The 1,142,843-nt window shown below is 43.6% G+C and overlaps 5 protein-coding genes across 17 annotated transcripts; 3 read left to right on the top strand and 2 right to left on the bottom strand.

Moving 5' to 3' along the window:
• Nucleotides 1-53,305: 53,305 nt before the first annotated feature.
• On the bottom strand, nucleotides 53,306-658,317 carry NAV3 (neuron navigator 3). 6 transcript variants are annotated; one of them, XM_048499149.1, is made up of 40 exons: nucleotides 658,038-658,317; nucleotides 490,698-491,100; nucleotides 290,302-290,419; nucleotides 289,609-289,661; nucleotides 254,987-255,059; nucleotides 249,302-249,485; nucleotides 234,058-234,126; nucleotides 230,652-230,791; nucleotides 223,690-224,722; nucleotides 206,535-206,650; nucleotides 178,646-178,754; nucleotides 174,954-175,337; nucleotides 167,747-167,866; nucleotides 127,680-127,818; nucleotides 124,157-124,433; nucleotides 118,782-119,490; nucleotides 114,753-115,241; nucleotides 112,980-113,021; nucleotides 108,823-108,980; nucleotides 104,109-104,297; nucleotides 101,195-101,247; nucleotides 96,962-96,985; nucleotides 96,366-96,443; nucleotides 90,000-90,083; nucleotides 87,131-87,242; nucleotides 84,358-84,479; nucleotides 83,882-83,902; nucleotides 82,587-82,759; nucleotides 78,145-78,298; nucleotides 75,067-75,241; nucleotides 74,530-74,627; nucleotides 73,949-74,044; nucleotides 72,861-73,029; nucleotides 70,398-70,633; nucleotides 67,185-67,339; nucleotides 65,284-65,355; nucleotides 63,635-63,831; nucleotides 60,106-60,224; nucleotides 58,475-58,672; nucleotides 53,306-56,105 (listed from the first exon to the last, which is right to left on the bottom strand). In XM_048499149.1, the coding sequence occupies exons 2-40, from the start codon at nucleotides 490,767-490,769 to the stop codon at nucleotides 55,986-55,988; spliced, it is 6,930 nt and encodes a 2,309-aa protein (XP_048355106.1). In that variant the 5' UTR covers nucleotides 490,770-491,100; nucleotides 658,038-658,317; the 3' UTR covers nucleotides 53,306-55,985. The 6 variants fall into 6 exon arrangements, with proteins under 6 accessions (XP_048355106.1, XP_048355102.1, XP_048355101.1 ...); XM_048499145.1 differs by lacking the exon at nucleotides 234,058-234,126; XM_048499144.1 differs by lacking the exon at nucleotides 234,058-234,126 and having other exon boundaries at nucleotides 112,980-113,042.
• A 134,763-nt stretch (nucleotides 658,318-793,080) lies between these two features.
• On the top strand, nucleotides 793,081-821,983 carry E2F7 (E2F transcription factor 7). Of its 3 annotated transcripts, none has more exons than XM_048502225.1 (13): nucleotides 793,081-793,288; nucleotides 793,843-793,935; nucleotides 799,589-799,867; nucleotides 804,951-805,119; nucleotides 807,947-808,234; nucleotides 808,764-808,922; nucleotides 809,556-809,693; nucleotides 810,254-810,448; nucleotides 812,264-812,330; nucleotides 813,598-814,093; nucleotides 817,432-817,702; nucleotides 818,914-819,338; nucleotides 820,765-821,983. In XM_048502225.1, exons 2-13 carry the CDS (start codon nucleotides 793,843-793,845, stop codon nucleotides 820,939-820,941), a joined length of 2,757 nt encoding a protein of 918 aa, XP_048358182.1. In that variant the 5' UTR covers nucleotides 793,081-793,288; the 3' UTR covers nucleotides 820,942-821,983. The 3 variants fall into 3 exon arrangements, with proteins under 3 accessions (XP_048358182.1, XP_048358183.1, XP_048358184.1); XM_048502226.1 differs by having other exon boundaries at nucleotides 812,267-812,330; XM_048502227.1 differs by lacking the exon at nucleotides 810,254-810,448.
• A 56,338-nt stretch (nucleotides 821,984-878,321) lies between these two features.
• CSRP2 (cysteine and glycine rich protein 2) lies at nucleotides 878,322-906,639 on the top strand. Of its 2 annotated transcripts, XM_048502037.1 has the most exons (7): nucleotides 878,342-878,452; nucleotides 888,268-888,327; nucleotides 891,737-891,855; nucleotides 896,853-897,021; nucleotides 903,547-903,676; nucleotides 904,332-904,425; nucleotides 904,842-906,639. In XM_048502037.1, the coding sequence occupies exons 3-7, from the start codon at nucleotides 891,744-891,746 to the stop codon at nucleotides 904,916-904,918; spliced, it is 582 nt and encodes a 193-aa protein (XP_048357994.1). In that variant the 5' UTR covers nucleotides 878,342-878,452; nucleotides 888,268-888,327; nucleotides 891,737-891,743; the 3' UTR covers nucleotides 904,919-906,639. The 2 variants fall into 2 exon arrangements, with proteins under 2 accessions (XP_048357996.1, XP_048357994.1); XM_048502039.1 differs by lacking the exon at nucleotides 888,268-888,327 and having other exon boundaries at nucleotides 878,322-878,452.
• A 4,537-nt stretch (nucleotides 906,640-911,176) lies between these two features.
• ZDHHC17 (zinc finger DHHC-type palmitoyltransferase 17) lies at nucleotides 911,177-983,080 on the bottom strand. 2 transcript variants are annotated; one of them, XM_048499636.1, is made up of 17 exons: nucleotides 982,938-983,080; nucleotides 961,398-961,501; nucleotides 958,671-958,793; nucleotides 948,158-948,235; nucleotides 946,439-946,583; nucleotides 942,499-942,563; nucleotides 941,403-941,565; nucleotides 933,823-933,948; nucleotides 933,373-933,515; nucleotides 930,841-930,941; nucleotides 925,413-925,537; nucleotides 924,207-924,269; nucleotides 923,041-923,134; nucleotides 918,127-918,210; nucleotides 917,665-917,822; nucleotides 915,549-915,643; nucleotides 911,177-914,111 (listed from the first exon to the last, which is right to left on the bottom strand). In XM_048499636.1, the coding sequence occupies exons 1-17, from the start codon at nucleotides 982,998-983,000 to the stop codon at nucleotides 913,973-913,975; spliced, it is 1,869 nt and encodes a 622-aa protein (XP_048355593.1). In that variant the 5' UTR covers nucleotides 983,001-983,080; the 3' UTR covers nucleotides 911,177-913,972. The 2 variants fall into 2 exon arrangements, with proteins under 2 accessions (XP_048355593.1, XP_048355592.1); XM_048499635.1 differs by having other exon boundaries at nucleotides 924,204-924,269.
• Nucleotides 983,081-990,523: 7,443 nt separating this feature from the next.
• On the top strand, nucleotides 990,524-1,100,378 carry OSBPL8 (oxysterol binding protein like 8). 4 transcript variants are annotated; one of them, XM_048499951.1, is made up of 24 exons: nucleotides 990,524-990,541; nucleotides 1,004,908-1,005,006; nucleotides 1,012,665-1,012,701; nucleotides 1,032,013-1,032,150; nucleotides 1,057,040-1,057,110; nucleotides 1,058,935-1,059,033; nucleotides 1,060,298-1,060,399; nucleotides 1,061,106-1,061,309; nucleotides 1,066,192-1,066,276; nucleotides 1,070,067-1,070,238; nucleotides 1,072,771-1,072,996; nucleotides 1,074,410-1,074,594; nucleotides 1,075,090-1,075,171; nucleotides 1,075,396-1,075,494; nucleotides 1,076,728-1,076,824; nucleotides 1,077,511-1,077,609; nucleotides 1,078,623-1,078,720; nucleotides 1,085,115-1,085,204; nucleotides 1,087,120-1,087,256; nucleotides 1,087,576-1,087,761; nucleotides 1,092,648-1,092,735; nucleotides 1,093,348-1,093,447; nucleotides 1,093,683-1,093,785; nucleotides 1,096,315-1,100,378. In XM_048499951.1, exons 2-24 carry the CDS (start codon nucleotides 1,004,965-1,004,967, stop codon nucleotides 1,096,445-1,096,447), a joined length of 2,673 nt encoding a protein of 890 aa, XP_048355908.1. In that variant the 5' UTR covers nucleotides 990,524-990,541; nucleotides 1,004,908-1,004,964; the 3' UTR covers nucleotides 1,096,448-1,100,378. The 4 variants fall into 4 exon arrangements, with proteins under 4 accessions (XP_048355908.1, XP_048355907.1, XP_048355910.1 ...); XM_048499950.1 differs by lacking the exon at nucleotides 990,524-990,541 and adding an exon at nucleotides 991,201-991,453; XM_048499953.1 differs by lacking the exons at nucleotides 990,524-990,541; nucleotides 1,012,665-1,012,701 and adding an exon at nucleotides 991,201-991,453.
• Nucleotides 1,100,379-1,142,843: the final 42,465 nt, after the last annotated feature.

Here is a 1,142,843-nt window from a genome sequence, read left to right on the forward strand (position 1 = left end):
CTGAGGCGAGGTCAAACACCCCTTCACCACAGAGGCTCAAAAACACGGCTCTTTTCCTTTCTGGGCCGGTTATGCCATTCGCCAGAAGATAAAATTCCAATCGGGCCTCATAACTCTGCCACTTCAAAGGAAACTCCAAATTAAACTGTTCCAGCTGCCCTTGAAAAGCCATAATTTACTTACATTCCATGCTTCATGAAAAACTTCCTAGACTTGTTATAAGTTTATCCTCGTCGCCAATATGTTATGTCTCAAGAAACAGGAGTCAGAGGAACAAAACATAGTACTTTATTCCATAGCTGCTACTCACACCTAGCCTAAAATCACTCTGCAGCTGTGCTCAATATAACACACTTACTGATTACCAATTACAGTGCAACAGCTGCAGACTCTTAAAACAATACAGTACCTCACAATCAATACAATACATTACACTCCACTCACCCACCCACCCTCCATCTAAAATCTAAAATCCTTGTGTATGCGAGAGAATTGCCGCCCTCCTGTTCGCAGTGACTGCACATGCCGCTTTTCTGCCCAAGGTTTCTCTCTCCTCTCTAAAAACCAAGGTTTCTCCCTCTGTTTTTTTCCACTGCAAGTGGGGGGGAGAGTGCCGCTTCTTAGCACCTGTCCATTGGTGGGGCGGGCCAGAGTGGTGAGGCGGGAAAACTGGCCCTATTTCTGCTATGGAGGAGTTTTGCACGGCAGTGGAAGTCTCTGGAGCAACAAAGGGGCATTTCAAAAGGATCTTAACCTTTGCGGTTCAGGAAATTTGTGGAGCAAAGCCATTGCTGTGGGGCATGGCAGCCACGCTGCAGCACTGGGGGCTGTGCAGAACTCCTGATTGCATCGGGGCATTCCCCGTGCCAACAAAGGGGCAATTTTGGCATGCAAAATCGGCGTATGAGGGAAGTACACTGTCTAGGGCATGCTATTTTTAGAGATTTGAGGACATCTTTGGGTTCAGTACGGAGATGGAATTGGGAGCTAACTCAGACAGTTTTATTTTTGGAAGGGCAGATAATATCTCTACAGATTTGTAGTGCAGAGGCAGTCTTAAGTATGCTATTTTTAGAATCGTAAGAGGTAGTGGTAGAGAGTAGGGGTGCAGTTTTACTCCTGGGAGTTAATCTGTCTTTTTAAAAAGAGGGGCAGTCTTTTTTTAAAAAATGACCAGTGAGCAGGAATGTAGCAAACTACATAAACTTCAGTGATGGGAAGGGCGGTAATGGTGAGCACAGCTCAAAATGCCCTTTGCCCTGACGCCTTCCAAATATAGGCATCGGCCAATCACCACCACCACCCCCGGTCCAACATTCCCAAAAATAGAATCATGTCAAACTAGATAAAACTGTTAAATTTAGTGATGATGTGAGATTGGGGTAATATCTTCTGTGCTGGTTTGCTGTCCCTTTTTAAAAGCAAAGATTTTTAAGGAAAGCTCTCCAAGGGCGTTTTCGCACACACTTTTTATTCCAGAATAAAAGCGAACCGCATTGATTCCTTACCTTTTTAATGTAGTTTCGTCACTCGATGGCATTCACATATGGCCCAGTAGTCACACATATTCTGCTTGCTTCGCAACTCCCGGGTTTTTGCATCCCTCAGGAATGCGGCGCAAACGACGAATCTGATTGGCTGGCGTGCAGCAGTCCTGGGGCAGTCCGGGGGTGGGGCCTAAGTTACCCAGTGAGGCGGGTGGGGCTGAGAGAGCTCCGAGAAGCTGTGACTAGCCCTGGCCACCCAGCTGGCATGTGTGGGAGTGCCCAGGCTAATCTGAATTCCCCTAGATAAGCTCTCTCCACAGCTCAGGCGGCAGAGTGGGGAATCAAACCCGGTTTCTCCAGATTAGATACACGAGCTCTTAACCCCCTACGCCACTGGCCGGGGTGTTTTCTCAGTGGTTCTCTTCTCCCGCTCCGGGAGAAGGCACAGGTATACCTTTGTTCCATTTCCCAGGAGGACTTTTCGGCACTGGATCCTTGAGAAAGAGAGGGGGATGAAAACAGTGGAATGCCCTCTTCTCTACCCTACTTTAGCAGGATGAGAAGGGAAACGGGGGGAAAAACCTACACGCATCCCACCCTACCCCCAAAGTGAGGTCTGCAGGCACAGGCACCCAAGTAGCATGACAGCACAAGAGAATATTCTCTGCTCCTCTCCAAGATGGAGCTGCCTCTTTCCAGCCCCTCCTTGGAAATCCGCATCCTTTAAGCTAACATCTCCTAGGACTCCGCCATAGCAGGCTTTCTCTTTCAGCCGCCCTCCATTCAGTTCCGGACAATGGGAGGGACAAAGAGAAAAGCAGAAAGGGGTGGTGTTTTTTTTAGCACCCTTCACGAGGCCATCTGTGGGTCGTGCTACAAGGCGTACACGACCATGAACGGGATGAGGGGGGGAAGTCGAATGTGAGACGCAAAAGGAACAAAGGAATGTGCGCGCGCAGCCAGAACACCCAGTCGCACTCCCATTGGATGGATCAAATCTCGTCACATGGTGGGTGTAAACCCTTGCTGCCGCTTGATCCACTTTCGCTCCACTTTTGTTTCGCAACTAGGCACCAAATTGTGGGGGGAAACTGCGTTTTCCAAGAAAGTTGCACAAGTATCGAGCGACAGGAAAAATGCGGAACAACGGCTGGAATGTGGCACAGAAAGGGAGTCAGAACACATTTCGGCTTAAGTGTGTGCAAACAAATGTGTGATACGGCAATGATCTCACATGCCAGATCTGCAACAAACAGTGTGTGCGAAAACGCCCCAAGACTGCAAACATGTTTTCATTCTGTATCTTCTGTGTTTGCCCCCCCCAACCTTTCCCACCTCATTCCTTAACATCTAATTGCAGAGGAGTTAAAACATACTTATTTTTAGAACATAAAACCTCTTTGTTTAGTTAATGTTTCCCAAGAATCTATCATAGTTGTAAAATGGTGATTCACCTGCCCTACATACAAACTTTATACACATTGTGATCTGAATTAATCTGTATTGGAAGTTATAAATGTGGAATAGTGGATGCCAATGGTAAATGTCTTAGTTTCAGTTTATATCACATGCTGCATATTTAATTAACTGAATAAACAATTATTAGATGACATCTGCTGGTTTAGAAGATTTTAGAAGAGGATTAGACAGGGGAACTAGAAAAATCCATGAATGGCCATTAGCAGTGATGACCAAATAGAACTTTCATGTTCAGGGATACTATATTCTTGATTCTCATTTTGGGGGCATTTTTGAGGTGGCTTTTGCCTTTGTTTTGTGCTGATAGGATTTCCAGAAGCCTCTGGCTAGCTATCTAGTGTGGAAAACAGGACACTGGACTATAAAAACCTGGTTTGGTCCAACTAGTCTCTTGTTTTACTCTTATTTAAGGTTCAGAACATGTAGTTATCCTATCCTAGTTTTTACAGAGTGTTTAAAAATATTACTTAGTTATCCCAGAGCTTCCTCTGCATCTCTAAGTATGGTTCTGGGTTATTAAAGTGTGCAGGAAGAAAGGAGATGGAAAGGTTTTTTTAAGCCAAGGGGAAAGGTACTCTGTACATACCCAGAAATATTTTTCTTCCAGAACTCAGCCAGTGCTAAAAACAAAATCTTAGGATAAGTTCTAGTGAGATCTTTTTGCAAACTGAGTAAATAGGAAAGACTGATTCAGGAAGGGTAGTGCATGTTGTGGCAAAATGAAAAAAAAAAGGAATTTTGTGTCACCATAAAAAATAACACGTATTTTAGTTCCAGTTTTTATCATTAGAATCTATTTCATCAGAGGTATAAAGTAAAGTCTCAGTCTACAGGTGTTGCTACACACATGGAAAAATATTAGCAAGGAATAGTTGTAATTTGCATTAAAATGTAACTCTACTCTGCAATTGATTAATATTGTACGTTACATTTTTTAAAGCTTGTATACAAGGAAAACAAAAAACTAAAGATGAGTCCCATTAAGACATGTGCTTTAGATAAGTCCCAAAAATCCAGTCAGTTCTGTACTCTTCGATCTTTTATGGAACTATAATCAACAATATGGATTGGGCCACTCTGTAAATAATTTCCAGGGTAATTTCAGTGGCCCAATCACTCCCTCCTGTCCAGGTTTCTTTTTTCCTCTTTAAGGTGGCAGCAGCAGGAGAAAAGGAAAATAAATGGAATGAGAAGAGAGAGCTGGAACAGGGTGGATTTTAGCATTTGGAGACTAGAATAACTTTCTGAAAATAGAATAGATGCAAGAAGACAGGACGTCTGGAGATTTGGCTCACCTGCCTCCTTTCCCTGGATGTGGAAACTGACTTTTCACATCTTCTCAATTTTCCTTCCCCTATCAAGTACCCTGTGAGTTCTGCTTTGTTTGATTCAGGGACGTAGGTATAGATTTTTTATGGGGGGGTTCGGGGGTGGGGCCACACCCCCACCTGCCCCTAGGGCATGGCCATGCTTCCCCACGCCCCGCCCCTGGCCTAGCGCTTATAAAAGCAGCTCTCCAAGGTCGGGGATGGCAGACTCCCCTGCCCTGCCCTCCCCTGCCCCTCCCCTCTGGGCAGAGGCATAGAGGGAAAATGGAGCCTGGTTCAAAAATCTGAGTTTTATACTCCACCCCCAGGCAGTCAGCTAGATGTTGGAATCCACCCCCAAACAGCATCACTTTCAATGGTGTTTAAACTAGAGAGCCCAAATTCTCCTTTTAAATCCACCTTAAAGGGAGGATCTGGGGTCCCTAGTTAAACAACATTTAAAGTGATGCTGTTTTGGGGTGGATTATCCCCCACCCTGAAACAGCATCACTTTCAATGTGGCATAGTAATTAAGAGCAGGTGTATTCTAATCTGGAGGAACCGGGTTTGATTCCCTGCTCTGCCACTTGAGCTGTGGAGGCTTATCTGGGGAATTCAGATTAGCCTGTGCACTCTCACACACGCCAGCTGGGTGACCCTGGGCTAGTCACAGCTTTTCAGAGCTCTCTCAGCCCCACCCACCTCACAGGGTGTTTGTTGTGAGGGAGCAAGGGCAAGGAGATTGTAAGCCCCTTTGAGTCTCCTACAGGAGAGAAAGGGGGGATATAAATCCAAACTCTTCTTCTTCTTCTAAACTGAGGACCTCAGATGCCGAAGGGGGTGGATTTAAAAGGAGAATGTGGGGAAATTTGGGGGTGCCTGCTGTCAGGGGTGCAATTGTTAAGCTAGAAGCACCAAACTTTCAGGGTATCTTTAGGAGTCTCTCCTAATGATACCACCCAGGTTTGGTGAAGTTTGGTTCATGGGGTCCAAAGTTATGGACCCTCAAAGGTGTACCCCCATCTCCTATTAGCTCCCATTGGAAACAATGGGGGATGGGGCACTCCCTTTGGGAGTCCATAGCGTTGGACTCCCTGGACCAAACTTCACCAAACCTGGGGAGGTAATTTCTCACAGAGACTCTCCTGATAGTACATACCAGGTTTGGTGAAGTTTGGTTTAGGATGTCCAAAGTTATGGACCCTCAAAGATGTAGGCTTCATCTTCTATTAGCTCTCATTGAAAACAATGGAGGATGGGGCACTCCCTTTTGGAGTCCATAGCTTTGGACCCCCTGAACCAAACCTCACCAAACCTGGGCAGTATCATCAGGAGAGTCCCCCAAATAATCCCTGAAAGTGTGGTGCTGCTAGCCCAAACAATGCACCCCCTGCAGGCCAAAAACCAAAAAAGCACTAAAATGTTTTAAAAACCCACAACCCCGCCCCCCTTACCTACGTGCATGGTTTGATTGCTTATTTCTGGTTAGTAGAGATATTTTAAAGTGTTTTTGCCATTTAGTACTCTTTGAAAAAGATTAACTTAATGTCTTACTTAATTCAATAGAGCTTATTCCCAAGCAACTATTATTCTATGTATTGTTGAAGGCTTTCACGGCCAGAATCACTAGGGTGCTGTGTGGTTTCCGGGCTGTATGGTTGTGTTCTAGCAGCATTCTCTCCTGACGTTTCACCTGCATCTGTGGCTGGCATCCTCAGAGGATCTGATAGTTGGAAAGGAAAGCAAGTGGAATATATATACCTGTGAGTAAAGGTCAATAGGTGAGGGCATCTGAATAGGAGTGGCCTGGCAAGTGTGTAACAATGAAGTGTAGCATGTGAGTAACAATGGAGATAGCAAGGTCAATAGGTGAGGCATCTGAATAGAAGTAGTCTGGCCTTTGTTCCCTTTGATTGTCTTTTATGGATGACTATAGACAATCAAAGGGAACCAAGGCCAGACAGCCCGGAAACCACACAGCACCCTAACTATTATTCTGTTCACAGTAACACAATGCCAGTTTTGGATCAGGGTCAGCAGGGAGATGGATTTTTCTGCTCTTGGTAGCTCTCAGCAGCCCTGGATGACTAATGTGTCTTCTATTGTTTACAAAAATATGCACTTAAAGAGGCCACATGACCACTTGGCCCAAACCAATATTCTGTACATTTGGTTGTCTGAAGTATAACTTGTGTTATCAATTTTCACATGCCTATGTCAGTAACTTGATCTATGATACAGAAAAGTAGCATTCAGAAGGAGCTGAATTTGGCAGTCATTACAAATTTGAGGGTATTGTCCCTTTGACCTAGATGACCCAGGTTAGTCCAATCTTGTCAGATCTCAAAAAATAAGCAGGGTTGACTCTGATTGGTACTCGGATGGGAGACCATCGACAAAATGCAAGATTGCTACATGGAGGCAGGCAATGACAAACCACCTCTGTATGTTGCCTTGAACCCCCCCTAAGAGTTGGCTGAAACTTGGCACTTTCCACCATTACTGTGTCACGATACAGTAGGCTTATGTTTCTAACAAGCATTTGTTCCCAGGGAACAAGCACTGTTCCTTGATATGACATATTATCCCACAACACTGATTTTGTATACAGAATTGGGTGAAGAAGAAATAGAACTCAGCAGACCCCAGGAAGAGTGGAGGACTGCCAACCTACATATTATTTTAAAGGTTGTTTGATCACTTGGACAGTCATACATAGAACTGAGCTAAAATGGGGTGGACTAGTTTTTGCAAATACTTCCATCTACTCACTAAGTGCTCTTCTTTTAAATACTTTTCAAGAGACTCAGAAGGCATGAAAATGTTACTGGGACCCATTGCTTTGTAAGATGGGCTGACACTTTTGATTTTCTGCACTGGTTATGGTCCCCATGTTAGAAAATACAGGTTTGCTCTGAAAAGGATTTTGGATGGACAGTTCCTTGGTTGAGATCTTCCTCTACAGTGGCATCTCTAAACAGTGATGAAAAATCACTAAGCATGTATGTAGAAGAGCTTGGAGAATATCTGCGCATGAATGTTTGTTGCTAACATCCCTAAGATATATTTGTTAACTAATAGTAATAGCGAATTAACAAATAGTAATGTATTTGCCTCTAATGGACATCACAGGACAATACTCAACATGCTGCTGAAACTATAGACTCTTGAGGCAAAAATAACTCTTTACAAAATAACCAGAAAAACCCTGCTGAACGAAATCTATATGAGAATTGGTAAATGTTAATCAAGGACCAGGGAATTCCAGGTTCAAATCCCCATTTCGTCATGAAGGTCATCAGGTGACCTTGAACTAGTTGTGGTCGCTCAGCCTAACCTACCTCACAGAGTTGTTGTGAGGATAAAACAGAAGAGCAATAACCATGTATGCCATCCTAAGCTCCTGGGGGGGGGAAGGAGAATAAAAATATAATAGGAACAGTGGCATATCGGGCCTAAATGATGCCCATGGGCATGACTGCCCCCCACGCCCCCCTGGCCCCCACATCCCTTCCCCCCATGCCCAATTTCCTGCACCCCATGTATGGGAGCCATCAGGGAGGGTGGGGCTCAGAGGGGGAGGGCAGAAGCTGGCCTGCAAGAAGGCCTGGAGGGTAGGGCACCACGGCAGGAGGGCCAGGCAATTGCCACTGCTGCCTCCACAGAGTCATGCCCCCTGGTCTCCCTGTAGGCTGGCTCCTGCTCTCCCCAGGGCCAGACAGATTTTTTCCCTTTGGCAGGGTGCCACAGCAGGCAGCCCAGGTGGGCACTGCCGCCACCCTCTGTGGAGTCCTGCCCCCCTGGCTTCCCTGCAGGCCAGCTCCTGCTCTCCCCAGAGCCTGGGGAGGGCAGAAGCCAGTCTGCAGGGAGTCCAGGAAGGCAGGGCACCAAGGTGGGCAGCCCAGATGGGTGCCCCCCCCGCAGCACCCCACACCCGGCTTTCCTGCAGGCCCGTGCTTGCTTTCCTCAGGGCCTGGGGAGGGCAGAAGCCAACCTGCAAGGAGATCAGAAGGGGGTGGAGTGCTGCACTGGGTGACTCGGGAGCTCCCCCCCCCACATGACGAAACGGCATGTGCCCAGGGACAAGCGATACCCCTTGTCCCCATTAGCAGTATGCCACTGGATAGGAATGTCCATTTATTTTGAATGGACCTGCATTTCATTGGATGCATCCTGAGCAGCTCTGTGTGAGTTTGATCCATCCAATGCAATCAGCCCTCTGATTGATGCACACAAACTTTTATGCAAATTTTTGCTGTGATGTTTTGATAAACTGGTTGTTGTGAACTCTCTGTGTGCATTGGTGATAAATAGAAAAATTTGTGTTCTGTCTAGATGCTAGCTATTTCCATGCTCAAGATAAGCTTATCAAATTATAGATTTGCTGCTCCACACTTAAAAGAAAAAAAGCTAAGATCTCTCATTACCATGACAACAACCCAGTCCTGCAATTTTTTTCATTTCTAAGGAGGAAGGGCTGATAGTAGCCCTATTAAAGATTCAGGGTAAAAAGTATCATAAATAAGACAGAATGAATAAGGACTGCTACCCAGCAGAACCACCACCCCTCTCTCCCCCCTTCATTTTGGTGCATTACAGTTCTATGAATCATGCTATCAACCATTACATGAAAAGATTGTTTTACTATGGAATGAATAAGGGAATTGTTTCAAAAATAAAATCCATTAGCTTCATATTTGTCCTTCAGGTTCAGTGTCATGAACTATGTGCCCCTCTCTTGCACCTCAGGAATTCAAGAGTTAAGCTACCAATTACACAAACAGCAGGGAGGATCATGCTCTCCATCTGAATAGCTGCATGATTTGAAATCTCTCTAGGCACTTACTCATTTTTACTTTCTTTTTAAAAGCTCACAAGAAAGGCATAATGGAGTTTTTGCTGGCCCTACCCAATGTAGTAGGCTGTCCAGCACTAGCTGCAGAGACCTGTTTCTATTTCTAACCATTTAAAAATTAACCATGCGATGAATGATCTAGTGAGGATATCTATGGTCTGTCAAAAATTACCTGCTTAGAGCTTTTTAATATAGTGATAAAATCTTGAAATAGTTTAGATGTGTTGATACCACTATCTTCTCATCAGCTGGAGGGAAATGTTCAGCTAGAGAATACCTCTGTATATGAGGCTTGCTGAAAAGTAATTACTGAGACTGCAGTATTGTTTCATATATGTGGAAATTGGATACTAATAGGTGGATGTTAAAGGATGCTTGCATTGGGGAGGGGGCCACCATGTTCAGTTGCATAGTCTTGGTTCATATTCTTTGCCTTTACAATATGTTTATACGAACAGTGGGCAAATGGGAAGAAATCTTCATTCTCAATGGAAAAAGACCTATAGATAATTACCCTATTTAATACCTGAAAGACATTTTTCAGATTGAGGATTAAATCAGTAAAGAAGAGTTCACCCATTCAACTCAAAATAGAAATTCTGTTCATATTGAGCAAGAGTATTGGACAAGGATACATTTTATATCATTCAGATTTCAATGTTCTCTCCAGGCCAATATAATGAAGGCTGTAAATATTAAATTGACTTAATCTAAAAAAATATTGTGTGTTTGCTTTAAATCCTACAAAGGTATGTAGAGTATAATTTTGAACAAGGGCATGTTTTCCCCCCATGTTATATTTCATTGCAGGGTTGTTGTTATTTTAAAATAAACATGGAATGCATTCTATTACAAGCAAATTCATAGAACTATGTGGCTGTCTATGGCCATTTCCGTATGGGCAACAAAAGCCGGTAAAACGATGGTAAAAACAGCATTATGGGTGGAGACCTCACATGACCGCCACTGCAAAAATAACACTGCAGCAATGCAGCAATGCTCCAGTGGCCCCACAACGGTGTATTCAAAAATCACTAAACTAGCGAGTCTTTTCAACAATGGCACTCCATGGACAGTGTCATGTGGAACGCCCACCAGGAATCGGTGTCGTAGAGCACGCCCCCACAATGAAGGCCCAGTCGGGGGGGGGGAATGCTGTTTGCTAAGCACAGCCATGCGAAGTGCCGCAGTTCCTCCGATGCACTACCTGTCCACGGAGCAGCTGGCCATGCGAACGCTCTGTTGCTGCAGCGTTGTCAATAACACCAATGTTGTCAATAACACCAATGCACAACGCTGTAATTGACTGTGCAGAAATGGCCTATGCGTATCTTAAAAGTCATTCAAAATAATAAGCAGAGAAGGAGGACTAGTACAATTTTCATGAAATAAAATGGAATATGCTCCTTAAGAGAGGCAACACCTGGCAACTACTTTACATTAGATTAAATGAAGCTAGTAAATGTATTTCCCTGGACTCAATTGGCAGCTTTAAAATCTTGTTGCATTTATTGCCCTATTTATTCAGAGCCCTTGCGTTCTAATTTCTACCATGAGGATAAATTTGTTGTTCATTTACATAGGAAACCTCACAATGCCAGAATAGTAATCCATCCACATGACAAACAGCAAGATTATAATCCTTTCATGACTTTAAATAAGATTCACGTATTCTTCCTTCATTTATGCACTAGCCATTTATATTTCTAAGAGATATATTTCATCTGTTTCAACAAAGTTCTTAAGAAGCCTTCTTAGAATAGAATCCAAGATTTTATTTTAAAAAAAAAAACAACTTGTACCTTCATAGCAATCCTTATTTTGAGACAATTCAATTGTGATCATAAAATAATTAGTGAAACACCATGTTTGAGCAGTCACATTCCTTGCCATATATACAATGGGCACAACGAAGGACCATATGGAATGAAAAATACTAATAGAACCCCCTCCTCAGAAAGAGTTCAGGAATGTGCACAAATGCATTGGGTCCCATTGTGGTTAGGGCTTCCTTCTGTGGTTAAATACATTAAAGACCTCAGTTTTGAAAGGGAGGAGCTTTCTAGTCTTCGGCCTTCACTCTCTGCCATTCCATTTTCTACACAGCCCTATGCCTTTCTGTGAGGACTTATAGCAGCAACAGAGAGATGTTCTTCAGCCTACAACAGTGAGGATTTTAATAGGGCCTCTCAGGCCTTCCAGCTCTATCATCTATTTCCCACATAAGCTTGAGAGATCCTTCTGGCTCTTCTACTATTTCTGCCACTGAGCCTTGAGAGGCTCATGATTGAGGTCATCCCAGCTGGTAGCAAGGGAGTTGTCTGAATGGGCCATAGAACTGGTCACATCTGCTTTTGTGCCATATTCCTCCAGATTTGATGTATGTGGAACCAGTCATCTATGGCCTGGAAGGAGCTGTTGGTATGGACCCTGTCCAGTGGTGGGATTCAGCAGGTTCACACTACTTCAGCAGAACCAGTTGTTAAAATGGTGCTTATAAATGACCAGTTGTTAAATTATTTGAATCTCACCACCGAACCAGTTGTTAAATTATTTGAATCCCTCCACTGTCCCTGTCTCTCCCAACTATCCCCTGGGCTAGTCCTCTGACTCCAAGTAAGCTGTACACATTACATTTCTTTCTGATATCCCAGTCCTCTAAAGAGTGATCACATCTTGCATTTTCCTTTATCTGTTGAAAGTGGATGGGTGATTGTAGAGAACCGAGCTGGTCTTTAAACTTGAAATGTAGAACTGAGCCCCTAGCTTTTTTATTGATGGATTTTATAACACTGGATTTGTGGAGCTGTACCTTACATGCCCTATTATCTGACATGACTTGAAAGAAATGAGTTCAGGAAGAGATGGTGCTTTCTTCTATTTTGTGCAACTTTTAGGTGGAAGTCAGTACTAACTCATCTGATTAACCTTCTGATACTAATTTTGGATTAGTTACCCAATCACTAACAGAACTGGTTTAGGAAACACATTAGTATCAGTTTGGTGCTAGTACAAGGAACAGTAAATTTTGATAAAAGAACTAAGCTCAATTAATTGATATATTAGCACTAATTATGCAATCGAAGAGAACTAAATAGCCATCTAGTCCTGGAGAACCAGTCACTCACTAATCCACAAATAAACATCACGTGATGCAGGTAAACTACACCCTTGAAAGATCTGGTCACTCAAGCAACTAATAGTGCAATCTACTACTGTGGGCAGAGGTGAGGGGTTATGGAGCTAGCATGACCCCAGCACCAGCATCATTGCCAGTCCATGCAGCATAAGTGCTTCTTATGCTGGCAGAGGAGGCACTTATGGTAGCACCAGTGAGCCACATGACTCCACATCACTGAGGTACCATCGCAGCAAAAAGGCAGGTGTAGCCCATTGGGTTGGACAGAGTCCTTTCAGAGTGGCAGGTAAGTTTAGTTTTTATTTCACCTGCCAGTAGTGCTGGGAACCTCAGAGGAGACAGTGTATCTGCACCATCACCATCTTTCACCCATCTGCCCCACATCTGGGGATTGGGCTGTTTTTCACTCAATATGCGAGGGGAGGGTGGAAATTTATTCCTTTCTGGCCCAAATATGGCATCCAGTAACAAACTCATCTATACTTTCTTTTAAACTGAATTTTTGCCAGCATTGTTATGGAGAAATGTATCTCCCCAGAATGCTGCATCTGATATTTAGGAAAAGCATACTACGCTTAACTTTTTTAGTTTTGATTGCTATGGAGACTTCATTCTGACTGAAGCAGATCCCAATTTGTGGACTGTGGTCATTTTTCACTTTCCCCAACAAATTAGTACTTAGTATATTCACTCCTACATGAATATCCAAATTCTATATTCAGTCCAAGTATTGATTGTCATGAAAGTATAAATGTGTCATTAGACTAATACAGTCTTATCTGTGAGGATGGGACAATTCAATCCTTAGTTACACCTCAAGAAGAGAGAGGCAAGTTGAGAGTGTTAGTCAGGAAAAGGAACTGAATCTTAGATTCATTTCACCATTTGGCTAAACTGTCTAATCTACCCTGCACTTTGGTGATCACACGCCTAAGCTATGATTGTAGAAGAAGGATTTTCCCCTTGGCTGTATGGCATGGTCAACTTGGGCAACCAATCATGTGCTGGGCCTGTTGAAGGAAAGGCAGTGCTTCCAGGTGTTATACACCCCTCCAGAATTTAGGAAGCCACAGCCCGGGCTGGCCACAGGTCTGCACTGCTTGTCCCACCCCCACCTACCTCCCTTGGTTCTTGTGCTTTCTAGTATTTGATATGTTGAATGCCTGTCACAGCTTTCTTAGGTGGTTTGGGCACTGGGCCAGATCCAATTTTGGGGAAACTGAGCCTGAGTACCTGCTTCCCCGGGTCTGAGGACCACAGTAAGGGGTCTTGAAAATGGGACTGTGTGTGATACATTTAGCTCACGGGCTGATGCACAGCTCAAACCTCAGGTGACAAGGAAACCATAGAGGCAGACACCCATCCATGGTTGCTTCCCCAGCAAGTGTGCTGCGAGCAGAGGCGTATCTAGGGAAAATGTAGTCGGGTGCAGAATCTGAATCCGCCACCCATGTGATAAGCCAGGAACATTAGGAGGTGCCCAATAGCTTGCAGTTTATTCTTCCCTTCACTCTTGTTCCTCCCGGATCCACTTTGTCTGCAACCAGAGCTCAGACAGTGCTGAAGCAGACCACCAGAGAGATACAGAAGGAAAATAGAAGGAATCAAAAAGCTCCTGCATCATCTTCATTCAACACGCACAAGAATATGCATGGATTTCTGGTCTTTAATGGAGCCAGAATCATGGCTAAACGAATTTTCTTAATGGCAACTTGTACTTATAAGAGATTTCAAACAGGGGAGAGGAGTTCCTGGTTTCCTGGGAAATTGGAAAGAAAAGTTTTCAACTTGAGAAAGACCCCTTCGTTCTCTGCCAGCTTGGAGCACAAGGCAGAACTGGTGGCCATGGGACCCTGACAGCGAAAGAGGGTTTATGACATTGATAATCACAGTGTTTCTAATAAAAGAGAGGTCCCTTTTTCATGCAAATGTTCCTTATTTGGGTCGCCTAACAGAGATGTGTGATTGGAGCAGTGGAGGCACTCCCTTGTTTGCACAATGAACCTGTGAAATATGAAGTAGCTATACCCCCTTTTATATTGGTAAAGCTATATTAAACTTTAATATACTCCCTTACTTTACAAAAGCCTGCATAAGTGCAGCACTATTAAAGTGTATATTTTGAAGACAGTAATTTCAGGAGCATGTAGTGGTGGGATCCAAAAATTTTAGTAACAGATTCCCATGGTGGTGGGATTCAGACTGTGGCGTAGCGCCAATGGGGCTGGGCAGGGCATGACGGGGGCGTGGCCGGGCATTCTGGGGGTGGGGCATTCCTGGGCGGGGCTGTGGCACAGGCTGCCACGCACGCTGGTGCACCTCCTGCTAGACTGCTTCAAGTTCTGCGCGCTACTGCTGAGAGGAGGGGCGTAACTAAGGCAAAAATCATGTGGCAAAATCACCAATTAGTAACCCCCTCTCAGCACACACAACTAATTAGTAACCTACTCTCGGAAACCTGTGAGAACCTGCTGGATCCCACCTCTGGGAGCATGGATTGTTTTGCATAATTCATTCTTTTCTGTTGAGCCTTTTTTCCTTTTAACAAATATGCAGGATTAGGATTCACTAGGAACTTCTTTTTGTATCAGTTTACATGGTTGACCAGTATAGTCCACTTTGCGGAAATTGAATGCAAGACCCACTTCTGTAAATTCTGTGGTTGGGAGTGATCCCTCTCATTTTCCCAGGTGTTTTCACCAAGTTTCCTCAAATGAAAGTCCTTTCCAAGTAAAGTTACAATGAACTATAGGTAGCCTCATCTTTCATTTTGTTTTTCTCAATTTTTGTCTGAAAAAGTGCCCTACTTCAGGTTCTTTTAAAGCCAAATGAATGCATGATTGTAAGCCACATTGCCGAACTAAACTACAGTGCAGTATATATAACCAAGAACAGCAATTGCACCTGCTTTTCCATTTTATTGTGCCATGCTGCCTTGTCTCACTTTCTTGGTCATATATTAATAGTGTTAGAATGATTTGCCAACTCTTAATGACAGAGATCTGTCATAAGCAAGGACACTTTTTTTACTATCCAGAAATCTTGATCATGTTTCTTTCAAACAAGTCTGAACACATTGCCAAAGAAAAGAGAAGCTCTTCAAAGGCAGCACTTAGTGGAAAGTACACAGCAGAGAATCTAACACTTTAGAATGCCATTCTGTTGTTGTTGACACTAAGCTTATTTACCCTTTCAGGATTGTACTAGTATTTTCTTTCTGATAATTTAGTTTTATGCAAGTATGAGTACTGATTAGATTGTTGTGCAAGACAGGCATTACACACAAAAAGTAATGAAGCAGTTTGACAGCTGCTTGTATAGAGCTGCATAGAACAAAAATGTGGAGGTTAGAGAATAAAGAGGTTTTTGACACGTTATATTTACACCTGAACCACAAGAAAGGACTTGTAAGTAGTTCTTACCTGAGGATGCAACATGAAACCTGGAGGTGCTTTTGCAATTTCATATTTGCAGGATTCTTTCTGGATAAATGAAAATATCTAGAAAATTGACTGGGTTCATCAGAGTTTGGAGAATGAAAAGGTTTATCTACAATTTCTATTTCTATCCCACTTTTATTCACATGGATCTGGCATTTCTCACACACTATAGATGCTAATATCGTCATCTACCTTTTACAGATGCTAATATGTTTAGCTAATCTCTCCATGGTCTCTGTGCTTTTCTAATTGGATCTGTTTAGCATGACTCATCCTGCACTTCCTTGGATTAGATCTGTTGTTAATCCCAGTTTCCCGGTCTATCAACAGTCAAGAGTAGCCCTTGCTAACTCTGAAAATAGCTTTCTCCTTTTCTGGCTGATTCTTGCCTTACAATGTCTTTGTACCATCTCCCTACTTCCCTATGCTTTTCTGCTGTTGTAAGTTTATTTAGAACTTCCAACATATGACTAGGGACAATCATACAAACCTATAAAACAGTGTGATAAGCCAGGAACATTAAGAGGTGCCTAATTGGTGGGTTCATAGTAGTGGGTTCATAGCAGTGGTGATGGTCCTTTGGGTATGTATTCCTTAACTACTGTCTTTGTAACCATTAAAGGACAGCAGAAATTATACTGTAGTTTGATACATTTGTTATCTTGGACCTGTGGATAGTGTCTATAATTGGCCACAGACAAGATTACCGGTACTTGCTAATAGTTGGGTGACCTACTTTGTATTCATCTTTGGGCCAATATTATTTTGTTCACTTGTCAAGGATGGTACCCTGTGTTGCCATTTTTGAGCAAAGACAGGAACAGTTTCCCCTGTTCATTTTGGCAAGATATCTTGACTTCAATTAATAAGTAATGTTTACAGATCATTAAAAAACCCATTTTTTCCTAACAGAGGCTTGTGTAAAAAGGTTATCTAGGGGAAGTTTAAAGATAGTGGATCCTACTAGCTTGTTAAGAGTAAGAATAACATTATCAGACTTGTGGAAATGGCTCCCTCCTATGATAAGCAGCCCAGTATGGGAATGATAAAACACCAGCATCAGTGGAGCATGAAAAGAAGATGGGAATGCTATCTGAGGTAATATGGTGCATAACTAGATACTAATACATCTGGAACATTCATCAGTGGGAAAGCTGCAAATGGTAGTGAAGATATTATACCATCAACTAGATTGCTGGAGATACCAGTGAGGAACCTATTTCACATCTATTGTTCCCTCCAAGGAAAGGAAGTTAATAATAATGTGTCAGGTCAGTTCCGGAGCAGAATAATGCTGGAGAGAATCCTTGTTTGATGTCTATGCCAGTCAACATCAACAACCTTTACTGGCATAACAGTACATTTCCATAAACAGTAGGCTCATTCAGGCCAAAGGAAAAGAAAGAGAATAGAAATAGTAATAGTAATAGTAATAGTAATAGTAATAGTAAAGATAAAAATAAAAAGGAAGGAGAGGAAGGAGGTATTAGTCAAGTTTACCCTTGGAACTCTGAATTATAAATAAGTCAAGAAATTTGGCTACTGAATCAGTTACTTCACAGCTGGTACTGTCTAATAAGAAGATGATCTGCAAATTGGAAGCATGCTTTTTTTTAGCTAACAACGGTGATAGCAGTTTTGTTCTAAGTGCAGTGTAAAGGGGGCAGTAGAGTAAGATATGTACTATGGAGTCTACACAGTCCCCATTGCATGCACAAAGTAAAGAATGGAAAGGAATTTTCCCCTGTTAGTGCAGCTGGTGAAAGAGCATTGCAGCGAGCTAGCATCATTGCTCTATGTTACCTGGGTGAAATTTTGTGATAGAGATATTTAGCCCCCTTGCTTCCCATGCAGGGGATACCCAGGGCTAGAGGTGAGCAAGACCTGGTGGCTTTGTCGATTAAGAATTGATGTTCCCGATCCAGCAGCCTCCTTTTCAGAGATTGAAATATCTCTGTAGATGAAAGCATGGCCAAGGAATCCAAAGAGTAGTCTAGCTTGAAGACTGTGGATTCAATATGGCCCCACCATTCAGAGTGATAAAGAAGCTGTAAGGATTTATGGACTAAAAAGATGGCTTCACAGTTAAAGCAGGGGCGTAACTAAAATTAGAGTTTATGCCAGTCTTTCTGGAAATGTCTCTAAAAAGCACAAGTTCCTCATTGTATACTCGTTTTAATAGGCTGCATGCTATCCCAGGATCCTTTAATAAAATTGTAACATTTTATAACATTTTACAAATATCCCACTCTTTACAGTTGAACGAATATTTTTTTTTCAACAGAAGCTTCTCCCTTTGTTCTACAAACATCATGATTGCTTCTGCCTTATTTTTTTTTTCTGGCCTGATTGTGACCTCAGTGTAATGAAATCACATGCCTATTTATGTGTGCAAGCATAATAGTGTAGGTGCCTGGTATTTCTGTTCCTAGTAGGAATGTTTGGACACCTACCAGTGTGGATCACTATCTGTTTCCCAATCAAAAACAGACAGCCCATTATTCATCAGTCATTTTGCTGATTGCATGCACTTTGAGACTGTTCATTGGGCTACTTTTCAAGTATTCCTAGTATAGTGCAGAGCAATCAGCAGTGTTTTATGTATGTGCTTTCTTACAGAGCTGTAAGGCAGTCCTGCTTTCACCTTTTCCCCATGTCATCACTGAACAGTCAGTTCCACAAATACGCAGTGATAAAATCAGTCAGGCAGTGTATTTTTTTAAAAAAAAGTCTTACCTTTTGGTGTTTGTTTAAGTCTCTGTTATGGATGTTGTTTCATGCATGCACATTTTCAGACAAGTACATGGAAGGATTAGCTGCCCCCTAATGTCATAATGTCCTGACCATTGTGATCTCAGGTAGAATCAATGTCATTTACTTCACAGAAGCCTTATCTCCCACAAGACCAGGAAATTAAACTTCATCACTCACTTCCACTACTGTGCAGCTGCAGAGGTTTTTGACATCGACCCAAGATGGTCAGCAGACAGGCAGACTAGAGACATGTGGCTCATGTGTGATTTCAGCTGTCGAAGAAGGTATGCTTGACTCTAAAGCTTGCTCGCTCAGAAATTTGCAGTATCTCTAGTTCCTAAATAAAAGTGGCTTGGTTCTTATTCATAGTGAGAGCAGGAATTGAAATGTGATAAAACTGGGCAAAAATTTTTTTTTAAAAAAATAGATTGTTGTGGAAGGAAAGGGAGCCAAGTTGCTCTTTGGAGTTCACTCAAGATAAAACATACAAAGCATTTTTTCCTCTTCATTTTTTCTTTTCTTTTAAGCATGTTTATTCTAGAATAACATTATTTTTCAATCATGATTTCTAAGGGAGTGTGATTAATAGAATTTTAATAGATTTTTAAAATAGATATCACCAGGCACACAAGAAAAAAATACTGTGGGCTGAGAACTTTGACGCCCTTTCTCAGTAATATACTATTTTTTTCAAGTTCTTCCTCTCATTTTAAGAGTTCAGCCTAGGGTAAGCTATTCTAAACCTTATGCCAATGCCTCAAGAAAGTGAAATTATTCTCGTCTTTAAAATCTAGCTGTATAAGGAGTTCTGCATATCTTACTGAGCTGGCTTATTGCATTTTGAACCCTACTTGGTCCTAACTAATCAAAGGCATTACTTCACTGATTCTCTGACATCTGGTTGTGTCTCTGAGCTGCTGTCTTAGTTTATCCCCTGCTAGGGGAAGTGCTGGCAGGGAAATTCTGAGTGACAAGCAGTCACCTGGTCACTGTGCTAGATATATGTCCCATGACATTCTGCTCAGCAAGTGGGAAAATCTGAACAACTGCATGCTGAGACTAGCTTTGGAAGCTTACAGTGTCATCCTAAACAGCATTATACTCTTTTAAGCCTACTAGCTTTAATGAACTAAGAAAACTGTCACTACGTTTAGGATTGCACTGCTAATTTTGTTGCTTGGGATCAGGATAAGCTAATTCTGAAAGCATAAGCTATGTTATTAAAAAAACAAAAAACAAACAAACAAACAATAGATGCTGTGAAGTGAATGTGCCCATGCCAGTAATACTGGTTTCAAGCAAGCAGGCATACAGAACACAATATTTATCAAGCAGCCTTCCTTTCAGAACTGTTTTCTAATCCTAGTTATAGCACTGCAGCCAGTTCTACAGCTGAAGAAGTAGGCGAGTAAAATCTGTATTGCCTTGGGGTTCCTGTTATCTTTGAACAGCAATGAATAGCAAAGGAAGAACAGTTGCCTTCAAAGAAGAAAAATGTCATGAAAGTCAGTTCCAATAGGGCTTAATATGTCTTGGTAACTGACTTTCTACCTACAGACCAATTCTGAAATGGAGCAACAGTAAGTGCAATAACTTTTATTTTGAACCCACCAATATGTCACAAAATATTCTCCATAGGAAGGGTGTTTGGTATTTTTTAAAAAATGGAGGGGAGAGAAGGAGTTATCAGGGCACCTGGTATGAAGTTTTGTAGAGTCCAAGGCCCTTTCCGCACGGGCGGAATACGGCGCCCTGGGGATGGCAAAAACGCCGTCCCCAGGGAGCCGTTCGCACAGGGGGCGCAGCTGCTTCGCAGCCGCGCTGCCCTCGCTCCACCCAAGCAGCGCGAAGCCGCCGTTTTCCAACCTCGCTTCCTCCCTCCCCCCATGTCTGGGAGACCTACCTGTCCTGTGGCCCTCTGGCGCATCGCCAAGGCCTGGGACCGCCCCTTCTGGGCCCTGGCGACTCCCGGAGGTGGCCGTGCCAGAGGCAGGGGGGCGTGTCCCCCTGGTCCTGGCTGGCAACAATTGATGTCCGCAGGGCACTTGGGCAGGACAGGTAGGTTGGCCTGACGAACGGCCAGCCAGCTCTGCTAGCCGTCATTATCCGGGAAGAGTTCTGGGACCGCCTTCTGGCGCAACGGGTCCCAGAGGGGCCGGGTCGGCGTCATCTATGCCGACCCGACCCCTTCCGCCGCCGTGCGGAAACGGCCTTAGAGAGGAAGACAGAATGATGGGACTTTGCTCATTTCAGATGGGATTCATAGAATCACAGAGTTGGAAGAGTCCAACCTCCTGCAGTGCAGGTACACATAATCAAAGCACTCCTGACAGATTGCCATCCTGTTTAAAAACCTCTGTTTAAAAACCTCCAAAGAAGGAGACTCCACCACACTCCTACGTAGTGCATTCCACTATCGAACAGCCCTTACTATCAGGAAGTTTTTGCATGTGAAGTATACTGCGAATATAGCGTCCTACAGGGAAAATAACCACCCCAAGCTATTTTGAGTAGCGTAAATAGCATGCTCTTTCCACTATGCTGCAGTCCCAATCTGAGATGAGCCCCTTTTGTGCTTGGTAGCAGATCTCAGCAAGTACCCTCTACCTGTGAACGTATGTGAATTGGGTCCTGATTCAGTTAGTGGAAAAAGTCATGTCTAGTTTGACCCTGCAAGTATTTGGTCTTGCAGAATATACTTTTTAATACACTCTGTAGATAAAAGACACTGGTGAATCTGAAACAGCAAAAGCACACTGCTGTTTTGAGAAATGTCCACTTTTTGTTCCTTCTAATACACACACACACACACACACACACACACACACACCCAGTAGCAAGAAACTGGCTAGCTTGGGCCTTCAGATGGCAAAAGAATAAAACTGTTGCTTAAGAAAGATGAGCAGACAGCAGTGAAACTGATTGTTGGGGGGGGGTGTCTGTTTTCACTATGAAAAATGTGGGGCATGAACATACTCTAGAGACCTGGTTTCTGGGAAGGCTGCCTGAAGATTGATCAGCTTGAGGTGATGAGAGATGAAATTCTTGGACTAGAAAACCAATTGAAAACTTTCAAGTCTCCAGGTCTTGATATACCTAAGAATTCTTAAGGAACTCAAATGTAAAATTGTTGATCTAACAAGTATATGCAACTTGTTGCTAAAATTGGCCTTTGGGTTAGACAACAGGAAAGTAACAGTTTTTTTTCTTTTGGTGTACTGGTAACCAGGGTGAACTCTTTTAGAGCTGGTAACCAAGCTTCTAGTACTAAAAAAAACACCAAAACCAAAACCCTTCAGAGATATTCAAATGCAACAGCAAATTAATTCCACCTGGACAAATGCAATTACAAATGCAACTGCACCACAGCTGCAATTGACTTTCACTAGGAAACATGCACATGAGAGCTCATCCCCTCCCACATGTGAGATGTACAAAACATATGCCAACCGTAAAATCACTTCACACTGTGCCGTGAGAAAAACATCCTACCAAGATATGCTTATGAAGATGCCAACCACAGATGTAAGTGAAGCATTTGGAGCAAAAACTACCAGACCATGGCCACGTAGCCCTTAAAGTCCACAACAGCTATTATCCGTTAACCTGAACTGGGCATCTTATAAAAGCAGGGGATGATTTTGAAACCTCTGTGTTCTTGTTTACATTCTTGTGTGACTGAAATCACCATTTTAACTGCCCAGACTAAAGAACTTCCAGGGAAAATAGCACTTTATTTTGGTTGAGCTTTCAAGAGCTCCCGGCTGCACATTATTGAAGACGACATTTACTTCTTAATTCTTATTCTGTTTACACTCTGCACATTCAAGCCAAGCTATAGTCTGACATCCCAAAATGAACATTAGGAAGTGACATATTATGTTTAGTCCACGGGAAGATTGGAGTTTCCTCCTGGAATGCTTTGTGGGAGAACATGCCAGTTGCCAAACCTGTTCACGCGTGCAGGCCTCTGGTTGCTGTTCTAATGATAGTGACAGCAGGTCAACTCAATATGTTATCAGTTTCCAACCATCTGCACTAAACAGCTCAAGCTTTAGTTAACATCTTATTATCAATGACATGGTGAAGAAGTCTAAGTGAGAAATCAGCTGTGTTTTTTTAAAAAAAAATGGTGGCAGATACCATCAACCTACACTCTAATGTCAGAAATGTGTATAAAAGGATTTTTAATATATACACCTACATTTATTCAATAAGCTCATGAAACATTAACCAAACTCATGAATGCACTTAAACTAATCTGGGTATTGCAATTCAGATGGGGGGATATGTGAAATGGCCATAGGAGGCAGTGCGAGCTGGCACCCATAGGTTTGCTTTTCCAGCCAACGTAAGTGACACTTATGCCAGCTGGGAGGGCAAACAAAGAGGCAGGCCTCCAGTCTTTGCTTCCAATGTTGAATTGACCTAATTTGTAGACTGGCGCAACCGGGGTGTCCCAGGGCCATTCCCAAAGGTGAGTTTTCGATCCAGGAATGCTGGCAGTGGATAGGGTTGACTTCTGCCATCCCTTTGGGTGGCTTTTGGGCAGTCAGGGAATTTTTTTTGATTCTTCTGCCTCCCTGCACCACCTGAAAGCCCTCTGGAGGCACCATGAGAGTGCTGCTGTGGCCAGCCACCTCTGGGATATGAATTGCACTGTTAGTGACACAGCTCCTTAGGCTTACTTTCCTTCTATTTTTGAATAAAACACAAGAATTACATGTATGGTTTTTATAATATTTTTATAGAAACTAACTCAATCCATAAATTGAAATGTTAATATAAATATAAATATATGTATAATATAAATATAATATAAATCTTAATAAAAAGTGGCAGAGTGTATGCATGCAAGGAATCACAAACTTCCTTTAGTATATAATAGTGCATAATGTACTTTGTGAATTTGGATTATCATGAGTACAATCAACAGGAAATCCCAATTCAGAACATCGGTGCTTGCAAAAGGTCAAATTAGATACTATCATAACCGGCCTTTGATTTGAAACGATAGTTCAAATATGAGTTTGCCAGTCATTTCTTGTCCTGTTTCATGGAAGCCTGCCCACTTCTTCAGCTTTTTAGTTTTGTTGCTTGCCCTTGGTTATTCAGGAACAATATTAGCACTATGGGACTTAGAAAGCGCAGCTTAGCCCACTAGTAAGGAACGCAAACTTTAAGTGGTTTTCTAACATTGTTCCTGCATAACCAAGGGCAAGCAACAAAATTAAAAAGCTGGATAGGTGGACATGGAATTTGATTTATTTTGGACTTTGATTCATATTGCTTGAACTTTGATTTAAATGAGTTGATGTGGATCTGTGTTACATGTTTGCAAGACAGTGTTTGTCTCTAGCATATCCTTTTGGTTAATAACACTGGCATAGTCCCCTCTTCGTGGACCAATGCCATAGTAACACCAATATTTAAAAAAGGAGACCCTAATCAGCCAGTCAATTACAGGCCCATTAGCCTCCTATCAATAACTGGTAAGCTTTATGCTAAATACTTATTGAACAAACTCTCATCCTGGATTGACAGCAATAGGATATTGGGCTTAGAACAAATTGGTTTCAAAAAAGGGCATACTACAATAGATCACTGTATGGTTTTAAATATGGTCATCTCTAAATACACCAAGAGAGGTAAAGTTAACCTCTATACTGCCTTTATCGATCTAAAAGGGGCTTTTGATTCAGTCGTAAGAGAGCTCCTCTGGCAAAAACTGGAGGCACTGGAAATCGATCCCAAACTTTTAGCGCTTATAAAAGCCCTGCATACCAACAACACTTGTCAAGTGAAATGCCCGCCTCTTGGCCTACTGACCCCTAAAATTAGAGTAACCAAAGGAGTCAAACAAGGTTGCGTTATGGCCCCCTTCCTGTTCAATCTGTTTTTAAATGACCTTGCCCCTACTTTGAGAACAATTGACTCACACTGTCCCTTGTTAGGGAACGTGCCACTGCCAATTCTGCTTTATGCTGATGATGCGCTCTTACTATCTCGCTCCAAGGTTGGCCTATCTCGCCTCCTACATAAATGCAGTGAATATTGCAATAACAACCTGCTGTCAATTAACCCTCTCAAATCTAAGATCATGGTCTTTTCAAGTACCTTCAAGATTTCTAACTGGCACTTAGATAATGACACTATTGAACAGGTTAAGTTCTTCAAATATCTGGGAATCAATTTCCATCACAAATCTAGTTGGGTCAAGTCAAGAGCTGTCAAATCACCTCTGCTGCCATTGAAAGGTTTTTCTTTACTAAAGGTGGCAGATTTATTCCGGCTGCTCTAAGGGTATTTAATGCCAAGGTGTCCCAACAACTTCTCTATGGGGTTTCCCTATGGATCGAAGCCTGGCATATATCCTTGGAGCGAATACAATCTAAATTTTTATATAAGCTTTTTGGGGTCCCCCATTGCGTACCCTACGCCGCCCTCTGCCTCGAGGCAGGATTACACCTCTTGGAAACAAAAGCATGGTGGGCCACCTTTAAATTTTGGATTCGGTTATGTTTCCTTAACAACCCTAACAGTCTCATTTATTGCACCCTCCACGAACTTCAATCTTCTACCTGGTGGGCTCATATCAAATCAAAGATTTCCTCCCTGGGTCTTTCTTGGGACCAGCTCCTCGTGCTTTCTCCCAGCGAGATACAACGTTGTATCAAGGTACGGCTATTCGACCAGGAACACCAATATCTAGTTGGTAAAGCAAGGAGCTTGTTCTCTCCCCTCCATTTTAACATCATGCCCGGGAAATGCAAGACAGCTGCATATTTAAACATCTTGTCCGACCCTAAGCTGAGGTGGCTATTGACCAGAGCGAGAACCAACACATTTCCACTAACCTTTTCCCCAGAGAGATTCACGGCACCTTCACAGCAAAAGCGTACCTGTGAATACTGTCAAACCTCTGAGAAGTCATTGGAGCACATTTTATTAGTTTGTCCAAAATTTAACGATTTTAGACCAAACCTGTTTCTAGGGGATCCCCTACTGGTCCATCCAAGCCTTTTTAATCTTAAACTGAACTATCTTCTGAATACAGAGAATCCCAAGCGATTGGACATAGTGGCCAAATTCTTGCTCACTATTACGAAATAATTTCCTGGTCTCCTCTTTCGCACTGATGTATGCATTTTTGAAACAGGAGTACCTGTTCTATCTTGTAAAACTGTATTTGGATTACTTAGCTCTGCTATGTTTTAATGCCTAATAAAGGTCTTTGAACTTGATGTGGGAGACCCCTGGGGCAGTGGCTGCCCTGCCAGCTGGCGGCTGCTGCTCCGAGTTGCGAGTGGTGGAAGTTGTGCTTGCGGCGGGCCAACAGGGACTGGGCTGGGCAGGCTCAGGCTGGGGAAGATGGGCGGGACCGGGACTGCAGAGGAGGCGGAGGTGGAGCTCTCTTCCCCATTTGACTCACTCACTCACAACATCATCAGTGAGTCACCTGCAGCCTGCTGGCTGCTCGGGTGACTTGACCAGGCCAGCCACCATCCGAAGTGGGCGGGGCCAGTCGCCCCTCACGTGACCTGCAATTCCGTCGCCCAAGGCAGCTGCCCGCTCTGCCCAATGGGCAGTCTGCCTCTGGTTCACGGCAGTCAAGGCACAGGCAAATAATTGTACGATGGCTCAGCAAGACCTGAAGAAGGAGGAGGAGGAGGAGGAGGAGGTCTTCTTGTCTTCAAGAATAAGCTTAAAGGGAAACTAGTTCAAGACATTTTGTCTGTGTGGCTACTCCTCACTGGTAGAACATTTACTTCATATGAAGACAGGACTTTTGGCTTGCTGGCCTGGGCATCCCTCCCTAGGCTGGCCCAGGTGCTCCTTTCCAGTCAGCCTGGGCTCATGTCAAGCCTCCAGCTGACCTGGGTGTGATGAGTGCATGCTCTGAGCCAAGTGCTGGTTAGGCTGTCTGGATAGGCATGCATGGAGCTGCAGCTCAGACATACATGCCCTAGTCTACCTATCAGTCAGCTGTCCTGAATGGGCATGGTCCCTAGTTTGGGCACACCCTGAACCACCAGGTGGCCTAGCAACACATACAGCTGACTGGGCCAGGGCACTATAGACCTGCCTTTGGTGCTCCACTTCTCTGGAACTCTAGGCAATAACTGAGGGATATCTAGTGGGCAAGCCATTTTGACATGCAGAGGTCCCACATACAGTCTCCAGCTTCTTCACTTAATAGGAACCGATAACAGGAGACAGAAAAAACTGTGACCCACCCAGTGTTTTTCTTAATGCCATGCTCAGGTTTTGCTTCCATGAGCTGGTATATGGCAACCATCATGAACCTTGACTTTGGGCTCATGTATTGTCAGTGTTATTCCTTGGAAAGACGGCATTTCTGTCTCGCCTTTCAGCCACACTTAGCAGAACAATGCTTCCCATTGATTTGCAGAAGCAAAAGCACTTACTTTGTCTAGACATGACATTTACTATTTTTGCAAAGTATGGTGATCTAAGTCAAAGGAAAGAAGATTCCAGTATTGATTAAAACCAAGCAGGTTCATTAAAAATGCCACCGACATTTCCAGTGGCCTGTGACATTTCTCTCTTTCACATCAAACACAGTCATTTACACTCCTGTTCCTGTTACTTTATACTTTGACCATTAATTTCTCAGATTCTGTATTGATAGTAAGGAAGATGGTAGGGTTAGGAATAGGTTCATAGCTTGATCCTATCAGTTGCCTACCCAGCAAACAAGAAGTGAACAAAGCACTGGGGACAAAAACAATCCTATTTCTTAAGTTTAGGGCTGTCATCAGAATGGCTTTGCTGTCTTGGTTTTTAAGGATAAACGTAGATGTTTACAATTCATTCTTCTCATATTGGCCACATTGGTATATAAAAAGTATTGTTTTAATTTTTTTTAAAATAATACAACATATAAATACAATGAATCTTGAAAGTTAATGTTTATAAATTTTAGTAGACTCATGTTAGAATTCCACTATTATTCTCATTTGCAATTAGACCTTTGCTTGCCTTTAATCTATATATATCTAAATCTAATAGTGTGTTTGTCCCTGATGGGTCTCCCTCAGAAGCTGCTGGATGGATCACCCCCAAATTTTCACAGGACATCCCTCCCTGTTGCGGGCAGGTAATCGGACCTTCAAATCGCCGAAAGTCCATACCTGAGCCAGGTAAAACGTCTTTTTCCTGGCGCACCAGGCCATGAAGCTGCCTCTGTTTAACTGTCACCCTTAGAATGTTCGTGCAGCATGTCTGTCTGTGGCCTGAGGGCTTGGTATGCCCTTAGAATGTTCGCGCATATGGCCAGAGATGAGCAGTGAAAACAGTAAATAGGTAATACTGGTAGGTAATATGAGTGGAAGTGAAACACATACACACTTTGCCATGTGAGACGTCAGGTGGTGTTCCCCCCCCCCCACACGCAGGTAGCTTTCACTCTCTGTGCCTCACCCACTGCTACCACAAAATACACATCCAGTTCATCCTCACACACCTCACTCTGCCCTCCCTCACATCCAACCACCACTTACCCACTTCCTCACCCATATTCGCCACAGCTCTTTCTTTACTAAAAGCGAGCTGGAGTTTGCCTTTTTCTTCTAAGAAAATCTGTGTGGTGGGGGGTGAACCAACACTACCTGCTCTGCTTCTTTTGCACATGGCCCTTTAAGAACCCAGGGATCTGGCCTCGATCTGAGCGCCTCACCACCCTGCCTCTGCTGCCTGACTGGAATAGCCTCCTTGCCTCAGTTCTGCCTTACCCAAGCCAGGACTCTGCATGTCAACCAGCCTCATGGACAGCGAGATTCGCACTCTGGACAGTTCTGTTGTGGAATGGAAAGGGTTACCTTATACTAAAAAAAGAAGACAGCACCATATAACAATGTGCATTGAAAAGGGAAAGAGGGATTCCATTTCACCACCTCAAAAGGCTATGCTGGGGATCATTGGACCTGCATGGACATCTGTGTGGGTTGCGGACTGTGATGAGAAGGGCAATTGCCACAGCAACGCGTGGCTGGGCCTGCTAGTTAACCATAAAATAAAAAACCCCTTTGTTACCATAAGATGTGGCAATAATCTATCAAAAGCTGTAGACAAAAATGCAAAGCCAAGGAGATACTTTTTTTTGGTGCACTGCCACTTATATATGCAATCTGACCACCTTGTCAGGGGTTTGGCAACATGCTATGATTGGGTGCACAATTATTAATTCGATCCTATCCTCCAATGTAGTAATGAGTTCCAAGACAGCAGAGAAGGCAGAAGGCATCTGTTTTTTTAACTTGTGGTGTAACGTTATGCCATTGCTGAGGCAGTAATGACCTTTGGATTTTTCCTGTGCTGTCTTCTTCCTTTGATGCTCCAGGTCCAGCTAGTTTTATCCTGACCTGGCAAAGCTCACATAAAAGTTTCATTGATGGTGTTGCCCACTGGCAGGGCAACAAGAAGTGATTTCAGTTATTTCAGCCATGAGCGGGCAGCAGTGAGCGAACACAGAGACAGGATCCTACAAAGCAGAGGTCCTTTATTGTGATTTCAAGCTCCTTCCAGGCAAGCACTGCATTGGGCAGAGCAAAACTCAGACCTTTTATACAGGTCGATCAAAGGGAGAGGAACGGGGCTGGGTACATAAAATACAATACAGAAACTTAACTTCCAATAGAAACATTCCAAAACGTAGTACAAGGTCTTCAGAGTTTTGTGATTGGCTCTTTCAAACTCCTTCCTTGGGTGTCTGAGATGATGATGCAAGAGGAAGGGAGTTGGGGGGGGGGGGGCGGAATAGTTATCTGCCTGAAGCTAAAGTCAAGAATGAGCAAAAGAAGCAAGGCTGGGCTCCCAGTCTTTAGGGGTGTTCCTTTGTACCTTGTTCCTGGTTCCTGTGTCATGTTCTGCTGATAAATTCAATGTTATTGTGGTCTGTGATGGGATTATGTCTTCAGGAATGCTGCAGAAGGGTGTTGCTCAATTTGCCCATTTCCTGTGCTTCCAGGGTCCCAGTCTCAACTAAAACAAGAAACTAACTTAACAATCTAAGAAAAAATACTATTATAAATGCAAAGGAATCAAAGGTAATATTGCTATGATACCCTCAGGTGGAGAAAAGAGAGACTATAAGTCTCTTCAAAAGGGTACTTGGTTTATTTCTAAAACAGAGGAAATAAAATCATTTTATTAAAACACACACATTAGGTTCAATAAGGCGAACAGGAAAATATTTTTATTAAATTTTGGGGGTTCACTGCTATCAATGGTAGATTCTTTTAGATTCAAGTCCATCTCTATATTTATATAATTTCATTTCTGCTAGTGTACCATTGCACTCTGCAAGAAATGAGCAGTGATTCACACACACTCATATTGAAATAAGTGTTATCACTCTTAAAGGTGCCACTGAACTTTTGTTTTGATCTTGCTTCAACAGGCTAACACAACTAATTCTTTGCAACCTCTTGGAGAAATCTGCCCAAAAAGTGGCATGACTCCTTCTGAGTTCAGATGAGCTCTAGAAAAAAAAATAATTTCCTGTCTCAGGCAGATCAGCAGGTCAGGAAATCCCCAGCACCACAGGGTTGTCCTAAATTTTATGGCTTTTTGAGATCATGCCCCAACAGCGTGCAATCAAGATAGGAAGCTCCTAGGTCCCAAGGCAGTATACCAAGAGCGTATAGTTGAGACCTCACCATTGGGAGACCAGATATCTGTGCCAGTGATTTAAATCTGAAATCTAAACTGAAGTTGTATATATTTATCTCTTGCCTACTTTCTGTCCATTTAAGTTTTCTCCTCTCCTATCTCATCTGTTTAATAAATTTTACTTCTGCTAATTGAACCTGTCTCATTATTCTTCATTACCTTGATAAAGGGGATCTGCCATAGATTAAATAACTGGCTTTTTTCACCTTCAGTCAGAGTGTGTTCAACCTGCCTCAGGAAGTTAGGAGGGTGAGGAGGCCTGTCACAACAGTAAAGGAATGTAGGAAAGAGAACGAGTGGACAGAGATGTGGGAACAGAATGCTTAGAGAAGGAATCATAGAAACAAGAGAAGGAAAGAGAAACAGAAGGAAATGGAGAAGGAAAGGCCAGAGGGAGATATGAGAGAAGAAGCAAGTGGAGAAAGAGAAGGATGACAGGGAGCTTATGGGAAATAAAGAAATGGTGCAAGTGTATGTTCAGGTAAGTTTAAGCATGGATTTGTCTGTATGCAATGCTCTAATTAATAAACAGGAAGAAGCAAAGCTGCCAGTTGTGAGAGCCTGTGTCTTTACACCAGGAGGGTTCAAGTGTCCCACCCTTCAAAGAGGCTGATACCAGTGGTGGGATCCAAAAATTTTAATAACAGGTTCCAATGGTGGTGGGATTCAAACAGTGGCACCGCCGCAGACACGCACCTCCAGTCCCTATTGGGCAGGGAGATTGCTTTAGTAACCCCTTCTCGGCACTCAGAAAAAATTAGTAACCACTTCTAGAGAAGTGGTGAGAACTGGTTGGATCCCACCTCTGGCTGATACCTCTGTGTAGTGTGTGCAATGGCCATAATACCAGCATACAACCCACTGATTAATGTTGCTATACATTTATAAATATTAAACATTAACAATTCTGTACAAATTTGCTTACTGTTGAATGAGTGACAGTGTAAAACATCTGAGACCCACCAGAGTAACTCTCTGAGAGATTTTGCTATGTCAGAAAGAAGTGAGTTTCAGTTTTTCAGAATGTGACAGTGCATCAAAGAAATCGCACTATGAAAGCTGCACAGGCCTTTACATTTATTCATAAAGCAGTCTTATTTATTCTTCTGATGCAATCTTATACATACTCCATTTTCCCAGTAATACCTCAAAGGAATTGATACCAGCTGAGGCAGTTAAGAATAGCCTGTGTTTGAAAATTTTCTAATGAAACTGTAGTGCAATATTAGAGGGAAATTAATTTGCTGTCAAAAAACAAGTTTTCAGTCCCTGAACTATGATTTACAATTTCAGTAATTCTTCTTGAATGTGGTGTTAGAAAGGGAAGGATACATATATATATATATATATGTATATGTACAGCCAGGTGTGGAAAGTCAAATTCACATAGTGTGGCATGTAAGGGAGGGAAGGGGAGGGGGCCCAGCATCGGGACATGGCCCGCCCACCCTAGAGGGGGAAGGGGGAGGGGTGGCATGCAAAGGGAGTAAGGGGAGGGAATGAGGGGTGTATGCAAGGGAGGGGAGGGGAGGGGTCCGGTATCTGGACATGGCCCACCCACCCTAGCAGAGGGGGAGTGGAGGGAAAGGGGGAGGGGTGGCATGCAAGGGGAGTAAGGGGAGTGAGTGAGGGGAAGGCATGCAAGGAAAGGAGAGGGAATGAAGGGTGGCATTCAAGGGAGGGGAGGGGAGGGGTCCGGTATCTGGACATGGCCCACCCACCCTAGCAGAGGGGGAGTGGAGGGAAAGGGGGAGGGGTGGCATGCAAGGGGAGTAAGGGGAGTGAGTGAGGGGAAGGCATGCAAGGAAAGGAGAGGGAATGAAGGGTGGCATTCAAGGGAGGGGAGGGGAAGGGGACCGGCATCTGGACACGGCCCACCCACCCTGGTGGAGGGAGGGGAGGGAGAGGGGAGGCATGCAAGGGAGGGGAGTGAGTGAGGGATGGCATGCAAGGGAGGGGAGGGAGGGGGCCTGGCATCTGGACATGGCCCAAACACCCTAGCAGAGGGAGGGGGAGGGGAGGGAGGGATGGCATGCAAGGGAGGGGAGGGATGGGGGTTACTCCAACTACTTCTGCAACCCCCAGAATTACAGGTAAACTTCAGTGGCAACACAAAATACACACTGATATGATGACCCAAAATAATGCATAAAAACTGACAAGAAGGATGAAGAGACAATACAGGGTGGGTAGGGGCCAGCAGGATAAGGAAGGAAATGGGGGAAGTGAGCTATAGTCAGCAGAAGGGCGTGAATGTCCACTAGTGGCAAGGAGAAAGAAAATGGAAATTTCTCTTCCGCACAGTTCCTTAACTGTTTTTATTATAAAAACAGTAAAACAAAAAATAAAATAGCTGTAGAATAACATATGAATTATCACATAAAACAGTGATATCAGAACAAAATATCTCCAAGGACTTTCCAGAATAGAAGCATTTTTCTAAAACCATAGATGGCAAGGAGTAAGGTAGTAGCCAAAGGAGTGTTTTTGGGGAGGGAGATCCATATCAGGTCTCCAGATGATGAGCTGACATCACAGGTAGGTTCAGGAGGATGGAGACTGTCCTTCAAAACCTGCAGCCCTCAAGTTTATTGTTATCATACATTACAGTGCGCTAATACAATGCTTAATTTTAGGATGTTTTATGTTGTTGTTTTTTCTCCTTTATAAACTAAATATAGTGACTAAGTCTGTGTAAAGTATCAGCAAATGTGAAATCCATTGATTTCACTGAACTGCCCAGATCTATGCCAATGATGGAAGCAACTGTAGAACTAAAGCTTTTGCATAAACATACTTTAGTCTCCCAGTTCTTGTTTACCATTACATTCAGTGAAAGAAGCTACCATCAACACTATGTTTCATTGGACCTTGAAACTGTAGCACAGCCAGTAGTACTTACCTTGCTCACCAAGTAAGCAACTGCATCACTGAATCCATTTCCCCTAGCCACTAGTTGTTGTTTTTTTAAAAGGACTTAAAAACTCTCCAGACAAGGCAAATTTATACAAAAATATTTATTATATATGCTTGCAATGTACAGATCTAGGATTGCCATCTTTTGGAGACCAGGTTTGGGGAGGGAAAGGAACTCACTAGGCTATAATGCTGGAGTTTACATTACAAAGCAGCCATTTGCTCCAGGAATCTAGCTGTAGTCTAGAGATCAGTTGAGATGATTTCCAGGACCCACCTGGAAGCTGGTAACCATATATCCTCAGGCACATGTCCAAAAACACCCTTATACCTGATACCTAACAGCAAACATTTTAATGTTTAATTCATTCCCATTTGCTACGTTGAATTTTTTTAAGTTCTGGGGGAGGAACTGAAGATCTGGACTATTTTCCTGAGAGATCCGTGAGACATGTAAGCCGTATAAAACAACTATCCTTTGAACTGGAAATAGGGAGAAGAGGACTGCCTAAAATTCTAAATGTCCTTCATTTCTCCCCCAAAGCTCTGAATTTCCCTCAGATTTGTAAATCACCTCCTGGCAAAGTCACATGTCCCTGGCTAAGAACTGGTGCTCTGGCTGCAGTATGCTGAAATGTATTTCTCATTTGACTTTTAAAAAACCGTGATAGAGTTATTGCATCTCTCCTTTAGAAGTGGGCCAAATGTTCCAGGCAGGTCAACATCCTGGAGAGAGTCTGGAGGATGACTTAAAGCTCTCTCAGGCAATTTTTCACAAAGAACACAGAAGATGAGGAGAGCCTGGTAGTACCTTTATCTTAAAGCAACTTATTCCCCTTGTGATTTTCTCAGCTGCAGAAAAATCAATGATCACAGATTTGGTTTTCTCAAAAAAAAAATAGTGTGACTACTTTGTGCATCCAAAAGATAAATTTCCTATAAACCCCACCATGGGCTTTCATTGTGATGACTTGGAATGACTCTTTGACTTGAATGAGTTACAGTGATGATTCCAAAATCTATCATTTATGTGTTATGACTGGAAAAGGTATCTAAATAGGGATAACTAATGAGTATTAGTTAAAATACAATATATAGAAAATGTATCATATTGATTTTAACTGGAACAGCTGCAGTAGACTCACATTAAAATGATTTCTGTCTCCTTTCTTCATGTATTTATGGACAAAACAATGTCAAATAGGAGAGCCCACAACTACTGCAAATTATATGAGTGTTGGTTCCTTGTTTTTTAGGGGAATATGGTCTATTCACAAATTCCAGTGATCAGCCTAAATTATCTTAATGATATCATATTTAGGGTATATCCACTGAGTATATCCAAGCTGAAATTATCCCCCCAATCAAATGTTTTAGGTTACTCAAGGATAACTAAAATGAACCCAAACACTTTGCACTAGTAAAGATGAAGATTTATTTCCTGCTATTCTTGTACTGGAGTGTATGCAGTCTACCAAAGCATCCAATTCATTTGTATCTTTTCCACATCTCTGTTTATCAATTGTATCTTTTCCACGTCTCTGTTTACCAATAAAATACCTACAAACAACCCTGTAACAGTACATATGATTACCAAAAGATTATTTTTGTGTATTGTTTTACTGACATACATATGTACTCCAGCATTATGGCAAAAATTGCATGATAAACAACTTTATACAGTCATTCATCTATTCACATTAAGATTGCTCTTTTGCAATATGTTTTCGGTGGACGCAAATGCACATATTCATTAGTAAAGCACATCAACAAGTTGTCAAGTTATAACAAACACACATACAGTATATGTACAGTGTACTCTTTTCCCTTATTCACAGAGTAATTATCAAGTTCTATAGCCAAAGTTAGTCACAAATTGGCCTTAATTATTAAGTTTCATTCAACATACATGAAGTTCAACATGTGATTAAAATGCTCCATTTATCCAGGTGCTGGTTCCTGGTTTTATGTGTAAAGTTTTACAAACAGATGAATGCATGTACAGGCAGAATGTAAATGCATTCATCATACCATGATGTGAACAGGGCCATAGACATATATGTCATCATGCCATGAGTGCTTCTTGTATTACTTTATCAATGAGAATTTAGTCTAATAGACTGAAACAAGCCTTACAAAAATCAGAGCAGCTACTTACACACACACCTGTGTGAAACAGAGAGAGTGAGAGAGAAATTACAGCTTGAAATAGGAAATGACCACCAGTTATCTAAAAGAATAAATACTGAATACTCCACAGACACATTTTAAATTTCAATTGCCATTTGAGGACGGGACCAGTACTGCTGATATCCCCAACCAGGAAACACTCAACGCACATACCTGTGGGAAAGATTTTTGGCCATAGTCAAACCATTTATTGACAAAAGATGCGAAGAAGCATGAGGCACAGCATGGGATCTGATCTGTACACTGGGCAGCTCAAGTTCTGTCCCCCAGTGAGCCTTTCCTCCAACCCACCTATTGGAGGAATACATAACTTTGCACTTCAGTAGTGGAACTCAGTTGGGCAGAAGGCCACTTGCTGGAGATGTGTGAAACTCCCCAATAGATCAGTTCCCAAGTGCAACCCACCAGTTTGGCTATGACAAAGAATGCGTGCATTAACACTGCTGAAAATAGCACATAACTGTCCTGCAGGTCCTGCTCCTGGCTAAGTCCGCTTGTTGTAGTGCAATAGCACCCTTCCAGGAGTGCCTCTCCAGCAGCTGGGACCAGAAGATGACAGTACGGGGCATGAGCTGGCTTATTGAATCCAAGTCTGCCAACGTGGCTTGTAGCAGCTCAATGAGTTTCGCTGTCGGCAGGTCATTCTCCCCCAACTGAATCATGAGGGTGTGAGTAGTGGCAACAGCAAGCCCCATTGCATCCCACTGATGCCTGTCCAGTAAACAAGCATTTGCAGTGGCAGGCCTAAGTTTCATCTCCAGCAGGAAGCTCCTGTGTATCGTGAGGCCCAATGGATGATGCTGTGCCCCATGATCCACACCATGCACCCAGGACCTACAAGGACTAAAGGACAACATCTTAAATCTCAGGAACTAGCCTAATGTAACCTTTATATGCTGTGCAGCACCAGTGCCCCAGCTCCTGAATCCTTCCACTGGGGTGTCCCTGCGCCGTTGGGGTAGAAGTGGCCCCAATGCAGAAGGAGTGCTTCCTCAGATGCCAGAAGAGGCAGTGAACCTCCAGGCAGAGGCGTACTTGGGGAAAATTGTGCCCGGGGACAACACCTCATCCGGGCACCCTTCCATGTGCCCCCTGCACTCGGGGGTGGGGCTTGGGGGTGGGGGCAGTTTGGAGGAGTCCAATCCCCACACAAGCCAGACTCATATTAACTTTTATCACTGTCTTTTCCCCAGGGATCCCCAAAGAGCAGCTATAGAACTCACTCTGGTTTGGTGCCACTCCTTCCAATTGGAAGTGGCTGCCTGTTTCCCTAGATCCAACTTTCCTCCTTTCTGTCCCATTGCAGAGAGGAGGAACTTGATCCAACCACGAGGAGGAACTTGATCCAACCGTAAACCCCCGGCCCAGATCCAGCACCCTGGCCCCGTCTACAAGCCCCAGACTCTCTGCCCACTGCAGACTCACCTAACCAGGAACAGGACTTGCACTGCCCAACTTGGGAGCGTTAGTGGCAAGACTGCAGTTTGCTGTTCCCACCCAGCGGCGACTGTGATGGCGCTCCCTTCTGCTGGGACTTCATGGGAATCATGGGAACTATAGTCCATAATCGCTGGGTGCAAGGGCAGTTCTTGCCCCCGATGGACAACTGGTGCCTTTTGTCAGCCTGGGAAGGGAAGGAGGTAGCTTGGACAGGTGTCTGTCTTTAGGCACCTCCCTCACACCGACCCAGCTCTTCCGAGCCAGGTTGGCGTGGGGGAGGAGAATGGAGGGGGCAATTTGTGCCCCCCACCATTGTGCCCAGACCCCCCTGTCTTCATGGACAGTAAACCCCCGCCTCCAGGTTGTTGAGAGAAACCTCTAAAGGTTTTTCTATAGCCAAAGTTAGTCACAAATTGGCCTTAATTTTCTGGTCAGGTTTTAAACTTCATAGATTTTTTTATTTTGCACTGATAGTAAGTCAGCCTTTGCAAAAAAAAATCCACAGAAGAGCAAAATAAAGTTTAATGGATTTATTTAGGGGTAATAGGGGTATACAAACACACAATGATCAAACAGCAGAACACACACACAATCCTAGGATATAAGCAGTCTTGAGAGGAGAGGTTTGAATAGATTAAGGGAACTGGGGAGTAAGGGTTATAGTCACATGATCTTGTAGCAGAAAGATCCAACAAGCAGAGCTGAATGACCTGCACTATCTCTAGTAGAAGAAACAACAATACATTGGGGACAGTATCAATAGACAAAAAAGCATCCAGAGATATTGGGAGAAGGGGCTTCTTATAGAGAAAAAGGGACCCTCGGGTTTATGCAAAGCGACCCTTAATCTCCCAGGACAAAGGAGAACTTCACTATTTTGGGGAAATATTGGGACAGTAGTCTAATGGACTGAGCACTTAGCCTCATCAAGCTGGGAGTGCCCAGAGGAGGGCAGAGGCCTGAGTCAATCATAACTGTAAAACAATGGCAATGTAAGTAAGATGGTCTTTAGAGAGAAATTAGTCAGAGGAACAAGTCTGGGAAACTACATTAGCAAGTCTTTTGTCTTTGCAGGGCAAATAGTCCAGGGCTGGAGATGGGAGCACTTTCCAATTTACAGGCATTGCTTTCTCTTAATCCCCTGCCCCACTCCCCACCTCCCCCCCCCCATGGCTGGGTTCCCAGCTGGCAGCCAGCAGTCCCTTCTGTCCTCCTCTCCAGGCAGAGGCATAGCTAAGGAAAATGGAGCCAGGTGCAAAATCTGAGTTTTGCCGGGGGGGGGGGGGCATGGGCTGCTGCTGTGATGCTGGAATTCACCCACACACAGCATCACTTTCAATGGTCTTTAAACTAGGGAGCCCAGATTCTCCTTTTAAATCCACCTTAAAGGGAGAATCTGGGATCCCCAGTTAAAACAACATTGAAAGTGATGCTGTTTTGAGGTGGATTATCCCCCCCCCTGAAACAGCATCACTTTCGATGTTTATACTGGGGACCTCAGATTCTCCCTTTAAATCCATGCCGAAAGGGGTGGATTTAAAAGGAGAATCTGGGGAAATTTGGGGGGTGCCTGCTGTCAGGGGTGCAATTGTTAAGCTAGCAGCACCAAAGTTTCAGGGTATCTTTAGGAGACTGTTCTGATGATACCACCCATGTTTGGTGAAGTTTGGTTCAGGGGGTCCAAAGTTATGTACCCTCAAAGGTGTAGCCCCCATCTTTTATTAGCTCCCATAAGAAACAATGGGGGATGGAGGCACTCTCTTTGGGAGTCCATAACTTTGGACACCCTGAACCAAACCTCACCAAACCTGGCTGGTATCATCAGGAGAGTCTTCCAAAAAATCCCTGAATTTTTGGTGCTGCTAACCTAAAATCTGCGCCCCCTGCAGGCCAAAAACAAAAAACACTAAAAATACCAAAAAAAACCACAAACGGGGGGGGGGGCAGAGATTCGGACATGTAATAGGGGGGTTGAACCCGCGAACCCCCCCTTACCGAAATCCTTGTGGGTGAGGGCAAGTCCAGACAAGATTCTACTGTTCTTGTGGGTACACTAACCAATATAGAGAATAGGGCCCCCATTTAGGCACAGCACTGCTAGGCATTCCAAAAGTTGGCAGGATGACTGTTCCTTTAAAGCAGAGCCCCACCCACCATGGGTTGTTCTGGTAACACTACTGCAGACCAGCTTGGCTATCCTCTGAAAATCCTAGACTAGGTTATTTTGATGGAAATCAAGGAATTCTTATGTGGTGCTAATTATACAGGCACTTTTAGTCCCAACAAAGATGTACTTGGAAACAGCCCAATTTCCACAATATTCTAGGACTAATTACTTTATTTCATAGAATCATGTCTGTGAACGTTTCTCCATTATTGAAAAGTGCTCTGTAGCCACTAACAAAGATCTTGCCATTTTGCTCATTTATGAGTATTCTAATAATTTGAAAAGTAGGGATGAGCGTCTGGTTTGTGTAATGCTGACTGAGCAGATGGCCAAGCAGATGGTAAATAAACCCACACTGCAGAAGAGTGCAAGAGAAGCAGCTTGCTTGCGTGCACTAGTGCTTGCTGGCTAGAGGACAATTTCGATGTGATGCAGACCTAGGTCAAGCCATACAAATTCAGAAAACTGCTGACAGTAATTCTGATGTGATCTCGTAGACATCCAAAGACACAGAACCAAGCAAAGAAGATGGTTGTCTCAGTGGGTTCAGCCACATGGCCTTGGTATTCTTTAAAATAACAGATATTATTAAACCTTACTTCTAGCTGGAGTTGTACAGAAAGAAACAGAGAGAGAGAAGGCTAAGAATCAGGAAGGCAAGAAAAGCAGGATTCAGTGTGCTTGAGGAAACTGTAGATAACAGAGGCCTGGAGTGGATGAAAGAAGAGGCCCCAAAAAGTGGGTCTGAAGAAAAACATAGGACCTAGATAAAGGAAAGGTTGCTAGGCAACAGTGAGAAGGAGGTGGATGGAGCAAGGGAGATTTGCAAGCAGAAGAACTTTGGGTCAAGGAACTAAGGCATTGTTATTGAAGAACTTTTATGTTGTTTTTTTATGCTACATAACAGCTTACCATTTTAAAATAAAAACTCTGGGGCATATCAAACCACAGGATACGGAATATGTTATGGAAGAAGTGAATCTTCCATAGCAGGAATGCTTCTTATGCTATAGGAGAGCTTTGATTTTGTTCAGTGGACTGGTGGAATACATGCCACTATCATAAAATAAAAACCACAAAGAATGAATGTAACATAAAATCAGTACACAAAACATTTTAATAAGAATACTTCAACAAATAAGAATTGCTTAGAATTAATCTCAAGAAATAGATCTAAGCAGAACTTCAAACACCAGCAACCACCCCCACCCCATCTGCATCAGTCAAATTCACATACCAAAGGGTTATTGAAACATTCCTACTTACAAATCTTGCCAGAGAATGCACTCTTTAGACCTCTTGTGCCAATGCAATTAATAAATTATGTGACACCAATGAAAAGGATATAGACCTAGAGGACAGATGAACCTCTTTGAAGCAGGAAGCCACCAAAAGATGACACTGCCCGTCTCAGCTGGAATACAGTTTTCAAGTTCAGGCCAACACATGTGTCCATTGTGTACTACCTCCTTACCCTAGGGCTATTCTCTTCGGAGTGGGGTTTCCCCACAGCTGTTTGTGCAGTTGCTTAATGATCAGCACTTCATTGCTTCATTTTCATTATACTTTGTTGCATTGCTAGAATGCTGGCATTTAAACCTTTTTGCCCCCATTCTGCTTTGAGGTTGTTCATCCAGACTTTGACTGCCATCTTCCTTGGAGAAGGGTGTGTGTTTCAGTATTTTAATGCTTGTTTCTCCACTGACACATTTTTCTCCCTCCACCTTCCTTGCTAGAAAAGTTCTCATTAATAAGATGCCAGCCACAGATGCAGGTGTAACATCAAGAGAAAATACTACTGGAACACGGACATACAGCCTGGAAACCCCACAACACTCCAGTGATTCTGGCTATGAAAGCCTTCGACAATACATCACCACACTCTTGGCTCCTGCTGCCAAGCATCCCCCCCCCAATCCTTCCCTTTCCATAGATGCAGGCACTCAGGTGGACTCACCTGGCACAAAACACCCGAACCCTGCTGAGCTCTAAAAGCAGCCCCCATGGGTGGAGGGAGAACACTTGGGCAGGTGTGAAGCCAGCTCAGACCACACAGATTGCAGTATTAGCAGACTGATCCATGGGGGATGGGTGGGTCTCTGTTTTAAGAGAACAGTGTCTCTAACCATTCTGCCAACTCTTGGGGTGCCTAGCAGTGTTGTGTCAAAATGGGGGGCCCATTCTCTGCATTGACTAGTGTACCCACAAGGACAGTAAAATCTTGTCTGGACTTGCCCTTGCTTTCCTAAAAAGAAGGAAGGTGATCCTGTCTTGGCCCCGGTCACCTCCCTCACACTACCACAAAATGACCCTGTAATCCCAGTTAATGTTGGGGGAATCTCTATCCCGATGCTTGTGGACTAGTGGTTCTCAACCTTCCTAATGCCGCAACCCTTTAATACAGTTCCTCATGTTGTGGTGACCCTCAACCCTAACATTTATCCATTTTACAGATGGAGAACACTGATGCAGAGAGTCTTAGGCGACCCCTGTGAAAGGGTTGTTCGACCCCCAATGGGGTCCCGACCCCCAGGTTGAGAACCACTGTTGTGGATACTGGGGCTTCCTACTCTGTCCTCAACTCTCAGGCCCTGTTCCCGGTAACAGGGGAGAAGGTGCAGGTAGTTGGGGCTAACAGTCAGCCACAATTGGTTCACCGTCTGGCCCCTGCTCCCATGCCCTTGGTCCAGTGGCTACCGAGCGTTCTTTCCTCAGTATGGAGGACTGCCCCATCTCCCTTTTGGGGACATGATTTGCTCTCTAAATTAAACGCCTCAATTTCTTTTTCTGACTCCAGGTGTTCCCTTGCGCTGGGCCCCGAATTGGAAGGCATCTTGGCTTTTGTGTCTCCTCTGCCTGTAGCTGCAATCCCAGAATCAGTTCTCCAGGCGGTGGATTCTGTGGTGTGGAATACTGACAATATTATATGGGCCCTCAAGGTTCTCCCTGTGCATGCTCGTTTAAAACTGGGTGCCCTGCGTTTGGGTATTCTTGATGCCCTCCTCCTTTCTGCCTCCTCTGACTCTCTTTGTCTCGATGCTACCATTAGTCTCTTAAAAATTTTGGTTATGGGGGGTTTTCAGGTTTTACAGTCTAAGGCTCAAATTGCCCAGACCTCCATGTTGTATCGGGGATATCACATCCTTTATTAGAATCATGGAATTATCTTAATCCAACATAAAGTGCCAACCACAGGAAGGGAAAGAAGCTTTCTGATTTTATAGGCAATAATCTGCCCTCCCATCGTTCAAATACCACAAATCTCTACACCAGTTCTACCTTCTTATTTGTGCAAAACCAGCAAATACCCAAGATCCTAACATTGTCAAACATACTCCTACAGCCAAAGGAAAAGAATATGAGAGGTTTAATGGTTACCATCCATTTTTCAACATTGCCCTTTTCTCCCATTGCTAAACTAGTTCAGTTTTCTGAATATTTAGTTTGGTTTTCTGAATATTTAACTGTGGCATCTTTTGTGTGCTGCCGCATTAGTATTTTCATGCTACATTCTCCCTCAGCCAGATTTTTTCTACCTTATCTGAAATGTATTTATGGCCAATTTTTCTCCTTTTTGTCCAATTCAGTTAACAGATTCTCAGCAACTGAATATCATTAAGGAGGGAGGTCTGTTCAATGACCTACACAAAATTAGCTAGTGATCCCAGTCCAGCTGTTTCTGTCACCTCTTTAAGCTAATTGGTATCATAGCAAGCCATGAATACAATCCAGAGGGAACAGCTCTTGTGCAAGCTCTTTTGAATGGATATGTAAAATGTATGCTCTTGTGCAATTTTTACTGATTGTAAAGGGATTTGCAGAACACTTTTTCAAGGGATTAGCCATTTAAAAATCTAAGACCAGCTAATACATGCTGTAGTGAATCTTCCAATATCACAGAAGAGGTTAGCTTTCCACATATCAGAATGAAAGACATGTGAGCACTAGACAGAGAAAGAATTCGTCCTGTAACTAGACAGGCTTGTGGAGGGCAGTGCTCTTTTAAAAATATGCCATAATCCTTGTATGTATTCCCAATTTTTGGAAAAAGTGACATAATCATACCCCCTACTCTGAACACATTGATCTATAATAGCCCCCACGGAGGTTGCTAAATATCAGGCCTTAATTCTCATTCTCAGGGCCTCAGGATAAGAGGTTGAAATCTCAGGGTTACCAGAAAGCTCCTGCACTTCATGGTTTCTTCTCAGACTTCTAGGTGTGCTGCTGGTCAAAATTACTGGACATGCAAATTGAAGATGGGAAACAATCCAGCACTTCAACATTTAACATTAAGTACATAGGTTCCATGTTATTTGTAGGGTGACTAGCCAAGTGATAATTAGACAAGAAATAGAAAATAAAACTTCTGCTATCATACTGTCCTTATACAAATCTATGGTGGGACCACACTTGGAACACTGTGAATCGTTCTGGTCGCTACACCTGGAAAGGACATTGCAGAATTTGAGAAGGTGTAGAAAACAACAAGCAAAATGATTAGGGAGCTGGAATAACTGTTCTGTAAAGAGCAGTTAAAATGCTTAGGTCAGTTGAATTTAGAAAAAAGATGACCCAGGGTCTCCTGATAGAGGGCTCTACAATAATGTGTTGTGTGACAATTCCTGATTTCTCTCAAAAGGGCTTCCTTGAAAGTTAATGTTAGTGAAAGATTATTGCTGTGTTTTTTGCTTCATGATCCTTCTGGAAACACAAAACATGACCGTTGCTATTCATGTTGTTTGTTTGCTTCATGGGACTTATTCATGGTGTAAAACTTGCAGTACATACATTCAGGCTGAGAGGGAGGAGAATACAGATGGCAGTGTGGGGAGGCTGGCAACAGGTATGTGCTGCAATAACCTAAGAATAGAAAGAGTTGATGTTTAGATGTTTCTTGTTTGCTAGATGCAGGAGGATATAGCACAAACATTCACAGACAAAACATACCTTCTGCATTTACAGAGAGCCAGTAGGCTACGATGATAACTGGAGGATAACTATGTGCTCCCCTCCACCTCGCAACAATACATTTGTATCTTAATAATAACTAGAAATCAGTGAAGCCTATTCTTCTGCTGCTACCTCCAGAGGAAATATGTACTAGGCATGATTTTGTGTCAGTGTCTTTGGGCTTACTGTAGTTTCTATTTTTGAATCAAACTGGAGACTGACCTGGATTTACAGTTGGCTGTGAAGGCTGCTTCTGAGAGCTAAATGTTGCTACCCAAAATAAATCTGGGGATGCCCTCTCTGTAAACATCTGCTCACATGTCTCAGCAGCAGCATACATGGATGACTAACTATTCTTGGCTCCTACAGGCAAGAAAGATGTCTGCTCCAATTATTTCAATGTATTTTGCCTCCAAAGCAAGCTAAACTTAGAGTCCATGTTAATGTTGTGGGAGAAAGCCTCCAGCTTGGGGCCTGATGTTTTGTTAATTTCATTTCTTTAAGAATTTTCACAGAATTAAATATCACAGTGAAGATTCCTATGAGATGGAATTACCTTCTGACAAAGTAAGAGTGGAACTACAGTAAAACAATGCTAGTCATTCACAAAACTAACAGGAGGCACAAAACAAATCACAATCAGCAGTAGAATGGTATGAAGAGGTTCAGGGGATCCAAAAGGGCTTTTGCTCCTCTGGAGGATGTCATCTATTACTGTGACCAGGATGGGTTCCTAAACCAAACTGATGTGAGTGCAGATAATGGCCTGGATCCAGCAATGTTTAATGGCACTCACATATCTCTCCCTTCCTGCTGCTGACCTAAATAACTCCAACCTAATTCTCTTCATGGGGGACAGAAGATCCCCAGAAATAGTATCAAGGGGTATTCAGATGTCTGAGTGGGAAAAGGGTTTCAGTGAAAACTGCTCCCCTTCTATTTTCAAGAAATCTGCTGAATCCAAGCCAATGTACTTAACCTAAAAACAACAACACAACTGACACTGTATACATTACTTTAATGCTATGGGAGATGTTGCAGTAGATGTTCTCTAAGAGCTGTGCTAGAAGTAACATCAAAAGTTCCCGATCATGTTGGAAGAGCCTGCATACAGCTAATTCCTATGCTTGTATCGCCTCAACTGGGGAAAACAGTGCTGGTATAAATGGAGCCATCTGTTATTTCCCTCCATACTATGAAATGGAACTTCTGATGATAATGGAATGGTACAAGAAGGTCTCTAATAGCAGTTGTTCCCATATTGATAAGACAATGTCAAAAGGAATACAAGCAGGAATTAGACATCCTTCTCTCAGCTGTAAGCATGCTCCAAAAAGATTGGTCTTCATTCTTTTATTTTTCTCATAAAACCCATTTAATTTAAATGTCCAATTGCAATCCGTTGTTTTTCTTCCTAACCTGCTTCACAGGGTTATTGTGAGGCTGAAATAAAGAATACTGGAATCATAAGGCCTGCCTTGAGCTCCATGGATGAAGGGCAAGATAAAAATACTTACGGTAAACAGATAGGGAACAATTGATTTGGATAGATTGTTTTCTGAAACGTATTTCCTGTCTCATTTTAAAGGTTTAGATGGCAACTTTAACAAGTATATCATATTTTAAAATGGAACAGAAGCACACTGGAACACAAATCTTAATATTAGCACACTACAACACAAATCCTTCTATGATGTTGTTAAAATATCCAAAATCAAGATAAAGTAATTAGGCAATACAAGAGGGGACTCATGGGGAAGGAGAAATCTCTATCTTGACTGAATCTCACTTCCTCTTGTTCTGTGCCTTGGCAAAGTTGTTTTAGGCTTAGGTAACTGAAAATGGTGGCTGAGCTCTCAAAAATTGATCTTGCCAAATCTTGGTGTTTGAAAACTTCCTTGTTATTATTTAAGCCCACCATTTTTTTTAACCTTTCAGATTTTTCTGCATACTTGGGAGCTACCCAGATTTGCAGACATCAAGATCTTGGTCCTACCACCTCTTCCCCTGTAGGATTTTTGATCTGCACAGAAAGGGCCACCCATAGTGGTACATGATGATGTTTCAGAGGTCGTTTCCACATGGGCCAAAAAAGCTGGTAAAAGGATGGCAAAAACAGGGCTATAGGCAGAGACTTTGCACGGGTGTCACTGCAGAAACAACGCTGCAGTGATATGGCAACGATCCAGCAGGCCCACAACGGTTTATTCGAAAATAGCTCACTGAGCATGTCTTTTCAACAACGGTGCTCTGCAGTCGGCATTGTGTAAAGTGCCCGCCAGGAATCAGTGCCACAGAGTCCGCCCCCCCACAATGGTTGCCCACACTGGCCAATCCTGGCACCAAGCCCATTACGTCTACCCTGGGGGGAAAAATGCCATTTGCAAAGCGCAGCCATGAGAAGCGCCAGGGTTTAGCCGATGCACTACCTATCTACAGAGAGCCCGCCCATGTGAATGCTCTGTTGCTGCAGAGTTGCCAATAACACCGACAGCACAATGCTGTAATTGGCTGTGCAGAAACAGCCAGAAAGATGCTCAGAGTTAAATTTCAGTGCATTTTCTTCAGCTACCCATATTTATTGAAATAGCACAGCGGCATGTTCATGCAGGCTGGTAATGTAAGCCACTCTTGGGACTCTTTGCAGGGTAGGGCGAGAAAATGTTTAAATAAACAAACAGAACAGGAATGTTTCTATTACCTACCTAATTTCTATTACCTACCTAATTTTAAAAGTGATTCCAGCAAGGGGAAACAAACCTTCCACATTAAAAAAAATCACAATCTTTGCAGCAGCACATTAGGGACAAACAAAATTCTTAAAATAATCAAAATTTCTGACTAAACAGATATCAGCACTCAACAACAATGGTATCAGCAGGTAAACTTTTTAAATAAAAAAATCATATGCCTTGGCAAATTAAGCACTTATCTGTTCAGCACATCTGTTTCAAAGGAGAGTGTCATTCAAGTTCTGAAATAAAAAAAGCAACGAAATTGTTTTTTCACACATTCTTGCTCTTATTTGAACAAAAGATTCATAGTGAAAGCAGTTTTCCATGGAAGTTTTCCAGCAATTCTCCCTGCTCCCATTCTTTACACGGCTTTTTCTTTCCAGGGGTGGATTGTAGCTATATAACTTTGGCCTCAACCTTGAGCAAATGGGATGATTGCAATAGGAGAAGTCATTTAACTTCTATGGCAACCAGGGTTGTAGGCAAAAGTAAGAATATTTTTGGCAAGGACTGATGCAGTCCAGGACAAAGATGGCCAGGGGATATGGGCTGAATACCCAGGCAGCAAAAATGGATGGAGAATTCAGAAATTGTTTTTACTGTCTATGGAAAACCTTGTTTAATATTTCTTTGAATCTTCAGCAGCCAGTGCCCATGTATTTTGAAACATTTCTCAGCACCTACCAGGACTGGGAACATGCTTTAAAACCCCCGAAACAAATGGAAAATTGAGATAAGAACCAAATCCCACATTGTGAACCGAATACCTACTAAGGAAATAATTGCATAACTTACATGAAACTTGTCTCCTTGAAAGAGCTTCTTTCCTTGGCCTTGCTCTTGAAGGACATAATAATAAGCAGTTTTGTAGGGTTGCCTTTTTAAAGATTTGTTAATCACCACTCCCATGTCTGGCTCGGGGCGATGTACAATCAAAAGTGCAATACATTAAAAAACTGTTTCGACAAGGACCAATAATTTAAAAGACAAAACAGTACCCAATAATAAAATAGAATAATGCCTTCCCCCAATAATAACAGTACCCAATAATAAAAAAAAACATGTCTTCATTCCCTGAGAAACTTTGGAGGTGGGGCACATATACACCCACAAGTTCTGTGTATGTTTCAATGTCACCTCTAGCTGAAACCCAGAAGTCCTGTTGACATGTACAGGAAATCTTCCCCCATCCCCACTCCACAACCCAACTTTGGCACAGAAAATTGAATAAATAAATATAAATAAACCCACCACTCATTCAAACAGTGATGTGGGGCCAGGAGGCAGCAATAGGCAATCACCTGATATAGTGGGTGTGTTGGCAAGCATAACAATATTACCACTAGGCATGTACATCAAATGAAAGTTCAGAGGTGTCAAATATATGGATTAATTTATACAACTGTTTTTTTTAAAAGCTATTCAAGTGTTTTTTTTAAAAGCTATTCAAGCTAAGAAAACTTGGAATGCAAGTATTATTGGGGTATATAAAAGAATCAATTAGTGTTCTAAAAACAGAGTAATCTTGAAGAAGATTCTTGCCTGTGGAAAGGATTTACAGATATTTATCCTGCAAATCCTGACAAATACCAATAGCACCTTGAAAGGAAAAAGCAATTAGTTTTGCAACAGTCAGCTTGTATAGCATCTTAAGGGTTACTTTCTTCTCAACAGTGTAGCTTCCTTAATAAAATATTTTTAATTGTTGATAAATATCTTCATATGCACATGACTGGCATGCTGCACCAAGGTCTTCAGTCCTGCTGTATTCATGGAGCCAGCCATAACTACCACATTATTATGGTGCCGTTCTGGGATTTTCCATTTCAGAATCAAGGTACATCAGGAAGGCTAATAGGCCACATGCCAGTATGGAACCTTTCAGTGATCCCATTATTATTATTAACAAAATAGAACCAGTGATCACAACCCCCCCCCCCCTTGAATGATCAGGATTATTGCAAATATTTATTGCCTTAATTTACATACTTTTCTGAATCTGAATTACTGTTTCTGTTGTTTTTTCAGAAGCACCAGCAAGTGATGTGGAGAGTTGTAACTGCTGTAACACTGGACTAAAGATTGAGACAGAATATGAAGCAACTTTTTGTGGATGGTGATTACAAGCTGTAAATATGATCAAGAGGGCTGGAAACTTACTTTCATTTTTTTTAAGGTGGGATTTTCAACAATTCCAGTCCTGAGACCACCACCAGATTTTAGGCAGAATTCTAGGCACTTCGAGTTGCAGAAGCATGATGTGATGTATGAGGAAGAATTAAAATCCTGCCACTATAGCCAATCATCTCTGAGTATGGACAGGAGGAAGAATGAGGTGTTAGAGATGAAAATAATATCTTAACTGCCGGCCAACTGGGAATGGATATTGAGGGAGTGTGGGTAGGACGTACCATAATTAAGCAGGAAATCCATGCAGGTGAATAAGAATTTCTGCAGGTGTTTTGATACTGCTACTCTCACAAATAGAGAAAAGCAAAACGTTGATGTGCTGTGGAATTCATTACTGTGAGCCTCTAAAATATTTTAACAGTAAGGGAGCAATCCTAAACAAGTCTACTTAGAAGTAAGTTCCATTTTATTTAGTATGTACTCTTTGGAAACTGTTCTTAGGACTGCAGTCTAAATGTATGTGCTCTTCAGAGACAGCTATTTTGTTTCATTCTCTGGTCTCCAAAGAGTAATAAAAACAGTAAAATAAACTGCCTGGGTAACAAATAAACAAATAACAGGTATTCTGTCCTGCTGCATAATAAGTTTGTTGTGTGAGAATATAACTTCTCACATCTAAACATCCTAGCACAGGTGCAGGGAAGGGTGTGGATGATGGAGCATAACATCCTGATTTGGCCAAAGGGAGTCCTAACAGATAATTTCCCAAGGGATGGAATGTCATAATGACACATTTCCCGCAAATTGGCACACAAAACTCCTGCGTGCTAATTGGTTGGAAGCTGGGCAGGCACCACCCTCCCCATTTGACAGCTTGTCCACTGCTGCCCCGCTGGCCTCGGCACCACTCTCTCTATTTCCCCGTCCACCCTTCACTCCAAAGACCAAGTCAGGCCTGGTGGGCTATGGGCAGCCAGTCACCCTCCCATCTGGCCTAGCACCACCCTCCCCATTCCCCCTCTCACTCTCTACCAATACCCAAAGTCCACACCCCTCCTCCCCACTCATTTGTCTGCTGCTCTTCCCTTACCACGTCAGGTAAGTAAAACAGTCCTCCCCTGCCCGGTTTAAAGCCTGCTGTATTTCTTGCGGGCTTTACTGCTATTTTATTATATAAGAAGAGAAAGGATGACATAAAAGAGAGGTGTTATGACATCCAACTATAAGTTTACTTTATTTCAATTTTGATAGAATTGCTAGAATGGTTGGGTTCCACAAAAAAGGATATTAGTATTTGTAGCCCCCACAAAAATGTAATAATGGTTGACCCAAACTCCAGTGTGAACTGAAGAATTTGTTATTGAGTAAAAACAATTATCATTGTCAGGGCATCATTTGTGAAATGCTATGATAATCTTGTTTTCTTTCAAATAGCTTTCTTTTATTCTGGTATCATTTATTTCTTCAGAATTCCATTCTACTATATAATGATGAAGCCTCTTGCTATTCTTTCTTGGAAATCTTTCTTCTTCTAGTGGGTTTATAGTTGCTCTTAAAAATTTTTTCCATTGAATTATCTTGTTATGTTTGGCCCCATAAATAAGATCTAATTAAATAAATTGTTAAGAAATGAAGGAAGGAGACAGCCATAAGGCCATCTAGAGATTACCTTAATAAATCTGTAGAAGACTGCTCCTGGTTCCAATGTGATTATATCCTATTCATCAATGTTTACTTAAGAATGTAGTTAAATGAAGAACAAACTAAACACAATTTAGAGCAGTAAGCAGGTCAGGTGACCTAGGTCTTGCCTAATTTATCTTTTATGACAGATTCCATTTTCCACAACTGATATTATTATGCAGAAATACATTTGTCTGGTGGAAGTTAATTTAGTGCCAATGCATGAGCTAACCTAGTGGTAGCAGCATTTCATCTGAATGACAGTAATCAGTTATCAAGGAGGGAAAATCCACTCTCTAAGGAACTAAGTTTATTTCATTATAGCATAAGAAGCAATTTAGATAACCAGGAACTATGGCACAACTATTGGGGGGGGGAATCACTCTATTGTTGCAAAACCCCTAACATCCAATATCTGCTATTGCAAACCCAGGAGCCTTCAGTCTCACATCTAAAGGCAAGCGTGATAATCACTCACAACAATGCAATATGCCATATTAACCCTTAGAAAAGATGTGAGGGATAATAAACCACAGATAGTTTATATTCTTCAGATATGTACATGTTGAGTGTAATCCAAATACTGCTTGTCAACTGTAGAAAGTAAAGAGCTGCACTTGCCATTCTGCTTTGCAATGTGGCTTCCTCAAGTTATATTGGTGGTATATAAAGGGGTTTGGTCTTCCACACACTCTTTGAGGTTATGTTCAGCTGAACTGACTGATACTATACTAGCCCACCATTGGAAAAAGTACCGACAGACTGTTCTTCTTTCACTCATGTGCACGTGCTCCCCACTCATACCATACTTGAACAGCAATTATTTTCCATAAAATTTTCATAAATGGCAAGAGTGCACAGGATTATAAAGGAGTTAAATTTTAATTTGCAATACATGAAAGGTTATTCATAGTCTAACATAGTCATTGAAAAATGGTTAATGCTCTTGTTTTATGTTAATGAAAATTCTTATATTAGATCTGTTTCAAAGGTGAACACTTTTGGGGCCAACATTCTTCCCAGTTAATTGGAATTGTCAAGTGCTTTCAAGCTTTTTGTCACCTTCATTGTTTTGAATTTAAATAATGTCATATGGTTAGTGCCTTATTGTATATGATTTAGTTTGCAACTTTGATCTAATGTTCTTGTTGATTGGTTTACATTGGCCCATTAATGATGGAACACTTACCTCAAGATTCTTAGCTGTGCAGCAGGGCTGCAGTGTGATCTCCTTACATTTCTCTCTATCCATGTGAGAAACTATTCTCTGCCTGCCCTGCAGCTGCTTGCTGAAGTCTCAATGGGCCTGTTTTTTCTGATTCTCTTAACTGCACCCATAAACATCTTAAAGGCACAGATCTCATCACGCCAGTAGTTGCAAGATAAAGGGCTTTGTTAAAACCCTTTAATTGGTAGTTTTATTAAAATATCTGTGATAGCAGTTATATCAATATTGTAGCCCCTCTCCCAAAATAACCTCCCCATAAAGAAAGAGGCAAGGCAATTCCCTAGACCACTTGCTTCTGAAGAAAGGGAGCATTTGCTAGATCACCTCCCTTCTCTTCCACTCTCTCTCTCCCTTCCGCTGCTGCTGCCACAGGGGAAAACATATGCTTGTTTGAAAATAGTGACTTGTATGAAATAAAGTTTTAAGAAGTCCTCCCAATTACTGGGGAGGGCAGAAGTAGACCAGGGAAGGTGGGGTGGAGCCAAAAAGAGACCTTGCTTGTACTGTTCTTTGCAAAAGCCAGTAGATCAAGTTTATACTTACAGTTGTCTTTTATATAGAAAATTCCATTTAAAAATAACTTTTCCATTCTGCATAAACTCCTAGTGGCCTCAGAAATACTACCTGGATGAAACACTAGTAGACCATACTTGAGGAACCTATGCTATGGTTATTTGAGTTGTGCCAGGTGCACAGGTTCCCTGTAGTCATATACAAACTAAAGTTATTTTTCTTTATTTTTCTCTTTATTCCCTAGTGCAGCAATGACTGTTAAAGGTGAGAAAGCTCTAGTGGACATGTCTGAAAGCCAATAATCCTTTCGTGGATATTGGGAAGAAAAACACTTTGAACAGTTGCAAATGATCTGTAAGCAGGCCACCTTTCCAGTCATTGATTGTGGGTGACTAAAGGAAGCCAAAAGTATTTCAACGAATATCAACATTTTCCAGAAAATTCTGCACAGGTAGTTATCAAGCATTACCTAAAGAGAAATTAAAAATGAATCGGCAGAGTCTTGATCAGGCAGTAAAATCTGAAGAACATCAAAAGTGTGCAGTTCATATGGATCCTGCGGGATGTGTGTGTGTGTGTGTGTGTGTGTGTGTGCAGGTGTGATGATAACAGTATATACATTCATTTCCTGGGAACCAACCTCCTACAAACTCTTATGGCCCTCTCTCAACAAATAATCCATCTATGTGAGCCTAGGTAGCCTCTTTTTCATTCTGCTCAGAGCATCAAATGAGTCTGTCAGAACCAAAGTGTGGTAGGGCAGATATATGGTAGACAGTTTTGTATGGAAGGGACATCCCATGCTACATTGGATCCAACCACCCCTAGTTGGACTTTGCAGGCTCCTTCAGGGATCAAGAAAGGAGCCAAAGATACCAGCTGTTGAAAGATTTCTTGGGTTCTGACCATTTGGACTCAAACAAGCCCCCTGCATTTTTATTCCATCTTTGAAACACTGAACTCACCCACCATAATTGGTTTTTATTTCCCTGAAGCACTTTTGATTTAGGATGATGTGCTAGATAGAAGATAATTGTTCCCCAATTAGTTGCTTGAACGAATGTCAGGGTCACTAGAACTACAGTCTGAATGTGACCAATGTTGGTAGAGCTGTTTCTGAAACCACATTAGCCAATATGAATCTCTTACTGGCATACATACTCTTCGCCAGAATGCAAAGACACCAGACTTGAGATCAATAAATAATTCCACTTTAATGGCAAAGTAATAATTTAGACAGATACAGTGTGCACACCTGCAAAAAATATATGCAAGCTGGTTTACAAGCTAGAAGAACAATAAATCAATAGAAAATACATCATCCAGTTAAGTCTGATGACACCAAATACTTATTATTTTTATTATTATTAGGGCTTTACAAAGACTACAAAACTTTTCAGATGATTTATCTCACTGTGTCTGTCTATTTACATGATATGTTACATCAAAAATGTACAAAATATAAAATGTATACAGACAAATGTTTCACAAACAAATTTTAAAGTTGTAAACTAGGTGGACTTACTGAGATGTATTGCAGGAAAATTGTATTCTGTAGTACATACATAAAAGTTTTGTATGCATGTGTACGTGTTTCAAAAATGGCAGGAATTAATGGATTTATATTTCATTTTAGACCACATATATACTCAAGAGCAGCTGTTCTGTTAGTAATTTGACAGAGTGGCACGTTCAGCAGTAACAGTTTTGGTTCCTGACATCTGTCCAACTATGTGCATAAAATCAGAGTTGGTTTATTTTTTAAAGTAGGGCAATAGCACCATGCAGGGGACCAGTAGATTTGGTGATGAAGCAAAGAAAACTGCATTTGTTTCTTTATTTTATAAAGCAGTTAGCTTCAAGATGGTCACAGGAATTAGTAGCACCAATTATATGTCCTGAAGATATTTGTTGTATAACTTGATCCTCCAAGCACACCCCATTGTAATGAACTGGGCATGATCCAAGAAATGGTCTTAGGACCATGGCCCTAGGTGTATACTCCATGTCTACACAATGCCACAGCCCTTGGATTATTTTTGAACTGACAATTCTAATTACTCTGATCAGTTTTCATTCACTCTAAAGCAGCCTGCCAGGACAGATGCAGTTCAGTTGTTCATTGTTTTCTAAGATATATTGGCTTCATAATGTAAACTGAAACATGCTGACTCTAGCATGGATAACTCCTGCATAGTCATAATACTTCTAACTACAAGACAAACACACCCAGTTTTTTTAAAAAAGAAAACAGACTGTACACTTTGTGTTTTGGATTGTATGCAACATATAGGCTATCTCAGTAAATGAAACATCTCATAACACCAATTGGATAAAATACAATTTATTTGTTGTTGCTTCTGTTTGTTTGCTTTCATTTGTGCAAGGCTTTTTTGTAAATTTACAATATACCCTCCCCCATCAGACTGTGCAAACCCCCCCTTCCCCTTTTACAGTATAAATTTTTTTTCTCTTCCACAGTGGACATCACTGTGAAAATGTTCTTTAACGCTGAATTTCTTCATGTACAACAATTGCAATCAAAACAACATGCTACAAACTAAGGGAAGGGGTGGTAAGAGGACAGGGAACAATAAAGAAATGTTTGTGCTCATGCTGCATCAAGTGTACCCAGCTCTGCTGGATAAGATTTCAAAACATCTCTTTTGGAATATGCTCTTTTTCCTAGGACCAAATGAATGTGAGCCGACTGCCTCAAATGTTTGCTTTCCTTAAAACATAGTTACTTGGGAGTGGCTCCTGGGTCACTTGAATATTTTAGATGGTAACCTATCTATTCACACAAGATAAAAAATACTATATAATCTATATATCTATATCAATAGTTCATTCTTCTAGCCACTTCATTAAAAAAAATGACATCCAGACATGAGGCTACTGTGTTCACTGATGCTCTCTCGTTAGTCAATGAAGAAAGAAAACAGTGTAAATGATCAATGGTTTAATACATTAAACCAACAGTAAAATTGTTCTAGAAACTGGTTTTTAAGGCAGTGAGACAGCACCATAGGAAATGTTCTTTTTATGCCACTAAAAAGGCTCAAAATAAAAGAAGCCCTAAGAAAGCCTTTTGTCAGCGTTCGATAAGAATTGGTAAAAAAGAAAACCCTTGTTAAGAGGCGGACAGGTGTTTAAAAATACCCTTGCGGTTAAAAACAACTTGTTTATATAAAACAGATGATCTGTACACACACAAAAAAACCCCAGAAACCTTGGTGGACCACATCACTGCAGACATGACAGGTCAGTATCAACTTGGCACTTATCCAGCATATCACAGTAATGTTTTTCCTGGCAATTGCACAATACTGTTTGTGCTTACTGAGTTTACTCTCACTTTTAATCCAACTCATTTTGGAATGGGCAGCAGTGTACAATTCAAACACTACTGGGAGCCTTGTAATCAGAGCCACGGGGGCACTATAGAGGTGACAAAAGGAGGATCAAGAAGACCACGAATGCAGCACCTTGGAGTAAATTGAAATGCAAAATAAAAGACTTGCACTGTAAAATCTGAGACAAGAAGAAAAAAAGAACAACCCAAAGTGATTCCAGTTTGGCTAACATATGTGCAATCTGCTTAGCTGCCCTCTCCCGGCACTTTCCAGTTGATTGATGGACTCTCATTCAGCTCCACTGATAGTGAAACATCTTGAAATGAAACTAGTTCAAGCTTTCCATTTTGATTTGTTTTCCTGACTTTCCAGAGTTAAGTCACCTGCCTAAATACAGCACAACATACCCTGCCCCGCCCCCCCGCCATCACTCAAGCCCCCCTTATTTGCTGCTTCAATACTGGCGGTGTTTTGTGGCAATAGGCTTTACCAGCATCCTCTAACCAGGCCCAGCCCCCTCTAGAGAGTTGATTCAAGCGAGGGGTCCAGAATGTCGTCGTGGTGACTGGCAGTATCACTGTCGCAGCTCTGTACGCTTGAGTAGCTGGCTGCTTCTTTGAGTCTCATGAGCATATTCATCTGAGAAAGATAGGAGGAGAGGCTTGGATCATTGCTGTAGGAGTTAACACAACAGTAGCTCTGTTGCTCTCATTGAAATCACTCACACAGCCTGAGCCATGGAATGGTCATGAAGGGTAGAGCAAGCACTTCACAGCAGTATGGATAATGGCACAGTGCTTAGGAAATCACAACAGACAAAGATTGCTCCTCCAAGGAAAATCTTTCTTTAAAAAAAATGCAATGACCCAGAGGGATAGAAGGGGCAGGGAGCTCTTGATCTGAGCCGGAACTCAGGAGTTCATCTCCCAAATGCATTTTCCCAGTGCCAAAGGTTATGCTCAGCCTAAGCAAGGTAAAAATAGACTTTGCTTTTGGTAGGGGAGAGAGAATGAGAAAGACTTTGGCATGCACATCTATGCTGCCTTAGAGACAGGAGACAGGTGATTGGAATGGGCTGAAGTCAGCTGCTGAATACAAGAGCACCATCTGCTGTCCAGGAGCTGACCTTGGCAAGACAAAGGAGCACAGCACAGCTGTGAGGCTGGCTGCCAGAGGAGCCTTCAAGCACATCTTACTTAATACTGAGAGCCCCCCCCCCCCGGGGGGGGCGCTCTAAGAGGCTCTATGCCTAAAATTACTGTAATTATAGTTGGTATTTATAAAGAATCCCTTCTTGCCAGAGTGTTCAAGGAACTGGTTGAGCACTGACAACAATTTAAAATGCTGCATTCATTAAATATGGAACGGCTATGATGTTCCCTACCAAAAATGCACATGGAGAAAGCAAGATAATTTACCTGAACACTTTTGCAAATGCATTCAGGCCTTAAAAGATCAACATTGTTTTACAGCTCTTCCATCTAGATAGAACCTTGCTGTGTGTGGGCTGTCAACAGCACATGGAATTGCATAATATTGTCTTGCTCATATGTTACTAAGAAAAGGCAAACCAGTATCGCAAGTGGGGGCTGGGGTAAAGAGTGTCTTCCAGCCGTTGGCCCCATCCCATCCCATCTCTTCACTTCACCCCATCTCTCTGATGTCCTTTACATTTATACTGTTGTCACCTCACTGCTGACTTACAGTGATCCAGAGGGTTTTCAAGGCAACAGATTTTTGGAGGTGGTTTGCCATTGCCTGCCTTCATGTCACCAATTTGGTATTCCCTGGGTGTCTCCCATTCAAATACCATTGAGGGTCAGAGCTGGAGTATGTGACTGGCCCAGTGTCACACAGCAAGCTTCCATGGTGGGCATTTGAATCCTGGTCTCCCAGGTTTTAGTCTTATACCTTAACCACTACACCACACAGTCTGTCTGTCTGTGTATCTACCTATAATCTCCCCTGGGTTTCTTCCTTCTTTCCACAACACTGTTCTGGTGCTCCACCCCCTTCCTTCAATATGTGCTCAGCTTCACTGGCCTGTCCCTCTCCCTTCTTCCCCACAACTGCTTCCACTTTCTTCCCATAGAAGAAGAAAATGACTTTGGATTTATACCCCAATTTTTTAACTTTAAGGAGTTTCACAGTGGCATACAAACTCCTTTTCTTCCTCTCCTCACATTCTGTGAGGTAGGTGGGGCTAAGTTCTGAGACTAGCCCAGGTCCCCCAGCACGCTGCATGTAGAGGAGTTGGGAAATAAACCTAGTTTGCCAGATTAGAGTCCACCATTCTTATCTAGTACACCACTTCTCCTACAAAACAGTGCTTGTGTGTTCCTTAAGGGCAATGCTTTTCTTTGCCCAAATGAATTTATGGGAACAATCTGCCTACAAACAGAAATACTAATGTACACTCTGGTGCACAATTAACACGAGGTCTAAAGCTGTTTCAAACCCCTTGTGTTGACGACCATTATGAACCAGTTCTGCCCTAATCTGGGTGTAGGCCATTCCACATTTCATTTTTCATTTTCTCTAAAGTATGTTTGGATGTTAAAAGATTGAGTAGAATGTTGGGAACTTAGTAAGAGAGACTGAAACACAGACTTGGCCATCTAACCCAAATCTTAACATGAATGAGAATTAAATAAGAAATAGCCACAAGGCTTTTTAAGGATGGAGAGGCAGAGGTCTGAAGACAGGGAACTCAAAGCACTGACAAGATATGAAGAGAAAGAGGCTGGTGAAAAGGAAGTCATAAAGGAAAACAGTGGAGGATTATTTCCTATTCAGCTTAGAACAAGAAAGTAGAAATGATGGGAATAAGAGGCAGAGCACCTATCTAATAGAAAGCCAAACAAACATGTAAACTAAGGAGGCAAGTAGACTCAATTTTCCATAGTGATTTACAATAATCAGCCAAGTATTTCACTCTGGTACTTATGAGGTGGTTAGCTAGAATGGTATAGAAAGAATCAGAAGAAAAATAACCATCTTTCATTTACCAAGGGATCTCCTTCTGACTCTGTCTGTGGAATGTGCTTTGAAGTGGTTCCTTCTTTGGCAGATGCATAACCTTCATATCCAACATCTTCAGGTCTTATCTGAAGTAAGGATGACAAATCCTGCTGCAGGGAGCTCCAGGGGCAGGTTTCTGCAATCCATTTGGAGGGATCCTCCCAAGGAGCTCGTTTTCCATACATCTAATAATCCACCCCAAAATAAAAAAAGAACAAATGATTTGTTTCATTTCACATGAAGAATCTTCAAATATATTATTATTTAGTACAGTCAGGGATGGAATGGCCATTACCTGAACCTGTTTTTGCATTACTTGAACACCTTTTACTTGAACACTTTTTGCCTCCCCATCAGCCACCTCAGCCCCAGTGACAGGCAGCCCTTTCCCCCTCCTGTGTAGGGAAGCTGAAGCCAGACCCATGGGCAAAGCAAGAGGGGAGGGAGGGGGCTTGAACCCCAGATGCTCCTTGAATGGGGGCACAGGCAGAACTGCCCATCCCATCCAGAATACAGCATCCAGAATCCACCACTAAGGAAAGACCATGGAGGCTGTGCTGGGGTGCCAGATTCTGGGTCTGGAATACGCCAGTCCCAGCATGGCCCTTCCTCTCTGTGAAAGCTTGGCTAGACCCATGGGTGTAGTGAGGGGGGTGGAAGGGAGTTTGAGCCCCAGGTGCTCCTTGAGCGGAGGTGCAGGCAGGTGCAGGCAGGTGCAGAGCTTCTCACCCTGCCAGAAATCCAGCATCCCAGTGCGGCCTCCACAGCCCTTCCTCCCTGAGAAAGGGCCATGGAGGTTGCACTGGGATGCCAGATCCTGGGCAATGGAATCCTCAGACTCCTGAGGACTCCCTTGCCCAGAATTTACTGCCCAGAATTTGTTGCCCCGGTGTGGAAGGGCCATCAAGGCTGCACTAGGGTGGCAGAGTCAGGGGAAGGGGTGCTCTGAGCAGAACAACCCTAGTTATTAACAAAAAGGACTTGGCTTGGCTCCTGAGTCCTTTTAGTTAATAACTTGAGGGGAATGGAGGGGGGCTGCTTACCCTTCCCTGATTGGATTCTACCATCCCAGTCTTCCTTCCTTCCTCTTTTCTGTCCCACAGTGTTTGTATCTCCTTCCCTCCCACAATGTGTGTGTGAGCATCTATCTCTCTGTTTGTCATCCTTCCTTCCCACCATGTCCCACTGCAGTCTAGCAATGCCTCTGTATTTTTTTTCATCCAAATTTGTCTTTTATATTAATAAAAAGGTGGAAGAGAACAACTTTTGACCATCAGAAAAAACTGTGCTGCAGATAATGGGACCAAGCCATGTGAGAAAAGGGCTGCAGTGCGGAGGGGAAACTGTGAGAAAATCAAGACAAAATTGTTAGGGTGCAACCCATGGGTTATAAATTAAGCAGGGGATAATAGTGTCTCCAGACATGACAATATAAGTTTACATGGATGGGCATATATCCCAGCATCAATCTGTGTCACATTATCTTCCCTTCATAATTAAATAAATAATGTAAACGGACACATTTTCAACATATTTCTGAAAATAATCTTGCATAACTAATCATGAACGCTCCCTTGCATGACACCGGACTTGGCCTGCATCAATCCACAAATCCTACCTGAAGGCCTTCTCTCACAGCTTCCATAATATATGGTACTAAGGAATAATTCCAGAGATCTGTGAACCACATTCTGGAACTGTCCACATCCATGGGGCAGGGCAAAAAAAGGCGTGGACCTGAGAGGAACATTTTAGTTAAACACAAATTGAAGAATCCACTTATAGTATACATTATATAAATTACATTTATAGCATAAAACACATATTAGAATGAAAAATCAGTGAATGAATAAAACATACAGTAGGATCTTTCTTCATTATCTATGCTGGTAAAAATGCATTCATAATATACAGCATTGTTTTCAATATGGCTTGTGCTTTTATAAAAATCGATTTCTTCTATGGTTTTCAGTTAACTGCTGTTCACGTTTGTGGGAATAATCTCTCTATATAAAAAGCTATCCGTGTATTTGTTGATGACAGTACACCTCAGTAACTGCTGGGCCAATTCCTCTGAAAATTCCCAGCCACTATAGTCAGCCAGGCGAGAGTGTTTTTAGATGTTCATATTCCTGAAATTTCACACCTGGTCCAGGTAAACCGCCTTTTTCCTGGCGCTCCCTGGTGAAGGACATGCAGCTGCCTGTGTGTAACTGTCACCCTTAGAATTTTCATGCTGTTTAGAATGTTCACTCAGATGGCCAGATATGAGCAGTGAAAACAGCACATAGGCAGTCACTCGAGTGGAAGTGAAACACATACACAGACATACACACGAGGGAGAGGGAAGGGAGGGAGAGGGAGAGAGGGAGGGGTGGCATACAAGGGAGGGGAGGCAGGGGGGCCAGCATCTTGATATGACTCACCCACCCTAGCGGAGGGAAAGGGAAGGGAGGGAGGGGTGGCATGCAAGGGAAGAGAAGTGAGGGAGGGAAGAGAGTGAGGAAGCGACATGCAAGGGACAGCAGGAGGGAGGGGCCAGGAACCCTAGATTCCCTGAATACTGCAGTTACAGTTAAGAAAACCGAGCATGCACTACTCAGGAGAATGCTTCGATTTTGTAATACGTAACATACTTTGAATGGCTGCGTTGGGCCCCTCATAGGGTTTCCTCAGAAGCGACACCCAAACTTACCCCCAGGTGAAGGATCATGACCAGCCAGCCTAGATGTGTGGGAGGGGTGCCTTTCCATTCCCCCCACCCTAGGAATGCAGGCACACACATCACTGATCGCACAGTATCAGGCTGCGTGTTTGCATGAGCATGTACTGCTGGCCTCTGAAATTGATTTGCTGCTACTGTTCCTTTCCCATTTCACCACAATAAGCCACAGCAACGCGTGGCCGGGCCCCGCTAGTACAAAATATATTTCATCTGAAAACAAGGCTTTCCATATTGCAAACAGTAATATGGGATTTTATCTGACTTGCATGTCTGTAATGCCAGATGCCATGTGGCTGACTGCCTATGGCTACTTAGGTGATTTTGGACTGTTTGGAAATATTTAGCAAAATGCCCAGGGAAATTTTTGCAATTCTCTCTCTTCTATTTAACACATATAAAATTGGCTCATCCAACCTCTATGCCATATCCCTGGATCTCAACATACTAGCAACCATATTCTGGGCCTCTGAACCCTCTATCTTCCAAGGTCATTCTTCTGATCTATTCCTCTGATGTCACATTGGCTCTATTTCATAAGTGAGGTCAAAGCCTCTCTGGCTACCAAAGTGTATGATACTTTCATACCTAGTCAGATATTGAACAATCACTGCATTATACTAGTCATTCATAACATTTTTCCTTGTGTGAACAAAGCAACACAGTTTCACATGTCTGCTATAATTCAACAGCTCAATATTTAACTATGTGTGGATGCAGCGTTGATTCTTTGCCACCCAGAAGGATGGATCAGCCAAGGGTTACAAGCTGAACGCTAAGGAAGACATGAACGGTCTTAAAATTTAAATTCTTAGACAAATGAGAAACATCTGTTTAAAGTATGATTTATAGGAGATGTCTTCTGAGAAATCTTATTAATCAAGATTGGCTGAATGGTTTCACAAGCCTTCTCTGTAGTATACAGATACAGATCAAATAAGCAGTGAGGTCTTGAAATAAAAGCCTGTCGGTTGGTTTTATTCTCCAATATCGAATCGTGTATAGCGGATAACACAAAAATGTATCTCGCTGATACATAAGCCTCAATATAAAGTGCTCCCTTGCATGCCACCCCTCACTACCTCCCCTTCCCTTGCATGCCACCTCTCCCCCTCCCCTCCCTCCGCTAGGATGGGTGGGCCATGTCCAAATGCTGGGACCCCTCCCCTCCCATGCATGCCACCCCTCATTCCCTCACTCCCCTTCCCTTGCATGCCACCCCTCCCTCTCTCTCTCCTCCACTAAGGAAGGTGGGCCATAATACCAACAATTTTATATTAAAGTTTATTTAAAAGATTATTTATTTTAAGCTACCTGACCCTCTTGACTTGAATCCAAATTACCTTGGATTAACTTGGAAGTCTATCTATTTGGATTATCTCCAAGACTTGGGCCTGCTCTGGAAGCTCCAGCTGGTCCAGAATGCAGGACCATGGCAGGCACACCTAGAATCTGTGCTCTGCCAGCTGCATTGACTCCTGGTGGAGTACTGAATCACATTCAAGGTTCTTGTATTAGTGTACAAAGTCCTAAATGAATTGGGATCTGCATACCTGTGGGACTGTCTCTCCTGAAACATTCCCCAAAGGGTGCTTAGGGCTGTAAGTAATAATCTGTGGTGGTCCCTGGCTCAAAGCAAGTTCAGCTAGCCTCAACCAGGGCCAGGGCGTTTTCAGACCAGGCCCCAGTCTGGTGGAATGCTTTGGCCAATAAGACCAGAGCCTGTGGGAACATAAACAGAGCTGTTTCACCAAGCATATGGTTGAGGCAGCTATAATGCTATCTGGTCTGCTCCCTTTTCTCATTCAGTCCACTGATTTCCATCCTTAACCTCTTGAGGGTATGGAATGTTGCTGATCGCCATCTCATGATTATTGTAATATGCATTTATTGTTGTTTGATGTTTTAATGTTTATATTGTTTTATACTGTTTGAACATTTTATATTGTTTGTTGTGGGTTTTCCGGGCTGTGTGGCCGTGGTCTGGTAGATCTTGTTCCCAATGTTTCACCTGCATCTGTGGCTGGTATTTTCAGAGGTGTATTACAAAGAGAAGTCTGTTACACACTGTGTGTAACAGACTTCTGTCTGTGATACACCTCTGAAGATGCCAACCACAGATGCAGGCGAAATGTTAGGAACAAGATCTACCAGACCACGGCCACACAGCCCAGAAAACCCACAACAACTAGTTGAATGCAGCCGTGAAAGCCTTCGACAATACTTTATATAGTATTGATATGATGTGAGTGGCCCTGAGCTTGAAAGGGGAGTGGCAGCATAGAAATCTAATAAATAAATAAAAATAAATAAAATAAGAAGGTCAGTTGTTGATTAGGTTGACTTCAATTGAGCAGACTCTCAGAAAGACTTAAAATCAAACTCTGACTGTCAGTTTGCATTATCGATTGAACAGTAGACTTACCAATGGTTACATCAGAAGAACTGTGCATTTCTAAAAAGCTGTTGAGATGATGCCACATTTTGGGAATCCAATCAATAATTCTGATGAGGTCATTATTACGGACATTCCTCTCTATTTCTGTCTCAATCAGTTTCCTTCTCAAATACCTGGACAAGAACCCTTTAATAGGTTCTGTGTGATTGGCACACAACACCCACCTGCACAGGGAAGGAATCAATGACATAAACAAAAAGTCTACGCGATTCACTAAACTGATGAGACACAGTAGATTTAAGACAAAGAAAACGAAGTGCAATTTTACATACTGCATAATTAACCTATGGCAATCATTGCCATACCAACAGAAGGGCTTTAGATGAGTAGATAATTATATGTAAGATATGGTTGGATGTCTCCTAGGAGACTTGATAACCTAAGTGTTCCAGACAATAAAACTGTAAGAAGTAAGGAGTTAATAGCAGGAGTTAGCTATCAACATCTTGCCTTGCAGGTGAATCTCCCTCTGGCCTTGGCTTAGGCATTATCAGCGAACAGCCTGTGGAAGTGAATGGCCTGTGGATCTGCCTCAGGGGGACAATCTTAATATTTCTGCCTCACAACACACGGATGTCCTTCAGTTTCAGTGACAGGGTCAGTGGGCCTTTCCCCACTTACCTTAAGCCCCGCGCGACTCTCCTCAAGTAGCGTGGGGTCCCTCGACACTCCCCACGACAGGGGTGGCGACAGAACAGCCAGCCCAATGCTGCTGCTGTTGCGCCCCCTCAGCGCGTGGCATCCCTGGCGCTCTTGTAAACGGCGCCTTTTGATGATCCCGCGCTGTCTGTTAGGGGCATATAGGCACGCCTAAGACGCTAGGGATGCTTGCTACCGAGAGCAGCCTTGTGACATAGGGGGGATCGTGGTGGGTGGGAAATGCCCAGTGATAAAAGTACATTCTTTTAAAGCTTAATATACTTATTCTATAATGTTTTATCCAATCTAGAAACAAGGGATTCAAAAGTGACCTTTTTGACCCCAGAATCCTAAACTAGTAGCAATCACACACACAACTACAGTAGAGTGAATAATCATTTGTACCACCAGAGTGCCTGATAAATGAGGTGGAAAGAAGCCCTGGCTGCCTTTTGTAAAGGTCAAATCATGCCGTGTTGATGGTCACTTGAAATTTTTGTTTTATACTGACTATATAGGTGATGCTTCCAAAGCTGCATGCCTACATTGGAACAAACACATTCAGTTTGCCATTCGGTTATTACAAATTTAAATAAAATGGACTGAACAAGTCAAAACACATGTTTAGTTCTTTAAAGCTATTCATCCTAATGGGGTACTTAATATAGCTAATAAGCAATAATAATTGACAAAACTTAAAGCCTTAAGCTCATTAGATCCTGAAAGTATACCAGATCCAATCGAAATCAACAGGGCAAATAAATCTCTAAGTCATTAATCATTGCCTACTACCAGATCAAAGGTGCACTGAAACAGCAATCCCCTTGGCTTGCTTTAGAAGGCTAACAAGGAATGGGAATGCAGTCACTGGTAAATGCAGTCTTTTCATGTCCCAACCAACTTTATAGGACACATAACACACATCCAGCTGACCATCTAGCTCCAGATAGATTTTAAACACAAAGAAGAATATTTACCTGAAATTTTGATGTAACTCCAGGTTAGGTGAAGATGAAATTCCCTGGTTCATGGTTCCAATGATATATGGACTAAAGAAAAAAAATGGGTATAGCTTCATAAAGGCTGTCATGTTTATAGACCATTTAATGTTACGTTCTGTAAACTTACATTTCAAATAGGTTGGTCTACATTGAATCATTCTGAGAAATTTCTGCACACATTTCTTTTTGATATACATCTAATATTCTCACTTTTTCTCACTACTGTCAGTTTACTGCCCCAACCCTTTCTCTCTATACCTTCATTTTGGTCTTATATCTAAAATAGATGTGAGCCATAGAGCATTCCTGCAGCCAGCAATTGCTGCTAACCGTCACTTCCTTCCAGCCAAAATGACTCTTTTCCAAGGCTGAAGCAAAAATAAAAGCTGGGGTTGTTTCTCTGAGTACAGTTTCTCTGAGTACAGAATAAGTACAGTTACTTGTATAAGATGTTTTCAAGTGTTTATTCACATTCATAAGTGCTATATCTACGAGACTGCTATTAAGCTTGAGGGCTAAAAGAAATAAGCACAGTGGTCCATTCTGCACAACATAAATAACACATCATGAGATTGCAAAAAAAGGCATCTTGGGAAGGAAGTCTGCAAAGCTTTTTCCACAAGACCTCCTCAAGACACCTTATTTCAGCTCAGGGCATTATTTTTGAAAATGGTAAAATGTGGATGTTTTGTCCAGGATCTTTAAGATGTCTCCTTGGCTATGTGAACACAACAGGCAGGAGATGTCTAATTTTTCTCACCTTCCAGTCACTTCCCCCATTAGAGTACTACTTTCATTTTCACAGCAGCTGTGCCCACCATTTTCTGCAGTGAGAGAATCCCTGCTGCCAGGGTATCCCAAGTCCCTGGTGCACATCATCTGATCATGGGGGGGGGAGGGTGCCAGGTGCCAGCTGGTCCTTGTGCCTGGCCTCTCTTGCAGTGCAGCCCAGCCAGCACCCAGCGACTCCCTCTGATGGGGCGCTGCTTGCTGGCCAAGCCTCCTGCTGCAGCAGCAGGCCAGCTCCTGCCCTCCCTAATGATGCTGGGGAGGGCAGGAGCTGGCCTGCCGCCACGGTGCCCACCTGAGTCACCTGCCACCCAGTCCTGCCCTCCCTGGCCTCCCTGCAGGCCGACTCCTGCACTCACCAGACTCCCTGTCAGCAGAAAAGCTGGGAAGGACAGGAGGAGGCCTGCCGCTGTGGCAGCTGCCCTAGCCACCTGCCACCGAGCACTGCTCTACACAGCCTCCCTGCTGGCTGTTGTAAGTGGGGCATGGGGGTTTACAGGGAGCCAGGTAGGGGGGCGCAGGGAGCCGGGTGGGGGGAGCACAGGGAGCCAGTCATGCCCTGGGTACCATTTTTGTCCAGTACACCTCTACCTGCTATTGCCCTTTGTTGCATGTGTTTTCCACCAAGGTTTTCTCTGCTTGCAGTTCATCTGATTGCTATATATGTGTAAGGTGTTCATGAATAAAGTTTGTTTTCCCTGGCAATCCCACACATGTGTCATTTTTTCCTTTTATTTGTTTAGAGGGAGCTGGATTTGTAGCTATGATGCTATGGACAAGAGAATCGCAGCCACTTGGAGTACAGGTCTACCTCCCATTAAGAAACATTGGGTAAACCTGGCCTCAGCAGACTTAAGATGATCTGTGGAGGCTAAGTCTACTGACTTAATGGAAAGTAGACCTGTCCTCCGAGAGACTGTGATTCTCCTATTCATGGCATTGTGGCTACAAATCCAGTATGAAATTAAAGTGGTTTGTCACAATAGACTGAAAATGACTGGGTATAGAATTTAATTTCACAATCTGCAGCTATTACATCAATGATTTTCACTCAGACTATCTCTGCATGAAGTAAAGAGCTCACCTACCATCTGTTGTATTTGCAGTTAAGGAAACCATTGAAGATGTCACTCAAAGAACCAACATGATGGAGGTTGTCAAGAATTATTACTATAGGAAGATCCATACTACTGTTATCAGCACTGCACTGTTCAGCCAGATTAGCAAGGTACTGTTGTAAATCCTTATAAGAAAATACAAATAATATATTTTATTAGATGTACTATTCTGAGAACATGGAACAAATATAAACCTAAATTGTGTCAGAAAATTCTGTTATAGCTCTCATCACAAGAAACCCTATACATCACAAGAAACCCTATACACTTTTCTCAAGGTGACTGCTAGATGAAATCAGGAGAATATTTAGTAGCAGAGGGACATACTTGTCATCGGGTTTTCTATGCACAATTATTAGAAAGATTCAAAGCAGATAAAAGATCTCATGAGTTTGAAGACACATGAATTTGAAGTAGAACTATATAAGAATGATGATCATGTTATTGTCAAAATGTATAAGCTGTTGAACTTTGAAACAGAGGAAGAATGAGTGAAAGATTGTATGATAAAATGCGTCAGTAACTTTGGATATAATATACAAATGGATCAATGGGAGAATAAAGGGTCTTAAATTAAGTTCCAGTCTCAAAGATAATTTTTATAAAATGATTATATTTATCACTGAAGAAATAATGTGTAGGTAATGTGGACTAGCAATAAAGCCCACTGTAGGGTAATACAGTGGGCATAGATAGGGCAGGGGGATGAGGGCAGGTGGCTGGGGGTGGGAGGAAGGCAGGGGGGCTTGCTGAAGGTGGGGGGATGGCGAGGAGGGCTTGATAGGAGTGGGGGAGGGTGGCTAGCAGTGGGGGAGAGTGGCAAGGGGTAGCTAGCAGTGGGGGAGAGTGGCAAGGGATGGCTAGGGGTGGGGAAGGGGTGGCTAGGGATAGGAGAGGGTGCCTGGGGTGGGAAGGGGTGTTAGGAGAGTGGCAAGAGGTAGGAAGGGGTGGAGGAAGGGTGGCAAGGTAATACTTGGGTTGGAGGGGGAGGGTCGAATGTGGATGTTTGGGGTGGGAAGGGGAGGCAGGGAGGGGTGGATGGGGCCCACAGAGGTGCTCTGTGAGCCCTGGCTGGGTGTTGAGGGTGGGGAGGGAGGTGGGGTGGGGTGGGCCCACAAAGTTCTGAGGGGGTGGGGAGGGAGGGCAGGGAGGGTTTGGCAGTTTGGGGTAAGGGGAAGGAGGCAGGTGCTAGGCTGGGAGGTGGGGAGACCTGACTGTTTGGGGAGGCAGGAAGGCTTCTGGCGGCCTGTAGAGCAGCAGCATAAGGCACTGCTGCTCTGTGAGCAGGAAATCAAATGTTGGGGCAATGAACTCTGACCCACTTCGATTCCTTAGCACTTTATTGTTTAGAATTTCTAATAAAGCTAAATAAATCGGATACAAATACATTAAAGAATTCAGAAGATTTTAAAGACTAATATACAAATTAAACCAGAGGCTTACCTTTTGAGTCTTATGGACAGACAGTTTGAGAAAAGATATGGAATTTTGTTTTTATATATAACATCGGCAGCAAGAATGTACAAAAAATGAAAATTTTCATCTATGTCCAGAATTGAAGAATGATTTGTGAAGATAATAGAATTGGCTGAGATGGCTAAGCTTAGTTCTTTGATTAGAATAAAAAAGCTAAGGAGGAGACTGGGGGCAGGGACAAGGCCAGGAAGGGTGCTCTTTCCCTGTCATTGCTCCTAGCCCCAGTCTCTTTCAAGCCGCTTGCCTTTGACAAAATTAAAGATAATTAAAACAGCCTTTATGCTGCAGCAGTGGCCAGGGGGCAAGGTGGCAACCAGGGCACCGCCAGTCAACTGGTGTCCTGGGGCAAGAGCCCTGACTTGCCTCACCCTTGTTATGCCTTTGTTATATATGGTGCTTTTTTGAACAGTCACAAAAGTAATTCACACATACAACAAAACATAACATCCAGCAGGAAACAATAAACTACACAGTTTGGAATGAATTCAACACAATGGGACAATTGCTAGGGATGTGAATTTGAATGACAATCGATTAATGAATAGGCTGTGCTTGCTTTGTTCTGCAGTCTTGGAAGGATAACTAATCTGAATGGACAAAAATCAACTAGTACAATGTCTGTGGTTCCATTCTGCTGTTAGTTTACCTTCCCCAATCTATATTTAAGTTTCTGCTTCTTTCAGAAGGCAATGGGGAGAGGGGGCAAGGGAGAGAATGATTAGCAGATAGGCAGCATGCTTGCTTTACAGAGCACAGGATATTGGCTTCTACCTCAAGAATGAACCACTTTACAGAGCACAGGATATTGGCTTCTACCTCAAGAATGAACCATGTTCAGGTCAAGATGAAAAAAAAAATCAATTTCTGTTGTCATCTAAAAGCAGCGGTGGGGGAAACCTGATCATGTGCATCCACCTGCTCATGTATAAAACCAGGGTTTGTGCTGCTGATCAAGCATACCTGACTACTCTGTCCTGTGTTATCTTCAGATATCTGTTCTAAATGAAGAAGAAAAGTTGGCTTTTATACCCGCTTTGCTCTATCTTTAAGAAGTCTCAAAGTGGCTTACAATCATCATCATCCCCTTTCCACAACAGGTACTTTGTGAGATAGGTGAGGTTGAGAGAGTTCAGAAAGATCTGTAATTGGCCAAAGGCCACTCTGCAGATTTCATGTGGAGGAGTGGGGAATCAGAGTAGGGAATCTAGTTCTCCAGATTAGAGTCCACTTCTGTTAACCAGTACACCAAGCTGGCTTTCAAGTAACTAAGCTAGGATGTATAAGCTGCAGTTCTGCCTGTGGGGCGAGTGATATTCCTCCTTTTTTCCTCTTGTCTTACTCCCCACACACCTAAGGACCTTTTCCTTCCACTGAGAGAGTCTGCATTTTGGTATGGTGGTGGAGGAAGTGCTTGGGAGTTATTTGCACAGACCTAATGTGATGTTTAGATAACATGACAATTGTCAGCATAACTGATGAGGGACATGTTCCATTTTATTTTATTCTCTCTGGATCTGAGATGCAGGCATATCCGTATAAATAATTTTCACACATCCAGATACACTAGCATGTTATATGCTGTAAAGAGGCTACAAAATTTAAATTAGAAAAACAAAGATAGCAACAGATGCAGGACTCTGATGCATGAAACAAAATATCTGAATATTTGTAACATTTTATGGTTTCTCTTAATTTCTTGTATCTTACCTTGCTGGATTTATGATCTACATTAAAAGTAGCAATTGAGTCTTCTGTTTTTTTCCTGCCAGATTTAGTTATCATATATTCTGCAAGTCTGTTGGCTAAATAGGTCTTCCCAGTGCCACTAGGTCCTGACAGGATAATTCTCTGATGTTCCATCAGTAAATTAAAGTACCGTTGACTAATTGGCTTAGGAATTAAGGTATCAAACACAAAGTTATCCAAACTGTTTTCTTCTACTCCTGGAAAAAAAGTGGGGAGGGAGAGCAAGAAGAACATCTGTATTCTGTACTCTTTGTCATGACTGGGAAGTATGCAGTAATTCACAGAAGGGACTTTTGAAATTGGTTGCTGTTTTTGATAACTTAACCCTAGGTAAAGTCCTCTAATACAAAGCTTCTCTCACATTCTGAAAAATGGAGTTAACATAGAAACCCTTCCCTTTAGGCAAAATACAGTAAAGAGAGTTTTAGTCACACAATTTGATGAGTGGGACCAATGTAATCCAAGTAAACGAAAACTCCGCCAGGCTACTAACTGTGTCTAAAATGTTAGAGGCATTTAAAATCGAAAGGTCAAAGTGACAGCGGAAAGGGTTAGCAGAAGAGAGAGATCACACCAAATGAGACAAAAACCTTTTTGATGATACTTTTTGACAAATGAGACAAAAGTCTTTTTGACGATACTCAAGTCCCTGTGGGCTGTATGAAATTTATTTAAAGTTCCTGTGCTGAAGTGGTTGATTCAGAAATCTAACCCTTCAGTCTTATATTAAAATTCTATTTTGTGTAATGTTAAATATTTAGGAGGGAAAGTAATCATCAAAACAGAAATCTGGGTTGAAAACTAAGTTAGGTTACTTTGGCTGAATATGTACGGCAAGGTTCCTGTGACTTCAAAGAGAATTGGCCAGGAAGTCTTTGTTTTGGGGCATGTTTGACATTATTACCCAACATCCTGTTTGCAGCAGGGCAGGCATTACCCATCAGCTGGCTTTTTGCTTGTGTCTTGGGGGGGAAAGATGTTTCACAGGTTCTCTATCGCGCATGCGTGCTTTAATTTTTAATATAGTATTTATTTTTTATCTTTAATCTTATCAATAGGCTGATATATCAGTCTATCAATAGATCAATAGATCAACATAAAAAGGTGAACTATTAGAGGAAAGTCTTGAATATGGCATCTGTATACTTTGCTTGATAATAAATTGTCTTTATGGTGGGAAGTGAGGGAGGAGTAATGGCAGCATGCAAACTGCAAAAGGATGTGAACTGCTGTTTGCAGTCCATCTTCTGATGTGCTGTAAATGCAAACATCAAGATCAACGGACTTTTACCGGTGTGGTCTGGAATCACTGATTGCTACAAAGCTGGAAACGTCCCAGTTTGTTGATCAAATGCAGGGGCAAATCAGTTGGTTGGACTGATCAACTAATCATAATTTTACATGTTTTAAAGTGTTAGCATCAATTTATCAATCTATAGATTTGGTTATTTTTTAAAAAACTTAAAGAGCTAAAGAAATGGCAATAGAAATGATACGGCAGGTCAAGAAGTTGGAAGTAGTCAACAACAGGGAAGAGGGCAAGGGGGAAGCATGCAAAGCAGCACAGAGAGTGAGAGGGTGAGACTAGGCTGGCTGGCTGGCTGGCTGGAGGCAGAAAAAGGTGTCCCAGGTAAAGCTGTGTCCACTGGCAACAAAGCAAAATCAAATCATGCTGTAAGTGAATTTGCTTGCTGCGGAGAGAGTGGAAAGTGAAAGCAGGGCTAGAAAAAACATGTCCATACAAGAAATCTTGCTGTGGTGGACATTCACCTCTACCACCCAGCAAACACATTGTGCGTTATTGACCATTATTCATTTGTAATAAATATAAAGGATTGAAACTAATTGCCTTCATACTTCTTGACTGAATCACTGAACTAAAGTTAAAATCCAAGGTAGTCAGAAATGGCAGCCATGGATGTCTATTTGTACCAAAAGCATATTGCATTCTCATTGTTTCGTGTACTATTTTTGAATTTTGTATTTCTAAACCTGCATTGTTCACTGGATTCTTATATTGGGTAATGATAATTTTGTTCTCTCTAAAAAGCCACACAGAATCGCAATAAGAAAGGCTGGCTGGAAATAAGCTTACCTGGTTACCACAACAAATGCCTCAATAAGCTTACCACAACAAATGCCTCAATGAGTCCTTTGAATATAATTGTTAATATTTATGGTTTGCTACCACCATGAGGTCTCAATCTCGGTTGCTGCTGTGTGGTCCTTGTTTTGGAAGTTTATTGTATTATAGGCCTTACTACTGTGTGTCTATTTACGAGTAGAAATAGAATGCTAACTAAGCTTAGAGAACAATTTATTTGCAAGAATAGAATGCTGCATTGTGCTGAAAGATGATGTGGAAAAAATTACATTTTGGTTACATTAGGAAAGGAAAGGAACACAAGACAAATGTGATCTTACCTTTAAGGTTCACAGTGATTACATTATTATCCCCAACCAGATACCCACAAGGCAGCAATTCAGGCACTTTTTGGCTATGGGATCTAATCATATCACCTATACAGTAGCTAGCAATACAGTCGGAGCCTAAACCAAGGCTAGTAGCTGGATCTATTCGGAAAATATATTCCTGAAACAATAATATGAACAAAAACAAATCTAAGTGATGACTATTATACATGAGATAAGAGTAACATAATCAGTCAAAACATTTGTCCAAGTGTCTCTTGTTACCATAATTTACAGATAGTTTTATAATGCCTTAGGTGTACAAAAGAAGGTTGATGCCACAAAGATTTCTGAAGTGTCTCTTTAGCCTTACCAGCATATCCAAACATTCAGAATATATTTGACATTTGCCTTCATGTATGCAATACAAGACAGCTTGTGCAGCGGTAATAAAAGGGAATAGGGTTAAAAAACAATTTGGGGCATATCTGTTTTAAATCCAGAGAATTAAAATGTAGCTGAAAGCATAAAACAAACCAGATCATAGTTATCATCTTCCTAAGGGGATTGTGGGAACAGTAGGTTTGTGCATTCCGAATAAAAGATCTCTAGTTCTCTTGAAAACTATGGGAGAACTGGGTATACCATGGTAGAGCTCTTTGGCAAAAGGGCAGGATGAAAACAAGATGAGATAAACTGACAAAATATAAGGTTTCACAGAGCAATTCATTAGCAGCTTGAAACCCCTACCTTAGCCTCAGCCTGTGATCAAAGCAGGGTGGGCCACGATCAGTAATTGGATGGGAGACCACCAAGGAAGACTAGGGAGAGGAAGGCAATGACAAACCGCTTCTGATTATATGTTGCTTGGAAAGCCCAGTGGAAGGGGTTGTCATGAGTCAGTTGTGACTTGATGGCACATTATTAATTCAGTCATCACCAACTGCTCATCCACAGCTGCTTCTACTACAAAAAAAGTCCTTGATCTGTTTGTTTAAGTGACAGCTGTGATGAAGGAGATACACAGGCAAATGTAACAAAATCTACCATATGGTCATGTTTTTGGATTGACTCAATGAGCTATGTTTAAAAACCTTTACCTTAAAAAGACGTCTAATTACACCATCCAGTACATCCCATTTTGTTTTGCCACTGACTCCAATAGATCCTACCAAATATGCTTGCGTTTTTTGGTCCTGTGAAGACAGCATGAGAAAGAGGAATAAACATGAGATTTACAATTCAAAGTTAAGAAGATAAGGTTTGGTCATATTTACTGAATACACCTCACTAAGATATGCTACTGTCAGAACTCACACATGCTATAAATTAGGACATTCCATCACGCATCTGTGCAAACAGCTATTCTTGAAAATGACAGAATAGCAATCTTTGAGCTGTAAGCATTGTTGTGTACTGAGAGGCAAATATGAGCAAGAGTAAAATGGTCTGTCTTTTATTTACTGTAACATAAGATCTAAGGTCTGAAATAGCAATTTTCTGTTAAATTACAAGTCTCTTGGCGCAGGTGACTTACACAATGGGCTTTATTGCTTTTATATATATGACAAAAGTGAAAAGGCTGTACTCCAAACTCTCTGTTGAACAGTTATCGCCTTTGTTGCAGAAGCAGCATACGGATAATTATGACAAACATGGCAATAAAGCATGGGAGTCATACCTTAGATCGACCATAGCCCTTGTTTATTGTGACCATAATTTTAACATTCTGGCCTTCTTTATGGAGAGTACCATCTGTTACATCCTCCAGTAAAATATCTAGAAAGAAATACAAACACCATTTACAAACATGACAAACTTGGCAAGACATGTCAATTTGATTTTACTTGTAATGCTAAGCTCTAGCTTGTGTCTTTAATGCATCAGCAAAAGCTATGATTATATGATTAATGGCTGTTCATACTGTTCTTTTTCCTTTGATCTCTGATAATGGAACATAACACTTTACAATCTTTTGTAGGAATTACTTGATTACATGAACTCTATTCCTTGATACCAACACCTAACTCAGACAATAAGAATTTTCTATAATGCCAAGATCTATTGCCATAAACCCTGAATACCCAGCTTTCATGGTAAGAAATGGTAAATTGAGTTTGAAATGGTGTCCGCTCATTCACAGATGAATATATAAGCAATGGGAAAACCCAAGAAGGACAATAAAATCTCCCTTCCTCATAAAATAACTTTTCTATACCTGATGCAACTGAATCCGTGATATTCAAGTTATTAAAAGAGAGCCCCAAAGACTGACGAGAAGAGGATGAAGATGTGCTACTTGACGACTCCGAGCATGGCCGAGTGGGCTTTCCACTGTTTCCAGTCTCTGCTTTCAAACGATCATTTTCAGCTTTCAGTATTTCAATTTCATTCTAGCATTTAAAGCATACAAAGAAATGCATATTTTAAAATGGAGCGAAGAATGTAGAATAGGAAAGATAAACCACTAGGCATCACATACAGATTAATAAACTATCCGCCCCCAGTATAGTAGTTTTCAAAGCAAATGTGAACTATATACTGGCAAAAGTAATTCAGGCAGCAAGAGAAAAATATCTTTTTCAAGTGTAACAAGAAAAGAAATGAAGGGTTCATGCATTGGGTGCAACTTTAGATCATTATAATTTTGATATGCTGTTGCTGATACACTATAAAATTCTGACTCTGTGTCAAACTTCATATTTAAATATGTCCTGAAACCTCAGATTATATAATGATGGTATTAGGATATATCCAGCTAGCATTTTTGAAGAGGGACACATATGAATATAGTTCACATTTAGCCTGACCTGTCTGCATATGTCACTGTTGGTTTCCCACATGGGTAATCTGGCTGTCGCAACTGATCAGCACCACTGGCTCTGGTAGACAATATAAGCAATGTAGCCTGGGTGACTGGAGTAATGCTTACACATTAAAAAGAACCTCGTTTTTCAGACATGTCTCACTGCCTCTCCCTAACTTCTGCTTCAGCATACAAATGTCAAATACAAGAAGCTATTGCCTGGATGTATGGTTAACCACAGGACACTATTATCATAAGCATGCACACCCATCCACATACAAATGAACAAACTTTCTTAGAAGTCATTTCTGACACTTTGATATTTATTTTAGAGTTTTGTTGTTCCTGCGTGAAATAGTCCATGCAGAAGAAATCCAGCTGCATTACTACTCACACAGGAAGGAAGGAACCACTTTCCCTAAGAACTTTGGACTCCCACTCAAATCCCATGCAATATTTGGTGATTACCAAGTCAACCAAAATAGAATGAAAACATCACTAGCACTGGTCAATGTGTGTTCAGACAGAATAAAATATTTAACTCCTTCATGAAGTACAAGCTATTGCATATCCTCACCATGTTACTATTTGGATACATGAAAATAAGTCAGAGAACTTGCTCAATGTGAAATCATCATAACTGTGCATGTCACATATGGTTAATTATGTAAAGCCCTAATATAGTGAAAGGATGTGGTTTTGGATTCATTTTTTGATTTTTTTTCTAAAGACGGCATATATAGGGTTGCCTGCCCTCATAGCCTTAATTCAAACTTGTCATTTCTTTACAAAGGTTCTTAGAGTACAAAAAGGCAAGAGACTCATGATTCAGGAGGGAAGCTAAGAAATGAGCCAGAGATGTTAGAGGGAGATAGTTCTAGCTGGTCACCATGCTGCCTCTTAAGGTTATCAGAAATGGTTCTACACCTTTCAATAGCCTGTGGAGGATGAGAGGGCTAACACAGCAATCCATAACACTAAGCACAGATTTTAATAGCTTCCTAGATTCCTAAAAGAAATATTTTCCCTCTGAAGTTCTGTGAGAATGTAGGACAGGCTTAAGGTTACATAAAGATTTTAAAACATAAAATAGATAAGATGGGATGTTTTAATGTAAAAAAACTGTACATGTTGCTTGATGATTTTTAAAAACTGTTCTGAAGTGATATCACAGGGCACCTTTGTTTTCCTTAGAGACTTAAAGGATTAATGTCCCATGACTGCTTTGTAGGATATCAAAGAAAATTGCTGAAGAAGTTTTCAAAGTTTTTGCCTTTATCTAATCGGTATAGGGATTCTATTATAAAATGCTATGCCTGATGTAGGGAGCTTTAGCTGTCAAAAGCTTATACCCTGAAAATCTTGTTGGTCTCTGAGGTGCTACTGGACTCAAATCCTACTGTTCTATTACATACCAACATGGCTACCCTCTGTAAGATATGTAACCTTCAAGACTGTTATTTGTCCCTTTTTGTTAGGTATTTCCCACAATTTTTAATATCTCCCATTATTTGACACACAGATTGCTGCTTTTTTTTAACACACACACACAGCTACAGCTATGAAATGAGCACAAGGCGATATGCTGAACTTTTGGCAGACATTGAATGCATATTTGGATGTGTATTGGACTGCTGGATTAATTCTATCATTATTTATATATTTGACAGTTATCAAATAAATGGATTCGTAGCAGGGTGGCCAAGCCCTGAGATCTCATTGCTCACCACAAGTCCAAGTGGCCACAAGAGAAAAATAAAAATAATTCATGGGCATCATGAGTTCCAGAGAAAATCTCCATTGCTTCCATGTCTTCCCTGAAAGTGACATTATCATGTTCGCTATGCCCCCATATTTTCAACTCAACCCCTCCCTCCAGTCACCTGACAACCCTACCTTAGGACTGGAGCTTCAGTTTCTTTGTGTGACTTTGTAAGGGTGAAACTCTGAAGCTACAGCATGACATGTAATCCATGCTAATAGTCTCCTGCAGAATAAACTGGTTTACAAATTTGGAAGCTTAGTGTTGGAAAGCAAAACAAAATGAGGAAAGAACAAAATGGAAAATGGCAGGAACCAAAACCAAGCAGTTAAGAGCCCATGAAGACCTTCATCTGTCCTGAAAATGTGATGCACCCCCTTACTGAACTGGTTAGCATTCTACTAAATCCCTGAAAGTCTCTCAGCCACCTTTCTGAGTATGTTATCTTTTCATTACATTTTTGTGTCTGAAAGGACAATTGCAGGGAATCAGTGTCAATAACTGAGGAAGTGATACTAAGCAAACAACGCATCTTAAAGAGTCAGGCAAAGACCTAAGAATACAATTCAAGTTACAAAGTACATTATTTCTCAATCACACTAAAATCTCTGGTAAATTATTTCCTCTGATCCTATGTCATGCTTCTGCTCAGTCAAGAGCAATTGGAATAGAGTATTAAAGAACTGTTCTTAGAGAAATGCCCCAGTCAATTGTTCCACAGAGCTGACCTGCATGCGGTTCATGGCTTCTCGAATCTGGTCAAGATGGTGTGCTGAGCTGAGAGCCTCCAGACGTATATCTGTTAACTTGAGTTCTTTTTCCCTAAGCTCATTTTTCAGCTGCAGAATTATTTCAGCCTCTGCCTCTGTGCATTCACAGATCCTAAAACAATCGGAGAAGGAAAAGATGTAGAAGGTTCTCTTATATAGGCTATGTGCTATCGTTTCATATCAACAAACAGAAAAAGGTTGTTGTTGGTGACTCCTAGAACCAGGACCGAGAAGTTCATCAAAGCAACATGAATAGGCTCAATTTTAAAACATGAAAAGGAATTGAATTATAATTGCTTTTATTGCTGTTCCATGTACACTTTCCATTTAGAAGATGAATAGTTATTGCCCACAGTTCTATTTTGTTTTTTCAAAGTGCATAAGGGATGTATTTTTTTTTCAAAACTATCCTAGCTTTTTTACAGATTGATATTGATTTTGTTAAAAAAAATTGTTTAAAAAATTTGTTAAAAAATAAAATCTTGGCACTGAACTGAAAAGATTGTTTTGCTCTATCAATATACTCTGTAAAGTGTAACACAAAAGCACAGAACTGATTCACAGATAGATTACTGTTATTTAATTACTCAGCAATTGATTTGTAGCTGACCATGTGAACTGAATGCATGGATCAATCATGACACTTAAGATGACTTTCGGTGTTATGAACATTTTGACTATGAGCCGAGGTGGACACGTCACACATACAAGTTATCATTACATCTTACATTCGCTGAGTGATGAACATGAATGTGTGAATTCACCCTTACAACTGCTCTTTACAGTACAAGTCTTGTAGAGTCCACTGAAGAATATTTATACAGCACTTGTTCCAGATGGAATCATCCTATAATACAAAGAGATTCTACCCACAAAGCAGAAATACTGAGGAGTTGTTCAACAGCTGGATTAGTGCATGTGGTGAATGACAGAGGGTTTGGGAGAAGTTTCTACATAGCTGAATGTCTAGCTGCAGTCTCTTGCAATTTCAGTGTAACTAAAAATGAACCAACACTTGGAATAGATAAGTTTTAAAAATAAGTTCAGTTTTACTTTTAGGAGCTAAAAGTTAAATGATTTGAATTTGTCGAAGTGGTTTGATCCATTTCTACAGTAGGGTTTTTCTCTACTCTATTCTACCAGCTGCTGTTTCCTTTTGTTAGGATAATTGAAATCACCACAGTTCAACAGTTCTGGCACAGAACTATCCTGATTCATTTCTGTAAGCTGCATAACACCTGACATGCAAAATATAAAATAGCTATCCATGACATAGAAAATAATGGGAGGTCTTTGCACATCAGCTTTCCTGAAACTAAGCACCAAGTGTTACAGAGTCTGTGGGTCTGACCCATGGATGCTGCCCATGTGCTAAAAGTGCACTTAGTACTTGGTGATCAGTATTTTAAAATGTTACTATGGCCCAGAGCACATGAGGTCCTGGTGATCTTGGCTGTTTGGCACTTCAAAAGGCTGAGGTGTGGGGCAGGAGGGCAGGACAGGGGGAGAGAGGAAAGATTGCCTGGCCCAGCTGCACTGTAAGGCCCTAGTGGGATCAGCATGCGTGAAAATTATACTTTTTAAAATGGGCTCAAGGATTGTGGCTGATGTCACAGAAGCGATTGAGTCGTAGAAGTAAAATCAGTCTTAAGGAAATTATCCTTTAATAACTGACTTGTTTCCTTTTGAAGGATTTGGAACAATGCTTTTCTTCATGATTGATATGCTAACCTACATCCACCATCCACCCACAGAGCATATATAACACTATCCTATATACAATATTTATTATATTTTCTATGCATTAGTTTTACTCTGCCTTTCTTCCCAGGAGCTCAGGTCAGTGTGTACACTTCTCCCTCCTTCATTGCTACCTAACTATATATACTGTCACAATAAAAATCTGAAACTTTTTATTTTTTTCCTTGGATTGCCTTTTGATGAAAAAAAAAAAAGAAATGAACTATTTCACACTAGGTCTTAAAAGCCCCACACAACAGTTTACCGGGATCTATGCTTGTAGATCACGTGACCGTTTTGCCTTTTCTTTGGTGCCCAGATTAGGGATGACCTGCATACACATGCATTAGACAGACAGATGCAAGTGAAAGAAAGTAAAGGCAATGGTTTAGAAAATGAAACACGGTTTAAGAATGAAATAAAGAAACAAGAACCCAGAATGAAGATACAAAAGGGAGAAAATCCTGAATGGTAAACTAAACATGGAAAAAAGCTTAGATTTTACTGATACCTACTTTTACTATGTCCAGTATAAGACTAGATAAATTCAGACTGCAGGTGAAGGCCTAAATGTTTAGCTGAGGCTGCACAGCAAAGTCTTCATGCATATTTCAAGCAATTCGTCTCTTTCAATGGAGACCCAGGTGGCCCTTGTAACCCAGACTGCATTTTTCCATCTCCGGCAGGCCCAGCGGCTGGCCCCCTTCCTCTCTCAGGCAGACCTGGCCACTGTGATCCATGCAACTGTCACCTCCAGGCTTGACTATTGCAACTTGCTCTACGCGGGCCTTCCCTTGCGTTTGATTCCGGAGAGACTAGGCAGGAGGTCCAACATGCAGCGGCAGCTTGCTCACAGAGAGCAGCCCTTCGCGATCCATAATTCAGCCTGTAGTGTTAGCCAGCTGCAGTAAACTTCCAGTGGAATTCAGAATCTCGCTATCTTCCAAGGTGTGGGTTTTGACCTTCCAAGGCCCCTTCACAGCGGCCTGGGACCCTCGTACCTTAGAGACGGCATTATCCCATATGCTGCTACTCGGCCTCTGCGTTTCCAGCCAGGGCTAAGGTGCTGGTGGTTCCCTGGCCCCTCAATGGTCTCACGGCTGGCACTCCACATGGAGCCCCACAGGACGCTTTGCGGCCCTGGCCCTGGCCCCAGCACCTGGAGTGGAACACACCACTCCCTCCAGCTGTCCAGGCCCTGTGGGACCTTTGTGAGTTCATGCATGGGGAGCCTGTAAGACTGAGGATTGTTCCGCTGGGCCTTTGGAGGGTCCAGTCGCTGAGTGGCGCCCCCCCTTATGCTTTTATGCATTTTATTACCATCTTTAATTCTGGTTCCATCTATGCTACCCTCCTAGAGAGGGATCTGGCCTCTCCTTCTTTCTGGGGAGATTTTAATGAACTGGGTATAGGACGCCTACCATTGTTACATGGATCGCTGTTTTAATAGATTTTACTGGATTTTAACTAATGTGTTGATTGTTATGTGGTCACTATTGTGAACGTCTATTTATTGTATATATAGATGTTGTGTACCGCCCAGAGCCCCTTGGGGATGGGGCAGTCTATAAATCGAATAAATAAATAAATAAATAAATAAAAATGTGAGGGAGCCTTTAAATAGCTGATCCCCCACCTGCAGTTTGAAATCACCTTAGCAAGCCACAGAACATATTAACTGGCAAGTTTATGACTGCAAAAGTGTGGAATACTTGAGGCTTTCTGGGGAGTGGGCGACAAAATAAACCATCAGTTTTTATACCTCACTGATGTTGGAAAGCAGGTGCTGAAACACAAGAACACTTCAAGAAAACACTCAGTGGTATTTATTAGGCCGAGTCATAGAATGTTCTGCAAGTGTGAGACATGCCTGGCTGTGCCTTTAAGATATTGGATGATCAAAACCGCAAGTCAACTGGGCCTGATAATAACAGAAATGTGCAATCTTTGAACAAGAGAATGAAACTTTGTGGCGGAAAGATGCCTAAGGGGCTTTGGGGCAGGAAAGGAGAATGATGGTAGAGAGTAAGAGGAATTGGATTCATTCTATCTTCAGGGAAAAAATAGTTGCCAGGACCAATTTTCTGCAAATGCTTGCATGTGGTGTTGCTTTAATAAGTAGGTTCTGTGGCAGTTCTCATCTTCTGCTTGGGCAAATCTTGCACAAGAAGATGAATATGCCCTTTCATTGTTGAGAAGCGTTTGGACGTGGTTTCATTTTTCTTGCACTATACTCCAGGAAAAGGCATAAATTGGCTTTTCTGGGAATAGAAGACATCTTCTATGTGAGGGAGAATATCTTGGGTCCACACTATAATGGCAATAAAAATTAGTGAAGAATGCCAGATCAGTATTGTTTAAGGCTCAGTAAAATGTAGAAAAAGGAAGGTATGCTCAGTTGAGAGAAGGAAGCATTCTGCCTGCACCTTCAGAATATTGCCAGTCAAAGAATAACAGTTGGAACATTTCCATTAAACAAATGCCAGTTCAGGGAATTAAAATAACTGAATCTGGACAGACAGGAAATAACTGGTGGGAGCACAAAAGCAAAAGTTTTAAGGCTGAGGAAATAGGTATGGAATCCCAGTTAATAAATCACATGATATCTTTTAAAAACAGTATTTGGTGAGAAACACTTATGCAGAAAGAGAAAAACATACGCGGATGTTGATTGGGATGGCTTTATTGATGTAGACCCACAATCTCCAGAGCTGTGGGGCAACTTAGGTGAGGATGGAAGAGATGAATCTGTGACTTCTTCTATATCAGAATGGGAGGACGGAGGCTTTGTGGACTTCTTCTTTCCAAACGCCTGTTTGAACGAGCTTCTCAGCTAGAAAGGAAAAAAGGAAAAGACATTTATTTGGATTACCTCTGCTGATCTGGTTCACTTTTATTTTTTGCTGAAAAGTTAGTTTGCAGATGCCAATCGAGCCACTGCCTGAGGTCAGTATATAGATAAAGCAGGGTATTAACATATGCGACACACTGTCTTTAAGAACAGGATAACAGTGCTATTTAAAAAATTAACTGAGCACAGCGCAAACACTGAATGCTATGAAAAAAGTGCAGTATCAGTTGGTACAGCTAAACAGATGCTCACTTCAAACCCTGCACCTTCCACGGAATCCCATTATTCTGGCATTCCCTTCAAGGTGACTGGTTTCAAATAGCCACTTTATTGATTTGTATTTCCAAAGTATATTACATTCCAATTGAAATGTTTTTGTGTATTATTCACACAGAATTATTTTTTTCCTATAAAAGTCAGAATTCTATTAAATCAATAGCAGAATAAACAAAAAATAAACTGTGATATGATGCTTGCCTTTTTGCTGACGAGAAGCCGGAGGGGTTGGAAAAGAAGTTTTTATCATAGGTCTACTTAAAGAAGCAAGTTTATATGTACAAGCACTGCCTTTTTGCTCTAGAAGCTTTGATCCATTACCGAAAGGGACAGGATAGCCAAAGAGCCATTTATTTCTGGAGCCGAACCAGCACAAGTCATGTATGCAGTGAGCATTTTGCAGTTATTTTTGAGGTGCTGAAAGCTTCTTATGAACATACAAGTTACTCATCCAAAGAACAAAAAGTGTGCTCCCTCCCCAAAGCTTTTATTAGTACCCAAATCATTCTTCCTCCAAATAAAGGCACACATCAGTATTTTTCTACCAAAATCAGTTGGAGAGCTGGGAGTGTAAGCGCTGATTGAAATTACCATGATTTATATTCTTTCTAGTTGATGGTTTCAAATACGAAAGAAATGGATTTTGGCGACACCCCCCTTTCTAGTTTTCAAAGTTGAAGCTAAAATGAACAGAGAAAAAACTAAGGAAACATACAGAGTAATCCATTTTAGAAGGGTACGAAAGCCTACTGCCAAAATGAATAGCAATCATGCCAAGATAAGAGTTCTTTGAGATGCATGCCAAATTTTCCATGAGTTTATATTCACCTCACTTCCTCTAGAGTTCACCTTGCAGAAACATGAAAGAGTGCGCAATTACAAATCATGGGAATGAAGTTGGAATCAGTATATTTAAAATATTACCTGCATAATACATTTAAACAACAGAAATAAATGCTTACATAATTTCAATAAAATTCATGAGATGTATAGCTTTTTCTAAATGCAAAGGCTTATTATTTACTCATTTTAAAAACATTTCCCTCAGGTTTCCTTCACAACATACTGAACTATCTTGGACAGTCAACCTGTTTTATAGAACAAAGTGGAAACTAGAGCTTTTTTAAAAAGCTTGCATGTGCTTTTACAATGATCCTAATGTACCTGCCAATACCAATATCTCACTGGGTGCAATCAAATTTGCATCTTTCCGATTGCACAAGAAGAGGGACTATCGTGCTATATATAAGGCAGGAAAGTACACAAAAGAATACTGAATATGTTTAAATCTCTAAGGCACTTACCCAGTTTTTCTTTTTCTTCTTCTTGGACTCAGCATCATTACCGCTGCCCATGCTTGAATGGCTGGTGCCACTATTGATACTGGAAACACTTTCAGAAGAATGTTGTCGTCTTATTCGTAAATCTGGGGAAAAGGAGGGGAAGGACAAAATGAGGGTGTCTCTCTCTTGTTTTAAGACATAAACCATGTGTCAAAGATGGAAACACCAAAATTGTAATTTGGACCAAAAAGGCAGTCGCAAAGTGATGTCACAGGAGTGATGTCACAGGAGTGCACAAAGGGGTTACATTTTCTCTGTTGATATTTCTCTAATTAAAAATGTCCCTCATTGACTGTCAATAGCTGTGGTGACGAACGTTTGGCACTCCAGATGTTATGGACTACAATTCCAATTGGCCATGCTGGAAGGGGCTGATGGGAATTGTAGTCCATAACATCTGGAGTGCCAAACGTTCGCCACCACTGGTCTATAGCCTCAATAGGCATACTCTAATGAAGTATCTTCCCCACTGTTTTTTTTTCAACTGAGGGAATATTTCTGAAATGGTAGAAGAAGGAAGCATTAAACTTTCCTACCCCTAGTGATCCAGCAATAGTCCATACCGTACCACACATTACTCCCCATGTAGCTGTTTCTCAGGGCTTAATGATTCCTGTCATAGAATTACTTGGGAGTTGGCCCTGAGGCAACTAATTTTTAGACTTTCAAAATACTGCAGAAGGCATTTTCTTCTTCACATTTTTAATATGTGTGCCCAAATTTTGTATGAAAGCTTGATGTTATGCTGAGGGAAACTCTGCTGTCCCACACCCACAAAATTGAAAGCACTGGCTTCCATATGAGATAAACTCATGTTTATTGCATGCCTTGCTATGGCATTCATGCTTTCCATCCTCAATGTGTTGTATTAATTTTAGACAAGTTTGGGAACATTGACATGGAGCCCTAAGGCAACATCCAATCTTGAATTCTGAGGTGATACCGATTTGTGAAAACTGAAAGTCAAACCTTTTTCTGAATACTCAATCCTTTTCAACATTTGAGCCTTGATAAGAATCTGAACTCTAACTAGCAACCTGTTGAAACTGCAATTTCAAAATTGAAAATATACTTGGTGAGTAATTTTCTTTCAATTCTGATTATAGGCAGTTTTTGGAAGGTCAAAATATCCCAGTGGAAAGCCGGGATCATGCATACCGGGATGTTTTAATCTCGGTTTCTCCCTCCACATGGCAGCCCATCAGCGCATTAGGCCAAGAGGAAGAACTTGCATAGCCCCCAGTTTAGTTTCATTTTCTTTGCTGATGTTGCCGCACAAGCACAAACTGTCCCGTTTTTCTGATGTTCTAATTGGCTGCAGGCGGCAAGGCGGGAAAAATAAACTGGCCTGTTTCCCATGGTGTTTGCACTTTTTAAAAAAAGAGTCACCAATTTTATCATTTTTTGAAAGGCACGGGATAAGGGAAATCTTGCGAGGCGGGTCCGAGTTAGACCCAGAAGCCATGTGGAAATCATGAAAGAACCAGGATGTTTCACCTCCTTATCCCAGGGTACATTGGCCATGGGGGAAACGCCATAGTTGAGATGGATTACCATATCAGCTAGGGAATTATTAACCTGTTTAGAATGTACCATTCTGCCACGATGGTGATTTAAGACATGGTAAATATGGCAGACAGAGGGCTAAGTGTATGTTTTGGCAGTTTTAAGTTGGAATGTTGAGCTTGAAATGTATTAATGAAAATCCAACAAAAACCATGTTCCTAGCAAATAAATTGGGAACAGTCTAGAACTGAGCATGTTATTTCTGACTCTTGACCACTTTCAGAAGTTTCCTGATCATATAATTATTCTGGTACTCTATTGTCTGGCTTCATTTTGGGGGCTGGGGTGGGGAGCTGGGGCAGTGAAGGCGGAGATTCAGCAACAGCAGATGTCTGTGACAAGGATGCCACCCGAACATAAAATACCTGTCACACAATACCATCATAACTGGTGTTTTAATGCTAGCACTTCCACTTTGTACCAATCACTGAACTGGCTTACTGACTTGGGGATGGATCTTATATAATAACAGAGAAGGGGGCCGAATCTGAAGATACTTAAATCTGATGACTTGGATGAAGCTAATGGAGGGATAATTGAAATTGTTGAAGAGGTAGCATTGCTAGCATCTTGAATGGTGTACTTGATATCCTATACTGGTGCGATTTGGGCAGGTTCTGAAGCAATATTCATGCCAAAACACTCTTATCCTCCAGCTCATCTTATAATTGTAAATCTATATGTAAGACTACAGCATCATGCAAAACCACTTTGTATGGTTATTGATTGTCGTTGGTCACAACATGAATAACTCAATCAAGTATGGCCTTTTCAAGTTCCACAGAATTCAAATAAATCAAGTTCAGTGCAAATTTAACTTTCCTATTGAATTTTTTAAAAGACCCTTAAAGGAGCTTAATTTTGGCTGGAACATTTGCTGTGGCCATACTTACTCAGAGAAGGGCATTAAAAGGATATCTTGAATAAGCAGTTACTAATTGCTAATCATAGAGGTCTAGTAAACCTAGAGATCCTTTGAATTTCATGGCATATATACTGTGTAGGGGTTTTGCAGCTGTGGGAACACATCAGATACAAGTGACATGCAATGTAGGATGCCTCCTGAAATACCTCACAGACCATGTTCTTCCAAACAATGGAAAGCTAGTGACTTAGAACCTCTCTGAAAAACCAATGAGTTCTAACTGAGACAGTGAAAAAAACAGACCTTTATGAGCATGGTCAGGGCCATTCAAAGCTCCTTGAATAGCAGCTTGTGCAGCAGAGTTCTGAGCTTTCAGCATTTCAATAGTTTCTCGCAGTTCTATGAGCTCTGATTCCTGTGGGAAAAGTCAGAAAGGGCTCAAAATATCAGAGTACTCATGAGCTGTTTGCCCCCTTCTGGAGTAAAAATTTATGAGATTTTAGTTTAGTAATGGTAAGACTATGCAAAAAATACAATCACTTTACAACTTCTTATCTAAGTTACAGTTAACCCCTCTGTCCCTGGGTGCCACTAATGTGGCCACAGGAGGGCAGGGCCTGGGAGATGGGGCTTGAGGGATGGGGCTCCAACCCCCTGAGCCCCAATACCCTGGCATAGTGGGGGGAGCGCCCAGAGAACAGCTGTCTCTGGGCTCCACTTTCCCACCGTATGCCTCTGGTTAACCCAAATTGTGAGGCTTGAAATTATTAACCTTTAAAATGCTTCAGTAATAACCAATTGCTTCAAAAAGCAAAAAATACTTTGGTTGAGACAAATTTGTTTTTTATTTCATGGAGAAAGGTGGTAGCGCCTAAATCTCTATAGCATACTTTGGTAGGAGATTTTTTAACAGATAATGCAGTTTTGATTAAATCTACAGTTGTTCTACTTAGAAGCAATCCTTCCACTTTGCATTTTATATAATTAGGTGCAGCAGGAATGTAAACCCAGTGGCAGTGAGGAACAAAGGGGGGGGGGACATGTTCTCAGATCTCTGGGAAAGCTTATTAAGGTCAATGCTACCATTATAATCTTTTTAGGAACAAAGCCTGAAGCTCTGCAAAACATTTCAGGTTGAAAGAAATTCTGCTTGAGAGCATTTCATTCAAAAGGTAACCTAAGAAACATTTTAGAATGGACCACTTCTATGACTTCATCCCAGGAGATAGAAAACAAAATGAATTTTTTTCTCACACAGGTACATTTCTAACAATTTTTTCACATATTGGAGAATGAAAACTCAACAGTCAGACACTAGGTACCATGGACCACGACCTGTGAAATCAGTTTTAAGGGCTACAATGAGCAAATCTATGATTTAGCATACTCTCACAACAATCCAAGGGGGGCAAAATTGCCTCTGGAGATGGCACAGCTCTGCACCAGCATGGGTGCCCACACCACCAGAATAAGAGGAAAATGCACCAGTGGTGGGTAGACTTGCTCTGATGGGTGGGTGCCACGAGGAGCAGCACCCACCCCAGAGGCTGCCATCCCTGCCCAGATCCGCCAGTACAAAAAGCTGTGCTGGCATAGCTGGGAGTATTCTGAGGGGGGGGGGAGCCAGGGAGTGGAGTCAACCATAGTCAGCTTCCACTGCCTGCCCATCCCCTGTGTGCCAGTGGGGTCAGCCTCAGTGATACTCCACATTGTAAATTTCGTTGAGCGTGCACAATGACAATAAAATGCTTATGCTTATGCTTATTTTTCGTGGTGTATCTCTGTTATTCCAAATAGGACTAATCCCCTATGGGGGATTTTAGCGAGGGGGGGCGTATTTTGTTTTTTGTGTGCCTATGGAGAGGGCAGGGCAGGGCAGTGCCGAAGTGGCACCATTGCTACCAGCCTGTTTGTTCTGGATTGGGCTTTAGACATATATTTTCTGGTATGAAGATTACTGACTGGCACCTGTTTGATGAGTTTCTTAGTATTCCTAGAGCACTGCATGAAGTTGTTTCTGACCTGAAGTTACATTGTGGTGTTACAGAGGGCAGAGGCACTCCATCCCATTTTGCTGCTGTAGCTGGGCCATGTCACAACAGATGGCCACAGGCTTTAGATCTCCCACTATAGCAGCAGACCTGACTTCCTTAAATATAGGCCCACAGCAGGTATAACATTGACAGTATCTTAGCCATAGCAAATTAAGAGCAAGTTGGGGCTTTCATATTCCCTCCTCCTTTTATTCTGGTGAACTCTTTTTCCTCCTCTCTGTTGGTTCCAGTGAGGTAGAAGAAGAGCGTGTGACTAACGTCCCTGGCCTTTTAAAGTTCCTCAGAAGATTGAGGGATTTTTGCAAGTGTTCATACACAGAGAAAGCTCACAAAAAGATGTGAAAACTGGGGTGAGCCAAGGGGAATTTTTAATTTATTTCCTGAAATAAAGATATCCTTCACTTTGCAAGAACAGAGCTAGGCTGGTAATGAAAGGACATTTTGGAGGTCATTAATCTATAGGCTTGCTGTAAGTCAAAAGTGGCTTGGTTGCACATGCACTGAAATATTTATGCCCCACCTTTCTGCATGGCTTCAGTTCCCCCATTATTTCACAGAACTCTTAACCATAGTATGCAACATGGGATCACTTTTATTGGTCTTACATGGTAATTTGAACTTCAGTGTTTAAATCTTTGCTCTTACCATGCTGTATGATTATGTAGGTGGTATTTAAACAATCAGACAAAACCAGATACCTTTTGTTCTTTCAGATAAGGCTAAAAGGCTGAAAACTGGCTTATATTTCTGACACTGAAGTATTCCTTTTCCAATATTTAGAATTCTGTGAATGCTGTCAGACTGGAACAAGAACTACACTTGGTTTATGACTAGCTTTTGTTGCTGAATCTTTTAATATAGATTATATCCAGAGTCACAAATGTTTTAATTAAAACCAGGAAATGAAATATTTTATCTTTGTACTGCCCTCTGATACCGCTAAGCTAAACCTGACAATGTGCAATTTTATTCCTATTGAGGTTTTATGAAGCTTTGATACCAAGGATCATGTTTATCCATACAGCTGTCCTTTCATTCAGTCTTCTTGTTTCAATACAGACTTCAGTGTAAGCCAATGACTGTTCTCCACATTAAAGCATCTGCTGCTTCAAACATACCTTTTGTTCAGCTGTCATTGTTAGGCTTTGCAACCGTCCTGTCATATTTCCTAAGCTCTTTTCAAAAGCTGCTACTAGATGGGCCTGTGAAAAATATGGAAGAAAGACCATTTAAATGTCATAAGACCTCAAATGCACTATGCAAAAATCTATAAATTATGCTGGAATATATTTTTTCTGAAAAAACCCACATGCTCACATCACAACCACCAGAAAAAAACTTTATTTTTATTCAATTACTCTCTCTCTCTTTTCCTATTCTTCATTTTAAATTTTATTCTCATTGTGAAAAACTTCACACTGGAAAGCAGGTCTTTATTAGTGATATTGTTCCAGAGGCGTACTGGGGGGGGATGGTGCCTGGGGCAACACCTGCTCCAGTTCCTGCGGGGAGGGCAGGGCCCGGTGGTGGGCAACCCAGATGGGCAGCTTGGGTTGGTGCTGCGGTGGCAGGCTGGCTCCTCCCTTTCCCAGCCTTCCTGGGAAGGGCAGGAGCCAACCTGCAGGGAGGCTGGGGGGGGGGGATGTGGCTCAGTGACAGGCGGCTTGAACGGACAGCGCAATGGATGAGCCAGCTCCTCCTCTGCCCAGCCTCCTGGGGGGGGGGTGGCGGGAGCTGGCCTGCAGCCGCGGCAAACAACTCAACCAACAATTAATGCCCTGGCACAGGAGGAGGCACCAGCCAGGTTGCCATCCCATGGGAGAAGCCAGGCACGGGGACCCGGCTGACATCTGACCCCCCATGACAAAATGGCACGTGACCCATGTCCCCATGGGTGGTATGCCCTTGTACTGTTCTTTCCCACTTTTGAACGGTTAACAAACAAAACATATATTTGAATGAATTTCTAAACTGCGGAATCTAAAATACAGGGGGTGGGCGAGAAATGTAGAAATGACCTCCTTTAGAACTAAACTGATTTGCATTTTTGCTTCTCATTGCTATAATGTGACAGGAAGTTGTAGAAGTGGTTCTAACATACTTTGCCTCATCCAGGCTGTAAAAGCAATGGCAATTTTGATACTTCTGTGCATCCTTCCAGTGCTGTCCACAATGCCCACTACGTTGGTGAAGCCTGTAACTGCCAGAAACCCTGCCTGGATGGAAGCCAGTTCTCTCCTGTAGGGAAGGACGCATACTCCTGTAGGATGGCCAGCATGGCAGGTATGAAGCTGTGTAGACAGTGGCTCAGCAGAGACTAGAACACCTACAGAACCTCATCCATCACCCCTTCTGGTGGAGAGCAGGCACAAAGAGCAGGCACAGGGATATCATGGGGGTTTGGAGCTTGAGCCTGGAAAGCTGGCCCAAGCTCATCATACAGGGCTTGAATGATCATGCTGTCCAGGGGAAAGCAATCAAAGCAGATGCTGTTTGAAAGGTGGAAGGTGGTGATGCATGCTTGGTATCAGCAAGTACAGTATCTTCTCTGTCAATACAGTGCCACCCACAGATAGAGTACTGGCAGTAGGTGGATATGAACTGATTTTTATAATGACAAGCAAACTATATAAGATGGAGGAAGATGTTTTCTTCCCTGCTGAGAAATACATGTTGATTATATGGTGCTTAATATTTCCTCCATCATGAGCATTCTGAGGGATCGCCATTTCAGGTCAGAAAAATGGTGTAGGGGGGAAGAGTGTATCCTATCCATTCCTGTGCAGCAGTCTTGATCTAAATCAGGGCCTCTCAAGGCTTTTCCCCCTCTTAAATCCAATATGCTGGAAATCTGATAGTGGACCTTGCAATATCTGGTCTGATTTGATCCTGATAAAACATTTTTAAAAGGGGGGTGGGGGAGAAGAAATGTTAGACAGCATAGAAAAGCACACAGAGGAGCAGTACTTCAGAAAAGTGTCAGACTTCCAGAGAAAGCAATAATGTTATGAGACATTTGGATACCTTCAACAAAATGAAGATGTCCACTTATTTTGTTTGCTTGCTTAATATGGAAGTCACTGACAATACTCACATAGCTTATTAAGAACTTACTCATAAGTAGATAATACTGTCATGTCAGAACTTGTTGACAGCTAATACCTACATAAGGGGAAAAAATCTTGAGACAAGTTGAGATAGAATGGGGTTTTTGTAATCATGACCAGACAAATCTGTTTATTATGTGTCCCTAACTCACAATTGGCAGTGTGGAGGGAAAAGGTCAAGGCTGTTTTTCCCCTATCTTGTGAAATGCATTGTTCTACTATGCAGGAAGTGGGCAATAGCTGAAGAAAATATATGGGAAAAATATTTTTACTAATCTGGAATGATGAAATAGATGGAAATAGTTGTTGGTCCAAACAAAAGAAATTTGGGTGCTGTGTGGTTTCCGGGCTGTATGGCCGTGTTCTAGCAGCATTCTCTCCTGACGTTTCGCCTGCATCTGTGGCTGGCATCTTCAGAGGATCTGATGTTGAGGTCAATAGTTGAGGGCATCTGAATAGAAGTATGAGTAACAATGAAGACTATAGCCTGGGAGTACTATTGACCTGGTTGCTGCCATTGTTACTCACAGACAAGGTTTCCCCACCCACCCTGGTCACTCCAACAGATATATACTCCACTTGCTTTTCCAACATCAGATCCTCTGAAGATGCCAGCCACAGATGCAGGCGAAACGTCAGGAGAGAATGCTGCTAGAACACGGCCATACAGCCCGGAAACCACACAGCACCCAAGTGATTCCGGCCGTGAAAGCCTTCGACAATAAAAAGAAATTTGATCAACATATGTTTATGTAATTGTAAATTTTCACCAAGAAATTAATTCTCTCTCCCTATGTTTGCTTTCCTAAGAAAAGTTCCTATCTGTTAAAAAAGGAAAACTTTCTTCTAAAGAATATGACATTTTATGCTTTAGATAAATGATCTGAGAAGTTAATTATGCTTAGTAACATGTAACATTTCTACTAAACTTCACTATGCCAAATAAACCTGTTATTATTATTGTTATTATTAGTAGCCTTATGAAGTCCTGTGGGTTTACATAGAATGCAAATAAATCTACATGGACTGATAGCTTATGTCAAAACTAATGATTTCAGATGTATGTGATAAAAGACATATTCTGTGTGACCTGACATAATATGATTTAAGGTAATATAAGCACATTCAAATTATGATTCATCTTGATTATTTTGTTCAAATATATTGTAGCAAGAATATAAATGAAAACAGTCTGCTAATGGTCAAAAATATGTGACGCTTAGTTGTGAATCTCCAGCCCAGATAGGGTTCATACCTTATCAGCTTCTCGCCAGCATGGCCAATTGGCCATGCTGACAGAGGCTGATGGGAATTGTAGTTCCTGAACATCTGGAGAGCCGCAGGTTCCCTACCCCTGCCTTAAGCAATCAAATGAGGCTAGGAAGAATGTTCAGGATATATATATTTTTAATGGCCATGACAGTATATATGTACAATCACAGATTGTATCTGCCTGCCATAAGGCCTTAGGTATCCCAACAGCCCAAGAGGAATGAGGTATTCTAGGGTGGTAGTTCTTATACCTTAGATACAGGATTATTACTCTCATTGCCTCCAGCATGGCCAATTGGCCATGCTGGAAAGGGCTGATGGGAATTGTAGTCCATAACATCTGGAGTGCCAAAGGTTCGCCACCACTGTGGTATCCCAACAGCACTATTTCACCTCTATCAGGAGTCCCACACTTAAAGAAACAGTAGGGAAGGAAGAAGAATGGGGCCAGACAGTGGCTCATACTAGACAAAACTTCAGGACTAAGGATCTCATATATCTCTTGAGTAAGCTCCTTCATCCTCCTCAGATCTTGTCTCAGACATGCAGGGGTCATAATATGGACTTTCAGAATAGCACTTATCGTACTATCCTATAGGATCCTACTGTTATTGCCACTGGAACTATTCCACAGCCAGATCCTTCAAGCAATCTGGGGTGTCTGGGTTGCCTATGCTGGAAACAGCATAGTAGAAACTAAAATTCCTGTTGTGATACTACAACCCATTTAAGTATAGCCATTTCACCCTGGGTATTTGTCCTGGGTTCGATGCTGTTGGGAAGTGATTTTTTCCCTGCTTCCCCAGAACACTGTAGTGCATTCATGCACTTCTTGGGGGTTTCCCAAGCACTTGAGCAATTTTTTTCAAATGTGCTTTGCCACAAAGTTTTGAGGAAAAATGGAGAAAAGCATGGATGGCTGCTGTGTGGACTGAAAAACTTGGATTTCCCACTCCCACCTACCAGTCAGTCATTTCCCCTGTCTCCAAGGTGGCCATTTCCTGCCCCCAATACTAGGGAGCTTTTTTGGTTTTATAAATTAGCAACTGAATATTGTAATAATCTGTGTATAATTCCCAGTGTTCATTAAAAAAAAAAAGAATGTAGCTCCTTTTGTTGTGGAGTACCTTTCCACAGACAGGGTGCTAGATATTTAATTATTTTCATAAAAGAAAGGAATTCTTTCAGGAAGCCCAATATCAGGAATGCCTGATATGTAGGTGGTTACATCATTATATACATCATTTCTGGTGACTTGAACAGGGAAGATATAGGGAAACCTGTCTTGTGGACGCTCTATTGTTTTATCAGCAGACACAATAATAACTGGTGAAATACACAACTCTTCCTTGAGTGGAAAACACCTATGCCACCAGACAATTAAGTTCTTTGTCAGCGGTATAAACCCCTTACCTCAAAAGGCCAATTTGCATGCACAAAGACTGCATCACTCATCACATAACATTTGTAAATGCCCTAGACTGCAGTAGATTATATTTCATTTTATCATCTTAATGTTCTAGCAAAATAGAGATAAGGGAGTCCCTACTCTTTTATGGAAATCAACCAGAAATGTTGATTCATCTTAGCAAACACACATTTAAGGAAAAGTTAGTGGGAAAAGGAAGGAGAATATGTGTGCCTAAAAATAACCATGCATTGCACGATCCAGAATATAAATTGTTGTACTAATTGCATAGTGCAGTGAAGGATTAAAAGCTAAAATGAAAAGCCCCTTTTAAAAAAAAGTGAAATATTTTTAGTATTAAAACAGATAATTATATTCCAGCCTATGTAGCGAAAGCATGTCCGTTGCATTACATAGATCAAGACTGAAATGCTTATTGCTAGGCAACTATCACTTCTATGAAAAAAAATATTAGACTTCAAAATTCAAATTGGCTTCTTGTCTTGCTCTACTGCATTTGAAAAATGGAACAATGGCCTATTTCTCTCAGCATCAGTATAAACAGGAGAAGTCTTTGAAATATTTATATTATGAAGAAGACAAAGTTTTGTGCCCTTTTTAAAATGTATGTTTTAGGAATGGAAATATTTTACAAATTCAAACACCATAAACCTACCCATGGATTCGGGCAATGAGATAAAATTGCTAGTGTACTACACCAGATGTCTACTCTGATGGTAGACCCAGGGATGCCAGAGGTGCTGGACCTCTGGAAACTTTAAACTTCTACTTCAGTCATAAAGAAAATTATGAATGTGGCTGAGGAGGATTGGAATCCTATTCCTACTTACTATTAATTCTGAGTATATCCATGTATTCCTAGAAATCATAGAAATGGAGAAAATGGGGAATCACCACTAGAAATCTCCAGCATATCTGTTGTGCTGCTTGCATTCAGAATCAGAAGACTTTGACTTGGAACCAATCAAATTTTCTACTAGTATAAAAGGGAACAGGGGCATCCTTGTCTAATTCACATTTTTACTGAAGGCTCATTGCATGCTTGGCTTTGCATGTGGGTGCCACAATCTCCATTAGGGTCTTTTAAGTCTATTTGAAAAGCTGGTAGGACCCCAATACCTTCCATCATATAAAACAGTCCTTTCTAGAATGGCAAGCAATTTCAAAGTTTAATTTGTTTATGCTGAGCATAAGCTGGAAAAGGCTGACAGCACCTGCAATTAAAGTTCAATTAGTCTATCCAGTCATATTTTGTAATATGCACACAGTAAGGACAATACATTATTCAGGAACACCTTCTATCATTTGTTGACAGCATTTATCCCTTTGCCTCTACGAAGGTTCATTGTGGTTCCACAGAACTTTTCCAGGTTGGGACAACAGCATTTACAGATCTTGGAAGCTAAGCAGGCTTCGTACTTGGAAGGGAGACCACCAAGAAACACCCAGCAGAGAAAGGCAATGGTAAACTACCTCTGCTGCTCACTTGCCTTAGAAAGCCCCTTGCTGGGGTTGCCACATGTCACCTGTGACTTCACAGCACTTTATACACACACATGTGGTTAATATATTATACATTTCATTTTTGCATGGTAATAACTTTCATCAGAAGACTTCTGTGGCTATAAAGTCATATTAAAATGCACAGAATATGTTAATAACAACAAATGACTTACATTTGCTGAAAGCTGTGATGTAAGGGTGGCAACTTTTTCCTGTGACGCAACCAGCTCTCTTCGGAGTTTATGAATTTGCTTGTATGGAAAACAATATATGCTATTAACGTTTTAAAAATGGCAATATAAAGTTATGTTTAAACAATGAAGTTATTGAACTGGGCAAATTATAGCAGTACAAATAGCTAGCATATTTGTCCACACTATTTATATGCAGCAAAACATTTTTTTCTAATAGCTTATTCAATGGCTTTAAAGATGCTGGTAAGAGACAATGGGAGTGGGTGGTGCAAGGGGCATTAATGGCCAGTATAGTTTGTTCTTGGAATAATTCACTAATGGTAACAAGTGACATTGATCAATCATTTAAATAAATAAAAGTAGCTGCCCCTATGTAGCAGTCATATCTTCATTTGTGGGGAACCAGGGCAATATCATTTTCAGCAGCATTGCTTTCGCCACTATATTCTGGGGTGCAGCTGAATATTTATCTTAACTGATTACTCAAGAAGATGTCTTGTAGTTATTGTGAGGAAACAGCTCTTTTTAGAGTAACACGTTCTACATAAAATCATACTACACATTACAATTTTTACCTCTGAATGTGCTTTTTCTTCAGCCTGGGGAATAGGAAAGAGAAAGCATTGTTTTAATTTAAAACATTACAATTCAGTTGTATATGATTAGGAAAATTAAAATAGCAGTTTACATTTCAGAAAAACACATTTTTTCTAAAGTTACAACTGTAGTAATGAATTAGAAAACACAAGTAATAAAACCTTGTGCGTGTTTTTGACAAGTATATCTTTTTATATGCTAGCTTAGCCTGCAATGTCTCCCCCTGTTTAAAGAAGTACTGACAGAACCATGATTATTCATCATTGTCAAAACACACACACCATCCCTCTGCACAAAATCAGAAAAGAATCTTAGAAAAGAGTCACAGACACAGCCAGTGTGCAGAGTCAAGAGTCAAATTTGATTGCATTAAATGAATAAAAAAGGGGAAAAAACAAGAGGAGAAGAGTTTAGGTTATACCCCTTCTTTCTCTCCTGTAAGGAGACTCAAAGTGAATTAGAAACTCCCTCCCTTCCTCTCCCTACAACAAACACCTTGTGAGCTAGGTGGGTCTGAAAGAATTCTGAAGAACTGTGACTGGCACAAGATCACCCAGCAGGCTTCATAGGTGTGGGGGGAAAACATCCAGTTCACCAGATAAGAGTCCACTGCTCATGTGGAGGAGTGGGGAATCAAACCCGGTTCTCCAGATTGGAGTCTGCCACTCTTAACCACTACATCATGTTGGTTGTCAAATAAAGTCAGTAATTTTACAGAGATTAGTATCACACAGGACTATACTCCATATATTTAATAGCTATGGAAATACCTGCACAATATTGCAATGTGTAGACATCATAGAATAAATAAAGTTCCACTGTAAAATATTAGAAGCTGTTACCTAGTTGCTATGGAGGAGGCATGTTGGAGTCAGGGATAGCAAAGGTAGTGGGTTGGGAAGAAAGCTCAAAGGAAACAGGTAGCTAGTGAAAGGCAGGAGGGAAAGGAAAGAGATCAGGATTTGTAAAAAAAAATTAAAATAAAGGGGAGTTGGAACCATCAAGGAAAGAAGGAGGGATGAACTTGAAGCAGGGTAGCAGGATCAAAGGAATAGACACAGTATGGGGAGGCAAACCAGTGGGAGGGGAATGGGATTGCCTGTCTCCTGTGAGTCCTTGTGGGTCTTCACTTGTCAATTCATAATTGAAGACAAGAGGGAGTGGTGACAGGCTGTCAAATATAACACTGCTGCAAAAAGAAACAAGTCCCCTGTATCTCTTAACCAAGTGCTATGATCAGGGACAGAGAAGGCAATGGTACATGGGATGGAGTCATACATCTCAATTTTAGTAGGCATCTTGCCACATCAGTTGACTTTTAAGGGTAACCCAGGAACAACTAAAGTGGTCATAAAGTCAAATATTTGAAAGAAGTATATAAGATAATAAAACGGTAAAGGTCATAAAAACACTGAAACTTTGTTCTTTATGGTCAGCTTGCCTGTTGCTGAAATCAATTCTTTGATGAGATGTTTGCACTTGTGTACCATTTCTTGATTAATAGTTGCACAATTATATGAGTTTTGCTCTTAGGTGTCCACATGAACCAGCAAGGGAAATTCTGAGCAAATTATGTCCTTCACTCTACAGATTTATAATCTAAAGCTTTCCTTGCTCTTAACTAAATAGCTCTCATGCTTCCATTATCACAGTTAGAGTCTCATAAGTTGAACAAGAAGTGTTGTCAAGTGGTTTGAAAGAGGGACAGTGTGGGGTCAAGTACAAAAGTCTCTTAAAGATCTATTCTCACTTGATAATTTAGTATGATGGTGATGTAGATAATTCATTAACACATGGTCTATTTGCCAAAAAAGTTGTTGTTATCTGATTCTGTGTGTGATTCAGTGAATGCCTAAAAGACATTGAGACAGTGGTGGGATTCTAATAATTTAACAACTGGTTCGCCCCCACCACCACCATGCCCCCCCATGTAACCCACCCCCCCCCCCCCCCCCACCTCTACCCAAGCTGCAGAGGAACTTCTTGGTGAGAAGGAGGGCAGGCAAGTGAGGGCCTTGCCACTGCTACTCTGGAAGCTTCCCCTCGCTCCCCTGGGACAGGGGGCGACAGGACTTTTAGTGCCTCAGAGCACCCGACTGCTCTGGGGCTCTAAAAGCCCCCTCACTCACCCTCTCCCAGGACTGGGCTTTTAGCACCTCAGAGAAGCTGGCTGGTCCGGGGTTCCAAAAGCCCCCTTGCCCCCCCTCCCCTGGGAGAGGGAAGGATGGGACTTTTAGTGCCTCTGGGGTTCTAAAAGCCCCCTTGCTACCTCTCCTCTGGGAGAAGAAAGGATGAGGCTTTTAGTGCCTCAGAGAAGCTGGACTGCCCTACCTGCTCTTCCTCCCATGTCTGCGCCTCTCCCTTCCCTGGGAGAGGAAAGTTCGAGGCTTTTAGCACCCTATGTTCAGCCACTGTCAGGGCTCTGAAGCCTCCCACCTGCCCCTAGGACTGGAAAGTATGAGGACTTTAGCACCAGAGCAACCAGCTCAGTGTCGTCCCAGGACAAAGCACTGCCACTGCCCTAGGCAACCAGCTTTGCACTGAACTGGTGCAAACCCCCAACTGAATCCCACCTCACTGCATTTCGCGATTCCTTGAATGGTCCGGGTTAACATTTTAGTATATGGTATTGTTATGTTATCAGAGGGTAATAGAATAGGTCTCATGTTTCCTTGTGTTTCCTTCAGAGGCTCCCATTAGGAGTTTCCGGTCAAGGCATGGCCAATTGGCCATGCTGGTAGGAATAGGCTGATGGGAATTGTAGTTCCTGAATATCTGGAGAGCCAAGCAGGTTCCCTACCCCTGGTATATAACATCACTGAGATTTGGATATTAACCAAGTGGCATGAATCCAATGAATCTCTGTTGTAGTTTAAAAACTATATTTCCCCATCTGCCAGTTTGAGCTAGAAGTTGACATCAGAATCTGAATGACTGAAACCATGGCATACCCATCAAATAACCATGGTCCTCTGCTCAGAAAGCTTTGTTGTGTTTGAAATAAATGTGAATTCAGTTCCAGAATGTGTTGATTTTTTGAGTTTTGTATAGTTTAAACATTGCTTAATTCTTCAGAAACAACTGCCAGTAAGGTAAAGAAGAATGGTGACAAATTACATTACATTGTCAATACTGGACCTAAGTAATTTTGCAATAAAGTATGTGCATACATTCTTAGCACACTAATACGTTATTAATTTGCATGCTTTGTTGTGAAAGGGCTGTGTGAGTTTTTTATAAAATTGGGAACTTTAATTGGGGGAGACTGACAGTGCATGGTCAGATGATAATCAACAGGAGTCAAAATTGCTGTTCCTGCATATTTCTAGAAGGCCATAGATGTGCTTACACAATCAAAGAAATGAAAACCTAATTCCACATGCACAAATAGGACTTGTGTGCCTTGAAAAGCTGCAGCCTCAGCAATGAAAAGTGGTTTTTCACAAAATGTAGTTTATATTATTACACACTCCCAAAATTCAATAAACATGCAATATTGGCTGGCCTAATAGGTTTTGAATTTTGTCATACCTTGATTTTTCAAATGCATAATGACATTTTTGATTGTCTGATACTACAACATATCCCATTGCAAATCAAATCCAGAATTTTATATTTTGAAAATAAAATGCAGTCTTCCTTTCTATATTCTGCAGAACAAATCTGCCTAATATTTCATACTAAAGTTAATAATCTCTAAAAGGCATTTGGCACTGCTGGGTTTCCCAAAGATAATTTTTAAACCAAGTTGTGCCTCCAAAATAATGCTTCAATTTGAGAGTAATCTCTCACACATCAGCAAGTCTCTATCAACAGTGCAAAAAATAAAAAAGCAATCCACCAAGTGGCCAATTACTTCTACTAGCTCTGAAAGTGTCCCAATGCAGGAGATGAGAAAATGAGGCAACATTGCAAAGCACAACGGCACTGAATTGCACGTAAGAATTGCTCCTTGAGTATGTTCTGTTCATTTCACTTTTCAAGGGAAAACATAAAAGATTTTATAGATAGCTAAATTCAACTGTAGTAGACCACTGTGAATTGTATTTTGAAAAAGACATCGTAAATGTTAATGTCAAGAAGCCATTTTTTCACGGAGCAATTTTTTTGACAACCTTAATCTATTTTCTGGACTATTTTTGAAAAGGCAAACAGACTGCCATTTGCTGTAGAAGTATCATGTCATAATCTCTTATACAATCAACACTTACAGTGGAGTAGAGAGAAGAAGTGCTGGAAACGAGTGATAATGAAGATCCATGTACTGAGGGGGGGGAGGGAGGGAGGGAGAGAGAGGGCAAATAAAGTTACTACAGTATACTGGTGAGTTACTCCCTAATTCCCTATCAAACACAATAACTGAACATCTCTTTTCAAATGAGAACAATCTTCTGTAGTGAGGACTGATTATAGAAAGCATTTTGAAAACCCACAGTTATCTGTGTATGACATAAAATGATATTTCTGTACTGAATAATATTTGTCTAGAGAGATTTTTACAGTGCACTGAATTTTTGCGAGTAAACAGCAACCATATGCCTTGCTTCTGCAGCAAAACAGTACCTGAATGCCATCTTTTGGCAAATGTGAGGCTTCTACAATGCTTTACAGAATTTATACCATTATTAGAAGTTGTGTGTGTGTGTGTGTATCTATATATATCTATATATCTATCTCTATCTCTATCTATCTATCTATCTATCTATCTATCTATCTATCTATCTATCTATCTATCTATCTATCTATCTATCTATCTATCTATCTATCTATCTATCTATCTATCTATCTATCTATCTATCTATCTATCTATCTATCTATCTATCTATCTATCTATCTATCTATCTATCTATATTTCCAAGCATATTATCAATTTACTTATTATGTTTTAATCTCTAATCCCAAGGACCTAGGGACAGTGAACTTAGTGCCTGCAAGGTAGGCTAGGGTGAAAGACTGTGAATAGTTTAAAGTCATTCACAGTACAATCTTAAGTAGAAATACACTCTAGCAACATTCCTATGAGAATGACAGTGACTTCCAGAGACCACCCAGTAAGATTCATAGTACAGCAGGGATATGAATCTAATTCTCCCTTATTTATGTCCAAATATCCATACCACTATTCTGGAAAACTATAATAGGTTTGTTGCTTTTCCAGCAAGTCTGTCAAGGAAAAAATGTTTTATCTGAGAATCATCCCTTATTTCAGTACAGCTTCATCGTACCCTGCTGTTCATCATACCAGCTCTACATTATTCCCATACTATTGCAACTTTAATAACCCTAGCTGAGGATGACTGGCCAAAGCCAGCTCCACTTGAAACATTAAATGCTATAATCAGCTGGGACTACTGTGAGTGCTAGAATATAGGCATGATTCAGCTTGGACTGTTGCCAGACCTAGATAGAAAAACAGTTAAGAAAACTTGTGTGTGAAGCCAGGCAATGTGGGAGAGCTTAGCGAGGCAAGTAGCCAGAATCCTTGACAGGCTGATGAAAGTGAAAGCCTGGGAGAGCGACAGTAACAGAATAGCCAGGGTGGTCTGGACCATCATCCCTGGCAGAAACATAAACAGCTGCGAAGGGCAGTCTCCACTGTATTACTGTAGGTAAAACAACTGTTGGATCTTAATGAAAAAAGAAACCATTCAGGTTGTCATGTTCCTAGAGATACCCTCACTATTTTCTTTATTTAAGCCTCAGTTGCACCCTATATTTAGAATGGGTTTAGTTGCTTTATGTACAGTATTCTGTGGAAAGAAACCCAGTTAGACCCCCCATCCTGTCTCCTTAAGAAGCCCTCTATAGGCAAGAGCACTATAGCATTCTTATTAGTTAGCAGTTCCTGTTTTACAGTGTGTTTTAGTTCAGGTGTCTGGGGAAGGCTGGAGACAGCAATATCTCAGATGTTTAAGGTGTTAGAGATCTGTAGAACTCAGAATTAGCAAATTCCAACAGAATTGCAAGGAAATAAAGTCCAGCTAGAGAACACCGGGAGAACTCAGAAGAAGCAAGAAGCACAGACTTCCTTAGAAGCAGTTAAGAAAAAGTTGGGCGCGTGTCAAAAGTTCTTTTCAAACCATCTCCACCCTGCTCTAACATCTAAGTATTCTTTATTTAGTTAGTCTTCATGGGAGTACTACTAAACCTTTTTTGAACTGTTACTTATTTGTCTGTGGGTCTTACACTCTGTTCTGGCCACGTGCAAGGCACCTGAATTTAGTTTGCTTGGGGAATAGAACACAGGTATTTATGTATGGAGACAGCCCCCCACACCACACCACCCCCTGGGGCCTAGACTAGATCAGGCGGTTTAGACAATTAGGAACCGTACACCCCCAGTGCCTGGGTCAGCATGGCCAATTGGCCATGCTGGTAGGGGCTGATGGGAATTGTAGTTCCTGAACATCTGGAGAGCTGCAGGTTCCCTACCCCTGCTATAGATATATTATTATTATATTCATGTTATTGTAGCAATTAAATTGATTTATTAAATTACACCATAATCCTGCTACCTTCATTTTAAAGAAAGCTGAGCTTACGGAATGGCAAGCAAAACCCATTATATGCTTCCAAAGAAATGGGAAGCCATTTCCTTTCCTTTCCTCTGGAATAACCATTTTGTGAAAAAAAATTGTGAAAAAAACATTTTGTGAAAAAATTGACACATGGTGGTCAGACATCTAGTTTAAAAATAATTTTGTACCTAAATCTTCAGTTTAACTCATTTCGATCCCAGTTCTATTTATGATTATTAAAGCCTATTCAGAACGTAAGCCAAATTAGGGGAACTGAAGCATTCCCTATCAGTCCCTACCAGCATGGCCAATTGGCCATGCTGACAGAGGCTGATGGGAATTGTAGTTCCTGAACATCTGGAGAGCCGCAGGTTCCCTACCCCTGGTCTATCTCATTTGACTCCCATAGCATCATCTATGACTCTCAATTATATAGGGATTATATTCTCCATTTTATCTCCAGCATGTGAGGATTACAACTGAGCAGGGTTTTGAACTCAAATCTTTTCATTATAATACTCTGCAATCCAATACAGCAGCTTTGGGCCCATATCGGAGAGAAAGGCAATATATAAAATCTGTTAAACCCATTCTAACTCCCACTTACCTTCTTCCATGCTATCTCTAAAGGAACCAGAATGACTAATTGCACGTGGTCTGTCTTCTAAGGATGTGGCACTACCACACATCTGGGAATCATCATAGAGATCGAAAGAAGAATCTTGAGCAGGAATGCTATTTGACCTCATCATAGCGGGCCCAGGAAGTTTAAATTGAGATAAATTGGTTGGACTCACTGCAAAATATAAAACATAATATTTGAAACCTGCTGTCTTTTGCTTCACTCTATTAAAATACATACTGTAGTAGAATAACAAGCAGGCATTTAATTTTTTGATTGAGAGACACATTTTGGGAAAATCATGTTTATGTTTTCTTTATTTTTGTGATCTTATTACCCAGGCAGCTTGAATCATAGCTCTTTATTAACTGTAGATCATGCCCAAAAGATGCTTAATTATTCCAATATTACAATGACATTTTGGTGATATTCTGCTTTATAATTTAGACTCCCATATGCAAATGCTTCAGCCAAGCTTACACACACCTACCCATGCATCTTTCTTCCTTACTGCTATATTTTTATGCATATACTCTCATACCAACTGAAGTAAAAATAATAACTCTCTCCCATTTTGGCTTTCAAAAATCTTTGAAGGAAGACTGCAGAGGACTTGGAAGACTGATGTGTCAAATATTTTGAACTGATGAGGTAGACTGAGATGTCTTCCGCAGTGTTACTTATGTGCCTAAAATAAAAATATCTGCAAGAGCATTTTTCTGACAGTCACTTAATTCCACAGGAAAATGGCTTACAGAGAAAGAAACAAGGCAGAAATCTGTTGAAATAGCAAACTTGGTCAGGTCATCACAGTGGAGAAAACTGAGCCATGAACTCACATGGATTCCTTTTTATCAAAGGAAAAAAGAGTTTTGAAAGATACTGGAAGTGAGAAACATCTGTGTTATGATTGTTAGAAGTCAATGGCACAGTAACTAGGTTCAAGGTTACCATCTTAGTAATCCTTGCCTAAAATGACATACATTGAAATAAATAAGATTTGCTTCTGAGAAACAATTTGAGGATATGAACATGCAATAACATAGAATTGCAGATGTGTTTATATATTTAAAATTAAAACAGACACGTATCATAATTCATGGAATTTCCTGCTACTATAAAAATGACCACAGGCTACTCTCTGGTGACCACGTTGTATCACTAAATCAATATAATCAGGCTTATGAGTGCTCACCAAACAGGCACTACCCAGAACTAGATTTCTTCAGTAAGGATTAGTAACATCTTCATTGTATTTTTGATAAAATAATATTATGGTGAGAGAATGTTGTAATATAAAGTTAATTTAAGGTACTGAATTAATTTAATTAGTTAATTTAATTTAAGATACTGATAAAACCCTCACTATGTTTTAGTATAGTTATGCCTAAGTTAAGGATGTATGAAGAGTTAGCACTTAACTTGGTTAAATGATCTTCTGTTAAATTTTAAATTAGTCTTCTGGTTTTAAATGTAGTTTTAATTTAACAGATCATCCCTTTTCTTAGTGGCAAAGTCCAACATAGCTTGTCAGACTGGCTTTAGATTCAGGCATGAGACTACAGTGGAAATCCTAACTCCCAGGGCTGGCATCAGGTACTGGAACTGCTGGATAGTTGCTGATATCACATGATCTTAAGAGGACCCACCTGAAAGATGCAGCAGTCAGAGGCTTATCTAAGGTGGAGCAGCCAGGGCACATGGCCTGGGCACCACTTGAAGAGGGACACTATCCCTGCCTGCTTACCTGTGACACCACCCGCCCACCAAAGGAGTGCTACACATAGCATTGCTCTTTGGAAGGGTTGTTGGAAGCAGAGGGACTGGCCAAGCTGGCCTCAGCCCCCCCCCCCCCATCTGAAATCTGATGAGGCACCATGGGAACTGTCTCTCTATTGAAGGCCTATATGCTGTGGGATCATGTTGCTTGAGTGCATTTTAAGTGTGTACTTTGAAATTGTCCCTCTGCCCCCTCAGGGTGACCAACCTGTCAGCATGGACACCAGCAAAAGACCTGGGAAGATGGGCTCAGCAGAATGATGCAGAGGAATGCTGGAGGGGAAGTGCTGAGAACCTGCTAGGAAGATCAGACTATAGGAGCGGGGTACCAGAGTGTCTCCAGAGAGAAAGCTCAGAAAGTTCTGCACGATGACCCAGGTGGCCCTCCCCCTTCCATGAGGACAGCAGAGGTCAGGCCAGCTTGCATGGGATGGGAGCAGTGGACTTGTGCCAAACAGAGCATGAATGGTCCTCTCTGCAGGGGTGAGGGGCCCAGCCAGCATAACCAAGCCCATGAAGGAGGCTTGGCAGCCCCCTGGCTTTTGAAAGCCTCCACTGTAAAGGCAACCTCAGCCTGTGGGCTGTCAGTGCTTGCCATAAACACTATTTTCTGTAGATATGCCCCTGTAGGGGTGAGATTTCAATGCTTGCCCTAAGCGCTTTTTTCTGTAGATAACACCCCTGATAGCAGTGACTGCCATCTTTCTCTGGGTGACAATGGGGGTGCTTCTGGAAGACCTAGGTCCTTTCTGCATGGGCCAATAAGAGCAGGGAAAAGGTGGGTTATATGAACCCACCCTCATCCCGGCACCTTCGCATGGCTTGCTGTCCCGTAGGCAGCCAGCATGTTGGCCAGGGCACACGCCTTCGCACAAAGGCACTTCCCCCACTCCCCTGCCTGCCTTTTCCCCCCTGCCTGCAAAGCACAGCTTCGCAGGCAGCCAGGCAGGACCAACCCCCTGGGCCATGATACGGCCTGTTTCCCCTGATGGCTCTGCAGATGGGAGCCGGGGAAGGGGTTTTCGAGAATCACATTATGTGCAATTTTCTGTTTTATCACAGCTCATAGCCATGACTGTTTGCTTGGCTGTGGCTGTCACCGTGTTAAAACAAAAGAATCGCAGGTAACACAATTCTTGGAAAACCCTGGGGGGTGGGGGAATGCGGAGCGGATCCATTTTAGGATAGGGATCCATGCAAAGTTCCCCACCACCACCCTGGGTTTTTTACCGGGCTTATTCAAGTTTAATTGGCCAGTGCGGAAAGGGCCCTAGGCCTGTGTGCACAGCACTGATTCCTGTCTTATTCCCCCTGGCAGACAGTCAAAGGCAAGCAGATGCTCGATTGTCCAGAAGACTGAATAAGAAGCTTTAGTGGCTATGTCTATCTGCCCCTATTCCAATATGTACCCCATCTATGTCCAAGCTGTATGGTGAATGGAATGTGCTGGTTGCTATCTTACTAAAAGCACTCGAAACATGGAACCAGTTCTGTTATGCACTCTTGCTAGGGAGCAAATCCCTCTGAATACAATGGTATTTGCTACATGTTTAGTTGTCTCTATAAATGTATTAATGTTCATAATACATGGCCAGAAAATGAATCAATTTGATTTAGAATGACCACTCTAATTCTTTATGTATTTTTCACATTCTGCTGTGAACAGAGTTATATACTGAAGTCCACACAGAACTGAAATCCTATGGGTACCCACCTCCATGTAGGGTTTCCTGGTAATATCCCAGAATTACAACTTATCTCTTGCCTACAGAGATCAATTCCCACATAGAAAATGGCTGCTTTGGAGGGTGGACTATATGTGATTAGATCATGCTGAGGTTCCTTCCTCCCCAAACTCTGCCCCTACGCTCCATCCCCAAGTCTCCACGAATTTTCCAACGTAGTGTTGGCCACCCTAGTACATGTCTACTTCAAATAAATTGCAATTCAACCAAAATACCACTTTCCCTCAACATTTATCACTTTGTTTCTTTGTCTTCTATGCAATTACTTTCTGTTCTCTCCCAGTTGTCTAATTTTCTTGCTGCACTCATGCACAAATTGTTAATTATCACCTCTTGTTCCTTTGGCTTAAGTGCTGACTCACTTTGTAGCAAGTTAGAGACATTTTAAATATTTTTAAAAAATATTATGATTGCAAATAATCATAAATTGCAACAAAATTACTTAACTTCTCTACCCCAGTAGAACAACAGCTAATAATTTAAACTTATTTGTGAGTGCCAAGAGGGAACAGGTTAATTGAATGAGAGAAGCAATTAATTAAGCTAGATGGAGAAGGAAGAAAGGAACTGTTAAAGGGACAGCTTCAGGTGGGTGACTGTGTTGTAGAAGACTAAGGTTCTAATCCACTAGCACAGGGGTAGGGAACCTGCGGCTCTCCAGATGTTCAGGAACTACAATTCCCATCAGCCCCTACCAGCATGGCCAATTGGCCATGCTGACAGAGGCTGATGGGAATTGCAGTTCCTGAACATCTGGAGAGCCGCAGGTTCCCTACCCCTGCACTAGCACCTTAAAGACCAACAAGATTTCCAGTGTGTAAGTTGTTTAGAGTCAATGTTTTCTTCATCACATATATCTGATGAAGGAAACTTTGACTCTGAAACTTTGAAATTTTTGTTGGTCTTTAACATATTAAAGGGACAGTAGCCCTGAGAAGTCTCAATAGCATTTTGAATGTATCTGTGGGACAACCTGGTACTACCTCTCGTTTTAAGGGTTTCTTTCTTTCACAAAACACATATGAAAAATGAAGGCAGGACAGTATAAAAAATAATGAGTTGATGACAGCCCAGCCTGAGTTTTCAAATCATGTCAATTCTAGATGAGGTGAGTGTGGCCCAATCACAGACAGTTATAATTATATATCCAAAAAGCAAATGGTTTATTTTTGTACCTAAGTTTGAAAAGTATTTTCCAGTGGCAGATGAAGACATGGCTGAAGGAGACACCAGAGGAGACTGGTTTCCAGTGTCTTGTAGTCCTCCAGTGGAATGGGATCGTAACCACTCTTTCCCTTCCTCCTGACTGGCTTGTCGAGAGGATGGGGTATACCTGAAAAACAAAGCTAGTATACTTAAGCCCCCACAGTAAAAAACCAAGACATGAACAATGTTTGACCAAACAGTATATTGCTTAATAGCCACAATAATAATATAATTGTACCAATATAAAATTATTGAGTTGGATTCTGGTATTTGTGTCCACCAAAGAAAACACACACAAAAAAACCCAATCTGCATGTGATGATAGATTAGACCAAGAAAACTGTCCAGCTGTTTAGAAAGAACTTTAAAACCAAGCAGATGAACAAGACATAGAAAAAAATGGAACTTCAAGCACATCAACAGGTCAGAAGAATGAACAATTGGTAGAGAAGTGAGGTGATTAATGAGTCCTCACAGGACATCTCATAGAGGAACACAAATACACTGAAAGCAGCAGATACAGAAGCAGCTGTGAAAAAGAGACACATCTGTTAGTGACAATCTGACAGGATGGAGTACAGAGTCTGTCTCTTGACATGATCCTTTGGTATTCTGTCCTAACCTAAAAAATGGGAAGATTGAATGGATCGGGGAAATACTCACTTGTACAGAAATGTGTTTGCCAGAACAAAAGCTTTGAAAATCAAAATCTTCCTCTGACTTTGGATTTGGCTACCAAATGCTGCAGAGTACTGCAGTCCGCAGGCTAGACTCAGTGGTAGGGACAGAGAAAGGAAAATTCTTGAATGGATTAAAATGGCAAGTTACCATGTGCAGAAATTTCAGATATTTCAGGTTTCAATCCAGAACTCTGTGAGTCAATGTATAGACCAGCTTCATTCAAACTCCAAACCTGAGGTCCAAAATTTCAAAATCACATGCAAGAACTTCACTTGCCAGGTATTGCTGCTGAGATTCCTTAAGTACACTGCCCTGAGCCCTCCGGGGGAGGGCGGTATAAAAATCTAATGATTAAATAAACAAACAAATATGGAGACCTTCCCTAGCTCTTGCAAAGTCTCAGACCTCATTAGGTGCATATACAGGGCTAGATGAATTGTGGATACCTGTTGCTAAGAATCCTTCAATAAGCATTAAAGGGAAGTTTTGAGGTATTAGCTTCAGGATTCTACCTTGCTATTGACCATATTACTATCTACTATCTACCTATCTGGGGTTTTTAAAAACAAAAATGGGAAGTAGGGACAATATTTACTTCAATGATTTGACTATGTGAAAAAAGGACCCCTCCATAACAATACTGGAGAATCTCCTACTAAGTCTTAACATATAACTGCTACCAAAGCTACCATTTGAGGGATCAGATTTTTTTACAGAGCCATTGAGTCAAGGATTTGCAAGATCTGAACTCGGGTGGCAACACTAACTGCAAATATTCATTTCCAAGGAAGGCAGCCTTCTTAAAGCTCATGTGTAGGCCCTTGTTATTTATATTTATTTTCCTTCAATGGTCCTAGCAGGGCCACATTAGGCCAAAATTTCAACAGGGTAGGGAGAAAAATTTATACTGCTAACAGCAAAAACCTCCGCTCTCATTTGTCAGGCTGGAAAATTTCCACTTTGTTGTATGGATGATATGGCAATTATGTCATTCACCAAAATTGGGCTCAGAAGGATTCTTGTTAGATTGGCCAATAATTACTATGACAGGGAGAAGCTGAGAATTAATTACAATAAGACAAAAAAATTAGTTTTTGGAAACAAAAGATGCAAGCACAGATGGACTATCAAAGCCCATGATATTGAACAATGCCCTTCTTTTAAATATCTTGGCATAGTCTTTCATGCATCCTTGTCCTGGTAGGCACATGTTAATACCATCTTATCAACAGCTCCCCACTCAACGGGAACCCTTTTAAAATTCTTTTATTTAAAGGGCAGACATCTCACTGCCCCAGCTATTAAAGCATTTCAGGGCAAAGTCATCACACAGCTTTTGTATGGTGCTGAAATTTGGATATGGCATGGGAAAATTCTTGCTCAACTGAAATAATACAAAATACCTTCTTAAGGAAAATCTTGGGACTTCCACAGGGCACTGCTGCTGTTTTTCTGAGGCTAGAAGTTGGTATCCCCACTATTACCCCAAGAGTTCATTTAAGACACTATAGGAAGCTTGACAACATCAACAATTACTGTCTGGTAAAATACAGTTTTTAGTACTTCAAAGAAGGGAACCAGTGGTCTAAATTAATGTTCCCAATTTTGCAGTTCTATTCCCTGTCTCCCATAAAAGTGGTAAAGCTTTGGGAATTAAAAGAAATCCATAAACGGTTTTTTTGGAAAAGATGCCCTTTATGATATTAGTATGGCTCATCAATCAAAATTATCTTTGTGGTATTCTTTGTTTAAGAAAAATAAATTATTATTCTGTTACATAACCAATTTCACCAATTAAGTCATAAAGAAAAGCATTATCTAGTGCACATCTTCATACCATTCCATCTTAGTTCTTTCAGGGCAGATTCCAAAAAACTCCTACAGAGCAATGTCTTTTGCTCCTGTGGTCTCAATCAGGTTGAAGATATTGGCTACTACTGTATGTTTTATATTGGTTGTTCTATGTGCCCATCCACCATCCACCATAAATTCCTGAACCAAATTTTTCCAGATCTGATGAGGAATGCATTAGCTTTTTATTGGCAAGTAACTTTTATTGGCTAGTAACTTTTCAAGTGGCTACTTTGTCCTTTTTAGCAATAAATATAGGGAAGAAATCAGAACCTATTAATTCTGTAAAGAATCCTAGAAAATTGTAATATTTTTAATATTTATGGATTGCTGATTTATTTTATGGATTTTATTTGCTTTGTTATATATTTGCAATACGTTCATATTAACTGTTGGTAATATGCATAATATGCATTATGCAATATATTTGTTTAATGATGTTATGGCTTATGGCTACAACAGTAAATAACTGACTGGCTGACTGACTGGCTGACTGACTGACTGACTGACTGACTGACTGACTGACTGACTGAATGAATGAATGAATGAATGAATGAATGGCAAAAATATGTAGTCTATCTGAAAATATCCCTGAGGTCAGTATTAGAATAATAGCCAACACAGTATGAGTTCAAAGAGAAGAAGAGAAGAGTTTGGATATAGACCTCATCTTTCTTTCTGTAAGGAGTTTCAAAGTAGCTTACAAACTTTTTGCTTTCCTTTCCTCTTCCCTAATAGGAGCAGCAGTAGGAGGTTAAGAGCTTGTGTATCTAATCTGGAGGAACCGGGTTTGATTCTCCGCTCTGCCGCCTGAGCTGTGGAGGCTTATCTGGGGAATTCAGATTAGCCTGTGCACTCCCACACACGCCAGCTGGGTGACCTTGGGCTAGTCACAGCTTTCTTCTTCTTCTTCCCACAACAGACACCTTGTCAGTTAGGTGAGGCTGAGATCATTCTTGACAAGCCCAGGGTTACCCAATAGGCTTTATGTACAGGAATGGGGAAACAAATTCAATTCACCAGATAAGAGTCCGCTGCTCATACAGAGATGAGGGGAATCAAACCCAGTTCTCCAAAAGAGTCTACCGCTTTTAACCACTACACCACGCTGGAAGCTTTACAGGTTACACTGATCAGAATAAATTGGAAAGTTGTATAGAAATCAGTCTAGCAGTAGACCAGAGAGGAGAGGAGGAGAGAGATTTGTGAGAAGAGTTTCCAAAGTGGCATCAGCTGAAACATCTGATGAATTTGAAGATACCTGAAAAGTGTTTCAAAAAATGCCAAGGGAGTTTTGCACAATTCCGGGTGTCACTGAATTTTCCTAAAGCAGAGTCAGCTAAAATACCTGAGATTTTTTTCAGAGGAATTGTCCCTCAAAAATAAAAGAAAGTATGGTTATCTCAGGAGTACTCAAGAGTGCAGATTGCAATGGTTAGACCAGTGATCTGCACCGCCAGAACAGAAGAAAAAGTTCCAGTGTTAAAAGTTGAAAAGGAAGTTCTATTAGTTGTTCAATAAACAGAATATCAAGCAACAAAAAGTTACAGAACAACAGAGAAACAGTCATCATGCTGAATAAAACATTATATACCTTAATCCCTTTTTTGGTAGTGTATTTCTGTCAAGCTGCATGCTGTTAAAACAAAGGAAACCCCTAAGGACATACAGTAAAACAGAATATATTACTCATTTTTCATTTTTAAGATCATCCTTCCCTAAAACAGCTCATGGCAGTATAAATGGGCTCTCCTCTCCTTCCTTTTATCCCTAAAATAATCCTTTGTTATGCTTAGACAGGTGAGTAGTCAAAGGTCACCCAGTGAGCTTCGTGGTTGGACTGGGATTTGAACCCAAGCCACTGATCCTAGGCAATTACCAAGACATACTCGGAAAGTGTTAGAATTATAATTGTAAAGGTGCTTTTGCATCACAAAGGGCTTGGGTGTTATTTCAGTGTATTCTTTCTGGGAAAACTCTAATCCAGGACTATATATATTGGGAGCGGGGGGGGGGGGGTCTAGAGATTCCACGCTTTTGTAAAGGAACCTACTTGCAAAGAAAACCAACAACTTACTTACAACTTACAAGGCTTATTCATTGTATTTCCTGTTCTTAGTCCTGCTGTCTATAGAGTTTGGAATTTGAACTCTTTGGGACGACCATGTAGACCATGAGTGAGAACAAGCCTGTCAGCTCATTCCTATTAAAATCTGGACAACTGATTCCAGCATCAAGAATTATTTTTCCAGGGGCTACATGATTAATCACACTCGCAGGACTATCTATAGAAGATGCTGCACCTGACCTGAATTCTAATTGTCTTGAAGTGTGAAGGTGAATATAACTGGAAAAGGCTAGAAAGCTAATATGTCATTACATCCAAACAGTAGCAGCAGAATCCAGAATGTCTCACCTTTATCTGTCTTCAAGAGGTAAAATTAATTTGCCCTCATATCATGCAGATTCCTGACTTGTCCATCAGATAAGACGGACATTTCTCTATGGATTATTAGCAATCTATGCACCTTTTAAAAAACCCTTTTAAGATCCTGCAAATAAATCTTATTTCCTCAACTTTCCCATGACTTAATATATTTCTAAAGGAAAGAACAACGGAAGAAAAAAAATCCCTATACTTATCTTACTGTTATTGCCTGTGCTTGTAAGTGGGCTGCTATCACAGTATGGGTTTTGGAATCACTAAGGGTTTGCTGCTTAATTGTCAAGGCCTGCTGGGCAGTCCTGCCATGGCTCCCAGAATATGTTGGCACCTCCCTGGCCTCACTTAGCATGCTTAGTTTAACAGCTGCTTGTTGATGCTTTTGCACCTGGAAATGCAGCTATCTCATCCGCCGACCTTGGAGAGCTTGTGTCCAGCAGCTGTTTTCCTTTTGGGAAGCGAGGTGGGAGGGAGCTCACCCAGGCATTTAATCCTTGCTGTGCTTACTGAAGTTCTGGCAATTGCCAGTTGTGTGATCAATCACAAATTCTCAATCAATAGCACCACATTTCATTAACCCTCGAGTCTGATTTATTGGAGAAAGCAAAGGCATGGCTTTAATATGAATTTTACACAGGAACTGATAGCAGTTGTCCTGGCACACATTTCTCTAGAACAAAACACAGCAATGCCATGAGTTAGAAAGCTCCCAGTGTTATTAGTTAGTCTATCGAGTAACAAGGACACTGGAAGTATAACAGTGCTTTGGAATACGAAACTATGTTCAATTTCTTTCATTATTTTTTGCCCTGAAGATGATTGATCATGCTTCGAGTTTCATGACACAACAGTGTTACTTTTTAAGACATGTTGTTTCTTGTCTTATGGCCACTACTAAGATACCTCTTTCTGGGATTAGCTCACCTTTCTGAAAGAGTAGATCTCACGCTTCCAGTCCTCATTAGCAGGGTCTGAACTTCTTGAGTGCTTGTAGTCAATCCAGATAGGGATCCATGATGGCTGAGAGGGAGATCAATGGATTCAGAGCTTGTGTGAAGGCTGGTCATTGACTGATAACTGGGCGTGTCCTTACTGCCGGCAGAGGAACTACTCAAGTTTGCAGCCCAGACGATGCCACCTGAGGTGAATGAATGTGCAGATGCTGGACTAGAAGCCAAGGAGTGACTTAAACTGACAATGTCTGCATTTGAGTCTGAGGGTTTGCTGAAGAGGGGGCTGCTGCTGCCACTCTGCCCACCTGCACTGCCCATGCTACCAGTACCCGAGGAGGGAGATTCCAGACTGCCTTGCCGGGCCAATGAGGTGCTGGGGCTGGGCACTGCAGCTGTGGGTTTCCCACCTTCAGTGTTTGGGGCAGGGGCAGCCTTGCTACTCGCTTTGGCACCAAACAACCTGTAAAGGGAAACCAAAAAACAAAAACAAAGGTTAAGCATTCTTTGGGGAAGTTTCTCATCATAATATCCAGAAACCAGGGCAGTCACAATTAAAACTATTGCTCTAAGGCCCTTTTTCCCAATTAATTGTTTCTCACAGTCAGATCTACTTAAACCTTAAACACCTGGGATACACTCAAGAGTATGAATTCCAAGGTACTCATTTATTACTTGTGCTTTCAGAAGTACAGGTCTTCCCACAAAGATGAAAAGTGCAACAATTTTTTGTTATATGATGGCATAAAAAGATTAAACTTTCACCCAAATCCACAAGTTAGTTTCAAAGCTTCTTTAGTTAAGCCACTGTTATTAAATCTTCAATTAGCAGCTAGCTTGGTTGTAGCCCACCCCTGTAAGTAATACTTCTCTACAATTGAAAATATTTAATTTTTTCATAAAGGACTCTATGAATTTATATTTTATTTACACTGAATTTATACATATTTAACCGTAGTTATTGTTCACCTGTGCAACTGTGAATGTTTGGAAGAACTTTTACATTTTGCTTTTGTAAATAAATAAATAATTTGCATCAACTGTACATTTTTTAAAAGCCAAAATTTTCTAAAATAGCACAATTGACAAGTATGCAGCAAAAACAGTTTATTGGCATATGGCCACAAGAGGGCAGCATTGGCCTTATTTCAGCCAGCTTACAGTGGATTTATGATCCCACATCGATAAGTACCAAAGCTGCTAAGGATCATTCATTTTAGGAGTGTGCTTTTTCCTGCTATTTTCAGATTTGGCTTTGAAAGACCCAGAGATTTTCAACACCCCCCCCCCCCCCCCCCCAAAAAAAAAAAAAAGGCTGAATCCCCATACTGGCTTATTCAGCTTTTCCAAAAATGTTCAGGTCCTTTTAAAGCCAAGTTTGAAAAATTCTGAGCGGCAGAGCTGAATGCAGGGATCAGCTAAGTTGACCCCTGCATTCAGCATGGCTGCCTCCCCTGCAACCCCTCAAGCCCACTCAGGTTGGGAGGCATGGGAGAGTGTTAAGTGCAGGGATCAGCTGGGTACCCTTGCACTTAGCTCTGCTGGCTACTTCTTTTTATGAGCTGTGGGAATTGGGCTGTGGAAAGCCAAAAAAGCAAAACTGAAAGTGGAAAAAGCAAAACACTTGTTGGCTTTCTTTTTTCTTTTTCACCTTTAGCTATTTTTCTTGGCTACATCTGGATGCAGAGACTGCAAACAGTATTGAAAATTCTACAGTCAAAATATTTATTGACTTGCAGAATATCCAGTTAACAGGTTTCAAAATTCCTATTCTGAAATAACTACAGAAAATTAGAACTAAACGTTCCTTTATTTTTGAATTGCCCTTTTGCAGGAAATCAAGTCTTCTCATTGACCTTTTTGTCTTCCTATAAACTCCCATTGTTCCTGTTCTGCTACAGGCTACATGAAAGTGAAAGCAACCTGCCAATTGTATTTCCCAGCTACGGGCGGGGGGGGGGGGGGAGGGGCAGGCAGAATTGCTTAAGCAACTCCTCAACACTTGCTGGGCAGGAATAGTGCCAATTTGACACCCAGGACACTGCAGAGGAGCAGGGAACTGGATTTAGTTGACCTCTGGCTCTTTGCTATTTTGAAGACAAGGTGGAGAAGACAAGGTGGAAGTAGAAGACAAAAAGCCCGAAGCAAAAAATGGGGGGAAGGTATCTGTAAAAGAAGCTCTGCCCTGAAGAGAATCTCCCTTCAGCGTAGGTCAGGGGTAGGGAACCTGCGGCTCTCCAGATGTTCAGGAACTACAATTCCCATCAGCCTCTGTCAGCATGGCCAATTGGCCATGCTGGTAGGGGCTGATGGGAATTGTAGCTCCTGAACATCTGGAGAGCCGCAGGTTCCCTACCCCTGGCGTAGGTCAAAGCACCAGTGTATAATCGGCCTGTATTAGCAGCTTCAGCAGCTAATCCCTGTATGGAAAACACCTGTGTTAGGAGAGCCATGGGACCAACACATTCCTACTACTTAACTGGCAAGCATAAAAAGCCCTTGGCATCTCAACTGGTAAGAATCAGCTCTTGGAACTGATTATTTTCCTATCGTTCTTACGGGTTAGAGTCCCGATCTTGTTCAAGAGCTTGTTGTAAACTGCATGTCAATGCCATTAACCTACCAGAGTTGCTGCAGGCATCGCTAGGCCAGCAGCATTTTCAACACAAGCCTCAAATCATGTTAATTGTATTGATATTACACCCCATTTCACCCTGACAGTAAACACTACAGTGGGGTTAAAAATTAGCAGTCTGCTCTGAGTGACACTGAGCACGTTGCCTCTGTTTTGCTAAATGGAGGAGCTTTGACTACTCTTAGGTCACATATGCTATCTCAATGATATCTACATTTTAACACAAACCTAAATTCTCCCTAGAAGATAAAACGACTAAACTATCATTCTTTGATCACATTGGTGGATTCCGCACAACACAAATATAACATCTTTAGGATATTATATGTAGCATTTCAAGAAGAATTTCGCACAGCTTTCTTCCCGCACACGACTTAGGCTCATTATATTTCTCTCAACCTGGATTTTTCAAAGATTGCTAAACTAGTGATCTCCCCCCCTCCCCCCAACCTGGGTTAAGGACAATTTATGTCAGCTGAGAGAATGCCAGAGGGCAGGAAATGCTTTATTTCTCTTGCCCAATCCTCTTACTTCCTTTCCCACTGCTCACGCCTGCCATTGTGTGTGCTGCAGGAGATTCTCCCTGTGGATTCTCGAGGAGATTTCCTCTGCTTGCAGCTCATCCACTTGCTTTCTCACTGCACAAAGCAGCCGAATAAAAATTTGTTTAGCCCAGTGATCCTGTGCATATGTCATTTTTCCTTTTTCTGTTTCGAGGGGGCTATCTGCAAAGCTATAGTGACACAAATATGCACATATTACAGCTTCTCTAGCCATGTTGCCGTAGCTTCACAGATATTCCCCTCAAAACACACACACACAAGGGGAAATGACACGTGAATGGGATTGCTGGGCTAAACAAACTGTATTCATTTCCTTTTTACAGCGAAATAGCAAATGGATGAGCTGCAAGCAGAGGAAACCTTCATGGGGAATCTCCTACAGCACACACAAAGCCAGGCACACTGCGAAATTAACAAGAGGTTCAGCAGCAAGAGGGAGAAAAAATCTGTTTTGGTTGACCACACTTGTGTTCTCCCATGCTGTAGGAACACGAAATGACCTAGAGAGGTTATATTTATGCTATGCAGAATCCACCGTCATGAGAAGACAAGACTCACTGGAAAATACAATAATGCTAGGAAACATTGAAGGTATCAGGAAAAGAGGGAAACCCAACATGACATGGATTGGCTCAGTGAAGGAAGCCATGAGCTTCAGTTTGCTATGAGCAAGGCTGTTAATGATAGGACATGTCAGAGGTCATTAAATCTGTAAGGTCACTACACATCAGAAGCAACCTGCAGCGCTTAATATACCTATATTTAATACATTAAATTAATAAATATGTTTTAGAGAAGCTCTTACCTTCGAAATGTGGGCGAGGCAATGTCTGGGTATTTTGAACCCGGCTGCCTGAGGCCTGGAGTGCCACAGGCACTTGCTGAAGTTGGGCTTGATTTTGGAGAGCTGGACAATGATACACTCTCAGAATCAGACACGGCCACTTTTTCCTTCTCCTTGTCAGTCTGATTGATGGTCACAGGACTGGAGCGGCCTGAGCCAATCTTTGTGGGCTCCCGCAGTTTATTGGGGGTTGCAGCACCTGTGGATTTGCTGCTGACGTTGGAGTCAATGCTACTGGTACTAGACCTGTGTCCACCCCTGCCAGGAATCCCACTTGTGCTTGATTTGGAAGGACGGGGCAAACTTCGATACTGCAGGGTGGTCTTTGAGCTCACGTGCAAGACACCATCATCCTGATTCTGAGAACCATCTAGGCTGGTTTTTCTCCCTGCATTTGACTTTCCAGTGATAGCTGCAGACTTGGGCATCTTTCCCAGGGTTGCCGACCCGCTAGTTATAGTTGCCCCACTTGCAGTAATGATAGTTGAAGACCCAACCCCCGTTTTCTTGAAACCAAAGGAACTGGCTGCTGTTGATCTGCCAATGCCTGATGGAGGCTTCTTCCCTTCATCGCCACTGCTTTTCCCTGCATCGGAAGGAGAACGCTGCAGAGAGGCTCCTTTGAGGGGAGTTTTGACTTTTTCTGAAGCTTTTGCATCATCTGTTTTTCCTGACACAAAATGACAATTCTGTAATCTTTCACATCGGCACCAACAGACTTTCGGTAACAACATGGCAGTTACAGTATCACTATGCTGATGTATTAGTGCTTAAGAGCAGTGCTTCATTTAATCTCTACTAGAACACTGTGTCAGACATGATGGGAATTATACAAAACCCTTAGGCAGAATTCCACCCCCAAAAAATCCTATTTACCTTGTCAAGGGCAACACATTGCCATGGAAATGCTGGTGGATTTGTACTTTTGCAGCTGTTCTTATTGGTTCTCCTATACTTCCTTGATATGAACATTACATGGGGCACCATTGCCTTCATGGGCCCATAATTCATTCACACCTAAGTTGCAGCAGACAGGTGTGGTATGACTAAGGTATGAACATACAAAACGTCCAAAGCTTGCACAATGTGTCAGTTGCAAGGAAAGCAGCACGGAAGACAGAAGGTTGGATTCAGTGATCTATCAGCAGAAGATGCTGATCAATCATGGATCTTTTCCATGCCCATCTCCCGCAGTCCTTTCCCACTCCAGAATTCATACAGAGTAATCACTCAGCAGACTTTAAGAGATGAAATTGCCCTTCCTGATGGAGCAGGGAGAAGATTTTGTCTTCTCCCCCAAAGCAGCTTCTGACCCACATGCTTATTACATATGGGTCCCAGAATTTGGAAGTACTGCTAGAAGTAAGGGAATGCTGAAAATATCTGCGAAGTTTGCATCTTCAGGGTCTGCTCCAGAAGCTAGAAACTGTGGAAACAATTTCAGCATAGATTTCTCCTTGAATCCCACCTTGGGTGGAACTCATCAGCTCCACTACTCAGGGGGTTAGACACACAAGAGGGGAAAATGATGTTACTGACATTAAACTTGTTCACATGGTTCTCTCCTCATCCCTTTTTCCACAATCACCACCACCCTGCGAGGTAGGTCAGGCTGAGAGTGACAGGCCTGAGATCACCCAGTTAGCTTCCATGGTAGAAGTGGGAATTGTAACTCTGCTCTGCCAGGATCCCAGCCCAACATTCTATCTACTACATCACGCCGGCTCTCATGTTAACATGTCCTCCTTCATCCTCTCTCTGATCAAAGAAGCTCTGTACTACCATAAAGGAAGGAAAAACATGGAAGAAACCTATGATTCAGTTAATAGGTTTGGTGTATTTTTTAAAGACAAATATGTGTATCTAATCCCCCTCCACATCCCATTCCATCATAGATTACCCTGTTGGAGAAGTAGAGGTCGGTGCAGAATTCAGCCATACTTCAAATGCCCAAAAGCAACATGTTTACACCAATACTCTTCTCATGTGAAAAATAAGCAGCTCCACAGATGAAATTGGACATGTGATATGGCTCTCAGTTGCCTTCTCAACTAAACTGTAGAGAGAACCCTGCACATGCAGGACCTATGTATGTGCAGCACAGACTTTAATATGATGTATTGTAAAGCTACTCAGTTATCTTGCATCGCTTATATTTTCTTTCATTGCTTATGTTTTCCTCCATGTTTGTTAAAAGTAAAGGTAAAAAGTATAATTGTTGACACATGAGGTGCCATCACATCACAATGCTTACTAAGCAGACTGTGTTTCCACAGCTTTTTCCAGTCGTCTACTTAGTGTTAATTTAATAAAATGGAATGTTTTTAGAACATTACTGATTGTTTTTCAAAGAATTAACACATATTTATAATCTCAAAATTATTACTTTCCTGAAACAAGTTTATTGGATGTATGTATTAACGCCTACATTAGAATCCATTACTATTAAGTCTATTCCAGCATATCCAATCTTTATTAGGTGTTTGCAGCAATTTTTTAAAATCTCCTCTCAATCATACTTAGCATTTATATAGCTAAATTTGCTTCACTTTATAGCTTCCATTGAAATTTGCTGAAAACTTTTAAGACTATAGGAATAATTACAGGGTTGCATTTCAAGTTTCTATTGGTATTTCAAAGGAAAAAAAACTGAATCTCTTGGTTTTCCTATGGTTCATCTAGGGATTTTAAATAATCCATTACCCAAACTGAATGGTATTTTTAAATACATTTTACCTAGTCCAATGCTATTGTGGAGACTTGAGATTTCTGAAATTCTACCTGACTCATATACTTCAGGTACCATTATATTACCATAATCTGTTACCCCAGTATAGAGACCAGTAATGGAGGAAGAGAACAGCAGGAAATATCTTTCTTCTGCAGAGACCCTGGCAGCATTTGTAACACAGGAACTTTGAATAGATGGCAGAACTGCTGGAATGCAGAAAGGCATGCAGAAAGACATGCAGAAAGGACTCCAACAAATCTCTGGTCAATGGATATCAGGGGGAAGAGATAGACAACCTTTTGTTTTACAATACAAAGATCACAAATATCAAGTAAAAAAAACATGCTTCTTGGCAGGAAAGGCCATTTGTTGCTTTAACAGCAGCAAAAAGACGTCATCTCAAGATGCTCTGATAGTCCCCTAACCTCCTCACACCTTTTGGCTCATATACAGTGACCTAGGGTTGCAATATAAAATTATCGCTTTTTTTTGTGTTTCTCAGTTGCCCAAGCAATTCCAGACATCATAATCATTCAAGCAAAAGGGCAATTTGCCATTTACTAGGTACCATTATGTTGAAACTAACACCTGCTCCAGTTGGTCATCTAGCAAATATTGAGGTGCCTCAAAGGTCAGTCCAGTTAGCCATTCAGCCTAGATCCTGACTCTCACTTTAGTAACTTCTTACTTGTACCAACACAGTACAGTTCTAAATACACTGACACCTCCCTCCCCCCAGGTTTACCCCCTTGGGATCACAACAGCTAATTCTGTGCCCAATTTGACCAACAGTGATACTGAAACCCAGGTAAAATGAAGCACACAAAAGGGTTTAGGTATCAACCCCCACCCCTGATTTTTAGACATCCCTTCAAACCATTTTCCATACTAGAATGGATACACTGGGCTTATCTTCAAGATCAAGTAAAGTATTATTCACTTTTGATCCCTCTTTTCTGTTATCAGCTGCCCTGTCTTTCTCTGATAGTTAGCTTCATTCACTGTCCTCCCTACCCATTAACATTGCCTCTGGGAGAAATACCCTCTAATTTCAAACAGGCATGTTGTTTTTAACAAGTACTATTGTCAGGGTTGTTTTTCATGCCTTTTAATACTGATTTCCCCATGTATAAGGCGGATTAATAACATTACTTTCTTATTAAATGTTCTGTCTCTCCTCATCTGCCGTCTCCCCACCAAAGAGGTCTATTGTACAAAAACTGACAGCTATGTAGACAGAGGCAAAAAAGTATGTGATTTACCCTACTGCTTTTGGTTAGCTTGTAAAAAAAGGGATACTTTTTTTGTTACATCCTGGGCACGGGGACTGATTTGGGTAACAATTATTAACATAGTGACCCTGACTGGGGCCTTGTACCCAACTTCTTCTACTCAGAAACCAGTGATATTTCTTAGCTTAATGTTCTTGCTTTCCCAGTTTCACATTTATGAGGATAAAACGTGCCCCAGGTCTTACCCTGGCAGCGCCCGTTGTGGCGGGGGAGGAAGGAACAGAATTCCCTCCTCCCTGGTGGCCGTAGGACTTGTCATGTGATCGGGGCCGGGCAAGCCTTTAAAGGCTGGGTCTGGCCAGTCATCGGCCTCTTGCAAGGCCAGGGCCGGGAAAGACCCTCCCACCCTCCTTTTGTTGAATGTTTTTCTATTGGGTTATGTTTACATGTTTGTATAATGTTTCGCCGCAGTTCTGTGGCGGTTGGGGCATAAGAGCACATCCATTTCGGGAAGGCAGAGCTTGCATGCCAGACCTTCCCGCATTGGGGGCCTCCATATGAAGTCCGCAGTAGTGGAGAGCTCGATAGTGCAAGCCTTGGGGCTATGCTTGAGAGCTTGCTACCCGGCAGGAAGGGGTGTCACTAAATGGGTAACTGCCCAAGTGGCACCTAGTAACTTTCTGTTCCCGGTTCCCTTGGGGGATGTGCCAGGCAGTTGTTGCTGTCAGAAGGGTCTGAGGGGTCAGCTGGGGCTGCCCTGATAACCAGGTTCAGCGCTTGCTGCCTGGGGGCCAGGATGTGTTCTGTTATGCTCTCCCAGCTTCAAGGTTGTTATACTGTTAAAATAAATTGGGCTGCGGCCGAGTTCATTTCCAACAAATAAATGTCTGTATTTAATGAAGCGAATTTCCACACCTCCGCACGCAATGGCCTTTGCAACCACATATGGCACAGAAGGTCCCTTCATGGGCTGCATTTAAGGAAGGAATAAAAAGCCATTCAGGTATTTCAGAAGGCATTTAGGAGAGGACACTTAGGCAGATTCTGCATGGGCAAAAACAGCGGTGTGAAAACAGTGTAAACCCTTTTATACAGTTTTAAACCATTTTATACCAGTTTTGCACCGTTTTCACACCGCTGTTTTTGGCCCATGCGGAATCTGCCATAGCATCAGCAGATCTGGCTGTGTGTTTTTAACCTTTCTGTCTTTAATCTACACCTCATTTTTATTTTGTTATTGGCCTGTGAGGTTCTGCATTTTTGCAACTTGTTGCCCTGTTATAGTTGCCTTTCATATAGGCAAAGAAGGCAGACTAGAAATATTTAAAGTAAAAAAATACCCAACAAGTTACATTTCTGAAAGTCTTCCCTACCAGGTGTCTTGAGCGTGCCCGTTGCAGCTTTGTGCCTTGAAGATGCTGCCCCTACTTGTGCAGTCATGCCTCTTCTCCAAGAACCCGTCTGAGAGACAGACAAAGCAGTTTTCTGCCCTCCTTTCTCAGCATCTTCAAGGAGGCCAGAGGGATGGGTTTTCCACTTGCTCCCACAGTCAAGATTACTATCAAAATCTTCCTCTGGCTTTTTCAGTTCTTCACTGCTGCCCCATGGTTCTCCATCTGTTACCGAACGTTTCTCTGAATCCGTCTTCAGCTATGAGAAATCAATGTCATGGAATTATTCAGTATATGTCTATTGTTTTTCCTTTCATTAATTATGGTATGAGAACAAAAGGAAGTAATTATTCCCTTTAACATCTCTGTTCCTTGGCTGCAAATATTTAATAGCCTTGGCAAGCCTGAAAGGCAATCTTCTTCCACTCACTAATTTTCTGAAAACAACACTTTTTTACTACAGGCACTAATGGTGTCACCACAGGGTTTCATTCAGATGTTATATTACTTGAAGCAACTTTGATTCACAAATGATAAACAGAATTCACAATGCAATCCTAAACAGAGTTGTATCCCTCTAAGCTCACTGACATCAGTGGATGTCATTCTGTTTTGGATTGCACTGTCAGCCTGCAAAAGACACACTGCTTTTCTGAAGTTCCTGCCTTCTTAACTAGGGTTGGTCAATACTAAAAAAATTCGGTAAAATTCGGATTTGGGTATTTTGGGGCATAAAATGATTTGTATGCCTGAATCCGAATCATAGCCGATTCGGATATGCCCGAAAATTTGGGTAAGTCCAAACAATTTGGGTCAGTTTTATTATTTTTTAATTTTTTTGTGTTTTTACACGTTTTGCCTGCAGGGGGCGCAATTTTAAAGCTAGAGGCACTAAAATATCAGGATTACATCTGGAGACTGTCCTGATGACACCCCCCAGGTTTGGTGCAGTTCGGTTTAGGGGGGGCAAAGTTATGGACCCTCAAAATGGTAGCCACCATCTCTTTAGCTCCCATTGGAAACAATGGTGGATAGGGAGCCCCCTTTGAGGGTCCATAACTTTGGCCCCCTGCACTTGGAGGGTATCATCAGGACAGTCTCCAGATGATACCCTGAAATTTTGGTGCCAATATGTTTAAAAATGCGCCCCCTGCAGGCCAAAACGTGAAAAAACCACCAAAAAATAAAACCGCAATTCGGCTGATGATCCGAATCCCATGGATTCGGATCTGATAGGATTCGGACAGCTCAGATTCGGACCCTGCTCCTCCGAATCCGTCCGAATCAGTGCAGATTCGGTAAAAATCCAGATTTGGACGGTCCGAATCTCCAACCCTATTTCTTAACTTCACTTAATGCAGTTGGTCAAGAAGTCCTGAAAATATTAACTAAGAACAAAACTCAGTTTTGCATATATCAGTCAAGAGTCCTCTGAAGGCACATTAGCATATTTATTTATTTATTGGTCTGTCTAATCTAGTTCGTTTATGTCCTGTCTACACCCCAATGGGGACCCCAAGTGGCTTTCGTAATTCTCCTTTGCTCCATTTTATTCTCACAGTAGCCCTGTGAGGTAGAGTTGGCGGAGAGAGTACAACTAGCCAAGGTCAGCCAACAAGCTCCTATAGCAGAGTGGGGATATGAACCTGGCTCTCTCAGGTATTAGTCTGACACTCAAGCCACCACACCACATTGGCTCTCAATTTTCATTAGGCCAGTGTACTCAAAACTAAATAATGAGTTCAACTGGAAACCTTGCACCCCATCAAAACAAACAAGTCTGCTGCTTTTAACACCAAGTAATTACAGCAAGATGAAATATTTCTGCCTTTTACCTGGATGCAAACATGCAGGTGGATCTAAGCAACCATCCAGGAACATCTCACACAATGTTCTCATTTGCTGTCAGGCAGGAGTCTCACATCGGGGGAGCCTGTCTGCCACTGGGAGGGGGAGCGAGGAGTCTGGATGGAAAGTTACTTTCTTTTCTGCCTAGCTGAAACAAGTAGGGGCACCCAGGCCAGATGGCTGCTTATCTCACCCATTGGCCTTGGAGATCTGTCTCACCATTTCACAGCTTTCCTTTGTAGTTGGGTAGCACAGGAAGATGGGAGGGAGGATGAGTACTTTGGGATTGATATATTGGGAATTGGGAAAAGACAATTTAGAATTGGCTTTTCATTTGCTGGCCACTGATGCTTTCCAATAAAGTCTTTTGAACGAATGGCTTCAGAGTCTTGTTTGGTCTCAGATCCAGGGCTTGACATTTGCATACTGGATTCTCTGCACATATTTCTTCACTTTTGGATAAATAGTCATAAAGAAGGGGGCAAAATCCAGTCCACTGTTGAGGCAAGTTCTGTATGTGGCATTGTTTTCCCAAATGCCCATGTGCAAGTGCAGGCAGAGCCTTTCTTGTCGTTACTAAGTTCCAAGCCATGACTAGTTTGTATCCAAACAAGAGGTTAAATGGGAATGAGACATTGTATACACACTTCTCAGTCTCCCCAACAGTCTGTCATGCTCCCTGCAGTGTGATTCTGTGGGAGTCCTCCTCACACAAGCACTGTGACTGCAGCAGCATCATGTATCATTGTAGACTACTGAAATGGCACCTGCTTATTACAGATGGTTGCTAAAACGATGAACAATTGGCATCATTTGTCAGAAATTGCAGTTATTACACTATGCTTAGCGTCAGGTGATTGCTTTTAAACAACTAAAACAACTTTAAACAATTAAAACAACATCAATGAATGGAACAACTTTAATTTGACAGTATCGGAGTAATGTTCTCAAACAAATAGAATATTATCTCCAGGTTCAGATTCCGGAGGATTTAAAATATCTGATAATAACTTGCATTATTGATGGGAAAAACTACATGACCAAAACTGCAAACAGCCCAATGGTACATTCCAAGGCAAGGTATCTTTACTGACAATGATATCATTATGCAAAATGGACTTGTTTTATGAAAAGGGCTGTGATAGATTCAAACAGGATAGGCACTAACTAATTTATTTTGTTTACTTCATTTATGCCTTGCCTTTCGCTCTCATGGGAACCCAAAATGGCTTGCGTTGTTCTTTGTTTTATCCACACAACAACCCTGTGAGGTAGGTTAGGCTGAAATTATGCGACAGGCCTAAAATCACTTAGCAAGCTTCAATGGCAGAGTGGGGATTTGAACCTGGGTTTCCAAGATCCTAGTCCAAAACTCTAACCTCTCCCCTACTCTTGTTCCCATAGCTGCACGTTTGTGTGCATTTGGTGCACTTAGAACATACGTGTCAAACTCGCAGGATGCTGGCAGGGGATGATGGGAACTGTAGTCCATAACATCTGGAGGGCTGTGAGTTTGACACCTGTGACTTAGAAGAATCATAATTGCTACAATGTAAAACAAGCAAACCAAAGCGGGAAATAAAGGAAAAACCCCACAAGTTTCCTAGGCCCATCGCTATACTTCTGCTAGCAAGAAGGAAACAATGAGAACAGTTACCTGAGCTTGTGTATTCTTTCTTGAAGAGGCAGTAATATTAGAGTAGGAGCTGACTGAAGAAGTGGTGTTGAGATCATCTGTGCTGATATTATCCAAGGTATCACTGAGACCACTGCTAACAGAACTGCTGTCATCCCAACTGTGGGGGGAAAAAAACAAAACTCCAAAGGGATAACCATTTCATCCATTCACATCATGGAGAGAAATCAGGAATTGTTTATCAGTGAGCTTAGGGAAAAAATGAAACCATACTTAATAGCACATAATGAATATTATTTTTCAGATGTTTGAGATTAACTATTCACTTATACCTAGAAGCTCACTAGAAGCTCAGTTAGCCAGAAGGTCCTTTAAAAAAATGTAATTTTAATTTTCGGTAAGCCTGGTGAGAAGCATTAGTGCAGACTGCTTCACGGTTCATTGCAAGCACATTCTGCACCCTGCCAAGGGAAATTCATTAAACCTACCTGAATTGCTGGCCTCAGCTTTATTTTCAGCTTCAAGCTCTTTCTATGGATTTCCCAGAAACACAAAGGAAATCTCTCCCGTGTCTGCAAAGGCCAATTCTTGCTTTACATGGTGAGTAAATCTGCAGTTTCTCTACTGTTTGCTCTCCAATGAACAAATGTCTGCAGGGGACTTTGTAGGCTGAGAAACATACAAGTCAAACAGGAGCAAAAGGATAGGGCTTCTTGGCCCAAATCCATTCCATGATGGCAGCTGGCATGCCCAAGCTGCAGCCTGCCAGGCTTATGTGGTGCTTTTCTACAGCCTTCGCCATCATCCTGTTTTGGCATCTAGTTTTACCTAACTTGGATCTCAGCATTCCTTTCAGACTCATCAAAACACTTAACAGATCCCAAATCCAGCCTAAAATGAAGGATATCTTCATCTAAAAACTTGATAAGCAAGTGGTGTGGGCGATGGGACAAAGGTTGCTTTCTGAAATATTTTGGCAGGGTGTGGACTCCAATTTTAAAGTGGACCATATCTAGACAAGTACATGAATAAACTATACACCACACATGCAAACAGAGCCCATAGATCTAAATCCCTTGTATCTAAACTGTGTGCTCCTTTGAGCTCAGATAGAAGAATCTGCTATTCATTGTCTTAGCATCTTTCATTCACAGAACTTGCCTCATGACCTTGAGCAAGAGGAAGAACAGTTTACGAATCATTTAAAAATAAATAAATGCATATGTTCTAACCAGTAAGCACACTCAGAATAGGTTTCAGACTGTCTGTGTGGACAGTTGTCTTTCAGTTTTAAGGTATTCTGGCACCCAATCCACAGCAGACTACAAAAGACACAGTAAGATCTATGATACTATCAGGGTTGAGATATGGGGGCCAGATTGTAAATTCTGCCAAAGCACTGTGATTCCATAGTATACTTAAGATTGGATTCTGGGGGGTGTCAAAATTACAGATTAAGTAAAAATTTAGTGCAAACTTCATTTCCTGATGAATGAAGATTAGTCAGTCAGATGATCTGCACAGTCACAGCGGTTGCCTGAGCAACTCCACCTGTTTCCAGGCGCATTCAGACTGCATTACAATGAACACTGCACAAACTTTGAGAGGCAATTTTTCACATGGGTGTACAACATTAGCCTTTTCTGCGACCCTTCTTGATGTGTAAGCAAAAGCAGCTGCTGCCTTGTCTCACAGATGTTCCTTGAACAGTGCAGCCCTTCCCCATCTATAAAAAGAAGCTATATGCCACTGTGAGGTGGCCAGACATGACGAAGCTGGGCAATTGGAAATACTTTCACAGAGGGGAACAGAATAATTTTTGGGATGTTTAACAACTGCTGTTTTCAAGAAATCAAAGCAGCTTTATGAATTTTTTTAAAAAGGAAGAAATGTTGATAGTTTTCACTGTTCTTGTATTGTGTCAATAATTAAGCACCACATGCAAAGAGAAAAATAAGAATATCTCGAAAAAGGAATTTTCCCAAGCAACTGTCTCTAACTGACATAAAATAATGATCTCAAACTAAAGTCTATTGCTAGTACTAATAGTTATATTCTTGTTTATTTATTTATTTATTGGATTTGGTATATTCTGAAGATTTAGCCAGTTTTCTGTGAACACTGTGCATTCAGATGTTTCCAAAATCACCTGAATTTCCCCCTTGTTTTTGGAATGTTGAATAACTTAGTCCTGTTTTTTATTCATTAGGAATTCTTTAGCAGTTTGGCATTAACTAAGCAAGGAACAAGCTGAAACTAGTCTATTAAAAATCACAAGTATTAAGATACAGCCTTATATTAAGATTATAGCACAGGTCTTTCTGGCCTAGATTTCAAAAAAGGCCAGAACCATAGAAGTGGGAACAGAGAATGAATCAATGAATATGTAACTGACTGGGATATTTACCTATTAGCAGACTTGCACACAATTAGCAGACTTAGCATCAACTGTGAATGCACCCATAAGGTTAAAGAAGCATACCACTTTTCATATGTTAGATGTGGCAGGTTTTGTCATTTAATAAGGTATAACACAACAACAACCCTTTTCATACAACACATCAGTAAACATGCAAAGAGTGGCAGCAGAATTGCGAGAAAAAGCTCCACTTCCAAAATACATATGATCACCTGTTTACAGGAACAGGAACTCTGGACAAAAACGAAGTCCTTTATTGGGGGCCAGAGCCCCCTGTTCCACCTCAGTTGCCATGTACTATGTGAAAAGAGCCAACGAATGAGATGCAGATGCTGTTCTATAAAGCCTTAGTAAAGGGAACAACTCGAACTTCTAGCCTTGTAGCCACACTCCCTCCTTAAACAGAAAGCTACACTTAGCTTTCAATTCAAATTGGACAGAAAAAGGACATCATAACTGGTTCTCTAATTTCCTTCTGAATTGGATTTAGCTCATGAAGGGAGACAGATTAGAAAATAACTAGAATGTTTTGTTTAGGGAACCTTTTGTAATGTACCAGCACATCGGCAGCCAAAGTCTGCCCCCTTCGCTTCCACACAAAGTTCAATCCATCATCTGTTTTCAGTGTTCCACCCTGAGCCTGGCTGCTAATGAGTCATAAAGAGTCAGCGCTAGTCAGATTCAAGATGGCACAGACAGACTACATAAAAATGAAACCACAGACTGTGCAAGCCAGACTACACAATGAATCCTTCTAGAAGTTTACAGAGACTATAAATTTTGCTACAGCTATTCTATCTTCATAGGTGAATGCCTAATAAGGCCAATAGATTCATTCTTCAACTTCCATTCCTCAGCAAGTGGAATGTATTACCTGTCATTTTCAAGCATGATAACCACTGAAGTGTAAAAATTCTGTATAACTTCAGGGTCACCAAATAGATTTAATCGGTATTTTCACAGTTAAATTGTTTACAACTAAATAAAAATGGGAATAAATGACTGAAAACACTCTGGGTTAGAACCTCTTAGAGAAGCTTTTTTTCTTACAGGTTAAAAAAAGATTTAAGTTAGAGTTCTAATTGGAGCGATCATATGCCACTTGTATTGCAACTATTTTCCTGTGCATCAACAAATAGGAATGACATTAGTCCAGTATCCCCTCCGCACAAAATTAACTGGAATAAGGAAACTAAATTTAAAGCAGATTCACTATTACACAGTCCCTTTATGCTGTCCTTTAGGCATGCTCTATTATCATCTCCTTCACCTGCTGAATGTATTGGCAAGTTTGAAGTTCTGACCAGGAAATTAGTTGATGCTCTAGCAGCGCCGATTCCAGCAGGTCCTTTGCGAGGAACTCCTACTGTCACATATTTTTCTGAAGAGGGTAGGCTTATAAAAAAGCAAATGCGAATAATATTCTGCAGGACTAAACAGCAAGGTTTAAATAATCTTTCCTGCTGAGTATTTTTTTTCTGCTGAAGAAGAGGCATTTATCGATGTGTCCTTCGCCTGAAGGGCTATATAAACAAACCAATGAGAAATGGAAAAAAGGCATCTCATACAGGCAGCCAGCTCAAAATGATACTAGAGGCTTTTGGTGCCTTGTTTGCTAGGGAATGAGTTCCTCTACTACTATCATCTCTACTATTGACCCCCAATATGGCACTTAGCTATTTTTATGTAATCTTTTCAATAATGGGAACTCCTGATACTCTTAGGGTTTGAGCCCCAGCTTCTGATCTAATGATATTCCTAGGTGGCCTCCGGTAACAGAGGGAGGAAATCACAACACTAATTGTTAATGTCTTAAAACTAATAAAGCTCCGAGGTCCAGATGGGGTCCCGGCAGGAAATTTACAAATCTTTTCCGATTGGTGGTCCCCTCTGTTAGCCATGCCTTATTCACTACTGGCGTGCATGACCAGCTCTGGCTCGAAGTGCCCACAATGTGGACTAACGCAACCATCATTCCATTGTTTAAAAAGGGTGATCGTGAATCTCCCTCAAACCACAGTCCAATCAGCCTGCTGTCTGTTTCAGGTAAATTGTATGCCAAATATTTACTTAACCATCTTTTGAATTGGATTTCAACAAATAGACCAATCGGAATAGAGAGCAGATTGAGCTTCTACGAAAGGAAAGACCCTTACCCTGGACCACTGTATGACGTTGGAAGCACTTGTATCCAAATACCTCTGTAGAGGAAAATCAATCTTTTGCAGCCTTTATTGACTTTAAAGGGGCTTTTGACTCTATTGACAGGTCGCTACTATGAAGCTTAAGCGCACTGCAGAAGCTTGCGCTATTGATCCTAGAGCTTCTCCTATTAATTAGATCTCTTTACAGGGAATCCCACCTGCCAGATAAGGTGTACACCATCAGGTTCCTTAACACCCAAAATACCAGTTTGATTTCTCAGGAAATTTGGTAAAAAACAAGGGTGTGTATTAGCACCCATGCTATTTAATCTTTTTTACATGATCTTGCCCACATTGAATAGTTTCAACGCTTTCATTGCCCTATCTGAGCGGTGTGCCTCTGTCTATTCTCCTTTATTGCCCGATGATGCAGTTTTATTATCAAGAACAAGATCTGGTCTCAGAAACATGCCTTCGAGGCTAAAGTGTGGGTGAATACTGTTCAAACAACAGGTTTGGTCATTAAGCCCAATCAAGTCTAAACTTGTGGTGCTTTTCAATGTTTTAGACCTTCAAGATGGTCTCTCCAAGGTGCTTGACATCGAGCATAAGTTAAATTGTTCCAAATACCTTGGGATAATATTCCATCATAAGTCAACCTGGACCACACACAGAGATAACACCCGTAAAGCACGCAAAACTTTACCCGCTGCAGTACTGAAGTTTTTTAACATCAGTAATGGTGGTAGATTCATACCAGCAGCGTTGAAAGGTGTTTTAGCAGCTAAGGTGGCCCAGCACCTTTGCTGTGTAATGGTATCCCCATCTGGATCAAGCATGGCACCAGAAATTGGAAAGCATCAATCAATTTCAGCTTTATAAGATCTTTGGCACCCCGCATTTAATGTCCCCTATGGTGTTTCTTTGTTGTTTTGGAATCAGGGCAACATTTATTAGAAACAAAGGGCATGGGTTGTAACTTTTAAGTTTTGGCTGCGTCTTTGTTTTTGCACTGACCCTAACAGTTTGTCCCAGTTAGAAATGAGAGAGCTTCAGCTTTTGAAATGGTGGCTACATATTGAAAAAAAGATCTTTTCCTTGGAGGCTATATCTTGGGAGGCCCTACAAATGCTCACAGCTCAGATTTACCATCGCTTAAAGTCTAGATTATTTGATCAAAGAGTACCAATTTCTCCTGAGCAAAGCACAAAGCTCTTCTAACTCTCCAATAGTCTTTTTGGGATTATCCCTCAAGAAAACTAGCCACTGCTATATATCTGCAACAACTTATTAATTACAATAGCAGATGGGTCATGACCAGGCAAGGTTAATAACTCTTTTCCCTAGATCAGCGCACATCTTCAAGGTCGATTCTCTGGTATTCCACAAGATGAAGCTGTCGCTGTCAATTCTGTCCTGATACAACTGTAACACTTTCTCATATTCTGCTCCATTGTTCAAAGTACAACAACATCAGAACCAATTTGAGAACTGTGTTACCAACAGGATTTATGCTCCTCTCTGATAAAACAAAAATGGCTAAGCTTCTAAATAGCTCTAGTGTGGAAATATCTGAAGCTGTTGCTATGTTTTTGCTCGGTGTACTGCAAGTTGAGCAATAATGATCTTTCTATTGTATTTGAAATTCTTGGCACTGGTTTTATGCCTAATAAAGGTTTTTGGATTTGGATTTGGATTTTAGAGTTCTAATTGCTCTTGCAAAGTTCTGTTTGCTGGTTCATTACAGAAAGGTGAAAAATGTATCTGTTAAAAGTCCTTTCTTTTTAAAGTCAATTCCGTTTCTTCTATATTATTATATACATTGCAAAATCAGTGTAGGTACAACTAATGGGTTAAATAAACTTTAACTGGAGCATTTTAAAGTTCTGCTTGCTTTTGAAAAGTTCTGCTTGCTGGTTTATTATAGAAAGGTGAGAAATGTGTTGGATTTATGACAAAATCAGAATAAAACTTTCAATTGCAAATATAGTTTTCTTTTATAGTATTAATTGTGGTTTTACTGTTTTACCATTTTAATGATGTTTTATGATGTTTTAATGAGATATATTGGATTAATTTATTGTATTTTTATGTTGTTCACAGCCTTGAGCCCTTTAGGACTTCCTGCTGCCTTGCCGTCTTCCTGGCCACATGGGGGGGGGGCAATTTTGCACTCCCATGTGACCAGATTAGTGGCGCCCAGGGACAGAGGGTACCCCCTGTCCCTAGGGCCATACGCCTCTGCTCCTGAGCTCTGCATTCCACATTGTCAAGTAGGAGATGTCTTGCAGGTAGCTTAGAGGGAAAAGGTGCACTTTGAAGTTTTCTCCAAAAGAGATGCCTTCAGCTAAAATAAGGTCTCCTGAGAAAAAAGCAGTGTGGAGTGCCTTCCCAGGATGCCTTTTTAATGTCCTTAGAATGTCTTATTTAGGCTGTGCAGAACTGACCATGGAAAAATAAAATTAATGCCATCTATATTAGTAGGTTCTTAAGAAAAGATAGTAAAATTGTTGGAACTGGAGAAGGAGGGATGTGTTGTATTATTGTCCATATAAGGGCTCTCCTAATAATCCTATGAACATTCAGTTGCCAGTCAATTGTGAGGGCTGGGAATCCTCTGTCCCTGTTTCCTGCTACCATTCTGTCAGGTGGTGGAAGACACTGACTAGGGGAGAGGGGGAAAGGCAGCAAAAATCTTTTAAATAAATAAATTACACACACAAACGTGTGTGTGTGTGTGTGTGTGGAACTGCACAGAAAGCTAGGTTTGGAAGTGCAGTCACAGAGTGCAAAGGGAAAAAAATTCATAGGAACTGGGCAGCATTCTGATTGGGTAAGCTGACCTATGCTCTGATTGATGGAGCAACCTGCTGTCTAACAGAGGGAGAAGGTATCTCTCTGAGAGGAAAACTATTGAACACTTTTGGATTTGGATTCCTGCATATTAGTATCAAATCCCTCGTGTGTGAAAATCTACCCTGAGAGCATTTCAGTCAGAGTGAATCTGATCTGAAATATGGTGTATGTCAGCATATGCTGAGAGCAGAAATACACAGACAAAAAAACCTGGAAGTTTATTTATTGATCAAGGCAGAGTTGGAATAGTGACAGAGACTTTTCACAGTGACCATAAATAAAGGTTGAGAGGAATATATGCTTTGGGAGATACAAGAAGAATTCCTAAGCCAATTAGAAGGGGAATTATACTCAAAGGAGGATTCCCTTTCTGGTGCATTAAGTTACCTCACAAGAAAGATTTCTGTAGAGTGGGTGTCCATCAGTGGAGAGGCTGTGTGAACTGTGAGGAAGTGTACTAGCCTGTTCTGCTCCAGAGCCTTTTTGAATCCCTAAGTCAGTAACATCTAAGAGAAACTCAAGACAAAAATGTACCTTCATATGAAATATAACATCCAAGAAAATTAGAAAGCTTAATAAAATCCAGTGCCTGTGACAGAAAGCTAAGAATGCACATAGCTTACTCCTGCCTGATTTCCATCTCCTCATTTTCTTCATAATTCCATCTTTGTTTGTTCAATAAATTTTATTTTAAATTTGTGTGAACCTGCCTCAGTTTTCCAGCACCAAACTGGTTTGAAAAGAAAAGGCATTCTACACTTTAAAGTGGGAAAATATTAAAACTATAGTCTGAAACCATTACATGCTACCAGAAAGACTATTCGGTCCTTAGGAACTCAAAAAGGCAAAAGGTGGGAAAATCTGCCTTACATTGACAAAAAAAGTACAGAGTGGCAGTGGGGGTTGCCACAATATAAATGACTATTAGGTCTATGGTGTGATTCCAGGTAAAACATGGAAGCGACACCAAGCATCTCTAGGAACTGATGGAAACTCTATGGTAAAAGCAAATAGTTTTTATCATTTCCTAGAGAGGACTGATTTCACTTCTGGATTTTCCCCAGAAGTGTTGTCAGTCCTCTGTCAGAGTTGCGTAAAATTCTGGCAATTCCTAGAGAGGTGTGACATCACTTCAGGAGAAAACCTGGAAATAACATAACACTGTTCCTCCTCCCCAGTCTGCTGTTGGTTGCTAGGCTGGACCACCATCTGGAAATCTAACTGCTACAAATTTCAGGGACAAAATTATATATGCAGGAAATTAACACACCATATTTCCATGCCAAGTAACAGTGAACATTGTGTAACTGAAAACTAACAGTATGGATTCTAGAAGGGCTTGTTCTGTTACTCACTTGCTGATCAGATCTTGCTTTAATCCCAAAGGGGTGTGGGAGAAGCAGCTTAATTACTGTCACTAGGTAACTGCAATACTGCTGCTTATGCTTCTCTCACAGTTCCAAAAAGGTTACAGGGCATGCAGAAGTGAAGCAGAAAGATGGAATGAAGGAAAGTCAGTAGAAATGAAGTAGTGGGCTGCTTGATGCCTTCTAATAACAGCAGCAGCAACAGTGCAAAATGGTTCAATTGCACTACGGAAAAGCTGTTAGTTTTAAACTGGTTGTGAAGTTTTACAAGAGTCTTAGTCATACCTTTCAGGTGGCAAGGTGTTTATTCTGCCCACATTTCCACTTCAAGGACAGTGGAGGCAATTCATTGTTTCATTTTTACTCATAAAAGATGACAACATTTAGGACATTTCACCATTAATTCTTTGTTGCAAATGGATGTGAGAGTCTAAATGTCTGTAATTTCAAGGCTAAGTAAAAAGGAAAACTGCTCGTCTACCACAGTGTGTGCCAGAGGATTTTAATGCCTGTTTTACAGCACCATCCAAACTGGAGGAGGCTGGCCACCCCACTGCTCCCATAGAAGCTTTCTGGTGGCTTGGGGAAGCTCGCAAAGCAAAAAAAGCCTCCCTGATACCAAGAAGCATCTATGGGTCTCAACAGACTTAAGCCACCTTTATGAAGGCTTAAATTTGAAGTGTGGGCCACAGCAAAGACCAAGAGGGAGCTGACTAATGTTGGCTCCTTCCCTGGCCATGCCCCAGACCACCCCCACTATTCTGGTGGCAGCAGGGGCCCTGGGATGCTGCTGTGGTGTCCAGCAGGGCATCCCAGCACTGGCAGGGCTGCAGTGGCTGCATGCTGGAGGCATTGCCCCTCCGCTGGGGTAAGTGCCCCCCAAGAGGCCAATTCTGCAGGTGGAGTCACCACTACCCCCATGAGTAAATTTGCCCCCCCTTTTGACGAGGCTCTTAGTGCCTTAACTCGAGGCATATTTTTCAAAGAAACCAAAACACTTAATTCAATCTAGACTTCCTAGATATAACTAATAGTATATACATAAATAACTGTGTGAAGTTATTTAGATTAATGGTTCCACTAGGATTTGCAGTCTGAACTAAATCAGTTTTAGCCTTTGGTTAATAACAGTCATGGGCCGTTTCCGCACGGGCAAAATATGACGTCGTCGCAACGGAAAAAGAAGCGTCAGAGCGAGCAGCGTTGCTTGCAGCAGCGGAGTCTTGGTCGCCGTGTAGCTAAACCGGCGAGAAGACGGTGTATTCAGAAAACGCTTAAAACCACTCTTTTTCCCCATAGCGGCGCGTCGGCGCCTTGCTACTGCGTCGCGAACAGCCGCCCGCGCGGAACTGTCGTCACAAATGGCGTCGGGCCTGCATGCCGCATGAAGCGCAACGTCGCGAGACGCCGCTTCCGCAGCGCTTCCGTGCGAACCGTCACATTTCTGCGGGGCTGCGGACGCCCGCAGCTCCGCCTGTCTGTGTGAACGCTTTTTTTGGGATGCGTCGCAATTTGCGACGTCATCGCGTCGCTGCTTTTGGCCGTGCGGAAACGGCCATGGGAAGTGCCATCAACTAACAGTTTACAAGGCAAGAGATATACAGAGGTGACTGACCATTGCCTGCATTTGTGTAGCAACTCTGAACTTTCTTGGTGGTCTCTCATCCAAGTACTAACCAGGGCTTACCCTGATTACCTTCTGAGATTGGATGAGGTCAGGCTAGCCTGATTACCTTCTGAGATTGGATGAGGTCAGGCTAGCCTGTGCTATCCAGGTCAAGGCAATTAAAACAGACTTGCATAATTGAAGGGTCAATATCCTTTTATCCTTGTATTCTCCTTTCTTTCACCTGTACACTACTGTTCCACACAGCTACAGCTATATACAATTAGTTATTCATAAGTGTCATTCTGCTCTTTGAATTAGAATAATTTGGTTGGATCAGAACTGTGGGCAGTCCCTTCATTGGGGTCTCTTGAGGGGGAACTGGTACCAAAGAACCAGAAGGACATCCACCACAAGCCCCATCCTCTTATAATTCTTCATCTCCCATGTGGTTGTTTAAACAGCAAGATGACAATGTTACCTCACAGCTCACAGGTTCCTCTGCAGAAGAATTAAGCTAAGAGGACACAAATCCTTCCTGGCCATTTCCTCCCTCTCAAGTCACAAATCTTGCTTTAAAGTATTTGAGATTATAAACACTGTATTTGCTGCAGGCCTAGTGCTACAAGCTCTTAAAGGCACAGTGTAGCAAATTCCTTTGCCATAAAAGGCAATCATTGAGATGAGAATTTCCTTGACACTTATTGGAAAGTACTTTTCTAGAACAGCGGATCAGTAGGCTATCAAGTTGAACCCCTCCGCCCATTTGGTTTTCAAACCAAATCTCAATCTTTTATTTTGTAAAATAAACATTTTAGTTTTTTCTACCTGTCTGCATTTTACAAATCTTGATCATAAAAGAGAACAGACTAAAGATAATAGTGCAGCAAACACCGCCCAGAGCCCCTTGGACACCGCCCAGAGCCCCTTGGGGATGGGGCGGTATAAAAGCCGAAACAATAAATAAATAAATAAATAAATAAATAAATAAGCAAGGGAACAGCACTATTGATTGCCTGCATATACATCTCTTGTTTATTATATTTTCAAAGAAGGTGACATTTCAGAGAAGGCTGTAATGCTGTCTGAATGAGCAGAATGTGATGGCAGTATAATCTTTTTCTCAGCAGTAGATGTCTGTGTTCAGTGTCCTGTATCGCAATAGGCCCAAATTTCACCACTGAGGACACTCTGTCTTCCTTGAAAGGGCTTGATAGAAGTAGGAGCAGAATCATACATAGAATCATAGAGTTGGAAGAGAGTACAAGGGCCATCTAATCCAACCTCCTGACATGCAGAAAACATACAATCAAAGCACTTCTGACATACGTTCATCCAGCCTCTGTTTAAAAACTTATAAAGGAGAGTCCATCACTCTCCAAGGCAGTGAATTCCACTACTGAACAGCCCTGACAGTCATAAAGTTCTTTCAAATGTTTAGGTGGAATCTCTTTTCCTGCACCTTGAATCCATTACTCCGTGTCTTAGGCTCTGAGGCAGAAGAAAACAAGCTGGCTCCCTCTTCAACATGACATCCCTTCAAATATTTAAACATAGCTATCATGTCCCCCCTTAACCTTCACTTCTCCAGACTAAACATCCCCAGCTCCATAAGTCTCTTTTTGTAGGGCCTTTTACCATTTTGGTTGCTCTCCTCTGGACATGTTCCAACTTGTCAATATCCTTCTTAAATTGCACACAATATTTTAGGTGAGGTCTGACCAGTGTAGAGTGGTATAATTACTTCCCTTGATCTAGACACTATAGACTATTGATGCATCCCAGAATTGCATTGGCTTTCTTGGCTGCCATATCACATTGCTGACTCATGTTCAGTTTGTGGTCTACTAAAACTCCCAGATCCCTTTCACATGTATTGTTGTCAAGCCAGGCGTCACCCATTCTATATTCGTGCATTTCATTTTTTCTGCCTAAGTGTAGAATCTTACATTTATCTCTGCTGAAACTAATGTTGTTAGTTTTGGCCCAGCTATCTAATCTGTCCAGAGAGCTGGGTCCACTGTATCTGCCCAAAAGCTAAATACCCAATGCTTTTCTTTTCCTCATTCCCTAGAGATTTTAAAACATGACATGGGGATCCACACAAGTCCTGCGACTCGAGGCTTCCTGAACTCTTGCATCTTGGGAGAGTTTAAGAAGTCCTATGGGGCACATGCTGCTTGCTGCACTATTCTGAATAGTACCTGGAAAATAAGGAGAAGAGGAACAGCCAGAAGGGATGAGGTAGTGGAGGAGTCTTTTATCATTATTCCTTTTAGCAGCACATTTTATAACAAACAGCTCCACTATGTTGTATCTGTCTTCATACTAATATCACTCTTTTTTATATACTTCTACCAGTTCACTACATCTTCCCCAATACTATGGCATCCTTGTAGATCAATCAATATAATTCGTAATCTTAAAATAGGGAAATTAGGAATAAAAAGAAATCTGGAATCTTTTTTTGCAAGATGGAGTCAGTTTGAACTTCAGCAGGGAATATAACGGTTGAATATAACTTTGCCTTTTAAAAGCACCATAAGAAAGTAAATAACATCTAGAGAAAAACTGTGAAATAGCATAAGGCTCACTAGAGAACGGCAGCATTATTATTTGAAAAGGTCAGAACAACAGGCAAACAGCCAGTTTTCTGCTGGTATTTAGCCAATGAAATTGCTAGATTAGTTAGAATTCAAGAAACGTATTATTGATTTGAAGGGTAAGGCTGTATGCAATAATGAATGGCCTCATCAATAATATGGGGAAAGGAAATTTATCTCACTTTGAGGAAAGATGATTCAGTTTCAAAAATCTAACTCTTAAAATGCCTACCATATTTACATGAAAGGAAGATGACTTTTTAAAGCTTTTCCCCCTGCTTTTTAAAACAGGGTGGGGGTGTCACCTTCCACTTAAGTATACAAATCTGCTGAGTATGAAAGGTAATGGAGAAAGATATATATATATATATATTTGGTACAGAATAGTTCTCCACACAAACTTTTGCTTCTTCAGACTGTGGGTCAGATCTGTGCTTCAGACAGGAGAAACCTAGTAGTACAGGCTCATTCCGCACACGCAGAATAATGCACTTTCAAGCTGCTTTCAGGGCTCTTTGAAGCCGTGCGAATGGCAAAAACAGTTGTGAAAGCAGCTTGAAAGTGCATTATTTTGCGTGTGCGGAATGAGCCACAGTTTCTTCCACCATGCCTCCCCCACTGACAAAGAAGTTGTAAAACCCAGCAGTTTAGCACAATACTAGCTATGGCAATCATGACTTTGTAGATATTTTAGAAAAGGAGGGATAAAGCAAGTAGGTAATTTTAAGTATCCCTGTTGTGTTTAAGATCTAATACCTTCTGTTGGAAAAACAAAACTTCCTAATAGGGATGTGCATTCAAAAATATCCTGTCTGAATATAGATATGATAAATAATTTACTGGTATTTTCTAGATATATTTGTGATTCTGTATGGTTATCTGACTCCTGAAAAATCCAGAAATATTTGGGAGTAACCAGGAACATTGGGAGCCAGCTTTTTAATGCTCTTTGGGGATGCTTTTTCTTGAATTTTGTTGTGCATCGTCATCAGTCTCTGCTTTCCAGGACTTGGTTTTGGCATGCCAGGTTGATTTGGCTTAGAATCTTTGCTCTGAAATTAGATTTATGAGTCCTACAACATTCTGTTCTTTGTGCAAGTTGTTTACAACAGGTTTGTAGTTTGAGGTGAATTCTCCATTTCAACATTGCCTTGGATTCTTAGATTCTCAGGCTGTATATTTCTTGTGTTAAGCTTGTCATATTGTCCCTTGGTTCTGCCAGGATTCCCTGGTTCTGCACTGGTTTTTTTGGACTTGTTGGGTCTATCTGCTTTGAGAGGCTCTTGGCCAGGGATTGCTTTGCTTGCTCTTGTGTCATTTGCTCTTGTTTGCTCCTGAGAGGACAGGCACAACAAGCAGCTCTGCTGTAATTTTGGTGAAATTTGCTCAAGAAAGCAGCTTTTCTAGCCTTTTAGAATGATTCCCCATTTTGAAAAATAGAGCCAAATAATATTGGAATCCCGATTTTTAAAAAAATCTGGGACCAAATACCAAACTGCTATTTGGAACTTGGATAATCAGGAGTACCAATTTTTTTCAGCTCCCTGATTTCTAATTCTAAAAATACAATTCAAAAATTAATGGAAAGCACTGTGAATGTGTGTGTATGTGCGTGTGTGTGTTTGTGTGTTTGTTTGTTGGGGGGGCACTTAATGGTATATTCCTAAGGAGAGTTTGCTATTCCAAGCCAATTGATTTCAATGGATTTAGAAGTGTGTAATTCTGTTTAGGATTGCAATGCCAGTTGAACCTTCACCTAACAGTTCAAATGAGGGGAGAGGGTAAGATAAATCTCTTGCCTTTTAAAATTTGTAACAGCAAGATCCAATATTACTCAATAATTACAATGCAAAGAGGTTCAAAAAGTGGAATTGCTTCTGCAATCTATATTGTTTATTGTATATTGATGTCTAAGTAACAAAAAGTCATTTATCCTTCTATCTTTAAAAAAGGGAACAGGAGTCACTACTTGCAGGGTTATCTTAAATCCAGGGTCATCTTCCTTTGGAATAAATATGATAATTAAAATTAAACCCTGAGGTATTAAAGACAAGGATAGTGCAAAAATTTTAGGTTTCTTCTGTCAAAGTTTCAAAACACAGGCTCATTTCGCACAGCAAATTTATAACATGTTGCAATCATTATAAATGAATTTCTTTCCCCCTTTTATAAATGGAAAACAAATTCATTTATAATGATTGCAATCACTACAGAGTTGAAGCAAAGCTCCTCCTGAGGAACAGGCCCTTTCCGCAGTGCGGAATCCTGCCGGTGGAGGGGTGGGGGCCGTTCGCACGGGAGCATGCGAGCGGCCCCCGCAGAGGCCGGTGCAGGAGAGGCGGCTCCGCATGGAGTCGCCTCTTTCCCATCCCCCCCACACTCACCTCGTCGTCCTGCGTCGCCCTGCTGGACTGCTAAGACCCGCCCACACTGCCCTCCGACCTCCAGGGGTCGGAGGACAGCGAGGGAGGGTCTCAGCAGTCTGTTGAAGCGACATAGGACGCCGAGGTCAGTCAGAGACACAGAAGCTAGTGTGTTCCAGCCGGTGCCATTAAGCGCCCGGCAAGCGGGAACAAGCTGTTTTCAAAAAAACCTCCCTCCAGGAGGGAGGTTTTGGGGGGAAACCTGGCAGCAGCTCTAGAAGTGGAGGGAGGCCAGGTTGGCGCTGCTGCGTTTCAGCAAAGCGCCCACGCCTGCCCAGCTTGGCCTTAGGGGCAGCAAAAAATCTCGTCGTATTTGGGCCGTGCGGAAATGGCCACAGAATCCTAGGGAATTGCAGATAGATAGGAGTACATTTATTCTATATGGTAGTGAGTAAAATATGCATGAATGACAGTATGCAGTGCCTATGCAGATATGAGGAATGCATAATGGAGGGACTAGGTTTCCACTGTGAGTCCTCATGGCACCCCTGCTTGTTTGCTGTATATAAAAAAATCATTTGCTATAAAAAGCAATACAATGCTTTGAAATACAATATTTCCTTAACATGATTTTGCAAGTATATAGGTGCTAGTTTTTGGATTTTGCTAAATCTTGCCATAACCCTCTTACAGAGGCTGTTTCCGCACGGCCGTCAAGGCGCCTCCACGCCGGCAAGAATTCTGCCGGCGTGGAGGCGGAGGCCGTTCGCATGCAAGCATGCAGACAGCCTCATTGGACGAGGCCGGCTTGAGCGGCAGCGGCTCCGCATGGAGCGCCTCTTCCTCCGATCCCACTCACCCGTGTCCCCGTCATACGGCCTGCTGGCGTCGAAGCCCATACGCTGCCCTCCGACCTCCAGGGTTCGGAGGACAGCGATGGAAGCTCAACCTGGCCAGCTGAACAACGATCAGAAAAGGTAATTGGGACGAGAAACTGCAAATGTTCAGCGGTGCTGTTAAGCACCTACGCCCGGGAAGCTGCACGCTGTCTGGAAAAAAACAACCCTTTAAAGGGATGTTTTCAGAAGCTGACCTGAAGCTGCCCTGGGGGGAGGGAGAGGCGCCGCCTGTCGCGAATGGCTCCCTGGGGGCGGCGTTTATCCGTCCCGAAACCATTTAAGTGTCGTCTTGAAGCGGCCATAAATCTATAAGGAGATCAAAACCCTAGGCTTTACAGAATTATAATTTTAAATTATAAAATCCCTAACCTTAACTGTTCATTAGGAAAGATCATTTTTGCTCTTTTAGGCACCTTGACAATATATCAGAAATTATTATTTAAAGGGTGTCTCCCAGTGCAGCTTTATGGCAATTTGTGCAATGTAGATTGACTGCTGAATAATCTGGTACAACTGCTAGCTGAAAGGAATCTTGGATTTTCAATGCTAGCAAAAGTGACAAAATTTTTACCTTAAGTGGAATCTGGAAATATAGACAATGCTTCCAACAGGCAAATTCACTAGATGAAAACTAGCATAACATATAAGCATTTAGATCGCCTAACTTTCTGGAACATCAAAAAATCCAATAGCTTACTTTAGGAAGGGCTGTAAAAATAATTGTATCACATATCACAGACTCCCTGACAGCAGAAGCATCTGAGATTTTCCTCATTTCAAGCACACCCAAAATAATTTACCCTTGATAGTATTTCGATTTTTCTTTTTTTTTATTGTCTAAGTTTATAGAGGTTGAGGTCGATTTGCTCCAATCTTACTATATATTCTTCAACATTCTTTATCCCCCTGAAATTGATGAACTAAAAAATAGAGATAAATTTTAATGGGAGGCTACTAAAATGGTTCCACCTAATGCTTGAAAAATTTCTCCATCAAAAATGTAATCATTTTAAGGCAGGTTGCAAATGCACCACATTTGACAGATTCTTCATTGAGAACTACTAGTATGTTGAGCTTAGGCTCATTCCGCACACGCAAAATAATGCACTTTCAAGCTGCTTTCACAACTGTTTTTGCCATTCCGCACAGCTTCAAAGAGCCCTGAAAGCAGCTTGAAAGTGCATTATTCTGCGTGTGCAGAATGAGCCTTAGTGATTATTTTAGACAGGTTGCATCCAAGAATATTCATGTTTCAAACAAGCAACAGCTTTTGTTGGACTTTCGTACTCTCTGCAGTGTGGGTATTTCTAAATTCAGGAAGGTACAGTGAGGGAAATGCACATATCTTTGACTTTTTAAGAGGAAAAGAAATGGCAGAGGGGGGAGCAGATAAATAGCCCTTCTTCTGGTCAGTTTTCTGCTCAACAGAAGGTGATTGCCTTTGATGCAGTTATAGCATAAAATCATGGCTCATTTTACCTATGATTATTTTGTGAAACCAAGATTCAGTTTACACAGTTAAACCCTGGTTTGCCTCAACAAGCACTGGTTCCATTGCCATTCTTCTATAGCCTGGGATGGCACTGTAATATCAGAGAATAAGGCAGGATTAAACCAAGATTAAGACAGATTGTCTTATTATGTTTCTATGCCTGTAAGCATCTGGGTCTGCTGCACTCTAAAACCACACACCTCCACAGGCATAATTATGGTGAGAGGTGGTAGATATTCAAATACTGGCTCTCATACTTGCAGTATGAGTGATCACTGTAACTGAAAAGAGTTAATGTGAAAGTGAATTCATAATTATTTGATCCATGAGAATTAAAACAGAGCTGGATTCAAGTTCAGTGGCACCTTAGAAACCAACCAAATTTTCAGCGTATAAGCTTTCAAGAGTCAAAGCTTCCTTCCTCAGATATTTGACAAAGGGAGCTTTGACCCTATAAATCTTATACTCCCAAAATCTTGTTGGTCTCTAAGGTGCTACCCTCTGAAACAATCAAGTATGAAAACAGAAATCTGTTACCAATATTAGTTTTTAAACCTCTTGAATATTGAAAAAAAACCTCCTACTTTATTTGCCATGGCATTTATTTTGGCATTAGCTTTCTGGAATGGTTTACTATGTGCTATAAAATGTTATGTGGCTGCTCCATTTGTTAAGGTCACGTATGTTTAACTTCTTGCTCACATCAAAATGCACTGTGACATTCAAGGCTTATGTAAATGTTTTGAGAAAAGGAGAATGGTAATGGAGATACAGAATTTGATGCACTGATGCTCCAGCTACCGCAGTGGCCAAAAGTGAACAACCATCAAATTTGCAAGGTTTTGTAATGGTGTTTTAGAAAAGAAAAACATATGCCTCTCATCAAGAGACTGACTCAATCATTGTTTTTGAAACCTTTAATGCATGTTAGATTTTACACCTGTAAGTGAGGAACAAATCCTCCCACCAAAGGAAAAAGAAAAAAACCCAAAAGTCAGTAGACTTTCCTTTCTTTAGTCAGAGAGTGGCTTGGCTCCATGGAATTTTGGTAAATAGCTCAATCAGATTTTTGGGAAATTAAGTATGGCTTCTCACCACCATCTTTCATTTTCTGTTTTACAGTCTATTCTGCTATGTAGAGCACTTCTCTTTCTGCTTACACCATCCCTTCTTTCCTGTCTTTTCTCCAGTAAGGAGAGTTGATTTTGGCTCATTCCGCACATGCAGAATAATGCACTTTCAAACTGCTCTCAGTGCTCTTTGAAGCTGTGCGGAATAGCAAAATCCACGGAAGGGGCCTTTATATCTGTTTTTTCTCTAAAATAAAGAGTCTCAAAATAGCTTAAAATTGCCTTCCCCTCCTCTCCCTCCCTTCCCCCACAACAGGTACCTTGTGAGGTAGGTGGGACTGAAAAAGTTCAGAGAAAACTGTAACTAGCCCAAGGTCACCCAGCATGCTTCATGTGGCACAGTGGGGAATCAAACCCAGTCTGCCAGATTAGAGTCCACTACTCTTAACCACTATATCATTCCTGCATTGACTTGATCCTTCTCTCCTGTAATATTCAGACATGCCAGGCGACATATGTTTAAATAGGCTGGATCTAAGCAAGCTACTATCAGAGCCTCTGGTGGGCCCGATTCTCTTTTCTTTGTTTCATGCTAGTTTGGGGCTCCAAGGCCATGGTGACGGCAGGAAATGTCCTGGAGAAAAATTAAGAAGGAGAATAACACTGTGTATTGTCAAAGGCTTTCATGGCTAGAATCAACTGGCTGTTGTAGGTTTCTGGGTTGTGTGGCCATTGGCTGGCAGTTTTTGCTCCTAACCTTTTGTCCACATCTATGGCTGACATCTTCAGAAGCATGTCATGGTGAGATGTGTTTCTGTGCCACAGAGAGAAACACATCTCACCGTGACATGCTTCTGAAGATGCCAGCCATAGATGTGAGCAAACATTAAGAGCAAAAACGACCAGACCGCAGCCACTCAGAAACCCATGACAGCCCAAAATAAGACTGTCTACATACAGTAAGTTCTTACCACAGAGTTTCTGGCAATTCCTAGAGCTGTCTGAAAGTGATGATGGCTAGTTCTAGAAATTGCCAGAAACTCTATAAGAACTTCGTCCAAGTAGATGAAACATTATTTTTCTTTTAAATTTCCCTTCCCCTTCCCACTGGTTGCCAGGTACTACATATGCTAGTTTATTCTGAATAAATTACGCTAGTTTATTCTGCATAAAGTTATAAATTATCCACCTCAGAAGACCCCCAGCATATTCTTAAGTGATGCATTTTACACTCTCCAGTTTTTTTTCAGCTGCTTCCTAAAGAAGTCTCCTCTCTACAAACAGGTCTTCTCCCTAAGACATAACTGAGATTAAGTTATTTTTTCTTTTCTAAGTTAGATTATAGATTGCTTTCTAGACAAGCATAAACTTTAGTTGAAAATCTAATCATATTACAAATGAAAAGAGCTATTTACAATATTGCCCTATCCAGTTGACATTTTTCACAAATCTTGATTGAGCATTTTTAAATGCAAGACAGGTCTCATGGCTTCTTGTAATTCAATTCCTCATCATCAGGTCAAGATATAAAATTGGAATACAATGGGGCTCTTACAATTGCTACTGCTCAATTATAAATGACATACTTTCTAGAATTGATTGATGGGCTATTAGAAAGGGTATACATATATGAAAGTTTGATAAGTTTGGATTTTTGATAGATGGAACAGGCCTTTCAAGGACATCTTATGGTAAGGTTTCTGCTACAGGATATCTTTCATAAAAAGAAAATCATCACTCTTCATATGCCGTAGTCGGGATCTTTGCTAGACAAAAACAGCATCTAAGCCCAATGATTTTGGAGGCAAAGGGCACAGTGTACTGCACATTCTGAAGTACAGCATGACATCCAGGAACAGCATGACAACCAAAGGGAAACCATGGGGTGGGGAGATGGGGAGTTTCTGGTGATTCCTAGAGAGAGCTTATTTCACTTCCTTTTCTTTCCAAAACTGATGTCATGCTGTCTTCTGATGGCAATGTTTAAAGACTATTTTTTCTCCCATTGGCCACAGCAGCTGTAGCAGGAAATGGCAGATGGGCAGGGATCTTCAGCTCTGGTGTAGGTTTAGTAAGGCAGTCCTGAAAATGTTGATTGTACAAATGTGAATAGATGACTTTTTGAACAACAATGTATCACAAAGCAAACATTTATTTAAAAGCTACTGTAGAAAGCCTGACTTCTGGAGTTTCAAATGGTCAATGTCATTGGAATTTAGATTACAGTGTTATAATGAGATCTATTTTTAATGTAACTAAGTAGGTTCGGCCGCAGCGTTGTTATGTGTATGTATTGTGTGGTGAAATGGGAAAGGAACAGTAGCCAGTAAAATCAATTTGCAGAGGCCAGCAGTACATGCTCATGCAAACATGCAGCCTGATACTTGTCGCGATGTAGAAGTGATAATGTGTGCCGCGCATTCCTTGGGGGGGGGGGGGATGAGAGAGGCACCCTCCCACACATCTCGGCTTGGCTGGTCATGATCCTTTACCTGGGAAGGTAAGTTTGGTTGGTGGCAGTGGGTGTCCAAGCTTCTGAGGAAACCCTCCTGGCCGGGTCGCTTGACGCAGCCATTCAAAGTATGTCATGGTTGCTGTACTGAGCTTACTCACTGAGTAATGCATGCCTGGTTTTTTCTTAACTGCTTAACTGCAGTGTTCAGGGGAATCTAGGGTGCCTGGCCTCCCTCCCGTCCCTTGCAAGTCGCCCCTCACTCTCTTCCCTCCCTCCTTCTCTTCCCTTGCATGCCACCCCTCCCCTCCCTCCCTTCCCTTTCCCTTAGCATAGAATTGGGTGGGTCATATCAAGATGCTGGGCCCCCTGCCCCCCCCCCCTTGCATGCCACCCCCCCCCGGCTCCCCTCCCTCCCTTCTCTTCCCTTTCCTGCCCCCCCTCCCCCTCCCTCCCTTCCCTTTCCCTCCGCTGGGGTGGAGTGCAGGTCATATCGAAAGATGAAGGGCCTGCCTCCCCTCCCTTGCATGTCACAGCTCACTGTCTCCCCTCTCTCACTTCTCTTCCGCTTGCATGCCTCCCCCTCCATCCCTTTCCTCTCCCTCCCCTTGCATGCCACCCAGTGGTGGGATCCAAAAATTTTAGTAACAGTTTTCCATGGTGGTGGGATTCAAACTGTGGCGTAGCGCCAATGGGGCTGGGGCGAGGGCCACCGGCGAGCGTGATGGCGGGCATTCCAGCGGGCGGGGCATTGCACTGGGGCGGAGGCTGTGGCAAGGGGGCCCAGCAGCTGTGCGGTCCTTGGGTGGGAAGCTTGAATGCATGCGGCGAAGGCTGCCATGCACGCTGGTGCACCTCCTGCTAGAGCTGCTTCAAAGTTCTTAAGCTGCGCTACTTCTGAGGAGAAGAGGTGTAATTAAAAGGGCAAAAATCACGTGACAAAATCACCAGTGAAGAGTAGCCCCTCATCGGCACACACAAATAATTAGTAACCTACTCTCGAGAACCTGTGAGAAACTGCTGGATCCATACTCTGATACCACCCCTCCCTCTCAGTGGCAGTGGAGGTTAAGAGCTTGTGTATCTAATCTGGAAGGAACCGGGTTTTTTTGATTCTCCGTTCTGCAGCTAAGCTGTGGAGGCTTATCTGGGGGAATTCAGAGTAGCCTGTACACACACCACACCACCTGCATCAGCTCACGGTGACTGCTTGGAGCTAGTCACAGCTTCTCCGAGGAGCTCTCTCCAGTCCCACCTACCTCACGGGGGTGTTTGTTGTGTGGGGGGGAAGGGCAAGGAGATTGTCAGCCCTTTAGCGGAGTCTCCTTACAGGAGAGAAAGGGGGGATATAAATCCAAACTTCTCCTCTTCTTCTTCCTCCTCTTCCTCCTCTTCACTTGCTTCCTCCTCCTCTTCCTCCTCCCCTCTCCCTCGTGTGTATGCGTGTGTATGTGTTTCACTTCCACTCGAGTTACTGCCTATGTGCTGTTTCCACTGCTCATCTTTGGCCATCTGAGTGAACATTCTAAGGATACCACGAACATTCTAAGGGTGACAGTTACACTCAAGGCCCCTCCTGTCCTTCACCAGGGGTATAGCCAGAGGAAAAGAAGCGTTTTTACCACCAAAGGCCAGGTATATGAAATTTCAAGGTAATGTGAACATCTGAAAACACTTAAGCCTGACTGACTATAGTGGCTGCCAGAATTTTTTCAGAGGAATTGGCCCAGCAGTTACTGAGGGTACCCTGTCATCAACACATACACAGTTAGCTTTTTATATATATAGATTACCAGGTCACTAGTCAATTCTTTTCTTCACCTGTTCTAATTTCCCATAAATGTCAAAATGAGTTTAAATATGAAGCAGTCAACATGCAGAATTATTATTTGGAAAAACAACACAGAAAGTGAACCAAGTAGAATAAAGTCCAGAAGAGAAGCCAAATTAAATAAATTTTAAAAAGAAACATTAGAAAACAGAAAATGCATGTACATCGGCCACAAATGTCAGGGAATAAATCATTAGGCTGACATTTTTCTTTGAAAACTACTTGGAAATGTTATTAATATAATTGTCAGAAAAAACTAATGTCTGGGAACAAAACCCTCAGCTTAATTCCACTAATCTCCACCCAAGACAGTCCTGGATAAATAATATTTCGCAGTTTAAAAGAACAAATTTATTTATTAAAAAAAATGAACAGAAGGCCACAAAGAGGTAAAATGGCTGCTTCCAAAAGTGGATTCTTCGGCATTATATTCTGCTGAAGTTCCTATCCACAAGAATTTCCAAAGCTGTAGCTGGTGAACCCTATAATGCAATGTAGTCTCACCTTACACTCCAAAACTGCTAGGTAGAGGCACCAAATTTTCAGGACAGCTGCTGGTTTCTCTGCTTACAAGAACCCACATTCGGTAAAGATTCAGTCACAGAATCCAATTTTGTGGCCCCACATTTTTCCTCCATTGTTTCCAATGGAAGATGGATGGGGCCTATACAATTGGACACCTTGACCCAAACTTTACCAAACTTGGAGGTCTTGTAAGAAGAGCTACCAGAAGTTATGCTACAAATTTGGTACCTCTAACATAAATATAGTCCCCTCCCCAGAGTCCCAAAAGATATAATTTTGTTGGATTCCCGAAAACCACCCCCAACAATTTCAAACTTCCTTATTCAATTTTATTTCATTGTCATTGCTTTGCAGACAAAAAGTACAGGTGTCAGAAAGCATAAACACTAGTTGGTTGACTGAGGGAAAAGAGGCTGAAAGTTCTAAAGCGTGGATGTTGGATATGCATGTGAACAAATATTTGCACAATTAGCACAACTAGCTTTTTTCCTAGTCTATAGACAGTGTTCTCAGAAGTATGCCTGCTTGTGTTATCTCTTTGACTGTGCCAATATACAAAAATCTGCACACTGAGCAAATATGAAAACTGGAATAGAAGACTGAGAAAAAACTGCCAACATCTGGAACAGGCCTTGATCTTTCCATGGATATCCATGATGAAAAGTAGAAAGCCTCACACATTTCATCATGTAAGATGTGAACTGTTATCCATGTCATTTTAACAATCTATAAAATGTAATTTCATTTTATGGGTGAAAAGAATAATATCTACAGTGGATTGAGGCATGAAGATAACATGTTTGCACAAAGCAATAAAAATATAGGCATTAATTAACAGAAAAGATTTTAGTGTAATTATATATTCCTAAATTATTTCTGGCATCATTGCACTAGGTGCCAAACCATTAAAGCCTGTCCTTTTTTCTCTATTTGAGAATAATTTAAAATTTAGATTGTTGTAGGGAGCAGTTAAAGACCATAATAGATGAAAACGTATACAAAGGGGTCTAATAGCAGTCAAGTTTTTTTTTGGTTTTTTATTGAAATAGAAAAGCTTTTATAGCTGATAATAGGAGGTAAATAAACCCAAATAGAATATAGCATGAAAAATTAAGTTTTAGATTAAGTCAAGAAAATTGTATTGACTAACATTGGATTCTATTGTTTATTGTGTAGGACAAAATTAAAGGGTCTTGCATAGGCTGTGCACTAAACTGTTCATTTGTCGTGCAAATGCAAATGAGAGAACTCCAAAATCAATTCATAAGAAATTGTTCACAGGTCAGAGATTAAAATAATGATATTCTCAGTAGAACAGCAGCCAATTAATAACACAGGGAGTGCAATCCTAAGGGATGCCTGAGCTGCTTTGACTGGATGTTAATGTAACTGTTGCACTGTTAAGGCTTCTCCCTATGGAGTTTCACTAAGGAGTGGCCAGCAGAAAAAAAATTAATATCTGGGTTTTTGAAACAGTAACCCTGTCAGTGTTCCCAGGAACTGCACTGTCGTGTTCCATCAAGATGTTGTATTGTGACAGCTGGGGCAAGATGGACAGTCAGAACCCATCAGGGGCCTGCAGGCTTGGAGGCCTAGCCCAACACAAATCACAGACCACGGGCGGGAAATAGCATGGTCAGGGATGTTGATTCCATGTCTATAGCACATGCTTCCACCCCCTCAAAAGGGACTGAGTCCTGTCACAAGGGCCACCAGCAGAAGACTGGGCAAGGGAGCTGCTGGGGTGGGTTCAGATGTGGGGGCGTGCAAAACTGCCAATAAATCCCCCAATAGCATTCACAATGGTAGCAATGTTCTGGAACTGGAATCACTATCCTTCCACTCTGGGTATTCTCATTCCAGTTCCAGAGCAATCTATCTATGCCCAGAGAGAGTAATTCTAAACCAGGGGTAGGGAACCTGCGGCTCTCCAGATGTTCAGGAACTACAATTCCCATCAGCCTCTGTCAGCATGGCCAATTGGCCATGCTGGTAGGGGCTGATGGGAATTGTAGTTCCTGAACATCTGGAGAGCCGCAGGTTCCCTACCCCTGTTCTAAACCAATTAAAAATCTAAACCTATCTATGCCCAGAGAGAGTCTTTCTAAACCAATTCTGCATTAATTGTAATTTTTCCATGCATGAATGTATTTCAAGTCATTGGCATTCCTGGCTCCTAGTATATCCAGTGGGCATTCCAGCATCTTCCATTGTTGCCAATGGCCAATCTTATTTGTTTGAGTACATCCCCTTTTGATGCACACCTGGATGCCCCTTATGTTATCTAGCATCCTCCAGGTACCTTGTGGCTGTTACCAAACCCAATGCCCCAGGAGAAGTATCCTTCCCACATGGCCCAAAGTTCCGACTGGTTTAGCATCTTTCATATTCATCATGTCCAGAAACTCCTTCAGTTCCACCTACCTAACAAGATTTTCTGCTTTTGGTTAAGAAGACAGCCTCCCCCTTCCACTTGTATTCTAAGATAACAGTGTTGATTCAAATGTTGAACTATTTCATCACAGTTCTCTCTACTTTCATGACACAGCATAGCATTGCATAGAATCAGATCTTCCACATACAATAAAATGTAAGTCCATTTGTTCTGCCTATATAGGAGACCACCAGAGAATACCAAGGTCACTATGGGGTGGAAGGCAATGGCAAACAACCACTGTTAGTCTTTTGCCTTGAAAACCCTATTGTCATAAGTCAGTTGTGACTTGATGGTACTTCACACACAATAACAAAGGAATTTAATAAAGATATAGTATCACTGAAAAAACTAGCAAGGATAAATTAGTTAATAAAAATACAGGACTAACAAATAATACAATGCAATGCATTATAAGTTTTTATAAGACAAAAATAGACTTCTGAGGTTCCATTCAGTTAAATGTCCTTATTACATCAGCACTGAACCATACTGGATCATTTTCAGTAACTATGAATTAAAGGCTATGTCTAATTCATACTGTCTGTATGGTGGTACAACCCTGACAGGATGCAAAACTCTCCACATAGGCATGAATAGCAATGGCCACCTGTAATTATCCTCATATGAATGTCTCAGAGACTTCCCAGAGACCATAAATTTTGCAAACTATCCTGTTGGCAAGGTTAAGCTCATTATTTTCATGTTAAAGCATATAGAACAGTGGTTCTCAACCTTCCTAATGCCGCAACCCTTTAATACAGTTCCTCATGTTGTGGTGACCCCCAAACCTAACATTTATCCATTTTACAGATGGAGAACACTAATGCAGAGAGTCTTAGGCGATCCCTGTGAAAGGGTCGTTCGACCCTCAAAGGGGTTATGACCCACAGGTTGAGAACCGCTGGTATAGAACAACTGAAGTGCAACAATCTTCAAATTATCAACCAGTCCCACTGTGGCAGCTGTTAACAGAATTCTTCCAAGAAACAAGGGGTGGAGCATGATTGAAAAGAGTAGAAGTGATTGGTTTCCTATAGATGAAAGGGAGTTCACTAGTGGATACAACATTTTCTTTTTAATGGGTTCCAAGAATATCACATAAGAGTTTTCTTATTTTAAAGTGTATATTTACCAGTGTGGATACATCTACCTTATAATTTCAATCCCAGTGCTTTCTTTGCAAGAAAAGTATTCCTGGCAGAATTAATTTATCATTAATTTCAAAGCGACACTTTAGCTACCAAAACAAAAAGTTCAACACAAGAAGGAAATAGCTGTTTTCATTCATAAGCAGTATGAAGCCAGCATCACTTCAGAGATTTTGTCACCAAAATGAATTCTGCTTACATACTATATACAAAACACAGTCTTTTTGTGTAATGCAAGAATACTACCTTAAAAGGAGAGAGAGAAAGAGAGAGACATCCTCTGCCATTAAGAAGTTCTGAATTCTAAGTGGTTTTCTTCCAAGCAAACTACAGTTTTCCTGAAATGATGCCTTTTCAAAAAAATTGGCTGACAGCAAACCATTGCTGTGAGATACTGCACTTTATAGCAATACATCATTTCAAGCTGTGACTGCTGTAACTACAGACAAGTTCATAACAGATAAAATGTGCCGCTTTTGTGTGTGTATGTGTATAACTGTGTGTGTGTTTAATGACAGCGCCATTTAGAACTCCATTTTCAAAACCAATATCTTAACAATTTCTTAGGTCTATTTAAAATTCTCTGTGTGCACATTTTTTGAAAAACAATTCTTATACTGGATAATATGCTGCTCAAGCAAATGTTTGCATTTTGTTTCACATGCTCCTTTCTTACAGTTAATTTTGTTTATCTGCTTAAATCTGCTCATATGGCAAGCATATACACTATGGTTCATATATCATCCTCATAGACAACCATCATATTTTTGCATGAGTGTCTTTTATATATATTATATTATACACACACACACACATACACATAATATGATTATATAATCATACCACCTGTCACTCTAAGTTCAGGTCTTATCTCCCTCCTCTTGAGTTCCAAAAACCAACCAGGAAACACTGAATGTTCAGCAGGATAACCTGGAGAGGTGCTAAGGGTTAGAAACTTTTACCTGCCAATGTCTGTTAGTTGAGCTTTTCGGTAGAAGTGCAATACATGTGCTAATCTTTTTATTAATCTTCCACACCTAGTAAGAACATGTGATTAGGTATTTTCTAAAAAAGATCCAACAGTCAGTGCCATGTCCATGATTTAACCACTTTTTAAAAAAGCAATTGTTTCTAAACACCACATGATGTGTCATCGATATGCCGATGACACTCAGCTCATCCTGTTGATGGAGTGGGGAGCGACCGCCGCCCCTGCAGCTCTCCAGCATTGCTTAGAGGCCGTGGCTGGTTGGTTGAAACAGAGCAGGCTGAAACTGAACCCATCGAAGACGGAGATCCTTTGGCTGAGGCGTGAGGGGAAGGTGGGGGATTTTCAGCCGCCGGTGTGGGAGGGGGCTATATTGGCACCAGCCCCCTCTGTTCACGACCTGGGGGTCCACCTGGATTCATCTCTTTCAATGGAGACCCAGGTGGCCCATGTAACCCGGGTCGCGTTTTACCATCTTCGTCAGGCCCGGCGGCTGGCCCCCTTCCTCTCCCAAGCCGACCTGGCCACTGTGGTCCATGCAACGGTCACCTCCAGGCTAGACTATTGCAACTCGCTCTACCCGGGCCTTCCCTTGCATCTGATTCGGAGACTGAAAATGGTCCAGAATGCAGCGGCCCGTATGCTCACAGGGGGTGCCATTAGAGAACACATCACACCTGTGCTTCGCCGCTTGCACTGGTTACCAATTGAATTCCGATTCATTTTCAAGGTGCTGGTGTTAACCTTCAAGGCCTTGTGCGGCCTGGGACCTCCGTACCTGCGGGACCGTCTTGCCCCATAGGTCCCGAATCGGTCTCTGCGTTCGGCAGAGGCCAACCTACTGGTGATCCCTGGCCCCTCAATGATACGGCTGGCCTCCACCCGGGCCAGAGCCTTTATAGCTCTGGCCCTGGCCTGGTGGAACACTCTTCCACCAGCTGTACGGGCCCTGCGGGATCTTAACGCGTTCCGCAGGGCCAGCAAGACTGAGATGTTCCGCCGGGCCTTTGGGGAGACTAGCCGTTGATGGGCCCCCTCCCCCTCTCTCTTTATAACATCAAGTGGATCCTACCGCCCCTCCCCCCTGGGGTTTTTGAGGGAATTGATAGTAGGTGCCATCTTTTGTGTTAATTTTAATAATGCTGCTTTTAATGGGGTGGGGTTTATATTTATTAGAGCCTGTATTAATTGGTATTTAACGGATTTTAATCTGATATATGTGCTCTATTTATATGCTGTTCACCGCCCTGAGCCCTCTGGGGGAGGGCGGTATATAAACTTAATTAATAATAATAATAATAATAATAATAATAATAATAATAATAATAATAATAATAATAATAATAATAATAATAATAATAATAATAATAATAATATTTTCTGCCTTCTGCTGACTTCCTTCAAACTTTATTTCTTGAATGTATAAACAAATCAAAGCTTGCTAATTCTGGATAAATTAGGCTTAAGTGGGTGGCAGGACTCAATCAGAGTCACATGCTCCCAGACCATGTGTCCTTCTGCCCTCTGTCTTCTACCCCTCAACGTTATTTGTAGACAACAGCCACTGTAGTTCCACCTCCTTGCTCCCACCTTTCCGGGAACCAGGCTGTCAGCATGAAGCCATCTGACCTACAGCAGTACAAAGGGTGAAAGAATGGTCTTTCTCCCAGAATGCTGCCCTGTCAGACCTAGCAGAACAGTGCCCTGAAACGCAGGAGTCTGTTTCAGAAACTCCATCTTGGGACTGTATCTGACCTTGTGAGCAAGACCACCACCCCCAACATCATGCCTGGCTCTTACTCAGGAAATAATATTTGAATATGAACAACAGCACACCTGGGTGAGACCAGTTCTCTTTTAATAATTTTGTTAACTTTCCTTGTGACTCATTGCCCTTGTGACCATCTGTGTTGCAACACCTTTTAAGGGTCGTTACCTGTTTTGTCCAAAAGCAAGCAAAACCCATTAAGAAAATGGGTCATCTATCAGGTCAATGGTCTGGATACTCAGTCAAGACCATAATCTTGGAACAGCAGGAAAAATCCTTTGTTCAAGGATTCCTTTTGCCCAAAGACATTTTTCCCTATAAAAGCCCACCTCAGACCCCAGTCAGTGTTCAATATTATCACACCACCATGGTGGTCAATACTGTTCCATCTGTGCTGATCATTAAGAGTCTAGTGCTGGTCATTAGGTCTCTGTTTCCTGGACATCCACTACAATACTAGTAATATAATCTTTGATATCCCATCCCTTCTCTGTCTATTTCCAAAACCTGTCTTTCACCTCTAAATTACATCCTATGAAACCTTGAATGCATGTGTTTTTACCCCAGTAACTGAATGATTGTGAGTGATTTTTTTAAAATTCCATTTGTTATTTTCCCAATAAAACCATTGAAAAGGAAATTTATTTTTCTCTGCTGCATTCTTATAAAGAGCTGAAACCCATATACATAGGCAATCTCTCTCTCTCTCTCTCTCTCTCGCGTGCGAGAGAGAGAGAGAGAGAGAGAGAGAGAGAGAGAGAGAGAGAGAGAGAGAGACTTTAAGCGACCTTGTGCTCTGTAGCTAATTTTCCCAACCAAAGGGGGTTGTTGCATCCCACCATTTTGGGTAACAAGCATCAGTAGACTGATGGGCCTCCTCTCTTGTTTTCCAGCCCCACTCCACAATTCTGGCTCCAGCTAAGTCTGGGGTGCCAGGGTTTGTTTGGCTCGAAATCAATTCGAATCATTACTGTATCTTTCAATATACATTTAGCTTTGCCAAAAAAAACCTGAGTTCCTGGTGATCTAGAAAGTTATTCTACTACAGTGGAAGTGTCTGATTTAGGAAGACCTGATATAAATTTCACATTTCATGTGAACTCACAAGATTGTCCTGGGCAAACCACTACTCTTTAGTATCTATAATATGGGTATAACAGTGATGTGCTTACTTTACATGAAGTCATGTTGTGCTATTTAGGAATTAATGGGAGGCATTCATTGTACTTTCTGTGGATTGGTAAAAAACAACAACTTAGAAATGGTCTTGCTGGTACCTACCAAAAATATTGGTTCACCTGGACCGATAAATCTTGGACACAGAGAAAGACAGTTTTATTTGCTTTTTACAAACCCTTTCAAGGAAATTCTTCAGAATGAGATTTTATCCTGCTGACTTCCTTGTATCTGTTGTTTGTCCAAAAAATATACTGTAAATAACTTAAAGATCAACATGACAGTAAACGCATCAGCATATATGTTCCATATCTGTCCTCTTTGTCAGTTTTTAAGTTGTTTTTCAACAGTGTGCAACAGGGATACATTAGCCAAGTCCTCACTGGGAACTGTCCCAGGGAAGTGTCATAAAGCAGTACATGGTTCACAAGCCAATATTGCATCTCCCAGGAATGTCTGTAGAAGTGAAATACGGGAGTCTCTGGTTCACCCATGGCTGTCATCTTTCTCTCCAGTCAGCAAGTATTGTACATTCTAGATTCTCATGCCTGAATCAGCAAAGAATTGTGTCATAGAGATATCTAGTTTCTCTCCTATGCCAGGCATTTGAACTCTGCAAGCCATTCGCAGGCAGTGAACACTACATCTAAATGCTTCCTCATACATGTTAGGAGCAGATTTCGTGTTATGGTATTTAAACTGAATCAAGCCAACAATTAGTAAATAATCCCTAAAGTAGCCTAACAGGCTTTCATTGTTGCAATTTTTTCACTTCCACCCATCACTGATGGCTTCCTATAGAGCAGATATTTTAGGTTTTGTGTAAGCTAATAATATCTATTTTCCTACAAAAATGAGAACATTTAGCAAAGAGTTCAAAGGTTGTTCATGCACATTTCTAGACAGAGCATCACAAGGAACAGCAAATAACATGCTCTGAAATTATTATTCTACCCAAGGCAGCATGATTATTTTCAAAGCTACACATTCCTTTAAAATGCAACAAAGCTATTTTTGCTTTAATGAATTTGCCACCTTATCAGGCTGCACTGGAACTAAGCTATTTATATTCTGGCTTCAACCTGATAGATGTTCCTAGGTACAATTGCTCCAAAGTGACCAATCCTTCCCCCAACCCAGTTTAACTATCTTTAACTGGTTTAACTAGACCATAACATAAATGGTATTTTATACAGAACAAGTAAGTTTTAAAGACACCAAAGGCCATATAGCTTTTGCCTTCCATCCTGGTCATTTTAACATTATTTATATTGTCTTGCTCATGTATTATGGAATTCACTGTGGCATGCATAAAATTCCTAGGTGGTTTTCCAACCACACACTAACAAGATCCAGGTCTTCTTCATTTCAGCAAGGTTGCAGTATTACATCCTTACAGACTCTTGGAGGACACCAACCATGCTATAATGTATGCCAACTTGGAGACAGACGTACTGTATAATCATGCCAACAGAACCAAAAGCTTTTCCTGTGAAATTTCAATTAAAGCAACCTATTCCATGTTTTCTTCATTTACCAAAAAAACCCCTTTATTTATTCATGAAATGATCCACTTAGGATCCACTTAAATGTAGACCAGTATTTGCAAAAACTGCTTTTGTACAATGCACTATTAATTTTGCATTTTTATTCTGGTATATACAATCATGTTTAGGTTTTTATTTATACATGGAACAGAAATAATAAAAAGTTTTATTTTTTAGCAGTTAGACTCAGATGCAGTTAAATCTGTGTCTTCAAAAGGATACTGATGGTGCTGTCCTGCTTTAGCAAACAAGAGAAAATGGGCTTCAAGGAGCTAAAACAAGGGGGTAAGGGGAACCAACAAGGGGAACCAATTGAAAAGTCAGCCTGTCTTCTACTCCATGGATCTAAAGGAGTGATATAATTTAGATTTATAAAACAGAAAGTGACATATATGAATGAAAGAGAGCTCTTCAAGGGCAGAAGTTAACACAACAGCTTACTGTTTGCAGCCATAAGGAGCAAGTTGTGCTTTCACCCGTGGAACAGTGATTTAGTCTAGCAAAGTGATCTAAGATTGTACCATGATGCCAATGTGAAATGATCTTCCTAATTTGAAGGGGTATCCCTGTACAAAAAACAAAACAAAAGCCCTGTGGCATCTAAAAAACTAACAGCACTTATTCTGAAGAAATGAGTTTTGATTCATGAAACCTCAAGCCAGAAGAAATGGCACAGGAATTCTACTTTTCTCACTTGGGCATTTGTGTGGTTTGCTCACTCCTAAGTTTGTTTGCATATTTACTCTTGCTTTGCTCACCATTTTTTTGTTGTCTTTATTATTCCAGTTCTATGCACACCAAAAAGTTGTCATCAGACTGACTAATGGTAATTAATCTTTGAGTTTCTACAATAACTGCCAAAGCTACGTTTTTGGTAAAGTGTCACAACATTTCACAACTCTATGACGTTTTCAACAAGCTTAAAAATGTTGGATGCTATTCTTCTCTCAGCACATGATGCCCCACCAGCATATTTCCTAAAATTCTTGCATTCCACACATTCTGAATAAGAGTAACCTATATGCTATTTCATACTGATTCATACTTACAGTGAATCAGATCATGGATCCGTATATACTACCAGAGGCCATCTAGCATCTTGGATACAGTTTCTTTCACTACCGGCTTTTTTTTAACAGGAGACTTTCTGCAAGCAAAGCAGATCTTCCACTCATCAATGGCACCTCCCCCATATATGGAGGCCTGGCTTTAAAGCTCAGGGGCATTGCTGAACCTCACTATATTTCGTTGGTACATACCTGACATAGCAATAACCAACCATGGTGGGGAAGAATATAGGTGCAGCTCTAAAACTGCATCAAACCAGCACATTCAATTTCTTTGTGCACAAACGCATCCTAATAGAAGCCAGAATCTGAATCCTATTGATTAATAAAATTAACACAAGAGTCTTCCTTTAAAAGATGCAAATAGGAATAAGGTGAGTGTATGGGTTTTGTTGTCACTGATGGTACGAGTCTCAGTTTTTGTAATTAAAAATTCCTTCAGCATAGAGATTTCTCAGATAGCAGAAGTTTCCTGTATTGCAGATATTGTGGTGAAATAAGGATACACAAGTTAGCAAGCCCTTTGTAACCACCTACAATATATCCATGTTGGAAGCAACTGTTGTGGATACTGTAGACCACAAAAAATGGCGTTTCATACGGGCAAGAAATATGGCGTCGTCGCCAGCGGAAAAAAAGCGTCAGGCGGCGTTAAGCGCAGCGCCAGCGAGATGCGCGGTCGGCGCCCGTGTAGCAGCTAAACGGCGAGCGGTGTATTCAAGCGCTTAAAACCACTCTTTTCCCCATGTAGCGCTGTCGGCCTTTTCGATGCGAACAACCCGCCCGCAGGCTGTAGATTACAAATGGGCGTCCGGGCCTGCAGCCGCCCAGTCGCGCCAGGCTTATCGGCGGAAAGCGCGCTTCGCGGCGCTTCGTGCGAACCGTCACAGTTCTGCGGAGACTCGCGGGCGCCAGCAGCTCCGCCACCAATATCTGTGTGAAGCGCTTTTGGGATCGTGCATGATTTAGAAGCGTCATCAGCGTCGCTGCTGGCGTCGCGGGCTTGGCCTATCTAAAATAAATAAGTAGGTTCTAGATCAAATCACTCTGAACTGTCTCTAGAAGCTAAAATGACTCAACTAAGGCTGTTGTCCTCACATACAGAGAAGACAGGAATCATTGGAAAAGACAATGATGCTAGCAAAGGTTGAAGGCAGCAGGAAAAGTTATTAATGATAACAAATTTTGGAGGACATTGATTCATAGGGTCACCCTGAGTTGGAAGCGACATGACAGCACTTAAAACACACATAGTATATCCAAGACTTTGGAAAGAATATTATTATTTTAACTTCAGGATTACATGGTGACTAAATCAACTCACTCTCTTAATGTGACAACCACAGCTCTACTTACTGTTGCTGTGCACATCCAAATCCCCTAGCTATCAATCAAACTTAGTCAGCCTGAGGAGAATTGTACATTTCCCAGCTCTTAAATCAAATATAGGTCACAGAAACCAAATTTCCACAAAAACTGTCTGCAATTAAACTTGAAATAATTTAACACAAGGTCAAAATCTTTCTACGATATTAATGTCTAATTAGAGACAGACTATGGATCTGCTTTCTTCCCTGAATAATGGACGACCAGAAAAAATGCTTATGCTGCAGGTGTATCTAGCGAGATGCATCTCTAAAGCAGCCCTGATGCACACATATCAATACTTCTTCAAATAAATGGGCCACAAACAAAAGTAATTCTCCTAAATCTTTTCAAAGAGGATAATCAAAATTAAAAGTAAATTAAAACCTAGCCTCCAAGCAAATAATTTATAACCATTTAAAAGCAAATCTGAAAGTGAAGCAGAAATCAAGGATGCAGGGAGAATGTTTAAGTCATTAACACATTTCATAGCAGCAGGTTTGCTGAAGAAAAATTATCAGTAGCAAACCTGAAAGCAAATCAAAATCTTTTAGTCATTTATTACATAATGAAATCAAACATTCAACATAAAAGCCAGGTAATAAATTAAATAAATAAATAACAAAACCTGCCTACCAGTACTAAAAAAACACAAAAACCAAAAGCCTCACTTAAAGCAGTGATAACAAATATTTCCTTTCCCCCCCCAATCAAAATAGTAGGAGAAAGAACTGATTTTTAATTAATCTAACAGAAACTCCAGAAACATATTGCTTCAAAGAATCCAACTAGTTTCTAGTATCTATATCTATAAATGCGAAATACCACTGACTGATTCACTGACTCATCAAAAGAACTCAAAAACCACCAAACCTACAAAGTTGAAATTTGGCACACCAGTTCATTATGTGGTTTAGGTGCTCACTAAGAAATGATTTTTCAAAATATTCAGTTTTACTTGAGTTATTACACATTTACTGTTTTAACTGCTCATCATTGGCCATCTGCATGAACATTCTAAGGGCAAATCAGCCCCTCAGTCCACAGACATGCTGCACGAACATTCTAATGGTGACAGTTCAACACCACCAGCTTCATGTCCTTCACCATGTGCACCACTCTAACACCGCCTTCCACCGCCTTCCACAATGCATGTGAACCTATTTGAAAACAAACCCGTCAGTCCACAGACTGACTGTGAGGAAAAATGTTGCATGTCACCCCAACGTTCACAAACAGGCTGCAAAAAAGCATGCTGAATGTTACCCCAAAGTTGACAAGCTGTGAAAAAGTACTCCTCCACCCACCCTCACATTAACAATACCGCTACAGCCAAATACAATCAAAACAGATTACAAACCACACTATCACCTTAGACTACTAAACATTTGTCAGGTTTTGTATATGGACATCAGATTGCTTGCTGTGGAGACAAGTTTACTGCTCTTGGCCTCCGATCACCCTGTGCTTGGTGTCGTACTCTGAAGTGGCGGGATGAGTCCCCAGGAATGTGCTGCAGTGGTGGTACAGTCCAGCTCCCTGCCCTTCAACCCTACCCTGAACCTCTTCACAGCCTTCTCAGTCATCAGCATCCAATGGCAGAACACTTCCTTTCTGCATCCCAAAAATAGAATGGCTGCTTCCAAATGACGTCTTTTGGAGCCCACCAGGTGAAAAAGCAATCACACATTGCATTAGAAAAAGACAACTATAGGAGGCTGCTGCAAAATAATGTGAAAACAAACCCATCAGTCCACAGACAGGCTGTGAGGAAATATGCTGCATGTCACCCCAATGTTCACAAACAGGCTGTAAAGAAGTATGTTGAGTGTCACCCCGAAATTCATAGAGAGCCTGTGATGAAGTATGCGTAGCGAAGCACGGGTGCCCTGCTAGTACTCTCTCTCTCTCTCTCTCTCTCTCTCACACACACACACACACACACACACACACACACACACACACACATCCCCCGTAGCTGGGTATATGTTTACTTAATATTGTTTTACAATTACGTTTATTTAAACCAGGAATGAATCCCTCAAGTATGAATTATTAAGAATAAGCGTATCTGGAATTATGTTTCCAGCAAAGCAGAAAAAGATGCAAAATGCAGTCAAGATTTATTATGAGATAATAAAAGAGTAAGATGATTAGAAGATAATGCAAGCAATTGTGGGGAAGGTGTTAAAACTAGCAGATGTTAAGAAAAGTTATGGCTGATAAAGAAAACAATACCAATAAAAACAATTTTATAGCTAGGCTGCTTTAACACTCTAGAGTCTTTAATAATGTTTTTCGGGGGAGGGGGTTCTTGTTCGCATTTGCTATTGCGGTATGTACATTGAAGTCTAGACTGTTATTTAGATGTCATAGCCCACAAATTGGGGACCATCTAAAAACAAAGCCATGACAGAGTAAAGCAGATGAGAGAACATCACAATTAATCCCAGTTTTAAATTGGCAATTCACGGACCGAGCAATAGCCATGTGGAAATCTGTACGCTGAGCCCGATTTAAAAGTCTTAGCTGTTGCCTGTTTAAGTGGGGCAGTGAATGGCTGGAGTCAGGACCTCCTGCTTCCTTTTCCTGTCAAACTGCTAACTTGCAGACTTGGTTTAAAAAAAATTACTTGCACTTCCAGCTCCTATAAACAAGTCACACAAAGGTTTGCTATACACATTTATTTATTACATAATTAATTTTAGTATTCCTTATTATTTGCTGATCTACTCCATAGCTCCTTACTAAAATGCATACACTGAACTCACATCCATCAAAGAACATGAAGAGTTTCAAGCAAGCAGTTACTATTTATACCAGTAGACTACAATATTCTTCCTAACTGCCAAGTACTCCTGGAAAGAGGGAAGGAATTATCGAAGTACCTAGCAATAAAGAGCGGCTGAGATTTACCTTGGCCACTACTGCTGCCCAAGGGTGGGGAAGGGAGAGGGGCAGGCTCAGTGCTGGCATCCAGCGCAGCGTGGCGCTGGGCTGCCCAGCTGCCATTGTGAGTGAGTGAGGCTGGGCCATCCCGCATCTCTTCTCATCAACAGCTTCTCTTCTCTCTCCCTTCTGTCACTGGCAGCTTTTTATCAGGCGACGTGGAGCAGTGGAAAATGACTTTTTAACTTAGTGCCTCTAGGCAATGGAAGGAGGCCTGAATTGAGCAAGACAGCAGCAGCAGACTTGCAGCAGTAAGCAATTGGGAATTGGTGGATTGTGACAGGCTGATCGGCTGATCGCAGTGCAACCTCAAGCAGCATGCCACGGAGGAGAACAAGGGGTCAGCTGCAGTAGGCAGCTGCAGTAAGCTGCAGGAAGGGGACGAGTGGTAATAGGGAGTCTCCCCTTTTCTTTTTGGAGATTTTCCAGGAGATGCCAGGGAAAAGAGCAAAGAAGACCCAGCGGGGGGAAGGAGCACCAATGGATGGAGGGAACAGCGTGGGCAGTAGGGGCAACTCAGGCAACTGCCCCTCCAGGCCGGAGGTAGCACTAGATGCCTTAAGAGCAAGGGTAAGAAGTCACACCAAGGCTGGCAGAATTGCAACTGACCCAGTGAGGGCTGCGCCACACACAGTTTTGAGGGCTGAGCCACACAAAGCTCCCTCTACCATCTAGTGGGGATGGGGAAGCCCTCCCAGCTTGAAGCAGGATCAGGCCCGTGTTGTCCAGGAGCTCAGCACAGGGCCCTGTGGCGCGGTCCCCTGGTGGGAAGAAGAAAGCCTCCCTGGGTCACAGGGAAGAGACACCGCTCAAGGTTTCCAATGCCTCCGGGCCCCAGCGACACCCCCACAAGTGGCCACTGGTCAGAGATCTTGGGGGATGGATCAGTCAGCAACCATCAGCTAGCTCCAAGATGCTTGAGCCCCAGGTGCCTCATGTCCAGCTACAGAGGTGACCCCCCAGCAACCAAGCTAACAGTTGGAGGCCCTTTCAGCAGCATCTGGGGGGAACAGGAGCAACAGGCCCCACCCCAAGCACCCACTGGGAAGCCAGCTTTGGGCCCCCTGGGAACAGGGCAAGTGGTGGGGCAGATGGATGAGTCAGCATGCCTTGGCCAGCCCCTACCTGGCATGCTACAGCTCACGCACCAACAGGAGGGGGACGAGCAGCTGGGGAAGATTCCAACCCTTACTCCACTCCTGGCAGAGGGCTCACAGCCATGGCCACCTCTGCACCCCATGGGGCAGGTTGGCCTGTTTCCTCATGCCCCTCCACCATCAATATGGTAGCACCAGATTCCTCCATAGGCAATACTGACAATGTCTTCTTCCAGGGCGCTGCCAGTACTCTCCTGCAGCTCTCACAGTGCATGGGTCAGCTTGGCAAAGGGGGCCCACCACCCCTGAGTGAAAATCAAGAGGGTTCCACATCCTTGCGATGACAGCAGTAGAGTAAGTCTGTGCTACTCTCATAAATGGTTTTAAGATTTCTCCAATGCTACTAGTTGTATGTTACATTGTTGAGTTTGAATTTAATTACCTTTCTGCTACTCAAATCTGTCTTCTAAAGTATCAGTATGATCTTAAAGTTATAATATCTGAAAATTAATGGCCAGTATAAGCAGGGAGCATTATGAACTGTGGGTCATCATACCTACTCGTCAGATCAAAGCCACCTAGAGAACTGGTCTACTGGTAACTTATGGAACCAGTACCTTAAATAGCCACCTTGTTCCTAGGTATAATCATAATCCAATTACTAGTTTATAGTTTATATTACTATGGAGGTTTATACAAGAGATTATCTTGACCACTGCATCTTTGCATAGCTTATGAACAGGCCAGTTCCCATCAGCAATAAGTGGACCGTGTACATTCTAGTTGTAATTTGGATTCTCATTTCTTTATCCTTTATCCACACATTTCCTTTTTGTGAAGCCCTGGTTTGGGTAATTCACCAGGACCTCAAAGACATTTATAATACGTTCTTTACCGTTAGATAGGGAAAAAAGGCTACCTGTCTGCATCCACAGTGACATCATGCACTCCTCTTTGAATGACGTCTCGGGAGGCAGCTACATCTGGTATTCGATTCAAGCTTCTTGTATACAGGTTAAGCCCTCCATCTGTCATGTAGCTGAAAATAAAAGTACAGTGTATCACAAGAAAACGTTACCATCTGGTGCAAATTATTTATACAGTACCATCAACACATAGTGTTGCTGATCTAAAGAAAGCAACAGAGCTCTTGTTCTGCAGTGCTTTAATTCTAAAGCAGAAATTTTCAATCTTCTCACAGAGGAACCTCAGGGATTCAAGAAAGCAACTGCTTAAACTTTGTTGTGACAACAGAACAAAGTGAAATATCGAGAGCAGCTGAGTCAACACCATTTATCTGCAGGAAAGAAGAACAAAATCCAGGCATTCATTAGCAGCATAACTGTATAGATTGGACCCTATGGAAAAAGTTCTGCAAGGAGTTGGCAAATTAGATACACATCTAGTCTGCATATCTTTTTTGCTGTGGAATATGCATTTCTTTTTAGGATGACCTTTCCAATTCAAAATCTTGTTACACTCACAAAATAGTTGGATTTTTAGAGGAGGAACTCTTAAGTGAAAACTAAGGTGGTTTCAGTCTTATGACAGTTCAATTTAAACACTTATGACAGTCCAATTTAAACAACTGAATGCCAGAGGAAAATTCTCCCAAAAAAATATTTCCAGGAATGTCAGTTTATCACTTTAATATTGGTAGAAACAGATCAAGCAAAAAGAAAGAACAGTGCTATCCAAACTGACATCCTGCCAGTGGATTGATTGATTGATTTATATCCCACTCTTCCGCTGCATTGGGCTCATATATATTTCTGAATATATGCCCCAATTCCCCCATTTATGCACATTTGCATACCAGCAGTTAGCACTTGCTATACTGCTGGCCCCAACTATAGTATACTGACTGATTCTCTCATCTCCTGGCCTAATTAAAACCTGACCAATGGATAATGTAAGTCATGGGTAAATCTTCACTCACATATTGACCATGTGCCCTTTGATCTTATGTGTTTTGGTTCTGTCACATGTAACTTTATCACACCAACAGGCTACACAGACATTCCAGATTACTGTTTTATATATAGACAGTGCAATTGGTAAGGAGTCCAACTGTTTCCTTGTTTTCTTGCAACTGATACAAGGCTCAATTAACCATTGTTAACTGGCAAGCCATCTAGACTGTGGTTGAACGAATATCAAGTCTACCTAAAACTAGTGCTCAAATAATCAAAGGGTAACACCAGCAAGTAACATTAGAACCTTCTGTCTTCTGTTTAGTGAGACTTTATGGCACTTGTCTTTCCATTTTTAGAATGAAAGCATTTCAAACAGAATTAGAAATAACCCACAGAATGGCTATACAGTATTTTATTCTGCAGCAAACATTTCCTATCCATGTTCAGAAATAAAATATTATAGTCCTAGTCATTATGTTTGGCATTAACAGTTGCACTTGCTTCTTAAGGTGTTTACTGTCATCAACATCAGCTCTTACAACTACTTCATACATTATTGTTTCTAGTCATAAGATCAATCTTATGAGTGATCCTTCTGATTGGATCAAAGATGGTTCTGAATTCCTCCCTGATTAGACTTTTCCCAGGAATATTCTTGTCTTATTAATGTTATGAAACATGCACATTCTTTTGGAGTTGGGGGTACATGTTAAATAAGGTATGAGAATATGTGTTGTTATTACAGAAGTATAACAGAAGTACATATTGTAATATGAATCAAAATACATAAAGTATATCAAAATAGGTATTGTGTGCACTTAAACAAAGAAAGTTCAAAAAAATTCAGAGTGGGTTGCTGAAATAATACTGAACGCTTGACTCAGCAAAATGACACAACAAATACAGTGTTCTATTGTGTAGTGTGCTGGTTACACTGTTGGAGTAGGATCTGGGAGACCCAGGAAGATCTGACTGTGTTATAAAGTTCATGGTGTGCCCTGGAGCCAGCTAGTCTCTCTTAAGAAAAGCAATGTCACAGGTGTCTTCAAAACAAAACTGTCAGGTGGTTTTGGTCAAGGGAGGAGAACCATGTACCTGAGCTTTTTGGAGGAATGAAAGTAAAAATGTATGAGACAGTCAAAATGGAACAAATGATATTCATTCAATCTGGTCTCCATATCTCCTTCTCCACCAATATAATGACCTCTGAAGTTCAATCATGTCTATTCAGACTCAATTTTTTCTGTGGGTTTCATTTGGGAGACCAGTTGTAAAAACGATCACATCAAAGAGATTTTTTAAAAGTGTAATTATGACCTTTTAAAACAAGTTCATATTTTGGGATAGATTCTACAGAGAATTAAAAAAATTGGATTGCATTCTCTGTTCCTGTAGAATATCCTGTAGAATATAAATAAAATGGAACAGAAAATCTTCCACATTTCAAGGTATTTTAATTCTTGTATGTGTAAATGCGTTAGTGGAGAGTCTAAAGCACATGAAGCAGAGCTGCCTTATATTAATTCCTAATTACTGCTGGATTCCATCCCCAAGTGTTTAAACTAATTAAAGTGGGAACAAAAGTGGAAAGAGAGATAAGACTTGACATGCTTGAATGAAGTGTGAATTTTCATTGCTTATAATTCATTCTCCTCCTATTTAAAAAATCCTGTATTTAAAAATGTTCTAGCTAAGAGCACAGGAGTTCACTGCTGTTTACTAAGTCATTCTCAGTGGAGATGTCAAAAAAAGACAATTTATTCTTGAAGGCAATAAATTAATACATTTTAAGTGAAACAATAAAAATATTGCTGTTGATATGTATTCCAAAAGAAAATAGAAAATAAAAATTTCATTAGAAATCTGAAAAGTCTCATATTGCTTTGAACATTTTTAATGTATGTACCCTTTTCAGCCAGGATCAGTAAACTACAGAGTAGCAGAATCTACCTTTCTGTAACCAGTGTAACATAGACAACACTAACTCGTTTCCTGGGAAGGAAGTTCCATAGTTTGTGGGCAGTAATAGAAATACATCTTTTCTACAGACCCAGAAATGGGCCAAGTTTATTCAGTTATTTATTTAAATTGATCAAAGAGGATCTGTGACACTCACAGGCCAAATCTCATTCTAAACCCATTTGCAGTGTGTACAATGGGTAGGATGCAAAAGAACCAGGCCTCCTCTTGTTTGCATATCCCTGAATTTATGAGTGAGGCCACCCCAACTCCAACCCTTGAGCCATTACATATGTTTGGAGAGTCTGGCTCTACATATGTACAGCTGGCTCTACATACGTATGGCTCAGGTTCCTACTTGCCATGTCCTTGTGATGCTTAAGGGAGGTATGCCACTTCCTAGCCCCCTAGTTGCATGGTCTACAGATGAAGGAAATTGACACTACTCACAGCTTTCTGTTCCAGGTCCATGAAGGCTCCAAGACCTCAGACCTGGTCTGAGGTTTAACCCGTCATCTTCCAAATGATGTCCCAAAGTGCTCACCTAAGCTGTACTGTGTATTATTCAATTAACTTAACCCACACTGCTACTGCTAAAAGGGGTGGCCAACTCACTGCTAGGTCCACTTTTGCCTCACCAGTTCCTGTTAGAAGCTATGCCTCAGATCACCTGAAAGCATCGTGACCCTCATCCATAAAAACCAGCCCAAATCAGCAAGGTGGCCACACCAGGCTCTCCTTTGCCAACGGACAAAGAAGGGGTGTGACTCATGCATGTTTTTATATATGCCTCATCCCATCCCCCAAATCCATCACAAAGAAAGAAGCATTTGCCATTTGGTTCATCCTTTTGCTACTGTGGCAAAATTGTGCTCCCTGTCCAGCCAGAATGGTGTAGTGGTTAAGTGGTTAAGTGTAGTGGTGAACTGCATTTGATTCCTGCTCCTCCACATGATTCCCAAGTTCAAGTTAAAAGGACTAGGTAAGAAGTGATACAAAATATCTTTCTCCGCCTGAGCCGCTGCCATCTGCCAAAGGGTTTTAAAAAATGGGTTTGCTGGGCGCCCGATTCGATTTTAAACTTGTATTAACCGCTGTTTTAAATGGGGAGCTAGTAATTTATTTATGTTGGATCTTAATTGTTTAGTTTTGATTGTACTTAGCCGAATTGTGATTTAACTTTGTTGTACGCCGCCCAGAGCCCTTCGGGGATAGGGCGGGATATAAAACTAAACAATAAATAAATAAATAAATAATCTGGTGAACCAGGTTTGTTTCCCCTCTCTTCCACATGAAGCCACCTGGGGGACTTAGTCACAGTCCTCTCAGAACTCTTTCAGTCCCACCTATCTCACAAGGCGTCTCCTGTGGGGAGGGGAAAGAATGGCCATGGCATTGGTTCTGCAACATAGTCAGACTTTTTGTTTACTTATTAATGTCTATTGTCCTCCAGTTAAAATCAAATCCCAAGTACATGCAATATGGTCTGGACTGGAAATCTATATATGCCATCGGATAAGGACATATCCAGCAGCCATGTTATCATAGGAGGGGATTGGAGGGTTAGGAGGGGATTGGAGAACATGAAAATAGTCATAATGTGCTTACTCTGATGGGTAGAAATCCAGTTCCTCCACTCAAAAGACGTTCAATAGATTTGAAACATAATTATGCAGTGTATTGGCTAATACAGTTGGTTAACTCTATTAAGTTTTGTATCTTAAATGAGTCATATCCCAATGATCATCCTGCAGAAATTACTTATTGCTCTGGAGGAAGAATGAGTCTAATAGACTATATCATGGTTTCTGAAGATCCAGTTTTGTTTGTGGAATCCTTTGAGGTTTCCACTCACTATATGATGAAATCTGGAATACCGAATTTTAATCCACATACCCCAGATATTCATAGGGAGACTGTAACATATGAAAAAAAAACACTGTAAGGTTAAGTGGAATTCCAGCTTGGACAGGAGAGTGAAACAATTACTGGGTTCGGATTTACTGAATGAAGTGGTATTAAAACTAACAGACACTGAGAATGTGGATATTTGTTTGGATGGATATGAGCAGTTAATGAGTGAAATAAATAAAGTTATGTATAGGACAAAGACCAACTATGAAAGAGGAAACAATGGTCATTCAAAACCTTGGTATGATGGAGAATCTAGGAAAGCTAAGAAGGTCCTCTGGGATACCTAAGATGCAGAAACATCCCGGGTTTCAGTAAGGGAGCTGAAAAGTCTAAAACTAACTAATAGATCAATAATCCACAGGAAGAAAAGAGAAGCTATGGCACTAGCATGGACCCACCAAGAAGCCAGCAATAAAGAAGAAAAATAATTCCCTGTTTTGGATTTTGACTTTAAATTCTTCACCCAGCACAACTGGCTTCATTAACTGTACTATCTCCCTGGAAGTGTGGGAAAATTATTATAGGTGGCTGTATGATAGTGATGAGAGCTCTCTCTTTGATTATGGGAATATTGCAAATTTGCCAAACTCTGAGGAGTGGTAAGATCCTAGGCATTTATTTAATGCAAATGGATCTCCTAAAAAAGAATATGGATTACCCATTCTGTCATTCTTATACAGGACGATTGATAGAAGACGAAGAACTCGAACGGACTGGGGGACAGTGATTATTATAGTACTCCGATTTTGCCCCAGGCTCCATTTTCCCTAGATACTCCTCTGGGAATGTGTCCTTCTCTGATATGACTATAAATCTTACAATCAAATAAAACATGATCCAATGATTTTATTCTATTTTTGTACATCATATGGGTGTCCATTTTCCATGAAGGAATTGAGTTGATGTTGTGGGGGGGGGGGAGTGGGGACAATCAGTTTTCTTTCAGCCCCTTCGCTGAACCGGCTATTTTCTTTTACAATGCAAGCGAGCTATGTAAGTGCAAATATTCTGTTTTTCCTGTACTCTGTTTGGGTGTTCCATCACCACAGCCCCACCCCCCTTCTGCTTGTTCCCACCCTTTGCTAAGGAAACACTTCTGGCTGGTGGAGAATCTACACCACGTGAGCCCAAGCAGAACCTCTCCCTCCCATTTCTCCAGTGTAGAAAACAAACTTAGGACATTGAAACCATGATACATGCAAACATGAAACATGCAACTCCAACCCTTAATGTTGTGATATACAAAATAATAAAATCTGTCCAAAAAAGGAGCAAAGCAATATGTCCCATACACATCAAAAGATGTGCATCAGCCTAGCTACATGCTTTGAGTATCCCCCCCAAAAAAAGAAAAGAGAAAAAACAGGGCCATTGCTTGCAATGTGAATCCATTTTTGTACATGTTTGAAATTGCGCTCACAGTAACTGCCAAGGGGGAGGAAACATGATTGGGGGACATTTCGGAAATGCTGGGCTATCACACCAGCCAACATCCCAGCAGAAATGAAACTGACACGATGTAAGGTAGAAGAACAGGTGGCAGGAGGGAAAAATAAAGTGGTGGAGTACCCAATGCCATTTGCTTGGGAGAGGGTTTAACATGGGATTTTGCAAAAAGATCACAAGTTTGGCAATTTTTGAAAAACCTGGGTTGAGGGAAATCTAATAGGCCAATCCTGCTTTGAAGAAGGGACCCATGTGAAGTACTTCCCCAAACTGGGATATTTCCCTTCGTCAACCTGTTATATTTCTACTGTGCAGAACCCACTATAGACAATACAATCATATCACATTATGTGTTGTGTGGATGTATGGTTATCAATGATACATGGAAGAGAGAATGAAGAGATAAAACATGGTGACAATTCTGTGTCTCTTAAAATACCTAGTTCTGCCCTAGAATGTAAAATAATGAAAGGCATTAAGCGGAAATTTGTGGTGAGAATTATAACACTGGATGTAATACCACTGGAAAAGCCATAATACCATTGGAACAGTCATAACGATGGACACACAAGTGGAACAAAATCCCATGACTTTCTCTCATGACAACACAGAACAAAGAACTGAAATATTTTATCTGTCCTTATTTTGCTGTCATGAAAAGATTGAAGTCAACAGAGTATATTCATAATTGGTTTTTAATAGGTCTAAATTCAACAGTTAAAACTGTTGTCAGACTATAAAATATGGATCTTGGACCAGTCTTGGCTATGTCTTCAACCATATTTTGCATCAGTATTCATACTGACATTGCAATTATGAAGTAGAACACACTTGACCAAATCTAGATAATCTACTCCCATTGTGAATGTATCTGGTAAATTAAAAACTTACCCACTGTTAATGTCATCAGTTCGGAGGCTCTTCCCCAGAATGTCTCCATCACTCATGTACCCTCCAACATCAACATCAGAGGAAATGTCCAGTTCACTGTTTCCTTTCTCAATCATGTCCATCTGGGATATATTCCCAAGGCGAGAAACAGCTGCACGGCGAAGAGGTGTGGTATACATAAATCGAGATGGGTCAGTATGTATGAAGCGACTAGCACCACTGCGAGGGTAACCTCCACCCAGGGAAGGAGCATCACCTGCCTGGAGACGAGGACTAGCTTGCCCAAGTCTCCAGGTTACTGGAGAGGATCGGCTTGTCAAGGCTGGAATGCTTCTCCCATTCACTTCAGTTGTCACAGTGCTGTCAAATGTTGTCTCCAATGTGCTGTCAAACAAAACAAAAACAGATGAACTGTGCTTTCCATACTTTTGAATATAGAAACAAAATTGAGAAAATCACACATTGAGACAAAAAAATGAACTCTACGTTCAGATTAGTCTGACATGTATTATTTGACAGGATGACGTTTCTGATTCAAGATCTGTTACACTTCCATACTTTCACAAAATAAATGTTTATTATCACAATAGTTGCTTTACAGAATAAAATATGTCATTAAATAAAATGGAGAAAATGAGAGGAAAAATGGAGAATAATTGGGAAATGAAGGTCTCAAAACTCATGCTTCAAAAAGACATTTCAAAAATAAGCCTAATGAATTATTTTAGACAACTTCGTCTTTGGCTATTGGACTTTGATGTGACTGGTTTTAGGATCTGAAAAAAATGTGAATTATTTTGTAAATGTGTTTTGGCATTACATTGTTAATGGAGATATCTTGGGGAAATATGCATTCAAATGGTGGTAGGGTCTATGAGATGACAGAAGAAAGTCCTTGCGTAGACTTAGTTGTTCCGTTGAATAACTATGCATTTTGAAATGACATTGTATGATTAGCAGTCTGTAATACTATAATAAAATCAGTTATATAAGCTCTATAACCCAATGATGTCAAATTGCACTCCAAAATGGTGTGTAAAAGAAGACTGATATAAAAACAGGGATAAAAATATAAAACACAGGAAAGATACTCTCTTGGACAGTCTGGAGAGGTGGCACAGAAATTTCCAAATACATAATCCTATTATATAAAAGGTGAGCCATGTTAATGATGACTCACTTCCTACCAATCTCCACACATAGTTGACTTGGGGGCAAGGCTTACACAAATGGGTAAAAAACAATAGAAACAAAACAGTGGAATGTGGTGATTACTCACTCTCCTGTACACTTGCCCTTCCCCCACACTGCTGAATAATTATAGTTACTGTAGCATCTGCTGCTACCTGAGGAGGATCAGGCACAGGTGTTGACCACTCCCTATGAGAGGGTTGCGACTACTGGTGGCCACAACTACTCCATTAACTGTTATGTGGCAGCACAGATGTCTGGGAAGAGGAGCAGGTGTCCAGGGATAGGAGGAGAAGGCAGAGAGAGCTGGTGACACATAGCCAAGGGGGGAGGAAAGGAAAGATGGGTTGTCCACTTTGATGGGCACCATTAACCCTTGCATGCTGATGCAAACATCTGGGAAGAGAGGGAGGACAGGGAGGGAACTTGTGATGCAAGGCCAAGTGGGGGCTGTTAATGCACCAACAGTTTTCTAGAGTCATTGCATTTGTTTGCACAGTGGGCTTTACTGTTAGTAAACAAACAAAGTCCACAACATGATGTGCAGAAAAGGCAGTGTTGTACAGATATTGCAACAGAATGCTGCTTCATATCAAGAATTCAACCTAATCCATGAGAAAAGGAAAAAATATGCAGGGTCACCATGAGCCACTGAAGACCCACGGACAAAGATTCCACCCGCCCCCACCCCAAGACCCTGATCCAAACGACGTGTTTAATTTTGTAATTTTATATTTGTACACATACACATATATGTTCCACCATAGGACACATCTGATTAAGTGGGCTGTAGTTCACAAAAAAACTTCATAAAACTTAATCTTTAGTATGCAAATCAAAAAGAAATCTATTTTAGTTTACTATTACCTAGAACAAAAGCTATGTCAAATTGAGCAGCAGTGGCATAGCAGCAGTGGTGTAGTGGTTAAGAGCAGGTGCACTCTAATCTGGAGGAACAAGGTTTGATTCCCCACTCTGCCGCTTGAGCTGTGGAGGCTTATCTGGGGAATTCAGATTAACTTGCACACTCCAACACACACCAGCTGGGTGACCTTGGGCTAGTCACAGCTCTATGGAGCTCTCTCAACCCCACCTATCTCACAGAGTGTTTGTTGTGAGGGGGGAAGGGAAAGGAGTTTGTAAGCCCTTTTGAGTCTCCTACAGGAGAGAAAGGGGGGGATATAAATCCAACTCTTCTTATATGCTAGATGAAAAGCACTGATTTCATTGGGATTGGTTTTGCTGACATATTATTTCAAAAAATTACATTGCTGTTTATAAAGGATCAAAGCAGCATTTACAAAAGAATATTAAATGTCCTACCAATACAACAACCACCCCTGCTTGAACTGTGTTTAAAATGTAATTAAACCTAATTAAGTGTGGAGGAGTACTAACTTCTATTCCATATGTGTTCTGCTAAGACAGACTAACATTCCATTACTATGCACGTACTCTATAGTCCATAACATTCCATTACTATCCTTTTACTAGTTTGACAGATAATGGAGAAATATTAACATCCCTCTCCTGCTTCTGTTGATGACGTTAAAAATAAATGTACCATAATGTACATTCTAAGTTGTCAATCGGGGTAAAAAGGAGTTGAGTCAAAGGGTCTTTTTCACCTTGCTGTTTTAAACCAGTTGTTATCTGTTGCTGGCCTGATTCCTTGTAAAGTGACATGGAGATGGAGATTTCAGACAGCATATCTATGAACCATGCCTGAAGTGCCCTGCCCATTTCTAACTACATAGGTTTTTTTCCTGTCTTTTTTTGCTGCACATCCTATGCTATAGCACTAGACCAATAAAGCAATTCAGTACTACATTCACAACATTCAGATGTTTGCAGCTTTCAAGCTACAAAGATGGACAGATGAACATCAAGTAATTTACTACAACACCACTGGTTAGCAACTATAACACCAATCTGTGCATCCAGTGCAGGAGCAGAGTGAGAGGGAACTGCACCCAGGGCACATGCGTGCCATGTGCCCCTGCCACAGCCCCACCCGGAATGTCCCCTCCACACCCCAACCATGCCCCTGCTGTGGCACGTGCCCAGGGCATCACACACCCCGTTGGTGCTATGCCACTGATCCAGTGACCACCTACCACTCAGTAAGCTCCGTTCAAACTGCTGTTTCCAGGTAGTTTGATGTCTGTAAGTATCTGAATGCTATCAGGGTAGGACAGTATATTGCTCTAGTGCAAAACATACAGGGGGGAAACCAGCAGTAAAAAACTTGGGCCTTAGGAACGCTGTCCCTCCAATCCTCCCTCTCAGCAGGCCTGAGAACATGCTGGGAGTTGAAAGTCATCCAAGCAGGCTTGCTGGATAATGGACACTTTTCAACCATTTGTAGCATGTGATGGAGGAGCTTGCCTCCTATCTTAAACATCATTTTAATTTACAAATATTCTTATTACATTAACTCATGGAACATCCAGAATATCCCACCAACACTACAGACTACCAATCACAGTTTCAAGTTATACCTGTGGCTTATTTGAGTTCCTCTAAGACTGGACATTGTTTCTTCCAAGTTCTGTCTCAGGTCTGCTATATTCTTTACTGTTCTCATTCTTCTTGTTTCTGGATCTTCTCCTGCAAATATAGATAAAAAACAGTGCACTGTATGCATAATTTAAAGCTGGACAACAACAACAAAATATTTTAGGTCTAATTATGCAACTAACTACCCTTTCAAGCTCGCATAATATTCATGACAGTGCCAGTGTCAACAGAGTGTGTCTACTGTTAGATGTTAACAGTTGTATAAACACAGTATAAAGCTGCTGGGTCCCACATCCAAGCACAGGGCCACTACTCACACATGGTCCCATTACTATATTTCCTCTAATACAGCATGATCATGGCAAAGAGGGCAGAATTTCCCATCCTGCTATGTATTAGCAGCTTTGTTCCCTTCTCTTTAAATCTGGAGGTGTTGGCCGTAACAGCCGTAGTTTAATTTCTTCTGCCTACTGCTACTACACACTGTTTTTCTCACAATGGATGTAACCCACTGCTGTTTCACATTAACAGAAAGGGCAGGTGGATAGCAAATGGACTACTGGCACTTGTATGGAGAAGAAGTAACAGTAGCACCTCAGCCACAGAAGAGGTGGTAAACCATGGGGAAGGTACACTCCCTGAGATTCTAGAGCAGGGGTCGGCAACCTTTATCACCCAAAGAGCCATTTGGACCCGTTTTCCATGGCCCCGAAGATCTACCGAGCCGAAGAGGCGGATCCACACAGAGCTGCCTCCAATTCGGCCCATCCACTCACCTTTCCTTCCAGCGCTGTTCTGAAGGGCTGGAGGGACACGCCCATGCTACCTTCCGACCTCCAGGCCACGCAGAGCCGCAGTATAAGGCTGAAAGAGCTGCATGCGGCTCCGGAGCCACGGGTTGCAGACCCCTGTTCTAGAGGAACACACTGAGGCCATAATATTGGAGGACTCCCCCCAAAACTAGGAATCAGCACTGATTAATGATTTCAGTGATACAAATTAACTAATGATACAGGCAAGACTCAGACTGTATATACCATTTTCAGCTTAAAACAACAATGGAACAAGATAAGTAGCTTCAGCTAAGAAGAAGAAGAAGAGTTTGGATTTATATCCCCCCTTTCTCTCCTGCAGGAGACTCAAATGGGCTTACAATCTCCTTGCCCTTTCCCCCTCACAACAAACACCCTGTGAGGTAGGTGGGGCTGAGAGAGCTCCGAGAAGCTGTGACTAGCCCAAGGTCACCCAGCTGGCGTGTTTGGGAGTGTACAGGCTAATCTGAATTCCCGAGATAAGCCTCCACAGCTCAGGAGGCAGAGCTGGGAATCAAACCCGGTTCCTCCAGATTAGATACACAAGCTCTTAACCTCCTACGCCACTGCTGCTCCTAAAAGCACACTATTGTAAATATATGCAGGGGAAAAGGTCAGAGCCAAGAAAACACAATGAAAACACTAGATTGGTTTCTGCTAAATAGATTTAATTTGCAGCTTCAAAATTTCTTTACTACTTGGATCACTGAAGTACAACATCAACATGCTGCACATATGTGCTTGCATGCACGTGCGTGCAGCATGTTGATGTGCTACTTGTGATTCAATTAATAAAGACATTTAATATGTATAAAACATTATATATCAGTATATATTTAAGTGACAAGATCCTCATCCTTTTTTCTATTACTTCTGAACGTTAGGCCCTAAGTACCATTTTCCAAAACATATCTATTTATTTTGACAGCTAGAAGCAGAAACCTGCAAAGATTTGTGGGAGGCATCTCATTTCTTCTTCCTCCACCATTTCCTCTTTCCCTTTCCTGAAAGCTTCAATAGCTCCCTTTTCTACTTCTTGCTCTTTTTCTAGGGTTGCCAACATGCAGATGGGGCCTGGAGATCTCCTAGAATCTCAATAGATCTCCCAACGACAGAGATTAGTTCCCCATAGGGTTTCCAGCTCCAATTTGGAAATTCCTGGAGATTTGGGGAGTGGAAGGGCAGGATTTGGGTAGTGAAGTAATCTTAACTGAGTATAATATCATAGCAATAATATCTTCTTGTTAAAGTCCCGTCTGGGTCTTTGAGGTGGTAGGAATGTCAAGTCCTGGCTTCTGAACCAGTACTCAAGAAACATAGGCCCTTTCCGCACTGCAGAAAGGGCGCCCCTGCACCGGCAGGAATTCTGCCGGTGGAGGGGTGGGGGCCATTCGCATGGGAGCATGCGAGCGGCCCCTGCAGAGGCCGGCGCAGGAGAGGCGGCTAAGCACGGAGCCGCCTCTTCCCCATCCCCCCCACTCACCTCGTCACCCTGTGTCGCCCTGCTGGACTCCTAAGACCCGCCCACGCTGCCCTCTGACCTCCAGCGAGGGAGGGTCTCAGCAGTCCAGTAGAGCGACGCAGGATGACGAGGTGAGTGGGGGGGACGGGGAAAACAGCGTGTTCCTGGCGGTGCCGTTCGCACTGCATCGGCGGGAACACGCTGTTTTCCAAACAGGAGGGAGGTGGAGCCTGACGCCGCTCTGGGGGAGGTGGAGGGGAGCCAGGTCGGCGCTGCTGCATTTCAGGGCGCCCAGGGCACCGTATTTGGCCCGTGCGGAAAGGGCCATAGTGAATTTCTATATATATATTTATTTAAAAGGTAGTATCTTTTAAAAAGTGCAGTGAGTTCAAAATCATAAGGCGCATTTCCAGATACACAATAAAACAATAAAGTACACTTACTGACTAAAAGAAAAACTCGCTAGAAAATATAATAGAAGTCCTCAGTGTGTAAGCAAAGTTTTTCAAACAAAGACGATATAGACAATAGACAAAGGAAAGATGGCTGCTAACTCTGATGAGATTAATTTATGGCATAAGCTGGCCACTCCAAATAATTACCAATAAACCAATCAGATATCAAGTTAGTGAGAACTCTCTGGAAGGTGAGCAAGTTACCTGGCCTTTTTGGAACTTTCTATAGGTCTTTAGCTGGCCAATTGGATCCAACTGAAAATCATTGGAGACTTTTTATGCTCATAATGGGAATCTGACTTTGGTGGTGGTATAGCCTATCACTATCTGCAAATACCTGCTTCTAAGCTATGTGAAAAACAAGTGAGTCATAAAACAAGATTTAAAAGAAGATTTTTGTAAGCTTTCCAGCAATCAAAATGGAGTCTCCTTGGATGTAGAAATATGCAAGCAAAATGGTTATTCTCGTCACACTCCTTCCCATCCAATAGCCAATCTACCCTGCCCCAGGAGCCTCTACCTAGGAAAACCATGGCCCAATTATGTGGTCACTGGGTCAGACCCACTTGCATGATGGGGAACTCTCAAGGACTCTCTTTCCCTCCCCATGGCAATCCCATATCTCCTTTCCCTGCTTCATTCTCTCCTTCTCAGCCAACTGTCAACCTATCTGCCTCCCATCTTCAGTTACATATTATTAATTTACTTCATTCATACCCCACCTTTCTCCACAGTGAGGACCAAAGCAGCTCATTCTACTTTCCCCTTCCCCTCTTTATCTGCACAACAAACCTCTAAGGTAGGTTAGACTGAAAGTATATGACTATTCCAAAATCACTTGGTGAGTTTCCACAGCAAGATGGTGTGGGAACGGATCAGAATGTGTATTAAATTGTTTAATCAAGGAAGATTAATCCAAATGAACCAGAGATTGCAATGAATCAAAATGGAGCTTCTGTGTAAGTGACCAGCAAAAGCTTGCATTTTAGCAAAAGGTCAGAAGCCAGGTTTCTCAGTGAATATGCAGGCCAGCAAGATAACATCTTTGGTATCTTGGCACTGAGGGCCTACGTGACAGAAGACAAGATGCATTTTATATGACCTTGTTTTCTTGGTTAGGTTTTTAGGTTAGAAATAGAATGTGATTAGTTAAATTACAAAGTGGTTTTTCTATATAGTTAAATGAACACATAAATGATAAGGAAGTGATTCATATTCACATGTATTTGTATTTCACTATAATTCTATTGTCTTAGAATCATTGTATAATTGTTAGAATCATGTTTTAACATTTCATGCTGGGGAATTGAAGAGAAGTTTTATGATCCAGAAGAATGTCAGAATGCTGCATAGCTTAAGCCTGCATTGCCTAAGGCATCTCTCTCTGAGAGCCAAACTCAGAGAACGGGTTTTTCTTGGAGGAACAAGCTACCTTTTATTACTATCCTTTGTATATGCATAGAGGCCATAAACTAACAGCATGTAGCGTTTGAATTACAGAAGGAATGTGACGTAGAAATATAGGCTGTCTTTATTCGTGACCAGGAGACAGATTCTATCCAATTAGATTCTTAAGGTATATGGATCATAATACGTAGAGTAAGGGGAAGGATTATGTGACGTCTTTGCATCTACAAAAACTCAGGTTTTCCTATACTGGGCGTGTCTCTCGCTTGAGAGCACCACGGCCGCTCCTTCGGGAGAGGTCATCTCCTGTAACATTCTAAACATTGTATTGGGGCGTGCCCCTCCTTAGGGAGAGGTCACCTTCTGTAACTTATCTGTATTCTGTAACATTCTGAATTCAGTGTCTATCACTCGAGGGCACTGGGGAGTGTTCACATTCTGTAACTTGCTATATTCTGCTAAGTAAACTGTCTGTTTGTTTTTCTAATATCAGATGCCTTGCTTTTATTTCTAACTTAGTTTTTCTTAAAACTAATCTTGCTGTGTAGGACCAGAGAGCGGATCTGCCCCCACAATGGGAATTTAAACTTGAGCCTCCCAGACCCTATTCTGAAGCACTAACAGCTACAGCACACTGTACTTGCATAAAGTGGCTGCTGTTGAACTGTGTAGTACACAATCAAACCTGGTTGAGTCATGAGAGTTGAGTAGTATTAAGTCATTCAAAAACTGCTGGCAGTCCTAAGGTTGTCAACCTCCACATCAGTCCTAGAGATCTCCCATAATTACTACTGTATTTCAGACACCAGAGATCTGTCCCCCTGGAAAAAAAATTGCTTTGGAAAGTGGATTCTATGGCATTACATTTGACTGAGGCCTCTCCAAACCCTGCCCTCCTCTGATTCCACTACAAAACCTCCAGCAGTTTCCCAACCTGGAGCTGACAACCTAAGCCAGACCTGACACCAATGTGTTACTGTGGTAGGACAGAGGGGCCTAATTTTAGGAAGCAGGGTTCTACCAGTGTCCCCTAGATGTGCCTTGGCAATAAAGGCTCAGATGAAATACAATATCCTGTGTCTGTATTATAGGAAAGGAACCAACCTGGGCAAACCCTCCAGTCTCACATTGGAATGTGTAGCTGCTAGCTACACCCTTTCTAAAGACTTGACTATCACTATCTGGATGACAATTGCCAGTACCTAGGAAATGGCCACCATTCCTAGAAACTGCACACCTGCTCTCTTGCTCACAAAAGATATGCTAAATGTCAGCCAGCCTAATACAATCAAGCTTCCTTACAATTCTTACCTTGCTAATCCTATCACATGCTTCCTGCTCTACTCCTGGGAACCTCTCAGCCTTACTTTGAATTGGAATACTCTAGAGTTGTGACTTCATCAGTTCCGCTCGAAATCTAATCAACTGCTGGATGTTCCCTGGCTTTGACTCATCAAGCCATGTCCACAGCATTGTCTTCCTCTAGAGGACAGGAGCCTTCTTTGTTTAGGAAGATTAGCTCTCTAACATTGTCTGAGAGCAAAATTTCCTATATCAAAGCTTACCCACACTGTAGTCTTTGGCCTGCATGTATGGACAGGTTGTACTGTGTGCCAGCTGCTCTACCCTTCTCATTGGAATCCAATACAGGCATTGGACTCTGCCCTTTGGACCTTATTCTTTTCAAGACAGGAAGCTATTATCCTCCCCACAATGACCTATTCTCTTCCAAACCTATCCCCTCACCTTTTTCTCAATCCTATGAATTCCCTGAATTCTTTGTGTGCTTTTATTTTTACCAATTGCATGTGTGTATGTTTATTATTTCATTTCCCTAATAAAAAACTGTTAAATTTTATTCCTGGCTCTCTGTGGCTTTCTAAGGAAAAGACCCCTATAAGACGACTTTCTAAGGAGAAAGACTGAAATAAACTTAGATGGCAAAGACTCTGGTTACTCCCTCTTGCAACTTAAGGCATGTTCCCTTCTAATTCCCCATCCTAACAGGGACAGATCCTACTATTTCAGGTAATAAATGAATCTTCCCTCAGAGGTTAAAATAAGGAAAGGGCTCTGACTCCTCTCCCTGCCTTTTACTGAAGATAATCAAGCCTGGAATGCTTTGGTTGCTCAGTGACAGCCACCAAGGGCCTTCTGTTTCTTAAAACTATAGGTATTCCTTCTATCATTTTTTATTTTTAAAAATCCCTCTCCCAATGTTTTTTTTATTTCAGATTTTTTTGCAAGCCTGAGGCATTTTCAACTTTGTAGTTGTCTTGTTTTTTCACATTTCCAAGCAGGGTATAACGCCATAGAGCTCACCATCTAAAATATCATTTTCTCCAAAGGAACTGATCTCTGTCATTCAAAAACTGACTGACACAGAGTAGAATCTATGGCATTATATTTGGCGGAGGCTTCTCCTCTCCTTAAACCCTGCCCTCCTCTAACTCCACCACAAAATCTCCAGAAATTTCCTAACTTGCAGCTGCCAAACCCAGCCAGGCCTAACCCTAATAAATCCTCCCTCAAAGGCCAAAATAAGCCTGGAAAGAATAAAGCCCTCTCCCCTACTGACAGAATGAATCCAGGAATATTTGGGTTCCCTAACAACCTAAGTTCACAGGCACTCCTTTTATCATTGTCAAGTTTTTAAACACCAATGTATTTTTATTTTTGGATTTCACATTTTTTCTGAAAAGCTGGGGCCCTTTTCAGGCTTGTGGAAAAAATATATATTACCTGTTTACAGCTCAAGTCACTGGATTTAAGTACATTCAGATGTGGCCAACTTTGCTATTATATAGATAATACTCCACTTTTCTTCCTTACGAGGACTCAGAGAAGCTTATAACATCATTCTCCATTGTATCCCTCACAACAATAATCATCGAAGGTTAAGAGTGCCTTACTGAACCAAAATAAGCTTACATGGCAAAGATGCAAACCTGGGTCTCCCAGATTATAATATTACACTCTAAACCACTATACCATGATGGTTTAAAAAGAAACCAACAGCACAATCCAGAACTGTCAGGCGGATGGGAAGCAGTGCTGCTCAGCCTGCCTCAAAGGGCTTTCCCACAGCATGGGAAGCCCAAAAAGATTTTTAAAAATACTCACCTACTACTCCCCCATACAAGAGGATAGAGATATGCCATGTGGCATATCTCCACTGGAGATTCCGCTGGCACACAGGGGCCAGCCAGGCTCTGGAGACCCACCAAGGTTGTGCCCACCAGAGTGCTCCCAGAACACTCCCACCATGCCAACACAGCTAGGGGGTGGCAATGCCAGGCATTGCTGCAACGGGGTGCTAGCAGATTTGTCCCTTCGCCAGGGTGAGTGCTCCAGGGCATAAGCCCACACCTCCTCCATAGGCGAATTCAGTCCCCCGCTGGATTGGACTGCCTGACAGATTTCTGCTGACTTTCCAATCCATCATCTTTTGCACACATATGTTCTTTCATTGTGGAATATTGTCATGGTTTGTCAATATTATGGATGAATAATTCAATAACTCACAACACATATGTGCAAATGCTGTTTAGATGTTTGTTCAAACTTGCCACAAGAGTTACATTATTTGTGGTCATGCTCAGCAATCCTCAAAGCGATCGTGACCTCATAAACACATGTACAGAATACAACTGATACTATAAATCTACACAAGTAGAAGAGTTTAATTAGGAATGTTTCTTAATTCTTCCTCAGCTGAAATTCTCCACAGAATTCAGAATCCCTGTCAGAGCTGTCAAATGTCATGGAATAGAATTGAATGCATTTTTTTCTTTTTTCTTTCTGTCCTGGATTTTTTGGGGGATGGGGAAAGATAACCATTTAAATATGTGTTGCCATTGTGTAAATATGGACTAAAATAAATATCAAAGATTTATAAAATTTATTTAAATATGAGTCATGCACATATATACATAGAGACACCATGGAAATTTAGCTGAAACAATGGAATGTTGCAGAATAGAACACTAAATGCAGCACAATTGTAAAACAAATGTATAATAAATGACTTTGTCAAACCCTCAATTAAGTTATTTCCTGTATTAATAAACAGTTCTCACTATGCACAGGAGAAACATATTGATTTATGAATAGATAACTAAGAAAAAGCTATGGTGGTACTAGCATGAATATACCAAATTGAAAATCTCTTGTAGGTTCCAAAATCTCACCTACCATCCAATTTTACTACAATACACAGAACATCTGAACAGTGTTATAATATGGCTGACATGCTAAGAAACCTCAGAACTAGATGAGAAATGCTATGTAAATGAAAAAATGAAGTTTCTCTATCAACTAACAGAGAATACAATAAGTACAGCATTGACCTAGCTTTCAAAAAGCAAAAGGAAACAATATAGACAAACAGCAACCACATAACTTATCAAGAGCCTGGAACTTTGAGCACCACATATTTTGAGAGGTCCTAGTGCTAATTCATTTCCTATTCCCAGCAGTAGATGGCAGCAACCAGATTACAAAATAATCTACAGGTACAAGAGGCAGAAGAAAGAGATGAATATAACTGTCATTTCCCTCCCCTCTCCTCCCACCCCCAGTGTCTACAGATCATATATGATCTCATGTAAATTTTATTCTTTCTCTCTGATCATACATGCCTCCGGCCAAAAACGGAATTATTAACATCCATAGAATTCCATTAGCGTAATGAATTAATTTGCTTCAATATGTTAAGCATTAACAATGTGCGATATCCTTGGGCACTTTTATGATAAAAATGATGTTGCTCAAATTACAGTAAGGCTTGTCACTAAAAAGGGGCTGAATGTTTGTTTGAAAGCGCTTTACAAAATGTAATCTACATATGGGGTGCAATCCAGATGCAATCTACATAAAGAATGTGCATGTCACAAATAAAGCTTCAGGTCTGCCTTTCAATTTAAATTTCCATAGATAGCACATTTTTAATATGGAGGGACAATGTCCATGGTAGTAGAGTCATGTAAAATAACAGCATCGTGTCAGAAACAGCATATTTGAACCACCTTCTAGTCTAAATAGATCACATAACAGTAACAATAGTGTATATGTGTCATATTGCCAAAAGTAATTTCTCCCAAATTCAGAATACAAACACCAGTGGTTTGGATTTCATCTAAAAGAGAAATCCCCTTTTCTTCCCTCCCTTCTCCTCCAACTCTTACCCCCACTTACCTGCATAAGCCTTACAAACACCAAATACAACTTTCGTTCTGCCTTTTTCTGGAATATTTTCAAAATTCAAATTCTTCATAGGTTGTAGCAGTTGAAGCTCGGAGGGAGAAGGCCTCATCCCTCTAAATTAGATTGCCACCGGAACTACATTTCCCAGAGATCCATTTCCACAGGAACTACATTTCCCAGAGATCCTAGCACCCACCCAGCCCAAACAGTAATCAATATATAGACAAAGACTCTTCTTGACTTCCTACAGCTACTGCAGACTGCACACACAGACAAAATTGGGAGTGGCAAGGCATGACTGAAGCTTATGGGCTGGAACCATGAAACTGTGAATCAGTTTAGAGAGTTCTTGGCAAACAGAAGTGCTTTCCCTTGAGAGTTCCTTGGCACACATGTAGTTTACTAGACACTTTCCAGTTTTATCTTGGAAACTTCTCCCATAACTATTTGAGATAGGTTTGCCAGAGGCAGATTTTCTGGACTTCTTTCAATCAGGCTTCAGGTTGGGATATGAACAGAGACTGCTTTGGCGGCCTTAGAAGATAACCATTATCAAGAACTTGATGGGGGAAAAGGTGACCCGGCTAATTCTGCTGGATCTCTCTGTAGCCTTTGATAATGTCAACCATAATATTCTACTGAGCCAACTCACAGAGCTGGGACTAAGGTGTACTGGCTCTTTTTGCATGGAACACTTACCCCAGGACTCTTCTCTGAGCAGTGGGCTTACAGAAGACTCTCGTCATAAGTCTCTGTTTACCTGTGAGGAGGCACTTCCTCCTTTCCCTGCACTTATTCTGTAGAGAGTTCTCCAGGTCTTGTTCTCTTAACTCTGCCCATCAAGTAATTTTTAAAGGCACAGATCTCATTCTACCCCATAGTCAAGACTGCTGGCTTAGCCCTTTAAGCTGCACTCATATTGATATTACTGTTCCAATAGTAATCCCCATCCCTCAATGAAAGAAGCAAAACAATTCCATGGACTGCTAAAGAAGGGAACAGGCTGCTAAAGAAGGGGACCATCCCAGAACCTAGACTATCTTTCCCCCGCTTTCCTCCCCTCCACACAACACTTCCTGCTGCTGGTGCTGCTGCCACTGGAGGACAGAGACTTGTTATTTCGAAGCTCTCTTTATAGCAATATAAAGATAATTCAAAGTTGGTGTTGTGTGAGTGAGTTTCTTTTTTGATCCTTGAAGCAACTGGCAACATGGAAGGGGGGATTATTTACCTCTAGGGTTTTGCAGGGTTCAATCTTATCCCCCACACTATTTAATAACTACACAAAACAACTGGGAATGGTCATCAGGAGATGTGAGCCGCAGTATCACCAAAATACGGATGATATCCAGATTTACAGATTTATCCTAAGCTCTATGCTGGGGATAATTAGGAAAGGAATTGATAATAAAACTGCAAAGATTGTCATGCCCTTATATAAAGCAGTGGTGCGACCACACTTGGAGTACTGTGTTCAGTTCTGGTCACCATATCTCAAAAAGGATATCGAAGAGATAGAAAAAGTGCAGAGAAGGGCAATGAGGATGATTGTGGGAGTGGAGCACCTTCCTTATGAGGAGAGGCTGCAACGTTTGGGACTCTTTAGTTTGGAGAGGAGACGAGTGAGGGGGGATATGATTGAAGTCTATAAAATTATGCATGGGGTAGAAAATGTCGACAGAGAGAAATTTTTCTCTCACACAATACTAGAACCAGGGGGCATACACTGAAAATGCTGGGGGGAAGAATTAGGACTAATAAAAGGAAACATTTCTTCATGCAACATGTGATTGGTGTTTGAAATATGCTGCCACAGGAGGTGGTGATGGCCACTAACCTGGATAGCTTTAAAAGGGGCTTGGACAGATTTATGGAGGAGAAGTCGATCTATGGCTACCAATCTTGATCCTCCTAAATCTGAGATTGCAAATGCCTTAGCAGACCAGGTGCTCAGGAGCAGCAGCAGCAGCAGAAGGCCATTGCTTTCACATCCTGCATGTGAGCTCCCAAAGGCATCTGGTGGGCCACTGCAAGTAGCAGAGTGCTGGACTAGATGGACTCTGGTCTGATCCTTCTTTCTTTCTTTCGCACCTAATTTTGAACTGGGTCTCGGAGTCAATAATGGGCTAGATAAAAACAAACTTAAACTTAATCCTAACAAGATTTCTCTGGTTCTCTTGGTTAGCAGAAAGGCAAACAAGGGACTTTTGATCTCTCCTGTTGGATGGGACTATACTCCCATTGAAAAGCCAGGTTCACAGCATGAGAGCACTGCTTGACACAACAGTTACCTTAAAAAAGTCAGGTGGCTTCGGTAGCTTGGAATGCTTTTGTCCAGCTGCCGCTGGTACATCACCTAAGCTTATTCCTGCTTCAGTCTGATCAAGTCACTATGATCCATGACTTAATCACATCTAGATCACTCTGCTACAAGACATTCTATTTGGGGCTACCCTTGAAGAGTATTCAGTGCTGCAGCTAGTGCAAAATGTGATGGCAATACTGCTGGTTGGAACCAGCATGTAACCCTGATACTACAACAATTACACTGATGTAGTATGATGAAGCATATGACCCTGATACTACAATTACACTGGCTGCTAATCTGCTCCAAAATCATAGAATCATAGAGTTGGAAGAGACCACAAGGCCTATCAAGTCCAACACCTCCCCCCCCCCTTGCAATGTAGGAATACACAATCAAAGCACTCCTGACAGATCCCATCCAGCCTCTGTTTCAAAACCTCCAGAGGAGACACCACTGCACTCTGAGGCAGTATATTCCATGGTTGAACAGCCCTTACTGTCAGACAGTTATTTCTAATGTTTAGGCAAAATCTCTTTTCCTGTATCTTGAATCCTTTACTCCTTGTTCTAATTTCCGGAGCAGCAGAAAACAAGCTTGCTCCCTCTTCAATATCACATATCTTAACATATTTAACCATGGCTATAATGTCACTCCTTAACCTTCTTTTCTCCAGACTAAACATACCCAGCCAAAGTCTCTCCTCATAGGCCATGGATTGCAAACCTTTTACCATTTTGGTCACCCCCTTTGGACCCTTCTAGATTGTCAATATCCTTCGTGAATTGTGATGCCAAAACTGGCCAAAGTGTACCAGGTGAGATCTGACCAATGCAGAATAGATATGTACTATTACAAATCTTAATCTAGACACTATGCTCCTATTGAAGCAGCCCAGAATTGCATTGGCTTTCTTGGCTACCACATCACACTGCTGACTCATGTTCAGTTTGTGGTCTACTAAGACTCCCAGATCCCTTGCACATGTAGTGTTGTCAAGCCAGGTGTCACCCATCCTATATGTGTGCATTTCATTTTTATCTGTGTAAGTGTAATATCTTACGTTTATCTCTCATGAAATTCATTTTGTTAGTTTTGGTGCAGCTCTCTAATCCATCCAGGTCATTTTGAATTCTGACCCTGTCTTCTGAGTTATTAGCTACCCCTCCTAATTTGGTGTCATCTGCAAATTTGATTAGCATGCCCTCTATTCCATCATCTAAGCCATTGATAAAAATATTGAACAGCATTTGCCCCAGAACAGAAACCTGTGGAACCCTACTAGTCACTTCTCTCCAGGACAAAGATGAGCCATTGGTGAGCATACTTTGAGCCCGGTCAATTAACCAATTACAAATCCATCTAACAGTAGCATTGTCTAACCCACATTTACTAGCTTACTTGCAAGAATATCATGGGGGACGTGTCAAAGGCCTAACTAAACTCAACGTATGCTATGTTCACAGCATTCCATTCATCTACCAAACTTGTCACTCTATTAAAAAAAAGAAGAGATAAGAGTAGTTTGGCATGCCTTGTTTTTGAGAGACCCATGCTGACTTTTAGTGATCACAGCATTCCCTTCTGGGTGCTTAATGATCTGCTCTAGAATCTTTCCTGGTATTGATGTCAGGGTGACTGGGCGATAATTGTTTGGGTCCTCTTTTTTTGCCCTTTTTTGAAGATGGAGACATTAGCTCTCCTCCAGTCTGCTGGGACTTCTGTTCTCTAGGAATTCTCAAAGATTATTGCAAGTGGTCTGAGATTACTTCTGCCTGTTCTTTTAATATCCTTAAATGTTCATCATACCCTGGAGATTTGAATTCATTTAAAGTATTCCTGTACTACCTGTTTATTATGTGCCCAATTCAGGTACTGGTTTTGCCAGTAAAGGCCCTATGTGGCTTGGGACTGGGGTGTTTGAAGGACCATCTTCTTTCATATGTTCCTGACCAGTAATTAGCATCACAGGAATATGATCTTCTGACTGCTTCACCAATCAAAGAAGTTTGTCATTTTGATAAATGAGATTTTTTTTCAGTGGCAGCCCCACAATTATGGAACAACCTCCCCATAAACATGTGACTAGCCCCCACATTTTTTATCTTCAGGAGGCAGCTGAAGACTTTATTTAGGTCTCCATTTGACTAAATTAGTTTTTATTTATTGGCAGGCCTAAATGAACATTTTCTCTTGAAGGTTTTAGGGTTGTTGTTTTTTAAAAAACAACAACATCGTTTTATTTACATTGTAAACTGCCTTGAGTTCTGTGAAGCAGAAAGGCAGCTAATAAATGCTTTACATAAAATTAAGTACTATAAAGCAGAAGGACCAGTCATTCCTGCTTAACTACAAGTGGCTCTAGTGAGTCCTTGCACTCCAGTCTGTTGTATGCCTCGTTTGCATCACAAACATCAAATGCTGCAGCAAGAAGCAGGGGCATTCTCTGCCTTTCTCCAGAACCTCAACCTCTTCGTTCTGAAAGGAGGAAGCCACCACTGATATAAGATACTGAAATCACACACCTTAATGCCATGTTATACATATGTATAGTGATCTCAAATACAGGAGTGTCCAGGTTTAAATTTATTTGTTCATAGAATCCATCTAAATGTTAAACCATAGAGGAAGGATTACAAACACCATTCCTAAGGTTTCAGATGTAACATATAGTGTAATATATTTGAGCTTATGGCACAAAAAAAGTGGTAAACATATGTTGCTCCCTTTGCATTTTTCTGGCTTTCAGAACACTACTGTAGAATTTTTGTCTGTTTATACTATCCACACTGAAAAATCAGGCCTTATTTTTACACAGGGGAAACTGGGATACGGGGGTTATTAGCAGCCATGTTTATGTTATGTTGCTTACTGCAAGTCCAACAGTCATATACCATTCTCCCTTTCACTGACATTTTACTTCAGTACTGATGGGAATAAAAAAGTGATTCTGTTCTAAATGTATAGCTTTATGCCACACCACAAGTTACCCAACCTGTAAACTACTCCCTGCCACACAGTTCTGCAACTAAATAGATGTGCTAGACAGAAGCCAAAAGAGTTATATGATCCAAATTATAATATCATCCAAGTTATCTAACAGATCAGTGACAGGAAAGGATGCAACTTTCCAAATTTCTCAAGCCCATAGTCTCTTGTCCATACTTTTATTCAAATTATCCACAAACTATATTCTACGGGCAACTTTAGCTCCACATCTGAACAGAAGTACAAACCCCTGCAAGAGAGGCAGACTTGGATTTGCAGGTACAGACTTTCAAACATTTCATTACACACAATTCAACCACCCCTCTTTTAAGGTGAAAGGAGATGAAAAGTAGAAGCAGGTGAAGAAGATTTTTTGAAGCTCCTTTGCCTGTAGATTACTGATGCCTTCTTGCCTGCACCGATCTAGCTAGTCTGTGAAGCGCTGACACTTACAATTCCCTTCAAAGCCTGCGTTTAAGGATGAATTTCCTGCAGGGAGTGTTTAGGAGGCTTGAGCAGAAAATAGGCCACAGTCTTGCCTAAATAAATCAAACCTTGTTAAGTTTGCTGGCTGCCAAATTTTAGATTAACCATGTGGGAAGTTATTAAGATAACATACAATAAAATATCAGCAAATGAATTAGCAGAATTTAAACAGAAACCTGCCTATGTAAGCTTTCAAATAAGGTCTTATGTGATCAGAAAGAACACGAATGAGATTTGCCACCAGTGAACCTTTTAAACCAAATTTTGAAAGAAACTTTCATTTAATACAGTCTCTAAATCTCAGAGAAAAGGTGGTGATAAAACCCTATTATATTAAAATGAACACAAATTCACGTGTGTCTTCTGATATTACTATCAGCAAAGTCTCCTATGCAGATGTGCCAGTGCTCATGAAACTATTTGCCTGTGTCAAATAGAACTGAACTCACCTGTCATATCATTGTAAAGTACTTGTTCTAGGTCGCCCAGCATTGTTATTATAACATCCTCATCAAGCTGTGCAGTTCCTTCACGTAAACAACCTTGCTCCTCCTCCACCCAGTTCTGGCTGGTGAAATTGGACTTAAAGGGTACATTTTCATCACTCAGCTTGCCGCTTTCTCCTTGGTCAGATGTATCCATAGGGTACTCACTGAGCCTTTTACTTGACTTCCTGCTTCGGACTGGTTGTGGCTCTCCTGCTTCCCATGGTGACTTGTTGCTGACATGATAAAGGGAGTGTGCTGATTTGGAGAGAGCTCTGGAAAGTGAGCCTCTGCTTCCAAGTTCTCCCTCTCTCTGGTGAGAAACCTGGCTGGACTTGGATGCACTGTCAAACCAGTTCTCCCGGCAGGAATATCGTCTCTTTTCCCCTTCACTTAGAAGAGTGAGATTGGTCAAAGACTTCTGTTTCTGAAGGCGACCACCCCCATTTCTTGCATCCTTGCCTCTGAACACCGAGAGTTCAGCAGGTCGTTGCATAATTTTAACCCAAGGTTTTCTCCGAATTAGATTTCACATTTCCTCGAGGTGCAGAAATTCAGATCTTTAAGCCACAGCATACAATTTAGGCACCATGCAGCATCTCTTTTCCCTAATACTGAAAATCACAGTGCAAGCATCCAGAACACGTGTTGAAAATTACTAGACATGCACAATCATTTTGTCTGAATTTATGCAGCTTTTGATGCTGCCAGTTCTTTCCAGTCCTGTTAATCTGCAGTACTTACAATCATTTCCCTTGAATTTCCTTTACACGGAAGAGAGTTGATCAAATACTCTGCTCCAGCACAGAAGTAATCCTAAAAGCCAAAGACGCTTCCCTCATTTCATCCAATCATTGGTCTCATCAGACCGTTGGCCTGCATCCCTTTCTACAGCTGCGGTGTTCTGAAATCCAAACTGAAGCACAAGTACCGCCTCCAGTGCATCCCTCACACTCTCTCATTAGATCACGACCAATTCCTATGCACAGTTCTTTACTTCAGATGGGCTGATAGAGATGCAAGCGCAGCCGGCACATCAGAGCTCAATACGAGCCAAAATTAACCAGTGAAGCAAAGCTCTGAAAAAGCTTCCTTGCATTTTAGTATTCAACCTGCATTCCCGGATATATGACTGTTCTCTGCTACTGCAGTGGATGCTGTTGGCTGCCATGGCAGCAAACAGCCTGGTGAATTAAACCAGAAAGACCTGAGCCTCAGCTCAGTTTTGTAATGTGAAGGGTTTCAGGATACAACCTAAACTGAATAGGATGCCCCAGCATTAGCTTTAAGTACCCCCTGGAATGTTTGTCTTCTATGTAAGGTAAGATTTAGAAAACAATTTCTTTCTTGTCACCACTATCCGTTGTGCAGGCAATTCAAAGCAGATTTATAACAGCTCTCGACTCTTGCTGCATATGCTGAATAAACATGTTCTCACAATATGAAGAATGTAAGGAATAGAAAATGTCATTATCCTTCTTTGCAGGGAAATCACTTCTAAAGTGAAACATTCATTTCCACCTCTAAAATAAAATGGAAGCATTAATGAACAATTAAAAATATTGTAAGAGAATCTACTGAAAAAAGGACTTTTAGTCGAGACCACATTCTTCCATCAACAAAAGGAATTTAAGGCTGAAATCTTATTGAATTTGGGGGGATTTGCTTCCAATATGTCAAGCCTAATATCAGAATGTCCATAATATTCACACATTTTGAACATATTTTCTAAATATTCTCTTGGAAAAAAATACTGCAAGAAAAAGGAAAATGTGTCATTTTTATCTATGGGGAAAATATCTTGTAATCATACCCCCAAAATTGACTTGCACATAAATGTGGCATTAAAGATTAAGTTATGTTCATATCTGAAGAGCTCAGATTAAAATGTCAATACAGAAATGCTATCAAAGAATCCAACTGCATTTGCCAGCCACACCTATAGATATGCAAGGCTCAACAGTAACTGCTAACATGTCTTCCTGCAAATGACAAAAATGATGAAGACAAATGGACAGATACTATGCACACTTCCTGAAGACATGACAAGAAGTGACATAACATTTGTGAGATGAGGCACGCCTGCCTTCTTCTACTTCAAAGTACCCATGTGGCATTGCTAATTTGATCATGAAAGTAGCACTGGGGAAGGAGGTTTTAACACTTTCTTCATGCACCATTTACCAACCTAACTGTCCTACCCCAGCCACTATTATCTCTTCCCTGGTGGAAAACACAAAAGTACAGGTCCAGCACTTCTCTCTTCCACCTGTAAGGCTCATAACAGCAGGAATAGGAGCTCAAGAAATTGGCATGGGTTGTGATTCCAAATGATGCAATTGTATCAATAAATACATGGGAAGCCTATAAAATTTGGTTGACAAGTGCTGGGCATTTTAAAAATGGTCATGTGTCAGCAAACAAAATGCAAGGAGATGAGGGTTACACTTAGACAAAGCTATCTTCAGAAAGAAAGGCCCCTGGACAGTACAGCAGAGCAAGTTTAATTTATTTTTAAAAACATAGGAGATCTGTGTTGGATCAGACTAATCATCCATCTAGCCCAGCATCCTGCTTCGCACAATGGCCAATTGGTCACTCTGGAAGCAAACAACAGGGCACGGAGGGTGAGGCCTTTCCCTGGTGTTGCTTCCTGGCACTGGTATTTGAAGGTCTATCACCTCTGGATAAGGCAGTTCCCTTTAGTCACCATGGCTAATAGCCACAGATATACTTATCCTCTATGAATCTACTTAATGCCCTTTCAAAGTTGCCTTAGCCTATGGCTATCCTGCCATCTTCTAGCAGTGAACTTCATATTTTAATCAATCATTAAATAAGTATTTCCTTTTGTCTATCTTGAATTTACTGCCAATCAACTTAATTGCACACCCTCTAGTCCTAGTATTTGGAAACAAGAAGAAAAAGCTCTCTCTGTTCACCTTCTCCAGCCAATGCATAATTTTATGTACCCCCTTAGACATCTCCTTTCTAAACTGGAAAGTCCCAGCCTCTTCAGCCTTTCCTCATTAGAATGATGCCACAACTCCTTAATCAGTCCAGTTGTTCTCTTCTTAGTTTTTCCAGCTCTGCAATCTCCTTCTTGAGAAATTGTAACCAGAACTGTACACAGTATTCCAAATGAGGCTGCACCACAGATATATAAAGGACTATTATAATATTGGTAGTTTTATTTTCAATTCCTTCCCAGCAATCCCCAGCACAGAGCTGACTGACACTTTCATTGAGCTACCCATTATGACCCAAGGTCTCTTTTAGTTTCAGCAAGTTCAGACTCTACTACTGGCCCATTATGCATGGAAGGGTTTCCTTGGGACTCTTCTCTGTGCAGTGGGCTTGAAGTGGGCTCTCCTTGCATTTCTCTGTTTACACACGAGGAGGCAGTCACTCCTAGGTGTGCAGTTTTTCAACAGAGAAATCTCCCAGCCTGGTTCTCTTAATTCCACCCATTTTAAAGGCACAGATCTCAAATACATTATTCTTAGTCTTAAAAGCACAGATCTCATTACACTCAGTAGTGTAATGCTGGCTTGTTCTTTAAACTGTACTTTTATCAATATTACTATTCCACAAATAATCCCCCAAAATGACCACATGCTGCCAAAGAAGGGAATATTGTGGTATAGCTAATATTCTCTCTCCCACTTCCTACTGTGGCTACTGCTGCCAGAGGACAGAGACTTGTTATTTCCAAATACTCTCTGTCAATATCTCAATATATCAATAGAATGGAGAGGTTGGTGTGTTTTTGCAAAGCCTGTGTGAGTGAGCTTCTTTTATTTCACTTGAAGGAGCTGGCAACATGGGGGGGTGAGGGGGAAGGCATGGATTGCAGTGGGAGGGAGTGGGAAGGCTGGCTCTGGGCAGATGTCCAGGACAAAGCTGTGCTCACTGGCAAATCTGCCCGCACTGGTCGTGGAGCAAAATTTAAATTGTGTTAGAAGTAGTCTCACTTGCCAGTGAAAAGTAAAAAGTGAAAGTGGGGCTTGAAGAAATACATCCATACAAGAAATCTTGTTGCAATGGACATTCGCCACCACCATGCAGTAAACATATTGTGCATAATTGGCCACTGTGTACTTAGTTGGGATTTTTTTTTGTTCTAGTGTGCATTACCTTACTCTTACCTACATCAAACTTCACTAGGCACATTGTTGCCCACTTACTATCAGAATTGCCAGCAAATCAGGGATTCAACGTTGACTGGTGGCTGTGTAGGTCTGAGAGGAAATGAAGGGCATAAGACATACCTCCAGCACAAATGAACAATTAAACTAACCCACTCGTTTTGTCTAAATAACTGTCCTATGTCTTTAAAAATTTAAGTACAATTAAAGGGGTTTTCTTAAATTTGCTTCTGTTCTTAGTCTTTTACTATGATTTTTTTCCCTCCTCTCCTAAAGGGCTGACTAGATCCATCTCACAGGAAATTGTGAATACAACTTTGGCATGTGAGCATGGTTGCATATGTATATAGCATATTTTGGACTTTTCAACATTTCTCCTGGAATAGCCACCTGTCAAGATCCCAAGATTAGCTGTCACACACAAATTTGCCTAGTATTGATACATAATTTACAATTATCTGTTTTGGCTCTAAAATTAATTTTAAAAAAACAGCCATCATGTGCACATATTTCTATTTCTATTTCGTTCTTTCTTTTCAGGAAAGCTCACTGAATACAAAATACTGCAGAAATACACATCATGAACATCCTACCTTCCTTCATGTGGAGAATTTTAGAATATCTGAAATTAGCCAGATGCTATTACTTTATCTAAAGGTACATATGGACTAGAATCTGGGAGACCCAGGATCACTTCCCTGTTCTGCCATGGAAGCTGTCAGGGTGATCATGGGCCAGTCATATACTCTCAGCCTAATCTATTTCACAGGGCTGTTGTAAGACAAAAAGTGGACAAAAATTGTGTAAACTGCTTTGTGTCCCTATTGAGGAGAGTGGCAGGGTATAAATGAAGTAAAATAAAATAAAAAATAAAGTATATGATGTCAACCTGGCAGAGTGCTTGGTTCCAGATCCAAGCAAAGGTGGTAATACAGAAATAAGCTCACCTGTCATCAGGTCCTGCCCTGCCACCAGAAAAGCTAGATAGTGATGGTTTAGAGCTAGATAGTGATGATAACAGCAGGTGTAGGCTACCCCATCAATTCTTCACACATTATGATGGGGATGCTCAGGTTGGAACTTGGTTCTGGGTGGTGGTGGCATGGGAGGAGGCAACAGGTGAATGTACGCTCATTAGAACAGTCGCTGCTCAGGTTCAAACCAAGCAGTCCCTGCAAATTTCAGTGCTGCTGGGGCTTGGCTTGTTCTTGGCTACCAGCAGCCCTTGAGGCAACATCCCACCACTAACTCTGTCAATAAGTTAAAGGACCAAGCCACTCCTGATTGCAATGTGTACCAATGTCAATTTAATTATAAGATCCTTTTTGCCCTAAGTATATGTATTTGTAAAAATTCTAATGTAACTTCAGTTGCAGTGTTCCTCTTATGCTGTTTATCCAACTTGGATGGTAAAATCAAAGAATTTCTCTGAAGCTCAGAGCTGGCACAATGTGTTGCAACAGATGGTACTTGCTTTTTATATAAATTTTCTCTTATACATATTTCAAGGGAAGGTTGGTAAGGTTGTAATGTAGGTGGCCTGAAAAACTGTTTGCATGACTGGTGACAGAATGTTCAATTATGTGGTAACAAGTTATTTTAGATGCAACCTTTGTTTTATTACCTCCATAGATGACTAAGCATTGCCTGGTATTAGAGATGTGCTTTCTTGCTTAAGCTTGCATGCACAACACATGGAGCTCTCAGCCATTATAGCCTCTTGTAAATAGTTAATTTTACATGTCCTTATGATGCATTCTGCCCATCTGCAGTACTGGCAAGTACGCAGCACAAGAATGTGGAATGCTCCCAAGTTAATTTTGTTTTGGAGAAACAGACTTATATTTTTCCCTGTTACTTTAACACAGTATATTGGCATATAGGAACCAAATACCTAACATTTTGTGAAAATAAGTGGATGAGGCTTAGTGTTGCTATTTTTATACAGTATTTCATGGCTATGTGATCCAGCAGGAAATCAGAAGATGACTCCCTGGCAGTAAGGATTTGATAGTTCCAAGTAACAAAAACAGATGCAAACAGGTTCAAACAGCTGAACAGTTTGTTGATTAATCACTGGATTGCCACTGAGGCCCCTTCCGCACACGCAAAATAATGCGTTTTCAAACCACTTTCACAACTGTTTGTAAGTGGATTTTGCTATTCCGCACAGCTTCAAAGAGCACCGAAAGCAGTTTGAAAGTGCATTATTCTGCATGTGCGGAATGAGCCTAAGAGTATGGACTGCCATTAATAGAAACCATTGGTTTAACTTCAAGAAAGGTTTGAAGCCTAAAACCTCTATCTAGGGCTCCTTCCGCACATGCAGAATAATGCACTTTCAAACTGTTTTCAATGCTCTTTGAAGCTGTGCGGAATAGCAAAATCCACTTGCAAACAGTTGTGAAAGTGGTTTGAAAACGCATTATTTTGCGTGTGCAGAAGGGGCCTGACAAACAGGAAGAGCAGGAATAAGCTAGAATAACACAAGCAAAATGGTATATCTCATTCTAGTTTCATGAACCACAGTGAGGATTTAAATGCTACTGCCTTAAATACTACTAGAGGCTAATGAGAAGCATGCCAGCAATCACAACAGAAGAAGCAATGTTTAAACAAGGCTCTTTTTCTTATGAGCTGGCCTAATCACATGCAGGTACATGCACTCCATGCCTTTGGTCCACATCCACACCATGGACAAGAGCCCTTAAACTGTAGTCCCCGCCATATGGAGAGCTAACACAGGTAAGTGTTTTTTGGCTGACACACAGAGAAAGCAGCAATGTTCCACCAATTCAGAACACACGACTGCAAGAGGCAATGACATTTTCAGTTATCCTTCATGATACGGTGCCAAAAGGCTAACAATTTTGTTTGTTGCTGTCTTTGCACATCAAGGAGAAAAATAACTATAGACATCACAAAAAGGTTGTTCTCAAAATAACACACATTATAAAGAGACAACAGCAAGACAAAAAAACCAATTACTGATCAAAAGACATGTTTCAATTCCAGAAGACTTTGATTGTGCATGAAAAGGATGATGGGATATTCTTAAACGTGTGTGGAATACCACGTTGTCTAACTAAGCTCATCCTGAAGCAACACACACCAGCTTTAGTCTGCTATTCAGTTCCTTGCTGTAGGCAATTATCATCCTGTTCCATGAAGTTTGCACATGCCTACCTTCACTCACTTTTTCACTCACTCACATTGCTATAAGGCAATTCTGACTGATACAAAGCAATTGCCTTCTACAACATTCCCAATTTATTTGGGGCCACTAGCTAAACTATCACTAGAGCTATTAGTAAGCTCCTCAACCTTGTAGCAGTGACATTCTGACAAATCAAACCAAAAACTTTCCTGATGTCTCTTCTAAGCTCCTTTGCACTACCTTGGATATCTGTTTGGAGCAGAAATCTAAAACCTGCTTACTCCATCTGCCTAATTATTTAATTTATTGTAGCTTTGGTGTGAGAATGCACCATCTGCAGTTCCTTTTTTTAGCAGGTTTTCAAGCATCATTTCTACCTGGATATTTTAAGCATTTATACCATAAGCTCTTCTACACAAACAAGCTAATTATACAACCTACTCAGATGCCCATACGTTTGAATGAAGAAGAGTTTGAAAGGATGAGTGGTAGCATGTTAAAAACACACAGGAATGGCTTCTTAGGTAGAGCCAGCAGACCTTTTGGACCCTTACCACCATATTGAAATTGGTCACATTTTGAGTTAATATTTTCAGTGACCCTATAATGCAAGTTTTGAAAATAACTGCATGCTTCAGTTTCAAAACAATCTTAGTCCAAATTTAATGAGTAATTCCTGATCATCTCATAGAAACCTGTTACAGATGAAACTTGTAGCCATGAAACCTGTTATAGATAAAACTTATAGCCACAGAAACCTAACATATATATATGTGAACTTGCTTCACAACAGTTCTGATAAAAAGTCTCCAGCTTTCAACTGTATTTAACTTTATCACCTAACTCAGCAATCCCCAAAATACTGCTTGTGACTGTCATGGTCTACTGCTTACTATCTTTTTCTCAAAAATATTTTCCCCACACACAGCAAAGAGCTAATCCTGGCATTTCTCCATCACTTTGGATGAATAGGTGCTTTAGAAGAGTCCAGGAGACATCACCTTTCTTGTCTGCAGAAAGCACCTACAATAAACAGCTGCCTCTATCATAATAAAATACTAGCCTTAGAACATTTTGGATTGCACATTTCCCAATATGTTGTGATTAGAACCAGTTGCCAAGGTAACCATTTCACAGTGGCACCCATTAAAAATTCTTTCAAAATTCCATAAGGGTCCATAAACTTCACAAAGTTGTGGGATCCCTGACCTATTGGTAGATTTGTTACAAGTTGGCTTCCCATCAGACCTGGACTGGCTTCTAAGAAAAGTTTAGCTATGGCTTATGTAAATAGGTACAGTTTGTCTAAACAACAGAGTCAGAGCCTTGTTATCCCATGCATGATTTACAAACTTTCTTGGCTTCATTTTTGTAACAATCTCATGGCAACTTATATTTAAAGGGCGGTCTTGCAAATAAATTCAACACCAGCTGTCCTGAGTTGATGACTTGTTGGTTACTAAGGTGTTACTGGACTTGAATCTAGCTGCCCTGAGCTAGTAGTCTGGAGCTCAGTTGAAATTGTGGAAAATGGTTGGCAACCCTATTGTCATGGATCTCAGCAAGGGAGAAGTGCTGAAATATCCTAGTAATGCCAAAGAAGTCTAAAATTGCTATGCAGGGGCAGGCAACAGAAAATCTCCTCCTCCTCATTCCTTTAAAGCCTTACGGCTTGTCATAATTCAGTTATCAAAGAAAGCAAAGGAACTGTTAGCCTCAAGTGTACATGCAATGTAATAAGGAATACAGTTTTCAGTTTATATTGAAGAATTTTTCTACTAAACTAGAAAACACAATGAACTATGGCATAAAAAAGTTAGTTTCTTGATTAATTTCTAATTTGTGTGGATTAATTCTCTGGGACAAAAATACTACTGCTCACAAATATTTCTGTTTTCAGCATTATGAATTGTTCTTGTATACTGTCCTAAATTTAACTGTGTCAAACATGCTATATTTGGTTTTACAAAGTTCCATGCAGAGAATTCAAAATCCCTGGCAAAAGTAATCACTTGAATCCTGGCTTAGAAAACTCCGGTTCCTACAGAAAGACAAAGCTGATGCAACAAAAAAGACCAGCTGCTTAGCTCTGGGAAATTTCAGTTTAAATTATACATTTCCCAGAGTATATAATATAATCTTTTACATTTTTAAAAATGAGATTGTTTTGAAAATTAAAGTTGATGAGTTAATCATTTTAAAATGATTAAAATGCTAAACCAGTGTAAAAGTCCATTCAGTCAAGTATTTTGAAATGTGATTCTCTGCTATGCCCAAGGGAGAAGAGAGGACACAGGAATTCCAATAGAATTAGAAACACCACAGAGGAAGGAACCCAGAGGAGAAAACTGTTCCATATTTTTTTTGGTAACAATCAGTTATTGTTGAAAAGTGTCTGGATCTGTCGACCCCTGCAATAACCAGACTCTTGAGTTTAGAAATTGGTTTATTGTCAGGATATCACGAACAGCATACAAGCAGGCTTTGCTGGAACCAAAGCATTTTTCACCACAGCATTTACTGGTTAATATCTTTTCCCCACACCTCTCTTCAGAGGCATACAGGGGAAAATGGCACCTGGAAACAACTCCTTCTCCAGGTGCCCCCCCCCCCTGTGCCACCTTGTGTGCTCAAGGGTGGGTCTCTGGCATGGCCCTGCCCCGAGCCCCCTCACCCAGGTTCCCTGCAGACTGACTTCTCTCTTGAAGTAGCACAGCCTCCAGCATCCCTGTCCCCAGCCTCCCAGCTTTTAAAAGCATGTTGCTGGAGGTCATGCTGATTCTCTCCCCAGTCTCTGGGGAGAGAAGCCAGGCCACAAGGAGCCCAGGGGAGGGGGAGACCAGGACATCGGAAGGGGGCTCCCTCCACGCCCATGTACACAATGACATGGGCTGAGCAGAGGGAGCCCAACGACGACTTCCTGGAAGGCATCTGGGTTCCCCATGTCCTTAGGCAAATCTGCCTCTGCCTCTCTTCAGCCACCTCAGGATCTCAGTGGGCTGAAATCACTAACAGTGTTCCCAAGCAGTGCAGAGTCTCCAGAGTTTCCCCAGATATAAAGCAGGTGCTGACTAAAGGATGAGAATGTTTTTGTGTGCTAAAGGAAAGGCAAACAAGCCAGAGGTTCCCACATTACCACTTACTCCTCCCACTCCCCCATTCCAGAGTTTCATGCAAGAACCAGGGAAGAGCTGAAATAGTAACAGGGCTTAAACAGGGTCTTGACAAAAAGCCACTGAGTCTTTTGATCTGATGACCATGTTTCTACCATAATCCTTCAGATGTCCACCAACTGGTATTCAGTGGCATAGTTGCATGGAAGCTCAATCAAGTTATCATGTCTAAAGTCAGTAATCAACCAATCTCATCCATTAGATTTGTCTAAGCTTCTCTTAGCCATCTAAGAGTTTTCACAGTCCTGCCCCCTAGCTGGTGGAATAAGCTCCCAAGTGAGATCAAGGACCTAAATTATTTCCACAGGGCCTGAAAGAAGGAGATTTTCTGCCAGGCATTTCCATCTGGCCAGCCAGCCTGACTGGATTTGCTACTCTCATTTGCCTTCTGTGGGCATTGCAGGAAGGGAGGGAAGTTGCCATCTGACCTTGTTTTTATTGGTTTTTATGTATCTGAGCATTTTTTATAACTGTTTTATTGTTTGCCGCCCTGAGCCCTGTGGGGAGTGTGGGATATAAGTGGAAAAATAAAATAAAATAAATCTATACCAGTGACCATCACAACATTTTGTGACAGTGAATACTATACATTAACTACGTTGCTTGCAAAGAAATTATTTCCTCATCTTTCTCAAATTTACTGCCCATTAATTTTACCAGGTTACTCTGAGTTGTAATACTAGGAAGAAAAGAAACAGAAAAGCTCCACCCAGTTATTCTTCCTTGACAGGGACGTAGCTCCAGTTTGTTTATCATTCTGGTTGTTCTTTTCAGGGTTCCCTCACAAGGTTTTTTAAAAAACAAGCTGGTTTAAAAACAATATTGATGTTTAATTCAAACTCAGTATTTTTTAATGTAAAAAGAAAAAACCCAGGAACATTATAATTTCTGAACCAAACATTAAAAATATAGCAAAATAAATCATGGATTATCTTTATAATTTTTGACAAATTATATATATTGATGGCCTTGTGATAACTTAGGAAAGATGTGAGCTTTATAACTTTTACTTGCCCCATCTTTCTCAGCCACACTATAATCAAGAAGAGACCCTTAGAAGTAAAATATCCTTTTTTTAACTTCTACCTTAGAAAATAATACCTCCAATAGGCATACTATAACACCCAAAGTAAAGCACTAATATGAAAATTAAAAAGTTTAATATTTTTAAAGTATGCTTTGAATATTTAACCAGACATCTGTTATACTGGTATACCCTTTGATAGTTTACTTTAGAGTTACTGAAACTAAGGGGGTTGACAATCTCTGTGAGCATAAGAGCCCAGCTGGATCAAACATATGGTCCACCCCTATCTAATTCAGCATCCTTTATCAAATACTGGCCAATGAGTTACCCTACAGGACCAACGAACAGGGCATAAAGACCACGGCCTTCCCTTAATGTTTCCTCCTAGCATTGATATTCATGCATGGTTTGGGGAAAATACAGAGAAATTTCTCTCCTTCCTACATATAATTAGGACTCCTTATGAAAAGCCCCACATGCTAAAGGCAGTAGTTTATAATGTGGCTGCCAGGTTGGGTTTCATTTCAAAACATTTTAATAGTTTCAGCAACCAGTTAACATGTACTCTTGTTTAGCAAAACATTGATAAGAAATGTTGTTTAAGCTATGATTTAAATAATTAATTTTAATCATCTTATTTAAATAATCCAACCTAGTTGCCCATTTTTGTGAATTTGCAATACATCAAAGAGCTCAACAAAATCATGAGGACACTGCACTAATTCAGAGCTTTGCATAATAATTTTAACATGTTACTTACCAGATATTTCCTCCAGGCACTGTTTGGCAGTCTTATTATATGACAGATCCATTTTTGTAGGACTGGTACAGGAGTCAGCAGGTGAGAGAGAAGTACTGTCATTTTCTGAATGAGTTCTGAAATTAATCAAGGAGACGAACTGTATCATTTGCAATAACTACAGCACAGGCAAGTATTCATTCACTACATAATGAAGTGGTTTGATTTTTGTAAGAAACCAGATTCTGAAAATATAATTAGTATCACTTTCTACATTACAGCAGAGTAACTTGGTGTATATGGTACAAGGGAAGATGGTTTACTATGGAGACAGTTCATTACTAAGAAGGCAAAAAGTTTAGGATCTTTAACATATTATGGAAAGCAGTGGGAATCAATCTACAAACTATTAGACATGTTTGTTCTTGTTCTGTTGCAATATCATGAATCTGCAAAATGTTTTTGTTGGCCAGAAGATTTGGTCTTTTTTGGCAAGAAGGGCTGTGGTGAACTTATATAGGAGTATCAAAGTTCAAACAATTGTTAGAAAGCATAAACCGTTTGAATCCTTTCTACACTTTAAGTGGTAGTCAAATTTAAGTATCATTTAAAAGAAAGTTTAGCCCAAATATGCCAGATGGTCCCAGTACATATAGTCGTTAGTTGCCCTTTTACCATTAATAGAATTTAAGTTGCTCAAAACCACTTGTTGTATTGATTCCAATAGCATTTATAGATGATTCTCTTCCTTTAATTGAAGCCAGTGTGTCTATAAACATACATAAGCCTTTACTGGCATCAAAAATATGATTCACTATAATAATTAAAAGGAGACACAGTTGATTAACATTAAAAAGTAATAGAAAACAGAATAGAAAACAAAATGATAAAATACATATGTAGTACATTTTACAATACCTAAAATTAACACTTATTTTTAATGAAACGAAGGTTTATAGCGCCCTGTAAGAAACTAGCTACCCTCTCATACAGATCTGCGAAAGGGCTATTTAATAAAAAGGACATCACAGCTGCAACATAAAAGGCAGCTCACAGGGCAAGAATGGGGGTTAAGAACTTAGCCAATGTGTCTATATAGCTTGGGTGCTGTGTGGTTTCCGGGCTGTATGGCCGTGTTCTAGCAGCATTCTCTCCTGACGTTTCGCCTGCATCTGTGGCTGGCATCTTCAGAGGATCCTCTGAAGATGCCAGCCACAGATGCAGGCGAAACGTCAGGAGAGAATGCTGCTAGAACACGGCCATACAGCCCGGAAACCACACAGCACCCAAGTGATTCCGGCCGTGAAAGCCTTTGTCTATATAGCAGTTCCAAGATATTTTATACTATTCTGAATTGGTAAACAAAAAGTTCAAATGATTACATGCAAATACATAGTATCATTCTATGCCTGTAGGTGTTTAGTACATATTTATGTATAGAGGGGGTTTTTTAAACAAAAATTACTATAAGGCAGCGATATTCCTAATTGGCACTGAAGTCTCACCACAATGATTTTGAAGTTAACAGAATAAGAGCCTTGTAAGAAAGAAGTTTAAATTCAGAAAATTAAATTCAGATACCTGTTGTTGGCATACATGAATGCACGTTATCATAAATGATAATATCAAATTCTTGGGAAACCAATTGCATTTATATATGACCTTTTGGAAAATTTAATGAAGACAGACTCATTCACAAATCTAGTCCATTATATGAATATAAGAATCAGAAAACCACAAGACCAAGTATTTGCCTCATTTCAGTTCCTATAAAAGCAGAGGACACCTTGGGATGCTTTAATTAAAAAAAACCCTGTCTTTTGACTTATTATTTTGCAACAAATCAGGAACAGGCTGGTAAAGTCCTATCCTCTTCCTAAAAAACCTCTTATATTGTTCAGTATTTTGCATTCCTTTATGGATGTTACAGTTGTGAGTTGTCAAAGTGTTGCCAAAGTGGAATCAATGTGCTTTAGGAATCTTACATATTTTTCATTTTTGCTAAATAGATGTCTGTGTATGCAGCTTTTAGTTTCTCAGTTTGTTTATTTCCCCCCATTATATTAGTGACATATAATTGCATACAATTTTTGTTTGTGCAATGCTTTATCCATACACATATTCGTTTGTATGCATTCATAAAACACCACAAAAAAGCAATCTCAATCTAATTGGGTCTAGGATGATATAGAAATTCTGTGGCATTTTTCTAATATATAGGAGTCTATGTGCACATCAGTGAATCTCTATACACAATATTATTTTGATGCAATACATCTTTTAATAAAATCATACATGTAATCACACCAATACACTTTTGTTGCAGTATTTTATCAGTTCATATATAAACATCAGTATAACAGGGATGAGGAAAAGAAATGAAGATCCTGAAGTGAAACAAACTGCATTTGTTCCAGTTCCAGAATTAATTTTAGAAATTGTCTAGGTTAAAATGGAATTGAGAAGAAGTAAACAGAACACAGAGGCCATTTCTGCATGGCGGCAGAAGCAGCTGTCTGCCAGCATAATTAATGCTGATGGAGGCACAGTCTTGTGCAGGCAATGCCGAAGCTGCTGCGCACTGCCTCCGGTCTGCATGTGTTGTTTATGTTATCTTCCCTCCAAGGCTCCAGGAGGAGGAAGTGACACGCCCATGCTGCCCTCTGACCCACGGGCGTTGGAGGGCAGCATGGGTGTATTCCTTCTGCCTCCGGAGCCTTGGAGGGAAGACAAGATAAACAGCATATGCAAACATGCAGCACCTGAAAGCGGTGCTCTCAAGAGCGGTGCTTATACGCTGCACTGGCAGGAAGACGCCGGTTTTCAAAAAACACGCTCATGGAGCGTGTTTTGAAAACAGCATTTTTCACGCCATTTGGGGGGGTGAGAACAGCGCTGCTGCGCTGATGCAGTGGCAGCTGTGTGAACAGTGCCCCATGGATGGTGTTTTTACCGTCCCTAGGGCGCTGCTTTTGGGCCATGCAAAAGCAACCAGAGTGAGCTTTCAGAAAAACATAAAAACAAAACTGGAAAAATCTATTCTCTCCTACTGCAGAGTTTTCAACTTCACAAAAATTGACAGACTTTCATTGATATGTATCTGGGAGGCATGAGATGAGGCACGGCTTAGTGCATGTTAGCTCAATCGCAGCACATTGCAGCAGAGGCTGTTGATGGGGGAAATGATAGAACAGTAATTTCTTAATAGAAAATGCACTCCTGGAATTACCCGGGGCTGCTGTTGAAGCTGGGGGAGGGGCAAGCAAACTTGGGCCCAGTGCAGGAAGAGAGTGCAAGGTCAGGCTGTGCTTACACGATGGGGGCCCATCGCGTGACAAGGCAGGGGCATGGCGTGCCTTTAAAAGGCAGTGCCGGCAAGGCCCCAGCCTCTTACGAGGCTGCCAAGGAGCGGATCCCACCCTCCTGCCCCTGGATTAAGGCTAGTTGTGTTAACTGTTGAGTGTGTTTGTTTTGTTGCAGCTCTGGTGGGTATGGGATAGGGCCATATCCTTCCTGGGGAGGCTGAGCTTGCACACCACACCTCCCCATGGCTGGGGGCCTCAATAAGAGGTCTGAGGATGGGGCAGGCTCAACAATGCAAGCCACGGAGGCTCTGCTAGGGAGCCCGCTACCACTGGCAGGAAGGGCTGTCACATAATGGGCATGCGCTCAAGTGGTACCTAGTAACCTTCTGTCCCAATTCCCCAGTAGGGATCGGGGATGGTGCCCGGTTAAGCAGGCTTGCTGCCCAGTGGCTAGGATGTGCCCCTTATGCTCACCCAGCTTCCAACATTAGTTTAATAAAACAGTTCATTCCAAAGAAACCAAGTTGGTGGTAGTATTGGAGTAAGCCAGCCTCCGCACATCAGCATGCAACATAATAGTCCTGCTGGATGAGCACAGTGGTCCTGCTATTCCAGTATTTTGTTTCATACAGTGGTCAGCCAGTTGCCAAGGAAGGACAACAGAGAAGGCACAGAGTGCCAAGGCAGTTCCCAGTGTTGCTTTCTATGGGTACTCAGAGGTTTGCTGCCTCTGTACATGGAAGCTCCCTTTAATTGCTGTCTAGTAGCCATTGGTAGAACTCACTTCCATGCATGTGCCCAACCACTTTTAAAGCCACCAGTATAACTTCTCTGATCACACAGGGTTAGGGTTGCCAGGTTCCCCCTGGCAACTGGCGGGGGAAGGGGTGGGAGGGAACTCACCCATGTCAAAATGAGGTCTAACCCCCACATCATCAGTAATGTGTTGACATCACTTCTGATGCTGGCCGGAAGTGACATTATCATGTCACTGACAATGTGGAGGCGCTCTGGTATTTGATCAAAAATTCTGCGGAGGAAGCTGTTTTCACCATGGCACTAGGTCTAATTTCAATGCTAGTAAGACCCTCACTGGCCAGCTCAATGGCCCCATGGAGAGGGGAATCCCTCCCCAGGCTGGAGTATAGCAATTCTATATAGCGTACTGAGTCACAGGCTCTGTTTTTGTTTTTTTAAAAAACTGGTTGCTCCATCCAAATAACAATCCTTGTGTCTCCAAATGACTGGCTACATTAATGTAGGTTACATAGCAGGATCAAATGTATCTCCAGATTATTTTATGTTCTTGCTCTGCAGACTGACCTCAGTTAATCCCTATGACTTAATGATTATTCTTGTTCAATGAGGCTGCGCTAGTTGAGAGTGGAACTGAGGTCACTGCATTCTACTGTGTAAGCGGCATTTATTCTGTCTGAGCAGCCTGTTCCACAAATAGCAAAGATCTGCTTTAGCTATCATGTACATTCTCAAAGCCATAATATTAATATGCTTTACATGTTTTGACAGATTCCACTGCTTCAGTCAGCTTGAATGAGTTTTATGGATTATACACTTTTAGGACCAGGGCATTATTGCAGCTAAAATGATACAGAATATTAAGAAATACTGAGTGTGCAACAGAATTTCTCTTTACACTATGAGTTAGAAATTAGCCCACCTCCTCCCAAATTGGAAAAATCTCTCTCAGTCTACTCTGTCCTTATTTTTCCCCTGAGCTGTAGCTCACACCTAGAGCATTGTTACTATACATCCCACTCAAGCAACTGCGTTTGAATCATAAAGACATCTAATGAAAACTGGTTCAAGCCCTTTGGACTATTTTTGCTGGAAATTTCAGCACAATCTGTGATTGGCAATATTTGGCAAGTTGCCACTTTAATTTCATAACACTAAATGCAAATGAAACAAACTGTTAATTCACTGGTATGTTCATACCTCCTATTAGAGTTGGCGATTCGGGGGGCTCCGAACTGCAATTAGCCCCGAGCTTCTTGGAGTTTGAACAAGTTTAAAGTGCTTACCGAGACTGCAGTGCCAAAACTTCAGCGAGCTCCGAAATCCCATGCGTTGAATGGCTCCTCAGAGCTGTTAAGCCTCGAACCTGGTAAAAAAAATAAAAGAAACCCTCCCCTACGGTGGCCAAAGAGTTGCGAAAAAAAACACCCTCCCTCATGACCACACTCCCACATCAAAGAACCTCAAATTTCCCCTCGAACTTCCCCAGTCCAAAAGGACCTAGCAGAGCCAAGCGTGATCCTTCCCAGGTGCTGAGAGTAAAAAAAAAGCTTCAGGCACACACTCACCCCTCGTAGTTTCTGCTGCTAGCCGGCAGGAGCAAGTTAAATAAACACACAAACACACGGGCGGGAACTTCCCTCCCTGCTTCTCAATCCACTTTAAAAAAAAACTTCAGGCACACACTCACCCCTCGTAGTTTCTGCTGCTAGCCGGCAGGAGCAAGTTAAATAAACACACAAACACACGGGCGGGAACTTCCCCTCCCTGCTTCTCAATCCACTTAAAAAAAAAACTTCAGGCACACACTCACCCCTCGTAGTTTCTGCTGCTAGCCGGCACCAGCAAGTTAAATAAACACACAAACACACGGGCGGGAACTTCCCCTCCCTGCTTCTCAATCCACTTAAAACAAAAACTTCAGGCACGCACTCACTGCTCCTCGTACTGCTGCTGGCCGGCAAGAGCAAGTCAAATAAGCACACACATACACACAGAGCAGGGAGCGTTTCCATTCCTGCTTCCCAGTCCATTTCTGTGCATAGAATGTCCTGGAAATGTGTGGTGACAAACACCCATGCTTGGACTGCAAACTGAAAGCAGCCCCATCAAACACAAGAGAAAATGTTCACATGGTAACAAACACTGGGTATTATTCTACATTTTATTCCAAATGCTTTGGCATGTCTGTGTTATATTCAGCTTTCTCCCTACCACTTCCTCCTTCATTTTGCATTCCAAAGAAATCTTCAAAGTAATCGGATGAAATACCTATCAGTAATAAAATGATCCCTGTTTAGCAGTCACAGAATCACCATAAAACAGTGCACAACAGCACAAAAGAAGTCAAGAATGAATCTTTTAAAACCACACAAGTAGGATACGGGCCATAAAACATACATTTTGATAGTAAAAGATGGGATAAATAATCAAATCATTGCTAGTTCAAAATAGTATGGTGCTGTGATTAGAGGTGAAGACCAGGATCTCGAGGAACAGGTTTGAAACCCCCCTCTCTTCCATGAAAAATCTTCTACTCTGCTGGGTGACCTTGGGCCAGTCATACACACTTGGCCCAACCTACCTCCGCGGGGATGGTTTATGCAATACAAAATGTGGGAGAGATTTCACCCAATTCCTAGTGTGAAACTCTAACTACTACACTATTCTGGCTTTTGGGTTACTATGCACTTTGCATGACTTACCTATAGGCCCAAGTCTGCTTTGCAGAGGAAGGCACTGGCAAACCATAAGTCATCTGTGACTTGACAGCACTTTACACACAAACACACAGATCTATTTTTGCCTGTTCATCCATAGATGGGACCCTGGATGAGAATTAGAGAGCAAAGAAAGAAAGAAAAAAGACTGAGAGAAAGAGAGGGAACTAGAGCGAGAAATTGACATTAATATAGGTATTGTGTTGGCTTTATTATTTATTACCTCATTTAAGTTCCATTTTATCTGGGAAAAAAAGTGGAGACTTCTACAATGTTTTAAATAAATATTGAAGGGTGCTTAAAATTCTTCAGAAAGCTGTTAGAATAAGACAAGTTCAGGCCCACAAGGATATGTGACAGTTTTAAACACTTCCTAATAAATTCTATTTCAAGCTGATTTTTGTATTTTTCCCTTTTATGTGTTTACTGGTTGAGAAGAACCATTTTTCCACTTGGAGTTTTCTTGAATGGAGAACAAAGTCACTATTTTCTGTCTTCAATGTCTTTATGAGAATTCTTTGGAGGAGAGATATATAAGTGGCATAAAGTTCCCTTACTGTACCAGTTCCTAAATGAAGGGAAACACTATCCCTTGTACTAAAGCAAGTCTCAAATATTTAATAACTTCAAGTGACTAAAGCCAAATTTTATCACAAAAGCATTTTCATTGTCCAATAGAAAGGAGACAAGAGGTTTATTTCAATGTTTATTTTTTCTCTACAACTGGCTTTATATAAAATTTACCTGTTAATATTTATCCTTTGATACCACTCATCAGTGATTATTTTCATTTTTGCAACTTATGCAAAAGCAGATTCCACACCTTTTCTCATAATATTTGGCTTTCTTCACACCTCTATATATAAAAGAATTTATAGCCAGGTTCTTTCTTTAAAAGTTAATATGTCAATATAGCATATCTAGGATCATCCCTATGGAGAGTCAGCACAATATCTAGTTGTGCATTTTCCTTCTAACTGAAATGCTATTGATTTCTGCTTCCCCAGTCCACCCTAAAGAATACCCATGCAGTCAACCATGAATGAGTTTGTTTATTTGAAACCGGTAGCTTCTAAACAAATTGCTTAGGAGCTTTTAAAAAAGCTTGAAGGTGATTTTTTAATATAATAGGATTAAACCAGTAGTAAAAATAAATTACAGCATTGCAAAAATGTATTTACCATATAAGCTTTCACTATTTGCATTGTATACTGATTTTACAAAGTGGAAGGGGGGAATACACATACACATATGCAAGCAATTGCATACTATACTAGCAGTGTGATTTTTTCACTTGGCCACTCCAAAATCACCACCATATCACAGCACAAGTCCTTAGACACGTGTATGCACAAAGCAATCACACATACCACACTTCGTGGCCCCACAGTGGCACAAAAACATGGTCAAAAAGCATGGATTCTCAAGGATCCGCCTGGTTTTTCACTTGGCAACCCCAAAATGACCACCACATACCAGCACAGGTCCTTAGACACGTGTCTGCACAAAACAATATTGCCACCACGCCATTGGCCCCACAGTGGCACAAAACATGGTCCAAAAAAAGCATGGATTCTCAAGGATCCGTACCGGCCACCCCAAAATCACCACCACACCACAGCACAAGTCCTTGGACACGTGTCTGCACAAAACAATCACACATCTCATGCTTCATGGCTCCAACAGTGGCACAAAAACATGGTAAAAAAGCATGGATTCTCAAGGATCCTAATCCTAACTTTGGCCCCCCCTCAACCAAACTTGGGGGTTATGATCAGCAAAGTGTCCTGAAGATACCTTGAAATTTTGGTGTCACTAACTTAAAAAAAAATTTTTGTGGACCCTCCATGTGCAAGAGCACTGAAACACACAAAAATATTTTTAACTTCGCTAGTGACACCAAAAATTTCAGAGGCCTCTCAGGAGACTCTCCTGATGATACTCCTTGTGTTTATGAAGTTTGTCTCAGGGGACCCCAATGTTATGGACTCCAAAAGGGGTACTCCTTCCCCCATTGTTTCCAATGGGAGCTAAGCAGATGGGGGCTACCCCTTTTGAGGGTCCATAACTTTGGCCACCCTCAACCAAACTTCACCAAACCTGGGGTGTGTCATCAGGATAGTCTCTTTATGATACTCTGAAATTTTGGTGTGGATAGGTCAAAAAATGAGCCCCCTGCAGGCACCCCCAGAAATTTCCCATTGAGAGACATGGAGCAAATTCACAGAGAAACGAAGAATCTTGGGCACATTTCTGGGGGTGCCTGCAGGAGGCTCATTTTTTGACCTATCTGCACCAAACTTTCAGGGTATCATAGAGAGACTCTCCTGATGACACCCCTAATGTTTGGTGAAGTTTGGTTAATGAGGGCCAAAGTTATGGACCCTCAAAGGGGGTGCCCCATCCCCCATTGTTTCCAATGGGAGTTAATAGGAGATGTGGCTACATCTTTGAGGGTCCATAACTTTGGCCCCAAGATAATCCAAATCTCAATTCCTGCAGTAGTATCATCAGGAGAGTCTTCCAAAGATACTCCTGAAAGTTTGGTGTTGCTAGTTTTTAAATTCTGGTTTGTGTTTTTTCCACCCTCCTCCACATGAAGCCTGCTGGAGTGAGTGAGCGTGAAAACACAAACCAGAATTTTAAAGCTAGCAGCACTTCAAACTTTCAGGGTATCTTTTAGGAGACTCTCCTGATGATACTACCCAGGTTTGGTGAAGTTTGGATTATGTGGGCCAAAGTTATGGACCCTCAAAGATGTAGCCACATCTCCTATTAACTCCCATTGGAAACAATGGGGGATGGGGCACCCCCTTTGAGGGTCCATAACTTTGGCCCCCATAATCCAAACTTCACCAAACATTAGGGGTGTCATCAGGAGAGTCTCCAGGTGATACCCTGAAAGTTTGGTGCTGCTAGCTCTAGGGAATGCACCTCCTGCAGGCACCCCCCCAGAAATTCCCAATTGACAGCAATGGATTGTGTAAATGTAGAACAAAGAATCTTGGACATATTTCAGGGGGTGCCTGCAGGTGCATTGTTTGACATATTGGCACCATTTTCGGTATCATCAGGAGACTGTCCTTATGCTACCCCCCAAGTTTGGTGAAGTTTGGATCAGGGGGGCCAAAGTTATGGACCTTGAAAGGGGTAGCCCCATCTCCTTAGTTCACATTGGAAACAATGGGGGATAGGGGCACCCCCTTTGAGGGTCCATAACTTTGGCCCCCCTGATCCAAACTGCACCAAACTTGGGGTGTAGCATAAGGACAGTCTCCTGATGATACCCTGAAAATTTGGTGCCAATATGTCAAACAATGCCCCCCCTGCAGGCCGAAACGTGGAAAAACACCCAAAAATAAAAAAAACACCCCAAATTCCCGGATTTTCCCACAGATTCGGCCCAGTCCGAACCTGCAAGGTTCGGAATTCGGCCAATCCGAACCCATTGATCCGAATCTGGGCCGAATCCGAATTGGAACGAATCTGGCTGGTATTGACCAACCCTACCTCCTATATGCCATTTTATGAACAAAGCAGCTTGAAGGAAAAGCAGATTGATAAATTCAGTAGGCCGAGGAATAGCAGAAAGCCCTGCAATGGAAGCAGAATACTTGCCTTCCTGAATTTAGTAGACTTACAGCCCCTTCCAAAAGGGGAGTGTGAATAGTGCCAGCGGATTTGCTGTCCATGGGATACTTATCCCAGCAGAGGCTCTGCCAGCAGGCAGCCACCACGGCTCTCCACGGTAATCAAATGTAGTGCAAAGCACCGGGTGAGTGTTCCTGCACCCCCACCTCATCCGCCAGCGAGAATGGTTTGTAGGTGTGGCCAGGGAAGGAGCTGACATGACAGTAGTTGGCTTTGGCTTCCATCCAGGCACTGCCTCTGCTATGCTGGCGCCTGGGGTTTTGGACTTATGCCACCTTTTTTGTGGTGTGTCCATTCATCCCAATGGGGCTTTCTGGTGGCAGGAAGGCTTTTTTCTCTTTTTTGCCATTCCATGCTACTTACTGCTGGAACGCCCTTTTGGGAATGGTAGGGCAAAGCAGCTAGAGTGCTACATTCAGGCACTTGGCCCTTTAGATGGAGCTACCTGTGTGTGTGTGCGTCTTAATGGATGCAAGGATCAAACCATACCCACTCTCACAGCACTTCTCCAGCCCAATCAGCAACAAAGTACAGGCACAATGAATGATTAAGTTGTTTTATTTGTGGGAAATACTTGGAGATTTGAGGGATGGAGCTTTGGGAGGCCAGGGTTTGGGTAAAGAAAGGGAAGGGGAGGGGGAAAACTTCAACAGGGTATAATGTTATAGAGTCCATCCTCCAAAACAGCCATTTTCTCTAGGTACGTGGATCTTGGTCATCTGGATATTAATTGTAATAGCAGGAGATCTCCAGGTGCCACCTGGAGGTTGGCAACCATAATAAATAAACAGGATCATATGTAGGATATTCTACTGAAAACAGCAGAGTTTCTTTCTCGAACTGCTGAGGTTTTCTCCAAGATAAGTTTCATAGTTTTATCAAAGATAAACTGTCCAGACTGCACATGAGGAAGGCTGATCAGGAAAGAAATCCTAGTTCAGTGGAAGAACTTTGCATGCTAAAGGCCCAAAGTTTAGTCTCTGGTTTTGCCAATAAACGAATATCAGGAAACGAGCTGGACAAAGTCCCTATCCAGGGTGTGAAATCCCGGGTGAGTGGAGAATGGCCCCTTAACCCTCCCTTTGACATTAAAGCGCAGGGCAGTTGGGACCCACACCCTGGGTCCCAACTTCATGCCCTCATTGACTCTGGATGTTCCAAATGCTTAATGCATCCTAGCATAGCTGAGGGCTTGGGGCTGAAATGCATCTTGCTCAAACAACCAATTTGAACAAATGGACAGCAAATTAATGGGGGAGGGAAGCAACTCATAAGACTGAGAAAGTTCTGGTACACTGTGAGAAACATCGGGGAAAATGCAGCTTTATCATAGTCAATGTGGCAAAATACTCAGATGTCATGGCTGGTGGGACACAATCCAAGTATCCAGTGGTCCACCCAGGCAGTCCAGTTCTCCATACCCCCTTTTGGGTCCCATATGAGGCCAACCGATCCCCAGCTAGCAGGGATCAGGAACCACCCCTGCCAGACTAGGCGCTGTCTGGGTGTGTACAACACAAGCAAATCACTGGGTAGTCCATATGAGGACTGCCTAGAGAGCAAGGCCATGTCCCTTAGGCCAGAGGGGAGGGGAGGGGAGTGTCAGGGTTCAAGCCCCACTGGGACTTGAAGCGAGTGTTTGAGGAGGGGAAATGTGACAAGCTGCTGCTCCATTGGAAGATGGACTGTAAGACTGAACTTATTCCTGGGGCCAAGCTGCCGAAGGGAAGGCTGTATGCTATGAGCCCCACCAAGGCAGATCAAGCATCATTTTTAGCCCACTCCATGTAGTTTTGCTCACTTCCCCCTCACTCTCACACACACCAATTTGGTTCCAAAACCTTTCCAAGCAATTTTTACCTCTTTGTTTTTGAAAACACTTATAGTACATTGCTTTTTGCTGAAATGTCTCCAAGCCAGCTTCCCTCACTGTGTGGTCATATTTCAAATGTTTTATCTTTCCCACTGAGAAATCTGGTCATTTTCCACACCTGTGCTGTTGCCCAACTTTCCCCTTGGTATCTGATCTGCCATTTTTTTTGCATCTGTCACCTCACTCCTTTTCCCCTCACCTCTTCATTTTCATCATTTCATGTGGCATTTTATTGCAGTTGTTTTGGGTGAATCAATGAAGCATCAATTAAATGGATCTACAGAGCACTGAAGCAACAAAGCATCATTTCAATGAATAAGCAAAATAAAAATAAAAAATATAGACAAATATAATGGCAAAGGGGGAGGTCAAAAGCAATCTGGAAAAATTCTAGGTGACTTCTGTGGAAAAGGCAATATTTTTCCACCAATATTTTAGCAGTGAATGGACATAGATAGGACTGAGTATAAAAGTCAGTATGATGCATTAACTAAAATGATACACTGGACTATGGGAATGCCCAATGAATGTCCCTGCTCAACCACAGGGGTCAATACATGTCTGTAAGCAATTCACTATGTTTCTGACTAAGCACATCATAGGGTACTTGTGAAGATAAAATGAATTAATAACTAATGAGAACTCCTTGGGAAAATGCAGTACAGAAGTCTCTCAACTAGAATGCAAATATCCATCTCCCCATATCTAAAAGGTACCAGCTGGCAGTCTTATATGTAAGTATGCAATGTAAAATAATTTATTTTCATTCCCCTCTAAGTTCTTGCAAGTTATCTGAAAAACTGTGAAACCTTCAAAGCATTTCTGTATACCTGAATATAGCACATGACCTATAAATCAGATATTCACTAATAAAGAGCAGGTTTATCTAGAGTGAATTTCCATTTCATGAAAAAATAACTGCAAAATTCTTAGCTATAACTTTGGTTTAGCAAAACTGAACTACAAAAAAAAATTCATAGTAAGTTGCACAAATGTGAATTTTTATTCTTTGAGCATTTTTATTCTTGCAGCATGACAAAATTATAGTGTATGCTGACTGCTAATATAACTGTTGTTCATCATCTATTCTGCTTTCCAGCAATTTCAAAAGGGGCATGTCTTCTATTCCAGGGGTTTCCCTGAAACAATGGTGGATTCCATACAGCATAAATATAACATCTTGAGGACATTATAAAAAGATACATTTGGGGATTTTGTGTTACCTCAGCATGGGAGAACACAAACATTGCCAGCCAAAATGGATCTTTTTTCCCACTTGCTGCATGGAGCTCTTGTCAATTTCATAGTGTGCCTGCCATTTTGTGTGCTGCAGGAAATTCTTCACAAAGATTCCCCACTGAGGTTTCCTCTGCTTGCAGCTGATCCGTTTGCTATTTTGCTATACAAAGTAGATGACTAAAGTTTGTTTAGCCTAGCAATCCTGCTCATGTGTCATTTTTCCTCTTTTTTTGAGGGTGCTGTCTGCGAAGCTACAGCAACACAAATATGGGCATATTGCAGCTTCTCTAGTCATGTCAGGGTAGTTTGACAGACAGCCCCCTCAAAAGGAAAAAAGGACAAACAGCACATGCACAGCATTACTAGGCTAAACAAACTTTATTAATCTACTTTATACAGTGAAGTTGCAAACAGATAAGCTGCACGTGGATGAAACCTCTGTGGGGAATCTCCATAGAGAATCTCCAAAGCACACAAAATGGCGGATGCAAGTGGCAGAAATGAAAGGAAGAGTTTTAAGTGAGAGAAATAAAGTATTTTCTAGCTGCTGGCATTCACTCAGCAGGCAGGAATCATCTTCAACCCAGGTTGAGGGAAAAGATTACTACTTTAGTGATCTTTGAAAAACCCGGGTTGAGAACAATACAGCTGGCTAAACTTGTTTTGGGCATGGGAGCTGTGTGAAGTTCTTCCCCATTTCTGCTGTGTGAAATTTACAAATGCAATGCTGGAAATCAGGGTTGCCAGCCAATTTGGGGTGCAGGGATGTGGGGGTGACACTGCCTCTACAATGGTGTTATATCACTTCTAGCGAAAACATTTCTAGGAATCATCTGAAACTTCCAGATTAACCACACACAAAAATTGAATTCTCCTCCAACTCAGTCTCTTCTATCTCAGTAGCCCCGTTGAGCCAATAACAATTTTTAAATTTATTTTCCTCTCACAGAGTGGCAAGAAAGAAGCAGGGGTTGCCAGGAGGAAGCCTATGAACTTGTCAGGTCACATGATTTACTTTCATAGCATGTTTAGTTTGGACCTGGATGATGTGAGGGAAGGCCTAGAATCATTGCCGGTGGGCCCATGGGGACTGTGGACCCTCTCTTCCATCCTGAATAAGCAACTTCTTATTTATGTATTATTTTTATACATATCTATGCCCTTCAAACTAAGTCATAATATAGTAATTATGGTACTCTGCCCAAAAATGCTCTGAGACTATAAGATACTCCGCCAACAATTTTAAAGGTTTTTGTAAATATTTTGCCATATATTCATTTTATACCATATATTCATTTTATACCATATTCATTTTATACAATTTATACCATATAAATCTAGAAAATCTGTATTAAAAAGTAAACTGTTATTTCAAAATATTAAATCTACTCATAAAAGTCTTTTCACTGACAATTTGTTTCAATAGTTTGTCTCTTAACTACTACCTTGGATATGAAGCTGTGGTGACTTCTGCATAATATCAAAGCCTCCCTGATGCAACGTTCAAAGCACAGTCAAAAAAATATGTGTTGCATCAACCGCTTTTATGTGCATAAACGTGCATGACATACAAGTGCATAAAGTGCAATAACAAAGTGCAATAATAAAATGTAGACTTGTATGCCTGCTTTCAATTGAAGATTGTCTCGACAGAATTCAAGCACTGTATGGACTTGCAGTTCATGACAGAGGCTATCACTTTAAGAATTGTTAAGAGTTCTTAGAGAAAAGACTGCACACATAGTGTTGTCAAAAAAATTATTATTTCACTTTGTTATTGCACTTTATGTACTTGTATGTCATGTTATGTTTATGCACATAAAAGTGGTTGATGCAACATGTATGATGTATGGACTTCTGCATAATAACATACATTCCCTTATCGCTTCTTCTAAACCCTTCTAATCTTCAAGCAATTTTTATCTCTAGTACCACTTGCGAACAGAAAGTGACCAGACCGTTCCACTAAATAGTGACTCTTTCAATGTATCCCATTTATTCCTTTTTAAACCTTAATTTACTCAAAAGCTAACCTTAAATTTTTTTTTCAAAAACTACTATTACTGAGGGCCAAAACAGATATGAGGATCTACATGTATTTATTTACTTGTCTGTTCAAAACAGAAGGAAGGGGTGCAAATTATTTTCACATGGAAATAATTTCCTAGAGGGAAAGGGAGCTAAATCTTTGACTCCTTCCCACCTGTATGGCCACTGTGCTCTGTTGTGCAAAGCATCTTCTCCCGGCCAAACTCTGATACCAGAAATGAACCAGACTTGAAGAAAAATGCTTAAAACAAAGGTGGGGGAGAAGCAGAGTTCAGCTCACCTCATACACTGTATGACTAAAAAAAGTGGACTAAGGCCTGTCTATCTCTCTGGCTTTCGAGTCTGCTAAGATATGGACTGCAAAAAAAGCCACACATATTTTAACTCCTCTAAAGATCTGTATGAATAAATTCACCTGAAAGGACACAGACAGCATGGTGCACAGTACACAAACCTCCTAAAATGTTAGATTTCCTTAAGCTGTCACCTGGTGAAATGTTACACTTGACAAATACGGGAACAAGTGCTTGTGTCTGATAGGATAGTTTCATTTGGATATTATTTCACGGTGGATCTTTTGTAGACTTGAACTAAAAATGTGAAAACATACAGGACATGATTTAGCAAGAGTTACAGTTCTCTGATTCTAATGTGAAGATTTAAGCTTGTGCTTAATTTCTCTCATTACAAACAGATTAAATTTAAAGTGCTTATACTTTGGCTGGACTATGCTCCTGGCAGCCTCTGCAGTACCTCAAGCCTCTGCAGCACCTCAAGTCTTAGTTTTCCTTCTTTTAAAAAGGAAATAATTGAACTGACATCTTATATCTTTGCTTTTTGAAACTATTTTTATATTTTTTCCAAACTCTATGGGATGGCACAAACCAGGTGAGGTCATCCCAGTGGTAATTGGCTCGCTGGGCGCCATCCCAAAAACACTGCAGCAGCACTTGAAACACCTTCAAATCGACAAAATTAACATCTGTCAGATTCAGAAGGCAGCCCTACTGGGATCCGCATGAATACTATGTTGATACATTACAACCAGTGGTGGGATTCAAATAATTTAACAACCGGTTCCAGTGGTGGGATTCAAATAATTTAACAACTTATTTACAAATCACAAATTACTTTACATATGATTACAATAGCAACCAAGCTTCCTAACAGTTCTTTTAAATGAACATAGTGTATGGATAGTTTCATTTGGGAACATTGTCGCCAACTTTCCTTTGTGAGCTGTAGCTCTATGTTCATTTAAGAAATGTTTTGGAAGCTTTGGTGCTATTATAATTATATAGAGGGTTATTTGTAAATAATATACCAGTGCTGCTATTGGCTTTAAAAGTTTAGGCTTTATTATAGGGAGCTTGTTATATGTTCACTCAGAATTATATACTGGAGAAATAACTTTATGTAGGTTCTTTGGTGGTTTTTTAGTTTGTATATTTGGTAAAACCAAGATTGTGTCACCCCTCATATCCAGGACAGATGCTCATGTGAAATAATTAGTTTCATCAAGGAAAGCCCAATAAAACAAAATTTTAGCTACAAACCTTGTAAATTATAAAATCTTATCTTACCTATAAATAAATGGTGCTACTGTGGCCGTGTTTGGGTGGTTGTGTTGCTGTTGCTGTGGAAGTTGAACAATACTGTTTCCTGTTGCTTGTCCACTAGTTGCAGCCATTGAAAGAGCAGTAGATGAACTAGGGGTAACAGCCATACTGGGTTCCTTTCCTTCTGAAGATGGGAGACTACAAGTAGTGAATGCTTTATCATTACCTTGAGATTTTGCTGTTGACTGGGGTTGGTTTCCCTTTGCACTCCTTAGTTTTTCAGTCTCTTTACTTCCCGAACTTGCCAGTGATGGACTTTGCTTAGATGTCAATACTTTTGATCCAGGTTTTGGTATTCCACTAGAGGAAGGTATCAAGCTTTCCTTTTTGGTGGATGTAGTTTTGCTTCCCTTTGGGATCAGGCTTGCAATTTTTGAGGTCTTTTTTGCAGGTGTCTCTGTGGCCTGGTCCTTGTCTTCCTTTACCGCCTTCTCAGTGCAAACTTTATTTTTGTCCCTGCTCTTTTCCTCTTTGTCCTTTGGCAGTAGCAAAGACTTTTTATTGCTGAGATTTTTGCTTCCAGCTTTTGGAGGAGTCAGTTTCAGCGATATCTTAGGACTGTTGCTGGTGGAACTGCCACTGTTGAGCCCACCACAGAAGCCATCCATTTCAACACACTCTGTAACAGCTTCTTCGTCCTTCCCACTATCATTAGGACCTGAATTTGATGATGACAAGGTGGGCCGCAAAACAGTCCTAGCATTAACCAATTTGAATTTCTCCAGCATGGATTTCTGCCCAGAGGAAGGTGTTTTTGGTCCTTCGGAAAAGGGTGGTTTGAATTTATCTGAAGGTGGGGTAGGAGAGGTTGCAGGGCTGGGCTGCTTGACAGACAGCATGGTAGAGGTGGCACTGTGCTTGACATTCATGGATTTGCTGCGCCAAGGCTTGCTGGCACTTGGAGAGGGGATGGCAGAGACCGGCTGCTGCCCAGTGCTGGTGGGATGCTGTACATTTCCATTCATGCCTGCAGATGGATGAGGGCCTTTGGGTGATTCTAGTTCAAAATGAAAGATAATGTTAAGTTTTCAGAGACCTTTTATCCTTGCTTGGAATAATGTGACATTCCAATTAGCTGTGAATTTGAAAACTGAGCTAGCACTGAGCTTTCAAATGTCTACACTGATTGACCTAGTTTATATATGTAAAGCTTCCTCTCCATCATATATTGCTTCTGAAACTCATCTCTCCAATCCTTTGAGTCACTGGAATAAAGAAATACAATTTTGTGGCTGAAATTAAATTTCTCACATATAATAAATTATGATTGTAATTTTATATTCAGCTCTTCATTGGATTAAGCTTCAGATACCCACATATTAACAGACACTAAAAATTACAAAAGAATGAGACTTGGAGGTGGGTGGATGGGAAGAGGAATATGCATCTTTCAGAGATGTCATTATTTGCTTAGATCATGCATTTTTCAAATTAAAGGTTTGATACTATTGGCCATGGTCTAGCCGAAAAGCAAATCAATGTTGTTTGTAATGACTGCTGATAGCCAGTCCAAAATATTGTGGTGCCAAGAAAGCTTGGCTAGTGCCACTAGAGCAGCTTCTACATGGACAATGTGCTCCAATTTTGTGCCTACATTGGACTAAAGGTCTGGGGGGGAGGGGGGTGTAGCTTCCACAAAACTTTGCTGCCAATTCATCTGCCTTCCAGGTTTTCCTCAGCTTTTCTGTGCTCTTTTGAAAAACTTATGTTGATTAAGATCACAGTAAAAAATGCTATATGAATAGAAAAGTGCACATTTTTTGTAGGTCCCAGCTCTCAAAACACCATTTTTCCTTGCCTCTTTCCTGTCAGTGTTGCCATTTCCCTTACCCATGCTAACCACAGGGCTTTTAAAAAATCATGATAAACATATTGCTATATTGCAAAACTACAACAATATGTGGGATGGGGAAAATGGCTGTTATGGGGGAAATGGTTTGCGGCAAGCAAAGTTCCTGGGAAATTATCATGCAGATGCTCCATTACTGCTGTAAATGCCTCTACACTTGTAGAAGTGATGATAGGAACACAGAAAATCATGCTGTGTGACTGTTCCCTGCACCAGTAGCAACTCACATACAGCGGATATATGTGATACAGCATCTTTCTATGGCCAAAAATCAAAGTAGGACAGTAATGCCATAAAACTTGAAACAAACCACTAAGTGAGGAATATACTCAATGAGACATTTTTGAGACCCTTTCAGCCATTACTGAATCAGCCAAGAGGCTGATTACAAGTCTATGCTCCTGATATAATGAGACTGCAAGGAACAGACTTCACGGTGGGATAGACTTGCCTCTCACAGCAGAATCCCTCTGACAATATCCATGCTGCTGGCACCAGACATCTGAGGAGTCAACTTGAATAGAAGAATAATTGAATTGTCTACCAGGGTCAGATTAAGGTTACTAGTAATGCTTTGGCTTGAAATTTAACCCTGTGATTTCAACAATAGCATGAGAACTTTATATTAAGTAACTGTGTTTTCTCTCAGACCTAGCACATATCCTAGCCTTAATGCTGCAAGAGTGGCACCAGGGAACAAGCCAGTATGCCTGCAGTATTATAAGTCAAGCAAAACCATAAGGACTAACTCCGGATAGTCAACCAACTTCGAACCATGGATTGGCATACTCAATGAAATTCTTATTGGAGTGGCCGATAACCAGACAATCAAACTAACCATAGTTGGCAGATAGCTTCATTCATTGGCTAATACAACTGGGGATGGTGTCACTGCTGTACCACCCTACCACCTCCAGAGGGTTCTCAGGTGGTGCATAGAGATAATCCTCCCCAAAAAAACCCTCCCAGTTGTCCAAAAGTCTTCCATGGTGCTAAATGGACTTACATTTCTCTTTTGGGTGGTGAAAGTCCAGGTGGAAGCCAACTATGGATGGCTCCACTCCTGGGAATGCCCCCCATGTCAGTGTCCAATCAGAATTCCAGTGCAGTAGCACAGCAGCCTGGATTCCTGGCTTTCGCTGCTGCGGAGCTGAAGGGCAGCTGGACACCGGCACGCTTGCTCCCTGCATTAGCAGGAGTGCTCTTTATGCTGGGGGGGAGGGCAAATGATTGGTGCAAGGCCATGCCACTCCCCCTAAACTCTTTTACCCCCCCCCCTCAGATGGGGTGAATTATTAAACCATGATTTTGTGTGCCATCTGACTCAGTCAATGTTAGACTACTGCTGCTGCTGCTATTATAACTGAAAAAAGACCAGTTGTATGAGCAAGCATTCTGTTGCTTTGAATAATAGTTGCATGCTAGAATAGAATAAACAAAAATCAGTAATGGTAACAGGTATATTATAGATGTTATTGTAGCCACTACTACCTTTACAACAAAGAAGCAATTAAGTAAAACCAATAATAGATGGAAGTTACAAAAATGGCAACTCAAATTAGCTTAGGAACAATGTTTCTTTTTATATGAGACAGCGAGACAGCTTCAAGGTTGAATCCCTGTACCATAAAATGAAAATATATCTGAATGATGCTCTAGACTATGGATAGTCTTATTGAGAACAAAAGAGGCAGGAATCTCTTTTTCCACTCATGTTTCCTCTTTCAAGATTAATCATAGGATCAGGGGTTTGGTTTTGATTAGGGAAAACAAATGAAGGCAAAAGATATACCCTTCTTCTCTGAATCAGGGCCCACATAGTTGCTATTGCCTTTAAAATGAGGTGAATACACATGTCTCTGTGGACACAAAAATCATACTATAATATCAAGGACAGTTTATTAGCATTGTTTTATCTATGATAGATAAAAATGGACTGAAAATGGCAGCAAATCACATATAGACATTTAAAAAACCAAAAACTTCTAATCTATAACTTCTACTTCAGAGTCAAGATCAGATAATTTAGGTCTCCATAATCTCTCCAAATGTCAGAAAAAGAGAATGTGGAGTGTTTCCATGGTTTATTACTTTAATGTGACCCTGCTCACACAACTAGAGCATTGGCACAATTAATTTTCACTGTAGCTAGCGCATTTGCAGAATTGGGTCTTAACAATAAAGACATAACTAAATATTATGTCAGCAAGCACATATGCTCAAGTACGTATTTGTCAATATTTAAGGAATACGGAGGTTTTGAAGTTTTGCATTCTCCAGATTAATGGAGGCTTGATTAATTTTGGCTCTGCAGTAAGTTGGTGATCTTTCACCAACACCATTTTTGATCTAAATGGTCCCTGTGGATCATTTTTTAATTTAAAAAAAACTAAAAAAACCCACCAATGTAGCTTAATATACATTTATTTATTTATTTATTTATTTATTTATTTTATTGGACTTTTATACCGCCCATCCCCGAAGGGCTCTGGGCGGTGTACAATATATAAGGATACAATATAAAAACAAGTAGACAATTAAGAGCAGCGATAAAAATTTACATAGCTGTAGTTCTAATTATATAAAAGCTCAGTGGGTTAAAATGGCGTCCAACATTCCAATAATAAAAAAATCCCTCCCCCCTCAGAAAGGGAGGCATGGTGAGTCCCAGTTGGTGACAGGCGGCCCAGATGTCGGGGCCAAGACATACATACAACCCCCAATGAAGCTAATAGTGCCCCAGACCAGTGAAGAAAACTGTCATGAGGAAGACCTACTGCAGTCCCAAATCTACCAAGCTGTTAGAGCCTTACTAGGTCTAATACTGTAGATTCCAGACTGTAGCTCAAGACTGTAAATTACTCATCATATTTGAGACTATCTGAAGCTATATTCTGCAAAAGAAAGCAAGCTGTATGAAAAACACATGAGCCTCTCTAAATTAAGCCCATATTTTCAAAAGTGAAACTGGCCTGTTTAATATTATCCTGGAAAATTAGAAAAACAAAGTGTTAATAGTGATTAAGCCCCTGAAAACCACCATTTATGTTTGCTTAATTACACTGCATAATGTCATTACTTGAGTTATATGTTTACAGTTAGCTACAATGTATTCTGAAGTTTATAAGTGGTATTTGATGCTATACTATTCAAAGAATATGACCAAGCAATGCAAGAAAAATACCATTCTATTCTGAAAAAAAATGCTACATAGGCCATGAATCTTACAGAAAAGAAATTCTGACCCCACTTCTTTTGGTCTGGATTCCTGCTTTATTTAAATAGTCTAAATTTATAGTCAAAAGCATAATTTTCCAGCATACTGAATAATGACAAGTGAACACAGATACATTTGGGTGCTGTGTGGTTTCCGGGCTGTATGGCCGTGTTCTAGCAGCATTCTCTCCTGACGTTTCGCCTGCATCTGTGGCTGGCATCTTCAGAGGATCTGATGTGGGAAAGCAAGTGGAGTATATCTGTTGGAGTGTCCAGGGTGTTGTCTGTGAGTAACAAAGGCGGCAACCAGGTCAATAGTTGAGGGCATCTGAATAGAAGTATGAGTAACAATGAAGAGGCGGTTATAGATGCGGTGAGCCTGTGGTGTTTTGAAAGTCCTTTTGGCTGCAAGAAATGAAGGGATAGTACCTGTGTCTCTGCAGCGTAGAAGAAAGGTTAGAGAACACAGTAAGTGTGCTTTCCTGAGCCGTAGTTTTTCCAATTTCCGTGTGTCTTGGAACAATTTCTCCCCGTAGAGATGTTCAATGTATTGTCGAAGGCTTTCAAATACATTGAACATCTCTACGGGGAGAAATTGTTCCAAGACACACGGAAATTGGAAAAACTACGGCTCAGGAAAGCACACTTACTGTGTTCTCTAACCTTTCTTCTACGCTGCAGAGACACAGGTACTATCCCTTCATTTCTTGCAGCCAAAAGGACTTTCAAAACACCACAGGCTCACCGCATCTATAACCGCCTCTTCATTGTTACTCATACTTCTATTCAGACGCCCTCAACTATTGACCTGGTTGCCGCCTTTGTTACTCACAGACAAGGTTTCCCCACCCACCCTGGACACTCCAACAGATATACTCCACTTGCTTTCCCACATCAGATCCTCTGAAGATGCCAGCCACAGATGCAGGCGAAACGTCAGGAGAGAATGCTGCTAGAACACGGCCATACAGCCCGGAAACCACACAGCACCCAAGTGATTCCGGCTGTGAAAGCCTTCGACAATACATTGAACACAGATACATATTCAGAGACAGGTACCTCCACCTTGTGGTAGATTTTTCAAACACTACTTTTCCAACTTTTTTTTCTATTTTCAGGTACCTTTAGTTAGAAAATATTGTAGATGAAGTATCTGCATATATCTCAAATAATATTTTCTTATATTTCTGGTCAAAGATTAAAAATGTATACATGACTTAAAAAAACCCCAATGTGTATCAGATTTACCCCCAGGTGGGAATACCTGTCACTGAATAAACTTCTATGTTATTAATTAAGTGGCATTAATATGGATTTTGGATGTTATAAAACATATGAAGCTTAATATAAAGTTGGAATTTTGGCCTGGTTAGCTTTATATTATCTACCCTGAAAGCCAAACTAGTCAAGAAGCTAGAACAGATCTCACAAGCATTTCAAATTGCAAAACAGCTGCTCACTGTGCAGGATTCAAGCATTGATTGGGGCTGAGGCATGGAGAAAAAGGGAGAGAGAGAGCAAGAGAGAGATGAATTTTTTAATGCTACTTCCAAAGTTTTCCATGGACCTTGTTTGCAGCATACAAATCACCTTCCTGTCAATGGCAACACATTTTCAGAAGTGTAACAGTCACCTCCCCCAAACTCTTGACAGATAGGTCTTCACGAAAAGTCTTCAAATCAAAGAAGAGTTTCACAGACATACAAAGCATAGAATACCTTTCCAAAATGGCATGAGCCAGGACATAAAAGGTCTAGATGTGATTGGCAATATTCCTGAATAATGTTTTTTTAGAGCTGGGCATTTCATTATCCCTTCATGGTTGCCTTCTTCATATGATGAGGAAGAAGATAGCACCTACCTTTTTCATTTTCATTTGCATATTGTGGAGGCTTGTTTTTGTCAATGCTATTAAAGCTCTGACTTCTTCGATTTAAATTTGATGCTCCCTGGACTTTGGTACTGCTGCCTGCAGCTGGCACCCTTGAGGGCCCGGGAAGCCTAAAACAGTACAGTCAGAAATGTTGTACATCATTAAACATATCAGATCGGTAATTTTTCACCACAAATCTACAAAGTTTGTCAATATTTATCTAGTAAAACAAAACAGAAGTCCAGCAGCAAACTTAAAAAGAACAGTGTTTATTTCAGCATGAGAATGAATAATATTAAATAATAATATTTATTAATACAATAATTAGCATGATTACTTTTAGTGTTTAAGGTGCCACTGACTTTCTGTTTTGTTTTACTCAAAGTCTATTCAATAAAGTCTAACACAGAGACCCTCTTGTTTTGTTTTTTTCAGATAAGGCAGAGACAATGATCAACAACAAAATTTATGATTAGTTAGACTCAACACAGCTTACAAAAGGTCTGTCTTAATATTCACAAAAGGGGAAAGACATCTTACAGGACCAGAGACAAACATATAAGGAACCTTTGCATTTTCCATTCATACTGCAAGAATGATTAAGCCAATCATTTCATTATCTACCATAACCCTTTATTCATATAGTTCATGTATTTCTATGAAATAGTTCATATTTTTCTATGAACTGCATTGAATGCACTGGAACAAAAAAACAACCTAGGTGTACAGTTTGGTGTAATATATATATATATACTGTAGACATGATTTCTTTAACAAAAGTTGTACTTGACTGAGGAGGTATATATCTTCTGTTTATCCAGAGTCTCTGATATTGGTTACAGCTATTACTGGATGGGATGAGGAATTCAATAACCAACACAGTTCCCATGATCATTTCTTGAAATGAAGACTCTTGAATGAAAGTGATCCCTCTGTCCTAGAAGAATACAGTTCAGGCTACATATCTCATTTGTTGGTATTTGCTGCCACCATCTGAAAGATCCTAGGTAGCAAAATTAAAATTAATCAAGATGCCATTGCTTGTAATGTGAACATACCATATGCTACATTATTCTTGATATTATTGTCTTGTTTTGTTTACTACATTAGTCTGTCTTAAAAGCAGCCCATACACATGGATTTCCCCAATGCAATGAACAAAGTTGGAACCATAAATAGATTCTGACTGACTATGATTGGATCACAAAATCAAAAACGTTTCCAGTATTAAGCGATGTTAGTTAACATGATCTCAAATAGTATTAGCACTGCAAAATGCCAACAGCTGGCACAGGAGAAAGAAGAGACAACAATGCAAAAAAAAGAGGAAAATATTTGGTGTTTTTTTTTTAAATCCTGCTTTGCTTACTGCACTGGAGCATCACAGAAGCCAAAATAAATGTTATCTTTCTTCAGAAAAGTTATAAGCAGATACATGTTCAGCAATAGCTCTTATTTCAAACATAAACTACAATAGCTTGACCAAACTATCTCAGTCAATGGTGCAGCTATAAAGTAAGTGGCTAGAAAATGGCTAAACTTTATCATGACCATGGCAATCTATTCTTTCTCCTCCAACTGCACTAAAGTACATTTTAAAAATGTAACTGCTGTTAATGATTAACAGGATTTCTTAGACAGTTAAAGAGATAAAAAAGGGAATCTGCATTTTGAAATAGTTTTTAAAGTACTGATACAATACATATCTAATACATACATGCATTCTAGCAGCCTAAACATTAACCATGAAATCATTTCCTTTCTGCATGTAGCAATATATTCCAGTTCCAGCCATTCTTCCCCCCCACCCCCCCCCCCCCCACCCCCCCCCCCCCCGGAATCATTTTAAACAACCAAGGAAATGCAAAGTGTAAAGAAACAGGTAATGGACAAGGGACATATTTCTAGTCAAAGTCTAACAGACACTGTTATAAATTTATAGCATCAGACAAAGAACAACTGTTAGCTCTCAGACATGATGAATGGTGGATGAGACAAGAGAGTCCATAATAAATGGGATTCAAGACTATGACCACAGGTGCACAACAACTGCACTCTGGTATAGCTCATTCCAGGCTATCACCAGCAGTTCAATTTTTTTTTAGAACACTGACTCTACACATTGGAATATATAACTGTTAGTTCATTGTCAACAATGAACTGCACAGATAATACTATGATCAGTTTTCAAAAGATTACCCATAATCACACAGGCTACACGTAGAAAGAGGGGCTGGAAATAGGAGACAAATGTACAGTTTTAATGTTCAGAAGAGAAACAAGACATGTCTGAAAACAAGATAGGTCAACAATGTAAGAACTATTTAAGGTTATCAGATTGCCCTTTATGTAAAGAAGTTTCCATTGTTCCAAGTCATTGCAGCTCCACAAAACCATGAATATGCCTAACATTCAATGTTCTCCAAAGTTACAAAATTTGAAAATCACTGTTCTACACAATATGTAAGCCTACAGATGTGCTACTGTACAGCAAGAAGTACTTGGTTCTTCTACTGTATTTGTAGGTCTATGATCATACTACTCCAGGTGAGTGCTGGCATACAGTTTAGCTACTTCGGCTGTGCCAAACAACTGTAAATGCATGTCTCTGAATTACAGAGGTAAAGTCCACTTGGATAAGCAGAACTTCTTTTCACTGGTAACATAATTATTTTAGAAGATAATTTTAACATTAAGAAAGAGAGAGTTTGCTGCATTCTGAATAAGTAATCACAACTGAAGGGGAATATAACAAAGTCCCTTCTCTTGTTTGTTCCCCCACAGCTGTTTCCGTCTCCTGTTCACTAAATATTAGCTGACAAAATTAACAAACCTTCTAAGAGGCAGAATCTGAGCCATGAGATGCTTTGTTAATTTGTGCCAGACAGTAGTGCTGGAAGAGATAGTGGTAAGAAACAAGGGACGGTGTGGGTGGGAAAGGACAAGATATAGGTTAAAAGTAAGTTTCATGGTACATTCAAATGATATTTGATTTGCTAGGATGCTTGTCTGTCTCTCTTCAGCAAAGGTGACCTCTTAGTGCAGTTGAATGTACCATGAAACTTACTTTTAACCTATATCTGTCTGCCAATGAGAAAGAAGCCTGACAGAACTAAAATCCTGGTAGAGCTATGCCAGCTCATTTGAATCAGTTATTTTACAGAATTATGCTAAGCTGCATTGTACAAACATGCCTACAGCTATTAAGCAGAGCTTTTATTTTTGCAGTCATAGGCAGGGTTTTTCCATGGCCAACAGAAAATTCTGCAAAGCTTGCATATAAAATATGATTATAAAGAGATGAATGTCTATTTTGGTTTCAAGAATAAAATGCCAGTGGGCAGTGACTTCATTAAGATCACTAGCAAGCAATAAATTAGAGATGTTAACTGACCTAGAAGGCTTTTTTTGACTGGTTGCAATTCCACTGTGATTAGACTGAGTTGCATATCTGGCTGTCAGACTGTATGAGAAGAAACAGAGAAATTGAATTAAAGAATTTGTTTTGAACATGCAAAGAAAGCACAAACTTACCACCAAATAATGAATTAATGTAATGCAAATAGAATATGGATAGAAAGCAAATTAATCAAAGAAAGAGTTACATGTAATGTATACAACATGAGTTTTTCAAAGTACAGACTATGCCATAATGTAATGTACTGTAAGCTATTCCATCAAGTGGAGGAAGAAACACTTAAAATATCAAAATGTGAACTGTCAACATTCTAATTGTTTCAATAAACACCATGATAGTTGTGCCAATGTACCTTCAGAACAATTTCAGGCATGAACTCCTACTGTGAATTTCATGGTGATACACAGACTTTTAATCAAAGGTTAACTTTCAACGTTAACTGAGGACATAATCTTTGGTACTGTTAAAAGGAAAGCCATTCTTCTTCCCTGTTCTGCATTACACTGACTTCAGATTATCATATAACAGTCTACAAGATTACTCAAGAACTTTAACAGGATCTGTGAATTACTGTTATGTCCAATTCAAAAGTGCATTTTAAGATTCTTTATAGCACTCGAGGCCTGCCTTTGTTAGCCATTTCTGCAAAGAGAGAATAATCAGAAAGACAGATCTTTAATGTGACATTATATACCAGAATAATCAAGTTATGTGGTCACAGGACAAATCTGCCCTCCTCTTATTGGCCAGGGCGGCATATTTTGGCAAGGTAGAAAATTAAAAGGCAAGGTAGAAAATTAAAAGGTTTGACACTGGCAAGAAACATGGCATTTCTAATTCTTGGAGGTGATTGTTACAGCAAGACTAGGCCTGATCTTTCCAAGCAGTGCATCAGTTGGAAAGCTGGTTCCTGGACCAATCTACTTCAGAATGCAGGTGGAAATTACACAATAGTGATGCATGAAGAATTCCTAGTAAGTTCCTTTCCTTCTTTTTCATATTCTGATCAGGGGATGGGGGTAGGAATGGAATGCATAGCTGAGTTGCATCAGGTTGTCCTGATATCCACATAACCAATGCTAGTAGTAGCATAGAAACAGAAAATACTGTTGCAGGCAAGGAAATTGAAATTGAGGATGTTTTTAGTATCTGGATAATCTCTGGGCAGAGAAATCAACTGTTATGGCTGACACAAAAAAGAAATGAATGAAATAGCCTGCCCTAAGATAAGTGCTGTAATGTAAATTCAGTCATTTTTGTGTCATATTTTACAGAAACAACTGCTGTCATTCCATTTTTGGGTGACGGGTTGGCATTGCTGAAATTTTGACTCACAGAAGAATCTGAAAGCTAGAGAAGAGAGGAGTCTTTGGGATAACTTTTTTTTGGTGGGGGGGACCTATTCTAGATAACAATGGCCTTCTTGCAGCCAAGGAATGATAGGACTCATAGCTTTGCAGTTGTTAAGAGAAAAATACAGGTCTGTGGTAAATACTAAAGCTGATACTGAAGACTGTGATTTATTACTGTAGATTAATAAACTGAGTAAAGAAATGTATTGTTGAAGGCTTTCACAGCCGGATTCAACTGGTTGTTGTGAGTTTTCCGGGCTGTGTGGTCATGGTCTGGCAGATCTTGTTCCTAACGTTTTGCCTGCACCTGCCAAAACATATTTCTCTCTGGTTCCTTCTGCACATGCAGAAAAATGCACTTTCAAACTGCTTTCAATGCTCTTTGAAGCTGTGCATAATAGCAAAATCCACTTGCAAACAGTTGTGAAAGTGGTTTGAAAATGCATTATTCTGTATGTGCAGAAGGGGCCTCTGTGATGCACCTCTGAAGATGCCAGCCACAGACGCAGGCGAAACATTAGGAACAAGATCTCCCAGACCACAGCCACACAGCCCGGAAAACCCACAACATTCAGTTGAATAAAGAAACATTACAGAGTGGAAATCTAACAATCTCAAAAGCCGTAAGAGCAAATTCTTTACTTCAGCAGCTATAACAGTCTGCCACTCATATGGCAATCAGCACTGGAAAATCTCAAAACCGTCATAATAGAAGCTTAGAAATATTTTCTACTTTAATTTCTAATATTTTTAATGAGATCTGATCCTTACACTTCATTTGCAAACATATTTATAGAAGCATTATCTATTCAGTTCCAGACATACAAGCAGTAAACAAGCAAAAAAGCGACCATGTACTTGGGTACAGAAAATAATACAAAATATGAAAAAACTCACAGAAAGTAAAAAGAACATATGGTGCATCCTTAAAGAATCTGTCAAGGCTCTCTTGGTTGCTCATGGAGAGCCATAATCATAATTACCATTACCTAGAAGAGCCACATTTACTTCCATCCCCTGGAATGAAATCTGTACCTTAGGGAGGCTTGCAGATTACCTGTTTCTCCTGCAGCAGCTGTTTCAAGGTGGGATCTCAAAAAATCAAAGTGGGCTTATGGAAAGTTTCAATAAGAGAAGGAGAGAACTTGAATACATGTGTGTCAAGGTCAAAGTATCCATCCAAGGAGGTGGTGGCTAATGGTAGGTACTGGTGCAAGGCTATTCTTCTACAGGCTACCTGTAATGGGAAGGTTGGGCAGTTCCAGTCACAAATATTGTATACTAAAGTCCTCAGGCTGCTAGGGAGCTCCGTATATTTGCCCGAAAGCAAAGTTTCTCCCATTGGCACTCAGCTCTGTGAAACAAATCCCCTTTGTGCCTTCCTTCTACCACTTTGGGCACAATACCACTAACAGTGGAATCTCAAGTAGGTCTACTCAGAATCCTTTCAGGTCTATTCAGTGAACATCCTTAGAATAGTATTCTTACAGACCAATCCACATGGGGCAAATGCTCAAAGGGAATAGCAGAGGGCCATGCCACTGCATTTGTCCCTTTTGCTGGCACAGCGGGCATCCCCCACTGGTAAGGGGGCAAAAATGCCAGTGGCTGTCCACTCTTCAACTTGGCAGGGGCAAAACCTGAAAGTCAGGGCTGCCTTGGAGCAGCACTGGCATCTGCTAGATGTCGGTGCAGGGTGGGTTGGGGCATTCCTGAGAGTGGAGCAGATGTTATTCAGCTTCCACTGGCATTCCAGCCCAGGGACCACAGCCCTCAGACATGCAAACTTAAACTGCACAAAAGTGTGGATGCTTGTCCTTGTACTGCCCCTTAAGATCCATTTGTTCCTTAGAGGAAAATTTGCTGGTGGTACTTGGCCCAAAAAATATCCAGCTGGCCACCCTTTATGTTCTTGCCCCCTGCCTGCTGGAACAAGATCCCTAGTGAGATCAGGGCCCTGCAGGTCTCCACAGAGCCTGTAAAACCGAGCTGTTCCCCCAGGCTTTTCCATCGGACCAGCCAGATATGAATTGAAATCAAATTGTTGTTGTGACCTCCCAGGGATGTGTAAGCATGTAGGATGGTGCCATCTACTGTGAATGTTTTGAAGTGTTTTTATATGTTAATATTTATGATTATCCTGTTTTTATATTGTTTTACTATTAAATAAAAAAATAAAACTGCATGACCCTTAGGGCAATTCAGGCACCAGGATGTTTTGTTTTTTTGTTTTCCCTCCCTTCTGTACCACTCAAAGTCCCACTGGAGACAGTGGGGGCATTCCCTTGGCTACGCTGCCTCCAGCCACTGCAGCATTTCCCCCACTACCACAACCACTGGACTGCACTGTTAGGATGGTAGTATGAGAAAAGACATACAAAAGTAGAGGTAATTCTGATCCCATTCTTAAGAGCTTTCATTTAGCATTAAAAACCAGTTATTTTATATTTTATTTTAAAGTGATTATTATATCTTTAACATTTTAGAATGCTTATTCTTGCAGTTTATAAAACATGCTTTACAACATTAGGGACTTATTTCCTGTTCAATTTATTATTTGAATACTGTAAAGCAATCCTAATGTCCTACATACTGATAATTAAAAAGCAAGTGACAGGAAACAATTTAAGCTTATTTAGAAGGCCAAAACAAAGATCATCAGAATAAATGTAACCCTTTTTTAACATCACTGATGTTTAGTAAGCAGCTTTAATTTCTTCCTCTTGTTAGTTAAGTTAGTCAAATAGACAATGCCCTCATAGAAATTCTAGATAAAAGATGAATTTTACTTATTCACTACAACCACATATGATGGTATATGACATTTCCTTCTGTAGAGACTAGATAATAGGGATCATTTTAATGTCAGTCAAGTATTTATTGTTTGAGCCATTGGCTATAACAATACAGAGATACATGCAGTTAAAACAGTAACTTAGTTAAAACAATAATTTAAATTAAAACAATAACTTAGTTTTACATTAAAATATAAATTATTAGTATTTGCAATCTCTAAATTAAAATGCCCCATCAAATACTTTTCACGTCAGATGTTTTTGCAGCTTCTTCAGCTAGTCTAAGTTAATCTCCAGTACTTTGGAACATCAGTCAAACAGCGCTTTAAATACTTTGATCATAATTTCCTAGCCGCCAGGGCAAAGAGAGCCATCTTGTAAGAAACATAGGAATCAATATCAGATAATAAGAAAATCAGTTTCTCATCATCGGACAAAAAAGCTGTCCTAGGTAGTATTGGCTCCAAAAACCTTTTCCTTATTTCTGAATATAAAGGACAGGAGAGTATGTAGATCATTTTAATGGTTTATATAAGATAATTTCAAAGACAACTGGAAAAGGATAATTTCAAAGACAACAGGAGTATGGGTTTCATATAACATCAGTGCCCAATGGAGCTCATCAGATCTCAATTAAACTACAGAGAACAAAGGAATGGAAAGAAAATAGGCTCAGTCATAGATAAAACTGGAGTGACTGCAAACTGCTGCATGACAACAAATAGGAGGATCCTTCTAGAGACTAAAAGCCCAATCCAGAGCATGGGAAGGCAGCGAATTCCCCTGTGAATGCAGTGCAGGCTCATGTCAATTGGGATGCCTACCCCGCCCTGACATAAGGAGCACCCCTGTAAGCAGTAAGGGCACCCATGCCTCCAGGGGGTGCCATGGAACTCTGTGGTGCCCGCTTGGCATGGAATTATGTGCCAATGAGGAAGGGGGTGTTCCAGAACCAGGACCAGGGGTACAGGCAACTGCAGGCAGCTTCCACCAGACTTTCAGCCCCTGGACTCCACTGGTCTCAAACTTGCACTACGATACCTGTGGTGCAAGTTCCTTTCCCCTATGGGATTTTGTGGGGGCAGGAGGATTTTGTGGTTTTCCTCCTGCCTGTGCCACCAGGGAACCCAATAGAAGGAGGCACGGCTGCGATGTTTTCCAGCCACCATGCTCCCCCGTTCCCATATGGATTGGCCTGTCTGGGCTTTTCTGCATTTTCTGGTTCCTCACATCTAACTTCCTGTTTTAAATTGATGTTTTTTAAATTTTGTGCTGTCAAATTGATCACTATAGGGAGAAAAACATGTGCAAAAGAATCTGCAGGAGATATGCTTCATTTAAAGCTGTGTGATGTAAAACTGAGTACTAGAGGGACCAAACACATGTGAAACTGACACCTCCCCCCCTGAAAGAAACAGGAAGTTAGACATGAGGTACATGCAGTAATGTCCTGTATTCTACCCATAAGCCTAGAAGATGCATCTTATCATTACGTTTCTTTTCTTTCAAAAACTAACACATCTTTCAGCAGAGGCATAGCTAGGGAAAATGGAGCTTGGGGCAAAATCTGAGGGGGCCCTGAGGGGGCACACGCACGCACACACACACACACACACAAGCATCAGGTCATTTCAAAGTCACCAGCACATTATAGAACATACCCCAACTCACAAATCTGGGTAAAATCAAGATCCAGATGATTTTAAATGAATTCATATGATTTTTGCATTGGAATAAAATGAAACCACCATGAAACCATAGAACATGTCTTAATCTACAGGCAGCACCAAAACAATCACACATTCCATGCTCTGCAGTGCCACAGTGGTGCAAAAACCTGCTTGAAAAACACGGATTCTCATAATTTTTGAACTGTCATCCCAAAATCACCAAAATCACCTGCACATCACAGCTCATACCCCTAGACACATGTCTGAACACAATAATCCTGCATCCAATGCTCCATGGCACCACAGTGCACAAAAATGTGGTTAAAACACACAGATCCTCATGGATCCTCCTGATCTTTGCACTTGGTCACCCCAAAACCACCAGCATATCACAGCTCATACCCCTGGCAACATTTCTGAACACAACGATCACACATCCCATGCTCTGTGGCGCCGCAGTGGCGCAAAAACCTGCTTGAAAAACACAGATCCTCCTGAAACCCCTGGCCCTAAAAATGAAGTCTGGTGGTGACAGTTAAGTTTCCATAACTTGCTTGTTGTTAAATAGCTTTTAGGTATTAATAAAAAGTTTTAAACTGTAAGTTTCCACCAAAAATAAGTGTCCCTTTATCATATCCCCACCCCAACCATTGCAATTTACAACCAAAAAAATGCTGGGTGCATTCTAGAGATGGGGTGTTCTCTTCAACAATACATTCTAGAGATGTTAAGGGAAACACCAGTGAGACCCAATAGAGCCCACCATGAGCTGTGTACGAGCTACAGGACATGATACCAAAGTGGGTGGGTGTGGGTGTTCCAAGGACAGACATTTGGGGTCCCTTGACCAACAAGGCGATGTACAAAGGGTGCACTGAAGGTTGTCCCCCCATGCGAAGCATATTGCTCTTGGGCTTCTGGAATGAGTGCAGCTGAGTTTTTATGGTGGTGGTTGACTCCCAAGGATTGAAAACTTTGCAATCTTCCTAAACTTGGCAGCTTGTTAATTTGATTGCTCAGCAGCACAAAGGCTGGCAGCTTTGACTGATGAGCAAAACTCTGCTTTGGACTTCAAGAGGCATTGCACAGGATTGAGACCTGCCCTGTCTGCACCATCAAGCTAGGAACTGTGATTTGTGTTTCCCCTTCCAAAAGAAGACAAGTACTCTACAAAAATCCTCAGAAGTCTATCTGGAAAATATTCATATCCCCCAAAGGGTGCCACTTTTTATGCATAATATTTGCACGCACCTGGAAACTGCTGCATATTCACCTCTGCCTTGGGGGCATGGAAGCAAACTTCAGAGGAGACACTGCAGGTTTCGGTAAGTCAAAAAATAGCCTGAGCCCCTACACATCCTTTTCTCTTTGGCTGCCGCCACAATTTGCACTGTTTTGTTGCACACAGAGACAGCAGATCTGGCCCCTTCTAAATGCATTTGTCCGAGATGGGCTTCTTTTCTGACCCACCATCTAAAACTATCCTGTATTTTACAGGTGCATATAAAGTGTGATATGCAATAAACAGCAGACTACCTGGTAAAGTGAGGGATGGAGGAGAATCAAGCAAATTTGAATCATACCCATGCCATGTAATTGTACAAAGGCTATCTGACTAAGCTGAGCTCAAAGCTCCAAAGAAGAGAACAGAACAAATCTTTGATATGCAATCTATAGGGTCTTGGTGGTTCCATCAGTTCTTATTATTGGAGTGGGGGAGGTCTGAGATCCTTCATATGGAAACAGAGCTAACCTCTGCACCTGAGAATTTGGAGACAAGATAATGAAAATGGATAGGGGCTTTTTTTTTTTTCAAATCATAAAGCAATACCTCCTCACCTCCAGCAAATGATATTTCAGATTTCTGCTGCCAAACAGCATCAGGCATTGGAGGTGGGGGCAGAAGAGGGGATTGACTTAGGTGCTGCAAAGATTTGCATGCAAACCACTGCAAGCACTTGCACACACAGGTAAGCCTGCCTTGCCAGGAAGCCTGCTTCCCTCCCCCCTCCAATTCTTTCAACTTATGGTTCAAGAATCCGCCAGCTCTTCCAAAGACGGCATTTTAAGTCTCAGCTGGTCAGACAGCTTGTGGTTTATATGAAAGTTCAAGAGAAAGCCTTGAACACTTGACATTAGATCCCAACTGTTTATTTTGTGGCTCATGATACACTGCTAGCTATTGTTCTTGAAATTATGTGCCTTTATACTCAATCTAAGAACAGTTCAACTTAATTAACAAATGTAGCCATTTGATCAGAAATAATTTTGAAAAGGAAACAAAAATATTACATTTTATGAGCTACAGGTGTTAAACATCCATATAATCATAAATTGTTTTGTTAGACTGCCAAAGAAACCAAAACAATCACCTATTATAGAAAGCTGAAAAACAACAGTTAACTGTATATGAAACACGTCATTATCAGAGAATGACTATGGCAGAGTATTAGAAACACAGGTAATTTTTTTCCCTTAAATTTTATTCAGGTTAGCAGGTAAGCAACTGGATATACAGAAGCAAAGGTGACAGCAAAATGTAGGTGAAGGGACTACCGGTATGTGACCTTCTCTAAGTCTTAGTAAGAAGGATTTGTTCTCAGGTAACTCCCTCCTCCCCATGAAGTGCCATATCCTACAATTTTGGAGATACTTTTCAATCATTTCAGGGGAAAAAACCATTAACCTACTATTTTTCAGAGGACATGAGATCCCACTAAGGGTAGCTCTACTTTATTTTTAAAAAGTAATGTAGACATGAACAACAAAAATATTATAATAACCTTACTCCTACCTCTATTAACAACATCTGAATGTAGTTAAACATGTACCAAACATTCTGCAGCATAACACAAGCCTTTAATGTCTGATACACACCAATGTAAGGAAACTTAGCAGTCAAGGAACAGAAGATGCACTTGCTTATTTTATTAAGATATTTGTATCTCATCTTTTGATTTTATGAAAATTCTAGTGTGAATAAGAGCATCCCATTAAAATAAACAACAACAATTTAAATATAAGCAAAATCAAGCTACCACAGAATTAAAACCGGAGAGTCATAAGAAGGAAAATAATCAAACAACAATCAAAAGTAGCATTTAGCCAAGGAAACTGTCCTGAAAAAAAAAACACCTTTCCCTGGAGTACTTACACCAGTAGAAAGGAAGAAAGCCAAACTAGAAACTTATAAATGAAGAACTTAAAAGCTAATAAATGTATGCAGAAAACAAAAGGTAGAAATAGCATTTTTCACAACAAAGGCAGAAAAGCCTATCAGGATCTATATGATTTTAAGCTATTAATTTATAATCATCACCATCATCACTATTACTGTTGTAATTTTGCCCTTCTCCATGGACCTCAAGATAGTATGTAGGGGCCTTGATTCCACTTGGAATTTCCACAGTTTTGAAGGGAGTGGTGGTCAATCACCTATTCTCACCATAACCATCTAAGATACCCCTACAATGTAGCTCCCCCTAGGCACTGGGTGGGAGAATACCACTGTGTGGCAATGCTAGTTTGTCTGCCATTTGGAATTCTGTAACAGCTTCCTGAAATAAGTTACTACTGGCAATAAACCATGAAAATTTCTGAGAGATGAGAAAATTTTGAAAATCATCTCCCCCTGATGCCCATGGAAATGCCAGGTGAAATCCAAATTAGGATTTTCCCTGATCTCTTCACAGCTCTTTTAGATAGGTTATAATGCAAGATTAACTAAATAGGTACTCTCATCATATTCAAGGAAATCATGCCTCTATCAAATTCTTCAAACAAGCAGGAAAATATATCATCGTACTGACCTGACCCAACCATAGTCATTCTTTTGATTTTCTTGTTGGTTGTAATCTTGAAAGATTTTAAGTAGATGTCTATGCTGAGGTTCAGACCTGTGCTGTACAATTACTCAAAACAAAAAAAAAGCTAATTGTAACCCTGAATCTACACTGTGCTGCTTTAGGCTGATATTTGAGGGCTATATGTTCAAGTTATAAAGTTTAGAGTGACCTTTGAGCATTAGATGTTCAAGTTAGCAATTTTTTTAAATTAAAAAAAACTGGGGAAGTAAGAGTTCCTGCAGCAAGAACTTCAAAGGAAGCTTCCACTCTTGGCTACAGCTCAATAACATCTGTGACTCATGAGCTGATTACACACTGGCGCTGGGGGGACTGGAAGCGCATAAGGGCAATAAATCTTGTCCTGACGTGCTTCCTCTTTGCAATGCACTAAGAGAGGAGGTACGTCAGGGCAAAAAATCTTGTCCCAACACACTCCCTCTTGTCCCACGTGTGCTTCTTGCTTTACCTGGGGAAAGGGAGAGAACTTCTGGAGCAGGACAGAGGTGGAGAACAGCTAGCAGTGGGTAATTGGCCATTCTTGCCCTACTAGAAGAGCTGATCACTTGGGTAATCCATGAAAATCAAAATGTGTGGTCAGATCTTTGCCAAGTTCTGTTTATGTCTTTTTCATTACCACTACAGGTACTGATCACTTTCAGTATTTAACATGACAGAGCAATTGCTAGTCCAATGGGGTTCACCATTCCATCAAGTATTTCTGAGCAAGCTGCAAAATAGGATATTTTTCCAGGTATTAACTGTGGTTAGTAACACTAAGTTAACTTTCATGAATTAACCATACCCAGCTGGGTCTTACGCAGAAACCACAATTTCTGTATGAGGTAACACTAGTTTGTCTGCCATTCAGAATTCCATTACAAACTAGGTCAGTGAGTGGTTTCCCTGCCTGAAGAACTTGAAGCCTTCTTCAGGAGCTTGGCCTGACCTAAGAGAGAAAATTAGGCTTCTTACCTCAGGAACTATAGTGGGAGGAGGGGTACTGGGGAGGATTTTAATGGTCAGAATAAAGATCCTGACTATTGTCTGCCTGAGCCGAGGTAGAAAAACTGACTGTAATAGAACTGCCAATTTCTAGCTAAAATCTGGGTTTCCAGCAATGGTGGCACTTTACTTTGAACAGCAGAAAATAAATCACCAACCCATGATTTCTTTCCCATACAGCTAGCCTTAGCTCCTGCCACTGGATTTTAGAAAATGCTAGCTGCTTCTGCTTTAAGAGGTGCTTACAGTCAGACTTAAGGGATACCAGGGAATTTATAAATGATATAAATATTTTATTTATTTATATTTATATTTTAGATTTCTAGGCCGCCTCTTCCCCGAAGGGCTCGATATATTATGATATATTTGGCAGGTATACTTCATAAGCTATTTTTCCGGCTTGTCAACTCTCCTGGTCAAATCATCCTCACAGCCCTTTAGGCTGTAGTGGTTTGTCCCAGGTCAGGTAACATCTTACAGTGCAATCTATGGGACATGGAGCGGTTCTGTGGCAGCTGGGGACAGTGGGCGAATCCCCCACTGGGAAATTAAAGGTGGATACATCCAGGTTTCAAAAGAAACAGTACCTTTTCATCATGCATTCTCCCTCCCCACTTCACTGAAGACCTTGATGACTATCAAGGATTCAAGCAATGTAACATTCCCCACGAACACGCAATCTGCTTGGTGGGTGTATTCTTCCTCATCCTGATTGGCTGTCATGTTGTGTTGAGGCGGGACCTTTTTTGTTTTGTTTTTTCGCAAGCAGCTACGTAACTATGTAACTACATTACTTCGTAGCTGTGTTGGTGGAATTTGATTGGCTATTGGGTCAAAGTGGGAACATTACTCCGCCCCTAATTGAAAATTCATATTTTCGTTTTTACGTTGCTATGTGGCACATATGAACAATTTTTTACAAATCATTGTCTCATAGCAACGTTATTTCGTTGCTATGTAGCCATGCCCAGTGCACAGTAAAAAAAAAAGGGCTGTGCACGCTCGGCGCACAGCCCACTGCACTCTGATTGGCTAGAAGGCTCCAAGGGTAGGAACAATAAGACACCTCTGTCCCCTGTTTTTCCCCACCGAACCAGCTTCAGCGCTTGATTGGCTAAAAGGTGCACTTCAATGTAGGTTCTGAAAAAACACATGATGAGGGTGGGAATACACGCCAGAACCTTGATGAAGCCGAGTTTGGCACTTGAGCAGTGGGGAGTTCTGACTAAAAGCATGATTTATCACGTGAATATCATGCAATTAATCACCCGTGGGGAATCACCCAGTGTCACATCCTAAAGGGTTTCAGATAGTGTGGGTGGCCTTGAAAACTGAAAACCTTGCCAGCTGACCTGAAAACCTTATTGCAGCCCAATGGGTTATGCCATACTAAAACATGGCATACATTGCCAAGTGTTGTAGGGGGTGTTCCCAGGGTAAAAGCCCTGTGGAAGTCAACTAAAGTTGTCTCTACCCTCAGGAATGCTCCCAGACTTCCCCCCACTTATGTCAGCATGATCTCCCACAGCAGAAAAGCATTGACTCGAGCACCAATCACCACCGACATATTAGCCCCTTCGCTGGCACCTTTGGCCTTTGTGCTGACAGAGTGGGTAGCCAAGTGGGCAGGCACTCATGCCACTTTCATGAGTCCTTTTGCCACCCCCAGTGGATTGGACTCTAAGAGAGCTAACTATAACCTGATAAAATTTATAAAGGATACACTTTAAAAAGATACATGACAGTGGACTATAACACCATGAATGTCTGTTGTACATTTTATCTTGCTCTTACTGCATTGTTTTATATATGCTATATTATCTGTTGCTGTATATATTATCCTATTCATAATAGCACCCCCCCTCCCCCGGCAGTTCCATTCCCTATACTGTTAGCTCTATCATGTTGAATATCTGGGGTTCACTTTCAGACTTTTGTAATCATAGTCCTATTGTATTGCCCATCAGAGGCCTCATTCTATTGGCTACATTGACGTAAACTGTAATTCACCTTGAGTTTCAGTAAGGTGGACTATAAATCAATCAATACAAAGTCTCCTCACCGCCGAAAAGCCCAAAAGGATGGTGTGAGTCCAAACCCCTGGCACTGGTATTCCAGCAGGCAAAGGTGAGGTGGAAGCCAACTAATGTCAATTCCACCCCTGGCCACACCTTCAGAATGCCCAAACTATGCCTTTAGAGGGCACAGGAGCACTGACGCAGCACTCTGAGCTGTGTCTGCCCATCCTGGAGGGATGTGGCAGCCACCCATATACCCCTCAGGGAGCCACCCAGATATGCCCCTCAGGGAGGGCAAATCCACTGGTGCAGCCCCATGCCACCTCCATGTGCAGATCCCCCCTGCTCTAGATTAGGCCATTAAGCAATTGTATTTACTGTTATAAGAGAAACAACAAACTCCACATTTTTTATTTTACTTAAAACACAATCATTTGAATTTCTTAAAGATAAATGTTAGGGTGGATCATACTTTTATTCATTCAAGCACAGCTTACAAATGTTAGTAACATCAAGCAACATCTATCCCTTTAACAATCCAACTGGTATACGTATTCCTTTCAATCAGGTCATACTGAACATTTAAAACTAAATGGGTCCTAAGGAGACTTTTTCTCAATTCCTAGGGCCTCAGTATTCAGCCTATCACCTTGGCCTTTACAGGTTTCCTCCAGCATCAGATCACCCATCTATCCTTCCGTTCTTGCTGTTGCTGAACAGCTGAAAAGTATGCATCAATGTGATCCAGAAAAGGATGTTTGTGCTGATCTTTTGATACAGTAACATAGGTAACTTCCCTAATGGTAAAATGCTTCTAAATCTTCAATGCTAATTTTTTCCCAATGTGTACCACACATTGGGAAAAAATTAGCATTGAAGATTTAGAAGCATTTTACCATTAGGGAAGTTACCTATGTTACTGTATCAAAAGATCAGCACAAACATCCTTTTCTGGATCACATTGATGCATACTTTTCAGCTGTTCAGCAACAACGCTCCTAAAATAGAACTCAAAATTGTATATCACAGTATTTATAATAATGTGTTTATATGCAATTGCTTCTGCCCCCAATATTAAAATCATTTTATATTGAATGGGATGGTGCTGCTAAAATGCATATATGTATTACAGCTATTGAAATATGTTTACAGTAAACACAATGTGTGGTTGGAAAATGCTTTCAGAATATTAAATATGAAATCTGCCACTCTGGGGATTTCATATTTTGCCAGTATGGAGTATGCTGAATTATGTTATCTCTAAGACATTGTTGTTCAAATACTGTGCTATTGTATTTTACATAAATAAATAATACTATTACCATTCAAATAGGTGTGTGTTTTTCTATCATATATTCAAATACATTTTGAAATGGAAGGATATAGTCATGTAGAAAATACCTCACAACACTCTTGCACAGGATTTTCAGGTTCACTGGGAACACAACAAAATACAATTTCTAACATTTCCACTGTGGATTGAATTTCAGTAGCTAACATTCAACACCAAAAAGAACCACTGAAAAAACATTTTCATTTAGCTCCTCATTTTTTAACAGTGCTAAAATAAAGCTAAGGGTTTTATTAATACACACACACCCCTACATGCAACTAAAACATATAGAAACAGTATATAGCTTTGTTATAACCATGAATTAAGTTCAGAAAGTGCATTTACAAGATACATTCTTCATTTATGATTATGGAAGTCTGATCCTCTGAGTGCAGTGTTACTTCTGGCCTCATTCAGGGAAATGGAATGGTGACTGAATGATTTAGGATAAATAATGTTTTGTTTGCATTTACTCTTCATTGTAGATAGTTTGGGAAGTGCTTTTGTTTTTGAACATTCAGTTTCCTTTCACCCATACTGAACTCGTTTGTTATTTATGCAACAATCTCAAATGTATTTTTTTTCTTTTATAGTTTTCCAACAAGCCTTTGAATGGCAATTAAGGGTTGCCTGAGCTTTCACCAGAAGCATACCAATTTGCACTCTGATGTCTGCTGATGCACCATCTTGATGCACACTGACGTCCACTTTGGTAGAACCTCTGGTTGAAGAATAGGTGCAGATAATTAAAAATAACTACTCATTTTCTCTAGTCTGATCTAGTTATGCTTTAAAGCTGTGATTCAGTCTTTGTGTAATAATCAGCAAGGTGTCATGGACCACCCTAGTTTAGTATGGGAAGATGAGTCCTCATCAGAGGAGGAGTACAACTCTCACCCCCAAGCCCTCCTTGGCAGTTTCACCCAATGAGTCTGATGGGTCAGGGCTTCCCCAAAGGGACCAGGATTAGTACCACTACAACACAATGAACAAGAGGGACCCTCAAGGCAGAGAGATCTAGCATCAACGTGCACATTTCCAGATCTACCACAGTCTCCTGAAGAGTTCCAGGATCAGAGAAGGTGAAGAGCAAGGGCTTAGGCTTGGATCAGACACAGGTCTGTGCTTTGCCCATCTGCCTGGTTTTGCTAGTGGTGAGCATTGAGTATTTATGAACCAAAACATAAAAAAGTAGTCTGACCTACCTGGACAGCATATCTTGTTGGATTTTGGGCTGGCCAATTTCAGCGGGAGGGGGAGAATGAGAGACGTGCTGCTGTAGCTCAACCAAGGACTGGTAGTACTGTTGTTGTTGATGTTGCTGCTGTTTATAACGAGACAAACTGAAAAACAGCCCTAAAATGGCTTTCAAATTCCCATTCCTTATCTCTGCAAAAAAAGGGTAAAAATATCAAAATTAAACTTTTGAATGTTCTTTGAATATGGCTCTTCTTTATTCTGTCTCCACCTACCATCCACCATGAACTTCTTTTATGATGTAATTCTATACCAAGTACTTTTCACCATGGAAATAGCTCATTAGGTACACATTGAAGATATTTTCTAGACAAAAATCTATGGGCATTCCAATTATAAATATGTTTTCGGAGCAGCCCCCATGCATTTCAGATAACAAGGTGGGTAAGGTTGATTACGACAATTTAGGACTAAATATTTTAAAAATAAAATAAAAAGACCGGTAGTGGTTTATTTTTTCTGAAGTTGGTCCAAATTTAAGTTCATTCTGTGCCAATTACTACTTTCTTGGCTTCTAAAAGTCCTTAGAACTAGTTGCAGGAGTTTCAATTGCAGCACAGACAGGTTCCTGTAGATCTTATTTTGTCACAATGCAGAAGGAAAACAGACTGGGAGACTTCATTGACTGGTGGTAGGAGAAGGAGAAGAAGAATCTCAAAGCAGCTTACAAACTTTTTCCTTTCCTCTCTCCACAACAGACACTTCGAGAGGTAGGTGGGGCTGAGAAAGTTCTGAAGAACTGTGACTAGTTCAAGGTCACTTAGCAGGCTTCATGTGGAGGAGTGGGAAAACAAGTCCAGTTCATCAGATGAGTCCACCACTCATCTGGAAGAGTGGGGAATCAAACCTAATTCTCCAGATTAGAGTCCACCACTCTTAACCACTATATCATGCTGGCTCTGTGTTGACGACTACTTTCTTGGCTTATAAAGCTCTTTAGAACTCCTTAGTCATTTGATTAGTAACAGTAATACTGGACAATGTTTATGGTGTATTTTTATGCTGGTCTGGGTTTCTAATATTGAAGTTTAATCTCAGACGTTTAATGGTTTATTTTTAACATTTCTAAGAAACAGATTTCTGGAAAGAATGAATAAAATTTTCTACATAAATAATTTAATGTGCATCACTTTTCTGGTGCCATCGAACTTGAACTTCCACTGAAATCAGTTCATTTGTTGGCTTTGTTGGGTAAGACCAATACTGTAGAGTGGGAATGTTTTCCCTCCTCCACCCTACTATACACAGTGAAAACAAAGGGGGAAAAAGGGTTATTGGTTTATTTGGAGTGGGGTGGTGATGATTAACAGAAAACAAAAATTGAGCTAATGAGAACACAGACACAGTTCTCATTTTCTAGTACAGTTAAGCAGGAGTGAGACTGTTGATTTTGGTGGAGTTTATAGTTAGAACTAAAGAGAACATAACATTCTTACTAAAGCACTTTTATGATTACTATGCATACACCTGGCTTACAATGATCCCAGAAATATATGAATAGCATCTACTGCTGGAACAGAGCTATGAGGATGGATTATTAGACCCAGTGGGAAGGTACTAGGTGCTAATAATGATGGGACAAAAAGTGGGACTCATCAGTTTCATGAAGAGTTCCCCCAGTTTTTCCCCAAAATTTAAGCAATGCTTTAAACTCAAAGACAAAAATTCTTTCTCAAGACCAATTTCCAAAAGCATTTAGATAGGACCAATTTCATCCAGCGGCGAAAACAGCTGCTGAGGAAGAAGGGACAGCTTTTGGGTTACAAGAGAGATCATGGAAAATCCCTCTTGTTTCAAATCAGCATTGGGATTCCCTGTGTTAGATCTTTAATTGAAACTTCTAAGGAACTACTCATAGACCTCTTAATGTCTCATCTGCTTTGAGCTTGAGTGAAGTGTGCTAATCTTCCTCTACGGATGGGAAAATAGGAAGGATGGTGTTGGAGTATTCTGGGGCTATCTTTTTCTAACTTCTAGTCCATCTCAGAGCTGATTAGTACCATGAGAATTTCCCACAGGGCATTTAGCACCAAAGTACACATGTGCAAATATACCCTTCAAGGAGCTAACTGTGACAACAGGAATGTGTGTTGTGGGGGTAGGGAGAAAGCGTCTTCTGGTCATTGCAACACATCTCCTATAAGTGCAACATGCCAGATCATGAAAATGTTCTGTCTTATATATATATAAGTATATATACAGTATATATACAGTATATATACAGTATACATACATACATACATACATACATACATACATACATATATATACACACACACACACACACACACACACACATACATACATACATACATATATATACACACACACACACACACATACATACATACATACATACATACATATATATACACACACACACACACATACATACATACATACATACATATACACATCGTACGTACGTACGTGTGTGTGTGTGTGTGTGTGTGTGTGTGTATATATATATATATACATACACACATGTGATGCAATAGTGAAGACAAAAGTAATCATATTGTCTCCATCACAGATAATCAGTTTAAATTGATTTAAGAATAGGCTGTCTGAAAGCAGTCTTTAAGCTTTCAGATAACTTAAAAATAGAAAATAATTATGAAACAATAAATAGTAAAGACAGTAAAAACCACAGCAACCGAAGTATAGAAACATCTAAGTATGCTTCCTAAATACAGCACAGTTAAAAATTAGGCTTTTAAAACTTTACAAAAATACTGAAGAAATGGAATTCCTGATCTAAACATTAATTTAACCTTTAAAAAACAAGATGAAAAGTGCACTGCTATAACTGTATGGTGCAAAGTTGCTGTTTTCTTTAATTGAGGGAGCTTCGTAAGTTGATCTTGAAACTATAAAATCTAATTGTATGTTATGATATGGCACACACAATTAGTCTGTTAAAAGCACAGGGCCCGGAATACAGGCTACATATAAAAAATATTAACACAAACCATGTATTGTACCATTTAATACTGGTTGATGTTACGTGCTTCGGAAGCATTGGTAACTCATGCCCTGACTCCTGGACCTCAGCCTCCAGCAGGACAGTAGCTTGATTTCCTGGCTGACAATGAGACCACTGGTGCAATCATTGATTTTTTGCCAGGCTTATGTACAAACTGGTCTTGTTGCAAATACCCCTTTAGATATATGGGTAGGAATCTAGATTGTGGTTAGTTTTTATTAATGCATTTTTAACGTAGATTGGAAACATGTTTAAAGTAAAATATGTTCATGAAGACTTAAATGCTTTTAAGAGAACTGTTCATCAAAAAGTAAAACATTAAAAATGAAGCTGCTGTGACAAAAAAAACCTACCATGGGTGGAGGGGGGAGAGATAGCAGAAATAAGAACATGATAAATTATCACATGTGATTTTGGAACATCTGTGTTTTAAAATGATCACTGGAAGAGGATAAAATCCCAAAGCATTATGTAATTAGGAGAAAAGTTATATCCATTGTTTTGTTTTTAAATTGGTCCTAGATTTAGTTAGCATCATTAATTGCTTCAGCAATACCAGTAAACTGGCTCACCTTATAAGAACATTTATTATTACTTTACCCTTTCTGGATACACAGAGGCCATTTCCGCACGGCCCATAAACGACGGCCTGGGGGCGGTAAAAACGCTGCCCCCAGGCCGCCGTTTATGATACGCCGCTGCGTAAACGAGCAGCGGCTTAATTCGAATGCGCTTCCTCCCCAGGGCGCTGCCATCGCTTCTAAACAACAACCCCTTTAAAGGGTTGTTGTTGGGAGTGAAGCTGCAGTTCCCAGCGGGCGCTGGTGCAAACCGCTACCGAGGAAGACGCTGAATGCTTCTCCGCTTTGCTTTCACGATAACGCCACAGCCGCTTATATTGGTTACCTCGCTTCACTGTCCTCCCACTTCCAGGGGTCGGAGGGCAGCGTGGGCGGGGCTCCCACGCCAGCAGGCGACGACAAGGACATTGTGAGTAGAACGGAGGAGGGCAAAGAGGCGCCTGCGCGACGCCTCCGCGCGGCCTCCACTTGGCCTGCTCGCACGCTTGCGTGCAAGCGGGCTTGCGCCCCCACGCCGCCAGCACTCTTGGCGGCGTGGGGGCGCAAGGAGGCCGTGCGGAAACGGCCAGAATGATTTATAAAGTGAGAGCAGCAATGAGGAATGTCCTGTACAAAATTCCTAAATTCATAACTACAGTCAGCGGTTAGATAGCTAAATAGAAGACAGAGTGATACTCCCAAAACATCACTTAGCAGAAAGAGAAAGAAATTCTGCAGATTTACAGCTTTGAATTCTTTGAAATATGGCATATTCACATTTCAATGCAATACAACACTGACAATGCATGCCTATAGTTGCTCTGCACACACTGTGGGGAATTGTTTTAATATTTGTTTTAATATTTATTCTGTTGTTATAGTTTTAAATCTACAAACATTAAAAGGTCAAAGTATACAAAAGTCATTTTAAAAACCTAAATGGCTATATTATTATTTTAACAATAATGTTTTTGAGGAACATCTGCATCTGAGGAAGGCAGAAGAATAAACACAATTTTTAACTTTGGTCTTAAATAACCACTTTGCACCATTTCTAAGTGTTTGCACTCCACATCACTACCAGCCTAAGCCACACACAGGTTTAGTTCACAAGATTAGAACACCTGAAAGGAGGATATGTTTTAACAGTTGAAAATAAATGTAAAGCTTCCCACTCCCATTAGTCCAAAATGTATAAGATCCCTTCCAGGATCATCAATTAAATCTATCTTGACTGGGCTGGATGGGATGCAAATATTATACCTACAAACATGCTTAACTGAAGTTCACAGTATCTGACAATGTCCTTCTCTATATGTTTTAGAAAACATCTTTCAGCCATTCGAACTTTTGAACTTTTGTAACTCAAGAAGCTTATTATTTGAAATTGCTCAAAATCTGCTAGTTTGTAATTAAATAGAAATGTCAGTTGTTTGTGATAGATACATCTAACAGTTCCTTAAAAAGGGGGGATTACACAATGTTGTTATGGTTAAAATAGCAAGGATTCTCAAATTCCATCAAAGTCAAATATACTGCGATCATCATATCACAGCATTCTTATGAGATTATTATGTAGAGATGGTACATGTATCACTGTCTCATTTGAGAAATAATTTCAAGTCTACATATATATAATTTGCATTAACTATATCAGACAATGAATGATCAACTTATCAAATTGACCAAGAATATGAAGCATAAACCAGGATTACTCTCACACAACTTAATGAATGTTTTACTTATTAAGTTGTACTGTTACCAAACAAGACATAGATTGTACCCCATTTTCATGATAATTACCATTACAGTGGAATTCATACTAATTTTTTCACTCTATATGTGGAATGCACACGCTGTCTGTTCTCTATATACACTATCTATTTTCTGATGTATATAAACAAACAAGATTACTTCCCTATAGATCTCTTTTATACTAAAAAACTCAGGCTAAAATTTAAAAAATCATGAATAACAGCTGTCTCTTTTCAACATGGTATGTTATTTTTCCTCTGTAAATAAATATTTAAGAAGTTATTTTTCAAGAAGGTATATTGTTATCTGTGCTGACAATATGTTTTTCTTACCTTCAGCAGAAAGACCTTGGACATTTACTCCTCTGGCTGCCAGAAAGCTAAGACAGACATCAACATTCTCAATCTGCAAAAGGAACAAGAAATAGCAAAGCAGTTAAGGACTATTTTGCAAAATGAAGTGAGAAGGCAGCAAATGGGCAGAGGGGGGAAAAAGAGAAATGAATACTTTACATTCATTGCATACTCCAGTTCTTTTCTAAAACTGAGCAAGAATGGTTATGGCTAATTGGGGTACTGCTATAAAAGCTTTCATTGTCAATTTTGGTGCTTAAAAACAGTTCCTAAAGGGGTGATCCAGAATGGCATGCTGACAAATCAGCAACCCACCTACTTAACATAAAACAGGATTCTGTACACTCAAAGAAGTAACAATGAAAGCTCCCATGCAGAAATGAATATTGTGTCGAGTGTCCCAACATGTGGGTTGATACGCTCAATTGCAAGCGTACCAACCCAAACACTTGACAGGCATGCCAAACAGATTTGCCCTAAACAAAGTATGATGTCATAAGTACAGTCATCTTAAAACTTAAGTTTAATCAATTCCTGGGCTTGTTTAAAGTTTAGAAAAAAGACCAGAAGGTAAAAGACTAATTGGGGATGTGAATTCCAGTGCAAGTGTGTGGGGGTCTGTACAAAGTGCCATCAAGTAGCAGCTAACCCCTGGATAGGATTTTCAAGGCAAGTGTGAAGCAGTCTCATTTGCCATTGTCTGTCTCTGTGGAGACTTCCTTTGTAATCTTCCATCCAAGTACAACCTTGCTTAGCTTCTGAGATCTGGTAAGATTGAGATATATAATGCTGCCTTCCCTCCCATTCATTCCAATAAAAACTTCTTTAAAAATGAACCTGAACCCAGATTTTTTAGCATACTTAAGTTTAGTAAAAAATGAATTTTAAAAAAAGAAGTCAGTAATATAGTTAACATATGGATCTTATTCTGGCACCTGGCTGAAGAAACAGATTGGCCATTAAATTCCCTGGGGGGGGGGGGAAGCCAATGGCCTGAGGGGCCAGTTCTCCCCCGCCCCCTTGAGGGTCATCCTACCTACAAGCAAGGATCAGCCTGCATCCCGTTTGGGTGATTTTCACAGCCACTCAGCTGGCTATCCTGGCCTATAGGAGGAAGGCAAACAACTTATTGCTTCATGAATTACTCGACTGTCCCAGCCCCAACTGAGGCAAGCGAGCAGTTACCAGAAGGGAACTGACTACTGTAGCCCCTTGCTAGGCAGATAAGCAGAAACTGCATCCATTGGGTGGGACACAGCTGCCCAGGCCCTGTGAAGGGCAGGCAAGAAAGCAGCTGCTGCAGCCACGCAGGAAATAGCATTTGTTCCTTTCCTCCCACCTCTGTGAGCAATGCTAGGCATGGGCTGGTGGGTAGGGCCCTTTCTGGGAATGTTTTTGCTTCTTGTCTACCCTTGCTTGGCTGTCTGCTTTACAATTCACAGAAGTAAGTGGTAGAGAGAAAGAGGATGGGAGGTGGGGAAGGAGATAAAATAACTGGCATGCAAACTTTCAGCTTTTTCCTCTACTGTGACAGCTGGAGCATGGGTGGATGCTGTGCTGCCAGCCCAGCTTGGCATGACTAGGCCAGATTAGTGGCTGCTGTGGGCCAGCAGGCAGGGAACCCTCACTCTGCCATCTGGGGTCAAGGATGCTGCAGGCCCAGTCAGTTTTTAACAAGCACCAAACAACATGAGACAATAATTCTAGTGTATACCTCAGATGTTTAAGGATCTTTTATTTTTTAAATGTGACTAATTTTGCCCATAATTAACATAATATAACTCAATATCCAAACACACCAGTAGTTCTGCTGTGACTATATAAGATATTCTTCTGTCCGAATGTGTCCATAAATATACCAAATAGTACAATTAGCTATGCTGATTTCCAAATTACGCTTTTGATATTCACAAACCAGTTTGAAAAAAAAAATAAGTATTGCATATATCTTGTCCTCAAATTTCCACCCTGTGACCTGAAACATAACAATACATACATTCATATATACATATATTAGGGATGATTTCTTCAGTGGCAATCCAACTATCACATTTTTCAAGGCCATGGCAAGCACACTCTCTTTAAGACAGCATTCAGTACTTCTGCCTGTCCCGTCTGACTGAACTAAAGTCAGATAGTTGAATCTTTATTTATATTGGAGTCCTCTATGACATCCATGAAAAAGCTCTGAGATAATTTAATCAATCCTGGTAATTTACAGGGCATCACATTAATACATTTATTCTATGCTGAAGTGTTAAGTATAAAAGTCAGTGGTATAAGTGGATGTCGTCAATAGCAAATGGTGCCAACAGCTGCTACTAGTAAGCAAACTTGATTCAAATGGAAAGCACTTTTACGAGTAGAATTGCTGAGTAAAAGTAAATAAAAATATCTCAACTGACAGCATGCTATATGTAGGAGAATGCTTGTCATTTCAAAATACTTGGGAAGTGATTTTTTTTACATGTGTGACAAGAAATTGTAAAAAGAATCAGCACACAATCTATCAACACACAACCTAGCACACATGTATGTACAAACAATGGAAAAGGCATAAGTTCCATTAACAAAAATGAGGTAACTACAAAGGCAAAATCAATGCAGATTTACTGGAGGTGGGAATGAATAAATAACATTAAAACCATTTAAAAATAATTGTGATATTTTACAATGATGTCCAATTTTTAAATGACTGCGGAAAATTTTACTTCCTTACATGGAAACAGTAGAGTTAAAAACTATTCTTTTTTCCTCTGAAGGACCTACTCATATTTCATTTCAGTTTTTTTGTCATGTAAGTGATCCTAACATTATCCCTGAACTCTGTTTTTTGAAATGTAATTAATGTTAGGTTGGTAGCCTGCCATATCTCGAAAGACCTGATGACGTCCCAGCATTTATCCATAAACATAACAAACCTCAGAGTTAACTCACCATTATTCATAAGAAGTTAAGAACTGAGCAATGAAATTGTCTTTCCCTCTGACAAATAGGCCAAATATTTTGGGGGTTTTCTGTTTAGGAAAAAAACAATCTAAAAAGCTCAAGACGCAGGCATGATGCAGAGAAAGTAGAAAGACAGAACGTTTTGCTTTTTCTCATAATTCTAGACCATGGGGTCACTTAGAGAAGTGGAACGGGAGTAGATTCAGGATAAACAAAAGACAGTATTTCTCCACACAACATACATATTTAAGCTGTGGCACACACAGTCTAGGGTTGCCAGGCCCAGCAGCCCAGCCTGGCAACCAGAAGAAGAACAAGTTTACCATAACATGATGCCATGCTGTTGATCAATGGTCACTGATTGGGGGCAGGAAATGCCAGTTGGGAGTAAACAACCCTATCATTGTCACAGGAAATAACAATGGCTACTAGGTCAAGCAGCTGGGGAAATGGCTAAATGGAGACTCTACGCTAAGAGCTAGTATAAGTTGGAATGCCAGTTATTAAAGATCAACACAGGAAGGTCTTGGCCTCCATGCCCTGACCGTAGGCTTACCAGAAACATATTATAAGCCATTGGGAAAACAGAATGCCTCAAAAGCTCTCTGGAATAATTCTGCCTTGCATCATCGCTGGAAAACCAGGAGGGAACCTCTTTGGACAGGCTGTCCCACAGACCTGGGGGGAGGCACTGAAAAAGTATGAACATGAATCACTGCAAAATGTGTCTTTGACAAGGGTAAAACAAACCTAAAATGTGCCATCATGAAGTGCAATTTAAGTTAGTGGAATTTAGTAGAAGGAAATAAAAATTTGTGAGTTAAAAGGCTATATAATGTAGAAGACAGACAGTGATATTTCTTTGCAAAAGTATATGGAAACTGTAATAAAGGGTGGAAATGTTGAGCAATTTTTAAATTCTAATTCAGCAATGTCTCTTTGGAGTCTCCCATCAAGGTTCCTTTGCAGGAAAAAGGTTAACTTTCAGATCAGCAAAAGAGCATCCCAGAGGACTGAAAGGTTGTGCCACGTTTTCAGAAAATGTTGCTATTTTTGATGTCAAGCTTATATTCTTTCTTTCTCATGAACCTGTTTATCCTGTGTAGAGAGCAGAAGGGCACTGTTGACAACTGCTGGATTCATTATGATCCGGATGAAAATAACTTGCGAGTTGGGTGGTGTTTTTGATAGTATTTCCATGACAACAGTAATATCCAGTAAGTATAATTTGCTACTACTGTACCAATTTTAATCATCTGAATTTCCACCACTGGATTTTTGTTACTTTAGATTTATTTAAAATGCACTACAAATTTCTTTTTTCTACTTTAATGTTTAGACAGCAAAAGTAGAGTGCAGGATGCTTATGCTACCTCTCCCATTACTAAAATGACAATCATGATCTTCACCCTCAGAAAATGCTCCAAAAAGTTATCATGATGAAGATGTACAATCTTCACTCCATATTTCTTTGTAGTGTGAAGGAGCAGTTTTGTAATATGAAACAGTAGTCATGGCCAGAAAGAAATCTGTACAAATTGAACCTCTTTTCCGGCTAAACAGTCTGTTTTTTTTAATCTTGCACTTCACAACTGCTAATGGATAGAAGAAGATTTTACTGGCAGCACAGAATTCGCACAGTGACAAACAGGGCTGGACAAGAAAGGTTAATTCTTGCTTTCTGAATAATCCACTTAATATGCAACAGAGGCCCCTTCCGCACACGCAAAATAATGCGTTTTCAAACCACTTTCACAACTGTTTGCAAGTGGATTTTGCCATTCCACACAGCTTCAAAGAGCATTGAAAGCAGTTTGAAAGTGCATTATTCTGCATGTGTGGAATGAGCCAGAGAATAAGCAATTTCTGAATGGCTTAACATCTCTTTCAAGTGTTCTTTGCAGCCAAGACAGACATGTATTTTAGAAGACTCAGGGAAACAGCACTTCCACAACCTTCCCGACTTTAAATAAAGAATGTGGCAGGAGAACAAAAAAGAAAGACAAAGTAAGGTCTAGAATCTGTACATTTTGTGATGAAGTTTGCATGCAGGTCAGTATTTACTTTCTTTTTAAAAAGAGGATCATGGATTTAATCTGTCTGGTAAACATGTCATCAATGTATAAACTCTTCTTCTGAAGTCTATGTAAATGAAAATTCTCAGGAAGACTTTTCTTATGTAACTGTATTACTGTTTAAGGATTCTGTGCTATCTATGGTTGCAACTTGCACTGACTGAACACTTTGTCTTTTCTACACAACACAATTGAAACATCTTGCAGATGTTATAAAAAGAACTATTTTGGCTTTTTTTGTCCACATAGCTCAGAAAAATAAAGTGTTGCTAGGGGAAACTGTTCTTTTTCCCGCCATTTTCTGCCTCTTCAGAGATCCTCTGTGCCACCCGCCATAGACATTTCCTCTGCTTGCACCGCAGATGCCTGCCATTTAAGCATTTAAAGTGCATGCATAAACTTAGTTTTGCCTGGGGATTCCACAAATATGTAGCTTTCCCCCATTTTTTTGTTTTCCACAAGGACGTAGGTAAGGGGGGGTTCTCGGGTTCAACCCCCCAATCATGTCTGAAGCTCCGCCCCCCCTGTTTGTGGGTTTTAAAAACATATTTCTGCTTCTTCGGTTTTTGGCCTGCAGGGGGCGCATTGTTTGGGTTAGCAGCACCAACCTTTCAGGGATTGTTTGGGGGACCCTCCTAATGATACTCCCCACGTTTGGTGAGGTTTGTTTCAGGGGGTCCAAAGCTATGGACTCCCAAAGGGGGTACCCCCATCCTCCATTGTTTCCAATGGGAGCTAATACAAGATGGGGGCTACACCTTTGAGGGTTCATAACTTTGGACCCCCTGAACCAAACTTCACCAAACCTGGGTGGTATCATTAGAAGAGTCTCCTAAAGATACCCTAAAAGTTTGGTGCTTCTAGCTTAACAATTGCACCCCTGACAGCAGGCACCCCCCAAATTTCCCCAGATTCTCCTTTTAATTCCACCCCCTTCGGCATGGATTTAAAGGGAGAATCTGAGGTCCTCAGTTTAGAAGAAGAAGAAGAATTTGGATTTATATCCCCCCCTTTCTCTCCTGTAGGAGACTCAAAGGAGCTTACAAGCTCCTTGCCTTTCCCCCCTCACAACAAACACCCTGTGAAGTGGGTGGGGCTGAGAGAGCGCCGAAAAGCTGAGACTAGCTCAAGGTCACCCAGCTGGCGTGTGTGGGAGTGCACAGGCTAATCTGAATTCCCCAGATAAGCCTCCACAGCTCAAGCAGCAGGGCAGGGAATCAAACCGGTTCCTCCAGATTAGAATGCACCTGCTCTTAGCCACTACGCCACATTGAAAGTGGTGCTGCTTCAGGGTGGGGGATAATCCACCCCAAAACAGAATCACTTTCAATGTTGTTTAACTGGGGACCCCAAATTCTCCCTTTAAGGTGGATTTAAAAGGAGAATTTGGGCTCTCTAGTTTAAATACCATTGAAAGTGATGCTGTTTGGGGGTGGATTCCAGCATCACAGCAGCTGCCCGGGGTGGGGTGGGGCTCAGATTTTGCACCGGGCTCCATTTTCCCTTTATACCTCTGCCCAGAGGGGAGGACAGAAGGAACTGCCAGCTGCCAGCTGGGAGCCCAGCTGGTGGGGGGCAGGGGAGGGCAGGGGAGGGGAGTTTTTTATAGAGCTGCTTTTATAAATGCTAGGCCAGGGGTGGGGCTTGGGGAGGCATGGCCATGTCCTGGGGTGGGTGGGGGTGTGGCCTCACCCCCAACCCCCCCATAAAAAATCTATACCTACGTCCCTAGTTTTCCATGAAGTGTCTTCAAAGCTACAAAGACTCAAAGTCTGCTCATATTGGCAATTCTCATCTAATGTCTTTGCAGCTTCAAAGATACATCATGGAAAACAAAAAAAATGGGGAAAACAATATGTTCACAGAATCGCCAGGCAAAATTAAGTTTATTCATGTACTTTAAATGCTGAAATGGCAAGCGGCTGTAATGCAAGCAGAGAAAAAGTCTGTAAGAAATCTTCAGCAAATGGTGGGCAGCACAGAGAATCACTGCAGCTGCAAAAAATGGCAGGCCAAAGCACAGAAGAAAACAAAAGTGAGAGCTTTGAAATTGTGCAGGAGAAATAAGACATTTCCTGAGCTCCGCACAGCAAGCAGGCAATGTCTTGAAGCTATCTTGGGGGAAAGATCGCTAGTTTAGCATTTTCAAAATACAACAGGTTGAGCTGAAATAAAAAGTTCTGAAGACATCTTGGGGAAAGAGTTATGCAGAGTTCCTCCCCAAAATGCTTCTTTTTACATCTTCAAGACATTTTATTTGTATTGTGCAGAAATCCCCAGTATTTCTCAGCTGTAAAATGGGGACAAACAGTGAAATCAAATAAGATAAATGTCTTCTGAACATGTGTGTGTGTCCTAAATTTAACATACTTATGTGTATAAAGAATAATCAAGTTGCAGCTGAATTATGACTACCCTTAAGGGTTTTCAATGCAAGTGACAAGCAGAGGTGGCTTGCCATTGTCCACTTCTGCACAGCAAGTCTGCATTTCTTTGGGGGCCTCCCACCCAACTACTAACCAGGTCGTGCTTCACTTCTAAGATCTGATGAGATCAAGCTAATCTGGACCATGCAGGTTAGAATATATAGTGAACTTAACTTTCTTTTCACTTTCTTGTCATCTGGTATCATCAACTTATATTAACTTTATGTTCCTGCTAGCAATACAGTTGGGTTTGAAGAATGTTTTTCCCAGACACATCTATATACACATGATGTTTTCATCTGTATACTGTTGGAGGATGTGTTATAATGTTGCAACAATGCAACTTACAAGGTCCAACACATGTTGATGATGTTATTAGATTCCCATTTGCAAAATTAAGCAAAGCAGAAAGCATGTGTAGCATAGGGATACTATCTGTTCAAATCTGATCTCAGCCCTGAATGTATTCAGTACTACCAACTACTGGCCCATTCAGCTGCAGCATCCAATGGTTCTATGGGGTTAATAATTCCCAACCACCTCATAGGACTGTTATAAAGTCTTTTGGGATGTGTGATGTGTCTGAAGTACTTTGAACAGTTGAAATATGATATATGTGCTGGTATATTACTCAACAGGGAACTGGATAATAAATTCTTGGGGTTATTTTTCACTTTCATTTCTATTCAGATAAAAACATCATTTTTGGTCTAGAAATTCTAAAGCTTTCAATGTATACATAAACATTATTTTAATTGTCTTATTCTTGCCTTGGCAAACCGCAGTTATTCTTTGAACTCAGACTCTAGCAGCCCTGAGTACCCTTGATTCAAAACTTACAAACAGATGAAAATAATTTTGCAATAGCAGAAGTTGCAAAAAGGCTTTAGCCATTCTCATATTGTTTCAATCAGGACTGGAATGCATCTCTGAAATCAATGTTTACTTAAGTTCTTGATCTTAGTAGGTCTTAGTGAAGGTGGAATGGTTATGGTGGCACTATTACCCAAATCTCACTCAGTCAGTATGACTGAGGGAAAAAACCTTCAATCAGTGACAAGATACACCACCACCATTCAGCTGATGGGACCAGACAAACCATCACCTCCTATCACAATGAGGCCTGGTGCAGAACAAACTCTTTGCCCCAAGACCCATCTCAAACTTTGAATGATCATTCCCTAAACCCTTTCAATTATCCTACCTTTTCTTACCAGCAAGTCAGCACTCCAGCTTGAGAAAAATTATTTTTGAATGAATATGTTGAAAGTAAAGCTGATTTTAACAGCATACCATTAAAACATCAACCATGCAGTCATCCTGCAAACTGAGAAGCCACATTTTAGGACTCTATGAGTCCCATAATGCATTGTAAAATCAAAACAGAAAACCAAGAAGCAAATATAACTATTCAGTGAAATAAATATGTGGAAAAACTTTAAGGGCATATACTGAAGTAAACAATAGCAAACATTTAAAGTAGGACAAGTCAAATGTAACCAGCTGAAATTCCAGTGAAGATCACAATTTGCAGAAAAATGTAATAACAGCTACATGTAATAACAGCTATTACAGAGATAGGAAACACTGTTCTCCTGATCTTGAACTCATCAATTAGTGCACCATAACAGCACAGGCCTATTAAGTGGAACAATCTATATATCTAAATCCCAAATGTGCCTCTTATTTGTGAATATCTAATTTCACAGGTAGGGGACACACTGATTCCAAACAGTTGTTTCTGCAGATTTAGGAGATAAGTTAAATTTGATAAGTAAAAAAATAACAGGGGGCCTGAATCCTGCCCCCAAATTAAAAACAATATCTGTGCTTTCCTCAGATTGTCAGCAACAGAAGCACAGCCTGAAAGCTATGCTGGACTTGCCAAGAGGGAGGGTGTGGGGGGAAGGCTCAGCATGCCTTCCCGGGCTGTGCCAGAAGAGCCCCGGAGAGAGAAGAAAAAAGAGGAAGGGAGGGGAAGCCTCAGCGTGCCATTTGGAGGGATGGATGGAGAAGTGTCAGCATTCCATTGAAGTGGGGGAAGCCTTTGCATACCACTGATGGGGGGGGGATGGAGGGTGGGTGTGAATCACTGCCCACTTATCTCCACAAGTTTCTTGCAGGTCTCCACTTGTGCTAGAGAATTGTACATTTAAAATCAAGTTTAATTATTTTTTGAATGACTAGGTTTTCTTTTTTAGAGAAAAATAGTATGGATTTAAAAGTGTGGAAATTAATACTAGTATTTTGTTGCCAGATTTTGCCCAAACTAGAACATATTGAACTTTTAGCCAGACCATATAAATACTATTAAAATATAATGAGAGAGCCAATTATATAAATAATGAATTGAAAACAAAGACCATTCATATTCCTGTGAACCATGCTGTCATCCTTATAATTGAAAACAAGAATGGGAATATTTACTTGTGGGGTTGAAACTTACCACTGGCTCATCATAAACAAATTGTATATTATTGCAATTGATTTGATATTACTAAAGAAAGCTTCCATCTTTTTCCTCTGGCAGACATTGCATTTTCTGCTTCCAAACACAAATGAATTATAGACTTCAGATAGGATAAGTAATGCTGACTAATAAAGCCATACATTTTCCTTCATTTCCAGGAGATTAATCATTTCTATAAATATGACAATCTGCCATATTGTAAAGCTTAAAGTAAGGACACCACATCCTGTAAAACCTCAGCATTGACTTATATGGCCTAATCATTGGGGAAAGGAAGCATTTTGTTTAAAGAAATGAGACACACTTTCAAGTGATAAGCACCCATGAGTAAATAACAGTTTTGTCATTTTTCGCTGTGAAAATATTTCCCTAAAAATGTCAAGTCATTTGGTGTCTCATTTTTTAAACTGTAAAGCTATGTGAACATTTTTGGACATTGGACAAGACCATAAAAGAAAGAATATACCCAAAGTATTGTAGCTTCTAATAACGTCTATGGGAGGGGACTTTTAATCAACCAAGTTATATTAAGACATCTGGCAAGTGTGGAATCCTCCACAGATTTGTTACTCCTTATTATACATATTTTTTCCCTTCATGACTTGATGCATTCAATCAAAATTCTGAAAGCACTTCTAAGTGGCTCCAGTTTTAACAATTCTATCATCGAATCACAGATTTCTCTTAGTTCACAGCCAAGAGCTGATCCTGCCACCTCTTACAGTAAAACAAGCTAGGGCCAAAGTTAATGTGTCGGCATCTTGGTGGCTGTCATGAGGATGATGTAACCATTTTAAAGACATAATGAAATACCATAACCTGACTGGGCCCACAACATGTGCTCTTCTTTTCATATCAAGCATTTTTAAGTGCTGAAACAACTGCAGGCCTCTAGTAACTTTCAGGGGCTTTTCTGTACCTTCCAGAAGACTGTAACTATGCATCTTCAGCCAATGGCACCCTGAGGGCCAGACTTTGGAGAGCAAGTCTGGGCCTCAGACTCAGCAGCTTCTCCCCAGTGCAGGCTAGATGTGTTCCATTCCTTCGAACACCCTTGACTCACCTCCATCTTTCTTTGTTTTCCCCCTTTCTTCCTCCTAATGCATTCTGATGATAATAATTCAGAGAAGTTGATAAGGAACGATCAACAAGGCATTCTGGGAATGGTAGTCCCCAGAATGGATTCAGTAAGATGGGGGTGCTTGGAGCATTCTAGAAACTTTAGTTCCTTAATGTCAGGCATTCTGGAATTCCCAGTATGGGGTGGTTGGAATAAAAAAAAAATAGAGAGATGCTACAAGAATCTTCTTTCCTCTTGGCTGCCCCTGTTGCCCCTGTACCATGCTCCACTAACAAAGCCAGTACTGTTGAGGGTTGGAAGACTTAAATGAGCAAGTAATTCTTGTGTTACCATTTAAACCATGGAGGGATTTTGCAGTTGGGATGCTCATCTCGTATTCTGAGCCAAAGGAGTATGAACATCATTAGTGTCTCTCAAATTGGTCTGCTAAAATGTTGAAGGGAATACCCCACAAGACCATCAAGACGAAACAAGCACGCTCCCTTTCCCAACCTCCTTGCTGCAAATGTAACCTCAGCTTGTGGGTTCTGTGGGGCAGAACTTGGAAGGAGTTTGCAACAACTAAATTTTAAACAAAGTGGTTTACTTTAACATATGACAATTATCAAACATTAACATTTAACTTAACACTCCAAGGTCCTGTTCAAGTTTCATTCCAAGTCCTTCTAATTACAGTCTGATAATGCCAAGTCCATTTTTCCTGCTGGTGGTTGGCTCATGAAGACTCCAGAGGCTTGGTGAACTGGATTCAAGATGATGAAGGTCCCCAAAAGAACTCTCACCATTTACATACACAAAAACCCTGAAACAATAAATTCTAACATTTACAATACAGCAAAAAATAAACAACTTCCTTCCCACTAGTTCCCAACAACATTGCAATTACCTTAACCAAGGTGTTAAGGGCTTATAAAAATCAATCAAGGTCCCAGCCTGGTAGCCTTCCTTCCTCCAACTTCATTAGCCTTCTCCTGCTTTCAGTCTCCACCCCTTTCTGGGTCATCCCATTCTGAACATAGGGGTTATACAAACACTACATAGTTCTATCTCTGCCTAGATACTATTTTGTACTTTTCCCTGGTTGCCTATTTTCTCTTCTGCTTTTCTTGGAAGTTAACAAGCCACATGTAAGAACCAGATTAATTTTCTTCTTACCTCCCAAATGTTATAATCCTGACTACACCTATTGAAATTACCTTTCTAGTTTTTCAGCTAACGGTCTCTGTTTCATGCTATTAACCTACAGGTGTTGATAAATCTTGTGGACAGTTCTTGTAGTTTCATATTTTGAACTATTCTGCGACATAAACAAAGGGCCAGACCACAGTTCAATGTGCTTATTTGAATAACAGTGTAGTACAAATGACAGCTATGTGAGGCATGTTGAGAAGTCATTTCCACTTAGGAATGAGCAATGGCAGGTAGACAGGAAACTTTCTATGAGACCTTGAGAAAATGACCTAAACATAAGTCTATATGTCATTCCAAAAAGAGCTAGAAATATTAAAATATTGAAGGTCATATCTGATGGAGGCCTTGGGCTAGCAGTAGTTTTTTATTCTACTTTTTTAAAAATAGAGATTTGTCTTATATTAAAATTCTTGCATCCAGATGGGGATGTACCTTTACTTATTTTTTAAAAAATGAAAAAAAAGTCTCACTTGTTATTATAAAGAAAATAAATAATAAAAGTAATGGACTTGTCAACATTTGTTATTCTGGTATTGGTCTGTCTGGTTTAAAGAGTTCAATCAGAGATCAGATTTAGAGGAAGAGGTCACCAGATATTAAAACTGATGATGAGCCATTCCAGTTATCACAGCCTAAGAGGTTTTGCATAAAATCAGACTGTTTTTAAGAGACCTTTCTTTCCACAAAGCTTCCACTGGTTATTTTTACTCCATATCTTTTGGTTCAACAACAATGGTTCAACAACATGGATTTTCTTAATGGAGATTAAGTCACTGGGTCTGCCTTAACTTTCAGTCCTCAAATTTATGCAGGAGACGGGGGTGCTCTTGGCTATAAAAATAGGGGGAGGGGGGTTGTAAATGTCTGCAAAACATTGATTCCAGAATATAAAGCAAGTTCTTTCTCATGAATTCAGGGCAGTATTTCAATAATAACAAATGGAAATATTTTGGCATTTCAGTATTCTATTTTATTGCTTTATTGTTGATTTTATTGTTTTATAAAATGTTAATAGTTGCCCTCAGCCCATAAAGGAGAGGATAGAATATAAAACTAATGATTTTTTAAAAAAATGAAAAATTACTGTTCCTAATTGTGAGGAAATGTATTCCTAATTTATACCAATAGATAAGAAGCCTCTCATAATGGAAAAACAGAAACAGAAATAGCAACATACAGATAAAGAAAAGCAGTACTTCTCTTCCGATCATGAAATTAAAATATGAGAATGTGCCACAAATTATGCTGTTGATTGTCAGCCTGTTTCTGCTTTTGAATTTCAGTCAAATTCGATCATCTAAATATTTAAAGGTTTAACAGTATCTGAGGCAGAGGAAGCATGAAACAGTAACGGCAAGATGTCTGACTCTATTTAAGATTTCCTGAGAACTCAACAAATAGTCAATAGTTTATGATTTAGTTCCAGACCAGAAAGTGAATTGCCCTGGATAATCTCTGGGCTGACTACCATTCAAGATAGCGAAGTTAAATTTAATTGCTGCTTGTTATAAACAAGCACAATTCCTGCACAATTGATTGCCATATCAAGGTTGTTTCTCTGGTTATAAGTAAGTGGTATATCGTTGTCCTCCAAACATGCCCCAAATCTAGCTAACAGCAGTTCGCTATTCTGCCCCATTTTTGCACTGAAATCTCCCCCAATGACTAAATGAGCTGTTGGATAATTCAGTAATAAATCACATAATATTTGATTTCGTCCACGTTGGCCCACTTTAACTTAACCTGAGCCTTAGATTGGGAAGGAGGAAGGTATCCACACACAGAAAACAGGCTGACTTAGAATATAATAGCACCACCAAAGCCCATAGACAGGGGCTATAAATTCTCTTAACATTCAACCTTAACCTAGTTGAAATAAATATTCCCAGACCCCCTGACAGTCTACCCCCCACCTTTACACTCGGGGATGCCTCCAATACTGTAGAACAAAAGTTAGGAATATCAAAGATGTCAACCATCCATGTCTCCTGTAAAAGCAAAATATCAAATTGATTTTAAAAATTAATAAAATTGACATCTGAGGCCTAGCCACTACTATCACATCTGCTCACTGCTCCTTTATTTTCCTGACAAGCATAGGAATGACAGGAATCTAAGGGAAGACATAGAGTAGCCCCTGGGCCAATCCAATGTCAGAGCATCCACTGCCTTGGCCTGATGACACCGGAACTTTGTGAAGAACCTGAAAAGTTGATGTTTCTGGGACAAGGCAAAGAGCTCCACTTCCAGAACTCTCAAATGCCTTGTTACCTACATGAAAACTTCTCTTTGCAGCAACCATTCTCCTGTGGACAAGTGCTCTCGACAAGTACATTTGTAAACTGAGGAAATTCAAGAGGTAAAATGGCAGTGGCATCTCTGAGGCATTCCCAAACTGCCACTTTATTCCTAAGTTAACAAAATACAAAAATTGTATTAGACAGCAATAATAGTTTCCATTGTATAACTTGATCTTAGATCTGCATTTCAGTTTAATAATACACGGTGAAGTGGTGATGTTGCTGCTGATACTATTTTCAACAGTGGAAGGCATTCTGTACATTCTTCGTAACACATTTCTCTAAAAAAAGATCATATAAAAATACTGAGATTAAATGGACATATTTTTTTCTAATCCTTCCTTTATTCAACAAGAAACATATTTACTTCTTGTAGCCAGCAGGTGCATCTAGAATCTATCACCTATTGTTTTCATGCTTATATACCCACTCTCACAGAGACAGTATAGTCTATTTGACTTTCAGACAAATATGTTCAGAAATTAAGTAGAAGCGCATTGGCTTTTATGTTGCTGCAAGGCATGCTAGTTCTGCTAAGCTGCCAACAAAAATCAATCCTATTCTCACAATCACTGATATGGGTAAGTTCAGAACTTGTTCTAGCCTTCTTGCCTTCATGTAAGGATGCAACAGTTTTAAAGAGAATACATATCATCACCTCAATACACAAATACACAAGAAATACTGTTGTGTCCCTGGACTGTTTGATAATGAGACTTCATGTTCAACTGATTTCCTTTGTTAGAAACTGCATCAGGATTAAGCATTTAGTCATCCATTGACAGAAATAGAGTTTGTGTGCCAAAGGAGCTTTCATTATACTCTTTCTCTGATTCCTCCTCCCTTCCTTCAACTCCTAAGTTCCACATCACCTGACACCACCTTTCAGCACCAGTTCTCAAGGGGGAAGAAGGTGCCCCAACATTCTTAGGGGAAGGTAGAGCTACAACCTTCACCAAGTCAAAGCAATCCAAGCTCCCAAGCACTTTGAAGTGTGAAGTAAGCAGCTACATACCAAACTGATTAGCCTGTGCCAGAAAGCAAAGTAACAAGGCAGTAAAGAGAAGCATCCTTAATAGAAGGTTCCCACATCCTGGTCAGGAGAAATGACAGAATTGTGCTGGAACAAGGCCAGATCATGACATACACAACATTTAGCCTTCAAAATTGGAAATGGAAAAGCACACTGCATTTAAACTATGCCTATATGTATGTACAGCAGATCTGATGTGCCCAACTGCAATTCAGCTGTTTTCACTGCATGATGTTACTAGTATCCATATTATATAAACAAGGTCTCAAAAATATGGCCTATCATCTATGCATTCTTTAATGGAAAATTAGCTTTGCCTGAACATTGTTTCATATGAGTGTTATAGTTCTTTAAAATTTATTTATCCCTATCAATAGCCATAATAATTCTATTCAAATAAAGAGCAGCCGTGATTCAATGCGGCCTGCCATTGAAGCCCAGGAAAAGGCACTGGGAAGAGGCTCTGCTGCACCTGCCCTTAGTAGGGTGGAAGGCAGGCGGCAGCCATGCCAACTGTGGGCAATTACGGCAGCAAAAGGGGAGGCCAGGAGCCTTTATAAGGCTTTGCCTGCCCCTTGGCCCCTGCTGCTAGAGAAGAATGCTTACTAGGGTTGGAGATTCGGACAGTCCGAATCTGGATTTTTACCGAATCTGCACTGATTCGGACGGATTCGGACGAGCAAAGTCCGAATCTGAGCTGTCCGAATCCTATCAGATCCGAATCCATGGGATTCGGATCACCAGCCAAATTGCGTTTTTATTTTTTGGTGTTTTTTCACGTTTCGGCCTGCAGGGGGCGCATTTTTAAACATACCGGCACTAAAATTTCAGGGTATCATCGGGAGACTGTCCTGATGATACCCTCCAAATTTGGTGCAGTTTGGTTTAGGGGGGCCAAAGTTATGGACCCCCAAAAGAGGTGACCCTATCCCCCATTCTTTCCAATGGGAACTAAGGAGATGAGGGCCACCCTTTTGAGGGTCCATAACTTTGGCCCCCCTGAACCAAACTGCACCAAACCTGGTGGGAATCATCAGGACAGTCTCCTGATGATACCCTGAAATATTGGTACCAATACATCTACAAATGCGCTCCCTGCAGGCACCCCCAGAAATTTGCACAAGATTCTTTGTTCTGCAGTGACTTAGCTGCATTGCTGTCAATGGGGAATTTCTGATAGAGGGCTGTGGAGTGCACATTTTTCATGGTAAACCCACAAAACTTTCAGGGTATCTTCAGGAGAGTCTCTGGATGACACAATCCAGGTTTGGGGAACTTTGCTTCAGGGGGCAGTAGGAGATGGACCCTACCCTTTTTGGGTCCCATAGAATTAAACCCCCTGAAGCAAAATTCCCCAAACCTGGATGGTGTCATCCAGAGACTCTCCTGACGATACCCTGAAAGTTTTGTGACCATACCTTCAGAAATGTGCACCTCACAGCCCTCTACCAGAAATTCCCCATTGACAGCAATGCAGAAGTCACTGCAGAACAAAGAATCTTGGGCAAATTTCTGGGGGTGCCTACAGGGGACGCATTTTGAGATGTATCGGTACCAAATTATCAGGGTATCATCAGGTGACTGTCCTGATGATTCCCACCAGGTTTGGTGCAGTTTGGTTCAGGTATGGACCCTCAAAAGGGGTGCAACTATCCCCCATTGTTTCAATGGGAGCTGATAGGGGATGGGGGCTACACCTTTGAGAGTCCATAACTTTGGATCCCCTGAACCAAACTGCACCAAACTTGGGGGGTATCATCAGGACAGTCTCCTGATGATACCCTGAAATTTGGTGTCACTAGCTTTAAAATGCTGGTTTGCATGTTTCATCGCTCACTCATTCCAGCAGGCTTCATGTGCAGGAGCGGTGAAACATGCAAACTAGCATTTTTAAAGCTAGTGACACCAAATTTCAGGGTATCATCAGGACCAAGTTTGAGTGCAGTTTGAGACCAAAGTTATGGACTCTCAAAGGTGTAGCCCCATCTATCAGCTCCATCCCATACCTGAACTAAACTACGCAACTGATGATGGCTATCATCAGGACAGTGACCTGTTGATACCCTGATAATTGGTGCCGATCTAAAAATGCGCCTGCAGGCACCCCGAAATTTGCCAAGATTCTTTGTTCTGCAGTGGCTTGAGGAATTTCTGCAGTGGACTGTGAGGTGCACATTTCTGAAGGTATGGTCACAAAACTTTCAGGGTATCGTCAGGAGAGTCTCTGGATGACACCATCCAGGTTTGAGGAACTTTGCTTATGGGGGCAGTGGGAGATGGACCCTACCCATAACATTGAACCCCTTGAAGCAACGGTCACCAAACCTGGATGGTGTCATGAAGAGACTCTCCTGAAGACACCCTGAAAGTTTTGTGGGTTTACCATGAGAAATGTGCACTCCACAGCCCTCCCACAGAAATTTCCCATTGGCTGCAATGGAGCCAGCCAGCCACTACAGAGCACAGAATCTGGGGAAATTTCTTTGGGTGACTGTGAGGGGCGAGGTTTTAGAGCTACTGTCACCAAAATTTCAGGGTATCATACAAGTACTGTCCTTATGATACTCCCCAAGTTTGGTGAAGTTTGGTTCAGGGGGTCCAAAGTTATGGACCTTCAAAAGTGTAGCCCCCATCTCCTGTTAGCTTCCATTGGAAACAATGGGGGATGGGGCACCCCTTTTGAGGGTCAATAACTTTGCCCCCCCTGAAGCAAACTTCATTAAACTTGGGGAGAATCATCAGGACAGTATCCAGATGATATCCTGAAAGTTTAGTGCCGCTAGCTTTAAAATGCGCCCCCTGAAGGCCAAAACATGTAAAAACACCAAAAATTCAAAAAAATAATAAAACGGACTCAAATTTTTCGGATTTACCCGAATTTTTGGGCATATCCGAATCGGCTATGATTCGGATTCGGGCATACAAATCATTTTATGCCCCAAAATACCCAAATCTGAATTTTACCGAATTTTTTTAGTATTGACCAACCCTAATGCTTACGAGTTTGGGGCCAAGCCTTCTGCACCAGACCGCACCAAGCTGCAACAGAACAGACTTTCTGTGGCACCCCACAATTTGGCAGGCTTCCCCAGGTGGGGCCTTTTTTCAGTGTTGGCCACCACAGCCCAACTCGCAGCCTGCCCTGTGGTTGGGGGTTCCTGGTTAAGTCGTAGAGAGGCATCATGCTTATCAGGGACTGTGTTGGGGTACCCCTCGGAAGGGGTCCAGGTGATGGGCCACTGACACTCCACAGCTTAACGACCCTGCATCACATCATATTCTAGGATCTAACTCTTCTTGTCTCTCAGCTGGGCTTGGTGCTGCACGTGTGCGCTTCCTGGATGGGCCTCAGAGGCATGTGTTGGGTCTAGTTGTCACCACCACTATGAAGGAGGAGGCTCAGAAATAAACTGCCATATGCCTTCATGATCCAGTTGCGGGGGAGAATGACTTGCTGTCAGTCTACTGCATCCAGCAGCTGTATGTCATGGTGGCAACTGGGGACGCTGTTGGCAGTATTGTAACCATTGGCCACAGTTGCTCGAAGTGGTCACTCTGAGTCAGGCTAGCAGCTTTGGACACAGCATGCCAGTTCATGCAATGGGTCAGAGGCTCAAGAGGCATTCCTGGCGCTATTGGCATGTGGTCCTTGATAGGGGAGAGACCTGAAGGGCAGTTTCTTGCTTGGCCCATTGCTAGGGTGGTACACAAGTTTGGCATAATGCAGGGGCGTAACGAGGCAGCCCTGGGCAAACTGTAGCCCTGGGCAAAACCTGAGTTGGATGCCCCCCCCATGGGCGGTCACTCCCCCACGACCAATTTTTTTGCACCAGGACATTGGTGCCTGCATGGGGTGCATTTTTGGACATATCAGCACCTATATTTCAGCATATCATCAGGTGACTGTCTTTATGCTACCCCCCAAGTTTGGTAAGGTTTGGTTCAAGGAGTCCAAAGTTATGGACTCCCAAAGGGGGTGCCCCATCCCCCATTGTTTCCAATGGGAGCTAATAGGAGATGGCGGCTACAGTTTTGAGGGTCCATAACTGTGGCCCCCCTGAACCAAACTGCACCAAACATGAGGGGTATCATCAGGGCAGTCTCCTGATGCGACCCTGAAAGTTTTGAGACTGTACCTTCAGAAATGTGCCCCCCTCAGCCTGCAACCCCCATTGACAGCAATACAGAAAACTCAATGCAGAACAACGATTCTCGGGCACATTTTTGGATGTATCAGCACCAAAATGTCAGGGTATCATCTGGAAACTGTCCTGATGGGACCCCCCCCCCCCGCATGTTTGGTTCAGTTTGGTTTAGGGGGTCCAAAGTTATGGACCCTCAAAGGGGGTACCCCATCCCACATTCTTTGCTAAGGAGAAGGGGAATACCCTTTTGAGGGTGCCATCATGACAGTCTTGGGGGTGCCATCATGACAGTCTCCAGATGATACCCTGAAATTTTGGTGATGATACGTCCAAGAATGCCCTCCCTGCAAGAACATCCCGAAATTTGCCCAAGAATCTTTGTTCTGCATTGAGTTTTCTGCATTGCTGTCAATGGGGGTTGCAGGCTGGGGGGGCACATTTCTGAAGGCACAGTCTCAAAACTTTCAGGGTCTCGTAAGGAGACTGCCCTAATGATACCCCCCAAGTTTGGTGCAGTTTAGTTCAGGGGGGTCAAAGTTATGGACCCTCAAAACTGTAGCCCTCATCTCCTATTAGCTCCCATTGGAAACAATGGGGGATAGGGGCACCCCCTTTGGGAGTCCATAACTTTGGACTCCCTGAACCAAACCTCACCAAACTTGGGGGGTAGCATAAGAACAGTCTCCTGATGATACGCTGAAATTTTGGTGCCGCTAGCTTAAAAACATCGCCCCCTGCAGGCCAAAAATGGAAAACCACTAAAAATACCCAAAAATGAACCCAGCATTTTGATGCCCCCCACAAGGTGATGCCCTGGGCAGCTGCCCACCTTGCCCAATGGGCATTACGCCAGTGGTGTAATGGCATTTCCTTCAGGACCAAGGCACTGTTGCGAATCTAAGTGATTCACTAGTCTGACTGGGGTTTGGACAGTCCAAGGTTGGAGTGGTGTTATTGGCTTAGGAGGTGAGAAGTGTTTGGCGGGAGCGGGGTGGTTTCCCAGCTCTTTGGCGGTTGGCACATGGGAACTGATCTGATGGTGAGGGGAGCTGCAGAGCTAACCCTCTTTGTTGGAACCTCCTTAAGAGGTTTGGGGTGGAGCAAGCCATGGGTCAGGACACCCAGGCGTGGGCTACTGTGGCTTGAGCCCCTTAGCGGTAAAATGGTTCTTCAGAAAGTGGCTGCCACCCAGCTGAGTTCCATTATCACTGTGCTACGCAAAACGGATCTCCAGAAAGTGGCTACCGCCCGACTGGATTCCACAGTTGCTGCTCAAGGTTAACACTTTCCTCCAGCAGGCGGGTTGGAGGACTTTTTCACTGGGGGACAGCCTCGTGCTGCCCAGTGCACAGATCAGATCCCATGCTGCGCCTCATGCTTCTTTGCATCCTTTGTCAATAAAACTTCTTGGCTATGGTCAAAATCTTATCACACATACAAGAGTGTTGTGTCGTTATTTTGGTTGGGGACTCTGAGCAGTACCAATCCCGCCCTCGGGTGGCAAAGGAATTACAGTCTAAATAAGCATGAGTTAACAGCTGATGATCCTCATTCTACGGCCATTTACATACTTATCTTGTGGATGAGAAACAATCAATTCTCTAACTTTGATTCACAGTGGGGTTTTCCTGTTTACAGCATTTCTTTTTCCCCATGGTTTTTTGTTTACACTTTACTGTCATTTTTCCTGCCCACCTGCCTCCCTTCTTGTTGTCTCCATGCAACCTCTATTTGGGGAGGCTGCCTGCTGCCTTTTTCAAAAGGTTGCTGCTGTCTTTGGTCTAGCATTAGTTCGCAGACCTGCCTCAATTAAACTAAGTGGCTGATAAGAAAAAATAGCTTGCTAAGAATAAAAACTTGTCTAGCAGGAAACTAGGGAGAAAAGAAAGGGAATAAAGAAGGCAGTGGCAGCTGGGGTGGGTAAGAGACAAGAAAAGTCGACACGAACTTTATAAATGAACCCAGCCTTGTCAGTTTCACTGAGTTCACCACTCCAGCAATAGATCTGAAAATAAAAAGAAGCCCTTCTGATTGTCCTGAAATGGTGGCCCAAAGAGTGGGAGGACCTAGTGTGGTGTGTTAGGTAAAAGCAGGGAAGAGCGAGGAATCCTGAGGAAAGTTTACTGCATGGTAATATCTTTCCTCTCCCTGTGAATGAGGAAATAAAGTTACACTTTCAGAGCTTTCAGAAACTGTGGGGATTTTCTGGTCTGAGGGCAGGATGACACTGATGAGGGGAAAAATGTTGGTATAACTGAGAATCAAACCCAAAGAGAATTTATGCTCAAAGCAAAGAAAACTACTTGTGATTAAATGGCCTGTATCTTTTCAATTGATACAGGTGCTTGGAAAATACCACAGGATGGATGAGGACCAATAAATTAATTACCGTTTAAATCTAAATGGTTTGGGACCAGAGTATATGAAGAATCATCTTCTTCCATCTTATTCTGCCTCTCAGTTAAAATACTTGTCCTAGTCCGAATCCTGCACCCCTGCCCACACAAGTGGGTGACAGTCATAGACAGAACTTTTTTAGTAGTGGTGTCATATTTGGAACACTCTTTCCTTGGATGCTCATCTGGTACTGTCCGAGCGCGAGCCCCAGCGCGGCGCCCAGACTTGCCACGGAGCCGGAGGCAGCCGCAACAACGCCCGCTTCCCGAGAGGAGGCGGTGCTGTGCCAGCTGGCTGGGACGAGCAGCTCGCCAAGCGGCCCCATCGATCTGCCGCCCCTCCACCTCAGCGAGACGCTACCTCCACTCCCTGGCAACTCACCGCCTCGAGATCCGGACGGGCTGCCGATCCACCGGCCCGTTGATCCTCTGTCCCATCAACCCTTCGATCCGTCAACATGGACACGCAATGCCGAGGGAGTGAGGGGGCGGGGCCCTGAGTCCGGCCGGACTTGCCCAGCCCCAGCTGAGGAGGATGGAGGGGATCAAGGAGGACAACAGCTGGGTAGTGCCAGGGAAATGAGAGGGGGAAAAGGATATAAGGGGGTGGGAAAGGAAGGAGTGGGACGTTGGCTGGGAGAAGAGGGTGGAAGGGAGAGCTGGAAAGAGGCAGGGAAAGGAGGGTGCTTGTGCAAGCAGGCAGGGCAGGGGAAGGGTCGTGCAGACCAGCTGTGCTGTGAAACAAGCTGGGGGATCCGTGTCGAGCCCTATCCCTGTGAGGGTACAACAGGGAAGGGGGAGTGGTGGAGAGCCTAGGAGGCTGACAGACCCCTGCTCAGTGAAGCAACAGAGCAAGGGGAGAGGACAGGGTACAGGGAGAGTGTCAGGGCGCGCCCATATCTAGGCGCCCTGTGGGCGAGACTGTTTAGAACATCGACTGGGGAGGACAACCCCCAGGTCAGGGAAGGTGGGACGGCACACTTGCCCAAGGGGGACGGGAGGCCAGGGGAGACGCCACAGGTACCTACCCTTCTTGCCTTTAGGCACCAGGTTAAGAGATTTTAACAGTCAGTGTGATGCGGTCATTGAAGTGCTAGACTAGATTTTGGGAAACCTAGGTTTGCATTCCCATTCTAATGTGGAAGTTTGCCAGGTGACCATGGGCCAGGCATACAGGGTCACCCATATTTACCTCACAGGGTTGTTGTGAAGAAAAAATGAAGGAGAGGAAACTTATAAAAGCCAACTTGGGATCCAAATGAATGTATCAATAAATAATACTTGGACGGCTTTTATATGAGTTTTCTTAACATTTAGTCACTAACAAGTATTTGGCCCTGAGGCCTCTCAAACCAATTTCCCAGATGGTGCTGTGTGGTTTCCGGGCTGTATGGCCGTGTTCTAGCAGCATTCTCTCCTGACGTTTCGCCTGCATCTGTGGCTGGCATGCAGGCAAAACGTCAGGAGAGAATGCTGCTAGAACACAGCCATACAGCCCGGAAACCACACAGCACCCAAGTGATTCCGGCTGTGAAAACCTTCGACAATACAATTTCCCAGATGTTTATTGACAGGGTTACAAAGTGACTGGCTATTAGATGTAGCTAATACAACTTGCAAAATCTGCCCTCAAACTCTAACCAACAGTTTCATGTGTCGGGCATCATATTAATGTGATAATTTACAAAATTCTCCACCATGAACCATGGTGACCCCTATGTAATCTACTATGTACACAAAGTGCTACCCCTTCCACTGAAGTGAATGGGGAAAACTCACTTATTGTGTTTCACAGTAAAGAGATGTTTCTGGTTCAGAGTGTTAGAACTCATATCAGTATAAGCCGGTTTTGGCGAACCTTTGGCACGTGTGCCACAGCTGGCACGTGGAGGCGTCTCGCCGGGCAAATGAGTGCCCGACTCTCCCCCCCTCGAGCAGGTCACTGCCGCCATTCCCCCTCTGCCCCAGGGAGAAGGCAGCCACCTTCTCCCTGGGGCAGAGGGGGAATGGCGGTGGTGACCTGCTTGGGGCCACCTGCTCTCCCTTGGGCAGCCTTCTCCCTTGGGCAGAGGGGGAAACAGCAGCAGCGGCTTGCTCAGGGCCGCTTGCTCTCGTGGCTTGGGAGCCAGCGGCGCCAAGCAGCCAACCCCCTCTGCCCAAGGGACAAGGTGGCTGCCTTCTCCCTTGAGCAGAGGGGGAGACGGCAGCAGCGGCCTGCTTGGAGCAACCTGCTCTCACAGCACCGGAGCCAGCGGCGCCAAGCAGCCAACCCCCTCTGCCTGAGGGACAAGGTGGCTGCTTTCTCCCTCAGGCAGAGGGGGGACAGCAGCGGTGGCCTGCTCGGGGCCACCTGCTTTTGCAGCACCGGAGCCGGCGGCGCCAAGCAGCCAACCCCCTCTGCCTAAGGGAGAAGGTGGCTGCCTTCTTCCTCAGGCAGAGGGGAAGACGGCAGCGGCCGCCTGCTCGGGGCCGCCTGCTCTCGGAACCTGAGCAGCCAACCCCCTCTGCCTGGGGGAGAAGGTGGCTGCCTTCTCTCTCAGGCAGAGGGGGAGACAGCAGTGGCGGCTTGCTCGGGGCCGCCTGCTCTCTGAGAGGGGCTGGAGCCCACTTCTCTCTGAAAGGCTACCTCTCAGAGAGAGAGTGGCATTCCAGTCTTCTTTGATCCATCCACCCCCCCACCCCCACCAAATTTTCTCTGCCCATGGATTACAGGGTCCATGGGCAGGGTCAGCTTTCCCGTCCACCCCCTCATCCCCATCAAGCTTTCTCTGCCCGTGGATCACAGGGTCCATGGCCTGCATCTGTGTCTGGCATCTTCAGAGGTGTATCACAAAGGGAAGTCACAGAGTTTATCACAGTGTGTAACAGACTTCCCTCTGTGATACACCTCTGAAGATGCCAGCCATAGATGCAGGTGAAACGTTAGGAGTAAGATCCACCAGACCATGGCCACATAGCCCGGAAAACCCACCAGAACCTCTAAAACCTCAGTATTCAGGTTAAATTGCCGTATTGGCACTTTGCGATAAATAAGTGGGTTTTGAGTTGCAGTTTGGGCACTTGGTCTTGAAAAGGTTCGCCATCACTGCTAAAGCTCACTAATAAAGAGAGTTGGCCAATCTCTCAGGGGGGCCTAGAGTTCTCCTAGAATAATCTCCAGACTACACAGATAAGTTCATTTGGAGAAAATGACAACTTTGGAGGGTTGACACTGTAGCATACCATTCCTGCTGAGCTCCATCTCCTCCCTAAAATGTGCTCTTCCTAGGCTTTTCCCCTAAATATCGAGGAATTTCTCAGATCCAAGTTGGAACCCCTACTTTGATAAAAAGATAAAAATTTTAAAGCAAGTCTATTATAGAACCAGAAAAAGTAGAACATGGGGGACAAATATTCTGGAAAGCTTTTATATTGATACACTTGGTCAGGGAGGTCAATGCGTATATTCCAAGCCTCAAACATTTTCTTGCAAATGTTATAAGGGTAACAATGGCACTAAAAGAAATGCATCATAACATCATCACAGCAATATTTACAGATTTGGCAATTTAATTTTTTTTCAATCAAAAAGGCTTTGAAGCTTGCACTTTTCATAAGCTAAAACATTTCCTTTTGAAAGCAAAGTCTTACCAGTATGACTAACCTGACTGCTACTCTCAACAATATCTCTTTAACAAGAAGCAGACTGAGCTCAGAGGCCACACTAACACTTAAGTGATTCCAGACTTGAAACATTTCACAGGAAACCAAAATGTTAATTACTTAAAACGCTTAAAAATATTCTGAAAATACAGTCATGCTTATTCACTTGATATCTCTTTGGTGCCAGATTTTCCTCTCTAGAAAGAGCAGCTGAGATTTACGTTGGTCTCTGTTGCTGCCCAGGGGTGGGGCAAGCATAGGGCTGGGCTGCCCAGCTGCTGGCATGAGCGAGTGACATGCCTGGAATAGGCAGGGCCACAGCATTATATGGGCAAGCCGGGCCATCCTGCATGTGAAGAAAGTGTACTTTTTATACAAATTTGTATGTTAGCTTAGCATAACAGTTGCCATCTCGTAAAGGATTTCAGCAAAGTAAAATTGGTCTTTCTGCGTTTCATTCCAGAAGATGCAATTTTAAGAGACAGGGTCTTGGTTCCCCAAGGTCACAAGAATTGTTAAGAGATAATTGGAACCACATTTCTATGCTAGTTTGTAACAAGAGGCACCTGCAGTAGGTGAGATAATATTCCAGTAGTTGTACTAATTAGAAGCAGTGATATCATTGGGTATAGCACCATGATGGCGAACCTTTGGCACGTCTGCCACAGCTGGCACGCGGAGGCCTCTCACTGGGCACGTGAGTGCCCGACTCTCCCCCTCCCCCTAGCAGGTCGCCGCCGCCATTCCCCCACTGCTCGAGGGAGAAGGCAGCCACCTTCTCCCAGGGCAGAGGGGGAATGGCGGTGGTGACCTGCTTGGGGTCGCATGCTCTCTCGCTGCGGGAGCCAGCGGTGTCGAGCAGCAAACCCCCTCTGCCTGAGGGAGAAGGTGGCTGCCTTCTCCCTCGGGCAGAGGGGGAGATAGCAGCGGTGGCCTACTCGAGGCCACCTGCTCTTGCGGCGTGGGAGCCGGTGGCGCCGAGCAGTCAACCCCCTCTGCCCGAGGGATAAGGTGGCTGCCTTCTCCCTCGAGCAGAGGGGGAGACGGCAGCGGCAGCCTGCTTGGGGCCACCTGCTCTTGGAGTGCGGGAGCTGGCGGCGCCAAGCAGCCAACCCCCTCTGCCTAAGGGAGAAGGTGGCTGCCTTCTCCCTCAAGCAGAGGGGGAGACGGCAGCATCGGCTTGCTCGGGGCCGCCTGCTCTCTGAGAGGGGCTGGAGCCCACTTCTCTCTGAGATGCTACCTCTCAGAGAGAGAGTGCCGCTCCAGTCTCCTTTGATCCATCCACCCCCCACCCCCATCAAGCTTTCTCTGCCCATGGATTACAGGGTCCATGGGCAGTGACAGTTTTCCCATTCACCCCCCCCCACACACACACACATCCCCATCAAGTTTTCTCTGCCCATGGATCCATGGCCTGCATCTGTGTCTGGCATCTTCAGAGGTGTATCACAGAGGGAAGTCACAGAGTTTATCACAGTGTGTAACAGACTTCCCTCTATGATACACCTCTGAAGATGCCAGCCATAGATGCAGGTGAAACGTTAGGAGTAAGATCCACCAGACCATGGCCACACAGCCCGGAAAACCTACCAGAACCTGTAAAACCTCAGTATTCAGGTTAAATTGCCGTATTGGCACTTTGCGATAAATAAGTGGGTTTTGAGTTGCAGTTTGGGCACTTGGTCTTGAAAAGGTTCGCCATCACTGGTATAGCATGTCAAACATCGAATTCCCACATCCGCCAATTCCGGAAGGTCTGCCATGCTTTGGCCCAGTCCCTCACACTGCAACTGAGGAGGTGGCTACAGCCATCAGAAGTATAGAAAAACCAGAAGGGCCTTGCTAGCCTGCTAACCAGAAGGGACCTGCTAGCAGACATTTGGAAGCTCAAGAATAACACTGACGTTCCCAAAGGCACCTGGTGGGCCACTGCAAGTAGCAGAGTGCTGGACTAGATGGGACTCTGGTCTGATCCAGCAGGCTAGTTCTAGCTTGGCTAACTGCGTTCTTCAATGCCATGATCTCCGCCAGCCAATCACCCACAGACTGGTCTAAGAACATCACTGTACCAATCTTCAAGAACAAAGGAGACCTAGTGGAATGCTCTATTGCCCAATACACCGACTCTCACATGCCATGAAAATTTTTGAACGCATCCTTGGCCGACACCTACACAACATCATCCAGCTTAACATTAACCAGTGCGGCTGTGAAGGGCTCTGGAACAACCAATGCGATCTTTGCAGCCCGACAGTTAATGGAAAAGCATTGTGAGAAAAACAAACCACTACACATCGCTTTCCTAGAAGGCCTTTGACCGCATACCCCATCAGCTTATTTGGTACACGCTGCATGATCACAGCATGCCTGAAGAACTTATCAACTGGGTCAAACTTCTTTCCACAAACACCAACAGTCGAGTGAGGAAGGAAGGAAGGAAGGAAGGAAGGAAGGAAGGAAGGAAGGAAGGAAGGAAGGAAGGAAGGAAGGAAGGAAGGAAGGAAGGAAGGAAGGAAGGAAGGAAGGAAGGAAGGAAGGAAGGAAGGAAGGAAGGAAGGAAGGAAGGAAGGAAGGAAGGAAGGAAGGAAGGAGCAATGGTGCACAAGAGCTTTTCAAAAAATTCCTGATACATTGGCCATCCACTGGTTTAACATGCAGAAACAGGCATGCTGATCAAATGCCATCTTCCCTCTTCCATCATTAAGGTGTCACAAAAGAAGACTGTTTGGAAACCACAGAGCCTTGACAAGAGATGGTTTTACTGTACAATATCAGAAAACAAGACCCTTGAGGTTCTAGAGCACAAAAAGTCATTATCAGCCTTCTATGGTATTTATTTATTACATTTCTATTCCACTATTCCACTAAGGAACTTTGGGTCCATTGTTATTCTGTCCTCCATTGCATTGTCTCAAGAATTCCCTGGAATACATTAGCCTGAAAATGACTGCTCCAAAGTCAACCAATGATCTTCATGTATAAGTATAAATGTGAACCTGGGACTCTCTAATCTCATTCCAGAATTGTAACCACTACAAAATATTAGTTCAGATACTTTCTTTTTTAAAAAATGTGTGAAACATAAACATTTGGAATACATTGGATCAAAGTGTAGAGGCCATGATTCAACTTGCTCTTTTTTTTGTCAGCTCCATTTTCAAATGGCTATCCTCTGCTAAATAATTTTTATCTAAACATTTTCAAAACTTATAATCCCAATTAACACATATTTCTAAGTTATATTTTAAGCTGCAGTTCATATGTTTACATCCTTATAAAATGACAGATCCAAATAAATAAATAAATAAATAAACAAATAAATAAATAAATAACATACCTAAAATAAAATTCTTTCTAGTACACCTTCCTCTTTAACACTACATTTCCACACTCTAATATCCTTACCAACAAATCCAATAAATTACATTATAATAGAACTCTAGAATTCTATAGATTATATATGTACCCCCTCTCTTCCTCAATGTACCTCATCCAGTGTTCCCAATTCATTTTGTAAGTTTCAAAAGGCACATTACGAATTTGATGGCTCATTCTATCTACCACACACAATTCCTGCACTTCAATAACCCACTCTTCAATTGACGGAATATGTTCGTTTTCCATTTCTTTGCCAATATTATCCTCGCTGCCATTATCATATGGTATAAAATGTTCATATGTGGTTTTAAACATTTGTTTGACGATAGTACAGTAATAAATATGCAATAGGTTTGCATGAGAATTTGATTTTTAAAACTTTCTCAAATATGAATGTCTATCACTTTCCAGTATTCCCTAACCCTATTGCATGACCACCATACATGCTCAAATGACCCCTCTTCTTTTCCACACTTCCAACACTTAGAAGAACTGTTCTTATCTATTTTGGATAATATCAATGGTGTTATAAAACTTCTATAAAACATTTTTAAGTTATACTCCCACATATCTGCATTTGGGGAATATCTGTAAATTTTAGTCCAATACTTGTTCCATTCTTCCAGCATTATTAAGTCGTTTCACATTCTTGCCCAATCTATCATACTAGCTCTTATTAATTCTTTTTCTGTTCTTTGCTAACCGTTTTCGTGATGTCATACTCACTCCATGATTCTGAAATTCCCCAACTCTCATTATCAGCCTTCAGATTCTCTGAGATTTGTAAATATGTACACCATTTGCATATATCTGATCTCTAGACTTCAAGTGTATTTGACCTTCTAATCTCACTAATAGATCTTGATAGTAGGCCAATCTTTCCCATTATTCTGATCTTTTAGTTGCCTCGCCTCCATTCGTGATATCCATAACAGAGTTTTATTACAAAAGATTTTCTATATTTCTCCCATATTTTAAACAGAGCATTCCTTACGTAGTGAACCTGAATTTCCTTATTTTGTCCCTTAGATTTTACAAAATTTTGCTACATGAAATGATGCCATCGTCTGCGTATATTGAATCTCTCTAGCGTCAGTATATTATCATGTTTCAATCTCACCCAAGCCCTGATCCATGCAAGCGCTGCTGCACCATGATATAATTGCAAATCTGGTAGCGCATATCCTCCTCTCTTCTTTATTTCTACTATACTTGTGTATTTTATCCTGGGCTTTTCCCTCTTCCATATAAAGTTCACAATTTCTCTCCTCCAGGTTGCAAATATCTTATTATTGGTAATGAATGGGATAATTTGAAATAAAAAAGTTAATTTGGGCAGCGCTATTATCTTAAATGAGCTTGTTCTTAACACAGTCCTAACCACAAACAGCAACATATTCTGATAGAGGTTCAGGCCAGTAACTGAAAGATGAGAAATAAAGACCAGAATACCAAAGTGTCATCATAACAGAAGAGTTGGTTGGCACACCCCACTTTTATCTTCTTCTAAAAAGTGTCAAAGCAACTTACAATTGCCTTCTCTTCCCCTCACCACAACAGCTACCTTATAAAGTAGGTGAGACTGAAAAAGTTCTGAGAGAACTGTGACAGGGCCAAGGTCATCAGAAGGCTTCATGTGGAGGAGTGTGTGTGTGTGTTTGGGGTGGGGGAGATCCAGTTCTCCAGATTAGAGACTACCACTCGTAACTATTACATCAGTGTGTGTAAGATGGGATTATTTTGTTTTTTGAAATGTCATATTTGATTTACTTTGTTTTGTGAAATGTCATATTTGATTTACTTTGTCAACCCAGACTGATCTCTGTGGTCCCACAGCTGCCAAGAGCAATGGGTTTCCATTACTTTACTTTAATGACACTGCTCATACAGCCAATTCTGTTCTGTACAGTGCCACACTAAGACTAAAGGAACACACACACAATCCAGAATTACTACTGGTAATTTGTAAACTTAAGCAATTGGAGAAAAAAAATTCTCAGTTGTCAATGCAAAATTAGAAACCAGCTCTGCTAAAAGAAGCCTCAAATTGTCAGTTCATACCTCAGGTTCCAGACAAAAGGTTTTATTTACCTATCTCTTGCAAGACAGTCTGTTCCATTTGTAGAAGAGGTTGCTCATGAAGAAAGAATGTTGATTTCTGCCTAACTGATCCTCATATTGCATCCTGTGCTACATCATGACCAACAATAGCAGCCTTTAGAATATACAAGGGCCTTTGTGGAACGTGAGATCCATTGTATAAACATTTTCCATTCATAGTTCACAGTATCAGTCTTACCAGTATATGCTTATCCTGGAAACCTCAGAACCAAAACAGATTATTTATGGGGCAATCCTAAACAGATTTACATCCCTGGGAGTACCACCTTTAGAATTGCACTGCCAGAATGTTTCAAGATAGCACAGACATACTATGGCTACTGGAAGCCTGGTAGAATAAAAGGGACACACTAAGCTGTGATATAAATGTATAGAAAGGACATTGTATTTCTTAAAGGCAGTGGTAGTCTATGTGTCAAAAGACGGGCCCAATGAGTACAATGAGAAAACCTAGGAAGAACTAATTCTGCCACTGAATCATAATAGGTAAAAATATGGAGCCAAGCTTTTCTGCTAGTGAAAAAAGCAGAAATATCACCTGTGACCACCACGCACATAAAAAAGGCTAGGCTGGGAAATCATGGGATGTTTATGTACAAAAGCCATGTGAAATGGGGGCTGTAGAAAAGAGGAAACCTGGATGAGACTGAATGAAATCTGGCTGGGTGCAATTCTAGAGAATACAATTCTAGAGAATACAAACAGGTAAGACTTTGTCTACATGCAGCACTTATGCAAGGGCTGAGGGACTCTGTTATAGATGCACCATCCCAGAAGACAGACACAAAGTTCTTGGTGCCCCACTGAAGTGGACAATTGAGCAAGCAGCAGGGAAGCTGCTCCTGTAGTTCTGTTGCTTAACCCCCGGACCAAGAGACAAATTGCAATGGCAGTGAGAATCATCTGTCACTTTCCCACTCCCCTTCCTCGGCGTGGAGAGTTGAGCAGTGTCAGTGTGTCCAACAACAGTAAGCAGTTGTCACTTGTTTCCTGCCCTGACCACAGCAGAAAAATGAAGAGTGCTGTTGAAGGCACACTCAGATACAGAGTGACAGAACACTCATTCCACTCTTCACTCTCTCACCCACTTATCTCAGGCAAGGGTGCAAAACACATGAGCTTGCGTGAGGCACCTGTGGCCATGAGGTTTAGGTGGCTGTACTCAAGGGGGCTGTGCCCACTCCTGACTCCAACCAACATGTTAAATACTAATATCTAAAAAGCCATGGAAAATAAGGCTTCCTAAAAATGTAGATTTGCTGAAGTGTCAAAAATAAAAGGAAAAAGAGACTCTGGCAAAATAAATGTAAGTTAATGTGAGCAGATTAAAGACTACATTGTGTAAAGTTTAAAAGCAAATAACCATTTATTATAGCATCTTTGGTTTTCTCTGTAATATCTAATATTATATGTTGGTGGACCAAACAAATTGCAGGAGGAAGAAGAAGAAGAAGAAGAGTTTGGATTTATATCCCCCCTTTCTCTCCTGCAGGAGACTCAAAGGGGCTTACAATCTCCTTGCCCTCCCCCCTCACAACAAACACCTTGTGAGGTAGGTGGGGCTGAGAGAGCTCCGAGAAGCTGTGACTAGCCCAAGGTCACCCAGCTGGCGTGTGTGGGAGTGTACAGGCTAATCTGAATTCCCCAGATAAGCCTCCACAGCTCAGGCGGCAGAGCTGGGAATCAAACCCGGTTCCTCCAGATTAGATACATGAGCTCTTAACCTCCTACGCCACTGCTGCTCCATGAATAATTGGAAAGTAGCATTGCCAATCAAGCTCTGCCAGCAAATGGGAGGTGTAGGGGAGGGGACATGCAAACAGGCGTAGTAGCAATGCTGCAAAGTCACTTCCAGAATTCTGGAACTGACATAATCTCATTGGTGCATCACTCTAGGAACTGTGGTTTTAACAAAGATTTTTGGTGGAACTCTAGAGCATTGCACCAATGCAAGGAATTACTTCCAGATTCTTGCCAGAAGTAGATCTGCGACATTGCTATGAAATCTGCTCCCCATTTTTCCCTACCATTCTAGCAATTGGCAGCAAACACCCAGATGCAGGACAGGCGGCCATTTCACCAGGAGACTGGCCACCTTTCATTGAGAAATGCCCCAACCTAAATTTCTTTCTCCAGTAACCAATTTCTCAATCTTCATCCAGCTTCTTTTGCCCTTTAACAGATGCTTAAACTGAACCTAGAATTCCTTGCCTTATAGACCATATTCCGTTCTCAGTAAGTCACAGCGGATGTTATTTTTTCAAAATATACACATCAGTATTTTTTTCAGCAATTTCTCATGGAATGCCAAGTATAGAGAAATTCCTACCTTTCCCACAGCCTATTTTACTGTCCCATTGATAGGGCCTTGGCCATTATGCTTGCTGTTAGAGTGTACAATGGTTTCTACGAGGGGTTTGGTTTTTTTGCTCTCTGTTCAGTGCTACTGGGAAGGAATTTTTTCTGACTTGCCCGAATGTTGTGGTACATTTGTGCATCTGCCAGGGCTGCATCAGCTTTTCATCAGTCTTTCTCAAACTTGTTTTGCTGAGAATGCATGCTAAGGATCACAGTAAAGTTTGGATGGCTGCAGGGTGAGGGGAAAAGATTTTCACACCTGTATCTCAGTTTTCTTCCCTTTGCCCCTGAACCTGTGGTGGCTATTTCTTCTCCCCACCACTGATTGTCTCTTTGTGCATTAAATGAATTCAGCAATTCTTTATATGATGTTATAACAGTGAGTGTGTCAGGTTCTCTGAATCCCTAGATTTCATTATTTTTAAAAAGAAAAAGTGTCTAGTCTTTTTTTCTTTGCAGAGGTATAATGGGAAGTCATCTCTCCACAATAAAAGAGGATAGACACTTACTTGGGGGGGGGGAAAGAAATCTGGGGATTCAGAGAACCTGGTACACTTATTGTTATAACATTAAATCAATATCATGATATTCAATTGTCTATTAAAAGAAAGGTTTGTGTGGTCCAGGGAAAGGGGGAATGGTTGCTGTGAAAGTAGGGAAACATCTGATAAACCTGCCTTGTGGAAGCTATGTTGCCCTGTGCTGTACTGGCAGCTGCAGCAGCAACAGTGAAATGCCATAAGCATTCCCAAACATCCAGCAGAGTGTCCTTAAAGCAGCTTTGGAATGAAATGATATGAAGGTTTACAGAGGGAATGTTTAATAGCACATTAACAATTAGTCCATTCACAATTGGTGGTGGTACTTCCTAACATCATCTCAACTAATTTCAATATCATGACAATGAACCAAGCCTTTGCAGTAATCAAAACCAGGCAAGACACAGTCCAAACTACTCAAAAGGAAGACCCAACAGAGCACATCACATGAATGTGAAGGTATGACATCATAACACAAACACAGAGTTGACTCTTACCATTTGAGAGTGGCTTCGGGGACAGCCATTGATATCTTCCACCTTTTCATTTGCTGGAGGAAAACAGTCAGGGATAGAAATGTCAGAGCAAACAATTAGCACCATAAAAGAGAAAGCCCGGAAGTCCTCAGCTGTTTTGTACAGCCACTAAACCTTGAAGCAGCCTGCAACCCTGTCAGGAGCAAACCCTCTTGGTAGCAGCAGTCCCATCCCCATGCACAAATCAAGCAAAGGGGAAGTGCTGAGGAGGTGGCTACTCATTCTCCAGCGCCTGCCAAATGACTGCTGACATGAAATCTTCCACAATTGTCTTTGTGGGATCAGGATACAGTTTCAAGGCATCTCTGAAAGTATAAGCCACTCCAACTAATAAAATGCACACATTGGAGACACATGTCTTAATGAAGCTTTCATTTTAGACGATGCCAAGTGTGTGAAACACAGTTCTGGCATTAAACAAATGGCAAAGCAGACACTTACCAACATTCCCACCCAAGCATTTTCCTTTTCCCCCTCTCTAGAAAAAAGGAAGGAAAACATACTGGGGTGGGGGGAGGCAAGCCAAACTTGGGCTTACTATTCAGTGCCCTTTTCTCAGTTAAATATCTATCTTTCAACTGTTTTTTTCTTTTTTCTTTCTTTTTTTCCAAGCAAGAAGTCAGCTCATGCTGTGCCCCAAAGCACAGGTCTTACCAATGATCTGGATGATTTCTGCTAGCAGAACTCCATCTGCAATGTCCTGTTGCAAATCTTTGATCAGCCGCTTGTGGCCAGATTTTGCTAGATAGTGATTAGCCCAGTCAGTATAAATCTGCAAAGTAGAGGGAGAAACAGGGAGTGAAGAGAGACAATAAAAATTCTTAAAACAAATGCTGGCTTACAGATGAACAGAGCTCTGAAGCACATTCCACGCTAAGGAGTCAAAGAAATAAATAAAACTTTTTAGAACAAAAATCTGTCTCTGTGCCATTTTTTTTGTTCAACCTTGAATGAATAATTTGATTGCACAATGAGGCATCACAGTCCCTGTGACCAAGCAAAAGTCCCTTTAGGACTGCCAAAGATCCTTCTGTGAAGCATCACCTCCGTTTCCTGTATTCCTGTGAGATTCCAGCATAAATGAATGAGCTGGCACAGTCACATGGCATGATGACAAGCTCAATGAACAGCAACAGAAAAGTGTATTTCTTACAGGTATGCTATAAGACAAGCTTTTGCTGTGAAACTTACATGCATAAAACATTATTCATCTAAAACATTTATGTGCCCTCTCTCCTCCCAAATGGGGCTCTTAAGATGGCAAACATCAAAACGTTAAAGCACTGCAACATTAAAACAACATTTATAAATAGAATAAAGTAATTCAATTATATATATAATTATATTTATATAATACTAGCGTGGCCCAGCCACACGTTGCTGTGGCTTATTGTGGTGAATTGGGAAAGGAACAGTAGCAGCAAATCAATTGCAGAGGCCAGCAGTACGTGCTCATGCAAACACGCAGCCTGATACTGTGCGATGTCAGTGATGTGTGTGCCCGCATTCCTTGGGGGGGGGGATGGAAAGGCACCCCTCCCACACATCTAGGCAGCTGGTCATGATCTTTTACCTGGGAGTAAGTTTGGTTGGTGGCAATGGGTGTCGCTTCTGAGGAAACCCTCTAAGGGCGCGATGCAGCCATTCAAAGTATGTCACGGTTGTTGTACCGAGCGTACTCCTGAGTAATGCGTGCCTGGTTTTCTTAACTGTAACCGCAGTATTCAGGGAATCTAGGGTGCCTGGCCCCTCCCTCTCGTCCCTTGCATGTCGCCCCTCACTCTCTTCCCTCCCTCACTTCCCTTGCATGCCACCCCTCCCCCTCCCTCCCTTCCCTTTTCCTCCGCTAGAGTGGGTGGGTCATATCAAGATGCTGGGCCCCCTGCCTCCCCTCCCTTGCATGCCACCCCTCACTCTCTCCCCTCCCTCACTTATCTTCCCTTGCATGCCACCCCTCCCCCTCCTTCCCTTCCCTCCACTAGGGTGGGTGGGTCATATCAAGATGCTGGGCCCCCTGCCTCCCCTCCCTTGCATGCCACCTCTCACTCTCTCCCCTCTCTCACTTCTCATCCCTTGCATGCCTCCCCCTCCGTCCCTTCCCTCTCCCTCCCTCTCTTCCATTGCATGCCACGCCTCCCTCCCTCCCCCTCCCTTCCCTCTCCCTCGTGTGTATGTGTGTGTATGTGTTTCACTTCCACTCGAGTTACTGCCTTTGTACTGTTTTCACTGCTCATATCTGGCCACCTGAGTGAACATTCTAAGCAGCACGAACATTCTAAGGGTGACAGTTACACACAGGCAGCTGCATGTCCTTCACCAGGGAGTGCCAGAAAAAGGCGTTTTACCTGGGCCAGGTGTGAAATTTCAGGTATGTGAACATCTAAAAACACTCGCCTGGCTGACTATAGTGGCTGGGAATTTTCAGAGGAATTGGCCCAGCAGTTACTGAGGTATATTGTCATCAACAAATACACTGTTAGCTTTTTATATATTTTTATATAGACATAATTATATATATATATATAATCTCCCATAACATCAAAATGAGGATAGAGAGCCAATAACAGTTATTAGAGGTATGCAAAAAAGTCTTCACCAACTGGCAAAAGACAACAGTAGAGGGAGGCAGAGAAATCCCTCTGAAGGATTTCCTATGTTTTGGTGCCATAACCAAGAATCCCTTTCTCCAGCTGTCACCTTTAATTTATCTCTGCTCAGTCCACAAAAATAATAATCCAGCCATAGACTGCTGATTGCACCAGATTTATAGTGACTAAAAATGGCAGGAAAGTGAGCAAGGATTGAAATGCACTGTTCATGGTATGCACTCTATGAAAAAGTGACATTCATTCAAGTCTGAAGTTGATCCCTCCCATGTGATTCACTGAAAAATTATTTTCATCAGCACAGTTAAAGCCAACTGACTATAACTTGAATGGAAGTCCAATTTTAGAGGATTATCACTCCCAACACAAACTGTTTATGCAAGTTGGTTATTTCTGAGGAATTTCCAACAGACAGAGATATTTATACATTTATTGGAAGTACTGTGATTAGTTAAATATGTGTGTTATAGAGCAACTGAAAAGTCATGCTAAATGAGGAAATTAGAGTGTATGTTTGTATATGTACATTTGGTAGTGATTCATTAGGTCTGTCATTTGCAACTTTTTGAATCACAATGTTTCTAGTTCAGTTTATGGCACAAATCACACAACTGCCTGTTGCAGTGAGACAGTTTCATTTGGCCTGTCGCCTATGTTTAAATGTGCTCAACAGTTTGTACAGGGTTGGGAAGTGGGAAATTAACACATATAGGGAAGTCACATTGTGCAACTTGCTATATCATATATTGTGGATATATGCAGTGTTGATATCTATAGAAATAAAAGATGTTAACAGTGAAAGGAAGCTGGCAGTTTGAGATGGGGACAGAATTAACAGAAACAAGATGGAAATTTAAAACCAACTAATATGGAAAAAATAGTCATAAATCTTAAAAATTCATTCACAGAATGCCTAAAAGACAAGTGCATTCTTGTCCACTCATGCTTGCATGAGTCAAGCCTCTGCCATGTAATGTATACCATTCCTAAAATGGGAACATATAAAACTGATCAATAAAATCAAAAGTCACATGACTGCATAATTAAAGAAACATCAATAAACACTGACTAGTAAAAAATACAAAAACAAGCAAACAAGGGTTCTTTCTGCACAGCACAAATAAAACATCTTGAGGATGTGAAAATAAGTGTTTTGGGGAGGAACTCCACACAGCTTTATCCCCAAAACATCATTTGGAAATTTTGTTTCAGTTCAACCCATGTTTTTTTGAAAATGCTAGTGATCTTTTTTTGAAAGTTGGCTTAAAGTAATCTCCTGCTTGCTGTGCAGAGTTCAGGAGATTACTTATTTCTGTGGTCCAATCACACAGCTCTAAATTTTGGATTTTGTCTTCCTTGCACCTGCTATTTTCTGTGCCACTGACCATTTGTTAAGCCTGGGGACATTTTCTCTGCAGGCATCGCTGCTAGCCACCTTTTTAGCTTATAAAATACATGATTTGACTCAGTGTTTCCTGCTAATTTTGGCAAAAAGATCGTTTTTCAGGGTTTAAAAATTTTTTTAATGAGGTGTCTTCAAAGAAACAAAATCACATCCGATTCTCATATCATGTGTTTGTGTATTGCCAGATTTGGCAGGAAATACTGAGTTGAATCATGTATTTTGTAAGCTAAAAAGGCAGCCAGCAGTGATGTCTGCAAAGCAAACATCCCAGGGCAACTTTAGCCAAAAGTGGGCGGAATGGAGGAATCAAGGGTCAGAAAATGGCGGGTGCACGGAAGTGGGAAACCAAAAGCAGGCAAGGGAAAAAATCTGGTGTCCCCTCTGTTTGTTTGTTTTTGTCCATGCTGTTCGAACAAAAAATGAGGACACAGGCGTTTTTTTAAAGACATCCCCCAGATGTTTTATTTTGGTTTTCCATAATTGACTAAGACTACATTAAAATGTTTGAGCAAACCAAAGGGATTTTATTCTGCACTCAGACTTCTGAGGGGTTGCTTGAACAGCTAGTTCCAAAGCTACCTTGTTCCAACAAGGCAACCACAAGAATCCCTCTACTGAGGGGCTTGTCATGTGCCAATTATGCCTGGTTCAATCCCTGACATTTACAATTAAAGAAACTAGGCAGCAGGTGTTGGAATATTTCTGTGCTTCTGCAAAGCTGTAGCCAGTCAAAGTAGACAATACTAACTCAGTATAATAATAATAATAAGCCTTTATTTGGCATAATACAATAAGATCACTAACTCAGTATAAAGCAGTATATAACTCCAGGGACAGTTGCAACTATAATGTTCATTTGGGTACTACCCAAAGACCTCTTTGGCCACCTGTTTGCCTTGCTTAGCAGAGGAATGTTGGATGTTGCTAAATGAACTAACATCTAAAATTTCCATCACTGATTGCCCTTCCTTAACTTTAAAGACCATAATAGGTTAGCTTGCTTGCTTCTTTCACTGTATTCTTTTAAAAGTCCCTGTAATGGTAATCAGCACCTGCTTACAGGTGTACATGTCTCTCATATTCTTCTAATATTTTGCTACTGAGTCTCACTTTCTCAGCCATTTGCATTCCAGATGTGGGATCATTCTTTGTCTGCATGATCCGTCATGGACTTCTATTTTCAATTCTAGCCTATAACAGCTGATAATTATCTGGTGCTTTTAAGATCCACCGTTTTATATTTCACTTTCCATTTATAACATAGAAAGCAACAGGATAAAACCAAAGGGAAAGCATAGCTCCATACATTCTTCTAAAAAACATTTCTACTAGTCTATTTTGAAAGACATGCCTTGCAAGCCAGTATATAAATAAACTCACTGTTCAGTCCCACATCCGGGATGCAAATGATGATGCAGACAACAGGATAAAAACCACTCATTTATTTGAGCCATCTCTATTTTGTCATGACCAGTTGTTTTTTAAAAAAGAATGTGAATGATCCATTACAGTTATGTTCACATGAAGAATCAGTCCACTATGCAATTCTACGTATGCCTAATCAGAACGGTCCTCAGATCTATCAAGTGAAACTTGGACCTAGTGTTCTTAGCATCACAAATCTTGTTGATTTGATCATCCTGTTTTCATTATTCTTCATTCTGAAGGGTTTACACTGACAGATCGAGTCCACTAACAGTGCATTTCTAAGCAGAGTTACATTTGTCGAAGTCTGTTCAATTGGCTTAGAAAGTGTTAACACTGCTTAGGACTGCAGTGTGAATGTCACTTCAAAGAAAATTGGTATTAGTCACTGTTCACCATCCTCACAGTTATCACTTAAATTTGCTAATGCTTTGCTGCCTCAGAACTGCCAACTTACTCACTTCCTTAAAAGTTTCCTCTGCTGATGTTTATAAAACAACATTCAGCTGCAAAGTTTTTTCAGCCAGTACATCCAATCTGCATCATTTAATTCTTATCACAGCAATCTCAAGAAGATGACAGCATAAATGAATAAATTCTCCATCTGTGTGGTCTGAAAGTATGTGAGAAGTAGAGCTGAACTCCTTGCAAAATGAAACACAAGATAGTACAGAGCAATCTGAGAAGGGATGTCACTTCTTCCTGGAATTATAGTTTCCAGCATTCTTGAACTGCTCGTCATTCTATCATAGAAGAGCAAAGGAAATTATACTATCTTTGATGCCCAAATATAGATGCAAATCTTGCACACAGCTATATATTGCTAGAAATTTGACACATCATGGTTTTAAAAAGGAAGTTTCAATTTAAGAATATAAAAAGAGATTTTTAAGTGTTTCATAATTTATGCATAAATTATGTAAAAAGCAAACTGAGAGTACATGTATTGCTGAAGGCTTTCACAGCCGAATTCAATTGGTTTTGGTGGGTTTTTCAGGCTGTGTGGCCGTGGTCTGGTGGATCTTGTTTCTAACATTTTGCCTGCATCTGTGGCTGGCATCTTCAGAGGTGTATCACAGAGGGAAGTCTGTTACGCACTGTGTCCAGAGAGAAGGGAATGTTTGGGGTATATATTGTCCATGTCCCACGGTGGGGAACCAGTCAGTAAGTGTTTGGGTGGAACTTGTTATGCAAAGATGTCGTTGATAGTATTGTATTGTGAGCGGGGCTTATCAGTCCAGGGATTGATTCACATTTTCATGCCCTGCAGCAGCAGTATTGGTGAATGCAAATCCTGTGTTTTGGTGGAGTCCATTGTTCCTGAACTTAGCATGCTTTTGGTGTTTTTAAGTACTGGTTTGCTTTTGGTGTTTTTAAGTACTGGTAGCCAAGCTTTGTTAATTCTCAGAGTCTCTTCTTTCCTGTTGAAGTTGTCTTGGTTACATTTATGATGTATAATTGGTTACATTTAAATTCACAAACACTAAGACAACTTCAACAGGAAAGAAGAGACTCTGAGAATTAACAAAGCTTGGCTACCAGTACTGAGAAGAGGTTTTACTCTTCAACCACCACATAGTCTGGTTAATTAAATCTGCCCTCCACACTCTTATTTGTGCTTTATGAAGAGGGCTGGTCATTTTTTTAAAGTAACACTCTGGGAGGCAGTGAATCTGAGTGGTGATGATGAGTAAACCCCCACTCTTTACACAGCCAACTTTGATTGAAATCAGGAATGCATATGCTTGCAGTTTGCTTTTTACACACAAATGGAGAGATGTGTCATATCACATCTGTTTGGAGAACCAAACCAAATCCACAGAGTGGCACAAATGCAATCAAGACCTGGAACAATCTCAGTTAAAAATCTGTGTTCCATAGCTTCATCATATTATAGTATCACACAAGAAACTGTATCTATGACAAACATATACAGATGATCTGGAGCTATCCAAATAATATGCAGTTTCTGTATTTGTGAACGGCTACTAAAACACCAAAGGGCGGTTAATGTATTTTTAATTCATGTATCAGACAAAAGAATAGCCACTTTGCTTTCAAATTAGTATAGGACAGACTATTGCAGAGCTATGATCAGCCTAGCAGGCAAAACAGATCCTTCAGCAAGGTCTAGTAGTTGGGATGCTGGACCTTAGACATTTTCAGCAGTGTTGGAAGCTATGAAGAAGGATCTCAGTTGGTTCTCAGGGATTCTCACTGGCTTTTAATCCCTTGCAAGGGACTAAAATGCGACCTGCAATGACCACCATGGTTTGTACTCTAACTCAATATCTCTCTGAAAGCACAAATTCAAAACAAAAACCCCCACTAAAAACTGTTTTTGTGGACAGCTTTCCAATAGATGAAAACACTCCAACAATCTGTGGCAGGTAATAACAAGTTCTTTACACGCTGAAATTCTGTAAGTTCACATAAAGGCAGTGTAAAATATCTATGAAATATACATGCCTCCCTTTGTAACCCTGCCTAGATGTTTGTCATTTGACTAGATAGTTTCACATCAGAAAGATGTATGTATTTGTATTTTTAACAAGCCCAGTAAACAGACCGCTTAGAGAACTGCCAATCAAAGCCAACAACAGTAGCAAAATACCCACCCTTCCTGTCTCTGATTTGTAAAACAGCCATCTCTTGGCTAATGTGAAGAAAGCTTTCTTAGGGCAAGCTAGTTTATTGGGCTGTTAACTGTGCCAACTGTCTACAGCCAAGTATAAGTCAGAGCCAGCTTCCAGATCTATGTGAATATTAGAAAGTTTTTCAGTCTTTCCAGCAAGCAGAGACTGGACAATCGTTTCAGTTGTTAACTTTTGGCAGTCAGCAAATCTGGCTGTCAAGTATGTACCAACTTTTGGCTGCCTGGTGTTCTGACCCTTCCACAACCTCTTTAGTAACATTCACAGGAACTCCAATGGAGATGGGGGATCTCCCCTCCTCAAGCTATAGCAAAATCTCTCAGGTATCCTTTGAACTCTTCCACTTTATTCATAAAAGAGACCTGCCAAGTCACACTTGGACAGAATGTGTTAAATATGACTCCAAAAACAAACTTTTAAAATCCCTCTTCATCACACTTGACTGCTGCATTTTTTTATCATGCAGAAGTTTTCAATTCCATTATTTTTGTAGCACATTACTTCTTCAGACAGCTCTCAAGCCACATATGCATGTGCAAGTGAACACATGCATGTGTGCACGCACGCACGCACACATACATACACACACATTTCCTATTTTAAGAATAGTTCAATGCCTTTTCTTATCACATAGGTGAGAACTCAGAGCTGTCATATGAAATGAACCAGTTATGAAGGCAAGCTTTTTGTCAGATCTCAGAAGCTGAAAAGGGTTGACCCTGCTTAGTCCTTGGATGGGAGATCACCAAAGAAGTTCAAGGTTGCTATATAGCAGCATTCACTGGCAAATCATCTGTGTTCATCTCTTGCTTTAAAAACCATGTAGGGTTACCATAAGTCAGCTTCAACTTGATGGCATTTTCCACAACCATCAATGTAGTCTAGTACATAGAACATTGGAAGTGACCTTGGAGATCTGGGTTCAAATCCCAGTTCAGACATGTCCTTGTAGCCTGAAAATTTATGAAAGCCATTATCTTAATCTCAGCATCACATTTGGACACAGAGCAGTGATGGGATTCAAAGGATTTAACAACCGGTTAACAACCGGTTCCAGTGGTGGGATTCAAATAATTTAACAACTGCTTGTATACAAGCACAATTTTAACAACTGGTTCTACCGAAGTGGTGCGAACCTGCTGAATCCCACCACTGACATAGAGGCGAGAACATAATGCTCACAAAATGGTGAAATGAATATTAGTAGTAACATTGGATATTACTCAACCCCCAGTGCTCACATTTGAAATGTGTGTAGTTCTGATTGTTCCAAAAAGAATACTACACAGCTGTGTGGAACAACAAGATGGTGAATACAAGTAGGTTATACATCATACCTTCAAAAAGGAATTTAAAACACTGCTTCCTTGCATGAACAGTGAGGAGTATTTGCAGGAGCAGGTCTGAGGGTACTTTCGCACATGTAGAATAATGTACTTTCAATCCACTTTCACAATTTGTTGCAATTGGATTTTGCTATTTCACACAGTAAACTTCAACTTCAAAGTGGATTGAAAGTGCATTATTCTGCATGTACGAAAGTGCCCTTAGGCAGCCAGCAGGTGCACAGTGTTATAAGCCCTTTTTGTAGCAGTATGGAAGCAACACACTGAATCGCTGTTGACCTTGTAGTGACTGTTTTGAACTATCTGCTCTGACTTGACCTTAGCCTGAATCTCTGGACTTGTGCTTCTGGTTTGTCCTTGGACTTGTTGCTGTGAATGTTGAAACTTTTGGTGCTAGACTGTTGGAATAGAGCTTTGAATGTGGAAACTGGACTGTGTGTGAGAGAGAGTGGGTTCTGACTTCTGGGGAACCATGACATGTTCAGTTACAGGCCAAGCCAAAGGAGTAGAGTGATGACTAGGTATAGCGCTGCCATGCTGCCTCCAAAGAGGCAATTGGTACCATGGGAGCTGGATGAGAAAATTTCCATTTTCACAGAGGAAAATGACTTACACCATCTTTTTTTAGAGGGACAGTTCCAGGTTGAAAGTTTTTTGGGAGGCAACAACATTTGGTTCCACCCCCAGGAATGCCCTTTTCCATGCTGGTGGAGGCCTGCTGCCACAGGGCCAAAATTCCCAGTTTCACCACCATATAAGCTACCCACTGAGGTAAGTCCCTCTTTGAAACTGGCCAGAACTCACTTGAAACTGGAGCATTGCTGAAGTCATTCAAGTATTGGATCAAATTATGTTTCAATTTTGATGAGTGTAGCTTAATACATACTGGGCTCCGAGACCTGTTCACATCTGAGTGGTATCAACTACTTAAATCAAAAATTTGCTCTCTAGGTTTATTATTTGAAGATCTCTGTATGTTGTCACCCAGCGAGATATTCTGAACCTTAAAAAGCAGACTTTTAGAACAGGAATACCATCTCTCATTGAGGCAAGCAAATAAATCATGCTCTCCCCTTGCTCTCGAAATAGTACCTGAACAGGGGCACATAGCCAAATATCTCGAACTATTAACGGAGCCCCAACAGAGACAAGAAAGTAAACAGTTGAAATCTAGTTGTAGCACTCATGAGCAACCTTTAACATTTGTATTCACTTGTTCATATTCACTTGTTGAAAACTAGGCAAGTTTCAAATTGTTCACCACTTAGCATTGAAGAGTTTTGCTAGAATAGAATCCTGGTCAATTAAAAAAAAATTTATCCAATCCAACCCACTGAAAATACACTACTGCAATTAATAACCTTGGACATTATATACAGTTTCCTTTACCATTGAATATAAGAGAAAATTGCCAACAGAAATGAACAATTACACAGAAAAAATGTCAATTACAAATATCACAAGCAAGTATGGGCATCTGCTGAAACAGGAAGATTGTTGGACTGGAGTAGGTTTTTGGATTTACAGCAGCTGTTCCTTGTTTTTTATGATAATAAAATTAAAATACACACTATCAGCTGATTAAGTGCCACCCACCCATCCCCCAACCGACTGAAGAAAACGAAGTCTCTGTGATTGTGGTCATTTGCTTTTCAACCTTCCTCAATTTTTTTCAATAACTTTTGACAGGTGTTTAGCTGACACAAGATCCAAGACCATAATTATCTAAGGAACAGATATAAGCAATTACATTGTTACAGTCTTCACCTTACAGCCAGATGAAGGGATGGAACTTGACACATGCTTTTTGAGGCCTCCAAGTAAATTTGTATCTTGTAAAACTGAAGCCTTCTGTGTGCCGAAAGAACTCTTTGTTCAACTTCTCAGGGGGAACAAGGGCTGTGTTCCTTTGTATTTTAATCACAGCTTTAACATAGCACAAGTTGCAGTAGTAGCAGAGAGCCACAGGAAGGAGCCAGATAGTCATGCTGAAGCAACAGCAAAAAACCAGGATGCTGACAGCTGATGTTTTCCAGCCCTGTGTTACTGCATTTAATGACTGCTCAGGCAGTGACACATCACACAACTGTTAATTGTGGCGCTGAGTGTCAGAAATAATAAAAAAGCAACACTGACTGTCAAAATGATCTCTAACAGAAGCAAGCCATAGTCATTTAAAAAATAATACCATGAATTGGTTTCAGATCTTAATCCAGATCCAGCAATCCCTGAAAACATAAAGAGGACTGAAATAAAAAGGACTCTTCACACTGACATTTATATTTGCACATTCATGCTCTGAGAACTGCACTGCAGTGGATGACTTATGCTTCTTTATAGAAGCTGCTGGTTTTGCACTAGATCCCAGATTATTAAATAAAATGTGGGGGGAGGGGACTAAGTGCATATTACTTCATATCATAGACAAGTGTGTGAATAACTTCTAGTTTTATTCTGCTTGGATTTTTGGGACTTTATCTATTGCCAATCAAAAAACGATTTTAGCCTGGCTTTTCTTGAAGGCGATCAAGGCAGCACACATGGTTCCCCATCCCCATTTTATCCAAACAGCCATATTATGAGATAGGTGGCCAGAAAGTGTGAACTGCCCAGGATCACACACTGATTTGCACATTTTAGATTCACTCAGACTTTAGGATCAACAGTGACTTCCCCTTTTTAGGATCACCCAGATCTCCCACGTTTTAGGTCAAGAATTGTTTTTGTTTGAATGGCAAATTCTAAAAATAGTAAAATATGTAAAATATTAACATCTCAAAAAACAGTAAAATATGTAAAATATTAACATCTCAAAATCTGACATATTTGAGAACAGTATTATCATATAATTTTTATCAAATTATATTAAGAAAATATTATACTCATCAAGATCAAGCCTCCCTTCAAAACCCAAGAAGTTGTCAGCAAAGATGTTTTACACACACACGACTGATAGACTTAAAAGGCTGACCAAGTTTTGAATGGTTGACAAGAATAAATCCAAGAAAACAGCATGGGTTACATACTGTTTCATGATGATGGATTCTTCACAGCACAAATATAATGTCTTTAGGATGTTTACAAATAGTGTGAAGAACTTCACACAGGTCTCTCCCCAAAAATGACATTCCTTTCCACCTGGGTATTTCAAAAATCAGAAAAGTAGAAACCGTTTTGCACAATCCCAGATTGAAGACACTCCCGCGCCAATTGCCCCCCTTCCATCCTTTAATTTTCATTTCTGCCACAGTCTGTCATGTCTGGAAGATTCTGCCCACCTGCCATTCTGTGCAGCTCACCCAGCATGTTGTAGGATTATTCTTTATGCACTGCCATTTTACAAGTCCCCCAAGCACATTTTCCCCCCATGACTGCCAGTTTACTACAGCAACACATCCATTACTGCCTGGCCATTGCAAGAAAGTAACTTTTTCTCTTTGTGCGTTGAACATGCAAAGCTACGCAGGTGCAGCCAATTGGATTGCAGGAAAACTGGTAATGCTGCGAGGGTTCATTTTTGTATGACTTCGCAGCTACACGTGTTGTAAAAAAATGTGAAAACAACCTGAATTGGTTTCATAGGCTCAAATCGCTCCCTGAACATGTACATGGCATGCTTGCAAATAGAAAAAAGAAAAACGGATTCATTTATAATGATTGCAACTCATTATAAATATGCTGTGCGGAATCCACCATATGATAGACTTTTCTATATCAGAAATCAACCTAACTAATTGATGAATAGTTAGATTTGAGTCCAGTGCACCTTAGAGACCAAAACGATTTTCAGGGTTTAAGCCAGTGGTGGGATTCATCAGGTTTGCACCACTTCAACCGGTTATTAAAATGGTGCTTGTAAACAATCAGTTGTTAAATTATTTGAATCCCACCACTGGAACCAGTTAAATCATTTGAAACCCACCACTGGTTTAAGCTTTCAAGAGTGAAAGCTCCATTTGTCCCATATAAATAAAAAAATGGAACTTTGATTCAAAATCTTATACCCCCAAAATCATGTTGGTTTCTAAGATGCTGCTGAACTCAAATCTAAGGCTCCTTTCAAACAGGCTTTGCAATCCATTTTAGGTGACAGTTGCTAATGGATTTTTTGTGTCATGTTTGACTCAACTATTTTGGCTCCCAATTGCTAATAGATTTTATTTATCTTTCAAACAAAGCCATGTGTAACCTATTTGAAAAAAGGGGATCATTTTTCCATTTTTAGATGCTATCTGCACTATAGATGGGCTCTGGAAATTCTGGTTGTTTCCGCATGACAAAATTATATCCCCACTTCCAACTTGTCTCCTTGTCCCTGACCACTCTGTCACCCTTTGCTATGGGGCAGGGAGGCTAGAAAGTGAAACAGGAGCTTGGGGTTTGGATCGGAGGCAGATGTGTTCAAGGCCGTGTAGCTAGTAATTCATACAGCCAAATTTTAAATGACTCACAGCAAAGATGGAGACTCACAATATTTCTACTAGCAGTAATACCCAGTAGCCATCATTAACAATATTTGTTTTTACTCCTTTTGTTTTTATTTTGGCAGTCTCTTTTAATGTTAATAAAAATTAATAAAAATTACATCCATGAATAATTATTATGACAAATGTATATTTTGTACTATTTGTATAAAATGCTGGTAACAAAATGTGCGTGTAATGATTAAAAGTGTGTAATATTTGTTCATGTCTAGTGTATCTCAAACATCTGAGGTTTATTCTATATGGCTCTTCTGTTAAGCAAGTTTGGTCACCCCTTTGCAAGACAGTATATCAGTGTTGTACTGACAGCATTCAGATGCTTGAGCTATTATTGAACTGCTGTACTGCTCTAGTGCTATAGCATACATTTCAGAATGATAAAAGAAACAGGATGTGCTTAGAAAAACGGTGTGGGAAAAAGCAGCACGGTTTGAAATAGGCAAAGCCCTTCAGATATAGCTTTAAATGAATTTAAATATGCTGTCTAAATATGTTTCATTCACTTGTTGGTTTACAGGGAATTGAACCAACAATGAATAGCAACCAGTTTAAAATGACAATTGGAAAGGGGTCTAACTGTTCTATTGTAGACCACCATGCCTGCCTTCTGAAACTACAATTGATAAAGTTACGGTTTGTCCTGCTGGACTGGGCAACAGTCATTCAAAACCTCCTTCACTATAGGGCAAAATTCAGCATTGTTTGACAAAGGCATTAAACAAGTCTACTTCTGAGCCTTGGCAGGTGGCAAGAAAATAATTTAACTGAGCAGAAAATACTAAATACAGCATTGTACTGATGTTAGTAGACATGACAGTTCACAAACACAGCTTACTCACACATGCCATCTTCAATTACAAAACATGCCCACTGGGGAAGTCAGGGAAGGAAGTTAGTCCTCTAATGTTCACTCCAAAGAGACACAACTTTAATTTCTAGGGTGCAGAAAGGACAGTCTTTCACTAGCAGGGAAGTGGAGACTGTGTTATTGTCAAGTATTGGCTGTTGGGTTTTGTTTGCGTGTGTGTGTGTGTTTGGTAGGGGAATTGCCTGGCTGGTATTTCTGCTATTAAGGACATAAAATGTGATAAAGCCAGCTTGGGACTGTTACATCTAAGTTGGGGGGAAGAAAGCAATGGGATTTGAGAAGATCCACCAGACTAAAACACAAAGGCAACTAACAGTTGTGGTCCAAACGTAACAAATTAATTGCATGCAGATGTGCGGATTTTCACTCACCAATAACTTCAGACACATTCCTTTATTGGAATAGAAATTAGCCGCAGCCCGTTTATTAAACCAAATAATAGAAGGCTGGGCGAGCATAACAAAGCACATCCTGGCCGCCAGGCAGCAACCGCTGAACCTGGCATTTGGGCAGCAACTGCTGACCCCTGGCCCTTTGGGCAACAGCCATGCTGAGCCCGGCTCCGACCCCCATGGGGACTAGGACAGAAAGTTACTAGGAGCCACTTGGGCATGTACCCATTTTGTAACACCCCTTCCTGCCGGGGGTAGCGAGCTTGAAACAGAACCTCCAGGTCTGTGCCATCAAGCCCTCCTCTACCCCCAGACCTCTTATTGAGGCATCCACCACAGGAAGGTCTGGCATGCAAGCCTGCCTTCCCGATATGGATGTGCCCCTATACCCCAAAACCGCCCAGGCTGCAACAAAATACATGAACAGTAATAACACCCAACAAAACTCCAAAAAAAAGCCAGGGTGGGAGGGTGGGTCCACTTGCTGGATTTCTTGAAAAGAGGCAGAGCCAAGTTGGGTGCTGGCTTTTATAGCCTGCTCGGCTCCCTCATTATGTGACGGTTCTCCCCCGACATGTGACCATCCATCCAATCGGCCATAGGGAGGAGAACAGCCACTCCATCTTCCCCTGCCGCAATGGTGCCCTGGGTGACTCCAGGGCACTTATTTCTCTTTGTATATCAAGGGCTTCCAGGCCTCCTGCTACAGCAAAAGGCCTCCTCCTGACAGCCCTAATTAAAACCAGTTTCTTGCCATTCCTAGAACTACCATACATCATCTCTGGGTTTCCCCAGGAAATGTTGCAGTGGCATGGTCAACTGTTGTACTCTCCCCTTGTCCTTGCCCCCACCCCTACCATCAATTTATACCTGCTATAGCTTTCTCAGAGGTGTGGCTTCAGGAGCAAACTGGAAAGTTCTGAAGCCTTTTCTTGTGTTCTGGAGTCAAGGTTTCCAGACACCCAGGTCTGCCAAAAGACTAACTTCTTTGTCCTGTGGCCGGAATACACAATATCTGAACAGAACAATTGTATGCATGTTTTTCCAGTTGCCCTGCTTCTCTACCAAAACAGAAATCCCATCAAAATCAATCTGTTCATGATATTTCAAGTGGCCTTTCAAGATCATAGCAACAGATTCCATACAGAACTTCAATTATATGGACCTCCAGCTTGTGTGAAATTATTATTAATACTAACAAGATTTGAACAGAAATTAATATTTTTTGCATATTTTAATTAACATGTTATTTTAGACTATAATTGCAGATTGAGTCCTAACAGTACATTTTAGGCTTAAAATGTAATCGTCTTTGTTTAGTGAATGTACATTCTGTACAAAAGAAAGGATGAAAGTGGGCAATGCATTTGTCTCTGAGTGGATTAAAACAGATTACTTTTAGGTAATAATTTAAATACAGCATTATTCTTTTGTGTATCAATAAGAGAAAGGGAAGGAATTCCCTTCACTGAGCTGACACTTCTCTAGCCCCTTAAAATATAATTACTTTTTATTGGAATTGAGTCAACAACTGTTGAAAGAACAAGAAACTGTCTATTTTAATGCATGGCAATTATTTAATTATGGAACAGTTTGCGTATCAGACAAAGCCACCCTACACTCACAAAATACAATTCTGCTTCCTAATAAAGCAGATGTTGGTTAATTTACTGTGTCCATTATTTTGCTGTGAGAGATCCACAGTTGGCTTTCAGCAACTGTTCAGTAAATGGCTCTTTGTTTTAAAAAGAAACTGTTACACGTAATTGGGTGTTTACTTCCCTTTCTATACTAAAGAAGTAAAGACTCACATAAGCCAACACTGAAGGCAGTTCCTTAGTTTTGAAGGTAATTTGCAAACAAAGGCAAAGAACAAAAATTTCCATATAATCTTCCTGGCATTTAAAAACCAATCCTCAAAGTTTACCTAGTATTTCCAAAAGCAGTTTAGCAGTTCAATTTTAAACAGTGTTATTTTTTTTCTAAACTAACTTTCAGTCAGTGGATTTATAAGAGTATAAGTAATAGGAATGGAAAAGTAAAAGATTTCAACTTAGCTGCCTATAGGACTGCTTCCTAAATCTACAATTGCCAAACACTTTGCCAAACACCAATTGCAGAGGTGGGATCCAGCAGGTTCTCACAGGTTCCCGAGAGTAGGTTACTAATTAGTTGTGTGTGCCGAGAGGGGGTTACTAATTGGTGATTTTACCACGTGATTTTTGCCTTAGTTACGCCCCTCCTCCGCTCCTCAGCAGCAGCGCACAGAACTTGAAGCAGTCTAGCAGGAGGTGCACCGGCGTGTGTGGCAGCCTGCGCCTGCGTGCATTCATTTCCCACCCAGGGACCAGCGCAGTGGCTGCGTCCTTGCCACAGTCCTGCCCAGAAATGCCCCCCCGGAATGCCCGGCCACGCCCCCGTCGTGCCCCACCCAGCTCCATTGGCGCTACACCACTGTTTGAATCTCACCACCATGGGAACCTGTTACTAAAATTTTTGGATCCCACCACTGACCATATGAGAAAAACTAACCTTTTTAAGAATCTAGGGAAGTGCTGAACAAGTACTTTGCTTGCTGAAGGCATAATCTCCATGCCAATATTTAATTTCCGAGGTGAAGCTACTTTTATTTTTCCAATGATCATCAAGCATATAACATCAGTATTACTCAGATTCAAAACACTTTCTACATTAATATTTTAAATGGTATAAAAAACACAATGGAAACCACTATTTAAGATACATTCATGAGGCCCACTTTAAAGGTTTCAGTTTAAAAGAGAAAAAAGTTGACCTTTACAACACCAGGGCCTTCTCTATTGTAAACCCATACATTTGGAACTTCTCCCAAAGGAAACTTAACTAACCACACTCCTTGCTGTCTTAGGAAAGGCTGGTCAAGACCCTTTTATTCTGTGGGTATTTTGGTCTTCCATACTGTTTTTAGTTTACAGGAACTTTTAGTTTTGATTTGTAATGCCATTTAAATTTTATTGTGAAATGTCATGATTTGGATACTTAAAATCCTCTGTTCAGCCTATGAGTCCCTCCTCATGTCCTTCAAGAAGTTTCAGCTTCATGGGTACAATTTTGTATTACTTCTAAAAACAAATAAAGCAGCAACCATGTATTATGAATTTGCTGTACATAGCTACTTGCATATCAAAACTATCCTTATCATTACTGCAATGGGTTGTTAGTATAAACCAGTAAATATCTTCAGTTGGAACAAAATGGACACTTTAGCACTCATTTTACTTACTGAGATGAGGTCCATTGTATAGGTTGAATTGGCCGTCGGGCCAATATCTCTCAAGAAAGAGAAAAACATAATAATGCTGCCAGAATCTGGGATTGTGAGCTCAGAATGCAATTCTTGGCAGTTCATCATGGGGACCTTCAACAGTAAATCTAGCCAAAATATTTCATGCTCCCTTGCTTATTTCCTCCTCCAAGTTCCTTCATCACTTGTTTATTTCCTTTGCCCTTCCTCCTTTACTGCTACCATTATATCTGCAGGCTACATTTTCCTGAGTACATGTAACAATTTGTTAGCACCACAGCAACCAGGCAACAGAGGCTCCTTCCGCACACGCAAAATAATGCATTTTCAAACCACTTTCACAACTGTTTGCAAGTGGATTTTGCTATTCTGCACAGCTTCAAAGAGCACTGAAAGCAGTTTGAAAGTGCATTATTCTGCATGTGCGGAATGAGCCAGAGAGAGAGAGAGAGAGAGAGAGAGAGAGATCAAAACCTATTAATACCTTTTAGGACCAACTAAATTGACACATAATAACATACAAGCTTTCAAAAGAAAGACCCATCTTTTCTTCTATCTATTCTACTGGTTGGCATGCCCACCAATTACTTCAGGTTCAACAAGGAAAATATGGTTGCCACAGTTTGGGAACAGAGGAAGTCTATAGGATTGCACAAGTCTAGGAAGATATTAGCAAAGCTAGCAACATAGATGATATCATTGAGGATTTTGAGATTTGCAAAAAAATGTGCTATTTGTCCAGGTTTTAGATTTACAGATGCAGAAGACATATGTTTGATTTGGCCATTCTCTGAATGTCTCTGAACATATCTCTGAATGTACTGCTTCAGTTTTCCTTTGCAGAACTAATTAGTGTATAATTACACTGTTCTGACTCAACAGCAATGAGATCCTGCATACCCATAATTTTAATATGAAATTATCTATATTATCTACCCATATTGTTATTGTCTTTCTTTTATTAAAAATTAATCTACCCATTTCAATAGGAGTCAGTGGCTGTAAAGTATGTACAGAAATTGCAGAAAGGTAAAATTATGTTCTACTTCTACCAATTATATTCTATTCTTGCAGAAACTGTACTCCATAGTTGCTTAATTAAACTTAATACCATTCCTTGTTTTCAAATATTTAATGCCACCAGATGTTTAAAAAAATAATGTGTGGGAGGTCTATTTAGGGTTTTGTACAACCTATCAAAGTCATTTTATGAATCCGACCTTAAGTTCTTTGACACTGTAATTATTCTTGCTTTAATGTTATAGCAAGAACAGGAGAACAGGAAACCTTTCACACACAGTTATTTCATAGGACAGTGACAGTAAAACCTATCTTGCAGATTATATTGGCTACTATGGTTGCCAGCCTCCAAGTGGAGACTGGAGACTTTCAAACTACAGAGATCAGTCTACAGAGAAGATGGCTGCTCTGGAGAGTAGACTTTATTGCATCATACCCTGCTGACTCCCTTTCCTTTCTCAACCCCACCAATTTTTCCCAGTCCAAAGTTAGCGATCCAATTGACTGCTTCATGCAGTTAGCAGGGCTCCCTGAATGACGTGGAACCTCTGAACATTCAAGCATATGATTGGGCTGAATGTGACTCACAGTGTATGTCACTGAAATTATTAACAATCACCACAAAGACATCAGAAAAAGAGGGACTGCTAAAGAAACAGAGTAGATTTGATAAGCAAAGTCTTATTCGACCCCTGTCCCGGATGCTTCTTTAATCGATAAAAAGAAGATATAAATGACATTTACAATGTTGATTTCCAGTATCTCCTTGAACTCTTTTCATGGATCCTTGCTTTTACACAGATTCTCATTTAAGTTCTTTACCATTTTAACACCTCTTTGTCATTCCAACACTATTAGATGCTGTCTTAACTAAGCGACTTCACTAATGATCTCAATGTTGTTAACAATGGCATGCAAGTTGCACGCAGGACTTGCTGTTGTTGTAGTTCCCTGCATCCATTCTGTCTCTGAGCTTCATGCAGCTCTGAAAATCCCCTAGCCCACAGCAGGGGCCCATTCTGGGGAGGGCGGGTGTACGCAGTGGCTTTGCCCAGCCCACTGGCCCTAGCACAGGAGCAGGTGCCAGAGCTAGGAGGCCTGGCAACCCCACAGGACTCTTTCCACAATACCCCCTGACAGACCACTCTGGCCCCTTGCAATCTGTAGTGTGGAGTGAGAGATGCCACCTGCCCTCCCTGCATTTCAATAACATCTGTCTTGTTCCCTTTCACAGGTTATGGCTAGATTTGCGCAGCTAGGCTTCCCCCTCTGTGTTGGAGCTATAGATGGGCGTCAAATTCCCATCAAGCACCCAGGAGGGACTTCATCAACCACAAGATGTTCTCCTCCTTGCTGCTCCTGGTCACCCTGTGACCACACAAGTTTCTATAATGCCAAGGTGGGCCACTCTGGTCAAAGCAACGATGCCCAGGAATTCCCACTTCTGGAAAGCCATGGACAGGGGCATATATATCCAGTTGTTCAAAACTGCAGTTCAGACATCACCATCAAAAGTTACTTGTTATAGTGCTCTTGCAGGGGAAGGCATTAGCAGTAGCTCATAGGGCACAAGAAAGGAGACTGTTTCTAAGGTGCTGAGAACATACTGTACTCCAACATTTAACAGGGACACTTGTATACTTGTAATATTCTTTTCTCACATCAAAAGATCACTACTTGAGACTCAGTGTCCCCCATCTTATTACTAAAGGCTTTCTTTCTGCCAGCACTATGCTATCTTTCCTTACTCCACAACACCGCTCCTGCACTGGCTTTGGAAATAGTCTGTATTAGTAAGAAGCCCATATCAGGTTTTCCCCCCTAAATTAAATACTGTTTTACAGATTGTTCAGTCAAACCATTTTCTTTTATCTATAATAGCTGCAGTTCAAACACTTTCTGCACCATATACTATCTGGCTAGACAATTCGGAGAAGTGGTGACACAAGGAAAGCTAATACAATCTAGTCCACATAGTAACAAAAAATGCAAGACACTTGGGAAAATGTTGCCAGAGACAGCATAGGGACAAAGAGTTTGTTGCAAAAACAGCACTTCCTCGATGCATGTCATTCTTGCATATACAAAAAATGTCTGTGCACACTTTTCAAACGGGTTCAGTGAATCAGTTCATAGGATTTAGGGAGTATCCATTTGGGCTGAAATTAAAACTGAAATTAATTGTTTTGGATCAGCTCAGGGATATCTGAAATTACTCAAAGCATTCCCAAAATTATGGGAGTAATGAAAACTTATCTCCTGCAATTTCAAGAGTGTTTTGAGGAGGCACAGGAATGGAGAGTGAGAGAGATAAAACTGGTCCACCAAGCTGTTAGTCAGCATCTCCCCTCCCTTTACAATTTACCTGTAGCACCTAGCAGCTGGTGCCCACTAACAGCTGACAGCTGGGAAAAGGGAATTCTAGGCTATTTGCAGCTGTCAGAGGTCAGTTGTTGATCTCTGTTCAAGAAATTTTGCTCCTCTCATTTTTGCAACGGGAGTCTAAAATCTTTGCTTCTGCCCCCACCTACCTTGAAAGGGATGGAAGAGAAAGGAGTTCTTTTTCTGGCTTTTGCAATGCAGAGATCAAATGAATTACTTCTGATGCCACCCAGTTTGAAGGGAAAACTTTTCTTCTCTCCCTTTTGCAACTTCACTGCTCAGCCAATTTATTAAAGGGTCTGTGGTTAGAACCTGACTCACAGCTGATTTCCCAGTTAAGCCCTAAGTATGCCTCTGACCATCTGTCAGCTGCAGACTAGTTCTCAGGAACTGGAGTTGTTTAAATATTATCTGAAAAGATTTCTAATTGGCTTACAGGAGTGTCCAACAAGGCGTATTCAGTTCCTGAACTGGTTTGCTCAGAAATCCATGGCATCCTTACTTGATTTCTATGGGTAGACCTGGCCTCCAAACATCAGCATGGGGCTTCTACTCAATTGAAAGAGCAGGGCGAAACTAAGGCAGATTCTGGGCCAAAAACAGCTGTGTGAAATTGGTGTAAACTCTTTAACACTGTTTTAAACCCTTTTTTCACCGTTTTCACACCACTGTTTTTGGCCCATGTGGAATCCACTTAAGTAGCATCTGTTTGGAAGGACCAGCTTCCTCTCCCTCCTTTTCTGCTCCTTTAGTATGATTTTTTTCAAATTCTGCCTCTCTAGAATGAGTAGAAAAGGAAGAAGAGGAAGGTTGTCCTGCCAGTCAGCATCTGCTCTCCCTGAAAAAAACTACTAAAATATTGAAGTGGTAAATAGGGGTCCAAATCTTAGGGATAACAAAAAGCATGCCATCCCAAAATATGGATCCAACATTATCACAATTTTTGAACTGTTCATTCCTATAATCATGCCTTTCAGCCCCAACATCCCTCATTTATTAAAGTGCCTCTTTGTGTAGGCTTTGTATGTGGTATTGGGGGGGGGGCAGGGATGGCATTGCAGCAGTGGCACCCCACTGCTTCTAGAGAACTTTTCAGCAGCACCGGGGGGCAAAACACAAGAAAACCTTCCCAGCTGCCTTCATTGGGCTCAATGGGCTTACGCCAACCAAAAGGGTGCTGCATCCCAGGAGTCAAAGTTGAGGTGGAAGCCAACTGTCACTCCACCCCCAGTCACACCTTCAGAGCTCCAGCACTATGGAGCTGCCCAGATCATAGGCACCTGTATATCTGCATACCTCCACCATCACATGTGCCCCTTGCGCCAGCAGGGTGGGCACCTGCACCAGTGCAAGGCTGCACTGGCTCCAGAAGTGAGTCCACCCCATCCCCCCAGATTGAGCTCTAAGCACACAACGTTTGCAGTAATCCTATTGGAGAATACATGCATATATTTGCACGAGCTCATTCAGAGGTAACTGTGAACAAATGTAAGGAGAACGACCAGTGAATGCACTTCCATTCCACAACCCATACATGAATTTACCATTAATCTATACCATTAATCTATAGAAAGTATGACTGTGAAATGGTTTTTATGCTCTTTCTCATTCTGAAAGACTTTTACTAAAATGTTATGGAAATAGTGGTGATAGAGATTTCTGATTGTATATTATTTATGGTTTGCTGTCATCACTTGAGATTCAGAATGAACTTACTAAATGAACCTTTATGTGCAGATATTTATGCAAATGTCATATCAACCTTTAAATCATACAGTATGCAAGATCTGTTATATGAAATAGCATATAAAATATCTGCTAGAGGATTATTAGGCATGCTGTTATATTATAACAATGCTCTAATATAGAAATCAATCCTTTTTGCAAGGGATTGTAAAATCAATATCTAGTACACACAGACTGGTCTCTGCAGATTGTGAGTGCAAGCTATTCACATTGGGAAAGGCAATTAATGCACAAAGGAAAGAACAGCTTTATGAAATGCTGGGACATATAGATAATGTGACTAAACCTAACGAGGCATGAGAATATTTACTATATTAATATAGAAACAGTCTTGTGAGCCAGATTCATATTTAATTAAGGAATGAATGCAGTACTTTCTGCTCAGAGCTGCTGGTAAATTACTTGCAGTCTATTTTGTTAAAAGTACTCTAACATTCCAGTGTGTTCATATACCAATTTTACAGGCAGTCACATACATGTGAAAATTGCATGACATTCCAAGCAGGAACCATAATAGAAGAGCACTAGGACTGAAGTCATTTACATGCTGCTATTTTCAACAAAACTGGGGGAAGTAAGGTGGTCAATTACTCCCACATTCAAGAGCATTTTGTTTATCACTCCAACTTCTAAATTTAAAAATTGGGGGGAAAACACTCTTGAGAGGAGCTATATAGTTCAGTGGTAGAGCATATCTTTACATGCAGTCATCCTTTGCAATTTCCAATTAAAGGATTTACCTTGACAGAACTGGTTTTGCTCACAACCTTGGACAGCCATGGGCAGAACAGTTAAATCAATGGCATTCTCTGTGTGAGTTATTTTAATACATAACTAACAGGAACATTGTATAAGTATTTCCATTACTTTTTGGTAATGTCCTTCTTTAGAGTCATCAGAGAAATTCAGCAATAACTCAGTCTCACTTTGTTTAATTGTCTCAATTTCCTCATCTGTGCACTCATGGCAAAACACATCACATTTCACCAGAAAAAGTGTGCACATTTTTCTTTGAAGGAGGATGTTCTGTGAGGTAGATGTTCCTGATTCATTATCTGACTAACAGGAAAATATAAATTAAGCTATTAGGCAGGAATGTGGAATGATATCCTATAGCTCAATCTTATCAGATCTTGGAAGCTAAGCAGGGAAGGTACTTGGACAGTGAACTGACAAGGAAGACTTTGCAGAGAATGACAATGGCAAAGTATCTCTGCTTAATCATTTCCCTTGAAAACCCTATAAGGTTGCTGCAATTATGTCAGCTGCAATTTGACAGCACTTTACACACACACAAGATGTCAGGTGGTTTATAAAAAAAGGTATCACTTCATCAATGCTATAGACATTCTGCAGACATAGAAATCTTATTTACTTATTACCACAATGGACTATATTAACTGGCCAAAAAACTCCCCTGCACAAAGACTATTCTCTTGCAAAATAATTTGAAATGCTGCTCATACAAATCAGTTCTAAGTTACTGGTAATCGTCTGTTTGTTCATACCATGAGATCACAAGGCATCTGAATGAAGTGTGTCATGATACCATACTGCTTAAAGCAGTGAAATCAACCAGTACTTTCAAGTGATAGATTTGGCATGAAGTTGTATGTTCTATGTTCTGGTACACTAATAAAAATTCTACTCCAACACACTAAAAAACCCTAATATTGCAATCAGTAGCTAGTGGCAATAGTCTTCAGGCCTGAAATCTGCTAAAACTCTGTGTTAAACATCCAGACTTACTAGCAAGAATTATTAAATTTTTCAATTAGAAGATATGAAGCAATCAATTAAAAGTATAGGGGGAAGTGAAACATGGCCTTTTGATAAAGAATATCAATAGCAGAAGATGTTACAACAATCAGAAAATAGCAGCCACATAATATTAGTTTCATATAGGTGAAAACAGGAATGATACATTGAGAGAGAAGAACAACAAACCTTCAGTCTTTGAGATACATGTTTTATGCTTTACTGCTTGGTTTTACTTAGTATGTTTTCAAGTTCGCAGCAACAAACAAATTATACTTCCTTTTTGGCTCTGATTCAATTTCAACAAGTACCCCAAACTCAACTAAAACAAGTTATCCAAGAAAGCATTGTTTCATGTTGTCTGTAGGTTGAACATCTAAGATGTTAACTAGCACAAGAGGAAGATAGAAGGCTTTCCAGACTCCCACTGGTGAGAAGGATCTCCCACGCAGAGGCGTAGCAAGGGGGGAAAGCGCTCAGTGCACTAGTGCATCCTCTGCCCCTGCCCCGCCCCACCCCGCCATGCCACACCCCCGCAACACTCATGCCATACCCATGCCACACCCACACACCCCGGAACGCCCCCCGGAATGCCCTCGCCACACCCTCACAGGGGTGTGCGCCCAGTGCGTCGAACCCTCTCCCGTCCTCTTGGAGCTACATCTCTGCTCCCACCACCAGTGGGTGCTTCCCCACTCTGCTCAGCTGGGCAGGAGAAAAATGAGCAGGAACATTGGGGGCGACAGGCAGATATCAGCATGGCACTTGGAAGTCCAGCTCAGAGTTAGTGTGCATTACAACCAATACACATTTGGTGCAGTGGTCCATGTTCTAAAGTTCATCATCACAATGAAACCCACTACACCAAATAATGTTGACCATCTCCCTGAAGCAAAGGTAATTTTAATTCAATATTTTTCAGGACAAAAGCAGATGAGAGTCTTTTTACATAATGTTCACTTGCTAGGTAACAGATTGGGCTGGTTTCTTGGGTGGCCAATCAAAGCATTCCATCTCATATTCAGTCAACACAGATTCTAAAAGTGACCAAGTCTAGTGATAGACACATAAAGGTGCTGATGTAGCTCATGATATGATACCCAGCAGGATTCCATTTCAAAAAAAAAGGAAGCTTTTGTTAATGAGCAAAGCAGATGAATAGCTGAAACCCAGGCTTATACTATGTCAGATCTAAGTACAGTTACATAACCAAACGCGTATTTTATAACAAAGTTGTAAAACTTGATATGTAAAGTGGTAATGGCAATCATTAAAATCAGAAAATGCATTTTGCAGGTTTATGAACAGAATAATTTTTTCCATGAGATTGTGTTACGGAATAACCTGCCATAAACATAGAAGGTAATACTTGCCTATCTATTTCCCTCAGAAATTTGGGGAACATAATCACTGTTTCCATCAAACAACTGCTCATTGCAATTCTAAAGTTTAGAATATGCATCGTATTTGATTTTAAACTAACTGCAGTCTTTCTGATGCAACAATTCCCTCTTGTATCATGAAAAGCTGCCTTATACTGAATCAAACCACTGATCCATCAAAGTCAGTACTGTCAACTTAGAACAGCAGCAGCTTTGTAAGGTCTTAGGCCAAGGTTCTTCATATCACCTAATACTTAATCCTTTCAATTGCACACATTGGTGATTGGAACTGGGACCTTCTGCATCCAAGCAGATGCTCTACCACAGAGCCACAGCCCTTCTCATTTTCAATATATTCTAAAATTATTTTAAATTATTGTTCACAGTCCCTCTTCGAAGAACTTTGAAGTTGTTGGCCTGGATTCAGCCATGGAATGTCCTTAAGTCTATAGAGATAGGGAGGACATCAGTTTATGGTAACAGCACTGGCGGACCTACCTAGGTGACAAGGGGTACCCCTTGTCCCCGGGCGCGGCAATTTTGGTCACGTGGGGGGTCACGTGGGGGCGCCGAGCCAAAATATCCCCCCCCCACAGACTACACCATCATCATGGAGCTGGCAAGTTGCTGTACACAGAAGTCGGCTTGGGCTGTCTTAGCCCCGCCCACTCTATACGGTGGCTCACTGGGTCAGTTCCAGCTCTCAGTTTATTAGCAAGCTCCACCTCCCTTCGACCCAGTGTGTGTTGCCTTCTCCCAGGGTCAGGGTGTGGTTGCACAGACAAACCTCCTCCCCTGCTGCTGACTGGCCAGTGGCCACCAGCACAGAAGGGAAAGAAAGGTGAGCAGGCCCAGGAGGAAGCCCTCGCAGCAGCTGCCTCGTCACAGCCTGAGAAACCCATCCAAGGTTTGTTTTTGTCCCTCCATTGTTCCCCCCCTCCCTCCCTCCCCGCCCGCCCCAACAGGCTGAGAAAAGTTGGATTTTGGGACCTCTTATTGAAACCACTTTGGCTGGATTGGGTCTGATGAGCTTAAAGGAAATATTATTGTATTGTGGGGTGGAGGGCAGGGCATTAAAGGCCAACTATTTTTGGCTGTTGTGGGTTTTCCAGGCAGTTTGGCCCTGCCTGGTCTGCCAGTTTTTGCTGCTAGCCTTTCGCCCGCATTTACACCCGTGGACTGAAGATGCCCCAATGCCCAGGGAAACCCACAACAGCCTGTTGATTCTGACTCTGAAAGCGTGCAAAATACAGCCTGGTGTTTTAGGATTAGAGAAATCCGACAATACATTCCAAGCAAGGAGAAAATGCTCATTCCAAAGTGTGCGTTGCTCGGCTCCAGGCGACTGGCTTCAAGCATCCGACGGGAAGCACCTGGCTGGGCGGGGGTGCCCTCCTTCCCAGCACTGGGATCCCGAGCACAAGGCTCCAGGCATTGCAAAGGCAGAGGCAGGCAGAAGTCCCAAACTCCCTTTCGGTGCCAGGACTCTGCCCTGGAAATGGCCCTCTAATAAAAGAAGAGCGAGCCTCTGTGCATGTGCAGAATATGACCAGTCAGAGTGCTGCTGGCATAGAGCGGGCTTCTCCGTTGGCACAAGTGGCTCCGAAGGAGAGGAGAAAGACAAAGGACAAGCTCCAGGGGGTGGGGTGGGCGCAAAGTCCTTGGAGAGGTGGGCTCAGGTTTCTCATGAGTGGAGGTCGGAGGAAGTGAATCCCTCCCGAGCCCAAATGAGTGAATCCCTCCCCAGCCTCCCTTCTCTCTCTCTCTCTCTCTCTCTCTCTCTCTCTCTCTCTCTCTCTCTCCCCCACCCACCCCCCGCAGCACATCTGCAGATTGTCACTCAGCAATGGTGCTGATTTCCAATCCGGGTGCCTTTTTGTTGCGGGAACCTCACCCCCCCCCCCCCCGCCAAATTGTGCCCCCCCAAAAGGACTGGCTTTGATGGATTTACTTTTCTAATTTCCAAGTTATGTTTCCTGGTGTTGCCTGCCCGACGCATCAGGGGGACAAAATGCCCCCTTCCTTTGGATCTGAAAGCCAGAGACGCGGCCCCGCTGGCTCAGCTCCCGACTTTTTCACAATCAGTTTTTTTTTGGGGGGGAGGGACCCTGTTAGTCTGTTGCATCAAAGTCTGTGGAAGAAAACTCTGACATGATAGAAAGCTAGTGGAGGGGCACTTGGCTAGGTTGACCAACTTCTTGGAGAAAAAAAATCCTGTCCCTTTAATAGAGGCTTAATGGGTTACACGTGATGTTAGTTATAATGTGATGGTGATTTAGAAATGACCTGGTGCAAAAAATCATTGTTTGGTCGTGGTGGGGGAGGGTGGCTGCCCATATGGGGGGGCACCAAACTCAAGTTTTGTCCCCGGGCTACAGTTTGCCTAGGTACACCCCTGGGTAACAGTGGTTCAACAGTGGAGCCAATTACCTGGAGAAAAAGAGGTATTGCTGAAAATATTCAAGCAGAGGATAAATAGCCATCTGTTGGGGATGCTTTAGCTTTCTATTTGAGGCAATCAAGGCATTAGACTTGATGGCCTTGCCAATGTTAAGGTCTCTCATACCTTGTTATTGACAATCCCCCCCAAAAAAACTTTGGGCATCTTGTTGGACCTGTTTCTGTTGACTGATACCACTTCCAGGAGTGTTTCCATTCATAACTGGTGCATAACTTGACTTCCCATCCAAGCTAGTCATACTGATTCATGCCACTATATCTCAAATCTACATTAATATAAGAAACCACAATTAGTTCAGAATGTGGCAGCCAATGTTTGGATTAGGACTGATAGTTTTCAGTTTCTTACACCAAACATTTGTGCTGATTAGCCTGTTTGTTTTGAGGCTAAATTTAAGTGCTGATTTAACATTCAGAGACTTGCACAGCCAGCCTGGGGTCTAATTTGTTTGTTTGATTGTTTGCTCTTGTATCCTGCCTTCCCCCTGCACAGCAGGGCTCAGGGTGAACAATACAATAATGAGCACATAACATGTGCCACATATAATAAGCTTCGCTAAAAACTCCAACTCTAATTTAAACTTTACAACATAGTAATGATGATAAAATCAAAATCCAATAGCCTCCCCAATTAAAACATAATATCAGCACTAGGTGCAGCATCCCAACCAGCAATCAGAGGGGGACTAGATGACAGAAGCAGAAGGAGGTTGCCACCATTTAGGCCAGCAGATGTTTTTGGACATTATGAACCGTAACCATGAATCGTAAGAAGTGCCCCTCTAGATATTTATTTAAACCCTGATCTGATTCTCCTCCACCCCAGTTGTATTCCTAAATTCATGCCAATAAAGGTTGAAATGAATGAATGCCCCTCTAGATACAAGGTATGAAAGAGTGAGTACAACTGATATCCTGTGCACATTTACTCAGAAGTAATCCCCTTTGCATTCAGTGATAAAGTTTGTATAGGTCTTAGATAAGAAAACTTCTTTCTATTAAATGAGGGGGGAAACTATACCATTATTTTTTCATTATAAAACTACTTTCAGAAATTACTTTAAGAAGCTACGTTCAAATTGTACAACATGAAATGTGAAGGTATAAAGCAATCAACAATAAAGAAGTGGATTTTGAGAAATAAATGTGCAAATCACATCGTAACTGATCTCTGACTTTCTTAATAAGAATTAATTATATAAAGAACAAATTTGTCATGAAAGTTTACAGGTAGTTTGCTTAAATATGCCGTTGCTGAGTATATGATTTACTTATGTTGTATTTTTATCATCTTGTTTTGATTCTGGAGTTGGCATAACATTTGTAAGAGCTTTATAAAATTCTGGCCACTATATTATTATAATTATGATTATTTGGAACATGAGGTTTCCCTGTCTCTCTTCCAAACTCCATGGTACAAGGCCTGTCAATGAGCTGTTCTCTCAACTTGGCTTCTTGCTTGAAAAATAAAACCATACCATAAAACCCTGTCATTCACCACCTCTCCCATATCAATGGTAACCACATTTGTAGACATGATCCTTTCATACATGTACAAAACGTACATATCACTGTTTAATTAAACAAATTAGCAGTTGTTATTTCTTGTGAAGCCTCCACATTCACAGTATCACTTCAGTTCATGGGGATATTACATTTCCCCAAGAATTTAAATATCACAGCCTGAAAACTGAAATAACACAATTCTGTCTTCATTTCTATTATTATTTCAATCATAGACTCAGTCTAATAGGAAGAAAATGCACATGAATTGCAAATGAACTGTACATGTGTTTTTCCAAGCTGAAAAGTCTGAAGTCTGTGTATGCATCATACAGTTCACTCATGTTTGGTCTACCTACTATAATTCTCAAAAAGATTGCAGTTTAGATAGGTAAACTCTTGCTCCTACATTCCATATTCATTCTCTAATTGAGAATTTCTGACCCAGTATTCAGCCATTTGGAAAGCACCTCCTTATTTGCCCATAGTAATATAATCCAGTAGAAATTATGAAAATGCAGTTTGCTATCCACTGCTCTTAAGAGTGGGCACCAATCAGTTTTCTATTTCAAAATTAAATCATCACAGCTTATTTTTAACTTATTTTTCAAACGCTTGTGGCATAGTTTCAGTAAAATATGTAATGTGTTTTGATTCATCGTGTAAGCATACCTAACACAAAGATACTTTCCTGCTTCTTCTGCACTTTTTTTTAGTATAATGACTGGGTAGATGTCTCAGTTTCCTGAAGTCTGACTTAAATGTTGTGTGTACTTCCTGCATGTATGCTGATAGTTGCATCTTTGGTTTGAAGATTTTCTGTGAACTATTTTTATGTAATGATGATTTTTGCATCAGGATTTATTATCCATCATAAATGCAATAAAATATATGTTTAATCTTGCATGATTTGGTCTGCTACAGCTACAGGTAGAAATAAAAATAATTGATCTCCATGCTGGAATGCTGATAGAAAAAAGGAGAGAGTTGCTAAAAAGAGAATTCTATTCTAGATAGATCTGAATAAACCATTTCAATACTTTTATGGCCAGGTGAAAATGCAATGCTGAACAGCATGAATATTTGCATCCTGCCCTTTTAATTGACTCAAGGGATCTAACAACAAAAATTAAATCCATTCTTTAGCAATCGATTCAATGATCTCAGAGGCTCTTTCCGCATGGGCAGAATACGGCGCCCTGGGGACGGCAAAAACACCGTCCCCAGGGAGCCGTTCGCCCAAGCGGCGCAAAGCCGCCGTTTTCCAACCTCGCTTCCCAAGTGAGGTTTATGGAAAACGGTGGCTTGGAGCCGCTGCCGTGCGAACGGCAGCAGCTGCAAGGCGGCTTCCCTCCCCCCATGTCTGGGCGACCTACCTGCCCTGCGGCCCTCTGGCGCATCGCCGAGGCCTGGGGACATGCCCCCTCTGCCCTGCGACTCCGGAGGCCTCGGCAACGTGCCGGAGGGCCGCAGAGCAATGTGCCGGAGGGCAGCAAGGCAGGTAGGTCGACCTGACAACGGCGCCACCGTCCCGGGAGGTTCTGGGACCATTCATGCAAACGGTCCCAGAGGGGTCGGGTCGGCGTCATCTACGCCGACCCGACCCCTACCGTGGCCGTGTGGAAACACAGTATCACAGTATTTGTTTCACAATTATCTATCCACTTATGCTTTCTGCCACAATATTATCCATTCCCAGTAGAGTTTTTTCTACCTTTTAAATCTTTTTCCTTATCACATGTAGATCCAGACTGAAAACCTGTTTGCTCCTTAAAATTTATTCATAACTTAATTTCATCATTGTTATTGTCAGTTCAATCTTTCTAACCTCATGCCACAGTCCTTTTGTTCTCCATTAACAACCCACCTAACTTCTGTCCTTGAAAGTTTTCAGTTCTGTATACATTAGAAAAATTAAGTAGTAGTAACAATCATGCATTTCCAAAATAATTAGCAACATTGGTTTGAATCCTATGATACAGTTTCATTAATGACAGAGCCATACATCATCAGAACATCCTGCTTCCATTAGACTCCTTCCCTTGCATTGGATGAAGGTGATCACATAGGTGGAACATACATCCCAAAAAAAAAAAAATCTTAGAATGGTTTGCAAATATTTTAAGTAGATAAGAACAAAGGTCAGATTGTTCAATTCCAAATTTAAACAAAGCATATGTGCTCTGTGGATCAGTTCTTATTAAGGGGGAGCAAAGATAACTAAAATCTATAGCAAACTGTGAAAATGCAATAAAGTATGCAAATCAAAATCTGAAGAATTACAAACTGAATCACAGCAAAAAAATTCTAACGCAGTTATGTAATTATTTCAAGAGCCCTCTTATCTATGACTGATTAATGTGCACAAGCATTCCAATGTGAGGAAAAAAATTGTGCACAAGCACAGAGATCTGAATAAATTCTGAAAATTGCAAGAAAGGCAGATTATTAATTAATGGATTATTCATGTTCTGTAAACAAGAAATCAGAGCCTCAATGGCCGGGGGTGGGGGGAGGGGAGGAATTGATGAAAGCTTTGTAATCAACCTTACTCAGAAACCAGCAATTAAATGATACAAGCTTCTAAACTATTTACTCTTCATCTTACCTAATAAGGGCAGTTTCTGACTGAGAGAGAGGACACAGACAAATGGAAAACATTTTTTTTTTTAAGTTTGGACCAGGTAAGCCTCTCAATGTAATTATGGAAAGAAAACATACGGTGGCCTATATATATATTTCTTGTAAGAAAGTGCTAATAGAATATACAAAACAATAACAGATTCATTTATTATTAGTACTACTAATGCTACAATTCATGCCTCATCTATTTGGAACCATCCATCTCATACTTTCATTGCCTTTTTTTTTTGCCATCAAGTCCCATCTCACTTATGTCAACCCCTGGTGGGGTTTTCAAGGCAAGAGACATTCAGAATTTGTTAGTGCCTGCCCCTGCATCATGACCCTGATATTCCTTGGAGGTCTTGCAGCCAAATACTTGCCAGGGTCAACCCTGTTTAGCTTCTGAGATCTGATGAGATCAAGCTAGATTGCAGATATAACCCTGCACAGAAATTACCATCACAAGTAGCTCCAGCAAATCATATGACATGATCCTAAATTAGGCTGACCAGCCGTCCTGCTTTTGGCGGGACCATCACGCCTTTAAACAATTTGTCCCGCGTCCCGCGGATTCTGCAAATTGTCCCGATTTTCAGGAGGCTGCTGCACTGCCTTCTGGGGCGCAAGGTAGTGCGGCAGCCTCCTGTGGGCCCGGCTGCAGGAGCGCATGGCCTTCTGGGGCTTGCTGTTTGCAGCTCTGTGACAGGGCGGGAAACGGCAAGCCCCAGAAGCCCGTGCGCGCCTGCAGCCGCATGCACTGCCTTCTGGGGCTTGCCGTTTGCCGCCCTGTGACAGGGCGGGAAACGGCAAGCCCCAGAAGCCCGTGCGCTTCTGCGGCTGCGTGCGCGCACATGCGCGTGGCCGCTTCCCCTGTCCTGGATCACAAAGATGACCATCTGGTCACCTTATCCTAAATGTATACATTTTAATATCCAGGCAATTGGTACATGGAGAATTTGCTGTCAAACCTCTCAAAAATCAAGTTTCAAATCATATTTCAACTCCTGACAGAGCCTTACCAGATTGATGTTTTATTATCAGTCACTAAAAGTCACCTTATAAAAGGTGAATTAAGACCCATTAATCAAAGGTAGAAGAGCACAAACAAAATAACTGAAAGACGCCACAAAAAAAACCTTCAGGTATTGACCACAGGGTTTTTAAAGTGAGCGCTACATGAATTTAAAAAGTAGGCTGACAGCTGCACATTGAAATGAGTATATGAAATGAAACCAAGAGGTAATCAAGAAACATGCTTCAGTACTTCTCAAAAGCTTTCCAAACTGGTGAAGAATGCATTTTAATGAGCAAGGAACATCTGGAAAAATCCCTTTAGAGCTACAGAAAGGCAAGATTGGCCAGCTCAACTCATGGAATTCTAAAACTTTACAGGACGAAAACACACAAAGAAAAGGAAAGAAGAAAAATGTTGTGCAGTTTTATCCACAGGGATAGGAATTAATATGACGGGCAGTAGGAGTAAAATTACTGCAAAGGCAGTGCATGGTAACAACCTCAGACACCTTAAGAGCTGTCACAAAGAAGAGAGTTCTTTTGATGCTGCAGAAGTCTTGACTGGACTTATTTTACAGGTAGATAACTTGAAACTGAACATAAGAACTTTGTAACAGTAAAAGCGGCTTAAAAAATAGAACCAATTACCTGGGCGTGGGTGGGTTCTCCCTTACTCACAGTCTTTTAAGCAGAGGCTGGATGACCATCTATTCAGGATGCTTTGACAGCATATTCTGCTATGAGCAGGGGGATGGATTAGATGTTTTATACTATAAAAATCATGTCAATGCTAGGATGCTATGACTGGTAATGTGGTATAAATCCAGGCTTTGTGTGGGCCCAATTTTCAGCTTACTTTATAATCACAGCCAATATTGTTATTCATTATAGGGAAGATGTGCCATTCCTTTTTGAAGTTGATAGTTTGACAGCATATAAAAATAACTTTGAGCAGAAATACTATAGATCCCTGAAGTTGAGTCTGCTAGTGTGTGGGAGGAACATGTACATCACAATAACCATACTTACTCAGCGTTGCTGAGATATAAGTTTCATTCATTTGAAACAGGTTTATGTGGAGAGTTTGAAAGAATGCACTAATCTCTTTTCTATTTCCCCTCAGGATGCCCAAAACTGTAATTTTTTTGTCTGAAAAATAGAACATTAGAAGTGAGAGTGGATGCCAATGACTAGAGGTTTTTTTTAACCAGCAATAGAAGTAGTGATGTGACAGTGTCTATACAAAACTGTGTCTATACTAAAGTGGCTGAAGCCAGCATTTTGCCCTCTCTACAATAATGAAAAAAGTGTGTGTGTGGGGGGGGCGGGAGTTGACTTCATAGAGTTTCCAACAATCGACGCAATCTATTTCCACATCATTGGATATTCCCATCTACATTTGATATATGCATCAAATTGAAAAGAAAGGGCCCAGATTTCAGTATGCAGTTATACATGAATACCAGTTGCATATGTATATTCACATTATGAATCTCTTGCCCAGTTGGGATGACTGACTGGTAATCACAACAGTTTCATGCCATCCATAAGAATTGCAGAACTTTCCCTCGGGAATAAAGGTCTCAGACTGGCTTCCCAAAATTTAAATATGAGTTGAAATTTTATTACCATACTTCTAAACCTAAAAAAACTGTTTTATAGTGGAGACTCATGGGCTACTTGGACAACTGCAGGACATGGGAACTTGTGGTCACATATATGATTGGGTTAACTCACCTTCAAAGTGTCCCATTGTTTTGCTCAGCTCAGGAATACAGTAAAGTGGGACTTCTGGCTTCCTTCTCATGCTGTTTTTGCCAGAGGAAATGACCATTGGTGGCCCCTTTGTCCCTTCTAAAGGGTCCCGATGTCCTGTGTTGGACACACAGAGCCCTGGAAGAGGCAAACAGTTGTACTCATAGCCATTTCTACTGGCAAAAACAGTGCAGGAAGGAAGCCTCCTGATCCTTAAAGTACCCCCAAGTTGAGCAAAGTGACAGAACATTTTGAAAGAAAGTTCACCCAATCATGAGCATGACTGCATTAGGATCAGGCATATATCACCAGCCTTGCCACAGACATTTTGGAGAACCACATCTTTTCCAGAAAATGAGTCAGGTCCCAAAGCAGTTAGGAGCAAAGACTGTTGAGGAGTGCATTTTTCTCTTGGTGATGGAGACATGAACTGTCTCACGGAGACCAAAGGAAGACGAGAGCAGTGAAGAATCATCTCCAGAACTGTTCTTAGAGCAATCTGGGAAATAAGAAGGAACAGCCGTGACTTACGGTGGCTGCCATTGCTAATGGGGAAAGGACAGCCTCCATGGTGCTGCCTCCTCCCCCCCCTCCCCTGCCTTGCAAGCTCCTCTGGGCTCACGAGGCATGCGCTTGCCAGCAACGCGGGGCCTGGTAGGTCTCGGGCGCCAGGCAGTGACGCTTGGTGCCCTTACGTCATCTGGGGAGGTGGGGCCGGGCGGCCTATTTAGGCCTGAGCCCGGCCTCCCCACCTCCTTATTACCACACAGAAATGTTGGTTGTAGTAAAAGTTCTTTCAATAGCAGGAGAGTATTAGCTGCTTCCCTCAGGCAGCAATGAGAAAATGTAGCAGGAGACTGTCAATCACCTTCACTCATTTTGAGGCTTAGTTGAGTGTGTTAGGCATATCAACACCAGTCAACAACATCATCAACAACAACATAGCCTTTATTGGCATCATACAGCAAAACAGTTTACAACCAAAATAACATTTATACAGAACAAAATTACCATCGTTTAATATAAAAAACTTTTACTGAAATACCAATTATATCAGACAAAAACTAAATCAGACAGATCCTGATTAGAACCATCTAAAAATACTTTATCCTTTGCTCATCAGTCATATCCACATTTGTAAATGGAAACAAAACTTGATGTTTATGCCTTAACTGTACCCTGTTTGGGCAATGAAACATAGTGTGCGCTAGTGTTTCCACTTGTGCACAAATACAGGGGCATAATCTTTCAGACCTTGATATTTTTTGAAACCTACCCTCAAGTAAAGCAGATGGCAAAATATTATATCTTGCTAAAGAAAATGCATGCCTTAATTTGGGATTAATCATATTAAAAAGATAAGGGGACATACAAGCCCTTTCTCAGACTAAAAGTTGATTTACAGGTCAACACCAGTCAGAACATACTGAAGAAATGAGCAGAAAGAAAGATTTGTTGTTTCAGTAATCTGAACCCAGCCAGTCAATGTTTTCCCCTATCTGGGGTGTTGTGTGGTTTCCGGGCTGTATGGCCGTGTTCTAGCAGCATTCTCTCCTGAAGTTTCGCCTGCATCTGTATATATATATACACACACACACACTCCACTTGCTTTCCTACTATCAGATCCTCTGAAGATGCCAGCCACAGATGCACCTATATATATATAGGTGAAGATGCCAGCCACAGATGCACCTATATATATATAGGTGAAACGTCTGGAGAGAATGCTGCTAGAACATGGCCATACAGCCCGGAAACCACACAGTACCCCAGTGATTCTGGCTGTGAAAGCCTTCGACAATACATTTTCCCCTATCTGTTTCTGATTACACCTTTAGTCCATGGTAACTATTTTATTAATAATGTATTATTAATACTTAATACTGCACAACTATATACATTCAATATTATTTTAGTCAAAATGAATTTAATGAAGTGAGCAATTCCAGAAAGTCAAAACCAAAGGGAAATTGTTTAGGCACAAGGGCAAAGTAACATGAAATAACATATAGCGACCATTATTGAGCCACACATTTTAGTTGACCGCTATTCAAAAATGTCTAGTTTACCATTAGGTCATTTAAAGATTTTTTTTATTTAGGAAAAAATATTTCATAATCAATTAATTTCACTGTACATATAATATTACTGTTTTATTTTATTTTATTTTTATTTCATCTCTTATATTTCATGTATCTAATTAATATATGGAGAAAAGACTATGCATATCAGAGTGTATATCATGCTGGTGATTATTCTAATGTGTTTTTCTCAAGCTAGGCAACTGCACTATTTAATTTATCTAGAAAGAAGACAAAGAATTCAACATCTCAACTGTAAAAGATGGTTATCTTTTGAAATAGGTTTTTATCAACTGTAGAAAGCCATGAATAAGATGCAAAAGTTTCAGTCCACAATTGACTCATAAGTTAAGCTCCATTTGATGCATTTATCAATAGTCTAATTGTACTGGCAGATTTGCAGTTCAGTCTCATGAAAATATCAGGAAAAAATGTACAGAAGTTGTTATGCAAAAGGAACCCCCAACAGAATATACTAGAGTTTTATTCCAAATTTGCTCACCTGCAGGGGAAAGGGTACTAGGAAGTAATAATATGGTTGGTATCAGAAGCAGGCAGAGGCGTACTGCCTATAGGGACATATCCCCAGGTGCCACCTATCCAGTCACGTATGGGAGCAAAATCACCCCCCCCCACACACACAGACTGAAGGTTTCTGCGGGTTTCCACAAGCCTGTTAGGCACCCCTTGGTCAGGCAACAGGAAGACACTGAAGATCAGGAAGGTAGGAAGGCCAATGGAGTTTGAGCGGGGGGGGGGACTTCCATGGGCCTGCCAGGCACCCCTTTGCTGCCTCTTTAATATTTGGCCTCCTTTGGTCTTTGGCCTCCTGCCTCCTGTTGCAGGGTCGGGCCATGCCAAGAGGAAGCAGCCGGCCTGCAGAACCCCCCCTCGACCAGGCCCTGCAACAGGAAGATGCCGAAGACCAGGCAAGTAGGGAGGCAGCTGGCCACCGCCAATGGAGTTTGAGCAGGGGCCGCTTCTGCGGGCCTGCCTGGCATCCGTTGGCTGCCTCCCTGCCTGCCTGGTCTTCAGCCTCTTCCTGTTGCCAGGAGGCAGCCTAGGAGCACCAGGCAGGCCCGCAGAAGCCCCCCCCCCTCAGCCCGACAACAGGAAGATGCCAAAGACCAGGCAGGTAGGGAGGCGGATGGCCACCATCAATGGATTTTGAGTAGGGGAGGTGGGGGCTATCTGAGCCCTCAAGTGCGGGGGGTTGGGTGGGGCGGGGAGCGCCCAAAGGAGGTATTGTCCCCAGGCACTATTTCCCCCGATACATCTCTGGGAGCAGGCATCATTGGGCAGGCAGGTTCACTGTCATCAAACCTGGACCATAATTGATCTTTTAAGTTCTTAAGCAAATTAAAATGTCATTCACACTCACCTCCAGAAAAGTCTGCTCCTTAAGGTTTCCTTGTCCAAATATCTGCTCTTCCCATGCAAAGTTGGGAGCTCCAAAGTATGTAATACGGTTTCCAAAGCAAAATAATGCAATTCTGCAGTTTTGTATTTTATCCCTGAATGTTGTACAACAGACAATGAATATATTTTCCCTTTTTCTGTATCACCAACATGCATGTATGTATTGGAGAAACACAAAAACATTGTTCTGTTATTGTGCATATGAATATATCGAGATTATTTTGAAGTGCTGTTTGTGCAACAACACATCTGCCATAGTTCAGATACATACGTAAGCAAAATCTGACACATTCAACCTCTGGCATCTTCAGTTGAAGGATCTAAGGGATCAGATGTTGGGTCTGCCTGAGATCATAGACAGCTGCCATTATAGTACAACACCAACCTACATGGACCATGGGCTATAAATTAAGTATATAAAATACAATAAATAAAAGGGCAAAGTGCACACATGCATCAATAATGCACAGAAGAAGAAAACTATAAGTTTTTGCAGGAACTTTTTGAATTCTGATATCATTTCAGACTTTTCCTGGTTAAAGTATAATTGGGAAGTAGAGCACACATCAGAAAGAACCCAAAATAATGCTTACTTGTCTTGTATGAATTCTCTATGTAAAACCATTTCTGTAGTCTCGATGTTAGTGCACTTTGGTCACAAATGGAAACTAATGACTGTGTGTGACACTGAGTGAAAAAGGAAGTGGTAGTCAAGTTGTGGTCTATACCTCAGGAACATTTGAGTTGTTTTTAAATCTCATTTTTGTAGAAATGAACTCTTCATATTAAAAACTTGGCTTCTTAAATATGCAAAAGTTCTTGGATTAGTACTCTCTCTGTAGTAAATCAGTCAAGCCAAAGGAAAGAGGGGAGCCTTCTTTCTGGCATAACAAAAGTGGTGCAAAACCACAAGCCAAGGATAGTGAATGATATGGCTGAAACTGTAAGCTCTCAAGTTTCAGCGTCAGGGTAGATTCCAGCTACAACTCAGGAAATCACTCCCTTTAATATCATAGCGTATGTATGCTAAGCACAATTTGACATTAACCTTCCAAGCCCTGAACTGAAAGCAATATTATTTCATTATGACTCATCTGAGTTTAAAAATTAATAACACTGGGTACTGTTTGGGAAACATTTGGATACAGTTGCTAAACTGGCATCTTGCTTCAATGTCAAGAACAATAAGAAGAGAGTGACTAAGAAAACCCAGAGTTGAATCAGCAAAGATGCACGCAGATCTTTCCACCAGTCCGTCTTTCTGAAGAATAGTTTTCATCAATTACTAAGGAAGGTTTGATACTACAAGAGCAGTGACTGCTTGCTATTCTGTATTGTTTGGACAGCACTTATTAGGCATAGAAGGGAAGGGCGAATAAAGATTGTGTTTCACTAGCATTGTTTTTCACTGTATTACCTGTATTACATATAGGTAATACAGAGGAAGGGAAAAGACATATGTTTTATTTTGTTCAACTTGCAGAAAAAAAATACAAAGCTACAGAATTCCCAGTGCATTAGTTCTGTTTCAGAAACAAGATTACAGGGTTTGGATTTGGAGGCCCAAAATTTGCATGGAAAGGAAGGGGGGACTTGAATAAAGAAACTTCAGAATTGAGAAAATTCTGGGGCTAATTTCTTGTTATTCTCCAACAGAAGAATTTACAAATGTCGGAATTCGTATTCATCGAGAAGTTTAACACTATCTATCAGCCAGATTTTAACAACAATCTTAACTAGGACCTTCTCCTACCAGCCACACTGGTTATCTTAAGAGGTCCTGCATTGGGTGCTCTCTTCTATCTAAAATTGGATGGGTGGCAACCAAAGAAAGGGCCTTCTTGGTCATGTTGCCAAAATTCTGGAACCTTCCCCCCCCCACCACCCCGTTTCCCTCTACCATTGTCTTCCACCAGCAGATGAAGACTTGTTTTGTTTTGTTTTGTTTGGCATTCTCTCACTAACGTTCACTATCCCTCCTCCCTATTTCAACGTCTATATGTTTCTATATCTTACCAGATGGCCTGTTGTGCCAGGCAGTCTTTTGCCCTAGCTGCTACTGTTCTCTCCAGTGACAGCAAACATTGGTAGTGGGAAACAATGTCATGATGTCACTTCTGAAAATAAAGGCAAGGAGCTCTTGAATTTCTACAGAGATTGGGGCATTCCTAGAGCATCACAATGTCGCTGTACCCATCATTTATATATTTATCTGTATTTTAACATTGTTTTGATTGTTTCCTATCATGGGGTCCCTAAGTTGGGTAGAAAGGTAGCATACAAATCTCTTAAATAAAATAATTTTCTCACTAACTCTAGGTGCTGACAGCACATCCCACCCCTTGCAAATGATAATTATGCAGTAAAACTGCTATATTTTTAACTGGATCTGCATATCATACATCTGTATATCATGGTTCACCCCGCACTAGGTCTACTTTATGGTTAATCCTGTCAACAGGTGGAATTGGACTTCACTCTATGTTTATTGTTTTCTTTTTTGAGTTGTATTGTTTTAAATTGGCCTCGCTTTGAAATATCTGTGCCCCTTCTCAAGTCTGCAGCTTTGATCTACATTTTTTTCTGCTCAGTTGATGAATATTTCGTTCAATTGGTAATGTGAAATCTGATTCACAAAAGCTTATGTTGAAATGCAGTCGATTAGTCTTTAAACTGTCACTGGATTCCTCAATTATTTGGGGATAACAGTTACATTTACTCATTTTTTTCCCTACAAGCAGGCAATCCTCCTGGAAAAAAATGCTCTTTGGGGATTTGCTTTGGTAAACTCTCCATCACTAGTCTTATTTATGTGTTACAGATATCGTAGGGGATAAAGGTCAAGCAGGAGAATGTAATAAATGTAAGATATATACTACTGAAAAAATCCATTTTTCCTGTCATGTTTCTGGGATTACAAAAGTTTCAGAATTTGACCCTGCTACATCCTTTCTAATTCAAGCAGAGGAATAAAAGAACAGCAGAGATGATAGCCTTTCACATTTAAGGTGACCCAATATGACATTACTGAAATGCAGTTAGCCTAATTGCAGTAATTCCAGAAAAGTTTTACAGCAACCAAGTGAAAGAGTTTATTAAAAAGAATCCAGTTGACTGCAGTTGACCTTTAGTAATCTACAGCCCACTAAACAAGATGCAATCAGTTTTGCATTACATGTTGGCTTCCTATTTTTACACAGCATCAGAATCCAGAATTTATGATCAAGGGATTTGTAAGGCTTTAATCAAGCAAACAATGTTGGTTCCAAAGAAAATCTACAACCTCCAATTTTAGCAAAACCAGCAATAACCTAAAGAAATTTCAATGGAGAAGACACTCCCCTGCTTCCAAATTGTCAGAATTCTATACTTTTATGTTTATTTCTTTATGATAAATTTCAATGGGTGGGGACCTCCTTCAATACCTGTGGTTGCCATCCACAGACTAGAGATTCCAACTAAACGCCCTTCCAATTGATTTTGCCACAGAGCAATGACCTGTGAATCACGTTCAGAGACTCTCCTGTCTTTTGGTGGGTTTTCCAGGCTGTTTGGCCATTGTCTGGTGGATCCTGTTCCTAATGTTTCGCCTGCATCTGTGGCTGGCATCTTCAGAGGTGCATCACAGAAGGAAGTCTGTTACACACTTGTAACAGACTTCTCTGTTACACACAGGCCGGAAAACCCACCAGAACCAGTTGAATCTGGCTGTGAAAGCCTTCGACAATACAGTCGCCTATCTTTGTTTACCCAATGCACAGAAAAAAACAGAGAGGGAAATTTGTTTCCACATCAAACCCTGAACAGAAGATGAGCATTCTCTATGGATGTCTAAAGATAGAGAAATAATTGAATTCTTGAGCTTTTACAAGCATATGCTCCTCCATGATCTGATAAAGAAACAGCTGCCTTGAAGAATTATTTAAAAATAACTAGGCTAACAGTACAGCCTGAAGAACCCTTTCCTGAAAGTAAGTTCCACTGAACAGACAAGAACAGAAATCTGAGTAGATTTTCTTAGGATATCACAGTGAGTTTACTAAGCATGGAAATGATATTAGCATTGCCAGGAATAATTTATCAGTGCTCACAACATACTATTTAAAATTTAGACTATAGTTCTGGATACTCTTATCTGGAAGTAAATCTAGAGTGGGAACAATTTTCAAGTAGATATGCATAGAATTGTGCTGGTAGAACTTCACAGGCAGTTTAATTTAATATGCATTTCTAATCAATAAAGTGGGACTGAAAAACTGGCCAAATCTTACATATCCATAGCCCTTAATTGAATCCATAGGCTCGGGATGTTATTGAAATCTAATGGACCAGCATGGCTGACTGATTTCTATCATGCTCAGTACACCCAGACAGCATCACTTTATCAAGAGCATTAACTGGGACCTTACTCTAACATACTCAAAATGGCTACAGACAGCTGTGAATCACCACGGGTTGCGGTTGCTGCTCGGGGCAGATAGGACATGAGCTGATTCCAGCCTCAGTAAGGGCGGAAGCAGCGAAGTGGCCATGCCAGGTCAGGGCAAGCACCAATACAAAGGCCGCCTGCTGGCCACATCAGAAAGGGGAGGGTTGATCTCAGATTGATCTCAGATTGCAAATGCCTTAGCAGACCAGGTGCTCAGGAGCAGCAGCAGCAGAAGGTCATTGCTTTCACATCCTGCATGTGAGCTCCCAAAGGCACCTGGTGAGCCATTGCGAGTAGCAGAATGCTGGACTAGATGGACTCCGGTCTGATCCAGCAGGCTATTTCTTATGTTCTTATGTTCTTATGTTCTTATGTTCTTAGGGTTAGCCCGAACCTTTAAAGGAGCAGGCTATCCTTTGTGCCAGCCACGTGCTTGGGCTGGCTAGTGATTTGCCCACCCACCTCTCCCTGTTTTCAAGTGATTATTAATGCATGCTAACTTGTCATAACCATCGGCGTTTTTGGCCCATTGGTATTGATCTGGAAGAGCCAGGGGAGGGAAGCTAGGGAGCTAACCCCTCCCCTTGGGAATGATAGACAGCAGCAAGTGGCAACCGCCCTGCTGAACAGAGCATCTGGGGAGCACCTCTTGCCAGGAGCCCCACAACGGAGCAAAGCTTCTGTATGGGGAATCCGCCCACAGGAGCTATGCTGTGATGTTTAGTTGTCCAGATCAAGACTCTTGCTTGGCCTCACACTTCTATATGTTTAATAAAGAATGGCTATGGCCAATTGATTTAACCCAGCCAAAAGTGTGGTGCGATCTTTGAATAAGAAAGTTTTCCAGGGAATTCCACCCTCGGACAGCAATCCAGCCTTGCATTGTGGGGTTTAAAGGACCATCATGTTCTCTTAATACAATCCAGATGTCTTTCTTCATGCGTCATCAGTACACAGCTCTAAAAATATTTTTCCCCACCAACAACAATTATGGCATAAATAAAGCAATTCATAGTTATACTCTTATAAGCCCATTGACTTCAATAATTCTTCTTAGGATTATACTGCTTGAAACCTTTCATTTAAACTCAAATTTAAATCCTGAGGTATTGCATAAAGTCTGTGTGTGGGGAGGGGGAACCAAGCAGTGTTTGCCCCACTAAGTAACATGAATGGAATTTTTAGGTCATTTCAGATCTTTACTATGGAGCTTGAGGCCTGCTTTAGTTATCAGCTTTTCCTCAGAGTTTTCACACAGTCAGATGCAATATCCTCTCTTCTGTGCTGTTTGTTCATAAATTTATTGGGTTGTACAGAGCAGGAACAGACACAAAACTGCATGTTGTACCATACTGTGGTCAGGAAACTAAGGTCAGTTATGTGCCAATTTGGATTATTCCCAGTAGCTGAGGAAAACACAATAATATAGTGTTCACAGTAACAAAAACATATATTCCCAAAGATGAAAGGCACAAACAGTCTTAAGTATTCAGTGTTTTAACAGCTATAGTTTTGTGGTGCTTCCTTTTTTTAACTCCACACAGTAACAAAACAGCTCTGCACGGTTCCTGATACAAAAAAATGCTTCCTTTCTTTTCAAAAGAGGTAAAGTCAAGTCTTCAAATAGTTTCCTTCTGTAGACCTACATATCATATTTTATGTATTAGGAAAATGCGAGCGTTATAGACCCACACATATTTTTTGTGTACATTAGTTTTAATTAGCAATGTATTGGAAGCCCATAAGAAAGGCTTGCTTTCTTAACAGAAACAATCATTTGACATAATTTGTCAGAGCAGATGGTCTTTAGCTAAACGCTTCAGATGACGATCCAAGCTGTCTACATTGTTGTGTGTATCATACAAGACATGACCTCACCAAAAGTGAACACTCATAATAATCCCTATGTATATTATGGAAAGAAATTTAAGCACCCCTTTAACTTTCTTACGTGTATTAAATAAGACCATTAATAATAATAAGTTAAAATTGTTTAACACAGTTCCTACAAGTCACAAAACAAGAAATCTGAATTTTTAAATTAAATCTAAAACCATATTGTCCAGTTTGGGCTTAACAAAGAGAAAGAGGACTCATATCTAATGGGAAAAATGAAAGAATCCTCCCTTTAAACCAGAACAAGTTGGATAAGGGGTCAGGGCTTTTTTCTCCTCACCAAACATGTCATCATGGCATTTATATTACATGGTTTGTTTTGTATTGCTGATGTCTTTGCTTGTTTTAATTTTCTTCCCTACATCACTTTCATGGCAGTTAAATGGCAATCATCTGTTAGCCACCAACATGTATTCCAAGAAAATCTGGGATAAATCCAGCATGGCTACTACTGCCTGGATATGTCATTCCATGTGCTCAATAATCACAACACTTTTTGCAGTGTAAGTATGTTCATCACTATCCATAGGGCACTACCCATTTTTTTGCATCCTTTCTGATCAGGCAACTGTGTTAAGATTACGTTATCATACACTGTAACTAATGAGCTGGTGCTTACACTGGAGCCTGATGAAATCATCTCAAAATTAGTACAATGTGTCAGTTTTCAAAGAATGGAAGTAATGAAGAAGGTGCAGAAGGAAAGAGGTTAAGACTTCAATATTTATAAACCCAGAAGAGTAGCCACATTAGTCTATTGCAGAAAAAATTAGAAAAGGTCCTATGGCACCTTAAAGCCTTACCTATTTATGTTCTAGTTCAAACTTTTGTGGACTAGGCTTCACTTTGTGAGATGCAAAGAAAACAATAAGTGTGTGCCTTGCCACACATATGTGGCTGCCATCTGCAAACTAGAGATAAAAATACTGAAAGCAGTATTTTGTTTCCAGCCACACATATCATTTGTTCATTTATTTCATTTATACTCCATCTTTCTCCCCAATGCTATCCAATGTGGTTTACGCTATTTTCCTCTCCTCCATTTTATGCTCATAAAAGCCACGTGAGGTAGATTATGCCAAGAGCATAAGTTAGGAAAAATATTGAAGAGATAGCATTTTTGGTTTGTTGAACTGGGAAAAAAGATGAAAAATACCTTTTTGCATTTTTTAGCTAAAAAAGGGACCTTTTGATTGCAGCTGAAAAAGTCAGTAAAAAAATTCAGATTCTTTGCTTTTCAGGATTTCCATAAAGCTTCAATAGAGGCAAAATGTTCACATTGATGTCTATGGGGAACATTTGTGGGGCTATGGGGGCTGTTCTTAAGTTAGGCCCACTCTGCACTGGCCAATAAAGCTGGGTTGGGGGCAGTATTAACACCGTTTTTTGGGGGGGGGAACTTCGCACGGTTCTTGCCCTGAAAATTACTCTAAACTGCCCCAACCCACGACAGTGACCTCGAAGCAGGTTATAGGAGAATCGCTCAATGAGCGATTCTTTTATTTTACAGAGGAGCACAGCTGCAGCCGAGCGAATGACCATTGCTGTCAGCTGCTGTAAACAGATGAATTGCTCATGGAATGATTCTCGCGCAACCCCCTCCCTGGCTCCCATTCACAGATCCACCGGGGGAAAGGGGGCCATCCCATGGCCCAGGGGGTCGGCCCTGCCTGCCTGCGAAGCAACTAGCAGGAACGAGGCAGGAGGAGGCAGGGAAGGGAACCACAGGAACACCTCTATGCAAAGGCGCATCTGTGATCCCCGGCAGCCACGGGGCTGCTTGCATAAGAGTGTGCAAATGGTCTTGGGGTTCCACCAGAGCCGAGTACCCGGGTGTGAGCCCACCTCCCAAGCCTGTGCGGAACGGGCTTTAGATGCACCAAATTTGCAGCATAGCTGCTGGTGATTCTTTTTACACATACCCCAACATTTGGTAAAGATTGGATCAGGGGAAAAATGGGGGCCAATAAAATTGGACCCCCTGACCCAATCTTTACCAAACTCAGGTGTTCTTCGGTCACCAGCAGCTATGCTGCAAATTCAGTGCCTCTACCTTAAAAATAGACACATCCAGAGTTCCACAAAGATTTTATATAGACTACAATGAACCTATGCCAGTCCAGCGAATCTCACAGAGAAAATCAAGCATATGAACTGAAGGTTTAAATGGCTCCATTGTAATCTATGGGATATATTTGCAAGGCTCTGGTAGACTGTTTTTCAAGGTAGAGGTACCAAATTTTCACCATAACTGCTGATGAGTCTCCTTAAATGAACCATAAAATCTGGTAAAGATTGGGTCAGGGGTCCAATTTTATAGGTCCACCATTTTTTCCTCCATTAGAAACTATGGAGGGCAGTTGGGGGCACCGTCTTTGGGGGTGGGGAATTGAAGCCCTGACACAATACTAACTAAACTTTTTCTAAATGGAGTCACCAGCAGCTACAATGAAAATCTGGTGCCTCTACCTTGAAAAACACCTCCTCCAAACCATGCAAAGATTTCACATAGGATATAGTGGACCTAAAAAGGTTCAGATTACAAAAGGGATGAGGGGAAGAAAAAAAATCATATAGGTATTGGGATTTAGGATTTTTAAGTCCAATTTACCTGATTCCAAATTTTACGTAATTTTTAATGCACACCCATAGACAGCATTTCATTAAAACTTAATGAAGTGTTCCCTCTAAACTTATTTTAAATATGGTCAGCTATAAGGAAGTTTACAAAAGGCTATCTGCCCCAGCACAATGGATTGGGGGGGGGGGAGGAGATTTAAATGGAACTTTCCCTTTAAATCTCCCCCCATCCATGCCAAATTTAGGCAAACAGGAACGCTGCTTTAAACACTTCTTTCCCTCCCCTCCCATTCCCCCTCCCCGCACTTCCACAGATTGCCAGAGCCTTATGGGCTCCCTTTAAAAAATGCTGAAAGCAGTATTTTGTTTGACTAAATTCAATGTGGATTGGGGGAAGAAGATTTAAAGAGGGCTCTCCCTTTAAATCTCACCCAATCCATGCTCAGAGGGCAGTGGGAGATGGGCCCTACCCTTTTGGGGGCCCATAAAATTGAACCACAAGAAGCAAAGGTCACCAAACCTGGATGGTGTCTTCAAGAGAGTCTCCTGAAGATACCCTGAATGTTTTGTGCCTCTTCCTTGAAAAATGTGCAGCCTGCTTACACACCCAGAATTCCCCATTGGCTGCAATGGAGCCAAGGCACTTCAGAGCACAGTCTGGGAAAATTTCTTCAGGTGCCTGTCAAAGGCGCATTTTTAAAGCTAGTGGCACCAAAATGTCAGGGTACCATTTGGAGGCTCTCCTGATGATACCACCCAGTTAAGTGAAGTTTGGTTCAGGGGGTCCAAAGTTATGGGCCCTCAAAGGGGCAGCCCCCATCTCCTGTTAGTGCCCATTGGAAACAATGGGGGATGGGGCACCCCCTTTGGGGGTCCATACCTTTGGACCCCCTGAACCAAACTTCGCCAAACTCAGATAGTATCGTCAGGAGTGTCTCCAGATGATACCCTGAAATGTTGGCACTGCTAGCTTTAAAAATGTGCCCCCTGAAGGCCAAAACACAAAAAACACCAAAAAAATCAGATGCACCCGAATATATTTGGATATCCGAATATATTCAGGTATGCCGAATATGGTCTTTGGGCTTATTTGCGTTTACAGATACTTTTATGCCTGAATAAGCCCAAATCCAAATTTTACCAAATATTTTCAGTATTGCTCAACCCTAGTGGGTACCAACCATGCACATGTGTACAGGTCACTCAGAAAAGCGTTGACTTGGTAGGTATTGTACAAAAATAAATTGTGACAGAAAACCTAGTGATGATTATTCCTTTTTGAAAGGAAACTCCATTCCTGTTTTGCCTTTTCAGGAATGCTGAATTACAAATATTCACTGTCAGTTGGAAAGTCAGATTTCCTGGCTTCAGTTTTAATGTGATTCCTCTTCCTTGTTGACGAAACTCTATGTTCACTTTTTAAATGAAACTGTTTACAATTCCTTAAACTTATGCAATTTCTATGACATCCATAAGGAAAAGGAGCTTCCATTACATCTCTTTTTGGGTAATGTCTGTATTGGCTTCTATACGACAACATCAGAATCCCAATGTGAAGTATACTGTATCTATACTGTGTTCTGAGATTACTTCTATTTACAAACTATATGACTTACTGGAGCATCTTTTGCATTATTATAAAGCATCAGTCTGGATTTACAAAAGAAAATCCTGTTTACAGCTGGCATGCATTGCCAGGAAATCCCATTGTTGCTGTTAGTGGTGAGTAAAAGTTCTGCGTGCTGATTTATGTCTTACTCACCCTAAATCATGTCTGAGCCATACCAATCTTTCCTGCCGGATGAAATCATTTGACAACACTTGCTAAGAAGCTGACTTTCTACATCTGACCGTCTTTATTACTAAGTTGTGAAGGTTTTACAGATGTCCTATAAATCAAGCCCTGTTACACAACAGGAAGCAAATGCTGCCAAGTTCTTGGGAGACCAGCAAAGCATCATCAAGATGCTGGGCCAGGTGCTAGAAATTTGGGAATGCAGCTTTGCTGAATAACATTTGGAAAAGGGAAATACTCAGGAGACTCCCATTGCCTCCTCTTGAACTCATTTTTCCAGATTAACCCCAGCTGCATTAATTGAAAATGTTCAGCTGAATAATGATTTTGACCATGTGTTGAAAAGCGGACCTTGCTAATGAGAAAACAAGCTATAGGGTCTTTAAATCATAGAAGACTGGACTGAAGAGGTATCCAGGGAGGTTCAAGTCCCCTTGAAAGCTCACCACATTTTTCATGGGGGAAATCTTCCACCCCTATACTCTGACTTAAAGTTGACAACCAACTGAAACAGACCATTCTGAGATTTTTGTGGGAGTGGGGGTCTTTAGGCTTGCTGCCAGAGATATTTTGTATATAAATATTGGATTTTGGAACTGCTTGTCAGAATGGAAGTAAAACTGTAATTTGTGTGCACTAGAAGCAGAAATGCCAGTTTTACGTTCATTTATTGTTGTTGTTTCTGTTCTTCACCTCAATCAATGCCTGTTCTTGACTTTTATTCACATAATTGACCAGCACATGTTTCTCCTCTTCCACTGTTTGCTTTGCTTGCAGTAAGCCTCTGCCACCAGATCTCCGGGGAAGGTATAATCTATCAGTATCACTACGTGGGTGTAAGGCATGGTGCACTGTCATAAGCTTCTGAGTTTTTCTATCCAATGTATCCAACTCGTCCAGTTGATGATTCCCACAGTGTACCTGATGACGGGTATGGCTCAAGTGTTGATGGCCTTGATGGTATTCTTGCCATTTAAATTAGATTTCAAAATTTTCCGAACTCTCCTTTCCGTGCTTGATGTTATCCAGCTGTAAAATTCCCAGGTATTTATAAGCTGCCTCTTGGTTGCAATTGATGAGTTTGACATCAGGCATTTCCATGCCATCACTCTCAGTGATCTTGTCCCTCTTTATTGCCACAGTGGTTTTTATTATTGTTGTTGTTGTTGTTGATTTCACAGCTGCCAGATTGTTGTTGTTGTTGTTGTTGTTATGGTAGATTTCACAGCTGCCAGATCTTTAGCTGGTTGTTGGCCTTCATTACAATTCGAGCCTCACCCAGAGGCCTAGGAAGTTGTAATGTATTGGCGTAGTATTCGTGCGGATCCCAGCAGGGCTGCCTTCTGAATTTGACAGATGTTAATTTTGTCAATTCGGAGATGTTTCATGCGCTACCCTGGTGTTTTTTGGATGGCGCCCAGCATGCCGATTACCACTGCGACGACCTCAGCTGGTTTGTGCCATAGACGCTGAAGCTCAATTTTCAAATTGCGGTATCTAGTGACCTTTTCGTGTTCCTTTTCAATGACCCTGCTATCACTGGGGACTGCTATGTCGATGATGGTCACTTTCTTGTCCTCGATCATGGTAATGTCTGGTGTAATGTGTTTCAACACTTTGTCCATTTGGATTCGAAAGTCCCACAGGATCTTGACCTTCTCATTTTCCATTACTTTCTCTGGACAATGTTCCCACCAGTTCTTAGCTGTTCTTATGTTGTAATTCTTGCATAAATTCCAGTGGATCATCTTCGCCACTGATTTGTGTCTCTGTTTGTACTCAGTCTGGACAATCTTTTTGCAGCTTTATTGTTGTTGTTGTTGTTGTTGTTGTTTCTTCTTCTTGTTGTTGTTGTTAATATTATGGTAGATTTCACAGCTGCCAGATCTTTAGCTGGTGATGATGGTGGTGGTGTTGGTGAGGATGAGGATGAGGATGGTAGATTTCACAGCTGCCAGATCTTTAGCTGGTTGTTGGCATTTCATTACAATTCAAGCCTCACCCAGAGGCATAGGAAATTGTAATGTATCGGTGTAGTGTTGTTGTTGTTGTTGTTGTTGTTGTTGTTGTTGTTGTTGTTGTTGTTGGTAGTAGTAGTAGTAGTAGTAGTAGTAGTAGTAGTAGTAGTAGTAGTAGTAGTAGTAGTAGTTTCCTGCCCTTTCCAAAAGGGCTCAGGGTGGCACCATCCTCACCACTTCATGCACTGATGGCACAAAAGATGGCAGAGTGTTCATGTGTGTTTCCTGGACAGCTGCTCCATCGAAAGTGCTGCTAAACTGTGGTAGATACATGGGCAGTGGCAGGGCAGAGCAGCAGTTGGGCAGAACCTGTTGTGAAGACTGACATTCTCTTCTCTGCTGTTCTGGAAGGGAACCACAGGCTCAGTTTTCAGAAGCAGCAGCTCTGGTCATGCACCCAACAGAAAGTGTGGGTGCTTCTCTCCATTTCCAGTGGCATCCAATTGCCTCTTTCCCTGACTATCTCCTGGCACCATTTAAGTACTACCACTTCTGAAATGGAAAGTGGTCTGATTCATCAACAACCAACAAACCAATAACAAGCAATTTGCAAGAAGGAAACATGCTTGTATTCTGTTAGATAGCCTCAGTTATTTTACAATTATTAATGTTTTTTACATGCAGAGTTACAGATATGGTCAGAAGCTATAGACTCCCCTGCTTACATACCCAGTTCAGCTTAACCACTTGAGGAGTGGCTTCCTTTTGATTTAGTTTGTTTATTTTTCAAACCCTCTCCACATCATTTTTGCAAGGCTTGCAAAAGAGCCACCAGAAATCTGCTCACTTTACATTAGGGAATGTATCTGCTTGTATTTCCCAGACACAACATTGTGAATCTCATTACTAAGATATTTAAAAGTTATTCAATTTTTCAGCAAGTTTTTGCTTTCCAATAAAACCAGAAGATAGAGAATAATGACCATAAAACTACCAAACCAAATGAATGTTCATGTTAATAGAGGAACCACTGTGGTAGCCTTGCAAGCCAAAGGATCAATCCAATGTTTTCAGTGGCCAAAGGATATCAGCAGGATGAGCAAACCAGATGTTGATTAGCTGCACTGGTACTGCATGGCTATTTAGAATACATTGAGAGGCAAGCATACATGACTATGTTTAATCCTCTGAACCATCCATCCAAAAATGTCCAGATTAAATCCTACGGATGGGTCCTCCTTCTAGCCAGGTTAACCTAAGAGCAGTTAGAAAATGAAAACAAGTAAGAAGTTGGAGGAGAGAGAGGTCTCTGTTAGAATCCCTTCTCAATCAAGGCACTAAAGGAGCTGAGATGGTCAGCAGCCTCCCTGGGTTCTCAAAATCACACTTTGTAGTTCTGGAAAAAGAGTTTTGTGGATGATTACATCAACTTCTGTCAGTGCTGAACCTTAAAGTTAAAAGAAGCTCAGATCCACATTTATTTTCAGTATGTGTCTAATGAACTTAAGCATGGAGGTGACTACTAGGGAGGAGTAATCAACTTCACATTATTGTGTTACAGGAAAGGCACACCTAAAGCAACCATATTCCATATCAATAAGGGTTGGGAGACATCTAGAATCGTGATAGTGGAAACAAGTAGTAACAAATCATGTTATAGAGCCCAACTAAGAAATATGCTACTATTGCACTAGCTAGTTCACAATCATTTATTTAAGGTAACATGGCATCTGCTGAGACTTAAAGTTGATCCTTCACTGTATTAGGATCAGACAACTGGCTGTGATTATTTTGCAATGTTTTTTACATAAAATATTAACAATACACCCTGATCCAGATACTGACTATAATTTAGGTCCACTGGCCCGCTGGAAGAACTGCCTAAAATACTGCCTGTTCTATTTATGGACCACTTTGAACCAGTTTCCAGAATACATATTGTAAATGAATCACTAATTCAAGACACCTTCCATCAACCACTCAAAGAGGCACTATCGGACTACTACTAATCCCCCCACCCCTACAGAAACATAGCTAATTATCACTGCCTCCAATCTGCTCTTCCTAAGCAAAGTGATTGAGACAGCAGTAGCAGACCAACTCCATATCTTCTTGGACAACTCATCTGCCTTAGATGCTTCTCAATCTGGTTTCAGACCGGGCTATGGGATGGAGACAGAAATGCTAACTTTAGTTGATGTCCTCTGTCTAAATGTAGACAAATGTCAGACCTCCTACTGGATTTACCTGCTGCCTTTGACATGGTGCATTATGCTATCTTGCTGAGTGACTAGAGGCTGAAGTAGGCACCAGGGGCTGTGCATTGGACTAGTTTAAATTATTCCTCTCTCTCTCTCTCTCTCTCTCTCTCTCTCTTTCTCTCTTTCTATGTGTGTGTGTGTGTGTGTGTGTGTGTGTGTGTGTGTGTGTGTGTGTGTGTGTATTAGATTATTGTAACTCACTCTACGCTTCCTGCCCTTGAATCTAATCCGAAAGCTGAAACCGTCCTCGAGTAGGGACCACATATCACCAGTCTTTTTCCATCTCCACTGGCTTCCTATTGAGTCCTGGGTTATTTTCAAGGTATTGGTTTTGACCTTTAAGTCCTTGAGTGGTCTTGGACCCACATACCTTAGAGACCCCCATACTGCCCTAGTAAGTCCCTCCACTCTGGTAATCCCTGGGCCAAAAACTGTCCAGTTGCCTTGATGAGGGCCAGTGCCTTTTTGATCCTGGCCCTTACCTGGTGGAATATGCTCCCGATTGAAATCAGAGCCCTGTGGGACTTGAGTAGTTTCCGCAGGGTCTGTAAAATGGAGCTATTCCACCAGGCTTTCCCTTATGGCCAGCCAGGTTAACATCTTTTTCTGGCCTCCTTGGGGGGGGGGGGGATATTTGATATTTTAAGCCGCCATCTGAAATTAAGTTTTAGTAATGATGTTTTAAATTATTTATTATGATTTTATTGTGTTTGTTTTGAATGTTGTTGCTGCCCTGAGCCCCTTGGAGAAGGGCAGGGTATAAATCTAAAAATAAAATAAATAAAAGGGGACAAATGGAGCTCCCAGAGGGAGTGCAGTGGAGTGGTTAGGATCTGGGAGACACAAGTTCAAATCTCTACTCTGTAACAGAAGACTTCTGGTTGACTTTGTGGCAGTCACAATCTCTCAGTCTAACTTAAGTCATACAGTTATTTTGAAGAACCAATTTGGGTTCTAACTAGGGAGAAAGGCTTAGTATAAATGAAGAAAGACAGAATGAAAGGATGAATCAAAAAGAATGAATCCTAGGATCCCTCAAGATTTAAGTTGTAATATAGCTTTTAGACAAAGGATTTCTATAGATCCTCAAAGAGTAGAGAAAGCCCTCAAAGGTGCATAATTAGATTTTCATCCTTGCTGTGAATGGAAACAATAGTTTCCCAGATAATTCTCCAGTCTAGTTTGGGCAATGAGAAAAAGACTATTTCTTTGGAAAAGATATTTCCTTTAGAGAAGCGAGAAAACTGAGCAAAGCTAGATCAACACTAACAGGTATGCAAGACACGTATAACATTCTTTTGTTTGCTGAATCCACTGCCTCTCACTGAACCCTTAATAATAACAGTTCTGCCAGATCACACCAAAGATTTTCTAGCCCATCATCTTATTCTCCTGCTCAAGATTAAAGTACAAAGGTACAGAAGGGGATAACATCTAGATGGGGAAAACATCCAGTGAAAATACCTTGAACCCACTAATAAAAATAAACAAATGTATTCCAGCAATATATAGAATAAAGATGACAATACCATTAATCACAACTACTATAATGGTGTACTAAATAACTAACACAATATAAACATGCATGAAAATAGTGAAAAAAAAATGAAACAAACATTAAATTAAATTAATGACAATTGAATAAATCAGTCCAATATAAAAACTTTAGAAGTCCAAAAAGAAAAAGTCCAGAAATGTCATTAAACTAGGATTAATGACATAGAATGCTATCAATTCACTAATGTGATGTTAATTAAATAATGAAAAAATGATAAAATATCCCCAAACTATATATATGTAAAATCAATAATAAACCAAATATTAACAAATAATACGTAAAACAGTATTTAGAGTAGTATCACCTTTAAGATTCACAGCTCTGAATTGCAAGTGTGTTTGTGAACCAGCAGAGCCACCTGGAACCTTTACACCTTGAATGCTGATTTCACTTTGACACAAGTCTACAAGTTCACATGATTATCCATTCTCTGTCTTATCCATGCTCTCTTCATGAGTTTATGGACTTTCATCATAGTGAAATGAGCATACATGTGGTAAAGATTTCAAATGCCTCTGTGGGTTTACACTTCCACTTACTCCAACACTTGCAAAAGCAACAACAATATCATGATCAGATTTCTTTTCCAGAGACAAGCGAATGAATTGGTATTTTGTAAAAAAAAAAAATTCAGGGCAAAATTCACAGTGGACAATCAGAAATGGGATTACAGTCATATTTCTATTAAAGAAGCTTGTTTATGTTTTTTGAGCATGTGCAGGAACACTAGCAACAGGTACTTAAATGTTTTAAGGCATTTCTCACCTTATTCTGCATATTATTTTAATTGGAAATTGTATTGTGTGACAAGCCTGTATGCAAGCACAGCAAATTGAGATTTGGAAGGAGGAGCATCTAGGGAGACATGAACTGATGTCTGCAGCTGCATTCGAAGTCAGACTTGGCATCGTAATGAAGCCTGGAAGCCAACTGCAGTGTCAAAAGTCTCTTACAATCAGAAGCATGCTACACAAAGGCCATGCAGGAAGCAGCTGGGTGGCACCACAACCTGCTGAACTGACATGTGGAAATTCAAATTCATCCTGGAATTCAGAGCAGTTCAAGCTATAGAGTATGTAGTACTCTATATGTGGCATTCTTCCCACCTGATAGGGGAAGAAAGGTTAACAACTGTAGCAATTGCTACAGTTGCTTTTCTAATTCACTTAGAAAGCTACACTAGAATGTCAAAGCAGCAGCCAAGGGTAAATGTAAACCAGATGATTAATTCATACTTTCCATTATCTTTAAAAGATATGGAGTCATCATTTTTCCCACAAAAATGAGAGTTCCCATATATCCAATTAGACTCCATAATTGAACAAACACAAGCAGATTTTCCTTGCATTTGGAAATTTTGACAAGGTATTCATTACATTTTGACTGAAAAGGCTTTTTAACTGATAACTGTCAATGGAAACTTTCCTCAAGGTATAAGCATTATACCCCCAGAGAGTCATGTAGGAACTTCATGTGTTTAATGCATTTGCTAATCCCAAGAAATTTACCAAAGAAACTGCTTAGAATACATCACTCGATAATGTTACAATTTATGGGAGCAATAAAGTAGAATCCACATCTGCCCAAGATAATCTGGACCGGCAAGGATGAATTCATCCTAGCACTTAACTTGTGGTTCACTGCTGAATTCATCTCCATATGAATCATGTCCAGTGTAAGGAGTTGCACTTGATCAGCAGCTGATCACCATCAGAAGATCTAACAATATGTACATCAGCACCCAAATAGAAAGTCAGGTGGTGAAACTGAAAGTACACAATTATAACCCTCCTAAAACAGAAATATAAAGGTTAAGTACCTTTTAAAATAGTGTACTCTCCAGTACTCGATACCAAGTAATTTACAGTGCTATCGTAAGCAGAGTTATACCCTTGCAAGAATATAAGCTTAAGTGGAGTGAGAAAGCTGTAACTCTGTTTATGATAGCTGTAGGTTAGCTGTTATTTTGTTCTTAACATCAAGGCCAAAACAAACAAGAACACCACCAGCTTCTTCTTTGGACACAACCACACTACCAACTTTAACTGGTTTACTAAGGAATCCTTCTGGAGAATTTTAGTTCTATGAAAGGAAGTTGGGGGATCTCTAACCTCAACAAACTAGTTTTCCAGGATTCTTTGGGGAGGAAGCTATGGTATATAAAATCGGTATATCTGGTTTAGACATGGCCTTAATTGCCAGGTCAGAGAAATCATATGGGGAGATGCTTTACAGCTGACAATCCTGCAGAAGTAGGAATGAGCAGGTTCCCTCTATTCTACCCCTTTATTTTAATGGATTAACCCCAGTGGTGGGAAGTCAGCAGATTCGCACCACTTCAGCAGAACTGGTTGTTAAAATGGTGCTTGTATACAACCAGTTGTTAAATTATTTGAATTCAACCACCAGAACCGGTTGTTAAATTATTTGAATCCCACCACTGATTAACCCCCCTTAATCCTGCCTTCAACTAAAAAAGTTCAATCTGAAAAGCTGTCACAGAATAGCATTTCATATGCAGTTCATATGGAAGTTTTTCCTTCTATGTCACCAGGGTACATACATGGATTGAGAAAAACTACAAAAAGCCATATTTATGGGAACATATATTCAACAACCATTTTGTGCAGATTTTTAAAAACTGGATGCACAAAATGAGGTGACAAGAGATTAAGTTGTATGATGGGGTCCCCAAGGCAGCACTCGTAGATGCTATGACACCTGCCAAAACTTTTTCTGGTGCCTGCCAATTGTTTTTAAAGTAGACAGAGTCAGATGGGGTTGTTGCTCAGTAAGTCTTCTGATGGGGCACTGATTTGATTGGCTCTGCAGATTTTAAAATATGCTGCTCTGGCAGCAGCTGCCACCACACCACAAGACTGTGTGATTGAAAGTAAGCTGCCATTTTGTGGCTAGCTCCGTCTCCTACAGCAGCCATTTTGTTGCTGTGGTAACCATGCAATATCAGCATTCCAAAGGTACCTGCAGGCTCAAAAAGGTTGAGGACCCCTCTTCTAGGACTACTAGGCAAACTGAACCCAGATGAAATTCAGAAGAGTTGATGTACTAACAAACTAGATGACCGGAAAGTAGCAAATATCACTCCCATTTTTAAAAACAGATGAAAAGGGTGATTCAGAGTATTCCAGACCACTTCACCTAATATTTGCTTCAAGTAAATTAGTAGAAACTACTATTAAACAGATAATTATTGAGCATGTCAAGAACAAAGCCTGTTGAAGGAAAATCAGCATGGCTTCTGCAGAGAGAAATCCTACCTCACCAAACTTTCAGAGTTCTTTAAGCAATAAACATGCTGATAAGAGTGATCCAGTAAAGACCAGATTCTTGGACTTCCAAAAGTGTACCTCACTAAAGACTCCTGAGTAAATTTAGCAATCATGGACTAAGAGGATGGGACCTCTTACGGAGAAAAAAATGGTAAAATGGCTGGAACAGACAGCAGAAATAAATAGTTAGGGCCCATGATGATGAGTAGTGGAACCAATGATATTTAATTTGTTCATAAATTATTTGGAATTAGGTACGAGCAGTGTGGCAGCCAAGTTTGCAAATGATATTAAATGATTCAGAATAGTAAAAACCAAGGTTAATTGTTTAGACTTACAGGAGGAGTTTTCTAAATTTGGTATGTGGGCAGCAATGTGGCAAATAAAGTTCAACATGGGTAAGCATAAGATGATGCATATTGGAACAAAAAAGAATTCCAAATTTCAAGTACATGTTGATGGGATCTGAACTGTCTCCAACAGAGTTGAAAGAGATCTTGGGGTTGTAGTGGAAAGCTCAATGAAAATGATGTCTTAGTATGCAGTAGCAGTGGGAATTATTAGGAAAGAGATTGGATTTATGTATTTATTTTCATTTATAGTCTGCCTTTCTCACTGACTTAAGCCAGATCACAATAAAATGGCCAATATTGTAATGTCCTTATATAGAGTTATGGTGAGGCCTCATTTGGAATACTGTGTATAGTTTTGATTACTGTATCTCAAAAATTATACCACAAATCTGGAAAAAGCACAAAATCCAGAAACAAATATGGTTAAGGGGTTGGAACACTTTTCCTATGAAGGAAGGCTGGAGTATCAAGGCATTTTTTTCAGTTTAGAAAAAAATATAGCTAACGAGACATGATAAAAATGATGTATGGAGTGTAAAATTATGTATGGAGTGGATAATTCCCAAGGCACACAAAAACTTTATTCAACCACTTATTTAATAAATTTAAAAACATCAGTACAAAAATGCCAAAGTATGTGGAACTGGTTTAGTATCATTGTTTCAGTTTACTTCTGCTTAACTCAAAGAGGTCATTTTTAATAATCTTTTTCTATGAAGCACAGGTTGCGATAGGGACTTATATTAAATCAAGGTACTTTAACTGAAATGGAAGATGGTTATTTGTCTGTAATCCTATGTTTTCTCATTTCTGAAACATCTTATTTCATCTGGCAACACTCTTCTAAATCAGGGGATAGAGAAAGCCAGGGAGATTGTTAGACAAAGAGTTTATGACATAGAGAGACAATCTGATTTAAACCTCTCCCCGGAATACCGGGCTCCCGAAACCTTTAAATTTCAGGTGAAACCAGTCTCTTATTTATTTTTTTCTAGAGAACAAAAATCAAAGGAGGATGTTTTCATTGACTCGAAGAAACACCCTGTCATCTGCTGTCTTAGAGGGTAGATTCAAGAAAATCCCCTACGAACAGAGGCTCGGTTGTTGCTCCTTGGAGGAAGTCGATTAGTTAGAACATAAGTTGCTTAAGTGCCCTTTATATGACAAGCTTCGAGAAGAAATCCTGGGGCCTATTTTGACTGAATGGGCTGGAAAAGACAATAAATGGAAACTGAACTATTTGCTGTTGAGTAACGACAAAAGAGTTTCCACTGATGTAGCCCGGTTTTGTGTTTTAGTAAACAAATACAGGAGAGCAAATGGACAGGAGACCCTTAATTCCTATAGAGCAGGGGTAGGGAACCTGCGGCTCTCCAGATGTTCAGGAACTACAATTCCCATCAGCCCCTACCAGCATGGCCAATTGGCCATGCTGGTAGGGGCTGATGGGAATTGTAGTTCCTGAACATCTGGAGAGCCACAGGTTCCCTACCCCTGCTATAGAGGTATGTTAAAATAAGTTTTACTTCATATTTTAACTTTCTAATCTCTTAGTTTATAAATAATTTGGAATTTGGCTTTTTATGAATTGCTGTTTTACTGGTTGTTATCCATAAATAAACTGTAACTGTAAATTTATTTGGCAATGTTATTAGGTGCAAGTAACTTGCAAATGGGAAAGATGTTTGTAGGCGAATGGCTTATCATACTGATAATCATGCTTGGACACCACCAACATTCATTAAGGCTTCAGTGTGCTTAACTACACATGGTCGGTCCCAGTGTGATTCTGAAAGCAGATGATATATAGTAACCATGCTAAGCAAGTCTGGATATAATCTATGCCTCGATAGGATACTGTCTGGGAACTTCATGTGTATAGAAATCTGAGCTTTAAATATAATAAATAAATCTGTGTGCTGGATTACTCCAGTTGGCTGCAGCACAGGGTTTTCAAAAGCCTGGGGCTCCCATAAGTGGTTATGATGATAGCTAGATCATTTTGAATGCATGGGACAATTTCTCCAGCTGCAGTGGGAAAGCTACACTTGCCAAGACAAGACAACATTGGGGGACTGTGGCTTTTGATGATGGCACACCTTGTCAAAATGACCATTGATGTCTTTGATGCTAAATTGTACAATCGACCAAAAACAGAACAATAATAATTTCAATTATTCCTGACATTTGCAATGACATAAATGAAAATCAGCAGCAATTCATGGATGATATCCTTTAATTTCATTTAATACAACATACATCAAATTTAAGGAGATTTACAGACAAGGATGTATGATTCAGGAATGTAACATCATGTGTACATGCAGGATTTTTGGAATCTTTGGGTAAAATTAGGACATAAATTTAGAGCACACTCCAGAAAAAAAGCTAAGAACACATCCTATTGTTGTGATTTAGCTTTATTTTTACTTCAGCTCTTATAATATCTAGAGAAAAACATAAAATCATGTGTATTTAGTAGATCAAATAAAGAATCAAAGGCTTGGAAATGCCCTGTGAAAATTCAGTGTTCTCCCCACCTCTGCAATTCAGAACCAAGGAGGCCACAATATTAAAGAAAACATTCTTTAAACTTCTTTGCATTTAATAAGAGCAAAGAAATATGCAGAACTCTATTATAACTCAACTTTAGCATATGTATCCTGTTAAATTTCTGATCGGGATGTGAAACTGAAGACTTTGGTGGAGAAGAAAAAAGCAATGATTTCTGTCTAAAAAAGAGCTGAAATAAATACAAATCACCAGAGAATTTCAAAAGAGCATTTATTCTCTGAGTCTTACTCATTCATAAATATGGCAAAACTTGGTATAACACAAAGTTCATCATAAGTTGGTAACACATGTTAAATCTGCAAATCTGTGACAGATCTCAAGTTATCCTTTTACCTGCTGGTCAATAACTCATTTTGACAAACTTCTATTTCTAGCAGTTTTAAAACAAAAACTCACAAGATTCCTCCTACATCAGCAACATAGGAGGTTCTCTGGGTTAATAGAAAGGCAGACCAGGGACTCAGAGCTCTGCTGAATGGGGTTATACTTCGCTTGAAAAGTCATGTTTGCTGCTTGGAAATGCTAGTTGATATAGCTGTCACCTTTGAAAACCAAGTGGTTGCAGTGGACTGAAGTGCATTTGACCAGCTCAGCTAAAGTGTCAACGGTGTTCATTATGGGATCTGTCAGATCTAGCCACAGTGACCCACGAATTAGTTAAATCTAGATTGCACTATTACAGTGCACTCTGTGGGGCTACTCAAGAAAAAAGTTTAAATGCAGAAAACTGCAGTTAGACTGCTTGCTGGGGCCTGTTATCAGGATCATGTGACCCCAATATTACATCAATTGCACTGGCTGCCAATGTGATCTCAAGCACTCTTCAAGGTGTTAGTTTTGACATTTAAAGTTTTACATGGGTTAGGAGTGGGGAATCTGAAGGATCATCTAATATGTTCCTGCCCAAGGATCAAGATCCCAGAGAGAGGCTTTCCTGACTGCCCCAAAAATTGAAGAAGCTCCTTCAGTGGATATATGAGAGAGGGCCTTTTCAGTAGCAGCCCCACAATTATGGAATAACCTTCCCACTTTCAATCATCAGGAGGCTGCTGAAGTCTGCATCTGATTAAAGACTATATTTGAGCACTCTAACACTTTAATTTGGGGTTTAATGTATTTTATTAATATTGTATATCTTGTCGAAAGTTTTCATAGCCAGAATCACTAGGATGTTGTGGGTTTTCCGGGTTATATGGCTGTGTTCCAGTAGTATTTTATCCTGACATTTCACCTGCATCTGTAGCTGGCATCTTTAGAGGATCCTCTGAAGATGCCAGCAACAGATGCAGCCAAACCATCAGGAGAAAATGCTACTGGAACACGGCTATGCAACCCAGAAAACCCACAACATTCTGTTGTATGTCTCCTTGTGCTCATGTGTGGAAGACAGGTAGCCAATGAATATTTTAAATAAATAAATAATAATATCAATCCAGGTGCTTTCCCATTGCCACCCCGCATTTTATGGAAGCTAATGCTATACAGTCAAAGGACTGCAAAGAAAACGCACATGTACCAGCACAAAACCATTGTTTTATTAAACTATCATACTGAAAGAAAGTGCAGCATATCATGCAAAAAGGAGGGAACTGTGCTAATATTACTCTGCTACCATCAAGGATTAAAACAAATTAGCTAAGATTCTTATTTTGAGCATGCTATCAAAACTATACTAGAAACCATTCTTAACTTCACTTTCTGTTCTGGTGATAGAATGAGCACAATTGACCATTCTTAAATTTAAATTACAATAAATCTTCAAACAATCAAAACACAAGGGCACCTAAATATGTTGCCTCATACTAAACATTATTGTTTTGTCCTAGCCTATTTACCTAGTTTTGCAGTTCTGCAGAATGATGTAGCTTAGTGGATTGAGAAATCTACTAGAACATTTATTGGTGCTAAAGTCTGGAAGCACTTCCCATGGGGGACAAGAATGAGCGTGGGAACAATATGTTTCTTAAAATACAGCATGCATTTGCCAAAAGTCAATATTTCATTAACCACTGTCATTTCACTCCCCTGCTTCTCTTAGTATCTGCATGAATTTATAAGATCTTGGAAACAAACCACACACCGAACTAAATAATTGCCCCACCCTCCAAGCCAGCTCATGGTTTTTATACCTACCACAACATTAGGCAAAAGTAGGTCAAACCCCTCTGAAGTTTAGATGTACAGGTGAAGTTCAGAACTCACCTTGCTATCTTCTGTCTCCGTAGTTTTTCCTTGAAGTACTTTTACTGCCCCAAAATCACAGACCGATTTTAATGTAAACTGACAAGCAAGCATTGAGCTCTCTGCCCTAGGAAGCTCCAGAGGCTTTGATGAATATTGCTGTGACCCGCTTGTACCAAGATTTGGTAACGGGCGGGCAGTATGAACAGGCTTTGATCCTATAGATGGCTGTCTTAGCTTTGAGGCAACACCAAGTACAGGCATGGTGGGTTTTTTTTAATAAACATCTCCTTTTTCTGCCAAAAAAAGAAAATTGCTTCTGATCTCAGCTAGGTAGACTTCAGCTTTAGTTAATTCCTGAAGAAAATACTTTAAAACAAAGTTAGAGTCATCTTCTGAAAGTATTTAAAACCATATAGCAGGTTTTCATGAAGAGGCAAAACTTGGCATTCATCTCTGCTTTCACTCTACACATAAATGGTGTTTAGTGAGTCAGTGGCTGTCAGTAAGACTAAACTCTCCTTTGGGGCGTGAACTTTTGTCGAAGGTAACTGCCACAACGCCGGCTGTCTGGCATTAAACAGCTCATAAGCACGCTGTTTCGTCTTCTTGCACCACTACATTGCTGCACATCCACTGACGGAAATAGAGATACAGAGAGACTGAAGAAACATCTTCGTAGTACAATTGTCTAAACAGCACTGAGACTGCAAGACTGGAAACACAGACCTCTTCCTGATTACATAAAAAACCAACCCACATTTTTATTCTTAACAAATCATTTTGAAAGAGGAAAAATGAATCAAAGTAGCGGCCAAAGCAAACAGCTGTTAGAAATGTTTTTAGCCGGAAATAATCATAGCAATGAAGCTGTTTGTTTCATTCCCAGCTATTTTTCATTGCTGACAGCCATAAGCTACAACAGTTCTTTCCCTTTCCCTCCCATGAAATCAGGTTAAAGGCAAACAGCAGTATGGCTAGCAATAGTCTGAATTGATAGCTTCTGCTGGCACTATAATCATTCCATGGAAAAGCAAAAGTTCAGGAGAACATCTATTTCAATCTAGATTTTGCTCTCACACACAACACACTAGTTGTGGATTTTTTTTAACCAAGGAAGAACAGTTATCAATTTCCTTTTTAAAAAGACTATCTTTATTCAAACAGCTAGATTTGAATCCAGTAGTCACTTTGAAACCAACAATATTTCCGAGGTATAAGTTTCCAAGGGTCAGCTTTTTTATACCTTGAAAATATTGTTGGTCTGTAAAGCACTACTGGATTTGAAACGAAGGCCCTTTCCTCACAGGACAGAAAAACACCAGGCCCTAGGGAGCTGTTCGCACAGCTGTTTGTCCTGTGCAGCCCCGAGTGGCATGAAGGCGCCGCTTTCCACCTCCCTTCCCGAGGGATGTTTTTGGAAAGCGCTTCCCATCCCCACCCACGCACCTCATCCTCCAGCGTCGGTCTGGAGGGCTGCTGAGACCCGCCCACGCTGCCCTCCGACCCCTGGAGGTCAGAGGGCAGCATGGGCAGGTCCCTGCAGCCCTCTAGACCGACGCTGGAGGATGAGGTGAGTGGGAGGGAGCCGCCTCTTTTGCACTGGCCTCTGCGGGGGCCGCTCGCATACTCCTGTGCGAACGGCCCTCTCCCCTCCACTGGCATAATTTCTGCCAGTGGAGAGGTGCCCTTTCCACCGTGTGGAAAGGGCCTAACTGTTTGAACAAAGATTATGTGTTTTTAAAGGAAATTGATAACTGTACTTAGTTGGTAAAAAAAAATGATGAAGAGAGAAGCTTATACTGTTGGAGTTTACTGTACGGAGAAGCAGCTAACACACTGATTAAAAGGGTAAATGTTTATTAGAAAGTACATTTAGGATAAGAAAGAGGGCAGGATAGCATGCTGCTATCCTGCTAGCTAGGAAGAGTCTCTGCTACTGACTTCCAAAAAGAAGCAGGATGAGAGCATCAGTCTAAGGACAGACAAGAGGTGACACAAAGGGACAAGGTGTCATTAACTTTATAGCCCTCTCTAGCTGACCACTTGCCCACCTCCTGCTGAGTCTTCTCAGTTCCTTCACACATTAGACATTGCTAGACATTGCTACATCCAACATATACCTCAAAAATCTTGTTGGTCTGTAAGGTGCTACTGGACTCAGAGCTGTTCTACTGCAGACCAACAGGGCTACCTTCTGAAATTATCTTCATTCAAAGACTGCTCAGGGATGAGGAATCTCATGTCTCAAAAAGAGTCAGAATAAGAAACACGATGACTATGATCCCACTCACATTTCAAAGTGAAAGGGGAAGTGGCAACAACTTGAGTTAAACTTCCCTAACGAACCCAACATAAGCAAGTGATATCACTGTGGCTAGCCTCATGGCTCTGACTCCAATGCCAGTCACAAATTTTATTCCTGTTCTAGCAAACAATGCCTAACATTGAATGATTCCTACACAGTATGGTTTTTTTCATCATTATACATTCACAGTTACTATAGCAATCCATTACAGGAAGCCTGTTTGTGCTGCTGCTTCGACTGAGTTCTTAATTTCAAGACTGTTAGTATTTTTGTTGTGATGGATTGCAACAAAAGTTAAAATACACTAATTTATGACACATGAACATTTTTTTGATATATCTGGTAAACCTAAGAGGCCCCAGGCTTATCTGGGACCTGGTTGCAGACCAGGGGGTGAAGGGGGGCGGGGGAAGGCAATATTGGAGGCTTCTTGCCATGGGGGTTGGTGGCATGGCTGTTAACAGGCATAGACTGCATCCCTGGATCTTCCGGCTCTTCTTCTGACTTATTTGGCAAATCAAGTTCATCTTGGCCAGCCATGGCGGGGGCAGGGGTGAAGTTCCAGACCAGCTGACCTTACTTGGATGGGTTTCCCCCTCTGCACATCTGGCCCGTATATTGGCTGCTGTGTTGCTGAGCCAGCCTCAGCCAGCCTTGTGGCCTTTTCCCGCCAATCCCTCACTCTGCATGCATTTTTTGTTGTTGTTTGTTGCATCAGGATTCTCTTTGGTGTTTGGTGCCATATAAGGGTATTGTTATGTCACAACTGTGTAAGGCGGTACCAGCATGGAGCTAGATCCTGTGTGCCCATTTCCCTAACCCTCAAGAATTGTGTTGCTGGCAGGTATCAGTTGTCATGCAGTCAGTCCAGGGGTTCTGTCCAGAAGTTCAGATAGACAAGCATGTTGAGAACTGGAGTTCAGAGAAACCAAGCAGGGAACCAGGTACATGGACTTTTCCAGTAAAGCACATTGGTTGCACACAGACTAACCTCCTTTCTCAGCATAAATTCGTTGTCAGCGAGGGGGGGAGTGAATACCTGTAAGGACTCACCCCCTGAAGGTGTCAGGCTCAAGCCTCTTTTCATAGCATGAGGCTATCCTGGCGCTTTCCCTTTTAGATGCCAACTCAGGCCTCTGTTTCTGCCTTCTACATGCAGATGGCTCATTAATCAGCAATATCTGGGCTGCTGACAGTTCTCCCAGCTGTGAGTCATCAGGCTCTTGTGTTCAATACAAACTTCCATTCAGAGTTTATACCTTATCTTTAACCCTAACCTCATCCTCACTGGGCAGTTCCCCAATACAAATGGATTTCTGAGTTTGGAGATTTGAAGAGGAAGCAACAACCTCTGCCTTTATACCCTATGTTCTGAAATGAATCCCAAATTTGAAATTCTCCTATATCATTGGGGTTAGAAAAAACTTGCTCTTCACCTACTAAATTCCATGTTATCATAGAATTTCATTGCACCCATTAGCCTGTATGTAGCAAGCTTGCTTGCTTCCATTCAGCCAGTCATTATGCAGTCTGAAAGCTTATGTCACTATTGCTTCTATAGCAACAGGAAAGCTGTGCACACACTCAATCTTTGTTTCAGTTATTGTTCCATTTTCTTCACTGGTGTTCCCATAGTGATGCCCCATGATCAGTGTGGGCCACTAACTTTACAGTAGTAGGAATTAGGCAAGTTTTTATGTTACTATAATGAGCCATTACTAGCACTGTGATGATGGAGAGTCATCATGACCTGTGATGACCTGTAAATGCCATCAAACCAACTATTCATAGAAAAAGCTACACAACAGCCGTGTCACTGTCCCGTTAACTGACTGGTCCAAGGAATAGATACTTTGGGAAGAACTTTGGCGGATTCCGCGTGGGCCAAAAACAGCGGTGTGAAAATAGAGTAAAAGGGTTTAAAAGGGTGTAAAAAGGCTTACATCGTTTTCACATCGTTTTCATACCACTGTTTTTGGCCCATGCAGAATCTGCCAAAGTCTCACTGAGGTAGCTAACCTTCCTGAATGGCCTTGTGATGTGGGCACCAAATGTAGGGCAAGGGAGTCTGTTGTTTCATTGTAAAATGGAAGATCTGTGGAAGACTATACAGCTTTGCTCACACATATGCATAAAATGCCTTGAAGACACGTGGAAAGGTAGAATGTGAAGTTTGAAAGAAATAAACAAGATGTCGATACTGTTTTGGCAGTACTATCAGATTTCTTCAGATAGTTTCATCATTTTGTGAGCTAAATACAATGGCAATACAGAACAAACATCACAATTTCTGTCTGATAAATGTTGAACAGTCCAAAACTGGTTAAGAAATATATTTGTAAGGTTTTCTAAGTCCTAAGAAATATAAGTTCTTCTAGCTCTTTCTGGCCCAAAAGCCACAAACCAATTTAAATTGAGACTAAATCTGAGTCTGCTGATTATTTGCCAAGAAGCTGGTTGGGTGGCAAACTAATGCTTTCATCTTCTAGCAAGTGGGTTTTCTCTCTAAGAATATCAATTCATAGGTCTTTGATGTTGATCAATTTTTGTTGCTGTGGATTGAGTTGAAAGTTTGAAAATCACAGCTATCTTGGTATTTATTTCTGGACTAGCGTAGAGAAAATTGCTCCATAAGGTTTCTATTGGTGCTTTCTTCTAAAAAGAAGAAACATCTGTTGCAGTCATGAACAGAACCCTGGCCAAGTTTAGCAGCAGCAGTTAAACACTTTGAAGTAAATAATCTTTGCTATCACAAACAGATATTATTACAGTCAATGAAAATTACTGCACAGAGGGATTGAAAGACAATTTGTACAGAAAAAAAATTATCTCCAAAACAACAGGTGAGAGGAGCACATTTTGTACTTATTGAAAATGGGAAAGAATTGGAGACAGTTGAATTCTCTGATGAAGATGTATTATAGTTCAATTTACTTATCATAAGACTTCAGGGACATACACGTATGATTTCATAGAGTTCCACAGAAGAAGAGCTAAATGGAAAATATAGCTAAGAATCTGGATCAGACGATTTGATGCCAATTCAAACAAGTAATTCTTTGCCTCTTCCTTCCTTGCATGCAAACTATAAGTATGAACAAAGTGTACCACATGAACCGGTAGTATATGCAGGAAAAATATGCAACAATATAAATGACCATGAAAATTGTAGCTTATGTCTGAATATTAAGAAGCATTCCTGTTTTACTAAAATGAAACACTAATGCTGGCATTCAGATTGTGAAATCAAGCTCAGAACAGCAGAATAATTTATATGAGCTCTTGGATAAGTTAAATAGTAGTTTGAGTCAATTTTACGTCACACCTTTGGGTACATTGACAAACTATGGTCCATTCAGTCACTGTGAAAACCACAGTTTCATTAAACTATAGTTAGTGTTATTGGTTGGATTCAGGGCACTTCACTGGCTATGACTAACTTAAAAACCAAAATCTGAGGGCAGGTTTCTTAACTACAGTTAGCATTGGCTATGATTTCATGTCAATCATGAATATGGACAACTTGGCTATCTCCCTAGCAATACCTTTCAAGGTTAAAGAGAGAGGACAATGAAATCAGTATTTGTCTATTATCTGAATCCTTTTCCCAACTAACCATGCATACAACAAACCATGGTTTTGCATGATGTCTAAATGGATCTCTTTCATCATTTATCCAGTTAAGGACCATGAACATACATGAATCTGCCTTATACTGAATCAGAACTTTGGTCCATCAAAGTCAATATAGTCTATTCAGACTAACAGCAACTCTCAGGCAGAGATATTTTACATCACCTACTCCCTGATCCTTAACTGGGGTGCTGGGGATTGAACCAAGGACTTTCTGCATGCTACATAAAGGTTCTACCACTGAGCCACAGTCCCTCCTCTATCATGAAAAGCATGATGGAAGATCAGTACTGTTTAAATAATAAATAAATAAATAAATAAATAAATAAATGCATACATGGTCTATGACTATGCCGCACACATTGTTTACTATGAACAGCTGGATACACATGATGTGAAAAAATTGTCAATATTTTGGGATTATTGCTCATGTTACCCATTAAAATGTTTACATCAATGCATATTTCATTTTATAAAGTCCAAAGAAGACTTTATAAAGAAAGCAAATTATTTTTGTGAACATATGGAATTGTTTCCCACCAACACAGATTTCTCTTTTTTGGAAGAAGCCTCCCACAATGGGGTGTTAACTTTCAGGGGGGCAGTTAGTTTTCTTTAGGAAAATGAGCTGAAAAGTCTTAATATCTGTGCGCAAATATCATGTTCAGCACTCATGGGCCATGTCTCCTAAAGTCAGTTTATCTTATACTGGAATGACATGGGAGTAGTTTTCATGTGGTAGATCTGATGCCACTCCAGTAACATTTGAGCAAATTATGTGGTTCCTTCCCACACTAGCATTGCCCCTTCCTGGAAGCCAGCCATGTTGGTTGGGGAGGATCCACATCATTCACTCAACCCATATGGTTTATTCCCAGAAATACTATCAGAATAGTAAGAGTGTTTATTCCTCTACCATTAAAATCTCAAATATATTGCCAAAAAGAACTATTTCATACTTTCCCATTCTCTTGGTTAAAAAAGGAATGTCTGTTCCACTACCACTTATAAGGCATCTAGACAATTCCTTGTCAACAGCTAATCCTTTGGTTTCCATTGACACATTTGTACAGTACTCATACTCACAAAAGGTATTTCCTCTTCACACATACTTTCACATTTAAGCAGAAACATGACAAAACTCTGACTCGAAGGCCATTTCCGCATGGCCACGATTGGCGTTGGGTCGGCGTACACGACGCCGACTCAACCTCCCTGGGACCGTTCGCAGAAACTACCGGGAAGACGGCGCCACAGAGCACCGTCACCCAGTCAACCTACCGTCGCCGCGGCCGTCCGGCGCGTTGCCGAGGCCTGGGGACACGCCCCCTGCCCTGCCCAACTGCTCCAGCATCGCAGGGCAGGGGGCGTGTCCCCAGGCCTCAGCGACGGTAGGTGGACAGTTAAAAGGGGGGAGGGAGGGTGCCTTCGAGCTGCCGCCGTTCGCACGGCAGTGGCTCGAAGCCGCTGTTTTCCGTATACCTCGCTGGGGAAGCGAGGTCGGAAAATGACGGCCTCACGCCGCTTGGGAGGCGCGAGGACGGCGCGGCTGCGCAGCAGCTGCACCCCCTGTGCGAACAGCTCCCTGGGGATGGCGTTTTGCCGTCCCCAGGGCGCTGTTAATGGCCCATGCAGAAAGGGCCAAAGTGCTGTTCCAAGTTAAGTCACCTAAAAAGAGGCTCCTCTGAGGAATCTAAGAGCTCCTGATCAAACCAATTCACAGAAGTCACAAAGACTCAGATACATAATCATCTGATTTACTTCACCACTTTCCCCCTTTCCTCGTAGCAAGAAGATCAATGCCCATTATTATCCACCTTTTTGTATTATACAACAGACAGAATAGAAAAGGAGTAGCCCATGGGAACCAATAAGAAAGCCCTGCCCTGTGCCCCCTAAAAGTATGCCATGTGCAATGAAAAGACCTGCAACACAGAAAAATGCTTCAGTAAATTTCAAAGAATGGGTCATAAAGGTTGGAACAATTACCAGAATGTTCAAGACTTTAAAGATCTTAACTAACACTTTGATCTGGACTGTGGGGCATACAGGCAGCTCATGTGTTACATTTATATATAACTTGATGAGACTTTAAACTGTTATCAAAGTTTTAGAACCACTGTCGTCTTCCTCATACTGGAATTTTTAAAAAATGACAGTCTTCAGCTGTCCTCCTGAAATGGGAATTAAAACAGTATAAATGTAGGTATTACATCTTAGTTGAATTGTGAACTTAGTCTGTCTGGCTCCCATGTGTGCTTAAAATTCTTCACTCTTCTGTTGGCAGTACCACCTGGTTTGTTTTATTGCTTACAAATGAGACAGATCAGAATAGCTTACAGCTGTGAGAGATTTTCAATGCGACAGATGTGAGTTGCTTCCTTCCTGTTGCTGAGTATGCTGTTCAGAAATACTACCTTTCAGATGTAACATGCATTTATTATTTTGGTTAAACCTTCAAAGGTAAGATGGAATGCAAACTGTAACTTCAGCTAGTATCTTGCTCATACTGGTTTGTGGTTTAAGAACTGTTGTACCAAAAACAAAAGTCCAGCATGTAAGAACTGAAACGGAACTGCTTGTATAAAACAATATACCGGTAATTCCCATTTATTTATTGTTTAATGTGATTATCAGTAACCACTGATACTAAAATTATTTGAGCCACTATTTCAGTTAAATGGAATCTCCAAATCAGCTTAACTGTATATGATTTTACAGGACACCCAAGCTAAACTGGCAGCCCCATCCAATGGGCTGGTATAATAGCTGTGCCAGTTCACCACCCCCAAGTAGGCTTCTTGGCAACATGGGGAGACTGAAAATGCAAAAAAGCCTCCCTGCCACTGGGAAGTCCCATTGGACTCAATGGACTTATGCCACCTTTTATTTTCCTCTTTTGTTCTATGCTTTTTCCCTCCACTCTGCCTGAAATTTTATTGCAGATATCTAGTATGTTTTGCCTACAAGTGTTTCTTTATGGTATGCAGACTTCAGACTTTTGATATTTTTGTGTGGGTAACTGCACTGCAGATTGATTTGTGTTCACCATTATTTTTCTAATCCTGTGTTTTACTATTTTTCTTTAATAAAAAAGTTTTTAAAAATTGGTGTATGGAGTTCTGGTTCAGAGCCCACAGCTTAGTGTTGCTACCACCCACAAGGCCAGATTAGGTCTTGACATGGTGGCATAAGTCTGAAGCCACTGGTGCAATGGGGGCAATGGCAGGGAGGAAGCCAACTAATGTCAGCTTCTCCCCTGGCCACATCCCCTGCCCATCCTGCTACACTGGTGGTGGGGATGCAGGAATGCTGGCAAGGCTTTCAGTGATGTGTCCCACCAATGAGGAGGGCTGCAGCCACCCACCAACGGATTCTCCCCTCCGCCTCCACCTATATGTATATATGTATATATGTATATATGTGTATGTGTATGTGTATGTGTATGTGTATGTGTATGTGTATGTATGTATGTATGTGTGTGTGTGTGTGTGTGTGTGTGTGTGTGTGTGTGTGTGTGTGTGTGTGTGTATATATGATTTACAAATATATGTCAGTCACAGGAAGAGGCAAAAAATACTCCTAATAGAGCTACAGATATTCAATTCCCAGAGGGAATAAGATACTTGGATATTTCACTATTGGAGCCATTCTCCGTTAGAAGGTACAATAGCCAATGACTGTTTGGACTCAGAGAAAGATCCTGCCCTCAAAGATTTCTCACTTTTCAGTCACCTCTCTTTCTCTCTCTTCCAAATATTAACAATGGTTTTTTACACACATCATTGGAAACAGCATTCCTCTTCTTCAAGCTCTAATGGATTCTTTTACAGGAAAGATATCAGGAAACCTTTCATTAACATTAATCTCTCATTAAAGGGACATCCATAGCTGTGAAAGAATATTTAATAATCCTTGGCTGTAGTCCTTTTAGGTCAAATGTCAAACTGTAGTTACATATAAGCATATGAGTAAGAAGGCAGGAAACTCAAAACATTATAATGAACCAGTCCCATTACAAGAAATATCAGGAACAATTCTTACAATTGCTTAGCTTTTAAGCATGCATGGGACTGTTGGCTATCTGAAATAATAATAATGAAACCAGGAATGGCCTGTCAACTTCTCCAGATTTGCCCTCACACTCAGGAATATGTTTTAAGTGACCAACATCTGCTAGCAAATATAATCAGCAAGATGTATATGTCAGTGAGTCAAGCATAGATTATTTTAAAGGCACTACTAGATTATTTATTTCCTAAACTGTTCTGCTTTGGGTTTTATTTTTTTCTTTCAATATTGGGGATTGGAGCAACATTTGATATCTCAGAGCACACCCAGGGAAAGTATTTTTCCAAAAATGAAGTATACTCAGACATCCTAAAAATGATTGTGGTCATCTCATAGGAAAAGCAGGATAATAAGTTGTAGCTGTCCAGTACTGAGAAAGTTTGGGAAAGTGGTTAGAATGCTGGACTAGGAACAAGAAGAACAGGTTCAAGTACCCAACTTCACCTATAAAGCTCATGGGATGTCCTTGGACTTACAATCAGTCTACCCTACCTTGCAGGGTTGTTGTAAAGACAAAATGGTGGATATAAATAGTAGATCCCTATTGGAAGTAATACTTGGATGCATGCTTATATCAAGAAGGAAATTAGACAGATACTCAAAATACTATGGATGCGACCCTTTCCATTTTCAGTACCATAGTTTTAAGTGGGAAAGATTTAATACTGTCAGTAAAAAACAACTTGCAAGATAACTGAGCACACAGTCATAGTCTGTGCAGAATAACATGCAGAATAATGCACTTTCAATCCACTTTCAATGCACTTGGCAGCTGCATTTTACTGGATTTTGCAGAATAGCAAAATCCACTTGCAGACAATTGTGAAAGTGGATTGAAAGTGCATTGTTCTGCATGTGTGGAGGGGGCCTAAGTAGCAGCAATTCAGAGGTATGATTTGCTAATTTTGAACCTGTCAGAACTTCTTAAGATACCATATTTTTTAAGCACCCTTTAAGGCACACTAAGGCCCCTTCTGCACACGCAAAATAATGCGTTTTCAAACCACTTTCATGACTGTTTGCAAGTGGATTTTGCCATTCCGCACAGCTTCAAAGAGCACTGAAAGCAGTTTGAAAGTGCATTATTCTGCATGTGCGGAATGATCCTCAGTAATAAGCACCCTTTCTAAGCCTTTTATCATCCCTTGTAATATTTTAGCCTTTCTGAACATTTCCCTATGAACCATTCTGCTCCAGTGACCTTTTATTCTGATAGCAAGAGGCTGCTGTTTGTCAACCATTACAATTTTCAAAGAAGTTCCAAACATCTTTCAAGTTATTTTCAGCATTTCTATGTTTGTGGGCAACTTGCAGATGAACCTGACCTACCTTTGAAGGGCAACAATCCTTATGCTACTGTGACAGTTGATGAGCAGGGGCAAGAAAATACAGCCATTGTCAATTACATTCTGTACCCAGGGTGGCTGCAGAGTGTAATGAAATCTCTGGGAGACTATGGCCCTTTCCTCACAGCAAACATATAGCAGGTTGCAGTCAGATAAAGTAACCCGTTTTCCTGTTTTTGCGTTCACATGCATCCATGCAGGCAGCAATTGGAGCCCATGGAAACAATGCAGGTTGCTGTCACGCCTTCGCACGGAGGTATGTCTATTTTTTTTATTTACCCCCCACTGATGTGTAGCTACCCTCTGATGTGTAGAACCCTCACAGTCATGCAGACATCTTACGATACCACGATACAACCATTTGCACATGTGTGGCTACGCAGATGTAAGCTGGGAATTTTTTTAAAAAAAGGAAAGTGCAGCCGAATAAAGCACCTTCTGCCTGGCCATTTGCTTGCAAGTGACTGCAACCCAGGATTTTTCAACAGACTCGCAAATAGCATGATTATCAAAAAACCCAATTTGGGGGAAATAACATGGGGCAGATTCACTTTAGGGGTAGGATCTGTGTGAATGCCCCCCCCCCGCAAATTGATTTTTCCCATTCTAAACCCATGTTTAATTGCCTGTGCAGAGTGGGCCTAAGACGTCCACAAAACCATTTCCTTTTCCGAGGGAAGGATGGAGAGTGGAGAGAAAGGGAGGGGAAATTGAGAGGCAATCTGAGATAAAAATACAGCCTGCAAGATGTATGTGAAATCTGAAAAGGCATCAGTGAGGACTGTACAACCAGGAACAAAAAACTTATTTGGAGTCCTGATGTAAGACTGAAGCTCCAGGTAAATTCCTTATTTACATTTGTCTGTGCCAGGAAAACTCTAGTAGTGAAACAGGTCTGCAACCAGTGAACTCATGTTACTTATTTTATTATATTTATATCCCGCCCTTTACAGACTCAGGGGATAACGGTAATACAAATAATTGTCTCCTTGTTATTTTATCTTCAGAATTATGCTGTCAATAAATTAGGCTGAGATGGAATAACCTTCTTGACAAAGTAGGAATTCAAATTCAGGTTTATCCAGTCCAAACCAGATACTCCAATGCACTATAATACACTGTATTATAGTGGTTCTAAGTAATCCAGTAGGTGCCTGATCTGAAGTTTGAGGAAAAATTGGGTTTAAGAATGAATTTACATTGTACAAATGGATGGAAGGAGAATTCCTGATCCAAAATAAGCCAAAAGAGATAGACAAAAGGAGATTATTGGGACCAGAAAATTGCTTGTTTAGTTTTTGTATGAAGACAGAGGACATACTAATGGTGACAGGGAAGAATCTTCTCTTCTTAAGGACAGATGAATAAAATTATGAAAGATCCTTGCTTGAGGCCTGATTATTTCTAGTTGATGGTTCTTGTCTCAAGCCTTCCCTGGTACACCCTTCGAGAGGCTATTATTTTCTTATTTGTGTAATTGCATGGTACCCCTTTCACCCTTAATATTTGTCTTTGTTCTCTGCAGGTCAGAGATTTCTTGCAACATCTTGACCTAGATTTAATGCAAATCTGAAGGCGTGTAGGCCTCAGCATTGCAACTGATGTTTAGGATAACAGCTATGAAATCTGGAGGTAATTGCTTTTCTTGAAGGTATGTCATATCACAAAATATCATTGTTGTTTTTTGGCAAATTATTACAGGGTGATACATGGCCCAATTTTGGGTGGTAGTGGTCATGTAAGCCCATGCTGATGCATTTGCCCCCTCCACCGGTGTAAGGGGCAACCCTGCAAGCAGAGAAGTTAAAGACGCTGGCTTCTGGACGCCCTTCAGCATCTTGGAGGCCAAAAGTGGAAGTTGGCACTGCTATAAAGCTATACCAGTGCCTGAGCAGACACCAACATGGAGGGAGGCAGCATTACTGGGGGTGGAGCCAACTTTAGTTGGCTTCCAACCAGCCTTTTGAATTGGGAACACCATGCATGGGCCTCAGAGTTAAACGACCCCATGGAGGGCTTTCCAGGCAGCTGTTTTTCTGTTCTTTTTTGCTGCACACCATGCTGTGTGAAAGGTCTCTGGAAGCAGCGCAGCGGTGAAGCCATCCCTGGCAGGGTCTGGACTGGGCTGTTAATGAGGTAGGATGGACCAAACAGATACAACCAATATTTTGTCATGGAAGAATGACTCAGTAACCATGTATTTAGTGAATGCAACACATGTATTTAGTGAATGCAACACACTTCCCAAGTATGGCACCAATTGGCTATAGTAGCTAACAGACCCAAGAATAAACTAAGATACATACTTTGGGATAAAGCTTCTAAAACTGCTTGAGGTTTTCTTTTCTGGACATGTATAAGTATTATGCATCTTTATATGCCCACAGCATACTACCATGTCATTGAATGACTCACATTTAACACAGTTTTCTCAGTGTATACATTTTTGCAAATATTTTAGTACCATTTGCAAGAATTTCACATATTTTTCATTGTTGTAAGCCTTTTAAGGTGTGGTCATACCATGGAATCTTTTTTCCCTTTCCTCTGCAATTCCAGTAATCCAGGCCTTAACAAATACCAGGTGCCAGGTTACCATAGTGCCTAGAAATTTAACTGTGGTGCCTAGTATGTTTTGCAATTAGTGTATTGCAGTGTCTCTCAATGAGAAGTACAACTTAATTATTATTTCACATCAGGATGTTTTGTTATATGGCATAAAAATGCAAGTGCCCAAAGTTCTCATCATTGCTGATTTTTATGTTAACTTTACCCAGTTTAGTGTTGGTGGATGAACTGATTCTTAACCAGTTGTTTTGTATACTTTTTCCAATATTTAATTAAATTGAGTTTTTGAAATCAATTATGAAATTAAATTAGAGGTTAGCTTTTTGTTATAGCAGTGACAACCAGGGCTACCCCTATATTTTCTATATACAATACTTATTTCATAGCTTTAATAAAATTATGAGATACTGTTAAGAGGTTAGGATGAGGTTTTGTGGCAGCAATAATTAAAATATGGTAATTAATAAACAAAACTATAAAGACTGAAAAAAGAGCCAGACTTCAAAATTTTGGGGCTGGCTCCTAAAGCCAAAGAAAATATGCCAAGTTCTGCAATAACCAACCAATTTTGTCATACAAAAAGTTCTATGAAACCATATATACCAGATGAAAGACTGGCATTGTTTTAATCAGTGCATACACACGCATCATTAATACAAATTCGGCAGGGAGGTAAAGTTATCAGAAAGAACTGAACATTATGGAAAAAAGCATCATGTTCCAAATCCAGAATTAATTTTAGAAATTCTCTGAGTGGAAACATAACAAGAGTCAGACTGAACTCATGAATCAATAAAGGAATGGAATACATGGAAATGTGCTGATCCCTAACTCCTTCCTCTGCCTTCCATTACTATCCCTAACTATACTTATTTTCTAACTAGAACTGAGTCAGGCAGCTGAATGAAATTGTGAACAGCTGCCAAACAGCTGCTAGTACTTTGCCCTCCTCACTCTCATTGTGGTTAGCAGAAAAAGATGTCTATAAACCTAGAAGAATTTTCTGTGTGATCAGAAAAGAGCACAACTGCCATTGCAGGACTTTTTGTATATCCCTTATGTGAGGTTTCAAGAATAATAGCTGAACAATTCAGGAGTCATAATTCTATACTTGTCCACTGGTAAGAAGCAAATGGTAGACATCTTTATCATGTAGCAGTATTTATGGATCATGATCAAAAAACATGAATCCCTCTGATGCCACAATTTGCTTAGTTTAGCATAATGTTTTGAGCTCTCACTCCAGTTTTTACCATGGCTAAAGTTTGTCCCACCAAAGCCCTTATTTACATAGATTTCAAATAACACTGTAACAACAATAACAATCATGAGAATTTCCTTTGGTACATAAAAAAATTTTTTGGGGGGGTGTGATTGTTTTTTCTACTGCAAATAATCATAAGCTGAATGTGTTTTATTCATTTTTGAAAAACTTTATAGAAAAAGCATAATTTCATCAATATCAATGAACTAGTTAGAAAAAAATGAATAGGAAAAATCAGATGCTTTTAACACTAGCTCAATTAAATATTTAAAATAAGAGCTTCTCATATATTCCATTTATGGTGCATGAAAAATTAAGCAGGGATAAAATTCAAGTTCCATTTTGGATTCAGTGAAGTAAGCTAAGGTGAATTTGGCTCCAACACCCCTCATGAGACAGGGTGTGGTTAAAATAGTCTACACATGAAGGCTCATGAATCCCACTGGATTCCAAAATGCTTTGTGGGATTTTAGGTTCCCAAACATGTGTTCAAAGAGGCTGTAGTGGAAGTGTGGAACATGAGGTCTCTTGAAGCTATCAAAAAATTGCTCCTCAATGACTGCTCATGCCTCTGCATGTAAACTGGCCTTCAAGTTAAGCATGGGTCTGGGGATCTAAAAAGGGGCAGGAGACATCTACAATGATGCTGGTATGAACCCATACTGAATTTGATAGATTAAGCTACAGAACCCATCAGAAGACCTCTAAAGTACTAGTGACATTAGTAAAGAAATTTTACTACTCTGCTACTACAGCATCCTAGTTTATAATCCCAATTGCTCAAGTTAGCTCAACAACTGTGGTAGCCAAAATTTGAGCCTTTACTGTCTCAGGAAGAGACAATTAGCTGTGATACTTTTTCCAAGTTTTTTGCTGATAAAATATCGAGGATATGCCTTGATCTGGATGTCAATTTTAACTCAGTTACACCAGAAGAAAACCTAATACAGTGACCAGGCTATTTATGGACTATTTTGATTCAGTTTCTGTAATGGATGTTGACAAGATTCTAGGATCGGTGAAGGATTCTTGCCCAGCCTGACTTCTGAAATCCTGTAAGGACCATATCAACAAATCTTTAGTATCTGCTATACATCTGTCACTAATTCAGGGTACTTTCCTGGAAGTTATCCATCTGCTACTTAAAAAAACATCTATACAGAAAATAATGTGGCCAATTATTGCACAGTCTCTAACCTACTGAGAAAGCAGTAGCTAATCAACTCCCCATCTATTTGAATAATTTATCTGCTCTAGACCCTTTTCAGCCTGGCTTCAGTCAGGGTTATGGAGCAGAGATGGCTCTGACAACTTTAGCTGATTAACTCCATCTGAGTATAGTCAAAGGCCATGACTCTTTCTTGCTCTTACGGGACCTATCTGCAGCTCTTGATACAGCAGATCATATCACCTTCTTGAAGCACATGAAGGCAGAAGTGGGTATCAGCACTGGTGGGATTCAGCAGGTTCGCATTACTTTAGCAGAACCACTTGTTAAAATGGTGCTTGTAAACAACCAGTTGTTAAAGTATTTGAATCCCACCAGTGGAACAGGTTGTTAAATTATTTGAATCCCACCACTGGGTATCAAGGGATGCACACTGAAATGGTTCAAAGCATTCCTCATGAATTGGGCTCAAAGGGTTGCCATGAGAAATCATTTATCATCACTGCGGGGACTTATCCTGTAGAGTTCCATAGGGCATAATTCTATCATCCAAGCTTTTAAATCTCTGTGGAAAGCCCTTAGGACAAATCAGTTTCACCTTTCGGACTGGTTGTCATTAATGTAATGATGATACCCAGATTTATATATCTTTATTCAAATTCCTTTTGATTTGGTAGAAGTTCTAAATAACTGCATGGCTGCTGTGGTAATCTGGCTAAAATGGAAAAGACGTTAAACTAAATTCTGAAAAGAGTGAGGTAACATGTGTTGCCCTACCCTTCATACCCTGCCTCCTGGAAATATGGATTTTGTATTTTCCTGCAATATGTACTGGCAAATGCCAACAGCCATATATTTGTGTGTGTGTAGCAGAATGTCCAGATATTAATATGGGCCAAAATGTGCAAAAAGGTCTGTTAGCAAAATGAGATCATTAAAAAGGGTTACTGCAGTCAGCTGAGACTGGAAGCCCCATGGACATGAATCTTGATTACCACACCCCGCCAAAGAAGTTTGCTAACACAAAGAACCTAGAGAACTCCCTGATACCAGACTTTACATTTCCTCTGCCTTTTAGAACCATTTCCTTAACAATCATTCCCTTCCTGATCCACTCAAAGCCTCAGCCAAATTTGAATACATGGGCAGAGACTTCAAGAAATAACTCTGCATAAGTCATTCAAGACTAACACTGATCCAATCACAAAACAATTGGCTCTACTGTCCTGACATTTAGAAGACAATAGATGAGCTACTGATTAGCTCAACCCAGCAATCCCAGCATGGAAGCCCAGAAAATACAGGAAAACGAAACTGAAACTTACTTACTCCCACCCCTACCTATGCTATGGGGTATAAAAATACAGTGCACCCCAAGTTCCACACTCTACAAGCTGGCTCTCCAGGCTGGCTCCATCTGCTGCTGGCTCCAGCTGCTGCCCGCTCTCCATGCTGGCATAGGAATCCTTGCCTTCTTCCAGAACTTCTCAGCTGAACTTAGGTAACGTATAAACCCCGCTGCTCCCTTCCTATTCTTTCATCCAAACCTATTTTTCCACCCTTTTTATATCTTCGGAACTGTGTGTAAGCTGCTCTATGTCTCCCTGTATGAATGTCAGCACCAAAAACTTATACAAATATTTAAAATTACAATCTGGTCTGATTGCCTTCTCTATGGAACGTTTCAAGCCATTTTGTCCAGGATAGCTGTTGAAAAGATCCCACCTAGCCTGCCTCTCGCACTGCCAAGCTGAGTTATTCCCCATTGCTACTTTAAAAATATTCTAACTGTTAAGCTAGGTAACACATTGGTCAGGAAGGCAGTGATCTTGAAGAACATTATGCTCCCATTTTCTATGGGGTTCAGCTGACCCTTCCTGGCCCAGTTAAGAGGTGTTCCCTTACAGTTATTTGTTTACACAGGTTACCTTCCATTGCAAAGTGTCAATAGCTGAGGTGATACAACATTTAGGTCCCCTGCTCACTTCTTTGTTTTTTCCATGCAACCACCCTTTGGGGAGGTTCCCTGCCATCTGGTTGTTGTTTCTGTTGTCATTGTTGTCAACCTGGATCTAATGTTACTTCACTAGATCAGTCTTCACAGGGTTCACTGCTCCAGGAATAGCCATCAGTCTTCACAGGGTTCACTGCTCCAGGAATAGCCCATCATCATTACTTTTTTAAAAAAGCAGCCCTTCTAATCAGGCTGAAATGGCAGCCCAAACAGTGGAAGAGAGCAAAGATAGAAAAACCTGCCATGCAGCAAGACAGATAGCAGAGAGTCTGAGAACAACCCAAGCTTGGTCTCAGCTTGCCTGAGGCAAGCCTGAGCACTTCTGACATCTGGGAAGCCTGTGTACTTCTGGCATCTGGTTAATGTTTCAAGTGCCTGAGCAGTTTGAGCTGCCTTTCAACCAGATGTGGCCACTTTCTCTCTCCCCTCCAACTGGTGCTTTAGAGTTGCAAAGTCTTAGTGGCATTTTCCTTGCTTGATTGACAGAAGGGAAAATGAGTGGGGAAAAGTACTGTAGTGTGGGTAAGGAGGAGCAAGAAAACCCAAAGAAAGCCTAACACATTGGGATCTCCTTCACTTTTCGTGCAAAGGGAGAAAAAAAGTCACACTTTCAGAGATTTCAGAAATTGTGGGGATTCTCTGATCTGAGAGTGTGGTGCGTTCCAAAGAGGGGGAAATGTGTGCATAACTGAGAAGCCAAACCAAAGGGAATGTACACTCAAGGTGTAGGAAACCACATGTGCACAAATGGTATAATTCCCTTATTTTAATCTGGATCTTAGCAGGCTACAACTAAGTCTTCTTACACTTCTTACACTTACAATTCGTTCTCCACAGGAAAATGACTTTTCCTGATTAAGAAAGCCTTCTTCTGGTAAAGAAGTAAGTCTTCCTCTGCTGGAGGAAAACTTGGTGAAAGGAAGTCACAAGATCAAATTTCTGTAGAAGTGACTTAGTAGAAGCCATGGAATTCTAACAATTGTATCAGCACTCTGATGTGCTAGTTTGGTGCAGTCAATCATACCTATTATATCTCCATGGTGGAGAAGCCAGCTGCACTTTTGGTTATATCTCTTTACTGTAGGATTCCTCTTTGCAAACAATAAGGCAACTTTTACAAAACATTTCTGAGGATCAAGTTTTAGCACCATAAAAATGCAGTTGTCAACCCATTTGTTACACAGATAGTCTTGCTTCTCAGTAGCTCTTGTGGTAACATCACATTTCTTCAGTACTGTACCTGCACAAATATGTTTTTTCCCTTTCTGTATGGACTAGAAAATCTACGAGGTCACTTAAAAGATGCTTTAAGCATTTCCTAGTTATTTCTACAAGTATTTCTGCTTCATCTAAAAATGTGATTGCATGCCTGCAAAAATGTGAGGACAAGATTCCTACATTATAATTCATAAGGCATCCCCATTCAAAAGCACAGTTCTGGCTTAACTGTATCATTCCCAGTTCATAAGGAACTATGCCCTGTTTCTCCACCAGAAATTGTGGAGAAATTGTGAAAACGACTGTGCATCCTTGACAAGTTTCGGAGTTCTGGGTGCAGGGTAGGGGTGAAGGATATACTTCAGCTACAAACTCAAAAACCAGAACAAAATCTCCCTTTCCTTATTCAAGAAAGTAACAGAGGGATAATGAAACAAGAGTGGGAAAGTTATAGTCTCCAAGAACTGAAAAATCAGATTATTATCTTGGTATTTCAGATTCACGATGTCCCTATTACAAACAGGACTATGGGCAGTGCTCCTCACTACCCTCCACATCAAAATCATTTGTGAATTTTTATCTCCATGAACAGACTGAACTGATCAAAACTCAGACTGGTGGGTCAGTAATCAAAGTACATGAAACTGGACATTTCAGTCAATTACACACAAGTCTTTGCTACAAGGTCTTCTTGAACAGACATATTTTCTGGAGCTCCACTTTTACTTTCCACGGAGGCATAGCTCCAAGGGGGCGATGCACCGTGCGCGCACCCTGTGGGGGTGTGGTGAGGGTGTTCCGGGGCATTCCAGGGGCATGGCGGGGGGAGTTCTGGGGCGGAGGCATTCCAGGGTGGGGGCAGAGGATGCACCGGTTGCTTTCCCCCCTTGCTATGCCTCTGACTTTCCACTCTCTTCAAAGCAAGCAAAACCACTTATAACACAATTTAAATCTTGCTTCACCACCAGAGTGGGACAGATTTGCCAATGGGCACAGCTTTGCCCTGGACTTCTTCCTTCTGCTCATGGCCAGTCTTCCCACTCTCTTGCAGCGCTTTGCACACCTTCCCTTTCACTTCATAGTGTCAATTCCTTCCTGCTTCCCTAAGTTCACTGATCAAGAGATCGATCTCTCATATGAATAGTGGTGGGGGGAGGAGATCCCCCCTCATTTCTGTCTAACATATGTGTTCAGTCTCTGCTCTACCAGCACAGCCTCAGTTGCTAGCTCCTTCCTACTTCTCTAACATGCACATATTGAGTGATCCATCTTTCGATACAAGGTAACAACAAAGAGGGCTTTTGCGTAGATCAGTACAAGCAGGCATCTTCTAGTTCAACCTCATCTCTCCCACTCTGCTTCTGTCCTCCCTGATGACTAAGAGGGCTTTTCAAACTTTATTTCAGGCAAGACTGTTTTAAAATAAGTCTCTCTTCTTTTTTTATGGTGGCAGATGGTGCTTGTGTGGAGGGGAAGGGAGTGGGGGAGAGAATATCAGCTCTGTGCCTTTAAGGCTGTTGATGGGTGGAGTGAAGAGAACCAGGAGAAGCAGAGACCCAGCAGAGTTCAGCAGACTGCACTGCATTGCATGCTGTGGGCTGCCGCCTCTTGTGTAAACAGAGAAATGTGAGGAGAGCCCACTATGAGCCCACTGCACAGAGAACAGGCTCGAAACAAGTAGAATGGGCCTTCATGTGACATTAGTTTCTGTCCACTGAACAGAAATAATTAGAATCTGTCAAAAGCCACTGACCAGTTCTCTGAGAGGTAGCATTCCAAGCAGGTGGGTCTGACCCAGAACTCACAGATGTAAAAATTAATTTAAACTTTATTGAAGAAGTTACTAAATAAACACTTAAAACAAAGTGACACAGAAAGTTTGAAGCACAGTAATACAAGAAAATAGAAAAGACTTACTCTCTACATAACGCAGTAAGATCTTGAAAGCAGCAGGTACTTCAGTTGGTTTCAGTATATGTGCAGAGTTCCAGCATCAATGGCAAAAAGGGCAGGGAGGGAAGAGGCGAGTGGAATAGAAATGCAGGTTACACCATAGGCACTAATTTATGGCTTTTTGCTGGCCACAACAGGTGACTGATGAATAACCAATCAGCACACACAGAACTTTTGAGACTCATCCAGGAGCAAAATCCTCCTTCCCTCAGAGTAAAACTTTCTCAGGTTGACATGTCCAGATGTTTTCAATTAACATTGATAATCCAGCAAAGGCTCGGAGACTGCCTTGAACGAGGCTCACAAACAAGCTTGAACCTGGAAGTGCACTCATGTCACCTAAGAAGGAATTCTACAGGCTCTTAGCTCTCAAAACGGACACACGACAGCGACCAATACCGTCTCGGTCCCATGGCCAGCGCGGAAGCCAGACTGGAAGAGATCCAATGCATTTGTGCCATCTAGGAACTTCTGGAGCTGAACCACCACCACTCAATTACCTTACCCAGAAACTGTAGATGCAAAACTGGGTGGCAATTGGCCAGATACAGTGGATCCAAATGAGGTCTCTTCACGAGTGGGTGGACCACTGCCCCTTTAAGCCAACCTGGGAAAACTGCTTGCTCGAGGGAGCTATTGATGGTATCTAACAGTGGATTTCAGTACATGTGAAGGGCTCCAAAGCTCCTTTCCACTGGTCTTGACCAGCCAGGAAGGGCATGGGTCAAAAACGCAAGTGGTAGATCGTACAGCTGCCAGTGTCCTGTCCACATCTGCTGTTAGCTTATAGTTTTGCTATTTTGCTATTAGCTCATAGTTCTCATTGAATTTTGTTTCATTACCTAGACCCATGGTGGCGAATCTATGGCACTCCAGATGATCATGGACTACAATCCCCATCAGCCCCTGCCAGCACGGCCAATTGGCCGACCTAGACTATGATTGTGTATGAATCATAACTATGATGAAGGGCAACCAAACCCCAAAATACAAGTAATGCAAAACCTTTATTTCACTATGGATTTGCTACACATAGAACTGATCATCACAAAGCACTCGGAAGTAGCTTCTTAAAAAGGTTGAATATAAGAGGGAAACGCAGAGTTCATTTCTAAGCAACTAATGAAGAAGTAAAGTTGCTATTATATGCACACCTCACTGAATGAAGAGAGATTTATTTCTGGGCAACCTTGGATAGGATTGTACTGCAAGTCTGACAAACAACAATAACATAGAAATGCTAATAGTGTTTAGTTTTTTAAAAAAATAAATCCTCTTCATACATTGGAACAATACTAAACTGGTTCTTCAGTCACCCAAGATTTACTGCATGCACAATAAAACACCTGTTCTATATTATCACTTTCAGTTGAAAAATCATACATGGCAAATGTAGAATTGATACCTAAAATATAAGAATGCAGCACAGCTCACCATCTGCCCCTTTAAAAGTGTCATCCTAAGCACAGTTACATACTTATAAGCCCATTACAGTTTTAAAAGGTTATCAGCCCTGTCCAACAGGCTGGGCACTTCCATGGAGGCTTCCTGGTGGTATGAGGAGACTTTAAATGCAAAAAAAGCCTCCCCACTGCCAGGAAGCCTCCATTGAGCTTAATGAACTTATGCCACCTTTTTGGTGGTGTAGGTCATAAGCTTCAACTACTGGCGCAACTTGTGTCAGCTCCTCCCCAGGCCATGTCCCTGGACTGTCTCTACTACACCAAAAGCAGGGGAACAGGGGCACTGGTACAATGTCCCACTGCCAGGGAGGGCTGTGGTAGCTGCATGCCAGCAAATTTGCCCCTCTGCGCAGCCTTGCACTGCTCCTGCTGGTGGATTCGATCCCCCCGCCCATTAGATGGGGCTAAATAACTGCTTAAAATTACAAGGAAATAATACAGTACAATATATAATACAATATAAATATAACAGCCAGTATGGTGTAATGGTTAGCACCAGACTAGGATTTAGGAGAATCAGTTGCCTGCTGGGTCATTCAATTGCCCACTGGGTCAATATCCACTGGGTCATTCAGTCTTCCTGGATTACCATGGACCTATCACACACTTTTAGCCTAACCTACCTCACAAGATTGTTGTGCAGATAAAATGGAGGGAAGAAAAATAATGTACATCACTTTTGAATTCCCATTAGGAAGAAAGGTGGGTTAAAAGGAAATAAATAAATACAAATTGAAATCCAAAATAATTTCAAACATGAAAACATAAATTTCATAGTTGTCATAGTCACCAACCAACCCTGACTTTGAAGAGATGACATGCCTAAGCAATTCAGTTTTACAGATTTTTCAAAGTCCCACACATTGAGGAATAATATAATCAGGAAGACAATAAACTTCTTTGACGTTATTAGAGCATCAATGAAAAGGTTACATCTAAACAAAGTACATTGTTTGTGCTCAGCATTTCATTTTTCATTTATAGTTTGTAAATACAGCAACGAATAAAGGAAATGAAACCACATGTGCATTATTAGTAACAACAAAAAATCCTACACTGTATAAATTGAGCTTGCTTTCAAGTTGATTGGTGTGGTTTTGTTTTGTTTTGGTTGTTCTGGTACAAGCTTCATCACTACAAAGCCAAGAAACACAAATTACACACACACACAAAAACACACACAGAAGAACATCTTTAGTTATTTGTTTTGAACAAGAAGAGAAGAGTTTGGATTTATATCCCCCCTTTCTCTCCTGCAGGAGACTCAAAGGGGCTTACAATCTCCTTGCCCTTCCCCCCTCACAACAAACACCCTGTGAGGTAGGTGGGGCTGAGAGAGCTCCAAGAAGCTGTGACTAGCCCAAGGTCACCCAGCTGGCGTGTGTGGGAGTGCACAGGCTAATCTGAATTCCCCAGATAAGCCTCCACAGCTCAGGCGGCAGAGTGGGGAATCAAACCCGGTTCCTCCAGATTAGATACACAAGCTCTTAACCTCCTACGCCACTGCTGCTCCTTTTGCATTATGAACATGATTGTTTCTTATGGAAAACATTAAATTTTGGAGAGCTAAAAACATTAAAATTTGGAGAGCTAACAATCAAGTTTTAAAAGGCTAAGAAACTAGTGTCTTTCAACATTTTTCATGAATTTTTCCCAATTGTTATATCTGTCCTGAATAACTCATGCTGTTTTGCTTTCCTGCACTAAAATTGGACTCAATCGCTTTTGCCAAGGATTTGTTGCTTACTGTGAACAGAACCTACTTAAAATCAATTTCATGAAAACCAAAGTGATGGTCTTCTCAAAATCTCAGAAGTGTTACACCTGGAAAATTAAAGGAAGCCCAATTGAACAAGTGAAACAGTTCCGCTACTTGGGAATTCATTTCCGACAAAACCTGAGTTGGTCCTATCAGCTGAAGCACACTATAAATATGGCCAAGAATAATATAGCAGCACTAAATCATTTCTTCTTCTTGAAGGGAGGACAATATGTTCCCTCTGCTATTAAAGTTTTTAAACACAAACTACTTCCACAAGTCCTCTATGGAACTCCAATCTAGATGGGCATGGCTTCCAAGCGCCTTGAGTATATTCAAACATTGTTTCTTCGACACATGCTTGGGGAGCCTAATTGTGTTGCCTACCATTCATTGTGTCTGGAAACAGACTCTAGTCTTTTAGAGACAAAAATATGGCAATCCACTTTCAAATACTGGTTGTGTCTTTATTTCTAAGCCAAGCCTGGTAGTTTGACCTGGCAAATGCTTTCCGATACCTTTCGCTCAAGGTGGAACAAGCAAATAGTAGAAAAATCCAGTCTATTGGTATTTCCTTGGATTCTCTCAAAATTTTGATGAATATCATGCTTTTTTAGCTCTTACAGAGGCGTACCTCCCATTGGGCAAAGTGGGCAGCTGCCCTGGGCGCCACCTTGTGGTGGGCGACAAAATTGCAGGTTTGTGAGGGATTTTGTATTTTCAGTGTTTTTCCGTTTGTGGCCTGCAGGGGGCGCAGATTTTAGGCTAGCAGCACCAAAATTACAGGGATTTTTTGGGAGACTCTCCTGATGATATCACCCAGGTTTGGTGAGGTTTGGTTTAGGGAGTCCAAAGTTATGGACTCCCAAAGGGAGTGCCCCCATCCCCCATTGTTTCCAATGGGAGCTAATAGGATATGGGGGCTACACCTTTGAGGGTCCATAACTTTGGGCCCCCTGAACCAGACCTCACCTAAATCTGAGTGGTATCATCAGTAGGGTCTCAACGAAGATACTTCTGGAAATTTTGTACAAGCTGCTATCTTAATAATTGCACCCTGACAACAGTATAGCACCCTAAATTTCCCCAGATTCTCTTTTTAAATTCACTCCCTTCCCACCAATGCTTGTTTTCTTTCTTTCTTTTATTCTCTCAGTGCCTAATAAAGGTTGTTGTTGTTGTTGTTGTTGTTGTTGTTATTAAATCTACCCCTTCGGGCATGTGGATTTAAAGGGAAAATCTGAGGTCCCCAGTTTAAAACACCATTTAAAAAAATGATGCTGTTTGGGGTGGATTCCAGCATCACTTTGTTTAAACTAGGGAGCCCAGATTCTCCTTTAAATCCACCTTTAAAGGGAGAATCTGGGCCCCCCAGTTTAAATAACATTGAAAGTGATGCTGTTTCTCCCAATTGGGGGGACTGGATACAACACCATAAAATGTTTTCATAGCAGTAATAAAACATTTTGAAAGCATTTTGAAAATGTTTTCCAAATATTATTTCAGCTTTGTGGCATGGCCCATTGCTAGTTTCAGTGTTGTGAGTTGGGGGATGTTCTATAATGTGATGGTGACTTTGAAACGACCTGGTGGAAAAAATCATTGTTTGGTCATGGTGGGGGAGGGTGGCCACCCATGGGGGGGGGCATCAAACTCAGGTTTTGCCCAGGGCTCAAGTTCGCCTAGGTACGCCCCTGAGCTCTTAAGAAGAGACTGCAAGACATCGAAAAACAGATCTTATTCTCCTTGACTTTTACAACATGTCCGCACTTAGGTTATGGGCTTACCCCTATATATGGGCGCCTCCCAGCATATTTTGACTTACTTACTGCACCACAATTACGAAGAAAGTTTATGCAAGTGCAGTTTAACATCCTCTCAACATCAATTTTAGATGGTTGCTTTATGTCTATACCATCCCATGAAAGGCTATGTCCATGTTCCCAGAGGCAGACCGAACTACCAGTCACATTCTGTTACATTGTGAACTATATGCCCTGTTGAGGAATTCCTATCTTGATACACACCTTAAGGACATCTCCTCATTAACTGACAGTGGGGAAATTTGTTCTCTTTTACTAGATTGCCAGTCCCAGAGAACAGCGCATGTAGCAAAAAATTTACTGTTAGCCATGCAACTCCGTTCTCTTATGAACCCAACTTTGTAAAATTTTCTTTTAACTATGCCAATAAAAGACTGGTTGATTGAATAACTCAAGTTTAGTTTCTAATCCTCTTAGTTATATGGTAGTTGTACAAATTGTAAATATCTTTGTTAGAAGCCTATGTCTGGGTGATCCCACTGTCACAGGTGAGGTGGGTTGGTATAAAAGAGAGCTTTTCTGAACTGGCATCTCACCTCATACTTACTTTTGGTAAGTTTAAGGTGAAAACAATTCAATTTCCCAGTGACAAGTTGCTTTTACCTGCAAATGTTTGTACTGCTAGTATTTATTCCTAGGGCACACTTTAAAATATGTTGTGCTGGTCTGAAAACCTATGGATGAGAGGCAGGGTACTAATATGTAAAATAAAAAATATACATGATGCCCTAATTTTAAGGTAATCTTTAATGCCAAAGTAGTCATACTAGTGTGCCTTTATCTGGTGTTGCAATTTCACTCTCAAATACAAATTTCTTAATAGGGAATTGAAATCTGAAGTTTTAATGTATGTTGCATGATTATGCCAAATCAAGTCACCTAGCAGTTCCTTTTCAGCTTGATAGAATCTATGGCCGTTTCCGCACGGAGCTGGAAGCGGCTGGGTCGGCACATTTCGTGCCGACCCGATGATGCTGGGACCGTCCGCATGGACGGTCCCAGAAAGAGCAGGGATGACGGCGCCGCAGAGCGCTGTCGCCTGGCCGACCCGGCATGTCCCCGGGCCTCCGGCACGTTGCCGAGGCCTGAGGACACGCCCCCCGGCCCTGCGCGCCTGTTCCAGCGTCGCAGGGCAGGGGGGCGTGTCCCCAGGCCTCGGCGACACGCCGGAGGCCCGGGGACAAGGTAAGTGCAGGGAGGGAGTGGGGGGAGGTGCCTTGAAGCCGCTGCCGTTCGCACGGCAGCGGCTTCAAGCCGGCGTTTCCGGGAAAGTGCGCTTCCCAGCGCACTCCGGAAACGCCGGCTTCGCGCCGGTTGGGTGGTGCGAGGGCGGCGCAGCTGCGATGCAGCTGCACCCCCTGTGCGAATGGCGGCCTGGGGACGGCGTTTTTGCCGTCCCCAGGCCGCTATATTCCGCCCATGCGGAAACGGCCTATTTGTTTTCAGATACAATTAAATTGTCAGAATTATGTCAACTGTTCACTGCGCTGTTCCTAGATTTAACAAAACATGGTCATAATTAGGAAGTTACAAATTAATATAGAAAATTAAAAGGAAATGTAGAGTCAGGTTTGCTACAATTACAATTACCCAGCAATGCTGCCAAAATTTGTAATTTACTATTTAAAAATTTGAAACATGGCAATGTCTAATGCTGCCCTCAACCTTAATCTGGCACTCTTTACAGTTTTTGAAGCACTAAATGGGCTGGTTTTCAAAGAGTTGGGTCAAGGTTCCCAACCTGAAAAGAGGGGCTATAAAAAAATTAAAGGAAAGTTTTTTGCATTTAGAATTTCACCATGGGGGAGAAAGAGCTCAGTCATTTTCCTGCACCAAAATGGGGAAGGACTTATTTCTTTGCTGCTCCACATGCACAGAATATTCTGTGCAGAGCAAAACAAAAAAGGAAAATAACTCTTTCACAGTGCCTTTTCAGCATAGGAAAATGTCCCAGGGGCATTCCAAGTTTTCCTGACTTTCTCAGACCAGTTCAGCCACTCAGATTTCTCAGAGGAGGAGTCTGAGGAGCCAAGGCCAACTGCTGAGGTGAGCTAGCAGGACCTGGGAGAGCCTAACATGGCCAAGATGCTTGCTGACAATTGTCCAGCAGCACCAAAGACTGAGCCTGAGCCTGTAAGGAAGGCCTTACTACTGGCCTCTGAAACAGTAATCAGGCCTCTGCTGGGCAGCACATGGACCCTAGGCCCTTAGCCCCCCAGGGGGCACTCTCACTTTGAAGAACAGCAATGGCAGAAGGCTGAGATGGTTCAAAGGAGAAAAAGTGCTCAACTGGCTGCATGCAACTCCTCCTAGACAGTGAGAATGATAATTTTTTGCAGAAGTTCAACATCTGCAAGCAGGGCAGCCAAGTCTAATTACTTCCCAGTCTATTCTACCTTGTTGGATCAACAGTTCTGCTAGTCACAAGTCTATGTGTTAGCTCCAGTTTCCTGCTGCCAGCTCCCAGCACTTGTAAATGATATCAAATCTTCCTATCTAGATCTGAGGGCACTGTTTCCAGGAAAGCCCCATCCCAAACCTTACTTAACCTACATAAACACAGTGACCAGATAGTATTTCAATCTGCCTCTGTTTCCATCTTCATCAACTTTCCCTTCAGGTGAAAACAGGACTACCTGCTAGAATTGTTGATTCTACAGACTTCTCTAATTTTATTTATTATTATAAGTTACCTATGACACGAGTTGACAGTGTAGGCGCAACTGAGCATACACAGAGTGCGGCAATAACCACTGGAGCCAGGGAGTTCACTCAAAGAAAGGATGTATTGGCATTGATACAATATATACAGTTTAAACGGACAGAGCCTTCGGCTTAGGTCCTGTCCCCAGCAAGGAACACGCTTAACTGAGTTAGCTTACTCATATACACTATAATACATTAATTAGCCTATGGCTAGTACAGTCAAAGGTCACATGACTCTTATATATAGCTGATGCAATCATGCTTAGTCATTCCCTTTGGCTGACTGCTAACAGGTGAATGCTGTTAGTCCTTCAGCAGTCCATTAAGGCAATCAAGGGTTTTGCCATGCAGCTGTTATACCTTCAGCTCCTGACACCCCTTCCCAGATGCTTGGCAAAACCTACATCACATTTTTGTTTATCACATTAACAACTATATTTCTACATATATCAATTCAGTGTATACCTTTATACATTCCATAACATGGTTGACTTACTTCAGAGATGCATCTGTTATACCCAACAACTCTGCGCACCTTTCATGTTTTATAGAGGTTATACGGTTTGGTCAGGCATGTCTGCCTCATTGTCCTGTGAAGGTAGGAAGTTTGCCTCTATGAAACCTGTTTTAAATCATTTGTCTGATGTTTTGATAGCGCATCTCCTATATACTTTGTTCTGGTCTTAACAGATTCGGGCTTTTAAGAGACTGTATACAACTTTTGTGAGTCATTGAATAATATGTTTGGTTTTGGTACCTTGAGACCTAGGGTCTTTAGCTAATTCAGACACTCCATTGCATGTCTAAAGTACAACTATTCACAGCGCTGTATTCGGGCCTCACAGCTGCTTTGTAGAAGCTACTAGTTTTTGCTTAAAATGATGCCCATAAAATGGGTACCCATGCGTAGGTTATCACAGACACCCGTACAAGACATATTGTTCTCTTCATTCGCTAAACTGCTATCTCAGCATATCCAGCAATGTTACAGGTTTGGTCTGGACACAGCAGTAAACCTTAGACATAGTTGCATTAAGGTATTTCAGTATCCCTCTTTTACCCCAGTCCAGTCTGTTTCCCCAGCTATTGTTGGCATCGCCTACTGAGCACGCTGGATGTACAGCATGTGAGCCATCTATTCAAGCTAATGGAAGCAATATATTGCAAAGACCCGATTACACTTCTGTAGAGACCGGAGTCATCACATTCTTGTGTCCTGTCTAGTTCTTGGAATCCTACCACCGTAAGAGTTTGTTTGCTGAGTGAGCAACCATTTGTGTTCTCTCCAAGAGCTCCTTTTATTTTACTCTCTTGGTGCAGTAATAAACCCTCCTCAGCAGTTTGTACAAATTCCATAATTTAGGTAGGATTTTATTTCACCTAGATCACACTTTTAATGTGTTTACTTAAAGTCTGGAAACACTTTGTTCAGTTCCTTTTCGGGTTCTGTTAGGATTATGATGTCATCTAATTCACACTACTAGGAACGCTTTCAGCACTCCATTTCCCTGTTTGTTCAGACACAGGAATCAGTGGCACATGTCTTGAAAACCCTCTTTCACCAACAGGTCATCTAAATGGTTTCTCCACATATGTGCTGATTGTTTTAAACCATATAGCAGCATGTTTCTAGTAAATCCAAACCTTATTTGTTTTTTTTACACCTGTAACCAGGTGGTGGTCTCATATATATCTCCTCATCCTCAACCCTCAGCACCAGGTAGGCGGTACACACATCTAGCTGTTTGGAGACATACCCCCTTTGTTCAGCAATAGCCAAACACACAACCTGATGGATTCATACCTAGCTGTAGTGCATAGGTTTCAGTAAAGTCCTCTGGAAAATTTTTTTTGTTTGAAACTCCTAGCTACTAGTCTCATTTTAAAAAGCGTTTTCACCCATTCAAGCTAAAAGCTTTCTTTTATAGACCCATCTGGAGTCCAACAGAGTTCTTTTCCTTTTGGCATATCAACCTCAGTGAAAACATCTAGGTCGCATTAAAGATTTGAACTCTGGAGCTCTATAGCCTCAAACCATCGCTTTTGCTCAACTTCATCCCTGTGCAAAACCTCTTGATAATTGTTTGGTTCAGTCCATTCATCAGTATTTGTTTGTAAAACATTCACCGCTCCATTCTCTGTTTTCATTTTGTGTTGTGTGTCATACCCAAACCTCTGGGGTGGTTTCCCTTTAGTCACACGTGCAGACCTTTTGGGAATTGGTTCTTTCTCCTTATCACTTTCTGAGTCTGATTCAGCTTTAACAGGAACACTAGACTTTTTCACACTCTACCTCAGAAGAACTTTCACTTTCAGTTCTTTGTCTCCTTCTCTCAATATGTTTATCAGCATATGGCAGAATGACAGATGGATCCCTTTTCTGCTTAGAAAGCAGGGAGTCTAAATTGCTATGCAGTCAGACCAACCAGAATGCTTCTCAAACTCAGCACTTCTGGAAAATTCAGTACCTGACCATTTGAACCAATAGGAACCTGAAAGTTTTCATATACCCACTTGGACACCCACAAACTGAAGCCTTTGTGAGTGCACCTTTCGTTTTCTTTTCTGTGGAGGTACCCAGAACATTGGCATAAGGAACCAAAAGTATGAAGGTGGTCTAACTTAGGTAACCGCCTTACCATAGAGCTTCCTATACTGGGATGTCACTGAGTGCTTCACTGAATAATCTGTTCATGACATAATTTACAGTAAGCCCATCCGCCTCCGCTTCCCCAGAAACTATCCTTTGTATTTGCGCTCTAGCATGGCACAGCGCATCCATTTGTTTCCCAGTACACCAATCTTTCTCTCTGCTAAACCACATTTTCAGAATGCACATAGGCATTAAACACTCGTCTATCTATTCCCTCGTTTGTTTAGCCACTCAGTAAATTAAGGCTTAGAAATTCTCCGGGCACCATCACCCATCTGGATTGTTTTCACATCACATCCAAATTGTTTACAAGGGTCCCGTATGCCATAATTTAAACATTACGGAAAGCTTCACTCTTCTTTTTTAAGAAATAGGAGAAAGTGAAGCATGTGGCATCAGCCCACAATTACAAGGAAACATATTTGGCACCCCCTATGGAAACAATTCATACGACTGTGTTATATCAAGAGTGCACCAAAGTTTAAAGGGTCCTTAATTACCCTTGGGGCCTTTGTCTTGCCACTGGATGCGTTTTCACTTTCCCAACTCAAACACACTTTGCACTCTAGAAAACAATCACATTTGGCAAATTGCACACCACACATTTGAAAGGTTTGTTTTGAGTACTTTGAAGCTCACATGCCCACATTTCCTGGTGGAAGTCCAGCACATAATTAGCTGGGTGCAGTGGGTCATTTACTCCACACACAGTAGCTGGGAACATCACAGGTCACAGCAGGTGTTACTGTCCACAGTCAATTTATAAAGTCTGAGCTACTTAATTACACCCTGTGCCACAATGTCCCCATCCCTTGCTATGGAGCACCCTGTCCCAGTAAAAGTACATTATTCACCCATCCAGTGCCAACCTGGACACGCTTACGATTATGCGCCATACTTGGTATGTGTAACACGTTCTGCAGGGTAATCCCCATTGCTTGTAAAAACACTTCTCCTTGGGACTGTACAACAGCTGCAGAGCTGTCAGCAAGAGTCACCTCTCCAATATCCGGTGTCCTCTTCTTCTGCAGTGAACTTGCCCTTGCTACTATATGTTCTGTAGACCCGGTGTCCAAAAGCCACGTAGATTTTGGTGCTTGGGTACGTTGCACCAGAAAGGCGCTTCCTTTCCCGGTCCTCTGCACAGCCTGTTGCTGACGTCTAGGTCGCTGTCGCCCTCGCTGGCAATTCCTCGCTAGGTGGTTGGTTGCTCCACAGGTGTAACATCTGCGAACAGCATTCGCCTCTGCCGACTTGTCACCTCGGTCCTTGCTGATGCTGTTGTTCACTGGAGGCTGAGGGTAGGCACGTAAATCCCTTTGCCCCTTCCATTCCAAAAGCCTCCCGGACACGTAGTCCAATGTTAAATCATCCTCTGGCACACTTTGTAAACCATCCACTAATGGGTCCCATTGTGTGCCGAGAGAGGAGAGCAAAATCAAAGCTTGCAGATTATTATCAAAAGCCAAACCTCTATCGGACAAATCAGCAAAGAGTGTTCTCATTTGTTGCAGATGGGAAATCACATTGCCTTCATGCAACTTGAGATTAAAGAGTCTACGCACCAGAATCAGCTTGGAGCCCGCTGTTGTCCTCTGGTACAACTCTTTCAGGGCAGTCCAACACCCCAAAGCTGTTGTTTTATCTCGCAGGAACACCAATTGGCTGTTTTCCACTGCTAGAACAATGGCTGCTCTGGCTTTCTCATCAGCCTCCACCTCATCATCATCGTCCATATCTGGAGCTTTCTGTGCAGCTTTCCAGAGTCCTTCCCGGATGAGGAAGCATTTCATTTTCTCCACCCATGAGACGTAATTGGACTCATTGAGCCTTTCAAACAGCAGCCCATGTGTAGGACCCGTCATGACTACGCCACACTCTTCGCTCCACCCACTAGGCAATGTTACTCACCAGTGGGTTGTACGACGCCTAGCGGCAACTGGGCCCATAACCTGACACGAGTTGACAGCGTAGGCGCAACTGAGCATACACAGAGTGCGGCAATAACCACTGGAGCCAGGGAGTTCACTCAAAGAAAGGATGTATTGGCATTGATACAATATATACAGTTTAAACGGACAGAGCCTTCGGCTTAGGTCCTGTCCCCAGCAAGGAACACGCTTAACTGAGTTAGCTTACTTATATACACTATAATACATTAATTAGCCTATGGCTAGTACAGTCAAAGGTCACATGACTCTTATATATAGCTGATGCAATCATGCTTAGTCATTCCCTTTGGCTGACTGCTAACAGGTGAATGCTGTTAGTCCTTCAGCAGTCCATTAAGGCAATCAAGGGTTTTGCCATGCAGCTGTTATACCTTCAGCTCCTGACAACCTATTGGTCTTGCAAAGACTTCAGGACAACTAGCAATTAAACACCCAAAATTGCATTAAATATTTAATATTTAATCAAAAGCCAACAGTAAACTAATAGAAAAATAAGTACATAATACATTAGGCATAGTGCGAACAACAGGAGCTCCCCCTCAAACACTTTCACTCAAACATCCTCAGGAATGTATAATTAACTTTGGAAGGCTTGTCAAGTTGATACTATCCTCCTCTCCTTAGGGTGGGTATTCCAGAATTTATGGGCAACAGTTTAAAAAAGCTCTCCTTCAGATTAAAACCAACCTCACTTCACATCAACTTGTTTCCCAGAATGTGGCATCATCCTAGAATTGCCAGATGGTGGGGAGGTGAACATGGGGAGGGGGAACGATGCTTATGCAGTGTCATCACTTTCAGGTGATTACTCACATATGATGTCAGAAAAATTCTCCCAATTTCTATGGTAAAGACCATAAAGATAGGTGAAATTCCTAGAGCATTGCAGATTGTGAAGCCAGAAGTGATGGTGCCATATCCACAATGTCATCACTTACACTGTTTTCTCCTATCACCCAGTTGCCTGACAGGAGGTGAGTATGTGGAAGGTTGTCAGCCATAAACAAACAACAGACAAATCTGCACCATCCTTTTATCTTAGAGTTTGGCAGACTAAGGTGGAGACAATCCTTCAGATCAAGTATATAAAGCACTCCAAACAACTGGTGATGTCTCTGTGCTATAAAAATACTCCCATTAATACTTCTACTACTAATGAAACCATACAGACAATGCCAAACAGGATTTACTTTTCAAACAACCGTCTGCCCTAATGTTTATAACATTTCCCTGATATTTCTTAACATATATTTTTTTAAATTTTAACTGAAATGTGGTTCCATTGGTTCCTTATTTAAAAGGTCATACATAAAAACATAAGAATGTATAAAGCCACCTTATACTAAGTAGGATACCTACCTCTAATACTCCAACTAGTGCTTGGACTCTCAGGGTCAAAATGATCTTCCAGTACCTGTTAGTAAAGATCCTTTAACTCCCAATGCCAGATTGAACCTGGTCCTTCTGCACTTAAAGAATTTACTATTGAGTCACAGATTCTACTGTACTTAAATTACTTTTAAATGTAGAAAACAATTTAACACTGGCCTTATTATTGCTTCACTAAGGCAGCACTCAAGAAAGTGATAGAAGTGGTAAAAGTCCCATCACGTTGCAGCCAGTTGATGCCAGCCCCACAGGGTTTTCAAGGCAAGAGACATTCAGAGGTAGTTTGCCACTGCCTGCCTCTGTGTAACAACCCTGTACTTTTTTGGTGATCTCCCATCCAAACACTAACCACCCCCCCCCCACCCCCCCCCCCCCCCCCACCTCCACCCCCCCCCCCCCCCCCCCCCCCCCCCCCCCCCCCCCCCCCCCCCCCCACCCCACCCCCCCCCCCCCCCCCCCGCCCCCCCCCCCCCCACCCCCCCCCCCCCCCCCCTCACCCCCCCACCCCCACCCCCCCCCCCCACACACCCCCCGCCCCCCCCCCCCCACCCCCCCCCCCCCCCACCCCCCCCCCCCCCCACCCCCCCCCCCCCCCACCCCCCCCCCCCCCCACCCCCCCCCCCCCCCACCCCCCCCCCCCCCCACCCCCCCCCCCCCCCACCCCCCCCCCCCCCCACCCCCCCCCCCCCCCACCCCCCCCCCCCCCCACCCCCCCCCCCCCCCACCCCCCCCCCCCCCCACCCCCCCCCCCCCCCACCCCCCCCCCCCCCCACCCCCCCCCCCCCCCACCCCCCCCCCCCCCCACCCCCCCCCCCCCCCACCCCCCCCCCCCCCCACCCCCCCCCCCCCCCACCCCCCCCCCCCCCCACCCCCCCCCCCCCCCACCCCCCCCCCCCCCCACCCCCCCCCCCCCCCACCCCCCCCCCCCCCCACCCCCCCCCCCCCCCACCCCCCCCCCCCCCCACCCCCCCCCCCCCCCACCCCCCCCCCCCCCCACCCCCCCCCCCCCCCACCCCCCCCCCCCCCCACCCCCCCCCCCCCCCACCCCCCCCCCCCCCCACCCCCCCCCCCCCCCACCCCCCCCCCCCCCCACCCCCCCCCCCCCCCACCCCCCCCCCCCCCCACCCCCCCCCCCCCCCACCCCCCCCCCCCCCCACCCCCCCCCCCCCCCACCCCCCCCCCCCCCCACCCCCCCCCCCCCCCACCCCCCCCCCCCCCCACCCCCCCCCCCCCCCACCCCCCCCCCCCCCCACCCCCCCCCCCCCCCACCCCCCCCCCCCCCCACCCCCCCCCCCCCCCACCCCCCCCCCCCCCCACCCCCCCCCCCCCCCACCCCCCCCCCCCCCCACCCCCCCCCCCCCCCACCCCCCCCCCCCCCCACCCCCCCCCCCCCCCACCCCCCCCCCCCCCCACCCCCCCCCCCCCCCACCCCCCCCCCCCCCCACCCCCCCCCCCCCCCACCCCCCCCCCCCCCCACCCCCCCCCCCCCCCACCCCCCCCCCCCCCCACCCCCCCCCCCCCCCACCCCCCCCCCCCCCCACCCCCCCCCCCCCCCACCCCCCCCCCCCCCCACCCCCCCCCCCCCCCACCCCCCCCCCCCCCCACCCCCCCCCCCCCCCACCCCCCCCCCCCCCCACCCCCCCCCCCCCCCACCCCCCCCCCCCCCCACCCCCCCCCCCCCCCACCCCCCCCCCCCCCCACCCCCCCCCCCCCCCACCCCCCCCCCCCCCCACCCCCCCCCCCCCCCACCCCCCCCCCCCCCCACCCCCCCCCCCCCCCACCCCCCCCCCCCCCCACCCCCCCCCCCCCCCACCCCCCCCCCCCCCCACCCCCCCCCCCCCCCACCCCCCCCCCCCCCCACCCCCCCCCCCCCCCACCCCCCCCCCCCCCCACCCCCCCCCCCCCCCACCCCCCCCCCCCCCCACCCCCCCCCCCCCCCACCCCCCCCCCCCCCCACCCCCCCCCCCCCCCACCCCCCCCCCCCCCCACCCCCCCCCCCCCCCACCCCCCCCCCCCCCCACCCCCCCCCCCCCCCACCCCCCCCCCCCCCCACCCCCCCCCCCCCCCACCCCCCCCCCCCCCCACCCCCCCCCCCCCCCACCCCCCCCCCCCCCCACCCCCCCCCCCCCCCACCCCCCCCCCCCCCCACCCCCCCCCCCCCCCACCCCCCCCCCCCCCCACCCCCCCCCCCCCCCACCCCCCCCCCCCCCCACCCCCCCCCCCCCCCACCCCCCCCCCCCCCCACCCCCCCCCCCCCCCACCCCCCCCCCCCCCCACCCCCCCCCCCCCCCACCCCCCCCCCCCCCCACCCCCCCCCCCCCCCACCCCCCCCCCCCCCCACCCCCCCCCCCCCCCACCCCCCCCCCCCCCCACCCCCCCCCCCCCCCACCCCCCCCCCCCCCCACCCCCCCCCCCCCCCACCCCCCCCCCCCCCCACCCCCCCCCCCCCCCACCCCCCCCCCCCCCCACCCCCCCCCCCCCCCACCCCCCCCCCCCCCCACCCCCCCCCCCCCCCACCCCCCCCCCCCCCCACCCCCCCCCCCCCCCACCCCCCCCCCCCCCCACCCCCCCCCCCCCCCACCCCCCCCCCCCCCCACCCCCCCCCCCCCCCACCCCCCCCCCCCCCCACCCCCCCCCCCCCCCACCCCCCCCCCCCCCCACCCCCCCCCCCCCCCACCCCCCCCCCCCCCCACCCCCCCCCCCCCCCACCCCCCCCCCCCCCCACCCCCCCCCCCCCCCACCCCCCCCCCCCCCCACCCCCCCCCCCCCCCACCCCCCCCCCCCCCCACCCCCCCCCCCCCCCACCCCCCCCCCCCCCCACCCCCCCCCCCCCCCACCCCCCCCCCCCCCCACCCCCCCCCCCCCCCACCCCCCCCCCCCCCCACCCCCCCCCCCCCCCACCCCCCCCCCCCCCCACCCCCCCCCCCCCCCACCCCCCCCCCCCCCCACCCCCCCCCCCCCCCACCCCCCCCCCCCCCCACCCCCCCCCCCCCCCACCCCCCCCCCCCCCCACCCCCCCCCCCCCCCACCCCCCCCCCCCCCCACCCCCCCCCCCCCCCACCCCCCCCCCCCCCCACCCCCCCCCCCCCCCACCCCCCCCCCCCCCCACCCCCCCCCCCCCCCACCCCCCCCCCCCCCCACCCCCCCCCCCCCCCACCCCCCCCCCCCCCCACCCCCCCCCCCCCCCACCCCCCCCCCCCCCCACCCCCCCCCCCCCCCACCCCCCCCCCCCCCCACCCCCCCCCCCCCCCACCCCCCCCCCCCCCCACCCCCCCCCCCCCCCACCCCCCCCCCCCCCCACCCCCCCCCCCCCCCACCCCCCCCCCCCCCCACCCCCCCCCCCCCCCACCCCCCCCCCCCCCCACCCCCCCCCCCCCCCACCCCCCCCCCCCCCCACCCCCCCCCCCCCCCACCCCCCCCCCCCCCCACCCCCCCCCCCCCCCACCCCCCCCCCCCCCCACCCCCCCCCCCCCCCACCCCCCCCCCCCCCCACCCCCCCCCCCCCCCACCCCCCCCCCCCCCCACCCCCCCCCCCCCCCACCCCCCCCCCCCCCCACCCCCCCCCCCCCCCACCCCCCCCCCCCCCCACCCCCCCCCCCCCCCACCCCCCCCCCCCCCCACCCCCCCCCCCCCCCACCCCCCCCCCCCCCCACCCCCCCCCCCCCCCACCCCCCCCCCCCCCCACCCCCCCCCCCCCCCACCCCCCCCCCCCCCCACCCCCCCCCCCCCCCACCCCCCCCCCCCCCCACCCCCCCCCCCCCCCACCCCCCCCCCCCCCCACCCCCCCCCCCCCCCACCCCCCCCCCCCCCCACCCCCCCCCCCCCCCACCCCCCCCCCCCCCCACCCCCCCCCCCCCCCACCCCCCCCCCCCCCCACCCCCCCCCCCCCCCACCCCCCCCCCCCCCCACCCCCCCCCCCCCCCACCCCCCCCCCCCCCCACCCCCCCCCCCCCCCACCCCCCCCCCCCCCCACCCCCCCCCCCCCCCACCCCCCCCCCCCCCCACCCCCCCCCCCCCCCACCCCCCCCCCCCCCCACCCCCCCCCCCCCCCACCCCCCCCCCCCCCCACCCCCCCCCCCCCCCACCCCCCCCCCCCCCCACCCCCCCCCCCCCCCACCCCCCCCCCCCCCCACCCCCCCCCCCCCCCACCCCCCCCCCCCCCCACCCCCCCCCCCCCCCACCCCCCCCCCCCCCCACCCCCCCCCCCCCCCACCCCCCCCCCCCCCCACCCCCCCCCCCCCCCACCCCCCCCCCCCCCCACCCCCCCCCCCCCCCACCCCCCCCCCCCCCCACCCCCCCCCCCCCCCACCCCCCCCCCCCCCCACCCCCCCCCCCCCCCACCCCCCCCCCCCCCCACCCCCCCCCCCCCCCACCCCCCCCCCCCCCCACCCCCCCCCCCCCCCACCCCCCCCCCCCCCCACCCCCCCCCCCCCCCACCCCCCCCCCCCCCCACCCCCCCCCCCCCCCACCCCCCCCCCCCCCCACCCCCCCCCCCCCCCACCCCCCCCCCCCCCCACCCCCCCCCCCCCCCACCCCCCCCCCCCCCCACCCCCCCCCCCCCCCACCCCCCCCCCCCCCCACCCCCCCCCCCCCCCACCCCCCCCCCCCCCCACCCCCCCCCCCCCCCACCCCCCCCCCCCCCCACCCCCCCCCCCCCCCACCCCCCCCCCCCCCCACCCCCCCCCCCCCCCACCCCCCCCCCCCCCCACCCCCCCCCCCCCCCACCCCCCCCCCCCCCCACCCCCCCCCCCCCCCACCCCCCCCCCCCCCCACCCCCCCCCCCCCCCACCCCCCCCCCCCCCCACCCCCCCCCCCCCCCACCCCCCCCCCCCCCCACCCCCCCCCCCCCCCACCCCCCCCCCCCCCCACCCCCCCCCCCCCCCACCCCCCCCCCCCCCCACCCCCCCCCCCCCCCACCCCCCCCCCCCCCCACCCCCCCCCCCCCCCACCCCCCCCCCCCCCCACCCCCCCCCCCCCCCACCCCCCCCCCCCCCCACCCCCCCCCCCCCCCACCCCCCCCCCCCCCCACCCCCCCCCCCCCCCACCCCCCCCCCCCCCCACCCCCCCCCCCCCCCACCCCCCCCCCCCCCCACCCCCCCCCCCCCCCACCCCCCCCCCCCCCCACCCCCCCCCCCCCCCACCCCCCCCCCCCCCCACCCCCCCCCCCCCCCACCCCCCCCCCCCCCCACCCCCCCCCCCCCCCACCCCCCCCCCCCCCCACCCCCCCCCCCCCCCACCCCCCCCCCCCCCCACCCCCCCCCCCCCCCACCCCCCCCCCCCCCCACCCCCCCCCCCCCCCACCCCCCCCCCCCCCCACCCCCCCCCCCCCCCACCCCCCCCCCCCCCCACCCCCCCCCCCCCCCACCCCCCCCCCCCCCCACCCCCCCCCCCCCCCACCCCCCCCCCCCCCCACCCCCCCCCCCCCCCACCCCCCCCCCCCCCCACCCCCCCCCCCCCCCACCCCCCCCCCCCCCCACCCCCCCCCCCCCCCACCCCCCCCCCCCCCCACCCCCCCCCCCCCCCACCCCCCCCCCCCCCCACCCCCCCCCCCCCCCACCCCCCCCCCCCCCCACCCCCCCCCCCCCCCACCCCCCCCCCCCCCCACCCCCCCCCCCCCCCACCCCCCCCCCCCCCCACCCCCCCCCCCCCCCACCCCCCCCCCCCCCCACCCCCCCCCCCCCCCACCCCCCCCCCCCCCCACCCCCCCCCCCCCCCACCCCCCCCCCCCCCCACCCCCCCCCCCCCCCACCCCCCCCCCCCCCCACCCCCCCCCCCCCCCACCCCCCCCCCCCCCCACCCCCCCCCCCCCCCACCCCCCCCCCCCCCCACCCCCCCCCCCCCCCACCCCCCCCCCCCCCCACCCCCCCCCCCCCCCACCCCCCCCCCCCCCCACCCCCCCCCCCCCCCACCCCCCCCCCCCCCCACCCCCCCCCCCCCCCACCCCCCCCCCCCCCCACCCCCCCCCCCCCCCACCCCCCCCCCCCCCCACCCCCCCCCCCCCCCACCCCCCCCCCCCCCCACCCCCCCCCCCCCCCACCCCCCCCCCCCCCCACCCCCCCCCCCCCCCACCCCCCCCCCCCCCCACCCCCCCCCCCCCCCACCCCCCCCCCCCCCCACCCCCCCCCCCCCCCACCCCCCCCCCCCCCCACCCCCCCCCCCCCCCACCCCCCCCCCCCCCCACCCCCCCCCCCCCCCACCCCCCCCCCCCCCCACCCCCCCCCCCCCCCACCCCCCCCCCCCCCCACCCCCCCCCCCCCCCACCCCCCCCCCCCCCCACCCCCCCCCCCCCCCACCCCCCCCCCCCCCCACCCCCCCCCCCCCCCACCCCCCCCCCCCCCCACCCCCCCCCCCCCCCACCCCCCCCCCCCCCCACCCCCCCCCCCCCCCACCCCCCCCCCCCCCCACCCCCCCCCCCCCCCACCCCCCCCCCCCCCCACCCCCCCCCCCCCCCACCCCCCCCCCCCCCCACCCCCCCCCCCCCCCACCCCCCCCCCCCCCCACCCCCCCCCCCCCCCACCCCCCCCCCCCCCCACCCCCCCCCCCCCCCACCCCCCCCCCCCCCCACCCCCCCCCCCCCCCACCCCCCCCCCCCCCCACCCCCCCCCCCCCCCACCCCCCCCCCCCCCCACCCCCCCCCCCCCCCACCCCCCCCCCCCCCCACCCCCCCCCCCCCCCACCCCCCCCCCCCCCCACCCCCCCCCCCCCCCACCCCCCCCCCCCCCCACCCCCCCCCCCCCCCACCCCCCCCCCCCCCCACCCCCCCCCCCCCCCACCCCCCCCCCCCCCCACCCCCCCCCCCCCCCACCCCCCCCCCCCCCCACCCCCCCCCCCCCCCACCCCCCCCCCCCCCCACCCCCCCCCCCCCCCACCCCCCCCCCCCCCCACCCCCCCCCCCCCCCACCCCCCCCCCCCCCCACCCCCCCCCCCCCCCACCCCCCCCCCCCCCCACCCCCCCCCCCCCCCACCCCCCCCCCCCCCCACCCCCCCCCCCCCCCACCCCCCCCCCCCCCCACCCCCCCCCCCCCCCACCCCCCCCCCCCCCCACCCCCCCCCCCCCCCACCCCCCCCCCCCCCCACCCCCCCCCCCCCCCACCCCCCCCCCCCCCCACCCCCCCCCCCCCCCACCCCCCCCCCCCCCCACCCCCCCCCCCCCCCACCCCCCCCCCCCCCCACCCCCCCCCCCCCCCACCCCCCCCCCCCCCCACCCCCCCCCCCCCCCACCCCCCCCCCCCCCCACCCCCCCCCCCCCCCACCCCCCCCCCCCCCCACCCCCCCCCCCCCCCACCCCCCCCCCCCCCCACCCCCCCCCCCCCCCACCCCCCCCCCCCCCCACCCCCCCCCCCCCCCACCCCCCCCCCCCCCCACCCCCCCCCCCCCCCACCCCCCCCCCCCCCCACCCCCCCCCCCCCCCACCCCCCCCCCCCCCCACCCCCCCCCCCCCCCACCCCCCCCCCCCCCCACCCCCCCCCCCCCCCACCCCCCCCCCCCCCCACCCCCCCCCCCCCCCACCCCCCCCCCCCCCCACCCCCCCCCCCCCCCACCCCCCCCCCCCCCCACCCCCCCCCCCCCCCACCCCCCCCCCCCCCCACCCCCCCCCCCCCCCACCCCCCCCCCCCCCCACCCCCCCCCCCCCCCACCCCCCCCCCCCCCCACCCCCCCCCCCCCCCACCCCCCCCCCCCCCCACCCCCCCCCCCCCCCACCCCCCCCCCCCCCCACCCCCCCCCCCCCCCACCCCCCCCCCCCCCCACCCCCCCCCCCCCCCACCCCCCCCCCCCCCCACCCCCCCCCCCCCCCACCCCCCCCCCCCCCCACCCCCCCCCCCCCCCACCCCCCCCCCCCCCCACCCCCCCCCCCCCCCACCCCCCCCCCCCCCCACCCCCCCCCCCCCCCACCCCCCCCCCCCCCCACCCCCCCCCCCCCCCACCCCCCCCCCCCCCCACCCCCCCCCCCCCCCACCCCCCCCCCCCCCCACCCCCCCCCCCCCCCACCCCCCCCCCCCCCCACCCCCCCCCCCCCCCACCCCCCCCCCCCCCCACCCCCCCCCCCCCCCACCCCCCCCCCCCCCCACCCCCCCCCCCCCCCACCCCCCCCCCCCCCCACCCCCCCCCCCCCCCACCCCCCCCCCCCCCCACCCCCCCCCCCCCCCACCCCCCCCCCCCCCCACCCCCCCCCCCCCCCACCCCCCCCCCCCCCCACCCCCCCCCCCCCCCACCCCCCCCCCCCCCCACCCCCCCCCCCCCCCACCCCCCCCCCCCCCCACCCCCCCCCCCCCCCACCCCCCCCCCCCCCCACCCCCCCCCCCCCCCACCCCCCCCCCCCCCCACCCCCCCCCCCCCCCACCCCCCCCCCCCCCCACCCCCCCCCCCCCCCACCCCCCCCCCCCCCCACCCCCCCCCCCCCCCACCCCCCCCCCCCCCCACCCCCCCCCCCCCCCACCCCCCCCCCCCCCCACCCCCCCCCCCCCCCACCCCCCCCCCCCCCCACCCCCCCCCCCCCCCACCCCCCCCCCCCCCCACCCCCCCCCCCCCCCACCCCCCCCCCCCCCCACCCCCCCCCCCCCCCACCCCCCCCCCCCCCCACCCCCCCCCCCCCCCACCCCCCCCCCCCCCCACCCCCCCCCCCCCCCACCCCCCCCCCCCCCCACCCCCCCCCCCCCCCACCCCCCCCCCCCCCCACCCCCCCCCCCCCCCACCCCCCCCCCCCCCCACCCCCCCCCCCCCCCACCCCCCCCCCCCCCCACCCCCCCCCCCCCCCACCCCCCCCCCCCCCCACCCCCCCCCCCCCCCACCCCCCCCCCCCCCCACCCCCCCCCCCCCCCACCCCCCCCCCCCCCCACCCCCCCCCCCCCCCACCCCCCCCCCCCCCCACCCCCCCCCCCCCCCACCCCCCCCCCCCCCCACCCCCCCCCCCCCCCACCCCCCCCCCCCCCCACCCCCCCCCCCCCCCACCCCCCCCCCCCCCCACCCCCCCCCCCCCCCACCCCCCCCCCCCCCCACCCCCCCCCCCCCCCACCCCCCCCCCCCCCCACCCCCCCCCCCCCCCACCCCCCCCCCCCCCCACCCCCCCCCCCCCCCACCCCCCCCCCCCCCCACCCCCCCCCCCCCCCACCCCCCCCCCCCCCCACCCCCCCCCCCCCCCACCCCCCCCCCCCCCCACCCCCCCCCCCCCCCACCCCCCCCCCCCCCCACCCCCCCCCCCCCCCACCCCCCCCCCCCCCCACCCCCCCCCCCCCCCACCCCCCCCCCCCCCCACCCCCCCCCCCCCCCACCCCCCCCCCCCCCCACCCCCCCCCCCCCCCACCCCCCCCCCCCCCCACCCCCCCCCCCCCCCACCCCCCCCCCCCCCCACCCCCCCCCCCCCCCACCCCCCCCCCCCCCCACCCCCCCCCCCCCCCACCCCCCCCCCCCCCCACCCCCCCCCCCCCCCACCCCCCCCCCCCCCCACCCCCCCCCCCCCCCACCCCCCCCCCCCCCCACCCCCCCCCCCCCCCACCCCCCCCCCCCCCCACCCCCCCCCCCCCCCACCCCCCCCCCCCCCCACCCCCCCCCCCCCCCACCCCCCCCCCCCCCCACCCCCCCCCCCCCCCACCCCCCCCCCCCCCCACCCCCCCCCCCCCCCACCCCCCCCCCCCCCCACCCCCCCCCCCCCCCACCCCCCCCCCCCCCCACCCCCCCCCCCCCCCACCCCCCCCCCCCCCCACCCCCCCCCCCCCCCACCCCCCCCCCCCCCCACCCCCCCCCCCCCCCACCCCCCCCCCCCCCCACCCCCCCCCCCCCCCACCCCCCCCCCCCCCCACCCCCCCCCCCCCCCACCCCCCCCCCCCCCCACCCCCCCCCCCCCCCACCCCCCCCCCCCCCCACCCCCCCCCCCCCCCACCCCCCCCCCCCCCCACCCCCCCCCCCCCCCACCCCCCCCCCCCCCCACCCCCCCCCCCCCCCACCCCCCCCCCCCCCCACCCCCCCCCCCCCCCACCCCCCCCCCCCCCCACCCCCCCCCCCCCCCACCCCCCCCCCCCCCCACCCCCCCCCCCCCCCACCCCCCCCCCCCCCCACCCCCCCCCCCCCCCACCCCCCCCCCCCCCCACCCCCCCCCCCCCCCACCCCCCCCCCCCCCCACCCCCCCCCCCCCCCACCCCCCCCCCCCCCCACCCCCCCCCCCCCCCACCCCCCCCCCCCCCCACCCCCCCCCCCCCCCACCCCCCCCCCCCCCCACCCCCCCCCCCCCCCACCCCCCCCCCCCCCCACCCCCCCCCCCCCCCACCCCCCCCCCCCCCCACCCCCCCCCCCCCCCACCCCCCCCCCCCCCCACCCCCCCCCCCCCCCACCCCCCCCCCCCCCCACCCAAAAGGCCCCCCCCCCCCCCACCCCAGAAACGGCCTAGGAGAAAGTGAGGTTTTTAGTGGGAGAGGGAACACTGTTGAAAATACAGGTAGGATCTAAGCCAATGTAAAATATTTTCTGTTGCTATCTATGGGCATGTCTGTTTTCTGCTTTGCAAGCTGCAAGAGCACAGTAGAAATTTAATACATTATAGATATCTGCAATAAAATGTTCTAAATGTTAAGTAATGGATTCAGTTCTGCAGGCTGAAGGCCATTTAAGTGTAATATATGCATTTTGGACATTATTCAGTACTCCCACAAGTGCCATGCAGTCTACATGGTTAGATGGGAAACTAATATCTATCTGGTAACACATAAATTTCTAGGAAATTGTTGCCCAGTTGAAAAAACTCATCATGTAATTTTTAAAAAACTAATGGACTTAAGATAGCATTATTGCTCATCACTAGCAATGGGCCGGATACGGAGATCAGTGATGGGTGCAAGAATTATGAGTCTTCTTCTCAATCTTCTCCCCCTGGTGTCCCTTCTAAGAAATTGATTCCTGATTGCTTCCCCATGGAAGAAGATTTTGATGTGGGACTTTACTAAACAAATGGTTTCTCCTATACATTTTGTGGTAGTCCAGTCACAGAAAATGACAGTAATACATCAGAGGTGGTATGCCTAAATTAGTCCCAAAAGTTTTCTAGACTTCTAATGTCTTTTTTAAAAAATCCAATCCCTAAGGAATATCAGCAAGGTTGCAACTCTACAAAGTACTAGAAGGCAGCAAGCAAGTAGTAAGGGGTGTAAGAAAAGTCCTTTCTTCACACAGATGGTACTATTTTATGCCTTACACTAATGAAGTAAAAATGTTGCATGCTTATAAGAGCATGAGAAAGGGTGACAAATTTTCTAGAGACAGTACTATTTCAAAGCCGTAAGGGTTCAGCCCTTTATTTTGGAAATGTAATCAATCTCCCACTCAGACCAGAACAGCAGAAACCATGACTGCCACTTCATGGATGCTAGAGAAAAATCTCCCATTCAGTACTGGACAGAGGCGAGGATCATCCTGACCAGCAAGGAAATACCATGCCAGTGATTCGATATGACCATCGGAGCTTCTGATTTCTTTCCACTTCCCTTTATTTATTTAAGATAGTTGTACCTGTCTCAATACAAAACTGTAAGTGAAGCAACAGGAAACATATTTATGTTATAGCCACATCACTATTTCAACCCAAAACCAGGTAATGAAAGAGACTGCACAATAATTACACTCACAAGCTTTAAAAAAGCTACCACTGAAATTGTATAGGGCTGATTTTGCATGCCTAAATTGCCCTTCTATTGGCACAAGGAATGCCCCAATGCAATTTTGCACAGCCCCCGATGCTGCAGTACGGCTGCCACATTTCTGCCTGAGAGCCGCCCTGCGGCAATGGCTTTGCCTCGCAAATTTCTTCAACCGCAAAGGTTGAGGTCCTTTCGAAATGCCCCTTTGTTGATCCGGAGGCTTCCACCAATGTGCAAAACTCCTCCGTAGCAGAAACAGGGCCAGTTTTCTTGCCTTGCCGCTCTGGCCCACCCTACCAGTGGACAGGCGCTGAGAAGAACATAAAAATGTCTTCACCTGCCACTTACAAAAATGTTAAGTTGACATAAGCCTTTTTAGGGCAGACATTCATCAATATAAGATCCTCTCTATTGCATATCTACCTTGCTTAAGTAGGTGGAGGTACACAGAGGTTATAACTTGGCAATTTCCATTGATCCTGCCTTCTCACTCTAGATTTACCTCATGTAATTCCTCTAGGTTTCCTCCCGTCCAGGAGCAGAATCTCATAGAGCTCCACAGTCTGCCGCAGGAGGCAAGAGGGATGATATTTTCATTTTGCTGCTGGAGAACTTAGTCTGGATACAGCTCACTGAATTATGTTCTACACACCTAGGCTTTTATCAGCATTTTCAAACTTTTTAAAGTGGAACCCATTTCTAAAACCATTTTCAAATTGACCTTTTTACTGTTGTTTTCAGGATTCGCTTGCAACAGAAATCCATTCTTCCTTTCCCTTCCCCAACAAAACACACAAATCTCATTTTGTTGGAACATTCATAATCTATTTTTCTGTTTTAATCTTTATAAATATATGATACTACTGAGCAACAGGTTACATTTCATGACCATGTATTCATGACACAGAGGCAAACAAAAAAATTGCTATTGAACCCAGAGCCTTTGACAATTTGTCCTGTTCCTACTTTTCCATCCTGGCCTTGTGCCCTTCCTGTGGAAGAATTGCAACCTACTTTGGGTTGTAACCTACAGTTTGAGAGTTACTGATTTAAGACAACATTATTATCCTTTCTGAAGGTATTATCCTTTCTGAATGGCATATACACAGCAAAGGCACTGTGTGTATGCCATTTGTAACTCCAGGATTTCTGAGTTATTACTCTGAAAAGTACTTGTAAACCTTCAAAAAGTTTGTTTTTCTTCTAAAAAGTGAAAGCCACAGTAAGCAAATGAACCTTGCTGCTTGACATAATGTGTCCATAATGTGTCAAACAGAATTGGACTGTTCTGTTTCTATGCACAAAAATACAATCAAAATAAAAGATGACCAAATGGGAGGATAATTTTTATTGCTGCTTTTGTTGGTCGTCAGGAAATGGTAGGAAATGGGAACTTTTTGTTGCCTTACTTCCATCTTATAATTCTATGCCCCAAAACCTCAAACAATGCATCAATGATGAATAATCCCCTAACCATTCTACAGATAAGTTTGTCTAGTGTGCTTAAACAGCCTTTCACATAGGAAACACAGGTACAGCCAAATAAAATCTACCACAGTTCTGGAATCCAATGAAAGCACAGAAGTTCTTTCTATAAAACTCAAACCGCAATACATCACAGGCAAAGGAGTTGCCGCTCAGCTTTAGTGTCAGAAGGAAGGCTGTTTCATGTTTTACACTAAAGGAAAATCCTTTGCCAAGTTTAAATTAAGAACAAAAGCCAAAGTTATACAGTTCATCAGTTGTGGATTTGGCACAAGCAGAAAAGAGATAGCCTCAAAGCAAACTCATACCTTTTATGGAAACCAAATATTGACCACACTTGGCAAAGAGAAACTGCATGGACAAATAGAACTGCTGGAAAAACAAATCAAAATTATATAGGAAGCTGACACCCATTCTTTAGCATGGAAAATGCAAAGACAAAATGAGTCATCCTGTTTGTAATTTTGGACAAGATAAGCTCATGTGTCTGCTGGCAATCTAGGATTTAATTGGTAATGAAACATGTAATGGTTCCTATATCATTCCTCATGCTCCAACCAAATAATCAAGCATGATGGCAATTTAAAATAATTGTTGCCATGGAACAGATTACAATTTTTTATCTCATGGTACAAAAGAGGACTGATTCAAAGGCTTGAAAACAGCAATTTAAATGACTAATTAAACTGAAATATTACAATTCACAAGTTATCTGATTTTCTTAAGGAAATTAATTTCACTTGGAAGTGATATTAGACTTACTTGGGAGTTTTTAAACCATCATTTATTACAACACTCTCCAACATAAAGTTTCAGCTGATATCACATGTAACATTAAATATGACTAATATGCTCTCCTGAATAAAGGGCAAAACTGTGTGAAAATTAGGTGTGCCTAAACCTTATAAACTGTGGATGGAAAATGTTCACAGAATGGATCCCCTCTTCTCCCTGCCCCTTAAACAACATGGGCCCTTCCAAAAACTGGCCTCAAAGATCCACAGGAAGAGTGGGATACAGTAAGAATGCAGCAGTTCACAGGGGAAATGAGCAGAAATCACTCACTCTCTACTAGTGTGAATGGTTGCATAGAAAGAGCAAGAAGTTAAACGAGTTGGGAGTGAGAATTATTTCCCTTTCTTCTGACTGCATCCCACAGTTCTCAAGATCTAACTTATTGTATTAATTTGATAGTGTGCTTCAAGTAGAGAAATTACAGTAGCTTATAACTACCTGATTTGAAATATGAAGTTTTACATATTGTAATGCTCAGCTGTGTTATGAATTGAACAGTTTTTCCAGCCTGCAACATAAAATGAGATTCTGCCAAGGGTGTATCTGCCATGGGAACATGGGGAGTCAAATGTCCCCGGGCGCCCAAATAAGCATTTGGGCACATGGGGGGTGCAAAAATTTAAGGTTCGTTTGTGGGGGGTTTTTGTATTTTTAGTGTTTTTTTCAGTTTTTGGCCTGCAGGATGCAGTTTTTAGGCTAGCAGCACCAAAATTTCAGGGATTTTTCTCCTGATGATACTACCCAGGTTCGGTGAGGTTTGGTTCAGGGGGTCCAAAGTTATGGACTCCCAAAGGGGGTGCCCCATCCCCCATTGTTTCCAATGGGAGCTAATAGGAGCTGTGGGCTACACCTTTGAGGGTCCATAACTTTAGACCAACTGAGCCAAACTTCACCAAACCTGGATGGTATCATCAGGAGAGTCTTCTAACGATACCCTGAAAGTTTGGTGCTGCTAGCTTAACAATTGCATCCCTAACAGCAGGCACCCCTCAAATTTCCCCAGATTCTCCTTTTAAATCCACCACCTTCAGCATGGATTTAAAGGGAGAATCTGAGATCCCCAGTTTAAACATTGAAAGTGATGCAGTTCCAGGGTAGGGAAGAATCCACCCCAAAACAGCATCACTTTCAATGTTGTTTCAACTGGGGACCCTAGATTCTCCCTTTTAAGGTGGATTTAAAAGAAGAATCTGGGCTCCCCCAGTTTAAACACCATTGAAAGTGACTGTTATTCTCTGTGTGGGGGTGATTTTCTGCCCCCTAAGTGACTGAATGGCTTGCGCCTGGGGATATGTGACCACACATGTCCCTGTGGGTGGTATGCCACTGGCCCCAGGTCACCCAGCAGGAATGTAGGAGTGTGGAAACACATCTGGGTCACAAGATAAGCTTCTGCCACTCAGATGGAGGAGTGGGGAATCAAACCAGGTTCTCTAGATTAGAATCCATCTTAACTACTACACCATGCTGGTTCTTACATTAAGATTTAAATTCTACAGGTGAGTGACAACTCTCAATACCATACAGACTAGTTTGTTTAAAAGGAAGTCCCAGAATGGACTGACCAGCCCCCCAGCCCCCATCCTCTCCTACAGGAGAGGATATTGAAAGTAAATCTATAAACCCAACCTTCAGCCACAGAACTAAATTTATTCAAATTGAGATAGTAAACCATTAAATGGTCAGTTTTAGCTCCTTAAGCCCAAATGAGAATGACCCAAGTTTAACTGTATATAGAATCTGTAATAAGACATCAATTTATCAAGATTTTCTATGTTGACTGCATCTCAAAGTGCACATTAATTTCATATTTGTGAAGAATTCATCAATCTGATAAACACACATTATCAAGTAATGAACACATTAAGTGATAATTTGCATGTAACATTTCCCCCCATCTAACTAAAATCATGCTTTTCACATTTCATGCTTAAAATGGGAGTCATCAGATGTTAAAATACTGAATAATAAAACGTTGAAAGATGTAAATCAGCATCTGTACCCATAGATCTTGGGATTGCAAAATTTGTACATGTAAGCAAATAATGACTGCAACAGTATGTTGTGTGGGAAGAGACCTTAAGGTACAGCAGAAAAACTGTATCATATTTTGGACTGGAGAAATCTGTGCTTAATTTAATCTAGAGTCTGCCTAGAAATATGAAATACAAATACAGAAAATGCCTTTGAACATATGTAGAGTTTCTCTTGTACTGAGTTACTGACACTACTCCCTCTTTTCTAAGAAATTAGTTACACATGAGCAGCCTTTATACACACAAAACCCAATCCTGGCTTTGGATCTAAAGTATGTGTTTATATGGGCACAATCCAGGGACATGTTTCTGGAAAGAGTGTAAGAGGAAGAGTGCAACTTTTAATTGAGCTATGTTTGATTGTAACTGAACATGGATAACAGGCAGAGGAATCTAGAAGAAAGGCAGACTAAAATGCTATAAAATGTATCAAAATCAGAAAATATAAGAGAACCAAACAAATGAACAATTCCTATTAGAAGCCATCCCATTAAACTAGATATCTACATCCAAGGCTGGACCAAGAGAAGCCCACCCACAGATGTGTGTGTTGTATCCCCAAGAAAGAAGCAGAAGAAGAGAGAGAAGAGGGGTGATATGGGTGCTGAGGAGGAGTAATAGGGCTTGTGAAGAGAAGGAGCAAAGTAGGGCTTTGAGGTTTAGATGAGTGAGAAGAGACATGTCACAGAACTCAGGAGTGAAAGGGAAAAGAGAGGAGGACTAGGTTGCTGCTGGAGAGAGGGAGCAAGAAAGTGAAAATAACTACAGTTGGGCAGAGGAGAACAAGTGAAAATAGCTGAGGGAATGGCAAGAATGCAGAGAGGAAGAAGAGAGGGGGATCAGACTTACTGTTTGTGAGCTCAGGGGGAGTGGAGGAAGGGAGGTGGCAAATCCGGGAGCCAGGAAGCACAGGACATTGCCCCTGCAGGCACAGGTGGCTGTGTTGTCAGCCGTTTGGACTCCTTCGTCTGAATGGGCAACCTTCATGCCCTTATATAAAGCAGTGGTGCGACCGCACTTGGAGTATTGTGTTCAGTTCTGGTTGCCACATCTCAAAAAGGATATTGAAGAGATAGAAAAAGTGCAGAGAAGGGCAACAAGGATGATTGAGGGACTGGAGCACCTTCCTTATGACGAGAGGCTGCAGCGTTTGGGACTCTTTAGTTTGGAGAGGAGGCGTCTGAGGGGGGATATGATTGAAGTCTATAAAATTATGCATGGGGTAGAAAATGTTGACAGAGAGAAATTGTTCTCTTTCTCACAATACTAGAACCAGGGGGCATCCATTGAAAATGCTGGGGGGAAGAATTAGGACTAATAAAAGGAAACACTTCTTCACACAACGTGTGATTGGTGTTTGGAATATGCTGCCACAGGAGGTGGTGATGGCCACTAACCTGGATAGCTTTAAAAGGGGCTTGGACAGATTTATGGAGGAGAAGTCGATCTCTGGCTACCAATCTTGATCCTTCTTAATCTGAGGTTGCAAATGCCTTAGCAGACCAGGTGCTTGGGAACAGCAGCAGCAGCAGCAGCAGCAGACCATTGCTTTCACCTCCTGCATGTGAGCTCCTGAAGGCACCTGGTGGGCCACTGCGAGTAGCAGAGTGCTGGACTAGATGGACTCTGGTCTGATCCAGCAGGCTCTTTCTTATGTTCTTATGTTCTTATTTAAAGCCACAGTCAGTCTGCAAGGCCACACTTCATCTCATGGGTTTCTCCCACCCAACCTCCCTCTTTGTTTGTGTCTTTTGTTGATATTAGTCTGGAACTATTGTTTCTATTGTTGATGTTTTCTTTGGCATTGGCAGTATCAGTGTGGAGCCAGATTCATGGGTGGTGAAGAATCAGCCTGCATATCCATTTCCCTCAGCTTAGAGATCTCCTTAAGAGATTTCACAGGACCATAGAATCATAGAGTTGGAAGAGACCACAGGGGCCATCAAGTCCAATCCCATGCCATGCAGGAACACACAAAGCACTCCTAACATATGATAATATCCAGCCTCTGTTTAAAACCTCCAAAGAAGGAGACTCCACCACTCACCAAGGCAGTGAATTCCACTGTCGAAAAGCCCAGACTGTCAGAAAGTTCTTCCTAATGCTTAGGTGGAATCTCTTTTCCTGCACCTTGAATCCATTACTCCGTATCCTAGTCTCTGAGGCAGCAGAAAACAAGCTTGCTCCCTCTTCAACATGACATCCCTTCACATATTTAAACATAGCTATCATGTCCCTTCTTAACCTTCGCTTCTCTAAACATCCCCAGCTCCCTAAGTCTCTCTTCATAGGGTATGGATTCCAGACCTTTTACCATTTTGTTTGACCTCCTCTGGACACATTCCACCTTGTCAATATCCTTCTGGAATTGCGGTGCCCAGAACTGAACACAGTACTCTAGGTGAGGTCTGACCAATGCAGAGTATAGTGGCACTATTACTTCCCTCAATCTAGACACTGTACTCTTATTGATGCATCCCAGAATTGAATTGGCTTTCTTGGTTGCCATATCACACAGCTGACTCATATTCAGTTTGTGGTCTACTAAGACTCCCAGATCCCTTTCACATGAACTGTAGTAAGCCAGGTGTCACCCATATTATATCTGTGCATTTCATTTTTTCTGCCTAAGTGTAGAATCTTACATTTCTCCCTCTTGAAATTCATTTTGTCAGTTTTGGCCCAGCTCTCTCATCTGTCCAGATCATTTTGACTCCTGCCCCTGTCCTCCTGGGTTTTAGCTACCCCTCCTAATTTGGCATCCTCTGCAAATTTGATTAACATGCCCTCTATTTCATTATCCAAGTCATTGATAAAAATATTGAATAGCACTAGGCCCAGGACAGAATCCTGTGGCACTCCACTACTCACTTCTCTCCAGGATGAGTAGTTTTGGGGTGAGTGCTTTGGGAACATGCTTAGCTCAAGGAATGTTTAGACACCCTCACTCTGAGTGGCAGAAAAGACCACATAGAGGTTGGTGTCAAAGTGAAATACATGAACCTGCCATCCCACATTTTTCCCCTAACTCAGCAGGCAGGTTGCAGTGAGGTGAAGTGACATATTGGCCAGCAGAGTGGTTGCCCAGTAGCTGAATCCATTGCTCCATGCAATGCCAAGGCTCTGTCAGCTGATGTAACCAGTAAAGCTGTGCCAATTTTATTCCAACAAGGTTGTCTGTCTCTTACTGGGGCTCAGGGGTTCCATGGTAGTCACCACCCTCACTGTTTCCGACTCCCCCCTTAAATGCTGGGCTCACAAAAAGGTCCATATGTTTCTTGACTCTAATAAACCTGGAATAATCTTGGGTTTTTCAAATTGCAGCTGAACAGTACAGAGGTAATTTGCCTGCTCCTATCTTAGTAGTGGAGAAGCAACCTTGCATGATAACTGCTAAGTTAACTGAGCCTGTATCTAACATCTTGTTGGCAAATGAACAGTTCCAGGGTACAACTGAGCTTAAAAGGTCAGCTAAAATTCAGTTCCTTTATACCTAAAATTCAGACCATTTGCTACTTGTGGTAGTTACAAGATTTTTAGGGCAATTGAATTACTTTTGAGAAGAAATGAGGTTATCCTGTTCATTAAGAGCCCCATTCAAAGGGGGAGGGAGAATCTGCTCTTGGGCATGGTGAACCGCCACACTGGCAGATTCACTCTCCTTGGAGCACTTATCCTGGTGGAGAGGTGATTCCACTGGTGTGAGGCAGTGGCCTCCCCCCCAGCACTGGAGCATTCCATCGTCCCTCTTGCTGCTGGCATGGTGGGGGTGGGTCAGGGGACCTGAGCTCCCTCCCCACCTTTGCCAGCATTATGTCAGCAGGTCACAGTTAGAACTTAAGCTACACTTTTTGGTGGTCCAGGTTCATTGTAGCCCATAGAGGCTTCTCAGCAGCATGGAGACTTTTGCACTTTGCGAGCCACCCCAGAAGCCTCTGTGGATGTGGTGGGACAATGACACGTTGGCACCTCAGCCCACTGCCTCCCATTTGGATGGGACAGTAAGGCTATTTTTTTTATTTCATTTTTAAACCGCCCTCCCCCAAAGGGCTCAGGGCGGTGTACATCAACACTATAATACAAATATAAAACAATCTATAACAATTTTAAATTAATAGAATTTAAACAATTTACAATTTACAATTTACAGATGGCGACTTATCCCAACCCCATTCCCGCCCACGGGAGACCAAGATGGTATGGGGGTCAGATGGTCATCCCGGCTGGCCAAAAGCCTTGCGGAACAGGTCCGTTTTACAGGCCCTGCGGAAACTTTGAAGGTCCCGCAGGGCCCTGGTCTCCTTAGGGAGCCTGTTCCACCAGGTAGGGGCCAGGGCAGTAAAAGCCCTGGCCCTTGTTGAGGCCAGCCGGATCTTTTTTGGGCCAGGGATTTCCAGCAACCGCTCCTCCGTAGAGCAGAGGGCCCTAGTAGGGCAGTACGGGGAGATGTGATCCCTCAGATATGTAGGCCCAATGCCGCTAATGGCCTTAAAGGTCAAGACCAGCACTTTGAAGATGGCCCGGAACTCGATGGGCAGCCAGTGTAGATGGTATAGGACCGGAGTAATCCTGTCCCAACTAGCTGTTCCTGTAAGTAGTCTGGCTGCCGCATGTTGAACGAGTTTCAATTTCCGGATCACCGACAGAGGCAGGCCAGTGTAGAGCGCGTTACAATAATCCAGCCTAGAGGTGACCGTTGCATGGATCACTGTGGCCAGGTCAGAACGGGACAGATACGGGGCTAATTGTCTCGCCTGTCGCAGATGGTAAAAAGCAATTTGGGCAGTTTGAGTGACCTGGCCCTCCATTGATAATGTCGGGTCCAAAGCCACGCCCAAGCTCTTAACAGTCGAGGTTACATGTAAGACCTCGCCGTTTAGCGACGGCAAGCAAAAGTCCACCGGTCTCTCCCCTCGTCCCAACCACAGGACCTCCGTCTTTGCAGGGTTTAGCTTCAACTGACTTGCTCTCAACCACCCAGCTATGGCTTCTAAACAGCACTGGAGAGCTCCAGGGGCCGCAGACGGGCTGCCCTCCATCGTGAACACAAGCTGGGTGTCATCGGCGTACTGATAGCACCGCAGCCCGAAACTCCGGACTAAACTTGCCAGGGGGCGCATGTAGATATTAAAAAGCATCGGGGAGAGGATCGCCCCCTGCGGCACCGCACATTCAATGGGGTAGCGCCTGGAGTTCTCACCCCCCGATGTCACCTGCAGTCCCCGGTCTCGGAGAAATGAGGCAAGCCAATCCAATTATTAGGCACAACTATATTATTAGGCACAACTATATTATTAGGCACAACTATATAGGCACAATTATTAGGCACAACTATATTGTAAAGAGACAGGTATGTAAGGTTATTGTTTTGTAAGCCCAGGTGTTTACTTCAGCCTGGGTGTGGACAGATCCCTGGAAATCACAAAATATTAAAGGTTGTAACAGTTTCTCACATAGAACTGGCTGACTTATAATGAAATGGCATTTTATTGCCTTTAATGCATTAGTTTTATTTAAGTTGGAGTTTCCCTATACCTCTATGGCACAATCTTCATTATATTTTTATCCTTTCTACCTTCAGTGAGCTCTGGCTGATATGCATAGTTCATCCCCCCGGCATTTTATTCTCATTACAACCCTGTATGAGGTAGGTTAGACAGTGTCTGCATGTGTGACCCAGAATTAACATGTATTAGTACCTCTTGGGTTTAGAAATCAAACTATGAGGAAGAGGATGAAAGCAATGGCTATAATTTTTGTTAAGCGATTTATCAAAGTGAATTGTATGTATGGTACACGTACCATAAAACATACAGTATTAGGAAAACATTAACAAGAAGCTAGAGTTGTTTGTGTTGCCATATATTTTAATAGAGAATACCCATGTTGTAATCTACTTGCATAAACCATGAAGACATGAAATTATTCTCCACAGATAATAATTCAAAGTTAAAAGAAAAGATTTACACACAGCAACACATTTCCAGCAAACACTAAAGCAATTGTCACTGTTTTCCTTGTTCCCATCAGCTTGCGTTACACAGATCACATTACTCTCCTGTTAGCCTTTATGGAGCCTTTCTAATGACAAGAATTTTCTAGGCAGACCCAACATTAAGAGTTTTTTTGGGCAACAGAAGAAGATTGCTTCTTTCAATCTCTTTTGAAATGTCATGGCTCTCTGACAGTCTTGATGTCTAACAGATGGAGTCAGATGATTTGCTTCATTCAACTAATATACAAGGACAATGTTTGATTAAATCAATCCTTTCCCCCTGGAAAATGTCAGAATTAATGCCTTGTTTACTTTTATATGAAATTATGAACTCTAAAGGGAAACTGAAGAGCATCTACAATGGCTAAGTGTCTCTTTAGTGTTATGAAATGCATTTTAAATACAAAATAAAAAGCATTAGATACCTTCTTTCCCTTTAAAAATTAAACAGATTATTTTATCAGGTAGCTAGGTACATTTTCAACTATTACAGTTTCATTTATATTAGCAGAACATGCAGTTGAAATTACTATGCTAAAAGCATGGAAATGATGTTATCTAGAACATCCTAATTTGTAGCATTTTCTAGCATACATTTTACATTTCTATTGATTGATTCTAGGCTAAATTGTGATGAAGTGTGCAAAATAAGAAAATACTTACTGATTACTCTAGAGAGAAATTCTCACACAGTTGCTTCATGCACAGTCCACTTATACATGTCTATTATTGATTTGGTTCCCAGATTTTTCTACAGACTTTCTGATATCAATAACTATTAAAGTGACTGCATTTAATTTATCATATTGTTCCATAGTTATGGATCCACAACGTACATTCACAGATGACATCTGAGGGAATATAGTCATGATTATCAGAGGCCCTGCTCCACCGGCAGAAAATATGCCGGGGGAGGGGAGGGGGCCGTTCGCACGGGAGCATGCGAGCGGCCCACAGAGGTCAGCACAGAAGAGGCGGCTCCACACTCTTCTGCATCCCCCCCTACTCACCTCGTCCTCCAGCGTTGGTCTGGAGGGCTGCAGGGGTCGGAGGGCAGTGTGGGCGGGTCTCAGCAGCCCTCCAGACTGACGCTGGAGGACGAGGTGAGTGGGGGGGATGGGAAAGTGGTGCTTTCCAAAAGCGGTGCCTTCACGCCGCTCGGGGCCACACAGGATGATGAACGGCTGCCCAGGGACGGCGTTTTTGCTGTCCCTGGGCCGCTGTAAATGGCCCGTGAAGAAAGAGCCTGAGACTCTCTGCAGTGTTGCTTACAAAATTAATTTGTAATAATTCTTGACAAAGTTTATTGTCAACCCCAATTTTAGATCTATGTGGTAGGAAACATTTGGTTGCAAGAAATTATCAATTTTGTTTATGTTCAAACACCTTAATATTTCCAACCTTACTAACATTTTAGATCATATATCTTTCAAATCGGGCCATAGACTGCAGATTAATAGATTATCAAAATGGATCTAAGGAAAAAGAGGGAGATTTCTCTACAAACTGAACAAAAACCTCAAATTTGTAGAAAAATCTGAAAATCTTTTTTTTAAAATGCACTAGCAAATAATAAAAACAATACTTGTAGCTTAAAGGAAATATTGCTCCAGAAGGCTACTAGTAACACTTTCATTTTCTACAGTTGTGCCTGCCATTTTGTAGGCTCCATACGGCCATGGGAAACAAAATGGCATATGCAACTGAAAATGAAAATGAAAGTGTTGCCAATAGCCCTCTGGAGCAATATAAATGCTTTTTTAAAAATCAAAATTTTATTTTAATGCCGCAGACAATAATAGTTTGGAATTGCATAAGTAAAATTCTTTAATCTTAAAAAAGAATCTGCACTACTTTACAATGTGATTGTGTGCTGCTGCAACTTCTGCCGCAGTACGCACAATCTCATTGTCACCTTTCCTTACGACAGAATATAGTTATGACAGGACCATCCTACCAACTGAGGGGATCCACACAGCCTCTTATGATTTTCGGGGACTAGGTTTGTTTAAAACTATTCCCTCAATTGCAAAGTGTAATTGAGACAGTAAGGGTACAGCAATGTGTGTGTGCGCACGCGCGCGTGCATGCATGCGTGCACAAAGTACTATTAAGTCGCTTCCACCTTATGGCAATCCAATGAACTAATGACCTCCGAAACATTCTATCATTAACAGCCTTGCTCCAATCTTGTAAACTGACCCATATTGAAGAGATATTACCAAATTGTAGTTGTTAGTATACATAGATAGTGGTCCCTAATTTAATTTTACCCAGACATATGAATGTGTATTCTTAACATACAAAGGGACACTCCAAGTGTTGGCGGTCACACACCGGGTAACAATCTTAACTACGACTACACTCTTCCTGAGGTAGATCTGAATTAACTGCTTCTGGGCTTCTCGCCAACATTCCATCCCTTTCTGAAAGGTGACTAGATGGGGTAGCAGCACTTTCATAGGACCAGAGACAAAACAGCTGATTGGCTGTTTTTCCATTCGGAGCAGGACAACCACTTGTCTATCACATGAGGCAACTGCTACACCTTCCAAGTCTTGGTTTCTCTGAAACAATCGTGAAGGGTGGACTTAGGCAAAACAATGCTTGAAAGAGACCTGTCCTCCATCCCCCTTTCATGTCCACTAAGAAAGGAGAACTTCCTGTAGACAAGCCCAGCAGCTTGTTTCCAGTACCACCATACAACAACCTTGTGAGGAAAGTAGGCTGAAAGTATCAAAGTTGTAAAAAAAGAGTACATACCACAGTAGATAATTGGGCCTCCATCTCAGACACATAGCGTCCACAGGGACATCGGAGGACAAATGAGCCAGATGGGTCCCCGTTGAGTCACGTGGGGGGGGGGGCGGAAAATTTTCTCCGACCCCTCCCCCTCGCTCCACCCCGCCCCACCAGAGGCTGCTACCAGGACAGCTTCAGAAGGCAGGAGCCTGGAAGGCGGATTGACTGGGAGCTCTCCACCCCCTTGCCTGGCAAGTACTCACCCTCCAGCCACCGCAGGAGCACCCAAACAGGGCTGAAAAGACCCCACCATGCTGCAGAGGTCCCAGCCACCGCTGTCAGTACAGAGAGGCTCAGAGGAGCCAGGTGAGCCAGCAAGGTCTGTTCCAGTCGCAAAACGGCGGGAGGCAGTGCAGCCCACACGCAACCCCAGGGGAAAAGGTGGGGTGGCCCAGGCTCCCAAGGGAGAGGTGCCTTTTATATTTCCATCAATAGTTTTAAACACCTTACTCATCTTCTCACAATTCTTTCCCCTTGTCTCAAAATACAAAAAAGCATAATATCGAAGAGCCTACAGCCTAATCTGTTACAACGCCCTTTCGTCTATCTATACCAACCGGATTTACAACAAAGTACCAACTGAGGGTAGAATTTGCAGTTGTCAAATAGGAGGTGTTGAAAACTCGGAAGATATATTATTTGAATGCTCATACTATGATGAGATACGTTGGATGCTTCTGTCCTTTGACCAGACAAACTCTCCTTTGGCTAAGAAAGAAAAGGTTAAAATACTGTTATCAGATACCAATAAAAATCTAACGTATTCTGTTGCCAAGTTTGCCTGGATATCAAGTAAAATCAGGAAGGCCCGACAGAGCACTACTGGCTCTGCCAGCTAATCCTTATTATTAATTATTATTAGACTGACATTCCACTCATTATCTTGAGCTGATGTTCTGAGTTCCTGAGGCCTATTATCTGCATTTTGTTAACTGTTTGTATATTTGTAATATCGGTAAATTTTATGATTTTAATTCTTTTGGATCTTGCTGGTCAATGACCGTAAATAAACTATGATGATGACGAAAAAAGCTTGTTGTTTTATCTATCTACATTTTTCAGACCCATTTTCTCTCATTGATTCCATACTTTGCACTACAAAACTGTTAAATACACTTCTCTCAAGGGCACTGTTTTCTTTCCTCCACGATTAACAGGGTATAAAACTTACCAACACACTTTCATGAAGGATGAAAAATCATGCCTGTCTGAAACAAATCCCCTGAGAGAATGTCTCTTGTAAATATTTGAAAGAAGGATTTGTCAACTTCTACACAGGCTTGACAGCATTTGCATTTTGCCATTATCTCCTGCACTATTTTCTGAACTGAAAATATGAATTGTGACCTATGCCAACAGGACCAATGTGCAACATGGGATCCAGTTCTGCTACCCCCTTTCCATGTCTCTTTTTAGGGTGACCCAATACCAAGGAACTCACCCTCTTTCACTATATCCCTTAGTTTTGAAAGAATCCAAACCAAAGAAGATAGTTATGTGGTGCACAATGCAACCCACCTTGGCACAGTGAAAAAATCACCTATGAATCTTAAACTTCCTGTTGATAAACGAATATTGATCTGAATATTAACATACAGCTCAATCATGTGCAGAAAATGATGAACTAACACCTTAGTCCTTAGATTGTGTGTTCCTGCATGGCAGGTGTTGGACTGGATGACCCTTGTGGTCTCTTCCAGCTGTATGATTCTATGAACTCTTGTACAGAAGTAGGTGAGCCTAAACCTGCCCATACATTTGGGTTCTTAGGAACAGAAAGAACAAAATATAATCTTAAAATTACAGTAGAAAGTGGCAGCTTTGAGATTTTCCCCCACCCCGACCACATTGATAAAACAAACTACATACACATAAAATGGAGGCATTATACCTAGGGTCTTCAGACACTTCTCAACTTTAGTTTGTCAAAAATTAATTCTACCTTACTATGCAGATTATCTGCCAATTGTTCCTATACTCTGCATATATTTCAGATTTGTGACATTAAATCCTCTAATCTTATTAAGGAAAACAGCACAGAAGATAAAACAAACAAGTTGTTTCTTGTTAACAATATTACAATATCCACCCGAACATCCAATTTACTATGAAAAAAGAAAACGAGGGAAAACTACCATTTTTCTAGATACCTTAGTCATCCGCAAACCAAACCAACAATTGGGCCACAAAGTATACAGAAAACCTACACACAGTGACAGATATCTACATAAAAACTCCAATCATCACCCAGGACAGAAAAGGAGCGCAATAAAAACTTTGGTAGATCGTGCAAAAAGAATCTGTGAACCCCACCTCCTTCAAGATGAACTGAATCACCTAAACTGGGCGCTACAGGCTAATGGTTACTCCACTACAGACAGCAAAAGAGCTGCAAGACCAAGAACAAATCACAGGAAAGAAGATAAACAGCCACCTAGAGGAAAAGTGTTCTTACCATACATCAAGGGAATCACTGATCATATAGGGCAGGAGTCTGCAACCTGCAGATCTCCAGATGTTCATGGACTACAATTCCCATCAGCCCCTGCCACCATGGCCAGGGGTTGCAGATCCCTGGTATAGGGAAACTGAAGAAGAAACATAACCTTGAAACAATCTACAGACCTGCTAATAAAATTGAACAAATACTAAGTTCAGCAAAGGATAAGAGGGATCCTCTAACTTCTGCAAGAACCTACCACGTACCATGCAGCTGTGGACACGTCTACGTAGGGACCACCAAACGCAGTGGCCAGATATGAATCAAAGAACATGAAAGGCACTGCAGAATTTAGCTGGAAAAATCATCAATAGCAGAACACGTGATAAACCAAGCTGGGCACAGATTATTATTTGAAAACACAGAAATTCTGGACCACTCTGACAACCACTACATCAGACTACACAGAGAAGCCATTGAAATCCACAAGCACATGGACAATTTCAACAGAAAGGAAGAAACCATGAAAATGAACAAAATTTGGCTACCAGTACTGAAAAACACTAGAATCAAGACAGTGACTAATGAACACCACCCAGACAAAGGATGTCTCCAGGCAGTAAGCAGTCAAAGGGATCAAAAGGCCAGGCTACTACAATGCAGATGCCCTCACTAATTGATTATACTATCTTCATGGTTACTCACATGCTAAATAGGTGGATCCCACCCAATACATGCAAATCAAGCTTGCTAATAGCACCCTTTACACTTGTTAACAGGCAAATGGTTCTTTCTCCCACTCTGGACATTCCACAAGTATATATACTCCACTTGCTTTACTACCATCAGATCATCTGAAGATGCCAGCCACAGATGCAGGCAAAACGGCAGGAGAGAACGCTACTAGAACATGGCCATGCAGTCTGGAAATCACACAACACCCCCAAACAAGTTGTTTCTCTAGTAATTTGTATTATTCTATATTTTCCCGTCTTCTATGTAGTTCAGTGTTTATACAATCCTTATAAATACAAGACTAAAGAAAACCAAGCAAAAGAGTTTATTATCTCAGCTAAAATAGAAAATTTATTTGGAAATCATGTTATTTCCACTAAATTAGATTTAAATTATCAAAATGTGAGATGCTGGATATTTTCCAAAGCAACTTCTACCTGCCACTGTTTTAACAAAAGCTGACACGATGATATGACCTGAATTTCTAAGCAGCCAGCCATATGGCAAAACCTATTTTATTTTTGCTTTGCACATTAGTACCTGATAAAATACTGATGGTGTTGAAAACAGAACACGCTATTCAGCAAGCAACACCTATATTCTGTTTCCTGGTTTAAGGCCCTGATAAACATAAGAGATGCGTTCATCTGCAACTGTCTCCATTGGCAGACTTGCTATAGTGCCACAGAAGCATGGAGGTCAGCTGACAGAAACAGTGATGTCCATACAATAGTAGAATAGAAAAGCAATGATTTTCAGTGCAAATTAATTTGAGGGTCAAATTTACCATGCTCAGTGGCTGGTATTTATTGTAACTGATCCCAGGATTGCTTTGTTCACTTGTTATCCCAGTGAATGCCTCAAATTAATTGTGAGGCAGTTTGCAGCTAAACAGTAACTATCTTACTTGCTTTATTTTATCTACAAACATTGATATTTCACCAGAGGCAGAGCAAGGAGAAACTGCACACGGGGCGTGTGCGCACACTGTGCCCCTGCTGCAGTGCTGCCTGCTTCACCCCAGAATGCCCCTGGAACACCCTGGAATGCCCTTGCCACACCCCCTCCACAGCCCGGCCATGCCTCTGCCGCAGCTCCACCCAGGGTGTTGCACACACCCCTGTCCCATATGTGCTACACCACTGTATTTCACTGGTTTTTGCACTTGCTCAATTATCAATTTTTATGTTACTTGCATTTTACCAACCAATCAGCTTAAAGTTAAATGTTAAAATACTGTTGCAACTGTTGGCATGGCACCTGTGCAGTTATGAACTGTATCAATCCTATGTTTGCATTTTTACCAGTCAATTAAATAAACTATTTTAAAATGGTTGGCATGGCAACCTTCAAACAAGTAGCAAAGAATGGACTGGAACAATAAATCAAGTGCCTTTAAAAAGTAAAAACTCAGCTATTGGAGAACACATGGGGAAAATACAGTCTCTCCCCATTATGCAATCAAGGTAGTAGTGATATAATAATTTATTTATTTATTGGTTGGGTACAACCTTGGGATTAACCAGCTTGGTTTATGCAGAATGAATTTTGCTTATCACCTCACATATTTCTACGTTGCCCTTGCACATTTAACTTTGATACCTTCATAATTCCCACTGTGTTCAGTTGACTGTCTGATGATGTGGGTTGCAGTCAGCAAAAATACACTGAAGCCCTTTCCGCATAGCCAGCTTGCAGGGGTGCATCGGCATAGTTCATGCCGATGCACCTCTGTGGAACCGTTCACATGGGTGGTCCTGCTGGGTGCACCGCCTGCGGCGCAGCTTTCACACAGGCTGCGCCACTCCCAAATGGTGCTTACCTCCCGTCACATTGTGGAGGCCAGGGGGCACGCCCCCCTGGCTAGAGCGACGACCCTGGAGTCAGAGGCCAGGAGGCATGTCTCCTGGCCTCTACAACACAATGAAAGGAGACCAGAGGTAAGCAACATTTGGGAGGGCCGGGGGAGAAATGCCAGCTTCCACCCGATGCCATTCGCATGGCACCAAATGGAAGCCGGCATTTGCGAAAAACTTCGCTCCCCAAGCAAGGTTTGAAAACACCATTTGGCTGGGAACAGAGCACCACTGCATCAATTTGGCAGCAGCGCCTGTGCGAAGGGTCCTCGCCAAAACGGTGTTTTACTGGCCCAAAAGCGTTGATTTTGGCCCATGTGAAAAGGGCCTGAGACTCCACTCCCACTGTCTCAATGAATAAGCTAACCTGCTTCTGAGCATGGAGGTGCCATTGACAGGCAGCCTACTGAACAAGCTACACTGCTACATGACTGAATTTTCCACTGTTCTGATACAAAAGTGTGTCCTGAAAATGTTTTAATTGCTCTCTCAAAAGGGAAACAGGACAAATGTAATTAATTTTAATACAGTAATCAATTGAGCCATTGGAGTGACACTTGGGGCGGGGGGGGGGAATTAAAAATACAAACAATTGACCAGTCCCATGCTTCCTCTACAGAACTTCATGTGTCTGAAAAATCACTGATATATTGCTGCAAGCAATCAAAATCATTAACTAGGGACAGTAAAAGATAGGATCAATTTCAACATTAACTCATTTTCAAAGAAATCTGTGGTAGATTTTATTCTGGTTGCACAGCAAAGAATTCTGGCTATGCAGCACCACCTGTAATGAGCCTGCACGAATGCTGATCATGTTTGTGTGCTCTGCTTAGCAAGAAGCAAACTCCAAAAAGCCATTCAGTGAGTTCCTGATCAATCAGTGGCAAGATCATGAACAGTGATCAGGACACAAACCAAACTCCAAGGAGTTCATGCATTCCTCAGCTTATCAGTTTTCCAGTAAGTGGCAAGGATGAAACCATTAACTTATGTAGTTATAAATGAATATTAAGAAATTAAAATTCTTTAACATTGTATGATCTCTATGATTCCATGCTTTAAAATTCTATGATCTCTGTGGATATCAGTTTTGTAACATTTTTTGCCACATCGTTTATTACTGAAACCCATAGGCTCAGCATTTTTAAAACCATTTTAGCTAACTCTGACAATCACCAGTAGATGGCATGTGCCACATGCAATACCAGATAAAGTTATTCATAAGTTGCTACAAGGGCTGTCAGAGAAAAAAAAAGAACTGCACATTAATTTCACAGATTTCAAAACAGTGATTTGCCACCAAAATTACCACATCTCTCTTTGTTCTGAAAGTTGTTATTCATTGAAACGTTTATGCCTGTTCTGCCAGGAAAATAGTTTTTAATGGCTGGGGCAGTCAAATTGTATAATTGTAACTTTGTATCATTTGATTCTTTGAAAGGAAATTAATTAATGGAATATTGGCTTCATAAGCCTGCTAAAATTATGATCGAGAAGTTTTCTTTCCAAAATATCCCTCATCTACACGAGCTATTACTTCTGAGTCATCTGGCATGTGGCAAGGGCAGATTATGAAAGACTAGTTGCAGAAATGCTACGGAAAGTTCACTCTGCAAAATTCAATGACCTGGTTTTCCTTCTGTCAGTTCTATTTCAAAGTATACCATGGAGCACCATTTTAAATTAGCGTTGAAAATCACATTTTTGTGACACAAAACTTTGTTGTCTGACACATAATCTATCACTGCATCATGTCTGCTCTTGCCATGCAAGATGTAATTGATTCAAGTCCAGGCAAAATTTTACCATTGCCACTATGTAGCAGCAGTAAAGAAAAAAAGACATAGTTCAAATGTGCAGCCTCTGCACTTGCAGCATGCTGCCCCTTTGTAGACTGCATAAATCAGTGCCATCATGCTTTTGTGCTGGCACAGAATGCTCTAGGCACAGTAGATAATCCACCCACAGTTACTGTTTAAGAAGGGTCCCAACCTGCTCCTGGGCTCTAGAAGCTGGAGACAGAAATTGCAACATAGATATCCATGAAGACTTCTGGTCTTCATGTCCATTCCAGTTCTAATGTCTCATTCATAGTTTTCCAGGAAGCTTCTTGGAAGTACAAAAAGGCTTCCTTCAACTTGACACATTTCCATGGTGTCTCTACACCCTAGGCTCAGGGTGAAGTACATCACTGAAACAGGCCTGTAGCCAGACATTTTACTATGTGATGCTGCAAGTACCCTGAAGGTGAATAAGGTTTCCAGTATTCCAAACCTGAGATTCACTGAGTGGAGCCTGATGTCATTGATAGAAGTCCAGTGATTTCATAAGGTATCTCCTAATGATGTCACTAAATGTATCTCCTAATGATGTCACTAAATAGCAATATGAATGGTAGGCCTTCCATACGCCACTAAGTATTTTACATATGGTTCTTGTGAAGGTGAGTAGTCACAATCATATAACATCAAAATAATAACTCATCTCTTACTCTTTTTAAAAAATGAAAGTGAACTATGTGTTAAATGGTAAATGTAATTGAGCTGTTAGTGTCAAATATTGCTTCCCATCTCCAAGAAATGATACAACAATGTCAGCTATCCAGGAAAAAGTGATGTGGTGGGACATTCCAAGATTGGATGGTAGATGGAAGCCCTCCCTGTGGACATCCTAAGGACCAGAGCTCAGGAAGGGGGTTCTGGCCATGGACTGGATGCTTAGAAGGCTAGCTTTGGGGTTGCTTCCAGAGATAGTGAAAGCATAGTCTCAGCTGGGAGAAGGTACCATTGAGGGCATCAGAAGCAAGAGGTCAACAGGAGGAACAACAACACACATCTGGGAGTGATATTTAAAGGGTAGCCCAACAGGAAACAGTGTTGGAAAGGCAGATGTCAGCCAAGAAATGAAGGAACTCCCATGGGGATGTGAAGGTGCTTATTTGCATCAACTAAAAATAACCAAACCACTGTTTCTCCCATGTTTGCTTTAGTCACCAGACCATTCACTACTCTAGGACATAAAAAAAATCCCCTGCCTAGCCTCATCAACCAAGCAAGCCCTTACTGGCATATACAGGTAGGTTACAAAAAAACAAATTTTAAACAATCCCCAGATAAAATAATAATAGAGAATCTCTTAATAACAGAGTGACACAACAAAATTAAAAAGAACAGTGCTATCCTTTAGGGTATATAATTTCTAGTAAAAACTTGGCTATCAATTCACAAACTACAGGATCAGAATTATTTAGCAAGTATAAAATCTTTTGAGCATCTGATATCCTGTCATAGTTTAAGAGAAGAGTATTTGCATATTTTCCCCTAATTCCCTCATATTTAGTGCAATGGAAGAGGGAGTGGGCTAACGTGGGTCTAGCCTCATGAAAAGAAGGAAAAGACATTCTGTGCATGCTCAAATGCATACATTGTTTTACAGATGCAAGTTTTGAACAAATGATAATGAACTCTGTCAGTGAGGGGTGAACTGAGTCAGTTTCAGTGCATCCCCCATTCCTTCCCAGGCAAAAAATGGTTCAGGCAGTTTTATATCTCCACAACAAAAAGGGTAATGGTTCATATATACCTGATGCTAAGGCCCAAACTAGACATTATATTAGCACTGTTTTCTTACATCCTCTTTACTAAATTTCCACTAAAATACAACAATGCACTTTGCTTCCTCTTTATAGGAATTTGAAGTTAGTTTTGAATCAATTCCATTTTGATCAAAAGAGAAATTAGAAGAGTGGTTCTGCAGAATTTCACTCTGCAGATGCTCAGAGGCAGGCAATAACTTCCCAAGCCTTCCTATCCTTCTGCTAGGCCACTAACCTATGTTGTATAACATCAAACCCCTCTGCAAGAGCCAAATTTACAAAAGAGCACATAGAACACCACCAAGTGGTGCAACAGAAAACTGCAAAGAGAAATTAAAGAAATTTTTCTTTGAAAGAGAAAAAGAGAGTAAGAAAAATCAATGGCTATATCTAAAAGGGAATTTGAAATGTGAAATTCCACTCCTTATTACAATGGTATATTACATTCTACCTGTGTTCACTCATATGTAGCTGCCTTCATCTGACCACACTTGGAGAAAGTAAGACACATGTTATTTTAATAAAATCATTATCAGTCCCATGCGGAAAAACCACAGACCTGCACTTAATTAATCCAAGGCATTTTTTACTCTTTCTATGTCTTCCCATGATGTACCCACTCATGGCCACTAAGCAGCACTTAATTTATACTGAAAAATAAACTATTAAATGAATCTGACATTCTTTTAAATAAGAAAGCTTTCATTTTCAGTAATAAGTTTTTGTATGATTGCTGTAATGGTTGATGTGTATTTAGAGTGATTGGGGGAGGGGATATCAAGAAAAAGTCCACTATCCAACTGGGATTCTTTTTCCCCACAAGAAGTCTTGATCTAACAGATTCCCGTTTTGAGAAGGGGGAACATATCTGGGGCTACCAAGCAACACTTAAATCAATGATTAAAAAAACAAAACAAAAATATGCCCTCAGCCAAAAAGTAAACCAAAAGAAAACTCTACAGCTGTACCACCTTGTGGTTTACATATAGACAGCAATGAAACAATAGAAAGCAATTGATCCCACAGGCCAATTGCCCACTTCCGGCATTCCTCAGCCTTGTTCCCCTCTGGCGTTTTCTCAGGGAAAGTGAGAATCACACGAGGGGCAAGAGAAACACATTGTGACAAGAAATCTTGCCCCAACGCACCTCTTCTCTTGGTGCACCATAAGCAGGAAGTATATTGCGACAAAATTTCTTGCCCAGGCACGTTTCGTGTCCCACTGTGTGCCTCTGCACCAGTGGGTAATTGGCCACAGTGTCCAGGGGTGCTCTAAACTACAGTATCTAGTGTCAGAGGCATAGGGACACATAGGGATGTTGGGACACACTATTTGAGATACTTGGGTAAGTCAGGACATGGAAAAAATGGGAAGCAGAGACATGGACACATGCAAGGCAAGGGTCCCTAAAATAGAACCTGAGGGAAATCATATTTAGTTGACTTAAGGGTTATTTCTTCCATCATTACTCTGGCATTCAAAGGAGCATTGCAAGGTGTTACAGAGCTACCCAATTACATTATATCACCATTTGTGATGTTCAAAAATAGTGATCTGAGGCACGAGTTAAGCAAACTCTTCGGGCCAATTTATAAACTGTAATTGAGATCTGGTAGACTTTTCTGTATGGTTCAGACTCCATGTTGCAATGATGCTGTGAAACAGCATTAACAGGTGAAACACCCAGCTCGTACAATCATTACTTCCCATACCAATGTCATTGTTAATACTGTAGGGATGGCGTGTAGGATTCAGTTAAGACTATTCACCTACATTGCTGGTATATCATGTATATACTTATTGTCACATAACAGTTGCCAAATATGGGAACTCTGGCTTTGGGTCTCAATTAGTTGGTTATTTAATGCTGAATTACTTCTACGTTATGCAAACATAGGATCAAAAATTAACAAGTTTAACAGTGCTTTACAAGCACTCCTCAAAAGTATATAAACAAGTAATCAGACAACAAGCTCAGATTTCAGATTAATACTTGTATGATAACGTTCTGAGAATGTTAGCTTTTCCAGGAACCAAGATTGCTTTCATCAAACTATTTGTACAGTGGGTTCAAAGTATGAAAGAGGGATGCTGAGGGATACAGGTGTGTAAATATACATGCAAAAACAACTGTGGCAGGCATACTGAAAAATAATGCCTATATTTCAAAAGTATTAAGCAAAATTATGAATTAAAAGTTTTAAGACTCAAAGTGTCATAGTCTTTCAAGCATCATTGTCAAAGTCAATTCACTGCAAACCGTGAAGATTCTTGTCACAATGTTTAAGTATAGCTTGACATTCATTTAAACATTGTCTGCAGGACAGGAAACAGAAATAGATGTTTTAACATTAGCACCTGCAAAGAAGAGATAAAAAGACCTCTTGAAAAGTTTCCTACTTATGACATTCTATAGAATGGCTGTTTCACCATCTGTTACAAGGAGCAAAGGAACCTTAATCAGACAATTATTAGCGTATTAATTACCTACCTGTGAAACAGAAGCTTTTAATTTATTCAGGAAAAAATGTTTCACTTACTTAAAATAAAGAACAGTGTATTTCTGTGGAGCTAAAATAGATTAAACTATTAAGCTATTGTAATCCACCCTGAGACTGTTGTAAATGGCAGAGAATAAATCTAAATAAATAATAATTATACATAAATAACAATAAAATACTATAGACTTCACCCCAGTTCTCCTGTAGGCTAAAAGGTGGGTAACCTTACTGTAGGTCTCTGCAGATGTTCCATTTCATTCAAGCAAACTAGGAGCCCACCAGCTATGTATATCAGGAGAGTGATATGAATGGGCATTATCTTGTGTGAACTGTTAATTGGATTTGGGATGTTTTGGGTTTTCCGGGTTGGCCATGATCCAGCAGAATTTTCTCCTGACATTTCATCTGCATTTGTGGCTGGCATCTTCAGAGGGATCCTCTAACTTCTGCAGGAGTCTACGGCATACCTTGCAGCAGTGGCGTAGGAGGTTAAGAGCTTGTGTATATAATCTGAAGGAACCGGGTTTGATTCTCAGCTCTGCCGCCTGAGCTGTGGAGGCTTATCTGGGGAATTCAGATTAGCCTGTTCACTCCCACACACGCCAGCTGGGTGACCTTGGGCTAGTCACAGCTTCTTGGAGCTCTCTCAACCCCACCTACCTCACAGGGTGTTTGTTGTGAGGGGGGAAGGGCAAGGAGATTGTAAGCCCCTTTGAGTCTCCTGCAGGAGATAAAGGGGGGGATATAAATCCAAACTCTTCTTCTTCTTCTTCTGTGGACAAGTCTACATAGAGACCACGAAATGCAGCACCAAGACACAAATCTGCTGTGGGGAAAGGTGGGGCATAAATGAAGGTGGGGATCAGCAAATGGCTGATCAGGACAGAATGAGGCATGGAAAGGGGAGAGGATATGAGGGCTGACAGGAGGAGGGAAAGAGGACATAGTATGGGAAGGGGATACATGTTTTTTAGGGTTACCTACCATGAAACTGGGTCTGGCTCAATGGATAACATCACACAAATGAGCCACAGTTTCTCTAGGTAGACTCTACTCTCCAAAGCAGTCATTAACTACAGAGAATCTAGGTTTGCCAATCTCAGGAGGTGGTATGTGGAGATCACCCAGAATTACAGCTGCTCTCCAGATGGAAAATCAGTTCCCTGGAGAAAATAGCTATCTTGGAGAGTGGACTGTATAGTATTATACCTGTTTGAGGTTGCTTCCCTCACCAAACCCACTCTTCCAAGGCTCCACTCCCATATCTCAAGGATTATCCCAATCTAGAGCTGGCAACCCTAGGGAACAGATTTATGTAGTTGAGAGATGTGTTGTGATTACAGGAGAGCTCCAGGCCCTGCCTGAAGGTTGACAACTTTAGAAGGTGGGAAGGAAGTAGGAAAGGGGGACAAACTATGCAGAGTTTCAGAAAACAGAAAGAGCAAATAGTGGGGGAGGAGGAAATGAAATGCTTCCAGCAAGTCCTTGCAGGTTCCCTTGTAGTTATAAACTGAAAACTAAATCCTTTTCTTGCAAGTGGTCCCCAAAATAAATAATAAAAACCCTCTAGATTATTTATTTGTTTGTTTGTTTATTAAATTTGATAGACCACCCACCCCCAAAGGGCTCTGGGCAGTGTACAATTCACTTTAAAATGGAAATATAAATTTAAAACAGAATAACTTAAACAACTTACAGTCTAAATCTTAATTTAAAACCTACAGTTCAATTACATATATGGCAGAGATGGTAACTCGCTGCTTTTCGCGAGGGTAGGTCAGATGGTAACTCAGTATGAATCGAAACATAAACGAACATAGGTTACTATTTTTCAGCTCACTTGACTAGCTGACAGGTCCTCCAAGGCTGGCTTTTAGCTACAGCCTATGAGGACTCATAGTCCTGAAAATTTATGCCAGCCCTTTAAATATGGGGATTTTAAAGATTATTTAAAAGGTAAAACTCTTAGGTAATGCAGTTTATACTACCAGTATAATCATGTTTAGTTTAAAGTTTTTGCTATTCCTTGATATCTTCCTTTGAGGCATCAGCGACTACTATCTAAGAAACAGGGAGATGCTGAGTCACTTAAAAAATAACAATTGTGACTTGGATGAAAGACAATAGAAAGAAAATTTTCCCTCCTGAAGTGGTCATGAAATGTATTGTTTTTTTCTTTTCCACTCTAATATTTAGTTCAGCTCACTTGATTGAGCTACATCTTTGCCATATGAATATCTCTGTTATCAGATCATCATTCACTACTTGTCTGTACTTGTGGCATTTTTATTATCAATATGAAAGGGAATAAACCCTTTCTCAATATGCTTCAAGGGTTTTATCTGGGAGTTCTGTTACATTGCTCTCAGCTCCTCTGGTGATATTATTATACAGTAATATATAAATAATAAGGGGTCCACATATGAACTCTCCAGCTCGCCTATAGCAAACATATTTTTTAATCCAGGAAGAATTTTTGATGGGGATGCAAAGAGACAGGTTGAATTTTATTCACAGATACTTTAAAGAAGTGAAAATAGATATGAAGTCCAAGTCTAAATAACAATTCCTGCTATTTCCTCAAATCTAGAATAGGATGCTGTGATGGACAGTAGGCTATCCTGCCCCTGAGGGGGAAATCAGCCATGGAGATGAGCCCATAGACCACTGCTCCAACATCCAATCACCTGTGAGAAGGGGGTTGAAATACTGGAGGGAGCACATGAGAAGAGGAAGTTGAATTCTGCCTTGGGGAGAGAGCAGTGACAGCTCAAGTCTGGCTCAGGAAAAGAGAAGAAAGAGTGAAGGGTAGCTCTGTCTGGCAGAACGGTTTAACTCTCTATCTCTGGGAGAGAAAAGAGTGCTTAATTGTTAAGTCTGTATCTGGTGATGAGCTGACCTTGTACAATTTAGTCTGACTCTGGGGAAAGAGCAGGCTGCTGTGGGTAGAATCCTGTGTACGGGAGAGGACCCACCAAGTGACAAATCAATAAAAATGTGTTTGTGCCTGAAAGCATCATGGAAAAGTCTTAACCAGTGAGAGTAGTCTGACTGTAATCAGCTGACCAGGGAGGTGGTGAGCTCCCCCTCACTGGCAGTCTTCAAGTAGCAGCTACATAAGCACTTGTCAAGGATTTTTAAGCTGATCCTGCATTGAATGGGGGATGGGGGTTGACTAGATGGGCTATATGGCCCCTTCAAACTCTATGATTTTATTTTACTATATTCAGAGGCAAAGCAAGGGGAAACTACACCCTGCCATGGAGCCATCCACTCCCACCTTGCCCCAGAACACCCCCAGAACACTATGCCACGCCCCCTATGTATGTGGTGCGGCCATACCCCCTCCGCTGCTCCACCTGGGGCATCATGCCCCATCCGGCCCCATTGGCACTACCCCACTGACTATATTAAAGGTACCCATCCCTCCTTCACATCTTAGTACACAAGAACCAGTGTCAACCACAAAATTTAGCTACCCACCAAGGCCAGCCAAAATGCACAGATTCCTGCTAATAATTGAACCAGAAACTTTACTATGGATATCTGTCTGGTTTTACCAGCTCCCTTTTTCTACTTCTTGTCCACAAACTGAGTTCACATCTCTCCCTCCCTTCAGTACACACAATTTATATTCCTCTGCTTTCCATACCAGTTCCTCCCAGAGCAAACATAATCATTTAGATGTTCTAGTTTTAGAGCATGCCATAAGCAGACATTCTCCTCAACACTGACAAGAATTACAGAGATTGTTGAAGTCTGTGCTGAAAAAAAACCAAAGAGTTCTGAGCATGGTCTGTTTAGTAGACCACAAATATTTTGATAGACCTTCAGCCAGAACAGATTAGCAGATAGCTGATGTGTGCATGGGTCTATGTTAATCTGCATATTTGGCAAAGGCTTAGGGAGTATATGCTTTGGAAATGAGCACCATAACACAAAAAGATGGTATAAAACAGGACTAGGTTAGCTAAAAGAACAAGAGGGGATTGATTGCGAAGCATTGAAGGTAGTCTTCTCTGAAGGGCAACTGCTTATTTTACCATCTTTAGAACTGAAAAAGGACAGAACAGAAAGAGCTGAATTTGTTAGCTAGAAGAACTGCACTATCTTCATTGCAGTACTTGGGAAGAGGTGAGCAATCTTTCTTCACAGCAGCAGTAATTAGAAAGAGGAAGGAACAGAACTTGCCATAATTGAACTCCTGAAAAACTGCACTGAAGCACTATAGTAGGAGCTGCCTCACCTTGTCTTGCCAGGAGAAAGGGGGAACTGCTCCTAGGGCAACTACCAAGCTGGAAGACTTATCTGGCATTTTTCCAGGAAGAGTTCCTACTGTTGCAAGAAGGATTTTTTGGGATTCTGCTCCAGATTATCTCAGGAATAACACCCCGTGCTGTCTGCAAGGGACTGTGAAGAGGACTCTGCTGCATGATAGTGGTTAGTGAAGCAGTGTTGAAATCTTTGGGAATGTTTTCACAAATGCTTTCTGTTGAAGTTGGATTTATAATTTGAGTTTATTAGAATTAATTTAGACTTTGCACCTGGACTTTGAGGGACTTAAGGGGTTACATTGTATATCTGATTATAACAATGGTTACAAACTCTAGCTTCAGCAGGCTATGATTAATATTCATATCAGTTCAGTAGCCCTTGTCAGGAGGGAAAAGGAAGCAACACAGGAATTCACAAGGTGAGCAGAGGAAGTTTACAAATCCATGGCAAAATTATAGTTAGGAGATCAGAAACATTGCATCCTCATTGGTCTTCATCTCTAGTTTGATCCAACTGGGCCCATAGTATGACATGACTTATGCATCCAAATAGATTCCTTATGAAAGGGGGAAATATCAAAGTATTATGTGAACCTGCCCTCAGTATTTAATTTTTGATGACAATATTTAACTCCATCCAAAATTAATTTTAAGCTTTATCAAAGTAGAAATTTATTTTAGGAAACATTTAAAAAAATAATGTTGGACAAAAGCTATTCAGCGGTAGCAATGATATCACCATTCATTTTGTTGTAAAAGAGCATAATGGGAACATAAATTCCATCCTCTTGATGCAGCATTTTATAGGATTTAAGTATTTCTGGGGCACAAAGAGTGAAACAGACCTCTGTTTGCAGATAATCTTTCCATAGGAACATTTAACAGTTAAAAGTCACTTTCTATTTGTAGTCAGAATTGAATGAACCCACGCAGCCTGAATCTATTCAGTTTTGTTGATGAAAAACATGATATAGACCTGCTAAGGAAGGCTCATCTTTTCCTAAAACAATGGTATAAATAACACAGCAACTATTTTTCTCTGTAATGTAGCTGTCATTTCAGTGTCCTGAACGATCTGCTTGGGTTGTAAACCTCGAAGAACAAGCTTCCCTCAGCCTGGAAAAACTCAAGTAACTTTTGAAAATACAGGAAGGCAGTGACTGTATGCTGCTTTCCCCTGACAATCTAATGTCTTGAAAACATGCTTCACACTTACCAGTAGTGTTTAGTAATGCAACCACTCTTAATCATTCATAAGAAAGGACTTGGGTAGCTATTACGATCCACTGAATCATTCATGCAACATGAATACTAAGCGCAAGATGCTTGTCATGCAAGCTGATCTGAACAGATTAAATTTTAAATTTAAAGGGCATGTGAGCTCTAAAGGGGATTACTCTGTATCAATGTAGCTTAACTCCCTATAGGAAAAAACCAGAAGCTCACTCTTTGAAAAAGAAAACTGAACTGTTGATATGGGTGGTAGGGGATAGGAAGGAAGGAGGACAATGAGAGTGATTAAAATGAACCAAGCCAAATCAGCTCCAAAATGGCATTCATCAATTAGATAGCACTCCATAAATAAAGACAGTTTTGTATGGAGATGAAAACATGGCTTAATTTAAATATAAATACATCTTTTTAAACCAGGAATAAGGTATTTATACTTAGCCAAAAGAATGATTTAACCCACTCATCTTGCTGAAAGGCAAGTTGTAATATTTAAGACCATGTATAACAAATATATTGAAAGGGCAATTTACCAACAAAAATTCAAAAACTCAAAATTCAGCACAGCACAGATAGTTTACTCATTAAAGAACCATCCCATTAGCTGAAATTTGATTTATCAGAATTACTATTAAAATAGTGTATTAAGTCTGTTCTTTAAAATCTGAGTGACCCTTCCTGACAGTTTCATTTCTCTGTGAATTCATCTGTGACCTTAAAGCATTGAATTTCTAAAGCATCAAACACTGTCTAAATCCATTTGCTCAGTACTTTGAAATATAAAATTCTTCCATTACAATAACATGATTTGATTTCATAATTCAGGGTAATACTTTAAGCAGTCACAAGGAAGGCATTCATACAGTGACAAGTTAATTATTCCATGGTCCAAGAATTCATTTGCAGTACCATGTTAAACTGAAAGTTTATCATGAATGTTCTCTAGAGAAGTCATTTATTAATTCATTTGTGGTACAGTGGACTGTAATAGCATCAGGACTGTAATGGCATCAGGTTTGAAAATGTAGTATTCCTGACTTTGAATTAAGTAGTACATCCTAAGCCAGTCAATAACACCAGTTAGCAACAAATTTGATGAAAACAAACTTCACTCCATTTTGATATGGCATTATACTTCACTACGCCTTATCGTGCTAACATATTTCAAAACATCACTAAAAAAGAAGAGTTGGTTTTTATACCCTGATTTTCTCTACCTTTAAGGAGTCTCAAAGAGGCATATAATAACCTTCTCTTCCCCTCCCCAAAACAGAGGTAGGTGGAACTGAGAGAGTTCTGAGAATTGTGGCTAGTCCAAGGTTACCCAGCAAGCTTCATGTGAAGGAGCGGGGAATCAAGTCTGGTTCTCCAGAGTCAAGTCCCCTGCTCTTAACCATTTCACCATTACGCTGGCTCTCAAGATAGGATACAAAGTACAGAAATTCCTCCTTCCTTTTTTTGTGCTCAACAATTGTGAAGAACTGGGTATTCTGCATTTTTGGGGCTGGCATTTTAACTCCTAATGTTTTGCCTGCATCTGTGACTGGCATTTTCAGAAGCATGTCATGGTAAAATGTGTTTCTCCCCATGCTACAGTGTAGACTGATTTAGGTGGATATCTATTTTTTCCTCCTCTCAAGTGGGAGGGGGTGAGGAACATTTGCAGGTGACTAAATGGAGTTCATTTGCAGTTGCATGTCCTGGTGGCTTGAATGTGTGTAACTTACCTCAGAAACTGGAGTGAGGTAAGGTGGTGGGGAGGAAAACAGTTTGCAGTATCTGTGGATTGTTGAATGGTGTTTGAAAAGACCCCTCGCTTTTGGTTTTGGTGCTTTTTAGTACCAGTAGCCAGGTTTTGTTGATCTTTAGACTCTCTTTTTGTTGAAACTGTCTCAGTGTTTGTGAATTTCAGTGGCTTCCCTGTGTAGTCTGACATACTAACTATCAAAGTTGTCAAGAATTTCTGTATCTTCAAAAAAGATCCTATGTTTGGCTTGGGTTAGAGCATGTTGATTTCAGTTGATCATGTTGGTTTCTGTTGTAGAGCTACTGTTGATTTCTCAGGTTGGTTTAATCTTCAGTGCCTTTCATATGCTTTTATTCTTGTCAAAGTGCTGTGCTTTGTAGGCTCTATGATACTTGTCCACAGCTGCATTGTATGTGATATACTCCTGCAAAGGTAAGGGGGTTTGTATTTTGCTAAATGCAGCATCTGCTGTATTTTTTTGGTGGGAAAGGAGACTGATTGAACGTTATATTTTTCCATCCATTTTCCCATTTGTTCATGATTCCCTTCATGTATAGTAGACATACCTTCCCTGTGAGGGTTTTTTTTCTTTAGCTATATATTTTATTCTCGATTTTTCAGCTCTTCTAACTTCTGTTGTGAAGTAGCCATCTGCTTAGCAGACACCAGCCTATGTGATACAGATCATTAGTAAAAAAGTGAGGTTCATAGATCCATTTGCATGGTCTACCAGAGTTTTGATTATGCCCCTTTTTATTGAGGGTGGTGATTGAAGTTTTTGTGTGGATAGCGATCTGTATGGGTTGGTTTTCTAGCGACTCAGTAGCCCAATAGTTGGTTTGTTTTGCAGATGCCCATGACATGTCTCTGAAGATGCCAGCCACAGATGCAGGTGAAACATTAGAAACTAAAAGCACTAGAATCAGTATAAGACAGTTCCAAGTGTCCCTGTGTTCATCTATAAACATGTACCATGCAAAGCTTTTTGTGTGTGTGTCAAGACTGGTAAAAGTTAGCTTTAAAAAGAAATTTATGTGACACTTTTTTAAAAAAAACGGGATTCATATTTCCCTGCATGAACAACAACAAAAAGCCTTTCATGGCCTGGGTTAATTTTCTGTTTCCCTTCTTGAAGAGTACTGTAGATGAGACAATTAATATTTGTACAACTATGTAAGGTACATTTGCAGATACAAAAGCTTAACAGTGCAATCCTGAGTGGGAGAGGTGGGGTGAAAAGGCTCTGGCTGCAATGTGGCCCCTGCACTGGCATAGATGGCATTCAACACAGCATAAGTGGCATCCACACCTGCCCAGAGGCATTTACACTGGCACTAAGAAGTCATGCAGCCATATGATGCCTAGCACTGCTGGTATTGGGGGTCTTCTGACTTTAGTTGGCTTTCAGTGCCCTTTCAGCATGGGAATGATCTCTTTTGCTGGCATAGACTTATGCCAGAAAAAGAGGTAGTGCAGCCCATTGGGGTGCATGGGACCTTTCAACAAAGTTGGGGAAACTTACTTGTATTCTTGCTCTCTGCAGTCCTCTTTGGAGGCAGTAGGGCTGCACTGTGTCCAGCTGCTGCCCATCTACCCCATTCAGGAATAAGATGCCTAAGGTATTTAAAACATCAAAAGGAAACAGAGGAACAAGTAAAAGTAGTTTGCTAAATATTTTTCCACACATAAAAATTGCAATGTTTAGTGATAAAGAAGGACAACTGGGCAAAATAGTGTAGTTTTTCTACAAGGTTGACACCAGGTCTAAGCAAATTTCCAGATGTTTCAGCACAGATGAATGTAAAACCATAGCACAGATAAAGGCCTCCAGGAACGAAATGTGCTGTATAAAATAAAAGAATGTGAACCTGGTTACTATAAGATGGATGAAATTCCTCACATAATACTATTTATATTATGTCCCCCTATCTTCCAGCTGTTTCCTTCATTTTACAGCATGAACTAAGCTGTATCCAGATGGAATATAAATCAGGCAGTTTAATTAAAGTCCCAAGTTTAACAAGACATTGGAAAATTGCCACACACACTCATGTACTTTAATAATTCTTCTAGATAGATAGCAAGGGGGCTTTAAAAAACACCCATAAATACTTGATGAGATCTTGATAATTTAATTTGGACAACATTTTTGGTATTATAACATTAAAAGTAAGAATGCACTGACTATGATTGACTCTTCCAAAATACCCATTGTGTACAAGAGAGACAGAACTGGTTTGATCACACAGATATATAGTAAAGTCTTATGACTGGTTCACACATAAGATTCCTCCATGCACTTGCTTTGAGAGTTGTGATAATTACAGCCAGAGTAATCATGGTAACATTAATCAAGATGGCCTGGTGCTGACCCATATAGAAATATCAGTTCATGGAAAAGTATTTCATATGATCATTCACGGGCAGCCACCACAAATTTCCCAGTTTATTATTATAAAGATATTTGGTTAATACAGAAGAGTTTGCCTTGTCATAGAAGCATGATATTGAGTACAGTAAATAAAAACTCCAAAGAAGTATATTGCAAAAAATAAAATTAACACTTATTCAAGTAGATTCAGTTCACATTCAGGTTGCAGGTGAAAGGAGAGAGAAAAGCCTAATCTAAAGAGTACTTTCCCTATCACAAGTAGTCAGCTGATCTGGCATCATGTCTATGGAAGTTTCTGCAGGAGAGACCTGTAGAGACATGTAACGCCATGAAAAGCAATGTGGAGAATGGGAAAAACAAAGGAAATACAGAGAGAGGAGGGATCAGAGAACAGCATCCAGGTTAAGACAAAAACAGAGACATCCTATACAAGGAGATAACACTTATACACACTTATACACCTGGAATGCTGAATCACTCACTCAAACAATTAAAAGCTGGTCATTTCATGTATGAACTGGTCTTTATAAGAAAAATTCTGAAAGTTTTCTATTATTTAACATACTGTCAATTTATCTTTTTCTATAATTCTCATTATATTTTCTGAGAACAGTGGAAATTCAGACGATCGGTATGTGCTATATGTTTGTAACTGGCTTGCTAACTGAATGTTTTACCAATTTTTGGGCATTAGATGTCCTAATGCCTTTACATCCCGATGTCTTTACTTAGATGTCCCGATGTCTTTAAGCAATAGAGAGGAACAAAACAATGTGTGTGACTGTGGGAAAACCTTTCCCTGCTAGTGGCTGTTGAAAGCCACTAGCAGCAGATGTTTCTGTTCCTGGGTAACCACCTAGCCATAGTATCTTCTTTCACTGGATGACTTGTAGATCAGTTATGTGTGTAACTGCGTTGTATGCAGAAGGTTCTAAGGCCCTGGTATCTCTAGCTTAAAAACTATCAGGTTGTCAGTAATGCAAAGGAACTAGAAAACCACCGCTAAAATAAGCAGCTTCTTGAGCAGCAGCAAAGGCCAGTTCCTCATCAAATCCAGTTGCCTGCAGGGATTCAGAGCATGGGGATGGATTTGGAACTACACATAGTAAGGGTGAGGGTTACCTTGTTGGTGGAAAAGAAATTCTAATGGCAGAGGGAAATAAATATTGGCAAAAGATTATGTCTAAAGGATTGTGTGCAAGAGCCTCAGCAAACTGGTTTGACACAAACACTAAAATGGTGTCCAGCAGATATACAGTGAAGTGCAGGATTACTATGGCAAAGAGGTTATGAAAACAACAGATCTCCAAACCAATGCTTGCCTTACTACAGCAAGAACTTTGTCCACATTTATCAGAGAAGCACTCCATTGTATGCATGAGGAAGTCTTAGCAAAATACTATGGCCTGTGATACCAGAGTGCATAGAAAACCACTGGATATTAGATTTGGGCAGTGGGAGCAGAAAGGACTGTTACATGCCCTGTACACTCATTGGGGAGAATGGACATGTCACTAGAATAGACATGACTGAAGCTCAGGTAGAAGTTACAAAAAAGTACTATGACATGAACAAATTTGACTACCAGAATCCCAATGTAAACTTAATCCTAGGAGCAGTGGGTCTGAAAGATGAAAGCAATAACCTTGTAATCTCTAACTATGTAGTTAAAAGAGATGTCCTGCATGAGACCTATCACTGGCGAAAGCTATGATTATAGCAAATCAGATTGAAGCAGTCTTGAGTGACATTGATATGATGCACCTGGGTCCTGAAGGAGGAATAGAAAAAGTGGAACTGTTACAGAAAGCACAGAAAAAAATTAAAGACACTACAAAAGAACTGAAAGTATATACTGGACAGTCAGGGAGCAAGTGAAGCAGAACACTGACAAAAGCATGTAACCAACATATGTAAGTTACTTTAAGTGCCCTGCAAAAGGAGCACAATGCAACTACTGCAAAAAGACTGGACATTTTGCTAAAGTGTGCCAAGACCGATGGAATAGCTATCAAGTACATTCAATTCAAGTGCCTGATGTAACTGTTTTGAATGTGAATGGAAGTAGTTCTGTGTCTGGAGGGGGGGAAATCATATGTACTGTAAATATATTTGCTACCTCTTTGGGGAAGGGCCAGGATGTTGAGCTGATGTTAGATACTGGTTCAGCAGTCTCTATATTACCTGAAGCAATTTATTTGCAGTACTTTAAGAATGCACCATTGGTAGAGCCAAAGTTGCAGCTTGTATGTTATTTAAAGAATCAAATACGTGTGTGGTTGTTTGCCTGCTAAAGTGAGTTTTGGAACAGTACAATTTTATATTGTGCCTAATGGTACCCCTATCCTTGGCAGAGACTTGTTTGCTGCATTAAGACTGATGGTGGTGAATGGATGTGTTATGGCTCCTCAAGATAAAGTGGATTTTCCCCAAGGGGTTGCCTTGGCTGTGACCAGGGATAATTCCACACAAGAAGTGTGCTGTGGGGTTTACCCATAAGGTAAAAGTGAGACCTAATGTGGTCCCTGTGCAACAGAAGTTATGGCGATTGCCATTTGCTGTAAGAGATGCTGTGTCAGAGGAGCTTAAGTGCAGAAGGACATTTCACCTATAGTTGTGGTAAGGAAAAAATATTGGAATATACAACTTTGTGTAGACCTGAGAGAACCAAACAAAGCTATAGTGATTGATAGTCACCCATTGCCTCACAAGGAGGAGATATTTTCTGACTTGGCAGGGTCAAAAATGTTTTCTACTCTTGACTTACAGAGTGCATACCATCAAGTTACATTGCATGAAGAAAGTAGGGACCTTACAGCATTTATTACACATAATGGATTGTTTCGATTTAAACGTGTCCCATATGGGTTGGACTCTGCTGCTTATCAAAGGATGATGTCCTTAATACTAAAAGAGCAGAAAGGAGTCCAGTGTTATTTAGATGACATTATTGTATTTGGAAAGACTCCTGAAGAGCATGAGAGTAATTTACAATCTGTATTACGGTGCATTAGTGTAGCTGGGCTGAAACTTAATATGGAAAAGTGTAAATTTAGGCAGAAAGAACTTTCCTTTTGGGGACATAATGTGTCATCAGCTGGGTTGAAACCGGATTTAGATCATGTAGAAGATATTTTATAGGCACCACCCCCAAGTGATTTACAAAAGCTGCGTTCCTTTTTGGGTCTGACTTCATGGTATGCAAAGTTTGTTCCTAATTATGCTTCAATTACTGAACTACTTAGAGAATTATTGTGTGGGAATGTAAATTGGGCATGGTCAACTGAGGCTCAGGCCAGTTTTGATACTGTAAAAGATCTGATTGTCCATAGTCCAGCTTTAGCATTATTTGATCCATCATTGCCCACAATTGAGGAGATCCTATGGCTGGGCCGTGAGGGAGAGGCTCGGGATTTCCAGCCGCCGGTGTGGGAGGGGGCCTCATTGGCGCCGACCTCCTCCGCTCGCAGTCTGGGGGTCCATCTGGATTCGTCTCTTTCAATGGAGACCCAGGTGGCCCATACAACCCGGACTGCGTTTTTCCATCTTCGTCAGGCCCGGCGGTTGGCCCCCTTCCTCTCCCAAACGGACCTAGCCACCGTGATCCATGCAACGGTCACCTCCAGGCTAGACTATTGTAACTCGCTCTACGCGGGCCTTCCCTTGCGTTTGATTCGGAAACTAAAGCTGGTCCAAAATGCAGCTGCGCGCCTGCTCACAGGAGGCGCCTTTAGAGAGCATATCCAGCCTGTGTTGCGCCAGCTGCATTGGCTCCCGTTTGAATTCCGAATCATCTTCAAGGTGTGGATTCTGACCTTCAAGGCATTACGCGGTCTGGGACCCTCGTACCTTCGGGACCGCATCACCCCATATGTCCCTACTCGGCCTCTGCGTTGAGCAGAGGCCAATTTGCTGGTGGTCCCCGGCCCCTCAATGATGCGGCTGGCCTCCACACGGGCCAGGACTTTCACAGCACTGGCCCCGGCCTGGTGGAACACCCTCCCACCAACTGTCCGGGCCCTGCGGGACCTTGGTGAGTCTCCAGGGCCTGTAAGACTGTGTTGTTCCACCGGGCCTTTGGAGTGTCCAGCCGCTGATATGGTGCCCCCCCACTGCTCCTGCTTTGGCACTGGTACAACAGAGCTCCTCATATTGAGGGGCCTGCCGTCCCCCCCTCCTTGGGGTGGGTTTTTAAATTGAGCCTGGACGCCTCTTGTTTAATTTGCTAATTGTTAGCCGCTGTTTTTATGTATTTTAAGATGTTTTATTGACGGAGCCTATGTTTGTATTTTACCGGATTTGCTCCTTTTTATTGTTTATATATTATGTTGTTCACCGCCCGGAGCCCTTTGGGGATCGGGCGGTATAGAAATTGAATAAATAATAATAATAATAATAATAATAATAATAATAATAATAATAATAATAATAATAATAATAATAATTGTAACAATGGTTGCCTCAGAATATGGCTTCGGGGCTGTAATGACCCAGCCTTGTAATCAAACTTTATTCAAGTTCAACCAAACACTCTGGCCCCTTCCGCACACGCAAAATAATGCATTTTCAAACCACTTTCCCAACTGTTTGCAAGTGGATTTTGCTATTCTGCACAGCTTCAAAGAGCACTGAAAGCAGTTTGAAAGTGCATTATTCTGCATGTGCGGAATGAGCCCCTGTAAAATACTCTCATAGCTGCATGCATTCCCCTTCCTTACATGTCTTAAATACTAGTCTCTCAAGGGGACATACACACTACACCACAACAGTCCTTGAAATCCATTTAGCATTGGCCTTAGTTTCTTCCAGCAAGAATAAGTCAAAGAGGAGTTACAGCATTTCAGATAGGTTCAGAATACAATAGTAACTCTAGCCCCACAGTAATTCATCAATCATGAATCATGATCAGGTGAATCTAATTCAACCAATTAGAGCCAAATTTAAGTGGAACTTTCCAGAGCCAAGCTTCTGGTCACACTTACATGTCAATCAATGAGTGACTTGGGCCAGCCTGGCATAATCACAACATCTCTTTAATGTTTTGAGAGACTGAGATGGGTATCTAATATTCCCTGCTTGTTCTCACATCAAACAGGTGAAATGGATCAATGCTTCAAAACCCATGTAATTTTTCCTGATACCTTCTTTAGTTCCCCTACCCTGTCACAGTCTGTTTTTCACAAGTATATCTCGAAGACAAAACAATAACAGAACTGCCCCTGATATTTCTGGTTACCAGGGACTGTACAGCTGTGTATCTTCTCAGAGATTTCAGTTGCTTTGGTGGGCGTGTTTAATACAACTGTGGTGTATATGTGAACATGCAACATTGTCTGTGAGGCTGATTATGTGGACTTTACCAATCCTACCACAAAGATCAACATTGTGATTAGATGTAGCAGTAACCATATTCCCAAACAGCTCCATGGGATACCATTGCAAATAGTGGCTCCCTCAGTATGAATACACAGGAGTTGTTTGGCCTTTTCTTGAAGACTGTTTTAAGACAAAACAGGAAACCAAGCAGAGTTCAGTATGGCTATTTTTCTCTAATTGAAGCTGCTTTGGTGGCATGTTTCCCATTGATTATCGTTATGTTTCATCCTAACCAACCAAGTACCTCGCTGTAGCAACAACCTGAGAAGAGAAATTTGTAAAATAAAATCTAGTTTTGTTTTTAAACTTTCAAATGCCTCTCTATAAGTTATATTTTTCACCTCAGCTTCGGGTGGTAGCATTTATATATTAATTTCCCTGACAGGATTTGTGACAGAAAAGGCCTCTGTGAGTGAGTGAGTGAGTGAGTGAGTGAGTGAGTGAGTGAGTGAGTGAGTGAGTGAGTGAGTGAGTGAGTGAGTGAGTGAGTGAGTGAGTGAGTGAGTGAGTGAGCAGGTCGCACGTCGCGTAAGGCGATGCAGGCATGGCATGCAAGGCAAGCCTAGCCAAAAGTCACCTATCAAACCAACCACCCTCCAGCCACACACGTCCCTCCCTGCCTCTGTTTCTCTTCAGGGACAGGGTATTGTGTAACATTAAAAAAGACATCTGAGAAGATAATCCAATCCATAACAGCTTCTAACAGGAATATGAAGTCTTCTATGGAGAGAATTACAAAATAAACTTATATTAAATGGAACTGAAAGCAAAGGGGGAAAATCACTCTTAGCCAGTCTTGTTGAAGCAGTTTTTCCATTTAAAATTGTTCCCTTGTTGAAGCAGTTTTTCCATTTAAAATTGTGGCTTTCCTTCACAGCTATACAGCTAGCAAATGGGAGTAAAATTTAAAAGAAAATTCCAACTGTCCTTTGTGCACGAAACTTTGTTGGTTTCTAGATCTCTTCAGTAATAACACTCTAACAACATAGTATATTTGTACCATTGTGATGAGAAAGAGCTTGGTATGTTTTCTGTAATAGTATTTTAGACCTTTCGACTAGGGGTTAACTAAGCAAATAGATTGTCTAGTTGTACAAGAAATTACACTACTGAAACCTCAGTAGGAGTATTTTTGCACTCTGCTTTATAGAATGTACATTGACAGTGTACATTGCTTATATTCTCATTAACACATAAAAATAGTATTTGTTACTGAATGCACGTCTCATAACTTGATATAGTTGCAGCTCTGCCTTTCATTATTGCTCTTTCAGCTAACAAACTGGATTGCTACATGCTCCCATTATAGCATTTCTTTAATTGGATTTTGTTTTTCAAGTCATGCTTATTTTCATGGACAATGTGCAAAAGGGAACATGATAGCTCTCTCTGAGGGCATATGGTCCCAAATGTTTTTATCTGAATGCTCTTATCAGTCACTGTCTGCCACACAAATATACATTCACACACAGAGACACTATTAATTACTGAATTACCTTTACTTTTCTCATAAATGTTTTTTTTCACCAAGATTCACTCTTCTTCCCATCTGGACATAAGGAATTTAAACTAGAGAGCTTCATTTTTACTGCAACAGTCTGAAAATCACCAGTTAAGTTTCAAATATTCATATAAATATATTTTAGGTTGCTGTTCATATGTACTGACTGCTCCATTGTTCTCTAATTGGCTCATAGTATATATGGTACTACTGTCACACACATATAAACAATAGTTGGTATGGGAAAGTCAAGCAAATTATATTCTACTAGCGGGGCCTGGCCATGCGTTGCTGTGGCAATTGTCCTTCTCATCACAGTCTGCAACCCACACAGATGTCTATGCAGGTTCAATGATCCGCAGCATAGCCTTTTGGGATGGTCAAATGGAATCCCTCTTTCCCTTTTCAATTCACATTGTTACATGGTGGTGTCTTGGTTTTTTAGTATAAGGTAACCCTTTCCATTCCACAATGGAACTGTCCAGGGTGCGAATCCCGCTGTCCATGAGGCTGATTGACATGCACAGTCCTAGCTTGGGTAAGGCAGAACTGGGCCAAGCAGGCTATCCCAGTCAGGCAGCAGAGGCAGGGTGGTGAGGCGCTCAGATCGAGGCCAGCTCTCTGGGTTCTTAAAGGGCCATGAGCAAAAGAAGCAGAGGCAGTAGTGTTGGTTTGCCCCCACCCCGTGGATTTTCTTAGAAGAAAAAGGCAAACTCCAACTTGCTTTTAGTAAAAGAGAGCTGTGGTGAATATGGGTGAGGAAGTGGTTAAGTGGTGGTTGGATGTGAGGGAGGGCAGAGTGAGGTGTGTGAGAATGAGCTAAATGTGTATGAAAGTATGTGTGTTATGTGGTAGCAGTGGGTAAGGCACAGAGAGTGAAAGTTACCTGCATGTGAGGGGGGGAACCCCACCTGGTGTCTCACACGGCAAAGTGTGTATGTGTTTCACTTCCAGTCGTATTACCTAACAGTGTTATTTATTTACTGTTTTCAATGCTCATCTCTGCCCATTTGCGTGAACATTCTAAGCCCTCATACCAAGCCCTCAGGCCACAGACAGGCTGCACGAACATTCTAAGGGTGACAGTTAAACACAAACAGCTTCACGGCCTGGTGTGCCAGGAAAAACATTTTACCTGGCTCAGGCATGAACTTTTGGCAATTTTGAAGGTCCGATTACCTGCCCACAACAGGGAGGAACGTCATGTGAAAATTTGGGGGCGATCCGTCCAGCCTTTTCAGCATTAGGGAGTAACTAACAAAGTCACTGTTAGCTTTTTATATATATAGATAAGCAGAATAAAAAGAAAAAATCAGTAAAATCATCATGTGACCCTCAGACAGCAAATTATTTATTGCTCAATTAAATATATAGATTGCTATCTAATCAAAACATTAATTTATAAATATCTGCTCAGCATGAATTACAATTCACTCATAATAGAAAATACAGGCATATTAACATATTCACTTAGATTGCTTCATATTCCCCCTAAACTGCAACATTTCTGCGGGGGGGGGGGGGGGGCTTCCAACACATTTTTGTCGTGCATCTTTCAGGGTCTGAGAATTTTGCTGTCAACACATCTGATGGTTGAAAGTGGCGGTCTGTTCAGTTCTTACCAAGCAGCCATGAACACTTGCCAAAACAGTTTGCATTAGATTTCCTCAAAGCTGCGTATGCACAAAAACCATGCTGATTCAAACTGATTTGCAGCCATTAGTGTCTCTAAGGACTACTTAACCGAACACCAAAGGGCAGGATTCTATTGAAACACAACATTTATTGATGTCTACATTGTGTGATTTGTGAGTGATCTATTTGTATATTTAAACAATTGCCTGCAGTCCAAAACAGTTATGCAACAAAGTTTTTTTTTTTTGGGGGGGGGGGGGGATAGAACAATTGGACAGTGTGAGAACACTCATGCATAAAAAGCCAATTGTGCTGCAGAGCATTGTACGACATGTTAAGTAAGGAATACACTGAACCAACCTGCTGAACCCTCATAAACAGGTCACTGGCTGGTTTTCCCCAGGGCCAATATATCCTGGGATAAGGAAGTGAACCATCCCGATTTGGCCATGAATTACGCATGACTTCCGAGCCTAAATCGGGCCCACTTCATGAGATTTGCCTTATCCCACACGTTTCAAAAAACAATGAAATTGGCGGTTCTTTTGAAAAAGCGCACGCCGATCCCATGCCCATGCAAGCACTGCAGGAGATAGGCTGGTTTATTTTTCCCACTTCGCTGGCTGCAACCAATCAGAACACCAGAAAAATGGGATAGTTCGTGCATGCGCGGCATCACTGGCAAGGAAAATGAAAGTAAACTGGGGGCCATGCATAATCAAATGGTGTTCTTCCTCCCGGCCTGAACGTGCTGCTGGGATGCCATGCAGAGGGAGGAACCGAGATAGAAACATCCCAGTATGTATGATCCCGGTTTTCCCCCGGGATGTTTTGTCGGTCCGGAAAATGCCACTGTTGAATACTGCTGAAAAATCAGGTTTCTATTCACAACTGGTGAACAAGACATGATCCGAACTGGAAGGTTTTGAGCATGCCTGGTTGCGTCACTGGCAACCAAGATCAAGTTAATTCATGCCATAGTATTCTCCATTGCTATCCATCAGTTTTAACGTTTATTTATTTATTATTAATTTTATATACTGCCTCTCCCCCAAAGGGCTCTGGGCGGTGCACAACACAATAACAAAGGAAGATCCTGCTTACCTTGAGATCTGTTGAGATTAAGTATCCTGGTCAAGGAAAGCATTTCCATGCTGTACCATGGTTTGGCTTGATTCTTACTGGTTTGGGTTACCAGGGACTAGGGCCAGTCTTTAGGCAAACATGCAGTGCATAGATGCAACTTTGTTGTGACAAAATGCCATAGATTCAGTCTTTCCCAATTCATAATCGTCCAGGTTTTCTCCTAGGCATACAGAATTTGCCAGTCCCACATATCTATGAGTTGCAACTAGAAGACTCAAATATACGGCAACTATGGTGGTCTTCCCTATGGAAATGGAACCCTCTGTTCTGACAGAATCTTGGTGTCAGGGAAGAGATGTTAGCGGGGCACTGGGGAAGGGGAGTGGGAATTGACATTGTCTCACATCAGTTATCCCAATGTAAATTAATCACCTGCAGTGCTGTTTGCTCCAGTAAGGGACCAGTAACATGTTTGCACAGTCATAACAAACAACAGAGGGGTACCACTTGGACTGCAACTCATACTATAGGAAAAGCCTTAAGCCTCAGCAGCATGGGCCCAATCCAAATGCTGATCTCTAAGATTGCAATTCAAGCAAATAACCTTTATTAGGCATACTTAATAAAAAAGGTGTTGTAGTGAGTAAATATTAAACAGGTCATATTCCCTTCTGTTTTCCTTGATTCTGTACAGCAATCACTTGCAGGAGACATTTAGCAGTCTTTTCCAGCATCTCCTGTTTTTTGCTGTTGAGAAGTAAGTTCATTCATGAGTTAGCTGGACAGTTTAGTGCTTTATGGTGTGTGGGTTGTGATAGTAAGTACTTGAGTACTTGAGTACTTAGGATAGAAGAAGATTGTGTAATTTACAGTTTTGACTTGGTTCAAGCAATATGGACAGAATCTTTTGTTAGATGGTGTAGAGCACAGGTGTCAAACTCGCAGTCCTCCAGATGTTATGAACTACAGTTCCTATCATCCCCTGCCAGCATCATGCTGTAGTCCATAACATCTGGAGGGCTGCGAGTTTGATACCTATGGTGTAGAGAGTAGTCGCCCCTCCTCTAATGTCGATGGAAACACGTTGCAACTGGCATGGGTTAAGGGCCATCTCTGTGTTGGCTCCAATATTAGATAAATATAGTGCACCAGTTGCCCATGAATAGGTACTAGTATAGGTACTATATTATGATATAGAGGGGAGCACATTACGGGGGTTCCGGTTCCGGCAGGCGCGAGGGAAGCACGCTTTTACCTTCTCCGCAAGTCTTTTATCAAATATTTATTTATTATATAGAGGGGAGCACGATCTGTTTGCTGATGCCAGAAGCAGCTGTTGTTCCTGGTCCAGTAGTCTTGTTTTTAATATGCTAAAGATCTAATTTAGATTAAGCATATAGAGCGTTTCCAGTGAGAAACCAAGTGATTTGATCTTCCTAATGATGTTAGACCACCAGTTGGAAATCATCAGATCAGGCATCATGAGTTGGATTAAGCTGACTTTTTCTGTACTGAAGCAAAGAGTCAGAATTTCAGAGTAGTTAGCCATGCTCTGGTTTTTAATAGACTCAGTCCTGCTTTCAGACATAAAACTGAGTAAGGAACTGAGTGTAGCGCCCCAAGATTACAATTAATAGAAATGTAAAAACAGATAAGACATTATGTCATGATCAGCAACATCTCCTTTAGTAGGGCTTCAAGTCATGGTTCCCATACTTTCTTCATACATTAAAAGCTGCTTTGTAGCTGTGAGTATAAGTGTATACTCACTGGCATCTTCAGAGGCAAGCCACAATAAGATGTATTTCTCTTCATGGACAGTGTGAAGAGAAACACATCTTACTGTAACAAGCTTCTGATGATGCCAGCCACAGGTATGAGTGAAATGTTAGGAGCTAAACAACCAAGCCATGGCCACCCAGCCTGGAAAATTCAGAACAGCCAACTGATTATGGCAGTGAAAAGCATTAACAATACATTGAATCCTTTACCTTCATGATTATGAACCAGAACATCACAATTTCTGTATCTGTGAACCAAGAATGTAATTAATATTATTTTTATATGCATGTTCAGATTTCTTTTGGCATGGCAGGAAAAAGGTGGCATGGTAGGAAAACAGTAGCCTGCAACTATTTTACATATTTACCTAGTTTACATCTGCTTCTCCAATAAAGATTCTGCACCACAGGGCAAACAGAAAATCTTCATAAAGGTATTATAGAAGCATACTAGGAACTTGATTTGATGGTGTGGGATGGAGAATTATTTTCTCTCCATTCTTACTTATCTAAGGAAACATCTTTAAATCCTTGGTGCAGAACAGTCACAGTAGACTCTGTAACTGCATGTTGTAAAAACCTTTTACAAAATTGAACACCAATTGATATGCAACTTCCAGTTTTCTGCTGTAACAGAAAAGGAAGAACCACACTATACAAAATTGTATCCAGTATATAAAATCAATAAGCATTAGCATAAATTTAACTCTACACTAGTAATAAAAATGACTGAGAATCCCAAAAAATGATTTCCCATAAATATGTTAAATGTATCCAATTAAATGAAGATAGCATTCCACTTACTTCATACAAGGAAAATGAAAATGTTTCTAAGTTGTTTGCAGTTAATTTGCACCTCTGATTGGTAACATGGTTTCCTAAATTTAGCCTCCTTTATACCCTGAGATTTTGAAGTTGCTTTAGTTTTTATATCCTCTGCATTAAAAACATGTTACGGTCAAGTAATATGTCCATTTCTGAGACCTATTTGAAGTAGCTTGTAGGCTGCATAGACATCAAACCATGTAGGCTGCATAGACATCAAACCATTTATAATATCATAAATTCAGCTGAAGATTTTCCACTATGTAAACTGCTACATAAGTCTTTTGTTTATCAGCTGTCCCCAATAAAGCTACTAGTTCTAACTCTCTATTAATGACAAACAACAAATTTGATGTACATTAAAATCCGTTTGCTAGCTAAAATTTCTTAATGGTAACTGTCATATTAAATGAATACCACAGGTATCCACCTCACTTCCCATTGCCCTAATGCCATTTCTCATCCTCTTAGGACACATACCATAAAACACTGTGTTTTTAATCTGACAAATTGCAACGTGGACAAGCAGTGTTTATGGGCACCTTCATAATATGCTATGCTTTCATAGACCAACTGCCGAAGGTTGGCAATTAACTGACAGATATTGAGGTAAGCACCATGTGCCTGATAGGATCATTATCCAGCCAGAACAGATGGCTTATATTACTGCCAAAAAGGATTGTGCTTATTGGTATAAAGTGTAAACACTCTACACAGAAATGCCAATCATTCATGAGGTATCCAACTTTCTAAGGATGTACTTACTAAGGAAGGGAACATGTATGCTTGCAGGTAATCAGGCAGGAAAGGGGAAAGTGTAGAAACCAAACCTTTTGTTTTCATTCTGTTATCTCCTAGCAGCTTGCTTGCTCTGCAGACTAAGAGGAACAGAAGCCGGGGGGGGGGGGGTTGGGGTTAAGAGTACCAAGCCTAAGTTAAGAGTACCAAGCCTATGTCAGCCAGCCTGTTGGCCTGTAAGGAACAGAGGCCCTACTAATCCACCTGCTGCTTGAAGAGTGCAGGAATTTAAAGGAAAGCTCATTCATGCACCAATTCATGCCTCTCTGCACCCACTCTCTAAGGGACATTTTTAATTCCCTGTAGGGAGAACTGTCAGCTTTCTCCATTTGTGGTATCTAGAATATCTCCCCATATTGCCCTAAAAGGTCCATCTGCTCATCGGAGGGGAACCTCCTGACGATCCCCAGCCCGAGAGACATCCAGCTGGCTTTGACAAGAGCTAGGGCTTTTATGGCCTGACTCCAGCCTGGTGGAACAAACTGCCAAATGATGTGAGGGCCCTGCAGGACCTGTGGCAATTCCTCAGGGCATGCAAGATGTGGCTGTTCCACCAGACCTTTTCATCTGGCCAGCCAGATTGAGAATTATAGGCCATCTCATTCAGCCTCCAGAGAGGGGTAGGGAGAGAAGATAGAAAGGTGTATGTATTGCCATCTGTTTTTACCTATTAGTTGGGTGCTTAATATTATTATATTTAAACTGTTTTAATTGGTTTTATAGTGATGTCATATTTTAAATTTAATTGATTGTTAAGTTTTATGTTGGGACTCACCCTGTGTCGATAAAATCATCATGTTAATGTAAAAGGACACAGGGTTATTATTCACATGCTGAAGGAATTAAAAGCATCTGAATGCTAAAGGAATTACCGTATAGCCCCCCTCGACTTATATACGAGTCAGGTATATTTTAAAAAATATTTTAGGGTTTTTACTTTGTCGCCCGCCATGGGGCACAGTTTTTAGGTTAGTGGCACCACAATTTCAGGGATTTTTCAAGAGACTCTCCTGATGATACCATGTTTATGTTAGCATTATGTTTATGTTAACGTTTCAGAGTATCTTTAGGAGACCCTCCTGATGATACCACCAAGGTTTGGTGAAGTTTGGTTTAGGGGGTCCAAAGTTATGGATCCCCAAAGTGGGTGCTCCCATCCCCCATTGTTTCCAATGGAAGCTAATAATAGATGGGGCTACCCTTTTGAGGGTCCATAACTTTGGACCCCCTGAACCAAACTTCACCAAACCTGGGTGGTATCATCAGGAGGGTCTCCTAAAGATACTCTGAAATGTTGGTAATGCTAACATAAACATTTCTCCCCTGACCAAAAATCCAGTTTTGAAGGATTTTAACTCTTGTGTTTTAGTTTGGTTGCTGATTGAGCTAAAGTTTTTGTACTTTTAAAGTTATTGTTGAGACCATATTGTTTTTGTTGACCCTCTTTTCAACTTACAGAGCTAGTTTACTGTTTTTCTTTGAAATAAATATTCAAAAACATTTAACCTACTGATGCCTCAATTAATGTAATTTTATTGGTATCTATTTTTATTTTTGAAATTTACCAGTAGCTGCTGCATTTCCCACCCTCGACTTATATGCGAGTCAATAAGTTTTCCCAGTGTTTGTGGTAAAATTAGGTGCCTCGATTTATATGTGGGTTATACATGAGTATATACGGTAAAAGAAACTGAAATGGGTAACTTGCTTATTTGTATTGTTTCATTAGTGATCAAGTTTAAAATAGATAGGAGATTAAAATATGATGGATTTATTTCTACTGACAATGCAGGAAAAATACCTCTACTTTTTAATTTTCAGCCATAATGTACACTATATAATTTTCATGCTGTTAGATATTTTAAAATAGTTATTATCCACCTTTCTTGCAAAAAGCACAATATGTAAAATGAACATGGTTAACAGTTTACCATATCAATAGAAACCAAACAGCCAATTTTTAATAAAAACAGAGAAAACCACCTTCTTTGCAATGTGCTAGCACCAAATGTTATTTAGAGGTTTTAATTTAAAATGTTTTGTAAGCTGCCTTGAACCACGAGGAAAGGGGAGATTATATGCTTAAAAACTAAAGAAACTCACAGTAAGAAAAGTGCCATACAGTTCTATAGAAGGAAAGTAGGGTGAATATTTTTTACATAATCCATTGCATAACACAGGAGATACCTCAGAAATACATGAGACTGCACCAAAGGAACCACACTGATGAAGGATACGATTTGAAGATGAAATCAGGAGGACCTTGCTCAGAGCACAGGTTCATACACTAGGTCATAACTAGTTCAAATAATATGCATTTTCAGATTACAGGATTTTATAAATTTGCTAATTGTCAAGACAATAGGAATTAGACAAATTCACAATTAGGAACGTGTTTGTTTAGATTCACAGGATTTTAACTTCCGAGTTAAGTATGTATATAACTGGCATGTAAGAATTAAATAATGTCAGGTTGGGTCCTATGAACCACAGACCAAAAATGCCTTTCCCTATCCTCTCTGGCAACTGTGAGGAAGAATTAGATGAAAGCAGGATTTCTCCTAATTCAGCATTGGCATTTTGTTTACAAGGATGTCCCCTCTCGGTTTCCACTGATTACCCTTCCTGCTGTAGACCCCCCCCCCTTATGTAATTCCTCAGGGTCTCTTACTTCCCAAGACCTTCTTGAGGAAATCATTGGGTGGCAATGGGAGAAAGGGGCAGGAAAATTCCATTCAGTAATGGAAAATTTAGTCTAGATACAACCCCTTGGATTTAATTTGAGAGAGAGTTCATATAGGCGACTATATAAATATAGACAGACAGCTTATCATATGACTGATGTTTGCTTTACATGTATACTCATTCTGTTGCTATGGAAATAAGATGTTAGTTTTTTCTATCCCTCCACGCAATGCTGAAATATCTTGTCACTACTTTGGATTATTTGTTTCTAAATGTAGATGGCTATATGAGAGCTTAAAACAGGACCTTACGGAGTTTAAATTAAATTATATCCACACATTCTTTTTATGCATTCTCTTTTAATAGTATTTCTGTTGTGTGCATCATTTCTATACAATGAAAATATTTTAGAAAAATTATTCCTCCAAAGATTTACTGAACAAAATCATAATTAACTGTATATATAGCCCCATTGCCTAGTGCTCTGATCACTTATCACACAAATATCAGGTACAATATATCAAGGTATGGTTTCATAATAAAGAAAAAAATCTTCCAAGGATTAAATAATCCTTGGAAATAATCATTAAATAAATCATTAAATCATTAAATAAATAAGTTTTAAAAACAAGAACAAAAATCCACTATCCCTTAGGAAAATTGCTACTTAAATCTTTTAAAGTACCTAATGCCACTGGAAAAAAATGAAAATATTAGAGAAAACACAAGTCAGACAAATCATTTTTTAAAATAAGATTCTCATCACAAACTTATAAAATACTAGAAGAACAATTTCCATAAAATACTAGGAAAATAATTTCACAAGCCAAGTTTTTAACCACATGGGAAATGTGTGCAAGACTGATCTTTACCACAAAATCAGTGCACAAAAAGTTTCAAGTATTTAATAATTCCAATAAGTAGATTAAAAAAATTCTAACCTATGATAGTGAAGTCATCCAAACTGGCTCCTTATGGCCATTCATATGCAGATGATGTGTCTCCAGTGAGAGAGCAATTTCGAAATAGAGGTGGAGATTTGCACTGCAATCATAAACACTTATGCCTTTTTAAACTCATCAAAGCCGATGGGTTTAGAAGGCTGTAGCTCTGTTTACAACTCCCTGTCAATATTATAAGGATTAAAACTTTTTCATATGTTCCATGATATTTCAGAGCCTCATTAAGAAGAGTCATCTTCAGAGCAGGAAGTTGCATCATGGGGATCCCTGCATATCAGCTAGTTCCCTTTGGCTTCCATGCTGTGGAGACCAGGATGAGTCAACATCTTCTGAGGATATCTCAAGAGAAAAATCTAGAGAATACAGCAATAGAACCTATTTAATCCTGGAAACCAGAGGCTCACCCATTGGTGCTTGTGATTGCTCAACTCTGCATCACAATTACAATCACCCTTGTGTCTGCAGCCCCTGCCTCTACCACAAGAACAGAGCAGGCAGCAAGTTCAACTGAAAGTTCACTCTAAAAGACACAACATGCAGTTGAAAACATAAAGCTTCCATTTCCCTAATCCTAGCCAAGGGACCTAATCTTTGATTTAAGTGTGACTAGGGATTGGATTAACTAATGTTTCAAGAAGAGGCAGAACATCAGAGTTAGCCAGTGGCGTAATGCCAATGGGGCATGGTCGAGGCATGGAGGGTGTGTGGAGGGAGCATTGTGTGTTGGGGGTGGGCGGGATCATGGCTGGGGCACAGGGTGCACATGTGCCCCAAGCGCAGTTCCCTCTCATTCTGCCCCTGGAGTTAGCAATCAAGTGCTTCAGTAGGTGCCTTGATTATGCTCATCTCTGCTGGTACCTTAAGCCATGCTATCTCAGAGAACATTTACTGTTTCTATCGTCTTGTCTTGAGCCTTTCTCTTACTCTGGCTGGAGAGCTCTTCTGCTCCCTCACAGCTTCTGCCTTGAATTGTGACCCTCACCTGACTGGACCTTCTTACGTAGGAAAATTGAAAAAGTGATTCATATCAACACCAAAAATAGGCAGAAAGAACTCTCAAGAAAGAAATAGTGAATACATTTGAAGCCTTTCTATATTTAAAAATTGAGTATGTAATTCAGATTCTGCAAGAGATCATCTATGAAATATACAGTTTATATAATAGCCAGGCAAGTAGAGGGGTCAAAATGTTCCCTACAAATTAATGATCAGACATGTCCTTGGACATCAGATTCTGGCTGTCACACACAATCCCATTGACCAATAAGCTCTACTGCATGGTCATTTTGTGCAATATTTTGCATTTAATGGCAAATGCAAACTTGCCATTAAGCTTTCCAAAGCAGCCTCTCACAGTTCAACTTATTCCAAATCCTCTCATTTGCCCTTGCAAGCTACCTGCAAGAGAATCATGATCCACTGAACTGCAGTTTCAGAACCACTGACCTACTGAATTCACCTGTTCACAGGAAGTCTCAGGACCAGTGGCATGCTGCTGTAAAACAGTGCTTGCTCCAGACACCATGCTCAAACTCCCAAACTCGCCCCCCCCCCGGCACCATTTTGCAACAGTTTAGCCAGGGGCCAGGAACAAGGGGGAGAGAGGGAGGGGCAGCCCAGACAAGCCAGGGTTGTGCATGGTGGTAGACGAAAAGGAAAGACTCACCAGTCCTCTCAGCCCCCTTGCTGGCTATGGAACATGCTGCCAGATATCTTGGGGCTGCTGCACTGCAGAGGGTAGTGTCAGAGGCAGAGCCACAGCAGGTCTGGACAGGTGAGGCAGCATGTTGGTGCTGGCAGGTGATGTGGCCCCGGCAGTGTGGCTCCTGCCGAGTAGGCTTCTCAGGTCATAGGCCCCCTGCCCTCCCCAAGATATGCCACTGCTCAGAGCTCACATGCTTAGCCACTGTGCAACACAAGCATTTTAAAATGAGGAAGCAGATATGTAATATAATGCCAATTTGCTCATTTACATGGGACTACTGTGAGGGAAGGTTTATTTCATTAAATAAATGAATTCCCACACAGAGAAGAGCCTTAATCCCCTGATGAAGAAGCAACCTGCATTTATTAAGAATAAAGGAGCAAAATATAATCCATGAATACGTTTTTTATACACTGTCTCAAAATGAATGCGGTGTAGAGGGATTTGAGCTGTTTTAGCTGCTCAGCCAAGACTGGGGGGGGGGGGGGAACTATGTTGATCAATAATTAAGATAATTCAAGACAAGAAAACGGTCAAATGGGCTTTCTCAAAGGACTGATTTCTAAATTAATTTTATCTCAAACTATTTAAAAATTCACTCTACAAAAAATCTGCTATAGTCAAGAACTTTTTTTAAAAAATGCAATTTTCTACTGTGTTTCAGTGTAGAGGGAATATAATCAGGACTACTCAAGTTTTTATTCAAGCAAACCACTCAAGAATGAAATTCCTTGTATAACAGGGTTGTTGTGCTACACCTGAAAACCAGTGGAAAGGCTGGGCATGGAGACATGTGGGGTACAACATCATCTGCACCACAATGTCACTCCAGGAAAAACCCAGAAATGATGTTGGGTAGCTCTAGGAATCTGATAATTCCTTGAGCTATACTTCATCAATTCCAGGTTTTCCCAGGAAGTGATGCAGTAGAACAGATGGTGCCTAGGGCTGCCAGCAGGAGGCCTCCAGCCATAGCCTCCTTTAAATGAACCAAAATGGCAAAGATGGGGGACAATCCTCAGAACATTAAACTGAATTTAAAACTAAGAGTCTGCTATCAAGGCCATATGAAATCACAACCAAACTGCTAATAGGAATGTTTAACACCAGGTTATTTGAGTCACTTTTGCCCCATCCTAACTAAAAATGGGCTTTAGAATGTCAGAGACAAGACTATGGTCACTGCCTCAAAGATTCCTTGTTTGAGAAATATTATTATTAAAAAAATATGTACTCTTTCACACACAATTCCTAATGATAATCACCTAAAATATTAATTACAACTTTGAAACTGCTAAGGTTACATAATATTGTATTGACAATTGCATTTCTGCATTTTTACTGCATTTATGAATACTTAGTCTTTACAAATGGATTCTTTTTCTGGGAGGTAGGGGTGCAGATAAAAAGGACACTGGAATTTTTTTTCCAGCTCACATCTTTTGCATAAATATAGCAAAGATCTAGCAAAAAGAAGGCTTCTACAAGCCTACCAAGTATTTTTTGAAAATTCAGGATGAGAAAGGCCTGTAGTGATCTGGAATAAAGACTAGAATAAAGAATAGAACAAGTGTTGGTTCAACACTTTCATTTGACCGCTCCACAGAAGACTGTTTTTCTGCAAGGATCACTTCAGCCTAGAAATAGACAGTTCCATAGGATCCGGTATGAAACTGTCTTGCATATTTCCTATGCCTGGCATGCTCTTCCCACTGTATCTTCTCTACCCTACAGCATACTGCCAGACAAGAATCTCTGCCTCCAGCTACTTCATCTCTTTAACCCACACCTGGAGCCCGTGCCAGGACAACATCTTACAAATGACCATCTCCGGGGACATTTTAGCCGCATTTATCTTACATATTTTAACATTAAGGGATTTTAATTCAATCACCTGCTAAAGTACTACAGATCTACGATATATATATATCTACGATATATATCTACGATATATATATATATATATATATATATCCCCCCCACCCCCCCCCCCCCCCACCCCCCCCCCCCCCCACCCCCCCCCCCCCCCACCCCCCCCCCCCCCCACCCCCCCCCCCCCCCACCCCCCCCCCCCCCCACCCCCCCCCCCCCCCACCCCCCCCCCCCCCCACCCCCCCCCCCCCCCACCCCCCCCCCCCCCCACCCCCCCCCCCCCCCACCCCCCCCCCCCCCCACCCCCCCCCCCCCCCACCCCCCCCCCCCCCCACCCCCCCCCCCCCCCACCCCCCCCCCCCCCCACCCCCCCCCCCCCCCACCCCCCCCCCCCCCCACCCCCCCCCCCCCCCACCCCCCCCCCCCCCCACCCCCCCCCCCCCCCACCCCCCCCCCCCCCCACCCCCCCCCCCCCCCACCCCCCCCCCCCCCCACCCCCCCCCCCCCCCACCCCCCCCCCCCCCCACCCCCCCCCCCCCCCACCCCCCCCCCCCCCCACCCCCCCCCCCCCCCACCCCCCCCCCCCCCCACCCCCCCCCCCCCCCACCCCCCCCCCCCCCCACCCCCCCCCCCCCCCACCCCCCCCCCCCCCCACCCCCCCCCCCCCCCACCCCCCCCCCCCCCCACCCCCCCCCCCCCCCACCCCCCCCCCCCCCCACCCCCCCCCCCCCCCACCCCCCCCCCCCCCCACCCCCCCCCCCCCCCACCCCCCCCCCCCCCCACCCCCCCCCCCCCCCACCCCCCCCCCCCCCCACCCCCCCCCCCCCCCACCCCCCCCCCCCCCCACCCCCCCCCCCCCCCACCCCCCCCCCCCCCCACCCCCCCCCCCCCCCACCCCCCCCCCCCCCCACCCCCCCCCCCCCCCACCCCCCCCCCCCCCCACCCCCCCCCCCCCCCACCCCCCCCCCCCCCCACCCCCCCCCCCCCCCACCCCCCCCCCCCCCCACCCCCCCCCCCCCCCACCCCCCCCCCCCCCCACCCCCCCCCCCCCCCACCCCCCCCCCCCCCCACCCCCCCCCCCCCCCACCCCCCCCCCCCCCCACCCCCCCCCCCCCCCACCCCCCCCCCCCCCCACCCCCCCCCCCCCCCACCCCCCCCCCCCCCCACCCCCCCCCCCCCCCACCCCCCCCCCCCCCCACCCCCCCCCCCCCCCACCCCCCCCCCCCCCCACCCCCCCCCCCCCCCACCCCCCCCCCCCCCCACCCCCCCCCCCCCCCACCCCCCCCCCCCCCCACCCCCCCCCCCCCCCACCCCCCCCCCCCCCCACCCCCCCCCCCCCCCACCCCCCCCCCCCCCCACCCCCCCCCCCCCCCACCCCCCCCCCCCCCCACCCCCCCCCCCCCCCACCCCCCCCCCCCCCCACCCCCCCCCCCCCCCACCCCCCCCCCCCCCCACCCCCCCCCCCCCCCACCCCCCCCCCCCCCCACCCCCCCCCCCCCCCACCCCCCCCCCCCCCCACCCCCCCCCCCCCCCACCCCCCCCCCCCCCCACCCCCCCCCCCCCCCACCCCCCCCCCCCCCCACCCCCCCCCCCCCCCACCCCCCCCCCCCCCCACCCCCCCCCCCCCCCACCCCCCCCCCCCCCCACCCCCCCCCCCCCCCACCCCCCCCCCCCCCCACCCCCCCCCCCCCCCACCCCCCCCCCCCCCCACCCCCCCCCCCCCCCACCCCCCCCCCCCCCCACCCCCCCCCCCCCCCACCCCCCCCCCCCCCCACCCCCCCCCCCCCCCACCCCCCCCCCCCCCCACCCCCCCCCCCCCCCACCCCCCCCCCCCCCCACCCCCCCCCCCCCCCACCCCCCCCCCCCCCCACCCCCCCCCCCCCCCACCCCCCCCCCCCCCCACCCCCCCCCCCCCCCACCCCCCCCCCCCCCCACCCCCCCCCCCCCCCACCCCCCCCCCCCCCCACCCCCCCCCCCCCCCACCCCCCCCCCCCCCCACCCCCCCCCCCCCCCACCCCCCCCCCCCCCCACCCCCCCCCCCCCCCACCCCCCCCCCCCCCCACCCCCCCCCCCCCCCACCCCCCCCCCCCCCCACCCCCCCCCCCCCCCACCCCCCCCCCCCCCCACCCCCCCCCCCCCCCACCCCCCCCCCCCCCCACCCCCCCCCCCCCCCACCCCCCCCCCCCCCCACCCCCCCCCCCCCCCACCCCCCCCCCCCCCCACCCCCCCCCCCCCCCACCCCCCCCCCCCCCCACCCCCCCCCCCCCCCACCCCCCCCCCCCCCCACCCCCCCCCCCCCCCACCCCCCCCCCCCCCCACCCCCCCCCCCCCCCACCCCCCCCCCCCCCCACCCCCCCCCCCCCCCACCCCCCCCCCCCCCCACCCCCCCCCCCCCCCACCCCCCCCCCCCCCCACCCCCCCCCCCCCCCACCCCCCCCCCCCCCCACCCCCCCCCCCCCCCACCCCCCCCCCCCCCCACCCCCCCCCCCCCCCACCCCCCCCCCCCCCCACCCCCCCCCCCCCCCACCCCCCCCCCCCCCCACCCCCCCCCCCCCCCACCCCCCCCCCCCCCCACCCCCCCCCCCCCCCACCCCCCCCCCCCCCCACCCCCCCCCCCCCCCACCCCCCCCCCCCCCCACCCCCCCCCCCCCCCACCCCCCCCCCCCCCCACCCCCCCCCCCCCCCACCCCCCCCCCCCCCCACCCCCCCCCCCCCCCACCCCCCCCCCCCCCCACCCCCCCCCCCCCCCACCCCCCCCCCCCCCCACCCCCCCCCCCCCCCACCCCCCCCCCCCCCCACCCCCCCCCCCCCCCACCCCCCCCCCCCCCCACCCCCCCCCCCCCCCACCCCCCCCCCCCCCCACCCCCCCCCCCCCCCACCCCCCCCCCCCCCCACCCCCCCCCCCCCCCACCCCCCCCCCCCCCCACCCCCCCCCCCCCCCACCCCCCCCCCCCCCCACCCCCCCCCCCCCCCACCCCCCCCCCCCCCCACCCCCCCCCCCCCCCACCCCCCCCCCCCCCCACCCCCCCCCCCCCCCACCCCCCCCCCCCCCCACCCCCCCCCCCCCCCACCCCCCCCCCCCCCCACCCCCCCCCCCCCCCACCCCCCCCCCCCCCCACCCCCCCCCCCCCCCACCCCCCCCCCCCCCCACCCCCCCCCCCCCCCACCCCCCCCCCCCCCCACCCCCCCCCCCCCCCACCCCCCCCCCCCCCCACCCCCCCCCCCCCCCACCCCCCCCCCCCCCCACCCCCCCCCCCCCCCACCCCCCCCCCCCCCCACCCCCCCCCCCCCCCACCCCCCCCCCCCCCCACCCCCCCCCCCCCCCACCCCCCCCCCCCCCCACCCCCCCCCCCCCCCACCCCCCCCCCCCCCCACCCCCCCCCCCCCCCACCCCCCCCCCCCCCCACCCCCCCCCCCCCCCACCCCCCCCCCCCCCCACCCCCCCCCCCCCCCACCCCCCCCCCCCCCCACCCCCCCCCCCCCCCACCCCCCCCCCCCCCCACCCCCCCCCCCCCCCACCCCCCCCCCCCCCCACCCCCCCCCCCCCCCACCCCCCCCCCCCCCCACCCCCCCCCCCCCCCACCCCCCCCCCCCCCCACCCCCCCCCCCCCCCACCCCCCCCCCCCCCCACCCCCCCCCCCCCCCACCCCCCCCCCCCCCCACCCCCCCCCCCCCCCACCCCCCCCCCCCCCCACCCCCCCCCCCCCCCACCCCCCCCCCCCCCCACCCCCCCCCCCCCCCACCCCCCCCCCCCCCCACCCCCCCCCCCCCCCACCCCCCCCCCCCCCCACCCCCCCCCCCCCCCACCCCCCCCCCCCCCCACCCCCCCCCCCCCCCACCCCCCCCCCCCCCCACCCCCCCCCCCCCCCACCCCCCCCCCCCCCCACCCCCCCCCCCCCCCACCCCCCCCCCCCCCCACCCCCCCCCCCCCCCACCCCCCCCCCCCCCCACCCCCCCCCCCCCCCACCCCCCCCCCCCCCCACCCCCCCCCCCCCCCACCCCCCCCCCCCCCCACCCCCCCCCCCCCCCACCCCCCCCCCCCCCCACCCCCCCCCCCCCCCACCCCCCCCCCCCCCCACCCCCCCCCCCCCCCACCCCCCCCCCCCCCCACCCCCCCCCCCCCCCACCCCCCCCCCCCCCCACCCCCCCCCCCCCCCACCCCCCCCCCCCCCCACCCCCCCCCCCCCCCACCCCCCCCCCCCCCCACCCCCCCCCCCCCCCACCCCCCCCCCCCCCCACCCCCCCCCCCCCCCACCCCCCCCCCCCCCCACCCCCCCCCCCCCCCACCCCCCCCCCCCCCCACCCCCCCCCCCCCCCACCCCCCCCCCCCCCCACCCCCCCCCCCCCCCACCCCCCCCCCCCCCCACCCCCCCCCCCCCCCACCCCCCCCCCCCCCCACCCCCCCCCCCCCCCACCCCCCCCCCCCCCCACCCCCCCCCCCCCCCACCCCCCCCCCCCCCCACCCCCCCCCCCCCCCACCCCCCCCCCCCCCCACCCCCCCCCCCCCCCACCCCCCCCCCCCCCCACCCCCCCCCCCCCCCACCCCCCCCCCCCCCCACCCCCCCCCCCCCCCACCCCCCCCCCCCCCCACCCCCCCCCCCCCCCACCCCCCCCCCCCCCCACCCCCCCCCCCCCCCACCCCCCCCCCCCCCCACCCCCCCCCCCCCCCACCCCCCCCCCCCCCCACCCCCCCCCCCCCCCACCCCCCCCCCCCCCCACCCCCCCCCCCCCCCACCCCCCCCCCCCCCCACCCCCCCCCCCCCCCACCCCCCCCCCCCCCCACCCCCCCCCCCCCCCACCCCCCCCCCCCCCCACCCCCCCCCCCCCCCACCCCCCCCCCCCCCCACCCCCCCCCCCCCCCACCCCCCCCCCCCCCCACCCCCCCCCCCCCCCACCCCCCCCCCCCCCCACCCCCCCCCCCCCCCACCCCCCCCCCCCCCCACCCCCCCCCCCCCCCACCCCCCCCCCCCCCCACCCCCCCCCCCCCCCACCCCCCCCCCCCCCCACCCCCCCCCCCCCCCACCCCCCCCCCCCCCCACCCCCCCCCCCCCCCACCCCCCCCCCCCCCCACCCCCCCCCCCCCCCACCCCCCCCCCCCCCCACCCCCCCCCCCCCCCACCCCCCCCCCCCCCCACCCCCCCCCCCCCCCACCCCCCCCCCCCCCCACCCCCCCCCCCCCCCACCCCCCCCCCCCCCCACCCCCCCCCCCCCCCACCCCCCCCCCCCCCCACCCCCCCCCCCCCCCACCCCCCCCCCCCCCCACCCCCCCCCCCCCCCACCCCCCCCCCCCCCCACCCCCCCCCCCCCCCACCCCCCCCCCCCCCCACCCCCCCCCCCCCCCACCCCCCCCCCCCCCCACCCCCCCCCCCCCCCACCCCCCCCCCCCCCCACCCCCCCCCCCCCCCACCCCCCCCCCCCCCCACCCCCCCCCCCCCCCACCCCCCCCCCCCCCCACCCCCCCCCCCCCCCACCCCCCCCCCCCCCCACCCCCCCCCCCCCCCACCCCCCCCCCCCCCCACCCCCCCCCCCCCCCACCCCCCCCCCCCCCCACCCCCCCCCCCCCCCACCCCCCCCCCCCCCCACCCCCCCCCCCCCCCACCCCCCCCCCCCCCCACCCCCCCCCCCCCCCACCCCCCCCCCCCCCCACCCCCCCCCCCCCCCACCCCCCCCCCCCCCCACCCCCCCCCCCCCCCACCCCCCCCCCCCCCCACCCCCCCCCCCCCCCACCCCCCCCCCCCCCCACCCCCCCCCCCCCCCACCCCCCCCCCCCCCCACCCCCCCCCCCCCCCACCCCCCCCCCCCCCCACCCCCCCCCCCCCCCACCCCCCCCCCCCCCCACCCCCCCCCCCCCCCACCCCCCCCCCCCCCCACCCCCCCCCCCCCCCACCCCCCCCCCCCCCCACCCCCCCCCCCCCCCACCCCCCCCCCCCCCCACCCCCCCCCCCCCCCACCCCCCCCCCCCCCCACCCCCCCCCCCCCCCACCCCCCCCCCCCCCCACCCCCCCCCCCCCCCACCCCCCCCCCCCCCCACCCCCCCCCCCCCCCACCCCCCCCCCCCCCCACCCCCCCCCCCCCCCACCCCCCCCCCCCCCCACCCCCCCCCCCCCCCACCCCCCCCCCCCCCCACCCCCCCCCCCCCCCACCCCCCCCCCCCCCCACCCCCCCCCCCCCCCACCCCCCCCCCCCCCCACCCCCCCCCCCCCCCACCCCCCCCCCCCCCCACCCCCCCCCCCCCCCACCCCCCCCCCCCCCCACCCCCCCCCCCCCCCACCCCCCCCCCCCCCCACCCCCCCCCCCCCCCACCCCCCCCCCCCCCCACCCCCCCCCCCCCCCACCCCCCCCCCCCCCCACCCCCCCCCCCCCCCACCCCCCCCCCCCCCCACCCCCCCCCCCCCCCACCCCCCCCCCCCCCCACCCCCCCCCCCCCCCACCCCCCCCCCCCCCCACCCCCCCCCCCCCCCACCCCCCCCCCCCCCCACCCCCCCCCCCCCCCACCCCCCCCCCCCCCCACCCCCCCCCCCCCCCACCCCCCCCCCCCCCCACCCCCCCCCCCCCCCACCCCCCCCCCCCCCCACCCCCCCCCCCCCCCACCCCCCCCCCCCCCCACCCCCCCCCCCCCCCACCCCCCCCCCCCCCCACCCCCCCCCCCCCCCACCCCCCCCCCCCCCCACCCCCCCCCCCCCCCACCCCCCCCCCCCCCCACCCCCCCCCCCCCCCACCCCCCCCCCCCCCCACCCCCCCCCCCCCCCACCCCCCCCCCCCCCCACCCCCCCCCCCCCCCACCCCCCCCCCCCCCCACCCCCCCCCCCCCCCACCCCCCCCCCCCCCCACCCCCCCCCCCCCCCACCCCCCCCCCCCCCCACCCCCCCCCCCCCCCACCCCCCCCCCCCCCCACCCCCCCCCCCCCCCACCCCCCCCCCCCCCCACCCCCCCCCCCCCCCACCCCCCCCCCCCCCCACCCCCCCCCCCCCCCACCCCCCCCCCCCCCCACCCCCCCCCCCCCCCACCCCCCCCCCCCCCCACCCCCCCCCCCCCCCACCCCCCCCCCCCCCCACCCCCCCCCCCCCCCACCCCCCCCCCCCCCCACCCCCCCCCCCCCCCACCCCCCCCCCCCCCCACCCCCCCCCCCCCCCACCCCCCCCCCCCCCCACCCCCCCCCCCCCCCACCCCCCCCCCCCCCCACCCCCCCCCCCCCCCACCCCCCCCCCCCCCCACCCCCCCCCCCCCCCACCCCCCCCCCCCCCCACCCCCCCCCCCCCCCACCCCCCCCCCCCCCCACCCCCCCCCCCCCCCACCCCCCCCCCCCCCCACCCCCCCCCCCCCCCACCCCCCCCCCCCCCCACCCCCCCCCCCCCCCACCCCCCCCCCCCCCCACCCCCCCCCCCCCCCACCCCCCCCCCCCCCCACCCCCCCCCCCCCCCACCCCCCCCCCCCCCCACCCCCCCCCCCCCCCACCCCCCCCCCCCCCCACCCCCCCCCCCCCCCACCCCCCCCCCCCCCCACCCCCCCCCCCCCCCACCCCCCCCCCCCCCCACCCCCCCCCCCCCCCACCCCCCCCCCCCCCCACCCCCCCCCCCCCCCACCCCCCCCCCCCCCCACCCCCCCCCCCCCCCACCCCCCCCCCCCCCCACCCCCCCCCCCCCCCACCCCCCCCCCCCCCCACCCCCCCCCCCCCCCACCCCCCCCCCCCCCCACCCCCCCCCCCCCCCACCCCCCCCCCCCCCCACCCCCCCCCCCCCCCACCCCCCCCCCCCCCCACCCCCCCCCCCCCCCACCCCCCCCCCCCCCCACCCCCCCCCCCCCCCACCCCCCCCCCCCCCCACCCCCCCCCCCCCCCACCCCCCCCCCCCCCCACCCCCCCCCCCCCCCACCCCCCCCCCCCCCCACCCCCCCCCCCCCCCACCCCCCCCCCCCCCCACCCCCCCCCCCCCCCACCCCCCCCCCCCCCCACCCCCCCCCCCCCCCACCCCCCCCCCCCCCCACCCCCCCCCCCCCCCACCCCCCCCCCCCCCCACCCCCCCCCCCCCCCACCCCCCCCCCCCCCCACCCCCCCCCCCCCCCACCCCCCCCCCCCCCCACCCCCCCCCCCCCCCACCCCCCCCCCCCCCCACCCCCCCCCCCCCCCACCCCCCCCCCCCCCCACCCCCCCCCCCCCCCACCCCCCCCCCCCCCCACCCCCCCCCCCCCCCACCCCCCCCCCCCCCCACCCCCCCCCCCCCCCACCCCCCCCCCCCCCCACCCCCCCCCCCCCCCACCCCCCCCCCCCCCCACCCCCCCCCCCCCCCACCCCCCCCCCCCCCCACCCCCCCCCCCCCCCACCCCCCCCCCCCCCCACCCCCCCCCCCCCCCACCCCCCCCCCCCCCCACCCCCCCCCCCCCCCACCCCCCCCCCCCCCCACCCCCCCCCCCCCCCACCCCCCCCCCCCCCCACCCCCCCCCCCCCCCACCCCCCCCCCCCCCCACCCCCCCCCCCCCCCACCCCCCCCCCCCCCCACCCCCCCCCCCCCCCACCCCCCCCCCCCCCCACCCCCCCCCCCCCCCACCCCCCCCCCCCCCCACCCCCCCCCCCCCCCACCCCCCCCCCCCCCCACCCCCCCCCCCCCCCACCCCCCCCCCCCCCCACCCCCCCCCCCCCCCACCCCCCCCCCCCCCCACCCCCCCCCCCCCCCACCCCCCCCCCCCCCCACCCCCCCCCCCCCCCACCCCCCCCCCCCCCCACCCCCCCCCCCCCCCACCCCCCCCCCCCCCCACCCCCCCCCCCCCCCACCCCCCCCCCCCCCCACCCCCCCCCCCCCCCACCCCCCCCCCCCCCCACCCCCCCCCCCCCCCACCCCCCCCCCCCCCCACCCCCCCCCCCCCCCACCCCCCCCCCCCCCCACCCCCCCCCCCCCCCACCCCCCCCCCCCCCCACCCCCCCCCCCCCCCACCCCCCCCCCCCCCCACCCCCCCCCCCCCCCACCCCCCCCCCCCCCCACCCCCCCCCCCCCCCACCCCCCCCCCCCCCCACCCCCCCCCCCCCCCACCCCCCCCCCCCCCCACCCCCCCCCCCCCCCACCCCCCCCCCCCCCCACCCCCCCCCCCCCCCACCCCCCCCCCCCCCCACCCCCCCCCCCCCCCACCCCCCCCCCCCCCCACCCCCCCCCCCCCCCACCCCCCCCCCCCCCCACCCCCCCCCCCCCCCACCCCCCCCCCCCCCCACCCCCCCCCCCCCCCACCCCCCCCCCCCCCCACCCCCCCCCCCCCCCACCCCCCCCCCCCCCCACCCCCCCCCCCCCCCACCCCCCCCCCCCCCCACCCCCCCCCCCCCCCACCCCCCCCCCCCCCCACCCCCCCCCCCCCCCACCCCCCCCCCCCCCCACCCCCCCCCCCCCCCACCCCCCCCCCCCCCCACCCCCCCCCCCCCCCACCCCCCCCCCCCCCCACCCCCCCCCCCCCCCACCCCCCCCCCCCCCCACCCCCCCCCCCCCCCACCCCCCCCCCCCCCCACCCCCCCCCCCCCCCACCCCCCCCCCCCCCCACCCCCCCCCCCCCCCACCCCCCCCCCCCCCCACCCCCCCCCCCCCCCACCCCCCCCCCCCCCCACCCCCCCCCCCCCCCACCCCCCCCCCCCCCCACCCCCCCCCCCCCCCACCCCCCCCCCCCCCCACCCCCCCCCCCCCCCACCCCCCCCCCCCCCCACCCCCCCCCCCCCCCACCCCCCCCCCCCCCCACCCCCCCCCCCCCCCACCCCCCCCCCCCCCCACCCCCCCCCCCCCCCACCCCCCCCCCCCCCCACCCCCCCCCCCCCCCACCCCCCCCCCCCCCCACCCCCCCCCCCCCCCACCCCCCCCACTACTTCTCCCCCCCACCCCCCCCCCCACCCGCCCCCCCCCCCCCCCACAACCCCCCCCCCACCCCCCCCCCCCCCCCGCGCCCCCCCCCCCCCCCCCCCCCCCCCCCCCCCCCCCCCCCCCCCTCCCTCCCCCCCCCCCCCCCCCCCCCCCCCCCTCCCCCCCCTCCCCCCTCCCTCCCCCCCCCCCCCCCTCCCCCCCCCCTTCCCTCCTCCCCCCCCCCCCCCCCCCTCCCCCCCCCCCCCCCCCCCCCCATCTCCCCCCCCCCCCCACCCACCCACCTGGACACTCCAACAGATATATATACTCCACTTGCTTTCCCAACATCAGATCCTCTGAAGATGCCAGCCACAGATGCAGGCGAAACGTCAGGAGAGAATGCTGCTAGAACACGGCCATACAGCCCGGAAACCACACAGCACCCAAATATGAAGATTGTTTCCATTTGAACCTCTACATGTTAAACTGCATAAAAGTGTTTTTGTTTTAGAGAAAGACAGCTGACAAATAAGCATTAGTAAGTTCACCATAGAATAATCTGGAGGAGTTTGTACCATAAATGCACATTTCTTCTCACATTCTTTGCAGTATAGCTGTCTTCCATTATTTTCCTGTTTTTCTTTTATAGCACTTAAACCACAGAGTTTTCTACTTGGGAAAATGAAATACATGTCTCAGGTATGCATAGAGGCCTTTATGAGTGGAATTTGGTTGTATAAATCAAACTGAATCCTTCAGATATGACTTGTGACATCATGACAGATTGCAAGAAAAAGTTGATTTTATAATGCAATTCTGTTAACTTAAAACAGACTTACTGTGTACCTTTAGAGTGGAACAGGGAAAGCTTGGAAACAGTGGAATCACCTGATTGGCTGGGGTATCCTGCATTCTGATTGGGCAGGTAACAGTATGATGCAGAGAAAGGGGAAGGAGGTTAGCTCCCTGTCAGAAGTATAGTGAAGATTTTTTAGTCAGAAAGATCTTGGAAGCACAAGAATCAGGGTGTTTGTGAATGGCTTTTTGGTACTATTAAGACCTGTTTGTCTTAGCTAAGAGAATATTAAACTCTGAGGGGAGTAGATCATCCTAGAGAGATTGACTGATTCTCTGGTTATAAGCCATAATGCTGAGTTTAAGAAATCATATACAGACACTGTATGGGTTTATTGAAGGGCCAGGTGAAAGCTTAATAAACCAGAATAAGGACTTCTCCTAGAGAGAGTAGAATTCTAGTATATCATTTTGTCTGGGGTGCAGGGATCTGTTTTAAGTTTACCTAACAGTTGCTGTTGTTGTTGTTGTTTAGGTTTTGAAGACTGTGTGTGGGGATACTGAGTAAATGTACCTAGCCTATGTTAGGACCCTGTAAGTGAATAGCCACAAGCCAGAACATCTAAACAAAGGAACTGTACAAGCTGTGAAACAACTTATGAAACATTTCTGAAACAACCATCTAAGTAATCTTAAGTGTTGTGCTAAAGAAAACCAAAACTATAAGTCTTTGTGCCAAGATCTCTTGTGTAATTAGTGTAATATATTCTCTTGTCTCCTGCCTTGTTTGATTCAGTCATCCATCTCCAAGTTTAAATCTTTTCTGTCACCATCTCTTCTCTGTTTATATCTGCCTCTGTATATTTTAATGGGCTTAGTGTGGGGAGTGTCTGAGAGGGAAAAAGGAAAGAAAAGGAAAAGTCAACTGGCATCCTTTTGCTTTCTGTGGAGTGATAAAGGGTCTGAGGGAAAGTATTACCTACCTCATGCTACCATTATAAGAAGCACCTCAGTCCCTGAAGCAAAAAGGCGGGAAAAATAAGAGGCAGGTTTCCCTGCCTTGGTGTTATAAAAGCCTGAGTGGGTGTCCATCGCAGACATGGTCAATGATAAGTGACACAACTCCTTCCTCACTCTGTCTGCATTATTTATGAAAATCCAAAAACAGACTTTGGCATCTGAACATTCACAATTCCAGCAAGAACATCTATGCATATCCAGATTGGGTCTACTGCTCCACAATCTATATTAACATGAATGTGGTTACACCATTTTGTAACCATTTCTTTTATTTAGATTCATCATTTTGGTAGGTTATATACACCTCATCTTCTGTACTTAAGTATACATCTGGCTGACTTTCATACTTCCACATTAAGCACAGCTCTGTTTGTAGAAAGGTGACAAACACATTCAAATAACAGCTACTTTCTAAGAGCCAGTAGCAGCACAGCTGTTTCTATTGACAATCATAACTAAATGGAACTGTATATCTCTGAAATCTAGATGATAGCAAATGTAGCGGGGATACTGGGACTTATGGAATTCACAGAGACATCTGTCCACTCATCCATCCATCACCACAAGGCTATTAACCATAGACAGTATGACATATGATCAAGTGCTGAGAAGTAATCAAGGACTACTTAGAAGCAAATTTATTCTGCAGAGCTGTTTCTACACAGCCTTGACATATAAGAATATAGCACATAAACATCATACAGGTTGGTATCCTTCCCTAAGGTTTTAATTACTCTACATGCAGTAATTATAAATGTTTTATAATTATCTTTTTAAGGTTCTAAAAAAATAACACCAATTAAATTTAAAGCAATTAAAACCTGGGAGGACACCACCAATCTATAAGATTTCTATGTACAATATACAGTATAAAAGGTGAAGTGGAAAGGTTTAACAGCACACCTTCCCATTGAAGGCATAAAACAATGAGATATGAATAGGGTTACTGCATCCAGTCTGGCAACTAAGAGGATGGAATGGGCATGGGAGGGAAGCCATAAGAACATAAGAACATAAGAACTAGCCTGCTGGATCAGACCAGAGTCCATCTAGTCCAGCATTCTGCTACTCGCAGTGGCCCACCAGGTGCCTATCAAGTGGAGAGCTCACACATGCAGGATAAGGCGGAAAGCAGAATGGCCTTCTGCTGCTGCTGCTCCTGAAAGCACCACCTGGTTCTACTAAGGCATTAGCAATCTGAGATCAAGGAGGATCAAGATTGGTAGCCATAGATTGACTTCTCCTCCATAAATCTGTCCAAGCCCTTTTTAAAGCTATCCAGGTTAGTGGCCATCACCACCTCCTGTGGCAGCATATTCCAAACACCAATCACACGTTGCGTGAAGAAGTGTTGCCTCCTTTTATTAGTCCTAATTTCTTCCCCAGCATTTCATTTTTCAGCCGAATGAATGCCCCTGGTTCTGAAGTAGGTTGACAGGAGAAAGAGAGAAAAATTTCTCTACCTGTCAACATTTTCTACCCCATGCATAATTTTATAGACTTCAATCATATCCCCTCAGACGTTCCTCCTCTCCAAACTAAAAAAAAGAGAGAGTCCCCAAACGGCTGCAGCCTCTCCTCATAAGGAAGGTGCTCCAATCCTTCAATCATCCTCGTTGCCCATGCCTCTGCACTTTCTTTTCTATCTCTTCTCTCTGATATCCTTTTTTTGAGATGTGGCGACCACAGAACCTTCGAACACAAGTACTCCAAGTCTGCAGTCGCATCTACTTGCGTATATATAAAGGGCATGACAATCTTTGCAGTTTTGATGTTCTCAATTCCTTTTCTAATAATCTCAAGCATAGAGTTTGCCTTGTTCACGGCTGCCATGCATTGAGAGTTGACATCTCTCATGGAACTATCAACTAAGACGCCCAAATCTCCTTTCCTGGTCTGTGACTGATAGCACTGGACTTCCCTGTAAGCGTGTATGTGAAGTTTGGATTTTTTTTTTTTGCCCCTAATGTGCATCACTTTTTACATTTTGCTACATTGAACTGCATCTTTGCTACGTTTCTGAGCCCCACTGCACCTATAATGTTATCAAGGTCCGCTTTCTGGAGCTCTTCGCTAATCCCTTTTGTGGGTTCTTACCACCCTACATGAATTTTGCAGGTATCATCTGCAAATCCTTGGGCCCACCACACTACCTGCACCTACTTCCAGGTCATTTATGAATAAGTTAAGAAGAGCACTGGTCCCAAAACGGATCCTTTTTGGGGGGACACCACTCCCTACATCTCTCCCATTGTAGAGAACTTCCCATTTATACCCAACCCTTTGTTTCCTGTTCCTCAACCAGTTTTTAATCCATAGGAGGACTTCCCCTCTTATTCCTTCATTATGCTGAGTTTTCTCTCAACAGTCTCTTCTGGTGAGGAACTTCTTGTCAAAAGCCTTTTGGAAATCCAAGTAGAACCAATGTCCACTGGTTCCCCCTTATCCACATGTCTGTTTTACACCCCTCAAAGAACTCCTTAGTAAGTTTGTAAGACAGGACTTGCCTCTACAAAAGCCACATGCTGACTCCTTTCCTCAGCAGGTCTCTTGCTTTTCTACATGTTTAATAATTTTATCTTTAATGTGATAGATTCTGTACTTAATTTACCAGGAACAGATGTCAAACTGACTGGCCCTGTAATTTCCCGGGTCCCCCCTAAGTAGACCCCTTTCTTTAAAGATTGTGTGTGACATTTGGCCATCTTCCAGTCTCTTCAGGGATGGAGCCTGGATTCTCAGGGATAAGTTGCATATTAATGTGAGAACATCTTCAGCAGAATTTCATGCTTGGAGCTCTTTAAGAACTCTTTGGATGAATGCAATCTGGGCCAGGGGATTTGGTAGCATTTAGTTTATCAATGAAAGCTGCCAGAACTTCTTCCTTGTCTACCACTAACTTTGCTAGTTCCTCGGATTCACCTCCTTAAGAAGCACTTGGTTCAGGTGCAGGGAATTTTCCTCACCTCCTCTTGGGTGAAGACAGATGCAAAAGAATCTCATTCAGCTTCTCTGCAATCTCCCCTGTCACCTTTTAGCACACCTTTGTTCCTTCATCATCCTAACGGACCTACCGCTTCCCTAGCTGGCTTCCTGCTTTGATGATGTAGCTTGAAGAATCTGTTTGTTGCTAATCTTGATGTTCGTTTTCGAGCCATGCGTTCCTCTATAATCCTTTTTTTTTTTGCTTCCCTTTACATGCTAACTTGCTTCTCTTTTGCCACCATTTGTGTTCTCTCTGGTATTCTTCAATCAGTTAAGTTGGACTTCCATTTTTCTGGGTATAAAGACATCTTTTTTTTACTAATAATTACACTCTCTAACCTCCCTTGTTAACCATGGTGGCTTTCTTTTGGACTGGCGCTGCCTTTCCTAACCTAAGGAGACAACATTCCCAGCTACGAGCTTTTTTAAGACTGTGTTTTTAAATAACCTCCAAGCACCTGTGGACGTTTTTTTGACTCTCTTAGTTTTTTTCCCTTTCAGCCTTCCTATGCACTCATCCCCCCCTTCTTCATCTTTGAGAAATTTCCCTTTCTGAAGACAAATGTAACTTCCATTAGTAGTTGTCACTTTGTTCGCATGCAGAGATAACTGAATCTGACAGCATTGTGGTCGCTTGCTTCCTATTGGCTCCAACAACACTGACTTCCCGGCACCAGGTCCTGCAGGTCCCACATAGAATTCAGGATCTTAGGATCACATCTCCCCTGGTTGGTTCTACAACCATCTGCTCCTAAGCCACAGTCATTTAGCATACATCCAGGGAATGATGTTCTCTCTCCTTACTATGACCTGAACATGCATTTTTCCAGTTTATGTGGGGATAGTTAAAATCGCCCATTACCACGACATTTTTGCTTTTGTTGGCCTCTCTAATTTCTTTTTCCATCTCAGAATCCTCTTGTGCACTTTGGTCAGGGGGACGATAATATATTCCTAATGTTAAACTTTGCTTCACCCCTGGTATTGATATCCATAAGCCATCAACATGATGACATGATGGGGGGGGGGGGGAAAGAAACCCAGGTGTCGTACCATGTCTTTCTAGGTATCCTTAGAAACTCCACAGTGAAACCATATAATTTTCAAAGGTTCCCAGAGAGGGGTTTTCCTTTAAGGTGATATTATGCCATCAACCTAACAGCCTTTAATTTTTTTTCTCCCCATGCTGCTCAGAAAAAAGGCAGCAAACAAGAGGTGGGGGATCTACCAGAACTGCTGGGGGACTGGCAACTATGGATGTGAGCTGAATCTGAGTTTCTAGTGAAGATTCCTTATTGGTTCTTCTACAATTATTCTAAGAAGCCAAATATAAAGCAAAAATGTTCAAATGATTTTTAAAACTAAATATTACACTTTTAATTTATTAACACATATCGCCTCTGTTGCTTCCCAACTATACCAACCTTGCAAATTTCCTCTCCCAGAGAGACCTTCCATTATGTCTTCTGGAAACAGTAATAAAACTGTAATCCATCAGAGCCACAGAGCTCCCATAAAATAAATTATCCAAACGCTTACTTTAGAAGCAACGTAACGGATGGCAACCACCTTCCTGTAAGAAATGCTGTATGTTTAGCTGCACAGGGAGAGTTTTATTGCGCATTCTCTGTGGCTCAAAGACATGACTGGAAACTATATTTACTATCTACAGTGATGTAAATGAAAGACATTTATTTTGAAAACAGGCTCATAAGGAGGAAAAAGAGGCTTTAATTACACTTATTTCTTTCAGAATGACCTTAAACCTCCAAACACTCCAAGACAAATTTTCTGCAGATTAATTGCCAAGCTGATGACCTTGGATAAAAAAATGGACTGTCACCAATATGTTACATCTCACAAAATTTGTAGGTAGTGTGATAGTATCAGCTCACTTTTAAGCATCACTAAAAATAAAGGATAAGATGCAAGTAACCATGTAACTGGTTTGCAGATTGCCCAAGGGAGCTTTGAGTTGTGTTTCTTAGAGAGTACCTACTCACATCTCAAACTATTTTCAAAAGTGGATCCTAATAAAACAAAAAGCCTGGTGTTCAAAGACACACCTCTGGTATGCCCAGTGTCTTGAGGACCCCTAAAATTATTGTTTGGACCCTGATATGGACCAGTATGAGGTGCTGCAGCTTCCTATGCTGAAACCAATAATCTTTATCTGCATAGGTTTAGTGGTAGTAAATGCATAGCAGGCCCCACCCACCAGCCAGTAGAAGAGACAAAGGGCAAAAGTAGTGTGCACTGGAAGTGATGTGGCTGTGTTGCAAGTGAGACAGGCCTTGGCTTCTTTCTGCTGCCAATAAGTCCCTGCATGCCAGCTGATGGGTAACATGGGAAGGGACCCAGAACAGGAGGATCCATTGCCCCTGGCAGGGACCTGGCAAACCTATATCCTTCTAAGTGCCCCTTCCCTCACTTCCAATGTCAAACCACCAACAATTAGGATTGCACCTCTGGGTTGGGAAATTCATGTAGATTTAAAAGTGGTGTCTGAGGAGGATGCAGCTTGGGGAGGGGATGGAGAAAAACAGGGTGTGATGCTGAAGAGTCCACCCCCCAAAGCTGCCCAGGGGAACTGTTTTTTGCAGTCTGGAGAACAGGTACAATTCTGAGAGAGCTTCACACCCTATCTTGAGATGAAAACTGTACCAATATGAGAGTTTTTATACAGACAAATAGCAGCACAGTTATTACTAAGAGTACAAGTGGCAAAAGAGGAAAATTTTCCCTGGACTCTGTGGCAATGTATTTCTAAACAGATATAGAAATACATTGCCACAGAGTCCAGGGAAACAGAAAGCTGGCTCATGAATCTACTCAGCCTTCACCAATAAAACCAACACAAATAGATAATATGGAAACTTTGCTAAGATAATGTTTGCAACAGTTAATTTTTTCTGTTATGCTAAAATTCTGCTGTTTTCAAATCCTGCAACATTTTCATTGCTGCGCATTTTTTATCTTTGAAATTCTGCTATAGGTTTTACCTGAAGCCTAGTTACTTTAATGTTGCTTTTGTGCTGATTCATAATTTCCCCCATTTTATTTTCATATTTTTGTCTTTTAGCTTAAAACTACTTTGAATTATAATAAATAAATAAATATAATTGGATATTTACTGGCCACCCGCTCCACCCCACACACAGATCTATGTATTTGATCATTCTCTATATTGGGACATGTGCAGTGCCCCTGAGTGGGGGACTTGTGTTATGGCTGGGATTGGCACAGCTATGTTACAGCCACACTACCTCCAAAGTGACTTCCTGAAAACAACAAGCCAAAATGAGATACTACACCTTCCCACATGAAAGTAGCCTATGCAGCTCACTCATTTTGCCGGTGTAAGTCTGTGCTGGCATTTGGGGATGTTACTATGCCAAAAGGCTCAGGAAACCAACTAATGGTGACCTCACCCCTGAGAACACTCCCTTCAGTGCTGGTGTGTGCTCCGGTACCAGAGGAGCACTGGCACTGCATTCTCCTGCTGAGAAGTATCCCCAGCCCAGTAAGCTGCCATTTTACCCACCTGTTCTCTCCTGCTGGGAAGGTTGCTCTCTCCTACCTTTTGTGTGTGTGTGCCATCTTGGGTCTAGCATTATTTTGCTACATCATGTAAATTTCATGTAGATTTCACTGGTCAATTCCTATAGTGATCAACCAGCAGCATTAAAATAATATTTAAAAAGAAAACTCTTCCAATTGCTCTGAATTGCTGTCCCAAAGAATAGGAGGAACTACTGTTGGGCAGGGGAAGGCAGAAAGGAACAAGAAACCTCTGTGCAAACCAAATGCACGTGGTCTCCTTTGGCTTTTCCTGCAAAGGGAGAAGAGAAGTTGCACCTCAGAGATTCAGAAACAGAAAGAAATTCTCTGATCTGAGGTGCAGTGAGTTTGGGAGAAAAGAAAACATGTGCCTAACCAATCCAACTCGATGAGAATATATGCTCACTGCAAAGAAGACCACAAGGGTGTAAATGGCCTACTACAATGGTAAACCGGAGTGGTTTTCATCTGGCACATAATACCCTATCAAGATACCTGTAAATGTGATGTGGAGGGGGAAAACATAAAACTATTTTCCAGAGAAGATGCACCTCCAAACTGACAGAGATGCATTTGATCTTTTCAGTTGCTCTTTAATAGGTTTTCTTCCATTTGACACCAAGCACAGTTTTCAAATGTCTGCAGTTCATATTCTTGCTAATAAAACACCAGCGTCTTACATCTCAGTTGGAGAGCAAACTCCCAGGCACAATAATTTACAGTGACTATCAATGAAACAAAACAGTAGAATTCAGACAGTTGCCATAAATGGCAGAGATGCTACCACCTTCTGTGTCCACTCCCCTCCCTGTAAATTAATTCATTGGCAGGAGATAAGTTAACATGGGTTCCTTGTATGTGTGGGAAAGGGGGTAATGCAAGGCACTGTGAAGCCACAATTCAGTGGAACAAAAGAAGTTAAAAGTACCCTAAAAATTTATACAAGTCGCTGACTATCAGCAAGTATACTGAAACTGCTTTTAAATAGATATGAATGAATTAAACAAACCAACCTACAAGCGAAGATGCTAAGGTGCTCTCATTTCTTCATCACTATTCATGTCAGTCTGACTGCACTGCAATGATATTCTTGACAGGAAAACAGCAGAAACAGACATTTCACATTCTATTCAGATGTTCCCACCAGTGACCTTGCTATCTCCAGTGTTACGCCCATGCTATAGTCTTCATTGTTACTCATACTTCTATTCAGATGCCCTCAACTATTGACCTGGTTGCCGTCTTTGTTACTCACAGACAAGGTTTCTCCACCCACCCTGGACACTCCAACAGATATATACTCCACTTGCTTTCCCAACATCAGATCCTCTGAAGATGCCAGCCACAGATGCAGGCGAAACGTCAGGAGAGGATGCTGCTAGAACACGGCCATACAGCCCGGAAACCACACAGCACCCAAGACATTTCACATTATTACAATTTACCTTGTGTGTGTGGAATTCATATTATCCGCACTGCTATATGTACATAGATCATGCCTTTAGGTTAAGACCAGTCCCACCTTGCTCTTTTAAATGGACAACATATTCACTCTCCATCCTGCTACCCCACAAATTGAAAAACTTAATAGTTTTAGTATAACATAAAAGTAACAAATCCCAAATTCTCATTTCCATACTGTTCTGAACCAATACAAAAATAATGAAATCTACTTTTATGTATAAAATAGATCAGTGCTTAAAAAAAATACTCCTAGATAGTTTGGTGCATTTATTGGTTCCATGCCACACAGTCAAAACACAGGGCCACTAATTATCTGAGATAGTTAAAAAATCAATAAAACTACACACATATAAGAAGTACAAATGACATTTATTATTCGTTTGCCAGAAACAGAATAGTAGGAGTCTAACTACTTAACTGGGATAATGTTTGACTGTTAATCCAGTAACATGGAAAATGCATTGTACTATCGTATCACTCTCCAAAATGTGAAGAAAATTTGGAAAGAAAAAAATGAGCAAATGTCACTGTTATGAGGACAGGGAAAACACCTGTCTCTCAGGACTGTGTGGTTAATTTCCACAGGAAGAGAGCCTTCTCCAAGTTATATGGCAGATGGCAGTCTGGCAAGGACCCAAATGGACTTTCCTTCCTGGCAGAAAATTCTGTTTATGGATCTTAGAATACAGAAGGGGAAAGGGTTTGGATCTTCCTTTTTATATCCATGCCTGAATTACTACACAGGGGTATTGGACTTTCATGTCCCTGGCAACATGTCTGAACACAACGATCACACATCCCATGCAAGACCTTGCTTGGAAAACATAGATCCCTATGGATCCTTCTGATTTTTGCACAGCTGAAACCCCTGGCCACATGTCTGAACACAACAATCACACATCCCACACTCCATGGCAAAAGGCAGTGAATTAGCAAAGAGTCAGAAAGAACATCATCACCATCCCCAGGGCCACATCTATGAGAAATCATGGCTGGGGAAAGTTCTCAAATCCCACCCCACCCCACCCCCACCCCGAGCCATGCCACCCACCCTGTATGCCCACATTAGAAGACCAGACAAATATGAACAAAATCAAAATATTTCAGACTGGTCAAATAATCACGGCAACCCTAACTGTTTCAGATTGAATATGCTCTCCCCAAAACACAAAGACTCACAGGGATGCATATTTTAATGGGAACTCAGCTCAGAAGTTACTGAAGAAATGAAAATAAAAAACAGAACTCACAGTTGCTCCAAATAGTCTTTGCTATTTCCCAGCCCCCAACAATACAGAAACAAACAGTAGCCACGTGGAAATTTACTCTGCACATGCTCGGTGGTGCTCATTCCTTCTTTCTCAGCCCTTCATTGCCTGTTAACCATGCTTCCCTGGGAGCAGACGATGGGTGAATGAGAAGAGGGTCCATTTGCATACAGGCTCTGAGGACTTTGGGGGACAGTTGTTTGAATATCTTTTGGGAGGGGTAGAGCTGGATGAAGGAAGGGGCAAATTACAAAATAGTGTTTTGCATAGATGCCCTGAGGATGCTGGGAAACTGTGTAGAATAAAATTGAGACTCACCAAAACTTAAAAGGTTTGCTGATTGTGGAGACATAAATTCCAAGTTGAGTTCCATTTATATTAACAAAGTTCTGGCAATGCTAAGTCTGTCAGTGAAGCCACCTTAATAGGCAGGGTTCTCCCAGCCTGGCCATGGCACAGACGCCCTGCAGGATCTGCCAGCCAGGCCAGAAGTGTGTGTGGGGGGGGGCAATTTTCCAATCAGTGGTAGGATTAACAACTGGTTTGACGAACTAAATGAAGCACTAGCGAGCAGTTCTGCAGATCTGGTGCGAACTGGCTGAATCCCACCTCTGAAGGTAATTTTTTCAAGGCAGAAAGTATTATTTGCATAGGAGTTAGAATTTTTTGTACATGATTCATTTGTCTATAATAACTGAACAAACAACAGTGCAAGATCATAATATTTCTTCCACACCTTCTCTGAAGAAAAATGCAGATCTATGCCAATATAAAAACCAGCAGCAGGGTCCCCCTCTTGTTTATGGAAATATTTCTTTGGGTATCACAATAATGGAAGAGAAACAAATATTAGGTATGCTGTTAGGAGAGATGTAAGAGAGCTGATCCAGAGTGCTTCTTGCTTTTAACTCAAATAAGAAACATTATTTCCACACTAGATCCAGTTGAAACTGGCACTCATCTGAAAAATTTCAAGAGTATCACATCTCAGACTGTAGCTGAATATGAAAATGCCAAAATGAGCAAAGACTAGAGGTTTCAGTTCAACAGTTGTCATGCTTGTTCAACAGTCATTAATATTGCTTGCAAGGAGAAATTCATGCTCCTGTTGCATACAGCAGTGGTTATTTAAGTCATCTCGAAATCAGAACTGTAAACTAATCTTTAAACTTAACTGGTTAAGTTTATTGGAATGCATATACTAGTTAAATATTTTGAACACTAAGTAAAATATTTTCATGCTGTTGGTTGATCCACTGTCTGGATTTGCATGTTGTCTTTGCATGTGCAAACTATTTGCATGTGCAAACTATTTGCATCGACTGTATATATCATTTTCAAAAGATAATCTCATGTGCCAAGTGAGACAAAAGATAAAATTATTTACAGGCAAAGTAAGGCTCGAAAAAGTGGCAGATTTGAGACTAAGTCTAAAGTCACAATACTTCATGTTTAGTTTTACCATCACTCTTCCATAAGTGAGGGGGGACACAATTTAACAGGGAAAACTTGCATCTTTCCACAACACAAAATGTTACTCCCACTGGGATAATTTACAAGCACCTGTTAGTCTACTTTAATGGGAATAGGAGGTTTGGGGTTGGTGGTTTGGGGCAGGAAAAATATGTGAAACTTGAATAGCCCTTCTCTTCCTGCTCTGGCCTGCATTCTGTAACAAACCAACAAAACACAGTGGTGTGTCCATTGCAGCTTCACTGCTTAAATTATCTTTGTATGAAGATTTACCTTTGTCCAAGTATTCCCGAGGGATGAAGAATTTTGCACATTCATGGGTTCAACTCAAACCGTGATGATTCCAGTGGGATCTTTTAAGATGAGAAATAAAATTATGGCTGCTGAACATGTTCAATTCACAGATGAATTCCAGCAGCAAAACCAGACATCATTATTGATGTCTGTTGTTCATGGTTTGTTCGGCATTTTTTGTTAACTGCACCACTGCAGGCAAATCATTCTTTTGTTCACGACTCAGGAGGATTTTGCAATGTGTCCTACTGTAAATAAGGAGATAGGCTCAAGGCTACAGGAAGGGATTCATTCAAAGGTTTAGAAACATTGGTTTAGGAAAGCATTTTGCTCTCAGCTTCATATTTTCAAAAGGAAAAAATTATGCAACAGTTGGTACTTTTAGACTAGTGCACTCAATTAGAAAAAAGCCAAATGCTAACAATGATAGGCATATAAGAAGCTTAAGAGAATCTGCTAAATTCCTCAGAATAGCCAAACTCAAATTTGATGGAGAAGGGTAATTTAGGAAAGAACTGAGGTTGCTTGATTATTAAAGAACTTCACTTCATCATGGTTATCAATCTCTAGTAGCATCCCAGTGTTCTAATGATACATTTTAAATTCAGTGTGTTTACTCAAACTAGTTCTGCAAAACAATGAAGAGTTCATCAACCCAGACCAGCAGTGTATTCAGTTCTGTTACAGGTGTTATTTGTTATTATTGAAGACATATCTATCTTGCCTTTTTTTAAACTGTAGTATTCCAAAGAAGTTGTTTTAGGTTACTTTCTAGCTTGCTCCTGCATGGGCCACATGTTCTAAATTTATACTTAGAAGCTCAGATCTCTGTATTATGCAATGCAGACCAAAACAGCTTTCCAATTCTGCCTTTGCCAGCAGTTCATTGTGTCAATTGTTACAGTGTCTGAATTCAGACACAAACATTTTGAGATGTGGCTACCCTAATCTTCATTAAATTAATTTCATGGGTATTACAATGTCATAGCCAACACCAGAGATTAATACACACATTCACCAGAAAGCCTTTGACAGAAGGATGTGGGCTGGTAAACTCACAGGAGTCTTTGTCACCATTATTATAAATACCAGCAGAAATTATTATAAAAACCAGCAGAAATGAGTCTGCCTTTTTCCTAAGCCTCTTGCTATGTTTATTAATATGCAGAAAATGACATAATGTTGGATATGATCATTAAGATGTGTTGCAAGCATATTTCTACAAGGCACATGTAAAATTCATACTATTTCAGGGATGATTCAAATTCAAAGAAATAATATAGTATGGCACTTGAATGGCATTCATTCTTTCTGCATTTCCAAATGTCAGTTTCCTTGTTAAGCCTTGGTTTCCACATGTTGGCCTTTAATTGTAACTTTAAAATTCAAAGAAATAAAGTCATTAAAACTGTCTAATAGAATATGTCTCTTTTATTATGTTATATTTAATGAAGAATTCAGAACCTCTGAGGTTTTTTACAGAATTAATAAAATCACAACCTGAAAGGCAGAAAGATGTTATTCGATGTTAAGCATAGCTTATGATCCATTTCACCTTTTAGTTTATAAAATCACATTAAAATATCACCTAAAATATTGGTAATATCAATACTAATTGGAAACATTCAATGGCCATAAGCAAATTTCAAATGTTTGAAGAAGACAAGGCTGTGAACATTACTGGTGGGATCCAACTATCTTTTCACCTGGTGACCATCCAAAAAGACTATGTGGAGGCCCTTAAGACACATATAGGCAACAGCCTATTGTGATAGGAGCTATATTATGAATTCAGCAAAAAAGCTTTAAAAATACCACCCATGAGGACTCCCTGGGACCTCCTTGAGCAGCCTGTTCAATAAAACATGAACAGCTGAAAATAAGCAAGACATTCTTAAGCTCTGCACATGACAAAAAGAAAAGATGAACAGTAACACATTTGAGTGATTTAGCAAAGCCACCCCACCCCCCCTTCAAAAGCCAAAAAATATTTTTGGGCATTTTTTGTTTTTTGTTAACCAGAAAAAATAGTTCCTTTAAAAAGAAGTTGGAGAAAGCCGAAGCTGGATGAGTCAGAAAAAAATCACCTTTTTTTGGTTTTCATGATTCTCTACAGCTTCATTGAAGCATGTGGGGTATTTTTGTGGGGGTCCAAGGGACTGTCTGGTAAGGTAGAGACAGCAAATTTGCAGCATAGTTAGTCTTTAAAATCTTCTGGATTATGAAATGTATTTGTATACATTTTTTAGCTTTATTTCAGATCTATCATAAATGGTACAACAACCCTTTATGATTTTCACATTTCCAATACTTATTTTTGCTGAGACCATCATGAAAAGAAGGGGAGTTCTTAGATAGAAATACCTCTATTAAATGCCTGGACAAATTTTCAGCTGAAAACCCCAGCCCGACCAACTAGCAAGCATCAATACTGAGAGAGGAAGAAGAGGAAAGACAATGCCCCCCTTCTACTCTGTTCTAATCCGGTTGTTGCTGAATCTCATATCTCTCCTTCCACTAATAACATTGTGTATTGCTTACAGCTGCTATGGGAGCCAATTTTTCATTCAAAATTTGTCCCCACCCTACCCCATGGTAGTTTTGCCACAGGAAAAAGGAAGATCCAGCCTGAGATGGATTGTTTCTGTAAAGGAAGTCACAGCCATCTGTTCGTAAGATCTGAGCAAGGCAGTTAATGATAACATTTAAGAGGAAACTGATTCATGGGGTCGCCATGAGTTGGAAGCAACTTGACAGCACTTCCACACATGACAATAAAGGACATACTGTCAGTCTAAACAACATTAAATACCATTCAATTAAAGTGAATCATTTCTGGTGTCCATAACCCAGGGAGTATTTTAGACCAAGATGATGTAGGAAATCCAAGCAATAGCAGGAGTTTGGCATAGTTTTCTCCAGAACTCTCTTTCTATGTTCCTGACATGTCTTCAATAAAAGCCTTGAACCAATCAAGTGAATTGTTGTCTGAACAGGGAATCTGACAATTACAAGTTGAGAATAGTTTATTTACAGCATTCCATCAGCACAGAATCTGTGTTGCATAAAACAGTCTTGATCAAAATAGTGCTAAAATAAAACTGCTTTAGTTCTAAATGTAAATGCAAATATTCCATCATCTAATAAAATAGGTAGAATTTCATATTTTCTCTGGAATTCTTCAGAAATATAAAGATATTTTTAAAGGTCACAGATACAGCCTTATTTTCTGAATTCTATGGCAATAATTAGAATTTCAACAGGAGAAAATAAAAATATTCAGGTCTAATGATTTGCTGTCTTTTCACTAGCCTCTAGAGGTAAAGCAACTCAGAAATACATATATTATTCATAAATGCACATACACACCTCATAAAATTATCTGCAAAAGTCATCTTTATGAAAAAGCACTCTCCGTATAGTTTTATATATCAGACTGAAATATTTGGAGTTTTTACGAAATAGCCAATCAGAACCTTGCTGGACAAAAGCCTTATCTAGCTTCACCCACTTACTAAAAGTATGCTAAAAGTTACTTCAAAGTAGAGGAGGTTATTTCAAATAATTAGGTACCGTATAAACTCGTGTATAAGCCGACTGGTGTATAAACCGAGGCACCTAATTTTACTACCAAAACCTGGGAAAACGTATTGACTTGCGTATAAGTCAAAGGTAGGAAACCGGGAGGCAGAGGGAGCTCCTTATTTGGGCAGTGACTTCCCCTAATGTCATTGCCCAAATAAGGAGCTCCCTCCACCTCCCAGCTGGGTTTTGAGGAAGCCCAGGCAACCAGGAGGTGGAGGGAGCTCCTTATTTGGGCAATGACATCAGGGGAGTCACTGCCCAAATAAGGAGCTCCCTCCACCTCCCTGCAGGCTGGGCTTCCTCAAACCCAGCCCTGAGGTGGAGGGAGCTCCTTATTTGGGCAATGACATGAAGGGGAGTCACTGCCCAAATAAGGAGCTCCCTCTGCCTCCCGGGGTTTGAGGAAGCCCAGCCAGCCAGGGTTCCCCTTCACCCTCCAAGGAGGGCAGCAACAAGCGGCTTGTGCAGCCACAGGGAGGTCGGCCCGGCCACGCCCCCAGGCTCGGCAGAGGCCTGAAGAGCCGGCTGGTAAGCAGGGACTCATGTATAAGCCGAGGGGGCATTTTTCAGCCTTAAAACAGGGCTGAAAAACTCAGCTTATACCCGAGTATATACGGTAATTGGCAATATATGACACATGAGGCTTTTTGAAGTGAAACTTATAAAATATATACATTTGTCTCCAAGTATGAAATAGATCATGTTAACAAAGTATCATAAAATGTAGTTGTCTGGCAACAGAAAAACAAGGATGAGGAACTTATGGAAATATACTTGAAATATTTTGTAATTCAAGGTGTAACTAAGATATTTCATCTATAAGTATGTGAATCTTGATTTTTCTACTGAGAGGGGTTTCTCTCTGCAGTCTTTTGTTTGTATGTTTAAACTTATGTTCTTTTATATAGTGTTTCTTTACATATAGGGATTAGAAGCCTTAACCCACTTCCTTGTTTCTTTTTTAGTATTTATTACATCAATCAAGTAGCACATATGCAAGTTTTCACAGCTTGTTCCAGACATCAGCTAAATTAAGCAAATAATTGAGTTCAGAACCCTATAAGGAAACTAACATTCCACCTTTAGACAAGTATCAATTTGACCTTTAAGGAAACAGGAAGTTGCAGCAAGTTTCTTCCACTGATCTTTTAAGCTGTGCCTCTCTCATTATAGAATGGAGATGGTTTAGTAGTGTTGGTAGATCCTCTTTGTTCAGACATTGGCAGAAGATAAACTTCCCTGTTGGTTTGCTATACTCACAGCAGCTATAGACCATATGTTTTCCTGTACTGCTTGGAAGACCACTTGGAACATAACATTTCAAGCTTCCAAGGCCTTTGGGAATGTTGGCTCAGCCCGATAGGAAATGCTATACAGTGTCTCATAGAGATTGCTACTATTGCTGACGTTAACATCTATGTGAAACCACAAGGTGATCAGCTGACTGGCCTGCATATTAATATATACCTCAGGAATAAGTAAGTTCGTTGGTCATTTGGGGACTGAATAAAGTATAAAATGGAAGGATTTCAATCTTGCCTTACATACTTAGTACACCCATTTTCATGCAAACTTAGAAAGCAGAAGCAACAGTAAGAACTATGGGATTTGTTTTAAGCTACCACTTGTCAGAGTGAAACTACTTTTCCCAAAACCTTTATTACAGCCATTTCTCTGCGGCCCACAATACATAACACTTACAAATAACATTTTTAAATAAGATGCTGAAAATGAAAATACTTGAATAAAGTAAGCAAAAAGATTGATGGGGACAATACCAATGTTATTTTATCACCTTTGATCTTATTTTAACTCATAACCAGAAGAGAAACTTTTCTTTTCCCACAGCAATACCCAAATCTCTATCCATTTAATCTACGTCACTTATCGTTCTGTAAAAACAATGCTTAAAAACATACACTGCATTTGAAAATGTACGTTAAAATTAGAGTGCTCAGTCTGTACACAGCTATATATTTACTAACTACAGCTAATTACAGCTTTTCTTCAAAGGTACTCAAGTGGGTTAACATAAGATGCTGAAAATGAAAATACTTGAATAAAGTAAGTAAAAAGATTGATGGGGACAATACCAATGTTATTTTATCACCTTTGATCTTATTTTAACTCATAACCAGAAGAGAAACTTTTCTTTTCCCACAGCAATACCCAAATCTCTATCCATTTAATCTACATCACTTATCGTTCTGTAAAAACAATGCTTAAAAACATACACTGCATTTGAAAATGTACGTTAAAATTAGAGTGCTCAGTCTGTACTCAGCTATATATTTACTAACTACAGCTAATTACAGCTTTTCTTCAAAGGTACTCAAGTGGGTTAACATTTAAAACATTAAGGCTGATTCCGCATGGGCCAAAAACAGCGGTGCGAAAAGTGTGAAAATGGTGTAAACCCTTTTACACCGCTTTAATCCCTTTTACACTGTTTTCACACCACTGTTTTTGGCCCATGCAGAATCAGCCATAGAGACAAACCAATATTAAGTTGAGGTATATGCTGAGCTTCTGACCAAAGCTGGCGAACAAACCAAAATCAAAAAGCCACACAACAAAATTATTCAAATATATGAATACTACTGAATCTTATAAACAGCAACCAACACATTTCAAACCCCTCAAAATAACAATTAATTAAATTAAGAAAGCAACCAAATAGTGCAAACTGGTCAGTAACTGGAGAGAATGGAGTCTGGGGAGAGCAAGGATCTCAGAGGGGTTTTGATGTCCACCCCTTTTCTCCAGAGAATCTTTAACTTTAATTAAGATTTAGACCAGAATATCCAGCAGAACTGATCTTGTAGTCTGGAGATTTTGTAATTCTCAACCTGCCAATAGCAGGTTGGGAAATTCCTGGAGATTTGGGGGTGGAATATGGGGAGGATGGCTTTTGGCGATCAGAGGAACCTGATAATGCAAAGCATCAATTGTCTCCAGGGGAACTGATCTCTGGAGATCCATCGTAGTTCCCAGATATCTCCAGGCCCAATCTGGAGTTTGGCAATCCTATAAAAACGTTAAGGCTGGTAATCCTACTCACATTTATGTCCTGTGTGTGAAAAGAATGTAAATGTTCATCACAATTTTTCACTCTCTGTCCTTCATGAAGAGCCCCATATTCAGCATAGAACTAAAATACTAACTCTCTTTAGAATTTGTACTATATATAAATCATGTAATAGCCCTTATAAGAAAGACAGCAATCCTGTTGCAAAGCACTTGTAACCATGACAACAACAAACTCCAAGCATACTGCTTCATTTAGAGACATCTCGACAGTATTCTTTTCCTTAGTCACTTCATGCTGCTACTACAACTGCAGTTTCAACTAATGTTTGCAGCACTATAGGAAGAGATGTTAGGAGTTAAGAAGTAGGCATCTTGATTGAGACACAATCAGTGTGGACCCAAACACAAAGTCCCTTCATAGTAGATACTACTGAAGAAGTGTATCTGTGACACTCTATGACTGCCAAATCTACCCTTTGAATTCAGGAAGACAACAGAGTACAGACCAAAGTAATACAAGGTAAGTACATAGTAAATTAATTGACTTTCCCGCTTTATGTGTGAAAATGGACTGTGCTTACAGTTAAAAGAATCCTACAGTTACAGTCAGTCATGCAAAGTGCTACCTCCTACAGGTTCCAGAAATTCAGTATAAAAGGTTGCCCATTTTCTTCCCCATGTCCATGAAAACTTAGTGACTTTCAACAATGAGGACTAAATGGAAAAATGACCAAAAGTCAGTGGGTAATAGACGGGATCAACTTTCTATAGAAGTGTTCATTTCCCCATGAATATTCTCATGACCTCTTAGAGAAGATCACTGTCATTTGCTCTGGTTCTCTTAAGCAGACAACAGAATTAGTACTGAGGGAAAAATTTGAAAAGCCTAATACAGGTTATACTAAGACAGCCACTAGGTAGATTCAGCACACACACACACACAGACTTGCGTGTGTGTGTGTGTGTGTGTGTGTGTGTGTGTGTGTGTGTGTGTGTGTGTGTGTGTGTGTGTGTGTGTGTGTGTAATAACAACAACAACCTTTATTAGGCATATAAAATAGGCTCCGTGTGTGTGTATATATGTGTGTGTACACACACACACACACACACACACACACACACACACACACACACACTAGCAACAAAGCCCATTGCAGCAGAGATGCAATGGGCCCTAGCAAAGGGTAGAAGATCTCCCCTGCAATGGGCTTTTATGGGGCTGTAGCGCGCACCCCCTTGCTCCTGGCATGATGCTTACCTGGCTCAGGGTTTATGGCTTGTGAGGGGGGAGGTTTGAGAGGTCTGGCCTGGGGTAGGAGAGAAGGTGAAGATAGGGGGAGGGTGGAGAGAAGTGGCTTATGGTGGAGTAGGGTGGCAAGATGAACCTTGGGGTGGCATATCAGAGTGGGGAAACAAAGTGGTTTGGGTGGAAGGAAGTCGGAAAGGTGAGAGTTCTGGTGGGGAAGGGTGGCAAGATGAGGCTTGGGGTGGGCAAGGGTTGAAAGGTGTGGCTAGGGGTGGGGGGAGATTTGGAAGGGACATCTAGGGTTGGGAGAGGGTTGGAAGATTATTATTGGGGTGCGAGAGGGGGAAAATGAGGCTTGGGTGGGCAAGGGTTGAAAGGGGTGGCTTGGGGTGAGGGAGGGTTAGAAAGTGTGGCTAGGGGTGGGGAGGCTGGAAAGATGAGTATTGGAGGATGGTAGGGTGAAACATGAGGCTTGGGTGGGCAAGGGTGGAATGTGGATGGGTGGGATGGTTAGAGAGATGGGGGTTTGCTTGGCCATGATATAATACACTGTTGTCATGTTGTCTAATTATATCAGCACTCTCTGGTCCCACAGAATGAACTGTGATAAGTTCTTGTAAATTGACATGGAGGGTAGAGTCCCTCTCATTTGAGGCTCCCTGAATGGATAGGTCCTCACAATGTGCTCTCCATCCTATCTGGGAAGCGTTGATAGTGACCATGGCACTAGCATTCCTATAATCAAAAGGGATGCCCACAAACAGGTTCTCAATTCTGGACCACCATGTCAGGGTCCTGACAATCACCTGTGGGATTGATAAATGGTTATTCTGACACATTCTGGAAGGATGAAAGGAGAGGTGGGATTCAGCCGGTTTGCACCAGTTTGGCAGAACCGATAGCTAAGGTTTGGCTGGGTTTGCTAAATCAGCTGAATTTCACCACCCCAGGGGAGGGGAAGAGAGGGCTCCCCACCACAAGAAGCCCCCACCATGTGCCCCCTCCACCCACTTACCTGGCTCCTGCAGAGGAATGTGGCTGACAGTGATGCATGAGTGATCAGAAAATCTTTCATGACCTCTTTAATCCCATAATAATTCTCTGTCTTCTGAGAGGAAGTGTTACATAGGGTGCGTAGGCAGTTTTGGTAGTGCTCCCTGAATAAGGACATGGAAGCCTACTTCAAAAAATGTCCCACCTGCGCCACAGCGAACTTCACCATGAGATTGAAGCAGTCTTGGACTATCACATTCACAGAGGACAATTCCAGTATTTGGTTGCCTGGACTAACTTCCCAGCTGGTTACAGTGAATGGGTGGACAGTACGAATGTCCAAGCTCCCAAACTAACTAAAGCTTTTCATAAGGCTTACCCTCATCGACTGGGTGGGGGTGGGCCTTAGAGTGAGCAGAATGTTAGGTTGGCTCTGGGTGCTCAATGTTAGGACCTAGTAACCTGAAAGGGGCCTCTTTGTTCTATGCTATTTTCCTTTCCCTCCTGTCCACTTGGTACTTAAATAACAGAGGCATCTCTGGTCTCAGCCAGGTATCTTGGTATCTCCTGCCGGACCTTGGGGATTACTTTTGTTTTCCCACACTTTTCCCACTTTCACATTATGTGGGAAAAGGGCAGGTTGGGGGTTGGATTCAGACAGGTTATACTGTGGGGGTTTTGAATGCTGGATCAAAACTGGCTTCTGCAAAGCCAGGTGAAGGGTGTTCAATTTAATGAAGGCTTCTAATTCATGAAATCCAGGACTGGACATTGAGTGGACTCATAGGTCTGACAGAAAGATGGGGCAGAGGATGGTTTTTCCATATAAAGCCTGTAAGCTCAGTGAGCACCTCTAACACTGAGAAATCAACTGCCCCTGGTGTATCAGGGTGTAGACAACTTATTATTCTATCCTTGGGTCTGTTATCGACCACTGAAACACCTAGATTAAAAACTATAGAGATTCAGAAAATCTGTTCTGCATGGAGAAGATGCTGCTTTTTCTACATTTTTTGCAAAAGTGACGTGTCACCAATAGTATTTGATAAAAGTTATGTATTTCTTTCCAAAAACCTCAAGTAAACATAACTATACATTTCATCCATTTAAACTGTTAATGTTTCCATCTATCTTACATTCAAATAATGAAATGTTAGGATGCTTAAATTCAGTGACTGGAGCTGTGTATGGGCAAAACAGATCTTTCCAAAAATCTGAAAAGGGCCCCAGGTTGATAAAAAAATGTGAGATCTCAAAAAATGAGGAATTTTTAAAATTGGAAATGATAAAAAGAGTGTATTTTGCTTTAAGCAACAGATTCTGTCAGTGGCTGATGTTACACAGCCACAATTTTTGGTAAAAGGCAAGGGGAGGGAGCAGAGCCCTTTCCAGGCATATTCTGTCTTTTGAGAGAGGACTCACTGGCGCCAGGACCAGGCCTGACTAAAGTGGTAACACCTGGCTGGCAATTCCTAGAGATTTTGTGATAAAGTCTGAGGCAAGCAGAATCTGGAGAAAAAAGAAGCCTCAGAGGGTACAGTACCATACAGTTCACTCTCCACATAAGCCATTTTCTCCAGGGGGACAGATCTCAGTCATCTGGGGTTCAGTCATACTTCCAGGGGGTTTCCACATCCCACCTAGACCTGCAAGCAGCTTCTGGGTAACTTGATACCACCCCAGTTTGATTTCAGCTGCTGTCACCACTGCTGTTGGGGGGAGGGGGGCAGGTGGGTAGCTGGGAGTGCCACTGCCACTGCTGTTGCCAAAGGGGGGGAGAAGAAGCAGGTAAATGGCTGAGAGGTTGATGGGGAGGCAAAGGGAGAGTGAGAGATGGGAGACAGAAAGAAAGAAAGAAAGAAAGAAAGAAAGAAAGAAAGAAAGAAAGAAAGAAAGAAAGAAAGAAAGAAAGAAAGAAAGAAAGAAAGAAAGAAAGAAAGAAAGAAAGAAAGAAAGAAAGAAAGAAAGAAAGAAAGAAAGAAAGAAAGAAAGAAAGAAAGAAAGAAAGAAAGAGACAGACAGACAGACAGACAGACAGACAGACAGACAGACAGACAGACATAGAGGAAAGAGAGTATAAGAAAAGGGATAGGAAGAGGGAGAAACAGAGAAGTAGGAGGAGTAGGGAGGAAACAAAGATGAGGAAATGGAATAGTTGTTCTCACAAGTTTCTTAAAGGTCTACACTTGTAATATAATATTATCCACATCAATGAGCAATAAAATTTAAACAATTTCAAAACATGCATCTGCAACATCTGAGGGGAATACAGAGGAGTAAGAAAAAAGTTTCATGAAAAGTGATACACACATTACCATTGCAGGAATCAGAAAATGATGTATACAACAATAAATATGTTTCCATTTTTAGCAAATGGTATAATAAGTCATATCAAATTGGCTTCAAAACGTCATACAGACTAAACTAGAGGAGTAGGCATCATAAATTATATCCAATAACAAGGTTCCCTAAAATGGAGAAGACCAACACTGGGAAATGAACAGGTGTACGAAAACCAGAAATGATGCATCAACAGACAAATTATATCCAATCACAGGGTTCCCTAAAACAGAGAAGACCATCACTGAGAAATGAAAAGGCGTATGAAAACCAGAAATGATACATCAACAGCCAGGTCTGACATCCTTTCCATTCAATGCAGGGGGATACAATATTCCATTTCCACTCATATAAAATAACAGGTTTTCCAAATAAACAATTGTTATGCTGAAGTTCCAGAATTTCTATGGCTCTGATTCTGTTTACAGAGTAATTAATAGTCCATGGGAAATATCATTTCATCTTTTTAATTCAGTTTCCTTCAGTTTCTCTGTGGCACAGAATTTCACATAAAGTGGCCAAGTGGTTACCACCAAGACAGATCAAGTAACATCACTTTAGCTGCTAAGAATTCTTTCTAAAGTAACCAAACATTTGCAATTTTGCAACAAGCCTACAAAAAAAAAGTCAACTCAGCCTCCCTATTGATTGGAGGATAATCCATTCCCAACATTATGTTAAGGCTTGCTTTTTAGAGAAAGTTTCCTTCTTTTAAAAATTGTGAACTTTGAGACTCTACTATTCAATGCACTGACTAGAACTTCTCAAAACAAGTGTTTTTTAAATCCTGAAGCTATCCTTGATCGTATCTGAGAGACAGAGCACTTCCTCTGCCTACAGCCATCTTCGCTTCAGTCCTAGCATACACATTTAAAGAGTCTGTCAGGCAGCAAGTTAAGGAAGACCTCTGCCAAAGATCATGGAGAGCCACTACCAGTTAAAGACCTAAACAGATTATTTTGACCTGCTTTGGTATAAAACCATTTAATAAATCACAGCTGGGGAAAAAAGTACACTCATTCTAAAACCGCAGATGCTGTATATGACTAACTACTGCACAAGACAATCCAGTCCATAACAAAAGTGAAACTGTAAAATTACATGTGGAAGTTGAAAGGACATTAGACTCCAATTCAGGTTTCTTCAATCTTAATTCTTTTGATTGGATTTTAAATAGCATCTGCGCAGGACTATAACCTAGTTGCAAGAAATATATAGCCACGTAAAGACATTCTTTAAAAAAGTCAATTCTGCAATATTTGTTCATTTTTCTCATCATGCGAACAACAACCATTTGATGCTATGCAGTTCTCACAAGACTCTGGAAAATGCAAAGTGCCACACTTGCAGTAAAAGATGAAGGCCTCAAACAAGGTCAGCAAAAGTGAACAATACTGCATACTACAAGAGATATTTGGCACAGAGTCAGAAACAGCAAGCCAGTGGATGCCATGACAACCAATTTACTAGATAATTTCAAGACAGTCTGGAAGCCAGATTATCAGATAGCACTGTTCAGTTGTAAAGAAACAGACTGTGCTGGAAAAACAATCATATATATATATAATAGAACATACATGCATTTTTCCTAAAGTGTAAGCACATTTTGCCTTACCTCTTGAAATGACAAAAAGCTTATTTTAAAAGGAAAACAATTATCAAAATATAGTTTGGATTACCTTCTTCTGATCTTCTAGCTTGTGACTGAGAGGATTCCTTCCATGCCTGCTCATTTCTGAAGATAAATCCATCACATCCGTTTCTTGTCCTTCAAAATGGAATCGGTTGCTCACATCAGCAAACTAATCCACAATGTAAGGAGAGCAACAGATGCAGACACACACAGTTACTTCCATTGTACACCTTTGCAAAATTTCACCAATTCCAAAAAATGATTTAAAAATCTATTGAACAAGAAGACCAAATGAATGGATGATATTCTCTCGAGATCTTCCGAATCAACATATTGTTCTTAAAAGCTAATATATCCAAAGATGTTCATCCACTTCTTTAGCTCCAAGCTGCTATCTGCTTCTTTCTATACACGTTTCCATTTTTAAAGGTTACATCCTGTCTGTAAATCTGTCGAGAAAGAAACATGCATTATAATTATTTTGTATTTTCATCTTCCTATGGTTTTCTCTTCATATTTGGATGAAGGTGTTTTGAAGTTAAATAACAGGTTAAAATATTCAATATTAAATTAAATTACATATTCCTACAGTACTTTCCTATGTATATTTGCTGAGGACATTCACACCAAGTTCAGTGCAACTGACCACGTAATATGACTGACCAAGTAATTATAACAGTGCATATGACTGACGTCCTAGTTTTCACTCTTTTCCAATACATTCAAAAGCATTTACAGCAACCTACACATTTACTGGCAACCTACACATCTACTGATTTCAATGCAACTTCCAAATATGCTTAGTCTTTAAACCACCTGGCTAAATAATAGGTGCTTGAAATAGCTGCATGTCAGTCCTGGCTTAAAATCAGCTACATGTTGATACTAAGTGAAACATTAAACTTTTACATACCATTGTAAATGTACATTTTGATATTCAGAAAGGTTAATTATATCCATGGCAGAGGCCTTTTCCACACACACAGCTTACCACAGATTTTCCAAGTGGTTAAACATTGTGTCTTGGAAACATTCTCTGTGAAATCATTCCAAACACCTCTTGTTACCCAAGGAGGGAAGAAAGTGGTCCAAGGGTGCAGAAGAAGACCCCATTGTGTGAGTAAAATTTGGCCACAGTCATTTTATTGGTGTGCTTGCAAAAGGAAGCAGCATAGGGGACAAATCCGGTACTGGGAAGCATGCCTGTTGTCCCCCAGTGACCACTAAACAGCAGGTTTGCTGTCCCCCAGTAATAACTTTCCCACAGCCCAATGCATGGGGGAAAACACCAATGCCTGGAGCAGCAAGATAGTGGGAGCCACCTGGGCACCGTCCTCCAGATGAACTCCCCTTGCTGCCAGGTCGTGTGAGCCACCAGCAGCCCCAACATGGTCATGTGGTTCACAGGCTCCCTCCACCCCCCAGGCCTCTTATGGTGGCCCCCCCAAATGGGGAGGGCCGGCACATAGCTCCTCCTTCCCTGAACAGATCTGTCCCTATGTGCAACCCGCCATGCTGTGACAGATGAAATGCAAATAACAACAACAATCACTGTAAACAGAATACCAACAACAAAAAACAGACCCACGAGGGAGGGAAGGAGAAACCTTCAGCGCTCGGGTGAGAAGAGGCATGGGATGGCCTGCCCTGCCCATATAAAGTTGTAGCCCCACCCCCTTCAGACACATTACTCACTTGTGCCAGCACCTGGGCAGCCCAGCTCCATGCTGAGCCTGCCACTCTTCCTGCCCCACCCTCAGGCAGCGGCGGCAGCCAAGGTAAATCTCAGCCGCTCTTTATGATGGTGGAATATCATCTGTGTGCCTATATCAGAGCATAGATGAGGAGGGAAAAATAACTGGAAGGACAGACTGCAGGAAATTGTGAATGTGAGGATGTGTCAGTCACAACTATATATCTAATTCACAACTGTGCCCTTGTCTGCAGATATTTAAATCCAAATGCTCACCTCAAACAGATGTTTGTTCAAACTTGGAATACTCAAGTTTGAGGTGAGTGTGGCCTTTAACTGTGGATTTAAATATCCGCAGGCAGAAGCACAGTTGTGAATTAGATATTGAGCAAGGAGTTTTTCCGGGTGGGTTGAAGAAGGCAGGGTCCGCCCACTCTCAAAAAGACCATCGTTAGATCCTGGTGATCTGGCCAATTACCGCCCCATCTCAAATCTTTCGTTTCTGGGGAAGGTAATTGTTGGAGTTTTTGGAGCAGCTTCAGGGCTTCTTGGAGGACACATCAGCTTTTGATTCCTTCCAGTCCAGCTTCTGTGCTGGGCATGGGATGGAGACTGTTCTCGTCGCCGTCAAAGATATGATCTGTATGCTCCATATGCAGCTCGACTGAGGCGGATCGGTGCTGCTGGTATTACTAGATCTTACCGCAGTGTTTGATGCGGTCGACCATGATCTTTTGGCCCACCACCTGGCCGCTTCCGGGGCGCGGGGCACTGTCCTTCAGTGGATTGCCTCGTTTCTCCGGGACCGGAGTCAGCAAGTGTGGTGCAGGGCCCAAGCCTCCCGGAAGTGCCCACTTCATTGCGGTGTGCCTCAGGGGGTGCTGTTGTCCCCACTATTATTTAACATCTATATGCGACCCCTTGCTCAGTTAGTACGGAGCTTTGGGCTGACTTGCCATCAATATGCTGATGACACTCAGCTCATTCTGCTGATGGAGAGGGGAGTGGCCACCACCCCTGCGGCTCTACAGCATTGTTTGGAGGCGGTCGCTGGTTGGTTGCAGCAGAGCAGGTTAAAACTGAATCCAGCAAAGACAGAGATCCTCTGGCTGGGCCACGAGGGGGGATGTTGGGGATTTTCAGCCATTGGTGTGGGAGGGGGTCTCACTGGCACCGACCCCTTCTGTTCACAGCCTGGGGGTCCACCTGGATTCGTCTCTTTCAATGGAGACTCAGGTGGCCCATGTAACCCGGGTTGCATTCTTCCATCTCTGTCAGGCCCGGCAGCTGGCCCCCTTCCTCTCCCAAGTGGATCTAGCCACCGTGATCCATGCAACAGTCACCTCCAGGCTAGACTATTGCAACTCGTGCTACGCAGGCCTTCCCTTGCATCTGATTCAGAAATTAAAGCTGGTCCAGCATGCGGTGGCTCGTTTGCTCACAGGGGGTGCTGCCAGAAACCATATTTCACCTGTGTTGTGCCGCCTGCACTGGCTTCCGGTTGAGTTCCGAATCATCTTCAAGGAATTAACCTTTAAGGCATTACGCGGCCTGGGACCCTTGTACCTATGGGACCGTCTTGCCCTGTATGTCCCAACTCAGCCTCTGCGTTTGGCAGAGGCCAATTTACTGGTGGTCCCCGGCCCCTCAATGTTGCAGCTGGCCTCCACTCAGGCCAGGGCTTTTACGGGCCTGGCCCCTGCCTGGTGAAACGCTCTTCCTCCAGCTGTCTAGGCCCTGCGGGACCTTGGCGAGTTCCGCAGGGCCTGTAAGACTGAGCTGTTCCACTGGGTTTTTGAGGAGGCCAGCTGCTGATTGTGCACCCTCCTCCACTCTCCCCTCTATAACATCAGTAGACCCTGATGTTCCCCTCTCAGGAGGGTTTTTTAGCTGATGGACACCACCAGTTATATTAGTAATTGGTAACTTGGAATGCTGTATTTTAATTGGGTTAGTATTTTAATATTATAGAGCCTATATTTATTTATTTATGGTTGTTTATTTTATATTGTGCTCTATCTGTTATATTCATGTTGTGCACCACCCTGAGCCCTTCAGGGGAGGGCAGTATATAAGTTTAATTAATTAATTAATTAATTGTAATAATACTAATACTAATAATACTAATAATACTTATAATACTAACGACAACAACGACAACAACAACGACAACAACAACGACATCAATAATAATAATAATAATAATAATAATAATAATAATAATAATAATAATAATAATAATAATAATAATAATAATAATAATAATTCAGAAGGCAGCCCTGCTGGGATCCGCACGAACACTACTCCGATACATTACAACTTCCTAGGCCTCTGGGTGAGGGTCAAATTGTAATGAAGGCCAACAACCAGCTAAAGATATGGCAGCTGTGAAATCTACTACTACTACTACTACTACTACTACTACTACTACTACTACTACTACTACTACTACTACAACAACAACAATAATAATAATAATAATAATGATTAATAATAATAATAATAATAATAATAATAATAATAATAATAATAATAATAATAATAATAATAATAATAATAATAATAATAATAATAATAATAATAATAATATAGATTCCAGGAATTTTCCAGGCCCCAACTGGAGACTGACAATGCTACAAGTCGCACAGACAAACCACAGCATTAGCGAATAGCAGACCATTTCATCCCATATCTGACTCATTCACATGAAAAGTGTGTGGGTGAGAGGGTATAATCAAAAAGACTATCAATGGAGGTGACTGATACATCCTCCCATTCACAATTTCCTGCAGTCTGTTCCCCCATGTTTTATTTTCCCTCCTCATCTATGCTCTGAGATAGGGATACAAAAGTCCTTGGAGAGAGATGTTACAGGAAAGAAAGCAGTTGGTGTGGTAACTCCCTATACACATGATTGTGTGGTCCAGGTTTAAGCTAACACATCTGCTGCCATTATGTCTAGCTGTCGGATCTCAAGTCAAAGTAACTAACAGAAAGATCACAACTGAAACACATGCTAAAGGTTTTACTTTACTGCAGTATAGAAGTGAATCAACAAAAGTGATAAAAGTTCATTATTGTATTACTAACACCAATATGCTAAATTATATTTTCATGTTTGCATTATGCTAAAATCATGATTTGCCTAACACAATTAAAAGTCAATTAAAAGTTAATTTTGTTTGTAGTTAATTAAAATAATAAACCTCAAATGAAATTACTTCACTGATTCAGTATCAATTGAATTTATGAGCACAATATTTTCACAAATAATGTTTCATTCAAAATGTAGGGAAATGTCACTAACTTTTTTCATCCTTTGCACTTCTTTTTTAAAAACAGCATATATTTAAATGCTATTTAAACATCACAATCTTATTGAAGTGTTATAATTATGTGAAATCTCTTGGTTTGTATGAGGCTTCTATTTCTGATGATTAATATGAGCATTCTTAGGAAATTCTAGCTTCACATTTATTGTGTATCTTATTTCACAAAGGACTAATGGGCCAGTGCAAGTAATTCACCTCAAGAGTTCTTTTTCAAAACACTGTTTCAGGAAATACATCTTATGGAAAGGGCCTAATCATGGTACTGTTTCTCATAGAAAAAAGCTATTATTTATTCCAAAACAAAAGCTTAGAAAACTCTCCCCTGATTCTAGATAGGGCCCTTTTCCCAAGACGTGGGCTAATAATAGCTACTTCCCTCTAGGGACAGCGTAGCAAAAAAACGCTTGGACCTCTTAGAGAGTTGTTTCAGCATGGGGCATTAGCTGCATCGTAGAGTCCGCGATCGGCCTCAAGCCTCCCCACCGGCTGGGGCGAAGCCACTGTTTCCCAGCCTCACTCCCTGTTTTGCCGGAGGGTTTCTTGGGAAACAGCTGCTTCCAACTCGCTGCCGCGTGCGAATTAATGGCAGCTTTGCTGGAAGGCGCCATTCCCCCCTCTTCCCTAAAATGCCTTACTGTGTCCTAGTCAGCACAGGTGCCAGGGAACATGCCCCCCTCTGCCCTGGCGACTCTCCGGGAGCTGCTCGCCCAGGGCAGGGGGGGCCTGCCCCCTGGCTCCAGCGACACCGGAGGCCGGAGGACACGGTAAGGCATTTGGGGGACGGCGCAGCCTGTGCTGAGGCTGCACCGTCTTCCCCACCGCAACTGGGACCATTCGTGCGAACGGTCCCGGGGGGGTTGGGTCGGCGTCATGTATGCCAACCCAACCCCCAGCGTGGCCATGCAGAAACGGCCATAGAGTCCCCAGAGCTCTTTATCATTGGCTCCACAATTTGTTTCTTTCACACAAAACATTCTGAGAAATTTATCCCCAGCTGAAATTGGCTTGGGTTCTCACTTCAGCCCTTTCACAAGAGTCAAAGAACTATCCTATACATCTTTTCTCTGTTCAGTGCTAGAGTTAATAAGCAACTTCACTGTCCCAATTGAAATGCAACACACAGGATCCAAGCTTTGGTTATTTATCATTTTATTTCAATCATGAAAGGATTGCCAGACAGGTATGTCCTTTTATCCCCTCCATCATTCAATTTGTTGGTCACTGAGCAGAAGGGAAGGAAAAGGCATACAGGGAATCTTCTAGAAAGGTAATCAATAACAATATGCTCTGTCCCTGAACTTTATCACAATGTTCCCATGGGTTTATTGTGCAATCAAATAGGACATTTAACATATAAAATATATACTATAGCCTTATTTTAAGTGCCAATATGTAAAAAAATATGTATTATTTAGCGTAAACTATTGTTATCATCACTAAACAAAGTGCATTTACAATCTTTCTTGGCCTGACAAGAAAATACAACCCTTTGATTAAGAGCAAAAGCTATTGAAAATCTGACGACCATGAAGGCTGAGATGGAATTTAAGCTAAAGCTAACATTCTATAGTGTAGGTTAGGGGAAGGGCTATGACTGGGTGGGCCTGCCTCAGTGCCCAAAGGAGAGAAGGCATCCTGCTTGAGGGAGTGCATAGTGTCTGCCCCGGCATCTCATTCCAGAGTCAGCAGGGAAACGTAGCCCTGACCACTTGTAAAAAAGACATGAAACATATTCTCCCTCTTCCCAGCATTATATCATCTAACATCTAAGCACAGCACAGGCTATAGCAGACTCTATTAGGACATTATGTTGTGTCCCAGGATTTTTCTTTTCTTATTTTTCTTATTTAAAATTTAGTTATTGGTAACATCTCACCTGAAGAAATGTTCTGGAGGACAGTAAAGCTTGCACACTGTTATGTGCTGCTTGGTTGGCTACTCTGGCCCCCGCCTGGTGGAACGCTCTCCCACCAGCTGTTCGGGCTCTGTGGGATCTGGTTGAGTTCCGCAGGGCCTGTAAGACAGAGCTGTTCCACTGGGCCTTTGGGGAGCCTAGCTGTTGATAGGGGCCCCCTCCCTCTCCTCCTCTCCTCCCTGTCCTTGATTATAACATCAAGTGGATCCACCGCCTCATCCCCCCTCTGGGGCTCTGGGTGAACTGAAGCTGGCGCCATCTTGTTTTAATGTTAGCTTAATGCTAAGTTTAATAATGTTGTATTTTTAATAAGATAGGGTTTATTATTAGAGCCATATTAACTTATATTTATTGGATTTTAATTTATTATTGTGCTCTGTTATATGTTGTTCACCGCCCTGAGCCCTTCGGGGGAGGGCGGTCTATAAACCCAATAAATAAATAAATAAATAAAAATACTAAAAGGCATTGGTTAGATTATGTATTGGTTTAAAAATATCATCAAAAACACTAATAGTGCCATCCTAAACAGTTTAACACTTTTCTCAACGCATTGACTTCAATGGGCTTTCTCCATAATTGTGGTAGAATTGCCCACAAGACTTGCTGAAGAGAATCCCATTCACATCTCTTGCTCGCTGGGTCCAGGTGCAGCTGCCTTCCAACACCCCCGTCCTGTCCCCATCTTCTGTACAGAGCTCCAAAAGTGCTAGGAAGGAAAAACTGTTCACACTCAAGTAGATTGCACAAAGTGCAGAAAACCAATTAATATAGCTCTGAGTAACTACTAGTAAGATAAGAAGAATTACTGCATTATTCCAACAATATTTTGCTTTGGATAAACTCAAGCTATATTTTCTTTCCTTTGCCACTAAATGCATTCCCCTGCCTACCGGTAATTTACTTAAATTTGGAGACAGATACACTTTATTTCCCTAATTGCTAACCTTTGACTGATTTACCATAGCACAGTGAGGCATTACATTTCAATTAGCCAAGTGTACTGCATTGTTATGCCACACTGACCAGATACTTTAAAAATGAACCAACAGTTGACCTGAATAAGTATTACTAGTCATTGCCTTCAAGCCTAAGAATGGTAGGCCTATTGAATATATTTGATTTACTTTAGAGGAGACTTGCATAGGCTTCCTAGGATTAAATGAGCAATAATTTTGAACCATATGAATTTGGACATAAATAAGTACTTGCCAGAGGACAAAATCCTGGTAAACACAGTACTTTCATTATCATTTGAAAAAATACAGACTTGTTTAGAAAAGTGACAGCTGAAGTTTTTTTCCCCACCTAAACCTTTAAAATATACAGAAGGTGCCAATTCTCTCCTCTAAAATGAAGTGGCTGGTCTTGATTAGTTGATAGAACTTGTTTCACCTTAACTCAAGCAAAAATAAAATTGTCAAAAGTTATTGTTACTGAAATTTCTATCTAGTTCACTCATAGGGAGAATGCCTCTTAGTACAGTGATCTATTCTAGCTATGTGACAAAGGCATGATTTATAGTATAGAGCTTGCCAAAATGAAGTGATATCAGAAAACTGTCACAAGGCATCAGTAAAGCCTTGGAGATGATTGTATAGATGCCTCCTAAATTGACAAGTAATGGACAACTCAAAAATACTCATAACTCTACATCCTTCAAAATGAGTTACACTGACTTAATAGAATATAAAATGTAACACACAATTAAATGTACAAAACTAATTAAATGAATAATCAATACAATAAACCAGTACAGTTAATGAGCATCATAAACAACTTTTCCAAAGCAACAGCTCCCATGGTTCAGCAGCCAACAACGGTGTTATTCAATAGCCACTTATATACCACAAGTTCTCCATGTACTCCATCATTTGATGCAGCAATTCCCAACCAGGGTTCCGTGGTACCCTTGGGTGCCGTGAGCATGTCCCAGGGGTATAGCGGCAATGCTACCAGCCCCCCTCACTTTTGTGGTGTCTCCTGCCGGCACCAGCAAGGACATGGAGCTGGCCCAGGGGGCAGGACCTGCCGCAAGGTCAGCAGCCACTTCCTGCCCCGCCCCCAGTGATTCCCTTCACCCTGGGAGGGGAAAGTGGGGGGTGGCAAGCAGGGGCACTGGAAGGGGATGGTGGGGGGAGGTATGACAGGGGTACCATGAGATATGAAGAGTGAGGTCAAGGGTACTGTGACATCGAAAAGGTTGGGAAATGCTGATCTGATGTATCATGGAAAGTTTCACTGTATTTAGTCCATAGATGCCTGGATAAACACCAATATACTCCTGACCTGTTTCTGCTAAAAACCTGGCCACCACATTAAGAATCCATTGAAACATCTAAAAATTCCTCCAAAGCAACCCAATTATCATTGTAAATTGTTTCACAGGGCCATTTATAATTGTTACTTCTTCACGCAACGTGTGATTGGTGTTTGGAATATGCTGCCACAGGAGGTGGTGATGGCCACTAACCTGGATAGCTTTAAAAGGGGCTTGGACAGATTTATGGAGGAGAAGTCGATTTATGGCTACCAATCTTGATCCTCTTTGATCTGAGATTGCAAATGCCTTAACAGACCAGGTGATCGGGAGCAACAGCCGCAGAAGACCATTGCTTTCATATCCTGCATGTGAGCTCCCAAAGGCACCTGGTGGGCCACTGCGAGTAGCAGAGAGCTGGACTAGATTGACTCTGGTCTGATCCAGCTGGCTTGTTCTTATGTTCTTATGTTCTTATGTTCTTATGTTACCAGATCTTGTGCCTACTCTTCTCTGGGTCTTGTAAAAGTAAGCTTAATTAATCTTTACAATTTAGTGAAGCCGAGGCTCTTCCGCACAGACCAATAAACTCAGGCTAACCATGGTATAAAACCCACGTGGTGGGGGGGACTTCACACAGATCCCACTCCTAACATAAGTTCGCTCCGCATTCCCGCTCTACCAGATTTTTCAAGAACCTGTGATTCTTTTCTTTTAACTTGGATTGTAGCAGCGCCTGAGCAAACGGCATTATTTGGATGTGCTTCCCTTTTTTTCCAGCCCCCGCTTCTCCACTGCATAGCTACAGAGGGGCACAGGGACGGCAGCATGACTGTGGAGGTCCATGCCTGCCAGGCTTCGTAGTAAAGCAGCGGAGGAAGGTGAGTTTTTAAAAAGCGCCTCTGTGTGAAGGCACGTGCCCCAATCAACACCCTTCTGACCACGGGATGCCCAGCCATGTGAATGGCCTGGGCCTATGATGGGTTCATTTTCCCACCTACAACCCGCATTACATTTGCTGTGCAGAAGAGCCTGAGTATCACTGATATGCAGAAACAAGCACACTGATGTAAACATACTCATGCAAGAATTTCCTGAGTCATTCAATGACAGTGATCTGCACAAAGGAATATATATATGTATCTATCAGGGTGCTTCAAAGAAATAAAAATAGAACCGGGTGCTACTGTGAATATTGAGCAAATATCAGACTACAGATCAGGCCATCACTGGGCTCTCCCGTGCTAATAATTTTAACTGATGACATATGGCAAAAATGAAAATTATTACAGAATTCAAACACATTTATATATGAAGCTTGCACTCACACCTTGTGTCACGCAAGCTGAAGCCTGCAACCATCTTGGAAAACACTCTTCTAAAACATAACAAGGCAAATTGATGTATATAGCCATTTCTGCACTGTCCAAATATCCCGGGTTGAGCAAAAGAAATATCCCGGTTAGCCAAGAAGTTCACACAGTTCCCAATCCTAAAACGGGTTTATCCCACAATATTTCCCTCATCCCAGGTTTTTCAAAAACCGCTAAAATGTTGATCTTTTCTCAAAATCCCGTGTTGAATTGCTTCCGTGTGAAGGCCACAGGAGCAAAAGCGATTTATTTTTTCCACCCCACTGCCTGATCTCCCTGCCTTACGTCATGCTCACCCTGTTCCAGCTCACTCTCACCAAGCGCCACTCGCTAGCTGAGCTGCAACTAGCCCAGTCCTGCAGCTCCCAGCTCATGTTCCCAATGGGATCCTGGGAAGGGAGGGGTGGAGAAGCTCTGCCTGGCAGGATGCTCTCATTCTGTGACAGCCCCAAAGACCAGTCAAATATTATTTGGTATATCGGGGGGGGGGTGTCTCATGCTGTGTCTCATGCTGTGGTTTCCTGCACACCTTTAAATGTGGATGGGACATAGTGCTCTGCACAGTATTGGTCAAAAGTTTTTACTTTGTATAGCACAACATACTTGCCATGTTGCTCACTGTACCAGCTCATTTCCAAAGCTAGAGAGAAGGGGTGTGAATGTGTCCTGCTTGGTTTTCCTGTGGTTGCTGTGGATCCATCTATCAGAAGCATTGCCTTTGGGAGGGGGGAAGAGCCAATCAGAATGCAGCACACCAGGGATGTTCGAGCATGCATGCTGCATCTACGTTGTAAAAAGAAAAAGAGCTGGGCTCGTGCAAAAGAAATTGGAGTATTTCCTCCTGGTCTTAACTCGACTTCTTCACAGAAATGGGCACCCATGCAAAGGGAGAAACTGGGATTGTAAGATACTAATTGTAACCCAGTATAATAGTGCCATGCAGAAACAGCCTATGACTGCTGTAGATCTCAGGACAGGGCACTTCAAATGGTGTTGAGTCATCACCATGAGAAGAGGTCAGCTCCCAATCAGATACATAAAAGGAAGAATAATCCATCTTCCTGCCTCCAAAGAATACTCACTAAAGTTCTATAAATGCTTTACTAAAATTAATTTTGATAGATAAAAATAGCAACCTACTGCTCTAAGAAATGTTAAGGCAGCAGAATGAATGTGGCGTTTACTGAAAAATTGTAGTACCTGTTAAGTTGTTCATTTGCAAGTGACAAAATAATTAGCATTCTCCTCACAACAGGGAAAACCTTTTTATGAGGAGGTTCTGAAAGAACAGATCAATTATGAAGACATCTCAATATAATTACCATGGAATACAAAGAGAAGACTTAGTCAAAAGTTTATCTATAGAGTTATGTGAGTGTTTAGTAAAACATCTTGCTAGTGAATATTAATTTACCTAAATATGCAAATTATAACACTACCTTTCTATTAAAGAGATCATAACCTATGATTAAAGAAAATGTTGCACTGCCATTTAAAATCAGAACCACAACATTTCATATATTTGGTTTTTTAAAAAAATAAAATAAAAGAGGAATGCTTAATATAACCTGCATGGATGTAAGGTTTAAGTATCAATAATACTGCAATAAGTTTGCCCCCAAATTAAAAGCCATTCAAAATCAGATGTAAAACAATATAGTTTTATTATGGGCCTTCAGTGACATTCCACTCTTAGGAATCTAAGTGCCTGCTTGTACAGCCAACTGTGAAGGGCAAAAATCCAATTTGGTATTTTGTATGCTTAGGATTCAGAACTGAATTACTGGCCTCAGTGGATGATCTCCAGCTACAACTGGACAAGGGAACTCCTTTAGTGCTAATGTTCCTCAATGTATCAGTTGTATCACATGTATCAGTTGTATCACATTCAGAATAATGCACTTTCAATCCACTTTCACTGCACTTTGCAGCTGGATTTTACTGTGCGAAATAGCAAAATCCACTTGCAAATAATTGTTAATGTGCATTAAAAGTTGATTGAAAGTGCCTTATTCTGAATGTGTGAAAGTGCCCAGAGCAAGCAGCTACCTCTTCCCCGAACATTAAACATAACGTCTTTCTGAAATGATGAAGAGCTATTATCAGAACTATGCATAAGCTCTCTCTCTCTCTCTCTCTCTCTCTCTCTCTCTCTCTGAGATTTTGTGTTTGGCACCTCCTCTCACAGCAGCCATTTTGCCATTGGCATTCCTCCCACAGCAACCCTTTTGTGGTTGTGCCTATCACTCTGTGACAGAATTCCAAAGGTGGTTTGAGCAGCAGTTTGAGGTCTCAGGCCACCTACAGCTTAGTCAAGTAGAGATGCCAGATATTAAGCCCAGGAAAATCTGCATGTAAAACAGATGTTCTACCACTGAGCCACAACTCCACCCAAGCCTTTGTCTTTTGCTACAGTTAAAGTGGATATCAGAGCCGTTAAATAAATCTTTCTGGGAAAAAAGATAGGGAAATGACTGTCAACAGAAAATGCAAAAAAGCGGGGAGTGGCAATGGCACTTTTCCCTCCAAAAACAATGGGAATAAATGGTATCTGCCTAATGCCATACGAATTGATTGAAGTAATTTACTAAAAGAATTATAATTATGTTTTTATATTACTTCAGAAATGTAGGACACACATTTTATTTTCTTGAGTATATGCTAACACAGGTTGAACTTCCCTTTGTGGTAAGGAGTTCTAGGATTGCTGCTATTGCATCTACAGAATAATCTTAAAGCTTTCTAAAAACATTGTATCCCAAGTTAATCTCTCTCCAACCAAAGTTTGTGCAGTTTTTCTCTTATTTATACATCTCTAAAACTGACAGCTACTATTTCTTGCACATGATGTGCAAACTGATTCAAAACCCACCCCAGCAGGTGAATTGTCCATTCAGGAAACATGCATAGCCATCAAAGAGCAGTAAGGCTCCTTTGAGTCAAATCCTGGACTCCCAACTGGAATCACGGGCAAAACCATAGTGATAGACCCATTCATAGTAATCAGATGGCGAACTCAGCAATAGTTTTCACAGGAAATAAGAACAAATCATAGTGCATTTTTAAAAAATTCTTTTCTGCAACCTTTCAGACGAATTGTTTCTACTTCATAACTTCGCATTTATAAGCACTGCATAAACTCCCGAGCTTGGCTGCCTCAGCAAAACGCATAATCTTCTGCCTACAGCAATCTGTCAGCAGCCATGAGGGTTTTTCCCCCAAAAAACCACGGAGAGTTGTTCAACACTTTTGGAGGATTTTTGGATAACTCCTTTGGGAATTCTTAGAGTATGTTGACAAATGCATGGCTTTGTGCAATCTAGTAAATATCAACCCAAACCTAGATAGCCAAGGCTAGCCCAGTCTTGTCAGATCTCAGAAGCTAAGTATGGTTGTACCAGGTTAGTTCTTGGATAGAAAGCCATTAAGGAAGTCCAGGGTTACTTGACAGAGGTAGACAAAATGGCAAACCACTTGTGTTCATCTCTTGCCTTGAAAACCATACGTGAACACCATAAATTGGCTGCAACTTGACACCACTTTCCACCAGAGTAAAGATTACATAGTTGGACTTCTGTAATGTATTATGTTGTAATAACCCATGCAGCCTTAGCAGTTGTGAGATATGAAGAATTCTCTTGTGGATTAGAAATTGATTGCATGACATGAAGCACAGAGTAGGATGAAAATGAACAGTCCTGGCAATGGAGAAAAGCAAGCAGTGGGGCCCCATAGAGATTGGTATTTGACTATTTAATTAGTTCAAATATAATCTGGAATTGAGAATGAACAATGAATGGCCAAACTGGCTTAAAACACCAAAACAAAGTAATGTAGCTGCCATAAAAAGAAACAAATTATATGGTAGTGATTATCAGGAAACAGACTGAAAAAAACAGAACTATGCCGTTGCAATATTTATAATATTGCATATAGTCTGATTGCTAGATCATAAAGAGAATATTGTAGAAATGGAAAAATGTATACAAAGGTGCAAAAGACCGCTTAAAAATAGAGTAGGGGAATAACTTGGAGAAGTGGCTTCAGGGTATTAACCGGCTGTGGATCCGTTTGCCCTGACCCCTTTCATCAAAGGAGGCATACAACAGCACTGGTTGGGGAAACTTTAAGCCAAGAGGAAAGGGCAGCAAGATAGCTATTTATATAAGCTATGTCTCTTTCTAGATAGGCTTTTTGCATTTACTGATGACCTACCAGCCCTGCCATCATTTCCCACATGATTGGCTAGTTGTTTGTAAGAGGGTCAAGCAGGAATTGTTAAGGTTTCTCCTGATATGGCAGTTAATGCAATCTTTTATTTTCTGTTTTGCTGGCTTCCCAATGTCACTATAAGAGATTGTTCAGATTAAACAGGTCCAATCTTTGACTGCTTGATTAATTTTTGGAGTGGTATTTCTTGGTAAGAAGCCACCAAACGATACATATGGGGAGTGTTGCCAACTTCCAGGTAGGGCCTGCAATTCTCTCAGAATTATACATCATCTTCAGGCTATAGAGACCAGTTCTGCTGGATAAAATAGCAGCTTTGGAAGGTGGACTTTGTGGCATTACATCCCTGTTAAGCTCCCTCTTCTGTCCAAATCCCGCTCTTTCCAGGCACCACCAACAGATCTTCAGCAATGTTCAAAGAGCTGGCAACCCTAAATGAATAAAGATTTGCTGCTAATTAAGATGGCAGCTTGATCCTCCATTACTAGCCAAGAATAATGTACTGAAGTACTGATGATTAAACATACACTGAAGAGAAACGGAAAAGTTCCACTCATTGCAAGCTAAAAAAAACCTAATTGAGAAGTTGAAGCCACGTTAGAATTTAGAGTCAGTTTTCCATAACTTTCTCTAAAAGCTATAATGTAAAAATAAAGAACTTTGCCACTTAAAATAGGTTCATGAAACCTACAAAACAATAAAGCTTTTTTTACTTTTAAAATGATGTTATTGGAAATGTGTCATCCATAGTGACTGCAAACAGTGAACATCCCCATTAAAATGATTTCTGTCACTCTAAATTGCTTTTGTCTTTTCATACCAACAGAATAAGCAATGTTCACTGCAAATAATGTGGGGGTTTTTCTTCTCTGCTTTCACTGATTGCAAGTCTCTTTTATTTAGCCATAGGTCAAAGGATTCTAACTGAAGATACAAATCATACTACCAAGGACACTTGTGAGAAAATAAGCTTCACAAAATCATGGAGTGTGTAAATGTGTTTGTGTGTGGGCAGGGGTGTGTGTGTATTACATCTACCTAATTTGAAAGAGTCCCATGTAGAATCTTAAGACTCTGTGAGAATAGGTATGCCCCATTTCCCTTATCCAGAGGGCCAGCAGCAGCGAAGGACATTGCTTTCACCTCCTGCATGTGAATTCCCAAGGGCACCTGGTGGGCCACTGCGAGTAGCAGAGTGCTGGACTAGATGGACTCTGGCCTGATTCAGCAGGCTTGTTCTTATGTTCTTATGTTCTTATCTCCAGAGGTACTGGTTGGGCACTGTATGAGACAGGACAGAATGCTGATTCTCATATCATGTCTTTGTAGCTCCAAAGACACTTCATTGAAAACAAAACAAAAAAAAAGGAAAAATGTCAGGAAAACTAACTTTAAACATTGAAATGGCAGGCAGCTGCATTGCAAACAGAGGAAACCTCCATGGGAAACACAGCAAATGGTGGACAGAATGAAGAATCTCAAACGGTAGAAAATGGCAGGAGGGATAGAGTGGTGAGAAAAAAGAACCATTGCCGTCTGAGGGTGGGAACCTCCTGGGTGGACCCTCTCCCAATAACCACACAACACTTCTGCTGGGATAATCAATTGGCCATAGCCATTTTATTACACAAAACGGAAGCATGAGGCCTAGCATGGGTCTTGATTTGATTGTGCCTGCATCATGCCGAAGCTCCCAAGGGCAGATGCCCCATACTGAAGCTTTGCTCCGCTGAGGGGCTGTGCCGGGCGGACACGCCTTGCAAGAGGTTTCCCCCTTTGCCCTATTCAGCAGGGTGGTTGCCTCTTGCCGCCATCGGCCACTCGAAAGGGTGGGGGGAAGAGATAGCTCCCTTCCCCTGGCCCTTCCAAATCAATACCCATGTGCTAACTGCCGCTGGCTATGACAAGAAAACATGCATTAACAACTGGTAAATATAGGGAGAGGTGGGCGGGCAAATCGTCGGCCAGCCAAACCACATGGCCGGCACAAAGGAGGGCTTGGTTCTTTAAAGGCTCAGGCCAGCCCTCCCACTTTTAGTTACGTCTGGGCAATATCAGCCAGCTCAGCTTCACCTTCCCACCCTGAGCAACAACTGCAGCCCGTGGTGATTCACAGCTGTCTTTTTCAATAGCAAAGCTATGCATGGGAAAAAAGCCAAAATGGTTCTTTTTAAATTGAATGCACATTTTAAATGGTCTGTACGGAATCAGTCAATGACTGTCAGAATGGTCTATGTGTTTAAGGCTGTAGTATTCTGCTTTTCTCTCCAATGGAGACCCAAAGCAGTTTACAAAAACATCTGAATTCAAATTAAATTGGCAGATTAAACAAACAAAATTCAATTTAAATAAACAAAAAAAAACCTCCACAAAGCTGAATCTTGAGCAGGTTCTGAATCATTGAGTGTCTCACAAAATGGCTGCTTGCAAGTCACAGGCCCAGGATTGAGAGCCCATTGGCCTGTGCTAAAAGTCATGTGCCTTTGGTCAGGAAAAAGATATAAGTTCAGCAGGATGCTGTATATTAACTAGATAGCAATCTATGTATTATTGGGATCATTTGACTCAGGAGTTTAGTAAAATAACTAAGGTCAAACAATGAATCATAAAATACAAAATTTTCAATTTGATTTGCCTGCAGAGACAAATGCAGTGTTCTGGATAAAGATTACAGATGCATTATTGACTACAAATACATTCCTGCCCTAACATAACAGAGTTAAAGTAATGCTAACAGTTTTCTTTAATAATTGCAAGTCACCCAAGCAATTCCCTGAATCTCTGAGAAGGAAAAAAGAAATATTATCAATCATTATTGACAGAAATAAAGGATGGGAGGGAACCAGGCTTCCAGTAACCTTGCTTTCATCCAGAAGCCATTTTTCACAAGGCAAACGGGTGACAGTTTTCTGTGGTTAAAGGAAATTCGTCTTTCAATGCTGACGACTGAAAAATTAAATATCTCATTACCACCAACTGGGATCATCTTGTAAAACAGCATTGGGACAAGTACAAAGCAAGGTAAAAATAACTATCCTCATTTTTATAGAGGTTGGCTACTATACTTGCTTCACACCAACTTCTCATATTTACAGTACACTACAGATACTATAGTGTTAAGAGCTGGAATAGTACACACAGAAAACATAAGCCAATAGCTTAAAGATACTATTATATGAATGGAATTTTTTTTAGATTTTAGGACAGGGGGAATCCAATATGTAAAATGTAAGAAAAGCTGTGGGTGAATTTGAGATGTAAAAGTTCAATTTAGTCCAACAATGTGAACATTTGACTAAGTCTTTATTGATCCAATTAACTTAAGGTATAACAAATTCAAAAGGTTAGATCTTACCCAGTTCGAACCCTTGTTCCCACTTTCATTTGAATATTGGATTCCTTTAAAATGCAGCTTCTTGTGAACTCGGGCCTACTTCAAGCTCAATTCTGGGTACTGTTCTTGACAGAGTTATTTCTGAGTCTTATTTGGGTTCTATTTCTGTTAAGCAGCTTGCTTATTGTCAAACTTCAATTACAAGAGTTTATATTTTGAAAAAATTCTTTGTGCAAACCCACACATTCACTTTTTCTGCACAACACAAATAAAATGTCTTGCAGACATTATAAAATGAACTATTTTGGCTTTTTTGTCCACATAGTGCAGAACATGAAAGCATTTCAATTGAAAATCGTTCTTCCCACAACCACTTCATGCCAGCTGCCATTTGCTGAATGTTGTTTCCCACAGAGGTTTCCTCTGCTTGCATCGCAGCCTCTTTAATAAAGTTAGTTTTGCCTGCTGATTAAACACACATGTCATTTCACCCCTTTGGGGGGGTTCAATGAAGTGTCTTCGAAACTGCAGAGATTCGATATGAGAATCAGCTACTGATTCCCATATCAAGTCTCTATAGCTTCGAAGACACATAAAAGGGGGGGGAGGGGACCAATACTTGTGCATAATTGGTAGGCAAAACTAACTTTATTCATCATATACTTTAAACACAGCAGGAGACATCTTAAACCCATCTTGGAAGAGAAAAAACTCTCCAAAACGTTTTTTCTTCATTCTCAAGATGTTTTATTTGGCTTTGCAGAATCAGCCCATGGATTGGTCAAGAGTTTTTCACTCTGTGAGTTGTATAGGAAGGTTTCCCTTCAAAATATACATGAATGCTTGTTTTGTGACCTTGTGCTTTTTCATAATCTGTAGCATATGGATAGAATGCAAACTTTTAAAAGGTTGAGTCGTTGTGTGAGTTGGTGTCTTCGGCTTTAAAGAGACACTAACACCATTATATAGTACACGCATCAATATCTCTGTATATATGTATATACTAAATGTAAACCAAGTTAGTACAGCATTATGTTTATCATAGAACCTCAAACTGAAATCATGATCTTTTCTCCTACAAAGCAAGACTTCAATAGAACTTGTACTAAGATTAAAAAAATAGGGAGGGGAGGGAGGGGTGGAATGCAAGGGAAGGGGAGTGAGGGAGGGGAGGGAGTAAGGGGTGGCATGCAAGGGAGGGGGAGGGGCCCCGGCATTTGGACATGGCCCACCCACCCTAACAGAGGGAGAGGGAGGAGAGGGAGGGGGAGGGGTGGCATGCAATGGAAGGGGAGGGAGCAAGGGGTGGAATGCAAGGGAGGGGGAGGGGCCCGTCATCTAGACATGGCCCACCCACCCTAGCGGAGGGAGGGGAAGGGGAGGGAGGGATGGCATGCAAGGGAAGGGGAGGGAGGAAAGGGAGGAAGTAAAGGGTGGCATGCAAGGGAGAGGAGGGAGGGAGGCTATATATCCCTGCTGCTAAATATATCCCTGCTGTATGCAAGGGAAGGGGAGGGAGGGGAAGGAGGCCCTGCATCTGGACATGGCCCACCCACCCTAGCAGAGGGAGGGGAGGGAGGGGTGGCATGCAAGGGATGGGGAGAGGCCCAGCATCTGGACATGGCCCACCCACCCTAGTGAAGGGAGGGGAAGGGGTGGCATGCAAGGGAGGGGAGGGAGGGAGGGAGTAAGGGTGGCGTGCAAGGGAGGGGGAGAGGGCCCAGCATCCAGACATGGCCCACCCACCCTAGCAGAGGGAGAGGGAGGGTGGGAGGAGAGGGGAGGGGAGGGGTGGCATGCAAGGGGAGGGAGGAAGTGATGGCATGCAAGGGAGGGAGAGAGGGCCCGGTATCTGGACATGGCCCGCCCACCCACCCTAGCAGAGGGGGAGGGAGGGGTGGCATGCAAGGGAATGGGAAGGAGGGAGGGAGTAAGAGGTGGCATGCAAGGGAGGGCGAGGGGCCACAGCATCTGGACATGGCACTCCCACCCTAGCAGAGGGAATATATCAAAAATGATCAATCTAAAACTAACAATACATGAAAACACAGAAGCAGCAATTGAGTGGTGAGACTGAGAACTTGAGGAATTGATTCCCTCTGGAACAGTATGGCAAACAGAAACACAAATAGCCATAGACAGCAGCTCTTTTTGAGGCCTGAGCAGTCTAGGGGGTGGGGTTGAGCAGGTAGAGAAACTCAACCCCCAGCAAGTAACATCTGATAGATTACCCTTCCCCTTCAAGGCACTTTACATTCAGGAAGATGGGTAGGTCTATGGGAATACTCAGTAATCTATTCCTGTCAGTCAGAGAAACATTAAATTGGCACCAGAGGCATGTAAAACAAAGATTTAGATGTTTATTTATTTACAAGGAAACTGAAGTAGATCAGAAAGGGTTTTAAGCCAGTCACATTAATTATATACAAGAAGCTAGATCAGAGAAGATACTTCTTTACAAGATGTTTCAATATCTTTTACTTGCTGCTGTAAGGGTAACACTGGGAACTAACTGCAGTGCCTTCAAGTTTGCTACAATCACTATCCTCAGCAGGTGTTTCTTTTACTGTTTGGAAATCTCTAATTCTAATGCTGACAAGACTTAATTCCTCACTTTGATTAAGTGTAACTGGCACAGGTCCTAACCACTAACTCCTAGTCTATCTCTTTTATCTGAGACATCTGTTTCACACAGTGCTTACCAGAGAAGGACTTGTGGTTTTCTTCCAGAAAACCTAATATTTTCTCAATTTACAATTCCACCCCCTCAGAGTGAATTCCTGCTTCCCTGCTGCATATTTGGGTGAATTCTCCTCAGAGAAACCAAATCAAGTCACCAGTATGATTAATTAGGGTTTCTGTGTAATTGTTACCTACAAGACCTTGGTGCAGATTCCTTCAAAGAAATCTGCCCTTATTGGCTCTTACTCCACGTTGCTCAGCTCTCACAGAACTGGCCCTCAGCCTCCAGAGCACTGATCTATATCAGAATAACCTGCTAACTCTGGCATTCCAAACAGTTCTCTACTCAGCACCATCTCTGGATTAAGAACACCCAGAGGTTCTCTCTAGACAATTAGGTTGTGGTCTCCATTAATTGCAACATTCTAAGGTCAGAATGAGTTTAAGTGGCAGTATACATTACACAGCACTAACTCTTAGTCCTTTTCCTGTTTGGTGTGTTTCTATGTACTTATTTGTTATATTTAATGGTTTCAAATATTTTATATATATTTCTTTTTTGAACACTGTCTAAATGACAGAAATGCTGTAGTGCTTGACATGTTTGGCACCCTGGAAACCCTGATTTTGGTGGAAAGGTGGCATAAAATGTTTTAAATAATTAAATATATTAAATAATATCAGGAGCCAGATGGAGCATGCATATTAAACTCATTCAACAGTCTCTCCACTGGTTACTGATTACTGGATCCAGTTCAAGGTGCTGGTTATTTTACTTCATTTATACCTTACCTTTCTCAAAACAGCTTACATTACATCCTCATAACACCTCTTTGAGGAAGGTTGGGCTGAGTGTCTGTGACTGACCCAAGATCATCTGGTAAATTTCCATGGGGTAGTGGGAAGTTAACCTGGGTCTCCAAGATAACCACAATTACCCATAGGATTGCAGTTCTTGTCTGATGAAAATGTTAGTGTTCAAAGAACATGTTTTATATTTTATTACATGCAACATAGATTGTTGTATGTAATTTATTTATTTATTACATACAACATGTAATAAATGTATTACGTACAACATAGATACAACATAGAGTATTACATACAACAAAGATTAAAGTCAGTGAGAAGAGTAGACTATAAATGAAGTGAATAAATAAAATTCTGACTTTGCCAAACAGGCTGGTGCATTATACTGCCTCTACGTAGTTACTGCAAAATTACCAAGATAATATGATGATGAATCATTTCAGAGATAAACAACTCAATTTTGGGGGATAACTGTTTCAAAAAAAGCCTTGTAAGGTAATGAGATGTACACCAACTAAAAAAAAAAAAACCCTTTTATATTTGTAACGTTATACCATTATGCAGATACCATAGTTTCTGCAGCACAGGGTTGAATTTATTTCTCTGTATCCTTTGCATCTCAGCGGTTTGCTTCAGCAAAATAGTAATATAGTCATTACTGAAGTATACTCTCAAAATGCAAAACATTATTACACATATTAATGCTAAAGAGTATCCTTGAGCTAAAAACAAAGTTCTCACATGCATGCTTCTGTTTTTTCTATAACCTCTAGAAGGCCTCTTGGCCAGTGTCAGCTCTAATCTTATCTTTCATTTTTGATGCAGTATATTAACTCCCCATTTCTTTGTTTTTAGCTGACAAGTGGATATAACACTGCTTCTGTGGCGGGCATTTCATTGTACTCCAATGTACAACACTCACTTTAGATTCATTTCTCAGATCTGCAGTCCTCTTTCATTTCAGCATCAGTAGCATAATCACAGCCTGTAAGCACTTCGTAGCTGGAAAGTGAAAATATATTCCATCTTTTCAACAGTCCAAAGAAATATGTAATATATTTCACTTTTTTCACAGCCCAGTGGAATTGCACATGAATTCATGTAATCTACCAGCTCTATGCTTAATTTTATTTTTTTTTACACCATGGTGAAGATTATATGAAGTTCCTAAGTTCCCCTGACATGAGAGGCAGATAACAGTAATGAAATGTCAGTCTTTGATTAAATGAGCATGTCTGGGGACTATAAGATTGCATTGCCATTAACACATTACTTCATGGCCAAACCATTCATATCAAATAGATGCACCTGGGAGTCTGTATGGACAAATACGACAATGTGTCGAACATCTACTAAAATAAATATTTTGAATAAGTTTTGCCAATTATTTGCATTTTCCCCTTCCTTCAAACACCTCAGGAGAAGAATTCTCTTCACAGTCGTTTTGTGAAGAGAAACTGGCTCAGATTCCCCAACACTGCATTGAACGGGAATTTGAACTGGAGTTTGATCAAAATTCAACATTCTTCCCACTATCCCACACAAGCAGTATATGCATATTATTTGTTTCCATCATTCTGAATTGTTTTCAGGTACTGCACACATGTGTCATTTTGCCTGTAAACCACTTCCTTCTGAATAATTTCTCAGCTCTATGGCATGCAGTAAAAACCAAGTCACATGGTGTCATTATACAGCAAGCTTTCTTGATCCCATCAGCAGTCATCGCTAGAGAGGGAAAACTTACTACATGTTGACATCCTGCATGTCTTGCTTTGCACATGTTATATGCCAGAGAAGTAGACGTGGGCAATTATCACAGGCATAAGACCTATAGTTGTAGACAAGTCTCTGTGCTATCCAGAATTGTTGTGGGGTTTTTTTTTTTGGTACAAGCTGTTCTTCCACATGTAGAATACTGTCCTAGTACTCTTGCATGCTATATAATTAAGATGCCTCCCCATGGACTTACAAGTAGAAAAATACATTTAATAATGTGGCCTCTGTACAACCCCATGTGGGACTGTGTTTGAACAGGGCCAACAATGGACCATTTTGATAGCAAATTAAGAGCCTTAGCTGCATATGGAGTGCTCCCCTCCCCCAGCCACTTGCCTGGGCTAGCCACTTTCACTGCCCAGGGCATATGACTAGGGAGGAGAGATGTGCTCCCTTCCTCCAGATTTTCCTTTGCTGCCACAAGGAGCAGAGGTGAATTCAACTTCTCTGATAGCTGAACTTTGTTGAGGCCTACAGCATTGTTTATGAACAGCTTTGGCTAGGTTTTTTTCTAGTTTTCTTTATTTAGCTCTATTTAATGTAGTTTGTTTCTTCATTTTTCTTTCCCTCAGGTCAATGAAGGATTACTTATGGTAGCATACCTCCTTGTGTTAGGAACGAGACAAGATGGTGCCTAGTAGAAAATGCCGCTCTTGTGGCGCCTCACTGGCAGTGAACAATGGCCACACAGAGTGTGATTTATCTGGGGAGAGTCACATTCTGACTTCCTATTCTGCCTGCTTGAAGCTCTCCAACAAGGTGCCCAAACAGTGAGTGGACCAACTGAAGGACACTCTGCACCACTTCACTGCACCTGGAAAGCCAGAGGGACCTCCTGACCAAGGGTGAAGGTTCCTAAACTTCTATACCATCTCAGCAGCCTCCCCCACCCCCAAGAAGGCAAGGTACAAGACCAGGCACTCAGAACCAGCTGCTGCTAATGATAGCATATCATTACTCACAGAACAACGTTCCCCTCCAAGGGCCCAGGTTTCCCCAAGAGATGATTGGCCTTGTCCAGTCTTCTGTTGCCTCCTCACCAGGAAGTCTTTCCCTGGAGAAACTCTCTCTTAGTGTGCTATTGGCCAGAGAGGACTCAAACAGCATGGGTCAAAAGAGAGGGCAGTAAACCCATCATTCCCCTGTGTCATGGTGGACAAGGCCTCCCCTCCCAGGAAAGGGAGCACTGACGCTCACTGGCTCTGACTCCATCTCTGCAGGATATCTGATGCTCCTCCTCAGAGGACCAATAGATTGGGTGGGTCTATTTGAAATTCCTCAGACTCCCAGGGAGCAGGAAACCTATTCAAACTTGAAGGAGCTGTGGCATTATACCCTTATCCATTCGGGGAATATTCCATCCTGGCTGATGGCTGAGCGACTGGTGCTCTTGCACAAATGGGATTATGCCGTGAAGGACACAGCCTTGGCAGTGGAACAGAGCAGACATTGTCCCCCTCTTTAGGACCAACCATCCCTTATGACTCAAACTCAGAAGGAGACTCTGGAGAGGATTCTATTTCCGATGGAGAATCCAGCTTTACTGACTCGAGACTGGATTCCAAGCGCTGCTCACCTTCCTCAGAAGTGAACAACCAGTTGGTGTACATGACAAAGGCACTCCAGGTTGACGACATCTATGAGGGACCAATGGCTATGGATTCAGTACTGAACATTGTAGAGATGGTGAACACCTCACAAAGTTAAACTTTCACTGGTGAAGGCATCATGAAAATCATGGAGGACATATGGGAAAAGCTGGGCCTTGGGTTTGGCATCCACTCAGAAATCTAATGGGCTAGCCTAGATCCCTTCTCCTGCCCTATTGACGTCATTTTTTCATACCTGTTATCTTTGAAGTAGGCTAGTCTGACTAGTTCCTCTATTAAAGTCCATTTAACAGCATTATCTGCTTTCCACAATGGAACTGGTTTATGTTCACTGTTCTCTCTGCCTCTTTCTAAGAGGTTTTTCAAGGCTTAATAACATATCCTCATGTTAGACCCTCAGTGCCACAATGGAGCCTGACATTGGTGCTGTCTCATCTCACCATAGCTCTTTTTGAGCCTTTGGCTTCGTGCCCAATATGGTTTCTGTGTTACAAGGCAGCTTTTTTAGTGGCCATTACTTTGGCATGCAGAGTTACTGACCTGAGAACATCACGTTGTGACACACACAAACTATTTATGCAGGTTTTTTCCTGACAAGGTAGTGCTATAGCCTAGCCTTGAACATATACCCAAGATAGTCTACAGGTTTCACCTTGCTCAGGATACAGTTTAGTATGATATGTTTAATGATGATAAATTCTTTAATAACCATGACTGTGAATTCACTGCAAAGGCAGATGAGCTTATAATTTTTCTAAGTTATTGCTCTGAAGGCCAAAGGTGAGCAGGTTGATGGTACAAACTTGTTTATTCAGTAATCTTAGGCAACATGAACAAATATGTAGTATTTTTGATTATTCATTTGTGATTGCCTCATGGACTGAATACATTTTTAAATTGAGGTTGTGGAGAATACAGACACTGACCTGAAAAAGGGATGATTTTTAAGAAGCATTCTGGTTTTGCTTCTTAAAAATTATCCCTTTTTCTGGTCATTGTCTGTATTGTCTTCTTCACAACCTCAATTATCAGTTCTCAGTATTAAGTCTTATGGTAGACTTTTACCCTTTTGTTCAAACACCACATTCATCACATCACATAATTTGCTGCATGAATCCATTTTTATGCTATAATCCGCATTTGCCACTTCTGCATGCAACCTGAACCTTTTAGCTGTATGACCATTTCATTTTCTACAATTGCACCCTCTCTATAGCTTCTCTGCTGTGAAGAGTTGCAGTTTTATTTTCCTTCAAATAAACCTGCTTCTTCATTTCCCCTTATCTGACTAAAGTGTCACCTGTAATCTTATTTTTTCTCTCTCAAACTACATCTATTTGATTAACTCATCTTTAATCCCTTCTGTTTGAATGGCTCTTCAAGCAGACACAATATAAGTTATTTGCATGGTGTGTCATTTGACATATCCAATAATTGTAACAATAACAACATCAAAAAGCCCTTTCAAAATAATTTAGATATAGAGAGCTTTCTGACTCTCAGAATTATGCACATATAGAGTTCATGACACTGGTATTTTGTCTAATTCAGTATTATGAGTATACATTTTTCTCTGTTGTAACAGTTCCTGATAATAAAGCACAGCACATTTTCTCTGCTGTAAACAAAGACATTCTACCGGGTATTTGAACAGCAATTCACTCATTTTGAATACAGTGGGAAAGCAACCATTTTGGATTGCTATCCACCATGTAATGTAAACAAAATATGACTGTTACAGCCATATACATGTATTTTGTCTAGGGTTGTACCCTAGAGAGGTGTCAACAAATCTTGTTGGCTTAGGAACAGATCCTACTGAGCTATGCTACTATACCTTCTGATCCTTTTTCACAGGTATCACGAGTGTTCTGATCCTTTTTTCATTGGTATCAACAGGTCCATGTTTCCCTCGCCATCAGGAAATAGGTATGCACATTTGGATACTCCAGGTCAAAAAAGCGGCAATTCAAATGGAGGCAAAAAGCTGAACTTTGAAAAATTATCAGATTGTTCAGCTTTTCTACAGCCCCTGTAAGGGAACAAGGGGTTTTCTTCCTTTGATTTTTTAAAAAAGTCCATTTGTAAGGCTGGCAATTAGGTTTTAATGTTTTTTTTAAAAAAAAAATTAAACATGTCTTTGCAGGAGTTCTGCTGGGTTTCCAAGTGGGCTCTGCTGGGCTCATAAATGTTACACCTCTTTGCTGGATTACTCTGGAAGGACTAATCTCCTGTTGCTTTTCCCCTACCCTGTGGCTAATTTCTAGGATACAGAAGGGACAGGGAGAGGAATCTTGAAGGGTTAGGAGGACTTACTGGAGCTTTCCTATTTGATCAATGGCTGCAATGCAGTTTGAATTACACTTTTGCTAGGCTGCTGCAGTTCTAAGGTGAATTGCAACAACCTATAAAGAGGGGAGGGTTGGAAGTAGGGGGATAGAAAGTTCGACTAGCCAATAAGATTTTAAGCTAGAGAAACACTGCTGTTTAGCCAATTAGGTGTTTTATTTCCATTTTTTTCCATTTTTTCTTTCCATTTTATGGAAAGAATTTATTTAGATTTATTTCCATTTTTTCTGTATGTGGTCAAACAGCAAACCCCATTCCAGGTAGAGTTTTGACAGAGCTCAGTGTAAAACTTGGTTTTATCTCCTGCTCCTCTTTCTAGTGCTTCAACTGCTACATCCCATGGATTTCTGCTGTCTGGAGAAGAAGGCATTGAATGGTTGGTTTATTTTATTTTATTTTATTTTATGAAATGTGCCTATTTTACCTTTTCATCTTTGGTCTGTTGGTGGGTTAGTGGGGAATCAGGGACCTGCAAGGTCTAAAAACCCATCAATTGTCCAGAATTTGATTTGGTTTCCCTATTTGCTAAATGTTTATCAAGGGCTTTTTTTTTTGTATTCTTGGGGCTTTGTGTGGTGAGGGCAGGGGTTCTGTTCATTTTTTTGTGAGCAATTTTTCTGAGACAATTTATTAATTGTAATTCCACCCACACTGTTCTCTTATCACCAAAAATTGTACATTGGAAAAACCATATGGTCAACCAAAGTTTGCATCTTGAAACATATCTCTAAAATCCACAAAAAAAATAATGAGATGACCCTTTAATTTCTTAGAAAAGGGGTAAGTTCCAGAAGATCTCAGATTTTTGGTTTTGGTCAAACTGGATGATAAAGCCTTAATTGTAAATCCACAGAGAAAACTATTTCAACTTAAATCTTTATTTTTCATGGACAGTCTTCAAGCACATGGCTAAAATACATATGTCGATTTAAATTCATACATTTGAACACCATGTAGTTTAATTAAACTATTAAGATAGTATCGCAGGTGTAACTCATTAATGGTACATGTTTCTTTGAAGGCTACTTAATGGGAATACTGCACCTGGGAATACACACAAACAAAAAAAGACATGTGGTAGCATCAGCAGTCCACAAGTGCATTATTTTTACCTTTTGGATTGTCAATTATTTCCAAGTTACTTTTTGTACCATTCCTTGTATTTAATTCTGTAACTGCTTTTTGTCTCATAAATGTCTTTGATGTATGTTGAATTGTTCAGCAGATATTGTTGTATCTTTTAGAAATTTCATCTTGAGCTCAGTGAAGGGATGCTCAACAACTTAAAATAACTTGGACTGCATAACATCACTCTCCTTGAAAGCTTGGTTTAATTTTCTTTTGGATGGGAATTTTCATGTTTAAATAATCTATTGAGAAAGGACTTTAACATTACTTGGCTATTTAACATCAAGTATAATTTTTTTTTGAACACACTTCAAATGGAATTCACCGCAAGACCTTCATTAACAGTGGGAGTTACCACACAGACTTAATTGTCAGTTTTCATTTGTATTTCTGTATTTTGTATATTCTCTTGTGATGCATCCTAAGTATTTAATCAGGTGTAATTTGACTTCATGGGGTGTGCTTTCAGATTTATATTACACACACACACACACACACACACACACACACACACACACACACACACACACATATATATATATAATTTGGTTTAGGGGGTGAAGTTTGATTTAGGGGTCCAAAGTTATGGACCCTCAAAGGTGTAGCCCTCATCTCCTATTAGCTCCCAGTGGAAACAATGGGGGATGGGGGTACTCCTTTTGGGAGCCATAACTTTGGACCTCCTGAACCAAACCTCACTTAACTTGGGTGGTATCATCAGGAGGGTCCCCTGAAAAATCCCTGAAATTTTGGTGCTGCTAGCCTAAATACTGTACCCCCTGCAGGCCAAAAACTGAAAAAACACAAATGAACCTAAAATTTTTGCACCCCCAGTAGGGGGCGCCCGTCGACATAGGGTACCCCATGTCCTCTAGGTAAATACGTCACTGGTCCTGAAGCATTGACAGTATAATCCTAAGAAGAATTACTCCAATCTAAGCCCATTGAAAACTCAGAGGCAATGAAGTTACATTTATGAAGCACCTCTCTTGAAAGTTAACTTGGCTGTTACCAACAATCCCCAACCTCTACGATTTTATACATCTGACCCTAATCCATTCTAGAAACTGGTTTTTGCAGTTGATACTGTCTTATAAGCCATACAGTGCATTACCTGCAAATGGTCATAGACCCATGCTTAAAACAAACCAGAAGCTAGAAGTGCTAGAATGCCCAGCCTCACTACGAACATATTCAGAATTTTCTTACAAGCACAATACTAAGGACAACCTAGAGAATCAAAGAGAAATTAACAGAAATTATATGCCAAAGGTATATGCATTTCCATAACACTGACATATAACTCCTAGAGGGAAGGCAACAATGGCTACATGAAATGAGAGCTCTTATCTGAGAATCTTTAATATACAATATTGCTGGAAATATGTAATTAAGTATAGTTATGTGGGTCTTCCAAATATGCTGTTAATTACATTCTAATTTGCACATTTTATAAATGCTAATTAAAATCTATGAAAGATTTAACAGTTGTGCATTATATCTTTGTTGAGATAGGTACTATATTAAAGTTACAAAGCATTTAGAATGGCTTATTGTGTGACTCCATCTAACAGCCTTATCTTGATATGACATTTTAAGAAGAATGTGCTTCACTTCAACAGTCCGTAGTTAACAGGTGCCTAGAGGTATATTGTGCAATTCCACCCTCCTTCTCATATTCCTAATGTTTCTGCTCTTTTAGAATAAATAGTTGAAGTGGACGGAATCATTCTGTATTATGCTGAAGTGTTTGTAACTATGGCCATTATGCACCGATGTGTTCCTCTCTTCAAGCAGCCATTTGGTTTGGAGCAGATTTTTAATTATGCAATAGCTTTGATATATGATTCAGTTATATTTTCCCTTAAGCAACTGCTCTGAAGTGACTGTCCTTTTTAAAAGGGAAACCCACATTTTCCAGGTGCAAGGAAATCCCAACCTTTTTTTTCTCTTCGGCCGTTTCTGCACAGGCCAAAAACAGCACCCTAGGGACAGTAAAAACACCATTCCTGGGGTGCTGTTTGCACAGCTGCCACTGCTGTAGCACAGCAGCACCATGCTCTCCCCCAAAAAACAGCGGGAAAATGCTCCTTTCCTAACTCGCTCAATGAGCGAGTTATTTGGAAAGCGGTGTCTTCCCGCTGGTTCCATGCAAAGGTCACCAGCGTGAGGGCGCCACTTTTAGGTGCTGCCTGTTTGTGTTGTTTGCTTACCTTTTCTTCCCTCCAAGGCTCCGGAAGGAGAAGGGACATGCCCACGCTTTCCTTGATCCCCGAATTTAAGGATCACAGTAGATATGATTGAGTATCAGTGGGTTGAACCATCAGCAGAAGGTGTCAACAGTCTCTAATCTTCCTGGCTTTCCTCTTCCCCCATGGACCATTCCAGCTCTGGGAAAGTTTATTCCCCAGATCACAAGACCCACATGGAATAACAAAACTTACTTAAATTATACTGCTTAAACAGCCAAAAGGCCATAAGCAGGCCATAATCCCCAAACTTAATTCCTTTTACAATTAATTACTAAATGCAAAAAATTAGCTATTAAAAATTTAATTCTGTTATCTGTATCAGATAATAGAAACTGAATTAAGCATTCCAAAGAAAAATAAAATTTATAGGATAAAAGTTGCCTTCAATATTTCTGTCTCAAATTATCCCAGTGACAACACAGCAGGAAAATATGTTCTAATCTAGAGTCTCTATATGGCCATCCCTGCATTCCTAACTGCTGTCTAAATAGAGAATGCCAACAAAGCTCCCTTCAGTAACCCTAAATGGAACACATTCAGCCTAGTTAACATGAACACTCTTCTATATTGATATACCATTAAGTTAAAAGACTTCTTGTAGAATGGAATTAGAGGGGATTAAGCCAAAAGTGACAGTTGAGCAGACTTGCCAAGATCTGTCCTGTGTACTACTAAAATCAAGAGATGTTACCCTTGATTTCATTTCATTCATCTTATACACTTTATTGGGGTTAAAGCCCAATAGCTGCAATCTATTTACAACAGCCTTTTCCCAAGAGGATACAAATTGATCTTTTCCAATAAGCCTTATAAACCCCTCTTTAGACACAACTGTCTTATGGTATAATAAGAAGCCTCTTTGACATACAAAGGCCTCCAGTGATTTCTGTTCTAATTCTGCTCTGAGAGCTACCACGAAAACACAATTTGGCATTCCCACAATGGAACGAAGGAGTTGCGTTAACGATTAATCAACAGCTTCATCTACCACATCAATCAGGACTCCAATACCCTACAATAATTGGAGGGGTCACCTTGGCATTGAAAGTTTTAATTGCTCAAGGTATACAATTCCCACCTCTAATGTAGAAAAAATTAGGGAGTTACTTGAAACTTTTGCTATAAGTGTAATATTTTGAGATGTAATTTTCTGTTAAGGTTAGCTTGAAATGTAACACCCAAATAATTGAATTGTCTAACCTGTTCAATTTTACATCTGTTAACATACCAGCTATATTCTTGGCTTTAGAAAAAATACTATTTTGGGGAATTAATTTTGGGGTTGGGAATGCAATTGCTCTCTTCCTGTGCTATTGGTAGAGCTCTGCTCATACAAGAAGCAGGAGGGAGTGGTTTTATCTCCTTCTTTACAGCAGACCAAATGGCTATTTCTCCATGTGGATCCTACCACCAGGTAAGAAGTAGCTGCTGGGAATGGAAAAGGGAATTCTCATGCTAAATATAACCCCATGCATCATGCAGTGGTGTAGCGCCCACAGGGCGGGGGGCGTGTCGCCCCAGGTGAAGTCACAGTAGACGCATGGCCAGGCTGTGAAGAGGGTGTGGCAGGGGCATTCCAGGGTGAGGGCAGGTGGCACCTCAGCAGGGGCGCAGGGCACGCGCGCCCCGGGCACAGTTTCCCCTTGCTCTGCCTCTGGCATCATGTATAATGTTCTCCCATTTGTGTGCAAAGTAGACATGAAGGGGTTTTTTAAGATCAAATACAGCATCCAGCAAACATTCAGTATCAGGACTTTACTGAAATGACATGTTTCAAAATAATAGCACATAGTAAGGTCAGGCAACATTTACTCCTCCCCTCATTTACAAGCTGCATTTCAAATGTGCCCAATTGATGTTCTCCCTGCAGGGATAAATAAGCATTTCAGAATATTTTAAAATTGAGCACCTGTTATTTTAGCTGTTTACACATTCAAAGTGTGGTTACCAATAATTCTATTCCTGTAATGAGTGTGCATTCATAATGAAAAGTTTGCGTCCATGGCAAAACATTCAAATTGCTTTTATTTAACTTCTATAGAATATTTCTTGGTTGTACTGTTTACACGCTAGCCTCTTAGTCTAGAATTGTTAGTTCATTTTGATTTAACAATTCAGATTACGTTGTGCTCAACCAATAGTTAATTTTTCTGTTATGTTACCAAATCGTTCTCGACATATCTGTAGCACTTACAATTATAGCTGTAGGTTCCCCATGTGAATTGAGGAGAGTGTTATAGTGGCTTCCTAGCTTGCAACAATAAAATAATTAACTGTATTTATGTTCATCAGTCAAGACAGATTACACAGTGGTGCTTTCGCACAACACAAATAAAACATCTTGAGGATGTGAAAAAAGACGCTTTGAAGAGGAAATTCGAACAGATTTTCGCCCAAGATGTCCTCAAGACATTTTATTTCTGCCCAGGGTTTTGGGGGGGGGATTTTTTTTTAAAAAAAAGCTAAACTAGCGCTCTTTTTCCGGGGGGGGCGCTGATTGCCTCCCACGCCGCCACCCCCTGTATATGTATACCATCTTAATTGGCCATTATCTGCTGTGCCTGATCCCCTCCCAAGAGGTTTGAGATTTTCCAGGGCGCCATCCAATGCTAGGTTTTTCTGCTTTTTCTGGTTTTTGTTGTTTGTATTTTAAATTGATTCTGTTTTAACTGATTTTAATTGTTTTATTCTCTTTACACCACCCAGAGCCCTCTGTACACCACCCAGAGCCCTCTGGGGGTTAAGTAAGTAAACAAACAAACAAACAAACAAATAAGAAAGACGGGTTGAAGATGTTTCCTGCTTGCTGTGCAAAAAAAAAAAAACCAGGAACATCTCACTTTTTTTGCCCAAGTTTAAAGCTCTCACTTTTGGTTTCTCTGCTGCTTAAACCCACCATTTTTTGCTGCCCCTGGGACACAGTGTGGTGTCCACCATCATCTGAGTTATGCCAGACCCCTATCACATTACTAGAAGATTTGCATAAGGTGATACAGAGCTAGATGTCATCAACAAAACCCAAAACAAAAATGGTTTGGTCTAAGGACTCTACAGAGATGGTTTAAAAGCCTGGACTACACCTGTAGAAACCTAAAGAATAGGTCTTACGCTGATTGCAACTTGTCTCCTTTTGAGTTTGGTCCATGAGCAACTATTTGAACCAGTGCAGTGGCGATTCTCCCTTAAAACTATTTCTGCCTCCAAATACATCTACTGTAAATAAATCCTGTAAAAGCAACTAAGAGGCATGGGTTTTGTTTACATTCAAATAGTGGTTGTCAACTAAAGCTACCAGGGCTGTCTTTGTCCCTTAACCTGGCCCAACGTCAGGCTCAAAAGCACCCAGAGCAGAAGGGTAATCCAAGAAGACCTAAGAAGTTACTGTGGTAATATTTGAACAGAGCATTCATGCATTTTCCTCACAATTTATGCTGATAAAGCATCTCTATAGCACTCTGCCATTAATGTTATTTCCCTGTATCTCTTGTATATGCAAAATAGTCTTCTGATTTTGAAACAAAGTGCTAATCTAAGCATATGAACTGCTGCTCTTGTTAAGGTTTGAGAAATCTGAGCAAAGCTAAGTAACACCATATAGGTGAACTAGAACAATTCATGCTTGTAGATTGTATATTTCATGCACTGTTTTGGCTTTAGACGATTAATCTGCATCCACAGAGGTAATCAAGAGCAGGTTTTATGACATGAATCATGGGCACATGTATCCTGGTGGGTGGGTGTGTGTGTGTGTGTGTGTGTGTGTGTGTGAGAGAGAGAGAGAGAGAGAGTGAGAGAGTGAGAGAGAGAGAGAGAGAGAGAGAGAGAGAGAGAGAGAGAGAGAGAGAAGTGCCACCAGGTCACAGCTGACATGCCAATCCCAGCCAGAGGCTTCTAAGGGAGGTGGTTTGCCATTGCCTTTCTCTGCAGTCTTCCTTGGTTGTCTCCCTTCCAAGATCTGACAAGATCCAGCTGTATCATGCTGCCCTCTCCTCATGAGCTTAAAGCCCTTCATTTGAATGTGACCCAGCATGACTCTTCTTTTAAGACTGTGATGTAGGGGTTTAGGCTTCAGGAAGAAGCCTAAGAACTCACACCACCCTGTTAAAAACCTTTGATCCTCAGAGAAACCAAACTGGCCAGCCAAATGGCTTAGATCAAAAGGATTGTTTAGAAGCACATGGCAGGAAGGAAGTTTCTTGAGAAGTAAGGAACAAAGGTTTGGAGATTCTGATCCAGGCTGAGCTCGGGTGAGCATCTCTGAGCTCAGGGAGGAACAGAAAAGGCCAGAAGGAACTGTGCCATTCAGCTGAGAAATATCTGTATTGAACATTTTATTATTTTCTGTTTTTATTTTCAATAAAAGCATTGAGAACTCAGCTGGTTTCAGAGTATCTGGAAAAAGAACCCAAGGTTTTGCAAAAACAAGCATGGCTCTCCCAGGCTTGATTTTGTGACAAAAACCATTATTCAGTTGAAATTGGGAGCCTTTCTCCAACCCTAGCTGTAAATAGAATTCCGATTACTCATGATCATGTCATAGGATGAATCATGCATGACAGAATACATTTGAAAACTGAAAACTGACAGTTTGATCCACTGGAAATGATGCAATTAACTCCATCAGCTAAATATTATTATCTTGTCATATACCACTTGATCAGAAATGCTTCTGAGGATGTTTTGTCTGGAACTACTAACATCACTTTTGTCTTCATTGCTTCAAATAGCAATATACTTTATAAGTATACTTTATGTGTTCCTACTGGGTCACAGAATCAATTTTTTTAAAGAATACAATTATGGACATAAATAAATACAAGATATTTCAAATGTTATAATAAGCAAATTTCACTCAAATAAATCTACCTAGAAGAGTAGGAAAATGAAATATTAGAATCGAGATATATCTATATCTTTTACAGGACAAGTCACACAAAGATGTTTTCTGCACGGTCCAAATATCCTGGGATGGGGCAGTGACTTATCCTGGTTTGTGCAAGATTTTTGCACGGTTCCTGGTCGAAAATCAGGGGTGCCCCACACAATTTCCCTTATCCCGGGGTTTTCAAAAATCGCCAAATTGGTGGTTCTTTTCACATATTCCGCACTGATCCCACTGCCATGCAAACACCACGGCAGCTGGGCCGGTTTATTTTTCCTGCCTCGCCGCCTGATCTCCCCACCCCAGTAGCCCACTTCCCTGGCTTCTCTTCTGATGTCACGTTCTTCTCTCCCACCAACCATTGCTGCCCACTCTTCCCAACATGTCCCCTCAAGCACGTTTATCTCTCTGCCTCACTGCCTGATCTCCCCTCACCAGTAGGCCGCCTCCCTGGCTTCCCCTTCTGACGTCATGTTCTTCTCTCCCGCTGATTGTTGCAGCCCTTCCCAACATGTCCCCCCAAGCACCTTTCCCACTCATGGCAGCAGCCCACTGACATTCCTTCTTGGTTAATGGGGAGCGTGGGTCCAAAGTTTCTCCGTTCCCCTCTTTGTGCATAATGTGTGCTCATGAAGCTGTGCTTGGGAACTGCGCTCATGCAAAAGAAATGAATTTCATCCCAGTCTTCACTTGATTCCTATATGGAAACGCACAGCTGTGCAAAGGGAGGAGTCGGGATAACATTGACCCGGAATTTATGATCCTGATTGTATCCCAGTGTAATTATGCCATGTGAAAAACCCCAAAGTCAGCTTTTCATGGTACACAACCATTTGCTTCTTATATCAGAACACTTCCCATGTTGTTTGACCCATGTACAACACTAAGTAGTTTTACCTGAGGCAATCTTGCATTAGTTGCACAGACTCAGGGATTCCAAATACATAAATTCTGGATTGTTAACATTCTTATCAAACAATTTTTTGTGAGTCTCCATCTTAAATGACAGGTTACATCACCAGCAGGCCAACATGTATTTTAACATGTATTTTAACATGACAAGCAAATATTAGCTCAGAAACATAAGAACACCCACACGTGCGCACACCCAATGTTGGTCACCAAAACTGTGACTCTGATCCTAAGGGCTGAACAAAAATAATTTAATCGTATATTTCTTTTATGTCTATTTTTTATTGCTTGTATATAAAGAAAATAGCAAACCACCAGTTCCACTCTATGGAGTCTCTACTCTGCCATGTGTCACACCGAAGTTAAATGCAACAAAACCACAGTCATAAAAAACACAGAATGCTATTGTACTACTATGTAACTGCTGATAAATTCTTCTTCTTGCCTTTATTCACCTGTCAGTAGAAAAATCATCAACCATCACTGTTCAAGTTTTCTGAGATCAATGTGAATGAAAGCAATAATTTAAAATGTAGTTGAATGGCATTGACAATTGGTATCCAAATCAATCTGTCACTGAAAGCATCAATAAGTACTAGAATGTATTACTTTTAGTTATGAAGAGAGGGGTTTTATTTTTACCAGACCTACTGTCTATCAATGTCATCTGTTACATAGCATATTATTTCAGATGTAATAAAATGGTGCTATCAAACAGAACTTATTTGTGAGCAACCTTATCAAAAGCCACTTGCAATGTCAGAATATATTTCTTTGAGACTGTAGTGGTGGCCTCTGTAGTATGCCTTCTATTCTCAGCCAGTGTAATTTCAATCAAGTCAATTGAGCTACAACTTGACATGGAAAGAGCAAGGCAACTGTATACAAATAGCCTCTTACTCATTTGTGTTGTAATCCCAGTAGAATTAACTGGCACCACTGGGAGTATGATGAGCAGCAGCAGATTTGCAGCCAAATGACTCTCCAACTGCCGTGTGATATGCTGGGAGAGAATTTTACAGGGCCACTAGTCATCCCAAATTGGGTATTTTGTACTAGTGCACTGAACCAATCATACAACTACTTTGCTACAGACTGAGCACTTATGCAACCAATAGCACATTTGTCACAAGGCTGAATCAAGTAATTTTTGCAGCTAGTCTTATGGATCTCTGCAAATATTAGTATTTCCTCTTATCCCATTGCACCTTCTGCACAGCCTTGACTTCTGCTGCTTCTCCTTGGGGATAATCAATGAGTTTCACAAATAGAGACAAAATACTGGGTTAGATATTGAACAACAGTTCTTTTATACACTGATTTTTAATGCTTCGATGTTTTACTAATCATATGGTTTTATCTTGTTTTGTGTTGCAAGCTGCCTCCTGCAGCTCTCTGACAAAGCAGAATATACATTTTCTAAATAAACACATAACTTTCAGGGGTTCACCATTTCCCTAGGTTAGACTGATTACTGGTAATGCTTGGTTGTCTTGATCAAGTTACCTGAAACTACTTAAGATACGTTACAGTCTAGACTACACAGGAGTACTCCAAAATATGCTGATGAAGCTGTGTACTCTTGTAGATCACAGTAAGAAGTTCAACAGCAGGGATTGCCAAGTGAGAATAGCTGTCTAGTTTGCAAAATCCTCCCTATCTTAAGCTAGCAAAACATATTACTGTCTCCTCAATTCCACAATGCTGAACATAGAAATCCCAATTGGGTCAATTTCGTTTCTAATATTTCTTGTCATTTACATATTACTGATGCCAAGTCACTCCTCTCTGTCAGCCGAGACCTCAGCTGCCACTGCCTGGTAAATTGAAACTAAACAGCAAGGCATTATCTATATACCTATTTTCCAAGTGTAGTCCTCATCTAGATATTGAAATCTACATATCAGGACTACGCAGACCTAAAACAGACATTTCTTCGGACTTGGAGGATCCCCTCAGTTTGTAGAAAAATCTGATATGTAAAAAAATGTTGGAAGGTTTAAATTACATCCAAAATAAAAGAACACCAACCTCAAATAGTCATTGGTGGAGCCCAGGAGTCAAGATGAACCAGGCAGGAACACAGCCCAGGAGCCATGTTAGGTCTGATGGAGGCATAGAAGGGGATCAGTGTGCCCAGAAAAAAAAGTGGGAGAGAAGGAATTATCCCCTCCAGCAAGTCTTGAGGGAGCCAGGGGGAAAAAGCCAGGGAAAAAAGATTCACCCCGTTAAGCCAGCAAGCCCACGTGCTCGCTGCTGGACAGTATGTAGGGCAGTGGTGGCGAACCTATGGCACGGGTGCCAGAGGTGGCACTCAGAGCCCTCTCTGTGGGCACGTGGGCACAGAGTTCGTCATGTGGGGGGGGAGTTGCCTCCCCACACACACATCTAGGCTGGCCTGGGCCACTGGACTTGATGTACGTGCACCTCAGCAAGCAGGGAGGACTCAGCTGGCGGGCCTGGTGCCTGTGCTCCAGGTGGCTGCTGCCCCAGGGGGGCAGAGGGGGCAGAGGTGCAGAGCGGTGCATGTGGGACTTGCTGGAGGCTACTGCAGGCTCGCCCCTGCTCGAGGGGGTACTCAGGTTAAATTGCCGCATTGGCACTTTGCAATAAATAAGTGGGTTTTGGGTTGCAATTTGGGCACTCGGTCTCGAAAAGGTTTGCCATCACTGATGTAGGGGAAGAAGCAAAGAGTGAAGTTCCTACTTGGAGAGTAGATAGGTAGAACAGCAAGGGTGGTAGGTGAGTGGAGTGCAAAGAGTGGGAAATAGGTGGGAAGTGCAAAGGGTGGGAGAGAGGTGGGAGAACATTAAGGTGAGGTAGATTACTGGAGAAAAGTGTGGCTAAAGAGATGGGGTACGTTGACACACAAGGGAAGATGGAATGGGGAAAGAAGGAGAAATAGCAAGCAGCTTGATAAAGAAGATGTTAGAACAGGGAACCTGTATTCAGATAGCTCAGGAATCCACCCCATCAGCTTCGTCAGCATGGCCAATTGGCCATGCTGGTAGGGGCTGATGGGAATTGTAGTTCCTGAACATCTGGAGAGCCGCAGGTTCCCTACCCCTGTGTTAGAAGATAGAGAGGGATAGGTTGCCAGTAAGAAGATGGGAGAAAGGGGAAATACGGGGTAGGTTGACAAGGAAAGGGGGTAGATTGCCAAAGAAGGGGAGAGGGGAGAAAGTGAGGCAGGGAAGACTTACAGAAGAAGAGGGGGTGAGAAAAAGGGGGAAATTATTAGAGAAAAGTAAACAAAGAAAAGTGGGTAGGGATGTAGACTCTCTGCAAGTCTCTTACGAGCACCACTTGTCTATATTTTAATAGCCAAGAGGCCAAATCTGAGGATCTTTAAATCCAGTGACTGGAGCTATGCACAAGCAAGATAGATGTTTCTTAAAAAAACTAAAACGGACCCCAGGTTTGCAGAAAAATGTGAAATCTAAAAAAATCCAAACATCTGAGGAGTTAACAATCCCAAAATTATAAGAGAGTTCCTGTAACTTTAAGCAACATATTCCCTCAGTGACCATTGCTAGGCAACCACAGATTTCAAGCTTCATTCTGTCAGTAAAAAGCAAGGGAGAGGGGGCAAGGCTTTTTTCAGGTCTATTATAGCCTCTGAGGGAAGACTCATTGGGACCAGATTTGGCTAGGGTTGCCAGCTTAAGGTTGGGAAATTCTTTGAGATTTTGTGTTGGATTTTCAGGAGGGTAAGATTTGGGGAGGGGACAGGTCTCAGCAGGATCATAATACCATAGAGTCCATCCTCCAGAGCAGCCATTTTTTCCCAAGGAGACAGATTTCTGTTGTCTGGAGTTCAGCTGTAATTCTGGGAGATCTCAAAGTCTCACCCGGAGAATAATCCTTGGTCCTTGGTCTGACAAGCAATCTCTGGGTGAATTGCTACTGTTCAACAGCATCCAGCCACCCTGTGATATTTGGAGATTTGTGGGGTGGAGCCTGGGGAGGGTGAGGATTGAGAAGGGGAGGGATCTCAGAAGGACATAATGCCACATATGCCACCCTCCAAAGCAGACATTTCCTCCAGTTCACCCTAAATTACAACTGATGTCCCAATTATAGAGACTAGTTCCCCTGGAGGATGAACTGTATGGCATTATACCTTGCTGAGGACACTTCCCTTTCCAAACCTTGCCTCCAAGTTTCTACTCCCAAATTTCTAGGTATTTTTCAACCTGGAGCTGCCAACCCTAAGGCAGGAAGGAAGCAGGAAAAGGGAAGCGTCTGTGGGGGTTTTCAGGAAAGGAAAGAGGAAATTGTGGGGGATGGGAAATGAGATGCCTTCCATAAGTCCTTTTGGGTTCCCACTTGTAGTCAGCGAAAGGATGCTGGAAGGATGCTGCCTGGCCCCAAATACTGGAAAATAATTTGTTACAAATGGAACATTTTTTTGTCAAACTGAGGTTTGTGACATTCCAATTGAACATCCGTCATCACAAACAGAGCTGGAATGGGGTCTTTGGGGTGGCAGCCTGAGCGCCATTATTATGGAGCAACCTCCCCACCAAGGTGCACCTGGCTTCCTCACTTTTGATCTTCAAGAACCAGTTAAAGACATTTTATTTAGGACTACATTTTATTTATAGGCAATCCTAACTGATATTTTAAACTGTGGCCTTTTATGTATTTTTATAATTGCTTTATTTATATTGTAAGCCTTGAGTTCTACAAGGCAGAAAGGCATGTTTTAAATAAGTAAATATATAACAGTGTACTATCATTTGAAATATCAATCCCTTTATTCTCTGGGAGTCACATCTGAATGGGATCCTGTAGGATGCTGCAACTCAGGAATGTGCAGAGTGATATCTTGAGAAGGAAAATCACTGTACTCCAGACTGCTAACACCACATTAAAGCATGAACAGTGCAATTTAATAAATTCAAAGAGAATAAAGTGTGCAGATCTGCTAATCAGTTCCCCATATGCTGAGCAATGCAATCACACAACATTTACTGTTTGTGACTTAGCCAGAAAGGGAACATGAATAAAGGGTAATTCCTGCATTATTTCCTTATGATGGACTTGAGGTAAGTGCAATAGTGATAATGTTTGCCACATTCCATTGAGGAAAGACTTTGAAAATGTCAGCTAATACTGCAGAGTACATTTTGGAATCCAGAACATTGATTATTTACATGGTATTTTGATCTTATTAACTGCTTCATTTTCCTATTGGACCAGAGAGTCACCACTAGAATCTCTTCTGGAGAACGCATGCGCATGCGTGTTGGTGTGCTTAGAATTCTATTGGATGTATTTATACAGCATTAATTGGTTCGGTGGCAATAGTTCTTCAACATATTGCTTCTGCTGCTTATGTTGAACATTACTGCTGTTTGTATTATATAGCAACTGATTAGCAGATTTGCACACTTTATTCTCTTTGTACTTTATTAAATTGCACTGTTTGTACTTTAATGTGGTGTTAGCCTGGAGTGTGGTGATTTTCTTTTTCTAGTTCTGTTGCTTTGCTGCACTCCACATAGGTTCTGTCCCTTGAGTAAACCGCTCAAATCAGAACAAAGAAATGCACTCAGAGTTCTTTACAACAACTTGCCTACCTAATATACTCCCAAGTCATATGTGAAATGGGTCTGGAACTGCTCCTGAGTCTGGTACATTTAAAACTAATATAAAACATTAAATTAGTGTTTGAATAATACAGATTCCCACCCCATCCCAAAATATTCTTTGTTACACTCATTCTCTTGATAAGATTCCATCCTCTGTATTATAAAATGAACAAAACACACTACCATTTCCTAAAGTATTTTGCTGATCCTGAAACATTTCCCTAGGGAATACTCAGACATGAGAAGCACTCTTGTGACCTTTCTGCAAAGAGTTAAAAACAGAATAATTGAAATAATTACATTGTAATTGAAACCTAGAGGGTGATTATTGGCAGTTCAGCTTCAGAGATTTTTACCTTTAATCTACACTTCACATCTCTCTGTAATGAATCATGGTGTAATTAAATGCATCAGCAACAATAATAAGAAGGGACTGTACACATCCAGTAATGTTATTCAGTGCTGACAGCATCATAAACAGAAAGAACAAGAGTATAATTTGATTACCATGAAATCATGACTAGAATTTATGTTTTTGAACTTAATGCTTCCAGGAAAAACTTTACAATTTAAACATTGGCAGGCAAGAAAAAAGACGAGGGAAACACATACAGTACATTTAACATTATTGCATCTCCCATAGTAGAAATTAATAACAGAACCCTTGAGTCAGAGAAATATGTGTGTATGACCCATCTCTTCCCATTCTTTCCTCGATAAATATGAGACTTTAGCCTCAGGTGCAAGCTACCTTCAGATTATTCTCAATTTATTCATGAATTCCACTTTCCTACAGCAGAATATTCTACATGACCTCTGTAAAGCAGAACAATGAATAAAGCTGAAAGAAATAAAGTTGATTTATTTGAAGTGAGGTGTTGAAGGGGAGTTTTACAGCTAATTATGGACCACCAAAATGACAAATAAGAGGGTTCTGGATCAATTCAAGCCTGAACCCACCGTTGAAGCTAAAATGACCAAACTGAAACCCTTAATTAGCAAGACCTGGGCTGTTGACAATAGGATGTTCTGGGGGACATTTATTAATACTGTCATCATGAGTCAGAAGCAACCTGATTGCATTTAACACACATACATATAAACCAGGTATATATTGGTTGCCTTTTTATCTGTCAAATATATTCAAATTAAGCTTATGTTTCATATGAGACCTGTATTTTGAATTTATTTCTTCCAAACACTCAGTGCATTCTGTGTATCTGTATGAGTTTGTAGTCACAGGTCCATGATCTTGCTACAGCAATCTTACTGGAGGTGGAGGGTATAGAGTTGTGAGGTCCAGCTGGGCAACCAATGGGAGACTGTGGGGGGAGTATGTGAAGCTGTTTGGTTTTCCTCAGAAGTTATGTCAATTCGATCTAAGAATTACCAAAAACTCTATGGTTTTATCATGGGCCATTTCTGCACAGCACAAGTAACACATTTTCAGGATGGAAAAAATGCTTGGGGGTTGGAATTCCACACAACTTTTCCCCCAAAACATTTTATTTCAACCCTCAAAATGTTTTAAACTAATCCCCTTTTCTACCAATTATTTTGGCTGAAACATTTTTTAAAAGGCTTCATTTGTTTGATGTCTCTCTAAGACACCATTTTGTGAGATCACTCCTTGCCTGTAGAAACTCCTTGCCCTGTATTTGGAACATTTCAGAGCATTTTTAATATTCTGGGGGGCTTAATCTTCACAGCATCAACTACAGAACAGTAAGGAAACTGGAGCTTGAGGTTGTGAAGTATTGAGTACTGATTTAACCACACACTGGGGGAAAACAGAAAAGGGCAGCCAGGAATTGTTTGAAGGGGGTGAGTGCAAACAAAAGGGAAGACTAAAGTGTTTTACAAACATTTTAGGAGATTTTTGAGGAAAGAACCATGGATTTTCTGGTGATTCCTAGCATGACATCATGTCAAGGTTTTCCTGGGAGCAACATCACCCTGACAGTGGTGTTTTAAACATTTCCTTTCTCCCACTGGCCTAATGGACAAGGCCTGTGGGGATTGTGAAATTTTGTGCCCCCAAGGGCATATGGCCACTTTAGGAAGGAAGCACAAACAACTCCATTGGGAAATAAATTTGCATAGTCTGAAGAGGCTTTAATTATGAAACACATAAAATTACATTATAATTTGAGCCTGAGTCTCCACATGCCTAGTCTGACACTTTAGCTACTGTACTGCACACCTCATGTGTTCTTTGGTTACATAAATGCAGGGCAGTTCCAGGGAAGAATCATCAGTTAGGATACACAGGTTTAACTTATTCGTACTTATAAATCATCCTCCTCTCACCTGTGCTAAGAGTAACTGACTTACAAACTGCCACCTTATATGAAGTTCACATTTCACTTTTACCAAGTCCAGCATCTTATTGATTTGTTTATTTACTTAATTTACACCCTACTTTTCTCTCCAGCCTACATTGTTTTCCTTGCCTCCATTGTGTCCTCACAACAGCCCAATGAAGTGGACTAGGCAGAGGATGTGTGACTGGCCCAAAGTCAGCCAATACACTTCCATGGCTTAGTGGGGATTGGAACATAAGAGTCTCCCAGATCACAGTCCAACTCCTTAACCACTACACCATTTTCAACTGGAAACTGTAACACAGTCCTTTCTAAACATTCTGGTTGGTCAAGAAAGTTTAAAAAACTAAACAGCCTTAAGAGACTGGATGTTGTGAGTTTTCCAGACTGTGTGACTGTGGTCTGGTAGTTTTTGCTCCTAACATTTCACCTGAATCTATGGCTGGAACTTTCAGACATAGTAAGATGAATCTTCAGAGACATAATAAGATCCTCAGACATAGTAAAATGTGTTTCTCTATGTGGCACAGAAAGTCAAGATGCCAGCTATAGATGTGGGCAAAACTTTAGGAGGAAAAACTACCAGACCATGACCACACAGCACAGAAAACCCACTACATCAGTTGATTCTGGCTGTGAAAGCCTTCAACAATACATAGCTTTAAGAGAATTGAAAGCAATAATTTCTGCATCTTAAATCATTATGAAGTTGAATTTCTGAGATCTTTACTCTGGTCCCCTAATGCCCCTGTTAATCTTTGGAGAGTAGAAGAAAAAAATGTAGAAAGCAGCAGAATATTCAAAAGTTAAAACACCTGGCCATATAAGGTTATACTATGATGACAACTTCGCAAGACACAATCTGATGGAACTGTCTAAGAAACTGGCGTTTTTTACAATAGTACGTTCTATCTCTGTCAGAACAGCTTAATAAGAATTAAGTCATTACCAAAGAACAACTTCATTAGTAAGAAAAGTCAAGTTGATCTAGCAGGAAACTGTTTCTGTAAGTAAAACCTCTGAACTAAGTGCTGGAAATTTGAATTGTCCAACTAGACATCAAGAATCAGTAACTTAAACCACTTTATATATTCAGAGAATGAAAATACATAGCTGGCTCAAGGCTGACTCATCCTTCCATTTTTCTGAGGTCAGTAAAATGAGTGCCCAGCTTGCTGGGAATGAAGTGCAGATACTGGGGAAGGCAATGGCAAACCACTCTATAAACAGTCTTCCTCATAAACATTGAGATGTGACATCAGTATTGACCTGGTGCTTGCCCCTTTACTTTTAAGAAAGTGAAGAGCAGTATAAACTGCTCTAATCTTGTCAAGTGACTCTGATTTTCATATTTCCTTTCTATCCCCTCCCCCCATGATGGCGAACCTATGGCCCGGGTGCCCAAGGTAGCACTCAGAGTCGACTCTGTGGGCATGCATGCTGTCATCTCCCCCTCCCCCTTCCCCCCCTCGCCCATCCAGAGGCGGCTGCCAGCAAACGCATTGGGAGTTACACTGCGCAGGCTGGCCATGCACAAGGTGCTCTGCCGCCTGGGGCTGAGCTTCAGGGAGGTCCTCTTGAGTCAACCTGTACCATCTACCACCCCACAAGTACCCCCCTCCCCCACAAAGCATGGGAGACTGGAGACTGGGATGCTTTTCTTGGCGTGTAACTTTTGGGACCAAACTAAAACTTTGGGGGTAGGATTAAAAAGCAGCAGTCCGGGTGAGGGGCTTCCATTGGGAGGAGTGCATCTGCCAAAAGCAGGGCAGGTGCAGTGGTGGGATTCAGGCACTTGCCCCGATGGGAGTGAACTGTTTGTTAAGGGCCCCCCTACCCTGGGAGAGAGAGTGATGGGGCTTTTAGTGCCTGGAAGCCCAGGGCAAGAAGGAGAGATCTTGAAAGGTCCCTAGGCGATGCCAATCCCGTTCCCACAGGATCAAAGCAAAAGTACAAAAGACAAAAGGCATTTCACACCAATAAAGAATTGAGCTAGACCAGGCCCCGACCAACTGGCAGGAAAGGGAGAGGAGCATCCCTTATCACCCTGAGCATCCCTTCCCCACCCCCCTTGTCAGAATTAGGGCCATTCTGACAGAGGCAAATGTGAGACAGAGAGGTCCATTTCAAAATATTCTCAATGCTTTTATTTGTCTGTTCCTGTTGCATTTTTGTGGGAAGTCAAGTGCTATGATGACACGTGGAAGAAAAATCGCAAATAAGATGGTTGCTCCACAAATTTAGCTTTCCTGAAGTTATGCCACCCCTCGCACAGTGTTCTTGCTTAGGATTGCCTTCCTTGACTGCCTTTTTACTTCTATTTTGTGGTGGTGGGGTTATTGGGGTTTCAGAAAGTGAAAATCTTACTTCCCACTCCCCTTGCACCCCTCCCCCTTCCCCCGCCAGGCTTCCAGTGTGATAATAGTGTAATTATTTCAGGGAGATTATTAGCATTAAACTGCAGACCTAGTTTTGGGGAAGCAGTGTAGGTAACCCTGTTAAGCACTGTTAAACCCCACTGATTTTCATGGGTAGAACTAAAGCGCGATCCTTTACCTGGGAGTAAGCTTGGTTGCTGGCAATGGGGCTTGCTTCTGAGTAAACCCTCCTAGGGTCGTGATTCACCCATTCAAGGTGTTGCACAGTTGCTTCAAAGCAAAGCCACCGACTACCACCAAGCTTAATCCCGAGTAACGCGCACCTTGGAGCCAACCGTTTTTTCTAAGCTAAAACCTCAGTATTCAGGTTAAATTGCCGTGTTGCCACTTTGAGATAAATAAGGGAGTTTTGGGTTGCAGTTTGGGCACTCGGTCTCAAAAAGGTTTGTCATCACTGCCCTACCCCGACATCTTAAGGCCACGATCAGCTCATCTCTGCACATCTGTTTTTGCTAAATTGTGAAGATACATATCAGACTCACAAAACTAGCTAGATTATCCTGTTTAACCATCTAGGTTTAACATCGCTGAATTCATTGCAGTTGGAATACCAGAGCATTAGAAGCGAGGGGGAAATCATCTTCGATGATTTGAAAGATAAAACAAGTTGTGTTTGTGTGCATGTGAATATTTATTTATTTATTTATTTATAATTAGTCTTGTATACCGCCCTTCCCCCGAAGGGCTCTGGGCGGTGAACAACATGATAAAAACAATAATTACAATACCCCCATTAAAACAGATTAATAACAATGCATTGCAGTGGCGTCCAACGTAAACACAGACTTCATAAATCCACCCTGGAAAAACAAAACAGAGAAGTGAAGAGCCCAGGAAGTAAAGGGGAAAGGGAGAAGGAAGGGGCGGGGCGCACCTCAGCGGCCGGCCTCCCCGCGTTCGGCGGAACAATTCGGCCTTTTACAGGCCCTGCAAGAACTCTCCAAGGTCCCGCGAGGGGTCCAATAGATGGTGGTAAGGTGTTCCACCAGGCAGGGGCCAGGGCTGTAAAAGCCCTGGCCCGGGTAGAGGCCAGCTGCATCATCGAGGGGCTAGGGACCACTAGCAAATTGGCCTCTGACGAATGTAGAGGCCGTGTAGGGACGTATGGGGTAAGACGGTCCCGAAGCAATGAAGGTCCCAGGCCGCCAGAAGGCCTTAAAGGTAAGCACCCATACCTTATGAATGATTCGGAACTCAACTGGAAGCCACCGCAGGCTTAATTTGTTAACAGGCTGGATGTGTTCTTCGAAGGCACCACCGGTGAGAACACGTACGCCGCATGCTGGACCAGCTTCGGCTTCCTAAGCAGACGTAAGGGGAGGCCCGCGATACATGCGAGTTACAATAGTCTAACCTAGAGGTGATGGTTGCATGGATCAAGGCGGCAAGATCCGCCTGGGAGAGGAAAGGGGCCAGCCACTGGCCTGTCGAAGATGAAAAAACGCAACTCCGGGTTGTATGGGCCACCCGTCTCCATTGAAAGAGACTAATCCAGGTGGACTCCCCAGGCTGCGCATCGAGGCCGGTGCCAACGTAGCCCCCTCCCACTCCGGCGACTGAAAATTGTGCAACTCCTACTCTCGGCCCAGCCAAAGGACCTCCGCCTTCGGCGCGTAATTAAGTTTTAACCTGCTCTGCTTCAATCAACCAGCAACCGCCTCCAAACAGTGCTGTAGAGCTGCAGGGGAAGTCCCCCCCCCCCATCAACAGAATGAGCTGGGTGTCATCTGCATATTGATGACACGTCAGCCCAAAACTTCACACCAACTGAGCAAGGGGTCGTGATATAGATGTGTTAAACAACAAGCGGGGATAACAGCGCTCCCTGGGGCACTTCCGCCAATGAAGCTGGCACCTTCTGGGAGGCTTGCTCCCCGCACTACACTTTGCTGCCTCCGGTCCTGGAGAAACGCAGACAATCCACTGGAGCGACAGTGCCCCGCGACCCCGGAAGCGGCCAGGCGGTGGGCCAAAAGGTCGTGATCGACCATATCAAACGCCGCGGTAAGATCCACATAATACCAGCAGCGCCGATCCGGGCCCCGGTCAAGTTGGTATGCGCGATGGGTGTCTGTGACAGCGCCGAGGACAGTCTTCGCCCCATGCCCAGCACGGAAGCCGGACTGGAAGGGGATCAAAAGCCCGTGGTGTCCTCCAGAAAGCCCTGAAGCTGTTCCAACACCATCGCCTTCAATTAATACCTTCCCCAGAAACGAAAAGATTCGAAACGGGTCGGTAATTGGCCAGATCTCCTGGATCTAAACGGGATGGTCTTTTCAAGAGGCGGTGGACCACTGCCTCTTCCAACCCACCCGGAAAGACTCCTCGCTCAAGGGAGCCATTGATGATCTTCACCAGGTGGGGTCAGAACTTCCCCTGGCAAGCCTTAATAAGCCTGTGAGGGTAACGGATCCAGAGGACAGGTAGTTGGTTATCTTAACAGCAGCCAGGACCCTGTCAACATGGGCTTCAGAGAGCAGGGAAAACTCAGCAAAAAACAAGGGCCAGAAGACGGCAAGGGAGCCTCTAGTTCGCTAATTGTAGTCAATCGGCAGGAAGGTTTCTGGCGGAGCGACGCAACTTTATCTGCAAAGAAGCTCATAAATGCCTCACAGCCAATCTCCAATTGGGAATTTGTAGAACCTCTAGATAGTGAGGTCAAAGACTGGAACCAAATCTAAACAATTGGGTTGGGCGAGAGCTAGCAGAGGCGAGAGAGGAGGAGAAGAAAATCCTCTCTTCGCTTCCTTCGTCGCTTGCTATCTCATAGGCCTTCATAAACGCCCTATAAGATGTTCAAGCAGCTTCAAGGCTCACGAGATTTCTTCCACACTCGCTCCAGCCGTCTGAGCTCCCGTTTCATATGGCGTAGCTCCTCGGTATACCACGGAGCTAGCCGAGAGCGGGGGCGCAGAGGGCGCCGGGGGGCAACAGCTTCAATGGCATCGGAAAGCCGGGCATTCCAGTCTTCCACTTGTCCATCGAGCGTGCCGGCAGGCTCAGGATCCCGCAGAGCATTCAGGAAACCAAGTGGATCCATAAGTCTCCGCGGGCAGACATAAATCAGTCCGTCGCCTAGACAGGGGAGGCACGGCAAGTCCATCCGGACCTTTAGGGCATAATGGTCGGACCATGGCACTCTATCAGTAGAGGATACGACCATGTTAATTCCCGACCCGAAGACCAGGTCCAACGTGTGACCAGCCTCGTGAGTGGGGCCAGAATTTATTAAGGAGAGGCCCAGCGTCGCCATGGATGACACTAGGTCCGCAGCCACCGTACATGAGGCGGTGTCGACATGGACGTTGAAAGCCCCCAAGACAATATGTGTGTGTGTGTCTCTATATACACACACACACGCACACAAATTTTGGCACACTAAATAGAGCATATCACTAAATATGTGCAAGGTATATTTTCTCATAGGAATAATTTTTAAAAATGGATCCAGACAGAGTGGCCCTCTTCCAGGTAAGGCATATGACTTGCTGGATCAAGAACTGTATAGAAATGAAAATATAGCCAAATATATCTGTACTTCACCACTTTTAATAGCATTTAACTGTGTGTTATACTTTGAATTTGTACCCTCATCAGGACTAGCAGGCAGCTAAAAAGTTAAAAATCAAGATTAAAAATCAACAAAAGCACATCATTAAAACAATTAAAAACAGAACTGAACTGTGCACACAAAGAATAAAACAATTAAAGCTAGAATTTAACTCATTAAACAGATTTAATCATATGACTTTTCTGCAACTGTTTAGGCCCCTACAGAACTCTCAATCCTATGTGGGTTGATCCTTCTCCTATTGGTACTTATAGAGTGCCACAAGTCCATCATACATCTTACGTTCAGTAATTAATACCTTGCTTCAAATCCCAATAGCCAGAAATAATTCCACTACAGCAGTATTTTTTAAAATCACTTTTAAAATTTGGATCTCAAACATTAGTATCACTTCTGCTGTCTGTTCGCCGTGATCAAATATGTCAAGAAGTGGTAAACAAAAAAACACTGAGAATGACGGTGTAGAGTCAGTCAAAATAGGGATGCAACCTTGAGATGTTCCACAAAGTTAGTTTCTGGTGATATTTTGTCTTTTTTACCTCCAATTATGCTATGTTTGCAAATGAAACTATTACTACAGAGAAACTGCAGGCTCTTGTAATCTTTTATTAGAAGGAAATGAAACTTCCATGAAAACTGAATCACAAGCAATTAAAATTCAGGCAGCAGTTTTAAAAGCCCTCATCAAAAATTCCACCCTTCATAGTTTGCAGAATCTCAAAAATGGAAGCCTTCCTAACAACCTCAAGAAGCAATTCCATAACACAGAAGAAGCTACTTTAAAAGATTGAAATCCCGCAGTGACTGTCCCAACCACCTACAATAACCAATAGCCGTAGCACTCTGAATGTTCATAATGCTGTACCTTACTGCATTTTTCAGCAGTATGTTTTACACCAGAATGCTTCAAACCAACACTACTGATTTCAAGGAGCTTTGTAGCATTATAAATTAATAATGTTCCCATTGCTTTCAGGGCTGCTTCATCATCTCAAAGACTCACTAATTCACCTCAAAGACTCACAATTCAGATGAAAAACCATATGATTATTTTACAAGGGTCATCATAACTTCCTTTTGTGCAATAAATAGCTCCTCTAAATGTGTCTCATACTAAATGTACAGACTGCTGCTGCCACAACACTACATAATGCCTCACGTAAATTAATTTATTCATCCTTACAACTACGGGGATCTGGTTGTTCATTCACTTTGTGATGGAACTCTTTTGGATTAGTGAAAAATCTCTTGCTGGGAAGTGTTTGCTGTGTAGGTATCCAAACGACATTCCTCTTCAAAAGGGAAGCAGCAGCTGTTTTGTATTATTTTAATGGGGTTGTCCTTCTGTCAAGAAATGGAAGGGACAGGAACTAGGAATGAACCTTTTGTGAGTTGCCCTGTTTGCTTCCTCAAGCTCCCGTTCACTAGCATTAATATACACCTGGACAGATGTTTATAGGGGAAAGAAGGAGCATTCAAACCTCCCCAGTTTCTATCTGTAAATAGGGGATCTTGATGATAAGGCTTATGCTAGCTTATTTGAAACTGGCAAAAAGAATAGACTGCAAGCAGCCATGATAAAAGCAAAACAAAGATCTAGTTAGAAATGCTGTGAAGAATGGTTCTTCAGAGTAATCCTAACAGGTCTACATTTTTCATCTATCTCTCCTTTCTCTCTTTTCTCTCTTATTATCTCTCCTTTCTTTTCATCAATCTCTCTTTTATCTCTCTCCTTTTTCTCTTTTCATCTTTTTCTATTTCTTTATTTGGTCTCTTTTCATTTTTTCTATCTCCATCTTTTTTCTTTCTTTCTCCCTTTCCCCTTTTCTTCCTGGAACTGCAGATGCTGTCTTTCCCAGGACATCATAACATTATTACCAATATTTTTAGATCTCAAGTACTTCATGTACCTGAAGTGTTTGGCTGACAAAGAAGATAAGTATATGGTTACCTTAATTGTATTAAAAGACCATTAGTCAGGAAGTGAGAATACAGCCTTTTATTACTTAATTCTTGTGTGTGTGTAAAGTGCCATCAAGTCTCAGCCAACTTATGGTGACCCCTTATAGGGTTTTCAAGGCAAGAGACTAAAAGACTGTTTGCCATTGCCTTCCACTGCATAGGAAATCTGGTATTCTTTTTGTTGGTCTCCCATCCAAGTACTAACCAGGATTGACCCTGCTTAGGTACTAAGATCTGGTGGGACTGGGCTAGCCCAAGCCATCCAGGTCTGAGCCATCTAGGTTATTCTTACGTCTCAGTTATTCTTTGCCATGTTCATGCTGAAAGCCCAGGTTAGTCCCATCTCATCAACCTCAGGCTCAGCTCCAGTTAGTACTGGGATTGAAGACTCCCAAGAAAACACAGGATTGCTAAACAGAGGCAGGCAATAGCAAATCACCTCTGCGCATCACATCTTGAAAACCCTACGGCATCATCATAGGTCAGCTGCAACTTGATGGGAGTTTCCACCAGTGCAGATATATTGCTTTCCTACCAAGGTGTGTAAAGTGGATGACTAACTATCTCATGCGTGGGACAGAATGACAAAATGTTTTTCCCTCAGAACAGTCAGTGAAAATGCTGAACTACCAATATTGGGACCTGGCAACGTAGAATCATAGAGTTGGAAGAGACCACAAGTCCAACCCCTGGTCATGCACGAATACACAATCAAAATACTTCTGACAGATGGTCATCCAGCCTCTCTTTAAAAACTTCCAGACTCGATCACACTCCAAGGCAGTGTATTCCACTGTCGAACAGCCCTTACTCTCAGGATGTTCTTCCTAATGTTTAGGTGGAATCTCTTTTCCTGTACCTTGAATCCATTACTCCTTGTCCTAGGTGGATTCTGCATGGGCTTGGGAGTACATGACACTGGCGCTGGCCTGGGGTCATTCTCACACTAGTGTGCTGGCAGCACCTCTGCATAGAGGCGTACCATTTTTGTTTTGTAACAAACCTCCTTCTCCCTGCGTAGCTCCATCGGGACAAGGGGACATGTCCCCATGGCCCTGGCAATGGCCCAGGGGTCAGGAGGCAGGGTGTGTGTCCCCTCATCCTGAAGGAGCTATGCATAGAGGAAGAAAGGTTTTTTAAAGTGGCGCGCCAGAAAATGGCGCCTTCCACCCAGTGCGGCTCACCGCTTTCCAAAAGACTCGGTCATTTAACGAGTCAACAAAACACTGTTTGGGGGAGGGAGTGGCGCTGCCTCAATTTGGAGGCAGCAGTTGTGGGAAATTTCCCCTTCAAATGGTGTTTTTACCAGGCCGACATTGGTGATTTTGGCCCATGCAGAATCCGCTCTAGTCTCTGGAGCAGTAGAAATCAAGCTTGCTTCCTCTTCAACATGACATATCTTCAAATATTTAAACATGGCTATCATGTCACTCCTTAACCTTCTTTTCTCCAGACTAAACATACCCAGCCTAAGTCTCTCTTCATAGGCCATAGACTGCAAACCTTTTACCATTTTGGTCACTCTCCTTTGGACCCTTTTAGCTTGTCAATATCCTCCTTGAATTGTGGTGCCCAAAACTGGACAAAGTGTACCAGGTGAGATCTGACCAATGCAGAATAGATATGTACTATTACAAATCTCGATCTAGACACTATGCTCCTATTGAAGCAACCCAGAATTTCATTGGCTTACTTGGCTACCACATCACACTGCTGACTAATATTCAGTTTGTGATCTACTAAGACTCCCAGATCTCTTGAACATGTAGTGTTGTCAAGCCAGGTGTCACCCATCCTATATGTGTGCATTTCATTTTTTTCTGTGTAAGTGTAATATCTTACATTTATCTCTGATGAAATTCATTTGTTAGTTTTGGAGCAGTTCTCTAATCCATCCAGGTCATTTTGAATTCTGACCCTGTCTTCGGGGTTATTAACTACTCCTCCTAATTTGGTGACATCTGCAAATTTGATTAGCATGCCCTCTATTCCATTATCTAAGTCACTGATAAAAAATATTGAACAGCATATGGCCCAGAACAGAACCCAAGACATATTGTCAGGCCTGCAAATCACTGCTTCTGTTCCCATCTGCAGGGAGTCCCCTATCACAAATCTCCTTTGGGGTCTTGCAGTAGCCATTGCATGGCCTGAACTTTCAGTTACTTGTACATTCTCCAGAGGCTGACTCTTCTGTGCCTGTTATTTATCCTCCCTGATGAGAGGGAGAAAACTTTAAATTGATTCTGTAGCTTAAAATGCACAGAATCTCCCTGATCCTTCTACTTCTATGTGCTACATTCCTCCAATTGCTCACCTCCTGTGTTTGAGAGCTGATGTCCTCCTCGGAGAGTTCCCCGTGTGTCCCCCACCCACTCCACATATGTTCCACACTTTTCAAGAAATTCTCATTCTGCTTAACAGGCTGAAGAGCAGAGGTGGGATCTAACCAGTTCTCACCACTTCTCTAGAAGTGGTTACTAATTTTTTCTGAGTGCCGAGAAGGGGTTACTAAAGCAATCTCCCTGCCCAATAGGGACTGGAGGTGGGTGTGTGCGGCGGCGCCACCATCAGAACCTGTTATTAAAAATTTTGGATCCCACCACTGCTGAGGAGTATATACTTCCACCTCAGTCTGCTGGACCATCTCTTCCAAGAGAAACCAAATTGCATTTGCTGCAGGTACGCACATTTTCCTGCAAAACAAACAAACAAACAAACATAATACCACTGTTGCAGGTGACAGCAGCAACTCCCTGATCATCTATATATAGTAGTCTGAAGTTGTACAGAAACAGATATTTGGGCCTCCCTTTCAAGAAGTTCCCTACTAAACTGCCACACAAAAAATGAGTGCTAGCCTTGCCTGTTTTAGCCAAGCCACTGCTCACTGAGCTCCAGGGACCATACCTAGTGGCTGAAGGCTCTGCCCCCAATCAAGTCACTAACTCACCTTCTACTCTCCCCCAAAAGATTGGTTCTTACTGATTAAAAGCTGCACGTGCCACTGGGCACCAACCACTGCCTCTCAGAGAGTGCTCAAAAGAGCTGGATGGCAGTTATATAGAGCTGGTGACTCACCAGAAGTCCCATCTCTCAGAAGCCTGAGGCAAGCACACAGCCAAAAACAAGCAAAAGACCTCCCAAGCCCTCAAAAAACACACAAGCTTTCGAGTTAGCTTTAAAGATAACCCCCTGAAAACACAGCTCACCTTTTGCTATCTGTTCTGCTCCCTTCTGCTGCCTCTCAGAGATTACAGCGCATGCTGCTGCCTCTCAGAAAGTACCTAATATGAATTTAGAGGAGGAACAAACTCAAACAAATCTTGTACAGATACTGCTATTCATCTAACAGGTTATTCCTCTATTCCTCCCCTGACAGTGAAAAGAGTTTTTGCTGGCTGATTCATATGTATCTTTCTGAAGTATCAAGTTTTTATGAAAATAGAAATGAATCCAATAGTGCAAATGAATATATTTTGTAATAGGCCATTTGAGCTGTAGAAAGTAATCTTGTAGTGGTCTACAAAAAATCTAGTGAGGCATAAACTGCTGTATTACCTCTCCTAGGCCTCCTCCCTCCACCACTCTTTCTTCTCCTTTTTTATTCCTCTTTTTTCTTTTTCTCCTCTTTTTTCTCCTCCCTTCCCTTTCCTTCTTTCTTTCCCCCTTCAGTTGGGATTATGGTGTTAAGTGCCATTTTAAATACCATCTGAGATGAAACAGTTGGATTAATATTTCAAACTGTTATAGGTTTTAACTGTTGTGAGTTTAAATTAACTTATATTTGCATTGTAATATAAATTTGCAAATGTTGGAAACTGCCCCAAGCCTGTGTTGGGAGGGTATATAAACCAATTAAATATGTTTTTATTCAAACAATTCTTTTTTTCTAGTGGAACCTACATTACAATATTCAAACAACCCTTTTTTCAGTAGAACTTACATTACAAAATGTGTATGTAGGATTATAGTCCTTAAGAGACCATCTTGTGTATATGCTTCTAAAAATAGCTTCTATATTAAAATTTCAAAAAACAACAAAGAGAATTCACAAAGACTGCTTCATAGGGAATCTCTCAAACAAAACAGAGAAAGCAAAAAATGACAGACTAATTCAATAAAAACTTTATTGCCCCAGAATTGGTCCACAGCAGCTTTCTTTGAATGCTTTATAAAACATGAAATGTCGATGTGCACAGTACTTTAACTATAACAAAGGTCAAAATCTTTCAAAAAGATTTTGAAAAAAAGCAAGGGTTTGATCTCACTAAATTGTGGAAAAATGAGTCTTCTGAGTATTGATCCCACCTCCAATTTTCTACTTTCCCTATTGTGTGAATTGGCTGTTCACCCACATGTACAGTTACAACACTGCAATGTAACTGTTTGTTAGTTTGCACTCTATGACAGTTCAGAGATTAAACTAAAATCATATTTAAAGATAAGCAAACAACTGCAATTTTTTGTATCTTGCCATCATTCCAGTCAGTCTAAAAAAATGATAACATCACCCCATGGGTCAGTAATGACTGGGCATTTGGCTTACGAGGAAGATCTCCGCTACAGTGTTATGGCAGCCTTGGCCAGAAGGGGGCACAGAAGGGCTATTTAAGCAAGCCATGCTCCTTCCCTCCCTTCCCTTCACTCCCACTGAGTGTTGTCAAGCACAAAAACAATTGGGGACCAACAGGATTTTGTGGGCTGCCAGCCTGAATTAGCTGAGATTTGTCTTCCCTACATATTCTTCAGTGTAGTGTTTTGAATGTTTATAATTAATGGAAATGAATCATTTTAAATAGGTGCCACTGACAACTTCAAAGAAGGTTAGTGAGAAAAATTTGCACCCCATGACATCAACATGAGGCTCTCATAACCCAGCCCTTTATGGATGAACACCTCAAGAAGACAAAGCTGATTTACAGTGAAACAGACATTGATCCATCAAGGTCTTGTCTACTAGTCTGGCAATGGCTCTCCAGGGCCTCAGAAAAAGGTCTTTTTACATCATCTACTGCCTGATCTTTTTTAATTAGAGACATCAGAAATTGAATCTGGAACTCCCTGCATGCCAAGCAGATGTTCTACCACTGAGCCATGGCCCTTCCTTGAGATTTGAAACAGGGAATAACACATCTGAAGCTTAAAACTGGGAAATACTTGCTTTGATTTTTTTCAACATGAGTTATATAAAATTAATTCTTCAACATGAATATTGCCTGTCCAATTGTTTAATAAAATATCCAGCCCTTTCTTCCCATGGAAAAGAAGTCCAAATAAATTATCATGTAAATATTCAGAAAGTTACAAATTTTATATATACAAATGCCCCTAATAACCTTCTTTCTGTAAATATCAAAGGACTAGGTTATCATGTAAAACAAGAAAGGAAGAAACCATGAAAATGAACAAAACTTGGCTACCAGTTTTGAAAAACAGGATGCTATAGACAGTAAACAATCAAAGGGAACAAAAGCCAGGCTACTTCTATTCAGATGACCTCACCTATTGACTGGGGTACTGTTTCCAGGCTGTATGGCCGTGTTCTAGCAGCATTTTCTCCTGACGTTTCGCCTGCATCTGTGGCTGGCATCTTCAGAGGATCTGATAGTAGGAATGGAAAACAAGTGGAGTATATATACTGTGATGCATTCACCTATTGACCTTGCTATCTTCATTGTTACTCACATGCTACAGACTTCTTTGTGACTCACATGCCAGGCTACTCTATTCAGATGGCCTCACCTTTTGACCTCACAGTATATATACTCCACTTGCAAACAGGAAGTTGTCAATTTCTCAGCTGCATACAAGGAGAAATGGGGAGGAATCATGCCAGCAGGACAACTTCCTGACTTGTTCTTATCACAATTTTTGTGGCATCTAATGCAGCCATAAGCTATCCATAACCATAAGTTACATGATGGTGGAAAGTGCCACAAAGTTGCAGCTGACTTATGGTGAGACTGTAAGATTTTCAAAGCAATGGATATTCATGGGTGGTTTGCCATTGCTTGCCTCTGTGTAGCAATCGTGGAATTCCTTGGTAGTCTCCCAACCAAGTACTAACCAGGGCCAATACTGCTTAGCAGTGGCATAGCACCAAGGGCGGTGTGCGGGCGTGACAGGGGCGTTCTGGGGGTGTTGCAAAGCGGGGCATGGCAGGGGCACAGAAAGCATGCGCGCCCTGAGCACAGTTCCCCCTCACTCCGGTCCTGCTGCTTAGCTTCCAAGATCTTATTAAACTGGGCTATCCTGAGCAATACTAGAAAATATGTACAATATGTTAAATTACATAGCAACTAAATGTACAAGTTACCTGTAATATTTGTATTCTGAACTGAAAGATACTTGCTTACTTGATTTCTGAAAATCCTGCTTAAATACAGAGACCGCCATGTAAAATATATTAATAGAAAAATAAACCATCCATGTGAACATGAAAAGATATCATTCAAGATGTTAAAAACCCTAGTCCCCAAGCCAACAAGGTCACACAAGACCATATTACAGCACTAAAACTAATAACATGGACAGTTAATAGAGCACATTAAGTAAGGCACAAGGAAGATGGATATTTGCTGTTTAAAGAAATTGCTTTGAGCATCTTGGACTTCTATTGATGAAATGCAAATGCATTACATTTTACTTCATCATTCTATGCTGATTCTATGTAAGATTTAAATAAGATATCATTTCTAAGCTATTATGCTCTGACATTGAGAATGTTCTCATTTTAGGCATATTCAAGCACACCTAAAAACTGAAGCAATTTTTCTTGAACCAGAACTAGGCAGATGCTGAGCAGAATGCAAAAATGAAAGCTGAGTTGTGATCTGACCAATCAGGTGAAACCATAAATAAAGAACAGCAATGATTTCAGAACTGCTCTAACATCCTCTTGCTGTGAGATTCATATATCAAAGAGTAAGAAGTATGCAGAAACAGTGCTAAGATGCTGGATTCAGATAACCTCTAATGTCAATCTGAATGCCAGTGTTTACTGTCAGTATAGTTAACTTTACAACCAGGCTTACAAATCATGATTTTACACATGAGAGAGAGAGAGAGAGAGAGAGAGAGAGAGAGAGAGAGAGAGAGAGAACAAAAGCATTATATCAAGACCACAGACATGTCTTTTTCATATGCATTTGAACAACTGAACAACTCTCCTACCCAACCAATGTAAAACTTTTAGAAAAAAACCCTTTCATTAGCAAACATGCCACTGAATTATCTTAAGAAATACTGATTTAATGTGAAAAGCATCTTTGCAACGTACAGTTATTTTGATAAAGACATCTTCTCTTCATAGGAGTACCTTTCAATTATAATAGTTTAAGAGCAAGATTTAATTGTAATTCAGATGACCCATTGAGTGATAAAGAAGACAGACCTATCTTCATAATATAGATGTTTAATTGATATGAGTTGGTAGAGATGATTGGAACAATAATTGGTATTAAAACACATTAAATTCAGAATAACAATTATGAAACAAAAACATGTATACATTAGGCATCTGCCCCCTCATTCCTATCACACACACTCTTGTCCCTCAAGAGCTACCTTTGAAACTGGGGATTGAGAATTCAGGAAATGGAGTCAGAATCAGTCGCAAAATGAGGGAGAGGAGTGTGCTTTCACCCCAGGCACTGTTTGACTTGGTCACATGGGAGCATATTTGGCTGGCATCTCCTCTCCCTTGTCCCCCAGCAGTGAACCTCTGCTCCAGGGACAAGTGTGGTACACTGTCTTGTACCGAGTCTCTTCCTCAGGGGCAGCAGGCCAGGAAGGCAGCCAGAGCATGTCCCTTGTACTGGACATGGGAGGGAGGGCTTGCTCTGCCAGGTGCTGCTGGCCTGGCTGGAGGAGACAGGCAAGGTGCTACTAGAACACCAAGTCATGGAGGCCAGGAAGGCCACCAGAGTGTGGCCCTTATGCTAGATGAAGGAGGGAGGACCTGCCTGGGGGAGGTGCACAAGATGCAACCTGGCACAGGAGGCAGGAATCCAGGCCTGGAGAACGTATCCATCCTGTCTGTCCCTTCAGGATGGCTGAGTGGAGAACAGCAACAGTCCCAAGTGGAGGATGACAGTCTGCCACTGCCAGAAGCTTGTACAAGAATGGCTCCTACCTCCCTGTCCTGCAAGCACCACAGGAGGATGAGGAGAGAAACTGTTTGCCCCATCAGGATCAGGACATGTCCAGCCACTGGCCAGCCTGCTCAACTCCCTAGAAGATCTGTGGCTGTATACCTTGCCCAAGCTGCACAATGAGCTAATTTGATCTAGCACATCCTGCTTCCTTCCTCCCTTTCCCACTACCCTGAAAGCTGATGTTGTCCTGGGAACTCCAGTGGTACGAATAGAAACATATTAAGGAGACTGTGTACCTTGTAACAAAATGACAATACCCATTAGGCAAATAAGGAGGTTTCTAACCTTTTTTAAAAAGACATTTTGTGTAAATATAATTTTTTTTATGCAGTGTTTTATTTAATTATATTTTAGTAAGGAATATAAAGGTAAAAACTTTTCAATTAACATCAGACAAAGCTTTAAAAATTCAAAATGGATACTGCTTCATCAAGTTATTCAAATAGCAGGGTTTTTGATATAGCAGGGTTTTTGAGTTCCACCAGCAGCCCAAGGCAGCCAGCCTGTTCAGCCCTGCCTGGGACAGACCCTCCTGTTGGTCTGCCTGCCTGCCTGCCAGCCAAGCAGAAGTCCACCGGGTGAGCTGCCGCCTGCTGCCACTGGGAAGGAGTGAGAGTCCTTCCCCACCCACCCCATTGGAAACACCTGCAGGGGGTTGGGCCTGGCAGCTACAACAGGAGTTCCACCAGCAGCCCAAGGCAGCCAGCCTGTTCAGCCCTGCCTGGGACAGACCCTCCTGTTGGTCTGCCTGCCTGCCAGCCAAGCCCGAGAGTCCACCCCCGGGGATGAGCTGCAGCCACTGCTGCCACTGGGAAGGAGTGAGGAGTCCTTCCCCACCCACCCCATTGGAAACACCTGCAGGGGGTTGGGCCCTGGCAGCTTCAGCAACAGGAGGTTCACCAGCTTGGCCAAGGCAGCCAGCCTGTTCAGCCCTGCCTGGGACAGACCCTCCTGTTGGTCTGCTGCCTGCCTGCCTGCCACCAGCCAAGCAAGAGATCCACCCGGGGTGAGCTGCCGCCTGCACTGCCACTGGGAAGGAGTGAGAGTCCTTCCCCACCCACCCCATTGGAAACAGCACCTGCAGCGGGTGGGGCCTGGCAGCCTACAACAGGAGTTCCACCAGCAGCCCAAAGGCAGCCAGCCTGTTCAGTCCTGCCTGGGACAGAGACCCTCCTGTCCGGTCTGCCTGCCACCTGCCAGCCAAGCCCGAGGAAGTTGCTGAAATCTGAGGCATAATATCACCACCATCTCTCTCTCTTTCTTAGGGCCTTTACACATCAGCTGTGAGAGAGCTGGGTGTCTCATCTCCCAGGACATACACACATCAGCTGTGAAGAGAGAGTTGGGTGTTTTACATATATACTGTTGCTGCTTTCAGGACTGACCAGGGTGTGCCAGTGGCAGTGGCTCCTGGTTGTTGTCTGGTTGTTTTCTGCAAAGAAACTCCCCGATTGTGCTTAATTATGCTTAATTGTGTTTTGTAATCTAGATGAGTGATATAATGAGAGGGTAGTACAGTAGGAATGCAATAGTTTGGCTTGTTATAGATTATATTGATTGTATTAGTGTTAGTGGGCAGGTTATCCAGATATTTAACATCATACTGGATATAGCTAGTTACCCAACTAGGCTATAGCTTAGGTTAGTTTTAGACTGGCAATAGTTACTAGCAGAGCTGGAGCCCACTTTTAGTGGGGAGTTTAGTTTTAAGTCAGGCCCCTGGGTGGAGGGGAAGTTGACAGAGTTATGTGGGCACCAACCTTGGGGCTAGGGATCCCAGTGCTTATGGGACGGGGAGAAGATATTGCGGTAAGCCCGGTGGCCATATGATAGAAGAAGCACGAGATATGGCTATGCTGCAGCTCACCTTCTGACCTCCGACCTATCCCGAAGAGCGATGGTGGTTGCAGGATCAGGGATACCCTGCTTAAGTCTTTGGTGTTGTTGATCAATGCCAGGTCCATTAATAATAAGACCAAAGGTGCTCCAGGATTTTCTTGGAGCCCAGCAGATGGACCTGGCGTGTGTCAGCGAAACCTGGGTCTTGTGAAGGTGAGATCGTCGCCCAGCAATAAGCGCTGAAATTACCGCTTTCCACCAGGTTTCCCGTGCCTCCACCAACCAGCGAACACAGGGCCGGGGGGGTGGGGTGGCTTTGTTCACCCGTGAATCCTATCCCCTTTAGAGGCAGTCCCCGTCCGGAGAGATGCATGCGGCATGGAATCGCGTCGAAGCCTCAAGAGTGGTTAATGGCGAGGAGGCTGGCCGTCTCCTGGTGTACCGGTCAGCCTGGCGCGCACCGGGAGGCGGTACCTGCACTTGGCAGCTGCTGGAAGTGGTGTCCAGACTAGGCGTTGCGGTTCCCCAGGCTTATAGTCTTGGGGGGGACTTCAATGTCCCATGTCGACCTACCCGCCTCATCTGCTCTACCAGCGACTCGCGGAGCTGAGCTATCATCAGCATGGCGACACTAGGCCTCTCCTTAATAAACCTCTGGCCCCACTCATGAGGCCGGGCATACGCTGGATTTGAGTCGCCCGGAATTCGAGGTAAACTTGATGCGTATTATCCTCTGTTCACAGAGTGCCATGAGATCGACCGACCATTATGCCCTGAAAGGTTCAGGTGGACCACGCCACAACTTACCCCTGTCTACAGGCGACGGGCCAATTTATGCCCATGCCAGCGGAGAGACTTATGGGGATCCACTTGGTTTCCTGAATGCTCTGCGGGACCCTGAACCCGCCAGCACCTTTCGATATGAGCAGGTGGAGGACTGGGAATTCCCGGCTCTCCGATGCCATCCGGAGGTTGTATGCCCCCTGGTGTCCTCGCCCCCGCTCTCGGCGTGCTCCCACCAATTACGCACTGGGGAGTTGCGCAATATGAAACGGGTTAGCGGAAGGCGTCTAGAAGCGAGTGTCAGGAGGAGAATCTGGAAGTGACGAGGCTGCGCGAACATCTTATGCAGGACGTTTATGAAAGCCTATGAGGTGGCGGCGAATGGCGAGGCGAAGAGGGCTTTCTTCTCCTCCTCTCTCGGTGATCCACTGGCTTCCCGCCCAGCGCACAATTATTTCGTATAATTCGGTCGCCATCTTAACCTCCCTATAGGAGAGAGGTCCTCAAATTCATGGTGAGCATTAGCTGTGAGGCTTTTATGAGCTTTTTTTGGGGATAAGGTTGTGATAGAAGCTCCGCCCCAGGATCTTCCCCACGTTGGCTCACAATCACCAGTGGAACTGGAGGCTCCCTTGCTGTCTTCAGGCCCCTTGTTTGACCCAGTTTTCCTTGCTCTCTGAAGCCGCTTGTTGACAGGACCTTATAGCTGCTGTTAGACCAACTACCTGTCCTCTGGATCCGTGCCCATCCTGGCTTGTAAAAACTTGCAGGGTGGAGCTACGACCCCATCTGTTGAGTATCATCAATGGCTCCCTCGAGCAAGGAGTCTTTCCGGATGGGTTGGAAGGAGGCAGTGGTCCGCCCACTCTTAAAAAGACCCCTCACCCGTTAGAGTCCAGGGATCTGGCCAATTACCGCCCGTTTCGAATCTTTCGTTCCTTGGGGAAGCTGCACTGAGAGAGTGGTGTTGGAGCAGCTTCAAGACGTTTTCTGGATGACGCATCGGCCTTCGAACCCTTCCAGTCCGGCTTCCGTGCTGGGCATGGGACGGAGACTGTTCTGCGTGGCGTCACCGAGATACACCTCCGTGATTCATTCTCGTACCGAAGCGGATCGGCGCTGCTGGTATTGTTAGATCTTACCGCAGCGTTTGATGTGCCAGTTGACACACGACCTTTTGACCCACGCCTGGCCGCCTCGAGTGCGGGGCACTGTCCTTCAGTGGATTGCGTCGTTCTGCTTTGGGGATTGGCTGGGAAGTCAACGCAGGAAGTGAGGTCGCCGAGGGACCAGGAGCTCTCCCGGAAGTGCCAGCTTGGATTGGCGGTGGTACCCCAGGGGGGCTCTACCACTATCCCGCGCTGCTGGCATTATTTAATATCTACATCGCGACCCCTTGCTTTCGACTGAGAAGTGCGGGTTTTGGGCTGACTCTGCCATCGATGCACGGCTGGATGACACTCCAGCTCATTCTGTTGTTGATGGAGGGGGAACGATGCAGTCGCCGCCCCTGCGGCTCTCCAGCACTGTTTGGAGGCCCGGTTGCTGGTTGGATTAGCGGCAGAGCAGGTTAAAACTAAACCCATCGAAGACGGAGATCCACTCTGGCTTGGCCACGAGGGGGGGGACAGGATTTTCCAGCCGCACTGGTGGTGTGGGGAGGGGAACCACATTAAAGCGCCGACCCCCCTCCGTCTTGCAACCTGGGGGAGTCCACCTGGATTTACCTCTTTCAATGCCAGAGACCCAGGTGGCCCATACAACCAGTTGCCTTTTTTCACCTCCGCCAGAGCCCGGCGGCTGGCTCCTTTCACTCTCCAAAGCCCGGACCTAGCCGCGGTGATCCATGCAGCGGTCACCTCCAGATTAGACTTATTGTATGGCTTGCTCTACGCGGTGCTTCCCTTCGCGTTTTGATCGAGGAGAGACTAAAACTGGTCCAGCATGCAGCGGCGCTTACTCACAGAGCAATGCCATCTACGATCACATTCAGCCTGTATTAAGCGCCAGCTGCACTGGCTCCAGTAGAGTTCCCGGATCATCTTCAAAGGTGCTGGTGTTGACCTTTAAGGCCTTCACAGCGGCCTGGGCCCCTCGTATCTTCGAGCCCGCATCACCCCATATGTCCCTGCACAGCCTCTCCGTTCGGTGGAGGCCCTAATCTTCTGAGTGGTCCCTGGCCCTCTGCTATGATGCGGCTGGCCTCCCACGCCCGGGCCAGGGCGCTACGAGCTCTGGCGGCCTGAGGGTGGAACACCCTTCCTCCGGCTGTTACGGGCCCTGCAGGACCTCAATGGAAGTTCCACAGGGCCTGTAAAAGCGAGGGTTGTTCGCCCGGAGCCTTTTGGAGAGACTCAACCGCTGAAATGGTTGCCCCAATTGGCCTTTCATCTTGGCCATTATCAAATGTGAGCTCATCACTTGCCTCCTCCCCACTTTTTTGGGGAGAATTTTAGAATAATGAGGGTTAGTCGGACGCCTCTATTATTACTTTTACTGCTATTGTTATCGCTGTTTTAAAGATTTTATAATTCGTCTATTTATATTTTTTGTTGTACACCGCCCAGAGCCCTCCGGGGATGGGGCGGTATAGAAGCTGTAACAATAAATAAATAAATAAATAAATAAATAAATAAATAAATAAATAAATAACCAACCTTTGCTTTTTTTCAGAGCAATTATGAACCCATCTACTCTGAGTAAGAGAATAAAAAATATGCAGAAAAACAAACATAACTAAGAAGGTATCTCCAGACTTTCACCCAGTTATTAAATAGTACCATTTCCCAGATGTTTGCAAGTTGGGGGAATCTGAATGGTCACTCTAACCAGCTAGTGAACATTCACAGACTGAAACTTTCTTGAAGACTGAAACCTTCCTGTTAAATATCTACACTCAAATTTTGTCAAAAAATCATTATTCTGTCTATTGCTGCTGCCACCTTACTGGGCTGGCAGCAAAGCTGACATTTTTTGTCACCTCCTCATGCTGAAAATTTAGCAGGGGAGGCACACTTTCACTGCTTGCCCCAGGCACCATTTTCTATACATATGACCCTGGTCAGAATGGTCAGTATATTGTAGCAGTCAGATCACTGGCATGGGATTTCAAAGATCCAAGATCACATTCTCATTTATCCATTGGGTCAGTCACCTCTCACAGTTGAACCTCCTTCACAGAGTTGTGACAGTAAGATAGAGTAGAGAATTATGTGTATCACCCTGAGTTGCCGAGTACCTTGAGTCTCAGAGAGAAAGAAAGGGTATAAATGAAACAAATAAATAAATAAGGGGAGAGATACAATTCAAAAGATGAAGCCAGCAACACCCTCTATATAAACCCCCTTTCCATCCACATTTGGAACTTTGTACATTTAATAATATACACATTAAAAGCAACTGAAAGTAACAAAAGTTTTCTTGACAAGAATAACCAAAAGTTCACTTTTTGTTGCCAGGGTTTTTAAAATATTCATCAATGGCAAAATTGTCATCTTTGGTGCACAGTAGACCCTCCATAGAGTATAAAAGGGGGTTGAAATATTTTTTGGATTATAAAAACCAATGACTTGGATAATTAAAGACAATAAGAATTATCTGGATAAGGATAAGTATTATTATTGAACCTAAATGTTAAAATTTGTTGAGCCTTTAAAATTATTATTGGAATTTTAGACGTAAAATTGGATGATAACAGGCATGAGCGAGTTTCACATGTTATATAAATTGTAATCATTGGTTTTAATTTAATGGAAAAAATTAAAAATAAAATGGATTGGATATTATTATGAAAAACATCAGATGATAATTAGGCCAACATTTTTTTGATCTTTCAAACAAAATTAACATCAATCCCGATGTACCCTTGTATTTGCCATCAAGTTGCAACCAACTTATGGCAACCCCAGCAAGGGGCTTTCAAAGCAAGTGAGAAGCAGAGTTTGCTATTACCTTTGGCTGCAGAGCCTTCTTTTGTTGTCTTCCATACAAGTACCAACCCTGCTTTAGCTTCCAAGATCTAACAAGATCGGCCTATATACCACACTGCCTTCCCTCCCCATCAAGCGCTATAAATCAAGTATAACCCCAACAGAAATATAAATCGATTTCTGCTAACCAGAAAGAATTCACTCCAATGACAGCTCATAATGACTATATGATTGTGAATAAATATATTTTATTGCCAGGTCTGGCATTTACAACTTGATCCTAACCATACTAATTCATTAAATAAGTTCCATCTATTTCAACTGAATTTACTTTCATGTTTTGGTAGGTATCCTTTGCTTCTGCCATTGTTTAATTTTTTTCTACTTCTACAAGATGTTACTTCACCAATGAATCTTTCAGCAACCCTATCTTTCATAATTTCTTCCTAACATGGCCATGAAATTTGTGTCCAGTTTTCAATAAGTCTTCAAATGGTGATTAATGTGGATTATTATGGATCCAAGTCCTTCCTTACTTGCTTGCTCTTAATAGCCTGCCTGCTTCAGTTTCCAATTCAAGTTACGTATCCAAAGAGGTTGGGAAAAATAGAAGAAAACCCTTGTATATTGAAATATAAGTGTCAATTACAAAATTATATTAAATCAGAAAAAATTAATCAAATTATAAATAAAAAGCTGTGCATCAAGATCCATCAGTTTATACACACACACACATACACCTTCCCCATCAATTTAAGTATATACACCAGATATCTAGGATCTTGCTGGAAAGTTTTTAATATTTACAGTTTGATTAAAGTTTTTGTGATTTAATTTAGCTTTTTAAAATTGACATTGATATTTCTTTATACAAGGTATTTCTTGGGGTTTTTTGTAATCTTTTTGGTTACCTGGTTTATCCTGGGTTGAAATCCACTCCTCTTTTAATTGTTGCCAATTCAAGACACCCACACACACAGACTTGCCATTTGTTCACTGGGTCAGGAGATCTCTCACCCACTCTTGCTCCTGTTGTTGCCAGCACTTAAGCAGTTACCAGAAGGGGAAATTTAAAAAAAAAACACTGCCAGGCAACAGTGCTATATCTCCTCTGTGGAAAACCCGGAAGTGATGTAACATCCCTCTAGGAATTAGTCGGCTATTCTTTGAGAGGGGCAATGTTACTTCTGGTTTTCCTAGAAATTAAATAGCACCTTTTCACAATGGCTCCTCCATTTTCCCACCCACCCCAGACTCCTGCCCATTGAGAGCTACTAGCTGTCAACCCTACACACCAAAGAACCATCCACCTGCACCAATTACAGTTTCAAGGTAATCAGCTGTCAAGTGACAATAGCTTCAGAAATAAACCTGTCTCCTCTAATGTCTTCCAAAGGACAGCCAAATCACTGCTCATGGTTGCAAAGTTCTCATTTAAGTCAAGTCAGTACTATTATAGCCTTCCACCCTCTACATGAAAGATATTTTCCTGCTGCTGAGCCGTGAAAGAGCATTTTGATTTTAAAGTTCCTACCACTCAAGGAATGTACAAAATACAAAAGAATGTTATATGAAGAGCTGCTGATGTCATATAGGTCACAAAATGTCAGTATCTGTGATTGGTCAAGGGTAGACATGCCCCATAAGCATATTACTATAACTTTCATAAACAGTATACTGACAGCTATTACTATCAAGATGCAATTATATTGGCAAAGAGATATGAGATATACTGTAGTAGAAAAAATATGGACTGTGGTCTTCTATCATGTATTTAAGTCTGTTCTATGAGAAATATCTTACACATTTAAAATTAATGCAGTTTATATTTTACCAAGATTATTTTTTTTCTTAAAAAAATCCTCTAGGATGGGATTTATTATTTATTTATTCAACTTGTTATACCGTGCACCCCCAAAGGGCCCTGGGCAGTCTAAAATATTATTTAAAGCAGTCTAAAAACTTCAATAAATACCATACATTTAAAATAATAATCTATACAAAATTACGAAAAATTATATAGTAACATACAGATGGCAACCATAATAAATACATCTTCATATAAACTCTACCCCTCCTGAGGATCAGGCAATGATGTTATCAGTAAATCAGATGATATCACATAGAGGGAACAGCCCATCAGCAGCTGACCTCCTCAAAAACCCAGCTGAATAACTCTGTCTTGCAGACCTTGCAGAACTGCTCCAAGTCCCACAGGGCCCTGGTGGTTGGAGGCAGAATATTCCACCAGGAAGGGACCAGGGCAGTAATGACCCTGGCTCAAGTGGAGGCCAGCTGCATCATAGAGGGGCCAGGTATCACCAGTAAGTTTGCCTCTGCCAAGCGCAGAGGCTGAGTGAGGACACAGGGGGAAAGACAGTCCCTAAGGTATGGGGGTCCCAGGCCGTGAAGGGCCTTAAAGGTAGTAGATAGCCATTTGGAAATGCATTGACTCCCTCACTCCAAGGAAAAATAATTGTATCACTGGTTTCTTATACAGAACTAGCTTGTTACTCCAAATGTGAAGCACTATTCACTGTCACATACTGTACCTAACCAGGGGCTGGACAATGTCCTTGGTTTTGCATATCCAGGCAGGTAGCAAACACAAATGTGGTACTGTGCTATGCACAGCTTAAAGGCTATATCCACAGCCTGAAGGATCACAATTTGTTCAGCACTGGGATAGCATTGGAAGAGAAGCAGGAAGATCAGGGTATCAGTTCAGTCATGTGTTTCACAAGTTTGGCCATGTTATTTCCTCAGTTCCATTTATATCATGGGGTAGCTACAAAGGGGATATTCCATTATACTACCTTAGATAAATGATGGAATATAAAATAAATCACATTCATTCTTTCAAAATCCTAACAAAAATATCACTGTCTTTAGAAAGCTATTGTAAAAGACACCCATCTTCATTGTACTAATTGTACTAATTTCTCAAGTAAAATATCAGTAATTTGTGTTAATTTTGAACAGAGCAAATAAAGTTAAATAATGCTCCTTTCTGATACCCCCTCCCCAACAACATGGTTTGTTGAAACCATGACAGTCATCCTGCCAACCATCATGACAGTGAATATGAAAGCGAGACATATTTTACCCACACATTTTGCAATTGTTGCTCTCCAAAAATCAATGTGCTCTTTGTAAACTGGTTTGACAAAAGTCCTTTTTACAATTCTGCCATGAGGGAATGAAAAAATAATCACCCATTGTACACAAAAGTTATTTTTACAGTTTAAATTTACCATGAATGTTTGGCGTTCTTATCATAATTCCCTTGAACCAGTGAATGTGAAAGCCGATTTCATGTCAGCTAATCTTCTATTAGCTATATGTTAAGAATAAGCTATGTGAGATATAATTTAAAATTATATGTGTTTTTCAAAATTGATAATGTACATGTTATAAAAACATGGTTATGGTAGTGGGAAAACAAATATGAATGATATTTTTAAAGGAATTTTGGTAAACTAAAGTGAAATTTAATATTAAGGACACAGACAAATCTAGCCAATAAAATCCTGTGAATAATTCAAAAATGTATTAGCTTCAATAATAAATTAAGCGGGTATTTCATGATAAAATTGTTCGTTTTATAGCTAGAGTGACTAATGATGTCTGAACTTTGTGTTTTAGAATAATGGCATTTTAATTCAGATTTCCATTATAGCTGTCTTACTATGATCCTTCTAAAAAATACACGAGAATTTAAATCTATTTAAGTTAACCAAATGCCTGTACCAGAAGCAAAAGTCTATATTCGGCAGAGGCCAATTTGCTGGTGGTTCCCGGCCCCTCCATGATGCGGCTGGCTTCCACTCGGGCCAGGGCTTTTACGGCCCTGGCCCCTGTCTGGTGGAATGCCCTTCCTCCAGCGGTCCAGGCCCTGCGGGACCTTAATGAGTTCCGCAGGGCCTGTAAAACCGAGCTATTCCGCCGGGCTTTTGGGGAGGCCAGCCGCTGATGCCCCCTCCCCCCTTTTTTAACAGCTGGGGCCCTACTGTACCCCCTTAGAGGAGTTTTAGCTGTTAGACGCCATCTACTGTTTTGAAATGTTATATTATGATTTGAATGCTGTGTTTTAATGTGCACCAGTACTAAATGTACTGTGTCTGTTTATTTATTTGCCTGTTGTTTTGTTTGTTTGTTGTGAACCGCCCTGAGCCCTCCGGGGGAGGGCGGTATGTAAGTTTAATAATAAATAAATAAATAAATATTGATTAACAATGATCCTAAACCTATACAATATAGTCTTTTTCTAAATTCTACTCACTGCAGATCTGTTCTAACAATCATGAACAGCAAAATATGTATCACAGTGGCAGTAGCGCTAAGAAAACAATTTGAGGTGTTTATTCAGCATATCTGAGCTGAAAAAATACTTGGAAAATACCTAACTTGTCTTACTCCGCCTTCAATTTCTATATGGTTGGTGGGGAATTCTGTGTTTGGCAGTTTAGCATTTCTGTTGCTGGAGCTATATTTTGTTATTCAGCTGCTGGTTTTCATTGAGTCATTTTGATTGTTGAGATTCTGGTAAGGTTTAAATAGAGGCTACTTTTCATAAGGGTGTGGTTTAAAAAGTTCAGCATAGGGCTTGGGGGTTTTTTTAATTGGGCTTGTGATATAGGCAATTAAGAAGGGGCAAGATTGTTGTTTGACTGGAGCCCCTGCTTCACAGGCCTGTACACACAGGTGTAGGATAATAAATAACCCATTGGGGGGGGGGACTTCGCACAGATTGTGTGGCATCCCAACTTCAGCTTCTCACCCCACAGAAGGTCTACATCAGCGGTTGTCAACCTGGGGGTTGTGACCCCTTTGGAGGTCGAATGACCCTGTCACAGGGGTCGCCGAAGACTCTCTGCATCAGTGTTCTCCATCTGTAAAATGGATAAATGTTAGGGTTGGGGGTCATTACAACATGAGGAACTGTATTAAGGGGTCGCGGCATTAGGAAGGTTGAGAACCACTGGTCTACATGATGGTGAGTATGTTGGAGACCTGTGTATCAAGGACAGGATTGCAAGTGGTCTGGGGAACTTGTGCACTGGAGAGATGAGCTCTCCCAGGATGTCCAGCATATGCAAACTCAAAGGGGCACATGGCTGGGAGAATAAATGGTGCAGTGTGAAAGGAGCTCTGCTGCTGTTTGTATCACACCTTCCTCAGCAGGTGGCATCCCCCCAGGACAACCACTGAGATCAACTTGGAGATGGAGCTCATTGGGTGGGCACTCGGCCATTCTGGGAGGACAAAGCACATGGGAGAGGATAAGGTGGCTGAAATGGTGAGGGAGTACCTTGTGGACCCCACATGTTGCAATCTATAGATCAGTGATAGCGAACCTTTTCAAGACTGAGTGCCCAAATTGCAACTCAAAACCCACTTATTTATCGCAAAGTGCCAACACGGCAATTTAACCTGAATACTGAGGTTTTAGTTTAGAAAAAATAGTTGGCTCCGAGGCATGCGTTACTCGGGAGTAAGCTTAGTGGTAATTGGTGGCTTTGCTTTGAAGCAGCCGTGCAACTCTTCCAATGGGTGGATCACAACCCTAGGAGGGTTTATTCAGAAGCAAGCCCCATTGCCAGCAACCAAGCTTACTCCCAGGTAAAGGATTGCACTTTAGTTCTTCCCATGAAAATCAGTGGGGTTTAATAGCGCTTGACAGGGTTACCTACACTGCTTCACCAAAACTAGGTCTTAGGTTTAATTCTAATATTTGAGCCCAGCGACCCAGGCCAGCCTAGATATGTGTGGGAGGGGACACTCTATTTATGCGTGCCCACAGAGAGGGCTCTGAGTGCCACCTCTGGCACCCGTGCCATAGGTTCGCCACCACTGCTATAGATCCACTGAACAACTGGGACATGCAGGAGTGAGTCTGGCCTGACCTTTCCCTTGTGGCCCAGAGGCTCCTCTCATCCTCCAACAAGTGCAAAGTGGGTATGTTTTTCTCCCATTTAGATGACACTGTCAGCCCACATCACTAGGGCCTGCCCCCTGGAATGCTGAGCAGTTAGTCTTCCTCAATGACCACATGGCTCTATTCAATTATTCATCACTGGACAGTTATTCAGCACTGATTAAAATGTGTTTGAGCCTGCATCTCCTCAGAGTCTGTCTTGGGCAATTGGAGAAGTTTGGGTCATGGGGTCCAATTTTATGGGCCCCAAAAGGAGCGGCACACCTTCCACTGGAAACAATTGAAAATTGCAATGGAAGATGGAGGCACCTGTTTTTATATTTGTTATGTATACCCTACTTTTATCCCCAATCTGTTTCAGAGTAACTTACAACATTGTTCTCCACTCCTCCATTTATCCTCACAATGGCCACCCTATGAAATAGATTTGGCTGCAGAGAGAATGTCTTGCTCAAATTCATCCAGATACCTTCCATTTTAAAGTGTGAATTTGAATCCTGGGCATCCCAAATCTCACCAGATAATGTAACCACATGATCAAATTCAAAGTGGAATGCAGTGGAAAAAGAAGGCAACACCTGAGGGAAAGGAAGTTTATGAAACAAAAACTATGGTGTTTTATGCACATCCTACTTACCCTGGGGCAGTTTTTATTTGTGGTAGGGTGTCCCCCCATGGTTTTTTGTGCACTCAGCTCTTTTCCTTCCACTACCACATGGTTAACAAGGGAGGTTGAGGAAATTATTAGGGAAAAAAAGATGTCTTTTAGAAAATGGAAGTCCAACTTAACTGATGAAGAATACCAGAGAGAACACAAATGGTGGCAAAAGAGAAGCAAGTTAGCTGTAAGGGAGGCAAAAAAGGATTATGAGCAACGCATGGCTGCGAACATCAAGACCAGCAACAAACAGTTCTTCAAATACATCAAAAGCAGGAAGCCAGCTAGGGAAGCAGTAGGCCCGTTAGATGATGAAGAAACAAAAGGTGTGCTAAAAGATGACAGGGTGATTGCAGAGAAGCTGAATGAATTCTTTGCATCTGTCTTCACCCAAGAGGAGGTGAGGAAAATTCCTGCACCTGAACCAAGCTTCTTAGGAGGCGAATCCGAGGAACTAGCGAAGATAGTGGTAGACAAGGAAGAAGTTCTGGCAGCCATTGATAAACTAAATGCTACCAAATCCCCTGGCCCAGGTTGCATTCATCCAGGAGTTCTTAACGAGCTCAAGCATGAAATTGCTGATGTTCTCATTTTAATATGCAACTTATCCCTGAAATCTGCCTCCATCCCTGAAGACTGAAAGATGGCCAATGTCACACCAATCTTTAAGAAAGGGTCTAGGGGGGACCCAGGAAATTACAGGCCAGTCAGTTTGACATCTGTTCCTGGTAAATTAGTAGAATCTATCATTAAAGATAACATTATTAAACATGTAGAAAAGCATGACCTGCTGAGGAAAAGTCAGCAAGGCTTCTGCAGAGGCAAATCCTGTCTTACAAACTTACTAGAGTTCTTTGAGGGTGTAAACAGGCATGTGGATAAGGGGGAACCAGTGGACATTGTCTACTTGGATTTCCAAAAGGCTTTTGACAAAGTTCCTCACCAGAGACTGTTTGAAAAAACTCCAGCTGGCAATGAAGGAATAAGATTGGAAGTCCTCCTATGGATTAAAAACTGGTTGAGGAACAGGAAACAAAGGGTGGGTATAAATGGGAAGTTCTCACAATGGAGAGATGTAGGGAGTGGTGTCCCCCAAGGATCCGTATTGGGACCAGTGCTCTTTAACTTATTCATAAATGACCTGGAAGTAGGGGTGGGTAGCGTGGTGGCCAAGTTTGCAGATGATACCAAATTATGTAGGGTGGTGAGAACCACAAAGGATTGTGAAGAGCTCCAAGGGATTTGGGCGTCTTAGTTGATAGTTCCATGGGAATGTCAACTCAATGCATGGCAGCTGTGAAAAAGGCAAACTCTATGCTGGGGATGATTAGGAAAGGAATTGATAATAAAACTGCAAGGATTGTCATGCCCTTATATAAAGCCGTGGTGCGACCGCACTTGGAATACTGTGTTCAGTTCTGGTCGCCACATCTCAAAAAGGATATTGAAGAGATAGAAAAAGTGCAGAGAAGGGCAATGAGGATGATTGAAGGATTGGAGCACCTTCCCTATGAGGAGAGGCTGCAGCGTTTGGGACTCTTTAGTTTGGAGAGGAGACGTCTGAGGGGGGATATGATTGAAGTCTATAAAATTACGCATGGGGTAGAAATCTGTGTATGGTTCTCCAGTTGCACAGTGGCGGATAGGAAGGTGCTCCAAAGGGTGATCACTACTGCACAGAGGATTATGGGCTGCCCTCTCTCCTCCTTGGAAGAACTCTATAATTCCCGAAGCCTAAAGAAAGCCCAAAATATTCTGAGAGATCCGTCTCATCCAGCACACTCTCTTTTTGAACTGTTACCATCTGGCAGATGATACAGGTCTATAAAAACTAGGACAAAGAGGCTTAGAGACAGCTTCTACTCTAGAGCCGTGGTGATGCTGAACTCCGGGGCTTCGTGTTGATGTGTTTGGGGCTGTGTAGTGATGGGTGGAGGAAGGGGAAAGTGAGGATGGGGTATGGAGTCTGAAATTGTGTGCATCGAGGAATGCTGCTGTAAATTTTCATTGTGCGTGCACAATGACAATAAAGGCTTATGCTTATGCTTAAAAATGTTGACAGAGAGAAAATCTTCTCTCTTTCTCACAATACTAGAACCAGGGGGCATTCACTGAAAATGCTGGGGGGAAGAATTAGGACTAATAAAAGGAAACACTTCTTCACACAACATGTGATTGCCGTTTGGAATATGCTGCCACAGGAGGTGGTGATGGCCACTAACCTGGATAGCTTTTAAAAGGGCTTGGGCAGATTTATGGAGGAGAAGTCGATCTATGGCTACCAATCTTGATCCACCTTGATCTCAGATTGCAAATGCCTTAGCAGACCAGGTGCTCAGGAGCAGCAGAAGGCCATTGCTTTCACATCCTACATGTGAGCTCCCAAAGGCACCTGGTGGGCCACTGCGAGTAGCAGAGAGCTGGACTAGATGGGCTCTGGTCTGATCCAGCAGGCTAGTTCTTATGTTCTTATGTTCTTACCACTCTTTGGCCCTCAAGCAGCAGTGACCTACGTGAACTACTGGGGAGAACTACTGTAGTGTGGTTGGGGAAAGGCATGGGGAGGAGTGAGAAACTCCGGGGGGGGGGGTCATGGTTAAAGAGTTAAAATAAGGGTCTGCCATCCTTAAGGTGGAGCCTGGTGATCTATAACTGTAACTGATCTCAAGGAAACAGAGATCAGTTCCCCTAGAGAAAGTTGCAGTTTCAAAGGGAAAAATCTAGAGCATACCATAGATTCTAAGTAAAATCCCTCTTCCAATCCTCCCCTCTACAGGTACTATCTGCAAATCTCCAGAAGTTCCCAAACTAGATAGACAAGCTCTAGATGGGCAATTCTAGACAGACAAGCTCTGCATTTTTATTCTTGGTAATCTCAATTCATTCTTCCATCTGTGGGGTTTCAACAACTGGTCTGAGCACTCATTTTGGATGACAGTTTATTGAATAACAGCTCTAGTTTAAGTTTATGTGCAGGTGTTTTGCAACTTCTTTAACACAGACTTTTCAAACACAAGAATGAAATCACAGCTTGCAAAAGCCATAGCATGGCATCCACTTTGAGTAGGCTGTATAATTGGCACTAGTATACATATTTTGTATATCTGCAAGAGCAAAGTGATTACTGCCATCTCTGCCTCTCAAAACTCTTGAGGCACATATAAATGCCCCAGGAAAACATGACCCATCAAGACTAATTGTTTAATAATCCTGTTGTGGAAGTTCTTGATGACTCAGAGCAGCCACTACCAGATTTCTTTTCAAGAATATTGTTCACAGCAGACCTATTAAACAGCTATGTGTAGCAGAGGTATTTGGAGGGTAATAAAAGCTGTTTGTGTCACATTGCAGGCACTATTACTTACTGCATGGCAGAGAATAGATTAAATCAACCCATTCGAATGTGGTTTAAATTTATGATTATTCTGGCTTGAAAGAAGAATTAGTTTCTAGAACTTATCATTGGCAGCCCATTGGATGGGAGCAGGCGAGAATGACTAAACTGAAGTAACCACCAGCAGTTATAATTACACAAAGTTGCCATTGCTTTCAAAGCATCACAGAAAGAATAGTAGAACTTTGCATATAACACCATGGCACCAGTTCTTTAAAGTTGTTCTGGTCACTCTGAGACAACTGTCACTAGCAATCTTTTGTCCAACTGACTGAGTTTAGCAAAAGTTAATTTCAAATATTTAAAAAACACAACAAATTGGTTGGTTAGTAGTTAAACGTGAACAAGTGCAGAGAAAGCAAAAACCAAACTGTTACCAAGAGAATTCTGATGTTTTGCAACATAATTGCATCATTACATACTCTTGTAACATGTAGACATATATCCTTTTCTAACGTGTATACTCTTGTAACATGTGTGTGTAACATATACATGTGTCTATGTGTATACACATAAACATGTATACACAAACACTCACATATTGGGTTTATATGCATGTATTGATTTATATAAAAAGTTCAGCTTGCATAATTACATGTTTGTTGTTGCTGAACAATAAAATGAGGCGAACAAGCACATGAAGTTGCCTTATTGTTAAGTCAGACCACCAGTCTCCATATTGTCCACATTGTCTGCTCTGACTAGCAGAAGTTCTCTGTGATCTTTCACCTCACCTGTTGTCTGATGCTTTTAACTAGAGGTTCTGGTGACTGAATCTGAACCTTCTGCATGCAAAGCAGATACTTTTAACACTGAGCTAATATGGTTAAAAAAGCAGTAACTATCCAAGGCCACTTCAAATGATACTGTTTTGTAATTTTATACCGTGGGATCTTGAGATCTCACATTGAAATATGCACATATATTTAAATACTTCTCCATTTGAAGTATATATAAGTAAAGGTTAGCCATCACACCAGTGCATTTTAAAGAGACATGCAACTCTAAGTACTCACATGGTTTATTCATATGACAGTAAAGAAATTAATATTGTATACATAGAGACAGAGGCCTAGCTAGGGAAAATGGAGCCTGGGGCAAAATATGAGTTTTCCGCTCCCTCCCCCCACCCCATGGGTGGCTGTCCTCCCCCACCATGACCAAACAAAGTTGTTTTTGCACCAGGTCATCTCAAAGTCACCATCACATTATAGAACATGCCCCAACTCACAAAATCTGGGTAAAAGCCAGATCCAGATGATTTTAAACAGATCCTCATGAATTCACATGATTTTTGCATTGGAATGAAATAAAACCCCCATGAAACTATAGAACATGTCTTAGTCTACTGGCAGCACCAAAACAATCATGCATCCCACGCTCTGTGGCACCACAGTAGGGCAAAAACCTGCTTGAAAAACATGGATCCTCTTGATTTTTGCACTGTCATCCCAAAATCACCAGCACAGCACAACTCCAGTCATTAGCCACATGTCTGAACACAACAACCACACATCTCACACTTCATGATGTCGAATTGGTGCAAAAACCTGCTTGAAAAACATGGATCCTCATGACTTTTCCACTTGGTCATCCCAAAATCACCTGCACATCAGAGCTCGTATCTGGAGGCCTTTTGTAGTGATGTGGGTGGAGGGAAGGCCTCTGCCGGTCCCCATGGGCCCGGGCCACCGCACCCCCACCCCCCACATACAGTGGTGGGATACAAAAATTTTAGTAACAGGCTCCCATGGTGGTGGGATTCAAACAGTGGCGTAGTGCCAATGGGGCTGGGCGGGGCATTCCGGGGGCGGGCATTCCGGGGGTGGGGCATTCCTGGGGCTGTGGCAAGGATGCAGGGCATGCGCACCCCAGGTGCAGTTCGCTTTAAGGAGTCTCCAAACAGCTAACAAACGCCCCCCCCCTTTCCCTCTCCCCACAACAAACACCTTGTGGGGCAGCAGGTGGGCAGAGAAAGTGGGGAATCAAACTCAGCTCTCCAGATTACAGACCAGCCCCACAGCAAAAGTTAAGAAGCCAGGTGCTTCATGCCCCCCCCCCCCCATCAAGGCCATTCACAATTGCAAACAAGATTTTAGGGATAAAAGTGCAGTTTGGATTTGCACATTACCTTTAAGGAGTCTCCAAACAGCTAACAAATGTGTGCCCCCTTTTCCTCTCCCCCCAGCAAACACCTTGCAGGTGGGGCAGAGACTGCCTCCCTAGCCGGCCTATGGACTTCTCCTGTGCTGGCCGGTGCCCGTCTGCTGGGGAGAAGACTTGAGACTGAGAGCAATGGCAACGACTTAATGGAGAATAAGGCACTGCACTCTGGGTGAGAAGGAGGGGAGGCGGAGCTTCCCAGTCCTCATCCTGGGAGCACAGTGGTATTTCTCCCCCGCCCTCTGGACACTCAGGGCCACCGTAGAGAGTGGGCAGGGCTATGTCAGGCTTCCTTAATTCTTGCAGCAGCCAGCTTCCTCAATTCTGGGCTTGCTGGGGCTTGCAAAATCAGTCTGTGTGGGGGGACATTTTGGCACCCCCCCCCCCACGTGACTGCAATGGATGCACCCGGGGACATGGGGAACCTCTTGTCCCTAGGCAAATATGCCACTGCCTCTGAGTGGACCCAATTAGTAACCCCCTCTCGACACACACAAATAATTAGTAACCCACTCTCGGGAACCTGTGAGAACTGGCTGGATTCCACTTCTGCCTACATACCTTTACGGCGAAGAGAGACCAGTAGAACTCTTCAGTGAAACAACCATCTGAGAATGCTTATTAGAAAAAGGTTCTAACATTTGAGACCAGGGTGCAGCACAGCTTTGCGGTAGCTGATCTGAAAGTTGGCTCCATCGCCCAGGCCCACCAGTGCAAAGTGCTGTGCTGTGATGGCCTGGCCAGGGCGAGAGGGGCAGGCTGACTTTAGTCAGCCTCCAGAGCTCTGTCAGCCCCTTTATGTTGGTGGAGCTCTATTCCCTGCTATGGAGGATTTTCACTTAAAAAAACTTTTTAGGGCTTCCAACACTGTGGGAAAGCCCCCTGGAAGGAGTGAGGCAGTACTGGGGCAGTGTCCACTCCTGCCTGATAGCTCTGGATTGGGCTATTAGTCTTACAGAAGGGAAACTGAAGTTAACATGAAAGTGCCTTTTTCAAGGCCACCCAATTCTGACCTAATACGTGGACACAGAAGGCTAACTGTAAGAGATTTAACATCTAGAGCAGTGATGGTGAACCTATGGCACGGGTGCCAGAGTGCACTCAGAGCCCTCTCTGTGGGCACGCGCATACAGAGTTCGTCATGTGTGGGGCGGAAAATCACCCCCTCCCCCCACACACACACATCTAAATTGGCCTGGGCCACTAAGCATGGCATGCACGCACTGCAGTGAGCAGGGAGGGCTGGCGGGCCTGGTGCCTCTGCTCCAGGTGGCTCTTGCCCGAGGGGGGCAGGGCACAGAGGAGGCAGAGATGCTAGAGAGGCACAGAGATGCGCGCAGGACTTGCTGGAGGCTAGAGCAGGCTGGCCCCTGCTCAAGCGGATGGGGCAGAGGAAGAGGGAGGCAACCGTTTTTTTCTAAACTAAAACCTCAGCATTCAGGTTAAATTGCCGGGTTGGCACTTTGCGATAAATAAGTGGGGTTTGGGTTGCAATTTGGGCACTCGCTCTCAAAAAGGTTCACCATCACTAATCTAGAGACTCTGCGGTGGAAGGTAAATCTTGAAGAATGAGCTTGAAAGACCAATTAGCTGACTCAGCAGCATTATTTCAAAACACGCCTCAAGAGTAGCCATATCTAGAAGTACAACATTTTCCAATATCAACATACAATTAAATGTTATAGGGTCAATCTGCTGTTTAGTGAAAAGCACTCTTGGATACCTATGCAAAGTAAAGATTTAGGCAATGGCAGTTCATCTGAGAATAATTTTTGAGAAGGCTCAACTTTAATCTCTAACTCCTCAGACCTCCAATATGGCTAGCCATCACAGCTTCGGTGGGACTGAAGTCATTTTCTGATGGCTCATTTTTATCAAGTCCTTGTAGATTTAAATGGTTCTCTGAATTCCATTTGATGGAAACTGCTGCTTTCAACTCTGATTTGTGGAAAATATGCATCAAATTAATTGTACACAAATATTCATGCCATGTAAAAATGGTAAGAACACCAGCAGTCCTGCACAGACTATATACTTTATTCATGTAAGTTTTTTCTTCATGCTGCTCCTTCATGAGCATTCCCAAAGTAGCACTCATTCAGATATAAAATGTAAATAAAACAACAATTAAAACAGAACCAATAGGATTAAGACAGCAATGGAGGGAAAGCATAGAGGGGAAAGCATGTTAATGGAATTAAGTGCATGTAATTGTATGCTGGATTGTGGCCAACTCTGGAACATATCCACTTAGACTTAAATACTAGAACGAGTATGGACAATGCCCACCATCTTTCTTTCTCTCTCTCTCTCTCTCTCTCTCTCTCTCTCTCTCTCTCTCTCTCACACACACACACACACACACACACACACACACACACACACACACACACACACACACACACTTGAATGTCTAAAGAAATAGATGAAACACATTCTCCTCTCATTGTTCAAGATCCAGTCTTGGAGCTCTATGCTCCCTGGGCTTTTTGTGACAAAACCTAATTAACAATAGCCCGTGGTGTAAATAATTCTAGACCTCTTTACAGTTCAGAGGGGTTTTATTTCCAAAGGTTATTTGAGTTTTGTATGCTTTAGCTATAAACAACTCGTACACCAAAGACAGAATTTAAACTCAACCTATCACTGACGTTGTGATAAAGGACTAAAATACACTATCACATTACCATGAATTGTTTTACAATAAGCTTCATTTGCAATTCAGATAACTGATGTTCCATTATACTCTTACTGACGTTCCATTATACACCCCATACATAGGATGGGTGACAATGTACCTCTTTTCCCTTAGTTTTCATTGGAAAAAACTATGCCAACCATGATGATGTGTAATGGTGATGTGCCATTACATCTATCTGCATTGGCTAAAAGCTTGGGTTTGGGTTTGGAGTTGTCCCTTTCTGTGGAACACCAAGTCACTGACACTGTGAGAGCCACCTTTTACCTTCTTCAGCAGGCTGGGCAGGGTAGCTGGCCCCCTATTTTTCCTTCCCTACTTAACCAAAGTGATCCATGCGACAGTTACCTCCAGGCTAGACTACTGTGACTCACTATATGCAGGCCTGCCCTTGAGACTGGCTCAGAAACTGACACTAGTCCAGAATGTGGTGGCCAGACTCCTCACTGGTGTATCAATGACAGCAGATAACACCTGCTCTTTGGAAGCTGCACTGGTTGCCAGTGGAATTATGAATCAGGTTCAAGGTTTTGGATATACCCTTTAAGGCCTTGAGCAGTCTGGGACCATTGTATCGGCAGAATCGCATCACCCCATATTGCCCACGGAGGATGGTTAGGTACTCCGATAAAAACCTTTTGGTGGTCCTTGGACACAGGGATGTGCAACCAGCCTCAACCAGAGCCAGGGCTTTTTATGCCCTGACTTCAGTCTGGTGGAACTCTGTCAGCTGACACCAGGCTTTTGGTTGATGCCACTCATGCATCCCTGATGTCATCTGCTGACCTCGTTATCAAACACGTTGACTTTTGCATTTTCCCCATTGATTTATCCCATGCTCTAACAGCTCTGGTTAAAAGTTTATGATCGAGGTTGGGCTGGGTTTTTTTTTTCATAGTCTCAAATTTATTGCCATCCTGTGTTTTAAATGATTGTGTATTTTATGCACTGTAAAAATTGTTTTTAAATATGTTGTACACCATGCAGAACCCGATTCTGGTTGAGGAGGGTGGGATATAAAACAAACAAACAAACAAACAAACAAACAAACAAACAAATAAAATTAGTCAGGAATCATGAATTATGACAGAAAGTTAATTTTGGAGTCAAAGATTTTAATAGTACAATTGCAAATTAACAATACAGTTAGTATCATAGCTCACAAAATTTCACACTTTTTTTTTGATGGAAGTGACATAGAAAGAATCAAGGAATTGTGGAAGCTGTATAAAGAACATGGAGTTTAGAAAACAGAAGTAGCTATTCCTAATTTAAAAACACAAGCTACCATTTACTGTTTAACAAAGAATCTTGCTATCTGTATGCCCTGAATCCCTCAGGCTTCAAACTCTCAATTACAAAAGGCTCTGTCAGATTTATCAAGGGAGCTGTCAACATTTCTTAGTTCTACAGCAGGTCCCCACTGGAGATTTTCAGCCACCATTTTCTGAACTAAAATAAACTTGGTAAATAAGCTCTCTGGAGCACATTTGTGTAAGCAAAACATTACTTGTTATGTCCCAAAATCATTAGTTGGTATAAAATAAGATTATTATAGGATCTATATTTATTGACAATAATGTACAAATGAAATCCTAAAATCTGTTGCCACTAATCTCACAACGGAAACAACTCAAATGTCATCACAGAAGAAGAGCAACATGTCCACCAGCTGTGGCCTGAATTCATAATGTTCTTACAAATGTTATTCAAATTGTCTTAATTATGTGTAAATAAAACATGCAAATTTGCCACAGCCTTCTAGCTAATTGTGTGTTCCTAAAGTAGCCCTTTGTGCTAAACAAGCTACCCTCCCTGTGGTACAAAATTGGGTACTGTCCAGTCCTGTCACCATATGGTTACAGAATTCTTTTTGCTGCTCCAATTAAATGCCATCTTTTTATTTTACTCAAGATGGTACCACTACTAGCTGTAGGTTTGGGAGCTTCTCGGAATTTCTGAGGAGGGAAGGCCATTTAGGGTTCCTTTCTATATTGGTCCTAACAGAGCCAGAGTTAAACCAAAAAATCATAGGAAAAAAATCAAGTGGAGGGAACTTTTGCTAGCCCAGACTGAGCCCAATGTAATGTGTAGATGCCTGCCAGAACTGAGGCCCACTTTGGCACTGCAATGCCAACAGAGTCACTGCCCAAACACTGAATGCCAGCATTTGGAGGTGGGGGTTCTTTTCACAACCAAGTGCAACCCATAGAAGCCCTTCACAGCAATCTTAAATGAAGGGGGGAAACTTCTGCAAGTTCAGCAGAACCCCTGGCAATTGCAAGTGCCCATCAGAATCTAGGCCCATTCAGGCAGTGCAAGAACAGGAGAAAGTGGAAACTGAAGGTAAGTGGTAGAGGTGTGCATTCAGATATGATGAGCTGGAAGAAAAGCTGTTTCTGCTTTCCCCCCAGGTTTTGGGGCCAAAAAAGATACATTCCCACACCCCACAGAACAATCCCATTGAGGGACAACATGCTTGCTTGCCCTCCCTCTTTTAGAGCCCACTGCATTTTCCCTCACAATGGGCTTTATTGCTAGTTATAGTATAGGTCCAATAGACATTCTCATGATTTTTTCACCTTGTGCATTAGACTGGAAAACCAGACCTGTACCATCTTTGTGTTTACTATCACTTTTATGATGTGGTTTTTTTTACAAAATACTTTGTGAAGAACACTACTGACTATTTTTCTTACACTGCTACAAAAATAACTTATCCTTCTTTGTTTCTACATGCTCTTCTTTTAAACTTATTTGTTAAAAAACAGGCAAACCTGTAGGGATAGGAATCAAATCTGCAACAGGAACAGGCCACAGTGGCACTTTCCCTTTCACATCCTTCTCAAAAAGAAGCATAATTTTGCCATTGGCACCACATTTATACTGATAGATCGAAATATTGATATGTTCATATGAAACCAGCAATCTAATAAACAAAATGGTTGATTGTCTTCTATGGCAGGAAGAGAGGGGAAAGTAATGATGGTGCACCAACCAAACTGTAGATGTGACTGTCTAGCCTGCCATGGGTCTAAGGAGAGCAGGAGGAGTGCAAGGGATCTGGCAACATGAAGAAATCAGAAAGGAATTGGCAACAGGGAGGGGGCTAAGGAGGAAAGTGTGCATGGCAGTGGGAGGGGTGAAGCTAGGTAGACTGACCATGGGTGAAGGAAAGATGCATGTGGCAAAGCTGAGCTCCCAAGCAAATCTGCCCCTCTCTGGCTGTGAGGGAGATTAAAGTTGTGCTACAAGTGGTATCACTTGCTGTAGGGAGAATGGAGAGTGAAAGTGGGGTTTGTGAAAATACATCTATATAAGAACTCTTGTTACAATGGACATTAGCTCCTGGCACGCAGCAGTGATCTTGTGCATCATGGGCCAATGTATGGCAGAGGGGTTTTACAGGATTAAAATAAATCAGATTGTTGTATGTGGGACAAACTATTCATCGATGGTCTGGGCACAAAACCAGGATGATGTTATTTGGAAACATTACAAAACTGCCGCTCAGGTGGCTGAAATGTGGGGAATCCTTGTTGTGAAAGCAGCCATGAAGACAGAGCAGCAGCTGCAGGAAAAGTTGGACAGGGGTGGGGCTGGATTCTGTCCTTGGTAGATCAGGGATAAGTCAGTGCAGAAACTCCAGCTTACTGCATTTTCGGACCTGGGCATTCATTAGCTGACAAAATGTGTTTGGTGGAAAACATAAGAACATAAGAAAGTAACAGCATTCTGTACTCCCATTTTACTCTAGTTTAGAATGACCTCTCTTCCTTTTGTATGAATTAAATACATGCCTTGGGGTACTGAATGCCAGTTTTTCACCCAAGATATCTCTAGTCATTGGAGTGGTGATAGTCCCAAGTTCAGTTTCCTATAGTAGAAACAGGCAAGCTAAATCCAGGAGTCTACCACAAACCACAACACTATGTATTATATGAGAAAAGCAGCATTAAGGATAAATTGTATTAACCATCCCTGAAATTATTAAAAAGAGCTCACAAAATATTTGTGCATCAACTCATAAAATTCCTAGGTTCTGAACAATCATATAAAAGACAGTTCCTGACCACAGACTATCTAAAATTTGCCAGGTATCAACTTGAAACAAGACAGCTGTTTTAGCACAATACTTTGGCAGCAACAGGTTTAGCAAGAGATTCTCCCTTGTGTAACCCATGCCATTTTAGTATTTCTTGGTTTGGTTGGATCTTAGGGCGCAGGGGATAAAAGCACACTGAGCATGTGCAGTTGGTAAGCTTGCTTACTTATTACCAACTGCAAGAGCCCCACCCTCCTCAATTGATCTGGCCTGCAGCAGGAGAAGGAAGGCCTACAGCTTAATTGAGGGAATGACTTATTTTTTTACAGGTGTGTGTTGGGCCCAATAAGAAAGGAAAATATATTAAAATTTCCCCAATGTCATGGAAATACTAGGTTGTTAACTATGTAACCCTCCTGAATTGATCTGGCCTGCAGCAGCAGAAGGAAGGCCTACAGCTTAATTGAGGGAATGACTTATTTTTTTACAGGCCCAAATTGAGGAAAGACCTGCAGCAGCTACATCAGATGCAGAAGGCCAGATGAGAGAAAGAAGACCTGCTTTATTAATAGTTTGGACTTTATTGCTATTCTTTCATTACTGGACACTGTTAGTGGTGGCAACTGTTCTGAGTGCTTTTTCTTTAAAAAGCACTGAAGATTTTGTACGATTGAGTTGTGCTGTATATATATACTCACTATATGTTCACTGTTATTTATCCTTAAATGATAGAATGTTGTGTTAAGATTAAAAGTTTGTTAATTTGTTCAAGCAATTTCATATTTGTTTGTTAAGCCACAGGGTGCTGTCATATATTATTTCCTAAGTCTCCAATGGAGATTGATGTGGCCAAGGATAAGTAGGTTACACTTGCACCCTATTAAAGATTCTGCACTATACAGTTTTCAAGGCTGTGCCTGTGCAAAAACTGATTAGCCAGCCAAAGAGACCTCCAGCTCTGACTCAATGCAAAATTCTAGGGAGTGAACACTATTTTTTGAACTATTAACGAGCAAGCCAGACAAGACACTTGCATAAATGTATTGTCAAAGGCTTTCAAGGCCGGATTCAACTGGTTCTGGTGGGTTTTCCAGGCTATGTGGCCATGGTCTGATGGATCTTGTTCCTAACGTTTCGCCTGCATCTGTGGCTGGCATCTTCAGAGGTGTATCACAGAGGGATACCTCTGTGATACACCTCTGAAGATGCCAGCCACAGATGCAGGTGAAACGTTAGGAACAAGATCCACCAGACCACGGCCACACAGCCCGGAAAACCACCAGAACCACTTGCATAAATGTTCATCTTTTATTGATAAAATAAAAGATTCTTTTTATTGAACAAGACAGAAAAAAATAAAGACAATAGAATTAACCTCATAAAATAATGTGGAAATGAATGCTAAAATTATCAATGTTCTTAGCATTGCTTAATCATATTACAGCAAAAGATAGTTTTTTAAAAAATTAAGTTTCAGCTTTTGTCTCACTGTTTTTAGGGATTATAAAAAAATCCAAATTACCCAAAAGCTCACCAAAAGACCTCACCTCTTCTTCTGAGACTTTCAGCTGGAGAAATCTGATTTGCTTGTCATATGAATGCTTATTTACAAAAATATATCAATACTGTATTTTATTTCTCTAAGTTTAAATTATCACAATCATGTGGTTATTTCTAGATATTGGTTACCACTAAATAAGAGATAAGCAATGTAAGTGCAAATAGTCAATCAGCAGGTAAATATGAGATCTTCTGATATAGCAAGATAAGAAGGCCTATCACAATTCTTGAAAAGCAGTTAATCCAGCCTTTTTCTGAAACTGCTCCAACTAACTGTTCAAGATAACAGTTTGCGATAACTTGCAAACTCAGCAAGAAAAAAGAAGTGATATCATTGCAACCACAACATAGGCAAGCCAAGGTATTTCATTGCTGGCACTATGAATTATATTAATCATGCACAAAGAAAAGGTACAGAAATTCAAATAAAATTACCCTTGTCACACCACAAAAAGGGGGGGGAACTATAGAACCACTTTTCAAATCTAATCTTGCTTGATTTCAAGTACTTAGCCCACCCTCCAAAGAGGTTTCAAAGCCATTGGGGTACAAGAAGTGACATTCAGCAAGTCAAACCAAATTTAGCAAAGCACTGTCCATCCACACACCATGGTTTTCCAAACAATCAGGCAGTGTTATTTGTGTGCCCCCAGTGGTGGGATTCAAATAATTTAACAACCCGTTCCGGTGGTAGGATTTAAATAATTTGACAACTGTTTGTCAATTTTTTTTAACAACTGGTTCTGCTGAAATGGTGCGAACCTGCTGAATCCCACCACTGCCCCCCCCCCTTTTATCACAATTATTTGCAGCTATCACTGGTAAGGATTCTACCTGGATCCTTACACATACAAACTATATACTCTTGCACTAAGTCAATAGTGAAATGTGTCCAAGTCATCAGGTTGCCAACATCTAGGTGGAGCCTGGAGAGCTCCCAACATTACAACTAATCTTCAGACAAGAGAGATCAGTTCCCCTGGAGAAAATGGCAGTTTGTGGACACTCTGCCCACTGGGAAATTTCCCCTGCCCAAATTCCACCCCAAATCTCCAGGAATTTGTCAACCCAGAGTTGGATACCCCAAACTGAAGTTCTTGAGTCTGGCTGTTATCACCTCTCATCATACATATATCACTGGCTTGTAAACTAATTCTTTCCTGTCATTCAGGAAGATCTCAGGTAAGCTCCTATCATCTGTAAATCCTGGTCTCCGGATCCTGATATAACCCTTCCATGGGTTTTGCCTATCTCCTCCCATGGGGATCCCATGTCCTTGCATCCTACTAATTCAAGCTCCTTTCCCCCTATAGTCCCCATATGACCCAAACTCAGCGCAAGAAAGAAAGACACTAAAGCAGAAGAGCTGACCAGAGTTGTAGCCAAGATGAACTGGTACAAGAGAGCTTCTGTAATTTTAGCAACTGAAGTGACTGTTCTGGTAGAATTTACTAGTTAGAGACATATTCTTATATTTTACAATATCACATTACTTTTGTTTGCTCTAGAACAAGCCTTAGGAGAGATTGACATAAAATATATTTTAACTGCTGTCCATATTAAAATTACTTTAAACCATTCCTCATTCTGGAAATTTTAATCTGAAAATTCAGAAATATTGCAGGGATTTTGACAAATATAACTGATTTAGGAGTGAAAAATGTTACAGCCTACATGAAATTCCCTCATCTTCATAACCATTAAGATATACTGTTTTTTCCTTATTTTAGGCCTTCCTTACAGCATAATGTGTCTTATGGCAACACCAATATAGTGTTCATTAGCACAAAGCACTTAGAAACTTATTTTGAAGCACAAAATCAAAGTTAGAGATTCCCTGAACTTTACGGTTGTCAGCCTCTAGCTGGGGCCTGGACTTCTCCCAGAACTATTCAAATTAGAGAGAGCAGACGTACTGAAGAAAATGGAAGTTTCAGGGGGCAAACTTAATTGTATACCATAGAATTCTAAGTGAAATTCCTCCCCAAATGTTTCAAGTCAGATTGAGCAATCATACTTAACTCCAAGTATTCTATATTCTTGAAATATTAATCCCCATTGTAGAAATTTTTTTGAATGCATCAAGTGTAGATTTAGCAATTATCACACATTGTGAAGAGGGGTACTTTGGCACAAAGGATCTAAGATTACCCTTTAAAAAATTACATGTGAATGCCACACACACACACACACACACAGAGAGAGAGAGAGAGAGAGAGAGAGAGAGAGAGAGAGAGAGAGAGAAAGTGTGTTAAGGCCCAAAAGTTCAACAGTACTTTGGGAAATGATTAGCACCTAGGCTGCAACAAATCAACAACACAGACAAATTGTGATAGGGAAATTGGAGCAATAGTGTATAAGTAATGCAATTAGATATGGCAGTTGACCTGCGCTGGTTTTTCCCTGTGCTTTTGAACAAAAAAAGTTTATAGGTTAATATTTCTCAAAACATGGAGATAAACATTATCATTGATTTCTACATGTCAAAGAGGTGGGCAGAGCTACAATAGCTAGTTGTAAACTTGGCAATGCTAAATACAACTTTGTCTAATGTTACTAAGTGAATGAATTATGAAGTCCAGTCCGGAGCATTTATTGCTCCCTGCTCCCAAATCTTTCATTTTAATAAGATTTATGCTGTCATTAAATGTTCAGAAAGCCAAATTTTTCATCCAATAATGTAAAATCCTCGTTTGAAAAGGATAAGACACTTGCTGATGCCGTATATCATCATCTGAAAGCAGTATCTATAGCTGCTTTGCCTCTCTTCAGAGTCTTTTCCTTAGCACATTGCCAGTCAAGCTGCTAACAACAATTAGCAACATATTCCTGTATTTCAGGAGATAAAATAAGAGATTCACAATTTACAACCTGAAAAAAAAAGATTGCACTGGGAGGGGGAGGGAGAGACTCTGGCAGAAACAAAATTAGAGCAGCTTTAACTAATGAGGCAGCGCACACATGGCAGACTTTGAGGCTGCACTGTTAGGGTTCAATTATACAGGCGACTGTAAGCTTATTACCACACTAGTGCTCATTCCTGGGTCTTGATGAAGAGGCCCAGGGTAACAGCAGAGAAAGAGAAAAGGTGAACACACCAAAGCAAATGGTTCATTAGCCCTTCAACACTGGAAAATAAGTTCTGAGAGTCACTACTTTACCCAGCTTGCATCTTCAATCCTTTCCAGATGATGAGAAACTACAGGGGGGTGTTTTTTCACATTTATGCTAGCAGCATTAGACCCCATCTTCATGATAAATGGAAGAAGTCAATGTTGCCATGGTGCAGATGATTACTTGGAGCATATTTAGAGTTAAATGTTTGGTTCATTTCACCAGAGTTAGCAGCCAAGAAGGTTTGCAGGGGGTGGCAAGGGGCAGGCATAGCATTTGGGGTGGAGAATGGGGAAAAACTGTGTCATGTAATACTATGCTTTATTTCTAGGTAAGAGTCAACACAGCTTATTGCTCTATACATTCCCAAAACTCTATAGTAAAAACAGAAATTTGGAGGATCACTAGAGAATCAAGTAAAGCTGTTTCCTCCCACTATCCATTGATCAAGGACAGGAAGTTGCCCACCTCATGGCAAGACTATGTTGAACTCAGGATTACCTCCTCCTCAGGTTTTTAGACAGAGAACTACGGATGTTTATCTCAGTTCCATTGGCCTCTGAACAAGATGGTCCAGGCCAACTTGAGGGGTGGGAGAATCCATGCTTTCTCCAAGGTGAAGGATAACCATAGACATAAAAGCAAGGAAAGCAATCCTGGCCAAAAGCCTCTCAAAGCGAAGAGAACCAACACATTCAAAGAGCTAATGCCGAACCTGGGAATCCTGGTAGAAACATCAGACAATGCAACAAAATTATCATAAATGTGGAGACTTAGAGTCCAACCCAATGCCAAACCAGAGAATCTGTCAATTAAAAAGTCAAATAAGAATGTTGTTGCAAGCCCAACAAACCTGACTCAATGTAGAACCCTAGAATCAAAATCAACCCTGTGAATCCACAGCACACTTGACATAAATCAACTCGTGCAAAGAATAAAACATTGAAAAACTAAATAAACCAATTTAAAATGATGGAATCAAAGCCAAACTAACATGGCAATCTGATAAAAAAAAACCCAGGAAGCCACAACCACACAGAAAAAAAAATAAAGAAAAAAATAGTCCTTGGAGCTTTAAAACGCTGCCTCCTGAGATTCCTGGTTACTGTCAAATATGTTTGGCATTTTTCAGGACCCACTACATGAAATTCCAGAAAATCCAAGATACCATCCAGAGTCCCAAATCTATGTGGAAAATGCCAGTAAAGTGTTTTTTTGTATATTTGGACTGGATATATCTAATGCACATCCCTACAGTGAATGGTCTTTCCCAATATGTTTCCTGAGATCCTTTAACTGAAGATAAGAACATAAGAACATAAGAACAAGCCAGCTGGATCAGACCAGAGTCCATCTAGTCCAGCTCTCTGCTACTCGCAGTGGCCCACCAGGTGCCTTTGGGAGTTCACATGTAGGATGTGAAAGCAATGGCCTTCTGTGGCTGTTGCTCCCGAGCACCTGGACTGTTAAGGCATTTGCAATCTCAGATCAAAGAGGATCAAGATTGGTAGCCATAAATCGACTTCTCCTCCATAAATCTGTCCAAGCCCCTTTTAAAGCTATCAGGTTAGTGGCCATCCTGCCACCTCCTGTGGCAGCATATTCCAAACACCAATCACTGCGTTGCGTGAAGAAGTGTTTCCTTTTTATTAGTTCTAATTCTTCTAGCATTTTCAATGAATGCCCCTGGTTCTGTGTGTGAGAAAGAGAAAAAAAATTTCTCTCTGTCCACATTTTCTACCCCATGCATAATTTTTATAGACTTCAATCATATCCCCCCTCAGACGTCTCCTCTCCAAACTAAAGGGTCCCGAAAGCTGCAGCCACTCCTCAATAGGAAGGTGCTGCAGTCCCTCAATCATCCTCGTCGCCCTTCTCTGCACTTTTTCTATCTCTTCAATATCCTTTTTTTTGAGATGTGTGACCAAGAACTGAACACAATTACTCAAGTGCGGTGCTTCCACAGCTTTATATAGGGCATGACAATCTTTGCGGTTTTATTCTCGAATTCCTTTCCTAATTATCATCCCAGCATAGAGTTTGCCTTTCTCCTAGCTGCCATACATTGAGTTGACATTCCCATGGAACTGTATCAACTAAGGCATTAAAATCCCTTTCCTGGTCTGTGACTGATAGCACTGACCCCTGTATGTATGTGAAGTTGGGATTTTTTGCCTATAGTGGCATCACTGTGCATTTTGTTACATTGAACTGCATTGCCACTTCTTAGCCCACTCTTCTAATTTATCAAGGTCAGCTTAGATGCCGCAATCCTTTGTGGTTCTCCACCTACATAATTTGGTATCATCTGCAAACTTGTGGCCACCAAGCTACCCATACCCCTACTTCAGGTCATTATGAATAGGTTAAAGAGCGCTGGATCCCCATCACGGGATCCTTGGGGACACCACTCCCTACATCTCTCCATTGAGAATTTCCCATTTACACCCTCTTTGCTTCCTGTTTCTCAACAGTTTTTTTAATCCATGGGAGGACTTCCCATCTTATTCCTTCATTGCTGGAGTTTTTCTCAAATAGTCGTCCTGGTGAGGAGCTTTTGTCAAAACTTCTTTGGAAATCCAAGTAGACAATGTCCACTGGTTCCCCTTATCCACATGCCTGTTTACATCCTCAAAGAACTCCTGAAGTAAGTTTGCAGACAGGATTTTGCCTCTGCGAAAACCATGCTGACTCTTTCTCAACCGGAGTCTTGCTTTTTCTACATGTTTTATAATTTTATCTTTAATGAGAGCCAGATTCTACTAATTTACCACCAGGAACAGATGTCAAACTGGCTGGCCTGTAATTTCCGGGTCCCCCCTAGATCCTTTCTTAAAGATTGGTGTGACATTGGCCCATCTTCAGTCTTCAGGGATGGAGCCTGATTTTCAGGATAAGTTGCATATTAAAGTGAGAAGATCAGCAATTTCGTAGCCAGGCTCTTTAAGAACTCTTGGGTGAATGCAATCTGGGCCAGGGGATTTGGTAGCATTTAGTTTATCAATGGCTGCCAGAACTTCTTCATGTCTACCACTATCTTTGTTAGTTCTCGGATTAGCTCTGGAAGCTTGGTTCGGGTGCAGGAATTTTTCCTCACCTCCTCAGGTGGTGAATGCAAAATTCATTCAGCTTTTCTGCAATCTCCCTGTCATCTTTTAGCACACCCTTTGTTCCTTTGTCATCTAACGGGCCTACCGCTTCCTTGCTGGCTTCCTGCTTTTGATGTACTTGAAGAAGAACTGTTGTTGCTGGTTTGATGTTCACAGCCATGTGTTCCTCATATCCTTTTGCCTCCTTACAGCTAACTTTACGCTACTCTTTTGCCACCACCATTTGTGTTCTCTCTGGTATTCTTTATCAGTTAAGTTGGTTCCATTTTCTAAAGACATCTTTTTTTTTCCTAATAATTTCCTCAAGCGTCCCTTATTAACCATGGTGGCTTTCTTTTGGACTGAAGCTGCCTTTCTAACCTAGGAACACATTCAGCTGAGCTTTGTGACTATGTTTAAATAACCTCAAGCATCTTGGGCATTTTTTTGACTCTCTTGATTTTCCTTTCGGCTTCCTGCGCGCCTATCCCCTCATCTTTGAGAAATTTCCCTTTCTGAAGGCAAATGTAACTACATTAGTAGTTGTCACTTGTTAAGCATGCAGAGATACTGAATCTGACAGCATTGTGGTCAGCTGTTCCCTCGGCTCAACACTGACTTCCCACATACCAGGTCCTGGGTCCCATAGAATTAGATCTAGGATCACATCTCCCCTGGTTGTTCACCACCAACCATCTGCTCTAAGCCGCAGTCATTTTAGCATATCAGGAATGTTCTCTCCTTACTATGACCTGAACGTGTGCATTTTCCAATTTTATATGGGGATAGTTAAATCGCCCATTACTGCGACATTTTGCTTTTGTTGGCCTCTCTAATTTCTTTTTTCCATCATAGAATCCTCTTGTGCGCTTTGAGGGTCAGAGGCGATAATATCATTCCTAATGTTAAACTATAAGCGCTACACCTAGTATTGATATCCACAGTGCTTCTGTAGGGGAATCAGCTCCTAATTGTCTATTTTATGTGACACTATGCTCTCTTTGATGTAGGGCCTCCACCCTATCGCCCTGTCCTATCCTTCCCTGTAGAGCCTGTAACCTCAGGGATTAACTTGGCATCCCACTGGTTCTCCTCATTCCACCATGTCTCTGTATTCCCACTATATCAATGTCACATCGCTGAAACTCTGTACTCCAGCTCCCCATTTTGGGTCAGATGCTTCTACTATTAGCATAGAACCTTGTATAACTCTGTCTCTGTCCTAACCCCCCACCAGGATTTATGTTTTGCCCTCTAGCCTTTTGTAAGACACTATCACTTTATCACGGTATGCTCTTCACTTGTATGTGGTTGATTTAAAAAAACCTCCTTCTCTGTCTGCATCCCCATGGACTCTGTATTCGGGCCAGAAGTCACCTCAGCTCTGTCGGCTTTCCCCAGGGATCAGTTTAAAGCTGTTCTGCCACCTTTTTTTAATGTTGGCCAGCAACGCCTGGTTCCTCTTTGGTTAAGACCCGTCCCTTTTGTACAGGCCTGCCTTATCCCAAAAGGTTCCCCAGTTCCTGACAAATCACGAGCACGCCTCTGCTGCCACCACCTCATCCACGCGTTGAGACCCTGTATCTCCGGCACTTCTTCGCCTCTTGGCGTGGAACAGGTAGCATTTCAGAATGCCACCTTGGAGGTCCTGGATTTTAACCTTTCCTAGCAGCCTAAATTTAGCTTCCAGAACCTCCGGCTGCATTTCCAATGTCATTGGTACCAATGTGGACCACAACTGCTGACTCCACCCCAGCACTGTCTAACAGCCTATCTAGGCGTGGCGTGACATCCGCCCAACCTTAGCACCAGGCAGGCAAGTCACCATGCGGTCATCAGCCTGTCACAAACCCAACTCTCTATATTCCTGATGATCCGAATCACCCACTACAAGGAGCCCCCCCTCGAGAGAGTATCCTCGAACGAGAGGATATCTGACCACCAACTAAGGAAGGGGTCCCATCTAAGGGAACATCTTCTACCGCGAACTGGCACCCTCTGTCACCCGAACTCATTCTCCATCTGAAGGGATATCACCTTGGGAGTAGGACCGGCTGCTCTGGGTCCCTGGCTTTGTTTGTTGCCCTCTCTCTCTCAGCTTCTCCCAGGTCTGCCACCTTGGCTTCAAGAGAGTGGACCTGCGTTCCTTGTATGCCGGGCTCGTGCAGCGAGGGCACTGCGACTTCTGGCCCTGGTGGCAGATAGTCATACATGTGACACTCAGTGCAAGAAACACTGGGGAAGCCCCCCATCCCCTGCTGGCTTCCTGCTTCATATCTGCTTTGTTTATATATTTAGATATTAAACTTTTAGTCGAGTGCCCTTTGAGCTATCTTAGCCCTACTATCCCTCAAAAAAATGTCCTTATTAATTGAATTGAATTTATTTATTTTTTTTAAAGAAGAAGAAATTCTTGGCGCCCGTAGTAGCTAATTCAAGAGACTGAGACGCTAAAGACTGAATGACTCACCTCAGGAATACCCATTTAGCCCAGGACAAGAGTAACCTCTGTTAGCCTGGTAAGCCCCACCTCCAGCAGTCTCAGCTCTTAGCAACCTTACAAGGAGAAAAGAGAAGCCCCTGGAAGCCCAAAATACACTGTTTTAAAGTGTGGCTTTGAAAATATCCTCCAAAATGAACACCAACAGGTCACTCTGCTCTTCCTGTAGTTGCCTTGTCCTGCTGCTCCTTTCATATGGTTCCAGAGACTGAACTGAAGACTGAATGACTCACCTCAGGGCCCTTTGCTTAGCCCAGGACCAGGTAACCTCCTGTGTTAGCCTGTTAAAGCCCACCTCCAGCAGTCTCAGCTCTTAGCAACCTTACAAGGAGAAAAAGAGAAAACCCCTGCAAACCCCTGTTAAAAATACACTGTTTTAAAAGATGTGGCTTTGAGAAAAGCCCTCCAAAATGAACACCAGCAGGTCACTCTGCTCTTCCTGGCCAGTTGCCTTGTCCACTGCTGTGATACCAGAGATACCAGAGGCTGAGCCAGGCATCTTTTGCATATAGTTCATTTGCTCCAATCTGAGCCAGAGGCCCATCAGAGCATATTTCCTTGTCAGAGTAGTGGTTTGGTGCAACTAGTTACTAACCAGAGCCGTTTAGGTAAAACTGCCTTGAATGTATAAAGCAGGCTTCACAACTGAGCATACAGTATGTGTGTTGTTTTCAGAATCAATGCTGAACATACATGCATAGAGGGCATGTAGACGTAAGTGGGCACTATGCCATTTCCTATGCCCACCCTTCCAGTAAGTATCGACTGTAACTTCTGAACAAGGCTAAGCTGTTATCTAATCACTGTGTGCTAATAAAACCCACCTTAACAAAGGCTGATTCCGCATGGGCCAAAAACAGTGGTGTGAAAATGGTGTAAAAATAGTATAAACCCTTTTACACCATTTTAAACCCTTTTACACCATTTTCACACTGTTTTCACACTGCTGTTTTTGGCCCATGCGGAATCAGCCAAAGAAAAATGGCTATAATGAATCATATGTAATTTGCTTTTACTAAATATAAATCAAAAGCAAAGAGAATCCAAAATATAATTCTTTGTAGAAATAAAAGCATACGCAAGAAAAAAATGCATACCTAACAGAGATATGGAGAAATCCATTCAACTGGATTTCTCCACATCTCTATGGGAAAAGGTAGATGTTTGGTACAGATTTGAGCACATTAGCAAAATATTAGAAAGTTAACATATGAAAAACAGAATTTTAAGGCAAGCATATATTTAAGGAGGTATACCTTTTATTTCTATAATTGTGGAAAGGAACGTGACAACTTTTCTGATTAACACACAATGAGACAAAGTAGGCAAGGGATAAACTTTCCTAAGAACAATATAAGTGAATGCAAGCTACTTCAGCATTTTCTTTAAAAACAACTGAATGGGAAACAGCTAATTTTAAAATAGATTATCTAGATATTAAACTTTTTATCCTACTAAAAGAGGATGATTGGCCCAAGGGTACCTAGATAGCTTTGTGATTCTAGGATTTAGAGTCCAGGATTTAGAACCTAGGTTTCCCTGCTCCTATGTTAGTAATAACTATACTACACAACATTCATGTAATCGTCTGGAGTTTAAGTTTCAGAATGAGTTGGACTTCCTTCAAGATGGCAATGAGACAGACATGCCAGCTGCATCTCTCTGCAAGTTAAACCCTTTTTGTTTTCCTAATCTGACTTACAACTGTATTTTGCAGCTGCTATCCTTAATAAGAGACTAGAGATAGCTTCCATTCCAAAACAGACTTTGAACCTCCCTTGTGCTTCAGAATGAGTATAAAACTAGCAATCCTGCTGCTGCCACATGTATTAGACAGTCTTCAAATTCCATGTTCTTAGGTCAAAGACCTTAAACACCTGCATTTTCTTCTGCATCACTCAAAAGACTATATGAATGTCATGCCATGGTATATATAGAACTGATGTGCTTTGAATTCTTGTAAAGGTCAAGCATTAAACAGCCTGGGCAAGTTCTTTATGAAATGTGGCAACAAAAAAAAAACCAGGCAGAATATAATTAAAGTGTGCTACCATTTGATCACTAGGGCAATTGCTTGTTGCGTGAGAACAACAAATTACAATCCAGCATTATGACTATAACATGCCAATTGCCAAAACTCATGCAAAAAGCAATACAGAAATGACAACAGGCATGTTTCCTAATATGAATGAACCACTGTGTAACTGAACCTTGCACCATTAGTAACAGGTATAAACATTAAGCCAAGCATTAAATAGCAATGTTTTCCCAATTAACTTTCCAAACCGAGTTCTATCCCTTAGTCTCTCATTTATGGAATCCTTCCTGTCTCACATTGCTATGTCCCACTGCAAATCTGTTTCTGTTTGCAGAATAGTCTTTTCCACTGCAGCTAATAGCTTTGCAACAGAAGCCCAGGGCATTACAAGGGCTTTTGGGCAAGCTTAGACTTGTTTAGCTTCCTGGATGGAAGGATCTTGGAGGATGAAATATTCTCTTTACAAACAAAATCACATAAAGTGAATCACTTCATCATGAAAATTAATACCTCTTTCCCCACCTGACACTTCCTCAACATTCAAGTTGTTTGCTCAAGTTATTCTCAAGATATAAGGCAATAGTAAATGTGCAGGACTCCATAGCCAAGATTTCAAAATTGTGTCATATCAAATTTAGGGATGAATATCAGAAGAATGAGTGTAATTGATCCCTTTGTGCATTGCAATCAGATTGTTTAGCACATGGCACAAAATAAAGATTCCAACAGGTTTTGTAACTAAAATGGAAAACAGTTTCCAACATAAACTCATTGTCCATTAGTACTAAGCAATAGATTGTAACATGCCAAACATTTTGAATCACTGAACACTCTCTCAGTTGAAGAGTTTCTGATAACTTTAGCTAAAACTAATGCAACATTGTGCAATTAACAATTTAGGTTAATTTATCACTTTAGAATGCAGCAACAGATGCATCTACTGACATAGCAAGATCACAGATCTGAGAAAAACAGCATTTTATGTTGGGTAGGTATTGTCCCAAATAATGATGAATCTCAACACCTTCTGATTAATAATTTATAAAGGCTGAATGGATTCGAATAGTTTCCATATTCTTCATCCGTGAGCAGGCTGAAACTTAATCCATTGAAGATGGAAGTTGTGTGGCTGGGATGGGGGGGGGGGCAGAAGGGGGTGCCAAAATTGGATGGAGTGGCTTTAACACCTGCCTCTTCTTCCAAAAGCCTGGGTGTGATCTTGGAGCTCTCCCTTTCTGTGGAGGCCCAGATTACACATATGGCCAAGATGTCCTTTTTCCATCTTCAACAATTGGCCCCCTACCTGTCCTGTTTGGGCCTTGCCACAGTGATCCATTCAACTATTACCTCCAGATTGGGTTTTGTAACTCACTTTACACTGGCCTGCTCTTGAGACTGCTTCAGAAATTACAAGTGGTCTAGAATGCAGCAGCGAGGATTCTTACCAGGACCCTTGTATGAGTGCACATTCAACCTATGTTCTGCTAGCTGCACTGCTTACTGGTTGAATTCTGGATTATGTTCAACATTTTGGTGTTGATCTTTGTGGCCCTGATTGGTCTGGGACCTTCATATCTTTGGGGTTGCATCTCATCATATTGCTCCCAGAGAGCACTTTGCTCTGCCAGTAGTAATCTTCTGGTAGTCCTTGGCCCTAAAGATATCTGACTTGCCTCAACCAGGGCTGGGGTTTTTATGGCCCTGGCACAAGCATGGTAGAACTCACTACCATCCTGACATCAGGATTTTTGTCAGTTCCACAGGACTCCAAAACATAAATATTCCACTGGGCCTTTGGGTGAGGCAGTCATGGTTCATTTTCCAACTTGCTGGCCTCCTGATACCATCCCCCCTCCTCTGTCTCCCTCATCTGTGGTAGATGAAAAATCTTGGAGGGGTGGTGGAATTAGGCTATATTTGGACCCTTGATTGGTGCCCTAATGGGAACGTAGTTGTTAGTCACCATTGGGACTCTTTAGTTTGGAGAGGAGACGTCTGAGGGGGGATATGATTGAAGTCTATAAAATTATGCATGGGTTAGAAAATGTTGACAGGGAGAAATTTTTCTCTCTTTCTCACAATACTAGAACCAGGGGGCATACATTGAAAATGCTGGGAGGAAGAATTAGGACTAATAAAAGGAAACACTTCTTCACACAACATGTGATTGGTGTTTGGAATATGCTGCCACAGGAGGTGGTGAAGGCCACTAACCTGGATAGCTTTAAAAGGGGCTTGGACAGATTTATGAAGTCAATCTACGGCTACCAATCTTGATCCTCCTTGATCTCAGATTGCAAATGCCTTAGTAGACCAGGTGCTCAGGAGCAGCAGCAGCAGAAGGCCATTGCTTTCACATCCTGCACGTGAGCTCCCAAAGGCACCTGGTGGGCCACTGCGAGTAGCAGAGTGCTGGACTAGATGGACTCTGCTCTGATCCAGCAGGCTAGTTCTTATATTCTTATGTCAGAGGTATTCCTCCCATTGGGCAAAGTGGGCAGTTGCCCAGGGCACCGCCTTGTGGGGGGCACAAAAACAGCAGGTTCGTTTGTGGGATTTTTTGTATTTTCAGTGTTTTTCCGTTTTTGGCCTGCAGAGGGTGCAGTTTTTAGGCTAGCAGCACCAGAATTTCAGAGATTTTTTGAGAGACTCTCCTGATAATATCTTCCAGGTTTGGTGAGGTTTGGTTTAGGGAGTCCAAAGTTATGGGCTCCCAAAGGGAGTGCCCCCATCCCCCATTGTTTCCAATGGGAGCTAATAGGAGATGGGGGCTACACCTTTGAAGGTCCATAACTTTGGACTCCCTGAATCAAACTTCACCAAACCTGGGTGGTATCATCAGTAGGGTCTCACGAAGATACTCTGAAATTTTGGTGCTGCTATCTTAATAATTGCAACCCTAACAGTAGGCACCCCCTAAATTTCCTCAGATCTTCCTTTTAAATCCACCCCCTTCCTGCCAATGCTTGTTTTCTTTTTCTTTTATTCTCTCAATGCCTAATAAAGGTTGTTGTTGTTGTTGTTGTTGTTGTTGTTGTTGTTGTTGTTGTTGTTGTTGTTGTTGTTGTTGTTGTTGTTAAATCCACCCCCTTCAGCATCGATTTAAAGGGAGAATCTGAGGTCCCCAGTTTAAACATTGAAAGTGATGCTGTTTCAGGGTGGTGGGGAATAATCCACCCCAAAACAGCATCACTTTCAATGTTTAAACTGGGGACCCCAGATTCTCCCTTTAAGGTGGATTTAAAAGGAGAATCTGGGCTCCCTAGTTTAAACACCATTGAAAATAATGCTGTTTGGGGGTGGATTCCAGCATCACTTGTTTAAACTAGGGAGCCCAGATTCTCCTTTTAAATTCACCTTAAAGGGAGAATCTGGGGTCCCCAGTTTAAATAAAATTGAAAGTGATGCTGTTTCCCCCAATTGGGGGGACTGGATGCAACACCATAAAATGTTTTAATAGCAGTAATAAAACATTTTGAAAACATTTTGAAAATGTTTTCAAAAATATTTCTGTTGTGTTCAGATTTGTGAGTTGGGGCATGTTCTATAATGTGATGGTGACTTTGTAACAACCTGGTGGAAAAAATCTTTGTTTGGTCATGGTGGGGGAGGGTGGTCGCCCATGGGTTGGGGCATCAAACTCAGGTTTTGCCCAGGGCTCCAGTTTGCCTAGGTTCACCACTGTCTTATGTTCTTATAGATGGAATTTTACTGTTCTTAATGTTTATTTATATTTTATTGTTTTATGGCTGTTGATTATATGTGAAGTTGATCTTGTTTGTTATTGTTTAAATATGTGTGCAGGTTTCCTTGAGCCCAACCTTTGGCTGGGAAAGGGTGGGATAATGAATGAATGAATGAATGAATGAATGAATGAATGAATGAATGAATGAATGAATGAATGAATGAATGAATGAATGAATGAATGAATGAATGAATGAATGAATGAATGAACGAACATCTGATAAACAACTATAGTGTCCTGAATATTATCTCAATAATATACAACTTTGACTACTTCCACAAGGGAAAAATATCACCAGGCTAATCCAGAAATGTTGCCATTTATGTTATGTTAAAGCTTCTTGTTTAATTGTTATTCCAACTGCAGCTGATAGTAAATACAGTGACTAGCACATCAGACACTAAAAATATTTCCACAAAAGATCAATAGTAATCAGATCCATTCAGGCTTTCATAAGGAAAAACACATGACCCATTAGCAATAAGTCAAAATAATGACACCAGCCCTTATGCATGTAACCACACCAAAGTCACACACCACAAGCCAGAAATACATATCTCCTATTCCCATCAGCCCACAGTCTGATTTTATTAGACACTTAATCAGATGTGTGTATTAGGCAAAGAGACTGCTACAGTGGAAGTGGGTTGATAGAAAATCTATGCAAATGTACATACAAATTAGTTGGGACACTTAACAATATATTGTATCAAATGTTTTAATGCTACACAGAGGGCTAGCTGAGTAACTCCTCCATGCTCAGCAGCTTTGAGTATACAATGATATGGTAGTAGCACCATACAGCCCACCACCTCAGTGAATACAACTGTCCCTTTCCATATCGACATGTAAGGGTTTATAAAAATGCATCATTAAAGTCACACCAATCATCCCAGGAAATCGTGCATATTCCTGGATGCACTAGCAGGTCAGATATCACTTCATCCACATATCTTTTCTACAGATTCGTTCTGTCTGCAAGAGTTTTGAACATCTGAGTTGACTGGACCCACTGTATTTTATGGGCCTGCACCTATTAGATGTCACTTGCAGCAACTCTAGTATAAGAAAGCAAGCAGATTAGCATCACAGCAGAGTTAATAAGTGGAAAACCATGTGTTTAATCATCACAAAACTTCAGTCATGCCTGGGGTCTTTTGTTTTGTTTTTTAAATGAACATCCAGCCTGACAAAGAATACTGGAAACCCTGGAAGTACTGGAAACCCTGAAGTACTGGACAAAGAGTACTGGAAACCCTGAAGTACTGGAAACCCTGCTTCCTGCTTTGTGATATTTTCTCTAGCTTTAATAAGATATATTGGCAGGACTTCTGTTTTTCATAATCTTCCATGGATCAATATGACTACATCAGTCTTTGTCTATTTGCAGAATTTAGCAACTAGAGAGAAGGATGCTTTATTGGGAGGAAGAGATGTGGTGTGAACTTCATTCATGAGGATTATTTATCCTCCAACCATTGAGTGATATTATCCAATTTATCTTCTACTGTTGTCTGAAACTGTACTTTTTCTGCTTCAAGGAAGCATAGTATCTGAAGGAGGGGAGTTGCTTTACTTTTTTTCACCCCTTACTAGGTCATTACTGGCTACATCCCAGTTATGTAATATTTATCTCTAATAATAATATTTAAAAGAAAGTCTGCTCCTTAAGATGGCATATTTGACAGTATGGTAATAAATGGCAGCACAGTCTTTTGGGGGGGGGGCTGTTGTGTCAATCCACACCATTGTTGTGATTAACAATCAATCAATCAATCAATCAAGGTTCACCAATCTCATCTCAGCTCCCTGCCCAAAGGGTCTGTGAATGAAATACTGCATCTCGCCTTGAACTTGCTGTAATTTTAAACCATTTCACTGTTATCACAGATCTTCATCAGAATGACTGGTGCCAACAACTTGCCAACAGAGAATTGCTAACATACTGACATCTTCAACCCTTCTGCATCGATGACATCAAAGAGGAAAATATATTTTACTTTGAAGAACAAAAGCAGCAAGGACTTACCCAACACTAAGGCAGAAGTCACTGAACATCAAAAAATAAAACAGGCATGGGGGAATGGGATGTGAACAAACAATACAAAAAATATATGCATGTGTTATTCTCTCTCATTTAATCAAAGGAGGAGTTCAAGAAGAATGTCTAAGCTACCAAGATCAGATTCAAATACACAGGGTTTTGTAAATTCCGTAACTAGATGAAAGCATCTTCTACCATGTCAGACCATTGGTTTTCCTAAATTTCTACTCCATGTTCTTCTCTTGTGGCTGACCTAAAGAAAAGTGCCGTTGCACATATAGAAAAGCTTTAATGTCAGGTGTGGTATGACGGCAGAGATTACTCCTTCCTGATAAGACTAAGCCTTAAGAAGATGCTCTAAAATGAACAGCTATATGGCAGCAAATTCTACAGGAATGAGGATGCCTTACTGGATATTACTCTCCAGTACCATCAGTCTAGAGATGTCACCATATATCAGACACATGTAGTTCTTGAACACTCTTTAGTGAAGATTTATCACAGATAGGTTTGTTTATGGTAATTGCCCAGGTTGCCCAACATGGCTCCTAAGTTTTTCAGAAGTCAGCTGAGCCAGGTGGGACTTTTCCCTGGCAACTGCTTCTGAATAGCCACTAGAGATCTGATCAGCTATGCAGATTTTTTAAAAGCTGCTTCAACGACAGCTGCCACCACAGCACAAGGACATCCACTGTTTCCATTGTGCATCCAAACCAATTTTTAAACATTACATTCATCTTAGAAAGTTAGAAGGCAGCCTGTTAAATAGATCTTCTGCCTGAAATGATGAAGAGTAACTGTTGGAGGCATGAATAACCTCCCTGACATCTTGTGGACTAGTTCTGCCTCCTACAGCAGCCATTTTGTGGGTACATCCACCACCATGTGTCAAAATTCCAAAGGTGTCCACAGGCTGGAAAAGATAACAAACCCTTGCCTGAGTTAATATAGAGAGCGCCTTACACAAAAATTCACATTGTCTCCTTTTGTGTGTCCATAACAAAGAATCGAGAGATTCAGCAGCACAAAAGTCAACTTATGGAAATAGTGGGAAATTTTTACTAGATTGTCCTTTCTCACTGCAACCCAAAATCTTGTGGGGTTTTGTACATGAGATCCAGTAATCTATAGCATCAGTTTCCAGTTTGTAAAAGGGGACTATTGTGGGAAAGGATACAGTCCATTATTTCTTGCTGAATGTTGTATATAAGAATATAATCCAAATATTATAAAGTAGAAGTATAAGAGTTATATGCTGTAAAACATCAGACCCAGATGGTATTTGGAGGACCAACATGCTCAATCTCCAATATAACTCCCCTGCTTTAAGGACAACATGGCATATTTCCAATGAAACATCTTAATTATTTTTAGTTCTAGCAACAAAAAGCTGTCATACTCCCAAGCCACAGTAGAGGCAGAGTAAGCCCACTCAAATGAGTAGAGACAAATGTTCTTACATTTTTTAATCTTATTTGCTTGGTTGAGAGAAAACATAAAAATCCAGCCAAGTAAAGACAGAACAGATTTCCTGCCCCCCACAAGCTAAAAGCACGCTAATGATAGGACTACATTCATTAAGCTGATTGTTCTGGTTACAACAAGTATTTTTCCTGTAGGGTGACAGTATTAACAATCTATGCTACTTTACTACTATCAGTTAATTAACAAATACGTTAACAAATTCACGAATTAAAATAAATTAACAAACATGTGAAGTAACTGGGAAGGAGAAAATGAGCAAAGATCCAGACAAAAATCTATTCGTCTAGAAAGCAAATCCAGTATCCTAAACCAAACATTCCCTGAAACCTTTTTTTTTTTTTGCAATGATACTGCTCAAAAACTGACTCAGGTCCCCCCGCCCCATACCTCTCTGTCTCGGAGATGAACCATCAAAGGCCATTAAGTGTCAAGCTACACAAAAGCCTAAAGATGGGAGTCTCTTTCCTTGATGCAACATAGCCACATTCCCATAAAGGTTCATCAAGAGAGACCTCATAATAATTGGTTTTGCACCTAATTAATGTATTACAATATAATGTGGGCATTACCAAGGCAATAAAAATCAAGCAAGGAAATGGTGATATCAGAGAAGAAGAGGAAGGCAACTGAACTCATGGCGCTTACTACCTTATCAAATTATTCTTGCTTCATGCTGGTAATTTGCATATAAGAATTCAGTTGTGCTGCATATTAAATACAGTCCTTTTTCAATTAAGTGATTCATCAGAGATGAACCATTGAGATTAAAATTGTAGCATATCTCATTTTAAAATGAAAAGAAGAATTACAGACCAATTCAAAGGGGAAGAGGGTTGATGCAGCATGGGCTTGCGCTGGTATCTTTGTCCCCTCCACTGGCATAAGGGACACTGGCAGAGAGAGCAGTGACATCAGTGGCTGGGTATCCCTCAACTCTGGTGGTGAGCCCCAGAAATGGTCACTTCCATGGAGGAATGTTGGTGCCCAATTGGACTCCAGGTTGAGGGCGGGATGGGGTGTTCCCAAGAGTTCCACCCGGCTTTAGTGCCAGGAATGTGGCACCAAGGGTCTTGAACTTACACTCCTTGCACTTACACCCCTGAAAGGAGTGTGTGACTCCATTTAGGACTTTCAGGTAGCTTTCAGGTGGGGGCTGATTTTTTAGCTGCTTCCCTGTGCTGCCTGAAAGTTCTCTGGAAGTGCCAGTGCAGCCCGTGTGTGGCAACATTTCTAGCAACCTTGGCCTTTGTTGGGGCTACAAGATAACTCTTTTTATGTTGTCATCAGTGATTAATTTGGCACAGGCCTTTTAATTTTGTTTCTTTTTTAATTTTTTAACTTATTTATGGTGCTTCACAGGCCACAAAATAACAAATCCATTTTACAGACAGCATGCAATCTGAACTTTTACAACAAAGAAAAGTTAAGATATGCAGGGAAATAATATGTGCTCATTCCAGTTATACTTCCTCAAGCTTAGACCTTTTCTGCATGCACAGCTTACCACAAATTTTCCCATTGGTCAAACCTTTTGTCTTGGAAACATTTTCTGTACACTTCCTTTCTCCCTGTAATTTTTTTGTGGGGGGGGGGGGTGTCCCAATGTCTCTTCAGTTGCACTGATTCCACATGTTACTGCTGAAACCATATTTTTTCTGACTGTGGAATCCATTATGTAATCCATGCCTCAGAAGACCAATTCCATCCCCTTTTTTGTTAGCACATCTGTTCTAACATTACTGTGCAATTACATTTTGAAGTGAAAATTCAAAAATGTCTCAGTCCCCAGTTCTACTCTTGAGAACTACCAATCCAAAATGGAAGCAAAACCAACTCCTGGAGCAGGAAAAAATACCTGGAAGAACAGAAACACATAGCCCACTATCCCCGCCAAGAATCACATTTTTCAGCCAAATTTGACCAGCAATAAAGCACAATTGTTACTGCTGCATTCCCTGGTCACATGAGCAATGACTCCCAGTACTCTTTTCAATCACCCCAGCATCTCAGCATTCTACCACTGGACTTGATGGCCCTTGGAGTCTCTTCCAAGTCTATGATTCTATGATTCTAATTGCCCCCCACCAAAAAAATTTTTTACCCTAACATTACATTGCTAGTTCTATGTGAAATTGGCAAAGCTAATCATTTAGCCCTGGTATCTCTGCCTGAATGTTCTATGTGAAATTGATAAAGCTAATCCAACCTCTCTTGCTTCTTTGTATCTCTGGCCCTTTCCGCACACGGGTGGAAACGCACCTCCACCGGCATGAATCATGCCGGTGGAGGCTCGGGGACCATTTGAACGCTATCGTGCGAGCAGCCCCGACTTTCCCTTCAGCCAGAGAGGCGGCCGCCTCCGGTCGCCCCCCTCCACTCACCAGGGTCAGAGGGCAGCATGGGCGGGGCTCTGCAGCCCTCCCGAGCAATGCTGGATGGAACGGTGAGTGGAGGGGAGGGGGAAAGCAGCATCTTCCTGCCAGTGCTGTTTGCACCGCGCCAACGGGAAAACGGTGCTTTGGAAAAACCTTGTTTGTTTAGCGAGGTTAACAGGGGCGGCTTCACACAGCTCCTGGGTAGCATTGCTGCAATGCAGCAGTGCCTCCTGTGCAAACAGCAGCCCAAGGACAGCGTTTTTGCCGTCCCTGGGCTGCTGTATTACGCCCGTGTGGAAAGGGCCTCTGCCTCAATGTTTCATCACTAGTTCACTAGGACAGAAGTTTAAAAAAAACCTTTTGAAAATAGAACAGGAGGGGGAGGAGAAATGGTTGAAGAAGAAGAGAGGGGGAGTTTGGATTTATACCCTGCCTTTCTCTCCTGTAAAGAGACTCAAGATGGCTTACACACCCCTTTCCTTTCCTCTCCACACAACAGACACCTTGTGAGGTAGGTGAGGCTGAGAGAGTTCTGAAGAACAGTGACTAGTCCAAAATTACCCAGCAGGCTTCATATGTAGGAGCAGGGAAACAAATCCAGTTCACCAGATAAGAGTCCATTGTTCATGTGGAGGAGTAGGGAATCAAACCCAGTTCTCCAGATTACAGTCCACCTGCTCTTAACCATTAAATCATGCTGGAGAGGGTGATCAACTACAGGGGGCATGGATAAGGCTCAGGTGTTTGGTGAAGACCATTTCAACATGATTGCAAACTCAAGGGAAGTTGACTCGGAAACAAATTTTAAAAACCCTATTGCAGTTACAGTACTTGGGAAAACAATAGAGGAAGAATGAAGGGAAAACATTTCTGAAACCAAATGGAAGAAAACTGACATTGAATTGAAAGGGAAAAAGTAGCATTTGGTGGCAAGATACATTGTAAATGACTCATGCAGAAAATACCTTAGTTCAGGGAAGGTGGAATAAGTGGGTAAAAGGCCAAAGGCTTTATTGGAAAAGTAGATTTTGGGTATTAACATAAGAGCCTTGTTGGGTCAGGCCAGTGGATGATTCTGGATGATTCCGCATGGGCCAAAAACAGCAGTGTGAAAATGGTGTGAAAATTGTGTAAAAGGGTTTAAAACCATGTTAAAGGGTTTATACTGTTTTCACACCATTTTCACACCGCTGTTTTTGGCCCATGCGGAATCAGCCTCTGTGTCTCTGAATATGAAGGTTCCCTTTAGTCAGGTTCCCTTTAGTCAGGATAGCCACCTATCTTCCATAATCTAATCCTCTTTTAAAAACTATCTATGCTTATACACTACATCCTCATTATATCCTTTGACGGGGACTATCACATTGTAATCACTCATTGAATTATGAAGTACTTCTTTTGTCCATCCTGAATCTCTTGCCCATCAACTGTTGTGTGCCCTGAAGTTGCAGCTTCTGTGAGAGGAGATCACCCGTGGAGGGAAGAAAAGGGGACCAAGGACAAATTCCTGGATGCCCCAATGGGACAGAGCATCCCCTGTGCAAATACTGAATGAGCTATTACAATGGTTCCCAGAATTTTTGCTATGGTGATTGATAAATCCAAATTTACTTGGCATGGTAACCCCCCCACCCACCAAAAAACAAAAACAAAACATGTACAAACTAACAAGACTAACAAGAACTTGCAATTCTTTAATGTATTTTAATTATGGAGTGTGTGTTGCTGTACTGGTTTTATCCTTGTATCAGTTATTGTGTTGTTGTATTGCACCACCCAGAGTGCTTCAGGAGTGAGCGGTATACTGAATTTAATAAATAATAATAATTAATAATAATAATAAAAGCCTTGGACCCACGGATTGGGAGACACTAAGTTATTAGACTGAAAAACTGAGAACCAGCCAGTAACAGACCACTTGAAGGGACTCAAACAGGAAAAAGTAGTCAACTATTGCAAAGGTAGAAAGGTCAAAAAGGACAACAATGGATTAGGGACCTTTGAATCTAGCAGTGACTTAGAGGTATCAGAGATTATTCCTAGATGTGATATGAATAAAAAGTGCACTGTTGTTTCCTAGCCAGGAAATTGCCAGATGAGAGTTTATAATGGACAAGAATCAGCCGGTTCTTTTGTTCTATTGAAGAGGCAATGAGCTGCATAAAACCACAGATACAGATAATGAATTGAGGGACCAAGCCAGGGCTGGGAAAGTGAAGGATGACTATTTTATTTGGAAATTGTAGTTCTGGCCTTCATCACATCCCTGATTTGACTCATTTAACCAGAGTCTAAGACTGAAGAGTAATGACAGAAGAGATGGGACAAAGCTTCCAGGAAAATCACTGAAGCAATGAGTTTATTAATTCTATTACTCCAATATTTCCTGCAGTACCTACACAGAAGTGCTGTCTAAGGTGATGCACAAAATTATCTAACTCAGCAGTATTTACTCATTGGTAGGCCTGCCTGCCAACTCCATAATGGAAAATTTCAAAGATTTTATGGGTGGAGCCTGCAGAGGACAAATTTGAGAAGAGAGCTCAGCATCCACCCTCAACCACCATTCACCACCATCCACCATTTTGTCCATGGATACCAGTGTCTGCCATCTGGAGATCAGTTGTAATTCTGAGGGGTCTCCAGGCCCCATTTGGAAACCTAGTGGCACAGGAGTCATCTGTGGGTCTTCTGTATGCTGTCCCCCACTATGTCTTCTGTACGCTATCTCCCACTATACTTACTCTATATTCCAAGTAAGTGGGCAAGACTGGCCTTGTAGGGCCTGTGGTTGACAGGTAGTTCACTACCTTGAAACAGATGCCACTAGAAAGACAGGAGAATGAGTAAGCTGTGAGCCTTTCTAAGGTGTGGGTACAAATGCCAGCCTCCAGGTGGGACCTGGGGATCCTCTGGAATTACAGTTTGTCTTCAGACTACATAGATCAGTTCCCCTGGAGAAAATGGATTCTTTGGAAGGTGGACTCTGTGGCGCCATACCCCTACCCCCAAGTCCTACTGATAGCCAGAGGGATCTGGCCACTCTAGGTGTGGGTCACATTCCATAGGTGGAAATAAAGTGCTTTCTTTCCCTTGAGTGCTCAGCTGGACAGTAGTGCTGTGAGCTTCAGGCATCTTCTAATCCCATCACTTTCTGAGGTACATTACCTAGTTCTTAATCGTAAACAGGTGTATTTATTTTTACTACTGCTACTACTACTACTGTTGTTGTTGTTGTTGTAGATTTCACAGCTGACAGATCTTTAGCTGGTTGTTGGTTTTCATTACAATTCGAGCCTCACCCATGTATCGGTGTAGTATTCGTGCAGATCCCAGCAGGGCTGCCTTCTGAATTTGACAGATGTTAATTTTGTCAATTTGGAGATGTTTCAAGTGCTCACCTAGTGTTTTGGGGATGGCGCCCAGCGTGCCGATTACCACTGGGAAGACCTCAGCTGGTTTGTGCCATAGATGCTGAAGCTCGATTTTCAAATCGCAGTATCTAGTGACCTTCTCGTGTTCTTTTTCAATGACCCTGCTGTCATTGGGGACTGCTAGGTCGATGATGGTCACTTTCTTGTCCTCGATCATGGTGATGTCTGGTGTATTGTGTTTCAACACTTTGTCTGTTTGGATTCGAAAGTCCCACAGGATCTTGACCTTCTCATTTTCCATTACTTTCTCTGGACAATGTTCCTACCAGTTCTTTGCTGTTTTTATGTTGTAATTCTTGCATAAATTCCAGTGGATCATCTTGGCCACTGAGTTGTGTCTCTGTTTGTACTCAGTCTGGGCAATCTTTTTGCAGCAGCTGAGGACATGATCTACAGTTTCATCAGCTTCTTTGCACAATCTGCATTTTGCATCATCTGAAGGTTTTTCAATTTTGGCCTTGATCGAATTTGTTCTAATGGCTTGCTCTTGGGCGACTAAAATCAAGGATTCAGTTTCCTTTTTCAGAGTTCCAGTTGTTAACCACAGCCAGATCTTTTCGTTATCCACCTTGTCTTTGATTTTCTCCAGAAATTGGCCGTGCAGTGCTTTGTTGTGCCAGCTTTCAGTCCTCATTTTAATCACATTTTTTCTGTATTCTTGTTTGGTGTTCTGGGTTTGCAGCAAATGTCTGTTCTTCAGTTCAATCAATGCCTGTTCTTGACTTTCCTTCACATAATCGGCCAGTGCATGCTTCTCCTCTTCCACTGTTTGCTGTACTTGCAGTAAGCCCCTGCCTCCAGATCTCCGGGGAAGGTATAATCTATCAGTATCACTGCGTGGGTGTAAGGCATGGTGCACTGTCATAAGCTTCTGAGTTTTTCTATCCAATGCTTCCAACTCATCCTGTGTCCAGTTGATGATTCCTGCAGTGTACCAGATGATGGGTATGGCCCAGACATTGATGGCCTTGGTGGTATTCCCACCGTTTAATTTAGATAAAATTTTCTTGACCCTCTGGATGTACTCTCTGCTGACAACAGTCTTCACTTGCCCGTGCTTGATGTTATCCAGCTGCAAAATGCCCAGGTATTTATAAGCTGCCTCTTGGTTGCACTTGATAAGTTGGCCATCAGGCATTTCAATCCCATCACTCTTGGTGATCTTGCCCCTCTTTATTGCCACAGTAGCGCACTTTTCCAGGCCAAACTCAATCGAAATGTCTGTGCTGAATATTCAGACTGTGTTTACTAGTGACTGGATTTCTGTGTCTGATTTCCCATACAGCTTCAAATCATCCATGTACAGCAAATGTGAGATTTTTTCTGAGTCTTTGGCCATTTGATAGCCCAGCTTTGTTTTCTTTAAGATTACTGTTAGTGGGATCATGGCAATGATAAACAGTAAAGGTGATAGTGAATCACCTTGGAATATTCCTCGCTTAATGTTGACTGTTCCAAAGTTTTCATTTCCGACTGTCAGTTCAGTTTTCCACTGTCTCATCGCTTTTTCAGTGAATACTCGAATGTTTTTGCTGATGCCAATTGTTTCCAAGCATTTCATGATCCAACTATGGGGCAGTGAGTCAAATGCCTTCTTGTAATCAATCCAGACCATATGCAAATTCGTTCTTCGATTCTTGCAGTTCTCCATTATCATTTTATCTATCAGGAGTTGATCTTTTGTACCCCTGCTCCTTCTTTTGTTCCCTTTTTGCTCTACTGGCAGGATGCTATTTGCTTCCAAGTAGTCCATGATGTTATCTGCTATTATGCCAGTGAGCAGTTTGAGCATCGTGGGTAAACATGTAATTGGCCTGTAGTTTCAAGGTGTTGCTCCTTTGGCTGGATCTTTCTGAATCAAGTATGTCTTCCCAGTTGTTAGCCATTGGTCGATTTCACCATTTTGCATGACTTCATTGAACTGCTTGGCCACTGCCGGGTGCAAACTGGTTAGGTATTTGAGCCAGAAGCCATGCAATTGATCATCTGGTGCCGTCCAATTTTTCACTTTATTGCTTCCATTTGTTATCATATCAGTTGTTATTTCCAGCTCTTGCATTTGTTTTTGGCCAACATCTTTCTCAAAATCTTTTATCCACTGCGCCTTACTGTAGTAATCTTTCTCGTTTTCCCACAGATCTTTCCAAAACTGAAGTATTGCATTTTTCTCTGGTTTTTTGCTTTCAACATTGATCTTTGTGTTGAGGCTTTGGTAGAAATGCCTTTGGTCTGAACGAAATTGCTGATTTTGTCTCTACTGGATGTTTCTTGCTTCATATCTTTCAATTTTTCTTGCTGTGGCTGTTATTTGTTGTTTGGTGATCTCCAGTGCTTCTTCGATTGTTCTAGTGTCTAGCCAGCACCTTCTAATTAATTCTTTCATGTTCTTACCATTCTTTAATCTTTGTTCTTTCATATTTTTCAGGTTACTGGCATCTGATCTTAGTTTTCTGATCTTCTGTTCCAGTCTAATTTTCCACTGTGGTTTTGATGGTTGATTTATCCTGGGTTTAGGTATTTCAATGCCCAGTTCTCTTGTGACCACTAGTGCCGTACTGTACATGAGATGATTAATTTGTTTGATGGATGTTGTTTCAATTGTCATCAATGCCATGTTTACATCCCTCGTTGATGATGATGATGATGATGATGATGATGATGATGATGATGATGATGATGATGATGATGATGATGATGATGATGATGATGATGATGATGATTAGGTTTGATATACTGCCCTATCCCCGAAGGGCTCTGGGCGGTATACAATAAAATCAGTCACAACAATGTACCTAAGAGATGTCACAACAAGCACAGTGAAACTTATTATAAGGAAACATGACACTGTTAGTGTCTTCTTCTGTCCCCAGCTTGATGAGTTTTCAGTTTGGTGACTTGTTAGGTCACCTGGTAATATCCTGGATGATAAAGAGGGAAGGACTCTGTAAAATTGGGGTAATTTCATCATTAAAATGGGGTCAAGATAAAGTTTGGTTTTAAAACACAATATATCCATGATCATTATATCTAGGTTTTGGAGGTGAAGTGATCCTGGGATGGATCAATACATGCATCTGAATGAAGTAGTGAAGTGTGACACTGCACTGTTGAATAGTATCCTATGTAACAAAACTCCTTCCAAGTAGAAAACTTAATGTGGAGAGAAATTCTACTCCATTTTCTGAAATGCTAGAGTTCAGCTTAAAGGGAATTTTCAATGCACAGGGAATTTTCAACATAAGGAAGCATTTTTTCCCTTCATATCCAGCCAAATAAAAAGCTCTGGACAACTTGAGGACTTTCTTAAATTGTGAGATTTAGTTGTGAACCCTCCTCCACACTTGAGATACACAAAGGCTTGCTAAATTTCTTTGGTGCGAAGAGAGCCCCGGTAATTAAAAAGTGTATGGTTAAATATTTTATATTAACAGTTATATATTATTCTTGGATGTGTACATTTGGAGAGGTAATACACAGTGGCTGCAGTAATGGATCTTCTGTTTAATTGTAGTTGAAAATACGGCTCTCTGCAAGTCATAGAATGATCCAGGAAAATAAACGTTGAAGAACAGCATAGGTTGATGTAACCCATTAGAAATGGTTGCCTGTGCATAACACATAAAATGTCCTTTGGCATCTCAGACATCACTCTTAGGTTTTTCCACCATATCCTCTCCTTCCCAACCCTTCCCCCCCACACACACACACACTACTTTTGACTCTTGAATTGCTACCTTTTTTCTCCCTGTTGTTCAAATTTTGTAACTTTACAAGTACCCACTTGACCAATTGTATTTTTAACTGCTTATGGCTGCCAAGAGATACCACAAGAGACAGTCAAGCAAATGCTTTCTGGGACAAGTGGCTTGTGACTATGCTTTTTACACAACAGTGTTGTTAATCAAAGGGCAGAACACAGGTTCTGACATTTCTCTAACTCAGTCCCCAGGCAATCACTCCTATCTGGTTTTATATATTAATTTTATTGTACAATAAAAACATCCAATACTGTACATGCTTGACATTTGTAACCACCACATAGACTTGGGAATTTTTGTTTTGTTTTTCCAGTCTCTAGAGCACAGAAATTTACCTCATCCCAAGAAATGGCCATTTCTCACAATGAAAGAAAAGAAGGAAATGGTAGCTTTTCACCAAATCAGAAAAGAAGATTCAAGAAGCTGAAGGGAGGGAGGAAATCAGGAGACAGGAAGGAACAGAACTGAGCATGAAACAGATACTGTTAAGACTGGAGAGCAAAATGCATCAGGGAATAGTGTCTAAAGCCTTAGAAAGTAAATTGGAAGGTCATTTAAAGGACATTTCATGTGTTCTGTATACACAAACTCAAGAAACATGAGGAGAAAAAGGAGCAAGGAGAAAAAAGGAGAGGAATAGAACAGAGATAGATTAGGAAATCACTTTGGGATTATCTGAATCACGGTGTAATAGAACAGTTATACCTGCATGAAGAGACGGTGAGAAAAATTACATTGAATAAAATTACTCTTAAATGAACCCAAGAAGTTGCTTAGCATTTAACACAGATAATTAAACAATCAGAATCTAGAGTAGTTTAGGACTGACCCATAAAGACTTCAAATAGAATCATAGAGTTGGAAGAGACCCCAAGGGCCATCAAGTCCAACCCACTGCAATGCAGGAATACACAATCAAAGCACTCCCAACATATGTTTATTCAGCCTCTGTTTAAAAACCTCCAAAGAAGAAGACTCCACAACTCTCCAAGGCAGTGAATTCTACTGTTGAACAGCCCTGATGGTCAGGAAGTTCTCCCTAATGTTTTGGCTGAATCTCTTTTCATGCATCTTGAATCCATTACTCTGTGTCCTAATCTCTGAGGCAGCAGAAAACAGCAGAAAGCAGAAACCCTCTTTGACATGGCATCCCTTCAAATACAGCAGTCCATTTCATAATGCTCTGTCTACCACTTTAAAATTATACTGAGCTAAACAAAAATACACATATATGAATATTGTGATTAAATATTCTCAGATCATAGGTCAGAGCTCTGGGATAATTCAAAATGTCAGCTGCTTGGCCTATTGTGATGGGTTTATCATCATCCAAAGGAACAAAGAGAACTGATGGTGAGGTTTCACCTCAGCAGCCACGGATTGAGGAGAGTTGTCAGAACCAAACTGATCATACAAATCTGTTCTGCTAACTGCGGTACTTCGCAGGGAAGAAAGACACCTTGACCCAGAACAAGGTGGCACCATTAATGGAACAGAATATAGGATCTAGCTCCCTGGGATTAGCCTTTTCCATAAAATGAATATTTGGCTACAAAGAAGATAATACACATTGCATAACAATTTCCCAAGCAAAATTTGAGCACATTTCCATTATATAATATTAAAGCTGCTACAGCTGAGTTAGGGTTGACAGGTCCTTGTGGCAACTCTTGTGGGGAGGAGTTGTTACTAGGTGCAGGGGAAGGCCTATGCTAGCAATGCAGCAGTGACCAGGTATTCTAGGATTAGCCCAAATACCAGAACAGTGTGCACACAAAGCAACATCATCATGCTTTCAGCATCATAATTGAATGACTGCCCTAGACCTCATCCAGCCATTGTTAAGTTCTTTTGAAGTCCGCTGATCTGCAACTGGACTGGGGTTTTCTCACTTCCAGCAGGGCTCAGGAGTCCTAAGGAGATCTCATGGTAATATATTTTGAACCTGTTTAGAATTCATTACTTTCTTATGCTCCACAGTATTTCCTTTACCCAGTCTATGCTTTATGATGGTATAGTCTGTTGAGTCTAGCCTCTCACCTTCAGCCCCACAAGTTACAGGAATAACTTCCAGTGTAATGCTGTCAATCAATGAGAGCAAAACTGACATGGACAGACAATAACTGTGGTGCCCAATATTTCTTTACCAAATATCAAACCAACAGAAGAGAATTTTAAGTAGCTCATTTGCAGAGAAAGGGGAGACACCCTGCATGGGTAGACTTCGCTGAAACAGTACATCCACAGCATGTTTATTCCCTTCTCTCAAATTTACCACAACCTTTCTATTCCGCCATTGGCTAAAGGTTCTTAGAGTCACAACTTTCCGGTCCATCTATTTACATTTTACTCCTTGATATGTTGCCCCTGGCCATATCCTTCCTGTATGTTCATTATAATACAGTTTGTCAGCAGAGCAGGAGGAAAAGTTAATATGCATTAGCCTATTACACATGCTAAATACATACAATCTGATGCAATCCCTGCCCTTTAGCCTAGTTACTCAGTTCAACTGGTCTCAGCCTATCTTATCCTGTTATACCCTAGTCAACCACCATATTCTCTTAACTCATTTCCTTGTTCTGGTAGAAAACACATTTCTCATTTATCTCATATCCAATTGCCCACAGCTTAGGTAGCGGCAGTGTGCATCAACCTCTATTGTTCTATTACATTTCAACAGGCAGCATCTGAAGGAACTGCTTTCAAGATGTCCATTTAAGAATTAGCTCTTCTCACTCTCTCTCATTACTGGCAATTTCAGTTAAAATAGGCTAACCATTACATTAATCATTGATTCAACTGACTAAGACTAGCTATTATATATGGATATTGACACAACCGTTAAAGCAGTAGTGGTATTCAGAAGGTTCGCACCACTTTGGCAGAACCAGTTGTTAAAATGGTGCTTGTAAACAACCAGTTGTTAAATTATTTGAATCCCACCACTGCCTTAAAGTGAATACAAGCACAAAGACAGTTGCCATCTTCATTACAGATACAAGAAATTTGCATTATTGTTTCCTACCTAGACCACATATAATCACAGCATTCAACATATACTTACTAATAAGAAAGCTAGATGTTCCAGATGTAATCTTGACATTCTGCCAGAACAAGATAGGAGTCTAAAAACTAAAAAAGACTATAGTTAATGTATTGTTGAGGGCATTTATGGCTGAAATCAACTGGCTGTCATGAGTCTTCCAGGCTGTGTGGCTTGCCCAAATCTGTGCCTGACATTCTTATGTCACAGTAAGATGTGTCACAGTAAGATGTGTTTCTCTGTGTGTCATAGAGAGCAACATATCTTATAGTGACATGCCTCTGATGATGTCAGCCATTGGTGTGGGTGAAACATTAGGAGCAAAAACTACCAGACCATAGCCAAACAGCCCAGAAAACCCTCAACAGCCATTATCATAGTTCCCAGCCCAAAGCTTACTTGCATGGCATTGAGGACTGGACTGGGACCTGGGAAACCCAGGTTCAAATCCCTACTCTTGATGGGTACATATATGGAAGCTTGCTTGGTGACCTTGAGTCACTCAAAATTCTCATAACCTGTTGTATTTGACAGGGTTGTTGTAAAGATAAAATGTTGGAAAGGAGTCCTCTACCTGGTCCCTTGGAGTGAAAGGGAATAGATAAAGTAAATAAATACCAGAAATTTGACTTGGCATCTCTCTCTCAACCCTCTAGCATTTTTATTAAAAGATTTTGGACAGACATTTTTATCTTTGAGAAGCCTGACTGATCACCTCCCCACCCTACTCTTTACATGTCTACCTATGAAGGATGCCTCATTACTGCTCTCTCACCTTATTTAGGCCTAGCAACATGAAAAGTGACACATGTCAACATGAATTATGTTGCTATCTACCTAGATTCTTAAACTAATTTTTTTTCGTTCAAGAATTTAGGTTTGTATAAAATAAAACTTCAGTGACTTGATCTGCAAATGAAAAGTGTTGCAAACTTAATGTTTCAGAAGAACAAGATATGTGAAGCAGGCAACCCCACATAAGTCTGCTGAAGCAGAGGTGTTCTTTTAATATATTTACCCATCAAGGCAAGGTGGTAGATTACTCTCTGCTTCCATGGGAAATTGTATATCATGGGAAGTTTGTTAAAAGCTTATGTATTTTGTATAGGCAGTCTCCTTACATTTTTAGGAGACAAGTCAAAGGCCTTCTTGTACCATAATTGTGATACATTTTACTTTGGGGCAAGAAAGGACATGCTTGACAGTCATGCGGTTAATCACTCCAATCCTGGTAATAAATAAATAGGCTGTCATTATGTAGGCAAGCAACTTTATCAAGAGCTGGAGTGGGTTGTCATCACTATACTGATGACACCAAGCTTTATATTTCATCACTGAATACTCTGGAGGCAGCTGAGAAAGACCTAGGCCTAGCTGTCTGGAGGCTGGGGTCAAGTGGCTGAGAGTAAGCAAACTGAAGCTTAATTTTGAGAAATGGAAGTGATATTGGTTGGGATCACAAAATGTCTGCCTGGTGCTGGGATTAAGCATTCATTAACAGATTAATTTAGGAACTTTGGGGTGCTCCTAGGTCCAGTCTTGTCAATGGACAAACAGGTTGGTGTTGTTGCTGGGAGCACTTTCAATTATTTCTAGCTCATAAATTGGCTTTTATATAGACTCTACTGGTGTAACCACACTGATACATAGGGAAGAGGGGCAATATCCAGGAAGAAAAAATTAAAAACTAATTAACAAGGCCTTGTCTGCTTACAGGAAGTGAATATCACAGTTTCCAGCAATTCCTAGAACTATGCTATGTCACTTCTGGGTAGCTCAAGGAATCATCATGAACTCTTAAAGCCTTTCATGGCTTCATACTTATGGAACTACAACTCCTAGTACACACCCATATACCAGCTGCATTCTTCAGACAGTCTTCTCCTAGGACTGTCCATATGGTAGCAGCTAGGTCATGGATATTTTTCATAACATGTTTTTCATGTTGTACGCCACCCTGAGCCCTTCGGGGGAGGGTGGCTAACAAATTTAAAGAATAAATAAAATAATGGGTTTAGTGCTTTGGAATAGTGTAGCAGAGTAGGTGTGGTGGGTGCCCTTCATTTGCTACATTCAGGAGGAAATGTGAGAGTTTTATTGCAAAGAGCATTTGATAGAGGGTAACCTATTTCAGGAAATGCTGTGAACGTAGCATACCATGATTTTAGTGAAGCTTTTTAATAGGTGCCTTATAATATTCTCGCAAGTAAACTAGTGAAATGCGGGCTGGACAATACTACTTTTAGATGGATTTGTAATTGGTTGACTGATCGAACTGAAAGGGTGCTCATTAATGGCTCATCTTCATCTTGGAAAGACGTGACAAGTGGGGTGCCACAGACTTCTGTCCTGGGCCCTGTGCTATTCAATATTTTTAACAATGACTTGGATGATGGAATAGATGGATGACTGCAATAATCAAATTTGCAGATGACACCAAATTAGGTAGCTACTAACCCAGAGGACAGAGTCAGAATTCACAATAACATGGACAGATTCGAGAGCTGGGCCAAAACAAACAAAATGAATTTCAACAGAGAAAAATGTAAGATACTACACTTAGTCAGAAAAAATGAAATGCACAGATACAGGATGGGTGACACCTGGCTTGACAACACTACATGGGAAAGGGATCTAGGAGTCTTAGTAAATCACAAACTGGACATGAGTCAGCAGTGTGATGTGGTGACCAAGAAGGCCAATGTGATTTTGGGCTGTATCAATAGCAGAGGCGGATCACCCATTGGGCAGAGAGGGCAGCTGCCTTGGGCGTTGGAATTATAGGTCACATGGGGGCATCAAAATTCCTGAGCTGGAGCCCCGCCCACTCCCCACCCGAGCAGCCGAGCAAGTCAGACTCAGAGGAAGGGGGAGAGCTCCGCCTCCGCGGCACCTCCAAAGTTCAGCGAGCATCCCACCCATTGGGCAAAATCAGGGGTCATGCGGGGGGGCATCCAGCAGGCTCCTGCCACCCGCCCGCCGGCCCCACTCAACCCCCTCATTCACCCGAGGCTCAGGCTCGGCTCCAGACTGCAGCTCCGGCAATCAGTTTGAGCCTCTATCTATGAGTTTCTTAAAAGGGTAATTCTCCAAAGTTTGCTTAAAGATTGCTTTCCCCTTTAAGCAATCGTTGGGGAATTGCCCCTTTAAGAAATTCATATAGCTGAGCTGCCTTGCGGAGAGCGGCACTCGCCAAGCCAGGAGGAGGAGGAGGAGCGGCGCTACAGCTCAGATCCAGCACAAGGCCACTACCGCGGGGCTGGCTGGGGTGGGCTGAGTGAGTGGGGGGCACCCGCGGGGTGTCCTCCTCTGGAAGGAAGCCATGGAGGAATCCCTTTGAGCCGCGCTCAGGCATCCCAGAGGAGTTTGGAACTCTTGTGGGAGGGTGGGAGTTCTGCTGGGGAGCCGGTTGGGGTCTCCACCCATCAGCGATTGAGCTGCTCTGCTGCGCCTGGAAGCGAGCAACAGAGCAAGAGAGACAGAGGGAGGAAACCCTTCCCACTAATATATGTGACGCCATCAGCAATGTAATTTGTGTGGAATTGTCATTTTTTTTATTGGTGTGTTCTCCTTTTGCCAAAATGTGCACTTGATTACAGAGCTGGGGACTCTGCGCGTGCCCTCAACAAATCTAGGTGTAACCCAGGGAAGGGGCGGTGTTCTATTTTTTTTAGAAAAAGACTATATTCCCCCCAGGCTGTTTCAAACCGGCAAAGGCGTTGCGCGTTGCTATTAGTGTTAAATATATGGCTAATTATGCGTATGAAAATTAAACATCAGTGTTATGCTAATGGAGCCGCCTTCAGCTGTGGATCAGAGCACTTGAAACTAGCATTTAATAAAATAAATCAGTAACTAATACAGCTGCATGTGTGAACGTTGCGCAGGATCACTCCTCCCGCCTTCCAGCTTCTTAGTCTCTCTCTCTCGCACATGCGCACCCGTACGCACACACGCATATATTCAGATTATTAGCCGGTGCCTTCTAATTTTTAAATGCCCAAAAGTCACTTGGACTTCCACCCAGACAGACTTGCCCAACAGCAGCCTCTGAAATATCTTCTGCTCCCCCCCCCCACATACACACTCCCTTTGGCACCCGCAGTTGGGTAGGGCACAGGATCTCAGCCCTAACGGGGCAGGATGCTCCAGCAGAGAGGAGTCAGGCCAGGAGGTGCCTTCACAGTCCCGGGGATGTGTGTCTGTGGCTTGGTGTGGATGGTAGGAAACGCGGGGCCTGTCACTTCTCCACCCCCCAGGAGTGCCTCTAAGCATGGGAGCCTAGGCAGAGATGCTCCAGTTTAAGTATTGGATTAATTCCAGGAGGGGAGGCAGCGATGGTGTGCTGGCGGAGGTTGCTGAAACCTGGCGGCCCTTTGGCAGGCCGGTTTCCTTCCTGCGTACGAGCAGCAGCTTCCTGGGAGAGTGCTGGCCTGTCCGGCCTCCTCCGGGTGCTGCGGGGGGCGGGGGGGCTCTGCCTGCAGTCTGCGGCCTTGAGGACTTATTCCCTCTGACTTTCCGCTCCTAGGGCCTCCCATCCTTGGACCCCTCCTCACCCTTCCCGAGGCCTGCTGTGCTCCAACCCCCGAAAGTCGGGAGAGAAAGAGAGGAGGGGGCGCACTCCATCCCTCCGCCAGCCCCAGCCCTTTGCTGCCGCCACAGCAACCCAACCCTCGCCTTGGCCATTTCCTCCCCAATCTCCAGGAACTGAAAAAGAAAGCACAGAGAGAGAGTGCGAAAGAGAAGGGGGGAACAGAGATCTGTGGGGGGACCCCCCACCAGCCCCTGCAGCTCTCGGCCGGGCTGCCCTTGCCCCTCTCCCCGGCTGGCTGAGGCGATCTGCGTTGGGTTTTTTTTGCTGGTTTGCTAATGCATGTGGCTTGGTGCAGGGGTTTTTTTTTTGCTTCGGGTGGGTGGGACGCAAAAACAGCTAAAAGAAAACGCAGCAGCTTGGAGAACAGATGGACTGACAAGTGGTGCAAAGAGAGCAGGCTTTTTGGAAATATTTTTGCTAGGTTGCTTCCAGTCCTGTAGGTAGATCCAGGACTGGGCAGGCGGTCGGGGCAGCTGATTGGGAGAGTAGCCGGAGGAGGAGAAGGGAGAGCCGGTATGTTATTGCACCGAGTAGCTGCTGGGACACAACTCGCAAGAGTCCTCCGAAGCCATGCTGGGGCTGCGGGACTTGGATCCAGTGCAGGTGGGGGAGGGTGGCCGCCTTTGGGGGCGGGGGCATCCAACTCAGGTTTTGCCCAGGGCGCCAGTTTGCCTAGGAACGCCACTGATCAATAGGAGTATCGTGTCAAGATCGAGGGATGTAATTGTTCCTCTCAATTCTGCATTGGTTAGACATCACTTGGAATATTGTGTACAGTTCTAGGCACTGCAATTCAAAAAGGATATTGACAAGCTGGAACGGGTCCAGAGGAGGGCAACCAAAATGGTAAAGGATCTGGAATTCATGCCCTACAAAGAGAGGCTTAGGGAACTGGGGATGTTTAGTCTGGAGAAGCGAAGGTTAAGGAGGGACATGATAGCTATGTTTAAATATTTGAAGTGATGCCATGTCAAAGAGGGAGCAAGGTTGTTTTCTACTGCTTCAGAGACTAGGGCCCTTTCCGCATGGTGGAAAGGGCACCTCTCCATCGGCAGAAATTATGCTGGTGGAGGGGAGGGGGCCATTCGCACGGGAGCATGCAAGCGGCCCCGCAGAGGCCGGCGCAGAAGAGGTGGCTCCGCATGGACCTCCAGAGGTTGGAGGGCAGTGTGGGCGGGTCTCAGCAGCCCTCCAGACTGACGCTGGAGAACAAGGTGAGTGTGGGGGATGGGAAAGCAGCATCTTCGGCTGTTCGCACTGCACCGACGCGATGGCAGCGCTTTCCAAAAACCTCCCTCAGGAAGGGAGGTGGAAAGTAGCGCCTTTGCGTCACTCGGGGCTATACAGGATGGCGCTGCTGCGTTGCAGCAGCGGTACCTGTGCAAACAGCACACAGGGACCAGTGTTTTTCCATTCCTGGGCCACTGTTTTTGGCCGCGTGTGGAAAGGGCCTAGGACATGGAGTAATGGATTCAAGGTGCAGGAAAAGAGATTCCACCTAAATATTAGGAAGAACTTCCTGACCGTCAAGGTTGTTCAACAGTAGAAGCCTTGGAGAGTTGTGGAGTCTTCTTCTTTGGAGGTTTTTAAACAGAGGCTGGATGAACATATGTTGGGAGTGCTTTGATTGTGTGTTCCTGCATTGCAGTGGGTTGGACTTGATGGCCCTTGGGGTCTCTTCCAACTTTATGATTCTATTATTCTAGGTATAAGTCACCATGTGATGTCACTCCATGGGTAAGTAATGACCCAGTGCTTGCATAGTGGACTACCTTTACATTGATAATCTGATTCAGCAGATTTAGTTGCATTTTTTAATTCTATGTATTTTTAATTGTAATTTAATTGTTAATTGTATTGTAATGTTCGTGTCTTTGTAACTTGGCATTGCATTGTTAGCCACTTTGAGTTTTAGGAGACAAGGTAGGATGCATAAATTTTAAATAAATAAATCACTTATATATGATTTTTGGACCACGGATCAAAAAACCCACACAACAGAGCCAAGGACAGACCATGGGTAGTGCTCTACAAGCCTGGGGGAAGCCCCAAGTTTTTATAAAAATATGAAATGTAAAAGGAAAGGAAAAGAAAAAAATGCATACATCGGGTCTGAAAAAGACCAGAATTACTGAAGCAATGTCTGTTTCCTTAAGAAAACAGATCTTACAAGACAGCATTGTGAAATCTCAGTGACCATTTTGAGGGTTGCTAGGTGACCTGCAACCAACATTGCTGAAGATTCCAAACTTCAGTTAGTGCCAATGTGGGAGAGGAGAGAGACAGACAGTAAAAGATAAGTGACAGGAGAGACTGAAAGTAAAGCTGTTAGGAGAAGGAACAAAAATTAGAAAGGAAGTGCTGCAAATGGGAAAGAGAAAACAGAAAAAGGTAGGTGAGTGAGAGAGACAGTGGGAACAGAGGTTGCTAGGGAGAAACCATAAAGGTAGGAAGGTGAATGGGATCCATATTGATGGGGAAATCAACATCTACCACTGCAATCAGACTGGTTGTCATTCTGTTCACACATTATTTTTGATTATGTGAAAAGAGTTGCCTAATAATATCAGTATTATCCCATCTTAATTCTCAAGTTAAACAATCTCAATTATAGTCCTGTAAGATTCCAGTTACTACAGCTGGGTCATGATCTTTAAAAATGTCCACCCACATACATTACATAGTCTCAGTATTGTGAAAAGAATGAAACACAGTACTAAAAATGTATTTAGGAGATGTGTTCTCCCTCCTTCAATCAGGGCTACACTAAAGGTGAACAATGAGCAGTAATAAATGAGTAATCCTGAGACAGCTATATATGAAGAATTCATAGACCCTCTCACACACACATGCTAGTACATATGCACCCACAAACCATCTGCCTGTTCTTAGATCAGCTAACTCCTACATAATATCATTAGCTAGAACAGCTTTCAGCCACAGGAATATTATCCCTTATGAAAGAACTAAGTACTACATGAATCTCACAAGAGTTACCAGCTTTATAAAGGAGCCACCTCATTTTGGACCATGAGATCTTTCTACTCATTAGAATCCAGTGTTATCAGGGACCTTCTTTGGGTGCATGGGTTTTCACTCCTTATCCATTACCCTTCTATGTGGTGAAAAGTACTTGTGGGGTCACAGTCATACCTCCAGGAGATGATGTCACATGGGAACTCTGACCAGTTATGCTACATTGATCTTTGCAAAAAAAATGGTTTGGTTCCAACTAAGTTTTAATAAATCAAATATTCTAGTCAGCTCCAGTGGGAAGCAGTTGAGCCATCTGGTATCTCAATAAGCATTACACGAAGTTTAAAATGCATTGCTGTTTTACGGACACCCACACTTAAATTTTTTTTAATTATACTAAAGATTGCTGACAGTTTTACAAATAAAGACATGTTTATTTATGGGAGGAAATTCTTAAATAGATCTTTGTACTACATTAACCAGATTAATGTGATGAACACAAGAGTTTAGATTGAATCAGGATTCCCATTTCATTTTGCCTGAGATACATTTCTACACCTATCACTTTTTCTTTTCTTTTTTGCAACTCTTCTTAGTAGTATCTTCCATTTGTCTGTCACAATAAGATTATTGCAATAGCCCCTTTCTGAAAATCAGAATAGCTATTTCAAAAAATGTGCTGGGGAAGTGAAAAAAAGGAGCAGACCACACCACTTCTCTCACCCTCCACATTTGAGTGGCAGTTGGGATTGAACCCAGAGGGACAAGACATCAAGGCAGCACCAAAACATGGAATGGACAGTAATTATATATGCTTTTTCATTTGTATGATTTTCAAAAACAGAAACCAAATTTAAAAAATGGAAGTATAGTTAATTGCGATATTAAACCGATAATAAAACTTGACTTATTTTTATTGACTTATTTTTACTTATTTTTGTTTTACTTATTTTTACTTATTTTACTTATTTATTTGTTTTACTTATTTTACTTTTTTGTTTTACTTATTTTTACTTATTTACTTATTTTTATTGATTTATTTTTAACTAGCAAGAAAAATAAACACAGTTCAGGCAAACACCAACACACTGAAGATTAAATGATTGTTTAAATGAAGATATTTTGACAGCAGGCCCTTCAATGGATCAAATTATCAGGCAAGTTCTATTTATATATGACCACAACTAGACGGTCTATGGAAAATCATAGACAATTTAACCTTGGATGAAGATGGCAACCTCAACAACTCATGAGTGGACTTCAATGAATGGTAAGATTTGTGATGGAGTTTACCATGAGTCCATGAAACAGCAAATTCATAAACCTCTGGGTTAGTTCATGTTAACCATGGCAACCAGTAGCCATTGTAATAATAAAAAATAGAGATTGATCCATGTCAAAGGAATGCAAAATGAATTTCTAGCTATAATCGCCATATATCTACAAGGAATGAAAGACCAAATCAAGGCTGCGTCCCAACAGATAGATGGCAGTCATGGCAGCATGACTGCCATCAATCTGGCAGTGAACTCCTCAGCAGCCCCTGGGAAGGAAGCCGCAATGTGGAAATGGAAATCCTTGGACCTATGAGCCTCAGCACTATACCTAAGACTTTCTCCATCAGTATCATCATGGAGTCTGTTAGATAGCGGGGCAGTACACAAATAGAATTCCTGATATGTCTCATGAAAGTCAACATAGTTTAGAAAAAGAAAGAAAGCCAGCATAATGTTATGGTTGGAGTGTCAAACTAGGATCTTGGAGACCCACTCTGCCATGGAGCCTTGCTGGGAGACCTCAAGCAAGTCACATACTCTCAGGCTAGCCTATATTACAAGGTTGTTGTAAAGATAATGTTACCAGCAGGAAAATAGGAAAAATATTTTCCTGAGCCTGCCACCGAACTACACTGGCTAAGGATCAGAGCAAAGAGACCAGTGTTGTCCAAAAGCCTCCACAAGTCCTGGAAAGAACATGTATATACAAATGTGCTGATATTTCACATGGTTTCCTTCTTGCCTTTGTCCCTTTTAAGGTTTAATGTAAGCCCCTCAGTGTTGGATTTATTATTTGCCAAATGTTTAGGATTATACTTTAGCTAGGTTCTCCATCTGATTTAAGGTTTTCTTACTGTTAATTTAGGATACTCTTGCTTATATGTTTATATGGGCTTGTACTGTATTGGAGGTCCTTTGTTATAAGGTTAAGGGATTCTATAGAGTTACTTTAAGTGATAGACAAGAGAAATGGATTAGAAATATTCTTCTTACTTTATTGTATTAATAGAAGAAGCCTCTTAAGATTTTAGTAGTTTTATTTTAGCTAGGTAACAAGGAAGTAGATGAGAAAATGCAAAGTAAGGACAACTCCTTCTTACAATCTGATAAGTTTGTCAACCTCAACAAAAGACCTTTGGAGGACATCACCCTACTTCCCATTGGACTATTTGAATTTTCACTTCTAGGATCTCAAGACCCATTGGACTATTGAAGTTTCCACTTCTAGGATCTCAAGATTCATTGGCAGCCTTTTCTTCTGGGACTTAATCCCATCAGCAAAAACAAAAGACTGTCTTCCTCCTCTTTGTTTTGGATTGTCTGTATTATGTGGCAGGGGACTGCCCCCTTACTCCTCTGCTTGGGTGAAAAACTGTATAAAAAGGGCTGTGTTTTATTCTGTGGTGGGCCGTCTGGCCTGGAAAGAGCTTGAAATCACAATAAAGAACCTCTGCTCCGAAGGCAGCCTGCCTCTGCATCCACTCACTGCTGCCAAAGCCGAAATCACTCTGAAATCACTATTGCTCATTGCTGACAAAGCTGAAATCACTCTGAAATCACTTTCTAGTTACCCCTGGCTGTGGGTAACAATAACATGGGGTCGCTCCCCACTCACCATTAGCCGCGGGGTTTTCTCTTGATCAGACGCGGGGAGCCAGGACGTTCCCCACATCCCCAGCGTCCACTGCGCGGCTGCGCAGAAATTGCCGCTCTTCCTCCTCCCTGGCGCGCGTCAAATCTGCTCTTCAAAAAACAGCAACATTTTCCCAAACCCCACGCTTGGCGCGGGGTGGTGGGGTGGTGGGGAACCCGGAAGATGACGCGCGGTTGATTCGCTGGGGCGCAGAGCTTTCCGGCCAATCAGGGGAAAGAATCCTCCATTTTGTTTGGGGAGGGCGTCACCGTCAGTGCGCAGAATGAAGCCACATGAAGACGTAGAATCATCGCGACACCCTATATTACAATGCAGGCATTGAGACGTGTGCACAACGTGACGTGACGATATTGTTCCCTTTGTTCGCGGTTTATTGCTGCAAATTCACAGCGAATTTAGTTTGCGAATTCACACAGCGAGGTGCTGCAGAGCAGACCAGACGAGTAATTGATGGCGGCGGCAAGAACTGATTTTCACTTTCTTTTTTATGCTGGCGTCAGCATGTGCAGGCGTCTCAAACAAATGCTTCCAGAAGCTTTCCAGCGCCTATCTGATGACATGCAGACATACAAGCCTATCAAACCAAAGCGACCTCGTCCCAGCTACAATGAAAATGGAGGCCCGCCCTCCCTCCATGACGCACACCTGTGCCAGCCAATGAAAACGCTTCATTGCCTCTATTTCCACGAAACTCCCGTTCTTGGCCGCCCGCGTTAGCTCCTTAATGGCAAATGAGTGGGGAGAAAATAGTCTCCATGGTCATAAGCCGCGGAGGCTTTTCGGCGCGGGGACGCTGCAGAGTTGCACACGAAGAGGTAAGTGGGGAGCGACCCATGGAGGAGAAGAGAACAACCCAACTGTGTTGGGTCCCCATTGAGGAGAAAATTGGGGTATAAATGAAGTAAAATGTGCCCAGCACACACTATAGACTAAATTCTAGTTAGGATATCCTTACAGAGTATAAAAATGCCATGAACCTACCCAGTCGTGGGATCCAAAAATTTTAATAACAGGTTCCGATGGTGGTGGGATTCAAACATTGGCGCCGCTGCACACACACACCTCCAGTTCCTATTGGGCAGGGAGGTTGCTTTAGTAACCCCTTCTCGGCACTCAGAAAAAATTAGTAACCACTTCTAGAGAAGTGGTGAGAACTGGTTGGATCCCACCTCTGAAGCTACCTACATTCCTTAAGCTGCTCCTAAGCAGAATCAATAACTGAGCCCAGACACCCATACTCTGCACTATTCAGTCAGATCTCCACATTACATGCCAAATTGTTTGTGAGGGTAGCCATATATAAACATACCAGATCAATGAAAAGTACCTTACAGGTTTTCTAAAATGGAGAGGGGGAGAAACAGGAGAAATGTGATGGAGAGACCAGTGCAGAAAACCTATGATAAACAGTTAATTCAAATATCTTCCCAGACACACTACATTATAATAAATTCTCATTACTCTTTGTTCCTAGCATAAACTTAATCTAACGTACAGTTACATCATCTATTCACCAAGCTTTAGCATCCAGATCTACTTTACAAGTGTTCAATAAGCTGTTCAAGACCCAAATTAACATGCATTATTATGTAAAATCTTAGCCAAGACCAGAGGTGGGATGCAGCCGGTTCGCACCAGTTCGATAGAACCGGTTGTTAAATTTTCTTCAGTTCGGGGAACCGGTTGTTAAAGATTAACTTCAACTCCTTTGATAAATCTTCCTCAGTTCTGCAAACTGCCGGTTAATGATTAACTTCAACTTCAACTGACCCAGCAAGTCTGTTAATCATTAATCCCCCTCCCCTCCATGGCGAGAGATGCTCCCACCCTGCTTTGTTAAACGTTCTACCCTTGTGGCATGGGGATGGGGAGTGCAGAATTTGGCCAGTGTTTGGTTTCTGTGGGCAAATCTTGCTTCCTGCAGGGCAGGCGAAGATGGGCAGCGGGGCGGGCAAGCGGTAAAGCCCACGGCACGGCCTGGCCAGCCGCGGGCAAGAGATATGCCCGCTCTGCTTCCTGCAGGGCGGGCAAAGATGGGACCGGCGGTGGATCGGCCTGGCCGGCTGCCGGGAGAGCGCCCGCCCCCAGGAGGTAAAGCCCACAGCACGGCCTGGCCGGCCGCGGGATGCGCCCGCCCTGCTTCCTGCAGGGCGGGCGAAGATGGGTCCGGCAGCTCGGCCTGGCCGGCCGCCGGGAGAGCGCCCGTCCCACAAGCAGCGGGGCGGGCAGGAGGTAAAGCCCACGGCACGGCCTGGCCGGCCGCGGGCGAGAGATGCGCCCGCCCTGCTTCCTGCAGGGCGGGCGAAGATGGGGACGGCGGCTCGGCCTGGTTTCTGTGGGCAAATCTTTCTATCTGGTGGCATGGGGATGGAGAGTGCAGAATTTGGCCAGTGTTTGGTTTCTGTGGGCAAATCTTTCTACCCTGGTGGCATGGGAATGGAGAGTGCAGAATTTGGCCAGTGTTTGGTTTCTGTGGGCAAATCTTTCTACCCTGGTGGCATGGGAATGGAGAGTGCAGAATTTGGCCAGTGTTTGGTTTCTGTGGGCAAATCTTTCTACCCTGGTGGCATGGGAATGGAGAGTGCAGAATTTGTCCAGTGTTTGGTTTCTGTGGGCAAATCTTTCTACCCTGGTGGCATGGGGATGGAAAGTGCAGAATTTGGCCAGTGCTTGGTTTCTGTGGGCAAATCTTTCTACCCTGGTGGCATGGGGATGGGGAGAGGAGTTTTTGCTCAGTGCTTGGCTCCGTTTTGCAAAACTGTCTACCCAGGTGGCATTGGGGTGGAGTGGGGAGATTTTGCCCAGTGCCCCTGCTGCAGTACCGCCCACCCTGCTCTGGAAATCCCTTCACCCAGAACGCCCAGACCATGCCCTCGCCATGTTGTGCCCCACCCTGCTCCGTTTGGCACTACGCGACTGTTTGAATCCCACCACCATCGGAACCTGTTGTTAAAATTTTTGAATCCCACCACTGGCCAAGACCATTTCATAACAAACACAATATTGCAGCAATGCATACTCAAGGCTTTCTTCAGACTTCCAACACACAATTGGATGAGAACATAAATACAGACGCGACAAGCTGATGTAGCTTTTGCAGTCAATATTCAAACAAGAGCTTTTCATACTACTTTTCAGTTCTTTTTAATATCTGTAACTTCTGATAAGAAGAAATGTCTTGAAGTAGCTTCCTGCTTAGAGCATTTCAAGCCCAGGCATCTATGCCAGGTTGCACATTTTACTGAAACATAAGCGATCTTTCCAGTTTAAAGGATTTCCTGAGGTCATAGAGCCATATTGTCTTATAAAATGGGGGGAGTTATGGGTGGCATTAGCCCTTTGTGATTCAAGAGGGAATTAACACTCGCTGCATCAAATGTGCAGTGTCAACAAGTAAATCACTGCAAACACTTGATGAGCTGAAGATTGTACCCCAGCTTCTGCAGAGCTTGCAACACGGCAGGCTTGATGGTTACCATAGTAATCATGTGACAGCTTCTGATTTATTACCTTGTACCGCATGATTGTAAAGGATCTCCGACTACCTTCTGCAGCTTTAGGAGACTGGAAGCCAACAGTATGATAAATGTCGACCATTTGAACAATGTGCTTGGTGGAATGCAACATTTGAGAGAGCTGGTGTTTTAAATGCAAATTGTGCTTTTTTGCCCTTCTGAGAACATTAAAAACACATGAAGAAGATGAGCCCTGACCTCTGACATCATGATTCTTGGCTGCAAAGACGTAATTTTCTGTGGGACAAGCTACTGAATATTTAAGTAGGTTAAAATCAAAATGAGGTAATAAATCCTACTGAAGATAGCCTGAAATTGCATCGATTACAGATGTGAATACACATTAACCAAAGAACTTGGTCACTGGGTTCTGCATGTATTTCATCTAATGACCTCAAGCAGCTTATGTTCATCCATTACACCTGATTTATATTTTCAATCAAGCATCATGTTTGATTGTGCTTTCATGTTAGATATTACTGAAAAGAATGTCAGCCTTGGGCTTAATTCAGATTGGAGGCTAGCACAAAAAAGCCTGTAACCTTTGTGTACTCTGCCATTGTTACGCAGCATTCTTCACATGATCACTGCTGCAGTATCTTAAGAAAATATTCCCTTGTAATTGTTTTAGAAATACTTCTGTTTAATTTATTGGATTGTTTCTACCTCCAATCCTTTCATTTCCACAGCAATAAAAGGCTGGAAGAACACAGGCTTTTCCACTTACCAAGCATCGGAGCTCCACACACTAATTTGTGTATTACCAAGTCCCAAGAGGGCCCCACATCACTGAGTCTCCCAACTACATTCTACAGTTTGACAGGAAGGATATTGTGTATAGGTTTAATAAAATGATCTCCTAAAGCATTCTTGTTAAAGCACTGGTTGGCTACCTGTACATTTTTAAAAGCTTTTCATAAGCTCCAATTACAGACAAAGGGAAGGGAATAGTCTTGGCACAGTATGCTTTGTAACTAATATTTATCATCGGCATTGATTTTGTACACAACATTTGTTGATTAATTACCAAGCTGCTTTTTTTCCCCCAGTGTTCTAACTCTGAAGTGCAGTTGGTGGTCAATTAATGCCACATAACCCACCTAGAACAAAAAAGCTTTTCCTACAAATCAAAATTACTACAGGATTGGCAGATCTGATAACATTAATTATTTAAAATTAAGATTAACAAACTGGGGGGACCAGTGAGGATGGGGGAGAACCACTTTAAAGGATTTGAAAATTCACCAGCGGCATCTAAATTTACCAAATTTCTAGGCTCCTCCTTTTCCTCTCCCCCTTTTCCTTCTATAATTGATTATCAGCTCTGCTCAACATTCTAATGTCCTGAAGCCTATTTAGTCCACATCAGACTTTAAAGGGTTTTATTTCACTTTTTGGTTACTTTATAAGTTATATTTATCTGCGTACTTGGAGTATTGCCCCCAATTGGTAGAAATCTTACCATGTTGGGCAGCTCAATTTAGTTTCTTTGATAATCCACACAAATCATTTTGTTTATAATCTATACATCTATTTCTCAAGTGGGGGCAGATCTACAAACACCTAAATCTGAGAGAGAGTTGATTTTCTCAAAAACTTGAGAGAATCTCCAAATTTTCAGTAAAACCTGAAATCAGGGTTTTTTTAAAAATGAAGGGCCTTAAAATCCCCCTTAAAAACAAAAGTGTTGCGGGCACATGAGCAGACAACCTACTTACCTCCTCCTTCTTTGGGCCCAACTGCTTTTGGCAGTGGCTGCAGCTATGCAACCTTGGCAACAAAGCAGCCGAAGCACCAGCAGCTGTTCAGCCTGGGAGCCATGCTGGGTCCAGAAAACTTGATAGGAGGAGGTGGGATTCCTCCCTTTTGCAAGTGTAACAGACCCCCTCTATCAGACAAGCAACCCCACCCCTCTGCTGGAAGGTAGGTGGGGAGAGCAGTGGGGGGGGGTACTGAAGTGTCAAGGATGGGGTAGGTAGGCAGATTAGCAAGGGTGGAGTAGGTAAGGAGAGCAGCATGAATGGGGTACATTCATGGAAAAAAGATGGAGGAATAAAAGAAATGGGGCTTAGGTTAATAAAGAAGGGGGTGGGGGGAAAGAGATGGGGTAGGTTGACAGATAGGTGAGGGGGAGAAAGAGGGAATAGTGGGTTGGCTGACAGATAAGTGGAGGGTAGATGGACAAAGAAAGGGTAGGTGGGCAGAAGAGATGAGCATATGTTGACAAATAAGGGGGAAGAAAGGGGGGAACTGTCAGAGGAAGGGAGGGAAGAAAGAGAGGAGGAAAAGATTGATAGAAGGAGGGGGTGAGAATCAGGAAAACCAGGGTTAACAACATCCAGGGCAGCTGGAGATCACTCAGAATTACAACTGAACTCCACATGACAGAGACCAATTTCTTCAGAGAAAGTAGTGGCTTTAGAGGGTGCACTCTATGGCATTTTACCCTGCTGGAGTTGCTTGCCCTTCCCAAGGTTCCATCCTCATAACTGAAGCTAGCAACCCTAAGGGAAACTGATCTCTTCAGTGGAGATCTGTTGCGATTCCAGGAAATTTCCAAGTCCCATCTGGAAGTTGGCAACCCTGGGAGGAGAGACTAATGGAAGAAAAAGGAAGAGGCTATGGGAGCTTTCAGGAAAGTGTAAGAGGAAAATGGGGGTGAGAAGCCTTCCACAAGTCCTTGTAGGTTCCCACTTATTATATCTAATGAACATTTATATGTCATGTTTGACATAGAAACCTATACTTACATTTATTTTTGCCGTAAAAAAGAGTAGTGTGGCAATCACTGTAACTAATAGTGACAGTTTTGGAGGTCAACAGCCACACCTCCTTTCTCTAGTAACACAAATTTCAGGATAGGTTTCTGTATCAAACAAAGGGACCGAGTTTCTGATAATGGCTATTTAAGAAGTGATATTTCAGGACAGAGGATTATGCTTTCCATTGAAATCAAGAAAGGAAAGTTAGGCACAGCTCCCAGAGGCAGACAGTTACACATGAGTAAGCACACCATCCTACTTAATTGAATCTACCTTGACTATGCAACACTGTGGGGATTCGTGGGTATGTCCCAAGAGACCATCCTAATGGAAGAGCCTATCAGCTTTACATCAGACACGCAAGGAAGCAAACTTTTAAAAAAATAGCAACGGTGCTTTGAAAAGTCACTTCACTGAATCATCTAATTAAGAGGATGAATGTGCCAACATGTATTGGCATTTTTTCACACACACCCCACATTATAGAACAATTCTTGAAATCAGTGAATATCAAGAAGCCACAGTTCTCAACTAAATCTGATACAGGCATTTGGTATATTCAATATATTATTTTTCCTCAGTGATTCTAGACTGACCAGCTCTGTCCTTTGTCTCCCTGCAAAACTAATGGAAAGGGTATATTGCAGATAGCACCCTTTCCCGTTTTGGCAACCAGCACTAGGCTCTTCTCGCTGCACATCATGTATTGTTAGAATAGCTGGGAACAAAACCTGAATTACACAATCCACTCCATTGTGTTCTTCATGGGTTGTGGGAATGTACTGAAAAGGTTTGCATGATTTCATGCAGATTTTTTTGCTTGCCATTTGAGGCTTCCTATAAGCAGCCCAAACACATGCACACAGCAAATTGTGCATTGGAATTAACTGGAGAAAAGCTTTCTCCTTATCTGCATGAGGTCAATAGGAAACATTTATCAGTTTCAAAGAGCTGGGAAAGATGCAAGATCAACTGGAATTTTTAAAATTCCTGTCTCAGTTGTAGATGACAATTTATTGCATGTAGTAACATTAATAGGTAGAATCCTCTTTGCCTTATGCATGCATGCAAGTAAGTAGCAAGGCTCCCAGTGAGGGATTTAAGTCAATAAAGCTGTCATGTAGAAGCAGCTTTCAAATCCTTATTTATGCAAATATCACTTGGGAAAAATGCACACACACCAATCACAAAGTGCTGATGCCTTCAAGTTTTGGAAGTTCATATAAGGTTTCAGTTCCGCAGTCAGAGGCTTACTGAAAGATCAATTGCCAGATGAAAAAAATTAAGGTGCGGTAGAAAGGAGACAAAATGAGATTTGGAATGTCTTCCTGTCCACAATGAAGACAGACCTTGGTTGATACTTCTATTTAAGACATTTCTATCACACCTTATCTCTTCAGTCTAAAGACAGTGAACAACGCAGCAACCAGGTTTCAAGAACACAAACTATAACAGTCCAGTTAAAATTAAAACACAGATTAAAATATACAGATCACAAATTTAAATGGACTCAAGATATAACACACAAGAATTAAAAACATACAAGTCACTTTACATTCACAATGTCTCAGAAAATCTATTGTAAATTGATGGGGAAATGTGGCTGTTCTACATATATAAAGACAGTTAGCTTTTCTCTGTAGGCAAGAATTGTCAGGCTCAGCAAGAACAGCTAGTATGGGGTATCATGTTGCTGACTAATCAAAATATCTAAGTTAACCCAGTATTTTTCAGCTGGGCACTCTACTGGAGACAACAAACATAACAGAGCAGTGGGTTAAGAAATGTTGGTGAAAGCTTAATTTCTGAGGTAGGCAGAGTTTGCATTCTTTGTTCCATTCTACTAATAATTAATCATATTACCAAACAAAATAAAGGGCGAGGAAAGGCAGTGTACTGCTTCCCTGAAATGTCATGTTTCTGTCTCCCCCAAAAGGCTATTGTTGACAGCCTTTCCTAAACAAGGAATTTAAGCTTTTTCTCATAACACAAAAGAGGAGGATAAAAACCTTCCAAATAAATCAGTTTAAACTAACTGTGGGAATAATGAAAATATAAACTGATATTAACACTCCAGGAAGCTTAGCCTGTTAATGCAATTAACTTCATTGTCCAGTAACAGATAATTCTCAAATGGAAGACAGGGCTAGTATCTCATCCCATAAGAGGGAAACACATTAAAATACAAAAGCTACTCTACTGCAGAATCACATCAAAAGTACACACATCTAGCACAGCATCCTGTTCCTAATGGTGACCAAACAAATATCTCTGGGAAGATTACAAGTAAGACATGAAGTCAATAGCTTCTCCTTGTGTAGATCACCAACGCTGACTATGCCAAAGAAATTGTCAATAGATAGCCTCAGTTTTACCAGTGACTGTCTACTCTTATTTTAAATCATCTAAGCTAGCAGACTTCACCATATCCTGTGGTCTTCTGTCCCACTTGTTCCAGAATACAGTATATGCAAACATAGGATAGATAGAATCTGAAAAGGATATAGTATTCTATATGATGAAAGCTCCAGTCTTTGACAACAGACCAGAGGATCCATAATGATAGCAGATCAGTTGAATTCCTATTCTTCAATAATTTGGCACTGGGGTGTTGTGAGTTTTCTGGGTTGTATGGCCGTGTTCCAGTAGCATTGTGAACACAGCCATACAACCTGGAAAACCCACAATACCCTAGCGATTCTGGCTGTGAAAGCCTTCAACAATAATTTGGCACTGATTAATGCTAAATTAGGGTGACCATCTGTCCCGCTTTTCGCGGGACACTCACGCTTTTGCGTGACGTGTCCCGCGTCCCGCCGGGCTTTAGCAATGTCCCGGTTAGGGAATGTGCTCCTGCGGCCTCGCACACGCGGCCGCAGGAGCACACTGCCTTTTGCGCGGCGCTCCCCGGGCAGGAGACAGGGAAGCGCCCCAGAAGGCACTGCGGCAGCCTAAATCTATGTTATGACAGATTTTTATAAATTTGATTTGTATAGCCAGGCCTATTCTTTCTTTGAATGTGTGACAGTATCAAATACTGAGATTTCTAAAGGAATCTAGATTTCTGGATTTCCCTGCTCCATAGCAAACCTTAACAGGTTTGCTATTAATTAATTAATTAAGATTAATTAAAATAAGACTAAAGAGTGAAAAAAAAAGCTTGTACAGTGTAGAAGACACACAAGACTTTGGTACAGCCATAGTAACTGCTCACAGGCTTTTCAGTATTAACTTCATTTTCATTTATTTTCTGTAAAAAGTTTCTTGCAAAGCTGGCAAACCTTTCCCTTCTGAGACCAGACAACTCTGAGTGCTGGTATCGTTTCCTTTCTTGCTGAAGCCACAGAATTTTTATTTGACACATGGGTGGCAAGAGGAGCAAGGAAATCCGCTTTTCTCCAAGACAATGCAAAATATCTACTTGCTCACAAAGATGGTGTCGACCCACTTATACAAGGGGCTATGTATAACAAAGTTTTTGAGAAACCAGGTTTAATGCTGGGCAACGCATGGGGTTCGTTTTGTTTCTAGAACACCAAAACTGTTTACAGTAGTGTGTCCTCTGACAATTGTAACATGAGGCATTATCCTAACTGCAATTTTCGGACAGCACCTTGATGTTTTTTGAAGAAACCAGGCTTTACAGAGCTAAATGGAAGTGAACGCATCTACGTGAAGGAATAGGTCTCTGCAGCAGACCTTATCCCCTGTTGCTGATGGAAGGAAAACTCAATAGGAATGAAACTGCCCTATTAATGGCTTCAGAGATTAAGATCAAAACTCTGAAGTGTACCCTCAAGCATGCACAGAACCAGTGGAGTGTGCAGAGCTTGGGCGTGATATGCTCTTGAGGATATGTTGTTGCTCAAAAAGGCATTCATTTATATACTTGAGAGTTGCTTTCACCTTCCATGCATCATACTAGGCTGTCATTTTGACCTAAATCAGAAGTTACATAAAACTGGATTGAATTAACAGATTTTGCCTCACCAACTGTGTAACTTTCATTTCCCTTGAAGGAGCTATTTGCCTTCACATCAGTATTTTTTAACAGACACTGAAGGTTCAAAGTGGCCATATTTCCACACATAGCTGCTGCATCTAGAAGTTCACAGCAAGGTAAAATGTACAGAGATAACAGGGAAATACATTATTTGCTGAGCAGGACATGCCCTGAATTTCTACATTGCATTGGCTACCAAGACCTATGACTGTTCATTCTAATACTTGCTCCCAGTATGCTATGCAGTAGCCTATCGTAGAATGAAGCAAGTTCCTCCCTCCTGAAGAGCCTTTCTCTTTGGAGAAAGAGCCACAGGTTGAAAGCAGGCTTCAGATTTTGCTTAGGGACGTGGTAGAATACGGGCTGGTCAGCATGCAAGTACACACAGCTTTTGACAAAATTCAAAACATGTTCAGCTTCATGGAAGAGGGTGTCCCTGATTTTATCCCAGTCACTCCTCCAGTTCCCCTTTCATTGCAGACTATGCCAATCCAGTGAGTGTCACCAACCTCCAGGTACAGAAAGGACTCAGTAGGTTTGCAGGAAAGCCCTGTTCCAGGAGAGGGACACTGCTTGTATTTAAAATTCAAGCCATCATTATTAACTTCTAAAGTTTGTCAAGAACTCAGCCCAAGACATCTTCGAGAGATCATTTATCCAATCATAATAATATGAATTACCTTTTAACAATAAAAAAATACTTCGCTGCTTTTCATTGTTCTTGTTTCATGCTCATTCAGTTCAGTTCACGAGATGAAGTTATCCACAAGATGGATTAGGGACATTTTCAGTAATGGCCTGTAGACTCTGGTGAAAATTTCATCAAAATGTACAAGTTTTTTTTACCTTAAGAACTGCAGGTTCTTTGGCCTGTTTTAAGAAGTAGGTGATGGGGTAATCACATCAGTCGTTATTATTACAGCTATTTTGTTATGTGCTTTTTAATTTTACATTAAGTTAGATAGTAAATTGCTCAGAGCTTCTAGAAAGGCAGGGTCTTTATTTTCATTTGTTTTAAAATGCCTTGTATAGTAAATGAAAGATAATGTCATGTTTGCATAGCTGAACAAAAGGTATAAAAGAGAATATGTTTAACTGCGGCCTTCCCTTGCGTTTGATTCGGAAGTTAAAACTGGTCCAACATGCGGCAGCACGCCTGCTCACAGGAGGCGCCTTCAGAGAACACATCCAGCCTGTGTTGCGACAGCTGCATTGGCTCCCGGTTGAATTCCGAATCATCTTCAAGGTGTGGGTTTTGACCTTTAAGGCTTTGCGCGGCCTGGGACCCTCGTACCTTCGGGACCGCATCACCCCATATATGGTTCCAATCCTCGGCCTCTGCGCTTCTGCAAGAGGCCAACTTAGCTGGTGCCCCCCGGCCCCTCTATGATGCGCGACTGGTTCCACGCTGGCCAGGACCTTCTGACGCACTGGCCCCGGCCTGGAGTGGAGACACCCTTCCTCCGAAGCTGTCCGGGCCCTGCAGGACTCTGGGTGAGTTCCGCGCAGAGGGGGCCTGTAAGACTGTGTGTTGTTCCAACCGAGGCCTTTGAGTGTCCAGCTGCTGACATGGTGCCCCCTTACTGCCCTGCCCCTAGGGCAGTTACATCAGGGTCCCCTCATATTGAGGGTCTCTGCCAACCCCCCCCCCCATGGGGGTAGGTTTTAAATTGGGGTCGGACGTCTTTTATTATGTATTATGGTTTTTTGCTGTTTTATGAGTTTTAAGCTATTTTATGGGATGGAGCCTATGTGTTTATATTTGTACGACCGCTCCTGTTGATGTTGCAGTGAATGTTGTTCACCGCCCGGAGCCCTTCGGGGATCGGGCGGTATACAAATTAAATAAATAATAATAATAATAATAATAATAAATGTACATATTGTAAAAACGCTTACCCTCTTCACAATAGCTGCAGAACATCTGTCTCATATGCATGGAAACTACCTTAAGATTCTGAGATATAGAGTTAGAAAGATTACATGTAATGAAAAAAAAGACCTGTTAAGATGCAAGAAAAAGCTGCTGAGCACATATCCTATATCTTATGTGAAATAACCAGAAATTCACTCTGAAGGTCTATTTTCCACATTTTTAGGCAACAGTATCTTCCAAAGCATCCAGCAAGATTTGAAGAGACATTTCCCATTAAAATTAATTGGGACAGACACCAAATCCTCCAGACTTCTTTGAAATGGTAGTATTTCCTCACCTCAGTTTTTCCAAATCTGATCTAAAAAACAAAACATTCAGTAAATGGCATAGAGTTAAACAGCTGTTGCTTGGAAAGACAATGCAGCCAGTACATATGAAATGAATTTTCTGCTAGAAATTACAACAGCAAACGTATATGCCCCTACTGTTTTGAAAAAACAATTCAGTTCAACCAATTTAACAAAGCCATTTTCTCTCAATGGCCCTGGTCCTGTGTCACTCTTCAACAGTGCCAGTAAGACCTCAATGCCTGCATGCAAGCCTGAATTTGAGCCAATGGTTCTTAAGAAAGCATATTGTGAAGGACATGAATAAGGAGGATCTGGACAAACATGCTAACTGGCAGGGGGGTGGGGGTGGAATAGTAGGAAAGAATCTGAAAGCATTTCATACAGTCAGACATTATTCTCTGCGAGGATGTCCCTTCCTAATTCACAGAATACAGCTAATCCCCTTGATGAATGCAGCATGTAAATTAAAATTGTATAGCCTCTAAACAAGAGAGGCAGCAACTGCTGCAAATGCAAATCAAATGACTGTCAGTTTGAACACTGCCTTTTCATCTTCCCCTTTCCTGTAAGCAAACAAATTGTGCAAGAAACACTGGAACAATACTGCAAGGCCAGGACAGCCCTTCCTCCCCCTCCCCCCCCCCCACATATATTAACTAAAACACCAAACTGAGCATCAACAGAAACATGAGAATACAGGAGTTAATCTTTAATGCATTATTAGGACCCGCGACTAATACATATATAAGTGAATTTCCAAATATTCCTTTCCTGTTGAAAATATTTAGCATATTTAGCATTCCATCTTGATTCTGAAGCCTGGATAACCCGGTTTAAAGGGATGAAAACAGTTTCTCATTAAAGAAAGTCTGTGCATACTCCTCTATATGAAAAATTTACTTAATCTGAACCCAGCGATGCATTTGGAATACATGTACAAAGTTGCAAAATGTTAATGCCTTGTTCAGAGGAAGGATGTTGCTAAAAGTGGATTTTTATTAGAATTGAAGCAGATGTCAAAATTCAAAATTTGCCAATACTGTCATTATTAAAATTCTACTTGCTTGAAATTTTAGATCCATATTCAAAATGTAGACTTTCGAAGCAATTCAGATAGAAGAGTGCCTAGAATGTCATATGTAATCTTGTGATAGAGGACTGTGTTACAGATTGCTGCCCACTGCTTTATTTCTATTCACTTTGATGGAAAATTTGTCACAAATTATGTGTTACGGATGATTTTAAGGGGCACACAAAAATGTACAATGCCCACAAACCTAATGAATAGGCAAACACAATACATGTTTAATTCATGCACATGTACTACAGATAAAACATGCTAGAGGGATGGGATTTTCTACAGGTGTTCCTGACACATTTCTTCCAAAGTCTAAACACACATAGAATGTGCCTTGTGTAAAAAAGCTGTCTAACAATGTAAGAATGTACTGTCACAGGACAATCTTTTTCTATAGATTGATAACAGTATTTTTTTTGGAAAAAAATGTTTCACTACATTGTTCATCTCAAAATTATTTTCAAGGATGTATAAAAATAAGCAGTTATAGAAATAAATGATTTTTACTGAATTCTCTGTTCTTCCCAGGTGAAACAAGGAAAACTGACATGCTACTTTCTGTTTAGAAATCTACAGATTTCAAATGGAATGAGATGCCCCAGTATACATCCTACCCTGCTCTAAAATAAATGATCTAGGTTTATTTGTATTTGCCATTCATCCAAATGATTCAAATCTATGGTAATTTACTACAAGGTTCAGAGAATCTCTGGTACCATCCCTCCCAAGCAGTTAAGAGAGTTTCAAATGACTCCTCAACTTCCCTTGCTTTCACGTAACATGCAGAAATGAAGTACCATGGAAGCTATACTGTTCATTTAGAAAGACCACTCAAATGGCCGATTTAGTATGTGATTACACCAGCACTGTGTTTAGTGCCAACCTAATTCTCTATCTTCAACCACTTACCTACCTCCATGTGAATTAGTAATCTGTAGTGCACCCCAATTTTCATCCCTTCATAGCACCAAGGCCAAGTTTCGACTTCTTCCTTCCCATCCCTTCCCTCCATTTTACAGACCTTTAGCTCACTTGAGTCATTTGTGATTACAAGAAAGGGGGGGGGATCTTTATACCATCATTTTAATCCTTGCAAATGTGTAAAGCTTTCTGGTTAGCATGTTATCATTTGAGCACCCCCTAGTGGCTATGTACAATGTAGCTTACATTAATTTTCCTCATTTGTACCACACCTTTCTTCTCAATGGTGACCCAAAGCAGTTTACATTGACCTCCTATTCTCCATTTTATCCTCACAGCAGCGCTGAAGTAAATTAAGCATGTGTGGCTGCCTGAATATTACCTAGCAAGCTTCCATGGCAGAGTGGGGTCTTGAACCTGGGTCGCCCGGATCCCTAATCTTAGGCTCATTCCGCACATGAAGAATAATGCACTTTCAAACTGCTTTCAGTGCTCTTTGAAGCTGTGCGGAATGGCAAAAACCACTTGCAAACAGTTGTGAAAGTAATTTGAAAACGCATTATTTTGCGTGTGCGGAAGGGGCCTTATATTCTAATCACTATCATACATGAATTCACTCTCTTTTTTTAGAAGCAATGCTTAATGATGGACTGCACACTATATTCTTCCCACCCAGAATGCCTGAAATGCATGAAATAAGGCTGATGTCATGTAAAGGAAAATGCTGTTCCATTGAGAAATTGCTTTGGGATTAGTTGATAATACTGAATTCAGTAGTAGGTTACCTTCTTTTTGGCTGTTCACCATTAGGATGCCAAAAGAAAATCTGGTGAATGCAATTATTATATAGAACAGTCTATTTTTCAGATGTGGAGCAAAAGTGCCACGTCTAGGGACGGCAATTCTGCCCAATAAACTAATGCTTCAGCATTTTATTAGTTCCACTATAGACTTTGAAGAAAGGGTGTGGGGACATACTCTATATTATCATGACAGAGGCAAGGGGAAAAAATTAATTCAGTTTCCTCTAAGGAAAAATATGACAGTTTTTGGACACTGAATCTGATCAGCTATGTAAAAAAGAGCTATTTTTTAAATGCAGGAAACTAGATTCTTGTAAATTTTAATTTCTTACCTGCTTCCAAACAAGCTGACAAAGAATATAGTAAATGCTCAGAGTAAATGATCTTCTACATCCCTGCTTTATGACAATTTTATCTGTTCAAAACAGTGTATTCAAAAATGGAGGAAGAAAAAAATGAAAATGGCTAATATTTCTGGAATGTTAAGTATAGCTCATTTTCCTGTCTTGTGTGTTTCAAGTAAAATAAAATAACAGTTTGTGCATAACAGTGCCCAGTCTTCCTCCACAGAACATATACCTGCTAATGGATGGAAAAACAGATTTTTAAGAAGACTGCCGAACTCACTGAAATTAATATGGTTTCCTTTGGATTAAATATTATTTTCTCTCTATGATTACTGGGAAATCATTAGGAAACCTTCAAATCTAGTTAATAAAAACTAAATTCTACTTTCACATTATCTACCTTGAATTTTGTCAACACATTCACACAAACCCAACAACTGGTATATGTAGAATTGCCAAAGCACCTAGCCTGTAAGAAAATACATAAGAGAAATGGCCACTATCCAAATAGGTTTGTGCACAGCCAAGGTAAGAACAACAGTCCACAAAGGGATATGCATATTAAATATGATGTGATCCAGGCAACCATAACATCCATCTTGAACATTTTACTGTAATCTGTGGCTCAACACATTTCCTTTGCACCATTATGCATGCTTATCTCAAGGCAGCACGTGAAGCACTGGATGGTGGCCAGAATCACTGATACAAAGTAAACTTGAGAAATGAGACACAAAAGTTGCCATAGCTGGCCCACATTATTGTCTTCCCCCCGAAAAAATCCCCACTATGAAAGGCAATTTCTGGCCACAGCTTTCTATGAAAGGAGACAGTGAAAAATGATATAATCATTCATTTAAAACCATGATGTATTCTTGGGCACTTTATAAAACCCAAGACTTAAAAGAGGGATCTCAAACAAAACTTTATACCCAATCTCAGTGAGTATTGAATCTGGGCAAAGGTAGGAATATTTTATATGTTGATACTGGAGGACATATTGGATTGGCTTTTGGATTTATATCCCCCCTTTCTCTCCTGCAGGAGACTCAAAGGGGCTTACAATCTCCTTGCCCTTCTCCCCTCACAACAAACACCCTGTGAGGTAGGTGGGGCTGAGAGAGCTCCGAAGCTGTGACTAGTCCAAGATCACCCAGCTGGCGTGTGTGGGAGTGTACAGGCTAATCTGAATTCCCCAGATAAGCCTCCACAGCTCAGGCGGCAGAGCTGGGAATCAAACCCGGTTCCTCCAGATTAGATACACGAGCTCTTAACCTCCTACGCCACTGCTGCTCCTTAATATTAATATTATTTTGTATAATATTGTATTATATTAATTATACAATCATATTAATTATACAACCATACAATCATGAAAACAATGGATTTGATTTTTGTCTGAACTGCGTGAAGATCAAGTGAGCAGAATCACTGCATAACAACAGAAGAAGAGTTTTTTGCTTTGCTGTTTGACTTCCCTTTTTGAGCACACGTTCAGGTCAAAAAGGAACAGCAATGTGGTAATGCATACAGAGAAGCATATAAAGTAGGATTAAGGTTAAACAAGGGCAAGACACTGCACTAAGCAGACATTGTAGAGCAATTCTTAATGTATCTATGCTTCATTTGACTGTTTCCGAATTATTTTAACACAATGTTCTCCATTTCTGTTCTAGACTGCATTGCCTGGTGAAAGTGATTGCAAAAGGGTGCCAAATGCCAAACAGTTAACTACACCAAGTGCAGACAATACCCACAATGGATCATGGTGAGTGAATTTAAAGATCTTCATGTAAGATAAAACACACACACATACAACACTGCATAGTTTAAATTCTTTAAAATCAGCCCCTTTGGGCTGAAGTAGCAGCAATCAATGTTAATGAAAAGTGTAATTTTCAGAATGGTAGACTAACAAACATAGATTTGGTACAATCCACAGTTTAAAATCATCAAGTTTCCGTTAATTTTCTTGGAAATGGAAGAAAGGATCTTTTCAATTATGGCACCAAAATACTGGAACTCTCTTGTGAGAGAGATTCACCTGTCTCCCTCTATTGGTGTCTTTTGCCAGCAGGTGAATACTTCCTTTTTCATCTGGCATATTCCCAATAATGGTAATTAGTTCTCCTTCCAACATTGTTATGCATTTTTAATTGAATGTTATAACTGTATCTTAATTGTTTAAACATTTTAATGTTTATTTGTTCACCACCTTGTGGACCCTGACAAAATGGAAAGGGCTGCATAAAATGCTTTAAATACATAAATAAAATGTACAGCTGTTTAGCTGTTTAGCTGATCAACCACATTAACATGATTAAGGCTGCCACCATACATTTTAACCACTGGTTTATGGTTGGCAGGGGAACTTGTACATGAAAAGGTGCTTATAAGCTAACAATCATGGTGAAATAATAGAGTTATATCTGCTAGCCGACTAGAGATAGGCACATTATGCATACAGGTCATCTGCATAGGCAAAATCCAATACAATTCCCATTCATTTCAATTAGGAATGTGCCACGGAAGATTCATAATCACTAGGTAATGTTTGTGGTTATAAGATACACTAAGGTGGAAACCTTGAGATGAATTAGCAGTTAGCAAGAGTCAAACTGAACTGGAAAGTCAAACTGCTCTTGCTAAGGGAAATAATTTCATCATTTCTTAGTATGTAAGCATAGAGGGTCAGCATGCAAACTACTGAATATAGTGGAAGCAGTGTGGTCTAATGCAAGGTGACTATCCTAGATGATGGACTGAGGTCGGTAGCATGACAGTGGATTCCTCAGTGCCTCTTTTTGATTTATGACAGCATTTCTGTTTGGATTCCGAGGCAGCTGCTAGCTGAACTCTCCCTGGTGCTGGAGCTTCACTGGTGCTTACTGTAGCAAATAGGCAAAGTCGCTTAAATGTTAACTAGGCCTCTACTTGAAATTACAGCCTCAGGTGATCCCTGTGTTGTGAAGAGTTTATGTCAAGCTTTGACAACAGTTTTGGATTTTATTAGTAATGCAAGAATCACTTTCAACCACTATCAAGAAGGTCTGTACCCAAAATGGGCAAGCAAACAGAATAAGAAGCAGTGACCATGAGATTTTTGTTGATTCCCACAGCTGCACCAGAACTGACCTTGAAGCTGGACACTCATTGCACCTCCTGACTGTCTTCAACATCCCTATCTGTCTTGGGCTACCACACATAGCTAAAAGCAAGCACCATCAATTCTGAGCTGCCCACATAGAGCCAATGCATAACATTTCAAGACTTCAAGTATAATGATTCTGATGCCCCAAATGATTCTGATGCAACCTTTGTGTACTTATTTTGACAGAGATGGTCTAAATTGTTCCCAAACATGTAGAGACAATGGGACATCCAGGGCAGCTTGTCCTGGGCGCTGCCATTGCTGACACATGTTGGGGTGGGGTGGGGGCGGGGTGGTGAGAGAGGGAGGGGCAAGGGGGAGGGGCAAGGGGGCAAGGGGGCACATGGGCACATGGGCAAGAGGGAGGGGCAAGGGGGGCACATGGGCAGCTCAAGCCCCGGGTGCAGTTTCCCTCCCTTCGTCACTGATTGTTCCTCATGCTTCTCTAATAGTCACACTTCTATATCCAGTTGATAATACGGACAAGGATGGGGTCCTTGGACGACATAGCAGCATTATCAGTGCTGGGAAAGTGGTGTTTGGGTAATTATTTCATGGCAGCCTTCTAGAGGAAGATGTTACTGACTTCAGTGGATGTGAGAGAAAATGCAGATCAAGTCAAGCTGGCCTGGCCTATGTGTGGTGTTAATTCACAGTCATTCAAAATGATGCATTCATGAAGGCAATGCTTATCGGATAAAAGCAAATAGTCCTGACAATAGCTTGTAGTCAGTAGCAATAATTAATGGTGACCAAAGACATAGTCACTTTTTTTTTCACTCTGATCACAATGGTGGGAGTCTCAAGATTAATTTGGGTGTACTGCCATTCTTTTGGAGTCTTCATTTTTCCACAAAATGTGATGGAGGTTCCATGAGCCCATGAAAAAGTATCACAAATGAGGATCAGTGGCTTTTTTTCATCGTAACAGACCAACTTCCTGTCTGAATATATAATGTCCATGCTTGCTAAATAAAACATCTAAATAAAACATATTCTTCCCACTTACAATCCCATGCAGGGATCAGTTTTGTTATATGCCCTTGGGCATATCCCAAAAGATTGCTCCACTGACCCAAAGTGCTGCAGTGATTTCTACACAGTTGTGCACACTGTTTAGGCCAAGCTAAACTGTACGGGCCAATACTCTTATCTAAAGTGCCTACTTTGGATTTTTTTAACTTCTCCTGATAAGCTGTTAACCACAAAAACAACTTTAGGAAAACTCCTCTTTGACAAGATACACAAACCAAGTACCAATTTAACAACAGCTCTTAAATGAGTCACATTTAGACCACTGAAATACAACCCTAACAGTAAATAAGCAGCTAATTTCTGTCTTGTCACTATCATAATGCACCTTTTAAAATCATATTCTATAACCTAATCAAAACTGACTTAATCCTGAGACTTCTGCTGAGCAAGAGCAGATCTAATAATCACCACCACCTCATATAAATGATACACATAGAAAATGTGGATTTACATCATTACTTGTAGGCATCTAGAGTGACAATGCATTTGTATTTAATACAGCACTTGTTGCTCTTCGCATCTCATGAATGGAGACAATGGGGATGAAGAAGACTGGAAAAGGCCACTCACAGGAAAAGGTGAACAGAGGAACTGTCTGGGCAGGTATTATTTTGACCCATTTTTAACCAAATAAAGAAGCGTGAACCAGTGAATTAAATCTCATCATGATGCCGCATCTTCTTTAACGCTTACCTAGCAAGTAGAAAGAATCCACTTTCTTTACCCTACATAGCTTATAATCAGAAATACTTCAGGCCTACCGCAGACTTTACAAATTATTTGATTTTAAACTCACTCCATCAGTCATAATTTCTAAAGAATAGTTATCATCTCTGTAGGAAGTAGGTAGCAAAAGAGGCAAGGATTAAAAAACCCACATAAACTAGTTTTATGAATCCCAAAGGATTCTCAACTTACATTCCCAAGTCGTGAACTACTGTGTTGCATAACAAAGCATTTTTGAGAAAATCTCCAAAGCAATTAGTATTGTGTCATAGTGTCTGTTGTTCTCTGGCAGGGAGGAGAGGGCAAGAAGATATATTTTAAAGTGATATACTGTCAAATATACTTTTTGTGTTAGACTTTCAGAACTAGGCATCAGCTTTGCAGGCATGTCAAGTGAATTTTCCCTTCAAAACATAATACACTTTATTACTGTGATCTTCTCCATCTCACTCTCCACTACTAACCATGGTATTCCCTGAACTGTTGTTCTGAAATGGGGAGGTCCCTGGGAAGAGACTGGGATAAAATGAGTGTACACACTTTTTTAAAAGCAAAAATCCTACCCATTCCCCTCATTCCAGAAGCAAAATACAACTTTGGATCCAACATATTAAGCTTTGATAGCAAAATCCAAAAGTCCCTTCTCGAAGGACTTTTTGGATTTTGCGGTCAAAGCTCAATGTGTTTGATCTAAATAGGCCATAAGCAGGGAACACAGTAGAAGACCGAAGCATCAACAATAAAGGTTTACTTGTGTCTTTAGAAGAAAAGCAACATTTTTAGAAGAAAAGTAACATTTAAAGAAGGCTCTCACAGACTCAATTAATATATTTGCTGGCTAAAGTCTAAAGGTAAAGTTTCCCTTTCAGTCGTGTCCGACCTTGGGGTACCACTGCAAGCAATGATTTCATAGGCAAGCCTCTTTTGTGGGGTAGTTTGCCATTGTTTTCCCCAGCTATTCTTTACCCCCTAGCTATGAGCTAGGTACTCATTTACCGACCAAGAAATGGATGGATGGCTGAGTTGATCATGAGCCAGCTGCCAGGATCTGACCCACAGGGAGCTCAAACTCCTGACCGTGTGAGTGGCAGTGCAAGCACTTAACCACTACACCACGCGGCTAAAGTCTACAGTGATATTAAATGAATGATTCCCATGTACCTGCTGGATCACAGTCAAAACCTATTCAACGTCTTTGAAAATCTGACTGTCAAAATATTGAGATGTTGTGAAACTTATTCAGAGACCTTGGGCCTTTCCCCACATCCCTTAAGCCCCGCGCTACTCAAGGAGAGTAGCACGGGGTCCCTCGGCACTCCCCACTGAGAGGGGCGGCGACAGCGCAGCCGCCCCGAAGCTGCTGCTGTCGCGCCCCTCAGTGCGCAGCATCCCAGGCACTCTTCTCAACGGCGCCTTTTGATGGCCCCGCCCGGGGTCATGGGGACGGCCGGGCGCGCGCCTGGGATGCTGCGCACTGAGAGCAGCGCGCGGCATAGAGGGGAAGGACGAAAGTGGGGAAAGGCCCCTTGTCCCAGACAGAAAGAGACTCACTGGATCAGATCAGCATCCTATCTAACCCACCATCCTGTTTCCAACAAAAGCCAGAAATACGTCTACTAGCAATTCTCAGGCAGGCACATACAGGCCTCTCCTGTTGCACATAGCCAGTAATTGGTATTCAGAGGCATTCTGCTCTTAACATGTAGGTTTCATCTAGCTTTCATGAGAAAATTTCTCTAATACTTCTTGGAATGAGCTAGTGGCCTTTGCCAAATTCTAAAGTTACAAGTTCTATAAGATAACCACACTGTGCAAATAAGTACTTTTTTGTTTTCTGCTATATAACCGATCATTTTCAGCTGGTGATCCCAAGTTCTAGAAATAGGAAAGAGGAAGAAAAGTTTTCAGTCATGAAGTCTACTATGGTCCCTTCAATTACTTTGCTTTCCTCTGAATTAAGGAGATCTAAATTGCAATAGAATTTCCACACAGTAATGATACTAATATCATAATTTTAGCAGCCCTCTTCCCACACAGTATGAAAAGACAATGCAGAAAACAACACAGATTGACTTCGAAGAAATATTTTTGAAAACAGCCCCCTTTAAAATATATTAAAACTGTACTCATTTAATCTGCAGTTGAAAACCACACAGAAGATCAACATAAAAGTGAAGTACCGGTACCTTTAAATAGAAGAAGGCAAACAATAACTGGCGACATGGAGACTGACATAGATTCCATCCACCGTGCCAAGCTAGGTCTAGGCTCTAAATCAACAGTTATAGAAATGTGTACAGTACTGTTCTAAACAGTTCTATCCTAATACTAATGATTTCAGTGGGTAGATAAGGAATCAGCTATACTTAGGGCGGCTCAGGTAGTCATTAAATCTCACTGTTGAAGAAACATGGAAATATATCTAATTGCTAATACAGTCCATGAGCCAAGATTTGCTTAGGAAAAAAGTCCAACAGTACATCTCCCATGCCAGCTACATGGCTAATCCCGACTTAATCCTTCACACCATGTCCAAAATTTGGCCTGGAAATCAGCAGACGCTCTACAGAAGACCTGTCATCTTTTACCGTATTCTGAACAGTAAAGTTAGGAAGTAACATAAGCAGATTGGTATACATTAGTCTCCATGCAAGCTCTCTTGACTCAAGATATATAAATAAAAATGCAAGCATGTATCAGGAAACAAAAAAAAACTTAAACTCACAGATGTTGACAGAAGCCAATGTTAGGATTTAAAAGGAAAATTGGGATTGCCATTAATAATATCTATATTTTAATTGTGTTCTTTGAGGGAAAATCACCTCAATCAAAAATAGGAGTGTGCATTATTATCATTATTATTTTATTATGTTTAATATCACAGCTGCCAGTTCTTTAGCTGGTCGGTTCTTTTTATTACAATTTGAGCCTCACACAGAGGTCTAGGAGTTATAATGTATTGGCGTAGTATTTATGCAGATCCCAGCAGGGCTGCCTTTTGAATCTGACAGATGTTGATTTTGTTGATTTGAAGAGTTTCAAGTGCCACCCTAGTGTTTTTGGAATGGCGCCCAGGGTGCTGATTACCACTGGGATTACCTCAACTGGTTTGTGTCAAAGTTGCTGAATCTCGATTTTCAAATTGTGGTATTTAGTTACCTTCTCATGTTCTTTGACATCGAACCTGCTGTCACCAGGTATTGCTATGTCAATGACAATCACTTTCTCATCCTCCATCACTGTGATGTTCGGTGCATTATGTGCCAATACTTTGTCTGTTCTGATTTGAAAATCCCACAGGATCTTGACCTTCTCATTTTCCATGATTTTCTCTGATGATGGTCCCACCAGTTTCTGATGTTGTAATTCTTGCATAAATTCCAGTTGATCATCTTGGCCACAGAGTTGTGCCTCAGCTTGTATGAAGTCTTGGCAATCTTTTTGTAGCAGCTGAGTATGCGATCTACAGTTTCATCAGCTTCCTTGTACAATCTTAACTTTGCATCATCTGAAGATTTTTCAATTCTGGCCTTGATCATATTTGTCCAAATGTCTGATCTTCAGTGGCTAAAATCATTGATTCAACTGCCTTTTTCAAAGTTCCAGGTGTTAACCACAGACAGGTCTTTTCATTGTCCACCTTGTTCTTGATCTTCTCCAGAAACTGGCTGTGCAATGCTTTGTTGTGCCAGCTTTCAGTCCTTGTTTTAATCACATTTTTTCTGTACTCCTGTTTGGGTCTCTGGGCTTTCAGTAAATGCCTGTTCTTCTCTTCAATCAATGCCTGCTCTTGACTTTCATTCATATAATCAACCAGTGCATACCTCTCCTCCTCCACTGTTTGCTTTACTTGCAGTAAATCTCTGCCACCAGATCACTAGGGCATGTATAGTCTATCAGTATCACTATGTGGGTGTGAGGGGTAGTGCACTCTCATAAGCTTCTGAATTTTTCTATCCAGTGTCAAATCAGCCTCTGTCCAGTTTATGTTTCTGGCAGTGACCCTGATGATGGATATGGCCCAGGTGTTAATCGCCTTGATGATATTTCCACTATTTAATTTGGATTTCAAAATTTTCTGACCTTCTGAGTATAACCACAGTCTTCATTTGCCTGTGCTTGGTATTATCTAGCAGCAAAATGCCCAGGTATTTATAGACTTCCTTCTGATTGCACTCGATTAGTTAGCCATCAGGCATTTCTATGCTGTCACACTTTTATTACTATTGTAAGTTTTTTATTTGGGGGGTTCAGGTTAAAAAACCAAAAAAAATGAAAAATGAAAAAAATCTGAATCTCCATATTGGTATGGGGTTTTTTCCTGGCTTTTTCAGCTTTTTCAAAATTTTCGGGCCTTTTAAACCTGATCCTGAAAATTTTCAAGCCACAGAACTGAATACTGGGCTTAGCTCAGCCAAGCCCAGCATTCAGCTCTGTGCCTTCCCTTTCTCTGAAGTCTACGTGGGCTTCAGAGGCAGCTAGCAGGTAAGTGAGGGGGAGATGGATGGGGAGCGGGATTTCCCCACTTTTTAATAAGGCAATGGGACTGAAGCAGTCCAAAAAATGCCAGAAAAATTAGGTATTTGGGGGGATTTACTTTTCAGTTCTCTTAAATTGCCACCATTTTTACTGACAATTTAGTTTTGGTTCAGTTTTATATCTGGATGCACGGCCCTAGTCTCAGTTTTGGATATTTTACCTTCCTGTTGCTGTTATCTTCCTGTTCTAAAAAAATTATTCTTTTTTTCTTTCTATTTTAGCAGTGCAACTCTTCACTGGTCAAAATGTTGACAGTTTAAGCATCAAACAGGTACTGCAAACCTAAATTTGGTGCAGTCTTCTTTACTAAAATTACTTCAAAGTGAAATGAGTCAACATAAAACAGGAGTTTGCATTTCACGTGACAAGTCCCACCAGAAGAAATTATTGGACTCCCACTTTACAGGGAGTAAATATTCATAAGATCTGAACATTGACTAATGGCCCAATCTGGGGTGTGTGTGTATGTGGCTGGAATTGTCCCTTAGAGGCAGCACAGGACAGCACATGAAGATTTGCCTTTTTCATAAAGGACAGCACATGCAGATTTGCCTTTTTTACCCCAGAGGAGAGGCAAATACATCAGCAAAGGGGCAAACATGCTGGTGGGTGGTCACTAAACCCCTTCAGGATACCCAGATGCAGTGCTGAACACCACACCTGCACTCCAACACTGTCACATTGTCACATTGTCACTAACTTACCAGCCCAGTTGGCACAGCAGGGGCATTCCCAGGGGTGCAGCTGACATTAATTGATATCCACGACAGGTCTGTGGTGAAGTGCATGGTGGCCTGGGCCTTAGACTTATGCCACCCTTTTAGGTGGTGTAATTCCACTGAGCACTAAGGAGGGCTTTCCAGCAGCAGGGAGATTTTTTGAGTTTGAATCCCTCCCCACACTGCCAGAAAGCCCTCTGGGGTTGGCACAGTAGCACTGCAGTGGAGCCCAGTGGAGCCATCCCCAGCTGCCCAGGGCTCTGGATTGGGCTGTTGCTCTTGTATGCTAATGAGAAAGAAAACGTACTTGATAAAATACTAACTTAACTCTAAGCTATAAAGCATCCCACTAATTATTATTATTTATTATTTATTCAGTTTGGTATACTGGCCCATCCCCGGAGGGCTCTGGGCGGTGTACAAAATCAACATAAAATACAATAACAAGAGGGGTGAGTAAATAACAACCAATAAATAATACCTAACATGAAAACTCAGCCCCATAAACTCTAAAATATTAATTTAATTTAAAACAGCAATTGCTACATTAAATTGGTGTACCGCAAAAACCCTCAGTTCAAAAATCCTCCTAACGAGGGAAGAGGGGGGCACTGTGGGTCCCAAAGATGTAAAGGGGCCCTCACAGGAGAACAGAGGGGGGAACAATTCAGCGACTGTGGTCTCCCTCCAAGGGAAGCTGGTGGAACAACTCAGTCTTACACAGGCCCTCTTGCGGAAATCGGGCTGAGATCCTGCAGGGCCCGGACAGCTGGTGGGAGAGTGTTCCACCTGGAAGCTGTGGCCAGCTGGATGTTTTAAATTAGCCTCTGCCAAATGCTGCCAGAGGCTTCGAGCAGGTACATTTACGTGGGGTAATGCGGTCCCAAAGTTACGAAGGTCCCAGGCCGTGTAAGGCCTTAAAGGTCAACACCCACACCTTGAAGATGATTTGGAATTTAACTGGAAGCCAATGCAAGCGGCGCAGCACAGGCTGAATGTGATCTCGAAAGGCGCCCCCTGTAAGTAGGCGAGCCGCCGCATGTTGGACCAGTTTTAACTTCCGGATCAGACGCAAGGGAAGGCCCATGTAGAGTGAGTTACAATAGTCTAGCCTGGAGGTGACCGTTGCATGGATCAATGACTTTGTGCTCTGTCTCTGTGCATTCACATGAAGATATGTTCAGTATGTCATGCACATATACATGTACAGCGAAGCCATCTCTATGATGAGGCAAGTGCATGTAAAAGGAGTGAGGCCTGAGGATCTTGTCCCATTTTCCCTCCTTGCTTATTACCCTGTACACTAACATAACATGTGCAGCATGGGTGTCAAATATATGGCCTACGGGCCTGATCCACCCCTTTGAGAGCTTTTATCCAGCCCATTAGCTTTTCTAGTGAACTCCTAGTCACTCATCTCTGCCAGTGTGTGGCTATTGGTCCAAAAACAACTTGCATGGCTATCAATAATTCCCTCAGAAGCAGCAAACTGAAGGATGGTTTTTACTGTAGCAGAAAAAAAGCAATCCCAAGTCCAGTACCAAGTTATGGCTCAGCCTGGTTTGGCTGGGGACCCCTGGGAGGAAGACTCAGATGGAGAGGACAATTTTGGTTCCAGATTCCCAGGCACTGCCTGTAAACACAGAGCCAGGGCAGTCAGCAGTTCCTGAAGGACCAGGTCCAGAGGCTCAGGCAGAGCATTCAAGCTGGGATACAAAACCAGGTCCAAGCTCTGAGATTCCTCAGCCAGGATCTAGTTCCAAGACTCTTCAGCCACTTGATACTACGCCAGAAGGGGCCCTGCCAGCTCTGTCACCCCCATCTCCAGAGCCCCAGGATTGCTTACATGAGAGAAGGACTGCAAGCTATGGTTACAGCAAAGGTTAGCAGCTATAGGGCCCAAGCTGAATTGGATGCACAAAGGTTCCTTGCAGGAGCCAGACGGCAAAATAATCCAGCTGCAAGGAGGTTTATTGAAAACTAGTGAATGTCGAGGCTTATGATACAACAGAGCTTGTGACAGCAACCTTATGGTTTAGTTTCCAGGTCACTGTTTCTGGTCTTGTCTTGGTTCCAGATTCTGTGTACTCATTAAACAACTGAACCTGCTAAGAACTGTGTCCGGACTATCTTTGGTTCCTGAGGACCTATCCACAACACACTGCTGAGCGTGCCAGACTCCGCCATGCAGCTTCTGAAGCTAAAAAGTGCCATGGAGGTGCTAACGCATGCAAGGGGGCAGAGTTTGCAGCACCTCTTCTTCAAGCATCAGGCTAAATTGTAAAGTAAACTTTGCAAATGACAGCAAATTTCTCTTGACACATGGCAAAATCGCTTTCTTCCCTGTCCCCTCCTGCCTTCCCTCCAGCGAAAGCAGGCTCCTTTCCCCTCCATCTTTTGTTTCATGCCCACTGTCCCATAATGCTGCCTCCCAGAGAAGTGGTGCCTCAGCAGGATGGTTTCTTGTTCTCCTGTGATCTCAAGGCAGACAGGCAGCTGCCCTCTTCTTCCTCATCCCTCTATGAGCTGTTTAGCTGGGGTGGTCTCCATAAGTACACCCACCTTTGTAACTTCTTCAGTTCATCCGGTTGCATGACCTATGAGGCAGATCTTCCCCACCCCCCTTTCCTTCCTTATTGTAGGGCAGTAGAAAGAGTGTGAAAGGGGAGCAGGGAGATTGGTTTGTGTCTGTGACAGGTAGCATAAGGGACATGATGGGGTTATGATGGCCACTGGGCTGTGTGGAAGGACAGATTTGTAAGACAGTGGGTATGTGAGATTGTTGGGAATAGGGTTAGCTCAAGGCAGAGGCTCAATATATTAATGCATTTTTTAAATCCTGCCCTTCTTTCAGAGGCATTCCAGGCAGTTCTCTCTTCCTCATTTTACTATCCCAACAATCCTGGGAGGTAGGGTAGGCTGTACGAGAATACGATTGGCCCAAATCACCCACAGAATAGCTGTCTCTGGAAAGAGTGAGATGGGCACACACACATGTATGTACACACAACCCTACAATGTCAGATCATTGGTCTCAAGGTCAGCTGTGATTGGCAGTAGCTGTTGCAGGTGTTAGACTAAGGCCTTTCATATCATGTGATCCTGTTAACCAAAGATGTCAGGGAACTGACGCAATGCGCGCCTTCAGCTGCTGTAAACCAGATGAACTTTGGCGAATGAACTAAGCTTCAGAAACTGCTAAAGTGTCAGTTTGGTGAATATATCCCTGTTTGACCACTGATTTTCTTTCAGAAGGGAAACGTAAACCCACCCCATCCCAGCCACACTTTTCCAGAGTGGTTAATCAAGCTGAATGTTGGACAGCAGCTCATCTTCTGTATGGGCTGGAATGTAGAGTTTATTTTCCCTGCTGTGACTTGCTCCATGTATCTTTTGCCTTTAGGAAGTCATAGTCTTTACCTTGACAAAACCCTAAGTAAGGTGATTGATTTTGGTTCATAGATACGGTTCTTCACTTTTCACTGCATTTTACACCAAGGAGCTCTGTGCAGCAAAGCACTGAAAATGAATGATGTGAGGAGTGTGGTTATAAAAACTGTTAATGTTATGCAAGCCAGAGATCTTAACCAAAGGCAATTTAACAGTCTTCTGGAGGAAAGGATCATTTGACATAGTGTACCATAGTGAAGTGCAAGCTGTACTAAGATGCTTCTATGAACTACAAAGTAAAATGCAGTAGTTCATGAAGAAGAAAAGGAAGGCAGTCCCTGAATAACAAATGGTTTCAAGACCTTGCTTTCATGGTAGATATTACAAAATGCCTAAACTGTCTCAACACCAATATGCAGAGTTGAAACAAAGTTGTGACAGTTTTATGACAACATTTTGAATTGAAGCTTTGACTTTGGGAAAAGCAACTTCAAGAAAATAATTTGGCACACTTTCCCACCATGAAATCTCAGTCTAGTAACCACATATCCATGGAGAAGTGCTGAGAAAAATCTCCAAACTCAGAAATTAATTCCAAGAAAGGTTTTCTGCCTTCAGAAACCTAAACAGAGATTTTGGAATTTTTGGTAATCCATTTTCTCTGAATGTCCAGAGGAAACAACTGATTGACAGTGTGATCTGCTGTGCTCAAGGCAAATTTTCTAAAGTTGGCATTAGCAAATTTTACCAATTTTGGAGTCCTTATTACCCACAATTTAAGACTTTTGCTGCTCAAGTTTTTATTTTTGGACCAGAGCAAAAGGTGTTAATTATCAAAGACTGTTAAATAAAAGAAAATACTGTGAGAGTGTTATTGTTTTCAGAATATTTGTATTTTACATAAAAAATAATAATTGGGAATTATCTTCAGTAATTGTTAATCTGCAGTTACCTGGTATTGCATTTATAGGTACACTTGGCTATTCTGGAGTCCATAGTCTGACCAAGCAACATTTATGTCATTTCCAGATCTCTTAATAGATGAGTTTGAACTTCTGACATTCAGAGCTTGTCTGTCATATGTGCATGCACAGAGGGTTTGGGGAATTGATCGACCTTTGGTAATGGTTGCTTTTGCTCATTAGATATAGTGGCTCAGAGTGTGACAACTGCATGATACCACAAAAACATATCCTTACAAGTCTGTAGGGCCTCTCCTGTTCCTCCTCCAGCCAAACTAAATGCTATTTAGTTATTCCCTGGTTTTCGACAAACTGTACTTCACATAATAAATGGAACTGCAAACTAACTAGAGTCTGAAATCTGGTTCTGCAGAATATATACAAACCTTGATTTGACAATTCAGATGTTAGAACAAAACCTGTTTGCTAAAATTCCTCCTTGCTTTGATTCTAGCAGCATGCAACTTTTGTACATCAAGACATTTGCTTTTCAAGCATTTGTAACTCTCACTGTTGACAATATTAGGACCCAAAGTCATTTACAAATCTCTAAAAACAGTTTAAAATGAAACACCTTTGAAAAATACAATACTAATATGTGATAAGACCAAGTTTATTTTTATTTTTTTCATTTATAATCTGCCTCTCTGAAACTGAAGGCAGTTTACAAAGTGAAGCACAATGCAACAAAAAAAACTCTTCTTCATCTTTGGGGCACACAGCAATATTTTCATATACAAAAACCAAGTAGAGGTCCTGAGGTAGCCTATTTAATGTTTTTTTTTTCAAGTGTCTTTCCAGTTGCATATGTTAAATTGTTTTTCCTGCTGTTTTATAGGAAACACACACTAGCCTTCATCTGGCCCTTCCACCCTGGATGAAAACCCAAGCCAACCCAGCATCAGTAAAATAGCAAATGCTTGTTTGCTTTATTCTTATGATCAAACCACCTGTGCTTACATAAATGCAGTGCTCTCTTACTGCAAAACATTAAAAGGCATCCGATTATAGGTTTCTGGTAAGTCAGTATTGTTCCTGCTCAGAAGATAAACCTGAGGCTCCCTGCTCGACTCCATGACAGAGCTAAAATCCTCAGGGCTGAAAATTATCCCCAATGCCATGTCACAATATTTTCATCATTTCCACAGGAAGCTTGGGATCATTAACTTTAAATTGCAATGATACAGCAACCACAACATTGCCTTGGAGGCTGACTTAAAAGGACAAAAAGGCAAGCTAAATGTAAATGCTCTTCACCAGCTTGATAAAAATGCATACATTCTTCCAACCCCAGATTTTGTACCATAAAGGGAAGGAAATGCAATTGATCTTTGGAAGATGATGGTGGGGTGGGGGAATCAACTACTTATGCTATTTTGCCTGATTATGTGACTCTTCAAACCAGTTAATGCATACTTGGAACTCCCTGAATGACAGTGAATAATGTATTTTTATGGGCATTTTTATTCTTATTTCCAGAGTTCATTCTTAGCATCTGTTTCTAATGCCAAGGATCTGTTTTGTGACATAGGAAAGATATGAGAGGGCCCTGAGCAAGTGAAACTACACTTCTTGCACAGGTACAGAGAGTTCCCACACACATTAGAGGAAAATACTCCCTAGTCAGAGATTTAGGTTTCTTGTGGGACTTGAAAAGCATTTCCTAAAATAGATATCATCTAAAAGCTAATGCCAACTACTTCTGTTTTCTACAGTTTTCCCTATTGCCCCAATTTTGATGTTAGATATCATTTGAAGAATAAATCCAAATATTTTCCACTAAGGCATACATTAAGAAAACTGCGTGTGCATATTGATTTGCCTATCAGAGAAATTAATTTCCTGAAGATCTGACAAATTAAATAATCAATTGCCTGCACTTTAAAATATTCTTGTTCATTAGATGACTAAGCAGACTTTTACACACTTTGAGCAAGAGCTTCGTCATGATGAAATCTGGCAAGAAATAATTTTAATTAAATAATTGTGCATTTGTCTGGCCCTTGACAGAGACAAAATAGCACACACAAAAAATCCCATCATGAAAGTCTAAAAATTTCTCAGTGTCTCTCCAGTAATGAATCACTGATTTATCTTAATATCATCAACATAAGCTAATTTAGATAGATATTGGTCCCTCCTATTAATGGCAATGAACTGAATCTCATGACTTAAAGGGATCTTTATTGCCAGAAGCACTCAGAATACATGGGAGAGGGCAAAGCAGCCTACTCCAGGGAATTACCTCACACATACCAGATAAGACTTTGAAGAGAATACTATAGTCCTGATAATACAACATATCCAAAACACTAGATTTTGAAGCAATTAAACACTTTTCTCATTCAATAGCCCTGGGATAGTACGTAGGTTATATGTGTGTGTATATACACACACATACACAAATGGGGACCCACAAAATTCACAGAAGGACAATCCCATCCCCCACCCCCAGTTGCTGAGCCTGGCAAAACCACCAAAGCCTCCTCCCAGTCTCAATCTCAGCAGGTGAACCCTGCTGAATGTCAGATGAAATTTACCTGGAATACTCAGTTCTCTATAAAGGCAGTAACTAAACTCTATGATCTAACTTCTCTAGTGAGAGTGTCTCCTGAGCATATCATGAAGCTGGTTTTATTGCGGCATTTGTAAGTTACTTCTATCTGACATGCTTTTAGGATAGGGAAGACTATCTCCATGGAAAAGGGAACAGCCTAGAAAGATGCCTTTCGGACTGAATATTCATTACAGCTCCCCCCCCCCCCCCCCCCCAGATCTTGGGACAGAACACTTAACACTCCTTGATCCAGAAATGTTTTGCTTTATCAAAACCTTCATACAATATACTGAGACAAATATGGCCTTCATTACTGAATGCCATTCCATGTAAAGACAGTTCCACACTAAAATGTACTGAAAGCATACTTTCTTTTCCTCACCTAAGTTAGTCAACTTTGTTAAGGACCAGTGGTATTCTTCCCCAGTTCATCTATTTGCCCCTCATCTCTCCAAGAAAGATAATTTGACAATTAGTTATCCACACACACAAAACTCGCCAGCTTAGCATGTTATCCATACCGCAGTTTCCATGCCTGCAATTGAAGGGATGTGACTATAATTAATGGGTAAGAGTTTCATCTTTGTTGGTAGAATTTTAACGGAGCATCTTGGTTAAGGATGTAGTGGAAAGGAAGACATGATAACAAGAAGCCTGACCTCTCTCTTATTGGTACTCTATTGCAGCCTGCAAACTTGATCTAATTTACTGGGAAACCCACAAGTGACAACCTTTGTACCACAAAAGTATCCAGGCACAATCCCAGAATCTCAGTTTGCTGTAGAAGATTGCCTCTATCCATTTGAGGGTCCAGAGCCAGTGTGGTGCCATGGTTAAGGACAGTAGACTCTAGCCTGGAGAACTAGGCTTGATTCGCCACTCCTTCACAAGAGTGGCAAAGTCTTACCTTACCTGGTGAACCACATTTGTTTCCCCACTCTTACATTCCAGCTGGGTGACTATAATTAAGAACTCTTCAGAATTCTCCCAGCTCCACCTACCTCCAAGTGTTGTGGAAGAGGAAGGGAAAGGAATTTGTAAGTTGCTTTGAGACCCCTAACAGGAGAGAAAGGCAGAGTATAAATCCAAACTCTTCTTCTTCATTTACTTCATTTATACCCCACCTTTCTCTTGAATGGGGACCCAAGTGGCTTATATCACTCTTCACTCCTCCAGGTTCATAGTCAGAATTACATTAAGAGAAAGTTATCAAATAAGTTAGGTCTCAACTTCACTTGAATTCATTACTAATGTGCTTTTCACCCATGCAACAAGAAATATAAGCCAGCCAGATAACCCACAGATCTACCAATGACATTCTATGGGCCTGAACAGGACACTGTTAATCATTCATTAAAATAGAATTTTAAGTCTAACTAAAAATGAATATGTATTGTCGAAGGCTTTCACGGCCAGAATCACTGGGGTGTTGGGGGATTTCCGGGCTGTATGGCCGTGTTCCAGTAGCATTTTCTCTTGACATTTTGCCTGCATCTGTAGCTGGCATCTTCACTGGGGTGTTGTGGGGTTTCCGGGCTGTATGGCTGTGTTCCAATAGCATTTTCTCCTGACATTTCACCTGCATCTGTGGCTGGCATCTTCAGATCCTCTGAAGATGCCAGTCCCAGATACAAAAAGGCAAAGTCACCAGAGAGAAAATGCTATATACAACACAGGCATATTAAAGTCCGAAACTCCCATGCTCTGGAAACCACAATCACCCCAAAATGAAATAAATTCCCAACAACGCATCTGTAGCTGAATGGCAGTAGCAAATATTACAAGAGCACCCATAAAAATGATTCTTTACTTTTATGCTCAGAGCAACTGGAAACACTACCTAGAACAGATATGCTCAAACTTGTTGAGTCCGTGAGCACTTTTCAGGAGAGAAATTCATCACAGAGCACTATCTTCCACCTTATGCTATATATGCATTCTTGACTGTTTTTATCTAACCGTATTTTTCCAGTCAAGCCAGGTATAGTCTTTTATTATATGCATAGCAAAAGGACAAATTATTTTTCAAATTCGAAATAGCTTAAATTTTGATCTAAACAATTTTTTCCATTGAAAGACATTAAAAATTGGAACTTTAAATATTGTTTTCTCAAAACTATTTGCCATATTTATTCCAATCTCTTTGCAGAGCACTTGGAAATGCTTTGTGGAGCACCAAGTGTTCCATGGAGCACTGTTTGAGAACTGCTGCTAGAACATTTTAATGCAATGAAATGTCAATCAGTGTAGTCTAGTGGTTAAAAAACCTGTTGAGCTAGGGATGCAGCAGAAAACCCAGGTTCGAATCTCCCATTCAGTCTTAATGCGAAATTCACAAGCTTGAGTCAGTCACTGTATCTCAGCCTATCTTATCATACAAGATTGTTTTTATGGGAATAAAGTGGAAGAGGAAACAGCAATGCAGCAAGCTGCTTTGGATCCTCCACAGGAAGAAAAGCAAGCTATAAAACTCTAGATAAATAAACCCCTCCCAACACAAGATAGTTACCATTGTTCCTAACCCAGAAAAATGTGTCCAGCTCTGCATATATTAAAAAATGACCCACAGGCATCTGTGTAGAGAGCTGCAAGGTTTAATTTACACTCATTGAATGCTCCAAGCTTTTTTAATCTGAACAGCCTTTTAAAAGGTAAAGTTCCCCTCAGTCACATTTTAATTCCGACCACAAATTTTACTGCAAAACAGTGATTTTATAGGTAAGCCGCTTTTGTGGGTAGTTTTGCCATTGCTTTCTAGCCTGGAAGCTATTCTTTACCCCCCTAGCTATGAGCTAGGTACCTGCCATGTTACAATGCAACCACTTGGAAATGGATGGATGGCTGAGCTTAATCACCATGAGCCTGGATATCTGTCCCAACAGGAGCTCGAACTCCTGACTGTGTGAGTGGTAGTGCAAGCACTTAACCACTACGCCATGCCATTTCTGAACAGCCTTTACAGGTAGATAAAATGTTGCAGATCAAATTTATCTAGTTTTCCATTAGGGAAAAAATTGAGCATTTTATGCATCCACATGTATTCAATGGACTTCCAAGAAGCTAATGATTGTCCATCAATCAGAATGGGAGCAAACTATGGGAATTTAATGGAAGAATTCTATCCTATACAGGGAAAGGAGGAGATGGAAATTGGAGCTATTATGGTAAGACAACTTGGTTTTATAATAGAAATGCCTTAGGAAAATGAGAGGCTTGGGTAAAGAAGACTCATTGTGACCACGAATAAAACTCTATCACTTGTTATATTTGCAATACCTGAGTAGTTCATAAAGCAAATTTCCTGATGAAAAAACCTGGACATTTCTCAAACAACATGCATAATGCGGAGTATCATCGCTGCCATGTATTGGGGGAGGGGGTATAATCCATAGAAGTATTGCACCAATATTTTATGTGTCACTGTCGCTTGATTATGAAGATGAAGATGATGTCGTGAAGAACAATCCACTGGCCAATGGCTTTCCATGAAGTTAGTCCAGGCTCCTTGTGTCCCCATCTAAAGCTAAAGGGATTGCCAGTAAAGGAGACAGTCAGTATAAGGCCAAGTCTCATGAATTCAATGGGATCTACTCCTCAGCCAGTGTTGGACAAGATATTCCAATGTTGACAAAAGAATTTCCTATGAATCTAATGCATCATGAAACGTTCACTTGCTGAAAGCAAATTTTCTTAATTTTAAATGTTTAGAATCAATGAGCTGATCCTCCATAGTGTATGTAACATTATTCTTTCCCCAGACAACTCAGTCACTCCACTCTATGTGTCAAATCCATTGTTTTCACCATCATACATAAAGTCTCCCTCATGCACACCAACATTACTCCTCTTTTGAGTTTATTATGTCTTCCTGGAAAGAGACTCACACAAATGAAACCATGGCAACATGCCCCAATCCTAGTTTACAAAAGTGTGTGCACAACCAGACACACAAACATATGGGCAATCCTTTAAGATCAAAGACTCCCTACTTTTTTCCAGTATCAGATCTCAGTAATTTTTTTTGTAGCTGCTACACATGGGTGAGTCTTTCCAGCACCACACACCAGATCAAAATGTTGCATTTAACTCCTTTCCATTCAACCTTCTATGTTCATGAAATGATACCAAAATTTACCCTTAGTATCTAGTTAGGAGCCTAAAAATCGAAGCTCGATGACACCACCACCATTTCCCCTTTGTATTCTTTGCTGACCTTTGGGCCAGCAAACAGATTCTGGAGGAGAAAACAATAACTTGATCAGGAATGGGGCTTAGGGAGCAATCCTAAACAAGTCTTTTCAGAAGCCCCTAGTTCTCTCATGGGGCTTATCCTAAGGACAAAATTGCGTTGATAGGGATGTCCCAAGAGGGGCTGACGCTGCAGTCCAGACTATGGATAGATGTAGCCGAGAGGTCCTCTTTAGCAGGCATGAAAGGGGTGGGGTAGGGGTGGGGAGTGGGGAAAATTCAACCCTGTTTATTCTCTACTGGGCAGGTGCGCTATAAGTAATGCTTCAACCCCTGAGGGCGTGAAGCCACCCCTGTGAGCGCAAGGAGGGCCAAATCAGCGTGGGCAGACGGTTCAGGTACCCGTGTGGCTAGTGCTGGTCTCTTCCCATGCCAGTTCAATTCAAATGTGAACGAAAGCCCAAGTCTCCGAGCCGCTGGACAGAGCAGCTGGAGAAAGCCTGTCGCCACGGCCCCTGCACCTGATGCTCACTGCTTTAAGAGCCTGGGGGGACTCTAGGGCTGGGAAGAGTCTTAGAAGCCGGGATGCAAGAACTGTAACCTAGGCAATTCACAACAGGCTGCCCGCCTTCCCCTCCCTCGCCCGCTGCACCGCTTTCTCTCCCACGCAGCCCCCCACCCCACCCCACCCCAGTCTTCCCACACGGTCAAAGGGTCAGGTGGCATCTCCCCACTTCAGCCCCACCCCCAGCCGGCATCTTTGCCCCGCCACGCGCACTGCCGCCACCACGCGCACCGCCTGCCTGTGGCCTCCGAGGGCGGATGGCTGCCCAGCGCCCACTCCTGCTCAGCCATTGCTTTGGGGAGCACCTGGTGCAATCCATCCATCGCGCCGAGAAAGACGCCCTCCGCGCCGCCCCAACCGCGCTTCACCGCCAGCAGGCGGGGAGAGGAACTTGTGCGGGGCGGGGGAGACGCGGCTTGCCCTCCCGCCGCCGCCGCCGCCCCCGCTCCGGTACATTTGTCCGCTCACAAGATCCGCCAAACCGCGCGCCACAAAGTACTGACGACGTGCCCGGCGCCCGAGGCGGGCCAGCCCGGGAAATGAAGGGTGGCCGCTGGCTTCGGCGGCGATGACAGGTTTCGAAGGCAAAGGCGAGCCGGCGTTTCCACCGCGCTGGGCCCTCCAGCAAAACATTCCAAGAAGAGGCGGGGGGGGGGGACCGGCAAACAATCGGGAAGGGGGAGATGAGAAGATAAACGGGGGTGGGGGGAGCCTGAGTGGGAAGGGACGAACAAAGAAGGGGAGGCAGCCTGGCGCTTGCCTCTGCTAAAAGCCCCTCAACAGCCACCCCGCCTCCCGGGCCAAAGGTGTTCCCCGCCGCCCGAGTAGCCCCAGAACGGCGGCAGCGGCGGGTCCCTCCCGGGGCGAATCTGCCCCCAGCCCCCGCCAAAGGCTTCGCACCCCGCGCGTCCATGTCCGCCCGCCCCCAGCCCTCCCTTTGCCAAGCACGGCAGAAGAATAGCCGGGGAAGCAGCTGGCCCAGCCCCGCGCGCATGGAGGCCGGCTTGTTGCATCACGGACTGAGGCTCGCCACAATGACATGACGGAGCAGGCGGCTCTCGCCAGACAACTTGGGCAGCGGAGCGCGGCCTGGGCGGTGCAGGTTACCGCGCACCAGTGGTTTCCAAGGCGGGACGCGAGAGAGAGCGCCCGGGACCGGCCCCTGCCTTACCTGTTAGATGCATCCTGGAGGAGTGGGGAGAAACCCCGGGCGGGCACCGCTTCGGCAGGTTACTATGGAAATGGGCTTCCGCCCCTTTCCTCCTCGCCCGCTGCCACACGGGTCGGGGGGCCGGCGTCAAAGACCTGGCCCTGCCCGCGGGAGTCCCGCTGCCTAGTCCTTTCGCTCGGGTTCTCCCTTCTTCCTCCCGCCGGAGGACCAAGCGGGGGATCGGAGCTTCTGCTGGCTGCCAGAGCCGGGAAGTGAAAGGACCGTCTCGCACCAGCAGCCCCAGCCCCGACGCTTCGCAGGCAGAGGAGCGGTTTCTTAGCCACACAGCTGGAATTCTAGCGAGCAGCAAGCTTTCGCCGGTCTACTCGCTCTTCTGTCAAAAAAAAAACCCTGCACGAGGAAGGCCTGGGGGGAAGGGCGCCCCCCCAGGAAAGTTTCTAGCAGGGACAACGCAAAGCCCGGGTGCAAATCGAGTTTTCCACGGTAGTTTAAAGATCTATTGTTTGTCAGAGCTAATTCTCTACCTCATACATTATGAATGCTGGTCCGGCTATTGACAGGCAATTATGCCAAATGGCTCGACCCAAGGTGTGGATGCAAAACAGCATCTTGCAAACTTGCTTGTCCCAAAGATTTGGTCTTCTAAACAGGAAAAGGAGATTTTGATTAAGGGAGCCGTTGAGGTTCAAGAAAGGGGCATTTACCCCTAGAGTGGCTTGTAGGAAGCTTTGGATGAAAAGTTGGGGCCAGGGGTTAAAAACACAAAATCATTAATGGGTAGCATAAACCTGAGTTGCTAGTGTATTGCCAAAGGCTTTCACAGCCGGATTCAACTGGCTGTGGTGGGTTTTCCGGGCTATGTGGCCGTGGTCTGGAGGATCTTGTTCCTAACGTTTCGCCTGCATCTGTGGCTGGCATCTTCAAAGGTGTATCACAGAGGGAAGTCTGTTACACACTGTGTCAGTACTAACCTTGGTTAGTAACGAAAAGCTGAGAAGAACCAATTTGAAATCCAGTATGTATTTTAGTACATGGGGCATTCAAAATAAATTAGACAAAATGTATTTAGGCAATTTTAGAATAGAATAGAATAGAATAGAATCTTTATTGGCCAAGTGTGATTGGACACACAAGGAATTTGTCTCCGGTGCATATGCTCTCAGTGTACATAAAAGAAAAATACATTTGTCAAGAATCATAAGGTACAGCACTTAATGATTGTCATATAGGTCTAGTAAGCAATCAGGAAACAATCAGTAGTAATGAAAACATAAAATGTAAAATCATAAAATAAAATAAAATAAAATGTAAAATAAAATGTCAGCACAGGCTATAGTCATACAGTCATAAAGTGGGAGGAGATGTGCACAGTAATAGGGCCGTGAAAAAGGAAAGTGCAGTAATTATATAATAAGTATATAATAAATAGGTTTAGCATTATCGAGGGAATTATTTGTTTAGCAGGAGTATTGATGATGGCATATCGCTGAAAAAACTGTTCTTATGTCTAGTTGTCTTGGTGTGCAGTGCTCTGTAGCGGCGCTTTAGAGGGTAAGAGTTGAAATAGGTTTATGTGTCCAGGATCACGAGGGTCAGTAAATATTTTCATATACCGCCCTTTTTTTGACCGTGCAGTATACAGAATTCCTCATAATGGAAAACTTGGAGTTAGCAGCAATTGTTTTTTCTGCAGTTCTGATTATCTCTCTGAAGTCTGGTGTCGATCTTGTTGGGTTGCAGAACCAAAACCACACGGTTGGTAGAGGTGCAGATGACCAGACTCAATGATTCCTCTGGTAGAACTGTATCAGCAATATGGGCAGTTTGAAGGCCTCCTGAGTTGAGCGCCAGAAAGGAGAACATTCTTTGTTGTGCTTTTTTGATGACATTTTTGATATTAGGTGACCATTTTAGGCTTCATGAGATATGATGGAGCCCTAGGAAATTTAAAGGTCTCTACTATTGATACTGTGTTTATCATAGGTATTGTGAGAGGGAGGTAGGATGGGAGTGTTTCTCCTGCGTCTACCACCATTTCACGGCTCTGAGTTTAAATTGTGTTCAAGTCCTTCCTAGATTGTTCCGAGAAAGGGCACCACGAGGTGCTAGTTTCGTTCAACCTCCCGTCTGTATGCTTGGTTTTCATCGTTGGTTCTCGAGATGAGACCAATCACTGTTATCATCTGCAAATTTCAGTATTTAACAGATGGATCGTTTCCGAGATGTGCCACAGTCATTGGTGATACAGAGAAGTGGTGAAAGTACACAGCACCTTCAGAATTTCCTCTGCGCTCATTTTTTAAGAGTGTCTGATGTAATTTTTCCTAGCTTCACCACCTGCTGAACACCTCTGTTAGGAAGCTTGGTGATCCATCACTGGCTACAAATATGCTCAGGTACTGTCTAGCATTGATTTAGTTTGGTTAAATAATGTCGGTCTGATAGTATTAGCGGAGAATGCTGAACTAAAGTCGAACAAAGAGGACCCTTGCATAGGCTCTTTGGCGATTCAAGATGCTGTAGGATATAGTGCAAAGCCATATTAACAGCATCGTCTGTCGATCTGTTTGCTCGGTATGCAAATTGCAAGGGGAGATAATGTTAGATAGTTCAGACTGTTATGGAGGATATAACAGCCAAAGGGCTCCATTCTTTCATTGCAATGTACAGCACTATCAGGTTTTTAAGTAATCTAGCACAAGCATCAGTCTAGCATGCAACAACAAAAAGGCAAAGTTTTTTCCCTGCTCTGGAAGGGAAGAAAGGTTGGAGAAAACATCATCTACTTTGTTTCTGAAAGGGAAGTAGAAACAGTGAAGGAGCAGAGACAAGTTTTTTAAAAAGTTGTGTGAAAGATGTAATCCAGCTGTATGTTATTGAGGGGAAGTAGAGAGTGCTGGATTCTGATCTCCTCCCTTGCTTAGAAACATTTAACTGTGAATATAATTGGACACTATGCACAGCCATTGTAGCTAGAAGCTGGGTACACACCTTCTCCCAAACACACACAAAGATAAAAAAGAAAAACTCTTATTTTATTTTAATTTATTTTATTTTGTTAGACTTCTATACCACTCCTCCCTTTTCAGGCTTGGAGCAGTTTCCAACAGACCAATTACAAATGTAACAATTCCATTTGAAATCAACAACTATGTTCCATTCAAAACAATAAATAGGTTAAAATCATTCAACAAAATTACCCAATGGCGAATAAGCCCAAATCTATCACGGACTACATTGGTGGCGAGTCCAGATGGGAGGCCAAAGATGATAAATTCATTGTGTGTTGCCTTCAACCATATGCCTGAGTGGAACAGCTCTGTCTTGCAGGACCTACAGAACTGCATCAAACCCTGCAGGGCCCTGGTCTCATTCAACAGAGTCAGAGTGTTCCACCTTCAGGCCACAGATCACTAGCAGATTTTCAGTCACGGAATGAAATGTTCTTTGGGAAATATAATGGGAGAGATGGTCGTGTAAGTATGTTGGTCCCAGACAGTTTAGGGCTTTGTGCGTTAATACCAGAATTTTGAATTTGATCCAGTAATCCACCTGGACCCATTTCTGCTGGTGGAGCACAGGTTGGATGTGTGCCCACTGTTCTGTTCCCCAAGCAAAACTGTTTCTGGTGCCCTGTGCCCAGCCAGAACAAGCAAGGTTTAACAGTTCAAAAAAAACAAAACAAAGGCTTCTAATTATCTCAAAAGAATGGGGATCCTGAACTCCAGGTGTGGCCGAACCTTTGGCACTCAGATGGGATTATGGACTACTTTATCAGGCTTTCTGCCAGCATGGCCAAATTCCCATGCTGGCAGCCCCTGCCAGCATGGGAATTAGAAATCCATAATGATCTGTGCCAAAGGCGTGTCATCTCAAATTTCACTTTCAGCCCTCTAAGGATTCCTCCCTCCCAGGGTCCTCCGTTCTTAAAGTGAAATTACTTGCTTGACTGGCCAGTAGAAGCTGTAGACTTTTGTTCTTTCCTTGACTGTTTCCAGGAAAGTCCACTTTAAATTATTTAAGTCTATCTGGCTACTAGTCTCTGTAAACCTAAACTTTGTACTCTCTGTACACCTTTGATGTGGCAAAATGCTTCCTCTTCCTAACTCCTTGGGCACCTGTACTTAACTGAACTGAGTTAAACAGGCATTGCTGAGAGAGAACAGAAAGACTGCCTCTTGGGAAACTTCTTAAAGGGACAGGGGCTAAATAAAATTCCCTCCCTTTGGAGACTATACAGGGGACTAAACCCATGCTGGCTATGGGAAACTGATACAAAATAATGACAATAATAAAGGCTTCTGTGGGGGTATAACACTCACCACAAGGTTCCTGTAGGAACAACTGCTGTTCCATTCTGGACCAATAAGAGTTTCCAAAGCAGACCCAAGGGTAGCCCTGCATAAAGTGAGTTACAGTAATTCAGTCTAGAGGTGACTGCTACATGGATCACTATGACTTAGTTGTTTTGGGACAGATAAGGTGCCAGTTGCTTCAACTGGTGAAGATGGAAAAATGCCTCGAGTAGCATGATTCATTTGTGCCTCCATTGTTAAGGAAGCATCAAAAACATGCTTAGGCTCTTGATGGTTGGCATAGCAACCAACTGAACCCTGTCAAGAGTCAGTCACTGACTTTTCCCAATCTGCCCTCCTCCGTTTAGCCATAGGACCTCCATTTTTGCAAGATATAACTTCAGATGATTCTCACCCATTTCAACACAAATTCTAAGCAACTGGCCAGAACATCTGGAGCAGAGTCCAGATGACTGTCCATCATCAGATACGACTGGGTGTCATCAGCATATTGATGATAACCCAGTCCAATGCCCCAGTTCAAGCCAGCAAAAGGGCACATGTAGATGTTAAATAATATTGGTGAGATAATTGCCCCTTGAGGAACACCACACACCAACTTGTAGCAAGCAAATGTTCTCTCACCAATTGCAAACCCTGTCCCCAGTCTTAAAGGAATGAGCACAGCCATTGCAAGGTTATCCCATAAATCCCAGCATTGAGGCAGAATGTCATGATCGACCAAGTAACTCTGAAGCTAGGTCTAACAACAGCAGTGCTGACCTGTCCTGGTCCAGATGTCTCCAGAAATTGTCCATGAGAACAGTCAGAGCCATCTCTACCTCTGGCAAGTGTGGAAGACAGATTAGAATGGGTTCAGGACTGATGTTTCCTCCAGAAAAGCCTGGAGCTGCTCAGTGACCACTCTCTCAATTATTTTGCCCAGGAAAGATAAATTTGACAGGTCTGGCTCTCCATCTACAGATACTGGCTACACCTACACTTTAGAGCATCACTGGGAAGTCTGATATACTTTTTACTAAATGACCATTTCAATTCTACCTGGCGAATCACAATTTTAAATCAGATTAAATGTATTGGAATTTCTTTCAACCAACTTCTTCCACTGGATGAAGCTCAAGCATTTAGGGTTCTGAAACTGCGAACCCTAGACATTGAAGGTCAGATGCTGATGGCGGGTGCTAGAAGAATCTGTTCCCCAATACACTATGGCATTTGCCCACCCAAGCTGGGTTCTATACCGAAGTACATGAGCAATCTGACAGTGCCTTCTCTCCGCCAATAATGGATGCTAGCCTGATTAAATGTTTTACCAACTGCTGATACTACAGGTAGATATCTAAATATCCCAAAACGCAAAAGACTTTGTTCCTGCTCAGCAGGACTTCCCGAAACGACAGTACACGTACTCCTGTTCTGTAACAACTTGGCACCCATACGGTCACTTTTTATCAAAGCTATTCTAAAGAAGAGACCAGAGAGAAGAGATCACAAAACAGTAACCTATTTGCTTAGCGACCAACACCCACATATTATAGAGATTTTTATTTAAGGCTTTTAGCTCTCACGAGTAATTTTACTATCTTCAGAATTTGCTTTGATTTTTCTGAATATGTTTTATTTTGTGTATTGATGCCACTAAAGGTCTTGTTATTTGTTAGTTGATAAATTTGACACTGGGTGTAACTGGCTAGATTTGATGGATCTAGAGATGGTTTTTGTTTTGTTTTTTAAAAGCAGTCTCACTACTGGAACCAGTGCTGAGGGACCTGTCCTCTCTAGTTCCAAGCACTGCCATAATTCAAAGCAAAAGGTTCACCAATCTTCAATTCAGAGCCCTTCGGGGATGGGGCGGTATATAAGTCCAATAAAATAATAATAATAATAATTCAGGACAGCAAAGAAAGAGCAAATATTCACAGGCATGTTTACAACAATTCATCATAGTGGATACCCCGTCTCTGAGCATGACCTGTTATGCAATAGTGGGGCAGATGCAGCTAGAGCTTTCCCATGGATACTGAGAGTCATTAGGAAACTTTACTTCCAAACCCTTCAGGGATTTTCTACTGGACAATAAGCCTCAGTCTTACAATTGGTAAACCTGGAATAATAATAGCACTTCAATGTGAGTTATAATTAAGAGATAGTAGCCATTACTATTTATTTATAATGTTTATTTATAGTATGGGGCAGCTTCCAGAGTAAATGACAATAAAACAATATGCTAACACCCAATAAAAAAATAAAGACCAATAAAACCAATAATTAAAATAGTGGCAGGAAAACACGTCAAAATGGAGCAAATAATTTCATCTTATAAATTGCTATGTGAAGCATGAATTGCCTTTATTTTCATTTCCCTCCCCTTTCAGAGCAGATTTCCTATAGCATAAAATATTCATTTAATATCAGCAACCAAAGGGACCTCAATGAATAGAATTCTAGTGTATAATATGTTCTGTTTTGGCTATCAGCTATTGCCTTCATGCCCCATAAATGCCTTTAAGCCTGCCTGTTTGCAATTGACAAAGCTGCTGTAATATTAGATTCTAGGAAGAGGATAGATGTCAATGAGAAACTGTGGCCTTGTTTCCTAGAAGTAGGAGATTTAAAAAGCCAAGCCAAAAGCAGAATGGTTATGATGGGAAATACTGATCTAATGGGAAAAGGGACAAGAATATTGAAAGTTAAAGAAAATAAAGTGCTGTGAAAGAGGGACAGGATGAACCTGAAAGATTGTAGGGCAAGAAAGAGCTGGCCAGAAGTTACAGAAACACCAAGGTCTGAGTATTCTATCTTCCAGGGTCAATGAGAAAAAAGATGAGTGAGAAGAATAAAGGTAAAGATGCAAAATGGAGCAGAACTGTAGCACAACATGGTGGGTGGCCATCAGGTAGGGTTGCCAACTGCATGGAATAAAATGTCCTGTCCATTTCATAGAGACTTAATGGGATGTTATTTACATGTGAAACTATTACCTCTATATCATTGAAAGCTTCACCTGCCTATTTCCACATATTAAGCATCTGTTAAAGTGGCAGGACATTTTTTTTCACTAGGACTGTTGGCAACCCTACCCTTGCCACTCCATTGAAACAAACGCATACCCTCCTCCAATTTTCTTACAAGAAAAACAATTCGTACATGCACTCAGATGTATGGTAAGTGTTTCAAAACACAGACATATGTAAGCTGAGTGAAGCAGCTTCACCACTCCAACTTCTTTTCTATGATTTGCAATCACAACATGACAATCCTAGAACTAACGTGCCTGGAGTCCATGCCATCTGGTTATGTATGCCTGCCTCTGACTAGATACAAGAAGTAGGCCAAACTTAAGCCTGTGATGGACCTAGTTTGGTTCTCTGCTTGAAGAAAAGTTACCCCCTTGCTTTGACAAATATGAATGGAAGAAAAGAGAAGCAGGACTGAAATCAGTCTCCAGCTAGGCCCATTCAGTGCTATAAAACTTGTGCTTGAGTACTGCACTAGATTGCAAAACAGGAGGAAATTTTGGGGATGGGGCTTGGGAATGGCAGGGTTTGAGGAGGAGAGGGAAGGGAAGGGATCTGAGCAGTATATTATCTCACAGAGTTCATTTTTCAAAGTGAGGAAAACTGATCTTTGTCATGTGGAGATCAACTGTAATAGAGGGAGAGCTCCAGGTACCACCTGGAGACTGGCAACTCCAGCTTCACAAAAGTGTTGCCAACTGACACCAAAAGAGCCACTTGGCCTGTTTTACTGCCTTCCAAAGCTGTGTGCTCAAATGGAATGACCACGCAAACCTTTCCAAAATAATTAATCTCTCCAGCAAGTATGGGCAGATCAAATTGTTGTTAAAGGCACAAGAATGGAGACAAGTCTAAAATTTGACAGTCTTACAACACAAACACAGATGTAATCTTTGGTTAATTTCAAAGAATTTAAGTCAGAGAAAGTAGGTTGGGGAATTAAGTTAAATATTATTAAAAGTTAAGAAATAAAAAAAAAAGTTAATAGATTGACAAAAAGCAGATAATAATAATCTAACCTGCCAAATGATATTCAGTTTTCAGTGTTTACTGCTTCTTTCTAATAATGCTACCTAGAGAATTAAAATGTGAAGTTGGTTGTCATTTGCTGGACCCAACAAAACTTAATTGGAGCACATCAAAGTACTGATTCATGGAATTATAAAAGATTGCTCTGAAAAACTTTAACAACAAAAACAATACACTTCAGAAAGAAGTATCCAGGTGGTAGGGCTTTCTTGGAAAACATGAAAAAGTAAATTATTTGATTCAGAGGACCATAATTAGAGTATCATGACCTTGACAGCTATTGGCACATTCTGTACCAATGTATTTAATAAAGTTTGTGTCTGAATTGTAGAATATGCAACAACTAATAGACATGTCTGCACTCCAGGTAAGAATAACTATGAAATCATGAAGATTTTTTTTAATTGTTCAACAATAATTAGAAATCATGAGGATTTTTTTTAATTGTTCAAGAAGTTTTTATTTTTGGCTTTGGAGCCTTTATGTTGCTATTACAACTTCTCTTCCCAACTTAAACTGAAGTTAAACTGAATTTATACAGGCAAGAAGTGCTTTTCAGCCCTTCTGTTGGGTATCTAAACAGACTGATAGCTATGAAGAAAAGGTTATTTATTACTATCCCATTCCTGCCCCTTACAATCTATGTGTAATGTCAGCCTCACAAGGACTAATAACTTTACTGAGCCCACGGTCTGAAGCACAGTGTCTATAAGCCCTGCACATCAAAGCAAAGAAATATAGCACATCTATCACATGAATTAGAGGAACTGAGAAGAGAGGATAAATAATGAATCAAAAAGGCATTTTTTTCATTTGTAACTGATTTGAATTTTGGAAATGAATGACCAACTATTTGTATTTCTCCCTCATTCTGGGGTCTTACTATCTGGTTTGTGATTCACAAATGTCAGAGGAAGGAAGAGGAGGAAAAGATGTAACTGCTTTACCTTGTGCTTCACTTTCTGCGTAGGCTGAACTTATGGTAATAATGGGAATTGGGCAGCCCGGGACTACTTTTTCAGGGTAAACCAAGGCACAGCATAAGCACCAAAGGGAACAGAGTAAAGACAGAATACAAGGCAAAGACCAGTTAAACCAGCACTTTAAGACTGCATTTTCCAAGAGTGTGATTGCTTGGATGCATTGCAAAAGTACGTGGTAGAGACAAGAAAGTTTCTTGGCTCCTGCCAGGTCAGCCTCAGTCCAATTGGTAGTCCAGCTCAAATGGCCTGCATAGTAAGTCGAGGAGCAGGACAGAATAACAAAAAACAAACTGAGCAATAAAAACAACAAAGTAAAAACAAAAAAATTAGCATTTTAAAAGACACCAAATCAAAAATGAAGCCATTTTCACAGCAGGAGTGGAACTGACTGGCCTCTGCAGGGACAGGAAGGAGGAGAGCTTTGTCATTTTTTGCTATGGTGGCCCAGGTCCCAGCTAAGTGGACCCAGAGGTTCTGCACAGCACCATGGAGGCAGTGTCCCTTGGTTCAGCTTGCTCCAATAGTGTTTTAATTTGTCAGTCAGGTCCTAACAACTACTCTTAAAGTGCAATCCAGATCTCTCAGGCAACAGGACACGGCACCACTACACCATCCTGGCATGCCCCAGAATGCCCCAGCCATGCCAGCACAGCTTTGTGCACCAGCAGGAGAATTGTGGCAGTGCCTGCCTGCCTGCATATCTCCCCACTCTGCCAGCATATTTGGCCCTTGTGCCAGCAGGGCAGGAACCCGCATCAGTGCAGGGTTGCACTGCCTCCCCCATCTGGATTGGCTTGCCCATGGAGGATTCTTCTGTCAAATCTCCTCTGACATTTATTAAGCACTGAGTATTTGTTTCCATTCTTGAGCATGAATTATTTCAACATGTTAATGATGTATATGGTCGTAATAGAAATTTTCTATTTGTTTCCCCTTTTTTATTCAAATTTGTTTAGAACAGAGATGTTAGAATATAATTATAAATTGGTAGACCTAACATAGTCTGATATGTATTTCTATTGATCCTGAACAAAGGGAAATTAACTGACAGAAAGGAGTAAGGAAGAGAAAATCACTTTCAAGTCCTCTTGAGATATTTGTAAATCAATTTTTACAAAATTCTAGATAGGAATGTCAAGCTGTAATCTCAGGCTGATTTTGTATGCAGTTTCTTCCTCATAAAATAAAAATGCATTATGTTTCATGCAAAATGGGAAGTTGTTCAAATGTAAATGTATTTCTACAATATTTAGGGCAAGCAGGAGTAATGCATTCATTGAAAACCAGTATTTTGCCAAGTATATTTAAATTAGCTCAATTATCTTAGATTATGTACACTCTTGTAAGTGGTATGCAAAACAAAGAAAAGCTTACAATTGCAAAATAATAAACCTGTCCCAGTGGGGTAGATACATTCAACTGATTTGAAATGACATCATCGCAGCTAGACATGTGACCTTGTCCACAAATCCTAGAGGAATCTATCATCAAGCACAGAGGACAGATTAGCATCTCTTTCTAGGTATATTAACACAGCCTCACCCTGTTGCTGAAAACTGTGCATAAAAAATCCACCTTGGGTTAAATGTTTTTTTCCTCTCAGCCTAACCAAATATATAAGTAAAACAAATTTTTAAAGCCAGAACATTCCAAATGGGAGGACTTCCTTGTATTAATGCAGCCACAGCATACTATTTGGAATAGAAAAGGCATCTTCAGAACTATTAACAATTATCACCCAGGAGGCAAAACAGGAGATTCAGGCATGGGATAGGGCATATTTTGTCCCTGGTGGCATTAATTTGTAATGTCATCTTCTTATGATAAGAGTTTTCTGGTAACACTGAAATGTTACCTTGGGGTAGAACAGATATCATTCGACTATTCCCATAACACCCTTGCTTTTAGTCTGACTACTGCAGGAAGTCATGAACTGTTAAAATGTTTCCACTTGAAATCTTTACTGATTATGGTGGGATGTACAACCAGTAAAACAGGCTAACTGAAAAAAAGGGTAATTCCCTCTCTCACCCCCACTCCCCAAACTCAAGATTTGCAAATGAGGAATACTACAGGGGGAACCTAATTTATCTCCCCACAATGACACAATTTCTGGTATCCCCTCCCCCCCCCCACACACACACACACACTGGCCAAATACTTTAATAGAGGGATGCTTCATACTTCAGACTCTGGAGAAATCTCTGGGAAAATGGGATTATCAGAGGTATAACAGTTTAAACACTAAAGACTCATGGTCATATCTAGAGAGATTTACCATCTAGCACTGTGCTTTGTGTTACCGTCACTAACTTTGCGCAATGGTTGCTGTGCCACTTGTGCTGACCCTGCTAGTCTGTTTGGACTCACAGCAATCAGCACGAGGATGAGCAAAGCTCCATGTGGATTTTGAGTGTCCGGTGTGCTCATTCAGTGAGCTTGCTATCACTTACAAAGCACTCTTAACAGCCAAATCAGACAACTGGGTTTTTAAAGAGTTGGGTCCAAGCAATGGTTGCAGGAAATATTTTTTAAAAAATAAAATAAAGGAGAGTCCAAAGGAGAGCTTGGAATGCCACCACAGGGTGGGGAGGAAGGTCTCCTGCCCCCCCTCCCCCCAGTCATTTTACCATGCTGAAACAGTCCTGGGAGGTTTAGTTCCCTGTTTTTGCTGCTCCACATATACAAAATACTCCAACTGAACACATCCCTTTAAAAACCCAATTGCCAAGGTCGACCTTAAAATCCTTTGGTACACTAGAATGCTAAAGGTACAAATATGGTATGCAAAATATTACCAAACTGAAGTGTACATTTTCAATGCTTTTTGGAAAGGGGTTTCCAGCCTTTTACAGCACAAGCCTATATACATATACCCACAGATCAGTACCACAGAAGTTGATGACACTTATGCGCAGATAACTGTGGAGAGGATTGCAGCCAAGAAGCTCATTCCCATGTCTGTTTGTTTGGAAGTACTTCATACTGAGTTACTTTAGGATGGCAATCTTAATGCAAGTAAACAAGTTGCACTGCTTTGGAAATTGTAACTGAAGAAATCTATACATCTCAGATGCATCAATAAGATCTTTTTGGCATTGCTACAAAGTCTGGCCCTTTCAGTACTAAGGGCTAAACCTACTGCAGGGGTCAAATTAGCAAAGTCCCAAGACAATATATATATAATTTAATCTCCAATGATGGGATTTAGATGCAAGATTCAAGGGATTGAAAACATTCTTGGGAAGAAATTCAGTGAAGAAATAAGTTCCCAGTCATTAGTAGAACAGGACAGCAGTGCTGTAGAGGAGAACTATTGGCCCATGGGCTGCTAGACTATCCTTAAACAGAGAACTGGGGATATCAGACTGTCAGCTGTTAGCAAGACTCACAGATTATGCTCTAAGCTCTTTTCTGGGTATCATGCCCACTCTTACCTTCTCTTCTATTTTCATCAGTTGACTGTTCCCAAATATTGGAGAGATTTTCTTTTGGCCAGGCTAAATGCTTTACTCACTGCTGTTCTGGTTAGTAGATTCTGAGGAGTATCCAACTCAAAGAGATGATGTATACATGGGTCTGGTGCAATTGAAACTTTATCCTATATTCTCTTTGATGGTGTGTTGGCTGTCTCTTTTAAAGTACTGGTACTTCTGGTACTGCCAGTGACAGTTTTCTAGATCTCCCTTTTTCTATGTCTTCCCTGCTAGCTGATACTGATCTTGGTATTACTTTGGCTATGGCTAAAATTTTGGCAGCCAGTGGGTTCTATATGTGGATGAAAATAGAGGATGGTATTTCTAAGAATGGTTCTGTCTAAGATTGCTGAGTCTTCATATTGTTAAATAAAGAAAGCTTCATATTGTTAAATAAAGAAAGCTAACAATTCACCAGAGTGAATTGTTAGTGTATGGGAAGGATTTTTTTTGGAAATCAGCTTGGGTATTTCTCATGGTCAGCATACTCATAATGCTGATCTATTTTTAGTTGTTGTCCATGTTATGTTAATCCTCCCCTGCCACCACCCTGTCTCCATCCTTCCAGAACAGCTTGGAGTATTACAACACTTCTTTTTTAGAATCATGTTGGATTTTTTCTGAAGAAGAACCTGTACAGAATCTTCTTCAAAACATCTGCTAATCCCTTGAAGCCTCCAAAAGAAAAGGCAATAAAAGCAGGTACCGCCAAAACTCTGGGCTACCCAAACCACTTCTACAGATCGGATGGCCCATCTCCATGGCAATGCCTTCCACAATTGTAGAGCAGCAGCTGCAGCCAGCAGGGATACCTAAACTGACAGACCCACACACAATCAATCAAGAGACAACATTTTCTTTTAGGTCCAGCTAACAGCTTTAAACACAGATCCTACTGAGGAGAAAAATGATCTGTGGATATAGTACAAGGTTCCTTCATTTTAACAATCACCTTCATGCTAGGAGTGGGCAATCAGTATTTATTTGTGGATCAGGGTTAGAATTATTTTTGTCAGTACTATAATGGGCAGGTTAATCCCTTGACATTCCATACATCAGGATGTTGTTCTCTGATGACATATCAATATAAAATTAAGACACCAGTGCATCAATAGCCAAAAGGAGCCCATATAGTGCACACATCACAACTGGATAGCCAGAAAGAGTCCAATATACCTTTCCTCATTGTCCATAGACAAAGCACCAGTGAAGTAGGATGTAGAACAGCAACAGACATCTGTAACCACAAACTCCAGGTCTCCACACAACCTGAGTTTTGAATACCACTACAACAGAAGCATAGACTACAAACTGTTTGCCTTTTATTGGGCAAACAGTCAGAAAAGAAAGATTGCCATTCCCACTTGTGAGGCTACTCCCTCACTGGTCAAAGCTTCCCACCTTAAACACCTTGACCCATCCCTGGGAAACCTCCTCTAGGCCTCAGGATATGAGGGAGAGGAGGTTGCAGCACCTTCACCTTTTTCCCTTCCATAGACAGTTATCTTCCTACCAGCAGGAAGTCCTGTCTACACCTTCCTTCCCTGACCTGTCCTTGGAGCTTCCCTTATGAGGAGGGCCTGCCCCCCCCCCCCCGCTTTCCTTAGATTCAATTCCAGTGCTACTCTTCAGACACTAGTACCTGTTCTGGCCAATCTGGAGCTATGGGTAAGGTATTTCCCATACTTTCCTGACTGCTGATTGCTTCTTAATATCTTCCTCTTAATAGCTTTTTCCTTCTTTCCTATGGCTGAGGTCTTGTCTCCACCACAGCCCACAGTTTGTTTTGGCTTGGCCCTGACCCTAGCCTCTTGCCTAGGTCACTTCTGCTGAGACCGTTGGCAAGGCTATTACCCTCCCTAAGGCAGCTGGCACCTGCTAGCTAGCTAATGATATCATTGGCCTTGTTGGGATGAACCCAGAATGTCCTTCACACTTGGCAGCCACTGGGCCTTCCTGTCTTGGCTCTCCTTCTGACAGCTGAACCTGCAGCACTTCTCCTCAGGTACCTGGCTGCTGGTCTGATTGCTGGGGATGGCCCTGCAGTAGCTGACAGAAGTTTTGGCAACTTCAAGCCCTGGTTTGCCTCCAGTCACACTCACAAGGACCAGGGTGTAATGAGACATACAGAAGAACTGATAAACTTCGCAGTGCAAATTATCAAGCTCTGTTGTTTTGGGGAAAATGTTCCCATAAAGACACTTACCAGAATGCTCACAAGACATGCTCAGTGCACAACAGGTTATTTCATCACAGGGGAAAGCATGCAAAAGCTAAAAACATTAATAGTGGTTGTGGTATTGTCTCCAAGAGGTAACTGTGTTGTAGAGAACAGGATCCCAGAGGGTCTCGGTGAAAAAGGCATAATGGCATCAACTGGCATTTCTCCTACTGAGCAACCTGCGAGTCTTTGCTCCACCTGGAGAGTCATCTCCAAACTTTCTCTGCACCTGCTCCTCAGCTATGTTGACTGATAGTTGAAGTCCCCAGGAGTGGGGGCAGGTCAACCTCAACCCTGCACTCTTATTTTTTTATGTGTGTGCTCTGCTAAAGGGAGTCAACCTCTTTCTTCATAGAGAATTCTCTGAACATCATCAACTGCACAGTATTATCCCTTCCTCTTTGTGTATGTCTGCCAATACTGATGTGGATGTTTGCTGTTGACCGCTGTAGATAAATTCCTTTTGTTATTTCATCAGTAGCCCATAATAGGAAGGTATTTGCATCCACTTTATTAGAGCCATAAGTAAAACAAAGAAGGACGTGACCAGAGTTTGATTTCTGTAATTACCAGTTCAACATTCTGCTGCTTTACCACACTGCCCAAATATTCAGTGTTACAGTTCCTCAGTGTCACATACTACCAAGTATAGATGGACAGAGATCAATTAATGTATTTAATTGATTTGTGAAACAGATGTCAGGAATTTACTGTAAAGCATTTTGTCTGCCCAATAGGATAGTATGACATCCTTTTAACTGGACATAATGTATATTCCCGCCTGCATGCAGTTCACATGAATAAGAAAGTTCGCCCCAGTGGAGGTATAGCTATTCTGGTCTCATCAAATTTAAGTCCCTTTGTAAATCATATAGACGACTGTGACCGTATGGCATGTGGGATTATTTTAAAACTGAATCAAGATAGATTTGTTTTACTATTGTTCTATATACCTCCAATAAATTTACAGGATAAATTGGATGACATTTGGAATAAATTTGAATCCTATATCCTTGCCTTGATGACAAAATATGCAAAGTATGAGATCGTCATAATGGGAGATCTAAATGCTCATATAGCCCCAAATGATAAATTATTAGCTAAGAAATACCCACTAATCTAGGAATTAAGGCAAGAAAGATTCTACCCTACTAGAAATTCTAACGATCAAACTATAAATTCGGCTGGTTTTTGTTTGGCAGCCTTCCAATGTAGATTTTATCTTCTAATCCTAAATGGTGGGACTGATGGTGATGCACCAGGGGAATACACATTTGTAAATTCCCTTGGTGCTACCCTGTTTTCCCCAAAATAAGACATCCCCTGAAAATAAGACGTAGTAGAGGTTTTGCTGAAGTGCTAAATATAAAGCATCCCCCGAAAGTAGGACGTAGCAAAGTTTTTGTTTGGAAGCATGCCCGTCGACCAGAGCATGCAGCTGTGGAATGGAAAAATAAGACATCCCCTGAAAATAAGACATAGTGCATCTTTGGGAGCAAAAATTAATATAAGACACTGTCTTGTTTTTGGGGAAACACGGTAGTGTTGTGGATTACTGTTTAACAACTAGAAATGTCTTTCAGGTTGCAAATCTGTTCCAAATTAAACCCAGAATTGAGAGTGACCACCACCCTTTGATATTGAATATAGCAATCTACAATAAATTATATTCCCAAATGGTAAAATGCCTGTCAAGGTTTTTTGGTAACTCAGCAGTGCACAGAGAGTAAAAATCAAATGGTCTGATGATCTAAATAAAAGATTGACTGACAGACTTAATACTGAATTATTAACTACATTGAAGTCTGAAATTGTTCAGATGAAATCAGATTCACAATCTTTAAAAGCATATGAAGAACTCATGAGGCTGCTGCAGACTGATTAAACCTATGAACCAAATGTAAAAAGTCAAAACGTAGTTTCCTCTGGTGTAATTGGACCTAAATGGTTTGACAACGAATGCTGGTTAAAGCAAAAGGAACTAAGAAAATCATATTGGGCTATTGAAGGTCAGGAGGCTGCCAACTTCCACTTTCCTATTACAAACTTTAAAAAGAGTATAAAAGGCTTTTGCACTATAAAAAAACAAATATATATGTGCCAATCATGGTCATTGCTTATAATTGCCACAATAAAATGTGATTCAAAAATGTTTTGGCAAATGGTAAGAGGAGCTTTATCCTCACGTAATGCAGTCCCAAGCTGTAATATGCCACCTCAGATTTGGGAGGATTATTTTAGATTTATTTTTATGAAGCAAAATGATCAGGAAATTAGCATGGAACTGAATACAGTGGATTTGTTAAAAGTAGCCCCAAAATGGAGTCCAGTGACAATGGAGGAGGCTACAGCTCTAATTAAACAGCTCAAAACAGGCAAAGCCGCAGAAAATGACTTTATATCTGCTGAATTGCTTAAATCAAATATGAACTGGTGGTCTCCCTTAATTGCTGCCTTATTTACAGTAATAAATGCCTCTGGCAGATTCCCAATTAGTTGGAAACAAGCTGTGGTGGTTCCTATTTTTAAAAAGGACTCACAATCTAGTCCAGAGAACTATGGACCAATAAGTCTTCTTGCGGTAATGGGAAAGCTTTATGCTAGATATCTTTATAACAGAAGCCTATTTAAACTTAAATTTGGTTATTACAGATGCACAGGCATCCTTTAGGGCAAATTATTCAACAGCTGACCATTGTCTAATTCTCTCACATTTGGCCTAAATTATTTAAATCCATTTGGTATGGCTAACTACTTTAAAAAACCTAGTGGTGGAAAGATATTGGAAGGAGCAGCAGTGGCATAGTGGTTAAGAGCAGGTGTCCTCTAATCTGAAGGAACCGGGTTTGATTCCCCGCTCTGCTGCTTGAGCTGTGGAGGTTTACCTGGGGAATTCAGATTAGCCTGTGCACTCCAACACAGGCCAGCTGGGTGACCTTGGGCAAATCAAAGTTCTTCTGGGCTCTCTCAGCCCCACCTACCTCACAGAGTGTTTGTTGTGGGGGACGTGGGGAAGGGAAAGAAGATTGTCAGCCCCTTTGAGTCTCCTTACAGGAGAGAAAGAAGGGATATAAATCCAGCTCCTCTTCTTCTTCGGTATGGCTAGGCAGAATGTTTTTCCATCTGAGGTCCTTCAAGTCCGCTTTATGAGCATTCCTTATTCGGCCAGAGTCTGTCCCTGCAATGGCACAGACACAGAATCTATGGAACACATCCTTTTGTTCTGCAATTGGTATCATAATCTGAGACAGGAGTTGATACTGTTGATATTAATCACACAGGAAAAATCTACTATTTGCATTAATGGTCAAATTGCTGCTGGAGGACAAGTATCCAAAAATTACCCTTGCAGCTGCAAAATTCTGCTCTGAGACAGTCAGGATTAGACTAAGTCCAGTGTTGACATGTACTTTTTATACATCGCTGGATCATTTTAATATGTTTTATAAATGATGGGTATACTTTTTTTCTGTTAATTTTGCTCTTTTTTATAATGTTTATGGGTTTTTTTGTAAATCAAGTCTTTGGACTGCAAATAAATATGACTAAGAGTATCTACCAAATATAGATGGACAGAGATCAATGAATGTATTTAATTGATTTGTGAAACAGATGTCAGGAATTTGCTGTAAATCATTTTGTCTGCCCAATAGGATAGTATCAGTCTTCACTAACCAGATTTTCTATAATTAGAATGACAAATAACAAACAAAAAGAAGTATGGTGTTCAGCTTGTGACATTTGTCAAATAAGCACTATGCTTTAAAACAATTCCTACACATCTTGGATTATAATGTGCTTACAACTAATATAAATTCTGTTTATATAATTGCAGTGTAGCTGGAATTTATGTTTCTCTGTGCATTATTCTCCTTAGAAAGAAGTATCTGGCCACAGGTATTTCAAATACTCTTAAGCCACGCACATCCTACATGTATTGTGGCCTTTTATTGTTTTGTAACCTGCTTAGCCATGCCAGTTTTCCTTTGTTTACAATTATAGTAACCTCCACAGAACAGAGTTGTAAGTCATATCACCTATGTTTATCATCATTCTTGGAATCACTGTGCCTGTCTCTTCAAAGCAAGGGATAGGCCACATGCTGTGAGCCTAAGGTGCTTCAGCTAGCCAGCACTGCAAGCATAAGATCTGCAGGCTGGCTCAAAAGGTTCACTGCAGGTGGCCCAGTTGTGTGTTGCAATGGTTGAGTGGCATTGTCTGCAAACTGTTATCTCTTGGATAAATTATTATGACAGAATGATAAACCTCCAGCAAAAGGGATAATGCACTCAGCTTTCAGCAAACCAGAAGTGTCTTGTTCATTAATGTGATTTTGTAAACATGAGTCATCCCTGCCATTTTAAGAACTAACAAACAAGTCACCCCAAAACTTGATGAGAGGAAACTTTTTGAGTTCCAAATAAAATAAGAAAAACATGCAGCTTACCAACATGCTTAAAACTGTGGCAATATATCTGTTACATTTTTACATATATTTCAACAAAGCCAGTAACTGCAAGTCTGAGATACTTTGGCAACAGTTCAATAAGGAATATTATTGTTCAGGACATCATCAAAAAAAGTACCACACAAATTCATGATTCTTTCATAAGGATTTTTTTTTCATGAAATGTTTTCTAGGGGCTTTGATATATGCAATGATTATGCAGGGCCTAGTGAGGGTCATGCTTTGACCAGAATAGCCCAGGATAGCCAGATCTGTCAGATTTTGGAAGCTTAGGAGGGTCAGCCCAGGTCAACATTTGGATGGCAGACCACCAAATAATGCCAGGGTTGCTTCACAGAGGCCCTTTCCGCATAGGCCAAAAACGGCGGCCTGGGGACGACAAAAACGTTTCGTTCCCCAGGGAGTCAAGCTGTCGATTACAGGCGGGCGCTTTAAGCTGAAATGCAGCAGCGCCGTACCTGGCTCCCCTTCCTTCCGCCATTGTAGCCAGGCCTCAAAAACACCCCTTCGAATCACCGCAGGTTTTGAGCAAACAGCGTGCCCGAGTCTGCTGCGGTGCAAACCGGCACCACCGGGAAGGAACATCTTCCTGTTTACCCTTAGCTCCGTTAATGCCGCCAGCCGTCGCCTGCTGAGTTTCTAAGACCTCTCCTCACTGTCCTCCGACCCCTGGAGGTTCCTGAGGGCTGGAGGCGGGCTTAGCCTGAGGCCAGCAGGGTGACGACGGGTGCATCGAGTAGTAAGTGGGAAAGTGTGATCGGGAAGCAGGTGGTCTCTGTGCGGAGCCGCTTCCTCCTGTAAGTTGGCTCTCTGGCCATACCTCGCGACGCCAAGGCATAAGGCGGTAAATGGCTCCTCATCTCCTTCCACCACCGGCAGAATTCCTGCCGGTGTGAGGGCGCCCGGAGGCCCGTGCAGAAAGGGCCAGAGACAGGAAATGGCAAACCACCTCTGTTTGTCTCTTGCCATCAAAACCCTACTGGGTTGCCATAAGTTGGCTGTGACTTGAGGCAAAACAAACGTGGAGGTCAGAGTAATAGTTCATCTTATCACTGTCACCACCAGGTAAGCTTCACAAATGTGTTTTGCATATTTATTTGCAAAAGAACTCTAACTCAGATTCCCCTTCAGTTTAAAGAGGTGTCATTCCCCCAGAGCTGCTGTCCTCAACACACTTTGGATGACAAAAATATTCCTGACATGAATGGGATTTACTTCTGAGTAAAAACGCATATGATCATGATATACAATAAACCATACATTAAAACCATAAAATGAACTTGACAGTAATCTTTGGCCCAATGGGACCATGCACACCTCATACACATTATGCCAGGAGCCATTCAGCTGCAGCGTATGTATGGCTGACAGAAGAACAGCTCTACCCTAGCTTCCTTTCCTCCTCTGGAATAGTTGTCTATAGCCCCAATCTGTTTCGATTCTGCATTTGTAGATTTATTTCTTTGTGTTACATGCACAGGATAAAGAGAAATTAAATTTGTATATGTAAAAGAAGGTCTGAATTACATCAAAAATAACATTTTCAGAACACAAGCAGTGCGTAATTATGCTTATATTCCTAACTATTGCTAGAAAGTGTCAAAATAAGTTACTGAGCTCTTCGAAGCAAGATAAAATATTTTAAAATTTTTAAATGATAGTTTGATGTAAATCACCATTGTATTAACAACCTTCAACATTGTAAATTAATTTAATTATATTAGTAAAATTATCTTAGCTGACAGAATTGAAGTTTACCCTAGAATATTTCTTTTGAAATGTTTGACTTTATTCTGATCTCACCAAGAATCAAATTCTTGTTATGGTCATCTTAGAATCTGAGCGCTGGTGTGTGCCCCTAAACAAATGGCTCATTGATTTTGGATCCTGGCAGCTACAGCACAAAAAAGAAGGGAGATGCTTCTCACAGATTGTTTTTGAAATGATACCTTTTAAAGCTATCCATATGTTCTGCTAATGATTTCAAATGTTAAACAGCAGAGACTGAAAAGTCATACTATAACATAATCCCCTAAACAAATGGGATCTTACAACTGTGACCAAAGGAGCAGGTGCCCTTTCAAAATGACTCTGTTTTCTGTCTCTCTTCTCTCTGTGGTTGTAGAGTTCATTTATACAGGATAAGCATATGCAGGATTGAGTTTAGGTGGCAGTTGCCAGCACTAGCTGAAGAGGCTCCCCACCATTCACATTCATCTATTCTACAGGAGCACAAATGGCCTAGACAGGTGAACTAACCACAAATTACTGGCTTGACTTCACTCAGCAAGTGGTGACATGATGAAATGTGATTAAGGGCAGAGCATGTGTTGAATGATTGTGTGGACAGGCCCCAGGAGATATCCCTAACAGCAAGGATCACAAAATGCTGGTTCCACAAAACATCCAGCTACCACAAAAGAATATCAAATAGCAAGATAATGGAATAGAAGTGGTAAAAAGAACAATAGCAGCAAAAAATTTAAAACAGCAAAATATATACAAGGAAAAACAAAGTATATATGCCCAGTGAATGGGGTACAATTGCAGCCTCCAAACACTTGTTGCTTTAGCCCAGTAGGAATAACATTAGTGAATGGAGGTGGGCAACAGAAGAAGAGTTGGATAAGATTTTTTCAGGCTTGTATCACCTTGTAACTTAGTATGTGAAAAGATGATTAGGAAAAGGAGAGGTTAAATTTAGTGTAATTGGTATTACAATTATACTGCAAGGCGATGTCTTTCAAGTTATACGTTAAAGGCTGGCTCCTGCCCTCTCCAAATAGTTAGAACCAATCCCTTTTAAAAGAGGAGTGAATTAGAAAAATCCAGCACCTTGGTAGAATTGAGAGAAAGCAAGGTCAGTCTTAGCCATGAGGCATGCCCCAAGACCCTTGTGGACAGACACATACACACAGCCCATTCCCAACCATTGAGCTATCCCCGGACATTAACCTATCTCTGCCATGGCAAGGAGGACAGGTGACAAGTAAATCACCTCAACAGCCTCACAACCAGTCTGGCAGAGGCTGGAACTCAACTGTGCAGTGCAGGGAGAGGGTGGGGGAAAGCCAACTGAGAAACTGTGCTATCACTGTATAGCCAACAGAGAGAAAGGGATAGCCACCAGGGGATTAGGTGGGGATTGGTGCACCGGGTGGAGCCCTTGGAGTCATGTGGGGGTGGAAAATTGCCCCCACACGCCTTCTCCTTCCCCCTGCCCTGTCCACAGACCTCTCTGTGCGACCACATGACAACTGAGGAAGAGGGAGCCAGCCAGTTACTTTCACAGCAGTAATAAAACATTTTGAAAGCATTTTAAGTCATAAGACACTTAAAACACTTTAAAGTGTTACAGTAGTGTTAAACATTTTGAAAGCATTTTGAAAATGTTGTCAAAAATTATTTCTGATGTGTCGCATGGCCCATTGCTGTGTTCAGATTTGTGAGTTGGGGCATACTCTATAATGTGATAGTGACTTTGAGATGACTTGGCGCAAAAATAGTTCTTTGGTTGTAGTGGGGGAGGGTGGCCTTTTCGTCATGGTGGGGGAGGATGGCCGCCAATACGGGGGTGAGGGGAACTCAGATTTTGCCCCGGGCTCCATTTTCCCTAGCTACGCCTCTGACAGAGAGACATCAGGACGCCAACTTTTCAAGGGATAAAGGAATTGATTCTAATTGGCCGGAAGAGGCCAGGTGATTACAGGCACCTTGCTGTTGCTGGAACTCCACCTACCTACCCACTTACTTGTCAGGGCAGGGGTAGCTTGGACCTACCCTGTGTGAGACTTGGGCTGGTTGCTGACAGTGGCTCATGCCTACTTTACTGGGGATGGCTGCAGAGGCTGCTGGGGTCCCATCCTGAACTTCTCCCATGAACCCCAAGCTATTAAGACCACCTCTAAGGAGTTGTAGAACTTGATTTGCAATGAAGTTTGTGTGAACAAGGACATGTTAATTGAATTCAGAGAAGCTATCAGTTGCAAGTTTCTGTCCATTGTTATACATATAGCTGTCTAAATCTTTGTTGTATTGTTCTGTACAGTAGAGGGTTTTGAGCTAAAGAAATGTTAAGTTAATTTGTTTGGCAAGTTCTCTTCCTGATTTAGGCTCAAATCACCCACACAGGCAGCAGATATATAAACAGATGTCCATAAATGCTACCATTCAACACAGGAGGGGGTCCTTTCAAGAAGTTGAATTCATAAAACTACATTAATCATCATTTTCTAGCCACCCAATATCTTGCTGATCATCTCTGTTTTATCCCTCCGTTTCCACCCGATCTTACCTCTTCATGGAATCTAATTAATTGTATAAATATTGTCCCTCTACCAAGGAAAAGAATCTAAATGGCTTCCTATTCACTGCCAAGCTTGATTATTGTGGTGTTCTACCTTAACACAGCAGAGTGTGCATCAGTACATGGCACAAAAATTTATTGCCATCTTCAAGAAATTATGCCATTTTTGACCATTATTGTAACTGTCAATCATCCCTTTGTACTTCTGAAAACAAGAACAGCAGGTGTCCATTTTTCTCTTCAGGGTCAATGTTTGGTTAAAAAAAGAAAAAGAAGCTTCTGATCACTGTCCCTTTTCAATCTTGTATGGCTTTTTGAGGCAGACCCACATCAGAGGAACAGCTGGAAACAGCGAGGGCTTCTGGTAGCTGATATATGAGGAATCACTGTCTCTCTTTTTTTTTTAGTTAAAATTCTAAAATCCTTTGTGTTTGTGAAAGTGCAATAAATCGCGTCCCAGGCTTCAGCCTGGGACGACATTGCAGGGGGAGAAGGAATGAAACCTTCCCCGGCCGCCGGAAGTTGAGCCTGCCACGGGGCCGGGTGCCCCGCATCGCGACAGGGCTTCGCGAGACGGCAGTATAGCCGCGCCGGCGGTCCAGCCTCTTTCTCGGCGTCGCAGGTTTGGAAAGCGAGATTGCTGGCGCAGTAGCTTTGTTCCCCTGGCGTCTGCGAGAGAGGGATCGCCTAGCCCATACCCTGGTCATCATTCACATCCTCTCATCAGCAGCCCCGAAGGAACGGGTTCGCCAGTGCCGAAGCCGATGGATTCTGAGGGAAGCGAAGGGGATATCTTCCCTCCCTCCCCCCCCCGTTTGAAGCAAATCTGGCCGAACGGCTCGCTTACCGATTGGGAGGTGGGGCACGCTCGGGCGCGAGCAGCTGAACGAGCGTGCTGGCTCCATCCGCCATAGCTGCAGTGTTCGCTGAAAACCCCCTTCCTTTTTTTGTTTACCGGGGCTTAATTCTCAGATCAGCGTCGGGCGTAGTGGTGGTGGGGCGCCAAGGCTGTAGCGGGTTGTCGCCCCCGCCCTGTTGTTTACTGCTTCGGCGCCGGATCGCTGCGTGGTGCTTATCGCCCTCGCCGCCCCTTTTGTTTATTTCGCTTCAGACCGCTGCCTTCTCGGTTGCTGGGCGATTGGGGAGCCGGTTGTGCGCTCTCGCCTAGCGCTTTGGAGCCATGAGTTGGTATGGGAGAACTGCAGCCATTTTGCCGCTTTGCGGGCGCCATTTGGTTCGTTGGCGATTCCGCCACAACCTTCCCCAGTCACAGTTTTCTGGGATTTTCCAGTTGCCAGTCTGAGCAGCCTGGCAACAGAAGACTTAAGGCCATTTCTTTTGTGGAGGGCCTACTGATTTGAAGTCCTTTTAAGTCCTTTCAATCCTAATAAGCTTTACGTAGAGGGCACAAGTCGATTTTGACTCTGTAGAGTATAATATATTTACTTTGGATTTTATAAGGTGGGAGCAGTAGTTAATATCGTTGGCGGCCATTGCCTCTGGCGGTAATGTTAGCCGTTGACGGGCCGATAGGGCTTTGGCGCAGCAGCAACCGGACCCGGGCTTCCAATAGTAGCCCAGGAGGCTGATGGAGCACCCTCTATGGCAATCTGGAGATGCCCGCTACTCCTGCTCAATCTGTAATTCTGCCCCTGCAAGCTCGGGCGCATGCGCCATCACCGCCGTAATCTACCGGCAATACTCCAGCTGCGATTCCAGCTGGCGTACCGATGCACTCCAGAAAGTGCCTGGTACCCCAGGTACACCGCGCCTCCTTCCACGCTGGCGGGGCCAAACAATCCTGCAGGGTCTGCGGCCCATTGCTCAAAGTGGGTTGCCTACAAATTCAAGTCCGCTTTAGCGCCTGTCTCTACCGCGAGCGTCGCATACGCAGGCATGGGCATTGCTGAATGTGAATCCGGCATGGTTTCGGTCAGGTGCGAATAACCTCTGGCTGCAATACCGGGTAGGTGGTTTTGGGGAAGCCAACCGTGCATCCCGGCCTTTGGTCGCCAGATTTATTGAAGTTCTCCCAGCCCCACTTTTAGGGGCCTCAGATTCAGCAGAGCTTGCCCCACGTTGTTCCCCTTTGCGAAACCCAGGTCCAGCAGGGGGGGTTTGGTTCCTTTTGTTCCCTCCCGCGGGGACTCAGTTACAGCAGGGCCTGGGTACCTCCCAAGCACTGGGCGTAGTTCGTTCTTCGCGAGGGGCCTTCTAACGGATGCGGTGAGCTGAGTTCCTCTGTTCTCTCCTTTTGTGGACTCAGGCCCAGCAGAGCTTTGGGTTACCAGCCACCGAAGGCTTGGTACCCTTCTCACTAGGCAGGGTCCACAGTTCAGGTCCAGAGTTGGCAGGCTCTTCAAGCCAGTCGCCAGAGCACGCTTCAGAGCAAGACGCAGAGGAAGAAGGCCTCGCCGTTTCCTCATCGCTTCCTAGTTCATCCTCGCCGGTGAGTCGACTGGATATGAGGATTCCGCCCAGGCAGCGGGGATGGAGCGGTAGCAGCCAGCTCAGTGGATAATGCAAAGGAGAAAGGGACTTTGCTGTATGGTGACAGTGCCGTAATCTAGAGTTGGTAGCTTTCTGCTCAGCATGGGGATCCCGGAGATCCCTCCAGACCCCATTTCCAGCTGGAGAAAACTTGAGAGAAAGAGCCCTGGACGGAGGTACCATGTGGACCTCTTCACGCACGGCGGCCGGAAGAGGATCCCAAGAGGTCTGGTTCCACGTGCCTGGCCAAAGAAAAGGGAACGCGCCGAGACGAGCGCCGTTCTTTTGACAACTGGTCGAAGCGGTTTGCAGATTATATATGGCACTTATTGGAGCCGCTTCTTACCCTCTCCAGGGAAGTGGCACCTGGCTGCTCATTACAGGCCAAATGCTTCTTTGAAAGTCTGACCTTTCGGGGATGCAGCAGCCTTTAGTATGATGAAGCATTTTAAAGAGGCTTCACATCGTCCCAGGCCGCAGGTGGGGACATAATCCACCATCAGACGTGGATATCTAATACCGGCGGTTCACCCCTACCAGTGGGAAGGGCTGAAGAAAAAAAAGGGTTAGCCAGCCGCAGACCCGCCCACGCCATCGCCTGCTGGAGCTGGCTTTAATCAAGGCTCTTGCAGAAAAAAGACAAGTGTAGGTTCTGGCACTCTTGCTCTAGATGCTTTGGGGCCCACAATTGCGATGCAGTGCCCTCTAACTGGCCTCGGCCCCTCCCTTTTCGACGCGGGTCGAACCCTGGCTCCGCAGCTTTAAGAAGGATAGGCGGGGGGCCAGGGAGTGATCACTTCCTCACGGAAAGCCTGAAGTCGGAGGTCCTGCAGTCTGCGCCCCTTCCGGTGCGTGCGCAGCCTTTGGGCCAGTGGCTATTGCCAGGTATCCGGGCCGGGAAGATGCATTGTACTCTGAAGGAGGAGATTTCAATGGGTTTTCCCATCCCATTTTTAGGGAAAACAGGGCGGCAACATCAGCTCTCCAACTTAAAATCAGCCAGGGAATTGCCTGGCTTGTTGAGGGCTGCTGCAAAATTTTGAAAGAATGCCTGGCAGGTAGAATTGTGCAGCCTTTCAGCCGTGAGCCTCCGTTGTTTGTAACTCCTCTGTGGTTTCCCCATTGGAGTGGTTCCTAAAAAGACCCCGTGGTGCGCCAGAATGATACAACACTTGTCCTACTCCTGCAGGGGTCGGTGAATGACCCCATCGACCCGGGCATCTGTTCTGTTCGACACGCCACATTGTATTGATTCGCGCAGTGGAGTCTCATCCGGAAGGTGGGAAACAGCCTCGATGTTAGCTTAAATGTGAAATATACAGTCAGCTTTTTTCGCTTGCTGCCTATGCACCCCGGGACTTTAACTCTTAGGTTTTCACCTGAGGGGCGGTATGTCGATAAAATGCATGCCCTTACGTTGTTCTATAGCTAGCCAGCCTTTTGAGAGGGTGTACCGAAGCACCTTCTTTGGAATGGGCAATCAGAGATGCGCATGCCATCAGCAAAAAGTCACTCATTACCTTTGATGATTTTATTTGTATTGTAGGCTTGTTTACACTGATGACTGTGCAGCCATGCTGTCGGCAAGCTTCAAGATTTGGCGGCAGAGTTAGGGAGTTCCTTTGGCAGCCGACAAGACTGAAGGGGCCTGTGCCCTGCTGTCTTACCTTAGGAATTCACCAGTTGGACACAATAGCGAGGAACATCTTCCCCTGCCCTCGATAAGCTGGACAGCGTTGCGCATGCCATACGACAGTGGAAATCTCTGCCAAGCAAGCAGGCGGCATCGCGGGAAATACAGTCCCTGCTTGGGCAATTTAATTTGCCTGTAGGGTAGTCTCCCTGGAAGGGCCTTTTGTTCCCGGGCTCTTTGCCAGGTCAGCAACTGGCAGGCTACTCAGTTCCCCACCATCATGCTTCTAGGGCACTTGGCCTAAGCGCCAAGACCTAAGGAGTTTGGTTAGAAGTTTTTCTTGAAGACTATAATGGCCTGGCATTTGGCAAGTGCCCGGGAGCTTCGAAGACAGTTTTCGCGCCTACACACCATGCAGCTGGCTCTATAGGTTTTGGTATTTATTTTAGGGGCCAGTGGTGCCAGGGAATGGGCCATCGGCATGGAATCAGACCGAATTTTATTGCGGGACATGACTTTCTTGAGTTGTTCCCGCTGGTGGCTGCGCAATATCTGGAAGGGATGTGTTAAGCCACCAACACAGAAAGTTCAGCCCGGTGTGTGACAACCAGGTTGTTGTCAGGGTGGTAACCGCCGCAGTCTCGTTTTGCCGGTTTAGAAAGCGTGTCGGGCGGTAAGGAATTTGTGATGGTTTTGCCTGTCTAACAACATCTCTTTTTAAAGCTGTTTTCAGCCAGGAATAAATAACAATATAGCTTTCGATGCCTTGTCTGCACATCAGGTCACCGCTGCGCTCCCTAGCTCCTGGGCCAGCCAGTTTCCTCGGAGAGAAGTGTCCAGACCATCGTGGCGAAGCGTCTTGGAGGCAGTCCATAGCCTAAGGTGTCTTTGCAGTCACTGGCTCCAGCTTGCTACCGCCGCTGCGTATGAAATTTCTGAGCACCTTTTGCATTTGGTGAAGCTCCCACGCTTAACCTGTCAGCGATACGGGCTGGTTAAGCATTTGGTTCTCCTCGCATCTGTGTGGAATCTGAGGGACCGGGCCGGCTGCCGGTGGGGACTATTAAGGTCCATTTGGCGGCTATTTCCTTTTTCAGCCAGGCTCTGGGGATCGCCGACCATTCCCCGGTCTTTGGAAGCTAGAAGAGCTGTGGCTGGGTGGCAGCGCGCTTCCCCCAGGCCACAAGACAGTGGCTTCAGCCTGGGACGACATTGCAGGGGAGGAAGGAATGGAACCTTCTCCTCTGGCCAAGGCCGTGAGCCTGTCACGCAGCTGGCAGGTACGGAAAAAAACTGCATCGCGGACGGGCTTCAAGGAGCAGCCTATCGCAGGTGCGCCGGCGAGGGTCCCGGGCCTCTTCGAGCCGCAGGTTTGGAAAGGCCCTCCCTCCGCCCCAGTTTTTTTTTCAGGATTGGGGTTTCTTATGGCTTTGTTTATTATTTGTCGTGAGTTCACTGGGCGAAGGGGATAAGAGCACATCCCATTTTGGGTGAAGGCAGTAGCTTGCGTGTTAGACCTTCCCCTGCCCTCGAGGGGCCTCCATATGAGGTCCGTGGTATGAGTAGAGCTCTGGCAAGCAAAGCCTTGGGGCCGCTGAGAGCTCGCTGTCTCGGGTAGGGAGGGGTGTCACAAATTGGATTTTGGCGCCCATGTGGCACCCTAGTAAATTTCTGTTCCAGTTCCCTGTAGAAGCGTGCCGGACAGAGCCTGTCCCGGCGGCCCAGGGGTCAGCTTGGGCTGCCCTATAACCCCAGGTTCAGCATGTTTGCTGCCACCTGGGGGGCCAGGATGTGCTCTGATTATGCTTTAAGCCCAGCTTCAAGGTTTTGGCCATGCTAAATAAAATTTGGGATCGCGCCCATGGCTTCCAAATAAGTAGGTGTTAGTGTCTTGATTGGAATGAGTCACTGCACACATACCCATGCAAATGTAGGCCCCAGGTGCTTCAGTCTGGGGCGACCTATTATTGCAGGAGGAAGCTAGCCGGAAACCTCTCCCCTCACGTCCGGCTTGAGCTCTGCTCACGCGAAGCCGGCACCGGGCACGTGAAGCGAGGGGCTTCAGAAACGCAGCTCTATATAAGGCTTCCAAGTGCTGCTGTAGTCCGCTCTCTTCGTGCCTGCAGGTTTGGAAAGGCCCTCCCTCCATTCCCAGTTTTTTTCTAGGGATTTGGGGTTTCTTATGGCTTTGCTATTTGTCGCGAGTTCACTGGAAGCGGTAGGGCATAAGAGCACATCCTATTTGGGGAAGGCAGTAGTTTTGGCAGCATCCTTCCTGCCCCCTCGAGGGGCCTCCATATATGAGGATCCTGGTGCTGAGGAGCTCTGGTAAAGCAAAGCCTATGTCGGGGTCAGCTTTGAGGAGCTCAGCTGTCTCGGCAGGGAGAGGGGGGGGTGCCTTCAGCTAAATTGGATTTAAGGCCCATGTGGCACCTAGTGTAACTTCTCTGCTCCCAGTTCTCAGATGTGCTGACAGGCTCGTCCCAGGCCTAAGGGGTCGGGGCTTGGCTGCCTCCTATAACCCAGGTTCAGCGGTTTGCTGCCTGGGGGCCAGGATGTGCTCTGATATGCTCGCCCAGCTTCAAGGTTTTGGTTATGTTAAATAAAATTTGGGATGCGGCCGATTTATTTCCAACAAGTAGGTGTTAGTGTCTTGATTGGAATGAGTCTCCACACATCCCCATGCAAAGAGGTATTGACCTCAAATCTGAATAGAGTTGACCCAAGAGTTCTTGTCTATCCCATCTGTATCAGTTTGTGGACAACTACTCAGCCATCACATTGAATGAAATGATGCTGCTTCACATGTCTTCTATTGGTTGCTTTCATGGCCTACTTGATAACTATATGCAGGGGTATTACAGACTAAGGTATACATGCTATTTGGCATTTTTATTTTTACCATCTCCATAATGCAGAAGGTGATCATAAGCAAACCTCAAGAATGTCACCACAGACATGGAACAGATGTTTATGCATTATGCCCTAAATGATCATCATTAGTGATTACAGTTATATCTCACCTTTCAGCCACCATGGAACTCAAGGTGGCTTAAATGGGATTTCCAGGAGGTCTCCCCATCCATGCACTAATGAGACCCAGATTTGCTTAGATTTATCAGAAATTCTCGAACTGTACCCTAGCTTCATTCATCCTGGATTAGCAGACTTAGTGATTTGTGGAGCCAGCTTTATTACCCAAGCTGGTACATAAACTGGCACTTAGTTTGAGTGAGACCTTGAAACAGTACTGGCATCAAGCATGAGACACTGCTTTATAGCATTATGTTGAATTATAGAACTGGAATTTCTGATCTCAAGTATGTAGTAGAAACATCATCAATGATGCCATCAAAGGACATCCAAGAATATTCAGATTATCTCTTTTTCACCACTGTCCATCACAGGAAACACCAAAACCTTCAGGACAAAGTCCCAGATAACTAGGATGGATGGAAGCTTTGGAAAGATATTGCCTCGAACTTTGTACATGATGGAATGGACACCTATTGGCGAGAAACAGCTAGTCATTTTGTCCATTTCAGTGCAATGCTCAGCCACCCCTTTAATCGCTGGGGGAAAAGTGTAGATGACTGGGGAGTAAATGTCCAACCATTACATAAACGGTGCCTGCCCTAGTGTGACCAAAGTCGTTGCACTTTTACCTTCATTAATAGAAGGGACAAAAGATAGGGGTCTCCTTTAAGAATCAAATTCTTGTTGAACTTTAGGTACACCTGAACACATACTAAGTCTACATTATACAGTGGTTCTCAACAAAATGATGGTGATTCTACGGTAAGCAAATTAATACTTTGTGGCTGGGACAGGATTTGCTTGTTATTCGGAGTCCATTTTTTGCAGCCTCACAAAGCTGAATATAATGTGTGCATCAGTTGTTAGCTTCATTCTTCCTGCCCAAAGAATCTCTAAAAAATGGGATTTGACAGAAAATTGAATAGCAACAAAAACTTTTATCCTCTTAGCATGGAACAAAGCTTATCTGCTTAAGGCAGGAATCAACTGAACCATAATGCTCTAGCCATTATTGGCATCTCCAAAGACAATCCTATTTTGCCAGGTTTTGGATAAAACAAAATATTGTCTGGTTTACATAATGATGACTAGTTAAGACCATAAGAGCATAAGAAGAGCCCTGCTGGATAAGACCAGCAATCTGTAAGGCGAATTAAAACTATGAAAGCTGGAGTAGGGCGGCTCATTCCGCCATAATGTAAGCGGGAATTCTATGAGCAGAAATAAAAGGCTTTTGATTATAGAGTCCTCATGACATTCAGATAACATCCTGAAAGCAATAATAATACCTATTACGGCAGGAATGGAAGCAAATCGGGCTCAAACAACAGGTTGGTACGCCGATTAGCCCATCCTCTGCCCGTTCTCCATGAGAACGGAATTCTACCACTATGCAAAAGTTTGGTGATAAGACATTCTCACAAGGTTGGTGTATATCCTGGCCGGACCAGCCGGGCCAAAAGAATCTCCGTCTGGCCAGGTTAGGCTGTAAAGGGAAACAAAGACCGACTGGTGATCCTACTTACATTGGCCCTCTAGTCCAGCAGTGGCCAATTAATTCCCCAGGTAGTCCAACAACAAAGCATAGAGGCTGAGGCCTTCCCTAGCACTGGTATTTAGAAATTTAGTGCCTCTGAATGTGGAGGTTCCCTTTAAAAATGTTGGCTAGCAGCCACTCACAGACCTATCCTCCTTGATGAATGTTCAAACATCAGCCTGTTTTCCTGCTTTTCAGTTGTAAGCAGGGAGTTGATTTTCAAATGGTTCCGAGAAGGCTTTCCACGGTTAGAATCATTAAAGTGCTGTGTGGATTGAGCAAGCGGTATGGCCGTCATTCTAGTAGTAGCATTCTCTCCTGACGTTTCGCCTGCATCTGTGGCTGGCATCTTCAGAGGATCCGATGTTGGGAAAGCAAGTGGAGTATATATACCTGTTGTTATTCGGAGTCTTCACCCACCCCGGACACTCGAACAGGTGTGTATACTCCACTTGCTTTCCCAACATCAGATCCTCTGAAGATGCCAGCCACAGATGCAGCCAAAACGTCAGGAGAGAATGCTGCTAGAACACGGCCATACAGCCCAGAAACCACACAGCACCCAAGGGAGTTGATTGTTCATCACATAGTTTGAATGTTTCTAAATTAATTCAGATATGTTTGCCTAATTACTCTGCTGCTTTTTCACAGTTCATTTCTTACCTCTACCACCCATCTCCTATGTAGCATATTATTGCAGCTTCATCTGGTCTAAAATAATAGGGAGATACCCTCTGCAAAATGGTCTGTGAAAAGCTATGTTCCACAAACTATTTAAACCACAATGCTTAAACTCAAAGCAGGTTTGATGCAATTAACCCACAATGGAATCGAGCCTGTTGCATTGATTCAAGTGGTAAGTTTAACACTTAAAAAATCTGTTTACAAAAGAATCTAGTACAACTGCAGTCTTTCTCAATTATACTGAGTGGAAGCCTCTTAATTCATAGGTAGGAAAATCCTTAGAGTGTCTCTTCTTAGGACCTTGATAAACAGCAAACATGTCACTTCCCTGGTGGGTTCACTAATAATAACTCTGAAGTTCTGTCATCTTGAAGGAGCCCAGACAATATACTACCAGTAATGAAGCAATAAACAGCAGACTACCACTTCAGCCAGTCCCCAGTGAAATAGATCCTTTATTTCATAAGTGAGCAAGCATACTGTAGACTGTTCCCAATGGCAGACTTCATTCCAGTGATGGAGGGAAGAAACAGGAAAGATTGCTCATTCATTTATCAAGAGGGTAAGGGTCCTGGCATCCCAGAAGCCTCACATTGTTAATTATTAACTGGGAGGCTGGGCAGTAAGGATAATTTTGTTTTGAACTCAATGGAATTTAAGGGTATTCAGGCCTGCAGCTGAAAGATATTGCTTCAGAGGAATGCAATATCTAGAAACTCTTTCCAAGTTGATTTTGAAAGAAGCTCTTCAAAGGTTCTTTCCGAAATGAACAGTTCATGGATTTAGGACGCTTATGACATAACTAACCTAAATATTAGATGTCAATTCCCGACCAGAAAGTGACATTTTGAGTGAGATTTTGCTTTAAATGTATTGGCCTTCATATTGGATTGTCTCTTTCATTTTTGTTTGAAGTGAACACTCAATTCTCACATAAACAGAGAACATAAGTTGGGTCCAAGGGTTCCCACTTAGATGTCCTATGCAACAGTCACACGTGAGATGCACATTCCTCTCAATTCCCTGATGTAAAATGTTCCTCCAGAGTCTTACTGTTTCATAAAATGTTGGTAGCTTTCCTCAGCCCATTAGGGGAAGTGCGGCATATAAAACTGATGAAATGAATGAATGAATGAATGAATGAATGAATGAATGAATGAATGAATGAATGAATGAATGAATACTGATTAGTATGAAAGAAATTCGTTAGTTGTCCTGCTAATATAACTGATATCACTTTTTAAAAGAATGCACAAAAATATGCAATTGTAGAGTTGGATTAGATAACTTCTGTAGTTTTACTGGCAACAGACGTCTTTCTTAAAGTTTATATTCTCAAAGGCCTTGAGCAGTCAATAAACAAAAAACCTCCCAAAAGGAATCTTTTCATGGGTTTATGGTACAGAGTGTGGGGACAATAAAACAAGATGAAAAAAATTCCTTGTGGAAAACTGTCCTCCAGGGTGTGAGTTACTAGAAAATGAAAAATAACAAGGATTGATTGCCCTCTAAATGTCCTGAGTCTACTGGACATGAAGTCTCAAATGTCTGGTATGTGATCATATCCTGTACTTTACAGACAAAATGTGAAGCATACTTGCCCAGTGTAGCAGTTCTTAAATATTCAAACCAAATGTACCTCCTTATAACAAAATAGCATATTAAGTTCCATTCACGTATTCTCTCTGATAGTAGTCCTCTGCTTACCCAGAGTGTTGAGGAGGAGAAGGGACTTCTATTAGCTGCTCAGAGGTTTTGGGCTTGCCTTATTATTCAGTTCTCAAACCAAAAGGAGCCACTGCCTCTCATCAACATGCAGAGTTTCTGCTTACTGATTTTAAAAAAGAAATCATTTTAAACATGATAGCATGTCTTTCGATATGTTTGAGGCAGCAAAATGAAATGTTAAAAATATCTGTATATTAGAATATAACAATTAAAAACATACAAAGGTACAGGCAGTTGCTAGCATGTCAGACAGAGAATGCCATAATAAAGGGGTCTCTCTCCTGATCTCCTCTGGAAGCCAAATCCAGAAAACAAGATATGACAGAAAAAGATCTCCAAGTAGATGCAGAAGTTCAATGGCACAGGCAGAAAAAGGTGTGAGAACCTCACAGTTTTGTGGATTTATACAAGTAGAACTAGCCCTTCAAATATGTGGGCACAAAGTCATGAAGGACTTTAAAGGCATAAGCTGCATCTTTAAATGAGCTTAGAAATTAATAGTAGGTAAATTGACTTGTTCCGAAATGGAGATAATGTTCCACAGTGATTTGTAATAGTTAATGGATGGACTACAGCATTTTCCAAATTACCATGTAGGGCAGCCCCATGTACACCATGTTACACTAATCCAACCTGGAGGTTACTGAATCATGGATCAATATGGATGGGTCAGCTGAGTCTAGGGCAATTTCCTAACCAGATATAAATTATATGAAATATTCCTAGCACCAGCACCATTCTGCTTTTCAAAAAGCAATGCAGGGTCCCCTAAACATTTCACTTTATCTTTCAAACATAATTTCAGTCCATTCCATTTGGGTAATCTGTATTGTATAAGTGTTCCTTGCCAAGATTTCATCTTGTCTGGATTATTTTTAAGATATTGTTTGACATCATCCACTTGACTACTTAGGATAGGACAGAGAGCAAATCTGAAGGAATGGTGTTAATGAAAGGTACAGTTCAGTGTCACCAGGACTCAACTCCAAACAACAGATTATATAATGTATTGTTGAAGGCTTTCAGGGCCGGAATCACTTGGGTGCTGTGTGGTTTCCGGGCTGTATGGCCGTGTTCTAGCAGCATTCTCTCCTGACGTTTCACCTGCGTCTGTGGCTGGCATCTTCAGAGGATCTGATGTTGGGAAAGCAAGTGGAGTATATATCTGTTGGAGTGTCCAGGGTGGGTGGGGAAACCTTGTCTGTGAGTAACAAAGGCGGCAACCAGGTCAATAGTTGAGGGCTACTCTGAATGATAGAAGTATGAGTAACAATGAAGAACTTATAGCCTGGGAGGTAACCCTGTAGATAGCAAGTAGTCACTGGTGGGAGGAAGCATCTCGAATAGAAGTGATCCTGGCCTTTGTTTCTTTTGTCTATGGTCATCCTTGTGTTTACATTAGGGAGTTGGTTTGACGGACAGGTCTTTGTTCCCTAGATATTTTTTCGCCAACACTGGTGCAGCCAAGTTCTGAATTCATTTTCCCATAGTTGTCTTCCTTCCTGTTAAAATTGTCCATGTGCTTATGGATTTCAATTGCTTCTCTGTGTAAGTCTGGATCGTAGTGAAAGCCCATGACAGAACACCATGACCAACTCTATTAACCAGAAATTCCCAAAAGACATCTACAGCCCTGTTTCAACATCAGTGTCTCATCACTACCAGCTACTTCCTACAGTGGGGATAAATAGAATACTATGAACAGAAAGATGGGGTAGCCATGGTGTAGAATCTCTTAGCCCTGTGTAATAGCTAATTTTTTATATGGAAACATTTTGAGAAACAAGCCCTGAAAACAGCACCCTAAAAGCTTCCACCATATATGGTTCCGTTATGTGGATGACACATTCTCACCATTTTGGGAGCTTCACGGAGAAAAGAAGAACTAAACAAGTTCCTGAATGGACCATATCAACAAGATCCACCCAAACATCCAATTCCCTACTATGGAGAAAGAAAATGAAGGAAAACTGCCATTTTAGATGTTTTAGTAATCCGCAAACCAACCAAGCAATTGGGACACACAGTATACAAGAAAACCTACTCACACAAGACAGATATCTACACAAAAACTCCAATCAACCATCCAAAGTGCAAAAAAGGAGCCACCATAAAAACTCATTTGTACATCAAGCAAGCAAACAGAATTCTGTGAACTTCACCTCCTCCTACAAGATGAATTGAATCACCTAAAACAGGGCCTCTACAGGCTAATGGTTACTCTAATACAGAAATCAGAAGGGCTGCAAGACCAAGAACAAGCCACATGAACAAAGATTAAGAGGAAGCCATCTAGAGGGAAGGTGTTCTTACCTAGCCCACATCAAGGGAATCCACTGATCGTGATAGGAAAACTGATGAAGAAGCGACAACCCACAAACAATCTATCGGCAGACCCACTAAGAAAAAATTCAAACAGATGCTACGTCTCAGCAAAGAGATAAGAGGGATCCTTTAGCTGTACTGCAGGAGTCTATCGCGAGATACCATTGCAGCTGTGGACAAAGTCTACATAGGAACCACCAAACGCCCGAATTGCACAGACACACGCTAGATCAAAGAACACCTAAAGGCACTTACCAGACTATTTTTCAGCTTGAAAAATCAGCAATAGGCAGAACACATGATAAACCCAACCTGGACATAGAATATTATTTGAAAAAACAGAAATTCTGAACCACTCTGAAAGCCACTACGTCCAGACTACACAGAGAAGCTAAATTTTGAAATCCATAAGCACATGGCGAATTTTCCTGAACAGGAAGGGAAGAAACTAAGAAAATGAAACAGGAACTTGGCTGCCAGTGTTGAAAAAAAATTAACTGAAGGGTCAAGACTTTGTGTCAAAATCCAGCTCCCACACAAACACAGGATGACCATAGGACAAAAAGTGAAACAAAGGCCAGGGATACTTCTTATTCAGATGCTCCCACCAGTGACTCTTGCTTATCATCTACAGGGTTACTCCCAGGCTATAGTCTTCATTGTTACTCATACCTCTATTCAGATGCCCTCAACTATTGACCTGGTTGCCGCCTTTGTTACTCACAGACAAGGTTTCCCCACCCACCCTGGACACTCCAATAGATATATACTCCACTTGCTTTCCCAACATCAGATCCTCTGAAGATGCCAGCCACAGACGCAGGCGAAACGTCAGGAGAGAATGCTGCTAGAACACGGCCATACAGCCCGGAAACCACACAGCACCCAACAGATTATATAATTCAAAGATCTCATAAAAATATTAAACAAGAACACTAACATCTAGAGAATGCTAAAGACAATTCCCAAGCTAATGATTCCTATTTCCCACTGGAAACTCCTTAGCACTTGCTGGATAGAAAAGCAGAACCCATCAAAGTTCAGTTCCTGATATCTCAAAAATATTTATTTATGTATTTATTTATTTGTTTATTTGTTCATTCATTCATTCATTCATTCATTCATTCATTCATTCATTCATTCATTCATTCATTAGTCGCCCTCCCCCGAAGGGCTCAGGGCGACATACAACAAAAATATGCTCTGATTATTCCAACAAGAAGGTGCAATCAACCATATAAAAAAACAGCTGACAGTCATCAATATTAACAAAAATACACTTTCCATTTGTATTTGAAGATCATCCACATTCATTTGGCCCTAACAGCAACTGTGAAAGCCCCAGTTTGAATTGGGGGCTGCAGTATTGTACAATGCAGGTTCTCTGTTCTGTGACTACAGACATTCTTCCTGCATAGACACCCATATTTTGCCTGCTGGATCAGACCAGAGTCCATCTAGTCCAGCTCTCTGCTACTCGCAGTGGCCCACCAGGTGCCTTTGGGAGCTCACATGCAGGAGGTGAAAGCAATGGCCTTCTGCGGCTGTTGCTCCCGAGCACCTGGTCTGTTAAGGCATTTGCAATCTCAAATCAAAGAGGATCAAGATTGGTAGCCATAAATCGACTTCTCCTCCATAAATCTGTCCAAGCCCCTTTTAAAGCTATCCAGGTTAGTGGCCATCACCACCTCCTGTGGCAGCATATTCCAAACACCAATCACACGTTGCGTGAAGAAGTGTTTCCTTTTATTAGTCCTAATTCTTCCCCAGCATTTTCAATGAATGCCCCTGGTTCTAGTATTGTGAGAAAGAGAGAAAAATTTCTCTCTGTCAACATTTTTTTCTAACCCATGCATAATTTTATAGACTTCAATCATATCCCCCCTCAGCTGTCTCCTCTCCAAACTAAAGGAGTCCCAAACGCTGCAGCCTCTCCTCATGGGGAAGGTGCTCCGAAGTCCCTCAATCATCCTCATTGCCCTTCTCTGCACTTTTTTCTATCTCCTCACAATATCCTTTTTTGAGATGCACGACCAGAACTGGACACAGTACCTCCAAGTCGCGGTCAGCATCCACTGGCATGATATGCAAGGGGCATGACCTGCTGTAATCTTTGCAGTTTTATTATCAATTCCTTTCCTAATGATCCCCAGCATAGAGTTTGCCTTTTTCACAGCTGCCATGCATTGAGTTGACATTCCCATGGAACAGGGGTAGGGAACCTGCGGCTCTCCAGATGTTCAGGAACTACAATTCCCATCAGCCCCTACCAGCATGGCCATGCTGGTAGGGGCTGATAAAGTATGGTCAGGCTGTCGGAAGCCAGAATTCGAACTATCAGCACCTAAGACGCCCAAATCCAGCACCATGGTCTTATTGTGACTGATAGCGCTGGCCCTTGTGGCAACATGTGAAGTTTGGATTTTTTGCCCCTATGTGCATCACTTTTGCATTTTGCTACATTGAACTGCATTTGCCATTTCTGAGCCCACTCACCTAATTTATCAAAGGTCGGCTTGGAGCTCTCCATAATCGCTTTATTGGTTCTCCACCACCCTACATAATTTGGTATCATCTGCAAACTTGGCCACCACGCAACCCAGCGCCGGGTCATTTATGAATAGGTTAAAGAGCACTGGTCCCAAAACGGATCATTGGGGGGCACCACTCCCTACATCTCTCCATTGTGAGAACTTCCCATTTACACCCACTCTTTGCTTCCTGTTTCTCAACCAGTTTTTAATCCATAGGAGGACTTCCCCTCTTATTCCTTGATTGCTGAGTTTTCTCAATAGTGTCTGGTGAGGAACTTTGTCAAAAGCCTTTTGGAAATCCAAGTAGACAATGTCCACTGGTTCCCCCTTATCCACATGCCTGTTTACACCCTCAAAGAACTCTAGTAAGTTTGTAAGACAGGATTTGCCTCTGCACAAGCCATGCTGACTCTTTCTCAGCAGGTCTTGCTTTTTTCTACATGTTTTATAATTTTATCTTTAATGATAGATTCTACTAATTTACCAGGAACAGATGTCAAACTGACTGGCCTGTAATTTCCCGGGTCCCCCCTAGATCCTTTCTTAAAGTCTGGTGTGACATTGGCCATCTTTGAGTCTTCAGGGATAGAGCCTGATTTCAGGGATAAGTTGCATATTAAAGTGAGAAGATCAGCAATTTCATGCTTGAGCTCTTCCAGAACTCTTGGATGAATGCAATCTGGGCCAGAAGAGTTTGGTAGCATTTAGCTTATCAATGGCTGCCAAGAACTTCTTCTTTTGTCTACCACACAGGGGTAGGGAACCTCGCGGCTCTCAGATGTTCAGGAACTACCAAGTTCCCATCAGCCTCTGTCCAGCATGGCCAATTAATGAAATGCTGGTGGAGACTGATAAAGAGATGAATTCTAATTATCTAACGCAAATCAATCCTATCTTAAGCTAGTTCCTCAGATTAAGCCTCCCAAGAAGCATGGTTCAGGTGCAGGAATTTTCCTCACACTCACTCTTGGAGTGAAGACAGATGCAAAAAAATTCATTCAGCTTCTCTGCAATCTCGCAATAAATCTTTTAGCACACCCTTTGTTCCTTTGTCATCTAACGGGCCTACAGCTTCCCTAGCGGGCTTCCTACTTTTGATGTACTTGAAGAACTGTTTGTTGCTGGTCTTGATGTTCGCAGCCATGCGTTGCTCATAATCCTTTTTTACCTCCCTTACAGCTAACTTGCTTCTCTTTTGCCACCATTTGTGTTCCCTCTCATATTCTTCATCAGTCAAACTGGACTTCCATTTTCTAAAAGACATTTTCTTTGTTCTGATAATTTCCTCAACCTCTCTTGTTAACCATGGTGGCTTTCTTTTGGACTGGGTGCTGCCTTTCCTAACCTGCGGAACACATTCCAGCTGAGCTTTTAAGACTGTGTTTTTAAATAACCTCCAAGCATCTTGGAAAGTTTTGACTCTTTTGATTTTCCCTTTCAGCTTCCTGTGCACAATCCCCCTCATCTTTGAGAAATTTCCCTTTCTGAAGGTAGATGTAGCTTCTACGTTAGTGGTTGTCCGCTAATTCACATGCTGAGATACTGAATCTGACAGCATTGTGGTCGCTGTTCCCTATTGGCTCAACAACACTGACTTCCTGCACCAGGTCCTGGGTCCCACATAGAATTAGATCTAGGATCACCTCTCCTCTGGTTGGTTCCACAACCATCTGTTCTAAGCCACAGTCATTTAGCATATCCAGGAATGCTCTCTCCTTACCATGACCTGAACATGCATTTTTGCAGTTTATATGGGGATAGTTAAAATCACCCATTACCACTACATTTTTGTTTTTGTTGGCCTCTCTAATTTCTTTTTCCATCTCAGAATCCTCTTGTGCACTTTGGTCCGGGGGGGCGATGTATATTCCTAATATTAAACTGTCCTTCATACCTGGTATTGCTATACCCAGTTATTCTGTGGGGGAACCAGCTCCCCTTTCATTGTCTATTTTATGTGACACTATATGCTCTCTTTTATGTAAAGGGGCAACTCCACCCCCAATGCGCCCTGTCCTATCCTTCCTATAGAGCCTGTAGCCTGGTATAACAGCATCCCACTGGTTCTCCTCATTCCACCATGTCTCTGTAATGCCCACTATATCAAAGTCCTCCTTCAAAACTCTGTACTCCAGCTCCCCCATTTTAGGTCGAAGCCTTCTACTATTAGCATAGAGACACCTGTATACCCTGTCTCTGTCCTTAACCTGGGATTTATGTGCTCTACCCTCAAGTCTTTTGCAGACACTATCCCTTGTCACATGCACATTGCTATGTTCCTCGCTTGTATGTGGTTGATTTAGAAAAACCTCCCTCTCTGTCTGCATCCCCATAGATACTGTATTCCGAACCGAAGTCACCTCTGCTCCTGTCGGCTTTCCCCCAGGGATCAGTTTAAAAGCTGTTCTGCCACCTTTTTAATGTTGAGCGCCAGCAGCCTGGTTCCTCTTTGGTTCAGATGAAGCCCGTCACTTTTGTACAGGCCTGCCTTGTCCCAAAAGGTTCCCCAGTTCCTGACAAATCTGAAACCCTCTGCCTTGCACCACCTTCTCATCCACACATTGAGACCCTGTATCTCCGCTTGCCTAGCTCGCCCTGCGCGTGGAACGGGTAGCATTTCTGAGAATGCCACCTTGGGGGTCCTGGACTTCAACCTGTTTCCTAGCAGCCTAAATTTAGCTTCCAGAACCTCCCAGCTACATTTCCCCACAGTAATAGGTTGGTGCCAATGTGGACCACAGCGCTGCTGACTCTCCACCCCAGCACTGTCCTACTGCAAAACCCTATCTAGGCGAAGCGTGACTTCCGCGAAAAAAAAGCCGCCGCTGCCAGGCAGGCAAGTCACCATGCGGTCATCACGCCTGTCACAAACCCAACTCTCTACATTTCTAATGATTGAATCACCCACTACAAGGAGCCCCCCACCTCCCCGAGGGGTATCCTCAGTGCGAGAGGATAGCTGATCACCAGCTAAGGAAGGGATCCCATCTAAGGGAGCATCTTCCCCCACCTCAGACTGTGGCACCCTCACTCCCCCCAGACCTTCATTCTCCGCATGACATCTGAAGAGATGTCACCTTGGGAGGTGGGACCTGGCTGTTAGGTCCCTGAAAGCCTTGTCTGTCACCCTCTCTGCCTCTTTCAGCTACTCCCAGGTCTGCCACCTTGGCTTCAGAGAGAACGCACACGTTCCTTGAGTGCCAGGAGCTCATTGCAGCGAGGGCACACCCACGACTTCTGTCCTAGTGGCAGATAGTCGTACATGTGACACTCAGTGCAAAACACTGGAAAGCCCCCATCCCCCTGCTGGCTTCCTGCCTTCATATCTGATTTTGTTTAGATATTTAAATTTTAAACTTTTAGTCAGTGCCCCTCTGGAGCTATCTGTATGTACTATTTGTCAAAAATGTCCTTATTAATTTAAAAAAATTGAAAAAACAACAACAAAATTGCGCGCGCCATCAGGCGCGCGCTGCTGGTTCCAGAGAGTGAACTAAAGCCCCACCTCTCAGCAGCCCAGGACAAAGAGGAACAAGAGATGAACTCTGTTAACCCCTGTTAAGCCGCACCTTCCAGCAGTCTCAGCTCTCAGGAGCCTTACAAGGGGAAAAAGAGATAACCCCTGTTAAAATACACTTTTAAAAGCTGTGCCTTTGAGAAAAGCCCTCAAAAATGAACTCCAGAGCTCACTCTGCTCTTCACTCTGCTTTTCCTGGCACAGTCTTCTCCACTGTTACTCCTCTCTGCTGGTTCCAGAGACTGAACTAAAGCCCCACCTCTGGTTCCAGAGACTGAACTAAAGCCCCACCTCTGGTTCCAGAGACTGAACTAAAGCCCCACCTCTCAGCAGCCCAGGACAAAGAGGAACAAGAGATGAACTCTGTTAACCCCTGTTAAGCCCCACCTTCCAGCAGTCTCAGCTCTCAGGAGCCTTACAAGGAGAAAAAGAGATAACCCCTGTTAAAATATACTTTTAAAAGCTGTGGCTTTGAGAAAAGCCCTCAAAAATGAACTCCAGAGCTCACTCTGCTCTTCACTCTGCTCTTCCTGGCACAGTCTTCTCCACTGTTACTCCTCTCTGCTGGTTCCAGAGACAGGATGCTGTGAGTAGAACATTTCCCATCAGGGAAACAGTATAGGGAGGGAAAGAATTAAGGCCGTTCTTTCCCCAAAACATGATCAATCCATATCAGTGCCCCCCGCCCAGTTACCATATAGAGCCAACTTAGGCCATTTTTGCATGGTGAAATTGCACTGGTGAGAGCACAGGAAATATACCTGTGCAGTCGAGAATTCCGCACAGCTCCTAGAGCTGCAGCATGTCTGTCGAGGTGCGGCCCCGGTGTCGCCCCATGGTATTGCCTTTGCTCCATGGATTTCAAAAATCGCTAGCAAGGTGGTACTTTTTAAATACTCCTGCGCGACCCCGCTACCGTGCAAAAACCACATGAGCAGATTCGGGGCAGAGTTACTGTATAGTTCCCTCCTCACCATTCTGGCCCGCCCACCGTTTTCCATGCTGATAGTGTGAGCCAGGAATGCAAATGCCAAAGATGGGGGGGGGAGCTTTGATCACATTAAGCAGAGGCTGCTGTCCAGCCCAAAGAGGAGGGAGTGGCGGGGAGTGGTAGTGGTAGTAGCCACAGGGAGGGAGAAAAGTCTGATATTTGAGAAGCAAACGACAATATTATGCCTCTCTGTTGGCATTGCAGGAAGGTGGCAAGGAGTCTCCCCCCTCCCCTCCCGCCTTTCTCACTTACTCATCCCCAAGGCAGTAGTTGCTGCATAAAAGGGCTCTTTCCTCCTAAGTGGAGTCTTTCATTGCAGCCGTTGCAGAAGGGCTGCCACCCCCACTCACAGGCTTTCCTCCCATCCTGCCTGGGAAAGGCAGACTTCATTGCTCTTCATTCCCCCCCCTTTTTTTGTCCTCCCCATTTTCTTTCTAAATCTACAGTCTCTCCCTCTGTGAAAGTGAGGGGGGGATTGGTGAGAATTACGCCATTTGTGTGACACAACCCAGCAGCCAATCAGAATGCGGGAAACAAGTTGCCTGCACATGCACGGAATATATCATGGGGCAAATGAAAAAAGCCCTGTGCCCGTGCAGAAACAGCTGGAGCAGCACAGGGGCAGAAGCAGGGATTCGTGCAAAAGCGCATACCGGGGCAAAATTGACCTGGTACATGAGATCCCGTATCCACCCAGGTGCAATTTTGCCATGCAAAAATGGCATCGCACTGTTGCAACAATGCTTTTGTCTAACCAGGGAGATGCACAGTTGCTGAAGCAGAAAGTGGCTGGTTGTTCAAAAACAGGTAAGCTTACAACACTGGCTTCTCTTCCTCGTTTTTCCTCTGGAACAGTGCAGGGAGAGGAAACAGTAAAAGAATCTTGCCCTACCAGAGAGCTGGTGGATGGGAGCCTCTCACTCTTCTGTGGAGAATTTCAGTTGAGCAGGGAGATTTCTTTCATTCCCTGGAGGGAACATGTGAACCAAGATAAAAATCTTTTGTCTTCTTATATCCATTTTCAGGATGATAACACTGCTGCCTTGAACTGTTTCTATGGAAGATCAAACTACCCTTGTGCATTCATTTTTTTCCAGTTTACAGTTCATGGGAAGAAAGTTTTTTTGATACAAAAAGGATAATGCCCCAAGAATGTAGAATGTAGATGATGATATGTCTACTATTACAAAACAAAGTCTTGGTTGTAAACAGAGAATATAAGCTTTTATCAATTACTGATAAAGAATAATAAATATGGATTAATTGTGGGGGGGGGGGGTTGCATGTATATTCCACTTTTCTTCCTTCATAGAGTTCACTCAAAGTGGCTTTTACAGAATTCCCATGAAATTCCCCATTCTGGCACTGAACAGCTCCAGATCAACTCAGCTTCAGCCAAGCTGTTGGGTTATATGTCCTCTAACAATACATGGTACAGTAATGATATTTTTAAGTACACTTATTAAAGTAATTATTTGCCATCTTAAAGTACGTACTGTGGAAAATGTGTTGAACTGTAGTTTTAATACACATGGAAATATTACTGTGTAGTGTTTGGGGATAATTTCTGAACATGTAGAAGAGGTAAATGGGATACTGGGCAAAAGAAATGCTGGAACATATGGCTACAATACTGACCTGATATCACAGACTGAAAAACCAAAGAATGTCCCTGTTCTGAGGGAAAATGTTAATTGGAAGCCCTGGGAAAGTTCTCCTCGTTCCACACTCCCATCTGCATTTTTCCTCACATTTTCATAAATTATTAGCAAGCTGTGATGTCAGTGTTCAAGGAAGAGACAAGAATAGGTAAATATAAATTAGCTGAGGGAATTAAAACATCTCGCAAGAGTGACTCTTGGTGCATATAAAAGAGCATTTGAAACAGCCCTTCAGCATCTTGGGTATATAAGCAGCCCCTCAGAATGCCAGCAATGGATTTTGAATTTCAAATATTTCCTTTTGGTCCTTTTCATTCTCATGTGTATCTGAGTCCACCTGCTAAATCTATTGCAGAAGAAGTTTCACAATTGAAATGAGGCTTGTAAGATCTAAATGTGGCGAATTTGTGTGTCCGTGTCTGGTATCCTTAAGTTTATTAATCCATTTCTTAAATTCTAAATGGAAAAATGGCAGTTTAGTTTTGGAGAAAGACCAGTTCACAATCAAGTTTTTTTTGGCAAAGTATTTGGATCACTTTAATGCAATCTGGGGGGTAGGGGGTTCCCTTGACCTCCTTCAATTTACTTTTACTTCAGCCTCAGTAGCTGGCAATGGGAAATGTTACACATTTAAATGAATTAATGCACATGTTTTGATAAATAGCCATTTTTCCCATCCATATTCTGACTTTTAACAGCAGCCTGAGATTTACACTTTTGCAGGTATTTCCTGGCATGGAAATGTGCCAGGATGTTGTAAAAGGAAAAAGAGTAGTGCCAGGGGAAATGCTAAATATAAACAGCAGCTGGATTTAAGTTTGTTTCCAGAAAGAGGTGGCCATTTCTTCTGTAGTAAGTGTGTACGTGGGGGGTGGGGGAGGAGAATGGTGACAGTGCAGCAAGTGTGGAGCTTAATCCACTGAGCTGAAGTTAAATAATCAGAGGAAAGAAGAACAAGTCATTTCTGCATGGTCCACATATTCCAGGTTGAGCAAGGGAAATATCCCAGTTTGGCCAAGAAGTTTGCACGGTTCCTGGATCTAAAGTGGGTTTGTCCTGCGATATTTCCCTCATCCCAGGATTTTCAAAAATCACCAATTTGGCAATTCTTTTCAAAAATCCTGCATTGAACCCACTACCATGCAAACACCACTGGAGCAGAACCAGTTTATTTTTCCCACCCAGCCGCCTGATCTCCCTGCCCCATCACCTGCTCCCCTGATCTCCCCACATTGCGTCCTGTCAGTTTTCAACTCTGCTGAGTTGCCAACCGTTGCAGCCTGCCCTTCCCAAAATGTTCCCCCAAGCACATTTTCTGTTCATGTTATTGACCGAGTGCCATTTTGCCTGGGTTAATCAGGAGTGGAGGCCCAAAATGTCCCTGTTTTCTTTTTTGTACACATAGTTGTTGCTCGGAGTTCATAGCTGGGGAGATGTGCATTTTGAGCTGAATGTTAGCGGGCATATCACAGGGCAGAGTCTCTCATTTTCCACAAAAATATGAGAACGTGAATGGGAATGTGATGTGATGCTGTGCCCCATTTTTTTTATGCTGCTTGCAGTGTTGGGGCCTGCACCGGGCCCTATCCAGAACTGGAAAAAGGGGGGCTTCATTTTCCCCTGCTCACTGTGGGTCGACCAATCAGAAATGCAGCCTTTTTTGTGGGGTTGGCGACAGCCCAAAACAGACCTTGGGTGGGAAACAGCCAGTTTGAGTTCAGTGTTGAGGGGTCGGCAGCAACTGCTAGCGTGGTTTTGAGTGATTGACATACACGAATGATGCTGACTGGCACAAGTGGCGATGCTGTTGTTGGGGTCTACAGTGGGAGCTCTGCCAAGGGACCAGGGAGAGATGTTACCTGGAAGGAGGTGGAAACCAGGGACCTGCTCAGGATCTGGGGCAAAAGGGGAATCCAGTGGGCCCTTACCAAGAGCCATAGGAACATTGACATTTTTGAGAAGGTGGCTGCAGACATGAGGAGTTGGGGTCACAGCAGGACTGGCGTCGAATGCTGCACCAAGACCAAGACACTGCGGTGAGAATACAAGCATGTTGTGCAACACAACAGGGTGTTGGGTAACAAAAGGGTGACCTGCCCCTTCTATGAGGAGTTTGAAAGGATTGTTGGGGAAGACAGGAACATCACCCCCCACACACCCCCATCGTGAGAGCCACATGGTTTGGAGTGGACGAGCAGCTATTGCTCCCAGCTCCCCCCCACTCTGGAATTGGAGGAGCTCTTCATGACAATAAATGAGGCAGATATTCACCCTCCACCAAGCCCCCTGGACTCTGGTAAGCAGAATTTGTGGGAGATGTGGGCATCATGGCTCCTGCCTGGGTGTCCAATCTTGACTTCAAAGAACTGTACCTTGTGATTGCAGACCGCCATTGGACAATGCGTATACAGCACATCTCTACAAAATGTTTTCTTAGTCACCATAATGAAAATATTGAAAAGTCACTTCATAATGAAAATATTTTAGCCAATGTATTATTTGATTTTTTTTTACATCCCTTGAGATACTGCTAACTTTTATGTGCTGCTCTTTCCATTCACTGTACACTGGCCAGGACACAACCACTGAAGTGTCAGTCATAGGTGCGATGTTTGGGAAAGAAAAGACATCTTTAACTTGTCCAGCTTGTTCCATATCTTGCCTTTTACTCAGATTTGTTTCAGACTGATTATATGCTTTTATAAACTGTCTTAGCAGGATATAAAATCATTGCAGAAGATTTACTTTATTGTATGTGTGTATAAAGTGTTGTCAAATCACAGTGACTGAAGGATACTGAAGAATCACAAGGGACTTTTATGGTAAGGGGAAAACACAGGCAGTTTGCTACTGGTTTCTCTGTGGAGTCTTCTTTAGTGGCCTTCCTTCCACATACCAACCCGGCTTAGCTTCTGAGGTCAGACTATACCTTGCTTCCTTCCATCCACTTACTTTATTATAGGATTCTAACCATTCTGCTGCCACCATGAGCATGTGATGTAGATGGAGGGAGTGGGGCCATAGCCTTATAAGGACAGGACAGGCCTTCCCGTGCCTCTCTTCCACTCGAGCTACGATGATTTCTCCCACCCTCTCTCCCTCATTTTTGATCTTGTAGTGTTGCCCTATTGTTTGTTGAGCTTTGTTGTTATTTACATTCATCTGTCACAGCCTGGTGGGTTATGCATGGGAACTGATCCATTCAGGGGAGGAAGAGCCTGCGTGCCAGGCCTCCCTTTTTGGTGGGGGCCTCCATAAGAGCCTGGGGAGTGGTAGTGAGCATGTGTACCACATGCCCAGGCAGGAGCTGTGGATGGCTCGTGTCCCCTGGCAGCAAGGGGAGTTCATCCAGGGGCCAGCACCCAGATGGCTTCCACTGTCTTGCTCCCCTGGGTGTTGGTTTTTCCTCCATGCATCGGGCTGGGGGACAGTAGACGTGCTGCCCAGTGATCACTGGGGGACAGTAGATGTGCTGCCCAGTGCTGGACCCATCCCCTGTGCTGCGCCTCTGCTTCCTTCAGCTAGCATACCAATAAACAGGCTGTGGCCAAATTTTATTCCACACAAGGTGGTGTTTGTGTTGTCTTTCCACACCCTTGAGCTCATTCTCCCCTGCTCAGGTGGCAACAGCAAACAAAAGCAGAGGCATTCTGTTTAGACATCTCAAACAAGGTTTAGTTTGTGACAAGAACTGGACTGGATTATCTTGGGGCTCATTTTTTTCTCACCAGCCCTTTCTTATTCCCTCAAGACCAAAGACTTCCTGATCCAAAAGAAACAAATCAGGATTATAAACGAGGATTAAACTGTGGTTTAGAGTCCTGATTTGTAGGCAAGAAAGAAAACAACATTTGTTAAATAGTCCCAATTCAGTAACCACATCAAACTGTGGTTTAGTTCAAAGCAGAAATTCTTTGATCTTGGCTTGGCACGTGAAGGACGAAAGAAGAATAAACCAGGCCTGTTCTCATTGCCAACATTGACATTTGAATGCAGTCAGAAAGTCCAGTGGCCGTTGCTTTATATTCTAAGTAAACTGTGACCTTCTTGAAGAACCGGTTTTCTTGTTCACTGTAGATTTATCTAGTCAATACAATATGATGCAAAATATTAAAATATATTTGTATTTTAAGAGTGCTTTTTAAAATAAAGGTCGTTTTGCGCATAACTAAAATAACATTGCAGCAAGGCTGAAATACACTGACATAGAAGAGTCCAGAAATCTGATGCTTATTTTTCTGTTTTTCATACATGCATACCTACAGTGGGGTGGAAAAATTGAAAAACATTTTAAGTGACATGTATGAAGTTGGACTAACAATTTGAGAAATGGTCGTAGTGAGACATCAGCAACAGATCTGAATTCCTCTTTACTTGTTTATTTAAAATTGTTAAATGTTTGTAGCCCTGCCTGCCTCGTGCTCAACCAACTGTTCTGAAAGCCACTTTCTGCAGCTTATGAGCTGTCTATTTGTGGCACAGTGTGGTCTGGGTTGTAGGGCTTGGAACATCTGGGATTGGCTGATGGAAGGAAGGTCCTGCCTTGGAATGGGGATTGAACTTTACAGCTCTGTGCATGGTTCAGAAACATATCAACACCAGGTTCACCTTCCATTAACTCTTTACCTTGTGCAACAACTAAGATTAATTTCTAGTACAGTTGATACAATGGCTACCACATCCTTCCTTTGCACTCAGTCTTCGAAAAGATCTACAAGTCCTGTCTGATGTTGGTTTTCGTAGTTTCCAACTGCTGATTTTTGTATTTTTTGGTGGTATGTATCATATTTTTGCTACTTCTTCCCAAAAAGCCAAAGCTACAACTTGACACCAGCACACAGGAAAATTGCAACATATGGCATCTGTGATATTCTACCTCTTCACACATCACAGAGAATTCAGGTCAGACATAATCACACATGAGTTGTGGGTCCTCCCCAATTCCTGTATATGCTGTGCATAATCAGGATCAGGAGTGTGATGCATGTGGAAAAAGGGTTTAAAAAAGATTTAAAGAAAAGAAAAAAACAGATTTCATGCCAAAGAAAATATTCTCCATGTCTGTCAACATATGCTAATATTCTTCATTGTGCTTATTCTGTGCTATTTCAGCCTAACAATGAAATTGTCTTTATTTCACAAAAGATTTGTGAATAATGGGTCATTTTGCTTGGATGTTGAATCGTTCTTCCTATCAAGAGGTGAGAATAAATAGCATTTCACAGCAAACAAATCTGCATACACAACAGATGAGACACCTTTTTCAATCAAAGCCGAATGTTTAATGCACATTTGAGAAAGGAGATTATCACCTTGCTTTTACTTCTATTTCAGGTTCCTCTTCACACCTTCTGTTGAACAGCCAGCCTTACACATTTTTGCTGGTTTAATTTTTCCATTTGCAAAATTAACATCATTCTCTTCTACACTAGTCTTATTAAATAGATTAGAAAAGTTAAACAAAATTAGTTGGCTCTAATTACAGTGTCTTCATATTGTCACACAAATCAGTTTCATCCACTCTAGATGCAACAGTGTACCTGACTCCTGCAGGGACACCTCTGCCATTTTAGTGATGAAGTGCCTTCTGTTTACAAATGCTGCAAGGGACTGATCCTGATCAGGACTGCTGCAGTGAAGGGAGGGGCTCACCCTTGACATTTTCAGTAGACCAAATCACTGTCCCTTGAGCTTTCGAAAATGTTGCATGTTGGGGAGGGCAAGCTCCTGTCCTCCCCTTCTTTGTGGGTTCAATCAGGTTTTAAATATAATGGGTGGGCTGTGTCCAGATTTTTTTAGTTTCTTTACAGAAACATAAACACTTAAACAAGTACATTCATAAGAATGGAAGGGGTACAGAAGGTCCATGCCTGATACTGGACCCCAATATATCAACTGTAGCTGATATACATTCTGGACTATAACATGAAAAGGTAAAACTACTTGCATCAAACAGTGATGCAAACCCTGTTCTAGTATTCTTGTTTAATTGGTATAGAAGAAAATCTCTCTTTTGGACAATCCTGGCTCATCCATCAGCTTTTATGCAGTTCTACAAACATGAACCTGTACACTTTAAGTGGGAAGGTAAGGACACTGAGATGCAAATTATGTTGGCTGAAAATGGAGGCCAGATCAGCTGAAAGAAACAGGACAGACCAAGCCAAGAGAAGAAAAGTAAAGACTTGAGAAAACAATATGTGGATGAAAAAAGGACTGACAAAGAGAAGGTTTATGACCAAACTTCACTGGGATCCAGCAAGCTAGGGGGTGCTACATCTTTTAAGTAAAATCTTTGTGCCTTTAATTTATGACACTACTTTCCCAAAAATTGCAACCTGAAATCTAGTAAGTGGAAATTCCAAGAATCAAAACTGGAGCCATCTGCAATGCAAAGCACCTGCTAAATTTATTTATGTATATTTTAAGTTCACTTTTCCTCATTGCTCAAAGTATCTCACAGTAAAACCTGCAAATTATGTTTTATTTCCCCCCTGCCTTTCCCAATAGTAGTTCCCATTGCTAAGTGAATGTTCTAGCCCAGGAATAGGCAACCTTTTGAGCCACAGTGCAGAAAAAAAGTGCAACATCCACCTATGAAGATGTTGGTGTGCATCAAAACAAAATTGGGGGAGGGGGAGGAAGATTGGGGAGGTACTTGGCTTGGATACACACTTGGAGCAAGCTAAGCCCCAGCACTGCTGCCAGCATCTCAGAGATCCATCTTGCTCAACAGGTGGCTGTGCAGGTCTGGGAAGAGAAGATGGGCTTAAGCCATCCTCCGCTGTGGACTAGGGGATCTTTCATGTCCTGAATGACTGGCAAAAAATACCATAGTTGCAGTTTTACTACATCACTATATCACAAAATAAGGTCTTATATTCCTGCTTATGTACAACCTTTCAAAAGTGTGGTATCTCTGCTAGGAAAATAAAGTGCCAAAGCTTTGCAGGTATGGAACAAGAAGTGCTAGGAACTGTGGACCTGCCAGCTGGATTTCTTGTAATCTTTTATGCTCTAGTGTCTTTAGCAGTAGCTTGAGACAAAGAAATTAAATATTGTAAAAGCATCACTGTCAAAAATTTCCTAACCCACAATAAACTGCAGAGCAGATGCTTGCATTTCCCAGTTCCTCCTTGTTTGCTACATGTACCTCTTAGAACAGTGGTGGCGAACCTATGGCACGGGTGCCAGAGGTGGCACTCAGAGCCCTCTCTGTGAGCACGCGCAAACAGAGTTTGTCATGTGGGGCGGGGAATCACCCCACACACACATCTAGGCTGGCCTGCTGGGCTCGATTATTAGCATTAAACCTAAGACCTAGTTTTGGGGAAGAAGTGTAGGTAACCTTGTTGAGCACTGTTAAACCCCACTGATTTTCATGTGAAGAACTAAAGCGCGATCCTTTACCTGGGAGTAAGCTCGATTGTTGGCAATGGGGCTTGCTTCTGAATAAACCCTCCTAGGGCCATGATTCATTCGTTCAAAGAGTTGTACAGTTGCTTCAAAGCAAAGCCACCGACTACCACCAAGCCTACTCCCAAGTAACGCACGCCTCAGAGCCATCCATTTTTTCTAAACTAAAACCTCAGTATTTGGGTTAGATTGCCATGCTGGCACTTTGCGATAAATAAGTGGGTTGCAATTTGGGCACTCGGTCTCAAAAAGGTTCGCCATCACTGTCTTAGAAGATCAAGTCTAATTCTAGACAGAATGAGATGAGGTTGTCCTATTAATGCCCACCCTATAAGTGCCCAGGTAAGACTTGATCAAAATCTGAGTACTGTTGAAGTCTTGTCTGTTTTCAGCTGGGATGCTCATTTCAGTTCTTTCAAGTCTTAGCCCTCTAATGCTCAATTAAGCCCTTAATCAGCATTGCCACCCTAGCAGTGGCCTCCCAGGTTTGCTGAATCCAGGTACTTGCCAAACTGCCTCATTAACTCTAGTTCTCCACTGTTCTTTTGTTGAGGGTCAATGCCAATAAGCACTACAATGGGATTATCATTTTTATACTCTGCGTGAAAGAAGTGCTTAGCAGGAAGAAATATGATTAATCTATCTAAAATCAGTTTAAAAAATCATTGCAAATTGAAATTATTTGAAATAGAGAGGTTTGAAAATTAATGCCATGCAGCTGTGTATTAAAAGCATGATACTAGCTGGAATGGCTTTTATGTAATTATAGATTTTTAGCACAGGTGCAACAAATTGATGAAATCTAATACATAAACTATTATTTTTAATGATAATTATTAAGAGTCCATATCACGTGAAGCCCCATAATGAAGTAACTGATGCTGTTGTTTATTTGACCTCCTAATTATCTTGAGTATCTTGACTGCTTTGGAAGGCCCTTAAATTCTTCACAGTGGATATAGTTCAAGCAGATACAGGTATTTCTGGCCAACCGCGATAATGTGGGTTCAGTTGAAATTATTCTGCTCCTTTTTGAAAACAGCTTGTTTTTCCGCAGCATTTCATGTCACATGTACCTTTAATCTCAGAATAATAACCACATTGGGAAGGACTGCAGCAATCAAAGTCAGCACCACTATCAGCTTTCAGCCTGTTCCTCATGATAGATAAGCGCTGTCACTGTTGGAAGGTGACATGTACTGAGATTTGAGAGCCAGCCAATATTATCATGTAGCATTGCAATGCAGAGAGATAGTCTGACTCTGATGGCCTCCCACAGTACATCCATCCTGAGAGAATAGAGCTCAGAATTTCAGCAGGTGGTTGCGTGACATTGTGATCTTCTAACTCCAGAACAAGGAGAAATCTGACATGTGGTATTTCCTAACCTCCCTCCAATGCTCTCCTGTGAATAGCTGGCTCAGCAGCACAATAGTCTTGCAAACGCCCTAGAGGTTTCCAACTCAAGCCTATTATGCATGCTGTGCTTACCCTGAGACTGCCTGTTGTACAGTAGGGACTCCCCATGTTTCTCTGGCTACACACAAGCAAGTCCCCCCCTGCTTGCTTCAGTCCAAGGCACCATTCCCATCCCCACCCCTACTTCTGGGTTATTTAAGGTAGCTATGATGATTTCTGCCTTTTTTGAATCCTTTAAACAAATTTAAACTTTTTAAATGTCCCATCACAATTGCAACAGAATGCAAGTATTATTTTTTTACAAAAGATACATCATCAATCTCCCAAAAGTGCCTGTGGAGGAGAGGACAAAACTATTCCTCTGTAGACAGGGGAAGGCAGCAAACATGAAGCTAGCTAGATGGATGCTGGGGTTCCTTTGCTTTTCCTTCACAGACCGTGAAAACCTTGCACTCTCCCTGCTCTTCAGAACTACAAGGCTTCTGGGATCTGCTGTGCAAGGAGTTTCGAAGGAGAGAAAGTATGTCTGTAACCAACACTCTGCCCCAAAGAGAACATAGGTTTACAGAGAGGCAGGCGAAAAGTGCATAGCAGGCCTTACAACATACCAGCACAGAATGGCAACATTTGTTGGGAAGCAGAGGCCACAAGACTGTCAGGCAGGGGCAGAGTGCCCGCAGGGACATGTGGGGTCTCATGTCCCTGGGCACACGCCATTCTGTCACATAGGGGCGCAAAATAGCCCCCCACACCCCTCCTCCCCCGTGCAGACTCGGCTTGTCTGAGTTGGTGTGGGGGAGGAGGGGATGGTGCCCATCGGGGGTGCAAAATTGCCCCCACACCCCTTCTCCCCCTCGCCGACTCAGCTCATTCGAGCTGGGTGAGTGCATGTGGGGAGCAGATGGCACCCCTGGGGGGCACAAAATCGGGTGCCATTGCCCTGGGTGCAGTTACCTTCCATTATGCCTCTGCTGTCAGATGTCCCATCTCCCTTTCTTGCAGGTAGCAATATGACATCACTGCTTCATCACAGTTGAATGATCTTCTTGGGTAAGTCAGAATAGAGTAGGCCAGCAAAAAACTTGAAACATAGCCCTTTTTTCAGCCCTGATGGATGGTTGGATCTCTTGATAGTGTAGATCAGTTATATATTAATATTACAACTGCATTTTTTTAAAAAAAGACACAAAAATATAGCTAAGAAAATTATACTAGTATATGGAAGACCCAGATTTGAATCCGCACATGCCATGGAAACTGGGTGGGTGATTTTGGGCAAATCACACTCTTTTCAGCCTAACCTAGGTCACAGGGTTCCTGTGAAAATAAAAAGAGGAGAGGAGAATGAGATATAGATATAGATATGCTGCTTGGGGTCAGTCGATTCCGGAGAACCTTCATTGCAGGGACATACTCTATTTTCCTGTCGTGTGTTGTTGTATTTTCCTCTTGTTTGGGCAGTTGGCAGAATATTCCATTGTGCCATCATGAAAAATCTGCGTAGATGGAGGATAATCAGATTGCTGATGTATTTGGGCATAGAGCCGGGGAGAGGCTGTAGAACATGGGTGAGCAAGTTCTCTGGGCTCCTGCAAGGAGCAGCTGCCCATCAATTTCAAGGGTTTGTTCCTTTAGGATCTGAAATGCTTGGCTCTCATCTAGCTGGAGAAGGTGGTTGAATGGCATTCCTATTTTTTGAATTTGGCTGAGGATTGTATTTTGCCAGGTATAATTAGATAGATCGCTTAACAGAAGCTGAGTCAGGCTGTTTGGGGAGGCTCTGAAGTGGAGGTGCAGCCAGTATTTGAACACTGCGAACCAGGTCTGACAATGTAAGTCAGCAGCTTTTCTATGCTTGTAATCAATAAATGAGAGTTCTTCTTTCAAAGTACTGATTCATTTATTGGACACATCTGGGGTTGTGATATGCTGAAACAGAAGACAGCTTATACATAAAGGAATACATGCATATGTAGAGGAAAGCAAAATGCAGGGGAGAGAGAATGTGTGTGAGAGAATAATGGCAATATTATATTGGCAGCTGCTGCCAAAACGACATTATTTTAATTTGCACAGCCAATCAGAAGTCCTGCAGGTCAAGCACTCCACCTGGCCTCACTCACTGTCTAGATGGGAGCAAGAAAAGGTGTCACCATAACACCGTCAGTATATTAGCAACATCACTGCATACATTGGTTTTTTAGGGCATACTAGAAATGATTTACTTTTTCTACCTCCAATAAATTCCATCTTCCTACTTTTTTCATCTCTTGAGCTTTGCAACTTAGTCTTATCATGTTCTTCTTTTAGTACTGACTATTCAGTAATTGGATAATGTATGACCTGAACACTAACTGTCCTGTCTGTGGCTAATTCTTACCACTGAACTCAAGAGAGACTTGGTCACCTACCGAAGGACAGCCTTACTAAATTACACTATGATGCTGAATTTACCATTTCCCTGTCCATTGGAGATAATGCTGATGTGAAGCTTTAACTGGCAACAGTGGCAGAAGCAGTTACAATTTCAGGAGGTATGAGTAACTAATGATTGGCCCACTGGTTGTTTTCCCTTGACTTGGAAACTATTAAGAAGTGTCCTTCCCCTTCCACAGGGCATTTCCACACAACTCCCTCGTTTTCCTCATAGTCACCCTGTGCAATCACCAGGTCATTACTGACTCATGGGGTGATGTCACATCCCAACATTTACTAGGCAGACTATGTTTGTGAGGTGGTTTGCATTATCCTCCCCATTCTTTACTCTTTACCCCCAGGAAGCTGGGAACTCATTTTACTGACCTTGGAAGGATGGAACACTGAGTCAACCTTCTGCCAAGATCAAATTCAGATTATGAGCAGAGCTTTGACATCAGTACTGCAGCTTACCAAGATTGCAGCAAAGTCAAGGAAACATCCTTCTGGACAGAAAGTTTGGATCCTGCAGGTTCCTGCCAAATCAATGCCATTTTTCCTCCCCAGTGCCCACAGCAGCCATTTTTCAACCTGACGCTGGGGCAGGGGAGGCTTGTTTTTTAAAAACTATCACCAAGTCGTTAGTTTCCTTCATTTAAGGGATGTAAGGGGAAAGACCTATTTCTATCATGAAAGGGGCTATAGACTTACTTTTTTTAAAAAAATGTGAATGCTGAGAATTTGGAGAACTTCACAGATGTATTATTATAATATTTGAAAAATAAAGCCCTCTGGTGGCAAGGTGGGGAAAATGACCATCACAGGGCTTAGTAACAAAAATGCAGGCAAACCTGACATGTCGAAGTCATGTTGTCATGCTTTGTAGTGGTAGCCACAGAATAAGTGAGGAAATCTCTCCCCTTGAAGAAAATACTGTAGTGAGATTAATTCAGCACCAGTTACACAAAGAATCCCCTGAGCATTTCTTCATGTGGCTACTGACAAAAAGGTACAGGCTGAATTTAACTCTCAGCTAGATATCCAGGATATGCAAGTGAGGTTTCTTGTTTTGCCAAGAGTCTGTTCTGCTATACTGCACTCTGCTTAAAGAACAAATTTACTGTTACAATACTTGTTCTCCTGTGTGGTTACCAAATTTTAAGAACCCATCTCGCAGCCTACCTAATATCTGAAATAGCCTACCTTAAGGAGCTGGCGGTGTGGGTTGTTTCCCAACATGGGGGCAAACTGGAGATTTGACAACCAGTAACTGCTAGAACTTCCTGATGTTGATGGGGCATATCTACAGGAAATGGTGCCTGGTCTAAGGAGGGGAAGCAGAATGCCTGTGAATGTTGTGGAGACTTCTCCAAATCTCCATAGGCACCCCCCATTTGCAAAGCTGAATCCCGGCTTTGCAAAGAGCAGGGAGAACAAGCCAGGGTACCTGTGAAGATGGAGAGAGATCTCTTCTCCAAAGGCATTCTCCACCCTGGTTTGCAAACTGGATCCTGCCTTTGCAAAGCAGGGGGGGGGTTGCAGGGTGCTTGTGAAGATGGGAAGAGTTCTCCCCATCTCCATAGGCACACACTCCTGTATCCCTGCTTTGCATGTGGGGGGGAGCAGAGTGCCTGTGAGTATTTTTCACACAGCAAGCTCCCCATCTTCACAGCCAGGATCCATCTTTGCAAACAGGAGAGGTGGGAGGTGCCTATGGAGATGGGGAGAACTCGCCCCATCTTCACCAGCATCCTGCTGCCCCTCTTTGACAATCTGGGATGTTTGGGCAGGGTGGGGGTGTAATTGCAGTGTTTGTGCAGGTTACCATTTCCTGTCGATAAGCCCCAACCACATATTTTGCCCTGGGAGGATTAGTTTTCTAGAGCCCGTTGTTGTTGTTGTTTGCACAATGGGCTTTATTGCTAGTTTGGTATATTTAATGGTTCTGGAGAATCCATTCATTCTGTTAGATTTATGTCCTGCCCTTTTAAAACCAGAGCCAGACTCTGGACAGCTCACAACAACAAAATGATTTCATAATTTAAAGTTTCTCTTAGAACAAAAGTTGTACCATTGCAAAAAAAATTATAAGGATATTTTAAAAATTCTACACAGTCTTTAGGAGCCCAATAATATTTTTAAGGTCAACAGCCTGGCTCCCACTCTGCTGTGTAACTGGCCAGAGCTAAAAGTTTCAGGATATGAGGAATATTCAAATTAAAAGGAATGAAGTGGCAATGCTTTGATCAAAAGACTTTGCTTTTTAGACCTTGTTTATGAAGTCCTGAGCCTTTTTGCTGATCACTCTTCCATGTTGCCAAGTGTAATTTTAGAGGAATCCAAATCCATTTGGTAAGCCAATCAGAGCCGTGTAGTTTTTATTAAGTCATTTATTAGCTAAACATTGATAACAAAGACATCATGACTAAGCAGGCTTTCTCCTTTGAACTAGAATTTGCACAGTTCAAATCCTATTCCCTCAGTCAGTGGATTAATGTCTACATTATCTCTGTGTGTGAAGGCATCCCTGTTGTACAGGCTTTGTAAGATAACCCTGTTTCCCCAGTGTTGTCAGGATATTCAGATTTGTATATGCCAGGGGCTTGTACTTGAGGCCAAGCACAGCATGTCTTGGGGGTGGCATGTGGGATAAAGTGTATTATCATTGAAAAGCTCCCATGCTGGGTATTAGACATTATTTCTCTCCAACATTATATGTTGTAATAGGATCTGAATGCAGTAATGCTTCTTTGAAATATAGCTGGAAGTAAAGCACGGCAGAGAGAAGCAAGTACAACAAATAAATCCATCTTGCAAGCTAACCTATTCCATGCTGGTGCCATCTTCGACTAAGGCTGCATGGAATCCTTCTCTTGAAATTAAGTGGTCCATATAAATTTGGAAACATGCCTTGATCTTATCTGGTTTGTAACTTTAGCAATCTATAATTTAGGTTTCATGCTGTTGCTTATACAGCCGCAGATAAATCTGACCAAACTAACCCCAGTATACTTTTGTGAGGGATAAAAAGATGAGGTTTAAGCAAATATTTTGCCAGTGTAGACTTGGCAAAGCACAAGGCAAGCACAAAAAAAAGCACAAAGTAATTTTTAATCAGATTGATGTGGGTTCCTAAAAGTTGACAGAGTTGCTAGAAAGAAAATAGAAATGTGTGAACTACAGACAATGGTAGAAGATCTGTCTTGTCAGATTTCTGTCTCTAGTGGACCCTATCATTGTTCTTTCACTATTGCCATTAAAAAGAAGTTATTATCTGTGTGTTTGTCTTTTCCCCTTTTCATTAAAACAAGGAATTTTAAATGAATTTGTATTGCATTCTGCTCTGTTGTTCTTGCATGGGTAGTTCATGTTTATATTTATCAATTCACAGTGGAGTCCAGCAAAGACTTGAAGGTGGGAGATACTGCAAGCTTGAAATAACAACTGTGTCTGTGCCAAATACTGATATTTGTATATAGTTATCTGTTGCTGATCTCCATCCTTTTGAAAAATTTCCTGATCTAGTTTAATAAATTTTATTTCTGTTTGTTGAACTTGCCTCAGTCCTCTGGTGTCTTGAAAAGAGGGATTTATCATAAGGGGGAAAATAATTCACCTTTCTGGACTTTCTGGAAATCGCTTCACCTTTCTGGACTTCCTGTGGCTGAGCAGATCAGTTTTAAATACCTTACACTAATATCAAAACAGCTCTGTCATAGAAAAGGCGGGAAAACTTGCCCAGCATAATTAGGAGGCTGCCTGAGCCTACCACAAATAGTTAGGAGGATAACGGGACCTGCCACAACTTGCTACTCTAGATGAATTCAAGCAAAAGATGGCCCAAGAAGCACAACCAGAGACTTTTTCTTTCTTCCATCCAGATCCCTGTTTGATGATCCACGAGGCAGCATGTCTAACCCCTCTTCCCTTCATAGGAAGCAAGAGAGACTCTCCATCAATGGCTAGACCCTACAATAAGACCACAGACGAACCAAACCTACGACAAGTTCAAAGCTACATAAAAGCTGCCACTACTAGGATTCATCCAGAGGGTCAAATTACATGTGAAGCAGAAAACACAATCCAGGAGGCCTCACTTATGAATCTTACCCAGGATTTAAAGGATGGCGGTGAGTTGGAGCTTGATCCTCCAGCACTTAGAGCCACTTACAATCAGTCATCTCCAGCTGGCCCAACTTGGGCACAAGAGCTATCTAGAGTCGAAGCAGAAATAAACATTGCCCCGAAAGAGTACCAAATGAAGTCATCAATGAGCCACTCATTGTCAACTTACCCGTGCCAACGGGAGATGGATGAATTCAAGCCTCCAAACCCTGATGAACAACATCCAAGGGTATTAAAAGAACTGGCAGAATTAATCTCAAAACCACTGGCAGTACCCTTCAAGAATTCCTGGATACTAGAAGACCCAGCAAACAGAAGAGGGCAAATGTTGTCCCCATCTTCAAAAGCGGGGGAAAGATATACCAAACAATTACCACACAATCGGCCTGACATCAATACCAGGAAAGATTCTAGAGCAGATCATTAAACAGACAGTCTGTAAGCACTTAGAAGGGGATGCCATGATCACTGAAAGTCAACATGGGTTTCTCAAATGCAAAACATGCCAGACTAATCTTATCTCTCTTTTTTCATAGAATGACAAGCTTGGTAGATGAAGGGAATGCTGTGGAAGTAGCATACCTTGATTTCAGTAAGGTCTTTGACAAGGTTCCCCATGATAGTCTTGTAGAAAAGCTAGAAAAATATGCTCACCCATGGCTCATCTTCATCTTGGATAGAAGTGACTTGTGGGATGCCACAAGATTCTGTCTGGGCCCAGTGCTACTCAAAAATTTTACAAATGATTTGGATGATGGAATCAAGGGCATCCTAATCAAATTTGCGGATGACACCAAATTCTGAGAGGTAGCTAATACTCAAAGGATAGGGTCAGAATTCAAAGTGATCTTGATAAATTATAGAACTGGGCCAAAACTAAATGAATTTCAACAGGAAGAAATATAAGGTACTACATATAGGCAGAAAAATGAAATGCACAGATATAAGATGGGAAACACCTGGTTTGAAAACAGTACATGTGAAAGGGATCTGTGAGTCTTAGTAGACCACAAGCTGAACATGAGTCAACAGTGTGATGAAGTAGCTAAGAAAGTCAATGTAATTATGGGCTGCACCAAAGGAGTATAGTGTCTAGATCAAGGGGAATAATAATACCAATCTATTCTACATTGGTCAGACCTCACCTGGAATACTGTGTCCAGTTCTGTGCATCACATTTCAAGAAGGATATTAACAAGTTAGAATGTGTCCAGAGAAAGATGACCAAAATGGTAAAAGGTCTGGAATTCATGCCCTATGAAGAGAGTCTTAGGCTGAATATGTTTAGTATGGATGAGAAAAGGTTAATGAGTGACATGATAGCTATCTTTAAATATTTGAAGGGATGTCATGTTGAAGAGAAAGCAAGCTTTTTTCTGCTGCTTCATAGTCTAGGACAGGGGTCTGCAACCTGCGGCTCTCCAGATGTTCATGAACTACAATTCCCATCAGCCCCTGTCAGCATGGCCAATTGGACATGCTGAGGTGAAACTGATGAAACCAACAGTACTTCATGAGCTATCTGGAGAAGCCCTGAGGTTGCAAACAATCTAGGAACTAAGGAGTAATGGATTGGATTCAAACTAGTAATGGATTGGATTCAAACTACGAGAAAAGAGGTCAACCCATCCAGGACCAGGAGCCCACCATCCACTTTATCAGTTTCTACTCAGCATGGCCAATTGGCCATGCTGGTAGGGGCGATGGGAATTGTAGTTCCTGAACATCTGAGAGCCGCAGGTTCTCACCCTGCCCTGCAAACCAGGGTAGGGAACATAGGCTCTCCAGTGTTCAGGAACTACAGTTCCCATCAGCCCTACCAGCATGGCCAATTGGCCCATGCTGGTGAAACTGGAATAACAATTCCTAGTATCTGGAGCCACTGGAGATTCTCGCTCATTAGAAAGAACTTTCTGATGATAAGGGCTCTTCTACAGTGGAATACACTGACTTGGAGGGTGGAGGAGTCTTCTTCTTTGGAGGGTTTTAACAGAAGCTGGATGGCCATCTGTCACAAGTGTTTTGATTGTGTATTCCTGCATGGCAAGGGGTCCAACTCTAAGATTCTAAGGTTAATGTATGGAGATTGGCAGCTGATGCTTGGTATTTGCTGCAAATCGTCACACAGCTAAGTGTGACAGATTAGGCTCTTATGGGGTTAATTTGTGGGGGTGTAGTTAGCCAGAGCAGAGCACCACAGTAACAGCCAGAGCGCAACCTGATTGGCAGGGCTGTAATGGTATAGCTGGCAGCCACAGATAGGGTGCGCTGTCTGCTATAAAAGTAGGAAGAAGCACGTCAGTGAGGAATTGAGAGGGGGAATTGAGAGTCTGGAAAGCAGACTGAGAGTCGGTGTGACTCAAACAAGAGAACCCTGTGATTTCCTCAGAGTCAGTCGAAGGAGATAGTGTCTAAGACAAAGAGAGCCAAAGGGGTATTCTCAAATATCTCAGACTGAAGGGAGACAGCCTTGTTTCCACAAGCGGCTAGAGGCCCGGTTGGTGGGAAACAAGAGGTCTTGTAACTGAAACAGTCAAGTTTACTGACCAGTTGTTAAATTATTTGAATCCTACACCAGAACCAGTTGTTAAATTATTTGAATCCCACTGGAGTTATCCCTTTGTTGGAATCAAAGGAGAAAACATTATTTTGGGCATACATAAGGAAAATTCCTGGGTATCTAGAAACTTTGCTGTAGTGTTGCTGTTTTACTGATCAGCATGAGGCCATGAACTCTGCAATTAGAGAGAATAATTGTTCCCGGTTCTCAATTAAATTGTGGCTTCATATTTAGAGGGGGACATAGCCAGATACACATTAAAAAGAAGCAATAAAGATAGAGCATGATGAACATCTTGACAAAGTATAATTTCTGCATTGCTTTGGTCCCCAACTGTCTAAGTCCATGTGTTGTAGGCAGCCTTCTTCATCCATAAAGCAAAGGCCATTATATTAAAGAGGGCCTCAGAGCTGTCTCTGCAGTGTGGCAAGGCTTTAAATTACACATTTATCAAAGGTATATGGCATATTCATTGCAGATGTTCACCTTTATGAAAGACATTTGGCACTCAGTTAATGGTTTCTTCTTCACATACAGGAGACTACAGAACAAGTGTTTGAATTTTGTTCTATAATTTTTTCATAATATTGTTCAGTCTAGGTTGATAAAAGATAATTATATTTCTTCATCACAATATACATTGTTATGATATACTATGAAATTAAGAATTTCAACAGGTCAGTCAAACGTAGCAAGAACTGGCTGACAATGTACCATAGAATTACAGTGTTTCACATAATTTATACAAAAATCTAAAATACGCATGCATGCACACACATACACACATAGAGTGTACACCCATACACACAATGCCTATGGATCGCAGCCTTTCAGGGCATATGCCAAATGTCTTATTTAAGTGAACAACTGATAAAAACTGAATACATCTTTCTATGCCTTTGTTCATGTGAGAGTAATGTTATGTGACTTTATGTACAGTAATTTTGCCAGCTATCAACTGTTCCCTATATCATATCATGCTAATGTATGGCTGCTTTCCCAATGTTTAGAAATTTGCATTTTTGCAAGTAACAGCAGGAAAGTTAATTCCTTATGAATCTTTGGAATATAGCACCCTTCCACATGCTCAAAAATGATTGCATTTGAGGAGTTAGGTGCTGTATAAGTTACTGCAGAATGTTTGCACCTTAGAACACCAATAATGTGGATAAAAGATGTTTCTTCTACATTTTCTGCAAAATGTTTTGGTATATTTGGAATGCATATGATGGGCTTCATTTGATGTTAGGTACCATCTAGTACATAATTTGTACACTACTTCTCTGACATTTATGGAGATAGTTTTGAAAGGTTGTGCACACCATAGCTTATCCCATATATCATCTTCTAACTCTTTTTTCCAGATCTTTGTGCCATAATTTTAGAAAATATTAATTTTTGGATCAGTATTTTTATCCAAGTGTTTAATAAAGCCACTGATATTATTTTCTCTCCTCACTAGTTTGGGAATAACGTTATCAGTTCAAACACACAATCTTCTGGGGTGCTGTGTGGTTTCCGGGCTGTATGGCCGTGTTCTAGTAGCATTCTCTCCTGACGTTTCACCTGCATTTGTGACTGGCATCTTCAGAGGATCTGATAGTAGGAATGGAAAGCAAGTGGAGTATATATACTGTGAGGTCAAAAGGTGAGGCCATCTGAATAGAGTAGCTTGGCATGTGAGCCACAAAGAAGTCTGTAGCACGTGAGTAACAATGAAGATACAGACTTCTTTGTGACTGAAGATGCCAGCCACAGATGCAGGCGAAACATCAGGAGAGAATGCTGCTAGAACACGGCCATACAGCCTGGAAACCACACAGCACCCCAGTGATTCCGGCTGTGAAAGCCTTCGACAATACACAATCTTCTATTTTACAACCTGGTAATTTTTGTCTCATCAACAAACAGACTGAAAGTAATTGAATCTTAACTTTAAAGCAACCAGAGGCTTTTTTGTGTTGGGGGGAACACTTTTCCCGCCCCACTGTGCCTTGCATTGCCATCAGTGGCGGAGCGGCAAGGGGACACGGTGTGTGTTGTGCACCGGGCACACGCCTGGGGCAGAAAATCGCCCCCCGGGCCCTCTCCCTTTTCCTTGTGACCCCTGTGCCCCCCCGGGGGTCACAAGGAAAAGGGGGCTCACAAGGTCTCCTGAGAAGTACAGTTCCTCAGGCAGTGTTTAACCTGAACTGTGAAGAGGCAGCTTTTTTCAGCCTGAAAAAGTACTCGAAAAAGAAAATGAACTAATGTAAGTGTGGAAAGGGGGGTGCGGGGGGTCATGGGGGGCAGAAAAAACACACTGCGCCCCGGGTGCAGTTTGGCCCAGCTACACCTCTGATTGCCATCACAAAAGCTTCTGGTTGCTTTAAAATTAACTTACTTTCCTGTGGCAAGGCTGGATTGAATCTTACTGCACCCCCCCACACACAAGGAACACCTGCCTCCCCTGGAACTACTGGGGAATTAAACAACTTTTAGGTTGGTGATGAAGAAACTCAAATTGTACAAGATTTTCTATTTGTTGGATCCATCATCAACCACAAGGGAGGCTGCCACCAAGAAATTAAAAGAGCCTGGGAAGAACAACCATGAAGAAATTATCCTTAAGTGTGAGATTGTGTTCCTGGCTACCAAGATCAGTATAATTCATACGACAGTACTTCCTGCTATGTTGTATGGGGTGAAAGTTAGACAATGAAGAAAGCTGACAGGAAGAAATTTGATACATTTGAAATGTGGTATGCTGGGGGGGAGTTTTACGGTTACCATGGACTGCCAAAAACACCAAATATGTGTATTCAAGATCAAATCAAACCTGAACTCTCCCTAGAAGCTAAAATGGCTAAACTGAAGCCATCATACGTGCATTATGAGAAGACAAGAGTCCCTGGAAAAGACAATGCTAGGAAAAGTTGAAAACAGCAGAAAAAGAGGAAGACCCAACATGAAATTGATTGAATCAATCAAGGTAGCCGTGTGCTCGAGCTTGCAAGACCTGAGCAAGTCTGTTAACAATAGGATATATTGAGCTAATAGGGTTGCCATAAATTGGAAGTGACTTGATGATACACATAGCAAATAAATTGTGGCCAGGATACTTGACCATTTTGTCCCATATTATCCAGCCCACCAATTAAGATACATTTCTCAATCTTTGCTCTCTGTACCCTTGCCTTCAGAGGCAAGGTGGGTGGTGACTAAAGACAGGGCATGTTCTGTGCTGGCAGCTTGACTCTGGAATACCCTCCCCCTTGAGGCTCACCTGACACCCACTTTGTTATCTTTTAGGCACCAGACCAAACACACATTTCTTTTTACCCTGGCTTTTAAACAAGGTTTTTATCATACCCACTTTTTAATGGCCCACTTTTAGTCTGAGGTCTGTTTCATGGGTAGATTTTTTTATGCTGCTCATGTCCTGTACCACATTTCAAAAGATTGTTTTGATGGCTTGTTGTTGCATAATTGCAGCCTTATTTTAATAGTGAACCTACCTCAAGTTTACAACTACTCAAATTTTCCACAATTAGAGGCAGGTAATTTCAACTTCTATTCATTGACTAAAGAGATCAACCCCTAGATCAGGGGTAAGGAACCTGCGGCTCTCCAGATGTTCAGGAACTACAATTCCCATCAGCCTCTGTCAGCATGGCCAATTGGCCATGCTGGTAGGGGCTGATGGGAATTGTAGTTCCTGAACATCTGGAGAGCCGCAGGTTCCCTACCCCTGCCCTAGATATAAGAAATCTAAGACTTGTATAGTAATCCCAGGCCAGACCTATCCATTTGAAAACTGGTGTAGAGGTCAGAACAGAATTTGCAACTGCAACCTCTCCTTCTGCAGCCTGCTTACATATATACCAGAATAATAGCTCAAATCAAAATAACAGGACCAGAAAGAATGAATTAATGAAAAATCACATTAGAGAGATTTTAGGGGTTACTGGCATATTGTTAGAGAGACATGCTGGAAAGAGGCGATTTTTTAAACTAGTACCACTTTATGGGGAGTCTCTGTCATCAGTAATGTGTCATCTGCCTATAGGCAGGTATTCTGAATCTCAGACATCTACAACTAAATGCACAGCTCTTTCCAACAATAGGTTGCAACAGAGTGTAAATTCCCAATGGTTCAGACACTCACAATTGCTTGTAAGCTGCCTTCTCAAAGGATTTCTCCACCACTGCCCCACTTCAATAATAGGTTCTTCCATGTGATGTGCAATTTCTATCCACAGTCTAGACAGCACTAACAATAGTGTAGAAGGATATGATAATTAGTCATATATCTCTTCCAACTTTTTCACTTCATTTTCAGTTAACCTGAGGCCAATATGGGTTCACCAATTCACCTATCATCATATTCATTTCAGCATCTGACAGTGAAGTTTGACTGTGAAAGGAATTGCAACTATTTCCCCTGAAGCGTCATCATATCACTTCTGCTTGCTCCTAAGCCTACCGGTCTCAGAAAAGGAAAGTGTATTCTAAATACATCAAAATCTAGACAGACATATATTTGTGGTGTTGGCTGTAGCAGCACAAAGAAGAAGATTCCTTCCTCACAAAATTTATAGCTTGGCGTTTGACAAAACATAATTTTCTACTTTCAGTTATCACATCTATTTAAATGGCCTTTTCTTCATTCAAAGGGGAGACATGGTCCACAGCATAGATACATAATTGATTCTGACAGTACTGTCTGTTCAGATAGGAGGAAAGCTAAGAAGGCATGTCTGAATTAGAAGTGAAATGCTAGCAACCACCACCTGAGAACAGAAGGCCATTTATGAGCCATTTTCATCTATATACATACAACATAACATTTAGAGAATAGTAAAAAAGGCAGACACCAAAGAGAATCATGGCACTGACTGAAATTCAAAATCTAGTCTAAATGCACTATGTATACAATTTAAAGAGCCTGTCTGAAAATTATCCCTTTGAAAAGATATCACTGGTCAGGATTAAACCAGATTCAAAATGGGATAGTGAAAGAAGAGTTTGGATTTATACCCCACCTTTCTCTCCTGATAGGAGACTCAAGGTGGCTTACAAGCTCCTTTTCCTTCCTCTCCCCCCACAACAGGCAGCTTATGAGGCATGTGGGGCTGAGAGAGTTCCCAAGAACTGTGACTAGCTAGATGTCCTTGCTGAATAAAGAGCCTTTCTAAAATTTAAATAAGTAAAATGTTTAATATTCTAATACCGCACAACCATTTTGGCTTGTGTGCTATATCGCTATCCACCATTATAATACAGTGAACCCTCGCCTGTGTGTTACCTATAAATTGGTATTGTCATAAGATGTAAATCCATTTAGAAACGGAATTTTTATCATATGTAAATCATACACATTTTAGCTCTTCCTTTTATACTACTGATTACTTACTGCCAATTGAAGCTCAAGCTTAATTAGAGCACCTTAATGGGAAAGATAAGAGGTATGCAATATAATCCAAACTTTCCAGATGCACAGTCAATACCAGGGGTCTGCAACCTGTAGCTCCAGAGCCGCATGCGGCTCTTTCATTCTTGTACTGCGGCTCCATGTGGCTTGGATCCTCTCAGCCTCATTCGGAGAGTCGCCCTAAGGGTTAATGGGAAAGAGTCCTCATTCCTAGAGAGGCACAGCCCGAGACAGCTATTCCAAGCCACTTCTGGCTTCCCTGTCCCAGCTACCTGGTTGCTTGATGCCAGTGATGACGGCGCAGGGCGGGGGCGGAGCACCACCGGTGGATCCTCTTGAACAGGTGAGCAGCGAAGAGTGGGAAACGGGAGGGAGTTGCAGGAGCACAGATTTTCAGCGCAATCCTAACCTCAGTCCACCCCCCTTGAATGGGGGTCAGGGGTCAACCCTGCTTGGGTGGCCTCATTTCCCCCTTTCCTGGATCCTTTTTTGGGGGTGGGACCACATGGGGAACCCCAGCAGCACCACCTTGGGTTGCAGACCCCCCCCCCCAGCAGCCCCGCTGAGCTCCAGGGGCTTTCCTGACAGATGGCAGCTTGGCTGAGTCCAGGTGAGAAAGACGATGTCAAGTTTTAAAGGAGTTATTACCTGCAGCCCTGCAAGGTTGCACTTGTCAGGGCTGTTTGATGGGGAGGCGGGGATGGGTGAGAATTGTTTGCTTCTGCATTGCCAAGGAGGGCAGGAGCACATGGGGAAAGCCTTGCATGTGGATCTTGGAAGGTTTACTTCAGTGGAGGGTAAGCTTATAGATCGTGGAAGGGAGGATGGCCGGGATCATCCTCAGCCCGGCAGGCAAATCCCAGGACATTTGGGGGTAGATTCTCAGAAACTGTGGCTTTTGGGACCAGGGCGGGGGCCATGCTCAGTGAGGAATATGGCTGTCGAGTCCACCCTCCATGGCAGATGTTTTCGGGGGGGAGGAGAAGTTCAGCCCCCTCCCCCCGGAAGTTGACAACCCCATTAAAGGCACCAATTTTGATCCACCATCCAAGTGGAATTTGAAGGGGTTATTATTTTTTAAGAGTCCAAAATGTGTTCTTTAATTTCATAAGCAATACACTATAATTGTGTATACAAAGTGTAAAGGTAAAAAACAATATATACAGTGTTATCTTCATTTTAAATGTCAAAAAGTATTTGCGGCTCCAAGTGTTTTCTTTTCCATGAAAAATGGGTCCAAATGGCTCTTTGGGTGTTAAAGGTTGCTGACCCCTGGTCAGTACAATCCCTCAGTCACACCAATCTAAGCCCACTGACTTCGTGGATTTAGAATGGTGTAACTTTGTTTAGGATTGAACTGTTAAGACAGTAAGTGGTGGTATATATGCAATCCAGCTCTTCTAGTATACCACACAAAGCCGCTCTCTGCATTATCAATACTAAGTGGTTTCACCACTGCCTCAAATTTTGTCAGTATAGTGCAATATCACTTTCCAACTGAATGTTTTCAAGTAGTGATGGACAACATTCTCAAGTTCAGTTCATTACTGGCTTACTTTTTCCAGGTTTTATCAGAGTGTGCTTGGAAAGCATTTGTTTTATGAGACTTCGCTCCCAATTTTATGTCAGTGTCTTGCACACATGCATGATCACATATCCTTTGGGACTTGTAGTCTGATTTCTAGATTGTTTTCCTTGGCACACACTTCTATGCATGAGGCACCTACAATTTTCCATGTTTGATGTGATGCTAAAATATATGCTATCTCACAGCAGTCATTGAGACTACCATTTAAATGAAGGGATAAACAAAAACAACTTTTTACATTCAGAAAACAGCAGGAGTTTTGTGCCTGGTTGATAGAATACAGACTGTGAAGATGGACTCTTTATCATTCTGAGCCAAAGAAGTAGATGAAGAAATGGGTAACAGATGAGCATTACAAGTTGACAAATTCATATTACCAAGCATGCCCTTTAACTTTTATGTAGCATTCTACCAGGCTTTTTTTTTTTACTAAACTTTACCCAAATTGTAAAGAAAAATAAATCTGCAAATCCAATTTGGACTTATGCATCAGCAGTTTCATTCCAGAACATTGCATTGGACCACACATTCACCAATTGCACAATAGCTGTTAGTCTTCTGGAAAGAACATGCTGAAAACAGGTGGTAACAATCTTGAAAAGTCTAATTGCACACACTTAACATGTCTGACTTCCTCAGGTAATATTGTTTTAAAATTAGCCCTATCTAGCAACTTATTGCAAGAACAGTGCTTGAAAATGATGTTTAAATAGATTTTTCCCCAGCTGTCCTTAGCAGCAAAGTACATTTTAAAACTATTGATACTTTAAGGTTGCCACATACCAACTTGTGGTGGGACTCCTCCAGCCAATGTGACCATGCTCCCTGAAACTCTGTGTTCTGGGAGAATTCCTAGAATGCATTATGTCAATTAATGCCTCTTCTCTGCCCTGAAAGCTCCCAGGAGTTGATGGTAAGGAAACCTATATTGGATGGTTTCTATCTTGCTTTCTAATTGCCGTCTCTCCAGGAAAGAGAAGCCAAAAAGTAACTGAAAGCTGGTGTAAAAAATGATAGTGCTATTGTAACCCCCATGCCCAGAATGGGTTGGCCCAGAATGGGTTGACCCAGAAAGGGGTGGAGTCTGAAGGGAAGCAGAATGCTGCAGAACTCAGAGCTCTTTGGAGAAGACAAGGGTACCAGACTCGGACCTTGATTTCTATAAGCCCTTAACACCTTGTTAAGGTAATTTGCAATATTGTTGGGAACTACTGGGAAGGTAGTTGTTGTTTTGCTGTGTTGTAAATGTTGGAGTTTATTGTTTCAGGGTTTTCTTTTGTGGTTGTAATGGGTGAGAATTCTCCTGGAGACCTTCATCATGTTGCAACCTGTTCATCAAGCCCTTGGAGTCTTCAGGAGCCAGCCAACTTGCAAAGAAGATTTGGACTTGGCAATATCAGTAGACTGTAAATAGAAGGACTTGAAATGCAACCTGAACAGGACCTTGAATTGTAACGTTAAATGTTGATGTTTTAAAAGTGTTAATTGTAAAGAAAAGTAAACCATTTTGTTGTTTAAATTTGGTTCTTTGCAACTCATTCCAGGTTCTGCCCCACAGAACCCACAGAAGGAGGTTACACTATCACTTTACCTATTTGCCTGATAAACTACAAGAAAAGTGTGACGTTGGTGGCAGGGACACAGTCTAGCCATTACATGTAATGTACGATTTTAGATATCAGCAGAGAGAAGAAGATAGAATTACCAAATCTATCAGAGGCTAGAAAAATGGGCAGATGAGAAAGCCAAGAATAAAAACTTGAAAAACACATTACACATTCAACCTGGCAGGTTGTTACTATCCAGATTATCAGACTACAAGGATCTAGTATTGTTTGGTCTCAAATATGAAACAGCTATTGTTTTTTTTCCTGCTGGCTAAAATACAGAATCTTTATGGAACACAGGGCACTTGGCAATGGGTTGTGTCAGGCATGTTTTTAAATATTCCATGGACATAAAATTGCATGCCATATATTTGTATCTGCATACCACAAAGATCAATAATATGTTACAATATTAGTAATTAAAATTCACAGTGCCTGATTAATATTTATAAAATGTATATTCTGTGCTTTTTCAGAACAGTTTGAGACAGCTATCAATCAGAACAAAAGCCTAGAAAAAAAGACTTAACCATCACAAGACAACCTACTAAAACATTATTAAGATATTAAATAATACAGGACTCCATCAGTAAACATCATATCTATCAACAGCTCATTGAGGATTACTTATTCAAAAAGATTTTACACAGCTTTCTAAACATAAGTGGCATCAGTAATGGCTATACTCACAGAGCAGATTATTAATAAGCTTCAGGGCATTACAGGGAAACTTTTCCCCAGTTCCTCACTATTCTTATCAGGAGAAGGACATCAAATGCCTTAGTAAGTAAAAAGGGCTCATACAGGGAACAGCATTTTACTAATTAGGAGTAATTTATGCTGCATTTTCCCTTCTTGAGGCTTAAAAACGTTCAGCTGTGTATGTGCCTACTTGGGCTCCATGGTTAACAAGTGAGGGATTATACTGCTGCCATCACTGCCTAATGTGCATACATGTCTTCCCCAACTCCCACCAGCACAATATCTAGAAAAGTGTGTGGAGTAACTAAATCACTGGTATCTTCCTGGCCTTCCATGAGTCTCTTTTGAAGCAGGATGACCGACCAAATTTGGTATATGCTAAAGAATCATGTCAAAGACGATGGAGAAGGAAGAATGGAGTTAAGAACATAACATAATTTATGAGCCCTTTTACAAGACAACTTTTGAAGATTTCTGCAAAAAATGCTCTGATGGAATATTTTCACCTAGACATTTGGCTGAAATGCAGCTTATTCTGATGCTTAAGTCCATTGTTCTCCATTAATTATTATCTTGCTGTCTAGTGGCAGCACAACAGAAGAGCTGTTACTCAGCTGAATGTGCCAATCTGGACTGGGATTCTTGTTGTTTTGTCTTTTTCCATCCATTAGAACACACAGCTCAGGACATGCTTGAAATACCTTTCAGTGCTGTTAATCATCTAAGTTGCCAATCTTGTACAGGATTTGGCATTTTTCCACCAAAGATGTAGCTGCTAAAATGATTCACCTCAGGCTAATTATGTTGTGACTATATACAGCCAAGTACTGCTTGGGTACAAGCAATGCTGGTGTCATGGCCCCTCCTGCTGTAGCTGACAGCTCATCCAAGGAACAGTTAACTGAACCTCACAGAGAGATGCCAGCTGAATCAGCAGAGCCTGAACCAGCACAGGCTTCTGCCTCAGAGCTAATTAGTAGGGCAAAGGAAGATTCTAGCAGCTCTGGGGCTCCAGATGTAAGTCGGCATTGCAGACAGAGATTGAGAGTGGGCTTAAAGGAAAGGTGCCGCTCACCAAGACTAGGCATTACCCAGAGCCTTTGCAGGAGCAGTCCCAGGCAAGTAGCTCTGGGGCATAAAAGGCCTTTGGCAGAAACTGCAATTATGGTTGCAAACTGGATTCTACCTGACCTTGTCTGCACACCACTGCTGTCTCCAGACCTGTCTAACAACAGTCTAGCTTCTGACCTTGATTCCTGGATTTCCCTGGTTGCTGTATTGACTCCTGGCCTGATTGACTTCTCTTTGGACTCTCCCACAGACTTGGTAACCTTGAATGTTATTCTTTGTTGAACTGCCAGCAGCCCAGCCCTGAGCCTCCTCAGTACTGTGTGTTGCTGTGGCAGCACACCAACCTGCCCAGCTGGTATCTGGTTTTCCTGGCACGAATGCAGATCTTCACAAAATTCTGTCAGTACCCTAATCAATCATGCTCTTAGTTTTTTCCCCCTGTATAAATAATTTTTGGAAGTCTCAATAGAAGCCAAATTGGTTTTAACATGGATCTTATTTTTTCTACAATAGTTCTATTAAATTAAGTATACTTGTCTCACTATGTTTGGATATCTCCTATCATGCTTTCACATTACCTATGACTTCTAATCAAATCTTATGCAAATGCAACCTTCACTGAGGTTTGACACTGCAGGTTGAGTTGTCAACTTTGGGTTGTGAAATTCCTGGAGATTTAGGAGTAGATTCTGGGGAAGGCAGTGTTTGGGAAGGAGTGTGAAATCATTGTGGTATAATGCCAGAGTCTACCCTCCAAAGCAGCCATTTTATCCTGGTGAATGTATCTCTGTAGTCTAGAGATACACTTTGATTCCAGGAGATCTTCAGGCCTTATCCAGAGGTTATATGCAGAGGATATGTGACTGTATTTATACAGACATAGATATAAATGTATGAATACAGTCATATAACACTTCAGCTGATCTAGGTTTTTAACAATCCTCAGTCTGTGCTGCTTGCTGTTATAACCTTTTGAACTGAAGAAACTAACTGGGAAGTCTTCTGCCTTGTAAGTCGAACTTAAAGCACTGTTACAGAATAAAACTTACAACGAAGAGTGCACTCACAGTATAATCTCTACAAAAATAAACCCTTTAAAGGACTCTTTATTCCACACTGACCTGTATCAAGTTGTACAGGACATATTAAATATCTTGACAGATATAAATCAGAATGTGTCAAAATTTTGCCCCATTTCTCCTGAGAAGCAAGAATCTCTGGAACATGTACAGCTCTGTTCCAGGTTCTACTCCCATACTGAAGAATTAAATGGAAATTGTGATTTCAATTATACTTATTTTAATTGTCATTTTAATTTTAATTTAATTGTCAATAATTGTCATTTCCTCCCCCTCCAATCCAACCACCCCCACCCCCACTCCAAACACCAACCTGGACCTGGCACCAGAAAAGGCAAAAAACCCCAACCCTTAATTATTTTATATTGTGGAGAAATGGCTCCTTCCCCCCCCCCTTTTCCCCCCTTTTTTTTCCTCCCCTCCACCCATCAGGTATCATAGACTTGGAGGAATTAAAAATTCCAGAGAAACATCAGGAAGTGCTACCTGACCTAGGGGGAAAAGATATCTTGACCCAGTCTGACCAGGTCAAAGGAGGGTGGGTCTTGGATCTGATAAATTGCTGAGAGTGGAGGGGTGAGGTCTTTTCTCTCTGCTGGGGAGCAGACCTCTTGGCTGGGCTGTGAAGGCAGCAGCCATTTTTGGACCATGTGTTCTTCCAGGGAGCACACCCAGCCTACCAGGTAATGAGAGCGCTTTGAGAATTACAACCTTCTAAGTTTTAGATGCCTATCCTATGTTCAACAACTGCTAGGTAGGGTATGTTAAGGGAGAGGGACAGGGAATTTGTGTTTATATCTCCTTTGCTTTGGAACCCCTTGCTCAATCTGGTGCTCTGCTAAAAGATGCTAGTGACTTTTATTTTTAATAAATACTTTTAAAACCTTAGATGTGGAGAACAGTTTTCTGTACCACAAATGCCCCACTGTCTTGGCGCTATCTAAGTAGAGCCCCCTTGTGAGGCCCCTGCCATATTTTGCCATCCTCAGCAATGCCTTTTTCATCCTTTGGCACTGCTGTCCTCTCCTGACCTTAGGAACGGGCACCACCAATATGGGATTTTTAAGCTGTCTCTGTTTAGAGATTGGCACACTGCTTATTGACTTTTAAGGGGTTTTAATTGTTTTAATTATTGATTATGGATGTTGTTGTTGTAAACCACCTAGAGCCCTTCGGGGATGAGGTGGTCTATGAAATCCAAATTAATAATAATAATAATAATAATAATAATAATAATAATAATAATAATAATAATAATGATGATGATGATGATGATAGGAGAGAGAGGAAGGCTGAGCAACTTTTCCTCCAGGATCTCCAATCTACCCTGTGGAACCCAGGAGATGGGAACCAAGGGGAAACTGAGGCAGAGGCTTCACGGTTGGAAAGGAAGCTGGGGAATCCTGATCTTCCCCAACGGGCAGTCCTCAAATGATCAGGTGATGGCAGCGGTTTACCCAGAGAGAAAGTTAGTCCTACCAAGGAAAAGTTGGCAACCCATCGCAGAGTGCAGAAAACTGAATAGGGCCTGCCAGGAAGAGAACCCAAGGGCCCATAGGCCTGGAACAGACCCCAAGGGCCATCAAGTCCAACCCCCTACAATGCAGGAACACACAATCACAGCACTCCTGACAGATGGCCATCCAGCCTCTCTTTTAAAACCTCCAAAGAAACAGACTCCACTGCACTCCAAGGTAGTGCATTCCACTGTTGAACAGCCCTTACTGTCAGAATGTTTTTCCTGATGTTTAGGTGGAATCTCTTTTCCTTTTCCTTGAACTTTTTACTCCTGGTCCTAGTCTCTGAAGCAGTGGCGTATTTGGGGACTATTTTCTACTGTAGAGGCATGCAGTTTTGCTGTACCACTACTGACCTCACTTGGTTGGTTTTTTTGGAAAAGGTACAGTTGCAGATTTCAGTGGCACCCAAGCACATCTGATATTTGTTGAGGTATCTATATATATTAAAATATATCAGTTCATTTTTCTGCTGACAGGTAATCTCCCGAACTACTGAACCGATTGCTTTGAAATTTTCACACAACGTCGCATTTACGTGTGGCCAGGTTTCCATACTGTTTCCACACCTCCTGTTGTGTACATGTCACAACTGTGCCAGTTATTGTGTACATGCCACACCTGTGACAGTTGGAACCACAGTTCTGTTCCGCAACAGCGCCATCTGCTGGCCGTCAAAGCAACACCCTCTGATACAAGGGAAACAACCATGCCTTCCTTGAAGTGAAAAAGTGAAAAAGATGGGGTCTGCCATCTGGACATGGCCTACCCACCCTAGCGGAGGAAGGGGAAGGTGAGGGAGGGTCCGGGGTTTGCTGGACCAAATGCTCTGAAATTTGAACACAACGTAGCTCATGCCTCCCAGCTTGTTTTAAGCTAGGTAATTCGCCTGCAAGGGAAGGGAGTGAAAGAGACAGGGTCCGCCACCTGGACATGGCCCACCCACCCTAGCAGAGGAAGGGGAACATTAGGGAGGGACGGGGTGGGGTGCCATGCAAGAGAACAGGAGAGTGGGAGGGGAGTGAGGGGCCCCTTGCCCCTCCCCTCCCTTGCAAGCATTGTGCAATGATATATGTTCGAACTGTTCGCTTCCCCTTTTCTTTCTTTTCCACTTCACCAGACTGAGCCACAGCAACGTGTGGCCAGGCCCACTAGTAAGAGAATAAATTCCTATAAAATAAAACATGTTCATTCCTTTACCAGCTAAACTTGCCAGGAGATATAGTGTCCTTCCTATGTTTGTTGGGTCCCTTCAGATTGGATCTTTTCATGATATGTTTTTCCTGTGATGTACCAATTCCAAGATTAACAGCCTGCAGGACTTCTATCTAATTTTCTATTCAGTTTGCTGTTCCTTCTTCATAAATAAAATAACCTAATGTTTTACTAACCATTAACCAGCAAGCGATCAAATGTCTCACTGCACAATTATGCATTGCATAAGGATACAGCTAGTTATTTTACATAGCCTCTCCTGGTAAGTCCCTCAAAGATCAATATGTCAGCAAATGAAAATCTGCTGGTGATTCCTGGCTAGCCTCAACTAGGGCCAAGGCCTTTTCTCTCCTGGCCCCTACCTGGTGAAATGCTCTGGCTGGGGAGACCAGGGCCCTATGGGATCTACTGCAATCATGCAGAGCCTGCAAGATGTATGGTTGAGGCAGCTATGGTGTTCTATCAGAATTGACCCCCTCCTCTCCCCCTCCCTCATTTTCTCCGTGGTCCTTTTTCAGAGGTGTATTGGGGGAAATGGCGCCTGGGGACAACACCTGCTCTGGGCGCCCCCTGACCATGCACCCCCACCCTGTGCCAGTGCTCAGGGGTGGGGGCAACTCAGGCGGGCACCACACCGGCAGGCTGGCTCCTGGGCTGGCCTGCTGCTGCAGAGCCCATTCAAGGCAACCCCCTGAGGTGTCGCCCCGTCTCCCTGCCAGCCTGCAGGGAGATGGGGGCAGGGCACCACGGTGGGTTGCCCAGGAGCTGACCTGCCGCCATGGTACCCACCCAAGCCACCCCTAAGAGCCTTGGAAGGGAAGGAGGTGGCTCAGACAGGCACCGCAACAGCAGGCTGGCTCTGTCTTTAGGCACCTCCCCCATGCCAACCCAGCTCTTCTGTACCAGGTCAGTGCAGGAGGAGGGGGTGAGGGCGATTTTGCAACCTCTCCACCCACCATTGTGCCCGGGGTCATTTGACACCCCCCCATCCCTGTGGGCAGTACACCCCTGTCCTTTCCCATTCCTTCCTTCCTTCCCTTCCTTCCTTTTCTTTTGCCTTCCCTCCTTTCCCTTATTCCTTTCCTGATTTGTTTCTTGTAAACTGTATTATAATGTATGTTTTGAAGAAGATGGGCATTTTTAGTCTAGAACAAATAACAAACTGCTACATTTTAAAACTGTATTTATATTTTGTATCTATTTTATTACTGTATCTTGTCAAGGCTGGAAATAAGGGGAAGGGGAGAGTATAAATAAATAGCCCAGTTTTGAAATCCAGGAAAACTCTCTTTGGTGCTTCAAACAATAAAAGTATTTAATGCTTACTCACTAGTACACTGGTTGTATTCATGTAGGGTTCCAAGAAGCCTTTGAGATTTGTACTCATAAGCATTCTTCCCGAAGAAGTGCCACAGTGGTGAGAACAAAGCACAAAAAGACAAAAGTCCCACCACATATTCCTGTCCCTAAGATGTGTGTTGCCAACAGGACTCCTGGCATTTCCCCAGGCACATTTTCAGTGCACCCAAGTTGAAGATTTCAATGTCTATTGGAGCATGTTCCCATATGCACTGCAAAACAAGAGAATTTCCTTCTGGTTGTGCAGAGGTTCTATGACAGGAGATCATTCAACATGGCAAGGATTCCCTCAAGGAGGGAAATTTGAAAGCAGCTACTTAAGCTTATATAGCTTATTTTTCATTGGTCCTTTCTGTACATCACAAATAAGATGTCCTGGGGACACCTTCAGAAAAGACGCCACCTCATTTTTTTGTCCAGGCATCATGGACAAAAAAGGTGTCAGAGGAGAAAGAGGCTTTCACATATTTGATGAGCGGTCTTTGTAGACAGGCAGACACCATTTCAGAATCCATGCCAATTTTCATATAGTGTCTGGTGTCTTCGAAGATCAAAAATTTGAAAAAGGGAAAACTTTAAAATCAAAAATTTGAAAAAGGGAACACCATATATTGCCAAGACTAGCTGAATACAACCATGTATTTTTCAAGCTGAAAAGGTGCCCAGCAGCAAAGCCTGCAGAGCAAATGCCCTGCAGCAAATGGCTGCAGGATTGGAAAATCATCGCAGCACCATAAAATGTCTAATCTTTCAATATTGTGGATGCCAAATGTTTATAAGGCAGAGCTGCTGGGGACAATTGGGGAAACTTGACCCAAGCCTCTATAAAGTGGGGCCTCCTGCCTCTGATCCTTTATGTATCACTGGTTCCTGTCATGGTTCTGCCACGTCGTCATCGTTGTCGTCGTCGTAGTAGTAGTAGAAGAGGAGGAGGAGGAGGAGGAGGAGTTTGGATTTATATCCCCCCTTTCTCTCCTGCAGGAGACTCAAAGGGGCTTACAATCTCCTTGCCCTTCCCTCCTCACAACAAACACCCTGTGAGGTAGGTGGAGCTGAGAGAGCTCTGAAAAGCTGTGACTAGCCCAAGGTCACCCAGCTGGCATGTGTGGGAGTATACAGGCTAATCTGAATTCCCCAGATAAGCCTTCACAACTCAAGCGGCAGAGCTGGGAATCAAACCTGGTTCCTCCAGATCAGAATGTACCTTCTCTTAGCCACTGCTTTTAGCCACTACACCATTGCTTGCCAGAATTCTTGGTATTTCATTATCATTCAACAGAGGAAATAGAGCATTAGAGGAAGAGTAATGCAGTGCTGAATCTCAGCATATAATTGTGACATAGTGGGACACAACCTCAAGCAATATAAAGTAAATGTTATACATAAGCAGAAGAGATGCTAATTTGTTTAAACCACTAACATGAAAGAGACTTGAACGAATTATTTTGCTTCCTTTTGTCAAACTTTAGCTGGCTGTAAAATGTGTCAGTGGTGGGCTACTTACAAGCTAGGACAATACACTCTAGTGTGGTTATCTGAGGTAAAACCAGCCGCAAAGATGAGAAGAAAAGAAGATTAGAAGAATTAGGGAACATTTTTTTGCCCTTGGGCAGAAGAAAGGTGTGGGAGATTTTATACCTCGCTGTCCCCTGCCTTTGCAAGAGGCTTACGGAGCAATCCTATGCTAAGTTACTCCTCTAAGGCTATTGAAATCAATGGGCTTATACTGGAGTAACTTTCCTTAGGATTGTTTTGTTGATGTGTATAAATGAACATTTGAAGCTTTTCATGTTATGAAGGTAAATGTCAACAAGTAAATAACATCTCATTAAGTCTCTTTTAAAGGTACAGAACTTATTTTCTAGACCTATTGACAACCCATTCATTGGTCCTTCCAAGAGGTAGCAGCAGGATCACAGTCCCAGACCCATAAATAGGCTCCCCAGATGCCTACTTATACAGGTGATCACTCAACAAATTTTGGCCAATGCCTTCCAATGCTCAGTGGGCAGTCGAAATAGGGCTACAGAGATAATCCACACCATGTGATGATGGCGCTCTCAGTACAACTTGAAAGCATTAGCATTACTTTAGGCCAACATTCTAGCACTCACCCAAAATATTTCAGGGCGAGTGTTAGAACATCATCCCATATGGATGCCGATACTTCCAGCTCATGCCAGCTGCCCATTCACTCCTGGCAACCCTAGCCATAAACTCTCTTATGAGGTATGGATTCGACATCAGATTGACATACCAAATTGCTGCCTGCAAAGTAAGTGCCATGACATAGTCTGTCAGGTCATGCTAAGATCATCAGCCTATACATTTCTTCCAAGCATATTTGTTGATATAGCAAATCTTAGCAGGATGAGTTAAAGGGAAAACCATTTCTCAGGTGTTTGAGTTCAGTGGATATAATTATATACTCATGGAATATAATTATTTTCCAGAAATTTAAAGTCACTTGAAATAAGCTGCTGGATAATGTTTTGTATTTGTGACTTTATCTCTTAGGTCTTAACTGGATCCCCCCCCCCTTTGCAAATATTAGACTACTCTGGAGGCTCTTTTGCATTTACTATAATATGCAACTTTTTGCAAAATTTTCAGCTTCTATTCATACTTTATTTGTAAAGACAAACAGGACTTTTCTGGGTGGATAAAACGAGTTTTTAATCTGTTTGTAATCTTTCCAGGCATTCTAAGTCTTAGGTGCCACTGGAGAATTCTTGCTGGAAGTTTCCTTTGTCTTCAACTATGACTCCAGAATATCCAATAAATCCTGTTTTATTTCTGGGACACAATCTGCTTGGATCACATCTCACACAGGCCCAGCTGAAATGCATGGATACTGAACAAGAGCACTAATACCATTAATTTCAGTGAAGTTTACTGGAGCAATGACTCTGATGGATTGAATCTGCTTTGGACTTAATTTTTTGACACATTATTAAATGGTTTCATATTATTTTTACAAATTATAGCAAATTATAGCAAATTATTTATATTTAATGACATAAATTAACCTAATACAAGTGCAAGTGTTCTATAGTTATTGCAGTGGCAGAGTAAGGTTTGAGCGATCCATGTACAGATGCCTATTCTGCCATGAAAGTTTGCTGGATGACCTTGGGACATGGACACACGCACAGCCATATCTACTCTACGTGGTTGCTGTGAAGATAAAATTCTGGGAGCCTTAGTTCAAATCACACTCCAAAGTGGAAACACATCCAAAACTTGTAAGGATTAAAAGGAGGCCAAAATTTGTTGAGCAATCACCTGCATAAGTAGGCATCTGGGGAGCCTATTTATGGGCCTGGGCCTGTGGTCCTGCTGCTACCTCTTGGAAGGACCCATGCATGGGCTGTCAATTGGTCTAGAAAATAAGGTCTGTACCTAACCCTATTCTGACACCACTTCACCATGCTGACCTTTGTGGGGTGATTGCTGTTGAACACTAGAATTACAGCAAGAAAAAAAAACACAACAAGCTTTGAGTATGAAAGTATTCATACCATGTCTTCCCTTGCCCAAACCTATTAGCAAAATTGGGAACCCATATTTCTTACTGTGTAGCTTTGAAATGAAGGCAAGTGAAGGAGACCATGGAAGCAACTGGCCAAGAAAATATGTGTGATAGATATAGAAAAAAACAAAGGCCAAGGAAAGCTGCAGCAGGATTACTGTCTGGTTGAGTAAAAGTGAAGCATCGGGAAAGCCAGATCATTATGTGTCCTGATGACCTGGAATCCTTAGAAATACCATACTTAGGAAATGAAACAAATTTAGATCTCAGTTCCATCCATGCATAGATCATAATTTTGCAAATTTGCATCCCGTTTGTTTAATATAACTCCAAGATGGATAAATCTGAAATTAACAAGGTTTTCTGGAATGCCACTTTGGATCCAGAACTGGATCCGTCACAAACACTGTAGATGGGCATGACACAGTCAGAAAGAAAACCAGATGCAAGGGAACGTACGGCAAGCAAGAACGGGAGGAGTTCACAGTCCGAAACACAGGGACCGAAGAAAAGAAAGGTTGATTATCACTAAAGGAAGACAAAGATGTACCTTGTCACCTATGCAGCCAAGTATCTCTTGGTATCACATTTCTGTACATAATTCCACCAAGTGGTGACCGTCTCACTAACTTTGGTTTGGAGATAGTAGACTGAAGGATAGCAGATTGATTTCAGTGTAATAGCTATCTCCAAGGCAATTGGCTACTCAGTGACAAACTGTGGAAGCAATCCTAATCTGGTTTACATAGAAATAAGTCTCATTTTATTGAGTGATCTTACTCGCAGGAAAGTGTTGTTAGGATTGCAGCCTATACACTTGATTGTTGCATGGAAAAAACCATTGATGGGTTTCAGTGTTATAACCTTGTGTTCTCACTAGATGTCACTCTACAAGGTTGAAAATGCCCCCCACCCCCCCCCCCCCCCCCCCCCCCCCCCCCCCACCCCGCCCCCCCCCCACCCCTCCCCCCCCCCACCCCCCCCCCCCCCACACCCCCCCCCCCCCCCACCCCCCCCCCCCCCCACCCCCCCCCCCCCCAACCCCCCCCCCCCCCCACCCCCCCCCCCCCCCACCCCCCCCCCCCCCCACCCCCCCCCCCCCCCACCCCCCCCCCCCCCCACCCCCCCCCCCCCCCACCCCCCCCCCCCCCCACCCCCCCCCCCCCCCACCCCCCCCCCCCCCCACCCCCCCCCCCCCCCACCCCCCCCCCCCCCCACCCCCCCCCCCCCCCACCCCCCCCCCCCCCCACCCCCCCCCCCCCCCACCCCCCCCCCCCCCCACCCCCCCCCCCCCCCACCCCCCCCCCCCCCCACCCCCCCCCCCCCCCACCCCCCCCCCCCCCCACCCCCCCCCCCCCCCACCCCCCCCCCCCCCCACCCCCCCCCCCCCCCACCCCCCCCCCCCCCCACCCCCCCCCCCCCCCACCCCCCCCCCCCCCCACCCCCCCCCCCCCCCACCCCCCCCCCCCCCCACCCCCCCCCCCCCCCACCCCCCCCCCCCCCCACCCCCCCCCCCCCCCACCCCCCCCCCCCCCCACCCCCCCCCCCCCCCACCCCCCCCCCCCCCCACCCCCCCCCCCCCCCACCCCCCCCCCCCCCCACCCCCCCCCCCCCCCACCCCCCCCCCCCCCCACCCCCCCCCCCCCCCACCCCCCCCCCCCCCCACCCCCCCCCCCCCCCACCCCCCCCCCCCCCCACCCCCCCCCCCCCCCACCCCCCCCCCCCCCCACCCCCCCCCCCCCCCACCCCCCCCCCCCCCCACCCCCCCCCCCCCCCACCCCCCCCCCCCCCCACCCCCCCCCCCCCCCACCCCCCCCCCCCCCCACCCCCCCCCCCCCCCACCCCCCCCCCCCCCCACCCCCCCCCCCCCCCACCCCCCCCCCCCCCCACCCCCCCCCCCCCCCACCCCCCCCCCCCCCCACCCCCCCCCCCCCCCACCCCCCCCCCCCCCCACCCCCCCCCCCCCCCACCCCCCCCCCCCCCCACCCCCCCCCCCCCCCACCCCCCCCCCCCCCCACCCCCCCCCCCCCCCACCCCCCCCCCCCCCCACCCCCCCCCCCCCCCACCCCCCCCCCCCCCCACCCCCCCCCCCCCCCACCCCCCCCCCCCCCCACCCCCCCCCCCCCCCACCCCCCCCCCCCCCCACCCCCCCCCCCCCCCACCCCCCCCCCCCCCCACCCCCCCCCCCCCCCACCCCCCCCCCCCCCCACCCCCCCCCCCCCCCACCCCCCCCCCCCCCCACCCCCCCCCCCCCCCACCCCCCCCCCCCCCCACCCCCCCCCCCCCCCACCCCCCCCCCCCCCCACCCCCCCCCCCCCCCACCCCCCCCCCCCCCCACCCCCCCCCCCCCCCACCCCCCCCCCCCCCCACCCCCCCCCCCCCCCACCCCCCCCCCCCCCCACCCCCCCCCCCCCCCACCCCCCCCCCCCCCCACCCCCCCCCCCCCCCACCCCCCCCCCCCCCCACCCCCCCCCCCCCCCACCCCCCCCCCCCCCCACCCCCCCCCCCCCCCACCCCCCCCCCCCCCCACCCCCCCCCCCCCCCACCCCCCCCCCCCCCCACCCCCCCCCCCCCCCACCCCCCCCCCCCCCCACCCCCCCCCCCCCCCACCCCCCCCCCCCCCCACCCCCCCCCCCCCCCACCCCCCCCCCCCCCCACCCCCCCCCCCCCCCACCCCCCCCCCCCCCCACCCCCCCCCCCCCCCACCCCCCCCCCCCCCCACCCCCCCCCCCCCCCACCCCCCCCCCCCCCCACCCCCCCCCCCCCCCACCCCCCCCCCCCCCCACCCCCCCCCCCCCCCACCCCCCCCCCCCCCCACCCCCCCCCCCCCCCACCCCCCCCCCCCCCCACCCCCCCCCCCCCCCACCCCCCCCCCCCCCCACCCCCCCCCCCCCCCACCCCCCCCCCCCCCCACCCCCCCCCCCCCCCACCCCCCCCCCCCCCCACCCCCCCCCCCCCCCACCCCCCCCCCCCCCCACCCCCCCCCCCCCCCACCCCCCCCCCCCCCCACCCCCCCCCCCCCCCACCCCCCCCCCCCCCCACCCCCCCCCCCCCCCACCCCCCCCCCCCCCCACCCCCCCCCCCCCCCACCCCCCCCCCCCCCCACCCCCCCCCCCCCCCACCCCCCCCCCCCCCCACCCCCCCCCCCCCCCACCCCCCCCCCCCCCCACCCCCCCCCCCCCCCACCCCCCCCCCCCCCCACCCCCCCCCCCCCCCACCCCCCCCCCCCCCCACCCCCCCCCCCCCCCACCCCCCCCCCCCCCCACCCCCCCCCCCCCCCACCCCCCCCCCCCCCCACCCCCCCCCCCCCCCACCCCCCCCCCCCCCCACCCCCCCCCCCCCCCACCCCCCCCCCCCCCCACCCCCCCCCCCCCCCACCCCCCCCCCCCCCCACCCCCCCCCCCCCCCACCCCCCCCCCCCCCCACCCCCCCCCCCCCCCACCCCCCCCCCCCCCCACCCCCCCCCCCCCCCACCCCCCCCCCCCCCCACCCCCCCCCCCCCCCACCCCCCCCCCCCCCCACCCCCCCCCCCCCCCACCCCCCCCCCCCCCCACCCCCCCCCCCCCCCACCCCCCCCCCCCCCCACCCCCCCCCCCCCCCACCCCCCCCCCCCCCCACCCCCCCCCCCCCCCACCCCCCCCCCCCCCCACCCCCCCCCCCCCCCACCCCCCCCCCCCCCCACCCCCCCCCCCCCCCACCCCCCCCCCCCCCCACCCCCCCCCCCCCCCACCCCCCCCCCCCCCCACCCCCCCCCCCCCCCACCCCCCCCCCCCCCCACCCCCCCCCCCCCCCACCCCCCCCCCCCCCCACCCCCCCCCCCCCCCACCCCCCCCCCCCCCCACCCCCCCCCCCCCCCACCCCCCCCCCCCCCCACCCCCCCCCCCCCCCACCCCCCCCCCCCCCCACCCCCCCCCCCCCCCACCCCCCCCCCCCCCCACCCCCCCCCCCCCCCACCCCCCCCCCCCCCCACCCCCCCCCCCCCCCACCCCCCCCCCCCCCCACCCCCCCCCCCCCCCACCCCCCCCCCCCCCCACCCCCCCCCCCCCCCACCCCCCCCCCCCCCCACCCCCCCCCCCCCCCACCCCCCCCCCCCCCCACCCCCCCCCCCCCCCACCCCCCCCCCCCCCCACCCCCCCCCCCCCCCACCCCCCCCCCCCCCCACCCCCCCCCCCCCCCACCCCCCCCCCCCCCCACCCCCCCCCCCCCCCACCCCCCCCCCCCCCCACCCCCCCCCCCCCCCACCCCCCCCCCCCCCCACCCCCCCCCCCCCCCACCCCCCCCCCCCCCCACCCCCCCCCCCCCCCACCCCCCCCCCCCCCCACCCCCCCCCCCCCCCACCCCCCCCCCCCCCCACCCCCCCCCCCCCCCACCCCCCCCCCCCCCCACCCCCCCCCCCCCCCACCCCCCCCCCCCCCCACCCCCCCCCCCCCCCACCCCCCCCCCCCCCCACCCCCCCCCCCCCCCACCCCCCCCCCCCCCCACCCCCCCCCCCCCCCACCCCCCCCCCCCCCCACCCCCCCCCCCCCCCACCCCCCCCCCCCCCCACCCCCCCCCCCCCCCACCCCCCCCCCCCCCCACCCCCCCCCCCCCCCACCCCCCCCCCCCCCCACCCCCCCCCCCCCCCACCCCCCCCCCCCCCCACCCCCCCCCCCCCCCACCCCCCCCCCCCCCCACCCCCCCCCCCCCCCACCCCCCCCCCCCCCCACCCCCCCCCCCCCCCACCCCCCCCCCCCCCCACCCCCCCCCCCCCCCACCCCCCCCCCCCCCCACCCCCCCCCCCCCCCACCCCCCCCCCCCCCCACCCCCCCCCCCCCCCACCCCCCCCCCCCCCCACCCCCCCCCCCCCCCACCCCCCCCCCCCCCCACCCCCCCCCCCCCCCACCCCCCCCCCCCCCCACCCCCCCCCCCCCCCACCCCCCCCCCCCCCCACCCCCCCCCCCCCCCACCCCCCCCCCCCCCCACCCCCCCCCCCCCCCACCCCCCCCCCCCCCCACCCCCCCCCCCCCCCACCCCCCCCCCCCCCCACCCCCCCCCCCCCCCACCCCCCCCCCCCCCCACCCCCCCCCCCCCCCACCCCCCCCCCCCCCCACCCCCCCCCCCCCCCACCCCCCCCCCCCCCCACCCCCCCCCCCCCCCACCCCCCCCCCCCCCCACCCCCCCCCCCCCCCACCCCCCCCCCCCCCCACCCCCCCCCCCCCCCACCCCCCCCCCCCCCCACCCCCCCCCCCCCCCACCCCCCCCCCCCCCCACCCCCCCCCCCCCCCACCCCCCCCCCCCCCCACCCCCCCCCCCCCCCACCCCCCCCCCCCCCCACCCCCCCCCCCCCCCACCCCCCCCCCCCCCCACCCCCCCCCCCCCCCACCCCCCCCCCCCCCCACCCCCCCCCCCCCCCACCCCCCCCCCCCCCCACCCCCCCCCCCCCCCACCCCCCCCCCCCCCCACCCCCCCCCCCCCCCACCCCCCCCCCCCCCCACCCCCCCCCCCCCCCACCCCCCCCCCCCCCCACCCCCCCCCCCCCCCACCCCCCCCCCCCCCCACCCCCCCCCCCCCCCACCCCCCCCCCCCCCCACCCCCCCCCCCCCCCACCCCCCCCCCCCCCCACCCCCCCCCCCCCCCACCCCCCCCCCCCCCCACCCCCCCCCCCCCCCACCCCCCCCCCCCCCCACCCCCCCCCCCCCCCACCCCCCCCCCCCCCCACCCCCCCCCCCCCCCACCCCCCCCCCCCCCCACCCCCCCCCCCCCCCACCCCCCCCCCCCCCCACCCCCCCCCCCCCCCACCCCCCCCCCCCCCCACCCCCCCCCCCCCCCACCCCCCCCCCCCCCCACCCCCCCCCCCCCCCACCCCCCCCCCCCCCCACCCCCCCCCCCCCCCACCCCCCCCCCCCCCCACCCCCCCCCCCCCCCACCCCCCCCCCCCCCCACCCCCCCCCCCCCCCACCCCCCCCCCCCCCCACCCCCCCCCCCCCCCACCCCCCCCCCCCCCCACCCCCCCCCCCCCCCACCCCCCCCCCCCCCCACCCCCCCCCCCCCCCACCCCCCCCCCCCCCCACCCCCCCCCCCCCCCACCCCCCCCCCCCCCCACCCCCCCCCCCCCCCACCCCCCCCCCCCCCCACCCCCCCCCCCCCCCACCCCCCCCCCCCCCCACCCCCCCCCCCCCCCACCCCCCCCCCCCCCCACCCCCCCCCCCCCCCACCCCCCCCCCCCCCCACCCCCCCCCCCCCCCACCCCCCCCCCCCCCCACCCCCCCCCCCCCCCACCCCCCCCCCCCCCCACCCCCCCCCCCCCCCACCCCCCCCCCCCCCCACCCCCCCCCCCCCCCACCCCCCCCCCCCCCCACCCCCCCCCCCCCCCACCCCCCCCCCCCCCCACCCCCCCCCCCCCCCACCCCCCCCCCCCCCCACCCCCCCCCCCCCCCACCCCCCCCCCCCCCCACCCCCCCCCCCCCCCACCCCCCCCCCCCCCCACCCCCCCCCCCCCCCACCCCCCCCCCCCCCCACCCCCCCCCCCCCCCACCCCCCCCCCCCCCCACCCCCCCCCCCCCCCACCCCCCCCCCCCCCCACCCCCCCCCCCCCCCACCCCCCCCCCCCCCCACCCCCCCCCCCCCCCACCCCCCCCCCCCCCCACCCCCCCCCCCCCCCACCCCCCCCCCCCCCCACCCCCCCCCCCCCCCACCCCCCCCCCCCCCCACCCCCCCCCCCCCCCACCCCCCCCCCCCCCCACCCCCCCCCCCCCCCACCCCCCCCCCCCCCCACCCCCCCCCCCCCCCACCCCCCCCCCCCCCCACCCCCCCCCCCCCCCACCCCCCCCCCCCCCCACCCCCCCCCCCCCCCACCCCCCCCCCCCCCCACCCCCCCCCCCCCCCACCCCCCCCCCCCCCCACCCCCCCCCCCCCCCACCCCCCCCCCCCCCCACCCCCCCCCCCCCCCACCCCCCCCCCCCCCCACCCCCCCCCCCCCCCACCCCCCCCCCCCCCCACCCCCCCCCCCCCCCACCCCCCCCCCCCCCCACCCCCCCCCCCCCCCACCCCCCCCCCCCCCCACCCCCCCCCCCCCCCACCCCCCCCCCCCCCCACCCCCCCCCCCCCCCACCCCCCCCCCCCCCCACCCCCCCCCCCCCCCACCCCCCCCCCCCCCCACCCCCCCCCCCCCCCACCCCCCCCCCCCCCCACCCCCCCCCCCCCCCACCCCCCCCCCCCCCCACCCCCCCCCCCCCCCACCCCCCCCCCCCCCCACCCCCCCCCCCCCCCACCCCCCCCCCCCCCCACCCCCCCCCCCCCCCACCCCCCCCCCCCCCCACCCCCCCCCCCCCCCACCCCCCCCCCCCCCCACCCCCCCCCCCCCCCACCCCCCCCCCCCCCCACCCCCCCCCCCCCCCACCCCCCCCCCCCCCCACCCCCCCCCCCCCCCACCCCCCCCCCCCCCCACCCCCCCCCCCCCCCACCCCCCCCCCCCCCCACCCCCCCCCCCCCCCACCCCCCCCCCCCCCCACCCCCCCCCCCCCCCACCCCCCCCCCCCCCCACCCCCCCCCCCCCCCACCCCCCCCCCCCCCCACCCCCCCCCCCCCCCACCCCCCCCCCCCCCCACCCCCCCCCCCCCCCACCCCCCCCCCCCCCCACCCCCCCCCCCCCCCACCCCCCCCCCCCCCCACCCCCCCCCCCCCCCACCCCCCCCCCCCCCCACCCCCCCCCCCCCCCACCCCCCCCCCCCCCCACCCCCCCCCCCCCCCACCCCCCCCCCCCCCCACCCCCCCCCCCCCCCACCCCCCCCCCCCCCCACCCCCCCCCCCCCCCACCCCCCCCCCCCCCCACCCCCCCCCCCCCCCACCCCCCCCCCCCCCCACCCCCCCCCCCCCCCACCCCCCCCCCCCCCCACCCCCCCCCCCCCCCACCCCCCCCCCCCCCCACCCCCCCCCCCCCCCACCCCCCCCCCCCCCCACCCCCCCCCCCCCCCACCCCCCCCCCCCCCCACCCCCCCCCCCCCCCACCCCCCCCCCCCCCCACCCCCCCCCCCCCCCACCCCCCCCCCCCCCCACCCCCCCCCCCCCCCACCCCCCCCCCCCCCCACCCCCCCCCCCCCCCACCCCCCCCCCCCCCCACCCCCCCCCCCCCCCACCCCCCCCCCCCCCCACCCCCCCCCCCCCCCACCCCCCCCCCCCCCCACCCCCCCCCCCCCCCACCCCCCCCCCCCCCCACCCCCCCCCCCCCCCACCCCCCCCCCCCCCCACCCCCCCCCCCCCCCACCCCCCCCCCCCCCCACCCCCCCCCCCCCCCACCCCCCCCCCCCCCCACCCCCCCCCCCCCCCACCCCCCCCCCCCCCCACCCCCCCCCCCCCCCACCCCCCCCCCCCCCCACCCCCCCCCCCCCCCACCCCCCCCCCCCCCCACCCCCCCCCCCCCCCACCCCCCCCCCCCCCCACCCCCCCCCCCCCCCACCCCCCCCCCCCCCCACCCCCCCCCCCCCCCACCCCCCCCCCCCCCCACCCCCCCCCCCCCCCACCCCCCCCCCCCCCCACCCCCCCCCCCCCCCACCCCCCCCCCCCCCCACCCCCCCCCCCCCCCACCCCCCCCCCCCCCCACCCCCCCCCCCCCCCACCCCCCCCCCCCCCCACCCCCCCCCCCCCCCACCCCCCCCCCCCCCCACCCCCCCCCCCCCCCACCCCCCCCCCCCCCCACCCCCCCCCCCCCCCACCCCCCCCCCCCCCCACCCCCCCCCCCCCCCACCCCCCCCCCCCCCCACCCCCCCCCCCCCCCACCCCCCCCCCCCCCCACCCCCCCCCCCCCCCACCCCCCCCCCCCCCCACCCCCCCCCCCCCCCACCCCCCCCCCCCCCCACCCCCCCCCCCCCCCACCCCCCCCCCCCCCCACCCCCCCCCCCCCCCACCCCCCCCCCCCCCCACCCCCCCCCCCCCCCACCCCCCCCCCCCCCCACCCCCCCCCCCCCCCACCCCCCCCCCCCCCCACCCCCCCCCCCCCCCACCCCCCCCCCCCCCCACCCCCCCCCCCCCCCACCCCCCCCCCCCCCCACCCCCCCCCCCCCCCACCCCCCCCCCCCCCCACCCCCCCCCCCCCCCACCCCCCCCCCCCCCCACCCCCCCCCCCCCCCACCCCCCCCCCCCCCCACCCCCCCCCCCCCCCACCCCCCCCCCCCCCCACCCCCCCCCCCCCCCACCCCCCCCCCCCCCCACCCCCCCCCCCCCCCACCCCCCCCCCCCCCCACCCCCCCCCCCCCCCACCCCCCCCCCCCCCCACCCCCCCCCCCCCCCACCCCCCCCCCCCCCCACCCCCCCCCCCCCCCACCCCCCCCCCCCCCCACCCCCCCCCCCCCCCACCCCCCCCCCCCCCCACCCCCCCCCCCCCCCACCCCCCCCCCCCCCCACCCCCCCCCCCCCCCACCCCCCCCCCCCCCCACCCCCCCCCCCCCCCACCCCCCCCCCCCCCCACCCCCCCCCCCCCCCACCCCCCCCCCCCCCCACCCCCCCCCCCCCCCACCCCCCCCCCCCCCCACCCCCCCCCCCCCCCACCCCCCCCCCCCCCCACCCCCCCCCCCCCCCACCCCCCCCCCCCCCCACCCCCCCCCCCCCCCACCCCCCCCCCCCCCCACCCCCCCCCCCCCCCACCCCCCCCCCCCCCCACCCCCCCCCCCCCCCACCCCCCCCCCCCCCCACCCCCCCCCCCCCCCACCCCCCCCCCCCCCCACCCCCCCCCCCCCCCACCCCCCCCCCCCCCCACCCCCCCCCCCCCCCACCCCCCCCCCCCCCCACCCCCCCCCCCCCCCACCCCCCCCCCCCCCCACCCCCCCCCCCCCCCACCCCCCCCCCCCCCCACCCCCCCCCCCCCCCACCCCCCCCCCCCCCCACCCCCCCCCCCCCCCACCCCCCCCCCCCCCCACCCCCCCCCCCCCCCACCCCCCCCCCCCCCCACCCCCCCCCCCCCCCACCCCCCCCCCCCCCCACCCCCCCCCCCCCCCACCCCCCCCCCCCCCCACCCCCCCCCCCCCCCACCCCCCCCCCCCCCCACCCCCCCCCCCCCCCACCCCCCCCCCCCCCCACCCCCCCCCCCCCCCACCCCCCCCCCCCCCCACCCCCCCCCCCCCCCACCCCCCCCCCCCCCCACCCCCCCCCCCCCCCACCCCCCCCCCCCCCCACCCCCCCCCCCCCCCACCCCCCCCCCCCCCCACCCCCCCCCCCCCCCACCCCCCCCCCCCCCCACCCCCCCCCCCCCCCACCCCCCCCCCCCCCCACCCCCCCCCCCCCCCACCCCCCCCCCCCCCCACCCCCCCCCCCCCCCACCCCCCCCCCCCCCCACCCCCCCCCCCCCCCACCCCCCCCCCCCCCCACCCCCCCCCCCCCCCACCCCCCCCCCCCCCCACCCCCCCCCCCCCCCACCCCCCCCCCCCCCCACCCCCCCCCCCCCCCACCCCCCCCCCCCCCCACCCCCCCCCCCCCCCACCCCCCCCCCCCCCCACCCCCCCCCCCCCCCACCCCCCCCCCCCCCCACCCCCCCCCCCCCCCACCCCCCCCCCCCCCCACCCCCCCCCCCCCCCACCCCCCCCCCCCCCCACCCCCCCCCCCCCCCACCCCCCCCCCCCCCCACCCCCCCCCCCCCCCACCCCCCCCCCCCCCCACCCCCCCCCCCCCCCACCCCCCCCCCCCCCCACCCCCCCCCCCCCCCACCCCCCCCCCCCCCCACCCCCCCCCCCCCCCACCCCCCCCCCCCCCCACCCCCCCCCCCCCCCACCCCCCCCCCCCCCCACCCCCCCCCCCCCCCACCCCCCCCCCCCCCCACCCCCCCCCCCCCCCACCCCCCCCCCCCCCCACCCCCCCCCCCCCCCACCCCCCCCCCCCCCCACCCCCCCCCCCCCCCACCCCCCCCCCCCCCCACCCCCCCCCCCCCCCACCCCCCCCCCCCCCCACCCCCCCCCCCCCCCACCCCCCCCCCCCCCCACCCCCCCCCCCCCCCACCCCCCCCCCCCCCCACCCCCCCCCCCCCCCACCCCCCCCCCCCCCCACCCCCCCCCCCCCCCACCCCCCCCCCCCCCCACCCCCCCCCCCCCCCACCCCCCCCCCCCCCCACCCCCCCCCCCCCCCACCCCCCCCCCCCCCCACCCCCCCCCCCCCCCACCCCCCCCCCCCCCCACCCCCCCCCCCCCCCACCCCCCCCCCCCCCCACCCCCCCCCCCCCCCACCCCCCCCCCCCCCCACCCCCCCCCCCCCCCACCCCCCCCCCCCCCCACCCCCCCCCCCCCCCACCCCCCCCCCCCCCCACCCCCCCCCCCCCCCACCCCCCCCCCCCCCCACCCCCCCCCCCCCCCACCCCCCCCCCCCCCCACCCCCCCCCCCCCCCACCCCCCCCCCCCCCCACCCCCCCCCCCCCCCACCCCCCCCCCCCCCCACCCCCCCCCCCCCCCACCCCCCCCCCCCCCCACCCCCCCCCCCCCCCACCCCCCCCCCCCCCCACCCCCCCCCCCCCCCACCCCCCCCCCCCCCCACCCCCCCCCCCCCCCACCCCCCCCCCCCCCCACCCCCCCCCCCCCCCACCCCCCCCCCCCCCCACCCCCCCCCCCCCCCACCCCCCCCCCCCCCCACCCCCCCCCCCCCCCACCCCCCCCCCCCCCCACCCCCCCCCCCCCCCACCCCCCCCCCCCCCCACCCCCCCCCCCCCCCACCCCCCCCCCCCCCCACCCCCCCCCCCCCCCACCCCCCCCCCCCCCCACCCCCCCCCCCCCCCACCCCCCCCCCCCCCCACCCCCCCCCCCCCCCACCCCCCCCCCCCCCCACCCCCCCCCCCCCCCACCCCCCCCCCCCCCCACCCCCCCCCCCCCCCACCCCCCCCCCCCCCCACCCCCCCCCCCCCCCACCCCCCCCCCCCCCCACCCCCCCCCCCCCCCACCCCCCCCCCCCCCCACCCCCCCCCCCCCCCACCCCCCCCCCCCCCCACCCCCCCCCCCCCCCACCCCCCCCCCCCCCCACCCCCCCCCCCCCCCACCCCCCCCCCCCCCCACCCCCCCCCCCCCCCACCCCCCCCCCCCCCCACCCCCCCCCCCCCCCACCCCCCCCCCCCCCCACCCCCCCCCCCCCCCACCCCCCCCCCCCCCCACCCCCCCCCCCCCCCACCCCCCCCCCCCCCCACCCCCCCCCCCCCCCACCCCCCCCCCCCCCCACCCCCCCCCCCCCCCACCCCCCCCCCCCCCCACCCCCCCCCCCCCCCACCCCCCCCCCCCCCCACCCCCCCCCCCCCCCACCCCCCCCCCCCCCCACCCCCCCCCCCCCCCACCCCCCCCCCCCCCCACCCCCCCCCCCCCCCACCCCCCCCCCCCCCCACCCCCCCCCCCCCCCACCCCCCCCCCCCCCCACCCCCCCCCCCCCCCACCCCCCCCCCCCCCCACCCCCCCCCCCCCCCACCCCCCCCCCCCCCCACCCCCCCCCCCCCCCACCCCCCCCCCCCCCCACCCCCCCCCCCCCCCACCCCCCCCCCCCCCCACCCCCCCCCCCCCCCACCCCCCCCCCCCCCCACCCCCCCCCCCCCCCACCCCCCCCCCCCCCCACCCCCCCCCCCCCCCACCCCCCCCCCCCCCCACCCCCCCCCCCCCCCACCCCCCCCCCCCCCCACCCCCCCCCCCCCCCACCCCCCCCCCCCCCCACCCCCCCCCCCCCCCACCCCCCCCCCCCCCCACCCCCCCCCCCCCCCACCCCCCCCCCCCCCCACCCCCCCCCCCCCCCACCCCCCCCCCCCCCCACCCCCCCCCCCCCCCACCCCCCCCCCCCCCCACCCCCCCCCCCCCCCACCCCCCCCCCCCCCCACCCCCCCCCCCCCCCACCCCCCCCCCCCCCCACCCCCCCCCCCCCCCACCCCCCCCCCCCCCCACCCCCCCCCCCCCCCACCCCCCCCCCCCCCCACCCCCCCCCCCCCCCACCCCCCCCCCCCCCCACCCCCCCCCCCCCCCACCCCCCCCCCCCCCCACCCCCCCCCCCCCCCACCCCCCCCCCCCCCCACCCCCCCCCCCCCCCACCCCCCCCCCCCCCCACCCCCCCCCCCCCCCACCCCCCCCCCCCCCCACCCCCCCCCCCCCCCACCCCCCCCCCCCCCCACCCCCCCCCCCCCCCACCCCCCCCCCCCCCCACCCCCCCCCCCCCCCACCCCCCCCCCCCCCCACCCCCCCCCCCCCCCACCCCCCCCCCCCCCCACCCCCCCCCCCCCCCACCCCCCCCCCCCCCCACCCCCCCCCCCCCCCACCCCCCCCCCCCCCCACCCCCCCCCCCCCCCACCCCCCCCCCCCCCCACCCCCCCCCCCCCCCACCCCCCCCCCCCCCCACCCCCCCCCCCCCCCACCCCCCCCCCCCCCCACCCCCCCCCCCCCCCACCCCCCCCCCCCCCCACCCCCCCCCCCCCCCACCCCCCCCCCCCCCCACCCCCCCCCCCCCCCACCCCCCCCCCCCCCCACCCCCCCCCCCCCCCACCCCCCCCCCCCCCCACCCCCCCCCCCCCCCACCCCCCCCCCCCCCCACCCCCCCCCCCCCCCACCCCCCCCCCCCCCCACCCCCCCCCCCCCCCACCCCCCCCCCCCCCCACCCCCCCCCCCCCCCACCCCCCCCCCCCCCCACCCCCCCCCCCCCCCACCCCCCCCCCCCCCCACCCCCCCCCCCCCCCACCCCCCCCCCCCCCCACCCCCCCCCCCCCCCACCCCCCCCCCCCCCCACCCCCCCCCCCCCCCACCCCCCCCCCCCCCCACCCCCCCCCCCCCCCACCCCCCCCCCCCCCCACCCCCCCCCCCCCCCACCCCCCCCCCCCCCCACCCCCCCCCCCCCCCACCCCCCCCCCCCCCCACCCCCCCCCCCCCCCACCCCCCCCCCCCCCCACCCCCCCCCCCCCCCACCCCCCCCCCCCCCCACCCCCCCCCCCCCCCACCCCCCCCCCCCCCCACCCCCCCCCCCCCCCACCCCCCCCCCCCCCCACCCCCCCCCCCCCCCACCCCCCCCCCCCCCCACCCCCCCCCCCCCCCACCCCCCCCCCCCCCCACCCCCCCCCCCCCCCACCCCCCCCCCCCCCCACCCCCCCCCCCCCCCACCCCCCCCCCCCCCCACCCCCCCCCCCCCCCACCCCCCCCCCCCCCCACCCCCCCCCCCCCCCACCCCCCCCCCCCCCCACCCCCCCCCCCCCCCACCCCCCCCCCCCCCCACCCCCCCCCCCCCCCACCCCCCCCCCCCCCCACCCCCCCCCCCCCCCACCCCCCCCCCCCCCCACCCCCCCCCCCCCCCACCCCCCCCCCCCCCCACCCCCCCCCCCCCCCACCCCCCCCCCCCCCCACCCCCCCCCCCCCCCACCCCCCCCCCCCCCCACCCCCCCCCCCCCCCACCCCCCCCCCCCCCCACCCCCCCCCCCCCCCACCCCCCCCCCCCCCCACCCCCCCCCCCCCCCACCCCCCCCCCCCCCCACCCCCCCCCCCCCCCACCCCCCCCCCCCCCCACCCCCCCCCCCCCCCACCCCCCCCCCCCCCCACCCCCCCCCCCCCCCACCCCCCCCCCCCCCCACCCCCCCCCCCCCCCACCCCCCCCCCCCCCCACCCCCCCCCCCCCCCACCCCCCCCCCCCCCCACCCCCCCCCCCCCCCACCCCCCCCCCCCCCCACCCCCCCCCCCCCCCACCCCCCCCCCCCCCCACCCCCCCCCCCCCCCACCCCCCCCCCCCCCCACCCCCCCCCCCCCCCACCCCCCCCCCCCCCCACCCCCCCCCCCCCCCACCCCCCCCCCCCCCCACCCCCCCCCCCCCCCACCCCCCCCCCCCCCCACCCCCCCCCCCCCCCACCCCCCCCCCCCCCCACCCCCCCCCCCCCCCACCCCCCCCCCCCCCCACCCCCCCCCCCCCCCACCCCCCCCCCCCCCCACCCCCCCCCCCCCCCACCCCCCCCCCCCCCCACCCCCCCCCCCCCCCACCCCCCCCCCCCCCCACCCCCCCCCCCCCCCACCCCCCCCCCCCCCCACCCCCCCCCCCCCCCACCCCCCCCCCCCCCCACCCCCCCCCCCCCCCACCCCCCCCCCCCCCCACCCCCCCCCCCCCCCACCCCCCCCCCCCCCCACCCCCCCCCCCCCCCACCCCCCCCCCCCCCCACCCCCCCCCCCCCCCACCCCCCCCCCCCCCCACCCCCCCCCCCCCCCACCCCCCCCCCCCCCCACCCCCCCCCCCCCCCACCCCCCCCCCCCCCCACCCCCCCCCCCCCCCACCCCCCCCCCCCCCCACCCCCCCCCCCCCCCACCCCCCCCCCCCCCCACCCCCCCCCCCCCCCACCCCCCCCCCCCCCCACCCCCCCCCCCCCCCACCCCCCCCCCCCCCCACCCCCCCCCCCCCCCACCCCCCCCCCCCCCCACCCCCCCCCCCCCCCACCCCCCCCCCCCCCCACCCCCCCCCCCCCCCACCCCCCCCCCCCCCCACCCCCCCCCCCCCCCACCCCCCCCCCCCCCCACCCCCCCCCCCCCCCACCCCCCCCCCCCCCCACCCCCCCCCCCCCCCACCCCCCCCCCCCCCCACCCCCCCCCCCCCCCACCCCCCCCCCCCCCCACCCCCCCCCCCCCCCACCCCCCCCCCCCCCCACCCCCCCCCCCCCCCACCCCCCCCCCCCCCCACCCCCCCCCCCCCCCACCCCCCCCCCCCCCCACCCCCCCCCCCCCCCACCCCCCCCCCCCCCCACCCCCCCCCCCCCCCACCCCCCCCCCCCCCCACCCCCCCCCCCCCCCACCCCCCCCCCCCCCCACCCCCCCCCCCCCCCACCCCCCCCCCCCCCCACCCCCCCCCCCCCCCACCCCCCCCCCCCCCCACCCCCCCCCCCCCCCACCCCCCCCCCCCCCCACCCCCCCCCCCCCCCACCCCCCCCCCCCCCCACCCCCCCCCCCCCCCACCCCCCCCCCCCCCCACCCCCCCCCCCCCCCACCCCCCCCCCCCCCCACCCCCCCCCCCCCCCACCCCCCCCCCCCCCCACCCCCCCCCCCCCCCACCCCCCCCCCCCCCCACCCCCCCCCCCCCCCACCCCCCCCCCCCCCCACCCCCCCCCCCCCCCACCCCCCCCCCCCCCCACCCCCCCCCCCCCCCACCCCCCCCCCCCCCCACCCCCCCCCCCCCCCACCCCCCCCCCCCCCCACCCCCCCCCCCCCCCACCCCCCCCCCCCCCCACCCCCCCCCCCCCCCACCCCCCCCCCCCCCCACCCCCCCCCCCCCCCACCCCCCCCCCCCCCCACCCCCCCCCCCCCCCACCCCCCCCCCCCCCCACCCCCCCCCCCCCCCACCCCCCCCCCCCCCCACCCCCCCCCCCCCCCACCCCCCCCCCCCCCCACCCCCCCCCCCCCCCACCCCCCCCCCCCCCCACCCCCCCCCCCCCCCACCCCCCCCCCCCCCCACCCCCCCCCCCCCCCACCCCCCCCCCCCCCCACCCCCCCCCCCCCCCACCCCCCCCCCCCCCCACCCCCCCCCCCCCCCACCCCCCCCCCCCCCCACCCCCCCCCCCCCCCACCCCCCCCCCCCCCCACCCCCCCCCCCCCCCACCCCCCCCCCCCCCCACCCCCCCCCCCCCCCACCCCCCCCCCCCCCCACCCCCCCCCCCCCCCACCCCCCCCCCCCCCCACCCCCCCCCCCCCCCACCCCCCCCCCCCCCCACCCCCCCCCCCCCCCACCCCCCCCCCCCCCCACCCCCCCCCCCCCCCACCCCCCCCCCCCCCCACCCCCCCCCCCCCCCACCCCCCCCCCCCCCCACCCCCCCCCCCCCCCACCCCCCCCCCCCCCCACCCCCCCCCCCCCCCACCCCCCCCCCCCCCCACCCCCCCCCCCCCCCACCCCCCCCCCCCCCCACCCCCCCCCCCCCCCACCCCCCCCCCCCCCCACCCCCCCCCCCCCCCACCCCCCCCCCCCCCCACCCCCCCCCCCCCCCACCCCCCCCCCCCCCCACCCCCCCCCCCCCCCACCCCCCCCCCCCCCCACCCCCCCCCCCCCCCACCCCCCCCCCCCCCCACCCCCCCCCCCCCCCACCCCCCCCCCCCCCCACCCCCCCCCCCCCCCACCCCCCCCCCCCCCCACCCCCCCCCCCCCCCACCCCCCCCCCCCCCCACCCCCCCCCCCCCCCACCCCCCCCCCCCCCCACCCCCCCCCCCCCCCACCCCCCCCCCCCCCCACCCCCCCCCCCCCCCACCCCCCCCCCCCCCCACCCCCCCCCCCCCCCACCCCCCCCCCCCCCCACCCCCCCCCCCCCCCACCCCCCCCCCCCCCCACCCCCCCCCCCCCCCACCCCCCCCCCCCCCCACCCCCCCCCCCCCCCACCCCCCCCCCCCCCCACCCCCCCCCCCCCCCACCCCCCCCCCCCCCCACCCCCCCCCCCCCCCACCCCCCCCCCCCCCCACCCCCCCCCCCCCCCACCCCCCCCCCCCCCCACCCCCCCCCCCCCCCACCCCCCCCCCCCCCCACCCCCCCCCCCCCCCACCCCCCCCCCCCCCCACCCCCCCCCCCCCCCACCCCCCCCCCCCCCCACCCCCCCCCCCCCCCACCCCCCCCCCCCCCCACCCCCCCCCCCCCCCACCCCCCCCCCCCCCCACCCCCCCCCCCCCCCACCCCCCCCCCCCCCCACCCCCCCCCCCCCCCACCCCCCCCCCCCCCCACCCCCCCCCCCCCCCACCCCCCCCCCCCCCCACCCCCCCCCCCCCCCACCCCCCCCCCCCCCCACCCCCCCCCCCCCCCACCCCCCCCCCCCCCCACCCCCCCCCCCCCCCACCCCCCCCCCCCCCCACCCCCCCCCCCCCCCACCCCCCCCCCCCCCCACCCCCCCCCCCCCCCACCCCCCCCCCCCCCCACCCCCCCCCCCCCCCACCCCCCCCCCCCCCCACCCCCCCCCCCCCCCACCCCCCCCCCCCCCCACCCCCCCCCCCCCCCACCCCCCCCCCCCCCCACCCCCCCCCCCCCCCACCCCCCCCCCCCCCCACCCCCCCCCCCCCCCACCCCCCCCCCCCCCCACCCCCCCCCCCCCCCACCCCCCCCCCCCCCCACCCCCCCCCCCCCCCACCCCCCCCCCCCCCCACCCCCCCCCCCCCCCACCCCCCCCCCCCCCCACCCCCCCCCCCCCCCACCCCCCCCCCCCCCCACCCCCCCCCCCCCCCACCCCCCCCCCCCCCCACCCCCCCCCCCCCCCACCCCCCCCCCCCCCCACCCCCCCCCCCCCCCACCCCCCCCCCCCCCCACCCCCCCCCCCCCCCACCCCCCCCCCCCCCCACCCCCCCCCCCCCCCACCCCCCCCCCCCCCCACCCCCCCCCCCCCCCACCCCCCCCCCCCCCCACCCCCCCCCCCCCCCACCCCCCCCCCCCCCCACCCCCCCCCCCCCCCACCCCCCCCCCCCCCCACCCCCCCCCCCCCCCACCCCCCCCCCCCCCCACCCCCCCCCCCCCCCACCCCCCCCCCCCCCCACCCCCCCCCCCCCCCACCCCCCCCCCCCCCCACCCCCCCCCCCCCCCACCCCCCCCCCCCCCCACCCCCCCCCCCCCCCACCCCCCCCCCCCCCCACCCCCCCCCCCCCCCACCCCCCCCCCCCCCCACCCCCCCCCCCCCCCACCCCCCCCCCCCCCCACCCCCCCCCCCCCCCACCCCCCCCCCCCCCCACCCCCCCCCCCCCCCACCCCCCCCCCCCCCCACCCCCCCCCCCCCCCACCCCCCCCCCCCCCCACCCCCCCCCCCCCCCACCCCCCCCCCCCCCCACCCCCCCCCCCCCCCACCCCCCCCCCCCCCCACCCCCCCCCCCCCCCACCCCCCCCCCCCCCCACCCCCCCCCCCCCCCACCCCCCCCCCCCCCCACCCCCCCCCCCCCCCACCCCCCCCCCCCCCCACCCCCCCCCCCCCCCACCCCCCCCCCCCCCCACCCCCCCCCCCCCCCACCCCCCCCCCCCCCCACCCCCCCCCCCCCCCACCCCCCCCCCCCCCCACCCCCCCCCCCCCCCACCCCCCCCCCCCCCCACCCCCCCCCCCCCCCACCCCCCCCCCCCCCCACCCCCCCCCCCCCCCACCCCCCCCCCCCCCCACCCCCCCCCCCCCCCACCCCCCCCCCCCCCCACCCCCCCCCCCCCCCACCCCCCCCCCCCCCCACCCCCCCCCCCCCCCACCCCCCCCCCCCCCCACCCCCCCCCCCCCCCACCCCCCCCCCCCCCCACCCCCCCCCCCCCCCACCCCCCCCCCCCCCCACCCCCCCCCCCCCCCACCCCCCCCCCCCCCCACCCCCCCCCCCCCCCACCCCCCCCCCCCCCCACCCCCCCCCCCCCCCACCCCCCCCCCCCCCCACCCCCCCCCCCCCCCACCCCCCCCCCCCCCCACCCCCCCCCCCCCCCACCCCCCCCCCCCCCCACCCCCCCCCCCCCCCACCCCCCCCCCCCCCCACCCCCCCCCCCCCCCACCCCCCCCCCCCCCCACCCCCCCCCCCCCCCACCCCCCCCCCCCCCCACCCCCCCCCCCCCCCACCCCCCCCCCCCCCCACCCCCCCCCCCCCCCACCCCCCCCCCCCCCCACCCCCCCCCCCCCCCACCCCCCCCCCCCCCCACCCCCCCCCCCCCCCACCCCCCCCCCCCCCCACCCCCCCCCCCCCCCACCCCCCCCCCCCCCCACCCCCCCCCCCCCCCACCCCCCCCCCCCCCCACCCCCCCCCCCCCCCACCCCCCCCCCCCCCCACCCCCCCCCCCCCCCACCCCCCCCCCCCCCCACCCCCCCCCCCCCCCACCCCCCCCCCCCCCCACCCCCCCCCCCCCCCACCCCCCCCCCCCCCCACCCCCCCCCCCCCCCACCCCCCCCCCCCCCCACCCCCCCCCCCCCCCACCCCCCCCCCCCCCCACCCCCCCCCCCCCCCACCCCCCCCCCCCCCCACCCCCCCCCCCCCCCACCCCCCCCCCCCCCCACCCCCCCCCCCCCCCACCCCCCCCCCCCCCCACCCCCCCCCCCCCCCACCCCCCCCCCCCCCCACCCCCCCCCCCCCCCACCCCCCCCCCCCCCCACCCCCCCCCCCCCCCACCCCCCCCCCCCCCCACCCCCCCCCCCCCCCACCCCCCCCCCCCCCCACCCCCCCCCCCCCCCACCCCCCCCCCCCCCCACCCCCCCCCCCCCCCACCCCCCCCCCCCCCCACCCCCCCCCCCCCCCACCCCCCCCCCCCCCCACCCCCCCCCCCCCCCACCCCCCCCCCCCCCCACCCCCCCCCCCCCCCACCCCCCCCCCCCCCCACCCCCCCCCCCCCCCACCCCCCCCCCCCCCCACCCCCCCCCCCCCCCACCCCCCCCCCCCCCCACCCCCCCCCCCCCCCACCCCCCCCCCCCCCCACCCCCCCCCCCCCCCACCCCCCCCCCCCCCCACCCCCCCCCCCCCCCACCCCCCCCCCCCCCCACCCCCCCCCCCCCCCACCCCCCCCCCCCCCCACCCCCCCCCCCCCCCACCCCCCCCCCCCCCCACCCCCCCCCCCCCCCACCCCCCCCCCCCCCCACCCCCCCCCCCCCCCACCCCCCCCCCCCCCCACCCCCCCCCCCCCCCACCCCCCCCCCCCCCCACCCCCCCCCCCCCCCACCCCCCCCCCCCCCCACCCCCCCCCCCCCCCACCCCCCCCCCCCCCCAAGCCCTTCCCCCCTCCCCCCCCAACCCCCCCCCCCCCCTCCCCCCCCCCCCCCCAACCCCCTCTCCCTCCCCCCCCCCCCCCCCCACCCCCCCCCCCCCCCACCCCCCCCCCCCCCCCCCCCCCCCCCCCCCCACAAACCCCCCCCCCCAAACCCCCCCCCCCCCCACCCCCCCCCCCCCCCCCCCCCCCCCCCCCCCACCCCCCCCCCCCCACACCCCCCCCGCCCCAAACCCCCCCCCCCCCCCCCCCCCCCCCCCCCCACCCCCCCTTCCCCCCCCCCCCCCCCCCCCCCACCCCCCCCACCGCTGCTGGCGATCTCCACCAGATGTTATCTCCGCGTCTCGTCTCGCGTCTCGTCTCGTTCTTGCGCTGACCACGTGGGTCGACTACAAGCTGGTGCCGAAACCCGGAAATCCTCGAACCTCCACCCTGCTCACCGTCGCCTGGGGAAGGGCCGCGATACCGAAGTCCGCTGGATTGGCGCATCCAGGGACCACCGTTTCGGTATCGCCTGTCCTCTGGATCGGCGCATCCAGAGACACGCGTCCTAGGACACTCTCTCGTCCGACGGAACACCGGTGAGTATGGGAGCTTGCAAAAGCAGGGCTTATGACAAGCACGTTGACGAGCTGAAAGCGTTAGCGAAATGCGGCAGGGTCCCCGTAAAGAGAAGGGAGCTGCGCAAATTGGTTGAGGAGATTGAAGCTCAATGTCCATGGTACCCAGAGGGGGGGACATTGAATCTTAAGGACTGGGAAAACATCGGGCGCACTCTTCGCACAGAGCCTCGCGCGCCGATGTCACTGCTACTGACGTGGAGACAATGTTATGTCGCCATCAGCCTGCAGACCTATGGCTCCCTTGCTGTAGGCCGCCCTCCTTTCGATCTTTCACCTTCAATTTCAACCCCGGAATTTTCTCTATCCGCTAAATTGGACGCCTGTCCTCCTTCTGCCCCCCTTGCTCCTTCGCCCATTTCAAACTCTCCCGCGGCTCAGCCGCCCCCTCCCCTTGCTCCGCCTTCATTTTCCGAAGCCACTGCACCTCCGTCAGCGCCACGTAATGGCGCGGGTTTCAAAACTCTCGCAGAGCGTATTAGCCACGATCTGCAAAAGAAAGAAACCCTGACGGAAGACGACGCTGATATTCTCGCATTGTGCCCCGCCCACTTCACAGATACCGTGGGGGAGGATGGCATAGTTCGGCGGGTTGTCGAGTACCGCCCCTTGAGCTATAATATCCTCACCGAGCTCCGCAAAGCGGTGCGGGACGTAGGAGTCACCAGCCCCTATGTGAGAAGCATGCTAGAGGCAGTTGCGAGGAGTCACTTAATGGTTCCGGACGACTGGAAGACCACCTTCCGCATGCTCCTGAGCCCTGCACAATTTGTGATCTGGGAGAGCGAGTTCCGCCAGCAATGCTTTAGCAGGGCAGCCGCCTCCGGCGGCGCCTACACCGCCGCACAGCTTTACGGCTTCGATGCCTTCAGTAACCCCAACAATCAGATTGTCCTGCCTGAGGCCACCCTTACGGTCGCCTCTGAGTGCGCTTACAAGGCGTTTGTCAGGGTCCCCAATTCTGGCCAGCCCACACAGAGCTTCTCCGCCATCCGGCAAAAACCCCAAGAACCCTATGCCGAAGCTTGTGAGCAGGCTCCAGGAAGCTCTCAAAAGGCAGGTTGACAACTTAGGAGGCCTTGTGGGGGCTTAACTCCTTGGGCGTCTTGCCAAGGAGAACGCCCGGGCTGAGTGCCGCAAAGCAATCACAGGTCTGTGGGTAGGAACTCCTGAACTGGCCTTATAATGCTTAAGGCTTGCCAGGGATATCGGGTCCTCCGCCCACTCACGCTGACCTCCTGACCTGGCCCTCTCCATTGCTAGGGAAACAGCCCTCAGGCATGATGTTTCTAATTGCCACCAGTCCGACACATCTCTCCGTAGAGATTGCAGGCTGCCCAGTAGGGGGGCCTGCAACCCGCGACCGGGGGGGTCTCCCCCCAAGGGGAGAGGGATTCCTCAGGGAGGCCCGGCCTCAGCCTTCTCCACCTTTTAAACAAGAACTATCCCTTATTGTAGGGGCCACTGACCTCGCTTTGCCCGGAGCCCGCTGCATACCCCAATGTGGGCGTGGTATCCTGCAAGGGAACGGCCTCACGGGTGGCAGCCAGACGCTGCGGGCTCCTACGCCCTAAGAGTATCCTTCCCCACTCTTCACACAGTGCCCAGAGGCTCAGGTAAACCCCAGGGTGCAGAGAGCTCCGGCACGGCCATCGGCGAAGTGACCGGGCGGCCTGATCAGTGGCCGGCTGGGGCACATTTGCGCACCTGGGAAGAGGAAGGGGAGCAGGCCACACCGGAAGCCCCCCCCAGAACTCGGGCGGCAACTCATCGCCCTCCCCATTGCCATGGGAGAGCTCGAGACGAGTAAGCTCGGCCCCCACTGCCCTCCCCCTCACATGGGACCACTTAAGACCCCAGTATGGGTAGAACAGTGGCCACTGCCCAGAGAAAAATTGACTGCCATGCACCAAACCCTGGTGGAGGAACAGCTGGCTGCGGGCCACATTGAGACCTCAACATCACCATGGAACACGCTTCGTTCTTGTAATAAAAAAGAAGAGTGGCCGAATGGCGCATTGCTACAGGATCTCAGAGCAGTAAATGCCTGCATCCAACCCATGTGGGCCTCTTCTTCAATGCGGTTTACCCAACCCCAACCTTATCCCCTCGGACTACCAGGTCCTGGGTTGTTGACCCAGTTGATTGTTTCTTTTGTATTCCCCTCTCTCCCTAAGACCGAAAGTACATTTCGCTTTCACGGGTGCCGGTGCTTAATCATCAGCCAGATACCAATGGAAAGTATTGCCCCAGGAAGTTTCCAACAGCCCCACCTTGTGTCAGTTTTTTGTCCATCACGCTTCTAGCCCCGTTCTCAAGCTAAATTGAGCTATAACTATCCATTACATGGATGATATCCCTAGTAGCCGCATCCTACTCATCCCCAAGCAGTGGATAACGCTAACGCCAAGGGCTTAATGCTAAAACAGTCAGGCCTATACATCGCCTCCCTAAAAGGTGCAAAAGAACGAGCCATTCTTGTATCTGGGGCATAAACTCCTCCACTCCTACTCCGCCCCTGTCATACCAGAGATGTAAATCCCAGACACGCTTTACACTCCTCCAGCTGCAGTGGCAGCTGCTCGGAACCCTCAACTGGGTCCGGCCCTTCTTTTGTCTGCTCCCTCACCTCACCTCCTTGTTTCAGCCCCCTGTTCTCGCTACTCCTCGCTCGCCAAAAACCCAGGGGACAGGATCCAACTCACCCAAAAGCACAAGGACGCCTTTCTGGCAGTAAGGGAGGTCCTAGCCCGCCGGGATGGGTGGATCGGGTCCCCCTCAAGGATCAACCTTCTCTCCCTCTTCCTCTTGAACACCCCCCCCTCTCCCAACCGGAGTCCTAGGGTATACACGACCGCCACAAACCTTCTTGGTCGAATGGCTCTACTCTACCTCTATGTGCCCGCAAGTAGTAACTCCCCACCTGGCCAGCTTTTACGCAGATCTCACTTCAAACCAAGGGCGCCAGCGCACTATGGTAATGGTGTGGGTGGGACCCCCGAAGAATCGCTATGCCTCTAAACAGAGCAGAATTCCAGCATCTCTTGAACGCTTCTTCACCCCTCCAGCTGGCCTCCGAGGGTTTCGTGGGGGAGATCCTCTTCCACCCCCCCCCCCCCCCCAGACCCTCGCCTCACTCTCCTCCACTCTACCCCCTGTCCCGTTTCGGCCTTTGAAGGCCGCCTCTGTCCCATCTCCCAAGCGCTCCCACCATCTTCGGGCCGACAAGCAAACGCGTCGGCTTCATTGCATTTCAACAAAATGGTCAATGGCAGACCGCTTACACTTCCAAGCCTCCACTCAACGGAGCTAATCCTCGCCGCAGCCATTCTGGCTCTTTCAAACCTTCCCCCAACTCTTTTCAACCTTTTGGTCGATTCCTACCACGTGGAGCACGCGGATCGCTTCACCTACCCGGAGCCTACGTCGCCGACCGAATCGACTTAAACTCCTCATGAGTCTCTTTCCTGACATTACGGAACCTACTAGCATCCAGAACCTCTCAACACTTCACAGAGGCCATATGCGCAGCCACACGCCGCTCCTAGGCCCCCCCCTTCAGCTAGGGGAACCAGCGCCAAGCAGACAACGCTTACCCACATCTCCACCCTCTTCTCCGACCCCTTCCAGCGTCACACGATTTCTTTTCCCACCAGGGGCAAAAAAGCACTCAGCCTCGATCCTGTAGCATCCCCTCAATCCAGGCACAATCTATCGTTAAATCTTTTGTGCTTCAATGCTCACGCCTCTTGGCTCCTCATCAGGACCTCCCGGGTAAAACCCGAGTGGGGCCCTGGGCAAATGACTTGTGGCAAATGGGACGTGAACTCCTGGTCCCTGCCCTAGCCCCTGGAAGCACCTACATGTAACTATAGATACCTACTCGGGATAACGCCTGGGCCACCCCAATTCGAACCAGGCTAAACAACCAATCACGCCATCCAGCACCTCTTTGCATGCATAACCGCTAAGTGGGCCGCCCCCTCCGCCTAAAAACGGACAACGCATACCAAGATATATTCTTTCCCCGGCAGCCATGCTCCAGTTCTTAGCACCAACTGGGGAATCGTAAGCTAACACACGGAATTCCTGGCTACAACAGCACCGGGTAAGCAATCATTGAGAGAGCAAATCGCAACTTCAAAGAAATTCTAATAAACAAACTAAAGAAAGGGGAGGTAGCCCCCCCCATTTAGGCCACATACAACAGACAGTATCAAAAGTACTCTTCACTATCAATCATTTAAATCTGCTCGCCTCTACCATCAGGGCAACAGATCACCCTCGTGAGAAAGACACCTCAGGGCAGTCAGGACTCCCTCCCCCACGCCAGTAGGTCTTACTTCACCGCCAGCTCCCAGATCGAACTCCTGCTGGGACCGCCCCTCATAGACCTGGGGAAGCATGGGGTATGCTTCAGTCCCTTCTTCCCACAGGTCCTCTCTTATGGATCTCCCAGCGCCCGACATGTCCGGACCAGCTCCGGAGGAACGATGCCGTAACAAAGCTACAGGCTTACACCACGAAGATGGAGCTGGTCCTCTCGGAGTACCCCGCCCCATAGCTTCGAAGCGCAGACTTACAATCAACATCGAAATCCGTAATCTTCAAGATCCAGAGAGGATCCGCAAGTAGCGCTTCAGAGCTACCATCAGCTTCTAACCCAAGACTTCCGCAGCAGCCGGCCCGCCTCAAGACACCCAAGAATCCCAAAGCTGCAACCTCTGCGGCTATCGCTGCGGATTTCACAGCCATATCAGCAGCTACTCACAATAATTACCCCCCACCGGGTGACAATCGGGTCACCCCCCTGCAGGATCTTCATCTACAACCGCCATCCTCTCTTTCCTCCTCACCGGGTTGAATTTGAATTTACAGCCGGGAACATCTCTGGATAGGTTTAACCCTTGGAACTCTCCGCTGTTTTCAGCCGCTTGAATATCGTTGGAACACGCCTTCTCTTCCTTTACAACCTTGCTCTCGTGGAGAATCACTGAACCTGCAATGCGTAAAGACTATCAGTAGCTCCTAATGCCATCTTGGAGAAATCCATGGACTCTTCTAACGCCATCAGCTCTGTAGTTTAGTAGTCAAACAGCAAGAGCCATGCATTGGACAATTATGCAACCACGGGTTGCCTTCCTTCCGTATATCATCCAGCCTAAGTATCATTTAACCATGTTTTATTGTTTAAATTTGTTGCATGCCTTAATGTTAGAAGTTATGTTAGTTGTTATTGCTGCTTTTCCGCCTGTCTGTCTGCCGGGACTCTCTGCTACTGGCTCACCATCGCCTCTGCCTCAGGCTTTCACCCCTGAAGCCCAAGCACAGCCGCCATCCGCCCGTCTCCCTCGACCCCTCTTTTGCCGGATGTGACGCGGCGCTTCTAGCTGCAAGGCGGAGTGTGTTTCCCTCGCGAACCTCGTGGGAGCCCCCCCTCGGACTTGTTTCCTGTAACACCAAGACTATTGGCCAGCTGGCCTGGCGCCTCATAAGTCTATCAATCCTCTAATTTCCTCCACCGCCTGGATGCCCTTCTGGCTCTCCTCGGGAGGTGCAGCAGGTGGAACTTCGGCAAGCGTTTAATCTTAGATAATCGTGCCGCTATTGATTACTTACTGTTGTTGCATCACCAAGGTTGTGAAAATGTACATAATATGTGTTGCTTTAACCTCTCTGACAACTCCCAATTGATTCATAAGAAAGTACGTGCGAGCTGCAAGAAGTTGTATCTAATCTGAAATATGATGTTTTGCTCCCCATTGGTGGTCAGCCCTCTGGAGCTGGCTGTCGGGAGGATGGTTGGAGTGCTATTGTACAGCTCCTTGCATTGGTTTTAATTGTATGCCTCGCTATCGGATCTTGCTCTTCGCTCAGTGTGTGTCTAATATTGCCTGTAACGTGTGTAGGAAGCCCCTCGAATTTCCCTTTACCCCGCAACCAAGTTCTAATGTTACACAAGCAGCTCGGTCAGCTTGACCAGACGGCGGAGGAGACGAGCGTCCCTTTAAATCACCCCCTAGCATTTCGGTCCCCCTTCTAAAATGTAAAAAAGGAGGAGATGTAGTGATGCACTGCTGACCCAGCAGCACCGTGGTAGAACGTTGGAACACCAACGGACCTACGGCCTTCTGGTCGCACTGGGCACTTCTACTCCTCAACCCCGCATGAGTCAATGGTCATGAACTATCTGGCTCAGTCACCGGGCGTCCCCGACAAAGGGACAATGATCTGCCCCCAGGTGAGGGTGAGGCCGAGACGCGTACGCTCTTCTCCAAGACGTAGGGCAGCCAGGTGAGATCATGCATCACATGATGATCTCCCGCCCTCCCGCTCTCCCGCTCTCCCGGACTCTCCCGTCCCGCCCCTCCACACGCCCCCATTAGAATCATAATAAAAGGTGCCAGGAACCAGCACGCGGGAGATTCGCTAGGAACACGGACCTCCGCGCTCCCGCTGCTGGCGATCTCCACCAGATGTTATCTCCGCGTCTCGTCTCGTTCTTGCGCTGACCACGTGGGTCGACTACAGAAGGGTATGCCTGGAACTGTATTTCATGCAGCACTTTGTTTTACTCATACACCAGTCTTTATCACAAGATAGACCTTAGATCATCAATCACAGACAAAATCATTCAACAGAGGAACCCTTGGCACTGTTATCTTATAGTAACTACCAGCTCAACTAATTGGTTGACTTGTTCTTTATAACTTATACAGAGTTATTTTTAAAGAAAAAAATGAGGGGAGTTCCATAACACTTTAATTGCAAGTAGCTTCACTCCAGGAAACAGCTTCACATTATGGAGACCTAGAGCTCAACTCATGATTCAGGGTTGTTGATGAAAGGTAGTTTCTGCTGTGCTTTTGCTGCTGCAGTGGAGTTTGCAGAAGCACCAAAGGTTTGACTCAAAGGAATTCTCAGCCGTGTTCCCTTGTTTCTGCCATTCTCCCCCTGGTGACCAGAGTGCTTTCTGCCTGCTATTAAAAATTGTTAGTGGGTGTACCATTGTAGTGTGATGGTACTATAGGAAAGTGCCCTACTGTAAAGGGATTAAAAAGTCCACTAGTGGCACAGTGCATATAGGCAAGAGGGGAAATGCAGAAATATATAATTTTCTATCTCCGTGGTTTTCAAGCCTTCTTTGCGTACCATCTTTGCAGAAAGATCATACCAAAGAAGTTTTGGGAAAATACACAAAGAGACAGGGAAAAGTCTGTACAAAAAAATTCATATGGAAGAACCCCCTCTCACTGGTTGGTAGGGACATAGAAGAAAAATGGACTGTGGAAACAACCATTAGCTCCACATGAATATCCCACTTTTGGATGGGTTTTTTTTTGGAAAATTAGTTTTTTCCCCTTACTGCACTAATTCTAGATCCCTGCTGAAAGATTCCCTTTTGACATAATATTTGAATGGTTTGTCACACTGCACCTAAAGGAGCAGAGTTGCATTATGGGAATAGTAAGGAATAGGGAGTTGCTTCTTTTGCTCCAGAAAATATGCTCTTTGTCTCAAACTAGGATCAGTTAATGTGTCACAGATCGGCTTTCTGTGTCTATATATCTACACTGTTGGTTTTGCACTGATGAAATCACTCAATACTATAAAAAAATCAACTTTGTCTATGTTAGAAAATCAACTCAAATCTATGAACTCTGTAATTCCAGTGCCTTTTACTGCTTGAAGTGTTAGAGTGATTGCAGCAATCACCAAGGGAATAACATTCTGCCAGACAGAATGATTGCTGAGTTTCAAACCTGCATAAATGGATCAAATAGAAAAAATCTACAATGCTGTAGACATTTAAATGCACACTATGTAAGGAGTGTTGTATAGCAAATGGGTGAAATATTCAAAGATTACTTGCTTACTGCAGAGTTTTTGTATCTTACTCTTCAGCATCTGGTATAGCCATTGTTGGAGACAGAATAATGATCTATGTATCATTTACTATGGTAATTTCTTCTTTTTGCTCAGAAGCTTATTCATTCATAGGATGTACACTACTAGAATTCTCAAGATAGTAAATTGTAACATATGTGAACATATGTAGTATTTTGCTTTTTGCATAAAGTTTATAATATTTTATAAAACTGGCTGTTTGCTGTAGAATCTAGGACACAGCTCTTCAAACCACTAACAAAATAAACTTTAAACCCACTATTGTTTTTTCTGCAGCCTTGTGGTTATTTGTGTGGGATGATATCACCTGTTGTTTGCTCTAAAATAATACAAACAGTGATGTTATGCAGTTTCTGTATAATTACCAGTAGATAGAATCAAAGAATACTAGAGTTGGAAGAGACCACAAGGGCCATCAAATCCAACCCCCCGCAATGCAAGAACACATAATCAAAGCACTCCTGGCAGATGAGCCATCCAGTCTCTCTCTAAAAATCTCCAAAGAAATAGATTCCACCACACTCTGAGGCAGTGAATTCCACGGTCGAACAACCCGGACAGTCATGAAAGTTTAGGTGGAATCTCTTTTCCTGCACCTTGTTTAGGTGGAATCTCTTTCCCTGCACCTTGACTCCATGTCCTAGTCTCTGAGGCAGCAGAAAACAAGCTTGCTCCCTCTTCGACATGACATCCTTTCAAATATTTAGACATAGCTATCATGTCCCCCCTTAACCTTCACTTCTGCAGACTAAACATCCCCAGCTCCTTAAGTCTTTCTTCATAGGGCATGGATTCTAGACCTTTTACCATTTTGGTTGCCCTCCTCTGGAAAAATTCCACCTTGTCAATATCCTTCTTAAATTTTGGTGCCCAGAATTGAATACAGTACTCTAGGTGAGATCTGACCAATGCAGAGTAGAGTGGTACAATTACTTTCCTTGATCTAGACACTGTACTGTTATTGATGCATTCCAGAATTGCTGACTCATGTTTCGTTTGTGGTCTACTAAGACTTCCAGATCCCTTTTACGTGTAGTGTTGTCAAGCCAGGTGTCACCCAGAGGCGTACTGGCTGAAAATGGTGCTCAGGGCAGTACCAGCTTCCCATGCCCCCCCCCCCCCGGCTCCCTGCCCTGCCCCACTTACAGCAGCCAGCTGCTCCTTCCTCCTTAGGCTGCGGCTCCTACCCTCCTGCCGGCTCCTGCTTCAGCCGTGGCAGAAAGGCAGGGGGAATGTGACTCCTGCCCTCCTGCTTTGGTCATGGCTCCTGCCCTCCTGCTGGCTCCTGCTTCGGCCGTAGCAGGAGTGCAAGGGGCTCCCGTGGCTGCTGCCCTCCTGCTTTGGCCGTGGTTCCTGCCCTCCTGCTGGCTCCTGCTTTGGCCGTGGTAGGGGCTCAGGGGGGTGCTGCACATGCCCTCCTGCTTCCACCATGGCTCCTGCCCTCCTGCTGGCTCCTGCTTTAAGCGGGGAGGGCAGGAGCCAGCCTGTGGGTGCGGCGAACAAGCCATCCACTGCTGAGCCATGACAGAAGCAGAAGCCAGCAGGAAGGCAGGAGCTGGCCTGCAGCCACGGCTCAACAACAATTGGCCCTTTACGGGCACCTAGGCCACAGCTCAGCAGTGGGCAGCTCAGCTGAGCCATGCTCCCAGGATGGTATAGTATTTAGTATCTAGTACGTAGTATGTAGTATATAGAAGATTTATGGGAAATGGAAAGTGTATAGTATCTAGTATATCCTCTGACCTGTGTATGCCAATCTATTTCTCCAGGAGTGCATATATACTTACAGCTACAGGGGAAACTATGAAATATCAGTACATCAGTGAATGTATGTGCAATTTTTAATAATTCAAACAGCAATGGCAGAAGATCTCACAATATTAACAGTAACAATTTCAAAATCCATGGTTTAAAAATTAATTCCCTCAATATGGTCCTATGAATACATCTAATCTGTGGATATGTAAATTCAGAGACTTGGGCCATGAGCAGGCAAGACAGATTTTTCTAGAAATGCTAGAAGCACTCATGATTACAGATAGTTCTGGGAATTAGTACAAACTCCATAGGCATGAGAATGTAAATTTCACAAATAGACTGAAGAAGAAGAAGAAGAAGAAGAAGAAGAAGAAGAAGAAGAAGAAGAAGAAGAAGAAGAGTTTGGATTTATATCCCCCCTTTCTCTTCTGTAGGAGTCTCAAAGGGGCTTACAATCTCCTTGCCCTTCCCCCCTCACAACAAACATCCTGTGAGGTGGGTGGGGCTGAGAGAGCTCTGAAAAGTTGTGACTAGCCCAAGGTCACCCAGCTGGCGTGTGTGGGAGTGCATAGGCTAATCTGAATCCCCCAGATAAGCCTCCACAACTCAAGCGGCAGAGCGGGGAATCAAACCCGGTTCCTCCAGATTAGAATGCACCTGCTCTTAACCACTACGCCACTGCTGTTCCCTTACCCCCAAATCAGGGGATTCCTCCTGGCAAACATAACTAAATTCTAGTTCTGAGCAGAATTAAAAATAAATCAGTTCTATTCAGACAACCCCAAAGAATTGCTGGCTACAAGTTGTAGCAGGGTGGTTTTTAATATAACTTTTCAAATAAAATACATGAATTGATTGTAAACAAAATAATCATATTTTTAGTTTTTTCAATCAATCCACATTTGTCTAAACATAAAAACACCAGAATCCACAATAGCCTAAAGACATTATTTTGTTGGAAGAGCTATTAACGTCTTCCTGTTTGCCTGAATAGCTTTGTATCTGGAGGGGGAAATTGAATCCTTTTTTCTTGTAACAAAATATTACCTTCATAGCCTACATATTGCTGTTGATTTGTTTACCTTTGAGTCTGGCTTCAGAAATGCAACAGGAGTTTTAGAGAAGGCGGAAAGGCAGATTCCAGATTACTTGAAGGAAAACTGAAATAGATTATGGAGAGATGGGGTTAAAGGGAAAGGTGTATACACTTCAGCAAGCCTTGCCACAGTTCTTAACTTTGATCCACTATAATTTTAATAGACAATTTCCAGAGTCATCCTATGCAGAATTACTTCAGTCTAAGCCCACTGATTTCAGTTGCTGTATACAGGCTTGCACTATTAGTAGAAATTTCTGCTTCCTCACTTCTCTTGAATAAAACTATTCTCTATAATTAAAACTCCACTAGAGCTTTCAAGAACAAATTTATTGAAACTACGGGGCATTTGGAGAAAAATCTGCACCTGCAGTTTGCTCCTTGGATTTAACAATGAGGGCTTTGGGTCACCTTGAGCAGAAAGGTATATTTTCGAAAGTAGCCCACTTAATAGGTTCCCTATTGAGACTCACTATACTCTCTTAATTTCATTGCATAATGTATTCTTAACCCTGGGAATCTTTCTCTGGTGCCTCACAAATAGCCTTTGGGGAAATATTGATGAGTTTCTGACTACAGTAGAGGATTTGAAATTATCTTCATACTAATGAAAACAAACTGTACAGCAGCTGTAGAGGGTAATGCTTATTTATATGTAAACTTTTTTTGAACCCTATTTAGCCAAATGCCTACATGCAAGAACTCATTGTATACTTGTTAACTTGAAATAGCTGTTTGTACCAGAAATAATTTGACCACAATGTTCATGCTAGCAAGGAGTACAGCTGGAATTGTTCTACAGCGTCTGGAGGTCAGGAGAGAGCTACCGTACATGTTGTGTGATTGTTTTAAAAGACTCCCCTCTCCTTTCCAAATGTAGCAACTTGGGCTGCTTTTTGGAAGGATGGAGTCATGATGAGCGAGGGTGGTGGAACTCTTCTTCCTTGTTGTTTTTCTGCTGAAAAATGCCACCACTGAGCAGCTTTTACTTGTACTGGGGAAATTTTTGAATAGTTATTTCATTAGCAAATTACTTGAGGCTGGTGTTTTTCAGTGGAGAAATTGTAAGGGTGGAAACTTCTTAAAAATCTCCCATGCTGTTCTGCAGCTGCATTTGGAAAAACAATAGGGGGGTATTTTAAAAATAATAATGGAACTAAGTTCCATTCCCAGCTGGATGGACTCTTCAAGTGAACATGGGCCCTCTGGCATTTGCTTGACCTTGTCAGATGATGAGGCTGGCCATGCTAGTAAGTGTTTTAAATGGCGGTATCAGCACTGGCATGAATAAAGTGATATAAGTGTGCTGAAAGCCACATGCTAATTGTTTTTCTATTCCTGTTGAGTAACACAACCAGATCTCATGCATCTGAGAACATACCAGTATTGGGGTATGCAGCATACTCTACAAAAACCTACGCCATAATATATCTCCTGTTACATCAGTTACAAACACAAATTCTGCCTTGACTATGTTGTGTTTTAAATTACAGGACCAGACATTGAACTGTGCTCAGAAACAGACATAAGAATTATCTGTTTCATTTTATGAGCTCCATCTTGTCTTGTCCAGTTCTAAAATTATTTCAACATAATGACCTTTCAAGTGGAAGCCATGAATTCCTGGTCCACACTAGATGAAAGGATCTTGGCACTGATACTGAAGAACTTCCAGTGCTGAAAGGATGTGGGTTTTCACCACCACCCTGAAAATTTTCCCATTTTTCCAGGGAGCCAGAGTAGAGGCTGGCATACCGAACCAATTATTGTTCTGAGACCCCAATACTGAGTACTTTTATGGTTTTTTTCTTCTCTTTGATAGTTCCATTGAAACGGCCTATAAGGTAGCAAAATTTTGTGCAACAGCACATGAAATAAGTCAAAAGAAATATGGACTAATATTTTATGGATCATATGTCTTGCAAGATTGTAGTGTGATAATCACTGTCATTGGTTTGCTTGCTAATTTTGGATCATAATAAATTGAACTGAACTGACTGAATTGAATTGAATGCAAATATTTGAAATTGGAAAACTGCTGAACAGGGTACCTGGAATATTATAGACCACTCCCATCACCCCTCTTTCCCATTAAGTCTTGATTGCTTCTGCACAGAGACAGTACATGGGCACAGCTGGGAGACATTCATCATTTCCTTATGGCTCATCCATGGCCCCTTCCGCACACACAAATTAATGCATTTTCAAACCACTTTCACAACTGTTTCCAAGTGGATTTTGCTATTCCGCACAGCTTCAAAGAGCACTGAAAGCAGTTTGAAAGTGCATTAATCTGCATGTGTGGAAAGAGCCCAAGTCAAAATGATCTCTGCCATATCAGCCTGCTTGTCTAGGATCTAGCCCTGGATGGCAAATATTTTATCATTATCATGACCTATCTGCTCTTCAATAGTAGTGGTATTTTAACAGCCCAATCCAAAGGGTGGGGGATAGAGTGGTGGCCAGGGATGCTCTGTGGCCATGCCTCCATGCTATCTCCAATAAGGCTTCAAGTGGCATGGGAAGGGGGGGAAAGGAAAACAACCAGCCACCTGAAAAATCTCATAGGGAAGACTGACACACTACATATTTGGGTGGTATAAGTTGGCTGCCAGTGTTCCTAGGCTGAAAGTTCTTTGGGAGCTGATTAAAGTTGGCTCACCCCCAAGAATGCCCCCTGAAACATTGGCACAACCACTTGTGATGCAGGAACAATGGTGTAGAAGGCCACTTCCTGTTTCCTGAGCTGCAGTGCCCCACCTTCAGGGTAAGTTTCTCTGCACTGGCAGCAGTGACAGATTGCACAGCACTGGTGGCATGGGCACTGGCACAATGCTTTTGCTGCTTACAATGCAACTTTAGCCTCCCCCCCTCTGAATTACATAGTAAGAGTTCATGGGTTGCAGACATTACATCCAGAAAAACCGTAACTAGGAGAAGAATGAAGAGATTATTATTTTCCTCACCTAGCACTTATGGCACCCACTGTCCACTCTGTCCTTGTCTGCACCCTTCCAATCATCCTGACACCAAGTCACTTCCAGTTTCAAGATTAATCCATCTGTCTTCCCAAACACAGGGAAAAAATAGTTTTTGATAGCAACATAAAGCAGAAGCAACAACCCAATAGCAATTAAAAAACCCTGCCAGTAGTGCTAAGATTCAAATGAAAAGATGAACCATCATATTAAGTATCTCACATTCCTTTCATTTTATTTAAATTAACAACAAATAGGAGCAATCTAAGGGAGAAATTTCCCCCCTCCTTTGATATGTTTGTCCATTTATTTGTTTGAATTATGCATAAGTTTAGTTCTACTGCATCAGTAGTAATTATATGTGTTTCTTTACATTGTTTCAAAAACAAATATATTATATCCTCAAGTATCCTTCTTATGTAGCAATGGGCTTATTTAGAATAAACAAAATGCATGTATTTGTCAACTTCATGGCTAATATAACTATTATAACAAGACAACTAGCTATTACACAAGCATATAAACAGTAAACAAGAATTAACATGATACATGCCATTAATCACAATGAAATCCAAGAGTTATAATTTGTCCTCTCTGAATGGAGTCCAGCTGAGCACCTGGCAGATATAAGCATCAGTTCTTCTCAGTTTTGGCTCAGGTTATTCAGTGACTGAGTGGAAATTGATCATAGGCAGCAATGTTGAATGGATTTCTAGGTTCTCAGACTGAATTTTGCAAACTATTTGGACTCAAGCTCCCATGGCCAGCGCTCATCTGATTGCGTACTGGAAACTTAATGTACATGTCTGAAGGAATGTCAATCAAAAGCAAAATATATATAGATTCATAATTTTATAGTCATGTTTCATATTATCCAATATTCTGAGTATGGCTATTTCAGTTACTTGGCAAGTATGTTAAGATCTATGAATTTAATTTTGAAATGGACAGAAAATTGAAAGCAGGTAAGTGAATATTATTTAATATTATATTGAATATTGACTATTATATTGTGTATTGATGTACTTTTGCCAGTTCCTGTAAAAAGCAGAAAAAAAGGCAGGACAAGGCCAAAGATCCACTCTTTACTTGTGTAGTAAATATGGAAACCAAAAACTACATCAGTTACTACAACTGTGAGGTATAAGTTACAGCAGTTGTGCAGGAGATGTTTTTCCACAGTTTCACTCTACATCACTTGTCTAATATTTGGAGACTTCATGACACATATCGGTCATAAGGATTCTTCTCATGAGGACAGCAGTTAGTTATCAAAAACAATGATCAGGTATAGAGGCCTTATCCATGTACATTTGTTTTGTCTTCGCTGTCAAGTCACAGCTGACTTAGGGCAACCCCATAGAGTTTTCAAGGAAAGAGATATACAGAGATGGTTTGTCACTGCCTGTTTCTGTATAGCAATCCTGAACTTCCTTGGCTCCTTTTCAATTACTAACCAGGCCTGACTGTGCTTAGCTTCTGAGATTGGGCAATCCTGGGCTACCAAGGTAAGGGCCATCCATGTCATGTAATACTAAGTTTAACATTCCAGCAGTGCTGGGGAAGAAGCTACTGAAAAGTACCACTTCTAGAACAACCAAACATCTAGAACATTCCTTTTATTTCCTGTAATAGGAGCATTTTCAACTGGACCAGCATTACTTTATAGGTATTTTTCATTTAGAATTAAGTAACTATAAGCCCTATAACAATAAGTGCAAGTAACAGACTTGGAGAAGCTGACACTGGTGAGTAACTGCATCTCAGACAGTATGCACCTTTGTATCGAAGGATACATTTGGTAGTTGTGATTAATTCAAATCAAATATTTTCTTGAACATTGCCAACTGTAAAGAGATATTAAATTTGCCATGCTGGCAAGGATGCGCGACTTCCCCAACATTTCTACCGACTTCCTCAACATTTCATCTTATAGGGTACCTGGGAGGAATTTTCTTCATAAATGAGGTTATTTGTTTTAGATGTCAAGTGTACATAGAAAAGATTTTCAGTGCTTCCCACTAGTATTGAATTCAATATCCTTGGAGTTGCTTAAAATCTGATCTGAAACACTGTTTGTCAATGCCATAAACTGTTCTTGGAAAGATAGTCGTGTACCTCTATCTCCTTCCTCTGCCAGAAAAAATATGTTTTGAAATAAAAGGGATTAAACCAGAATGTGGTGTGTGTGTGTGTGTGTCCCCCCCACCCCCCCCCCCCCCACACCCCCCCCCCACCCCCACCCCCCCCACCCCCCCCCCCCCCCCCCCCCCCCCCCCCCCCCCCCCCCACCCCCCCCCCCCCCCACCCCCCCCCCCCCCCACCCCCCCCCCCCCCCACCCCCCCCCACCCCCACCCCCCCCCCCCCCCACCCCCCCCCCCCCCCACCCCCCCCCCCCCCCACCCCCCCCCCCCCCCACCCCCCCCCCCCCCCACCCCCCCCCCCCCCCACCCCCCCCCCCCCCCACCCCCCCCCCCCCCCACCCCCCCCCCCCCCCCCCCCCCCCTCCCTCCGCCCCCCCCCCCCCCCCCTCCCCCCCCAGCGGCCCCAGCCCGCCCCCCCCCCCCCCCCCTCCCCCCCCCCCCCCCCCCCCCCCCCCCCCCCACCCCCCCATCCCATCAGCCCCTACCAGCATGGCCAATTGGCCATGCTGACAGAGGCTGATGGGAATTGTAGTTCCTGAACATCTGGAGAGCCGCAGGTTCCCTACCCCTGAGCTATACAGATCACCCCACAATACAACTAGCTGCACCTGCGTAGCTACACAGATGCAACCCACAATTTTTTTAAAAAAAAGAAAACGGCTTCTCTGCAATGGCAGGGCAATGACAGGCAGATTTTTCCTGACTGTGGACAACGGGGTGGAAGGGAGGGAAATTAAGTACCTCTTAACTAGACGTTCACGCAGGCGAGTCTGCAACACAGGATTTTTCAAAAGGATTGCTGGTTTAGTGATTTTCAAAAATCCAAGGTTACAGAAATAAAACAAAGCAGGTTCATTTGGGGGGTGGGCCATGTGCAAAATCCCTCCCAAAAATGGGTTACATAGTGTCCTGCACCCATTACTTTTGGCCTGTGCGGTATCAGCCCCAGAGATATACAGGCACAAAGTTTCAGGGAAAACAGTATCCTAGTGAAACTTTTGAAGAAGCATGGCTGTGCAAGTGTGAGGGCCAGAAACGGACAATAGTAGGGATATCCCAGGAAAATAGTATCCTTTGTTTCCTCAGTTTACATCCTGCCTAACACAAGCCTAACATTATTCAAGTAAAAATGCTGACATAAGGATAAACGCTCCCACTGAATGAACTGAAATTGAAAAACAAATTCCCTCTGCCAGCTCTCTTCCATACCTACACAGCTAAATCTGCGGATAATCACAGCTCACTTAGGCATACAAAAATCCTCCGATATTAGATCTGATGGTATAAAGTCTCAGCTGTGCCTTGGATTCTCTTCTGGGCTTTTTGATAGTTCGCTAGCAATCTCAGGCACACTAAGCCTGTATTGTTCCATAGCATTATGCTTTTCTCTGCAGTCTTTCTTGCCCTGTTTTGTGTAAACTAGCAGCAAAGCCTATTGCGGGGGAGATACAATGGGCCCTAAGCAAAGAGTGGAAGAGGAAGCATCTCCCCCTGCAATGGGCTTTACTGGGGCTGTAGCGCCCCCTCCCTCCTTGCATGATGCTTGCCACCTACTTGTTTCAGGGTTGGTGGTGGAAGAGGTTGAACAGGTGTGGCTTGGGATAGGTGGGAAGGTGAGAGGGAAAGGGTGGAGAGGAGTGGCATGGGGTAGGAGTACGGTGGCAAGAGGAGATTTGGAATGGTTAAGGATGGAACAAAGTGGCTTGGGATGGTGGGAGGGTTCGTGGTAAGGTTTGGGGTATGGGGAAGGTGAAAATGTGAGGTTTGGGATGGGGAGGGTTAGAAAGTATGGCTTAGAAGGGAAAAGATGAGGTTTAGATGGGGCAGGGTAGCAAGGTGATGCTTGGGGTGAGGGAGAGTGGAATGGGGGAATTGGGGTGAGAGGAGGGTGGAAGGGAGAAGCTTGGGGTGACAGGAGGGCTTCTGCAGGTCCAGGATGGCTGTTGGGGTGAGGGTGGAGGCAGGAGGGCTTCTGGGGACCCAAGGCACCACTGCTCCAGGGAGGGGATGGAATGTTGGCCACCAATATGGGAGTCCTGCTTCCCCATTGGTGGAGGTCTTATCATAGTAACATTCCGTCCCCTTAACCATTTATTGCTTAGGATGTCAGATTGTACACCAGGACCAGTGGGGGATTTGATTCTCCCTAACTCCTGTTTCTGACAACAGTTTTCCCCAGTTTGCTATTAGGGGAATGACAAGGATGGCACTTGTAAATATTCAGGTGTGTGGGAGTGTGATCCCACCATTTGCGTCCCTATTATCTTGAAAAAAGCTGTTCCATGGACGGCTGTCCCCCAACCTGGGACTAGCCCCAGCCTCTCCTTGGTAGTTCTGCTAAGTAAGCTATAGAGGGGTCTGGGCAGTGTGGACTGAGTTATTATGCTCCCTTCCCTATGTGTCTGCTTGTCCAAAGGGTATGTGCTTAAAGGAGGGGTTTGTACCCCCAGGCACAGAACTCATAGAGGGGTAGTCACAGGGCACCTGCTAAGCACACCATAGATTCCCTGCAGGAGGGCATACTTTGTTTCCTTTGCTCTGTCTTTTGTTTTGTTCTGTGAGTGATTGGCTGGCTGGCTCTGATTGGCTGGCAGCATTTGCGTCACTGTGAATGGTGAGAAATTGAATCTCCCCACTGATGCAGATTGGTAACGTGTTTTGCCAAAAAGTTGCACAAGCAACCAGGTACTGGGGAAACACAGGATAAGGGGGAGGGGAGCGACAGAGTCAGGATTGATCTGTGTTCTGCAGTTCGGCAGTGGAGTGATTGCGAGGAAACCTGGATATTTTGGGTGATTATCACAGGATTAATCGCTTGTGGGAAATCGCCCTGGGATAGGGTGAGGTTAGCTAGGCTTACTGATGGTCTGTTGATCAACTACTTTCATCATATTAGCACTGTGGTATCATTGGCAGGCTTGCCCATGATTGGTGAGCAGTGTCACTGTGGACTTCAGTGCAGTGGCTATGCTCTCACCTCCTTGGAATTGGATCTTTTGTGACATTTCTTTTCTCTGCTGAGGCAGCACAAAACACTGATTCAGCTTTGCTGGCACTGTGCTAGCTTTGGGATGCACTGGCACGCAAGGCTTAGTGAATCACATGAAATGTTGAAACATAATCACTGGATAGATGTTCAAACATGTTAATGACTGCAGTAACAATTTGGGGTGAAGGGGGGGGCGGGTTGCAAGGATGGTCAACCAGTTGTGAGGATGCAAGCCATTTATTCTAATAACAGCTCTTCATACCTAGCAGCCAATTTTTCTTAATTATGGACAATTTTAAAAACAAACCATCAATCACATTTTAATGCTCTAATCCAAGGATCCTACGATGGAGTACATTGTTCTCTCTTGCTCTATTTTATCCTCACATCAACCCTGTTAGTATAAGTGACAGAAATCACCCAGTGAGCTGTATGGCCAGCCAGAGTTCTGAATCCAGATCTTCCTAGACCAAACCTTTAACACCTACACTATACCATAATTTCACAAGAATTAAAATACTTGAGGGCTAAAGGGCAATTAAGCAAAAACGTTAAAAAGTCTGTGGGCAGCAGGTCTGAGGCATGACTTTAAGCCTTCAAATTTACTGCATGATCCATTCATTCAAAGTATGTCTTGCAAAGATTGAACTTGTTTCCCCCACCCTGCAGAATTTATTAGCAACTTCAGGAGGAAAAAAAATCTATGTTGTTATCTATTTTAAGCAGCATGTCATTTCAGCAAACTGCAAGCTATTTTAGCGACCTCTGTCAGCCCATATTCTGAGGATTTTACACACTTATCAGAGGTCACAGAGCTTTGATAATTATTTTCACTTTTCACCTGCTTTACTAAAGCAGCTGTAGGAGATTAATTTCAAGCTATGAGCGAAATTCCCCAAGGAACCAAAAGCGTTGGATTGCACATTGCAGCTCATCCACTCAGCCTACAGAAAACACCACTGCAGCATAATTATGCAATTTATGTCTGCAATGCCAATGGAAACATTAGTACACAGGAGGCTAAATCCTAGATCAGGATTCCAAACATGAACCTTTTAACATTTTTTTAACCTAGCGACAAAATAACCCCCAAACCTCTGAACTTGTAATGGCAGTGTCAGTTACAGCAACACTTCACAGCTGGCCATGAACAGATGTTCCAGTGTTTCATTAAGCATAAACCTCAGGAAGCATTTAAAATGAATCTGGCTTGTCCTTACAACAACTCTCATATTATAACAGGCTTTGATCTGTGGGGAGGGTCAATTGTTGAAATGTTCATTTGCCAGAAAAACCTACAATATTTTAATTACGCTGATGAGCAGATTTTCATTGTGACACCTGAGTATCACTATAATATCTGTCTTATACAAAAGACCTGAGATCATTGCAGCAAGGAATGTTACTCCATTGATTCATTCCAAAAGCTTGGGTGGATTTTAAAAAATGTACTGGGGGCAAGCTATCTCTCATTTTAAACACTAGAAAATGCTCCTTAGCTTTAATAGAGCTAGATTTACCATTGGAGATGGATTTACTAGTGGTTTTAATGGAGCTTATCAGCAGGGGGGTTGTGGTAAAGTACCTGCTTTGCACTCAGTCCCTGCTACCTTCAGTTAAAAAGGTCAGGTTCTTTGCCTGAAAACCCTGCAAGCCTTTGCTATTGCATCTTTACTATTTGCAACCCAGTCTCTCTATCCCATCCCACCCCCATCATACCTCCCTTTCTCCTGTTCTGTATGATTTTTATTTTACATGAGGTTTGATCTCTGGGGGTTGTTATATTGTTTCAGTGCCATCATGTTGTTTTAATGTAGTTAAGTATATTTCCAGTTCTGGGTTTTAACAGTTTTAAATTACTTGTATTATATTTACATTGTGAGTTGCCCTGAGCCCTGCTATGCAGGGGGGAGGTGAGGTATGTAGAAATAATAAATAAATAAACATGAACACATGGAGCTGTCCTATACTGAATCGAACCATGGTCTATCAAGGACAGTACTGTTTGCTCTGACTGGCAGCAGCTGAACAGTGTCTCAGGTCCAGGCGGAACTCATTTATTATTTGATCCTAAACTGGAGATGCTAAGATGGTGGAGGCTGAACCTGAGACCTTCTCCATTCCAGGTAGATACTCTCCCACTGAGTCTCAGCCCCTCCCTGCCAGTCAGAGCATACAATTCTGACTTTAATAGACCATTGGTCTGCCACTTCACAGATGGCATTTTATGGCTTATGACCTAGTGAATATATACATAGATTTAAAAGCAGATTAGACAAGATTGAGTACAACAGGCTTTGTATCAGTGAAGTGCAGTATGCCATTGTACTATCCTACTGCAGATACATAAAAAAGAGACTTAAGAACTTTTCTAAATAAGATTTCCCAAGGATAGCACAGTTACACAGATGCAGCTGCAATTTGTAATGTTTTTCATGAATCAGCCAACATACTGAGGACAGTGCAGGACTGGAAAAATAATGGATGCATCTTCAGCATTATCACTGGGATCAAGGAGCTTCTTTTTTCACTAGCAGACATTTCAGCTACAAGACAAAACCAAAAAATCAGTTGCAAGTGGACAAGCCCATACATGCCCCAGACAGAACACCGAAGCTAGCTTGTTCGCAGAGGGCACAGTGACTGTGCAAGGCAGGTAAAACTGCACAGGGACAAAGGGAAGAGGAAACTAAGGAGATTTTGTTCACATCAAAAAGCGGGTGCCAACTTTAAAGATAAAATTTTGTCATTTAAGTGAATAGAGCCAGTGCGGTGTAGGGGTTAAGAACGCTGGATTGGTATCTGGAAGACCCAGGTTCAAATCCCCACACTTGAAGTGGAAGCCTACTAGGTGACCTAGGGTCAGCCACCCTCTCACAGTCTCAGCCTCACAAATTCTCAAAGGATTGTTTTGAGGAGAAAACGAGGAGAAAACAATCTAAGCTGTGTTGGGACACCTTTGGGGAGAAAGGCAGGGTACAAATGAATTAAATAAATTAAGATTTAGCATGACATTGTCGATCTTCCAGTGGCTTGTGGGTAACAAATGTGGAGCTCTTTGCCCATGTTCATGCCTCATAAATATGAAACTATTCCAATAATTTGCAAGCCAGCTTGTTACTTCTAAATTTTATAGGAAATTGGTATTTTTTCCTTCCCTGTCAAGAATTTCACACACAACTCCCCCCCCCCACACACACACACACAAAGGATCTCAGTGCCCATGGCCTGGCCATTACTTCAGTTGTGGATCTTATGTGGACATGGGCTGTCTTTCAATCTAGCCTTGTCAGCTATCCAATCCTACTCAGCCCGGCTACCTATTTTTTCTTTGTACATCTGCTTCATCCTATACAAGATCTATGCCTTAGTTCTTAATATGGATAGTGGCCATCTTTGTCTTTGGATTTTCCTTCCTGTATTACATCTGCAATGTGGTGTAATAGAGTCCTGATCTAGGATTGAGTTTGAACCCCACTTTGCTCTGAAAGTTTGCTGAGTCACCTTGGGCCAACGAAAATCTCTTTCTCTCTCTCAGCCTAACCTGCTTCACAAGATTGCTGTTGTGAGGATAAAATGGAGGAGAGGCCAATGATGATGTAATTTTGGATCATTGAGGAGAAAAATGGGGTATAAATAAATAGACTTGCTTTCTGGATTCAGGCTAGATTTCCTGTGAGACTTCTCCTCATACTCCAAATTGATATTCTTTCTAGAGCTCAGTATCACTAAATTCTAACAACTCCTGAGTATCCAGTCAGACTACCCAGTAGTAGTATATGGTTTCCTCTATTGGCATTAAAAGTTTGGACAAGACACACAGGACACTCCTGTCATGTATACATATCAAGGCTGTCTCTTGGAATTGAAGCTGAAATGAATGGCACTGGATACCGATGTCCCAGGGAATGCTAATCCTTGTCCTACATCTTAGCTTAGCTATTACTTGTGTTGGCCACATTTATTTATCTGCCTTTCAACAGTGTCCAAGGTAGTTTACAGTATGAAACAATACACGAAAAGACATTAAAACACAAAGACAAAAACAAATAGAAAGAAAAACCAATTATTTTCCCAAAGGTTTAGTTACAACAAGAATGTTTTTGCATGATTCTGAAACAAAATAATAAATTAATCTCTTAGTGGCAAATACTGCACAAATCTGGAGTTACAATAGAAAAAGCACTGTCCAATGTAGATGATAGTCATATAACCATAAAGGGAAGAGCTTGGAGAACAGTGATTGATCTCAAAATTCAAGGCAAATCAAATGGTTAGAAGTTCTCCCTGAAATAACCATTATGGAAAAACCAGTAGAGGATATTCCATCTTTCTTTCCATATAGCAAATTATACTACAGCTATCATTCTTTTGGTATTCCTTTTTAGACTTTTGTTTGGCAGCAAGGGATTGAGATTTGGAACAACGGCTGTCAGTTGCTGAGTCTTACCTTACATGATTGTTAACTCCAAACATAGTAGCCTGACATCTTTCTCCTTGCTTTGTAGTTAAGGGCATTATTCCTGTTACATATTCTAGTAATGTACTGCTGTGCAAATGTGCAAAGCTTTAGAATACATTCTTTTATCTGTTTAATGACAACCCTGTCATCTTTAATCGATCAGTCAGATGAAAGGAGATTACCTCAATGAAGAATTTGGCATTATGTCAAGGAATTATTTCCATCTAGAAAAACATGAACATTCATATTAAACAGTAAAAGACAACCACAGGTGATTGGTAAGCAAGACAGGTATTTCATTAGGAACTGTTACTTATATGTTCGATCCAATAGGGTTTATGGCGGAAACTTTTTGCAAAGTGTGGCCAGCAGCAGAAACAACCAATATATTAATACTCAAAGTCCTTCAAGGAGAAAAATCCACAGCGGAAGTCATAAGAATAAAAGTTTACGGCTTGAAGAAATATTATAGAGAATACCCTTGACCATGGAATCCCACTCCCTTGTTTGCTATATTTATTGTTATAAAAGCAATACTGCTCTAAAGTCGGTTGGTGGGGGCAATTCCTCTGGTAAAATTGCTGAGCTCCTCAAAATCACAACTTTTTTGTTTAAACATACTTCAGACACTCACTCTAAAACAGAAATACAAATGTAAACATATAATCAGGTTACAGTACGCACTTAAAATGAATTCCAATATTGTTGGTAGGAAGAATGACAGATGTTGGCTGATCGTATCAATTAGCATTCAAGCTAGAGGCATGAATGGGAAAAGAGCTACTAGTTTATACAGAATACTATGGAAAAAGAAACCCCATTAAGAGCAGTAGTTATGACATTCATTTTACACATAAGGCTCCTTCCCTCTTGTATATTTAAAAATCTGCATGACACACATCCTATTTTCCATCGATCTACCCCAGGGTAGGGAACCTGCGGCTTGAGAGCCGCATGCGGCTCTTCTGCCCTTGCACTGTGGCTCCACGAGATGAGCTACCGGCTTCATCCTTGCCCGCCCTGCAGGCAGCAGGGCGGGCGCACCAACTGCCCGCAGCCGGCTGGGCCGCGCCACGGGCTTCCCCTCTCGCCCGCCTCGTTGGAGCAGGGTGGGCGCTTTCCCGGCGGCTGGTCAGGCCAAGCCGCCGGCTTCATCCTTGCCCGCCCTGCAGGCAGCAGGGCAGGTGCACCAATTGCCCCCATTTCTCTCTATATAACTATGTCAGAATAACATGCCCATCTGCTGCTCATCCAGAACAATATTGTACAGTAGTTTTTAAATATATGGTTTATTTCCATGTACAACAAATGTAGTGAAAGAGCGCTAAGTGTTGTACTACATCCAATAACACTGGCAGTGGCATTCTAAGCAGAGTTAGTAGTTACACCCATCTAAGTTAATTGAAGTCAGTGGACTTACAAGGGTGTGACTCTGCTTAGGATGGTGGTGTTTGTGCAAAGCAGGTATTAGTCTTGCAACTTGGTTTATTTATTTATAGGCCACTTTGCAGAGTTTTAAAATAATTCCATTTATATTTATTCAAAAGTGTTTTCTTTAGTTTATCAATATATTGTTGGCATGTTTAGAACTATCCACTCTTATCTGGCCTCCGTTATAAAGCCTTCCTGAGAATGAATAAAAAGACTTTGTATACAGTTATGCAAAGTTTATGAACGTGCAACTGTGAGTTGTGTTACAACCTTTGTCAAGAGGCTATGACAAAAACAAGCTGCCACACACACACACACACACACACACACACACACACACACACACACCCCAGTTGCTTTGCCTTGTGGCCAGCAAAGGGTTTTTTACTGTTGGCTGAATACTCTACAAAAGTTCACTACATATATTACTGTCTCCAGACCCGTTCATGTTTAAAACATTAAATAGGTGGAAATGCCAAACTGGAGATAGCATTTCTATAATATCAAGCAATTTAAGTTAGAGCAAGGCTAGCCAATGCAAACAATTGTTGCCAGTTGTCCAATGAAGAGAAAGTAGTGCTTAAGTCAAAAGATAAAACATGTTCATGATGCTCGTGGACACTGACAATTGTTTGGACCTCTGCCTGCTTGTCTTTCACCAGCTGAATAAATAGATGCCTGTGCTCTTTTTTAATCACTCAGACAATCTGTACATCATTAAATTGGAATAGCAGTCAATACAATTACAGTAAAAAATCTACTGGTGTAATAGGTTACTTTAGTGAAATCTATGCTGTAAAATCATCATAAAAATGGCCGCTGTTTAATTGCAGATCAGTTAAATTTATCATGTAAGTACAAAATGCTCCAGAAGTAGATCAACTATTGAATTTTGTCTGCTGTATGAGCACTAGAAGAAATGAGTCTCAGTATGGACTGCCTTCAGATTTTCTGTGGGTGTTTAGGCAAATATTATCCCTAACAATATGGATAATGGAGATGTGGCAAGTGGCATAGCACAGGGAAGAGATACCTGTGGATGTTGCTGTCCTTTGCTGGGAGGATGTGATCTTGATCAGGCCCACAGCAAGCAGAAGCACAGTTGTTCATTCCCTGTGCCATTTCAAGTGCCAAAATGCCCCCAGGCCCCCTTGAATAGGCATGTGGGGGAGAACAAAAGTGATTCAGCACACTGCACTCAGGACCCAATCAAGATCAGGCCCCTGTGGCATTTTGAAATCACTTTAAAATAGCAACAGTATCCACAGGGTTCAGGTCTGTGAACGCTGTCATGTTAAGTTTGACCCTTAATGGAAGGCACGTTATTTTGATTCAGACCTGAGGAGATGCAACTTCCATTAAGAGAACGCCCACCAGATTCCTGTGTTCATCAGAGAATTTAGGGAACCCTCCAGAGGTAGAGCTTCCACGGGGCGGCCTGAGGACAAACGCCCCGGGCAGCCATCGTTCAGTTGTGGGGCGGGGGGAGTAGAAATCACCCCCACACTTCTAGCCTGGGCTGGGCCTAGCTGGCCTGGCTTTCCTGTCAGACAGCTGCAAGGTCTGGTGGGCATGCTGGTAGGTGTGCTGCCTGGTGGGCGAGGGCCAAGGCAGAGGGGGCGCACTTGTGCGCAGGCACAGAGCAGAGGCCGAGTGAGTGGGAAGGAAGCAGCATGGCACGGCTGCAGTTGGAGGCACTGCCCGGGCGGCCCATGCACAAGGTGCTCTGCCGGCCAGGACTGAGTTTCAGCTGGGTACTGACTCCTGGTCACCTAATGAGCAGGTGCTGGCTGCCAGGCTGAGAGAGTGAGTGCCAGGCATGGGCAGGGGGGCCCTGCTGATCCTTCCAATTACCAGTCAATTAGTCTTTTATCGGTAATTGGAAAGCTTTATTCAAAATTCTTATTAATTAGGTTGCAAACCTGGCTGGATCATGCTAAAATGTTTGGACCTGAGCAAGCTGGATTCCGTAAGGATAAATCAGCCTTGGATCACTGCTTAGTTACTTTCCCATTTGGCAAATAAATATACTACTCCTAAAGCTTCCAAGTTATTTACTGCCTGTATTGATTTAAAAGGAGCCTTTGATTCTGTACCAAGAAATCTCTTGTGGGACAAGATGAGGCTATTGAATGTTGACCCCCAGACTTTTATTCCTGAAGGTCATCTAACCTGTAGAATGAGTACCAAGGACGTAGGTAAGGGGGGGTTCTCGGGTTCAACCCCCACATTCATGTCCGAAGGTCCGCCCACCCGTTTGTGGGTTTTTAAAACATTTTTAGTGTTCTTCGGTTTTTGGCCTGCAGGGGGCGCATTGTTTAGGCTAGCAGCCCCAAACTTACAGGATTAGCTTGGGACTCTCCTCATTTCCAGGTTTCAGGAGGTTTGATTGGGTCCAAAGCATGGACTCCTGGGTGCCCCCATCTTCCATTGTTTCCAATGGGAGCTAATAGAAGATGGGGGCTACATCTTTGAGGGTCCATAACTTTGGACACCCTGAACCAAACTTCACCAAACCTGGGAGATATCATCAGGAGAGTCTCCTAAAGATACACTCTCCTAAAGTGCACTACTTTCCATGGGGTGGCTACAAATCTTACGTTTTTCATTTAGAACTGTGAATTTTGTCAGAGACACAAACCTTCCCAAAGGAAAGAAACTCTTTTACTCCTTTACCATTCAGTCCCCTGGGAAAGAATTGGTGCAGATGTGTGTAAACTGCAAAGTTGAAATTATTTTGTTCTTATTATTTTTCTAGGTAGATAGAAATTGTTTCCATGATAGGCATATCAACTCCCACAATCATCACTTGTCTGAAAAACATATTTGTCAGATGGGGTTGTCCAAATGTGCTAATGACCAACAATGCACCTCATTTCACAGGAAGAGAGTTTGCAGAGACATACAAGTTTGAACACCTCACTGTCAGTCTGTACTTCCCACAGTCAAAAGGGAATATGTAGATAGTAATAGCAACCTAATACAGGGCAGAATAATCCCCAGATGCTTTTGGGGTAGATGATAGTCTACTAATCATCTCAAGTCAGGTTGTTAACGTGTACTTATGTATGGTAATTATTTATATTGTTATTTAGATAATTTTGTAATTTGTTACATATTCAAAAGGAGGGAAGATGTGGTGATGTGCGCCTTTAATAGTTTGAATTGCTGGGTGGAGTTAAGAGACCCAGGAAAAGCAGTTGTAGCTGAGACCTGAAGGGGTTCAAACCAGGAGCTTCTGTTAGCTGTTCACTGTTCAATTAGGTCTTATTGTTAACTCTAAATAAAGCTGCTCTAAACCCACTACAGTCCTCCTGCAATTTTTCACAACAATGGCTGCTCACTTCCCAAACAGGAGCAGGCAGGTGCCACTACTTTCCAGGAACAGGAAGAACCGCTACCACAGGCAGACACAGGCATGGAGAGAGGAAGTAAGGAGGACCAATCCTTTCAAAGGGGGGCATTCTCAATGAGAGGAAAGATGACATCTGCAAGCATTGGTAGATGCTCCAAACCACCATTGCCCATTCACCCATGTCAAGCATCAAGAGTCACTCACTCATTGACCTCTCAGAGCAACTTAAGCTGCTCCTTATTACACATGAGCAAGCAAGAGTCACAGACAACTAAGACTGCAGTTAAGAATGTTGTAACTACTGTAACATTCCTACAACTACTGATGTGTCTAAGCTTCTTCTTCTGGGCAGCATCTGCTCCCAGCAGGTGTTATTATTCACTCATGGGGGTGGTAAAACAAACCAGTGGCAGCAAGTAATAGTCACCCCTGCTGCCTGCTCTCTGCTGTCTGGAGTAGCATGGGGGAGGGTGGATGGACAGTAAGAGAATTGAAACCAGGGATGAGCACCAGAAGAACAGCCCAAGCCCTTCATGGGGATCCATTCCCATCACTGCTGCCCAGAGAAAGAAAGCAACAGCATGCCCCCAGGACTCCACCAGCTGTCCAGTGATGCTGCACTCTGATGTCAGCCTTTAGTCAAAGAACACTTGATCCTTTTATGTGTGAGGGGAATATCAAGGTAGTATTTGCTGCCTATGGCGCTGTATTTATCAATAAAAACAAAAACGCTGTTGCCCTTTTCACTCAACTGAGTTTTAATTGATTCATCTAAACAATGAACATTTTAAATATTTTCACTCTAATATTGTTTTTCTCACTTGTTTTTGTTCACATGCCTTATGGCCTCCAAAATTCATAGCTGCCTTCTGTTGTTTTTTTTCTCCCCTATTCTTGCTGAAATTCTAATTAGATGTGATGATTGCTGGCTCATACGTCTAAACCGCAGTCTTCATCTAGTACATACGAATCAGGAACTGATTTTTAGAGCAAAAAGAATGCACAGGGAGGAGAGCTATCTTCACCTCTTTCCATAGTGTGAATACTTCCCTGTGTGCCGTTCCCCAGGTGTTCTTCTGAGCGGAGTGCTGCTGACACTAGCTGAGCTGGGAGATAAACGCTTGGGGCAAGAGGAGAGGCTACAGTGTGGAAAGGATTTGTCTCTCTTTAAGCACATGATCACTTTGCTTTGAAATCCAGACCACCAAGACAAAGTTTTATATATCACTGAGTTTTGCCCTGATTCTCTTTGGTCGTTTCCCCACTTACCATGACCACGCTTTGCTGCGCGCTACTCTCAGCGCGCGTCATTTCTGGCACGCTCCCGGGCTTCCCCACAACCCCACACTCCGTGCTCTGCGCGGGGTCATCAAAAGGCACCGTTTTGAGGAGCACCAGGAATGACGCGCGCTGAGGGGGCGTGAGAGCGGCAGCATTGGGTGGCTGCGTTGTCGCCGCCCCTGTAGTGGGGAGTGCCGGGGGACCCCGCGCTACTTGGCGACAATAGCGCGCAGCAGATGGTAAGTGTGAAAACGACCTTTGTTGGAAGAAACATTCTGCCCTAGAGCATAGACACTCATTTGTCCCTGAAGTAAAAGGTATGTACACATACTTTTAAATCTGGTGTGGCTAGCTTGTCTTTTCAGTGGCCACAAATGCCAGTTTGGGGATCAGAACTGCAGTTTTCTACACAAATCAACACACACACCCTTGCTGGTAGTTTCAAAGTATAATGGAGTCACCACCATTTATCAAGAACTTCAGTTGTGGAACACATGCACTTGAACGCAATGGAGTTAGTACACATGCTCCTAGAGATGTAACATTTTTGCTATTTCTGGCATGATACTTTTGAAAACAATTCAAATGGAGCAGGACCAGTGGGGACTGGATAAAATTCTTTTTGCCGCATTATCCCTGCTCTTCGATATGGGAAAATGCAGAAAAATTTCCATTAAGACTGATAAGTGATATGTGTTTCTGGTGGAGACTTTAAAACAATCAGAGCCAAATACAGCACCTTACCCATATGCACACGTGCACAGTATGACACCCACAATGTGCTCCTGAGTTTGTTCAATATTGTGTAGATTTATTCCACAGAATTTGTCACAGTGTGAAAAAAACCATGTGCAGTTTTATTACTGGCTTTGCACACTGTTTGTCGGATAGCTGAACATTTTTGAGAAAGGCACATCTGCCATGTCCTTTCTCTTGGCAAATGTGGGGTGTGTGACAAAAGTGGAAGGGGGGGGGGGGATTGCATGTCAGTTTTGTTCTTAGAGATTTTAGGAAGTGTAGAATTGTTAGACAACTAACAAAACCTCTATAACTGCAGCGGCGAGGGGGAGTACAATGCTCCCCACCGCTTTCAACGGCGTCTCCAGTGTAAAGTTTCCAAGCTCCATCTGTCCCCTTCACTTTCCCCCACTCTCTAGGGTTGCACTTGGACGCCTCAACAAAAGCCTTCCCTCCCCCTCCTCAAAGCCGAGCCACTCCGCCCCCAGGCTTCCCAGGTACCACAAGGTGGGAGGGGGCGGCGGCAGAGGCGCCGCGAAACAGCCGAAGCTGCCACAAACGAAGGCGCGGGTCCCGAGACACAGCGCGCCGAGTCTAGCGCCAACTCCCGGAGAAGGACTTCAACCTGATTGGCGGGAACGCCCGGGGGACGCCCCTTCAGGAAAGTCCTGATTGGCCGGATTGTAAAAATATGTTTCAGGGCGCCAGAATAGAAGCTTTAGCGCCTAGTGGAATCTCCAAGCAGTGGAGGAGCGGCCAGTGTTGGCACGTAGCAGGCGGTGGGCTGAGGGGGCAACAGCGGCAGCTTGAATGCGGGGTTCCCCTTTCGCCTCCGTGGGACCCCCATGCACCTCAGACGCGGTCGAAGTGAAGAGGTCCATTTGAGAAGGCAGGGAAGAGAGTCGCGCAAAAGGTAAGTTCTGAATTAGCAGACTACATTTTGGGGCGGGAAGACAGAAGGACTGCAGCTCAAAATCTGCCCCAGCAAGCGGAGAGAGAGAAGGGAGAACGTTTCCTCTCTTTTCATCCGCGTTTTGTTGTTGGAAGAAAGTCGGGGCGGGAGTCCTGGTTGGACAGGGACTCTCAGGGCGCGGGCATTGTTGCATCAGGTCTTTGACTGGGTGCGAGGGGGGCAGTTTCAGAGGTGCTGACTCAAAAGCTGGAATTCCTCCTCCAGGTCCTTTGCGCCAAAACTAACCGATCCCGGTAAAAAAACCCTCTGAACTTCAGTGACGGATTCGTCAGAAGGTTTCCCACTTCTCAGAGAACTCCCGCCCCTTTGCTGCCAATCTTGAATCTTTCCCTCCCTTAAGCAAAGATCTGATTCTTCATTATTTTAAGAACTTCGAGTTGGTGAAGATCGCGTTATTACCGTAAATGTGATTGAAGAGGAATTGTACCAGTTTTGGAAATCTAATTTTTACACGAGAAGGGCACGTTGGTAATCTTGTGCAACTTTTTTTACAGATGGATGTGAACTACTTAACACTAAAAGACTTGATTAGTCCAATACACACGAAGATGAATTTTGCAGATGAAGATGGGGAAAATGCACAAAAGGTAAATAAATAGAATTGATAGTCCAAGCCTTCCAGTTTATTAACAATTATTTGACACATAAGTAGTTGACATTTGGCATATAAATAGTTGAATGTGTATTTCCATTTGGGCTTTGTCTTAAATTTTGTGTTGTCATGTTTTTAAAGTCTAAATCATGATAAAGCTAATAAACTTGAGCAAAAATGTCAGACATTTTAAAGTTATAAAGTTTTGTAAAAGTGTTGTTAAATTTTGATTACTGTTACATTGGATTATTGTTGCTCATTCCCAAAAATCCAAAGAGAAGGAAAAAAATTGTAATTCTGCCATTTAGTTTAACATTACCCTTCCAAATGGTTAAAGACTTCATTTGGAGTGAAAAACTTACTTTTAGCTTTATTTTCAGAAAATGTCAGTTTCCCTTCTGGCCTTTTAAGGAAGTAGCAAAGTAGACTGTGGAAATGGATAAAAGTTTTGCAAGGCATGTGCCATGTGGGGAGAGGACTATATAGACCAGTGGTGGCGAACCTCTGGCACTCCAGATGTTATGGACTACAATTCCCATCAGCCCCTGATGGGAATTGTAGTCCATAACATCTGGAGTGCCAAAGGTTCACCACCACGGATATAGACCAATCTCTTTATAGTTGCCTAATAGTTTGAATCAGTTACAGTTCAGTCCTAAACAGGCACACCCTTCTAAATCCATTAAATAGGTGCATAGAAAAGTATAATTCTGCTGAGGATTGTACTGTTACAGTCTTAAAACATACTTTCCTGGAGGTAAGCCCCATTGAATAGACTTGAGTAGACTTGCTTACGCTTACTCTTTTTGACCCTTCTGAGTATAAAATCGTAGAACTGATGCAATATTTGTTGTCAGTACTCAGGTTAAAGAAAACAATCACTAGTGGATGAAAATATAATCCCAATAACCTGTTACCCGCGGTAACAGTTGGATCATTGCACACACCACAGTAAAGAATCCCTCTTCCGAAATGCTCTTTTAAGAAAAAACCCTGCTTCCAGCTGAACCAATTGCTTTTAATACCAATAGTATTGATCAGCAAATTTGGATACTGGATAAAATGTGTAACTATACTGGTTTCTGAATAGCATCATGTCACAGAATAAGTATCATACTGACTTGGCAAAATTAGCCATATGAAAATTAAATGTTGTTTAACTGCTGCTATCCTAAGCAAGTTTACTAGCATCCTACTTGTATCTAATCAATTAGGTTTATTCCTAAGAAAGTGTTCTTAGGATTGCAGTGTAATGGAAAATTTTACAACATTGAGTTTCTTTCTCTACTTAAGAAAGACAACGTTTCTGAACTATCAGTAACTTCTGATTCTGGAGTATAACTTTTATCTCTTATCAACTTCAGAGAACTGAAGGTTTGCACAGGTTGATGCAAGTTTCTTTCCTCTCAGTTCATTTCTTAATTTAGAATGTTTATTTCCAAACACAGATTAGCTTTTACACATACTGTAGAAGACAAAGTAATCTGAAGTAGAGAAGAGGATCTAAGAATTGTATATATTATATAGCAATTGTAATTATTTAGCATGCTGGATTGTCTTACATAATTATTAGGAAACATTTTAAGGGAGTGAAAGATAGAAAGAGGTATTTTTTAAATTGTTGCCTTAAAAGCATTTTAGTCATTATTTTAAAAGATAGTGTATTTCACAAGACAGAAATTGCAGGTAGCCATTCTAGTTTGAATAGCCAAACACAAAAGCCATGTAATAACATTTATTAGGCCCAACCAAAATAACACAAGACCATGCAAGCTTTTGAGTTTTACCAGAACTTCTCAGCATGAATGTTAAAATACAAAGGGCAGAGGAAAGGGATTCTGCCTCCTCTGATGAATCCTGGGCATATTTGACAGAATCAATTATCCTGAGTTTTCATGTTTTCAATGGGAGACTGCTATTTTTCCTTCTTCACAGAAAGCTAAAGATATCATTTGGCATCCGTTCCACCCAATTTATTAAACACTGACATTTTACATAAGATGCAAACAAGATACCCTGAGATCAGGATCTGAAATATCTTTTTGTTTTTCTCCCCTTTTTTTCTCCCCTTTTTTTAACATTCATTTTTCTAAAACTTTTTTTTAGAACTTTAAAGCTAGCATACTGTTTGTGTTATTTTGGCTGGGTATAATAAAAGTTATTATATGGTTTGGGGAATTTCTCAAGAGTGGGAATCAGTGGGAGGAACCATTTATTTATTTATACTTATATTTATAATTCCCCCTCCCAACAATTTAAAATCGCCTAATAAATACACTAAATAAATATACAACAGTTTAAATACACTAAATAGATACATAGATTAAAACACTACAATAGATGTTGCTAAAAAGCAATAGTGTGAATAGTGTTTAATGTGGGAAGGGAGCCCCACAAAGGTGCAGGCCAGCCAATAGATTTGCTGTATACTGTTGCAGCCCTCAAATATACCGTTGCAGCCTATATGCTTGGGGGGAGGGGGGAACACATGTTCTTTTATCCCAGGTTTTCTCTAAAGTCAGTCTCTTAGTTCAGTCTGAGACACAGTATTTCTACATTGGACAAAGCAACATAAAATATGTTTCACTTTAATTGCGTAGACAACCTGCACCCTTTGAGTAGCATTTGTTAATTTGGAAAGAGGTTTTAGCCATTGTTCCAAATCTGATATGTGTCCCCACTCCCCAACTGAAGAATGAAAACACTGCAGGCGTCATTCTAGTCGGATTAATCAGTTACATTTGACCCTCTTGTCACCGTTTATTATCTTAAGGAAGTCTCAGGCTAGCTAGTCAGTTCCCTTCATTGGAACTAGAGTTGTCCTAGTGAGATTAATGGGTTAAGCTTCCAGCCCAGGAGTTTTTCTACTCTGAGCAGTAATGCAGGATTTCACTGATATGGCAGTTTGCATTGCCATTGACTGTGTCAGCAACAGCCACTATTATTCTACTGGAGGATGTGGTTTCTGAGGTGTACAAGATCAGGTGGAATACAAACCAATGCGATTGATTGGAAAGGAGCAGGATGGAGGACAGCTCACAAGGATTCTGCAAAGACTCTTTTGACCCTCACTGAAGAACAGTCCTTTTTGAGTTCTGGCAGTGGAACAAATGATCTAACATCTGGGACATAGTTGATAAGATTCTATGTCTCAACTGAATATGCAAAAATCTAGACTCATAAGTCTGTTAAATCATTGTTAAATGAATTTAATAACTCACTGAATAATACATGAATATATGTGATCTATCATACAAAGCTAGGATGAATCAATTGTTCTGCACTGAGAATTACATCAGAGATTTTTGCCATCACTTGTTATCAACCACTTTGACTGGTAGAACTGTATTTTTAATAAAAGTTGAAAGGTGAAAATTTCAGCTTTTCTGAAGAATTATGGAATTCTGATTAGTTATAAAACCATTCTGCTTCTAACTAGTTACTTTCTCCAGTGTAATTTTACAGTTTTGAATCTGAAAAGAGTTGCTATTTTGAGAACATCAGCAACTTATTTCAGCATAATTTATGAAGATTTTGATTGTTGACATTATTGCACTATTTCTTCCAAGAAGAGTCAAAAACTGGGTTTGCCAAGTTTTTCAGCCATCAACAGCCTAGGCTACATACCAATACATTTAAAAGAGTCTGTTCCTAGATTCTGGCACAGTATCAGCTGTGACTTGATGGCACTTTACACACACACGCGCACACAGCTTGATTTAAAAAAATAATTCCCAAAGAAGAGATGGGCAAAAAGGCGAGGTTGTGCAGATGAACAGCTTTTATGACATTTCACAGTATAAACAGAGTGCACTCTGCTATGTAACTGTGGAGTGATCCTCCCACATCCTGCATTGTCTGGAACCAGGTATAGATTTTGTCCTACTCTGTTATGTCTTCATTTATACCCTTAGAGGCACATTTGCAATGAGAATTACTGCCTGACTACAATATGGGTAGTTTGACTGCCGCTCTGCTACTGTCATAGTGGTGCAGTGTGTCTCTGTGTGAAGAACAAATTGCTCGTTGTCATGGGTAGAGGTCGTATGTGTACAGAAAATTCTATATCCCTGAGAATGTTCACTGTTTCTCTACATGCTGTGCACATAACAGATCATCACATCCCCTCTGGGCCTGTGGCAGAGGCTAGCAGACAAGACTTGCCATGAATGCAGCATTTATTTCGCCATGCACCCTGTATATGTTAATAACCTCTATTTACTTGTGTAGAAGAAAATAACTGACTTTATAAGGGAACTGCAGGTGGGTCCAAAATAGGTTTTTAAACCTCTGTTTTACCCCCAGTGGCTCAAGTTTCTAAGCTGAAGACTTTAGCTCCTCTCAGCTGTGTCCCAGATTGTAACCTAGATATTTTGTTTTAAAAAACTCAATTGGTAGTCAGTATTTGCAGAATTCGAGGCCCTCGTCTGCATGTCCCTTGCCTACATTCTGGTTTTGTTTTTGTTTTTTATGTGTTGGAACATGTTAGGACTTGCCATCCGATACCTAAGTAGTCAAGTTACCTCACTGACCATACACTTGATTGGATAACTAGAATCATGCCAATGCAGTTGTTGGGCATAAAGGAAGATTATTCATTTTAATTTCTTCCCTATTGAATTACATCTAATTTTGGAACACTTCTTGATTCTAGGCAGACCACGTTAGCCCAAATCCCTATCTTGGACTTTTGAAACCCTGTTGGACTCAATCTTGTTGTGTAACATCCGGATCTTGAACTAATGTTTGTAAATGTGCTTAACTAAGATATTTAGCTTTATTGTTTTATCTTTTCTGTATATTGTTATTTTATTATATATTCCTGCACAATCTTTTAATAAATTACGTTGTATTTTGTGATGTTCTTGGGTTTTTGGCCTTCAATATGAATCTTGTACTTTAGCCCATATTGGCCACAGCTAACAGAATAATTGTTTTCTATAACATACTGCTTAGCAGCCTACCTCGCAGGGCTGACTTCTTTATTTTAAACCTGGGAGTACTAGAAGCTTACAGCCCAGTCTTGGGGGGGGGGATTGACTCCTGGATATGGCACGAGTTCACACCAGCAAATTTGCCCTCTCTGGAGTACTTTCTTGGGGCAAAAATAGTGGGGGACAGTTGCTGTGGTGCTCCAGGATGTTTGAAACATCAGCACCCCTGCACCACAGCTGGTCCTGTTGGCGCAGCAGGGTGAGCTGGGGGTGGAGTTGACTGTAGTTGGCTTCCACCTGGACTTTAGAGCCAGGAACACTGCAGCCCAGGCCTTGGAGTTATGCTACCTGAAAGGGTGGTCTAACTACATTTAACTGGAGGGTTTTCTGTCAACTTTTTTTTATTCTTTCATTTTTGCTGCACTCCAACACCACCTGAAAGCCTTCTGAAGGCAGTGTGGCAGCAGTGGCCATGGCAACCTCTGATTTCAGCTGCCTGTCCCTTGGTCTCTAGCTGACAGGATAGCCAAGAGGACTGATGTGGCATACCCTTGGGTGTGAGGATTCAGACTCCAGTCTTTGGTGGTTTTGTTTTTGCCCAACCGGGTTTTTTAAGGAAGACTTTGGCTTTAAAGTCTTTTGGCATGAAGTTGTAATAAATACAGCTGCGTTGATTGGTGGCCTATGTACCTTCTGGCTGTCTTCTTTTTACAGGAAAACATATTTGATCGACCTAGAATGACTCCAAAGACTCCTATGAAAAATGAACCCATTGATTTGTCAAAGCAAAAAAGCTGTACCCCAGAGAGAAATCCAATTACACCTGTTAAGCTGAGTGATAGGCCCCTGACAGATCCATGGACGCCCACAGCTAACCTGAAGATGCTTATTAGTGCTGCTAGCCCTGACATGCGGGATAGGGAAAAGAAGAAAGAGCTTTTTAGACCTATTGAGAACAGTGAATTTGGTGATGCTTTTCTTGATTCTTCGCAGGTAAGAGACTTGTCATATAAAGTTTATTGAGAGAGTATGGTAAACTACATTTTATTGTTTCACACGAAATAACTGACATTGTTGTATTTGGGCTATGTGCTGATTGGGAACTCATCAATTGCTTCCTTCCAGATGTGTTTCCTTTGTTTCTGTTTGGCCACAAGCTTGTACTTTTGAGCTGAGACCTCAATAAAAAATTCAGTCCTTTCTGATGTAAGCAGTAGCAATCAGTGAAGGATGTATCACACTTCAAACTCCTCAGTACAAAAGAGTGCTCTCTTGTTCCCAGGAAGTTCCTGACATTTCATACAGAATATTTGGAAGACTTGCCTGACTGGATGTGGATGCTGTTTAACTACAGGTTCTTTGAGAAGTTCCTGCTCACAGTGCCTTGTACAACTCTGCTAATTCACCTGAAAAAAGAAAGACCAATCTCGATGTCAAAGTCCTACAAGATATCTGGTCTTCACTTTGCATTTTTTAATTTAATTATTTGCAGTTTTATTCTGGTTTAACATTTATCTTTAACATCTGAATTATATCACCTGAGTAGACAAACACTAAACTAATTACGAAAGTACAGACTCCATAAATCTAACTGAAACAAATTAAATGGTTTTTGAAAGAAATGACTACATGGAAGCATCAGAAGAATTTAGCAAAGGAATACAAGTACAATTGAATTCAATGCACACATCTAGTTTTGCAGCACTAAAAACCTGCTTTTCCATGCTAATTTGAAGAAAACAGGGCAATCCAGCATCTTCTTAGTCCACTGAATTCAGTCCATTTATATGGCTTAAACATAGTGTTCTTGGCTTTGGCCTCAACCTGGCAGAATGTTCTGTCAGATGCAAGATCTGATGCAGTTCCGCAGGACCTGTAAGACAGAGCTGTTCTACCAGGCATATGGTTGAGGCAGCTGTGGTTTTTTACCATCCAATGGTCTCCTTTTCCTTTCCACTTGGTTCTACTGTCTGTTTTCTTATTGGTTGAAATGTTTAAATTATGGAATTTTTAGCATTTCTGAAATGATTGTGAGTCACCTATTCTAGGTTTAATGTGTTTAATGTATGATTTTATTTAAATTTTGGAAGTTGTCCTGACCCCAGAGGGGAAAGGTGCCATATAAATTAAATTAGTAATAATAATTTGCTTCCAGCCCTCAACTTCCACAAAAGCCCATCACTTGTATGTTGTCGTTGTTATTATTATTAATTAATTAAATTTTGTATACTGCCCACTTCCGAAGGGCTCTTATAAGAAACACTGGCAAATCACTTATATAAATCTCAATCCAAAGATCTTCTTAATTTCAAATAAATTTGGTTGTAATATTATTCAGAATACTGTTGTCTGTAAGACAACAGAATACACTGTAAAATCCAATAATTTATATTCTTTAATTCCGATCAGTCATAGTCCTTCATTTCATAATTATATTCTGTGAAACCAGGACACTCAGAATCCAATAGAAGGAACTGTTGACATATCAGAGTTCGCATACTTACAAGGCCCAGTTTTGGCTGATGTTTATACTAGTAGCATTATCATGTCTTCCACTGAGCAGAACATGGTGTCTGTAGGAGAGGTTTCGCAAGGCAAAGCATCAGTTCATTTTCACAGTTCTTTGTGTGATAGAAAAACTTGCCATGATTGGAATTTTTTTAAAGGTGGATTCCATCTGAACAAGGATGTTCCAGGTTTCTTGAGGCAGGATTATCATGTTGCTAGGATGGCATTAATCCTTCTCAGTCAAATTCTGATTTTCTAGTTCTTAAGTCAAATAATTGCATTTGTGCCTGTTTTGGCCCGTGTGACTGACTGTCCAGGTATAGATAACTTCTATACAGCTGTGTAAGGTCCTCCACACTATATGGTGGGGTCCTACACTTTCCCTGTCCTGTGGCCTCCAATTTGGGAAGGGAAAGTGGATGTCCCCCCTGTTTTCCTCCTCCCCTGGCTGTCTATATGGTACACTGTCTCTTTTCTCCCAGTCTGAGTCCAGGTGTATCCTTCCCAGCCACCCATGGTGGTGATCCTTGTATAGGCTCCCTTAACCCCACTCCCTTCTGGCTGAGCCCTAATCTGCTCACCTCGCTCTCTACCCCAGAAGACATAAAGGTTGCAGGAGCACCTGTGTTCTTCCTTGCATACTCCCACCTTCCCTCTGAAAACCCTCTTTCCAGTGATTGCTCAGTTGTCTCCATCCTGCTTCCCTTCCAGGCCCAATTTGGCTGCCAACTCTTGCCCTTGCTAGCTCCCTCACCTCCTTCAGGGCTGTGCTGATCTCCTGCCTTGGTCGGGGTGCTGCCATCCTTCCCTGCCCCCCCCCCCCAATTCCCTTCTCAGCCTGTCTGGAGTCACTACAGCCTCTGAGAGAGTAGTGCTGGCTGACAGCCTCATTGGCGACCACAGTGGTATCACCCAAGTCATCACTGCTGTTGTCATTCCCTGCACTGATCTCCCCTTTGCTTCCATGGCCAGCCTGCAGCCCTCTGGCTGCATCCCAACCTTCTTTAGTCCCAGGACCTCCAGGATGGGGTGAGTAATACTTCCTCACCTGCTTGACTCACTCGTCTTGGATCTAGGCAAATTGGGGGAGGTCTCCAGCTGTATACCCCAACAAGTTGCATCTACCAGACCATTCCTCATAGAAGATTTAGTGTATATGGTCTTATAGACAAAGGAGACTTTTTAATAGACCATAAACATCTCTATGTTTTTCAAATCTTGTACATAATAAATTTTACAGCTTCTTAGAGTGTTTTCCATCGAGGGATCGAACATTCCATCATAAATATGTAAGACTGTAAAATGCCTGTCAGTTGTATGCCAACCACCATAATAATGGAATATAAATTACGCAATTACTTGTAATCAGAATATGCAAATTGTGTGCCCATCTCCCTCTTTTCATAGTTTTGTGATTGTCAGCCCATCCCTTATTTACAGCATAATTTAGTCCAACTGCTATAACATCCTTATGATGGATTATTCCACATACTTCAAATGATCTCAATTAAAAGTACACTTAGATGTGTTCATTGGCTTGGTTTTCATTTATTATGCATATTAAGCACTGTTTGTAAATGCTTTCCAGAAACTTAAATGAACATTGGCACTTCTACAACCTCAACATCAATTTTAAACCAACCAGCTATATGAGATGTGTTGTGTATAATACTGCTGAAGGTAGTATAGATACTGCAAACTGTAAAATTAAGAGTCTTACTAGGAATTGTCACTCCCAGGTCCCCTTCGAGTCAGAATTGGTTTGAATAAGTTATTGTTTAAAATAAACTTCACATTTTCCAAAAGGTGAAAGCTATAGTCTCTTTCGTATTTGGCTCTGTTGTAACAAATGTCTTTTTAAGAACCTTTCAGTTACATTTAAGAACACTACTTTGCGGACTATTATGTTAGAGCCATGCCAACATCCCTCTAAAATTTCCTTAGGTAATAGCTGAAAAAATACACCTGAGTGAAAGGACTTTGAAAGTGGCCTTTTACAGTTGGTCTTTTTTTAATGAAAATTTTTATTCATTTTACATATCTAAATAACACATACATTAAAAAATAAAAAATCCAGTCTAGTCCCCCTCCCCCATAATAGCATATTAAATGAAAAGACAGAAAAAGTGAGAAAAAACCATACACGTACATAAATACCTACACATATCCTGTTTCCCCGAAAATAAGACAGAGTCTTATATTAATTTTTGCTCCAAAAGATGTGTTAGGGCTTATTTTCAGGAGATGTCTTATTTTTTCCCATGATTTTGCATACACCACCCCTCCTCACAGTAATTGACCAGATCAGTTGCGCCAGGGAATCTGTAACTAGGGCTTATTTTTGGAGTAGGGCTTATAACTAGGGCTTATTTTTGGATATATTTCAAGCATCCTCCAAAAATCTCTAAAAAATCATGCTAGGGCTTATTTTCGGGACAAGTCTTATTTTCGGGGAAACGCTATATATGGTGACTTCCAGCAGTGTAGTACTTGGTCTTGGAGAACTAATAGAATGTTCTCTTTGGGAACGATAATTTTTGGAAGCCTGCAGAAAAGCTCCAAGTTAATTCACTTTCATTTTTACACCGTAAAGAACAGGTATTGTTGGGAACTGTCTTACTAATCAAAGTATGTCTCCGCTGTTTGGGAAAGAATTAAATTACATGCTTTTGTTTTTCCCTTAATTACTTTAGCCAGTCTCAGGTCTGAGGTTTTTTTGTTTTTGTTTTTCAGGTTTAAATATTGTTTTCTTTATAGTGTGAATTGCAAACTTAACAATGCCATCCTCAGCAGAGTTGTACCCTTTTAAGCCTATTGACTTTGGTGAACTTAGAAGAATGTAACTCTGCTGAAGATGGTGCTGTTTAGGTACCATATTAAATTTGGGCAGAAAAGCATTTAAATAAATAAGCACTGTTTCTATGTTCCTGATTTGCCATGGTACACCTCAGAGGACATAACCTATTTGGGGTATCAACCTGCTGCTCAAGGTTGCTTCTGGTACCCAAGTTGGCCATTATCCACTGAGAAGCAGAGATAGACATAAGAGTGAAAGGGGTGAAGGATGGACAAATTCGGCAGACCTATTGTGGCTTATGGAACATGCAGAGGACATTGTCTTGATTGTTAATATATATTGAGAGAGGCAGATAGAATTAGATACAACCAGTGTTTCTGCTCAATCTTGGCCATTTCCTTACTTATTATAGCCCCCTTTTTTGTGATTTTTTTGTCCATGCAGTTCCCATGATCACAAACATAGCCTTTTTGCTGGTCAAAGGGGATTCCTTCCTCCTTTGTTGGTTTCATCCAACCCAGGATCATTTACTAGTTTACATGAACTAGATGTTCAACTCTGGACCTAATTTTCTAAACTTTACATTAATTTTTAAAAGGCAAAAGATTTATACGATCTGAAGAGAAACCAGAGTATACGTACATACATACATACATTAATTTTTTAGCTTGACATCTTCATCTAACATATTTGGAATATTACAGGTTTTATCAGTACCCTGGCCAATCGCACAGTGCCATTATAAAGTCTTTGTATCTGTTTTTTTAATAGTGTGATGCTGTGGACGATGGAACAGCAGATGACTATGACAAGCACAGGCCCAGCAGAAAGCAGAAAAGCTTAGGGCTGTTGTGCCAGAAGTTTTTAGCTCGTTACCCCAGTTACCCTCTATCAGCAGAAAAAACAACAATTTCTTTGGATGAAGTAGCTTCTAGTCTTGGTATGTATGAAGGAAAGCAGTAATGATTGCAAGAATAGGGGTTCCTAATGAAGGATGTGAATAAATTAGGTTGTTGTACATTTTCCATTCTTTCAATGAGCTTGCTTTGGCACAACAGTAAAGTACTTCTGTAGAGAAAAATGCTTGAAGAGGCATGGATATAATTCTTAAATAATCAACTGCAAACTTATATATTTGTAAACAAAATATATAATGCATTCGAACAGTTGGGAAAATGAGTCATAATGTGAATGAGTATTGGAAGTCTTCAAGCTCACAATAGTCCCTTCCCTCTTTTTTGGTTTGGACAAATTGACAGTCTATTTTTTGTTCGGTTCTGTTCAAAACTACGATTCCAAAGCACAGTTTTTCATTATTTTTGAATTAAGCCTTAGAAACTTGAGAGAAAAAATATCTCAGACTGGCTTCTGTGCCTTTTTTTATATACATATGTGTATATACATACATTGTATACAAACACACATACACTGAAAGCATTCTCCACTGATCGTAATAATTCTAGGTGTCGCTGGCTTAAGCAAAAGCAGTATTTTGTATATACCGTACATTGTACTGTTCCTTAGCTGAAAGTGAATTTTATGCCTTCACTTCTTCATCGTGTTAGCTTCCTTATAATCTATTAGTGACATTCTTTCACACATCAGCTTAGTTCACTATTTTGTTCAACTGAAATAGCTGAATTTAGTAGATATGCGGCCCCATCCAAAGGGGGGAGGCAGATCCACAGCTGGGAGCTGGGTGGGTCTGCGTCAGTTTGGCCTCCCCAGGGCACTTGTCCTGGCACAGGGGCAAAAGCACCAGGAGGCAGCAACTGCAGCCCTCTACAGTGGTGGGACGAGTGCTTAACACTGTACCAGCATTCCTGTGCTGCCACTGGTTGACGGTGGCGTGGCCAGTGGAGGAGCCAACGCTAGTGGGGGCTTTCCAGTGCCAGTGAGGGGGTTTTTTTTGTTTGTTTTTTTGCCTGCCCACATTGCTGGGAAGCTTCCTAGGGAATAGCAGGCCAGTGCAATTGTGGTCCCTGGGCACCCAGCCTTTTGAATGGGGCTGATAGTCTGGTTTCTTTAACACTATATCAGAGGAATCCAGATACATTTTATTTAACTGGATTGTTAATTGGGTTGTAAGGGACTGAATATAGATATAGTACATTTCATTATAACACATAGATCTTTGTTTTAAATACATTGGTTCAGGACTCATGTATAAAATTAGTATTAATTTTTCTGTTTCCATAGCATATTTTCTTAAAATAGATTTTTGTCATAATGTTGTCAGGGTAGAATTGTTTAGCCGTTCACTGTATGAAGTTTAATGAAAAATGTAATGAAAAGTGACAGCATCAAGAATTGAGAGCAGAGCAGTTACTCATTTCCACTACAGGCTCACAACTCTACATTTATTACTAGGGCAAGATACCCTGCAAATCTTAACACAACAGCATTGTTTTTATGGTTTCCTAAATTCAAATTGATAACACCTTCTCTAGCTGGGTCCATGGGTGGGGTTCAGGAACAGTGCCTTCTTACAGATGTAAATCTTCATGTGAAGTACATATCATATGTGGGTGAATCTGTACCACACGCTTGAGGTAACACATCTCCATATCGGTTTCTGACCTTATAGAAGCTGTTTCGTGACCTGGCTAAGATGTCTGCTTTTAGAAAGATGGAGCCGTGGCAACAGCTTCACTGGATGCTAGGGTTACCAAGCCTGCCACTAAGGTGGGAGGCCTCTAATTGGCTACCTTTCTTCCTTCCCAGAGCAGCAGTAGGAGAAAAACCATAAAATTGCCATCTGTAATTTCCTTCTTTGGCCAGCTGTTGTGTAGACCGCCAGTGCATGGACAAAGACTCTCAGTCTGTGTCTGATGGCTTCTGATTTAACTAGTCAGAGAAGGAAGTGAAATGTAAGAGCATCTCTTAAAATTTATAAATAATGGTCAGAAGGAAACCTTTCTTAATAGCATAACATGGCATTACATTTTTCCATATAACGAATATCTACTGCAATAAGTAAAAAATTTGTAGCAGTTCAATACTTACTAAGTATTTATGTAGTTGATACACAATGCAAACTAGAAACACTATGGCTGTTTCCGCACAGCCAAGGGAGAGAGCCTGCATCAGCATTGATCATGCCGATGCAGGCTCTGGGGCCGTTTGCACAAATGGCCCCATGGGATGCTCAGCTGTTGGAGCAGGCTCCGCACAGCTGCGTATTCCCCTCCCCGGCCCCAAACACCTCCTTACCTCCTGCTGGCAGCCGTCGCTCTGCTGTTGCTCTGACATGCCCCCATGGCCAGAGCGACGGCTGCAGCTACAGAGGCCAGGGGGCGTGTCTCCTGGCCTCCTTGGAGTGACAGCAGAGCAACGGCTGCCAGCAGGAGGTAAGGAGACGTTTGGGGCCGGGGAGGGGAATACGCCGGCTTCCACCCGCTGCCATTTGCATGGCAGCAGATGGAAGCCAGGGTTTGCAGGAAAACTCGCTCTCCGAGCGAGTTTTGAAAACAACGTTTTGATGGGCACCGATTTGGCAGCGGCACCTGTGCGAAGGGTCCCCGCCAAAACGGTGTTATACTGGGCAGAAGCCGTTGCTTTCGGCCCGTGCGGAAACCGCCAAAGATTCTGTTCCCTTTTTGCTAGCAGAACATCCATGTGTGTTTTCTGTGACAGGGAAAGGGAGATTTTTGTGCCATTTAGTGAATAGTTTTGGAAGATAGGCAGAGGGAATACACAGTCTTGAAACATTACAAGTGGCCACCCTTTAAAAAAAACCCACTTTTTTTTCCTGTCCCTATATCCAGGAGTTGAACGCAGGCGAATTTATGACATAGTGAACGTCCTGGAGTCCCTTCATCTTGTTAGCCGAGTGGCTAAGAATCAGTACTGTTGGCATGGGCGGCACAACCTGAGTCAGACTCTGAAAAATCTCCAAGAAATAGGAGAGCTGCAAAAATATGAAGAGTTGATGGCTTATTTCCAGCATAAAGAAGTAGACCTCGAGTGTAGATCTGGAGAACACAAAAGGGAGACCTTTATAGATTTCCAAGACAGACAGTTACTTGACTTCTCAGAGACAGATTGTCCGTCTGGTAAGTTAACTATGGATACTGTTGAAGCAGGCTTGATATTCTTGCCATCTTCAGTGCTACTCTATTTTTAATTTTAAAAATAAACCACTGCAAAGAAAAGGAAACTACTTCTTGAAGACAGGTCTCCTTTCTCTCCAAGTGGTGGGATTACATAATAACTTGTGGCTCTGTCTCCGCTCCTTGTCCTAATCCTTTTTTATTTGGCAACCCTCATTTTTATCTTTCTGGAACACAAGTCAAATAGCCTTATCTCACTCCATTATATTGAACACAGGTAGCAGCTGAAACTGTAGAATGAGGTTCATTGTCTCACTTCCCAGTGCAGTGCAGTGCCTCAGTATATCATTTTACTGGGTTATTTTCCTGAATAGAGTTAGAAATGTTTGTTTGTGTGCAATTATTTTCTGCTTTAACAACAACAAAAAAACACCCACCTCTGCAACAAGGAAATTTTTTCCTGAATCTTCGTAATATTTTCCTGGCTGTGATAGATGTGACCTGCTGAAACTTGGTTGTATTTGTAATGCAGCATCTGCAAACAGCAGAAAGGACAAGTCGCTGAGGATTATGAGCAAAAAATTTGTCATGCTGTTCCTTGTCTCCAAGACCAAGATAGTCACTCTTGACATCGCAGCAAAAATATTGATCGAAGAAAGCCAGGATACTGCAGATCACAGCAAGTTTAAAAGTAAGACTTATTTCCAAATAGTAATTTATTATCCAGTCACTGAGAAGTTGGTATGGTTATATTGAGCATCCCAAAACAGAGTTGCACCCTTCTTAAGCCAGTTGACTTCAATGGACGCAGAAGGCTATAGAATCTGCTTAAGATTTCACTGAATGCTTGGTTTTTCAGCTTTCTAGGAAGCATTCTCAGTGGTAATTAAAAATAATGTAGCAGAGGTGATACATGAGCCTAGTTCAATCTATATGGAGTTAGTTCATGATTATTTATCATTGTGGCATGATTATTTGGCATTGTTTACTGCAGTGAAAATATCACACACCAACCTCAACAATGGAATTTGATCTACCTGTATAGATATAGTTACATTTCCAACAGATAGTCCTGCTTACATATTTAAAATCAATACATTAATTTACAAAGGACACAGTTTGGACTGGAAGACTACAGTGGAATTTATTGGTACTATGTTTTTCTTCAGACAGATATGTACACCCAAATTATATATACACCATTTTTATGTCTCTACCTGATCCCCATGGATAAACGTTGCCAGAAAACTCAATTTAGCCAGATCAACTACAGTTATATTACCACTTTCATTCATTTTGATTTAAACTGCTTTTTCTTTATTAGCAAAGGTACGAAGACTGTATGATATTGCCAATGTCCTGACAAGTCTGGAGCTGATAAAGAAAGTTCATGTAACAGAAGAAAGAGGTCGTAAGCCAGCGTTCAAATGGATTGGGCCTGTAGAATTCAGTGATGATTGTGGTAAATTTCTTTCTATTATGTAATTTATGTTAGGTTATTTCTCTCATGGTGAATTTCCAGCTGCTTTAACAGCCTCTATAGGTATTATTGTACATGCATGAATAATACTAGATAATATCTGAATGTGCATAAGCTGAAAATCAAATGTTCTGCTTAATTAGATCCTATGAATCCATTCTATCAAGTCTTTGTTAGATTGGGGCGGGGGGGGGGGAGGAATTCCAGTAGAGAAAGACTTTGGCAAGAGAATGTTCAGGATTTGACTTAGCAGCAGGGTATCGTAGGATCCAACTCCAGTGATTTTCAATGAACCTCTTCAACATGATAACTATTTCCATGTCTTTTGCTTAAAAAAAACAGAGCAGCACCATATTAAGCCTAGTAGTGAGTAAACTGCTGGAACTAAGTTATGGTAAGGGTATTGCAAGAATGGGATATAGATTCAATTAGTTCATATGCAACCTATAAAGCATGCAACAAAAGTAATGGAGAGCTAAGCTTTGGAATATGGCAATGGGTCATCCCTTGGCCAGATAAGTAATAAGAATGCATTTGTTTAGGTGATGTAAAGGTGGACAGTTCAACGTGTGCCTCTTTGAAAGAAGTGAAAGGGGGGATCCGTGTTCAGCACCAAGCTTGTATTAATGGGAAAGAGCGTCTCTCACGGCACGCTTCTTTTAACAACACTCAGCCTTCCAAAGTGGTCAAGAGAAAGGTCAGCTCTGAACCCAGCAGTCCACACAGAGGGAGGCAGGGTAAGTGCTGGAAAATATTGCTGTCTACCAACCCACCATCTCTGTTAACAGCAGCCAGTTAACAGTCATCAGTGGTGCGTTCCTTTTTGAGCAAATGAGCTTAAGCCACTGCGCTGTTTCTTGTGCTAGAATTTGGCGCCGGCAGATTAAGGCTCTTTTAAGTGGAAGAGAACAGAGTATTTTGTGGTTGCTGGTTCAAAGGAGCTGACTGGAACAATCCGTTTAAAAATACTTTCACACTTCACTGCTGTAAAGTTATAAAGTGATTTGAAAGTCTTACTAGAATCTCTGACAATGGGCATATGCTGCCGGCGCAGTGTGCAATATGTAGCTCAGTGCCACCTTTATACCTTACATACCTTGGGCTGAAAAGTCTTTATACTACTAGATGTCCATTGAGAATATCGCAATTTAACTATGAAATGGGGAGAATTCATGGAAAGAAGCTGCCATTTTTATACTATCTTGAAAATACTGACCTTCCCCACCTTGGTAAACATTATCATCCTGAGTTTGGAATTCAAGTGCAGCATAACTGAGGTGATCAATATTCTTTGACCCAAGTACATGGAGTCACAGCATAATTAAGGTGATGTTCATCCACCCACCTCTTGGATGCAGAAGACTGCTAAGGTTCCTCCACGTGACTTCATACTTTGGAAACATCAGGGCAAATTCCAGCCCTGAACCTGTGGGAGAAAGGAGGAGAGAATTCCCTGCAGGCACAGTGTACTTCTGAGGTGTTTGGAATTCCTCAAGAGCTCCTCATAACATTAGAAATGAGAGTTCCTACCTCAGCATTTTCTATTAGGCTGTTCTGAGCTCAATTGTGATCTTTAGTTTTTCTGACTTTCTCCCTACATGTCTTGACTATTTGTTTGAATTCCTCTTTAGTAATTCTTCCCAATTTCCATTTCTTCTCCATATCTCTTTTATATCTTTGCTCACTTGAGAATTCTTTAGACATCCATCTTGGTTTCTTCCCATTTTTTCTTTTCATTGGAACAGTTTGAAATTTGCCTTCAAGATCTCACTTTTAAGAAACTCCAATCTATCTTGTACTCCCTTCTCTTTTAGAATTCTTAACCATGAGATCACACCCAGTAGTTTCTTAAGTTTTTTTAAAGTCTAGACTTGGCATCCCCTTCCATTGTATAATGAACTCCAGGAGAACATGGTCATTCCCACCTTAGGACCCAACCGCCTCCACCCCATTAATCAGGTTATCATTGTTGGTAAGGAGCAGATTTAAAATAGCCGATCCCTTTGTTGCCTCATCCACCTTCTGGACCATGAAATTGTCTGCAAGGCAAGTGAGGAAATTGTTGGACCTGGTAGTCTTGGCAGAGTTTGACTCCCAGCAAATATCTGGATAATTGAAATCTCCCATTACTACTATTTATCTTCTTTGTGTAGAAGTAGAGGATACTCAGTCCCTTTATGCTCAGGGGACTCAGGAAGTTTAAAGTGGCAGGAGGACAAACCAGAGAATGGTACACCCAGTAAATTCTGACTGGAATGCCAATACCTAATTCAAGAATGGGGAGCGGGGAAGGATGTTGTAACAGAGGCCCACAGAGCCACCTGGGGGAACATGGGAAAGTGTTTGAAATAGTAATGACTGAATCCCTTGAAAAACTGTAGCTGTCAAGAGGATGTGGGGATGCTGTTGGCCAGCACTGCCTATGTTTTCTGATATCTCTCACTCTCCCACACCCTGGAAAGGTGTGTGGACATTTTGGCCTCACACAGTTCAAAGATAATCTTAACCTACTCCTAATTAATTCAGTTATTTGTTTCCCCCTCATTCTTCAGAAGATTGCTGCTCCAAAATGATCAATCTAGCATCCATTTGCTGCCAGAAGATGGACAATGATGAAAGGTATGCAGCACATTAAAGCTGATATGGTACAGAACAATACACTGTGTCTTAAAATCAGATTCAGTCTACCCCAGCCGCTGAAGGGCTCATAGTTCACTGCTCAGTGTACATCTGTATACATCTTAGAAAGAATTTCTATAGTATTCAGCAGCCAAGCTTGGCAAATGTGATTAAATTCAGCTATAGTGTGGCTTTCCTGTGCAAATATCCAAATTACAGCACCGTTCATAAAATTAGCAAGTTTTGGATGTGAGTGTAAATATATAGAATGATGTATCATTTTAATGAGGATAGACAGTAGAAGATTATTGGAAACATTTGAGTGTACAAGTTTCAATAGTATCTCCAAAAACTGCGTGTTCTGTTGTGGAAAATTTGGGGCACTTATCCTGGCTGAGAGGCAATCCCACTGGCATGTGGATGCCCCCCCTCCATCTCTTGGCACTGGAATACCACGCCAGTGTCCCAGCACTGCCACCAGCTTAGTGGGGGCATGGCCAGGGGCGTTGTACTGGCGAGCAACAGGTAGGACTTAAGGGCATGACAGAGAGCCCTCTGGTGGTATATTAAATAATAATAAAAATAATAATTAAAAAAGGTAGCCTTTTGACTGCAAATGTGTGTATGCTATGGTAAGTCCATTGCAGCCCACAAAGGCTGCTCGGTGGCTGGGAGGCTGTTTGACTTTTCCAGCCTCCCTGTGCCGCTAGGAAGTCTCAGGGAGTGGGGGGGGAGCTGGGGCAGCTGCAGCTGGACATCTGCCTCCTGGATGGGGCTGCCCGTCTTGTTCTTGGCAGTTCAGTTGTCCGCACATTGGCTTATTGCCATGAATTGAGTAGGAGGAATATATTTGAGTTGAAGACTCGATAAAACATGATTAAAATTCTGCACAAATATACTCTCAAACTTAGATGTCAAATGTAGCATGTTCTCTTAGCAGACAAATGCTGTTTATCTGTCTTAGATTTTCATTAGAAACACTTGCCAGTTAGTACCTTGAAAAGATTTGCTTGCTCAGTAAGCCAAATATACTTTTGACACTTTCCCCCCCTTTATATGGCAAAAGTTACTCATGTGCTTTTATTACACCTTGTCACTTTTGCCAAAATATACCAGTTTTCATCTGCTAATTATGTAAACTAGTTTAAATAATTACAGGAACTTTTATCTGGATGTTTTTATTAATCTTTTATTGACATCAGTTTTATTTCAGTGGTAAGGAATGTGAATTTGCTCTGGACTAACTTCCCCCCTTTCTTTTCTACAGTAAAGCTATTGCTACTGAAAGGACAAAAAACCTAGGCATAATTTCTCCCTTCTCAGTTCTTCCTGTTCCTGGAGACTCAGACTATCTATCAGCTGCCTTCCCCCATCTATCAACAAGTACCTGCTCAGATAAGCCAAATCTCTCTCCACCAAATGGAATGAATGATCAAGTTCTGCCATTGTCTGGTCTGTCAGCTTCCAGAACTGAGACTGGAAAGTCCAGTGTGCTCTCCAATCAGTCTCTTGTTTACTTGCCATCTCCATCTCTATATATGTTGTGTGGAAGTCTTCATGAAAGTCTTTCATCTATGGAGGATAAGGGAATTATAGGCTTCCAAGGACTGACTTCAGAAACTGCTGAATCTCCACTTGACTGTCGTAAGCGGAGTTTCCCAAAGTGTGCTTCCCCCACTGCTGCTTCAGCTGAGGAGGAACCTACTGTTAAAAGGCAAAGCATGGAGGAAAATGACCAGCCCATTTCATTGGTGCTATCGAAGGTAAGGGAAAATGCACTCGATTAACAGCCACGTTTTTTGCTTGCAGTCATCGAAGGGGACCATTATGTCACCACTCTCTCAGTGACAGTGATGTCACCCATGAAAATGTATGTTGTTTAGAATTGTGTATGCAGCTGTAGCATACACACATTTGCACACTGTTCAGTTGAAGTTCCTCCCCTTCACACTCTCTGCAATGAGAGGAACCTTCTCTGAGCCTTCCAGACTGGGTCAGTGGTGGCAGACACCATCAGCAGGAGCTGGAGGATGACTGGCAGAATCCCACAGAGGAAGCGGTCTGATGACAAACATGGTAACTGGGTACAGCATGGCTCAAAAGCCAGCCACATTGAAGCTTATGGGTGAGATCCAAGAGGGGCTTGAGATGGGCAGTTTTGAGGAGGAACTGCAGAAGCTGATTTGGGGACATGCTGGGGGGAGTGTAAATGGAAGTTGGGGCACAGCTTCCTCAGAGCAGGCTAGAGCCACCAGCCTTTGAAAGTTCCTTGAGGGCATGAATCAAAAAGAGATAGGCAGGTGAGCTGTTGGAGCTAAGCCCTGCTAGCCAGGAAGACCAAGTCCTCCATGACAAAGGATTGGAAGAGTGCAGAGAGGTTCCTCCTGCAGGGAAGCCTTTTAAGGTGGATATGGGGAGAGCCAGGGTGGAAGAGCGAGGTTCCTCCTGAGCTCTGTATGGAACATAAGAAAAAGCCAGCTGGATCAGACCAGAGTCCATCTAGTCCAGCTCTCTGCTACTCACAGTGGCCCACCAGGTGCCTTTGGGAGCTCACATGCAGGATGTGCAAGCAATGGCCTTCTGCAGCTGTTGCTCCCGAGCACCTGGACTGTTAAGGCATTTGCAATCTCAGATCAAAGAGGATCAAGATTGGTAACCATAAATCGACTTCTCCTCCATAAATCTGTTCAAGCCCCTTTTAAAGCTATCCAGGTTAGTGTCACCACCTCCTGTGGCAGCATATTCCAAACACCAATCACACGTTGCGTGAAGAAGTGTTTCCTTTTATTAGTCCTAATTCCCCCCCCCGCCCCCAGCATTTTCAATGAATGCCCCCTGGTTCTAGTATTGAGAGAAAGAGAGACAAATTTCTCTCTGTCAACATTTTCTACCCCATGCATAATTTTATAGACTTCAATCATATCCCCCCTCAGACGTCTCTTCTCTAAACTAAAGAGTCCCAAACGCTGCAGCCTCTCCTCATAAGGAAGGTGCTCCAATCCCTCAATCATCCTCGTTGCCCTTCTCTGCACTTTTTCTATCTCTTCAATATCCTTTTTGAGATGTGGCAACCAGAACTGAACACAGTACTCGAAGTGCGGTTGCACCACTGCTTTATATAAGGGCATGACAATCTTTGCAGTTTTATTATCAATTCCTTTCCTAATTATCCCCAGCATAGAGTTTGCCTTTTTTACAGCTGCCATGCATTGAGTTGACATTCCCATGGAACTATCAACTAAGACGCCCAAATCCCTTTCCTGGTCTGTGACTGATAGCACTGACCCTTGTAGCATGTATGTGAAGTTTGTTCTTTGCATGCCTCTTTTAGAACTGCCGTTGATGATATTTATTACCTGGTAATGTGCACCAGTTTTCCTGATCAGAATACTTACTGTATTCATTTTTCCTGAGTTCTTATGTACCTTGGAATACAAAGCAAAATTCTTCACATATACATACAAAGCATTCTTCATTGTAAACTGAGAAAGAAAAGTTTAAAGCCCCCCCCTCCCCACCCCCAGAGTTCTATGACAAAACTTCTAAAGCTGAGTGGAATAGTTCATTGAGGTCTCCCCTATAATCTGTTACTTACCATATATACTCACATATAAGTCAAATTTTTCAGCCCCCCTCGACTTATATGCGAATCAGGTGTATTTTAAAAAATATTTTAGGTTTTTTACTTTGTCGGACACCAGGGGGCGCAGTTTTTAGGCTAGTAGTAGATGGGGCTACATTTTGAGGGTCCATAACTTTGGACCCCCTGAACCAAACTTCATCAAACCTGGGTGGTGTCATCAGGAGGGACTCCTAAAGATACTCTGAAATGTTGGTGCTGCTAACATAAACATTCCTCCCCTGACCAAAAATCCAGTTTTGAAGGATTTTAACTCTTGTGTTTTAGCTTGGTTGCTGGTTGAGAAGGTTTTTGTACTTTTAAAGTTATTGTTGAGACCATATTGTTTTTGTTGACCCTTTTTTCCACTTACAGAGCTAGTTTACTGTTTTTCTTTGAGATAAATATTCAAAAACATTTAACCTATTGATGCCTCAATTAATGTAATTTTATTGGTATCTATTTTTATTTTTGAAATTTACCAGTAGCTGCTGCATTTCCCACCCTTGACTTATACACGAGTCAATAAGTTTTCCCAGTTTTTTGTGGTAAAATTAGGTGCCTTGACTTATATGCGAGTCGACTTATACACGAGTATATACGGTAATCCCTGGTATCTCCAGTTAAAAGGATCGAGAAGTGGGAAGACCTCAGCCTAAAATCCTGATGAGTTGCTGCCAGTCTGAGTAGACAATACTGGCCTTGCTAAAACAATGGTCTGATTCAGTGTTAGGCAACTCCACGTGTGTGCAGTGCAGTTCTGTGTGGAGTTCCTATAGTGTAAGGCCATTGATTGTGTGGAGGTGAGACTGGAATAACTTTGTACTGTTAGGAAAACCACATTTCTTCCTGGGCAAGTCTCGACTGAATGTTTCAGAAATGCTTCCCACATTCCAACTTCTTTTTATCCTTAATGAGTGTAGTGATTCCTGGCTTGTAAGAGAAACGGGGAATTTTTTTTTCTTTTTCTTAAGCCAAGAACAGTTAAGGGGCCATTTAACCATCTTGCTGAAAGGCAAGATCATCTGTCAACCTCTTCCACAAGTTAGCCTCCACAATATGCCAAAGGCAGAGACTAGATACATCCTTGCACAAGAATAACTTTAACACAACTAGCTCAAGGTAAGTCATATTTATAAGTCCTGTGCTTCAGGAGAAACACTGCTAGCCAGTCTGGGTGAAAATCCTTGAGAGTAGCTATCTAGCTTCCTCTGAATGTGGCAGCTTCTCATTTCAAAGCAACTTGTCCCTCTGTCATTTCTGCACCAGTCACTCTAGTGTTGGAAAACTGCTTCTTTGAGCTTGCTTGCATTTTTAAGAGTCATACTTCATGAAAATTTTATTCCATTTCTAAACTCTCGTTTTAAGTTTTTCAGTTCCAGACATAAGTTGTGCAAAGGTCCTCAGAAATCCGTCTGATCACTGGGAAAGATATCTGTATCATTAGTGCTTGTTTTGTTTTGTTTTGTTTTGTTTTGTTAGAAGACTATTAAGCCAATGGATCCAGAAGCTTCCCCAGATCATAACTGCAATTCCATTGATCAATTAAGAGCTTTCCAGATTGAATCAGGAATTCCTATCATTGCGGAAATTTCCGAAAAGGAGACAGCAAAACGCTTAGAAACTCAAGAGCAAGAAAAGCCATATAGGTGTAAAGTTCTGAAAGAAAACATGAGCGAAAATGAGCAGGTGTCTCAAGAAAATAGCAAACAGTCCTTCTTACCACAGTATCTTTATGTACAGCCTACATCAGGTGAGGCCTACTCAAATCAGAATATATTTTCAATGTCCCTGCAGAAAGTGATTTCAGTTTTTGGAAGAACTGCATGTCCCAGAATCCACCTGTGTGTTTTGTCATTCTGCTTCTGTCTTTCCCTCAAAATTAGATGGGCAGCCCAGATGGGCTGGGTGCCCAGATTCTCCAGCCTGCCACTCCCACGGAGGCTTCCCAGCAGTGTGGGGAGGATTAAAATGCAAACAATTCCCCAGCACTGGGAAACTCTCATTGGGCTTAATGTACATACCACTTTTTGGTAGTAGAAGTCCAAAACCTTGACTACTGGCGCAACAGGGGAAATGACCAAGTGGAAGCTGACTAATCTAGGCTCCTCCCTTGGACCACCTTCTATGGCAGTGGAGGCAGAAGGATGCTGGTGCAGAAACCCATTGCCGGGGAGGGCCGTGATGACCATCTGTCAGCAGATTCCCGCCCCCCCCCCCCCAACTTGGATGAGGCTGTTGGTTCCTTATATGCAAGATTTTGAGGAGCTTTTATATAAAAGCATTTTTAAAAACAGCCTAGACCAGATCTTTTCATGATCTTTCTTGGACTTCTGCAGCCGCTAATGAGCTTTTGGAAGCTCATGATCTACCTTTTGTCAGAGACCTCTGACACAGGCAGTAAAGAATAAATATAGACTAATTTAATTTACCTCCCTGGCATTTGGGTCATTGATCAGTGATTCCTCCTGACATCCAGTTCCTACATCTTTTCTCTTGAGAAAAGACGACATCTTTTAAATTTTTTATTAAATTACAAAATGTACAAGGTCCCATAAACAAACCATACCTTGTATTCAACAGTACTGAAAAGTGCCATCAAGCCACAGCTGACCAGTGGCGACCCGATTGGGTTTTCAAGGCAAGAGACTTCAGAGGAAGTTTGCCATGGCCTTCTTCTGTAGCAGTCCTGGACTTCCTTGGTGGCCTCCAATCCAAGTACTAACCGGGGCTGATCCTGCTTAGCAGGATTTGATGAGCCTCTGGCATCAAGGTCAAAGCATATTCAATAGCATTAATTATGTGAGCTAGTTTGGGGCCCTGTTGGGAAGAAAGGCAGGGTACGTATGAAGTAAATACATACAAAACAGCTAATAAATTATCTCAAAGTAAAATAACATCAAACATGGACTTACTGAGGGTCTAATTGCAGTCTCTGCCTCTGTTCTTCTGTCTTCTGTTTAGGACTGAACAATTTTAATTTCTTGTTTCCTGCCAACCAGTCTCCTGATCCAGTGAGCCTCCCTCCAAGCCGTTTGCCTTCACTTAGCGTTCCCTGCGTGGTGGTCCCATCTCCTGCACTGCCATCTTTTCCTCTTATTTGTTCTCCAGCAGTCACAAATCCGCTTTCTCCTGCCCCTGCTGGCTCTTTCCCAAATGTCTCCTGTATGAATTTCAGCATGCCTGGCCTGACATCTACAACACCTGTGTTCATTGGGACTCCGGCAGTTATTGCTCCAAACTCTTCACAGCTATCGACCTTCGACCCACATCAGCAGATTCATCCAGCTGTGCGCCTGAGCACTATGCTAGGATCTGCTTGCAGCTCTGTTAAAGCAGACTCACCAACTTGCCTGGGCCACCCACTTACCCTTCTCAAATTGCAGCAGGTGAGGATGACAAAGGTTAAGGGAAAGCATAAACCCAGGAACATAAAACTCAGGTGAAATGCCTATAAACTGCCACATGTTCTTGTATTTCCAAGGTTCTGCTGCCTTCTCCCTTTTGTGTGTGTGCAGCTAAAAATGATTAACACCATTGTTAAATATTTTGTTGTCTTGTAAACAAGAAACTGTTTTATAATCCAATCAAGAGCTTCCTTATAAATTATGCTGGAATACTGTTTGTGTTTTTTCCCAAGTGAAGTTATTCATCATTGTCCATCCATAGCTCCAGATGTTATAGTTCTGTGGTGACGAACCTTTGGCACTCCAGATGTTGTGGACTACAATTCCCACCAGCCCCTGCCAGCATGATGGGAATTGTAGTCTAACAACTGGAGTGCCAAAGGTTCGCCACCACTGTTATAGTGCATTCATGCTCTCATAGGGTTTCACATTCACTTCAATGTAACAGGCAGCTCTGGGCATCTTGCCCCCCCCTGCATGTACAATATGTCTTTCTATTAAAGTGAAAGGAAAGCCCTTGACAGAGTTTGACTCTTCATAAACATACATAGATTTACAGGGATGGTGTGAATGAATATAAGTATATGAAACAGGACATGTATTTTGGGATGTCAAAAATATACAAAATATTTGGTTAGGCATTTAGATCAACTTGAGTGCAACTAATATAAGTTATATGGATGTTGCTTCATTTGTGAAAGTAGATATTGAACTCAATGGTTAGATAGTGCATGTCTGTTCTAATGCTAGACCTAACATGCCAATTCACTGAACTCAAATGGGTTGAAGGTCAACCAGTGCACCTAACAGATATTCTCATGTTTCTTACAAATAGACCACCAAAATCATTGGTTTTATTTCAAGAAGCTGACAGAAATAGAACTAGAAATATCTACCACCATCAAGCCCTTGATTTGAAATTTTTCTAATATCTTGTCTGTCAAAACTTTTGCAGCAGTTCCATCCTAACCCACAATTTTCCCATGTCAGAACCTCCCAGCTTTTCACTTTCTACCATCCTCTAAAATGTTCCCATAAATTATATCACCTGTCTTAACAGCTGCACTTTCCTCAGCAAATAATCTTATCGAAATCTCCTTTTTCTACCAACCCAAGGCTGCCGCTACCATCCATTCCATATCATTTCCCCAGCTGCAAATTTCCTTGATTTGGTTTCTATAATTCCCAAATCAGTCATAGGTACTATTGTTGCTGACCCTCTTGAGAGGTGGGTTGCTATATAGGGACCTGTGCAGGCCTCTGGAATGAAGTTCTAATTCTATCATGGTCAAGTTTTCTATTCTGTTCTACAAAAAAAAATCTCACGATTTAAATGTTTTAGCTAGGGAAAGAATAGGGTTTGTGAATGAACTACATTTGAACTGCTTTGTTTTCTTCACACAAACAGCCTTCTTCAGCCCCCCTGACTCCTAAGAGTATTCGTCCTACACATCAAGAAACATTTTTCAAGACACCTGGCAGCCTTGAAGATCCTGTTGTATGGCGAAAAAATGAAGGCAACCAGAGCAGAACTGCCAGTTCTGTTCAAAGAAGACTAGAAATCTCCAGTAGCAGCTCTGGCTAATCCTGCTCATTGCAAGAGTTGTGAGCAGCTTAGAATATAGCTTTGTATGCTACAGACATGGTCAGTTATTGCATTAAAGTGTAGGGCGAATATGTAAATCCGTAATTCCCCAGGAACAATTGCCCAATATGCTCTCACACAGTTTTGATAATTTCTTATAAATTACTCCCACTAAACTTATATGAATGCCAATTAGAAGTCAAATTATGTGCTGATCGAAGGGAGTCTCAAACTGTATATTTGGGGTTTGGAAAAGAAAACTTATTTGAGATAAGAGATCTGAACAGGTCTGTTTGTAAAGCCCAAAAAAGGAAAGCTGGCCAGCACTTAGGGATAGGGGAGCACTCCATACAAATACTCTATTTGTCTGGCATGAAGTAAGGGGGGGGACTCTAAATAAAGTGGTGTAGTAGCTGCTGCTTTGCTAGGGAGGCACAGTTCAGCAAAAAGCGTTGGAAATTGCAGAACAACAGACTTTTGCAGAGTACTTGAATGTGATCAATTGATGTTCTATTTTTTCTGCACTTGTTAAGCAAGTGTCTAATAATTTACAGAATGAATGAATGTATTCATGTGACATACTTTAAGACCAAAATAACTGTGAAGTTTAAATTTTTCAATAGAATTTGTGTTAATGAACTTTGTTGCTTCTTCAGTGTGTTCTTGTTTTGGGGAGAAATATGCAAGTCATTTCTTATTTGTTGCCAGTGTGACCAATGTGCCCAGATCTATATGAGTTACATTAATTGTGGTATTTAGATTTCATTGAAATAACACCTTGAGCAAAGTGTTGAGTGCCAGCTGAGGTCAAAAGATGTGGAGAATTTGCAGCAAAATTGTCAAACTCCTGGCATGATCCATGAAAGGAGTGAAATTGGAAGGAAAGCCATTCCTTGTTCCCTTTAAAAAGGCAGGAGGGAGTAGAAAGCACAAGTATATGTGCACCACCCAAACTCTTGGTTATTGGCACTTCAAAGTAACAGTCTATCAGTTTGCTTCACCAGTTTAATAGACAAAGAGCATAATCCTAAACAGCTACAACCTTCTAAGTCAGGGGTAGGGAACCTGCGGCTCTCCAGATGTTCAGGAACTACAATTCCCATCAGCCCCTACCAGCATGGCCAATTGGCCATGCTGACAGAGGCTGATGGGAATTGTAGTTCCTGAACATCTGGAGAGCCGCAGGTTCCCTATCCCTGTTCTAAGTCCATTAAAGTCATGTTTAGGATTGCACTGTAAATTGGCACAATTGCTCTTTTCAAAAGAAACTCCCATCATGGTATTTTTTAAAATTAACAATCAAGTAAATAGACTGGTTCTTTCTTGACTTTAAGATGACTTTGCAGGTTATGTATTCTTGAGATTAGGCGTGTATTCTGATTTGTCATTTGATCAGGCCTGGGAAAGAATTATGTGTTTTGCTGGGTTTTTTTTCTGTTTTCTGTTTTTCAATCATTGTTTTGTTTCTAGAGTGTTAAGATTTGGCGGAGGGGGGGGGAGCTCGGAATAGTGAAATGGTTTTCTAAAAGGAAATTGCAAATTAATTTTAGCAGAACTGCAAAGTAAATTGGAAATACAGTGGCTTCGTGTTAGATGTAGACAAGTAACTTTCAAAGAGGACTTCTTAAATTTCAGCAGTAAAATTGTAGATTAAAAACATGCAGAAGGAAAGCCTTGTTACAGTTACATTTTTAAACATTCTTACATTGTGTAATTTGCATGTTTATGTGACTGTTACCTGAAAGATGCAAGTTATCCCAAGTGAAATTAAATTGCTGTTAGTAACGCAGCTGCTTTCAGGCACACTTACAGCAGGTAGCTGAGTTATTGGCCTGGTTACCTCCTCTCAGCTGGATCAAGTACCAGTTCTGGCTCAAAGCAAATGGTCAGTATCCAAAGAAGGATCCTAGGGAAATGTCTGCTCTTCATCAGTCTTCTCTCCTCCATTTGTACACTGCATAGAATTCAATGTGGTAGTTCTAAATTATGAATTCTGAGATTTTAATATGGTCACTTTCTTACTATGTGTCTAAAACATTATAAAGACAACTCAGTGATGAAGATATGCACATTCAGTACCAGATATTGCCTTTCTCTTGCCACACAGAATAAGAGGCAAAGCAATTCCTTCCACTGTCACAACTTCTTTTGAAGAGCACATTTAAACATCCAGCTTCATAAATTATTTGGGGCAAAAATAAACATAAATATTTTGAAGTGTGAACATATTTGAACTCATTACAGCAAAATTTGGAACCCATTAGCAGGCATCATTAATTGGGGAGATGTGGGAAGTCTCCCAGAAGTATTTTCCAGCTACTACTGTCCTGTAGCAGGAAGATTATGAAAAGTTCCCTTGAATGTTGAGATGGCCATACAGTGATGCAGAAAACTATGCTGCCTGGCTACTGTTTCCACCTATTGTATGGACAGGATAAGGGAGAACAACAATGAGGCTGAACATTGCATGAATTGCCAGGGCTAGATGTGTGTCTGATTCTACTTTGGCCATAGATAGACACGAGAAGGGGCTAGTGACAGCATAATAAATTACTGGGCCTGATCTTTTTATCACTAACCACTGGCAAAACTTACAGGGCAATCCTGTACAGAGTTGTACCTTTCTAAGCCCATTTACATCCATGGACTTAGAAGGATAGAATTCTGTTTAGGATTGCACTGTTATTGTAAATAAGTGTAGGTGTGTGATGCCACATGACTGGTGAAACCCACAGCCTTGCTGACAAGATACAGTGACTATAGTTCCTATCCTTGCATAAAAACAATCTGACAAAACTGCTTCAATGGAGGCAGCCTTATTGCTGTGTTGAATGCACTGACGCAAGCGCAGGTGCGCTACATTGCGTAGGATTTCAGGTCCGATAAACCTTTCCTGAACAGTACAAAAGTGTTGGCAAGGGAAACGTGTGTATAATTTATATACTTGAATCTACCTACCACGTTTACATTTCTCAATTCCTTTTATAAAAGGTGCTATTTCTGTATTTAAAACGCTGTAATTTTTTTTAATGTAAAGCTGCTTCCTGTTTATAACATTGCACTGCTAGTTATTATCTTGTTATTAACTTTATGGCTGCTTGTGAATCTTCTTCAGTGGTTAGAAATGTCTTTCTTCCAGTCTATAATCTTTAACTATACTCTGCATATAATATTAAGAGCACACACTATTGTTGGGAAGCATATTTTTATACTTTCACTTAGATAAGGGGGGAATCTTTGTAAAATAATAAAGGTAAAACTAAAAATTTGGGGTTGCTTGTTTTTGTTTTAAAAAGTCAATTATGTGTTCCTTGCCATATATGCCTGAGAACCTGTTTTCTTATCTTTTCTTTCCCTTATTGCAGCTGCCTCTTGGTAAATGCAAGAGGTCTGTCTTCGTTTTGTGTTCTTAATACAGTCTGGTTCATGCATGAAGGAGAATGGGGTGGCAATAAAATAAAAGTAGCATGTTAAAAGCCAGTGTTGGATAGTGGTTAAGAGCAGTGGACTCTAGTCTGGAAAATTGGTTGCTTTGATTCCCCACTCCTCCACATGACCAATGGACTCTTACTGGGTGAACTGGATTTGTTTCCCTGCTTCTACACATGAATCCTGCTTTGTGACCTTGGGTTACAGTTCATTCAGAACTCTCTCAGCCCAACCTGCCTCACAAAGTGTCTGTTATGGGGAGAGGAAGGGAGGAAGTTTGTAAGCACTTTGAAACCCCTTGTGGTTGCGAAAGGGAAGGTTTAAATCCAAACTCTTCTTATGAAGCAAGGTATTTCTCCCGTCAGTTATTGCAGGGTATTTTTTAAGATGGAACAGCATTCTAACATGTCTTAGGTGGTACAGTCTACTTTGTCATTTACACCTCTACTGTTTGTATGAACCAGGCTGAGATATCAGAAGAAAAGAGTACACTGTCCTTAACTGGCCAGTTGCCTTTGGACATGAGCCACAACTGAAACTCTCTTGCAGGAAGGGAATCAGGCTCCCAACACCTCTTCACTGGGGTTAGCAGGTGCTTTAGATTCTGTTATGCTGCTGCAGAGGCTTTCCTTGGAGTAATTTCTGAAATCTGTTGGAGGAGAAGAAACATGGCAGATTGATACTCATTGTTCTTTATTCACTGGGGAAAGTTAATTCCAGAAACATCATCTGACTATGATAATACAAAAGTTCTATGAGGAATATATTCAGTTTGTGAAAAACTACATCAGATTTTCATTCTATGTTCAATTTACCCTGTCTACCATTTGACAAGTATCAAACTACAACATGTTGGTGCTTCCGTGACCAAAGATACGGATAACTGATAGAGGGAAAAGGTGAGTATTGTGATACATGAAACATGATGTGTGTCTTCCATGAATCGTGTGTTCCCATTTCTTCTACTGTACCACTGGCCCTTCAAAAGGATTTGCTTTGGCTTGCCACATGATGGCAGTAGCACTTGTATGACAAACTATGAAGCTAAATATGCATGTTTTCAAAATTGCAGCAGCGCAGACTCCTGCTGCTTCTGATTATATTTTTTTTGCGAGTGTCAGGTCAATTGCAATTATACCTTCTTGTTTTATTGGATAAATTAAGATCAGTAAAGTGACTGCAGTACTGAAAAGTAAAATATATTCAGAGGTTGTATTTCTTAAATTACTATTGCAAGAACTGCAGCAGGATTTTGTGCCAAATAGGAAATGTAACTATAGCCCTGTAGTTTGTTTGCAATTCAACAGGAAGCACAAGAGTGTGTGCCAGAAGGCACTTCATACCTGATGGAAAAGAAATACTGTAGCATGGAATGTGATCTCTGCTGACTCCCTCTCAGTTCAGATTAAAAAGGCTTCAAATGCTAGGCATTGCAGGCAGGTTATAGAAAAGGTAAAGGCATATATGCAAGGTGACATCCCTGTCAGATCAGAAAAGGCAACTGGTGTTTTCTCTCACCTCTAAAGCTGTTTTCATAGATAATTTTTGTCTAGAACTGTCTCTGGACATGAGCTCAACAAAAACTATAGCAGAACCATCATCCTTTCTTTTATGTCTCTACCATGGTCATTTTCAAGTCCATGTAATCAAGTGAAATGGAAAATGTGGCATAGTGATAACAAAGTTAAAACAAGTTTTCTGTGTTAGGTTGTCTGAAGTATCAGGCATGGCTGGTTTTTTTAATGAATGAAGCAAAGGTTCCCAGGGATCAAATGAAAGAATATGGATGGATCCTGGAATGTTTTGAGATGAGACATTACTTAGATATCTCAGTGCCTGCCCATGAACTGAGCTATTATGATCAGTTCTTGCAATCACTTTTTGAAAGATGCCATTGACAGCAGGCATGTTACTACCACTGAATTCTCTCTGATGCTGGCCATTTAAATGATGAATCTGAAAGTGCAGGTGCAATGAGGGAACACAGTGCAAGTTATTTCATATTTTATACAAGTTAATGTTTTATACAAGCAATTAACTTGACCCTAGGGGATAATATCTCTGGGTGACCGAGGTTCTTGGACTGGATAAAAGTAGCTGCAATGACCAAGCGATTATGGTGCAACTGCAAACTTTTTCAATGCATTGTGCTCAAGATAAACTTATCAAGGAGCCATCGAGGTGATCCATTCGAGGTGTATCCGCCAGAGGGACATGGTGGGTCAATTGGCCCCAGGTGCCACCCATTAGATCACGTGACAGTGCAAAGTCGCCCCCAACATCCCTCCCACAGCTAGGCACCCACACCCCTCCTGCAGCGAGGTGCCCCTCCCACCGGGCACCCCTCTGCCCAGCCCCACCAGGCTTTCTGGGACTGCCGCTGCTCTCCACCACCTGAAGGAGCAGCCTGGTGAGGCAAGGGGTGCCTGGCGGGCCCATGGCAGGCTCCCAGGCCAGCTGCTCCTTCAGCCAGCAGAGGAGGATGGTGGTGGTCTGCTCCTGGCCCTGCCAGGCTGCCCAGGACCACCACCACTCTCCGCCAGCCGTGGTGAGGGGGCGGGGGGTACTTGAGGAGGTGTTGCCCCGGGTGCCATTTTCTCCTGATATGCCTCTGGATCAATTCATGCCTCACATATAGACTATTCAAACAACCTCAGCAGGGTATAATGCCATGGGATGTACCATGGAAATCTACAGTCTTTTTTCCCACGGGGGGGGGGGGTTTCCAAAGGAACTTACATTTTTCTTTCCTACTTTTTATGTCCTCAGTAACTTGGTGAGGTAGGTTAGGCTGGAAGTATGTTATAGGCCCCTTCTGCACACGCAAAATAATGCGTTTTCAAAACACTTTCACAACTGTTTGCAAGTGGATTTTGCCATTCCGCACAGCTTCAAAGAGCACTGAAAGCAGTTTGAAAGTGCATTATTCTGCATGTGCGTAATGAGCCACTGTTCCAAAATCACTCAGTGAGCTTCCATGACAAGATGGGGGTTTTAACTTGGATCTTGCAGACCCTGATCTAAAGCTCTGGCTGCTACACCACACTGGCTTTCACAGAGGTTGCTGCCAGGTCTAGTGTTGCCAACCTCCAGGTGGGACCTAGAGATCTGTCAGACTTATGTCTGAACTCCAAGCAACAGATATCTGGAGAAAATGGCTGCTTTGGAGGGTGGGCTCTGGTACGCCCTGCTGAAGCCTCATCCTTCCCCAAATCCTGCCCTCTTCAGACATCTCATTTTGTGGTGTCTAATCCAGGAATTTCCAAAGCTGGAACTGACAACCCTTGTCAGGTCCCAGTGAGTCCTCCCGCAAGAGTCAAAATAAGCATGGAAAAAACTCTGCTCCCTCCCCTTGCCTTTTACTGACAGAAACTGGAGCCTGGTTGTCTAGCAACAGCTACTGAGATAATTGTTACTTAAAGCTACAAGCACTTTTACCATTTTTATATTTTTTAAAAAAATAAAAAAGATTTCAGCTTTTTCTGCAAACCTGGGCCATTTTTGCACGGCACAATTACACCAGGGTTGAGCCGGGATCATATATACCTGGGCTATTTTATCCCGGTTTCTGTGTACGTACGGTTTCCCGCTTCTGCCCAGGAGCAGAGTTAGTGATGCTCCAGTTTGCTCCGCATGACCCAGACTTCTGTATTTGCTTCAGAAGCATTTCTGAGCATGCCCAGTGACCTGCATTTTGATTGGCTGTTGCTTTTGAGTGGCAATTTGAATGGATGTCAGGCAGGGGAGATCAACCGGCTGGACGGGAACAATACACTTGATCTGCCCCCGATTGATGTTTTTGTGTATGTGCTGTGGGAATGGAAGAAATTGATCTGTGTTTTTAATGGTTTAAAATAATATTTTGATGTCAGAGGGAGAAAACCAGTGAATAGGTCTGCTAATTGATTTAAAATAAAGTTTGTACTGAGGAAAATAGACCGAGTGTCACGGGCTGACTGTCAAGGACGGACAGAAGACAGGGCACAACTGATAGATATTTACTGTAGGTTAAACACAGGTGAGAAATGTCTCTTAAGGCACCAGACAAGGCACTGGTGCGAGTTCCATCTGAGAACCAGTAAGCAAGCTCACCAGTCCACCAGGTCGTCAAAATACAAAACACAAATCCAAAAAGCAGATCCAGGGGGCAAAGTCCAAGGGTCATTACCGGAAAGCAGACTTTTCTGAGCAATCTACGGAACCGAAGCAGAGTAGCCGTCGAGGTGACGAATTGCCTTCTGCAAAAACGCACAGCTGTGAGATGTCTTTTATCAGCGTGAGGGCGGAAATGCTGGAGGAGTGTTGCTTCAGGGAGCTGGTCCTGCTCGTAACTTACAAATGACGAACAGTCAGTCGAGCTGATCGTCTACGCTCAGCTAATTCAAGACATAACCATTGGCGACACTGCTCTAAAGGGGTGGATGAACCGGGAGGACTGTTTGCTTGGGGTGCTGAGGGTGGACTCTGATAAAGTCCTAACTTCAAGAGCCCCACAGAGGACTCTGGATCAACAGCTGGATCATCCTCTTCTGATGAACAGCTGCTCTCACGCCTCCACTCCTGAAACATTCCTTCGTGGTCAGTGGGGGGGGGGATTAACAAGGGTGTGCAGTAGGTTGTTTTCATCTTCGCTGTCCGATACAGAGGGATATCCAATCATGACACTGAGTGATTGTTCTGATTAGCTGTTGCTTTTGAGTGGCAGCTTGAATGGACATCAGGCAGGGAGATCAGCCAGCTGGGTGGGAATAATACACTTGGTCTACCCCCGATTGGTGTTTTTGTGTATGTGCTGCGGGAATGGAAGAAATTGATCTATGTTTTTAATGGTTTAAAATAAGATTTTGCTGTCTGAGGGGGAAAAAACTAGTGAATGGGTCTGCTAATTGATTTAAAATTAAGCTTGTATTGAGGAAAATTGAGTGATTGTTCTGATTGGCTGTTGCTTTTGAGTGACAACTGCAGGCACCTGGGGGCTTGCCCGGTATCCCATGTTCTGATTGGCTGCTGTTTTTGAGTGGCAGCTTGAATGAACAGCAGATGAGAAGATCAGCCGGCTGGGCAGGAAAAATAAATCGGTCCCGCCCCTGATTAGTTTTTGCACAGCACATGCACAAACAGCGTTATACCGGGATTTCTTTTTAAAAAAAAAACTCCAGACTGGCGATTTTTGAAAATCCCTGAGTTAAATATCACAGGGGGGCACTGGGGCAGACCCTGTGCAGCTTCGGGAGCCGTGTGGAATTTCCAGCTGCACAGGGATATGTTCTGTGCTCACCCTGGAATATTTTGACCGTGTAAAAACAGCCCTGGAGCCCTATTCAGGTTTGTAGAGAGATCCATCTTGCTCGTTCACAGCATTAGTCGCCAGATTTGAGTATCCAAAGATTTAGCCAACTTCGCTATTAGAATATAAGATAACTGTTTCTAAACAAATATTTCTTCTTCTGAAAGATTGTTTTTGGTCTTAATCATTCATATGATTACTACCCTCAGAACTATATCTAAATTCTAGCAGCATGGTACAATTTAGCAGCATGGTACAATCTAGCAGCATGGTACAATGAGAGAAAAACAGGCAGTTGAATTGAAATCCAGCTGAGGATGTGGCATTTAGTGGGCAAAAATGTTCCTGAAAGTGGAGCATAAAGTGGTAGTGCAATGGTAATAACAAAGTAGCAATAAAGGCTACAGAAATGAAGTCTGGTTGCAGTCTTGCAACTGCTCAAACTCACCCCATGGAGAATTTGAGAGATGAACTATGTCATGTAGCACAAGGTAGTTTTTGCAACATTGGAAACACACTCATCTTTGCAAAAATAAATCAAGAGCTGATGCCAAAGCAAAATGTGCTGTTTGTACCAAGAGCTTATGCTGAGCAATGTAAAACATGATGTAAATCAATCAACCATGCTTTTCCCTAGACAAGCTGCTATTTCCCTAGACAAGCTATTTCTGCACACTCCTTGTTTCTTCCTCAAAGTAGCGCAAATACATGAAAGAAGCTGACACCTCAGCATAAGCTAAACATGACTAAGTGCCATTCCAATAGTTTTCACTTCTATTTCTACATAAACTGAAGGCTAATTTATCAAGGAGATCTTACTACCTGATACTTCTGTTTTTGTTGTTTTTCTCAGTGAAACAGTTCAGAAACTAATGTAATCCAGGATAACTGATTGTGCCCTCAAATCTTTCATAATTCCTCATGGCTCCAAGTGTTTTTGCAGCCTGGATTGTATGTTTAAAGACTACTGAGACAGTATCCCTGGTAGGTCCTTTAAAAATATTTAAAATTCTCAGTAGGTTGCAAAGGACCTGATTGTAATGTTATCACTGGATTGTCCCATTTAGAATCCTATTAGAATAATAGAATTCCAGGTCCTGGCTAGGATTAAGAGAGGTACCCTTAGGTCACCTAAAGTCTCTGACAAACACAGACTTTTAAAAAACACTTATTTTAACAACAGAACACCTGTGGCAGGTTACAAAGTGCTTTTGTCAAACAGTGTGGAGATGCTAGTCAAGAAACAGAAGCAAAAGATCCCGTGGCCACACAGAACTAGAACCAACCCTGTCACCAGATGTGGGCAGCAGTGCTACATGAACAAAAGCAAAACTTGGCAACCACTATGGCAATTCTTCAGGCATTTCTGCAACTGTAATAAACTGAATGCCCAAGAAAGCTTTTGAGATGAGAATCTTGAAGTAAGCTTTTAAGTTAGGATTGCAACTGTAAAGAGTCACTAGCTGTAGAGTTTCATTTGCTGAACATGAACTGAGCCAACTGCAAAACTTGTTCAACAAAATGTTATACTCAAGATGAACTTCTCAAGGAAAATGCTTGCCCAATGTTTGCAATTTCAACCTTGAGTTACTCTGAAGCAGAAACAGGCAACATTTACTTTGGTGAATCCTATTATGGAAAACTTAAGTGAAATAGGCCTCGGTCTGGTTAAGCCAGATTGTTCCATGCTCATCTGTCTTGTGGATGACAATATTCATCTATAGAAACATCAAAACTGTGCTTATGCCTGTTGTATGAGACAGTGAACCCAAGGGGGTCTCAATATTGCATTACAATTATCCATAACATTCCTTGTAGAAAGACCTCCTTTAATTTTCCCAAAAGTCTTAATCTTCTTCCCATTTTTCAAATAGTATGCATCTGCTTTTCTGCTATCTACTGAGAACCCAGTATGGTACCATATATTGATTAGAGTGTCAGACAATGGTCTGAGAAACCCAGGTTTGAACTCCCCCTTTGCCATGGAAATGCGCTAGGATCAGTCATACATTCTTAACCGCCTTCATGGCATTGTTATGAGGGTAAAACTGAGGTGGGGAAGAAAGATATTGGAAACCATTCTGGATCCCCACAGGGGAGAAAAGTGGGGTATAAATGAAGTGAATAAATAACCCAGGCTTTAATTTATTTGAGTCAAGTCTTATAAAACCTAGGCAAAAATGTGTGATTCTTGGTGGTGAAAAGTGCTGTAAAGTCACAGCTGACTTATGGTGATCTAAAAGGGTTTTCAAAGGAAGAGACTAGGAGAGGTGACCGACCTCTGTATTGCATCCCTGGACTTCCTTAGTGGTCTCCCAATAAGTACTAACCAGGACCAACTCTGCTTAGCTTCCAAGATCTGATGAGATCAAGATATCCAAGTCACTTAAGTACAGTATTTGTTGCAATTTATTTTGTTTATATTATGATGCAATTTTGTTTAATATCACAGCTGCCAGTTTGTTAGCTGGTTGTTGGCCTTTCATTACAATTTGAGCCTCACCCAGAAATCTGAAACCAATATGCTTTTGGGAATGGGGGCTGGTGACTACTTAATAGTCTAGTTTGCCCCTCAAGTGGAACCAAATTGCTTCTTATAATGCACATTCTGGGGCAGTTTTTGTTCAGTCACTACATTTTTTAAAGTATATTTGTGCTTGCCTGGGTTTGGAAGCATTTCTGCTAATTTCACTCAAACAAGCTGAAGGTAGCAGACTGCTTCTGTAGCCCTTCTTTCATTCCTGCTTTCATCAGCCCATTGATTCCATTTAATAACATTCTTTGGTGGTTCTTTCAGTGATAATCAATAAATCAGTTTGCAAATTAACAACCTTTGCTTTCTAACATTCTTCACATTACAAGACCATAAAATAGATGATATAGCAACACGACTGCCCAAAGGATTCAAAACACTATACAAAGCACCTATATTTATAATTAAGCACCAGCTTCATTGTCAGCGGTTTCAGTTTTCACCCTAGTTATACCAAATGTTGGATGAAGTTGCCAGTGGTAGAGATATCTTCTAATCCAATAGGGACTGCTTTGCACAAGTAAATAAATACCAAATTGCAGATTGTCACACTGCTTGAAGACAAGGATGCTGCGAACAGGAAGAACTGCCATTTTGCCTGCAGTGTGGATGCCAAACTGCAGTGATTTTTGTCCAAGTCCCTCTACAACACTGTTGTCTTTCTGTGGGTTCCTCATTGTTCCTCTGTTTTTTCTCAGCATTAGTGGTATGAGAAAGCACACAAATGACCAAAAAAAAGCCCCAAGGAAAGACAACAAATGCTCTACACTGTCATAAGGAGACTCAGAGAAAAACCACTGTAGTTTGGAATAGACAACAGGAAATGTTTGAAAGGCATTATAAGACTGTCTGTGACCATTTCTGCACAAGTCACTGAAAACATGCAAAATGTTCGCAAAACATCTTCATTCCTCTCTGTCCACACTCACCCTCTTGAAAACACTTCCTAGCCACTATTTGGTGACTCTTCCGTTCTATATTAATATCTCTGGATTTTTATCTTCAGTGCTTCAAAGCTTTGTGCTGTGATTCTTCATGGGTTGTGTATCTCGAGTTTTGAAGATATCACTCCCCAAAATTAAAAAATGATGGGAGTAGCCAGGCAAGATGACAGAGTGATCTCAGAAAATGGCACTGAGGAGGAAGTCTGGGGACTGCAGAGAGGCTTGTAAACATTTTCAAGACCTCTGCACAGCAAGGGAAAACATTTTGAAAATGTTTTCACAAGAAGAATCACTAAAATAGAGGATGCATATAAAACATTTTGAAGCGGAAAATAAAACATGTTGGGCTAAAAACTATGCAAAACTCTTCAGAGGAAACATTTCCTGTCTCAACACATTTTATTTTGCCTGTGCAGAAATGTTGTGTATCTAACTCCAAAATTAAGAAGTTTTTGCTTTCTGCAATGCATGTGTTAAACAGATCTCATCCAGGTTTTTATTTTTTCAGATTCTGAACAAATACCTGAACAATGAAAGTGTTAATTTTGCCGTTATCTGTAAGGCCTTGCAGCCCATAATCTCTCTGCTTTGGTAACATACTCAAACAAACTTCAATATGAATATATGAATTTATCAAATTATGAATATATAAAATTATCAAATTATGAATATTTCAAATTATCACTTTGCATCATTTCAGTCTACGAGAAACATGCCGTTTCTCATATTTGGTGTTTTCAAAACAAAATTTGTTTTTGAAGACATGATTTTTTTTGGTCTGCTTTTTCCACAAAACTGAAATAAATTGCCTCAGCATTTAGCAGTGATTGTATTTTAGAATCTGGAGCAGACAAAAGATTCAGGTTTCCAAATATTTCAAAAATTTACACTTTTTCGAGGCCACTCTGTTTTTTTTGTTACAGAAAGGATATATAGACAAGGGCATCGGAATGTACTCAGTCAACATGGAAGGCCAACTTTCTGTCCGCTCTGCTTAAAGCTGCAATTATTTACCAGCTCCACTGATGTAATTTCAGTTGTTTAACAACTTGAGGCCCCATAATCAAGTGATTACATTTAACAAGTGTTTTCATTAAATGATCTGAATCTACACTTAACTGCATGAACCAGTCTGGGCCTGCATATATTTGGCTATGCCAGTTATTAAAGCAGGAGAAAAGCTGAACAATTTGCTTCAGATGTTACGCTGCTCCCTCATTCTGAGATGCCACAGATCCTGCACAGGAAGTTTCAGCCTTCCAGGCTAGCAGTTCCCAACTTTTTTTCATTTGTGTGCCCCTTAGCAACCCATTTCATATTAGCAAAATGTTTGTAATTAATACAGTTGCTGTTATTTCAAACTTATATGTTGTAACTACAAATATATCGCTCAATTATGGGATTAAAAGCAATTTATAGAGGGTTCATTTGCTTAGTATCGGTATTTTTAGGGGGCTCAAGAATGTTGGGAAGGTTATGATTTTTAAATTCTACTGTAGTCTCTGTATTCTATTTAATTCCAATGTATTCCAATAAAAGTTGTTATTAATTAAAAATATAAGCAGAAATTTTAAAAAACTTGCAAGGAGGTTGAGACATCAGGTTAGCATTTTCTTCCTTAAGGCAGAATGTGGGATTTATTCATATATCTTTCCATAAATGTTGCCTGGTTACTTTGTTCCCAGAAGGTTTCCCCTTATACATGCATAATTCAGAATATTATTATTAAATGTATAGTTTTGCCAGCTTGGAAAGGACCCAATACTACCATTTCAATTAAGCTCTATGAAAGAGTACTAAGCCAAGGGAAAATGTCTTCTATATCAGAGCTCTGACATACTAGTACTGTTCTCATAATTAATCAAACTGTAGAATACTTAATTCTTACACCAATAAAAATAATCTTAAAATAAATCTGTTTGCAATGACTTTCTGACATTTGCACTGGCCAATCTTAATTGCTGCTATGCAAGAAAATAAATGGGCACACACCAAACATTGAAAACAGAAATACTAAAACCAGTGGGAAACCACTTCAACCTCTCAGAATACTCAAAATAGACTTTAAACAGACTAGCACAAACTACTACTGCTAGTTCTCTGCAACATAATTTAATAAACTCGGCTCTTCAGCCTATATAGTTTCCCAACTCAAGAGGGAGAATAGCCAAAGAACTGAGGGTCGCAAAATCCACATTACATGCAAACATGAGTACTTGAGCTGCAACTCTATTTTAAAAAGGAAAGGAAAGAGAAAGAGAGAAACAGGGATGAGGTTAGGGAGGATGGGGGGAAGGGGTCCATCATCTGGAAGAAATGTAACTTTTGATGGTGAATTCTACAGCATCCCATCCCTGCTGAGCTCCCTCCCTTCCTCAGATTCTGTCCTCTCCAGTTACTGTGCTCAGATCTTCAAGAGTTGTCTTATCTATGGATGTCCTCGCTGACTTCTATGTTCCTTCCAAAGCATTGTCAAAGGCCTTCAGCAACATCCCTAGGTGCTGCACCTCTCCCCTCAAGTAGTCTTGCTCACTCTGGAAGGCTCCTGAAGAGTCTCCATCTATGCTGATGAGGCCAGTTGTCAGCCTCGCTACTATTCTTCTCTCCTCACTTCGTTTATTACAAATGCAAAATAATTGCAATCAGAGTGCAGTGCACTGAACTTGGTGATCACAAAAAGTTACTCTGTTCAATAGCTCTCATCAAAATGTCTTATTGTTTCCTTGTGATGAAGTAGTCTACTCACTGCACATTGAACACAGAGTAAATCCCGCAGGAACGTCAAGGCGTATGTTCAGTATTGGACTTTGTAGCAATTCTTGCCAACATCATCACCAGACAAATGCCTGTATTTGAAACTTATTGTGCTTAACATTCCCGATTCTAAATGGGATTTTGCTGTTAGCCAGAGAAATCTAACGTTGAGTGATGCACAAATCATTCTCTGTAGAAAAGATCTCCAGCAAATCATGCTGAGGCACATTAAAACTCTTCCCTTGTGTTCATTTGATCAGGTGGCTCCTTATTAATCGTCATTTACTTAAATGAAACTGTTCATTTGACCCAATGGCTTTGAACAGTATCACACTGGGCATAATCCAGATCTGGGAGGAGACCTGGGACAGCTCTGCTAACCTGCCACTGCACTGCCTCCAGAGAGCTTCCAAGAGGAGCAGGGAGGCAGCAAACGGCTGAAAAACCCCAACTGCCTGAAAGCCCTCCCTAGGGCTCAGCTAAGCTACATCACCCAAAAGGATGGCTTAAGTCCATCAACTGTTCCTCCTTCACATTAGGCCGGCACAGCTGTGGAAGAAGTGACCCCAAGCAGGGGGGTCATTCCATCCCCTCATCTGTTTAAAAAGTTGAAGTTAAAAATAGCCCGGAATCAGACTCAGTCTCATTTATTCATTCATATTATTATATAATATAATATAATTATATAATAATTATAACTTGGGGGAGAAACTTTGCAGCAGCCAAAGTGGCCTTTTCTTATTAAACAAGCCAACGGACATATTGTTTTACCAGAAAGATAGGGTAGAATGTTCTAAATAATTAAGTAAAGATCTGTATTAGCTGACCCTCACCATTACAAAAGCATGAATGGTGACAGCTGGGTCCCTAGAACAACAGGTGTTGGATATAATTCTGCATATAATTTTTGGATTCCATTGATTAGTGCATGGGATTCAGCTGTAATTTCCATTGACAGAAGGGCTTTCCTTCATGGAACAGACTTTCTTACCTCTGTTTCTTGCGCTTCCAGAAACATTGCTCTTGAGGTACAAGGGATCCCGAATAGCAACATAAATGGGGAGTTAGAGGCCAACAATGAAATGGGGAAAACAAAAATTGCTCTTCTCCTTCATTCTCAGAAATCTGCTGCTAGATCCAACTCAACACTTCCTAACCTGCCAAAAAATTACAGAGTCATATTTTTCTTTTCTTATATAGGCATGCAAAATGCGATGGCACCATGGATCATTTGGTGCAGCACATTCCTGCACATTTTGTTGGGGGTAAACACCACTGAGACAGAGATCCAGTATGGTGCAGTGCCAAACTGAGGTCTGCAAAACCCAGGTTCAAGTCCCTGCCTGCTATGAAACGATGGGTCAGATGCAGTCTCCCTCTCAGCCCAACCCACCTCACAGGGCAGTTGTGGAGGAAAATGAGAAAGGGATACACCATACATGGTCTGTGGCTTCATGCTACATGAAGTTACAGAACCCAGCCCAAAGATACTTTGTTTTCTCAGTTGTTTTCCAGATTATGATATCTCACTCTCACCATCTGGAGACGCTAATTTTACTGTTTCACTTTGAGGCTTTAAATTTAATGATTTCTGCTTCTTTTCCATATCAATGTCTTGCTGTTTAATTACTGCTGTTTTATTGTTATTTACAATGTACATGATTACAAATCTCCCAAAATGTATTATAAAAAGCATAAAATGGAACATAAATCTATTTAAATAAACAAATAAGCAGAGGACGATATTTCAATCTTGATGCTGTTTAAAATTATATTGTCATGTTATTATACTTTATGAAAATAAACTTCCTGTCAGCCAATTTGCAAAGCAGTGAGTGACTATAAACTGACACACTTGTTTAAGCTGTAAAGTGAAATAATATTGTAATGTAAATATATGTTGTGTGTTCTTTAAAAGTATTTGGAAGACACAGAAAAGCAACTAAGCTATAAATAGCACATCAGATGATCAGTTTTAAGCAGTATGATACTAAATTTCAGTTTGACATTGAATTTTGAACACTGAATTTAAAACACATCACACTTTGCTGAAATATAGCTCGATTTTAAAATTTTAAACATCTCAATTACACCGGATAATAGTTCTACAAATTGTCTCTCAAGAATATTCATTTAATAGAGTGCCACCTGAGACAATATGTGCTGGAAGCAAAAACATACCTGGGAATTTTAGGAATGGTCTCAGTGGGAGATGGGAAGGCACTTATATGTAATAGAGGAATTACTTTATCATGGCAACAGATATTCCCTGTGTATCTGACGCAGGGTTAATTTATGATGCCAATTGAAACCTGCTTTTTTTAAAAGGTAAAAGTACTCCCCTGTGCAAGCACCAGATCATCACTTACTAATGAGGTGACGTCACATTATGATGTTCACTAGGCAGACTTCATTTACAAGATGGTTTGCCATTGATGGATAAATTCTAGAAAGGAAAAAGCAAGAGATTAAGCCCAGGTGATGTGGTATTCAAGATTAATTACATAGGCTTCAATCAGATGTCATGATAAATTATGGTTGTGTGACAAACCCTGGTTAGTCTACCAGACTGAAAGTGCAATCATATACTGAGTTACTCCAATCTAAGACCATTGATTTTAATAAGATTAAATTTGTTAGATATTACATATAAAATCTGATAATTCAACAGAGTGTGCTATAGTATAATTCAACAGAGTATGCTATAGTATGCAAAGCAAAGCATATCTAATCTCTGTGCTCAGAAACAAAATTACTCAGTCTTTTTATCTATTGAAACAAATATTATAGGAACTGAATTTCTGGATAGGATAGTGAAGTGGTGGCGAACCTATGGCATTCCAGATGTTCATGGATTACAATTCCCATCATCCCCTGCCAGCATGGTCAATTGGCCATGCCAATTCCCATGTAGTTGTAGTCCATGAACATCTGGAGTGCCATAGGTTCGCCACCACTTCACTATCCTATCCAGAAATTCAGTTCCTATAATATTTGTTTCAGGGATAGAGTAAATATAGTTTCCTAATATATTCTAACTAACTAGGAGGGAGTGCATCCTTACTGTCTAGTCAAGTCCCCTTCTGAAGTCTGAGATTAAGAGACCGTGTAAAGTCCTTCACTTCCAACAAAATTTGGGTAGTCTTGCGTAGGATCACACTTCTAAGTCTGTGGTTCTCAACCAGTGGTACACTGAAGGAAAGCAGAAGCAGTATAGATGAGAGCCAAGGTTTTCATAAAAATGATTAAGAATTCACTCTCCCTTAGTCATTATGACCATCTGCAAGTATGATGTGCCATTTCTATCTTGACCTATCTGCCACAGATTATTATTCTGTGACCTTTTGGCATGCTAGTAGCAATAACAGAATGTCTCTAAATATGTCAATGTCCTTTTTGGAGAAAGTTTGAGTTTTTGTTTCTGTTTCTTCTGTTCCTGTTCTTTCAGGTTGGGGCCTGTAAAGTTGGAAAACCACACAACCATCTCAAGTCTGAGTTTGGTGATTATGCCCCTTTTCCTTGCTCCCTGGGAGTGCCAAAAACAACCTGGGTGGCCCACACTGCTACTACTGACGTTGGGAGTGTCTCCTGCTAAACAGATCTTGGGATGGGGGAAAGCTAGAACTCTCCATGGGCTATGTGAGAATATGAATCCGTTAAACACTGCCAGTTGTGCTGTACTATTCACAAAAAGTAACCCAACGAACAGGTTCAAATTTCTTGCAATTAGTCAAGTGTTTAATGGAAAACTGCACCCCTGTTCACAACTGGTAAACATACTATGAGTGAATCATTGGGTGTTTGAACCTCCTGACTTACAGCTTCCTGATTTTTTGTGGGTTTTTTGTTGTTGTTGATGTTCCTATTCTGTTAGGTGTGAAACTGTGATTAGCGTGTTAGTGTGTTTGTGCAAGAGTCAGAATGTCACTATTTTGACAGCAATTTCCTTTCATGCTAGTTCTTGTGTAGCCTGCATACAGTTTTCATTGTGTTTATATGTTGCTATAATTATTTCTTTGAATACAGATTATACTGTAAGTTGCTAGGTTGTCAAAATATAAACTGCTCTGACAGATCTGCCATGCTCCCTTTTCCTCCTCAGATAATCAACACTCATAGGTAGTCAACACCCTATGCTGATCTTGCCTTTTAAGTCTTCCTTCTTGCCTAGCCAGAGTATAAACTAGAGATGCTTTCTTCTATTTGGCAGGTTAGATCCCTTGTGAAAGGGGCACAATTCTGGGGAATTTCTTTCCAATTTCATGGTAAACAAAGAAATCACAGACAAAAACATGTTGCTGTTGAAGCCAATAGAAATAGAAGCAAAATAAAAAAATAAAAACAGAGGTCAATAATGACCAAAATGAAATGGAAAATTTTTTCACGCAGCGCTAATAGTTAGCAGAGACATTATCTTCTGCTTTCCAGAGTATGACACAATTAAAAATTATGAATGTGTTAAAATGTTCTGAGTTTCGATTCACACACAAAGCATATACAACTGGATGGAAAACTAGTGCTACTGTAAACCCCTTTTCCAAACTCTGTCTCAAGCATACAATTTGTAAGCACAATATAGCACATATGACATGGCAGGACAAATAATTTTTTCAGGGGAGGATCCATATTCATTTCAATACAAAGTATTAGTACAACAGGTGATAAAAGGCAAACTACAATAGTGGGTGTGCTGGCTAGGCGGGGCTGGAGTGCTGCCACAGCAACATGCAGTTCTGAGGAGGTTCAGGACTAGACTGCTGGCAGTTTAACGAAGAATAAAGCCCAAGATTACCAAGCCTGTGGGAAAGTCCAAAGAGAAGTCAATCAGGCCAGGAGTCTATTGCCAGGAATTCATACAGCAACCAGGAGAATCCAGGACTCAAGGTGAGAAGCCTGTCCATTGTCAGTCAGGTCTGGAGACAGCAGTGGTGTGCAGACAAGATCAGGTAGAATCCACTTTGCAACCACAACTACAGTTCCTGCCAAAGGCCTTTTATTCCCTAGAGCTCCTGCTCCTGCAAAGACTCTGGGTAATGCCTAGCTTGCAGTCTTGGTGAGCAGTGCCTCTCCTTTAAGGCCACTCTCAATCTCTGTCTGCAATGCCAACTTACATCTGGAGACCAAGAGCTGCTAGAATCTTCCTTTGCCCTGCTAATTAGCTCTGAGGCAGAAGCCTGTGCTGGTTCAGGTTCTGCTGATTCAGCTGGCATCTCTCTGTGAGGCTCAGTTAACTCTTCCTTGGATGAGCTGTCAGCTACAGCAGGAGGGGCCATGACAGTGGGTTTCAGACTGTTTGTTTGAATTGTTATCATTTGCCGGATATATGGAATAGTTTCTGTTCCAATATCAAAATACACATTGCCACTGAAGTATACAGAATGTACAAAATACAGATTTCCTTCTTTTCTTTGCTTACCAAATGTATATTGACATTATTTTAATAGCTCTTTGATGGCAGGATATCCTTTCTGTCTAGGTATATTTTATCTGTTTCAGCAAGTAAAGCCTTAAAACACCATAAAATATGCTTGCCTCCTTTTAACCCTCTATTTGAATTTATATAAATGGTTTTCAACACTTTTTTTTATATTCAAAGACTATTATTCCTACTTTAGTATAGCTTCATTCTACCTATTTCCCTGGGATTAGCTACAGATGCCAGAGTAAGGGGCAGCACAGACTTGCAGGTTCCATCTACACAGTTCTTTATATTTGTTGAGGAGCAACACACAGCTTCATATTGCATATAGATTGGGAGTTTTGATCCTCCTAGATGCATAGTGGCATTTTTCTGTTTGCAGTCACATCTGCAAACTGTCCAATGGAGCAGTTATTCATTCCATTGTAAAATCAAGCTACATTTAAGTTTCACAGTGGAGTCAATGTCCGTTCCATTGGGGATGTTTGAAGCATTGAAAACCAGAGAGGAGTTAAAGTTCCTTCTCCCTGCATGCTATAGTGGCAAACCAAAAAAAGCCAATGTGCATCTGGAAGGGACAAAACATGTGATTCATACTCCTCATGCTATCCCAACAAATATTGTAATGAATAGATGGATACTTCAATGATTACAGCACTGTCTAGTCCCAGTGTGCACCCACTTACAAGAACCACACCACATTCATCTATACTGAAAGTGAAATTGATGCAAAATGCTAATCAAACAAGAGGTGGCGGTGTCAGGAATTGCACCTCCCCCCCCCTCCAAAATATACTGGGCCCTTGCCCTGAAATCATTGTTAGAGAACTATTGCAAGATCTTAGCATTTGGTTAGGTCACCAGGGGAGAGGCACTGAATCTGCTGTGTTTTAAATATTGTAGATGGATTTTTGATTGTTTATACGTCTATCGTTACTTGCTCTTGGTCTAAGATGAGCCTTAAACACATTCTACTTCTTTTTTTGTACAGGTGAACCATTGTACAAATAGCAAGATGATTTAGTATCAGATCATTTTTACGCAATCCATATTTGATGCTTTCTAGTTATGCTGTAATTATAATTCCTATAGGACACACCACAGAAACTTAATATACATTCTTGTCCATATAAGTTTTACACCCAGGTTACAGATCAGTTTAAACACAAACTGATTTATAATTCACATGTTCAACCATCCTTGGGCAATGAGGAGGCATGAAATTGCTCCAATGTGTATTGTGTATAAAATTTTATGTTTCTGCCTACAGGTAATAAAAGAGAGGAAAGGCAAAAATAGTATTTATTTTCAGCACATAATTTTCAAATGAAATTTATCTCCTGTAAGGGATTTGTATGACTGAATTCATTGAAATATGGTGTATGGGTAACTCAGACTGCTTGCTGATCAGTACTTCACTTCCATAAGGTGCAGTATTTCTATAAAGCTGCTGGACAACAATATCACTAAGTCATTTCTAGTTGTGTGCTTTTCATTAAGGAAAGATCCACAGTCTGAAAACCAATTAGTCCTGTGTTGGACTGGGACCTGGGAAACACAGGTTCAAATCCCTATAAACTATAGTGCACAGAGTGATCTTCAGTCAATCACTCTCTTTCAGCCTCATGTACCTGGCCAGTTTGTTGTGAGAATAAATTGGAAGATGGGGGACAATCCTGAAGACATTAGAGGAAGGGCAGTATGAATATACTAAATAAATAAAATAAACAAATAAAAGGAAACAAAAATGATCAAAAGACAAGATATTGAAGAAATATATTTTATTGCACATTAAAAGTGTTCATGTTCCACAATTTTTATATGTAGGCAATTTAGATTGCTTAGTTTGTATGGAATCTCAAACATTAAAGATGTTTCAAATGGGGAAAAATTGTGGGAGACAATTTTTTCCAGTGTCATGCTTCACAATGCCAATTCTGGATCAGACCCAGAAATAATATCATATCAGGGTGACACTCCAGGATTCATCCAAAATGCTATAGTATTCATCCAAAACTCTACCACATAGAGCCAAAGAGTCCACCCCCTCCCCCATATATTCCCGTGCTAGTCAGTCAAGGTGGCAAAGAATGGGGAATAGCACATGCAGAGGCATAAAATTTTGTGAAAAAATCTTAAGAATGATCATCAGCAACATAACATGCTGACAGTAGGAAATGCTATGGCAGTTTTTGTTCCTGATCTAGGTAGGAAGGGAGAATCCCTGTTTAGATAACAAAAATAGTCCACACAGGGGTTATCTCCTTCGGGGAGAGCGGTTTATTAAGTCGAATGAATAATAACAACAACAACAACAACTATTATTATTATTATTATTATTGTAGATTTCACAGCTGCCAGATCTTTAGCTGGTTGTTGGCCTTCATTACAATTCGAGCCTCACGCAGAGGCCTAGGAAGTTGTAATGTATTGGCGTAGTATTCATGCGGATCCCAGCAGGTTTGTTGTTGTTGTTTGTTGGTGGTGGTGGGTGGTGGGTGGTGGTGGTTTACAAAAAAAATCCTGCCTTTCTGCCCTTCCTTTGCCAGCCAAGGTGGCTGATAATTTAAAGCATACCACTAGTATCAACCCCCCTCCCAAACATATATCATTAAAATGATTTTAGAAAGACTGGCTGTTGTGGATTTTCCAGGCACTGTGGCCCTAGTTTGGTAGTTTTTAGCTCCTAACACTTCGCCTACATCTATGGCTGGGATTTTCAGAGACATGTCAAGTTAAGATGTTCTTCTCTCCATGGCACAGTTTAGAGAGTTTTGCATTTGCAACAGAAAGAAACACATCTTACCATGACATGCCTCCAAAGATGCCAACCATAGATGCAGGTGAAGCATTAGGAATTAATTCTACTGGATTAATTCTACTTTCTACTGGACCTGAGAGACCTTGGACTAGTCTCAATTCTTCAGAACTAAGCTTGAGCAATACTGAAAAAATTCAATAAAATTCAGATTCAGCTTTAAATTTATTGTTAAAGCCCAAAAACCTGAATATCTGATTCAATAAACCCAAATATTTTTGAATTTTCTGAAAAAAAATCCAAAACAATTGGGGCCGTTAGAATTTTCAGGGTTTTTTGGTGTTTTACGGTTTTTGGCCTGCAGGGGGCGCATTTTCAGCAAGTGGCACCAAACTTGTAGGATATCTTCAGGAAACTCTCTGGATGATACTACCCAGGTTTGGTGAAGTTTGATTCAGGGGGTTCAGTTCTATGGACCCCCAAAAGGGGTGCCTCATCTCCCATTATTTCCAACGGGAGCTAATAGGAGATGGGGGCTACCACTCTAACTTACCCTATCAAGCCCTTTCACAATTAGACTCTAGTTAAATCTAAAATTTTGAAAACTGTGGCTCACCTCAAATACTAAGAATCCAAAAATATAGCCATAGCAAGGCTACTCCACCTGAGCATGGAACAAACAACCCCCCAAAACTTCCTCTAAAATAAAGTGGAGAGACCCCCACCCCACAACAAGACCTACCATAAAAACAAACAGAAACCATCAGCAACAGAAACAAACCACTACTAAGGAAAAGCAAAATCTCCAAACAGTTTTGATTTGGAGTGGGAAACTGAAGGGTCAAACTTAAAAGGAGAAACAACACAACACCAGCAAACACAGGGAGAAAATGAGTGACCCAAAGGAGAGAACTGAACCAAACAAACAACCTCTGGCATCTCCAGTTAAAAGGAACTCAGTGTAACAGTTATTGGGAAAATCTTTCTGTACAAACATCACAGCTCAAATGACAAATGATGATCTTATGTTGCAAAATCTCAGCAGCCACCTCACTGGAGGTGACTTGGAACAGAGCTTTCCACAGGAGACTTCCTCCTCCTGGCCATCCAACATTCACCAGGTGTTACAGTGGGTTTGGAACAGAATCAACACACATCAGATGGGGACAATTTAGCTACCAGCAATGGGATGGTGATATAATGATTAACAGAGGAATCCAATGCAGATTACTCCTGCCTAAGGCCACTGACCTGGAGCAATGTGTTGGTATAAACCATAAATTTATCATCATGCATATTTATTGTAGTGATTGAACTAGGAACTGGACAATCCAGGTCCATATTCCCATTTTTTCATCTTCGCCCAGCCAGGCAGCTGATGCCCTGCTCACCTTGCCCTGATCTAGCCACAGTGATCCATGCATTGCACTACTGTAACTCGATCTATGCAGGGCTACTGTTGAAGCTACTCCAGAAACTTCAATTGATCAAGAATGTGGCAGCACAGTTCCTTAGAAGGCCCCTATGGAGATCACATATGCGACCAGTGTTCTGCCAGCTGGACTGGCTCCCAGTTGTGTACGGATCAGGTTCAAGGATTTGGTGGCTAGTTTAAAAGCCATAAATAGTCTGGGACCATCATATCTGTAGGATTGCCTCTCTCATTATACCTACCAATGAGTGTTATCCTCAGCTGGCAACAACTTACTGATGATCCCTGGCCCAAAAATTATCCAGCTGTCCTTGACCAGAGTGAAAGCCTTTTCAACTTTGGCTCTGACCTAGTAAAACTCTCTACCAAATGAGACCCAGGCCATGCAGGACTTGGGTGTGTTCTGCAGGGACTGCAAGACAAGAGATATTCTACCAAGTATGTGATTGATGGCAGCAGTAGTTTCATTCTAGCAGGTCTCTCTATTCCTGCCTCTCCCTTCTTTCCCTTCTCTCTTCTCTTCTTTTTTCATTCCCTCCCTGATTGTTCTCATCATCATTATTATTTGTATTAGTTTTATGGGGGTGATGTCTTGTATTTATATTATTATATAAATATTTGTATTTAAATTGTTAACCTATATATCATGTAGATTTTTCATTTTAACTGTATATTTTAAGTGTTGTTAACTGTGCTGAGCTAGACTCTGGCTGCAAAAGGACAGGATAAAAATCAAGCACATAAACAAAACAAACTTGGCTTGGTAAAATCACACTTGTAAAATGGTTTAATGGACTCTTGCTTAAGCTGCAAGTGAGGAATTCCACAGCCAATAAAAGTTTTCTGTACTGTATTTTTTGTACTTGAAGCACTTTGTTCCCTAAATTGTTCCGGTGTCTTCTAGAAAGTTTGGGAAACAGAGAGAAACTCTCATTATCCTGGTACAGGAAGGCTAGATGATAATCTCCTCTGAGGCAAGGAACTAAGTGCTTTTGAAGAACCGCTGTTGTGGAAAATGTCATTTTAACCTTTTCATAACTTGGCTACCAGTAGTGAAAAGGCCCTTTTCTTCCCAGGAAGCTATTTTCCTGTCAGATTTCAACTCTCGGATTATCTCTTTCAGAAACAAAAAATGTTACAACATTCCTATGTATTTATACATGCATGGATATAACATATATGAAAGATGTATGGGAAGGGGAATGGAAGATTGGTACATTGGTACATTTTTTCATATATATACACTAGTTTTTATTTAGGTGATCAGGCAGAAATATGGACTGAAAAATTTCATCTTGCAACAAATAATGAACAAATTAAAGTAAGACTAAAGAAAAATGCAGCATTCCAATAATGCTTTAAAGTGTATACTGACAAAGTTTGAAAGCTTTAAGACTGAGGAAATAATATATTGTAAACATTTTGGTTCATGCAGTGTTGCTTTCATTTTGAATTTATGCCATTCATTTGAAACTCCATTTCCACTCAAATATTAACACCCAAACTGTTGTGTTGGCTACAACTGGTTTTGTAAAGATTAATTTCTGTAAATTGCAGCAAATTAGCAAGAAACAATAGGCACATACAACCAGAGGCATAGCTAGACCAGAGTGCGCCTGGTGCACACTCTGGCTTTTTCGCCCCCCCTCCCTGCCCCCCCGCCGCCCCCATGGCAACCGCCGCCCCCGTGGCACCTGCCGCCCCCTCATGGCGCCCCCTCACGGCACCCCACCCCACTTACTTTTAGGAAAGGAGCAGGCCGGAGAAGAAGGCCGGAAGCCTGCCTGCGTTGCCTGGGCCTGGTGGGAACTACATTTCTCAGGAGCTCCTGGAAAATGTAGTTCCCACCAGGCCCAGGCAACGCAGGCAGGCTTCCGGCCTGCTCCATTCCTAAAAGTAAGTGGGGTGGTGTGCCGTGGAGGGGCACCGCGGGGGGAAGGAAGCCGCAAGGGGAGGGGGAGGGGGATTTTTCCGCCCCCCACGTGACTAGAAATGGTACACCCAGTGCGTTGCGCATCCCCTGCCCCCTGGTGGCTTTGCCACTGCATATAACTAGCATTCCTCCATCATACCCATCACTTGGTATATTGAGAAACATTAAACATTTAGTGGAGAAAATCAAAACTATGCTGTAAGGATGAAATTACAATTTTTAACACCAGTATAGCTGATCTCAATGCACTTAATGATGCTTCATGATCCTAAGTATTCTGGTTTGATGTTCCAAATAATGGAACATTATTTGCACATGAGATAATTATGTACAAAATGATTCCTCCCTTGTTCCCAAAACATTAAGCATTTTCAAATTAAGGTTACCATTCAAATTCCATAAGATTTAGATAGTGCTCACATTGTTCTCAGTTTCTCAGCATATGATAGCATATAAAAAGTTTGAATATATTCCTAATTGGAACATCTGGTCAAATGTATTTGTATGTTAGAGAAGTTCATTTGTTTATTTAGAAAATGTATATGGCACCTCTCCAGAGACCTGCTTGAGGTGGTTTACAGCTAGGATAATAAAGCAAAAAAGATATATCCATTAAAACAATGCCATAAAAAACAGGCAATGCTGCTGAAACACTTTAAAACTATTTGAAAAGTCCACTAAACTATTAAAAAATGCAATTAAAACAGCACAGAGTACAACAACAATATGAAATACACACTGAACAGCCTAAAATGATGCAGATAAAATGATCCTTGGACCAGAAGCAGACCAATAAGCATTTAAAAGATATATTCTTTAGTTAAAAGATTGAGTAAAAAGCCTCACTGGGAGGGCATTCCAAGGCAAGGTGCCAACCCTGGAAAAGCCCTGTTTCTGGTTGCCACCTGCCCTAACCTCTGAAGGTAGGGGAACAGAGCAAGGATTTAGAAGAGGATTTTAACTGGCAAGCTGTACAATATTTGTGGAAGCATATGTTCGGTTACTCTGGTCCCAAACCATTTTGGTCTTCCAAAGTAAGAACCAAACCCCTGGACAGAATGCAGAAACAGATGGGCCACCAGTACATACTTTCCAGTTTATGGTACTGTGCCTGCAGAGCTCTCGGAATTACAGCTAGTCTCCAGACTACAGATAGCAGTTTCCCAGTCTGTTTTGGAGGGTGGTCTCTATGGCATTCTACCACTGAGGTCCCTCCTCTGGCTATACCCTCAAATATCCAAGTATTTCTGAAACTTGGAGTTAGCAACTTTATTATGTGCATAATTTTTAAATTCACAAGCTTCTAGGCAAGCTACCGTATATACTCGCATGTAAGTCGACTTTTTCAGCACATTTTTGTGCTGAAAAAGCCCTCCTCGACTTATACGCGAGCCACCCACAGCTGCCTCTGCCCGTCGTCCCTCTCACTCACTCAGTCATCTTTTTCTTTCCCCGCAGGCTCTGCAGGCTCGGTTTCAGGGAAGCTGCCGCTCCGGGCAGCCTGTCTCTATCTTTCTTAAAAGGGCAATGCTCCAAAGCCTGCAAAGCCTGTGGGGAAAGGAAAAGATGAGGGAGGGAGGGGCGGCGACGACGACGGCGGCGGCGAAGGCAGCTGACGGGCAGGGGTGGGGTGGTGGGCAGGAGCCTGCTGGGCGCCCCACAGGCGTGTGCCTGGCATCATGAGTGTCCCTGGCTCTTCCCTGTCCCCGCCTGCTCTGGCATTTCCTTGCTTGCAAGCAAGAAAACACCAGACAGAGCAGTCGTCTGCTTGCAAGCAGTCGTCCTTGCAAGCAAGGAAATCCCAAAAGCAGGCAAATGCTCTGCCTGGCGTTTCCTTGCTTGCAAGCAAGGAAACGCCAGAGCAGCCAAGGGCTGGGGTTGCTGTGGGGATCCAGGAGGCGGTGGGAAGGGGAGCGATCTGATAGGGAGCGGGCACCCTGGCTCTTTCCTGCCCCTGCCTGCTTTGGAGTTACCACCCTATACTTATACACGAGTCAATACGTTTTCTCAGTTTTTGGTGGTAAAATTAGGTGCCTCGACTTATACACAGGTCAACTTATACATGAGTATATATGGTATTTTAATTAGTATGGCAAGACTAAATATGATTTTTAAAAATTCCAACAAAAATCTTCAAACTTTATGAGTGTAAGTGCAGGTGACTTATAGCAAGCCTGTAGTGTTTTCAAGGCAAAAGACCAACAGAGCTGCTAAGCCATTGCCTTCCTCTGCATAGTTACCCTGGAATTCCTTGGTGATCTCACATCCAAATACTAATCAGGATTGACCTGCTCAGCTTCCAAGATCTGATGAGACTGGGCTAGCCATTCCGGCTACACCATATGCCATAATTATTTTGCAGTTATTTACTGTGGCATTAGAAAACTAACTGCTTACCATTCACAGCAGAGTCATACAAAGACACAGAGCACATGACAATAGTATCTCACAAAAATGATACTTTTCCTACTCGAACAATTTTCTTTAAATTTTGAGGATTTATTGCTAACACAGCTATTTGACAAATTACAACAGCTATTTGATGAATTACATCCTCAACCTTTATTGCACAAAAGTCCCTTTCATTAGACAGTTAATGACTGCTAAGATTAATTAGCAAAGGTAATTTTGGCCTAATTAGCCTTCTAATATATCTGTTATCCCTTGCAGGAATATGCCCTCAGAAATTAGTAAAATTGCTTATAATTTATGTTAATCACCATAATCTGATTTGTCTTTAATTATACATTCAATGGGGGGATCTAATTAGAAAATGAAGTGTATTGCGAAAAATTCCAAAACTTATGTACGCTGCAGAAAAGGAAGATTTTTGTGATAATGGAAGAACAGCTCATTTGCAGACATTTGTAATAATGTTATTGTGTTAAAAACTCTACCACATATCTGGTCCACAAATGTCATAACAACACTCAATTGCTTTTTCTATGGCTAGGACAGACATAAAGTTATTCTGTCACAGACTACACATTTTTAATATCCTCTTTCCACTTTATCCCAAAACACTCCCAAAATCCTACTCCGGAGGAAGGGAGGATACACCCAGGAACAGCATGAGAAAGGTGTCCAATATCTGCAATGGAAGGGCAATCAGTGAATATCTCCCTCTCCCTGTCCATGGAAATCCTCCATGGAATCCAAGCCAAATAAATAGTCAAGTGGATGACTTGTACAAATCACAAAAACAATAAAACTGTGCTACCCACAGACAAGATAAAGGTTTCTGCATACCAAACATGGATTTCCCATGTTATATAAGAAATATGATTTTGAAAATTATCTTTTTTTAAAAGTGCCAAAATAATGAGGACTAGCAAATCCTAGGGAGTAAAACAGAGGAAGGGGAAATTGGCAGGCTGAAGGCTGTCAATGTTCATAAATCTTACCAGGAATGCAGCCAGCTTTCCATTTTAGAATTTAAGCATCAAAAGCTGTCAATGTTAACAAGGCCATCCTTCAGACATCACTTCCTCCTTTCTTTTTCTTGAATTTCTTTATTATTAGGTGGAATCTCAGGAAATAGATTGACAGCAACAAAGGGTAATTAGTTGCCAAATCCAGAATCTTAGAAGACAACTGGATATATATCACAACTAGTAGTCACACTATGACCCTGGCCCAGATAGCCCAGGCTAGCCTGATCTCATGAGATCTCAGAAACTAAGCAGGGTTGGATCAGGTTATAATTTGGATAGGAGATCTCCAAGGGCAACTGGGGCATGAGGCAGAGGTAAACTCCAAACATCTCTTGCCTTGAAAACCCTACAGGGTCACCATAAATCAGCTGTGACTTGACAGCACACACACATTACTGCTTTCTTAATGCCCAGATTCAGAACAATGATTCAGGATTCAGACTAGGGAGTAAGGAGCCTAAGGAACACCCACCCAGGAAAAAGCAGCACTAGAACCCCCACTTTCCACATGATGTAGAAGTCTTCCAACCATACATCCAACTGGTCACACATAAAAAAGGCATAGCATGAAGCATAAAAAAAAACTTACAGAGACTCCGGTGCCATGTTGCCAACCTCCAGATTGTTAGAAAAACCAGTGAAGCCTAACTTGCATAGAATGTCTAGTTTCCAGAGGGAATGGGCTGTTTACTCAGAATTGTTCCATCTGAAACTATCAAGTTTTTGGAGCCTGCTGTTCTTATTCTCACCTCAAGTAACTATTGTTTGTGGAGATTCAGGATGGAAAATGAGTTTTTGAAAAAGGATTTCTGGGAGATAGCTGAAGAGTCTCCACAAACACTAACTGTTGTTACCTGCCCTGAGCCCTCTGGGATAGTGTGGGATAAAAATATGAAAAATATAATACAAAAATAACAGAAGAAACACAGAAAGCTCAGTGGGAGAAAAAGGCAAGGACAGAAATGTCTACATTTGACACATTGACAGTGATTTACATCACATCAGGGATTTTAAAACTGCCAGGAAACTGTAGCTGGGTTTGAGAAAGTTATATGAAAGAAACTCTCTTAATGGAAGATTGCATTTATCTAGAAAGTGGTTTAATTTGAAATTAAATGAAGGTGATCTAGGAAAACATTTAAGTAACAGAACTGATGGATCAATTAAATACTGTAGGCAAGAAATCTGACAAAGAGGATAAAGTTATTTCAATTCTGTCAAGTCTGCTTGGAAGTTACAATTCTTTGATACATGCTTTGGAGACTAAAGATGATTTTCTATGAAGTATGTAGTGTCACATCTTATAGAAGAGGCAGCTAGAAGAGTGGAAAAGGCAACAGAGGGTAAAATACAAGCACTTTCTATACAAAAGACTGATGAGTAAATTTTAAAATGAGTTCTACTTTACAAAGTATAAACAAAAGAGGAAAACTAGAAATTGTTTTAATTGTGACCAGTTTTGTCACTTTGCTAAAGTCTGTTTAAAACAAAGCGGCACTAGAAAAGAAAGACCACAGGATGGCAGCAGAAGGCATGCTAAAAGTGTTTGAACTGTCCATCAAAACAACATAACAATCTCAGATGACAGAAATAATAACAACAAAGTAATTTCTTCCAGTTGGTTATCTGATTTGGGGGCTTCAATGCACATGGCCTTTAATTCTGAATTTTCCAGAAAGTTAAATAAAAATTTGACAGACAGCTACAGTTTCAAATGGTAACAGAATTTCAGTTCAAGGAGCAGGATTGCTTAAATATGCTGTAGAAGGAAGGATGATTTATAATGATGTGCAAAATGTGGTTTGCTTGCCAGAGCTAACAGACAACTTGCTCAGCATGTCGGCTTTGACCAAGTGTGGTTTTAATGTAAACTTTAATTGAAACAGATGTTCAATTTCCAGAAATGGAGATCTCTATGCACAAAGTTTTGAAAATTACAGAGTTTTTTACTAGACACATGCAAAGAAACAGTGAATACAGTCATAATAAATATATATTAACACTTATTGATGACTTTTCCAGATACTGCTTAACTTATCTTTTAGTGGACAAAGTGGAAAGTGCAGATAAATTTAAGAGTCTTGTTGCAAGTATTGAAAACCAATTCAGGAGAAAACCACAAGCAATGCTTACCGATAATGGTGGTGATTACATGTCATGCCACATTAAACTTTACATGGAGCAGAATGGAATAAAGTACTTGCACACTATACCATACAGAACAGAATAAAATGGAGTCGCAGAAAGGAAAAATCATTTGTTAATGGAGACAGTTAGATGTATGCTGACAGAGTCAATACTGTCAATACTGGGGTGAGGTGGTAATTTGCAGACTAGACTGTTGACAAAAACTACGGGCAAAACAACATTAGAATTTTGGTTTGAAAGAATACCAAATATTAGTCACATTAGGATATTTGGATCTAATTAGGATATTTGGATCTACAGAATTGAAGTAGGCATAATAATTAGATATGAAAAGGATTGTAAAGGTTATAGAATTTTCCATCCAAAGACAGGAGAAGTGAAAGTGAGAAGTGTCTCTAACAGGAAAGATCATAAAGAGGAACAGACTAAAGAAAAATAATATGATACATGGATAACTGAAAATGATCAAATGAAATGACTTCAGAAATTTAAAAAACTGTATGTGAAGCGTAGCTAGGGAAAATGGAGCCCAGAGCAAAAATCTGAGACCCCCCTCCACAATGGGTGGCCGCCCACACCCCATCATGACCAGGAGTGTGATAAAGGCAGTAATATTATTCTATAAATTGTTATAAATGAAAAAAGACAATGGAGATACCTTTGGCAAAGAATCCACAGAATGCCTCACGCTGGGTTCTACTATAAACTGGTGCATGCAAGGACCCCGTGTGGTGGGGGGCAGGGGAGGGATGAGATCTGAAAGGGAGAAGGAAGGAAAGAGGGTGGAAGAAAAAGGAGGGGAAAGAAAGAAAGAAAGAAAGAAAGAAAGAAAGAAAGAAAGAAAGAAAGAAAGAAAGAAAGAAAGAAAGAAAGAAAGAAAGAAAGAAAGAAAGGAAGGGGAGGGGGAGGGAGGTATGGAAAGAAGAAGGGGAGAGAAAGAAAGCAAGAAAGGAGAGGGAGAGAGGAGAGAAAGAACCCAGCAGAGGAGCACCTAGCACTTTCCCTACCCCCACATGGAAGAGAACTGGAACTTCACCTCCCCACTCCCTGATTCTAATAAATTATCTGTTTCTGGCCTAGCTCACAAAACATAATGCAAAGTGAATTTCGAGAGAAGCAAGTGTCCCACTGAAGAACACAGTGACCCAAGTAGCAGCCTTTAATTTCCATACAATATCTAAGCCTGAGAAAGAACCAATTAATAATTTATGAAAACCCACCACAACCAATTAATAATCTCTTTTCCTTCAACACCTTGATTTATATTATGGAAAGTCATTTAAAAGTGTGATCCTGAAACTACGTATCCTGCTCTGAAACTCAAAAATACTAGGTAATGGAAAAAGAAGATTCTTCAAGTCATGAGATGGACTCAAGCTATACTGATGGTCGTCATCAGATAGTGTTGAACATAATGCTAATTTTCATGGTTGTTGTGTTCGCCTGTTCCAAAAGTACAAAATGAAAGGTGTAAACAAAATCACAAGTTCCAGAAGTCATTTGTTCTGGTCATCATTATGCTTCCCCTTTTTGTGTGTGCAATTTACATCTACAAATGCTCATTTGGTAAAACAGTTATATAGTATGTGAAAGCACGATAATTTCCTACATAATTTTATCAAATTGCTTAGAGGAACTTATTTTGAGTTAGAAGCAATTGTTAATAAATCATTAGAATCCATTAACTTTGAAGTAGCAACGATGGCTAGTCAAGATTTCTAGAATACATTCTTGCCTTTCATTTATCAAATTAGTAACAGTAGCAACACACATCAGAAGTAGTTAAGGGATACCTATATTTAGAAATGCTAAAATTGCCCCGGTATTGCATTGATAAAGTAAATATGCTTCTTGTTCTCTATGTAATGAATTACATTGTTTTGATTTTGAGCAAAGGGAGAAAAAAAAATCCAAGAAGAAATGTTTATCAAGATCAGATTATTCCTTTGATGGCTCATAAGTAATGTGCTGCTTCGCCTGGGAACCACCATCTGAAGCCAACTAATATTTACAAAATATAAAGACCAGTGAAAATCTTTTCCCCAAACCCATTAGTTTACCATAATTCTAAATGTATATAGTTGCTATGCAGTTCTCACACCTTTCTAAACCCATTGACAGAGGCGTACCTCCCATTGGGCAAAGTGGGCAGCTGCCCTGGGCGCCACCTTGTGGTGGGCGACAAAATTGCAGGTTTGTGAGGGATTTTGTATTTTCAGCGTTTTTCCGTTTTTGGCCTGCAGGGGCGCAGATTTTAGGCTAGCAGCACCAAAATTTCAGGGATTTTTTGGGAGACTCTTCTGATGATGTCACCCAGGTTTGGTGAGGTTTGTTCAGGGAGTCCAAAGTTATGGACTCCCAAAGGGAGTGCCCCATCCCCCATTGTTTCCAATGGGAGCTAATAGGAGATGGGGGCTACACCTTTGAGGGTCCATAACTTTGGACCCCCTGAACCAAACTTCACCAAATCTGGGTGGTATCATCAGTAGGGTCTCATGAAGATACTCTGAAATTTTGGTGCTGCTATCTTAATAATTGCACCCCTGACAACAGGCACCCCCTAAATTTCCCCAGATTCTCTTTTTAAATTCACTCCCTTCCCACCAATGCTTGTTTTCTTCTTTCTTTATTCTCTCAGTGCCCACAAAGGTGTTGTTGTTGTTGTTGTTGTTGTTGTTGTTGTTGTTGTTGTTGTTGTTGTTAAATCTACCCCCTTCGGCATGGATTTCAAGGGAGAATCTGAGGTCCCCAGTTTAAACACCATTTAAAATGATGCTGTTTGGGGGTGGATTCCAGCATCACTTGTTTAAACCAGGGAGCCCAGATTCTCCTTTTAAATCCACCTTAAAGGGAGAGTCTGCCCCCCCCCCCCAGTTTAAATAACATTGAAAGTGATGCTGTTTCCCCCAATTGGGGGGACTGGATACAACACCATAAAATGTTTTCATAGCAGTAATAAAACATTTTGAAAGCATTTTGAAAATGTGTTCCAAATATTATTTCAGCTGTGTGGCATGGCCCATTGCTATGTTCAGATTTGTGAGTTGGGGGATGTTCTATAATGTGATGGTGACTTTGAAATGACCGGGTGGAAAAAATCATTGTTTGGTCATGGTGGGGGCCACCCGTGGGGGGGGGCATCAAACTCAGGTTTTGCCCAGGGCTCGTTTGCCTAGGTACGCCCCTGCCCATTGACCAAAATGAATTTAGAAAGATTTTGTTTAGGATTGGCCTTAAGTGTGGCTTCAGGCATAGCACTGACATGCAAAAAGTGGATAAAATATTGAGCCATTCAGACTTCCCTAAGTTACTGCAAGTGTCTAAACTGTGATCTAATTAGAACACTAGGAAATAGATATGTCAGCTCATGGTCTCTCCCAATGCAATCAAAAGGATGCGAAATATCCCAAAATTAAAGAAAAATAAGTTGTTACCCATTTTCGCCATAATAGATATCTTCAAATGTTTGAAGGTCTTCCTGTTAGCTTCTCCATCTTCACATTGGAATCATAAGCTTATCACTTATGTCTGTTGCTATGATACAGAGTATTTCCTGGAACTGACTTGCCACTCATGTTTCTAGAGCATATGCTTGACAACTAGCCAGGCCAGCAAAAGTGTTCCCTGAAATTTGTCTCCTTAATCAAAGCAACATGGATGGCCCAGTGCTTCCCTATCTTTTGTTGCACTTGGGGGATAACCCCTTTTGTGGGAGAGGTGAGTTTAAAACTATCTCATGGTTAATGTAAAAGAACATCCCAGTCTCATGGCTTTCAAGTCACTACATGATGGGTGTCCAACATCCCAGTCTTATGATTTAACTCACAAGATTGGTAAGCCTCAGATGGAGCCACACAAATATGTTTTACTTCACAGTCTCTGTGCTGTGCCATACAGGGGATCACAAAGTACTGACATGATTGCTATCATAAATCAATTAGTAAAATTCATCTTGTGTTTTAAAAAGAGTGAAGCCACCTTTCATTTTTAATTATACTTGAGATCAGACTAAACTGTTCTTTAAAATGAGATGTTCAGTGAGAAAGGTGGAAAACACCTGTTCAATAGCAAAATTATCACCTATATAATATCTAAATAAAAATGTATTAAAAGCATGCAGATTACACAAAATGCTGAATAAAAGCAGTAAATGGCCAGTTCAATAAAGATAGCATTTTTGTCATGGCATTATCCTGCAACCTGTTGGGTTTTTTTAATCATGCTCTGTCCAGAACTGAATCCTTGGCATACTTTTTGAGCCTGTTTGGAAACTATGTGTGTGAAGTATCATCAAGTCACAGCTGACCTATGGCAATCCAAACAAGGGGTTTACAAAGCAAGTAATTAAGCAGTGGTGGTTTGCTACTACCTATTTGGAAGTGCTACCTGAGTGTTAAAATGCATCCATCACCTCTAAAACTGTGCCCTCAGCCATCCTTTTGTAGAAAGAGGATTTTTTAAAATTCACTACCACAAGCCCACATTGACTCTGTTTTCTGATGAGTCAGTGCAGTGCTGGAAGGGAGAGCAAGATGCTTAGAACAGAGTGACTGGAGAACACTAGGATTAACAGATCAGCCACTGGGATTAATTTACTTAGAGAGATAAACTCCTTATAGATGTACCTCACAGAGTAAAGGGATGTTTAATTGATTCATATTTGCAGTGTTCTTAGATAACAATTGCAATACATTACTCTGTTTTATTAGTATTATTGCTTCCATGCTAATACTGTTCACCATGAAAAAAGATTTCCCATGGAACACTATAGTATGTCATAGTCAAACATGCATAATATCAAACTTAATGAATAGCAGATTTACTACATTGCATTCCAAATGGATGAGGGGTGTTTGCCACTAACTGAAAAGTGGCTTTGATAAAGGTTCTGCACAAATGAATTCCAAAAGGCAAATGTTTTCCACAGCCTAATTGGTAATTTTTAATCAGACTCAGAACAAAATGACCATTAACGGTAGTGCCAAATGCCGTATAAAGTCACTTCTATCATTTGTTATTTGATTGCCTCATTTTTTACTTTTCTCTTTGGTGTTTGAGTTTACTCGGTGGCATTCTGGGTGAAACCCATCAACAACCCCTCAGTATGTGTGATTAGGTTGTCTGAAAGCAATGAAAAATCCATATGAGACGTCAGGAAGTTACAAAGAAATGTGGTGCTTTGGGTTTTTTGCTTTCCATAAATCAGATTGCAGTTACTACTATACAAATATTTTTACACATAACGAAATTAAGGAAACCGTTCTATGACCAGCCTTCAAAGCACTTGGGATGCCAGCTACACAAACAGGGGATGTAATTAGGCTGGCATGTGGGAATTACACCCTCACAACTAGAGATATGTTAGTGGCAAGGTCTGCAGGCCAAATAGCAATACTGTAGTGGTACATCTCTTGAACCAGTATAAAAATGGCTAGTGCTGGGAGTGTAGGGAGACCATTTGCCTGCTTGTAGTGGGAGGTCTCCTGGTGGCTGGTAGAGCCCTCCTTCCCACCACTGTTCCTCTGAACTATCCTGGAAGAGGACTTGGTGGTTGTAGTTTTTATTCGGCATATAGAATGAACTTTGTAATCTGTTCTGTCTGCCTATGAGCTTCTGGAATAATTCATGTCAGAACTTACCTATAATGCCTTATATAGCTTAGTTCTGAGATCAACTTTCCCTGTATGAATCCCCGCACTGGATGTGCTTACAAGATCAATTCCTGTCCTATATTTTCCCATTATAGGAAGTAACATAGCCACAAATAGGAGCAGAGTCTTCAACATGACCTCCCCAAGGTTCAAGTGAGTTAAGCAAACATGTTGTCTCAGTTCACATAACTAAGCAGCTGCAAAATTCCTGTTTCACATTGTCTTTAGCAGCAAAGATTAATATATGCAGTTTTTCCTATTAAACTGTAGGGATTTTTGGTCTCCTTTGGTATTTAGTGAGTATGAATTATTACTACCTGTTGTGTAGTTATAATTTATATGATTTTAAGCATTCAGGATGTTTATGCAAGCCATTTTGTGATTTTGGGGGAAATGCTGCAGAAATGGTTTAAATAAATGAACGATGGATCACGCAATACTGACAATGAGAATAACAGTGGCTCTTGTCCTGGGATACGCATGACAGAATTAACATTTGTGGACACAGTTCTTCACAAAGCATATCTGGCAATAGACAGAAGGATTTTGCTTTAGTCCTCTGGACAAAGGATCTTCAGTCTCGGTTGCATCACTTGCTTTGGTTATTCTCCTTGTAAATGATACATGAACAATAAAAGCTATGAGTTTTTGCTCTGGCATAGAGCAATAGCAGCTGAGCCGTCTACAAATACCATAAATGTATATCTGATACTCAGAAGCAGTCAAAAGATTGGCAGCTGCTGCTAAAATAATTAACACCGACATTGCAAGGAATCAGGTAGATTATTACATATGATCTGAAAATGCCATCCCCCTGAGAGCTCAGCGAATAAAAGTACACCTAATACTGTACAAGGGGTTATGTTCACGCTAGTCAGAAATTTGACATATCACAGCAGATCTAATATCAACAAAAAGTTTAAAACAGAACAAAGGAAAACTTTTAAATAGCTCTAACTAGTGCCAAAAAGTTAAACAGAAGACTTTATCTGTCCTTCCAAACGTACAATGCTTGGGATCATTTGGGATCCCTTCCAGTCTGGCTTCCATGCTGGGCTGAGGCGGAGACCATCCTCGTCACTGTCACAGATACGCTCTGCATACAGCTTGACCAAGGTGGATCGGCGCTGCTGGTATTGTTAGATCTTACCACAGCATTTGATGTGGTTGATCATGACCTTTTGACCCACCACCTGGCTGATGCCGGAGTGCGGGGAATTGTCCTTCAGTGGATTGCCTCGTTTCTCCAGGAATGGAGTCAGCAAGTGTGGTGCAGGGATCAGGCTTCCCGGTGGTGCCCGCTTCCCAGGAGGCATTGTTATTCTCGCTGTTATTTAACATTTATATGCGACCACTGGGCCAGCGTAACTAGAAAACAAATCATCAAGGGGAAAACTAACAACTAACAAAAAATCTAAGGAGAACTATAAGAATGACTGAGAATAAGCTGGAAATCAGCAGAGGAAAAAAATTGGGGACTTTTTATTGTTTGACTGTCAGGAGAAAGGCTTAGAATAAGGAAAAATTATGGTTAAAAATATTTATATGTTTCCATGAATACAAGCCATATTTCCAAAGGTTTGGTGAGAGAAAGAGCTCTTGTTTAAACTCTCAGCATTTATTTCAATAAGGAACTTCAGCACAGAGCCTACATTACTGTTTGTCCTTAGAGAATCTAAATGAATTAAACTTTATTATGCACACATCAAAGGCCATTCAATGTTCTTCCTGCAATATCAGCTTCTGTAAGCTTTACATTTGCACACATTTCTTTAGCTCTTCCTCTGCATCCAATCACAGCCCCCCCACTATGCTACATAAACCCAAGCCAAGACACCCCCTAGCTCAGATGATAGGGCAGGTGGCACAGGAGGTCTCCAATTTGCTCACTTAAGAATACAGACCATTTCACCCTATTACTGGGAAATACATAGTGAAGGCACTGAGCACCACAGTAGGGACACTTAGCACTGTCACCTAAGGGGAAGAGCACCTGGGCCTTTTCTGCATGAGCCAGCATTGTGTAGTGGTTAAGAGCAGGTGCACTCTAATCTGGGAGAGAACTGGGTCTTGATTCCCCCACCTCTGCCACTTGAGCTGTTGAGGCCTATTTGATGAACTAGATTAGCTTGTGCACTCCAACACCTGCCAGCTGGGCGACCTTGGGCTAGTCACAGTTATTCAGAGCTCTCTCAGCTCCACCTACCTCACAGGGTGTTTGGGGGGGGGGGAGGAGATTGTAATCCCCTTTGAGTTTCCTTACAGGAAAGGGGGGATATAAATCCAAACTCCTCCTCCTCCTTCTTCTGAGCACTATGTCCCATGTCATGTAATGAAATATACTCTCAGGAAACTGTACCCAGGAATATTGACATTGATCTGGGACGGGGAGAAGGGATGATGTGGCAGGAATGCTGGCAGCCCTGTACCAACCTGTTTGCATAGTGTCTTACCAGGATGCCTCCTGAGCTAGGGGAAGAGGGTACAAATGGAGTTTGAAGGGGAATTGGCAGTTGTGCTCTTTGTATCTGCTGGCCAAGCAAGCATGGAACCTGTCTCCTTGCAGGATTGGAGCCCCACACAGCAGCAGAAGTAGAGTGGATGCAGTTGGGAAATGCAACTTGATGCAGCAGATGAGATATATGTCATGTGATGGCTATAGCACAAGCCAACAAAAATGGAGCCTCCCTTTTGCTCCACGGGAATGAGAATTACAGACCCCAATGTGGCCTAACTGGCATGGCTGCAGTGGTCTGGACCACTGTGCCATTTCTCATCATTGCATATGTCTGTTTGGCATCTGTGCAGACAGTAATTCTAGAGATTGGAAAGGATGATATTTCTGGTGAAGGATCCTGCCACTCTGCCATAATCCTGCTATCCCAATAGATCCAGCCCAACTACATCAACATCCTGAGCACACAGACAATACTGGTTACCTCACCAGAAGTGACTGGGTTGCTGCTTGTCTGTTGTTTGATTGCTGGTCTAGGGTGTGGGCTTGAATTACCTTCTGCCTACTTTTCATCCTCCCTGGTTTTGGGCAAGGATGATTTTATATGGGTAGCACTTTTGTTGCATCTAGGACCCTGAGCAGGGGAACATGTGGTCATCTTGTCTGCTGTGTGGTCGCCCTTCCACTTTGGGCCACAAGGAAATACTCAGTTTTATTATGTATGTAGAGTTTACCCTGTGGTTCTTTTCTTCTCAGTGATTTTTCCCATGGTTTGCAGTGCTAACTCCCATTACAAAGCTTCCCCAGCTAAGCCACCTGCCATTTCCCTTACCTGTTGCCTGTCTTGCTGCATGCCACCCTTTTTTCTCTTAAAAATGAATACTCTTCAGGCTACTCTGCAGACTGAGTATGGGAGGAACTGCTGTTAGGTGGGTGTGGGAAGGTGACAGGCTTGAGCAAAGCAACAGTAGGTTGAGCATACACAGATCTTCACTTAAACCTCTTTAAGTCCAATTTTTCCAGTGAAGTGCGTTCTGGAGGGGAAAAATGAAAGCACAACAAAGAATCTGCCCTGAAGGGAATGTAAGCTCACCATGGGGCAGCAGACTACAAGTGCATAAAGTCCATGCACCTCTATTGAGGATGTGCTATCATGGGGTCTTTCTTCCATGTTCTTTGCCACTCCATGGAAGGAGCAGCACTGAGGGAAAGTGGTTACACTGGCAGGTGATGGTTGGCTGTGCTGGTGTGTGCCAATCAGGAGAGTGTCATTGAGCACTGTAGTAGTGCATCATCGCACTCCAGCAGTGCCGTGAGTAGAACGTTGGGAATAGATTGACAGCAACAAAGGGTAATTAGTTGCCAAATCCAGAATCTTAGAAGACAACTGGATATATATCACAACTAGTAGTCACACTATGACCCTGGCCCAGATAGCCCAGGCTAGCCTGATCTCATGAGATCTCAGAAACTAAGCAGGGTTGGATCAGGTTATAATTTGGATAGGAGATCTCCAAGGGCAACTGGGGCATGAGGCAGAGGTAAACTCCAAACATCTCTTGCCTTGAAAACCCTACAGGGTCACCATATCAGCTGTGACTTGACAGCACACACACATTACTGCTTTCTTAATGCCCAGATTCAGAACAATGATTCAGGATTCGGACTAGGGAGTAAGGAGCCTAAGGAACACCCACCCAGGAAAAAGCAGCACTAGAACCCCCACTTTCCACATGATGTAGAAGTCTTCCAACCATACATCCAACTGGTCACACATAAAAAAGGCATAGCATGAAGCATAAAAAAAAACTTACAGAGACTCCGGTGCCATGTTGCCAACCTCCAGATTGTTAGAAAAACCAGTGAAGCCTAACTTGCATAGAATGTCTAGTTTCCAGAGGGAATGGGCTGTTTACTCAGAATTGTTCCATCTGAAACTATCAAGTTTTTGGAGCCTGCTGTTCTTATTCTCACCTCAAGTAACTATTGTTTGTGGAGATTCAGGATGGAAAATGAGTTTTTGAAAAAGGATTTCTGGGAGATGGCTGAAGAGTCTCCTGAAACACTTAGCTTTGTTGTTACCTGCCCACAAGGCCCTCTGGGATAGTGTGTGGGATAAAAAGTATGAAAAATGTAATACAAAAACCAACAGAAGAAACACAAGAGAAAACAAATTGGAGAAAAAAGGCAAGGACAGAAATGTCTACATTTGACACATTGACAGTGATTTACATCACATCAGGAGTTTTAAAACTGCTCCAGGGAAACTGTAGCTGGGTTTGAGAAAAGTTATATGAAAGAAATCTCTTAATGGAAGATTGCATTTATCTAGAAAGTGGTTTAATTTGAGAAATTAAAATGAAGGTGATCTAGGAAAACATTTAAGTAACAGAACTGATGGATCAATTAAATACTGTAGGCAAGAAATCTGACAAAGAGGATAAAGTTATTTCCAATTCTGTCAAGTCTGCTTAGGAAGTTACAATTCTTTTGATACCATGCTTTGGAGACTAAAGATGATTTTCTATGAAGTATGACGTGTCACATCTTATAGAAGAGGCAGCTAGGAAGAGTGGAAAAGGCAGCAGAGTGGTAAAATACAAAGCACTTTCTATACAAAAAAGACTGATGAGTAAATTTTGAAATGAGTCTCTACTTTACAAAGTATAAAACAAAAGAGGAAAAACTAGAAATTGTTTTAATTGTGACCAGTTTTAGCTCACTTTGTAAAAGTCTGTATTTAAAAATAATGACACTAGAAAAGAAAAGACCACAGGATGGCAGCAGAAGGCATGCTAAAAGTATTTAGACTGTCCATCAAAACAACATAACAATCTCAGATGACAGAAATAATAACAACAAAGTAATTTCTTCCAGTTGGTTATCTTGATTTTGGGGGGCTTCAATGCACATGGCCTTTAATTCCTGAATTTTCCAGAAAGTTCAGCCAAAGGTGACAGACACCTTCACAGTTTCAAATGGTAACAGAATTTCAGTTCAAGGAGTAGGATTGGCTTTAAATGCCACTGTAGAAGGAAGGATGATTTATAATGATATTACAAATAATGGTTTGCTTGCTGAGAGCTTAACAGACAACTTGCTCAGCGTATAGAAGCTTGGACTAAGTGTGGTTTTAATGTAAACTTATAATTGGAAACAGATGTTCAATTTCCAGAAATGGAGATCTCTATGCACAAAGTTTTGGTACAGAGTTTTTACTTCAGACACATGCAAAGAAACAGTGAATACAGTCATAATAAATATATATTAACACTTATTGATGATTTTTCCAGATACTGCTTAACTCTTATCTTTTAATTGGACAAAGTGGAAAGTGCAGGATAAATTTAAGAGTCTTTGTGCAGAGTATTGAAAACCAATTCAGGAGAAAACCACAAGCAATGCCTTACCGATAATGGTGGTGATTACATGTCATTGCACATTAGAAGCTTTACATGGAGCAGAATGTGGAATAAAGTACTTGCACACTACCACCATACAGAACAGAATAAAATGGAGTCGCATGAAAGGAAAAAAAATGCATTTGTTAATGGAGACAGTTAGGATGCTTCTTTGACAGAGTCCAATACTGTCAATACTGAGGTGTGAGGTGGTAATTTGCAGACTAGACTGTTGACAAAAAACTACAGACAAAACAACATTAGAATTTTGGTTTGAAAGAATGCCAAAAAATTAGTCACATTAGGATATTTGGATCTAGTGGATATTTTGGATCTACAGGAATTGAAGTAGGCATAATAATTAGATATGAAAAGGATTGTAAAGGTTATAGAATTTTCCATCCAAAGACAGGAGAAGTGAAAGTGAGAAGTGTCTCTAACAGGAAAGATCATAAAGAGGAACAGACTAAAGAAAAATAATATGATACATGGATAACTGAAAATGATCAAATGAAATGACTTCAGAAATTTAAAAAAACTGTATGTGAAGCGTAGCTAGGGAAAATGGAGCCCAGAGCAAAATCTGAGACCCCCCCCCCTCCCACAATGGGTGGCCAGCCCACCCCCATCATGACCAGGAGGTAGCATTAGAGCAGTAATATTATTCTATAAATTGTTATAAAATGAAAAAAAGACAATGGAGATACCTTTTTGGCAAAAGAATCCACAGAATGCCCTCTGCGTGGGTTCTACTTCATAAACTGGGGCATGCAAGGACCCCGTGTGTGGTGGGGGGGCAAGCAGGGGAGGGATGAGGATCTGAAAGGGAGAAGGGAAGGAAAGAGGATTGAAGAAAAAGGAGGGAAAGAAAGAAAGAAAGAAAGAAAGAAAGAAAGAAAGAAAGAAAGAAAGAAAGAAAGAAAGAAAGAAAAAAGAAAGAAAGAAAGAAAGGGAGGGAAGGAGGTATGGAAAGAAGAAGGGGAGAGAAAAGAGCAAGAAAAGGAGAGGGAGAGGAGAGAAAAAGAACCCAGCAGAGGAGCACCTAGCACTTCCCTACCCCCACACATGGAAGAGAGAACTGAACTTCACCTCCCCACTCCCTGATTCTAATAAATTATCTGTTTCTGGCCACAAGCTCTCACAAAACATAATGCAAAGTGAATTCCGAGAGAAGCAAAGTACTGGAATTGAAGAACACAGTGACCCAGGTTGCAGCCCAGCACAATTTCCATACAATATCTAAGCCTGAGAAAGAACCAATTAATAATTTATGAAAACCCACCACAACCAATTAATAATCTCTTTTCCTTCAACACCTTGATTTATATTATGGAAAGTCATTTAAAAGTGTGATCCTGAAACTTCACATTATCCTGCTCTGGAAACTCAAAAAATACTAGGTAATGGAAAAAAGAAGATTCTTCAAGTCATGAGATGGACTCCAAGCTATACCTGGATGGAGTCAGATCATCAGATAGTGTTGAAATATAATGCTAATTTTCATGGTTGTTGTGTTAAAAGCCTGTTCAAAGAAAGTAACAAAATGAAAGGTGTAAAACAAAATCACAAGTTCCAGAAGTCATTTGTTCTGGGTCATCATTATGCTTCCCTTGCACATTGTGTGCAATTTACATCTACAAATGCTCATTTGGTAAAACCAGTTATATAGTAATGAAAACACGATAATTTCCTACATACACTTTTAATATCAAATTGCTTAGAGGAACTTATATTTTGAGTTAGAAGCAATTGTTAATAAATCATTAGAATCCCATTAACTTGAGTAGCTAAATCGATGGCTAGTCAAGATTTCTAGAATACATTCTTGCCTTCTCATTTATCAAATTAGTAACAGTAGCAACACACATCAACAGAAGGTAGTTAGGGATACCTATGTTAGAAATGCTATAAGGCCCTTCGTGTTGGTGATAAAGTAAATAATAGCTTCTTGTTCTCTATGTAATGAATTACATTGTTTTGATTTTGAGCAAAGGGAAAAAAAAATCCAAGAAGAAATGTTTATCAAGATCAGATTATTCAGCACGATGGCTCTCATAAGTAATGTGCTGCTTAAGCCTGAGAACCACCATCTGAAACCAACTAATATTTACACAAAATATAAAAGACCAGTGAAAATCTTTTCCCAAACCCATTAGGTTTACCATAATTCTAAATGTATATAGTTGCTATGCAGTTCTCCACACCTTTCTAAACCCATTGACAGAGGCGTACCTCCCATTAGGCAAAGCGGGCAGCTACCCTGGGCGGCCACCTTGATTGAACGACACAAATTACAGGTTTGTGAGGGATTTTTGTATTTTTCAGCGTTTTTCCGTTTTTGGCCTGCAGGGGGCGCAGATTTTAGGCTAGGCAGCACCAAAAATTTCAGGGGATTTTGGGAGACTCTTTCGATGATGTCACCCAGGTTTGGTGAGGTTTGGTTTAGGAGTCCAAAGTTATGGACTCCCAAAGGAGTGCTTCCCCATCCCCCCATTGTTTCCAATGGGAGCTAATAGGAGATGGGGCTACCTGCACCCTCTAGGGTCCATGGCTTTGGACCCTCCCCTGGAACCAAACTTCACCAAATCACAAAACCAGTATCATCCGAAGGGTCTCCACGAAGATACTCCTGAAATTTTGGTACTGCTATGTAATAATTGCACCCCTGGACAACGAGCACCCCTAAATTTCCCCAGATTCCCTTTTCTTTTAAATTCACTATTCCCACCAATGCTTGTTTTCTTTCTTTCTTTTATTCCCTCCTCGGTGCCCTAATAAAGGTTGTTGTTGTTGCTTGTTGTTATTTGTTGTTGTTTATTTGTTGTTGTTGTTGTTGTTGTTAAAATCTACCCCTTCGGCATGGAGTTCAAGGGAGAATCTAGGGTCCCCAGTTTAAGCACCATTTAAAATGATGCTGTTTGGGGTGGATTCCAGCATCACTTGTTTAAACCAGGAGGCCAGATTACTCCTTTTTAAATCCACCTTTAAAGGGAGAGTCTGCCCCCCCCCCTTAGTTTAAATAACATTGAAAGTGATGCTGTTTCCCCAATTGGGGGATGGATACAACACCATAAAATGTTTTCATAGCAGTAATAAAAAACATTTTGAAAACATTTTGAAAAATGTTTTCCAAATATTATTTCAGCTGTGTGGCATGTCATTGCTATGTTCAGATTTTGTGAGTTGGAGATGTTCTATAATGTGATGGTGACTTTGAAGTGACGAGATTGGGAAAAATCACATTGTTTAGTCATGGTGGGGGCCACCCGTGGGGGGGGCCCCAAACTCGAGTTTTGCCCAGGGAGCTGGATTTGCCTAGGTAATGCTCTCTGCCCTATGACCAAAATGAATTTAAGAAAGATTTTGTTTTAGGATTGGCCTTTAAGTGTGGCTTCAGGCATAGCACTGACATGCCAAAAGTGGATAAAATATTGAGCCATTCAGACTTCCCTAAAAGTTACTGCAAAGTGTCTAAGCTGTGATCTAATTAGAGCACTAGGAAATAGATTATGTCAGCCTCATGTGAATTCTCTCCCCAATGCCACCTCAAAAAGGATCACGAGAATATCCCAAAATTCAGAAAAATAAGTTGTTACCCATTTTAGCTGGCAGATATCTTCAAATGTTTGAAGGTCTTCCTGTTAGCTTCTCCATCTTCACATTGGAATGCTTCATAAGCTTATCACTTATGTCTGCTTGCTATAGTACAGAGTATTTCCTGGAACTGACACTTGCCACTCATGTTTCCTCTAGAGCATATGATTGACAACTAGCCATGAGGCCAGCAAAAGTGTTCCCTGAAATTTGTCTCCTTAATCAAAAGCAACATGGATGGCCCAGTGCTTCCCTATCTTTTGTTGCACTTGGGGATAACTTACTATGTAGAGAGGTGAGTTTAAAACTATCTCATGGTTAATGTAAAAGAACATCCCAGTCTCATGGCACCAGAGTCACTACATGATGGGTGTCCAACATCCCAGATCTTATGATTTAACTCACAAGATTGTTAAGCCTCAGATGGAACCACACAAATATGTTTTACTTCACAGTCTCTGTGCTTTTAGTATACATACAGGGGATCACTGAGTAATTGAGCATGATTAAGCTATCATATAATCAATTAGTAAAAAATTCCATCTTGTGTTTTTTTAAAAGAGTGAAGCCACCTTTCATTTTTTAATTATACTTGAGATCAGACTAAACTGGCTTCAACAAAATGAGATGTTCAGTGAGAAAAGGTGGGAAAACACCTGTTCAATAACAAAATTATCACCTATATAATATCTAAATAAAAATGTATTAAAAAAGCATGCAGATTACACAAAATGCTGAATAAGAAAGCAATCAAATGGCCAGTTCAATAAAGATAGCATTTTTTGTCATGGCATTATCCTGCAACCTGTTGGGATTTTAATCATGTCATCCAGAACTGGAATCCTTGGCATACTTTTTTTGAGCCTGTTTGGAAACTATGTGTGTGAAGTATCATCAAGTCACAGCTGACCTATGGCAATCCAAACAAGGGGTTTACAAAGCAAGTAATTAAGCAGTGGTGGTTTGCTACTGCCTATTTGGAAGTGCTACCTGAGTGTTAAAATGCATCCATCACCTCTAAAACTGTAGCCCTCATGCCATCCTTTTTTTTGTAGAAGAGGATTTTTTAAAATTCACTACCACAAGCCCACATTGACTCTGGCTATCTGATGGAGTCCAGTGCAGTGCTGGAAGGGAGAGCAAGATGCTTAGAACAGAGTGACTGGAGAACACTAGGATTAACAGATCAGCCACTGGGATTAATTTACTTAGAGAGATAAACTCCTTATAGATGTACCTCACAGAGTAAAGGGATGTTTAATTGATTCATATTTGCAGTGTTCTTAGATAACAGACTATTGCAATACATTACTCTGTTTTATTAGTATTATTGCTTCCATGCTAATACTGTTCACCATGAAAAAAGATTTCCCATGGAACACTATAGTATGTCATAGTCAAACATGCATAATATCAAACTTAATGAATAGCAGATTTACTACATTGCATTCCAAACGGATGAGGGGTGTTTGCCACTAACTGAAAAGTGGCTTTGATAAAGGTTCTGCACAAATGAATTCCAAAAGGCAAATGTTTTCCACAGCCCTAATTGGTAATTTTAGTCAGACTCAGAACAAAATGACCATTAATGCTTGGTAGTGCCAAATGCCGATATAAAGTCACTTCTATCATTTTGTTATTTGATTGCCTCATTTTTTACTTTTTCTCTTTGGTGTTTTGAGTTTACTCGGTGGCATTCTGGGTGAAACCCATCAACAACCCCTCAGTATGTGTGATTAGGTTTGTCTGAAAGCAATGAAAAAATCCATATTATGAGGCGTCAGGAAGTTGCAAAAGAAATGTGTCAATTGCTTTGGGTTTTTGCTTTCCATAAATCAGATTGCAGTTACTACTATACAAATATTTTTTTTACATAACGAAATTAAAGGAAACCGTTCTATGACCAGCCTTCAAAGCACTTGGGATGCCAGCTACACAAACAGGGGATGTAATTAGGCTGGCATGTGGGAATTACACCCTCACAACTAGAGATATGTTAGTGGCAAGGTCTGCGGAAGGCCAAATAGCAATACTGTGAGTGGTACATCCTCTCTTGAACCAGTATAAAAATGAAAACTTTAGTGCTGGGGGGTGTAGGGAGACCATTTGCCTGCTTGTAGTGGGAGGTCTCCTAATGGTGGCTGAGCTGTTAGTAGCCCTCCCTCCCACCACTGTTCCTCCTGAACTATCCTGGAAGAAGAGGGACTTGGTGGTTGTATGTAGTTTTTATTCGGCATATAGAATGAACTTTGTAATCTGTTCTGTCTGCCTATGAGCTTCTGGAATAATTCATGTCAGAACTTACCTATAATGCCTTATATAGCTTAGTTCTGAGATCAACTTTCCTGTATGAATCCCCGCAGCACTGGATGTGCTTACAAGATCAATTCCTGTCCACATATATTTTCCCATTACTTAAAGGAAGTAACACTTAAGCCAATACAAAATAGGAGCAGAAGTCTTCAAGCACACTGAGCCTCCCCAAGAGTTCAAAGTAGAGTTAAGCAAACATGTTGTCTCAGTTCACATAACTAAGCAGCTACCACAAAATTCCTGTTTCACATTGTCTTTAGTAGCTAGGATGGATATATGGAGTTTTGCCGATTAAAGTGTAGGGTTGTTTGGTGTCCTTTGGTATTTAGTGAGTATGAATTATTACTACCTGTTGTGTAGTTATAATTTATATGATTTTAAGCATTCAGGATGTTTATGCAAGCCATTTTGTGATTTTGGGGGAAATGCTGCAGAAATGGTTTAAATAAATGAATGATGGATCAAGCAATACTGACAATGAGAATAACAGTGGCTCTTGTCCTGGGATACGCATGACAGAATTAACATTTGTGGACACAGTTCTTCACAAAGCATATCTGGCAATAGACAGAAGGATTTTGCTTTAGTCCTCTGGACAAAGGATCTTCAGTCTCGGTTGCATCACTTGCTTTGGTTATTCTCCTTGTAAATGATACATGAACAATAAAAGCTATGAGTTTTTGCTCTGGCATAGAGCAATAGCAGCTGAGCCGTCTACAAATACCATAAATGTATATCTGATACTCAGAAGCAGTCAAAAGATTGGCAGCTGCTGCTAAAATAATTAACACCGACATTGCAAGGAATCAGGTAGATTATTACATATGATCTGAAAATGCCATCCCCCTGAGAGCTCAGCAAATAAAAGTACACCTAATACTGTACAAGGGGTTATGTTCACGCTAGTCAGAAATTTGACATATCACAGCAGATCTAATATCAACAAAAAGTTTAAAACAGAACAAAGGAAAACTTTTAAATAGCTCTAACTAGTGCCAAAAAGTTAAACAGAAGACTTTATCTGTCCTTCCAAACGTACAATGCTTGGGATCATTTGGGATCCCTTCCAGTCTAGCTTTCACATGTACTGGGCTGAGGCGGAGAACCATCCCTGCGTCACTGTCATCAAGCAGATATCGGCTCTGCATACAGCTTGACCAAGGTGGATCGGCGCTGCTGGTATTGTTAGATCTTACCACAGCATTTGATGTCGTTGATCATGACCTTTTGACCCACCACCTGGCTGATGCCGGAGTGCGGGGAATTGTCCTTCAGTGGATTGCCTCGTTTCTCCAGGAATGGAGTCAGCAAGTGTGGTGCAGGGATCAGGCTTCCCGGTGGTGCCCGCTTCCCAGGAGGCATTGTTATTCTCGCTGTTATTTAACATTTATATGCGACCACTGGGCCAGCGTAACTAGAAAACAAATCATCAAGGGGAAAACTAACAACTAACAAAAAATCTAAGGAGAACTATAAGAATGACTGAGAATAAGCTGGAAATCAGCAGAGGAAAAAAATTGGGGACTTTTTATTGTTTGACTGTCAGGAGAAAGGCTTAGAATAAGGAAAAATTATGGTTAAAAATATTTATATGTTTCCATGAATACAAGCCATATTTCCAAAGGTTTGGTGAGAGAAAGAGCTCTTGTTTAAACTCTCAGCATTTATTTCAATAAGGAACTTCAGCACAGAGCCTACATTACTGTTTGTCCTTAGAGAATCTAAATGAATTAAACTTTATTATGCACACATCAAAGGCCATTCAATGTTCTTCCTGCAATATCAGCTTCTGTAAGCTTTACATTTGCACACATTTCTTTAGCTCTTCCTCTGCATCCAATCACAGCCCCCCCACTATGCTACATAAACCCAAGCCAAGACACCCCCTAGCTCAGATGATAGGGCAGGTGGCACAGGAGGTCTCCAATTTGCTCACTTAAGAATACAGACCATTTCACCCTATTACTGGGAAATACATAGTGAAGGCACTGAGCACCACAGTAGGGACACTTAGCACTGTCACCTAAGGGGAAGAGCACCTGGGCCTTTTCTGCATGAGCCAGCATTGTGTAGTGGTTAAGAGCAGGTGCACTCTAATCTGGAGAACTGGGTTTGATTCCCCACTCTGCCACTTGAGCTGTTGAGGCCTATTTGATGAACTAGATTAGCTTGTGCACTCCAACACCTGCCAGCTGGGCGACCTTGGGCTAGTCACAGTTATTCAGAGCTCTCTCAGCTCCACCTACCTCACAGGGTGTTTGGGGGGGGGAGGAGATTGTAATCCCCTTTGAGTTTCCTTACAGGAAAGGGGGGGATATAAATCCAAACTCCTCCTCCTCCTTCTTCTGAGCACTATGTCCCATGTCATGTAATGAAATATACTCTCAGGAAACTGTACCCAGGAATATTGACATTGATCTGGGACGGGGAGAAGGGATGATGTGGCAGGAATGCTAGCAGCCCTGTACCAACCTGTTTGCATAGTGTCTTACCAGGATGCCTCCTGAGCTAGGGGAAGAGGGTACAAATGGAGTTTGAAGGGGAATTGGCAGTTGTGCTCTTTGTATCTGCTGGCCAAGCAAGCATGGAACCTGTCTCCTTGCAGGATTGGAGCCCCACACAGCAGCAGAAGTAGAGTGGATGCAGTTGAAATGCAACTGATGCAGCAGATGAGTATATGTCATGTGATGGCTATAGCACAAGCCAACAAAATGGAGCTCTTGCTCCACGGGAATGAGAATTACAGACCCCAATGTGGCCTAACTGGCATGGCTGCAGTGGTCTGGACCACTGTGCCATTTCTCATCATTGCATATGTCTGTTTGGCATCTGTGCAGACAGTAATTCTAGAGATTGGAAAGGATGATATTTCTGGTGAAGGATCCTGCCACTCTGCCATAATCCTGCTATCCCAATAGATCCAGCCCAACTACATCAACATCCTGAGCACACAGACAATACTGGTTACCTCACCAGAAGTGACTGGGTTGCTGCTTGTCTGTTGTTTGATTGCTGGTCTAGGGTGTGGGCTTGAATTACCTTCTGCCTACTTTTCATCCTCCCTGGTTTTGGGCAAGGATGATTTTATATGGGTAGCACTTTTGTTGCATCTAGGACCCTGAGCAGGGGAACATGTGGTCATCTTGTCTGCTGTGTGGTCGCCCTTCCACTTTGGGCCACAAGGAAATACTCAGTTTTATTATGTATGTAGAGTTTACCCTGTGGTTCTTTTCTTCTCAGTGATTTTTCCCATGGTTTGCAGTGCTAACTCCCATTACAAAGCTTCCCCAGCTAAGCCACCTGCCATTTCCCTTACCTGCTGCCTGTCTTGCTGCATGCCACCCTTTTTTCTCTTAAAAATGAATACTCTTCAGGCTACTCTGCAGACTGAGTATGGGAGGAACTGCTGTTAGGTGGGTGGGGGAAGGTGACAGGCTTGAGCAAAGCAACAGTAGGTTGAGCATACACAGATCTTCACTTAAACCTCTTTAAGTCCAATTTTTCCAGTGAAGTGAGTTCTGGAGGGGAAAAAGAAAGGCACAACAAAGAATCTGCTGCCCTGTGAAGGGAGATGCTAAGAAGCTCACCATGGGGCAGCAGACTACAAGTGCATAAAGTCCATGCACCTCTATTGAGGATGTGCTATCATGGGGTCTTTCTTCCATGTTCTTTGCCACTCCATGGAAGGAGCAGCACTGAGGGAAAGTGGTTACACTGGCAGGTGATGGTTGGCTGTGCTGGTGTGTGCCAATCAGGAGAATGTCATTGAGCACCACAGTATGTCTGGTGGGGGTTGCAGAGGACGCTATGAACTCCACTGCACTTGCTCTGTCTTCTATGCCTTGAGAAACAGAATGCATTATTCTCCTCCCACACATAGAATATCCTTGGGGAACCAACTGATGGCTGCCAACACAGCTGTAGTGGCCTTCAAGACTGGGCTGCCCATTTAACAGGAAATGAATGTTAATATTTCTCAGATTGCTATAACTCTTAACCTACTGGTTGAATAATTTTCTTCAAACATTGTACTCTTTTGTTTCCAGTATTCTCTGCACTAGTTTTTCCAGCTAGAAAGAATGTTCCACACAGTCTCCAATCAGCCTCAGGCAGCTATCCTTGTGTAGCATTACAGGAGTTAAGCGTTACATAACTGTGTCTTTCATAAGTGGACTGAACTGCTGAGGACAGTTACTGAGCCAAGTATTAAAACAGATTGTCATAACTACACAAAAGAAGCTCTTGTCACTCCCCTGCAATTCCCACTCTTTTTCAGAAAGAGAATATGGTTGCCAAGGTTGTAGTTTGACAAGCGGTCATAATACCCTTCCTGGTGCAAAGCTATGTGTTTTAATAGCTCAGGCAAGGAGTGGAGCAATTCTAGGAGATGCAAGTGAAAAATAGTGTGACATGCCTGATCACATGGGAACTAAGCTAAGCAATTTGTCACCCTGGCTTGCCAGTAACAAGAAGTAGACAGACTAACTGTATACTCTAAGTTTTTCTTCTTCTCTCTCCTGGAATTCTTTCAAATCCTGGCTTCTTTTACCCCTGAACCAGAAGTTTCTCTCACAAGACAGAAAATACAGTATAAGAGATGTGTGTCTGCTGCCATCCACCTCATGTGTCTTCCCACATCTCCTTGGTAGCTTCTGTTCTTTTTCTTGTCCTGGAGCTGGATCAGGCATCTATAGATACCCCCTACCCCTGTGGCGCCTTTGCCTATGTCTTTCTCACAAGCATCCACCTCTGGGGCTGCCACTCCTTTCCTCACTGTCTCTATTAAAGCTGCCACTGCTACTCTGGCCACTGCCCTTCTCTTCGTGGTGTTCATTCTGCTGGGGCCCACCATGACCTAGTGCCTTGACCCTCATCATAGTCCTTACTGTTAGCTGTTGCCTCTCATCCAGTGTATGTCCTGTCATGATGGTATAGATGCAGGTGTGATGCCTTCAGCCTCTAATAGGTTAGATGAAAATCCAATTGTAATAGCACAACAGGAAGGTATGGCCCTCCTGAGCACCCAGATTACAAACAAGGCACTGCCCAGAATGCACAGAGTTATGTCCCCAGCTACCGCAACCTGCACAAAGGGAGTCATACAATGCTGCAAAATATGATCACAACTTCCACATTGGAAACAGGCCGGTAGCTACCATTCCTACATCTCTTCCTCTGCCTAAGGTTCTTTCTTTGGTTCTCTGCCTGAGGCAGTCTCTACCTTCTCTCCTGCCCGCCCACCCCCCCACCCCTTGCTGCTTCCTCTCAAGCATCTCCTGTTCCTTGGGTCACTCTGCCTTTGGCTCCATGGGCTGTGTGCCAGAGAAAACCTCTCTTCTTCTCCCAGTCTCTTACCCTCCCAGCATCCTGCTTGCCACCTTCTCCATGGTCTCCAAAGTTTGTGTCCTGCTACTGTAACCTCAGCTTGTGGGTTCTGTGGGGCAGTACTTGGAATGAGTTGCAACAACAATTTTTAAACAACAATATGGTTTATTTTTCTTTACAATTAACACTTTTAAAACATCAACATTTAACGTTACAATTCAAGGTCCTGTTCAGGTTGCATATCAAGTCCTTCTATTTACAGTCTACTGATATTGCCAAGTCCAAATTCTTCTTTGCTGGTGGTTGGTTTTGAAGACTTCTGAGGCTTGGTGAATGGGCTTCAAGATGATGAAGGTTCCCAGAAAACTCTCACCATTTACATACACAAAAACCCTGAAACAATAAATTCTAACATTTACAATATAGCAAAAAAAAATAAACTCCCTTCCCACTAGTTCCCCACAACATTGCAGTTACCTTAACAAGGTGTTAAGGGCTTATAGAAATCAAGGTCCGAGTCTGGTAGCCTTGTCCTCTGCAAAAGAGCTCTTGCAACCTCTCTGCTGCTCCGAGTCTCCACCCCCTTACTGGGTCAACCCATTCTGGGCCAACCCATTCTGGGCATGGGGGTTACACTACCAGGGACACTCTTTCCTGTCATGCCTTTGCATGCAGGCTCTGAGGGTGCTGGGGTACAGTTTGGAGGAAATATCCTTTTGAGGGGGCACAAAAAGGGATGAGAGCAAATTACAAAATAGTGATTTTCAGATGCCCTGAGGTTGCTGGGAAACTGTAAAATGAAATTGGGACTCACTGTAACTGGAAAGGTACACTGATAGTGGACACATAAATATCAAGTTGAGCGAGTTTTTTATACATAAAAACAGAGTAAGAGCTGGCAAGGAGGACGACAAGGGGGAGCGATTGGGTGATTTTGCACCCCCCACGTGACCCATGGGGAGCGCCCGGGGATGCCCCCTAGGGAGCTTTGCCACTGCTAGCAGCAAAGCCGATTGTAGGGGAGATGCAGTGGGCCCTAGCAAAGGATGGGGGAAGAAGCATCTCCCTGTGCAATGGGCTTAAGTGGGGCTATAGCAGTCAGCCCCAGTGCTCCTGACACAAGACTTGCCACCTACCTTTTCTTGAGTCTTGAGCTCCTCCTGGTATGTGCAGCAGCAGGCACTTTGGTGACCCGGCTCTGCCAGCCTGGGCACCCTGTTGGGATGAAGGGGGGAGGCAAGGAGGGTTTCTCCCGGCATGTGGAGTTGTTGTTTCACTGGCCTGGGTGCCCTGTTGGGGAGGGTGGGGGAAGGAGTTCTACTCCCAGTCTGTGGAGCAGCGGGTACCCAGGTGTTTCTGCTCCGCCAGCCAAGATGGGCTGCTGAGGCTTGCTTTTAGGTTGGGGGAAGGCAGGCAGGGGAGAGGATAGAATATCACCCACTAACAAGCCAGCAAAACTCACTTCATGAGTCCTGTTGATGGGTTCATTGTTGCAACATTCCATTGCTTAGCCCTTTATTGTTTATGATTTTGCTATAACAAGAACTAGGTATTCTCCAATGGAAAAAACATCTTTTTTTTCCAGGAAAACATCTTGTTAACAAGGCTAGGGGAAGTGAAGTTGGACCTTTCTGAGCATTCCACTGCAAGGCTGGATTAAGGCATGTCATGTGCCTAAAGGCTGCAAATATTTAGAGGTGCCAATGTAACCCCCATGCCCAGAATGGGTTGGCCCAGTAAGGGGTGGAGACTCGGAGCAGAGGCTGAAAGAGCTCTTTTGCAGAAGAACAAGGCTACCAGACTCGGACCTTGATTTCGATAAGCCCTTAACACCTTGTTAAGGTAATTTCAATATTGTTGGGAACTACTGGGAAGGTAGTTGTTGTTTTTGCTATGTTGTAAATGTTGGAGTTTATTGTTTCAGGGTTTCTTTTGTGGTTGTAATGGGTGAGAGTTCTCCTGGAGACCTTCATCATGTTGCAACCTGTTCATTAAGCCCTTGGAGTCTTCAGGAGCCAGCCAACTTGCAAAGAAGATTTGGACTTGGCAATATCAGTAGACTGTAAATAGAAGGACTTGAAATGCAACCTGAACAGGACCTTGAATTGTAACGTTAAATGTTGATGTTTTAAAAGTGTTAATTGTAAAGAAAAGTAAACCATTTTGTTGTTTAAAAATTGTTGTTGCAACTCATTCCAAGTACTGCCCCACAGAACCCACAAGCTGAGGTTACACCAACACATTATCCTAAACATTGACCTTAATAATTTTATAGTGACTAAATTCAGAGTCCCTGATTTAGTTGGGTACATAAATCTAGCATCATTTCAAACAACAATCCTCAAATAATAATAAACTTTCCTGATATAGCCAGAGAGACTGGAGAGTTGCAGGAGTGACTGATTCGCGTGAAATAATAACAGCTGCCAGTCGGAGGGAGAGCGGAACATTTACACGTGGGGAGGGTGGGACAGTCGCCCTCGGGGGGAAAAGCCTACACGTACCCAGGGAAGCCGCCGCCTACGAAAATGGAGGGCGGTCCTTCGAAGAGAAAGATATGCTAGCCCTGCCCCTTCCCGCTTGTGGGAAACTATAAGCACCCTCGAGGAAAGCCCGCTTGCACGAGAGGCTGCGCTCGTCTGTAGAACGGCACGGAGTAGCTGCGGTGCTCCCAGGACGCAGATTTGGTGCAAACTTTCAGGTAGGAAAGCGCGAGCGGAGTCTTCTTGGCCTGACAAGCTGGGCAACTTCCCCATTTAGCACCGGCTGAGCTGTATCGTGAGGCTCTACTGTGCAATGCTTAATCTTGTTAGAAAAGGTTTAAAAAGGCGTTGAAGGTTTGAAGATGAGGAATGTGCTCTCTTCCAGAGGCGTATGGAAGTCATGTGGCACCCGGAGACAAAAACCCCTCCGGGCGCTTCCCCCCCCCCCCCAGTGGCGCAGTGTGGTACCTGGCTTGGAGGCCCGGCCACACACCCCCACCACGCACCGCTTACCTGAGCCAGCTGGGGTGTGGGATTGTCTCTGCTGGGGCTGCTGGGCAGGGAAGAGAATAAGGCTGTGCCACACCCAGCTCCTCTTCCCTGGCCAGCAGCTCCCGCGGCGCGGGTTTCTTTCGCACCCCTGGTGCAGGGATGGGAAGAGAAGCCGGCACGGTGTCCCTTGCACCATTGGAGCGAGTTTCTCTCCCGGTGCAGGGGCAGGAAGATAAGCCGGCAGGCTCCCCGTCCCTGCACCGTCAGCGCGAGGTGGCAAGAGAAGCCAGGAGGCTTCTCTCCGCATCCCTTTCACCCGCAGCGCGAGTTTCTCTCCCCCGTCCCTGTACCGGCGACGGCAGAGAAACTCGCGATGCGGGTGCAAGGGATGCGGAGAGAAGCCTGCCGGAGTCGCTGAACCGTTGGCGAGAGGGGGGCGGGAAGGGAAACTGGCAGGCTTCTCTCCCCATCCCTTTCACGTCTGCAGGAGTTTCTCTCCCTCAGCCAGTACAGGGACACCCTGGGTGCAAGGGACGAGGGGGCGGGGGGGGGGGAGCTTGCCGGCTTCTCTTCCCTCCCTTTCTATGACCTTAGGTGCTGTCTTTGGTAGAGAAGCCAGCTGTACTATGGCCAGCCCCCTTTCTCAGCGCAGCAGCCACTGCTTGAGTTTGGCATCTGGTCATGTGGGGGGGGGGGGCATTTTGTTGCGTCCGGGGACATGAGATAACCCATGTCCCCGGCAAATAAGCCACTGCTCTCTTCTCCCCCAGCCCCCGTTTTAATAACTGTTTTATTCTTAAAGCTAGAGGTTGGTGAGCTAAAATTTCTCCTCAGTTGAGAACTGGATGTTACCTTGTGACCTTGAAGCTTTCTCATACCTACTGCTGAAGTTACTGTATGCGCACGGGAAGAAGATGCTCCACATGCTCAAAGGCACTATCCTACTCTTGGACTTCTGTGTGCCAAGACTCTCTGAACCTGTTCTTTATAGTTGACCTTAGGTGCTGTCTATGCAAGCTTTTTTTTTTTTAGCTTCCTGAGTATGGTAGACAGCCTTTTTCTGGCATTTGCAAAGAGTTCATCAGTGGCTCAGTTTCTTCTTAACACATAACACTATAGTTGGCAGAGTTATTCAGTCAGGTGTGAAAACATTGTTGGCTTGAAAGAGTAACCCAAAGTAGTATTGTGGGTGGGAAAAAAGCAGAACAAACCTAATTGGCAAAGTACCTTAGTAAGTAGCTTGTTGGAAAGCGAAGGGGAATGTTAAGTAATCAGGAAAACTACTTAATTTTTTACAGTGCTGAAGATCAGTGATCTTATTACGGCACTAAGTGTCCTAGCCCTCCTTCCATTGTCTTTATCCTTAAGTATGAATTCTAGAGCCTAAGTTGAGGCACAAGAGTACAAAGTGTCTTTGAGCATGTACAGTTTCTATCCCTTGTGAAGTAACTTCAATAATATAATAATACTACGCATTCTTCATCACAGGCTGTCTATGAATTTCGGGGTGACATTCAACATACTTCTTTACAGCCTGTTTGTGAACTTTGGGGTGACATGCATCATATTTCCTCACAGCCTGTCTGTGGACTGACGGGTTTGTTTTCACATATTTTGCAGCAGCTTCCTGTAGTTGTCTTTTTCTAATGCAATGTGTTATTACTCTCTTTCACCTGGTGGGCTCCAAAAGACGTCATGTGGAAGCAGCCGTTGTATTTTCGGGATGCAGAAAGGAAGTGTTCTGCCATTGGATGCTGATGAGTGAGAAGGCTGTGAAGAGGTTCAGGGTAGGGTTGAAGGGCAGGGAGTTGGACTGTACCGCCACTGCAGCACATTCCTGGGGACTCATCCCGCCACTTCAGAGCACGACACCAAGCACAGGGTGATCGGAGGCCAAGAGCAGTAAACTTGTCTCCACAGTAATCAATCTGATGTCCATATACAAAACCCAACAAATGTTTAGTAGTCCAAGGTGATAGTGTGGTTTGTAATGTATGTTGATAGTATTTGGCTGTAGTGGTGTTGTTAATGTGAGGGTGGGTGGAGGAGTACTTTTTCACAGCCTGTCTGTTAACGTTGGGGTGACATTCAGCATACTACTTTGCAGCCTGTTTTGTGAACTTTGGGGTGACATGCATATTTCCTCACAGCCTGTCTGTGGGTTTGTTTTCACATATTTTGCAGCAGCTTCCTGTAGTTGTCTTTTTATAATGCAGTGTGTAAAGCGCTTTCTGCATTTAATTCCTCTTCTCCCTGTAGCGGTTTCAGCAGAAGGGATCGGTTCGCATGCGTTGTGGAGGGCAGTGTTAGAGTGCATTTGGCGCACCTTGGTGAAGGACATGAAGCTGGTAGTGTTTAACTGTCACCCTTAGAATGTTCGTGCAGCATGTTTGTGGACTGAGCGGTTGGTTTGCCCTTAGAATGTTCGTGCAGATGGCCAGAGATAAGCAGTGAAAACAGTAAATAGGTAATAAATCGAGTGGAAGTGAATATTTTGGGAAATCCTTTCTTAGTGAGCACCTGGAGTACGTAAGGAACAGGTGTGCCAAATTTCATGTGTGTGGCTTCGGTGGTTTTTGAGTTCTGTTGATGAGTCAGTGGTATTTCGCGTTTATATATTTAGATAATATATCATATAATTGATAACTAATATTAGTGGGGATCCTAATTCAAATTAAGTGGCCATATGGCCTGCACTGTGCAGGTGTGAATGAATATTCTCTTGTGACTTTGTGGGCTCTTGTGTTTTAACTTCTATAGCCTAGAACCTTGGTACTAATTTAAAAGGGAGAAGGCTGGATTTTTAAAAACATATCCCAGTAGTACTACTGTGGTTTAATAATCTGTGGTAATTTCTGTTTCCTGTACTAAAACTTCTCTTCAGATGTGTGTGCAAAAAGTGCCATTGTCTCAGCCAACCCAGATTTTCAAGGCAAGAGACTAACATAGATTGTTTGGCATTGCCTGCCTCTGCATAATAATCCTAATATTCCTTGGTGGTTTCCCATCCAAATACTAACTAGGGCCAGCCCTGCTCAATTTCTGAGATCTGGCAAAATCCAGGTGACTTGGGCCTGACCTGTTTAATTAGAAAATGTACAGCTACCTACCATAAACCCTTTGATAGAAAGCCAATTGCTTATGCCTTACAGGTGAACTGAATATCTATCCTGTCTTCTAATAGTGCCTTGAGTCTAAAGTGGATCGTGGATGGCTATTTCCAAAATACTGTAGTTGCTGTTACTTGCCTGTTCTTTGCAACTGACTGCAAATCAGTTAAGTCCTATTGGAAAATGAAACATTTGCTGAAAAAAATCCATTTAGAGAAGGTGACTCTGAAGACATTTTATTTCATAGGGCCTGGGAATGTGGCATTTCATTTCAGTTATTTTAAAATACTTCTATCTTCTTTTCTCACTAGAGCCTGAGAGAGCTTAATAACAAATCAATTTAAAATATCTTTGAACAATAAAAATTACAGTACATAAAAATGAAACTACCATATTCAGAATGTCTGCCCTGATAACCAAATGTTTTATAGAAACTTAACGGAAAGGCCCATCGAAATATATTTTGTAGTCCTCCTAAAAGCCAGCAATATCTTGAACCTGTGGGCCTAAATACTAATAGGGCATGGCCAGCAGTGCTGCTCTAATGCAAGGCGCCATTAACAGTTTTGCTTCTGAGGAGTGTAGCTGCTATGCCCACTTATAAAAGGAGGAGAGAAGATCATTCAGGTGCGGGGGCCCGGGTCATGAAGGGCTGATGCTTCTTAGTTGCCTTCAAAAACAGGACCAACATGTTGGGAGATGTAAAATTGCTGGAAAATTTGAAACTATAGGAAAACTGAAATGTATGCATATCTTATTTTCCTATCAAACCCAAATTACTTTTGCTAGTTTAACACTGAACTCTCTGTTTTCTGTAAGACAATTTACATCCATACCCAGTATTTGTATTTTAGAAAGAAATATAAACTGTTACATCATATGCTACCTTACCACATGCCATTGAGCATAATTGGATATTAAGTTGGTTGCATGCCTGGGTGGTAAATTTACCCAATATATTCTGCTTTAGCAAACATGTTATGATCCTCAATAGGATGAGAATCTTTTGCAAAATGGCAGTTCCACCTCTTTCAGAGGAAAATTGCCCTGTGGCCTGGCCAACCTGTGGCCACTGAAGGGTTCCCATAAGGTGAGGGAACATATACCCCAGGCGGGTAGCTTGTCACTGACAGTTTTTCTGCAACGCCCAGCCCCACTGGTGTCACAGATGTTGGCAGCTCCAGTGTAGTCGTTGGCTCCCCTGGCTGCTCCTGTGCCGACTGCCCCACCATCAAGGAAGAGGTGGGCAGCCCCGGTGTGGTCTCTGCCCCCACTGACTGCTCCCATGCGGATTGACCCGCTGCCTCCGCTATTGTACCTACAGCTGCGTGGCCAGTCCGGGGCCATGTCACCCAGCTCAATTCCATCACTGCAGGGGTCCCCTGCTCCTGGCCTCTGATCCGTGCCACACTCAGGGTCTGGCGCTGTGTAGTGCCTTCTTTATTCTTCTTTGGTTTTGGTGCCATGGTCTGGCAGTGCGCACTACTGGCTTATTGCCAGGCCAAGACCCTGACTACCTGCTGACCACACCCCCAGATATATTCATAGTGACTATACTATACTAACTGTGTTTCTTTTTTTTCTTTTTTAACTGGAAAGTGAACAGTGGGTGAATGGGAAAGAAAACATCCTTAACTCCCAAGCCCCTTAAAACAGCACAGAGAAAAGTTCTCTGAAATGGTCGCCAATGGGAAGCCTCCGACCGCCTAAAATGGCTGCCAACCTCTCTTCTAAGGCTTGAAAGCCCCATCACTAAGAAAAAAATTGAGGTGGAAATGCTCTGCAAGGCTCTAAAGAAACACCGAGGGCTCTAAAAGAAAAAACAGAGAGACTAGGGCTCCAGCAAAGCACCCATTAAATGAGGCTGCGCCGCTACTAAAGTGGAGCTGTCTCTCCCCCCAGATCCATGCCCCCACCCCCTCCTATAAGCTGCCCGAGTTCCAGGGCTTCTGCCCAAGCTCTTTGAAGCACCGCTGCCCACTCGGCTCAGCACAAGCCAATAAGGCCCACACCAGCAGTGGTAGCGAGCAAGTGCTCTGCTTGCTTGCAGCCTCAAAAAGAGGCCGAGCTGGGCTAGGTGCTGCCTTAAATAGGCGCACCCGACTCCCTTGTCACGTGGTGATTCCCCGATACATGACACCTTCAGGCGATCTGGTCGAGGGAGGCAAGCAGTTGCTCGTTTCTCCCCTGCTGCAACAGCGCCACAGGTAACTCTGGGGGCACATCTTTAACTTTGGCCATCTTACTGCTGTATAGCTGTACAGTGGAAAGTTGAATGTTATATTTCTGGGTAATCTAAACATTTTAATCAGAGCTCTTTAAAGTACTTTTCACTTCTAAAGTATGAATAGCTGAGTAGAGGGTGGGTCAGTTGATTCTGAAAGCCAACTCAAGTATTTTATGCAAGCACAGTGTTGGTTTAAGCTAGATGTGGCACACATTGGAACCTTCATTACCACAAGGGATTACGGCTTTCATTTTCTTTGCCTTTCTTCTTCTAAGATTACTTTTTTAACTTGAAAGTTAGTGATGGAATATTAAAGTTTCCCCTTCAGTTGTGTTCGACCCTGGGGTACCACTGCAAGCAGTGATTTTATAGGCAAGCCGTTTTTGTGGGGTAGTTTCCCATTGCTTTCCCCGGGATGGAATATTACTTAGATATAAATGCAGGTTGCTGTATTGGTCACTTAAAGGACTTCCAACTTTGGCGTACTTATATTTCTGGCTTACCCGTTACATATGTAAGAGCTAAAGCATAATGACAATAATTGCTTGCCAGAAGCATGGGTGTATTCTTGAGGGGAAAGATCAAGAGAACGGTGGTTAAGAATTCTGATGAAAGCATCTGGCAAAGGTTTAGTGCCTTCCTGTGTTGCTCTCAAATATACCATGGACATGCTTGTACATGCATATGACAAATCTTAAATCAGAAGCTCAGGCAGCTTACTATATGTGTGTTAAGTGTTGTCCAATTGCTTCCCACTCATGGCAACTATGAATCCACGTTCTCCAAAACGTCCCATCATTAACAGCTTTGCTCAGGTCATGCAAACTTCCATTGCAGAGTCAGTCTATCACAGTGATTCTCAAACTTTTTGGGGCTGTCACCCCCCTGGCTCCCAGGCTACATCCCTAGTGCCCCCTCCCCTCACATACACTTACCAACACACACCTCTTTCTTGGTATTAGATCTATTGCAAATTCAAAACAACTTATAACACATGGTTTTACAAAATAAAACATGACCTAGTAAAAGTAAACCAATTTATTGAGTGGTTTTAGCAATACGGAAGAGTATCAGGAGGAAGGAGATGTGTTCTGGCTACTAGCCAGAGATTTCAAAATCCATAGGAAGTTCTTTGGCAGGGAGAAGGCTGTCTGTGGCCTGTCACCTGGAGCCTATCTACCGAAAATTGTGTGCAGGGCAAGTACTGAAATTGTAACCCCCAACATCTGACACTCCTGAGCACCCTAAACCAGGAGACACTAAACCTTATCACTTCAGTCTGGTTCCATCTAAAAGGGCAAAGGTCCTCTATGCAAGCACCTGGTCATTACTGAACCATGGGGTGATGTTTACTAGGCAAACTGTTTATGTGGTGGTTTGCCATTGCTTTTCCCAATCACTTTTACTGTTTCTTTGAATGGGGAACCCTGGATGGAGAGAAGGTACAAAAATGGCTAAAATAAATAAATGGTTTATTAATAATCAGTAATGCATTCTTCTTCCTCCCCTATAAAAATATCCCATCCCATCCTCCTATTTGTCTAGTGCAGATAGCCCAAAACGAGGAATCGCAATGATGTAACTTTTCATTCTTTCTTTTTTTCTTCCAGTATCTGGTTCATGATTCTCATAACCCAACTGTTGAAATGCATCCATGGATACTCATGTGCTTTACAGCCTCAGTCCCTTTCCCCCCGAAAAACAGACAAACCCCCAGTACTTAGGCATAATTTTAGGCATTTATGACAATGTTACATGAAATTAGAAATCAATATTAAAATCACGCTGAAATCAATTAATAGATTTAAGCCTGTCTAGCTGGCCACAAGAACTTAGCCTTTGTATTGTCGAAGGCTTTCATGGCCGGATTCAACTGGTTGTGGTGGGTTTTCCGGGCTGTGTGGCCGTGGTCTGGTAGATCTTGTTCCTAACGTTTCGCCTGCATCTGTGGCTGGCATCTTCAGAGGTGTATCACAGAAGGAAGTCAGTTACTGTTTACATTCTGGCACAGCTATGCATTTATAGCTTCTGGCATGACAAGTTCTCAAGCCTGCCTAGAAGTTCGCAATCCTAGATGGCAGAACATTCTGAAGCCTGCAGCTCCTGTCTCTCCACCCACCCAGCATGGGTTTATTTTTGTATCATTAAAATTGCAAAGTTGGAGGAAATCAAGGTGAGACAGGGGCTGCTTCACAAGGCTAGGGGTTGCTGCCTCCTCTTCTTCTCCCATCAGCCACAGGACCTTTCTGACTGTCTCCACCACCCACCCCACCCAGTCCCACACACACAGGCTAGCAGTAGCACCTGGTGTCTGTGTGAAATAATACTTCTTGAGGCAGGGCTGACCATTTTGCAACGGCTGTCACAGCTAAATCTGGACTGCAGCTGGTGTTCTGCCCCAATAACCTTTCATCCACCAGCTGGCTCAGGAATCCCTGCATTGTCCCCCTACTGCCCCAAAATTCTCTGCCACCCCCTACTGCCCCCAAATTTCTCACTACCTCCCTTGATGCTTCCACTGTCCCCCAAGGGGGCGGTAGCACCCACTTTGGGAATCCCTAATCTGTCTTACATTGTGTCTTCCTCTTTTCTTGCTCCCTTCAACCTTTCAAAGTATTATTGTCTTTTCCAGTGACTCTTGTCTTCCCATTATGTGTCCAAAGTACAACAATCTCAGTTTAGTCTTTTTAGTTTCTATGAACAGATTAATCTTGAACCCACTTCAATGTTTTTAGGTGGTTCACAGTATCCGTAATGTTTTTCCAACACTACATGTCAAAGAAATCTTCCTGTCATCTTTCTTCATTGTCCAGCTTTCACATCCATGCATGATAATAGGGAATACTATGGCATGAAAACATGTTTCAGTACTACCTTGTTATTGCTACTGCTTATATCCCATTGGAAGAGTGTTAATGCTGAGTGTTAGCTCTATACAACAAGGAAAGTTTAATAGTATCCGACATTGAGAGCAATTTGGGTTTTAAAATGTTATGAAGGAATTGGTTAAATATTAAGAAACTTGGATATAGTAAATGGTTGCATACAGTGCTAAGGTCACTGATGTAGGATGCTTTCTAAGTCAGGAACAAAGAAATAAAGTTCTTTTTGAGAAAATACTATAAAATGGGAAAGAATATTTAGAAGCAAAGGTTTTTGGAAGAGAAATGCAGTCTGTGTCCCTCTCTGAATCCTATGATTGATATCAGCTGTTGCATAGTGGTGCAGCCAAACCCTTGGATAAATGTAATGAAATCTGTACATTTAGACTCCAGTGGTGCCAAAAATGACAAAATAATAGTAGTGTATGTCATAGAAAGCATTTTCCCCAACTTGAGTATTTGATTCTGCTAAAGTATGGAAAATCAGTGTTAAATACTTGGGAATCTTTAAGACATGTGCTAGTTAGTTTCATGTTTCCATCCAGAACTGAACTATGAAATTATCTGTGTATGTCAGGGCTGAATGTCTATTAAGTATTGTTTAGGGAGTCGCCTAAAATATTCTGACTTGGGTAAATCATCTAATTGTATTTCCCCACATTCCAAGAATTCATGGTTCTGTTAGCAACAGCCATTGTTCTGTTCAGCAGCCTTGCTTTAAAACACTTATTAGCTGACCCTTAATGATTTGATTCAACTTGGGTACAAGTGTCTGAACTGGTAAGGTTGTACCTTGAGTAAGAATCTGTCAAGTTTTTGCACATGAAGGTGTAAGTGAAGTGGGGCAGGGAGCGATTTTGATGCTCACCCTTTTCCAAACTTGAAAGAGGATAATTAGCTTGGGCAGCCAGCCTTGTGTGTCAAGCAGCAGTTCTAGGATATGACCTGTTCAGTACATTCTGATAGATCTTGGAGCTTATGAGATCCTTGACGCAGTTACAGCTTTGTGGAAATTGAGATTGGATTGCTTGCATAAATGGATTATTGGTCTTCTTGGACAATCACTATGCTTTATTCCTGTGGTGGCGAACCTATGGCGCTCCAGATGTTCATGGACTACAATTCCCATCAGCCCCTGCCAGCATGGCCAATTGACCATGCTGGCAGGGGCTGATGGGAATTGTAGTTCATGAACATCTGGAGTTCCATAGGTTCGCTACCACTGCAAAACAGCATGGGAAACAAGCATTTTACAGTTGCTCTTGTTGTATGAACTGTCAAGCTTTTTGACTTCAAATAAATGGTTTGTTTCACCATTCTAGCTTTAGAAGACAAGACTGAAAGGGAGAGAAGACGAGAGTATGTCAACCTGTTCTTCTAAGGTATCTGTAGAAGGCAGTATCTTCCATGAAACATCATGTAGTTGACACAAATTCTGGCTTCAGCCTTTACAGTGATAACAATATCCAGTGTTTATAAATTGCTATTTTTCTTGTTTCTGAAAAGAAATTAGTGATTTTGTGGTAAGAGAGTGCTGCCAGTCAGTCCTTATGTTCTCTGCTGCAAGAACCAGGAATTTAAGATGCATCAAATACATTAAAACAAATTACTAGTAGCTTTTAGTGGTTGAGAAGAACACTAGTGCCCTTAACATTCTTAAAGGTAATATGATGTTGTGAACAGGTTTGGAAAAATAGAATGCTAAAAATCCTTTGGATGGCCTCTGAAGCCAACAATTATAATTTTTTCCATCTTACGTAAACTAAATTTAAAATTGCACCACTGCAGATACAGCAAATAGAATAGATGAACCAGACTGCCATATCAGTGGGTCAAAGGGGCAATGAATCTAATCTCTAGCATTGCTCTTGTATTGCCATAGGTTGTAGCCAAACACATGCACTCTGTTGTTCCACTTCTAATCATAGTCTATAAATTAGGAATTCTGTCTCTGTGGTCATACATAATTGGCTGACTTCTGCTTGATGACATGTGGGTTAATGATTTAACTCATCATTCTTTCCAAAAACCATCTGCTTCTCCTTCCTCATTTGAGTCTTGCAACCAAATTCTCTCCATATTCCCTTGCCTCTTATTGGTGGATGAAGAACTTAAGGGAAGTATAAGGATGATAGATGAGAAGAATACTTGGTTTTTATACCCTCTGCTAATTGAAACTGGGGGAAGTTGGCAGGGGACATAGGAAGTATGGACTTCACAGTTTATGCCTGGTCTAGTGAGTGTGAACTTTTATAACAGTCTGCTTCATCTTAATGCTTTTTGTTGTCATTGCAGTCAGTAGGCACTCCAACCCCACATGTTCCCTGTGGCTTTCTACAGATTTATTTATTACATTTATACTCTACTTTCATACAAGATCTCTGTGCAGCTACAACATTAAAACATCCCCTTCATACAAATAAATCTGTTGAAAACGCAGCATACAAAAATTGAAAGCCCAACCCTTACCCCCACCCCAACTACCCTGTTTCCCTGAATATAAGACATCCCCTAAAAATAAGACATAGTAGAGGTTTTGCTCAAGTGCGAAATATAAGGCATCCCCCGAAAGTAAGACATAGCAAAGTTTTTGTTTGGAAGCATGCCCGACGAACCAAACACAGAAAAATAAGACATCCCCTGAAAATAAGACATAGCGCATCTTTGGGAGCAAAAATGAATATAAGACACTGTCTTATATTCGGGGAAACACGGTAGCAGCATCACCGAGGCGGCATCCAGGGAGTCTAATCAAATGCCTGAGTGAAGAGGAACCTCTTTGTCAAGCATCTAAACCCGTACAGGGTAGGTGCCCAGTGAACTTCTGAGGGAAAATTATTTGAAAGCCTGGGAGCAATCACAGAGAAAGCTCTCCTGCATGCCGCTGCCCCCTGTATCTGAACCGGGGGGGGGGGGGTTTACCACAAGAAGAGCCTGCTCCTGTGACCTCACTGCCCATGCAGGTATATAGGCAGGGCTCAAACCATTAGGGCTTTGTTCATGAACATCAGCATTAGGAACTATTGTAGTTCCTTGAGGATCAGTGTGATGTGTGTCTAGCCAGATGTTCCAGCAAGCAGCCTAGTTGCAGCATACTGCACCAGCTCCAGCCTCCAGATCATCTTCAAGGATAGTCCCATGTAGAGCATATTACTGTAATCCAATTGGACGGTTACTAGAGCATGTAATACCGTGGCCAGGTCCCCTTTGTCCAAAAACAGGAGGAGCTGAAGAACCATCCAGAACTGCTGGAAGGCCCTCATGGCCGCCACCTGAGCCACCACCTGAGCTTCAAGGGACGGTGATGAATCCAGGAGCACCCCCAAATCTCACACCTGGTCTTTCTGGGGCAATACAACTCCATCCAAAACTGGGTACCCCTGAGATTTGGGAACTTGGAATACAGAAAACCTTTGTCTTACCTGGATTCATCTCAGTTTGTTGGTCCTCCTCTAGCCCATAACTGCTTCCAGGTAATGGACTCTGATAAAATGGAGATGTAGAACTGAGTGTCATTTGTATATTGATGACACCCAGTTCCAAATCTCCTGATGATCTCTCCCAGTGGCTTCATATGGACGTTAAACATCATGGGAGACAGAACTACTCTCCGAGGAACCCACAAGGGAGCTCCCAGGACTAGGAGTACCTGTCTCCCAATGCTGAACTGACCCCGGAGATAGAAAGAGAATCACTGTAGTACAGTACCCCCCCCCATTTCCATTCCCTAGAACCATGGTGGCGAACCTATGGCACTCCAGATGTTCATGGTCTACAATTCCCATCAGCCCCTGCCAGCATGGCCAATTGGCCATGAACATCTGGAGTGCTATAGGTTTGCCAGCACTACAGAGTCAATGCAACAAGATACCATGGTTGGTAGTATCGAAAGCTGCTGAGAGATCCAGGAGAATCAACAGGATGGCATTTCCCTTGTCTCTCTTCTGGTACAGGTCATCCGTTAGGGTCACCAAGGCGGTTTCTGTGGCATGACCTTGCCTGAAAACAGATTGATATGAGTCCAGAAAATCAGTGCTTTCCAAGTATGTCTTCAGATAAGCTGTCATCACTGTCTCTAAGACCTTGCCCAAAAATAGGATGTTGGCCACTGGATAATAGTTGCCCAGGTCCATGGGATCCAAAGAGAGCCACTTCAAAGGTGGTGGATCACTGCCTCTTTAAGAGGTGCTGGTACCACCCCCTTCCTCAAAGAGGCATTTGGTATCTCCTGAACCCATTGAGCCACCCCCCTGGCTAGCTTTTATTAGCCAGGATGGACAAGAGTCTAGAGGTCTAGTAGTAGGATGCATCCCTGCAAGCAACTTGTCTGCCTCCTTCAACTTCAAATACTGAGATTGATCCAACAAAACAGGATCATACGGTGCTCTGGACACCTCCACAGGACATTGTTCAACAGTGGAATCCAATCCTGTGTGGATCTGAGAAACTTTATGCTTAATGTGCATGGCAAAATCATCACAGCAGATACCAGGGAGCATTCCAGCCACTGAGTAGAATGCTGCTATTAAACTCTGGGAATCACTCCCTAATTATTAAAGATCTGATCTCTTGAATTTAATGTGTGGATGTGATATAGCAGAGAAATATGTTAAGGTTTACGTTGGTTTACTCTGGATTACAATAGCCTCTGCAACAAAAGTACTAGGAAATTCTGTTGGATATCTGGTCTGGTCCAATTTTTTAATGTGCTTTTAGACTAGTAATCTTGGCAGCTGCTCTGCAAATACACAGCCTTTATCTTGCTGCTAATTGTCAGCATTTCTTATGTAGGCTCAGAATGCCAAACTGGGGAGGTGGCAACAAATGTGGTGCTTGTGGCAGAACAGTGTACCACGCAGAAGAAGTTCAGTGTGATGGAAGAAGTTTTCACAAATGCTGCTTCCTCTGCAGTAAGTATTGCTATTGGTCTTGTACATAAGTCTTGAACTTCTACTTCAGATAGAGCAATCTTGCTGTTACAAAATAAGATGTGCAGATTGGAGGCAGCAGGAACAATCTAGCTATGTGATCAGCCAAGATGCTCATTTAAGGTTGCACAAAACTGGGAGCTAGGAAGGTCATGTAGCCAGAGGGACAAATATGATTTTGTTTTAATATAGTTTTGACAGACATATAGTGTTAATAGAATTTAGTTGAGAACTGAAACAAAATATTAGATTATGCTAAAGGTGGACCCAGAGAAACAGGATGCAGACAGTTAATGAATCAGGCAAACCCCTTTTGCAGTTTGACGTAGCCCCAAGTAATTGTCACGCACACCCAGGAAAAGCCAACAATCGTTGGCAAAATTTATGTTAAGCAATTTCCTCCTAGTTTAGGGAAAAATCACTAAAGAATAATTTGATCACTTAGCCTTACTAAAAGTCTCTCCTAAATTTTGTAAGTTTCAAAACAAAGCATTAACAGCCAGACACAGGGCGGAGCGTCAAGGCAAACATCTGCATTATCACGAGGACAACTATCTGGAGGTGTTTCCTGACCAAAGATAAGGCCCAGATGTCTCGGAGGAAGAACCTTGATGGCCCTGTGTTATTATTGTACCTTCGTGATCATCTCACAGCATATGTCCCCGGTCGCAGAGGCCAACTTACTGGCGGTCCCTGCCCCTTCCATGATGTGGCTGGCCTCTATCCAGGACAGGGCTTTTACGGCCCTGGCCCTTGCCTGGTGGAACACTCTTCTATCAGATGTGCGGGCCCTGCGGGATCTTGGTGAATTCTGCAGGGCCTGTAAAACCATATTGTTCCACCGGGCCTTTAGTGAGGCCAGCCACAGATTCCCCCTCCAGGATGCCCCTGTGTTGCATGCTATACCATCTTCGGCATGCCCAATATAACATCTATTCAACACTTTCTGTCCCCTCCCGGCCTTGGGACCGGGCGCCACCATTATTGCACCATTGTTGCACTGTATATGTAATGCTGCTATGTTTCCATAGAGTTCTTAGTATGATTTTAATTTATTTACTGTGTATCATTGTTGATCTTTGATTTGATATATACCGCTCAGAGCCCTTCAGGGGTGGGCGGTTCCTAAATCTAATAAATAAATAAAATAATTCAGCCTATGATGTAACCTCTAAAATTACTATTAGAAGTCTATATTTTTCTGTGTTCAGTGCACCTTGCCAGGCTTGGTCTTGTGCCTTGCCGTGCATTGTGCCCTCTTGTCATTGTACCAACGTGCCTGCTAATGCCTTCTCTTCCTACCGAACAGAACTCTGTCTGACCGCATTAAAACTTAATTTTATTCTCAATTTAAATTTTGTGGCTTCAATTTTATTGCTGCCCACACTGCGGTAACAGTCATGTTACAAAGCTTTTGCTCCATTCTGGCTTATGATCGCCAGGATCTCACACAATAAACGTGGCTTTGGTGTAACCAGTAGTAATCCAGAACAGGTATAAAATACTTTGTTTGTGACTTGCATCCCAAATAGCTGTCTCACTTAAAGTAACCCAGTAAGAACACTAAGTGTCCTAATACGTGCACAGAAGAGTTCAGAGCCAATATTTCCAAGATATAGTCTGTACTCTTTTGTGCATGTATTGGGTTACTTAGTGTTCTTACTTTTTCACTGAGAGAACTAAGTGTGGTTGTGCGTGCTGCAGTGGAAGTTGCATTTTCCCCATTTTAAAGTAGTTTCCGCATTTTTAAGTAGTGAAGATTCTCTTTTAGCATCTAACAATCTTATTTAAGCACCACCTTCATCAAAAGCATTATTCCCTGCATTATTAAACATAGTACTTTGAAAAAAGAGCATTTACATTGCCCCAAATGGCTATCAACAAGACTTACTTTTTTCTATAGTTGCACCTGCCATTTTCTTTCCCTTTTAGTAGGCTCCATGCTGCCGTGGGAAAGATAATGGCAGGCGCACTAGAGAAAAAGGTAAGTCTTGCTAACAGCTGTCTGGGGCAGTATAGCTGCTCTTTTTCCAAAGTATTATGTTTAATAGTGCAGGGAATAATGCTCTTGATGAAGGCAGCACTTAAATAAAATTGTTTGATGCTGGAAGAGAATTGGAAGTCGGGGAGGCAGGTACTAGAACCCTGGCAGAGCATTCCACTATACAGAAGGTTCAGGAAGATATGGTGAATTAATTCACACATCTCCTGAGTTCTTTTGGTAGAAAAGGGTATTGGTTACTTTGAGACAGCCATTTGTGCTGCAAGCTACATATAGTGTAATTTATACCTGTTCTGGATTACTTATGACTGCCAGCAGCATATAGATGCTGTTGGTGTTCACAGGAAACACCAGATGCTTTCATATAATATTCAAGATATGTATACCCCGCCTTTTCTTCCAATTCCAGATTTAAAACAAATAGGACACAGTAAAACCCCAAGTAACCCCCTGCCGAAATGTCAGCAGCCCCCACTCCATTAAAATCACTTGTGACTAAAGTGTTGTAGAGCCTTCTGAATGTAGCATCTCCTTGGGCAACTTGTTCTATGAGGTGAGAGGAATACTGTAACAGAAAGCATGGACCCTGGTGGATCGTGCTATTAAAAGGTTCTCAAGGCAGCTTGAGTTACTGATAGTATGCATGGCAAAAGGCAGTGAAGCCTGTTTGATCACAGGAGACACATTAAGATCTGAAACTGTTTCTCTTGAAAGAGCTTCTAGAAGCACCAAACCATTTCTGACAAATAAGGCTCTTTAACATTCTGTGTAGCACTGAGACAAATATAAAGTTTAGAAATGATGGCTTTCTGAGTCTTCACCAGAAATCTCTCTGTTTCCCTCTTTAAAAACAGAATGCTTTTGTTTCTCACTTGGCACTTGTAGATGTGCATTTTGGCTGACGCTGATTAGAATGTTTTTATTTTCTAAAATGCATTAACAAAATGCAAATATCAATCTTTCAAAAATGTAATATCATGATGGCAATCAGAATACCAATTTTCACACTGTAAAATATTCCCTCAGTTCACATTTTAAAACATTTTGTTAGAAAAATTGTTCATTTGTTGGCTGTCTTCCTCACTTGTACCAAATAAGTTAATTCAATTATTTCGTTGATTTTCTTGTTCAGCACAATGGAGCCAAAATTCTGTTAGGCTTTTGGCATAGGGGACTGCAGACTGGCTCACATGAGCCCAGTCCAAGTGATTATTTTTCAGCGTATTGAAGCATTGAATTTTGTTTTAAAAGCTTGTTCATTAGAGAACACTGAACAAAGAATTGTGTCAAATAATAGATTGCTTTGTGACGCAACTGTTTGGCTAATGATCAATGCTGTTGCGATTTCAAAAATGCAGACTATAGCTCAATCCAAGCTCATTCCTTGAAGTAATTGGATGATCAAGTGGATTTTTACAGGAGAAATTAAAATCTCTTGTCATGATTTTTTGAAAACCAGTGTATTGCTCTTAATTGTGAAACATAACGGGACATGAAGCCTTACTCTCTGAGGTATAGAAATAATGAGAAATAACCTCCATATACTTAAAATAAGAAAGGTACTAATGCAGCTTAGTTGTACTTGATCTAGAGATTATAACAAAATACAATTCTAAGCATGCTTACTAGGGAGTTTCATTGAATTGAGTATACATGTTTAGAATTGCTCTAATTATGCGTAAATTCAAAAGCTTGGAGAATGTACAACTTCAGTTATGATGAAATCCGGTTCTTGAAATTGGGTATATCTTTGGATATGATTTGGTACATATTTTGAAGTGCCTTTTTTAGCTTGTGCTAACAGACACTGGACTATGTTGCCACGAAGAAGGCTTTTTGAAAGTGCATTCATGAACATAGTGGGAAGTACTAAACATACGCAAAACTGTATAGCATTTCTTCTACTACTGTTTCTTCAACACAAATAGTATAGTGTCAACTCCCAGAAAGAACTAGGGAAATACAGAGTTGCGGTTACCTGTAACTGTATTCCATCAAGTGAGTTTCTGTGCAGGCACACATTGGGAATGCACTTGCGCAGGTCTGCTACAAAAAGATTTTCAAGCTTTTTGTCTACTCTGCAGTTCTGAAGAGCACTTGCTCCTCCTCCCCTTGGGAGGGAAGATTCCCATCCAGATGGTCCCATGATAGGAGGCGGGGGTGGGGTGGCGTTCCCTCAGTTCTCTTACTGCCACTGTGGCTAGACAAGGAAAACCTGGAAAGCCAGCTGTACTGTGGTTAAAATATAGCAGCACATAGTGGAGTGAGAGGGAGCGAGGGGGAGTGAGTGCTCTTCAGAGCTGCAGAGCAGACAAAAAGCTTGAAAATGTTTCCGAGGCACGCCTACGCAAGTGCAGTCCCAATGTAGGGATGCACAGAATACCCATGAAGTTGAACAGGTTATTAGCAGCATTCTAGGATATGGATTTAAGCTGGATGAATGGGTGGCTTTCTCTCATCTCCCCCCCTCTCCCCTATACTTATAGCTATCTGACAGAAGCCTGATTCTGCTACACCCCTCAGTTCTAGGTAATCTGATTTTGTTCTCAGTAAAAATGGACTGAAGAATTACTGCATAATTAAACATGTTGGCACGAATATAAGTGTATGTTCAGAGTGAACTTTAAAAGTGCAATGGGAACAGAGATCACTATCCTCTATTTCTGCAGCCTTGCTAATTAAATTGCATCAAGCTTCCAGCCTGTAAATGTCAGTGTCATGAAAGGGTGGGTGCAGCTTGTCCCTTCATAGAATAAAATATAATTCACCAATTCAAAAGAAACTGCCCATTCTTTAACAAACTGTAGCAGGCTGTTGAGAATTTAACTCCCCACACATGCACGCACGCACGCACGCACACACATACAAGCAAGAGAACTGAGCACATCTGGCTCTTGATATTTCCAGTCCTGCTAGACTGGCAGTTGTAAAAGAGCCACTTTTGGAAAGCAAATTAAAACTTTTTGTTCCCTTCCAGTAGTCTGCAGGAAGAACCTAGACAGCACAACAGTAGCCATTCATGATGGAGAAGTATATTGCAAGTCTTGCTATGGAAAGAAGTATGGTCCAAAAGGATATGGCTATGGCCAAGGTGCAGGCACTCTGAATATGGACAGAGGGGAAAGGCTGGGCATCAAGCATGACAAGTGAGTACAGATTTTTATCGCTTCTTCTGCAACAACAAAAAATGATCTCCTGCAGTAAATACCCAATCTATAGGGCCGTGTTCCTGCCTGATCCACCTTAGGACATTAGATGCAAATAAAATTAGCAATGGTCTCCTTAGACAAAATCAGTGGGATGACCTTTATTGTGGGAACCTTCGTGTCCTATGGCTCTTCAGGGAAACAGCATCTCCAGGAAATAACTTCTGGTACTCTGAATGCTTCAATGGTAATTCTGTTTCCCAGGACATTTTTAGAAATTAGTGACTGAACAGCCTTATGATGCAACTGCACAGATGAGCATTTCCAGCAAGATAAAAAAAATCAAGTAAGCTCATTTCTTAATCATGACAATGATGTCCTCAACTGAATTCAAGGAATGGGGGGAATCAGTGTCTTTGCTGTGCAGTTTATTCTGCTCAGATTGAGACTTTAGAATTCTGCTTCTAATATTCAAATAAGCTTCTAATGCTCCCAGGTAGTAAAGACAGCCTTCAGCATCGTTTAATTTATGTAATGCATCCTATTGTTGCTTTAACATGAAAATTATTGTATTGTTAAGTCTGACATGCTGATGCAAAACGTTATCAGCCAGTGCAAGATATCTGGTTATCAGCCAGTGCAAGATATCTGACTGGAAGTCTTCATTGCTGAGGGCACCTTCCTAATATGATAAATACTTATTCTGAGATGTTACTTCACTTCAGGTGCATACTGTGATGGAGAGCTGTGCGTGAAAGACGGCATGAGCCTTGTAGTAATAGGATAGCCCCTGAGCCGGATAGCCCCTGGGATTGTTTAATATTGGATCTAATATCTTGGCTCTTATTTCTCTGAGGGCAGCAAGGGAGGATGTGTCCATTTCTTCTAGATCGCAGGAACAGATCCTCCTTTATTTAGATATCTTCTTGTATCTTCCTTCTAAGATCACAGACGGAAGTGAGGCACATCTCACCAGAGTAAAGGCCCTTCTGAATGAATGTATTTCAATATTAGATACATAAGGGGCTGGCTTCTATACGTATCTACGAGATGCAGCTAACATAAAATCCGGATAGTTGAGCAAATCTTAGCAGTATCTTGTACCCTTTGACTGAGAATGTTTTGCTGTAAATTTGGGTTGAGATTTTAAAGCAAGGAGTGATAAACCCATCTTTGCTGCCTTCTCATTGACTTTCTGAAGCCACCTAGGTTGAAAGGAGTCACTGACAATAAGTGGCCATAATCTTTTTTGATTGCTATGTGCCTTCATCCATGAATAGGCTGTTTGCAAGAAGATTCTGTCTTCTATCCTGATTAGTCCAGTTTCTAGCCGTAAAAAGGCATTGGCTACTCCCGGAGATACTTGCAAGATAGCTTTTAAGAATTTCAGTTGAGTTCTCCCCAAGATCTTTATATTTATAATATGTTGATTTGAATATACTCCATATATGAGTTGTGGAATGATTTTCACCTGATACAATTTTAGCACTTCTGGTACATAAAAAGCCCTCTTTGAACAGAAGAATTTTCATACTGCATGAAAATTTCTGCCCTTTCAGCCCTTTCTGCTAATAATTTTAAATGCTCACAGTTGGATCCAGAGGATTGTACTACCACTCCCAAATATTTAAAGATGTTTACCTGTTCAATTTTATTCCCTTTTATTTTCCAGATTCTCTTTTTAGTTTTGCTGCCAAATTTCATACTTTTTCTTTTTGAAAAAATTATGACCAGTTCTTCCTTTCCGCAGTACTCTGTGAAGTGCAGGAGAGCTATTCTAAGGCCCACTGATGTTCTGGACAGGAGAACAAGGTCATCCTCATATAAAAGTATTGCCAGATGCTGTGAGGCCAACTTGAGTGGATGACTATCAATATTTCTCAGTTGTTCTGTGATCCCATTAATAAAGAAGTTGAATAGAGTGGGGGCTAATAAGCATCCCTGCCTGACACCCTTATGTATGCTTATTGGGTCAGTGAGATGCCCTTTAGGGCTACACCTGATTTTCATTTTTGATTGATTATGTAGGGTGTGTATCAAAAAGTAAAGCCTCCTATCTATATTTGATGCCTCTAATTTCTGCCAAAGCTTATGTCTGGAGATAGAGTCAAAAGCAGACTTCAGATTGATGAATGCGGCAAATAGAGATGTTGGGCAACTTGCAGCATATTTTTCGATCAAGTGTTGTATGATTAGGGAATGCTCAGTACTGGATTGTCCCCCTCTGAAGCCAGCTTGCACTGTGTCTATTAGATCTTCTCTTTCCAGCCATTCATTTATTTTCTCCAACAGGTATCTTGAGTATAACTTAATATGCTAAGGAGGCTGATTGGGCTATAGTTTTTGGGATCTTTTTTTATCTCTCTTTTTATGTAGGGGAACAGTAATTGCCATTTGTCTCGTTCTGTCAATGTAGGTGAATAAGCTGGCCAGAAATTGAGCCCACCAATCACTGTTCCCTTTCAGGATGTCCGGGCTCAGCCGCGGCACACAGACTCACCCCACTGGGTCATGTGCGGGCCAGCACTGCGGGGGACGTGAAGGCCTCAGAGGAGCATCTTGCAGGGACGGTGGAGGCCTTAGAGGCCTTGTTCAAAGAGGAAGGCAGGGGAGATAGGAGTTTTAGGCCCAGCAGGACCCGCCCGCCCACAGTTGAGGCGGATGTGGGAGATGGGCTGGGGAAGCAGCTGGTACGAGGGAGAGAAATGAGAGGGCAGAAGGGATATAAGGAAGTGGGAAAGGGAGAGACAGGAGCTGCTGCAGCAGCAGGGAATGTGGGTGGTGGTGTGAAAAGGCAAGGGAAAGGGACAGCTCAATGGTGGGAAGTAGGAAGGAGGGAAGAGGACCCTGGATTCAAGACCCCCTGCCAGAACCTAGAGCACTGTTTAGGCTGGTCCCAACCCTGTGAAGTAACAGGCTGGGAACTTTTTACACAGAGGCTGGAAATCTCCTCTCCCTGTGAGGCCACAGGGGAGAGGCAAACCCCTGGAAACTCCTCTCCCTGTGAAGCAACAAGGGAGAGAGAGAGGGAGGGTGCGAACTCTCAGGTCAGCCAGGGAAAGGAGGGCAGAGAGACCTGCTAGGAAGAGGGTGGCATGGTCTTTTATTTCCCTTATACTGACTGTAGGCCATGTCTGAAGATTTGTTAAAAAGTCCTCCGGTAGTGGTGGCTCCTCATAGTCATCATATAACCTCATCATATAACCTCTGTATATGCACTTCCAGTTGGATTGATGTCCTTTGTTTCTGCGTTTGGATAAGTTTCCAAAACAGAGATTGATTTTTCTGCTTAGTTGCTTGTATCAGGTCTTTGCATGTTCCTTTTGATGTATTGTTTCTTCTTCATAGCAGCCGTTCGTTTATACTTTTTATAATCTAAAAGTGCTAGCTGGGCTTCCATTCTTTTATCGGGTGAACTAGTCCTTAGCTGTCTGTATATCTGGTTCAAATGCATTTTTTGTGAGCACATTCCTCATCGAACCATTGTTTGTTCTGTCTTTTCTTACATTTCTGTGTAGGGCCATCTTCATTGTAGCCTATTAATCTTGTGGTTAAGTGTCTTATCAGCTCGTCATAAAAATCTATGGGATCCAGGGTGTATTTGGACATAGAGTGGAGCTTTTCTATAGCATTTCTGATGTTAAGTTTTTTTTTAACTCAAGGTCAGTTTTCCCAGACCATCTGATTCTTCTACCTGCATAAGACAACTGTGATCTATAACAATTAGTTAGATGGGTCTGTGTTGTTATTAGACTAATTTTTAAACTGAGAGGAAGGTGAGCTCCCTCTTAGGGGAGCAGCTGTAATTCTTGCACATATGGGAGTAGGGAGTTGCACTCCCAGACTATGCAAGATTCAAGAAGAGAGAGCGGAGGTGATCCTGGTGGCCTTGCTGGCCATGGTTCTTCAACATCCTACAATTGTAAGTATGTAGCTTCCACTTCCCAAGATCAAGGACCTGCTCCATCAGGGACCGGCGCTGCACCTAGAACCAGAATGATGGAACTTGACTGCATGGAGATTGAACAGTGGGACCTGATTGCTCAAGGCTACAGCTGAGCAACTGCCAATACGATTCTGGCTTCAAGAAAAGCATCCACCAGAAGGATCTATAACACTACTTGGAAGGCCTTTGTTTGATGGTGTTGGAGGAAGAGGGTGGATCCGGTGGCACCTCTGATAAGGGATGTGCTAGGATTCCTACAGGACGACCTGGATTTGGGTCTTTGCTCTTTGACTCTCCATAGACAGGTGGCAGCTTTGGCTTCAGTCATACCCAACGGCTGGATTCCAGCTCATCACCCCAACATCAAACGATTCCTCAAGGGAGCTTTCTTTAGGGACCCACCTACCAGGCATCACTTTCTCACCTGGAAGCTTCACACAATTCTGCACTTACTAACCTGACATCCATTTGAACCGATAATGGACATTTCCTTTAGACATCTGAGCATGAAAACAATCTTCCTTGTGGCAGTCATCTTGGCCTGCTGAGTTTCAGAGTTAGCAGCTCTGTTTGTCAAGCCTTCTCTATGCATATATCACAAGGACAAAGCAGTCCTCCACACAGACCCAACCCAACCTTTATCCCTAAGTTTAACTCAGCCTTCCAGACAGCAGGAAATCTTCCTACCCTCCTTCTGCCCAAACTCATAGTATCCCAAGGAGCACTGTTGGCACAAGCTCGATGTTAGGCATGTGCTCAAGGCATTCCTTACCAGATTTCAGGAGATCAGAAGTGCTCTTCATCTCTGTCGCTAATCATTAAGGTCTCAAAATTTTCCTCCCAGGCAATTAGCAAGTGCATGAGACAATGTATTACTGTGGCGATTCCCCTCCCCCTCCTGTGGCCGCGGCTGACAAGCCGTCCCACCGTCCCTATCCAAGGTGATGGACTCCTCGTCTGTGGCCCTGGTCTTTGGGGCTCGTAATGCAGTCAGCTGCCTAAACCACAGGGTGCTCCTCGAGGGGTGAGGGCAGCGCTCACTCCCTGGGGTTCCCTCCTATTGGCGTTTGGGGGTGGCTGCCCCCTACTGGGGGCCTGCTGCCCCCTTCCCAGCCAGCCTCTCCCCCCCCCTTGGCCTCCTCTCTTCCCCCTCCAAGGCACCTCCGCACTCCCCTTCGCTCTCTCTCACTCCTCCACCTTCAGCTCCTCCACTCTCTCTCACTCCTCCTCCTTCTGCTCCTCCACTCTCTCTCTCTCCTCTTCCCTCTGCTCCTCCACTCTCTCTCTCTTCTCTCTCCTCTTCCCTCTGCTCCGTCGCTCTTTCTCTCTCCGGTCCACCTCCCTTCCCCCATGACGCTCTCCCCGACCTCCCTGGGCTCCCGCACAACCCTCCCATGCCCTGCTGCGGCCAGCCTCGCTCTCCCGGCGGTCTTCGCCTTTTGAAGGCTTCCCGGGTCTTCGGGGCCATTCCCGGCCACGCTGTCGTCCCGGCCGTGCCCCGTTGATGGCGAGAGGTGCGGCAGCTGCCGGCTAAGCCGCAGCTGCTCCTCGTCGCGCCTCTCGTTCGTCGGCGCCGCCCCCCCGCTGGCGCTTCTGCCACGGGTCGGGGTGTTGCGCCGGCCGGCTGCCGTCGCGCTGGCGGCCCCGCCCCCTGGCCGTCCAAGTCCGGGGCGAGCCGGCGCAGCGACCCCCGGACACACCCCCTCGCTGGGCCGAGAGGCGCGGCAGCTGCCAGCTAAGCCGCAGCTGCTCCTCGTCGCGCCTCTCGTTCGTCAGCGCCGCCCCCCCGCTGGCGCTTCTGCCGCGGGTTGGGGCGTTGCGCCTTCCGGCTGCCGTCGCGCTGGCGGCCCCACCCCCCGGCCGTCCAAGTCCGGGGCGAGCCGGCGCAGCGACCCCCGGACAATTACCAAGGCCTGTAGGGCACAGAAGGAGACCGTGCCGGCAGACATCACAGCACACTCCGTGTGGAATGCCTCAACCAATGCCGCCTTCAACAACAGTGCATTGGAGGAAATATGCAGGGCGGCAACCTGATCTTCAATCTCCACTTTTGTCCGTCACTACAGATTGAACACTTTTAGCACAGCAGACGCCAGATTTGGGTGCAAAGTACTTCAGCAGATTTTGGAGGAGGAAAATGACTCCCACCCAGAATGAACAGTGACACTTCTAGGGGAGGTCACCCAGATGTCCTCTAGCTTCAGCTTTGACCCCTAAATAAAACAACCAGTTCTCTTTAAGTATTATTTGCTTCTTCAAATAATACTTAACATATGCTGACATATAACCTCAGAGCAGATATGTTATAACACACAGTTAAGGCAATAGATGCTCATGCTCAGGAATCAAAATCCAAAAGCATACTAACCCTAACCCTAAAGTCTTTCTGTCAGAGAGATAACCTCCTCCCTGTCTCAGTTATCCATCTGCTACACCAATCAGAGTGCAGGGTAGCATACCCTATTTCCCCACCCTGATAAGTAAACATCCTGTCTACAGATAGACATGCGTTTTAGACTCTCTTTTATTGTGTAGCCCAGCACAAATGCTTATACTAGCATGTGATTTTCTTATATTAGTACACCTTCTCATCGACCTACAACAAGTCCAAATACTTCAAAGTTTGCCCAGAAATTTGGAGGCACAGAGAAGTGTTCCAGATGTGGTGACTCTGTGTATGCAGCGGAGAAAGTAATAGGGGCTGGAAAGGTAAGGTAACAACTAGATACAAATATCCTAAACAACATGGATCCTGCTTGAGTAAATTAATTATGGATAGTTGTGCTGCCTAGATTTAAATTTGTTTGCCCTCTCATCAAAAGTATGCCAATTCTGTTTGGGGAGCAGAAGGTAAACATTCTGGAAATAGTGGTCAGTTGAATCCAGTGTGTTAAACTTTTTGTACTGTAGCAGCACCCTGGCTTTTACTGATGGCAACAGGAAAACAGGTCCTCAATGAAGACTAGCAAAATGAAATTCTTTTCAACTGAAGAACTAATTTTTGTGTGTGTGTATACACACACACACACACACACACACACACACACACATACAAAAAGACAGATAATATTGTATAGTGGTTAAGAGCAGCAGAATCTAATCTGGAGAACCAAATTCTAATCTGGAGAACCCTTTTCCTCCACATGAAGTCTGCTGGGTGACCTTGGGCTAGTCAGTTCTCTCAGAACTCTGAGGCAAACCACATCTGAACTTCACTTTCTTGAAAAACCCTATGGGTCACCATAAGTCAGCTGTTACTTGATGGCAAAAATGCACATATATACATATATGTAAAATAAAATGGAACAATGGTTGGAAGTTTCTGGTGGCATGAAGAAATCTAAAATGACTATTTTCTGTTTAGCCTTGGCATAAAAACTGTTTCCGATGTGCCAAGTGTGGGAAAAGCCTGGAGTCAACTACTATGACAGAGAAGGAGGGAGAAATATATTGCAAAGGTAAGAGAGGGCATGAATTGAACTTGTTCTTGTGCAAAGTGGTGGGTTTTGAGCTAAGGAAATGGGGTGACCAAAGACTTTTATTCAATTGTCTGAATTTTAATAGATATATTTTACTATAACCCTGTAAATGAAATTAAATCCTGCAAGTAAAAATTGTACTCTCAAGTGATCAAATTGACTTGAAATGAAAAAGGCCAAAAACAACATGCTAACATTGTCAAGAGTTTTTTTTTACGTTAGTGTTCATATGTCATGACACCTCTAAATCTAATGCTGCCTGTATTCTTGGCCATAGTTCAGAACAAATGCTAACTCTGAAAGACACATATATTCTATGATCTGCTCTTGTTACGCTTATTAAAATTAGTACAGGAATATCAGGGCATTGACCTAATGGTTTTTTTTTCTTTCAGGTTGTTATGCAAAAAACTTTGGCCCCAAAGGATTTGGATATGGCCAAGGAGCTGGTGCTCTTGTTCATGCTCAGTGAATTGTTGGCACTACTGCATTGAGATGGTTCTGTAGTTTGAGATGCAGCTTCAGTATTACTGTGAAACTGATTCTAGTGCTATTACAGACTGATTCTAGTGCTATTACAGACAAAGCCTATTTTCATGCTTTCTTTTTAAACATGTTTGGGTGATTCTGGCACAGCTAATTTCAATAAAAATGTGTATTTAGAATATTCATGTGTGTAGCTAAATGGTTTCTATTTTGTATAGATCCTCACCTAAAAATCAGTGTATTTCAACCACTTTCTTTTCCAAGACATCTGAAGTATACTATGATGTATTTACACTGTCTAAAACACCTCAGGTTTCATTGGGAAAGGGAACAAAACCATAAACATTTTTGACCCCAACATATGACCTTGATTACAAACTAATGAACATGGCTCTTCCTTAAAAATGAAACTTTTTAAAAACGTGCAATAAAATATCCACACAATTTTCAATTCCTTATATATATGCTAGATTTGAAACAGGATCAGTGGTGGGATTCAGCAGGTTTGCACCACTTTGCCAGAACCATTTGCTAAAATGGTTGTAAACAATCATTGTTAAATTATTTGAATCCCACCACTAGTTAGGATACAAATGAAGTTTCTGAGACAGGGTCGATTAAAAGACTAGCCATTTCCCAGTGTTAAAAATACATATATCTCTGGCAGAGATGGTGAAAAACTGTCATTAGGGCAACCAAAAGACAGAGAGAAGGCATTGCCCTATGACAAGGAAGAAACTGTGTCACATGGAATTCTGATGGAACTATCACTGTATAGGCACCTTTTCTTAAAGGTATAATAAACCTTTACAGAAGAACTACTAACTATAGCTCTATTGTGCAGCACAAAGATGTTGATCATGTACAGTAAGATATGCCACTGCTGTCTCAAAACTGAAGTGTTCAATAGGCTATTGTTATCTAAAGTTTTATAATCAGTTATAATCAGTCACAGGCCTTGTAATTATCTTTTTTTCTGATGATAGACCTTGCTTTAGAAAAGCTTTTAAACTATGCCTTATATATTCTACCTTTTACCAGTCTGCAATGCTCATTTAGCTGTTCATACATAATGGTGAAATGCAGGAGTTTTGTGTACATACCTGTGTTTGGTTAGAGGCTAAATATAATTCAGTAGTTGTATTCCTGCCATAATAAATCTATCAGTATAGTTGGCACAAACAAGAAACTAATGTGTAGGCTTCATCCACAGTTGAGAATGCTGTGAAGGTTCATGAGCAGAAGAATGGAGTCTGCAAATATGTGATTTAGCTCTGTGCTAGGCTAGTGGGCACAATACTATTTTCCTATGTGCAAACTACTTATACACATGCTGTGTATTCATGACTGCAACTGTAAGGCATTCTATATAAAATAGCCCCAATGAATAACATAAATGCTAATTATTTGATTTTAGTTGAATTTTTTCAGAGCCATGAAACTAAACTACATTCTGGCATGTTTGCCAAATCCTTGAACTGTATTATTTCAGGCTACAGGTGGGATAGCATGTTTGGATGTAGCTCAGTGCAAAAAGTTTCTTGTATACTACACTAGAATTTCAGAAAGAAGAGAAAGAACTTGTTGCAGGGAGTTTCTGGTGCTCAGAAGATCCCTGTTCCATTGCAAGTGATAGAGTCCAGCACAGATATTGCTGAACATGTAATTTGGCCCTTATTAAAAAGTACTGTACTTGTCTGAGACTTATTTCTCGTGTACCTATCATGGTTTTTCCAGATGTCTTGTCTACTGTAATACATGTAATACTCAGGCTACTTTGCTGGAAAACAGCTCAAAATAACCTACCTGCAGAGAGGACTACATTGCCACTCGACCATTGGTCCCTGGGTGCCCTCCCCTACTCCCATGTATAGATGTGCTGCAGAAAGCAGTGTGTGAGTTGCTGGACTGAACCAACGCTGGGTTGGTACAATTATCAATCTCCTACTCCTCACACCTAGACAGAATAAGTTTAAGGCTGTAAGCCGGACTTCCAGATGGTACAGTTGACCACCGTTTCAGTGAAGCTGTGTGTGGAAGGAGGATGGAACTAAACAATATTATTTCATTAAAAAGGGCCAGGGAACCAGATTTTTGCTCTTTGAACAGTCACCATTGGTTAAAATAGAACATGAATTTAGACTTTTAGGGACAACTTACAATTCCCCAAAACTGATTTTCTTCAAGTATGTCTTCACCAAACATCTGCATTTATCTTCATTTCAAGATGTGAGTGTGGTATACATGATGTAGCTGCTCCCTTATTGCCCAAAAAGAATTTTTGCAAAGATAGTTAGCTTGCTTTAGTAGGTCTGTTGGCTATTACATAAATTCCTTTAATGTTAACTTAAAAATGAAAATCAAAGCCATCACCAAAGGCTTACATAACAGCTCATCTGCTAATATATTTGTATACAGTAAATTCTTACTGAATAATCTAGGCTAGAAGGCATTGCTTCCAAGGAAAGCTGCTCCTTCTTAATGCTAGTTATTTAATTCACTGAAGTCTTTGTGGATTTTTTTTATATGAACCATGTGGGTCATTCTGAACTATATTTTGTTCCAAGTCCTCGGGGGTATGATGTCATTTGAATTACAGATGAATCAAAGATGTATAGGAAGTGGGCATGTTTCAACAATAACAGTCAGACTGCCAATAATGACTTCATCAGTGCTTTCAACATTAATTTTGTGAGCTGCAGAAATCTTGCAAAGGTTCCCCAATTGGAAGATGATCCTCTTGAAGTCAGTAAAAGTTTTACAGTACCCATGTAATTAACAAGAAAAACATAGCCCAGGTGGAAATAATTTTAGCATGATCAAATGCAAAAGATAATTGAGGTGATAATATAGATTTAAAACAGTTTTCAGCTGTCTTCTTCCTGGAACTGACTGCAAGCTCTAAAACAGCTGGAGAGGCTGACATTTCATTCTTACCTATAGAATCATTTTAAATTTTAAATCCTGGAAATGTCTAAGGTTACATTTCTAGACAACCTGATGACAGGCAATAGCATTTGGTCAATCTTGCTGTGAGTGAATAACTTTGGGCAGTGCAAGTGGAGGAGAAAGGTCGGTAGAAACTTAAATACTGAATTTGAATATAGTGTTCTGCCTCTCTAATGGCCCAATCCAGGGCAAAGAGAGTTGTGGAGCTGCCCTCTCTGGGGCACCTACCCTAACGGAGGGGCAAATCCACTGGTGGGGGCTGTTGAGGTCCTTCACAATGGCCAGATGTGGTGCAGAGTGTCACATCAGCACTTCTGTGCCCCTGCTGGCATAGCAGGGGCATTCCAGAGGTGTGGTCAGGGGTGGAGCCTACGTAAGTCTGCTTCCACCCTGGTTTTGCCGCCTGGAACACCTGCACCCAGGGCTAAGACTTATACCAGCCTTCTGGGTGGCATAAGCCTATTGAGCCCAATGGAAGGTTTTTCGGCTGTGGTAAAGGGCCTTTTTTTTTCTTTGCCTTCCTGTGCTGCTGAAAAACCCTCTAGAGGCAGCAGGGCAGCACCACAGTGGCACTGTCCCCGGCCACCCCAAGGCTCTGGAATGGGATGCCCAATGTACATTCCTGTTGCCACCAAGGCTCAGACTTCCCAGCGCCTGACTCAGATGCTCTCTTATGCCTTCTAATCTCTTAGAAATGAAAGGCATTTTAGATTTTCTACTGTCCTATTTCATAGGACAGAAGCTATCACAGTGAAGTAACAACCAACCTAAGCTAGATATAATTAAAGCACAGCTTGAAACTATGATAAGTTTATGGGCTGATCTAAACAGGCTCATATGCAGAAGTGTGATTCCTAAAGCATGTGGTTTCTGGCTGAACCAGCATTTTGCCCAGAAATGCACAAGAATCCCATGAAGCTCTTTTACTGTGTTCATAATACTCTTGACAAAAGATGGGCAGGCATATTTTATACCAGTAAAAACCTAAGTTACATTTAAGGGTAGCTCTATTATTATTATTATTATTATTATTATTATTATTATTATTATTATTATTATTATTATTATTATTATTATTATTATTATTATTATTAAATTTAGTATACCGCCCTATCCCCGAAGGGCTCAGGGCGGTGTACAGATAAAACATCAGCTAAAAACATACATATAATTAAAACAACAGTCATATCTTAAAACATCGCCCGCACCCTTACAAAACCCTCCTAATGCAAAATAATGGGTCCTGATGGTATTAGGGCCCATGGGGGTAAAGAGGAGGGGGCAGGGGCACCCTCAGCGGCCGGTCTCTCCAAAGGCCCGGTGGAACAACTCAGTCTTACAGGCCCTGCGGAAATCCCCAAGGTCCCGCAGGGCCCGGACAGCTGGAGGGAGAGTGTTCCACCAGGCCGGCGCCAGAGCCCTGGCTCGAGTGGAGGCCATTGATGCATCATTGTACAATATGTTTCAGCCATCTGGTGTGGTGGTTACTGATGTATGGTCTGCATTTTTTTAATGTGGTATAATACAAAATGCTGTTAAGTATGACATATTAGATTTAGCATGCATACGTGTACATACAATAAAACTGGGAAATACAAAGGCATGCAATGTGATAGTGTATACCAATTTGAAATCTTTTCTTTTTAAAAAAAAATTCTAAGTCTTTGTGGTTTGAAAATACTGCGGGAGCAGTGTAGAGTGCCTAATGAACTCTGTATGCACATTTGCTGAAAAAGCTTTCCTGTGGTTAACAGGAAGGTATTTAACATCTTCCACAAGCCCCAAAAGCCAAATAAGAGAAACTATGCATGTTGGTTTTAAACACATCCGGCATAAAGCCCTCTAGTTCAATAATGTCATTTCTAATGAACAGACAAACTGTGATTCCCACCTAGAAAACACAATACTATATTTGGTATAAAAACTGCTTCGTTGAGCTTTCCTTTTACATCAGCTATGTAGGATAATTTATCCTCCTGCATGAATGCAACAAATTACAGAAGCCAAAATCCCACTGGGGCTCTGGGGGAAATAGACAGTGCCACCAAGCCTATTACTGAGCTGAAGAGGCTAAGTCTGGTCATGCAATTAACTCTAGTCATCCTGCTCTTAACATGCTAAAGGCCACAGGATAGATAGAGGCTTATGTAGATTAAATAGTCACAGATAGGGACCTGTTTTGTCCCCTTCCTTTTTTTTAAAACAAGTCGAGTTGAATTTCCAATCTGATCACTGGACCTCAGCATGCAATCTGCAGTTGGTTTAAGAATGAGATGCCTTATAACTATTTCAACCATGTCCTTAGCTTTAGGTGACATTGGTTACAGCACTTTTGCCATGCATTATCTGAAGAAGAGCAATATAATGCAATAAGAAGAGCCCTGCTGCATTAGAACAGTGGTCTGGCTAGTCTCATATAGTGGTCAACCAGTTATTATGGCGGAGCAAAAACAGATCATGGGGACTGTTAAATTATATATGGACAAATATCCCCGGATATATAACACAGCCTTTGTCAGCATGTAAAATCTTACATTTGAGTTATATAATTTAACAAAAACTAGTGGGGCAGTTGGATTGGATTGGGCCAGGAAATTCTGTAGGAGATTCATAATCCAGAGATTTTCAGAATTACTAAAATTTCAGGATTATTTTCTGCACACTTAACATGAAAAGAAATGACATGTGCTCTTTTTCACACTAGTAACAACATGGATTCCAAGACACCTTCCACAAAAAAAGAAAAAGATACCTCAAATAAACATCTTTTTCAGGGTGCCATGAATGGTTAGATGTAACAATCCCTCAAATACAGGTATTGGTTTCCATACTGCCATCATTGAGGACAGCCTGACAGATGCTTGTTGGGAAGAAGCAGCCCGTAAACTAGGCAGGTCATTGGCTCTCTTGACAGACATGAAACACCTTGGAACCTTTTTGTGAAAGAGTTTCAAGGGGAGAAGCTCTGATCTCTTCTACATGCGTGCCAACATTTAAAAGTGATTTTACTGCAGAGAATTTTACTGAATCAAGACAAAGTCCTAACCAAAACGACTTTTAAACCCAGTTAGGTTACAGAAGTGACAGGAGTCTCATGACACCTTTTAATAATATTTTATATCTTGAACTACAGTCCACTTTTTTAGATGCCTTGGACAAAATTATTTCTAGGTCACAGTTAGCCTTTCAGATAACTTCACTTTGATTTTTCTGCACCAGACTAAAATTACTAAGCTTCTGGAATCTGTCAGAATGGACAAACTGTCAGAAGAAATCTTGATGACAAACACTTGCATGTAGGAGACAAGTATTTATTTGATTAATAACTTACAAAAATCGACAGGTTTCATTTATGTAAGGAGGGCTATTTTATTACACATTTTACAGATTTTTGTTCACAATGTAATGCATCATTATCTTGACAGTAGTAAAATAACACTTGGCACAATTATAAATAAAGTTAAAAAAAAATCAAAATACTCAATTGAAAACAATGTTGCTCTGTTATGCATATGAACTCTTCTTAAAAAGAGGAAACCAGGAGGAGGGCACTGGGAAATTTAAAATCTGCAAAAATAAAATCAGTTTGTCTAGGGCAGAGAAAAAAATTCATTTACTTGTTTGATAACTTATTGATCTGGACTGGTGCCATACTCTTCCTAGGGCAGTACATACAACAAATTTCTTGGCAAACAAAAGCAGCTATATAGATGGCTTTTCCATTAAGGGTTTCAGAATATATACCTTTGTACTTGAGAAGATGCCTAGAACTGTGTAAGATTTTAGGTACTTCAAATATAGAATACATTCCTGTAGATGGAACTATGTCTACTATTATATTTTCTCTTAGTTTTGCAATTTAGAATATCAGGTTCATCTTAACTGACATAAAATTCATCCATTGTTATCAAATGGGATTTATTTGTTATCAGTTTTATAAAGCATCCATGTGGCATAAAGCAGCCCAACAAAGGCCTGGTACTATGAAATGTATTTACCAACACATAACTGACAGCATTTAAACATCAAATAAGTGATTTTGTGAAATACCACTATATTGAATGTAAAACAAGAAATTAAAAGTCCCTGCCCAAACTTTTTCCAGCTTTGAAATCAAAATTACAAGTGATGGTGTAAGAATAATATATTCTTATATTTCTAAACTGTATCTCACAAAATGGCATAAGCAGTTCCCCCCTTCCCCTGCCTACCTTTGCTCTCTTCCCCCTCAAAAATAGCATGTCATAAGATAAGATTGACTTTTCCCAGTATTAAACATTCAAGTACACTAAGGTTGCACTTCTGTAAACCTTGATATCTCGTACTTGCAAACTACGCACATCTGGCGATCAAAGAAACAGCTAGAAGAAAAAATTTCTACTTGCAAATACTGAACATCAACTATTTACAGTGTCACTGCTCCTCTTACTAAGGCAAGGGGCGGGAATACCACTAGATTGCTTTAATACCTGTGATCGGCCCATTACAGGAAATGCTAGGTTTGCCAAGCATCAATCATGCAGTGAAGTTGCAGGGTACAGTGCCTATCAACAGCAATATTGATCATCACTAAAAAGCCCATTAGGTATCTTCCTACATTTTTGGTTGAATAAAATGAAATGAGCAGCTTTTAAATATTACTAACACACATACACACACACTCACAAAGAGAAAACTATCTGATAAATTATTTATATACAGATACACATTCTTTACAGTGGTCTCCATCACCTGTATTAAAGGTCCCCTCATCCCCAACCCACCCTCACAGGATTCTCAAACCACCATGTTGCTACAGCACTTAGAGAACTAAACAGATTTTCAAGTCTCTCTGTAAACAATAGTTAAGGAAGCAGTGAATAACTCACAAGGAATATATATAAATGCCATAACAAAAAAAAATCAGTGCATCACATTCAACACCAAAAAACTCCTCTGGAATGTAACTTCAGACCACTCCTTGCCTTCAAAATGTAACTGTGTTTGAGAATTTGAAAGGACCAAGTTAAGAGTGTTTTTCCACCTACTGACAAGTCTTCAATTCTTCAAGAAGCCCTGTTACGTTTCACACAAAGGAATCATACTTTGTTCTGGATTGAATTCCATCATTTTCTGCAACAAAAATTTCCATTTCTTTCAACAATTGCACCCATTTTAACTAGTTGTATCATTTCTTTGTACTGTGGAGAGTTTGCCTTTTCATTCTTTGGTTCCATCTATGTAACTTCTTGTCAAATCCTTGAAGTGTCCAATGATTGTAGACCATATTGTTCAGGACTGTTCTTCATATTCAGACACTGACATTTCTTGACTGTGTATGTTAACTTTTTTTCTGCAGCATATTATATGCATGTTATTTTCTGGTCTAATTTTAAGACATTTCTATGCATTTACACTGAACAGAAGAACTGTACTTCCTCTGTGTGACCTATCCCCCAGAATTTATCTTGACACAAGATTTATTATGACGGACTCACTGTATCAAAAACAAGACAGCCCTAACAGCGAACAGTCATTACATTAGGAAAGTTTTCTGATCAATACCTTTGTATCCCACTTCTGCAACTTCACAGTTTGCATTGGATCCCTAATAAATCAAACGATTCCTTAAGAGTACTGAAAACACATAACACGATAGCAAATCTATATAAAAAATTCCGTTAAAGGAAATATAATACAGTGATCTCAATGTCTGACTGCCTTGTGAAATGTGACTTTAATTCCAATGAAATTCTTCAAACGATGAAATAAATATTCAATGTTAAGCATAGTACGGTCTCAACATGTTTGAATTTTAGCAATCCCATGCTCCATTATGAAAGCACTTAAAATAAAAAATGCTCTGAATGTGGTATTGTGAATAATTCTCATGGTAAGAATGGTTAAAATCCCTTTTTCTTCCTCCTCCCGTTTATCAGAATTGGCAGTTTATTCTGTCCTTGGTTTACATCTGTTAATAAACTGATGTAGAGAAGGTACCATTAAATTCATTGTTAGCTCTAATCATAGCATGCTACTGTTCGTGGATTCGAGAGAAACCAATTTTCAGGCACCACTCGGATACGATATGCTCACAAGCTGAAGATGGGTGTTACACAAGCTGGTAGCCACTTCCGGAGGTTTGGTCATATTCTATTGTATACTGCCTTGTCCAGTCCACAATAACAGGACGAAAAAGACCACAGCATCTGAATTCGAAGAAGTCTATAATATTTCTTATACATCCATGACTAAAAACAAAAACAAAGCAAGGTAGCATAAATACCAGCAGTACAGAGAGACAGGATATGGACCATCATTAATCTCTGCCCTCAATTACTGTACTTGTTATTACTGATACCTATGGAAATGTTCACTGCTATTGGGAACCAAGGTGTATTTATTTAAAAACTGTATGCATCTCAAAATATGACTTGTTCAAAGCAGCTTACAAAATTAAATCCCAAAATGGCAGTTTACAATGAAAAATCAGTGACCAATATACAGCAATAAAATGGGCAGGATTTAAAACTATATTATAGTTATCACAGCTAATTGTGAAGAGAAGAGAAGAGAAGAGAAGAGAAGAGAAGAGAAGAGAAGAGAAGAGAAGAGAAGAGAAGAGAAGAGAAGAGAAGAGAAGAGAGGGTAAAAGGATCAACAGAGGTATGTTGAAATAACAAGGTACCACAATGCACAGGGTAGGAGGGATGTTTGTGTGCCACAACCTATCACTGATGAAATTACCTGATGGAAGGAAGTTTTGACTCTTGGAAACTTATACCCCCCAAATCTTGTTGGTCTGTACCGTGCAAGTCAACTGAAATCTAGCTATTAACCCATCCCTAATTATCATCCATCTCACCTCAGATGGAAGGGTGACCCAGAAATAGGTTTTCAAGGAACAGGTCAGGAAGTGATAGGGAAACCAGGAGTCCTTTATTTATCTTGGACCTAGGGCATTTAGAGTTTTATCGGTCAAAACCAGCACTCCACATTGCACCCAGAAAAACATTGTGCAAATCTTGCAAATATTCTCTCCACTAAGTCCCTAGTCTTACCACAACTAGTTTACAGCAAGTGAAAATTCCAAGACAGTACTACATGGATTACATCATAGTAAGCTAAGCTGGATAAACAACTGTGCCCAGGTGATCACTTTCTAGTTTAAGATGGTTTGCTACTGGAGATCACTGAAAGATCCTGGAGAATCAACAGTTGTATTTTTTTTCCTGATTTTCTCCCACTGCAGATCATCAGACAGAGTGCTGAAGGCTGGTTCAGCTCTGCCTGAAACTGGACTGAAATGATCTAGATAATGAAAGACCTGCTTGAATCACCTGCTTAAGAAAGAGAGATCTGCAATATCTTTAGGATCCTAAAGCGGCCTTTCTTTGGAAATGATCACTTTCTGTGAAGAAACAATAATAATCTTCCAAACAAACTTCCCCACCAGAGGAATAAAAATACTTTTATTATCAAAACTGCCTGTCTTCCTCAAGGGGTGGGGGAAGGAAAGAGATACTCCCTTCCTACAATGTATTCTGGAGAAAAATGAACTTAAAGAGACGTGAGACCATATATATATATTTCTCATGTCCCACACAATACTGTGAATGGATATGAACACTATATGAACATGCATTTCTATGCATTTCTATATGAACATGCATTTCTTTTATACTTACTTAAATGGACTTTCAATGGATGTTGTTGTAACTTTAAAGTGCTTATATCGTCTTGCATTCATCCTTTCGTTTGTAGTAATACCTAAACAGGAAATCTAGGGACAATGGAAAAGAACAAACACGTATTGAGAATCTGAAATCTCACATATACAAACAACAGAAGACAGAATTTAATTATTTGCTAGGGAATTGTAAAGAGTGAAATCAGAAAACAGAATATATCTGTATATGGACTCAACAAGGCATCACACTGTAGACCTGTGATTTGAATGGTAATGGTGAACCTTTTGGGCTTAGTGTGTCAAAAATTTGGAAAATGCCCAACTTGACTCTACTGGTGTCCTCCCCCTGCCCCGAACAAGAGAAACAATTCTTTGCATATTTATTTATTAATTAAAAATACAGTCCAATCATGTGTGGTACTATGTATTATATAAAGAAATGCCAAATGGTTATCAAAATGACTCAGACTCAAACAGGGAGAATAGTTGCAGTCAGGCATTGGTGAATGCTAGTGTGTCACCCAAAGCATTGTGGCATGTCACCTTTAATCCACTTGTCATAGGTTTGCTATTACTGTATTAGGACCTCTCATGAGCTGCTGTACAAATAAGTAGCCCCACATAACTTCCTTTAGAGAGCAGTGAAGTTAGATAGGAGAGGTGGGATTTTAACCCTTTCCTCCAATGCTATTTCTCCAGTGAAAATGTACTTCATCCCAAAACCTGCAATTTGTTCTAAGACAAACAGCATTTGTATGGGTCCACTTCACCCCTGCAAAACCAACTGCAGATTCAGGGAGGGGAAACTTTTGTCCTGGGGAAAGGAAACTAAAAAGTTCAACATCTCAGCACCATTTTCCCATCTTTCAACTAGGGTGAGCAAAATCTTTTTTATTTAGTAAGGCCATATAAAGCCAATAACCATTAATTTTATTCAGGTTTTTACTGATTTTTTTTAGTTTCTAAAACCCAAACCTTAACATTATCAAATAAAAAAGATTGTGCTCCTCCCCACTCCCATTTCCCAAGCCTATGTGAACCTTGGAAATGTGGGTGGGGGGAGCAGGGAGAGCTTCAACTGAATGCTAGACCTGGCACTCCCCACTGCCATTTTCCAAGTCCACATAGACCTGGGAAACTATGGTGGGAAGGGCTTCATCTGAATGCTGGACTCCAGACCAGCATTCAGTTAAAGCTCTCCTCTTCCTGCCACCATTCCCCAAGTCTACATGGACCCGGGAAATGGCAGTGGGGAGAGCTTTAACTGGAGTCCAGCATTCAGTTGAAGCTCTTGCCCCTCCTCCACATGTTAGGCTGACTGAGTGGTAATTGTTTGGGTCCTCTTCTTTCCCATTTTTGAAGACTGCGACTAACTTAGCCCTCCTCCAGTCTGCTGGGACTTCTCCTGTTCTCCTGCTGGGACTTCTCTTCCAGGAATTCTCGAAGATTATTGCACTGGTTCTGAGACTACTTCTGCCAGTTCTTTTAATACCCTGGGATTTTGTTACACTGAAAGAAAATTAAAAATCTGACACTGACAGCCCTCAAGATTAAAAGCAAAAGGAACACCTGAAACAAGATGAATGAAGTGGCATGAATAGCAAATTCAGATCAAATTCAGATCAAATTCAGAAGTAAATTCTCACAGGTTCAGATTATTATGGGACAAGAGTGTAACTCACAGGAGTAAAGAGTGAGTTATGTTTTATAAATGCAACTGGAACGGTTGCTTTAATATTTTCTTGGTTCACAGTATTTTCTACTATCTCTTGTGTTTGTCTCTGATCATCGTTCATGATAACAGCTGATTGAAAATGCCTCTGAAAACTACACATTTTTTGTATCATATAACAATCAAATTCCATCATGCTGGCTCTAAACCTATACTGCTTTAAGCCTAATGCTTGGTTTCAGAGGAAAAAAATAGCCCATTAAAAAGTAGTCAAGGCATGAAGTTTATGCACGTGGTCCTGTATATGTACTTCCAATCTGTAGCAAAAAGACCCCATGTGAGCGCACATACCAAGTATAAGACATCTTTCCAGCCCAAGTGCTTCCAAATCCTTCATATTTGTTTGTTATTCACACTGTTCATATTTAGTGCATTCTCCTACCTGATACATCTGACACATTAGTAGCACAGCCACCCACATGAAGTGAAACACACTATTCAAGAACATCCAGAACATCCAAGGTGAACAGGTGGCAATCTGGGTAATATATGTCCAAAATCCATCTACTGTGTAACTAGTCTGACAGTGGATTCCCCAGTCTGGAGTAAAAGAAAATATGTCAGAATTAGAAGATGTCTTCTGAGCTCCTTAACTCTCTTCTCTGTCCCAAACTCTGCAACTTCCAGGATTTAGATAGTACAACTTCTCAGTATGTCTGCATCATTCTTCTATCCAAGAGTTCAGAGAAGCTAATGTTTCAAAACAAGTGTTCTTTGCTATTTAAAAGAATCTATCAGGCAATCATGGATACAGTTCAACATTAAAAAGCAAGGACATTTTGATTGCAGATACACCAGGAATTAAACCAAGCACTTAGAACAATTTTCAGGATATCATACTCACAAGAGATGCATCCGTATATCATCCAGCAAATCATGAAGAGTAAAAAGAATAGATAGCCCATGAAATAACGATGGTTGCCTGCTCCTGAGGACAAGAGAATTAAAATAAATGCGTTATTTTTAAAGATTCAGGTCATGAGATACCAGAACAACATTTTAAATAGCCTCGTAAGATGTAATCTTCTCTTTCCTGCTATAAGACTAGAACAATCTACTTTCAATGGACCAAGAAGAATTCATTGCATGGTTTACAAATAAACCAAACACCTCTTCAAGGAAAGAGTTAACAAAGTATTCAGGAAGAGAAGCAGATGTCTGCATAAATCAGCATAAATATACAATGTAAGCCAGACCCTTTGGCCCAGCAGTCTTTTTCCTCCAAAATGAAATTAGTTTCCTTTACATATGAAATGTGATGTTAATATCACCCCTGAGATGACAATACAATGTGAAGGATCCAGATGGATGTGCTTCAAATGCCAAACTCAAAAATCAACTCCAAAGTTTTTCATTTGTCACATTTGTTTCAAGGACAAACTGACAATCATATAAAGAACATTTTCCCATAATAACTCAATGCAAATTTTTCATTAGGCCTAAGATATTACAAACAGTTAAATTAGGATGTGCAAAAACCCTGTGGGAAATATTTCCTCAAATGTTTCAACATATAGCCCTGAATTTATTTTAAAATGAGATTTATGTTAAAATTGTCACTATTTAGGGCAACATCCAAAGTGCCGCACAACAAATTAAGAACCGTGAAGGGTTATTCTCCATTGAGCGACAGGACATCTGGGTGATTCTTTATCCATCAATCAGGGAGGCAGGAACATTTTGATTGATTTGCAGCTCCTTGGTCACTGGTCACCACCCCTTTGCTGTCCAGTTCGGGGTCTCCGCCTCACAGCATTTCCATATATCTCTAGAGTAACTCAACTCCCTTCCTGAGTAAGGAACTTAGAAGTGAGTATCAAGAGACCAACAGAGTAAACAGATTGAAATAACATTGGTCTTACACATGAAGGGGTCTTCTCCATTAAGCAACTGAGGACATCTGGGTTTTGCTGGTCCGCCAATCAGGGAGGCAGGAAGTTCTGAAGTTTTTTTGGAGCTTCCCCTCTATGTCATGGACCCGCTCTCAGCTTGCCAGTTCTCGTTACTCTGATCAGCAGTGCACATCAGCTTCAGTCTGGATAAAAACTCTTGAAATACAAAAACACCTGAGCTCTATATATGGCTAGCATTTCTTCCTTCATGGTGGCTTTTTCCTGCTGGTAGGCCCCCCTTAACTCCTTCAAGGAGAGCTTACCAATGTCAGACTCCTGAGATGCCTCCTGGTCGTTTTGGGCAGTTTTGGAAGTGGGAGAGTCCTGTCCTGGGACACCAGGGTGCATTGGGCTATGCTGTGGTGAGCCGTGAGAATCAGCATTGCTGGTGGCCATTTTGTGCACCTTTTCTGTTTGGCACGAACAGCCGTCCTGAAGGGGATCATCCTTATGGCTATGACTGGGGGGGGTGTGTGTGTGTGAAGGAGAGCAGTCTTCTTGCCCTGAATCGCCTCCGCACGGTCTGCTGGAGGCTGTTTCCTGCTGTCCTCCTCAGAGGACAGGCTGACCTCCTTCGTTCTGGGCATGCTGCTTGTCCGCTATGAAAGTGAGAGCAAAACCAAGCAGTCCCTTTTTCAAAGCCAACTGGATACACCTCTCCCTTAAAAGGCAAAGCTAGAGCGGAGGGGAGGGGAGGGAAGGAGGTTAGTAGAGGGGAAACTCCAAAAAAAAGTCAGAACTTCCTGCCTCCCTGATTGGTAGACCAGCAAAACCCAGATGTCCTCTTGCTCAATAGAGAACAGGTTAACAAAATGCGGGTAAACCCAGCATTTGAAAAACAACAATAACATCAAAACCAAGAAGCTAACGTATTTACAGAACTGCTGCCTTGTGTAATGAGAGGAATTAATGACTGACCAGGAGGACAGATGTCCTCTGTTGCTCAATGGAGAATAACCCTTCACAAGTAAGTCAATGGTCGTTCTCCATTGAGCGAGAGGACAACTGGGTGATGTTCCACAGCAGTGATGCTCTCTGTAGGATGGGGTCGTAGTCCTCTCCAATGTTGTGTTCTAGGACTCTGCGACCGTAGGAGGCATCTGCTGCACTGAAGACGTTCAGCCTGTAGTGTTTCATGAAGGTGGAAAGAGAAGACCATGTTGCGGCCTTGCAGATTTCTTCCACTGAAGAGTTATTATTAAAGGCTGCACTGATAGACATGTTGCGCACCGAATGGGCTGTGACCCGTCGGAAGAGTGAGACCTTGTGCCTTGTAGGCTTTCACTATGCACTCCCTAAGGCATTTGCTTATGATTTGGGGAGAGAGTTTGGACCCTTTATTGTGTTTGGCTACAGAGAAGAAGAGCGCCTCGGATCTCCTGATCTGGTGTGTCCAGATGAGAAAGGCCTTAAGGGTCCTCCTAACATCCAGCTTATGCAAATAAACTTCCTTGGGATGTTTAGGATTCGGACAAAAGGTAGGTAAGTATAGCTCTTGTCTGTTGAATCAAGAATTCACCTTGGGGATGAAGCTTGGGTCAGTGCAAAGTACCACTTTATCCTTATGGAAGATGCATAAGGATGGCTTGGCTGAGAGGGCAGCTAGCTCTGAAACCCTTCTAGCCAATGTAACTGCTACCAGGAAGATGGTCTTCATTCGCAAATGTTTCAGAGAGATGCTTGCTAGAGGTTCGAATGGTGGCTTTGTGAGGGCATGAAGCACAGTGTGTAGTTTCCAAGTGGGAAAATGGTGCCTCACTGCTCTGTCCTTAAGCATAGCTCCTTGGAGGAATCTCCTGACGTGGGGATAAGAACTCAGTTTAAGTCCCTCCAGGGATTGAACAACGGAGGCAATAGCTGCTCCTTGTCGCCTAAGGGTGGATGTCTTAAGGTCTGAGGTGAGGCCATCTTGCTGAAAATGGAGGATCTTGCTGACAGTGGGTCAAGTAGGGAGTACCTTCTTTCTCCGACACCATCTCACAAATGCTTTCCAGGTGGTATTGTAGATCCGTCTGGTTGAAGACATCTGGGAGGCTAGGATGGTGTCCGTGACCTCAGTGCTGTATTCCCTGGACCTCGGCGCTCTCTGCTCAATCTCGGTCAAATTCAAATGATCAGGATGAAGTACTGGGCCTTGGTATAGGAGGTCTTTGCGCTGGGAGAGATGGAAAGGCTTGTGTACCGAAAGTCTGAGTATGTTTGCAAACCAGGATCATCTGGGTCACCAGGGTGCCACCAGAATGACATCTGCCTTCTCTTCTGTGACCTTGCAAAATACATGTGGAATCAGAGGAATTGGAGGAAAGGCATAGAGGAGGCCTGTAGGCCAAATTGATGATAGGGCATCGGTTGTTTCTGCAAGGGCATGTCTGAACCTTGAGAAAGATCTGGGTACTTCTCTGTTTTGGTGGGAGGTGAACAGGTCCATAAACGGAGTACCCAGGAACTGTTGAATCAGCAGGAAGGCTTCCTTGCTGAGAGACCACTCCCCTGGATGAACTGATTGGCGACTCAACCAGTCTGCTTGGACATTGAGGACTCCCCGGATATGCTTCCAAAGTGCGCCTCCCTGCATTGTGGCAGCCATTTTAGATGTGACCGCAATTTTCGCACCTAAAAACTCATTGCCGGAGTGCGCCTCAGGGCAAGACTCCAGTGCGGGGGAAAGAGAATGGGTTGCCCAGTCTTGGGACGTACCTTCCCTAACTGGCAATCCACTGAGTTCAGCCAGCCTCTTTGGAGGAAAGAAAAACTTTTGGCTTGTGAGACATAGAGGTAAATACACCACCCCCTTTTCTGGCCTTGCCTGAACTGATGCAAGGAGGCAGCAGCCGGTGAGAGATGTTCGATAAAAGGAGTCGTCTTGCTATTCTACTGCCCGAAGGGCTGTAGACCTCTCCTTTAACTAGCAGGCAGCAAGGAAGTAAGAATAGAATAGAAAAAAGCTTAAAGCTAGCAAAAAAGGCAAGACAGCGTTGAGAGTAGTACTGCTCGTCCCTGAGGCAGGAAGAGAACTGAAGAGCAAAGGGGCGACGCCCAGCGACCAAGGAGCTGCAAATCAATCAACATTTTCCTGCCTCCCTGATTGGTGGATGAAGCATCACCTAGATGTCCTCTCGCTCAATGGAGAATATATCATGGTCCCTTCAGCTTTCTTATACTAAGCCATACTAAAGTGAATCTTGTTGCTTTCTGAATTGTCCCTAATATATGACATTTTGTAACGGGGAACAGGAAGCAAGCCAGGAATTCATTCATGTCTCCTGCCCAATTTTATGACACCGTAATTTACCACCTAATATTTAGAACTGTATGAGCAATTGGCCAGTTTAAACAGAATATATTTGCCAAATACTATCAGAACAAAGTTGCGCATTTGAGAAGAACACCTCTCCAAACTCCATGGCCTCCGGGCGTGGGCAGTTATAATAAATTAAACAACAACAACAACAACAACTAGTAATAGTAATAGTAATAGTAATAGTAATAGTAATAATAATAATAATAATAATAATAATAATAATAATAATAATAATAATAATAATGTCTTACATTGAACATGCTTCTAAGTCAGAACTGACTAACAGCAGCTCTCCAGAGACTCACACAGAGATATTTCACATCACCTAGTACCTAACCCTTTTAACTGGAGATGCTGGGGATAGAACCTGAAACCTCACACATACAAAACAGATGCTCTATCACTGAGATATAATTCCACTACCCCACACTGATCTGAAAACCAAGGAACAATGTTATGATTAGAAACAAACCAACAGAAAATTCATAATGCAAATCTGCTGCAGGAAATATTTCAGATTGAAAGACTAACACATTGGATATTTGCATGGTTAATCTGTACCTACCTACACAGTTACCAACCCATGGGCAGTGGTGATCAAACTTGGCTATACAGCGATTGCAAACGCCACAGTGCTTGGATCTCACTGGTTTCCGTATCTGTTTGATACAAATGAAATAAGCTTTATGGGTGAAAAATTGAACAAAGTTTTTCTGTTACTTCTATTCCTTTTCTGTATTACAATGCCATCAAGAATCTTCAAATGTGATGGGTCATATAAAATTTCTAAACACTGGGTCTTCACATTCCATCCCCTCTGTGCAGCAGCTAGCAAAACATTATTCACCTCTTCAGCTTCCCTTTAAAAAGGAAAACCAACGCAGCAAATAAAAAAACCAGACTAGTCTCTGCAAAGGATTCTTCTACAAAAAGCCTGAGTAGCATGTAAGTTGTGCATTGCTGTATCTCTCTGCATGACCAGAGAACCTGGCTTTTGCAGAGTGTTATGTGTATATGGGCTCTGGGCAGAACTTTATGACAGTACATCAGTGTTAGGATCTGCAGGCAAAGTTCTGACTATTACCTTCCATATGTTAACTTTCCCTATTTTGGTCAATTTAACTGGATTTGTTTTACTTATTGTGTATACACATACTCCGAGAAAACAGCATACAGCAGAGACATTATGCTTGCAGATGGCAACCGTACAGATGATCACAGGGTCTCAGAGTCAAACTAGAGATGAGGCAGAAAATTCAGATTATGATACTTGTACGTTAAAAAAAACCTCAAAACAAGTAGGATCTCTACAAGGCCCAGGTGAAGGAGATGTTGAACTCTTTCCTGCCAGTCCTTGTCCATTTTGAATCTCAGACTCTGAGCTCTTCAGGGTAAACAAGGCCAAATGCTTCAGCTACCACCAGTGAAATAATTTCAACTGGAAAGGAGAGCAATTTATCAACCCTGCAAGGTTCTAACTGAAATAGGGACCAATGTTAATTTTAATTTCCTGCCTCTTTCTGAATGCCATTCTCCAGAGCACCAGAAGACACTGCTTTTCTTTATCTTCAGCACAGCAAAAGAGACCACTGGTTTTGTACTCTGTGTTAGCAGACTCATATAAGGTATGAATACCTGGTCTTCTTTTCCCAAAACATACACATGTTGTGAAAATGAAACAGGACATGAAAATTTATAATTACATGTAAGCTAAAAAAAAAAGCATACTACCAAACAGGTACTGCAGAATATGCTGAGATCCAGACTTCCTGTCTCTGCAAGTTCTACAATTGTCTGCAGAAAAACAAAAACAAAAGTATTTAACCCTTTCAGAGCCAACTGCATTCAGGTCATCCCCATAAGACCATAAGTAAAACCTTCTGCCTGAACCACTGCAATGTATTGTCTATAACTGCCCACACAACTAAGAAACTGTAGGTGGCACAGAATTTAGGGACCCCCAGGTTAGTTCTGGTGGGCCACACAGATAGTAGAAAAGATCTATGGGATGCAACCTACCAGGTGGCCCTTTCCTGTGGCAGTTTGAGTCGTTTGATAGAAGGCTTCTTAGGATAGGAAAAAGCATCATTACAGCCGTAGGCCCTTGAGATCCACTCCAACATTAAACCTTTTATGGCATTCTATCTTTTTCACTCTGAATGGCCCTGGGTCCTGCAGATCTGAAACGTACTGCTCATAAAATATCCACTGAGGTCTGCTGTGGGAGGCCCCAGTGTGATCTCTTCTCTTTGTAGAAGCTAGTTCATTGGCATATGAAAACACAGATTCTTGATACTGGTGCTGAATTTTTGGAATACTCCGGATACAGAGGTCCAACTAACTTCATTTTTTTACTCTGTTGCTTTGTACAAGCTAGACTTTTGTCTTATGTAAGTTTTATTTATTCCACACAGGAAAAGTGGATTCAATCTCTCAAAAATATCAGCTTTCCCAACCAGAATTAAATCTGCCTTGTCTCAATTCAGCTTCAGCATGATCTGCCTTAGATACCTGACCGCAGCCTCAAAGCACCAGTTAAGAATCAAGATGGATGGATCTGGAGGGTTGGGTAATAAGATTTACAGCTAGGTGTCATCTGCACATTTGTTGACTACTAAACCCAAAGTTCATTCAGCAGCCTCATGTATAGCACTTTTCAAATTCCACCTAGTTGGATTCAGTACAACTAATGACAGATCAGACAGAAAAGACTAAAAGCATTGTTTCACACTGTTTTAACTGGTTATTTTATTGTACAATGACTTAAATATGTAGATTATAATTGCTTTATAAATAAATTGCTTTATAAATAAATATAATTGCTTTATAAATAAATAAATAAATTGCTTTATAAATAAATATAATTGCTTTATAAACAAAAAAAACCCTTATACATCCCAAACAATTAAGTATTAAGACACCATAGGTTATCTTTACCTTTTTCTTTTGTTCTTCTGTGGCTTTAATTATTCCTGGGTCTGATTTCCAGGATTTTCCAAAATTATAGAAAAGTGCAACACTATTGGCAAGGAATGGAAGGTGGATGAACAGGAAATTTAGATGTATTTAACATTAAGGAGTTTAAATTATGAAAACATTTTCAAATATTACTTTCCTGTTCTTAATGATGCACTAAAACAAGGGTAAGTATACCTTTCTATTGTAATTGATACATTTCGCAGAGACATTAGATGTTAAAAGACAGAATTATACAAAAACATCAATGGCTAAGTTGCCCATGTATTTTATCTTCGCCTAATTTGTTTTCAAAGAACTAAATTTAAATACAATATCTTAACAGATATGTTCTAATGGTCAACTTTTTTTTCACTGTTTATGTCTAACAATGGATTGAAACTCCAATGGAGTCCAGTGGAGTCACAAGAGAATAATTTTAGCCATATAAGGGAATGTAAAGAGAATGATATCATTCAGCAAAAGAACCTCTTGAAAAAAAATTAAGGCTTATTTAAGGTTTTTAAATTAAGGTTTCCAAATGATAACTGAAAAAAGGAAGTATCTTTAGATAGGAAAGAATGTGTAGGAATAAAATATGCTCAGTTTCCAACATAAATTGTTGAAAAGGTTTGGCTCACATAGACACAGGACAAAAAAAGTTTGATACTTTACAGGATCAATATTTAAAAAAACTGAAGAATGTCAGTTGACATCACAGCTTGTGCTGTAACTGATACAGTGTGTCGCCCCTCAAATGATAAATCTTTAAAATATAAAAAGAATGAACAGTATATTTTGTATACAATAAAATTTCTATCTTTCCCTATGAAATTAGTTTTCAAAGTATACTTCTCTACAAGATTGACAAGAACTGTATCGAGGAAAATACAAGTTAAAAACTGGTACTCAGATCAGATTTGTTACAAAACACTTGCAAGTTTATTCATTATGTTTAACATGCAGACCAAAAACAATTTTAATGGATTGTATATTTTGCTCTTTACTTTTTAAAATTACGTTTCATACAAATAGCTGAGCCAAAAGGAGCTTTTCTCTCCCTTATTTCATCATCCACTACCATCCTTCTCACACTCATTCCTCTTCCAGCAATGAGATTCATATATGAAAGTAGTTTCACGTGCATTTCACCAGCTGGATCAACTATAGTAGACCTAAATCTTAGGTGCATATTGGAAATGTACATCCGTGAACCTGACTCACTACACAACTCTTTAAATGTGAAGGCCATTTCTCTTATAATTTAAATGGACCATAAAAGGAGAATTCTCTGCCCCTGCAGCTGAAATGATTGAGGTATTGAAAAGATGAGGCCGAGCTACTGGCTTTAGGCCACTTTATCATCTTCTCCATAGCCATGTATGGGTGTGAATCTGGATTACAAAGAAAGCTGACAGAAGAAGAATAGACACGTTCAAGTTGTGGTGTTGGCGAAAGCAACTCTGCATACCATGGGCAGCTAGGGTAACAAACACAGAAGTCCTGAGCTGCATAAAACCAGACACATCACTAGAAGGGAAAATAACCAGGCTCAGACTTACATACTTTAGTCATGTGATGTGATCAAATTCGCTAGAAAAATCTATGATGCTCAAACTTGTTAGTGGCGGGAGAAGACATATTCCTTTCCCCTTCCCCCAGAGAGGGGGGGGGGGGAGAGGGAGATACACACACACACAACACCAAACGGTGATTTGGTGGTACCACCCTAGATGGATGTGGGCTCATGAGATTATATAAAACCATTTAAGACTTTTATAGGGAGCTTTAATATATTTTAGTAAGCATCCACTAATCCCCATTCACATTCTAAGTATGATTTCTATGTTTGGATTTATCCATTGGCTTTAATTTATATATTTTTAATCTTATTATCCAAAGGATTGATATACAATCTTTCTGGCTGGAGTAAGATGTTTTTCTGATGCTGTTAATAGGATCTTATATGTATGTAAGAGTTTCAATTCTGAGGAAGAACTATTTTGGTCAAAATGTGTTAGGTCCTTGTGTTAGTGCTATTTGTAATCATTTATGTGATGTATATGACTGGGGGTTTTTTCATTTAGTTTTTAATGACTACAGATTATTTTGTACAACAAATGTTAATTATATACTGTTCCTTTTTTTTCCTGTCTCCAAACCTTGTTGGTTCCTGTGTTGTTTGACAGGTTGCCCTCCCCCGTTTTTATGGTATGCTTTGATTAAAGGACTTTACCAGAGGACTAGAGAACAGCAAACATTAACTGCTTTGATTTTTTTAAAAAGGACCCACAGGTGATGGGAAAGGTAGCAGGAGACTACCGATCAGTTAGGCCAGATTAATCTAATAGACGAAGTACATTAAGAAAATTGTTATTAAAATGAACAATTACAGAAACATCTATCTTACTGAAGAAAAATTAACATGGTTTCTGCAAAGGAAAATACTTCTACCTCTGTTGAAGTCTTTAAGTGTGTTAAGCGTTTAGATACAGGTGATCCAATACACAAAATACATCTGGAATTCAATAAGCTTGTAACAAAATCCCTTACCAAAGGTAAACTTAAATAAATCCTGGGACCAAATGAACATTTTGCTACACAGAATGCAAGCATTATGCACACTGCCTACTTCAGCTCTAGGACAAATTCAAATTCATTTCTAGTGCAATTACAGATTTCAGTGAGAAAAAAAGATACAGCATATGCAGCTCATTTTTACCATTTCATATGTTAGTCCTCATTCAGAATACATCCAGGTACAAAAATAGTGAGATGTGTCTCAGGATCTGAGCCAGAATTGAAAGAATGGATGCATGAACATAGAAAAGGACTATAAAACTGGAGCTGACTGCCATCCCCCCCCCCAATGATTCCTACTGCCACCTTACAAGCAGATTAAGTGCAACGCAGTTTGCTTGTTGTCTTCTCTTGATTTCAGTGCTCATCTCATCCAGGTTGTATACATCACTATTCTGATATTTTAACCAAAGCATCCCTTGCAGTTTGCTATTCCACTTCATCCCACAGGAAATATTTATAATTGTTAATTAACAGCCCTATCAAAGCCCTCGGTGGCGGGATGCAACGCCACTATGGCACTACTCCTCCAAGAGGGCTTTCTGGCAATGTGGGGAGCAAAAATGCACACACACACACACACACACACCCTGCCACCACCAGAAAGCCCTCCATAGGGCTTACAGAACATCTGGTGGCTGGGGCAGTGTGCTCCTGGCCCTCAACCCCAGGTGAGACCCCACAGTCCTGCCACAGCCCAGATTTCCAGGATTTGTAGGGCAGGCTGCCAGTGCACCTGTCTTCTCTGCTTGGGCAAGTGCCCTGGGGAGGCCACACTGCTCCCTCAATCCCTTTCAGCCCCCTGCCCTTTGGATGGGGCTGCAAATCACCTAAATTCTTTTCTTTGTACAAGTTATTAATTCTATGCTATTTTCATACAAATCTACAATATGAGAGATAAACTACATGCATAATATTCCCATCAGAGATTGTGCCAGGGGGTTATGTCTGCCTCTTCCCACCTCTGTAAGTTCCACCTTCCCTTCTATTCTATAGAATTTACCATTTGTATACAGCAAGAATTTAGGTGACTTAAATACTGCAAAGATTTAGAAAGAAGGGTTACAGAAAACCATGGTTACAGGATACAATTGAAAAGGGGGGGGGAACTGTGAAGGAGTAGGTGAACGCAGGTGTCCATAAACTAGTTTCTGACCTCCAGACCATGTTCTAGAGATCTTGAGCTTAGTTTCTGCACAATAGAGATTCCAACATTTTTATATTATCTATTGCCAACATTAATACATAACACAGAATGTAGCATTATTGTTTGTTCTCTCAATTGAATGCAAATAGAAATTCATAATTCATAAAAAGCACAAATGGAATGTGTCAAATAAATCCAAATGATTGTTTTCAGCGTAATCAGGCTAAGGATCTGAGTGTTAGCTCCAGATTTTTATGTTCACCGTTCTAGAAGTCTTTTTACTTTTTATCAAAAAACAGTACCAGAAGCAGTTCTATAGCAGCAGCCCCAAGGATGCATTTCATCAGATATCATATTACTCATTCTGTAGAGAATAAAGTCAGCACTGTGCTCTGCTGAAAATAATTTTCTAAAAATGTGAAAAATAGAATCTAAGCACAATTTTCTGCTTCGCTCTATAAAACAGAGCAGATATGTAATTTTTTTCTGTGAAGCTGTGGGCAACTTGACTAGCAGCAGAACAAGTAGGATTATGGCAGCTAATAAAGAAGATTTGCAATATTAACTAGTTAAAATAAATTGATATATATTTAGTATTTTGAAGGAGGCTGTTCTTGGCAACTTCCCTATGGCTCAGGCAATACATACTCCTGTTGTATCTGCTACAGTGTTCTGGCAAGATAAACACTGACAGCAAAAACTTTTTAACAATCAATGTAGCTAATGAGAAAGACAAAAGATCAGTGTCAGCAGGGCAAAACATTCAAACAGACCTACAAGCAGGGGCCTGAGAAAAGGACAAATGTCTCCTGGACCCAGTAAGCAGGAGACTAGGACTAAATCTAACTAGGTTCAGGGGCTGAAGAACTGTGCTGTAATAGGAGAATAAAGAGAAGAGAGACACGATGAACTAATCTTATACCATGATTTACAATCTTAAAAAAAAAAAACCGGCAGCAGGAATTTAAATTCTTTACAAACATGTACTTTTAGGTGAGGTAAAAAAAATGTACCCAGGAATATTATTTTGCCATAAATCAATGAAATCTTCTGTAATTTTGTGCATGACATAATCCAAGCCAAAATGTTCTCACTCCAATCTTATTTTACAACGACCACAACTGTAAGTATGTTACTTGCTTATTTCTCTTCTGTATTCTTATGGATATTAATTATATCAATTTTTATCCAATTATATCCATTTTAGAATATTTCTATCCCACGCTTCCACATTTTGGAGCAGATCACAATCAAGAGATTAAAACCTTTTTCATGGATTAACACTCTGTCCACTCCTGAGACCCTTTCAGTTTCTAGAGACTGCCTTGCCTAGGGTCTGTGCATGTGCCTCCTCACTGAATCCTTTTCTTTTACTCTCCTTAATCATATCCTTTTTGGAAACCTTTATGAAAACATGATGTTGCCTTACACTGATTTAGACAGTACGGTCTATCATCCAGAACATCAGAATAAAAGTTTGTCACATCATTTATCTCCTAGAGATGCTAGGAACTGAGACGGAGATCTTCTGCATGCAAAAAACTGATACTCTTCTGCTGAGCCATGACCCCTCCTCCTCCTTCAAATCTTAACCTATGCATTTTAAAGTCAACCTTAATATATATGTACCAGTAAAATGAAATGACTTAAATGGCAAACAGTTGAACATAATATAAAGGATATCATTCCAAAACCAGAAAAACCAGGTCACATACATCCAGAATTTTGTTGCTAGGTAGATTCCAAGAGGCAGAGCACTATGCATGGAGTGATCAAAGAATGATCTGTGGAACAACAAAGAAACAATGCCATAGAATAAGATGTAGATTTTCTTCAAACCTGCCATCCTGGATCATTCATTAAAGTTTCTGGCTGTGTAGTTTCAAAAACCTACATAGCCGAAACACATTACTGGCAAGTCAACCCATCTTGCCGCAAAAAAATTGTAGTGTTTTGAATGACTTTATACGCTGGAAAGAGGAATCGATAAGATAAGAAGAAGAGTTTGGAATTTCACCTCTCCCCCCTTTCTTTCCTGTAAGGAGACTCAAAGGGACTTACAAATTCCTATCCCTTCCTCTCCCCACACCTCTCCTTGTGAAAAGGGGGGGGGCTGAAAGAGTTCCGAAGAACTGTGACTAGCCCAAGGTCACACAACAGGAATGAAAGAGTCTGGAAGCAAATCTGGTTCACCAGATAAGACTCCACCAACTCTCCAGATTAGAGTCTACAGGCTCTTAACCACTACACCATGCTGGCTCTGGTTTTCACAAGACAGTATTTCCTTTTTGTAGAAAACCTTATGTAAGAATATACATATGGAGTGACTGATTTTCAAAATTCTGTGATCAAAAGATAATGATTTCAGAAAGTCACTGAAAAATGATTAGCCATTAACTTTTAAAAAACATATAAATGGAGACCTTGAAAGGAGACCTTTTTAAAAAAAAAGTCCCCAGAGAAAAGGAAAAACAAAAAATTCAAACAATGTTTCAGGCTAGCCATGCAAACTTCCTTATCCTTTAATGCTTACAGTTGGCTTGTATTACATGTTTCTATAAATCAGTGTATTACAAATTTCTACAGTCACAAACTAACGTTTTCCTAAAGCCACATTTTGACAGCAGTTAAACATCAGTCTAAGCTGTAAATGGTCAAGAAGAGTTTGAAGTGAAAGCTCAATCCAGAACATGAGTTACAGTAATGTACATCTCTAACATTAGTCAAGAAATTCTAATGTTTAAAATATCATTCCAAAACTTGAAAAAACTTACTTGACATGAACTCTATTTCTTCAACTGAAAAGGAACAAAATTAACTCCCTAGAACCTTTCCTATTGCAATAATTACCTTGTCCTGAATAATTTTTAATATTAATATATTTAATATTGTATGCATTGACTCTTGTGTTTTTTGACTAGTCACAAACTACAAATCTCTCTAAGATGCTTCTTAATAGGTTGCTGAATTACAGAAATACGAGAACATTTTTATTTCCAAAGAGGCTGTGCTGATCATTTTATAAAGATTTAGTTCTAAAACTGAGAGATATCAGAATTGTAGCTATATTTCAATTATCAAGAATCTAAGTACAGAATAACTCATCAACTGGTAATTATATAACATTACAATTTATTCTTATATTGAATACAAGGTGAGTGTTACAACCATCTAGCACAGAATGAGTTGGATCCTTGACTATGCATTGCCAGCATAAGGAACTGACAGAAGCTGTTCTTGTCCCTTCCCCTTCCTACATTAACTAGAGAGCCAACAGAAAACTGAAGACATATCCTGGCGAGTCCTTAGTTTGTGGAGAATTAAGTGACTGCAACAACTTGAAGGCACTAAAGTTAATGGCCTGTGTGAACCTTGTATCAACTGTAAAAAGATACTGAAACAACTTGTAAAACAGTAACCTCGCGGAGACTAGCTTCTTGTATGTAATTTCAATTTTATCCTTTGCCAGAAAAAAACTTCCTGATTTATTTCTTGGGTAAACATTACAGACTCTGTTTCCAGTTTGTTTTTTTCTGACAGGAAGGAAAATATTATTTTGGTGTCCCCACAGAGCAGCTAATCTGCCTGTCTGTGAAGTGCCCTGGTTGAACAACTAAAGACCATCCTTACCGTTTAATTTTAGTGTATACACAAAGTTTAAATTACTACATTCACACTACGGCATTGCAATCTGGTAAATAAAAGGGCAGCTCAGTCAAAGCCTAATTGACTGCTAGAATTTTGGAGGGAAAAATCTCCCAGGAGCACAAGTCAGTGGGAAAGGCTTAAGGGCATCAAGAACCTTCCCCCTAGTCATACTCTGCTAGCATATAAAACAGAGCGGTCATTTTGCCCAATTCCCCCTCCTTACTGAACCTGTTTCACTTATCCATGCGGTTCCCCCAACCCTGGGCAGAGATTTCCCATCACTCAAAGGGGTCTGCAAGGGGAACATGATTTCCATTAACAGCACATAGAATTCAATTCTATGAGTTCTACTGCACAGCTAAAGAGCAGAATGTAAGGATGTTAAAACATTTCCCATTTTTCTCAAATACACCTACACTTTTAAGTTTCTATTTTTATTTAATAATACATTTAATGAAAGACTAAAATGGGATAAAACAATGGATTCCTTTTAAGAATGATATCTTTATTTATGGGATAACCACATTTTCTTTGCCTTACAGAAGAATCTCTTCGTTTAGTACTTACTTGGAAAGAAACTGAACCATAGCCCAAACAGCACCATACATCAGTCCTTTAATGAGCCAGGAATCAATGTCAAGGTCTGCTATAAACCCAACCAGCCAAATAACTAGGAAAGGTGTTCCCAGCATCACCTTCTGTCGGAACTCCTACATAAAAAAATGGACATTTTAATAAGCAGTTCAGATATTTTATAACTATTTTAAAAGTAAATTGCTATGGAATTTGAACATAGGGAAACTTCATAGAGGGTGTAAAATTAATTTTAATCTTGCATGCTTGTGAATGACCCACCTTCTGATTCTGCAATGAGAGTTTGGGGAAGTGGGCAAGGGAGAATGCATAATATGAAGCCCTGACATAATTGCAGGAGGAAACCAAGATTTGAACAGGGCTAGAGTTTATATGAAATTGCAAAGACATTAAAGGATTCACCATTTAAAGACCTCTCCTTACCTTATCAGCTCTCAGCTTTCGGAGGAACGAAGGATTGTCATATCCCTTAGCCTGCCTTGCTTCCTGCAGGTGGTTTATCATCCAAACATTTTTTCTTTGTTTTGCTAAATCAAGTGGTGATTCCCCCTGAGAAGAATATGAAAGATGGATTTTTTTCCTTTGTGTAAAGTCAACACAAAAAGTTTTTTTTAAAAAAGCATAATTAAAGTAAACATACATGGTGTCAAACAGAATTAGTTTTTTTTCATTATTTTCTCATTATAATCAGTTTTATCAGATGAGTGATGAGCAGTCTTCCGGAAAAATCTTCTCGCCTCGCATAAATTCTTTAGTTTCCCTTGGAAAATATATGTAATAACAGTTGGGAGTATAAAAACTCCACATGCTTAGCTCACTAGTCAGGAATGAGAACTCCCCTCTCAAATATTAACAAGCAGCAGTTATTATCATTCCATGGAATTTCTCCAGGAGACATGGTTACTGTACAGACACCCGCAGCAGCACAGATCTTCAACCTATACAAGTGGCTGATTTGCAGTGCTGCAGTATGAGACAAGCAAGCATGTTCTAAAGCCCTACCCTATCTCATGTTCGTATTGTATGTGGACGTGCCTATGCTCTATTAGGAAGATAGATATACTATGATTCTACATTTTATCAATAGATGAATTAGACAGGACCTACATTTTACAATTCTACATAGGAATCTCCAACACATAAACATTAAATCTAAAGTACAACCATTAGTTAAGATAGACCAGTTCAACCCCAAGCCTCTGCCATGTATACATATTGAACATCTGAATAGGACATCTGTATCTGAAAGACACATAAAAAGCCAAATGAAATGTCATCAGCAAGCAATGAATGTGTTCTATAATTTAACAGTACTTAATACCCAAGTCACTAAACTCATACTAAAGAAATTAACATGAACAGATAGTGAACTGATTGCTGGTATCCAAGTGTGAACTTGTATTTAGCCCTGTGTTCAGACAAAGCTTTACTAGCTAATTGGAAACATTCCCTTTTCCGAGTCAAAGGAGGAACAAAAAGAAATCTGATGACCACCTAAACCTATGCACCACTGAGTCTGGAAACGATTAAACCTATTTGCACTTTCCTCTGTATGAGATATAGTGTCTAATGATACGTGCCTATTTCATCTGCAGATCTTTACCACTTTACACAAAATGTTTAAAAGAACAAATCTACATGGGGTTATATTTCTAACTGCATAGTCTCAGACCAAAGTAATTCACTCATCATACCTTGCTGAAATCCATTTGTGGTCTAAAACAGAGCTTAAAATGTGGGGTGAAAACAATGTACCTTAAACTTAATCCATCACAGAGATTTCAGGTGACAGAAATTTACAACTCTTTTACACCACAAGCAAGAACGAGTGTAATTATGTTCTTGTAGTGCAGAGGAGGCAAAAGATAACCAACTGAAGGTACCTCCAGCTCCAGTTTTGCACTCCTCCTTTCTTCTACTGAAGGTAATTCCCCTCCTAAACAAAGCATTCATGGAGGCTTGAAAAATGGCTGAATCCTGCATCGTTTGGCCCACGCCTAAAAAAAAAATGAGACAGGTACCAGGAACTGAAAAATAACCCAGAAAAGTCAAATAGCCTTCAAGATAGGAGGATACATTGCAAGGATTACACATATGAATCCCAGCATCAATGGTGACTGTGGCTTTGAAATCTCAGCAACTAAGTTCCTTTTAGAGAATTAAATATCAGTGGAAACTAGAAAATAGTGGTTGCTGGTTCTTAGAGGGAATGTCCATCAACTTCAAGGGGTTGATGGCAATCACAAGATGCTGTTTCTCCTTGAGCATTCTAAGGCTCAAGTCTTCTGACCACCAAAGAATCCAATGAACTGGACTTGCCACAGCATAAAACCGGCAAGATTTGAGTTCAGAAACTGCTCATACCTCTAGTAGTTGTTGCAGGGGAAGGGGGGGTTTCCTAATTTGGAAACAAAGTCACTATTTATGTGGACAATCACTTATTTTGCAGAAACAATGCCTGGTACCCTGTTTCCCCGAAAATAAGACATCCCCTGAAAATAAGACGTAGTAGGGGTTTTGCTGAAGTGCTAAATATAAAGCATCCCCCCAAAGTAAGACGTAGCAAAGTTTTTGTTTGGAAGCATGCCCTTCGAACAGAACACCAGAGCATGCAGCTGTGGAGCGGAAAAATAAGACATTCCCTGAAAATAAGACATAGCGCATCTTTGGGAGCAAAAATTAATATAAGACACTGTCTTATTTTCGGGGAAACACAGTATGCATGGTATTCCCCAAACTTTCTTTCTCTTGTACAATCATGATATCCAGGAGCTCTTCAGATAACATGGCTACATTAACTTTAAAAAATCTAGAAACTATATCGATTATTGACTGACGAATGATGTTTTGTTTAATTTAATGATTTCATGTTAAGCATACAAATACATTTTGACAGCTTTAGAGAAATGAAGGACAGTCTAATATTATGCAGCAATCACAATCTTTTAATGTACTATAATTCAATGTACAATTAGAATTTAACAGATACAGCTTCAAATGCATATGAAATTAATAATCAAGATAAAACCAAATGCTATAAAGTTAATTTTATACATTATACTGAAAAGGTTCACTAGAGCAGGAGAAGACATCATTTTCAGGGGGAAAAAATTCTGATTGAGATGAAACATAATATTATATTTCTATTTTTCTCTCTTTTCTTGGTAACATAGGTGATAATGCAAGAGTCATTATGATCATGAAAATAATTCCTAATTTCATAGGAAATTACTCTCTTGTTCAAGGGAAAAGAAAGGGAAGAGAGTCTTAATTGCTTATAGTTTAGTTGCTTTTTCAGTCTTTTGAGTAAAACTCTGTACTCAAAGAATCCTCAAAATCATATTATCAAAGCCTGAGGGGGTGGGGCTTGGTGGGAAGAGTTGTAGTTCATCAGATGTCACATATAAATGGAGAGTTGGCTCCCAATAGCTCAAAGCAAACTGATGGAGCCACCAGAGGTGACTTCAGTTGCCAACAGAAGCCCAGCAACAGTCAGAGGCAACATTGGCCTGCTGGAAAGATGCGTGTGCCTAAAGAAGCTGAAGGGGAGGAGCTTGTCCTCTGGGCAGTACTGGCTAACTGAGAATTTCAGATAATGAAGCACTAGATAACAACGCTTTTATTGTAATGGAAGTACATACTACGTAGCAATTTCTTCAGTTCAGTTACTGTTACATATTTGTTTTTAAAAGTTGGATGTTTTGGGTATAGTGTTCCAATAAGGAAAATCCATGCCCATGTGAGATGATATACAAGCTCTTGAAGTGACAGAACATTTTCAAGTCGAAAGACTTAGGATTTTCATTTGTTACACTGAGAAGAACCAAACAGAGAAGGTTCCAGTAAAAACAGCTGTGCCCTTAGATCTGGAATATCAAGAAAAGTTAAATAATGACTGTAACATAATGCTACATTGTCAGTTCTTTAACAAAAATGTTACTTTACAAAGACAATGAAAGATATATACATGAATATCTTTCAGAAGATATGCCACAGTTCCAGGTAGCTTGCTACCTTCTAGCAGCCCTTGACAAGAATCCTCACTATACAAGTGAACAAAATTATATAACCTGCCTGAGTCCTTGGAACAGGACAAAAGTAATACAGATGCAGTGACTAATATTGTGTATACGGTAAAAGAACCTTACCAGACTCATTGCAAACATGTAATATATCACTGGACAAGGCTCTCAGAAAATATGCACGGGCAATCTTTGGTAAAACTAACTGTATTCAGTCTAACTGTATCCCTGGAAGCTTCAAAGCAAGCATCACACTTCACAGAGATCCTACTACAGACATATAAGCTAAATATTATCAGACTAGAAAACACATTGGAACACTTGAGAACTCATCAAGGACATCCACTGAAACAGATGTGCATCTGGGCCATTTACAGCCCAATCCAGAGCTCTGGGTGGTGGCATGGAGCCACTTTGGTGGCACTCCACTGCCTTCAAGAGGGCTTCTCTGTGGGACAGGGAGGCAATTTTTTTAAAAAGCCTCTCAGCTGCCAAAAAGCCCTCTATTGGGTTCTTATGGGCCTATGGCACCCAAAGGGCGGTGGTAGCCCAAGTCACCTGTGATGGCATTCCAGCAGGCAAAGGCCAGGTGGAAGCCAACTCCATCCCTGGCCATGTCTCCAGAACATTCCCACTAAGCTGGCAGAGGCTTACAGAAGCAATATATGGCATTCTGCACTGCCACAGCTGCTCACCAACAGGTTTGCCCCTCTGCTAGGGTAAGTGCCCTGAGGAAGGCAAATCCACCAGCACAACCCCCTGCTGCCTCCATAGGCAGATCCCCCCCCCCCCCCATTGAGTTGTTAGGAACACTTCCCTGTCAAAACTCTGCAGAGGAATTTTTACAATGATATGCATAAGCTCAGTCTAACTAAACTTACTGCCAAAAAAGAAAAGACAGTTCTGCAAATTATACTTCAGTATTGCTAAGGCTAACCCTGCCTTGGTGAAGACATTCACAAAAAGGTATTAAAAACAAAGCATATAGTGCAGTGACAATGAAATGCACAAAATAACAAAACTGACTGGCCATCATACTTAGATTAGTCCTAACAAGGCAGTTGGTTCTTAAAGCAAAGTCTTCAGAGGATAATACATATATCTTCTTGGCAGCCAGGAAAAGTAGGCAGGAAAGTGGTAAAAGTATATGGATTCCTTTTTCTAACTACACTTATAGAAAAATGTTGGCCATATCCTCCTGATCTTCTCAACCAACCACGGGTCATTATCCATGGAACTTTCCAGGGGATAACAAGTCCCCCCTCACATGCAAGGGTAACAGATGAACTGTGTTAGCTAAGTAAATGGCCTTGATGAGTAAACACTAGTGCAGTGGTGGTGAACCTATGGCATGGGTGCCAGAGGTGGCGCTCAGCACCCTCTCTGTGAGCACGCACAGAGTCGCCCCCCCCCCCACACACATACACATGATCTAGGCTAACCTGGGCTGCTGGGCTCGATTATTAGCATTAAACCCAAGACCTAGTTTTGTGGAAGCAGTGTAGGTAACCCTGTTACGCGCTCTTAAACCCCACTGATTTTCATGCGAAGAACAAAAGCACGATCCTTTACCTGGGAATAAGCAATGCTGGCAATGGGGCTTGCTTCTGAGTAAACCCTCCGAGGGTCGTGATTCACCCCTTGGAAAAGTTGTACGGTTGCTTCAAAGCAAAGCCATCGACTACTACCATGCTTACTCCTGAATAACGCACGCCTTGGAACCACCCATTTTTTCTAAACTAAAACCTCAGTATTCAGGTTAAATTGCCGGGTTGGCACTTTGCGATAAATAAGTGGGTTTTGGGTTGCAATTTGGGCACTCAGTCTTGAAAAGGTTCACCATCACTGCACTAGTGTGTGTATGGTGATGGCTAACACTTGTAAAGAATCACAGAACACTGAACTTAGGCAGAACTAACTAGAAAATTCCTGTAAGATGGCTTCTCTCTTGACAAATAAGCAAATAATAAGACATAGACAAGCCTTTACTGGCATTCCAAAATACAATAAAACAATTGTCCATAAAAGACAGATAGATACAGCAGCCATTCAGAGTCTTATCAATAGTTTAGTCCAAATGGACTCATCAAAAGTGCCATTCCTATACACCTCTCCACAGACCTGATTGAAAACCCAAGCAAATAAGATGCATGGAGTTAACCTAACAATTAGTCTGCTCAAGTGGTTACCTGAAAGGCACTTTTGAGCAGTTCTGCAACACGAAAAGAGATTAGACATTTTTTGGGTAGATTCATACATGTGTGTTAGCCTGTGAATACTAGCAAGACTGATTATGGAATTACTAGGTTGACTATGTAGCTTATTAACTAGTGATTAAAAAGCATTGGAATTAATTAAAAATATGTACGGATAAAAGCCTTTGGCTACATACATCTCTTTATTAAAGCTTCCATCTTCTGAAGATGAGAGGCAATCTGCAATAGCTTTTAGCCCTAGAGATTGAATACCCAGCCATTTCAAATGCTGAAGGGGTAGAATTGCTCGATATTTATTATACAACTAGCAGGATTTTTAAAAAACCTTGTAAAGCTAACTCTATGTCAACAGGATCAAAATCTGTGATGACAGTACGATGAACTTGCAACATGCAAAAGAACTAGATAAGCAACTAATTTGGTGTTGGATCCAGACTAAATTTCCAGAATGGAGCTCTCCTGTCTCCTTTACCCACAGAAAACCACTGAACTCCATGAAATGCTGCTCCTGCGGGGGAATGACATGATAGGGATCTGTAGTGGGAAAGGGGAATTGGTAGAAATTGCCTGTTCAGTCTGTATCTAACCTATTGGGAGCAAGTCTCTGAATTAGAAGGCAACAATGCTCCATACCACAGTTCTGTCCTTCCCCCCTTTCTTTCACATGCTGTGAAATGGCTCAGATGCAAAGGCAGCCATATCACAGGAAGTCAGTTGTATACCATCCTGCTTTCTCTCCTATTTCAGGAAGCTTGCTGTGCAGACTAAAACAGGTCTACTAATCAAAATTCAACAAAGAGTACCTGTCCCTGTCTTACAGTGTTATTCCCAAGCCATTTCAGGCAGCACAGGCAGGTAAGGAGGTAAATAGCAATGGGACAACCAACTGACACACTTCAGAAGCAGCTAGCAGCTACCTACCTCATTCCTTTAGGCAATTTAGTATCATAGACACTACTGGTAACATGCGGGAACACTTGATATTCAACATCAGAGCACAGAGACAATTCAATATTCATTCTGCCCTGGCTCTTGTTTCAAAAATATGAACTAACAATACACTAGAGTACCTGGACTGATAATACTGATGAGACTTTTTCTCTTCCTGTGGATTTCATCTTGACAGTAAACCTGCTTGAGCACATTCAGTCTTCCAATAAATACAATAAACACTAAATAAAACAAATATAGTACAATGTAATTCACATGGCTATATATTCACATGGCTTTGATTTTCTTCTCTTGTTACTATGTTACTTTCTAAGTAAAAACATATCTGCAGAAAGGCGCTGTGACCAACTGCTGCTTGTCAACAATTGAAGAGGAAACACAGATGTTCCAGACTAGAACAGATTTTTGAAGATAAAAATCTATGCAGAGCTAGTTCATAACCTATGGAGCAGAAGGAAGAACCCTGGCAGTATATTTTAGTGAGGCAATTTTAAACACATAATTTATAATTCAGTTGAAGAAATTATTTTAGGAGCTGGGAATTGTCCAATATGCTAAGGAGGCAAGAATATGACTGAGAACAGATACTAGAAAAGAGGGGTGCTAAAGACAGACTAAGAGAGGAAGCATGGCATACAGGGAGGCACAGTAAGGGCTGAAATACATTATTTGGAGGGGTGAGATGGGGAACACAGGTGAGAAGAAAAGGATAGCAGGCATGTATCTGCGAGAAAGAAATTCAAACATCATGACAGCGAAGAATCGGTGGACAAGACTACTGAATTTTACACTGGTTAAAAACAAGCTTATTTACCTTGATATTTTGGGCATCAACATTAGCTCCAGCTTCTAGAAGAAGACTGATTACTGTAGTGTTCCCTGCTAGCACTGCCCAGTGTAATCCTGTATTCTTATGATATTTGTCCCCCAAATTCACTGAAACATTAAAAGTAAGCAGCAACCGTGTTGGGTCCACACTGAAAAACAAAAGGAAAACTAGATCTGTAATAAAGACACAATTGTATTGATATGCATTAAAGGATCGCTTCAGAAAGAGAAAGATTTTTTTATCTGTGCAATACAGGTCAAATCGCTTTCTCTGATGTAAAAAAGCACTGATGAGCTGTTTGCCCCTCCCAAAGTTCAAACCCTGAAGAAAGCACTAATTATCAGTTTCTAATCAGTGCAAAATATTCAGCAGACAGTACAAGGAATAATTTAAAAAACCAGGGTGCGTGAAGGTCATTAGCAGTTTGCATAACTTAATACTGTTCCCATCTAATTGCCCAAGAGATACTTTCAATGTGCAGCCAGAAGAACACCAATCTTGGCTACTTCTAGGATGCAATCACAGAGAGAAAAGAAAAATACCCAGGTATCAGAAGACATACCATTGTGCTTGCCTTCAGAACATTATGTAGCTTCTGTATTAGTGCAAAGCTATCTTTTAAAGTTCTTCTTAATAAACAAATATGTAATCAGACAAAACATGGGTGATTGTTCAGCCTGAAACATATTTTAACTAGTGAAAAAACCCCTAGACTTTAAATACAGTTTCTACTAATTCAAGAAAATCAGATAGAAAATAGGGATCATGGGATGATCAGGAATTCCTTTGTGTTTGCCTGTGAGAAGGAAGACGCCTGAGCGCAGCTCACTTTAATCCCACAAAAGAAAACATATTCAATAAAGGTGAAGCAAAGAACTTCACCTCTTCATCTCACTCCTCATACAATACTCCTCTGATGTTGAGAAATTAATTCCCTTTTCATGAATATTTAGAAATAACTCTTTTGACTCTAAATAACCAAAAGAATAAATCAACTCAACAGATAAAAATCTATTTTAAATATATTCTATTTGACTAATATAAAGAATTTTGTGTATGAAGTTTTGAGTAAGAAAATTACCTGTGCGTTCTGTAAGCTGCCCACATTAAAGGAGTCATTCCATTTTGATCCATCATATCTACATCCTAATGAGAAGAGCAACAGGTAACCATGCCAGTAAAAAGAAAGAACACTGTAGAACACATTTGCATATGTCTGAAGCAGACAATAAATCAAAATTAAGTATCAAAATCTGATGCACTAGTGAAGTGACCCAAATACTGTTAACAGAAATATTTTAAATCTATTAACAGATTCTCACCCACAGCAAAAAGCATAATGCAGCACTACAATATAAGATCAGAGACTGTAATATATGCTACAGCACCACCTGCTGTTATAAGTCAGTCACTTTTATGAACCAGTTGCCCAATACACTATTCAGAGATCAAACAAGATCTTGCAGACAGGTTTGAGGGGACATGAAATAAATATGCTGGATCCAAAGTGCATCTAGTCCCATGTACCAAAAAGGCTTTGGATGTCTATTTCTGGAATAGCAGGGCTCCATACCATATAACAAAACTTGTTTAAATAGAAAAGGGGTGGGGTGGGTTTCCCACCGAAAACCCTTCTTCAAAAATTCACCAAATACAAGCAAGTTTTTTTTATTCCTTGTCAGTTTCTCTTGTTACTACTGACGATATTATTAAATCTTCATAAATTCACAAATGCTTCAGAAGTAGAGCTAACTCCAAAACTCTGAAGCAGTAAATCTGTGCTATTTGCACATTTGATAATATTCTTATAATATTGTTTGTGGAAGTTTGAGTTTGTGGAAATACTGAAACATGACAGGCGGTCCTGGAAACTGTGAAGAAGCTCTAAGAGAGATACAGAATAAGCCTCTACTTAAGAACATCTGCACCATTCTGAAAATCAGTAGCAGTAGCAGTAAGGCCTCTTCCGCACATGCAGAATAATGTACATTCAATCCACTTTCACAATTGTTCGCAAGTGAATTTTGCTATTTCGCACAGTAAAATCCAGATGCAAAGTGCATTGAAAGTGGATTGAAAGTGCATTATTCTGCATGTGTGGAAGGGGCCTAAAAAGTTTCAGGACCTAATTGGAGTCCAGGATCTGGATAGATGCCTTCAACTTAAGACTACAGGTCTTCTTTTCAATTATCAATACCCGAAAGGATCTTTTACATTTACTGAAGGAAGGGAAAATGTATGGACAATTTAATCAGAGTTTCTTGGTTTCTCTGCTGTCGCAATCTGGGATAGAGATATTCTGAAGCTGTAAGGTTGCTTAGGATCCCTTCCAGTCCACTTCCACCCTGGTCATGGGACTGAGATGGTTTTGGTTGCTGTTGTGGATGAGTTCCCGTGCCAGTTAGACAGAGGTGGTTCGGAGCTGCTGATGTTGCTAGATCTCACCACAGCGTTCGACTCAGTAGATCATGACCTTTTGGTCCAGCACCTTGCTGATGTTGGGGTACGGGAGACAGCCTTGAGTTGGATGACCTCATTTCTCCGAGACTGGGGACAGCGGGTGATGTCGGGGGAGGAGAGTTCCAGGCGATTCCCCATTGAATGTGGGGTGCCACAGGGGGCAATCCTTTCCACGATACTTTTTAACATCTATATGCACCCCCTGGCCAAGCTGGTCTGGAGCTTTGGGCTGCAGTGTCATCAATATGCAGATGATATCCAGCTTGTCCTCACGATGGCAGGCTGACCAGACTCAGCCCCTGAGGCTCTCTAGTGATGTTTGGAGGCTATGGCTGGCTGGTTGAGAACTAGCAGGTTGAAACTGAATCCAGCAAATATGGAGGTCCTGTGGGTGGGTCATGGGGAGATGCTGGCCAACTTTAGTCTGCCTGTGCTGGACAGCGAGGCCTTACACCTGGCCTCATCAGTGACCAGTCTGGGGTGATCCTGGGCTTGGGGGTTTCCCTAAAGGCCCAGGTTGCCAAAACAGTCCAGACTGCATTTTACCATCTTCACCAGGCAAGGCAGTTGGCTCCCTATCTCTCCCGTTCTGATCTGGACACAGTGATCCATACAACGGTCACCTCCAGATTAGATTATTGTAACTCACTTTACGCTGGCCTGCCCTTGAATCTAATCCGGAAGTTGAAACTTGTTCAGCATGCAGGCTTCTAGCTGGAGCCTCGAGTAGGGACCGTACAACACCTGTCCTCTTCCACCTTCACTGGACGCCTATTGACTACCGGGTTATTTTCAAGGTTCTGGTTTTGACCTTTATGCCATGAGTGGTCTTGGATCTACATACCTCAGGGATTGCCTCTCCCCACACTGTCTTACTAGATTCCTCTGCTCCTTGGAAGGGAACTTCCTGGAAATCCCTGGTCCAAAAACTATCCAGCTGGCCTCAACGAGGGCCAGGGTCTTTTTGGTCCTGGCCCCTACCTGGTGGAATATGCTCCCATCTGAGACCAGGGTCCTGCGGGACTTGACTAGTTTCCACAGGGCCTGTAAAACGGAGCTATTCTGCCGGGTTTTCCCAGATGGTCAGCTGGGTTAACATCTTTCCTGGCCTCCTGGGGAGGGGAGGGGGGTGGGATCTATTACAATGTGTAAGTCACCGTCTGGACTTAGGTTTTTAGTATTGTTTTAAACTGTTTTAACTATCTATTATGATTTTACTGTATCATTATGCCGCCCTGAGCCCCTAGGGGAAGGGCGGGGTTAATTTTTTTAAAAAAATAAAATAAAACATTTATTGCATTAGACCACGCTAGCATACAGGTCTGTGCAAGGCAGGCGTGCTCTACTTTTGCAGCAGGGACCCTCCCTCATCTAAGCCTCCTTACAACTCCTAGCCATAGGCATGTTTTTATGTTAGGCAAACTGAATGTCCTGCCAAGTTTAGAGTTCAGGAAACACTTCACCAAAACTACATAATCTGATGACTACTGCTGCTGTGTATCTGGTGTAACAGAGACCACAGATCACCTCATTTATTCTGTGATCAATGGATGCTATTCAGAGACCTCTGGATTATACCTATCCTGAGTACATATCAGCTGCCTGTTAAACCCTATGTGATTTCTCTTTGGTTGGCAGTCACTAATCCAGAAATAAAAGCGTTCTATTGCCAAATTTCTAGAACCTGTGGTTTCTCTATGCTGTTCCAGAGATGGGTTTTAATTCACCATGCTGTATTTTTATATTTACTATTTTGTACTTTATCTTGTCCTTGTTTTTGACTTTGCCCATGACCTTCAGTTACAGAAATGCAATAATAAAAGGAAAGGAAATGGTTAAACCTAAACACAATTTAACAAAACAGAGGTTGGGGGGATTTAGTAGCCTACACAGTAATCTACAGTGGAACACAATAAACCCATTCCAGGCTGGCAGACATGTAAAGCTTCCGGCTGCTTCAGGATTGTTATTCTGAATCCTGAGTAAGTAGGAACCCCGATTAGCCTCAACAGTAGTCAACATTTGTGGCAATGGAGCAGTTTAATACTAAGAATTAAAATGTATAGTACTTGAGAGTAAGCACTAAAATATTTTTAAACATATACCTATTTTCAGTTATAGATAAGTGAGAGACACAATTAAAGATATGTACGTGGAATCAAACATGGAATTTCATGTTAATTATCTGTTGCTTTACAAATGTAAAGTCACTTTGGGTCCCCACAGGAAGAAAACCAAGGCATAAATTAAATAAAACAATAAACATAAATGAAAATTTATGGGTGCTGAATTTTTATATATACACAAAAAATGCAGACAGGGTAAAGATGTTTCTATTTTCCAAACAATATCCTGAAAATAAGATATCATTAAATTATCCCAGCTTAATTAAACACCCCCAGCAGAATTTTTCTTGAACAACACCAGCTTTGAATTGTGCCACAAAATAGCATCTTATTAGCTAGTCCTGGAATTTTGTGATATGTGACAAACACTGAACAACCCCACAAAATACAGTCTGCAAATACAACACTAAAAAGTACAAACAACAAAACATTTACCTGTCCCTTGGCTATTAGATACGCAACAATAGAGGTATGTCCAAACTGGGCTGCCAAGTGAATACAACTGCATCCTTCTCCATCAATTAAAGATGGATCTGCGCCATATTTCATTAGCTGTACAACCATTGATAAATGACCCTGTCTAAAATAAGAATGCAAGATATATGAAATATTTTATTACATTTTTAAAAATCCTTAAAGAGATGAATACTTTTGGACAGAACAGGGCCATAGCCACTATTTCCTCCCCTCCCCCCGCCCTCCAGAACAACTCAGACTGTCCCCCAAATATAAGTACTTCCAGTTTATCAGCAAGAAAATGGATTTTGTTTTTAAAAGGAACTCACTTTTTCCATAATGTCCCTGGATATGTTTGAACACATAACTCAGAAAACATCTCCTCTTTAGACATTTTTTGAGAATGTGGTTCTTGCATTTACTTCAACATTTTAATCTGCTTCACAATCACACATAAGAATTCTATACCTGATATTTCCAGCCTGGAGGATCTAACACTGAATTTTGACATTACAGTTACCAACTGCCTGGAGAACCAATGTCTTGTCCCATGAATAAAAGCTTAATGGAACTTTATGTCAGAACATGAAAAGCTTCAGCAGCAGATGTCCATGCCCACACATTAGCCCTTCATTAAAGGGACAGAACACTTTTTAAAATAGATTTTTAATCTGTCGGCAACCCTATTTTAAGTGCATGGACACCTAACCACCTCATAGTTTTTTTGGTTACAAACCAGAATGTGCTCTGCTGCAGTTTCAGTTCTTTTATTTCTTGTCCTGATATTCTTTCCTTTAGAATACTCTTAAGCAGAGGCACTTCGACCATTTTGGTGCCAATCAAAAAATACAACGAACACTCAATAACTTATTCCATGTGTTACAGTACACCAAAATCTGTACCAAAGAAAATCTGCCCCAGGTGGGCTGTTTCTGATGACTGAAGCAGATAAATAACTGAGTTTCCTTTTTACCATGTACAATCTAAATCTATATATAAGAAGTAGATTAGCCTGTGTCCTCTGCCCCACCTTTTACATGCATAACAGAATGTTAATTTGCCTGAGTGTTAATAAATGAGAAACAGATATTAGAAAGTAGCTTCCCTTTCAAATAGCATGGATGTGGGGGCCTAGAGATAATTTAAGCCAGCATATCCTGATTTCATTCATTTTTGGTCCTGGAACTCTCACAATCATCCTGAAGCTGGTGGTCAATTTTGAGGTTCCCAGTTTCTGATTTGTTATGCCTGCTACAAAGGGACAGATAGGTGTATGTGTGTGTGGTGGTGGTGGTGGGTTATTACAATAAATGTCTGGTAACAGCCAGCCAACTGATTTGTTTTGATATTTGGTTTGGATCAAGGTCATATGTTGGGGCCCAGGTGGAAACTTTATCCAGGGGCCCGTGGTAGTCCTGGAAGAATTTACTTCCCAGTGGCATGCTTGAGACCAAGTTGTCCACTTTTGCAGAAGCTAAAGACATGGGTGAACTTGGGTAAAAGATGGTCCTTAAACCAGAATCCTCAAGAATTCTTGGATAAAATCAGCCTCCTGTTGACTAAGGAAATTCCCTCTAATTGTGCCTGGTGAGCCTTTCTTGTAAAAATGAGTGAGCTTTATTCAAAACAAGTAGGAAAAATAGGAATCAATTCCCTCTGACCTATAGCTGAAGGTAAAACATCCCAATCTTTCCTTACCTTGTTGCCCAGTGAAGTGGTGTGGAGTTTAGGTCCCCCCCTAGCTGGTCAACAATAGCACCTTTTGATATGTAGTACCTGCAATTCAAAAATGGGTACATAAATAAAACAATAAGCACTGAGAGCCATTGTCATTATTAAATGTAAAACAAAGCACTGAGAGCCATTGTCATTATTAAATGTAAAACACCAGGAACAGCTATAGAAATCAATAGTTCATTTCGCCATTGCCTATTAATGATTGCCTTATTAGCAGCATTGCCTGGTTTAGACAGCAGTCTGAGGTAAAGGTTGCCATGTGCCAAATGATTATGTTTTATTGTGATGTCTGTTAGGATATTATTGTACTATCTTGTATTTTAAGATTTTGTATGTTATATACTTATTATTATGCTTCGGTGGATGCTTGGCCTGTCTCTTTTTGATTGTGTTACAAAGACATACAACAAAGACCTGGAATTACACCAATAACAAAGAAAATGAAGGAAGCATGTCTCCGGCGGTATGGGCACATTATGCGACAGGAGGAGACTTCTGCAAAAATGGCCCAAAACTTTGACTGTGGAGGCCACCACGCACATGGAAGACCAAAGAAACAGTGGATGGGCAGCACTGCTGAAGACATGCTTGCTGTCAACCTTACCCCTGAAAATACCCAAAATCGAGATATTTGGCAAAGAAAATGTCAGTGCTGACCCCCTCAAGGGGAATACAGCCCAAGAACAAGAAGTGATGTGAGCTGTCCTGAGCCCAGTGACCAGTGGTGGGATTCAAATAATTTAACAACCGGTTCCAGTGGTTCAAACTGGCTGAATCCCACCACTGCCTACACCCACCATCTATCCACCTACCTACCTCCACCCACCTACTATTCATCTACCTATCCATCTATCTACCTCTACCCACCCTCCACTTACCTACCTACCTTCACTAACCATTTATCTGTCTACCTACCTACCTACTTCCACCCACGCACCCTCTACCAACCTACCTACATAAGAACAAGCCTGCTGGATCAGACCAGAGTCCATCTAGTCCAGGACTCTGCTACTCGCAGTGGCCAACAAGATGCCTTTGGGAGTTCACATGCAGGATGTGAAAACAATGGGCTTCTGCTGCGGCTGCTCCCAAGCACACTACAGTTTATGTACAAGATGTATGAAATCCAGTCTAACCCTCTGCATATTTACTTATAAGAGTATCTCACTACCTTCAAAAAAAATCAACTTCCAAGTAACCCCATATGATGGCAGCATAAGAAGCTAAAATCAGCAAAACTGAAAACTGTTTCCCAAAAGTATGGCTGAGAAGGATCCATTGGATACTCACCGTGAAGGGTCTTTCTACTGTAGGTAAGTGGGGCATCTTGTGTGGGTGTGATCTCGACCAATTGCAGAGAGGCAGGAAATGATGAAATTCTTCCATGAATACTTCCTCTGTGAGAATCTTGAGGGTCACCTTCTTCAAGTACACCCGCCTGGCATGAAGTAAGTATAGCACTTAAGTAACAGGAACATATAACCAAAAACACGGAAGGAAAAACAACTGGCTCGGCAATAACTAGGGATCACTAGAGACAGTGACAACAACAATAACAACCCTAAACGTTGGAACAGTCTGAAAACATGAGAATTTAGTTGATAACTGAGAGAGTAACATCGGGAAACAAATGGAACTAGGGAGGGCCAAGATGCCCCACTTACCTACAGTAGAAAGACCCTTCACGGTGAGTATCCAATGGATCCTTCTACTCGTAGGGTGGAGTGGGGGCATCTTAGTAATGGGACCTCCGAACCTTGCTGGTGTCGAACCGAATTCGGGTGTTTCTATTAGTCCCCGATGATACTTTCCAGTACCCTTTTGCCAAAGGCTGATTCTGCCGAGGAGCCAGGGACGGGTAATTTTATAATGACGATGATGAAGGTGGAGAATGGGAAGACCAAGGTGGCAGCTTTGCAGATGTCTTCCACCGGATGCATGATATTTCGGAAGGCTGCGTTGGTGCGCAGCATTGCAGAACTGGAGTGAGCTGTGATTCCCTGAGGGGACCGGTAGAAGTCAGAAGCTTCAGTGCTTAGCATATACAGTAAGGCTTTCCAGGGTACTACTGATTGCTGCCTTGGACATTTACTTCTCCCAAGTTAGCGGGCCAATGTTGATGAACATATCTCTCTGATTTGTGTAACTCCCTCGCCTTATTATTATGTATGCTTTTAAGGCCCGCCGCTAAGGCCCAAATGTGTGCCACGCATTTCTCTTTGAGATGAGAGGGGCTTGGCATGAAGTTGGGAACGCATCGCATCTCCTGGCTACATCGAAAGGGGAGTTAACCTTCGGAACGAAAGCGACCTGTAACGTAAGACACACTCTATCCTTATGGAACACGCAGAATTTTGAGTTTATTGAAAGGGCGCGAAGTTCAGCCACTCTTCCGGGCCAATGTTATTGCAATTACACAATAACGCCATTCTTACCCATTTGATGCGTACAGTTTGAATGGGTTCGAAAGGGGACCTAGTGAGCGCCTATTGGTGACAGTGTTCAGGTGCCAAGAGGGGAACCTGTGGATCACCGCAGGTTGGGACAATTTTACCCCTCTTAGGAAGTTCAGGAACGCCCGGATGTCTGGCGATGGGGGTCGCGCCTACACAAGGCACGATGGTAGCAAGAGCTTCCAACCGTCTGCATAAGGTGGAACACTTGAGTCCCATTGAGTAGCCCTGCTGCAGGAACTCCAAGATAACGTGTGATGGATGGTTCCGCGGGGGGTCGAAATGCTTGCGATGGCACCACCTGACGTAGGCCTCCGCTTTAACAGCCAGATATTGGACCGGCCGCACTCCAAGCGCCTGGCTGTTAAGATTGCAGATGTTAATTCTCCTCTGAGTACCCCTTTATCCTGAGGTTTGCCCGTTTAAGAGCCATGCGGTCAGCTTGAACCAAGCTGGATCGGGATGTAAGGATGGGGCCCTGCGCCAGGAAGTCGGAAGTGATTGGTGGCAGAGTCGGTGGTTCTGGGCGATGGCCAGTTCCAGGATGGTGCGGAACCAGGGTCTCCTGGGCCATCTGGGGGCTACAAGGATCACGAATTGCTTCTTCTCGATATGATCCTGCGCTATGGTTTGAGGGACCAGGGGAAAAGGAGGGAATGCCAGAGAAGATTTGGAGGCCATATCGCGTTCAGGGCGTCCGCTAAGCTACTGCCTGTGGATGGTAGTGTCGGGCCATGAACTTTGGAAGTTGATGGTCTTTCTGAGAGGCCAATATGGTCTACCCTCCGGAGTGCCGAAGGTGTTGCATATCTTGAAGAAGACCCGCGGATCTAGTCGCCATTCGGTTTCGCATTGTGACTCTGCCCGCTGAGCCAATCTGCCTCTAGATTCTGGACTCCTCTGATGTGTGCAGGGCTTCTAGTTTATACCAAGTGCCCCTCGGCCCATCGGAGGATTTTTGTTAAGCTTCCGAGCGGAGCCTTTGCTGATCTGGTTTCCTGGTTGTTGATGTACATCTTCAGCGGCAACATTGTCTGTTCTTATGATTTATTACGTTGGTGACTTAATTTGTGGCCGGAAATGTTGAAGGGCAAAGGAAGATCGCTCGAAGTTTCCAACACATTGATGTGGAGCCGGTGATTCTTCCGGAGACCAAGCCCCCCCGGACATACATTTGACTGAGTGTGGCCCCCCCAGCCCTGAAGGCTGGCTGCCTGTGAAGACTTGAGCTCGAGCGAGCATGTAGGATAACGCTCGGGCCTTCCCCGTCTGAGGTTGGTTTCGTTCGGCCCACCAGAGAAGGCTGAGACGGACTCTTGGGGGCGGTCAATTTTCTTTCTTTCTTGGCAATACCGTCCAGCTGGTGCGCACGGAGGAATCATGGAGCGGTCTCTCGTCAGGAAACGTGCCCACTGGGTCAGGTCGATTACTGAGATGAAGGTTCCCAGCAGACTTTGCTGGCTCTTTAGTAAAGGACGATCTTCTGTTGATTGGCGACTAGTAATGTCGCTTTCCCTGATTCTTTCTACCTTCTCTTCTGGCATGAAAAAAGCGAGCCCTGTACCATATCCAGCACCCTTCGCTTAGGTGTTCTGTAGCCGCGGTGTGGAGGGAAATGAAAGAGCTTCTTTTTTCTTTGTTTACGATTTATGCTTACGCTGTGCTAGGGTTTCTTGAACTACCCTCGATGTCAGCCATGGTCTTGGGGACGGAGTGTGAACGAACCAGCAGATCGCCGAGGTAGGGGTAGACGTGTATCCCCTGTTCCCTCAACATGATGACTGCTTCTCACTAGTACCTTGGAGAAGGCTCCTGTGGGCCGCGGGCTAGTCCGGAATGGCAACGCCTTGAATTGATACGCTTGATCCTGGTAGGCTGGCTTAATCTCAGGTACTTTCTGTGAGAGTTGTGAATAGGGATGTGCAAATAGGGTTTCCGGGTCAGATCTAACGGGTCAGCATGATCTCTCGATGGCTAAGAGTTGCCGTGGATAGGACCGAAGGGTTTCCATCCTGAATTTGGGGACCCGAATGAATTTGTTGATGTGCTTCACAGGTTGAGGATTGTTTCTCCAGTCCCCATTTCTTTTGGGGACTGTAAAGAAATGTGAATATGTCCCTGAGAAACGCTCCACTTCGTTCGGCACAGGTTCGATGGCTTGGATCTTGGTAAGGGGTGGAAACCGCCTCCAGAGTTCTGCTACTTTGGCCGGATCCTCTTTGAGAGCGGCGAAAATGAACAGGTGGTGATGTGGAATAACGTTGAATTCCATCACATAACCTGTGGAGATGTTCTTCCTTTGTCCACCCGTCCACGTGGTTTCCCTGCCAACGGTGCTGAAAGTGTTGGAGACGGCCTCCCACCGGGATGCTTTGATCGCCATTGCTTGTTCTTATTGGAGCTGAAGGATCCTGCCCGGCTTGTTGGTATTGTTTGAAGTTGACTGTTTGTAGTTCCGAAAGGAATGTTGATTCTGCCAGTGTGGTCTTTGCCCGTCTCGTTGCGTGCGGGGTAAGGATTTGTGGGACCGGAAGGTAAACTTGCTGTTGGTAGAGGACCTGTCGGGTGTCTCGACAGATTTTGGTATCGTCTTTTTGTTGTCCTTGGTTTGGACAAGGACTTCACCAATTCCCTGCCAAATAGGGCCCCTCCATAGTATGAATAACCAGCCACTACGTGTTTAGATTGTATGTCCGCTTGCCATGGGCGAATCCAGGCGTTGCGTCTTGCTATCATGTTAGGAGGCTAAGGATCCTCGCCACCAAAGTGACATGGCGTGGCCGGTTGCAGACATCTGCTATGAAGGAATTGGCAGAAAGGACATAAGAACATAAGAACATAAGAACAAGCCAGCTGGATCAGACCAAAGTCCTGTTAGGACTTGACAGTTAGATCACCAAAATCTACTTGACAGCTTGGCTGATGCAATACTCTACCTTTCACCTAGTTTCAGTGGGTGATGCAACCATGACTAAGCACATCATGTGTGATTGCATCACTGCTCCCTGATTGGTTGTATGTCTCTATGTATATGCACAGAACAGTTTGGTCTATGCGTGCTTTGGTTATACAGTTAAAGCTGCGCTTGCACTCTGTCACTGACTGTTTTGTGACTTTGGGGAAACAAGGAATACAAACCCTTCTGTACCTCTTTGAAGTGAACAACAGCTTCTGTTCCTGTGGCAGTTTTCTTTTCCTTAACTGCTTCTGCTGTTACCACGACCGCTGCTGAGTAGCTCCTTCTCAAGTCCATCTAGTCCAGCTCTCTGCTACTCGCAGTGGCCCACCAGGTGCCTTTGGGAGCTCACATGTAGGATGTGAACGCAATGGCCTTCTGCGGCTGTTATACGATCTACATAGTCTGTTAAGGCATTTGCAATCTCAGATCAAAGAGGGATCAAGATTGGTAGCCATAAATCGACTTCTCCTCCATAGAAATCTGTCCAAGCCCCTTTTAAAGCTATCCAGGTGAGTGGCCATCACCACCTCCTGTGGCAGCATATTCCAAACACCAATCACACGTTGTGCGAAGAAGTGTTTCCTTTTATTAGTCCTAATTCTTCCCCCCAGCATTTTCAATGAATGCCCCCTGGTTCTAGTATTGTGAGAAAGAGAGAAAAATTTCTCTCTGTCAACATTTTCTACCCCATGCATAATTTTGTAGACTTCAATCATATCCCCCCTCAGCCGTCTCCTCTCCAAACTAAAGAGTCCCAAACGCTGCAGCCTCTCCTCATAGGGAAGGTGCTCCAGTCCCTCAATCATCCTTGTTGCCCTTTTCTGCACTTTTTCTATCTCCTCAATATCCTTTTTGAGATGCGGCGACCAGAACTGGACACAGTACTCCAAGTGCGGTCGCACCACTGCTTTATATATCGACCCTTTATATATCGACCCTTTTTATATCGACCCTTTCGATGCCTTCTCTGATGCCTTTTGCTTCGACTGGAATCATCTCCAGGAGACGTTTGAGCCACACCATGGAGGCTCTGGCCACTGTGGAGGAGGGCGTAAGAGTTTTGATGGCTGCCGCCAACCACTCATGGGATCTACGAAGCGCTGCTTCAGACCTCCTATCAAGCGGGTCCTTGATATTGCCCTCCCCCTCTTTGGCTACCAGTGCGCGGGGATGTAGGGTGGACACGGGGGAATGGACTGGAGGGTTCTGGAGGAGGACGTGAAACTGCTGAGGCATCAGATATTTTCTCTTAAAATTAGGGGGCAAGCCCTTGTGGGCAGTGGGATTGGAAGCCATTCCCTATGAATCCCTTTTAACAAAGCATTCAGGAACAGGGAAATGCCCAGCCAAGCCCACTCCCTATCAGCCCGGGGAAGTGGGATGATGTGCCTTTTGGATAGCCCTTGATTAGCTTGTTATTTAGGCGTTAATGGAGGAAGCTGGGGAATTTGTTCTTCCAGTCCTCAGGGTAGCGTAAATCCAAATGAGGAGATAGTTTTAGAAATTAAGGATTGGATTTCTTTCCAGTTTAAAGAACTGTATGGATTGTTCTACAGCTGGCTCAGGGTTTCCCTCTGTGGCCAGAGGAATTTTCTCCCCCATCAGAGCCGTCTAAACTGGATAATTCTTCTTCCTCCTCATTAGGTGGGGCTAAGGGGTTCCCTTCTGTAGGAGCCGGAGGTCCTCTCGGTGGGAACTGCCGGGATCCTATGGGACCCGAGTAGAGGAGGCGGGCATTAGCTGTTTCTTTGATCTCTTTGCATCAAGAGCTTTGTCTACATCTCCCTTCCTAGGAACTCAAGCCCGAAAACTACAGGGGGAGCGTTCATCCAGGAGGAGGAGGCTGGAGTTAACTTTACCCAGTGTTAGAATCTCCCCGTTCAGGATCCATGTGAGTCTTGCCTGGCCGAGGGCACAGGGAAGAACCAGTTGATCGGGAGGCCAGCTTGAGGTGCTTGCTGGGCTGCTCCGAGGCCCTGGGAAGGCCGGAGGAATTGACTGTCGAGTCTCCAGTTAAGGGCGCACCCTGGGAAGGCGCTAGACTCACAGCGTTTTAGATACTTTCTCTTTTTCTTGGCGGAGTTGGGATGACTGCGCATGCTCGGAGGCACCAGATTTTCCAGCAGCTGCGTTGCTTGGCGTCCGTTTGAGTGGAGCTTCTCCCCCCTTCTTTATGCCACGCCTGACTTTGCGGAGGGTGTGCAGCTCCTTGTGGAGCTCAACAAAGGTTTAACGTTCAGGCCCGAAAAAGGACCTCAGCGTCCATGATTAACCTGACCTAGCTGCCAGCGTTCTATTTGCCAAGGGGTGGGGGAGGGGTGGGTGGGAAGGAAAGCGGTTTGCTTTCAGCGGCCGGCCTGAACCACCTCTTCCCCAAGCCGGATCAGCTTACTCACCCCTCTAGGGACTTCCAGACCAACACTGACTGGGCCAGCACAAACAGACCTCCTGGTGAGGGTTTTTTGCCAGAGCCAAAAAACGCGTCTGCTCTCTGCAGAGGCAGGAAAATACTGAAGAAGGTGACCCCAAGACCTCACAGGAAGTACATGGAAGAATTTCATCATTTCCTGCCTCTCTGCAATTGGTCGAGATCACACCCACACAAGATGCCCCACTCCTACAGTAGAAGGCAGGAGGTGCAATGAAATGGTACAGAAGGAACAAGAGATTTTAAGGTTAGAAGTATATCTACAAGAAGTGAGCAGAGAAAAGAAATATTTGACAGCTGAAAGACCACAAACATTTTTTTCAGAAGAGAACAGGGACACTGCTGTTCATAACTTCATGCCGAGAGAGAGTTAAGAATTCTAATTCCAATCAGATCTTGAGAAACTGAGACAAAAAGAGAGAAACTGCCTTAGTATTTGTAACGATTTCCTTTCTATCACATTGTACTAGGAAATGGCAACCTGTCTCCTTCCCATACCCTCAAAATTGAAAAGGACTCTATGCCTCTGAGCAAATTTGTTGTTTAACTGCGTGAAACTGTGGGTGACCACAGGGGAAGTGACAAGCGAATCTGCGTCTGTTGCTGTCATCACAGCTGGCCAGTTGAGCAGTTACTTCTGGGTTATCTCAAAGACTCCATCCACCCTTGCCTGAAAAGTAATTTCTGACAACCACATGCTCAGATGCACTCTGATCCACAAGTGTATGAGAATGAATAGACACTTCTAAGCACACAGTAGTAGGCTTCCGGAAAAAAACTCCTGCAGTAGCACAATAGAAAACCAGAAGGTTATTTCTGCAAGTAGTAAAACAGAATATGTGCTCTGGATAACAGCAAAGAGCATGGGTGAAGGGGATCTGAATCTCAGGCGAAGGAAAAGAAAGAAGATGCAAAAAAAAATGCAACAACAAGCAGTTTCACGCATAGATGGAAGACAGAAAGTAAATGCAACACCAAGAACCTCAAGACAAAGTTGCACACTTCCTCTGACAACTAAAATGGGAAGGGATCTGTGTTCCAAATACATTAATTGAATTTTACATAAATATACACACATGTAATTTTGACTATGAGATACTGTGAAAAAGTTAACTTTTTCAAAACAACCGTATACAATCCACTTGACTGAATGAGTCACTTAAAAACCATATAAAATTTAGATTTAGAATTCTGTCCGGGGATGGGGCTGCCTCCCAGCGCCCAGAAGTCCTCCCCACACTCCTCCCTTTTATGGATGCCTGCCCAGGAACTGCAGGACACTCTGCAACTGGCAACCCCACTCCTGGACTTACCAGTGAACAGAGGAACCTCTTGGAGGCCAGAAGCAGCTGCAGAGAACTGGCAAAAATGCTTGGGCAGTAAAAGCCAGCCTCAGCAATTCCCGAGAGCAGGGCAGGGCTGACACAGCACAGACCAGGTTGCAATCATCAGGCCTCAGTATTTCCCCACAGTACAGTCGGGTCAACACAACCCAGATCAGGCTGCAATCGGGAAAGGGCTAAGAGCACTGGAGGGCCAGCAGGACTCAACAGACAGGCTGCTGATCACTAAGGCCCTTTCCACACGGGGCCAAAAACAGTGGCCCAGGGACGGAAAAACACCGGTCCCTGAGGAGCTGTTTGCACAGGCGTTGCAGCAGCACCATTCTGTGCGGCCCTGAGCGGTGCGAAGGCACCGCTTTCTACCGTTTTTGGAAAGCGCCGTCTTCCCATCGGCACGGTGCAAACAGGACCGCGCCGAAGACGCCACTTTCCCGTACACCCCCACTCACCTCGTCCTCCAGCATTGGTCTGGAGGGCTGCTGAGACCTGCCCACGCTGCCCTCCGACCCCTGGAGGTCAGAGGGCAGCATGGGCGCGTCCCTGCAGCCCTCCAGACCGACGCTGGAGGACGAGGTGAGTGGGGTGGACGCTCCCGTGCGAATGGCCCCCTCCCCTCCACCGGCATAATTTCTGCCGGTGGAGAGGTGCCCTTTCTGCCATGCGGAAAGGGCCTAATAGTCAAGAGCAGGGAGATCCAAGGGAAAAGGAACCCTTCTGTAGAGGGATAAAAGGGAGCACAGGGGGTTCATATGGGCGATGTGGAGAGGGAAGGAGTGTAGCTGCTTGAAACTGAATAAAGAATCCTGTGGTCTTCCCCTTCTGTTGACTGGCCATGAAAGGATGGCGGAGAGAGATGATGCTCACAAAGAACATATAACACTATTCTTTTGGTATAAGAATTATTACATAACACTTGTACAGTGCAGTACTGAACACAAGTCCACCAGATGCTTTCATATCAGTATCAATTTGGTTAGGAGGCTTTGGCTGTTATGAAAATGCAAATAAATATCTATAAATTGACTGCTAAAATTGTGTAACATTGGCTTGCACTTTTTAATTCTTCACAGCCAAATTAGGAGTGACAGAAAAACCATGTCTGTAGTGTAAAAGTATTTAAATTATAAAGCTTACATATCCTGCTATCCTATCATGATGTGGCTCTATCTAATATGTTTGGAAATACATGATATGACTCCACTAATACATCTTTGCAAGTGTATGCGAGCACAAACAAAATATATGATTAAGCACCAGAGTGGATAGCAAACCAAGTCAGATATTCACTTACTTCACTAAATCTAATCTGTTGTTGATTGCAGCCCAATGTAGAAGTGTAACATTTTCTTTATCCGGCTGCCGTACATCATAGCCTGCTTCTACCAACTCTCGACAACGTTCATAAATTCCGTACCTTGAAAAAAGAAATTATGAAGCAATTCCATTACTTCAGATTAATAAAAGTCACACGTGCTGAATCTTGCTTTGTCTTACAGGGTCTCCTTTACTGAAGACTGCAGCCTAGATCCTAAAATGCCATTCTGCTTGTGTAGTGGCAGCTCCTCAAGACAGAACAATATTTTCATATGCAAAGGGAAGGAAGGAGATTTTTGCCAACTATCCCCTTCTGCTGAAGACTCCCATGTGGTCCTCACAGCACTTTTTCACATTTACTGACATGCAGAAGTACATTATAGTGGTTACACAAGAGTATAATGAAAGAAGTGACTAAATGGTCTTCCTTTAGCATGACTCCGCTTGTAATCCAAGACTTCCCCTACAAAAACAACCTGGAAGATCTCACCATATGACTCAACAGAGGCCTCTTTCCTCGTGCATATGCCCCATAGCACACTAGCCCTTGTTTACATCATACCATCTTCCACACTTTTCCATAATCCAAGGGCTTCAAGTCAATTCCACATAATCAACTGCAGTAAGACTTAGAATTTTGAATGATTTATAAACAAAGTTAAGAATTGACCCAAGATATGTATTTTTTATCAAAGGTAAAGTTATTAGTCCAACCGAATTATTTTGATAAGCACAATGGCATTATGAATCTTCCCAAAAGTCTTTTTTATTTCCAAATATTATACAAATATTTGCAGCTACATTTTTGCCCACTGGCTGCACATTCATATAACAGAAGCACATAGTAACAAAAACACAAAGGCCCCTTCCACACACACAAAATAATGCATTTTCAAACCACTTTCACAACTGTTTGCAAGTGGATTTTGCCATTCCGCACAGCTTCAAAGAGCACTGAAAGCAGTTTGAAAGTGCATTATTCTGCATGTGCAGAATGAGCCAAAGAAAGGAAAGGAAAACTCTTCACCTCAATATATATCAACTCAAAGCATGCCACATTTATCACAGAAAAGTCTTGTATGACTCCACACCACATCCACAGATGGTTCAACAAAAGCTTTTTCCTTTCTGATTAAAACATGCATGTTTACTGTGGCCAAAACTTTAAAGACAATAAGCCAAACATTTTAAATTACACCATCACTTTCTGCTTTGCTACAAATAACACACTGGCCTGGTATTGCAAATGTTTACAATGCTTGCTCAGTCCATTAGGCGGTGCTCATTTCCAGGCTTTAATTATAAAATGACTTTCCATTAGAATCATAAGGAAAATAGGCATCTCTTATGTACATGTCTCAGCAGTTCTCAAGTTCAATTTTCAGGACAAAACGAAGTATCATATATTTCTACAGGAGCTTAGGGTGAAATTATTCAAATAATTCAGTTCAGATCCCATCAATACCATGTGTAAATTTGATATTTTTTGTCATTCTAACATTATGGTTCATGTAAAATTCTACTTGGCTCTTAATTTTAAAGAGCAAAAACTAATAACAGGACCAAAGTCTGGGAAGTGAAAGTTACTTTGGCAGCTTTGGTGTTTCACAGCTGTTTAAAAACTCTGCCTTTAGTCCTAGCTTTTCTACACATTTTACAATGTATTTATTCACTGTAATTCATTCAAATAATTAACTGCATGACCAAAACATAAGCAATTACCTTAGAGAGATTTTATCATTCATTCTGTTTACTCACTAAGAATAATGTGTTTGTTTTTAAAAATACTTGTACTCAGCATTTTCAACACACCAGTTATAAATGTAGCAGGCCCATTAGGGAGTTATAAATCATAATCTGAAATACAATAAAGAAGTAAAATCAAAAAGGAAAAGCCAATTATACTGTCAGAACATCTTTAAAAAATAATTGCCTTGTATTTATTTGTAACGGAAAACTATTTTGATCATGCTTTCAAATAAACCAAAAGAGGCCTCAGATCACGTATTACAGTTTGTAAATTTCATTCGTAATTTTCCCATCATTTTGGCAGTAAACTGAGTTTCTACTACTGTAATTCTTCTTCTGTCAAAAATTTAAATACAACTTATTTTTTTAACCAGGAAAAAAAGAATTTGCAAAATTCTGATTATCTTATGTACAAAAAGAGTGAAAATACAAGCCTACCACACGACATGCGAAGAAAGAATTCTAATTTCCAAAATTTCTACATTTACTTTCTCTTCACCCAAGCTTGGAGTTAAGCAGGAAATAGATTGTTGTAATTACACTCCAAAGTTCCAGTTTGTGATGATCACGATATTTTGTTTGTGATGACCACAATATTTTTTCCAATCAAATCTTCTGAATGGCCTAGTAGCTGGCAGTAAAAGGACTGGAAAAAATGCTACTGAGAGAACGCAGAGCTGGCAAATTGTTCAGTATCGTTATTTAAATTCTCATATTTCCCTTTTAATTTGTTTAATTTGTTTTACTTTTACAATTGTTTTCATATTTGTGTTTTTGCTACTAAATTGAAATAAGCAATCAATACTATTCTTTGTTTTTTTCAAGAATGCATGAGTCTAGAACTACTATTTTCCTCCAATCAGTCATGCGATAAGCAGACATTTTCATTTGTTATAGATGGTTTCTATATACTGGTAATATGGAACAATAGTTTGTGCCAATTAAATCTACTTACTGTGTAGCTTTGACGATATCCCATGTGCTATAGTCATCAATGTGACTTTTGCGTCCAAGCGTTTCACTGTATCCATGGTTATAATGGGCTGGAGGCTTGATTTCCTACAAAACAAAAATAAATGGTATCAGGTAAAAATACCCAGATTAATTTTAAACCTTCTTTGAAAAAACAGCACTTGGGAAGCAGTTATTTTAAGCAGAACAAAATATTTGAGTATACCTATGCTTTTTCAGTGGAGAGTCTCAATTTTAGCCATCAATATTTAAATAGCTGTGGCAATAACTTGAGGTAGGCAACAATGTATATATAGAAACAATCTGCAAATGTTGACAGAGAGAAAATAGGCGGTTATAGAACTGCAGAAAATGATATGCAAGAAACAGGAAATACTATTTTAAATATACTGGCTTCTGGCCTATCAGCTCCCTATTCGCACAAGGAGGTAGGTGAACTGCTTCACTTGATTTCCCTTCCTTACTGCAGCCCCCTTTGCAACAGTACATCTAATTTATCAGAAGAATTTCCAGGGACCTGCATTGCTGGAGGAAAGTGATCTCCCTCCATTAGGGGAAAATTCATTTTTTAAAAAAAATATTTTTATTGATATTTTGTAATTATTACAGATTTATATTGTATATCTTATATTTCATTCTCCATATCCTTTCCCCCCTTTTTCTCCCTCCCCCTCTTCTTCTCTTCTTTAGATGCGCAGCAGCAGGTCCATTCTTTTCAATCTTCTTGTCCATTTTTCTTCTGTAATTCCAATTTCGTTTAACCAGTCTTTGAATTCCATCCAGATCCACTTCATATCTTTTTGTTTTTCTTGCCATATTTGATTTCTTGACATTATGTCAAAAATTTCTAATTGTATTTGCTCCCATATATATTCCAACCATTTCTGCATTGTCCAGATTTTTTTGTCTTTCCACCCCAATGCTATTACTGCATAGGCCGCTCTGATCATGAGTTTGAAAAACTTTCTTTCTTTGTTCTATTATTATATAATCCAATATGCCTATAAATAATAAATCTATGTTTATCTTTATTTTTACCTTTACATATTTTTCAATATATATGATAACATTTTCCCACAAATGTTTTACTTCTGGACATTCTAGCCACATATGGGTATATATTGCATTTTTATCCCCACAATGCCAACATTTCGGACTGAGTCCACTTATCATATATGCCAACTGTTTTGGTGTTCTATACCATTTTAATATTAGTTTCTTTTCCAGTTCTGCATATTTCTCTATTTTTATCTTATTTATATTGTGTATAATTTGTTTAATAAGATCTATGTCTTTCACTCCATCTTGTTGCCATTTTTCCATTACTCCTCTTACCATAAATCCTTGATCTTCTATCATGTATTTATATATAACTCCTAACATTTTTCCTTTCCTTTCATCATATATTTTTATACAATTTTTCATTATACAATCTTCCTCCATCCTGGAGGCTTTTGTCTTTCCCCAGATTCCTCTTAGTATTAACCAGTTCTCTTTACCTCCTTTCTCTATAAAATGTGGAAACGGTATTAAATCTCCTCTTTCATTATACAAATGTGCTACTTTGTGTATTCCTTGTCTATGTAGAGTTCTTATTGCTTGGCTTCCTTCCTTTCCGACCATGCTCCCGAGTGGTGCCGTGTCCAGAATCCCTGGCATCCATTTCCCCTTCCATTTCTCCCAAATTTCCACTAACACTTTTCGAGGGCCTTTCTGTTTTTGAGCAACTTGAATATATTCCAAAGCTACCAATGTTCAAATTTATCTCATTTTCAAAATTCATCCATCTGTCTCTTTTGTCTATTTGAATTCCCATCAAACTTTTTATTTGAAATGCCTCATAATATTCCTGTAATTTTGGGAGTCCCCAACCCATTAATTTGTCAGACATATAAACTATTCTATTCATCGCTCTTGGTTTCTTTTGATTAAATATCCATAATTTAATTTTCTTAGCCCATTCTTCAAAATGTTTCTTCTTAATCTCTAACGGTAAAGTACGAAATAGATAGAAGAGTTTTGGCATTATACACATTTTAATGCCACAATTCTCCTAGAAATAGATAGATTCTTCCCTTGCCACTCCTTTAATTGCTTTGTTATTTTTTCCATATTACTTCGTAGTTGTATTTAAACATCTTCTCCTTCTTATTTGTTAATGTTATACCTAAATATTTAATCTTCTTATTTATCATTTTCTTCCCTAATATTTTCTTTTCTATGTTTATTCCCAGGATTTCAGTTTTCTCCATATTAACCACCAAACCAGAATGCTTTTGAAAATCATCTAATATTATTTTTAATTCTCTTAAAGTTTCTACAGAGTTAGTTGTTATTAGTAATAAATCATCTGCAAATAAATTTAATCTTATTTCTTCTTTATTAATTTTATAGCCTTTGATCCTACCATTATTTCTAATTCTATCTGCTAAGTATTCCATTGCTACTACAAATAATGATGGAGCGGACATCTTTGTTTCACACCTCTTTCTATATTTATTTCTTCTGACCATCCATTATTTATCCTGATCTTCGCTTTATTATTTTTATATAATTCTTTTAATACCGCTATTAAACCCTTTCCAAATCCTATCTGTTCCGTTATTTGGAATGGATATGTATGACTAACTGTATCAAAGGCTTTATAGACATCTAACTTTATTATGGCATATTTTTTATCCTTTCCATGTTCCATCACATTCAGAACATTTCTTATTGGATAGCTAATATCTCTATCCTTCACAAACCCATATTTATCTTGTCCAATTATTTTTGGTAATATTTTATTTATTCTATTCGACAACATTAGGGAAAAATTAAAGATCCCTGACTATGATTATGATGAAAACAGTATATACATAAGAATCAGACACTGAACTCCTTAAAAGAAGAGGCAAAAAGACTCTCTGACCCCTCTCTTCAGCCAAAGCAGCAGCAACCATAGAATAGTTCCACTACCTTCATCAAGGCAAGATCAGTCTGGGATCAACCAGGTAGGAGGAGGGGAAAAGGGTCCATTGAATACTTACTGTGAAGGGTCTTTCTACTGTAGGTAAGGGGGACATCTCAGATGGGTGTCTTCTCCACCAATAGCAAGGAGGCAGGAAATCGTCATCAAATTAGCCGTGTCACTTCCTGTCTTCCAAGGCCATATTTGTTCAGTATCCTTATGACCTAGCAGTCCGTGTAACCATTTCGAAGTGACCTGACTATGACATTACTAAACAATCCAAAAAGTTGACTGGATAAATGAAATAAGTATCAGAGGCTCCCCCGTGTGCTAATCAACAATCAAACTATGTACAAGGCATCGGGGTTTAATAAGGACCAGAGGGGGTCGAGATGTCCCCCTTACCTACAGTAGAAAGATCCTTCACAGTAAGTATTCAATGGACCCTTCTACTGTAGGTGGGGGACATCTCAGATGGGACCTCCCCAAGCAGTCCCCTATTAGGGTGGGTCCATTAATCCCCGATGATATGTTCTAGCACTCTGTGGCCAAAGGCCATCTCAGTTGCTGCCAGAGAATTCATTTTATAATGTCTGATAAAGGATGAGCTGGATGACCATGTGGCCGTCTTGCAGATCTGCTCCACTGATGCTCTATTGCGGAAGGCCGCATTGGTTGTCGCGCTGCGTATGGAGTGCGCAGTCACGCCCAGAGGTATTGGTAACGAGGCCGATTTAAATGCTTTGATGATTGTAGCTTTCAGAGTCGTGCTAAAGGCCTCTGTTGACATTGGAGCGCCCACATTGGGGGGGCTAACATTAATGGATAGAGTTTCCGTTTTGCGGATATATTCTGTCCTGATTATGAAGGCTTTTAGCGCTCTCTGGACGTCCAGAGTATGCCAGGCCCGCTCTTGGGGTGAGAGGGATTAGGCATGAATTTTGGCACTATAATTTCTTGTTGAAGATGGAATTTGGAATATACTTTAGGGATGAATGACGGGTCCAAGAGTAATCCGACTCTGTCTTTAAAGACTGTGGATAACTTGGCATTGACTGATAACGCTTTTAATACCGAGACCCTGCGTGCCGATGTGATAGCAAGTGGGAATAGAGTTTTCATGTGCACCCATCGCAATGGGATGGTTTGGATCGGTTCAAATGGTGATTTGGTTAGTGATGTTAATACGCCGTGCAGCCGCCATGTGGGGAACCGGTGTATTACTGGCGGTTGGGAGAGTTTACTCCTCTCAAAGAATTTGTCTTTTTAAGGTGGACATCGAAGTCCCCTATCAAAACCCTTTTGGAGAAAATCTAGGATGTTACCTATAGAGGGAGCTTCCGGGCCCATTCCTCGTGCTTGACATCATCTAACTAATGTCTTCCAGGATGCATTATAGATGTTGACCGTGGAGCATCTTTGTGCTGCCATAATGGTCCTCGTAATACTCATTGAGTAGCCTCTTTGTCTCAGTTTTCTCCGTTCCCACTCCACGCGGTCAACCTGAGCCATCCTGGGTCTGGATGGGCTAAGGGGCCCTGTGTTAATATGTCTGGAACTATCGGCAGAGTCATGGGTTGACGGGTGGACATTTCTAGTACCATGGAGTACCACGGACTTCGGGGCCATTGTGGCGCGATAAGAATGACCTGAGCTTTCTCCAGTCCGATTTTTTGCAAGAGGCGCGGAATCAAGGGGATTGGAGGGAAGGCGTAAAGCAGTTGGCGGGGCCAAGGCGCTGTGATGGCAACCCCCTGTGTTACTTTGCGAATTTTGGGTAGCTGAGTGTTGTCCACTGAGGCGAACAGATCCCTTTTGGGCTGGCTGAATTGTAGGCAGATGTCCTGGAAAATCATTGGATTGAGTCTCCATTCACCTAGTTGTATTTGCTGTCTGCTCAACCAGTCTGCCTTGTCGTTGTTTATTCCCCGAATGTACTGGGCTTGGGACGACAATAGGTGTATTTTCGACCAGTTGAGAACTTTTAGGGCTTCTTTGTGTAATCTTGGGGATCTTGAACCCCCCCTGATTGTTTATATACATCTTGGTTGAGATGTTGTCTGTCCTGATTATCAGGTGTAGATGTTTGACTTCTGTGTGGAAGTGTTGTGAGGCCAGGAACACTGCCCGCGTTTCCAGCACATTGATGGGAAGCAAGGTTCCCTTTTTTTTTTTTGTCCAGGTGCCTTGGACGAATTTTTGCTTTAACGTCGCCCCCCACCCTGAGAGACTTGAGTCTGTGAAGATCTGAGGTCTGTTGTCGTGGGGGTAGCATTTTCCCTTCTTTAGGTTGTTTATGTTAGTCCACCATTTGAGGCTTTCTCTGACCTGCGGGGTTAGGTAAAGTTTTTTGTCTTTTTTCAGAATGATATCTAGCTGGAACGGTCTTAAGAACAGCTGTAGTGGTCTGGCATGTAGCCGTGCCCATTGGTTGAGGTCTATGACTGAGATGAGCAGGCCTAGTAGGCTCGCAATTTTTACCAGTGGAATGGATAGGGCATTTTATGTGGTATCTATAATCGCTCCTAGATGTTCTAGTCTCTGAGTTGGGGCGAGGGAGCTTTTCTCCCAATGTGTTAAGAGCCCGTAGTCTTGAAGTACTTGTTGTACTCTGACAACGTCTTGGAGATCCTTGGTTCTGTCCTGAGACCTGATTAGCAGGTCATCTAAGTAAGGATGTATCTGGGTCCCTTCCTCCCTGAGTTGGATAATGGGGCCCAGGAGTACCTTTGAGATTGTTCTGGGGGCCGTGGCTAGTCCTGCACTGGTAGTGGGCATTCCCTACTGTGAACCTGAGGAATTTTTTGTGTGCCGGATTGATGGGGATGTGCAAGTAGGCTTCCTTCAGGTCCAACGAAGTGAGGAACTCCCTGTGTCTCGGGGCTATCGTGATGGACTGGAGGGAGTCCATTTTGAATTTTGGTAGCCGGATAAACTTGTTGACAAACCGGAGGTTTAACACTGCTCTGGATTCCCCATTTCGCTTTGGGACAGTAAAAGAAAAAAGTGAGAATAGGTCCCTAAGGATTTCTCCTGGGGAGGAACCGGCTCTACCGCCTGGATCTCCAGAAGATGTGAAACTGCTTCTAATGAGTTTTTGGCTTTTAAAGGGTTTGAGGATAGCGGTGAGGGAACAAACAGTGGGACGGGAATTCTGAAGAATTCTATTACGTAACCCGACTCTATCAACTCTGTTGTCCACTGAACTATGTGGACTCCTTGCCAGGCTGCTGAAAATTTTGGCAAGGTTTCCCCCCACCGGGAGTTGCCGGTAGTCATTGTTTATTTTTGTCTGGCTTAGGGCCCTTCCCTTGTTTTTGAAAGGTGCGGAATGAGTTTTTTTGTCATGAAAGGAAGACTGGTTCTGCCATGACTTGCAGCTGTTATCCCTAGTAAATCTGGGGAGCGTATTGTGTGTTCTGAATGTGCTGCGTGAGCCCACCTTGCTGGTTGACGTACGATCTTGCCTAACCGATTTTGGCATTGCTTTCTTCTGATCTCTGGTTTGGATGAGTACCTGTTCTAAATCTTTGCCGGAGACTTGGTCTCCATAATAAGAATAGGCTGCTGCTGCATTCTTGGCTTGGGTATCTGCCTGCCATGGGCGGAGCCAGGTGTTGCGCCTAGCTAGCATATTGGACGCCATGGTTCTAGCTGTCATGGCAATTGCATCAAGTGTGGCGTCCGCAATGAAGGCGTTAGCAATGAGCACCCGCTTAATGCCTTCTCTAATAGCAGTGTTCTCTGCTGGGATCATGTACTAAATTCTCTTAGTCCAGGCTATAGTGGCTCTGGCCACTGTAGATGCTGGGGAAAGTGCCTTAATCGCTGCGGCCAGCCAATCGTGGGACCTGTGAAGAGCCGCCTCAGATCTCCTGTCTAGCGGGTCTTTAATATTACTTTCCCCTTCTTTTGCTACCAATGCTCCAGAGTGCAGAACTGCAATAGGGGCTTCCACTGCTGGGACTTTCAACATAGTATGGAATCGCTGTGGCAAAAGGTAAACTTTTTGTAAGCTGTGGGAAGTCCCTTCCTACCCGTGTGCCATTCGCGTTGAATGCGCTTGACAAAGTATTTTGGAACTGGAAAAACAGTTTTGGTGTTCCAGCATCTTGGGGAAAATAATCTGACTTGCCCTCGGGAAAACCTTAGATGGGTTTGGCAGGATTGGTAATGTCCTCCTGTTAGAAGAACCGTGGGGATAATTCTGGCTTTTCAACGGTCGGTTCTTCAGTGTCTGAGAACCTGGCCCTCATCCCCTTCCCCCTCTATCTCCTCTTTCTCGTCCTCTTGTAAGGCAAGGGGGTTTCTATAGTGAGCCGCAACCGCGGTTCCCGCAGAGCAGGTTATGGCTCTGGTAGGGAAGGAGGAGGTTTTATTTAAAGCAGCTCGTTGCTCTCTATCGTCCAGCGCTTTGTCAGTTTGTTCTCTGAGCATTTGCGTGAATGCAGAGGGGGGGGGGGCCGTTGCCAGAATGAAATGTCGTCGTTAGCGACCACCTGAGATTGCGCAAGCGCATCCGGCTGCTCCGGATCGCTCTCCTCCCCACTGTTTGCCCGGGGCCCCGGTACCTGTTGTTGAAGAGTCACCGCGCCCTCAGCCGCCTCCGCGGGGGGGTGGGGTGTTCGGTGGGTTGACACAGCACTCCAGATCCCAAACGGGGTAGGAGGAACTGGTCTGGGAGCCGCCGTGAATGGCCGCGCCCTGGGAAGGCGTCAAGCTCCCCGGCAGCTTCTTCTTTGCTTTTTTGGGCGGCGGAGGGCCCTCCGCGCGTCCTGCTGCCTTTTCGGTTTTCTTTGGGGCTGTGCGTCCCTCAGGTCCAGTGAGGGCCCGGCCGTGTGGGGAAGGGCGCGGGCGGGGCGGCGCCGGGCGGGGGGGCCCTGTCCGGGCGCGCCGGCAGACGGGCCTCGGCCTCCCCGCGCGGGGAGGGGGCCGTCCGCGGAGTGGCGTGTTTGCGCCCTCCCTTGGCCGCGCGGGTTCCTTCAGCCGTCGATCTGGCGAAGTCCTGGCGCGGAGGAGTGAAAGAGCCCGACGCCATCTTGGTTTGGCGGGTGCATCAAAAAGGCGGGAAAACGAACGTTCCGCTTTTAACGCTCTCCGCGGTTCGCTGTGCTTGCCTGTCCAGGCTTTGGTGAAGGCTGTTGTTATTTCCTTCCTTTAGAATGTATTGCTGCGTCAAACACACCGCATACACACACACACACGTTATCTACCAAGGAGCCTCTCCTAAACACTAGCACTCCCTGCTAGGCAGGAAAAAATACTGAACAAATATGGTCTTGGAAGACAGGAAGTGACACGGCTAATTTGATGACGATTTCCTGCCTCCTTGCTATTGGTGGAGAAGACACCCATCTGAGATGTCCCCCACCTACAGTAGAATGGGATGTTTGTTCCCTGTGAGTTCTTGTAGTTTCAACATTTTTTAAAAAATAAGACATTTTGTTAGAGTTAATCTCCTTAGCTTTCTCCTTCACTTCCTTCCCACGTCTATTTCAGAGTTCAAGTCTAAGGATTTTGGAAAAATCAAGATGTAAATCCAGCCAACCAATAAATTAACTAATACCTCACATCATGTTATGTCAGGCCCATGTCCAACTTTTTTTGTAATATAGAACAAGTTTTCAACAGAATAGGAAATCAAAATCAACTTCAATAAGAAAGGTCAATATTCAAAAGTACTTTAAGAATTTATTAACCATCCTTAATGAAAGTTTTACAGGCATTAGAACTAGGACAATTCATACAAGAAGACTCAACAACCACAGCTTTTGTCATGCATGTGCTAGTAAAAGCTCAGGTTGCACTGCTGCTGAGTACCTGCTAGTAACGTCAGTGACTGGAGAATCAAACATTTACCAAGGGAAAAAAAACCCTCTAATCTTAAAACACGCCATGGACCTTAGATTTGCTAAATCTATGTAAAGCCTACATGTGAGATGTTTAACTGATCTCTGTAATTGGGAGATCTGTTATGGTTCCAGAATATTTCCAGGCCCCACCTGAAGGCTGACAACTCTAGAAGGAGATAAGGAAGTAGGAATGGAGGGGAAGCTATGGGGGCTTTCAAGAAAGAAAAGGATGAAATAGTGGGGAAGTGGGGAATGAGATGCCTTCTGCAAATCCTTGTGGGTTCCCACTAATTGTATGTTGGTATTAATTCACATCTATTGGGTTGGTTCTTATAGTGTTTTGCTTTAACAGCCAGCTCGAGAGCCTATTTAGCCATAGTAAAATTTAATAAAAAGCTTACTTCAAAAAGTTTATGTTGCTGGTATCCTATTACTGCAAAAAAGTACAAGTTACAATATTACTACTACTCTTTTTAATGTTCTTTAAATGGTTACTGTTTTAAGGGTGCTATTGTGATTTTATTATTACTGTATATACTGGCGTATAAGACTACTTTTGAACCCTGGGAAATCATCTGTAAAGTGTGGGGTCGTCTTATACGCCGGGTACTCTTATATGGCGAGTATATCCCAAACTCTATATTTTAACTGGAAAAGTGGGGGGTCGTCTTATACGCCCAGTCGTCTTATACGCCGGTATTTTCATCATCTTGACCACTTTTTGAAAGAAAATATATAACTACATATTTTTTTAAAAAAGAAAATTGATTATCTGCACATTATAGAAATACTTCAAGGCTATCACTAAGGGAAGAAAATAAGCTGGATCCTCAGGTTTTCTCTAGTAAAAAAGATTCAAAAGGAATCTTAACAAATTGACATTTGTGGTGGAATGGTGGAGGACCCAAAAAGTCCAGCACAAAGCAAGTTATTATCTTCTCATCCATCTCTCTACTCCATTCTGTTCCTGGTATAATGAAAATGCTGAAGCCAATGCAGTGTGTGGCAATAGAACATTATTTCCCCTGGCCTAAATATGTCAATACAGCTTCTTTATGAGGATTAGTCTGAAACTGATGTATTTTTACTCCAAAGTCTTGCTATGTCTTGTAATTTAAACTATTTATTCACAATTGTGACACATTAGAAGCCCATTATAGTTCTCATGATTTTGATATTAGGTGCAGAATATTACCCATGTAATTTTCATGGAATAAAATACACTGGCTCTGTAATGGTCAGATGCTGATAATATAATATATGCTCACATACTTGACAGTAAAAATTTGTTTGGACTAGACACTAGAGTATCTTCATGGCTGTCCTTTTTCAAATTAATGGGAATTCACCAAGGGCAAAGCTACAGAAAATGGTGCCTGGGGCAAGCACTAATATTGCATCCCCATCCCTCTACGCCCGCTGTCCTAGTCCAACACCTCTGCCCCAGTGTGGCCTCCATAGTGCGGTTGCAAAGCCGGGTTTGTATGTGTAATTTTGTTAATTGAGGACCTGGAGGTACACTTTTGCTGTACCTAGACCAGTCCTCTGAGCGGCTGCTATTCTAATATATACTTTGCAAAGCTATGAAGATTGCTTGTTTAAAACCAAAAAAGAAAAACTACACGTGCACTGGATGGCCAGGAAAATCAAACATTATTAATCAAATTTTAAGAGTCAAATGGCCATCAGATGAGCTGCACACAGAAGAAACTCCTGGGAACAGCCTTAAAATGGTTGTGGTAGTATGGAGACTCCTGAACCTGGCAGAAAATGATGGACATTACCACAGAACAAGGCAAGTATTGCCAACAGTCGTTCAAGGCAATATAAATACTATTTTATCAAAGGTCCATGTTTAATACTGCACAGAATGATGGTTTTTATGAAAGCTGCGTAAAAAAAATTGTTAATGGTAATGTTGCTGACGCTGTTTTTATATGTCTAATCGCTGTATTTATTTTAAATGGATTTGATTGTATGTTTTAAACTGTTGTTCACCGCCCAGAGCCCTTCGGGGGTAGGGCGGTATAAAAAACTCAAAAATAAATAGATGGATGGATGGATGGATGGATGGATGGATGGATGGATGGATGGATGGATGGATGGATGGATGGATGGATGGATGGATGGATGGATGGATGGATGATCAGAATTATTTTCAGCAGCAGAAACATGGTACTTTCACTTCCACTGTAGAACAACTGACTGCACTTAGATATTTCTGTGGGACAGAGTATAGAATAATGTGTTTGATTCTAGCTGCTATTATGAAATACAATGTGAACATTTAAACACTGAACACTGAACCACGAAGATACTGTTCAGCCATTTCACTAGAGAAGAGGCTCTCTATATTTTCAAAAAAATCTATCCCAGACACTTATGGCCCAATCTGGGGGGGACGGGGATGACAGCTTCCGGAAATGCGTAACCTCACACTGCCCTCTCTGCTAGTGTAAAGGGCACCCCACCAGCAGAGGGAGCAAACACATTTCTATCTGGATGTCCCACAACTCTGTGGCCGTGAATCCCAATAGTGGGTGCCACTGTGGAATTACGGGGGGAAGTGGGAGGGCAAGCCAGAGCATTTCAAAGGGTGGTGCTGACTTTGGTGAACTTCTACCTGGGCTTCAGAGCTTCAAGCACCATGGCCAGGGCCTTGGAGTTATGCCGCTCCATTGAGCCCTAGAGAGCCGTACAGAGAGATTTCTGGGTGGCCAGGGTTTTCTTTGTGTTGGCTGCTCCCTATGCCACCTGGAGGTCCTCAGGCGGCGGTAAGACAGCAACGCTGTCCTTGGTCGCTGGAGCCCTTTAGATGGAGTTGCTCAAAAGATGAGATCTCCACAGAAGGTCTTCAAAAAACCATCAAAACATAACAGTCAATGATGTTTACACTGCAAATACTGAGAGAAAATACATGGACTGAAGAAACAAATTGTACTGTATATTTTTTTAACGAAGACAATACAACTTTTAAAAAATCTAACTGCAGAAATGAGGTAATTATAAAATCAAAACAACTATAATAAACCAAAAAGCACATCAAAGAATACTGTTCTAGCCATTCAAAAATATCCTCAAACTGAAATACAGCAATGGGGAACTTCATTCAGCAAATACCAATCATTTAACTAAGTGATTAATCCCACATATTCTCCAATATGCTCATACAATTTTTACATAACAAAGAGATAGGCAGATGCATAATCACAGCCCTTAATCCAACTGCAGAATCTGGAGGTCAAAAAAGATCATGTGATTTTATGCACAGCTGGTGAGGTATAAGTCACTGCTTACAGAGAAATAAATAAATAAATCCTAATTGTTACTATTCTGATTATCTGACTTTGATTTGTTATGCCTAAATTACTCGCCTTTTAAAATTCAACGGGAAATTTTTTTCCCCATTGTCTCTATGGAATTGCAGATTCTTCTTTCAACATTAACCTGGTTTAAAAAATATTCATTATAAATTTAAAATAGCTTGTTAAGTTATGTTATTTATAATCCGCCTTTCTGACTGAGACTCAAGTTGGATTGTATAATGTAAGTCTGTGCATTCAATAGATTGAGGGGGACATCTAATAAATAATGTAATAGAAGTAGGATAGCAGATAACTTGAAACAAAAAACAAGTATTAAACATGGTATGGTAAACAATGCAAGATATAACATTACATAAGGGAAACATCCAGTGTGGTGAGAGCAAGACAAAAAACAAACAGCAATGGACAATAAATGTCATAAGCCAGCACCTGAATACTTACCAGGAGACAGAGGACTCTGAGGCAGAACCTGAGGACACAGTGCAGCCAGAGTTGGCTGCTCCTGAGGAATACCAGGGAGCAGAGTCAACACCCAGCCCATTCCTGACTGATGACATATAGGTGGAGGAGCCTGCAGATCCTCCTAGGGAACCCAGAGGTGAGCCAGCTGTGCATAGGAGGCAGAAGCAGAGGCTGCTACTGCAGAAGCAAAGAAGGAGTGCTTGTTTGGCAGCAAGATATGGGAGATTAGAAGTCTCTGTATCTGATGAGGATTAACTCCTTGCAGAATCTCAGCCGCTTGAACAAGACTCCTTATATAAGCCTTGCTGTGAGCTTGCTGATGCATGGGTGCAACAAGTGTGTTACCTGTCGCCGCTGTGTGCCTGGTTCTTTTTTGATTCCCAGTCTGCTCCTCAGATCTCCTGTGTCTTGACTTATTGGACTGTTACCTGACTACACCTTGCCTGTTGCCTGCCTTGATCTATTGGACTGTGACCTGACTACGCCTTGCCTGCCACCTGCTTTGATCCATGGGACTGTGACCTGACCATGCTTGTGCTTGCTGCTCGCTTGGCCCTATGGGATCAGACCCGGCCACGGCCCTGCTTTCTGACAGCACAATAAATATTATTAATATATTCCACAGCCCTGTTGAAATGTCTTCCTGAACCATTATTTTATAATGCAGTTCTATTCCTTTATAAGAATGCCATTCTGAACAGTTTCCATTTTACATAGGCGGCAGACAGGCAAAAATGTGTAAGCCTTACTGATCTCTTTAGGAAGGCAATTCCACAGAGTGCGGTCCTCTACAAAGAATCATAGTGTACCTGCAATTGTCAACCTTGAGCATTTTCAGGGTGGAACCAGCAGAAGACCTTGTTCAAAAGAGCAAAGTTGTATTAGCAGATTTCCCCAAATTGTAAGATCACTTCAGAGCTTTTGAAGTAGATCTGCTTCAGAACTAGAGATGGGAATTCTTCTCCCATGCAAAATTAAAATTTATCTCCTAGCTAGAGATTGGTCCTCCTTTGATACTACCGTGTTTCCCCAAAAATAAGACAATGTCTTATATTAATTTTTGCTCCCAAAGATGCACTATGTCTTATTTTCAGGGGATGTCTTATTTTTCCGCTCCACAGCTCTGGAGTTCTGTTCGACGGGCATGCTTCCAAACAAAAACATCTTACTTTTGGGGGATGCTTTATATTTAGCACTTCGGCAAAACCTCTACTACATCTTATTCTCAGGGGATGTCTTATTTTCGGGGAAACAGGGCATCTCCCTCACTCTGCCACCGTCCTCTGTTCTACAAGCACAGTTCAAAAGACCAAATAGCTTTATATTTAGAACCTGAGCTAGGAATTCTCCCCCCGCCCCCCAGAAGTTTATTCCTCCTTTTGGCTAGAGTAGGGTCTTCCCCCTGGCAAAAAAAGAAACCCTCTTCCTCTACCAACACCACAAATCTAAACACATATCTAAACACTGAATAACTCTAAACCACCCAGTTCCAAGAATTTCCCCCAATAAGTCTGTCAGCAGTTCAGACTGAGTTCTAAACTTCACCCACTCCCAACATGTCACTCAAACACACATGAGCTCTGTAAGGAATTAACCCTTCACATTCAGGTTTTTCCCTTTCTCTACATGCTTTTAGCTTTGAAGTAGAATTATTCGGAACAGAGTTTTTATGTGCAATTCCAGCTCTTGAAGTGTGCAATTAACACCTATGTTGACTGTCAAGAGCCTGGGTATGATTCTGAATTATTCCCTTTCTATGGAGGCACAGGTCACACATGCAGCCAGGATGGCATTTTTCCATCTACAGCAGGCTAGGTACTCTACCTACCTCAACCCAACCTAGCCGTGGTGATCCATGAAACAGTCACCTCCAATTAGACTTCAGTTGGTCCAAAATGCAGCTGCATGGGTCTTACGAGAAAAATGTACAGACTGCATATCCAGCTGCTGTCAGTTGCATTGGCTCCAGGTGGAGTACCAAATCAGATTCAAGGTTTCGGTTTAACTTTTAAAACCATAAATGGTCTAAAACCTTCACACCTCCAAGACTGCCTTTTCCAACATGTCCCCTGGAGAGCATTGTTTTCAGCAAATAATAACCTACTGATGATCTCTGGCCTGAAAACTATTCGGTTGTCTTCAACAAGAGCCAGAGCCTTTTTGGCTCTGGCACCAGCTGGTGAAAGGTCTACCTAATGAGATCATGGCCTTGTGGAATGTATCTGAGTTCCACAGGGCCTGTAAGACAAAGAAGTTCTACCAGGTCTATGGTTGATGGCAGCAATAGTATTCATCTTGGTTGACCTTCCTTTTTCCTTTTTTCCCTTGCTATAAGTTTTTTCGCTAGTAACATAAGATTAGATTTATATGCAGTCATTTTACTATATATTAGTAAATGTATAGTTGTTTTATTATATGACATGAACCACCTTGAGCCTGTCTTGACAAGGGAGGATGCCCTACAAATTTAATAAATAACAACAAAAACAATAATATTTTCCGTAGGTCTGTCACACTTGGCAAGAAAGGGGTGGGGTAAGGCTACTGTAATTTTTATTAAATGTAAGGAAAACCTGTGCATGTGGGCTCCTGAGTATCAAACCAAAGAAATTCCACTTAGGAAATGTACGCTTAAAAGGTGGCATATTAAAACTAACTATAGTCCAACATTACCAAAGATTTTTCCATGGAGTGCTACAATTCTTGCACTGACTGGAGATTTGAAAGCTAGCCTTTAACTGCTTTTTGCCATCAAGGCAGAGCTGACTTATGGTGACGCTTGTAGGGTTTTCAAAGCTAGAGTGGTTTGCAATTGCCTGCCTCTGAGTCATGACCCTGGTATTCCTTGGAGGTCTCCCATCCAAATACCTACAGGATACAGAAACTTCTTCACTCTTCATGGGAGAAGAGGCAGAAGTATGGTGTTAAGTCTTCTAGCTTTTTAGAAGAATTATAGTAATACAAATATCTCAAGAGAAGAAAAGTTCAAATTTATTACAGCCAACACTAACTTCCTCCTTCCCATCCATCAGACCATTACAATGCCATAAACCTTCTAAAAAGCTAGAAGACCTTCTCCCATCTTCCAACAAATAATCAGTATTTGTCCTTAACTCCCACTCCAAATGGCTAGCTTTTAGGAAGTCTAAATCTGCATGGATGCTGTGTTTAGTAGAAATGATATAGAACAGGGCAAAACTATACATTATATCCACTTTGGGACCACCACAGCATAGGACCACTGCTTGTAGCAGAATGTGAGCTATGTGGTCCCAATGTGAACTCAATTTAGATCTGGACTACAGTACAGGAAAAGGTGGGCCTCCTGCCTCCCTGTGTCATAGCCCTGGTCTAAAATGGCTGGGGGGAATTATTTGCTCTGTGGAATGGCTGCATTCAGTGCCCATGAAGCCAACCCAATGTGCCAAATAATACTCTCAGGGCCATTCTCAGTTGGGAAAAGGGTACTGAGCAGGAAGGCAGGTGCCCCGCTCCCACTGAATCCAACCTAAACATACAATCCTACTGGGCTTTTGAACTAAGCACTCATGGGACACTCACAGCTGTCATAATATTGCATAATGTTAGCAATCATGTGCTAAATGTGACATTTAGTTTGGCCAGATTGATCAAGTAAATGAGCTAGAAATAAGAGAGACTATGTATGCATTGCAAGAACTTTGACATATCACTAACAATAATCCTAAACACAGTTACACACTTCTAAATCCACTGGGTTCAATGGTCTTTATGAGGGTATAATTCTGTTTAGGACTGCACCATAACTCTCAGCTTTCCTCTGCCATTCCAATCAGTAGCATGTTGCAAACACTATTGACTTGCTTTACATAGTTGCATTAAGATGATGTATATGAAACACTTTTGACATTTATTTTATTATCATGTGACGAGAAAGTGATAGTCTTAATTCCAAATGTATGGAATTAAACTACGGTACTTAATAGTAAGGGAAATGCATTCTGCATGTGCAATACTACTAACTCATGTCTTCTAAAACTGAGTTCTGGCATTAAGACTATCAAATTCAAAGATTCTAGGACTGTGCCCTTTTGAGCCTACATCAAGTGAAGTGCCCAGGCAAATTCTGTTACAGCCTCTTAACAACAATCATATGTTTCTAATGCAAACATACTGATTATTTTTGATAAAATAAAATCATTAATCAGGAGTTTATATTTATGCTTTTTTATTTTTCACATACATCTTGATAAGCATTATGTTTCTGGCAAACAAGAAAATCAAGAACATGGCATCTTTCCTCCAAAACCTTGAGAATTCTTGCCACTGTTACACTTTTTCCACAATATGTTTGCGCAAAGTTTAATTGCATTATTTTCACTGAGGTGACTATAAAAGAAATAAACATTAACAATTTAAGATACTGTCTCGGACATAAGCTTAAGATGCCCCTACGAGAAAAAAATACCATCTGTTCAGTCAAAAATATAGTATTTGGATTTATACCCTGCTTTTATCGGCCACAAAGCAGCTTACAAACTCCTTCCATTTCTCTCCCCACCAGAGTTCAAAAACAACTATGACTAGCCCAAGGTCACCCAGAAGGCTTCATGTACTTTTTGGGGTGGGGGTGGGGAAGGGAAATCCGATTCAGCAAATTACTCATGTGGAGGAGTGGGGAATCAGACACAGTTCTCCAGATTAGAGTCCACCTGCTTTTAACCACAACACCGCACTAATCCAGAAAATCCAGGGGGAAAAAGCTGAACACCTTGATTATTTGGCACACCTTTTAATAACAGATTCCCCTCCCACCATAAGTAAACACTGTGTGTGACAATTAAGATCATACAGATCTTGCCCTCTACAGTATTTACTATATTCTTCAAACTACTGAATTTATGGGGAGAGGCAGTGTTTTATATTTTGATGACTAAAATTAACCAATCTTTCAAAAGTCAGCTCTTATAGTTTTCCAGATTCTCTCTCTACACGAGTATTGTCTATATGGATGAAAATCTCTTAACCCCATTAAAGGTATCCTTTCTGGAAATTGAGGTAGCCTTTCTGGAAAGTGAGCCATCACTTGCCTTCAAGATATTAAAAACATTGGAGTGAATCTTTGGAGGGAAAGAGAAGATTGTTTTAAAACTGTAGCATTCTCAAATGTTGTGAACATTATGTGAAGGAATCACTGAAAAGTAGCAAATCTTTTCCCACTGGCTGTCCATGGAGGAAGCAGAGTGTACCCAGTGAGCATCATCAATACCATTCTTCCTGACATTAAAAATTTGAACAGTATCTTGGGGGTAAAAAGAAACTGCATTTTCCCTCCAAGAAGTAAAGTTAATAGCTGCTAGGAACAATAATTTACACAAAAGCTACTATTCAACTGGGCAAAAACTGCAATTCAACACAACCCATTCAATGAAATGTGTTCTACTAGGGGTGTGTCCGGGATCGGGGAGCCCCCCCTCCCCGGACTTACCGCCGCCACCGCCACGCTCTCCTCCTCCCTGGCCGCCGGCAGGAGAGGCCGGGAACTCCCCGGCACGCCGGGCGGCAGGGAGGCTCTTTGCCGACGCTTCGGCGGGCTCCTTCCCGCCCGCAACGGAACGCCTCCCCGGCACCGGGCTGGAGCCGGAGGGGGAGGCGGGGACCGGGGACAGGCAGGCGGGCCCTCCCCGGCGATGAGGGAGCCACACACCCCAGAGCATCAGCGGGGAGTGCCATGGCCCGGGAGACTCCGCCCACCCGGCAGCTCCCCAGGCGTGGGAGCCCAGGGATGGCTTCGGGCGGCTTGGCTGGCGGGCCGAGGCAGTGGCAGGCTTACTGCCCCGCCCAGACTTCCCCGGGCTGCACCGGCTTCAGCAGCCCGACCAAGCTGGCGGCCCGATGGCGGCCCCACGCCTGCCCAGTCTCTCCCTGGCTGCTGCAGGTATTCCAGAGGCTAGGAGGAGTCAAGGTGGAGAAGGCGGGACTGGAAGGAGGGAGGGGTTTTCAGGGTCCAGGTGGTGGCTGCAGCTTGGCGGGCTATAAAAAAAAGGAGGAAAAAGGGAGAGGAAAGCACCTGGAGGTCTGCTGGGGTGGAAGAGGCAGGAGGAAGAGGTGTGTAGTGCAGGAGAGACTACAGGAAACAGAAAGGAGAGAGGGGAGAGTCCAAAGAGGGAGAGAAGCAGGGAAAGAGAGTGGAAGGCAAGGAGGGGAGAAGGGCCCGGAGACAGTTGGGAGTCCTGTGAAGAGAACAGGCACCCGGGCAGGACAGCAGGGGACGAGGGAAGTGACTGGGAGTCCTGTGAAGTAAACAGCAGGCTCTCCCCTAATGGTGGGAGAAAGGAGGGCCGGGGCCAGAAGCCAAGCCCTGGGAGGGGAGTGTAGACAACCCCCCCCCCCATATTGATCACCCCCTCTTTGACCAGGGGTGAGGCCGGGAATATTAACCCCGGGAAGGGATTGGAGGGACGGCATCAGGGTCCCCTGGCTGGACTCTGGAGGGGGACCCTGACAAAGTGGTGGAGAATACGGGCAGTGACTCTCGTTTAGGGGAGTCCCGTCCCACACCCCGCATACCCAGGCCGGCTGGTTGGCAGCCTCCTGCTGAGCGTCGGGCACCCAGCCCGGGCAGGTTTAGAGCAGGCAGCGGCCGATCACGGCCCCACCTTGGTTCAGCCGGAGATGGAGGGAATGGATCTTACCCAGTTTGGGCAATGGCGGGCCGAGCATCAGGCCAAGCTCACAAGAGACATGGCCCAGTTACAACAGGAGATGCAAGTCTCCTTACTGAAGGAGGTGATGTTGAGGCAAGACGCCCAAAATGCCGCCCTGCAGGACCTTACGAAGAAACTGGGCTCCATGGGGGGAGCTTCGGGAGTACGGGCAGGGTGTTTGCCATGGGTTCCTCTGACCAAACTTTCTGCCGAGGACGACATAGATAGCTTTGTGGAGGCGTTTGAGCGGACGGCCGAGGCGGCCGGCTGGGACAAGGCTCAGTGGGCCCTTATCCTGACGCCCTACCTGACCGGGCCTGCGCAAGCGGCTGTTAGGGCCTTGCCCCAGGAGGAAGTGGGAGACTATGGGAAAGTCAAAGAGGCCATATTGGCCAGGTATAATATCTCGTCAGAGACCTACCGCCAGCGGTTTCGTGCCCTGTCATTTAAGAGGGGGGACCAGCCTCATAGCGTGGCCTGTCCGGGATCGGGGAGCCCCCCCTCCCCGGACTTACCGCCGCCGCCATGCTCTCCTCCTCCCCGGCCGCCGGCAGGAGAGGCCGGGAACTCCCCGGCACGCCGGGGCGGCTCTTCACCGACGCTTCGGCGGGCTCCTTCCCGCCCGCAACGGAACGCCTCCCCGGCACCGGGCTGGAGCCGGAGGGGGAGGCGGGGACCGGGGACAGGCAGGCGGGCCCTCCCCGGCGATGAGGGAGCCACACACCCCAGAGCATCGGGGTCGCCGCGGCGGAACCCGCCCACCGGCCGCTCCCCAGGCGGGAGCCCAGGATGGCTTCGGCGGCTTGGCTGGCGGGCGGCGGTGGCAGCGCCGCCCACCCAGACTTCCCCAGGTTGCCGGCTTCAGCAGCCCAACCAGCTGGCGGCGATGGCGGCGCCACGTCCCGGTCTCTCCCTGGCTGCCGGGTCAGGCCAGGAGGTCAGGTGGGAGGCAGGGCTGGAAGGAGGAGGGGTTTTCAGGTCAGGTGGGCGGCAGCCGGGCTATAAAGGAGGAAGAAGGGAGGCACCTGGAGGTCTGCTGGGGTGGAAGGCAGGAGGAAGGGTGTGGTGCAGGAGACTGGGAAACAGAAGGAGAGAGGAGAGTCCAAGAGGGGGGGAACAGGGAAAGAGAGTGGAAGGCAAGGAGGGGAGAAGGGCCCGGAGACAGTTGGGAGTCCTGTGAAGAGAACAGGCACCCAGGCAGGACAGCAGGGAACAAGGGAAGCGACTGGGAGTCCTGTGAAGTAAACAGGCTCCCTGGTGGGAAGGAGGGCCAGGGCCAAGCCAGCCCTGAGGGAGTGTAGACAACCCCCCCCCATATTGACCCCCCCCTTCGACCAGGGGCGAGGCCGGGAATATTAACCCCGGGAAGGGATTGGAGGGACGGCATCAGGGTCCCCTGGCTGGACTCTGGAGGGGGACCCTGACAGGGTGCCTATTAATTTCTAAATAAATGTGTACCTGACCAATGTGTAAGTCACACTAGACCCCAACCTGTTCAGCATCAAACTAGCAGATAAATAACCCCACAATACAGATGAGTGCTTTTGAATTCCAGGTCTTGAACCATTTCCCCTAGCAGGCAGACAATTGCAATCTGCAGAGCACCCAATCTATAAAGTAGCCCTGGGGTGCCATAAATTGTGCAACTGCCTGCTTCTGCGATTCAGAGGATTCACCAACAGTGAGTGAGTGATGGCGTTTAACAGAAACACGTGTGTCAGTTTGGTACTTCCCAAAAGGGAAGAGTTTCAGGATCAGTCAGGTGAAGCTGCAGAAAACAAGGATGTCACTACCCCAGCGCGGGTAAGCACAAGTCATTCGGAATCCTTCATTCATGGGGAGAATTAAGTAAATAAGGCACAGATGAAGCGAATGCCCAAGTTGATCTTTCCCCATATCTATACATAGAGACAACATACCCTGTACTTGGAGCGTAAAGACCGGGAGTGGGGGTGGGGAGGGAGAAGGCTTGACAGAAAGGAACCCTCACCAAGGAGTCTTCATCCCAGTACAGGACTTCATCCTCGTTTCCCAGAACACAACAAAACACAATCTCCGTCGCGTTCCCTCCCCAGCAATCTTCCCTGCGCCTCCGGGCCAACCTCCACCCCCGCCCCGAGAAGGGAGTGCCAAGGGCGGAGGTGGCCATAGCCGCCACCGCCTTCCTCCCCACTCCCCCTTCCGAGTTCCTCTCTTCCTTCCCTAACGAAACACCAAAGAGAGGCCGGAAAACAACCGGGGCCTCACCTCAGGATGCAGGATCGGCACACAGCCCGCTTCCTTCTCATACTCATCCAGAGGCGCCGCCATCTTGGAGCGAACGCGCCACCCGTGGCATGCTGGGTAACGCGCTCCTTCGCGACCTCTTGCTACGCGGGGAGGGGGGGGGAGGGGGCGGGATCGGAGGGACGACCCGAGTTAGTCCGCGTTAGCAAGGCGTGGAAAAGGAAGGCTGTTGTACGCCGGTGAAGTTCAATTCTTTGCCTGTCTTGGGACGATGAACTGTTATTCCACCTGCCCAGAGGCGTATGGGGTCCATATGGCGCCCAGAGACAAAAAAATCCTCCGGGCGCCCCCCCACCCCAATGCAGCATAGCGTGGAGTGGTGCCCCACGAGCCGCGGAGCCCCACCCCCACTTACCAGAGCCGGCGGAGGATTCTCTCCGCTGGGCAGGGAAGAGAAGCCATCTGAACTACAGCCAGCTCCTCTTCTCTGCCCAGCAGCACTGGACCAGCGATGCAAGAGGGGCGGGAAGGGAAGCCGGCTGGCTTTTCCCGTCCCTTACACCCACGAGTTCTCACACCGCCAGTGCAGGGATGGCAAGAGAAGCTGGCAGGCTCCCCATCCCTGCACTGGCAGCTTGAGATGGGTGGGAAGGGAAGCGGGCTGGCTTCGCCGCTTCCCTTCCCTCTGAACAGGCAGCCTGCTCGGAGAAGGGAAGCGGGTGGAGGGGCGCCTTCGCCACTTCCCCTCCCTTTGAGCCGGTAGCCTGCTCGGAGAAGAAAAGCAGCGGGCAGAGGTGTACTACTAATGGGAACATGGGGTAACCCATGGCCCCAGGCAACCCTCACGTGACCAAACACTAGACCTGCCCTTTTTGCAGGGAGTCAAAAGGGGTTTGCATGGTGCAGTCTTGCTGCTGATGGTACGGTAGCAGCAGATCCCAGTGGACTGATTTTGTTTACACACGCACATATGCATGTTTGTAGTTATGTATTTTCGAATCGTACAATCGCTTCCAATGTCAACCAAGTTACACTTCCCTCATTCCAAAAGGCTATGGATGGATGGATGGATGGATGGATGGATGGATGGATGGATGGATGGATGGATATGCTGAAGAAATGCATTCACTTCTTCAGTCTCGAGTTACCGGTACAATTGGTTGGCAAAAGAGTTATGGAATTCACTATCATCCTGTGTTTAGAATAAATACTTATTATATTTGCATACTACTTTTCCATCATAAGATCTTGCAAGTGTTTTTCATTTTAAAATACAATGTGACCTGTGAAGGGATTAGGCAAATTCATGATTGATAGATTGATGATGAGCAAATGAGAAAGGAGGCCTATTGCCTTCATGCTCTGCTACTAGCTTCCTGGATTTTTCTGACTGGTAAGCAAACGGCCAGGCAGGAGGCACTTTATTTGACTGTGCTTTCCTTTTAAAAAAATTTCATGGCTTACATCTGCATAGTCACACGGGTGCAGATGGTCGTATCGTGGTATCATGAGACACCAGCATAAGAACATAAGCAAGGCCATGAGGGTTCATTTGTGCATGCCTGCGTAGCTATGTATCATTGGGATGTAAATTTTAAAAAGATGCTTTTCCATACGAAGGCATGACAGCAACCTGTATTATTTCCATAGGCTCCAATCACTGCCCGCACGGATGCATGGGAATGCGAAAACAGAAAAGCAGGTTACTTTATCCCAACTGCAATCCACTATACATTTGATGTGCAGAAAGGGCTTGAGAATTGTATGGACCTATACTGGAATCTAGTGTGGTTGTTCATAGAGGAAACAACATACAAAAGGTGGTAATAGAGAGCAAGCCCAAGTTAACGTGATCACATCAGGGCTCAGAAGCTATGAAGTATCAATAGGCTTGCCAACTTCCAGGTGGCACCTGGAGACCTCCCACTATTACAATTGATCTCCAAGTGATCCAGGTCAGTTCCTCTGGGGGAAATGGCTGCTTTGGAGGGTAAACTCTATGGCATTATACCCTGCTGAGGCCCCTGTTCTTGACTAAATTCCTACCTATAAATGTTTGCTTTGATATAAACCAAGGTCTTGGGTATGTCACATCACTCTTTTCCTTCTTGCTATACATTCAAACGATTGTGTGACAGTGATCTTTTACTTGTCACATCTGTGTGCAAGATCATGGAGTTAAAGTTAATTAACTCTGAAAAGCTTACTTTTAGAGTTTAAACTCTACATTTTATCTTGCAATCAGTCTCTTTTAGAAAGGTGGATGATGAAATAAATACATGAGTAAACAAATAAATGAAGTAAAAATAAAACTGTCAATGTTCTTAGAAAGAAATGCAGAAACAATTTCTGTTTTTGGAGGCAAAATGAAAATACACAGAATTTATTTATAGTGGGGACCCAAAGTGACTCATACTATTATCCTCTTCTCACAATAGCCCTGTGAGGGAGATTGGAGGAGTGCATGCAACTGTCTATCAAGACAACAGTGATTTTTGCCTGATTTTTTCTCCTCTGGTCGACTGGAGTGCTGGTGGGAAGTGTCCTGCCATAGTAGGAGGTCTGGCAACCTTACTGCAACCCCAAATCCCTAGGAATTTCCCAACTGAGGTGTGGCAATCCTACTTCTCATACTTGGGCCTTGGTTACTGCTATACTACTAATTGACCTTCCCTGGAAACATTACCCAACTGGAATATATATATTTAAACCACATATATTCCAGTTGGGTAATGTTTCCAGAAAAGGTCAATTAGTAGTATAGCAGTTTCTAAACATATCTGAGGGAGTGAAGTCTACATGGTATAGACTGAGCTCAGTAGCTAAGCAAGGAGATCACCAAGGATTACTCTGCAGAGGAAGGCCCTGGCAAACCACCTCTACTTCTCAGTTGCACTGAAAACCCCTTACTGGGTTTGCCTTCAGTTGGGTTGCAACTTGACAGCACTTTATGCACTCAGATAGGCCTGGAACAGTTTTTAAACACTGACGAGTGACAGTCTGCTTGTAGATTCTTTCTCCTAGACTTTGTTTTTCCATGCCCAAGAACAAGACTATGAGTGGCTGCCTTTAGCAGCAGGGACCTATTTTGACAATCTTTGTATAATTGACTGTCAGGCCATCTTCTGTTCAGATACATATGCTACAAGACCTCACAGTTGTGTAGAAATATTATTTTTATATATATATATATATAATTTAGTGCTTCGTTCCACACAAAAAGTAGAATATTCTGCTGAAAACAAAGAAGGCCTTTGATTTCTCTCTACAATCTAAAGATGCATTTTCATTAGCAATAGTCTTTTCCATACCAGTTTCATTCCATAACTTGTTGGAAGCTATAATACCACCATTTGCAAAGAAAGTTGGTTCTAATCCATCATGGCTATTAAAATTAGGATTCACAAGTGCTTCCACTGTACACAGAAATTGTGTTTGTCATGGCTTGACTTCATGTTACAGCAAGGTTTCCTCTCAGTCAATGCATGAAATACAAGAAGCACATTTCTAAAAATACAGTAAACATGCATCAGCAATCTGTAGCATGTAACCCTGAGCACTTAGGGAGATAGAAAATTCTAAATAGAGTAAGGAAAGATGATACCCTGTTAAATTATTAAGAGAAAAGACAGTGTTATTGAGAGTGTCCTGCCACCTGCTGGATTGCTACAAACAGAAATTGGTTGTGGTGGGTTTTCCGGGCTGTGTGGCCGTGGTCTGCTAGATCTTGTTTCTAATGTTTCGCCTTCATCTGTGGCTGGCATCTTCAGAGGGGTATCACAGAGAGAAGTCTGTTACACACTGTGTCTAGTGAGAAGGGGATGTTTAGTGGGGTATATATTGTCCATGTCCCAGGGTGGGGAACCCAACGTTAGGAACAAGATCTACCAGACCACGGCCACACAGCCCGGAACACCCACCACAACCAGTAGAATCCAGCCGTGAAAGCCTTCGACAATACAACAAATAGAAATATTTTATTTCACAAGGTTCTCCTCTTAAGTTTTAAGTCTCTAGCAATCTTTAATCTATTATAGCATTGAATCACCATGAGGTGTAACCCATCCCTTGCCAGTAGTCCCTCTTCATGAAACTGCAGTACTGTCTGCTCCATTCTGTCCAGGAAAGTCTTGTTCTTCTTAATGTGCTGAAGTGTAGATGTGTTTCAATCTGCTATGCCTTCTCTTCTAACAAAGTAACCAACTTGCACTTGCTGCAAGTGTAGCTACCCATGTCCTCTGGCAGAAAAACAAACATTCCACAGCTGTTGCAAGTGACAGCAGCAACTCCTTGATGATCCATATTTAGGTGTCTTAAATTCTGCAGAACAGATTTCTGGGCCTCCCTTTCAAAAGTCCCCTTCTTCTAAGAAGAACAAGAATCCAAGTTAGCCTTATTCTTTATACCCTAGCCCTGTTTACTGAGCTCCAGACTGTGACCTAAGGATTAAAGATATTTGCCCCTAGCCACTACCTTGATGTTTTGCTATCCCCCCCAAAGATGGGTCCTTATTGGTAAGAACTGTGCGTGTCATAGGAACATGCTGCTGCTTTTGAGCAAGTCACAGAGTGAGTGGTAGTTGATTCAAATTGGTTGGGTGATTAAACAGAATCCCCACACCTCAACAGCCTGAGGCAAACACACAACCAACAACAAAGGAACCTCCCACACAGACAAAAGCTTCCCCAAGCCCTAAAAAACACACAAGTCCTAAAAAACACCCAAGTCCTAAAACACACACACATGCCAGATAAGGATTGACCTTTAAGCAGGGACGTAGCTAGGGAAAATTGATCCTGGGGGAGACTCCAAGTTTTCTGTCTCCCCCATGGGCCCCCGCAAGTGCCCCCCATGCACCACTTACCTGAGCCAGTGGCAGGACCTGGCCGGGCAGGGGTTTGCGCAGCAGCCTTTGCCAGGCCTGGTGGGGCAGGGCGAGGGGGGAAAGAGGAGGGGTGTGGATTCAGCCCCCTACTTTGGATGGAGCTCTAAATTTTCCTGTAACTGGCTATATAAGGACTTTCCATTTCTACCGAATGCCACATTCAGTAGAATTGTCATTACATTGATATGAATGATCTCAAAGTGATTAAAGGAAACAATTCATTTATTTTTATTGATTTGATTTTTATCCTGCCCTATCCGCTCATTAAAGAGAACTTAGTGGTGGGACATATCCATTCACATGTACAGAACTTCAAGTTCATTAACATCGTTGTAAGTCTCTTTTCAACAAACCCCGGTATTAAAATTCGGATAAAACCCAGCTTTAAAACATCACATTGGAGTCCAACAGTGGAACAGCAGGAGAAGCAGATGCACTCAGCATCTTTTCTGCCATACCCTTCTGCTCATCAAGGTTCTGAAATTAATAACCTGCTACAAGAGCTAAATATAACCTGATGGAAATGTGGCACACAAAAACAAAGTTCTGCACATGCTGGTGGGGCTATTCTTTTGAAGAGAACTGTATTTGAGTGGAACAGTAGAGAATACAATAAATGTTGCTGAAAGTTAACATAAGGTTTTATTTTTATATTTGAGGCTAAATTGGACTATCAGTGAGGAAATGAAGAACAAGATTGTCTGGAGGAGGGAAAAAAACTCCTTGGTGCCTCCCAGTCATCTGTATTGCTGCCAGTTACTTTGCTTATTGGTTTCCCTGAATTATTTCAACAAAACGATCCAAAGAGTTAAAAGGGTCAACACTTAATTCTACTTTTTTAAGGCAAAAGGAAAAAAAATCATATATTCAGCTTTCAGAAGCAAATAAAATGAAGTGACATAATAGCAAAACTTTATCTTACAATAAATACTTTGAGCAAACAAATATGAAAGCGTAAGTATGAATACTTGCATATGCTAATAGGAGTGACTTCTATTGTGCACTGTAGCTGGAGGAGGGAAGTGTAGGCCTTAGCCATATGAAAACAAAAGGGTACCATCTCATGAAGCAAATCAATTTTTAAAATGGATGGGGCAGTTTTTGCCAGGTGTTGCAATGCCAAGACTAAAATTATGAGATCCTGCCTATAATAGCATACAAGGGCACAGTACCAAAAGGGAAACTGGTTCAGGATTTCTCCAATTGTGAAATGGTAAAAAGCTTCGAAATAAAAAATGGGAAAGGAATAGAAAAATGCCTGAAGGGGAAGAGAATGTTATATTCTATGTGGAATGTCATATTCATTTACTGTCGACAGAAGTAATGAATATCTCCAGAGTCTGTTCTGCCGTTTAACAGTGGACTTTTGTGAACTCACTGCTTCCTGCACAGCTGTTTGCTTCACAGTGTGGTTTTCCCACTTTTTTTGTTTTAACTGGGATCATCCTGCTGCAAAGTGTCCCCAGTCAAATTACCATTTTGCCTGCCCGCTGCTTCCTTGATCTTTCTGTGCAACTCTGATGCCACTGATAACAGCACAAATGATGACTGCCCCCTCTCTTGAACATCCTAATTATTTAAGACAAATATGGAAGAAAATAAACTGATTCCACAACTTTAAAATGCATCTGGGCAGATGTATTGAAGACCTGACAAAATTTATTCCAATGCTTAGGATTGAATCCTAAGAAAATCAGGACTAATTCATGTGTGCAGAAAAGATTACAAATATCTAAGCAAAGCAGTGACCTGTATAAAATAAGCATAGTGCCTATAGAGTGATGCTCTGAATGCCCTGAAGAGGGCAATGGGAAACCTCTGATTAGTATCAGAAATACTAATAATCAGCTCTCAACTTTTATATTCAGCAACACTGAACATCAAGAAAGAAATGGACTTTTGCTTTTCAAACATGCAGCCTAATATCTTGCACCATTCTTATGAGAAAGAAAAGATGTTAAGTTCAGAAACTAGCTGATTTATAAACTAGACAGAATGAAGTCTAGCTGATTGCCAGCATAAACTACTAGAATCCTGAGTACTAGTTCATTCATTTCTGAGCTGGCAACTCCTTTCATGCTAAAATAGTAGCAGGGCCAGCAGAATGGAGCATAAGCTGGATGCTCCATCTGATCAAATAAAGGCCCTACTTTTTTCTTTTCCTGTTAAAATAGGATTTCCTCCCAAAGAAATTGGGAGTAAACTCACACAAATAGTTTTGCCAAATGAAATCATCTTTTACCCAACATAAATCTTTACTAAAGGAAACATTGATAAAGTTGCAGCCCTAAGGGTGCTTACTTGAAAATAAACTCAGTGTGCTCTATGGGACTTATTTCTGAGTAAACATGCATGCATGGTTGCAAAGCAGTCTCCAACCATCCCCCGAGATATAGCAGGGTTCCCAACTTTCATCCTTTTAACAGCTATTTCTCTGTAGCAATTAGTAGTTAATCATGTTTATGAAAAGCATTCTGTTTGATTTCTGAAACATCAAACCTCTGTTATGCACAGAAGCAGGCCAGTTCCCAATCCTATCATCTTCTCCGAGTGGGCTGCCCGCTCAGAGAGAAGGGAAGCAGAGAAAAGGCGCCCCTCCACCCACTTCCCTTCTTCTCCGAGCGGGCTGCCCGCTCAGAGGGAAGGGAAGCGGTGAAGCCAGCCAGCTGGCTTCCCTTCCCACCCCTCTCCACTCGGGGAGCCGAGCCTGCCAGCTTCTCTTGTTGTCCCTGCACCGGAGGTGAGAACTCGCGTCAAGGGTGCAAGGGTGCAAGGGGGGGGGGGGGGGGAGCCAGCCAGCCAGCCAGCCAGCCAGCCAGCCAGCCAGCTTCCCTTCCTGCCCTTCTCCCGCCACCGGTCCAGAGATTGGGAGCCTGCCAGCACCATCTGGAAATTAGCAACTCTATGGGCGAACTGTACAAGGAATTGAAATTCCATGAGCATACTTCGAACTAAAAACACTAATAACTGGCAGGAGACAAAAAAACTCTGTTATGTTCCTTACGGTGTAATGATACCATACTTTTAAATATTAAACACACTGAAACATTCAGTCTGTTGCTAGTTGGGCCTTCACAGTCTGAACAACCTACACAATACAGCGTTTGTATATAAATAAAACCTATTTATGGAATCTCTGTCTTAATAGAACAGAATAATTAAAAGTCAACAGAAGGAGTAATGACTATTTGCTTGGCTTTTCCACGCATCATTTTTAAAGAAAAAACGGTTGCAGGTATCAATTTTTTACAATTGGTGCTGAAAGATACGTTCATTATTCCAAACGCGATAGAATCACCTCGTTGGGCTGAGGGCGGGGTTTGGGCGAAGGCCTCCACAAGGCGCAAAGGATTCCTCGTCAGGTGATCCCCAGAGGGGCGTGGTTGGGGGTCACGTGACAAGGGCTCGCGGAGGAAGAGGTGGCGGTAGCAGAAGGAAAGCGGTGCAGCACGGCGGCCGTTGATGAGAGAATCGAGCGGCGACTCCGAACCGCAACGGCAGCCCGCGAGTAGGCGCGACGAGCTTCAGCGGCGACAGCGGGTTCGAATCCGCCTTTTTCCTCAGCATTTCGGCGCCTGGGCCCTACCCTTTTCCGGAGGTGGCAGGTCCAGAGGGTCTGCCTCCGCCCCCCTGGCTGGGGACCCGGGGAGAGGTAAGGGAGGGAATGGAAAGGATAGCACCCAATACTCTGTTTCACAAGCTGGGAGGAAAGGGGAACGGGAAGTGGGGAGGAGGGCGGCGGCTGCACGAGCGACCTGCATGTAGCCCTTGTCCCCTTTGTGGTGCTGGCAGCTGCGAGGATGCACTGGGGTGAGAATGGATGAGAATCCTCCCTCTGCCGGGCTTCGATGCGTGTGTGTGGGGTCCTCGCTTGGGCGCCCCCCTGCGTGACCTTGGGCACGTCACCTGGGCAGGCAGAGTCTGCCTCCTTACATGGGGGTAGTCCCATTGAATATGGACGGGCTTTCTTCCGAAGAGACATGCACAGAGTTGGGCTGTTATGGTAGGTTGACCTTATAGTTTACCAAGAGTGTGTGTGTGTGGGGGGGGGGGGTTCTTTTGCCTTTAGTGAAGTTTCTGTGTTCCCCAAGATGGTGCAGATCTGTACTTGTTGGTTGCCTATGCAAACAAACAAAAATATTCCGTACCTGCATTTGTTTAGATGGGATGATAGCTCAATAAGTGATTTATTTGGGGGCAAAGGTTAGTACATTCTCCAGAGGCGTCTCAAACTACAAATGAATTAATATGTTGTGCCTTACTTTGAAACTGTAATGTTCACAGTTTTGACTGCACAAAACAAAAATCCAGTTTTTAAAGGATCTCTTTTAAATAAGAGGTGTTACAATTGCTAATCGTCCTTTGGGAGCAAAGCAGTTTCTGTTGCTGTTTCCACCTGGCTGGGATTTTTAAAAAGTGCCACCAGCTGTCCTACACATGCTTGCTGAGAATCAAAAATGTAAGAAATTGGGGTTGAATTTATTTATTTATTTATTAGGTTTATAGACCGCCCTCCCCTGGATTTGGAACATACAGCAAGAATTTGGAACATACAGCAAGAAGGCTAGGTGGGAAGGAACAGAGGCAGAGCTACCAGAGGACTGGGGGATGCGCGTTGCACTGGGCGCATGCTGGGGGGTACAGAAAATCACTAGCGGCACCCCACTCCCCCGCCCCCCCACGGCATCCCCCCTGCCCCCACACTTACCTTATTGAAACAGTGCAGGCTGGAGAAACAGCCTGTTCCCTTCAGGCTGAAAATGGCGTGGTGGGAACTACACTTCCCAGGAGACCTTGCGAGCCCCAAGGTGTCATGGGAAGTGTAGTTCCCACCAGGCTGTTTTCAGTCTGAAGGGAACAGGCCACTTATCCAGGCTGAACTTAGGTAGGTGCGGGGGGTGCAGGGTACCTGTGGGGGGTGGGAGCGGAAAACACAGAGTGCGCACCAGGCGCAGTTTGGCCCAGCTACACCTCTGGGAAGGAATGCATGGCTTGTGCCAAGACTATTGCAGAGAAGCACCTCAACTTCATGATGCTGTCAGTGGCAACACCTGAGATAATTTGTAGTCATGTAATTTTGTAGTACTTGTCTTTCTCCTCCTCCCTGTTAGTCATCTTTGTGCAATGTAAGTAGACTGGTCAGTTTTGCTTAGTGAGAATCCCAGTTTCTATGGTGTGGAGGAGGTCATGTGTGTATTCAGAAATCTTTGTGAATGGCTTTTGTCCTTGCACCCTGAGTCTGTCTGTACTTATAGCAGATCATATTATTTTCAGTGGAGCTTGCTTTTAGTTCAGAGTACTTAGAATCACTGTGTCAGGATTTCTGAACCACAAAAGGAACTGAAGGCATACACTACTGTGTGACGCTCTCTCAGGTGTTATGTTCATGTGCTTTTCAGAACAGCTCTTAACTGTAGAATGTGTAAAATATGAAGTTTTTGAGGTATCAGAGATGTTTTCTGGATGAACCAGAAGATAGACTGGGATGCAGCAGTTCCTGTACATTCGTGCACTAGTGTTGATCAAGTTTGGGTATTTACTGAGGTCCAGAAATACCTTACGCACTGCAGTTGCAGAAGAAATTTTCCTTTTGGTCAGAATAGTACATCAAGTGCTTTCTTTTACACAGCATGTTTGAAATAGGCCTCTTTTCAAAAGACAGTGCTTTACAACCTTTAAATCACCTGCAACTAGGGTGGCATTTGGAAGAGCCCATACAGGCCATCTGTTCAACCTCTGCTCAATGCAGGATCAGCCTGGCCCTTGTGTAACCCAGGCAAATGTTTGTCCAGCTGCTTCTTAAAGACTGCCAGTGACGGGGAGCTCACTATGTCCCTAAGTAGCTGATTCCACTGTTGCACAACTCTTACTGTAATTTTTCCCCCTAATATCCAGTCTGAACCTTTCTGCCCGTAACTTGAACCCATCACTACGAGTTCTATCCTCTGCTGTCAATAGGAACAGCGTCTTGTCCTCTGCCAGTCCTTCATATACTTAAAGAAAGCAATCATGTCCCCCCGCCCCCCAGTCTCCTCTTCTCTGGACTAAGTATTCCCAAATCCCTCAGCCTTTCCTCATAAGAGTTGGTCTGCAGACCCCTGATCATCCTCATAACTTTCCTCTGCACCCACTCTATTCTGTCCACATCCTTTTTGAAGTGAGGCCTCCAAAACTACACAATACTCCAGGTGAACTTTTGCCTCACTCAAACCTTATTTTTGTGTGCTAACAGTAGCAACCCATTTTGTAAATAAGAAATAAAACAGAAGACTGGCAGGTTAATTATGGGAAGAAACCACAGAACTCACAAGTATTTATCAGTATTTCAAAGGATTAGCAGAAAACTCTGAGCACTGGGATATTCCAAAGCACTGTTAGTGTTGACTGGTCAGTCTCTGCTGAGTTCTCAAAGTTGACTGGAGAGCACAGTTGGCTCTTTCTTGAGGTGGTTCATTACCAGGCTTGCCCTCTATGTTTCCTGTAGGGTTAGTTAGTTACTTCGTTTATATGTATAATGTCACTGTCTTATGATGATCCCATAGTGTTATCAAGGCAAGAGATGTTCAGAGATGGTTTGCCATCACCTGCTTCTGTATAACAACCTTAGACTTCCTTGGTGCTGAAGTCTTAAGGTTCTAGGGCTGGACTTGTTTAGCTTTTGAGAGCTGCTGAGATCAGGTAGCCTGGGCTATCTAGGTCACGGTGTTTCAGATACTGATATAGGCAGTTCTCATATTCTGATGCCCAGGAGCCATGAATGTAACAGGTGGTGTTATTTACACAATATAATGTTTTTGGTCTGTTTAGCTAGTTAAGACTTGAACCAGCCAATCTTAAGTAATTAAAACCACTTTACGTACCTAAGACTTAGATGCATTACATTTTGTTTGATAATGTTTTGTCTAACGGTGGGAGAACTTGAATGTTTCCATACTATCACAAGTTGATCTAGTAAAGGTTTACTGTTTGTGTTCTATTGGCAAATGAGTTCAAAGGTCTTTACAGATAAAAAATTTTCAACACACACTTCTAAAAACTCACTGTCCTATTTTTTTTCTTTTCGTATGATAAGACATGATCTTGTCTGATTGTGTGATGCCCATTCCTGTAGCTATCCAGATATGACTGTGTGATGGAATAGTACTGTAAAACTAGCAGAATCACACCTACATGTTAAAATCGGCCTTTAATCTCAAGGCCTCCGGATGGAGAAACCAAAAGGCCATGGAAATTTACCCAGGACAGGAAGATGCCCAAACAAGGCACTTCAAACGTTGGGGGGACCACATGGCAAGGGGGAAAGTTTTCTTGGAGACTAAAAAACAAAGACTTAGGTGGCTCTATAATGGGCTAAGCTAAGAAAAGCACCTCTTGGCTGGACGTCCCGAGAGATCCATAAGACTGTATTCAGCTGAGCCATTTCTCTAATTGCATTTATGTTTTATTTCTTTGATTTCTGTTTTTCAAGAAATCTTTGAGAACACAACTGGTTGGAGTTATTGGAGAAAAGGACCCAGATTTTTACTGAAACAAGCTTTGCTCTCCCAGGCTTGGTTTCATGATAGATTGAGTTTATGGTTGAAAGACTAAGTTGTCCTTCATTTTATGGGCATGCCTTTCCCCCCATTATAATTTTTATCTGCTTAGTGCTTAAAGCTACTGTGCTTCTTTAATGAAGAGATACATATTGTATGTGTTTATCTTCTTTTTTTTTGGTGATCCGGCTTTTAGAAAAAGCATATGATTTTCCTTTCATGGAGTTGGATATTGAGTGTCATTTAGCCTATGTTTACCTACTGTACACTGCCATCCTGAAACACACTTTAAAAGAGGTTCAGGACATTCACTATGTTCTAAAATTAAAAAAAAAACCCAGTTTAAGATGAGGCAGCATCTTGGAACAAACAGAAAATATTTAATGCAAGTGGAATGTACTCTAAAACAGAGTACTCTCAGCAATGGAGGATACATTGCAGAAAGGGGGGGGGGGAGGTTGGAATCCAAACCATATTTTTAGAAAAATTCTAAATTGGCAACAAAATGTTGAATCCATTCCTTCTCATAAACTAATACTTTGAATATGGATATTTAACCACATTCGTATAGAATGTTTATTTTGCATTTATCCCCTGCTCAAGATTTTATCTACCAATCTATACACGAAGAGAATTAGAGTTAAAAGTACAAGTAAAGTTGTATGGCACTGAAGGGGTAAGTGAATACTAAATGTCAGATGTTTGTATTACTGATGTGATGCTGAAGGGGATAAAGTGGCAGAATTAATTTTCAGTCTCCCATGTTTTGTGGACCTCTGGGGGTCAGGTGTCTTGTGGGTGACTGTAAGGTCTCAGTTCAAAGGAAATACACGTTTCTCAACCTCCTGGGTTTCTTTGTTAGAGAAGAGAAACTGGTAACATCTTTCCGAGCCCTTTGGCCTCTTGAGAACTCAGCAGTGGTGTTTGCCAGCTCCGTGTCCTCATCCTGGCTTCTTTCCTTTTTGGGGCAGGTAGCCGTAATCAGCTAAGAAGCTGGCAGAGATCCTGTGGCTTAATTTACAGCCACTGAGCCACCTATCTAGCAGACCTTCTGCGCTCAACTAAGTCCGAATGCAGTCTCCAGTGCTGATGTTCCGGGGGAAAGGGGGTAGGTTGGAGGGCTATATGCCCCTGGTGTCAGTGAAACCCTCTGAACCATTTCAGGATCCCTGCTGGTCATAGAAGATGGTTCATGCTGTTTGACATTTCTGGGTCTGTTGATGACATAGGCCCAAAATGCCAGTCCTCTATTGGTGGAGCTGCAGGGCGCATCTCGTCCTTGCTGTTAATTAGCTTCTCTCCTCATTCACCCACATGTGTTTCATCAGTGCTTTTAGTCTCAGTGGTGCATGTGGAACAAACCATGACAGGTGTTGCAACTGGTGATGTAGATAGGTGTGGGTCTGTGATTAGCAGTTGGAATCCTGCCATTGAATACATAGCTTTGTAACATCCCAAACATGCCAGCACTCCCTCCTTGTCTGAAATACAAATGGAGAACTGGTCTTGCCATAAAGTTTCTTTTTGTCAATGACTGAAGATGACATCCTGGACTTTTTGCATCCTGAAGATGACATCCCAACTTTTTAGGATTTTTTTTTGTCTCCAGTGATGGGGGAACTGTCTGTCAACAGGGATGTTATTTTGTGAAACTATTAGTGTTTGTTTTGCTGTTTCCTACAGTATTACTTTTTCCTGTTAAGGTTTCAGTTTTGTTCACTTGACCAAGTTGTTTTAGAAGGTCAAGATAGAGGAAGTTTAAAAGGCACATGAAAGTTTCCCTGGGAGCTGAGGGAGCCTATGAACTGAAGGGAGTGGACACTCCACTCCCCACTAGGGGAAGAAAGAACAACCTAGTTTCATCCTCCTAAAATGATTGGAAGATGAGTACCTAAATGTACTAGAATGTCCTCCTCATTCTTAAGCAAAAGGAACCTTCACAGTAAGTTCAACATTGTGCTTTTGTGTTCCAGGATAGCTCTTTTTGATGAAAAGGAGAAGTAGAGTGCTTCGCCTAGATACCAGAAATATTTCAACCTATCTAAACCGACTTCTAGTTAAGTGTAAATGTTATGAGTTTGCCTGAGCTTCAGTACTTTCTCGGCTGCTGGAATAAAAACTATCTGCAGTGTGGCTGAGGAATCCTAAGTGAGTAATTTGCCATTGTTGTTTTTCTGGTGAAACATTTGCAAGTAAATTATTTAGCCTGAAAATAGATTATATGTGGCTAGAAACACTGCACCTTGAACAGAAAGAGTGCTTCTTAGAGAATCAAAAAGATTACCCTCATGGAACTTGGTTGCTAAATAACTGGCTATACAAGCTTGGAAGTCACCCTCTCTAATAGACACCAATGACTGGGTAATGGCATATGTCAGAATTAGCTTCTTGAGAGTGATTACCATATGAAGAAATTCCTTGCATATATTTAATTTCATATTGGATACCTTTCTGAAGCGCAAATCAGCAGTTGTTATTTCCTGATATATTCTCTCATGTCTTATCCAAGCTACAGTTATCTTTCCTTCCTTCCTTCCTTCCTTCCTTCCTTCCTTCCTTCCTTCCTTCCTTCCTTCCTTCCTTCCTTCCTTCCTTCCTTCCTTCCTTCCTTCCTTCCTTCCTTCCTTCCTTCCTTCCTTCCTTCCTTCCTTCCTTCCTTCCTTCCTTCCTTCCTTCCTTCCTTCCTTCCTTCCTTCCTTCCTTCCTTCCTTCCTTCCTTCCTTCCTTCCTTCCTTCCTTCCTTCCTATTTCTTCTTTTTCATTTGTTTCCTGCTTGTTCGAATGTAGATATGTGATGGCCTGGTTGTCCCCTCTCCAGGTTTTCTAATGGAAAAAAATGGCCAGTTTGCAGTAGCATTGGGGGGGGGGGAATCCTCTTATGACATATTTTTTCCTTTAAAAAACTTGTCTTACAAAGATACCAGTTCTATGGTAGCATAAGGCACAGTAGTTTGCATCTGTTTCTCAAGTATTGGGTATATTTGTGGCTTTTCCTACAGAAAATGAAGATATTGGTGATTTTAAATTGTACAAATAGTACAATTTTATATGCAACATAAATAATAAATTTTGTGTTTAAATCAGTAAAATAAACTTTGGTTTGTTAGGAAAGTATTATTCATTTATATAGGAGTACTGACTCAAGGTCTCAAGTTCTCTAGCTTGTTCTTTTCTCCTCTTGTGGAATGAAATCAAATTACGATTTATTATGATGTCAGAATTAAACACATGCAGGACTGGAATCCTGGCTTGTAAGCAAGGAACAAATTACAATTTGTTTGCTTATATGAGCTGGAGGGACCTTAAAATGGGAATAGATGTCTGAAATCTAGGTCCCAGAGACTCCTTTTCAGTTGCTGTCCGTACGTAAGACAAATCCATTAAGAATACAAAAGTTGGGTTGTATGAACTTGAGTTGTGTTTACTGAATAGTTAAACATTGTAAATAAAACATCAAACTCTTACTTTAAAAAGTGCTAGGACTTCTGTGAAGTGAATACCTTTTACATTTATGTATTGGTGAATTTGACATGTTACTATGGAACATCTTTGACTTGTAGATCAAGTGTCACCAAGGCACTTAGGATTGCCAAATGGCCTGGAGAAAATGTTGTATCCCTTTAATAGATGCTTAATGTTGGGTATAGGTAGTTGAGGGTTTTCATGGCATCTCATTAAAGAGAAGTGATCAGGCTTATTCTACTTTGATCTTGTGAAATCCTAGATCAGTTAATCTCAATTTGTGATTTTCTGTTAGAAAAACATGGAAGATTTGTGTGACTACGATCTACTTGGATGATTCAACTTGTTTCTGCTTGACTCTGGCTGGATATGCAGGTCTTGATTGAATTGGGGGATAGCGAGACCATGCCCCCTTGTGTTGGTCAGTGTTCCAAGATAATATACTAGAGTTACTTTTCTGTATCAAGCAGGTATTTGATGAAGTGAATCCATAACTTGTTTGGAGTAAAGTTGTCCTTAGCAAATCTTGTATGTAGTTTCAGGGTATTCTTAGAAAGAAGTTGGGCAGAGAGACGGCAAAGACCTCTCCACACCCAGACATGGAATGACACTGGCAACCTGTTGCAATGAAATGGCCACAACTTTATTGGTACAGCATGAAGCAATGATCCCAATATCAGCTAACCCACCTGCTGGCTGATGTACTCCACCCCAGTCACCTTGTGGATTGGGGAAGATCATATGGGCTGGTAGATTTTGGATTCCAAATGGGCTCCAACCACTGTGTGGTGTCCCCTGCCACTTGGAGTGAGGGTCTCTTAAAAGTCCCCAAGCTGAGCATATTCCCATACGCCCTCACCCCCAAATCCTTTCCCCCCCAATGTAGAAATATTAGGGCATTGGAATAAAACCATGCTGTTCCAAGGCCCTGTCAGCTGCTTTACCAATAAAGTTGTGGCCATTTCATTCCAACAGGTTAGAGAAACAGATTCGCACATCTACTGAGAGTGCTGACTTCCATTTTGAATATTATCCTCTTTTTCAAATTTGGCTAATCTGGCCATACTGACTAATACTTCTGTATCCTATAGGTTGGTCTATTAAAACATACTGAATTGGGAAGCTTCAGATGATACAGAATTTTCATCATTTGGGTTGAACTTTTTTGTGAACACATTTTTATAGTCATGAAACCACTAAGCTGATCACTGTGTGCTTCTGGCTAAGTTCAAGGGGGGCTAGCTGTGTGTGAACTAGGGCACTCCCTGCCCCTGAAAAATAAGTTTTTTCACAAAGTTTTACTGTCAGGCACTCAGAAAACTATATGTATTTCAAAAAGTTTCTCTATTGCCATTTTATACTTTTAAAATATCATGTTTACTATAAACTTTTGCTTGCTGTGATAATCATGCGTACTCCCAACTCACTAGGTGAGTATCATTTCAACATTATCTTTCTATCACAAATATACAAAAAATTTTTACTGGTAAGTACACCGTCAGGTATGGCTATAAAACCTCTAGATTAGGTTTTTATTTCGGCAGTCCTTTGTCAAGCCAATCTGAAATGTACAAATACAGGTGTCAATATATAAAAGTCTATCTAACCCTTTCATTTTCATATAATTAACAAAAACCCAAAGATCCATCCCATATGCACTTACAATTGTTGTACAAAGTATTCTTTTCCTTACTCCTCTAGGAGCACAACTGTTTTTTCTTACGCTATATAAAAATAAAACATTCATATTATTCAATATTGAACCTAAATTTTCATATAAATAATAATACAACACTTTTCATTGTAAAAATTCACCTACATAGTTTCCAAACTGAATTTCAAATTTCACTTGAATGGCTCTTCTTCTATAAGAGCAAACAAAAGGGGGGAAGAGAGAAAAAGATGAAGAATAAATTCAAAATATATTTGTTCTAAGCTTTTTCAAAAGTAATCAAATGCCTTTCAAAATATATAAGTACACTTACTAAATAGTTCTTCTCTCTGGATATCAGGATCTCATGTGAGAGCATAATACAAGGAAGTTTCCACAGTATATACTGGTTAATTGTTCCCAGCTGTGGTACCAGCTGTAATTATAGAAATGCTGAGTAGTCAATTGCAGAATTGAGTCCTTGTGGGGATGTTGTTCCTAATTCAAAAATCAGCCTTGTCTCTTTTTGTTTTAATTTTCTTCTTATATCTATTGAACAACCCCCCGTAGCAATTGTTTCTATTACTGTAAATTTCAGGGATTCAGGTGAGTGGTTGTTTGCCAAAAAGTGGTCCACCAGAGGAGCTCCTTGTACTTTGTTGCGTATTCTTGATAGATGTTCCAAAATTCTAACACGTATTTCCCTAGATGTTTCCCCTATATACAAGAAGTTGCATTCATACTTGATTATATATATCACATTCTTTGTTCTGCATGTGGAAAAATGCTTCAATGTTTTGAACCACCCTCTGTCTGGGAAGCTAATCACCTTACATTCCCATGCATATTTACACAATATGCAATGGTGACATTTGAAATGACCTGTGGTGACCGGTACTTTCATGGTCCTCCCACCAATATCTGCTTTTATTAAATGATTTCCCAAAGAACATGTCTTTCTTAGCCCTAGGTATTTTAAAAAGTTTATCTATTGCCATTTTATACTTTTAAAATATCATGTTTACTATAAACTTTTGCTTGCTGTGATAATCAGGCAGTTCAAGCTCTTCGTGACCCTCATATACAGCAACCTGCGCGCTCCTTTTCTCATTTGAAAACCGGGTTCACCATTTCACACTGTCTATCAAGACCTGTTGAGTGTCAGATGAGCCCCTTGCACTTGTCAGAAAATTTTCCTGATTAAAAAATATTATTGTTGCTGGTGAGTGCATTTGTGGCCCTATGAACTATTGCTGTTTTAATTCTGAATTAGTAACTTCAATTTGTAGCTGAGAGTTTAGTTTTTATAGCTAAGAAGCATGTTAATCTCTGCACTATACTAAAAATGGGTTATTAACAGTTGAATGGCAACATTTTAAACATTGACATCTTGGTTAGAGAGAATGTAAGTATTTCAAGCTGAAAGTGTATTTCTGGACCTTGCATACTTTGGGGAAGTAAGGCATTCCATGAGCATATTACATGTCTTTCAGATATGCTCATGTCCAGATTTGCTGACTAAACCATCAGAATGTTTTCTGGATTTAACAGAAGAATGGGGATCTTTGTTTTGCTCAGCGCCCCAAAGTATTGTCTTTTTTGGTATGCTTACTTTTTAATTTCATGTTATAGGTGAAAAAGCCAGGCGTTTTGTTGACTATGTTTATTCTAGTAAATAGGGTGGGGCGTTTCAGCAGAACCTACTTGAATCAGGGCATTTATTATTGTTTGCTATAAGAACATGCTTTGTCTATAAACAAAAACAAAGAGAACACCTTTGCTTATCAAATAGTTGGGTGTGTTGTGCAAAAGGAAATTAAACCCAGCTGTTTAAATAAGGCAGTTGCCAACAGCCTGCTGAGATATTTGTGTGTCCGGGTTTCTACAGGTATGTCTCGTCTCCAGCAAATGAAGAAAATAAATTTCCCTTAGCTTTTTAACTAAAAAAATGGTGAGTGCTACCTATTCAAAAAATTTTTGCTCAGATTTATACGTCTGTGGAGAAGTAAAAAGGCTAATACATTTGATCTCAATGCTTCTGACAGGAAAGGCAGTTCTGTCTTTCTTCTCTCATGGTTATTTAAATTCTTCAGTTTAATTTTTAAATATTTTTATATAATATAAACAGAATAGAAAAGAAAAGAAAAAAATCAAAGCTATGTCCAAGCGACAATTGCAATTACATTCTAAGACAAAGAAAAAGATATACATATAATGCTGAAGGCTGTCATGGCTGGAATCAACCAGGAATAATTTCTACAATAAGAATGAATGTATTGCGAAAACTACTTTAAAAACATTTCAGATATTACCTATCTATTTACAAGAAAAAAAACTTTGAAGGAATTGCATGAACACATATGTTCATATGGAATGGCAAAAAGCCAAGAATTAGATTTAAAGTTTTACAAGATGTGAAAAAGAGAGGAAGACTAGCTATACCTAGTATTAAACTACGTTATCAAGCAGCCAGCCTGGTTTGGATTGTGGACTAGATTAAAAACCAAAACAAAGAGTAATAAAATTAGAAATGGCAATTGTTCTGTCCTGTTAAGAGAAGCCTGAGATGAAAGTGCAAATTTAGGAAGTGTTGCAAGCTTTTGTTGTGTTAAACTTCACAGTTCTTGCTAAATATTCTTCACTTGACAAGTAACTTATTTACTGTACCACTGTAGGCCTGCCTGTAGTTGGTTGGGGAGAAAAGACAGAAATATCCATTCTGTTCTGTCTCCTCTCCAAGATTCCGTGTGTGCTGTCTATTTTTCCATTTTAATATCTGGATTTATTATATTTGGCATGGTTGGGGGTTAAAGGACCGTGAAGACGGATCATAAACAGTATTTAAAAACAGGTGGTAATTGCATGTTGAAAGCGTTGGAAGTGTTGCTTAGTTTTCTTCTCACTTAAGCCTAATTGCCACACAAGGAAAAATAATGTATAAATAGCCATCTGTTGGAAGGATGAGTGGTGTAGCTAATTTAACTGCCTTTCAGTTATACACTTTTTAATCTTGGTGAGGTTAAGTAAATATGTTAGTTAACAGAAAATAGTCATATACGTTCCATATTTTTAGACTATCTGTTATTTTAAGAATTCTTATTCTGCATTCATAGCCTACAGGGTTCCCCATTTTTATTGTGCATGGGAGGAAGTGCCTGTTATAATAGGGAGAGCCAAACAATGACACTGCTGATGCCTTTTTCATCCCCATGTGTAAAAGGCTTGTGTTTCATATAGGTAGTTGTATTTTCACACTCTGAAGCTCTGTCAAAATTTATTTTCCTATTTGTAGACCAGTGGTTCCAAAACTTTTCCAAGCTACCACCCCCTTGATTCCATAAACTCACTCCAAGTGCCCCTACCCTATAAAAAGAATTATTCAGAATAGCAATTTCCATGACCTACTAAGGAGGAAAAAATAAAATTCAAAACAGTTACAATTAATTGCACAATTCAAAATCCAATTAAAATATCTTAGTTTAAAATTTTCAACAAAATCTATGAAATTGATCCAGTGATACCAGCTTTTCAAAATTCTGATCGTCTCCACCAGATTTCTGCACTGTGTAGAGGCCTCTTACCAACATGGTGCCATAGCCAGATCAATTGTAAGCAAGTGAACAATGTGGTTGAAGCATGTCTTTGCACCCTTTTGCAAATCTCCTGCGCTCATCTCATTTGGCTGATTTTTGTGGGTGTTTGACACATGCTAAACAAAACTGGGCGATTAGATCCCATCTGCTCAATATCTGCCTCAACTTGAAATATAACCTGTATAACCTTGAAGTAGGGTGGCAGCAGTTGAAGACAATGCTGAGGTGACCAGGGGCAGCCTTACCTGGTAGAAGCAGGTGGAAGGGATGGCCGGTTTATGGGCCTCCTATTCATTGAATTTCTTGAAATTTAGCTCTTGAGTGGTAAGGGCATAGATGTGCATAGATTTGCAAAGGAACAATGGGATTAAGCTCTTTTTCTCATCTCTATTTATTTTATGACCTTTTTGTTGTGAAGAGAAGGCATGTTATCTCTGCAAACACAAATTCATATTTTTCAGAACTGCAAAATCAAGCATCTGTGATAATATCTTCTAGACAGAAAAATTGCCCAAAATAATCTTACACAGACCTCTGAAACAGTATGAGATTGTGACTGGATTACTATAAAATTTAAAGACTGCATAGATGTACTGCCTCATGCTACATAATTAAACATTAATCCTTATTTCATGATGAATCATTTTAGGCTATAACGTATCTTAAATAGAAAACTATTTAAACTCACTTAAGATAGGTTTTTCCTCAAAAAGCATTTTGTTAAAAAATCCAAGTTAAATTTAAAAAACTGATTTAATTTTAAAAAATCATTGATTTTTATCTATTCTGATTGTTCTTCACAAGGTCGTTTAGTGACACGGTGTTTGTCTTGGCCAGTATCACCATTGATTGTCTTCTCTTCCAGTTTGCAGAATGTAAGAACTTTGAGTGAAAGTGAAAGACAGACAACCTCTGCTTCAGCATGGATACTGTTACGGTTGACGGGGAGCCTGATAAAGCTTCGGTGAGTAATTTATATACATGCAAGCTTCATAAGCTAAGGAATCTAGAGCAGTGGTCTCCAACCTTTTTTTTACTTGTGTACCCCTTGGCAACCCATTTCCCTAAAATTGTATCCCCATATTGGCAAACCCATTACGTAATTTTTTCACATACACCCCCCCCCCCAAAAAAATTTTAGTGTTCACCCCTTGGTGTGTATGTCCTCCAGGTTGGGAACCACTGATCTAGAGCAAGGGATTATTTCCCCCTCCCCCCTCAGTTCCAAGGAGGAAAAGCTACAGGGCCTACTAAAGGTTTTCCATTTTTTCCTTTTTGTGGAGGAAGGTGAAAACAGTGTCTGTGTTACGAACATTTTAGTTTTTAAATGAAGACCAAGTAATAAAATGTTAGGTATCTTAAAGATATATGGATAATGTAATATTATAACATTTTAGTTACAGAAACGACAACATCTCCTCTTCAAAGAACCATAATAGCTGTCTAGATTCAGCTAGGTTGCTTTTCCAGTTTTTTTTCCCCTTGGTCATTCAAGACTGCATGTTCTTAGGATACGGACAAATTGAGCTGCCTGGGAGGAAAATGACCTGCAGTGTTGCCAATGAAAAAAGGCACATGATCGGCAATCGCTTCTTCCTGCATCCCCCATCCCCCCGGTTTGATCCAACTTCTCATCCCCTGTATCGGGGTGGGTGGGTGGGAAGGCCAGACCCAGGCCTGGGTCACATGTGGGTGCATTTTGCACCCCTGGCCCCACTCTCTCCCTCTCTTCCACCAGTGCCGTATCTCCAAGGACTTGCAGACCTTGCCAACCATCAGCAGCTTCTTAGTTTCATGTCCCTCAGCCGACAGGGGCGAGCCCTCCAGCACCTTGGCCAGTGGCACCTCAGTGTTGATAGTCATGCTATGCCTTCGATGCCTAGATGCCCATCCTGCTTGCCTGCTTGGCACTTTCTACTTGCCTCCCTCTCCTACCACCCTTAGGCCAATGGGCTCACCCTGGGCTGCCCAACCTGGCAGTGAGCTTACAGAGGAGGAGCTGAGCCAGCCCTTCCTCTTGTGTGCTCTAGGCAGGTGCCAGGCATCAGAGGCTGAAGGGATACCTTCACAGGCACCTTGCCAGACTCCATCACCCCCAGCCCCACCAGGAAGTGAATGTCTTCTGACTGAGGGGACTCCTCCAGCCAGCCCCTGTATCTAGAATGGAAGGGGCCAGTCCAGCATTGCAGTGGTCCCAGTCAGACATGCTTTTAACAAACGGTTTGTTGAATTAGGAGGCGGCACAATGCCTGCACACCGTTTTGTAGCACTTTGCCACTGCCTGTGGTGAAGAAGAGAAAAATGGCCTTTATTTATTGACTTGGGAAAGGGAATTTAAAAATAGACCAATGAATGATTTACTGCACCTTGGTAGAAGTTCAGTTGGAAAAGTACTGCTCCAGTGTTGGTATTCCGGTATTGCTAACACAAATCTATTAAGAATTTCTACTGAAACCTTTATAAAAGAGGAACAAAGTAATACATGATATGTTTTTTTTCTCACATCACATAACCTTTTTTGCACTGTGCAAAACTTGTGACTCACCCAGCTAACTGCAGCTTCAGGACAGCCCACCACTGACTCACTATATTTCCAGTTCTTTCTGTCAGTCAGTTGGTTTGCGCTTTTTCCTTCTCTTTCTGCTGCAGTTCTTGCTGCTCTTATGAGCAGAATCAGTCTCTGCCAAACCCCCCCCCCCCCCCCCCCCCGCCTTGCAAAGCAAAGCAGCCATTAAAACTGCCAGCTAAATTCAATCTTCCCAGGACACCCTTTCTGTGCAGCAAACAGGACCGCTGGGGGAGGGGCTGGAAATGGGTGTGGTTGATAGGCTCATTCCTTCTACCTTGAATTCCTTGTCCATGATCTGTCTGCAAGCAACCTGCTCAGAGAACTGGGATTTTTTTAATGTCCTCAGCTTCAGCACAACTCCCCCATCGTTGAGTGTTTGCATTCAAATGCTTATGTTTGAAAAGGAGAAGAGAGAAAAAAGAGGGGGGAAATTGCTCCACCTCATTTCTTATAAAAAGCCAGCAATACATGGTGGGGAGGCAGCTGGATACACCAGGATTTATGGTCTTTTCCTTGGCTTTCATGCAAGCAGGTGTCTTTGGAACTTCCATTGTCTCAGCCCCTCCCCCCTGGCTAATAATAGGAGTCTCTGAAATGAAAGATCTATAAGCTTAGCCCTCAAAAACTTCAAATGGGCCTGCCCTTGCTGTTTGTGGCGGGGGGAGGGTTGGACAGGGAGGAAGTGGCAGCAGATGAATTCACAATTCCACTGATAACTTTTGGTGGGGCAGAGTATAGTCTGTCTTAGTTCTCTCTCCCATTACACACACACACACACACACACACACACACACACACACACACACACACACACACACACACACACACACACACTTATATATTGATATGGATATTGACCATTTTCATGGAAAGCTATCATTTTGGGGGTATTTGATCAGAGGAAAAATTTGGTGTCTTGTTTTCTGCCCTAGGTTTCTCCCACTGATGTTATGAAGGAAAGTGCTTTGCATTCATATACTTAGGACCAGATGCCTATATCGTTCATGTCTTTTGAACTCCTTTATCCTTTCAGGAAGATTCCTTTTTTAGTGGTATAAAATAATTTTTGCCTGTGAATTTTCTGCAGTTGAATAATAGTGTTTGTGAAATGGAGGATCTTGCAGCATTTCGCAACTATTTTCCCTTTTAACATTTCATAACAGATCAAACTGCTTTAGGACTTCCAGTAAAATGCCAGGGTAAAAAGATTTCAAATAAATCAGATAATGTTCAACCAGATCTGCCCAGGAAGCCATCAGGCTGACCCTAGGGCTGAGAGTGCACCTCTGGGACAGAAGAAACAGCGCATACCTGATCTTTGGCACTGGGCACACCAACGATCACAGCAGGCCCGTGGAGCCCGCTGCCTTACCCCCAAGTAGAAGCTGCAGACATGGAGGTTGCAAGACATTCCACCTTGTGCAAGCAAGATTGGGGCATAACGGGAGTGGGGAGGAAGCAGGCAATGTGCAACCTCCCCTACTCATGAGTGATCCCGAACCCTGACAGAACGTCTCTCCAATGGATTTTGCTGAATTCCTAAGGAGAACAGGGCGGGATGAGATACATAACTACAGAGACTGTGGTACTGGTCTCTACCAACATCCCAGATTCCACTCCAGATCCCCTCCCAGTGAGAAAGATAATGATAACCTTCAAATATGATAAACTTCTGTGTCAAAACTCTGGAGCTCTCTAAAGATTCTTGGGGAGGTGAAATAAGCATTTAGAACAACTACTTGCTTCGTTTCAGAGGAATACTCATTATGCTGCAAAACAAAAAACCTCCCCATAGCTGATGGTACCTCAGTCTGTTGAGTCATAAGATTTTGTTACAGATACAAAGTGTTGTTGATACAGGTACTAAGTGCATAGCTGTATGCCTGCAAGGCACGTAGAAAGAAATATTATGACAGTGATATAAGATTACCCTGCAATGTAAGAAAGAGTTGTAAGAATAGAAAAGTCAATTGAATTGAGTCATATCTACTCCCAACTGGTGATGAGTTGGTATAGCGCTCTAAATAGAGTATATAAATTATAACAAAGGAGCAAAAGAGCCAATTGCCCACTGAGCCCATATCTGACAGATTCAATCTGCACGCTAGAGCAGGGCTTGATAAATCCCAAGTGCCCAGTGGTCATGTTGACTAGAAACTTCAGTGTGACTCCTAGTATTTTCAGCTGTGATTTTATTATATTATGTACAAAGCTTAATTCATAATTTTGCATCAGAATATGTTTGTGGGACATATCCATAAAATTCTTGTCATTGCCCGTTTATTTGTTAACTTTACATTATTCCAAGGTGACAGATGAATTCATTTCTTAACCAATTGTTTCTTATTCTCGGTGCAATATTCAGTTAAATGAAGCTTTTAAAAATCAATATTTACGAGCAATTAGGTAGACATGATCTTAGTTATAGTGATGACAACTAGGGTTACCTTATATTTATTTATATTCTACAGTTCAATTACAAGAAAATGTGAAGAATCCAGGATTAGGTTCTGTGGTCAATAAAGTTCAAGAATCTGAAGGCTGAAAAATGACCCTTCTGGTTTTGTGGACTGACTCCTGGAGCCAACGAAAATTTGTCAGGCCTACACTAGAGTGTCTCTTTGAAGTGGGCTTGGGGTTTGGGGGGGGAGGGGCTGAATGGCAACTTTCCAAATTATAGAACGTCCAGTAAGGCTGAACTGTTATTTCACTGGTCTCTGAGTATTAGCGTTTTTAATATCTATTTATACTCTCACATGGAGACAGTCCATTTCAGCCCAGATAAGTGTTAGAAGGGCATTGCTGGCATTCTAGAGAGATTCATGTATGTGCCCAATAAATATGCCCAACTTCCACTATTCTGCAGCCTGTATATTTTGTTTAACTGATAAAGTTACAGTGATAAAAGTAAGGTATAAAAATGAAAAAGAAAGGAAATCTTGCCTGTAAAAAATTTCATATACCTTTAATTCCAGAGTTAAAACTGTGTAAAACTGTCAGTATAAAAAGGCAGTTTATTTGTGAACATGAGATAACAAAAGCGAGCCTCAGTATCCTTGTATGTCAACCTATTGCTTAGGAGCACCTTGAAAGTGATTAGCTGTTCAGTGCTGAAATATTTACATAGTTGCCATTGCAATGATCTTGATTCTATCTGCTTCACTCAGCTTTCCTGCTTCAGTGTTTCTGTTACTGGCATCTGTTCCATTGTATAAGGTTGATTGAAGTAATAGTGGCTAGACTCTCTTAGGGCTGTGTTTCATCAGGTAAGTACCTATCAATCTGATAATGGTATTGTAAAACTATTTATGCTTAAGATACTATAGTTTTATTATCTTTTTGTCTCCAAAACCTTGACTATGAAATATAACAAGATGTCATTCTGGTTATGGGTTCAGAAATAGTTTTGTTGTTCCATTCTGCTCCCCACCACCCCGCCTCTCTACAATTGTGAAGTAAAATTGAGTCTCTTTTAGAAACATCCTATAAACCCTAAAATTATGTGATGCCAATTTCAGTCTGTCCTTTATTTCTTGCAATAGCTTTTTTGTCTGCATCTAAACATTTTGGATACTCATACAGTTTATTTTATTGTTAAGGAATGTACCAACAGAAAATACAGGCTTTAAAAAAGGAAACGGCAAAATTATCTTCGGCCTCTTTTCAATCAAATGGAACCCTGCTTCCAATATATTTACTGGTTACATCCATCTTACTCCTTCTCTTTTAAAAGAAAATGATTCTGGTAGAGCAACCTTCTTCACCTTTTTGTTAATTGCCAGTATCCCCATTGATGCTCCATTTTAGTGCATTTTTTCCCTTACTGTTTGAGATTATCTTAGTTTTGTTAAATGTTCATTTCAACTTTCCAACACAGGGAAGATGGATTTGAAATACATGTTACCTGTTTCTTGAGGAACAGTTTTGAAAGCTTGGGAACTTTAAATTCAGATGCAAGTCTTACTTTAAATTACTGGAGACCAAGTAATTTATTTCTTAGAAAAATGTTACAGCGATATTTTGCATGATAGCATAAATGCTCTAGTATATATTTAACTGCTTGGAATAATCTGTTGATACGCTCATGTAGCTTCTTATTAAAAATTCCCTTCTGTGAGTGTTCATAGAAATTCTGGTTTACTAACTACCAATTTATCTTGGAATAGTAAAATACCACAAAGCAGATTCATGCTTATGATGAGTATTTTACAATACCCAAATTCTGAAAGCTTGAATACAAAGAGCTTGACATGAAGTGAAATTTTTCTCTGAAACAGGTGTTTCCCACATCTTTTGCATATTGATTAACAACTTTGTTCATTTATAAAATTACTATTTTTGTTAAACAACAAAACTGTTTTGAACAGAACATAATAATTACTAATCATGAACACTTTTGATATTCATCTTTATTTTTCTATTCCATGAACATCAGATAAACAGTCTCCAAATCCATATTTTTCATCACTCTACTGACAATATATTACTTCATTTCAGTGTTGTCCTTCATCAGTTTTCCTTTGCAAAAACTAGTAGGACATTTTATTATCACAGCAACCTTGGTGATCTGTGGCTGAGTGTGTGTGGCTGGCCCAAGGTTACCTAGCAACTTTCCTTGACAGAATGGAATTTGTACCTTGGTCCTCTCAAATCCGAGTTTGCCACTCTAATCCACTGCACCAAACTGGTGACTGTTAAAATGTTGAGATCATACTATGTTTAGATTAAGTGGCAATTCAGTTTTAATAAAAGGGGGGGAAACTATAGAAATCTACTTTTTCAGGAATTTGTGGATTCATTCCTCTTTGTCTCAAATTTAGTTTTTCTTATATGACTGTCCTGCCTAATTAAAATTAGAATTTGTTAGTACATTGGCTTTTTCAGTTTTCTGGGGACCAGAGTAGATGTTCCCAAGGAGATGCAACATTCCTTCCTGTTTGTGTTTTTGTTTTAAAATGAGAAATAACCAACTTGAGAAGCTTGGGGTTAGGGTGGGGAATCTTGAGCTGAAGAATAACTGGAGTTTGGGGTGAGGTTTAATACATCCTGTAGTTTTTCCAATAAAACTGGCAGGCACTCACAACTAATGTTACTGTAAATTCTAAAATGCTGTAAGGTTTGTTAGGGGGAAGGTATCAGAATAGAAATGCATGAGAAGCAGGACAATATACTTGCATGTTAAATGTGTAATTTAATGGAAAAATTATGGTATGTCATAGCTTTTTGTGGATGCAAAAATAGTTAAAAATAGTAAAAGGAGCTATTTCCTATGCAATGTAAGGAGTTAAAATAATGCTACACAATTCCTAAAATTCTTGAAGTGTTATAATACTCTATAGAAATAATGTTAAGATTTCCCTAGGTTGCTGTTTGATTAGTGTTTGAAGTAGGAAATGACTAATAAAATGATCTGTAGAAAATTTACTCAGGGATGAAGGTGTGTAATTCTGTATAATATTTACTCAGCGAAATCCATGTTTTTCACAATGCTTTATAAAGACTCTTATATAACACTTCATATCTCTTCCACTTTTCCTTTGAGAATCCATTCTTCCATCTCAACAATTTAAGTTCAAAAATCCTGAAGCATTTATTCAGCAAGTGTTATTTTGATGATTGTTTAAAATTCACAGTTCTGTACTAGTAGCATAATTGTTGCTATTTATATATTATATTAATATAAATATAAGTTCAGCCACCTCATTTTTAATATTGAATCTTATTCTGCATAAAGTTATGTTATTAATTAATGAAAACTTTGTGGAGAAAATCAGCCTTGCACTAACAGTAGCAAATCTGCTAATTACTTTCTCAAGCATACTTACCTGTGTTTTTTTTCTTCAGTTCCTCTATCTGAAGCTATGTAGTGCTGATGAAAATTATTGCATGTTGTATTTTTAGTTGTTAACTAACGTACTGTTTCCCTTGTTCCTCTTCTTTCCTTTTGTTATGGCTGCCTCCTCTGCTGTGTTTTTTTTTTTAATTTGGGTGCGTGTTTTGGCCTTGGCTTTTTCGTTTGCTGTTCTTCGTACTCAATTGCACTGCACACCCAGCATCATGGTGAGGTCAGAGACTTCCAGGGACCCTCAAGTAAGTGAACAGGTTTTTCAAAACAGCTTATAAATGAATACATTCTTACAATATCAACTTTTGATTTTATTAAATTTTTTTTTGCAGGCTTAAACTACCAAGCATTTAGGAATACACTCAAAAGCTAGTAACTGGGGAAAAACTCCAGTGAATTGTGCAAGAATGTTACTTAGTGTGTCATATCATTTATGTACATGCATGATTGTAAAGGCTGTTATGACTTAAGATATAATTTCGGTGTATGGTATCGTTTTTCCAAGGTATAGGTAAAATAATGAGAATTTCTACAGATTAGCCATGTTAATCCATTAAAACTAAAACAGAGTATATTTTGCCAAGACTGACACCTTTACTGTATCATAAGTTTTCATAATGCAGAACCTCCTTGGCTAGATTGTGTAACAGTTCAGGTAGCTGGCAAAATGGACTCATACCTTAATAATGTAAATTTAGGTCCTTCCATGTCAAATCAACAAACGGGTAGTTTCATAATCATAACTTGGCTGAAATTTTGCAGTTTTATGTGCTGAAACGTATCTACCACCAGAATTATACACAGTAGCCATAAAAGCCCAGTTTTGAAAGTCAGTCTTTTAAAAATGTAGAACCAGGTACCCAAATTGGCAAAAATGGAGCAATAACTGATGGCCAAATAACCATAGGTTTTTTTTAAAAAAAATTCAGCAGTTTTCTTGAACTGTATCCCCTGTGTGCAAGTAGATCTGGTGACAACTTATGTTAAATTGCCTACTAGTGATAAGTTGACCCACCATATTTAATCACAGTATTTTGATACCCTTTTTCCTGCTGTGAAATTTCTGAAAAATGCACAAACCCTATGTTTCTTCCCCATCTCCTCATCAATATGTTGGCAAAGTGCTATGATAGTCAAAATGCCGTGTATGGAAAAATTGTCTTCTCCAATCATATTTTTAAAGTATCTTAATATGTGACATTGTGTTCTATCTCCAGACATACCATCTTCTTTTTTACTTTTGAAAAGCAGGTTCATTCAAAGGGGGACAACTTTTATTAAATAGTGAATCTTGACACAGAAATCCAGTTAACTTCTCCTTCAATACACATATACTTATTACAGTTTAAAAGGATTTAATATGGCTGAAAACGAATAGTGCTTTATTTATAAACTGTGCTGATGTAGTTTTGATGTTGTAATAGAAGCCGTACTATCAACTCTTTGAAGAGGGCAGTTGAAAGATATAGGCAACTTTATTTCTTGGTATCATAAACAAACAATATGGGAGGATTAACAGGAACATTACAGCCCACTCTGATAACTGAAATTGGTCTTCTAAAGATCTCTTGAACTAATAGAAATATATCTTGCTATTGTTAGCAGTGCTGATGAATGGAAATCCTTAGCGATATGTTCGTTTGTATCAGAAACTTATCAAGATACCATCAATAGAAGCTGGGATTCCAAGTATGGTACAACTGCCTTGGTTTCCAAAGGAGGCTTTGAAGCTTATATTTTCTGAGCTGAGGAAATGCATGCCACCCAGCAAACTGCATTTGAAGCAGAAGGAACTTTGCACACTAGTCTTGATGTGGCATGTGGGCTTTTAAGTTATTGTGAGAAATGAAAATTTGGATACGGATAGCAAAGAAGAAGAGTTTGGATTTATATCCCCCCTTTCTCTCCTGCAGGAGACTCAAAGGGGCTGACAATCTCCTTGCCCTTCCCCCCTCACAACAAACACCCTGTGAGGTAGGTGGGGCTGAGAGAGCTCCGAGAAGCTGTGACTAGCCCAAGGTCACCCAGCTGGCGTGTGTGGGAGTGCACAGGCTAATCTGAATTCCCCAGATAAGCCTCCACAGCTCAGGCGGCAGAGCAGAGAATCAAACCCGGTTCCTCCAGATTAGATACACGAGCTCTTAACCTCCTACGCCACTGCTGCTCATTTAGTTCTCATTTAGAGTGTTTTTAATATGAACCCAAAAAGCAGGCCATGATGTCTTGAAATAATGCTCCTTCAGTGTGAAGAACTGACTATATAGAGAACTATACGTTCATTTAGAATGTATATAAATTGTATGTAAATGTAGTTTTATAAAATTTGGTATGATCTTCAGTGGAAAGAACACAAATGAACTTTCAGAGAATTAAGATATGAAATAGAGATAAATCAATTTAAAGAATCAGGAGCATTTAAACTGTTTCCTACCATTTCTGATGAATGGGGAATGTGAATGTAAACTAGGGGTGTGCATTTTAATGTACCAAACTGAAAAAGCTGAAAATGTCAGACTCCTTATTTGTTCATCTGACTCAATAGCTCTGGACAAGAAACTGTCCAAGGCATCCCTGAGTAGATGTCTGTGTCAATGTATCATGACTGTCTATGAAGCAAAAGTCTACCTCTGCCAATGGACATCACAGCACACTCCCTTTGTCTTTGACACAGATACTCCAGCAAGACATTTTTAGAGCAGCAGTGTGGGTTTCTGTGTTTGTAAGACACTGTGATCTGGTTAACATAGCTTCAGCTGACAGTTTTGGGATGGTGGATCCTATCTTGTGACATTTAGCTGTGTATCATAAGTGGTTTCACTCCAGGATTCCTGTATAGTTATTAGACATCCTAGCTATCAAAATTATGCCCTCAGTTCCAGATGAGAATGGAATGTCAGTCAGTTATTGTGAAGGCTCTTTCTATCTGGAATTTTGACCCATGCTGCATTAAGGAAGAGAATTTTTTTTTGACCTGGGGGAGCTATTGTCTCCTTCCCATTTAGCACTATTTGTAACTGTAGTTCAATATACTACGCTCTTCATTGCCTTCTCCTCTGAATTGTTTACTTCTTGTTGTGATTATATCAATGTGGCAGTTTGTTCCTTTTTATTTAAATGTGAAATACTAAGTCTCAACTTAGGAAGGCCTACAAAGGGAGGAGGTGATGAAGGACTGCAGATTGTTTCCTACCATAAAGAACAATGGAAAAGTCTCCCATCTGTCAAAATGATGCCCTCAAATTCCAAATACGTATCATCCCGTTTTTGAGATTTGTCAGTTTCCATGTTAATCAGCCTCATCTCCACATCATAATATAAACCTTCCCAATATCTGCGTTCCTGTTGCCACTGCAAACATTCACTCCTCTGCTAGCTCCTAAGTGCTGCCTGTGAATCCACATTGCCCTTTTTTTCTTCCAAGAATGGTCTTCAAGCATATGGCTGTCCAAATTATCTTATTTAACTCAACATGGATTTAATGTAATATGAGAACTACTCAATACATATGCAGATTGTACATGCTTTCACTGTAATTTGGTGAATATGGTTTTTGTGAGGAACGTTTACTTTTTAAATAAGTGACTGAAGATGACCCAAGTGACAGAAATGCTATTTGTTACACTTGCAGATAGGCAAAGGAGAGGCCACAAATTCGTTCCCCTCTGTTGTAACTGGCAGTGTGCACAGTGACTGCTGTCTGTGCCTTTCTATATTTGCAGTAACAAATATTTACTTATAGCCTGGCTTTCTCTCTGAGACAAAAGCAAATTACAAAATATAAAAAACAGCTTGTTCCGACACCATAAGGTATTCATTAAACAATGCAGTAGAATTAAGATTACAAAACTAGAAAGGCAAAAGACACACACAAGAGACCACAAGGGCCATCAAGTCCAACCCCCTACCATACAGGAACACACAATCAAAGCATCCAGCCTCTGTTTAAAAGCCTCCAAAGAAAGAGACTCCACCACTTGCCAAGGCAGTTAATTCTACTGTCAAACAGCCCTGACAGTCAGAAAGTTCTTCCTAATGTTTAGGTGGAATCTCTTTTGAATCTATTACTCCATGTCTCAGTCTCTGAGGCAGCAGAAAATAAGCTTGCTCTCTCTTTGACATGACATCCCTTCAAATATTTAAACGTAGCTGTCATCTCTCTCTCCCCCCGCCCTCACCTTAGCTTCTCCAAACTAAACATCCCCAGCTACCCAAGACTCTCTTCATAGGGCATGGATTCCAGACATTTTGCTATTTTGGTTGCCCTCCTCGGAATGCATTCCAGCTTGTCAATATCCTTCTTCAATTGTGGTGCCCAGAACTGAACACAGTACTCTAGGTGAGGTCTGACCAATGCAGAGTAGAGTGTACAATTACTTCCGTTGACCTAGACACTATCCTACTGATGCATCCCAGAATTGCATTGGCTTTCTTTGCTTCCATATCACACTGCTGACTCATGTTCAGTTTGTGGTCTGCTAAAACTCCCAGATCCCTTTCACATGTTCTGTTGTCAAGGCAGATGCCACCCATCTTATATCTGTGCATTTTATTTTTTTCTGCCTAAGTGCTTACAGACTGTATCCTTAATGATCTGCTTTAGAATCTTTCCTGGTATTAATGTCAGGCTGACTGGGCGGTAGTTGTTTGGGTCCTCTATTTCATTATCCAAGTCATTAATAAAAATATTGAATAGCACTGGCCCCAGGACAGAATCCTGTGGCACTCCACTACTCCCTTCTCTCCAGGATGAAAATGAGCCATTGATGAGCATTCTTTGTGTTCGATCAGTCAACTAATTACAGATCCATCTAACAGTTGCATTGTCTAGTCCACATCTTTCCAGCTTACTTGCAAGAATATATTTCCAGCTTTTTTGCAAGAATGACATATGTACATATATATTATTCATTAAACCCATTCCTGAATGCACAACCACATAAATCTTTGTCTGTCTCTACTTCTCTAAGTAAGCACTTCAACTTCAAGGAAATAAATGTTCCCAAAGGATCTTGTTGCACTGAGTGCTTACCAATGACTTCTACCAGCAGTTATTTGTTTGAAGGGTTTCTACTTCACATTCAGCCATGGCTTTTGCAGCAGCTTCCAGATAAAACCATCAATTAAAATAAATTAATACAATCCTTAGAAAGAAGAATATATTGAGAAATACCATGTAAAGAATTTTGTCACTATGTGGGGAAGTTTTGCCCCTTTTTTATTTCATTACTACCACCCTAGGTAAAAAATTAGCCCCCCTCTCTCTTATGGGTTGCCTGAGGCCTCTACCACAGATGTTCATTATTTTAGCACGCTAAATGGCCAAGGTCTGTGAGTAAGTGCAGATTCTCTTCTTAAATTACTTTATTCCTGCAAGACATAAACTTAGGCAACTAGAAGACAGATCTAGGTGCACCTTTCAAATTAAAAGTCAAGTTACTAGCTAGGCACTTGCATCCCAAGGCAATTCTGCTGTTTGTTGATTTCATAATACCACCCTCCCTACACACATCTTTTAATATCTTTGGCATCATTTCCCCCTGTCATCCTTCATGGCCAACACACACAAGGCTAGTCAGCCCCAAAAGTTCCAGCCAAACAAAGAAACAGCTCTCCTTTCAAGACTCCCTCTCTACATGGAAACCCCAGATCTTGGCCAGTCTGGGTAGCAGGCCCTGAGACTCAAACTCACCAGAACATGGACCCTCCAAGAGATATTAACATATCAAAGGGTTAGCATGTTTTTCTCTGTCAGTTGTAAAGGATGATCTCTATCCAGATAAGAGCACCTTTCCCTCATTCCCCAGTCATATAACTGCCACGGCATCTTTTGCCCCTCATGTCCATAACAACGTAGGCCACTGCAACTGGGAAAATGTTGGTGTTCAGAAGCTGCTTCTGATCTTTCCTGGTTGCCAGCCTGATATGAGAGCACACTTTTCCAGAATTTTCTGTGATGCTTGCCAGATTCTGGGGAAGTGTGAGAATGAAGGATGAGGTGAGTTACGGGTGCATGAAAAACCTATCCCTCAGTTTGTGTTCTCCTTCAGTTCATGCAGGTTATTAATCATTCTTGAAGACCCCAAAATCATGAAATTGATATGTACTTCTGTAATTGAGTCTTGGTATAAAGTTTCCAAAAAGCAGGGGTTTTTTGACATCCCCACTTTGGCATCAGTCATCACGTGTGGGTGCTTTTCATATTGATAGTTCAGTACTTTCAAACATATGTCTTTTGTTTTCTTGTGTGGAAGTAGTAATAATTTCTCTAGTTATTAGATGTGTTGTGTTGGACTTTTCTGATATAGGTAGTCATAATGTTTACCAAAGCAGAATTATGCTTTTTGGACAATTTAAACAGGTTTTATTGTGACATTAGGCTTTGTAGATTAGAATCTGTGTCAATGGATGCATGAAGGATGACCTTGGAATATTTGTTTCAGTGGGCCTAGAAAATCATTGGTAACAGAGGGGCCCAAGGACCAAAAATGCAAACAGTGCATTTAGTAATTCAAAGCTCATTTGTATATTAAGATAACCACTGTGACCATTTGCATCTTCTATATATTTGAACTTTTCAATGGGAACAAAATCTGACAGTACTTTGAATTCGTAGCATTTTTAACCCTACTATTCAGGGTTTTTTTCTATTCCTTTGTGTGTGTTCTAGCTGAGGGCATATATGAGCTGGACTTTCATATAGGGATGCTTGTCTCACAATACATGTGTTAGCCTATTACAGCACACATCAAAGCAATTTTATTGTATTTTAAAAACTGGATCTTAGTTGACATACGTGAAAGGCTGAGGTAGTGGAATAAACTTCACCACATCAGAATCCAGGTGATTCTAACTTTGAATATATACATATATATATATATATATATACACACACACACACACACACACACACACACACACACACACACACGAAATATACCATGCAGTTTTTAAATAGTTTTGAAAAGTATCCTCTATTTATTTTTTTACCGGTAGTTTCCTCAAATTTTATCAGGCATCTTATCCCCATGCCTGTATGTATCTAAATAGGAAACTTAAGAACATAAGAACAAGCCAGCTGGATCAGACCAAAGTCCATCTAGTCCAGCATTCTGCTACTCGCAGTGGCCCACCAGGTGCCTTTGGGAGCTCACATGTAGGATGTGAACGCAATGGCCTTCTGTGGCTGTTGCTCCCGATCACCTGGTCTGTTAAGGCATTTGCAATCTCAGATCAAGGAGGATCAAGATTGGTAGCCATAAATCGACTTCTCCTCCATAAATCTGTCCAAGCCCCTTTTTAAGCTATCCAGGTTAGTGGCCATCACCACCTCCTGTGGCAGCATATTCCAAACACCAATCACACGTTGCGTGAAGAAGTGTTTCCTTTTATTAGTTCTAATTCTTCCCCCCAGCATTTTCAATGTATGCCCCCTGGTTCTAGTATTGTGAGAAAGAGAGAAAAATTTCTCTCTGTCAACATTTTCTCCCCCATGCATAATTTTGTAGACTTCAATCATATCCCCCCTCAGCCGCCTCCTCTCCAAACTAAAGAGTCCCAAACGCTGCAGCCTCTCCTCATAGGGAAGGTGCTCCAGTCCCTCAATCATCCTTGTTGCCCTTCTCTGCACTTTTTCTATCTCCTCAATATCCTTTTTGAGATGCGGCGACCAGAACTGGACACAGTACTCCAAGTGCGGTCGCACCACTGCTTTATATAAGGGCATGACAATCTTTGCATTTTTATTCTCAATTCCTTTCCTAATTATCCCCAGCATAGAGTCTGCTTTTTTTACAGCTGCCATGCATTGAGTTGACATTCCCATGGAACTATCAACTAAGACGCCTAAATCCCTTTCCTGGTCTGTGACTGATAGCACTGACCCCTGTAGCGTGTATGTGAAGTTTGGATTTTTTGCCCCTATGTGCATCACTTTACATTTTGCTACATTGAACTGCATTTGCCATTTCTGAGCCCACTCACCTAATTTATCAAGGTCCGCTTGGAGCTCTTCGCAATCCTTTGTGGTTCTCACCACCCTACATAATTTGGTATCTTCTGCAAACTTGGCCACCACGCTACCCACCCCTACTTCCAGGTCATTTATGAATAGGTTAAAGAGCACTGGTCCCAAAACGGATCCTTGGGGGACACCACTCCCGACATCTCTCCATTGTGAGAACTTCCTATTTACACCCACTCTTTGTTTCCTGTTTCTCAACCAGTTTTTAATCCATAGGAGGACTTCCCCTCTTATTCCTTCATTGCTGAGTTTTCTCAACAGTCTCTGGTGAGGAACTTTGTCAAAAGCCTTTTGGAAATCCAAGTAGACAATGTCCACTGGTTCCTCCTTGTCCACATGCCTGATTACACCCTCAAAGAACTCTAGTAAGTTTGTAAGACAGGATTTGCCTCTGCAAAAGCCATGCTGACTCTTTCTCAGCAGGTCTTGCTTTTCTACATGTTTTATAATTTTATCTTTAATGATAGATTCTACTAATTTACCAGGAACAGATGTCAAACTGACTGGCCTGTAATTTCCCGGGTCCCCCCTAGATCCTTTCTTAAAGATTGGTGTGACATTGGCCATCTTCCAGTCTTCAGGGATAGAGCCTGATTTCAGGGATAAGTTGCATATTAAAGTGAGAAGATCAGCAATTTTATGCTTGAGCTCTTTAAGAACTCTTGGGTGAATGCAATCTGGGCCAGGGGATTTGGTAACATTTAGTTTATCAATGGCTGCCAGAACTTCTTCCTTGTCTACCACTATCTTCGCTAGTTCCTCGTCTAGTTCCTTCGCTAGTTCCTTCGCTAGTTCCTTCGCCTCCTAAGAAGCTTGGTTCAGGTTCAGGAATGTTCCTCACCTCCTCTTGGGTGAAGACAGATGCAAAGAATTCATTCAGCTTCTCTGCAATCTCCCTGCCATCTTTTAGCACACCCTTTGTTCCTTTGTCATCTAACGGGCCTACCGCTTCCCTTTCTGGCTTCCTGCTTTTGATGTACTTGAAGAACTGTTTGTTGCTGGTCTTGATGTTCGCAGCCATGCATTCCTCATAATCCTTTTTTGCCTCCCTTACAGCTAACTTGCTTCTCTTTTGCCACCATTTGTGTTCCCTCTCATATTCTTCATCAGTCAAACTGGACTTCCATTTTCTAAAAGACATTTTCTTTTTTCTGGTAATTTCCTCAACCTCTCTTGTTAACCATGGTGGCTTTCTTTTGGACTGGGTGCTGCCTTTTCTAACCTGTGGAACACATTCCATCTGAGCTTTTATTACTGTGCTTTAAAAAACCACCAGGCATCCTGGACAGTTTTGACTCTCTTGATTTTCCCTTTCAGCTGCACTATCCCCCTCATCTTTGAGAAATTTCCCTTTCTGAAGGCGAATGTAACTACATTAGTAGTTGCCACTTGTTCGCATGCTGAGATACTGAATCTGACAGCATTGTGGTCGCTGTTCCCTATCGGCTCAACAACACTGACTTCCTGCACCAGGTCCTGGGTCCCACATAGAATTAGATCTAGGATCACCTCTCCCCTGGTTGGTTCCACAACCATCTGCTCTAAGCCACAGTCATTTAGCATATCCAGGAATGCTCTCTTCCTTACTATGACCTGAACATGCATTTTTCCAGTTTATATGGGGATAGTTAAAATCACCCATTACCACTACATTTTTGTTTTTGTTGGCCTCTCTAATTTCTTTTTCCATCTCAGAATCCTCTTGTGCACTTTGGTCTGGGGGACGATAATATATTCCTAATATTAAACTGTCCTTCACACCTGGTATTGATATCCACAGGTAATTCTGTAGGGAACCAGCTCCTTGCATTGTCTATTTTATGTGATACTATGCTCTCTTTGATGTAAAGGGCAACTCCACCCCCAATGCGCCCTGTCCTATCCTTCCTATAGAGCCTGTAGCCTGGTATAACAGCATCCCACTGGTTCTCCTCATTCCACCATGTCTCTGTAATGCCCACTATATCAAAGTCCTCCTTCAAAACTCTGTACTCTAGCTCCCCATTTTAGGTTGAATGCTTCTACTATTAGCATAGAGACACCTGTATACCCTGTCTCTGTCCTTAACCTGGGATTTATGTGCTTTACCCTCAAGTCTTTTGTAGACAGTATCCCTTGTCACATGCACATTGCTATGTTCCTCGCTTGTATGTGGTTGATTTAGAAAAACCTCCCTCTCTGTCTGCATCCCCATAGATACTGTATTCCGAAGTCACCTCAGCTCCTGTCGGCTTTCCCCCAGTGATCAGTTTAAAAGCTGTTCTGCCACCTTTTTAATGTTGAGCGCCAGCAGCATGGTTCCTCTTTGGTTAAGATGAAGCCCGTCCCGTTTGTACAGGCCTGCCTTGTCCCAAAAGGTTCCCCAGTTCCTGACAAATCTGAAACCCTCTGCCTTACACCACCTTCTCATCCACGCATTGAGACCCTGTATCTCCACTTGCCTAGCTCGCCCTGCGCGTGGAACGGGTAGCATTTCTGAGAATGCCACCTTGGGGGTCCTGGACTTCAACCTGTTGCCTAGCAGCCTAAATTTAGCTTCCAGAACCTCCCGGCTACATTTCCCAATGTCGTTGGTGCCAATATGGACCACAACTGCTGACTCCACCCCAGCACTATCTAAAAGCCTATCTAGACGAAGCGTGACATCCACAACCTTCGCACCAGGCAAAGAGGAACAAGAGATGAACTCTGTTAACCCCTGTTAAGCCCCACCTTCCAGATTCAGCAGATGTCCTGAGAGGTGGGGCTTTTGTCCTGAGAGGTGGGGCTTTAGTTCAGTCTCTGGAACCAGCAGAGAGGAGTAGCAGCAGAAGAAGACTTGGTCAGGAAGAGCAGAGTGACCTGCTGGTGTTAATTTTGGAGGGCTTTTCTCAAAGCCACAGCTTTTAAAACAGTGGCGCGCCCAATTTTAATTTAATTTTTTGTTTTTTAAATTAATAAGGACATATTTGACAGATAGTACATGCAGATAGCTCCAGGGGGGCAGTGACTAAAAGCTTAATATTTAAATATCTAATAAATCAGATATGAAGGCAGAAAGCCAGCAGGGGGATGGGGGCTTTCCAGTGTTTTGCACTGAGTGTCAATAGATTGAGAAGTCAATCTATGGCTACCAATCTTGATCCTCCTTGATCTCAGATTGCAAATGCCTTAGCAGACCAGGTGCTCAGGAGCAGGAGCAGCAGCAGAAGGCCATTGCTTTCACCTCCTGCACGTGAGCTCCCAAAGGCACCTGGTGGGCCACTGCGAGTAGCAGAATGCTGGACTAGATGGACTCTGGTCTGATTCAGCAGGCTAGTTCTTATGTTCTTATGTTCTTAGCAGCCTTAGCTCACAGGAGCCTTAGAAGGAGAAAAAGAGATAACCCCTGTTAAAATACACTGTTTTAAAAGCTGTGGCTTTGAGAAAAGCCCTCCAAAATGAACACCAGCAGGTCACTCTGCTCTTCCTGGCCAAGTCTTCTTCTGCTGCTACTCCTCTCTGCTGGTTCCAGAGACTGAACTAAAGCCCCACCTCTCAGGACAAAAGCCCCACCTCTCAGGACAAAGAGGAACAAGAGATGAACTCTGTTAACCCCTGTTAAGCCCCACCTTCCAGATTCAGCAGCCTTAGCTCACAGGAGCCTTACAAGGAGATGTTTCTATGTTTCCATTTAATATTTCTATGTTTCAACTTCTATGTTTCCATTTAATATTGTCATTGCTTTTTTGATAAGACTTCTTGAAAATCAAGGATAGTGTTGCTTATTATAAAGCAATTATATATGTCTATATTGTGTAAGTCCCATTTAGCCATAGAATTAAATTCAAACTTTAACAAGGTATCTAAATCTCTTACTGCAGATAGAAGGGGTGATATGCCTAGTGATAATTTTTTTCTTTTTCTCCCATTTTTCTTTTTGTAGGGAGCTTTTTAACCTCAGGTAACATTTCATAACATGAACCTCCACCTTCAATCTGAAGGGGTCCCATTTATTTTATCACCTTAGCATTCCCACCCCGTTCTTGCGCATGTGTACATCAGTCATTGTACTATCACTTGAGGATACATGCAGTTCTGTGGTGAAGCCTCCAGAGGGCATGTTATACTGTGGAAGATAGCCCCTGTAGCGTGAAAGACCAGAAGTGGGAAAAGCAGCCACTGTTTGAAACATGAAATCCTGACTTGATATGGGAGAAAACTGCCACTATTTAAAAACTGCATGGTGTATATATATATAGACATGAATCAGAGTAGAGGAATTCATATAAGGGGTATTTTACTTGTCTGTAATTTGTGGAAAACAGGTTTGAAACTGGGGCGCCACACTGCACTAAATAAAGCACTAGATTCCCAATAAAAATCTGCCCAAGCCAGTGCCCAAGGACACCATCCCACTATAAACATCATTCAGCAAAACTTTTGCTTGCTCTTGCAGTTTTCCTACAATTCCTTTGTTTTCCAAGTGGATTTATTCCAGTGCTTTCCTGTTCCAGTCATGAAGTTCATGAGTTATTAATCATTCCTCTGTGTATGTGTGTTTTAAGAGAGGGTAGGTATTACGTTCTGCTATTAAATTCGCAGGAAAAGCTACAGTTCCGTTACATTATTTTCTAATAATACTAGAACAGTAATACAAGAAAAGTTAAACAAAGGTGGCTATGCCTAACCAGCAAAAAGTGGTGCTTAAACTCATCCTGCCTACCATCTAAAAACAAAACTGACAATCAACCATTGACTCATGGATTCATTGACTGAGGGAGACAACATGAGGTTATTTATTTAATAGATTTAATAGATACAGGTTTCCTCTCCAGATAACTCCAGAGAAAGTGAGTATTGACTCAGAAAGCTCAGGTTGGAGTAAACTAATGTCTTTTAAAGTGCCACCACATTTCTGTTTTTATTTTGTCTCTCTGAAGTTAAGCTAGAAGCAGAAGGAAATGAAAAAAATTGAAAGCACTGACTGAGAAACTTTAGCAGTTGTTCAATTTTCTATATCAGCCTTGTGCTGCAGTTGCATTTTATATTGTAAAATATAGGCACAAATTCAGGGGGAAACACTTGTGGCAAAGTTCTGTGAGTTCTCCATTAAAATGGAGTAAACCATTGCTAGTGCAGAAGCACTGGCTGCTCTGTAAAGTTTGTATCTTTAATTTACTGTATCTGTAAAGATTTCTTGAAAGTTTTTTAAAATCCAGGTCATTAATCAAGATGCTTACAGATATATAGGAAGACTGTTCTACTGGATGAGGGAGGCATCTTGATGGGTGTTTCCCAACCGGATCTCAGGGAGGCAGGACTTAACCAAAGTTGTCACTTCCTGTGGTCCGAGTGGGCGTCACCTTCCCTCTTCAGTATTCTTCCCTGCCTTCACAGGGAGAGCAGCACTCGTCTGAGCTCCTGCTTTAGAGTTCCTTATTCTTCCTTTTCTGTTGGTTTGTACCCCTTGTTTGTTTTGTCTGTCTTGTCTGCCTGGGAGACGCTGGGAAACAGGTTGTTTCTTCCCCTCCTTAGCCAGGAACGGGACCTTCGTTTCCCCTCTCTCCCTCCTCCTCCCCCCCTCCCCCCCCCTCCCAGGCTCTTCTTCAAAGGCGGCTATGGCGCAATGGGGCCCCTCCAGCCGCTTTTCTCCCGAGAGGGAGAATTTTTCCCAGTCCTCGGCAGAGAGGACTAGGGCAGCGCACAAGGCGCGCTCCCCCGCACCGGACTCAAGTGCGACCCAGCAGCCGCGGAAGGCTGCAGGGAAAACGAAAGAGCCGGCTGCCAAAAAGGCTCGGCAAGAAACCGTCGCTGGAGCGAGCGCTGGAAAAAAGGCGCGAAAGGAACCTCCCAGCGCCAACGAGCCTCGCCGGCCGGCAGAAGCCTCCAAACAGCCGCAGCTGCGCAGAGGGGACCGGGAAACCACTCCTCCCCACCGCAGCTTGGAGCACAGGACTGAGGGAAGACCTCAGACCCCTGTTGCTACGGAGACCGGCGCCAGCGACCCGGAGAGGGCCGCGGTGAGCGCAGAAACGGAGGGAACCACGGAGGACTTCACCGAGGCTTCTCAGCCTCCCAGGCAAGACCGTGACGCGGGGGAGGGGCAATCTTCTGGGTCCCTCTTACCAGGGGGATGGCAACAAGCCTCTGCCCAGGAGTTGGTGGATCTTTTTAAGAAATCCATGAGAGAAGAAATTAGATCCTACCACAAGGAATTTCACAGGCGGGGCAGATCACCCTCCACCTCCCCTTCCCCCCCCAGATCCTCCCGTTCCAGCACCCATAATAGGGACCCCTTAGTCTTCCCTGGGGAGGAGGAAATTAGCGAAGGGGAATGTGCAGAGTCTGATCATTTTTCTGACCCAGAGCAGGAAAACCCTGAGGTAATTGAACAAGCCCCCAGATTTTTTAAGACAGAGGACATCTCCCTGTTAATCTCAAAGGCAATCACCGCCTTGGAACTGAAGGATTCAGATGATGCTGTCGACCCATCCCCGTCATCTGCTCCCTCCAAACCCATCAAGGGATGCCCCAAAGGGAACCAAAAGATTTTCCCCCAAGGGGAACCCTCCAAGGGCTTCCTTCCTATCCCAGAATACTTCGAAAGACGCGCTAGGAAGGAATGGGCTAACCCCACTGCAAGCAAAGGGTTCCCATCCAGCTTCAAAAAGCTCTATGCCTCCCCAGACTACATCCAAAGTCTGTTGACTTCACCGCTAGTGGACGCCCCTATAGCAGCACTCCAATCGGGAGGCCTCGTCTCCCAGGACGGGCACTGACGGTAACATAAGATACCCCCCCTTTGGACAAGCGCAGGGCGTGGTCTCCAAAGACTCCATGAGGTTCTGGCCATGGCCTTTAAAATCCTAGCATCGTCGGCCACCATGGCCAGAGCGGGTATAGTCTGGCTCCGAAAACTCCTAGACATGATCCCTCCCTCCCAACAAGGGGTAAGAGAGGGAGTAGAACGCATTCTGTTAACGGTTTCATTCCTGGCAGACTCTAACTTCGATGCATTCATTGCAGTCGCCCGCGCCATAGCCATGGCATCAGTCCCCAGACGCATCGCATGGCTCCGGTCCTGGCAAGCTGACCAACACTCTAAACAACTGGTGGCCGGATTTTCCTTTCAAGGTGGAATTCTCTTCGGACAGGAATTGGAAAGGATCCTAGTGGAGACCAAAGACAAGAAGAAGGCCATGCCAAAATTCTACAGGGCAGAATCCAACGCTTCCAAACCCTCTACCTTCCGCTCTCACAAAACCCTTGCCAGGACACCCAGGGACGGTAGACGATGGCAACCTCAACAGGGGTTTCGCAAAAGAACCAACCAGGGCAATTTCAATCATTCCTTTCGTCCTCAATCCAGATCAGGAAAAACCTTCGGAAACGACAAGAACTCCAGCAACAACAACAAATCCTGACTACAACACCCCTGTCGGCGGCCGCCTACAGGAATTCCGGGAACAGTGGATGGGAGAACACGTGGATGCTTGGACCAAGGAGGTCATTCATTCGGGCTACTCCATAGAGTTCAAACAAATCCCACTTCCTCGGTTTCGCTCCTTTCCTGTCAATTCCAATCTAGTCAAAGCAGAGCGAACACAGAAGGCCATCCAACACCTTCTAGCCATCAGAGCTATAGAACTTATACCACCTGCAGAGAGAAGCTCTGGAGTGTTCTCTCACTTCTTTACCGTTCCCAAAAGAAACGGAGATTGGAGAGCCATTCTAAACCTGCGGTTCATCAATCAGCACATCAAGCTCCAACACTTCAGGATGGAAACGCTTCGCTCCATCGTAGAACACCTAAGACCCGGGGACTACCTGACCTCCCTGGATCTAACCGAGGCTTACTTACACATCCCCATAAAACACTCTCACCGCCAGTTCCTGCGCTTTGCAGTGGGGGAACGACAGTATCAATTCAGGGCTTTGCCGTTCGGACTCTCCACCGCCCCGAGAGCTTTCTCCAAAGTCCTCCTGGCCCCCATCATACTTCTTCGCCAACAAGCCATCCACGTCCACCCATATCTGGACGACATCCTGATCAGATCTACCTCCCAGCAGCAAGCGGTAAAGGATGTCGCCCAAACCCAGGCAGTTCTCCGTCAACACGGATTTTTGATCAACGTGCCCAAAAGCAACACGATCCCATCCCAAAGGATGGAACACCTGGGAGCACTCATCGACACGTCCCTGAACTCTCTTTTCATCCCGGCAGAAAAAGTCGACAAAATCCGGAAATCCGTGAACCTGATCATATCAGCCAAGAAATCCTCTCTACTCCATCTGGCCAGTGTTCTAGGCACCATGGTATCAGTGTTCGACATGCTTCAGTGGGGCAGATTCCACGCACGCCCCTCAAACCTTTCTTCGACCTTCCCAGTCCCAAATAATACCCAAGGACGATCGACACCTGCCTCCACCCAACCCCCTCCAAGCCACTCTCAAGTGGTGGACCGTGAAACGCATAACCTTTCCAAGGGAAAGTCTACCTTCCCCAAAAGCGCATGGAGATCTTCACCGCCGCAAGCCTTCTCGGTTGGGGAGCCACACTCAACGACCAATTCATCCAAGGACGATGGTCCCAGCAACAAGCCAAACTCCCCATCAACCTTCTGGAGACCAAAGCCATATTCCTGGCCCTTCAAAACTTCCTCCCAATCATAAAGGGCTCTCACATACTGGTCCGCACAGACAATGTGTCGGCCAAAGCATATCTGAACAATCAAGGAGGATCCAGATCCTCCCTCCTCCATCAGGAAGCTGATGAGCATCCTCTGCTGGTCAGAACAAAATCTGCTCTCACTCACCGCGGAACACATCCAGGGGCGTCTCAACATCTCCGCGGACTGGCTGAGCCGCCAGACTATACAGGAGGCCGAATGGCAACTCAATCCCTCCATTTTCCAGATGATCACGCACCACTTTGGCCAACCACAGCTGGACCTGTTTGCGTCGGAGAGCAACCGTCAGATTCCGGCCTTCATGTCCAGATTTCACCATCCGGAGGCCACGGGGGTGGATGCTCTATCAACACCCTGGCCCAGATCACTACTGTATGCCTTTCCCCCAACACCGATCCTCCCCAAGGTTCTTGAGGAAGATCATATCGGAAAAAGCCCTGGTGATCCTAGTGGCACCTTTTTGGCCACGTCGTCCGTGGCTTTCGTCCATTCTCGACCTATCTGTCGACACAGCGCTGACACTTCCAACTCCACGAGACATGCTGATCCAGGGCCCCATCTGTCATCCCAAACCGCAGTGGTTCAAACTAACCGCCTGGCTATTGAACGGAGACTCTTAAAAGGGAAGGGCTACTCGGATCAGGTGACCACCACCCTCTTAGCTTCACGTCGAAATTCCACCAACAAAATCTACAACTCTTCGTGGAAGAGCTTCACTAGATGGTGTAAAAGGAAAGCCGTCAATCCCGAACTACCTAGCATAGCTCAAATCCTCTGTTTCCTACAAGAAGGTTTTGAACAGGGACTTCGCAGCGCCACCCTTAGAAGACAGATCGCGGCTCTGACCACCGTCTGCCAACCAGTCCACGGGCTGCCTCTTTCACACCATCCGGACATCATCCGGTTCCTGAAGGGAGTAACCCAACTCCAACCACCCACAGTGCACCGGTTTCCCACCTGGCGCCTGCACCTGGTGTTGTCAGCCCTCACAAAATCCCCGTTTGAGCCGGTCCAAACGATCCATCTCAAGTGGCTGCGCATGAAAACGCTTTTTCTCATGGCCATCACCTCAGCCAGACGGGTTTCCGAAATACACGCCTTATCAGTGGACAAAGATAGATGTCTGTTCCACAGGGATAGGGTCGTCCTAAAACCGGACCCCACCTTTGTCCCGAAGGTCAACTCCTCCTTTCACGTCTCCCAAGACATCGTGGTACCCAACTTTTGCCCTGATCCCTCTCATCCAAAGGAAAGACTTTGGCATAACCTGGACGTGCGTAGATCCCTTAAAGCGTTCCTAATAAGAACCGAACCCATCCGCAAGTCCAACCAAATGTTCATTAACATCTCTACTCCGAACCTGGGCCACCCGATGTCAAAAGCAGCTATTAGCCGCACAATTAAAGCCTGTATCATAGAGGCATATAAAGCCTCCAACCAGCCAGTTCCTCACGGGATAGTGGCCCATTCCACACGCAGTGCAGCAACTAACGCAGCCTTTAAAAGTCAGACCTCAGTATCAGACATTTGCAGAGCGGCCACTTGGTCCTCGATTTCCTCCTTCGTTAGACACTACAAAATTCACTCCATGGCAGCTTCAGAAGCTGTTTTTGGCAGGAGAGTGTTGGAACACATTATTGGAGACTGATCCTGACCCACCCGATTTGGGACACTGCTCTGGGAGGTCCCATCAAGATGCCTCCCTCATCCAGTAGAACGACCCATTGGTTACTCACCGTGAAGGGGTCTTCTGCTGGATTAAGGGAGGCATCTTGGCCCTCCCGGGATCATCATTAGCCTCCAATTTTCTCCGCACTCTCCTATCACAATAGTTCCACTGCAAGGTTCGGCTAGGCAGCCGTAACACTCCCAAGTTCCTAATAGTTCAGTGTTGGGTTTCTTCTAGTTCATCATAGTTATAACCCTGTTGTCTATCTTATCGTTGTTACTTCTGTTGTGGTTCAATGTTCATGTTATTTCCGAGGGAAGCCTTCTCACTGCTTGGACAGGTGTCTACTGAAGAGGGAAGGTGACGCCCACTCGGACCACAGGAAGTGACAACTTTGGTTAAGTCCTGCCTCCCTGAGATCCGGTTGGGAAACACCCATCAAGATGCCTCCCTTAATCCAGCAGAAGACCCCTTCACGGTGAGTAACCAATGGGTCGTTCTGCACCTTTGAAAACTAAAAAAGTTTGGTTATGTCATAAATTAGAAGTCATCCTTTGGGACAGCCCAGTTTTAAAAGTATTGTAATGAGGACTCTAAAATGCTGTGTTGAGAAATCTGAGTTTGATTTTTGAAAGTAAACTTGGTCATCCAGTTTCTACGATTTCACAGCATTGTACAGCGCTTGGAAGTCTTATGAAGGTCTGTAGCTTTAGTGTTGTGGATGCTACTGCAGTCTGTGGCTCACAAACCAGTAACCAAGGAAAATCTAGATGGTATAAGAAGAGCGTCCTTTGCATGCCAGCATCACCTTACTCAGGAGTCAAGGCAATGCTGGAGTGGACATAAGCTGCTTTGCAATTGGTTATGGCCTACTAGGTCTTCTGATGTTGCTGGAGCTGTGTAAGAAGGGCATGTGCTTGCTGTAAATGCAACAGAAGAGTCCCTTTGTTCCTTGTTTCTTTAGTGTTGTAGTAGTTACTTTGAGTAATAATTTTCATTGTGAAGAAAGAAGCCTACCTGTCCTGTAGAGGCTTCTGTGACTCCTTAGCTAGGTGAAAAGGAGGAGGTGGAGTTGAATATGGAATTAAAGAATGTATGATATGCCTGAAAGATATATCCCTGGTCAACAGGGTCACTTATTGAATGAGGGAGATCCTTACTGCTGTCTTACTACTTTCTGAATCAGATTGAGGAAGTGTTTTATTTTGTTTTCTAGCTGTGGTAACAAACAACGATGAGTCTCATGTACTGACTCCAGGAAAGATGAGCCAGCGCCAGGGAAAAGAAGGGTATCTTACTCCAACCAAAGAACTGTTCCAGCCATCACTTAGTCCAGGAACAGCCCATAGTCATGGTAAGAACCATTTCATTTGATTAATGGAATGTTGGACCATGTATTGAGAATCTTTTAAAATTAATGTGTTTGGCTTGGTTTGCATATTCTGTGTTACGGAGTCTAAAGTGTATCCCCCCCCCCTTTTTTTTTTAATGTTCCTGAAGTAGCTCTTTGGAGATTTGCCATTGTAATTTCACTTCATCAATTTGCATTCATATGCAGGTTAGAAGAGTTAAAAGCATTCTGGTTAAGTCTTGCATTTCAAGTTTGTACGTTGGTTTTTCTGTTGTTAAAAGTTTCGATGTTGCAACTTCACTAGGCTAATAACTTCGAATTTTCACAGAATCATAGAGTTTGAAAAGACTGCAAGAGCCATCAAGGCATCAACTCCCTGCCATGCAGGAACACACAATCAAAGCTCTCCTGTCAAAGCAGGAAGCAAATGCCATCCAGCCTCTGTTTAAAAACCTCCAAAGAAGGAGACTTCACCACACTCTGAGGCAGTGTATTGCACTATTGAACAGCCCTTACTGTCAGCAAGTTCTTCCTAATGTTTAGGTGGAATCTCTTTTCCTGTACTTTAAATCTATTGCTTCGTGTCCTAGTCTGTGCAGCAGCACAAAACAAGCTTGCTGTATCTTCAACATGTCATCCCTTTAAATATTTAAACTTGGCTATCATATCACCCCTTAACCTTCTGTTCTCCAGACTAAGTATACCTCCCTCCCTATGCTGCTCCTCATACGACATGGAATCCAGACCTTTTACCATTTTGGTTGCCCTCCTGTGGACCCATTTTAGCTGGACACAGCTGAATATCCTCCTTGAATTTGATGTCTAGAAATGGACACAGTATTCCAGATGAGGTCTGACCAATGCAGAATAGAGTAGTACTATTACATCCCCCAATCTAGACATTATATTCCTGTTGATGCAGCCCTGAGTGGCATTGGATTTCTTGATTTCCACATCACACTGCTGACTCATGCTCAGTTAGTGGTCTACTAAGGCACCCAGATCCCTTGTCTTCTGGGGTGTTAGCTACCCCTCCTAATTTGGTGTCATCTGCAAATTTGATTAGCATTCCCACTATTCCATCATCCAAGTCATTGATAAAAATATTGAATAGCACTATGCCCAGGACAGAATCCTGTTGCACTCCACTACTCACTTCTCTCCAGGATGGAAATGAGCCATTGATAAGCACTCTTTGTGTTCGGCCAGTCAACCAATTATAAATCCATCTAACAGTTACATTGTCTAGTCCAAATCTTTCCAGTTTACTTGCAAGAATATCATTGGGTATCTTGTCAAAGACCTTACTAAAATCAAGGTATGCTACGTCCATAGCATTCCCTTCATTACCAAGCTTGTCACTCTATCAAAAAGAGAGATACGGTTAGTCTTGCATGACTTGTTTTTGAGAAACCCATGTTGATTTTCAGTGATCACATTATTCCCTTTCAAGTGCTTACAGACTGTCTCCTTAATGATCTGTCTTAGAATCTTTCCCGGTATTGATGTCAGTTTCTGTACTACCACCTGGATACAAGAGAAAAACACTGTAAAAGTCAATGGAGTTTATTTTAATAGGTTTTTTTCCTTTTAAAAGGTTAAACGCATTTTCTATGGTCTAAGGTTTGAATTTCTATTGTCTAATAGACAATAATGCCGTTTTGATGTAGAATATTTATTCCTCACCTTAGGAAAGCAACTGTGTTTTCTGGCTAACTTATAGAAAAATGGTGAGTGGAATGAGATAAGGATCTGGCTCAGTTGTTACCTTTAGCTGTATTGGAGAGTTGGCTGCTGATTGACCACTTTTCTTTCTGAAAGGCAGCACTTGTTATGAATCTCTCTCTCTCTCTCTCTCTCTCTCTCTCTCTCTCTCTCTCTCCCCTCCCCCTCCCTCTTCCTCATAACAGAATTTGAGTCTAGTAGACCCTTAAAGACCAAGATAATTTTCTAGCCTCTTTAAGGTGCTATTGGACTTTGTATTAAGAACATTGCTACCCACCTGAAATTGTCCTCTTTGGTAGGTTTATTTATTTATTTATTTATTTATTTATTTACTCAATAACTTTTGTTGTTTTCTCATAGCTGTTCAAAGGAACTAATAAAAATACAGAACATTTCAGTGATTTTTTTAAAACAAAAAAAAAGAAATTATGGCTCAGTGCAAATGAGTGTCTACAAATGACATATAATCCTGACAAAAGTTTCAACTTTTATTGCTTGATTTGAGCAAGCTAATGTGAAAGAGGGGGCCTTCCTAAATTCAAGGATCTTGTCTGCAGTAAAAAAGTTTGCAAAGGCATCTTGGACTATAACTCATGTATCCTCATTGAAGAAGCCCCACCCAGGTGTTTTAAGACTCCAGGCAATGTTGAAATGTTGTGCTGAACAAGGGCCAGCTGATAGTAGTGGTGGATGTGAAGAGAGAGAGAATCTTATTCACAGTTGCCATCTCAAATGCCTTTAAATGAATTCCTATTACAATCTGTTGGATATAGAATGAATATTTTCCCAACAGTGCCCTAGCTGTCTTCAGAAACTCATGAGATGAGTCAGTTTTGCTGTTCTTTGAAGCTGTCCAAGAGGCAGTGGAGTATGGTCCTGAATAAGGCCCCAGTATGTTTTTCATTTCAAGGCCCTGTCAAGGATTCTACAAAGACACTCCAAAATTTCCAAAAATCCATTAGAACCTTTGGATTGATAATTCTCCAAAGGTAGGCCAAAGTAGTAGAGGAGGTGGTAGTTTACACCATCTTAGGATGTACAGGGTAGCAGAAAAAGATCACTTAGGTATGCTGGTAGCAAGGTACGTCACCTTTAATTTGCTTATCTCTCTATCTCTCTTCTGTGCCTGCCTGTCCACTCTGTAATATAGTTAGAAATTATGCCATGTTTGTAATGCTTGATCTCTTTGTTTATATAGAGAACTTACAGCACATTGATATTTTGAGTCTTGGGTATTGTTTGGAAACTCCAAGAATAAACTATATTTTCAAGTGCTGGGAGCAGCACCTGAGTTTGGAGGAAAAATAATTGTACCCTCAAATTAATAGTTTTTAAGATTAAAAAGTTTTTTTTAAGTGAAATTGAATTTTCACCCTGCTTTAAAGGGTCAGTTCAGATGCTGCATTTTGCACCCAGTGAATCAATTCAGTATCTCCAGTGTTTACAGAGTTCTGCAGTGGCATTTTAACAAACTCTTGATTGCCAGTATAAAGGCCTGGGTGGGAAGGGGAAAATCACAGTGCTCTCCCACCCCCTGGGAATATTTTTCAGTTTTGGAAAAATTGAAAATTATGTGGAACTCTGAAAATGTTGGCAAAATATTCTCTTTTGGAATGAATGAATGAAATGTTTTTTAACCATTGGCTTTTGTCACTCTAAATGTGCAGAATGATCTATAGCATTAGATTATTTCTATTACTAGTGTCATAGATGCCATATAAGACCATGAGGTCCTAACTGTTGGTGGATGGGTTTGCTCATTTGTAATTTCTTTTTCTAAAGACTATTTCTAATTTTTTTCTATTTTTTTCTAATATTTCTATTTTGTAAAGTTACAAAATATTTCTATTTTTTAAAGTTACTAATTTTGTCTGTAATTAACATGCTATAACATGCATTAATTGCTAGAGTTTAATTCTGCCTAAATAGGCAATTCTATTGTGAGTTTGGGTCTGTTTCTGTGCAAATCATGCTTTCTTTTGTTTGTTACAAAATGGGTGTTGTTTTCAGCATATTTTTCCTACATCAGATGTTTAAAAACAAGATACATGTTCTAAAGTAGCACTGGATGCAACAGTATGTCTCTCTCACTTACTCTCTTGTTGGTTATACTCATGATTTTACTTGCAGAAAATTAAGGTATACTTTTAAACATGATAAATATGCCAACTAGTACAACTGTGCATACTCAATTCTAAATGATACATTTTGTGTTGTTGTACTTAATATCTTCAACATGATAAAATTGGTTGAGATAGTTGTTGCTAAATACAGCCAGTGTGGTATGATGGTTCCATTGTTGGACTAAGCCTGGGAAAGACCCAAGACTGAAATTTGTGCTTGCCTTGAAAGAAAGGGTGAGATAAAAATATACCATATAGTTTTTTTTAAACCTAAGGTTTTTGCTTCCTGTTGAATTATCTCCAACTTGAAATGGGTATTACCAGCTTTCCCTTTTGTGGGCGTAGGAGTGTTAAGAGCTCGTGTATCTAATCTGTCAGTGGAATAGGAGGTTAAGAGCTCGTGTATCTAATCTGGAGGAACCGGATTTGATTCCCAGCTCTGCCGCCTGAGCTGTGGAGGCTTATCTGGGGAATTCAGATTATCCTGTACACTCCCACACACGTCAGCTGGGTGACCTTGGGCTAGTCACAGCTTCTCGGAGCTCTCTCAGCCCCACCTATCTCACAGGGTGTTTGTTGTGAGGGGGGAAGGGAAAGGAGATTGTAAGCCCCTTTGAGGCTCCTGCAGGAGAGAAAGAAGGGATATAAATCCAAACTCCTCCTCCTCCTCCTCCTCTTCTCCTCCTCCTCCTCTTCTCCTCCTCCTCCTCTTCTCCTCCTCCTCCTCCTCCTCCTCCTCCTCCTCCTCCTCCTCCTCCTCCTCCTCCTTCCTCCTCCTCCTCCTCCTCCCTCCTCCTCCTCCTCCTCCTCTTTCCTCCTCCTTCTTCTTCTTCTTCTTCTTCTTCTTCTTCTTCTTCTTCTTCTTCTTCTTCTTCTTCTTCTTCTTCTTCTTCTTCTTCTTCTTCTTCTTCTTCTTCTTCTTCTTCTTCTTCTTCTTCTTCATGGAATCTGCACAGTTATCTGAAATTGCTGCTGTTCTTTCAACTGACAGAACTGCATGTGCATGTCCCTGATGATAGAAAGTAATTCAACAACTGGATGTCAACTTAAGTTAGTTTCTTTTTGTCTTCCATTAATCACCATTCTGCAGTGGCGGGGCGGGGGGGGCACGATGCCCCGGGTGGAGCAGCAGCGGAGAAGTCAAGGGGGTGGGGCAGGTGCAGGCAACACTGTGGCAGAGGAACAGGGCGCGTGCTTGCTCCACTTCTGTCATTCTGCTGGCTTAAATGAAGATTGTGACTGCAGAGTTGCCAATCATTATAACATTTTTAATCATGTTTGTTAAATAGGTGTACAACTCATTGTATACAAATAAGTTTCATACTGTTTCTTTCAAGCTGAATTGAATAAAATATGTTGGTACTTTTGAGTATTAAAAATGTTCTGTTTCTAAATAAAGGTAAAGTTTCCCCTTCAGTCGTGTCCGACCCTGGGGTACCACTGCGAGCAGTGATTTTATAGGCAAGCCTCTTTTGTGGGGTAGTTTGCCATTGCTTTCCCCGGCTATTCTTTACCCCCTAGCTATGAGCTAGCTAGGTACTCATTTACCAACCAAGAATGGATGGATGTCTGAGTTGACCATGAGCCAGCTGTCAGGATATCTGACCCACAGGGGGCTCGAACTCCTGACCGTGTGAGTGGCAGTGCAAGCACTTAACTACTACGCCACACGGCTCTTCTGTTTCTAAATACTTAGTATTAAATCATGCTAATAGCTTCTGGTTTTTTTAAGCAAGCCAAGTTGTATTAGTGAACTTTAACTCCTCTGGTGCCCTGTCATATAAAAATAATGAAGAATAAATAAGAGGACTGATGCGTTTTAAACATAATAAACTGTCTTTGTGGGCAATCATCATCAGAACTATGTGCCATGTATTTAGATGCATATCTGCAGCTGTGGAGTTCATACTGTTTTTTTTTACTAGTCTATCACATGGTCATTCAACTTTTCTAAAAGTATGCTGTCTGCTTTCCAGCTTCTAGAAATTCTCTTTATTTCTACCATGGATAGTAATTGTGTTACACAGATAATTAAAGGGACAAACCTGTTGTTCGAAGAAGACTAGCTGTAGAACTGATGGCCCAATCCAGAGTGGGGGTGGGAATTGTCTTCTGAATACAATGCAAGCCTGCACTGGTGGATTTGCCCTCTCTGGGACACTTAGCTTGGCAGAGGGGCAAAATGCCAATGGTTGGATGCCATAATGCCACAGGTTGCCTGAACATCAGCACTCCCACACTGCAGCCAGCCCTGTTGGCATAGAGGGGGTGGACTGGAGGTGTTTCTGGTGGTAGAGTCAACATTTGTTGGCTTCCACCTGGCCTTTAGAGTCAGAAATGCTGTGGCTCAGGCCTCAGCATTACACCAACCAAAAGAGTGGCATAACTCCATTCTGTCCAGTGGCAGGCTTTCAAGTGGCAGGATTTTGTTGTTGTGGTTGTTGCACATCTGCGCTACCTGAAAGCCCTCTGGAGGTGGCATGGTGGTGAAACCATCCTTGATGGCCTCTGGGTTGGACTGCCCAGGACTTTGTTGCAGCTTTTCTTGGTGTACAGGGAAATGGTGCAAATGTTTTATTCCCGACATAGACTTTTGAGAACATTTGGGTTTCATATTTCTAAATGGATTTATTTTTAATGCCTTTCAGTGAATAAGTACAGCTGAGCCAAGTTACTTAATGAGAGGTAATGCTGAAAGCTGAAGCTGTTATCTATTGAGACAAAAAATTGTAAGTGTTGCTTGAATAAATACTGAATTGCTGGTCAATTCATCATGATTATGTAGAATATTTAAGTATACTTGGATTGACTGACTTCGGCCATAAAATATGAAAGTAGGATTTTTTGCATACGATGTTGTGCAATACCAAGTTCAAGAGGGGCCAGAGCTCACAGATAGAACATTTTTTGGCATGCAGATCTTATGTTCTATCCCCATAATCTCCGATTAAAAGTACCCAGTACCCAGTAGTAGGAAATGTGAGAGACCTCAGCCTAATGCCCTGGATAGCCATAGCCTCTCTTGGTAAACAATACTGAACTTGATGAACTAAGAGTCTGATGCAGTATAGGGCAGTTTCATGTGGCCTACTCACATGAATTCTGATCTGCATATTCTCATTGTTCAATAGCAGCTTATAGCCATCTGAAGCAAACATTACTTTTGTAATATAATGGTGTGACCAAAGAGGGTGGAGGTGCCTTTTCATTGCTGAGAAACTCAGAGTGAGGTTTTCTGGGAAGAATTTGGTAACTCACTAGACCAGTACAGAAATAACAGGGTGTAAGTAAAAAACATTGTGGTATCTGTGAGTTTATCATGTAGAGAAGAGAGATAGTCCAATCCAGAGCCCTGGAGAAACCAGGGGTGGTACCACTGTGGCACCACCCTGCTGCCTCCAGAGGGCTCTTCAGCAGCCCAGTAAGGCAAAAAGCTCTTCCTGCTGCTGAAAAGCCTTCCATTGGGCTCAATGGGCTTACCAAAAGTGTGGTGTATGTCCAAGCACTGGGCATCACCTCCAGCCATGCCTCTGGAACACCCCTGCTGTCCTGCATGGAGTTGCGGAAGTGCTGACACGGTGCTTTGTGCCACATCTGGCCATTGTGGAGGGTCACTGCAGTGGCCACTCAAAGGATTTGCTCCTCCACCAGGATAAGGGTACTGGGGAGGGCAAATCAACCAGCATAGAACCCTGCTGCCTCCTCTGGATTGGGCTGTTAATAAGAATCTTCCAGAGAAATATGGTACCATCAAAGCCAAAAAAAGTCTTTATGAAAAGGAAGTTTATTGTAAAAGAAAGAAGAGGGGAAGGGGTGGTTATGTTCCAAAAGGAATGAAAAAGGGCAGAGCAAGACTCACAGCATACACTTATAAATAAAAGTAATAAAGTTGGTCTAACGTTGCAGAGTTTCTTGCAGTAACAAGAGGTAGCATGAATCTTTAACTCTTACCCAACCTCCTGTGGGCCTCAGTTTCTACTGAAGACCAGGGGGAAAACCCCATGTCTAGTTATTTGTGATCAATTGAATCTGACCTAAACCAGCCTATTCTGTAAGATTGATTAGCTAGTTGCTTGAGGTCCACCCCACTGAGTATTCATTAATAACGTTGACTTCCATGATAGTGAATCTTGTTCCAACCTGTGCTCCTGTTGTCTGAAAAGGTTTAGGTTTGTCAGGATGACCCAATGTGGAATGGAAATGAATTGTATTATTCTAATGTAAACATCAGAGGTCCAAGATCCCAGACACTCTATGTGGCATTCTTGAGCCCTAATAAGGTTTTTTGGTTTCTGTCACAAATGGGTGTTAAATAATGCAGCAACTTTGAAATTGTGTATCATCTGTTTCTCTGTGTTAAGCATTATAACATCTGTTTAGATATAGTCTGAAAGAGGAGCCATATTCAAATTTATCCCTATTTCTGTGTAACACATCTTAATCAGTAATAAATATATGGTGGAAATAGGCTTGTTGTGGTAGTTAATAATTGAAAAAAGTTTAATTTTCCTTGCAAGTTTTCATAGATAATGAAATTTGATTAGGTTGGCCCTGTTTGAGTCTAATCTGTTGTCCTTGGCATTTCAAAGAAGGTTCTTGGGCTAAAATAACTGAAACCTGAGTAGTCAACAAGTGTATGGGAGGAGCTAGCAAACAGAGCAGCCGAGCTGCAAGTCTGCAGCCAAGTGAGACGTAATAAGCTGCAGGCTGCCTTCATTGAAGTGCTTGAGCTGTAACGCGATGTACGAAAAGAATTGTGCCTCAACAAAAACTGAGCTTGCTTTGATATTGTCAAATGACCACTCTGGTCAATATTAACTTATCTATTTTAAGACATTAGCTGTTCTTGTAGTATAAGTTTTTTGTGGTTTGGATTTCCATTCTGGGAATTGGATACATCTCTAAAGGCAAGTATACCTCTAACAGATGTTGTTGATTTTGCAGGAAAGAAATGGGTTTAGCAATTCGTGCCGTCTAAATTGCATATTATGCAGCTGCAGCATGACAGCTACTAGCAGCTCATTTTGTTTTCTAGACAAATATGTTCTTTGAGGAGGAACACATATTGCCAATGCATGTGTGGAAATGGGAAGTTATTTACAGCTTTCATTTGGCTAGCTTTGTTGATTTAACAAAATTGTACAGGATTGCAGTCTCATCAATTACTATCAAAATATCACAGTAGTGGGACTAATCTTCCCCTCCCCTAAACACCCTCACAATTGCTTCTGTAGAATTAATTGATCTTGGAAGCCATCTCAGACATGTTCTAATGTCTGGTACTGTTACCCCAGCAGAAGCAGCAAGTTTACAGTTTCTAGCATAGTATCTGGTTCAGACGCCTTCTATTTACAACTGAGCTTGTTTCAGAACAGTGTTCTTTTTTGCTTACTGCAGCTTATGTTTATTGTTTGGGGCTTTCCTCTGAAGCATTAAATTAAACTCCAATTTTGAAGGTTGTGTGTGAAAGAATTCTGATTGAGTTTTTCTCTGTTTTGGAAGCATTATTTTAATCAAGTTTGTGCAATTCAGCTCAGAATACATATGCGTTAAAAATATGAATGAGCATCAAACACCAAGTATTTGTAAACTAAATGAGAAATAATACTGTAAGAGACCACTGTTTCTGCAAAAATATTAACAGCTGTTAGGTCTTAGTGCATGAAGAGAGATCCCCCCCACATTTGAACAGGAATACATTGTAGAAATCAATATATACTTGGTTATCTTATCTTTTCTGTTGTATGAATTTTGTAGCGTGGTAGGACAGTAAAATAAGAAGCAAAGGTGGAGGTGAAGTGAGACGAGGGAAAGAAAGGAAATCAAAGGAAGTAAGGCCTGAGAGAAGGAAGGTGGTATATGAAATGGGATGAGAAGGAAAAATGAGAATCACTCTTGGGCCCTTGTTCTATCACTTTTTAATCTTTTGCTGATATCTTGATTGATCCATCTTTCCTTTCATGTTTACATCCCCTATGATGGGGAAACAAAGGGGCATATAATTGCTAGGAGAGAGCCGTGAGATACCTGGGAAAACTAGGTGTAAAGAGAATGGATCAACAAAAATCTCCCTCTCCTATTTTACAGGTGATCATATCTTCCTTAAATGGAAAACACAGTCTGAAAACACAGTTTCAGACTATAGCTGGGAACTCTCATTTCTGAATGCTCTGTTCTGCCAATAAAGGGTTTGCATTTAGAGAATTTGTTGTCTGGAAAAAGGGCTCTAATCTAGACTAACAATATGCCTTTCTCACAGGGACCCAAGGCAGATTACAAGTATGATAAATATTTTCAGTCAATCAGTGAGCAAGATAAAATAATGTTTGAATCTAACAGCAGATATTCCCAGTAAGACAAAATAATGCCGTTGGGTTGGGATTATAGAATGGGGAACAGGGGGTTAGAATGGAATAGAGGGGGCAGAACAATTAAAGGAAACACATCTGTTTAAGGCAACAAGACAATCAGTTCAGGAAAGACACTACCCCTATTACCAGTTGTGTCCTGGGCTAGAACATTACATTGTAGCTTTGCTTCATTTATAAGCCTATGTGTAGAAATCTGTGAATGAAAGAAAGAGGGAATACTACTCATATAATATACCATAGGAAGAGATGTAGTCCAGCAACAGATTTATTACCTTATTGAGGGCAAGGTCATAGTACAAATAAGCTTCAGTAATTTAATTTAGAAAAGTTATTGTATGATGATGAACATTAGACAATATTGTACAATAATATATTCTAATTGGACAACATGATTGTGTAAACTATTCTAATCTAATTCAGATACTGGGAAATATGATTTATTAATTATGCTATTTCCTTGCCATATCTAATTTAGACAGCATAACTAGCAAAATTAACAGAATCATGCTCATTAATCTGCTTACAGTGCAATTCTTCGGAGAGTTACTCCAGTCTAAACCCATTCATTTCAGTTGGCTTAGACTGGAACAACTCTGCATAGGATAGTGCTGTTCATCCTGTACTTTAGTTGAAGTATAATATGATGTGTTTATTTAAGATAAACCCTCCTTGAATGTGTTCTAGTCTTTATTCTGAACTGAATAAACTCATGCTTCTTATTCTAATAAGAGTGCAGGGTAGACACATCTGTAGAAGATTGGATGTCAAGAGAAAAGGCCCTCCTGTTCCTGCTTTTTCTTGTCAGTGGAACTCCCACCTCCTTTCCCTGATATATCTTTGGGTTCAAAGACTGGTGGGAAGAAAACTAAAAATGCCTGGGAAGCTTTTGAATGAAAATTGCAGGGTGGGGGAGATATGCAGTTACAACCAGAGATTTCCCTGTAAGTGTCCTATCCCTGTGTTAGTGTTACCAGGGAACACTACACTGCCCTTTATTATCCAGTTGAGCCTTTCAAGCTGAGGTTTGTGTCTGAGTGTGTTAATGTGCATCACTATAATGCATTGTCAAGTCACAAATTGTTTTCTAAATGATCACCTCTCCATTTTTCAGTCATTTTTTTATTATGGCCCACAAGACTTACATACAGAACAAACAGTGTCAATTAATTTGTTATCTAAGATCATATCTATTATTTTTCATTATTCAAACTTATGTATCACAACTCAGTGCATTAGTATGCATACAAAATAATACCATGGCTCCCAATTACAAGTCGATGCAAGCATTGCCTTTAAACATGTGCATACAAATGAAAATTGCACAAGCAGGAGCCAGTGCACAAGTTCTTAGTTGGGGATTTTTGCACAATTGTGTTTTCATTCTGGCTGAAGCTGCAGGAGTTGGAGAGGAGAGAAGCTAAACTCCAGGGTGACATGATAGGATTTGGATTGTCCTTGTGGTTGATGATGATTTTCTTTTTTCTTTTTGTAATTTTAGAAATCTATCCATTTTGGGCCATTGGCTGTTCTGTATGTGTTTAAATAGGGTTAGAAAAATCATACATTGAAAGAATTTTAGCTTAATTCTGAAAGATTTTGTCAAGATAGTTGGCTGGTGCTTACAGAACATGTGAGTTTGATTTGAGATACACTCAGTGACATACAAAATGCCAGTGACAGAGGGATGGAAAGTACCATTGGATTTATAAGTTTATCTTGGCTTTATAGCTTAGTTCAATACCCTTTGCATATCTCCTCATTCCAAATGTGCACATGGCACTTTATTCTCGCATGTTGCTGATCAGAATGTGAAGGAAAAGGCTCTGTCTGCAACATTGTTATTCTATCCAGCTGATGCTAACCAGCCTTGTGAATGACAACAATCATTATACAGAACATCTTACTCATGAAGGAGGAGGGGCCACTGCGTCGTAGGTTTTCTTCATGTGCTGGGATTTCGCTTCCTCCACGAGTTGATGGTCGAAAACTTGTCCGGAATGCTTCATTCGGAGGATACAATGAACTTACTCCAATTTTTCGAGGTTTGTTTTGTCTTGCTTTGTGTGTGTGTATGTTGTCACAAAAATACTTCTGATTTTTGTTGCAAATACTGTCTCTTACAAACCACTTGCTAAGGTGGACTTCTGAAGTACTTTTTGCTGTCTTTGTATAAATATGGCCAATTCCCTCCAGATCCAGAAATGGATTTGTCCTTGATAGAAATTATTACTATGTTCCTTTTCAGCTGAAAAGAGTTCACAGAGCATTTGGATATTTGCAAAATACTATAAGTAAATTATACAGTTGTTAATTCCGTAAATATAGTTTTGAAATCTCCACAATACTTTGTTTCACTAATTTCACTAATTCATACTGCCATTAATTTTTTGAAATGTGATTGTGCTAAATTAACTCTGTATTGCATCGTTTTTGTAATTAAATAATCTTGAACTGTTAATGTGAAAGGAAATTTCGTTTCTATCAGTTCTAATAGATTTAATCAGTCTTGAAAGACTGGATATATACTGTAAATGTGAAAGTTGTTCCTGTTACTACTAATAAAACATTGAGTACCTGGAGATTAATTAGCTTTAGAGTCGAAGAGTTTACAGACTTTTAAAGTGAGCTTGGCAGCTTTTTTGGGTTTTCTTGACATTACAGTCCTGCTTGTTGTTGTTCTTTCATTCATCCAAAACAGGGTAAGTTGTTTTCCTCTTGAATTTAAGTTATTGGGGCTTCTTGAAAGAAAAGGAAGTCCTGAGTAGTTAGGTTAGAAATGATGATGTTCGATTAAATAGGAGTAAAACTGGGGTGGGGTGGGGAGTTGAATGGTGTTTAATGAATCAACTTGTTTACTTTAAAGTCTTTCTGGGTGGCTGGGTTAAAATCTTTCCCCTGCTGACCACTAGTTAACATGATGCTTCAATCCTCTTATAATTATATATGAAAACCAACCAATTAAAAATAACAGGGTTTTTAAAAAGTTAGTTGGTTATTATGTTCATTTTGTAGGGTTACATTAAACGGAAAAGATTTTTCCTCTCTCCATGATCAGCAAAACCACAATGAATTATATAAATTGGTTTATTTTGCTTAATTAGGAAAGGCCCCATAATTCAGTTCTTGTTGTAGAAGTTTAAACTTTTTAAACTGGAGTTCACATACCTTTCAGCATATGTGAAGCTGCCTAATGCAAATCCATTAAAGACATAAAAAATTACATAGTTAATCCTCTCTCCCCCCAGTCTCCCTGGGTAGCGATGCATAAAAAACCCCAACTATCTCTCTGATCTTGTAGAATTTAGCTCTAGATAGAAAGAAAATGACTGTTTGTCCCAGTAATTTCACTTAGACGCAATCCTTTGATTTAAATGGAATTTACTTCCAACTGAATATGTTCAGGATCACAATAAGGAGACCCAATTGTAACCATATTTCTGCAGAGGTAGGTTTTGTTCCTTTTGATAGGATTTTTTCCAAGTACAGTTAATACAGTTGCACACATCATAATGGAATATTGTGACTAAGAGCTACACTAGATAAGATGCTGCAAGATCTATCATCTGATTTTCCCAGGTTTTTTTTAATGTCACATACCTTTTTATTTTGAGAGCTAATAATGCAGAATACTTGCTTTGCTTTTTGGTTAGCTAGGCTGTTTGAAGAAAGTGTTAAATTCCCTTTTTCTCCACCTTTCCACATGCCCCTCAACTATACCACAGATCACCTAACTGGGTGTGTAGAGTTTGTTCATTGTTTATTTTACTTATTAACTGTTGCTAATTAGAACTAATTTAATGTGACCCTGAGATGTTGTCTGCCTATGCTTAGAAAACAGGCACAACATAGGTGAACTTGACTTCTAACATTTATCCAAATTTCTCGGAGAGTTGCAGACACAATGAATGATGTTACCATCTGCCATAACCAGGGGTAGACTAGGAAGCTGAGACTGCCCTTGAAAAAAGAATCATAGTGAATTTGCCCCAACCCAGCCCCTCCCTGTTTAGGCAAACAGGTGAGTGGTACTCAGCTGCAGAGACTTAGGGATCCACATGGTTTCCAGAATGCTCTGTGGGATCCAAGGCCTCCTAGCATCTCATTAAATGAGCTGATCGAGGATTGGCATAACCACCTCACTGATGCCATGCAGATTGTACTCTGATGTCCTCTTTATACTTGCTCCCTGGTATATCTTGGTGCTACAGAGGAAGAAGTGGTAACTGAGATGATTAGAGTGAGTTTGACTCATGATGAAGTGGCAAGAAAATCTTATATGTTGTTTGTGAGTGACTGGCAACTCAAGATAGATTTGTTTCCATTGTGTTCACATGACTTCCCCAAGAGATTCTACTGTTTCCATCTTCATTTTCATTTTACCACCAGATGAAGATATTCTTGTTTAAATTAGTGTTTATATTGTTTAGCTTCTCCTGTTTGAGTATGCAGTTTTCTTGTCATCTTTTAATCTGTTACATCAGGTCTTGACAAACCCAGGTGCCATTTCAGAGCTGAACTTTGAAAATGACTCATGGCACCTAGTTACTGTTCTCCCCTTCACCACAGTATAGTTCCTGTACCTTTAACAATTCCTTGATAAGCTAGAAAATTTTATAGGCATAGTTTTGCCTCTTCTGCAGCTTGAGCAGCCCTTCCCCATGGCTGCTTCATTCTCATTGCAGGAAGGGGAGCTCTTAAGTGACCCTGGCAGCCGTCATATGTAGTTTCCCTTGCCTGGTAGACGAACACTTCTAAGGAGAGGAAGGACTGTAAAAAGTTGGCTCCAGGCACTGGGAGAACAGAAGACTGCAAAGGCTCTAGCTCAGGGGTCTGCAACCTGCGGCTCTCCAGATGTTCATGCTGGCAGGGGCTGATGGGATTTGTAGTCCATGAACATCTGGAGAGCCACAGGTTGCAGACCTCTGCTCTAGCTGTGTCCCCCCCCCGCCCCCCCCAGCACTTTTAAGAGCCTTATGTTTTGGATCAGACCAGCAGCTTGCTTGAACTTCAACTTGGAATGGATCTGTGAGTGAATGAGTGGATAGTGTGTGCAACACTTGATTTCCATGAAAGAGCAGTGAGTATGTGGTCAGCTCTGATAGATAGATAGATAGATAGATAGATAGATAGATAGATAGATAGATAGATAGATAGATAGATAGATAGATAGATAGATAGATAGATAGATAGATAGATAGATAGATAGATAGATAGATAGATAGATAGATAGATAGATAGATAGATAGATAGATTTGCGAACCGCCCTCTCCCAAAGGGTGGTGAACAACAGAGATAAAACAATAAAATAATCATAAATACACATCCATAAAACCAGTCAAGATAAAACAATACTCAAGGTAATACCACAGAATAGGAGCACTACTAAAACAGATGGTGACAAAACCCACCCTCCTCTGTGGCCACAAGAGGCCTAGATGGAATGGGGCTAGCTCAGGGGTAGGGAACCTGCGGCTCTCCAGATGTTCAGGAACTACAATTCCCATCAGCCTCTGTCAGCATGGCCAATTGGCCATGCTGGTAGGGGCTGATGGGAATTGTAGTTCCTGAACATCTGAAGAGCCGCAGGTTCCCTACCCCTGGGCTAGCTGAACACAAGCTGGGTGTCATCCGCATATTGGTGACACCAAAACTCCAGATCAGTCTTGCCATGGGGTGTATGTAGATGTTTAAAAGCATCAGAGAGAGGATCACCTCGTGTGGCACTCCACAAACTACGGGATGACGCTTGGAGTTCTCTCCCTCCAATGACACCTGTAGTCCCCGGTCTTGGAGAAACGAGGCCAGCCAACACAAGGCTGACCTCCCGAATTCCAATATAGGCAAGGCAGTGGACCAAAAGGTCGTGATACACTACATCAAATGCTGCAGTGAGTTCTAATAACACCAGCAGCACCAAACCGCCTCTATCCAAGTGGAGCTGGAGTTCGTCCATGATTGTGACCAGTACCATCTCCATCCCATGGCCATTGTGGAAGCCGGACTGGAAGAGATCCAATACGTTAGTGTCATCCAGGAACCTCTGGAGCTGATCCGCCACTGCTCAGTCAATTACCTTACCCAGAAACAGAAGATTCAAAACCAGGCAGTAATTGGCCGGATCCAGTGGATACAATTGTGGTCTTTTTAGGAGCGGGCGGACACTGTTGCTTTAAGCTGATCTGGAAAAACTCAAGGGAGCTATTGATAATATTCAACAGGTGGCTCCAAAGCTCCTTCCTGCTAGCTTTAACCAACCAGGAAGGGCATGGGTCAAAAGCACAAGTGGTAGATTGTACAGCTGCCAGTACCCTGTCCGCTTCCATCGGATTGAGCAGGCTGAAGTGGTCCAAACAAGTACCCAAAGAAGGCCAAGGGGCCTCTAGGTCACTCAGTGTATCAATCGTTGTGGGAAGGGTTTGGCAGTGGGCCAAGACTTTGTGTCTGTGAAGTAGTTCGCAAATGCCTCACAGCCAAGTGCCAATTCCTTTAATTTAGGACCCATGGCAGAGGTCATAAGTGTTCGAATTACACTAAACAATTGTGCCAGGCATGAACTAGCAGTCGTGATAAAGTAAAATACACCTTCTTCGATTCCTTCACAGCTCCCTCATAGGATCTCATAAACCCCCGATATGAGTGTCTTGTCCCTTCGTCAAGAACCTGCCACCACACTCGCTGTAGCTGTCTTAACTCCTGCTTCATCATTCGCAGCTCCTCGGTGTACCAAGGAGCTGGTCTGGTGCGGGTGCAGAGAGGGTGCCTTGGAGCGACAGCCTCGATGGCTTCAGAGAGCCTGGCATCCCAACTCTCTACCAGCCCATCAAGGGTGTCGCCAGTGGGTACCCCACCTGCAGAACATCCTAGAACCACTCCGGGTCCATTAATCTCTGCGGCTGGGCCAAAATATACCCGTTGCCTAGATTGGGGGGGGGGGGGCGGCACAGTAGCATCAATCTGAGCCTTGTTGCCTGTGTTAATTTTGTTCCCCAAGTGTATGCCTTGCTATGGTTTCCAAATCACTGGAGTATAGGGAAAGGTGAAGGGAGTAATAAAGAAGTGGCAAATTAAATTGTAGACCACCTCTGAACATTTGTTGCCTTGACAATCCTGTGGGGTTGCCCTAAGTCAGCTGTGACTTGACCAGATTTACACAAACACACTCTTAACTATTCAGGGCTGAAGAATTGTCACAGTACATTAATCATATATTAAAATTAGTGTCAAAATGTGGAAACAAATTATTTGCTACAAATTAGAACCTCATCATTAGTTGCCTGAACTTGAATCAAATGATACCCGAGTTAAACTAGAATGGAACCAAAATTTAAATGGTCTCATTTAACTCACTTCAGCACGTGACTTGACTAGGAAATTATGAAACTACTGAATTTAGAAAAATAATATGTGAACTGTGTAACTTCTTCTTCTGTAATGTCTTCTCTAATAAGTAGGGTATTCATTTTAGGGTGGCTAAATTTTAGGAAATCTTTGGATGCCATTTATATTTTATGTCATGAATGTTCGAACATTAATTTTCTGCAAAAATCGTACCTAACAAAAACAAAGATTCTAAGCTTCTTTGTATGTGTATGTTTTTTCATTTATTGTACCATAGTAAAAACAAATATTTTAGAAATGCTTAATGTCCTTTTGCAAAAGAAAACAAAGCTAAGAAATTATAGTTTAGCCGTGTTCTAGTAGCATTCTCTTCTGACATTTTGCCTGCATCTGTGGCTGGCATCTTCAGTTCCTCTGAAGATGCCAGCCACAGATGCAGGCAAAATGTCAGGAGAGAATGCTGCTAGAACACGGCCATACAGCCCAGAAACCACACAGCATCCCAGTGAACTAACATCTTTGAACTAACTTATGCTGATGAGTATATGTATGCAAGACTGGTTGGTTGTACATTGTCTTGGGTAATTTCAAAGCAACCACATGCTTGTTGTGGGAAGAATTGCACATTCCCCTGAGGCTTTGCCTGATTTTTCTACTGCATCAGTTCCCTATGTCGAGGAGATAGTTTTCTTTTTCAGTGAAGGGTGGATAATTTTTTGGCTTGGAAAACTGCTGCAGCAGGAGCAGGAAGTGAAGGTTTGGATGTGTGTACTTACCTTTCATATGCATATGCAGGGAGTTTGATAGCTCTATTCATGTGTGAAGGATTATGGAACTATGGCTGCAGAGGTTAAACCTTGGCATTAAAAATGATATTGTGGTATTCCATATGATTTTTTTAAATTGCTTAGTTATCCTGAAGGTTTTCAAATTTTCCATACTTGTAGCATGATTTCTGTGTTGAAACATATTAGTCTGGCTGACATAACTACCTTCCACTGAACATGTTGATATTGTTTCTGTACAAAAATTTAATTAACCAGTGTAAGCTTCTTTTGCTTGAGGAAAGGAAAACTATTATTAGCATATGTTTACTGATTAGTTTTAAGAAAGTCCTCCCTTTTGGTGTATTACAAAATATTGGTTGGTTCACAGCTAAATCTGAACAATTTTTTTGCTTCACCCGAATTGAAAGTAATGCTCTCTTTACTGCCATTGGATTTTGGTAGAATTTCAAGGAGTAGGACCTAAGAAGAGAACATTCTACTCAGTTTCCCCAAAGCGACTGGGCAGAATAGAAATAGCTTTCAATACACCTTTGTGTACTGAAAACCAAAATTTTAAAAAACCTTAAAAACCAGTTTCAGAGCAAAGCACTCATTTTATAGGAATTGCCCTCCCCTTGCTTTTGTGTTGAAGGGGAGCACAATTGCACTTTTCTGCGTAACAGGAACAAAACAGCCCTTTATGTGTCAAATAAAACTTTAAAATGAGTAAAATGGCGTCCGCAGCGGATGCTCAACAGCAGAGCTCCGCCACAACTGGATGTAATTTAAATTCCTCCCAAATTTTTTAGCCTGCAGAGTGAGTTTTATCTATTCTCACTACTTATATGTTTCTTCTCTGAGAGTTAGAAGTTTAGTTGGGCAAAAAGACTGGTCGGACTGGGGATAAAACGGAACGCGGCAGCAGCGGCATGAAGTACCTTGTTTCTCCTGTGCTTACATCGTGTTTTCCTCGCCTCCCTCGCCCTCCTCGCCCTTGTTTTTGTGGAGGCTCCTGTTCTATCTGCTACGCCCACTCTTTTGGATTTGATGGGCTGGTGATTGGTGACGGGGCTTGGTGGTCGTATGGTCGGGGGCCGGTGGCAGAGACCCCCTCCATTGTCCCAGTTTGGATTGCGCTAGGCTGGGAGCCGGGAATCCCGGGAGAGCCGAGAGCCCTGCGCCGAGAGCCCTGCACCGAGAGCCCTGTGTTGAGAGCCCTGTGCCAAGAGCCCTGCACCGGGCCGGGAGCCCTGCGGCCGAAGAACGTTGGGCCGGGAGTTCTGCGGCCGAAGAGAGTTGGGTGTGGCACCTGAAGTTGGAGAAGCCCAGCGGTTGAAATATTGGGGGTCGGTGGCAGAGACCCCCTTTCGCTCTCCAGCCTGGCTGTAGCATCAGGGGTCGGTGGCAGAGACCCCCTTCTATCTTCCATCCTCCAGCCGGGATCTTACCACCTCAGGAGCTCCGCGAGAAGCAAAAACTGGGCGTGGCAGTTGAGTTGGAGCCCGCCACAAGTAACGGGGGAGCCATCGGCCCTGCAGGCAGCCCCAGGGCTGCAGAGACCGTGCCCGTGACGCGCCTGTCCACCCTGCAAACGTGGACTCGGTGTGGATTGGAGGCGCGTGAGCGTGAGACGAGACAGGGGTTTGCTTGCCTGGAATGGTGTGGGCAGTGGTGGCTGGCTGTGGAACTGACGGAGTGGCCAAATAAGAACGAACTTTCTGTGACCAACAAGACTGTAGCCTGGTTTGACCGGGATGAGCCGGCTGTGAGAGAGCCGTGCGGACTGTGTTTTTGGGGAGTAAATACGCAGTTTTGTTCACGAGTGGGCGACCTGGGTGGTGTGAGCCCCAGGTTTGCCGCTTATGTTTCACTCTTATCATCAGGCCTACTGAAGAACGCAACCAGACACAAATCCTGCAGGGAGCTGTTGATGGGGGCTCTATTGTCAACTAGCGCCCTCCTCTGGCCTCCATAGACTCCTATGTATCCCAGGTGCTTAGCCACTGTTAATTTTTATTTAATCTCCATTTAACAGCTATTAGTTACATCTACAGCGACCCATAGTGAGAACATTGGGAGCTGTTTTGACCAACTTCTGGAGATCTCGTGACCCTCCTCTCCTTTGGCTTCTGTGTATATCTTTTTACCTGTCTATAACTGTGTGACAATAGTAGTTTTTTAGCTGTTATAGATTAGAATTAAGGTAGTTTAGTATTAGTCCCAATTTTGATTAGTTGTAAGTAGTGATAAGTTTAGATCCACATGAGGTGGAGTTTTCTAGCTGGGCTACTCGAGAGAGGGGAGACAACAGAGATATGGGGGCACCACCTAAAGGGCTGGGGATTCCAGTGTTAATGGGATGGGCTAAATATGACAGTAGGCGGTGGCCTTATGATAGACGATGGACGAGATATGGATATGCTCGCTCACCTTCTGACCTCCGTCACATCCCAAGGAACAAGGGTGGTTGGGTTCAGAGGCGCCCTGCTTCGTCGCTGGTGTTGATAAATGCCAGGTCCATCAATAATAAGATCACAGTCCTCCGTGACTATCTCAGAGACCAGCAGATGGACCTGGCTTGTGTCACCGAAACCTGGGTGCGTGAAGGCGAGACCGCCGCTTTGGGCGAGGTCGCGCCACCAGGTTTCGCGTGCCTCCACCAGTCTCGAACTTAGGGCCGGGGGGGCAGAGTGGCAATGTTCATCCATGAGTCTATTCCCTTTAGGGCTGTCCCTGTCTCGCAGATCACTGGCTTAGAGTGTGTCAGCCTAGAGTGGTTGGCCTTGGAGAGGTTGGTTGTCCTACAGGTGTACCGGTCGCCTAGCGCACCTGGGGACGGCCTGCCACGGCTGCTGGAGGTGGTGGCTGACTGGGCGTTGTTGTTCCCCTGACTTATAGTACTGGGTGACTTCAACATCCATGTCGATACCGCCTCTTGTACAGCGGCCGCAGACCTATTGTCATCCATGGCAACGCTAGGCCTCTCCTTAGTAAGTTCTGGCCCCACTCATGAGGCCGGCCACACGCTGGATCTGGTCTTCGGGTCGGGGGTTGATCTGGTTGTATCCTCTATTGATAGAGTGCCATGGTCCGACCATTACGCCCTGAAGGTCCAGATGGACTTGCTGCACCAACCCTGTCTAGGCGACGGGCTGATTTATGCCCGCCCACGGAGACTTATGGATCCGATTGGTTTCCTGAATGCTCTGCGGGATCCTGAACCTGCCGGCACACTCGATGAGCAGGTGGAGGATTGGAATCTCCGGCTCTCCGATGCCATCGATGTTGTTGCCCTCCGACGTCCTCTGCATCCCCACTCCCGGAGAGCCCCGTGGTATACTGCGGAGCTCTGCCATATGAAGCGGGGCCTCAGACGTCTAGAGTGAGTGTGGAGGAAATCTCACGACGAAGCCGTGCGAACATCTTATAGGACGTTTATGAAAACCTATGAGATGGCAATGAAGGAGGCGAAGAGGGCGTTCTTCTCCTCTTCTCTTGCATCTGCTAGCTCTCGCCTGGCACAATTGTTCCGAGTGATTCAATCTCTAACCTCCTTATCGGAGGATTCGGCAAATTCTCAATTGGCTGTCAGTCCTGAGGTATTTATGAGCTTTTTTGCAGACAAAATCACGTTGCTCCACCGGGACCTTCCCTCCACTTTGTCTACAATTAGTGAACTGGAGGCTCCCTTGCCGTTTTTAGGCCCTTGTTTGGCCCAGTTTTCCCTGCTCTCTGAAGCCACTGTTGGCAGAGCCTTGGCTGCTGTTAGACCTACTACCTGTTCTCTGGATCCGTGCCCCTCCTGGCTTATAAAAACTTGCCGGGAGGAGTTACGACTCCACCTGTTGAACATCATCAATGGCTCTCTTGAGCAAGGAGTCTTTCCGGGTGGGTTGAAGGAGGCAGTGGTCTGCCCACTCTTGAAAAGACCATCGTTAGATCCTAGAGATCCAGCCAATTACCGCCCCGTGTCGAATCTTTCGTTCCTGGGGAAGGTAATTGAGAGAGTGGTGTTGGAGCAGCTTCAGGGTTTTCTGGATGACGCATCGGCCTTCAATCCCTTCCAGTCTGGCTTCTGTGCTGGGCATGGAACAGAGACGGTTCTCGTCGCTGTCACAGACACGCTCCGTATACAGCTTGACTGAGGCGGATCGGCGCTGTTGGTATTGCTAGATCTGACCGCAGCGTTTGATATGGTCGACCACGGTCTTTTGACCCACCGCCTGGCCGTTTCCGGGGTACGGGGCACCGTCCTTCAATGGATTGTCTCGTTCCTCCGGGACCGGAGTCAGCAAGTGTGGTGCGGGGACCAGGCCTCCCAGAGGTATCCGCTTTGTTGCGGTGTGCCTCAGGGGACGCTACTGTCCCCGCTATTATTTAACATCTATATGTGACCCCTTGCTCAGCTGGGACAGAGCTTTGGGCTGATATGCCATCAATATGCTGATGACACTCAGCTCATTCTGTTGATGGAGGGGTGAACGGCCGCTGCTCCTGCAGCTCTACAGCATTGTTTGGAGGCGGTAACTGGTTGGTTGCAGCAGAGCAGGTAAAAACTTTATCCATCAAAGACAGAGATCCTTTGGCTTGGCCATGGGGGTGAGGTTGAGAATTTCCAGCTGCCAGTGTGGGAGGGGGTCTCATTGGCGCCGACCTCCTCCGTTTGCAGCCTGGGGGTCCACCTGGATTCGTCTCTTTCAGTGGAGACCCAGGTGGCCCATACAACCCGGGCTGCATTCTTCTATCTCCGTCAGGCCCGGCGACTGGCTCCCTTCCTCTCCCGCACTGACCTGGCCACGGTGATCCATGCAGGTTGGACTATTGTAACTCGCTCTATGCGGGTCTACCCTTGCGTTTGATCCGGAAGTTACAGCTGGTCCAACATGCGGCGGCTCATCTACTCACAGAGGGCGCCTTTCGTGATCACATCCAACCTGTGTTGCGTCGCCTGCACTGGCTCCCAGTTGAATTCCGGATCATCTTCAAGGTATGGGTATTGACCTTCAAGGCCTTATGCGGTCTGGGACCCTCGTACCTTCGGGACCGCATTACCCCATATGTCCCTTCTAGGCCTCTGCGCTCAGCAGAGGCCAATTTACTGCTGTTCCCCGGCCCCTCCATGATGCGGCTGGCCTCCACTCGGGCCAGGACTTTTACAGCCCTGGCCCCTGCCTGGTGGAACACTCTACCTCTAGCTGTCCGGGCCCTGCGGGACCTCAGTGATGTCCGCAGGGCCTGTAGGACGAAGTTGTTCCACTGGGCTTTTGGAGTGTCCGGCCGCTGATGTGCCCCCCTTTTCCTTTTCCCTCCCCCTCCCCTTCCCCCTCCCTCTACTTTAGTTCCCTGTGCTGAGTTCCCTTACCACCTATGGGACCCCCTCCCCTCATTTTTGAGAGGGTTTTAATAAGAATTTGTTACGGACGCTGTTTTTATATGCTGATTGTTCTCTTTTAAATGGTTTTAATTGTATCTTGTTTTAATCTGTTGTTCACCTCCCAGAACCCTTCGGGGGTAGGGCGGTATAAAAAACTCAAAAATAAATAAATAAAAAATAATTAAAAAGGGTTTATCATAAACAGTTAGTTTAGAGGGTGTTTCAGTATCTTTATTTCCATAGTAACACCTGAGTCTGCATGATTGCAGGATTGCCGAAGTACACATGTGTGGGGCTATAAACACTGAGGTTTTTTTCTTCTAATCTTGTTAGACTGAAGTGATACAAAACTAGAAGTGTGGATCTTTGTACTTCTATCTGTAGATCAGATTTCATTTGGAACAGCAGTCTGAGGGGAAGGAGGATCAAGAATTAACTGTAGTCATCTCTATTCACAGTCCTTGTGTTCATAGTGATGCGTGAACATGTTGTTGCCCAATCTGGATGGGTTAGTAGTTTTTCCAAGCTGTCATCTGGGACCACCCCTTTTTTTTGTCACCTAAGAAGATAGTGCTTTGCTGTAGCTGTTCCAAGCTGCTGGTGGTCCAATAATCACGTCATACTTATCTTTGAAAAGAGTTCGAGGACTTTTGAAAACTGCATAAATGTGCCTGTACATTGTCCCCTTGATGCCATTATAGGTTTTTTGTCTTTACACTTTAAAATGCCTTACTTCTTTTGTATCTTGAATTTCAAGTGACTTCATTTCTTGAAAATAAACTTACTTCAATTATTATTCCATATTTATTTGATCCTATCTAAATACTTCAATGCTTTGTTGTGCTATCTGCTGGTTGTAAATGGATTAGAGAGGACTTTAAATGAAGAATTTTAACCTTTCTAAATTTCCTAAAGCACAGAAAGAAAAGGATTAAAAGTTAAGACCTAATTAAAGCAGTGAAAGGCTTTATGTTTGTTTGCTTTCAAGAATGAGCTGTGAGTACAAGATTTGGGAACAAACACTTTCTCACCCTGAAACATAATTTTGAACAATATTTTTCTACTGTAAAAATATTGTAATATTCTAATTGGTATACAAATAATATAGTGAGAATTAGGAGCGAATATATTTCATATATTTCGGGTTGCATGGAGTCCACTGATTTATTGCAGCCATCTCAATTTCTCTTGAAGGTTTTGACAAAGGAAAAGATGACACATCGCAGAGTAAAGATGATTCCACTCAGTCTATGTCAAAAAGCAAGGTAAGTGCATCTGCACAATGAGCCTCTAAAAAGCGTGGTAGTTTGCTGCATTTACCTTGCTGTCTGCCTTAATACATTAATATATCTTTTCAAGAGTTCTCAGACTGTTTCAATGTGTGTTTGACAATATACAGTTTTCTTTAGCTTTCGCTATGTCTGTTAAGGAAAAAGACATGGTTTGCAATTTAACTTTAAAAAAATTTTTTAACAGTTAATCTTCAATATGCTGTTTCTCAGTCCAGTACTACCTAATAGTATTATGTTGTGAAAAGAAGCCAAGTCCTATTTGTGGCATGACCTTACAACCCTTTTTACCCATTGCCTAGACTTCCATTCATGAAACCATGATAGTAACCTCAAGTGACACTGAGGGGAATGAGGAAGTGTAAGTAGCAAATATTCTGTAGTTTTAGGACATTTAATCACTTCAAGGGGGGTATCCTCTGCATGTATTTCCTAGGTTGTCACAGAACTTGATGTTTTTATTATAAATTAATATTAAATTATTTTGTTTAAAAGCTTTTGATTATGAGAAGGGTTTCATGAATGTAGGTGAGTCTCCAGTAAATTCTGTTCTGTATTAAGCAAAACTGTTGGATGACTCACTCAGCATTTTTTAGGATATAGCAGATTTTAAATCGCTATGGGGTTGCCATTTATTATGCTTCATTTGAAGATGTGTGAGGCTTATTGGATTATTTATCTGATGTATATCAGGTTCAACCATCATCTTGAAAATCAGGCAGGAACATCTGTATGCACAGTGATGCTTGCTTCACATAGAAAATTCAACATTGTCCATATCTCAGTCCTGTACTGGAAACGAATATTGAGATGTCTAACTTTTGACGCATCACCAGCTATGTGTACTTTTCTTGAGGAAAAAAAATGAAACCTGAATGTACCTGTAAAGGGACTTTGTGTGTGCTAATTTCATACTATAATCTTTTGCTGAAAAAACAAAGGAGGTCTGTTTGAAAACTTACATCTGTATGGTGGGTCTGAGAAACTATTAGCCTTCAGTTCATTTATCAGACTTTGTTGGTTCACATAAGTCTTGCTATTAAGCCCGTCTTGCTAGGGAAACTTGTGTTTTGGTACACAGATAAACAAATACTTTGTAACTGATCCAGAGTTTATTTATAGTCAGTAGCAGATGCGTACTAAGGAATTCCTAGTGACTTAACTTAGCTACAGTATCAACCGGTGGTAAATGATAGACTTCTATAATAGTTCTGCAACTTTACAGAGTTCATCTGTCTTTCATCTAGTTTTTTTCCACCTATTGAGCAGTAGATGTAATGAAATCTTGTTTTTAGAACTTTCAAGACAGAATCAATAAAAAGCATGAACTTTCACAGCAGTACATTGCCTAGCTATAAATGAAAGTTTGGGTTTTAATAACTTTTTAAAAAATGTAGGTTTCAGATGTCTTTGTGGGTTGAGCATGGATATTTAGAAGTTTGGTGGTTTTGAATAACAGCAGTATACCATGCTCAGGGATAAGATATGAAATTAGTTTGGAGAAGCCTTGAATTTGTCTTGATGGGGCAAGGGGTAAGTTCTCTTGCACCAGTGAGCAGAAAAGCAATTTCTGTTTACATCTGTACATCCAATTGACTGTGTTTTCTCAAAATTTGCACTCCCTACATTTCAGACTATCATATGTTAAAACAAACCATCCATCCTCCTTTTGTTTAGAAGGTGCTTCCAATTTGTCTTGATCAGTTGAAATTACATTTACGCAGTGTGAAGGGTATAGAGAGAAGCAGCCTTCGAACTTGAGTATTCACTTATTTCTTTTTTCCCATATATTTCTTTTAGTCAGAATCTAAGCTTTACAATGGCTCTGAGAAAGAAACTGCAACCTCTACCACCTCTTCCTCTTCTACAATCAAACTTACAAAGAAGGAGTCCCTCAAGGTAAGTTTCTTTCCGAGGCAACGTTTCATTGAGTCTTCCAATTCATAACTACTCAGTATTTCACCTTTCAGTACACTGTGAAAGTAAATATGAGGAAGATTAGATCTTTAAAGAAACAGCAGTTTGAATCCTATTAGCTTTTCTTTTGGTGGAAGGGGGACGGTGAAGTTTCTTCAGTATTCAAAAAGGAATTGTAGGACCCATATGGACAAATGCTATTTGAGATGCGGATTGTAGTTTTGGAGGGAATCAAACAAGATCAAGACTGAAAGCATATAACCCACTGGGATGTTGCAAGATATGCCACTATTTCAACTAATGTCATAATTCCTAGTGGAAAAGATTTAACAGACATGTTACTTCTTTAGGATACACTGTATTTTTCTATCAGAATGTTGTCCATTAGTGCTGGTGTGGAAGACATGCAATTTATTGTTGTCATACTATCCTACCTCTCACTGAGTATTTATACCCAAAAGTGGATTACACTGTTTTTGTGTGGTGGAATTTTTGGTCATTTGAAGTGATACATGCCAGACATAAGTTTACCATTTCACTGTGAGCTCTGCCACAGAGAAAGCAGAGGTACATATGGCATTACCACTAGTGATGAGCAGTGGGGACTTGCACTGAAACAGCCTACCATCATGAAAATAAACTCTTCTATAAACCTTTAAATAAATGTGTTAATTAGCCCTATGTGTCTTCATGTTGGATCTCTGCTTTTATTGAAGTAGGATATACAAATCTTTTAAAACTTGTCTGAAAAAAAGAGAAGGCATATTTTTAGCTAAAACTTCTGTGAGACTGATAATATAAGATATACTTTAAAAGCAGTATGCCATATTATAAATTAGGTGTGCTAAGTAAGTAAAATTTGTACATATACTAATCTTGTGTTGGTATAGGAACATGCAGGCATCCAAATCTCATAGACATGAAATTTGGAAAGCTACACTTCTTCACTAATCTTAGTTAATTTATATCTCCCATACAATATTTCAGTCTTTTCCTTCATTCTTGGTAAGGGATGTTGTTAACCCATAAGAGAAACCTTTTATATCTGTGTAGCCAGTGGATTAAATCAGAAAAGAATACTTTAATGACAATATTTACATTACACAATCATCCTGCTTATCTTGCAATGTACTAAGCATCTTGTAGTTTTGATTTTTTTTACTTTTGTTTTTGTAAACATTTCATTTGTTGATTCAAAACTGCATCCTATCACTTTATTTTAACCCTTTATTTTTACCCCTTGCAGGTTCAAAAGAAAAATTACAGGGAAGAGAAGAAAAGAGCTACAAAAGAATTACTTAGCACAATTACAGACCCATCAGTTATTGTAATGGCTGACTGGTTGAAGGTTAGAGTCATAATTGCATGTAGTGTTTGTATTATATCTTCCAGAGTAGAAAACAATTAAAATCCTACTTGGATGCTGAATAGAGACTGTCAAGTTAATTATATCTTAGAAGTTCTGCTCTTGAATCATAGAGAACCTATCTGTTGCTTTGTTTGTGGTGGCTGTGACTACATCTGTCTAGGTTGGGGATCAATTTGTACTAGATGTGTTGTAAATTGCAAGCTGCTCCACTAGTAATTGCAAATTGAAGACTGTTAATGTCAATTCAGTAACAACTTAGCCCAGGTTCCCTTTTTGCAGATATCCCCTTTCCTGCTTAACTGCAATGGCATAAAATTTTAGGAGCTTTGAATAAGTGTTTTTGTTAGTGGCATTACACATACCTCCAGTAAGAAAATATAAAAGTAGAGTGGAGTCAACAGACAATGTCTGTTGTATGCTACAGAACTGTTAATCAACTCTAACATGATGCTTGGGATGCTACTGCTTGGACTCTACCTGCCTAAATTGAGTGAAGTTTGAGAGGTGGTTAACATTTTGGGATCTTTGGGTATTTAGAAATATCTTTTCCACAATGAAATTAACATTGTTGTTTATATTTTAAAACTAATTTGCTTTGCTTGAGAACAAAAAGCAGTGGAATGGAACTATAATATTAAATAATGCTAAGTAACAAACTTTTTTCTCTTTTTTCTTTTTTAAAAAGATTCGTGGTACACTGAAAAGCTGGACCAAACTTTGGTGTGTGTTGAAACCTGGGGTATTGCTCATTTATAAAACCCCTAAAAATGGCCAATGGGTAGGAACAGTACTTCTGAATGCTTGTGAACTCATTGAACGGCCTTCGAAAAAGGATGGGTTTTGTTTCAAACTTTTCCATCCTTTGGAACAATCCATCTGGGCTGTTAAAGTAAGTGAATGTGTATTTTTAATGCAGTTGATGCTAAATGTAATGTTGTACCAAATGCACTCTAAACCTTTCTCCATGGTTAAATACTGAAGATATCAAAGTATATTCAGATGCTGAAGTTAGGTGTTTTCATTTTGTTTTGCTTTTTGCTAAACTTAATGATTTCCTGACATTTCAGTGTCTGTTATAATTGATAAAATTCAGTGTTTAATTGTTTTGACACTCAGGTATGAATGTATTCTGCCTTCTCCAGGATTTCGTGTGAATACTGTCTACACTTTATTGGAAATGTAAAAGTACTTATATTATGCACATTTTGACTTTGAAAAACAGATGCTTGTGATATGACATTGTTTGATATTGGTATGCTTAGCCTTTGGTACAACATTACATTTAGCATCTTATTAAAAAATACATGCAATGATATGGCATTTTTATCGCAATGGCAGTGTTAAGAAAAATAATGTGAATAAAGAGTGTGTGGGTGAAGTGCTGTCAAGTTGCATTCAAGAGGCTAACAGGTGGTTTGCCATTGGTTTTCTCTGCGTAGCAACCCTGGAATTCTTTGGTTGTCTCCCACCCAAATACTAAACAGGTCCAACCCTACTTAACTCCTGAGAGGTGGTGAGACAAAGCTAGCAGAAAGCACAGCACTTGCATTTAATTGTTAAAAATCTATCTTGAGGTTAGGTATACTGAACTTGAAGTTTTATAACAAATACATATAAATGCCTGTATAAAAGTTGTCTGGGCAATATTGATGTTCCACAAGCAAAAGATGTTCCAGTTCACATTTGGCATAAGTGGAATAAAAACCCCAAAACATCAATATGAAGACCTTCATTCTCTTGAGTGCCTGTCTCAGATTCTTCTGGTTTGTTTATTTCTTCCCAAATGAGGGTGCTCAATTATTCTTGTGAAAAATGTTTTTGTGCCAATCCATTCAGGCAGTGACTCCTACAGGACTGCCATGCAGGCTTTTTGCTCCATTGTAGAGTCTGAGCTGCTGCTGATTATACAAGTTCTTCTCAGCATCATTGCTCATCCATTGTCTGTTTTTGGTTTTTCTATGGTTTCTCTGTGTTTTTTTCAAACTGTCCTTGATCCAATATTTCCTGACAGTACTCAGCTGAAGCATGTTTGCCTTCCATATGAAAGGCATGCTGGGCTTCAAAAGGTACCACCCACTTAGGCACCACTTTCCCAGCTGTGTTCCCCCATACCTGCTATTTCCTCCTCCACACATTGGGTTTTTTAAAAATTCAACAGCAGCTAAATAGCTATAGTGTTATAACATTGTAATGATCTATTAGGTCTCCTGATTTTTTTTCTAGATTCCCTGTTGCACAGTGCTGAGCTTAAGATTTTATGGATAAATCAAAGCACATTGAGGTGTTATATTAAAGTACCTTGCTTCAAAAGGACTAAATAAATGTTTGTTCATCATCATGGTATTGCTCATGTGCAGGCCTGCCGCAGAGAAGATTTTTTGAAGCTCAAAACACTTGGAGATGCTTTGTCCCCCTCCCCCATGCTGCTTCCCATGTTTTCCAGCATGATACGTGGGAGTACCTTTCCCCTGGTTTTCTCTCTGCCACATCTGAGAGAGGTCTGTTCAAAGAAGCTGCATCTTTTTTTTTGACAGCAACCACAGCTGATCAGCCTACCCTGTCAACCTATTTAGAGCCAGTATCCTACAGAATGGCATAAAAAGCTATTTTTAAAGAATGCAAGTACAGTGGATCAAAAGTCCTTCATTTGAACAACCATCCTCAATGAGTCCCTTGCCTCATTGAGGAACATGGTTTATCACCTTGTTCCATTTGTCACCAGTTCACCCTGAAGGCAGGGCATGACCAAGGTTTCTGCCTAAAAATGGCACTTTGGGGAAAGGCTCTATCTGGTACCACTTGCGACAATGGTCTGAGCGCCACATTGTCTTCTGCTACTGATAGAAGGATCTGAACACCTTCAGTTCTGAAACCAAAACTTACTGTTCTGGATTTGAATAAACGCACAGGAAAACCCATGAGCTCAGTTGGAACATCCCCAGTGCAAAGCTCAGGACTATGGCTGAAGAAGGTTCAGCCTAAGCATTTGGAGAAGCTTCCTAAATTAAAGCTATCATCCACCTCTCGTCATAAGTCCTAGCTCCCTATCAAACCTCTGTGGATCCATTCAGAGAGTTGATATCTGTTCCAAGAATGCTTTCTCCACCAGGTCACCCACTGTTCTAGTCTGTTGTGGAGGATGATGTGTAGGACTTGGAACCATCCATTCCATGTCATCAACCCCCCCTCATCTCACTTGTTTGGAACCACCTTCCTAGTTGCTTCCAACATAATTATATTTGTTGTTGTCTTGATCTCTGTGTCAAGTTTTCCACTTTGATTATTGTGACCGAGACTGGGATCCATATGTTCCTCTGGGTGCTGACCAAGCAGAAGTGAACACATGGATGTTCCAGATCTTCCACAGGAATACTATTAAGAGATTAACACCCTAAGGGAGTTCAGTGGCTTTGATTCTGGTTTTGAGCAGAGGGAACCTTGATTATGCTTCTGAATCTTTCCCAGAAAACATCATAGCAGGAACTATCTGTGTATTTCTCACAGCAAAGATCTTTGTAGCTGTAATGAGTAGTATCTGACTAGTAAGTAATGAGTATCTGACTAGTAAGACTGCCTAAAAGCCATGTTTCGTTCACCCCAAGGGCATCAGATCCAGTACTCAGTACCAGGGAACCTGTTAATAAAATTCTGTAATGTTCCCAGTCACAGAAGGTCTTTTTGAAATAAAGAATGAAATGAAAGCATTGTTACAGAAAAAGTGCATGGAGGTTACTTAAATCTGTCAACATCTAAAACTTACATCATTAAAGTTTCTGTTTAACATTTTCATGTCACTACATAGTCCAAAAAGAAATTCATTTCTTTCTAGGACCCTTTCCACACGGGCCGATAAACACGGGTTAAGGAAAGGATAAAACCCAGGTTGGGAGGGAACTTCACATGGATCCCGCTCCTAACACGAGTCCGCTCCACATCCCCCCTCCAATCCAGATTTTTCATGAATCTCACTGTGCGCAATTCTTTGGTTGTAACATGCCTCGCAGCCTCAACCAAGTGAACGGCCAGATAGGAGGCACTTTAGTCCGGTGTGCTTTCCTTTTTAAAAGATATATCCTGGATCACATCTGTGGAGCCCTTCAGACACAGAGGGGTGTATTATGGCTGTGGGAGTTCATTCGTGACTGCCTGCGAAGCTACACATTGGTGGAAGGTAAATTTAAAAAAAACCTGTGCCTCTGTGCAAAGGTGTGCACCCTGGCCAATGGGCTGGCTGCCTATGGGACAGCCAGCCATGCAAATGGCCTAGGGTGAGGAGGGGTTAATTTATCCCGCTACAACCCGCTTTAGATTTGCTGTATGGAAAGACCAAGGTTATCTGTTATGTATCAAAGATGTTAGCATTGCCATTGTTGCATATTCTGTTAGTTTGTTTATCCATTGTATTGTTGAAGGCTTTCATGGCCGGAATCACTGGGGTGCTGTGTGGTTTCCGGGCTGTATGGCCGTGTTCTAGCAGCATTCTCTCCTGACGTTCGCCTGCATCTGTGGCTGGCATCTTCAGATGCAGGCGAAACGTCAGGAGAGAATGCTGCTAGAACATGGCCATACAGCACCCCAGTGCTTATCCATTCTCTAAGATCTGGAGGTTGCTCTGCTTTCCAACTTACTGCAAATGTGACTCTGGCTGCAGTCACCATACACTTCAACAACTCGTTTTGCACTTCTGGTACATTAACTGGCAAAATATTTAATGACGTTCTTTTCAGATCTCATGGAAGATCTTCTTGAGGTTATTACAGGTCTTTGGCTGTGCCCAGCATTAGTGACACCTTCCACTAAATGTACTGAGAATCAATACAGAACCTCTTCCAACAACCTGCTTCCAACTCCCGAGTAACAGACTACATCCAAGGGTGGAAAATGTACTCAACCTTCAGCCACTGTTGATAGAGCCATAAATTGGACACAATAGGTAGAAAAATACAGATGTGCCTCATCTGCTTTTGACTTCAGAATCACCAATTACCAGTGTATCATGGTCTGCTGCCAGCTCTTTCTTTGGGTTGGCATTGCCCCATGCTTAGTGATCCTGCCTGAAGACAGACATAGGCTGACATTGAAAGCATTAAAGCTGTCCAAACATCAAATTTCCACAGCCAACACTCAGCATACAATCTTGCTGTGGTTAGGTCCATTGCACTCCCACAAGAAAATTGCAACAGAATCAAAGATTCTGTTTTTGAACAGAGGGAACCCTTGAAAGCCATCGTCGCGCATCTTTACAAGACACTGCATGACAAATGTGCACAAGGACACAGCAGTGGGAAGTGTGGTCCTGCAATCTATCCACCTAAGTGTTTACCCCTGCCTTCCTCAGACTAGTAAATCTGTTCTGTAATCTTCCACATGGAACTGCACAGGTACCATGATGATGCTAACAGGATTGCGCTTATCCAAATTGTTCATTGGGTGGCCATACAACCTTCCGTGTTATGAGCTCTTAACTCAATTTGATAATCATTACCTCATTCTGGAAGTGGCAAAGAGGAACTGAGGGAAGGGCACTCTGCTCCCTCTATATAACTCTGGAAAAGGCAGAAAACCATGTGGGAACAGGGATGGAGCACCTCTAAGCATTTTGATATTCAAAAAGTGCTCTCTTCATCCAGCCTGCATGTGCACAGTACCCATGTGGAACTGCACAGGTGACAACTGTAAGAACAGCAGTTACAGGTAAGTGGAACCCTGTTTTTTCGGTGGATTGTCCATTTTTCTTACTAAAGTTCAATTTTTGTTGTCTGTATTTTAAGGGACCTAAAGGTGAAGCTGTTGGCTCTATAACCCAGCCACTACCCAGCAGTTACTTAATCATCCGAGCAGCTTCAGAATCAGATGGTAAATTCCATGTTGTCTTTTGTCTTTTGAAAGTAGTTGCCGATCTAAAATAATTGTGCTTTTGAAGCTCCTTTCACTGATGAGTGAGGCATGGGAGAGTTTTGAACTATTTGTGAAGACATTATAGTGTAAATGTGGCGTCATAATTCTGCTAAATTCTGTACTTGAATTTATAAAAAGTCGAAGGAATCATGAGCCCCTGTTCCTGAATTCAGAGTTTATTAGAAATCATGAGTGTGGAAGGTGGAAGCACAAATCCTAATATACCAGAAAGTGATCTAAGGAAAAAGAATTAATGGCAGCATCATTACATTTCTAGTACTTAATTTATGATCTAGATCAGGGGTAGGGAACCTGCGGCTCTCCAGATGTTCAGGAACTACAATTCCCATCAGCCCCTACCAGCATGGCCAATTGAACATCTGGAGAGCCGCAGGTTCCCTACCCCTGATCTAGATCTTTCTGTCTCCTTCTCTCTTTCCCCCTCCCCCACCTCCTGATATTCAAAATATTCACAGTATGGGAAATGTGGATTAAAATGTATGAAGAAATAGACTGACTAGAAGAAAGGTAGTGCAGCTTAGGTGACACCCCTATGGTGGATTCCCCACTCCACACTGCAGCGTGCATCTAATGAGAACCTCGAAGTCTATTGCAGTTTTAAGCAATGCAACACTCCCCACAAACGCATGATCTGCTCAGTGGCTCTTTTCTTCCTTGTCCTGATTGGCTGTTATATTGTGTTGGGGCGGGAACTTTTTTAAAAACTTTTTTTTGCACGTAGATGTGTGGGCAGAATTGTCATCTATATTGAACGTTGATTTTTTTTGAGCCTCCATGATAAGATCTGTAATATCTTTTGCATAGAAGAAGTCAACAATGTCTCTCCATAATCCCTGTGATTTTGGGTTTTTGGAGTTTGTATACTTTTTCAGTCTTTGCAGCCATCTGTTCTTCTTGTATCGTCATAAGTTTGGCCAAAGTGGAAGAAGGCTTCTTTATATTTTCTTTCGATGGGCCTGGTTCTGTAACTTTGCTCAGTCCTAAGGCCTTTTCTCTGATATTTCAAAGTATAGCTTGTTCATGTGTTTTAGATTCCATTTGAACTGAATTAACTCCTGTTTTCAAATCTTTAATTTCTTGCTTTACCATGCAGGCTCCTCCAATTGCCCAATTCTCTTAAGATCATTCTTTATTTCTTCAATGTCCTTCATTAGTTTGGCCATTGTGGCAGGTATATTTTGTACCTTACCTTTTATAGAGACCATTTCTTATTGAAGACTTTGTAGATTCATAGCCATAATTCTGACATTGGCTGAAAACTCTTGAAACTCCGATATAGATCCTTACCTCAAACCACTAGATGTCACTACGTACCAAGCATCCATGTTAACAATAGCATATGGCTTAAATTGTCCTTTCTGTCCCTCAGTCTCTATGAATCAGTAAGACTTCCTCTTTAGCATTTCTTTCCCACCTGCTCCTGGGAACAAAGAAAAGTGTTGTTTTTAAAACCACCAAACAGCTCTTGTTCTCCTTTAAAACAGATTCATTTTATTTATTTTTCCTTTGGAGTTTTTGTTAACTATAAGTCTGCACATTTTAGAGAGATCTTTTGTTTTTTGCCAGATTCAGCATCAGCAAGTTTGGACTTCTCGTATGCTCTTTGTTCATCTTTGTTTCTTCATAAGAGGTGCATGACTTCCTCATAGGGAAGACAAAGTCTCTGGCAGGAAATGATCATGACAGCCACTGACTCAACTCCTCTACCCCAGCGAATCACTTCCCTTCCTGTGTGATCCCAGCCAAGGGAGACAGTCTTGACAGTCTATGTGGCTTCCTATGGCTCTCCCCTTAATCTAGTTAGGCATGTGGCTCCTTTGAACTGCTTAGTGGAGCTTCAGATCCCAGAGCAGACCTTGAGATCTACCAACTTTTGCCATGACGAGACCAGAAGTCAAGGTGCCTCATGTCTTAGTGAATTCAAGGAAGAAGTGCACTCAAAGGTCATACATCCAGAGATGGATTAGGTTTCAGAAGTGGTTAAGAGAAAATGGGGTTAGTAAGAATGCTGTGAGTTTACTGCATATGTTCAAGAACCTTCTATTTTTGAAAGAGTCGGCGCTCTCTGTGATACTTCTGAGAGTGCATTTAGTAGTGTTGTCAGCATTTCATGGAGAGATAGAGGGAAAGTCTCTTGTTTTCTCATGAGATGTCTAAAAGGTTTTTGAAGGGTATGCTGAATGTGTATCCCTCTAAAGGGGGGATTGTCCAACAGTGATCATTGTCTCTTGTGTTAATGTCATTGATGAATAAACCCACTGAGCCAATGGGAACTGCACCTGTGAGTTTTTTATCTGTGAAAGTGTGCTTTTTGGTGGCAATCACTTTTGAATGAATTGGCAACATTTTGTGTGGATCAACTCTTTTTAAAGTTTTTTGAAGAGAGCGTAGTTTTGAGACCAGGTTTGAACTTTCTCCCAAAGGTAGTCTCTAAATTTCATTTGGAGCAAGATATTGTACTGCAATCCCCCCCCCCCCCAATCCAAGTTCACAAGCATTGAGAAGATTACATAGCCTAGATGTGTGAAGAGTGCTGCTTTAGGGAGTTTAGAGTAGATAGAGATTGTTTGTGTTACACCCAGGGAGAACAAAGGGAAAGACGACTACATTATAAACTTTTTCAAAATGTATTGTAAATTGTATTAAAGAATTCTACAGGTTGGCAGGGATACAGTGTTCATTAGGGGTACATGCATACTGCACTAGGTCACATTCTGGTATGAGAACTCTACCTGCCTTCCTTTGTATGTAGCCTGGGAAAATCCCAATGTGGCACTGCACAGAAGCCGCATGGATGAAAACATGGTTGCACTTACCTGTAACTTCTGTTCATTGAGTGGTTTTCTGTGCAGGAACACATATCCTTCCTGCGCCACTTGAGTTCTCACTGTGAAGATAGTGGTGATTCAGGTAGAACTGAAGGCAGGGCACTCTGTCATTAGGCATGTGACCATTGGGAGGGAAAGTTGTGAGGAAGCAAGATAGAACAGGAAGCTTGAGATCTTTCTGTCACTGTTCTGCACATGCACAGTCCCAGTGTGTGTCTGCACAGAAAACTACTCGATGAACAGCAGTTATAAGTAAGTGCAACCCTGTTTTCATATATATGTCTTCTGTGCAGTTCTTTATACATTAATATGTGGAATTGACTGCCAGAGAATGTAGTGATGGCCACAGGCACTGACAGCTTTAAAAGGGAATTAGATTGAGATGTATCTGTGGCTACTAGCAGTGGTGACTAAAGGGAACCTCCATGATCAGAGGCAATAAAGCTCTGAATCCCAGTGCCAGGAGACAACATCAGCCTTGACCTCTAAGACCTGTTTTTGGATCTCCAGAGGGATTGGTTGGCCTCTGTGTGAGACAGCATGCTGGCTTAGATGGACTGATCCAACAGGGCTCTTATTATGTTCTTATTATATATTGATAAAGATCAGTTACCTTCAAGTACCACTTCTGTGTATTTCAACACTCAGAGACTAAGTCTGCAGGAAGTTCTATAGATAAATGGGACAGAGAACTGAAATAAGAATATATAAGAGATCCTGTTTTAATTAATTTTTAAGACAGTGAAGGGTCCTTCCTCCTCTTGAGACACACAAAATCATAATGTACAAGATAATTCAGTACTTTAAAAGTACAGACATTGGAACACAGATCCTAAAGTATCAACTGCCAATTCTAAAAACAGTAATATTAGGTGGTATTGAAACATATTTATCTTCAGGTAGGTGTTGGATGGATGCATTGGAACTAGCTTTGAAATGTTCCAGTTTGCTGAAGCGTACTATGATTAGAGAAGGCAAAGAACATGAGCTGAATTCATCAACAGACGTTGCACATGTCTCTCTCTATGGCCTCCTGCGTGCAAACAATGTACATAGTGGTGAAAACTTCCCGTAAGTAGGCATATCTTTTAATTTTTATTGTTCTTTTTAAAATGATCCTGAAGTTCATAGTATATGTAAAAGGGGCTTTTTTGTCCTCAGCATTGCAGTTAGTATTGTGATACTTACTGATTTTTCACCTTTAAAAGGTTATACTCTTTTCCACAAAAAGATGACGTAAATTTGTATATTAATCCACCATTTCCTGGACCTTCTTTGTGGGGGCCCTAGTGCCCACCTAGTTCTAGATAGGAACTAGGACCCCCTTGGAGCATTCTACTACGAAGAAGGTCCAGGAAATGGCAGATTAATATACAGATTTAATGTCATCTTTTTGTGGAAAAGAATATAACTGTATTTATTGTTCTGTATGTTGCTCTAGTGCTTTGGGAACAAGATATTTTTAAGCTCCCCTGCTTCTGTGGCAGACCCAGTCATATGGTCTTGTGGTAGCAGTAGTATAAATACTGTTCCATTCTGTAGCTGTTGAGATTTGAAAATATTATCTTTATGTTGGGATACCCAAGTTGTGAGATCTTATTCCTTCTCATAACTTATGTGTACTGCTAATAATCTGGTTTTGTGGAATCAGTTTTCATATAGTCTGAAATCCAGGGAACAGTGTGTGGGTTCAGCTCGTTCACTTACTCTATAAAACTTTTTTGTTTTTAGAAATGTTTTCGTCCAAAAGTTTCTTAATAGTTAACAGTGCAGATATGCTGTGTATCATATAATGGTGTATAAAACTCCATTTTTAAGCATACTTTCTGTTTACCAAATTTGAATCACGAATCCTTAAGGGTCCATAATAATATTAATGAGCTATTTGTAAATAAGAGTGAAAATGCTTAATAGAGAGTGCATTTACATCTGAATACATGCATGCTTTGGGGTGTATGTGTTGGTATGAATTGTTTGTGTTTTTATTGTGTGGTGGTGCTAGGCTAGGAGAGAAGAAACTTTTCATTTTTCTGGAATGCATGATATTCTTAGTACTCACCCACCCCACATATCACTTTCTAAGAAAGAATTTTGGTGAAAGGCTTTTTGACAAAGCAAACAAAGTCTGCTTCTGTCTTCTAACCTACCCTCTTAAGCTACTACAAATTATAACTGGTTTCTGCTTTAAGAGCATTACCAGTAATTTATTTTTGCTAGGAACCAAATTTAAAAGAGCTTGGTCTTTTTGTATGAAATTCCAGTCAGAGTTACAACTGTACAACAAACTAAAGTGGGGACCAGGGAAAAACTTAAAAATGCACTTTCCTCTGGGTCTAAGGCTCCCTTCTCCATTAGACTTATGTATGTAACAAATGGCAATTGTTGGGATAGTTCCTCAGGAGTAAGGGGAATTTCTTTTCATTATTTTGCAGTAATAATAATCTCATGGACTAATTTTTAAAGAGAAGAAGAGTTTGGATTTATATCCCCCTTTCTCTCCTGCAGGAGACTCAATCTCCTTGCCCTTCCCCCCTCACAACAAACACCCTGCGAGGTAGGTGGGGCTGAGAGAGCTCCGAGAAGCTGTGACTAGCCCAAGGTCACCCAGCTGGCATGTGTGGGAGTGTACAGGATAATCTGAATTCCCCAGATAAGCCTCCACAGCTCAGGCGGCCGAGCTGGGAATCAAACCCGGTTCCTCCAGATTAGATACATGAGCTCTTAACCTCCTACGCCACTGCTGCTCCCTAAACTATATAATAACTAATTGATTTGTTTATCGTAATAATTTATTTAGAAAATATCTATGCTTTTTCTCCACAATACCTTTTCAAGGTGGCTACATATAGTCAGGTCACTGTTGCCTTACCTACATGTTAGCTATTCAGTCTTGACGCAGTTCCCTGCTTCAGTCAGCATAACTGAAATAGTGACAAACCTTCAGAGAGTGGTGATTGGTTGAGTTAACTGTGTGTCACAATGCTGCTTGATGACTTGAACTACTGACAGCCCACACTGTGATTGTAACAATAGTGCTAAATTATGAGAATTCTTTCTTAAAATACACTGCTATGTTTATATGAACATTTCTGTATTAACTTTGATGGAATTTGGAAGATATGATTCTATTTTTGTATTGAGCAAAGTCATAACTGAATATTTTAGTGATGACTGAATAACTAAGTGCATCCTAAATCATATCTCTGTGTATGTATGTGATGTGCATGCATATATAAAATAAATGCAAATATTAAGCATCTCCAAATATGTGGACTGGAACCCTCAGTGTAAAGGATAATGTAGACTGTACTTTAATGAAAAATGGTTATGATTGCAATAATAGTTGCAATCTATTTTTATATTCAGATTTCTTAATTTAGATATGAAATTATGATGGCACAGGAAAAAAAGCTCAACTAGTTAAGAAACTCACAAATTAAAACTCAAAAGGCATGTTTCAACCAATTTTAAACATTCTTGGATTTTACCCAATGTAGATTGGCATGGGATTACAACTTGAAAAACAGTAGTGTATATAATGTTATGTGCTACAATTTCTTCTTTAGTTGTATTAAAAAAACACAACTGAAACTCTTTTTTTAGGTTAAATGACAGTGAAATGGAAAGGCATCATTTTAAAGATCCAGATTTGTATTCTGATAAATCAGATAAGGAAAATGATCATGATCGTGATGAGTCAGACAATGATGGCTTGGGGGAAAGTGACTCTGACACATCAGAACGACAGGAGGACTCATACATTGACCCAGAACCTGATCATGTCAGAGAAACAACTTATTTGGAAGAGACTCATGAAGAACTTGGGGAGGTAAGAAAAGTTATTATTCAATTGCTGCCTCATTTCTAAATAATATTTATTGGTACTTAAACTGGAAAGAAAATTTATTGGAGAGCAGCTTTTGTCGACCTTGAAAATACTTAAATTGAAGATCTTTCTCCTCGCTCCCCCTCCCCATGCACCTTGACTCCATATTATTTTTTTACTATTTCTGTAGCTATAGGTCAACTTTGAAGCATTAATAAAATGTTTTTGTGTATGCATAAAGGGGTGCAATAAAAACAGATTTAACGAACTGTCCAACTAGAGAGCTGTGACTGGCTAGAACTGATACAGAGCTTTAATACTTGACTAAAGTCATAATGCTAAGAGCATTGGTATGGTCATTTTAGCTGATGAGGGTAACCAACACTAACCTATAATTGCATTTCAGATAAGCAGCAAGAGTATTGTGAAGGTCCGTTCCAAACAAAAGGATTTGGTTCTTGTGCTTGAGCTAGAATCTGTAGTCATTGCAGGTCACCTCCAACCCTCTAATATGATTTTAAAAGCAATAGTATTTATATATATCAGTGTATTTGTAAGTGTGAATTGCTTCACACATTTTGCCTTGGAATAATCAGAACAAGGCAACTTTGTTAGACTCTGAAGGTGTATTTATTCCCAGGGGCTCTTGATTTTCAAAACAGAATTGTCACCTCTCAGTCATTCTCAGTAGTTTTAAACAAATTATGTAGGAGGGAAAAACAATTGGGAAACAAACTGAAAGTTTTCTCTTTAAAACACCAAGTGTCAGTTCAGACATAAAGCAAAGCTATAGTTTGTTTTAACTATTGTTCGTCTGAAACCAGGCTTCAGCTCAGATACAGTAATTCTGATTTTGCTTTGCTTCAACAAATGCTGGTTTTATTGCCTTCTCTCTTTTGTTCTCATTCCCTGTAGCAGCCCAACTGGTATTCCAGATTGCTTTGAAGCAAGGGCAGTTCCAGGAGGCAGGCCAAGATTAGGTCAGGATGTCCGTGGTTAGTACAATAACTTCAAACCATTCCTGTTTATCATGGTTTGATGTACCACAGTACATAGTTTGTGGATTGGTCCCAACATCTGGGCAGTCAGTATGAACTGTGATTCATATGACACCTGAACTGAGCCCAAGCCTGCCACTACTGGCATGCTTCCTTCTCTACCATAGATTGAGGCTCCATGTAATAGGTGGGTCCAGTAATTGCACAGACAACATGTCTTCATTGAAACTTTGCAATGAAAGCAAAACCTCTGAGGAAGCAAAACCTCTTAGCTCCTTTAATGCAGAATAAAGGAATTAACTGCAGTGGACAGTGTAGGTATAAGTCATGTATTTGGCCACTGTTCCTCAAAATATTATGCAAATTTGTGCTATCTTCTCAGTCAAAAGCTTGTTCTACTTTTATTCATTTGTTGAAGGCAGGGGAAGCATCTCAAACTGAAACTGTATCAGAAGAGAACAAGAGTTTGATCTGGACATTATTAAAACAAGTTCGTCCAGGAATGGACCTCTCCAAGGTGGTGCTACCTACATTTATTTTGGAAACACGTTCTTTCTTGGACAAACTCTCTGACTATTACTATCATGCAGACTTCTTATCTGAGTGAGTTGATTATTCTTTATCTCAGCATTTTCTTCAAAATGATTGTAGAGGCTTTAAGAAGATGTTACTTTAAAAGTTTGTGGAATAAAATATTCTCCTGATGGAAGACTTGCTTTCAAATTGCAAAAGGCAGCTGGTTTCTCTTCCCTTACCATGTATTTTTTCTTCTGCAAAACCAACAATGACTTTGTAGCTGTGTATCTGATTTTAATCAAGAAATTAGAATGGGGAAGAAGGGTTAAATGTTGCCAATTTCCTCAGCATGGTTGAAAGCAAGAGCTCTTATTGCAGATCTCTCACAGTTTAGTCTAGCACAAATGTTAGTATTATTCAGCCTAGCCTTGACTTAAGTTTCTTAGGTATTTCCAACAATATTGTTTAATAAGTGGCAGGAAAATCTCAAGCCATTTAAAATATGCTGCATGGCTTTAAAGATTCAGGGTAGCCATTTTATCAAACGTGTGTAACAGATCTGATGGATCTTTTTTTCCCTAGGGCTGCCCTTGAAGAGAATGCTTACAAACGTATGAAACAAGTTGTGAAATGGTATTTGTCAGGATTCTACAAGAAGCCACAGGTAATTCTTTGAACACTTTTTTTCTGGTAGCCTTTTCTTAACAAAAGATAGTTTTGGTTTATTGTTAAAACAAAAGCTAAAGCATCCCACTTAATCCTAAGAAACAATATCACTGTAGACCATTCACTGTGGATTCTGGTGGGGGGGGGGGGGTTGAGGGGTTGTATTTGCTTTTTGGAACTGGAATATAAATTTTTACTGATTAAAATGTTTCCTTTTTTAAGGGACTAAAAAAACCCTATAATCCTATACTTGGTGAGACTTTCCGATGTATGTGGATTCATCCAAGGACAAATAGCAAGACTTTTTATATTGCTGAACAGGTATTACTAAAGTAGTGGCTAAATTTTTTCTTTACGGGAATGCTGTTTTTCAGTTTTGGGTCACCAAAAGAATAAACATAGAGAAAAATGCATAATATAATTTCAAGTTATTACAGTGTTTTATTTCATCTTTTTTTCTTATCCAGCATTAGGGGCTTCAGGTGAAATTATAGTAATGTTTTAGGCTTAAAAATCTTCCTTGCACTACAAGCATCAAAAGGTGTGAGGTTACAGTCTCTAAAGTCTCTTGTGATTGCACTATTATGAGCAAAGTGTGCACTGAACTGTCACACTACATCCTGCACTGTATTTCTCTCAAAACAGGTCACTCTGATCATTGTAGGTACAACAAGTATGTCTTCTTATAGTTAAATTTACCATTCCAAACTATGGTTGAAAGTATTTATTCTGAAGCATTAATTCAGTGTTTAAGCCTAATCTCATATTAAAAGCATTGAAGTGTATCTGGAAATAGCCATGTTTAAATGGAGCTTTGAAGCTGACAGTCTCAAAAGTGACTAATGTGTAGTGCAGTCTACAATCAGATGAAAGATTTCCCAAACTATAGTTTGTCTGGTATTGTTGCTCAAGAAAAGTATCCATTCTCACTTCTATATAAGGGACTGTTAAAACAGATAGCTAAAGTTATGCCTATGGCGGCCCAGGGTGGGAAGGAGGATTTGACTGCCTGGAAATGATGATTGAATTCAGTGTAGTTATCTGTCCATTTTGGAGGGATTCTTAATGCTGGGGAAGAGCATGGAGAGGTTTTTGAGGTTTGCTACTTGAGTTCTGAATTGTGTTCTAGTGTACGCTGACTCCTCGTTCTTTCTTTTAACAGTAGATTAACCAGTGTATAGGGCCAGCTAAAGTCTATGATTAAAGAAAAGGTAGTAGGTTAATCTAGTCAAAGAACTGGAGCCTGAAGTGCGGTATATTCCTGTTGGAACAACACTCTTATATTTCTAATTAATAACCAAGTAATTTTTTATCTGTTCTAACCAGATATTTAACATTCAGAGATTTCTGATAATTTGTTTAAAGATGCTGATGTTGCCATTGCAATGTCAAGTACCTGCAAGTACAATCCAGTGTTTTAATCTGTTTAACAGGCTATTTGGAAAACTACAACTTACACAGTGATTAAGATTTCAGTTTATAATGTTTCTGCAACCTTTCCCTTATTTTCACAACACATCACCTACATACATTGACCTTCATTGTGTTCAACAGGTGTCTCATCATCCTCCAATATCTGCCTTCTATGTAAGCAACCGAAAGGATGGATTTTGCCTTAGTGGTAATATTTTGGCCAAATCCAAGTTTTATGGTAAGCTCCTGCTAGCTTCCTTTTTATTTATTTTTCAGTTAGTTTGCAAAAATGTGCAGTTTTGCTTTTGTAGAGTACATATGCATAGGAAAAGATAAAAGCCTGCCTGCATGAAAGTTAGTTGAAAAAACTTTCTCACTTCAAGTAGAGTGGTGTATTAATTCTTTTAAATCTAATAACTAGTATGTTAGTATAAAAGATTTACTATACGTGCCTGCCCAGGCACTGAGGTCACAAGGGCAGGCTCTCCTTGTGGTTGGTATCCCTCCTGCTGAAATACAGGGGCAGGGACATGTTGGAGGACGTTCTCTACGATTGCCCCCAGGCTTTGGAATAATCTCCCCTCAGAGGTTTGCCCAGTGCCTATCCTTTATGGGTTTAGGCACCTGGCAAAGACGTTCCTCTTTACCCAGGCATTGGTTAGTCTCCCTGGATATGCCCTCTATAAAACCACTGGGTGGGGGTGGGGGTAGGGGTGAGGACTAGGGTTGGAATTTTAACTTTTGTATATTATAGTGTTTTTAAGAGAAGAATTTATATATGGAGATGTTTTAATATTGAGATCTTGCCTATAGGCAGGGTATGAATTCAAAAAATGTTCATAAATAAATATTTTTGTTGTAATAAATATATTTATTTTTGGGGACATGCAGTATTCAGTCAGTCAAATTTGTGTCTGTTTTCAGGAAATTCTTTATCTGCCATTCTGGATGGTGAAGGTCGATTGATGTTTCTAAATAGAGGAGAGGAATATGTAATGACAATGCCATATGCACATTGTAAAGGTATTGTGGGGTTTTTTAGCATTTAGAAATTACAAATGTCATACAAAGCTGACTTCAAACAGGATTTTCAAATTACTCAAGCCTCTTCCTGAGAGCAGTTAGACACACATTTCATTTTAACACTTTTTATTCCCTCTAATAGGTGTAGAGCCCTTGCCCTTCACATTAAATTAAGGTTTGGTTGGTGTATCCACCTGATCTTGAACTCAAAAAAATCTATTGATTAAAAATATGGTTCTGTTTCACAAAGGCAATTTTCCTTAAACTGTGTCCTGTGGGTCTTTGAACACTGGCTAATAGGATGTGTGTGATTATTTAAACTGAATATGCTAAAAACCTTATGCCCAATTTAAACATTTAACCGTGGCCAACAAAGAGTCAGTGTGATATAATGGTTAAAAGTGTTGGACTAGTAGCTGGAAGACCCTCGTTTTGCCAGGGAAGCTCTCTGGACACCCCTCTGTCTAGTGATATTGTCCCCAATGTGTTGTTCTTCTACCAGAGCTAAGTGCGGGTCGCTCAGCTCTGTTCATTGGATCTTTCCGTTCCAAGATCAGGTGACTATAACTCTCCCCAAATTCCCTTCATCTATTCCAAACCTATCCCCTCAATACTTCTTAGGACTGTGTGTGTGTTCTGCTGCTTTGATTATTGTGTGCTTGTGTACTCCTGTTATCCCTTAATAAAACTGGTTAAATTTTATGTTGTTCCCCTGTGGATTTCTTGCAGAAGCTGACCTGGGTATACATAGGCAACAAAGACCCCAAGATTGGCTAACCTTTTGCTAATCTAAGATTCTGCTCTCACTAATTCCCCCATTTTGAAAGGGATAGACTCCCACTATTTCGGGTAACAACTGTGCCCCCCGCCTTTTATTGGCTTGCACTCATTTAAATCTTCTTTTAACAACAAGCTTGAATGTTGGAATGTGATGTTCAGCTTTTGTGTGAAAATCCAAAGGGAAGAAATGCATATTCCAAAACTAAAAATAAAACTAGTTCTGCTTCTTATAGGAATTCTGTATGGAACAATGACTTTAGAACTTGGGGGAACAGTCTGCATTGCATGTGAAAAAACTGGATACAGTGCTGCACTTGAATTCAAACTAAAGGTGGGTAAGCTTGAGTTCTTTAACCATTATAATTGTTGGGGCATGGGAAATGAACGAATTAGGATTTATTGCAGTTCTCATTAGTATTACATTTTGCATCTGCATTGCTAAGCATAAACCAATCATGTGAATAATAGTTCCCATCTAAAATAAACTCTTTTGCATACAAAGGCCTCATAACCAGGTTCACAGTGATCTGGGCTGCAATCTATTTAAAGTAATGCAGTATTCTCCATTGAGCGCGAAGACATCTGGGTGATTCTTCACCCACCAATCAGGGAGGCAGGAAAATTTTGATTGATTTGCAGCTCCTTGGTCACTGGCCACCACCCCTTTGCTCTCCAGTTCTCTTCCTGCCTCAGGGACAAGCAGTGCTCGATGCTGTCATGCCTTTTTTCGCTAACTTTAAGCTGTAAACCTTTTCTACTTCTATTCTTCCTTCCTTGCTGCCTGCAAATTGAAGAGAGATCTACAGCCCTTTGGGCAGTAGAGTAGCAAGACACCTCCTTTTCAGATGTCTCTCACCAGCTAATGCCTCCTTGCTCCAGCTTAGGCAAGGGCAGAAAAAGGAGGGGGGAGCACATCAACCGCTATGCCCCACAAGGCAAATGTTTTTCTTTCCTCTGAGGAGGACACGCTGAGGGACCTCAGTGGATTGCCGGCCAGGGAAGGTATGTCCCAAAGCTGAACAACCTGTTCCCTTTCACCCACACTGGAGTATCTCCCTGAGGAACACTCCGGGGCACAAAAATAGTAGTTGTGCCTAAAATGGCTGCCATGGCTGCGGGGACATGCATTTTGGAGGAAGAAGACCCAGCATGCTTTGGAGCCCTTCTCCAGGTCCCCGTTGGCCTGGAATCGGCTTCCAACGTTCTCCTGATTCCAGCATAGTCTTTAGAAAGCCAACAGATGGGTGAGAACCTCTTTTCTTTTAAAGCTTAAATATTGAGGTTCATTAAGGACTTTTATTCTAATGAGAAGGCATCCATGAAGGAGGACACAGTAAAGATGTTTAGAGACCATCTCCCTGCATTCACAGGAGAAAACCCCCCCCCCCCCCCCCCCGAGAATAAACAGGCTTGGAAAACTCTTTAAAAAGTCAGGATGAGTCCTGACTACGCTCCCCACGATTACTCAGATTCAGATTCCACCCCAGGAGAAGCAGAGCAGCCCTCCTCGAGCAAGGAAGTTCCAGAGGACATAGCTGTCCAGGAACAAGCAGCACGTTTCTTTAACTCCAAAGATTACCAATATCCACCTGGATGAGGCTCCTGGGGGAGAGGAAACTGGTAAACCCAAACGTAGATCCAGACACAGAGAGGATTCAAAGTATTTTCAATCATCTCAACATCCAAAAAAGATTTTCCCATTCCCAGAGCTTTTTGAGGATCAGCTCAACAAAGAGTGGGAAAAGCCAGCTGCCAACAAGCAGTACCCTAGCTTACTTTGCAAACTTTATGCACTGCCTGACTATACCAATGACATGCTCTAGGTCCCCCTCATAGATTCCCCGGTAACAGCCCTCAGGCTTTCTCACCAAGGATGGCCAAGGGCAGATTAAAGACACAGCTGATAGAAGGACCAAGCTGTTTTGCAAGAGAGCTCACGAAGCCGTGGCTATGAACATTAAGTCGGCAGCCACTGCCTCAATAGTGTCTAAATCTTCAATAGTTTGGGCCAAGAAAGTCTTGGAACTCATTCCCCCTTCCGAAAGGAGGCTAATTGAAGGAATCAGCAGAGTCCTAATGGCCTCTTCATTTTGTGCAGATGCCACCCTTGACAACCTCACCTTTTCAGCCAGAGCCTCTTCAGTAGCAGCCAGGAGGTTACTTTGGCTAAGAACCTGTCTAATGGAGTGGAGGGCAAAAGCCAGACTAACTGAATTTGCATTCCAGGACAGGGACGTAGGTATAGATTTTTTATGGAGTGGGTTTTGGGGGGCAGGGCCACGCTCTCCAAGCCCCGTCCCCGGTCTCAGTGCTTATAAAAGCAGCTTTCCAAGGCCAGGGATGGCAGACTCCCCTGCCCCGCCCGCCTTGCCCCCACCGGCTGGGCTCGCAGCCGGCAGTCCCTTCTGCCCTTCCCTCCAGACAGAGGCATAGCTAGGGAAAATGGAGCCCAGTGCAAAATCTGAGTTTTGCGCCGCCAAACACCCCCCCCCCCAAATGATCCAATCCAGTCTGAGGTGGTGGTCTAACCAAGTCAACTTGTTGCAGGGCAAGCACTTCTGGATAAGCTCCACCTGACAAATATTCACAGATGTCAGCCTCCCCAGATGGGAAGCAGCACTGGAGAACAACCACACCCAAGGGTTATAGTCTCCCAAGGAAACCAGGATGTAGATCAACCTTCTAGAGCTCAGGGCCATCTGCTTGGCATTATTACATTTTCAATCCGAACTCCAAGGAACCCACGAATTGATCTGGGTGGACAACGTGGCAGCCAAGCCTTCCTGAATCGCCAGGGCAGCTCCAGATCCTCAATCCTCCAGAAGGAAGCTGTCCTCATCTTCCAGTGGTCAGAGCGACATCTCCTGTCGATCCGAGCAGAGCATATCTGGGGAGTCCTCAACGTCCAAGCGGACTGGTTGAGTTTCCAGTCAATTCAACCAGGGCAGTGGTCAGGGCAGTGGTCTCTCCCCAAGGAAGTCTTCCTACTGATTCAACAGTTTCTGGACTCTCCAATTGTGGACCTGTTTGCCTCCCACCAAAATTTTTGTTTGACCCCTACCAAGATTTTTCTCAAGGTTCAGACAACCCCTTGCAGAAACAACCGATGCCCTATCATTGATTTGGTCTACAGATCTCTATGCATTTCCTCCGATCCCTCTGATTCCACATGTACTGTGCAAGATCAGAGAAGAAAAGGTGGATGTCATTCTGGTGGCACCCTGGTGGCCCAGACGACCCTGGTTCGCCAACATACTCAAACTTTCAGTACACAGACCATTCCATCTCCCCCAGTGCAGAGACCTTCTACACCAAGGTCTGGTACTTCATCCTGATTTAGATAGTTTGAATTTGACTGTATGGAGATTGAGCAGAGATCGTTGAGGTCCAGGGGATACAGCTCTGAAGTGACAGACACCATCCTAGCTTCTCAGAGGTCTTCAATCAGACAGATTTACAATACCACCTGGAAAGCATTTGTGAGATGGTGTTGGAGAAAGAAGGTGGTTCCTACTCGACCCACTGCCAGAGAAATCCTCCATTTTCTGCAGGATAGCTTCTCCTCAGGCCTCAAGTTGTCTACCCTTCTACGACAAATAGCAGCCATTGCATCCGTAGTTCAATTCCTGGAGGGACATAACTTGAGTTCTCATCCTCACGTCAGAAGATTTCTCCGGGGAGCTACTCTCAAGGACAGATCGGTGAGGCACAATTTTCCTACTTGGAAACTGCACTCTGTGCTTCATGCCCTCACAAAGCCACCGTTTGTACCTCTAGCAGACATCTTTCTGAAACATTTGTGAATGAAGACCATCTTCCTGGTGACATCGGCTAGAAGGGTCTCAGAGCTAGCTGCCCTCTCAGCCAAGCCATCCCTGTGCATCTTCCATAAGGATAAAGTGGTAGTTCACACTGATCCGAGCTTCATCCCCAAGGTGAACTCTCTATTCCACAGAAACTATACTTATCTACTTTTTGTCCCAATCCTAAACATCCCAAGGAAGTTTATTTGCATAAGCTGGATGTTAGGAGGACCCTTAAGGCCTTTCTCATCTGGACACACCAAATCAGGAGATCCGAGGCGCTCTTCATCTCTGTAGCCAACCACAATAAAGGGTCCAAACTCTCTCCCCAAACCATAAGCAAATGCCTTAGGGAGTGCATAGCGAAAGCCTACAAGGCACAAGGTCTCACTCTTCCGACAGGGGTCACAGCCCATTCGGTGCGCAATATGTCTATCAATGCAGCCTTTAATAATAATGCTTCAGTGGAAGAAATCTGCAAGGCCGCAACATGGTCTTCTCTTTCCACCTTCATGAAACATTACAGGCTGAACGTCTTCAGTGCAGCAGATGCCTCCTACGGTCGCAGAGTCCTAGAACACAACATTGGAGAGGACTACGACCCTACCCTACAGAGAGCATCACTGCTGTGGAACATCACCCAGATGTCCTCTTGCTTAATGGAGAACGACCATTGACTTGCTCGTGAAGGGTTATTCTCCATTGAGTGACAGAGGACATCTGCCCTCCTTGTCAGTCGTTAATTCCTCTCATTACACAAGGCAGCAGTTCTGTAAGTATGTTAGCTTCTTGGTTTTGATGTTATAATTGCTTGTTTTTCAGATGCTGGGTTCACCCGTACTGCAGTCTGTTCACCTGTTAATCAATCTGTTTACTCTTTGCTCTCTTGATACTCCTTTTAAGTTCCTTACTCAGGAAAGGAGTTGAGTTACTGTAGAGATATATGGAAATACTGTAAGGCGGAGACACTGAACTGGAGAGCAAAGGGGCGGTGACCAGTGACCAAGAAGCTGCAAATCAATGAGAATTTTCCTGCCTCCCTGATCGGTGGATGAAGAATCACCCAGATGTCCTCTGTTGCTCAGTGAAGAATAACCCTTCACGGATAAGCCAATGGTAGTTTCTGTTAGTTCGGTCTCAGCAGCTGAGAAAATCAGAGTGTTAAAATCAGAGCATTAAATATGATATTGTTGAAGGCATTTTTGGTTGGAGTCACTAGGATGTTGTGGGTTTTCCGGGCTATATGGCCATGTTCCAGTAGTATTCTCACCTGACATTTTGCCTGCATCTGTGGCTGGCATCTTCAGAGGATCTGGTGGCAGTAAAGCAGTACTTCACTTGTTTTACCACCACCAGATCCTCTGAAGGTACCAGCCACAGATGCAGGCAAAACATCAGGAGAGAATACTACTGGAACACTGCCATACAGCCCAGAAATCCTACAACATCCTAGTTAAATATGATGTTTAAACAGAGGTAAGGTGATGCCCAACTAGTGTGGTCTCTAACCCAACCTTCCCCCTGACAGACTGGGTTCTCAATAAAATAAGCTTAGCGCTCATCAGGAAAATAGAAAAAGAACAGTCATTTTTATTTACTTCCAAGGATAAGGGGAAAAGGTGGTTCAGAAAAGGGGTTAGAAATGATTTACAGGTGTAACATACTCTTGCTGGGCCTATTCATTGTAAGGTCACAGTTGATTTAAGGAAAGCAATTAGCAGCCAAATTTATATTCTTGAAGTGCATATTGGCCTTCCCTTAGCATTAGGATTCTTATAGTGTAAAATGTGAGCTCCTTTTAGAAAGCACAAATGTTTCTCTAGTGTTCCCTCAGAAACTAAGACTTCAAGACAGCTTCAGTCTCTTCCTTAAGATAGTCTGCTTTATTACCAAAGACAGGATCTGAGACTTCCAAGGTCTTCTGAGACAGGTTCTCTCTCTACTAAAATTCCATAGATGCAAACTCTATCTGCACACTAATTTAGCCTTCTTACACATAAGGCAAACTCTGAAACAGTATCCCTGCTGTGTTTAGTAATAAATAAATACCACTATATTGATGTAGTAACTGCACCAGAAACATTCCAGCTTTGGATCCTGTGAAGTGCAGTCATAAAGACATGCAAACAGAATTCTTTCCCATGCTTATCCTTTCCCCTAATAGCATCAGTTCTTCCAAAATACTGATAATGGTGGTTGTGGATCTCATAGACAAAAAAGCCATGTGATCTTCGTGATCTTCGTGCTGAACTGAGCAGCTGGAATGAGGGTGGCACCATCTCTGTGGCAGTGGAATTTCCACTGACAGAAGATGAAGCTGATTTCTTCTAGTTCTCCTTCCTCGTTGCAGCCCCCAGATGCCCCATGGTAGCATCCAGCATCTGTATTTGAGTGGACTTAGGGGACTTCCAAACGAAGGGAGGGGTAGGAAAGAACCATGTCCTCATGTAAATGTTGCAGGAAATTAAAGCAGTTCTTTAAAACCATGGACATGTTATGTTTCCATGGGGAAAATTAAGCTTACTAAATTTAATACTCTAGCAATTTATAGAAGCTGTCTCATGAAGTTATACATTATACATTTATAGAAGCTGTCTCGTGAAGTTATACATTTGGTCATGATGCCTTACTCTTTGTGGTTTTTTTCTTAGAAGTGGGTTCCTCCAAACTAGCCTTTTTGATGCACATGGAGTTTTTTAGATACTTTTTGTGGAAGGAGCATGACTATATATGGCAGATATTGAATTTGAAAGAATTTAGAATGACATGATAGAAATATGTACAACACCCCTTTGATGAAAAAAATACCCACTGTGAAACAAAAAAAGATATAGTGGCAGAACCCTCATACACTGCTAAATGTTTTATAACATGTATCTGAATGTCTTTAATCTTTCTCAAACTTCTTGATCTCTCCAATAGCCATTTTTAGGCAACAATGATAGTGTTAATCAAATACTGGGGAAAATTAAACTGGGCAAAGAAGTTTTGGCTACTCTAGAGGGCCACTGGGTAAGTACTGTATTTATATTCTAATTGTATCAGAGGTTCAATATGTCCTTGAGATTGACCTGTTTAGTTATTTAGACTAAATATAATTAGCCATTACACAACCCCTCAGTATCATTCTCAGAACTTCTGTTTTCTGTTCCTGTTAGATATTTTAATATGTTTGTGGGGAAATGTATGACCAGAGATTACATATCTTTCCAGCATTATAGGTAGTGCAGAGCATTCATATTTGCCAGCTTCCTTTTCCTGTTGCATTCCTGTATTTTCTGTATAACGTTTAGCCTGGAAATCATAATGACATAGAGGTATCAAATAAGTGAATGAAGAAGGCATTGTTCAAATGTACATATTTTACACACATACGTTGAGCAGCCTCCACAAATTTTGGCATTCATTATAGCAAATTTGGCGAAGTTTGTGACAGAAAATAATCTCTACTGAATAATTAAAACTGACTAGACTGGAACTCACAGTTCAAGGCATAGCGTGGAGAAGCTTATGTCCAGGGGCCAGGGCACTGCGCTGCCAGCCCTAAATCGCAGGTTGGAGTCGACTAGCATTGGCTTTGCCCCCAGGAACACCATGGCCTGACCGCTCATGCTGGCATCTGATTGGGATGCTAGCACAGCCCCCCACCCCAGCTCAGACTTCTGGGTTTTGCAGTGGTGGGGTTAAGGGGTGGGCAGCCACCGTTGCACCAGCCTCCTTGGCCAGCATAAGTGCCCTGAGGAGGGCAGATGCACCAACATATGGCCTCATCACTCCCTCAAGTCCTCCCTTCCACCCCATTTGATGGTAGTCTTGTTCCTTGATGAGTCCCCAGTGTGATGTAAACACCATTACTGAAGCCTGCTTTAAAAAGTGGGTGGAGCCAATGGGGCTTCTGCCAGAAAAATTCCTGATTGGACATTGAAGAATTGTTTGGCTGTGCAGATTTTTTTAAACTTTGGTAGCAGCTGCTTTGGTAGTAGCTACCACCACAGCACAAGAATCTTCACTGTGTGACTGAAGGGAAACTGTGACAGCTGTTTTGTGGCTTGCTGTTCTCTAGTGCAGCCATTTAGTGTCAGTATTCCAAAAGTATCCAGAGGCACAAAGAGGTTGTGCCTCTTTGTGCCACATAGACCTTCAAGGGTCATTACTGTGAGACACAACAAATTTTCACAAATATCCTGTATTTTTAGACATTCTATTAACACACAGGACTTTTATTACAAGAGAAAACAAATTGGCACTTGAGTTAATAGGATAGACAAGCTATGAGAAAGGGTTGATTCAGAAGGAGTCTGTCAGCAGAAGCTGATCGGATGGACATGGAGTGGAGGGACTAGAACTAAAAGTTTGTATTCAGTTTTTGTTCCACTCAGTGCAGTTTTGTATTCAGTTTTTTTCCACTCTTGGCCCATGCGGAATCTGCCTATGTTCCAGTCGAAATAGGGATAAACACCTTCTAAAAAAGTATAGCTGGAACAGTCTGAATCCATATGGTCCCACTCACTCATTAATATTAAACTTACTTTTCCTTGGTTCCCAGAGCGAATACTCAGCTATAGTAGCCAGAGACATTAGTAGGGGAACTTCATATCTAGCTGTCAGAATTGATCACGAATCAATGATGAACATCATATTCCATTGGTGGCTCATCTAGCAGTAGGTTACAGAAACTACTGTACCACAAAATAGGTCAGAATCTGACTGTGAATAGTTTCATACCCTTAAAGGAAGTTGTTGATGCTGAAATAAGGAGCACTATTTTCAGCTGTGACTTTCAGTTGTCCTTAGCCATATGTGCCAAACTGGTATAACAAACTCCTTAATTGCAAAAAGTGACATTCAAAAGGACTCTTTGTTCATATTGACTGTAAGTTGTTTACTCTCAGGCAACTAAAGTAATCTAATACATTAAACTTTACAGGACAGTGAAGTTATTATTAGGGATAAAAAGACCGCTGTTTCAGAGACATTCTGGAATCCAACCCTTGAAATCAGACAGCACAGATTAAGAAGATACACAGTGAAGTTTGAGGAGCAAAGTGACTTTGAATCAGAGAAGTAAGTTTTGAGCTTGTGTTTTTCTGGTTTAATACACAGCAAAGGTAGACAAATGCAGGAATCTTATAAGCTAATAGTTGAAACGGAGGGTGGAGAGTGAGAATTATGCTTTCATTTATTTTGCAACAGAATGCAAAAACTTAAGCAACTCCGTCCTATACACTGGGGAGAAAATTCTTAATACAGGGAAATAATAATAGAGTAAATGGGATCATTTTGAAAGTTAGCAGAATTATTTGGTGTTAATAATGAGAAATCAGTTTTCAGTTAATATCTTTTGATCAAATTCTAATTTTCTCCCATTATGTTTATCCATTAGACTTTGGCAGCATGTGACCCGTGCTATAAACAACAAAGATCAAGCAGAAGCAACACAGGAGAAATGTATTTTGGAGGAAGCTCAGAGAAAAGCTGCCAAAGAAAGGAAACTCCTCAATGAAGAGTGGATATGTAGACTATTTGAGCCAGATGTACTCACAGGAGAATGGAATTACAAATACGCAGAGTGAGTTGAGGAAATTGGGTTTTCTTTTTGTTGCTTCGGATAATAACAAACCAGTGTATTGTCGAAGGCTTTCACGGCCAAAATCACTGGGGTGCTGTGTGGTTTCTGGGCTGTATGGCCGTGTTCTAGAACAGAGAATGCTGCTAGAACACTGCCATACAGCCCAGAAACCACACAGTACCCCAATAACAAACCAGTTTGAAATAACTTGTTGCATTCTGCTAAGACCACAGTCTGTCATATATTTGAGGATGTGTAAGTGTTGAATTGTGATCAACACCATAGTATGCAGAGGCGTACCTAGGGAAAATGGAACCCGGCGCAGAATCTGAGTTTTGCGCCGCCTCCCCTTTCATGAGCGGCCACTGTGATGCTGGAATCTACCCCCAAACAGCATCACTTTCAATGGTGTTTAAACTAGGGAGCCCAGATTCTCCTTTTAAATTCACCTTAAAGGGAAAATCTGTGGTCTCCAGTTAAAACAACATTGAAAGTGATGCTGTTTTGGGGTGGATTATCCCCTACCCTGAAACAGCATCACTTTCAATGTTTAAACTGGGGACTTCAGATTCTCCGTTTAAATCCATGCCAAGGGGGTGGATTTAAAAGGAGAATCTGGGGAAATTTGGGGGGTGCCTGCTGTCAGGGGTGCAATTATTAAGCTAGCAGCACTGAACTTTCAGGGTATCTTTAGGAGACTCTCCTGATGATACCACCCAAGTTTGGTGAAGTTTGGTTCAGGGGGTCCAAAGTTATGGACCATCAAAGATGTAGCCCCCATCTCCAATTAGCTCCCATTGAAAACAATGGGAGATAGGGCACCCCTTTTGGGAGTCCATAACTTTGGACCCCCTGAACCAAACCTCACCAAACCTGGGTGATATCATCAAGAAAGTTTTCCGAAAAATCCCTGAAATTTTGGTGCTGCTAGTTTAAAAACTGCGTCCCCTGCAGGCCAGAAACGGAAAACAATACAAAAACTACAGAAAGCGGATTCCTGCGATTTCTTAAAATTCACTTCTTAATTTGGGGAAATTTGACTCACCATGTCTCCATTGCAGGTACACCACTGATAGTATGCATGAATGTGTTGTGTCTTGTTAAATTTCACTTTATGGCCCCCCAACTGTTTGAAGTGCTGATCAATTTTTAGAGGGCTTTTTTCAGTTTTCTTGTAATTAGTTCAGCATGGCTTTGTGTAAGGGACATGATGTTTTCAGGTAGCCAGATTTGTTAATCTGCATTGCTGCCACTTTGCACATTATTTACCTAAATGTTTCAAACCCAGAACTGCTAGTAGTGTGTTTCATGTGTCTGTACACAACTTTTTATGGTTTAGATGTGTGCTCAGTGCAAATTTGCTCATTCACACTCACATATCAAACTTTCTTGGGGAGAAACTGTGGCTCAATGAAAGAGCCTCTGCTTTACATACAGAAGGTCCCAGGTTCAATCCCTGGCTTCTCCAATTAAAAGGACTATGCAGTAGGTGATGTGAAAAATCTCTGCTTGAAATTCATGAGAGCCACTGTCTGTCTGAGTCGACAGTACTGACCTTGAAGGATCGTTGGTGTGATTCAGCACAAGGCAGTTGCATGTGTTTTATATAACACTAGCAGTAAAGCCCATTGTACAAACAAATGGGCTCTAGAAAACTGTTGGTGGGTTAATAGCGCCCACTGAGGGGGCCAATCCCTCCTGCCTATCTTTCCCCTTGGCCCTACACCACCAGCTCCCTCCTTATCCTCTTCCCAGACACCTGTATTGGTACACAAGGGTTCAAGGTGTCCACTAAGGAGGGCAACCCCTCCTGCTTTTCCTCTCCACTCAGTTCCTTCTTTCTTGTCCACCTGTTCCTGGACACCTGTATTGCCACGCAACAGTTAAAGGTGCAATTGTGGCCGCCAACAGTTGCAACCCTCTCATGGGTAGCAGCTGATGCCTGCCCCTGCTCCTCCTCCTCAGGTAGTGACTGTAATTATCCAGCAATGTTGGAGAAGGGCGAGTGCACGAGAGAGTGAGTAATCGCTGTTTTATTTGTGTTTGTGAAAAAACTTCAATTGTATTCAAAACAGAAGAGAGAAACTTAATACATTAGTTTACCAACATCTACATATTATCATATTTATTTGAGCCAAAAGATTTTGTAATCCATTTGGTAGCAAAGAGCCTCATAGGCAACTCCAGTCCAAAAGACTAAACAAATCTCAAATGATAGATTTTAGTAAAAGGGGCTCTCAGATATGCTTATAAATCACTCCAAAAGCTTCTCACAACCAAGAGAGAGTTGACATACCTCATCAAGGGAGGATAAATCAGCTTGTTTGTAGCCTGCCATCCATCTTAAATGTTTATGGTCTGAGAGTCTTAACATCCATTCAGCAAGTGTCCTAAAATATCAACAGAGCTGCAAATTAATCTGTTTACATTCCAAGAGTTTTCACAATAATCAGTTTTTGCAGTGTAAACTAATCACAGCAAATAAGGGAAAAGTTGGGGGCAGGGGAGAGACACCTTTTGTTGATATCCAGTCTAGACCTTTTCCATAGCAATCTTCTTTCATCACAAAAAAAGCACTCATATTTGAATAAAATACGTCACAGGAATATCCTTTCTTATTTTGGCCCTTTTTTCCACTTTTTGAAATTGTTTGAAGTGCTGTTCTGATTTATATTCCAGAGGAAAGGATTACCTCACTACAAGGCTACTGTCATTAGCAGACAAAATCTCTATTATCATCCATCAGTAAAGAAGTGGAGGGTGGCTATTTTTAAAGTCCAATTATATTCCAAGCCTCCATGAGCTGTCATTCTTTTTCCAGCTTCCTATACTCCTTTCCACCAAAAGATCAAAGTGATGGGGCAAAGGAAGTAGTGTGCTTCCGCAGTTGAAAATACTTCCCTTCTATCTCTCCCATCAATCTGCTTCACTGTACTTTCAGCAGGGGCCAGGGCAAAAGCCTAGTTCCCACAGCTTCCTTTCCCACCTCCAAGTTTCCTCAGAATGGCGACACTGTTAAGGAGACCCCAATTGACAAACTCACCTTCCCACTGTCTTCTGCCATCTTGATTCAGCTTTCAGCAGCAGAGAATCAAGTACCGATTTCTCCAATTGAAGAGACAAATCTAAAGTGGGAGGAAGGGCAATAGGAGACAAGTCGAAAGTTGAGCAGAAGATAGAATCAATTGGTTTGAGAAACCTCCATAGGAGAGAGGCTGCCAATTTTAATTGATGGCATTGAAGCATCTCTGCCCTTCACCTTCAACAGCTGTCAGAGGACTGTTGGGGAAACTGTATCAACCAGTGATCCCCATAAAAGATCAAACAAAGAAAGCGCCAGCACAGTCTTGCAAAATGTAGGGGGAAGGTGCCGCATGTGATGTTATTTATTTTTGAGTTTGAAAGGAGTGGTGGGAGAAACAGAACTAGGTAGGCACTGGGACCCTTGCGGAGCATTCAACTAAAAGAAGGTCTAGGTAGTGGATCAATATAAAATTGTACTTCTGTCATTCTTTGGAAAAGAATATGGTTTTCAACCTGAGGGTGAGTCACAGAAATCTCTATTTCCATGCTTTAATCAAGAACAAAAATTCTTGAAGCAATGTGGGTTATCTCCCAAATGCTCTTTGTTCAGAGTGCTAATACAACTAATCATTTACATCTACCAGCCACATTTATCTTCGGAAATCCTCCACAATTCGAACAGGTTTCAACAAGCCACCACTGAAAGGCAACCACACAATACTACTTTTGAGAAATAAAGTAGTAATTAATAAAATGTTCCCTGGTATCAGATTGCACCCCCAGCATGCTGGGGAAAAGAAACAAAAAATGGAAGTAGTAATTAAACATACAAAATGAGCAGTTGGTCACATGTGTGTCTAACTCCAGACAAGACACTCAGATCCCTTTAAAAAGCTGAGAGCAGCAGAAGACCATGGTAGTTCATGTAGTTAACAATGGTGAAAATTGATTTTACTTGGAACACCAGGTAGAAAACCAGTAGAAACAATGTGGGCATGTTACCTTGTGTTGTGCATGCCTTCATCAGGTATTCTCCAAAGAAGTTGCAATACTGTTTTTTTAAAAAAATGCAATACTGTTGTTTTTTGTCTTTTCAATTGAATGCTTACATTATTGTTCTTCCAAGGATGCCACTGGTTCAGTCTGACCTTGTATCTATTGAAGCCAGTTAATCCTCCTACAGGTTTTGTCCAGTGACTAGAGATAAGGAGTGATGCACCCATTGGTACATGTATGCACAATGTGCACTTATAAAAAAGCATGAGCTGTAATGTTCTTTCAGTTTTAAACGTGCCTGTGTTACTCTCAGTTTAGTAAAAAAAAATTCAATATTACATTACCTGGTGTCAATGTTCTAATTGATATATTCATCTTTATTTTAATTTGAAGGATTTTAACTATGAGGCCCTAGGAACTGACTGACAAGTGTGAATAATTTCTTTGGTATTCTTTAGTATTCTTTAAAACCATGCATGTATTTTGAGTTTGATGTAGTCTGATCTTTCATGTTAATTTCTAATCTGTGCCTATTAGAGGTTGAAAAGTAAAGAAATTTAACACAGCTGGCTTTTGGGGGGGGTAAATTTCTCTGTAATTGGCATCTAATTTCCTGAAGAATGTACATTACATATTCTCTTACATTCTCAAGATATAGATTCTTCTTGAAAAACGCTTTATCATAATGGAGGCTATTCCCATCCAAATCAAGCTGGGGCACATGGGAACAACTGGCCAGAATGAAATGACTTTGTATATGAGATGCCAGTGTCCTTAACTTTGAAATGAGTAACCAGTTGAGATCCCCCCTTTTCTCTTGGAATTGTTTTTTTGTAACTAGTATTGTCTGCTTCCTATACCCACAGTACAAGACCATGGGATCCACTGAACGATATGATACAATTTGAAAAAGATGGTGCCATCCAGACAAAAGTCAGACATCGGACACCAATGGTATGGTCTGGTGGGATTTTTGTCAAATACAGTATAATATAAAACTGGAAGAATGTAAATTTGCTTTGTAATTTGATTTTTTAAAAGAAGTTTTTAGTCTGTTAGCTTAGAAATAGCATGTTCTTAATTGCAACTTTCCCTTTGCTGACAAACAGGGAAGGTATATTATGAATCAGTATTATTCCTCTTTAAAAAATCTCTTTCTGTGTGTCTCTGTTTTATTCTTAATTCCTCAAAGTAACTTCTTCCAATCCTAGGATGTCCATTCACTTAATTTGCTTGGTATTTCTAAGAGGAATGTTTATTGCATTATATATCTGACAGGCAGTTGTTTTTCTACAGCTAGTGTGGGGTAATAGTTAGACTATTAAAGCTAGGATCTGGGAGACTCAGATAGAAATCCCCACTCTGCTGTGGAAGCTTTTTGTTACCTTTGGGCAGTTGCATATTCTTAGCCTAACCTGCCTCACAGGGTTGTTGTAAGTATGAAACATGGGAGATAAGAACTATGTAAGCCACGTTGGGGCCCATTGGGAAGAATGGTGGGATATAAATCAAGTAAGCAAATAAATCTTTTCAGTTCAGAAGTAAGACAAGTGTTATGAATTTCAGGTTAATGTTGCAAAAATTAAGAGGTCTGCTACATCAAAGAAAGGAGAGTGCGGTTTCTCTTCACCAGAACCTGATAATCAGGACTCCTCTGGAAGTGAATGTAAGTTGTGCTATGTCTGCTTGCTTGGGTACGTTTAGTGATTAATACCAATACTTAACAACAGTGTATTTTTTCTATTTTAGACTGAGGATATTGTAGCATAACGCATTTATTTTACCCTGTCCTGACCTATAACAGAAAATACAGACATTACCCTGGTTTTTTATGAATTAATAGAGTGTGTTTTGGTTTACATTTTTACCTTACTTTACATAACTTTGAATTACTTTTCAAGCACAACTCAAGCACAGTACAAGAATCCGGAAGAAGATGGCAGACCTTGGAGAGTTGCAAAGTGCCATTGAATCTATACGGGAGACTCAGGAAGAAATTAGAAGGTAGTAGGACTCTCGGTTATCTGACTTTTTAAAAAAATAAATGACCTGTCGAATTTATGCCTACTTACCATTTGTTTAAATTGGGAACTGACTACATATTTTATGCCTAATAGTTTCTTTAAGTCATTAAAGTATAAATGCTTCTCAATAAGACATGAGCACTTGCTAAAGAGCATCCATAATCACCTGTGCTTTTTTGAAAATTTGAACATTGAGTCATGGCTACATGGGCTACATTTTGTCTTCATGCTTTTTATGTCAGTAGTGAAGCCCAGTGAGAGGAACAAAGTCCTGACATCATGGGGTTCCTATTTCAGATGCCTCATTGTATGTCCTGGAATGATATGAGGAACAGACAGGGCAAACCTGGTTGTGTGTTCAGGGAGGGACAGTTTAGGAGCCAAATAAGGATAATATAAGAGACCTCAGAAAGGGGAGGAGAGGAGCAGATACAACCCTTGGTGTAAAGTTAGGGAAAGAAACAGGAGTAGTAAATACAAACATGGGCATAAGAACATAAGAACATAAGAACAAGCCAGCTGGATCAGACCAAAGTCCATCTAGTCCAGCTCTCTGCTACTCGCAGTGGCCCACCAGGTGCCTTTGGGAGCTCACATATAGGATGTGAACGCAATGGCCTTCTGCTGCTGTTGCTCCCGATCACCTGGTCTGCTGAGGCATTTGCAATCTCAGATCAAAGAGGATCAAGATTGGTAGCCATAAATCGACTTCTCCATAAATCTGTCCAAGCCCCTTTTAAAGCTATCCAGGTTAGTGGCCATCACCACCTCCCCTGTGGCAGCATTATTCCAAACACCAATCACACGCTAGCGTGCGAAGAAGTGTTTCCCGCTTTTATTAGTCCTAATTCTTTCCCCAGCATTTTCAATGAATGCCCCCTGGTTCTGAGTATTGTGAGAAAGAGTAGAAAAATTTCTCTCCTGTCAACATTTTTCTACCCCATGCATAATTTTGGTAGACTTCAATCATATCCCCCCTCAGCCGCCTCCTCTCCAAACTAGAGAGTCCCAAACGCTTGCAGCCTTCTCCTCATAGGGAAGGTGCTCCAGTCCCTCAATCATCCTTGTTGCCCTTCTCTGCACTTTTTCTATCTCCTCAATATCCTTTTTTGAGATGCGGCTGCACTCAGTAACCCTGGACACAGTAACCTCCAAGTGCAGTCGCACTCACTAAGCTTGCTTTTATATAAGGGTATATGACACACCTTTGGCAGTTTTTATTAATGTCAATTCCTTTTCTAATGATCCCCAGCATAGAGTTTGCTCTTTTTCACATTCTGCATGCATTGAGTTGACATTCCCATGGAACTATCAACTAAGACGCCTAGAAATCCTCTTTCCTGGTCTGTGACTCCTGATAGAACCTGTGACCCCTGGTAGAAGTCAATATGTGAAGTTTGGATTTTTTGCCCCTATGTGCATCACTTTACATTTTGCTACATTGAACTGCATTTGCCATTTCTGAGCCCACTCACCTAATTTATCAAGGTCCGCTTGGAGTTCTTCGCAATCTTTTGTGGTTCTCACCACCCTACATAATTTGGTATCATCTGCAAACTTGGCCACCACGCTACCCACCCCATAGATCTTCTGAGAGGTAACTGAACATTAGAATAGCAACAGTCATTGTGGAAAAAAGGTGAGGTTTGGGGTTCCATCATTAATGAATGCCATTAGTAGTTATTTCTCTTTCAGGATTGCTCAGAGGTTGCTTTTTTACATCCAGAAGCATGATTGTGGCCAGTCTTGTTCTGCTTCTTCCCATCAGTTTGTACTTTTTGTCCTGTGGTGGTCAGTTGAGTTTTATATGCTTTGAAGTACAAGAAAGGTGTCAGGAGGGGAACAAAATGCATTCAGTGTAGCAACCCTAACCACCTCGAAAGTGTCATTTGGAAGCTGGAGCTGAGCCACAGAGATACAGCCTTCCTTATTACTACAGGTGGATTGAAACAATAGCTTCCTTACAATTAAAGGATACTTATTTGTCCCACTAAAAGCTTTCTTCCCTAAGTCAACCCTCCATATCCTAACAGTCAAATAAAATACTGACTAAACTGATGCCCCTTTCCGGAGCCACAAAACCTCTAGCCTAAGTTTTTAAAAAAGGTTTCTACACTTTCCTTAAACTCCACTATAGTTCCATGTGTTCTGATTGGCTGATTTGCATGAGGCCTAAATCACAAGGATAGGTTCAGAGTCTTGAAAGAGAGATGGAACTGTTAAGGATTATTGCCATACATGGCACCTTTAAAACTTCTGATGGCAGGAGGCCCAATGCCTCTTTCTGACCTCACCAGGCACAAGGAGCCTGCTGGCTGGGCTATAATTGCCAAATCACCAGGCTCTTGAAACAACTCTAAGCTGAAGCTGCTTGATCAATCATCATTCCTAGTCTCTGAGGCTGTGCTTTTGAGGCTTGAATGCTGACTGATTTAGTATCTGGATTTTGTGCTTCTATGCTGACATCCAAATCAGTACATTGTGAACTTACCGTACTGTTTTTTCTTAGGGACATCATGGCTCTGCGAACCCGAATGACTTCGAACTCACCAACGCAAGATAATTTTTTTCAGCTCAAGCACTATGTCTTCATTTTGCTGATGATTCTTGTGCAGCTTATCATTAATTACTGGTTTAAATAGAAGGCTTGGGAAGAGGAATACATGAAATGAGAATGATTATGTTCTTCTGGGACCATATTTTAAGTTTCGGTTGACTTCAAATAATGCAATATTGTTCAAAAGACAAAAGAGACCAGAGGGTAAGATTTAGGCCTTTGTTTAAAACAGTTGTGCTTATATGGACAATGTCTGTGATATTCCGTCCTAGCCAGGTAACATGGACAGTACGTATGTGCCAGTACCTTACTCTTTGTGACTTTCAAATGCCAGATACCTGCCTTGCATATTCCTGTATGTTGTATGCTACAGCAATATAAACCAGTGCAGAAAATGTCAGACTGGTTATTCAAAGACATATTTTTTTCATAACCAAATAATCCCCACTGGTGATGTTGACAACACTAAATTTAATAGAAACTGGGATCCTACTTCATTTGGAAATATAAATTGATATCAACTTGATATATTCAGTTTTATAAATAATAAATTATTCAGTTGTTCTTGCCATTAAAAGGTAGTCGATTACTAGTCCATCAGCATTTCATTAATCCTGTGATATTTCAGTTACTTCCTCCTTAACTGTGGTTTGATTAGGAGACTTCTGTTAGTAGCACTAATTGGTTAAGAAGATGTAAGATCCATTTAATAACCATAAACTCCTCATTACAAATTAAAAACTTTTTTTAAAAATTCAGACACATTCAGAGAAAGTTTACAATCAAATGCAGGGATGTGATGGCTCCTGTTTGGGCGGAGAAAGGATAAGCTCTTTGGTGACGGACACAGTTTTCTGGATTGCACATGAAACTCTTGTTAACATTAGTATTATACATTCAGTATGAACGAGGGGCTTACCAGCCCAGTGTCAGCCATATGAATGTAATTATTTCTATATTGTTATCGTGTTAATATATAGCTTAAATTCAGGAATGACTTCCACTGGCAGTTAGTTTGCCTACTGTATGCCTGTTAACTAACAATTGCTTTGACATGCCTGAAGTCATAACAAACCAGCCTGTTCTTAAAGAGATTGAAATACTGATTTGCTGTTACAGACTTTTCTGTAAGTGACAACGGATCTTAGGAAATCCAGTTTGATTGTTTAAAAATTAAATTCCAAAAGACAAATCAGTGTAAACCCAAGTGCTATTCTACCCAACACGTGGATGGATGGCAAAATAATAGGAAGTTCAAATCATTTGTTATTGATGTGCTTTCATCGTGTACATAATCCTTCTCACTAAGACATGTGTATGTTTGGGCTGTACAGTTGGTCAGTTTAAAATCAAATTATTCTAACAAGCTTTTTAAAAACGACTCATACACCCTAAAGTTAGTAAATGGAGCCTATAGCAATAGTAATAATAATGTAGTGAGACATGTCTTTCTTATTCATATTTGCCTATCTCAAGCCTGTCCTCTAATCTTACCTGTTTATACTGCCTTGTAGACGTCTTGCCAAATCTTTCTCTTTAAGGATTATCCATAAATACCCAGAGCAACTAACTTTGCACGTTCCAGGATAAGAGGGGGTTTCCAAGGTGCCGCACAAGTAGAGCATAGTTGTGCACATCAATCTGTGCAGCCATGATCCAGGTGCTTTGTAGATGGGCTAAGATGCTGTCCATGCTTGATGATATGACGACAAGGGGAAGAAGGGGAAGGGATAGCGTAGTGAGTCAGGAAAAGATCGAAGGCAACACTAGCTCCTGTGTTTCAACTTCATACTGATTTGTAAACACTTGGAAAATCGGCTGTATATACTGAAAAAAACCATTGTGGTCAAACTTACATTGTACTTCAGAAGAACTGTGACCCCATTTGTAAATGTACGCAGGCATTCTGTGTCCTCTTTCTGCCTGCTTGTTCATATGTTTTCCTTAATTCTTATGCGATATGGAGCTACAAAATATATTCAGTTGCTGTCTTTTTTCCAAGTGTTTCTATATGGGAAGCTTTTCACAGTTAAATCACAGCAATCTAATCTACTCGTGTCTCAAATATAGAAAAGCACAGCTCTTAAAAGCCTGAATTCCTACTTTGCTCCTTTCTGTTGATTCCTCATGTGAGCAGGAAAAAGGAATTTATTGCCTAAGTACTTTTTATATGGTTGATTATGAGTCTAGTTTATTAAATGTTTCTTCATATGTAATATTTAGCAATGTGTATATGATCTTAAATTCTTTCAGGTAGACTGTTTTCCTCATATAGTTCTTTTTTAGAAACTGTGACTGTACAATTTGTAGAATTTTGCGGGCAGTAGCTTCCCTTCTGACTTGTGGTACTTAAAACCAAGCACTTATTTTCTCACTTGTATTTTTGTTCTTCCTTGTATATAAATTGAAAATACTCAGAACTGCTTGTTGTTGCCATGTTTATGGCTATATATTTAAAATAAATGCACTATAAGCCTTTAATATGCCATGTAACCATTAACATACCTAAAGTATATTAAGTATGTTGTGTATAGTAGAAAATAGACTTCTGGCAATACATAATGTTTCTTGTATTCCATGTGTTGTTGGTTTAGTTTTACCGTCAGGGATCCCTTATAAGGGTACAGCATGCTTGCATTTTTGTAAAAAGTTCATTCTGATAGCATACCCACTATGTATCGAAGGTTTTACAGTTCACTGCCCTCCTGTGCCTTTGGGAAAATCCTCTTGCCAATTCCAAGTTAATGAAATAACATGGGAATTAAACACATTTGTCTTGTCTACCTTGATAGTAGCCTTTTGCTTTTCAAACCTCTTACTCCTTCGTGGTTTTTATCCTGTTGTAAATAAACTACATAACTGCTGTACTCTTATAAGAGAAGCCACTGTGTTTCAACTTGAATCCTCAGTTTTTTGGCATTTTTGGACAGAAGGCCATCAGATACTTGAGTATTGTAACAGTGCCTTGATGGAGTTCACAGAGGAGGTGTGTATATACAAAGATGCTGTCAAGCTTGTGCCATATCTATTCATGAACCTCCGTGAAAACTGTCATTTCCAATATTTATCAGTTAAACTTTTCCAAAAAGATATTGTAAGGGTCCCCCCCCCAATAAATAGTAATGACTGAATCCAACCAGATCTCCAAATTTTGGAGCATGTTTTCTTATATAATGAAGCTGCAATGCTCTGTTTGTGATATTACAGAAATAGCCATAATAAAACCATAACATCACAGACAAATTATTTTGGCTTCACTTTATTATCTGGGGAAAACCTTTGTGAACAAAAGTGTGTGCGGGATGAGGGGAGAAGAATGGCCCGAAGAGCGCAAGACAGTAAGGTGGTTCAACTACTGTGGAAGCTTGGGAAAAATAATACCTCCACCCTAATCAAATGGCTTCGTTGAATCACAAAGCATATTTAGTGAATTTAAAATATCTGTGCTTTGGCTAAAACTTGGAAATCACTTTTTTAAATGTATAGCCTTCTTTAATGTCAACACAGTTTCCTCAAACATATTTTTATCCTTCTCCCATCTTTTTAAAAAAATTGCTTCGAGTTTTGTACTGTTACATATTTTTTAACTGAAAACGCCGCTAAAGTTCTAAAGGTGTAAGCAGGTCCAGGTATTCCAAATTTTACAAGCTGGCCATTTGCTAAAGCTCAGAGGTTATAATAAAGATATAAAATAAAATTTTACCACTCCTATTAAATATATGTTGGAAAACTGATTCCTGTAAGTTTTGTGTCTGGATATCATGTAAAATAGCATTGACTGTCACTTTATTGTGCTATGGTGTGTTTTTGGTTTGTTCGTTTGTTAAATCATGCTGCCTGCTGTATGATAAGAGAAACCAGTAATTTATTTGAAAAAACTGGGAATTGTGTGTTGCATGCATAATTGTACAGCTAAGTTCAACAACATCTAAAAGGCCATTTGTAAATTAAAGTTGCACCACTGGTCATAGTTTTGTACAATTAAAAAATAGAATAAAGAGCTGTGATTAAAGACATTATTCTGAGTTGTTTGTGTATCAGAAATTATTAAATGTTTACCTTTTGATACCTTTCCCCACAGTGATCCCAGTATTCTGTCTTGCCTTTTGCTCTCTAGACTTGCTTTATTGACTTTTGATTCTTTCTTATCTGTACAAATTTCTTCTGATGGGTATTCAGATTGCATATCATACTACTCATATCAAACCAATTCTTGTTTTCCTATTCCAGTACCAGACTTTTTTAGTCATGTAACTCCAGACAATTTGGCCTTCACCTGTTCTACCTTCAGTCTTGCTTCAATTCAAAAGATTTCTTCCCACTTCATTTTTAATTCTACTTGCCATTGTTCTCATTTGCATAAGAGGACCACTAATGTCTCAAGATGTGTGCAGATGTAAAGCTGGAACTGGAATACAGTTAATCTCAAAATGAAGGGGTACATTTAGGACAAAACCATTTATCCTAAATATTCTCTCTAGTTTTACAATTCAAAAATAATGGAAGAGGCATTCACTAATAAAAGGTGAAGTGCAAAAATGTGCCTAGAAGTGAATTTTATTCTTCCATGCACCTATTTATTGTTTCTGCAACTAAAACAAATGTTCATTGCCTCAAAGTGGACTGGATTCCCATTTTAAAAGAAGAATCCGCGAAACATGTTTGACCTCGCCATAGTTTGGATAGTCCTTTCTTGCCTTTGTTCTTCCTCTTTCCTTCACTGGAAATTAAACTGACACAGTAAACTATATCTTCCAGGCATACTGTACAACTATTGCTAGGATTACCAACCTCGGGGTGGGTGGGAATAGAGTTTTCCCAGAATTACAATTTATCTCTGCACTATAGAGATCTGTGCTTGTGGAGGAAATAGCTTTGGAGAGTGAACTATACGGCATCACATTTCGCTGAGCTCTCCCCCAAATACACTGTCCCCAAGACTAGGAAGTGTCAACTCTGACTACTTCTGTGACTTGTCATAGCTGAAGTGTCGTATCATGTACAAGAGCATAAAAAGCAGATGTACCAATACCTAGTAAATACAGTGGGGACAAATTTGATTTTTTATTTAAAAAATCTGCTTATTCTTGCCAAGGTTTTAGCACAAAAGTCAACACCCTGGTGAACCTAGTCATTCAACAATGACAGTTTTCCAGCTAAGATTATAACAGGTCCTCCCCACCCCCTTTTGTTAGTTTTGGCTATATAGATGTCTACAAAATCATTACTACATGCATCTGATGAAGTGAGGTTTAACTCAGTTATGGGAGGTTGTTCCTCTTTAAAATGCCATAAGACCCCTTTTTCATTCAACTTGTAGCAACCTATGCTGCTAGAGGGTTTTTTAAAATCTCCATTTGGCACTTCAGAAATTCAGTTTGATACAACAGAACAAAAATGAAAATTGGCACACAAACTGGGACGTACAGTGCAAAACTCAGAGGCAGCCACGATGCTACCTCCTCTGAACCTTTGGTCAAATAAGTCTTTGCCTGTGCAACTGACTCTTTCATTAGATGTATTTGTCTTTCCTCCGCTTTCTAAAGAAAGGTGGGGGTGTTTCACTGATGTTCTACAGCATCTCCAGAGTGTTGCCAATGGGATACTGTCTAGTGCTTCAAAGGTACATCTCTAAGTGCAAGTGATGGGTTTCCCTGAATGAAGTATGAAACTCGTGTTTTGTTACATGGAGTTGATAAGGAATTAACAACACATTCCCAATGAAGCAAAGAGTACTCATATTTATGCAGATGTTCTCTCTTCCTTTCATCCATCCCCACATAGACACAACAAAGTGCTCATGATATTTAAAAGAAAACAGGAAAAACATCTCAATGAACAAGCAGTAACATTCTAGTTTGTCTAATGCCTTGGTCCTAGCAACAGAATCATCCACTGTTGCTATGGGAAGACATCTACTGGATTCTACTACGGTGTATGCAAGAAAGCACCTGCTTTCATGAAACAGCTACATTCAACATCCCCAATATGCCCTCCCCACCTCAGGCATCACTCTAGTGTCAGACGCTCCATGGTTGCCATGGCGTCAAAGCATTGCTTCCGGGGAAATAATAACATTTCCGGCTGAATATAATAATGTGGTGATATAGTCTTCCTCAATCCAGACAGAAATAGAAAAGATCAGATCATTCAGTGATGCTTGGACCTACAACTGACAGTACTTCCCTTTTTTCTTTCTTTTTTTAAGGACAGCACTGCTTTCTTTGAAACGGCATTTAACAGAATAGCTATCTGTGCGCAGTGAGCAAGACTGGTTATGTAGCCCTTGCCTTATATTTACAGTGTCGGGCTGTCCCTTTCAAATGTCGTATGGCAAACAGAAATTCAACCTTTCCCATTTGTGTATCTCCATGGGAGAAGATTGCACCTGCTGATTTTTGCCTGCATTCTGGGTTTTTTTTTCAATCCTTTGTAGCTCACCTCAAAATACAGTATGTTAATATTTAAAGTGTCAGTGGACTTATGTATCATTTTGCTAATGCAGAATAAAACAGCTGCACTTCTGGAATCGTCAGAAATACCAGAAGTGTCCCCCATCTATGGAATGCCTGTCAATAGACTTTCGTAGACAGGGGTCCTGTTTGGAAAGAGAGGTACTTTTGTAAGCCTCTCTGTTAACCTTCTGATTTTACGAGGGTAATGAAAAGCAAGATTATTTCAAAGCACTATAAGCTGCTGGGAACTTCTATCCTTGCCTGTTTTATTTGAGGTTTTACAGCTATTTTTTATCGGAGTAGCCTTATTAACTGTTTTATTGAAGCTTGCCTCTTGGCCACTATTCCTGTCCCAAACTTGGAGGATTCTACAGCCTATAATCATAAATCAGAATTAATATTGAAAACTTAGATTGTATACCCTTCAGAGCAAAAATGCTGGGCTTATTTCTAATTGGCTGTACAATTAGACGAAATCACCCTCCACACTTCTGACCCACCCATCATACACCCCCAGCAGGCCTCAGCCAGTCAGGCCAAGTGAGAGGGGGGGCCAGCCAGCCCATTGGCTGACCTGGAGCTCTGGTTGTATGGAGTGCAGCCAAAATGGTACCAGCCCCTACCGGCCGAGCGGGAGCCTGGACTGCACAGCACCAGGCCCAGGCGGGCGGGCATCGACGAGCGAGGGCAAGGGGGGAATAGGGCAGGGGTGAAGCTAACATGGGGTGCCACAGGAGGCTCATTTTGCCCCGGAGTTTCATTTCTTGGTTCTGTTATGCTCCTCTTGCAGTGCATCACAGTGCTATCATCTAGAGAAGGAGTGGGGAGAAGGACTTGGCCTCTTCCGACAGGTCACTAAGTAGCAAAATAGAACAATGGCATCTTAAAAACTAAAAAAAACTTATTCCAGCATAAGTAAGCTTTCATGAGTCAGAGCTTACTTCATTAGATATGTGAAGTGTATATCCATTAGGCAGGTGCATGTATACTAAAATAAAAACAGAAAGAGGGAGGTGCAAAGAGGGCAATTTAGCTTTGCAGCCAGTCAAAGGAGCCATCAATTCACACAGCAAGGTACAGGAAGGTAGATTTTGGCTGAATATTAACTAACAATAAAACCAGCCTAAGCTGTAAGGAAGTCATTACCAGGTTTTGAAAGGTTGGGCTAGTTCCACACAGATGTTGTGCTCTCCCCTAGTTCTTATATTGCCATGGTATTTTTGAGATTTCCTAAAGCATAGATGGGTTGGTGTGGATTTCTACAACTCCCATGATGGGTTGATCCCTTTCACCTCCCTGTTGTGCCAGCCATCTGCCCTCCCTTGGCAAAATTGCCCTCTGGTGGCATGGGGGAGTACTCACCCAGTACAGAAATTAAAAAGTTAATATTACTGAATGTTGTGAAACAAAATCTGAAAGTCAAAAGTTGTATATAATAGTTTTCGGAGGGTGGGGGTGGATGGAGTATATTACTTTTAGTCAGAGGCGTATTGGGGGAAATGGCACCCGGAGACAACCCCTTCTCTGGGCGCACCCCCACACTTGGGGGCATGGCTTGGGGGCACCATGTCCTTCCATGCAAGCCGGTAGGGCCTGGGGAGGGCAAAAGCCGGCCTGCATGTAGGCTGGGGGCAGGGCTTGATGGTGTGTGCTCAGGAACATGGGTGACCCCCATGTCCCTATAGGCCGTATGCTTCTGCTTATAGTAGGGTGCTAGCATGTAACACCCCATCTCCCAAAAAATCTGACTTGCACTGTAGCGCCAATTCACACATTATAAAGTTCACACAGCTACCGTGACAATGTTTGATTTGACCTGTGCTGGGAATTTCTGTGTTCTGGAAATTCTATTCCCCAGGTGTGCTCGGGGCCTGATTTGGACCTGGGATTCCACGCTAATTCTTGGGAAGAAGCTGCCTTAAGCGCCTTTGCTCTCTTCACCATCAGTCTCTAGTCTCAAAATAGTGTTCCACTGGGGAAACTTATGTGTAGCCATTGATGCATGTATGTTTCTCCAGCATGGTAAATGGTTGCTCTGTAGGGCTATTTCAGGTTGGGAAACTGCTCAGGGAAGAAGGCTGCAGTCCCCTCCTGTGTACTGCAATCACAATCCCATTCAGGTCTGTATGCACCTGAACAGCACAGAACGCAAAGAACATGTCTAAGAACCTCAAGGTGGTCATGGCCCCAAGGGCCTGTGAGGTTTGAATGAGCCCTGTGATTTTCAGCAGGGGAAACGTGTCAACATGATTTTGTTTAACACCAATCTGCAGAGATCCTCTTGTATTGCTGTGACCTTGGTAACTTGGCTAACTGAAAGTGGCAGTGCTTTTTTTTAACTGCCAAGTCACAGCTGACTTGTGGATCCCCTTAGCGTTTCCAAGGCAAGAGATGTTCAGAGGTGGTTTGCCACTGCCTGCCTCCACACCAAACCCCTAGTATTCCTTGAAGGTCTCTTATCCAAATAATTGCCATAGTTGAGGCTGAAAGTGTGTGACAGGCCCAAGGTCCAGCAAGTTTCCATGACAGAGTGGAGTTTTGAACCTGGTTTTCCCAGTTCCTAGTCTGACATTTAGCCATTACACTATGTTGGATCTTTTAATGGCATATCTTGTGTTCTTGGCATCTTGTGATATGATCCTGTGTATGTAGTGCTAACTCAAAGGGGCAGTGAGAAGAAGAAGAAGAAGAAGAAGAAGAAGAAGAAGAAGAAGAAGAAGAAGAAGAAGAAGAAGAAGAAGAAGAAGAAGAAGAAGAAGAAGAAGAAGAAGAAGAAGAAGAAGAAGAAGAAGAAGAAGAAGAAGAAGAAGAAGAAGAAGAAGAAGAAGAAGAAGAAGAAGAAGAAGAAGAAGAAGAAGAAGAAGAAGAAGAAGAAGTTTGGAACAGCGACCACAATTCTGTCAGATTCAGTATCTCTGCATGTGAACAAGTGACAACTACTAATGTAGTTACATTTGCCTTCAGAAAGGGAAATTTCTCAAAGATGAGGGGGATAGTGCACAGGAAGCTGAAAGAGAAAATCAAGAGAGTCAAAACTGTCCAAGGTGCTTGGAGGTTATTTAAAAACGCAGTCTTAAAAGCTCAGCTGGAATGTGTTCTGTGGGTTAGGAAAGGCAACGCCCAGTCCAAAAGAAAGCCACCATGGTTAACAAGAGAGGTTGAGGAAATTATTAGGGAAAAAAAGATGTCTTTTAGAAAATGGAAGTCCAACTTAACTGATGAAGAATACCGGAGAGAACACAAATGATGGTAAAAGAGAAGCAAGTTAGCTGCATGGAGGCAAAAAAGGATTATGAGGAACACATGGCTGTGAACATCAAGACCAGCAACAAACAGTTCTTCAAATACATCAAAAGCAGGAAGCCAGCTAGGGAAGCGGTAGGCCCATTAGATGACGAAAGAACAAAAGGTGTGCTAAAAGATGACAGGGAGATTGCAGAGAAGCTGAATGAATTCTTTGCATCTGTCTTCACCCAAGAGGAGGTGAGGAACATTCCTGCACCTGAACCAAGCTTCTTAGGAGGTGAATCCGAGGAACTAGCGAAGATAGTGGTAGACAAGGAAGAAGTTCTGGCAGCCATTGATAAACTAAATGCTACCAAATCCCCTGGCCCAGATTGCATTCATCCAAGAGTTCTTAAAGAGCTCAAGCATGAAATTGCTGATGTTCTCATTTTAATATGTAACCTATCCCTGAAATCTGCCTTCATCCCCGAAGACTGAAAGATGGCCAGTCAGGCCAGTCAGTTTGACATCTGTTCCTGGTAAATTAGTAGAATCTATCATTAAAGATAAAATTATAAAACATGTAGAAAAGCAAGACCTGCTGAGGAAGAGTCAGCATGGTTTTTGCAGAGGCAAGTCCTCTCTTACAAACTTACTAGAGTTCTTTGAGGGTGTAAACAGGCATGTGGATAAGGGGGAACCGGTGGACATTGTCTACTTGGATTTCCAAAAGGCTTTTGACAAAGTTCCTCACCAGAGACTGTTGAGAAAACTCAGCAATCAGGGAATAAGAGGGGAAGTCCTCCTATGGATTAAAAACTGGTTGAGGAACAGGAAACAAAAGGTGGGTATAAATGGGAAGTTCTCACAATGGAGAGATGTAGGGAGTGGTGTCCGTTTTGGGACCAGTGCTCTTAAACCTATTCATAAATGACCTGAAAGTAGGGGTGGGTAGCGTGGTGGCCAAGTTTGCAGATAATACCAAATTATGTAGGGTGGAGAGAACCACAAAGGATTGTGAAGAGCTCCAAGTAGACCTTGATAAATTAGGTGAGTGGACTAAGAAATGGCAAATGCAGTTCAATGTAGCAAAATATGAAGTGATGCACATAGGGGCAAAAAATCCAAACTTCACATACACGCTACAAGGGTCAGTGCTATCAGTCACAGACCAGGAAGGGATTTGGGCATCTTAGTTGATAGTTCCATGGGAATGTCAACCTCAATGCATGGCAGCTGTGAAAAAGGCAAACCTCTATGCTAGGATAATTAGGAAAGGAGTTGATAATAAAACTGCAAGGATTGTCATGCCCTTATATAAAGCCGTAGCGCAACCGCACTTGGAGTACTGTGTTCAGTTCTGGTCGCCACATCTCAAAAAGGATATCGAAGAGATAGAAAAAGTGCAGAGAAGGGCAACGAGGATGATGGAAGCTGACTGGAGCACCTTCCCTTATGAGAAGAGGCTGCAGCGCTGGGGACCTCTTTTTTTTAGTTTGGGAGAGTGAGACGCCTGAGGGGAATATGATTGAAGTCTGCTATAAAATTATGCATGGGGTAGAAAATGCTGGACAGAGAGAAATTTTTCTCTCTTCCTCACAATACTAGAACCAGGGGCATTCGCTGAAAATGCTGGGGAAGAATTAGGACTAATAAAAGGAAAACACTTCCTCCACGCTAACGCGGTGAATCGGTAAGTTTGGAATATGCTGCCACAGGAGGTGGTGTGATGGGCCACTAACCTGGATAGCTTTAAAAGGGGCTTGGACAGATTTATGGAGGAGAAGTCGATTTATGGCTACCAATCTTGATCCTCTTTGATCTGAGATTGCAAATGCCTTAGCAGACCAGGTGCTCAGGAGCAGCAGCAGCAGCAGGCCCTTGCTTTCACATCCTGCATGTGAGCTCCCAAAGGCACCTGGTGGGCCACTGTGAGTAGCAGAGTGCTGGACTAGATGGACTCTGGTCTCATCCAGCAGGCTAGTTCTTATGTTCTTATGTTCTTAGCTAGAATAGTAATGAAAAATATTAGTACCAGCATTTATACCAAATTATGTAGGGTGGTGAGAACCACAAAGGATTGCGAAGAGCTCCAAGCGGACCTTGATAAATTAGGTGAGTGGGCCCAGAAATGGCAAATGCAGTTCAATGTAGCAAAATGTAAAGTGATGCACATAGGGGCAAAAAAAATCCCAAACCCCCCTTCACATACATCGTACATACAGGCCGGTCGTAGTGCCTATCAATAGTCACAGACCAGGAAAGGGATTTCAGGCTGCCTTTAGTTGATAGTTCCATGGGAATGTCAACTCAATGCATGGCAGCTGTGAAAAAGGCAAACTCTATGCTGGGGATAATTAGGAAAGGAATTGAGAATAAAACTGCAAAGATTGTCATGCCCTTATATAAAGCAGTGGTGCGACCGCACTTGGAGTACTGTGTCCAGTACTGAGATTGCAAATGCCTTAGCAGACCAGGTGATCGGGAGCAACAGCCGCAGAAGGCCATTGCGTTCACATCCTACATGTGAGCTCCCAAAGGCACCTGGTGGGCCACTGCGAGTAGCAGAGAGCTGGACTAGATGGACTTTGGTCTGATCCAGCTGGCTTGTTCTTATGTTCTTATGTTCTTATATGCCTGTGAAATGGAATGGACAATGTCTTGTGGCACCTTAAAGACTGATAGTAGTATTAAGGTGTACGTTTTTGTGAACCCACTTGATCAATAATTCAAGTTTACTCTTGGTTTTGCATATACACACATACTCATGGATCTACAGAAGAAAATGTAAACTGTACTGTCAAAGGGCCCTGAACTGTAAAATGCACAGTCCATGGCATTTCTTTACAAAATTAAAATATATAGAAGACTAGCAGGAAAGCCCATTGTATGAACAAATACAACAAGCTTTAGAAAACTGTTGGTGGATTAACAGCGCCTACCAAGGGAGCCAACCCCTCCTGCCTTTCCTCCCGCCTTGGCCCTGCAGCACCAGCTCCCTCCTTGTCCTACTCCTCCAGCCATGTGTGTGGTGATTGGCTGAAAGTGAGTCATTGTCACAATGACTACAATAGAATAAGGACAGGAACATTTCACAGGAGCAGCAATAGGGGTTAAGACAAGGAACCATAATTCTGATTAAAAATTGCTGAATTTGAAATTATGGAGAAGTTTGATCCTGTTTACGTCTCAGTCAGAACAATGGTTTCCTCTCAGAATTAGCTTAGCAGTCTGAGGAAGACTGCAATACCATTCTACCTGTTATGAGTGGCAAATACACGTTTGAGTTTTGTATAAAAATGTGACAACTGTACACTTGCATTTCATGGCCTTTTAGTTTCACTCCTTACATTTTAACCTAATGGTGTGTGTAAATGATTTCTGTCATCTACAAATGACTTTTGATTAATCTAATGAGATGGGCTCTAGACAACAAAAAGATGCTAACTTAAATCTGGTAGATTTTAAGAGCCATAAGTTCCTTTTTGTTTTTTCAGTGTCTCTGTCTGCTTTTATTGGTATCCTTCCCAAAGAGCAAAATAATAGCTGTAATTTTTCTTGAATCCAGCATATTTTCATTAATAGCGGGCGTGGATTTAAATAAACCCAGGAGATGGAGGGGCACTGATCTTTGTACAGTGTTTCTATTTTAAAATGCTGTCAAGCAACGAACAATGGCTTGTGTATACTTATACTCAAACCTGACTCATTTGTAGTTCTGAGATTTCAGTCTGTATGGCAACTGAATACGCTGATCAGCTATCTGAGAAGTTTCAATGTTTGCTGAGCTGCATAATTCAATCTTAAACTTTAGATCAGTTCACCTTAACATTCACCGTTGTTCCGCCAGAGGCCAAATACCACAGAAGTAAAACAATTACTGCAGCCTATTGATGAGTGGCAGCTTGATGGTAAGACCTGCACTGACTCAAGGCATACATTCTCATAGGAGGATTCTGCATGGGCCAAAAAACAGTGGTGTGAAAACGGTGTAAAATGGTTTAAAATGGTGTAAACCCTTTTACACCGTTTTAAACCATTTTACACTGTTTTCATACCGCTGTTCTTGGCCCACGTGGAATCCGCCTTAGTGGTGGCAATCACTGTAGGCATCAAAAAGCAGAGCAATTACTATGGAGGAGGGTAGCAGGCAAGACAAAGCAAACCCTGATGTTGTTCCTGTTGTTATAAGGATATGCAGGATACCTTGTTTAACACACAAGAGTCAGTGGGCCCCAGATAGGCCTCTCACTTTCCTGGAAATTAAACAATAAATGCTTCAGATTTCAGCTTGAGAAGAATGGTTTTCCTTTATTGAGACAACAAAGGGAAGATCCAGGTGACCACTTGCCTAACTGCTAGGAAGGGGCAAGAAAAATCATTGTTTGGATATCCTGAGTTGATAACGTGTGTCTTATGATTGGGTAAAGGCACAGGGCGGCAGGTGTGGGAACTCAGCTGCATCTTCAGCATAGGTCAAAGAGAAATCCTCCCACCTGGAAGAAGAGTTGTAAAAGGCACACCAACCAAGGACCAGAGAACAGGGGAAAATCAAGTAAAGTCTGCATCAATCAGTCTCTGTATCAAACTTGCAGCTTGACATGTGTCCAGTTACAAGTTGATGTACAACTTAGTTCACCCTTGGATTTATTTTTATGAGTTTCTGTAACATTCCTGCTAACACTGTGATACTAGCTTCCTGAACTCATATGGTAGTAAAGCCCTTTTTTCCTTCTAAAGATCTCAGAATATGACCAAAAGTGCTTACCAAAGCACCACAGTGGCCATTGCTAAGTAACCACACAATATTATCAGACTGTGACTTTGGTTTCTGTAACTCAAAGACAGGGGAAGGAGGCCACCACAAAAAAAAAAGGGGGGGGGACACAACAACCACCACCAAAGGTAAACCAAGAAAGGTTAGGAGCACAAAGAAACAGAAACAAGTAGGTCTGGCAGCAACCACAAAGCAACTAGCTGCCACATGACTGCTATGACTAACAGACAACAAAATAGATCCAATATGACTAACAAAGGAATGGCTGTTTGCTATTGTCCAACAGCAGCCCTTACACAAAAGTCAGTATGACGTAGTGGTTAGAGTTTCAGATTAGAATCTGGCAGACCCAGGTTTGAATCCCCACTCTCCCATGGAAACTCACTGGATGACTTTGAACCAGTTGCACACTTATGTCACTTGGTTGTTAAGAAAATAAAATGGAGAAGAGGCGAGTGATGTAAACTGCTTTGGGTCTCAGTGTGGAGAAAGGAGGGGTATAAATGAAGTTAGCTATAATGCTGAAGGTGGTATTAGAAATCGGACCCTTCCTCATTTTAAACAGCTTAATGAAGGCAAGGCAGCTTCTTTGAATGGCATCAGAGCAGGGCCCTGCTCCCCCGAATTGTATACCCCTCAAAGTTTTTGGATCTATTTTCAAACCTGGGCAGGAAGGGATTGGCTTTTGCTTCTGGCCTAAAGATGTGCCTGGCTGAAACAATGGGACTACTTCATCATTGTGTCTTCAATGCAGTCCCACATGGGACTGTGCAGGCCGGCCATGTTAAACTGACCAGTCATGGAGGACCAGAAGGCTTCTAGAAGCTTTTGGGTGCTTGGAGCACTTTCCCCCCTGCCAACCAGAGCTGAGAGCAGGCTGGTTTACCACTCAGTCACATGAAAGGAGGTGGAAAGAACACTCCTTCCTCAGTTCTCTCTTTGCTGCTGTGGAGCTTCAGCTTACCTCAGGATCTTTTCTTCTTTGATGATGCTGTTATTCAAGAAGTGTTCCAAAATGTGGTACTGAGATGACTCAGAATGATGAGCATGAACAATGCCCCTTACTAAGACTGATATATGCCCATCTTGCTACCTTGTCACTCTGAGAGCCAGACATGAATGGGTTTCAAGGCTTAAGGCTGCTCTGTGGGAAAAGTCTCTGGCCCCTTCTGCACACGCAAAATAATGCGTTTTCAAACCACTTTCACAACTGTTTGCAAGTGGATTTTGCCATTCCGCACAGCTTCAAAGAGCACTGAAAGCAATTTGAAAGTGCATTATTCTGCATGTGCGGAATGAGCCTCTCACTCCTATGATAACTGTACCATTGCCAACGATCCCATTTCAGATCTCCATCCATTCCTTGTCAACAAGGAAATGCTCCCACCAGAGGCAGAAGAGAGGACTGAGTGGTCAGTCTCCTAGGGGCCACCTTCTGGGGGAAAACAGGATGTGTGACTACAGGTGCCTGTCATGTCTGTGACCGCTTGTCACTATTTAATGACCATTGGTCACTTATCACTCAGGATCACTGGGTCCTTTCTATAACAAAGTTTGGTTACTGTTTACATTTTAAATTTATTCCCCCCTGTTTTTCTTCTACATCTCATTTGGAATGTTTTTCACCTCTCCTAGCAGATGAGATATCCATGCTGCTCCAAAAGGATACCCTTTTCTGAAAAGGAATTTTATTCCAGATATTTCTTCATTATGCCTAGGATAACAATGGGGGGCCAATACAAGGTAGGTATGTTGGTAGCTGGGAAGAAGAAAAAGAATCAGGGAAACATGAGGATATGGAAGGGGGGGGGAAATAAAGAGGAAATAATGTCTGGAAGGGGATACAGAGGAACATAAGGTTTCCCCTGCAAGTCCTTGCAGGTCCCCCCCATGCACCTGGGCCTAGGCCAGCGGCTGCGACCACACAACTGGGCCATAGTTTTCCTGGGTACAGGATGCCAGGGGGAAGGAAGGCAAGGCTAGGATGCTGATAAAAGCAAGTTGGCTGTTGGGTGGAAAGGAAAAAAGAAGGCAGGAAAAGGACAGCAACTATGGGGGCTTTCAGGAAAATAAAGAAAAAATAGTGGGGGAGGAAGAAATGATTCCCCTGCTTGTTAAGACATAAAATTAGCATATCTTAAATGAGTCATGGAAATATATTTGATATATACTTGAACAATCCTGCTCTCAGCATTTTGTGGAAGGTGTTCCAATTTCTATCTCTCACACATCTAGATATTCAGAGTTTAATGAAGACACAAAAAGGAAGGGATCATTTGTTAACCAAACCCTTTAGCAAAATGTCATTTAACTTCCCAAGCAGCCTTTCTTTCTGTCTCCATCACCATTTATAATTACTGCCTATTCCCTCATAAACACAGCCAATTCATTAGTATTCAAAGCTCCCTTTTTCATGTAGCATTTTAACTTTTTTTCTTTAATTTCACTAGAACAATTAGCTATATCTTGAAATTTAAGCAACACTAAAGAAGCTGCTACTAAAACATCTGGAATAAACATATATCTAGGAGAAATGCTCCCATCTCTTACAGTCTACATGCACAGTTATTGTGAAATGGAAACAATTGCACAAGATCTCCCATAGTTGTTCTTCAACAAGCCTAATAATCAGAGATGTGGGTGGATAATCAAATTCTATAAACTTAGTGCAAGCAGCATAATAATATGGAAATGAAGCCAGGATACAAGTCTGCCTTTCATCCTGAAGTTTTTTGTTGTTGCTCTCTTGAATGTAAATCCCTCCCCCCCAAAAAAAATCTTCAAAATTACTAGAGCCAGTTCTCAGAGGGAAAATTTTGCCCACCCACCAGGAACCATGAGCTGCTCAAGACAAACATTTGTTTAAAGCAGCAGCAAACCTTATACCAAGTCCAATGACTAGTGTGGGGAGACTTTATCCAGATGCAACACTGCAGCACTGAGAGAAAAAACAGTATGGTGCATGGATGTAGGCACAGCATGATGCCTGCCAGTACTATAAATCTTTGTGAGAGCTTTTCCTTTCACAGCTGGAGGTCCTTAGGTATGGAGCTGTCACATACATAACCTCTCTCTTTACCTGTCTGGCTAGCAGAGTAGGGAGTGTTTCTTGAAAATAAAAGTCAAAAAGACAGTGACTTTCATTCAAAATAAGAGGAAACCACTGCAGACAGATGGGTTAACACAGATGCACACATGTGACTTATCAAAGAGGAAGAGCAGTGCCAAGCTACTCTTTCTTCTAGCCAGGGTGGCCAACCTATGGCACTCCAGATGTTCATGGACTGCAATTCCCATCAGCCCCACCAGCATGGCCAATTGGCCATCCTGGCAGGGGCTGATGGGAATTATAGTCCATGAACATCTGGAGCAACATAGGTGGCCACCCCATAGCAATACTTCCTTTGTAATTTGGTAGCAGTGTTGCTATAGAATTTCATTTCCAACTTAATAGTGTTATACTTACTATCGCTATAAGGGTTTTCTAAAAAAAATTCTAAGCAATGGGGAAATTGTGCCCAAAGAGTGGGAGAAACTGCTGTCATGTGGGTGAGGGAAGGTGGGGAAGAGCAAGAAAACCCAAAGAAAGTTTATGCATAATGATCTTCCCTGCTTTCACTACAAAAGGAGAGAAAGAGTTGCACATTGTTTTCACAAACCATGAAATTCTCTGATCTGAAGCAAGGTGATTGCAGAAAAGGGAAAAAAAACATACCTAACCAAGAAACAAACGCAAAGGGAGTGTATGCTCAATGCAAAGGAGACCTTGTGTACACAAATGGCCTGAGTCAATATTCAGTCTAAATCCTCTGATTTCTTGCTGTGATCATCCTGATGGTTATTATCACATGAACAGCTAGTTTACTGTGTGGAACAATTAACCACATCTTTCATAACAGACATTCCTTAGCCCAAATTGAGAAAACAGTGATAACTGAGCAAATGTATAACATGTTCTTTTGTTTCATGTGTCCTGCATCTGCATGTGAAGATAGAAAACTGGCAATATAGCAAACTTCCATAAAGTGCATTCTTTAGAATCTAAAGTTTAGATCATCGGTTGTTTGTTTCAGAGTTACATAATCAGAAAGCGGATGTGTTCAAATGGGAAAAGACTGAATCTTCCAAGTCTTCTCTGCCTTACTTGTTCTAATTTTCTTTTTTAAAACATTATATTAGTGAGGCCCTAAAACCATTTTGAAAGAGCAACCATGTTTTCTGACCCAGAAGCATTGTTACTACTGCTGGCAGCAAGAAAAGCAGATCCTTCAGCTACAGTGAGAAATTAATATACAGAAAACTTCTCCAGAGGGGCTAAAAATGGCAAATTGGGAGCTTTGAAATGCTAATAATTGGATAGTATGTAAGACAAGTTCCAGGGGAATGCAACTCTTACTGTGTCCTGCCTGATCTGATCTTATGTTGCTTAATTAATGTATGAGGCATCAGTTTCACTGGCTAAGCATTATCTAGTTAAATTGCTGAATGAGAGAACTTCTGTCTGGTCAGGGCTGGATTAAGGCCTTTAGAGGCCCTAAGTGTTGGAGTCTATCACATAGAGAAGTGGCTAACACACTGATTAAAAGGGTAAAAGGTAAATGTTCATTAGGAACTACATTTAGGATAGACAAGAGGGAAAGATAGCATGCTGCTATCTTGCCAGCTAGAAAGAGTCTCTGCAATTAACTTCCAAGAAGCAGGATATTAGATCTGAAAGTATCAGTCTAAGGACAGACAAGAGGTGACACAAAAGGATAGAGAGGTCATTAACTTCACAGCCCTGTCTAGCTGACCACTTGCCTGACCCCTGCTGGGTCTACTTCTCAGTTCTTTTGCACATTAGACATTGCTACATCCAACACTCATTCTCAAGTTCTAGTGTAAAAAGTCCTCAAGATTCATGTTCTTACGTAGAATTTTAAACTTCTCTCTAGGTAAGGAATTCGTGAGCGAATCTGCAACCATTTCTTCTGTAGGTCAATACTGCACGTCAACAAGCCCATCTTGAAACAGGTTTCTCACGAGATATTTCACATCCATATGCTTGGCTCAAATGCTGAACTATTTCATCACAGTCTTCTTTGCTTTCATACAGAGGCGTTCCTCCCATTGGGCAAAGTGGGCAGTTGCCCTGGGCGCAGCCTTGTGTGGGGGCGTAGGTTCGTTTGTGGGATTTTTTGTATTTTCAGTGTTTTTTTCATTTCTGGCCTGCAGGGGGCGCAGTTTATAGGCTAGCAGCACCAAAATTTCAGGGATTCTTCAGAAGACTCTCCTGATGATATCACCTAAGTTTGGTGAGGTTTGGTTCAGGGAGTCCAAAGTTATGGACTCCCAAAGGGAGTGCCCCCCATCCTCCATTGTTTCCAATGGGAGCTAATAGGAGATGAGGGCTACACCTTTGAGGGTCCATAATTTTGGACCCCCTGAACCAAACTTCACCAAACCTGGGTGGTATCATCAGTAGGGTCTCACCAAGATACTGTGAGATTTTGGTGCTGCTATATTAATAATTGCACCCCTGACAGCAGGGCACCTCCCCTAAATTTCCCCAGATTCTCCTTTTAAATCCACCCCCTTCCTGCCAATGCTTGTTTTCTTTCTTTTATTCTCTCAATGCCTAATAAAGGTTATTATTATTATTATTAAATCCATCCCCTTCAGCATAGATTTAAAGGGAGAATCTGAGGGCCCCTGTTTAAACATTGAAAGTGATGCTGTTTCAGGGTGGGGGAGAATCCACCCCAAAAAGAGACACTTAAATCAATGTCGTTTAAACTAGGGACCCCCAGATTCTCCCTTTAAGGTGGATTTAAAAGGAGAATCTGGGCTCCCTAGTTTAAACACCATTGAAAATAATGCTGTTTGGGGGGTGGATTCCAGCATCACTTGTTTAAACTAGGGAGTCCAGATTCTCCTTTTAAATCCACCTTAAAGGGAGAATCTGGGGTCCCCTGTTTAAATAACATTGAAAGTGATGCTGTTTTCCCCAATTGGGGGGATTGGATACAACACCATAAAATGTTTTCATAGCAGTAATAAAACATTTCAAAAGCATTTTGAAAATGTTTTCAAAAATATTTCTGCTGTGTTCAGATTTGTGAGTTGGGGCATGTTCTATAATGTGATGGTGACTTTGAAACAACCTGGTGGAAAAAATCATTGTTTGGTTACCGTGGGAGAGGTTGGCTGCCCCGGGGGGGGGGGGGCATCAAACTCAGGTTTTGCCCAGGGCTCCAGTTTGCCTAGGTACGCCCCTGTTAGAAACACAATGCTGTTTTAGAAAATAAAATTGATTGAAGGGCACAAAATGTTTCAAAACCAGACTCTAGTCAAGATCTTGGATTGAGTTTGAGATTTGGACCGTTGCAGAGGACGAATTATGGCATTGAGAGAATAAAAGAAAGAAAACAAGCATTGGCAGGAAGGGGGTGGATTTAAAAGGAGAATCTGGGGAAATTTAGGGGGTGCCTGCTGTCAGGGGTGCAATTCTTCAGAAGACTCTCAAAGCATTATTATTCAAACTTCAAAGCATTATTATTGGTGATGCTCTTAGGCAGACAACTCTTTGTAGAATGCTCTCAGCTAATGTGGCAAAGACTTTTTGGCAGATGCCAACTCCAAGAATGCTGCGTTTTGAAATCAAAGAAACAGTTTGCAGCAAGGAAAGGAAAATAGGCTAATCAGTTAGTATCAGCAAACAACTTGGCCCATCAGTCTTGCTGCTTTCAGGAAGATGAATCAGTAAAGTTTGATCTACTTTCACATTCATCAAATTGACAGCAAAGCAACTACTTTGACAACAAAAAAGCAGTCATGATGCAGATGTATCCTGTTTCAATGCTCACCCTCTACATTAATAGTCCCAGATTTTTTTGAGTACTTGTTTAACAAAACAACACTTTTCTGTGAAACCTGGGTTCAAGATGAGTTACAGTGAGAATAAGACATTTAATTAACATTCCATAAAATACTAACATATAGTTTTATCTTACATGGTTTGTGGAATATCTGCAACACGGGAACCTCCCTGAAGAGATCAAGAAAACTGTTTGGCAAACCAGGATCTGTAAGTGGTCAATAACAACCTACCAGAAGCAACAATCAATAGGTTTTGATCTGAGGAATGAAGCTGCTGCATTGGTTTATATTGGGACAGATGGTCCTGCACATATGCAGAGCTTTAAAGGTAATCACCAACACTTTGAATGGATCTTGGAAACTCACCTACAACCCATCAGAATTAAATGGGCTACTGTATTTTGCACTAGGCCGTTTCCGCACGGGCAAAATATGACGTCGTCGCAACGGAAAAAGAAGCGTCAGAAGCCGGCGTTAAACGCCGCAGCAGCGGCGGAGAGTCGCGCTTAGGTCAGCGCCCGTACAGCGAAAAAATCGCTAAACCGCGAAGAGCGGTGTATTCAGAAAAACGCTTAAAACCACTCTTTTTCCCCATGTGACAGCATCGCGCCCTTTTCGTGCGAACAGCCGCCACGGAGCTGTCAGTCACAAATGGCGTCGGGCCTGCACGGCTTCGGCCAAGTCGCGCCAGGCTAACGTCGTCGAAGACAGCCAGCTTCCATAGCCGCTTCGATGCGAACCGTCACATTTCTGCCCGCGAGGCTCGCCGGACGCCCGCCAGCTCACGCCTTCGTCTGTTAATGAACGCTTTTTTTTTTGGGATGCGTCGCAATTTGCGACGTCATCGCGTCGCTGCTTTTGGCCGTGCGGAAACGGCCCTAGTGAAGTTTCTAAACTGTCTTTAAGGGCAGCACTATGTAGAACATGTTCACTCCAGTCCAGCCTTGAGGTTACCATCACACAGACCAGTATATCCAGGTTCTTTGGGTCCAAATATGTGTTAAAAAAAGTCTAGTGGCATCTGAAAGACTAACAATGTTTATTTCAAGACCAGCTTTTGGGAGCCACAGCACACTTCTTCAGATTTGTGAAAGGAAATCATACCAGGAATCCTGCTTAAGCCGAAGGTTAAAAGGTATACAAGGATTCATATTTACCTTTCTGTCTTTTCCCTCACACAGAATCCACATTTGAATGATTCATGGCATAATTCAGCCTCTGCTATTACTCCTCTTTCCCAGCACCCTGAAATCTTCCCCTTAAGTAGGATTCCTGATATAATTCCTTTCACATATTTGAAGTAAACTGTTACTAACAAAAGGTTATACTCAGTGGTGTTTGTGAATTTCAATGGCCTCCCTGTGCAATAAGAAAGAAGAGACTTTGAAGATTAGCAGGGCCTGGCTCCCAGTACTTAAAAAATGGACTGATAACCCCACCCGCAATACAATGCACTCAACCACACCTTTGCATAGCAAGTTCCACCCAAACAATTAATGATTGGTTCCCCATCCTGGGACATGGACAATATACCACACTAAACTTTCCCTTCTCACTTAGACACAGTGGGCCTTTCCCCACTTACCGTTTGTGGTGCGCTACTCTCAGCGCAAGTGATTTCTGGCTCGGGGTCGTTTCTTCAGCGCCAGAAGGTGCTGTTTCTTCAGCGCCAGAAATGATGCGCGCTGAGGGGACGTGAGAGTGGCAGAGTCGGGGCGGCTGCGTTGTCGCCACCCGGACTCGTGTGGAGCGCCGCTGGACCACGCGCTATTTGGGGAGAGTAGCGCGCAGCAAATGGTAAGTGGGGAAAGGGCCAGTGAGAAACAGACTTTTCTCTGTGATACAGCTCTGAAGATGCCAGCCACAGATGCAGGAAAAACGCTAGGAACAAACTCCACCAGACCACGGCCACACAGCCCAGAAAACCTTCCAGAACCAGTTGAATCTGCCAGTGAAAGCCTTTGACAATATATTTATTGTGAGTTTCCTAAACCAATCTGCAGACAACTGGAAATAAATGGCAATAACCACTGTAACAATCTTCCTAGTAGGCCTGATTCTGGATGTTTCAATAAAATCGTGAACAATTGTACTGAAGACTGCTGACAAATATAATGACAAAATTTAAAACCATTTGTCCACTTGCAAGCAGGAATTTCCAGCACAGACATTAAAGCCATCACTTTTCCATAGTGAGATCTGAAGCCAGACTAGAATAGATCAAGGTCAGATGAATCATTCAGGAACCCTTGGAGTTCCTGTACTACTCTGTAATATTTTCTTTAAAATACCAGAATTGTGCTTGAGGTGCACACACCTTGGTCTATGCTATGGCAGCCATTTTTCATTGTCATATACATAACCAAACAACAATAGAAAGGGAATATTTTTGCAGAGATTTTAAAAATCAGTTTAATATATGATTCCAGAAAAGGGCATGCATAACATTATATTTCATCTCATATATACTAATAGAATTCTGGTGTAGTCTATGGTGTGGTATAGATGTCAGAAGTGGTGCTGATGCTGGTATCCAGTTTTCCTGGGTTCAGGGCTCTACCTCCACATTCACCAGAAACAGAGGGATCTGTGCTTTGGGCAGAGGGAACTCTATGCTGGACAGCCTTGCCTAGGCACCTTTGAATCAGGCAGCCTGACCAGAAGCTGCAGAGAAAGGAATAAAGGTGAAACCATGCCTGAAAAGGTGTCAGCAGCAGTCTCAGAGCCTTGGTACATACCTCAGAGGGGAGGTAGGGCTCAGGCTGCACCTGGGAACAGATCAGGAGAGGAAGCCTGCAGCAAGCGGCAAATCAGCTTCTTAAGTTCTCAACAAAAGACAGGGCAGTTGAGGGGAGAGCCCAGGCAGGGAGGCCATTACCAGAGATCCCCCTCATTTACAGACAGACTGTCTCTCAAGTGAGGACCACCCCATACAATCCTTTATTAGGCCAGTCCAAAGAGAGCCAGAAAAGAAAGGAAAGGCTATGCCATTGCTACAGGAAGGTGGTTGAAGGGACGGAGAAACAGGGTTCAGAATGCAGGCATAGCCTGGCTATTGAGGCATAGACTGGCTTGCTAGAAAAGGGGGCACTGAAAGGCATCCTCACCCTGAACTCTGACCCCCAGAAAATGGTGTGATACCCGTGGCACCTAGTTAATTTTATGAGCAAGTCAGTGAGTGGGCTTGTTTGTTAAACTGTAAGTCGCACACATACAGAAATAGTCCCTTCCAGCTTCCTTAAAATAATATTTTAATGAAAATTTACTAAAGGTCAACTTATATTTAATTAATTTCTTTTAAAAATATATATTTATTAATTTTGTGTAATAAAATTAGAAAAGAAGAAAAGAAAAAAAAGATTTACAGAGTCCATATAATACATTTTGTACTTTGCATATACATTTGGTTTAGCCTATACGTACAAGAATAACATAAGGAAATAGAGGATAAGTATTGCTTACTAGTCTGAATAAAAAAAACTCTATTCTCTAAATATTATGGATTAAGCATAGGACAATAAGAAAAAAAGTGAAACAGTCATACAAACCTAAAAACAAACAAACAAACAAACATGAAATTTAAAAAGTTAAGTAACGTGTAGAATAGTGGATATATATAATAAAGTTATATATATACGAAAAAAGAACAAAGATAAATAGGGAGTGACTTCCCTCCATTCATCGTTATATTTCATTATTTACTTTGTTTTTTCGGCAAACAATTTTTTTCTACAGTTTATGAGATTCTTGTATTTAAAAGAAGAAATTACTTTTAATATTCATTTCTGTATACTATATTTGTACTTTTGCAATCCTCTATATACTATATTATTTCTATAAAATAGTTATCCCAATGCTCCCATTTGGTATTTTGAATCTTAACTATATCTTGAGATTGATTTGTCATTCTTATATTCTGCGACAGTATATCTGCTGTACTCATTTCTTGTTCTTTATGGATCCATTCTTCCACGTTTGGGAGTGTTGGTGTTCGCCATTTTGCCGCCAATAATATCCTTGCCGTTGTCGCTAAATAGAAAAATAACCTTTGTGCATTAGCTGGGAAAGACAGATCTGCAATTACCTGGCTCAACAGGTGTGTTTCCATATTGAGTTCAAATTTTATATTTATAATTTTCTGTACTTGTTTATGTATTTTTTGCCAATTTTTTTTACTTTCTTGCAGGACCACCATATATGCATGTATGACCCCACTGCTTCATCGCACTTCCAACAAACAGGCGAGTAATTTTTATACATCCTAGCCAACTTCTGAGGGGTATAGTGCCAACAATAAAACATTTTTATATCATTTGCTCTTATAGATACACACGGGGCAAATAGATATATATTCCTCCAATATGTAGTCCATTTTTCCAGTAGAATAGGCCTACCAATAGTTTCCGCCCATTTAATCATTGGAGTCTTGACTTGCTCGTGTTGTGTCTTAAGCTCTAGTAACAACTTATATACTTTGCTAATTTGTTTAGGTTCATTTTTAAGGAGGATTTTATCTATTGTATTTTTATTAAGGTCAAAGCCCCATCTTTCCTTATCCTTTTGGTAAAAGCTTAGTAATTGGTTATATGTATACCAATGGCATACATTATCATTTATTATTATTGATTCTTTTTTTAACTTTGTATTCGGCTTGTTCCTTCTCTAATATATCTCTATAGCATATTCTTCTGTCCTCTGTTGTATTTGAAGATGTTTGTAAAGATTCATATCTAGATACCCATCCCGGAATCCTATGATACAGTATTTTTTGGTATTTATGCCATGTCTTTAATAATGCCTTTCTGATAATATGAGCTTTTATAACTGTGGTTCTCTTTACTTTTTTGGATTGGTCTGGCCATAATTGATTATGCCATCCTGCTGGCATTCCATACCCTTCCAATGCTAGGGGCTCTTTATTGCTTAGAGTAATCCACTCCTTTATCCAAATCATAGCACAGGCATCATGGTATGTTTTAAAATCTGGCTGATTGAGGCCATCCCTTTCTTTAGCATCGATCATATTTATATATTTAATTCATGGCTTCCTGCTGTTCCAGATAAATTTAGCTAACTCTTTGTTCCAATTGTTGAAAGGTTTTTGTGTTTTGATTAAAGGTAGATTTTGGAATAGATACACAAATTTTGGTAGTATATTCATTTTTATTAATGATATTTTCCCTGTCAATGACAGATTTAAATAATTCCATTTTTGTATGTTATTTTTGGTCTAGTTCCATAATTTAATATAATTATTTTGATATAAATGACTGTTGTTATTTGTAAGGTATATTCCTAAGTACTTAACTTTTGAAACCACTTCAAAATTTGATTTTTGTGTCATTCTATAATTTGCTTATTAGTTAGATTTTTATCAGCATTTTTGTTTTATTTTAATTTATTTTATATCCAGCTAATTTTCCAAATTTTTGGATTTTCTGTAAAAGATCTGCTATTGTTACTAGAGGATCACTTAGGAAAAACACCATATCATCGGCAAATGCCTTGTACTTATAATTTATTCCTTTATATTTAATCCCTGTTATTTGTGTGTCTTCTTGTATTTCTGTTAAAAGTATTTCTGTGATCCATATAAATATTAACGGAGACAGCGGGCAGCCCTGTCTTGTGCCTTTATATCTATCAGCGAGTATTATTGTAAAAATCTTGTAATCAGTGTTTAACAATGATATGGGTCTATATTCGTCTGGCCCTAAGATTTTCCCTTTATTTTTAGGTATAAGGGTTATAACAGCTTCCTCCCATGATCATGGTACTGTTTTTCCTTCAAGAATTCCATTCATAATTTCTGTTAGATGTTTGTTTAATTCTGGCTCAAACGTTTTGTAATATAAAGCAGAAAAGCCGTCAAGACCTGGAGCTTTGTTTAATTTAAGTTTTTTAATACCTTGTTCAGTCTCCCTCTTTGATATTTTTTTAATTTAATTGTTCTAATGCTTCCGCCTGAAGTCTTGGAATATTACATTTCTCCAGGTAAGCTTGTATCCTTTCAATTTCACTTTTGGGCTTGCTATAGAGTTCTGTATAGAATTTCTCGAATACTTGGAGTATTTCATCTATATTACATCTAGTTTTATTTTGGTACTGTATATTTAATGAATTTCTTGATTAGTTCAAAGACAGGGTATTGAATAAAACCAACTGATTAAATTATCATAGATTTTGTTGTGCATGTACCTTGCCAAACCTCTAGAGGGCTCTAGTTTCAATGTTTGTACGCTAGCCCTACCAAAATAAAAAGCTGGCAATGGTGGATTCTGCATAGCACAAATATAATGTCTTTAGGATATTATAAAAAGATCCATTTTGGAATTCTGTGTTCCAACAGCATGGGAGAACACATGCGTTGCCAGCCAAAATGGATCTTTCCCCCCACCTGTTGCATCGAGCTCTTGTCAGTTTCACAGTGGTGCCTGCCATTTTGTGTGCTGCAGGAGATCCTCTGTGGAGATTCCTCATGGAGGTTTTCTCTGTTTGCAGCTGATTCATTTGCTATTTCACTGTAAAAAGTTGATGAATAAAGTTTATTTAACCTAGTGATCCCGTGCATATATCGTTCTTTTTTTTTTGTTTTGAGGGGGTTGTCTGTGAAGCTACAGCAATACAAATATGTATATATTGCAGCTTCTCTTATTGTGTGACTTTAGCTTGACAGACAGCCGCCTCTAAACAAAAAAAGGAAAAAAACATGGGCATGGGATCACTAGGCTAAACAAACTTTATCCATGTTTTATAGTGAAATAGCAAACAGATATGCTGAAAGCAGAGGAAACCTCCATGGGGAATCTCCATGGAGAATCTCCTGCAGCACACAAAATGGTGAGCACACGCAGCAGAAATGAAAATAAGAGGTTTGGGCAGGAGAAATAAAGTGTTTTCCTGCCTGTAGATGTTCATTCAGCAAGCAGGAATCTTCTTCAAACTGGGTTGGGAGAAAAGATCGCTGCTTAGGTTGAGAAAAATATAACGGGCTGAACTTGTTTTGGGAAAGAGAGCTGTGCAAAGGTTTTTCCCAAAACACTATTTATAACGTTCTAAATATGTTTCATTTTTGCTGTGAAGAATCCACCTTTGATTAGTTGTCTGAAAACAATGTCTATGTCCAGAACTGATAAAATAGGAAAGTAGTTCAAAACCTTTTCAAGCATAAGGTACTCTTTTTACAATTTAAAAAAATGTGGAAACCTTCCCACCCCACACAACAGTATTTGTAATGTTGAAGGTTTTCATGGTCAGAATCAACTGGCTGTTGTGGGTTTTCCAGGCTGAACACATTCATGGCAAAGTATAGACTCTAATAGGCCTATACTATAGAGGATCCCTGTAATACATGCTTCTTGGTAAAATTACCAGTCAGGTTCTGTCAGCCACTCCCTTATGCTTTCATATCTATTTTAGCCTGTAGCAATAGGACCATCCTGGGACTGAGTCTGCCTCTGTATTGACTCTCTTATGCTATGATCCTGCAGACCTGTTTCCTAAGGTTCACCTTGGCTTTCTTGTGGGTTCTGCCTTTATGGTTTATCCTAAATTCCATACTGTTGGGACTCAGTATCCCTATGTGTGGTAGTCAATTGCATATGGTCTAATGCTGTTGGCTTATCATGAGCTTTCTTTGTTGCTAAGCCTTTACACTGGTGTTACCTTAGAATCATGCTTCCTTTATTTCTCCATCCCATCCACCCAACTCCTTTCTTCCCATGGCACTAAATGCTATTTGAACCTGGCCATACCCAGTCACAATAACCAAACAAGAGTAGGGATTTCTAGGCAGATACACCCTGACAGTGCACATGGAAAGGTACTGAATGTAATCATGACAAAATAATTGCTTGCACATTCACACTTGATGTGTACATGTTAATTTCTGAATTGTAGATTAACTCCAAGTACTCCATTGTGAGCAAGGATAGCCTACTTCAGTGATGGTGAACCTTTTCGAGACCGAGTGCCCAAATTGCAGCCGAAAACCCACTTGTTTATCACCAAGTGCCCACACAGCAATTTAACCTGAATACTGAGGTTTTAGTTTAGAAAAAACGGTTGGCTCCGAGGCACACATTTCTCGAGAGTAAGCTTGGTGAAGCAACCGTTCAACGCTTCGAATGGGTGAATCACGACCCTAGGAGGGTTTACTCAGAAGCAAGTCCCATTGCCAGCAACTGAGCTTACTCCCAGGTAAAGGATCGTCCCCAGGCTTGCCTAGATGTGTGTGTGTGGGGGTGTGTGTGTGTGTGATTTTCCGCCCCCCCCACATGATGAACTCTGTGCACGTGTGCCCACAGAAATGGCTCTGAGTGCCACCTCTGGCACGCTTGCCATAGGTTCGCCACTGCTGGCCTACTTGTTGCTCCAGATTAGCCTTCTCCAGCATTTATTTGTGATGTGGGAGGAACAGTACACTGTTTAAATGAACATTTTTCTTTAAATAATCCTTGGCTTTTAATCTCATAGTTGTCCCTTAGAGGGATAATAGCTATATAGAGGAAAGGCCATTCCTCTCCTCCAATCTACTTTCTTTTTCCTGCTGAATGATTCCGCATGTATGTTTATCCTTTCAAAGATGCACTTGGATTCCACTCAGAGAGAACCCCATCTTCCCACCAGCTTTGGACAGTGAAAGTAGCTTGTGAGGAAGTCACACCCTCCTCATAACCTGTCCTTTAGTTCAAAATTGATTTTCAATTAACAGTGGTGATCAGGGATTCTGTACACGTATTTGCATGCAACATGTATTTTGCCCCTGAGATGTGTAGGTATGCTAAAGCAGGAAGTGAGGTCTGGTGATCTTTGTGGCTGTTGTTATGAGGATAACCCACACTGATCACTGAATTCCAACAATATAGCTCAGTGAAAGGAGTTGGTTATAGAAAAACACTCACACCTTTGACTATCAAAATAAGCTTATTGTTAACTAGAGTGATCAGACAATAGTTATTTTATTAGGGAAGTCTGTCTTTAAAGGGGTGCTATGAAGATGTACTTTTTTATCCAGCTCCATGAAATCAGAGGCAGATCTTAAAATTTCAATTAAATGTGAGAATTCAAGCAAATAATAACCTTCTGGGGTGCTGTGTGGTTTCCGGGCTGTATGGCCGTGTTCTAGCAGCATTCTCTCCTGACGTTTTGCCTGCATCTGTGGCTGGCATCTTCAGAGGATCATCCTCTGAAGATGCCAGCCACAGATGCAGGCGAAACATCAGGAGAGAATGCTGCTAGAACACGGCCATACAGCCCGGAAACCACACAGCACCCCAGTGATTCCGGCCGTGAAAGCCTTTCACAATAACCTTCTCTTTGCTGTTTTCTGTTATTCACCTTGGTGAACTCAATTTACAGTGTTACATAAGTCCTGCCTCTGAAGAAGAAAGGAATTATTCAACATTTTTAATTTTCTGTATTAAAAATGGTTGTAATTATTTATAGCATACAAAGATAAAATTTAAAAAAACTATAATTCCTGTGGAGGCAAAAGCACATATATCACACAAGTCATCTTAATTTTAAGAAAGGAGATGTATAAATGGCAACATAAAAATAAATCCTTTGTATATTAGAAATTTCTCTGCCATTTGAAACCCTGGGAGCTCCAGCAGTATAAAATTAACCTCTGGTGGTCTATCAGTGTAATCATAAGCACAGACATACTTTTTTAAGTTCACTGAAGTACGGTGTTAGTACAGTGTTCAGAACTGCACTGTGAATAAGGAATATGTAGAAAGAACTCCCTTTTGTTCCCATGACTGAATAAAAGCTGCACAGATCACAATGCATCACTCATTCAGACTGCCAAGATCTCAGGCAACTGTTCACGAAAAAAGCAATTGAATCACAGCAAATTTAAAAACAGTATAAAACCACAGTATGTAAAAATAAATCTCTGCCACAGCATGCTGCGTCAGGCTCATTATACCAGGTGCACTATTTATAGGCATTAGAATAATAAAGGAAGGAAGAAGATCTAGTTTTTATGCACCAAGCTACGTAGACCCAGATCTCTACTGGGGAATCCTGGCACAGCATTTCTAGTATGAATGCAGCAACACCAATTTTTCTGCACCAGAAAAGCTATGCAAATGTTTCACACAAATTCAGAGAGTACAGGCTGCTAAAAGATATTGCAGGCTAGGTCCCTAACAGGGTCCTGTCAAAATCTTTTAATATTAACAATTGGAAGGGGAACTGTGCAGCTGCCATAGCCTGAGTGCATTTCCAAAAAGATAACATGAAGATTAATGTATAATTTTTTGCACAGCTGTTCATAATTCTGGTGATGCAAGAGGCCTGTGTGGCACAGGAATTAGTTGAGAAGTCTAGGAGAGTAATTGTGATTGGAGGAAATAAAGTCTTAGCTTGCCCCATGATATTTGCTAGGACAGGGGTCTGCAACCTGTGGCTTCAGAGCTGCATGCGGCTCTTTCATCCTTGTACTGCGGCTCCATGTGGCTTGGGTCCTCTCAGCCTCATTCAGAGAGTTGCCCTAAGGGTTAATGGGAAAGAGTCCTCGTTCCTAGAGAGACACAGCCCGAGATGGCTATTCCAAGCCACTTCTGGCTTCTCTGTCCCAGCTGCCTGGTTGGCTGATGCCAGTGATGACGGCTCAGGGTGGGGGCGGAGCACCACTGGTGGATCCTCTTGAACAGGTGAGCGGCGAAGGGTGGGAAACGGGAGGGAGTTGCAGGAGCACAGATTTTCAGCGCAATCCTAACCTCAGTCCACCCCCCTTGAATGGGGGTCAGGGGTCAACCCTGCTTGGGTGGCCTCATTTCCCCCTTTCCCCGATCCTTTTTTGGGGGTGGGACCACATGGGGGACCCCAGCAGCACCACCTTGGGTTGCAGAGCCCCCCAGCAGCCCCGTTGAGCTCCAGGGGCTTTCCTGACAGATGGCAGCCTGGCTGAGTCCAGGTGAGAAAGATGATGTCAAGTTTTAAAGGAGTTATTACCTGCAGCCCTGCAAGGTTGCACTCATCGGGGCTGTTTGATGGGGAGTCGGGGGTGGGTGGGAATTGTTTGCTTCTGCATTGCCAAGGAGGGCAGGAGCGCATGGGGAAAGCCTTGCATGTGGATCTTGGAAGGTTTACTTCAGTGGAGGGTAAGCTTATAGATTGTGGAAGGGAGGGTGGCCGGGATCATCCTCAGCCATGGTTGTTGTGGGTTGCCAACTCCCGGCGGGCAAATCCCAGCACATTTGGGGGTAGATTCTCAGAAGCTGTGGCTTTTGGGACCAGGGCAGGGGCCATGCTCTGTGAGGAATATGGCTGTCGAGTCTACCCTCCATGGCAGACATTTTCTTGGGGGGGGGGGGGGGAAGTTCAGCCCCCTCCCCCCCAGAAGTTGACAACCCCATTAAAGGCACCAATTTTGTGGAATTTGAAGGGATTATTATTTTTTAAGAGTTCAAAATGTGTTCTTTACATAAATAAAATATAATTTTCTCTGTAGCACTTCATGGATTTCATAAGCAATACACTATAATTGTTTATACAAAGTGTAAAGGTAAAAAAACAATATATACAGTCAGAGGTGGGATTCAGGGGGTTCTGAAGGTTCTGTAGAACCTGTTGTTAAAATTTTAAATATCACTTTTTAAATACTTAAAATATTTTTATTAAGTATTAATATTTTTAATACTTAAAATAAAAAAGTGATATTAAAATATTTTTAATACTTTTTAACAGTCATTATTTGAATCCCACCACCATGGGAACCTGTTGTTAAAATGTTTGAATCCCACCATTGTACAGTGTTGTCTTCATTTTAAATGTCAAAAAGTGTTTGCGGCTCCAAGTGTTTTCTTTTCCATGAAAAATGGGTCCAAATGGCTCTTTGGGTGTTAAAGGTTGCTGACCCCTGTGCTAGGAAGACACTATAGACACCACAGACACTAGAATTGTGACTCTCAAACTGGAGATCCACTTCTCCTTACTTAGCTATGTGAAGGACAGTTTTCAGCAGAAGATTTGGGCTCCATTTTCTCTTCATCCTACTGAACTTCCATTGCTGATATTGGGTAGCTAGGTAGGCCTGCTGAAAAGGTGCTGACCAGAAACTTCAGATTTTTCAGTTTCTCATTTGGACAAACTTCTATGGCACATTTTTCTCCAAGCCACTACAGCAGGACAAAAATGCAACACATAATTCATATGTATTCAAAACATTGTTTTGTGTTTTTATCTCAGGCATTCAGTGTTGATGGTCACAAGTGGCTGTGCAATATAACTCAATCTATATTCAACAGTCAATTCTAAAAGCTCCATTGTCTTTTTCATTGTTCACTTGGATTTACAAAGAGTTTGACCCACCAACACTGGTTGTTGTTTTAGAAGGTATGGGAGGGGGGCAGGGAGTTGAGTGCAATAGCCTCATTTAAACCAGAATCCACTCCACATTACACAGCACTATGAAAGAGTCTTTCAGTAAAGATATCTGCTTTTCACTGCTATATGCATGGGCATACAATGGCTACTTACATTGTTTATGGACCAGAAAGCTTTCTGTTGCATTGTGGCTCAAAGAAAGGGGAGGAGATGGGGGCTGCATAGTTCTTCAGGACCATGTACCTGTCTTCTGACTCAGCTACCACTAATCAGAGACAGCTTTGATCTTCAGTGCAAAGCTTCAATACACAATATGGGAGAAACCACAAAGAATTATAGCATATTACAGCTGGTGTCAAGCACATACACAGGTCCATCAAATATTGTTTTGTTTTGTTTAGGAAACCATTTTATTCTGCTTTGTCATATCTTGCTTGGTGTAGTACTTTCTGAAGCCTGAATAATTTCTGCCTTTCCTGTCATTTTTTGTCAGCAGGCTCCAAGCAGTCTTGGGGGGAGGGAAAACATTTCACACTTCATGCAGCAGATTATGTAAGTGCTTCATTTACGGATGAAAACAGGAGATGCAGAGGCCATTAAGAACATAAGAACGAGCCTGCTGGATCAGACCAGAGTTCATCTAGTCCAGCACTCTGCTACTCACAGTGGCCCACCAGGTGCCTTTGGGAGCTCACATGCAGGAGGTGAAAGCAATGGCCTTCTGCTGCTGCTGTTCCCGAGCACCTGGTCTGCTAAGGCATTGGCAACCTCAGATCAAGAAGGATCAAGATTGGTAGCCAGAGATCAACTTCTCCTCCATAAATCTGTCCAAGCCCCTTTTAAAGCTATCCAGGTTAGTGGCCATCGCCACTCCTGTGGCAGCATATTGCTTTCTGCTTCCACTTCTCTGGCCCTTTAAAATAAAAGTTCCAGACAATAGCCATGTTGATCAGTCGTAGAACAGTTAGATTCAAATATTTGACAAAGAGAGCTTTCACTCTCAGAAGCTCAAACCCTAAAAATATTGTTAGTTCTGAAGTGTTATTGAACTTGTACAGGAAACCCACCATATTAACTTTTCCCATTCATTCAGGTCCAAGGGTTCAATGAAGTTTGAATTAATGTTATTTATGACAGTCTATATAAATATATGCACATGCACACAAATAATGACAGTGTGCCACTTTACCTAGAAATGTCTTGAAGTCAGTCAGATGCACGTACACAGACAGAGGCTTTGAAGGCAGGGGTTACTTGTATGGCAGAATGAGCAGGCAGAAAGAGGTGCCCCTCCTCTGCTCACAGATTCTTCTCCATAAATGCACTTCCAGGCTGTATAATTTTTTTTCCTGTGGCCAGAAACCAGAATTATCCTGAGGTGAAAATTGCCTGGAAATGCATTAATAAGAGAGAATCAGCAGGCACCAGCACAATTAAAGTTGCTGAATCCTTTTCATAGATTATGTCATGGAAAATATCCCCCTATTCTTCCATTTACTTCTGCAAATGCAGATCTGGAGAAGCACATCTGCCTAGTTAACATGTATCACCAGATTTAGGCATACCCTGTTCTCAATAGCACTAATGAGGCTCAATTAACAGACAATTAAGCAGTGATGATGTGCCACTGATTTTAAGTTGAGAAAGATAGATTTTAGCTAGTTGGCTTTTGGAAGTGTTGTCTGAAAATACTTATTGGCTGTTGCCCTGCAAGAGTCAAAGGAGTAGAGTAGGAGATGGGAAACAATCTTGCTTTTGCGCTTCCTTGGAAAGAACAGTGGCCTAGACCAAGGTGCTGGTGGTTAACAGTATAATCCTAAGAAGAGCAACACCTTTCTAAATCTATTTAAGTCAAAGGGCTTAGAAGGCTTTAAATCGTCTTAGGATGGCACTATGAGTACATGGTTCAGTCTAGGACAAAAGAGGGATGTTCTCTTTCTGCAGATGTCACTGTAAAGAAACTGGATTTCTAATGCAGTTTTTTTGTTTCATTTAAACATTGGTTCAGTCTGGAGACCTCAGCAAGATGGACGTTTCTTTACCAAAACTCAGCAGAATTGTTATCTTGCAGAAACTTAGATAGGAGATGAGAACCAGATGCAAGCAGTTCACACTATCAAACTAGATCAGTTCTTAGGGCACCAGAGCTCAGGAAGTGCAATCTATGTAATTAGCAGCTTCAGAACTCATAGTGGGCAGGAGCCTCCATTGAGAGGGAGGGTACAACTGCAGAGCCTCCGATAACATTGGCAAATTCTTCTGACCCCTAGGTCACATGATCATCAACAGGCCTTGAGGGCTAACTGACACCATCAATCATACATTTGATCAGCTACTCAGGATCCGGCCAACACAGGTCTGCGAGCATAAATCTTAAGACTCTTAATTCTGTTTTTGTTTCTTGCAACTTGCTTGTTGCCTGAGTTTTGAGCTTTGGTCCAGGAACATAACTTGAGCCAGGCATCTTGTTTTGTTGGTATGTCTTGCTGACTTGAAACCTTATTTTGGACTTTGACTACTAGAAGAACTCAGCCTTTAGTGTAACAGCTTGTTATTTGAACCAATGCTTATAACTTTTGAATTAGCATTTTTGTCTTATCCACACTGTTCACTGCTCTTTATTCTTATTACTTGCACAATTTTAACAAGTCTCTTATATTTTGTGTGTCTTTGATCATGGGAGCCTTCAATCTGAATCCAGTATTTGGGCTAGGATTGGCTACAGCTACCAAATTAACTGTTTTTTAAAAAACTCCTTTCTTGAAAAGGTGACTTTTTTGAGTTTAGCCTCAGGAGGGTCAGAGGCTTGTCCCTTGGTCTTTGGTTTACTGGGTAATATGGGTGGTGGCTAACAGCTGAGGCATGAAGATTTACACCTCAGGATTTTGTAATTTGTTTTGCTAACTAAACTGACCCATCCCAAGGACACCCTGGGGCTAGGCACTCTTTACTGCCTGACAGGGTTCTGTCTTGGGCTCAGTGCTATTCAATATTTTTATCAATAACATGGAATAGAGACCATGCTAATCAAATTTGCAGATGACACCAAATTAGGATGGGTAGCTAATACCCCAGAGGACAGGGTCAGAATTCAAAATGACCTGGCCAGATTAGCAAACTGAGCCAAAACTAACAAAATCCATTTCAACAGAGACAAATGTAAAATACTACACTTAGGCAGAAAAAAATGAAAAGCACAGATATATAAGAGTATAGTGTCTAGATAAAGGCACATAATAATACATATCTATTCTGCATTGGTCAGACCTCACCTGGAATACTGTGTCCAGTTCTTGGCACCACAATTCAGGAAGGATATTGACAAGCTGGAACTGGTTTGGAGGAGGGTGACCAAAATGGAAAAAATATTTTGAGTCCATGCCCTACGAGGAGACACTTAGGGAACTGGGTATGTTTAGTCTGGAGAATAGAAGGTTGTGACATGATAGCAATGTTTAAATATTTGAAGAGATGTCATGTTGAAGATGGAGCTGATCCATAGACTAGGATAAGGAGTAATGAATTCAAGGTACAGGAAAAGAGATTCCACTTAAACATTAAGAAGAACCTCAAAACATTAGAGCTGTTTGACAGTGGAATACACTACCTCAGAATGTGATGGAGTCTCTTTCTTTGGAGGTTTTAAAACAGAGGAATGCTTTAATTGTGTATTCCTGCATGGCAGGGGTGGGACAGGACAGCTGTTGTGGTCTCCTTCCAACTCTATGATTTGATTATTCTATGATTGTCAGTCAAGACCAAACTACAGATCATGACAAATTTGTAGCCACCCCAGACCCATGTTGTCTCTCTGTGTTTCTTCAGCAACATTTAGCTCAAGATGGCACATGGCATCTTGTCACTGCTCTTAGTCACCCAATCATCACTGCACTCAGTTTCCATGCAGTACTTCACTAGATGCTGCTGGTCAGCGCAGAAGAAAGGACGTCTGAGCATAATAGCAACCAACCACACATTATCTTCAAACAAAACAGTGTGGTTTACAAATGTCAGGCTACTGTTTGAACAACTCCTTGTTCACCATAGTTTCAGGCTTCAGAATCTGAACTCTGATCTCACTGAGTCACTTTTCATTGGACAGTAGAATGGCATGCGGCACAGGCAAATGAATTCTGCTTCTGCAACCCTGAAATCCGGGGGTGGGGAGTGACAAACCGTGAGGCAGCAATTGGTGACTAGTCTGAAAGTCTTTCTTTCAGTTGAAACATGCTAGGCCTGAGATATCGCTTTGCAAATAAATAATGAAGGAGTTTATACCAAAATTAAAATTTAAAATCTGAATAGCTAAAGGCAGAGTTTGTGTAATGAGGGATTACATGTTCAGTTCTTAAGCATTAAAGATTTAACATCTGTTTCAAACACAGAAAACTTTCTAATGGTATAATGACTTGCTGCAATGGCTTAATTAAATTGTGCTTATGTAGGATGTATCAGAAGCACTTGTGGAAAAATTGCCACAAATCCCCCAATGATCTTCATGCTTAACAACACATATCATACCCAGTGGTGTACTGGGCCTAAATGGTGTATGGGGGCATGACTGCCTCCCCGCTCCCCCCTCTCGGCTCCCCGTGCCCCACTTATGGGAGCCGGCAGAGAGACCAGGGAAGGCAGGGCTTGGGGGGAGGGGGGCAGCACAAACAGGTACTGTGGCGCAGGCCAGCTCCTCTGCAGTCTTATTGTGAAATCAGTAATAAGTGTAAGCCATCCGGAGCATAAAAAGGTTATGCATAGATGTATTTCAGTCTGATGTGGCTGCTTATGTTAATTTTATTGGGAGGGGAAGGAGGGCCTGCAGGTATGTTACGAAAACTGCTTCTATGGTAACTTTTAGTCCTGTCACAGACTGTGGCTATTGCCTCTTTCATGAGGCCCATATAAGCCTATGAATCTTTCAATCTGAAGAACATTTTCCTCAGAGTCAAACCAGAAAAGACACTAGGAGTTCATTTACCACCACTTATTTGCAAATTCCTTCCAATTTGTATGTAGAGTTACCTCAGGTTAAAAGGAAAGGATGCATCCCATGAGGCACTGTCTGGAGAAAAATCTCATGTCTGAGATGACCTCATCAAGATGCTATGGTCTGTCTAGCATTTCTCTCCATAGTTGGTCTGATGCTCTAGGACAGGGGCAGGGAACCTGCGGCTCTCCAGATGTTCAGGAACTACAATTCCCATCAGCCTCTGTCAGCATGGCCAATTGGCCATGCTGGTAGGGGCTGATGGGAATTGTAGTTCCTGAACATCTGGAGAGCCGCAGGTTCCCTACCCCTGTATAAAGGAAACAGAGCAGCTCCTTTGTACCCCTCTTCCTTTCTTTTTCTGTAACATCTAACATGAATAAGGATGTGTCATTACTTGACTATACACTCTCCATCTACCTCCACCAACCAATGATGTGACTTGCATTTAATGTAAAGGATTAGGAAGAAACAAAGCACAAAGACACAGTATTTTTTTCCTATAGACAATGCATAATTAAATTCCACTTTGATAGGAAGCTCCATTTGTGAATGACCTTCAGTATGGAAAAGATCCATATTCATTTCAGAATGAATAATTTATGAGCAGCAAACCAGAAGAAAAAGAAATGAACATGAAAATTATGCAAAATGAATCATTTTAGAAAACATTACAAAGTTGTCTCAACATTAGCCACTTTGCAAGATGCAAGAGAAATATTTTAATGTAAGGCTGCATTATAAATATATATATATCCAGGCTATGCAAATATACCTTCTACTGCGGAAATACAAAATTAATATTAATCTGAACAGACCTAATAGAACAATTTCTATAACCTATGCAAGAAATGGGAAAGTGGAGATTGAGATATCAGTGGTAAGAATTCCCCTGAACATGACAGGTAAAAGAATGAAGCAAAAGGCAGTAACATTAATCACACTTCAAAAATAGAGCCTGCTTTATTATATTAGCAATTAATAATTTATGTCAGCAGCACATGAGAGGATAAGAATTCCCACATCAGAGAAATCAAGAAAAAGAAGAAGCATTTGATCAGTTAAGTTTTAAAAGGTGAATCTTCCACACAATCCAACAGGAATTTTGTCTTTCTTCCATACTCCAGCAATAACTACTCTAGTACTCCACTGTTGAAACACAGGAAGGCTGAAATGATACCATAATTCAAATTCTTACATGGGCACCCATCTGTTCAGAAACCCAGATCATGTTCATTTAGAACTGTCTTTCAGTTTCCACATATACACACCAGATGGGGAAGAAGGGCTGAAAAATATGTCGAGTACCATGTGTGAATGCAGACCAACACAGCTACAACTGACCATCGTCTGACAGTAAGTGCTCAGGTTGCCAAACTTCAGACAGGGCCAGGAGTTCTCAACAACTGGTCTCCAGACTACAATAATCAGTTCCCGTGGAGGAAATGGCAGCTTTGGAAAGCATCCACACCCTCATATCCCTCCTGAGCTCCCTCCTATCCCCAAACTCTGCCCTGCCCAGGTTTTACTGCCAGATCTCCAGGCATTTCCCAACCTTCCCATTGAGTTGGAAACAAAACATAGTCTTACCAACCTTTATAAAATGAAGCAAGCAGGATTCTAGTAACTGTCAACCAATAAGCTTGTTGGGAAAACTATGTTTTGTTTCCAACATGTTCGACCATGTGCTATATGATGACATATGGCAAAGACTTAAAATAATACCAATTGACCAGTACATGAGGCAGGCACGGCTAAGGTGGTGTGGCCACATCATGCGCCGTGAGGAAACTTCTGTAGCAAAGACAGCCCTGCACCTTGAACCTGGTGGATGCCACCCACATGGCAGACCCAAAAAATGGTGAATGGACACAATCAATGAAGACCTGCGGGCAAAGAACCTTACCCCAGAAGACACTCAAAATTGTGACCTTTGGAAGAGGCAGTTACAAAACTGAACCAGTTGGGAAAGAAGACCCAACTTTAACCAGGGAACCAGTTGGGAAAGAAGACCCAACTTCATATATCGGTATCTGTCTCCTTGTAATGCAGTAGTGGTCCTAAATTGTGATCTGGCTTCTGAGGTAAATTGACAAAGAGTACACAAGCTCACACTAAACCCTGAAAAGACAGAGATAATGTTGGGAAGGCAGAGGTCTTGAAGAACACTGTGCTCCTACTTTTGATAGAGTTCAGCTGACTCTTGCTAACTTGGTTAAAAGCCTTCGAATTATGCTGGACCCAATGTCATTGCTGGAGAAGCAAGTTAATGGAGCTGCAAAAAAAGGCACTCTTCCAACTCATCCAATTCATGGCCCCTTGACACAACTGATCTGGCCACCTAGATCCATACCACATTGACATCCAGACTAGACTACTGTAATGTACTCCAGTTGGCATAAAATGCTACAGTTCCACTATTACTGAGAGCTAGATAGTTCATGCATATTACTCCTAATCTGCAGTCTCTCCACTGCCTGCCCTTACTGAGCACAATTTACAGTATTCAGTTACAAACCCCTTCATGGCCTTACATACCCGTTTGTGAGCCTGGCAATCCCCCCATGCATCGCTTTGCTCATCTGAGCAAGGTCTTCTGCAGGTGACTTCTCTGCAGAACTGCAACAAAATGCAGTTACATCCTTGAATTAATTTAGAAGGGTTTAGGATGGCACTGCAAGGAACCTAATATTTAATGTGTAAAACTGTTGTTGTGGCAGGGTTATTACATCATCTTTCTCTGTTCTCATGAGAGACAATTGTCAACACTTGGTGGCAAGATGTGAGCTGACATTCCTGTCACTTTTCTGCATCCTAAATTATACACAGGAACTCATGCTGACCCAGTATCATGGCTACTTTGCCAGCAACAACATATTTTGATGAATTGTTTTCAGTTTAATAGTGGTATAGTATCAGCAATCAACTGGAATTTGCTAAGATGATATCGTTATTGATTCTGCTACAATGTAAACATTATTATTTCTCACCATATGACTTGGTTGAGTCTGTTTTATGTCAGGCTGGAAAATGTTCCAGATGTTGTAAAAAAATTGTGAAGCAGTTTTCTTTCAACATTGTGCCATCTAGAACTGAAAGTCATATTCAAGTCAAACACAGCAGCCTTTCAAGGCCATATTCATGACACACATCAATTAATGCTTTAATACAGTCCTGAAAATAACAGCTACGGAGCAACTCCAAGGTTTTAGTAGCGCCTGCCTTTTCCTTTTTTACCTTCCCTCTACAACTGCTAGTCACCATTCCTCTTCCCAAACAGCAGCAGGTTTGGAATCACTGCCCAGGGATGGTAGCTCCATCCCCACAATCACCTGCTCCAGAGAAAGCAAAAGGCCCACTGAGGCAGGCAGTACAACCAGGGTCTGTGAGGAAATAAGCAAAAGCAAGGCCGCTCCCTGAAATGTGCTCACAGTGGCCTCAGAACTTAGCAGGCCCAGAAGGAAGGCAGGGTTCAGGCAGGAGACTCCATTCAGAAACAAGCCAAAGAAGAAGGCCAGCAACATCTAAGGCTTGGGTAGGCAGGCAGAACACCCTCTTGAAACCTCAGACGCAGGAAGGACAGGAGAGGGGAGGTCATGGTTATGGAGGCCATTGGTCCTGATTCTCTTCATTCACAACAGGCCTGCTCCTGGAAAAATCAAGGAATGGAGCATAATTCCTTCACACCCCCATGGTCTAAAGGAAATGAAAAATGGTGCATTCTACTGTTTCCTCCCAGCATCCTTCCTCATTAAACAGGAGGTCACCTATAGGTGAAGTGGGGTTGGCCCCTCCAGTGGGTGCACCTGGGCAATTGCCTAGGGTACTAGAGCATCAACCATCTCTGTCATTGCTGTACCCGTGGCATGGGCTCCCCTGCAGAGATGGCCCAATCCCACTGCAATGCTATTGCTACTTTCCAGAGAGAAAGCCTGTAACCAGCTCCTGCCCTGAGGTGAGTCCCAGGAGCTACCATCAGGTACTCTTTGGGCCCTGGCAACTGCAATGATGCTAATTTAGAAAACTGATTGATAGTCAATGACTGTATGCTCAGAAGTCCCTCTATTCTCAAGCAACAGGGCAAGGTCCAAAACAGCATTTTGTCTTGCACACTGATCCCTTCACAATTGCTTAGACTACTTAATAAAGATGGCGCAATCTAAGATTGGGGACTTCACAGTTGTGAAGTCAGTGTACTCAGGAATAGCTTAGCAATAAATATGCACCTGTACTCAAAGCATATCTATTATATACAGAATGGAAAACAGAGATATAACACTTATCAGAACTTTGTTACGTCTTGATTAAAGTTGCTTTGGAATATGTGGCTGTCACTGAATCACAAGGAGCAGCAGAGTGGGAATGTTTAATTCTTTCCTCACAGTTCATTTTTCTGCTCAAAATCACAGCCCCCTCTATTGATATCCCCTGTGGTATACAATAAGTATATTTGTAAGGGGTTAAGCATCCACACTCCCTGGTCACTTTCCTGCTCTAACCTGCAAACTCTGTGTTCCTTTCCATTAACCACGCATAAATACATAACATTCAGAGTTTTCTTACTTTTATCTCCATGTAATGTGTTGTTAAGAGAGATTCAAGGGGAATAGCAACACAATTTGAGAAATATAATTTAAATACCATCATTAAACTTACCATATAAAAACTTGGGGTGCTGTTTCTGGCTATATGTACTCTTGTCTCCCCCTGCTTCAGCAATCTTTGCAGAGTTAAGGCACGACTTATAATTTGTCCCCTGGGCATGGGGAAAATGGTGAGGATTATATATATTTTTTAAAGTCTATTCATGCCAAAAAGGGGAATAATCACATTTCAATCTTTCTTTTTGTCCTGTTCTGTGTCATTTTCTTTGTCGTGATGTTTTAAAGGTTTTACTTGTTAAATTTCTACACTTTGCTGTGAATGCAGTTTAACTACCTGAAATACTTGTGGCTTTCCCCTGTTTTAGATTTTAAACTTGGAGGAGTTTCCTAAAAGGTGACTGGCCATTCTAGCAGCACCCCTCCTCCCCCAAACTGTCTGTAGTGTTTGGTTGGCCTGGCTCTAGGGAACTTTCATTTTAATTATTGCTCTGCAGAACCTGGGGCTGACCCTGAACACTGACCCCGAACAGTAGTTTCTAGCATTGAACTTTGTGGAGCTCTACCTAAAACTGAAGCATGGAACATTTGTAGTACTTAATAACTGGTGATACAAAAATCATATGCAGCCATTCTGCCTGCTTGGGCTGTCCGCAGAGAAGTCACTCTGTACATAGTCAAAGGTACCCACTCTAAAATATTAAAAAGTTTATAGCACTTACTTTTACAATGCCTCAGCAATAGACTCAAAACTGAACTAAAATACGAATGCATGTAGTCCAGGTCATCTTGGCCACTAGAAAAGTGATCACGGGATATCTAATAGATTAGTTTTTTTATAAATTCATTCAAAAAGTTGTCCATCTGTCTAAATGCAAGATATATCAGTAATTAGCTTGTTAAAGTTAGCATAATCATATGCATAATATCCCTAGGAATCAGTATCCCAAGATAAGTAGTAACATATGGATACCACTGAAAATATCCATAGGCAAATACACTACAAAGGCATCAACTCAGATTTTATCCAGTTAATTGACTATCTAGACAAGTCTCCAAAAGTATTGATTGTATTAATACAGGAACTGGGAGACTGAGGTTCTGAAATAAATAATAAAAGATAATGCGTCTAAAGAATAATTTTAAATTCCAAAGAGCTGTGTATAAAGCCATGAATATCATTATTCTGTCCAATGGAACAAGCCAGAGGTACCAGACTTAAATAAAAAATAAGAGGAAAAAGAGGGCAACCCTGCTGCCGTGTTTCCCCAATATAAGACAGTGTCTTATATTAATTTTTGCTCCCAAAGATGCGCTATGTCTTATTTTCAGGGGATGTCTTATTTTTCTGTGTTCTGTTCGTCGGGCATGCTTCCAAACAAAAACTTTGCTATGTCTTACTTTCAGGGGATGCCTTATATTTCACACTTCAGCAAAACCTCTACTTTGTCTTATTTTTAGGGGATGTCTTATATTCGGGGAAACAGGGTAGTACCCCTCTCATGAAGAAATGGCATGAAAAATATGCCATTAATCAGCACCCTGGATCTTTGGACCCTGGAGATTAAAAAAAAATCCACGTCAAAAATCTGTGAGGAAAACTGAATTTAGTCAATGTAGCAAAGATAAATTTCCAGTATATTTTGTCAAAAGTTTTTTCAGCATCAAGTGAAAGAATGGTGACTAGAACAGATCTCTTACTATTTAAAGCAATCAGATCAGTGACCAGCTTAAGACTGTCAGAGCCTTGCCTGCCTCATATCAATCCTACCTGGTGTACATGCACCAAAGTTTAAGAACCTAGCAGCTAATATCGTAGCATCCATGTTCCTCAAAGAAAAACTGGTAAGCAAAAATTTGCACACTGAGTAAGGTCTTTGCTGGGTTTAGGAGTCACGGTAATATATACATTGTATAATAATAATTACAATGAACTAGATTCAAAAATCTTGCTATACAATTGATATAAGTTTGGAACTAAGAAATCTGCAAACAATTATAAAGCACAGAGGAAATAAAAGTATAATCTCTCTCTCTCTCTCGCTATTTGGGTGAAATATATGCTGGGGATCAATCAAACCTTGGTCAGTCATTGAGGCTTTAAATGTAGATCTCACCAAGGAATATTCTCATCAACAGATAGTCATATGTGAAATTTACCAAGTAGCTGAAACACCAATGAAATGTGTCTGAAGAATCCACATTTGGACCATACACATTAATAACAACAACAACAGAACTGGAACTTTTCACTACCAAAACAATAAAACTACCATTTAGATCTGTGATGATCACTTGCTCAAAGGAAACATGCTTGTGTATTTGTACAGCAGTACCTTTTGAGTGATTAGATGTACCTTAGAGTGATTAGAGGTGTACCTTTAGAGTAAGTAGATATAGCTCACTAACCTAATCCTTACTCAAGCAATTCTTATCCTTCGCTATATATGACTTTCTTGTAAAAATGCTATATGAGGTTTAAAATTTTTCAACCTTTTTATGCTTATTAGAATCCCTCAGTCAGTTAACATTCTATGATATCACATTGAACATAACATATGGAAGCAATACACCCAATCCACATTGCCCAGTTCTGTTTACAAATAAATTACAAAATATCATATCGAGAACCTTCCTATATGTAAAGTATTTACCATAAAAACAACAGAAACATACATATGAAGTAAAAATTACCAAGATTATAAAAAAGAGGAAAATATCTCTATAAACTAACCAACACTTATGCAAAAAACCATTTCTAATTTAAAAGAAAAATAAACCCAAATAAACAAACTACAAAAATTACAACTAATATGCAGAAGATATTATATTTTTTTCATACAACATAGAGAACAAGACATGTAACAAATAAAAGTTTCCAGAAGCAGCCAGCAACAGTGCAACACTTGCAGGACAGAAAGGGTATGTTGCATCACACTGTATAGTTTAGGGAAGCTCCAGGTTGGGACATTCTTAAGAGATTTTTGTGGGTGGAGATTGGGAAAGGTGGGGCTTGAGGCGGGAGCTACCTCAGGGAAGTATAATGCCATTCAGTTTCCTTCTCTAGGAGAAGTGATGATCTCTGTAGTCTGGAGATTAGTTGTAATTCCGGGATATCTCCAGGCTCCATCTGGGGATTGGCACCCAAATGCCTATTTGATGACGCCTCTCCAGGATGCTCCGAGCTTGCACCTGGGCTGAGGAGCAGCTAGCGTCGTCGTAACTCGGCGGCAACACCAGAG

The sequence above is a fragment of the Sphaerodactylus townsendi genome, linkage group LG06 (assembly GCF_021028975.2).
Source record: "Sphaerodactylus townsendi isolate TG3544 linkage group LG06, MPM_Stown_v2.3, whole genome shotgun sequence".
NCBI classification, from domain to species: domain Eukaryota; kingdom Metazoa; phylum Chordata; class Lepidosauria; order Squamata; family Sphaerodactylidae; genus Sphaerodactylus; species Sphaerodactylus townsendi.

Coding starts and splice junctions, on each gene's coding strand:
- NAV3 (XM_048499149.1), bottom strand. CDS start 490,769: ATGGATTTATCTTCAGAAATGAGCAGGCATGGAAGGAATCCTCTCAGT. Junction 224,723..230,651: donor TGCAAATGAAAATGAAAAAG/GTAGGTGCTATC, acceptor ATTTTGAACTAG/AATCACCCAAAGGCCCTCAT. Junction 73,030..73,948: donor TAATTAGACGTCTTTTTAAG/GTAAAGGTTTTT, acceptor TTATTGTTTCAG/GAATATATTTTCCGAATAGA.
- E2F7 (XM_048502225.1), top strand. CDS start 793,843: ATGGATGTGAACTACTTAACACTAAAAGACTTGATTAGTCCAATACAC. Junction 793,936..799,588: donor ATGGGGAAAATGCACAAAAG/GTAAATAAATAG, acceptor TTCTTTTTACAG/GAAAACATATTTGATCGACC. Junction 810,449..812,263: donor TCCACACAGAGGGAGGCAGG/GTAAGTGCTGGA, acceptor CTCATTCTTCAG/AAGATTGCTGCTCCAAAATG.
- CSRP2 (XM_048502039.1), top strand. CDS start 891,744: ATGCCAAACTGGGGAGGTGGCAACAAATGTGGTGCTTGTGGCAGAACA. Junction 891,856..896,852: donor CAAATGCTGCTTCCTCTGCA/GTAAGTATTGCT, acceptor GTTCCCTTCCAG/TAGTCTGCAGGAAGAACCTA. Junction 904,426..904,841: donor GGGAGAAATATATTGCAAAG/GTAAGAGAGGGC, acceptor TTTTTCTTTCAG/GTTGTTATGCAAAAAACTTT.
- ZDHHC17 (XM_048499635.1), bottom strand. CDS start 983,000: ATGGCGGCGCCTCTGGATGAGTATGAGAAGGAAGCGGGCTGTGTGCCG. Junction 946,584..948,157: donor CCACTTCACTGGGCAACAAG/GTAAGGAAAGAT, acceptor TTCTTATTTTAG/ACAGGGTCATTTATCAATGG. Junction 924,270..925,412: donor CAGAAGAACAAAAGAAAAAG/GTAAAGATAACC, acceptor GTTTTTCTGCAG/ACAATTGTAGAACTTGCAGA.
- OSBPL8 (XM_048499951.1), top strand. CDS start 1,004,965: ATGGATACTGTTACGGTTGACGGGGAGCCTGATAAAGCTTCG. Junction 1,057,111..1,058,934: donor AGTCTATGTCAAAAAGCAAG/GTAAGTGCATCT, acceptor TATTTCTTTTAG/TCAGAATCTAAGCTTTACAA. Junction 1,085,205..1,087,119: donor CTACTCTAGAGGGCCACTGG/GTAAGTACTGTA, acceptor TAAACTTTACAG/GACAGTGAAGTTATTATTAG.